Source organism: Bubalus kerabau, chromosome 19, assembly GCF_029407905.1.
Source record: "Bubalus kerabau isolate K-KA32 ecotype Philippines breed swamp buffalo chromosome 19, PCC_UOA_SB_1v2, whole genome shotgun sequence".
NCBI lineage: Eukaryota > Metazoa > Chordata > Mammalia > Artiodactyla > Bovidae > Bubalus > Bubalus kerabau.
Window position 1 is genome coordinate 44,852,826 of NC_073642.1, and position 901,960 is coordinate 45,754,785.

At 40.9% G+C, this 901,960-nt stretch overlaps 9 protein-coding genes, 3 long non-coding RNA genes, 9 other non-coding genes and 3 pseudogenes across 42 annotated transcripts; 11 read left to right on the forward strand and 13 right to left on the reverse strand.

Annotated features, from left to right (window-relative positions):
* Positions 1–17,286: 17,286 nt before the first annotated feature.
* Positions 17,287–33,254, reverse strand: LOC129633663 (uncharacterized). Of its 3 annotated transcripts, none has more exons than XR_008705204.1 (4): positions 32,531–33,254; positions 31,069–31,340; positions 30,762–30,938; positions 17,287–17,449 (listed from the first exon to the last, which is right to left on the reverse strand). It is a non-coding gene; the product is annotated as an uncharacterized LOC129633663 (long non-coding RNA). The 3 variants fall into 3 exon arrangements; XR_008705203.1 differs by lacking the exon at positions 32,531–33,254 and adding an exon at positions 31,785–31,799; XR_008705202.1 differs by lacking the exon at positions 32,531–33,254 and having other exon boundaries at positions 31,069–31,397.
* A 5,866-nt stretch (positions 33,255–39,120) lies between these two features.
* Positions 39,121–68,697, reverse strand: EGLN3 (egl-9 family hypoxia inducible factor 3). Its single transcript, XM_055555728.1, has 5 exons — positions 68,009–68,697; positions 45,978–46,097; positions 43,974–44,110; positions 41,729–41,802; positions 39,121–40,794 (listed from the first exon to the last, which is right to left on the reverse strand). Exons 1-5 carry the CDS (start codon positions 68,363–68,365, stop codon positions 40,763–40,765), a joined length of 720 nt encoding a protein of 239 aa, XP_055411703.1. The 5' UTR covers positions 68,366–68,697; the 3' UTR covers positions 39,121–40,762.
* A 14,272-nt stretch (positions 68,698–82,969) lies between these two features.
* Positions 82,970–542,026, reverse strand: SPTSSA (serine palmitoyltransferase small subunit A). 15 transcript variants are annotated; one of them, XR_008705303.1, is made up of 3 exons: positions 234,166–234,188; positions 227,901–227,999; positions 82,970–83,793 (listed from the first exon to the last, which is right to left on the reverse strand). XR_008705303.1 is itself a non-coding variant. In XM_055555730.1 (3 exons), exons 1-3 carry the CDS (start codon positions 475,563–475,565, stop codon positions 436,025–436,027), a joined length of 360 nt encoding a protein of 119 aa, XP_055411705.1. In that variant the 5' UTR covers positions 475,566–475,774; the 3' UTR covers positions 435,862–436,024. The 15 variants fall into 15 exon arrangements, 2 of the variants coding, with proteins under 2 accessions (XP_055411705.1, XP_055411706.1); XR_008705304.1 differs by lacking the exon at positions 234,166–234,188 and adding an exon at positions 240,375–240,385 and having other exon boundaries at positions 82,971–83,793; XR_008705305.1 differs by lacking the exon at positions 82,970–83,793 and adding an exon at positions 169,856–172,745 and having other exon boundaries at positions 234,166–234,204.
* LOC129633801 (acidic leucine-rich nuclear phosphoprotein 32 family member B-like) lies at positions 355,780–357,034 on the forward strand. Its single transcript, XM_055555726.1, has one exon. It carries the CDS (start codon positions 355,834–355,836, stop codon positions 356,614–356,616), a length of 783 nt encoding a protein of 260 aa, XP_055411701.1. The 5' UTR covers positions 355,780–355,833; the 3' UTR covers positions 356,617–357,034.
* Positions 454,468–455,235, forward strand: LOC129633802 (60S ribosomal protein L7a-like). The gene has a single exon (XM_055555727.1). It carries the CDS (start codon positions 454,468–454,470, stop codon positions 455,233–455,235), a length of 768 nt encoding a protein of 255 aa, XP_055411702.1.
* A 25,565-nt stretch (positions 542,027–567,591) lies between the features above and the next one.
* LOC129633634 (40S ribosomal protein S25-like) lies at positions 567,592–573,269 on the reverse strand (annotated as a pseudogene).
* Positions 573,270–573,404: 135 nt separating this feature from the next.
* On the reverse strand, positions 573,405–591,485 carry EAPP (E2F associated phosphoprotein). Of its 3 annotated transcripts, none has more exons than XM_055555459.1 (6): positions 591,284–591,485; positions 585,807–585,988; positions 584,619–584,711; positions 583,205–583,322; positions 579,609–579,722; positions 573,405–573,986 (listed from the first exon to the last, which is right to left on the reverse strand). In XM_055555459.1, exons 1-6 carry the CDS (start codon positions 591,376–591,378, stop codon positions 573,710–573,712), a joined length of 879 nt encoding a protein of 292 aa, XP_055411434.1. In that variant the 5' UTR covers positions 591,379–591,485; the 3' UTR covers positions 573,405–573,709. The 3 variants fall into 3 exon arrangements, with proteins under 3 accessions (XP_055411434.1, XP_055411433.1, XP_055411435.1); XM_055555458.1 differs by lacking the exon at positions 591,284–591,485 and adding an exon at positions 589,022–589,218; XM_055555460.1 differs by lacking the exons at positions 573,405–573,986; positions 583,205–583,322; positions 591,284–591,485 and adding an exon at positions 589,022–589,207 and having other exon boundaries at positions 579,652–579,722.
* Positions 579,927–580,292, forward strand: LOC129633635 (60S ribosomal protein L39). The gene has a single exon (XM_055555461.1). The coding sequence runs from the start codon at positions 579,960–579,962 to the stop codon at positions 580,113–580,115; it is 156 nt and encodes a 51-aa protein (XP_055411436.1). The 5' UTR covers positions 579,927–579,959; the 3' UTR covers positions 580,116–580,292.
* A 3,002-nt stretch (positions 591,486–594,487) lies between the features above and the next one.
* On the reverse strand, positions 594,488–594,651 carry LOC129634604 (U1 spliceosomal RNA). Its single transcript, XR_008705784.1, has one exon. It is a non-coding gene; the product is annotated as a U1 spliceosomal RNA (small nuclear RNA).
* A 3,295-nt stretch (positions 594,652–597,946) lies between these two features.
* LOC129634615 (U1 spliceosomal RNA) lies at positions 597,947–598,110 on the forward strand. Its single transcript, XR_008705795.1, has one exon. It is a non-coding gene; the product is annotated as a U1 spliceosomal RNA (small nuclear RNA).
* A 5,830-nt stretch (positions 598,111–603,940) lies between these two features.
* Positions 603,941–604,030, reverse strand: TRNAY-GUA (transfer RNA tyrosine (anticodon GUA)). The gene is given in 2 exon segments: positions 603,941–603,976; positions 603,994–604,030. It is a non-coding gene; the product is annotated as a tRNA-Tyr (tRNA).
* Positions 604,031–606,611: 2,581 nt separating this feature from the next.
* Positions 606,612–606,777, forward strand: LOC129634646 (U1 spliceosomal RNA). The gene has a single exon (XR_008705823.1). It is a non-coding gene; the product is annotated as a U1 spliceosomal RNA (small nuclear RNA).
* Positions 606,778–619,680: 12,903 nt separating this feature from the next.
* Positions 619,681–619,847, reverse strand: LOC129634645 (U1 spliceosomal RNA). The gene has a single exon (XR_008705822.1). It is a non-coding gene; the product is annotated as a U1 spliceosomal RNA (small nuclear RNA).
* A 2,879-nt stretch (positions 619,848–622,726) lies between these two features.
* On the forward strand, positions 622,727–622,816 carry TRNAY-GUA (transfer RNA tyrosine (anticodon GUA)). Its single transcript is given in 2 exon segments — positions 622,727–622,763; positions 622,781–622,816. It is a non-coding gene; the product is annotated as a tRNA-Tyr (tRNA).
* Positions 622,817–626,134: 3,318 nt separating this feature from the next.
* Positions 626,135–626,300, reverse strand: LOC129634637 (U1 spliceosomal RNA). Its single transcript, XR_008705815.1, has one exon. It is a non-coding gene; the product is annotated as a U1 spliceosomal RNA (small nuclear RNA).
* A 2,784-nt stretch (positions 626,301–629,084) lies between these two features.
* Positions 629,085–629,174, forward strand: TRNAY-GUA (transfer RNA tyrosine (anticodon GUA)). The gene is given in 2 exon segments: positions 629,085–629,121; positions 629,139–629,174. It is a non-coding gene; the product is annotated as a tRNA-Tyr (tRNA).
* Positions 629,175–634,477: 5,303 nt separating this feature from the next.
* On the forward strand, positions 634,478–634,629 carry LOC129634644 (uncharacterized; annotated as a pseudogene).
* A 2,616-nt stretch (positions 634,630–637,245) lies between these two features.
* Positions 637,246–685,294, reverse strand: SNX6 (sorting nexin 6). Of its 2 annotated transcripts, XM_055555418.1 has the most exons (14): positions 685,047–685,294; positions 684,845–684,892; positions 673,697–673,801; positions 673,351–673,461; positions 670,461–670,582; positions 668,413–668,536; positions 661,282–661,377; positions 658,980–659,085; positions 654,035–654,110; positions 652,141–652,180; positions 646,243–646,329; positions 642,382–642,541; positions 642,214–642,299; positions 637,246–637,938 (listed from the first exon to the last, which is right to left on the reverse strand). In XM_055555418.1, exons 1-14 carry the CDS (start codon positions 685,050–685,052, stop codon positions 637,885–637,887), a joined length of 1,221 nt encoding a protein of 406 aa, XP_055411393.1. In that variant the 5' UTR covers positions 685,053–685,294; the 3' UTR covers positions 637,246–637,884. The 2 variants fall into 2 exon arrangements, with proteins under 2 accessions (XP_055411393.1, XP_055411392.1); XM_055555417.1 differs by lacking the exons at positions 642,214–642,299; positions 642,382–642,541 and having other exon boundaries at positions 685,047–685,181.
* On the reverse strand, positions 654,572–654,793 carry LOC129634650 (small nucleolar RNA U3). The gene has a single exon (XR_008705824.1). It is a non-coding gene; the product is annotated as a small nucleolar RNA U3 (small nucleolar RNA).
* A 19,475-nt stretch (positions 685,295–704,769) lies between the features above and the next one.
* Positions 704,770–705,550, forward strand: LOC129634177 (cleavage and polyadenylation specificity factor subunit 5-like; annotated as a pseudogene).
* A 32,206-nt stretch (positions 705,551–737,756) lies between these two features.
* Positions 737,757–740,859, reverse strand: CFL2 (cofilin 2). Its single transcript, XM_055556878.1, has 4 exons — positions 740,582–740,859; positions 739,204–739,511; positions 739,010–739,086; positions 737,757–738,924 (listed from the first exon to the last, which is right to left on the reverse strand). Exons 1-4 carry the CDS (start codon positions 740,582–740,584, stop codon positions 738,812–738,814), a joined length of 501 nt encoding a protein of 166 aa, XP_055412853.1. The 5' UTR covers positions 740,585–740,859; the 3' UTR covers positions 737,757–738,811.
* A 5,636-nt stretch (positions 740,860–746,495) lies between these two features.
* On the forward strand, positions 746,496–747,319 carry LOC129634557 (uncharacterized). Its single transcript, XR_008705745.1, has 2 exons — positions 746,496–746,713; positions 746,964–747,319. It is a non-coding gene; the product is annotated as an uncharacterized LOC129634557 (long non-coding RNA).
* A 7,347-nt stretch (positions 747,320–754,666) lies between these two features.
* BAZ1A (bromodomain adjacent to zinc finger domain 1A) lies at positions 754,667–841,143 on the reverse strand. 2 transcript variants are annotated; one of them, XM_055556648.1, is made up of 26 exons: positions 841,011–841,143; positions 829,884–830,162; positions 803,768–803,911; positions 801,355–801,456; positions 795,952–796,039; positions 792,755–792,889; positions 792,001–792,100; positions 791,080–791,246; positions 788,909–789,004; positions 788,072–788,210; positions 786,638–786,784; positions 782,441–782,536; positions 782,097–782,321; positions 780,785–780,950; positions 780,309–780,422; positions 777,311–777,435; positions 773,926–774,522; positions 771,092–771,255; positions 770,273–770,427; positions 769,003–769,151; positions 762,218–762,465; positions 761,904–762,130; positions 759,536–760,005; positions 757,428–757,570; positions 756,038–756,125; positions 754,667–755,662 (listed from the first exon to the last, which is right to left on the reverse strand). In XM_055556648.1, the coding sequence occupies exons 1-26, from the start codon at positions 841,121–841,123 to the stop codon at positions 755,466–755,468; spliced, it is 4,674 nt and encodes a 1,557-aa protein (XP_055412623.1). In that variant the 5' UTR covers positions 841,124–841,143; the 3' UTR covers positions 754,667–755,465. The 2 variants fall into 2 exon arrangements, with proteins under 2 accessions (XP_055412623.1, XP_055412624.1); XM_055556649.1 differs by lacking the exon at positions 841,011–841,143 and adding an exon at positions 832,133–832,155.
* A 7,738-nt stretch (positions 841,144–848,881) lies between these two features.
* Positions 848,882–882,664, forward strand: LOC129634278 (uncharacterized). 2 transcript variants are annotated; one of them, XR_008705508.1, is made up of 4 exons: positions 848,882–849,100; positions 850,935–851,062; positions 853,359–853,440; positions 882,456–882,664. It is a non-coding gene; the product is annotated as an uncharacterized LOC129634278 (long non-coding RNA). The 2 variants fall into 2 exon arrangements; XR_008705509.1 differs by lacking the exon at positions 882,456–882,664 and adding an exon at positions 879,995–880,094.
* The last annotated feature ends 19,296 nt before the right edge of the window (positions 882,665–901,960 follow it).

Sequence of the window (901,960 nt, forward strand, 5' to 3'; positions counted from 1 at the left end):
TCTAATTCAAAAAGATACATGTACCCCTATAATTCATAAGAGCACTATTTATAATAGCCAAGACATGGAACCAACCTAAATGCCCACCAACAAATGAATAGACAAAATGATGTGGTACATATCCACAGTGGAATACTACTCAGCCCCCCCCCCGCCACCCTCCCCCCCACCCCGCCCAAAAAGAATGAAATAATGTCACATGCAGCAGCATGGATACACGTAGAGATGATCATATTAAGTGAAATAAGTCAGAAAGACAAATACCATATGATATCACTTATATGTGAAATCTAACATATGACACAAATGAACCTATCTATGAAACAGAAACAGACAAAGACACAGAGAACAGACTTGTGTTGCTAAAGGTGGGTGGAGGGAGAAGGTGAACTGGGAGTCTGGGGTTGGTAGATGCAAACTATTACATTTAGAATGGATAAACAACAAGGTCCTACTGTATAGCACAAAGAACTATACCCAGTTTCCTGGGATAAAGGATAATGGAAAAGGACATTTTTTTTTTTAAAGAATGTATATATGTGTATAACTGAGTCATTCTGCTGTACAACAGAAATTAGCACAATATTATAAATCACTATACTTCAATTTTAAAAAGTTAAGTCTCTATTCCAGAAGTAACTACAAGTTCCTCACTTATCCCTTTATCATCAATATTAGACATTTTGCTAACATAATGGATGTCCTAATTGAGTTTTCATTAGTGAAGGTAATAGTATCCAATATATGTGCAGTAGCTAAACTATTTTAGAGACACTCTGAACCCTAAAATGAGTAGAGTTTAAAAATCGGAAATTGTGCTAATATGGTAGCCACAAGCCATATGGACATCAGGTGACACAGGTAATTCTTGTTATATAGAGTTGCATATATCTGATAACTAACAACGTTCGGCATTTTTTCATGTGCCTGCTGGCCATCTGGCTTCTTCTTTGGGAAAACTGTCTATTCCAGTCTTCTGCCCATTTTCTAATTGGGTTTTTTTCATGTTGAGTTGTTTGAGCTGTTTATGTATGTTGGATGTTAACCACTTGTCATATCATTTGCAAATATTTTCTACCATTCAGTAGGTTGTCTTTTTGTCAATGGTTTCCTTTGCTGTGCAAAAGCTTTTAAGTTGAATTAGGTCTCATTTGTTTATTTGAGAGTCCCTTAAGGAGATCCAGGAGAAGGCAATGGCACCCCACTCCAGTACTCTTGCCTGGAAAATCCCATGGACAGAGGAGCCTGGTGGGCTGCAGTCCATGGGGTCGCTAAGAGTCGGACACGACTGAGCGACTTCACTTTCACTCTTCACTTTCATGCATTGGAGAAGGAAATGGCAACCCACTCCAGACTTAGCAGTAGCAGTAAGGAGATCCAACCAGTCCATCCTAAAGGAGATCAGTCCTGAGTGTTCATTGGAAGGACTGATGTTGAATCTGAAACTCCAATACTTTGGCCACCTGATGCGAAGAGCTGACTCATTTGAAAAGACCCTGGTGCTGGGAAAGATTGAAGGTGGGAGGAAAAGGGGGCGACAAAGGATGAGATGGTTGGATGGCATCACCAACTCAATGTACATGAGTTTGGGTAAACTCCGGGAGTTGGTGATGGACAGGGAGGCCTGGCGTGCTGCGGTTCATGGGGTCGCAAAGAGTCAGACACGATTGAGCAACTGAACTGTTTATTTTTCTTTTGTTTCCTTCACCTTAGGAGACAGTTCCAAAAATAAATTCTTTTTGTCAAAGTGTTCTGCCTATATTTACTTCTAGGAATTTAATGGTTTTCAGTCCTACATTTAAGTCCTTAATCCATTTTGAGAATACTGTTGTATATAGTATTAGAAAATATTCTAATTTCATTCTTTTCCAGTTTTCCCAGCACCAGTTTTTGAAAAGACTGTCTTTTCTGCATTTGTGTTACATATTCTTGCCTCCCTTGTCATGTATTAATTGACCGTAAGTTCATGGGTTTATTTCTGGGCACTGTATTCTGGTCCATTGATCTGTGTGTCTGTTTTTTATGCCAGTTTTATATTGTTTTGATTACAACAGCTTTGTACCATAGTCTGAAGTCAGGAAGCATGATACCTTCCGCTCTGTTTTTCATTCTCAAGATTGTTGAGACTGGCTATTCAGAGTATTTTATGCTTCCATACAAAGTTTAAAATTTTTTCTATTTCTGAGGAACTAGATCCTAAAACCAGAACACACCCTTTAGATCAGAGGCTCTGGCCCTGGACCTGGTGCTTTAAAGGGCCCTTGTCCAAATTCTCCCGTACAATCCCTCTCCTAAGGCAGCTCTCTGTGCCAGAGGCCTGCAGTTGGTGGGGCACAAGAGAATGTTGCTGCAAGCTGATGAAAGTAGTGATATAATGCGGGGGCCAGAGAATGTATGTCAATGACCAGATCATCAGATGCCCCAGGCTGGATTACAGCCTGGTGCAGATCACTGCCCTGGTGACTGATAGCCCATTTACAATTCTGCAGCCACGTCTATATCTTTTTGCACTGAGTCCAACTCTTGTCAGTAGGTTGGGACTTGAAGGCTATATATCCTTCATCTCCATCATACTGAAATACATTTGCCTGGGACAGCTGCACCCTTACATTACATATGTAAGCCAGGAGATTTACAGTGACAGAAAAATTAGCAAATGTGATGATGCAAGCAGGGGCTAGATAGATGTTTACACACTGCATCTTGCTCTTGCAAACCCAAGGCTGCCATGCTGTGAAGAAGCCCGGGTTTTTGACAGAAAGGCCTAGATTGTCTTAAATGCCTCCAGCACCTACCTCCCAGCCAACTGCTGCAACTGTGTGAGTGAGCCAAGGTAGGAGTTAACGAATAGACCTGCTCAGAATTGTGGAAAATCACAAATGTTGTAGTATAAATGTTTAAACATTTATGACACTTCTTAATGTTTTTGTTTAAATGTTTAAAGCCACTAGGTTTGGGGTGATTTGTTATGCTGCAATAGAAATCTGATACAACCCCACAATTAGGTAAAGACATGCTTCCTACCCTCATAGACTCCTGTGTCCCACCAGCACTGGCAGAACACGGTGTATGTTTTGTTAAGCATTTATTAATAGATCAACAAAGATGTATATGAAAATCTGGGTTTTGTTATAAAATGAAGTTGATAATTGGCTTTCCATATTTTTGTCTGTTAATACTGGGAATATGAGGACTTCCTCATAAATGGAACAGAGGTGGTACAATGGATAAGAATCCTGCCAATGCAGGGCACATGGGTTCAGAGCAACTAAGCTCATGTGCCACAGCTTATGTGCCATGAGCCTGTGTTCTAAAGTCCTTGCTGCTGCCGCTGCTAAGTCGCTTCAGTCGTGTCTGACTCTGTGCGACCCCATAGACGGCAGCCCACCAGGCTCCCCTGTCCCTGGGATTCTCCAGGCAAGAACACTGGAGTGGGGTGCCATTGCCTTCTCTGTCTAAAGTCCTTAAGCCACAACTATTGAAGCCCGCAAGCCCCATCTACTGAAGCCCATGAGCCTAGAGCCTGTGCTCTGCAACAAGAGAAGCCACCACCATGAGGAGTAGCCCCTGCTTGCCACAACTAGAGAAAAGCCCAAATGCAGCAACAAAGATCCAGTGCAACCAAAAATAAATTAATAAAAATATTGAAAATATGATTCTAAGTATAAAGCATTTGATTTATAGTTTTCATAACTATTGAATGAGGCAGCCATGAGCTCAGTCTATAGCCTGTATGAACAGCTACACTGGCTTATAAAGATTGTCAAATCCTAATCTCAAATTTTTTTAAAATGTGGTTACCTGTAAGAGACAAAAAGACTTACTTTCTGAAAAATCTAAAAATCATTCAACTTAATATTTTGTCATAAAAGAGATCTGATACAAGGCCTCCATGCATAACACTGTTAGAAAACTCTAAGAGTATATGAATAAGTGCAAAATTAATAATCACAGACCATAAGTGACCTGAGAGCTTAGAAAATGGAGAGATTAATCCATGCTGGAATGTCTAAGAAAAGTCAGTATATCATTTTTTTAGGTTGTGGCATGTGAACTCTTAGTTGCAGTATGTGGGAATTAGTTCCTTGACCATGGATTGAACCTAGGCTCCCTGCATTAGGAGCACAGAGTCTTAGCTACTGGACTACCAGGGAAGTATATATTGTAAAGGCAAGAGATTAATGGGGGGAAATGACCATTCAATATAAGAGATCTAAGAATATTCACAGTCAAAGAGTACAGCCTACAAATAGGCCTCTGGTCAGACCTAATAGGCTCTACTCTTACATAGGAAGGAATAGCCCAAGAATTACCAGATATTTCAGGGCAGCTTCTAAAGTGAAAGAAAGATAATGAATCAGGCCAAGAGATTCTGAAGAATAAGAAACAGTACATGGAGTTAGGGGGGAAAAAATGACCAAAATAGTACAGTTAATGTTTTAACACATATAACTTAGAAAATACTTCACATTCATTATGCTATGAAGAAGATGCTATAAAAAATTCAGAGAAAAAGAAGGGAAATTAAGTGACAGGAGAAATTTTATAAATTCAAACACAAAGTTTGGAAGACTAAGTAGAAACAATGTCCCAGAAAACAGAACAATATTAAATGAGATGGTGAGAAAAATAAAACTAAAATGGGTATCAGAAGCTAATCATCAAAATAAAAGGAGTTAGAGAAAAGGGGGAGGAAGTGATAAAAGGAATAAGAAAATGTTCAATAAATAAAGGCATTTCCAGACTGTAAGTACACAAGTTGCAACAGAATGAATGGGAAAAGACACAATGTGAAAACTTAGAAAAATGTTGGACAGAAAGCTCCAGCTTAGAATTCTATACCCAGACCAATGATCAAGTCTGAGGGCAGAATGAAAGTTTCTTCAGATAAGTGAGGTCTCAAAAAGTTGACCTCCCTTGTAATATTCCTCCTGAAGCTACTAGAGTCTGTGCTCCAGCAAAATGAAGGAACAAACCAAAAAGAGGAAGATGTAGCCCAGGAATCAAGGAATGCAGCTCAGGGGAGAAGTGCTGGGAATGGCCAGATTAGTGGTGAAAGGAGATTCATCCATCCAAGGATGACCACTGTGCTGCTGCCCTGTCCAGATGGGAGCCCAAGGACAGTGACTTCCAGGAGGTCTGTCTCCAAGGAAAAAGTGATTATTTAAATATCTTCAGACACATCGAGAGGAGATTCTTTAGAGACTCATAGAAAATTAAAATAATTATTCACTCAAGGGAAAACAAACTTATACAAGCATGAAAATGCAATCAGAGAATACAGCATGGCTTGGCTTGATTAACATTTCCATAGGCTTAATAATAATTGATCCTTGGGCTAAACAAAAGGCACAATATAAATTTCTTGACAGGATGTTTAAGGGTAAGTATGGGGTATAATGGCTACAACCAGGAAAGTGGGGATGTGATATAAAATCATTTATAAAGTGTGAAACCAAAAATATTCCAAACTTAAATCAGATAGGAAATAGCGGTATAAATATGCCATGTAGAAATATGGGAGTAAACATGCAAAGAAATAGCTTTAAAGTAAAAAAATAATTACCTTTTGTAAGTATAAATGTAAGTTTATAGACTATCTGACTAAAACTATATTCATAGAATGGATTAAATATAGTTCTATTTAAAAAAAAACTTTAAAGAGAAACTGAGCAAGCTAGTATCTAGCTAGGAGAAAGGAAGACAGTTCTGTCCAATCCTGTTATAAATCAAATGCTTGCCCACAGAGCTCATCATTCAGTGGGAGAGATGTAGCCCAGCTTTGAATGGTGCCTGTGAAAAAGCAAAGAGGTCCATTTTTTTTCAGCTGTAAACAAGAATTTGAATTTTTAGAGTGCTGGCAGTGGAGAAAAAGAAAGAAGCAAGCAAGCAAGCAAGAAACTCTGGAGAGAAAGAAGAGCATGAAAGAAGGAATGGCTTGGCAATGAGCATGGCTTGTGGCCAGACCCTAAGGACTTCAGCCTTACTGGAAGAATGCTAAGCTGTGGAGTAACATTAGAAAGTAGGGGTGGGAGAGGGGAGCCAGATTCCAGTCTGAGGAGCTTGCCAATCCTGGGTCTGTCAGCCAATATCTCATCTGGGGCTCCTGGATCCTGGTATCTCAGAGCCATGCACTGACCAGAAACCTAATCATTAAGCCACTGAAATTAGACCTTTGTGATACCCGACCAGCTTCTATCACCCTTACATTTTTCATCATCTCCTTACCCCCACAATGAGGAATTAATTATAAGACTATCAAAATTCCAACAGGATGAATTATCAGCCCTCAAAAGTCTTCTGTACCCAAGTCAGAGCCCCAGTAGGAAAGGCATAGACTTGGAATAGGGCTATCGGGGTAGACAGGCTTGACAACCTTGAACTCCCAAATTTCCCAGAATCCTTTGGCCCGTGAAAGTAGCTCATTTCCTCTATTAGAGAATAACAATTACCCTTTGTTTGCAGACAATGCAGAATCTTCAGAGGAAGCAAAAACCTTATAGGACAATGCTTGCCCTGCTCAGGATCTGCCCCCACGTTCCATCTTGGACCCAGAACTAGGGTCAAATGAGAGCACGACCCAACTGGAGAAGTCCAGGCCTGCTAAAGGAGGAGGAGGATTATATACTGAAGGAGCTTCAGGAGCTAACAAAGCCATACCAACTGGAAGGGGTAGGATTTGTCTGGACACAGATCTTGACAATATTGAAAATAAAGAAGAGAAAATAAAGCTAGATAAGGGACTTCATCAGTATGGGGGGACTTGCCCATGACACAAGACTTAACATTCTGATAAGGCCTGGGGCTTTCCCTAGTTTCCTGTTGGACAGTTCTCAGAAGCCTGGGCCACGTAAATGAAGAAGAGATACAAGAATTACTGTGGCAGGGTGTGAAGGGAGGAATGAAAGACTCAGAGGAATGCACATGCTGGAATGGATTTATTAAAATCCATATTCTAGAAAACACACAGCTATATTCCTTGGGAGAGCCCAGAGGTCATGCTGGTTATCACAACCATATGAAATGTGCTAAGGAGAGAATGTCACTGGCATCATTAAGAAACTTCATAATTGCTGTCCTCTGTAAACTGTCCTCTATAGGTAGAGGGTGCTATGTCAATACTGGGCTCCTTACTAGCTATGGGTATCATAGAACCCCCAAAGAGCAGAGGCCTGGTAGCAGTACTTAACTGCCAGAAACTAGGTGGTCATGGTTATCCTCATGGGCAACAAAGTCAGAATGGTATCCAGTGGTGACTGACCCTCAGGGCTCTATAGGATACAGTGTCCACAGAGGCAAGATGTATAGCAAAAGGATTATTGCTTAATAACAAGCAATATTCAAAAATACCAAGAACATGTGAGCAGAAGGTTGAGATCAGCTGTCCCTAGAAGGTCATGATCGTTTGCCCAATTTCCAAACTCAAGTCAGGTCCTCAATCCAGAATCCAATGATTGCAAGAGAAGAGACAGACAAATTGAGGACGATTTGAGCATGAAAATAATGATAATAAGGGATTATAACACTAAATAAAATGGACTGAAAGTGAAGTCGCTCTGTTGTGTCTGACTCTTTGCGACCCCATGGACTGTAGCCCACCAGGCTCCTCCATCCATGGGATTCTCCAGGCAAGAACACTGGAGTGGTTTGCCATTTCCTTCTCCAGGGGATCTTCCCAACCCAAGGACTGAACCCAGGTCTCCCACATTGCAGGCAGATGCTTTAACTATATATAGAGAAAAGGATGCTTCAATACCACAAGTACATATAGCAGTGATTCCCAGAGTCCTCCCTGCTTATGATCATTTACTCAAATAACCATATATTGGGAGGAAATAGAGGACACAGAGGCAGCTATGCAGAGGGTCCAAGGTCCACTGCTAACCAGAAAACCAAAGCACCCTCTGAGCTCCTGTTAGAAGAGAGGGTTTTGGGACTAGGTAAAAAGTGGATTTCTGAAACAATCCTACTCATCTCTTTGTGGGTATAATGGGTCCATGGAGCTGGTTAGTGGCCATTTCCCCAGTTCTTGAATGTATAAATGGAATGGACATACTTATTTATCAAACTCTCATATCAGACATTGGTTCCTTAAAACAGCAGAGTAAAAAGATTGTAGTAGGAAAGGTCAAATGAGAGTCCATGAAACTACCCCTAACTTTAGATAATAAAAACCAACATTGCCTCCCAAGGGAATGACAGAAATTAGGGTTACTCTTGGACTTAAATAATGCAGTAGTGATAGGCTGTCTCCCCATTTGTGTTCTCGTTTAACGTACCTTGATGGCCCTTACAAAAACCCGATGAATCACGGTGGACAGCAATGAACTAGCAAAAATGTAATCAAGTAGAAGCCTATTGTACTTACGGTGCCAAATGTGGTTATCTTTACCAGAGGAAGTTAAATACAGGCTCTACAATACAATGTGGTCTGCAGCTCTTGATCTGGCTAAGGCATTCTCTCCCATGCCCATCAGGAGGGAAGGTCAGAAGCAAGTTGCATTGCCACATGACAGACAACAAAGTACATTCATGATTGTGTCCCAGATTCTTGCTTCTCTGTCACATCACAGTCCCCAAAGCAACCAACAACATCCAGACATTCTTCAGACTACCACTTTGACCTACTGTACTGATGATACTATGTTTTCCGGTATTTGTGATGTCTTTGTAAGATATGCGGGTTCCATGGAGTGGGAAATAAATCCTACAAAGATCCAGAGTCCTCCTAGCAGTTTTTGGGTCCAATTCTCTGGAGCCTCCCAGGATATTTGCTCCAAAGTAAAGGGCAACTTGTACCTCCTACTACTGAAAGGGAGAAACACAATGTGTGATGGGCCCCTTTGAACTTTGTGGGGAGCATTGTTCATTCTTGGGAATACTGCTGACTGATTTGTCAAATGATTTTGAAGGCTTTCATTTCTGATTTGTGCCTAGAGTAAGGAAGGGATCGGTAGCAGGTATAAACCATAAGTAACCTGACATTTGGACCACACCATAAAGCCAGATTCAGAGGTCCTAGAGGAAGGAAGAGGTGTCTTGTGAAATTCCAGGCAAGCTCTGAGAGTCACAGCACAGCTCATTAGGGTTCTGTATGTATAGGGCATACAAGGGTTTACACATCCTTTGAGAAAGAACTCCTGGCATGCTGGACATGGAGCATCTTATCTTGGGGTAGCAAGTGGCCATGTACCATAAATGCCCTCATAAATGTGATCACATTTACCATAAATGTGAGCCACACAAGCTCATCAGCAATCCACCGTATGAATAAAGCAGCACATCTGGGATCAAGCTCAAGCAGGTACAGAGGTCACCAGTAAGCTGCAAGAATGGGTAGCCCCTGTTCCCAGCACATCCATCCTTATTGCACTGATGCCCTTCCCTTGGTTCCCACTTGTGACCTTATGGGGGTGTTCCCTGTGAATGAGCTGACAAACAAAACAGAAGGAAAACGAGAGCTTGATTTTTGGACTCAGATCCCTCAGGGATGAGAGTTTGGGTCATCTCATCAAATAACCCCCCACCCATCCCCGTCCAGTCAAGCAGAAATGCTAGTTGAGGGCAAGAAGAATCTAGGTTGAATGGGAAAAGTTGGAGATGAATATTAGTTGTGTCTTCAGGACCTGCTGCCCGCTAACTCACCTCTTGTATGTTTTCTGTGATCAACCAGAATTCAGGGAAATCTGTGCTTCAGTTAAATGAGCTTAGTGTGAAAAGCAAAGAATCTGAATAAGGTAGATTGTAGTTCATGCTGTTGGTGTCCCACTCAAATCTTCCCCCCACCCTGGATTGTAATAACATCTTACAGGAAAACCCAAAAGAACTTTGTGGTCAACACAACACATATTCTCCCAGCTGCTATGAGTGTTGGCTAATGAAGCTCACAGGCATCCTGCTATGAAAACTTGCCCTCAGCCAAGGGAATCTATCTTGCCCAGAAGGCTACAAACCCCACCTTCATACCCATCAACATTGCCAAAGAATAAGAGGGTACAGGATACAAAACACAGCATGATTTACTCTCTAGGCCATCCCTCTTAACATCCCCAGAGGTGGGCTACTCTTTAGCAGAAACTACATGCCTTACTTTGCCTCTTTCCCTATCTTATCCCATACTCCCCTGCTCTTCTACAGATTTTTCTCCCCAAAAAATCACTCTTTAAATAAGATGCATGCACCCGAATTCTTACCTCAGGATCTGCTTCTAGGGTAGCCAACCTAAGATATCTATGCCACTGATATGACTCAAATTTGAGCATCTATAGACAGAGGGAATTTTTGCTACCAATTTTTCCTAAGGTTTTACCTTAGTTAAGAAGTTAGTTGTTAAACAGCATTAGCTCATAGTTTCTCCCAGGGCTATTGAATATTTTTAATGAGCTTAAGAACAAAAGACACCAAAGATGAGGTTGAATTCAACATGCCAGGATTGTCATCAAAGTCACATTCTCTTGTATATATCTGTGAGGTGATGCTGAGGAAGGGACTGGAGAGGAGGGTGGGAGAGATAGCATGCCCCCTCCATCCCCATGCATCTGCATCACCCTCCACACTTCTATCCTGAAGCTCCAGTGAGTGTGTCCCTCTCCTTATATTCAATAGCCTCTCATAATATAACAAAGACAGAATTTTAGATCAATTTGGCAATGGACCAAAATGGATTGGGGCTGAACAAGATGAGGAAAAGACCTGTAGAGAGCCCATTACAGAGATAACGAGTTAGATATGAGATGGTGAGCACCTACATTTTTATGGTGTCAACATGAATGAAAATGAATAGAAATGAGATTTCACTTTGAAAGTTCTCAGGCTCCAACCATCCTGTGGACTCAGTTAACACTGAAGCAACATTAATACCTCAAGTTCCCTGGATTATTACTGTCATCTGCTGGTGTAAATCTCATCTCCCCCATTCATTTCTACACCACCCAAAGGGACCTCTTGGGTGCTCCCATCCTCTGCTTCAGCCTGGATGTTGGCTTCCTACATACGACAGGAGTATCATGCCTCAACACCATTGACCTGAGGCTCCCTGAGTGCTGACTGCTGTTCCTGAGGTTTCAGAACTCTTGACGTGGCTGAGTGCTCTTTGATTTCCAGCTGAAATCATACCTGAGCCACCCAGTGCTTGAGCAGCACTGAGGAGACAAACGCTCTCCCCACCCGTCTGTTTGTTCTTCATGAAGACTGATATCACAGAGAGTACTGACGAAGAGTTTCTTCAGAGTAGCTGATAATGTTGATTAGATGCCATCGTCTCATTCACTGTTTCACATGGGAATATGCTGACTGGTCAACTAGATTAGACAGCCCTCCAGGGAACCTACTTCTTCTGTGTATTCAGTAGTGTCTAGAATGATACAATGCATATCGGTCATGCTCAAAAACTTCTGGTTGAATGATTAACCGCTAAGGATGTGGCAAGAGTCCCAAGTCATTGCTTCAAGACAGGAAACTCTTTCATTCTATATGTGATAGGAGTGACTGTAAGTGAAAGTGAAATCTATAAATGTGATTATATAATCATCTGTTATTATTGGGGGCGATAGCATGCTAGCACCCAAGACCTTTGACAGAGTTAAACTAGAAATAAAAACTGAGACAGACGGTCTTGGCAACAGAGTGACACTTGGACCTGCAAGATTATACACTGTGGTCAGATATTTATAACCTAACATGAAGATGAAACCAGGTCCCCCTAAAATTGAGTTCCTCTGCTGAGTTTATAACTAAACTTTTTATCCAAAATGTTATCCCTCAAAATGTTATTCCCCTTCTTGTCTAACAGCTCTTAAGATTGAGACATATTGAAGAAAACAGGGAATTGTAACTAAGGGAGACCTTGTGAGGTCTTCCCAAGACAGACCTCCTCTCCCATATCCTCTGCTTTAGCTCCTCTCTGGAGCACCTGAATAACAATATTTGATGCACATTTCTTGAGTTGCTTTACAGGTGATGAAACATCCCTAAAAGGGAAACTATTTGATGGCCCTGAGCACTATAGCCCCCAGACCTTCTAGAGCCTAAGGATTGATGTCAACCCCTATGACCCTGCCCTGTTACCTCATCATCAACCAATCAGAGAAGTATGCATGAGCTGATCACACACCCTTTGATCCTCCTTCCTCACCTGGCCTTCAAAAAGCTTCCCTTAAAAAAAAAAAAAGCTTTTCTGAAACCCACTGGGGAGTTCAGGGTTTTTGAACACTAGCTACCGCAGACCACTTGTGTGGTGCCTTACAGTAAATGCTGTGCTTTCCTCACTGCAATTCCATGTCAGTGGGTTGGCTTTACCGTGTGCTAGAGCAGAGCCAAGTCTGGTTCAGAAACAAAAATAATCCATCAAAAAAGAGTAGGTCGTGGGAAATGGAAAAGGGAAAGTTGCAGAGAAGAATGTTGGCAGCATATACTCCCAGCCCTCAGATACCAGGGAAAGGTACTCCAAATCACATTTTAAAACAAAAGAAAATTGCTATGTGACACACAAACACACACAGGCCATAAGAGGGAAGTTAATGGAAATATGCTATTTTTTCCAGTGGCTGGTCCAGTAGTTCTGATGGTGATAGCACATTGCTAAACAGTAACAACACTTCAGATTTCATCACTGGGATACTGTGATTTATAACAGGAAATTTCTATTTTGTTTTCCTCCTGTTCCTGGCACAGAGCTCCTAAAACTGTTGGAATTTCCAGTGAGGAGAGCAATAAAGGCTGCTGTTGTTATGAGAGGGAGGTAGGTGACTCTCAGAAAGCACCTAAGGATGAGGGCTGGTGGCCAGGAGAACCAACCATGTGATTAGAGGGTTAAACTTTCAGTCCCACTATTTTCCCCTGCCCCTAATTTCCTGGGAGGAGAGGGGTTAGAGGATGAGTTCAGTCATCAATAGCCAGTGATTTACTCAATGGTGCCTAAGCAATGAGGGCTCCATAAAAACCCAAAGGGGGTTCAAAGAGCTTCTTGGGTGGGTGCACCCATGGAGGGCTGGGAAACTCAGAGCCCCTTTCCTCTCACCTCATCCTACGCATCTCTTTCATCTGACTCTTTCTGAGTTATATCTGTTTATAATAAACCAATAATCCAGTAAGTAAACTGTTTCTCTTCCATCAACTGCTGCTGCTGCTGCTAAGTCGCTTGAGTTGTGTCCGACCCTGTGCGACCCCATGGACTGTAGCCCGCCAGGCATCTCTGTCCATGGGATTCTCCAGGCAAGAACCCTGGAGTGGGTTGCCATTTCCTTCTCCAACTATTCAAGCCTATTAATCAAATCCAAGGAGACTGCTGTTGCAACTTTCCACCTATAGCTGGTGGGTCAGAAGCCCAAATGAAGACCCAGAGTAATGACTGGTGACTGACTTGGGGGATGAGGGGAGAGAGACATATAAGACTGAGCCCTTGACCTGCGGAATTTGACACTACCCTCAAGCAGAGTGTCAGCATTAAGTTGTAACACATCCAGCTAGTATCCGAGAATTGCTTGGTGATATGTTTAAAGAATACACACACATTGGGAAATTGTTGTCATAACTGATATGACAGAATCATCGTTGATGATGAAACCAAGCAGGATTCTCTGGGGATCCTGGGTCCAAAACCTTTCTGTGTCCCCTGTTTCTTGTTTGTAGGAAATAGGCTTCATCCAGCCTCCCTGACCTTTCTTGAGTTCCAAAGGCCAGGTTCAAAAAGTTGCTAATCAGGGAAGGGAGAGGATGCAGAGACAAGGGAGGAACAGTTGAGAAACCATAATGCACCCTGGGGCAGGATCCCAGTTTCAGTTCAGTCGCTAAGTAATGTCCAACTCTTTGCAACCCCATGGACTGCAACATGTCAGGCCTCCCTGTCCATCACCAACTCCCGGAGTTTACTCAAATTCATGTCTATTGAGTCAGTGATGCCATCCAAACATCTCAACCTCTGTCACCCCCTTCTCCTCCTGGAATATACATAACAATATTGGTTTCTCCTCAAGAAATATACATAGCAATATCTTTGAATTTTTCTGAAGAACTAAGGCCCTCACCCAGGTGGTGGATGGCAACTTCCAGTTGAGCCCAAGATTCCTTGGGCTCAAGGACAACCAACTGACCAATCAGAAGAAAGCCACACAACCTGCAGCCCTCACCCCAAATTTTTCCTATAAAACACATGTATACCTGTGGCAAATTCATTTTGATATTTGGCAAAACTAATACAATTATGTAAAGTTTAAAAATAAAATAAAATTTAAAAAAATAAAATAAAAAAAATGCAATCAAAAAAAAAATAAAATAAAAAAATAAAAGAATGGCATAGCCATGTGTGTGCATGCTAAGTTGATTCAGTTGCATCTAACTCTTTGTGACCCCATGGACTGTAGCCTGCCAGATTCCTCTGTCCATGGGATTCTCCATGCAAGAATACTGGAATGGGTTGTTATGCCCTCCTCCAGGGGATCTTCCCAACCCAGGGATCAAACCCTTGTCTCCTACAGCTCTTGCATTGTAGGCAAATTCTTTTTGGCTGAGACACCAGGGAAGCCCGCCATAGATATCTGTTCAGTTCAGTTACTCAGTTGTGTCCAACTCTTTGCAATCCCATGGACTGCAGCACACCAGGCTTTCTTGTCCATCACCAACACCCAGAGCTTACTCAAACTCATGTCCATCAAGTCAGTGATGCCATCCAACCATCTCATCCTCTGTCATCCCCTTCTCCTCCTGCGCTCAATCTTTCCCAACATCAGGGTCTTTTCAAATGAGTCAGCTCTTTGCATCAAGTGGCCAAAGAATTAGAGTTTCAGTTTCAACATCAGTCCTTCCAATGAACACTCAGGACTGGTTTCCTTTAGGATGGACTTGTTGGATCTCCTTGCAGCCCAAGGGACTCTCAAGAGTCTTCTCCAATACCACAGTTCAAAAGCATAAATTCTTCAGTGCTCAGCTTTCTTTATAGTCCAATTCTCCCATCCATATGTGACTACTGGAAAACCATAGCCTTGACTAGATGGACCTTTGTTGGCAAAGTGATGTGTCTGCTTTTTAATATGCTGTCTAGGTTGGTCATAGCATTTCTTCCAAGGAGTAAGCGTCTTTTAATTTCATGGCTGCAGTCACCATCTGCAGTGATTTTGGAGCCCCCCAAAATAAGGTCTGTCACTGTTTCCATTGTTTCCCCATCTATTTGCCATGAAGTGATGGGACCAGATGCCATGATCTTCGTTTTCTGAATGTTGAGTTTTAAGCCAGCTTTTTCACTCTCTTCTTTCACTTTCATCAAGAGGCTCTTTAGTTCTTCTTCACTTTCTGCCATAAGGGTGGTGTCATCTGCATATCTGAGGTTATTGATATTTCTCCCGGCAATCTTGATTCCAGCTTGGGCTTCATCCAGTCCAACATTTCTCATGATGTACTCTGCATATAAGTTAAATAAGGAGGGTGACAATATACAGCCCTGACATACTCCTTTCCCTATTTGGAACCAGTCTGCTGTTCCATGTCCAGTTCCATGTTGCTTCTTGACCTGCATACAGATTTCTCAGGAGGCAGGTGAGGTGGTCGGTATTCAGATCTCTTGAAGAATTTTCCACAGTTTGTTGTGATCTACACAGTCAAAGGCTTTGACATAATCAATAAAGCAGAAGTAGATGTTTTTCTGGTACTCTCTTGCTTTTTCAATGATCCAACAGATGTTGGCAATTTGATCTCTGGTTTCTTTGCCTTTTCTAAATCCATGCCTATAGCTACAGCACATAGCAAAAAAACTGATCAGAGTCAAATAACTCCAAGATGAATGAGTCAACTTCCACTAGACCTTGAGCCTCAGTATACATTCATTGTAACACATCAGCAAGCTAAATGATACACCCACAGGCACCATGACAGTTCCAAAGTTGACCATAAAGGTAAAAAAGTGGGCAGTGGCCCAATTCCTGTAAATCGCCTCCCCTTCCCCAAAATAGTTGGAATAATCCTCCCAACTCAGTATTCTATAAAATTACCCATCCCTATAAAAAATGACAGGGGCTTCCCTGGTGGCTCAGTGGTGAAGAACCCACCTGCCAATGCAGGATACATGAGTTCAATCCTTGGATTGGGTAAATCCACTGGAGAAGGAAATGGCAACCTTACTCCAGTATTCTTGCATGGAGAATTCCATGGACAGAGGAGTCTGGTGGGTTACAGTCCATGGGGTCGTAAAAGAGTCAGACATGCCTTAGCACCAAACAACAACATTTAAAAACTGACAACCCCGTACCCTGGGGCCTCTCTTGCCTTCTGAGACAGCCCATACTCTGTCTATGGAGTGTGTTTCTCTCTAAATAAATCCACACACTTTGACTCTCACTGAATTCTTTCTGCAATAAGACATTAAGAACATCAGCTTCATTAAGTCCTGAGACTAGGTGTGTAATCTAGATGATGAGTTCATGTCTCAGTCTGGACTACACAGTTTCACAACTGCTATTGAGTGAGTACTTTATAAAATGTATTCAGCCATGTTCTTTGTTTCCCCAAAGAAATATACAAAACCAAGAACAAAACATGCTCATTAATTGCTATCAAGGCAGTTTGTGATGAATTCCTTGAAATTCATGGAATATAACAAGAAATTAAGACAAAGGATAAAATTGACATTACACTTCATTTTGTCTTGAACAGGTAAGATTTTGGTATCATAAAGGACAGGAGAGACAAAGCTTTTCCCCCTAAGCCAGTTATTTCTGTTTTTCTGATATACTGTAGTTGCTAGATCAAGAGTATATAAAAGTGAATCCATCATCACTATGGGACTGATCATTCAAAAAAATAAAATTCAGCTGACGGTATACCAAGAATACCATTGTGATACAAAAAAAGTTATACAAAAGAAAGTTTAAAAAAAAAGTGAGAATAAAAGTTTAGAGCTACACGAGACAAAATCTGGTAGCAAATCAACTCTTTCCACTGCAGTAACACCAAACCCTGCCCTAAGCCACCTTGGAAGTCCTTCAATTAAAGGGGAAGGCATTCAAGGCAGGAGGTTCACACAGGCAGTTAAATGAAGAGGTTGTGCTCTCCTGATTTTGCAGCCTTAGAAAACTGGGCCATCCCATCACTACTAACAATGTAGGCAGAGCAGCAAAGACAAGAACACTTTGCTTTTGAAGATAAATCCCCACAGGAAAGCTGCTTTGCTCTGTGTGGGTAGAAACAGGGAAGAAAATGGCCACATCCTCTAGCACTTTTATCTCCTTGCTGCCTAGCAACTCTCATAGGCAGAGTGCGGAGAGGGAAAATTCTATGGAAGCCCAAGAGTAAGCAGACACCGTGTCTTATGAGCTTTAATAACACTATCTCTGTGAGGTTTAGTAACATGACCTCTGAAGAGCTGCCCCCAACTGAGAAGGTCTGGAAAGTATTCTTACTTCTTCGTGTCTCTTCATGTCGAATCGTATTTCTGGTTGGTTCTTGGGGCTTTCTCCTCAGGCTGCCAGGGGGAAGAGGAAAGTTGTTGTATTATTTGAAGCCAAAGGAATATTGTGGTTTAAAAGTAAGCAAGCGTAAGCTTAATAGCACCAGTTTCCACCACCTTCTCACTCCAGCATCTCGACCGGACAATTGAGCAGCAGGTGTTTCTGCTGGTGCCAATCTAGGGCCAAGGAGTACAGCTGACTCCCTCCATCACAGAACTAAAGCCCCCAAGGACACGAGTGAGCATTCTTCATTCCAGAGCAGATCATCTGAGGCCAGATTAAACCAGAGAAGCTCAGCCAGAGACTGCTAAGTCGCTTCAGTCGTAGCCGACTCTGTGTGACCCCATAGACAGCAGCCCACCAGGCTCCTCCATCCCTGGGGTTCTCCAGGCAAGAATACTGGAGTGGGTTGCCATTTCCTTCTCCAATGCATGAAAGTGAAAAGTCAAAGTGAAGTCGCTCAGTCGTGTCCAACTCTTAGCTACCTCGTGGACTGCAGCCTACCAGGCTCCTCCGTCCACGGGATTTTCCAGGCAAGAGTACTGGAGTGGGGTGCTGAGCCCTAATCTTATCAGTAACCCCACCCTTGAGCCATTGCCATAAAAACTCTTCACCAAATCCTCCCAGGATATGGTTTAATAGACAAAACTAACAAGACATCTATAGGAACACAAAAACTCTGTATTCTTTAGAAAAACAGAATTTCTCAAACAACTCTAGGTTGAAATTTGTCTAGGTATTAGATTACTGAAATACTTTTAAGATTTACAATATGCAATAAAACTGAAAATAAGTAAAAACAAAAACAGTACATGCACACACAGTAACAACTTGAAATTTTTAACAAATCTTCAAAAAAAAATCTAAAGTTAGGTTATTCAGAAGTATTGAAAAAAATTACTAAGCAAAACTGTTTAATTGTAACTTGTACATCAAACACTAACTGCTTTACACTTAAACCTCTCAACAACACTTAGAGGTAGATGCCTTGATCTCCATTTTCCAGGTGAGAAAACAGAGGCACACAGAAGTCGAAAAGCTTGCCTAAGATTATACAGATAGTAAGCTGCAGAAATCAAAAGACGCTTACTCCTTAGAAGGAAAGTTACGTCCAACCTAGATAGCATATTCAAAAGCAAAGACATTACTTTGCCAACAAAGGTCCGGCTAGTCAAGGCTATGGTTTTTCCTGTGGTCATGTATGGATGTGAGAGTTGGACTGTGAAGAAGGCTGAGCGCAAAAGAATTGATGCTTTTGAACTGTGGCGTTGGAGAAGACTCTTGAGAGTCCCTTGGACTGCAAGGAGATCCAACCAGTCCATTCTAAAGGAGATCAGTCCTGGGATTTCTTTGGAAGGAATGATGCTAAAGCTGAAACTCCAGGACTTTGGCCACCTCACGCGAAGAGTTGACTCATTGGAAAAGACTCTGATGCTGGGAGGGATTGGGGGCAGGAGGAGAAGTGCACGACAGAGGATGAGATGGCTGGATGGCATCACTGACTCGATGGACGTGAGTCTGAGTGAACTCCGGGAGTTGGTGATGGACAGGGAGGCCTGGAGTGCTGCAATTCATGTGGTCGCAAAGAGTCAGACATGACTGAGCGACTGAACTGAACTGAACTGAAGCTGCAGAAGCAGAATTTGATCCCAGGCAGCCTGGGTCTTCCTGGTTCACCAGGGCTTCCCAGGTGGCGCTAGTGGCAGAGAACCCACCTGCCAATGCAGGAGACATAAGAGACATGGGTTCAATCCCTGAGTTGGGAAGATCCCCTGGAGAAGGACATGGCAACCCACTCCAATATTCTTCCCTGGAGAATCCCATGGACAGAGGAGCCTGGCGGGCTACAGTCCATAGGGTTGCAAAAAGTCAGACACGATTGAAACGACTTAGCACAGAGCCTGGTTCTAAGGCATACATCCTTAACCACTACACTATGTAATTTCATATAAAAACCCATAAGAATGGCCAAAACCATAAACAGGAAAATTCATAGCCTTAATATCTTTTTATATTAAAACAAAATAGGCTAGTTAACACAGGACGGCAACATGGCAGCAAACTTCAGTTAATGAGCCTGTTCCCTCCTTCCGCACTAAAAACGGGCAGGGAGTGGGGAGAAGGTAAAAAACAAAAGAAATGGTATTACCTTGGCCAAGGATTACCAGGGTCTATGTGGATGATACTAGGTAAGACAAGTAGACTCATGTATATATTTTTTAATATATTTATTTTATTGATTAATGTGGCTGCACTGGGTCTAATTGTGACATAGGATCTTTAGCTGTGGCACGTGGGATCTAGTTCCCTAATCAGGGATTGGGTCCAGGCCCCCTGCATCGGGAGCGTGGAATCTTAGGCACTACACCCCCTGGGAAATCCCCCTTGTATATACATCAACACAAGCTAAGGATTGGTGTGAATCATGGATCTGACTAGCAATGCCGCAAATATTAGAGCATCTGTGCATATTGAGTTAAAATTAGGTTTGTGCATATAGAGTCAAAATTTCGTTCTAAGTGATTACGTCTCTAATGACTTTGATTACAGTAGCTTGCTAAATTGCTATAAATGGGGGCCTCTAGGAAAAAGTGTTTAAGAGTCCACACTGTGGTGTCAGATCTCAACTTGAGGCTACAGCTTGGCCACTAGATAGTTTTATGATCTTGATGTAGTTATTTAACCTCATTTTCCTCTTATATAAAGTGGGAAAACCATAGCCACCACAGATTCTACCATTACAGAATAGCTTTGTTCTTTCATTTTATATGTTTTATGCACACAGCACAGGAAAATAAGAAGATGTTTATTTGCAGACCAAAAACTGACACTCAGCTCTCAAAAGTTAAAGTAGGCAGAAGTACCTTATCAGAAGAAATTGTAAGACTTCACGTTCTTTGTAATAATGGGTTTGGATATTAGGACAAGCCCTCTTGAAAACAAAACACACACAATAACACTATAAAGGAATTCCCATGGCACCCCACTCCAGTACTCTTGCCTGGAAAATCCCATGGACGGAGGGGCCTGGTGGGCTGCAGTCCGTGGGGTCGCTAGGAGTCAGATACAACTGAGCGACTTCACTTTCACTTTTCACTTTCATGCATTGGAGAAGGAAATGGCAACCCACTCCAGTGTTCTTTCCTGGAGAATCCCAGGGACGGGGGAGCCTGGCGTCTATGGGGTCGCACAGAGTTGGACACGACTGAAGTGACTTAGCAGCAGCAGCAGCAGAGGGCCCTAGAATTCCCTAGAGGACTTGGCACTTTTACTGATGGATTTCCATCCCTTGGCTGAGGGACTAGGATCCCATCAGTCGCACAGCAGAGCCAAACACACACACAAACCCAAAACACTAAAATTTCTGGGTAAGTGTTAAAAAACAAACGAAAAGCAGATATCTTTCTTAAAAGTCAGAGGAGCTAACACCATAGTTAGAAATAACCAGGACCAAAGGAACTCCAGAGATAAATAAGCAGAGAAGCCACTTTTGTCCTGAGGGCTCTGTTGCTCCCACTAGACTTGAACTTGCATGTGAATGACTTTTGGCTGCAAATGGGACACAAGTCAAAGCTCAGACTCACACCAGATGGATGTCTAGAGGGAGATTCTCCCCTCAACGAGCCTGAGGCCCAAAGGTGAGGGTGAACTAAAGGAATCCAGGTCTTCTATAAGATCTTGCATTCTAAATGGACCCAGACCTCAAGCCTTGAACTAAGAGTGTTGCCAAGTGTCCAAGCTCACTCTTCTCGCTGTACGACAGGCCAATGAATCCAAGAGACAAGGTGTTGTTGAGGCAAGGAAAATTACTTTATTCTGAAAGCAGCTGACCAAGAAGATGGCAGGCTAGTGCCTCAAAATAACCATCTTATCATGGTCTGGATGCCAGGTTCTTTTATAGATCAGAGATGGTGGGGAGGTGAGGAGGCAAAGTGAAAAAGCCATTAATCTTGCAAACGTCTACCAGAATGGCAAGCGTCAGACAGGGGCTGTGTTAATTTCTTCCTTCCTGCCATCTATAGGTGGACAGGGTTCTGGAAAAGAGCACTTTAACAGTTAGGGGGAGGGGCAGGATTCTCTGAGGCAAGCCATTCTGTATGATTATAATAACAAAAGCAATGAAAAGCAAGTCAAAGAAACAGTTCCAACATGGAGTCGGAATTGGCTTCTCCTCTGCAACAAGAGTAGGGTAGTCCTGGATTAGAACTGCCCACCTGTGCCATGCAGAAGCAAACTCAAATGCTTCCTGCACGAGTTGTATTCTAGTTCTCCACTTTTTTCTAGAGATAGCTCCAAGTACAGTAGTCCAGAATTAATGATGAAGATGGACACCAAAGTTGTTACCATGACGAAGAAAAGCAGAATCAAACATGTGTGCTCATGTGCACACTGACACACACAGATCCACAAGGGATAAAAAGCATGTCGTTTATTATGTTTAGTGAAATGCAAGATATGCTCCATCTACAGGGAATAGGAGACTTTTACCAAATGAGAAAGAGAACCAAACAGAACTTCTAGAATTTAAAAAATATGACAACCAAAGTTATGAACTCCATGGATAAGTTAATAGCAGATCGGGGACATTCATGAATAGGGATAAAAACCAAAAGAAGTTATCCAGAATGTAGCCTGAAGAGACAAACAGCAAATGCAAAAGAACTGGTAAGAAATAGGAGGTACAGAAGTGAGGTCAAGGGCATTCAGTTGGGATCCCCAAAGAAGAGAGTGGGAAAGAGAATACATTTGAAGAGATAACGGCTGAGGATTTTTCAAATGAATTCTGATTCAAGTTCAGTTCACTTCAGTTGCTCAGTCATGTCTGACTCTTTGCGACCCCATGGACTGTAGCACACCAGGCTTCCCCGTCCATCACCAATTCTTGGAGCTTACTCAAACTCAATTCCATTGAGTCAGTGATGCCATCTAACCATCTCATCCTCTGTCGTTCCCTTCTCCTCCTTTCTTCAATCTTTCCCAGTATCAGGGTCTTTTCAAAAGTGTCAGTTCTTCGCATCAGGTGGCCAAAGTATTGGAGTTTCAGCTTCAGCATCAGTCCTTCCAATGAATGTTCAGGGTTGATTTACTTTAGAATGGACTGGTTGGATCTTCTTGCAGTCCAAGGGACTCTCAAGAGTCTTCTCTAACACCAGAGTTCAAAAGCATCAATTCTTCAGCACTCAGCTTTCCTTATAGTCCAACTCTCACATCCATACAGGACTACTGGAAAAAACATAGCTTTGACTAGATGGACCTTTGTTGGCAAAGTCATGTCTCTGCTTTTTAAAATGCTGTCTAGGTTGGTCATAGCTTTTCTTCCAAGGAGTAAGCATCTTTTAATTTCATGACTGCAGCCACCACCTGCAGTGATTTTGGAGCCCAAGAAAATAAAGTCTCTCACTGTTTCCATTGTTTCCCCATCTATTTGCCATGAAGTGATGGGACCAGATGCCATGATCTTCGTTTTTTGAAAGTTGAGTTTATGCCAGCTTTTCACTCTTCTCTTTCACTTTTATCAAGAAGCTCTTTAGTTTTTCTTCGCTTTCTGCCATAAGGGTGGTGTCATCTGCATATCTGAGGTTATTGATATTTCTCCTGGCAATCTTGATTCCAGCTTGTGTTTCAACCAGCCTGGCATTTCACATGATGTACTCTGCATGTAAGTTAAATAAACAGGGTGATAATATACATCCTTGACGTATTCCTTTTCCTGTTTGGAACCAGTCTATTGTTCCATGTCCAGTTCTAACTGTTGCTTCTTGACCTGCATACAGATTTCTCAGGAAGCAGGTGAGGTGTCTGGTATTCCCATCTCTTGAAGAATTTTCCACAGTTTGTTGTGATTCACACAGTCAAAGGCTTTCACGTAGTCAATAAAGCAAACATAGATGCTTCAAGAAGTTCTATGAATTCCAGTCAGAATGAATAAAAATACGTCCACATTTAGACACATCATTGTAAAACTGCTGCTAATCAAAGACAAAGGAGCTACTCATCGAAGAAGTTTAAGAAAAACCAGATTTTTTTTCTTTTCTGTTTTTAATTAAATAATTTTAAATCACAGTCATTCTAGTAGATGTGAAATGGTGTCTCATTGTGGTTTTGATTTGCATTTCCTTAATGAAGTAACCCAACCCCTTGGAAAGTCAGGATTACCATTTACAAAATGGGTGGAGTGCTTATTTTACAGGTATTCTGTGTAGAATAAATAAGACAGAATCGGACACGACTGAAGTGACTTAGCAGCAGCAGGATTATCTGAAGCACAGAAAAATCCAACAGAGAGCAGATGATGGCACTGATGCTCCAAAAGACTTTCCTAAAAGGAGCGTCGAATTAACAGTAGCAAGACTGAAAGCATTAGAAATTATTTTTTCTTTTCGTGTGTTGAAGATTGGTATTAACCTAGAATTCCATTTCCAGTGAAAATATTTCTAGAATGAAGGTGAAATAAAGGTAATTTTAGAAAACAAAAACAGAATTTATCATCCAAATAAAAGAAAATCTAACCTACTGTTTAGGTAGCAAATATGACCAAACTAAAGATCAGAGATGTGAGAAGGATTTATGAATTCATCTAAATAAACACTGAAAGCATAAACTAGATCTTGCAGGTTTTAAATATAGAAAGGTCATCGCATTTTCCAGAAGGAGGGTAGTTACCAATTAACATGTTGCGATTTTTAGGATAACATCTAAAAGGAATAGAAAAAGAATGTATAATGTCTAAGCTAGTAGAGGAAAAATGGAATTCTAAAAAATTTAAGATATACATAAAGGAAAAGGGTGCAACAAAACAGGGTAAGTACAAGCACAAAATAAGATGTCAGAGTTAAGCCCAAATAAAACAATTAAATTCATATTTAACTGAATGGAAACATGTATAAAAGAATAAAGAAATCCCCTGTGAGCTGATATAGGGTGATTTTCAGGATATAATTCTTAAATGAAAAAGCAAGATGCAAAAATTATATGTCACTTTTAGTGTGACAAGGAAAAAAGGAATATACATACTTATTTTTGCAAAATTAATCAAAAAGAACTGAAATCAATGGCCTATAGGGGTGGCGAGGCTGGTATCCCCAGGATGGAAGGGATAGAGAAGGGAATGAGACTTAAGCAGACTTTTAAGAGAATTTTGCCTTGAACCATGTCTATTTTTTATACATTCAAAAAATAGATTGAAACAAGAATGGGAAAACTTTAACACTGAATTCAGACACAAACAAAACCATATATCACATTAATATATAATTACCCAGAAGAAGAAAAAAAAAATTCTGAACGCAGTACACTAACAGTACGCCTTCAAAGGAAGAGTTCAGTCTTAGGACAAAAACAAATCTTAAACTAGCCAAAGTAAGTTTTCTGTTGATGAAGTAATTATGAAATATTTTTAGTTTCCTGCAGGACTGAACAAACATACTGTTGGAAACCCAAGTTCTCACTGAGGAAGCAAAGAGGTACAAATAGCCAATGTAGGCAGAACAGAAAAACACCCCCATGGAGTTAGGATGAAGTTGGAGGCACTGTCAGCAGAAACTTGAGATTTCTTAGCTCTTTCCCCAGGAAGGGCCTGGAAGCAATCACATCTCTGCACCAAGGAGCACACCTAGCTGTCGGATCTTAGTTTTGAATACTATTCCCCACTACAAAGGAACAGCAGGCTGGCTCAGAGAAATGCCTGCTTTCAGGAAAGTGAAAAGGAAGCCCGGAAAATTTTCTGGTACCAAAGAACTTAAAAGTGCTCAAAACTGATGGAATCCAGGGTCTTAAAGGTCACTATGATCAAATCTGGGGGAATCTCAACTTCAAAACCATTAGTGACAGGACTAGATTATACCTCTGAATAAACAAAATAATTCATAAATCCACTGATTCTAAAATTGCCTTTAAAATTTTAGATGGGGCAAAGAGGAGTGAAAGGGACGTTTTTCATAGAGTAGGTGCCAACTAACAGGTGTAGGAAGAATGAGAGAAATAGAAAAATCATTATTTTACATAAGTAGAATCACCAATGAATGATAAAATATGGGGTAAGAGATAGTTGGGGGGCAGAATGTGGAGAAATTGACAGACATCCACCTTAACCTACTTAGCATCAGTAATAACGGGACGAACTGCACTGTGCACCCCTCCCACATCACACTGAGGGGAATACCGCAGGGAACACCTCTGACAAAAATGTTTACCTGGCCCTGATCATGAACATCGAATCAGACAGATGCAAATATACAGAGGGATGTCCTGCAAAATACATGAGGTAGACCCTTTAAAAAGGAGAAAAGAGAGAAGAAAAGGGAAAAGGAAAAAAAGAGAGAGGGAAAAGAAAAAAGAAAAACAACAACCACAAAAGGCTGGGGAACTGCTCTACCTATAGAGGAAACTAAACGTGGTTCTTAACCCTTAATTCGGTCCTGGATGGGAGAAAAACATTTGAAGACTTTATTGGGACAACTGGGCGTATCTGAATGCTGCTGCTGCTAAGTCGCTTCAGTTGTGTCCGACTCTGTGCGACCCATAGACGGCAGCCCCCCAGGCTTCCCGTCCCTGGGATTCTCTCTCCAGGCAAGAACACTGGAGTGGGTTGCCATTTCCTTCTCCAGGGGATCTTCCCAAACCAGGACTGTATATTAAATGATAATATTGTATAAATGTTAAAGTTTTAGAGGATAATTATCTTATGGTAGGACAATGTCCATATTCTTAAGAGATAAAGGCTCAGTTCTCATCCACTTCAAAGAAGCACATATGTGTCTGTATAAGAATATGGACATTGTCCTACCATAAGATAATTATCCTCTAAAACTTTAACATTTATACTCTTGATGAAAGTGAAAGAGGAGAGTGAAAAAGTTGGCTTAAAGCTCAACATTCAGAAAACTAAGATCATGGCATCTGGTCCCATCACTTCATGGGAAATAGATAGGGAAACAGTGGAAACAGTGTCAGACTTTATTTTGGGGGGCTCCAAAGTCACTGCAGATGGTGATTGCAGCCATGAAATTAAAAGACACTTACTCCTTGGAAGGAAAGTTATGACCAACCTAGATAGCATATTCAAAAGCAGAGACATGACTTTGCCAACAAAGGTCCATCTAGTCAAGGCCATGGTTTTTCCAGTGGTCATGTATGGATACGAGAGTTGGACTGTGAAGAAAGCTGAGCCCCAAAGAATTGGTGCTTTTGAACTGTGGTGTTGGAGAAGGCTCTTGAGAGTTCCTTGGACTGCAAGGAGATCCAACCAGTCCATCCCGAAGGAGAGCAGTCCTGGGTGTTCTTTGGAAAGACTGATGCTAAAGGTGCTTTGGCCACCTCATGCGAAGAGTTGACTCATTGGAAAAGACTCTGATGCTGGGAGGGATTGGGGGCAGGAGGAGAAGGGGATGACAGGATGAGATGGTTGGATGGCATTACCGACTTGATGGACGCAAGTCTGAGTGAACTCCAGGAGTTGGTGATAGACAGGGAGGCCTGGTGTGCTGCAGTTCATTGGGCCGCAAAGAGTCAGACACGACTTGGCAACTGAACTGAACATATATAAATAAATACACATAAAAATGATATACATATTCATTTGTATATACACATATTCACAGAGTGCAGCAAAGTGTTAATAACTGGTGAATCAAATTGATGTTTATTACTCTTGTGAATGTTCTGCAGACTTAAAGTTTTGAAAAATAAAAGACTGGGGAAATTTTAAGTAAGGTTTATTCATTGAAAAGACAAATATTGGTATACTAGGTAAAGGGAGAAAATCCAGATAGATATGCAGTGCATAAAAGCTACATTTAAACCTAAGGATATTAAAAGATTGAAAATAAAGAAGATTAAAAAAAGAAAGCTCAGATGGCTCCATCAGACAAGACCAATTTTAAACATGAAGCATTAGCAGAAAGAAGGGTTATCTCAATAATTTTTCAAAAAGTTCAATTTACAAGGACGAGATTAAAAAATACTCAAAATGTTTATGTGAAATAAGAGGGCTTCAATATATAAACCAAAACTGATACAACTACAAGAAGAAATAGAAAAATCTACATTCATAGTAAAAGATTTTAACCTATATCTCTGTTATTGATAGACCAAGCAGCCAAAATAGCATTCAAATGAGAGGAGGAAGAAATTGAGACATTCAAGGACCCAAAGTTTAGCAGCCACAAACATCTCCTAAAATACTAAAGGATAACTCTTACTAAAGAAAAAAAAAAGAATCCAAAAGAGAGACAGAGTACAAAAAAACAATGGCAATCAAGAAAGCAATTAAAAAACAAAAAAGAAAAAAATCTCTAAAAGCTCTTTATTACAGGGAAAAATAATAATCCTAGAAATAATACCTGAGATTAGGAAGGAGGGGGTGAAAGCATGCAAACATTATTTTGTATAAGAGGAAGTGACAGATTCTGGCTAGAGCATAGAATATTTAGATACACATCAAAAATTTAAGGTTATCTAGTAGAAAAACAGTTTGTTTCTGAACCACTAGAGTAAAAAACAAGAACAAAAGCAAACACACAGGAAATTGATCAAAAACAGGAAAGGAACAAACAAGAAAACAAGAAGCATGGTAAAACATAACATGTCAATCCAACACGTGACAGTAACAGATGGCTTGTGTGAGGGGAAGCAAAGCTACAAGCTATTTACAAGAGACACTCCTAGAACAACAGCAAAAAAAAAAAAAAAAAATTGGACATAAAAGGATGGAAAAAACATCAGAAAATGCTAACAATGAGGGATGTTCTTATTTTTTAAAAAATTACAATCCACAGAAATCCCAAGAGTCACAGTTGTCCATTATCCCCAGAATTTCAAAGTACATAAAGCAAAAAATCCTTGTAAAATATTAGAGGAAAATCCATAACCACATTACGTTTAACACCCTTAAAATCCACTCCTAGATATTCTGCAGGTTTCTCCTGATAGATTAGCAAAGTCTTACAGTCTTTTTAGTGTGTAAGTTGGGTCTTCCCAGATGTTAGTATATCCTGTCCCTGGAACGAGCAGAGAATTGACCCTAGTTACAGGCTAATAGTGGGCTTCCCAGGAGGTGTTAGTGGTCAAGAATCTGCCTGCCAATGCAGGAGATGCAGGTTCAATCCCTGAGTTGGGAAGATCTCCTGGAGGAGAGCATGGCAATCCTCTCCAATATTCTTGCCTGGAGAATCTCATGGACAGAGGAGCCTGGCAGGCCGCAGTCCATAGGTTCGCAAAAAGTCAGACACGACTGAAGCAACTTGGCAGGCACACACAGGCTAATAGTAACAAGGGCTGGTTGTGGTGGGTCTTGAGAAGGAGCATCCTCTTTCAAGACATCTGCCCCAGATGAGGTGAGCATGGAGTTTTCCAGCAAAGGAAAGCTCGTTTCTTCAGATATCAGAGGGCAAGATACTTCTACTGGCAAAGGAATCGGAGTGACTTGCAGTTTCAAGAGTGTTAGTTTTACCAGAATATAACCAGCTGTTCCTATTCCAAGTTCCAGAATCCCATTCTTTCCCAGTCAATGCCCTAATCTGTAACATAAGATACTTGGCATCACTGTGAGTTTAGCAATCATAATTCAACCACCCACACAATTAAATTTTGTATAATCTTTCAGTGATATCAGCCCTCTGGCAACAAGAAATAATTCTTGTAAGGGCTTAATAGAAGCTCTTGACATTCTGTAGTCAGGCCGTGACTTAAGAGTTGAAGGAGCTGAGCCTGTCATTTTCTCTCTGTAAACACTCTAGTACCCTCAGCACAATCCACCCCAAGTCACAATCCTCATCGTCATCATGACCGCCATTAACAGTCCAGCAGTTGTTTGAGATTCCAAGGCATTTGCTTCCATTGACATTGCATCACAGTTAACCACCGGTGAGAGCTTAATTAACTGCGATGCCACTAAATTACCAGCATCCCATTTCCCATGGGCAAGGAGCTGAGCACTGCACTCAAGCCCAGACAAATCCCCAAATACCATTTGTGTGTATGGCTGGAGAGGCGAGTGAAAGCGAGTGAAGTCACTCAGTCGTGTCTGACTCTTTGTGACCCCATGGACGGCAGCCTACCAGGCTCTGCGATCCATGGGATTTTCCAGGCAAGAATACTGGAGTGGGCTGCCATTTCCTTCTCCAGGGGATCTTCCCAACCCAGGGATCGAACCCGTGTCTCCTGCATTGCAGACAGACGCTTTACCGTCTGAACTACTAGGGAAACCCCTAGTGAAGAGAGGATGGGGACATCTATCTACTGGGACCGCTCCCGGTATCAATTCTATCATAGTCAGACTCCAGGCAGAGACAGAAACTACATGGGAATTTGAACATTTGAAACCATATATAGATGCTTAACACGAAGAACTATTTTCAGGGAGTACACACTAAAAAAGAAAGAATACCCTAGGGCTGAGGAAGAATAGCCAAGCAAAGAACAAACTTTCCCAGGCTGAGATTCAGATCTCCTTCCAGAGGACAAGACTGCAGCCCACTGGGTGGCAGAGAAGCTCGAGATGGCCGGGGGCAGAGCTGGTCCACCGTGGGTGAGCTGAGGCTGGTGGTCAGGTATCGCAGGCAGAGCACACAGGCCAGGGGCCGGTGATGCAACTGGCTGAGTGTCCTCCACTTAACGCTGGCCACCATGGGGCACCCTGCAAACTGGCAGGCAACCCTTTCCTCCAGCACCTCTACTGACAAATTTAGCATTGTTCCAGACGGCAAGGAGTCTGGCTCCATCATCAAGGCAATGAAGGGCAGGATGGAACACAGCAGTTAATAAGTCACTGTCTAACTTACTCGCTGTCCACCGCACCCCCTTTCCCTTCAGCCAATGCCACAGCCGCAGGGGCCCTTTACCTGGCCCTGAACCCTCATTCTCAATGGGGCTGAGTCCCGGTCGTGCTGCCTGAGATCTGCTGCAGGAGTTGTCTGTCCATCTTCATTATGGGCACAGGAAACCAAGGACAGAGCCCGGGGAAGGCCCAGACATCTGCCATGCACCTGCCTCTGAAACTTCCTCCGGCGGCGTGGACCCTAACCCTCCCTTGAGAGTGTGTCAACCACTCGAGTCCACTCTGGGTTGTGCTGTGGTTCGTTTTTGTGGCCCATTTCCCTGGTAGTTACTCCTGAAGGAGTGCCTCCGGGTGGCTCTCTCAACATCCAAATTCAACAGAAATTTCCCTGTGCCTCCTGAAGGAAGCATTTGTCCTCTGGGCACAGAAACCTCTCTGACAGGAAGAGCCCAGCTCCACGGGGACATGAAGCACTGTGGAAGTAAGTTAGAAGGAGTGGAGGTGGGGGTACAGAGGAGGAAACTGAGGCACAGGGAGAGTGGATAACTTACTGAGGTTGTACAGGTATAAACAGCCGAGCTGGGATTCCAAACCAGGCCTGACTCCCAAGTCCATGCTGTTTTCACCACACCATATTGCTCCCGGCTGTCTGCCAGGCCGCGGGGAAATACTGGGGATGAATACACGAGCAGACCCCAATCCACCGGTGCTCTCGGCTCCTGAGTCACCTTCAACTCACAGACACACAAGGCCCACGGTTAAGCTGGGCTACTTACAGTACTCGCTGCCCATTTGTGCTGTTTTGTCACCCAAAAAGCAGCCCCATTTCCCCAAGAATGTCAAAACCATGAGGCTCACCTTAGGAGCTAGACTCTCCTCTGATCTCAGAGCAGTGTGTTTCCGAGAATGGAAACACTACAGCAAGGACCAGAAATGGGTCCTGACCTTGGGCAGTTAGACGACCACACTTCCTATCCTGTGGGTAGCAGACACTACTGTGTCTGGCTCAATTGTGGTGACGATGGTTTTGCAGGAGGGAAAAAGGCAGAACTGGTGACGAGTGGGGAGAAATCTGAGCTTCTCAGAGAGGATCCACGGACCTTTCAGGACGCCTCCAAGCCCGAGTTCATCTGTTTGTTCAGAAAAGGAGCAACAGCTGTGAAGGACTCAGGGCTTACAGGTGGTTAGGGGTTATTAACGCCACTCCTTCTAGAGATGGTGGGCGTGGCTAACACAGCCTCCGAAGACCTATTGATGATGCCCTCCAGGCAGTGCAAGCTAATGGGAGCAGGAGAAACACGTGGCTGGGACCCACGGTAAAGGCAAAGTGGTTTGTTTGTTTAAGAAGCAGAATCTAATAGGAAAAGAAATGGTCGTGCTGTGGCTCTTCTCCTTGAGGATGAAATTTCATAATATGACTTTCCTTTGTCTAGGTCACCTCCAAGACCAGGCTCCTTTGTGAGTTTAGAGACATGATCTGATTGTCCAGCTCTATGTGCTAGGACAGGGTCAGCCCTTACTCATCCCTGTTTCCCTCTTACTGATGAGTCAAGTGAGCTGGGAACTTGGCTCACCTCTGGGAACGTGGTAAAATGAGAAGTACCTTCAGCTGCCCATGCTGCTTCTACACGCCTCCTCCAAGCTCCTGGAGCCTGGCCTCACCTCCTCCTGTGGTTTCCCCCAACTGATCTTAGTTCTTCCAGCCCCTGCTTTCAGAGCCTGATTAATCTGATTCACAAGTCGGGGCACATGGAAGAGACCAGTCAACAGCCTACCACAATTTTGGTATATTTTTTAAAGAACAGAGCTTTCACCTTTTAGTGTCAATTGGAATTACTTCACTTGTCTTTCACAGAACCCGAAAGGGCCCATATGACTGCTATGTGATCTGGAGGGGCATGCCCTGTCCACATGCCCTTCTGAGAAGAACAGCTGGAAGCAGCCTGTAGGAACAGAAGGATTCCACCCTGGCTCCCCCAACCATCAACAATGCTAGTGAACGCCTGCCCCCAGAGCAATCAATCCAGATTGCTGGTCTGGCCCCACAAGATGAGCTTTGCAAATCATATTCCCTCCTTGGGAACCGGAAAACTGAAAGCAGCTGGAAGGTTCCATAGGTGGGAAGTCATATAGCAGGAAAGCTGTATAGCTAGGGCATCAAGGAGCTCTTTAGCTGAGAGAAAGAGCAGGAGAGAGAGTTTCCTCACTCCTGGCTGCTCTCAAGGCTTCTATGCTAGTCCAGTGAGCCTGCACCGTTCGTGGCCTGCTCTTGGACACCCATGACATTTCCTCTGGAACTCAGACCCCACCAGAGCGCTACCTGGAGGATGAGCATGTGGGCCCTCAATCAGCAGCAGACCTTGGAACAAAATCCCAGCCTCCAGACCAAAACTGACAGATCTATCCTCAAAAGCACGGGTGGTCCTGAAAATTCTTGACAGTTATGTGGCTGAGGCCCCACACGTCAAAAGGGAGGTCTGCCCCATCAGACACCAGCAGGCGTGGGCTGGTTACCAGCTTAAGTCAGTGCAGTTGTGGCAGTTGGAGGAAGGCCATGGAGAATGGCTTCACACCCTTCCCTAAATGAAATGATGCCTTAAAAGCTCACTATAAATTATCAGGCTGGCATAGTTTTAAAATTGCTCCCATCCAGACTTGGCTCTGCAAGCCTCACTCCCTGCTCAATGGGGCCCGAGAAAAGTCGGGTGTGGCCCTTCAGAAAGACAAGGGAATCGCTCCTGGTCTGGCACGCAAACCAGGTCCGTAGGTGGAGCTAAAGTAGTCTCTTCAAATTTGGGTTGCTCTGCATCAACTTGAGTTAGCATGAGTCAGGATGTAGCCAGCAGAGAAGGAAGAAAATCTCTCTCTAAAGCTCTTGGGGGAGATTCTGTAGGTCCCTGTAAATAAAGAAATACGGTGCTGGTGTCTACCTCGTGACTTGGGTTAACTCATGTTCTCTCCATGGTGGTTCAGAAGGTAGAGTCTGCTTGAAATGCAGGAGACTGGAATTCAAGCCCTGGGTCAGGAAGATTCCCCTGGAGAAGGGAATGGCAACCCACTCCAGTATTCTTGGCTGGAGAATTCCATGGACAGAGGAGCCTGGCAAGCTACAGTCCATGGGGTCTCAAAGAGTAGGATTCAACTTAGCAACTCACACATACAGTGTGGTAGCTGTGGTAAAAGCACAGGCACACAGCCTCCAGAAGAGGAAGAGAACCGCTCCCTCCTTCAGCATTCAGGCTCTCTCAGTGACATCCAAACATTTTTCCACACCTTCAGGCAACTTTTGTAAAAATAAGTACCCCCTACATATTTGAAAGTTGATATCTGGTTTTCATCTTAAGCTTAAATCATTGCAAAGAGTAAAACTTCCAGTAAATATTGACATTTTAAGTTAAAACTGTTCCATGACTCTCTTCAATGTAACAATAAAACTAGACTATGAAATAGCATGACTGGAAGGTGAGGTGGGGGAACACTAGGAGTGGGGATCCTCTTTAGGGAGCCAGGATCTGAATGACCCATCATTATCCAGGCAGATCGGTAGGAGCAGACCACTCTAGGCAGAAGGAACAAGTGCAAAGGCCCTGCGGCAGAGGCAGACTTGACTTGTTTGACAAACAGAAAAGTCCTGGTGTAGTGAGAGATAGGCTACGAGGGGAGATGGGGCTGGACCGTGGAGAACTCTGGATGCTGTCGTGTTGATCTCTTTGTTTTACCCCTCCACACTCTCTAGGTTATGCCCCTCTTTTGAGCCACAGAAGCCTGACCAGACCTGTGGCCTTCTATCAGTGGGCGGTTGACTGGTGACTTATAGATGTGCGTAGCCCAGGGTGCATTTCAGCAACTCTGATGAGGGAAAAGCCAGAGGTGGGGTGATAACTACCCAGCTCCCTTCTTGCAAGGTTCCATGGGCTGGCTGGGTTCCTTCAGTGAAGGTCCTAGCTCCTGTCAGGAAGCCACTCTATTCCTCCCCTTTCCCGCCTACAAGTCTTGGAGTCTGGAGTGGTACCACCTGCTTTGGAAGGTTGGGTACTGGACTCTCTCTTATGGTTTCCTTACTTGCTCCCCACCTTGGTGAAAAGTCTTTTTATTTAACTCTCCTACAATTACCCTAATTTGTAAGTGTCATCCATTTCCTCCTGGGACCCTGGTTGGTACTCCATGATTAAGTGGTAGCATTTTATTCGTTGTTTCTTAAATCCTCTGATAACAGTCTTCTACCCTGTGAAGCTACATCACAGACCTTTTTTTTTTTTTTTAAGATTTGTTTCTAAGCACCTATTACAGGGTTATAAGAAAGGCATAGGGACTGTATACGCAATGCGCAGCAGAGCCAAGAGATGCTTGAGAGACAACCAGTCCATGGAGAACAAATTGCAGTTGGAGGCCATGAAGTTCAAGTCTGGGACAGCATTCCCATGCACAACCCTCTCTGGGGAACACAAACTCCATCGCCCTCCCCAGGTTCAAAACTTCCACTTCCCCCTAGTGTTAGTTGGAAAACTTTTAGCCATAACCATATTTAGTCATATCTGGGGAGGGGTCGGGTCAAAAGTCAAAAAGAAGAAAAAGAATGTATATATGCTTACGTAGCTAAGGTCACAGTTACTGCTAACATACTTCTCTGGGAAAGCCTGGGCCAGAGGGCTCAGGACAGAAAAACAAACCAAGCCAAATAAAACCTTTCCCTTCGGTTGGGTGGATCCTGGCTGCTTTCATTCATCTCAATCCAAGAATCATCCTGTCAAGTCATGACTTTGTCACACTGTGGGAGCCTTAAGTGGCTGCAAGGTCACTGCTGATTGGCGACTCAGTCCATGTTAATCGCTGCAAGTCACGGCTGTCTAGTTTTCTAAAACGTGTTTCCTTCCTCAAGATCACATTAATTTACTGACAGAAGGAAATCTACAGACAGCCCAGAAGGAGTAAGAGTGAGAACAGGACCTGGTACAGAGGGAAGCCTCCCTGCTATTAGAAAATAAGCCAGGTGCCCAGCCCCAAGTGGCAGCTCCAGGATGGGATGGGAGAAACCCTGGTGCCTTACATGGTACCCCAATGTTCTGCTGTCCCCTTCTGAGAAAGCCAGAAAAGGCTGAGAAGTGCAGGGGGCCCATGAAAATAATAGTAAGAAAGGATGTAGAAGTTGGTTAAAAATAAAACTTATCAGATGAGAATTAGGTCCTGAGAATGTTATCTCTTCCCCCAGGAGGATGGAGAAAAAAACTGCATGTTAAGGAGAACACAGGCCACAGGATGAATAAGCATAAAAATATGAGGAAATGAGCCAGCAAACGTGCCAGTCCTGCGGGAGGGCTTTCCAGGAGGTGCTGACCTTCCAGGAGAGGCAGTCACCCTCCAGGGATACAGAAGAAACTGGCCAAGGGGCTGATTCTGGTGGCAAGAGACATTTTTTCCCTCTGTACTTTTTAAAAACTGATTGCTTCCTTTCCCCATCCATGCCCCCGCCCCATATGCATTCGTTACCTTTTCAGAAAAATATCGGTGTTTGGAAAACACTCTAGGGCAATTTCTACTTCTCAGCATTTTTATGGCTGGTAACCCTGTCCTCAGTGAATTTTTCAAAATCTAGGTAGTAAATGCTTAAACTGGGTGAGGATGAAGGAAGCTGGCAGCAAGCAGCCAGGCCTTGGCTGCTAGGAACCCACCCCCCCATGCCACCCCCAACCCTTCACCCCCTACCCCACCCCCCATCTTCAACAGCTTTTCTGAGATTTGCCATGAAATTGGGCTGCTCCACAGCTCTTTTCAAAACCGGCCTACCACACACCCACTGAAGTCCCATTACAAATAATACATGAAGTCCCGAATCTTCTACCTCTACGTCCGCCAGGCATTCATCATAAGGGATGTGCCGTTTTCGCTCAAGAAATAGGCACAAAACAAAGACTACCTGTGAAATTAATTTTTAATAACCTAGTGCAAATAATGAATTTCGTTCCGCAGCTGCTCTTAAAATCTCTATGCAAAACTGCGACAATAAAGCACAACAGCCATTCCCTATCTGAGATGTTCCTCTAACTTCAAAAAAAGAATCACAAAATGGTCTTTATAAAATTTCTGAAAAATCTCAGCACTCAGGAGCACAAGCAGCAACCTACTTCAAAGAAAGCTTTTCTAAGTACAATACTAAGTTTACCAAAGGTCAAACAAACAGGATTCAAACAGAAATCTGGTGCTTTTTCCAACACTGATAGTCTTTCAGGGTATTTAAATAGGCAAAAGAGCTGTGTTTTAAAGAAATGAAAATGACATCCTTCTACAAGCACCTCAAAAAGATTAGCTAAGAGACTATCCAAGAGCTTCGGAGAATTACAAATGTTTCTGAATTTCCACTCAATGTCACTGAGAGGGGATGTTGAGAATTGCCTACAACGACAGAGCCTAGCCTAGCTTCCTCTCTTGATTTCCAGGTATCACATAGAGAATAGCCAGTAACAGAACCATGCTGACATCTCAGTCTTAAGCCTAAACTGGAAAGTTAGGGTGTATTTAAAAAAAAAAAGGTTTCCTTTCCTCCCCTCAGAGGGCATCAACCTAGGGACATGAGGAGAGCAGCCTGGACATTGTCCAAATGTCCCCATGCCCCGCATGCCCTGTGGCCTGCTGGGAGGCTTCCAAATTGTACCCGGGAAGTATCAGTCTGTTTTCTCTTCCAGAGGGTCCACACTGCTTAACTCTGCTCTGTGGGGGATGGTATGCCCCACACAGCTCATACCCAGGGTTAGCCTGAGAGACCAATGTTGCCCATATTCCCAACTTCCTTCATGATCCTGGGAGCCGTGCAGCGAAGATCCCATTGCAAAGACAAGGGAGACTTCATCTATGCCATTGATGTTTTCTGCTCATGTGGTTTCTTCTGAATAACTGACATTCATTTAGGATGCTGGGCATGAGAACCTTGTTGATAACCTGAGCCTCATGTGAAGCTAGCAAGCAGCAAACATTTAAAGCTTCCTCTCTCCCGACTCCACTCATTCCTGCTCTTTTGTCTGGCATCTCCTCTGCAAGAAGGAGACACCCAAGACAGCAGATCCTGAGGAGCTGGAAGCTTTGGATGCAGTACTCCTTCACCCCATGTCATGTCATATCATGTGTTAGTCGCTCAGTTGTGTCCTACTTTTTGCAACCCCTGGACTGCAGCCCCTGACAAACCACCCAACTGCTCTGAGACCGTTTCCTCATCTGAAAAGAGGAAGAGTTGACAGAGGCTGCAGAGAATAAACGTGCGAGAGCACGGAGCACAGGCCTGGAACAGAGCTACTGGCATATGTAGAGACATCTTACCAGCTGCACTTCATCGTGACTTGGACCTCTTTGACACTGGCCTTGCAAATGTAAGAAAGATAAGCCATAGTAGGTCCAGGATCTCAAAGGACCTAACCTATCAACACAGAGATAGCAATACATTAAAAATCACTTTTGGACAGGAATAGACTGATCTGAAAGCAGATTGGGTCTTAAATATACACTAGCATATATCATTCAAGAGTTCAACTATAACCAGCTTCATCATGAAAAGAGCTATTTCTGTTTTGACAATAGTTTCCAACCACCTCACTGCTAATGCTGCTGCTGCTGCTAAGTCGCTTCAGTCGTGTCTGACTCTGTGTGACCCCATAGACAGCAGCCCACCAGGCTCCCCCGTCCCTGGGATTTTCCAGGCAAGAACACTGGAGTGGGTTGCCATTTCCTTTTCCACCTCACTAACCAGTACTCTTTTCATGCCTTTCAAAAGATTCAAGACTGAAGCTAAGTCAATTTTGTATTATTTTTATTTAAAATAACTTTACCAAGAGCATTCTTTGGACTTGTCCTCACAGTTGATCAAATGTAAAAGTACCTGTCGTGTCCCAACCCCTATTTTATACAAACTGCTGGCTCAGCATGGCACTTCCCATCACTGCTTCCTAAACCACAGGAAATTTCAAGACCGAGGGACCGAAAGAAATTAGGATGACCCAGCCTCTAAAAATCCTGAGTTATGTAAAGAAGAAAAACAAAATCATATCTGAGTAGATAATTCCTGATTCAGACAGCCCAGCAGCTAATTGGTATTAACTACTCTACTGAAGATCTATTTAATGCACTTAGGTAAGACTTTTTATTTCCATGAAATTGGATCTTTGGTCCAAAATTTAATCTCCTGCCAAGGACGCTGTACTATGTAGGTGACGTAACATGTCATTGCCAGGAATATAAAGAAATTGATCCGATTATTTGCTAAATAATGTTTCTTCATCAGAGCTAAGTCTTCCTCTAAGTGGGCTGTCAAAGAGAGGAGCAAAAAGCAGTCACTATTAGTTGGATCTTCCAGGACTCCAATTCAGCCACGAAAAAAATCAGTGCACTAAAACCTGATTTAATATAGATTATTAGGTTATAGGACCTTTGTCTGGAAGGAATAAGCAAGGCCTACGAGGTCTGATCATTTTGCAAGTAAAAATATTAACTAAAATGAAAGCTATAAGACATAGTATTGGAATGATAGGATATTCCTTCAGAATATCATCATTATCATTCTCATGACATTAATAATCATGGAAGAAAACTTACCTACCACTATAGGGAACATAAAATTCCTAATAAACAACTTTGTTTCTTTCTGTCTTGCTGAAGGTTTTCAAAACTGCTCTGAAGGAGGAATGTAGTCTGGCCTGTCTAAAGCTATTCTTACATTACTCCCATGGTCCCTGGACACAGAAGGGCAGAATCCTCCTCAGTCTTCAGATTCACTTTCACAGATAAGAAAGGACACTATGACCAAAGCTTTCTATAACCTTTAGCCTAAATTCACACGTCAACAAGAGAAAGGTATGTGTGCACAACAATGCTAGAGAGCCCTTCCTGCCCAAGATGGAGGAAATGAATCAAACATTAAAACGCTAAGGCAGGAGAGTGAGTTTATTCAACAAGTATTTACCGAGCCCTTACTATATGCCAAGCACTATTTTATGTGCTAGGAATACATTCCATTGATTAAAAAATACAAAATCCCTGTCTTCATTGTGCTTACACTCTAGAGGAAGGATACCAAACAATGAACATAATAAATAATTTACATAGTAAGTTAGAAGGTAATGAGTACTACAGGGAAAAAAAAAAAAAATAGAGCAATTGTGAGAATGAAGACAAATCTTATTTGGAACATTTCCCAAACCGGACACACACAAAAATATGCTTCTTTCTTGGAAAGTCTATGTGCCTGTCAGTGAAAAAAGAAAATATTTCTGGCCCCTTAATGTTCATGGGATTTTCAAGCAAGAAATTACAGGGGTTTTAAAAATATGAAAGTGGAATTGAAAACTAAGCAGAGTAACTTTCATAAAAGAGGAGCTCCATACAGAATTTGTGAGGCATTGGAATCTGTGTTTACTGCTGGAGAAGTTCCCACAATTCTAGCAAATTCCATGATTCTGGTCACACTGCCAACCACAGTAGATCTGGAGACTCAAGTGTCGAAGAGGCTACCAGGGTCAGAAAATGTGGAAGAACTCAAGTAGCTTTCCAGGATTTTTTGTTTTATTTTCCATTACCTTTTTTAGAATACAGCCTAGTTTTTGTGATTTTCTTGTTTCGTTAGAGTGAGCTCACTAAAAAGGAAAAGTGAAAAACAGGAATGCCTACATTTCCAACTCCATTTCCAATCTCAAATTGTTTAAAATGCACACGTTTATTGTATATCAGCAGACCCAGGTTTTTTGACACTGTTATCAGAGGTTGTTGGCTCTGAACTACCAGGAAGATTTTTTTTCCCCTTTAAATTCAAATTTCATTTCAACAAAGCAACCAAAATAATTAATGAATTAGGTTCTCTATGTACGAAGTGAAAATAGACAATAAATGGTGTCATCTTTGATCAGAAAGTTGTATTTCAGCAAGATGGGGCAGAGGCAGCAAGTCCAGGTTACAGGACCAGGAAAAGGGAGTGTCCACCCACAGGATACTTAGACATTGATTACTATAACAGCAGCCTGTTCTAGAGGTAATAATGTCATTGGGTTGTGATAATTCTCCAGAAACCGCAATAGCCCAGGATTAGGAACATCTGGGAATTGTTCAGATGACACACATTTGTTTCCTGTGTTAAGGCTTCAGTGATGCCTGTCCATGGCACCTGTCACCGTTTTCTTTCTTTGCAAACCTCCTCCTTTCAAATTAGAAAGTGTACATAAAGTGCAGGTAAGATTCAGTCCCTCGCCCGTGCTTTCAGATTCTTGCTTTGATAGCCAGGATTACCAAATCTAGCAATTAAACCGCTGGCCAACTAGGTTGTCTGCAGGTATTTCTGGAGTTAGCAAATGAGTTCATCTGGCAAAAAGAGTGTCTGAAGGTAGGTGCAGTCTTGGCAGGAAAACACAAAGTACCATACACGAGACAGGGATCTGAGTGATGCAAGCAGGGGGCGGGGGGGTGGGGGGTCCTTGTCACCGAGTCACTGAAGAAAAGGCCTTCTTTGGATCTCAACTCTTAAAGCAAATTCAGAAACTGTTACTAAAAGTGAATGAGGCCAGCGGATTTCAGAGCAGGGTCAGTCCTCAGTAAGGGCAGGTTCAGTCTTCCCTGGGTTGGGAACAGAAAAGAAAACAAAGAGGTTAAGGAGCCAGATCGGATGAACTTCATGTCACAAACATCACCCCTAAAACCTCCAGCAAATGCTTCCCATCTCATAGAACAAAGCTGAACAAAGCACCTCCTGATGGGACTTAGAACAATGTATTTTCTTTGGTATTTGCTAGGGAGACTGTTCAAATAGGTCATAATGTTACATGACCTATTACATGATGTTACATGCAATAGGTCGTGTAACATTACATGATACATACATGTTACACACATGTTTACTGTAGGATTTCTTAGGTTAATTTTTTTTGATTAATATGCCCATAAACACAGTGACTCTTCAAGAAAGAGATACTGTATGTAACAATTCCCACATTTGGGGACCAGCAATTTACCTTCTCACAAACTATTCATAACATGTCTTTCAATATAATGTATTTTGGGAAAATATGCCTTGTAATGCTGGTTGGAGGGGACAGGAAAGACATTAAGTCATATTCAGTTTATATTACATGAGCCTGGTTTTTATACTGAGAGTCACATTCCCATACCAATATAATAATGAACCATGGTAGTTGGGTTCCATTGCATTTCCTTTGTAATGTGCCAAAACCATGGGCAAAATTTCATGTTATATTTGATGGGTGAATATTAATGATCAAAAGTTAACCATATCCCATCTATTACAAACTGTCCCACAGTCAATTGGCATTCACAAGGGACGTTCTTTGCATTTTTTTCCTGTTTTTTTCAGCAGAGCTAAGGCCAGGGTTTCAGAACTAAGTCCGTCATGATGTCAATATGTGTGTGTATGTGTGTATAGATAGATAGATAGCTGAGACTGAACAGAGTACATTAGCATATACATTAAAAACTTAAATAAAAATCATGGATTGACTTGAGCAAAAGTCACAGAAAATTATCAAACACATACTAGTTAAATTCCTGAATTTCTTTTTGGCTTCTGCCCTTTCTTCAGCATCAAAGTACCAAACAGTCATGGCGTATCTGTGAAAGATAAGCAGATATTAGAAAAGAGGTTTAAATATATGACCAAAAAATAAAAATACTATAAATTTCACATAACAGACATTTGTAAAGCCAACATTTAAAAATTTTCCTATTATCAAAAGTCCATCCCAATTTTAATTTAAAATAAACGTCTCTGGTTTCAAGTCTATTTAAATGTAATAAAACATGTAAGGAATTCCAAGTATGCACCACCCATTATCCTGGGCGGTGGGAATTCAAACTGTCCTGTGAATACAGCAGCCTCTTTCTCAAGGAGCTCAGGCTCTAGCAGGGAGGGGAAAGGCAATTGAACAAATAATGTAACAGGTCCAGATGAACTACACAAGAAAGGGCTAGAAGCGAATCATTCAGCGAGTCATTCAGCTAAAGCCTGAGGGACCTAAGCTGGTGGGGAGAACACAGAGATAAGGAGTGAAGCTTTGAAGAATAACTTATCGAACAACAAGACGTTAAAATTCTTGACTTTTGTCTTTAGTTTTGGACATTGAGGCAAAGAAGCAATGGGATATTGGTACCGTCAAGTTTTCTACTATGTCCCATTTATGGGCTAGACTATACAGGAATAATTTTATGCATGAGTTTCCAAAAAGTTTTGTTTCATTATTAGTAGTAGTTACTGGAATTTCTATAGGACTTGAATTTTTCCAAAGGCTTTCCGTCAACATGTGGTGTTAAGGTTTCCCCTGTGACCCTAGTCATAGAGGAACTGGGGAAGAGCGAGGAAATTCTGCACAAATGACCAGGACCGATTACTGTACCCCATTAATAAGCCACAAACAGGCTTTGGTGGGAGAAGTAGTTATCTGCTCACCTAGGGCACACCCAATTTGACATTTCATAGGCAACTCTGTGTGGGGCCCAGATCTGTCACTTCTGGAGGGGGCACATAAACCTTAAGCACTTAACACCTGTGATTTTAATTTAATTAGTCTTGTTAAGGTTTACTCATTATCTTTTCTACCCAACCTCTCTCCTCCCTGCCCCAACTGTTATTCCCAATTCAAGCTGCACCCCACAGCGCTCCAATACCACAAGGTTTACAGCTTTGGCCATAAAACAGGTGCATATGAGATAGAATCTGAAATTAAGATTATATCAAGAGTTTCTGGGCATCCTGGGTGGCATAGCAGTAAAGAATCCACCTGCCAGTGCAGGAGATGTAAGAGATGCAGGTTCAATCCCTGGGTCGGGAGGATCTCCTGGAGGAGGAAATGGCAACCTACTCCAGTACTCTTGCCTGGAAAATTCCATGGACAGAGGATCCTGGAGGGCTACAGTCCATGAGGTGGCATAGTTGGACATAAATGAGTTGGACATAGTTGGACATAAATGACTAAGCACACACACACAAGAATTTCTATATTAATAGTAAACAATACTAAATTGTTCCATTACTCTGAAAAATCTTCCCATGCATGATCTAAAGAAAGGAATCTGAAAAATCCAATTGTTGGGACATGTTGGGTACAGCAAACCCAATCCAATTTTAAGCTAAGAAAAGGGGGAAAAGGAAAAGAAGTCAGAACAAATTCCTCTTTCTTTTTTTAAAAATTAATTTATTTTTTAATTGAAGGATAACTGCTTTACAGAATTCTGTTGTTTTCTATCAAACTTCAACATGAATCAGCCATAGGGATAAATACATCCCCTCCCTTTTGAACCTCCTTTTAAATTTTATTAGAGTATAGCTGATTTACAATGTTGTATTACAAATTCCTCTTTCGATTCTCAAGGTTTTTTCTCTGCTTGCAACTGGCAGCTTGTAAACTCATCCAGAGTTAACCAGATAGGATTTCTGACATGTGGCAGCCAATATTCTCCAGGCATAGTTCAACTTTAGGCTTTTTTTTAAAGGGAGGGTGGTGAGTAAGAAAGGAGAGAAGAGAAAGAAGCGCTCTGGGAAATTTGGAATCTGAGACTCTCACTTAATGGAAAATGACTTGTTAATAGTTGAAACTAACACTAGACTTTATACGTTAAAGAAGCCACAGTTTCTCCTTTAATTTTTATCAACTTCAAACAGGTTTGCTCTCTGCTTAGGGGAATGGTTGGTCCCTTGTCCATAAACAACACACATTTGAGAATTCTCTAGGAACTGGGGTTTGTCCAAGAAGCTTCTCAAGAGTAGTCGTGGCCCTGGCTGTTACCTGGTCGCATAGGAGGGCTGGACTTCATGTGGGTTCCTGCGGTCCGACCAGAAGAACAACAGTCTGTCAAAAATGGGCTCCACGTCCGCTATGAATGATTTCCCTTCTGGAAATATCCGCAGGACCCCACCATGTCGCTGAGGGCCACAAAGAAGGTAGATTACTTCCTAGCCTCACACACAGTTCATTAACAATGATACTTCAGTCTCATCTAGAAACAAGGCTATCTTCCAACTGCCACCGCAAGCATATATTATTCCCAAATTTTAACTCCAGTGCCATCCTTTATATTAAATGTTATCTTAAACTTGACTAGACATACCGAAGTCATACTGAACGAAGTCTTCTCACCCCCACAATCTCAAACCCCATGGATACAAAGTGGCGTTCTACTACGTCAGTTATACAGACTTGCCAATATCTGACTGTTTGACCCATAACCTCCTCCCCACCCCAGCCATTTCATGTAATTCAGTCTAATATTAACAGCTCCAGAGGGCAGTGACCACATATAACCTCCCCTTCAATTAGAATTTACAGTTTTCTTTTGAGTTCCCCTATCTCCTATCTGATTTCATCAGTTGGAAGTTACATGCTTTTTTTCTGAATGCTCAGACCACCTTATCTGTATCTCTCATGACATATACCACTCACTCTCCCCCTACATTTTTTTACATGTACATCCAATCTGTCCTACTAGAATGATCTTGTCAAGGTAGAATTCTGGTCTTATATGTTGATGGTTCCCCACAGCATGATGCCTGGCACTAGCAAGCACTCAAAAATTTTTTGAATGATTTCAAACTTTGTGATTTATCATCACTGATTGACAACTTGACTCTCTTGCCTGTAACACTACCTTTCAAGATTTTAAAGGATAACTAAGGAATATATTTCAGTCATGTTATCAAATAGGGAACTGACACAAACCTTGTCACTAATTCACTGGTTTCCCAGGTTTACTTTTTCTGACCCCAGATAAAATATCCTTGCTTTATGACAGCTAGTGTTTGGCCTAATGAATAGGAAATGGAGATGCAGAAGGTTCAAAAGCCAGATAAGCTTGAAAAGTTCTCCAACTTCTCAGACTCCTAAATCATCCTTAACTTTTAAAAAACATACAAATTCCAGACAAATGTCTGTGAGCATGGCACCAGACTTCATATCTCTATCTATATATATGTTCAAAAATACGAAAATAAGCTACAAAACCTTTGGCATTCACAATCATAGTAAACCATGGCAAGAAGCCACCAAGGAGACATTTCACCCAGAGAGAAGACTGTGTGGGAAACGTCACTTGGGGATGTTTTAACATCCTACGGTTCTATTTTTGTGAAATTCTCTCAGTGTTGCTCCTGGCAGGGAAAAGTATATATCTTATTCCACAATGAGAATTAAGAATCCTATCGGCTCTGCATTAGACTAAAAACACTGATCCCCATTTTTAAAATAATAAAGTACCTTCTCCTCATCAATCATACAACCTAATAATGGCCCTACTCACCCACCTCCATCAAATTAACTTTGCATCTATTATTTTCATCTCATCAACTTTAGTACTAAAACCATAGCAGGAAAAAAGGATAAAACGAAATAGAAAAGATTCATCAGTGGGAATTATGAACTCCAAACTCTCCTCTGCTGCTGCTGCTGCTGCTGCTACTAAGTCGCTTCAGTTGTGTCCGACTCTGTGTGACCTCATAGACAGTAGCCCACCAGGCTCCCCCATCCCTGGGATTCTCCAGGCAAGAACACTGGAGTGGGTTGCCATTTCCTTCTCCAATGCATGAAAGTGAAAAGTGAAAGTGAAGTCACTCAGTCGTGTCCGACTCTTAGCAACCCCATGGACTGCAGCCCACCAGGCTCCTCTGTCCATGGGATTTTCCAGGCAAGAGTACTGGAGTGGGTTGCCATTGCCTTCTCCGAAACTCTCCTCTAAGTCATCTGAACTCTTTTCCTATGGTTTCTAACCCCTCCCTCTACTCTCATTTTTCCAAGTACCTTGGCATCCCAGTTCTTGTTCAGATAGTAGATGCAGGTGATGCAGCGGCCGTCACCGTTGGGGTTGTCCACATGTCGAACATAACCTGTTCCATTTCCTGGGTAGCAAGCCACCATCGCCTATAGAGAAAGCCAAAGGAAGCTGGTTAACAAAGCTGAGCCAAGCATCTCCCGCCAGTAAACAGCTGAATAACATAGTCTCCTCAGCCACTATGGGACACAGGTATCTGCTGGCCTCTTTGGTTTATGTACAGTGCATAAATTTGGACTCTTCAGCATATAACATTAACAACCAAGTTATATCTTACAGCTCTGCCCAGTGGAAAGCAGTTCAACAATAATCACATAATTCTAGAACATTTTAGATAGCATCTATGTTGTCATTAGAATGTCCCACCCCTCTTAAATCTTTCTTTTTGAAAAGGTAGGTTCTGGGTTCCACCGTAGACATACAAGATCAGAATCACTAGGTTTAGAGATTATGCCTTACTAGCCAATGCCCCAGAATCACCGAATCAACCACTATCTTAGATCAATGGCTAAAATACTTGCATTTACAAAGACACGGGAACCAATCGCGAAGGAGTTAAAGGTTAGGCTTGCTCAATAAAATGCTTAGGACAAGAAAAAAGAGGGAAGGGTCAATGGAAACTGTGGCCCAACTTGCCAGCATGTGAAGTGAAGTTGCTCAGTCGTGTCCGACTCTGTGACCACATGGACTGTAGCCTACCAGGCTCCTCAGTCCATGGAATTTTTCAGCCAAGAGTACTGGAGTGGGTTGCCATTTCCTTCTCCAGGGGATCTTCCCGAACCAGGGATCGAACCCAGGTCTCTCGCATTGCAGGCAGACGCTTTACCATCTGAGCCATCAGGGAAGCATAAATGACAGTCAAATCCAGTTCAGAGAAAAAAACCCACAGACATCTTAATGTATTTTTCAAAGCCTGTCTTTTTCCTATTGACAATTATCAAATTAAATGATTCTCTTCCTTTTGTCAAAACACTACCTGTATCATTCAAGTGGAGAAATAGAGAAAGAAGCCAAACTAAAAATCCTACTAAAAATTAGTATTAGGGAATTACTACAAAGAAAGTAACAAACCTTTAAATGTTCCCTGGAAGATTTATAGGAAGGGATAGGAAAAAATAGATGAAGTGTAAAAAGCCAGTTATTTTCACATGACATAGCCTTGTTTTTAAAATATCTTTATAGGGATGAGATACTTGCAGGGAAGATATTGGTAACACAAGATGAGAAAAGGGATATTTTTCCTTTTTGTTTGCTGATGTATTCTTAAGTGCCTAGAACAGTTCCTAAAACATGGAACGTATCTGTTTAAACTTTACTTTGGAGGGCAGGACGCACACCACAGTGCTTATAGGGTCTTAGTTCCCTGACCAGGAGTTAAACCTGTACCCCCGGCAGTGACAGCTCAGAATCCTAACCACTGGACCATCAGAGAATTCCCTTTTTCTGTTTTGCTTTTGTTTTAAAATTTGATAAGTAAATGAATGATTAGCAGGCAGGTCTTTCCGCTAAGGAGTAAGTTTATTTTCTACCTAGATGAGTAGGGATTTTGTCATTTTAAAAGCACATCTTCAAACATACATGTAGCAATTCGGTTCACAATTCCCTTCACAAATGGAAAGACTGTTTCTTTGGTGAAATAACCAGTCAAGTAGAGCCCACACTAATGCAACTAGTGGCTCAAGAATTAGCTTCAGTGCCGTGAGTGCCAAGTCACTCCCAGTGGTAACATGAAGACATGAACTAGGCCTCATACGTACTGCACACTAGACAAAAGTAAGGCTGAAGAGTAACTCAGTTTTACAATGATCTTAAGGCTTACATTACCATATCTCTCAAACTCTATATCCCCATGCAGCTAGCAATCCCCATATCCTGTCTTTGAATGGCAGTGCAATGCCATCTTAAAGCTAAAGTTAAGCTGTTAGCTTGAACATCTTTCAGAGATGGAATTCTGAGGTTACCGCAATTGAGATTTAACAAATGATACCACCAAGCAAAGGATGGCTTGGGGAAAGGTGATTGGTAGCAGATAGAAATGATGGGCCTAGCTAGGGAAGAAGAGATGAATGAAGTTGACTATAATGACTAGGGAATTACCCATCCCTGGAAGCAGCTATTAGGATTATAAGAGCCACCACTGAGCCAATAATGAACGTCACTTAAGCCACAAATAATTAGAGGCTGGATTCCCTACCAACTCAGCCTCTCCCCACTGTGAAGCTCTGAAAAGAAGAAAAAGTACTCCATCAATGCTACATAATCTTATGTTCTTAAACAGCTCTACTCTAAGGAAAATGTCAGTGGTCTGGATGCCTGCCATCTAATTCACCCTGCAACTAATTATGTGATTCCAGGCTTGGTGTCTTTCCTTTAAAGGGCTTAGGTTACCTGGCCTCTATGGTCCAAGAAGGTCTAGCACTCTATCTAGGCATCACCCCTACAAGCAGCAACAGAGTTTTTTGGGACGTTAGGAAGTGCTTATCTGCCTCAGGACTCAGCTTAAAAACTGGGGGGAAAAAAAAAAGATACAAACCCACAAAAGTACCTCCTTTATGAATTGCTGCATCTATAAAACACACCCAGAGTGAAGGAGCTGGCACATTTCTGGGGATTTATTTTTAGAACAAAACTCCTAATGTCAGCAAAGTATCTGATCGATTAAGGAAGAGAAACAGAATTTTTCTGACCAGAGTGAATCTTCACCTTCTCTTTTGGTTCCTGAAACCATAGCATCAACTTCAAAACAATAGAAGGAAATTATTGTGAGCCTCAGTGGCCCTGTTGAAACTACACAAGCCAGTTTTATCAGTGTTTTCTGGACAAGAGCCACACGAGATGGGTCTTGGCTTGGGCACATTCCCAGTATTTGTTGGGTTTTGACACAGTCCAAAACCACGGAGGCTAAGGATGCATTGAGAAGCAAGGCTCACTTCAATAACAAGTCATACGTTTCTGTGCCAAATCGTGCACGGGGCAGAAACAAACCCCGGAAACTGATCAGGTCAACGGAGTTGCTATCCAAACCTCATCAAGCAGGGAAGGGCTTTAGACTGTACAAAGGAGAACGCTCCAGAACAATAAGAACATCACCAGAGTATTTCAGGATCAAGTAACAATGTGCTGTGCAGTTAACACTGAAACCCATCAGCAGGAAGTCTCACTTATCACTTACTTTTTACTCATCGAAACTTCTGGACTAGATTAATACTTGAAATTTATAAAAGTTTAATAAGGTGTTAGTGTGACCAGCACTACACATACAATGTAGTCCTATAGTTCTAGCCTTGGATGTGCCAATAAATCCACATGTCTCCTTATGCATTCACCATCCCTTCCTCTGGCCCCATTGTGGACTCCTCCACCTGGTCCTTATCCCCATTCCATCCCCAGAAGCCTCTCTATAACTTTCAACAGAAGAAAATGAGTGGAGAGGGGTGAACCCCTCCCAGGCTTCCAGACTGGCTCCAGACCAGAGATAGGTGCTCTGGATACCTAGGCGGCCACATTCTGGCAGGAAATGTGTAAGGATGCTTTGAAAATGTACACAGACATAGAACTTTAACAGCCAAACCCAAGTAACAAAATATGCTCCCCAAATGCTGCAGATGGAAAAGAAAACAGGGTTTCTGTTAAGAGTTCTTACTAAGTCGGCTTTGTGAAAAGCCATATCTCATCCATCCCAAAGGTAAAGTTGAAAAAGGAAAGCGCAGGATTTCCATCCCAGCGCCTAAACAGAATGCTCTTAATTGAAACCAACCACAGCTCAATCACATGTATACACCACTTCAAAAAACTGGTGTTGGCAACCTCCACTGTCCATTCAGCAATGAGGATCATTTTAGATCCACAGGTGGGAAAAGGATACGTCTGTCCCATCCCCTCCTCCACTCAGACTCACCACTTCATTAAAAACAGTCAGCAACATAGATTTTCCACAGAAATGTACTGTTCATCATGACTTCAGCATCAGTCACTAGTATGACTTGATCTTAAGGTAGAGAGTGGTGTTTCATAGAAATTTTAACTTAGCACATTAAAACAGTAATCATCTCATTTTATTTTTCAAATTTATAATAAATATAAATTTGCTAAAAAGAGCATAACTTTGAAGCTGCTAGTTTGAGTAACTTTAAACTGGTATTTTGGTCCACTGCCCAATACTAAGCCCCTCCAACTGTGAAACAGAAATACCAGCCAATCTTGGAAAAGATTTGTTTTGAATAATGGAAGGTCCCTAAGCAGAACATACCTTTAATAAAATGAAACCTAAATACAGAATAACCTGTATTTAACCTGTTCACATCTCAGTTTTCTCATCTATAAAATGGGCTTATGAGGATTGAAGGTGACAGTCCAGGTAAAGCACTCAGTGTAAGGCCTGGCACATACCAAACACTGCTTTGTTGCTGTTGTGTCCAACTCTTTGTGATCCCATGGACTGCAGCATGCCAGGCTTCCCTGTCCTTCACCATTTCCCAGAGTTTGCTCATACTCATGTCCATTGAGTCGGTGATACCATCCAACCATCTCATCCCCTGTCATCGCCTTATCCTTCTGCCTTCAGTCTTTTCCAACATCAGGGTCTTTTCCAATGAGTCATATCAGGTGGCCAAAGTAATGGAGCTTCAGCTTCAGCATCAGTCCTTCCAACGAATATTCAGGGTTGATTTCCTTTAGGATTGACTGGCTTGATCTCCTTATTGTCCAAGGGACTCTCAAGAGTCTTCTTCAGCACCACAGTTTAAAAGCATCAATTCTTTGGCACTCAGCCTTTTTTTTTTTTTTTTTTTTTTTTTACTGTCCAGCTCTCACATCCATATGTGACTACTGGAAAAACCATAGCTTTGACTATATGGACCTTTGTAGGCAAAGAAATGTCTCTGTTTTTTTTAATACTCTGTCTAGGTTTGTCATTGCTTTTCTTCCAAGGAGCAAGCATCTTTTAATTTCATGGCTGCAGTCACCATCCACGTAATTTTGAAGACCAAGAAAATAAAGTCTGTCACTGCTTAATGTCAGCTATTTTTAAAATAGGCACTGATGATGTGCATGTTTGTGTTCCCCTCAACTAGGGCTTCAGAATGTCTCCGCTTAGGGGATCTGATCCTACCTAAGTGTTTTGCAGCTTCAAAAGCAGGGCTGAGAAACTCACATAGCCTGTGGCATTTGCAAGTAACTAAATATTGAGGGGTTCCCTGGTAGCTCAGCTGGTAAAGAGTTTGACTGCAATGCAGGAGACCCCAGTTCGACTCCTGAGTCAGGAAGATACCCTGGAAAAGGGATAGGCTACCCACTCCAGTATTCTTGGCCTTCCCTGGTGGCTTAGATGGTAAAGAATCTGCCTGCAATGCAAGAGACCTGGGTTTGATCCCTGGGATGGGAAGATCCTCTGGAAGAGGGCATGGCGACCCACTCTAGTGTTCTTGCCTGGAGAATCCTATGGACAGAGGAGCCTGGCAGGCTATATTCATGGGGTCACAAAGAGTCAAGACACAACTGAGCGACTTTCACTTAGTTAAGATATTGAAGCCGATCAGGTATATATGTGTCAGAACTCTGGAATGTGAGCTATGCTACCTACAACTAGGAAATTTTCTATCCTTGGCAATGAGGGGCAGACATTAAAAATCTTCAGGTTTTAGGACGGTAGCAGGTAACTGAACCAGATTTGTATATAAACTCTCCTGAATATTTTTAACCCTAATTGTTAAATCAGAGCCACAAAAAACAAAACAAAACAAAACATCAGGCTGGATTTTGAGCTCACTGTCTATAGCCCAGGAACTGTCTGTGACACTTCCTGAGCTACACAGGGGTCCTTTCCCTGTCTCTCTTTACCAGGCTCAGCTATATCCTTCACTGCCATCCACACTGCATAGGCCTTCACCCAACCTCTCTCCCCTCAAGTCCTTCCCCCCACATCTGCTCCAGACACAGCAAAGGGGGCCCAGGATCCTTCCTCACTATACCATAAAGACACCAACCACACAGGATGTTAGAAGAGTAAAGACTTGAGAAAACATACACAAGACCATGCGCCTTGTTTAGCTTGGAAAAACAGCCAAGCAATCAGAGTGGAGAATGTAATAGATGAAGTTTACTGGCCAGAAATGGGTCCATTGTATATTACCTAAATCAGAAAAATATCATATCACTTATACATGGAATCTTAAAAATAAATGATACAAATGAATTTATTTACTAGACAGAACTCACAGACCCAGAAAACAAACTTATCATTACCAAAAGGGAAGGGAGGGGGATAAATTAGCAGTTTGGGATTAAAATATACACAGTACTACATATAAAATAGATAACCAACAAGGACCTACTTCATAGCACAGGAAACTCTACTCAATATCTTGTAAGAAACTCTAATGGAAAAGAATCTTAAAACGAATATATGTGTGTGTGTAGACATGCATGTATAACTGAATCATGCTGCTGCACACCCAAAATTCACACGATATTGTAAATTAACCATATTTAAAGAACATTAAAATACATATATTACCTAAATCACTTAAAATTTATACAATATTCAAAAGGCATGTTTACAAAATAATTGCAACTACACAAAGTCTTCTCCAAGAGTTTCAAGAAAATGTCACTAAACAGTTCACATTGCTGCCAGTTTTAGAAAAAAGTCAGCTCCCAATGTGTTGCTGAACAGCTCAGAAGCAGAAAAAGTGCTTTAGAGTCTTTATATTCATTCTAACTTCAGAAAAAAGTATACAAACTGTCACTAGTTATCTTGGCATCTTGCTCTTTACGTATCTGGTTAGTTAAGAGCAAGTCTAGCTATTTCCTTCCTCCTACTGCTCAAGTTAAAGACTGATGTAAGGGAATGAAGAAGAAATGGGGAATATGCTCTTGGTGGGCAACAACAAGAGCTGGATCCAGCTACCACGTTCCCCTTCCCAGAGTTTCAGCATCTGACCATACAGTTCAGAAGATTCAGAACATCAGGCAGTCAATATCCAAGAGGCAAGTAATCCTTCTAACAAGCCCCAAGTTATTCACGCAAATATCTTCTGCTAATCCTATTTCTACGCTGAGAACTTCTGCCTTCCTCACATGCCTAAATCCGCACTAAAAAATTTTCTCCCTGAACCCACATACGCAGAACTCTGCTACATATAACCTTACCTCCAATTTAGAACAATAATTGTTATGCCCCATACTAAATTTTGTTGAAATGCAGGAGCTTCAGTAATTCTGAAAATGAAAAATCAGAAGTTATAAGCCACTCTCAGTGGCTCTGGTGAAGTGGGCCTGCTGGTTCCTTCCTATCAGGCAAGAGCAGTCTGCCTAGAAAGGCAGGGAATTTACCATATTCACTTGAAAACCTGTTCTCAGGTAGACCTTTTTCATTAGCATCCCTCTTTATTACAAACTTGGTCCTAACTTTGGGATCATTCAACAAATCATCAGCAACTATCAAGACTCTGAAACCTTCTACTCAGTTCTCTTAGCTCAGTGATAATAGCTCCTTCAGATTCTTACATTCAAGAGCTGGCTCCCACCCCACCCTCAGAAATATGCATATATATACACACACACAGAAGCATGCCTAAGATTACAGAGGAGTCACAGGCCTGTAAGGTCTGACTGAACTAGATCAAAATTCTCTTGAGGGGATCCTGCACTTCGTGCATGAACCTGAGTGAATCACCCTGAACTTGAGGTAATCACCCTTCCCCCAGAAGCCACTGAAACTCTCAGAGGCCAGGAATTTAAGAGACTATTGTCACTCCGTTTTGAATTGTGCTTAATTCCTCTCCTTGGAGGGGATTCAAGCAGAGTCCTGCAATTAAGCACAGTAAACAGGCCCGGGAACATCGGCACAGCAATACAGGCTGTTTGGGTTTGGGAAGGCAGCCCTTCCCGCGGAGGCCTGGCTCCGGGCCAGCAGGGTGACGGCTGAGTGACAGGGCTACGTGCGCTGCGTGAGGGTGGCAGCCAGCCCACACCCGAGCACATAACCGGCACGGGAGCACCCTCCCCCATCCCCACCCGAGTCACCAGAGAAATGTTCTCAGTAAGGGCTTCCTTGCAATTATGAAATCCCCGAAAGTCAGCCAGGCCCTTGGTTAAGGCCATTTAACCCCCTCCATTCTGAGACCTTTACCCAAAATCTTAACAACTGTTATTTCCTGAAGACCCATGTAGCCAAGGAGCGCTTGAGGGTGGCAATTTACATACATTCTCTCATTTAATCTCCAGGTTAAGGGGAAGGTGAACTAGTGGCCATCTGTCCTGAGTCACCCTGCCCACAAGTTTTCAGTAGAAGTTGTTAACCCTGGAAGCTATCATAGCAATCTAGAAGTTATCCCAGTCCTACAGAAAAACAAATTCATGAGTAATCCTTAAGGCAGTATGGGTGTAGGAACTCCCCCATTTAATTTCCTTTGATGTGAGAAACAGACTTATCAGTAAATAAAACTTTACGTGTGGCTTTCTAAAGACTTTGAGCTGAAGAGGAAAAAAAAAAAAAATGTTTATGACCACAGGATTGTCAGAGAATTAAGCATGGTTGGCTTTAAATTTTCATCTGGAATGAATCCTAAAACACTTGAGGGAATCCATGATAACTTAAATACAGTTGGTAAGACAAGATTTTATTGAGTAATATACAAAAATATATAGTTACCAATCAAAACATGTCAAGAAAAATGCCTTGAAGCAATGTTCTTAAGAGAAACAGGAAACACTTTATTTGCAATTCCCAGTGAATTTGAAGAGACTTGGGACAGTGTAACTATGTTGGAAAAAGTAAAGTTAAAGAACTTTCTAGGAAACCAGATCTTATATTCACATTTGAATTTCAGCACTTGGAAATAGATCTGCTGAATGAAAGGAATGGCACTCAGCAAGTCAGAACCAGAATTCATGTAACTCAGGAGGCACATTTATTTACTGAACAAACATTTGTACGTGCCTGACACTGTTCTATGTGCTTCACAAATACTACCTCATTCGCTATTCATAATAACTCCATAATGTGGGGACCATTATCACCTCCGTTTTACAGATCAGGAACTGAGGCACAAGGAGTTTAAGTAACCGGCTTTTCAGAACCCAGTTAGAGAATGACGTCATGCTTTACCAGTGCAGCTTATCTAATGTCTGATATTAACCAATTCACCTCCTTTTTGAGAGAACTAAGATCTTCAGTTCTTCTTGAGGTGTCTACTTACTCTCACCCTTGTCTGTCACCCTTTGCTTAATGACAGAAAATCATAAAATGCAAAAGAAAGAAAAATGAGTATGCTCAGTGTTGAGTCTGTGAACTAAAAGCTCCAGAGCAGAGGTGGGAAAGCCAGGGCTGGGGATTTGCAGGGTGGGGGGGCTGTATTTCAACAAAAGTGAAGAGCAAAGGAAACACTCAATCCTGCAGCAAAACAGTAGTGGTCTTTGATGGGTTATTCACACTGCAGAGCTCAATCCCGCTCTAAACTGTGGCCCCATATCTGCTTGGGATGCAGGTGGTCAACCATCAGTCTCATCCCCAGGTCCCACCCCAAGGTCTGCGGGAGGAAGTCATTCTCTCCAGGATCTTGCTTTTTAGCTCAGGTCAACACCAGCTAAGGTCTTCAGACTATTTCAAAGTCAGAAGGTAAATGACCAATCAAGAAAAACTTTAAAGGAAATACAAAGTGTATTTCCCTTGGGAAGACAAAGGGCAACACTTAGTAAACTCCCAGGAATCCAAGGGATGAGACAAAATTTCCTTCCTGGGGTGTAAAGCTTATTCAGGAGAGGCTTGACTACCACTACACAATTAATTAGAATTCACCAAGTACAGAACTTTCTAATATCATATTAATTAGAACACACTGGATATAGACCCACTGTGGCTTTCAACAGGGGTGAGATCCAGAGGACCACTCAGATGGAAAATAAAAGACTCTTCTGAAAGAAATGTATAAAGTACTCTGGTGAGCAGCAAGGGGGCTAGTAATAAAGGAGTACCTGACTCTGAGTCTAGGGGGCAGTGATGGTTAATTTAATTGTCCCCAAGTCCCTTCACATGCTGTAGTCTATGGGGTCGCAAAGAGTCAGACACGACTTAGCAACTGGACAACAACAGCAAAGTCCCTTCAAGATGGGGCTCCAAAAAAAAGCTCCATCTTACAAATGTGGAAACTGAGAGAGGCAAAAAGTAACTTGCGGGACACTATAGAACCAAACATGGTCTTTCCACCACTAAACCGTGCTTCACAAATATCAGGAAAAGGCTGATCACTGAAAACATGTGCAATTATTTCCAGAGTGACCATGAGTGAAATTGTCTTCCTTCAATTCCAAGATAACACAACAAAGGATTCTCAGAGGATACTCGTGACTTACCAAATATGGCCTCACACTGCATTACTGAGAACTCAAAGTCCTGCATGCAGAAAAGGCAAGTGCCAGCTACTCTCAGATTTCTAATGAGTCAGACCTTTGATTCCGATCAAGTTGGATCCCTTTCCAGGTTTCCCCTCCCTTAGAATCCCACACCTCAGCCATCTTACCCCAGAGGGTCAGATGGTCAGACCTTAGGCTTCTGTGTGGTGTTCAGTTTGCGCATAATAGATGCTCCATACAGAGAGAATCATCTGCGCTTCTCCAGTTTCTTCCCAAACTATTACGGTTCTTTCTTGTTCTCCTTCATGCCTTCAGCTCGCACTCCTTGCTGGGCTGCAGGATACAGATAGGGGAGCAGTACTGTGCACATACTGATATTAACGAAGACTGCTCCCCTTCATTCAACATAACAGGAGAGACTCAGCTCCAAATTCCACTCCAATCCTGGTTTTGAAAACTTAACTTTATTGGAACAAATAACAGATAAATCATGGGTGTGGGTGTGTGTGTACTTAACATGTTAAACTGCTCTTCTCAAAAATTTCCCAAATGAACCAAAAACACTTGTACTTTTTAGTTTTCACTGTGAATAAGTTCAGATTGAATCAACTGATGGAACTGATTTTCTCACCGTTGGAGAAACTACAGAAAAATAGAATAACATCCCCATTTAGCCTCCTCATATTTATTTCACTCAGTGGTTCTCCAGCTTCAGCCTGTAAGAGAAATGCCTGGAGGATTTTGAGTTTCTGGATCACTAGGTTTGGGGAGAAGCTCAAGACTATGCATTTCCAATAGGTTTCTGGGAAACTGCTGCTGCTGCTGCTGCTGCTCCAACAACCACACTTTGAGAAATCATGGCTATTTTGTGACAAACCAAAAGTTTCTGTGCAATGCCTCAGCCTAAATGATAAAAAGTCAAGGGAAATTAGAATTAGTCATCTGCACTAGTTAACTCACAAGCTGGAATCAAGATTGTTGGGAGAAATATGAACAACCTCAGATAAGCTGATGATACCACTCTAAGGGCAGAAAGTGAAGAGGAACTAAAGAGGCTCTTGATGAAGGTAAAAGAGGAGAGTGGAAAAGCTGGCTTAAAACTTAACATTCAAAAAACTAAGATTATGGTATCCAGTCCCATCACTTCACAGCAAATAGATGGGGGAAAAGTAGAAATAGTGTCAGATTTCATTTTCTTGGGCTCCAAAATCACCGTGGACAGTGATTAAAAAATGCCTGCTCCTTGGAAGAAAAGCTATGCCAAATCTAGACACTGTATTTAAAAAGCAGAGACATCACTTTGCCAAGAAAGGTCTATATAGTCAAAGCTATGGTTTTTCCAGTAGTCATGTATGGATGTGAGAGTTGGACCATAAAGAAGACTGAGCACCGAAGAATTGATGCTTTTGAACTGTGGTGTTGGAGAAGACTCTTGAGAGTCCCTTGGACTGCAAGGAGATCAAACCAGTCAATCCTAAACGACATCAGCCCTGAATATTCATTGGAAGGACTGATGCTGAAGCTGAAGATCCATTACTTTGGCCACCTGATGTGAAGAGCTGACTCATTGGGAAAGACCCTGATGCTGGGAGAGGAGAAGGGAGTGACAGAGAAAGAGATGGTCGGATGGCTTCATTGACTCAGTGGACATGAGTGTGAGCAAACTCGGGGAGATAGTAAAGGACAGGGAAGCCAGGCGTGCTGCAGTTCATGGGGTCACAAAGAGTGGGACACGACTTAGCTGAACAACAAACAACAACTAGTTAACTCAGAACACAGGAGGTGATGGGTAGAGCAGGAAGTCAGAGCAATTCCTACAGGGCATCTTCTGGCACAGGCTTTGCAGCATGATTCTTGAAATTAGCAGGAAACATTCCAACTGCAACTCTGTAGCATTGCTGAGGATTACTGTCACATCAGCATTGAGGTGTGACTGCTGATAGAGTCAGATCTCTTTTCCAGAAACGTAATCAGAGGCACTGAAAATACTTATCTGCTCTCTCAAATGAAATCTTAATCTCAGTTTTCATTTAATTCCTTATCATCTGGATGTAGATATTTATTATTGTACCCGTGTTATAGATGAGAAAGTGAGGCTCAGAGAACTGAACACAGTGAGACAAGATAAAATATAAAATGTCCATCCCAGTGCTTAGTAAGTTGCTGACTAAAGTTCAAATATAAAAATAAAAATTGACTTCCTTTCTAGAGAAGTGGAAATTGAGGTCCTGAGATGCTACTTGTAAGGGACCGAGTGAGGACCAGAAACTGGGGTCCTAGTCTCGTGGTCCCAGGCTTCTCTGAGTCTGACCACTAAGTACGAGCTGCCAGAATCTGAGTGCGACTTGGTACTTTCTAGGGCAAAGCATAGACATAGAACTGAGAAAAAAACTTACACAGCCAAAGTCTCTCCTATCAGCTGGTCCCTCACAGCCTGTTAATGTAATAAAATAGTTAAACCCTTTAGTATCAAATTAGGGGCCAAGTTGAAAATCTTTGCTTTTGGCCTAACAAAATATTTATAACTTTTCTTTTTGATACTCTGACATCCTTAAAATCGAAGTTCCTTTTAAAGATGAAATTAAGTCAACAGTAAAGGACTGTGGGGAGGCACTAAAAGCATATATCAAGCTTAAAAGTCTCTGCTGTCAAAGAATTTATAAGTAAATGAGGGGCAGGGTAAGCAGCCAAAGAAATAAGCCTACTGGGGCGGCCCAGGTTGAGCCACCCACAGAGTTCTAGGGAGCAGGAGGGAACTTTGTGGAAAGGCACTAAGATGGATTTTGAGGACAAGACAATGGGGACGCCTGGTTTGCCTGGCAAATCAGATTTTAGCACTTCAGGGATCCGGAGGGAAGGAAGGCTGTCAGTGGGAGATTAAATGTAGAAAGGTCAGATGGGGTCAGAAGCGGAGAAACTTAAATAGCACGCTAAGTTCACAGCATAAAGGGTAGACAATGGGGAGAAAGCACTCTTGGGTTTTTTGATTTTTTTTTGTTGAGCATGGAGACTGCATGATTAGTGTTCGGTCGTACATTACTTAACACTCTAGCAAAACACTTTAAAATGGATCACAAGGAGGACAAGAACCAAAGGCAGGTGATTTCTGGTTAAAGCAGGTATCTTTAAAAGACTTCCCTCCTCAAGGATTTCTACAATACTACGAAAGACAAAATTTAGGTTTTTTTTTTTAAGACAAAACTTAAGTATCCACCGTGAGCCTTCAAAAGCTAAAACAGCACAAAATAGCCAGATTTTAACCAAAACTACTACATGTTCCTTACTGAACCTTCAATGTTTAAAACAGTTTTATCTACTCCAAAACAATCAAATTAACCAGCAAAACAATATCAATAGGAAAGTCATCCAAAAAAAAAAAGAAAGAAAGACTGCCAACTTTGTGTTGGGTATTGAGATTTCTGAGTAATAGTCCCTCAGGTTTGACTAGACAGATGAGTAGAACTGGGAGGGGACATGGAGGGAACGTGGAGGGAGGGGCAAGGTAAGAATGTTCTCTGTGTCTTGAGAACACAAGCAAGCTCCCCGCAAATGTCCAGACTGTTTCAAACAGTACAGTGTATCTTTACTATTTCCAAGCAATGCTCAAAAAGAAGAGTATTATCTTGAATACGTCAAAACAATTTCAATTTTCCCTAAAAAAAAACAAAAATAGATGTCACTGACACCTGGAATCAAATTTTTCAATTTGTCTTCTTCCCATTGGCAAATAATCAAGACTGCTCTCATATTCCTTGAATCTTTGTATTTGGGGATTATTTCTATATGGTAATAGCATTTGAGTTTCATTTTGGAAACAAAAATAAGAGTTGAAATGAGATAGGTACATTTACTCCAGAATTTGAGAAACTGTGATCATTGCATCCTCTAAAGAATGAAAAATTGATTTGACTAAAAATAAAACTACTGTATGAGTCCCTTGGACTGCAAGGAGATCCAACCAGTCCATTCTAAAGGAGATCAGTCCTTTGGCCACCTCATTTGACTCATTGGAAAAGACCCTGATGCTGCGAGGGATTGGGGGCAGGAGGAGAAGGGGACGACTGAGGATGAGATGGCTGGATGGCATCACCGACTCGATGGACATGAGTTTGGGTGAAATCCGGGAGTTGGTGATGGACAGGGAGGCCTGGTGTGCTGCAGTTCATGGGGTCGCAAAGAGTTGGACACAACTGAGTGACTGAACTGAACTGAACTGATGACCCAGCAATTCCCATCCTGGGTATATGTCCAAAGAAAATGAAAACACTAATTTAAAAAGATACATTAACCTCAATGTGTATAGCAGCATTATTTACAACAGCCAAAATATGGAAGCAACCCAAGTGTCTATCGACAAATGGATAAAGAAGATGTGGTACATATATACAATGGAATACCACTCAGCAATAAAAAAGAATGAAATTCTGCCACTTGCAGCAACATGGATGGACTTGGAGGGCATTGTGCTAAGTGAGATAAATCAGATGGGAAAAGACAAATACTGTATGATACCACTTGTATGTGAGATCTGAAAAGTACAATAAATGAAGAAATATAACAAAAAAGAAGTAGATTTACAAGCCCAAACTGCTCGTGAGACCAAAACTCACTAGTGGTCACTAGTGAGGAGGAGGAGGAGACAACATCCAGGTGAGAGAGTGGGAGGCACAAGCTACTGGTTGTAAGACAGGCTCAAGGATGTACTGTACAACAAAGGGAATGTAGCCAATATTTTGTAGTAACTGTAAATGGAAAGTAACCTTTAAAAATCTTATCAAGATAAAAAGTTAAAATTAAATTGGTTTGACTTAAGGAGGTATTAACATTGTACTGAACCTGGAGGACACTCAGTAAGTAAGAACAAAATGAATCCAGAACAAGATCTGAAAGCTTGCAATCAACAACTGCAAACTCATGTATCTGTAAGGCTGGAGTTGGGTGGGGCAGGGGGTAAAAAATATGACACTCCATCACTACCAGTTCACCAAAAACAAGAATAGGAACTTGCTCACAAATCAGTATCAAAAGATGATACAAATTGAGGTAAGAGCCACATTGGTTTAAGATCAAAATAATCAAAGGAAAGAAGGTACAAATTCTATGTATAATGAACCAAGCTAACTAATCTTGCTTGGCAAACAGACACATAGCTCTGAATCTGAGCCAAAATAACGGCTCCTGGCAATCTACCAAAGTCGAATTCATTAGTCTGGCATCATAAAATGATTTGTCTGTCGAATTTACGATTCTAGTGTCTCTGGATTCAGCTACCCACTGGGCACCCCCGGCAGTTGTCCAGCAGAATACATCTGAACTATCATTACTGTCAGAACATGCACATTTGACAAACACTAGAGAAAAATGACACTCGTTTCTTAGAGCAATATTAGTTAACAGCCACAAAGTACAATGGCACCCCACTCCAGTACTCCTGCCTGGAAAATCCCATGGACGGAGGAGCCTGGTAGGCTGCAGTCCACGTGGTCGCTAAGAGTCGGACACGACTGAGCGACTTCACTTTCACTTTTCCCTTTCATTCATTGGAGAAGGAAATGGCAATCCATTCCAATGTTCTTGCCTGGAGAATCCCAGGGACGGGGGAGCCTGGTGGGCTGCCGTCTATGGGGTCACACAGAGTCGGACACAACTGAAGTGACTTAGCAGTAGCAGCACAACATACTGCTATAAAGGAATTATCAAGTCTAGACCTTGTGCTAACCTGCAAGCTGCTCCTTGGTGTTCAATAGACACAGGTCAAACTGTCATTTAATTTATTGGAGGCCACAAAGGTGAGTCAAAAGCAGAGGTCTTGCCAAACTGAGCAAACATGAGCCACAGGTGAGGTGTTCTCTGCCCTTTAACCTCCAGTGCCAGGATGCTGGGGTGCTTGGAGATGCTTCTCCAATGTGCTCTGCTCCTTATGGGTTAAACTCCATCCCCAATTTTAAGCTCATCAGAGAAGTCTCCCAGACATGGAGCATTTTCAGGATAGAGTTGTAATAATATGCATCTGAATAATATCTGAAATTCTTCTAGCCAGAGTCTAGAATCAGTAAGGAAGTTAAGTCGCTCAGTCGTGTCCGACTCTTTGTGACCCCAAGGACTCTAGTCTGTCAGCTTTCTCTGTCCATGGGATTTTGCAGGCAAGAATCCTGGAGTGGGTTGCCATTTCCTTCACCAGGGGATGTTCCCGACCTAAGGATTGAACCTGGGTCTCCCGCACTGCAGGCAGATTCTTTACCGTCTGAGCTACCAGGGAAGCCCAGAATCAGGAAAGAATTTACAAATTTTGCTTGAGCTGAGGAAGGTCAGAAAGGGAAATAGTTCATGACATCCAAAAGTTGAATGCACAGACAGGCTACGTAATTCCCACCTAACTGTTATTCGCTCAGCCATGTCCAACTCTTTGCAACCCCATGGACTGTAGCCTGCCAGGCTCCTCTGTGCATGAAATTTCCCAGGCAAGAATACTGGAGTGGATTGCCATTTCCTCCTCCAGGGGATCTTCCCAGATCAGGAATAAAATCCGTATCTTCTGCATTGGCAGGTCGGTTCTTTACCACTGAGCCAGCTGGGCTCCTTCTGATACCTCCCTAGGTGCAAAAAACTTTATTATTAAAATCCTAATAGTTTTGGTCACTTCACGTTTAGTAAATAGAGAAACTGGAGAAAGGTCAAAGAAGAGAAACAAAAATGACCCATCAGTGTAAAAGTGGCCTGTTAAACCAGATAAAGAGACAGCAAAGTTGGTAACAACTATTTTATGCCACTCAACTTTCAGCTTACTTCTTTAGGTGCTTTTATCATCCCTTTCCATCTCCTTTCTCCCATCCACATACAGATGGACTGCAGTGTAAGACATTTAATGATTTGTGAATGAATAAATTAAATTGATACCTCCTGATTTCCCGCTTCACTGCAAGCAGACAAGGCTGCAGTGGCCAGTGGCCCAAAATTGAACAATAGAAATGATAAAGGAAACATACACACACACCTTTTCTGTGTTCCCAAGTATCATTCAACGAAATACACAAAGAACTCTATGAAAACTCACCCTGTGGAGAAACTTGCTTCACTAAGGTTGTATTCTGTAAATTATTTTCTTCCTCCAAGAGCTAAGTGACTTTCAAATAGAAAACCTTTTATAAGAATCCTCACATCCTTATAGAAAGATGTTCCCATGCTTTAAAATTTACTGCCTCCTTCCCCTGAAATACCTCACTGACAGATAAATTTTTAAGATTTTAGTTGCAGAGACACCAAGTATGATGTCTAGGCCCCAAACCCTGTACTCTAAGAACTGCACCCCTTACAGGCCCTGGTAACCTGTAGTTGTTATGTATGATTCCACATGCCCCCCTCAACCATCCCCACCCAAGACTGATGGATCCTTTGAGCCACAGTGAGCCCATAATACTTTCTCTCAAGAAATGAAAAAGGGTTCCTAGAATGTTAGTCAGGTCTCTGTTGAAATCAAACTGAGGCTGAAATGAGCATTCTAAGGCAGCCATCTTGAGCCAACTGCATAGGAAATCAGAGATGGCAAGAAATAGCGTGCAAGCAGAGAAGCAAATACGAAGGCCATAGAGTGCCAGAAACAAGAACTAATACACCTGCTTTCCGGTACATTAAGGACTTTCCGGTTCTCAGTTCATGGCTCCGGGCTTCTGTGAACCCCAGCCGCATTTCCTGCACTTGGGTCCTGAGAGAGTTTCTATTCTTTGAAATTCATTATCCCAGGTTTGCTTAAGGCAGTTTGCAACCAAGATGAGCTCCAACAAGTCATGAATATTCCTGACATCACAGAAGGAAGGGCCAAAACTGTCACTGCTCTAGCAGCGAAGGAACAAACCCACCATTTGTGATATATTTTTTGTTATCCACAACTTATGGTTGTTTCATCATTTCTCTGTATAGTTTCCAGGGGAGGACCGACCTGTTGATTCACAATACAAATCCCAAAACCCATCATCCAGAGCTACTCCAGTCGGGGACCCTAACAACCAACTTTGTTAATAAACGCGTTTCCTGCAAATAACAGTAGGAAAACATTAGCACAGCATTCCATTCTCTTCTTCAAATGTACTTAACAGACCCACTTCAATATTTGGGGTTTTTTTCTTTTTTAAACTGGAGAATTGATCAAGTGTAAGCCAGAGGGTCCTACAACTCAAAAGTACAAGTGAATGTAAGCTCTTTGTCTCCCTACCCCAGCAAAATTCCCCATGCTGAGGGAATGAAAGGAGGGAATGTAGACTCTTAGGAGCCTAAGAGTCAAAAGCAAACTCTAGGCTCAAACAGAACCGGGTCAGAATCCCAAATCTCCTCTTTTAACATTTATGAAGGCTCAGAATTCTGCTAAGAATTTTATGTTCATTATCTTATTTCATGCTTCTTCACCAATCCCCCCACTCTTCAAGCTGTAAGGTAGTATCTTTCACTTTGCACTTGGTGAAAACTGAAACTTACCTACGGCTACAAGGTTAGTCAAGGTTAAGTCCAAATCCCTAACCCCTGTGACGAACTGCATTCACTGCTGACTTCATCACCTTGGGCAGATGATTTAATCACTCAGTTTGCCAAAGATTATGGTTCTGAAGACTAAGTCAGACAGATAGTGTCTGAAGAGTGCTTAGCACAGTGCCAGATGGAACCAACTGCTCATTAAAAGGTAGTTATTATTATTAGAGTTATTAACTAGTGAGTCTACAGTGAGATACTTCAAACAGAAGGACTCTGGGTTCTATAAACTACAGGTCCTCTGGAAAACAGCCACTTCCAACATCTAGGCAGCTAAAGCAAGAGAAGCAAAGTAGAACCAATATTTATCTTGGATATGGTCAAAATTATCCAAAAGGGAGTAACAGATAAGAAATCTTTTCATGGCCTGAGAGCAATGATAGTACTTGAAGTTAGGGGGCACCATACTGCTGTGTATCATGGAATCGTCTTCCCTGGAGAGTCTTCAGCACCCCTGGATTTTTTTCTAACAAATCGGAGGTAGATAAATTTTGATCAGTAACAACTTTTGTGGCAGGGAGGGGAAGGAACCCTTTAATATTTCTTTCCATACGCTTCTACAATTTCAATTTTAGTACTAGTATATATTCCTATTCTATTCCCAATGCCTCTAGTAATTCTTTCATCGAGATAAAAAGCATTATTACACTGTTCAATGACCTTTAAAAGTTCAGGGGAAAAAGTGCTTAATCAGGATTGATTAAGCCTAACACAAATAAATTTCAAGTACCTAAAAAACAACCGGTCTAAAATACATAAATGAATCTATTGGCAATTGTTGAAAATGGATGATGGGAGCTCATTACACTAGCCTCTCTACACATATATGTCTGAAAATTTCTGTAATAAAAAGTTACAAATAAATGCTTAAAATAAATGTACAAATTCTTCCTTTTAAAAACTTAGTTTTTACTGAAAACCTGCTTTGAGGATGGAGCAGAAACTGGGTCTGTATCACTCCCTGGGAAGCAGTAGAGTAAGGCATTCGGTTGAGGGAAGAGAAGTAAATAAGGTTAAATTAAGGTAGAACTATTATAAATCATGTAAAAATGAAATGTGTTTCTATAATGCTTCAATGATGAACTTCAAGTAAGAGACTGAGGGGCCACAAGACATTACTAAGGAGACTTCTTTATACAAACAAACCAAACTTTTTTTTTTTAATATAATAATGGTTTGCTCAAGCTTGGTCTACATTTGGTTCTACCTGGCCAGGGAATATCCCAGTTTACAGGTGATTATCTAAAGAGCAGAAATAAAGAGCTTTGTGCCAAACAGCTAAAGGAAAGCTGAAAATCAAAGTATGGATAGAGGTCTCTTCATTGGCCAAAAGATGAATTTTCTCTTTACAATTCAGTCACCTTCTGAAAGGGTTAACTGAAGTTTTGTTATACCCAGATGATAATCCATAATTGAAGAATCATATCTAGAGATCTTTTTTTTTTTTTTCCCTTTACTCAGAGGTACACAATGCTTTTCATTCAATTTGTGGAGTTAAATTCTAGCTTAAAACCCTACAACTGTCTGTTAAGTCAAATCTACAATAAAAACAAAAACAAAAAAATTAACTTTTAAATATGTTAGTGACCTCTTTCTATCAATTAATTCTGATCTCTTGCTGAGCAAATTCCACTTCTATAATGCTGGGAGTGAATTTCATAACAACATTTGAAAGAAACTTTGAAAAACTGAAGAGAAGCCATCTGCTGTTTCAGGTTGAAGCCACAAGCACCTCTACAGCCCTGAGGCTAGCCAGACCCCTCCCCCATCCGAAAGGCCCAGTCATTTACAAAACAAGTGCAGAAACAAAACTAATCAAGACAAACGGTTCTCTAGCCCATCACCAAAATGATGGGACAGGGGTAAAGAGACACTTTACCATAAATATTCTGCCGAGACCAGCTAACAGAGCTTTCCCTCAATCAAAGGTTAGGAAGCAGCATTTCCTTCTAAGATTTACTTTATTTGCATTCTATTAAAAATAGTGTTTTCAGATAGTCTAACCATGTCCTCCTGGCTGGAAAGGTAACTGTAATCTCTCCCCTGTTGTACTTGATCAATCCAACCCCTTCCTTTCTATGCACTTCCAGTCTCCACCATTTGTCCTTTATCAAAATTGTTCCTTTCAGTTTATGGGACAAATGAGACAACAATGGTGTGTTTTATTAATATCGCAGGAGCAATCTTAAATTGAAGAATACTACACGCAGTGTCACAGAGTGGTACATAGGTGAATGCTCACCTTCCTTCTCACACTAGTATTTTTGCCTCACTGTGTTAAAGTAAAACTTCTCTACAGCTCTAAGTGTCCCTTGACGGGGTCTACAATAAAAGGAGTATAAATCACTCAGAACTGCCCTGGAAAACTGGCTGGATTATCATTTGTAGAGAACACTTGAGTAGCTGGACTATCCCAGCATAATGTACATGCACCAACATTATGGTACTGCACGTTCCCATAGTTCTGCCAATCTACCTGTAAACGTTTCCAAGAAAAATTACCACCTAAGGAGTGACTGCTGGGATGTGAACAAAAACATGGGTTCTTTCCAGAAGTACTTGACTACCCTCTCCTGATCACTCAACTGGTTGTTCTGAGTGGATTTCCCCAGTAATTGACAGGAAAGGTAAGTGGTGGCTGGGGCTCAAAACCAGGAGAGAATTTTCACATCAATTGGATGATCAAACAATGTCCTGGATGCAACAAGCCAAGGGCAGCACTCAAAAGTGAGGATGAGCCTTACTCTTTTACAGATCAAATTCTCCTCACACCTGCCAGACTCCACAAACCAAATGCCACACTGTGAAATCACACCGTCTCTAGAATTCTCTAAAAGCGCTTTTGTTGTAATCCCCTCTGAACACAATGAAGGTCTGAAGGGCACTATTAAGTGACTTGAAAGCAGACATTTAAGATCATGAGTTCCAGTGTGTCTCAAATCATACATAACGTTTCTAATAACCTATGGAAACGTGAGGGGCGGGGGTAGGGGGCAGGCGGACTTCTTGCTTCTTGTTTAAAAACTAAAGTTCGATTGCAGCCCTGCCAAGGCTACACACAACGGACTCCGAACGTCCCCCGTCTCCGCGGGCTGCAACAGCGGCTGGGCACCCGCGCGCGTCCTACCTTGGACCTTTCCTTGACGTAGTATTTGCCCAGCCGGCTCCCGCAGTACAAGACCAGCCTATCGATGAGGGACAGGAGGTAATTGATGGCCTCACAGCCTTCCTCGTTGCCCCCGATCCACGTGATCTGATCACCCCGCAGGTGCCGCTTGGAGACGCCGGCGCGGGGCCCGGCCAGCTGGCCGTCCCGCAGGGCCCCGTTGCAGTGCAGCTGCTTCACGCGCTCCAGGACGCAGTCGCCCACCACCTCGCCCAGGAAGTTATCCAGGTAGCAGAAGCCGACCTCGTGCAGACAGGGCACGATGTACTCCAGGGCGATTTTCTCTAGATCCAGCCTCATGATATGTCCTAGGGGCATCCCGCCCGCAAAGCCGAGCTTGGGGACCCCCAGCGTGCAGAGAGCGACCTGCGTGTGCGCTCAGCCGAGACGCGGGGAGCGTGGCCCGGAGTTCAGCTACCTGCGGCGGCCACGGTCCCCAAGCCACCGCGGCGCCAGGGAGAGGGGAAAGTTGCCCGCAACTCTGGGGAGGAGGGATCCCGTTTAGAGACCAGCGGAAGTTGTGCGGCGCTCCGCGACTCAGCGCCAGACTGGCCCAGTGAAGAGTCGGAGGGCCCCTTCTGGAAATGTGGAGCCACCACTGGGGCGGCGGCGGCGGCCCCAGGCGGGGAGAAGCTGAGGTCCAGCCCCTGAGCCGGCCGACTCCACGCGTCACGGGCCCCGCCCAGGCTCCGCCCCGGGACCGCCCCCGGGACAGCCCTTCTCCCCAGTCCCTCACCCGGCCGGGTTTACCCCTCGCTCTAGGAGCCGGGCGAGCCCAGCGCCAGCCTCGCTTGTTTGTGACCAGGAGGGGAGCTGGAGAACAGACGGCATTTTTAGAATGCTATCGATTTGCCCAGTTTTGCATAAAATCCCATAACAAACTTGAAAACCTGGATCCCAACTCTGAAAATGTAAATGGGATTAACAGCAGTTTCCTGCCACATTCTAGACCGGTCACTTCCTAGACTTTTGAATAAAATAATAAACCCAGAAATAAATATTTTAGCAATGATCTCGTTCTAGCTTTTCTTGGTACTTTATTCTCCTTTCCTCAGCTGTTTGACCCAGGCGGGGAGGTTCAAGACTTTAAGAGACTGGGAGGAATCCAATTTTAATTAAAATTAACAAGCATCTCCCAGACTGCTACTATGTTCAAGGCCCAGGCGCTCAATGAAGGGAGGGTGTGAACAATGAAGAAATACTGGGTCATATTTTATACCAAAAATAATGTATTTTGCTTTGCTGAATGTTTTGATCAATGTATCTTTCAAGCTTCTTACTAAAATATGACGTTCTGAAAGTCTGACTTCAAAATTCACCACATGCTCATTCATGTAACAGCCAACATAGGTATGTCCTTTAAGACTTTTTAGTTATCCAAAGGTAAGCTGATTACTTCGGAGAAGGCAATCACACCCCACTCCAGTACTCTTGCCTGGAAAATCCCATGGACAGAGGAGCCTGGTAGGCTGCAGTCCATGAGGTCGCTAAGAGTCAGACATAACTGAGAGACTTCACTTTCACTTTTCACTTTCATGCATTGGAGAAGGAAATGGCAACCCACTCCAGTGTTCTTGCCTGGAGAATCCCAGGGATGGGAGAGCCCGGTAGGAGGCCGTCTATGGGGCCGCACAGAGTCGGACATGACTGAAGCGACTTAGCAGCAGCAGCAGCAGCAGCAGCAAGCTAATTACTTAATAGAAAATTCTCTTTCCTACTGAACATCAGAGAACAGACTCAAGATAAGATTCATAAATTGCATGCAAAGCCATTTCTATATTTTAAACTTTACATCAGTTTGCACTTGGGTTCGTCATTTAAATTGAACAAAAGAACGTACAGTTCTCACATTAAGTTGCAAGTTACAATAAATTTGTTGTTGTTTAGTCACTAAGTCACATCCGACTCTGCAACCCCATGGACTGTAGCCCACCAGGCTCCTCTGTCCATGGGATTTCCCAGGCAAGAACACTGGAGTGGATTGCCATTTCCTTCTCCAGGGCATCTTCCCAATCTAGGAATCGAGCACCACCCCACCCTCCCTTACCACAGAGCCACCAGGGAAGTCCTACAATATCTGTAAAACCTGTACATTGTTCTCTCTCTCTCTTTTTTCTTTCCACAAATGTTAACTGCATTTTTATCTTTTATTCAGTTTATTTAAACTGAAAAAGAAAAAAACAGTTCACTTATAAAAATAAAGTACAATTAACATTTGTGAAAAGAAAAAAAGAGTATACAGGTTTTACAGGTATTGTTTATTTTGTATACAATCTCATATAGATTTTACACTTTTATTCTCTTGCCCACAGCCCTCTCTTTTCTTCATCTGAGAGGAGAAATGGAGCGAAGTCTGGGCCAGGAATAAAGAGCAGAATAGGAAAGGGATGCTGCTGCTACTGATGGAAAGCGACAGACAGAAAAACGTGGTCAAGTAAGAATTGAAGAATGTTCAAGAGGAGTGGTCAGTGAGAACCCCAGTGAAACTCCTACTTATACAGGGAGGAGGATCTCTGCCAGGGCAGCACTAAGTTGGCACTGTTGGTATGACCTGCCAGCAGGAGGTGCACCAACTAAGGTAATGGCTTGATTGGCCAGCCTCAAGGAGCTGCTGTCTAAATTCCCACAGCAGCTCCTGGATAACGAGCCCATCCTGAATGATGAGCCCATCATTCTTGGACCTCCAGCACCTAGCACATAGTAGGGGCCTAACGAGTAGGTATTGGGAAACTGGTGTTTCACCGAGCCATGGCAACCTCCACATGGGCTTTGGGCAAGTCTGGGCTGGTTGGAAACTGGCCCTATTTGCATGAAGAACAGAGATGCCTCCCCAGAGAGAAATCACTAGGAGAGTATCAGGCAGAGCAGCCTGGCCCAGAGCAAAACCCCAGGGGCCAGTGAAGGGCAGTTAGGCATTCTGCAGGATACTTGTCTCCTGGCTTCGCCTCTCTATCCAGCCATGGAGGACGTTCAGTTCTGGGAGCAGGAGACCTAAAGAGAAACCTGGGGCTACTCATTTGCAGCAGTGACTAACATGAAGATGCAATACCAAAAGAGAGGAAGGCCCTTTACTCCAGTGTGCTTAAACCCTGCCTAACCAGGATACCTGGGGCCCCCAGTGAGCTCCTTCAGGGGCATTATGGATAACAAGTGATCGAGAGAAGAGTGGTCTGAGGCTGCCTGATCATGGGCCCTGGTAAGCACTGGCTGGAGGTTTTTTGCAGCTTTGGGGATTGTTGTAGCCTCAGAAGTAGGTATATCTGAATTTGAAGCATGGGGGTGGGGGGGAGGGGAGGGGAATGACAGATTTGGTAGCTGGCTGAAAATTTGCTACCTGAAATTTCTTTGAAGATATACCTGACACTTCTAGGAATAATTAGGGAATTTACAGAGGACCAGAAATCCACAGTAGAAGGTAGAGGACATGGTGGTCAGTAAAATACAGAAAAATACATCCGTACCTCCTAGAATCAACTTGTTGACCCGGGGCTTTAAATCCTGGCACTGGTTAAGTTCAGCTCGCTATTCAAACCAAATTCAAAGTTAGAATAAATTTGTAACTAGTCCAGCTGTAACCAAAACAGCCCATGAGCAAGTTCTAGTGACTAAAATCTTTAAGTTGTTCTAGATCACTTTGGTTGCAAAGCATAGGCAGTTTAGAAAGGTATTCAATCCCTTGCCCCCATTCCTACTTGGCAAGGGCACCTATCAATCAATCAAAGGCCTCCTAATCAACTTGGGGCTGCCGGTACTGCATTTGGCAGAGGAGCCTGAGATACTGTGACTGGCAAAAAGCACAGTGTGTGATTACAGCGAGGGGTGCAGACAGGCTGGAGCCGTGCGCGGGCTCAGAGGAGTCTGAACATCAGAGTGGCAAACACCAAGATAATAGCTAAAGTGCATTTGTTTTACTTATTTGCCCATTAATTTGTGTCATTATCATCATAAATATTAAAATACTTTTCCTACTAATAACTAAAACAAATTAATCTCCCTGTAATTTAATTTCAATAACGTGGTCTTCCAGTATATATCTGCAGTAAAGAGGCAGGTATATTTCAAGCATGTAGATGAGAGAGGGTAAAAGAAGGAAGTTGAATTTCTTGGCTTTGGAATTTGAACTTCCGAGTGGTCCAACTTCATTTTCCAATCAAAGTAGAAACCAGGGTCCAGAGGGCCTGGACATTAAGGGACTCTCCTAAGGAAGGAATCTCTGGTCAGTGGAAGAGGAAACCTGGAATGTTTCTGTGTTCTCAACTACAAGAGAGCACTCTCTCTTTTTCTATTTATGTATGTATGTGGGATTTGTTTTTTTGCAGAGGAGAGGGGATTAGGTAAAATTCACCAAAAATAGTGTTCAATTCATTGGCATTTAGTATATTCACAATATTATGCAATCACCACCTCTCTAATTCCAAAACTTTCAGCACTGCAAAAGAAAACCTTGTATCCATTAAGCAATTACTCCCTGATTTCCTAGTGCCTGACAACCACCAATCTGCTTTTAGAATTTCTATAAATTCACCTTTTCTGGGTATTCCCTACAAGTGGAATCACAAGATATGTGGCCTTGTATGTCTGGCTGCTTTCACTTAATATGTTTTCCAAATCCGTCTATGTTGTACCATGGATCATTCCATTTTATGAATATATAATAGTTATCTATCATAAACTGATGGGCATTGGGATTGTTTTCACCTTTTGGTTATTGTGAGCAATGCTGTTATAAACATGTGTGTGTAAGTATCTGAGTACTTGCTTTCAATTTTTGGGGGCATACACCTAGGAGTGGAATTGCTGGGTCATATGGGGCTTTCCTGGACAGTAAAGAATCTGCCTGCAATGCAGAAGACCTGGGTTCCATCCCTGAGTCGGGAAGATTTACTGGAGAAGGGAATGGTTACCCATTCTAGTATTCTTGCCAGGAGAATCCCATGGACAGAGGAGTCTGGCAGGCTACAGTCGAAGGGGTGGCAAAGAATTGGATATGACTGAGCGACTAATACTTTTTTCCCCCCAATTTCATGATAATTCTACATTTAACTGTTTTGTGGAACTGCCATACTGTTTTTCACAGCAGCTGTGCCATTTTACATTTCTGCTGATAATTTGGGAGGGTTCCATCACACCCTTTTTTATTTCTGATGAAAACCATCTACGTTTCTTTCACTCCTTCAACGTCTTACTGTGTCAGTGTTTCCCTCCCTCCAAGATGGTATCTGAATATTCCTTTCCGTGTTTTGCCATGCCATATCATCAAGAGGTTTATCTTGATTAAACTGAATGGATTTAATGTGGGCAAGGATGATTTTATTTATTGATTTATCAAACAAACACTTTTTTTACACCATACTCCAGGCACTGTACTAAAAGTGTTACAAATATTATTTCTATCAATTCTTCTAACACTGCCAAGGAATTATTATTTTTGCCACTGTGAAGATGACAAAAATGAGGCATAGAGAGGCTAAGGAGGTTGTCCAAGACCACACAATGAGATATATAACAATGCCAGACAAAACCTAAGTGATTCCAAATGTGATAAGATCAGGGGTGCGGTGGGGGGTGGTTATTTTGAGCCACTTGCTTGACATAGCAATGCTTTTGTGCTTTGTTGTTCAGTTGCTAGGTCATGTCCAACTCTTTCATGACCCCTTGGACTGTAGCATGCCAGACTCCTCTATAAGTACTTTTTTGTTGTAAGTCTTAATTATAGCATTTTCACCTGCAATGACAATTTTAACTCTTGGTTTCCTTACTGATACTTGGTGTAGAGGAAGATAAGCAAAAATCTTACCATGAATTATTTAGCCGACTACATTGAGAGGAATCTTCCAAGCTACAAATTAGGATTTGCTCCTTGCATGAGTGCTAAGTCACTTTAGTCGTGTCCAACTCTGTGCAACCCTATGGACTGCAGCCTGCCAGACTCCTCTGTCCATGGGATTCTCCAGATAAGAATGCTGGAGTCGGTTGCCTTGCCCTCCTCCAGGGGATCTTCCTGACCCAGGGATCGAACCTATGTCTCTTACATCTAACCTGCATTGGCAGATGGATTCTTTCCAACTAGCACCACCTGGGAAACCCTTGTTCCATTCCAAGAATCCCATACAAATTCAGTGATGTACAGTCTGCTGAGAGTAGTCGTGGGAAATAAGCCACACCTCAGTCCACTGGGTTGTGTGACTCGCCCCTCAGGACACAGGATGTACATTTCATTTAAATAGAGCTGGTGAAATAAGAAGAGAGCGCTTGAAGGGAACATGTGCTTGAACTCACTGCTATGAATTGGGTTGAGAAAGAGATGCATCTGATTATGTCCCATTCCCTGTGGAGTCCAGCCATCCTACTCCTTTCCAGGTCTAAGGGGATGGCAAAGAAAGCAACTTTCTATATTGCTTCTTAATAATTTTTAAGCATATGGACAAGTTTAAGCCTCTCTCATTTGCTTTTTGATAATTCTGCTGTGTGCAGATTCTGGGAAGTACAATGTATTTGGAATATTCATTAGTATTTTCCAATTCAACTCTTGTTTAAGTTAAAAATGTCTAAAAAGCATTTGCTCTGGCTAAAAACATGGCATCAATACAGCAGTGTGAAATTTATATTAGCATGGAATATTTTAAAGAATTTAACTTTACTTAATTTTATAAAGCTTTTCCAAAGGTTCTTCCATTCATTAGAATTTCACATCTTAATATGTTGTATTTAAAATAAACTTATTTTAGAATGGGCTTCCCTGGTGGCCCAGAGGTAAAGATCTGCCTACCAAAAGACATGTGTTCGATCCCTCTGTCAGGAAGATCCTTGGAGAAGGGAAGGGCAACCCACTCCAGTATTCTTGCCTGAAGGATTTCACGGACAGAGGAGCCTGGCGGGCCACATAGAGAATAGTTTTAGATCCACAGGCAAGTTGTGAAGATTTACACAGTTCCCATAGGCTCACACCCAGTTTCCCCACTGACATCAGATAGTAATATGGCACATTTGTCACAATTTATGAATCTATATTGAGACATTGTTATTAACCAAAATACTTATCATGTTCAGATTTCTTCTGTTTTTACCACATGGCCTTTTTCTTTTCCAGGATGCTGCTGAAATTATACAGTAGTTGAAACTAGTTCAGAGTGATTTCAGGAAAGTATATATGCCAGATTTGTCTTCCCAGTTCTTTAGCACCTGCAGAAACTTCCAGTTTCCCCAGGGTAGGAAGGAATGGGCACCTACAGAAGATGCCTTCCTCCCATCTTGGGTTGGCCCACTGTAGAGCCCGTTGCAGTGGCTGAGGTTTGGTGGCACAATCCGGAGACCTCCCTGTACAGAGGGAGTTCAGGGGGCTAATCCCTGAACTGGGGGTTCAGCAGGCTAATCCCCTGCCCTGTTCTGACCTGGCAGTGGGAGGAGGGACCATTAAAAGGCTCAGTGTCCTGGGGTTCACTGGTAAAACATGTTTACCCTCCCCAGCTTCAGAGGTGAGCCTGATTGATCTAAGGCAGGTCTCAGACATAAGTAATCCACCAGAACCAGCGACAAACTTGTTGAAACACAAACTTTTGGCCCTCTAGAGTTTCAAATACAGTGAGGCCCAAGAATCTGTGTCTCTGACAGGTCCCAGGAGCTGTTTCTGCCAGTCGGTCAGGGTGAGGGTATGTGTCACACTTTGAGGCCCTTTCCTAAGCCATGGCATTCCTAAGCTCATGGCATTACCCTGGTGACTGCTAGTCCAGGGCTGGGCAGGTGACCTAACCCAGTGGTTCTCTGCTCTGGCTGTCCATTAGAATCAGCTGGGAGCTTCCAAAAATGACCTCCAGCTGGGCCCCACGCCCAACTAATAAACATTTCTAGTGAAAAGGCCTAGGTATTGCAGTTTCAACGATAAAATAGCAAATAAATAATATATCATCAATTAATAAGTAAGTGACATAGCACTCTTGGTGATTTTAACTTGCAAAAGTACTGAGAACCACTGATCTGCTTGAAAGCAATTCATATTCCTTTCAGAGAATATGACGGGAGGGATCTCATTTTCTTGCTGAACATGGGAAAGGAAACAGGCTCCGTGGCCTCTGACAGCCGTCTCATCACCATGAAGGGAGCCAGGCTCAGGAGGAAGCCAACACAGAGGAAGGCAGAATACAGTGTGGAAAGAACTTGGGACCTTGGTGACATCCCAGAGCAGTTTATCTTACTATTCCGGGAGTCTGTCCTACCTCTGGACTTCCAGTTATTTGAGATAATGCATTTCCGCATTTCTAAAGCCAACTTAAATTCATGGTTTTCAGCTACTCACTGTCAAAAAGATACCACCAGAGAAATGGTCACCTTGTAGCCATAATAAATAGTGCACACTTTTTTTTTTTACTTACTTTAGGTGCTAGGTCTTCACTGTTGGATGGGCTTTTCTCTAGTGGCGCTGAGCAGGGGCTACTCTCTAGCTGCAGTGTACGGGCTTCTCATTGCAGAGCACGGGCTCTACGGCACTCCGGCTTCAGCAGTTGCAGCTCCTGGGCTGTAGAGCACAGACTCAGCCGTTGCGGCACACAGCTTAGTTGTTCTGTGGCATGTAGGATCTTCCCAGAGCTGGGATCGAATGTACTAGTCCCCTGACCAGGGATTGAACCTGGGCCCCCTGTGTTGGGAGTGTTGGGAGCGCTGAGTCTTAGCCACTGGGCCACCAGGGAAGTCCTAAAATATATATATTTTTTAAAAATATAGATTGTTTTTCCTACTTAAAACAAATTTTTAGTTCTTCCATGTGCTGGTCATTGGCTTGTTGGTGTTAAGTACAGTCCCTGCCATCCTATGTGCTGGTCAGTTGGAGGTGGCTGGGATCCTGTGAATTGCATCTCCCACACTCCCTCGCCAGCTGGCCCAGTTAAATGCTGCCAGTGGGAAACACTGGTGGGAAACCAGATGAAATGAGGGAAGGAGAGACCCTCCATTTTTAAAAAAAGCTTCTGACAGTGGCTGGCAGTGGCCTTCAGCAGTTCCAGCAATAGCATCCCTGGCTGGGACAGTGGCCAGTGCCAACAGCATCAGCAGCTTTCTGCAGTGTTAGATGCCAGATACTCCTGGGCTCTGAAAACACTGCCGTCTCTCTGTTTCATCTTCAGCCTTTGGAGTGGTCCAAGACTTCTCTCAGATGCTTATCTCTAGGTTATCACATCTTCCCCTTTTGGTTGCTCCAACCTTTCCACACTTTTGTAACTCATTCCTTAGGTTAAATTCCCTCCACATGAAATACCTAGAATGGTTTCTGTTTTCCCAGCTGGACACTGACTGATATGTGTAATCTCAGTTCCCACACTGGATTCACAACCACGCCTCTTAATTTGACTGCCAAGTTGTAACTCCAAAAAAAACCCCGCCACAACTGGTCCAGACTGCCATCATTTCCCAACTGGGTTACTGCAACAGCCTTCTCTTGGGGTTTCCACTTGCCACTTGTCCCACATCAATCCATCCTCGACACAGAAGCTGGAGCAATTTTCCTTCCAAGGTGGCATCACTCTGCTTTGTAAAATCTCTGCACTTAAAATCCAAACTCATTAACGTGGCCCAGGAACCAGTTCATTGTTCCTCATCTTCTTCACCCACCGTGATCCAGTCACACAACTTTTTTTGCTGTTCTTGAAACAAGCCAAGCTCTCTTTTCTACCTTAGTAATGCTGCATATACAGTATCTTCACCTTGGAATACACTTTTCTCTGCCCTCCAGAAAGGAAGCTTCTCATCACTTCCTCCATGTTATTTCTTCCAAAAGGCCTTCTTTATCACCCAAACAAGAGGAGGCCTCGCCCATCTCAGCTTCCTGTTTATTTCCTTTTTGGTGCCTATCAAAACTAGACTTTTTTTGGTTTGAATCTGTTTCACTCTATTCCTCCCAGGAGTCTGAGGGCAGGAATGGATTCACCACAGCACCCCTAAGTGCCCAAAACAATGCCTGACACAAGTCAGATGTTCACCATACCCTGAATGAATGCACTGCACACTTAACTGTTTCTATGTTCATGCACAGAACTCAAGGAAATCTGATTTTCTCAATATATGTATATACATATATAGCCACATATATTTAAACCTAACTTCATTGCTTGATTTATGTGATTGGAATCTTTCCTGTCAGGCTGGTTTACTCCCCACCTTCCTCAAACTTTCTCCAAACTCCCCCAGCAGCAGCAGGTGTTTGACATCTGGCAAAAAAGAGACAAACTGAAAGTGAATACGCAGGCAATTTATAGAGGATAAGAACTGTTCAGAGGCTTCTTGCCTCTAGAACACTGATAGGCTTCGAGAATGATCCAGGAATTCCCAGTGGCATATTGCCATCTTCCCATTAAACATAAGGTGAATAGTAGCTGTGTGGCATGTCGCATCAGAGGCCAGAAGAGCCAGGGAGAGGAAACAACTCTGGAGTTAGGATGGCTGGTCCCAGCATCTGAGGGGTGCCTCAAGGGCCGAGGTAACTAGACTGACAAGGACAGAGAGATGGACGAGATGGATGGAGGCACCTGGACATTAGCTGCAGGGATCAGCCTTCAACTGATGGCTCGAGTGGTTCTTAAGTCATAAGGAGTTCAGGCATATGTGGCAAGAGTTGTACAGCACTGGGGACTTGCAGGTGAACCCAGAGTAGTAGTGAGTCTCAAAGGAGTGAACATATCAGAATTCGCTGGGGAACTTTTTTTCATTGAAATATACTTGATTTACAATGCTGCTTTAGTTGTTGGTGTACAGCAAAGTGATTCAGACATATATCTATATCTATTCTTTTACAGATTCTTTGCATTATACATTATTACAAAATATTGAAGATATTTCCCCTGTGCTATACAGTAGATCCTTGTTGTTTATTTATTTTTTATATAGTAGACACCTGTGGAACTTTTCCACACTCTCAACCTTGATCCATGCCCATATTATTGAAACATATTAATGTTGGTTGCTCAGTCATGTCTGACTCTGTGCAACCCCCATGGACTGTACCCCGTCAGGCTCCTCTGTCCATGGAATTCTCCAGGCAAGAATACTGGAGTGGGTAGCCATTCCCTTCTCCAGGGGATCTTCCTGACCCAGGGATCAAACTTGGGTCTCCTGCAATGCAGACAGATTCCCCAGTCAGTCAGTCAGTCAGTTCAGTCACTCAGTCGTGTCCGACTCTTTGCAACCCCATGAATTGCAGCACACCAGGCCTCCCTGTCCATCCCAACCCTATATCCCTCCATATCCCTCTCCCGCTCGCATCACCGTGGAGCAAACCTCTGTCACTGCAGGAGTGTGTCTTGTCTCCTCAGTGAGTTTTAGGGGGAATACCCTGGTTTTGTTAGGCCTGAAGCTGATACAATTTTAGGGGCCCTCTTTAAGAACAAATAAATTAAAAGTATCTGCAAGCCAATACAAAATACACTCAACGCACCCCAGTGCCACAGATCTGCCTCTTTCTTGTTAATAACCACGTATTATTTCACTGTATGAATGCACTGTAATTGATTTATCCGTTTCCCAACTGACTGAGCCACAGGTATGTCCAGCCTCTTGCTATTACGTGCAGCACTGTCATGAGTACCTTTGTACCCAAATCTATTCCCACACTCGGGAGCATATCTGTGGAGCAAATTACTAGGAGTAAAAATCACTGGGTGAAAGGTTTGCACATGTGTAATTTTTATAAATACTATCAAGTTACCCTCTATAAAAATTGTTCCAGTTTGCACTCTTACCAGCAGGATATGAGGGTTACTGTTTGCATAATTGCAAATATTATTTTTGTTTAATCTGATAGATACAAAAGTATCTCTTTCACTCTTCTTTTTTTTTTAACCAAAGGTGAGTTTGAGTACTTTTTTACATGTTTGAGCAACATATGTGGGTGGCTTGCTTGGTGAACTGTTCATATCTTTTGCCCATTTTTTTTTTTTTTCACATTAGACCGATAGTCCCGTTGATTTTTTTAGGAAAAGCCTTTATATTTTCAGGAAATCAGTCATGTCATAGCTAATATGCAAATACTTTCCCAGGTTTTTTCTACTTTTGACTTGGCTTATGGGTGCTTTGTCATCAGAGGTGTTTTTTCTTTTTTTTCAGTGTCATCAAATTTAACCTCCCAAGAGGGAGCTATTTTAGCTATTCTGGTAGGGAAGGCTACTCTAGCAAGGTGGCACTTGAGCTGAAACCTAAATTTCATGCAGAGAGCAGGAGACAGAGCCCTGGTTAGAAGGCTCTCAGGCAGGAACGTGCTTGGTGTATTGGCAATGAAAGGAGTCCCAGCAAACTGAGCTGAAGGAGGAAATAGCACACAGTGAAGTTCAAGAACAAGACAGGCCCAGACAGTGATGGTTGTGAAGGCCAGGGAAGGAAGTGTGGCTCAGCTTTAGGGCCCAGAAGGGAAAACCAACAGGAAAAATGATAGGAAGGCAATTTTAAATTCTACATTATTAGATGAGCATTCTAATAATTATCACTGTCCACCGTGGAATTGGCTCCAGGAATATTTATGGGTGAGTTTCCTGTCCCTGGAATTTTTCAGGCATAAGTGTAACACACCTAGATGCAAACACTGTAGAGCAAATTTAAGTATTAGATGGGAGTTTGACTAGGTGACATTCATCGTATAGACCCTTGCTTTGTTTTTTTTAATTATTTATTTTAATTGGAGGCTAATCTCTTTACAATATTGTGGTGGCTTTTGTCATACATTGACATGAATCAGCCTGGGTATATGTGGTCCCCCATCCCAAACCCCCCTCCCACCTCCCTCCCCATCCCATCCCTCTGGGTTGTCCCAGTGCACGGGCTTTGAGTGGCCTGTTTCACACATCGAACCTGGACTGGTGATCTGTTTCACATATGGTAATATACATGTTTCAGTGCTATTCTCTCAAATCATCCCACCCTCGCCTTCTCCCACGGAGTCCCAAAGTCTGTTCTTTATATCTGTGTCTCTTTTGCTGTCTCGCATATAGGGTCATCATTACCATCTTTCCAAACTCCATATATATGCCTTAATATACTGTATTGGTGTTTTTCTTTCTGCCTTCTTTTGACTTTTCTCATGGCTTCTCTCTCTTCCTGTTTTCTTAAATCCTCCTTCCTTCCTTCTTTCCTCCCTTTTTCTTTCTTCCTTCCTTTCTCTTTCTCCTTTTCTTCTTTCTTTCCTTTCTCTTCTACTTCCTTTCCTTCTCCCTTCTTTCTTTCCATTATCTTCTCCCAGGTGAAGTGCTGCCAATGGTTTATTCTTGGCCCCACTGGCAGCATTAACGGCCACACTGACAAACCACTTTCTATTTCCAGGGACACCTGTTTACAGTTATGCCTCATGTGCACCTACTGGAACTCTCTTTGACCCAGGAGCCCCTGAGGACAAGAAACACATCTTTTCCCTCCTGTGCAGAGACATGGACCTGCTCAGTGCTCAGTAAACAGGGGATATTACTATGCCTTCATAGGCTATGTCTGCAAAATGACTAAGTGCAGATTGTATACTTTCCTCCTGACGGTTGAGATCTGCGAACAAGGAGGACAAAGATAGGCTTGAGAAGTTAAGGCATGAAACAGATCTGAGAGCCTTCCCTATAAACGAGGTAAAGCCACAATTATGGATGGGATCGCTAAGTCCGAATGCCAGAAGGTGTGGAAGGGTAAGAAAAGAGAGAAGACACCCCTGAGATTTCTAGCCTAGGAACACCTTCAAAGTTTTAGGCAGACGATGTCACATAACACCAGATTTGGAGAGAGGCCAGGATAGGAGGTAACACTGGGATGAGAAGGAATAAAGGTAAAAGAGGGCGGAGAAGACTGCTCTCAGAAGCTGGCACCAGAACTGAGGCAACCTCTTGGCGGCCGTAGAGGAAGAGGGCTCAGAGGCGTTTACACTAGGCCAGTGCCTCCACTCAGAAGACCAGAAACCACTAAGGCCTTTACATATTTCGCTTAGTTTAATTTCACAGCAGCTCTGCAAATTAAAAATTATTATTCCTGTTTTATAGTTGTGGAAACTGAGGTTCAGAAAAGTGACTTCCCCAAAGTCACACAGTTGGTGAGTGATGGAGCTGGGATTTATGCCCAGTTTGATTACCAGGCCTCACTCCTTCCAAACCAACCAAATACAAGTGAGTTTCCTCTACTACTGCAAGCCATTGTCTAGACAGCCCACGAAGAGTCCAGGAGGTCTCCAAGTGAGGGTAGGAGGTGCCCTCCACCAGGGGAAGCTGGGCTGGCAGATGTGCTCTGCTCTCGGCAAAAAGAAAAGAAGAATGCAGTTTCCACCATGTTCTCAGCTTCTCTCTACAACCAGGTCAACAATATGTTCATTCTAGAGCCGTGTTTAATCCAAATAAAGCTTAGTGTTTCCTCAAAGGAAGACAGAAACATGCTTCGTTTAGAGTCACTGCTTTCTTTCCAATTTCTTATTCCCCTGGCGTCACATTTTCACGAAACATCTCTCATCCATACACAGCAACCAATGCAAATTTGGAATTGGGATCCTACACAGAGGGAGAACACCCACTAGGAAAATAACCCCCCAAATCCTTTTTTATTACATGGATTTAGTTGGAGATGGGAGTGGTCCTGCTTCCAAGACCCTGCAGTACAATTAGGCACACTGGCATAAAGCATCCTAAATTACATGATTTACTAGTAATTTACTTTATAAAATCTAGTTTAGCCTGGTCATAAGACAATTGCCTCATGTATAAAATTACCTAGAATCTAGTACATTTTTTGAGTTGCTCCAATTTTTTTAGCTCACAATTATTATTATCTGTCCTTTGACACTGATTTTAATAATAGACAGTTCACTGAACCCAGAGGTTTGGAACTTTGGTGGCAAAGGTCCTTTCAATGAGCCTTGATACTTGGTTAAGGAATGTGTGATATCTCATGCAAGCAGGTTTCCTTAAGACAAACCACTCTTGAAAACAAGTTAGAAGTTTTTGTCTTTAATTTCTGTTTTAGACATGTTATAAACATGCAAATTTATTTCCCAGTTGATTCAATCTGCCATCTCTAAATCTTTAGGGAGAATTACAGAAATGGAGATAAAGTCTTGGTAATTTATTCAATTTTATCACTTCTACTGATCCCATAAAAAGACTCCATCTGTCAAATTATACTTTAAAAAAACACACACACACAAAAATCCTTTTATAATTTTCTTTATATGGGTATGTTGAAAACGAGTAGTTTAAGTATCTGTGTCATGAAAACTATTGACGTTCCAATAAAATCTGTTCTTTCTAAATTATCTGTTCTTTAGCCTGTTTTGAGAGGAAACTTCAGCTTCTATCATTTGTTTATAATTTGCTTGTGCAGCTTTGGATTTATTGCTTCGGGTGAATATATTATGGCATGTTTGGGAAGCATAGAATAAAATATTCTTATGTTAACACATTCTGTGATTTGGATACCAATCTATAATCAGTACATCTTTCTTTTTAAAATTTCTGCTGCCTAGGTTTTATTGAAAGCACAAATAGTGAGCATTAAAAAAGAGAGAGAGAAACCTAGCTGAATCCCATCTTTTACCATATATTTTAAACCTTGTTTCTGTAATCACAGGCTGTGTGCATACCAATGTACCTGAACATCTGAGCCCCATTAGAGAAACACCCCAACACCACTGGCAGGAATTTTCTGATTTCTAATCTCAATTGGACCTTCCTTGTATTAATCTTTGGTCAGCTTTCTCATCTTCTCAATGACTGTTCCAGAACTTCACTTTCCTCTTAAGGCCCCACCTAGGACTGTAAGACAAAATACAGAATACCCAATTAAAATGGAATTCCAAATTCTCTTCCTCCTCCTCGTAGCCAACTCTGTCTCATGGTAAATCTGAAGTCATTAGCAGGAACTCCCTCAACTTCCTGTCATCTCCTCTTTGGACTTACCTACTTTAAGACACACCTTCACCTCTCTCTCCCCCACCCCAGTGAATTGCTATTCAAGATCACCCTCCTGGGAATTCCCTGGTGGTCCAGTGGTTTAGGACTCAGTGCATCTATTTCTGGGGGTCCAGGTTCGATCCCTGCTTGTGGAACTCAGACCTTGCAAGCTGCACAACACAAACAACAACAACAACAAAAATGACCACTCTTCTTCCCCAGCCATCTCCCATCTCCCCATCTCCAATGTGAGGGGTTCTGACCCTAAAGAGCTGAGCCAGCAGCTGTCCTACAGGACGAAGGCATCTTACCGAGCCCAGCACCGGATGCCTGTGTTTAAAGGAGAAGCAGGTTTGAAACTCTGAGGGCCAGAAGCTAGTCTGGCTGAACTGTATATATAGCTCATATAGAAAAGAAATCTGACGGTTTCTCTAGGTTCAACATCAACCTTAAACACTTACATGGCATTATCAATAATGTTTGTGATGCTGGAAAAAAACTTTCTGAACTATCAATTTTTGAAAGTTTAAACTGTACTAGTAGAGAAGGCAATGGCACCCCACTCCAGTACTCTTGCCTGGAAAATCCCATGAGTGGAGGAGCCTGGTGGGCTGCAGTCCATGGGGTCGTGAAGAGTCGGACACGACTGAGCGACTTGACTTTCACTTTTCACTTTCATGCATTGGAGAAGGAAATGGCAACCCACTCCAGTGTTCTTGCCTGGAGAATCCCAGGGACGGGGGAGCCTGGTGGGCTGCCGTCTATGGGGTCGCACAGAGTCGGACATGACTGAAGCGACTTAGCAGCAGCAGCAGAGGAAAAGAGTGAATTACCTTTCTATTTATTCTATGGAAAATGATTATCACAAAAACATTGTCACATTCAGTTCAGTTCAGTCAGTCAGTCATGTCCGACTCTTTGTGACCCCACAGACTGCAGCACGCCAGGCCTCCCCGTCCATCACCAACTCCCGGAGTGTACTCAAAGTCATGTCCATTGAGTCGGTGATGCCATCCAACCTTCTCATCCTCTGTTGTCCCCTTTTCCTCCTGCCTTCAATCTTTTCCAGCATCAGGATCTTTTCCAGTGAGTTAGTTCTTTGCATCAGGTGGCCGAAGTACTGGAGTTTCAACTTCAGCATCAATCCTCTTCCAATGAATATTCAGGAGTGATTAAAATCTATCATATCAAAAATTTAGAGGAAACGTATTCTAGAGGCATTTAAAAGAATTAATTTTTTAAATTATATGACCTTCTAGATTTTGTGATATCTGTGGTAGTTAACCTAAAAATATTGTAATTGTCAATTCTTTTCTCATTCTAAATAAATATTTGTTCTTGTAACTTATTTTGTATTTATAACTTCATACTTCCTACAAAATTTATGGTTTTGTAAAGATGGTCCCCACTATTCTGTGGACTTCAAGGTTCCATCTAAACCTGGATCCATCCCTGTGTGGAGGAGCCCCAGATGAGGAAGTGTAACTGAGTCATCATCAATCAAGGTGAAAAATTCACAGAGCCCACAGGTGGGAAGGGGTACAGACAAAAGAGCTAGAAAATCCCTTGAGAGAAACAAGCAGCAAACCTGATAAATTCCAAAAAGGAAAGGCAGCCAGAAACTGCCTTTGCCAGTTCTTGACACATTCCTGGAGTTCTCCCTGACATGTCAGGGTCAGTTTGAGAGAAATGGCTCCTCTTCCTTGACTCAGCCTTCAAGTGACATTCTTCAGAATTCCTTCCCTCCTTGCCTGGTCTCATCTATTCCCACATGTCTAATCAACATCTAGAATCTAATGGCTGTCAACTTTCTCTCTCTCAGTCTCGCCTCTCTCAAGCTTCATTCTCTCAAGGAACTCTTCTGAGCATGTTCCCAGCTCACAGAGGCCCCTTGAGCTCCCATTTTGAGCAGTGTGTTCCTGATTTCTGGCCATAGTCAGTTGGGTCATGACAGTCATCTGACCCAGGCTGGGCCAGTCAGAATCTCCTTTTCTAACAATTGGGAGAAAGACAGCAAAAGAGTCATTGACTTTTCTTCTCCAGAGAGCTGGTGAAAAGGGTAGGGGCGAGCCTCTCCCATAGCAGAGGACCAGGAGACCAGCACGCAGGGAAAGAAAGAGCTGATGCTCAAGAAGAAGCAGAGAGCATCCCTAGTGACAGCGGTTGCCCAGCTTTCTAGGTCTTTGTGTCAAGAACCCCAGGACGCCATTGACAAGACACCTCCATATTTCCATAACACATTTCCCATTTTAGCTTCAGAGTGTGAACTGATTTCTGATACTTTAACAAGAAAGCTATTTATAACTAGCTGTTACGTTAGACCTGTTACAGCCTCTAGGTCATCCCACAAACTCAGATTAATCAACTCAAATGCATTAACAAAGAGAATTCTCCTTTCCGAACAGAGGAAATCTTGTAGGACTCATTTCAGGACACTTGCAAATTTTTTTTCTAGGTAGAATTTTTGAAGATCAATATGATTTGAGAAAACTTTATTGTTAAATATCATATCAGCTTTACTACAGTCATTTGGATCACAGGCCAGCTGTTTCCTTGTAGACATGTAACTTCATGTAAATTGGATTTCCCTATAGGAGAGGAAGTTTATTCCAAATTCTCTAGAGTGGTAGAATGAGCTTCAAATTAGTAAAAAAAAAAAATTATCCTTGTGAGTTTTACCAATAATAATCATAGGGAATATTTTTAACAGGATATAATATATGGAATATATGCAAAAAAGCCTTTATTTGAATTTTTAAAGAACTGCCATAACCACACAATGCGATAACATGGTATTGTTTTGATCACCATCATTTTCTAAAACGAGAGCACTGCTGCTGCTGCTAAGTCGCTTCAGTCGTGTCCGACTCTGTGCGACCCACAGACGGCAGCCCACCAGGCTCCCCCGTCCCTGGGATTCTCCAGGCAAGAACACTGGAGTGGGTTGCCATTTCCTTCTCCAATGCATGAAAGTGGAAAGTGAAAGTGAAGTCGCTCAGTCGCGACCCCATGGACTGCAGCCCACCAGGCTCCTCCATTCATGGGATTTTCCAGGCAAGAGTACTGGAGTGGGGTGCCATTGCCTTCTCCCAAAACACAGTACGTCTTAAAAAACTTAAGAATGTGCAGGAAAACAGACTTCCATAAGTGTAAAATGTGTAGTAAAATTGTTACTCTCAAAAATTTTCAGGGATGAGAAACATTTAAAATATTTGTTACAAGATGTCTATGCTAGAATAGTTAATTGCAACATTGTCTACAAACTGGAAACAATCTCAATGTCCCAAAACAGGATGTTGGTTAAGTTATAGGATTCTATGTAGCTATTAAAAATGATGATGCAGGTTTATAATTGTAACAGAAGGGACAAGTGCCAGTTAGATGCAACCACATCTCTGGTGTAAATGTGTCAGCCAGGAGGTACCACTGCACCAAGTTCATAAATTGGCTGAAGAGTCTTTCAGATGTTCCTGACTTTCCAAGCCCTTTGGTTCTCAGGCATCTGCCCCAATTATTGTTTGAGTCAGTTTTCTGTTTACATAGGCACGTTCTGAAGTTTAAATGCATTTTTTTTACTCTTGGCCAAAAATTGAGAAGATACCATGAACTCATTTTAAACTTGTATAAATATATGAAAGAGGAAAAAAAGGAAGATTTTTTTCTAATCTCACTTTTTAAAAAATTGAAGTATAGTTGATTTACAATATTGTGTTAGTTTCTGGCACAAAGTGTCAATCCCATGTTTGTAACATAAGTATGAAAATAAATAAATTCTGTGTGAATCTGAAAATTCAAATGATGATTGTCAAAATATAAATGGCAATGCTTTTCTTTGGGTGATGGGTGAATTATTTGAATTTCTATACTTTTGTATTATCTCACTTCGTCTTGTTTTTCACAATGCGTACATGCTATCTTCATATTTACAACCAATAGTAGTAGTGTTCATTTTGAAAAATCTCTCTACATCTGAATGGTAGAATCAAAGAAGTTTGATGTAGAAGGGACAGTAGAGGCTTCCCTAGTCTAACTCGCACTGGTACCCACTCCTACCACCAGTGCCGGGATCTTTTCTGGAGGTTTCTAACAGCCAATGATCCATTTCCTCTGTTTAGAAAGGGAATAGAATTTAGAGAAAGATGGACCCCTTTGGGGCACTAGGGTACGGTGAGATTCAAAGAACATGGCTGTATCCTCATGCTCTATGTGAGGCACGGAGAATACCACGTGTTCTCCCTAAAAGGAGTAGGAAGAAGTTTACAGAGAAAGGTGAGGAGAGAGGGCACTTGCAAAGATGGAGAGAGGTTGGGGCCACCACCCCCACCTTGAGAGGGGCTGACTGGAGGTCCTTCCACCTAGTACACCATGGGACCCTTTATTGGGTCATTTTCCTGTGATGTCAACAGCTTGTCTCTTGTGTTTTGCCTTCTCTCACTTTAATTTGTTTGTGAAAATCAAAGAGTGAGTTATGCATCTGAATTCACATGCTGCAAAACAGACAGCAGAACTGAAAGCAGGCACAGTGAGTCAGCAATAACCATGAGAAAGGAACTCAGTGAACTCTTGGGCACACCTTGGGACATGAACCTGGTGGGAATGGAGAGACGAGGACAAGTCAACCTCACTCCACAGGCAGAGCCTCTGAGACATCTGGGTCACATGAGGCATGATTTCTCAGCTCTCTTTTTGCCTCCTAGAAACTCAAAATCTGCTCCTGTATGTCACATTCCTTTGATCCTACTCTGTACCAAGGCAGAGTCAGTTTGATCTGTGTTCCAAATGAAAAATAAAGGAAAGATAATACCCTTGAAATATCAAACCAAAGTAATTTTCATTTCTCATAAGTAATGTTGTCCTATGACCCCTCACTCATTGAAATCAATAGGCTTGAGTACTTCTGGGAAAGGCTGAATATTCAACTAGAACAAAGTCATTACTCAGCTTAGACAGTCAAACCAAACTTAAGTGCACAGCAAGATAATTCCAGGTTTTATTAAGAGGAAAAATGATCTTACCTAAATTCTAAAACTTTCCTTTTTCAACACCCATGTAAGAGCAAAGCTGGGGGTCTGAGCACAGAGCTTTACTGGTAAGCTGTGGTCTTTACACTGGCCTGTGTGCACCCCTGGAGTGGGGGGCCATGGAGACTAAGGGAAGAATTTTAAGGGAACAGTTTTGGAAACTGTCAACTTCCAAGTGATTTCTTTCCTAAAATGAACCTGCCTTTAGAATTGGCAGATTAACCTGCCTTTTCAAATTGTTCTCCTCCTTTACAAAAGAAAATCATACCTTTCACCATCTAGAATCCTAAAATAGTTTATTGCCTCAGGATGAAAAACTCTCTAGGTCACCAAATGACTGGACAGTTGGAGAATGCATGCCCCAAAGGAGAGTTCTTTGAGAGTAGGGTCAGGTGAATTCACAGTAAAATCCTGAGGGTCACTGAGTCTTATTTCATCCAGACTGTAGAGTCACAGACAGCTCACTGCCTCATCTATTTGCATCTATGTATTAGAATTCAGAAGTGATATGGTTGCCATGAGGATGTATACTGAAACACTGACTTAAATTGAGAAATAAAATCAAGACTTGTTCTGACAGAAGTATGGATGATCTGGCTTATTGGCTAAACAACAAAAACTGATTTTGCCAGTTAGGTTCTGCATGAATGTCTTCCAGATAGTAAATGAGCAAAATCTAATGTTCTAAGGTTTTGACATAAAAGTACATTTTAGAGTATGTAAGTAAAATACACCAGAGATTACATCTTTTGCTATTATCAAACTTATAATAAAAGAAATTTAGATATAAAGCTAAAAATGTTCAAGTTTCTCAGAACTCTTTTGAAAGTATTAGAGGAAAAAGTTTGCTAAAAGCCAGTGTAGAGAGGCAGGATAGGATGGACAGGCACTTTGGGTTAGACAAAAAGGTAAAGGAAGGAAAGAAGTGGTGAAGTCAGGAGGTCAGATGTTAAAGTGATGTAAAGGGTAAGAGGTCAGCTGTGAATGTGGGAGGTCCCCTCCACCCCTACCCTGGGGCAGACATACAGATCCAAGAGCCAATGGGTATAGGAAGAACTAGGAGTGAGCAGATAAATTTGGGAGAATCCAGTGTTCTCCAGAAAATAGTAGGTCAGGAAGTTATCAAGCATCTTAGCCCCACAATAACATGAAATAACCACAGGGTTGTAAAAATGGTGGCAAAATACTGTTAGGTTGAGATTCTCTGAAAGACCACCAAACTGGACTCCCGGCAGTGGCTGTGTGGTGTGGAAGAAACTCCCACACAACCCGTAACGGATGTACAAGGACTGTGTGTGCTTAGTCACTCCGTCGTGTCTGACTCTTCAACTCCATGAACTGTATGTAGCCTGTCAGGCTCCTCTGTCCATGGGGATTCTCCAAGCAAGAATATTGGAGTGGGTTGCCATGTCCTCCACCAGGGGATCTTCCCAACCCGGGGATCTAATTCAGGTCTCCTGCATTGTAGGCAGATTCTTTATCAGCTGAGCTACCGGGGAACTGGAGGTCAGGAATGGCCTGGTCTTCAGGGGAAGATGGCAGAAGTCCCCAGGTACAGTCCCACTTCTCTTCCTCTAGCCCCTTCCTGTGTCCTGATGTCATCTAGGGAGAAGGAAGGAGACCCATACTGAAAGAAACCCTGTGGGGGGTGGTTTTAAACCAGTCACAGGACATGCATGCTGCATTTATGAGTCAATAATTCAGGCAAGCAATAGTTTTTTCATCAGAGTAATACACAGAGTCATTGAGTCTAGAGCCTGACGGAGCTTAAAAAGATTGCTTGGCCCTCTGCTCTCATTTGATAGTAGGGAAGCTGCAGCCCAGGGTGATGAAGGGAGCTATGTCTGGGAGTCCACATCAGAAGTGGTGGTTCTCATGGTTCACCTTAAGACAGGGTCTTTGTAGTTGATTTTTTGGTACTAGCCTTCTAACACTTTTTGGAACATGGATTCTCCCTGTTGGGTTTTGGTCCTCTGCAATGTGTCCAGAAGACCTTTAGGTTGACCCCTTGGGGATATCCAGGAGCACTTGACATTTTATACTAGTTAACCACACATGAAGAGAACAACAGTGAAACAAACTTCAGAAGGATTGGTGTCAGGACTTATGAAAACACTTTACAACAGCCCAATGGAAGCTTTGGCAACATTGGAAATGTTCTTACCAGCACCACCCAGTACTGTGCACTGGCTCTGAGGCTACTGAATGCCAGAAATGTGGCTGGGGAGGGTGGGGAACTATATTTTAAATTGTATGTAATCTTAATTACTCTTAATTTATATTTAAGTAATCACAAGTGGCTAGTGGATACAGTACTAGACACCACAGCTCTCTAACACTCATAAAAATAAGGTGCCTTTTCTTTTTCATCACAATTATTAGGAAATTGGTTGAAACTAGTCATTTCTGGTCTGTATAACAATGTTTTCTTCAGATCTATTATCCCCAATTCATGAAAACATAGTCCTACACATTATGCCAAAACAGTAGTCATTCTCTGGAAGACCAAGCACAGTCCTCTGAATGCTTCAGGGTAAGAATTAATCTAAGTCTCTGGACCAACACTTACTGGTATTTTTATTTCTTTAGTTTTTCTTTACTTGGTGCATCTGTGAGTAAATGAATAATTTCAAACTTTCAAAGTTACAGTTTCATAGTCACATTGTCAACTTTACTAGCTTTAAATTCTCAGTAATTTGCCCCTAATTTCCCTTCCTTTTCAAATGACACCAGGTCTTTGACAGTGTTAGTCGCTCAGTCATGTCCGATCCTTTGTGACCCTGTGGACTCTAGCCTGCCTCTGTCCATGGGATTCTCCAGGCAAGAATATTGGAATGGGTTGCCATCGCCTTCTCCAGACGATCTTCCCGACCCAGGGATCAAACCTGGGTCTCCTGCATTGCAGGCAGATTCTTTTACCTTTTGAGCCACCAGCTATATTATCTATCTCTGGATAACAAATTATTCTAGCACTTAGCAGCCTTAAACATCAATGCTTTCATTACTACACAGTTTCTAGAGGTTGAGAACCAGGACACAGCTTAGTGGTGTCCCCTGGCTCAGAGTGTCTCATGAAGATGCAATCGAGGTGTGAACTGGGACTCTAGACACCTCAAGGCTCAAATGGGAGAGGATCTGCTTCCAGGCTCTCTCCTATGGAGCCCAACAGGCCTCAGATCCCACTGATGGTTGACTAGAGGTATCAGTTCTTTGTCATGTAGGCCTTTTTATGGAGCTACTCAGAAGCTGGCATCTGCCTGGTGGCTGCCCTTGGTTCCTTACCACATGGGGCCGCTTCACAGAGCCTCTCCCAACATGACACCTTGCTTCATCAGAGAGAAAGCAAGGAAAGCCAGAGAGAGAATATGAGCAAGCAATCAGTCTTCAGTAATCTAATCTAAGAAATGACATCCCTTCACTGCTGCTGTATTTTTTTTTTTCTTTTTTGTTAGAAGCAAGTCCTTAGGTGCAGGGGAGTGGATTAGACAAGGGGTATATACCAGAAGGTAGAAATTATTGAGAATCATTTGAGAAGCTGCTCTCCACAACTGCTTTAAAGAGAGCTCTTTTCCTAGCTAGTCTAATCTATCTTGTATCTTAGCCTCAAAGTCAGCTCTACCCAGAGTAAGAATGTGGGTGAGTCCAATGTCACCCAACTAGAAAGCAGAAGAACTAGAATCCACGTCTCCTAAGTTTCTGATTCATCTTCTGTTTTCCTTTGTAGATAATACTTAGTTAGGGCTCCAGCAAACACACATAGATGCCAAGCAAAATCATTTTGACTTTAAAAAACAGGTAATAGCAAGAGAGTGCTATGACAGAGGTGATTTTAAAGAAAGATTAGTGAGAAGAGCCAAAAGAATCTTGAAAAGGAAGAATAAAGCTGGAGGGCTCACGTTGCCTGATTTCAAGTTATATTTTTAATACAAAGTTGTAGTAAGCAAAACACAACAGACACAAAGATACTAGTTAATAGCACAATAGGTACTAGCCTAATAACAGACACATAGATCAGTGGAGGTGGCTCAGACAGTAAAGAATCTGCCTGCAAAGCAGGAGAATCAGGTCAATGGAACAAATTTGGGAGCCCAGATATTAACCCCCCCACATATGGACAATTAATCTATGACAAAGGAGTAAAGGATATACAGTGGAGAAAGGACAATTTCTTCAACAAACGGTGTTGGGAAAACTGGACAGCTACATGTAAAAGAACAAACATTTAACTCGTAATGGATTAAAGATTTGAATGTAGGACCTGAAGACATAAAATTCCTAGAAGAAAACATGGGCAATAAGAAAATGTCAGCCTTAGTGATGTTTCTGTGGATCTGATTCCCAAGGCAAGGGAAACAAAAGCAAAAATAAACAGATTAAATTACATCAAACTAAAAAGCCTCTGCACAGTGAAAACCATCACCAAAAGGAAAAGATAACCTACTGAATGGAAGAAGATATTTACAAATCATGTATTCATCGAGGGGTTAATATCCAATATATATAAAGAGCTCATAGAACTCAATAACAAAAACCATACAGCTCAATTAAAAAACAAGCAGAGACTCTGAATAGACATTTTTCCAAAGAAGACATACAGATGCCCAACAGACACATGGAAAGAGCCTCGATATCATTGGTCAACAGGAAAATGATCATTGCCCTTGGTTATTTGCATCAAACCACAATGAGATACCACTTCACACCTGTCAGAATGGCTATTATAAAAAAGACAGCAAATAACAAGTGTTGGCATGGATGTGAACTGTTGGTGGGAAGGTGAACTGGTATAGCCACCATGGAAAACTGTACGGATGTTCCTCAAAAAATTAAAAATAGAACTACCATATGATCCAGCAGCTTTCCTCCTGTGTATTTATTTGAAGAAAAGGAAAACACTAATTTGAAAAGACATGCACACCCTGATGTTCACGGCCACATTATTTACAATAGCCAAGATATTAAAACAACCTAAATACCCACTGATAGATGAGTGGATAAAGAAGATAAATAGAAAAGAAAAGAATATTACTCAGTCATAAAAAAAAGGGACATCTTGCCATTTGTGACAATATAGATGGATTTTGATGGTATTATGGTAAGTGAAATAAGTCAAACAGGGAAAGACAAATACTGTATGAGTTCACTTATATGGGAATGTAAAAAAATAAAGTAAATGAACAAACATAACTAAACAGATACAGAGTCATAGATATAGAGAACAAACAGGTGGTTGCCCTAGGGCAGGGAGAGGAGAAAAACAGGTGGGGAGATTAAGAGACAAATTTTCAGTTATAAGTCACAGGGATATATTATATAGCTTAAGGGATATGGCCATTAATGCCATAATAATTTTTTATGAGGACAGATGGTTACCAGACAATGTGGTGATCATTTCACAGTGTATTTAAATGTGGAATCACTATGTTGTACACCTGAAACTAATATAATAACATACATAAGGTATTTTTCAATAAAAAAGGATAGATTAGCATGATGAGTGTAAAATAGATTGCAGAAGGAAAGACTGTAAATTACAATAAATTACTATTTATTTACAATTAGTGATGTTAATGGTCTACAGTTTTATACTTTGTTATTGTGAAAACACTCCATGTGTTTTCATAAGTACTAATAAGATAGTCTTTGAAAGAATTATTTAGGCCAAAAATATATCAAGTAAAATACTACATTAGAAGGTCTATCATCAAATTTTATAACAAATGTTTTCACATGTGTACATTGTTATTTCCAGTGAATTTTCTGAGAGAATATTTTCTAAGAGAGGAAACTCCTGGGAAAGTCAGGACTTGAAAACTGAGAAGAAATTGTAGTCAATAAAAAGCATTGCTCTGTTAAGCCTCCACCTACAGCCATGACAACATACACATCTGCATTTAAATGAGAAGTATGGGGTGGCAAAGTACATCAATATCCATTAATACTCCCTCTTGCCGCCTTCTTTCAGTAGTCAATTTTGTGCTGGGCACACAGCCTAGTGAGGACTAATTTCAGCCTCTGGAACAGTTAGATGCACCATTAAGACTAAGTTCGGCTCAATGGGATATGAGTGGTAATGACGTAAGTCATTCCTACTTGTGTCCTTAAAGGGAAAGGTATGTGCTCCCCTCCCTCCACTGTATTCCTCCCCTTCCGAGTATTTGGTATGCAGATGTGATGACAGGAGCTGGGAGTAGTCAGAGATGAACGCTCCCATAACAGCCTTGGATCATCTACCTTCGGAAATTTCCATGATCAAGTTCTTTCTTGCGTAAGCCACTAAGCTTTGAAGTCCCTGTATTAGAACAGTTTATACTATAACTCAGCCACTGCAAGAACATTCTCATCTTTCCTTTAATTTGGTTCTCTACCCAAAGAAATAACAGACAGGTGCCTAGGCAATAGTGATAAGGAAAAGGGATGTTATCAGTCCATATTAAATTCTTTTCATCATCTCCTATTACCTGTGAAGCTGCCAGAATCCAAATGACAGCAAACCCTGAATTTTTATGTGACTTAATTCGCCTTCCTTATTTGCCAGGAGTTAGACAAACAATAGTATATAAGCTCAGCTTTGCTAATGAACCAAGGGTGATTTTAAGTTTCCCTCTTTCAAGTTTGACCAGGTTCAGGGACTAAAGACCCATTCAGCTTTGTGCTGATAAATTTAACCACAAACTCTGTAGGGGATAACAAGCCATGATTAATAAGGTTTAGCGATTTCCATGGTATAAATACTCCCACCATGGCCAACTTCAAGCTAGCAACACGATGTCACTAAATGTAAAGACCAGAGGAAAAGTTGACACATTGCACAGTTGAACCTTGCAAGCTAATACTTGCCAGTTTCAAAACTTTGGGATCTATCCATCTATGACTCCAGCCTGAGACTGCTTCTGATTTCCTTTCCTGGTTACACTCTGAAGAAGGATGCTACATTTCCAGTGATGTGCGGCGGAAACAGTAAAACAATGCCGGGGTGGCTCTGAGGATCTCTGAACTGCAGCTGGGGCTTCTCCTTCATCGGATCTATGATGCCCCTGCAGTAACACTTCATCCTTTTGGTTCAAGGCAGTGGTTGGCAAACATGAGTTCACACTGGAAACACGGGGGAGTTCTAGAAACTAGAAATGCCTGGCTTCCAGCCTCAGAGATTCTGATTCAACTGATCTGTATTGGGAACATTAAAAGCAGATGATTTTAACCAGCGGCCACAGTTGAGAACCACTGGTTTAAAGTAACTGACCTCTTATGTACGTGACAAAGGGTTAGTATTATTTTTACTTTTCACATAAAGAGGAAAAGTCAACTTACATGACTCACAAAAAGGGAAGAAGTCAAAGGTGAGGCCAGGGCCATGTCCTTAGTGAAGGGAAGGCTGAGAAGAGGTCTGTGTTCTGCCTCCTAGTAAGTCCTGGAAAGAACCTTAAATACTACTTTTCTGAACCCTTAAAAAAATACTAGTGAGCCTTCCTTTTTAGTTAGGAATTTAAGTAAGCACAGGAAATGCTGAAATTCTAGGAAATTGTCATAAATCATTTAATCAACTCTTCTGTGTTTTGAATCTATACAAACTGGTATTAGTTGTGAAATCTCATTCAATTTCTTTCCATCTGTTTTAGATTTGCATTTATTCTTAGAAGCATATGAGACATTTTTCAAAAATCAGCAATTAGGTCATGTATGTTCTGACCATTAACATCTGAAGTTGTGATTAGAGTTTTACAGATTGATAAAATAGCTAGTTTAGTAGTGAGTCCTTTTCACACAGTACTATTTTAGTTAATAATCCATTTAAGTCTGTATATAAACACATAGATGATACAACTGAGACAATGAAGATGTGCTGAGTCCAGCATGTCACTGGAGGGGCAGCACGAGATGGAGAATGACAGAGGAAGGAAGCTTGAGCACTAAGCTTGATGTGGCTCAAGCCTGATGCAATTTCCTAATCCATCAACATGAAGACAGGGTGAATTTAGCTCTCCACCTTTAATATTTTGATAAGGCATCCTGAGACTGAAACTGAGACTGAAATGGTGTCAGTGAACCAAATAGGTTTGAAGAACCAAGAGGGTTTTTTCCCCCCAAGTTTCACAGACATTGACAAACTCTGAGAATGAAATGTATATTTCTGGATTCTTTTTTTTTCTGAGTTTATTTTCCTTTTAAATCATATGTTGCAAATATATTTTATCTCGAGATCCAGTCCCACTTGACCAATAGTGGCCACCCGACACACCAAGATGAGGTTTCTGAAGCCAGGTCCAAGGCTGGTGGAGTTAAGAGTGCCATGACTGATAAGTGGTGATTGCCTTGGGGCTGAAAAGGGTGAAATGGCAATAGCTGTGCCCATGTCCCATCCCTGTTCCTGGTCTTTTCATTAACACCAGCGTGTCCTTCATCTCCCATTAGGTACTTCTGAAGTGAAATGAATGCTGGGATTCTATATTTCCCCACTTTTCACCAAGAAAATTTAGTTCATTGTTAAAGTGGCAATATTCATCCAAAATATTTAGCTTTTGAGTCTTTGATAAGCAGCTTCAATTTCAGTTATATCTTTTTTTTTTTAATTGAACTGCAGTTGATTTACAATGTCTCAGGTATATGCAAAGTAATTCACCATTACAGATATATATTCTTTTCAGATTCTTTTCCATTATAGGTTATTACGAGATATTCAATACAGTTGCCTGTGCTATACAGTAGGTCCTTGTTGTTTACCTATTTTACATATAATAGTGTATATCTGTTAATTCCAAATCTTTATAATGACCTAACAATCATCAGTTGACTCACTTAAACAACTAATCTATTTAAAGGGGAAAATTTTTTGTGTTCAACACTGTTTTGGCAAAACAAAAAATGCTTTTTGATTCTTTGACTTTTAAGCCAGTTCCATTAGACACAATCTAAAAGATACGAGAAATCGTGACTTTCCTGCTATTCCACCTCCTTAGGTTTGGATGGCTGTGCTTTTCTCTTCAGGTCATGTGACACCACAGCATGATCTGACAAGTAATTAACTACTTTAGAAGTTACTCCAGAAGTTACTCCACTTTGGAGCAGAAGCAATTCTATCCCTAATAGTTGCCTGGCAGGTTGATTCTTCCTTCTGGCTCTTAAAACTCTATGTAGTAATTGCCCCAGAATTTAAAAATTATCTGGGGAATTCCTTGTTTCACATTTAGGGTACAAATAGCTAGTGACATTCTGTAACGTGTTTGTGAAGGGATGGAGAATCACTGTATGGATAAGAAAGCTGTCTCTTTTTACTACAAAGACCTGGAAAACCCTTATTTGACCAGACTGCAGAACTGAGTTTCAAAATTAGTAAACTGATAATGTGTTGGAATATGTGTTTGTCAAGAGCTGTCTCTACAGGACACATCTCAGAGTGAATGCTCTCACACTCAGGCACTCTGGGTATGGATTTGCCTCCTTTAATGTTGGTTTTGATGGTGCTGTTAACTGTTTGCAAAACAGTGTCATGACAACTCTCTTCAGAGTTAACAATTTGGCCTATAAATTATCCACTTATTTTCTTGATCAAAAGATTGTCCTTTGACACTGCTCTCCTACCCCTCCCTTTTATGCTTGTCTTCATTTGATCATTAGACCATGTTCTACACACTAAACTGCTAAATTCCCTGAGATTGAAGCGGGGGGCAGGTTCCAGGTCCTCTTTCAATTTCTTCTATCTTCTCTAACTTTATATAGTCTCATGCTACACTTGACATACAAAGAAACCCTCACTGAATAGTCCATGAAAGATCATGATAGCTGTGTGTAGTTTACACTGGTTATTTACACTCTGTCCCTTTTAAGAAACTGGGGGTGGTTCAGTTGGGATTTTCCACTATTATCATTTTCCCATCAATGAATATAAACCCCTGAATTCTCAAGGCAGGTTCAGTATCTTAATGGCTTGAAATAACTGAAAGTCACTGAACTAAGTTATTCTCAGACCAGAGATATATCTCCAGTTTGGGGGTAATTAAAGGAATCAGTTTGAAAATAACGTATTATTAACTTATAGCAAAGATAAAATAGGAAACTTAGACCTTGCTCTCAGGTTGGTTGCAGTTTGTTTGGAGGAGATGAGAGGAATGTGAGAGAGAACATATGCACATGAGGCTTTTGGTTGCTCAGTCCTCAGAGACTATATAAGTTAGAGGAGAATGATTCCTGAGGATTGGTTATGGGTGAACGCATTAGGTGTGAAGCGAATTAAGTCAGGTGTTAAGGAGAACAAGTTTTGGAAAGGCAGGAGGGAGAAGGCAGGCTTTTCCAGTGAGTTGTCAACAGGGACACACACACTAAAAGAATAACCAGTGTGGTCCACGAAGCGGACAACCATAGGAATTACACAAACTCAACAGGGAGGGGTCCGGTGATAGTGACCTTTAAAGCTACATTGAGAGGCTTGTGGTTAATGTGATAGGAAATAAGGAGCTACTGAAGAATTTTGACGTGAGGAGTGACATTACAGGTGCTTCCCTGGTGGCTCAGTGGTAAAGAATCCACCTGCCAATGCAGGAGATGCGAGTTCAACCCCTGGGTTGGGAAGATCCCTTGGAGAAGGGAAATGGCACCCCACTCCAGTAGTCTTGCCTGGGAAATCCCATGGACAGAGGAGCCTGGTGGGCTACAGTCCATGGGGTTGCAAAAGAGTCAGAAATGACTTAGCAACTAAACAACAACAACAAAAAGTGACATTACAAAATGATGTTTTCAGACTCGATTTCTGCAGAGATACACAGGATGAAGACTAGCAACAGGGCAGCTGAAATGGCTTAGCAGGAAGGTAAAACAGGACATTCTGGCTACGGTGGGGGCTGTGGGAACAGAGGCCAGATATATTTTGAAAGAAAATACAACCTATCTTGGTGTCTGGCTAGATGGAGGATGGAGGAAGTCAAAGGTAAATTTGCAGGTGGGTAGATGAGAAGGGAGGGGGCTCCATGACAGAACCAGGGGAGTCAGAGGAGGAACTGTCTTTTAACAATTTGAAATGACGGTGAGCAGGGTAAGGAGGTAACACTGCAGGAGGCAACAGAAGGAGGAGACTTGTTTCAAAACCTGAGTCTAAGTCATTTAACTTCACTAACAAGGAGAACAGTCCCTGACTCACATGGCTGTGAAGCTGATTAGCCATGGTAAGACTGTGGAAGTGTTCTGTGAAGCACTCTCCAATGTATCCAATGTATGCCTTTGGCATTTTATTCTCTGTGAGTCTCCTTCCCCGCTGCATGTGATACTAAAGAGGATGTAAAACTTCTGCTCATGAATTTCACTCCAGTATGTTTTTATATCACTTCTGGTGGAAGGGAGATTGGTTGGGAGGCCTGAGCAGTGAAATGGGTAAGAAACTGTAATGAGGATCTTAGTCCAGGGTACTTGATGGCATAAGATGAACTAAGCAGACTTAGACACTTTTTAGGGGGAAGAGATGACAGAACTTACTGACTGGATGTGGGAAATGAGTAAGAGGGGGTATTATAGGATGATGTCTAGGCTTTCAGTAGAGGCACTAGTATAGACTAAGGTTCAGATCATTGAGATGGAAAAGATCGGAGAAGGAAAGAGGTAACCAGGGAGGAATATCACAAATTTGGTTTTGGACATTGTAGTAGGCAAAATAATAGCCCCCAAAGATGTCCACACCCTAATGCCTTGTGAATATGTTACCTTCCATGCAAAAGGGACTTTGCAAATGTGATTTTGGTTTCTGAGATGAAATTATCCTGGACTGTCTGGGTGGGTCCAAGGTAATCACAGATCTCCTTTTAAGTGAAAGACAGAGGCAGGAAAGGTAAGCGTTGCAGTAATGTGATGTTAGAAAGATGGGAGCTCACTTTTAAGATGGAATAGGCTATAAGCCAAGGGATGCAGTTAGCCTCCACAAACTGGAAAAGGCAAGAAATGGATTCTCCCCTAGAGCTCCCAGAGTGAATGCAGTCCTGCTGAAACACTGATTTTAGCCCAGTGAAACCAGTGTTGGACTCCAGACCTCCAGAACTGTAAAATAATACATTTCTGTTGTTTGAAGCCACTAAGTTTGCAAAAGTCTTTTTACAGCAGCAATGGGAAACCAATACAGACACATTTGAAACTGAGATACATAAGAATCATCCAAGCAGAGATCTGAGACAGTTTTATAGAGGGATCTGGGATGGAATTATATACTAATGACAGAAGCACGCTGGCTACGACCAACCGCGCAGAAGCGCGCCCTAGAGGAACTACCCACGCCCGAGGTCAGGGGCGGCAACCGAGAGCGCAAGCCTGCAACAGCCCAGGAGTGGTCGAGAGGAGCTACCCCACACCCGAGGTCAGGGGCGGTGGCCGCAAGGAGCTACCCCACACACGAGGTCAAGGGTGGCAGCCAAGAGGAGCAACCTCATGTCCAAGGAGCAGCGGCTGCGCTTTGCTGGAGCAGCCATGAAGAGATACCCAACATCCAAGTAAGACGGTAGGTGTTGCGAGAGGGCATCAGAGGGCAGACACACTGAAACCATAATCACAGAAAACTAGCCAATCTGATCACACAGACCACAGCCTGTCTAACTCAATGAAACTAAGCCATGCCCTGTGGGGCCACCCAAGATGGATGGGTTGGTGGAGAGGTCTGACAGAATGTGGTCCACTGGAGAAGGGAATGGCAAACCACTTCAGTATTCTTGCCTTGAGAACACCATGAACAGTATGAAAAGGCAAAATGATAGGATACTGAAAGAGGAACTCCCCAGGTCAGTAGGTGCCCAATATGCTACAGGAGATTGGTGGAGAAATAACTTCAGAAAGAATGAAGAGATGGAGCCAAAGCAAAAACAATACCCAGTTGTGGGTGTGACTGGTGATAGAAGCAAGGTCCAGTGCTGTAGAGCAATACTGCATAGGAACCTGGAATGTTAGGTCCATGAATCAAGGCAAATTGGAAGTGGTCAGACAGCCAAGAGAGTGAATGTCAACATTCCAGGAATCAGCAAACTAAAATGGACTGGAATGGGTGAATTTAACTCAGGTGACCATTGTATCTAATACTGTGGGCAGGAATCCCTCAGAAGAAATGGAGTAGCCATCATGGTCAACAAGAGAGTCCGAAATGCAGTACTTGGATGCTATCTCAAAAATGATAGAATGATCTCTGTTCATTTCCAAGGCAAACCATTCAATATCACAGTAATCCAAGCCTATGCCCCAACCAGTAATGCTGAAGAAGTTGAATAATTCTATGAAGACCTACAAGGCCTTTTACAACTAACACCCAAAAAAGATGTCCTTTTCATTATAGGGGACTGGAATGCAAAAGTAGGAAGTCAAGAAACACCTGGAGTAACAGGCAAATTTGGCCTTGGAGTACGGAATGCAGCAGGGCAAAGGCTAATAGAGTTTTGCCAAGAGAACGCACTGGTCATAGCAAACACCCTCTTCCAGCAACAAGAGAGAAAACTCTACACATGGACATCACCAGATGGTCAACACTGAAATCAGATTGATTACGTTCTTTGCAGCCAAAGATGGAGAAGCTCTATACAGTCAGCAAAAACAAGACCGGGAGCTGACTGTGGCTGAGATCATGAACTCCTTATTGCAAAATTCAGACTTAAATTGAAGAAAGTAGGGAAAACCACTAGACCATTCAGGTATGACCTAAATCATATCCCTTATGATTATACAGTGGAAGTGACAAATAGATTTAAGGGATTAGATCTGGAGATGTGGATGGAGGTTCATGACATTGTACAGGAGACAGGGATCAAGACCATCCCCATGGAAAAGAAATGCAAAAAAAGCAAAATGGCTGCCCGAGGAGGCCTTACAAATAGCTGTGAAAAGAAGAGAAGAGGAAAGCAAAGGAGAAAAGGAAAGATATAAGTATTTGAATGTAGAGTTCCAAAGAATAGCAAGGAGAGATAAGAAAGCCTTCCTCAGCAATCAATGCAAAGAAATAGAGGAAAACAACAGAATGGGAAAGACTAGAGATCTCTTCAAGAAAATTAGAGATACCAAGGGAACATTTCATGAAAAGATGAGCTCGATAAAGGACAGAAATGGTATGGACCTCACAGAAGCAGAAGATATTAAGAAGAGGTGGCAAGAATACACAGAAGAACTGTACAAGAAAGATCTTCATGACCCAGAAAATCACGATGGTGTGATCACTCACTCACCTAGAGCCAGACATCCTGGAATGTGAAGTCAAGTGGGCCTTAGAAAGCATCACTATGAACAAAGCTAGTGGAGGTGATGGAATTCCAGTTGAGCTGTTTCAAATCCTGAAAGATGATGCTGTGAAAGTGCTGCACTCAATATGCCAGCAAATGTGGAAAACTCAGCAGTGGCCACAGGACTGGAAAGGTCAGTTTTCATTCCAATCCCAAAGAAAGGCAATGCCAAAGAATGCTCAAACTACCACACAATTGCACTCATCTCACACACTAGGAAAGTAATGCTCAAAATTATCCAAGCCAGGCTTCAGCAATACACAAATCGTGAGCTTCCAGATGTTCAAGCTGGTTTTAGAAAAGGCAGAGGAACCAGAGATCAAATTGCCAACATCTGCTGGATCATCGAAAAAGCAGGAGAGTTCCAGAAAAACATCTATTTCTGCTTTATTGACTATGCCAAAGCCTTTGAGTGTGTGGATCACAATAAACTGTGGAATATTCTGAAAGAGATGGGAATACCAGACCACCTGACCTGCCTCTTGAGAAACTTATATGCAGGTCAGGAAGCAACAGTTAGAACTGGACATGGAACAACAGACTGGTTCCAAAGAGGAATAGGAGTACGTCAAGGCTGTATATTGTCACCCTGCTTATTTAACTTATATGCAGAGTACATCATGAGAAACGCTGGGCTGGAGGAAGCACAAGCTGGAATCAAGATTGCCGGGAGAAATATCAATAACCTCAGATATGCAGATGACACCACTCTTATGGCAGAAAGTGAAGAGGAACTAAAAAGCTCTTGATGAAAGTGAAAGTGGAGAGTGAAAAAGTTGGCTTAAAGCTCAACATTCAGAAAACGAAGATCATGGCATCTGGTCCCATCACCTCATAGGAAATAGATGGGGAAACAGTAGAAACAGTGTCAGACTTTATTTTGGGGGGCTCCAAAATCACTGCAGATGGTGACTGCAGCCATGAAATTAAAAGACTCTTTACTCCTTAGAAGGAAAGTTATGACCAACCTAGATAGCATATTCAAAAGCAGAGACATTACTTTGCCAACAAAGCTCCATCTAGTCAAGGCTATGGTTTTTCCTGTGGTCATGTATGGATGTGAGAGTTGGACTGTGAAGAAGGCTGAGCGCTGAAGAATTGATGCTTTTGAACTGTGGTGCTGGAGAAGACTCCTGAGAGTCCCTTGGACTGCACAGAGATCCAACCAGTTCATCCTAAAGGAGACCAGTCCTGGGTGTTCATTGGAAGGACTGATGCTGAGGCTGAAACTCCAATACTTTGGCCACCTCATGCGAAGAGTTGACCTATTTGAAAAGACCCTGATACTGGGAGGAAATGGAGGCAGGAGGAGAAGGGGACGACAGAGGATGAGATGGCTGGATGGCATCACCAACTCGATGCACATGAGTTTGAGTGAACTCCAGGAGTTGGTGATGGACAGGGAGGCCTGGCGTGCTGCAATTCATTGGGTGGCAAAGAGTCGGACACAACTGAGCGACTGAACTGAACTGAGCATATATATATATACATATATATATATATGCATGGCATATATACTATATATATAATATTTTAACATCTCTGAAATCAGGGTATGTCTTATAACTGATCATATAATTGTTATTGACAGGCAACATGCCTATGCATGTGCAGGCAGCCAGACTGGACAAATGTGACCCCTGAATATTTCAGTCAACAAAACACAAGAACTATTTGAGAAAGGTCTGAAACCTAGTTGTTGTCTGGATGCTTTCTGTTAACACATTTTGATAAGATCAAGAAAGGGCCAACGTCAAAACTTTCAGAATCTTACACTAGAATCTTTCTCCTATATTAGTAGAGAATTCTCTTTAGTAATGCTGATTCTCTTAAGTAATACTTTTGATGGATAGTAAACAAAGATAAACATGAATCTGAGTCAAAAAGTAGCTCCGAAGAATTGGTCTCTGAAAAATCTCAAATATTTAATACATTAAGCAATACATAGGCTTCTAATATTTCCTTTTAATACATGCACAAAGGTCTAGGAGATATTTTTCAGAAGTTATGAAATAAAAATTTTAAGTGGTAAGAAAGTTTCATGTCATTGTAATTAACATGTTTTACTTCCACCACTCATAAAATAACAGTGAATCTTACAATTGAGTGGTGCCTTAAACTTGACAATCTTCATTACCATGGAGATGAGTGTGATGATAGAAGATTCAAAGAGAGAATATAGAACAAGAAAAGAAGATCCAGGGAAAATCTCTCAGAAATATTAGTGCTGAGTAATGTGACATTATATAGAGTCATAAAAATATTTATATTCCTGGGCTTCCCTTGTAGCTCAGTTGGTAAAGAATCTGCCTATAATGCAGGAGACCCAAGTTCGATTCCTGGGTCAGGAAGATCCCCTGGAGAAGGAAATGGCAACCCACTCCAGTATTCTTGCCTGGAGAATCCCATGGACTGTAGGCTGCCAGGCTCCTCTGTCCATGGGGTTGCAAGAGTTGGTCACAACTTAGTGACTAAACCACCACCACCACCACCACCACCCCCCAATCACACTTGGGGTAATTCCTCCCAAGAAAGTCATCCAAAAGAAGAAAAAGAGAATTACACTGGGTAGTGGGAGTTTACTTCCATGAGGAAGTGAGGTGGGCCCGAATGACAGTCTCAGAAGCCGGACTCTGACCCTCAGTCCCAGCCCTCTGACACTGGCAAGCTCTCCATGCCTCATGCCAAATGAGATAAAGTCCATCATTATTCAGATCATAATAGGCTTGATGAACCAATGACCTTTGTGTCCTGGAACTCTCTTTTCCCTCTCCAAATAGGTATAGAGGCCATCCTGACTTCTCTGTGTAATCTCACATTTAGACTTACCAAAAGAGAGGAGACAATTAGATCAGTTTGATCTTTTCTAATATGGTGCTCAGATATTAGGCAGAGTCTCTTGTGGAGCTACTGTGGGCCTTTCTGACATGAGATGCCTACCTTCTGGCCCAGGTACAGATCCCTGGCCCATTAGTATCTATAGGGATGGCAAAGTCACCCGGCTTAGAGTGTGACAACTTAGGAGGACAGATTTGTCTGCAGTTACTTTCCTCTTAGGCAGGCTTATGGCCATAACAGGCACTTAGCATTTCATGGACTATCCAGAACTACACAAATTGGAAAGGAAGGAATAGGTGTGCTTTTTATTACAGAAAAGAGAGAGGGATAGCAATCGAAATGTCTGAAAGTAATGAAATGATTATTCAATTACTTTAGTACATTCACTCAACAGAGTTTTTTTCATATTTAGAAATATCAATTATGAATAACAAGAATAACAAGTAACAATATGGAAAAGGAAAAATACAACATTGAACAAAACTATCAGTGAAACTCCATAAAAACATATATTTATATGGAAAATTATCCTAGTTGTTTAGGGAGTGGGATTGTAAGTGACCATTTTCTCTGTAATTTGATTTGTGAGGCATTATTATTTTATAACCAGAAGTAGAAAACATTATTTGAACAGTTATAGTTTATGAAATAAAGCCATAAATCCAGCATCATAAAAGATACACAATCTAGAGTTGCAAACTACTAAAAAATGAAAGAAACTATATGACAAGTGACCAATAAAAGTCTGATCTAAATAAATGATGCTTTAAAATGAACTCATAAAGACCCAAAGCAGAATGATCTATTTCCCTTAATATTTATTTCATCAGAAATAAATTTATTATCAATACAATAGTTCTTGCAAAAAGCAGAATAGATTTTTATGTAACTTCTACTTAATAATATTTTGACTTCTTCAAAGATCTCAAAGGGTTTTCACATATAATAAGATTTCCTACACTGACAATTGAATAGTACACATATCAATCCCATTTTTACAGAGGAGGAATTGGTAAAGACATGTTCAAGATTATCCACTGCTCAAATATTCAAGTGAAAAAGTTGCTAATTTTTGTCTTACTTAATTGATGATATCAAATACCCAGCATTCTGTACTCAACTGGCATCACTGAATAATAATTTTCTAGCTAACTGAAGCCCACGTCTTTAGATATCAAGGACCCCCACTGCCACATTCAGGATTATTCCCTCTCATCAATGCATTACAATTTTCCCTGCCTCCTTAAACAGGATACATTGAACATAATTTAGCCTTTTAAAATCAAAGATTCTACTTATTAAAATGAATATCAAGACTTATATACTAATTGTTTTTGCAATGGCTTTTGGGGTTTTTTAAATGTATAACAATTTTTATGGAAAAATGGCCCCAGATATAATTTTATCCTTTGAATTACTGAATCATTATTCCTGAATATTTTTATGTGTACACACACACACACACACACACACACACACACATTCATATTCCATCCTGGTGAACCTGCCTATTTTCTTACTGCCCCTTTTTTTCTATTTGAAATATATATTTTTTATTGAAGTATAATTGACTTACAATGTTTCAGGTGCACAGCAAGGTGATTCAGTTATACAAATACACATATAATAACTGTATTTGAAATTATTTTCCATCCTAGGTTATTCTAAGATATTGACTATAGTTCCCTATGTTACACAGTAAAACTTGTTGATTATTGCATATCTATTTTTTAACTAGAAATCTAGCATTCTATTCATACTAAGTCAAATAAGTAGAATCAAAATGTCATAAATTTTTTAGTTAGGCAAAAATTCATAACTTTTCTAAAATATATATATTATACATATTTATAAATACGTATATAAAATCTTTTGTACTATACTTGATAAAGGCTTGAGAAAGAATATCAAAAAAAAGAGAAGAGATGGAGAAATTGGAGAACATATACTAAATGAAATGGGAGCACTGAATATGAAATAGAAAAAGTAAAACAAACTAGCTAAAGGTAAAAAGGTCATCATATAGTCCAGTTGTTTTTAAACATGACTGCTCATTAGAAACCTATCTGGAGCTCTGGAGAAAAAAAGCAATTCCTGAACATTTGCATTTTTCAAAAATTTCAAGATAATTCTGATATGCCTCAGATTTTTAAAAGTGATTACAGGTTTTTCTATTAGATCCTAGTTTGGGTGATATCCTGGTGGCTCAGACCATAAAGAATCAGCCTGCAATGCAGGAGACCTGGTTTCGATCCCTGGGTCAGGAAGATCCACTGGAGAAGGGAATGAAACCCACTGCAATATTCTTGCCTGGAGAATTCCATGGACAGAGGATCCCGGTGGCTACAGTTCATGGGTTGCAAAGAGTTGGACATGACTGAGCAACTCATACTGGATACTTTGGTGATATAGAGTTCTATTATTCTTCTGTTGACCAATCATGATACAACAGTATTAAGAGTTACAAAATCTTTTTTTTTTTTTTCTTTTTTTTTTCTTTTTTTATGGCTTTTACATTTTTTTTTCTTTTTTTTTTTTCTTTTTTTTATTTTTTTTTTAAATTTTATTTTATTTTTAAACTTAACATAACTGTATTAGATTTGCCAAATATCAAAATGAATCCGCCACAGGTATACATGTGTTAAAATCACAAGAGTAAAAGATATTTATAAGAGTTCACAATCAATAGCCAAACAAAAAATAAAAGATAATAACAATTATAAGCCATAATGGCAATATGATTAACTTAACAATATAAAATAATTACATACAATTTGGAGAGGTGTCAAGCAGAGTTGTGGTAAGTAGAATTGCATACATGCACATGTTTTCATCCACCCAGCCAGTCTATGTCTTTTGGTTGGTGCATTTAATCCATTTACATTTAAGGTAATTATCAGTAATGTATGATCGCCATTTTCTTAATTTATTGTTTATTCAGGTTTATTTTCTGTAGGTCTTTTCCTTCTCTTGTATTTCCTATCTAGAGAAGTTCCTTTAGCATTTGTTGTAAAGCTGGTTTCGTGGTACTGAATTCCCTTAACTTTAGCTTATCTGGAAAGCTTTTGATTTCTCCATCAAATCTGAAGGAGAGTCTTGCTGGGTATTCTTGGTTGTAGCTTCTTCCCTTTCATCACTTGAAATATATCATGCCATTCCCTTCTGGCTTGTGGAGTTTCTGTTGAGAAATCAACTGATAGCCTGATGCAAATTCCCTTGTATGTTACTTGTCATTTTTCCCTTGTTGCTTTTAATATTTTACCTCTGTCTTTAATTTTTGTCCTTTTGATTACTATGTGTCTCAATAGGTTCCTTCTTGGATTTATCCTTCCTGGAACTCTGTGCTTTCTGGACTTGGTTGACTATTTCTTTTCCCATGCTCAAAAGTTTTCAGCTATTATCTCTTCAAATATTTTCTCAGGTCCTTTCTCCTTCTCTTCTCCTTCTGGGACCCCTATAAGGTGAATGTTGGTGCATTTAATGTTGTCCCAGAGGTCTTGTAGGCTGTCTTCATTTCTTTTTTTTTTTTTAATTTTATTTTATTTTTAAACTTTACAATATTGTATTGGTTTTGCCAAATATTGAAATGAATCCGCCACAGGTATACATGTGTTCCCCATCCTGAACCCTCCTCCCTCCTCCCTCCCCATACCATCCCTCTGGGTCGTCCCAGTGCACCAGCCCCAAGCATCCAGTATCATGCATCGAACCTGGACTGGCGACTCGTTTCATACATGATATTATACATGTTTCAATGTCATTCTCCCAAATCTTCCCACCCTCTCCCTCTCCCACAGAGTCCATAAGACTGTTCTATACATCAGTGTCTCTTTTGTCTTCATTTCTTTTGTTTCTTCTATATTCTGTTCTGTGGCAGTGATTTCCACCATTCTGTCTTGCAGGTCATTTATCTGCTCTTCTGCCTCAGTTATTCTGCTATTTATTCCTTCTAGTGTATTATCCATCTCTGTTTATCCTTTAATTCTTTTAGGTCTTTGGTAAGCATTTCTAGCATCTTCTCAATCTTTGCCTCCATTCTTTTCCAGAGATCCTAAATCATCTTCACTATCATTATTCTACTTTTTCTGGAAGGTTGCTCATCTTCACGTCATTTAGTTGTTTATCTGGGGTTTTATCTTGTCCTTTCATCTGGAATATAACTTTCTGCTTTTTTATCATGATTAACTTTCTGAATAGGGTTTTTGTTTTAGCTGCTGTGAGACTCTGCTTCTTCTTGCTTCTTGTCTGCCCTCTGATGGAGGAGGCTAAGAGGCCCATGTAAGCCTCTTGATGGGAGGGACTGGTGACTGGAAAAACTGGGTTTTGCTCTGGTGTGCAGGGCCTTTGCATTATTGCTGAGGAAGGCTTTCTTATCTCTCCTTGCTATTCTTTGGAACTCTGCATTCAGATGCTTATGTATTTCCTTTTCTCCTTTGCTTTTCACTTCTTTTCACAGCTATTTGTAAGGCCTCCTCGGACAGCCATTTTGCATTTTTGCATTTCTTTTCCATGGGGATGGTCTTGATCCCTGTCTCCTGTACAATGTCACGAACATCTGTCCATAGTTCATCAGGTACTCTATCAGATCTAGTCCCTTAAATCTATTTCTCACTTCCACTGTATAATCATAAGGGATATGATTTAGGTCATACCTGAATGGTCTAGTGGTTTTCCCTACTTTCTTCAATTTAAGTCTGAATTTGGCAATAAGGAGTTCATGGTCTGAGCCACAGTCAGTTCCCGGTCTTGTTTTTGCTGACTGTATAGAGCTTCTCCATCTTTGGCTGCAAAGATTATAATCAATCTGATTTCAGTGTTGACCATCTGCTGTTGTCCATATGTAGACTCTTCTCTTGTGTTGTTGGAAGAGGGTGTTTGCTATGACCAGTGCATTCTCTTAGCAAAACTCTATTAGCCTTTGCCCTGCTTCATTCTGTACTCCAGGGCCAAATTTGCCTGTTACTCCAGGTGTTTCTTGACTTCCTACTTTTGCATTCCATCAATGCAAAGAAATAGAGGAAAACAACAGAATTGGAAAGACTAGAGATCTCTTCAAGAAAATTAGAGATACCAAGGGAACATTTCATGCAAAGATGGGCTCAATAAAGGACAGAAATGGTATGGACCTAACAGAAGCAGAAGATATTAAGAAGAGGTGGCAAGAATACACAGAAGAACTGTACAAGAAAGATCTTCATGACCCAGATAATCACAATGGTGTGATCACTCCCTCACCTAGAGCCAGACATCCTGGAATGTGAAGTCAAGTGGGCCTTAGAAAGCATCACTATGAACAAAGCTAGTGGAGGTGATGGCATTCCAGTTGAGCTATTTCAAATCCTGAAAGATGAGGCTGTGAAAGTGCTGCACTCAATATGCCAGCAAATGTGGAAAACTCAGCAGTGGCCACAGGACTGGAAAAGGTCAGTTTTCATTCCAATCCCAAAGAAAGGCAATGCCAAAGAATGCTCAAACTACTGCACAATTGCACTCATCTCACATGCTAGGAAAGTAATGCTCAAAATTCTCCAAGCCAGGCTTTAACAATACATGAACCATGAACTTCCAGATGTTCAAGCTGGTTTTAGAAAAGGCAGAGGAACCAGAGATCAAATTGCCAACATCCGCTGGAGCATCAAAAGAGCAAGAGAGTTCCAGAAAAACATCTATTTCTGCTTTATTGACTATGCCAAAGCCTTTGACTGTGTAGATCACAATAAACTGTGGAAAATTCTTCAAGAGATGGGAATACCAGACCACCTGACCTGCCTCTTGAGAAATCTGTATGCAGGTCAGGGAGCAACAGTTAGAACTGGACATGGAACAACAGACTGGTTCCAAAGAGGAATAGGAGTACGTAAAGGCTGTATATTGTCACCCTGCTTATTTAACTTATATGCAGAGTACATCATGAGAAACGCTGGGCTGGAAGAAGCACAAGCTGGAATCAAGATTGCCGGGAGAAACATCAATAACCTCAGATATGCAGATGACACCACCCTTATGGCAGAAAGTGACGAGGAACTAAAAAGCCTCTTGATGAAAGTGAAAGTGGAGAGTGAAAAAGTTGGCTTAAAGCTCAACATTCAGAAAACGAAGATCATGGCATCTGGTCCCATGAGTTCATGGGAAATAGATGGGGAAACAGTGGAAACAGTGTCAGACTTTATTTTTCTGGGTTCCAAAATCACTGCAGATGGTGACTGCAGCCATGAAATTAAAAGACGCTTACTCCTTGGAAGGAAAGTTACGACCAACCTAGATAGCATATTCAAAAGCAGAGACATTCCTTTGCCAACAAAGGTCCGTCTAGTCAAGGCTATGGTTTTTCCTGTGGTCATGTATGGATGTGAGAGTTGGACTGTGAAGAAAGCTGAGCGCCGAAGAATTGATGGTTTTGAACTGTGGTGTTGGAGAAGACTCCTGAGAGTCCCTTGGACTGCAAGGAGATCCAACCAGTCCATTCTAAAGGAGATCAGTCCTGGGTGTTCATTGGAAGGACTGATGCTGAAGCTGAAACTCCAATACTTTGGCCACCTCATACGAAGAATTGACTCATTGGAAAAGACCCTGATGCTGGGAGGGATTGGGGGCAGGAGGAGAAGGGGATGACAGAGGGTGAGATGGCTGGATGGCATCACCGACTCGACTGACATGAGTTTGGGTAAACTCCGGGAGGTGGTGATGGACAGGGAGGCCTGGCGTGCTGCAATTCATGGGGTCGCAAAGAGTGGGACAGGACTGAGCGGCTGAACTGAACTGCAGGGCCTTGCTCAGAAAAGCTTTAATCCAATTATCTGCTAATGGGTGGGGTTGTATTCCCTCCCTGGTAGTTGTTTGGCCTCAGGTGACCAGCCCTGGGTCTATGGCAGGGCTAATGAGGAACTCCCTCTATGGTAAAGGTAATAGCGAACTCCAAGAGGGTTCACGCCAAAGGGGACCTTCCAGTGCCCCCATCCCTGAGGTTAGCCCCTGCCACGCCATGCCTCCACAGAAGGGCCTCCAACACTAGCAGATAGTTTTGGTCAGTCTCTTGGGAGTCACTGCTCCTCTCCTCTGGGTCTTGGTGCATGCAAAATTTTGTTTGTGCCCTCAAAGACCAGCATCTCTGTTTTCTCCCAGTTCTCTGGAAGACCTGTAATCAAATCCTGCTGGCCCTCAAGGCCAAATTCCCTGGAGATTCCCAGTCCCTTTGTCAGATCCCCAGGCTGGGAAGCCTAATGTGGGGCTCAGAACCTTCACAACATTGCAAGAACTTCTTTGGTATTATTGTTTTCCAGTCTGTGGGTCATCTACCTGGTGGGTATGGGATTTGATTTTACTGTGATTGCGCCCCTCCTACTGTGTTGCTGGGGCTTCTTCTTTGTCTTTGATGTGGGATATTTGGGGGGTTCCAGCATCCTTCTATCAGTGGTCCTCCTGGTTCAATAGCTAGTTGCAATTTCGGTACTCTTACAGGAGGAGATAAGCACACAACCCTTTACTCTGCCATCTCGAAGCCCCTCCAGGTGATTTTAATGGGAAAAGCTGTGGTTTGTCATTCTCATTCTCTCCCTACCTAGGGCTGTAAATGTTTGGCACAGGGGTGGGCACATGACTAGAGTCTAGTCATTCAGTTCCTTCCTTGGACATTTAAAATTGAAAGAAAAGGAGGGAGGGTGGGAGAAAGATCAGTCTCTTATCAAGTGACCAGACCCATCAAATGAAAATTCTGAGATCTGTTAAAGGTGATATATCTGACACAAGAACCTAAAGGCTGAGAAAGTATAAGAAAGAATGTGGAGAGGCACAGATGGAACGTGGAGAGACCTGACAGCTTCCAAGAGCCTGGGTCTAGTGCCTTCCTGAGGTCCAGCTAAATCTCTGTCTCTGGGTTCTGTGAGGCACCCACGTATTCTAGGGTGACCTTCAGAATATTTAACAATGGCACAGGAAAACAAAAATCAGGACAAGGCCAGAGGCCAGTACACAATCCTGGAATTCAGCTGTCATTCCAGGCATTACCCCTTTTGTTACAGAGCATAAAGTCCTGAGATAATTCCCAGGTGTCTGAGGCTGGGCAGAGACACGTGAGGGTCTCAAGGCATTTGACAATATTACTGGTGTCTCCATGCCAGTGCAACCAGCTGACTATCAACTCTGTCTGTATCCTTATAAGAAATGCTGCTCTTCCACTATAGTGGTTTGTGTCACTCACAACTTTAACTCTGAAAACCTATGATTTGTGCTGTGTCATGATTTGTCATCTATTTTGCTGACATAATTTGATGGTAACTTCAGAAAGTCTTAGGGCTTGAACAAACTTTGAAGTCATTTTGTCCAATTTCCCACCTAATGGGAAAATTCACTTTTCATCTAAATAATTTAGTACGTGGTAGAAAAAACTTATGCCTTTCAACTGAATAAAAGCATAAGAAATATAACCCACAAATTAAATTTTTATATTGTACGGTAATAGCTGTTTACTGTAGAAAATTTTTTAAAAATCTAGATGAAAAAAGCATAAGATGGAACCCATCCAATCATTAATTTTTTAAAAATCCCTGTTTATACTTTTGTTTGTATATATCCCGATTTTATGCATTTATAGAATTTCTAATTTTTGCAAGACAAGTTTTACCTGGAAATCATCTTTTAGTTAACACAGTATGCTCCTTCTTTCCATAAAACCCAGATTTTTAGTCTCTCATCTTGTGTTTCATTCCTTGGGTGTGTGGGCACTGGGGGAAGGGAGGAGGGCAGAGTTTCAGAGTTCTTTGAGGTACGATGTTTACGTAGCTCTTTGCTCCCAGGGCAGCTCTCAGGAGAACAAGGTTGACCTTCTTTCCAGGCAGAATTATTCATGTCACCACTTTTACTTTGGAAGCTGTTTAGCAAGTCATGTCTGACTGTATGAGAAAGGATGAATTTACACGTTCAGCAGCAGGTGCACCAAAGTCAACAAAGTCCATTATTTAATCCCCAATATTAGCTCCCAAGTTGAAAAATGGGAGGAAGACAAATGAGTTCTAGAACCTCATATATCATTGAGCTTCCTTTCTTCCAGTGGGAAGTAAAGTCTTTCCAAGTAAGAAAAGCTGTTTGCATTTAATCACTTAGAGTTATATCCTGAGTATTTTTAAGGTGATGCAAATTGTTGGTGTAAAAGAGGACCTGCCAGACCAAGGGAAGAGGCTGGCCTTTTTTCTTTACCTTCTTCCATGGTAAAGAATCCACCTGGCAGTGCAGAAGATGTTGATTTGATCCCGAGTCAGGAAGATCCCCTGGAGAAGGGAATGCCAACCCACTCCAGTATCCTTCCCTGGAGAAGCCCATGGACAGAGGAGCCTGGCAAGAAACAGTCCAGCCATAGGGTCACAAAGAGTCAGATACGACCGAGCGACTACATACACACACACTACTACACACAATTTTTCTTCTAAGTTATGAATTTTTTACAATAAACATATCACTTCTGCAGTCATATTAAAACCAATAAATATATAGAAAGAGGAAGAAGAAACAAAAGTCCAGATGATGGGAGTAGAGTGTGTGTGTGTATTTGTATACAGAAAGAATAGTTTTCCTTCACTCTTCGTTTTTATCTTAAATTACAAAAGCAATACATGAATACATAACAAATAATTCAGATATAATTTCAATCATTCAACAGATAGCCACTGAATACCTATTATGCACTTTTATTCTTCATGGTTCTGGAGGACAGAACAAGTAGTAGTAGGCAGAAGAGACATGGAGGTAGAAGATGGCTCAGAATAAAAAAGAAGAGATATGTGTATATGTATAACTTATTCATGTTTCTGCACAGCAGAAACACAACATTGTGAAATGACTGTATGCAAATAAAAATTTTTTTTAAATATATTATCAGAACTGCCAACAGAATGGGTGGTTTTATACAAGCAAGAACTTCCATGTCATTGTAAGTATTCAATCATGTATGTTACTGTGGAAATTCTTATACTGAAAGATAGATAATACATACATGACTTCTAAGATCCTTTCTGAGAATATATTATTTTCTAAATTAACATTAAGGATCAGGAGATAAGTCCTCACCAGGCATCAGCCATACAATATTGGGAAACTCAATTCCCTCCTGATAGTCCTTTCTAAAATAAAATTCCCTCCTGATAGTCCTTTCTAAAATAAAAGAAATAGCACTGACTTAAACCAATGTAAACTTGACAGGTGATATTTAGAGAACGTTTCAGAATGTTTCATGTTTAGTAGATAAATGTAGTCATTTGTGGTAAATTATCTAATGTAATTATCAGGGCTATATCATCAACTATAATATTAAAATCCTTAATGAATTTCTGAAACTCAAACCAGACTTGCAAGTACTACTTTAAAAAAAACCTCTGGTTCTACACACACTGCTCATCTATTATTTCCACACTTTCACAATATAGTTATGTCACAATATGACCTTCTATATACTGGCACTATTCATACCACAATGATTCAGAAATAATTTTAGAGATTTAGGACGGAGGATCCTGGTAGGCTACAGTCCATGGGGTCGCTAAGAGTCAGACACAACTGAGTGACTTCACTTTCACTTTTCACTTTCATGCATTGGAGAAGGAAATGGCAACCCACTCCAGTGTTCTTGCCTGGAGGATCCCAGGGACGGGGGAGCCTGTTGGGCTGCCGTCTATGGGGTCGCACAGAGTCAGACACGATTGAAGTGACGCAGCAGCAGCAGCAGCAGCAGGCATTTTTTTAAAGTAAAAGAGAATTATAAAAGCCAAAATAAGATATCACTTTATATCCCCTAAGATGACTATAATCAAAAAGACACAATAAGAAATATTGGTGAGGATATGGAGAAACTCGAACCCTCATGCACTGCTTGTGGGAATATAAAAAAATACAACCATTCTGAAAAAGTTTGGCAGCCCATCAAATGCTAAACATGGAGAGTTATCACATAACACAGCAACTCCACTTGCAGGTACACACCCAAGAGAAATGAAAACTCATATTCACGGAAAAACTTGTCCATGAAAAAAAAAAAAAAAAACACTTGTCCATAAACATTCATAGCAGCATTATTCATATAGCCAAGAAGTAGAAATAAATCAGATACCCATCAACAAATAAACAAAAATGTAGCATTCATACAGTAGAATATAGTTCAGCAACAAAAAGGAATGAAGTATTGACGTGTGCTACAATGTAGACGAACTTCAAAAACATAACACTAAGTGGAGGAAGTCAACCACAAGAAAGTACTTATTGCACGATTCCATTTATGTGGCATGTTCAAAATAGGTAAATTCATAGAAACAGAAAATAGATGAATGGTTGCCTAGGGCTGGGAGTCTGTGGGAGGGGACATAAGAGGGATTGCTAGTGGGAAAAGGGTCTCTTTGGGGGATTGTGAAATGTTCTAAAATTAATTTTGGTGATGATTACACAACTCTGAACATACTAAAATCCACTGCACTGTGTACTTTAAATGGGTGAATTTTATGTTATGTAAATTACATTTCAATAATCCTATTTTTAAAAAAAGAAATAAAGTTAAACTTTCACAACTCCATTTCAGCTTCCCAAATGTCTCTGGCTGATATCTAGCCTACTGTAATATTTCCTATATATAGCTTCATAACTAAGACACCACTACAGAAATAGGATGTGGTCTTCCGGTACAATGTTCAGCTATGTGTCAGAGGTTTAAAACAAAGGCCAGAGGGTAGAACAACCTAGAAAACCAAATTTAGATCTTGTGAAAAAATATTGCATAAGTGAAATATTAGCTTCAGGGCCTCATGAGCTGATGGGACCCAGTTAAAATTACTGGACATCAGAGCTCTGTGACACAGATCAAAAACTAACTAGAAAATAAAGCAGATGTTTCAGTGTTTCAAGGTGTGCATAGATGAAAAGCCTCTCAGATTGGAGTCAGTCTTAGAAAGATCAGAAGACAATACAAGAGTAAATAAGTCACCAAATAACAAAAAGAGAAACAAGACCACAAATTAAGACGTTCACCAAAGAAAAAGGTGTAGTGAATTAAAAACAATTTTTCCTTTTTTTCCTGTGCTTGCCTTGTCTTCTCAACAGGAATGAAAAATCCAAAGGGCAAGGTCCTTTTGAGTCCCTCCATGGCACTTTACACAGAATTCCTTCTGCCAGAGGGAATTCTAGTGACCGAAGGACCTGTTACCCACCTTGTGGGCACTCTCACAGCATCTCATCCCATAGCCCCTGTGTTCATCTGCTTCTGACACCTGGCTCCTCCATCTGTCAGATCTTCCAGGCTCTCTCCCAGCTTATGGTCCCCCACCATGCTGGTCCTTTTGCCTGAACACTCTGCCATGTTCTTTTCATAACCTTTTTTCATCCTTCAGGTCTCAGCTAAAATGTTATCTCCTCCAGGAGGCTCTCACCACCCCATATTAATTAAGTGGGTTCCCATGAGAGTCTGTCATCTCATCCAAGTTGACCTCATAGTAAACAACACTTCACAAATATTTATTCCATTCCTAGTTTTATACAAAGGTACTGTTTGAGGTGCTGAAGATATAGAATGTACTAAACAAACAGCCACTCAGTCATGTCCTACTCTTTGTGACCCTATGGACTGTAGCCCACCAGGATCCTTGGTCCATGGATTTTCCAGGCAAGAATACTGGAGAGGGTAGCCACTCCCTTCTCCAGGGGCTCTTCCTCACCCAGGAATCAAACTTGGGTCTCCTGCATTGCAGGCAGATTTTTTACTGTCTGAGCTACCAGGGAAGCCCCCAAACAAATAGTAATTCAGTTCATATTTGTTGTTTCTTACACATTCTTTGTAAGCAAACTATAACCTCCTTGTAAGCAGGGACTGGCTAAAATGACAGCATGATGTAGTGATCAAGTGCCTGAGAATTACAAGAGAATCCTGGCTCTCCTGCTTAACCAAATTATTTAACTTCTCTGAGCCTCAGTTTCCTCATCTGTAAAGAAGGCATAATAATAGTTGTTACAAGAACTAAATACATAGTAGAATTTAGTTACTTTGATAACTATTGGAAAAATACTTGACCGTACTATGCTCCAAAACATGTTTATCAAAGAAAAGTTTTTTGATTATTGGGCCAATACTGTACATGACAAACCAGTGGCTGTAGTTAAATGAATTAAACTATTTTGTCTGTGGTTAAAATTATTTTTGTAACTGGGCTAATACATAATGAGAGAGTAGATCAGCAACAATAAAATGCCCCCTTTCATGCTTGAACACTTTGTTAAAAGAAATTCTTTGGTCTTAGATCCAATGTGACATTCTTGGTCAATTCCAAGCCAGTGGAAGAATTCTCTTTTGAATTTGCTAGAAATATTGTGGTTGTTTTCTACCAGAGAGGAGGTTCTGGGACTTTCCAGGAAGAAAGAACTATCAACTTCCGGCTTTGTCTACAATCTGACTTCCAATGTCACCTGAAAGAAACCACGTGTCTCTAGGAGCTGTTGGAAGGGTCGCAGAGATACCTCTGTATTTGTCATCTGCTTCTCCTATCCTCTTATCATAGCCACAATTTTTATTAATAATTTGAAGTTTCCATCCATATAAAACCAAAATAGAGTTATGAAGAGGCTAACTACTAACCATTCTGGATGGCAATAACTTCTTCCTGTAAACATCAGCCAAACAAAAGTAAAAATGCAGTGCATCAGCCCCTGTATTCTATATGTACATACTTCTAGGACAGACATAATAAAATGGAAGGAGGTGGACTAAAGTAATCCAAGCAATTGGGCGCTGCCGGCTTGTATTTACAATGATCTCGCTAAGTTCTGGCACTATTGAAGGTTAGAGAAAAGCAAAGTATTTTGTCACAGATTTGCCTTCAAGAAGTCTATAGTCTCTTTAGACTATAATCTCCATACGTGAAAACAGGAAAGACTTTATAAAGGAGTACAGTATATGGCAGGCAGAATAATTAGCACCACCCCCAAAGATGTCCACATCCTAATTTCAGGATCTGTGAATATATTAGGTTATGTAGCAAAAGGGAATTTAAAGTTGCAAACATAATTAAAATTGCTAATCCTCTGACCTTAAAATAGGGAGATTATTCTAGACTGTCCAATGTAATCACAAGGGCACTTTAAAGTGGAAGGAGGAGGCAGAAGAGTGTTAGAGAAAGATACATGATGATGAAAGTAGGGTCAGAGAGAAGCTGTTTTGCTTCTGGATTTGAAAATGAAGGGAAGGGAACATGAGTCAAGGAATGCAGGCAGCCTCTAGCTGTGAAAAGTACAGAAACAGATTCTCCTTGATAGAAGAAAATTTCACATATTAAGATGTGGGGAAGTCATTCTGGCTTATACATAATTTGACTTGAACTTTGTGCTAACTAGAACAACTTGTCTTATGGCCTGTCAAACATGCATTGTACATCTGTTTCAACCATTAAAGAAAAGAATGCATTTAAAAATCAAACTAAAGTAAGTGTGATTCAGGCTTCAAAATGGGAGGTGGGTGGCCACTGTGGATGTGGCTTCAGACATGTTGTTCCTGCATCATTGAGAATTTGACATTTCTGAACTGTATCAGCCTCGAGGACAGACTCAAAACAACATCTGCTAGTAGCATCCAGCCACAACCTTATGGTCTCAAGGTCATCCCTCGTAACTATGCAACCATTCTGGACACCAACAAGTCTTGCTTAACAAGCCCTCTTACTTCTTGCCAGCTTCAACTCTTAATTCTTGACAAACAGCTTATGCAACTTTGTGGGTTTTGCCTAAATTAGCCTTCACCACTTTGGAGTCCAGCAGAACACAATTCAAGTGTGTTTGAATCTGTGTCTCCTAGCTATAGTCCTCAGTTTGACTCAAATAAACTTTCTTTTCTATTCCTATTAATAGATTGTTTATTGATTATTTCCATCTACATCCTCCAGAGCTTTCAGGAGGAATGAAGCCCTGCCAACATCGCAGTTTTAGCCCAATAAGATCTTGTTGGACTTCTAACCTACAGAACTGCCAGATAATAAATGTGTGTTGTTTTAAGTCACTAAGTTGTTTAAGCAACTGATTTGTTACAGCAGCAATCAGAAACTAGTACAACACATAATAATACTCTAAACTACTATTATTAGAAAATAATTTAGAAAGTGGAGAGACAGAAATGCTGATTAAAGTTATTAGGAAAAATGACTTTGAGAATACTCTTTTCAGAATTTATAGGATGAAATGTAAAAGACAAAATCTGAGAAGGGATCTATGTTAGATCTATAAAATCAAAACAGGAGCATTGGTTTGTATACTAAATCCCAGATTACCAGAACCAGAAAGTAATTCCTTGAAACTTGAAAGAAGTAGCTTTAAGATGGATGGACAGATAGATATATGGATGAATGGAGACAGAGATAAAGGAAGAGAAAAAAGCAGAAAGATAAAGGGGAACTGCTGCTTTATGCAATATGAGACTTTCATCTTTAGAGGAAGCAGGGGCTGAAAGTATAAAAAGCTTTAAAACTTTCAGATAAATTCAGGGATACCAGATCCAAAATGAGGTCAGGGAAACCAAGATGTTGGGGTGAAAGTCAAGCCTTTGTCATGTAGATAACTTGCTTCCCCCCCTCCCCCACCACCTCAGTTACCAAATCCTGTCAGAGATAGTTCCAGCTTCCAGCAGCTTAGAACTCACACATATGGCAATTTCTGTTCTTATCTCAGGTTTGAAGATTCCTTGGAAAATAACAAAGTTGGCTTAAGTGTTCCTCTCCCTCCCCACTATCATGTGTCTGTTTTTCTGGTCTAAAAACAGCAAACAAGAAAGGGCCTCCTGTGCTCTTTCAGAGACATACTTGAAAGCTTAGGTCTTGAGCAGCTGGAAGCATCCTTCCTAACTATGGGGGCGTACACAGTTGTCCTGCTTCACAGACACACAATTACTCTCCTCCTACAGAAATTCTTCTCCCCTTTTCAGATTCTATTCCCTATTTCCTACTAGAGGGCCTTTCTCTGAGCTATTGAGTAACATTCAACTCCCTCGGAGATACCAGACAATGAGGTGTGAGGGGACACCTAAGAAATATGCCAGGTCTAGCTGCTCTTGCCTCCTCCAGAACTACAGTCCACATTTGCATGGATAGAGTACATGGGATCAGTGGGGACCCAGTGCAGCAGGAAACTGACCCTACCAGTCATGAGGCCTGACAGTGGGGCTTGGTGAGGTCATCACTGCATCTGCTCTTACACTTAAGGGATGAGACTCAGAGACCAGATGCTGAGCATTCCTCACCCGTTAGGACTCCTGGGGGAATATGGGATCATCTACTAAAAGCCTGCAAGTTCACTTAGGTCTTTAGACCAGTAAGGTTTGGGAACTGCGTACAGTGGATGCCTTCCAATCTGGAGTCCGTCAAGACTCAAAGAAAAAGAGAGCTTAAGCTACCAACCTCATCTATTTGCCTTCTTGTAAAATTGTCAGAGTGAGTCCAAAACAGTTGTAACTCATTTCAAACCCAGGTGTGTACATATCATGCTTCCTTTCAATGAATGACAAACTTCGAAATATTTTAGGTTCCCAGCAGTTGTTCAAAACCGATAAGGAATACAACCAACACACACAGCACTGAAATAAAACAATTTGATCATTACATGACTGTCTTATAAGGCAAATGTGCCTTTTTTCTCCCTTAAAGATATCCCTGGAGGTTTACAAAATTGGGGAGTGGAGGGCTTCTCTGTCCAACACAATGGGCTGTCACTTTCAGGAGGTAAACCTTATCAGCAGCAGAGGAAAATGTTGGAGCCAATTCAGGAGACATTTTAAGTAGACTATTTTACCAACTGAAGGCCAAAAGGGAAATAGGAAACAAATAATCATAAAATGAACTTTCTGCTGCTGGAATATAAGAGCTCAGTGGAAATTAACATCTCTGCTCTGCTATTCCACTGGTAGGGATTTCCAGTGCTATTCAAAGAACTTTGCTCTTTCATCCCTGTCACACTTCTTGTTCTTTCCAATGTTTACCTCTATTATCACCCACCAATATATGAGGCAATTTTGCGCATAAGACCTTTCCTAAAGCTTGGCTCAGTTCTATTAACCTTTATGTGTAATTTATAGTTAAGGTCTAAATGGCACCGGTCCATGTAAATAGTGTCTTGTGGGCTCTGCCATCATGAGGAAAGTACTGTGCTTAAGTGGCTCCAACACATTTGCTCAGAACATTATGAAAGGAACTGCTGAGATCTCTGCAGGACATTATTTAGTGAAATTCTACAGAAGATTAACATTGCTTTGTAACAGACTTTTCTCTGTGTTAAGCCTAGAAGCATTCAAGGAAATCTGTGGAATCCAAGGCTTTGTCTTTCTTTCACATCAGTTTCTGAGCTGCTCATCTAAAAAGAAAAAAAGTCTGGAAGCCAGAAACCTCAGAGACTTTCTAATTTCCTTGGGATCTCTCATCAAAGATGAGTAGATTTGAGAAGTCTCTCTACGTCTCAGGAGTGAGCACAAAGAAAGGAAAGCACCCTTGGCCAAGGTGGTGCCATGGAACAAATTTCTCACATTCTTCTTCAACCTTCCTTTCACTTTCTCTCATCCAAAAGCAGTCTGTATATCTCTAACCATTCCCAGATACCCATCCAGACTCACAGGAGGCCCTAGAGTGTCCAACTGGCCCAACCAATCTGCTGCTAAAGACCCCAGAAACTCGAGCAATTTCCTATCTGCTTCCTTCCTTTCATCCATCCATCCAGACTCATTTATATCCTATTGATTGCCTATATTTGTGAGGTCCTCCTAGATTCTGGGCAAGATGAATACAGCTCTTTTTCTCATGAAGTTTTATATCCAGGCTGGAAAGAGACACATTCAAAAGGTAATTTCACAAATAACTGATTGTAATTGGATAAGGACTTTAGAAGAAAAGTATGGTGCAATGAGAGAATATAACAGAGGTTTCTGGCCTAGTCTGGATGTGGAGGTGAGAGAGGCCAAGAAGAGTTTCTCTGAGGCAGTAACATTTGTGCAGATTTTTAAAGGATGAGCAGGAATTCATCAGGCAGATGGTGAGGGATGGAGCGTTGGCAGGAGGGCTGGGTGGGTGGGTGGGGTTAGAATCTAGGCAGCCAGATAAACATTTAGGAGCACCCTGATGTATGAATGACTGCAGAGGGCAGGAAGTATATTTGGAGCATGGCCAGCAGGGAAAGCAGAGCAGATCAGGCCAGATTTACCCTTGGAAGGGCTTAGGAAGACACAGTTGTCAGCTTAGCTTGTCCTCGAGCAGTCAAAATTCTGAACTCATACCTTCTTGGGGTTCTCAAGCTGGGTGAGCCCTAAACTCATCAGACCAGTATCTCTGAGGCCAGACACTAGGCCAAAGCCACAAGTGATAAGCAGCCGACCAAGGGTATAAACCAAATGCAATGTGTTGACCTGGTTTGAATTCTTATTCAACTGAGTCACCTGCAAATAGACATCTGGGGACATTGAGGAAATAGACAGCTGACCCTTGAATAACACAGCCTTGAACTGTACCAGTCTGGTTATATGCAGATTTTTTTTCAATAAACATACCAAAAAAAAAAAAGTTTGAAACATGTCTTTTGTAGTGAGGTAGTTAGCCTAGTCTTACCTAAGCATACGGTGAGTGATATTTAACACAATTAATAACGTGGGTTTTTTTCTTTTGCTGTTTCATAACGTTGCTTCCAAAGAACTGCATCACCGAACAGTGTGCCTCCCACTCTCTCTTTCCCTCTCTCTCTCTTTGGTTATTAAGGAAATTTGGTATCAGCCTATCATTATAGGTATGTATTTTGTTTTTGTTTTTTTAAGTTTGTGATACTGTATTATGCCTATGACTGTAATACTGTATGTCATAAAAATTTTTTTAACAATTCATTCTTAGTTTATAGGCTAGGCTACAGTGAAACAATCATAGGTAGTTTGCCATAAAGCTATCATACTGCTGCATCTTCATAATCAATGTATGTGAATAAATATGAATTTCTTGTTCACATTATCTTTTTACTTTTAATATTAGTGTTAGTAATACATATAACACCCACAGTGTTTTGTATCATAGAAGACATTGCTGATGTACATACTTATAGATGATTCATTTTGTAAACAGACAATATAAATTTAGGGTATCAATAGATTCAGTACCTTACTATAAGTGTATTTCCTATTCTTTTCCTTAATGACATTTTCTTTTCTCTAGCTTACTATATTGTATACAGTATATAATACCTATAACATGAAAAAATGTGTTAATTGTTTCCTGGTAAGGCTTCCAGTTAATAGTGGGTTACTAGAAGTTAAGCTTAGGAGGAGTTAAAACTTACACTTGAATTTTCCACTGCATAAGGGGGAGGGCAGTGACCCTAACCCCTGCATTATTCAAGGGTCAATTTGAATATTAGATGATATAAAGAAATTACTGTTAATTTGAAGATACAAAAATGGTATTATAGTTGAGTAAGAAAATGTCCCCTTTTTCCTAGTATATTAAGAGTAAATATCATGATGCTTATGATTTAAATTAATTTAGCAAAATTTTCAGTATATATGGAAAAATATTAGTAGTTATTCTGCTAGGTGATGTGTATATGGGAGCTGATACTATTCTTTTGTTTGAAAATGTTCATCATAAGTTAAAAATATGAAAAAGAAAAAAATACCATTAGTCATCAAGCTGGCTCAGTAGTACTATCCTGGGGAAAAGTCAGCTTCAAACTAACCATCTTACCAAAGGCAAAGGGCATGAATAAAGAATAAGCATTTTCCTTTTAAATTTATTTTTTATGTTTGTTTATCAGTCTGTGAAAATTCAGTTCATACTAATAAAGCTCTTGAAAGTGAGAATAAGTACATATTTATTCAACCACAAAATTGATCACCTAATTGTAACTGTGATGAGCCCCCTTCCTTGTACAACCTGCCCGTGCCGGGTAAAGGGTTCATTACCTAGAGTCTCTATCCAGCACAAAGCAGTCAAAAGGTGATTTGCACTAATTGCTATATTAGAGAAATGCAAATCAAAACTAGAATGAGATATCATCTCACACCAGTCAGAACGACTATCATTAAAAGCCTACAAGTAACAAATGCTAGAGGGTGTGGAGAAAAGGGAACCTCCCTACACTGTTGGTGGGAATATAAATTGGTGCAGCCATCATGGAAAACATTACGGAGGTTCCTCAGAAAACGATTTGCGATATGATCCAGAAATCCTACTCCTGGATATACCCAGACAAAACAATAATTCAAAAAGATACATGGACCCTTATATTCATGGCAGCACTATTCACAATAGCCAAGACATGGAAGCAACCTAAATGTCCATCGACAGATGAATGGATAAAGAAGACATGGTATAATATACATAGGAGTATTATTCAGTAATTAAAAAGAATGAAATAATGCCATTTGCAGCAACATGGATGGATCTAGAGATTATTATACTAAGCAAAGTAAGTCAGAGAAAGACAAATACCATATGATATCACTTACATGTGGAAGCTAAAATATGACACAAATGAACCCATCTATGAATCACAAACAGACTCACAGACATAGAGAACAGACTTACGGTTGCCAAGGGGGAGTAGGGGTGGAGCCGGGATGGACTGGAAGTTTGGGGTTAGCAGATGCAAACTATTATATGCAGAATGCATAAACAAATAAGGTCCTACTAAACAACACAGGGAACTATATTCAATATTTTGTGATAAACCATAAATGGAAAAGAATATGAAAAAGAGTGTGTGTGTGTGTGTGTGTGTGTGTATCTGAATCACTTTGCTGTACAGCAGAAATTAATACAACACTGCAAATCAACTATACATGGAGAAACAGTTGATTGGTTTCAACTCTTGAAACCTAGTATTTATTCTCCATAATTAGTAGTTGCATCAATTTTACTGGGACATTCCCATGCCTTAGAGAACTAAAGCTAGGGGAGAGGATATTTGATTTGTACTCTTTTGTGATCTTGATGTCAAATGATTCTTTATTCCAGACTGGCAAACAATTCGCTCACAGTGGAAAAGGCTTGGATGGGGCAGAACAATAACGAAGCATGAAGTGCCCACAGACTCTAAAGATGAGGTCACCAACCTGCAAACGCAGACAGGGGAGCCTTAGAGCCCCAGGACCTTCAGGCCACAGGAACAGGGCTGCCAGATAAAATACCATCCAAATAAATAACATTTTTTTTTAGTTGAAGCTCCAATACTTTGGCCACCTGATGTGAAGAGCCGACTCATTGGAAAAGACTGATACTGGGAAAAGTGAAAGTTAGTCGTACAGTTATGTCCAACTCTTTGCAATGGAACTCCCTGGGCAAGAGTACGGGAGTGGGTTGCCATTTCTTTCTCCAGGGGATATTCCCGACCCGGGGATTGAACCTGTGTCTCCTGCATTGCAGGCAAATTCTTTACCAACTGAGCTGCTAGGGAAGATGCTGGGAAAGAATGAGGACAAAAGGAGAAGGAGGCAGAGAGGACAAGATGGTTAGATAGAATCACTGACTCAACGGACATAAGTTTGAGCAAACTCCTGGAGATAGCAAAGGGCACAGAAACCTGGCATGCTGCTAGTCATGGGGTCACAAAAAGTCCCACCCGACTTAGCCAGCCACTGAACAATAACAATGTCCTCATTATTGCATGGGGCATACTTATACTAAAAAATTATTATTGATCTGATATTCAAATTTACTAGGCATCCAAATTTTTTTTCTTTTCTTCCTTCCTTTTTTTTTCTTATTTTTTCTTTCCTTCCTCTCTCCTCCCTTTCCCTCCCCACCCGCTACCCCCTACTCCCATTTTCAAAATCTAAAAACCCTACAGAGGAATGGATGAAGGACAAATAAATGTACAGATGGGAAAAGCCAGATTGTAGGAATGGAGAGAACAGTGCACCCAAATTATTCATTTCCCAAATGTTTCTGATCCATGAGGCAGGACACTGGGTTAAGGAATTCAGATGCAAGCCTTTGGGCCAGGGAGGAATGACTGAGGAATTGTGAGCAAAGAAGTGAGAACATGAGATTGTTATCTGTGGATAGTTCTCAAAGGAGACACTTTCCCTTATCACTTTCTGCCTGAACCTCTGGCTCTGTTCATTAATATTTTAAGCATTAGTCAGAACCCACTGCATACCAGGCCCTATGGGAGATACAAAGATAAATAAGACACCTCAGCTGCCCTCAAAGAGTAACACTCGAGTAGCAGAAAGTACCGGAGAAGGCAATGGCATCCCACTCCAGTACTCTTGCCTGGAAAATCCCATGGATGGAGGAGCGTGGTAGGCTGCAGTCCATGGGCTCGCTAAGAGTCAGACATGACTGAGCGACTTCACTTTCACTTTTCACTTTCATGCATTGGAGAAGGAAATGGCAATCCACTCCAGTGTTCTTGCCTGGAGAATCCCAGGGGGAGCCTGGTGGGCTGCCGTCTATGGGGTTGCACAGAGTCGGACACAACTGAAGCGACTTAGCAGCAGCAGCAGAAAGTACTAAGGCTCTGGAATTGCCTTCTGGAAACAGATAACTGGGTTCAAACTCCAGCTTTGACAGGTACTAGGTATTTCTTTGCACCAATTACTTGAGCTTTCCCCTATCTGGGAATGGTAAGTGGATAAGACTTGTCATTTCATAATCATGAAATGAATTTAAAAGTTCTTAGACTAGTGTTTAGCACCTACAAAGTATATGTAAGTATTTGGTTTTAAAAACAAGCAACCCACAAGATACCAACTAAAAGGTTTTCTAAGACTGTGATGCAATTGCAGGAAAGAGAATACACACCAGTATATAGGGAACAATAGGAGCAAAGATGCAGAGAATAAAGCATAAAGTGAATTTTCAGAATAGCAAGTAATTCTTAGTAAACGCTTAGAACTTTGGAGTCTGTTAAAAGGAGTCCTGAGAAACAAAACAGAAAGGAGAGATGGGTCTCCATTACAAAGGGCCTTGAATGACAGCCTAAAGAGTAGTGACTGTCCCACAGGCACCTGAAGACCACTGAAAGTGAGCAAGGGAGAAGCATGATATTGGGAAAGGATTGTGCCACTGTGTATACTACAGAGGAGCCTGAAGGCTGGGGACTTGATAAAATAAAGAATGCCTGTTTTCAAAGCAAGTATCAGACAGTGTGAGCAAAATGGTCCCTGCGCTCATGGAGGCTACAGCCCAGCAGAGGACCAAGATGTTACACAGATAGCCATACAAATAAGAGTTAAAAAGGAAAAGTACAGGGTTTTCAGCTCATAAGGATCTAAGGTAGGTGGAGGGGCAAGAACACTGTCCTGAAGCAGGAACATCCAGCCAAGATGTAAAGATGCACAGGAGGCAGCCAATTGGGAGTGCTGGAGAGAAGAGCTTGCCAGGCAGAGGAGCGGGACAAGCACAGGCTGTGAGGAGGGGGACAGGCCCTTCAGACATTCTGAAAAAGGCCAACGGAGGCAGAGCATCGAAGAGCAGGGAGAATGGGGCTTGAGATATGGGAGCATTAGGCAGGGTTAAGTCACTTTCCACCTTGGCTACAATTGGTTGAGTTAGAAACCAACACTTGATCAAAAGAAAGCCTCCACTAGGCTCTCTGGGCCCCTGTGAGGTTGGCCTAGAGTGAGGCCAGACATCAAGTGCCTGAGTCAATCAGAGGTCCTCTCTGGCAGAGTTTGAACTTGGGACAGAGAATGAGAAAAAGACTCAGAAAGAGAGAAACGGTAAATGACAGATAAATACAATGCAGTTAAGTGGCAGTACAGAAATGAAGACATGGGCCAGGTAGACTTATTAAGGATCTTGGTCTTCCTCTCAAGAATAAACACTGGTGAGAAGTGATGGAAACCTGACCTAGGACCACGGAAGAAGAAATGAATTGGGGGGGTGGGAGGTGGGGGCGGTGGGTTTAGAAATACAGCCACAAATCCTTTGGCATTTTTCTCTCAATTCACTTCCTGTTGAGTGTGGGTTGTACTTAGCAGTTTGCTTCTATTAATAACATATAGAATAGGGCAAAACTAATACTGTATGACTTAACCAGATTGGGTTATAGAGAAACTTCGGCTTCTGAGTCTCTCTTCTCCCCCACCGCTACCATCACCCTTCCCCATCCCTCTCCCTGCCTGTGGGGAGAAGCAAGTTGTTGTTTTAAGCACACCTATGGAAAGACCTAGGACTCACTGGTGGCTCAGATGGTAAAGCATCTGTCTACAATCTGGGAGACCTGGGTTCGATCTCTGGGTCGGGAAGATTCCCTGGAGAGGGAAATGGCAACCCACTCCAGTACTCTTGCCTAGAAAATCCCATGGACAGAGGAGCCTGGTGCAGGCTACTGCCCATGGGGTTGCAAAGAGTCGGACACAACTGAGTGACTTCACTTTACTTCACTTTATCTTTATGGAAAGACCTACACAGTGAGGAACAGAAGCCTTCAGTCAACAGCCAGCAAGGAATGGAGACCTGCTGACCACCACATGAGTGCCCTTGGACATGGACTCAATAAACCTCATTAAGCTTTGCAGTGATGGTAGCCCTGGCCAACAGCTGCCAAAACCTCAGGAGAGACCTGTTTAGCTAAGCCACCTAACTCTCAGAAACTCTGCAAAATAATAAATGTGCTGTTTTAAGCTAAACTTTGGCATAACTCGCTCAGTGGCATTAGATAATAAACATAGAAAGCAATGGATGAGATTGTGTCACATGGGCAGAACTGCTAAGACTTTGCAAGGATAGCTGTTAGGCACCAGAGAAAAGAAATAAAAGGGATTCTGAGCTCTGGGCCTGGCTCACTGAGGTTCCGCTTTAGACAAGGGGAAGAACCATGGAAAGAAAAACTCTGAAGGAGAAAGAAAACAATTTCCATTTTGAACTCAGTGACTCCAGATGCTGGTGAGCTTTTCAGATGCTGCAGAGATGTGGAAATATGGGCAGGTGGTAGAGTGGTGAGGGCTTCATTGACGGGTGTCACCTGGGCAGAGGAGAGCTCGGTGGTGGAATGCATTTCCATGCAGGGTGAGGAGAGAAGATGAAAAGAGATGAAAGGCAAACCACCAGAGGCACACACATTTATGGACCCAAAAGAGGAAAAAGAGATATAATGCTCAAAAAAAAAAAAAAAAAAAAAGGTGAAGACCCTAAAGAGAGATTTGGTGAGAAGATATTTAATAGTGTCAAAAAAAAAAAAAGAAAAAGAAAACGCAATCTCTGGAAGTTCTACCTCTGTTTTTGGTTAATGTTTTTGGTAATGTACCTCTGTTTTTGGTTAATATAAACCTGCTCAGTCCTTGTTGGTGCAAGTCAACACTGGCTGCACAGATGATATCAAATGTCTACAGCTACAGTATGGAAAACAAGATCTTGTGGTGACCTAGCAAAGCATTTTCCACCATGTAAAGAAGAGGTGGCAAGAATACACAGAAGAGCCACTCAAAAAAGGTCTTAATGACCCAGATAACTATGATGGTGTGGTCACTCACCTGGAGCTAGACATCCTGGAGTGTGAAGTCAAGCAGCACTTAGGAAGCATTACTACAAACAAAGATAGTGGAGATGATGCAATTCCAGTTGAGCTATTTCAAACCCTAAAAGAAGATGCCATTAAAGTGCTGCACTCAATATGTCAGCAAATTTGGAAAACACAGCAGTTACCACACGATTAGAAAAGGCAAGTTTTCACTCCAGTCCCCAAAAGAGCAATGCCAAAGAACATTCAAACTACTGTACAATTGTACTCATTTCACATGTTAACAAGGTTATGCTCAAAATCTTTCAAACTAGTAAACGTTTCAGCAGTCTGTGAACTGAAAAATTCCAGATGTACAAGTTTGGTTTAGAAAGGGCAGAGGAATTAGAGATCAAATTTCCAACATTCATTGGATCACAGAGGAAGCAAGAGAGTTCCAGAAAAACATCTACTTCCGCTTCAGTGACTACCCTAAAGCCTTTGACTGTGTGAATCACAACAAACTGTGGAAAATTCTTAAGGAGATGGGAGTACCAGACCACCTTACCTGTCTCCTGATAAGTCTGTATATGGGTCAAGAAGTAACAATCAGAGCTGGACATGGAAGAACTGACTGGTTCAAAACTGGAAAGGAGTATGTCAAGGCTGTATATTGTCACCTTGCTTATTTAACTTCTATGCAGAGTATATCATGTGAAATGCCACGCTGGATGGATCACAGGCTGGAATCAAAATTTCCGGGAGAAATATCAACAACCTCAGATATGCAGACGATACCACTCTAATGGCAGGAAGTGAAGAGGAACTAAAGAGCCTCTTGATGAGAGTGAAAGACAAGAGTGAAAAAGTTGGCTTAAAACTCAACATTCAAAAAACTATGATCATGGCATCCAGCCCCATGACTACGAGGCAAATAGAAGGGCAAAGAGTGGACTTTATGAAGTGGACTTTATGACAGACATTATTTCTTGGGCTCCAAAATCACTGCAGACAGTGACTGCAGCCATGAAATTAAAAGATGCTTGCTCCTTGGAAGGAAAGCCATGACAAACCTAGACAGCATTTTAAAAAGCAGAGACATCACTTTGCCGACAAAGCTATGGTTATTCCAGTAGTCATGTATGGTCAAAGCTATGGTTTTTCCAGTAGTCATGTATGGATGTGAGAGTTGGACCATATGGAAGACTGAGTGCCAAAATATTGATGCTTTCAAAATGTGGTGCTGGAGAAGTCTCTTGAAAGTCTCTTGGACAACAAGGACATCAAACCTGTCAATCCTAAAGGAAATCAACCCTGAATATTCATTGGAAGGACTGACACTGAAGCTGAAGCTCCAATACTTTGACTACCTGATGCAAAGAGCCAACTCATTGGAAAAGACCCTGATGGTGGGAAAGATTGAGGGCAGGAGGAGAAGGAGGCGACCAAGGATGAGATGGCATCCTTGGATGGCATCACTGACTTAATGGACATGAGTCTGAGCAAACTTCAGGTGATACTGGAGGACAGAGGAGCCTGGAGTGCTGCAATCCATAGGTTGCAAAGAGTAGGACACAACTTAGCAACTGAACAACAACAGCAAAAGTTTTCCCCAGGGCACTTATATATCTGTCTCAAACTGCAGCAGAAGAATGTTCATAATTATCTGTAAACAATCTGCTCTTTTCACAAGTGGGAATTTTTCAAGTTGCACAACACAGAGCCCTTCTCATTTACCTCAGGGTTTCCACTGCAGGGATACTTGGGAGGGTTGAAGAAGCAAAGGAAATGGTTTCCAGAACACACGCCAGGCCTCCTGGAGAGAACTATTGGGTTGGCAAAAAAGTTCATTCTGGTTTTTCTATAACATCTTAGGGAAAAAACCAAATGAACCTTTTGGCCAACCCAATGAACATCTCTCACAACAAAACAGCGGTTTCTCCAGCAGCCTTTTATTTCTGAAGCATCTCCTGCATGCTCTGCCTTTCTCTACATGCTGCTTCTTGTTAATCCACTAACTAATGACTTCTCCACCTTCTTTTATAGCTTCGATTTACTAAAATGATCTATTGCCTCATAGTTTCTGCTTATTGCCTTCTTTCCACATCTCTGGCTTTCTTTCTGACAATGGGCTACCTTGTTTGCTGGTTAGTCTCTCTTCTCTCTTTTCTTTCTGGGTCTTTCTCTCCCCCTATCTCAAGTTCAAACTTCCCAAGAGAGAGGCTTTGATTGGTTCAGACAGTCACAATCTGGTGCCACTTCAGGCCACCTCACAGGGGCTGTCTTTGGATCAGGTGTTGGTTCCTGGCTCAACCAGTTGTGGCCAAGGTTGTAGGGGAGATGGACATGAGCATGGAGAATTCCCCATCGTCTCTTTCCAAAAAGAGGCAGTGGACCCAGAAGCTTCTTTGAGTCTTAATGACCTCTGGCATACAAATCCCTGAAAGAGTTAATGATAAAAATGGTTTGGTAAATGCATTACTATTTAGAGAAGAGTTTTGCACAGTGTAACTTCTCCCATGATTGATATTGTGTTAAATATTTGAACTTTATTCAGATTTTATAAGGAATTTCTCAGGCAATCAGAACTTTACTTTTGAACAGTTGTTCTATTAATAAATCTTGGATTTTTAAAAAGCACGTTTAAATAAAATCTTTATAGTTAGAGTTTTTAAAAAATGGTTCAAAAACTTCCTCTTCTGTGTATAGATTTGTTCTATATGGGTTTTTCCCTTTACTATTAGCAGCAACTACCTGTAGTACTAAACCTCAAAGTAGCACACGCTGGCAGCTTACAGATGAAAAACCCAAGGTAGTGATGTAAAATTCGAGCAAGAAAGCCTTCGATAAACTGAAAAGACCTAAGTTACTTCAGCAGACTCTGCTTAACCTTAGCCAGTTAGTTCCTGCTCCTTGTGCTTTTCATTCGTTGAGCACCACTACCTGCTAGGCATTTTCCTAGTTTGATAAGTTAATAAAGATGGTCAAGACAGAAACGCTGCCCTCAGGGGGCTGACTCCCAAGAGAGGAGGAAGGGGCTGCCTCTTCCTTCTCATCTCTCTTTGGTCTAGTTCATGCTCTCTTTCCTCCCTTTCCCTTTACTTTGTGCATCTTTGGGAAACAAGTTTGTTGCTATTCAGTTTCTTCTTTCTCTGTGTTTCTTTACTGCCCTTGTCAAGGGTTCACAGACACCCTGACTCTGGCTCCATGAACAGGTACAAACTGAATGCGACTGGAAGAAACGGGACTGGGGAGGGAGCATGTGTTTTCATTTATGTGCCTTAACATTGTTCAAATTATTCTAAACTTTTATTATAAACTGCTCTGTATAATAGAAAAACAAAGAAGTTCGAAAGGAAGTTTTTATCTATAAAGAAGGAAAAGAAATGAGAAGGGATGGGCAACTGTGAACAAATGGAGTGGGTAAAATTTTCCATGACTCTACTGGCAAGATTATTTTGTTTTCATTGTTTTAAAAAAGCCATCTCAAAGGAAGTATTGTGGAGTGAAGGAGGACCATACTATAATCTGCAAATGACTGGGAAAAAAATCTCTTTTGTCCTTTAGATTTGGTTGATTTCTGTAGATTGCTTTCTTATTCTTGAAATTCAGGAGACCTATTCCTCCTTCACTATAGAAAAGTAATTGACGTGATAAAATAAGCAAGCATTTGGGAAGCTGAGATTTTAGAGGCAGGGAATGGAAAATTTGGTGGTGAGGGGCCAACAGGGCATGGTCTCTTAGATGTGTGAGCTTCCTGTAATGCGGAATGCGTACGTGTAAAATCACCAGTCACTACATTTGCAATAACTTAATAACATGACCGTTCCTCCACCCTATCCTCCTTCCCCACACCAAGTTCTAGTTTCACTCTGGGCTACTTACTGTAAACCTTCACAAAGAAAGAAGGAAGTAAACCTACGAAGGAGGCAGCAACGTGTTCCTCAAACCACATTCTTAACCTGATGAAAGCTTCTTTTATCATCTTTATTAGTAGTGCTACATGGTTCAGAGTGGATGGTCCAGATCTTACATTTAATCATCTCTTTGTGCCCTGGATCTTCCAAAGTTATTCATAATTATTCAGAATCTCACTGGGGTAGAGTTAGCAGGCAAAAACAACCCTAACCAGGGTCAGCTTCATTCTGCCCCAAGACTGTATCTGGTCCCTCACCTGAACTAAAAAAGAAGTAAAATATGTGATATTTCAGTCACCAGGTCCTTTCCAATGTCAGGGAAGCAATGAGAGCGCCTGTTTATGCCATTCCTGCTAAAAGGTCTCCGTGTGTGTAACGCCCAGTGGAATCAGTTCCCAGCTCCCTAAAATCAACTACAGCTGCAGGGGAGAGGCAGCAGCTGGCGGGGGTAGGGGTGGGGGATTGGGGGGGTGGAGGGGGTGGAGGGGCGGCGGAGAGACACCCGCAATCCCCGGCAGAGCACCAGGGGCAACAGGGGAGATAACTGTGTTTGAGGAAACTGATAGGATCTGGAGAAAAACCAAAGCTTAATACCTTGTCTGTCATTCCTCTGAAAAATTAGGAAATAGCAGAAGTAAGCAAATTGCTGTTTGAGTAGTGACTAAGGGAAGAAGGAAACTCGGGGCCTATAGCATTGTTCTAAGGCAGCCCTTGGATCCCAAACTGGGCTTGGAACCAAGCCAGTTAAAGGCAGATAGGTCTGTGCCAATGGTTAAGTTAGTAATAATTCAGAATAATGTTACACCCTTAGACAGATTCAAAGTGGCATTTTAAACTCTATTCAGTTAGCTGAGCCTGCCGGCTGACAAATGTAACCTTAAGAGAAGGCAAACCATGAGCATGTAAATATTTTAATTAAAGCTGAATAATATCACTGTGCTTAATATTGAATCTGAGACTATTATCACCCACTGCTTATGTTCTGACAATGGTAAACATGAGTAGCTAGTAAGAATGTGATGGTCTGCTTAACCAAAAAAAAAAGCATTTTTGAAATCACCTGAGGCTAAGATTATTAACAATTCAAAGAGCAATAACAAAAGTTATGAATCTTGGTTTACAAATTCTAGAAAAATATTGTTTGTCTGTCCTTTGATTTTATGAGGCAATTCTGAAAAACATCAATCAAAGACCTGCACGGAATTGCCAGGTGTGAAGACAGGGTATGATGGGAAATCCAGATGGTCAAACCATCAGCAGAGTTTTTATATTTGTGATTGGTAGAGAGGAGGAGGCCTATGTTTGAAGTACAACAGATGGGAAATGCCAACTTCATCACTTAAAGTATTATCCTCGCTCCCTCCCCACAATCTGGAAACGAATGATGATGTTGCTCTGTTTAAAGACAGCAGTCCTTTTCTGCATGAGGGGTGACTTAACGGGCCCCTTTAAGTACCCTTACACACCTCTTCGGGTTAAGATGTCACCATCACGATCTCCATTAGTTAATAATAAGAGGAGTGACTGCCAGTCATTAAAAAATAACAATCTTAGTAGAAATTTGAAAATTATGAACACATTTTACAATTTGGAAAGGCAAAAATGAAAAAATATTTTTAATGATGAACGATCAGGTGACAAAATGTGTAAACTAACACACACACATGTGTGAGTACAGCCATACTCGAGCAATATTTACATTTTTAAGTAGCAGGGGAAAAAATGATACTTTGAAATGATCAGGCATCTTAATTTTGGAAAATACTACAAGCTTAAAGAGATCTAATTGGTGTCTCAACCAGCTCCCCCAACCCTCTTGCCTTAGGCAGGTAGCAGCAAAGAGAGTTATTTAAGGTCATGTAACCAATAATGATCATAGCAAACACCCTCTTCTGACAACACAGGAAAAGACTCTACACATGGACACGACCAGATGGTCAACACCGAAATCAGATTGATTATATTCTTTGCAGCCAAAGATGGAGAAACTCTATATAGTCAGCAAAAACAAGACCAGGACCTGACTGTGGCTCAGATCATGAACTCCTGATTGCCAAATTCAGACTTTAAAGAAAGTAGAGAAAACCACTAGACCATTCATGTATGACCTAAATCAATTCCCTTACAATCATACAGTGAAAGTGACAGATTCAAGGGATTAGATCTGATAGACAGAGTGCCTGAAGAACTATAGACAGAGATTTGTGACATCGTACAGGAGGCAGTGATCAAGACCATCCCCAAGAAAAAGAAATGCAAAAAGGCAAAATGGTTGTCTGAGGAGGCCTTACAAACAGCTGAGAAAATAAGAGAAGAAAAAGGCAAAGGAGAAAAGGAAAGATACACCCATTTGAATGCAGAGTTCCAAAGAATAGCAAGGAGAGACAAGAAAGCCTTCCTCAGTGATCAATGCAAAGAAATAGAGGAAAACAATAGAAAGGGAAAGACTAGAGATCTCTTCAAGAAAATTAGAGATACCAAGGGAATATTTCATGCAAAGATGGGCACAATAAAGGTCAGAAATGATGTGGACCTAACAGAAGCAGAAGATATTAAGAAGAGGGGGCAAGAATACACAGAAGAACTATCCAAAAAAGATCTTCATAACCCAGATAACCACAGTGGTGTGATCACTCACCTAGAGCCAGACATCCTGGAAGGGAAGTCAAGTGAGCCTTAGGAAGCATCACTATGAACAAAGCTAGTGGAGGTGATAGAATTTCAGTTGAGCTATTTCAAATCCTAAAAGATGATGCTGTGAAAGTGTTGCACTCAACATGCCAGCAAATTTGGAAAACTCAGCAGTGGCCACAGGACTGGAAAAGGTCAGTCTTCATTCCAAACCCAAAGAAAGGCAATGCCAAAGAATGCTCAAACTACCGCACAATTGCACTCATCACAGCTAGCAAAGTAATGCTCAAAATTCTCCAAGCCAGGCTTCAACAGTACATGAACTGTGAAATTCCAGATGTTCAAGCTGGATTTAGAAAAGGCAGAGGAATCAGAGATCAAATCACCAACATCTGTTGGATCATCAAGAAAGCAAGAGAGTTAGAGAAAAACATCTGCTTCATTGACTACACCAAAGCCTTTGACTGTGGAATACAACAAACTGTGGAAAATTCTTCAAGGAATGGGAATACCAAACCACCTTACTGGTGAGAAATCTGTATGCTTCCTGAGAAATCTGTATGCAGGTCAGGAAGCAACAGTTAGAACTGGACATAGAACAACAGACTGGTTCCAAATAGGGAAAAGAGTATGCCAAGGCTGTATATTTTCACCCTGCTTGTTTAACTTATATGCAGAGTACATCATGAGAAACGCTGGGCTGGATGGAGCACAAGCTGGAATCAAGATTGCCGGAGAAATATCAATAACCTCAGACATGCAGATGACACCACCCTTATGGCAGAAAGTGAAGAAGAACTAAAGCGCCTCTTGATGAAAGTGAAAGAGGAGAGTGAAAAGGCTGGCTTAAAGCTCAACATTCAGAAAACTAAGATCATGGCATCCGGTCTGATCACTTCATGGCTAATAGATGGGGAAACAATGGAAAAAGTGACATACGTTATTTTTTTAGTCTCCAAAATCACTGCAGATGGTCATGAAATTAAGAGACACTTGCTCCTTGGAAGAAAAGTTATGACCAACCGAGACAGCATACTAAAAAGCAGAGACGTTACCTTGCCAACAAAGGTCCGTCTAGTCAAGGCTATGGTTTTTCCAGTGGTCATGTATGGATGTGAGAATTGGACTATAAAGAAAGCTGAGTGCCGAAGAATTGATGTTTTTGAACTGTGGTGTTGGAGAAGACTCTTCAGAGTCCCCTGGACTACAAGGAGATCAAACCAGTCAATCCTGAAGGAAATCAGTCCTGAATATTCATTGGAAGGACTGATGCTGAAGCTGAAGCTCCAATACTTTGGCCACCTGATGTGAAGAACTGACTCATTGGAAAAGACCCTGAGGCTGGGAAAGATTGAAGGCAGGAGGAGAAGGGGATGACAGAGAATGAGATGGTTGGATGGCATCACCGATGCAATGGACATGAGTTTGAGTAAGCTCCAAAAGTTGGTGATGGACAGGAAAGCCTGGCATGCTGCAGTCTGTGGGGTTACAAAGAGCCAGACACTACTGAGCAACTGAATGGAACTGAACCAATAATGGAGAAAGAGAAAGGAACCCAGTATCATCAAACATCAAATTCTTAGGAGTTCCTTTTCTCTGTCTTTAAGTTTTGACTCCACTTAGATTATTCCTAAAATAGAGGAACAGTGTGTCCATGCAGTCCGGGGTACAAAGAGTCAGACACGACTGAGCAACTGAACTGAACTTTTGAGGAAAATAGAGGGAAAAACTACCCCACCCATGAAGCAGCTGAATTAAAAGAAAATATAAATTGACCTTTAAAAATATTTTGAATTAAAGTTCTTTGGAAATGGGTGATATAAATATAAGATTGGCTAATGTTCAAAACTGTTTATAATTTTTATTTATTTTGCTTCAAGTAATTATTTATCTCAAAATGAAACCACAGTTATTTGTAAAGATGATGCTTTCTGGCTCTCAACTTGGGAATATTTGCCAGAAAACAACTGAGGTATACACTCAGTCAACAAATACATCCACACACTGGGGGAAAGCAGCCGGGAGCAGGCTTTGTCTCTGTAACCAACCTCAGCTACACTGCTCTTCCTCTAAGGAAAAATCTGCCTCACTTTCATTTCAGTAGAGTCTTATCAAATTGTTCGAAATATCTTACAAATTAACCAAAAGATAAACAACATATAACATAAATGATCAAAAAAATTATAAGTAATTTTTAAATGGACAATGATTATTTGCAAGAATGTTTAACTTCATTAAGAAGTTAACGCAAAGGAGTTAAAATAATAAGAAATATGAGATACTATTTTTCACTTGTCAAATTGGCAAAAATCTTTAAATAATATCTAATGGTGGGAAATTATATAAAAATATATACAACGGTGTATATACACTGCTAGAATAAATTGAGCCAACCTTTCTGAAGGAATATATGTATATGTATAGGTTTTAAAGCCTTTAAAAGAGTACATATTCTTAGAGCAACTAGATATCTAGAAATTAATCTAAGGAATCATCATAGATGTTAATATAGTTTCAAGTATGGTCATTACAGAGCTACATACATTGTCCAGATCTTGGAGGCAACCTAGATGTCCAACAATAAAGAATTTTTTTCAATTTTTATAAAACAATCATATGACAGAACATTATGTAGAGGAAGAAGGATACGTAATGTTCACAATGCATGAAAAGATTTCAACACTACTTATTACGCTATTTCAGTTTTGTATTCATGTACCCAAGATAATAGAAAACAAATCAGGCTGCTGCTGCTGCTGCTGCTAAGTCGCTTCAGTCGTGTCTGACTGTGCGACCCCATAGACAGCAGCCCACCAGACTCCCCCGTCCCTGGGATTCTCCAGGCAAGAACAATGGAGTGGGTTGCCATTTCCTTCTCCGGATTATCTCTGGAAACTGGAATTATTGTTGGTTTTTATTTGTTTCTGATTGTTTACCTGTCTCTTCTATAATCCTCTTGCTACTGCTACTGCTACTGCTAAGTCACTTCAGCCGTGTCCGACTCCATGCGACCCCATAGACAGCCTCCTACCAGGCTCCTCCATCCCTGGGATTCTCCAGGCAAGAACACTGGAGTGGGTTGCCATTTCCTTCTTCAATGTGTGAAGGTGAAAAGTGAAAGTGAAGTCGCTCAGTTGTGTACGACTCTTAGCGACCTCATGGACTGCAGCCTACCAGGCTCCTCCATCCATGGGATTTTCCAGGCAAGAGTACTGGAGTGGGGTGCCATTACTATTCTCTAAAAACAATTGTTTGAGATATAATTCATATATCATACAGTTATGATTTACTTCTACAATCAAGAAAAAAACATAAAATTATTCTTACCAATTGAGTTAAAGCTTTGAGAGGTAAACATTTCATTAATATTTCATTTCCCACTTTGTACAACATGTTGCATCTCAGAGCACCTTTACCTTACACAGGGTCTTCTAGCCAAGTGGACCTCACTAAGATGGACAACTAATGATGTGTTTCTGCCACAGTGCAAGTAATTAAATCTTGTTGGTGTCTTTGCTCCCTCTTACTAGAAATTACACTATGAATAAGACAGCAGAATAGCCTTATTTTAAAGTCCTAAATATACATCACATCCCTCTTTCTGACACACGGTGGGTCTTCGTAGAATGGCTTATACCCAGCATGACTCATACCAAGAGAGATGGTGTCCATTACATCAAGGATTTACAACCACAAAGAGGTGCAAAACTTGGGCAGCTATGTACACAACTGAATAATGCAATTTCTAATGTTTATTTCCTCTTCCATTAACACCAAAAAAAACCTACCTCCTTAAATGTGAATAAAATTTGCATTCAGAGACATCTAAAATACTGGCCAGTTCCTCACTGAAAAGACCATAGTGATGCTGGGAACGCTGAAGAGGGGAGTTGGGGGCAGTTTGCAAGCTTTTGGTTGCCAGGGGACACTTACCATCTGTGGGTCGAAGAAACTGAATGCTCTCAAACGGATGGCGGAAAGAGCCAAAGCGCTGAAAAACAAGGGTCAGTACAAGGGTTAAGTGAAAGTGAAATTACGCTGACCCAGAAATGCAAATCAGTGTGCCTTAGCTCTCTGGAGAACTCAAGGTGCCCAAACACTCCATTGTTTCTTCGGATTACCTAGTGTCCCAAGAGAGGCTTCAGTGATTCAGAGAAAAGAAATGAAATGCAGAGGGAAACAGCAGGCAGTGGCAGAATCCAGTTTTATCTGAGAAGCATCTCCACAGTTTATAGTGGCCTTCTTATAGGGACGAAAAATGCAGTTTTGAAGTTCTGTTCCCTTTCTTTGTACTGCTTTTACTACCTTTAGTAGGCCAAATTCAAAGCTCAAAATCAGAGGTGATTTTAAAACTGAAAGCCAACCAATCATAAGAGTAAGAGGACACAAGCTTAGACATTTATAATTCTCATCTCCATTTTGTTCTACCAAGTTGCCTAGTGTGCAGGACTTCTGGCTGCTGATAGCTTCCTGAAGTATAAATTTCAGGTAAGTAACATCATGGTTCTCATCTCTAACAGAATTAGGATGGAGGAGGGGAAGGGAAGATGGAGGAATGGAGAAAAGGAGTCAGGGAAGGGAAGAGAGACAGGTGATAAGTTAAAGAAGAAATGAGTACAAATTTACAAGAAAAGGAACAGAACTGAAGGTCAGATAGGGACTCACAGTGAGGGGGTAAAACAAGGAACAAGGTAAAGACAGTTAGCGAACATGGGTGGAGGGAGAAAGGGCCTAGGCTTGAATCTAGGCTTCCAGCTTGACTTCTGGGTGACTTGGCAAGTTACTTAACCTCCTGAGGGACTGTTAAGAGGGATTAAATTTGAGAATGAACAAAGTGCCTGGGATGGGGCGGGAGCCCAGTGAATCTTCAGTGACCACAAGCTCAACTGTCAGCCCCTTCCTGTCCCAGAGGGAAGAGTGAGCCAGACTCCCAATCTCAACCCTCCTCTGTCCCCACACCTGACCATTTAGAGTTCTAGTCACACACTAAAGACAGGAGACACTGAGCTTTTGAGTTGAAATCTCGGTTCTGTCACTTGCTGGCTGTTAGTGCATTAATTCATGCAACAAATACTCATCAACTGTTTGCTGTCTTCAGGTTCTGAACTAAGATTTGGTGAATGCAAACAGACATGGCCCCTGCCCTCATGCACCTTACAGACTTGTGAGACAACCAGATATTAATCCAATAATAAAGCAAATAAATATAAGATGAACACTATGGAGGAGAAGCACATAATGCCAAAAAAGTACACACAAGTCCCTTGAAGAAGACACTACTGAGCTGAGCTTTGTCAGCTGAGTGGGTATCAACCTAGGCTCTGAAAGGGATGGTAAGAACATTCCAGGCTGAGGGAACAGTTGGCTGGCTCAAGGCCCAGAAAATGAGGAGACTGGGTTGCCACATGGGGCCAGGCCAGGAGGGCATGGTGAGCCTGGTTAAGGACCCTGGTCTCTAACAGTGAACAGAAGTAGCATTGGAGGATTTTTAATCCAAAAAATCACATGATAATATATGACTTTTGAGAAGACCACTTAAGCTTAGTATTGGGACTAGATTTGAGGAGGTATACTTTAGACCACTGGGGAGGCTCCTTAGCTGTCCACAGAGGGCAGACGGTGGCTGGGCTGGAATGGAAGTCAACAGGGAGTCTACGGGTGGACACTATCTCCACAAGACTTGGAAGCTGGGTATCAGGAGAGGATTTCTCACTGGAGGAACTGGATGCTAAAATTTTCACTCACCAAGACAGGGAGTGCTGGGAGAATGCCAAGCTGGGGCAGGCTTGCTCATGGGTTTGGTTTTTGACATGTTTATCTAGGGGTCCATGGGGAAGCCATTTAACCCCTCTAAGCCTTGGAATCCTTGTGAGGATTAAATGAGATCATATGCTTGAATGTTTGGCACAGGGCAGATGCCAAGGAAATGGTAGCTAGTGTGTTACTAGGACCTCAGACAGGAAATATGAAGCAGGTTTGCCTTGGCCCTTCCACAGAGGGAAGCCTTCCACTTCACAGCTCACATGGCATCTTTCTTGATACGATATATGATCCACACATACATGATCCTAAAGCAGAAAGTCCCATTTGAGCACAAAGTAAATCAGGATCCTTGGATCACGCTAGGGAGATACTCACATTTATTTATCAGGAGATTCCTTTATCTGCCTCCTTTCAGTTATTAAGAAAAGTGAAGTTCTGAGACTTGTATACACAGTACTTTCTTTTTCACCTCTTCCCTACATGCTGCTGCTGCTGCTAAGTCGCTTCAGTCATGTCCGACTCTGTGCAACCCCATAGACGGCAGCCCACCAGGCTCCCCCGTCCCTGGGATTCTCCAGGCAAGAACACTGGAGTGGGTTGCCATTTCCTTCTCCAATTCATTTAAGTGAAAAGTGAAAGTGAAGTCGCTCAGTCATGTCCAACTCTTAGCTGCCCCATGGACTGCAGCCTATCAGGCTCCTCCATCCATGGGATTTTCCAGGCAAGAGTACTGGAGTGGGGTGCCATTGCCTTCTCTGTCTTGCCTAATCTGTTTGACAAATACTTCTTAAGCACCACCTTTATGTATGAACTATAGAATATAAAGATAAATGAAATCCATTCTTGTTCTTAACTCATTGGAAAAAAACTCTGATGCTTGGAAAGACTGAGGGCAGAGGAGAATGAGGCAACAGAGGATGAGATGGTTGATTGGCATCACTGACTCAATGGACATGTTGTTGTTTAGTCGCTCAGTCATGTCCAACTCTCTGTGATCCCATGGACTGCAACACGCCAGGCTTCCCTGTCCTTCACCATCTCCTGGAGCTTGCTCAAACTCATGTCCACTGAATCAGTGATACCATCCAACCATCTCATCCTCTGTCATCCCCTTCTCCTCCTGACCTCAATCTTTCCCAGCATCAGGGTCTTTTCCAATGAGTCAACTCTTCACATCAGGTGGCCAAAGTATTGGAGCTTCCACATCAGTCCTTCCAATGAATATTCAGGATTGATTTCCTTTAGGATTGACTGGTTTGATCTCCTTGCAATCCTAGGGACTCTCAAGAGTTTTCTCCAACGGACATGAGCTTGAGCAAACTCTGGGAGATAGTGAAGGACAGGGAAGCCTGCTGTGCTGCAAACTTTTTGCATGGGATTGCAAAAGTCAGACACAACTGAGTGACTGAACAACAACAAAGTCCTTGTTCTTAAGGAACTTGAGGTCCGGGAGGAGTCACAGGTACCCGCTGAAATGCCAAGAGGAAGTGTATGATAACAAATAGTGGGAAGCAAGACTCTCAAGTCTAGAAATAGCACACCTTCAGTTTCAAATTAAAACCTGAAACATAAGTGCTGCTTTCAAATGCTAAGCCAGTCCCACGTGGTGAAGGATACCATTTAAGTCTGGAGTCTGGAAAGCCAGCTGGATGAATATTGTCTCAACCCATGGCAGAAGAGAAGACAAAGATACTGTCTGGTATAAATATAATAAACACAGACACCCAAAATTCACAGTTAGAATGAATTTTGGGAAGAGGGGGTTGGGGGACATCTTAAGTGCTAAATCTAAAGAAAAGGAGTATTTTTACAGTGAAAGATTTTCTACAACATCAGATTAGAAAACTATTTGTACAGCCAGGGAAGTGATGGATATTATGGCACATGGTGGACACCCATGGTTTTTCCTCATAAAGGTAACTTGAAAAAGATCCACAAAATTCTGCCCAGCGCTGGATCTGCTACCCACCTTCCAGGGTCAGTTGTCTACAGAAGAGGAAACTCAAGGAGCCAGCTTATCTGTTAGGTTCATGTACTTTGTAAAATGTCCTCTGAAATTTAAATTAAAACCCATTCTTCAGTAGTGGTCTTTCTTTTCACCTACATAGCAATTTAAATATGCCATTTATTTTCTGTCTGCCATGAGACTGGGAAATTAGGTATTATTAAACATAAAGCAAAGTTAATTCCAGGAGTTCCACAAATCAAAACTATCCCTCCAACATTTTTACAACAGGAAACTTGAGAGTGAGTTCCAGAGAATCCGCTTTCCAGATGGTCTCTTCCTCCAATAACTTAAATACTTAAAGCCTGAATATTCACTGAATTGCTTGAAGCCAGAGTCTAGACTTTGCCTAATAGGTTCAGTCAGCTAGTTTACTGACTGAATCCAAAACAAGTTCTCAGTTTACACTTCCCCCTTTAGCAGGCTGGTTGCCATTACTCAGAAAAAGTAATCCCATTAGTGGCTAAATCAGTTCCAACACATTTTCTAAGACCTGACTCACACGTCACCTCCATCACTTCCTCATTGGTCTTTATACACAACTCATTTGGAGTCTCTGTCACATCGGACGAAAATTTTTTCCTGGTGCCATCTGCTCTTCAACACTATGAGTTCCTCAAGGGAAAGGACAAGGGGATATGTGTTATTGTGACGTAATACGTGACACACAGTAGGCATAGACAAACAGGAGAAAAACTCAGAAATATATTCAGAGGGACACGTGGTCCAGAGAAATAATGAAATCGCCCCCTTCCATAGGCATACACAGAGAGGAGGACAATGAAAGCCACTGGGGTTACGGTGCCACATCCAGGACCACGCTGCTCGAGAAAGCTGGATGCCAAGCTAAGACCCAGGCTTGAGGACCTGTCCTTGCTGCCTGCAGTCCATCTCTTTGAGGGTGGTTTTGCCTTGCTATTTCCCCTTGGGTCTGGCTCAGTGGTCAAGGGGATGGAACAATTCCAGAAGCTAGGTGTCTTGTCTAAGGCAAGTCTAGGCTCCCACCCAACTAATACAAACATGGCAGGGGCTTGAGGACCTTGCTGTTGGCTTCTGTTTGTTGAGTTTTAATGGGGAGTGCGGAGGGTCTTAATGCCAAAAGTGCCTCATAAACTAACAAGAAGTCTCTGAATGGGCTACGTGCTTCAGGAGTAAACCTAGTTGCACAACCCCCTGGAGATACACCATGAAGCTGCATCAACCCCATTGGGAAAAAGCCTTTATCAAAGCAGGAAGCAGGGTATAAATTCTATACCCAAACAGGAGTTCAAATGAAAATCCTACATCTTTTGCCTCAGAGGCTTTTCAAAGGAAATGTGTATCTTTGTAAACTCTCCTGGAAGCTGTTTTTATAAACATGATTTTTAAAGCAATCTTTTAGATTAGACATGAATAAACAGCACCAGAAATGTTACATACACTATTTTGATTACTAATTTTAGTCTTCACGTTCATAAAGTTAAATTCTTAATTCTATGCGCAGATACACTTAAGACACTTTTTTTCATTTTTAAAATCAAGAATCAACAAACCTTAGAGCTCAAAGGGACCTCATCAGTCATGTGGTCCAATATACACAACTGGACTTTGCTTTGCAGAAGTAGAAAGAATCATGTTTTGCCCTGTCAAGAGACAACTTGTGTACCGACATGAATCCAATAAATAGGCTTTGATTACAGATTACTGAAGACAGTATTCCCCCAAAAGTGTTTCCTATAAAATTAGAGACTTCTGAGGTAATTTTTTTTTAAAGATTCTGTGATCAAATAAGTTTTATAACTATAGGACTAAACAAAGCTTTAAAAAGCTCTTCTTGTTTTGATTCTAAATTGTCAGACTTATAAGATTTGTCAGACTTATCAGAACTTATCAGATACCAATATATACATCATGAATATCCAAGAAGGAGATAAAGTATGTGACATGAAGGACCCCAAAACTCCTCCTCCCTCCAGGAAATATCCATAGTGTCAGAGAATGTCAGTGAGCAGTGGAACACTGCTTAGAAAAGCTGCCTACAAAGTTTTCAGCTATAATAAACATCTGTAATTTGTAGTAGCTACTGGTTCTATTCACAGAGATAGAATGTAAATTTGTTCCTGAGCGTTCCTGCTGCTGCTGCTGCTAAGTAGCTTCAGTCGTGTCCGACTCTGCGTGACCGCATAGTCGGTAGTCCACCAGGCTCCCCCGTCCCTGAGAGTCTCCAGGCAAGAACACTGGAGTGGGTTGCCATTTCCTTCTCCAATGCATGAAAGTGAAAAGTGAAAGTGAAGTCACTCAGTCGTGTCTGACTCAGCGACCCCATGGACTGCAGCCTACCAGGCTTCTCTGTCCATGGGATTTTCCAGGCAAAAGTACTGGCGTGAGTTGCCATTGCCTTCTCCCTGAGCATTCCTAGTCAATGCAAAAAGCACTGATCACAAGATAACAATCACATAAAAAGTTCTGGGCATTCATCAGATGAAAACAGTTGTCCCAGGAGCACCAGCTATTTCTGGTACTTGAAAGATATGGCCCCTCGGGTGTCTTCATAAACAGGATCAGGATGATGTCCTCAACGACACCCGCTTCAGTGCATAGAGCTTATAGGCAATCTGATAAGACCCTTTTCTGGACACAGATGGCATGCTGCCACAGCGCAGTTCAGTAGAAGCAGCTTTGTAAGAAGTCACACCATGTTTCACATGTTCATAGTATTCAACTGACTAACTTGACCTGAGACTCGAGCCACGCTCTGCCAATAACCAACCATGCCTGTCTCCAAGGGTAAATCATTTGCCTACTCAGGTCTTGAACTTGATGGCCCCTGCAGTCTAGCTTTAAAGTTGTAGAAGTCTATAGGGTTTATTACTTCATCTTTCAGAAAAGTGTCAAGTTTCCAGTCTTCTTCTGAAAGCATGAATTCATCCTGGCAGGTATGTGTACCTTAAGTTGCTTACACTCATGAAAGAAAGGAAGTGAAAGTGAAGTCGCTCAGTCGTGTCGGACTCTTTGCTACCCCATGGACTGTAGCCTGCCAGGCTCCTCCATCCATGGGATTTTCCAGGCAAGAATAGTGGAGTGGGCTGCCATTTCCTTCTCCAGGGATTTTCCCAACTCAGGGATCAAACCCAGGTCTCCCACATTGCAGGCAGACTCTTTACCATGTGAGCCACCTGGGAAGCCCAGCTTACACTCATAGGGGATATATTTAACACACCACTAAAACCTTAAGCCATGATAATGATCAGACACATGGCAATGTATCAGAAATCTGGAAGAGCCAGAAGAAAAGAAAAGAAGAGGGAGAATACCAAAAATAATTTAATCTACCTGAGCATTTTGCTTTAAATCCTTAGTTTCTTTCGAAGACTGTAATAATGATGGAAATAATACTCTCAATAATTTTCTCTAAACCAGTCTATACTTTCTCAGGAAATAATAATATAGTAGTAGCAGTAGAAGCAGCAGCAGCAAACACTTATTTGGTGCTTCCTATCTACTAGGCCTATTATGGGCCACACATAACTATTCTTTAAATGCTCGCAATAACCCCAAAAGGTAGATCTTTCTTATTCTATTTCACAAATGAGGAAATTGTGACTCCGAGGAGTTGGATAACTTGCCTAAAATCCTGTGAATAGGGGCAGCAGATCCAGAACTGGAGCCCCTTCTGGAGCTGAGTTGTGACCAGCCCATACAGCTGCCTCTGGCACCTGTGGTCAGAAATGGCCCCTGTCTGCCAGGAGGCCTCACTCTAGCTAGATCCTGGATGGTAGACAGAGCACCTTCCTCTTAAGTCTTTGCTGAAGAAAAGATGTTCTAAGAAAAGGAGATTTGTAAATGTAGAGAATAATAAAGGTTTTAATGACAGCTGACTGTCACCAAAATATTAATGCAACAGAAAACAATGCTGTAGCTCTCTTGAAAAGCAAAAGGTGGTTTTCACTGTGACAAGACAGCAGATATTACATCATTTGGGAAAACTTGACCAAACAGACCACCCTAAAAGGCAACAGAGTTCAGACTGCAAGAAGGCAAACTGCCCTAGGGAATGAAGGCAGGCCCTGGTCCCTCCCGGGTCCCCAGGCTGTCTTCCTCTTGGTTAACATAAAATACTGCGGGTTTTGCCCAACGTCCCCTCTTCCTTCCAGCCCAGCTCCCTCCTCTCCCAATATCCATTTTCTTGTTTGTTGGAGAGGCAGGAGAGGAACCTACTCTGGAATATGTGGTCTAGCGCCACTCCAACATGGAATCACATGCTGTCATCACACTCCAAGACTGATATCCCTGACTTCTCATTACCTTTCATCAGAGGATCTCAAATCACTTTTCAAACAGTTATGAATTTCTTATGTACTTTCCTAAGAGCTGAAAGTAGAAACACAACGATTCTGTCTTATTCCCTAAACTACCACGTCTCTTGAAATTCTCAATCTAAACACATACACACATATGCATGTGCAGAAAGAGACTTTTTCTAAATGGTGACAAAGCTATGGAATTATTCACATCCTGTCTTCTGCTCACAATAGGGTGGGCCCCTGTCATCTGTATACTCTAAGCGTTAATAATGACGTCAAGTATTCTGCACATCATTAATCAAGGGAGAATTCATTTCCTTTTGTGAAGTTCCCTGTCTCCTTTTATTAATATGTCTCCTGACTCATCCCATATCCTGACTTCACAAAATCCTGACTTCACTTCATCCTTTTCTCATCTCCCAGCTGTGTGGTCCTGAAGTGTGGTGCTGCCTCCATAAAGAAAACTGTGCATTTCAGAACTGGGTGAATTGGTTCTTCAAAGCTGGCTACTCTCAAAGTGAATGCAACTTGCTTGGCTCTTGAGAATGAATTACAAACTCATCACGGTCATTGTCCTAATGGATATGGACAACCAAGAGGTGGAGTTTTAGCCTAACTTGCTTAGCTCCTGCTACTTCTCTGGTTTCTCCCCTACCTGATGTGTTAAGTGAAGGCCTGGGAGTAACCTGAGACGGCTGCTGTCTCAATATTCACTGTGGCTTCCTTCTAGAGCCCCACTCCCAAATCCAACATCCAGCCCCTGAGGTTCCACCTGGCCTAAGGGGCAGCTCCAGGCCATTTCAAGGTGGTCCCTGAAAGATGGAGCTGAGCTGCTTGTGCGGCAGACCACAGGGCCAGGAAAGCGCCTTCAGGCCCCCAACTTCACATCACCTTTCTTAAGAAGCCATTATATAACTTATTGTTCTCTACCGTGAGCAGAATAATCTGGAAAGCAGATTTTTATTTCTTCAGCTGTGATCAATAAGATTTAAGGTTTCATCACCTTATTTTCCTAGTTCTCTTTCTAGGAAAGTCATGATTTAAAGTTATTCCCTCCCTGCTTTAGGCAACATATTAGAATCCCTGCCCTCTGACTTTCCTGGTGGTGCAGTGGGTAAGAAGAATCTGTCTGCCAATGCAGGGGACATGGGTTCGATCCCTGGTCTGGGAAGATTCCACATCCTGTGAGCAGCTAAGCCCATGTACCACAGCTGCTAAGCTTGTGCTCTAGAGCCCGGGAGCCACAGCCACTGAAGGCCCCGCACCCTAGAGCCACACACTGCAACTCCTGAGGCTAAGTACTAAGTACTAAATACTGCAACTATTGAAGCTCGAGTGCCTAGAGCCTATACTCTGCAACAAGAGAAGCCATGAGAAGTCAGCACACCGCAACGAAGAGTAGCTCCACTCGCCACAACTAGAGAAAACCCTTCCAGTCATAAAGACCCAGTGCAACCAAAAATAAAAATAATAAATAAACTTAAAAAAAAGAATCCCTGCCCTTGACTTTTCAAGGAAGGGGAGTGGGACTCTGATGAGACCTTGCCAGGCCTGACTCGAGTTCTTCTGGATGTCCCTCCACCCATCTGGATACGCATTATGTCTCATTGTTTTTCTTCCATTCATTCAACCTACTAACACACTACTAACCTAATGTGTTCCAGGCTTCACGCTGGAGACAAAGTAATGAACAAAGTAAACAAGGGCCCCTGCTGTCTTGAAGCTACAGTCTGGAGGGCAAATGGCAAACAATCAGGCAAAGAGCTGCATTATTGCAGAGCTGTGATTTCTAGAAAAGTATAGGAAGTCACAAAGGAGCATAACAGGCAGATCTAGTGGAGAATATCATGCAAGAGCATTTGTCAGCCCACCTGTCATGAACAATAGCCCCCATAGGTGTGGGCCACAGTCAGGGTGTGCTTCTCCTTGCCTTCCCAGTCTGGTGAGGATTCCCTAAAAGAAAAGCAACATCATTCAGGGTTTGCATCAGAGAGAAATCTAACTCAGCATCCTCGTTTGTTTTGAGACCCAAAGGGCTTCAGGAGACTGCAAGAAGCAGGATCACCTGTCACACAACTCCAGGGCTGTCCATGCAGCTACTTAATGACAGGTCTCACATCTTCTAAGTAAGATCTTTAATTCAGTGGAAGAATATTTGAGCAACTGTGGATCTTCCAGAGCTTCTATCACCACTTCTCTCCCATTTCTGCAATATAGAGCTGGGGAAGCAGGAGGTGCAGACTACTGGGTATAAGACATGTTCATGGATGAATTATACAACATAGGCAATGTAGCCAATATTTTGTAATAACTGTAAATGGAGTATAACCTTTAACAACTATACAAAAATAGAATTTTTAAAAAGAAAAAAAAGACATCAGCAAACAGATTTCATCTCTCCTCAACAACTCTCCTCAGGAACCATAAATTCCCCTAATTAACCCCAGATTTTCTAGCTTGGCTTTGTGATAGTGGGCGCCAGCCTGGATCAGAACCCCAGGCCTGGGTGTGATGCCTGGGTGTGGCTCACAGAAGTTCACTAGAGGTTCCTTGAGACCTTCACAGGGACAGGGGCCCTAAAGCAGAACAGTCACACTGTCCATGAGAAAGCTGTGCATGGACTTGACTCCCCCAAATGTGTACAGTGTGAGGCATAAGAGGCAGGATCTAGAGTCAGACAAGCTTGAGTATGTATTCCAGCCCTACTATTGGTTAGCTACAGGACTTAGAGCATGTCATTTAACCTCTCTGGGCCTCAGTTTCCTCATTCAAAAACCTCATGTTCTCTGTGTGCACGCATGTGTATAGGTTAAATTAGATAATGTATACAAAATGATTAGCAAACTAAAATCCTCAAATATATATGAATGCAGGTCAAAATCCAACAGTTAGAACTGGCCATGGAACAACAAACTGGTTCCAAATTGGGTAAGGAGGACGTCAAAGCTGTATCTTGCCTCCCTGCTAGTTCAATTTATATGTGGAGTACATCATGGAAAATGCCAGGCTGGATGACTCACAAGCTGGAATCAAGATTGTCAGGAGAAATATCAACAACCTCAGATATGCAGATGATACCACTCCAATGGCAGAAACTGAAGAGGAACTAAAAAGCCTCTTGATCAGAGTGAAAGAGGAGAGTGAAAAATTTGGCTTAAAACTCAACATTCAGAAAACTAAGATCATGGTATCCAGTCCCATCACTTCGTGGCAAATGAGGGGTGGAAATGGAAACGGTGACAGATTTTATTTTGGTGGGCTCCAAAATCACTGCAGATGGTAACTGCAGCCATGAAATTAGAAGACGCTTGCTCCTTGGAAGGAAAGCCATGACAAACCTAGACAGCGTATTAAAAATCAGAGACATCACTTTGACAAAAAAGGACCAGTAGTCATGTATGGATGTGAGAGCTAGACCATAGTGAAGACTGAGCACCTAAGAATTGATGCTTTTGCATTGTGGTGCTAGAGAAGACTCCTGAGAGTCCCTTGTACAGTAAGAAGATCAAATCAGTTCATCCTAAAGGAAATCAACCCTGAGTGTTCAATGGAAGGACTTATGCTGAAGCTGAAACTCCAATACTTTGGCCACCTGATGTGAAGAGCCAACTCACTGGAAAAGACCCTGATGCTGGGAAAGATTGAGGACAAGAGGAGAAGGAAGTGGCAGAGGATGAGATGGTTGGATGGCATTATTGACTCAATAGACATGAGTTTGAGAAAACTCTGGGAGATGCTGAAGGACAGGGAAGCCTAGTATGCTGCAGTCCATGGGATCACAAAGAGTTGGCCACAACTTAGTGAATGAACAGCAACAAATGTATGTATATATGCATGTGGGTGTATACATATATATTATATATACATGTATATTCTATATTATTGGAGTAGGAAATGCTAACCCACTCCAGTATTCTTACCTGAAGAATCCCATGGACAGAGGAGCCTGCTGGGCTACAGTCCATGGGGTTGCAAAGAGTTGGACACAACTGAAGCAGCTTAGCATAGCATTCTATATTATATGCATGTATATTCTATATTATCTAAAAAAGTATACATATATAAAATAGCAAGTACTTACATGTCAGGTACTTGCTCAGAATCACACGGCTATTAAGTGACACAGCAGTTTGCTACTTTGAACCTATATGATGTGACTCTGGCAGCTTAACCATTCTGCTATGAAAGTGAAAAGTGAAAGTGAAGTTGCTCAGTCATGTCCAACTCTTTGCAACCTCCTGGGCTGTAGCCTACCAGACTCCTCTGTCCATCAGATTCTCCAGGCAAGAATCCTGGAGTGGGTTGTCATTTCCTTCTCTAATAAATAGCAAAAAAAGAAAAGAAAAAAGTGGGGGGAGGGGCGGGGAGCAGAGGAAGAACAAAAATAAGAAGGAAGAGGGGCAATAAAGATAAAATAAAATCTAATGCAGTATTTTAAAAGTCAAAATGAATGAAAAAAATCCACAATGAACAAAACTTCAAAATGTTAAATGAAGACATGATTCTCCAAAATCACTTTAGTGGTATCCGACTCCTTGCAACCCTATGACTGTAGCCCATCAGTCTCCTCTGTCCATGGGATTTTCCAGGCAAGAATACTGGAGTGGATTGCCATTTTCTTCTACAAGGGAGAAGACATGATTGGTAAAAGTGATTTTTTCTTTTTGGTCTTCTCTGGTGGCTCAGAAAAGGACATCTTTTTGGGGTGTTAGTTCTAAAAGGTCTTGTAGGTCTTCATAGAAACAGTGGAAGTGAGAAATAGATTTAAAGGAGTGGATCTGATAGAGTGCCTGATGAACTATGGACAAAGGTTCGTGACATTGTAGGGGAATCGGGGATCAAGACCATCCCCAAGAAAATGAAATGCAAAAAAGCAAAATGGCGGTCTGAGGAGGCCTTACAAATAGCTGTGAAAAGAAGAGAAGCAAAAAGCAAAGGAGAAGAGGAAAGATAAACTCATTTGAATGCAGAGTTCCAAAGAATAGCAAGGAGAGACAAGAAAGCCTTCCTCAGTGATCAGTGCAAAGAAATAGAGGAAAACAATAGAAAGGGAAAGACTAAAGATCTCTTCAAGAAAATTAGAGATACCAAGGGAATATTTCATGCAAAGATGGGCTCGATAAAGGACAGAAATGGTATGGACCTAACAGAAGCGGAAGATATTAAGAAGAGGTGGCAAGAATACACAGAAGAACTATATAAAAAAAGACCTTCACCACCCAGATAATCATGATGGTGTGATCACTCACCTAGAGCCAGACATCCTGGAATGTGAAGTCAAGTGGGCCTTAGAAAGCATCACTACAAACAAAGCTAGTGGAGGTGATGGAATTCCAGTTGAGCTATTTCAAATCCTGAAAGATGATGCTGTGAAAGTGCTGCACTCAATATGCCAGCAAATTTGGAAAACTCAGCAGTGGCCACAGGACTGGAAAAGGTCAGTTTTCATTCCAATCCCAAAGAAAGGCAATGCCAAAGAATGCTCAAACTACCACATAATTGCACTCATCTCACACGCTAGTTAAAGTAATGCTCAAAATTCTCCAAGCCAGGCTTCAGCAATACGTGAACCGTGAACTTCCAGATGTTCAAGCTGGATTTAGAAAAGGCAGAGGAACCAGAGATCAAACTGCCAACATCCACTGGATCATGGAAAAAGCAAGAGAGTTTCAGAAAAACATCTATTTCTGCTTTATTGACTATGCCAAAGTCTTTGACTGTGTGGATCACAGTAAACTATGGAAAATTCTGGAAGAGATGGGAATACCAGACCACCTGACCTGCCTCTTAAGAAACCTATATGCAGGTCAGGGAGCAACAGTTAGAACTGGACATGGAACAACAGACTGGTTCCAAATAGGAAAAGCAGTACGTCAAGGCTGTATAATGTCACCCTGTTTATTTAACTTATATGCAGAGTACATCATGAGAAATGCTGGGCTGGATGAAGCACAAGCTGAAATCAAGATTGCTAGGAGAAATATCAGTAACCTCAGATATGCAGATGACACCACCCCTGGCAGAAAGTAAATAACTACAGAGCCACTTGATGAAAGTGAAAGAGGAGAGTGAAAAAGTTGGCTTAAAGTTCAACATTCAGAAAACTAAAATCATAGTATCCGGTCCCATCACTTTAAGTAGATTGGGAAACAGTGGCAAACTTTATTTTTTAGGGCTCCAAAATCACTGCAGATGGTGACTGCAGCCATGAAATTAAAAGACGCTTACTCCTTGGAAGGAAAGTTATGACCAACCTAGATAGCATATTCAAAAGCAGAGACATTACTTTGCCAACAAAGCTCCATCTAGTCAAGACTATGGTTTTTCCATTAGTCATGTATGGATGTGAGAGTTGGACTATAAAGAAAGCTGAGTACCGAAGAATTGATGCTTTTGAACTGTGGTGTGAGAGAAGACTCTTGAGAGTCCCTTGGACTGCAAGAAAATCCAACTGGTCCATCCTAAAGGAGATCAGTCCTGGGTGTTCATTGGAAGGACTGACGTTGAAGCTAAAACTCCAATACGTTGGCCACCTGATGCAAAGAGTTGACTCATTTGAAAAGACTCTAATTCTGGGAAAAATTGAAGGCATGAGGAGAAGGGGATGACAGAGAATGAGATGGTTGGATGGCATCAGCGACTCAACAGACATGAGTTTGGGTAAACTCCAGGAGTTGGTGATGGACAAGGAGGCCTGCTGTGCTGCAGTAATGGGGTTGCAAAGAGTCAGACATAACTGAGCGACTGAACTGAACTGAACTGGTGGCTCAGATGGTAAGGAGTCTGCCTGCAATGTGGGAGACCATGCTTGATTCCAGGGTCAGGATGATCCCCTGGAGAAGAAACTGGCAACCCACTCCAGTATTCTTGTTGGCACAATCCCATGGAAAGAGGAGCCTGGTGGACCATGGGGTCACAAAGAGCCGGACATGACTGAGCAACTAGATGATGATGAAGGCTCCAATATGGTTCAGCATAACTCTGAAAGCAACACTCTCAGGAAAGAGTACTGCTTTGCTTGTTCTTCCTGAGGTTTGAGAATAAATGGACCTTAGTGAGTGAATGGAGCTGGCTTGCGGTGGCTGGTGAGAGCCAGTTCTCTGTACCTCTTCCCAACTCCACGTTAAGGACATCACCACGGTAGCTTGATATCAAATATGGTGAGAATATTTATAGCAGGGAAATTGGCAAAGGAGATATTGGTTTACCATCATCTACCTACTAGAAGGCTTGTTAAGTCTGTTTGGAAACAAACATCACTGGGGAGGGCAGGGTTTTAAAGCTGGCTATCCTGCAGGGCACAACTGAGACTTGGGGCCAGATGACCATTAGCTGTCACATGCATTGCAGGATGTTGAGCACCATCTCTCGGGTGGGGACAACCCAAAGTGACCAAACATTGTCCAGTGTCCTGGGGGTGGGGAGGAGTTGTTTTTTAGAGAACCAACAGTGACCAAAGGAGACAGCAGCAGGCTGAAGAAGCCCAGATACTAGAAAGAGTTCCTTCTAGCCCTTTCCCAGCAGGGAGAGGCAGCAGTCAGAAAGAGTCTACTTAGCCAGGGGTTTCCTAACTCTTGGGTAGAGATTTGTCATGCTCTCTGGGGCCTGAGGATTGGTCTCCTCAGACAAACATTTGGTTAGTATGAGGGGTAATCCAAATTATGATTAGAAACAGATATCCAGCTCAAGACTTTGGTTTGGCCCAGAACAAAACCACACACCGAAATCCCTAATCACTTTCCAGGAAAAGGCCTCTCTTCCACTGGGATTGGGGACATCAGCCTCCTCTTGAACTTTTAATCCATTCACGTATTTCTAGATTCCTGTGCTTCTCCCTGAGGCAGCAGCCTGGAGGCAGTTTCCAGCAGACCCTGCTGCTGCTAAGTCACTTCAGTCGTGTCTGACTGTGTGACCCCATAGACGGCAGCCCATCAGGCTCCCCCGTCCCTGGGATTCTCCAGGCAAGAATACTGGAGTGGGTTACCACTTCCTTCTCCAATGCATGAAAGTGAAAAGTGAAAGTGAAGTCGCTCAGTCATGTCTGACTCTTAGCGACCTCATGGACTGCAGCCTACTAGGCTCCTGCATCCATGGGATTTTCCAGGCAAGAGTACTGGAGTGGGGTGCCATTGCCTTCTCCGCCAGCAGACCCTAGACTCCCAATACCCTCCACTGCCACTGTGGCCACGGTGTCCCAGCAACTGGGTCACCTGCAAGTTGGGGACCCTGAAAGTTCTAGTCACCAGGATTTGGAATAAAATAGGAAGTGAAGTCATCTTTGATACAGCATTAAAACTTTTAAAAGAATATTTAATACTTAATTTACTTTAAAAAGTTGGCCAGCGCTTCTTCTAGAAAACATCAAATGATGGATGATGCTGTGGGAGGGCCTGGAGGTCCTGGAGAAGCCCATGGCCCTTGAAAGTGGGGCTGGGGCAGCTGCCAGCTCCAAGACCCACATCTGTCCCACCGTTGACCTCTGGAAAGAGATGGCGTTCGCCAAGTTTCCCCGTCTGGAATTCACTGACCATCTTGTAAAGACTCACACTGGCGCTTCTGTGCAGACTCCACAGTAACACAAGAAAACTAAAGTGAATTAAGTCTGTTTAAAAAAGAGAGACAGCCAGCAATTTTGACCCACACCCTGCTATGAGTTTCTCTCTCTCTCTCACACACACACACACACACACACACACGTGCACGCTCATCTCCGCAGCAGCTGTGGCCCGACAGTGTCTTCATCCTGGACGCCTGCTTGGTTTCCAGCACACAGCTGTTGAATTGACCCTCATTCACCCTCTCCAGCTGTTGTTTGCAGATTGAGAAGCTAGACAACTGAGGGAGAAGAGGCAAAACTATGCTAAGCAGAGGAGGACAAGATTAGCCTACTCCTTTCTTGGAATCTCAGGGATCCAAGGACTGTGTTGTGCGAATCAGGAACAGCCATTCAGGCCCCAGAAAATACCCGTCCACCTGTCTTCACTCACACAGCCAGAAACCCAAGCCCTTGTTTAGGTAGCTGAGGAAGCTAAACAATGTGCCATTTGAACTATGACCACTGTGAGGACAACTCCCAAATCTTCCTCTTGGGCCCTGACTAGTCTTGAGCTCCAGACCTGCCTTTCCAGTGTCAGGTCCCAAGGAACATCCTGCCAGACCCTCAAATGCAGTGTGAGCTCGAGAAGATCCCTATTCCCAGCCTAGCAGACCCTCCTCCTGGGTTCTTCCTCTCAGCAGCATCCTTCCCCCAGCCCCCTGCCTGCAGTATGCACAGGCTGGAAACCTCAGGTCACTTTCAAAGCCCTCTTCTCCTCCACTCCACACCCCTTCCATCTCATAGATCTGCTCCTTACATTCATTTCTACAGAAACGATTCTCTCTCACCTAAATCACTACACGACTCTGGCAACTGCTCACCCTGTCTCATTTCTGTCCTTCCTTAGACACTGTTTCCTAACCAGCTCAAATTCTGTCCCCTGCTTATAAAACAAGAATGGCTCTTCTTGACCTATGACGCTCCTGAACAAGGTTTTCAAGGACCACCATGGTTACCTACCACTCCACTTTTCTCATCTGTCCTTATGTAATAGGCAATAACCTTTGTACTCAATTCAGTATTACAAGTTAATCACTAAAGGGATTTTGCCTATAAGCTTAAATGATACATAATGGGGGGCTTCCCTGGTGGCTCAGTGGTAAGGAATCTGCCTGCCAATGCAGGAGACACAAGAGACACATGTTTGACTCATGGGTCGGGTCACACCAATCCTCTGGAGAAGGAAATGACAACCCATGCCAGTATTCTTGCCTGGACAATCCCACAGATAGAGAAACCTGGTGGGCTACAGTCCCTTGGGGTCCCTAAAGAGTCAGACACAACTTAGTGACTAAACAATAGTACATAATGGCTCATCTCTGGGAACCCTGCTTCCCAGGTAATAAGCATTAAACTAAAATACCTTTGTTTAGCTTAGAGGAAACATCCTGACCAGGCCCACCTCTGAATGACTGCAGGGAGGAAGAAATTAACACATCCCTTCCAGAGGCTGACCGGAACCAGGAAGTATTTTAATTTACTCCCTCTTCCCACCCTTTTTTTTGTCCTTTTTTGTCTGGATTCTTTCACTCAACCTAATTATTCAAAAGAATTCAAAAGTTCAAAAGTTGAATGAACTTCAAAAGTTCATTCATCTTGTTGCATGGTATCAATAGTACATAAACAGTATTCCATTGTTTATCCAGTCACCTGTTGATAGACATACAGGTTGTTTCCAGTTTTTCTTGCTTGTTCAAACTTTTAATTTTTAAAAAAAAATTTTTTAATTGGAGGATAATTGCTTTACAATATTCAAATTCTAACTCAGGCAAGATAGTTCTTTGGGGCACAAGCCCACTATCTCCTTGCTTTGCTGGCCTTCCAAATAAAGTCATTATTCCTTGCCCCCAAAACTGGTCTCTCAATTACTGGCCTGTTGTGTGGTGAAATGTATGAGCTTAGACTCAGTAATGCTTGGATCCCTCCTAATCTTCCAGCCATTACAAACTCCTTGTCTCCCTAAAACATGGCAAACATGCCCCACTGTTGCTCATACTACTTCCTCAATATGGAATCTCTTTCATCCCTTTCTTTGATTAACCTTGAGTCTTGGATCAAAGGCTGCCTCCTCACCTCCTCCTTGGAAAATCTGTTTCTTCTTCATTCCCATGATTCTTTGAGATACAGATTATTTTTTGAGTGTAGTTTATGTTTCATGTCATCTTATGCCTTAGCCAGTTCACCCCTTTCATTCTATACATTAAAATATTGAGGCACAATATCCACATTTACTAGTAAATTACTTAGCAAATAGTGGTTGAATTAAAACCAATTCCTAGAAAGAACAGGCCAACACACCAGATAAAACTAGGTTAAGATTAGTTTCACAAGGCAGCATGGGGTTGAGGGGATATTCAAAGAGTAATACCAGAGAAAAGAGTTGAGGGTGGAAGGCAAAGACAGATCACCGCCTTACTTTGGCAGTGAGCAAAAGGGAAGAGGCCCACCCCATTCCAAATCCCCAGTTCTCTCAGGGATTGACAATCTTTATCTACAGAAATAAAAAACCCTGACCAGGGTCCCAATACCTGTGCTGTAACACAGAACAAGCCGAAAGTGGCCTTGGGGTTAATAGTTAAGAAACTGACCCCAGCAGTGAGCTCACTGGGCCAAGCACACATCACTGAGCCTTTCCCCTGGGATTTCTTTAAATGTGGTAACTGGATAGTAAATCTTCCCTTGGTGCTGATCGTATATTTAAACTGTGGTTCTTTTTACTTGAAATATTTTTAAAGAACGAGCCTCAGGGGACTGTTGATGAGAGTAATTACAAGCGAAGCACACATCCTCAGCCAAAAGTTTCTTCGAAAACTTAAACATCAGCTCAACTTAAGTGACTAGGAAAGCTGAAAACGTGGGGAAGACACAAACTGTTACTTCTTAAACTCATACTCAGATCTTACCGTTGAGCACCCTGTTCACAGAAGCCACTGAGTCTAACTGTTACATGTCACACAGATAGGAGGAGTTATTTTCATTTTAGAAATGATGGCACTGAGGTTCAAAAGAATGCATGTGAGTTTACCTATTTCTCAGAGAGCTGATAAGCATCTAGTGAAAGTCACTCAGTCGTGTCCGACTCTTTGCAACCCAGTCCTGTACAGTCTATGGGATTCTCCAGGCTAGAATACTGGAGTGGGTAGCCTTTCCCTTCTCCAGGGGATCTTCTCAACCCAGGGATCGAACCCAAGTCTCTCATTGCAGGAGGATTCTTTACCAGCTGAGCCACAAGCATCTAGAGGAGAAGTCATGTACAGTTAACTCTACAGTATCTTCCATGGCATCAAAGAATAGTATGAGTTGAAAAAATACTTGCTTAGCCTCAAAATTAAGATTTCCCACCCTTCTGAGGAAGTCCTACCTTTGGTAATTATACGCTACCAACTACACGCCGGGAGCTGCTCGGCCACGCCTCCATTGCTAGGCCACACCTCCCATGGTGTTCCCGGCCAACAAGTCAGTGCACTGTCCTGAGAGATGGAGCATTCCTCTGACCATTGATTCCCTCCATGGCCTCGCTGAACTTCCCCTGCACTGGAACATACAGTATGGCCCTCCCCATCCTCTTTACATCCCTTCTGTCTAGGATCAGACTTGCATCCCAGTCTGATGAGGTTCCAGACTCCCTCCCATTTTTTTTTTTTTTTTCCATATTCCTTCCCCCAGTAAAATCCTGGCACATTTAATCCAGTCTTGATGTCTGCTTCTGACAGGACTGGAGACTGCTGCTGCTACTGCTGCTAAGTCGCTTCAGTCGTGTCCAACTCTGTGAGACCCCATAGATGGCAGCCCACCAGGCTCCCCCGTCCCTGGGATTCTCCAGGCAAGAACACTGGAGTGGGTTGCCATTTCCTCCTCCAATGCATGAAAGTGAAGTCGTTCAGTCGTGTCCGACTCTTAGCGACCCCATGGACTGCAGCCTACCAGTCTCCTCTGTCCATGGGATTTTCCAGGCAAGAGACTAACATGCCCCAATTTTTGCTTTAATAAATAATTGATAACCTTCATTCATTTCTGAATATTTGTGTGCTCAGTGGCTAAGTCGTGTTCAGCTCTTTGCGAGCCCATGGACTATAGTCCGCCCAGGCTCCTCTATCCATGGGATTTCCAAGGCAAGAAAACTGGAGTGGGTTGCCATTTCCTTTTCCAGGGGATCTTCCCGACTGAGAGACCAAACCTGCGACTTCTGCATCCCCTGCATTAGCAGGCGGATTCTTTACCACTGAGCCACTAGTGAGCACTTATTATATGTATGCCACGAATACAGTGGTGAGCAAGAACAGCATTATTGATGCCCTTAAGAAACTGGTGTGAATCAAATAATTACAAAAATTAAAAGCACAGGGAGCCATGATGAGATGTAACAGGAAGAACCTGACCTAATCTATGGGCTTGAGATCTGTGCTGTGTTTATTTGCTCAGTTGTGTCCAACTCTTTGCAACCCCATGGACTGTAGTCCACCCAGGCTCCTCTGTCCATGGGGATTCTTCAGGAAAGAATACTGGAATGGGTAGCCATGCCCTTGGAATCTTCCCATCCCAAGGATCAAACCCAGTTCTCCTGCATTGCAGGTGGATTCTTTACTGTCTGAACCACCAGGGAAGCCCAGGCTTGAAAGAGAATCCCCTAAAGACGAATAATGTAAGATGAGACATGATGGATAAGGAAGAGTTAATCAGGCAAAGGTGCAGAGCATTTCAGGCTGATGGAATAGAAGGAGCAAAAGCCCTGAGGTGGCAGGAAGCTCAATAAACCAAAGGCCACAGCGGCAGGGAATGGAGAACAATGAGACTGAAGAGGAAGGCAGCGCCCATCTCAGAAGGCCTTGTGGGATATCTGGGAAGATTATTTATCTTTCTAAAGTGAAAATTCTTTAAAAGCAAGTAGCCCATACAGGCCCTCTTTGCCAGATCTAGTATAACACCTGGCACAAAGTAAATTTCACTAAATGTTTATTGAATCAAAGTAGTAGAAATCAGTGAAGAAATATACTATTTGCATTATTATCCTTAACATCAAGGATGCAGCAAATTAGACAAAAGCATCAACCAGGAGAAGTTTCTGTGCCCCATGAGCTGGTAAGACTGATGATAACAATGAGGATGATCCTTCTCAGGCATTGGTCTCATCACTGTTGAGGCGGAAGCAGAGAGACACCAAAGCAGCAGCCACCAGAGTAGGTAGAAGATCAGGCTGCTTAATTTAAATACTGACATTACCACCTCCTCCCTGGGTGACCTTGAGCAACTTACCTAATGTCAATGCATCTCAGGGGCTGTTGCTGCTGCTGCTGCTGCTGCTGCGGCTAAGTCGCTTCAGTCGTGTCCGACTCTGTGCGACCCCATAGACGGCAGCCCACCAAGCTCCCCCATCCCTGGGATTCTCCAGGCAAGGATACTGGAGTGGTTTGCCATTTCCTTCTCCAATGCATGAAAGCGAAAAGTCAAAGTGAAGTCGCTCAGTCATCTCCAACTCTTAGCGACCTCATGGACTGCAGCCTACCAGGCTCCTCCGTCCATGGGATTTTCCAGGCAAGAGTACTGGAGTGGGGTGCCATTGCCTTCTCCTCTCAGGGACTAGGCAAAGCTGATTATACTACTCCATTGGAGTGCTGGTGGGGGGACTGAGAGAAATCACTATGTAAAGCCCATAGAAGGCTACATGGGGCATAGCATATGTTCAATTAATGATACCAATTGTTAAAAATCAAACGTGTTTCTCTCTGCTGAGATAAGAAAACATTAGCAGGGAGACTTCCCAAATGGGGGTGAGTTGTCATAAATCATCAGTCATCAGAACTGCGTGGGATCACTTATGACTCAAGAGGCCAGCTTTGAGGACCAACTGGGTGGGCTGAAGACCCTGGGGCCTGGCCAAGAAACAGGCCCAGACATGTATTTTACTCAAACTCTGAATCCCACACTGATATCTGAATCAAGATCTGAACATCAGACCAGACAGTTTGTCACTAATGTGGAGGTATATGCCATACACTCACAGGGCAGGCAGCGCTGGAGAAAGGACACACTGCTTTCAGCAGCTTCCTGTTCTGGAGGGCAGAGGCTGTGCCTTTTGGCTTCATTTCAGAAGAGCAAAAGGCAGCACCAGAGCAGATGCAGCTCAGTTCCTGACTTTCGGGTTTGTTTTCCCATGTTGGACACTGCAGTTAGAGCCCAAGCTTAGAAGAAAATACTGATGGAATCATCAGATGAATGGAGGAAAAATACCTGGCTCCTACCCCAAGTTCGGTGTCCCAGCTGGCTCTGGTTGCCTTGGAATGAGGCAGGGTGTTTGGGATGTAATTGCCTGGGCAGAGATATGAGGTATGCGGGCCTACGTGCTCTGTAGCACACACCACCAGGCCGGGAGTGACTCTATTTAGTGAGTGTCCATCTGATAACAGCCTGGATCCTTAAGATGCCAGCTGCCTGCCAAGCTGGACATGTCCAAACAGTGGCACCCAGAGGTCCAGGAGACAGAACAAAGGACCTGTTATTGGCTAGACCTGTGTTGGCATGTTATCTCCACCAAAACAAGTCTTGAGCCAGGCTGGCAGAGAGGCTGTACCCAGGCATCCCAGAGTCCAGAAGGGAGACTATCAAATTCTATAAGGGCTCTCTGATGGCCGTTTCAATGTCAATGGTTGAACCTGGGCTGTCTCCTTGGGATTTAGCACTTGGGCTTATATCTTCCTAAGAGTATTCTTTTCTATGCTGCCCATTGTCACCAACCCCCTAGAGTGCTGGCTCTCTTGGTACCCTCTTCTTTAGAGCACAGCATCCCTCAAGGTCTGAAACCTGCCCTCTCCCCACTTCACTAGGACATAATATTAATTATGACCAACATATATTTACTGCTTACACCTGCCACTTACTGCTTTACATACATTTTTAATTCATTTATTCATGGCAGCAACCCTATGTGTACAGCTGTTTCTCCATTTAACTTTCAAGAAAACTAAGGCAGAGTGGTGAAATAATTTACCCAAAGTCACATAACTAGTAAAGCAGCAGAGCAGGAAAGCAAGTTCAGGTTGTTTGGATACAGAGTCCCTGCTCCTATCCATTAGGCTGTATTTCCTCTCTCTCCATAATTGATTTCTTACTGATACAAAAAATTTTAAAGGCCTCCCATTTCTAAGCCTGTTTTTCCAGAATGAACTGCAGCCCAGTGCAGAGCTAGGATTTTATAACTTCCTATTTTATGTATGGGCTTCTCTTGTGGCTCAGCTGGAAAAGAATCCACCTGCACTATGGGAGACCTGGGTTCGATACTGGGTTGGGAAGATCCCCCGGAGAAGGGAAAGGCTATCCACTCCAGTATTCTGGCCTGGAGAATTCCATGGACTATATAGTCCATGGGGTGGCAAAGAGTTGGACACAACTGAGCGACTTTCACTTTCACTATTTTGTGTATAGGAAAATTGGGAAAAGCTGACAAATTAGGAGAGACTAGGAAGGAAAGCGGAGAAGGCAATGGCACCCCACTCCAGTACTCTTGCCTGGAAAATCCCATGGACGGAGGAGCCTGGTGGGCTGCAGTCCATGGGGTCGCTAAGAGTCGGGCACGACTGAGCGACTTCACTTTCACTTTTCACTTTCATGCATTGGAGAAGGAAATGGCAACCCACTCCAGTGTTCTTGCCTGGAGAATCCCAGGGACGGGGGAGCCTGGTGGGCTGCCGTCTATGGGGTCGCACAGAGTCGGACACGACTGAAGCGACTTAGCAGCAGCAGGAAGGAAAGATGAATGGCTCAAGAACTTGACAGCAGCACTAATACTGAGAACTCTGGTGTTTTAGCTAAGTGAGTACTTGGGCAAAGTATCTTTCTGGGTAGAAGCTATGTCTTGGAGCATCTGGTTTAAGAGAGACATAACTTAGCCCAGTCGAGGAAACTGGGTGCATAGTTAGGAAAAGCAGCTACTGACTCATGGTTTATTTATAGCACTGTCTCCCCACAGAGAGAAACAGCAGCCTTGCACAACTAAGCTCTTCATTCATATTGGTGAGCCATTCCCAGGAATTCACCCCAGAAGGAACTCCTTGCAGTCATGGAAATGCCGGAAAGGAACAAACACCTCTGAGCACTTACTCAGAGCTCCCAGAAAGCTTAGACGTGGTTGTTCCTTTCTCCACCTTATAGATGAGGATTCCGGGGCCCAGAGACCTTACATACATGTCCATCACAAGTCCTAGGAAATCCATGGACTCAAACTACATCTGATTCCAAAGGAGGGAAGGACTCAGCACCAGTGCCAGCCCAGCTTTCCCAGGAATCTTCCCTGATTCCTCACATCAGTCCCCCTTCCTGGAATACCTGTACTACTTGTGATCTTTGCCATCATCTAGTGCTAACCCTGTTTCATACCGGGCTAATTTTGCTAGCCAACCAGGCTATAAATTTGTTGGAGTTGTTGGGGGTGGGTACAATAACTGGGGGTTCAAGTTTATTTCAAGCTATGTCTGGGTATTTCAGGGCAGGAAAATTAGGAAAGGTAAAGATCTAGACCCACAGCCTGGTGTCCCGGGTAAAAAGAGTCAGTCACTTCATCCCCAGAAGGTGCACTTTATGAACAGTGTTAGTCGCTCAGTCATGTCTGACTCTTTGTAACTGCAGGCTCCTCTGTGATTTCCCAGGCGAGAGCACTGGAGTAGGTAACCATTCCCTTCCCTGGGGATCTTCCCAACTCAGGGATTGAACCTGGGTCTCCCACATTGCAAGATTCTTTACTGTCTGAGCCACCAGGGCACGGCTTTACGAGTCCCTAAAACATAAGCTAGGAATGACATTCATGGTACTCTTGCCCTCCTTTGTCAGTCTCTCTAAAACTCCTAGAAGTTGAGTCCAAACTTTGCCAAGCATCCCCCAAAGCAGGCGACTGACTGCACTGTCACTAACTCGGGTTTGGTCCAAGGGGAAAGGAAGCTGCACTTTTGTTAATAACCCTGCTTCTGCTTTACTCTAGCCCACCCTGCTGCAGGCCCACCTCCTGATGTGGTGCCCACCAACAGAAGACCCAAGGTCTAACTGCAACCCCTCCTGAACCCCCAGCACATCAGACGAGAAATAATGCCACACGGCAGGCACACTTAGACATGCACGCGTCATTACCAGTCAAAGCCAAGATGTATTTCAGGAGAATTTATAAGGCAAAAAGCACCCTCTAATTTAACAAAAAAAAAAAAGCATGAGGGCTGGGTGTTCCTTTCTTTTCCAAAGCCAAGACACAAAAGCTCTTCTCATATGAAAGAGCCTGAACCCACCCAACCTGATTCTCTCCTCTCATTCAACAAGACTTCAGTGTCAACGACGGTAACCACGGCATACTGAGTCACATCAGAAAGAGGCCACAAGAGGAAGGTGTCATCTTGTCCTGCAATAAGAAAATGATGTCTTCCTGTCCTGCCACCTATCCAGAATATGGGACAGCGAGGGAGCTGACTGCTCCAAACGCAAGCAGGGCAGAAGGCTCTTCCATGTGCTGTGGGAACCACAAGATCACCTCATATCATGATTTATGACAAAAACAGAGCTGGGACGGCAGAGCTGGGTCTGAAATAGGGTGAAGTGAAGTGAAGTGAAGACCTCATTACAGATCCTCCCTGATGCCTCTCAGCTATTTGATCGCCCTGTTTTAAGACAAATAATGAGGTTGTCTTATGTTCAGCCCTTTTCTCCCTGCTTTCTAAAGGGACAATTCCTCCAGTCAGTGGTTTCATAGAGATACGTAGTGTATTCTCACATATTACAGGGCAATGACTGCCGGCCTCTCCCCTCCTGCTCCTAGGTTAGATGAACATCTTGTATATAGGTGACTCTCTTCACCTTGAGCTGTGGCTCCCCTCAAAGCCTTATTTGTCACCTACTTCCGCCACCTGCTCCTGGGGTCCACTGTGAAGAACGTCTGCAAGAGTCAGGAGTTCTGTGTCATAACCCAGGTCTCTCCTGCCACTCCTGCCCTTCTCAGCCTCTTTTCTTCTCTAACTGCATTCCCCTCCGATTTTGTCTCGACTGGTTACTCTTGGTGTTTGCTTCCCCAGGGATGTGTGTGTTCCTGGGTCAAAAAGTGAAAAGAACTACAGGCAAAGGGGAAGCCCCTTGTCCTCCCCCTCCCTGGCTCTGTCCCCATCTCCCTACAGGTCACCTGCCATCTCTGTGGGAAGGAACACGACCCTTCAGAACTGCCCTTCAGAGGTCATGGAAAGAGCTCAGTGCTTCTCAAATCATCTGAGATGAAAAACTACTTTATTTATTTATTTTTTAACAATTTTCAATCCATTATGAATCAAATCACTTGTAAAATAAAAATAAATTACTAAAAAAGAATTTTAAGTGAAAAGAATATAAAATACAAGCCTAACTTTTCTTGTTATTAGATTCAACAGTTCTAACATGAGTCTAGCATTTTGTTATCAAAGTTTCTAAACGCTTGCTCTCAAATTCTTACTTGGTTTCCAGGCCAGCACAGGTTGGAGAAGCCCTGCTCTAACTTAGCTATTTACTTAATCACTTAGAGCCTGGATCTCTTATAAGATGGGAGACCTCTAGGTAGGTCAACCTCTAGGTAGGTCCACATCTGCACATTCCAGCAACTCATTTCTGATGCTTCCTTAGGTTTTACAAATATTTCTGACATTAGAATAATGCTGACTTCCTGAGCAGGGGATTAGTCTGCACTTTGTACTGCTGATTGAGAGCTACCCAAGTCTAAAGCTCCTTGGAGAACAATGAAAGAAATGTCTGAGAGAGGACCAGGCAAACACTGGCAGCTCACTGTCTCGGCCTTTCCTGTGTGGAACCAATGGGTGTTTTGAAAAGCATCCTGAAAACATGTCAAAGGTCTAAGAACTGTTATCACTGGAGCTGGTGAGTCATGGCCCAGGCTGGCAGTAATGCAAATGCCAGCGACACAATGGGTGGCTGTCTATTCAAAAACCTTCCCCTGGAACCATGAGGGGGCATCCCATAAATGACTACAGACAGGAAAAGAGGGTGAGCTTGTCAATTAACTGAGAGGGAATGGTGGCCCAGTTAAAATAATTTCTCTGCTTCTAGAAGAAGCAAAGAATTCTCAGGATCTACCCTAACAAAGGACAGATTGCACTGCAGGAACAAGATTGGGGGCAATCGTCCTTTACTATGAGAAGCTGGTAAGGGAGGTAGGACCCAGAGCAGGGGCAGATAGGGCATCATTTCCTAGAGACAATTGCAAAAACACCTTTATTGGCATCTAATCACTTCACCATACACTTCAAATATTTACAGTGTACAATTCGACAAGCTCCGACACACATAAACCTGTGAAACCACCACCAAATTCACAATAAGTAGCGTACCCATCACGGCCCAAAGTTTCTTAATGCCCCTTTTTAATCCCTGCCTCTCACTTCTTCCCACCCCACCGACCAGGTGACACTTTCTGTCACTAAAGACTAGTTTCCATTTTTCTAGAATTTTATATAAATGAGAGCCTACAGGATATGCTCACGTTTGATCTGACTTCATTCATGTAGCAAAATTATCTTGAAAAACAAGTCCAAGATTCATTCATGTTTTTCTATCATTGTTCATTATGTTTACAGCTAAGTAGTCTTCTAGTTAGAAGTGCTCTTACATCTCAGACAACGTTGTCTTGGGACTAAGATTCTGAGGTGTTAAGGAAAGTTTATGACGATTTAGACCTTTCTTAGAGTGGAAGCGTGCAGCTCCTATCTTAGGAGATAAACTGTTTTTATCTTACGAGGTAAACTGCTTTTGCTTCAAAGTTAAGGAGAGAACAAAGAAACATCAGCTGATAAAGATTCTTAAATGACAAAAAGGACTGTGCATTATCCAAGGTGTGGGGGCTGTGAGGAATAAGGAGAAAGAGACCCAAAAGACCCAAAGACATTGTTCTTACTCAAGATAATACACAGACTACTCTCACTCTCAATTTTCTATTTGGTGTGTTTCTTGTCTTGTGGTAGTAAATGCTCTGAATGGAATGTTCCCACCACAGTTAGGATTTTGTGTTTGGAACTGCTATAAAGGAAGACTACTCTGCAACCACAATTAGAGTTATTGGTTTATTTGTCCATTCACTCACTGGATTACATGTGTGAGGTGTCATCTGTAGGCTGGGCATCATGATGGGGGTATAGAGACACACCAAAGATGTGGAGAAAGACTTGGTTCCTGCTTTCACAGAGTTATAGGGTGTGCAGGCTTCATGGCTGGTTAGTTTTACAATGAACTCCTTCTCAATAAATGAGTATCAGAGAGGGCCAGGCTGACACCATCATGGAGACTAGAAGCCAGGACTGAAGGTAGATATGATGGCAGAAGCAGAGCTCTGGTTCCCAGACTATCATCAGAAAGCACGGCGGCCCACTGACAATGACAGCGAATGCAACCCCGACTCCCCAGCACGGGGCAGGGGGTGAGACCTGGCACGTCTGTCTCTAAAAATCAGCTCTGGAGGTGTACGTTGTTGTTTGCACCAAAAAGCAGAGAAACCTATTTTTCTAACTAGATGACAGTGTTCTAACAGATTTCTGTAAAAAGCAGACCAGTACTTACTCGTAATCCTTCTGTAATAAAGTTACACTGTAAGAGCACAGGTGGAAAATGGCAGGATACAAAACAGAATGAGTTGGATGATGATTATAATAAATCAAACAAGCAACCAAGTCCTTGGAAAGGAAGCACAGTAGAGAAATGTCCAAACAAAATGCCAAAAAATGTGAAAAAAAAAAGTAAAAAAGCACTTGTTTGTGTCTTCATCAAATTTCCTAAGTGAGTATTTTGCTATTCAGGTTTTAAAGAATTACTCTGAAACACATTCTTCATGAAAAGTCATAGATTCTCAGCCAAAGGAAACCAAAGTCAACCATCTGAGTTTGCCTGCAGTCTAGAGAGGAACCTGCAACCATGGAGGGACTTTGGGGAAACCAGTGACACAAGAAGGGTGAAACCTTGCAAAGGGGCTTTGCCAACTTGATGAGTTCACCTGAGGTACAGACAGTGACAGAGAGATGCGGATGGAAGTGGGAACTGGAGTCCAGCTGAAGAGCAGCAGTGCAGACCCAGGCCTACACAGCCTTCAAAGGGCTAGGGCCTGGCTGAGGGACCACAAGAAACTCATTTTCTCTGGGCCTCTAGAATCCTTGTCTGTAAATGGAAAAACAAGACTGGATGAGCTTTACGGTCCCCTATAACTCTAAATGTGTAGGAATCTGAATTGTCTGATTCATTTCAATGTCTACCACTGAAGACCTTCTGTGTGTGAAGAACATCTCTTCAATTTAACTCACATCAATGCTCACATCAGTCAAAAACAAGTTTTTTTGATTGCACATTGATTGGACACCTATTAATAAATGTATACTGTTGCATATTTTCTAGAAAAAGAGTTTTGCAAAGCAGTCTCTGATTAGAGCAAAGGCTAAGAGAGCAAACCTACCTCTTATATAATGTGATAATTCATTCTGATTAGAGACATGGGAAAAAGGATTTTGCAGAAGTCATGGAATAGAAATTGACACATATCTCAGTGGGAAGATGCCAAGGTATTGAGCAAAGGCCTGCTGCCCTCATGGGCATTGCTGTGGGAAGAGGTATCCCATTCTCTCTCCCAGAACCATCTCTACTCCCAGCTGTCGACTGAAGTCAGAAGTAAGCTGCTGTCTGTTGATGAGGAATGTGAGAACAAATGCACAGATGGGTGGAGCAGGAAGCTTGAGGGAAGGTCAGAGAGAAAACAAACGGGGTTTCCTGTGATGAGTCACGGCCTTCGGAGAAATAATTTCAGAGGGCACCACAAAGTCCCCAGCACCTGTCTGTCCAAGGCTTGCACTTTGTACAGAGGAAAATGTAGCAAATGAAGTACCAAGCCACATCTGACAGCCCACAAGCCATGCGCAGGGCAGAGGCCTGAGAAGGAGTCAGGCTGAGCCAGGGACACTTTGCACATTTGACAATTTGCACATTGTCTCCCGGTGTCTCCAGGGCACACTTATGGGTGGGCTGAAGATTCTGGGTTCAAGTTCTCCTTTTCTTTTGGCTGTTGTTTTCTTCAATAGTCACAGCTTGAATTTTCAGATAAAGAGTTTTCTTCTTTTTTTTTTCTATTGTTCTGTGATGAAGATCAATGTAAATCAGATAAAGTTTTTAAGTGTAAAAAACCTACTGAATCTAGAAAGAAAACAAATTTGACCATCCCTGGTTCCTCTGTTGGTTTCTAGAGTTGCCTCTTACTCTGTTCTTATATTTTGCTTCCTCCACCATCTTTGTAGCTCTCAGTTTTATACCCAGTCTCCTGGGCACAGTATCAACATGCCCTTGAGCAAAAAGAAAGTCCAGCTGTCTCTGTCTCCTTAGCTCCCAGACACCAAGGCTCTCCTTTTCCCTCACAAGGGCCTCCAGGAGCTGTCCTCCAAGAGGACAAGATCCTCCAAACTACCTGGAGGTGGGAGTCACTGAACACCCAGAGGGACAAGAAGCCCAGGAGGCACCACAGGGCCCTTGATAAAGTAATGGGATTTTGGTCATCTTAAGGACCTACTCTTTGCACAAAAATGATTATATGAAAGTTTTGAGTTTTAAAACTCAGTCCTCAATCAGTCAAAGTTACAAACTTAAAAATCTAGGTCTTCCTTAAACTTTTAAGTTCAATGTAGAGAGATTATTTCTCTTTCTCAATATAGCAAATTTTAATCACATTTAAGGGAGCTTTTAATCAATGCTTGACTCCAGTCACAAATTTAGTTCATGAAACTCAAACATTTTAAACCATATTTATATAGTTAGCATTTTTAATCTCTCTTACATCAAATGACTAAAAATAACCTATTATAGATGCATTAAATTTAGTTTTAATGTATAAAAAATCTTTGATTCTCTCAAATATCCCAACATTGATTGATTGGAATTTTAGAATATCTTTTAATTTAAAATCACAAACCTAAATCAATTTCTTGATTGCATATTTCAAATTGGTATCAAATGGGTGATCATTACTCTAATAGGCCAATTTCTTGTAACTATTGCAAATGTGTACAAATTAACAAAAATATTATGAGTCTGGTATTTCTCTTAAACATTTCAACATATATTTACAAATCCTCACAGGATTAAAAATGCGTACCCAATTCCAGACTTTACATTACAACTCACTCTTGGTGGTGTACATTCCATGGGTTTGGATAAACGGATGGTGACACTGTTACGTAAACTATGAACTTTGGGTGATTGTGACGTGTCAATGCAGGTTCATCGATTGTAACAAAAGAATTGATGCTTTTGAACTGTGGTGTTGGAGAAGACTCCTGAGAGTCCCTTGGACTGCAAGGAGATCCAACCAGTCCATTCTGAAGGAGATCAGCCCTGGGATTTCTTTGGAAGGACTGACGCTAAAGCTGAAACTCCAGTACTTTGGCCACCTCATGCGAAGAGTTGACTCATTGGAAAAGACTCTGATGCTGGGAGGGATTGGGGGCAGGAGGAGAAGGGGACGACAGAGGATGAGATGGCTGGATGGCATCACTGACTCGATGGACGTGAGTCTGAGTGAACTCCGGGAGTTGGTGATGGACAGGGAGGCCTGGCGTGCTGCGATTCATGGGGTTGCAAAGAGTCGGACACGACTGAGCGACTGAACTAAACTGAACTGTACCCCTGTAATGGGGGATGTTGATAATGGGAGGCTATGAGGCTATGGGGACAGGGGGTAGATGGGAAATCTCCCTCTTTGGTTTTGTTGTTTAAAATTAAACCTAACACTGCTCTAAAAATATAAAGCCATAATTTTAAAAAATGTTTACTCTCCATGGAGATGACACCATCTTAAATAGTCTTGCATTCCCCTCCCAGGCCATTTCAAGGTACCATCTCAGCTGGGTTAGGTTTGTTAACAACCCCTGGGCCTGGTAGCGACACCACAGACCCCTGCATCCATCCCACTTGTCATGTTGAGGTGTGGTCCTGAGTTGCCTTGTCTCACAGTTTGCCTCCCAAAGATTCTAGACAGTCCTAACTTGAGACTTTTCTTTCCCAGTTCACCACTTGGTTAGTTTCAACCAATCTATCTGCTGCTCTATTCCAGTCTTAATTTTTTCTTTGTCATCCTTTGAGCACCACAGCTCTGACAGACATTTGGTTCTACACCATGGACTCCCTGACAGCCTTGTCCAACTCTGGTTCACAGTTCCAAGTTCATGACATTGATAAGTAGAAGATGGTAGGCAGAAAAGATGGAGAAGGTAAAGCATATTTAGATTTTTAGTTGACTTCCTGCAGGGCACCCTCTTCTCTACGAGGACCAGGGAACAAGCAGGGGATATATCATTAAGGCTGCATTCTTTCTCCCTAGTGGGGTCATCTCAGTCACTGCTCACTTGCCTGACCTCAGGATCCTCCTTGAGGAGTCCAAAAGGTCTACCAGGGTCCAGACATCTCAGGTCAGTGCACAGAGCCAAAGGGCTAATCAGATCGACAAGTGACTTTGCTCATCTCTCTGTCTCTATTTCTCTTTCTCTTCTCTCTCTCACACACACACCTCTCTATGCAAGTGATCCTCTGCTGCTTGGATCTCAGACTCAAAAGCATTCTCTATTTAAATATCATGAGGTCAGATACTTCCAAACTGAAAGCTCTAAGCAGGGATTACACTTATTCTATATCTCCTTCAACTATTGACCATGGAGCTACCTAACTTATTTCCTTTTTTGTCTTCTTTACAGCACTCTCACCTAAATATCAAATAGGTTTTTGTACTGAGGCAGACAAGTTGAACGACTAGTTGAAAACAGATCATTTTGGGGAGAGGGGAACAACTGAACAAAATACACATGGCAGATCTCCCTTTTTACCCAGGCAGTGATAGAGTGCTGGGCACAGCATTGGAGAGCTTGGTCTCCATGCCAATTTCTCCTACAAACTGCATCTTGGACCCAATCTCTGTGAGCTTTAATGAAGGTGATAAGGGTGTTTCCAAGATTAAATGTAAAAGCATGGGAAACACTGTAAGTCTTTTCTTTAGTTGGGTACCAGGATCTGACATGTTCCTTGATCTCCTCCTGCTTCATTGACAGGCCTTAGTATCTTTACTGGTTCCTCTTCATCTCCCAACCTCTATTGATTGGGTTCAATATTTGGACTTCTGCTTTCTATATCTTCTTACTTACTTGGTGATATTATCCAGTCTCATGGCCTTTAATATCATCCATTGGCTGATGATTTCGACACTCTGCTCTGCAGCCCAGAACTCTCCCCTGACATCCAGACTCGTATTTCCACCTGCCTACCCATCATCTCACTTGGGTGACAAATAGGCATCTCAAACGATCCGTTCCAAGCCTACTCTCCTGCTGTCTTTCCTTGTTCAGTAGATGGCAATTTCCATCCTTCTAGTTGATTGGATCCCAAATCGTGCATTCATCCATGACTCATCTCTTTCATGCTTCCTGTCTATTCCATCAGCAAATCCTTTGAGTCCTATCCAAAAGCTATCCTGAATCTGATGGTTTTTTACCACCTCCACTGCCACCACAATGCGATTGAACATTATATCCCACCTGGATTCTTGCTCTAGTTTCCTAAGTGGTCTTCCTAATTCTGTCCTTGCTCCCTTCCACCCTCCTTGGTCTGTTTTCAACATGGCTGATATCTTGATCTTGTTAAAATATAAGTTAGATCATGTCATTCCTCTCCAAGAAACCTTCCAGTTTCTCCCTCATCACATTCAGAGAAATTATCATTATATATTACTTACCATAAAATAGGGGTCATAACAGTATCTACTTCAGAGGGTTGTTGTGGGGATTAAAAGAGTCAATATAGGATCTTCCCTAGTTACCCAGTGGTTAAGAATCTGCCTTCCAATGCAGAGGACTCAAGTTCAATCCCTGGTTGGGAAACTAAGATCCCACATCCCGCAGGGCAACTAAGCCTATGTGCTACAACTAGAGAAGCCCCAAAGCACCTCAACAAAGACCCAGCACAGCCAAAATAAAAAAAGAGTCAATATATATATACAACACTTAAACTAATATTCACTTAGTGTTTCCTGTGTATCAAGCACTGTCCTACTTATATATATTTCCTCATTATGCATTAACTCATTAATTCTCATAAGTATTCCAAGATATGTACTGTTATTATGCCCATTTTACAGTTGAGAAAGCTGCACTACAGAAAGGTTCAATAACTCCTCCAAGGACACAGCTAATGAGTGGCATCTGGCCTCCACAGCCTGTGCTTTCACTACCCTGCCTAGTCAGTAAGGCTGCTTCTGTGACATACTCTGTAGATGCTGAATAACAGCCCATAGAATGATCAGCCATCTGATCATTCCAGAGGTTCTCACTTAAGCCACAAAGTCCATTTATTCAATAAATATCATTGAGTGACAATATCCTAGGCACTGGGGACATGGCAGTGAACAATCAAAAAATGGACACAAAACTCTGTCTTCACAGAGCTTACATTCTTTTAGAAGTATCACTAGAGGCTTGATTTGTATGTTGCCTAATGGTTCTTCTCTCAGACGATCAGGTCAGCTTCATTCGGCACGTCTCTCGGGCAAGGCACCTGGCTAACCTCTATGGGAGGAACATGAATGATTCAGATGTGAACCTTGCTCTCAGGGAAGTTGTACGTTAACATGGGCCTGGGTATCTCTAGGAAGCAGTTCTTGTTTAACTTGTTTCTGGGTCGGTCCCATGCTTTTTCATTTGCATACTTCTCATCAAACATCAAAGGTGCCTACGGGGGAAGAACATTCGTGTGGTTTCCTATTTTTCTTCCCACAGAGCCTAGAAGAGTGCTTTGAATACAGTGGCTTCTCACTTTTATGTTCTCTATGAAGGATCAGTTCTAGGAGTCCTCAAAATACTATTTAGCCACAAATTTTACTCCCCGTATTTCTGCCCTTATGAAGGCCACAGGAATTTAGTTCATCTGCAGATAGGAAGAGGAAAGAACTAAGGCTATGAGCTAATTTTATAATTATAAATATTTTAATAGTCCACTCCCTGACTATTTTTAACCATTTGACCACCAGGATTGAGGAACCCTGATAATCTAACAAATCTGCACTTAAAAATACATAAGACTAATTGTCTCCACAGGTATACATGTGTTCCCCATCCTGAACCCTCCTCCCTCCTCCCTCCCCGTACCATCCCTCTGGGTAGTCCCAGTGCACCAGCCCCAAGCATCCAGTATCATGCATCAAACCTGGACTGGCAACTCGTTTCATATATGATATTATACATGTTTCAATGCCTGTGGCGGATTCATTTTGATATATGGCAAAACCAATATGATATTGTAAAGTTAAAAAATTAAATTAAATTAAAAAAAAAAGACTAATTGTCACACACACACACACACACACACACACACATACATACATACATACATACACATCCTTCCTAAAGTCCCTCAATGATTTCCCATTTTAGGGGGAAAAAATGGCCAAGTCCTCAGCCATGTATCCAACTGCCAAAGGCCATGAGTGTCCCAGCTGCTCCTGCCTCTCCAGTCTGGCCTCACCGAGTACCATGAGTCCCCTTGCTTTCTGCACTCCAATCATAGGGTTTGTTCTCCAAACAAACCCACTCCATTCTGCCACATGGCTTTTGGATGTGGAGTTCCCTCTTCCTAGACTGCATTTCTTTTCTCCAACCTTCAGATTCAACTCAGTCATCACTTCTTTGAGCCAGTCTTCACTGGCCCTGGGCCCCAGACTCTTCCACCCAATGCTGCACCTTCCTAAAACATCAGTACCTCTCCTTTAGGCTCCTAGTCATCTGTGCACTCAAACCAGTTGCAATTTTACTTGTTTAAGTGAAAATATGTCATTAATATCTCTCTTTTCCACTAAATATGCATCATGAGTCCAAGGGCCATTTCTCATTTTACTCACCGTTGTATATCCAGAGCTGAGCACAGCACTGGAAACAAATAAAAAGTGCTTATTCATCCAGTGAATGTTTAATGAGTCCCTTCTTGTGCCCAGTCTTGTTCTATGTGCTAGGAATACAACAGTAGACAGGCCAAAGTCCCTGTCTTCCTGGAGGTTACATTCTAGTTTTGGAGAAGAGTTAATAAACAAATAAGCAAGATGATTTCAAGGAATGAGTCTTCTCAGGGTAATGGGGTAGGATGTGACCACTGGGGACAGGATGGGATGCTACTTTAGAAAATAGTCAGGGAAGGCCTCTCTCAGGAGGTGGCATGGGAGCAGTGTCTACAGCCTTCTGAAAGACAGACTGAATTTTCAGTGCAGAAATTGGGACAGTCTCAGGCAAGCCAGAACAGTTGATCACCCAGCACCAAATGCTGCTGGGAGCCTGGCAGCCTGCCTTCAGCCACTTACCCAGGAAAATGCTGCTCCTATACCTTCTAAATCTCTTTTCCAGAAATACTTACTTTGGGAGAAATTAATACAACTTAGGACTTAATAAATGCTTTGTAATGATGAGGAAGCTTCCTAGGCAACCACACCCACTCAGCTCCGGAACGAGGCTGGCTTGGGGATTCCCACTCACACCAGGCCCCCTCTGTGACCCTCAGGCTCTTAGAGGTCCATATTTGGGTTTCCATTTGGGTGGAATCCACCCACCAGGAAAAGCTCATTTCCTCCCCTTCTCTGGCTCACACTCCCAGCCTGGAAGCTTCCCCCATATTACTCCTTGGCAAACTCCCTCTGTGCTCCCTCCTGGCTGGTTATGTTCCCAGCAAGTTCCACCCAACAATAAGCTGTCTGTAATCAACTACAGAGTGGTGGATCCCTGGCCCATGGTATTCCCACTCTTTGGGGAACACGTTCAAGCAGACCCTGCCTGAACAAATGGGTGGAGGCCCCTTGGCACAAGTGCTCATTCTTCCCACTCTAATTGCTCTAAATTCCCTCTTTAATAAATTTCAAAACAGTTCAGTTCGAGGGCTAAATTTACTTTCTGTTTCATCTTCAGTCAAATTCCTAAGCCACTGTCAAATCTTCCTTTCAAATAGATGTGTGTGTGTGTGTGTGTGTGTGTGTGTATAAATCACTTTGTTGTACACCTGAAACTAACACAACATTATAAATCAACTATACTTCAACGAAAAAAATAGTGCAAGACAACCTCCAGACTGGGAGAAAACACTCGTAAATGATGAGAACAAGAAGGGCCTAATTTCCAAAATATACAAACAGCTCATACAACTCAACAACAACAACAAAAAACCCCAATTAAAAAATGGGAAGAAGACCTAAACAGACATTTCTCCAAAGAAGACATACAGATGACCAATAGGCAAATGAAAAGATGCTCAACACCACTAATTATTAGAGAAATGCAGATCAAAAAAACAATGAGATACCACCTCACACCACTCAGAACAGCCATCATTAACAATAACAAATGCTGGAAACGGGGAACCCTCTTACACTGTTGGTGGGAATGTAAATTGGGACAGCCACTATGAAGAACACAATGGAGGTTCCTCAGAAAACTAAGGAACTAGAGTTGCCACATGCTCCATCAATTCCATTCTCGGGCATATATAAGGACAAAATTATAATTCAAAAAGATACATGCACCCCTATGTTCATAGCAGAACTATTCAAAATAGCCAAGACACAGAAACAACCTAAATATCCATCAAAAGATGAATGGATAAGAATGTGATACATATATACAATGGAATACTACTCAGCTGTGAAAAAGAATGAAATAATGCCACTGGCAGCAATATGGATGCACCTGGAGATCATCATTCTAAGTGAATAAGGCAGATGGATAAAGATAAATATATGATTTCACATATACAAATGAACTTATTTATAAAACAGAAACAGACTCACAGATTTAGAGAATGAACTTGTAATTAACAGGGGGAAATGGTGGGAGGGGAAGGATAAATTGGGGGTCTGAGATTGACCTATACGCTCTGCTATATTTAAAATAGAAACCAACAAGGACTGACTGTATAGCAAAGGGAAACCTGCTCAATATTCTGCAATAACCTAAATCAGAAAAGAATTTGAAGAATAGATACATGTATAACTGAATCACTTTGCTGTACACATGAAGCTAACACAACACTGTTAATCAACTGTACTCCAATATGAATTTTTTAGAAAGGGAGACAAGTATAAGTACATAAAAATAAAATAAAATCTGACACAACCTATCTATGAAACAGAAACAAACTCAGACACAGAGAAGAGACTTGTGTTTGCCAAGAGGTAGGAGGAGGAGGAGAGGAATGGATTGAAATCGGAGGATTAGCAGACGAAAACGATTATATATGGGATGGGTAAATAACAAGGTCCTACTGTATAGCACAGAGAATTATAGTCAATATGCTGTGATAAGCCATCATGGTAAAGAATCTAAAAAAAGAATGTGTTTGTATGTGTTTGTGTGTGTGTGTGTGTATAACTGATCACTTTGCCATACAGCAGAAATTAATACAATATTATAGATCAACTGTACTTCACTTTGAAAAGCCTGGCCCACAATGCAGAAATTAATTAAGGAAAAGCATATTAAATAGAAACAATATATGCTCTCTTTAAAAAAAAAAAAAAAAGCTTCTCTTTCTCTCTTACTCTGTCTCCCATCTTCCCCTCTCCCTTGCCTTCTCCCCCTTCCTCCCTACCTGTTCCTACTGCTCTGAGTGTCCTGGCACACCACAGTCAAACATGCAGAGTTCCACTCCCAACTCTCCTCTCACCATCTCTGTGGGCAATACTAGCACTTACCTCATTGAGATGTTAGGAGGATGAAGAGAGCTAATACATGTTAAGCACCAAGAACAATAGTACACATAGGCCTTCACATGGATTTACCAAACAAATGTTAGTTCTTATTGTCTCTGAGATCTGAGCGCCCTTCGTGCCCTGCTCAGAGAGTAAGTGACTGCCACCCATGGTTTTACTTGAAGGGACAAAATATCCTTGTGTCCATATGCCTTCCTGCCAACTTTAATATCCCCACAACTAGCATCTGTATGTAACAGAGCACATGAGGAGGAAGAGAAATCATGTAACAACTCGTCCCCATCCTTTTTCCAGAGGCATTTATCTCATTAAATGGATGGGAAATACTAGAGCTGGATGGGGAGGAAAGAAGATGTGGCTTATTTGCAAGAGATCAGAAGCTGGGGGTAGGCATCATGAAGGCACTGGGCTCTTGAGCAAGTGAGAGCTGGAGCAAAAGGCATGGAGAAATAGAAAGAAAGTGTGTGGAGAGGAGAGACTCAAAGAAAAAAATTCATCTAGGATTCTGGAACCAAGTCCTTTCAAAATCAGCACACCTTCCCCCACCATGTCCCCACTCTACCCAGATCCAGCTAGGCTGCTTACTGCAGTCAGCCTGGTCAAGAGAAAAGAACCTGGATTTTCAAGCCAGCATGAACTCGGAGCAAATTCCAGTTCTGCCATTTACTCATTGACAAAGTAAACCAACCTCTCTAAACCATAGGATCCTCCTTTGTAAAAATAAAAATCAAGACATTCTAGAAGAGTAGTTGTGAGGATTAAATAAGATAACACGTGCGACAGGCCAGCTTAGAGCCCACTAACTCGTAGGTGCACAAATCACTCCACTTCTTCCTAATCATGACCCCGTGTACGCCCAGAGGTTACCCAGCCAGCTTTTTCAACGCACACCAAATGCATAACCTCTTGCACATGTTCACATCTAGTTTTTACATGTAATTTATTACATGTAATGCAATTCAACAAATACACCATTTGTAGATTTCATAGACTATAAACCAAGTATTAGGGATACAACAGGATCAAGTCCTACTTGCTCCTTTCCCCCTTCCCAAAATTTATAATCTATAAGGAAGATTGGCAACACTAATATGCAGTTACAATGGTAATGAGCATTCCTGTAAGGGAAATATAAGTGCTGTCAGAACACACAGCTTTCACATAATAAATACATTAATGAGACCTATGTCATTCATGCTGTGTCAAGATTCAGCAATCAAGTACAACCACAATAGAAACCCACACAGACATCACAGTGAAGCTGATTTTTATGTTCAAGAAGTTCCAAAGTAGGCACATAACTGAAGACTACATAAGCAATCACCTTAAAAAAAAAAATTCCCTAAATTACCTATCAAATACAGTATACATGGTTTTTATGCAAAATCATGCATGGCTATGTGTATGTAAACATGCAATAGTATATAATACAGAAAATTTATTGAAGAATAAATATGTAAAATATAAGTTTATAGATTTTTTTATTACATAGAAGAGAACAAAAGCTGAATTAGAAAAAGTTTGCAAAATCAATCTTCTTCATGTAAAAACTTTCTGTAGAAATGCATGTTTATTTCTGATAAAGTCCTGAAAGGCCCAGGAAACAGCAGCAATGCAAAGCACATTCACATTCATTTATCACTCTGACTTTTTCTCAAAAAATGGTAATAAACTCAGGAAATCATCCTTTGGTTCTTACAGGATCTAGTTAATCTAACAGAGTAATAGAAAACTGGCCCCCAAAACCATGCTAGCCTTGTATCCTTGAAGAAATCTCAAGGTTTTAAGAAAACTTAAAGGTCATTAGTCCAACCTCTCATTCAATGTTTCAGTCCCTCCCAAGGGACCAAACAGCCTTTACTTAGATCACCCCAGTGGTTGGAAGCCATCCACTCCACCTAAGAACACCTCCAGCAATGAACAATCAGTTACTTCAAAAACTTAATACATCAAAATCATGTGTTATGCATAAAAAAGAGTGAAATGATGCTATTTGCAACAACATGGATGGACCTAGAGATTATCATAATAAGTGAAGTAAATCAGACAGAGAAAGACAAGTCCTATGCCCATATAAGGTACATGTCTAAGTATAAAATCCATATTATATGTGGAATCTTACAAAATGATACAAATGAACTTATTTTCAAAACAGAAATATACCGACAGACATAGAAAACAAACTTATGGTTACCAAGGAAGATAGCAAGGGGCAGGGAGTAGGGAGAAAAACCAGGAGTTGGGGATTAACATATATATGTGCTCAGTCATGTCCATGGACTGTAGCCCGCAAGGATCCTCTGTCCATGGAATTTTCCAGGCAAGAATACTAGAGTGGATTGCTATTTCCTACTCCAGGGAATCTTCCTGACTTAGGGATCAAACCCACATCTCCTACGTCAGCAGGTAGATTCTTTACCACTGAGCCACCTGGGAAGCCCTCAACATACACACACTGCTATATACAAACAACAAGGACCTATACGGCACAGGGAACTATATGCAATATCTTGTATAACCTATAATGGAAAAACTCTGGAAAACAATATATGTATATGTATAACTGAATCACTTTGCTGTACAACTGAAACTAACACAACATTGTAAATTAACTACACTTCAATTTAAAAAAAATAAAGGGAGAAAAATAATGTGTTGCATCAGGATCCTCCTGGCATTGCTTCACTTTAAAAATATTATGAAGAATTTACCCTGTAATATCCTTAGGTGTATAAAAAATTCACAAAAATTGAGTTTTTCAACCACTAAGCTCTCAAATGATAAATAACAATGCAGATAATCACAACATCTGTATTAAAAAGTTCAGTCTAGCTCATTTAATAGGCAAAACAGATCTCACATTGCACTTCATTAAATAACAAAGGTTATGAAAATGATAATATGTAACATTAGCAAAGGAGCAATGAAGCATGCTTAGGAACTGGTGGTAGAATGTAGATTGCTAAACACTTTATGTATTTCAGTTTGGCAGTACTCATCTGTCAAAGAATAAAGACTAAGATCACCAGCGGTTCATCTGTCTGTCTGCTTGCTTTCAATCACAGTTGAGTCAAGCAAACACATACCAGTGTTGATGTTAGCAGAGTACTTGGTTCCCTGAGGAGGAAAAAGCTGAGAAGGGGGAGTATAGGGAGGAGGTTTTTTTCTCTTTGTTTTTGAAGTGCTAGGGAGGAATGCCTGGTGGTTATTTTAACTAAGCACTGAAAACTAGTGTTCTGGGTAGGCACTTGGTTTTAACAAGTCCCATTATTCACCAGTGAGAAAAGCCTTTCGTCAACTCTGGGGGTTGGGGGTAGGGAGAGTCCCTTAAAGTTCACAGTCCTTTATTAGTCTGAGCACGTTAGAACCAGTTGGGATGAAACACAATCTTTAGCTTTGATATTTCCTAGGCAAGTTCTGCTGCAAGTGACAATTTTTCATTCACTGATTTGACAATGAGTATTAAGAACCAATTCCATGCTGGATGCTGACAATACAGTAGTAAGGAAGACAGATAAAGTCCCTACACTCATGGAAACTGCTACTTAGTAATGTGATCTTGTCAAGAAAATGTTTATGTTACTTGATCTAAAAATTCCACCTCAGGAAGCCCATGCTAAGGAGATAATAAATAAAGTGGTCAAATATTTATACACAAAGATATTCACTGAAGTATTGCTCAACAAAAAAAAAAAAAAGAAAGAAAGAAAAAATGGAAACAACCTAAACTTCCAACAATAGGGAAACTGTTGAAAAAAAAAATTCATAAAATCATAAAATTGACTACAATAGGCTTAATAACATGGGAAAACATGCTACAACTTTAAACAAGGCAAACAATATAACATAGACTGTGGTCTCAATTATATTAAATGAATTTTTAAATACCTAGACAAAAATATACCTGAAATGCTAACATTATTGGTATATGAATGGTAGATTATAAAAAGATTTTTCTGTTTATATTTTCCTTTGCTTTTATGAAAGCATGTGTTAATTTTATAATATAGAGTTTGGCAAGCCCCCTGCCCCTTTCAAAAAAAAAAAAAAGACGAAAAGAAATCATAACAACCCCCCCCCCCCGAAAAAATAGGCAAAACTGGAAAGTTCTCCACAAATGGCTTAGCTGTGTGTTTGCAGTGTAACCTAGGACTCTGTATCTAAAGGCAGAATTTCCATGAGAATGAATCTCAATTTTGCTCCTACTGACTCTATAGAAACTATGCTCTCCATGGTTTACCCCAAGAGGAGCAAACAAGAACGATACACACTTTGGGAGGTAGACAGTGTCTCTCATTCTCCATCTCTGGTATTGTACGACCAAGGAAAAAAACCCATGTCTTATTTCTGTGGACCATGTAGTTAAGGAGACCCCCTCCATATACATTCTCATCTAGAGCCTCACAGCAACTCAAGACGTGAAAATAAACTCAGAGATGTCAGCGGCCCTGTGCCGAGTCTCTCAATGGTGTAACCAGGGCGTCACGACCCAGATGCAGGCCTAGGGGGTCCAGACCCTGCCACGTCCGTGGCAGACATCCAAGGACTCACTTGGTGGAGTTGAGAACTGGCCAGTTACTCCGCAAACACTGGTTTTACTGTAAGCTCAGCTGTTTCTACTTAAATCTACCAAAAGACACCAGAGCTGTAGATACTGAGATTTCACACCTACTAATACAAACTCTCCATCCTCCTCCACCCCTCCTTTTCCTACTTTCATTCGTCTTTCCATTGAACACAGGAGAATAGGAGATGTCGCAAAAACAGGCTACGCCAACACACTTATTATCCAAGAGCTAAGTACTTCTATATAAAAGTTATAGTAAATCGTTCTCCTATCACCAGATAAAATACCTAAACACAAGTTCTGATTTCCTCATCTGTCAACAGGATTGACATGCGTTTGCCCTTCCTATCATTTCCATGTCACAGGGTTGTTTAGGGATCAACTGAGATGAAAACGTGCAAGAGAGCACGTGGACTAGGAGATGGCTCTTTCCTTAAGTAAAATGCAAACCCAGAGGCCTGGGCCCCGTGGAGTCCCCCAGGAGCAAGGAACGGCTAGCCCAAAGAGCCCCTGCGCCAGGGCAAACTAACGTGACCCTAGTTGTCCCTTCCTAACAGAAATCCCCGGGTGCTATCGCCGGGGATCAAAGATCACAGCCCCGGGGTAGCCATCAAGTCATAAAGATGCTCAAACTCCGCAGCAAGCGGGCCAGCGGGGGATGAAGTCCTCCGCAGGCAGGCGGCGGCCGGGACTGTCAAGGCGCACGGCGCCTGCGCGCGCAGCTGCCCCCGAATAAATAAATAACAGCGCGGGCGGGCGGCGGCCCCGGCTTGGCGCCCTGCCGGGCCCCGGCCGGCTCGCAGCTCACGTAGCGAGAGCGTGAGTCAGCGCGTTCGACCGCAGCCCAAACCCGGGTGGGTGCCCTCGACAGCGCCGGCCGCCTGCACGTACCGCCGGCTCTGTGCGCCCGGCGCTCCTGGCTGAGGGCACCCCTTGTGGCCCGGCGGGAGGGGCGCCTGGGCTTGAAAGCCACGTGGGGCGAGCTCGCCTTTCTCTACCGGATCCTCCGCGGGAACTCGACCTTGCCCTCGTCCCTGTGTGCCTTCCCACTTGGAGCCGCAGTTTGGCCCGACCTGGTGACTCCCCCTTCCCACCCTCTCCGAGAGGTCGGGAGGTAGATGGAGAAGGGGGCTCTGGGCTCCAGCTGCAGGGGTCGAGTCCAGGGCAGACTGGGGAGGCTGAAGCCAATAAATTAAGGGAGGAAAGTCCCTTATCAATTTAATCTCACACGCAGCCGGGACTTCACTCGAGTTGGCCTGCATTTCCTCAGATCTGCACCTGTTTAGTTGCTACAACCGACTTTATAAGAGGAAGTTGCCTACGTGCCTGCCGGCTGAAGGACGGAATTAGAAGTACTGTCCCCTGAACGTATGAGCAGAGCAGAGCCTCCTGTTCCGCTGTGGATCTACAGAGTTGCAGGACTGGGTCTCCTGAGGCCCGGCAAAAATTCCAAGTCCTCCTTTGCCCTTTGATACAACAGCCTTTCCCGCAAGTTAAAAAGCTTTCCTCTTAGTGCATCTGAGATGTGTCAATTTTCAAAGCCTGTGTGAGGGGGTAGGCTTGTTATGGGGAAGGAGACAGGAGAAGGATGCTTGTGAAGGGAAGGAGAGAGATGAGGAAAGGAAGAGGAAAAGTTAATTAGGAAAGGAGCGCTGAACAATGAGTAAAGTGATTCACGGAACATTACTGTGCCCCTAATGAAGGTCCGCTCAAAATCCCATGGACGGAGGAGCCTGGAAGGCTGCAGTCCATGGGGTCGCTGAGGGTTGGACACGGCTGAGCGACTTCACTTTCACTTTTCACTTTCATGCATTGGAGAAGGAAATGGCAACCCACTCCAGTGTTCTTGCCTGGAGAATCCCAGGGACGGAGGAGCCTGGTAGGCTGCCGTCTATGGGATCGCACAGAGTCGGACACGACTGAAGTGACTTAGCAGCAGCAGCAATGAAGGTCCGCATATCTGGGCACTGGAGATACAAAATAAGTAGCTCTCATGGTCCCTGCGGTCAAGGGTTCACAGTTGAGAGGGGGACACCTACCAAGTAGAGAGTTAAACATAAGGGGGACTTTAATGCAATGTTCAGCACCGAGGCTCAGGATTCAAGCTGTTCAAGTCACCATGCCAGTTTTGCAGCTTACAGCTTACATGTGACCTTAGCTAACCCACTGACTGTCCCCAACTCCCCTCACTTTCCTCGTTTGAAAAATAAGAATGGTAAAAACACTACATTTTAGGACTTTTCAGAGAAATAAATACATTAATACAAGCAAAGTCCTTGAACAATGCCCTATATTCACTTGGCACTCAATAAATACTGTCAACAGAATGAATAAAGGAGACCCTGGCACAGCCAAGTTCAGCAAGACAGGCTGTGTTCTGCACAGCTCTGGGAAGTCACATACACAGAGATGTAGATGGAACTTTCCAGAGCTGTGCAGCGTGGTATTCCTGAGGACAAGTATGTCTATTTTAAACTCATTCATAATAAAAATTGAAAATTCAAGTGCATTTATTCATAAATAAAATGTGGCCTATTCATAAAATAGAGTACTATTAAAGCCATGAAAAGGAATAAATTACATCTATGTGTATCAAAATGAATGTATCCAAAATATATTGAATGAAGAACAGTAAGTTGCAAAATGATACAGACTATGCCATTTATATAGAGAAAACATGCATGCAAAAAATTCTTTATATTTTATATATGTGTGTTTTTTTAATGCAGTGAGAATACACACAAACTTAAAAGTATCTCTAGATGGAGGAAGAGGAATTAGGATTTGAAATAATGGTCATTAGGAATTTAGCTTATTCCAGATTCTAATTGTTTCAAAGAACAATGCAGTTACCTACCCTGTAGTTTTGTATATTTTTAAGGTATGGATATGTAAAATAAAACCAGAAGCAACTATGTCAACACTGGCTAATTTGGGGTTGCAGAAATGTGAGTGATTATTGGTTTTTCATTTGTACTTTTCTGTATATTCAAATTAAAAATAATTGTAACCTTGTAGTGGAAATGTTATGTAAGGGGTGGGCCTGAAAGCTAGGCTAGCTTACCCGGAACCTTTGGTAACAACAGAGGACAGAGCTGGCTTCCCCAGCCCCCTCTGTTCTAACTGTGCCCCATGGTGGAAGTGGGTGCCTCTGGCAAACCAGGGCTGCCAGCAGTCTGGGCCAGGACTTCCCTGAGTATGGTGATGCTGGGGCCTACGCTTGGCAAATTCCTCTTTCAATCTTTAGCATCCCTAAAATATGGCATGCTGGTGCCTGCTGGGGAAACACCATAAGACTGTAGAATCCTGGAGAGAGGGTACCATGCTCCACAGGCATGTCATCGATGATACTGAACATTTCAGTAAGCTGTTGAATGTCACACAACAAGTGAATAGTACAGGTGGCCATGGAAAGCATATCCAGCTCCCATCACTGAGGTCCTGCTCTCCCCAGCCTCTGCTGAGATCCCTTTTATGAATGTTGCCCTCTTTGGTAGCAGCTCCATGCAGCGGTGAAGATTCCAGGCTTTGCAATCACTCAGAGCTAGGCTCAAGTTGCCAAGGACTATGATTTGGGACAAGTTACTCAACTTCCCTGAGCCTCTGTTTCCCCTTTTATCAAGTGGGGATAACTGCCTGCTGGGAAGACAGGACAGGAGCCCTGGGTCAAGGTGGCTAAGTGTGTAGCATCAGGAAGAAAAGTCTTTTGATAACTGAGCCTGTTTGAAAGAGGAGATTAGTTCTTATCCTGTGGCTCTCCTTTACCCTAATAAAGGGTTAAATAGCTGTGTAGAAAGGATGAAAGCCCTTGCCTTCATCATGGGACACTGAACTTGATATTGACATTCTGAGAGAGTTTTAGGGCTAGGAACGGTTGTTTAAAGAATGCCATCCCTCCACCCCTTAAAGAAGCAATTGTGTTTTTGTTTCTTAATAGCCAGAATGAGCCACTGAATGCCCTCATCGCCAAACAGGATGTTCTCACATTAAAAAAAAAAAAAAAAAAGTCACTGGGACACCAGTGACTTCTGAAGGAAGGAGATGGAACTTCTGATTTAAGTGAAACACACTAACACACTTTTTCCTCCTTTCATTGCTTGTTCTCCCTGGCACCCATAAACAAAAGTGTCTAAGGCATTTTTAACTTAGTCGTGCTGAAAATCCACAATTTAAACCCGATTCCCAGCTGTTCCTTTAGAACGAGTTGCGCGAGATGTTGTTCAGTCCAACCAGCCCTGGGGAGGGTAAACACTTACAGCTGGATGGTGGGACGTGCAGAACATCAGGGGAACATAACCAAGCAGAGGGAAGCATGTGCTGTGACTAATAAAGAACAACCTGGGGTGTGGCTGTCATGAGAGAAATCACCTCCCCACAGGCCCTGGCACCTAAGAAAGCTGGGGAAAACAATGTCTGACTCCCAGGCAGTGTTTACCCAGCCAAGGTGAACAGGGCTTCAGTCATCACATTTGTGCTTTTCCAAGCTGCCCTCCTGTGTTTGTTAGGAAAGGGGATGCTGCTGCAGGGAGTGTAAACGATCGCCTTGGATAAGCCCCATGTCTATGAACACAGCAGCTCAGCCCACAGCAAAACAGAAAAGCCCCCACCCTTGACCCAGCCTGAACAGAGATGCCCAAACATTTTCCCTGAGCCTCCCTGGCCCAACACTCCACCCTATTCTCTCACCAGGGTTTGGCTAGGTATACAGGGAGGCTCCTGGCACAGGGCACCACCATCAGCTCCTCCCTCTCCTTTTCCTTCTACTCCAACCGTCCTCCCAAAATCTACATAAATGTCAAGTTCTGAAAACCCTTCCTGTGAAACATTCATAAATCCATCCTCCTTCTCCAGCTACCCTAGCTGAGGCTCCAGATCGAGGTCAACATCAGCAGTGATAAATCATGTTGATACTATCTGCCCTTGATCTGATGTGATGAAAATGACAGTTAACTTCTGTGATCTTCTTCCTCAAAACCATAACCCCAGTCTACTTGTGAGGAAAACATCAGACAGATCCAAGTTGAGAGACATTCTACAAAATACCCAACCAGCACTCCTGGAAACTGTCAAGGTCATCAAAACCAAGAGAAGTCTGAGAAACTGTCACAGAAAGGGAGCCTAAGGAGATGTGATGAGTAATTGTAATGTGGTATCCTGGATAGGATTCTGGAACTGGAGAAAGGACATTATATAAACGCTAATGAAATCTAAATAACTATGGTCTTTAGCTAATAACAGTGTATAAATATTGGCTTATTAATTTTGACAAATGTGCCATACAAATATAAGATGTTAATAATAGGGGAAACTGGGTGTGGTTGTATACATGCAAAATCTCTGTACTTTCTTTGCAGTCTTTCTGAAACTTCTGAAACTACGCTGTCAATGATAAAATCAAATAATAAATTTAAAAATATCTTGAGGCAAATGACAATGAAAAATACAACCACACAAAATCTATGGGATGCAGCGAAAGCAGTTCTTACAGAGAAGTTTATACCAATATGGGCCTTCTTTAAGAAACAAACAAACAATCTCAAATAAACAACCTAACCCACCACCTAAAAGAATTAGAAAAAGAGCAAACAAAACCTCAAGTCATTAGAAGGAAGGAGATAATAAATATCAGAGAGGAAATAAATAGTAATCAAAAACAATAGAAAAAAATAATCAATAAAACCAAGATCTGGTTCTTTGAAAGGGTAAACAAAATTGACAAACCTCTGGCCAGGCTCACCAAGAAGAAAAGAAAAAAGACCCAAATAAACAATATAAGAAATGTAAGAGGAAAAATCACAACTGATACTGGAGAAATTAAAAAAAAAATAAGAGAATATTATGAACAATTACATGCCAACAAATTTCACAACCTAGCCTAGAAGAAACAGACAACTTTCTAGAAACATACAACCCACCAAAATTGAATCAAGAAGGAATAGGTAACTTGAACAGACCAATCACTAGAAGTGAAATAGATTCTATAATAGTAATTTTTAAAAACTCCCTACAAACAAAAATCCAGAGCCAGGTGGTTTCACAGGTGAATTCTACCAACCATACAAAGAAAAACTTATATCAATCCTTCTCAAACTCTTCCAGAAGGTCAAAGAAGAAAGAATACTCCCAAAGACACTCTGTGAAGCTTCCATCATCCTAATACCAAAACCAAAGTCACTACCAAGAAAGAAAATTACAGGCCAATATCCTTGATCAATATAGATGCAAAAATTCTCAACAAAATATTAGCAAACCAAATTCAACAACACATAAAAAATAATTATATACCACGACCAAGACGGATTCATCCCAGGGTCATAAGGATGGTTAAATAAACACAAATTAATGTAACGTACCACATCAACAAAAGAAAAGGCAAAAACCACATGATCACCTCAGTAGATGCAGAAAAAGCATTTGATAAAGGTCAACATCCATTCATAATAACTTTTATCAAAGTGGGTGTGTAAAAGTGGTTCAGTCGTGTCCAACTCTTTGCGATTCCATGGACTATACCATCCATGGAATTCTCTAGGCCAGAATACTGGAGTAGGTAGCCTTTGCCTTCTCCAGAGGATCTTCCCAACCCAGGAATCAAATCCAAGTTTCCCTCATTGCAGGCGGATTCTTTACTAGCTGAGCCACAAGAGAAGCCCCAAAGTGGGTATAGAGAGAACATATCTCAACATAATAAAAGCTATTTATGACAAACTCACAGCCAATATAATACTCAATAGTGAAAAACTAAAAGCCTTCCTGCTAAAATCTGAAACAAGACAAGGATGTCCACTCTCACTACTTCTCTTTAACATAGCACTGGAAGTCCTAGCCACAGAAATTAGACAAAAAAGAAAAGAAAAAATGCATTCAAATTGGTAAAAGGTATTCAAAGAGGTAAAATTTTCATTATATGCAGATGACATGATACTATAAACAGAAAACTCCAAAGACTTCCCACAAAAACTACTAGAACTGATAAATGAATTTAGCAAGGTAGCAGGAAACAAGATTAACATAAAATTGTTTGCATTTTTATACTAACAATTAAATATCAGGAAGGGAATGTAAATAAACAATCCCTTTATTGCAGCAAAAACAAAATAAAATATTTAGGAATAAACCTCACCAAGGTGAAAGACTTACATGTTGAGAATTATAAAACATTAATAAAGGAAACTGAAGATGATTCAGTGAAATGGAAAGATATCCCATGCTCTTGTACTGGAAGAATTAACATTGTTAAAATGGTCATACTAACTAGAACTCTCTTATACTACTGGTGGGAAATACACACACACACACACATACACACACACACTGGAATGTTACTCAGCCATGAAAAAGAATGAAATAGTGCCGTTTGCAGCCATGTGGCTGAACCTAGAGATTACTATACGAAGTAAAGTAAGTCAAAAAGAAAAAGACAAATACCATATGATACCATTTATATGTGGAATCTAAAATATGACACAAATGAACCTATCTGCAGAACAGAATCAGACCCACAGACAAAGAGAACAGGCTTCTGGTTGCTATGGAGGAGAGCGGGCTGGGGAGGAAAGTGCTGGAAATTTGGAATTAGCAGATGTAAACTAGTATATATATAGGATGGATAAACAACAAGATCCTACTGTTTAGTACAGGGAACTAGATTCAATATCCATATCCCATTATGGAAAAGAATATGACAAAGAAAATATATATACATACACACACACATGTAACTGAATCACTTTGCTGTACAGCAGAAATTAACACAACCCTATAAATCAACTATATTCAGTAAGATGTTTAAAAATTAAAAATTAAAACATGCCAAAAAACAAGATTATTAAAAATAATAATGGGAATTTCCTGGCAGTCCTATGGTTAGAACTTGGAGCTTTCACTGCCATGACCTGGGTTTAATACCTGGTTGGGGAACTAAGATCCTGTAAGCCATGAGGCACAGTCAAAATGAAAAATAAAAAAATAAATAACTCTGCATGTATAGGGCATGGAGCTGGTTGTAGATGAGGGGAAGGATGTGAATAATCAGGAGTGTCCTTAGGGTAGCACATCCCCTCTTGGCCTGAAAAATCCTAATACCATTAGCTCATCCACTCCTACCTCCCAACCACCAACAAAGGTGTCTCTTCAAATGTTTCTTAAAATAAGAGATGAAGACATTTTCTTTCTTTTCTTGATTACATTTCAGAGAAGTAAAAAGAAACTAATCGCATACAGGTTACTCACTATGTTAAAATTTAGTATATTACCCTAGCATGGTAATGTAGTCCTAAATTATTGTACATCCCATGTTTTAGGTCAAGGTGTTCTAGAGCAGTGGTTCTCAAGCTTTGTTGTACTTCAAAATCACCTAGCAGGTTTGGTAAACAGATTTCTGAGTTATTCCCTCATTAGGTCTGGAGCGGGGCCTGAGTATTTGCATTTCTAACTAGTTCCCAGATGATGTTCATGCTTCTGGCCGGCGGGACTATAATTTGAGAGCGGCAGGTCTAGGACTTTCTTCCTTACCTACTCACTTTTTTGCCTTCCTATCCCTGTGCCTTTGCACATTCAGAGTTTCATCTGGAACGTAGTCAACATATTTCATACCAAACATGCCAACACATTTTCAGGTTACAACAGTGAACAAAAGAAATAAGGTTCCCATCCTCGTGGAACTTACATTCCAGTAGTTAGACAATAAGTAAATAAATATACAAGAGAATTACAGATGATGGAAAGTGCTCTGAAGGAAATAAACAGGAGGATATAACAATAACTAAGAGTAGGACATTTGAATGTCTTCCCATTTATTTGTGCCTGCTTCAATTTCTTTCATCAACATTTTATAGTTTTCAATGTGCAGATCTTTCTCCTTGTTGGCTACACTTATTCCTAAGTATTTTTTTTTATACTATTATAAATAGGACTGCTTTCTTAATTCTTTTTTGGATAGCACATTGTTAGTGTATAAAAATGAAACTGATTTTTGTATGTTGATTTTGTACCCTGAAACTTTACTGAATTTTTTTATTATTTTATTAGTCTTTAGAGTTTACTATATACAAGATTATGTCATCTGCAAAGAGATAATTTTACTTTTTCCTATCTGATTTGGATGCCTTTTACTTCTTTTTCTTGTCTAACTGCTCTGACCAGGACTTCCAGTACCATGTTAAATAGAAGGGATGAAAATGAGCATCCTTCTCTTCCTAATTTTAGAGGAAAAGCTTTCAGCATTTCACTGCTAAGTATGATGTTAGCTGTTGCCTTGTATATATGACAAGTCTGTATGGCCTTTATTTTGTTCAGGTACACTCCTTTATACCTAATTTATTGAGATTTTTATCATGAAAAGATGTTGAATTTTGTCAAATGCTTTGCCTGGCTCTATTGAGATGATTATATGATTTTTATCCTTCATTCTGTTAATGTGGTGCATCACCATTTATTGATTTGCATATGTTGAATCACCCTTGCATCTCAGGGATAAATCCCACTTGATCATGGTGTCAAGGAAAGCGAAACTGAAAGTGAGGTTGCTCAGTCATGTCTGACTCTTTGTGACCCCATGGACTGTAGCCTACCAGGCTCCTCTGTCCATGGGATTTTCCAGGCAATAGTACTGGAGTGGATTGCCATTTCCTTCTCCAGGGGATCTTCCCGACCCAGGGATCGAAGCTGGGTCTCCCGCATTGTAGACAGACGCTTAACCATCTGAGCCACCAGGGAAGTTGATCATGGTGTATGACCCCTTTAATGTGCTACTGATTAGGTTTGCTAGTATTTTGTTAAGGATTTTTACATCTATGATCATCAGGGATAGTTGCCTGTAGTTTTCTTCTCTTGTAGCATCATTGTTTGGCTTTGATACCAGGGTAACACTGTCCTTGTAAAATATCTGGGAATACTCGCTACTGTTGCTGTTTAGTCACTCAGTTTTGTCTGACTCTTTTGCGACCTCAGGGACTGTAGCCTGCCAGGCTCCTCTGCCCATGGGATTTTCCAGGCAAGAATACTGGAGTGGGTTGCCATTTCCTTCTCCAGGGGATCTTCCTGACCCAGGGATCAAACCTGTGTCTCCTGCCTGGCAGGTGAATTCTTTATCACTGAGCCACTCTGGAAGTAGAAAAATTCCATTATTTCCTCTTGGAAATGTTCCCTCCTCCTCTTCTCTTTTGGAAGAGTATAAGAAGGAGTGATATTAATTCCTCTTTAAATGTTTCACAGAATTCATGAGTAAAGCCATGTGATTTACAGTTTTTCTTTGTTGGGGAATTTTTGATTACTGATTCAATCTCTTTCATGTTATTGGTCTGTTCGGATTTTCTGTTTCTTCATGAGTCAGTCTTGGTAGGTTGTATGGTTTTAGGAATGTATCCATCTTTCTAAGTTGTCCAATTTTTTTGGTATATAATTGTCCATTGCCAACAAAGATCCATCTAGTCAAAGCTATGATTTTTCTAGTACTCACGTATGGATGTTAGAGTTGGACCATAAAGAAAGCTGAGTGCTGAAAAATTGATGCTTTTGAACTGTGGTGTTGGAGAAAACTCTTCAGAGTCCCTTGGACTGCAAGGAAATCCAACCAGTCAATCCTAAAGGAAATCAGTCCTGAATATTCATTGGAAGGACTGATGCTGAAGCTCCAATACTTTGGTCACCTGATGTGAAGAACTGGCTCATTGGAAAAGACCCTGATGCTGGGAAAGATTGAAGGCAGGAGGAGAAGGGGATGACAGAGGATGAGATGGTTGGATGGCATCACCAACTCGACGGACATGAGTTTGAGCAAGCTCTGGGAGTTGGTGATGGACAGGGAAGCCTGGCATGCTGCAGTCCATGGGATCTCAAAGAGTCAGGCATGACTGAGCTACTGAACTGAACTGAATTGTTCATAGTAGTCTCTAATGATCCTTTGTGTTTCTGTGGCATCAGTTGTAATAATTTTGAGTCTTTTCTGATTTTGAGTCTTTTTTTTTTTCTTTTTTAGTCTACCTAAAGGTTTGCCAATTTATTTTTTGAGAAAAACAGCTCTAGTTTTGCCCATTTTTCTAGTCACTATTTCATTTATTTCTAGTCTGATCTTCATTATTTCTTAGCTTCTGTTAACTTTGGGCTTAGTTTGTTCTTCTTCTCCCAGTTTCTTGAGGTATAAAGTTAGATTTTTCACTTAAGATCTTTCTTTTTTCTTAATGTAAGTGTTTATCACTATAAACTCACATCTTAGAATTTTGCTGTATCCCATAAGTTGTGCTATACTGTGTTTCCAATTTCCTTTGGTTCAAGATAGTTTAAAATTTTTTTCCTGTTGATTTCTCCTTTGACTCATCGGTTGTTTAATTTCCACACATTTTCCAGTGTTTCCCCTGTTACTGATTTCTAGTTTTATACTACTGTAGTTAGAAAGGTACTTGATATCTCACAGGTATTTCTCAAAGAGCTCTTACCACCTGAATCACTAACTTGGATTCTGCTTCTGCAAAATGACCTAAGATAAATAAGCACAAGACCCATATCAGGATTATTAGGCCAATGTGTATTTTTGATTCAATTTCCAGACTCTGGATGAGTTGTTGACAGGCTCTGGGAAGAAGAGAAGAACCATGCTGACTTTAAGGAAATAGAGTAAAAAATGGAAAACAGACCTTCATCATTTTGCTTGAATTGTGGCCGGATCTATGACACATCGTTTAGTTATATGAGACAATAAACCTTTTTATAAGTCATTTCAAACTAAAATCTCTGTTACTCGCAAGGAAAATTGTCCTAACTGCAATACAGGAGGGTCATCAGAGAAGCTGACCTTGAAGTAACATTTATTTATTTTTAATTTAAATTTATTTATTTTAATTAGAGGCTAATTACTTTACAATATTGTATTGGTTTTGCCATACATCAACTTGACGTGACATTTAGATTGAAAATATGAAGAAGAGCCATCCATTATATATCTGGGGAAAAAAACAAAAACACTAAAGTGAAAAGATAAATGTACTTCATTCATAGCAGCATTTGATAGTAGCCTTATTTACAATCACCAAGATATGGAAGCAAAGTAAGTGTCCATCAACAGATGAATGGATAAAAAAGATGTGGTACATAATGTACAATGGAATACTACCCAGTCATAAAAAAGGATGGAATTTTGCCATGTGCAACAACATGGATGGACTTGGAGGGTTTTAAGTAAAGTGCTATAAGTCAGACAGAGAAAGACAAATACAGTATGATATCACTTATATGTGGAATCCAAAAAAATACAGCAAACTAGTGGATATAACAAAAAAGAAATAGGCTCACAGATATAGAGAACAAACTAGTAGTTAGCAGTGGGGAGAGGGCAGTGGGGGAAGCAAAATATAGGGTAGGGAATTAAGAGGTACAAATCATTATGTATAAAATAAACTGTAAGGATATATTGTACAACAAAATATATATTTTATAACATACGATATATTAAAATAATATATCGTATATTATAAAATGTAATCAATACTTTATAATAACTGTTTAAGAAGTTTAATCTTTAAAAATTCTGAATTACTCTATTGTACACCTATAACATATAATATTAGGCATCAACTCTACTTTAATAAAAAACAAATTACTTAACTAATTTTTAGAAAAGAAAAACAGCCACTGATGCAAAGAGGCAGGAAAAGGAAAAGAGAGAGTAACTAGTACAGAGGCCATGCAATGGGAAAAAGTTTACCACGTGGAGTGATAGAAAAGAGGCCAGTTTAAGTGAGGTGGAAGGAGACAAAGTTGGGCCAGTGAACAGAGCAAATCTTACTGGACATTTTACCAATTAAAAAATACATTTTTTCAACCACATAGGCAAAAACAAAGTTTTAGTTCGTATTTCTTTTACTACTGAACTATATTTTTTATTTGCCTATTGGCCACTTATAATTCTATTTTGAATTCCTAATAGGTGTAACTTATCCAAGCAAGGTGAACAGAACTCTACTCAGCAAAAACCCTTATTCAAAGAAACCTTGTCTTAGCAAAGGATTAATGAACAATTCAAATTTAGATAGTTTCAGTGAAAATTTTGCTTAAGGTATGTATCTATCGGTTTTTATGATTTTACCATTGAAAAAATTCAGTTAAGCAAATACCCATCACAGTTCACATCAGATCAGAGGATCCTATCATATGAATATACTATAATCTATTTAACCTTATTGACTTTTGCCAGCATTTCATATAGTAATTAATAGTTTTGCAGTGAATGGCCTTGTACACCTTTTCACAGTTATTTAAGTAAAACCTGTAATTTTATAAACATAGACTTTCTGAATCACAGAAAATCCACATTTCCATTTTAAATGGATGTCACCAAGCTATTCCTGAAAGTATGTACCAATTTATACTCCATTTAGAGCAAATCTTACTGGGCATTTTACCAATGAAAAAATACATTTTTCAACCACATAAGCAAAAAGAAAGCTTTAGTTCACATTTCTTTTATTATTGAACTATATTTTTTATTTGCCTATTGGCCACTTATAATTCTATTATGAATTCCTAATTAATGTCTTTTTTTAATTTGATGTAAGGAGGTAAGGATTCAGCTGAATTTATTTTCCAGAAGTCTTGACTGGTGTCCCACTATAATTTATTGATTAATCAATATTTTCCTCTCACCAATTTGAAATGAGATTATTATCAAATATTAACTATTTTTATATGCTTGGGACTATTTCTACACCCCCTATTCAAGTTCATTAATATATTTATTCCTACATCAGTACCAAACTGTTAATTTCTGCAACAAAAATGCTTGCTTTATACCTGCCTTTTCTTGGCTATTCACATTGCCAAGTTTTAAGGGTTATTTATTTGTCTTATCCCCCTAGTGAACTTAAGTTCCTTTAGAGCAGGAACTGTTGCTTAAGCATTTTTATAGCCTCGACAACTTGGCTGAGTAAGTATTTATTTTTCTTAGTAGATTTCCATCCTGCTCCACCACCCCACAGAGCTTGCTCAGAGTAATCATTCACTTTAATAATCACGTTCATTAAGTTTTAAGTGTTAAAGAAGGAAAGGCAAGATGTTCCAAGATAAGAGATGGAAATCAAAAGAGTAAATTCATGAGAGGCTGAAGCAGACAGCCCTCAAGGTAAGAATGGAAGGCAAACAGGATGATAAGCAGTCCCAACAGGGATGACAGTCTGTTCAGAGCAACACCGAACTACTGGTGTCATTGAATCAGCCTTGGTGTTTGATTAAGTGCTCTGGTCAACAGATCTTGACGACCAAAGGACTGACTGCCTTTGTCATCCAATTCTGGAATGGCAGCATGGAGAACTGACCACCCATTTCCTCCTGCACTTCGTGAAGAATGACTGTCACTATAAAGTACTGAGACTTGGCATACACATACCTAATCTTCTTGAGGAGCCCTCTCCCTTTCAGAGTAGACACCCGCATGTTGATCAATTGCCTGTGTTAGGAAGCTGTATATTTATTCCAATGATTTGGCTGTAGACCAAAAAGTTGTGTTGGCATTGCTCTCAGAGCCTAGGGATAATCCACGTGTAAGAGGATTTGGGATGAAGACGCCAGCAGAGAGTTAAACTCCCAAAACTAACACAGAATCATCATTTTCCAAAATTTGCATCCATGTTAAATTGTTAAAATTTTGGCTTTTCAGTCATGTGGAGAGTCTGGTTTTCGAGGCCAGGGTGTGTTTGAATATGTATAACAAGTGCCCTTGGTGATTATTTATCAGTTTGGGAAACACTAGCATAATAGATTGGATTAATCTGGGTAGAAATGGGTGCTCTAGGAGGCTTACAAAACAGGGGAGTCCAATTAAGTTAATTAGGGTGCATCCTTCAAACGAAAATGTAGCCAAAGAAAACCCAGCCTAATTATTTACACAGAAATCCATTTTTTTTTTTTTTAAAGGCAACCTGTGCTGATAAAAGAGCATGTGTAGGACTCAAGTCTAAAAAAAATCAGAAAACATGTATTATTAAAATGAAAGAATGAATGACTACACAAACTAGCAAAAGCAAATTTTCAGCTCCCCTTTGATAAGAGAATTTCAGAAAAGCTCTAGCCATGGCACTTGCTAAAATTAGGTATACAGCTGGCCAGGATGACACCCACCCACCTGAATGCAGGAGTTTCAATATGGATTACTTCTGAACAGTTTTTTACTTATAAGTCACATTATATAGAACTGATGGACACAAAGTTTGTGACCTTGGGCAAGCTACTTAACTCTGTGGGCCAATTTCCCACCTATAAAATGAAGTTACACTCTTTCTTAGTCCAGGTAATCTGTAAGCCCTCCCACAGGCCTTCAAGTCTTTGGTTGGTTCCAGGACGTAACCATCTCTCCTGTGATGCACACACAGAGGTCCCTGATGCGGACACTGGCCTGGAATCTCATGGCCTCACTTTCTCCAGTCCTTCCCTAAGACAAGACCTGTGACTCAACCTTAGGATGTAGACAGAGAAGGCAAACCACTCAGAGAACATAGCCTCCTCTAACCATTATTTCCTGCTCTCTGAAGGGGGTCCTGAAAGTCTATAGATTCAGATCAGATCAGATCAGAACAGTTGCTCAGTTGTGTCTGACTCTTTGCGACCCCATGAATCGTAGCACGCCAGGCCTCCCTCTTCATCACCAACTCCCGGAGTTCACTGAGACTCACGTCCATCGAGTCAGTGATGCCATCCAGCCATCTCATCCTCTGTCATCCCCTTCTCCTCCTGTCCCCAATCTCTCCCAGCATCAGAGTCTTTTCCAATGAGTCTATAGATTAGATAAGAGCATTATGTCAGTTTCAAATTTTTCTGCTTTGATAATCAAACCATGGTAGAATGAAAAGAAAGAAAGAGGGAAGAGGGAGGGAGGGAGAATGGAAAGGAGGAAGGAAGAAATCACCTGGGCATCCCCGAAGCCAAATCAAAACTATCAGGTATTGTTCTTGGCTTTTGTGTAGAGATTGAGAATTACCAGCTGGGTAACAGGAAAGCCCTGAGACTTCAAGACACCCTCAGACAAGAACTTGTCCTAAAGTTTTCTAGTCTCCTACCCTGAAGCCCTCGGGCCTCTGTCTATGAGGTCACTAGCTGGCCCACTAACATATGATCCTTACAGAAGGGAAGAGCAAGTCTCAAATGCCCAACTCATAGCCACAACCCCAAACTGTTCATGACTGCTTTGTTACAAAAAGTAGGGAAAATACCTTTTTAAAAAGACAATGCCAAATTAAAAAAAAAAAAAAACACCTAATCCAAAAAGATACATGCACCTTAAGGTTTATAGCAGCATTATTTACAATTGCCTAGACATGGAAACAAGCTAAGTGTCCATCAAAAGATGAATGGATAAAGAAGATGTGGTATTTATGTGCAATGGATTACTACTCAGCTATAAAAAAGAACAAAATGTTGCCATTTGCAGTAATATGGATGGACTTGGAAGGCATTATGCTAAGTGAAGTAAGTCAGACAAAGAAAAAAAAAATATTGTATGATATCACTTATATGTGGAATCTAAAAAATAAAACAAAATAGTGAAATAACAGGAAAAGAAATAGACTCACAGATGTAGAGAACAAACCAGTGGTTATCAGTGGGGAAAGAGAGGAGGGAAGAAAATCAATATGGGGATAGGAGAGTGGAAGGTACAAACAATTGGGTATAAAATAGACTTGAGGATATACTGTACAACACAGAGAATATTTTGTAATAACCATAAATGAAAAGTAAACTTTAAAATTGTATAAAAATTTAGACACACATATATACTGACGTGTATAGCACACAAATTATGCTCAGTAATTTTTTTTCATCTTTCCCACAAATGATAAGAACGTGCCTGATAGTATGAATATCTTTAAGATTGTGGCCAATATTCAAACATGAGAGTAAGTGGGAAAAAAAATTCAAATTAACCAGTGGTAAACAGATTAATTAATTCCAATCAGGAGGTAAACTAGCCAGAGCTGCAGGTTTAAATCAGAAGAAAGAATTCATTAAGGGTCTAATTTGAAACCAGAAGCTTAGCTGTGAAAATAGCCCTATTTGTAGAACATATATAAGGAGTCACTTGTTATCTCTGTGACTATTAAAAGGTGTTCAGCATCTCTTTCAGGCAATGGCACCCCACTCCAGTGCTCTTGCCTGGAAAATCCCATGGATGGAGGAGCCTGGTGGGCTGCAGTCCATGGAGTCACTAAAAGTCGGACACGACTGAGCAACTTCCCTTTCACTTTTCACTTTCATGCATTGGAGAAGGAAATGGCAACCCACTCCAGTGTTCTTACCTGGAGGATCCCAGGGACGGGGGAGCCTGGTGGGCTGCCGTCTATGGGGTCGCACAGAGTCGGACACAACTGAGGCGACTTAGCAGCAGCAGCATCTCTTTTGGTGCATAGGCAGGGCATCCTGGCATTCAGAACTTCCAACTGTTTCCCAGCCAAAACTCTCAGTCAAAAGCAACCCCACCTTGCTTGAAACAGTAAAAACTGTCAACTCTGGAACGTTTAAAATTATAGAGAAGATGAAATAAACCAAACCATGCCATTAATGGTTTTTTCAGACAGTTAGGAATGATCTCTGTATATTTTATATTTTAAGTATCTGGCACTTTTAAGAAATTTTAGGAAATTTGATAGATTTGGACTTTCATTCTAACTTAAAATGTATTTATTTTTCAGTGCTCAGTCATGTCCAACTCTTTGCAATCCCATGGACTTAAAACATATAACTGAGTTAATTTTAGACTTAGATCTTCATTTGAAAGATAAAGAGTATTATGCAGTTTGTAAACAAAATTGGAGTGTATATGATTAACTTGAGAGCACCACATTCATTAATTTAATTAGATTTATTAGAATGGGAAGGTTTAGATAGGTAGGCTAGTCAGTCAAAGTGCTTTAAAAAAATGAGATTTAGTCAATTATAAATGCAGCCTAAAATGTTCAAGGGAATTTCATAAATTAAGATGTAAACAAGACAAACAGTTTAAGGCAATTCAGCCTGTTCAGCTACTCAATCAGATAATCAAATAACCCCCCTGGATTTATTATGTTTATTAATAAAATAAGAATTATAATTTGAACTTGAATGTTTCAGGAAAAGTAGATTTATTTTTATTTTTTAACTTTTCTAAATTGAAGAATAATAATTTTTAAATCTCAAGGTTTAAGTTCTATTTAGTATCCACAAAAATAGATTGCACAAATACTAAATAACTCCTTCAACAGTACCAGTTTTTAGGTTGATGACCACTTAAGATTTCTATTGTATTTGGAGAAACAAAATTGATACAGAAAATGGAATTTATTCAATTTTGAATGAAATATTTTTAAACTATTTTAACCCTCAGAAGAAAGGGGAAAGGAAATAGAAAAAAATTCAAGAGCTGATAATAATGAGGATGATATGAAAGCTGAAACTTATTTTGTGCTTAATATATTCCTTCAGTTCAGTTCAGTCGCTCAGTCGTGTCCAACTCTTTTCGACCCCTTGAATTGAAGCACACCAGGCCTCCCTGTCCATCACCAACTCCCAGAGCTCACTCAAACTCATGTCCATCGAGTTGGTGATGCCATCCAGCCATCTCATCCTCTGTTGTCCCCTTCTCCTCCTGCCCCCAATCCCTCCCAGCATCAGTCTTTTCCAATGAGTCAACTCTTTGCATGAGGTGGCCAAAGTGCTGGAGTTTCAGCTTTAGCATCATTCCTTCCAAAGAACACCCAGGACTGATCTCCTTCAGAATGGACTGGTTGGATCTCCTTGCAGTCCAAGGGACTCTCAAGAGTCTTCTCCAACACCACACAGCACAGCTCAAAGATCTTCACACATAGTTCCTAAGAACCATGAAATCGTGGAAGAATAGCTTAGAAGAAGAAAGGAAGTGTGTGGGCTATCACAAGCTAGGAAAAACTCTTCTTAATATACATCAATGTTTTCTTTTCTAAGACAGCCCAGTTACAATACGCAGCACCCTGTGATACACCTGTTCACTTATTCCTTCACTCTTACAACCAACATTTATTAAGTTCTTACTATGTGTCAGGCTACTGAGCAGTGCATAGCGTATAGGAAAGCATGCCTAGAGAACAATTAGGAGGCTGATGTCATGATCCAGGTGGACTTCACAGTACCTGATTTAGGGCAGTGGCAGTGGAGGTGTTGAAGAAAGGACAGACTGAAGAGTTACTTAGAAGTTAGAATTGATTTAACCACTGGAAATAGGACATTAGGGGAAAGGTGGTATCTTTTCGCAGCTCCTCAAAATGCAAGGCCTGAGACCAGAGTTAAGGTCACAGCAACTGATTTGCTAGATGCAAGCCCAAAGAATTGAAGATGAGGAAAAAGGGAAGCGAACCAGGACAGCTATGCAATGACAGCGTGCTGCATGGGCCACCCTGGATCCTGGTTCACGACAGAACATAGAAAGAGAGACAATGGGTCACTCAGTAGTACATTTTTTTTTTTTTTTTTTTAGCACACAAGACTCCTTACAAGAGCTACAAAAAACAAACATTACCTGAAGCAATCCACAGAAAGAAAAAGAGGGACTTTATCTCACAAGTTATCTCCTGTGTTCTGTTTACCAAAACAAACAAACCCTAAGGAAGGAATGTGTGCCGAGATAGGAGGTGAGAATTCCATTTTGAAGAGTTTCACTGGCTCTTAAGAGATGTCCATATGGAAATCTCCAACAGGCAGTTGAACGTTGACCGAGTCTGGAGCTCAAGAGAGAGAAAGCCAGGTTAGAGAAAACCGGGTAGTGAGCACATGGTGTATTTTAGGCTGTGCCCCACTGAAGCCCTCTCTGGGAACGAAGCACTGACTCCCCCAGCCATCAGAATTGCTGCCTGCTGGTGGCCATGGCCAAATCCCTCTCCAAGAATGATCCTCTATCAAAGGAAACTAACTTACCCAAGTCTATGCACCTATCATGTGCATGCAGTGACAGACTGATGTGGGATTGCAAAGGCCTGTCCTCTTTGCCTCAGTACAGGTCATTTCTGCAAGATCATCCCAGCTTGAGTTCCCTAGAACTGGATGATGTCAGTATGAAACCACACTGCCGGTCCTGTCTCCTTCATCCCACTTCTAGGGTGGTTTCTAAGAGCAGCCACCTGCATGCAAATCTGTGTGTCAAAGTCTCCTAGAGAACACTACGCAACACAGAGTAGAAGCTTGTCTGTGACAAGAAAGGAAGATACCTAAAGAAGGGTACTGTCAAAGGAGGGTCTTTTGAAGTATAGTTGATTTACAATATTGTGTTAGTTTCAGGTGTACAGCAAAGTAATCAGTTGTTGTTGATCAGTTGCTAAGTCATGTCTGACTCTTTGGGACCCCATGGACTGCAGCATGCCAAGCTTCCCTGTCCTTCACTATCTCCCGGAGTTTGCCCAGATTATACATATTCATATTTTAAAGATCATTTTCCATTATAGGTTATTACAAGATATTGAATATAGTCCCCTGTGCCTCCAGCAAATCCTTGTTGTTTTTTTAGTCTATTTTATGTATGGTAGTTTGTATCTGTTAATCCCATATTCCTAATGTATCCTTTCACCCCTCCTTGCCCCTTTGGTAACTGTAAGTTTGTTTTCTATGAGTCTGTTGCTGTTTTGCATATAGATTCATTTGCACTATTTTTTATATTTCACATATAAGTGATATTTTATAATATTTGTCTTTCTCTGTGACTTACTTCACTAAGAATAATATTCCCTAAGTTTATCCATGATGCTACAAATGACATTTCACTCTTCTTTCTGATATATATTTTATTTCATACCACATCTTCTTAAACCAATTGTCTAATGATGGGCACTTGGGTTGTTTCCATATCTTGGCTATTGTAAAATAGTGTGGCTATGAACATTAGAGTGCATGTCTCCTTTCAAATTAGAGTTTTTGTCTTTTCTGGATATATAACCAGGAGTGGGATTGCTGGATAATAAGGTAGCTCTATTTTTAGCTTTTTAAGAAAATTCTATACTGCTTCACATAATGGCTGCACCAATTTACACTCCCACCACAGTGGAGGAGGGTTTCCTTTTCTCCACACCCTCTCTAGAATTTATTATTTGTAGACTTTTGACAATAACTATTCTGACTAGTGTGAGGTGATACCTCATTGTGGGTTTTCAGTTGCATTTCTCTAATAAGTAGTGATGTTGAGCATCTTTTCATATTACTGTTGGCCATCTGTATATCTTCTTTGGAAATATATCTTTTCAGACCTTCTGTCCATTTATTGATTGGGTTGTCTATTTTTTCAACATTGAGTTGTATGAGCTGTTTGTATAATTGTGGTATTAACCCCTTACTGGCCACACTGCTTGCAGATATTTTCTCTTACTCCATACCTTGTCTTTTCCTTTTGCTAATGGCTTCCTTTGCTGTGAAAAACCATTTACGTCCCATTTGTTTATTTTTGCTTTTATTTCTATTGCCTTAGGAGATGTATCTAAGAAAATATTGCTATAATTAATGTCTAAGAATGTTTTGATTATCATGTCTTTTTGGTGTCATGCCTCATTTTTGTTATTTTATTAAAGTATAATTGATTTACAATGTTGTATTGGTATGTCTTATATTTAGGCCTTTAAACCATTTTGAATTTATTTTTGCATATGCTGTGAGGGAGTGTTCTATTTGATTTACATGTAGTTGTTTAGCTTTCCCAGCACTTGTTGAAAAGACTCTTTTCTCCATTGTATATTCTTACCTCCTTTGGTGGCTCAGATGATAAAGCATCTGTCTATAATGCGGGAGACCTGGGTTCAGTCCCTGGGTTGGGAAGATCCCCTGGAGAAGGAAATGGCAATCCACTCCAGTACTATTGCCTGGAAAATCCCATGGACAGAGGAGCCTGGTAGGCTACAGTCCACGGGGTCACAAAGAGTCGGACATGACTTGAGCGACTTCACTTTCACTTTTGTTAGAGATTAATTGACCATAATAAGTGTGGGTTTATTTCTGGGATCTCGATCCTGTTTCCTTGATCTATATGTCTCTTTTTGTGTCACTAGCACACTGTTTTGATTCCTGTAGCTTTGTAATATAACCTGAAGTCTGAGAGGGTTATGCCTCTGGTTTTGTTCTTTTAACTTGGGACTACCTTGGCAATTCTAGGTCTTTTGTTGTTCCAATCTTAGACTGCTTTGAGTAATATAACCATTTTAACAACATGAATTCTTCCTATCGAAGAATATGGCATTATCTTTCCATTTCTTTGAATCATCTTCAATCTCTTTTATCAGTGTTTTACAGTTTTCAGTGTATAGATCTTTAACCTTCTTGGATAAGTTTATTCCTAGATATTTTCTTTTTTTGATGTGATTTTAAATCGGGCTGTTTTACTTTCTGATATTACATCATTAGTGTAAAGAAATGCAACAGCTCTCTGTATATTAATCTTGTATCTTGCTACCTTGCTGAATTCATTAGTTCAAATAGTTTTAGGGTAGAAACGTTAAGGTTTTTTATAGAGAGTATCATGTTACCTTCAAAAAGTGATAGTTTTACCTCTTCTCTTCCACTTTGTATACTTTTCTTTCTCTTATCTGATTGCTGTGACTAGGACTTCCATTACTATGTTGAATGGAAGTGGCGGGTATCCTTGTTTTGTTCCCAAATACAGCAGGAAGGCTTTCAGTTTTTCACCACTGAGTATTAAGTTGGCGACGGGGATGTCATAAATGGCTTTTATTATGTTGAGCTATTTTCTCGCTATACCCATTTTGGTGAGTTTTTATAAAGAATGGATGTTGAATTTTGTCAGATACTTTTTCTGCATCTATTGAGATGATCCTGTGTTTTTTGTCTTTCCTTTTGTTCATGTGGTGTATCACATGATTGATTTGCATATGTTGAACTATCCTTGTGACCCTAGGTGAAAACAACTTTATCATGGTGTATGATCCTTTTTATGTGCTGTTGGACTTGGTTTCTGAATATTTTTTTGATGATTTTTGCATCTGTACTCATGAAAGATATTGTCCTATAATTTTTTTTCTCTTAATTTTGTAATGTGTTTGGTTTTAGTATCAGGGTGGGTGATGGTGCCTTCACAGTATAAATTTGGGAGTGTTCCCTCTTTTTTTGTTTGGAAGAATTTCAGTTCACTGGTAGAATTCCCCAGTGAACCTATTCAGTTGGTCTGGGATGCTTGTCTGCAAGGAGTGTCTATTTCAATTATTCAGTTCAGTCGCTCAGTCCTGTCCGACTCTTTGTGACACCATGAATCACAGCATGCCAGGCCTCCCTGTCCATCACCAACTCCCACAGTTTACCCAAACTCATGTCCATCAAGTCAGCGATGCCATCCAGCCATCTCATCCTCTGTCGTCCTCTTCTCCTCCTGCCCCCAATCCCTCCCAGCATCAGGGTCTTTTCCAATGAGTCAACTCTTCGCATGAGGTGGCCAAAGTATTGGAGTTTCAGCCTCAGCATCAGTCCTTCCAATGAACACCCAGGACTGGTCTCCTTTAGGATGGACTGGTTGGATCTCCTTGCAGTCTAAGGGACTCTCAAGAATCTTCTCCAACACCACAGTTCAAAAGCATCAATTCTTTGGTGCTCAGCTTTCTCCACAGTCCAACTCTCACATCTATACATGACCATTGGAAAAACCATAGCCTTGAATAGATGGACCTTTGTTGGCAAAATAATGTCTCTGCTTTTTAATATGCTACGTAGGTTGGTCATAACTTTCCTCCCAAGGAGTAAGCATGTTTTAATTTCATGGCTGCAGTCACCATCTGCAGTGATTTTGGAGCCCAGAAAAATAAAGTTTGACACTGTTTCCACTGTTTCTCCATCTATTTCCCATGAAGTGATGGGACCAGATGCCATGATCTTCGTTTTCTGAATGTTGAGCTTTAAGCCAGCTTTTTCACTCTCCTCTTTCACTTTCATCAAGAGGCTTTTTAGTTCCTCTTCACTTTCTGCCATAAGGGTGGTGTCATCTGCATATCTGAGGTTATTGATATTTCTCCCGGCAATCTTGATTCCAGCTTGTACTTCTTCCAGCCCAGCATTTCTCATGATGTACTCTGCATAGAAGTTAAATAAGCAGGGTGACAGTATACAGCCTTGACATACTCCTTTTCCTATTTGGAACCAGTCTGTTGTTCCATGTCCAGTTCTAACTGTTGCTTCCTTACCTGCATACAGATTTCTCAAGAGGCAGGTCAGGTGGTCTGCTATTCCCATCTCTTTCAGAATTTTCCACAGTTTATTGTGATCCACACAGTCAAAGGCTTTGGCATAGTCAATAAAGCAGAAATAGATGTTTTTCTGGAACTCTCTTGCTCTTTCGATGATCCAGAGGATGTTGGCAATTTGATCTCTGGCTTCTCTGCCTTTTCTAAAACCAGCTTGAACATCTGGAAGTTCACAGCTCACGTATTGCTGAAGCCTGGCTTGGAGAATTTTGAGTATTACTTTCCTAGCGTGTGAGATGAGTGCAATTGTGCGGTAGTTTGAGCATTCTTTGGCATTGCCTTTGGGATTGGAATGAAAACTGACCTTTTCCAGTCCTGTGGCCACTGCTGAGTTAAAATTAAATAATTTTAATTATTACTATAGTTAAACTTCTAGTAGTTGATCTATTCAAAGTGATTCATTTCTTGTTATCTCAGTTTTGGCAGGCTGTATGTTTCCAGAAACTTGTCTGTTTCTTCTAGGTTGTCCAATTGGTTAGCATACAACTGTTCAGAGTATTCTCTTCTGAATTTTTGTAATTCTGCAGTGTCAGTTGTTATTTCTTCTCTTTCATTTTTTATTTTATGTATGTCCTCTCTCTTTTCTTCTTGGTGAGCCTGACTAGAGGTTTGTCAAATTGTTTAACTTTTTAAAACATCCGTTCTTGGTTTTATTGATCTTTTTAATTATTTTTTTCTGGTCTCTATATAATTATTTTCCTCTCTTATCTTTTATTATTTTTTCCTTCTGCTTAATTTGGGTTTTATTTGTTCTATTTTGAATTCTTTTTGGTGGTAAATGAGGTGGCTTACTTGAGGTTTTTCTTGTTTCTTGAGGAAGGCCTGTATCACTATGAACTTCCCTCTTAGATCTGCTTTTGCTACATTCTGCAGATTTTGTAAGGCTGTATTTTCACTGTCATTTGTCTTGAGGTATTCTCTGATTTCTTTTATTGTTGACCCACTGGTTTTTAAGTAGCATGTGACTTAGCCTCCATGTGTGTGTTCTCTGTTTTCTTTCTGTGGTTGACTTCTAATTTCATACTGTTGTGGTCAGAAAAGATGCTTGAAATAATTTCTATCCTCTTAAATTTATTGAGACTTGTTTTTGTAACCTAGTATGTGGGTCTTTCCTAGAGAACATTCCAACCAAACTTGAAAAGAATGTGTATTCTGGGGTTTTTTTGTATGTAGTATCTTATAGACATCAATTAAGTTTGTAGTTTCTTGTTTTTTAATCCCATCTGCCACTCCATGGGGCTTCCCAGGTGGCCTAGTGGTGAAGAACCTGCTTGCCCATTGCAGGAGACCCAGGGGACGCAAGTTCAATCCCTGGGTTGGGAAGATCCCCTGGAGGAGGGCATGGCAACTCACTCCAATATTCTTTAGAGAATCCTATAGACAGAGGAGCTTGAGGGGGCTACAGTTCATAGGGTCACAAAGAGTCAGACACAATTGAAGCAACTTAGCACTCACACACACCATTCTATGGCTTTTGATCATGAAATTTAGTCTATTGACATTTAAAGTAATTATTGATATATATGTACTTATTGCCATTTTAAACCTTGTTTTCTAGTTGGTTCTGTAATTCTTCAAAGGAGGATTTTCTAAATTTAGAAAGACTAAGCATTTTTATCTGCTGATGAGAAAGAGCTAGTTGAGAGGAAAGAATGGAAGATTCTGGATGAAGAAAAGACTGAAAAGAAATGGCATCCAAATCACAGATACAACAACTGTCTAAGAGGAAAGACATTCCCTGTGATAAGAATAAGGGAGAAGGAGACTATAAGTGTGAATGTAGGTAAAATGTATTTTCACTGTAGGGAAGGTTAGATCATCTACTGAGAGTAAGAGGAACTGGAAGCTGGAAGTCAGAAGCTTGATGAGAGTGGGGAATGTTAGAAATGGGTAGTGGGGACAGTGGCTGGGAGAACCACCCAGTAGAAGGCTATCGAACTGCTGAGCAGTGATGAAGTCCAGGTTGAGAATGAGGTCACCAGGAATTTATGGTGGCAGTCATCATAGTACTAAACATGGAATGTTATAATTACTCACAGGCCTCTCTCAGCACATGTCCCTGACAAGCTGGTGTATCCACTCAATGCTGGACAAATGGATGGACCCAGTTTGAGTGAGCCCTCTAGTTGAAGGACCACATCTCCTCCACCAACAGAGTTTAATCAACTAAAACCATATGAAAGCTATCTTGAGTCAATCTCTTGCTGATATTTTTAGTCTAAAGACATGTTAAATCTAAAGACATATATATGTTATATGTGTCTGTGTCTGTATATATATATGCTAAGTTGCTTCAGTCATGTCTGACTCTTTGCAATCCCACGGACAGTAGCCCACCAGACTCCTCTGTCCAAGGGATTCTCCAGGCAAGAATACTAGACTGGGTTGCCATGCCCTCCTGCAGGGGATCTTTTCAACCCAGGGATTGAACCCACATCTCTCTATGTCTCCTGCACTGGCAAGTGGGTTGTGTATAGATACAAATATATATGTATATGTATTACATTATGTATGGATGCTTTTTAATTCATGTATGCTATGCAATATGTGTATGCATTAAGTAGTTTTCCAAAGATCACTGGGCAGGGCAGAGCTCAGATCAACTTGGGTCATCTGACTTGCGTTCCATATACTGGGATATATGATATGCTATGTGAAACTGCCGAGGAGTTCAGGATGATTTACTACGCTTCCAGTGTTTCCTTCCTTCCTTCCTCCCTCCCTCCGTCTTTTGTCTCTGAGCATGGTACACCTCTTGGAATCCTTTCTGATCTCCCTACCAAGCTGTCCCCCGGCTTCATTATGTTCAGCCCTCATTTGCACATGCTCTTGACACCTGGTGTTTGGTGGCAGAAATGGCTGATAAAATTCCACACTGATTAATTTCATGTTTAATCTAACTGATACTTCTGTAGCCTTTGCAAATAACCTTTTTGAACAAAAACTGCAACAGCTCATTCCAAACCCGATCAAAGAGGTATGCATGACTCACAGCCACTAAATAAACATTGATGCCTGATGGCAGTAATATGGCTATTTATATTCAGAGCCTGCTTTAACCAGTGGCATTCCTGTAATAAGATAATAAGCATGAGCTGTTTACTAGAAAAAAAGGAGAGACTGTGGTGCTGGTATTCAATAAAATCTCTTAACAGGCAAATGAGTCTCTGAAATTGGTTGGCAAATACATCCAGAATGAGATGTGCTAATTAGTTGCTGTTACTGATTTTCTAAAATAAAGAGTTTAGACTTAAATTAGCCCTGAAATTTAGTACAATAAAAATATTGGATATATGATATCATGTTGAGAGTCTTATAGATTATATCTAATATATGTCCAGCGATACAATTAAGAAAAAAGAACTCTGCATATAAATCACGGGATTTTAAACAGAAACTGTCTAAGAAGAGGTTTTAAATGTAAGGAATTAGATATTTGTATCTCAGGTTCAAGTTTTTTTTTTCTATACAGAAAGCATTTGTAGGTGAACCTCTTGGCTATGCAAGCAAAGATGTCTATTACTATAAGCACTTTAATGTTTAAATAGGAAGAGCGAAAGAATATAAGAATTATCTTGATCACTTCTGGATATCCTTTAAAATAGATTAAGCCATTCAAAACCAAGATTGCAGACGTTCTAGGTGAACATATAAGAGATAATAGTCTGGATTCAGAAATACATGATGAAAGTGTCAAGCTTATGAAGCCTCTCCCAGCACCATCCAGTGCTGGTTTTCCTCCGTTGCAGTAAGAGCAGCAGGCATGCTGCGTTTGCTCCCTTTCTCCTTCTGCCATCACTCCAGGCAGCACCTTCCAGCTGCTAAAGATGCATGTTCAAGCTTCCATTTTTCACTGCTTCTTTCACCAACCCAGAAGGAGCTGCCTCTAATAGGACTTGCAATTTCAAATAGTGAGATGATCTCAGAAGATATCCAAATACTATTTTTTAATCAAATATTGTATCTAAAAAGATATGGCCAAGTCATAACAGGATTCAGCTTGTATATCCATCATATATTTTCCCCAAACCAACTGAATTCAAGAACTTGTTTGAACTTAGCTGTGAGATGATGCTTGTTTTCCCAGAACAAATAGTCATTCTTCTTTTAAAGCAGCTAGATGGCTGATGTCAATGCTATAGCCCCGAAGTAGTAATGTTTCTAATGTTAGCAATGAGTCAGTTCATTCATTTAGGTTCTATTTATCTATAGCTAAACTAACAAAGGTTGATTATTTATTTACTTTAATTTAGATGTTCAGTCTGTATCAGAGTCTTTAGTTACCAAGGGTAATTGATGATGTACATTTTTGTTTCCATGTCACAGCCGTGCCCCAGATCAGGTAGCAACATTTTCAGCTAACACTGAAATCTAGAATTGTTAGGGACACTCTCATATAGTCTAGCAAATAACTGAAATTACAAACAGAATCCTAAGTCATGAACATGCGGTCTTCCCTATATTTTTCAACAATATAACTTAAGGTTCTTTTGAAACTAATTCTAGCTAGCTTAAGACGAAAGGTAATTTACTTGAAAGGATATTAGCAATCTTATAAAAGGTAAGGAAAACTTGACAAGTTGCATTTCAGAAGTGCAAGAACCACAGCCAGAAACATGAAAACACAAATTTCTAGGCTTATTCTCCTGTTTTTGGTAGCTCAAAGACTTAACATCTCTTGGTTCCTTTCTTTTTTAAGATTCCATACTCTTAGACAAAAAAAAATCCAGTTGGTCTAACTGGGCTCCAACAAATGACCTGAGCAAATCAGTTATGACTAACAAAGAGAGGGTCAGTATCACATGGCATAGACATGGCTTCTGTGCAAGTCCCAAGAGACTGGAGGATGGTCCTCTACACCAGTGCTCCTCCAAGTGCTGGTCCCCAAAACAGTTTGAGGCCAAGCCATGAGGGTACTGTTTAAGGAGCAGGCACCAGAATCCAAATCAACACACTGATTACTTCACTGAGAAAATCTCGCTATTAAAACTGGTCAGCTGAACTAGAGAGAGTGCTAGTGACACAGTGGGCCGCCTCCTGGGCGGCGCGTCCTACCTCCTCGAGGACCAGTAGGTGCAGTCTGCAGACCACCCTCGAGTAGCAGTCTCTTCTCTTCAGCCCTTGTCTGACGTTATGGGACTCATACCAGGGCAACCGAGAACACAGACTTTGAAGCCACCTGGGATTCAGTTCTCACTCTGTTGAGTTGCTGAATGACTCTGAGCCTCAATTTCCTCATCTAAGCTGGAAGTAATGATACTACCATATGTGTCAGGATTTCTTCAATTGCAGGCAGCAGAAAATCAAGTCATTAAGGTAAATCAGATGAAATTGTTGATATCCAATCTGCAAAAATGGCAATTTTATGTGGTTCAAGCTAATAACTTAAGCTAAAAACAATTTTATTTGCTTCTGAAACTGGCAAGTATAACAGTGGTTCAAATGAATAAAGAGAACTAAGGCTCCAGTCTGAATCTAAGGCTCGAATGAATAAAGAGAAGCTCTCTCTTTTCCAGCAACCAGAGTTGGATCATGTGGCACAGTATGAGGCTAACCAGCCCTACTTGGGTCATGCTCCCAGTCCCTGGCCCAATCACTGTTTAAAAAAAAAAAAAAAAAAAAAAAATATATATATATATATATATATATATATATATATATATATATATAATGCTTCTTGATGGGCCAGACTCGGGTCATGAACTTGGGAGACGATCAGGCAGGTCTGTCAGATAAATCCTTTCTGTTTTGTTCCGTCATATCCCTAGTGCCTAGCACATAATAGATGTTCTCAAAATTAGGTAAATAAATGATTGAGGAGTGGGTATTGTGCAGCCTCTCCAGCCAAAAGGAGGCAGACAAAAGCAACAGAATCCCATGATAAATGCCAACATCATATGGTTGTTGTGAAGACCAAATGAGAATGTGATGCACATGGGACAGAGACAGGCACACAAGAGCACTTTTATCAGCCACATGATCAGGTCAGAGTGGAAGCCCCTCTCTTCCATGCAGTGATTTGCACATAGCAGGCACCCAGGTTTTTTAATTGACTGGATGAGCTGATAAGTGAACTCATGGACAGACAATGAGCAATCTGGATCCCATATCTTCCTTTGGAAAATGTTCTCTATCCTATGGCAATTCTGATTTTGTCTGAGGTTTTCCTATAAACGATAGACATGAATCACATGATCAAATAAAAGCAAGAGCAAACAGGTGATAAATTACAGCTGGAGGCATTTTAGGTGAAGACCTACATTAGGACAACTTTCTAGGGTCTAGAAGACAAATCTTCAGTGGCACTTAAAACAGGCTGGTTTTTATTGTGATTCTTTCTGATAGAAGAAAAGGGACAGATGACTTCTATGAGTTCTTGCCCAGCAACTGGCAGCACTGGTTGGTCACATTCCAATCCAAGTGAGGACAGAGGAAAGGGGACAGGAGCAGCAGACACAGTATCATAGCAGGATACTTGACTTGGAAGTGTTCACAGTGCTTGTCAGTCTAATTTCCTCTTTTTATCATAGGGGAAACTGAGCCTGGACAATGAAGGGGCCTGTCTAAGGGGTGGAGCTGAATCCAGCTCTTCTTAGTCCATGTCGAGTATCTGTCCCACGTCACATCACAGGCAGTGATGGCTTCCCATCAAATTAGGTTATTTTATTTATTAGGTTATTTCATTTTCTAAATTAAAAATGTGAACTTAACAAAGGATAGTTGAGCCTTTTCTGAACAGGAAAAACATACATTAGATGCTAAAATATTAACTCTGTCAGCAGACTGTCTGCAATCAGGATGAACCAAGATATGTGCTCACTTACAGGGTTTGAGCGTCATATTTGTGGCAGACTATTAGTTCCCCACCCAGTATAGACTCTCCCCTTCATCACTGGCAGAGCCCCTTCATTGCTGGTAATGACAGGATTCCCAGCCTAAAACTGTTTATGACTTGCTTGAAATGAAGTAACAGTGACAGAGGCTTTCCAGAAAGCCCCCATTACAGGAACTGTCTTTCCTCTTTCTACATCTTCCAGATGCTAATCAGATGGCTGGAGGTCCGGAAGCCATACTATAAACATGAGATGAGGGTCTATCCTAGGGACTGCGGATGGCGAGCTGCCAGGAGTTTGGGTCCCCCTAAACCTCATGGCACCACCGCATCAGCCCTACACTGACTACTTCTTGTTAGATGAGAAGAAAAGAAAGCCTGTCTTATTTAGACCAATCTTCAGATCAGCTGAGTACAGTTTCTGACTGATTCAAGCTTATAGCGTGGTCTTGGCAAAGTTCTTTAGTCCCTTCGTGCCTTAGTTTCTTTCCCCTTAAAACTGAGTAAGAGTAATAAGCAGCTTTAAAAACACATAACACAGTGTTTTAAAATTCTAGAAAAATTTTGGATGTAATTCAACGGAGTGAGGGGGTGAATATATAAGTATCTGAACTTGACCACTTAGTCAATTCGAACAGTTCCTGTTCTATTTAATTTTTACATGGAATTTCCAAGTAAGATTTCATTTGGAGGAAAGAAAAAAAAGAATGTAAAGGCTAAAATAATTTGAAAATCACTGGCGTAGAAAAATGTTTAATTCTTCACGTGTGAAAAGGACAGATGCGGCACACTGCTGGTCCTGAGATGACAGTTTTCTAGCACTGCCAATGGACCTGCTGATGCTCTTTGGGTCCTTCTTGGAAACAACAGCCCACACTTATAGACACTCACCTACCTATCAAGCAGTGAAAGTGCCCTGACCCCTGCAGGAACAAAACCAGCCACCCAGCTGGTTTAACCCCCTGGAAAATAACTAATGAAGACTTTCCTAGTGGCTCAGTGGTTAAGAATCTGCCTGCCAATGCAGGGGACACAGGTTCCATCTCTGCTCCAGGGAGGTTGCACATGCTGCAGGGCAACTAAGCTTTTCTACCACAACTACTGAGACCACAGACCACAACTGCTGAGACGGAGTTTGAGAGCCCACGCTTTACAATAAGAGAAGCCACCACAATGAGAAGCTTGCACAACACAAATGGAGAGGAGCCTCCACATTCCACAACTAGAGAAACCCTGCGCATAGCATCGAAGACCCAGCACAGCCAAAAAAATTTTTAATTATAAAAAACTTGAAAAGAATAACTAATGAGCCTGAGAGCCCTGTGGCGGCTGCTCTCTGGGGTGAAATAGAGACCACAGGAAGCTGAGGAGCTGTGTCCATTAAGAAGTGTCTTGTCACTCAGTGGCTCCTCCCAAAGCCCTGACCTCTCTGACCCGTCTGGCTCCATGCACCACTGTACCCAAGGATTCAATAGCCTTCCACGTGGGAAAGAGAGCCCTTCCAAAGGGAGGAAGGAAGGAAGAAATGGAGACGGAGGGAGGGAGGGCAGGAGACAATGGAGGCAGAGAGGAAGGCTGGAGGGGAGAGAGAATGAGAGGAAGGGAGAGAAAGGGAAAAAAACTCCTGAGCTGTTCCCACACTTGGATTCCTAATCAAGCTGTCTCTCAGCAGAACATCTCACCTGAGCCCTGGCGAAAGAGCTAAACCACAAGGTACTTGAGACCTTGGAAATCAGCCTTTGTCCGACAAAATCCCACACCCATCCATAGAAGTAGCTTCAAAACCCCAGAAAATGATCCAAGCAGGGCCCTCTGATTATAGAAGGCTCCCCTGTACACTGCTGTTGCGCTGTTGCTAAGTCACTTCAGTTGTGTCCAACTCTGGGCAACCCCATAGATGGCAGCCCACCAGGCTCCTCCATCCACGGGATTCTCCAGGCAAGAATACTGGAGTGGGTTGCCATTTCCTTCTCCTCTACGCTAAGCCACCTCAAATCAGCACAGCTGAGGCTTACATGGTCAGAGTCCCTGGAGCAATCTCAGACGCTGACTCCAAGTTCTCTTTTCCAACAGACTTGATATTAACTTTGACTTGACAATCGAGTTGCAGCTTGTTCTGCTCAAATTCTCCAGCTGTTTCTCTGAGTGTGATCACTGCCTGTCTTCCTCTCACTCTGTAGGGTCATGTCCCATCCCTGAGCCGCAGATCCCATGTGAGCCCTTGTCTTTAACTCTTGCTCACTCTGTACCCAGTCTCCAATCCACAGGTGCCAATCCAACCACTCCCAGCTGCCAAAATTCAGACTCTTCTGGAGACAGTCAGGCTCTGTCTGCCTTCCTTTCTCACATTCTCAAATATCTCTACATGAACACAGCTCACTCAAATACATCACTGAAACAGAATATATTTGATTTGCATTGCATCTTGTCTCTTTCTTTTTCCACTCTACTTTCCCACCCCAATTAGACTGCAAATACTTCCCTCTGAATGGGTTTTTGAATGGTGATATGAGAAATAAAACAAAAAAGATGGCATTAAAAATTAAGAGACTTAAGGGAGAGTAATTGTGAAAAGACAATGGAAGGTCCCTGGTTTCTGTAAGATTCATCGAGGTAGAAAAGAGTGCTAGATACTACCCCTTGGTCCTCAGCTTCTATTTCCACCCTTTTCTATGCTCCCCTCTGGATCACAGGGGCTGGGAAGGCATAAAACCATATTTTCCCAACTTCCTTTCTGCTAGGGATCTAGATGAGATTTAGCTTCTGGTAATAAGATACACACATATGCTATCTGGAATGCAGAAGAGAAGTGGAGTGATTCTCTCTGAGAAGTGGTGACTGGTGAGTGTGCTCCCATAAACACAAGTTTCGCAGTGGCCACACTCCATGGTATACTGTCTGATGACCAGTCTCATGGGGATTAGGCAGTTGTCAAGCTAGCAGCATTTTCCCGACCTCTGGATGATAGTAGAGAGTAGGTGGAAAGGAGAAAAAAGGAACTGCATTCAGTGAGGTGGACTGAGTTGCATGCTCTTTGCTAGAAGAACTCTAGCTTCTGATCCCCACATTGTCTCCCCATAAAATAGGGTCACATGATTAAGATACTACTCCTTATAAATGAACTTTAAAATGAGATAGTATCAGAATGCCTGCTGTTCACAAATCAACCAATGTAACCCATCACACTAATAAATTCAAGAGGAAAAGTCACAAGTGTGTATCAACTGATACAAAAAAAGCATTTGACCAAAATTCAACACCCATTGATGATAAAAACTCAGAAAAGTAGGATAGCAGGAAATTTTCTAAATTTGATAAAAAATATTTATGAAAAAACTAACATTATATTTAACTCTAGAGGACTGAAAGCTTCCCCCCTAAGATCAGGTCCAAGGTAAGGATGCCTACGAGGATGTCTGCTACCACCACTATTATTCAGCCATGATCTAGCCAGCTCGATATGGCAAGAAAATGAAATAAAAGGCATACAGATACAAAATGAAGAACTAAAACTGCCCCTATTTGCAGATGCCATTATGGTCTACATAGAAATCCCAAGGAATCTCAAAAAAAGAAAAAAAATCCTTTGAACTAATAAGTGCATTCAGCAAGTTCACTGATAACAAGATCAACATACAAAAATCAATTGCAACAATGGAAAAAAATTAATTGTATCTCTATATCCTAACAGTGAATACTTGGGAACAAATTAAAAATACAAAACCATTTATTATCAGTCAAAACATACAGCAACAGAGTGACTGCTGTTCACAGGTCTCTCAGCTACTAGCGAGCCCCGTTCTGAGAGAAGACACCTCTCCATCCTGACTCTAGTAAAGAGGTCAGGAAACCTTGAGTAAGGTTGGAGGTATTAATTTCGGGCAGTTAATTACATTCTTTCAGCATCCATCTCCCTGAAGTTTTCACTGGGCAAATCCTTCAGGAGGACATTCGCATTAGCTATTCATTTCCTTCCGCACTGACTAGAGAATGAAGTGACTATTGGCTATGTCACACAACTCGTCGAAATTCACCCCTGGGTGAAGTGATCCTCAAATAATTACCAAATGTAGGTAACTGAATTAGTGAATTACCTTGGCTCCTTTGAGATGAAAGACTCTTTAGGAATGTGAAGTACTTTGGCTCTTTGTTATTAATAACCTGAACAATGAAAGAACCCAAAGTAGTATTCGATATGCTCCAAGAATAGAATGACTAAAATTAAAGAATGCAATTGGTTTTCATTTTCCATACTTTTCATTTTCTATCCTTTTCATTTCAATAGTCAGGACTGAATATGACAAGTCATCAAATCTCCTCTGATGTTAATAAGGCATCAACTAAGGAGCTCTGGGAAGAGAAAAATTCAGCTGAAGTGTGACAAGTACGTGGTTCTCCTTCCTTCTGTGACATATTATTATACCACTTCTTCTCATCCACCCTATTAGACTACTCTACAGGTGAAAACCTCCTACGTTGCTTTGTTTTCTTCTGTCCTAGTCTAATTTTCCAAAATTAAGAGTCTCAACTACTCTTTCACTCTCCAAACAATTGCTCCTATCAGCGATACCCACCAGAGAAATACAGGATGCCCTCGGCTTACTGCTCTCCCCTGGGTGTGAAGAATACAGAAGCCCAGAGGAGAATCTCAGGCAGACAGCTTGGCTTGGGGCTGGAGGAGTACAAAGTGGTGGGGAGGGAGTTGAGGGCAGGCAAATCAAGGCCCAGTCTCCCTGAGTTGGGGGGCAGAGGGCTGAAAATGGTGCAAGAGATGCCACGCCCCACTTATGCTGGATATGGGTGGGCTGCATTTACTGAATCCAATTTATAGTCAAACATTTTTAGTTTTCACTTTTTGAAGCACTGAGGGTTTTCTACTTCTCTCCCTTTCTAAATATCTTTTTAAGTGTCATTTATTTATTTTGGAATTGGAATGGGTAATACCTTCAGATAGTTCACAATTCAAAAAGCATTCAGCGATATACAGTGAAGACTCCCTCCCAACTACATGCTCCAGAAACCCAGTTCTCCCTCCAGAGGCATAAGCATCATCACCTTCCTACTTTTTCTTGCAGAAATATATAAGCGAATTTGTATAAGGCATACATTCACCATCTTTTATTTACACAAATGATAACTCACTATTCTGTTCTATACCTGCCATTTCTCACCTAATATATCTTACAAATTATTCCACACCAATACACAAAGACCACCTCAATCTTTTCTTGATGATGAACAGTAATCCATTATATTAACATTTCTTCATTTGTCTACCCACTCTCCCATTGACATTATATTATATTTGGACATTAATGGACATTTCCATTATATTCAATTTTTGACACTACCAATGGTGCTGCAATGATTACCCTGTCAATAAGAGATCTCTGGCGAGCAGCCAGGAGGAGATATCCCATGTCCAACGTAAGGAGCGGCAGCTGCACTTTGCTGGAGCAACCATGAAGAGATACCCTACGTACAAGGTAAGAGAAACACCAGAAAGACACTAGGTGCTGAGAGAGGGCATCAGAGGGCAGACACACTGAAACCACTATCACAGAAAACTAACCAATCTAATCACACGGACCACAACCTTGTCTAAGAAGCCAAGCCATGTCGTACAGGGCCACCCAAGATGGACGGGGCTTGGTGGAGAGTTCTGACAAAATGTGGTCCACTGGAGAAGGGAATGGCAAACCACTTCAGTATTCTTGCCTTGAGAACCCCATGAACAGTATACAAAGGCAAAAAGATAGGACACTGAAAGATGAACTCCCCAGGTCAGTAGGTGCCCAATATGCTACTGGAGATCAGTGGAGAAAGAACTCCAGAAAGAATGAAGAGACAGAGACAAAGCAAAAACAACATCCAGTTGTGGATGCGACTGGTGATAGAAGCAAGGTCCGATGCTGTAAAGAGCAATATTGCATAGGAACCTGGAATGTTAGGTCCATGAATCAAGGCAAATTGGAAGGGGCCAAACCGGAGATGGCAAGAGTGAACGTCAACATTTTAGGAATCAGCAAACTAAAATGGACTGGAATGGGTGAATTTAACTCAGATGACCATTATATCTACTGCTGCGGGCAAGAATCCCCTAGAAGAAATGGAGTGGCCATCATAGTCAACAAAAGAGTCCAAAATGCAGTACTTGGATGCAATCTCAAAAACGACAGCATGATCTCTGTTCATTTCCAAGGCAAACCATTCAAAATCATGGTAAACCAAGTCTATGCCCCAACCAGTAATGCTCAAGAAGCTGAAGTTGAACGGTCCTATGAAGACCTACAAGAACTTCTAGAACTAACACCCAAAAAAGATGTCCTTTTCATTATAGAGGACTGGAATGTAAAAGTAGGAAGTCAAGAAACATCTGGAGTAACAGGCAAATTTGGCCTTTGAGTACAGAATGAAGCAGGGCAAAGGCTAATAGAGTTTTGCCAAGAGAACACACTGGTCATAGCAAACACCCTCTTCAAGCAACACAAGAGAAGACTCTACACATGGATATCTCCAGATGGCCAACACTGATCTGTAATCAGATTGATTGTATTCTTTGCAGCCAAAGATGGAGAAGCTCTATACAATCAGCAAAAACAAGACCAGAAGCTGACTGTGGCTCAGATCATGAACTCCTTATTGCAAAATTCAGACTTAAACTGAAGAAAGTGGGGAAAACCACTAAACCATTCAGGTATGACCTATATTAAATCCCTTACGATTATACAGTGGAAGTGAGAAACAGATTTAAGGGACTAGATCTGATAGACAGGGTGCCTGATGAACTATGGATGGAGGTTCGTGACATTGTACAGAGACAGGGATCAAAACCATCCCCATGGAAAGAAATGCAAAAAAGCAAAATGGCTGTCTGAGGCGGCCTTAAAAATAGCTGTGAAAAGAAAAGAAGTGAAAAGCAAAGGAGAAAAGGAAAGATATAAGCATCTGAATGCAGAATTGCAAAGAATGCTGCTGCTGCTGCTAAGTCGCTTCAGTCATGTCCAACTCTGTGTGACCCCATAGACGGCAGCCCACCAGGCTCCCCTGTCCCTGGGATTCTCAAGGCAAGAACACTGGAGTGGGTTGCCATTTCCTTCTCTAATGCGTGAAAGTGAAGTTACTCAGTTGTGTCCAACTCCTAGAGATCCCATGGACTGCAGCCTACCAGGCTCCTCTGTCCATGGAATTTTCCAGGCAAGAGTACTGGAGTGGGATGCCATTGCCTTCTCCATCCAAAGAATAGCAAGGAGAGATAACAAAGCCTTCCTCAGTGATCAATGCAAAGAAATAGAGGGAAACAACAGAATGGGAAAGACTAGAGATCTCTTCAAGAAAATTAGAGATACCAAGGGAATATTTCATGCAAAGATGGGCTCAATAAAGGACAGAAATGGTATGGACCTAACAGAAGCAGAATATATTAAGAAGAGGTGGCAAGAATATACAGAATTGTACAGAAAGATCTTCATGACCCAGATAATCACGATAGTGTGATCACTCACCTAGAGCCAGACATCTTGGAATGTGAAGTCAAGTGGGCCTTAGAAAGCACCACTACAAACAAAGCTAGTGGAGGTGATGGAATTCCAGTTGAGCTATTTCAACTCCTAAAAGATGATGCTGTGAAAGTGCTGCACTCAATATGACAGCAAATTTGGAAAACTCAGCAGTGGCCACAGGACTGGAAAAGGTCAGTTTTCATCCCAATCCCAAAGAAGGGCAATGCCAAAGAATGCTCAAACTACTGCACAATTGCACTCATCTCACATGCTAGGAAAGTAATGCTCAAATTCTCCAAGCCAGGCTTCAGCAATTCATGAACCGTGAACTTCCAGATGTTCAAGCTGGATTTAGAAAAGGCAAAGGAACCAGAAATCAAATTGCCAACATCTGATGGATCATCAAAAAGCAAGAGAGTTTCACAAAAACATTTATTTCTGCTTTATTGATTATGCCATAGCCTTTGACTGTGTGGATCACAGTAAATGGTGGAAAATTCTGTAAGAGATGGGAATACCAGGCCACCTGACCTGCCTCTTGAGAAATCTGTATGCAGGTCAGGAAACAACAGTTAGAACTGGACATGGAGCAACAGACTGGTTCCAATAGGAAAAGGAGTACATCAAGGCTGTATATTGTCACCCTGCTTATTTAACTTATATGCAGACTATATCATGAGAAATGCTGGGCTGGAGGAAGCACAGGCTGGAATCAAGACTGCCGGGAGAAATATCAATAACCTCAGATATGCAGATAACACCACCCTTATGGCAGAAAATGAAGGAGAACTAAAGAGCCTCTTGATGAAAGTGAAAGAGAAGAGTGGAAAAGTTGGCTTACAGCTCAACATTCAGAAAACTAAGATCATGGCATCCATCCCACCACTTCATGGCAAATAGATAGGGAAACAGTGGAAATACTGGCAGACTTTATTTTTGGGGGCTCCAAAATCACTGCAGATGGTGACTGCAGCCATGAAATTAAAAGACACTTGCTTCTTGGAAGGAAAGTTATGACCAACCTAGACAGCATATTAAAAAGCAGAGACATTACTTTGCCAACAAAGGTCCATCTAGTCGAAGCTATGGTTTTTCCAGTAGTCATGTATGGATGTGAGAGTTGGACTATAAAGAAAGCTGAGTGCCGAAGAATTGATGCTTTTGAACTGTGAGAGTCCCTTGGACTGCAAGGAGATCCAACCATCCATCCCAAAGGAAATCAGTCCTGAGTGTTCATTGGAAGGACTGATGTTGAAGCTGAAACTCCAATACTTTGGCTACCTGATGTGAAGAACTGACTCATTTGAAAAGACCCTGATGCTGGGAAAGACTGATGTGGGAGGAGAAGGGGACAACAGAGGTGAGATGGTTGGATGGCATCACCGATTCAATGGAGATGAGTTTGGGTAGACTCCAGGAGTTGGTGATGGACAGGGAGGCCTGGCGTGCTGTGGTCAATGGGGTCGTGAAGAGTTGGACACAACTGAGGGACTGAACTGAACTACTGAAGTGATCTCTACATATAGGAGTATGTCTGTAATTTAATAGAATTAGGGCTTCCCTTGTGGCTCAGCTGTTAAATAATTCACCTACAATGCAGGAGACCTGGGTTCAATCCCGGGGTTGGGAAGATCCCCTAGAGAAGGGACAGGCTACCCACTCCAGTATTCTGGCCTGGAGAATTCCATGGACTGTATAGTCCATGGGGTCACAAAGAGTCAGACAAGACTGAGCAACTTTCACTGATAGAATTATTATAAATAATTCCTGTAACTAGAATTCCTGAATCAAATATTTAGCATTTGTCATTTTGATATTGCCAAATTGCAAATTCATGTTATCTGACACAGCATCCTTTGCCATCTTTCTACTGCATTTATTTTTTTCTTACCTATTGTGTAGTGATGACATAAAAATATTCCCTGATTTGTCCATTGACTTTTGACCCAGCTATGATTGTTTTTGCATGGATATATTTTTTAAAACCTGGTTAATATTTTCAATCTTTTATTTTATGACTGCTATAACTTGTCATATATTTAAAGGTTCTCTTCAGTCATAAATTATAAGAAAATTGTTTATTTTTTTTTTCCTATTTTGTGGCTTCATATTTTTCTATTTAAAAATCTGTAACCCATTTGGAATTTATTTGGTAACATTTGAGGTATGGCTCCAATTTTAATTATGTACTTATTATTATAGCTAACTACCCTGTTGTCCAAATATCATTGATAAAAACCCAGTGGTTCCAATGATTTGAAATGGGACCTTTTGTTTTGTGTGTTGTGTAGTTGCTAAGTCACATCCAATTCTCTGTTACCCCATGGACTGCAGCCTGCCAGGCTCCTCTATCCATGGAATCTCCCAGCAAGAATATTAGAGTAGATTGTCATTTCCTTCTCCCAGGGTTTTTCTCAACAGGGATCAAACCCTCATCTCCTGCATTGGCAGATGGATTTTTTACCATTGAGCCACCAAAGGAGCAAAATGGGACCTTTAGCATGTGCTAAATCCCTATATATATTTGGATCTACTTCTTAATTTTCTATTCTCTCTCTTCATTTATGTACCAGTGGCACCCTGGTTTGATTTTTTTTTAATGTAACTAAAAGTAGTTGTATCTTCAATTTTTAAAAATGTATTTATGTATCTCCTTAAGTAACTCTTTCCTTGGGTTAGTGATCCATGAAAACAAGGTTTCCTGTCTGTGTCTTACAACTTTGTTTACTTTCCCTCAGATAGCTCAGGACTAGATTTTTCTTAGTCTTCCAGGAAAAGAAATTTAGCCCCTACAACCTAAGTGCCATAGTCAAATGAATGGCATAACCTTGGGCTTATGAGATGACCATAGGAATATCATATTTTACTTTTCCAAATCCTGGTGCACAACACAGTCACAAGGAACAGGCTCTTTGATTTCTATGCTAATACTAAGTCACTTCAGTCGTGTCCGACTCTGTGCGACCCCATAGACGGCAGCCCACCAGGCTCTGCCTTCCCTGGGATTCTCTAGGCAAGAACACTGGAGTGGGTTGCCATTTCCTTCTCCAATGCATGAAAGTGAAAAGTGAAAGTGAAGTCGTTCAGTCGTGTCCGACTCTTCACGACCCCATGGACTGCAGCCCACCAGGCTCCTCCATCCATGGGATTTTCCAGGCAAGAGTACTGGAGTGGGGTGCCATTGTAGCCACTTTAAAATAAAAGTTGTATAATTAATGAATATTTACTATATAGCACGTTGTTTCAGTTGGAATGCCTTTGGTTTCAAGTCATAGCAACAGATTCAAACCGCCTTCCAGAATAAGGAAATGCATGAACTGTGATAACTAGTTCTCAAAGAGCAGGGAGATGGATAGGCAGTGTCAGTACCCTGGCTGTGTCATTATAAATCCAGGCTCTTACCATTTTATGTTCCTCCATCCTCAGTCATTGGCTCCATTCTCAGGCTGATGGAAAAACATCTTCAGCGTTTCCAAGTATCCTCTCCAGACATGACAACACCTTGAGAAAGAAGAGATAGCATCTCTTTTTGTTCTTTTAGACAAGGAAACATTTCCCAGAAGTCTCCCATGTATGACTGATCAGAATTTGGTGACTTTCCCATTTCCAAATCAATTACTGACAATAGGAATGTGATCACCTTAAGGTCAAGCAGACCCATCCCTAGGGTGGGTGAAGGTGAATTCCCACCAAGGCACATGGCTGCTTGCAAGAAGGTGAACATCTGCACAAAACCTGGATTCTGGTAGTGACAGGAGTGGGCAATGGAAGCTGATAATGAGTCTGCCCTATGCCCCTCTCTTTTTCTCTCTCCTGCCTGGTTCCCTTGGCAAGACATCCAACAACGTCCCCCTTCACGTATACTTAGTGTTTAGTCACGTATTAACTGCAAACTTCAAAATTCAGTCAACACTCATGGAACTCATACTACATGCCCAATACTATGTGAGGAGCTGAGGACTAGAAGAAGGAAAGACAGGGATCCCAATCTCAATGATTTAATGGGAGAGGCAGAAAATTAATGAATTTCATAGTACAGTGATAAGTGCTCTATGTACATAATCTAAGGGTGCTACGGGAGTTCTAAAGAACGAATAACTTCATAAGGAACTTCACAGTAAAACAAACGGAATATTCCAGCTGAGCTTTGAAAGATAAGTAGGTAATCAAGGAAGAAGGATATTCAGGCAGGGAAATTAGCTAGTACCAAGGGCCAAGAGGGCACTGGGCTGGCATGCTCAGGTCACCACAAGTGTAAGATGGCAGTGAGGTGCTGCTTTAAACAAAGAATCAAGGCATCTGGGGGAAGTTTTGGGTCCTGATTACCAACTTGTTTTATGCTGTTTAAGAGACATCATCAGTGGATATCATCCCTAAGAAGCTCTGAGAGAGGTTAAAGCTAATCATAGCATTCAAACACAAACAGCATATTATGAATCAACTATAGAGTGGCGCTAGTGGTAAAGAACCCATCTGCCAATGCAGGAGACATAAGAGATGTAGGTTCGATCCCTGGGTGGGGAAGATCCCCTGGAGGAGGGCATGGCTACCCACTCCAGTATTCTTGCTTGGAGAATCCCCATGGACAGAGGAGCCTGGTGGGCTACAGTCCATGGGGTCTCAAAGAGTCTCACACAACTGAGGCGACTTAGCACACAGCACATTAGAGACGACAGACCACCTCTCAGAGACCCCCAAATCTTCCTCTCAGTTCACAATCAGACTTCTTGCAAGTGATATCCACACTAACAATCTTCTTACTTCCATTCAATCCTTAATCCCAACCCTCTGAGGTTAGCGATATGGTGGTTATTCCTGCAAAAGTCACCAGTGGCCTCAATAACTATAAAAATATAATAAAACCAACAACAACAAAATAACTCCTCTTACATCCCACCTTCCAATCACATGAACTATTTATAATTCACAGATTACATTGATTAATACATTTAGAGACCATAGGCACTGAAAGTATGAATTCTTTCTCCCTTCAATATAAAATTAAAAGCATTCCTAAATCATAATCTTTTCCATAGGGACTTCTTTTTTTATCATATTCCATCCAAAAAAATTCCCTTTCTCTGTACCTCTGCTTTATTGCTTAAACACATGCCCACCAATTGAGTAATCCAGCAATAAACATACACATACCTTGTTTGTAGTAGGTAAATGGTGTCCCCGCCAAAAGATATATTCACCCAGAACCTCAGAATACAATCCTATTTGGAAGAAGAGGCTTTGTAGATGTAATGATTCTTAGAGATGAAAATACCAGACCACCTTACCTGTATCCTGAGAAACCTGTACTCAGGACAAGAAGCAACAGTTAGAATAGGATGTGGAACAATGGACTGATTCAAAATTGGGAAAAGAGTACATCAAGGCTGTATACTGTCACCCTGCTTATTTAACTTATTTGCAGGGTACATCATGCAAAATCCTGAGCTGGATGAAGCACTAGCTGGAATCAAGATTGCCTGGAGAAATATCAATAACCTCAGATACATAAATGATACCATCCTAGTAGCAGAAAGCAAAGAGGAACTAAAGAGCCTCTTGATGAAGGTGAAAGAGGAGAATGGAAAAACCTGGCTTAACATTCAACATTCAAAAAACTAAGATCATAGCAACCAGTCCCATCACTTCAGAATAGAATACAATATAGAAGGGGCAAAAGTGGAAACAGTGACAGATTTTCTTTTCTTGGGCTCTAAATTCACTGTGGCCGGTAACAGCAGCCACAAAATTAAAAGACACTTGCTCCTTGGAAGAAAAGTTATGACAAACCTAGACAGCTTATTAAAAAGCAGAGACATCACTTTTCCAACAAAGGTCCATATAGTTAAAACTATGGATTTTCCAGTAGTCATATATAGATGTGAGAGTTGGACCATCAAAGGCTGAGCACTGAAGAACCGATCCTTTGAACTATGGTGCTGGAGAAGACTCTCGAGAGTCCCTTGGACAGCAAGGAGATCAAGCCAGTCAATCCTAAAGGAAATCAACCCTGAATATTCATTGGAAGGACTGATGCTGAAGCTCCAATATTTTGGCCGCATGATGTGAAGAGCCAACTCATTGGAAAAGACCCTGATGCTGGGAAAAATTGAGGACAGGAGGAGAAGGGGTGACAGAGGATAAGATGGTTGGATGGCATCACCGACTCAGTGGACATGAGTTTGAGCAAACTCTGGGAGATAGTGAAGGACAGGGAAGCCTGGTGTGATGCAGTTCATGGGGTCTAAAAGAGTCAGACACGACTCAGCTACTGAACAACAACAAGATGTAATGAAGGTAAAGATCTCTAGACGAGATGATTTTTGATTAGGGTAGGCCCTAAATCAAATTGATGAGCTTCCTTGTAAGAGATAAAAACAGAGAATCACAGAGACATGTGGGGAGAACACCACATGAAGATTAAGACAGAGATTGGAGCAATGCTTCTACAAGTCAAGGAATACCAAGAATTATTGAAACCCCCAAAGCTAGGGGAGAACATGGAAACAGATTCTTCCTCAGAGCCTCCAGAAGGAACCAACCCTGCCTGATGGGGACTTCTGGCCTCCAGAACTGTGAGTGAACACATTTCTGTTGCTTTAAGTCATGCAGTTACAATAATTTGCTACGGCAGTCCTAGGCAACCAATACATTACTGTGTAACGTTTTGAATTAAAATCAGGGAATTTTTTATTATAAGAAAACGAAACTCACTCCAGTTAGCTCAGGAAGAGGGGAATTTATTTTTAAGAACTGCAATCTCACAGGACACAAAGTCTTTTGGCCGTGCTATGATCCTTCTTAACAGAGAGCTCAGGCAAAGAGGGTGTTTGAGTTATTCTTTGCCTCTCTTTCCTTTTCTTTTCTTCCCTTTTAAAAAATGGATTTTCCCCTCCAGAGAAGATCTCTTTCCAACTTTTTAAGTATAGTTGATTTACAATGTTGAATTCTTTTGCGTACAGCAAAGTGATTCAGTTCTACGTATATACAGATATGTATAGAGACACAGAGAGAGAGATCTTATTTTAACAAAACAATCTGATGGAACATTCTTTCAGGAGCCTGTTTAGCTTTCTAGAAATTTTTCCTTTGCTTTGGCTACCACTAGTTTGTTGAGCGGAGAAGGCAATGGCACCCCACTCCAGTACTCTTGCCTGGAAAATCCCATGGATGGAGGAGCCTAGAAGGCTGCAGTCCATGGGGTCGCTGAGGGTCGGACACGGCTGAGCGACTTCACTTTCACTTTTCACTTGCATACATTGGAGAAGGAAATGGCAACCCACTCCAGTATTCTTGCCTGGAGAATCCCAGGGATGGGGAAGCCTGGTGGGCTGCCATCTATGGGGTCACACAGAGTCGGACACGACTGAAGTGATTTAGCATAGCATAGCATAGCATAGTTTGTTGAGACCCTTTCCTAATAGCCTCTCCCTTGGGTCTAAACTTCTCTAAGTATATAGTGCTGTGCCAGGGCCTGGTGAAGATAAGAAATAACAAAAGATCCAGAAGACACAAGCTCAGTTACTGCAGAGTTCATGCAGTATGGAGCACCCAGCTAGGCCAACACTGGGAGGGCCCAGGAATCTTCAGAGCCTCATCTGCATGAGATTTGCAAATTAAAAGGATCCTGGTCAGGAACCCATTCTTCTCAGGCTGGTGGGGAAAATCTGATCATTGTTGTGCTAATCAGGTGGACAGACTCAGCCTAGGCAGGGGAGGAGGGAGAAAGGTTAATTCCCAAAACCAAACCCTTTCTCCAAGCCCTGCAGCCAGCAGCCCTCCTGGCTCATCTGAAGGCCCCCCAAATTGTCATTAAAGCTACCCTAAAGGAGAAATATTGGAAAGGGAACATATGTAGGAATCTTTTAAAACCCTGCAAGACCTTCACACCATGATTCCTTCTGTGATGAATTACAAGTACCGAAACCTAAATAAAATAACTTGTTCCTAAATTTCTAACTTTAAATATCAATACATCTCATCAATACATATCATCTCTTCTATGTACCAGCAAGGGGTAGCCATAGGTGGTGTCAAAAAGCTGTGTAGATGGCAGACCCCACACACAAGGCATTATGGCAACACACACACACACACCACACACAAGGCATTATGGCAACACACACACACCACACACAAGGCATTATGGCAACACACACACACCACACACAAGGCATTATGGCAACACACACACACACACCACACACAAGGCATTATGGCAACACACACACACCACACACAAGGCATTATGGCAACACACACACACCACACACAAGGCATTATGGCAACACACACACACACACCACACACAAGGCATTATGGCAACACATACACACATCCCACACACAGGGCATATTATGACAACACACACACACGCCCCTTGTCCAGAGAGATAAATGGCCCAATTGTCCAGCAACCAAAACCCAGTTCCCAGCTGGCCAGATTTCCAGAGAGCTAAAGCTGAGGGAGGCTGGTGTCCCCGGCATGGGGATAACTGCCAGGGTCCCCCATCAGGTAACCAGTAACTGTGAATGAGTGTTTCTTATGAATGAATGGGACCACTGGGCAGTTTGACCAACATTAAAACAAAGCATCGCATCTGGAGTCTTGAACATCCACAGAAAGGGCCTGAACCAGAGGAAGCTAACGTGGAACACGGGACCTCTCCTCCCTGGAAAACTACCCTTCCACCCCAGCCATCCGTTTCCCAATTCTCCCCTCACCCTGCTGAGAGCTCCCAGGCGGTGTCCTACCCACCCAGCTCACTTCCTGTTCATTCATTCACTCATTCAACAAACATTAACAGGCACCTACTGTGTGTCAGCCAGTGTGCCAGGCCCTGGAAAGACAGGGAGACCAGACCCAGCCTGCTTGCCAGCCCTGCTGGGGACAGGGAGGCAGCCATTCCCCTGCTCCTCTCATCCCAGGCAGGCACCATGCCAGGCCAGCTCTTCAGAGAACTACGGCTTCTCCATTTCTTTTTCCTGACGCTCACCTCGTGCAGGAGCAGTGGCTCAGAAAATCTTTCTTTTCACTTGCATTATAGGATTTTTTTTTAAAGCAGCAGCAGCTTTACCTTCCAAGAAGCCTGTGGCTTAGCCTAATATTTACATGTATTTGCATTTCCTTTGTACACATGGATGGGGAAAGAAAGGGTGGGGAAGGGAATTTGGCTGCGAATGAAAATTCGCTCTTAGCCAATCCTCAAAGTGCTATTGCAATTGCCAATTTAAAATCAAGATGCAACTTGTTTAGCTAAAATTCAGATAATTTCCATCACTCCCACCCTGACTCTTCATCCCCTGCAAACTTGCAGCTCCTTAGCTGGCCTGTGCATCACTCCCAGTCATATATGAGGGAGCTATATTTGGTGTTATTCTTAGACACACTGGAAATTTTCTAATTCTGCAGGTTTGGGTCATTTTCAGAGAGCTCTGTGGGCACCCTCTGGTGGCTGACTGAAAATTTTACCTGCAAAAATTGCAGTGGAACTGAGATGGCTTTATTTGGCAGTCGGGCTTTGCAGTTGGACGGTAAACATTGTAAGTTTATTTGCTGTACTTTGTACCACCTCTTTCGTCACATGATGCATGGCTGGAACCATAGCTCTGTGGCCTGTCAAAAGGATTGGCACCTTATAGAAAGGGCAGAGCTAAGGCATGGGGCCTACCTGTGGGGCAGTTTTTTCAAGACAGCCCGAGTGAGGAGGGTGAGGGTAGCCCTTCCGTGGGCTCTCAGAGGAGCCCAGGAGGAGAAGCCGCTGCAGGCCAGGCTTGAAGGGCTTTCTTCCCAGACTTCCTGTTTCTCTGCTGCTCCTAGGAGCAGCCATTCCTTAGAATCATCCTGATCTGCGGGAAAGAGCACCGATGGAAGAGCGGAGGAGGCAGGAAGAAAAACTCTCTCCACCTGAGGATGCCGCCCCAAGCCCTACAATCAGAGAATCTGAAGCGCATGGCTGCTCTGTCAGCACAGTAAATACCCACACCTGATTTTCCTTGGCTCTTTCTCCAGGGATTTTATTCGTCTCGGGATACCCCCTCAAAGTCCGCTCAGGTGGCCTTTATTCTGCAAAGAGTGAAGAACTAATGTGATGTCACCCAACCTGCTGGGGGCGGGGGAGATTCAAGACTGGAGTTTTCTCACCTGCCCATTGATGCTGGGGAATACTTACCTGCAGCCCCTGTGGTCACCCCTACCCTGCACTCTATCAGAGCAAACTACTCTTGACCAGCAAATCATGATGAGACGTCTAAAGGGCAAGGTCTTAAGGAAGGGTATACTTGAGGGTCAGGAGAGTAGCCATGTCACAAGTGGGTTCCAGAAGCTGGCAAGAGAACCCAGTACTCAGATTCCAGGTTCCCTCCATAGGCTTCATTTGGCCCAAACACTAACGTTTACCTGGAATCAAAGAGGCGCTGTCTACTGGGAGCAGCCTTCTTTATTGCTACCATTTTTCATTTGCTTTTGTTCACAACCAGGCCCCAGGGCAGAAGGGAAGGCTGGTGAGCCATCAGTCACCCCACACTCACGGGGGCAGCCCCATTCTGCCCCGCTGGGTCTGAGAGCACCACTGAAGCAGACAGTATTTTTGGTGTGCAGCCCAGAAGCTAAGATGTAACTGGAGCAGAGCGAGAAAAAAAACTTTAAAAACCAGTGTGACCACACCTGTGGGAATAGACAGATCAACTACGTTCAGAGCCATTAGCCTGGAGGCAGGGCAGTCTGGGAGCTCCTGTTGAATGTGAGCTGAGCTCATGGGTTTCTCTCTCTAGCCTGTGCTTCCAGCAGAATGCAAAGACTATGGCAAGGTTGCTATGTGTCAAGCCCGCGGAATGGAGTGGACAGCGTGCTCACTGCAGCCAAAGACGCGGTGCAGCCGCCACCTACCCCAAACCCTTCATGCATCAGCCCTGGTGACAATCAAATGAAGGAGGTGCTGCTGCTGCTGCTAAGTCGCTTCAGTCGTGTCCGACTCTGTGCGACCCCATAGACAGCAGCCCACCAGGCTCCCCCGTCCCTGGGATTCTCCAGGCAAGAACACTGGAGTGGGTTGCCATTTCCTTCCCCAATGCATGAAAGTGAAAAGTGGAAGTGAAAGTGAAGTCGTGTCCAACTCTTAGCGACACCATGGACTGCAGCCTACCAGGCTCCTCCATCCATGGGATTTTCCAGGCAAGAGTACTGGAGTGGGCTGCCATTGCCTTCTCCATAGTATATGATAGCAGTCCCATTTTACTGTTGAGGAAACAGAGTCATAAGTAAGTAAAGTGTTAGTCGCTCAGTCGTGCCCGACTCTTTGCAACCCCATGGACTGTAGCCCACCAGGCTCCTCTGTCCATGAGATTTTCCAGGCAAGGATACTGGAGTGGGTTGCCATTTCCTTCTCCAGAGGATCTTTCCAACCCAGGGATCGAACCCGGGTGTCCTGCACTGCTACCAACTGATCTACAGGGAAGCCCTTGTAGAGTCATAGAGGAGTTAAATAAGGTTACACAGCTAGCAAGAGGCAGAACCTGAATTCGAATCCAGGCAACTAGACTCCCGAATCCCAGCTCTAATTGTCACACTCTACCACCTGTCTCCCAGGGCAGTGTTGCGAACCTCCCACTCGTTAGGTGTTGCAAAATTTCTGCTAGACGTTGGTGAGCAACCCTCTGGCTTTGTGGCCCGCCGCAGAGCCCAGGGAGTGGCCCTCCTGTCCCCTAGAGCTGATGTGGAGAGGGCCCTGGCTCTGGGCACTGCTCCAGGGATCTCTTCCAGGAGCTTGGGGTTCACTGCCACTTCTGACTAGAAGAGTAACATGAGTCTTGACTCTGCCCAGGTAGCCTGGGTCTGTCTATCTAGGGCTTCAGACCTAGGCTGGTGTCCCTCTCTCCCTTGGCCAGATTATTCCGATTACCCTGGAAGCACGGATGTTTAGTTTATGGGACATAAAGACAGAGCCAGTTCCTTCACTGAGCATCAGGCTCCCCAGGGCTCTGCTTAGACAGCCACTCAGGAAATTGGGGAGGGGGGCTCAATCCCAGAGCTGCTCTGAGGAGGCAACATCCATAGGGTGTTACTGTACTTTCCATTTGCATTAACACTGATTAAATCAAACACTTAGCTATTTGATTAAGAAATGTCTCAGACAGATTTTCCTCCTTCCTCACTTACTGATCACATACCTGGCCACCTTCCAAAACAGATCTGGTCTTTGTCTTTTAAGATTTGTATTCTGGCAGGTTGAGTTGTATCGAATGGGATCAACACCATGACACCAACGTTAAATTGCCTGGTGCCTGTGCTGGCTGTTTCCCATCTGTCCCTCCAGATCTCACTTCACACTTCTCCAACTGCTCTGTGTGCCCCAGGGAACTGACCTGCAGGGGGCCGTCAACGGGTTCCTGTTCTTCTGGCTTTTGTTGAGTCCACCCAGTGGTCACTGGCAGTAAATAAGTAGGCAGGAGATGAGAGAAGTCAGCGGGGTTCTCCCCCTGGCTCCCTTCCTGCCAGGCTACCGTGGATTATCTGTGTCCCTCTACTGAGGCCACAACTCATATAGCCCAGTAACCACTGATAGTTATAACTACCCCCCGACACTTAATAGCTTAGCTCTGTGGGCAACTCATCTCTGTCCCACATGGCATAAGCCAGAGCAGCATGCCTAGGGTTGGAGAATCCACTTCCAAGATGGCTAACAAGTCAGTGCTGATTATGGTTTGGGTGAGCTTAGTCAGGGCTGTTAGCAGAGGTAACAGTTTCCCAGGTGGGCCTCCACTTGGGGTTGTTAAACTTGCTCCCAGCAAGTGTCTGTGTTCCAAGAGCAAGTGTCCAAGGGAAAGGAAATGGAAGCTTCTAGTCTTTAAGACCTGGGCCTGGAAACAGCTATACAAACTTCTGCCAGGTTCTATTGGTCAAAGCAGTTGCAGAGGTCCCTCTGATTCAAGGTGAAAGACCACAGACCCCCACTCTTGATGAAAGGAGTATCAGAGAATTCCATCTGTCTTTAACCCACCACATTTTGTAAGTGCCCCTCCTATGGCTACCCACTCCAAGATCTGCAGCAGCCTCCCTTTCTCCATGAGGGTGTGGAGCAGCTAGCTCCCCATTAGTGTTCATCCCAGGGTTCTACAGTTTCCCTGGTTTGATTTCCCTAAACTCTGATCACACATTTCTAACAGTCTCTTTATTAAACTCCTCCTCAAAACATCCAGTTGCAGTGTACCCAGGTATTTGATGGGATCCTGGCAACATTCCTCTGCAAAGTTCCTACTTGCCCCCCACAGGAATATCCCCTGAAACCACCTCCTTAAGACCTTTCCTGCAAACTCCCACTAGCCCCCAAACTCCCCACACTCCGTTCGCTTCCTGCTTTACCCAATGTTTTCCTTCTGGCCCTGGGAGAACTCTGCTCAGTCATTAACTGCACAGACTTATCAAAATAATTACTGCCTTCCTGCTTCCAGGGTGCTCCTGGCTTCCTATCCACCTCACCCAGAAAAATGTTAGCACTTTTATAGAACTCTATAGTCAAATCTGAACCCAAAGAGAAATAACTAAAGACAGATATTTGTGACCCTCCAGTTAAGCCAATAAAGGACTCCTTCTGGTCAAGCTAGGCTTTCAGATCCCCTTAGATCACACTGGCAACCTCCAAACCTTCCTGCTTTCAGCCTCCCCTAGACGTTTACCTTGACCTAGGGTCTCCATGCAGAGCTTGAAGATCTATTTTCCTTTCTTTGACTTTTTCATGAGGACTCTCATGCTTTCAATGTGGGAACTATAACTGATAAATTCAGAGCCAGGGCAAAAGGGCATATTTATTGCTCCAATGCCTCGTTTCATTCAAAGACAAGTATATTTCCAGCAATTGAGAAGGAACAAAGGTTCTATTTCTATGACACTGTAAAAGATAGCATTTTCTGGATTCTTATCTGGAACTCTGATAGTTACGGTATCTGTCATGTACTTAATCAGCAGAGCCGAGAAAGGCAGCACTAAACTATTCCTAAAGCACTTTCTCATCTTCTATTACTTCTAGAATGTCTTTTCAATAATTAATTCATTGACGAAATATTTTTTGAACACTTGCTATATGTGGCAGTACTGGGAACAATGATGAACAAAAACAGATGGACGAGAAGACACATGACTCAAAGAATTCCACAAATAAATCTAAGATAACACATTGCAATACCAGTTTCCTTGTAATATGAGGGTGTAGACAAGGGAGATAGTGATAATCAGTGAGGTCAGAGATAGGTATCTGTCAGCCTTAAGTTCCACCGATGCTCTTGCCCTCTACCAAACTCAGCACTGCCCAGGGGATAAGGTGAAACAGCTAAAACAAAAGTGCTAGCCCTGCTGCTTGTAGCCCTGAGCTGCTAAGTGCTTAAGACCTCCACCTACAGCAGCCCTGTCAGGTCCCTAGTCCAACACACCCACCCTTTGAGATACCAGGAACCCTGGGCACCACTCCCGTCAGTGGCAGGCATATGGAGTCGGTCTTGGTAAGAGGCTTCTTTTGAAGCACAGTGAAGTTGCACCTTGTCAAGGTCTTCTTCATGATGTCTACCTGTTGCCATGTTAAGCTGCCCAAGGTCTCTCATCCAAGCAGCCTCTACCCTGTTAACCGAGATGCCTCAGAGGAATGCTGCCAGAGATGCCAGTGGCATATTGCCCAGGTCTTTTTTAAATTTTTTTTTAAATTGAAGTATAACTGACTTATAATGTTATGTTAGTTTCAGGTATATAGCAAAGAGATTCAGTTATATATACATATATGTTCTTTTTCAGATTCTTTTCCCATATTGCTGTTGCTGTTTAGTCACTAAGTCATATCCAACTCTTTGTGACCCATAGACTGTAGCCTGCCAGGCTCCTCTGTCATGGAATGTCCCAGGAAAGAATACTGGAGTCTTTTCCCATATAGGTTATCATAAAATATTGAATCGAATTTTTGATGCTATACAGTAGATCCTTATCTATCTTATATATAGTAATATGTATATGTCACTCCCAATCTCTCAGCTTATCCCCCCCTCCCTCTTTCCCCCCAGGTAATCATAAGTTTGTTGCCTACACCTATGACTCTATTTCTGTTTTGTAAGTAAGTCCATTTGTATCAAATTTTAGATTATATAAATGTGATATCATATGATATTTACCTCACTTAATAATATGACAATGTCTAGGTTCATCTATGTTGCTATAAATGGCATTATTTCATTCTTTTCCATGGCTGAGCAATATTCCATTGTGTGTGTGTGTGTGTGTGTGTATACACACACACACACATATACACCACATCTACATCCATTTGTCTGTCAATGGACATTTAGGGTATTTCTAAGTCTTGGCTATTGTTAATAATGCTGCCATGAACATTGGGGTGAATGTGTCTTCGAATCAGAGTTTTCTCTGGATATATGCACAAGTCCAAGTCTTTAAAGAACTGGGCTTTAACCTTCCCTTAGTTCATGCGCAAATGGAAGTCTTTCTACCACGAGTCTGGGCATTACTACCCTGATATTTAGTTTTAGTTGCTCCTCTCCTTATAGCTAATTATGGGTAAAAGTATACATTTAGGCAGTACCCAAGGTTCTCTGGGCCCATGTTCATCCTGTCTTCTAAGGAGAGCCAGCTGCAGTGGGCAGCCCGCTGGGATTCTGTGTTCCCCAGATACTGCCCGTGTAACTACAGCAGATACTCCACCAAATCCTGCCCTTCCCTGCTCCTCCCTGCTGGTGTGTGCAGAATGTGTGTGTGCCTCACAGCTGAGGCCTACGTGCTAGGATGAACGTTCCCATCTGAGGATGCTAGTCTGGTGAGGCAACAAACAATCACTGAGAGAAACATGAGTCAAAGTTGGATTTAAATGCTGGTGCTGCCACTTACCAGGTATGTGCTTGTGGGCACCATCCTGAAACAGCCTTGGTTTCTTCATCAACCAAAAAAAAAATGAGATAATCATTTCCACCTTCTAAGAATAAATAAAATAACAACCACCCTAGGACACTGCTGGGAACCCAGAAGGTATTTGACAAATATCACTTCCGCTTCTGTTCTGACACATCTGCTACAGCCAAAGACCCTCCAGCTAAGGCAATACTGAGCCATCTGCCTCAAGACTAAAGCAAAGGTGCCGATTATGAAAAACACACTCCATTTGCTGAAATAAAACACACTTCCCCAGAGTGAAGGACGGCATCCTGAACACTTTGGAAGCAGAGAAGTCAGATCCCACAAAGAACACCAGGGTGTGAGCTGAGTTAGGATCTCAGGTGCAGCTGGATGCTGGAGTGGGAGGCCTGCCAGATCTAAGTTGTTTTTGTTGTTCAGCCGCTAAGCCGTCTGACTCTTTGTAACCCCGTGGACTGCAGCATGCCAGGTTTCCCTGTCCTTCACCATCTCCCGGAGCTTGTTCAAACTCAAGTCCATTAAGTCAGTGATGCCATCCAACCATCTTGTCCTCTGCCACCCCCTTCTCCTTCTGCCCTCAATCTTTCCCAGCAACAGGATCTTTTCCAATGCCAGATCTGAGAGATTCTGTTAATCCTGAGGGAGCAAGTGTGGATATGGGAAACGTTTTGGATAGAGTGGGCCCACCGCCCTAAAATGCTGCAGTGACCTTGACTCAAGCCAGCCAGCCCATGCCCGCCCCCATCCTGTGAGGAAAATGATGGAGCGGCACAGACAAGGACCTGACACTCCTAAATGGGTGAGCTAGTGCCACGCCACTTCTGGGACCAGAACAGGATCTGTGAAAGCGTCTGACGTCACTAACAACACTGACAAGTGGGCCTTGATGACTCTCCAAGCTGAGTCCAGAGGGAAAGAGCCTCCCTCTGCCTGGCTTGGAAACAGGCAGCAAGAGGCAGCATCCTCAAGGGCTCAGCACAGTGGGCTGGCCTCTGGAGCATCTGAATAAATGTGTGTTGTTCTGTGCGCCCAGACTGCCTTTCGTTGGGTGACCTTGCTGCCAGCAGCGTCTTTGTTAGCGCGTGGACTTTCATCATATTCAAAAGAGTCTACATTTGAAAGAAGTTAAGCTGAAGGAAGCTGCGAAAAAAGGATTCAGAGAAGGCCTGCTGGGATAGCACAAACCTTCAGCCAAGGGCCTGAGTGGAGAGTACGCAGAGGAGGCTTTTTCTCTCACACACACTTTTCCAAAAGCAAGGCTCACCCAAATCACCATGATCATCGTCACCATTATTGAAAGTTGACCATGTGCCCAGAACTCTCCAGAGCATATCACATCTCTCATGGAATTTGACTCTCACAACCACTCTGTGAGGTAAGTGTATCTCTATTATCACCAGCCCCAGGTCATTCTTGTTATTAACTGATAAAGCTGCAATTCTCAATTTATGAAGAGTAATGAAGAAAAGGGCTTCCCTGGTGGCTCAGTGATAAAGAATCCACCTACCAATGCAGGAGATGCTGGTATGATCCCTAGATAAGGAAGATCTCCTGGAGAAGGAAACAGCAACCCACTCCAGTATTCCTGCCTGAGAAATTCCATGGACAGAGCCTAGCAGGTTATAGTCCATGCAGTTGCAAAGAGTGGGACACAACTTAGCGACTAAACCAACCAACCAACAACGAAGAAAAGTATAGCATCTTCAAATTAGAGTCCCCTCAGGATAAGGACTTCAAAGTTATAGACTCTAAAGGGGTCTTCAAGCCACCCAAGTCACTCCCTCCAGCTTCCTCTGTTTCCAAGGGCAGGAAGGATGGGTCCCTAGGCCCTCAGTGAAACACCACCTCTTTACCGTGCTCTTCCCTGTTGGCACACACTGTAAATTATATTCGGGAGGTTTTCAGTACTGCCTTCTTATCCTATCTTCTTTTATATATATATAATTTAATTATTTACTTATTTTTGGTTGCACTAAGTCTTTGCTGCTGCATGTGGACTTTTTCTAGCGAGTGGCAGCTACTCTTTTTTGAGGTACATAAATTTCTCACTGTGGTGCCTTCTCTTGCTGCACAGTATGGGCTCTAGTCCCACAGTCTTCAATAGTTGTGGCATGCGGGCTTCGTTGCTCTGTGGCATGTGGAATCTTCCCGGACCAGGGACGAAACCTATATCCACTTCAGTGGCAGCCTAGACTCTTATCCACTGTACCACCAGGGAAGTTCCTTAATCTCATCTTCTTATTTAGGAAGATCAGAGCAAGATCCAGCCCCTTGTATGACCTGTGATTCACATGTGCCCCTTGCTCAGAAGAAAACCACGCTGGATTTTCTGCTTTGCTGTCACTGCCTTGAAATTCTTAATAAAATTTTTAACAAGGGATCCTGTATTTTCATTTTGCAATGAGCCCCACAAATGTCATAGCTGACCCTGGACAGAGCTTTAGAATTAGGGCAGGGAGAGGCAGCCATTCAAACCACAGTGAGTGTCTTGCCTGCACCCTCTTCTCATAAGTGGGCTTCCTGGTTAGAATACTGCATGTGATAAAGCGCACTGATGTGCCCCCCTTCCAACAAATGCAGATGAAATAGTTACTTGAAATGTGTCACTATGACAGAAGTTCACTAGTAAATGTGTTTTTTCAAAAATTTAACTGTATGGTACCTGGTTTCAATTGCTAAAGACAGCCACCATCTCTCCCAGGTTTTACTTGATTTCATAAAAACCACAAAGAGCTCGCCACCTTTTCCTCATCACTGCTGAGTTCAGAAATTTCAAGTGTACAATCATAGCAATTATCACAATTTTGCAGATTTCCACAACAAGACAGAGGGTCATAAGGAAGAAAAGGAACATTGTTTGCTGTCCAATTATGACTAGCATGTATGAACAGGATTAGAAGCCCTGATGTCAAAAACTCTTGTGTTGATCCTACCCTAGGCTTCTGGACATGCTTTAACAGATAAAGAGACAATAAGCCTTAATCGTTTTCCTAGGGCTGTGATCCGGAGAAGGCAATGGCACCCCACTCCAGTATTCTTGCCTGGAAAACCCCATGGACGGAGGAGCCTGGTAGGCTGCAGTCCATGGGGTCGCGAAGAGTCGGACACGACTGAGCGACTTCACTTTCACTTTTCACTTTCATGCATTGGAGAAGGAAATGGCAACCCACTCCACTGTTCTTGCCTGGAGAATCCCAGGGATGGGGGAGCCTGGTGGGCTGCCGTCTATGGGGTTGCACAGAGTTGGACACGACTGAAGTGACTTAGCAGCAGCAGCAGCAGCAGGGCTGTGATCCCCTAAGATAGCACTTGTTTTTACCCAAAAACAAAAAGGAAAATATGAATAGGGAACCTGTGTTTGTGGAGACTTAGGGTCGGGCATGACTGAGCGACTTCACTTTCACTTTTCACTTTCATGCATTGGAGAAGGAAATGGCAACCCACTCCAGTATTCTTGCCTGGAGAACCCCAGGGAAGGGGGAGCCTGGTGGGCTGCCGTCTGTGGGGTCACACAGAGTCAGACATGACTGAAGTGACTTAGCAGCAGCAGCAGGTTCCTCCAAATCTTAATTTCATGGCACTTAAAAATATGTCAGCAATATGAACCCAGGTAGATGTAAAATATTAAGTAAAAAAATAAGCAGAGTTTCCAAGATTTTTAAAATGAGGAACCACAGGACTTCTCTGGTGGTCCAGTGGTTAAGAATTCATCTTCCAATGCAGGGGCCGTGGGTTTGATCCCTGATTGGGGAACTAAGATCCCACATGCTGCGGAACAACTAAGCCTGCGTGCCGCAACTACTGAGCCCCTGCATCCAACTAGAGAGAAGCCCACACGCTGTACCAAAAGATCCTGCATGCTGCAACTAAAACCAACACAGCCAATAAATAAATACTTTCAAAATAATTAAAAAAAGAAGCCACTATTTTGACAGGTCTATTAACCCCTCCCCGCCACACATACAATTTTAACTCGTTAATTCAAAGCCCAGAGATTTTTCTTCTCTAGGTTTGGTGCTAGAATAGCTGACACTTAGTGATATTTATTCCAAGGCACTATTCATTCATTCATTCCTTCATTTACTTACAAGGTCAAGTCAAAACATGTGGTCTCCTGAATAGGCTAATAGTTTAGCATCCCTTCCACCAATGTGCTTTTTACTGTTTGTTCAGTGTCTGCTTAGTGGAGGTGGGGAAAGCTGACTTTACATTAATAAAAAATGAAAATATCTTTGTTTATAACCCACATGTCAGCTATTCTCTCATCCTCTGAGTATTTTCAAAGCAAAACTCCACTTGCAGAAGAGCATTAGTAAGCGATGTAATTTACCGACACATTTGAAATGGTGACATAGAAAGGCATTTACATTGTACAGGAGACAAAACAAAAATCCCAATACCACATGTGCAGGATGATATATGTTCCAGGTAGACAAAAGAAAAATGTATTTAAAATAAACCTGCTCCTTTTGTCCTTCAACTTTTTATTCTAATTCTTGCCCTCACTCACCTTCCTGTCTTCAAAGAATCTTTGATATGTCGATAGAATTAGTGGATCCTTGGTTAATCCAGCCAGTATGACCAGGGAGCCGAACAAAAGCAGGAAAGTCTTTCAGCTCTAGTGAGCGAAGACCAGCATCTCAAAGTGGCTACTGAGTCTGTATTCTCCTCCCCTCTCCCAAACATCTCTACTCCCGTGACCAGCTACACCTACTCTCACATCTGCCTTCAAGAAAACTTACCTCCCCAGTGGCCCGCATACCCCAGAAAAGCCAGACACTGGCACACTCTCTTAGTTTAACTCTAAAGGGATGCTACCCATCTCATACTTGCCTGGATTTCCTCCATCAGGGTCCAAGGGCCCAGGGCCCACTCTGAAATTGCTTCTGTAAACTAGATGGATGATCCTGTCTGATGGGTCACCCTTACCTGGGATCTCTTCAGTAGAAGGCCTCCTGGAAAAAGAGACCGTAAGTTCTGGAAACAGAAGATAGGGAGTTAGAAGCCCTTAGGACTCTGGGTACCAGGGAGAAAAGGTCCCTGATGTGGCCTGCAGAGAGGGGAGGGGCATTTAGAAGCCAAGGGGAAAGCTTCCCGCTAATAGAGCCGCAGCACGAGCTGTTCGAATTTCTACTCCTCCCTCTTCCTTTGTGTTCCAGAGCTCTTTTGAAGGCCCTCCTGGCATGTGCAGAAGTGCCTAGTGACAGCTTCTTGCTCCCCTTTACTTCTTGCACAGTCTTCTCTCCTATCCATAGAGAAGGCTACTCCTTGAGCAGTTTTGATAGAAAACCAACAGTGATGACTTAAAAACAAAAATCATTAACTGAGCCTCAGAATGATGGAACATCTCCAGAACGAGACACACAAAATCCTCCCCTCAGGTCATGTATATTGAATGGGTGTTACTTCCAGGCTTTAAATTATTTTAATATGCCTTTCAGGTCACTTTCCTCTCTGCATAAGCACCGTACTGAACCATTCCTTTCTGTCATTGTTACTACCATTGCTGGTGCCCCTGCACAGCACTTAGAGCTGCCCTCTCTGCCCAATCTCACATTCTGGGTGGAGAAACAGGGAATACAGTAAAACAGCAACAACAAACCCAAATAGGATAAAGGGTGCAAGTGTCCAGAGAGTGTTGCAGAAAGAAAGTAATAGAGAAATCAAGAGGAGAGAGCGCTTTAACCAGAGGCCCACAGAACAGGAGAAGCATTAGAAGCAGAGGTTAGTGGTGCTAATTGTAGACAAAAGGCAGTTCTACTCAGGCTAAAGAGAATTCCTCAGTCCCCATTAGTCCATTCATTCCAAGTGAAAGGGCTCAAGACAGGGGTGCTCCTAGACACGTTGGGCAACTGGCTCTGATTCGTAGACTTTGCCAATTTCCATGGTGCCAATACTCCTTCTGTGGCCTGTTTCATGCTACCAACTTATGACTTAACACAGAGTTGTAAAGACACACACAAAGTTGACTGTGGCCAAGCATGTGTAAGTTGGTTCAATCACACCATTGGGGCAAGACCTCTGATACCTACTGCTGAAATTTAATCAAGTTCCACCAGCCCCCAAACAGCACTTGTCAAGATGGAGATGTACTTACACAAAGCACCAAGCAGCTACATCAAAACCTGATGTGCTGCCTTCATACATAGAATAGAGAACATGACCTATCTGTAGCTCTGCAATTCCCTGAATATTGTTTGTAGTTCTCTGGTCCACCTCTAGTCTTAGTAAGTATTCCCTTCTGTAAAGGACAGGACATATTATCAGCCTCTGCTCAACCTTTTGGGCTAGAGAGAATGCGTACCAGCCCAATCTATACTGTTACCACCATTGCCGTGCCCCCTGAGAGCACCTCCCTAACTTCTGTCTGGATGTGCCTAACAGCAAGGTGGTCACATACTAACTATATCCATTCACAGTGCTAAAATGGTGACTTTGAGCCTCCAGTCTGGTAACCTATACTAATGTAACTCCTAGAAGTAAATATACTTCAAGACCCTCTGAACTCAAAGCTGCTTTTTTGCTGCAAAGAGAAACTGGAAACATCAGAAAGCAAGAGTGAGGGCTCTTCACAGACCTCTAATAGGAATCTCAGCTTTCCCTGGGGCCCTTCCAGCATTACCCCTCTACCCTTTTACAGCCACTCAACAAACTCTACTATGGGGCTCAGGCCACAGCAATGCTTTAGGACCCACTACCAGAGCAAGTGCAGTAGGGCGGTGGGAGGCAACTGGCTGAGGGTAAGAGGGAGCCTGTGAGAGACAGGTGAGGCGGTGTCTAGTCTGAGTCTATACAAAGGACTTTTCTTCCATCCTATAAGTGTGTCAAAGGCAGAGCAGTTTCAAATGTAAGGATAAAAAAAAAAAAAATCTCCCAAGCTCTCCCTTATCCTCTCTTCCAGTTGGAGATAAATGCAGCCTTTCTCAGAGAACAAGACAGAAATAAGAGACAAAAAAGATGTCCTGAAAAATAAATGTAAATATATATGTGAGAGGCTTTTTTTTTTACATCCAAATACTCCTGCCAATTATTTTTGAAGAACTTGGTTATGGTTCATTTGGAAAGAACTGTTCTGGGTAGCTATTCTGAAAAGTAGTCAATAAGTCCATTTATCACTTCTTGGAGCCATCTGAGCTTTACAACCATCCTCTCTTTCTCTTGGCCTCTACCCTTTTGCTTTCCAGGTGAACTGCGCTAAATTCATTATGAGAGATTTTATTGTCTCATATTCCCCCTTGCTCAATACCTGACTGATTTCATTGTTTTCATGAACCTAAAAACCTAATTGACAGAGGGATGTGTGTTCCCTTCAAATTGCGCATTCACGCACTGGCGGGGGGTCTGAGTGTATACGAGCATTCCAGAGTCCCTGGATATTGATCCTGATATTGCACAATTTTCCAATAAAGATCTGAATCACACAGACATAAGTTAGCAGAAGTATTGAAAATCTTGGGCTTTCCAGGTGGCTCAGTGATTTAAAAAATTGCCTGCCAATGCAGGAGATGCAGGAGACATGGATTCAATCCCTGGGTCAGGAAGATCCCTTGGAGGAGGAAATGGCAACCCAATCCAGTATTCTTGCCTGGGAAATCCCGTGGACAGAGGAGCCTGGCAGGCTGCATTCCATGGGGTCACAAAGAGTCAGACACGACTGAACACACACGCGCACATGCACTGAAAATCGTAAAGATGCATTGGATAAGAGATGCAGGTGGCTTCTTTGACTTAAAAAGCCTGCAGGCAATTGTGTGCCATGTTGAGAAGGGGAAGAGAACGCCACTGGGAGAGTTTATCATTCCTTAAATGTTTACGTTTGTTTTCTCAGTTATAAAATTACCACATCCCTTTCAAGAACTCCACCATATATGTCTATTGTCTGAAGAAACTGATTTTTTTCTTTTACTACAGGCTTCAAGATAGTCCAGGCTTCCCTTGTGTATCAGGTGGTAAAGAATCCACCTGCAATGCGGGAGATCTGGGTTCAATCCCTGGGTTGGGAAGATCCCCTAGAGAAGGGAAAGGTTCGATTCCTGGGCCCAGAAGTTCCACTGGAGAAGGGATAAGCTACCCACTCCAGTATTGTTTGGCTTCCCTTGTGGCTCAGCTGGTAAAGAATCCGTGTAATGTGAGAGACCTGGGTTCGATCCCTGGGTTTGGAAGATTCCCTGAAGAAGGGAAAGGCTACCCACTCCAATATTCAGGCATAGAAAATTCCATGGATGTCCATGGGGTTGCAGAGTTGGACACAACTGAGTGACTTTGACGTTCAAGATAGTCCATGCACGACTTTTTAAAACACAGTTCAATAAGTCTGGGAGCTCTCTTTTGTCACAGGAGAGATGTGTGGGCTCACCAATTTCTTTAACATTTCTCTTCCCTAACTGCAGTGAAACACCATTCAGAACATTTGCAACACTCTCTCAGGAAGCATTGTTCATGACAGGAGAGAACCTAATACGGAACACACCTTGCACCTGACATTTTATAAACCTTTTCCTTCCTGCAGCAAAATCTTAAAATTTCAGAGTCAGATGAATTTATCTGCAGTGACCTTTACATTTTAATTAACTTCACTTTTGCTATCAGCAAAATGGGGAGAAACATATCTGCTGCTACCCTACAATGAAAAAAGAATGGATAGCTCGACTTCCTGGGGTAAAAGGCATTCCAAAGAGCACAGGGTAAGTGCTGGTGGATATAGAAGAAAAGCTTCCCAAGTAACTTACAATCCAAGAGACTAAGATGGGCCAAAGTCTACAACACAAGCCCAGAGACAACTCTATTCATTTATATTCCAGGACAAGACCTCCATCTTCCTTTCCTAATTTCCCAAGGTGCTTAGCACATTTTTATGTCCAATAAATGTGACTATGTAACTAAATGAAAGATGAATAGTCAACTGAATTAGTGTCTTATCTTTGGTTAACAGGTATACAATATTTATTCTTTCAAAATTGGAAATGGACAGATTAATAACTCTTGCTTTGAACTATAAAAGGTCCAAATATCCAAATGAAAAATGTCTTTTTGTTATCATTAGTGTAATTTTGCTATCATATCTTAATTTTATCCCATTTATCAACTTTCTAAGATACAAAGTAAAATGATAGAGTCTTATAGACATCTCCTGAAAAACCCAAGAGATGATCTCATCCCATATTTTACTTCTCAAATTCCTTTGGCATTCTTCTGTTTAACACCAGTCAAAACATCATCAATATGTTTTCATGTGACTTGCTAATTTGCAGAGAGGACGGTATGAATTTTAGTCTGAATTCAATGGTCAGAGAATGTCTTAGCTGGATAAAGAGGAATTGGAGTGGTTTTAATGTGTGGTAAAGCTTATCTCTACTTGATTTCTCTGAAATATTATACCTGGGAAGTTAACTGTTGAGAGTGAGCTTCAGTGTAAATTATACTGTTATTCTTGACATTTTTATTTTTACCCACTAAATGGGCTACCATATTTAGAGGAAAGCCATCAGAGCTGATTAGCTTATTTTACAAGTGGGTCCTTAATAAGTATCTCTTGGTGATAACCAAGACAATGGTGGCAAAGATAAGCTTTGGGGAAGGGAGATGGGAGGGAGGTTCGAGAGGGAGGGGAAATATGTACACCTATGGCTGCTTCATGTTGATGTTTGACAGAAAACAACAAAATTCTGTAAAGCAATTATCCTTCAATTAAAAAATAAATATTTTTTTAAAAAGATAAGCTTTTAATGGATGCAGAAAACCTTTAAGCATCATGGTGTCAGATTTCTTATACTGCCATTTTCCAGAAAATTACTCTCTGATAATGCTTAAAGTATAAAATGTTCCCAATTCTTGAATGTCTATCATCAAAAAGAACACAAATAAGAAGAGCTGGCAAAGACAGAAAAAAGGTAACCCTCATGCACTGTTACTGGGAATGTAAATTGGTGCAACTACTGTGGAAAATAGCATGGAGGCAACTCAAAAAACTAAAGAAGGAACTACAGTATGACCCCACAATTCCACTCCTGGGTGTATGTTAAACACACACACACCACAAACCGCAAAAAACACTAATTTGAAAAGATACACGCACCCCAATGTTCAGAGCAGCAATATATACAGTCACCAAGATTTGGAAGCAACCTAAGTGTCCATCGACAGATGAAAGGATAAAGAAGAAGTGACATAGATAGATAGATACACACACACACACACACACACACACACACACACACACGGTGGAATACTACTCAGCCAGAAAAAAGCATGAAATTTTATCATTTACGGGAACATTAGTAGACTTGGAGTGCATTATTTTAAGTGAAATAAATCAGAGAAAGACAAATACTGCATAATATCACTTATATGTGGAATCTAAAAAATACAAAAATTAGTGAATATAACAAAAAGAAGCAGATTCACAGCGAGAACAAAGTGGTGGTTACATTAGGGAGACAGAAGAGGGGAGGGGCCGTATAGGATACAGGAGATAGCTAACGGAAAACATGACAAGCTAGCGCATGGTGCCACTGCAAATCCATCAATAGTTGGTTTACTTTTAGCACCATTACCTACTTTGTTTATACAACATTAATTTGAATAGTTTATTACATTATAATCTTAAATTTTTTTAAGAAGAAAACTAAAGTACAGATGCCAGTGATGTAATGAACAGATTTTACAAACTTACTTGAGTTCAGCAAAGAAATCATTAGTAGTGCCAAGAAACTCATTTAACATTAACCTAAAAGAGACTCCTGAGCACTTGAGACAACCTTGTTTCTAATTCCCAGCATTCTAGACAGAAGCCATAGCCAGCCAAGTTCGGGTCAATCAAGTTCATCTCAGCAACATTCGCAGCCTTTCTGAGGAAGGGTCCTAACTCCAGAAATTGGACGGGCGGCAAAGGGACCCTGAGGCATCTGTGTGAACAGCCAAACAACTCCAGTGTTTTCTTTGAGCCAACATTTTCTGGATTGTCCTCCTTCAAAACCCAAATTAACTGCAGGAATTGCCATACCTTCCCTCTGCAGACATAGGCTTTTTGAATTCTTTGGAGGCAGAGCATCTGATAAATAAACCACTGCACAATAAATTAAATGTGTATCACTGCATCTCTCTCCTAGTAGGAAAGAAGCTCTTGGTCTTATTCTTTCAAGGTTTATATTTCAAGGCAAAACTTCAGCATAATTTAGAAAGTTTCCTTTTCTATTGAGTCAATTTACTGTTTTTGAAATATTGCACAAATAACTCACATACACTGCGTTAGATGGGTGAATCATCTATCTTTTGATGAAAAGCATAAGTTCTCTTTAGAAGGAATCATTTATTTCTTAACATCCCCAAGGCAAAAACCTCCCAAGATAAAGCTAGGACTCTTACCCTCTCTGGCTTGACAACATATTTATAAAATAAATTCTCTAAATCAAATGATCTTCAACATATGACTTTGAAAGAAAAAGGCTATTCAGAAATGTTCATTTATTCATTCAATCCTTCATTCTCTAGACATTCATTGAGTGCATAGGGTTTGCAGGGCACTGAACTAGGTATTAACACTAAGGATGGGGGTGGATAAAAAGACTAAGAAGGAATCCCTGTGCATTGGGAGCTCAAAACTTTACAATGAATGAGCCAGGCACTAAATACAAGGAGAAATTAGGAGAAACCAGTATACTTCCTAAATCTGGTTGCAGGCCAAGACCACTTGAAAAATTAAAATTAAATTAAAAATAAAGATTCTTGGGCCCTAACTACTGGGCCCAGATCTACTGAAATCAGAGGGGCCTGGAAGAACCTGACAATTAGTATTTTTATAAATAGCCCAAGCAATTCCAAGATTTCGGCCAGATACTGAGAATCACTAAAACTTAGAAAACATTCTAGTGGCTAGAAAATCCCACCCAGCCCCTACTACAGCCATTGAAAGTGTTTTGCTTTATGCCATGATCAAGATCAGGGTCATCAACATCCTCACTAACAAAGCCAGGAAGCTAGACTACGAAGAAATGGCCTGACTTGCTCAAAGAGAATTTTCAGGAAGAGATGCATTTTTGACTAGGAAGTCAAAGCTTTCTGAATGCCATGACATTATTAGGAATTTGAATACCCATTTCAGCAGTAGGCACAATGATTCACACAGAATCACAGCTCAGCAGAGCTGGGCAGAACCTCAGAGATCGGGGTTCACAAACTCAAATGATGACAGAGCTCTGGCAGTGACATATGACAGAAGCAGGCAGGGGGTGCACAGAGTTTAAAGGGGCCTCTGCTACTCTGTTCCAGCTGAAACTTGCCGTGAAGAGTGTGGGCCCAATGTGCCAGGTCCTCCAAATTTTCAAGAAAAGCCAGAAATCTGGATTTGAAAAACTAGCCATACAAATAAAAGACTTCTCAATCAGATTTGACATGTGGGCCACCAGATATATGAGAAAATAGCCTTGTCCCATTCCTTGTGTCTTTTCATTTGGCCTACCACAGTGAGGAGAGAGAGCTGTTGTTGAATTAAGTCTTGCTTTTTTTCCCTGGGTTTGAATTTTTCAATTTTCTCTATTGGTCCAGATGTTCAAAGGCAAGTGTGCCAAAAATACAGCATCCACTGTGCTGCTCCACCCAGATCCCTACTAACCCAGGTGGCCGGCCTCAGCTCCAAGCCCTCTCTTGCAGTTGCCTTCAGCTGCCTCACTCAAGTGTGAGTTTCCTCCCTGGGCATCCGGCCTCCAGTGACAGGAGGATGCTCACGTATGAAGCCCCAGCCCCCAGCACCAACTCAGCACAGCTCTGCAGGGCCATCCCAGTTTCAGAGCTCCCATGGAGTCGGCTCAAGCTTTGCTGCAGCTGCATCTCAGCTCGGCTTCTCCCTCTGCTCAGCCCTGCCTCCCCTACAGGTGCGGATTCCAGAGCGGTCCCCTGTCCACTGCCTGCACTGTATCTCTGCCTTTGAGCCTTCTTCTCAAGAATCTGGACTGCAATACCAAGCACATCAGGATCTCGGTGAAAGTAATCTCACCTAATGAAGTCCAAATTCACAAAGTCAAATCAGAGAACAATTTTTTGCTTCGTGAAAATGTCTTGTTTTTTTCTTGTGGTTTTATTAGTGTTGGAAAACCCGTACCATAGTAGAGGTCTCCTGTTTCATGTCCCCACCTCTGATCTGAACTCAGATTTGGTAGGCAGTCTAGAAGCTCAGACTTACCTGGTCCTCACAGAGCCCACCTCAAGTGTGGGCCACGCTTCTTTCAGCCTTCAAACGCAGGGCCTTTTCTGATGTTGCAGAGGTTCACAGGGCCCTCGAAAGCAGAGTTTGTAAAGGAGGAGAACTTCTTGACAATAAGGACTAAGAGACTACTGCTCCTGTTACCTGGCCTTCAAGCAAGTCTCCATGGCAAGGCGCTCCCACTGCTCACCTTCACAGCCCTGAGACACCTGGCATGAGTTCCCCTCGCCCACTCCATCTCCTTGCTCCCTCATCCCTCATTTGGGGACCATGTCCCAGATCAACACACCAAGTGCTTTCCATGAGGATCTGCTTCAAGTGGGACCCAGACTAAGACCAATGAAGGCTCAATTTCTAAAATCTTAACAATAAAGAAAAGTACAAGAAGAAAATGAAAGTTAATTTTTTGAAACATCCCTCCAGTCTTATTTCTGTGCATTAACAGGCTTTGGGCTTCTCTGGTGTCTCAGTGGTAAAGAATCCATCTACCAGTGCAGGAAACATGAGTTCAATCCCTGGGTCAGGAAGATACCCAGGAGAAGGAAAGGACAACCCACTCCAGTATTCTTGCCTGGAGAATCCCATGGACAGAGGAGCCATGGACAGGGCTATCCCACGGACAGGGCTACAGTCCATGGAGTTCCAAAAGAGTCAGGCACAACTTAGCAACTAAACAGCAACGACATAGTGGGCTTTGGAAACTTTAATACACCTGATCAATCTATTCTGTTCTGTAACCTTGCAGTTCCCTTCAAACTGGTCTTACTGAGTACACTTTGTGCTTCATGCTCATTTAGTCCTGTGTTACCCCCATGGACTGTAGCCCGCCAGGCATCTCTGTCCATGGGATTCTCCAGGCAAGAATACTGGAGTGGGTTGACGTGCCCTTCTCCAGGGGATCTTCCCCACCCAGGGATCAAACCTGTGGCATCTCCTGAGTCTTCTGCGTCGCAGATAGATTCTTTACTACTGAGCCACCCAAGAAGCCCCACTAAGTAAACTTACTTCAGTAAATTAAATTCTACAATTGTTTCATTCATTCTCCTATTCATTTAACAAATGATCATTTTAGGTCTTATCTATGCAAGGCATAGAGCTAAATATTGTAGATGTTATAAAGACATGTCCCATGCCCTTAGGATGTTTTAATACTCTTCTATTTAATTTTTTAGGGGCATGTTGATTGAACAAATTAAGGCACATTTGTTTTCAAAAACCACATTAGAATTCCTTGAAATCTAATGCATAAACTTTAATTAAATAGAGTTTTCACCCAGATGGTATATACAAGATGAATGGATTCGTGGGTTCAAATCTTGGCTCTGATACCAAGCAGAAGTGTGACTTGAGCCTCATTTTTCTTATTTGTAAAATGGGGGATAAAAAAAAAATAACTACTGTAAGCAGTTGTGGAAAAAAAAGAGAATCAATATAAAGAACTTGGCATGGTACCTGACACAGTGAAAAAGTTGGCTTACATTTTCTCTGTAATAATTATTATTTTCATCTAACCTCAGGCCCATTACGTGTATAGCATAGATCCAGTCACCATGGGAATTGAGCAGAACAGACTGAACCTGAAAATACTGACACTGTCCAACACTGTTCCACCTGTCCAAGTTTCACCAGTTTGGGAACCTAAGCACCAGGAAAGTATTATGCTCATCTGGTCAGTCCCTGGAACCTCGGAGGGCTTGGACTCACCTGTCGAGGTGATGCCAGGGCACAGGTGCAGGTAGGGATTTGGCCACAGCTGAGTTTACCTCAACCCCTCAGAGTCTTGTACATTGTGTTTACCAGTCCTACAGGGTAAATACAAACCAAACGAATGCAAAGGGGATGTAAATACCAGATTTGCTCAGCTGTCTAGGCAAATATCTTTCTGGCTGGAGATTCACATCATGTCTCAACTCCCCAAGAAGTATTAGATCAGGCAGTCACTGCCTAGGACACGCTGTCCCCACAGCAGGAGGGGCGTGTTCTCAAGGAGCTACTGTCTTCCATCACGTGCAGTCTTCCTACTACCCCGCGTAGCCTCTTTCTTCAAGATGCTCGGTAAATATTTGTCAACCAGTAGATCAAGTGCTTAGAGAGTTCCTTGAATATTGTCTTGGTATAGAAAATATGTATGAAGTGTGGGCAATGTCATAGGCAGTGCATCATTTTTAAAAATCTGACTTTCCAAAGACTTCCAGCTTATGCTTTGTAAAGTGCTTTTTAAAAGAGAGAGAGCAGTTGAAATTTCATCCTCCTCCTCATGCTGTCGTGAGTGTCGGGTGGAAGTAGAACACAGGTGGACGTAAGTACAGAACATCTGCCCCTCTGTGCCCAGAAGACTGCAAAACCAGAGGAAAGAAAAAGATGGATTGGGAAAAAATGTCTAAGATAGTGACAAGAACAGGTGAGAAATGAGATTGTTAAGGACAACAAGCCACTGCCTGAAGAAGAGTTTGTCTAAATCATTCGTTTGTTAAGACAACCCCAAAAATTGTATCCAAGTTAAATCAGAAATGCTAGAAACATCAGATCCAAATTCTACAAGGTAACAATTGTCTTCAGTAGACTCACATTCAGGAGCTCGTTCACTGTCTAATTACCCACCCATCTCCACCGCCCTTCCCTGTCCACCTGCTGTAAAGTTATGTTTGAACTGCCATTTATCATCATGCTTCTGCTCCTGTTTTTCTTACAGATAAAATTAATAGTAAAATTATATATTTGTGCACTCTTGTCTCTATCAAAACTGGAAAAAATGAAAGATCGGGCTGAAAGAACCCCATATTTCATTTAAAAGTTTTTACATTTTTATACATAGCCCACTTTATTCATTTGTAGTACATTATGGACCTTATGGGCATTGTAATCTGTACCCTGTATTAAGTTTTTACTGTTATGAAAACAAATTACTATAAATTTAATGGCTTAAAAACAACACAAATTTATTATCTTGTAGTTCTGTAGGTGAGAAGTCCAAATGGATTTTGCTGGGTGAAACACAAGGGGTCAGCAAGGCTTGCATTGCTTTTGGGGGGAAGAGCATGTTTCCTGGTCTTTCCAGCTCTTGAGGCTGTCCACATCCCTTGGCTCATGGCTGCCACCCAGCAACAGCAACACTCCAAGCTCTACCTCCATCATCACATGGTCATCACATCACATCTCACATCACATCTCTGATTCCCACTTACCTGCCCCCTCCTTCCCTTCTAAGAACCCTTGTGATACATCAGGCCCATCTGGATAATCCCGGACACTCTCCTCTCTCAAGACACTTAATTTAATCACACCTACCAAATCCCTTTGGCCATGTAAAGTAATTCTCTGATTCCAAAAATTAGGATGTGGACATCTTTGAGAAGCCATTATTCTATCTACCACAATCCTGTTGTAAGAGGCCAGGTATTACTATGCCACTGCTTTGAACAGGAACTTCTAAAGAGAAAAAAAGGACCGAATGCTTCAAAACTTTGGGAAATAATCCAATTAAAATTCAACTTACTCAAAAATAAAATTTAAATAAATAAATTAACTTGCTCAATAAGGAAATAGAATAGTGAAGTGTTGTGTCAACACTGAAATCTCTTTCCACGTCTGGAGAATTCCCACCTCATGAGTTTTGGGTGAGTATGAGGACGGCTTCCCATCACAGGGTACAGATATGCTGGATACTGGCTTCTACATCACCTTTTGCAGCTGGAGCTCAGGCCTGGGAACTGGCTGCACAATCAGACAGAGCCTCATGGGCTTGGAATAGAGAATTGGTGGCATAGAAAGTAAAGGTTAAACTCATGAAGGTTCAATGTAATAGCAAGAGCACTGACCCTAGCTCCTCAGCTTGTGGGCATTGTTAAAGGATAATACACAGCAAGGCCTTAGCCCAGTGTTCAGTAATGGTAATAACTCAGTCAATAGCAGCTATTACTAATTTTTAAAACTTTGAATTAAGAATCAGCAGGGAATGCTATTGTCCTCCAATATTCATTCTCCTCTTTTTCTTTAGTAATAGAATTCCCAGTTTTCAGCCAGGGACAGCCCACGGGGTATAAAGCCTATTATTTTAGGCTCCCCAAAGCTCAGTGTTCCTGTGTGACCATGTTCTGGCCAATGGTGTATAAACAGAACAAAAAACCTCTAGGAAGTATCCTTAAAGGGAACAGGCATGCTCTAATTTGTCTGTCCCTACTAACTGGAATACAAATGTGATGGCCCTGGTGGCTCAGATGGTCAAGAGTCTCTCTGCAATGCAGAAGACCTGGGTTCAATCCCTGAGTTGGGAAGATCCCCTGGAGAAGGAAATGGCAACCCACCCCAGTATTCTTGCCTGGAAAATGCCAAGGATGGAGGAGCCCGGCAGGCTACAGTCCAAACTGGACATGACTGAGCAACTAACACTGGACACTGGACTGCACTGAAAGCTGGGGCAGCTTTATTAGACCATGAGGTGGAGGCCAAGCGCTAAGTAAAGTGTAGGAACAAGACTGAAAAAAATCTCTGCGTATCATGACACATGCTCACACCCTGTACTGCTTACTTTTACTTCAGAGAGAAATAAACTTCCATGATGTCTCAAGTCTGTGTTTTTGGGGGGTTGCCATGATTCACAGCTGAATCTAATCCTAACTGATCCAGAAAGCAAGCTTCTAGTTTACCATTCAATATAAGAATCCCTTACAGTATCCCCAATGTCAAATCACTCAACTCTGGTTCAAACACTTCCAGTTATGAAAGCTTCACTACCTAACAGGGAGCCCATTTCTAATTTTTAAAGGCCTTTTTTTTTTTCTTTGGTATTATGTAGCTAATACATGAAACCATTGTTATAGAAAACACATTAAAAGTAAATAATAAAACATTTTAAAGTATGAAACCCCCATGATTCACCCTCCCTGCCATGAATTTCCTTCCCAGAACTGACCATGGTCAACAGTCCACTGTCTGTCTTTCTAGCCCCCAACTCAAGGCAATTACATACACACCAGTAGTGTGAGAGTAGTGTAGTGGGAATAAAGGGGGGATCAGCACCCAACAGTTGATTCCATAAGGGAATGGTGGAAAAGAGAAGAGACAAGGGTCAAAAGCAAAGTCCAGGGGTCAAGCATGGGTGAAATTGGGCAGAAAGTGGTGGCACAGAAGGAAGAGGAGTAAGGTTGATAATAAGTCCAGTTCTGGACAGTTTCATCTGCTAAAGTTAGCTGAAGCCCCAGGCAGGCGTCAAGAGAAGCTGGAAACATTGGCCTGGAGCTGACGTTGAGGAATGCAGTCTCACACAAATAGCTAGAGTGCGTATGAGAATATCAAGGGCATAAGGGAGATGTCGGGGTGGGAGAGGGTAGGAGGGGTAAGGCAAAGAGAAGTGGGCCAGAGGCAGATTCAGGAGGAGCGGGGAGCATTTGCCTTTAGAAGAATAAGAGACAAAGCAACCAAAATAGAAAATAGGAAACTGGAAGGTAAGGGGAGATTTCCCAAAATAAGAATGTGTTACTTTTTTCATTTAAAATAATGACTCAAAATGGACTTCCTGGTAGTCCAGTGGTTGAAAGTCTGCCTGTCAATGCAGAAGACACAAGTTCAATCCCTCGTCCAGGAAGATCCCACAAGTCACAGAGCAACTAAGCCCCTGTACCACAACTACTCACGTCCATGCACCCTAGAGCCCGTGCTCCACAACAAGAGAAGCCACCACAATGAGAAGCCCGTGCACGGCAGCTAGACAGCATCCCCCGCTCACTGCAGCTAGAGAAAGCCCAAGCACAGGGAAGACACAGCACAGCCAAAAATAAACAGATAAAAATAAAATAATAATGCAAAGGTTTAAGTGAGAAAGAACAGTTCCAAGCACATGAGGCAACCCAGCAGTATGTAGGTGATTAGTAATTATGGATGAGGTCATTGGTAAATCTTGAGAATTGTGTTCCCCTGAGCAGTGAGTGGACACAGGATTACACAGAATCGAGGGGCAGGTAAATGGTGAAGGAGCAAAGCAGCGAGCACATCCACTGTGCTGATGAGGATAGGCTGCCATCCATGCAGCCATCCAGACTAAACACCCACATCCCAGTGGTCAATAGAATAAAGGTGTGATTTCTTAGTTACATGAAGCCCAATGAAGGTCAAACCCCCATCTTGAAGCTGTAGTTGTGCCTTCCTTGACACAGAGCAGATGAGGGGAGGAATGGAAGTAAAATACTAGCTCTTTTTTCCCCTCCAGTTTTTTTTGAGTTAAAATTGACATATCGAATTCTATTTATTTAAAGTGTATGATGTGATCATTTTTAATATGTATATGTATGTATGTATGTGTGTGTATATATATATACCTTGTGAAATGATTGCCACAATCGGGTTAATTAATACACCTATCACTTCACACAATTAGCTTTTGTGTAATTATAGATATAGACAAAAACAGTGTCTTTATCTATTCATCTATTGACAAACACTTGGGTTATTTCCATGTCTTGAGTGTTATGAGTAATGCTGCAATGAATAAGGGAGGGCAGATATCTCTTTGAGATACTGATTTGTTTCCTTCAGCTACATACCCAGAAGTAGGATTTCTGGATCACATGGGAGTTCTATTTTTCATTTTTTGAAGAATTTCCAAACTGTTTTCCTGAGTAGGTACACCAATTTACATTCCTTCCATCAGACACTGGCTCTTTATTACCTCAATTTGGAAGCCACCTGTGGCAGTTCCCAGGTGGCTCAGACAGTAAAGAATATGCCTGCAGTGCAGAAGTCCTGGGTTCAATCCCTAGGTCGGGAAGATCCCCTGGAGAAGGCAATGGCAACCCACTCCAGTGTTCTTGCCTGTAAAGTCCCATAGACAGAGGAGCCTGGCGGGCTACAGTCCATGGGCTCACAAAGAGTCGGACACAACTGAGCATCTTCACCTGCTGCTGCTGTGTCACTTCTGCTCAGACTGCCTTGGCCTCAACCCAACAAGACAACACGTAGGACATACAGTGAGCATGAACTGTCTGCCACGGCACCTCGTTCGGGAGAAAAAGAAGGGCTGGAAAGGTAGCAAAAAGGAAGAGAGCCTGTGCTCACATGGGATTCAGAGGGAGAAGAGGACAAAGTTTCAGGGAAAAGAGGACAAAAGTGGGAAGGATTTCAGTTCTCAAGGCCCAAAGGAAACCTGAGCCCATCCCTGATGTAGCAGCTGGTCCTCACAGCCTTTCATCTTCTGCCCCTTGAAAAACCTCAGTCCTGTGCCCACCTCCAAGCCTTGGATTTATGATTTGATTCATGTGCTGTACAAATCAACACCAGGAACCTGCTAATCCAACAAAGGCTATTAGAATAGATAAGACCTTCCTGCAAAGTGAGACGACCATGCCTCACACTTGCACTTTGCAGAAGGCCTTAAATTGCACAATTTCAGTTGATTTTTATTATAATATTGTGAGAGCGATGTGACCTGCAGAACTAGCATTCTCATCAGTATCCTTACTGATCAGAGGAGGGAACTAAAGTGCAGAGAATGAAAAAGGCCTACCCCAGGTCACCTGCTAGGGCTTAAGTCTGGGTCTCCAGGCTCCTGGTCAGTCTCTCTTTTCCATGAGATGCCATCTGCTTCTTTCTGTACCTTTGGGGGAAGATGTAAAATGGCTGATCCTCCCTGCAAAGAGAGTGAACCATTACCTTGTCAGGTATTTGCAATAGTTTGTTAAGTTTATTTTATTTATAATACTTGGCATAAACACAGAAATTGTTTCAGCAACTTCCACTCCAACCTTGGACTCTACCAATCCCAGTTCTGTCTGGGAGCAGATTTCAACTGGCCTAAGAAACAAATGTCACCACATCCCAGCTCCCTCCTCCGTGTACCTTGCTGCAAAGACACTTTGCTAGTGATCCAAGGTCAAATTGGTGGGGCACCATGTGCTGCAAGTGTGTGCTGTGCTTGGGTGAGTCCTTCCCTGCACCTCCACAGCGTCTGCTTTTTGTCAGGAGTCTCAAAAACGCTGCATGATCACTCAGTGAATGCGATCACCATTCACTGGGTACTAACAGCTTCCTGGGGCTTCGAATAGACTGTTCTACTGAATGCTCACAGAAGCCCTACAAAGTATTAATAGGTATTATTCTCAGTTTGTAGAGACCAGAGAATTATCCAAGGAACATTATCCAAGACTCTACAACTGCAAATAGTAGGACTGGGATTCAAAGCTAAGACCATCTCTCTAAGGCCTGAGCACCTTCTACTGGTTCACTAAGCCTCCTGGCTGAGAGACATGATAGGAACAAAGGAAAATAGATCAACAACAATCTAAGAGCATTGCACAGTGACCTTTCTGCTAAGTCACTTCAGTCATTTCCGACTCTGTGTGACCCCATAGATGGCAGCCCACCAGGCTCCCCTGTCCCTGGGATTCTCCAGGCAAGAACACTGGAGTGGGCTGCCATTTCCTTCTCCAATGCATGAAAGGGAAAAGTGAAAATGAAGTCGCTCAGTCGTGTCCGAACTCTTAGCGACCCCATGGATTGCAGCCTAACAGGCTCCTCCGTCCATGGGATTTTCCAAGCAAGAGGTACTGGAGTGGGGTGCCATTGCCTTCTCCAGTGACCTTTCTAGTAGAGTATATTTTCTCAAGGAAAGAAAATAAGAAGGAAGGAAGAGAAAGGAGAGACTATAGATGCTGTCTAGAACACTCTATACATAGCTTGGGTATCTGAAGATATGTTGTCCTTGGTTTTAAGAGCTACTGGTGAGTACCCAGGCTGAGCAGAGGACAGGGCCCTGGGAAACAGCAGCTGAAAATGAGAGGAAAACTAGAAGCAAGGGTTCAGGGGCACCATGGGCAGAGAGAAGACCCCATACCTTTCTATGACAACATAACCAGTCCAGTTAAGAGATTGCTTTCAGCTTTTTCTTTTCCCATAATGTCAAGTGAGGCTTCAACAGTACATGAACCGAGAACTTCCAGATGTTCAAGCTGGACTTAGAAAAGGCAGAGGAACCAGAGATCAAATTGCCAACATTTGTTGGGTCATAGAGAAAGCAAGAGAGTTCCAGAAAAGCATCTACTTCTGGGGAAACAATGAAAACAGTGAGAGACTTTATTTTCTTGGGCTCCAAAATCACTGCAGATAGTGACTGCAGAAATTAAAAGATACTTGCTCCTTGGAAGAAAAACTATGACCAAACTAGACAGCATATTAAAAGACAGAGACATTACTTTGCCAACAAAGGTCCATCTAGTCAAAGCTATGGTTTTTCCAGTAGTCAGGTATGGATGTGAGAGTTGGACCATAAATAAAGCTGAATACCAAAGAATTGATGCTCTTGAACCATGATGTTGGAGGAGACTCTTAAGAGTCTCTGGGACTGCAAGGAGATCAAACCAGTCAATCCTAAAGGAAATCAGTCCTGAATATTCATTGGAAGGACTGATGCTGAAGCTGAAGCTCCAATACTTTGGCCACCGGATATGAAGAACTGGCTCATCGGAAAAGACCCTGATGCTGGGAAAGCTTGAAGGCAGGAGGAGAAGGGGATGACAGAGGATAAGATGGTTGGATGGCATCACTGACTTGAGGAACATGAGTTTAAGCAAGCTCCAGGAGCTGGTGATGGACAGGGAGGCCTGGCATGCTGCAGTCCATGGGGTGGCAAAGAGTCAGACCAGCGACTGAACTGAACTGAATTGATATTTAAACACTTTCAAGATCAGCATATGAAGTTAAACGGAGAACACTAAATGTTGTGCTGAAAACAAAAAACAATACACGCTTTTTCCTCTTCCTCCTAAAGTTGCTCCCAGGCTGCAAGTGCAGAGATGCTTGATCACTGAGACTCAGGCAGCTCCTTTCACCCACCACTTGCAGGAAGGAAGTGTCAGCCCCACATCAGAGTTCCATCTGATGTGTTCCACCTCACAGTCACTTGCAAATTCAGCCCTGATTCCCGGAACTGCCTCTGAGCCCACATTTGCACATCACGGTGTGTGTACGTGAGTCCCTTCTCGTGCTGCAATTAAAACCTGAAGCAACTACTATTTTCAGCCCAAGCATCTGCCCCGTCTTCATAGCCAGGTTGGGGGAAACAGCTCTTCACGCCTAAGCTGCCCAGTTGTGCAACATGAAGAAAGCATCTGAGGAGGTCAAAACCCTCAAGCTTTCTGGAAATGTGCATTTCAGACACTCATTTCAGCAATACCCCTATATAAACAGACACTTTTCCTCATTGCCAAAGCCCACTAGAAGGGGCCACAAGGGCAGGTGGTATCTTGATTGGGTTTTCTGAAGTACCAGTGCGATGGAGGGGCGGGGGTTTGGGTGTCCCCGTCCCAGGACCCCAAAGTATACAGGATGCTAAGGATTCTAAGATTTCAGCATGCAGAACAGGGTGGGCAGGAGCCCAGAGCCCCAGTCTAGACAACAACTGTGGCTTCCAGAGCAGGACTTAAGAGAGAGGAGAGCGCTGATTTTTAAGATACACCTCAAATATTGAAGGACCAGGCCTTATTTTTCCCTTTGCCCTAAAATAACCACAAAGTAAAGGGTGAAGGTCATCAAGTTCAAAGAGATTCCTCAGAAACAAATATGGGCTCAACTATAAGGCACAGGCCAATGGGTTCCCAACTGACCCTATGCATACGGTCAACTGCCTCAAATGCTTCTTCTCCTGGGCCAGGCTGATCCAGTCCACACTTAGAGTAGATGGACCATTGCGTGTGTCCCATCAAAGGGCATGAAGTACAGCACTTCAGGGAGAGGATGGCCTAAGCCAAGCCATAATGTACCCCCAGAAGCCACTCAAGTTCCACCCAAAAATCAAAGATGAATTTATGATACTCCCAGGGGTGTTCCTGGTGGCTCAGATGGTAAAGCATCTGCCTGCAATGCAGGAGACCCCAGGTCGATCCCTGGGTCAGGAAGATCCTCTGGAGAAGGAAATGCCAACCCACTCCAGTATTCTTTCCTGAAAAATTCCATGAACAGAGAAGCCTGGTAGGCTACAGTCCATGGGGTCGCAAACAGTCAGACACGACGGAGTGACTTCACTTCAGTCAGGGGTGTTCTCCTCCCAGCAGACAGCTGAAGTTATTCTGACAAAACAGAAACCCAATCTGGACCAAGGCCAAGCTGGTCCAGGAAGGCAAGCCATGGGTGTGGAGAGGCAGGAGAGGGGAAGGAGGGTTTATTTGGGGCTCCCACAGAAGAGAAAGCTGTCTCCTGTGTCTTGGTCATGCTCTCCATGCTGCCCCCAGTACATACATTCTGTTACCCCAGCCTGGCCCCTGTGGTTGCCCAGTGTCCTTTCTTAGGCTACAGGCCTTAGTCTTGCTCAACTGAGGGGAATCATGAGAGGTTCAGAAACAAAAGCAACCTGCCAGCTCTGGCTCAGAGCCCAGTTGCCTGACTTCTAGTTCAGTGGCCATTCCCACCAGAACAGGGATGACGCACCCTGTCTCTTCAGCCACAAATAGCAATCTTCACTAAACTATCCCCAAGGCCTCTGCAGTTACATTCAGTCACATGGTCATTCTTTGAGTAGCTTGGGATCCAACTCCCAGGACACTTGGTGAGGGATAGCCATCTGACTCCTTTCCTTTTCTGAAGTGAAATCCAGGGGAAAGAGCACTTTCCCACTCTGGCAAAGAAGGCTAGAACTAGAGGTCTGAAGTGACAGGGCCAAAGGTCACACAGGGAGTCGGTGCTGAGGTGAAAGCAGACAGACAACAACTGCACCACCCAGATCACAACAAGGCTCCCCTCTTATCCAGCCTCTGCCCACAGTGGACCCATATCTGCAGCCCCTCTTCCCTGATGCTCTGAGTCCCCAGCCAAATAGTCTTTCCTCCCACGCACCCAGTATACAAAAATACCATCCCACCAGCACAAGGGGACTAGATGGCCAATGTGTTAAGCGGATTCTAAGGGGGGGAGCCAGATTTTTATCTTCTTGTCTCGGGTAACATTGCCAACTTCAGTGCCACTGTGCTCAGTTGTGTCTGATTCTTTGCAACCCTGGGGACGATAGTCCACCAGGCTCCTCTGTCCATGGAATTTTCCAGGCAAGAATACTAGAGTGGGTTGCCATTTCCTTTTCCAGGGGATTTTCCCAACCCAGGGATCGAACCCACATCTCCTGTGTCTCCTGCATTGCAGGCGAATTCTTGATCCACTGAACTACTGGGGATTATGTAACCTCAAAGTTTTAACCCAAATAAATGTCTCCAGGGCTGAGGAATTTCAGGGTAGGTAGGATATTCGGATAGGAGGGTTTAGCCCCAGGGACTCACAGCTGCCCAGGGGACTCTGTCCACAGCCCACGTCTCCCCTGGGAGCTTCTGAGCAACAGTGAGCACCTCCGAGCCTAACTGTGGGAGGTCACTGGAAGCCTCTTGAAATGCAGAGTGAAATCTGCCGCCTGACACGTTCACCCTAGCTGTTTGGCTGCTTTGCATGCCTATGGGGCAAGCAGACTATTTTGAGCAGATTTCATAACCCTCTTTGTAGCTGCTGATTGCACATGTGTTTCCAGCTCCGTTCTTGTGGCGAGAATGTTTACAGAGACGGTGCATTGTCAGAGAATGAAGAGAAAGCAAGATTGGGAGATTAGGAGGACAATTTCCATGTCTAGACAGAGTTCGCACAGCCGGCGTCTGCGCCAATCAGGGTCCCTGGAATTCGGCACCCTGTGCAGAACACCCTCTGAACCCTTTGTCCTACCCGGAGAACTCTACTCTGAAATCTCCCAGGTGGTGGCAAGGGGAGAAGAGAGCTCTAGGGCATCCTTTCTGAGACTAATCCAGAGTGGATTTCTGAGTGTTGTCATAGGAAATCAAAATATTGGAAAAATCTGTGAAAGCCTGCATACAATTTTGTTAAAAATCTCAAATCTCAAGCCTGATTCTAGCGCTGGTGCACTCTGCCTTTCAATGTCTTGGCCAGCAGGACTGTCTTCATCATTGTGTTGCTTGCTTATTTATTTATCCCAGTCTGTTTACCTCCTGTCAGCCTGATGGTGCACCTGCTTACCTGTCTTGTTTTTAATTTATCCCTTTGCTTCTGTTTGCCACCTTGGCCCACTGCGTTCACGCTGTCCAAAAGCACTGCTACTGAGTTGCATTCAGCTTTCATTTTTGAGCCCCACCATGTGTGAACAACTGGCTCCATCGATCCCCTCCTTGAACCTTTGATTCCATTTGTTATGTGTCCCTTTGGCCCTATTCTTTCCTTCTGACTCCTGTCACATCCTGTGTCATGACTGCCCATCATAAGCTACCTCAGGGCAGGATCTGTGCCGATTTACTCTTATTACCACCATCATAGCCGTCTGAGATGGTATTTACAAGAAAAGAATACCAGCCCACATTGACACCACGAAACAGGCACTGCAATGGTGCTTCACATGCATTCTTTCATTTTCACTTAAACCTCATAACAATCTTCCAAAGAGGTTGCTGTTATTTTCTCAACTTTACACATTAAAGAATCTGGGGCTTTGAGAGGTAAAGCCATTTGCCCAAGCACATGAAGTTAACTAGTGGCAGAAACAAGCTTCAAATGTACATATGCTGAACTCTGGAGCCAGAATGCTTAAGATTCTTGAAGAATTTAGGGATGAACAAATGCATACTCAAGATGTAAAACTTTCTGGTCATCTTGCTTCTCATATTTGCTTCTGACTCCTTTCTGACTCCAAAGACACTATAACAGTCTGCAGAGAGTTCTATGACTGACACCCAGAAAGTAACCCCCATTCTCCTAACAGCTGCTAGGAACTATGCACCTTTGCTTACGCAGCCTGGCAGAGAGAGGACAGTGGCCTCGCCCTTCATGTGGCCCCGGATCCACACTGCCGCCCTCTGCATGGATCTCCTGGCCCAGCGAGTGCCCAGGGTGGGCCAGCCTCCGCTTCAGAGAACATGCAAGTCAGGCCACAGCTGACTGGATAAACCGTGGCAAGACCATGATTTCCCCCCAAAATCAGAATTGAGAACAAGGAAACCACCAAAGCAAGAAATTATAAACAAAGTCCTAACAGAGCCAAAATAAGCCAATTTTCTGGCAAAGTGACAGCAGAAATCTAAGTTTCTCTGAAACTCTTTCATACATCTGACTTCCTGAGGTAAAAGAGCCAAAGGAAAGCAGCTTCTTAAGGTAAAGGTACTAGCCTGAGAGGACAAGAGCTTAGGTCCTAACCTTACCCCAAGGTCTCCTGCGGATCCATATTCCTGGAACAGGTTACCCAAGATGGCAGAGTTTTCATGTTTGACAGGAAAATGTCATGTTACACCTTCTTTGGAGGCCACCATTGGAGAGAGGTTAGTTTGAAAAGGCATCAACAACAACTCAGGGTGCGTCACTACCATATCCTTCTGCCCCTCCTGCTGGCTAGAGCCAGAGCCTGTGTGTGAAACATGCCTTGCTGGCCCTGACTCTGCTTGGTGCCTGGTTCCTCAGCGTCAACTCCACTCAGCAAGAGTTACACCAGCTTCTCCCAGGTACTGGTACCAGTCACTATAGTGGACTGAGAGGTAGGACACTGGAAGGGCTCAAAAGATCAAGCAGCCAGTGCTCCCCTGCTATTTAAAGAGAATCCTGAAGTCCTATGGGTTTCCCTCCCTTCCTCCTCTTAAAGAGGAAGGAGTCTTACTTTTCAGAAAAGAGGTTACTGCTACTGCTAAGTCACTTCAGTCGTGTCCGACTCTGTGCAACCCCATAGACGGAAGCCCACCAGGCTCCCCCGTCCCTGGGATTCTCCAGGCAAGAACACTGGAGTGGGTTGCCATTTCCTTCTCCAATGCCTGAAAGTGAAAAGCGAAAGGGAAGTCGCTCAGTCGTGTCCGACTCTTAGTGACCCCATGGACTGCAGCCTACCAGGCTCCTCCGTTCATGGGATTTTCCAGGCAAGAGTACTGGAGTGGGGTGCCATTCCCTTCTCAGAAAAGAGGTTAAGTTATCAACAAAAGGAAGGAGAGACAGGGAAGGAAGACAAAGAAGACAAGTATGGGGTTGATGCATGAGGTGGTCCAGAGCGCCCTCTAGAGGCTGGAGGACTGGAACAAGGCAACGATTAAGTTAGATCCATGGTTTATGATCCATGGTTTGGAGAAGGAAATGGCAACCCATTCCAGTGTTCTTGCCTGGAGAATCCCAGGGACGGGGGAGCCTGGTGGGCTTCCGTCTATGGGGTCGCCCAGAGTCGGACACGACTGAAGCGACTTAGCAGCAGCATGGTTTATGAACTGGATCTTGTTTAGACTCTTAGAGTTGTTATTCTTGTGCAATCCCTAAATCATGTCTGGTTCTGTGACCCCACTGACTGCTGCATGCCAGGCTTCCCTGTCCTTCACTATCTCCCAGAGTTCGCTTAAATTCATGTCCGTTGAGTCACTAATGCTATCTAACCATCTCATACTCTGCTGCCCCCTTCTCCTTTGGCCTTCAATCTTTCCCAGCATCCAGTTCTTTCCTAATACCTCAGTTCTTCCCATCAGGTGGCCAAAGTGTTGATGCTTCAGCTTCAGCATCAGTCCTTCCAATAAATATTCAGGGTTGATGTCCTTTAGGATTGACTGGTTTGATCTCCTTGCAGTCCAAGGAACTCTCAAGAGTCTTCTCCAGCACCACAATTTTAAAGCATCAACTCTTCAGCGCTCAGCCTTCTTTTTGGTCCAACTCTAACATCCATACCTGACTACTGGAAAAGTCATAGCTTTGACTGTATGGACCTTTGCTGGCAAAGTGATATCTCTGCTTTTTAATATGCTGTCTAGTTCTGTCATAGACTCTTAGAGAGACCCTGTAAAATAATGAATTCTTTTAAATATATATATTTTTTTTCAGTGGCATTTCTGCAGAACTGTGTTTCTTTAGATGTGATTTCATGTAAAAACTAAGCGATATGCCTCTACTTTTAAAAACTGTGAAAGGAAGCATTTTGAATTCCTTAATATCTTTAATATAGAAAGATGATATTAGTTTTAAGTCTTTGTGCCCAGGGTTGCTCTCTTGATTCTTTGACTCCTGGTTTCTTCCATTTCCTCCCTGCTAAATAGATGAAAAGTGGAGGAGGAGATGGCTCCTTGAGGAGAGAGGGAAGTTTTCTAATCCACAAAAGAAAGCCCAAAATGGGTGCACAAATGCTTATTAAATGCTTATTAAATTAAGAATTCAAATGCCAACAATTTCATGTCATGAAAAGATATCCATATTATATCATGTGATCAAATAATTTATATCATATAATCTCAATTTATAGCTCATATCATGGAAGTGAAAGTCACTCAGTAGTGTCTGACTCTTTACAACCTCATGGACTATACAGTCCATGGAATTCTCTAGGCCAGAATACTGGAGTGGGTAGCCTTTCCCCCTTCTCCAGCAGATCTTCCCAACCCAGGGATTGAACCCAGGTCTCCCACATTACAGGCAGATTCTTTACCAGCTGAGCCACAAGGGAAGCCCAAGAACACTGGAGTGGGTAGCCTATCCCTTTTTCAGTGGATCTTCCCGACCCAGGAATCAAACCGGGGTCTCCTGCGTTGCAGGTGGATTCTTTATCAGCTGAGCTATCAGGGAAGCCCAGGAAGCTCATATCATATTTATATCATATAATTTCAATTTTCAAACAAATGTATATACCTATACATACATATAAAAAATAAAATTACCAAAATATTAACAGTAGAGCTCTGAGTGGGGTTTTTTGGTTGTGTGTTGGGGGAGGGGTCTGTATATTATCCAAATTTTCTGTAATAAACATGCAGTTCTCCCCATCTCCAAAATATATACTTTTTTAAAAGGCAAGAAAATTAAGATTGATGCATTTGGCTGGTGGGATAAGTCTTTTGAGCAGAGGGAAATAGTCCAAACAGACATGAGATTCCTAGAAGGTCTCAGCCAGGAAGAAAATGAAGAAACCATTCTCCAGTTTACCATGGCAACCTTCCTGGCAACAGTTCTGTGCTCATGGGTTGGCTTACAAGTTGAACTTTCAAAAGAGAAGAGATGCAATTGTCCTTCAGTTAGGAAAATGTATTTGTTGTCAATCCCATGGACCTATAAACTTCTGGAAACAGGGAGAAATATTTCCTTTCAGAGCAACCATACCATTTTTATTTACCTTTCTTGATATTTATCACTCTCCACTTTGTTGTTGTTTAGTCACTAAGTCATGCCCGAGTTTTTGCAAACCCATGGACTATAGTCCACCAGTCTCCTCTTTCCAAGGGATTTCCCAGACAAGAATACTGGAGTGGGTTGCCATTTCCTTCTCCAGGGCTTCTTCCCGACCCAGGGATAGAACTCAGGTCTCCTGCATTGGCAGGCGGATTTTTTTTATCACTGAGCCACAAGGGAAGCCCCTACTCTCCACTTTGCATTGCATCAATTTATGGGAAAGACAAGAGGGTAGAAACTTAAATCAAAAGTTACAAATTCAGGACCTGACTGTATCACTTACTAGCTCAGGGACATCGAGCAAGTCATTTATCCTTTTCAAATCTCACTTCGCTTGACATTCAAGGAATGTTGTACCATAAGAATAATAAAAGGGAAAAGAAGGACACAAAAGTCAGAACCAAGAAAAGACGGAATACAAGTAAGCTCCCTATGAGGGTTGATAGTGCTTCTGTTTGGTCTGTTTTTCCTGACATCCGTTTTTGTGGCTATCCAGCAGGCACCATCCTTTCCATCAGTCTGCTAACCTTCCCTTTGGAGACTACATCATTAATCTTTTTTAAAAATTGAAGTATAGTTGATTCACAATATCGTGTTAGTTTTAAGTGTACAGCATGATTCAATTATATAGAGAGATAATTTTATATATACACATATATTCTTTTGTCAGATTCTTTTCCCTTATAGGTTATTACAAAATATTGAATATAGTTCCGTGTGCTATACAGTAGGTTCTTGCTGGTCATCTATTCTATATATGGTAGTGTGTATATGTTAATCCCAACCTCCTAATTTATCCCTCCCCCGCTTTACTCTTTGATAGCTAGAAGTTTGTTTTCTATGACTGTGCTTCTCTGTTTTGTAATAAGTTCATTTGTACCATTTTTTTAGATTAAACATGTAAGTGATATCATATGATATTTGTCTTTGTCTGGCTTACTTCATTTAATATGATAATCGCTTGGTCTATCCAAATGGCATTATTTCGTTCTTTTTAATGGCTGAGTAATATTCTGTGTGTTCTTTATCCATTCATCTGTTAATGGACATTGAGGTTGCTTCCATGTCTTGGTTACTGTGAATAGCCTCCTATGAACATTGGGGTGTATGTGTCTTTTCAAATTAGAGATTTCTCCAGATATATGCCCAGGGATGGAAATGCTGGATCATATGGCAACTTTATTTTTAGTTTTTTAAGGAACTATATTCTCCATAGTGACTACCAATTTACATTCCTATCAACATATAGGAGCATTCCTTTTCTCCACACCCTCTCCAGTGTTTAATATTTGTAGACTTCCTAATGATGACAATTCTGACTAGATGAAGTGATACCTCATTGTTGTTTTGATTTGCATTTCTCTAATAATTAGCAATGCTGGGCATCTTTTCATGTGCCTTTTGGCCAACTATATGCCTTCTTTGGAGACTGCTTCATTAATCATGAGAGTGGGTGTCCCTCCCACTGTTGACATCAAAGGAACTAGCTCCCAAACTGAAGTTGAGCCAGTCAGAAGGTTCTCTCAGGACTTGATCTTGAGTGAGTGACCCAATCGCGAAGAGAGTTGAGTGTCTTCCTCACTTTGACCCAGCAGCATGATAATCAGCTTCTGTGGCCTCACTTTCCATAACTCCTTTGGTTCATATCTGTTTTCCAAACTTGGTCTTGGAATATCCCATCTATTTTGGGAGTTCCACTCTGATCGTACAACATTCTTTCAATGGCAAGTAAGTGAAATCTGTAAAGGATAAACGATTTGCCTGGTACCCCTGAGTGAATCAATGGGATAGCCAGGTCCTGAATGTATATGTTTTGATTTAAATATCCTTTCAACAAATTCCTCTTTTTTGCCTAAGTTAGTTGGAAATAATTTTTGTGGTTTGCAACTTAGAATCCTAGCTTATTCACAGAAGAGAAATAGAAACATATTAAGTTACAAAATTCTACTATCTAAAAAGAAGATGTAGACCATTTCCTCATTTAGTTCCAGAGACTACATTCAAATAGTAATTTCCCAAGGGCCAATAACTGGAGAGGGTGACGTCATTAAATAACATAAAAAAAAATTATGTCCCTATGAGACTAGATACTCTGTGAGAGCCAAGAACTCTGTGTTTTATATCTTGTTCACCTACGTGCACCCACAGCATTAGCTGGTCCTACGTGATTGCCTATAGGATGGGTATTTTCCATATCACCTGACTCTTCACTCTCCCTCTTTACCAGCAAGAATACAACCTGTCAAAATTTATTCTTTGTGCTTCTGTCCTCTCTATCTAATCCAAAGCCACAGGTGGAAGGCAACCTGGGATAGCAGAAGATCATGGACCTCACCCCTGAAGACTGCACAGACTGCTTGTCAGAGACATGGAGCAAAAGAGACAGGGGCCAGGCCCTCTGTTCCCGCAAGCCCAGAGCCCTTCCCCTACATCTCTGGCTGGCTTAATAACATGATAAAACAGGATTTTAAATGCCACTCATACAACCTCACATGGTTAGAACAACAAGCCAGATCTCAGGTACAGAAACTACTACTCAGTGGGACCTGCTGGCTCCATCTGCAGGAGGCACACACCCAGGGTACCATTCTGCTAAGAACTTGCCTTTTCCAACCCCATTGTTTAAGGACAGTTTCTGCTTCTGTATCAAGTCATGTTGATAATAAGATACTCATTTTCTTGAACTTCTCACTTAAACTATAGACATGTGAATATTAAAAAGTGGACCAAGAATCCAGTAATATTTTCCATAAGAGTATTTTCCTCTGGAGGGTTGGGAAGGTCCATGAATAGTAGCTTCCATTCACCCTAGAGAAGCCTTTGCCTGGAGTCCCCCTGACATAAGTTGTGTTTCCTCAGATACCAGGAAACATCAGAGTGTGGCTAGAAGACACACTTTTCCACCATCTCCCCCTTGCTCTCAGTTTCCTGGGTAAGATGTGTGCAAGCCAGGAGAATAACTTCCTCCAATACAGAACCAGAGTAAGGAAGATGGTATCTTAAGAGGGCTGCAACTTGCAATGCCACAGTGCCTGTTTTAGTTGAAAATGGGCAAAGCAGCAACTCCTACCTTGTCCTGAAGTCAGTCCTCATAATACAGTCAAACTGTTTCCATCATCTTGATGAAAAACATTGTTTAATTCCTGCAGAGTGCCTAGAGAAGCAGTGGAAGCTATTCAGCTTGGTGGGATCCGCTTTGCACTGTCTCTCTAGTATGGAGTCATGTAAAATTATGTTCCAGCAGCATCAGGAAAGCAAAGTATTACAGATCTGAATTAAAAAGCCCAGGGCCACCTCAACTCATTAGCATTTCCATGGATGGCTGGGCAGCTTCATTCCCGGCTCCCACTGCAAAGAGACTCCTTGCCAGTGCTTGAGCCTTGTTCACCAAGTCAAGGCAATTCTCCAGGAAAACAGGTCAGCTGATGCAAAAAGGGAGGCAGCAAACGAAGAGCTGAGGCCACCAGTGGCCTTTAGCAGAGCCTCAAGGGTTACCCCCTTTGCTTTTCCTATTAAGCACTTATTTAAACTGAAATTTACATGTTTGACTGCAGTCCAAGGATTAGTATTTTCAGCCCATCCTATTTTAAGCATATCGTAATGAAAATCAGACCTGGTTTTTGTCTAGCATCTCTCGATTTCCCAAGAAGAGAGAAAACATATTCAACCTATTTGGGATCTGTAGCCTGAGGATGCAAACTTATCTGCTTGCCCCCCTAAATTATTACTTTCACGGATTTCCAGGCATCCCTCTCAGTAACATTTTTCAGAAAGCAAAGCTTTGAACAAGTAAGGGGAAAAAAACTTGTCTGAACACGTGGCAATTTTATAAATGTGGAGTTCTGTTAAGCTCTCAGGTATCTGGGAAGTTGTGTAAACATGGACCGATGCTTGACAATCTTGTAGCTGTGGTTTTCTGTTTGAGCCAGAAGATGACAGATGTCTCTGGGCAGCATTTATGTGGTCACTCCGATTGCTTCTCACAAAGCAATCAATGAAGTGGCAAAATGGCATTTTAAGTGCAGTGTTGGGCAGGGTTGGGGGAGATGGAGTGGGAGTAGGAGGGTGGGGAAGAGGAAGAAAGAGAATTGTACACCTGAACACAAAGTCAGCAAGCACTTGTCACTGAGGCCACACTTTCACATGCCCACATGTGTCGCTATAATAACCACTCAGTGAGTCAGGACTAAAGATAAACAAGAAAGTGGTGTCCAAAGGAAATTTTGGTCTGAAATACTTCACATACAAATCTACTTTTTTAAAAGCTTTATCAGGTTGTTGCCATCTTCAAAGAACATCAGTATTATTGTCACAATCCTAAAATCAATTCACAACAAGCACTTGAAGCTTTCCCAGGGATAAGACATGCATGGTTTGCTTGTCCATTTCTATTAACCAGGTCTTGACTTTCTAAAATACCCTCCTACCTTTAAGGTAGATTTCAAAAAGTGCTCACCTACAATTCTTTTCAATTCTCATCCTCTCCCAGATATATAAATGAATATACAGCATCCTGTTCAAATGGAAAAATGGTGGGGGGTGCGGTGACTGGGATGGCCAACAGGATTATGGCCTGGAAATTATGGGCAGGGAGGGGGAGTCTCTCTTTGGGGACCTCTTTGCGATCCCCTAACCTGTGTCCATGACATCCTCAAAGTCACATCAGATTCACTGCTGCTTTTCCCCAAAACTGACACTTTTAATACAAAGATTTCAAATCATTTTGAGGAATATCCTGTAGAACTAATGCTCTGTACATTTATATCTCAGATTGAGTACATACTTTCAAAATTAAACATTAATAATACAGGTGGTAAACATCTACTGGCAAATGAATGGATTAAGAAGATGTGCATATATACAATGGAATACTACTCAGCCATAAAAAAAGAATGAAATAAGGCCATTTGCAGCAACTAGATGGACCCACAGATTACCATACTACGTGAATTAAGTCAGATAGAGAAAGATAAATATCATATGATATCACTTATATGTGGAATCTTTAAAAAAATGATACAGTGGCAGAACCAATACAATATTGTAAAGTAATTAGCCTCCAATTAAAATAAATAAATTTAAATAAATAAGTAATAACATTTAAAAATGATACAAATGAACTTATTTACAAAACAGACACAGACTCATAGACATAGAAAGCAAACTTATGGTTACCAAAGAAGAAAGGCAGGGGAAGGAATAAATTAGGAGTTTGAGATTAACATCTACACACTACTACATGTGAAATGGATAACCAGCAAGGACCTACTATACAGCACAGGGAACTCTATATTCTCTAACAACTTAAATGGGATAAGAGTTTGAAAAAGAAAAGGTATATGTATGTTTGAATGACTTTGCTGTACACCTAAAACTAACACAACATTGTAAATCAACTATACTCTAATATAAAGTAAGAATTTAAAAAGAATACAGTTGGCCCTTGCCCTTTTATTAACTCACAGAATTCTCACACCCACACTGCAAGTGGGTATCATCATACTCAATCAAAAGATCACGAAACTAAAGCTGAGAGAGATCAACTGTCTTAAGTGAGAATCTAGGCCTTCTGCCCTTTCCTACTGCATCATAATTGTCTCTCCAATTAGTAATAGAACATGCAAATCTTAAAACTGGTGAAATGCAAGTCCTCAAAAACAGAGATTATTCGCAACATTTCCCAGTGTCGACATTAGCTCTTGCCCAGTGTGATCCTCACCAAGAACATGCTGACTAAATTAAGACAATTTGCAGATTCTTAGACGGTCTGCATTCACATTTTGCCCCTTTCCAGTTCCAGAGGGGTAATTAGGTTTGTTAAGAGTAGAATGGGGGTTGGGGTTGACTTACAGGGAAACTGAGGCAAGTGTGATGCCAAGAAAACCACGAAAGAAAAGAAATTCTCTGGGAAGTGACCTCAAGAGACTAGTAAAAGGTGATGGAGACATAGAGATAAATAGGGAATTCTGGATCCAAATAAGCACAGGAAGGAATGAATGGCTTGTGTTTCTCCCCAGTCCTGCCCTCCCCTCCCACCATTTCCTTTCATAAAGCAAGAGAACAAAAACAAACCCACACTAAACCCAACCCAAAAACACAAACAAGAAGATTAAACAGGGAATTCTAGCCAGAAGCAAACTCAGGATAAAGGGAGGATCTTACCTTCCTAGGTATCTGGGTGGCTGGCAATCCTTTTACTGTCATTTTCAAAACCTGGGTTTTTCTAGTGTACAGATGAGACCACCCTGGTATGTTAATATGATACCCAGAATGACATGGTAAAGAGAACATGAGCAACACACACACCCATGGTAACCATGACAGCCTTGGATCAGCATCAGTTCGAAGCATCTTCACACAAGTACAGTGACTACAGCTTTAGATTACATGTCAGATAGGATTGGTACTGCTTTCCTGTTCTAACTTTATGATCTGGATAATTACCAGAGCTCATTAAGTTCTTCCTTGTTGGCTGGAATCTAGGGCTTTCACAACTGAATCTTAGTTTTACTGACAGTATTTAAAAAAAAAAAAAAAAAACAACCCTAATGAAGCTAAGAGTTTCAGGAGCTCAATCATTCTTTCCCAACCACAGGTTTGAAACCTGTTGAGTCTAACACTGCACCATGTACACCTCTTCCCCATCATCCTCTTAGGCAGCAGCTTGGTTCCCTGTACACTTTAACTTTCATGCTTATCTCTCTTCCCATGTCTAACACAGGAGATGTTGATCTGGGAATCTACAGTAGAAAATGTGATATTTCGCTTGTCTGTGGCATAACATGGATAGGAAAACATTATTGTAAGGCTCCCCTTTTACAGCTTAAATAAATAAAATACAAGGTCCAGGGAGAGTAATGGTTTCTTCAGGTTACATTAGCTTGAATCCTGGGATTAAACTCATGTCTTCCAAATTCCAAGCCACTGAGCTTTCCCCGACTCCACACTGGACTCCTATAAAGTACCATCCAGTTCCAGTTCCAGTTCCAGTTCAGTCTCTCAGTCGTGTCTGACTCTTTGTGACCCCATGAACCGCAGGACACCAGGCCTCCCTGTCCATCACCAACTCCCAGAGTTTACCAAAACTCATGTCCATTGAGTCGGTGATGCCAACTAACCATCTCAGCCTTTGTTGTCCCCTTCTCCTCCTGCCTTCAATCTTTCCCAACAACAGGGTCTTTTCAAATGAGTCAGCTCTTCCCATCAGGTGGCCAAAATACTGGAGTTTCAGCTTTAGCATCAGTCCTTCCAATGAACACTCAGGACTGATTTCCTTTAAGATGGACTGGTTGGATCTCCTTGCAGTCCAAAGGACTCTCAAGAGTCTTCTTCCACACCACAGTTCAAAAGCATCAATTCTTCTGCCCTCAACTTTCTTTATAGTCCAATTCTCACATCCATACATGACCACTGGAAAAACCATAGCCTTGACTAAATGGACCTTTGTTGGCAAAGTAATGTCTCTGCTTTTTAATATGCTGTCTAGGTTGGTCATAACTTTCCTTCCAAGGAGTAAGCATCTTTTAATTTCATGGCTGCAGTCACCATCTGCAGTGATTTTGGAGCTCCCCAAAATAGTCAGCCACTGTTTCCCCATCTATTTCCCATGAAGTGGTGGGACTGGATGCCATGATCTTAGTTTTCTGAATGTTGAGCTTTAAACCAACTTTTCACTCTCCTCTTTCACTTTCATCAAGAGGCTCTTGAGTTCTTCTTCACTTTCAGATTTTTGTTTTGATTTTAAATATATTCTCTCTATTTTTACTTGTTATTGTTTTCATATTTTAAATGTTTACCCTTTTATTTCATATTTTCTATATTTAATCTTTAATCTCGTTCAATATTTTGCCTTTCTAGTTCATGGAATATTTGTATTTTCTCTTAGATCTTATCTTCTTCATTTTTTATGTTTTTTTCTTTTACCTCACTGGTTTATAACCTGTCTTCTATTTTAAATCTCATCCACTTTATCTTGTTATGTTAAAAACCTTAACTGTTTCCCTTTATTGCACTTGTGAGCTTATTTTTACCCTGTACTCTTTTTTTCTCTTACCTTATACTCTTTTTTATCTTAATGGCTTCCTAAGTTTCTACTCTACCTTCATTTAAAGGTTTTCATTGATTTTTTACTTATTTATTTAAAGCTTTGAAGCAAGTCAAATTAAGTTATCATGAAAAAATAAGAATAGTTGTTGCCACTGATGAGTGAGGGGTAAGGATATATCAGAGAGTATAATGGTTGTTTTCAGGGTAATGGCCATGTTCTGTAGCCTGATGGTCATGTTCTGTATCCTGATAAGGATTTGGATTATATGGGAGAACTGCACTTATTACAACTAATCAATGGTACACTTAGTATTTATGTATTTCATTATACACTTTATGTCAAAAGAAAAAGAAATGCAGACATGCAACAAAAAGAAAAAAATATCCAGGAATAAACTTACCTAAGGAAACAAAAGAACTGTACACAAAAAATTATAAGACAGTAATGAAACAAATCAAGGATGACATAAACAGATAGAGAGATATTCCATGTTCTTGGATAGGAAGAATCAATATTGTGAAAATGACTATACTACCAAATACTATCTACATATTCAATGCAATCCCTGTCAAATTACCAATGGCATTTTTCACAGAACTAGAACATAAAATTTCACAATTCATATGGAAACACAAAAGGCCCCAAATAGCCAGAGCAGTCTTGAGAAAGAAGAATGGAGCTGGAGGAATCAACCTTCCTGACTTCAGATTATACTACAAAGATACAGTCATCAAGATAGTATGGTACTGGCACAAAAACAGAAACATAGACCAATGGAACAAGATAAAAAGCCAAGAAATAAACCCATGCACCTTTGGGTACCTTATTTTTTGACAAAAGAGGCAAGAATATACAATGGGACAAAGACAACCTCTCCAATAAATGGTGCTGGGAAAACTGGACATGTAAAAGAATGAAATTAGAACACTTCCTAACACCATACACAAAGATAAACTCAAAATGGATTAAAGACCTAAATGTAAGACCAGAAACCATAAAACTCTTAGAAGAAAACATAGGTAAAACACTGGATGACATAAAGCAAGATCCTCTATGACCCACCTCCTACAGTAATGGAAATAAAACAAAAGTAAACAAGGGGGACCTGATTAAACTTAAAAGTTTTCCACAGCAAAGGAAACTATAAGCAAGGTGAAAAGACAACCCTAAGAATGGGAGAAAATAATAGTAAATGAAACAACTGACAAAGGATTAATTTCCAAAATATACAAGCAGCTCATGCAACTCAAAACCAGAAAAACAAACAACCCAATCAAAAAGTGGGAAAAAGGCCTAAACAGACATTTCTCCAAAGAGGACATACAGATGCCTAACAAACACATGAAAAGATGCTCAACATTGCTCATTACTAGAGAAATGCAAGTCAAAATTACAATGAGATATCACCTCACACCAGTAAGAATGGCCATCATCAAAAAGTCTTCAAACAATAAATGCTGGAGAGGATGTGAAGAAAAGGGAACACTCTTGCACTGTTGGTGGGAATGTAAATTGATACAGCCACTATGTAAGATAGTATGATGCTGCTGCTGCTAAGGCACTTCAGTCGTGTCTGACTCTGTGCGACCCCATAGACGGCAGCCCACCAGGCTTCCCCGTCCCTGGGATTCTCCAGGCAAGAACACTGGGGTGGGTTGCCATTTTCTTCTCCAATGCATGAAAGTGAAAAGTGAAAGTGAAGTCGCTCAGTCGTGTCCGACTCTAGCGACCCCATGGACTACAGCCTACCAGGCTCCTCCATCCATGGGATTTTCTAGGCAAAAGTACTGGAGTGGGGTGCCATTGCCTTCTCCAGGAAGATAGTACAGATTCCTTTAAAATTAGGAATAAAACCACCATATGACCCAGCAATCCCACTCCTAGGCATATACCTTGAGGAAACCAAAACTGAAAAAGACACATGTATCCCATTGTTCATTGCAGCACTATTTTCAATAGCTAGAACATGGAAGCAACCTAGATGTCCATCAATAGATGAATAGATAAAGAAATTGTAGTACATATACACAATGGAGTATTACTCACCCATAAAAAGGAACACATTTGAGTCAGTTCTGATGAGGATGAACCTAGAACCTATTATACAGAGTGAAATGAGTCAAAAAGAGAAAGATAAATATAGTTTTCTAATGCATATATATGGACTCTAGAAAAATGGTACTGAAGAATTTATTCACAGGGCAACAATGGAGAAACAGACATAGAGAATCGACTTATGGACATGGGGAGGGTGGAGGAGAGGGTGAGATGTATGGAAAGAGTAACATGGAAACTTACAATACCATATAGAAAATAGATAGCCAACAGGAATTTGCTGTATGGCTCAGGAAACTCAAACAGTGGCTCTGTATCAACCTAGAGGGGTGAGATGGGAAGGGAGATGGGGGGCAGGTTCAAAAGGGAGGCGAATATATGTATACCTGTGGCTGATTCATATTGAGGTTTGACATAAAACAACAAAATTTGGTAAAGCAATTATGCTTCAATTAAAAAGTAAATTAATTTTTTTTTAAAAGAAATGCAAACAACCTGAGTTTTCATTGATTTTAATATTAGCAAGAAATGTGATAGGGAGAGCTCACACAATAAATACATTTTGAAGGTCCACCTTTTCCTTTGGCTTCCTACCACCACCCCTGATTTTCCCTTAAAATTATCCTAATTTTAGGAATGGCTTTTAAAACACAGCTCACAGAAAGAAACCCTCCTACATTGCTGGTGGAGATATAAGTTGGCACAGTCACTATGGCAAACAGTATAGAGGTTCCTTTCAGTTCAGTTCAGTTCAGTCGCTCAGTCGTGTCCGACTTTTTGCAGTCCAGCATTTCTCATGATGTACTCTGCATATAAGCTAAATAAGCAGGGTTACAGTATACAGCCTTGATGTACTCCTTTTCCTATTTGGAACCAGTCTGTTGTTCCATGTCCAGTTCTAACTGTTGCTTCCTGACCTGCATACAGATTTCTCAAGAGGCAGGTCAGGTGGTCTGGTATTCCCATCTCTTTCAGAATTTTCCACAGTTTATTATGATCCACACAGTCAAAGGCTTTGGCATAATCAATAAAGCAGAAATAGATGTTTTTCTGGAACTCTCTTGCTTTTTCCATGATCCAGCAGATGTTGGCAATTTAATCTCTGGTTCCTCTGCCTTTTCTAAAACCAGCTTAAACAACTGGAAGTTCACAGTTCACGTATTGCTGAAGCCTGGCTTGGAGAATTTTGAGCATTACTTTCCTAGTGTGTGAGATGAGTGCAATTGTGCGGTAGTTTGAGCATTCTTTGGCATTGCCTTTCTTTGGGATTGGAATGAAAACTGACCTTTTCCAGTCCTGTGGCCACTGCTGAGTTTTCCACATTTGCTGGCATATTGAGTGCAGCACTTTCACAGCATCATCTTTCAGGATTTGAAAGAGCTCAACTGGAATTCCATCACCACCACTAGCTTTGTTCATAGTGATGCTTTCTAAGGCCCACTTGACTTCATATTCCAGGATGTCTGGCTCTAGGTGAGTGATCACACCATCATGATTATCTGGGTTGTGAAGATCTTTTTTGTACAGTTCTTCTGTGTATTCTTGCCACCTCTCCTTAATATCTTCTGCTTCTGTTAGGTACATACCATTTCTGTCCTTTATCAAGCCCATCTTTGCATGAAATGTTCCCTTGGTATCTCTAGTTTTCTTGAAGAGATCTCTAGTCTTTCCCATTCTGTTGTTTTCCTCTATTTCTTTGCATTGATTGCTGAGGAAGGCTTTCTTATCTCTTCTTGCTATTCTTTGGAACTGTGCATTCAGATGCTTCTATCTTTCCTTTTCTCCTTTGCTTTTCGCTTCTCTTCTTTTCACAGCTATTTGTAAGGCCTCCCCAGACAGCCATTTTGCTTTTTTGCATTTCTTTTCCATGGGGATGGTCTTGATCCCTAAAAATAGAGTTACTATATGATCCTGCAATCCCACTCCTGAGTATATATCCAGAGAAAATTATAATTTGAAAAATACATGCATCCCAATGTTCATTGAAGCACTATTTACAATAGCCAAGACATGGAGGCAACATAAATGCCCATCAACAGATGACTGGATAAAGATGGAATGGGGGAGAAGAGGGGCGGTAAAGGAGCTATACATAACACTATTAGGAAAATATACACATTTTAACATAGGCTGTGAATTAGATAATAATAATAATGTATGAACATTAAACATTCTGATTTTGATTACTATGCTGAGATTATAGGGCTTCCCAGGTGATTCAGTGGTAAAGAATTTGCCTACCAATGCAGGAGACTCACGTTCCATCCCTGGGTCAGGAAGAGGAAATGGCAATCCACTCCAGTATTCATGCCGGGATAATCCCATGTACAGAGGGGCCTGGTGGGCTACAGGGGGTCAGAAAAAGTCAATACAACTTAGTGGCTGAGCACACATGCATGGTGAGATTATGTAAAGGAATAACTTTGTTCCTAGGAAATCACACTAAAGTATTTGGGGATAAAAGTCTATGATGTCTCACTAGCCAAATCTGGGTCATTTGGGGCATCAAAATAGATAATGATGGTAATGAATTATAACCCAAGGGAACAGAAAGAGGAACTTATGAATCCATATAGATATAAATACATATATGAAATGAAATGAAAAGCTCTTTCTTACAGAATTATTCCCAAATTAAGAAAGAGAGTATGTGTGAGAGAAAGCATATAAAACAAGAAGGGAAAATTATAACTGGTGCAACTCAGTCAGGAAGAGTTTGAATGCCGTATGCTACAGCAGGTGCTCAGATGGAAAGGAAGGTAGACGGATTGTGGAAGGTGCTGGATGAATTAGGTCTCCACTTCACTTAACTCTTGTGGGAGAGAGACAGTGGAGGATTCTTTTTTGGGCTCCACACTCCAGCCACCCTCTAATATATTTCTTTCCAGACTGTTTTACGTCCCTCCTCAGTAAGGTCAAAGGGGCAAAAGTCAAACTCTTGGAGAGTTCACTGCCTTCTTCATGACAGTTATGCTGGCCAGACTGCAGACTATTTCAACTGCTTGAAAAGACATCAACACATATGGACAATTAATCTTCGTCAAAGGAGGCAAGAATATACAGTTGAGGAAAGACAGTCTCTCTAACAAGTAGTATTGGGAAATTTAGACAATCACATGTAAATCAGTGAAGTTAGAACACACCCTCACATCATGCACACAAAAAAATTCAAAATGGCTTAAAGGCTTAAATATAAAACAAGATATCATAAACACCTAAAAGAGAACACAGGCACAACATTCTCTGATGTAAATCATGTAAATGTTTTCTTAGGTTTTCTATTCCCAAAGCAATAGAAACAAAAGCAAAAATAAACAAATGGGACCTAATCAAGCTTGTAAGATTTTGTACAGCAAAGGAAACCATAAACAAAATGAAAAGACAACCTATGAATGGGGAGAAAATATTTAAGTCATGCAATCAATAGGGTTTAATTTCCAAACTATATGAATAATTCATGCAATTCAATAACAAAAAAAAAAAATCAGCAACCCAATCGAAAAATGGGCAGAAGATCTAAATAGACATTTCTCCAAAGAAGACACATAGATGGCCAACAGGCACATGAAAAGATACTCATCATCACTAATTACTAGAGAAATGCAAATTAAAACTATAACGAGGTACCACCTCACAATGGTTAGAATGGCCGACCTTAAAAAGTCTACAAATAATGAACGCTGGAGAGTGTATGGGGAAAAGGAACCCTCTTACACTGTGGGGGAATGTAAGGTGGTGCAGCCACTATGGAAAACAGTAAACTAAAAGTAGAGTTGCCATATGATCCAGCAATTCCACTCCTGGGCATATACCCAGGCAAAACTATAGATATATGCACCTCTGTGTTCAGAGTAGCATTATTTATATTAGCCAAGGCATGGAAACAACCTAAATATCCATCAACAGATGAATGGATAAAGGAGATGTGAGATATATATATATATAACTGAATATTACTCAGTCATTAAAAAGAATGAAATAATACTATTTGCAGCAACATGGATAGACCTAGAGATTACCATACAAAGCAAAATAAGTCAGACGAGGACAAATACCATGATATCACTTATATATGAAATCTAAAATATGATACAAATGAAACAGAAACAGACTCACAGGAATAGAGACGTAGTGTTGCCAAGGAAATGGCAACCCACTCCAGTACCCTTGCCTGGAAAATCCCATGGACGGAGGAGTTGCAAAGTCCGTGGGGTCGCAAAGAGTCGGACACGACTGAGTGACTTCACTTTCACTTTTTTAAAGGGGAAGGGGCTGGGGGAGAAGTTTTAAGAGTTTGGGATTAGCATATGCAAATGACTATATACAGAATAAATAAATTAAGTCCTACTGTATAGCACAGGAAGCTATATTCAATATTCTGTGATAAACCATAATGGAAAAGAATATATATATATATATGTATGTATAACTTACTTTGCTGTACAGTAGAAATTAACACAACATTGTAAATCAACTATATTTCAATAAATTTTTTTTTTAATTACCAATCCTGCCTTTTCTAGTCAGTTGTATTAGGCAACACAGGTCTACACAGGAAATCAGGAAAGCCTGTTTTAATCCAGGTCACAGGCCAATGTAATCCCTTGGAATATGTCTCAGTGTGTAAGACAGTGGCTGACATAGGCTCTCAGATCCACTATCTGGCTTCTTCAAGGAGAAGATGCTATGGAGTGAATGGTCCTGAAGGACAAGTCAAAGCTGAGAATCTTGGTTTTAGTGACAGTGTACCTTTCTGCCCCACATCTCTTGTTAGATCCTCTTGTAGAATTCCAATGAGGGTCTTTGTACCTGTTTCAGGAAGTAATTTTCCCTGTAGAATGAAAAATGGAATCCTCAGGCCACTCAAGCCCACTGCTGTCAGACATCACCCACACTCTCTGGGGAAATTCTTGACTCCTTGCATAAATGAACCCACACTGAGCCCCACCCTAGTATCAGTGCCCTGACCCAGAAAATTCCAAGTGTTCCCTAATTCTAGGAATTGGTTTATGTTCCACCTTGGACTGGAAAAACTTGAATTGCCAGATGTGGGAAAAATCAGGTTACCTGAGAAAAGAGTTTAACTGGGTGATAGGCCTTAAGTCTTAAGTTGCTTCCCTTTGGGCTTGGTAAGTTTTTGCCCCTTAATGAATAAGTTATACTAGTGTGGCAAAAATTTTAATTGAGTGTGTGGGTTTTTTAAATGGGTTCTAATATCTGCTTATAAGAAATCTCAATTTTGAGATATTAATCTCTCCAAATTAGTAATGAAAAGTTGAATAGCTGTGAGAGGAGAAAAGAGGAACAAGATATATGTAGCCTCAAAATATTGCTCCACACATAATGCTCATTGATTACAAAGGGGAAATAGTAAATTTACAATAAGACATCTGAATAACACGAACTCAAACCAAGTGCCTCCAGACATGATACACTAAGAATACAATAACAATTATTGAGAATGACTGAGAGACTCCTTCCTCTTACCTCTGGACTGCTCCTAAGCTCCATCACTCATACGGCTGGAACCTCTTCTACCCAGCTCCCATTAATGCCCTTGGAAGCCGGATATGATTTGTTTTAGCACCTTTCCTACACTCACCCTACCAACCTCCAAAGTTCACATTGTTTGCTCTCCATATGGTCTTTTTATGATGCTGTTTAAATCTCACGTTACTCAGTGTCTTCCATGGCAGAGTAGCTCATCTCTAAGACTCTGAACACCAGACCTTACAACCAATGAGACTTCCAAGAATCATTTAGGAAAGGATGGGTTAATTTCCTATGTGGTGAGAGTATTCCTTTAGAGACTCACCAAAATTCATTATGAATAGAATCTAATAGTACTAAAAGGTAGCTCATGGGAAAAATTAAAGACAAATTTTATTATCTGTCTGCCCCCAAAGTTACTATATTAGGGCTAGGTCTTGTCTCATTACTATCCTTGGAGTTAATATTTAGGACCAAGTAGAAAGAGACAGCTTTCCCTAAGTTTTAAGTCTATGTATTTCCAACAGTTAGAACTGGACATGGAACAACAGACTGGTTCCAAATAGGAAAAGGAGTACATCAAGGCTGTATATTGTCACCCTGTTTATTTAACTTATATGCAGAGTACATCATGAGAAATGCTGGACTGGAAGAAACACAAGCTGGAATCAAGATTGCCGGGAGAAATATCAATAACCTCAGATATGCAGACGACACCACACTTATGGCAGAAAGTGAAGAGGAACTAAAAAGCCTCTTGATCAAAGTGAAAGTGGAGAATGAAAAAGTTGGCTTAAAGCTCAACATTCAGAAAACAAAGATCATGGCATCCGGTCCCATCACTTCATGGGAAATCGATGGGGCAACAGTGGAAACAGTGTCAGACTTTATTTTTCTGGGCTTCAAAATCACTCCAGATGGTGACCGCAGCCATGAAATTAAAAGACGCTTACTCCTTGGAAGGAAAGTTATGACCAACCTAGATAGCATATTCAAAAGCAGAGACATTCCTTTGCCAACAAAGGTTCGTCTAGTCAAGGCTATGGTCTTTCCAGTAGTCATGTATGGATGTGAGAGTTGGACTGTGAAGAAGACTGAGCACCAAAGAATTGATGCTTTTGAACTGTGGTGTTGGAGAAGACTCTTGAGAGTCCCTTGGACTGCAAGGAGATCCAACCAGTCCATTCTGAAGGAGATCAGCCCTGGGATTTCTTTGGAAGGAATGATGCTAAAGCTGAAACTCCAGTACTTTGGCCACCTCATACGAAGAGTTGACTCATTGGAAAAGACTCTGATGCTGGGAGGGATTGGGGGCAAGAGGAGAAGGGGATGACAGAGGATGAGATGGCTGGATGGCATCACTGACTCGATGGATGTGAGTCTCAGTGAACTCTGGGAGTTGGTGATGGACAGGAAGGCCTGGTGTGCTGCGATTCATGGGGTCGCAAAAAGTCGGACACGACTGAGCAACTGATCTGATCTGATCTGATCTCCAACGAGGCAAAGTGGTTGTCTGAGGAGGCCTTACACATAGCTGAGAAAAGAAGAGAAGCAAAAGGCAAAGTGGAAGGGGAAAGATACACCCAACTGAATGCAGAGTTCCAGAGAATAGTCAAGGAGAGATAAGAAAGCCTTCTTAGGTGAACAATGCAAAGAAATAGAGGAAAACAACAGGACATGAAAGACTAGAGATCACTTCAAGAAAATTGGAGATACCAAGGGAACATTTCAGGTAACAATGGGCACAATAAAGGACAGAAATGGCAATGACCTAACAGAAGCAGAAGAGATTAAAAAGAGGTGGCAATAAAACACAGAAGAACTATACAAGAAAGGACTTAATGACCTGGATAACCATGACACTGTGGTTGCTCATGTAGAGCCAGACGTCCTGGAGTATGAAGTCAAGTGGGCCTTATGAAGCATTACTATAAGCAAAGCTAGTGGAGATGATAGAATTCCAACTGAGCTATTTAAAATGCTCAAAGATGATGCTGCAAAAGTGCTGCACTGAATATGTGAAATTTGAAAAACTCAGAGTGGCCATAGGACTGGAAAAGATCAGTTTTCATTTCAATTCCTAAGAAAGGCAATGTCAAAGACTGTTCAGACTAGCATACGATCGCACTCATTTCACATGCTAGCAAGGTAATGCTCAAAATCCTTCCAACTAGGCCTCAGCAGTATGTGATCCAAAAACTTCCAGATGTTCAAGCTGGATTTGGAAAAGGCAAAGGAACCAGAGATCAAATTGCCAACATTCGTTGGATCATGGAAAAAGGAAGAGAGTTTCAGAAAAACATCTATTTCTGCTTTATTGACTATGCCAAAGCCTTTGACTGTGTGGATCACAATAAACTGTGGAAAATTCTGAAAGAGATGGGAATACCAGACCACCTGACCTGCCTCTTGAGAAACCTATATGCAGGTCAGGAAGCAACAGTTAGAACTGGACATAGAACAACAGACTGGTTCCAAATAGGAAAAGGCAAGGCTGTATATTGTCACCCTGCTTATTTAACTTATATGCAGAGTACATCATGCAAAATGCCAGGCTGGATAAAGCAAAAGCCAGAATCAAGATTTCCAGGAGAAATATCATTAACCTCAGATATGCAGATAACACTATCCTTATGGCAGAAAGTGAAGAACTAAAGAGCCTCTTGATGAGGGTGAAAGAGGAGTGAAAAAGCTGGTTTAAAACTCAACGTTCAAAAACTAAGATCATGGCATCTGGTCCCATCATTTCATGATAAATAGATGGGAAAAAAGTGGAAACAGTACCAGACTTTCTTTTCTTGGGCTTCAAAATCACTGTGGATGGTGACTGTAGCCACAAAATTAAAAGATGCTTGCTTCTTGGAAGAAAAGCTATGACCAACCTAGACAGCATTTTAAAAAGCAGAGATATCACTTTGCCAACAAAGGTCCACATAATCAATACTATGGTTTTTCCAGTATTCATGTATGAATGTGAAAGTTGGACCATAAAGAAGGCTGAGCACTAAAGAATTGACGCCTTTGAACTGTGGTGCTGGAGAAGATTCTTGAGAGTCTCTTGGAGAGCAAAGAGATCAAACCAGTCAATCCTAAAGGAAATCAACCCTGAATATTCATTGGAAGGACTGATGCTGAAGCTAAATCTCCAATACTTTGGCCACCTGATGCAAAGAACTGACTCATTGGAAAAGACCCTGATGCTGGGGAAGATTGAGGGCAGGAGAAGGGGAAAACAGAGAATGAGATCATTGGATGGCATCACCAACTCAATGGATACGAGTTTGAGAAAATTCTGAGAGATAGTGAAGGACAAGGAAGCCTGGTGTACTGCAGTCCATGGGGTCCCACAGAGTCGGACACAACTTAGTGACTGAACAACAACATGTCCATTCTGGAGTCAGACTACACTCATATTTTTCTGGGCTGGCTAGGAAATCTGGGGATGAAGAATAAGTTGATGGACTTTCAATTTCTATTGGTGGAGTGTTAACATCTTATGACCTTTCAGAATTTTACCTCTAAGCCTGAAGGAAGACATTTCTTTATTCCCCTCATTCCAGTTAGTTGCTAATCACTTGAAACCTGCTTCACCCACACTGAGGCTTAGCTGCATAGGACTTTCCCTCCAAGTGCCTATTAAACTAAAGAGAATTAGGGATTGCAAGACAGGAAAACCAAAACAAGAGGAAACAAACAAAACTGTAAAACTTAAATCATGATAATCAGAAGAACTTTCTGGGAGTTTACAAAACCTAAATATTACCATAAACTTCTTATCACATTAAAAAATACTTTATTATCAGTCTATATTGTAAGATCTGTTTGACCATTAGATATGGAAATGGGGACAGATTCTGAGACATTGTTATCAGAGCTATGAATTAGATGAATGAGGTTGTAGAAGTCCAGGTCTTGGTTAACTGCTGAGAAGCTTGTTTTCCCAGCTCTATGAACCCAAGTATCTTTATGTACAGGCTGCTTCCTTGCTGAGTCTAAGTAGTGCTCCTTTGTATTGAACAACTGATTTGTGAAAATAAATATAACCAAATAAATTACCGGGGGAGACTTCCCAACACCAGAACCATTAATGAATTGTTTGGAAGTGTGTCCATCAGGTCCCTATTTGTATATATTTTTATTATTTCTACTACTATACTACCAGATAAAACCATTTTGAACTCCATCACAGTTTTTAAAGGGTAACTTCACTGTTCCCAAATTACAGAATCAGAGTGTTAGCAAAGTTAGTCCCCAAGAGCAGTCACCCAAAGGTGGTGGTATCATCTAGGTCCACATGTCCCAGGACCAACCATTTCTTGAGCATCATTGCTGAGACTCTGGAAAGCTTTATGGGCAATTACCACAGAAGGGTGCCACTTCGCAGCAAGTCTACCCCAACCCCGACAGACAAGAAACTGAAGAAAGTCTTCTTCCCACCCAAGCAAACTCTGTCAGCTTCCTATTAGATAGTTGCAGCTAAATGTTATGCTTCTGCAGTATCAAAAACTAATGTCACAGGGAACTTGCATGCTGAAAGAACCCAGCTAAAGAGAGCTGCAGCTTGTGATCACAGAAAAGGATGCTACTGATAGCAGTATGCTTATTTCCTTCCTGGTAAATTCCCAGCAAGCCAATACCTTATGCAGAAGGAGGTGATCTTTGGACGTAGCTAATCCACTACTGATCACTGACAAACTCTGTGTTAACGTGTATGGAAATGTCTTCAGAGTTACACAGGATTACATATGTTCCTTTTAGATTTTTTCTTAATATTTCAGTGGCTAGGAATTGATTATAGATGGAGATCACAAAATAGATACACTATGGACCCTTGTTTTTGATGCTTCATGAGAACCTGATCCTTAACCCACTGTCAGAGTTATGATCTATAACTGATCAGGCGGAAATTGCACCAAGGGTGCCACCACTATTTTTATCTTGTATATTCATACCACTCTCCACGGGGCTAGATCTGTACCTTGCCATGGATAGAGAAGAAAAAACACTCTCACATACAGACCCTATTCTTTCATCATTTGTAATATAGTGGCCTGCTATAGAATTCCTGCCACAGAGAAGGGCTACATATAGGTCAACAATTCAGAAGTAAACTCATTGTTTTGGGTAGGCATCTCCATAACATTTGGACTTGCTGCTGCTACTGCTGCTAAGTCGCTTCAGTCATGTCCAACTCTGTGCGACCCCACAGACGGCAGCCCACCAGGCTCCCCCATCCCTGGGATTCTCCAGGCAAGAACAGTGGAGTGGGTTGCCATTGCCTTCTCCAATGCATGAAAGTGAAAAGTGAAAGTGAAGTCGCTCAGTCGTGTCCGACTCTTCACGACCCCATGGACTGCAGCCCACCAGGCTCCTCCGTCCATGGGAGTTTCCAGGCAAGAGTACTGGAGTGGGGTGCCATCGCCTTCTCTGAACATTTGGACTTAGGAGCCAGTTTATCTGGGTTTGAATCTCAGCTCTGCCACCAGTTGCAGTACCAGTTGCATGACTCATCTGTAACATGGCAGTAATAGCATCTGCCTCATGTGATTGTTCTGAAGGTTAAATAAATTCACTTATGTGAAGTGCTTATGTAAGGTACATACAGCATATAGTAAACTCTATGTAAGCATTAGTTGTGAATGTTGTTACTTGACTGGAATACAGTACACTCATTTATTCAGTACAGTAAGTTAACTAATTTAGGTAAATATACATAGACATCTTTTAATAACCAATTTCTGGACAAGGTGATAATTTACAACATCCGATTTAATTTTTCCTGAACTAAAATTCATGCAGCCATTGGGACTTCATCACTCTTTTGATTAGGCACTGATACACACCTAAGACTACTGAAGGAGAGATACTTAGCCATGCCCTCTCAAGTACTTCTTGGCCCATGTGGAGGCAAAGTGCTCTTCTATTTATGCTTTAGTTTTAAAAATACTTAACTATGAGGCTGTATTCCAGTTACTGCTCATTGAGCATCATTTCATAGTCACTGCTCTCAAAACTTATCAAAAACTCAACTGTAAAAGTATTACTTATAAAAGTTTGCCTGAGAGACTTTCCTGGTGGTCCAGTAGTTAAGAATCCACCTTGCAATGCAGGGGACATGGGTTCGAGCCCTGGCTGGGGAACTAAGATCCTACATGGCATGAAGCAACTAAGCCTGAGAGCCATACTGCTGAATCCAGGCACCACAACTAGAGAGTCTGTGTACACAAAAGATCTCTCATGATGCAGTGAAGATCCTGTGTGCCACAAGTAAGACCTGATGCAGCCAAATAAATAAATAAATAAATTTTTAAAAGTTTTCCTGAAAGATACACATTCCTCAAAACAATTAAATCATCATCATCCTAAAAGAATTTTATTAGGGTTATTGTTCTTTTCATTAGAGTATCCTCTCAAGAGGCATTCAAGGAGAAATTTCTTTCTGGTCTCACTATCAGAAATTATAAGAGAAGTCAATGTTTATTGAGCATTACCAAGAACCTATTACTTGTCAAAGCACTTTGTCTGTATTAACTTGTTTAATCTGTGAAACATTTCTGTGAGTAGATACATAATAATCTTTGTTTTACAGGTGAGAACACTGAAAAACAGAGGTTAAGTAACTCACCCATATTTACATAGCTAGTAAATTGTGGAAATTAGAACTCAAGTAGTCTATCTCCAAGGAATAGTTTCCAAACCACTGTCCTATACTGACTTTTGGAAAATATATACTGACTCCTGAACAGCTTTTTGATCTTGTCTCATTGACTTTTATGAATCAAAAACTGATCTGAATTCATTACTAGGAAGTTCAGAGCCAGTTCCTAACCACATAAGAGATCTTATGGCATAAATTTTATATCACAATCTAAATCCTAATTTTCATCTTGTCTTATTTACATTTTTCCCTTGTCCCATCATCCTTATTCACTTACAAAAATTATGTGTGCCTGATATCAAAACCTGTCCAGAACAGTAAAGAAAGAAACATTATAAGCCAGTCTTACTCATGAACATAGATGCAAAAATATTAAAAAACATTAGCAAGCTGATTTAAGCAATATACTTAAGAAAAAAAAATATCATAACCAGATTAGATTTATCTAAGGAATGCAAGAGTAATTTATCATTAAAAAACATGTGAATAATAAAATTCATCATACCAACAAATTAATGAGAAAAATCACATGATTACCTGAATCTATGCAGGGAAAAACATATAATAAAATACAATATCCACTCATAATTTTCCAAAAATCTTAACAAGCTTGGATTAGAAGGGACCTTCTTTCCCTTCTATTAATAAAGGAATTTTAAAGATAAACCTATAGTACACAACACATTAATGCTGAAATACTGAAAATATTTCCTTTAAGATGAGGAACAAGACAAGGGCTCCCATTATCTTACTATTCAACACTGCACTGTACCTAGTCAACAGAGAAATGCAGGATAGAGAAGAAGCAAAACAATTATTATCTGGTGATGATATGACTGTGTATATAGAAAATAAAACTCTATGGGTAAATCACTAGAATTAATAAGAATCAATATACAAATGTCAATTGCATTATACATACAACAAAAAATAAATAAGGATCAAAGTTTTTAATAGTTACCATTCTCAATAGCATTTTTAAAAAATTTATGGAGAAAAATTATAATCTACACTTAAACTCATTTTTAAAAGCCTAAATAAGGTCTTCCCTGGTGGTCTAATTGTTAAGAATCTGCCTGCCAATGAAGGGGACACAGGTTCAATCCATAATCCAGGAAGATTCCACATGCTGAGGAACAGCTGAGCCCGGCTTTCATATCTACTGAAGCCCATGCACTTAGAGTCCGTGCTCTGCAACAAGAGAAGCCACTGCAGTGAGAAGCTCACTTATCGCAACTAGAGAGTAGGCCCTGCTCACCACAACTAGAGAGCACACGCACAGCAACAAAGATCCAGTGCGGCCAAAAATAAACCAATGAATATTTTTAAAAACCTAAATAAAAGTAGAGATATACCATGTTCATGGGTTGAAAAACTCAATAATTTAAAGATGTCAATTTTTCCCAAATTGAGGTCATCGCAATCAAAATCCCAGCATTCTGTGTATTTTTTTGTGAAACTTTACAGGACGATTCTAAAATTTGTATGGAAAAACAAAAGGCCTAGAAGAGATAAACTCCTACCAACAAAAGACATAGTAGGATAACCTGTTCTACCAGATACTAAGATGTTTTACAAACTATAGACATGAGACAGTACAGTATTTGTGCAGAAACAGACAGATTGATCCAATTAAGTAATGATTCCAAAAGCAGTCCAATACACATATGGATGCTTGATGTCTGACAGAGGTGGTTCTGTAAACCAAATAAGAAAAAAGACTTTCTAGTAATGGTGCTGAGACAATTATCCACATGGAAAAATGTAAAACTGGACTCTTACTATACACAAATATGAACTGCAGAATTAAAGCCCCAAAAGGAAATGGTAAAATAGAAAACTTTTAGATGAAAATATAGAATATTTTAATTACCCATGGATAGAAAAAACATTTGCAAATAAGGACAAACACATAAACCATAAAGTTAAAGCTCAATAAATTTGATGGAATTAACATTAAGAACTTCTATTTATAAAAAATCCTGTAATAAAGGAGAAAATATGTCATAAAATTGAAGAAAATATGAGCAATTCATACAAGCCACAAAGGAATCATAACCAGAACATATAAATAACTCATATGAATCCATTTTTTAAAGGCAAAGACTCAGAAAAGAATTTGAATAGGTTCTTTCACAAAAGAGGAACTCTGAATGACCCACAAACATATGAAAGAATATTCAATTTCATTAGCAATCAAGAAAACACAAACTAAAATACAATGAATTATAATTTTATACCTATAAGACTGACAAAAATGTAAAAGTCTTTCAATTTAAATTTTCAAATAGCATGCATTGATGAGGACATGGAGCCAAAGGACTCATCACCCACTTTAGGTGAGAGGGAAACTGGAGAAGTCACCTCAGTAAATGGTTTAACATAATCTAGTATGGAAAGATGATGAAGTCGTACCACAAGGTTATATATAGGCACGGAACTGGCTTTGTTAAGCAGACAATCAGCAAAGCATGGATGGTTCATTGCTGGCTCAGTCTCCCACAAAGAAGTATGAAGGGCCAGGGTACCACTAGATGTACCCGGGAGCTCTGCTCCAGAGGCAAGACCCCATGAGAATGGCCTTGCTAATGTGTGGAACAAGGGGTGGGCATGGGGTTTGGTCAGTGTCAAGCAAAATATAAATTATTTTATATTTTTCTTTAAATTTTTATATAATTTTTAAAGGTTACTTTCCATTTACAGTTACTACAAAATATTGGCTGTATTTCCTGTGTTGTGGAATGCATCCCTGAACTTGTCTTACACCTGATAATTTGTATCTCCCACTCCTCTACCCCCAGAAAACAACAAAATTCTGTAAAGCAATTATCCTTCAATGAAAAAATAAATTAAAAAAAAAAAGAAATCAACAACAGAATTCAAAAAAGGCAAAACAAAAGTATATATTTTTTGCATGTGTGCTCAGTCATTTCTGACTCTTTATAACCCCATGAACTGTAGCCCTCCAGGCTCCTCTGTCCATGGAATTATTCAGGCAAGAATACCAGAGTGGATAGCCATTCCTTTCTCCAGGGGATCTTCCCAATCCAGGGACTAAAGGTGAGTCTGCTACATTGCAGACAGATTCTTTACAACTGAGTCACCTGGGAAGTCCATATATTTTTTAGGGATATACTTATAAATGGTAAAACTATAGAGAGGAGCAATGGAATAATCATCACAAAATGATAATTTTATTATTATTGCAAATGTATAAAAGATTTGGTAGTGGGAGGGGGGGGTGCAGTCCTTCCCTGGTGGTCCAATGGCTAAGACTCCAAACTCCCAATGCAGGAGGCCCAGGTTTGATCCCTGGTCAGGGAACTAGATCCCACATACTACAACTAAAACCCAACATGGCTCAGTTAATTAATTTTAAAAGCAATTTAGTTAGGAAACAGGGGTAGGGATGTAGCTGCAGAAGGACCCAAAGGGTGCTTCTAAAGCACTGTCAGTGCTCTTTATCTTAACCTGAGTGGTCGATGCCCAAGTGTTTGCTTTATTATTATTCTTTTAACAGTACATATACATGCTTATCGGAGAGGGCACTGGCGCCCCACTCCAGTACTCTTGTCTGGAAACTCCCATGGACAGAGGAGCCTGGTAGGCAGCAGTCCTTGGGGTCGCTAAGAGTCTGACACGACTGAACGACTTCCCTTTCACTTTCCACTTTCATGCATTGGAGAAGGAAATGGCAACCCACCCCAGTGTTCTTGCCTGGAGAATGGGGGAGCCTGGTGGGCTGCCGTCTATGGGGTCTCACAGAGTCGGACATGACTGACGTGACTTTGCAGCAGCAGCAGCATATATGTTTATACTCTTAAGATAGTTCAACTTAAAAACCAAAGTTACAAGTATATGAAAAACAAAGATAAACCTTTGAGCAGATTTTAAGTATTATCCTTGGGATAAATTTCTCAGGACATTATTGCTAAATCAAAAGGCATGAACACTTTGGAAGGGTCGGCATGTATACACACTTCAGTGGTACCCCTTATTTTAAGCTTTGTTTTATTATATATGCATATATGTAAATTGCCTTCACTCTTTTGGATCAAGATGAAGCCTAAATAAACCAACAATAAGATGAGGATGTGGGAGTATATGAAGGGAACAGAGTCCTGTTGCCTGTGTGGCAATTTTCCCCATTGGAAACATTAATAGATTAGATTTCTGAGAAGGAGACAAGCAAACACGATGGTGGTGTTATCCCAGGATCACAGATCTGGAACCTTCCTCACGACCCAATGTAAGGGACCAGAAACTCTTCTCACCTTCAGCCTATGAATACGCTTCTGGGCTTTTCTACCTGTCCGTAGCTGGAGGCCATCTCAGACCATCTAATATCAGCTTTCCTATCCACCTGGAACTCATTGCAGCCTTTTCCTATTTGTGCATGAGATTCTTTTTCAGCTCATCTTGATAAAAGTGACCAGCGACTTCAAACCCAACAGTAGCTCTTAGCAAAAAGCATAATGTAAACATCCTAAGAAATACTTCCTTTCTTCTGAGGCTTTGTAGGTTGTGAAAATAAATACTGTTGACTGGTCCTGGAGAGAAATAAATCTCCCCCTGCTACAAAGACTGCAGGAAAAGTAGAAGCCTCTGCAGCTCCCATGTCCTTGGCCTAGCATTGTCCCAGGGACCACCCTGCTGATGCCCCATTGCCCTCTCCCTGCGTCGCCAACAGAGCCCTTCCCAGGCAGACGGAAATACTTGTCTCAATGCCTGTCTCCCTCTTTCCCCATCTGGCTCTACCTCATGCACCTTTTATCCTCCACACCAGCATGGTGCTGATACCTATAACGACTCTACTCCTGAAAGAAATCACCCTCAAAGACCAGTAACACTGCCATCTTTTTACCCAAGGGAAAATGTGGGTACAGACTGGCAAAGAAGCATGCTACAGCTACAGAGAGGGTGGTAAGAGGCAGAATTGTTAGTCTTCTGAATCCTATTCCCATTTACTGCCAGGGTATGAAGTTTTCAGTAACAACTGTATTGAATACAGTTCTTGCACTCCTCAAGTCTGTATCTCTGCCCTGGCAGAAACAAAATGAGCTAATTAAATGCTTGCCACTGGCTTATTTTGGAAACTTTATGGAGTGTGTGAAAGCCTGAATGAATTTCAGGCCACTATTGATTACTTCAAATGCAGAGGAAATCATCCAAGCATGGGAAGAAGGTGAGGAAGCTAAACCCGTGGCCGAGGGTTATTAATATTGTAATGCTTTTGCTTATTGGCGCAGAAAAGCAACTCTTGGTATATAAGGGACTAAAGCTTTAAGGCTATCGTGGAGGAGAGTAAATAGAATCCTTCAAGGTTGAAGAAGAGTCCAACCAAATACTCTATCTAATTGCTTTGGAATAACCAAAATCACCCTGCTTACTGTGGGGGAAAGAAAATCAATGGATTGTATTTAGAGGAAACTAACGGCACAATTGGGTCATTCTCTGTGGGGCTAGTAGTGAGTGTTACCTTGGCACAGACCCCCAGACGGGCAGCAATTAAGTGAAAAGTAGTTCATGCTGCTTAAAATGATCTAACAACTTTTAAATATAAAATAGGCCATTGCAAAATGTAAAGGCTTCCAGTGGATCTGCACAACTCCCTATGATTAAGAGCTTTCAGGAGGTGTATGAATCTTCCCCAACCCCTCCCTCCAGCATGTACACCAGGAAGGTGTGACTGAACCAGTGGTAACAATGATAAGGTTTTGGGATCACAGCATCAGTCTCCATCACAAAGATTTTTGGGAACCAAATTAAATCTCTCCTATTTCTCATGAAGAAGGTTTTCTTATAGGCTTTCGCTCCAGTTTGGCATGTCCAACTTTTGAACTTTCCTATCCAAAATAACCTGACATGGTAATTTCCATCACATGGTGAAATCACTTCAGAGAACAAAGCATGCTTTGAAGAAATACGCACCATCCTTCAAGAGTTGGCACAGGACTGACCCAGACCAAACAGCCTTGGAAACACCTGGCCCTGAGCTCTGGCTCTTCCAACTCATCATCTCTCTGTATGCACCTTTTAGTGGTACTATTTAGGAAGCCACTAATATATGTGAGAGCCTTAAGTTGGAATTTGGATGGATTTTTAAGCAAGGAAGATTATTTGTTTCAAAAATAAATTATGGATCAAGTGATTTCCAATACAGTGTCAAACTAAATGATTCTAAAAACACTTTAAAAATTAAGAAGAGCTTTTTTCAATGTAGATTTTCAGGAGGTAGTATTAATTTATTCTCTGTTAGCAAAAAAAAGGGGGGGGAAGTATAATTCATTCTCTGCTAGCCAAAGAAAGTGTAACTTAATTTACAGATTATTCTACAAGTCTGCCAGAATATGGCTCATGTGTCCCCTGGAATTTTTCATTCAGTCCATTGGCCATCAGACCCAGAAACCCCTGCTCTATAATCTGTTGGATCTTCTCCCTCCTCATGTTCCTCCAGCTGCTGGCACAGCCTCTGTCTGAAGCCTTTGCTCCACCTCAGGCCTCCTCACATCTCCTGCCTTTTACATCTTCTCAAGCTCTCCATTGCCTAGAGACAAAGTTCAGACTCTTCAGCAGCACCATGACCACTCACGAGACCCTTAGTCTACACTCCAGCCTCACCTTTGTCTGCCTTCCAGCACCCTATGCTCCAGCAGAGCTAGAGTCCCCCACCTCCGCCACCACCCCAACTGGTCTGGCAATTCATGTCTCTGTCTTTTAATACAGTACTCTGCCTAAAATAACTTATCCTTGCTCCCTTATCAGAAAAAATTCTACTAATTCGATACCCAGCTCCTCACAACTTCTTGATATTTCCCCCTCTCCCCTCTCTTCTGCACTTCCACTTCTTTCTGGAACTGTATCAGTTACGCATTTATCATCCCAGGTACAGGACCTTGCGGGCAGGGTCCTTGCTGGCCTTACTTGTGTATCTCTGCTGCTCTCAGTGTCCAGCACACCGAAGCCACAGTACATCTTCGCTGAAAGACTATATTCTATTGCATTTCCAGAGAAATGATATTGTTCCCAAGAGTCGAAACTGGAGAGATATCATACACTTACAAGGAGCAACCACTCAGTGACGTAACAGCCACACCTACTGAGTTCACAAAAGCACTTATTATATCACCAGGTTTCGATACATAGTGCTGATACTGCTGTGTTGACAACATTGCCTCTCTCCATAGTCACATATTTTCCCAGGAAGATGCTCCTTTTTTAATCTCTATCCAAGAAAGGCATTCTTAATAATGTTCTCTCTAAACTTAAAGATTGGAGCTGCTTCCGTCTCAGGAACCAAAACGTTGCCTGTTTATCTCCTTTGGTTTTAACTTTGTCATAAAAAGTAGCACTCACCATGTGGATTCATCTATTCAGTAGAGCTCTGGGACATAGGGACAATACAGGCACATCAGTTCACCCACTGACTGGCACAAACCATGCACCCAGGAAGTGATCACTGAATTATAATTGTTGGCCTGATTTTTAAAATATATATTTAAAGGATGCTTCTCCTCAGTCTTAAAAATGTCCCTCTCCACTCTTGGGTCTCCACTTTCAACTCCAAAACAGAACATATTCACCTTTACGGACATGACTTTTAATATGGTTCTGGTTTGTTTCAAATGGTGTTATCTTTTTTTTATTTCTGTATTATTAACTTACATATAATTGCATGGCACAAAATTTGAAAGGAATTATATGTATATTAAATATAACAGATCACGTGGTACAAAATTCTAAAGGAAACAAGATTGAAAGGAAAATTTCTTCCCCCTCCCCTTGTCTCCTGCTACCCTTCTTTGAAGGTAATCAATGTTGCCGTTTTCCATCCTTCCAGGGACAGTCTATTCATATACAAGCAATCCATATTTTTTTTCCTTTTATCACGATTGCCAATGTTTCATATACAGTGTTCCACACTTGCTCTTTTCACATAACATACCTTGAAAGTTGTTTTGTATCTGTTCATAAAAGCATTCTCACTTTTTTTTTACAGAGGCTGGTCTTCCACTGTGGCTATAAATTACTCCTCAAAGTATGGCAGGTGGAGTGCCCTGTCCCTAAGACATTCAGGCCACCACTCAGTGGCTACTTAGGGCAAATGCCACGGATCAACCACCATGCAGCATAGATCTCTTGAAAATGGATATTGGCTTATATGTATCTGGCACTTATATGGACTGATGCCATACTCTGGCCTCTGTTGTACCATATCTAGCAAAGCCAACTGTCAAAAAAAATGAAGAAAATAGAAAAATACCCTTGTGACCTCCAGTGCATCCACAGGGCTATAAACTCTGAACACAGTCTTTGGTTGATGACTCACGATGAACATATGGTTCCCTTAAAAATTACTCAGCAAGTTTCTTTGGAACTTGTAGTAAATCCAATGAAACTAGTATTGGTGAGATATACTTGTTCAGCTTTATCATCTGTGTACCACTTACACTTTATTTATATTACATAGAATCAGTATAGCTACAAGTTCATCTCCATCATCATCATTATATGACTGGAATAAGAATCAACACAACTTTGGAAGATACATTTAAGGCACTTTATCTCTTCCTTCTTCTTCACCTTCTTTCTTCCCTTCTCCTCCTCCTTCTCTCTCTCTCTTTCTCTGCATTGTATAATACATGAGTCATCAGGCACACGTGACTTGAGTTCTTAAAATGTGACTAGTGCTATAAGCACAAATTATAATCAGATTTTGAAGATTTAATATGAGTAGATATATGTACTATCTCGGTAATAATTTTATATTGGTCATATATTGAAATGATATTTAAATGTGCTGTGCGTGCTCTGTCACTAAGTCATATCTTTTGTGACCTTATGGACTGCAGCCCACCAGGCTCCTTTGTCCATGGCATTCTCCAGGCAAGAATACTGGAGTGTGTTGCCATTTCCTCCTCCAGGGGATCTTCCTAACTCAGGAATAGAACCCACGTTGCTTGTGCCTCCTGCCTTGCAGGCGATTCTTTACCGCTGAGCCACTGGAGAAGTCTAGTATTTTGAGTATATTGGATTAAATAAAATACATCATTAAAATTAATTTCACCTGTTACTTTTTCATGTGTCTTCCAGAAGATTTTAAATTGCAAATGTAGCTCACATTTATATTGGACAGTCTTGGTCTATGGCATACATTTATTTCCTACTTTATATGAAGGCAGACTAGTGGGGTAAAAGTATATTCTGTTTTAGCTCTTAGAATCCAGGTTTTGCCTTTCCTCTTGTTTAATACATGTAGAGAATTTAAAATTCTGAACCTAAAACATGGTTTATCAGAAGGTAACAAAGAGAATAACCAAAAATTGAGTTATTGAAAGTACAATTGGTACTGAGGGTTAGGAATTTCAGAAGCATCAAGGAAGATGTCATTTTCACCAGCAGGTAACATTTGGAAAGGCTTGGAGAGACTCCTAATTCACTGGGAACAGGTGAATGGAGCATGGCTAGAAGGAACAGCAACTGAAAAGTCAATTCTGGCTTAACCAAGTCTAAACTCCTCTCCAAACATCCTCTGATGCTCTCTTCATCCAGTTTCTTTTTTCCTCTAGCTATTTACACTTGAAAACTCAAAAGCAGAGTGTTGATCAGACTCAGCTTAAAAAAAAATCCAGGATCTCATACTGCCAATATAAAAATATCACAATTTCAGGATGTCTTTTATAAAGAACATGAATGATCAGACCTGAATTTTCATTATCAAATCTTTTCCAAGTTTTAATCATAAGAAGAACATTTTGCCAGGCACCAAGAATGCAAAGTTGTTCAATCATTCAGTCATGTCCAACTCTTTGTGACCCCATGAACTGCAGCACACCAGGCTTACCTGTCCTTCACCGTCTCCTGGGGCTTGCTCAAACTCATGTCCATTGTGTCAGTGATGCCATCCAACCATATCACCCTCTGTCGTTTCCTTCTCCTTCTGCCTTCAATCTTTCCTGGCATCAGGGTCTTTTCCAATTAGTTGGCTCTTTGCATTAGGTGGCCAAAGTATTGGAGCTTCAGCATCAGTCCTTCCAATGAATATTCAGGACTGATTTCCTTTAGGATTGACTGGTTTGATCTCCTTGTATTTTGCCAGGCACCAGGAATGCAAAGTACACAGTCACTGTTCTTAGGAGGCATAGAGTCTACTGAGGACAGCAATCTGTCCATCCACAGTAAGCAAAGCTCTCTCCATTCTCTTTCCTCAATGTCTCCTTCTCCCTTTGCTCTTTTCATCCTCATTCCTTCCCCATCAGGAAAGATATATTTTTGTGTTTAGCCTCCTTGGAGTGATTTGGAGGAACTCATTTGCCACCATTAAGTAGCTAGGGTTTCCCTAGTAGCTCAGCTGGTAAAGAATCTACCTGCAGTGAAAGAGACCCTGGTTCAATTGCTGGGTTGCAAAGATCCCCTGGAGAAGGGATGAGCTACCCACTCCAGTATTCTTGCCTGGAGAATTCCCATGGACAGAGGAGTGTCAGGCGTGACTGAGCTTCTAAGCACACAAGCACAAGTAGCTAATCTCCTGTGGTGCTGATACAGAACATACTGTGTAGTTGTCCATCGGAGACACAGCTCAGTCCCAAACTGCCTGCAGTCCCGAGCATGGGCCCTTGTCACACTAGATTTGTGGCTCACATGTGAATCACCCAGGGTGTCTTCTGTCCTCAGCCTCTGTAATATGGCCAGCGACTCCTAAACAGAAGGGACACAGGCCTGGCAACTTCCCTCTGCTGAAGTGTATCTTATTCACACAATATGGCCTATATTTTGAATCAGAACATTCCACCTACAGCCTCCAAATCTCAGGAAAACCCAGCTAGCCAGTGCCGATGGTGTAGAAACAGTAGAGAAAAACTTCATGACATTTGTATAGACTGTTGAAAGTTTTTTTTTTTTTTTGCTCCAACACAGATGGACAGTCAAGGGGAGGAAGACTGTTGGATGACATCTGTGCCCTTTTGAAGTCATATGCCAGCATTTGGCATTTTATTCTATTTCTTCTTGGCTAGATCCAGCCTGTTCATTCCTTGGCTTCCACCCCTCCTTGACTTCCATTTACTCCACGTTCTTTTCTCCGTGTTAATGGGTAACAGAGCATGCACTGTAAATTAGCATTTATAAAAATCAATTACTCTGCTTCATAAGACAGAGCAGAAACTCAGATTGTCTTCATCAGATCATTTGTATTTATCTGTTAATTATAAACCCTAATTGTCTCTTTTTATCATATTAATTTGCACAAATTGTACAACTTCAGAGTTAGGCAGTTTTCAAGTCCTTGAAATACAATTATTCTCTCAACATTCTTTTCAGAAACATAGTATTCATTAATGATTAGGTTGGTAAAAATTAGCAGTTCTGATAATTGGCCTTGGCTTCTCCTTGGCTTTTTTTTTTCCTTTCCCCACTAAAATCCTCATTCTTACAATTATGCATGCCTGTTAGCCTCTGACTGTGCCCAGCTCTGATTTAATTGGACTTTGTAGCCCATGAGACTTCACAGGGTTTGGTCTCTTGTCAAAGTAGCATACAGTTCTATGCCAGTGAACTTCTTCCAAGTAGGTCTGACTCCCGCCTCCAGCAGAACCTGGACTTCTGTCCCCAAGGATTAGTCTACGTGCCCATCCCTTGCTATCAAAAGACTTATACAGGAAGGGAGGAAGAAGGCTTTCCAAACTCCAGTCCCAACTGTGAAATCATTGCAGACTCTTACCCTTCGCAAGTTGGCAAGTAAGCAGGAGAAAGAAGGGCCTCTCCAGGCTCTCCCAGCCTCCTCTCTACCATGGCTCTGTTTCCACTCAGCGTGGCAGCCACTTAGGAGGAGTCATATGTCACGGAGCACATATCGAAAGGCCAGAACAAGCTTTCCTCTTTTGAGAAGCTGCACGAATCTGGATTATGTGAAGGAAATGATCCAGACTGAAGGTAAGGTACCCTGACTGCCCTGAAACCAAGTGGCTTCCTGCCTAGGGGACTGCGGGCACATTCCAGAGGCCTTGCATCCAACTCTGATGACACTAGCAGACAAGCTGCAGTGTCCCAAAGAGCAAAGAGGAAGGAGACCCCCTGCTTCTGCTGCTCCCCATAAGGGAGCAAAGATGAGGATTCTGTCCTATCCCATTTGGGAAACCCAGTCACCTTCCCTTGAATAGTGGCTTCACCAAGCATGGGATGGCTGTCTAAGATTATAGAACCTAGCATCTGATACCAGAGAAGGCAATGGCACCCCACTCCAGTACTCTTGCCTGGAAAATCCCATGGATGGAGGAGCCTGGAAGTCTGCAGTCCATGGGATCGCTGAGGGTCAGATACGACTGAGCGTCTTCACTTTCACTTTTCACTTGCATGCATTGGAGAAGGAAATGGCAACCCACTCCAGTGTTCTTGCCTGGAGAATCCCAGGGACAGGGGAGCCTGGTGGGCTGCCGTCAGTGGGGTCACACAGAGTCGGACACGACTGAAGTGACTTAGCAGCAGCAGCAGCAGCATCTGACACAGTTAGAATTCTGTGAATTCTCTTACTGGGGGTCTGTAAACGATTAACTCATGATGATTCTTGCCCCTTCAGAAGCAACAGTTCACAAGTCAGGCCAAATTTCCTCATCTATATGCTCTGAGCTAGGATCCTAGCCAGGTACAAATTTGCAAGTCAATACCTTAAGTCTGTGAGCTGTGGTTCTCCAGGAATTTTGTTCATTTTATTGATTGAGGGGGTGGTTCTGTGGGAAGGCTGGCTGACTGGAAGAGACACACTAGATGGAGTATGGGGTTATTTGCTCCATCAAATAGGAAAGACTTCTCTGTATGTTCCGGAATCAGAAACTCTTTATGATACACTTCAGATCAGGTTACTTTTAAGAAAAGACATGCTCTCCCACATAAAACCACTTACCAGCCAGATCTGTCGACAGTCTCTCTGCAGCCTAATTTCCTCTCACGCTGGCTGGCACCAGCTTGTGTCAAAAAATGTGGTCAGAGTGCCTCTCAACAATCTCTCCCCAGCCCACAGTTTCCACCAAATGGGGCGGTTCATCGTCTTATGCCAGCTCCTTACCTCAAGTACCAAATTCAGTGACTAGGTAGGAAGTTATTCCTGAAAAGGTACAAAAAATTTTTGGCTGAAAATAAGGCACTGACTTAGCCATGTGGGACTAAACTGTCACTTCTGTGAACCAGAAGACAAAACAGCTACCATTCCACCAGCTGAGTTGATAAGCAATGGCCAGAGGGGGAGAATACATCTGCCTGGTTAGCACCATGGGGAAAGGGTGGGAGGGGGAAGTAGGACTTTCCAGACCAAAGAGCCCCTTTATGGCATCTGGGCACTTTTAGTCATCTCACGCTAACTGCAAGTGTCTTTGCCAGTTATTTTCCACCTGAAGGCCTACTGTGAATCAACAACAGTGTGCCAGGCACACAGATCCACCCTTGTCTCTCACACTTCCTCCTTGATAGATATCTCTATACTCCCTTCTGCAGCTCAGACCTTACCCTCCTTAGACCTTGGCACAGCACAGATTCCCAGATGGCTCAGCTAGCAGGTCATCTGACAATCCCAGACTAAGGAGAAGCCATGGGGTTGATGAAACTTTAGCCACTGGTTGTCACTGAGTTCCCATAGGTAAAGAGAAAGGTGATAGCCACTTGTTCCAAGTGTAACCACATAGTCAAGACTATGCTGGGAACCACAATTTCAAACTGAGGCAACAAAGGAAGCCATTTGAACTCCGCCTCAGGCAGGCTGCTGCTAGCATATATCACACCTTTGTGAGAATGAGGAAAAGGTCCTCCTTCCCCAAGATATTTGATTTATTTGCATCTGATCTATTTGCATCTGTCAAAATATCATTATAATAAATACATAAATCTACCCCTTAGATATGGACCCTGGTACAGTGTATAACCTGTGCAATACCTGTAGTATCTCTATCAAAGATGTAAATCAAGTAATGGTAAGAGTAGCTAATGAGCTCTTTGTGTGAGTCAAGACCTGGGCTGAGCGTTCCACATGTATTATTCTCATCTAATTCTCACATCAAACCTAAGTACTACTATTATTCCATTTAGATTTTTAAAATTATGATACTAAAATTTAACCATGTGCCCAGACCAGAAGCTACTAGGTGACAGAGCCAAGATTCGAATGTAGATGGATCTTATTACAGAATCCAAGCTCTTGCCCACTGTGCTCTATGGAAGTGGAAACACAGCAACCTGTGTGACTTTGAATGTCTATTGAAATAAATGGCACTATCTCAGAAAAGATTTCCTTAAATTAGAGCCTTGAGGAAGGAATTTGGGTGCCTGTGATCTGTTGAGGGCAATCTCTTCAAGAGAACTCCATATGCTAACAAGGTAATCAGGGTAGGGAAAGAGAAAATGCTGAGCAGGACATGGACTCAGCTAACATGTAGCCTGGCCTGATCCACGAGGCTCTGGAGCATAAATCATACAGCAAAACTGCCCCAGCTTGAGACACAAGGGCCAACCTGTTGTATATCCATATATCATCCAGTCATTGGCCATGGGGATCAAGAAGTATAAACTTCCATATATTTCTACATAGTATGTGTAACTATGAGTTACACATACATGCTCAGTTGTGTCCAACTCTTTGCGACTCCTTGAACTGTAGCCCGCCAGGCTCCTCTGTCCCTAGGATTTTCCCGGCAAGAATACTGGAATAGATTGCCATTCCCTTTTCCAGGAGATCTTCTCAACCCAGGAATCAAATCCACATCCCCTGCATTTCTGGCATTGGCAGGTGAAAACTTTACTACTGAGCCACCTGGGAAGCACTATAGTACATACTAAAGGTACCCAGTACATTTTGGCAGAGTCAGCAAATGAGGCCTTGGGATGTTTTTACGGTACAACTTCACTTGAGTTAAAAGTGGAATTTTATTATCATGTAACACTGACGTTATAAGACAACCACCACCAAGCTTATGGCACACACAAGGTGCTTGTCACTGTCTATGAAGACAGCCATGACACACTGGTCAGACTCTACCACTCTGCAATTCAAAAGCCAGCTAGGTGAGATCAGGCACATTCAGGATGGTATGACCATAGACAACTGTTAACAAATATATGTAGAATCTAGAAAAATGGTGTAGATGATCTTATTTGCAAAACAGAGAGACACAGACATAGAGAACAAATATATGGACACAAGGGGAGAAAGGGAGGGGGAGGGATCATGGCATCTGGCCCCATCACTTAATGGGAAATAGATGGGGAAACAGTGGAAACAGTGTCAGACTTTATTTTGAGGGGCTCCAAAATTACTGCAGATGGTGACTGCAGCCATGAAATTAAAAGACGCTTACTCCTTGAAAGGAAAGTTATGACCAACCTAGATAGCATATTTAAAAGCAGAGACATTACTTTGCCAACAAAGGTCCATCTAGTCAAGGCTATGGTTTTTCCAGTGGTCATGTATGGATGTGAGAATTGGACTGTGAAGAAAGCTGAGCACTTAAAAATTGATGCTTTTGAACTGTGGTGTTGGAGAAGACTCTTGAGAGTCCCTTAGACTGCAAGGAGATCCAACCAGTCCATTCTAAAGGAGATCAGTCCTAGGTGTTCATTGGAAGGACTGATGCTAAAATTGAAACTCCAATACTTTGGCCACCTCATTTGAAGAGTTGACTCATTGGAAAAGACTCTGATGTTGGGAGGGATTGGGGGCAGGAGAAAGGGATGATAGAGGATGAGATGGCTGGATGGCATCACCAACTTAATGGACATGAGTTTGAGTAAACTCCAGGAGTTGGTGATGGACAGGGAGGCCTGGCGTGCTGCAATTCATGGGTCTCAGCAGGGTCACAAAGAGTCAGACACGACTGAGCGACTGAACTGAACTGAACTGAGGATGAATTGAGAGATTGAGATTGACATATATATACTATTGATACTATGTATAAATAGATAACTAATGAGAACCTACTGCATAGCTCAGGGAACTCTACTCAATGTTCTGTGGTGACCTAAATGGGAAAGAAATCCAAAAAAAGGGGGGTATATGTATATGTAACTGATTCACCATGCTATACAGTAGAAACTAGAACATTATAAAGCAATTATACGCCAATAAAAATTTTTTTTAAAAATGCAGCCAGACTCCAACTGCCCACTCAAAACTAAAAAGGGAATTTCTAAGGTTAATACCAGCTTCCAGACCATCTTTCCAGCCTCATTTTTCCATGCCATCCCTTCAGATACCCTATGCTGCAATGCGCATTTGTAGAACTCTTCCTAATTAACCCTGAACTCCCTCACTCTCATGCTTTTATTAATGCTGCTGCCTGAACTTAAAGTGCCCGCTTTCATCCCTTCTCTGCCTGTTAAAATCTTAGTTAAGACTCTTCTATTCCAAGAAATAGAATACACTTGAGTTAGCTTAAGCAAAGTGGGATTTATATAAGGAACCCAAATCTCTTAAGAATAATGGAAAGGGCTTCACAAATGAAATGCTAGCAGAGCTGGACAGTCAGCTCTCTCCCTGACCCGTAGTGCTCTTTTTATAGCACAAACCTTTGATGGTAGCTTCTCCGTTAAGGCCGACTGCTTTTTTGCTCTCTCCACCCAGGAGTGGGCCTCCTATAGCCACATCCAGGCCCCATAATCTGCTCCCACTCTGCAGCCACAGGTATTGAACCAGGAAGAGACACTTGGTATTCTCTGGAGCAATTAGAATTTGGAAGTAAGACTAAAAGTTGGAATCGAATTCAGTCTGGCTGGTGTCTTGATCAAGAAAAATGAAATGAAGAAGGTAGGGGATGGCTATCCTGCACCCACAAGATAAACCAATTAGCAGAGAAGGCCAGTTTGCAAACAAGAAAGGACAAAGCCACAATGTGGTGAGAAATGGCCAGGTTTTGACACCTTTTCAGTCTCTGGTTCCCATCTCAGCCCTGCTCATCCTTGTGTGTCTGTTTCAGTCATCTCTTACCCCTTCCCTCCCCTCTCCATCTCTTCTCTTCCCTTTTATTCCTCTTCCTCCTCTTCTCTTTTCTCTCCTCCTCCCTTTCCCCTTGTCCTCTCCCTGCCCCACCACCTTCTTCTCTCCTCCTCCTCTTCTCTCTCTTCCTTCTTCCCTCCATCCTCACTGCCCCCACCCCCTTGCTTTACTGATCTGCTGTTCAAATCCACATGTAGCTGCAGCAGCCTCCTTCATGTCCTCTCAGCAACAAAGCCACCATTCAACTCTTCTCAATTCCAGATTCCCCCCCCAAAATTTATTAACCCAGCCCTTGTGCCATCTCCCCTAAGACTTGGTCTGACCAAGGAAATCCCGAATCCCTTGCAAACACAGGTGCAGAGCCCATAGCCCCTACAGGCAAGCATGGACTGAATCACCCCAAATAACAGTGCGCCTGGAAAGGGCTTCCATGTCCCCCAGTCAAGACTTACTGCTGCTCCCTCTATTTCCCATCATATGGTGCTTGCATCTCTAATGACTACCATTTTCCATTCTATTAAATCTTATTTGTGTATATAACCTGACAGCAAAACCTTCTTGTGTGCATTGTGGGCACATCATAGGCACTAAAAACAGTAACTTTAATCTAATTGGTGTATATCAATAGAGGGAGGTAATACCTGCAGTTTGATGTTTGATGGCTGGTTCAAGAGATGATGTGCATTTAGGAATGGAGAACCCTCCCAAATATGTTTTCTTCTATTTTTCTAATTATTTTGTCTTCTCTGATCCAGAGTACTTTATATGTATTTATTAAACACTCATCACGTTGAGCTGTCCTTATTTATCTAAATATCTAATGTCTCAACTGGACTAGCAGCTCTCTGAGGGCAGGGGTCATATCTTTTTTATCTTTCTATCCCTAACCTAGTACCAGCCTGACACAAAGAAAATGTCTACCAAGACTGTTGGAGTGAACTGAATCCAAATCCACGTGAGATTTGGGCTGAGGACATCTCACCTGCTGGCCCTCAATTACCTGCTTTCCTGAGTGCTCTTTGAGGCCAATTGTGCTAAAACTTTTCTTGGAAACCACAGTTCTGGCAAGACTAGCAACCTTCCTTCTCTGAAAGGGCTTGCTTTGTTTATTACAATAGAAGAGCATGATAAATAATTTTTCCCATAAGAAACATGCTTCCGCATTTTGACAGTTTTGACAGCCTATTGTTTAAGCTTGAAAAAGGAACTCAGAAATAATTTACAGCGGAAACATGGCTCAGGTGTCTTCCCCTGATGCTATTGGTATCTTGAGACTATCCAGAAATGTAATTTATACACACAAATGCATACACAACAGAATTTAAGTGCGCTCTGTGTTCCCACAGGGTGTCCAAATACTAACATTTGCCATCTGGCCTGCTCAGTTGGCTGATTCTGATGTCTTTCCCAAAGCCTGGATGTGCCTTTGTTTACTAGTCAAACATCTATGGAATCTGAGCCCCATGCTAGGCACAAAGGAGGCAAAGATGGAAAGCTGCACCATACAGAGTGAAGTAAGTCAGAAAGAGAAAAACAAATACTGTATATTAACACATATAAATGGAATCTAGAAAAATGGTACAGATGAACATATTTCCAGGGCAGGACTAGAGACACAGGTGTAGAGAATGGACACAGGGGTGGGCAGGGGAAGAATTGGGAGACTGGGATTGACATATATACACTGTGTGTGTGTGTGTGTGTGTGTGTGTGTGTGTGCTTAGTCGCTCAGTTTTGTCCGACTCTTTGCAACCCCACGGACTACAGCCCACCAGGCTCCTCTGTCCATGGGGATTCTCCAGGCAAGAATACTGGAGTGGGTTGCCATGCCCTTCTCCAGGGGATCTTCCCAACCCAGGGATCAAACCCACTTCTCCCACATTGCAGGCAGATTCTTTACTGTCTGAGCCACCAGGGAAGCCCCACATGCATACTACGATGTGTAAAAATAGATAGCTAGTGGGAACCTGTTATAAAGCACAGTGAGCTCAACTCAGTGCTCTGTGATGACTTAGAGGGATGGGGTATGGGGGGTGGTGGAAGGGAGATCCAAGATGGAGGGAATATATGCATATATATTGCTGATTCATTTCATTGTACAGTAGAAATTAATACAACACTGTAAAGCAATTATATTCCAATTTTTTTAAATGTGAGTTTAGACCATGAAAAATCATTGCACAATAATCCCATTAGGAAAAAAAAACTATCATGTGCTAAAGTAAATCTCAAAACCAGATGCTGTGTGTAGGAGAGTGTAGGAGATGGATAAATTAAGCCTGTATTGGCAAGACAAGGAAAGATCACACAGGAGTCAACTCTTGAGAGCATGAGTAGACAGTAAAATTATCAGAAGGCAAAGGATGGAACCTGAGGAGACACCAACATTAAAGGATAAACCAGGACTCTGAGAATTCAGAGACAGTAAATCCATTGAAAGGAAAGGAAAAAGAAAGCATGGATGTTCAACCTAGGATGAGAACACAAAGTGACCTTAGGATTTGGTTTTTTAAAAGTCACACTGAACTTTAAATGCATGGTCTCTGGAGCACCTGCATAGAAACCTGCCAGAAATATGTAAAATCTTCTTTAAAGTTTGGTCAGCAGCATCTATATCACTTGAACACTTGTCAGAAATGCAGAAACCCAGGCCCGCCTAGGAGATTCCTGTGCACATTAAAGTTTGTGAAGCAACCACATCTCTTCCCAGAAAAGGTGCGGTTTGGGAAGGATGATGAGATAGGTGACCTACAAGGAACTGGTTTCACAAGGTTTCAAATTAAAAAATCAACTTGACAGCTCAACATAACAAAAATATATATGAAGTATTCCTTTCCATAACCTTAATTTAAGCATTATGATTCATATAGAAGATATTATTACTCCCATTTACTGACCATAAAACAAGAGGCTGAAGGGGCTAAATGCCTTGTTAATGACCACAGTGGTAATAAGTAACAGAGTCTGCACTTGAACCCAGATCTTCAGATTCACTGGTAGGGGGGGAGAATTCTGTTCACTGAAAAGAAGAGGAAGTTAGAAATGGGTCTGAATAAAATATCATTTATGACAATTCAGTTTTCTTTGCTTTAATGATGGGCTTGTCAAGCAACCTTCTGATGACTGCTCCAACTTCCTTTGAGTTCTAATTCAGAGATTGGGTGTTCTGGAATAAAGAGAAATGACAAGGAAACGGACAAAACTGTATATGAATAAGCTGACATTATTGTTGATCTTTTTTATTTTCTGAGGTGGTTAGAACAGACCAGATTTTCCAAAAACGACTCACCTCAAGTGAACTTAACTGAGTTTATGAATCACCAAAGCTCAGAGTCTGTCATAACCCATGTGGCCTTCACAGTAAGATATGCTGTAGCAAAGGGTCCAGGAGGGAGTACATGGGGAATGAGCAGGGCTGAGAATCCACCAGGCTTGGTGTTGGTTTCCTCAAGAGGATCAACTCTTCAAAACACAGTGTCTAAAGAAGCTGGGTCTGATCTGGGCCAGCAACATTACCCAAGAGGTTTAATCTAGTGGGTGAGGTGTGGTATCAGATGTTTCTGAGTTGATGTAATCATTTTTCTAACTAATTGGTAGACAAATTATGGTTCTGTGGAAGTCAGTCTAGGTTGAAAAACTGTTGACCAATAATGGTATCCTCTCCTTAGGAATGGAGTTGGCAAGAGTTAAGTTGGGCTCTAACCAAATGGTCTTGCTGCTGCTGCTACTGCTGCTAAGTCACTTCAGTCGTGTCCGACTCTGTGCGACCCCATAGTCGGCAGCCCACCAGGCCCTGCAGTCCCTGGGATTCTCCAGGCAAGGACATTGGAGTGAGTTGCCATTTCCTCCTCCAATGCATGAAAGTGAAAAGTGAAAGTGAAGTCGCTCAGTTGTGTCCGACTCTAGCAACCCCATGGACTGCAGCCTACCAGGCTCCTCTGTCCATGGGATTTTCCAGGCAAGAGTACTGGAGTGGGGTGCCATTGCCTTCTCCCATAAATGGTCTTGGGTTTAGGGCAAAGGGCCAGCCTCTAGTGGGAAGTAAAGTTAAGAAAGCAACACCCAACAATATATCATGCTATTTACAAGCATGGATTTGGGGATCAGGTATGTCTGGTTTCAGATCCCAACGCTTCTACTTACGGTATAACCTTGTCACTTAACCTCTCTAAGCCTCATCTCTAAGACTCAATTAATAATAACTGCCTCAGAGAGTTGTTAAAAGGATTAAAGGACAATAAATTATATAACACACTTAACATAATGTTATAACTCAGAGATGACAATTCAAAAACTAGAAGTTATTAACATCATCTTTATCATCTGGTCTGGGCATTCCCAATGGAGCTGAGGGTCAAGGCTTCAGTGGGTAGACCCCTGGGTTGGGTAGGCCCCAAGAACATCAGAAATGAAGTGGAAGACCTCAGCTGTAAGTGGATACGTGGCTTTGGAAATATTACCAGTTCTGGGCTGGGCTGGCTTCATCTCTGGTCTGGGCAGAGCCCCTTGGTGGAAGGATTTAAGTACTGTACCTTGTAGGGCCTAAGGGACTGGACAAAAAATAAACAAGTTTCTGGACAGGAATTTATTCCTGAGGCCTAGCTCTAGCTGCTAGTCAGCTAGCTCTTTTCTCTTTATAACAATGATAAAAGCTTTGATAAATGCCTTATAACTATTGACTATAAAAAATGATCTACATCTTTCCAGTCAGCCTTGTCTTTTTCACTCTTCATCCCACCCTACCTCTCCACCAATCTGAAAAAATACTAAAAAGTGTATTGGAAATGTCCTGCTATTTATTCTATGATGGAATGATTTCCCTGGAATATAAACAAAGGGAAAAGCCTTTAGGTGGCATTCACTCAAGCTGGTAGAAGACAAAAATATTCCCTCTAGCACTTGGGCAAACTGGAGATCACTCCTAGGATTTTTTGATAAGACTAATACCCCAAATTTCCTGGTGAGCTTTCTTATACTTTTGGAGGTGAGAAAAACTGTTTCCAGGGCTCCTAAGAGAGACGCACTATGATCCAGATAGCTAGTTAACATCTGAGGCCAGGTAAATAAAACTTCCATATTACACTATTTCATCGCCACTAATTCAGCAACCAAGGCTGAACTCCCACAGGTCTACTGTCTGTCCACTAGGCCCGGACCTTTCTAAAGACCACAGAACTGCAAGTCATTCTTAGTCAGTAAGGAAATGATGAAGGTTTTTATCTCCTGGTTTTTATCTTCACTCTGTAATGTACAGATGATCCTGCCCCAGCAGAATTAGTCTCCCCTCTCTCTCTTTGTGTTCTGGGGTCATAGTTTGGCCTCAGGCACCAGCTTTCCAGTCCCTTCCATCTTAGCTTAGAGTCTTTTGGGTGAAATGCTAGAACTGAGAGTTCAAAACCATGAACACGGTCAAGGCTACCATTTCCAGCCTGAGAGCTGAGGCCAGAGCTGCTCAAAGGGTTCATCCAAGGCTGGCAAGGGAGTCTGCTGTTACTTTGACCTCTGTTACTCCAGCTCACAACATGAATAGGTTTTATTTAAGCATAAATGATACAAAAATGTTTGCTAAATTTAAGGACAAAATTAACAGACTATGACTGGTAGAGGGGGTAGGTAAACATGCCAACCAGGCAGATCAAAGAAAGTCTTTCAGCTACAACCCTCAGGTGAGATCACGACAACAATCTACCCCATCCCACCCCTCAAAATAGTCACCCTGTCTTTTTCTTAAAGGAATTGCTGGAAATGTGAGCCTATTTTAATTATGCCAACTCAGAATGCTTCTTTTTACTCTTTTCACGTTTGTCATTAGAAAAATAAAAATCTTCCATTTAGGCCATTTCATATAGCTTCCTTCTATAAGTTTTCAGTCTTTTTTGAAGTTAAGCTATGTTTTCCTTTAGGGGGATGTCTTGCTTAAAAAAAAAAAGCAACAGGCTGGTTTGAGGCTTGGAAGCTGCCCAGACCATCAGAAAATCCTGGGGGCCTACATATCAGTCTCTTTGAAATTTGATTTCCCTAAAATAAAAAGAAGGCTGCAAGGAACCTCTCTAAGCCCCAGCCCTCCAGGGCCAGCTCTCTAGGGCCAGTGATTGTAGCCATCAACAGGCCTAAGCCTCTTCCTTATGGAGCCCTTTGTCCTCTAAAATGTCAAATGGTTGTAAGAGCAAGAAACCCCAGATCAACCTCCACTTGGAGCAAGCCTAGGAACTGGGGAACTCTGCTGGGGAGCAGCAAGGAGGTGTATTTTCATTTACATTCGACCTGACCTTCTTCTATTCCCACGGATTTTCCTTATTCTCTTTCCCCTCTACTATCCCAAAGGGAGACTGCTCAAGGTTTCAATAGTCCAGCACCTTAAAAAAAGAAAGAGCAAAATCACATGGCCAGACCCTTGGCATCCCTCCAGTTGCTACAGCTTGAGGTAATCATGGTCAGTATCAGGGCATGACGTTTATTTGCAAAATATCAATCTGTCAACAGGCACAAAATCTTAACTGCCTGTTAAACGGCAAATGGACCCATGCAGAGACTGTGTGAAACAAGTTCCAAGTTCTAACAGCAAAGCCTTACACATGCAAGGTTATGCTTTTTAAAATAAAAATAATAAATAATCTGGCAATGTTTACCACCAACATCTTGAAAACAATGGTACTCTCTAGGTTTCTTGATTTATGTTTCATCCCTCTAATATTTTTAATTGAAGGCCTACTCTGTGCAAAAACTGATGGACAGTGACAGTTCCTCTATCAGCCCTAAAACCTTGGCTGAATGGGTTCAGGGGGTGAATGAGAGCATTTGACCCAATGGAGATGCATGTTCAAGATGACTACTTAGAATGGTAGAATTTCAGAGCTTGTTGGGGACTTCAGAAAAGACCAAAGTCTAGAGAGAGAAGTGACTTATTCAAGATCAGTCACACTACTCCAAAGCCAGGACGAAAGACCAGGTCCCTGAAGGTCCACTCCAGAGTTCCTTGCCTTGTAGTCACCTCTTTAGTTTAGCAGAGGCTCATCAACATGAGCAACAAGGAGAAAGGCAGACCCTTTGGCAGCAGAGTGGGTGGTACAGATAGCATTGGAAAATTCATGTCTGGGGTTCGCTACTAGGGAACGCTACTGTAACTACTGCTCATGTCACAAGAAAAGGTTGGGAAAAAAATCAACATCAAAAGAGTTAGCCTTTTGTCAGGGGCTGCCTGACTCTGAGTCATGGAAGAATGTGAAGAACAGAAGAACTACTCACTCCAGTGGCAGCCAGTCTCCGCAGTGAAGCACAGTTCGCAGTATTTGCTCACTTGTGAAGCCTGCTTACATCAGTCCAGTGCAAGAGAAATCATGCTAACCTTTCATCTTTCATCTTGGAATGCTCGCTCTTAGGATGCACCTTCTCAGAACCTGGCCACCAAGCTTTGAAAAGCCCTAGTTGTCACTAGTAGAGACCAAGTGTAGCTGGAGTTGTTCAATGGGACAACTCCAACTGAGCCTTCAATCAACAACTGCCAACCACACGAGTGAACCTGATGGTTAGCCAGCCCCTTCAGGTCTCCTAAAGGCCATGGCCATACCCAACATCTAACCAGAAGTGCAGGAGAAGGCTCTGGTGAAAACTGTCCAACTATGCCCAGCCAACCCAAAGACCCATTAGAAATAATGACAGTGTTCAAAAGCACTCAGATTTGGGTGGTTAGTTACACAGCAATAGATACTTGGAGATTTTTTTACACAGAAGGACATCCTTAAGATCCCTGAAAACCTATCAATTTTAACTGAGGTCTTCCATGTGATTAAAAAAAATCATACAACCTGAAAGACAGGTATGAATTTTTGTGGAGTGAACTCTGGCAAACTGTGAGGTTTATGTAAGCAAATAACCAAAAGCATCACACATCAAGGACACTGAGGGGAAATAGAAACTGTTCAAACTTAACCTTAATGAATGCCCAAGGACATTCATTATGCACGTCACCCTAGTAATAAATACTCCAGAAGTAAATCAAATGGAGGACAATGCAGAAGAGTGAAGGAACGCAGAGTAATCAAGGGAAGAAGGAGGCATATGCTCTGCATGGTACAAAACCATCTGGAATGCTCCAGAGGAGGGTGAAGCCACGTGGGATGAACAGAATAGCTTGCTTTGGAGACTACAAGAGATCTCCCAAGTCATTCAGGGGAGTAACAAGGAAAGTTAAGAGGGATAATGAGAAATGTTCCAAATGTGCATGGAGAGAAATGTCAGGGCAGGAGACAAGAGGTCTGGGAGTGACAAGGAAGAGCATTTATGAACAGCAGCAGCAACACAAGCTAAAGGAGCGATTATCACACAGTAATCAGGCTTCATTGCTAGATGTTCACAGTCACTGCCCAGGGTGGGCCTTGGAGTAATGCAGCCAGTTGCACAATCTTAGCAGAAACGTCAAAATCTCTCCCTAGGTCCCAAAGTTCACAAAGGTCGCTGTTGGAGTCTTGGTTAAAAAAGAAGCTTCTTATTCCTTCCTTCAATGACCACAAAGATTAAGAGCAAGTGCCTGAGTCAGACTCACTTGTGCCAGGAGGAGACATCTGAGGGAAATCAAGACTGGCTGAGAATGGGGTTCTCATGACCTCTGGGAGCACGGGCCTGATTCAGAGCAGCGACACTGCTTTGGAGACAATTCCAGTTCTAGGTTTCCCATCACTGTCACAGGCAGCCTGGTATTACCTATACATTTACATCTCCTTCAGGGCCTCAAACATAGCAAGGTAAATCAAGCTGAAGTTACTAATCATATTAAAATCAAATATCCTTAAAAGAGCTTCTACTATGTACCGGAAACTGGGCTGGAAATTTTGCATGTTTTCTATGTCCAATGGCCATGTTACTGGCCCTTGCTATAGGCCAATTGTTAGAATTTGGAGTTGCTGTTGGGGTTTTTCCCTACGAAAATCAGGACTGAGAATGGCTCATTGAACTCTGGGTGAAAGAAACAGGGAACAGCTCACTGAGAAAGTCGGTATCCTGATACTATATACACCTTCAAGATCAGAAAGGCAAATGATATTATTTTATTGCAAAATGAGAAAGCACAGAGGAAGGGGAGACAGGACTAAGTGGCAAAAACAGGAAGCAACGATCAGCTACTAAAAGAACAGAGAGACTCAGATCGCAAACAGAAACCCATCTGCTTGATTCTCACACAGAGGAAAAGGCAGGAGAAATGATGACACAGGCACAGTGTGAGATGTGCCTGTCCTGCCCAGGAAGTCTTTCTCCCTTTAACAGTGCATGCTATCTGAAAGCTAGCACCTTCAAATTGTTATTAAAAATTCCTTTTATCTTAAGTTAATCTTCAGGCAATAAGAATCTCACAAATTAGGGTTGCTGCTGAGGTTGTTTTCCAACAACAGAAATGACTTAGCTCCTGAGTTATTGGAAGCAAACACCCTAACACCTAAAGTAAATTTCATGGCCCAGAGAGCCCAGCCACCATAAGTTTTATATAACCGACTTCACCATGGGATCTCTATACCAATAGCCAGGTCCAGAGGAGGCAGGAGAGTTTACAATGAGAATCCTAAGTGAGTGTCATTTAGTTGTTCCCTACGTTTGTTTCTCCACAGGCTTGGAGCCCATTTCCCATTCAGCTCTCGCTTGCTACCCGCCAAGGAATGTGCTTTCAATACACACAGCCCAGAAGGCTCAGCACGAAAACAAACACAATTTCAGAGTTCTCCAAACACTGTTTCAGAGTCAGAACAAGCCTTTGTAGAATATATAAAGACAGGAATATCTCTGAGAAGCAACCAGAAGAAGGCATGAAAAACTGAAGAGGTTTCACAACTAAAGTAGGTTTATAGTCACCCTGGGGGCAGAGGGCACAGCAAAAAAGCCCTTTTGTCCCTCAGGGAGGGCACAAGGGAACAACACTGATTCACATACCTATGTACATACAATTCACATGTGTACACACACACATACACACCGATCTCAAATTGCCCCACCCCTCCCCAACTGTACTGAGGACCTACAAGGTGAAGGCCAATCATACCCTAAGTTGATTAAAGTGAGCATCTGAGCAGGAATCCTATCCTTACCTACAAATGGTCCAGAGTAGCTATCAAGGCCTCTTGTGGTGTGTGGGGTGAGACCCAGGATACATAGGCCTTTGTATCAGTGATTCATGCAACAAGTAATCCCACAATTTAACTGCCAAAAATAAGCATTTATTATTTCCTATCGTTTCTGATCATATATACGGTTACCCTGAAGCAACTGGGTGCTTCTGCCTCAGGGGGTGTCACCAAGGTTGCAGACAAGACGTTGGCAGTCGTCTGAAGGCTTGACTAGGGCTGGGATCTGCTTCCAAGATGACCCACTTAATAGCTGTTGACTGGAGACCTTGGTTCTTTGCCACATGGAGCTCCTCATGGGGCTGCTTGAGTGTACTCACAATATGGCAGCTGGCTTCCCCCAGGTTATATGATCAAAAAAGAGCAAGACAGAAGTCACAATGTCCTTTATGATCTAGCCCCAGATGTCACACATTATTTCCACAGTATCCTATTGGTTTACCAAGTCTGCCCTAGTCATTGCGGGAGGGAAATTCACTAGGATATGAATTCCAGGAGGACTGTGTCACTGGGGGCCTTCATGGACACTGAAGTTCCCACAGCTTTAGAACTGTGCTCTTCCTGGTTCCTCGTGTCTCATCAGTTCTTGCTGGTTCCTTGGCCGGCCTCCTAGTTCTTCTACTTGGTAAACCTCAAACTGCCAACTGAACTGTGATCACTGGTGACTTCAAATACTTGTCTATTGTTTGGAACATTTACAGTAAGAATATGTTTTATAATTTAAAATGTTTTCAAACTAACGTACTGCCAAGTTGATCAAGTTTCCCAAATTTTTATGGTCTTTCCATTGTTTAGCATTACTATGAAATTTAAGGCTATAATTTTCTGGATTTCTTACCAACTAAAAAAAGACTTGTGGTATATATGCAATTATTCAGATGCACTAAATTTCTCCATTGTAATTGAACGTAACTACTTGCTGACCACAATTGTAGTTATGCTCACATGAATATATCTTAAGAACATAGTCACAATTTCTTAGTTGCACCAACCTATCATTATAAAAAGGTCATATTTCATTAAATACTTAAGAGTATTAGTTGGTTACAAGTACTAGAAAATCTAATGAAAAGTGACTTAAACCATAAGATTTTATTCTCTCAGAGCTCATGAAGCTCCCACATCTGTTACACATCTGTGTGAATCACTAGCTCTACAGCGCCACCAACAGCTCATGTGCTTTCCATATTCTGCTTTATCACTCTTAGCATGTGGGTAACACCCTCTCATAGCTGCAAAATGGACTCTGTCAACTCTTTGGTATCACATGCCCTCACAGCCACATCCAAAGCAGGAAAATAACCTCTTTATCTTCTGCTTCTTCCTTTTAAGAACGAAGAAACCTTTCCACACAAGTGATCCAGAAAACTTCCCTTTGTCTCTCATTGGCCAGAATTATATCACATGTCCTTTTTTTAAAAATCAGCAAGAGGGATGGAATTATCATGATGGACTTATTCACCCCTAACCCTGGGGTCTGGGGGTGGGGTAGGTGGGAAACAGCCTCCCCTGAAGATAGTCACTCAATACTTGAACGAATGGTAGTGCTGTTAACAAGGAAAAGGAGTGTTGAGTCAATGGTTTGAGCGTTCATCAACCAGTTGATACTGCCAGACATCAACCTCTTCTTCCTAACCCCCATAGAGACTCAGCTATTTCTGAGAGGTCCCACAGGATGCTATCTTAAGAAAGCCTGGGAAGAAAAAAATGATGACAAAATCATCTCCGCAAAAGAAGTACTCTTGTGCCTTCCAGTTCTCCCCAGAACTCATACCTAACCTCCACAAGGAAGTGAAATTGCAGAAGTTTCCTCTTCTCAATCTAAGGTATGTTTCTTGAGTCTCCTCTTCCTAGCTCAGAGTTGCCTTCTTCCCAGGATGACTGATAGTGAGGAAATATCACTTGCACCCACCCACATGGTATGACATGAAGCCTGATCCTATGGCTCTCATTACAAATACATCAGGAAATGATAAATCAATACTAGTAAAGTCAGGGTTATTCAGCTTGGAAGAACATCAGGTGCAGGACAGCAACAGTACAGCAGGTATGACTTAGGCCAAGACCAAGTTCAGGTCATTTTTGAAGTCTATTCACAAGTATGACGTCAAGTTCAGGGCTGCATATCTTGCCTGTCATTTTGTGATCTCTGGCTCCAAAATGTGTGAGCAACTGTTTAAGAGCACACACTTAAGAATAAGCAATAGTAGAATGCAGAGGGTAGCAAACTTTTTCTAGTGAAGGGCTAGATAGTTAATATTTAGGCTTTGAGAGCCATACACTATCACACTACTTGCTGTTATAGCAGGAAGTCAGCTATAGGCAATATGCAAACAAAAGAGTGTGACTGTGTTCTAATAAAACTTTATTTACAAAACAGGCAGCCGGCCAGATTTGTACTATAGCCCATAGTTTGCCAACTCCTGGTACAAGGCATAGGGGAACTTAAATCCACATAGAGAATAGTTTTACCACAAAGAAATAAAGATGTCTAGAAATCTCTGCTTTGATCAAATATACACATAATTTACATTAATAGTATTTAGATATTTCCTCTCAGAAAAATCTTGAGTTCACAGTTTCCCCCTCCAAACAATGCATAAGTACTTAAGATATTTTTACAAACAAAAGTTCCAAAGCTAAATTTAAGCTTTTATCTCTTAGGAGACAGACACTGCTTTGAGATTTATTTATTTAATTGAAGTGTAGTTGATTTACAATGTTGTGTTACTTACTGCTTTACAGTAAAGTGATCAAGAAGATATAGATATAGATAAAGATATATACGTTCTTTTAATTTTCCTTTCCATTATGGTTTATCACAGGATATTAATACAGTTCCCTGTGCTACCCAGTAGGAACTTGTTGTTTACTGTTTTAAGTGACGGTCTTTCTAGCTTCTGGTAATAAATGAAGTTTAGAAGGTTAGGTTTCAACTTTCAGCCAAGACACCTATTGCACCAATGCAGCTCACTACTGCAAAGAATAAAGTTTACTCCAGAGTCATCAGTAGGTTCAAAGTCTCAGCACCAACCTCCACCACTTAAGGGGATCATGCATGCTGCTGCTGCTAAGTCACTTCAGTCGTGTCCGACTCTGTGCAACCCCACAGATGACAGCCCACCAGGCTCCCCCGTCCCTGGGATTCTCCAGGCAAGAACACTGGAGTGGGTTGCATAGTATGTCGTAAAAGGTAGAAGCTGTGACAATATCCAAAAATGTTACAGGAAGAGATAAAGCTGAATCACTCGCAATCTGTAGATATCTGCTGCCCAGAATCACCTTCTCCTTCTTCATATCCCACAAACACATATTTTATCCGAGAATTGAGTTCCAAACTGAACAGATTTCTTTTTTTTTCAAACTGGATAGATTTCTAAACTGCTTGTTTTACTACATGCTTTTACTCAAAAGGCAGAGATGCTCTTCTGACTACCTCCCTAGAGAAAGCAGTAACTCCTCCTCTGCCACCAATGCCACTCTAGCAGGAGGATTAAGTCTAGGAAATTTTAATCTCCTTTAAAATAATGCCCATTGATTGTACATGGTAAGCACTTACTGTCCTGATCCACTCTTGTGTGTACTTACTGAAATTTATTTACTCTCTCCCATCATCAATCACAGAATCCCTGCTTAGAAAGGCACTGGGGTAGGGTAGGCAAGCTTGTTGCTCCAAAGCTTGGACAAGCCCTGACTTCACACATAGGGCCAGGACATCTGAAGGTGCGTTCTCCTAGGTGGGGAGCAGGTGCCAAACACCCTAAAATGTGTAGAGAAAACACAAACTAGCAAACAATAGGAACGAACTAAGGCTAAATGCTGGGAAGATCAGTGAGTGGGTAGATGGGTATTTATATTTAGATCACTGAACTATGTAAAAGGAAAAAATATTTAATAACTGCTTCTTATTGTTATAAGAATAAGACAAGTCATGGCTTTTAGTTTCAAGCTGCTTCCTTGCATATACCTTCTGAAAAGTGTGATGATTCCCACTATTTTATCATAACGGCATGTCAAGGGGAGATGAGGTAAATTGTAACCAAAAGAGATTTGGAATACTTAAACCAAAATATCAGTGTGCTCACCTCTGTAGTTTTTAAAAACACTGATAACATATTCTTTCCTATCTGCCCCTCACATACGACTCTTGTTTCTTTGGAGCTTTTTTATTACAGCCACCCAAATCAGTTTCCTCACAGCTCCATGGTACACGGTCAGGGGCTGAACTACCTGATTTCTCATGTTTTCCCCTTCCATTTTCTTTTCCCAATGAGATAGCCATGGTGGAGCAACTCACTAGTTGGGTGGCATGGCAACCCATGAAAGAACCACACCTTCCTGTCCTTCTTTTCCTGAACATTTCTAATTTAAGCACATTCAACCATAGCCCAAGCAAAGATTTGAACCTATCAGATGCCCTCTGACCATGACCCTAGGGCAGCGTTCTCAAATTTTAGTGTCATCAAAATCACCTCCAGGGCTTGTTAAAACTCAGATTGCTGAATTCTACTCCCAGGGATTCTAGTCTGAAATTCTGCATTTTTAACCATTTCCCAGGTGATGCTGATATTGCCAGTCCAGGGACTTTACTTTGAGAACCACTGCCCGGGGGCATTAGACCAGGATGTGGACTGATAGAATCACTTGGGTTAATAATAATAAATAATTCTGTGAAGACCACCAGATACCTCAGCCTTCACCTCTCTGGCTACCAGATCCAAGATTTGGAAGCAAAGGCAAGTTCAGTCAGGGAAGGCCAGGCCTGGGAATCCAAGTAGATCCTGAAGCTCAAACACAGACTACAGGAGATGGCGAGCCTTGTAATTAGAGCCCAGGACTGGAACCAGATGACTGGTTTGAATTCCTGCCTGCTCTCATGGGCATCCCTGGTGACTCAGATGGTAAAGAATCCGCCCGCAATGCAAGAGATTTGGGTTTGATCCCTTGGTCAAGGAAGATCCCCTGGAGAAGGGAATGGCAACCCACTCCAATATTCTTGCCTGGAGAATTCTATGGACATGCTCTCCTACTGCAACCATGGACGAGCCCCTTTCTATCATTAAAATAATTTCTTCATCTATAAAATGGTGTTGATAATCATAGCTACAACCACAGGGAGTGGAGGCAATCCATGTAAACCATGCAAAGTACAGTGTTTGGAGAATTCCAAATAAGTTAATTATAAATGCTCAATAAATTCCTAGCATGAGAATAAGGCCAAGTTGGGCCTTATTGGACTAAGAGGACTAACAGACAAAGCCTAGCCTGACGCTGGATGACCAGTCTCCATGGGGACAAGAAAGGTAAGATATAAATAATACATTGGCCAGAGGTGGAAGTAAGGTCTCTAATACACATTTTCTGCCCAGCAAGCCTTTGGATTCAATGTGCCCAGATCACTAGCACTAATATAGCAGATCCCTCTGGAACTGAGCCCTCCCCTGCTTAGATCTGAAGTCTGCTCCTTTGCTAGAATGACAATCTCTTGCCCTGTGACCTGTCCCGTCACCTTGCTACCCACAATGAAAAAACCAAACTATGCTAAAGCTTGTACCCCAAACACCTCGCTGTGAAATCGATTAACTCTACAAGACTTTTTTAAATACGCAATGCTCTAATCATACTCATAAAAATGATTTTCCTACCCTCACAGTTTTCATGTTGCCCAAATAAGCACAACTGTGCTGTTTGCCCATTCCAATTACTTAGCAATGGCTGCCTAGATTCATGCATATTTTAAATTATTAATTAAGTTTCTTTTTATTGTTTTTTTTTAAATTTTTGAATCATATAAGTATGCATGTTTAAAGTTAATAGTCAAATAATTCTACAAGCTTTACTACAAAAATGTGGTAGCTTCTTCTCTCCCGCAGCCCCATTCCCCCCTTTCCTGCAGTCATTACTTTCACATCTTTTCACCAATTAAATGAAATTGGTCTCTGGGTCTTTAAATAACACTTTTGTACTCTGCTACTTGATTTTTTATTTTTAATTCTTATTCTCCCAAGTTTACGCTTTATTTTTTAACCTTCTGCTATAAATTTTAAAGTTTTTATTCTTTTCCTTTTATCCATCCCACTGTACTCAAGTACCTTTCCCATTTTTTCATCTTCCCATAATTAAAAGTCCATGATTTTAGATAGATTGGTATTTGAAATTTATAATATTATCACTATATGAATGCTATTCACAGATGAGTCAGGTAATAATTATAATTACTTTTCTTTTTCTGCACAACTTTTTATTCTCCCTGGAATTAATAATTGTCTTACTGTCTTCATTTACCTAGTTTTCTATGTGAAAGTGAAAATCCCTCATTCATGTCCAACTCTTTGCAACCCCATGGACTGTAGAGTCCATGGAAATCTCCAGGCCAGAATACTGGAGTGGGTAGCCTTTCCCTTCTCCAGGGGATCTTCCCAACCCAGGGATCAAACCCAGGTCTCCCACATTGTGGGAGGATTCTTTACCAGATGAGCCATCAGGGAAGCATTAAAGCCTATCTTTGACAGTTGTCTAACTCTTATCTCAAGACATTCACACATGGGATATTCTGTGAATCACACCTCCTGGATGTGTTCTGGAGATTTCTGATCTGCTCCAATATGTCTGTGCCTGGTACTCTCTCTGTCTTGCTGGTGTCTCCCTTCACTGGCTGATGATTCCTTTTGCTTCCAGTGAAGATGTCTTTATTCCTCCTTTACATTCAACTGATATTTTGAATGGGTATCAAATTCAAGACTGGCAATCATTCCCCTTAGAATCTGAAAGCATATTTTCTATTGTTTACTAGATTCTAATTCTGCTTTTGAGAAGTCTTAAGCCATTCTGATATTGACCCTTTATGTGGTGTACTTTTTCTCCTTCTTAAAAACTTATAGGATCTTCTTTGTCCTCAATATTCTGAAATCTTATGAGGAACTTTGATGTGAGTCTATTTTTATCCATTTTAAGGGGGTATAATGAATGAACCCTTTCAGTCCGGAAATGTATGTCTTTCTCTAGAAAACTGTCTTGAATTGTTTGATTGATGAGTTTCTCTCCCCCTGTTTTTTCTACTTTCTTCTTCAGGAATTTTTGTTATTTAGATGTCTTGAACTGGTCTGTAAAATTTATTAACATCACATCCTTATTTTCTATCTTGTTTTATGTTTGCTTTATTTTAGGGATACTCACTCAACTTTATCCTTAAATTTTCTATTGAGTTTTTCAAATTTGCTATTATATTTTTAAAATCTAAGAATTTATTTTTTAATCCACTTAATGTTCCTTAATATTGCTTTTTAAATATTCATCTCCTGGCTTAGTCTCTGATTCTTCCAAATTGCTTTGTTTCTGTTTGTGCTCCCTCTCTCTTCCCACCACCCTCCTTCCCCTTCTCTGTCCCCATTTTCCCCCTCATTAGACACCTCCTCTGATGTTCTATAATCTTTGGTTATATGCTAATAGTTGAGTGAGGACTGAAAACCTGATTGTAATACAGGCATACCACCAAATATAATTGCATGTTTAACCTAAAGAATGATCAAGGTTGTTTCTATATCTTATTAATTGCTTTTCACCATAGTCACCAAAAAGGATCCTGTGAATGTCACCTTGAAAAGTGGATTGGTTACTAGGAAAGGTAGAAAAGAAGAAATAAATGAGCAACATCCATAGCATGCTATATATAGGAGAAATCATCAGATCTCTCCTCCAAGTTTCTGGAATTACTAAATGTCTTTCCACTGAAATGTTTAAAGAATGAAGCAGACAAACTGGCTTTCCAAATGACTTAAGGACAAGTCCCTCTGACCTAGCATTTGAATCAGATGTTTTTTTCACAAGACTGACTTGCTGTACTGTGTAGAGATGCTAACAACTGCCCCCCAACCACATGCCTTTCTTGGATGATTTGTTCACATCCCTGGGAAGGACATTCTTGTGTTCCCTTCTCCTCCGTCACAACTCAGTGGGCCATTAGTGGGCTTAACTCAAACTAGGCCACTCAGATTTTCTCTGGCAGGGAATTGGAAATAGGACACTGAGAGACACGGTTAAACAGTGGGGATTCCTTGAACTTAGAGTTTAAATAGGGTTGAAGCCAGAGTTTGTGCCATGATCAAACTAAGTCAGAAAATCCATGAGAAAGACAGACAGACAATGCCAATACACAGAGAGCAGCAGAAGAAAGCAGATGTAAAAGAGTGGAGATAAGAGAAGACAGGATGCCACAGCGACTGAAGAAATGGTTTAGTATACTGACTGACTTTCCAGATAACTGGGTGTATATTCCATGCCTGCCCTGTGTCTTTTCAGTAAATTCACTTTGTACTTGAGCTAGTATGTGTGAGCTTCTATTCTTTGTCATCAAATGAGAAAATATTCACCAAGTACAATAGTCAGAATCCAGCAGGAAAAGATGCCATACTTAAACACGGTAACAGAGGAAGGTCTAATAAAAAGAGATTATTTACAAAAAAGGGGCTGAATGTAAGCCCCTGTACAACCTTGGGTGTAGCCAAAGAAAAGTCAAAGAAAAAAGTGTGAAGTGAAAGTGTTAGTTGCTCAGTCGTGTCCGACTCTTTGTGACCCCATGAACTGTAGCCTGCCACGGTCCTCTGTCCTTGGAATTCTCCAGGCAAGAATACTGGAATGGGTACCCATTCCCTTCTCAAGGATATCTTTTCCATCCAGGCATCTAGCCCAGGTCTCCTGCGTTGCAGGTGGATTCTTTACCGTCTGAGCCATCAGGGAAGTCCCAGGTAAACAGTAAATGGTGTCTACTGCTACAGCCTCCCATGTTCTTTTTAAGGCACACAATACATCACAGTTGTCATAAGATCCTCTTAATACATATTTATTTACTACTAAAAATTAAAACAGCATATCAAAAAATGTTTCAAGTTTTTGAAAACCAGAAAATCTACTTAATGCACTTTGCTCTAATTAGGCTTTAGCCAAACCACTAATGTTTTCTTTACCTTTCTTCTCCACAAGTTACTTTGCTTCAAATTCTTGATATTGGGTTTCACCTCACTGACTTCAGGTTTCTAAAAGACACGGGCAATGCTTCTTATTAGTGCTTCTTTTGTTCAAAGACGCTGAAAGGGCAAGAAGAGAGACCATCTATCTTAGCCTCTCATAGAGAGTATGAACTTCCTGGCAAGACTTGTGATCATAGATAGATGGACACAGGCAACTCACAGCAACCTAGCAAGAAGGGATCTGAGAGAATAAATATTCTGACCCTGCTCCCCTCCTGACCTCCAGGATACAGTAGATGTTCCTACTATCAAACCTACCAGGAGACAGAGGGCAGGGAAACCACCGATGCCGTCAACAGGTGAAGAGCTGACAGGGAGGCAAATGGAAAATGTCAAGGGCACAAGGTCACTTTTGTCTACATCTTCAGGAAAAAGCAAGCCTGGATTCCCAGGTGGCTCAGTGGTAAAGAACCTGCCTGCCAATGCAGGAGACATGGGTTTGATCCCTGGGTCAGGAAGATCCCCTGGAGAAGGGAATGGCCACCCACTCAGTATTCTTGCTGGGAAAATCCCATGGACAGAGGAGACTGGCGGGCTACAGTCTGTGAGGTCACAGTGAGTTGGACACAACTGAGCATGCACACACTTCTCCTGATCCCTGGGCAGCCTCTCTTTAGCCCATCTGTTAAACCAGAAGTAGAAGAAGCAAAATCAAAATTCAAACCAGTCCCAAATTCAGCTTCCTCACAGATGAGTACATTTAATTACAAAATAGCACCAACCTTTCATTCACAGGTAAGACATGTTCATCACAGATTTTCTACCAAATTTTTTTTATTTCTTTAATTGGAGTATAATTGCTTTACAGTGTTATGTTAGTTTCTGCTGTACTGCAACACGAATCAGCCATAGGTATACATATATCCTCTCCCTCTTGAGCCTCCCTCCGCTGCACCCCCCATCCCACTCCTCTAGGTCCCTTTCAAATTTAGAAATATGAGTTGTAAGGTGTCCACTTTTGAGTGCAAAAGGAATACAAAAGTATGAAAGCTCGTTTACTTTCTTGCAGAATTTCCAAGGCAGGAGTCTATGCCTTCTCTTTCCCTTCTAGCTCCCCCAGAGCTCCTTATGTAGTCATTCTCAACGTGTGGGGATGAAGCATAAAATAATCAGTGAATGAGAAACCTCACACACGCATGTACACAACATCCTCGGAGAACAGCGGCTACATAAATGAGAGGTTTACCCTCAGAAGAAGAGCTCAGAAAAGTAAAACTCCTACTTAAGAATATTATATTTCCTTTAAATTTGCCAACATTCCTATTAAAAACATATCTGGATAATCTTCAGTTATGACAGAAAACTGGCATGAGAAGGTCAGAATTTCCAGAACCTCCCCTGTGGCTGCATGTCTTCGTCTCCCCAGGAGGGCCCGGCAGAGCCCTCTCAGGGCAGGCCAGTGAGCCTTGATTGCACGTCACCACCACTGTCTGGTTTTTGATAAGCAGATAAAATTGGTGATGGGCCTTTCATCTTCAGATTGTGGTTAAAAGCCCTGCGTCACTGAGTCATAGTTAAAAGCTGCTCCTTCTGGAGATGGTGGGAAATGAGTAGGTGTGCTCAGCCCACCTCTTCCTAGATGAAAGCTGCCTCATGAAACTACCTCAGTACATCTGGCACAAATTAACCAGTGCAGATTCCTGTGGTGAGGGAAGGGGAGACTGAGAAGAAACTCTGAACTCAGACTCTGAGAGTGAGGGGGCCCAATTATGACAAAAGAGAAAACACCCTGGAAAGACTATTATTAAATTACTAGCTCTAATCACAGGATCTCAGAGGATAAGAAAGGTCACCTCTATCTTATGCTGGGGAGCTGGGACCACATAAATAGCATCTTTCCTTCATGAGTGAGAACCTTTCCAAAAGTGTGAAATCCCTACCCAAGGTGATTAAAGTAGAAGCCAAATCTCCCAATCCTCAAAGATTTTCCCTGATCTCTATTTTCTACCAATGGGTACTGACATGAATGGGCAGAGAGCAGTATCAGGTTATAACTCTTGGCAGAATCAGTCTTCATGCCTTTCTAATGCTTGGTGCGAAATCATCACTCAGATCACTACTATTGCAGGCCCAAAGAGACTGGGAATATGGGCTAAGGTGGGAGGCAGGTGAAGGGCAGAGCATGAGTAATGTCAATTTGTCTGTCTGACAAGGGCAAGCCACTGGCCCACCAAGGAGATCAGTCTAAACAAAAACAATGGTTAAAAGGAACAAAATCAGGTCATTTGCAGTAACATGGACGGATATAGAGATTGTCATACAGAGTGAAGTAAGTCAGACAGAAAAATAAATATCATCTATTAATGCATATATGTGGAATCTAGAAGAATGGTATAGATGATCTTATTTGCAAAACAGAAATAGAGACACAAATGTGGAGAACAAATGTATGGACACCAAAGGAAGAAAGGGAGGGGTGGGAAGAATTGGGATATTGGGAATGATATATACACTATTGATACTATGTATAAAATAGATTCCTCCGTCCATGGGATTCTCCAGGCAAGAATACTGGAGTGGGTTGCCATTTCCTTCTCCATGGGATCTTCCCAGCAAACCCAGGTCTCCCACATTGCAGGCAGACGCTTTAACCCCTGAGCCACCAGGGAAGCCCATAAAATAGATAACTAATGAGAACAAACTGGCTCTGAGGCACACTAGATAGCACATTGGACTTCTAGCCAGCCTGGATGTGGTTATTCAAAGGCTATGGGTTCAAGTCCCACCAGAGTCGAATTTTAACAGCTTCTCCTTCACTCCTATTTGGATATTTTTGGACTTCCCTGGTAGCTCAGACAGTAAAGTGTCTGCCTACAATGCAGGAGACCTGGGTTCAATCCCTGGATTGGGAAGTTCCCCTGGAGAAGGAAATGGCAACCCACTCCAGTATTCTTCCCTGAAAATCCCATGGACAGAGGAGCATGGTAGGCTACAGTCCATGGGGTCTCAAAGAGTTGGACATGACTGAGAGACTTCACTTTCTATGTGAAGAACATGCTATGTACATGAGAACTTGCTATGTATCTCAGTGAACTCTACTCATGCTCTGTGGTGATCTAAATGGGAAGGAAATCCAAAAAGAAGGGATATATGTGTATATATGTGTGTGTGTGTGTGTGTATGTGTGTGTATATATATATGTGTGTATATATATATATATATATATATGTGTATATATATATATATATATAGAGAGAGAGAGAGAGAGAGAGAGAGAGGACACTAGCTTTTCTGTGTGTGTGTGTGTGTGTGTGTGTGTGTGCCAATGCAGGAGATGTAAGAGATGCAGTTCGATCCCTGAGTCAGGAAGATCCCCTGGAAGAGGGCATGGCAACCCACTCCAGCATTCTTGCCTGGAGAATCCCATGGACAGAGGAGCCTGGTGGGCTCCAAGTCCATAGGATTGCAAAGAGTTGGACCCGACTGAAGCAATTTAGCACACATAGCTGATTCACTTTGTTGTACAGTAGAAACTAACACAACACTGTAAAGCAACTATACTCCAATAAAAGTTAACTAAAAAGAAAGAACAATGGTTGCCCATGGTTACAGATCAGCAAGACCCAACAGGTTAAAGTACACAGCACTGTGTGCCCTCCTGTGGGTCTCTTCTATGGAAAATGAGAGGAGGGTCAAAAAGAGGGGCTTCAAGGAACGACACAGGTGACAATAGCAGTAGACACACTTATTTACCCTGGCTTTTGTTAGGGTGAATAAAACAGATTGCCCTGTTTGGCAAACCTTTTGCAAACTCCAGAAAGTACATTGTATAGGCTCAGTGATGTACTCTCTCTATTGAGTAGAGGAAAAGGACACGTGGGGGAGAAGAGAGCCAAATAAGTTTCACAAAATTTCAATCGATGAGATAAGACTGTGTCATCCATCGTGTCCTAAATTTGGGACTAAAGATGCTCCCAGACCTGGCACGAAACACCCATTAGCATTTTCTGTGAACTGACCCTTTGTTGAGTAAATTGCAAAAGAGCATTTATATTATGATTTCATTTTACATAAAATCATAAATGCAAACATAGACATATGTCTATATGCACATAGATGCATAGAGAGATGACTGGAAGAATGTTGTAAAAGTATAAAGAATAAAAAAAAGTAGAATAATTATCAGAGAAGGCAATGGCACCCCACTCCAGTACTCTTGCCTCCAAATCCCAGGGATGGAGGAGCCTGGTAGGCTGCAGTCCATGGGGTCACTAAAAGTCAGGCACGACTGTGCGACTTCACTTTCACTTTTCAATTTGATGCATTGGAGAAGGAAATGGCAACCCACTCCAGTGTTCTTGCCTGGAGAATCCCAGGGACGGGGGAGCCTCGTGGGCTGCCGTCTATGGGGTCGCACAGAGTCGGACACGACTGAAGCGACTTAGCAGCAGCAGAAGCAGCAGCAGCAGAATAACTATTCTAAAAAGATGCAGAATAATTATTCCTGGATTGTAGACATTCAGGGAACTTCATAATTTTCAAAACTGCTTGATTTTCTACAACGAAATGTATTATCTTCATAAACAGAAAAAAAATTGAAATCATTTTCCTTAAACTATTCAGAAAACAACATATTCAGAAATTTTATTATAAAAGGCAAGAGAAAGAGCAAACCTTTATTAACTGCTTCCCTTGCATTCAGGACTACATGTGGCATAGACTCTGTGAACTGTCCTTTTTATTCTACACATAAGAGCTGACTTCTCATTAGAAATCATGTAAGTAAGGAGAGTGTTGAAAGAACAAAACCATCAATGTTTAATTCTATATCCATTCAAATTATCCATCAGAAGTGAAGGAGAAACAGCAATTTCACACTCAAGACAAACTTGATAGGATCCATTGCAAGCCATTTTGCTCTACAGGAAAAGTTAAAAAATCTTCAGGCAGAAGGAAAATTTTGTAGGTCAGAAGGTTGGAGACACATAAAGAATCAGAGAAGAAATAAATGAAGATAAAATAAAATATTTTATTTTCTATTTTTTAAAACTGAGAGTGCTTCGTTTGACCAAGACTTCTGTAAGTGTTATCAATCTTTCAGCAAAGCAGAGAATCCCAGGGCTGAATACTTTCCCCTTCAGCTTAGGAGAGAATCCTAGGGAAAGAGCATGTTTCATGTAGAAAACACCAGCCTGGGAACTGGCTCTCAAAGGACCCTCTGAGCCTCCCCCAGCTAATGGCAGAGCTGAGCTCTGAGTCCAAAGAATACTGCCTACCTCGCAGAGATGTGGCCAAAACAAGTGAGAACAAGATGCCTCATGATCTTTGAGTAGCAGATTAACTATGAGGAGGCATGTGCTACCCATGACACATGTTCTGGGGTACATCCACAGTGAAAGCAGCAGACCATTTTCTGAGGCCTGGTTGACCCTGCATTAAAACACAGTGCTAAGCAATCAGGAAACCCAGGTTCTAGCCCCATGATAATCGTTTAAAATAGCCTAGCTTCTCTGAGCCTCCCTTTCCTCACTGTAAGCAAAAGGCTTTACATAGAAAATCTCTAAAGTCCTTTCCAGTTCTAGGAATCTATAATCCACAATCTAATTCCAACCATTGCTTCTGGATTCATTAAACAATTGCCCTAGCACGTTCAACTGGTCTACCAGACATTGCTTCAGGGCCCAGAATTATGTGTACTAATGCAGAGATGTAAAACGTCTTTTGTAATCTGCGTAGGATTTTCTACCTACTTAGCTTTATTTCATAACCCACAATTATCTGAAAAACAGACAAGTCTATTTACTCTCTATTATCTGTATTCCAAATGGGGCCAAACCCTTCCTCCCCCTTCTTTATGGAAAATCCCAAAATCTCAGGTGGGAATCAGGATAACTCAGGAGATTTGTCACTGTGAGCTTGGAATCTTTCCCACTGGGTCTCAAATGCTTTATTTCCTAAGAGCAGCTTTTGTAAGGCAGGCAAAAAAGGCTGAGTTAATAGTTAGAATTTATAAATGGTTTTTGCAAATTAAACAGAATTCTATAACTAAAAGGTAACCAGTAGAGTGGATCTGTTCTTCTATATTATTTCCTCACAAGCAAAAATTCAAAAAGCCAATTAAAGCCCCCAGGAGCAGCAGGTAGACACTTTCTTATCAAAATGGGCCAGAAGAGTGAATCAAACCACCTAGGAAATCATATATCCACCCCTTAATAATATTAACTGGAAAAATCTCAGAAACAATGATACCATGCACAATTCTAAACATGGACTGCAGATGGCTGAATCACAATAGTCAAACTCAATTGCTTTTGGAAAGAATTAGGCCAGAAATGAATTTAAATATGTGGTTCAGAGGTCAATTTCTAATATTTTATCTGGTGCAATCCACATCCTGTTTGCCAGGGTAGTTGGGCAAAGATGTCAAGTCTTTCAGATAGAGGGCCGCCTTCTCTGATTTGGAAATTCTTCATAAACAATATCAAGCCATTATTCATCCGCTCCTCCAAAAGGCTTATTCTTTTGTTCACTGTGGAGACACCATGGGCTAGAGATGCATTAACACCTTCCTCTCTTCACATCCTTTGCAGGACAATGTTGGCCCAGGGGATCCATCAGAAATTCCCCTCTTCATGGTCTCTAAATAGTCATTTGCAGGATTCACTCCTAGAAATCAGTTTTCTGAAGTCTATTTCATAGACTTTAATAGGTTCTCTATTTTAAAAACAACCTTTGAAACTACTCAAATATATTTCATGCATCTCTATTGAGTCATTCATTTGACAAGTCTGTTGTTATCTGTTTACTCTTTAAAATATATTTTAATTGAGCCAAGTATGTGTGTGGAGAGAATTTTTTTTCATTTCTAGAGAAATGTTATATCTAAGGGTACACCTTAATCCAAGTTAGTAAAAGAGTCTATTTACTTTATCTGCCTTGGCATGTTCTACTTTTTAAAGAGGCTAATGAGGTGACTCATATTTTTGGCTGACTTCTTGAACATCAGGTCTTCTCTGAGCAAGTAACTCATCTTTTACATAGATACTGGACATCTGCCCGCCCATCCCAGCTTAAATATTGTTTGTCCTGTTTCCTCTGATAGGAAAAAATATTCAGGCTCTGTCTTCCCACTAAAAGACTGGGGAGGGGATGGTTTGAAAAATTTGAGATTTGCCCTTATTGTCTCTACTTTCAAACATGTCACCACTAGGCACCAGGTGGCCCTAATTCCATTTACAATTTTCTTCTTGCATCCATGGATGCTTTCAAACCTGGTTCTAAATACCAGCATAATGCAAGGTACTGAACATACTCAGTAAATGGGAAGGAAAGTCAGAGATCTGCTTATAGTTTCATATATTTACCATGCACTGTTTCTTCCCTGCCTTTGCCAAAAATGCTCATCTTCCCTCTCACCCAACTCACCCCCCATCCTCACATCCTTAAGGTGTCCTCTGTTCCAGGAAGCTTCCCCTGGCCCCAAAAGTACATATCTTGGTTATCTATCACTCCCCTCTGGCTGCTCACATCTCTACCATTGCATTTAACTTCACTACATTATAATTACCTGTTTATAGGTCTATTTCCCCAATGAAAACAGGAACTAAGTGTTTTTCATTTTTGACTGCCTAAGCTTGATCCAGTCTGGCTTAAAAAGCATCCAGTTGGAGTGAGAATGAGTGGGCATTAATGTTGTTCAACGGTTCTGAGTCATTAAGAAAATAAGTACCTGAGACTCAAAGGCAAAAATATATGCAAATAGTAAAAAAAAAAAAAAACAAAAAAACAAAACCTGAAATTCCCTGTTCTTAAAGTAATACACATGGCTGCTTGTTCCTCCAAACACCAGTACACATACCTCACTCTGCCTGGTATTAAGATCGGATATTTATGTAACCTACCACTCCACCAGCTCTATCATCTTGGCTGCTACCACAGATATCTCCATCAGCACACTACCACCTCCTGCACTACTCTTTCCATCGCTTCCATCACCTCCAATACATGGCACATTTCCACTTCCACCTACACCAGCGTCCTCACCCTAATCTCTACTGCCTCTTCCACTTCCTCGACCACCTCCTTCACCTTCTGGCCACCGTCTCCACTGTCTCCACTGCCTCCAAAACGCCATCACCTTCCCCAACTCTTCCACCACCACTTCCACCTTCACTCCTTTCATTCCCATCTCCATAACTTCCACCAGCTCAATCAAAACCTTCACCACCTCTGTTATAACCACAACCTCCACCATCATCACTTCCACCCCCTCTATCTCCAATTCTAGGTCAATCCTGAATACTCATTGGAAGGACTGATGCTGAAGCAGAAGCTACAATACTTTGGCCATCTGAGGTGAAAAGCTGATTCATTGGAAAAGACCTTGATGCTGGGAAAGATTGAGGGCAAGAGAAGAAGGGGGAGACAGAGGACGAGATGGTTGGATGCATCAGTGACTCAATGGACATAAGTTTGAGCAAACTCCAGGAGACAGCAAAGGGCAGGGGAGCCTGGCATGTGCAGTTTATGGGGTTGCAACAAGTCAGACATGACTTAGCAACTGGACAACAACAAAGTGATTTTACAGAATTAATTCATCAATTCTCAACAACAAACCCAAAGGTATCATCAACTCTACTTTACTGACAGAAAAACTAAGGACCAGAGAGGTTAAGCCCTATACTCAAGACCACACAGTGCAGAAAGTGAAGCTGGTCTTCAAGTCCAGACAGTGTAGCCCCTGAACCTGGGTACTAAGTCCCTCCCCTTGAGGGAGCTGAACTGCCCTGCTGGGTGTGCAGGCTCTAACTGCTGTAGTCTGTGTCCATAGTCCACTACACATCTTAGCTATACATGAGGGGGTAAATAAAAATTTCACCTAGAAAGCAGTCCATCAAGGATCAAGGATGTGGATAATATCTACAATCTACTTGGAAGAATATCATTACTGTCCTGTCCTTCTCCTGCTAACACTAGACTGCTGGTGTTAACTAGTGACCTTCCTCTCCCTTCCTATTTCCTGAGTTCTCTGGGTTTAAGATGGGAAGAGAAAGTAAGGTGCTAAGATAGAGGTACAATCTATCTGTCTCACCTTCAAATCATCCGTTATTAGCCTCGGGTCAAAAACAACTCCAAGAGTATTCACTGGAATGTTTAAATTATTTTCAAAATGAATATATAAGGTATTAAAGAAAAACACAGTACCTAAAACATTTATGAAACATTTTATGTTTTTCAACTCTTACATACGGGAAAAGAATAAAAACTAGGAAGGATACTCCCACTCTGAGTATCATATTCAGGTAAGAGTCCTTGGATAAAATGCAGAAATCCCTGTTCCATAGCTATAACAAACTTAGTTCTTTCAATTCATGGGCTTTTTAAATTTTTATTAAAATACAGTTGATATACAAAATTATATGTTACGGGTATACAATATAGTGATGAACAATTTTTAGAGACTTACTCCATTTATAGTTATCATGAAATATTGGCTATATTCCCCATGTTGTAGAGTATATGCTTGTAGCTTATTTTACACCTAATAGTTTATACCTCTTACTGCCCTTCCCCTGTATTGCCCCTTCTCCTTCCCTCTCTTCACTGGTAACCACTAGCTTGTTCCCTTTATGTGTGAGTCTGCTTCTTTTTTGTTATATGCACTAGTTCATTGTATTTTTTACATTCCACGTATAAATGATATCATATAGTATTTGTCTTTCTCTGCTAATTTATTTCCCTTTTTATAATACCCTCCATATCCATCCATGTTGTTGCAGATGGCAAAATTTCATTCCTTGTTTACAGTTGAGTGGTATTACAAAAATAAACAAATGAGACCTAATTAAACTTAAAAGTTTTCGCATAGAAAATGAAATCATCAAAATCACAAAATGAAAAAACAATTTACTGAATGGGAGAAAACATTTCCAAAGGATATGACCAATAAACAGTTAGCCAGTTCAGTTCAGTCACTCAGTCATGTCCTACTCTTTGTGACCCCATGGACTGTAACACGCCAGGCTTCCCTGTTCATCACCAACTCCCTGAGCTTGCTCAAACTCATGTCCATCGAGTTGGTGATGCCCTTCAACCATCTTATCCTCTGTCATCCCCTTCTCTTCCTGCCTTCAATCTTTACCAGCATCAGGATTTTTCCAAATGAGTCAGTTCTTTGCATCAGGTGGCCGAAGTATTGGAGTTTCAGCTTCAACATCAGTCCTTCCAATGAATATTCAGGACTGATTTCCTTTAGGATTGACTAGTTGGATATCCTTGCAGACCAAGGGACTCTCAAGAGTCTTCTCCAATACCACAGTTCAAAAACATCAATTTTTCAGTGCTCAGCTTTCTTTATAGTCCAACTCTCACATCCAGAGCCAACATATAAACAGCTCATACAACTCCACATCAAAAAGTAGCAATCTGATTTTAAATGGGCAGAAGAACTGAATAGATGCTTTCCTAAAGAAGACATGCACATGGCCGACAGACACATGAAAAGATGCTCAACATCTCTAATCATCAGGGAGATGCAAAGCAAAACCACAAAGAGACAACACCTCACACCTGTCAGAATAGCTATCATCAAAAAAAAGAAAAAACCCACAAATGACAAAGGTTGGCAAGAATGTAAAGAAAAGGAAGCCCTCTACACTGTTGGTGGGAATGTAAATTGGTGTAGCCCCTATGGAAAAACAGTAAGGAGATTCCTCAAAAAACTAAGAACAGAACTGCCTTGTGACCTAGCAATTCCACTCCTGGATATATATCAAAAAAACAAAAATATTAATTCAAAAAGATAGATGCACCCCAATGTTCATAACAACATTATTTACAGTTGCCAAGATATCAAGTGAAAGTGAAGTCGCTCAGTCATGTCCAACTCTTAGCGACTCCATGGACTGTAGCCTACCAGGCTCCTCTGTCCATGGGATTTTCCAGGCAATAGTACTGGAGTGGGGTGCCACTGCCTTCTCCAGGGGATCTTCCCAATCCAGGGATCGAACCCAGGTCTCCCACATTGTAGACAGACGCTTTACCATCTGAGCCACCAGGGAAGTCATATAATATATACTATATATATAATATATATAGTGGAATACTACTCAGCCATAAAAAAGAATGAAATTTTGCCATCTGCAGCAACATGAATGGACTTGGAGGGCATTGTAAAATAAGTAAAATAAGTCAGACAGAGAAAGAGAAATACTGTAATGGTACCAATTCATGTTTATAGAGCCCTAAAGCATGTCCATACTAAGAGCAAGTGTTAGGTTAGAAATGATTTCACCCTCCACAGCAAACGAGACCAGAATTTTCTTCCAACCCTTTGCTTTCTTAAACAAACAAACCAAAAAAAATAGCTTCAAACAAAATTACACCACTATGGTGAAAGATATTGTGACGTGGCATTCATATCCTCCTTCAGAACTGAAGGGTTTATTACTTCTTGCTGTCCCCATCGGAGCTGCCTGACTGAAAATAGCCACCAGGCTGAGGCACTCATTCAGCACAGACTTATTTGATGACTGGTAGTAGTGAGATATAAAGTTTAACTCAACCCAAAAGTGTTATCCCAGCTTCAGAACTTTGCTTTATCGCATCTCCTCTTCTGAGGCTTCATTACCACCCAGCTTCTGCCTCTGCCTGATCTTGCTTCCTTCTCTTCCCTTCTCTAAGCATTATTCCAAGAGCACTCTCTAAGAAACTTCTCACATGTGAATCTCCATCTCAGAGTTGGCTTTCCAAAAAGCCAACCCACTACAACTATTATGCCAACAATTATAATTAGCCCAGATTTCCTAGGTAAAAAAGTTTCAGTTTATAAGTAACACATGTTTACTCTAACAACACAAGCCTAGAGGCAAATACAGATGACATATGGTTCTTTGGGAAGAGCCACATATATCTATGAATTACCATTCCTCTTGATGTCCAATCATCATACCAAAGTTAAAAGAAATCACCTTCAGCTAAGGATATGCCTTATGTTCTCTATTTTCTATTTCCCCAAATTTTTCTATCTAACAATATAAATTGTATCTAAAGAAGAGAGAAGATTTTTTCAATTGCTATAATTTCGTTATAGAGCCTCCCACCACTACATCAGGCAAAAAAAAATCCACCAAATACTGAATGAAAAGATACATAGACACAAGCTTAATATAGAAAGAAATTTTTTTTCTTGAATTTAGTTTTTACACACAAAACTTTTGAGCAAACTTTAAGTTTAATTTTTAATTTCCACCATTCATTTCACCCTTCTCCTCCCGCCTTCAATTTTTCCCAACATCAGCATTTTTCCAATCAGTCAGTTCTTCGCATCAGGTGGACAAAGTACTGGAACTTCAGCTTCAGCATCAGTCCTTCCAGTGAACATTCAGGACTGATTTCCTTTAGGATTGACTGGTTGGATCTCAAGAGTCTTCTCCAACACCACAGTTCAAAAGCATCGATTCTTCAGCACTCAGCTATCTTCATAGTCCAACTCTCACATCCATACATGACCACAGGAAAAAACCATAGCTTCGACTAGACAGATCTTTGCTGGTAAAGTAATGTCTCTCCTTTTTAATATGCTGTCTGGGTTGGTCATAGCTTTTCTTCCAAGGAGGAGGCGTCTTTTAATTTCATGGCTGCAGTCACCATCTGCAGTGATTTTGGAGCCCCCAAAAATAAAGTCTGTCACTGTTTCCATTGCTTCCCCATCTATTTGCCATGAAATGATGGGACCAGATGCCATGATCTTCGTTTTCTGAATGTTGAGTTTTAAGCCAATTTTTCCACTATCCTCTTTCACTTTTCAAGAGGCTCTTTAGTTCTTCGCTTTCTGCCATAAGGGTGGTGTCATCTGCATATCTGAAGTTATTGATATTTCTCCCAGCAATCTTGATTCCAGCTTGTGCTTCATCTAGCCCAGCATTTCTCATGATGTAGTCTGCATATAAGTTAAATAAGCAGGGTGACAATATATAGCCTTGACGTACTCCTTTCTTGATTTGGAACCAGTCTGTTGTTCCATGTCCTGTACTAACTGTTGCTTCTTGATCTACATACAGATTTCTCAGGAGACAGGTCAGGTGCTCTGGTATTCCCATCTCTTGAAGAATTTTCCACAGTTTGTTGTGATCCACACAGTCAAAGGCTTTGGTGTAGTCAATAAAGCAAAATTAGATGTTTTTCTGGAACTCTCTTGTTTTTTTCGATGATCCCATGGATGTTGGCAATTTATATACTGAGATCTTATTGTTAGCATCAAAAACGTTCATGATTTTTATATCATTTTTACATATATACAATGTCCTTTATTTTCACTTATTAAGTTTTTCATTTTAAATTACATTTTCTCTTATATTACAAGTGCTACCTGTAATTTCTTTGCTTCATAAACGCCTGATGTATCTTTTTCTATTCCTTTATTTTCCATTTTCTGTATCATTTTGTACTTGAGACTTAGGTTTTTTTACATATAACACATCTAAATCTTTGGTTTTTTTTAAATCTGACTTTTAATTGGTCACATTAGTATAATGTGCAATTAATTTAATTAAGGCACAATTAATTTGATTGCTCACTTATATATATTGTGGTTGTTTTACACGTTTGTTGTCTTATTTGGTGCTATCAAATGCTTTCTTTTTACTTCTTTTTCTTTTTTCCTTTTTCCTTGGTCTCCTTTAAATAGTTTCCATTTTATACCACTGGTTTAAATGTCATAATCCCATAATTATTGTTGTGGTAATTGCCCTAACTTATTAAGATTCATACTTACATTCAGTTTTCCTAACAGTATCTAATATTTATTTCCTCTCAATGAACCAGAATTTAAGTGCCTTCTCATTTTTTGATCTCTTCCTACACCATTCCACAAATGGCTAATGAGTTTAATGTCCACATGCGACTCATAAAACTTGTCTTCTTATTTAAAAATCACTATTCATACACACTTTGAGTTTTAATTTCCACAAATACAGACTTAAAGGAAATCAGACATATCAAGTCATCTACCTAATCATTTCTCTCCTTCCTGGAAATATGTCTCTGATAAATACGCATTTTAAATCGTCAAATTAAGTTGTGAGTTTCCCTAAATCCTGCTTAATCCCAACCACCTCTCCAGCCCTGAGGTTTCCCAGGGAGATGTATACAGAGGGAAGTAAAGTAATTATTTCTGAACACTGTGTGACTTCTTTTTCACAAGTTCTTCAGACTTACTTAGGAAGTCCCAAAGCAACTTCTTTGCCCTTCTCTGACTATAGCTGACCTAGCCCATGTCCTGAATTTTATTATGGAGGAGAAAGGAAATGGTCAAATAAGCGACACGTGCCAGCTCAAGTCACAGATGTCCGAGAAAGGCAAATGGCAAAGAGTCTGCCTAGTGCTGAGCTGGCAGGGGCTGGGAGACAGCTGCCCTAGGCCCTGAGCCCCAGAATGAAGAGGGTCAGCCCCAAGAAGCTAGAGAAACAGATAAAATGAGGCTAAGGCCACCCCAGTACATTCCAGGCATAAACTCAAAAGCACCCTGAATCTAACTTTGTATCTCAAAGGCTGAAATATTTAAAGGTGCAAAGTTGAGGTTAACTGTGACGCCTGTGGTGTGCAGATCAAACACTGTGTACTGAATACCATCAATGTAAAAACAGGTGAAAAGACACTGCGTCTGTCCCCATAGTGCTCATAGACAATTAGAAAAGGCAAATGTATATAAGACTGTGAGATGTACACCATTATGAAAATTTTTTCGAAACTCAGCAATTCCCAAGAACAGTCACTAGCACTCATCATCCTGGGATACAAGAACAACTGGGGAGCTGAGAGAGAAAAATACTTTTTCTTATGGACCAATCGCCTAGCATACAAATCACTAAAATGGCTTCCCTTCCCCCAAATGGTGTCTTTCACTTATTACTAACACTGAAAATTTCTTTCAGAGACAAAGCCTGTCTTTCTGCAATTAGAGAAAACAGGCTTAAAATAGAAGTGCTGTGGGATGGTAAGCATAAGTAGAAATTAGGTCAAACCCATGTGTGAATGACTAATGTCAGATCATTGCCAGTTTTGCTAGCAGACAGAGGTTAGTACTTCAGAAATGCTGGAACCCTGGAGGGCCCAAGCATCATCCCACTAAAAGAAAACTGGAACATCAAAGAATATGTAGGCATGTGTCAAGATATTGTTCAGAGTTTGTTCTGTTGACTTTTTATGGAAAACCAAATAGAACCCAAACAGATACTGACTCTTATCTCTCTCTCCGTCACCTCCGAAGAGACTGTGTCTTGAAATCCTACTCTCTGTCTTCGTTTCCTGGCATCTGGCCTTCTGAATTCATATTCTGAATCCTACAAATCATGAATACCTCTAACCTAGCTATTTCCAGATCTCTGTCCAGATCCCTCCATCCTCCAGTTCTTTCCTCAGGAGGGTAACTTGATCATGTTTCAGCTGACTCCCAGAATGGCCCTTAAATTTCCTCCAAGGTGTTGCCAGATCCTTTGAGGACAACGATCATCTCTCATGCTTCCCCATGCCCTTGATTATCTGATCATTCGTCCTTCATATTAACGTCATCCACAACGGCTCTTATTGCTCCTTTCAGTTATCCCTCTCTCCAAACAATTAGGTCTCCACATGGGTAGACAGTCAGGACAGAGGGTTTTCTAGAGGGGGAAATGAATCTGATGCGTTTTATGTGCCTGCAGAGCTCCAACTTGGTTTAATAATCCCTGAGCACCACTTAGCGTGCGGCAAGGTATAAATATATGCTAATAGGAGGTCTGGTTCCTTGTCACAACACCTCGCAGGCTGCATTCGTGCAAGATAGAATAAAAAGATTAGATGCAATCTTGAAGTCAATCAGAAAGCAAGAGGAAACCAAAAAAAAAAAAATGGAGCTCAGATTGTCAACAGGAGAGGCAGAAAAATGACTTGAATCGAATTGCAGTTTATCTCGTTAAGCGTTAAAGGAAACCAATTTCTTTCAGAAATTGGAAGGCAATTTAAACATTTCTACAGTTTTACTAAAGTTTGAAATTTTCCAGTGAAAGAATAAGGTTTTCTTTATTTCTGCATATCTGACATTTTCCCTGTACTCTCAGGGACTAGAAAGCCCTAGATAAGAGGACAGTTAAGGAAAAGAGAGCAGTTATCAACAAGGAAGGGAAAGAATCTGTTAAAGAAATACTCATTTGATTTCTCCAGCTCTTTCAGGTTTCATGCCAAAAAAAATCTATGGAAGCTAGAACTACATACAAAAAAGCCAGGCTATAAAATCTGGCCTAGTCCTGAATAAATAACCAGGCTGGATTAATGGACAAATATGGAGGTCATATTCAATTTATGAAGGTCAAATAAAATAGGCCAATCTCAAGACCAAGCTACATTCCACTGAAGTTGATGATATCACAAACCAAAGGTAGTATTCATAATGAACTCAAATCTTCTGGGATAAGCCTCTTTCTCCATTCCCAGAAGCAAGAACATATTGACAGTGGCCTGTTTTGCAAAACATAAATTGTTACTGCTGCCCAGACTGAAATATATAACTCTCTTCATTGTATTGAATAAAAATTGCTATCTAAACCTGCATCTTCAGAGTGAAGGTCAAACCTTCCCCAGCACTGTGGTCCCTCTGAAAGTGGTCTGGTAGCCAATAAAAGCAAACTTTTTTTTTTTTTATCTTATCCTGGACAATGTTATCCTGGCTACATCATCAGGAACACCAGGTTTTAAAGGAGACATCTAGTGTTAATGGCCATTATCTCAGGAAAAGGATCAACCAGAGTGAGGAAAGGGACACTCAAATTTTACTGAATATTGAGTATTGTTTGAATATTTTACAGTGAAAAAAATCAATATTGCTTCTGTAATTTTTTAAAATGCACTTTAAGGTGTTCTGAGATGAATATGCCAAGACTTATTTCAGATCAACACCTCTGAAACACTGCCAGCTCTTGGGTGAGTTAATGTTTGGTTAACAGCTGGACAAAGCTCAAGTGTAACTGCCTGCCATTGTGGCTTTGGTCTTCCTTCCTTTCCTTCCTCACATACTCATTCAGTCTATAAACACTTAACTGAGTGCTTAATACCTCCTGGTCTGAAAAAAAAAAAAATTATGTTAAGCTAAATTTACTCCATTTAAAGAAAAAATAAGAAAAAAAGAAATCAGAAACGGCATGTAGGACAGCCAGTTGTTCTCTATTATGATGAAAAACGAAATCTCAGACAGATTCATCAGGGAGAATATTCAGGAACCAAAAAAAAATGTGCCTTCCCTGGTTTCTCACTCCCACTGACAACTTTTCCCTTTCAATAACTTGTTATGTGCCAGGAGCAAACAATATGAAATCCATTCCTAATGAGCAATAATTATAGCTTTAAGAAGCTGTACAATCAGTGTTCACTGATTTCATTATTAGATAGCACCATAAATTATGCTAATACTGATAACAGTTCTGGATGAGAGAGGTCCAGATCCGGGAGACTGCACTGGAATTATTTACATCCTCTATTTCTGAAACAATAGACCCAGCAATTTGAAAATCAGATGATCCAATTTATTCTGGCAGGACACACATGTAACAAGTTGCATCAACCATAAAATTAAATAGGTTTCTTTTTTTTCTTTTTTTATATTTTAAGTTTTTCTCCTTGTTCTTCTCCTACCTTGCATATTACCAATCTCCTTTGATGAGAGATTTCTAATTATTGTAAATCTTGCTTCTAAAATTGCTCAGTGATGGTGGTTGATGATGTCATATGACTAGGATGGCTTTAGCACACCCATGTCTTCATACAAGCTAAGCCTAAAAATGCAATACCTGAAAAGTCACAACTGCTTACCTGGATGCAGAAAAAAAGTGCAGGGCTTTGGTGAAAGGGAATTATTCTTTCTTTTAATCAAAATTTCAAAATTTTAAGGGCTGACCATGAAAGGACAAACTCCAGATGAATATGGAGAACTGGCCCAGCTCTCCCAACTGCATCTCTCCTGTGTTAAACACTTCCTCTTGGAATTTTCTCACTTCTCTTAATAGCAACACAGGCTATCATTTTTGAGTACTAATTGAAAGCCTAGCCCTTTCCAAAGGGCTTCATGCACACTACTCCATTCATAAAAACCCTAGGCAGTATTTCTATAGTTCCCATTCAGCAGGTGAAGAATAAAAAACTCAGAAGGCAACACACACCTATTGCCTAAGAATACACCGTAAGAATCTCAGAAAAGCCAGGATTCAAACCCAGGGGTATGTGAGATTGTGGCCTTTGACAGTGAATGTGAAGAATCCCACATAAATTGACTCCAAATGTGCGGTCCTTCCTGAAGTTTCAGGAAAGGACAGCAAAGGGGGAAATTTTACCACATGATGCTCAGAAGACTTCCTTAAAGTTCTCATTAAGTGCTGCCAAAGATATGGAGCATCTAGAGCACTTGATACTCTCTCAGGCAATGCCAACCATGTAGTCACTTTGGAGAACTCTGTGGTAATACCAGCTAGAGCTAAACAGTCACATATATCCTGTGATTGAGCAGCTGCATTCCTAGGTATATCCCAACAGAAAATGGCAGGCACAGTAATGGTTAGAGCAGCATTACTCAAACTAGTCCTAAACTGGAAGCAATTCACATGCCCGTCCGACAATAGAATGGGCAAATGAATTGTGATACAGTCATGCAATGGAATACTGCACAAGAATGAAAAAGAATAAATGCCTGATGCATGAAAAAACATGTATAATTATACTCCTACAGACATAATGTTGAGTGGAAGAAGTTAAAAACAAAGAATTCACACTATATGATTTCAAATATTTGAATTTCAAAAACATGATAGAAGGCACAATAATGATTATTCAGGGGCTGCTGCCTGGGAGGGGCTGTGAGGAAGTTCTCTGGAATGGAAATTCCTATATACTGATGCAGGCAGTGGTTACAAAGAATATCCATATGTAAAAATGCATTGACCTATTCATTTAACATTTATGTACTTTATGTAAGTTATATCTCAATTTTTTAATAAATAAACATTCTCACTGGACCTTTCTGTCCCTCCAAAATCCCAGTCATTGTGGTAATTGGTCTCCAACCTTTTCCTCTTACCATCCCTTCAAACTTTACCCCCACCCTTTACTCCTTCCTACTATCTTATAGATTTATTATTTTCTGTCCCACTGTCAGCTTCATGTCTTTTCCTATATGAATCAATTTGGCTCTCTCCAGCACCTACATTTCTCCTCTCCACACATTACCATAATCAACAGATCAAAAATTCCAGCAGTCAAACAGACCAAACAAACAATTCTCTTTAGAAGAACATATGTGTACCTTTACAGACATATCGCAATCATTTGTATTTGTCTCCTTTGAGAGATAGTTAAGCTCTCTGAGGGTAGGAGGTATAAATCCCCAGATACTCAGTAAATGCAGAGTTGTAGTAAGTGAACATTGTTATTCAACACAAGTCAAAAAACCTAGGCCACTCACAAAGTTCTCATCTTCCACTTGAGGGCCAGCAATCGATTAAAGTATAATAACAGAAAAGAACACTTGGAGTTGGGATCATAAAGCTATGTTTCAGAGGCATTTGCCTGAAAATTGTAGGAAACAAGATGGTTGACTTTCATGATCATGTCATTTTTATTACTTTTAGTCTTTTTATCTCTTCCTATCTTACTGCCTTTTACTAAACAAACATAACCAGGCAATTCCATGATCAGGAAGGAACAGAATAACAATAACTCCCTTGGAGTTTTTGGAGGAGAAGACAAAAGACAAGAAATTTAAGCATGTTATTAAATCATCTATCCTCTGAAATGTAAGAAGCAGGTCACGAAATCATGCTGATGTCATTTCTTGATTTTTAGTAATACTGATCCTGGAAGGGTGGCTGTTGTTGTTGATGTTTAGTCACTAAGTTGTCTGACTCTTTTGCTACCCCATCTGACTGTAGCCCACCAGATTCCTCTGTCCATGAAATTCTCCAGGCAAGAATACTGGAGTGGGTTGCCATTTCCTCCTCCAGGGGATCTTCCCAACCCAAAGATTGAACCTGCCTCTCCTGCATTGCAGGTAAATTCTTTACCACTGAGCCACCGGGGAAGTCCAGAAGGGTGATCAGTTTCATTTTATTACAGGGGTGAAAGAGTCATTCATCTACTTGCTTAGGGAGCTACTCAATGGTAGGCATATCATAAGAATAAACTTATCTTTCCAACTAGCTGTACACCAGCTAACAATCACTGACAGAATCTCAAAATTCAAACTCTGGAGTACATGGGAAAAAACAAAGACAAAAGGATGAGTCCAACTTACTAAGGAAGAATAGTTAGCTTTCAAGTCCATTTTGAAAGGCTGTGCCATGCCAGGTTTAGACAAGAGAAAATTCTTTTATTCAAATCCTTCACTCAAATATAATTAAATGGACTAAAATCTGAGTTATGTAAAAGGCCTCAATTGTTAGGCTGTCAAAAGTCTGTTTGAAGTATAAGCCATTTTTCTGAGTATTGATGTATTGCAGGTGTTTATGGAACATTGTATCACACAAAACATTTCCATGTTTAGAAAAAAAATGTGCGATTCCCTCCCAGTCCCCGAGGACACCCACCTTAGTTGGACGATGATTGTATAAATACAGAAGTTAGCTGCTAAGAAATGCACCTTCAATTCTTAGAAAAGTATTCCTATGTTTATCTTCTGGTGGATCTGGGCTTGCTAGACATAAACCATTCTTCACCAGTAACAAGTAGAGGTTTATTTTTGTCATTCATAAAATAAACCAGGGCCCAGCCAAAGGAAACGACTCCTGGAGGCAGCTGCGTTGTAGAAGTGTTGTAGAAGTTACAAATGGCTCTGTGGCCCAGGCCATAAACAGTCTTCAGGAAGGCTGGTGCTGAGCTGTTGATATTAAAAATCACCTCATTAATTATGTTTGTAAACAATGCAGCTGTCTGTGCTTGCACGCCAGCTTCCTTGGCATCATAATATTTGTAACAATAATAACCATCATTTCAAGCCTAGCAATAAATAGTCAATCCAAGAACCTCAAGTGAAATCGCATCTGGGAACTGGCACCTGGTCATTCAAAATACTTCCTCACAAGGTAGGAAGACTAGTTTATTTTCCACTCAGAAGACACTTATCAGCATCAACTACTCCACCAGAATTTTTCCCATCTCAGTTTTGAAAGGAACAGGTGAATGGCTATTGCAAGATGAGAAACAAAACAGAGACACCAAGAGTCAAAAGAAAAGGAAGAGTGGCCCAGAAAAGGACATCACGTGATAGAGCTCTCAGAAGGAGTGATGGGAACCACCTTTCCTCTGGTGAAGGATCAGCGAAATCAGGATTGTATGTCAGAGTACCAGTTAACCAGCCATGCCTCCTCAGCACCCATTCAGTTATAATTTTATTCTACAAAATATTTACTGAATACCTACTGTGTGTCAGGTATGTGCCATGTGCTGGAGAAAATTCACAAGCAGATATCCATTTTAGATGCCTGTTCGTGATACAATTGAAACATACCTAATCAACTCAGTAATTATATAATCCAAGTGGCCTAGTATTTATTTTCTTTAAAGGCAGACTTTTGAAGAACATATTTCTAAAGTTAGCCCAGCAGTTATAACCCCTTAAAACTGACCAAAAAATAAGAGGAAAATACATTTTATATGTCACATAGGTAAGCTGGAATTACTAGACCTCTTTCCACACCAGAGGACAACACCTTCATACCTCATTTATGCCTCCTCCGCATGTAAATTCTGATTCTGAACTTCACCGGAGAGAGATAAATGTGGTATCCAATTCCAAACCATTACCCATTTTCCCTGTCTCTGTCCCTCTCTTTCCCCTCTCTACTCTGTGTATATATTAATTTTATAGATCTTTTTATTGTCTGAACTACACTGGTTGCGTGAGAAGCAGAACAATAGGCCAAGAAGTTCCATTTCACACATGCCATCCTTATAATTCAAATAGGACAATAAAGAGAGAGAGAGAGAGAGAGAGATCTATAAACTGGTGATAAATCAGTGTCCTAAACCAAATTAACCAGCGAAATAGATTATCATAAAAATAACGCCATGAAAAATATTCTTCACCTTCCTGGTTCAGCCATCTGTAATGGAGAGAGGAAGGCATGTGTGTGTCTGTGTGCATGTGTATATGAGACACACACATTTAGAGATGCACGCATAAACCTTACACACACACACACACACACACACTTATGAAGAGATCCAGGGGCCATGCAATTTATATGTGCTGCTAGCCCCTCCAGGAACAGGAGAGATCTAAGAAACTCCACGATTGCTCATTAGTATTTCCCAGTTTCTAAAGCTCAGTTTTTCTTCAACATGGTAAACAAAAATACCACGTGCTAGGTATTCTGCTAGACCTTGAGGAAACAAAATGAGACGCAAGGCTTATCCTCATAAAATATCCAGGCAGGGCAGAATAGGTAGACAGTAATCAAATAAGGTCACACATAATATTTTTAAAACTAAAAATCCTGATATGTGCCATTGAGAAAAGACACAGTTGCACTGAAAGCAGAGACCAGGGGAACCTACCCAAGATAAGGTCAAGAACAACAGATGATCGAGCTGCAGAACCAGTAGGGTCTAGAAAGATATAAATAGTCAACAAGCAAGCAACATCCTACATTAGTAGGAGGTGTGAAACACTCTTTCATAGGAGAAACCTGAGAAGGAAACATGACTGAGGCCTCAGGTAAAGAGAGGATGGGGTTGTTCCCATCAGAGGGAACCACATCTACAAAGACTCCGAGAACAGAGAAGAGACAGCACAACCCAGAACCGGAAGAAGGTCACAAAGGGCAGAGAGCAAGGGCAGAATGATGCCGGCAGAGACACAGAAGGTGGGCAGAAGCCCTTGGAGGGGAGGGGAAGGCGGTAGAAGGTGGTCTTGGGTTTTCTTTTGCAGATGCTAATGTTGTTTCCATGTGGAGAAGAGTTTGACCTGAGAAAAACAAGACACTGGGAAGACAGGTATCAGTCTTCCCAAGGTTCACACGAGTCTAACTGGGAGATTGGATCTGAGTCTCACGCTAATTAGCTGTATGACCTTGGATAATTTGCCTCACCCCTTTAAGCCTCAAATTCCCCACCTGTAAAATGGCAATAATAATGGTTTTAGTGGGGATTAAATGAGATCATGCCTGCAGAGCACCAGACCCACTGTAAGCCTTCAGTAAATGTTAGCGACTGGTGGTGCTGGAGATGGAGAGAAATAGATTAGAGAGATATAAATAGCCCACTAGGCAGTAATCACTCTACCTAACTCATCACTAGGAGGAGTGAGACACATCTTCTTTCCCAGGAGAAAGGTTGGAGAGGGATGAATGAGAGAAAAGTGATTGGTACCACTATGAAAAGTTTCCTAAATTTGAAATAATTTTTGTTTCTTCTGATAGCACTGCCAGTAGGTATCTGAGGCCACTGAGAAAATTAGTTACTAAAAAATGCTCAAATAATATCTTGAACAACCTTTGGGATAACAGCAAGAAAAAGATTACAGGAAGGCAAATAACTTGCCCAGGGTCGTGGGTTGTCATTGGAGTTGAACCTGGGTTGCACTCCAAGTTTATGCGTTTTGCAGGAGGGGGCACAGCCTTCAGAGAAGTCCAAACCCAACCCTCCCCTTCCAGAAGCTTTCAGTCTACTCACAGCAAAAAAAAACAAAACAGCAAGCTTCAAGAAACAAGGTACAAGTGAAAGGGCAACTCTATTGCTTACATTGAAAATTATGAGACAATATGGATTGCTTTGGTGTTTCAGTAAGCAGTGTCAAACTAACAGTGTTATAAAATACTTCTTGCCTTTGGATCTAGTAACATCACTTGGAGGGCTCTATCAAAAAGCAAATAGTTGGGAATTCCCTGGCAGTCCAATGATTGGGACTTGGAACTTCCACTGCTAGGACCCAGGTTCAATCTCTGGTCAAAGAACTAAGATCCCACAAGTCACACAGTGTGGCCAAAAAAAAAAGAATACAGTTAATATTATATATGACAGGACTTCCCTGGTGGGTCAGACGGTAAAGCGTCTGTCTACAATGCAGGAGACCCAGCTTCAATCCCTGGGTTGGGAAGATCCCCAGGAGAAGGAAATAGCAATCCACTCCAGTATGATTGCCTGGAAAATCCCATGGATAGAAGAGCCTGGTAGGCTACAGTCCATGGGGTCACAAAGAGTCAGACACGACTGAACGACTTCACTTCACTAATATTATATATAAAATAGAAAACAATAATAAGGCCCTACTTTATAGCACAGCGAACTATATTTTCAATATTCTGTAACAAGTCATAATGGAAAATAATATGAAAAAGAATATATATACACACATATTTATGCATATATATATGACTGAATCCCTTTGCTGTACACCAATGATAATACAACATTGTAAATCAACTATACCTCAATAATAATAATAAAGAAAGCAGCATTATTTACCAATTGCCAAAGGCAATTGTTATTTACTTTTAAAACAAATTGGTTTGTACTCTATTTACATATCCAAAATTTCTAATTCAGTAAGAAAAAAAGTTATCCTCTATATTAATCACAGACGCGAAGACTTCCTTAATTAAGTCAAACAGAAGCTTTAGGCAGAAGCTTCTTGTGGGAAGCTTATGGTAATTGATCCTGAAATTAAGCACCTGTTCAAAATTCGGACACAGGATTTTTGGTGTACCCCCTGCAAAAATCTCATTCACAAAAAAACCAGAACTGGTTTCCCCAAGCTGATCCTTGAGGCCGTCCCCTTTAAACTTGCCAGCTCTCCCAGGAGAAGGTAAAATCACGCAGGGGTATGGATGAGCTACATGTCATTATAGCAGGCACAGCCGTCTGTTACAGGTAAATTGCTAAGCAATGTAATAACAATGCAGTTTATTTACTGTGCAGGGTGCTTATCTACAGAAATGTTCCCGACAAACAAAGAAAGGCACAGCTAAATGCCTTTTCCTTAGAATTACAGACTGAAGCTATGCCAGCACCCTCGGAGAATAAAAATGCTAAATAATCCCTGTAAAAAAAAAGAGTCCCTAAAAACTGAAAGCCTTACCTAACAGAGGAAGCAGAAAAAGGAAACTGGCAGATGGGATGTCCGCAAGGTCTTTTCCAGGCTCACATTACCATTGACCAAAACATGGCAAGGGGAAGACGAGAGGTGAGAAGGACCCAAAGGCCAGTCAGGCTGAGTCTGGACTCAGAGCAGACATTAAAATACGACAACGATGATAGTGATGATGACAAGGACAGTGAGGCCGACTAGCATCTGTCATGCCTCTCATCTTCCACTGCACTTTTCAACATTATCTTTTAATTATCAAAACAACCCTAGTCCTACCATTACTCCCATTTAACAGTTAAAGAGATTTACAGTAGAGAATGTGTCCACTAAGCTGTCACCTTGAGATTGGAAAACAGGCTGTCTCCCTAAACAGAGCTCTTAATCTTATACTAGACAGTTCTCAAGAATCCGAAGGACTCACCTGAGGTCGGACCTGCCATATAGGATTCCTGCCCTCCCCTGGCATCAGTGCCCACCTTATACACACACCCTTCATCCAATGAAGCCTCCAGTGGCCTCACACTCTGTGCTGCACAATGACGGCCCTACTGCATGAAAGTAATATGAAGGGCACCATTTCACTGAAAACCCCGTAGATATCCTTGAAACACACAGCTTTCCATGAACAGAACAAGCGAACTAATTAATGAAGGAATGAAGAATCCAATTAAAGAGTCTAGGATGAACCTAGAGGACATGACTGGAATGTGATTTCTCTACAAGAAAGCTATAACAATCAATAGTATAAACATATCTGAAGGTAGAATGTATCCACAGAAGGAAGGCCGTTTGCCCTGAGTTCAGAAAAATGGAACATTATTGAATTTGGTAGTGTTTATTCAATTGTGCCACAGGGAGAGAGGGGATGTATCCCTGGTAGTCAATATAGAAAAATGTACCAGGATTGTTTCATTTACTTCAGTAGACTTTGTGTACCTACTATGTGTCATAGTGTGCAACAGGTACTATGGTTTAGTGTGCGCGTGCACTTGCTCTCTCTCTCACACACACACACACACACACACAGTTCCTAATATGGAGGAACCAGAAATAATAACAAAGAGACCAACGTGTAAACATCTCTTGACTGCAAAGCACTACAGTAGTGGTATGTGAATGAAGCACAGAGGAGATACACTTCCTCTGTCTCAGGTCTAGGAAAGCTTCCTGAAATGTCTCTAGAGCTGTGTTGCAGTGAATAAGCAGGCATCATCCAGGGTATAAAAAACACCAAAAAAACTCCAGGCGGAAGAACTAGAAGTTATCTATATCACAGCTGGTTGGGGATAAAAGTATTAGTCTGGAAACTGAGTGTGGTTATATGTTCAGTAACCTGAGATTTATCCCAAGGGAAATAGAAAACTACCAAAGGACCTTAGCTAGAGAGGAACAAGGTCAACTTTCATTTAGAAAGATCATTCTCATAGGAATATAAACAATGGAGGTAAATGAAGAAAAGCCGAGAGCTGCGCTCCAGCCCCCTTTTCCCTCCATGGTTTCTCTCCGCTCCCGCGAGTAACTTGGCTCCGGGGGCTCCGCTCGCCTGCCCGCACGCCGCCCGCCACCCAGGACCGCGCCGACGGCTTCTGCCTGGAGCAAACCCCTTCCAACGGCCCTCGCTGCGCAGACTGGGACGCCTCTCCCCCCTCCGCCCCAGTCGCGGAAAGTTAAGTTTGCAGAGGGGGGAAGGGAGAGAAACATGGACATGAAGAGGAGGATCCACCTGGAGCTGAGGAACCGGACCCCGGCAGCTGTTGGAGAACTTGTCCTGGACAACTGCAAATCAAATGATGGGAAAATTGAGGGCTTAACAGCTGAATTTGTGAACTTAGAGTTCCTCAGTTTAATAAATGTAGGCTTGATTTCAGTTTCAAATCTTCCCAAACTACCAAAATTGAAAAAGCTTGAGCTCAGTGACAATAGAATCTGTGGAGGTCTGGATATGTTAGCAGAAAAACTTCCAAATCTTACACATCTAAACTTAAGTGGAAATAAACTGAAAGATATCCGCACCCTGGAACCTTTGAAAAAGTTGGAATGTCTGAAGAGCCTGGATCTGTTTAACTGTGAGGTTACTAACCTGAATGACTACCGAGAGAGTGTCTTCAAGCTCCTGCCCCAGCTGACCTATCTGGATGGCTATGACCGAGAGGATCGTGAAGCCCCAGATTCAGATGCCGAGGTGGATGGTGTGGATGAAGAAGAGGATGATGAAGAAGGAGAAGATGAGGATAAGGAGGAGGATGAAGATGGTGAGGAAGAAGAGTTTGATGATGAAGAGGATGACGATGAAGATGAAGATGTAGAAGGGGAGGAGGATGAAGATGAAGTCAGTGGGGAAGAAGAAGAATTTGGACATGATGGAGAAGTTGATGAAGATGATGAAGATGAGGATGAAGACAAAGATGAAGATGAAGAAGAGGAAGAAAGCTGGAAAGGTGAAAAGAGGAAGAGAGAAACAGATGATGGAGAAGATGATTAATAAGACCCCGATAACCTGCAAAAAAAAGAACTGTTCAGTATTGGTTGGACTGCTGACATGGATTTGGTAGCTTTTTTTTTTTTTTAAAGGAAAAAAAGAAAAAAGGTAGCTGTGATACAAACCCCAGGACACCCACCCACCCAAACAGCCAAAGAATAGTTCCTGTGACATTCCACCTTCCTCCATTTAGTCCCTCTTGGAAATCCACCACCAAGCTTGGGGACTTCACCCCAACAAAATTGTAAGCGTTTGTTAGGTTTTTGTGTAAGACTTGCTGTAGCGTGGATAGCTGTGATTGGTGAGTCAACTGTCCGTGGCTACCAGTTACACCAAGATTGTAACAGCATTTTTACTTTCTGTACAACAAAGAAGCTTTGTAAATAAAATCTTAACATTTAAAAAAAAAAAATGAAGAAAAGCCAACAAGGCACAGAAACCAGTTAAAAAGACACCATCAAAGTCCCATGTGAGGATACGTCCTGGGTCAATGGTAGCTAGAATGAAGGGGAAAGAGAAAACTGAATATATATAGCAAATGATGTTATCTATTGGATAGTTTGAAAGGATGGAGGAGAGGTAAAAAATCTAGGGTAACTCCAAGTTTCTGGCTTGGATGACCAAATTAATGGTAATATCTTGAACTGAGATAGGAAATACAGAAATACATGAGGGATGGGAAATTTGCATTTGGAAGATGAAGGAAATTAGTTTCACTTTGAATATGTGGAGTCTGCAGTGCCCAGTGGACATCCAAAGGGAACTGTCCAGTGGGCTACTGGACATATAGTTCTGAAAATCAGAAGAGTCAACAGGACTGAAGATAAATATTTGAACATCATAAGCAAACAGGTGATACTTAAAAACTATGAGAGCAAAAAAGGATTAACCAAGAATGGATAGAAAAATGGATGTACAGCTGGATGGAAAAATAAGCAAATTAAAATATTAACTAGCTTTAATTTTAGAAAAATAAAAAGTATTTATAAAGCTTTGAAACTTAGTCTTACTTGAATTTTAGATTTTAAAAAGATTTAAAAGTGAAGAAAATTTTAGATGCTTCTTTGGTATAAATAGTAATGTTTCTTAAAAAGAGCCCACTAGGTTAAGAAAAAAAGATTATAAAAAAGCATAAAATGGCTAAAGTCATTTTGAAAAATCAACTTCCTGCTAAGAAAGACCAAGAAATTAGCACTTTGACACCTCCACTCACATTTCCTGGCAAGGATCACCCTGGTCTTTTACTATGACTACTCCATTCCTGAGTCCTTTCTTTTGATTTACCTTTCACGTGGGTGAATCTTGATTTAGTTTTTTTCCAAGAACTTTTCATGCATTGTATATTTCTTGAGTTTGTTGATGTGTAATGATCTTTACCTGTAGTTTTCTTTCTTTTTTGGCTGCTCTGCGTCTTCATTGCTGCACGAGGGCTTTCTCTAGTTGCCACAAGCAGGGGCTACTCTCCAGTTGCAGTGCGTGGGCTTCTCTTTGCGGTGGCTTCTCTTGTTGCGGAGCACATGGGCTTCAGTGGCCCCAGCTAGTGGGCTCCACAGCACAGGCTCGGTAGTTGTGGCTCATGAGCTTAGTTGCCCTGCAGCACGTGCGATCTTCCCAGATCAGGGATTGAACGTGCATCCCTGGCATTGGCAGGAAGATTTTAACCACTGGACCATCAGGGAAATCCCTACCTATAGTCTTTACATGTAATCAACACCTCGGCTGGATGTAATATTCTTAAGTCACTGCTTTCCCAAAACTAGCCATATTTTTCCTCTTAACAAATGACTTGCAAAACCCATGGTAGGGAAGGGAAGACTTAAAGAGTATCTCTCAACATGGTTGGTTCCTCCATTTTTTAAGGCAGCAATATTAAAGGCAATGTTAAAAGCTACAAGCCCTTTTCTGCCTCACTAAATCTCCTCTTTCAGGACTGTGCTCAAGTGTTGTCCACTGCTCTAAGTATTTCCCCTCTCTCCTTCCTAGGCAGAATTATTAAACTTTTGCAGTTGTTACATTTATAGTTGTATGCCTGCATGTTTTCCCTCTAAACTGTAAACAGCTTGAAAGAAGAAATACAGTATCCTCTTTGTCAACCCAGAATTTATCACACTGCTAAAAGGTGGGGAGAGTGCAAATGATGATTAGACAGTCTATTCTAACTTTTCCCCACACCTAACCAAGGGACTCTTTAGAGCAGTTGTGTTCAAATTTAAGCAGGCACAACAATCACAGAGAAGACTAGTTAAAACACAGGTTACTGGGCCCTTTCCAAGTTTCTGACTCAGGGAGTCTGGGGTGGGGCTCAAGAATTTGCATGTGTAACAAGTTCTCAGATGATACGGGTGCTGTGTTGGTCCAAGAACTACACTTAACACAGATTGAGAGCACCATCAGAAACAGAAATACATTGAGCAAATCCTCACAAACAAGGGATGAAAAAGGTTCAGATGATAAGCTTATGCATACTTCTCAAAGCATCAAACTCTGGTGGGCTAAATTATGCCTTGGGGCTTCCCAGGTGGCAGCCGGTGGTAAAGAATACGCCTGCCAATGCAGGAGATGCAAAAGAGATGTGGGTTTGATCCCTGAGTTGGGAAGATCCCTGGAGAAGGAAATGCCAACCCACTCCAGTATCCTTGCCTGGGAAATCCCATGGACAGAGGAGCCTGGCGGGCTACAGTCCATGGAACCACTGAGAGTCAGACATGACCGAGCAATGAAGCACACCATGGGTAAGGCATAATGTATGCCTTACATCACAGGTATTGGAGCACGTGGTCCATGAAAGCGACAGTCACTCAGTCCTGTCCGATTCTTTGCAACCCCATGGATTATACAGTCCATGGAATTCTCTAGGCCAGAATACTGGAGTGGGTAGCCTTTCCCTTCCCGAGAGGATCTTCCCAACCAAGGGATCAAACCCAGGTCTCCCACATTGCAGGTAGATTCTTTACCAACTGAGCTGTCAGGGAAGCCCATAGCTTGGTCCATTAGAAAACACATTTTATGACGTTTCACTTTATTTTTCTTTCTTGATTCATTTTATCACTCATAAATAAGTACCCTAATCAGTGTTACTTACCAAGACTCTCCAACTATCATGCTATAATTTAAATTACATTAACAATTCAATTCAGTGGTCAGGTAGGAATATAAATCCAGAGGACACAATGTACTTCAGACCAAATTCTCTCTCAGAATAAAACAATGATGATAATTTTAAAATACACTCCACTCTTACCCTGTTTTCTTGGGTTTTTCATTTTTCCCACCTCCATATCTCCCAGGCACACAAGATAGTTGTGATTCATACTTGTGCCAAGACTTTGCAAACCATCACTAGGTACATATTCCTTTCTATATCATCCATGACATGTAGCCAGTTAATCCCTAGAGAAGATGGTCTGTGGTCCCAAGGCTTCTACAGCAAGCTCTAACGGTGATTTCTTTTTTTTAAACTTTTATTGGAGTATAGTAGTTTCACAATGTTGCATTAGTTTCTACTCTACAGCAAAGTGAATCAGACATACATATGCATATATCCACTCTTTTTTTAGATTCCCCTCCCATTGAGGTCACCACAGAGCACCTCTCAGTGGTGATTTCTGTACTCCTTTCCTTACCGTGTTTTACTTTTCTGAACACTAATCTTTCCTGGTTTCATGCTAACCAGCCCGGCACTGCACTAACGTTGCGTTGCAGCGCCACCTAGGGTCTCCTGCCAGTAGAGACCCAGGGCTAACCAGCCCTGGGTACTCACCACCAGCCCACTACAGTAAAGGAATTCTGGATTCAGATGAACCCTGCCTCTACAAGAAATTGTTCAGTATAGAGTCAAGGAGATCTCCCATCCCACAATCGATTGTTAAACCATCATTTGAAATGTTGTCTTCAGCTTAAATGGTCACTTCACATTAGGATTTTAACACTGAAGGTTTGTATATAAAACATCTTGCTGGCAAGAGACGTTCAGTGGTGAGGGTGTGGCAAGGAGAAAGCTGCAGCTCCTGGGTCTTTGGGTTCTCCTTCTCATGGCTGTGGCTGTGGCTGAGCTTCGTTGAACGCTGCAGGATGAAAATCAGCTTGGCCTGGCCGGGGAGCTACATTGAAATGGAGCCACACATTAAGCAAGCAGCAGCCGCATTAGAGGCCGAGGGTCCATTAGCTCTCATTTAATGTTTCTTCTCAAGCAGATAAGTACAGGCATCAAACACCCCAGGCCTTTTATGACACGTAAATCACAGGTCAGTGCCTTCCATGGAGACTCCTGTTTGCTAAGTGAGTAGTTAGACCAGGAGCAAGGAAGCAACGCACTTAGAGACCCAGAGGAATGAGTTGACTACACAGGGCAAGGCCAGGAATTTCTCCCTGCAATTTAATGATTAAAACCTTTCTCCTGCTTGAGAACTGCCACATCATTCAGGACCTCCCAGAAGCAGCAGCTCACACCAAGAGCCTCCCTTGGTGTCTGTTCTACCATTAACTCCAAGAGTTGGTTTCCACAAGCCCTACTGAGTGGAAACCAGGCTATGAGACCCCATCTCTTGACACCCCACTAATTGGATGAAGGTGGACGTTATTCCATACCTAATCCACGGAATCTGTTTTCATAATGTACGCCATGAGGCACACAGAGAAGAGTGAGGGTGAGGGGTCTGTGTTAATGGTGGGCCTCTAAGTGAAGGTCCATGAACTTGGGCTGCTGAGGTCCTTGGACCTGCCCTGACTTCTGCCTTTCCCGGGCCTGCCACTGCAGCTTTTCGGTGGATTCCATGAGTTCTGTACCTGAAACCAACTTGAGTGGATTCAGTTCCTTATTACTAAAACTGCTTCTGAGAAACCCTGAAATTGAGGGAGAACACTGATCGAGCTCAGGCTGGGGCTTCTGCTCCCTCCTCCAGAGCCACACTCAGCCCAGCCATGTGCCTGTCATCCAGGCCCAGGCAGGAGATGGGTACACCTACAGGAGGAGGCAGGGGAAAGGGGGGCTGTGGGGGCCAGAGTGTGGTCTGCAGACTGCTGTCAGCCCTCCTACCTGTTACTGGTCTACAACAAGAAAAGAACAGCAACTGAGAAAAACTGAAGAACTTTTGCAGCAATTTTCCAGAGCAATTTGATGTCTATCGAATCTAATTGGCTTCCTTGGTGGCTCAGAGGTTAAAGCGTCTGCCTGCAATGTGGGAGACCTGGGTTCGAATCCTTGGGTCGGGAAGATTCCTTGGAGAAGGAAATAGCAACCCACTCCAGTATTCTTGCCTAGAGGAGCCTGGTGGACTATAGTCCATGGGGTCCCAAAGAGTTGGACACGACTGAGAGACTTCACTTTCTTTTTAAAATTTAACTGGAGGCTAATTACTTTAAAATATTCTAGTGGTTTTTGCCATACATTGACATGAATCAGCCATAGGTGTACATGTGTCCCCATCCTGAAACCCCCTCCCACCCCTCAGGGTCATCCCAGTGCTCCAGCCCTGAGCACCCTGTCTCATGCATCAAACCTGGACTGGCGATCTATTTCACATATGGTAATATACATGTTTCAATTCTATTCTCTCAAATTATCCCACCCTCGCCTTCTCCCACAGAGTCCAAAAGTCTGTTCTTTACATCTGTGTCTCTTTTGCTGTCTTGCATGTAGGGTCATTGTTACCATCTTTCTAAATTCCATATATATGTGCTAATATACTGTATTGGTGTATTTTTTTCCGACTTACTTTACTCTGTATTATAGGCTCCAGTTTCATCCACCTCATTAGAACTAAATCGAATCTAATTTATAAAAAAAAAAAGCTTGTATTATTATCTTTGCTTTTCCTTTTTACCTAGTATTCTATTTTTATTGTATTTTACCAAAAAACATCAATTCATAAATGATAGGAAATAACAATAAACAATCTTTCACTGCTAAGAGTCTGAAGAGCACTACTTAAAATCCCTTTCCATGCTCTGGTCCAGGCCTCCTGCCCATTCAGCTGGCAGCACCTTGCCTAGAAAAGACAGGCTTACAATTGTGTCTTTCTCCAGGAAAAAGTGGCAACTTGCAGGCAGAGGCAAAGCCCGTTGTTCACATCTGTTCATGAGGAGGGCCCACCCCTGGATCAGCGGGTCAGAGGCAGGGCCCTAAACATGCTAAGCACCTAAGACCCAATGCACTCAGATGGAGTTTAGACAAAGTCTTCCAAGGGGGCCCACACAGCAGGCTGCCCAGCACCTCCTGAGCTCCCAGGGCTCTCACTGCTGTTCCGCAGGCCCCCGGGGGCAGCAGGCAGGGCTGAGGGCTGCAGGCAAGGGGACGACGGCCCCGAGGACTGCTTCTCTGAGCAAAACTCCTCACAGCTCTTCTCCCTTTCTTTTTTCACCTTACAAAAAAATTGTTATGATGCAGGGAAAAGGCATTGATTTCATTTGAAACTTTTCCCAAACAGGATATGGACGCTCAAACAGATCCTCAGCCCTTGGCAACTGTTGTGCGCAGGTGTTTCTTGCAAGTGCCGGGTAGCACGTAGGGCGCTGTGATCCAGGGAGCACAGGGGGGTGGCCCAAGGCCCAAGGGGCTGATGGCATGGAGCCCTGAGCATCCCTGCGTTCCAAGAATTTGACTCCTTCCCACAGGCCTCTCCCTGCCCCCTTGCTCACCTCACTTCCAGCCCTGTCTTTAGTACAATACGAATTGAGTTTTCACTCTTGTTATTTCTGTAATTTATATGATGAAGACAAACCACAGTTCCAAAGAGAGAAGTTTCACATGCAGTGAACAAAATGGAAGCCAGGAAGCACAAGTAGGACTGCTTGATAACAACGGGCAAAAGCAGGATAGACTTTACCTACACAGGCAAAAACGAATACTTGAGCACTGACAGAGTCGAAGGAAAAGTTCATCAATAAAAATCAGTACACACACAGCTTATTTGTTTTATTGAAGTATAGTTTATATGATATAGGATGAGATAGTTGCATTGGGAAAGGAGTATGTCAAGACTGTATATTGTCACCCTGCTTATTTAACTTATATGCAGAGTACATCATGCAAAATGCCAGGCTGGATGAAGCACTAGCTGGAATCAAGATTGCCAGGAGAAATATCAATAACCGCAGAAAGCAAAGAAGAACTAAAGAGCCTTTTGATGAAGGTGCAAGAGGAGAGCAAAAAAGTTGGCTTAAAACTCAACTTTCAAAAAACTAAGATCTTGGCATCCAGTCCCATCACTTCATAGCAAATAAATGGGGATTTATAAATGGGGATTTATAAATCAGTATTCAGGACTGATTTCCTTTAGGATGGACTGGTCGGATCTCCTTGCAGTCTAAGGGACTCTCAAGAGTCTTCTCCAACACCACAGTTCAAAAGCATCAATTCTTCAGTGCTCAGCTTTCTTTATAATTCAACTCTCACATCCATACATGACTACTGGAAAAACCATAGCCTTGACTAGATGGACCTTTGTTGGCAAAATAATGTCTCTGTTTTTTAATATGCTGTCTAGGTTGGTCCACCTAAAGGAGATCAGTCCTGGGTGTTCATTGGAAGGACTGATGTTAAAGCTGAAACTCCAATATTTTGGCCACCTGATGTAAAAAACTGACTCATTTGAAAAGACCCTGATGCTGGGAAAGATTGAGGGCAGGAGGAGAAGGGGACGACAGAGGATATGATGGTTAGATGGCATCACCAACTCAATGGACATGGGTTTGGGTGGACTCCGGGAGTTGGTGATGGACAGGGAGGCCTGACGTGCTGCGGTTCATGGGGTCACAAAGAATCAGACACGACTGAGCAACTGAACTGAACTGAACTAGGTTGGTCATAACTTTCCTTCCAAGGAGTAAGCCTCTTTTAATTTCATGGCTGCAGTCACCATCTGCGGTGACTTTGAAGCCCAAAAAAATAAAGTCTGACACTATTTCCACTGTTTCCCCATCTATTTGCCATGAAGTAGTGGGACCAGATGCCATATTCTTAGTTTCCTGAATGTTGAATTTTAAGCCAACTTTTGCAATCTCTTCTTTCGCTTTCATCAAGAGGCTCTTTAGTTCTTATTTGCTTTCTGCCGTAAGAGTGGTGTCATCTGCATAACTGAGGTTATTGATATTTCTCCCGGCAATCTTGATTCCAGCCTGTGCTTCTTCCAGCCCAGTGTTTCTCATGATGTACTCTGCATATAAGTTAAATAAGCAGGGTGACAATATACAGCCTTGATGTACTCCTTTCTTGATTTGTTGTTCTGATTTGGATTTGGATCTGTTGTTTCATGTCCAGTTCTAACTGTTGCTTCTTGACCTGCATACAGATTTCTCAGGAGGGAGATCAGGTGGTCTGGTATTCCCATCTCTTTCAGAATTTTCCACAGTTTGTTATGATCTACACAGTCAAAGGCTTTGGTGTAATCAATAAAGCAGAAATAGATGTTTTTCTGGAACTCTCTTGCTTTTTCAATGATTCAATGGATGTTGGCAATTTGATCTCTGGTTCCTCTGCCTTTTCTAAAACAGCTTGAACATCTGGAAGTTCATGGTTCATGTATTGCTAAAACCTGGCTTGGAGAATTTTGAGTATTACTTTACTAGAGTGTGAGATGAGTGCAATTGTGCAGTAGTTTGAGCATTCTTTGGCATTGCCTTTCTTTGGGATTGGAATGAAAACTGACCTTTTCTAGTCCATGGCCACTGCTGAGTTTTCCAAATTTGCTGGCATATTGAGTGCAGCACTTTCACAGCATCATCTTTTAGGATTTGAAATAGCTCAACTGGAATTCAATCACCTCCACTAGCTTTGCTCATAATGATGCTTGCTAAGGCCTACTTGACTTCACATTCCAGGATGTGTGGCTCTAGGTGAGTGAACACACCATCGTGATTATCTGGGTCATGAAGATCTTTTTTGTACAGTTCTTCTATGTATTCTTGCCACCTCTTTTTAATATCTTCTGCTTCTGTTATTGGGTTTAGTTCATATCAAAACTAGATGACTACGGGGAGGGACACTTGGTCTGAACTGGAATAGAAGTTGACAACAAGAGCCAAGTGTTGCTTCTTGGTGGGAGAGAGACTTCCTCAAGATCTTGTACTTAATTTTGGACTTTATCCACCATCCTGGATTGCAATGTGAACTAGGGCTTAACTTTTTTGCCCCTTTATGCATGGGTTATGAATTTGTATCTTGTTTCTGTTTCTTATAATTTTTCTGCTATTTTGGAGTGGGAGGAGTGAAAGGAAATCAATTCTAAACTAACCGGGCTCATATAACAAATTTTTAAAGAACAGAAAATTTTATACAATTGTTACTTAACTAACTTATCCATCTTCCTTTTTAAAATTAAAAAAAATTTTTTTAATGTGGACTCTTACTTGAACAACTGCTACTTTGGAAGTTCATGATGTTTATTAAAATTATGTGTTTTACAATAAATGCTGGAGAGGGTGTAGAGAAAAAGGAACCTTCTTACACTGTTGGCGGGAATGCAAACTAGTACAGCCACTATGGAGAACAGTGTGGAGATTCCTTTAAAAACTGGAAATAGAACTGCCTTATGACCCAGCAATCCCACTGCTGGGCATACACACTGAGGAAACCGGAATTGAAAGAAACATATGCATCCCAATGTTCATCGCAGCACTGTTTATAATAGCCAGGACATGGAAGCAACCTAGATGTCCATCAGCAGACGAATGGATAAGAAAGCTATGGTACATAAACACAATGGAATATGACTCCACTATTAAAACGAATGCATTCAAATCGGTTCTAATAAGGTGGATGAAACTGCAGCCTATGACACAGAGCGAAGTAAGTCAGAAAGAAAAATACCAATACAGTATATTAACGCATATATATGGAATTTAGAAAGATGGTTAACAATGATCCTGTATGTGAGACAGCAAAAGAGACACAGATGTAAAGAACAGACTTTTGGACTCTGTGGGAGAAGGCAAGGGTGGGATGATTTGAAAGAATAGCATTGAAACATGTATATTATCATATACCAAAAAGATCACCAGCCCAGGTTCAATGCATGAGACAGGGTGCTCAGGGCCAGTGCACCGGGATGACCCTGAGGGTTGGGACGGGGAGGGAGGTGGGAGGGAGAGTCAGGATGGGGAACACATGTACACCCATGGCTGATTCATGTGAATGTATGGCAAAAACCACCACAATATTTTAAAGTAATTAGCCTCCAATTAAAATAAAATTTTTTTAAAAAAGAATAAATAAATAAAATTTTGTGCTTTAGTATCACTTGTGATTATGCTTTTGTTCCCTCTCATTTTTTTTTTTATGATGTTGGTAAGTTATTTACAATAGTATTTCTCATATTGAGTTTGGTAGCTCTGAGAGATTTCTAGAAATCAGAACAATCAATAATTGTGTGATGCTGGTGACTCCCTCTGAGCTATTTGAATGGGTAAATGGGCACTTCTGCTTCTAAATAAGAAATAGTTACCTAAAGAGCTGCCTTGAGCTTTCCAACTATCAAAATTCTTGTTGTTGTTCAGTCACTCAGTCATGTCCTACTCTTTGCAACCCCATGGACTGCAGCACACCAGGCCTCCCTGTCCTTGACCATCTCCCAGAGCCTACTCAAACTCATGTCCATTGAGTTGGTGATGCCATCCAACTATCTCATTCTCTGTTATCCCCTTCTCCTCCTGTCTTCAATCTTTCCCAGCATCAGGGTCTTTCCAATGATTTGGCTGTTCACATCAGGAGACCAAAATATTGGAGCTTCAGTTTCAGTATCACTCCTTCCAATGAATATTCAGGATTCAAAAGTCTTCTGTCTCACATCAAAAAAAATGTTATGCCTTGAAAAATGAAATCTGATAGAGAGATGTATGCTCAGCCAGAAGCTCTCTTGTTTACTTGTCCAGGCTTTGCATCTGTCCTATAAAACCCAACTGCAAATGACTTAACCAAAAGTCTATTTGGTAGAAAGTAGCTTAGTCAAAAGTACTTTGGCTAAAAGGAAAATTAATCATTGTGAAAGAGTTTAGTTGATATAAAATTTGATTAGAAAATACTGACACCAGTTAGCAATTTTTGATGTATTACTAACTTGGAAGCAACTCTCCATGGATCTCTTTCTTGAGAATTATTGAAGGGGTTTCTTTTACCTTAAAAAAGTTCAAGTTCATTCTTAGTGAAGCATTCCTTCTCTGTTCTGTTTATGACAGTAAAAATTTGAAACAACCCGTCTCTAATGACAAGAGATGAGTCCCACATCTGAGCTGCTACTAAAATCCATGATCTCCATCTTTATCTAACAAACTTTCACCTTTTCTTCAGCCTACTCCAACCCCACCTCCTATACCCTCACTTTCAACAGGTGGCCTTACCTCCTTTTCTACAGAGCAACTAGAAGACACCAAAAGGAATGAAGCCCCACGTTCCTCCTTGACCATCTGAGAACTTGCCTTCATCCTTCTGTTTCAGCAATGGAGGAATCCTGTCTTTATTTGAAGCTAATCCTTCTGTGCTCTGGGACTTACAATCTGTGTTCTTGAGCTCTTCTCTCTCTCTCTCTCTCTCTCTCTCTCCCCCTCTCTCTCCCCTTCTACCCCCATCATTCTATCTCTATCCTATGCCATCAATCTCTTCTTTACTCAGTTCAGCTCGGTCACTCAGTTGCGTCCAACTCTTTGCAACCCCATGGACTGCAGCACACCAGGCTTCCCTGCCCATCACCAACTCCCAGAGCATATGTAAACTCATGTCCATTGCATCGGTGATATCATCCAACCATCTCATCCTCTGTTGTCCCCTTCTCCTCCCACCTTATATCTTTCCCAGCATCAGGGTCTTTTCCAATGAGTCGGTTCTTCACATCAGATGGCCAAAGTATTGGAGTTTCAGCTTCAGCATCAGTCCTTCCAATGAATATTCAGGACTGATCTCCTTTAGGATGGACTAGTTGGATCTCCTTGCAGTCCAAGAACTCTCAAGTGTCTTATCCAACACCACAGTTCAGAAACATCAATTCTTTGGTGCTCAGCTTTCTTTATAGTCCAACTCTCACATCCATACATGACTACTGGAAAAACCATAGCTTTGACTAGACAGACCTTTATTGGCAAAGTAATGTCTCTGCTTTTTAATATGCTGTCTAGGTTGGTCGCAGCTTTTCTTCTAAGGAGCAACTGTCTTTTAATTTCATGGCTGCAGTCACCATCTGCAGTGACTTTGGAGCCCAAGAAAATAAAATTTCTCACTGTTTCCACTGTTTCCTCATCTATTTGCCATGAAGTGATGGGACCAGAGGCCATGATCTTAGTTTTCTGAATGTTGAGCTTTAAGCCAACTTTTTCACTCTCCTCTTTCACTTTCTTCAAGAGGCTCTCTAGTTCTTCGCTTTCTGCCATAAGGGTGGTGTCATCTGCATATCTGAGGTTATTGAGATTTCTCCCAGCAATCTCAATTCCAGCTTGTGCTTCATCTAGCATTTCGCATGATGTACTCTGCATATAAGTTAAATAAGCAGGGTGACAATATTCAGCCTTTCCCGATTTGGATTTACTCAATCAGCCTATAAATAATCAAATCACAAGTCTCTTCATCTTCATTCTAAAAAACAATAAAGACTCTCACTTCACATTTCCCTGTCCTTTCCTTCCTCCACTTCATAGCCAAACTCCACAAGGAATCATCAGCTCTTTCTGGTTCTATCTGCTCTCTTTGCAGTCTCTCCTTACCTGCCCCAACCTGGCTTTGGCTAAGATCAGCACTGCCAATGACCATCAGATTCTCAACTTCAATGGAGACATTTCTGTGTTTGCCTTGCTTGACCTCTCTGCAGTATTGGATACCAACTTTTCCCTCCTTAATAAAAAATCCATTCTTTTGGGTGCCGTGACAATTCTCCTTTCTGACTTTTCTTTTCCTTCTGTGGCCATACCTCAATTTCCTCTGGGGCTCTATTTTTCCCACTCACCTTTTGAAGACCACCATTTCCAAGCCCCTTTGTTCAAACTTCTGCTCTAGTTCCTTCACCTGCTCTCCCTGGGCCACCTCTATCATGAGGACCTCCAGTAGAGCATTGTGGTTAAAGATGTGAACTATGCATTTAAATTCCTAGTTCCATCACTCACTGGTCATTTTCCCTCCTCCAAACTACTCTCTAAGCCTCAGGTTCCTCATTTGTAAAATGGGAGTAACACCACCTTTGCCATAAAGTTATTGTGAGGATCAAAGGTGATAATGCATATAAAACAATTAGCATAGTGCTTGGAAATGCACTAATAAATGACTCTCTTAGTATTATTAGAATTATCTTTCCTTAAGCTCTAAAACATCTGGTTAGATAAAAAGACTAACACAATGCCAGAAATAAGGCCATCTACTAGTTGATCACAGAGTCTAGAAGATAATGCATCTCTTTTCTCTTCAGTTTGCCTTCCAGTTGGTAGGCAAGTCTATCTTGGATGTTTTTCTCTGAACACAGAGGATGTATTTTTTGCCTGATCTCCAGTCCTCTACTCCTCTGTCCTGTCAGGGTCCCAGCTCCACTCTGCTAGCATCACCTCTACATGGCCTGGACTGTTGCTGCCTCTCTCCAAAGTGGGCACCTCCCTACAACCTTTCATAGGAGCAGGATTTTCAGAGCCTTCCATAGGGCTCCCACAAACCTATCTCTAATAATGACCACCTCTCATAGCACAGTTTGATGCTTTGTCATGCTTTAAGATTCTCTCTGCATCTGGGTGAGGATTGGAAGGGATAAAAAGGGTAAAGGGGACAGAGAGGCTTATTCTGTCTCCAAATAATTTTTTCATAATAATAAATTTTATAGTATATGTCCAAAGACTTTTGTTTATTATTTATTTATTTCCTTGCTGCATGTTAGCTACTCCCTAGTTGAGATGCACTGGCTTCTCACTGTGGTGGCTTCCCTAATTATGGAGCACAGACTCCAGGTATGTGGGCTCAGTAGTTGTGGGCAGAGGCTTAGTTGCCCCTTGGCATGTGGGATCTTCCCAGGTCAGGGACTGAACCAGTGTGCATTAAATTGCAAGGCAGATTCTTAACCCCCAGACCACCAGGGAAGCTCCCAGAAACATTATTTAGATCAGACATTCACCTGTACTAGACTGTATTCAAACTACAATATAAAATATTTAATAGGCACTGAAATGTCATTATGTCCTGAACTCAATATCCCTGACACTAAATTAAATATTTTTTCTCTTCAAACTATTTCTCCCATTGTATTCATCTATCCAGAGGAATGGGAACCATCCCAAATTCTTTCTTATCCTTTATCCCCCTTATCCATTTCTAGCCCCTAAATATCACATTACCTATTCTTCATCAGTCCTACAACTACTCATAACCCAGATCCCACCTTGAGTCATGCCTTGCATCATTCATTTCTGAATTAAATGACCCTCCTCTGAGTCACTATAACAAGCTGTGCTTCTCTCTATGCTGATACAATTAATAGCAGGCTGTGGGGGTAATTGTGGGGCCTCAAACACAACCATCTCTATGCTCTCAGTGCCGAGAAGGCCTGACATCCAGTAAATGTGCAATGAATACCTAATGAGAGAAGGGAAAGGGCTTCCCTGGTGGCTCAGGTGGTAGAGAATCTGCCCACAACATTGGAGGACCCAGATTCAATCCCTGGGTCGGGAAGATTCTCTGGAGAAGGGAATGGCCACCTTCTCCAGTATTCTCGCCTGGAGGATTCCATAGACAGAGGAGCCTGACGGACCATGGGTTCACAAAGAGTCAGACACGACTGAACAACTCACACACACACACACACAAAAGAAGGGAAAGATAGAAGGAAGGAAAGGAGGGAGGATAGAAAAGGGAAATCAAAGTCAATTACTAATCTTACAACTTTCTCTTTTGAGCACTGTTTACAAACTTACATTTTGGGTATCAAAGACTCAGATCTATACATACTCTGTCTCTTCTGTCAGGCTCAGCTTGCTCTGCAGATTAGAGCTTCAGAGTAGTGCGAAATCCCATAAATAGTCATTTACAACTTATGGAGAGAAGGTAATAATTGTCTGTTAATGCTTCACCTTTACCCAAAGTATTTCCTACTCTGCTGCTAAGCTGCTAAGTCACTTCAGTCGTGTCCAACTCTGTGCGACCCCATAGACGGCAGCCCACCAGGCTCCCCCGTCCCTGGGATTCTCCAGGCAAGAACACTGGAGTGGGTTGCCATTTCCTTCTCCAATGCATGAAAGTGAAAAGTGAAAGTGAAGTCACTCAGTCATGTCAGACTCTTAGCGACCCCATGGACTGCAGCCTACCAGGCTCCTCCATCCATGGGATTTTCCAGGCAAGAGAACTGAAGTGGGGTGCCATTGCCTTCTCCTTTTCCTACTCTAACATCTGCTTTAAGGCACCATGTTTAATTCTTTGGGGTTTTACTGGCCTTCTCCTAAGCTTCCAGACCTGACCATTTTCTTCCTCTTGATTTCTTATTCCTCCACAGAGAAGAGTCTAAATGAAGGACAGGAGGCATGAAGGGAAGGTAGTGTTTAGAATGATTTCACCTGGAATAGTGGAGAGAACGCCATCATTGGAAAGATGCAAAGAGAGAGCCTCCCTAGACGCCAGGGCAGGCACACAGTATGAGTGCCCCTAGGAATTCTAATTCTCCCTCTGTGTCTCGCTCCTCCTCACCTCCCAGCACATCTCCTTGCCTTTCATATTAAGATGATTTTCCACTGCACTGCTTAAAGTTTCTCCAGTATATATCCAACTGTTTTAAACTATTTATTTAAAGGGCTTTACCACTTTCTTTTGAACACTTGAACAAATCAAAATTTTTCTTTAAAAAAAAAAAGCCTACAGTGTTCATTCAGTGAGGTACATAATACACCAATGACCACTTGTCAGAGATTTGGAAGGTAGATTTAGGTGAAATTTGGTATACATTATGATTTGTTCAGCAGGCAATTTGCACAATGATGATATCCTTATAAAAACTGAAACTTACAATGGTAAAGAGGGGCTTCATCACACATATAGCAATCACCTGCTAAAGAAGAAAACCCCTTTGCTTCCAAACATGCCAGCACAAGTAATATCACCGTTTCAATACACACATTTTTGTACTTCAGACACTCTCTAAATATTTCCTCTGAGACCTCACATATTCCCTTTTGCCCCTGGTGATTACAGAATGGTGCTCTAGTTCGGATCTGTTCCTATTCTTACACAAACACACACATACACAATGCTTTTTGCTAGTGGACATTGAGGGTGTTTTTTTGCTTGTTTGTTTTGTTTTTGGCTACCCCACATGACATGGCTTTCAGGATCTCTGTTCCCTGACCAGGGATCAAACCCACGCCCTTAGCAGTGAAAGCATTGAGTCCTAACCACTGGAATGCCATGGAATTCCTGAGATATTTATTACTAGAGGTTTATCATCAATAGGATCTTGGGCACAGACTGCTTTTCAAAGATTTAGTTTATTCTAACAAGTATGAACTTACCTAAATGTACCTGCTGGATCAGATGTCGAACCCCATCACTCTATAGAAATCCTCAGTCACTGCATGGCTGCCAGTTTTGTGTTGTTTTTTTTTTTTTTAAACTTTACAATATTGTATTGGTTTTGCCAAATATTGAAATGAATCCACCACAGGTATACATGTATTCCCCATCCTGAACCCTCCTCCCTCCTCCCTCCCCATACCATCCCTCTGGGTCGTCCCAGTGCACCAGCCCCAAGCATCCAGTATCGTGCATCAAACCTGGACTGGCGACTCGTTCCATATATGATATTATACGTATTTCAATGCCATTCTCCCAAATCATCCCACCCTCTCCCTCTCCCACAGAGTCCAAAAGACTGTTCTATACATCAGTGTCTCTTTTGCTGTCTTGTATACACGGTTATTGTTACCATCTTTCTAAATTCCATATATATGTGTTAGTATACTGTATTGGTGTTTTTCTTTCTGGCTTACTTCACTCTGTATAATAGGCTCCGGTTTCATCCACCTCATTAGAACTGATGCAAATGTATTTTTTTCAATGGCTGAGTAATACTCCATTGTGTATATGTACCACAGCTTTCTTATCCATTCATCTGTTGACAGACATCTAGGTTGCTTCCATGTCCTGGCTATTATAAACAGTGCTGCGATGAACATTGGGGTACACGTGTCTCTTTCCCTTCTGGTTTCCTCAGTGTGTATGCCCAGCAGTGGGATTGCTGGATCATAAGGCAGTTCTATTTCCAGTTTTTTAAGGAATCTCCACACTGTTCTCCATAGTGGCTGTACTAGTTTGCATTCCCACCAACAGTGTAAGAGGTTTTCCTTTTCTCCACATCCTCTCCAGCATTTATTACTTGTAGACTTTTTGATAGCAGCCATTCTGACTGGCGTGAAATGGTACCTCATAGTGGTTTTGATTTGCATTTCTCTGATAATGAGTGATATTGAGCATCTTTTCATGTGTTTGTTAGCCTTCTGTATGTCTTCTTTGGAGAAATGTCTATTTAGTTCTTTGGCCCATTTTTTGATTGGGTCATTTATTTTTCTGGAATTGAGCTGTAGGGGTTGCTTGTATATTTTTGAGATTAGTTGTTTGTCATTTGCTTCATTTGCTATTATTTTCTCCCATTCTGAAGGCTGTCTTTTCACCTTGCTTATAGTTTCCTTTGATGTGCAGAAGCTTTTAAGTTTAATTAGGTCCCATTTGTTTATTTTTGCTTTTATTTCCAATATTCTAGGAGGTGGGTCATAGAGGATCCTGCTGTGATGTATGTCAGAGAGTGTTTTGCCTATGTTCTCCTCTAGGAGTTTTATTTAGATCTTTAATCCATTTTGAGTTTGTTTTTGTTTTTGTTTTTGTTTTGTTTTTGCCCTTTTTTTTTTTAATTTTATTTTATTTTTTAAACTTTACATAATTGTATTAGTTGAGTTTATTTTTGTGTATGGTGTTAGAAAGTGCTCTAGTTTCATTCTTTTACAAGTGGTTGACCAGTTTTCCCAGCACCACTTGTTAAAGAGATTATCTTTAATCCATTGTATATTCTTGCTTCCTTTGTCAAAGATAAGGTGCCCATATGTGCGTGGATTTATCTCTGGGCTTTCTATTTTGTTCCATTGATCTATATTTCTGTCTTTGTGCCAATACCATACTGTCTTGATGACTGTGGCTTTGTAGTAGAGCCTGAAGTCAGGTAGGTTGATTCCTCCAGTTGGCTGCCAGTTTTAATGGCCTCTTCCCTGTCCTCACCTTCATCAACTCCCACATAGCACTTGAACAGCTGACAATTACCTCTTTTCCTGAAGACCCTTTGATTTTTGTCTTGGGTAACACCACTCAGAGAGTCCTATTCCTACAGAAGCCAAGAGGATATAAATGGTCTGGAGGTTCTTGAACCTAAAATTGCCCAGGTGGGAATAAGAAACACACATATCTTTCTGTCCAGCTTGCATCCTGAGCCTTTGCCAGAAAGCAGGTCATGATGGAGTCCTTCCCCAGAGAAGAGTGACTCAGAAGGAGAGAGAAAGGTTAATACTCTCATTTTTCAGGAATGAAAGCAGAAAGCAGGGACCAAGGGAATTCCAGTTACTATCTCAGCAAGGGAGTCAGGAACACAGATTGGAAATCAAAACCATATGAATTTTTTAAGATTCTCTCAATCTTATGGGTTTGTAAATTGTATTGTTCCTATTATATTAAGCAGTAGTGATTAGGAGTAAAATGTATTTCAAAAATAAATGGACAGGTAACTAAGAGGAGCTATTTGGTTGTCTTCAGGGATCTGAAGAGGAATTAGAAGAAGCTGGGGACATCACCTCCCTCTGGGGACAGAACTTCTGGGGAGTCAGAATTGGCCATGCCAGCACCCAGGAAAGGAAGGAGGTTGCATGTCTAAGACCTATTGCAAGAAACACAGGATAAAATGACAAACCTGTCTGATCTGACAGGAGTATATGGGGCTTCTTTGTCTCCTCTGCAAGTTCCTTTTCCCTTACCTTCCCCTTAAGGTTATTAAATCCATAACCCCAGCCACACCCTCTCTCCTGACTCTGGACCCACATACCATATACCTTGCCACAGCCCCCCACCCAGAGCTCGGCATATGCAAAATGAACCACCACCCCTCCATCCCCAACCCGAACCTATCCCTTCTCCAGGATTCTTGATCTCAGTGGAGGACATTACCAATCTCCAATCACCAAGGCTACCATCTTAAACTGTCCTCCCTTTCTATAAGCCATTGGCCATCAAGTCCTATCAGTTAGATACCACATGCTGCATGCTTTCACTTCTCATCTCACAGTCACTGGTTCTTTCTCAGGTCCTATATCTCTCACAACACTACTCCAATTGCCCCCTAACTGCATCAGTTTTATCTCCAACCTGTGGCACATAAGACTTTTACAGTGAATCCTCACCATTCCTGTGAATTTATTTCCATACTGAATTGTATACAGCTTGTGAGTCTGTATTTTTATTGATGATGAGAAGAGTTGGACTTGTTGATTTAAATTTATGGCATGAATACTCATGCGAAGAGTTGACTCATTGGAAAAGACTCTGATGCTGGGAGGGATTGGGGGCAGGAGGAAAAGGGGACAACAGAGGATGAGATGGCTGGATGGCATCACTGACTCTATGGACATGAGTTTGAGTGAACTCCGGGAGTTGGTGATGGACAGGGAGGCCTGGCGTGCTGCGATTCATGGGGTCGCCAAGAGTCAGACACGACTAAGCAACTGAACTGAACTGAACTGAAATATACTAGCATGTGTAAGATAGATAACTATTGGGAACCTGCAGTATAGCAACAGGGGCTCAGCTCAATGCTCTGGGGTGACTTATAGGGGTGGAAGTCCAAGAGGGAGGGGATGTATGTATACACATAGCTGATTCACTTCATTGTACAGCAGAAACCAACTCAATGTTGTAAAGCAATTATAGGCCCCCCCAAAAAGAATCAAACAATGTTAAGTTCAATGGGAAAAATAAATGTGATGCATTCAAGCAAAAATACGCCTATCCACCCATCGTTTTACCAGCACAAACAGAGGCCTGGGATGACGTTCACCAATGTTAACCCTGGTTATTTTTGGGTGGCCAGTTTGGGAACATGTATTACTTTGCTTAACTATTTTACTTGAAAAATAAATAAATCAGTCAACTTATGTCATCATCTCTGAACTAAATCTCTTCTAAATCCCCCATTTCTATTCCCCATGATCCCTTTCCAAAATAAACTTCCCACATCCAAGGCCTCATCGAGGCCCTGCTTTCTGGGGCAGCACAGGCTATGACACCATCCAGGCCTATGGTCTAAAAAGCCTCAAAGTTAACAACTCCCTCCTGAGCACCTAGCATGTTATGTGTGATCTAGGCTCTCCCAAGCACCCTGTAGACTCTAAGGGCCTAAGGGGGCCATATGGGTGGTGGTGATCCAAGAAGACAGGCCTTGTGTCTGCTGAGGCTCTGTTCTTCTGTGGTGGTTATGGCTGAGGTTCCACTGTCCCCTCCGCACTTCACAGGTGCCAAGCAGTGGACAGGGCCTCCAGCGGGTCTTCACAAGGCCCCTCACCTGCTGTGGCTGGAGCTTCTCCAGACTGCTCCTCCTGGCTGGTTATCTTCCAACCTCAGTTCTCTAGTCTTCCCAGAAACCCCAGAAGCCACTGCTGTGACAAGTTCCTTTCTACTAAAATTCGCCTCTGTGATTCTGCTTTCTGAGACTAGGAATCCAGATCCAAAGCAGTTCTTCAAAGTCTTATTCAATGATATTTGTTTTTGTTCTCATACACAGGAGAAGTCATCCCTTTATACCTAGTGCTGAGCAAAAATATCATATATCTAAAATTTTTCCACTAGGAGGTTTTGTTTGAAGCTCTTATATTTCTCTACCTATGAGAGTTCATTTAGATAGCATGAATCAATGCCTTGCCATTAGTTATAAAAGCAAGAGTTTTACAAGCCTTGTATATGTAAAGTCCTATTAATACTTAATGTATTTTAATAATAATAGTTACATTTTTAGAGCCTATTAAGTATCAGTTACTTATTTATTCTCAGTACATCTGATTAATCCTGACGACCACAGAAACTGAAGCTCAAATCACACAGAGAGTAAATGATAGATTCAGGGTTTTAACTCAAGTCTTTCTGACCCCAAGCCCACGCTCTTTCCTCAGTGCTATGTTCCTCCCTGACCAAGACCTCACTATAATCTGAGCTATACACTTCTGGTCAGACCTCTGGCCTCCAGTTCTCACTACATTATCAGTTGAGCTCCCAGGAAAAGTACTGGGCTTAGGGAACATATGTGCTAAGTCCTCAGAGACAGAGTTGAAGTAAATCAGCAAAATAATCCCCTTAGCTCACAGTTGCTGCATTAGTCAGAATTAGTTTCTTCTATAACAGAATAATCCAAAACAACTATAGCTTAAATTAGTTTCTCTCTCTTTCAAAAGCTATAGAGGTTGGTTAGTCAGGGCTTTTTCACATTCAGAAACCTTCTTCACATTCAGGGTTTCTTCACATTCAGGTTTCTCTTATCTTGCTTTTCCACTGCAGGTGGCTCCCATTCTCAAGGTGACTTCACGGCCCAAAAAGGCTGCCAACAGGAAGATAAGCATGCAGTCCCTTAAACTGTACTCACCACTTCTTCTAACATCCACCAGCCAGAACTCAGCTAATATGAGTTCCATAGCTGTAAGTAAAGCTAAGAGGTATAGTCTTGGGGAGGGGGTGGTGATAGTCCATGTTCCAAGCCAAAAATCTAGATTTCTACTATCGTAGAAAAAGGAGGGGACAGGGATCAAGGCACACCTGCCAACTCTGTAACCAGAGTCTATGATATAAATGATCCATTTTGGTTCCTTAAACAATTTTTGCATTTGTTTTGTGAAGGAAACAAGAAATGCCGGGGTTTTTTTCTGGAAGAAAAGGGAGAAGGAGTCAAGTCTTGGAGGAATAGGGTTAATGAAGACTTGTATTTTAATATTAGATCAGGAGATGGAGATCTAGCAACTTATCCGTCACCAATTCAACTTTCCCAGTTACCTATTCATTACATTTTCAACTTCCCAGGATATCCTCTCTTTAAAAATGACTCCAACCTCTGTGTAGGACTTGCACTGAAGATTTCCACCAAATCTTAGATGCAGCCTTCCTGCTGAGAGCACGGGACAAGCAGGGTGGTTATCTCAGGGACAGACGCGAAGTACAGGACAGATGTAGCAAACATCTCATAGAGTCATAGAACCATCATTTCATCTCCATGAAACCATTTCCCTTGACCTTTCCCTTCCTTGTTCCCCACTCATTATACAACAGAGTCATTCCACTCTTTATGACATAGCTCATTCATTCATTTATCCATTCATTCTTAATAAAAAAGAAACATTTTCTAGGGACTCCCTTAGGGAACTTCACCATCCACCAGATGGGATGAAACCCTGAACAAATCATTGCAATTAAGTGCTATATAGAGGAATTTCTAAAGCTCTGCAGTAACCTAGAGGATATCTAGGAGATGCTATATCTTGTGAGAGGTGGCAATATGAGGTGGTTTTTTATTCATCTCTGTGACTGCAGCCATGAAATTAAAAGATGCTTACTCCTTGGAAGGAAAGTTATGACCAACATAGATAGCACATTCAAAAGCAGAGACATTACTTTGCCAACAAAGGTTCGTCTAGTCAAGGCTATGGTTTTTCCTGTGGTCATGTATGGATGTGAGAGTTGGACTGTGAAGAAGGTTGAGCGCCGAAGAATTGATGCTTTTGAACTGAGGTGTTGGAGAAGACTCTTGAGAGTCCCTTGGACTGCAAGGAGATCCAACCAGTCCATTCTGAAGGAGATTAGCCCCGGGATTTCTTTGGAAGGAATGATGCTAAAGCTGAAACTCCAGTACTTTGGCCACCTCATGCGAAGAGTTGACTCATTGGAAAAGACTCTGATGCTGGGAAGGATTGGGGGCAGGAGGAGAAGGGGATGACAGAGGATGAGATGGCTGGATGGCATCACTGACTTGATGAACATGAGTCTGAGTGAACTCCGATAGATGGTGATGGACAGGGAGGCCTGGCGTGCTGCAATTCATGGGGTCACAAAGAGTCGGACACGACTTAGCGACTGATCTGACCTGATCTGAAGCCCTCCTCACCTCCACTTCCTTAGCAAGGTGCTGGAATTACAATATTTTTTGAATAAAAAAATGTCACTATCCTTGGACATTTGGTTCTCATAATCTTTATGATGAGAATGCAACTGTTCCATTGTTGTACAGGAGTGCTCAGCAAGAAACACTGCAACCCTTTCCACGGATGTTCAGGTAGATAAACAATAAGTTATTACCTCACCCTACCCCCTACATGCTAGTGGTAAAGAACCCACCTGCCAATGCAGGAGACATAAGAGACATGGATTTGATCCCTGGGTCAGGAAGATCCCCTGGAGAAGGAAATGGCAACCCACTCCAGTATTCTTGCCTAGGAAATCCCATGGACAGAGTAGCCTGGCAGGCTACAGTTCATAGAGTCACAAAGACTCAGACATGACTGAAGTGACTGAACATGCATGCATACCCCCTATATACATAAATGTTTCTTTATCTGTGCTATTTAAAGATTCTGTAAAATCATGCACTATTGTGTTTGATCATCCTTACAGTAAATAAGAATATCAGGCTAAAATGAACTGTGTCTCTCCTCCTGTAACTATAATTCATTCCTGATTTTAAAACCTACTAAAATACAAAAACAAAAAGTACAATAAAGACTCCTTTGTGAATGGCTGCAGTACTTGACATAGGTTATTTTCTTCCCATTCCTTTGTTAAGATCATAATCTTGTTAAAAAAAAAAACTGGGTTGGAAATGAATAAAATTTTTCAGAAAAGAATTACTATTTTTTCAACATTGGGGCGGCAGGGGGCAGGATGTTTCTACTTGACTTTAATTCATTTTAGCCAATCGTGTTTGTTCTAGCTTTTCTTATAATAACGATTAGTTGAAAAAGTGGATATCTAACAGAAAGGACTTGATTAAAGAAAGCATAATAATATATATAATATGCATGTATACAAAAGTTACAAATTAAACTGATTATTATAAATTGACTTTTTTAGTATTTAGTAAAATATTTTATTTCATGAAAATAAAACAGGTAGAACATCCTAAAAGTAAACTAGAAATTTTTTTTAAACCCTGGAATCTTTTCTTTTGAATTACTATTTTAGGGATTTTTTTTTTTTAATACAAAACAACACATATGCACTTCTATAATTTACAAGAGCATAAAAAATATAAATATAACCTATAATTATACATATCAGAAATAACCACTACTAACAAATTGGAATATATCATTTTTTCATGTATATATGCAAAAATTAAATGACTTTAAACTTATTGTTTTATAACTCTCTGAAAATTACAGGCTTCCCTGGTGGCTCAATGGTAAAGAATCTGCCTGCTAATGTAGGAGACACAGATTTGATCCCTGGGTGGGGAAGATCCCCTGGAGAAGGAAATGGCAACTCACTCCAGTATTCTTGTCTGGAAAAATGCCATGGACAGAGGAACCTGGCAGGTTATAGTCCATGGGGTCACAAAAGAGTCACACACAACTTAGTGACTGAACAACAAAAATTGCTTTTACCACTTCCCCCTCCAAAAAAGACACTAACACGGTGACATAATTAATGTAATAGCTTATCTTCAGAAAAAGCTTGAAGAAAGCCAGAGGGAGATGTGAACTCCTGGACTCCTCTGACAGGTCAAGGCTTCATCCTGCAATCAGAGTTCTGTATTGTTCTGCATGGAACATGCTAGAAACAAAGGCTCAGTTCTTTTGAGCCTCCACTTCCTTGCCCACAACATGAGGATAATGAGTGTCTCACAAGTACTCTAACAAATGGGGTCAACTTCTAAATGAGCTTTGAGTGTTGGAAAAATATCACAGTATTTTAGTATGGTGTCATCTGCTCATTATTAGTATTATCATTATTCTGTTACCTGGTTTTGAATTTTAAGCTCTCTTTTTTAAAGTATCTCTGTTGATTAACCCTGTGACACTCTAATCACTCCTGGACTCTGCTCTTGTTTGTTTCGAAGTTTATCCATTCTAACATACTTGAATAAACATTCTTAAGGCTTTTCCATGGGTGAATTCTCATGTGGACAGTACAGTACTTGAGGGCAGGGGTTGAGTTTTACACTGTATTGATACTTCTTGCAAAATCTCTCTGCTACCCTGCAAGCCCACATCGCAGTGATATTTGCAGTGTCCAAGTCCGTGGTGGCTTCATAGAGGAATGGGAGGTACAGGCCACTCAGACTCTTGTGGGAAGTTGTCCCAATGGGAATTGCCATTGCCCAATGGGAAATGCTGGGAAGTACATTATGCTGCCAGGAAAGATTGCTAAAGCCAGTAAGCCCCTGCTGAAAGTTGCCTGAGGCCATTTCTTCAGTAACCCCTGTTGTTACACAAGGACTGAGAAAAAGTCAAAAAATTTACACTGCATCACCCTATCCTCGACCTCAGCCTTTATAATGTTGGGTTCTCAGAGCCCACGAACATGGGAACCTTTACTAAAAACATGTCTATGTAATTAAGACTCTTTTTACTCTTTTTTTACTTTACTAAAAACACGGTTATGCCCTTGTGTAATTATGCCTTGTGTAATTGTTAAGTACGGCAAAAACCAACATGACATTGTAAAGCAATTATCCTCCAATTAAAAATAAATTAAGAAAAAAAAAAGCCAGTGAACTATATGCTAAAAAAAAAACTCACTGTCAAAAAAAAAAAAAAGAATCATTGTCTTTACCAAGCACCAAGCCATCTACTCATGGATGTATAGGATAATCTTCTAGAATATAGGCGCTGGTCTCCTAAGAACATAAAAACTAAACAAGATTTTTTTTCTTCCTGCAACTTTGTATATGTTTCTTTTTTCTTCTAATTCTGATTTTCTTCTTCAAAATTTTTCTTTTCTCCTTCTCCATTAATTCCTCTTCAAAATGAACAGAAGTCACCTTTACTAAGAAAAAATTCTATAAACCATGTGTAGCCTCACTTGGGAATTCACAAGCAGGCCCTGAGATGATGAGGATCTTTCACCTACACTTCATGATTTTCTGCTTCACAGGACAGGCAGCCTGACCTTCCGGCCCCCATCACCTCACTCACAACTATTCAGGACCAGCCAGGATCCAAGCTTTGAAAACAACAGGCGAGAAAACAGGTGTCTTCCAGAGAGCCTGGTGCTTCCCAGATGGGAGAAGCGATTAAGGAGAACAGGAAGTGTTCTTTGCAAAGCTGGGGACAGGCTGAGAATTGTGCTGTTCTGCTCAAAGTGCCAAAGTCATTATTAAATGGTTGGAAACTATTGTTCATGAAAGGCACTTGCACAAACGTGAAACTCTCTTAACAGCCCTGTTTAAATTTATCTCAAAACAAAGGGTTGTCAGTGAAGAGTTGGACTGCTTCCCCACCCTGGTTTTAACCACACATAGACACGTCGTAAATCTTCCAGCTCTTATTCTGGGTGCTCCTGAGTGGCAGTGACGTCTCCTCCCTGCCCTGCCCTCAAGTGCGCCCTGAGCCCCCAGAGACCCCACTTCAAAATACACAAAAGCTGCAAAGGATCCCCACCTTGGAAACTAGTCCCTAATTCTCCACTATGGAAATTTAGGAACAATGATAAAAACGAAGTTACTAAATTTATTTCTCTCTGGGGTTCTGTGATGGTCCAACACATTTTATTGTAAACCAGCATTTTCCAGTCACCTTCCTGCTTCGCCTTTTCCAGGGTGGAACCTTCAGCGCACTGACCTCATCACCTCCTGCTGGCAAGAAAGTTCCGGATTCCCTAGGGCATAACAGGGCTCTGTGCAGGAAGCTCACAAGGTGCTCCTGTGCAAAGCCTGGTCTACGTTATTCATATTCCCTCTCGTAAGCTGCATGTTACAGGAACACGGTTCCCGAAACTGGGTCTCCCGGCGACTCCCACCCTCAATACCTGGATCATGTGGAAGGCTCCCAGGGACAGGAAGCAGAGGGAGGTGAGAGTTTGTGCTTTAAAAAGATCAAAGAGACAACAAGGCCCACAAAATGGCAAAGTGTTCTGATGCCAAAATTTACGACTGTATGTGTCATCTGACATTTATAGTCTCCACATACTGGGAGGATTGAAGTGTGCTCTCACTCACAGGCTGGAGAGGAACTGGTTCCAAAGTTCCCCAACCCAGTTGCCCAGTGAAACCCACCAAGGTGCTTGCTTTCTTTAACCATAAACTCTAGGTCCTCAGAATGACTAAGTCAAAATTTCCAGAAGTGGGGCCTAGGAACTGAATTTTTCAGGCCCTAGAGAGAGGGCCTTGTTGCAGAGTCAGGTCTGAGAATGGCCACACAAAACGACCTTCTATGTCCCTTTCCCCAAGCCTGAAGACCTGGGTGAGTTCCTGGGTTTCCTTAGAATGCGTGGACTGCCCACACGCTCCAAGATACACACACTAAAATGCATTTCCTTGGAAAGAAAGAAGAGAAAATGAAAAACAGAAACACAAATTCATTCCTAGCATAAATTAAAAACACTGCAGCCTGGTCCTCCACTTCTGCCCAAAATGACTCCTCCCCAGCTCACAGGACATGACTTTGAAAGAAAGTGAGAGAGAGGGGCAGAAAAGCAGTTAGTTGCAAGGCTGGTACTTGAACCTTGAAGTGAGTTCCATTCTATAGGGCTGTGTCACAGCCATGCACCCACTTTGTGTGAGCTTCTGTCTGCATGGGTATCCCACATAACTCTTGAGCTACTTAACTCTTAACTAAATCCTCAAGAAATAGCACTGCCTTTTCGTCTCCTGCAATGATGGAGAATCTATATGCTCCTCATTTCTCAGGCCCTCCGCCAAAAAGATAATCAAAAAACAAATGCTCTAAACATTAAAAGATTCTAGAAGAGACAGTACAGAACTCCATTTCCCTCTCCTCCAGGAGCCTATCCTGACCCAACACACACACTGTGCTGTGCTCAGTTGTGTCTGACTCTGCGACTATAGCCCACGAGGGAGCCCATGGGATTCTCCAGGCAAGAATCCTGGAGTGGGTTGCCATGCCCTCCTCCAGGGGATCTTCCCAACCCAGGGATCGAACCCAGGTCACCGGCATTGCAGGCAGATTCTTTACCAGCTGAGCTACCAGGGAAGCCCAACACACACACTACTTAAGGTAAATGTACAAAAAACATAAGACCAGAAGTTACCTTCATGCCGCATTCCTTGAAGAAGAAATAGAGACAGTGAAATATTTACATTACCCAATTTGAATAATACAAATGAATGTCCATCTACAAAACTGATTTTAACCAAAAACTGTAATAATAGTCATTCTCTAGCCTCAGATGTTTCTATTGTTTTATTCTGTGATAACCACTTGAAAAACAAGTTATTTTATAGGCACCTGGCTCATTATGTATTACAAATTAAATCTTCATTTATCTATACACTCCAAACAGTACCTATCCATCGTCAACACTTAAAAACCCATTGCCCTTCTTTCTAGCCTTGTTAATTTCCAAATGCTAATTAAATTTAAACTCATAAAAGTATCTGTTTAGCATGCATGACAAGATCATCCCTCAATATCCATTACCCACTGTACATTCCAGCATGTTTACCCGCAGTTTCCTATTTGCTTTGCCATCTATATGCCCCAGTTTCTATAGACAGAATGGAGAAATAACCTGGAATTCAATCACTTTCCCATTTTGATCCTACAAAAGTTGTCCCCTTTGCTTGATGCCTTTGTAAGCAACTTTCTTTCAAATTATTTCTGTGAAGAATGATTTCCTGATAATAGCACTTAAATATGGAACAGGAGGATGATAAAGAAATTATGGAGGAAAGCTATATTTTAGCCCCTTTTCGCCAGGCCATTGCACAAAAAGAGAAGACTTCCAATCTCTGGAGACCCAGAGTCACTTACTTATTGCTCTAAGAAGGCTGACAGACAGTCTAAAAGTCACAGAGATGATAAATGGCGCTGTTCACAACCAGCACCTAACACAAAGCATGCTACCATCCCACAGGGGCCTCCCAAAGGCCTGGAGAGGATTCACAGTACCACCCAACAGAAATGATATTCACATTCTCTTTCCTCACTAACATAAGTCCTCATAGCACGCAAACAGCAGAACAAAGAGAAGAGCTCTGCCTGAAGACAGCTCTGTTCTGCTCAGAGATGTCTCTGCTCTGACCTACTTTTATCAGCTGGAAGGATGTTCTCATGAGGACTTACACTGGGCCTTCAGCTGCATCTGGCCCATGTGAGGATGTCCATGTCTCCATGCTCATGTCAGCAGAGTAAGGGATGTGTTACCACAGGCCCAAACAATCACCCTTTGCATCAGGGTATAACTGAAGGCTCTGCAAAGATAAAGACAGGCTGTGGTACCACCTCACCTTCTTTCAGCCCAAGAAAAGGGAAAATAAAAACTTGGAATCAAGTTTTGAGAGAGGCTTCCTTATCCCCCCCAGCCTTTTACAGAGAGCTTGACAAACTTTTCTATAAAAAGCCAGATAGTAAATATTTTAGATTTAAGAGTCACAGAAAACCTCAGCTACATATTCTTTTTCTTCTTCTTTATACAATATTTAAAAATGTAAAATCCATTCTTAGCTGGTGGTCCATGCAAAAACAAGCCATAGGTCAGATTTAGATCATGATCTATAGTTTGATAACCCCTGTCTTATTATAGAATATAAAGTAAAAAATGTGTAAGTTCTTCAGTTCATGTAAAACACATATTCCTTTTAAAGAAAAAAAGAATCCTTATTGTCCTCTAAGTGTACATCCACAGATCCCTGGGTACCACAAATTTGAAACTGAGGTCTCTCATTCCAGACTGGAAAAAAAAACTTTGAGTTGAATCAAAATAAAGGAGGAAAGTTTGGAAAAGGGGTTAAAGAGGACTAGAAAGTTAGACATAAGCATCAGAGGGGATCAGAGAGTTATGAAATCTAACTTAAATTTTGAAGATCCCAGGAAAGTTTATTTGCGCTTTGATTCCTGTTCAGAATTTTGAAAGGTGGCTGTGTCATAGGTGTGTCCTCACCATGAGTGCATGGGACAGAGGCAATAGAAATAGACCCAGGGATAATACAGATATCAAAAATAGCCAACAAGGACTTTAAAACACCCACTACAAATAAGTTCAAGAATTTAAAGGTTAAAAAAAAAGAATTTAAAGGTAAAGACTGACATGACAAGTGAACTTGTGGATGATTTCAGTAGATAAATAGAAACTATTGGATAAAACAATGTAAAGTCGAGAACTGGAAAATACAGTATTCAAAATGAATAATTCACTGGGTGAATTTTTAGCATAGTGGTCACTACAGAGGGAAAGATTAATGAACTTGAAAATGAGGCAGTTGAAACTACAAATTGAAACACAGAAAAGGAAAGCTGAAAAATATCAATGGAGCCTCAATGACAATAGCAAGTAGTCCAATATACTATTAGAGTCATGAAAAGAGAGGAAAGAAAATGGGGTGGTATAATGAAATATATTTGAGTAACACAATGATATAATATAATGAATATATAATTCTCCAAATTTGATTTTTTAAAAAAACCAACATACCAACCCAGAGATCCAATAAATTCTACAGACTCCAATCAGAATAAAAACAAAATAATACCTATTCATATCACAGAAAACTGTTGAAAAACCAAAGAGAAAAAATATAAGCAGCTAAGAAAAAGAAGATTAATCACAAATAAGAGAAAAACAATAAAGATTACTATGACTTATAATGAAACAATGGAACCTAAAAGATAGTGGAATGACATCTTTAAAGCCTCAAAGAAAAAACTGTGAACCTAGAATTATATATACTGCAAAAACATTTTTCCAAAATGAAGGAAAAAATTCAGTCTGAGAGAATTAGTCTCCAGAAGTTACATGTTGCATTTAGAAATATTAAAATGACATTCTTCAGGATGAAAGGAAACATATCAGATAAAAATTCAGTTCTTTATAAACAAACATAAAGTTCCACAAATTTTTTTTAAAAAAGGGTAAGTATACAAGGAACAAATTTTTCTTGTTTCTTAATTTCCTTAAAAAATAATTAATCCATCAATAGATGGATGGATAAATAAAATGTGTTATATAATGGAATATTATATATATATATATATATATACACACACATACACACACACACACAATGGAGTATTACTTAGCTTTAAAAGGAAATGAAATTCTCATATATACAACAACAAGGATGAATCTTCAAAACATTATGCTACACCAGATAAGCCAGACACAAAAGGACAGATATTGTGTAATTCCTCTTATATAAGATACTTATAATAGGCAAATTCATAGAAACACAAGACTAGAAGTTACCAGGGGCTGTGGGAAGCAGGGTATAGGGAATTACTGCTTAACAGCCACAGAGTTTCTGTTCAGGACAACAAAATAGTTTTGGAAATAGACAGTGGTTGTGTAACATTTTTAAAGTAATTAATGCCACTGAAATGTATATTTAAAAAGTTAAAATGGCAAATTTTGTTATATATGTTTTAACACAATTTTTTTTAAGTAATAATGTAATGCACCAAAAATCAATGAACTCTGTACTTAATATGGGTGAATTTTATAGTATGTGAATTTATATCTCAATAAAGTGGCTTTAAAAAAAAAGACATTTATATAAAATAAAAGTAACAATGTACTGTGATGTTTATAACAGGTATAGAAATAAAAATGTAATACAATAAAAACACAAATGATGGGAGGGAGATAAATGAAAGCTTACAATTCTATGATTCTTACATTTATGTAAAGTAGAATAATATTAATTGAAGGCAGACTGTGACAAGTTAAGGAGGTATATTGTAATCCTTGGTGCAATCATTAACACACATACATACATACATAAGTTATGTTGTTGTTCTGTTGCTAAGTTGTGTCTGACTCTGCAATCCCATGGACTGTAGCACGCCAGGCTTTTTGACCTCCACTATCTCCTAGAGTTTGTTCAAATTCATGTTCATTGAGTCAGTGATGCCATCCAACCATCTCATCCTCTGTCACCCTCTTCTCCTTCTGCCTTCAATCTTTCCCAGCATCAGGGTCTTTTCCAATAAGTCAGCTCTTCGCATCAGATGGCCAAAGTGTTGGAGCTTCAGCATCAGCCCTTCCAATGAATAATCAGGGTTGATTTCCTTTGGGTTGACTGGGTTGGATCTCTTTGCAGTCCAAGGGACTCTCAAGAGTCTTTTCCAGCACCACAATTTAAAGCATCCATTTCTTGGCACTCCACCTTCTTTATGAACCAACTCTTATATCTATACATGTCTACTGGGAAAACCATAGCTTTGAATATATGAACCTTTGTCAGTGAAGTGACATCTCTGCTTTTTAATACACTGTCTTGGTTTGTCACAGATTTCCTTTCAAGGAGTAAATGTCTTTTAATTATGTGACTGAAGTGATTTTGGAGTCCAAGAAAATAAAATCTGTCATGGTTCCACTTTTTCCCCTCTATTTGCCATGAAGTGATGGGACTGGATGCCATGATCTTAGTTTTTTTTTAAGTTGAGTTTTAAGTCAGCTTTTTCACTATCCTCTTTTACCCTCCTCAAGAGGCTCTTTGGTTCCTCTTCACTTTCTGCCATTAGAATTATGTCATCTGCCTATTTGAGGTTATAGATATTTTACCCAGCAATTTTGATTCCAGCTTATGATTCATCCAGCCCAGCATTTTGCATGATGTACTCTGCATTTAAGTTAATAAGCAGGATGACAATATACATCCTTGACGTACTCCCTTACCAATTTTGAATCAGTCAGTTGTTCCATGTAAGGTTCTAACTGTTATGTTTTGACTTGTGTACAGGTTTCTCAGGAGACAAGTAAGGTGGTCTGTTACTCCCATCTCTTTAAGATTTCTCCACAGTTTGTTGTGATCCACATAATCAAAGGCTTTAGCACAGTCAATGAAGCAGAAGTAGATATTTTTCTGGAACTCCCTTGCTTTCACCATGACCCAATGAATGTTGGTAATTTGATCTCTGGCTCCTCTGCCTCTTCAAAACCCAGCTGTACATCTGGAAGTTCTCAGTTCACATACTGCTGAAGCCTAGCTTGAAGGATTTTGAGCATAATCCTGCTAGCATGTGAAATGAGTGCAACTGTATGGTAGTTTGAACATTCTTTGGCATTGGAATGAAAACTGACCTTTTCATTTCATTGGAATGAAAACTTTTATACAAGTCTTTTATTTGACATCTTCCATAATATTTTTTATTTTCTTTTCCATATCATAATTATAAAAATATATAATACATCTTTTCACCAAGCCCTATATAGACCCTCACAAATCCCTCTAGTTTATCTCAATGTGCTATACAAATAACATTTTCTGCTTGCCATGAAGTGACAAAAGTTAGGAACCAGTGTAAAGTGAGACTCTCAATTCTGAAACTACTATAGGCATTCAGTTACCAATAGGAAAAGCTCTGGAAAAGAAATAAAGGATATAAAGCTCACCCACTGGAAGGCAGATCAGGAGATGGAGAGAAGCCTAGATCAATTGAAAATGTTTTGATATTGTTAATACATTTCTAATCCAAAAGAAAGTTTTCAAGTCAACACAAATGCAACATTAGAGCAGCCACACTGCAACTAGCTTCCACACAACCAAAAGGGCACTTTGGGTAGCATATTCTGTCCCTGGCAACCAAAAGTATTCTAAATGATCCATTCCATGTAAGAAGCAGATCTCATAACCTAGGCAGTGGACACACTTGAAAGTTATACTCTCAGGGGCAGCTACTATCAGTAGGAAAAGTTTATTGCTTAAATCAGCGATCAGTAAACTTTATACAAAAAGGCCCTGATCGTGAATATTTTAAGCTTTGTGGGCCATATGGCCTCTGTTGAAATAGTCAGCTCTGCCCTTAGATCATGAAAGTGGCCATAGACAATATATAAAAGAATGAGCAAGGCAGTGTTCCAGTAAAACTATGAATACTGAAATTTGAATTTTGTGTAATTTCCATGTCACTTAGTGTTATTCTTCATTTGGTTATTTTACTCAAGTTGGGCTTCCCAGGTGGCACTAGGGGTAAAGAACGCATCTACAATGCAGGAAACATAATGAAATGCAAGGGCTGGCAAGCCACTCCAGTATTCTTACCTGGAGAATCCCATAGACAGAGGAGACTGGTGGGCCACAGTCAGTAGGGTTGCATAGAGTTGGACACAACTGAAGTGACTTAGCACTCAGGCAAAATGTAAAACACATTCTTAACTCACGAGCTGTAGAAAAACAGCCAGTAAGGAGAATTTGCCCTAAATTTGTAATTTGCCAACCCCTGCTTAGATTCTTATCCATAGATGAGGTGCTAGCCCTCTATCACCCTCCTAGGGCAGAAAAGGTAGCAGGTCTTCCTGGTTCATCTACAAAGAGGGCAAAGCAAGTGGAAGAGAACTCTCTAGATTTCCTCCAAAGCTAACTATGAGTGGATGAGAGAATAACCCAAAAGGAAAAGTAAAGAAATGCTTGCTGATCTTCTGAACTTCAAGTGTGTTTGTGATTGGCTACAAGTAAGGTTACGGTCTTTGCAATGACAGACTCTTCTGGCATGCCCCTCTAGGCGTTATAGTGTTTAGACATAAGATTATAGTTGGTGGTTTAGTCACTAAGTCCTGTCCAACTCTTGCAAACCCATGGACTGCAGCCTGCCAGGCTCCTCTATCCACGGAATTCTCTAGACAAGAATACTGGAGTGGGTTGCCCTTTCCTTCTCCAGGGGATCTTCCTGACCCAGGGACTGAACCTGGGTCTCCTGCATTGCAGGCAGATTCTTTACAGACTTGAGCTATGAGGGTAGTGTTTAGAGATAAGATTATAATTATTTCTTAATCTTGAATATTCTTGCATGATGAGATACATTCTAATCTCTCCACTGTGTGAAGATGTTGAAGGAACGAATTTCTTGGCTGGTAGGCAGTAGTAATTCTCTGAAATGATGGGGTAATCTTCAAGCACAGGGAGAAAAAGTCTCAGGGAAGGTGCAAATGGGAGCTGTACACTCTTTCCCTCCTTAGAATTAGACTATGGGTCCTAAAGAAGGAAAATTATTACCGGACACAGGCCTGTCCGAAACAGTCAGGGGTCTCTGGAGAATGAAGAACTTTGTTGATCAAAATTAGAAAAAGAATCAGGGAAGGAAAAAGGGCAAACATATTTCATGAACATAAAGTTGCCAGATTTAGAAAATAAAAATACATTCAGTTAAATTTGAATTTCAGATAAGCAATAAATCATTTTCCATGTGACTATGTTCCAAATTTTGCATCCTGAATCTATCTGGCAACCCTACAAGCTGCAGTGAGGGAAGGAGTTAAAGGCTCTAGCATTGTCTGCAGAGAGAATTGGGACTTCAGGAAGCAACGGCTTCTCAGGGGCCTCAAATGGCTGTCAGAGGACTTCTGGGGACTCGTTAATCATCCCTTTCTAGTTCTGATCTCTTACACTACCCAGCAATGTTCTAACCTTCACTTGGAATAAGGATCTGCCATTTTGAAAAGGCAGCATGTAAGGCTTTTATGCCATGTAAACAAAAGCTCATGGCCCCCAATACCTTAAAGAGCAAGGAAGACAAGACTGTGACCTTAAACTCCACCTGTCCCCTCCTTCGCTCTTCTCCCGCCCTCCTCTCTCCATCCTTTCACACAAGTGTCTATGGAGGGGTGGAGGGACTCTTTCTTGCTCTCTCTCTGCATTTTGGATACAGTCTTAACCAGTTCTTACTTAAACTGCTTCTCAAATAAAGACTTAAAAACCTCAAAAATGTATGACTTAGATGGGTAAATTCTTTTTAAGTCCCCACTGAGTTCCAAAGAACATGGATTCTTTCATCAACTGAAACAAGACTCTCACTTCTACCAGCTCTGAACTAGCTATTCCCAAACTATAAATGTTCAATTACTTCTCAGACAGCAAATGCACATTTTGCTTCCTTATGCAATATATCTTGTATGGTTTGCATTATCATTTGCTAAATACACTTAGACATTCTATTTACCTCTGGAAACATCTCTCAGAGCTTTGTGTGACTTCTTGCCCTCTAGAAGCAGCCCAAATAAATCACCGAGTAGCCATTTAGCACTCAAAAAGGAAAAGATTCCAATTTTCCAAATAGGGCCATTTGTTTGGCTGCTAGTGAGTTGTGGAAATGGTGCTGATGAAACTATCAAGCCCTTTAGGTTTTGTCTCTGATGGGAGAATCCAAAAGTTGTTACCATTTCCATTTTGAAAAATGTATGTCTTCTATTCCTGAACTGAATGTAGCTTAATGAGTCTCTCTACTTAACATATGGGCTTTCCAGGTAGCTCAGTGGTAAAGAATCTGCCTACAAAAGAGAAGACATGAGTTTGATCCCTGGGTTGGGAAGATCCCCTGGAGAAGGAAATATCAACCTACTCCAGTACTCTGGCCTGGGAAATCCCATGGACAGAGGAGCCTATAGTCCATGAGGTCACAAAGAGTCAGACATGACTTAGCGATGAAACAACAACAATACCTAACATATAAATTATAAATATTCTAGACATCTATTCAAATTTTTAAAATTCCTTTAAATGAAAAATCTAGGACTTTCCTGGTGGTCTAGTGGTTAAGATTCTATGCTTCCAATGCAGGAGGCACAGGTTCAGTCCCTAGTCAGGGAACTAAGATCCCACATGTCATGTGGCTCAGACAAAAAAAAAAAGTAAAGAAAAATCTATTCCCTACAAAGATAGAAATAAAGTGCCTTAACTTTCATGCCAACTGGAAAAGATCTCACTTTGCAGAGAGCAAGTCAAATTAAATGTATCATACATCCAAGAGACAAATCACTGCACTAGAAAATTAGAGACCTGGGTTCTAATCCCAGCTTTGTCCATAGTCAAAGACAAGAATTGCTTTCTTTACATTGTTTCTCTTTAGTTAATTGTTAGAAATAAATTATAATTTTATATGATATATCTGCCTAAAATATATAATATTACAAATATAAATGAAGTCCCCTAGATTTCTTCAATCCTTTCCCCCAAACCCAAGAGATAACCAAAACCCAAGAGATAACCTCTACTATACTTTGCCAACAAAGGTTCGTCTAGTCAAGGCTATGGTTTTTCCTGTGGTCATGTATGGATGTGAGAGTTGGACTGTGAAGAAGGCTGAGCGCCGAAGAATTGATGCTTTTGAACTGTGGTGTTGGAGAAGACTCTTGCAAGTCCCTTGGACTGCAAGGAGATCCAACCAGTCCATTCTGAAGGAGATCAGCCCTGGGATTTCTTTGGAAGGAATGATGCTAAAGCTGAAACTCCAGTACTTTGGCCACCTCATGCGAAGAGTTGACTCATTGGAAAAGACTCTGATGCTGGGAGGGATTGGGGGCAGGAGGAGAAGGGTTCGACAGAGGATGAGATGGCTGGATGGCATCACTGACTCAGTGGACGTGAGTATGAGTGAACTCTGTGAGTTGGTGATGGACAGGGAGGCCTGGCGTGCTGCGATTCATGGTGTCGCAAAGAGTCGGACATGACTGAGCAACTGATCTGATCTGATCTGATAATCTAATATGTGTCTTTACCAGGCTGTTTAGCTACGCCATTGAAAATAGATAGTATTAATTTTTGTGGGTCTTTTCATATAAATGTTCATAAAATACATACAACTTTATAGCTCGCTCTTTTCACTCTATGATACATTTTTGAGATCAATCCATGTTGATGTGGATAGCTCTAACTTTTTTCTCTGAGTAATATTTCACCATCTAATAGACCATGTCCTATCTATCCACTCTAGGGACAGTTAGGTTGTTTCCAATTGTTCTTGATAGAAACAATTTTAATAGATACTAAACTGGCCTCCAAAGCCAGGGATCATTTACCATTCCCACCAGAAGCATAGGAAGCAGCTCCTTTCCCACAACTCAACAACACTGAATATTAATAAACTTCATTTTTGTCATACTAGTAGGTAAAAATAAAATAGTATCTTGTGCTGATTTTAATTTGCTTTTCCTCCCTAGCTTAATGAAGGTGAACATCTTTTCAAATGTTCTTTAGCCTTTTATATTTTTCTCTTCTGTGAATCCCATGTTTATATCACTTACTCATTTTTTCTCGGCTTATTTGTCCTTACTGATTTGCAGAGTTCTTAATAAATTCAAATTATTAATTCATTGTTATACATGCTGCTTTTTGTAACTTCAAAACATAGCAGAGTATCTGACTGTTATTAAGAGGTAATAACTATCTGTTGGTTACATGAATAAATGAATGTTGCATAAAAACCACGCATTGGGCAATCACTCTGTAGCTTACAACAGAGCTATGGCACTTTAACTATTTAGCTGGGAAGAACAGGCAAGTGGGCACATTAAGTATGAACCATTAAATGGAGTGCCCTATCGTTTCTGAATCCCCAGTACTTAGGACAAGGCCTTCTACAAAATAGCAGCTCAGTAAATGTTGAATGAATTAAAGATCAAAATTGAAGAAACCAAAAGAAACTCCTCCTTGACCAGGGTAGGGGATTAAGAAGTACAAACTACTCTGTACAAAATAAGCTACAAGGATATATCATGCAACACAAGGAACATAGCCAATATTTTATAATAATATAAATGGAATACAACCTTTAAAAATTCTGAATTACTATGTTGTACACCTGTAACATAATATTGTACATCAACTATACCTCAATAAAAAAAAAAAGAGCCTCCTTCCTCTCACATGCCTGAGAGATCAAATTTTCCAGCCCATAATAAGCTAACAAAAAATTATAATAAAATATGGCATGCAGCCAGTAAAGAAAAATGTATTCCATATCTGCTCTGTTCCAAATCTCTTGATCTCTACAGCAAAAATGGGAAATTAGAGCCAAGCAGACATCTCACAAGAAAAGCAAATAAAGACAAAATGAATGCTTCAAGTCACTAGACTCAACTTAGGGAATTCATGGTAAAATCTGACTGCTTCATCCACTGCTTCTTTCCCCTGGGGACAGGGAAAGGACTGAGGGGCCAGGACTGAGCCTCCGCCTTGCCTATCTCTTCCTCTTCCGTCCTCCCTCCTCCCCATCTCTCCATTTCAAAATGCTTCCTTCTTTCTCTTTCTAGATTGTTGTTCTTTTCTACAGAGTGTTGATCCCTGGATTTTCCTGGATTGTCATGATTTCTGTTGAAAGACTCTCACAGCAGAAGCAACACCCACATATATATATGTTGCTTTTCTTCTGCTTTCTTGCTCCATCAGAGCTCTGTGGAGTTATTCGGTTTAATTACTTCTGGCATTTTGCCCATCAAAATGTGCAATTCTTCAAAGGGATGGAAATGACAGTGAATCTGCCTCCTCCCGAGCAATTGAGGTTTTCCTTTGAATCCTGTTGTCTTGGAAACAAGTGAGTTTCATTGAACATACACCTACCATAATGGTTAAAACATCAGCTAGAGGCATCACTCCCCCACAATCCATTCTCTGTTTTGCCCAACTCAGAGGATGATTGGCTGCTAGACTAGAAACAGGCTGTGAGTGAAGACATCTGGATTCTAGCCTTACCTCTGAAACTATTCACATGGCTATAGGCAAGTCAAAAAACCTTTTTGAGCCTCTATTCCCTTATTTAAAAAGTGAAAAAAATAGAACCTCTTCTATCTATCTCAAATTCAATGGGAAGATTGAAAGTGGAAATAGACATGAAAAAGCACTTTGGAAACTGCAAAAGGATAGGCAAATATAATCACATACTTGAATTATTTTCCTCTTGCTCAAAATGAATCATGAAATTTTAGCTCAGATATGTATAAGTTCTGTTTATTATCTTGTCCTAATGGTAAAACAGACCACCTTTAAAGACCTAAGCACCTGAGAGCTGAAAATGGTCATCAGTGACCAGTAGTTACTCCCTTTGTGGTCCATTCTGCTAAATGAAAAGTAACCCCATGCAGACAGGAAAGTTGCGCCCACTACTGTTGACTTCCCTGGTGGCTCAGACAGTAAAGTGTCTGCCTACAATGCGAGACACCCGGGTTTGATCCCTGGGTCGGGAAGATCCCCTGGAGAAGGAAATGGCAACCCACTCCAGTTTTCTTGCCTGGAAAATCCCATGGACGGAGGAGCCTGGTAGGCTACAGTCCATGGCGTCGCAAAGAGTCGGACACGACTGAGCAACTTCACTTCACTTCTTCACTGTTGACTACTCAGGGTATAGTACCAGGAACAGCCTAAAGTTACTTCTGTTTTAGTCATCCCTGGCTGCATAACAAGCCACTCAAATACACAGTGGCTTCAAGCAATCCTTTTCTTTTGCTCATAGTTTTATGGATCAGAAATTCAAGAAGGTCTTGCCTGGGGCAGTTCATCTCTGCCATATCCAGGCAGTTGGGGCTGGAGGACCCACTTCCAAGGTGGCATCTTCTCTACATGTGTGAAACCTCAGTGCTCCTTGGCAACTCTCTCTCCACACCACAGGTGTTGGTGTCTCAACCTCCAACACCTCTTCACATGTTGAGGGCTCTCACATCACTGTGGTCTCAAGGTAGGTCCTTTTATTACAGGCTGTTTGACTTCCAAGAGACAGGAAGCAGAAGCTGCTGCGTTGGTTAACAGCTATACCTAGAAATGGCACAGCATCACTTCTGCCATGCTCTACTTGTCAAAGAAGAAACAGGACCTGTCCACATCCAACGGAATGGAGAAACAGATTGCATCTCCTGATGGAAGAATGGCAAGTTAACCTTGCAGAAGAGTGTACAGAGTGGGAAATAATGTTACAGCCATCTCTAGGAGACTCTGACATCTCCTTTGGCATTTGTCATCCCTAGCAAGGTATCTCCTAGTTCTGCCACACCAGGATTAATAAAGATCAATAGGTAGAGAACAAGATGGCAGAGGAGTAGGTGGACGTGGGGTACATCTCTCTCCACAGACACATCAGGAATACACCTTCAGACCCAGAAGTGCATGCAGAATACCAGCTGAGAGCAGCCAGGAGGACCTGACCAGTGGAAAAGAATATATAGACCCATGCAAAACTCAGTAGGATGAAGGAACTAGGAGGAAAAACAGGAGTGTTAGTAGGACGGGACCTTCCCTCGACAGGTGGGAGAACTGAAGCAGGGGTCTGATCCCCACATCGGAGCAACTGTCTGAGTCAGAGGAGAAACATTTAAGCCTGAGAGTGAAACAGGTGATCTGTGGCAGCCTAACTGGAATGAGAATCAGACAGTCCTTGTCACAGCCATACATACCCTGGACAGGGATGCAGATCTCCTGGAAGGCGCAGTGGCTGCAAGCTGGAGTTTAGATATTGTGGAGCAATCCCAGTGTGAGGGTTGCTGTTGACTGCAGAGAGATGGATCCAGGGGATGTGAGGGAGGAGATTGTGGTGGAAATGCCTGTGGAGGGAAGCTGGGCGGCCATGGAATCAAGGTGATACTGCTGAGTCGGTGGAGCCATCACCATAGCCTCTCTCCCCCCACACACCAGCATTGGCAGCTGAACAATAGAGAGGCTGGCCCATCAAATGCGCAGCACTGAACTACAGAGTAGGACCCCACCCAGGGTGCCCCTTTAAGTGCCTGATGCGCCGAGCAACAGAGAAGGACCCCAGGCAAGGAAGCCTCTAAGTGCCTGAACGGACAGAGCTATGGAGAAAGACTGGCCAAAGAGGCCTTCTGATCACCAGCTACAAGAGGCTTGAAAAAAGACTCTGATAGGGCCATAACTCCTGCAGCAGAGGCAGTCCTGTCCCTGCACAATTGGCGCTGCTGGGGTCCCCACAAGCCAAGCAGCTGCACCACCTTCACGCTCAACTCTCACTGAGGTAGAGCTACCACAGGCAAAAAATTTCTTGTACCTATGCATGCAGGGTCACTTTGATCGTGTCCAACTCTTTGTGATCCTGTAGACTGTGGCCTGCCAGGCTCCTCTGTCAGGAAGGGAGGTTCTCCAGGCAAGAATACTGGAGTGCATTGACCAATACTGGTTGCCATACCCTTATAGAGCACTATTTCCTGCTGCCCTAGACGCCAACTCCCCTGAGTATCTGGTGCTGCAAGAACCCCTGTGACCCAAGCACCTGCACCACCTCCACATGTGGCCTTCACAGGGGCAAACCCAAGTCCTCCAGGGCAGCCTCAGGAACAAACCCCAGGGAACAATCCACATGCAGAGGCAGGAATAAAACCACAATTGAAACCCAGGGGCAGTGTGACTAAGGAAGAAGACCCAAAACCTTCCCACCAGCTGTACAAGCTGCAGATTAAATCCACACGATCAACTAGGCAGACTCTGTGTCTATGGAATACATAGAAGGTCATTGAGAGCTCCCAAAAAAGAAAACACACTAGTTGTGATAGCTGTAGATATTGGGGGCAAGAACACAGAGGAGTACAACCAGATTAGAATCTGAGCTGCCCCACAGCAAGTCCAGAGATCAGCACAGTGTTGGAGGGCATCCTAGGGAGGTGAGGTGGACTGTGACTCCCAGGAAGGGAAAAGACTCACCCTGCAGCAGTGACTCAAGAAAAACATTTATTATTCTTATGTTTTGACTAGTTCTGTAGATTCTTTGGAATTTTTTCCCTTCCCGCCCCCCCTTTTTCCCCCTCTGTTGTAGTTGCTGATTTTATTGGCACTAAGATATCCAATTAGGCTTTTGAACTTTTTTTTTCTCAGTCACATTTTTTTATCATTGTCATAAACCTTTGCCTCTATGTTGGGCTTTTGCAGTTCTGTGCAATTTCCCTTTTTTTTTTTTTTTTTTCCTCTTTTTTAATTTTAATTGTTAAAACCTATTAACATTTTTTCTACATTTATTCTTTTGTTTGCTTTTCCTACTGTTCTTTTCCCCTTGCAGTTAACCTTTAATGTATATAAATTTTCTTCGTCTACCTCTATTTAACTTTGCATATCTATTCTTTCTTTTTTTTCTTTCTTTCCTTTCCTCTCAACATTTTGTTAGTTTTATTTTCATTGCTTTATTCCCCAATTGGCACCTTGCTTTTGTTTTCCAGTTTCTGATTTTAGTTAGTTTTGTTTTGGTAGATATAATTTTTGGTTTCCTTTGTTTGCTGGGTCAATCTATTGTACTTTATTTTTGTTGGCCTGTTTTGATTTTGCTTATGGGTGTCTATGTATATATTCAGTCACACTTTTTATTGTTGTTAAACCTCTGCCTCTATGTTGGGCTTTTGCAGTTCTTGGAGTTTTCCTTTTTCTTCCTTGTTTCTTTCTTCTTCCATTTTGTTTTTCTTTTCTCTTACTTATAATTTTAATTTTTTAAACCTATTATATTTTTTCTACATTTATTCCTTTGTTTGCCTTTCCTACTGTTCTTTTCCCCTTGCAGTTAATCTTTAATGTATATAAATCTTCTTCACCTACCTCTATTTAACTTTGCATATCTATTCTTTCTTTCTTTCCTTTCCTCTCAACGTATTTGTTAGTTTTGTTTTCATTGCTTTATTCCCTGCTTGGCACCTTGCTCTAGTTTTGTTTTCCAGTCTGTGCTTTAGTTTCTTAACTGGTAAATGTAATTTTTTATTTCCTTTTTTCGCTGGGTCAATCTACTGTATTTGTGTTGGACTCTTCTGACTTTGCTCATGCATATATATGTATATGTGTATATTCCATTATTTTAATTATCATTTGCCTGATTTTGTAACTTCCATTTGTCTGGGGGTCATCTTTGGCTTCTCATTTTTGGATATTTGCTTAATCTCACTTAATGCCATAACAAACCACTTGTGGAATCTTCGTTCCTGACCAGAGATCAAGCCCTTAGCCTTTGGAGTGGGAACACTGACTCCAAGACCCTAGACTACCAGAGAACTAACCAGAGAACTTATTTGATAGGGAGTATCAAATAGTGAGAACTCACACAAAGGAAACCACTTGAATACAAGCCCTGGCTTCACCCAATCACCAGTAGCACCCTGTGCAGGAGCCTCATCTAAACAACAAACAAAACAAAAATACAAACCCAATAACCAGCAGACAGGATTACCACCTCACTCAGCCTTGCCCATCAGAGGAAAAACAAACAAACAAATAAAAACTCAGCACAAATCTCACCACAAACCACTGGACCAACCTTAGGAGGGCAGAAACCAAAAGCAAGAAAGAACTCAACCTTGAAGCCTGGGAAAAGAAGACCTCAAACACAAAGAGTCCCATACAGGATAAACCCAGTTCAGTTCAGTTCAGTCACTCAGTCGAGTCCGACTCTTTGCAACCCCATGAATCACAGCACGCCAGGCCTCCCTGTCCATCACCAACTCCCAGAGCCTACTCAAACTCATGTCCATTGAGTCAGTGATGCCATCCAGCCATCTCATCCTCTGTCTTCCCCTTCTCTTCCTACCCCCAATCCCTCTCAGCATCAGAGTCTTTTCCAATGAGTCAACTCTTCACATAAGGTAGCCAAAGTATTGGAGTTTCAGCTTCAGCTTCAGTCCTTCCAATGGATATTCAGGACTGATTTCCTTTAGGATAGACTGGTTTGATCTCCTGGTAGTCCAAGGGACTCTCAAGAGTCTTCTCCAACACCACAGTTCAAAAGCATCCATTCTTCAGTGCTCAGCTTTCTTCACAGTCCAACTCTCACATCCATACATGACTACTGGAAAACCATAGCCTTGACTAGACGGACCTTTGTTGGCAAAATAATGTCTCTGTTTTTGAATATACTATCTAGGTTGGTCATAACTTTCCTTCCAAGGAGTAAGTGTCTTTTAATTTCATGGCTGCAATCACCATCTGCAGTGATTTTGGAGCCAAAAAAATAAAGTCTGACACTGTTTCCACTGTTTCCCCCTCTATTTCCCATGAAGTGATGGGACCAGATGCCATGATCTTAGTTTTCTGAATGAAACTAACAAACACTAAACACAAAGAATATTAAAAGCAGCAAGGGAGAAGAAACAAGTAACATACAAGGGAAACCCTGTACACTAAACAGCTAATCTTTCAACTGAAACTCTACAGGCCAGAAGGGAATGTCAGGATATATTTAAAGTACTGAAAGGGAAAAATCTACAATCAAGAATATTGTACCCAGCAAGGATCTCATTCAAAATTGTTAGATAAATAAAAAGCTTTTCAGACAAGCAAAAGTTAAGAAAATTCAGTACCACCAAACCAGCTTTACAACAAACGTTAAACAGACATATAGTCGAGAAATACAAGAGAAGAAAAAAGATCTACAAAATCAACCCCAAACAATTAAGAAAACGGCAACAGGAATGTATATATCAATAATTGCTTTAAATGTAAATGGATTAAATGCTCCAACCAAAAGATACAGACTGGCTGAATGAATACAAAAACAAGACCCATTTTTATGCTGTCTATAAGAAATCCACTTCAGACCTAAAAACACATATAAACTGAAAGTGAGAGGATGGAAAAAAATATATTCCATGCAAATGGGAAGCAAAAGAAAGCTGGAGGAGCAATCCTCATATCAGAGAAAAGAGACCTTAAAATAAAGAAGATTACAAGAGATAAGGAAGGACACTACATAATCAAGGGATCAATCCAAGAGGAAGATTTAACAACTGTAAATATCTATGCACCCAATATAGGAGCACCTCAATACATAAGACAAACACTAACAGACATATAAGGAGAAATTGACACTAACACAATAATAGTAGGAGATTTGAACACCCCACTCACACCAATGGACAAATCATCAAAACAGAAAATTAATAAGGAAATACAAGTCTTAAATGATACATTAGATGAGATGGATCTCATTGATATCTTCAGGACATTCCATCCAAAGGCAGAATACACCTCCTTCTCAAGTGCACATGGGACATTCTCCAGGATAGACTACATCATGGGTCACAAATCAAACCTCAGTAAATTTAAGAAAATTGAAATTGTATCAACCATCTTCTCTGACCACAACACTATAAGACTAGATATCAATTACAAGGGAAAAAGTGTAAAAAACACAAACTGCTAAGTCATTTCAGTTGTGTCCGACTCTGTGCGACCCCATAGACGGCAGCCCACGAGGCTCCCCCGTCCCTGGGGTTCTCCAGGCAAGAACACTGGAGTGGGTTGTCATTTCCTTCTCCAATGCAGGAAAGTGAAAAGTGAAAGGGAAGTCGCTCAGTCGTGTCTGACCCTCAGCGACCCCATGGACTGCAGCCTTCCAGGCTCCTCCATCCATGGGATTTTCCAGGCAAGAGTACTGGAGTGGGGTGCCATTGCCTTCTCCGAGAAACACAAACACATAGAGATTAAACAACATGTTTCTAAATAACCAGCAGGTTACTGAAGAAATCAAAAGGGAAATTAAAAAAAATTTCTAGAAACAAATGACAATGAAAATGTGATAACTCAAAACCTATGGGATGCAGCAAAAGCAGTTCTAAGAGGGAAGTTTATAGCAATACAATCCTTCCTCAAGAAACAAGAAAAACATCTAATAGACAACCTAACTTTACACCTAAAACAACTGGAAAAAGAAGAACAAATAAAAAAAATTGGTAGAAGGAAAGAAATCACAAAGATCTGAGCAGGAATGAACGAAAAAGAGGTGAAAAACAATAATAAAGATGAATAAAACTAAAAGCTGGTTCTTTGAGAAGATAAAGTTGACAAATCTTTTCCAGTCTCATCAAGAAAAAAGAGAGAAGAATCAAATCAACAAAGTTAGAAATGAAACAGGAGTGGTTACAACAGACAAGGCAGAAATACAAAGGATTATAAGAGACTACTATGAACAACTATATGGCAATAAAATGGATAACTTAGAAGAAATGGACGGATTCTTAGAAACATTCAATCTTCCAAGAATGAACCAGAAAGAAATAGAAATTATGAACAACCCAATTACAAGTACTGAAATTGAAGCTGTGATCAAAATTTGCCCAAAAACAAAAGCCCAGGACCAGATGGCTTCACAGAATTCTGTCAAACATTTAGAAAAGAGCTAACGTCTATCCTTCTAAAACTCTTTCAAAAAATTGCAGAGGAAGGAACACTTCCAAACTCATTCTACGAGGCCACCATCACCCTGATACCAAAACCAGACAAAGAAAACACAAAAAAAGAAAACTACAGGCCAATATCACTGAATATCATAGATGCAAAACTCCTCAACAAAATTTTAGCAAACAGAATTCAGCAACATAAAGCTTATACATCATGATCAAGTTGAGTTTATTCCAGGGATGCAAGGATTCTTCAACATACACAAATCAATCAATGTGGTATACCATATCAACAAATTGAAAGATAAAAACCATATAATCACCTCAATAGATGCAGAAAAAGCCTTTGACAAAATTCAGCACCCATTTATGATTAAAACTCTTCAAAAAATAGGCATAGAAGGAACCTGCCTCAACATAATAAAGGCCATATATGATAAGCCTACAGAAAACATTATTCTCAATGGTGAAAAACTGAAAGCATTCCCCCTAAGATCAGGAACAAGATAAGGACGTCCACTTTCACCACTATTATTCAACATAGTTCTGGAAGTCCTAGCTACAGCAATCAGAGAAGAATAAGAAATAAAAGGAATCCGGATCACAAAAGAAGAAGTTAAACTCTCAATCTTTGCAGATGACATAATACTGTACATAGAAAACCCTAAAGATAGTATCAGAAAATTACTAGAGCTAATCATGAGAAACGCTGGGTTAGAAGAAGCACAAGCTGGAAGCAAGATTGCCGGGAGAAATATCAATAACCTCAGATATGCAGATAACACCACCCTTATGGCAGAAAGTGAAGAGGAACTAAAAAGCCTCTTGATGAAAGTTAAAGAGGAGAGTCAAAAAGTTGGCTTAAGCCTCAACATTCAGAAAACTAAAATCATGGCATCCGGTCCCATCACTTCATGGGAAATAGATGGGGAAACAATGGAAAGTGTCAGACTTTATTTTTGGGGGCTCCAAAATCACTGCAGATGGTGACTGCAGCCATGAAATTAAAAGAACTTACTCCTTGGAAGGAAAGTTATGACCAACCTAGATAGCATATTCAAAAGCAGAGACATTCCTTTGCCAACAAAGGTCCGTCTAGTCAAGGCTATGGTTTTTCCTTTGGTCATGTATGGATGTGAGAGTTGGACTGTGAAGAAAGCTGAGCGCCGAAGAATCGATGCTTTTGAACTGTGGTGTTGGAGAAGACTCCTGAGAGTCCCTTGGACTGCAAGGAGATCCAACCTGTCCATTCTGAAGGAGATCAGCCCTGGGATTTCTTTGGAAGGAATGATGCTAAAGCTGAAACTCCAGTACTTTGGCCACCTCATGCAAAGAGTTGACTCATTGGAAAAGACTCTGATGCTGGGAGGGATTGGGGGCAGGAGGAGAAGGGTTCGACAGAGGATGAGATGGCTGGATGGCATCACTGACTTGATGGACGTGAGTTTGAGTGAACTCCCGGAGATGGTGATAGACAGGGAGGCCTGGCGTGCTGCGATTCATGGGGTCGCAAAGAGTCGGACATGACTGAGCGACTGAACTAAGATGAAAGTAATGATATTATCTACCTCATAGGGTTGTTGTAAAGATTAAATGACTCAATGCTCTGAAAACAGTGTGTAAAAACATAATAAGAATTAGTAAATTATAGCTATGACTCTTCATCTGAGTCATTTTATGTCTGCTGTATACAAGCTCAACTCCAGTGTCCCGACCATGACAGCACATCTCAAGAGGGCATGGACATATATATTACTCACAGAATTGAGATTTATTCAGGCACATGGCAGGACTCTCAAGCAGGCGCAAAATTGCCCAAGAGAACAAGGAAAGGAAAACAGACTTGATTTTTACTGAGTTTCACTGTGTTTGGGCAGGGGAAGGGTAGCTTAGGATGTGTGTTCCCATATGAGAAAAGAGACCATCTGCCACCCATGCCAAAGGAGGCTGCACTTTCTTATCAACTTTCCCAGATGTCTGGCACAAAGCGAGGAGGGACAGGTAAGGCTTACAAACTGTCAGAAGTTAAATAGTATCAAAAAATGGTTAGGCTCCTCATTTCAATGTCATAAAGATCCTTTACATTTCTTGTTAGCATACAACTAAGCACATGGAAAAGATTTTGTGAGTGGTCACCTTTGTAAACTCTATTACTAGTTTTAATAGTTTTTTAGCTAATTCTTATGGGTTTTTTAGAATAGACAATTACTCTAACTGTAAATAATAAGAATTTTCCATTTCTAAAAAATTAATTCAGTAAAATTCAAGTTACAAAGTTAATATACAGAAGTTTCTTGCATGTCTATACACTAATAAGTACTGAACTCAATATGTCAGGAAATTTGGATAACTCAGCAGTGGCCACAGACTGGAAAAGGTACGTTTTCACTGCAATCCCAAAGAAGGTCAATGCCAAAGAATGTTTAAACTACAGTGAGTACAACTGAGTTCATTTCACATGCAAGCAAGGTTATGCTCAAAATCCTTCAAGTTAGGCTCCAGCAGTACATAACCGAGAACTTCCAGATGTACAAGCTGGGTTTAGAAAAGCAGAGGAACCAGAAATCAATTGCCAACATTTGTTGGATCATGGAAAAAGCAAGGGAATTCCAGAAAAATATCTACTTGATTGACTACACTAAAACCTTTGACTGTGTGGATCACAACAAATGAAGCAACTGACAAACAACTAATCTCGAGAATATACAAGCAACTCCTACAGCTCAACTCCAGAAAAATAAATGACCCAATCAAAAAATGGGCCAAAGAACTAAATAGACATTTCTCCAAAGAAGACATACAGATGGCTAACAAACACATGAAAAGATGCTCAACATCACTCATTATCAGAGAAATGCAAATCAAAACCACTATGAGGTACCATTTCACACCAGTCAGAATGGCTGCGATCCAAAAGTCTACAAGTAATAAATGCTGGAGAGGGTGTGGAGAAAAGGGAACCCTCTTCCACTGTTGGTGGGAATGCAAACTAGTACAGCCACTATGGAGAACAGTGTGGAGATTCCTTAAAAAACTGGAAATAGAACTGCCTTATGATCCAGCAATCCCACTGCTGGGCATACACACTGAGGAAACCAGAAGGGAAAGAGACACGAGTACCCCAGTGTTCATCGCAGCACTGTTTATAATAGCCAGGACATGGAAGCAACCTAGATGTCCATCAGCAGATGAATGGATAAGAAAGCTGTGGTACATATACACAATGGAGTATTACTCAGCCATTAAAAAGAATACATTTGAATCAGTTCTAATGAGGTGGATGAAACTGGAGCCTATTATACAGAGTGAAGTAAGCCAGAAAGAAAAATACCAATACAGTATACTAACGCATATATATGGAATTTAGAAAGATGGTAACAATAACCCTGTGTACGAGACAGCAAAAGAGACACTGATGTATAGAACAGTCTTATGGACTCTGTGGGAGAGGGAGAGGGTGGGAAGATTTGGGAGAATGGCATTGAAACATGTAAAATATCATGTATGAAATGAGTTGCCAGTCCAGGTTCGATGCACGATACTGGATGCTTGGGGCTGGTGCACTGGGACGACCCAGAGGGAGGGAATGGGGAGGGAGGAGGGAGGAGGGTTCAGGATGGGGAACACGTGTATACCTGTGGTGGATTCATTTTGATATTTGGCAAAACTAATACAGTTATGTAAAGTCTAAAAATAAAATAAAATTTAAAAAAAAAAAAAAAAACAAACTATGGAAAATTCTAAAGAGATAAGAATACCAGGCTACCTTACCTGTCTCCTGAGAAACCTGTATACAGGTCAAGAAGCAACAGTTAGAACCTTACATGGAACAACCAACTGGTTCAAAAATTGGGAAAGGAAAACATCAAAGCTGTATATTGTCATCCTGCTTACTTAACTTACATGCAGATATATCATGCAAAATGCTGGGCTGGATGAATCACAAGCTGGAATCAAGATTGTTGGAAGAAATATCAATAATCTCAGATAGGCAGATGACATCATTTTAATGGCAGAAAAAGAGGAACCAAAAAGCCACTTGATAAGGATGAAAGAGGAGAGTGAAAAGCTGGCTTGAAACTTAAATATTCAAGAAACTAAGATCATGGCATCTAGTCCCATTACTTCATTGCAAATAGAAGTGGGAAAAGTGGAAGCAGTGACAGATTTTCTTTTCTTGGGCTCCAAAATTACTGAGGATGGTAACTGCATCCATGAAATTTAAAAAGGCTTGCTTCTTTGAAAGAAAGCTATGACAAACCTAGACAGTATATTAAAAAGCAGAGACATCACTTTGCTGACAAAGCTTTGACATACAGTCAAAGCTATGGTTTTCTCAGTAGTCTTCTACAGATGGGAGAGTTGGACCATGGAGAAAGCTGAGCACCAAAGAATTGATGCTTTCAAATTGTGGTGCTGGAAAAGACTCTTGAGAGTCCCCTGGACTACAAAATCAAACTAGTCAATCCTAATGGAAATCAACCCTGAATATTCATTGGAAGGTCTGATGCTGAAGCTGAAGCTCCAACATTTTGGCCACCTGATTCAAAGAGCCGACTCATTGGAAAAGACACTGATGCTGGGAAACATTGAAGCAAAAGGAAAAGAGGGCAGCAGAGGGTGAGATGGTTAGATAGCATCACCAACTCAATGGACATAAATTTGAGTGAACTCCGGGAGATAGTGGAGGACAGAGGAGTCTGGCGTGCTGTAGTCCATGGGACAGCAAAGAGTCAGACACAACTTAACAACTGAACAATAATAATAACAAACTATCAGAAAGAGAAATTAAGAAAACATCCCATTTATAATTGCATCAAAAATAATAAAATACCTAGAAATCAATATAATCAAAGAAGTAGAAGGGTTGTATTCTGAAAACCATAAGACATTGATGAAAGAAACTGAGGATTGACAATTAAAAAAATATACCATGCTCATGGATTGAAATAATTAAAATTACTAAAATGACCATACCACTCAAGGCAATCTACAGATTCAATGAAATCCTTTTCAAAATATGAAAGCCATTTCTCACAAAACTAGGACAAATAATTCTAAAATTTGCATGAAAACACAAAAGACCCTGAATAGCCAAAGCAATCTGGGAAAAGAACAAAGCTGGAGTTATCACAATCCTTGATTTCAAACTATGCTATAAAATTGCAGTAATCAAAACAATATGACACTGGCACAAAGCCAGACATAAATCAATAAAACAGAATAGCAAGTCCAGAAATAAGCCTAAGTTTACATGGTCAATACTCTACTACAAAGGAGGCGGGAATATACAACGGGGAAAAGACAGCCTCTTAATCAACAGTATTGGGAAAGCTGGGTAGCTGCATGCAAAAGAAGCAAACTGGGCTAGTTTCTTACACACAAAAATAAACTCAAAATGATTTACAGCCTTAAATGTAAAACCTGACCATAAAACATCTAGAAGAAAACAGGAAATACATTCTTAGACACTGGTCATGGCAATATTCTGGGGGGATCTGTCTCCTCAGACAACTGAAACAAAAGCAAACATAAACAAATGGGACTACGGAAAACTGAAAAACTTTGCACACTGAAGCAAACTGTCAACACTACAAAAAGACAACCTACCAAATGGGAGAAAATATTTGAAACGGTGTGACCAATAAGGGGTTAATATCTAAAATATATAAACAGCTCAAACAACTCAATATCAAAAAGCAAACAACACAATTTAAAAATGGGCAGAAGATGTGAATAGATATTTTCCCAAAGAAGACATAAAGATGACCAACAGGCACACGAAAAGATGCTCGATATTGCTAGTCTGCAGAGAAATGCAAATCAAATCCACAATGAGATAACACCACACACCTGTCAGAATGGTTATCATCAAAAAGACCACAAATAACAAATGTTGACAAGGATGTGGAGAATAGGGAACGCTCATGCACACTTGGTGGGTAAAATGGTGCAGTCACTGTGGTAAACAGCATAGAAGCTCCTCAAAAAATTAAAATATAACTTCCATATGATCCAGCAGTTCCCTTTCTGCATGTTTAATCCAAAGATAAAAAAGACACACACACCCCAATGTTCATAGCAGCATTACTCACATTACCCAAGACATGGAAACAACCCAAGTGTCCATCAACAAATGAATGGACAGAGTGTACACACACACACACACACTCACTCACATATCACAATGGAATACTACTCAGCCAGAAAAAAGAACAAAATTTTGACATTTGCAACAACATGAATAGACCTAGAGGATATTATGCTAAGTGAAATAGGTCAGACAGAGAAAGACAAATAATGTATATTATCACATATTTAGAATCTAAAAAGTAAAACAAACTAGTGAATATAACAGAAAAGCAACAGATTCACAGATACAGGAAACAAACTAGTGGTTACCAGTGGGAGAGAGAAGGAGAGGGAACAGGATAAGGGTAGAGGATTAAGAAGTAGAGACTACCATGTATAAAATAAATAAGCTACAAGGATATATTATACAGCACAGGGAATATAACCAATATTTTATAATAACTCTAATAGAATATAATCTGTAAAAATTTTGAAACACTATGTTGTACACCTGAAAACTAATATTGTAAATGAACAATACTTCAATTTTTTTTAAAAAAATGGCAAAGGTATTCATATAAAACTAAAATTTTATGATAATAAAACAGATGTTAGAGACATCTGACAATTCTTAGGAGTGAAATGGCTAAAAAGAAGTTCAGAAGCCAAGCTCAGATTATGATATATCCATGCATTCATGTGCAGAGTAGCGTATAAACCCGAACTTTTAACAAAAATTTCCAAAGGTCATTCTGTGGATATCAGCACACTTAATGGAATGGCAAGCACTATTATGCCAAGGAAAGTCCATGCCTTGTCCACAGAAAATGGCAAATGGATGGAAGATAATGACACTAACCAAGAAATAATTCATCTGTATGGAAATACACAAAATTGACAGAGGAAAGTGATTTAAAAAAAAAAATTCCAGGGTGAAGATGAATTAGAGGGACATAGATACAATATTTTGATGGAGAATTTGGAATACTGCAAAATTCTTAAAAGAAATAAACTAAGAGAGATCTAATAGAGTAAGTTAATTTAATAATAACTTTGAAATAATAACTTCAAAATAAACTAAAATTTGTATATATTAATTAATAAGCAAGCCATGAAGATTTACAGCATAAGGAATATGGCCAATAATATTATAATAACTTTGTACAAGAACAGGGGGTTACTAGACTTATTGTGGTGATCGTTTCATAATGTACACAAATGTCAAATCACTATGTAGGAGACTTTCCTGGTGGTCCAGTGGTTAAGAATCAGCCTTCCAATGTAAAGGATGTGGGTTCTATCCCTGGCAGGGGAACTAAGATCCCACATGCCACAGGGCAATTAAGCCTGCATATCACAACAAAGATCCTACATGCCTCAAGCAAGACCCGATGCAGCCAAATAAATAAATATCTAAATATATATATAAATAAATATTTTTTAAAAATCATTATGTAGTACACCTGAAGCTAACATATATTGTACTTTATTTTTTATATTTATATTTAAATTATATCTCAATTTTTAAATTATTTATTTATAAATAAATGAGGGAAAAAAGAATGATCTTAGTTTGAGATTGACTTTTTTTTTTTAAACTTTACATAATTGTATTAGTTTTGCCAAATATCAAAATGAATCCGCCACAGGTATACATGTGTTCCCCATCCTGAACCCTCCTCCCTCCTCCCTCCCCATTCCATCCCTCTGGGTCGTCCCAGTGCACCAGCCCCAAGCATCCAGTATCGTGCATCGACTTTTTATACCATATTACAATGCATAAAGTAAATAAATAAGTCCAATAATATACACTTGAACAAGAAATATTCTACTTATTTATGGAAAATTTCCATCTATTCTTTTAGTTTATTAATGGATATTACCAGAAACAAATACTAATTTGTATTCTCTTTGTGAAGTATATCATGATAGACTTACATTTTAACAATTTGTTATGATCTTGTATAGAATTTTCCGTAAATGAATAGAATGCTTCTTTGTTCAAGTGAATATTATCAAACATAGAATATGGGAAACTTGGACTTAAATCTTAGCTCATTTTATACACTAGATCCAAAATTTTAAGACCCTAGCATATTATTCTGGAGAAGGCAATGACACCCCACTCCAGTACTCTTGCCTGGAAAATCCCATGGGTGAAGGAGCCTGGTGGGCTGCAGTCCATGGGGTTGCTAAGAGTCAGGCACGACTGAGCGACTTCACTTTCACTTTTCACTTTCATGCATTGGAGAAGGAAATGACAACCCACTCCAGTGTTCTTGCCTGGAGAATCCCAGGGACGGGGGAGCCTGGTGGGCTGCCGTCTATGGGGTCGCACAGAGTCGGACACGACTGAAGCAACTTAGCAGCAGCAGCAGCAGCATATTATTCACTAGGACCAAAATTGAAGAGAATTTTCTTCTTTGTACCATATTTCAGGTGAGGGGAGAGCTAAAGGAGCTATTTATTTTAGATCTTTGTATAAGCTATTGTAGGATCCAAGTGAAAGTTGCTAATTTTTCATTTCTAACTGTTCTAGGACTCACTTGAAAAATGTTCATTCATATTCTTACAACCTGCATAAAAGTCTTCGAAAAATTTTACTCCTTCTCAGTCCACAGTATTTTAAAAGCTACCAGCAATTTGTCTTTTTTGTTTAACATTAAAGAGGCCACTTCAGTCAACATAAATGTCATGAAAGTGAACTGAGGATAGATACCATTTCCTGAAGGCCAGTTGAAGTCCATAGTATATGGCAGATTTTTAATCAGAAAGGTTGCTTAAAAGTGTCCTTTCTAAAATAATGGAGGCAATTCTCCAAAAGCCCCTCCATATTCAGTCAGCCCCTTCCCCTTCCTCCTCCCCATGGTCTTTAATCCTCTATAGAGTTCCCTCAACTTCTCTGAAATATGAAGAGGCTGGGAAGGTTTATTCCTCTGCCTAGGAATAAATGTTCTGGACAAATGTGGTTACATGCAAATGCTTATAACACCTTCAGTGGTTTTGTGATGGTTAATTTCATGTGTCACCTTGACTGGGCTAAGCCTTAGGGGGATCCCAGGGGTCCCCAAACTCCAGGATCTAATGCCTGATGATCTGAGGTGGAGCTGATGCAATCATAACAGATTAAGTGCATATAAATATAATGCAGTTGAATCATCCCCAAACCATCGCCCCCTCCAACTCCTGGTCTGTGGAAAAACTGTCTTCCATAAAACCAGTCCTTGGTGCCAAAAAAACTGGGGTCCACTGGACTAAGGAATGTCCAGATAGCTGATAAAACATTATTTCTGGGTGTGTCTGTAGGGCTGTTTTCAGAAGATATTAGCATTTGATTTGGTAGACTAAGAAGTCCAGTCCACTATTTAAATCCCAATTGAGTGTTTAAATAGAACAAAAAGGCAGAAGAAGGGTGAATTTGCTCTTTTTGTTACAGCAGGGGCGTCCATCTTCTCCTGACCTCAGACACTTGCTTCCCAGGTTCTCAGTCCCTAGGGTTTGGACTAGAACTATACTAGTTTCCTTGGGCCTCCAGGTTATAGAAGGCAGATCATGGGATCTCTCAGCCTCCATGATCATGTAAGTCAACACTTCATAATAAATCTCTTTATATATATATATAGCCTAATGGTGGAGAAGGCAGTGGCAGCCCACTCCAGTGCTCTTGCCTGGAAAATCCCATGGATGGAGGAGCCTGGTAGGCTGCAGTCCATGGGGTCGCTAAGAGTCTAACACAACTGAATGACTTCACTTTCACTTTTCACTTTCATGCATTGGAGAAGGAAATGGAAACCCACTCCAGTATCCTTGCCTGGAGAATCCCAGGGATGGGGGAGCCTGGTGAGCTGCCGTCTGTGAGGTCACACAGAGTCTGACACAACCGAAGCGACTTAGCAGCAGCCTAATGGTTCTGTTTCTCTGGAGAACCCTGACTAAATAGAGTTCTCGAGCAAAAAATATCTGGCCACCTAAACTGAAGAATAAACATAAATAGGGGCCAATCAAGGCAATCAAATTCAGTTTCTTACTTCACGGTTATCTTGGCGAGGAGGTTTAGAATAATCTTGCTCTCTGCCTACACAGCTTCTTTTTCTCCACATTAAAAATATGGGTAAATCTTAAACTCTTTTGTAAAGACATTCTTAATTATAATAAGATAAAATAAAGTGTGTATAACTTTATACACTGAAACTTCTGATGCTCAGAAGTAGGGAAAACAGCATCAATAAGGGGTGGTTTTGGTGCAGAGAATCTGACTCTCATTTTTTAACACACATGGAAAGAACAGGGGCAAAATCTCAAAACCTGAGACTCACTGAAAGCCTGCATCACATAGGACCCTAAGCGAAGGCTACAGAGCAAATACCAGGATACAAATCCCAGCTCCACCACTTTCTAGCTATGGGCCCTTGGGAAAGTTACTGAACATGACAGCATTGCACTGTTCATCAAAATCAAGTTATACTGATTATTCATTAGATTGACATTATTCATCATTTGCCCCTCCAAACTTGTTCTCCACCCTTCACACCCTAATCTGTGCCTGAGGAGGCTGACTGGTATAGCTTACATCAGTGGGCACCCTTGCCTTCTGGCTTCTAGTTGGCTCCATCAATAAGAGACACTGGAGCAAACTAGAGCATGGGAAAACATAAAACACGTGAATTTATTCTCCCTGAGGCGTCAATAGTTGCACTCCTCTACTTAAGGCAGTAGACCCTGTTGGGTAGCCCTCCTTGGCAGCCATGGTTGGCAGAGAGTTCACTCTGATAGATGTGGGTCTCAAGAGTTTCTGGTAGCCATTTCCAGCTCAAGCACAGGAGTAGCAACTGATTCCTAAACCTACCCACACCTTTTTTAATCATCTAGTTATCAATCTTCCCTTAACTTCCCCATCTGTGCCATCTGACTCTGACAGATACACTGACTTTTCTCTACTTCCTGTTATGTGGGAGGATTGCAGTCAAGGTTCTCCTGCCTTCCTTAGATCAATTCCAAGCTCACAGCAACAGAGAGCAGCATCTACATTATACCTGTCTTCACTCTCCCTTCAACGTTCCCTTTGCCCTGAGCACCAGTGGCTGATTCTCCAGACTCAGCCCAGCAACTGATTCAAATAAACCCCAGAAGCCAGGATGATGGGAAAACAACATTTGAAGTAAAATTCTCCAAAATCTTCAGCTTGGGTGTCATGAGGGTCAGGGATGGAGTGAGGGCTAGTAAGAGTCTCAAACTTCCAGCAATGTGTACACAGAATGAATATGAGGCTCAGGGAAGTTCAATAACTTGCTCAGAATCACATGTCTAGTAAAGGATGGCACACCAGAGTTGGATCACAGAACTGGCTGACTCTAAAGCCACATAGGCCTCATGGTGGGCTGGGATTAAAGGACTCAGAAGACATCTACCAAATATTCATTTCAGAAAGTGAAGTCCCTCAGTCGTTTCTGACTCTTTGAGACCCCGTGGACTATAGCCTACCAGGCTCCTCCATCCATGGGATTCTCCAGGTAAGAATACTGGAGTGGGTTGCCATTTCCTTCTCCAGGAGATCTTCCCAACACAGGGATCGAATCCGGGTCTCCCGCATTTATTTCAGGGGACTCAACTATTTTGTAAACCATGACAACACTTTTTTAGTTAGGATGTTTTCAGCAGAAAACCCAGGTAAAGTCTGAGGTGAGGCAGCTGCAGCATGGGGGCACTTGTGGCTTAATGTCAGGGTCTGTCTGGGTTCTACCTTTGGGTGCTTCTTCCGGCTTCCTTCCTTGTGGTCAGAAGAAATAGTCACCAAGGACCAAATCCTCACAGAGCCACATTCAGAGCAGAAAAGAAACTTTGCAGTTGTGACCCTTCTTAGGAGGGAGAAAATCTTCTGAAGTTTTGCAAGAGGCGTCCTCTTATATCTCACTGGCCAGTGTTGGACTTGATGCCCACTCCTGAGCCACTCACTGGCACACTAGGATTGGCTTGGATTCATTCATTCTCTCCCTGGAGCTAGAAAGGGCCCCACTATCTCTGGGGCATATGGCCACCCAATACCTTAGAAAACTGGGGGTCTTTGGCAGGGGAGGGATGGAGTGCTGTTGATGGGCATACAACACTGTTACTACATCACTACCTTCTTTCAAAGAGGTCCCAGTTACTTGCCTTAATTTCCCTGGACTTTGTGTACTGTTGATATCTGAGATGTGAGTTCTCAGAGAGAACAGAAAAAGCCGTCCAATGCATTTCTCATAACTAACAGTGATGAGTCAACTATGTAATGAAGCAACAATGAAACTAAATGAAAGGGACAAGAAAAAAATTATAATCAAACATGAATTTTTTTAAGAAGCTATAGTAAAGCAGGCAGAACACAAGCTACTGGAAGGGCTGCTGCTGCTGCTAAGTCGTTTCAGTCGTGTCCGACTCTGGGCAACCCCATAGACGGCAGCCCACCAGGCTCCCCCATCCCTGGGATTCTCCAGGCAAGAACACTGGAGTGGGTTGCCATTTCCTTCTCCAATGCATGAAAGTGAAAAGTGAAAATGAAGTCGCTCAGTCATGTCCAACTCTTAGCGACCCCATGGACTGCAGCCCACCAGGCTCCTCCATCCATGGGATTTTCCAGGCAAGAGTACTGGAGTGGGGTGCCACTGCCTTCTCCGACTGGAAGGGCCAAGAGGCGCTAAACCCAATAAACAGCTGAAATTCCCACATAAATCTATGCAGACTCTATGCCTACAGGACAGGCATGGGAGAAAAACACTTCTCAGGATCTATATAGTCTGTCCAGTTGTGGTCTGCTCATTATAAGCCAGATATAAAATGTGAACATATAGAAAGCAAGAAAAACATGAAGCTATTTTATATTACAGTTATATTCAATTAAATTCAATAAGCGCTAAGCATCTACTAAGCCCTTCAATATTTCAAGTAATACGCAGGAGCACCAAGTATGAATCAGTAAGGTTTCTGCCTTCAAGGAGCTTATGATGAATAAATCACAGACTTACAGATAAAATTCACTTTAAGCAAATTGGTTTCCTCAATTGACTTGCGGTGAATTTAATATGGCTAAATGACTTTGGGGAATTGATCTTCAACAAATTGATCTGCTGCCCATGTGAGCAACTAACTTGGGAATGTCATAAGTGGTATGAAAAGAATACAAATTAGCTGCTTTGGGAGCTGAACGGTGGGAGCAAAGAATTTCTAAAGGGACAGTTGAGTGGATCTTGAGGCATGAGTAGGAGTTTAACAGATCTAGAAGGGACAGAAATTGTGTGACACGGAGTGTACTGCCAGGCTTGTTTCCTAATATCAAATTCCAAGGTTCAAGCAGACACTCTCCCCATGCTCCCTCACATTCACAAAACAAGTATTCTAGTTCCTACTGAATTTTCAGAAATGACTGTTGTAGTTGGCCAAAAACAAGGCCTGCCAAACTAACCCAGCCATCTTCTTTTCAATGCTTCCATGAGGCCCACTGTTTGCTGCCCTGTTTGCCAACCTAGACCTGGCCTATCTGCTCCCACCCCCAACGAAGTCAAGAGAACACTGCTGGCAATCACAAACACTTGAGAATGTTCTTCAGACTATCAACCCCTGCCCAGGCCAATCAAAGGCCATAAAATTGTAAAATCGAATTATTCCCTCACTTCTCCAGTTTGAGGAAAACCCTTCTTGAGCCACATCTGGGATTCCTCTTCCCAGTTGTTCTGGTCATAAAACAATTATCTCTTAAAGGGAACAGGTCCTTTAAAGAGAAACAGTCCACTCTTAAAGTTATTCAAATAAAGTTTGCTCTCTGTGGCCTTTTATCAGAGAAGGTACACAGCAACCAAATTTGCTAGCCAGATTTCTGAATATCTGACAGTCCATCATGTCACTCAAGTGCATCATTTATTTCCTAAATGCTTTTTTTTTCTCTTTCTGTTTCTCTCTGCATTGGAGCCTCCACCCATGAAATTGAAAGATTTCTAGTAGAAATTCCTTTGTTGCATCAGCTTTGGAAATATGGATTATAGTATTCTGTGAAAAACATTTATTACCCTGAACTGTGACTCAGACATTGTTGCATTTCTGGGGTTATAGATTTTCCTTCAGCTAAACCAAGGCTCTAAGTCACAGAGACAGTTGTAATGTGTGTAATACCACAGTACCAGATTCTATTACACACATATTTTTGCTAGAGGTTTACGATGTTAAAAATATTTCTTCTTTTTTCCAATACCTTTCTGTACCTGTTGTGTAAATATATTAGAACCTATAACACCAAAGTCAATTTCCAGATGAAATGTGCACAACAACAGCAGTTTGTCCTTTAAAGAAAAAAAAAGAGTGAGGGGAATGCTGCATACAAGCTAATGATATTCAAGTACAATATTGAATTGTAATAAAAGATGAATGAGAAAAAGTGTGTGTCATTGTGAGGGATGGAGAAGGTTACAGAAAGCTGAGGCCATGAAAGGATTTATCATGGATGTTGCTGCAGGCATTGTGTTGAAAAATCTGCAGACCTATTTGCAAGTGTATTTTATGGGAAAATAGAGCAGTCTACTGAGGGAAGAATTTCTAAAGATTATCTTTTATACAAGATTAAGATAAAACTTAAGAAATATGTGAGAGAAATCTCAACCAGTTCTCGAGGGAGTGGGAACTTCAAATTCATCAGTAGGTCCTAACAATTGCATAAATGCAGGAAGAGGTCTTGTTGAACTGCCATTGGTACTGTAATTTTTCAAGGTAAGTGAAAACAGGCACATGTGGAGAAATGAAGTGGACTTAATTACACACCCACTTGCAAAGCTGTAATCCTTTAGAGAGTCATGCCAACAAATCCTTCCACTTTGCTTTAGAATCCAAATTTTATTTAACATACACAACAGTTCTCCTGGGTATTTAACCATATTTCTCTTTCTCCTAGAAGAATCCATTGTGACTAATTCTTTTATGGGAGGAAAAGTCTGATGGCAGTTGACTTAAATCATCTAAGGCAGAGAGTAAAAATATAGCAAAACCAGAGATATTTTAAATGCCTTCTTTTGACTAAGTTTTAACTTCTTACACTTTTCTATCTTCTGTTTAATAACACAATACAAAATTAACTGAGTTTCACTTGATCTTCTATATTTATGTAGAAGTGGTGAAAGATAAGATGCTGTAAAGGAGACAGAATGAGAACCAGAAGACAGATCAGCCCAGTTAGCTCCATACCGCTCCATGAGTGATGACGTCCACCTCAGAATTTGCTCTCCTCGGTGGCAGAAACAGCAATTATGATGTTGTCCAATTTCAGTTCACTCAGTGATTACTGAAAGAAAATTTTGAGAATGTACCATTGGTACATTAGTTTTGGGGTTTTGGCAGGGAAGGGTGGAGGACGTTGGAATCTAGTATCTCACTATCTTGTTTCAAATTTAAGTCTAGAATTTAGTAAAAAGAAAAATATTTAAATTTCTGTAATAACAATCTAGTGTCATAAAAATATTTGTACCCTTTGATCTAGTCATTCTACTTCTGTGAATCTCTTCACAGAAAATGAACCAACATGCAAAGACTCAAGCTCATATATTTATTAAGATATGCAAGGCTATTTCCAATACAAAAGGAGGAAATAACTCTTTTAGTTACCAACTCAATAGCCAAATTCACCTTCTTAGCTCCTTAGTAGTTTGCTTAGGTGGCAGTGGCCGAATGCCAGAGGGAAATCATAATTAGTCCAAGAACCGGCATGAGACCCAGTTCTGAAGAAGCAGATGTAACAGAAAGTATCCTTAGAGGGATTTCCAAAATCGAATTACTAAATCAAAGGCATAAATATTGTTAAAGCTCTTAAAACTTGGCAAAGTTTTCCTCTTCTCCCCCCCTTCCCCACCCCAAAAAGGCACATATTTTTAAAAATCCCTTTTCTATTTGCCCCCTTTTTTCTGGCATTGGTTTCAAGTATGTAGGGACATTAACCTACTGTGGTTTGGAACCATGGCAGCCATCCTGAAACTTTTATAGAAAATCCTGATGAACCATGGAGATACCAATTTAGCACCCGGATTAACCCTGCTGCTGCTGAGTCACTTCAGTTGTGTCCGACTCTGTGCGACCCCATAGATGGCAGCCCACCCGGATGCCCCGTCCCTGGGATTCTCCAGGCAAGAACACTGGAGTGGGTTGCCATTTCTTTCTCCAATGCATGAAAGTGAAAAGTGAAAGTGAAGTCGCTCAGTCATGTCCGACCCTCAGCGACCCCATGGACTGCAGCCTTCCAGGCTCCTCCATCCATGGGACTTTCCTAGGATCACCTATGGTCAGACTGCATTTCAAATCACTCTAAATGAAATACATCTGTGTAAGAAGATATAACAGCTTTTCAAAATGATGCTTATGAAGCTTTTCTACAAGATGGGAAAGTTGATGATATAACACTAAGTTAATGAATAGTAGGTTACAAATCTGAATGCCTAACACACTATCAGCCAAATATATACAGAAGAAACTGGAAATAAACAACACAAAATGTTAAGAATATTAGTCTCTGAATGATGGCATCATAAGCCATTTACCTCTCTGCTTCTTTGTGTTTTTCTATATTTTCCAAATTTTATACAATCAGTATACAGTCATCACTTGGTACCCTCAGTCCTAGTCTTGGTTCCAGGACCGTGGTGGAAACCAGCATCTGCAGATGCTCAAGTTCCTTATATAAAATGATTTAGTACTTACATTGCATCTACTATCAGAAGACAGAAAATCAAACAGAAAAGATTCCTGTGAGTTGAGAGAATTAAATTGACAAATTATATACAAACTCAAAAATAATATCCAGGGTAAATATGGCCAAGTATCATTTTCTAGCCTAAGGGCATACATTCTGAACATGTTCAAAGCCCTCATTTACTTTGTAAAAGAGAAGGAGGAAAAATTTTTTAATTAAGTACAATCCCTGATAATCAAATTATCTAATATCAGCAGTAATAGAACTATCACAAATTTTTATTTTAGAAAAATAAAACAGATTTTATTAATTTTACAAAGGTAACTCTTATTCTTTGTAAAACATAACAAAGCAAGAACCTCAAGCAAAACAGAATATATTGTAGAAGTGAAAGCTTCCCACCACACCTGTCTTTGAATGTAATCACTGAAATTAAAAGATACTTGCTCCTTGGAAGAAAAGCTACAACAGACAAATCTAGACAGCATGCTGAAAAGCAGAGATATCATTTAGCCAACAAAGGTCCATATAGTCAAAACTATAGTTTTTCCAGTAGTCGTGTATGGATGTGAGAGTTGGACCATAAAGAAGGATGAGCACCGAAGAACTGATGCTTTCAAACTGCGGTGCTGGAGAACACTCTTGAGAGTCCCTTGGATAGCAAGGAAATCAAACCAGTCAGTTCTAAAGGAAATCAACCATGAATATTCACTGGAAGGACTGATGCTAAAGCTGAAGCTCCCATACTTTGGCCACCTGATGCAAACAGCCAACTCATTGGAAAAGACCCTGATGCTGGGAAAGATTGAGGGCAGGAAGAGAAAGTGATGACAGAGGATGAGATGGTTGGATGGCATCATCAACTCAATGAACATGAGTTTGAGCAAACTCTGGGAGACAGTGAAGGACAGGAAGCCTGGTGTGCTACAGTCCATGGCGTTGCAAACAGTCGGACACGGCTTAGCCACTAAACAACTGCCACTGTTAACAGATCAGTGTGCATTTTCCCAAACATTCTGCTAGGGCATATGCAAACTTTTTTAAACAAACATGAGCTGTTACTATGTAAGCTTTTACAAAAGTTGCCCTTTTTTCTCCTTGGCATTATGTTATGGACATTTTTCTCTGTCTGTATATAAAATGACCTCATTCTTTGTAATGGCAGCATGGTGTTCTATTGAGTGGGAGTACCGCAATTTATTTAATGGACATTATGATTGTTTAGAATTTTTTTCTGCTACTGAGGTTTGAAGGAGTCTATCAATAATACTCTGCTCTCCATTTACCTATTGTATTTCAGAATAACTGAAAGATAAAGACACAGGTTTCAGATACAGAAATATCATTTTCATTACTGAGTAAGCAAATTCTAAAGAACGTGGCTTAGCTGTGAGAATCTAATGCATTTACTAATAAGATACCCACAGCCACCATAATCTAACTTAAACCCAAAACTGCCAGTTGCCCCACAAATCAAAAGGAGATGAGAGCTCATGCAGCTCAATTCCAGAAAAATAAATGACCCGATCCAAAAATGGGCCAAAGAACTAAACAGACATTTCTCCAAAGAAGACATACAGATGGCCAACAAACACATGAAAAGATGCTCAACATCACTCATTATCAGGGAAATGCAAATTAAAACCACAATGAGGTACCATCTCACGCCGGTCAGAATGGCTGCTATCAAAAAGTCTATAAGCGATAAATGCTGGAGAGGGTGCAGAGAAAAGGGAACCCTCTTACACTGTTGGTGGGAATGCAAACTAGTACAGCCACTATGGAGAACAGTGTGGAGATTCCTTAGAAAACTGGAAATAGAACTGCCATATGACCCAGCAATCCCACTGCTGGACATACACACTGAGGAAACCAGAAGGGAAAGAGACACGTGTACCCCAATGTTCATTGCAGCACTGTTTACAATAGCCAGGACATGGAAGCCACCAAGATGTCCATTGGCAGACAAATGGATAAGAAAGCTGTGGTGCATATATACAATGGAATATTACTCAGCTATTAAAATGAATGCATTTGAATCAGTTCTAATGAGGTGGATGAAACTGGAGCCTATTATACAGAGTGAAGTAAGTCAGAAAGAAAAACACCAATACAGTATTTTAACACATATATATGGAATTTAGAAAGATAGTAACGGTGACCCTACATGCAAGACAGCAAGAGACACAGATGTAAAGAACAGACTTTTGGACTCTGTGGGAGAAGGCGAGGGTGGGATGATTTGAGAGAATAGCATTGAAACATGTATATTATCATATGTGAAATAGATCGCCAGTCCATGTTTGATGCATGAGACACGGTGCTCAGGGCCGGAGTACTGGGATGACCCTGAGGGATGGGATGGGGAGGGAGATGGGAGGGGGGTTCAGGATGGGGAACACATGTACACCCATGGCTGATTCATGTCAATATATGGCAAAAAAAAAAAAAAAAAAAAACACTGCAATATTATAAAGTAATTAGCCTCCAATTAAAATAAATTAATTAATTTTTTTTTAAAAGAGATGAGACTACAACCTCGCTGAAGGTGGCTGGATTCAAGCAAGGGGAGAGGGAGGAAGGGGACAAACAGAAATGCTCAGCATTTTGTACCAAACACACAAATAAAAACCTTCACTCCTTCCCAGGGTTGACATAAGTGAGGACATGGGGCAAAAGGCCAGGAATACTAGGCTGGGAAAGTTCCCTCTACATGTAAACATGAAGCCAGGTGACAGGTTGCCTCTGCTCTCACTGTCCCAAGCTATTAAAATGAAAGTGACTATCTTTTTACATATAAATTTGTGCTATTATTTGAGTTTTGACGTAGGATAAATTCCTAGATTTCTAGATTAAAAGTGGGTCTATTCCCAATCAAAAAATGGGCCAAAGAACTAAATAGACATTTCTCCACAGAAGACACACAGATGGCTAACAAACACATGAAAAGATGCTCAACATCACTCATTATCAGAGAAATGCAAATCAAAACCACAATGAGGTACCATTTCACACCAGTCAGAATGGCTGTGATCCAAAAGTCTACAAGCAATAAATGCTGGAGAGGGTGTGGAGAAAAGGGAACCCTCTTACACTGTTGGTGGGAATGCGAACTAGTACAGCCACTATGGAAAAAAGTGTGGAGATTCCTTAAAAAACTGGAAATAGAACTGCCATATGACCCAGCCATCCCACTGCTAGGCATACACACCGAGGAAACCAGAATTGAAAGAGACAAGTGTACCCCAATGTTCATCGCAGCACTGTTTATAATAGCCAGGACATGGAAGCAACCTAGATGTCCATCAGCAGATGAATGGATAAGAAAGCTATGGTACATATACACAATGGAGTATTACTCAGCCATTAAAAAGAATACATTTGAATCAGTTCTAATGAGGTGGATGAAACTGGAGCCTATTATGCAGACTGAAGTAAGCCAGAAAGAAAAACACCAATACAGTAAACTAACACATATATATGGACTTTAGAAAGATGGTAAAGACAACCCTGTATGCGAGACAGCAAAAGAGACACAGATGTATAGAACAGTCTTTTGGACTCTGGGTGGGGGGATGATTTGGGAGAATGGCATTGAAACATGTGTAATATCATACAAGAAATGAATCGCCAATCCAGGTTCGATGCAGGATACAGGATGCTTGGGGCTGGTGCACTGGGATGACCCAGAGGGATGGTACGGGGAGGGAGGGGGGTTCCGGATTGGGAACACATGTACACCCGCGGCAGATTCATGTTGATGTATGGCAAAACCAATACAATATTGTAAAGTAATTAGCCTCTAATTAAAATAAATAAATCTAAATTTAAAAAAAAAGTGGGTCTATTTAAAATCTAGAAAAGTATTCCAAAATCCTCTCCAAAAAGGGGGAATCAATTCACACTCCCACCAACAAAGTATGAGTGTTTATTTTGCCCCTCCTAGCCAACTACCCTCAATATTTTTAAATTTATTGATGTATTCTACAACAGATTGTTGTCATTTTCATGCCTTTGGCTACAATGAAGTTGAACACTTTTTCATAAAATTTACTGGGCACTCATGTTTATTCTTCCGTGGCTGCCTACTCAGGAATGTGCACTTGTTTTTCCAGCACTGATATTCTCTTGGATTGCACTTTTCACCCTCTCTTGTCCAGTCTTCTTGCAAACAACTGTACAGATTTATGAAATGTCCAGATGGCATTATAGGTAGTACCTCCATGAATGAATTTAGGTTTTCCTGGAAATATAAGCCAAGCAATATTCTTTGGCTTTGATAAAACTACATTCTAGTGAAGTTACTTGAATGATATGGACAGGAATCTAATATTAAATGCCAAAGTATTACTGGGAATTAAGAGGTCACATTTGAGGTATAGCTCTGTCATTTAATAATCTGGGTTACCTAGGGTAATCCAGTAAATCTGTCTAAATTCTAGAGGCTTCTTCTATCAGATAGCAGTAGAATGAAAATAACTAGGTCTTTTTTTAGCAGCAGAACCCTGTGTACAAAAATGTACAAAGGCAAAAGTCAGAATGGCTCTGTGCAAAGCCAAAATGGGAGACCCCTAAACCCTAACTACATGGCCTCCAGCCTGTCCCCTGTGGTAGCCCCTGATATATTCCCCATGGAATTCGTACAACCCCAGCAGGCCCAGCTCAAAATATCCCTAGGACAGGCTTCATAATCTGTGGGGCTCACATCAAATGAAAATGTAGCCTGGAGGTCCAGTGGTTAAGACTCTGAACTCCCAATGCAGGGGCCACGAGTTTGATCCCTGGTCAGGAAACTAAGATTCCACATGCACACAGTATGGCCAGAAAGAAAGAAAGAAATGTGAGGCCCTTTGTTTAACAATTATTAAGAATTTCAATGCCCACACAGGTCCATCTAATCAAAGCTATAGTGTTTCCAGTAGTCATGTATGGAGGTGAGAGTTTGACCATAAAGAAGGCTGAGCACCAAAGAATTGATACTTTTGAACTGTGGTGTTAGAGAAGACTCTTGAGAGTCCCTTGGACAGCAAGGAGATCAAACCAATCAATCTTAAAGGAAATCAATCCTGAATATTCATTGGAAGGACTGATGTGGAAGCTCCAATACTTTGGCCACCTGATGCAAAGGAATGACTCATTGGAAAAGACCCTGATGGCTGGGAAAGATTGAAGGCAGGAGAAGAAGGGGACAACAGAGAATGAGATGGTTGGATGGCATCACTGACTCAGTGGACATGAGTTTGAGCAAGCTCCAGAAGATGGTGAAGGACAGGAAAGCCTGGCATGCTGCAATCTATGGGGTCGCAAAGAGGTGGACATGACTGAACAACAAAGAATTTCAATATGCTTACAGCAGAGCATTAAACTAAGTGCATCGTGCAACCTAGTACTACTACATGGGAAGCTGGGCTAAGTATCACCACTGCTGGGTCTAAAGGTGCATTGGGCCCAGACTCTGTGGAGCAGCAATGCCCAAGGCATGTCAGGTATGGGCACGAATGAGGGGAAGTTAAGTGGACCCCAGCATCAGAAGGGACTGAACTGTAGGAAACCTGGGTCCTGGCTTGTTAGGGAGTTAAGTAAACTACCCTGTCCAAGTCACACTGTTGTTTCATCATCCAGGAGCCTTCAGTCAATCTCCTTAAAACGGACTCCAGTTATGCTTTGTACTTTTTTTTCTAATAATTATTTATTTACTTAATTTTTGGCTGTGCTGTCTTTGTTGCTATGTGGGCTTCACTCTAGTTGCTAAGAGCAGGGGCTACGCTTTAGTTGCAGTGCGTGGACTTCTCATGGCAGTGGCCTCTATTGTTGCAGAGCACAGGCTCTAGGTGAATTAATGGAACAGTGTTTTTTAGAATTATATTTGTGAATATACCTTTCAGAATTTATGTTAGGTAATCACTAGGCCCAAAGAATGATCCACACAGGCTATTATAGCAAATGATTTCACTGTTGGTGAACAAAGATGTAACTGGCATTATTGTGGATAAACTTTTGCTTATATTTTAGATTAGTTCTTTAGAACAGATCCGCAGAAGTAAGAATACTGGGTCAAAGGTTTTTTGGGTTTTTTTTAATGTAAGGCTTTTAACATTGGGTTGGCCAAGACGTTTGTTCAGGGTTTTCCATATGATGTTATATGAAACCCTGAAGGAAATCTTTGACCAATTCAATATACACTTTCTATCTGCTTTCCAAAAAGGTTTTTATCACTTAGCACTTCACCAATATATGAAGAAACTGCTTCATCTGTACCACAGCAGTATAGGATATCCTCATTCCATCATCATTCCAGTTTGATATGTGAAATGGTGTTACGTGTATTAAATTTGGTTGCTTTTAAGTTATCAGCAAAGTTGAACATTTTAAAAGGCTTATTTGCCATTTGTAGATCTTTGATCAATTGTCTTTGTCCTTGAATGTGTTCTTAATTTTTCATTACTGACTTCTAAGAGCTTTGTATGCATTCAAGATAATAAGCCTTTGTCACTCTATTTATTGCAAATGTTTTCTCCAGAAAATATTATTTTATATATCTCCAAATTTTAATTAAACACCAACTATCCATTCCATTGGTCCTTTCCTTTGTGATCAAGAAATTATATCCAGTTCCTATATTCACTATATAATGCTATACCCATCACAAAGTTATAGGACAGATTTTTTCAACTGTATTTAATTTTATTAATTTCAATAACAGTCATTTGTCAAATATTATCTATATTTAACTTAATTTTTACATCTCCAGATGTCTTTTTGAAGTAAATTAGCAAATTATAACAAAATTTTTCTATGCTATTTTGCATCTCAGTTGTACTTTTTAAATGGAATTTGCTTTAGAAGAATGAAAAGATGGGGTTTCCCTGGTGGCTCAGTGATAAAGAATTCTCCTGCCAATGCAGGAGACACGGGTTCAGTCCCTGAAGTAGGATCCCACATGCCACAGAGCAGCTAAGCCCGTGTACCACAATTACTGAGCTTGCACTCCGGAGCCACAAACGTGCCGTAACTACTGAAGCCTTGTTGTAGAGCCCCTGCTCTACAAGAGAAGCTACTGCAATGAGAAGCCCCTGTACCACAACTAGAGAAAAGTCCATGCAGCAATGAAGACCCAGCACAGCCAAAAATTAAATAATTTTTTTAAAAAAAGAGATGTCACAGACTGGGAGAAATATTTGCAAGATAAACTGATGAAGGACTTATATTCAAAATATATGAAGAACACTTAAAACTGAGCAATAAGAAAACAAACAACCCAATTTAAACATGAGTGAAAGATGTGAGCAGACACCACACCAAAGATATACAAATGGCAAATAAACATATGAAAAATGCTTAACATTATATTTTTTGGGGGAATTGCAAATTAAAACAAAATACCACAACATGCCTATTCAGTTCAGTTCAGTCACTCAGTTGTGTCCAACTCTGTGACCCCATGGATTGCAACACACCAGGCTTCCCTGTCCATCACCAATTTCCAGAGCTTGCTCAAATTCATGTCCATTGAGTTGGTGATGCCATCCAACCATCTCATCCTCTGTCGTCCCCTTCTCCACCTGCCTTCAATCTTTTCCAGCATCAGGGTCTTTTCTAGTGAGTCAGTTTTTCGTATCAGGTGGCCAAAGTATTGGAGTTTCAGCTTCAGCATCAGTCCTTCCAATGAATATTCAGGACTGATTTTCTTTAGGATTGCCTGGTTGGATCCCCTTGCAGTCCAAGGGACTCTCAAGAGTCTTCTCCAGCACCACAGTTCAAAAGCATTAATTCATCGGCGCTCAGTTTTCTTTATAATTCAACTCTCACATTCATACATGACTACTGGAAAAACCATAGCTTTGACTAGACGGACCTCTGTGAGCAAAGTAATGTCTCTGCTTTTTAATATGCTGTCTAGGTTGGTCACAGCTTTTCTTCCAAAGAGCAAGCATCTTTTAATTTCATGGCTGCAGTCACCATCTGCAGTGATTTTGGAGCCCAAGAAAAGAAAGTCTGTCACTGTTTCCATTGTTTCCCCATCTATTTCCCATGAAGTGATGCGACCAGAGGCCATTATCTTTGTTTTTTGAATATTGAGTTTTAAGCCAGCTTTTTCGACTCTCCTCTTTCACTTTCATCAAGAGGCTCTTTAGTTTCTCCTTGCTTTCTGCCATAACAGTGGTGTCATCTGCATGACTGAAGTTATCGATATTTCTCCCTCCAAACTTGATTCCAGCTTGTGCATCATCCAGCCTGGCATTTCGCATGATGTACTCTACATATAAGTTAAATAGGCAGGGTGACAATATACAGCCTTGATGTACTCCTTTCTCAATTTGGACCAGTCTCTTGTTCCATGTCCAGTTCTAACTGTTGCTTCTTGATCTGCATACGGATTTCTCAGGAGGCAGGTCAGGTGGTCTGGTATTCCCATCTCTTCAAGAATTTTCCACAGCTTGTTGTGATCCACACAGTCAAAGGCTTTGGCATAGTCAATAAAGTCGATGTTTTTCTGGAATTTTCTTGCTTTTTCTATGATCCAATGGACATTGGCAATTTGATCTCTGGTTCCTCTGCCTTTTCTAAATCTAGCTTGAACATTTGGAAGTTCTTGGTTCACGTACTATTGAAGCCTGGCTTGGAGAATTTTGAGCATTACTCTGCTAGTGTGTGAGACGAGTGCTATGGTGCAGTAGTTTGAACATTCTTTGGCATTGCTTTTCTTTGGGATTGGAATGAAAGCTGACCTTTTCCAGTCCTGTGGCCACTGCTGAGCCACAGGGTCAGGAAAATCCCCTGGAGGAGGAAATGGCAACCCACTCCAGTACTCTTGCCTGGGAAATCCCATGGACAGAGAAACCTGGAGGGCTATAGTCCAGGGGGTTGCAAAAGAGTTGGAACCTGGAGGACTATAGTCCAAATTTTCCAAATTTGCTGGCAATTGAGTGCAGCACTTTCACAGCATCATCTTTTAGGATTTGAAACAGCTCAGCTGTAATTCCACCACCTCCACTAGTTTCTTCCCTAGTGATGCTTTCTAATGCCCACTTGACTTCACATTCCAGGATGTCTGGCTCTAGGTGAGTTATCACACTATTGTAATATAGCATATTATATTATGTAATATATACTATATAACATGTTATACCTATATACATTTTATAGTATAACATATATATAACATATAACATATTATATTATGTAATAAATTACACAATATAACCATAATAACAGACCCATTAGAATGGCAAAAATCCGAAATACTGACAACACCAAATGCTAACAGGCATGTGGAGCAACAAGAACTCTCATTCACTGCTCATGGGAATATAAAATGGAATAGCTATTTGGAAGACATCTTGGCAGTTTCTTACAAAGTAAACATAGTCTTACTGTATGATCCATCAATCATGCTCCTAGGTATTTTCCCAAATGAATTGAAAACTTACATTTACAGGAAACTACACAAAAATGCTGCATTAGATTTATTGATAATTACCCCAAAATTGGGAGTAAATAAGATGTCTTTCAATAGGTGATGTCTGGGGAAAGAGTATACTGAACAGATAAACAAGGGCAAAGACCTAAGGTGGGAATAGCATGCTTTGTCAAAGGACCAGAGGCTAAAGTGGTGGGAAAAGGTAAGTTAAAGGAAGTGAGATCAGAGAGACAGCTAGGACCGAGCCACTTAGGCCTGGGTAGGAACTTTGGACTCTTAAGAGTGATGGATGGGCGGCCATTGGAGGGTTGAGCAGTATTGTGTTATGACTGATTTACATTTTAACTGGATCACTTGGGTAGCTATGTCACAAATAATGTACAATTCCTGCCTCCTCCTGTGAATGCTTGTGATGTTGTGATTTACAATAAAAAATGTTCATTTAATCTCTGTCCAACTCCTGGCACAGGAATTTCCAAGGTTTTTGTGAGAAGAAAGATAACAGTATCTTTTTTTTTTTTTTAACAACAAGGTCCTTTCAACAATATATCAGTTTATGTTAACAACAGGAATTTGGGGAAACCCCTAAGTAACCTAAGGATGGAAACTAGTTGCCAAGGGAACCAACCTTAATTAGAGGGTTGGAACTTTCAGGCCTCCCCTCCCCCACCACACCCCAACCTCCAGGAAGAGGCTAGAGATTGAACTCCAACACCAACAATCAATGACTTAATCAATCATTGTTCCCAAAGGTACAGGGTTCAGCAAACTTCTGGGTAGACACATGGTGATGCAAGGAGAGGGCTCACTAAGAGACAGCATGGAAACTCTGCACCCATTCCCCACACCTTACCCTGTGTTTTCCTTCCATCTGGCTGTTCCTGAGTTACGTTGTTGTTTAGTCACCAAGTTGTATTCAACTCTTTTTCGACCCCCCTGGTCTATAGCCCTCCAGGTTCCTCTGTCCATGGGATTTCCCAGGCAAGAATACTGGAATGGGTTGCCATTTCCTCCTCCAGGGGATTTTCCTGACCCAGGGATCGAACCCACGTCTCCTGCATTGGCAGGCGGATTCTTTACCACTGAGCCACCAGAGAAACCTCCCCTGAGTTATACTCTGTTATAATCAACCAGTAATCTAGTAAATAAATATTTCCCTGAGTTCTGTGAACCTCTCTAGCAAATTAATTGAAATAGGGTGGTGGGAACCTTCAATTTATGGCCAGTCAGGCAGAAGCACAGGTGATAACCTGGATTTGGGGTTGGCATTGGGCAGGGGAGTGGGGGTGTCCTGTGGAACTGAACTCTTAACCTGTGGCATCTAATTCTAGCTCCAGGTAGATAGCATCAAAATTGAGTTAAATTGTAGGACAACCAGGTAGTCTCACAAAATTGCTTGATATATGGAAAGTCCGCCCATCTGGTGTCAGACAGGCTGTGGGTGTGGTAGTGTTGTAGGAGTAAAGGAGAAACACTCAAGGGGAAGTTTTTAGCTTTTCCTCACAAGGCCCTAGGATAATTCTCTCCTCTCGAGTGTGGCCTGGATCTAATGACTTGCTTCTGACTTGATTCTTGCACCATATTGCAAAAATCATGTCATTTCCAAGATTAGGTTACAAAAGACTGTGCATTTCTTCTTACTCTCTCTCACTTGCTCTCCCCTTCAGAGCCCTCACTGAGGCAAAGTGTGCTGCCAGGTTGGGATTAGCCCTATAGGGGCCCGTGTGACAAGGACTGACATTTCTAGCAAATAGCCAGTGAGGACATGAGTCCTTCTAACAGCCATGTGAGTGAACTTGGCCGTGGATCTTCCCCCAGTGCAGTCTTGGGTTTTTCTGTTTGTTTTGCGGTGTGGGGCGGCAGGGGGTGGTTTATTTGTTTTTTTGGCTGCACCTGGGCTTCCCTCATAGCTCAGTCAGTAAATCATCTGCCTGCAGTGCAGGAGACCCAGGTTCGATTCCTGGGTCAGGAAGATCATCTACAGAAGGAAATGGCAACCCACTCCAGTATTCTTGCCTGGAGAATCCCATGGACAGAGGAGCCTGGCGGGTTACAGTCCTAGGGTCACAAGAGTCAGACACGACTGAGCGACTAAACCACCACCACCAGGTCTTAGCTGCAGCTCCCAGGATCTTGTAGTGGTGGCGTGTGGGATCTAGTTCCCTGACCAGAGGTTGAACGTGGGCCCTCTACACTGGGAGCAAGAGTTCTAGCCTCTGGACCACCAGGGAAGTCTCCCCACCATGCAGTTTTTAAATGACTGCAGCTCCTTCGGTGCCTTGATCACAGCCTTAAGAGAGACTTTTAGTCAGAGGACATAGCTAAACCGTGCCTGGATTCCTGACCTCAGAAACAGTGAGATACTACTTGTCATATTAAGCCTCTAGATTTGGGGTAACTTGTCATGCAGCAATAGACAACCAATATAGAGGGCAAGTTTGAGACCCAGAAGAGCAGATTTGCAGGACATAGAAATGGTCCATCCATCCTAGTAATAATGGTGGTTTGGACTAGCACATAGCAGTGGCCGTGGTGAGAAGCCGTTGAACGGAAGATAATTTCTGTAAAGTGCCTGGCACTTAGCAGACACTGAACAACTGTTCATACCATTTATATTCCTTGGTAAGAATTACTCTAAGCAAGACTAGAATTTCTGGAGGAGACTAAATTGATTGATCATGTTTGGGAGATGCCATGATATGCTAATAGATAGAATGGCAGAGTCTTAAAAAATATCTATATACTTGTTACAGGTTCAACTGTGTCCCTCCATAAAAGGTAGACACAATTCAATCCCAAATATCTCATAATGAGTCCTTATTTGGAAATAGGGTCCTTGCAGATGTAATTAGTCATTACAGGGGTCATATGTGGGCCCCTAATCTACTTTATCTGGTATCCTTATAAGATGACAGTCATGTAAAGACAGACAGAGCAAAAAAGCCATGAGAAGATGGAGACAGAGACTGGAGCTATACTGCCACAAGCCAAGGAACACCAAGGTTCAACAGTCACCCCCAGAAGCTAGGAAGAGGCAAGGAAGTATTCTCCCCAAAAAAACTGTAGATGGAACATGACACAGCCAACATTTTGATTCTGGACATCTAGCCTTCTGGACGGAGAGAATAAATTTCCATTGTTTGAAGCCACTTGCTTTGCTACTTTGTTATAGAGGCGCTATGAACTGATATAATATCTATAAATGAATGGTCTTCCTTATTCACCACCACTTCACTAGGTAGGAAAATGCTGGAGTCAACCATTAAATGTCATTCTTTAGCACCAACACAGCCCCATATTCATAAAAATGGTTAGGAAACACTTGGTACTTGGTGGCAATGATGATGGTGATTTACTCTCTTTTGTTGTTTCTAATACACATTCCGTGCTGAATACACCAGAAATCCTTCCAATTAATGCTAATGGGTGACCAGCCTCTGGTTCCCTCCATGGGAAATGAGGCCACTAAGAGGAAGTTATCAGTAAGGGATTTATGTTTTAGTAGCATGTTTAATTATGATACAACCACGACTGTCTCTTGCACAGGAATTTAGCATTCAAGATTTACAGCTCATAGCACAATTTTTGCCTTTGTTGTCTCAAAGAGCCATGCCACTGTTTTACTGGACTAGCAACCTTTTTTCTATTGTGTCAGGCTGCCCCCTACTGTTTTGGTCTAATAATCTCATCCTGGCTGATACAGTTTTGAGTTGGTTTTCAAAACGTGTATTTTCTACCAAGGTCTGTAAACCTGCCCACTCTCATGCCCCAAAACACACAGAACATTGGACTGGTGGGCGTGTGGGAAGGGGGTTTATTTTTCTTTTAATAAAACCACTGAAGAACCACACACACACACAAATATATATATATATAAGATATATATATGTTTGTTTCAAAACACTTCGTCTGACCAGCTTAAGCTTGCAAGGGAAATTAAGTTTCCAAAATCACAGCAGATCAGATTCTTTTCTTTCTTATTTCTTGAGGGCGGCAAACATCTTCAAGAGATATCCTTTCTTTTCATGATACGACAGCAGGGAAATTTTTTTTGAGAGAGAGAAGCTGATGAAACTTTAACTAATCCAACCAGCCAGAGGAAAGCAATATTACAAAAGGGGCCTCAAAGGAAAGGTGGGATTTCTTTTCCGCTTCAAAGGCGATGATGTGCAATGCTGTGAGAAGGCAGCCTGCTTGTGGGGGGCGCTCAGAGTGCCGCAGACACTCAAGCCCATCCTCTTTTCTGTGGGCCTCCCCAGCCAGCCCGCTGCTCAGCATATGGACAGGGCCAACCCTTAGCCAGGAAGAAAAGTGACAGACTCATATGTATCCCATGGGATATATCCATAAGGAAATAAAGAGGGAACCCGAAATCAGTGTTTGGGCTTTAAAACACAGATCTATTCTCAAGGTATTGGAGGTGGATGTTGAGGGAGAGGGGAGGATCCAAAAGCAAAGGATAATAGCTGAGAACAAACCCTGTGCTGATGGTTTTAAAATAAATAAAAGGTATTGCAAAGCAGCTTCCCTGATTCCTGATCTTTTTCCTTTCTCTTCCTTAACCCGCTTTAGTGGTACCCAGCCCTCTCTCGAGGGCTTTCCACGGATGACTGGCTAACATGATCCTCAGAGCTGTGCTTCTGTGAGACCACAGGCAGCCGCCTTCTACAGATTGGTGGCATTTGGGCCTCCACAGTAATCCTATAACTGGCTCTCAGCCGTCTGGTTTCCTGTGATCCTGGTCACTACTGAGGCTTTGTTCAGTTCCCCCAGCCGCCTGCACACACCTTCACTCTCTCTGCAGCTGTCTTGTACCCTCCCCTGTCTGGACTGGAAGCCTCTGGCAGGGTTGGGGAAGGGGCATCCTTTTGCTCTGCTGGCACCAAGAGGCACTGCTGGCCAGGCCTGGGACAGTGCTATCTCCCAGGGCTTGCAAAGGACAGGAAGGGCTGGTGGGTGAGGTAGGGCTGAGGGCAGGGGCGGCTGTCACTGGACAGCATTTATTATTGCAGTGTGCCAGCTAAACCCATAACCTATTCCATAAAAGTTGGTTGTTTTTTTTTTTATCTCGCATGATCTGAGAGAATAGCCCATCTGCTATCTTTGGCTTGCCTCCATTTCTTACTCCCATTCATAAAATCTTTAAAGAAGGCCATGTGCTGCTTCCTCACAGAGCGGATCAAGTTGTGCTCCCTTCTGGAATGAACTAAATGTCTACACAGGTGGCTAGAGAGGCCATGCACAGTCTGGCTGTCCTAACTCTCCCTACCTAGCCATCCTCCACTGTCAACCAATAAATCATATGCTCAGCCTCTCTGGAGACCCAGCCATGGCAGGAGCTGGGGGATCACAAATGCTCACTAAGTTTCTGACACTTGTGGGATGAGCATTCACAGCAGTCTAGGAGACTCATGGCTGATAGCAATTTATGTTTTGCCGAGGCGCAAATTCAAACGTTAAATCCCATGACACTAGTATTTGGGAGCTAGTCACTAATAAGAGAGCCTAGCTAGCTTTGTCAGTAACCTTAAAAACATTATCATGCTTTTCTTAATTTTCCAGGAACTGTACAAATTGCTTGCTATACATCATTTCATTGAACCATGATTATCCCCATTTTATAGATGAGAAAACTAAGATTCCCAGAAGTTAAGAAATTTTCTCCAGCTTGTAGTCAGTGAGATTGAGTAAGACCATAGAGCTAGTACATGTGACTGAGTAGATCACATAGCTCAGTAGTGTGATGTGAGTTAGTTCATGTGACTGAGATCCAAGAGTAAGGGTGAGTCGGAAAGATCACAGGCTAGCTGGTGAAGAGTTGGACTCCAGATCTGTCTTACTCTGAAACTCAAGTAGTTACCCATCTGAGTTCTGCCTCCTCTACCATTCTCTCCTGACTTTGGGCATGTGCCAATGAAAAAGACTTCACAGAATTTTGTTACCATGTGGAAAATGGCCCTAGGTACTGGAAACAAACACCTTTAGTGAGCACTGAAAAGATTATGTGATTGCGGTTTAAGAATACACAAGGATTACACTTGGCTCTGAATAGAAATACAAATCTGGAAAAGGCCAGGAGTCTGGTTTAAAACAACTCTACTTTCATGAATTTGAGAATTTTTAAAGATGAGGGTGCCAAGGGTTTTTATATACACAGAGAGAGAGACAGAGGTCAAAATATTATATACATATTAGTATCTGTATATATGGATATCAGTATACAGATAAGACATATTTCTGGCTCTCAAAAATATAATAGCATCAGCATAGCATGAGAAAGAAAAGTGGAAGCTCCATTATGCAGTGACGACTGTGCACTAAAGGCATCCGGGACTGGAAGTGCATTGAAGCCTTCGGAGCACGTGCCTGAAAAAGAAAATGTGGGTGAAGCCTTCAAATATGAACACAGTTTAGGTGGCTGGAAGGGAAAGGAACAGCTTTCAGGTGGATGCAACAAACTAAAACAAAACTAAGAGGAAAAAATGAGCATCACACACATGGGAAATTTTAATCAAGATTGTAAGCTCCCTGGGGGCAGGAAGGTGTCTTAGCTTTTTCACAGTTCTAGCTCCAGAGACTAGCACATGATGGACACTCAGAAATTATTAGTTGATGAAAGAAGAGCGGAAAGAAAACAAAGAGAGGAGCAAGAGAGAGAACTCAAAGGAAAAAGGACAGAGAGGCAGAGTAGAAACGTCTGACCACAAAAGAAGGTGTGTGTTGGAAGTAGAGAGGAACAAGGTTGGTACGGTTGGGTGGAACAGAGAGGGAAACGGCCTTGACCAAAGTCAGGACAAAGAGTCTGATTTAAAGTAATGGGCAACAGACCTAGAAAGCAAATGTATGGCTGTCAAAAGGGAAAGGGAGTGGAGGGAGGGATAAATTAGGAGTTTGAGATTAGCACATACACGCATATGTATAAAATAAAAACAAGGACCTACTAAATGGCACAGGGAATTCTACTTGATATTTTGTAATAACCTATAAAGGAAAAGAATCTGAAAAAGAATAGATAGGTAGATAGATATGCAAAAGAAGATTAAGCTGCTTGACTTCTCTGAAGGCTCAGTTTCTTCCTCTGTAAAATTTAGCCCACTTCATAGGGTTGCAAAAGAAATTAGATGAGATAATGTATGTACATACACTCAGCACAATGAGAACTCAATGAATTGTAGTTTGTTATTATTGTTACTACTACCATTTACCATTTATTAATATGAAAATTAGCTAACTCAAAAATAAGTCCAACTACAATTCGTTCGGAGTGGTAAAAAAAAAATTACCACACTTTAATACAGTAGTTGAACATTTGTTTATTATTCTGAACAACAGAACATGTATCTTCTTTTCATAGTTGAGAGGCCCAGAAAGGTGTAAAAACTAGAAACTCAGAGCAAAAAGTAAATGGAAAACTTGAGTTAATTTCATATTCTTCAATCCCTTGGGAGAAGGCAATGGCAACCCACTCCAGTGTTCTTGCCTTGAGAATCCCAGGGACAGGGGAGCCTGGTGGGCTGCCGTCTGTGGGGTCGCACAGAGTCGGACATGACTGAAGTGACTTAGCAGCAACAGCAGCAATACCTGGAGGTTCAGTCATTTGAGGAGCAAGCATAGGACAGAAGTGTGTGTGTGTGTGTGTGTGTGTGTGTGTGTGTGTCCAACAATCTCCCTATCCTTTCAACGTCAAACAGCCTATGGAAGCACCCAGAGGCCAGCACCCTGGGAAGGGCTGGCACCTTTCTTTATGAAAAGGTCCTTCTCCATTTGTTTTAGGAGAATTAGTAGGGAGGAGGTTGTTTTTCTATTTTGTATGTGTGGTAAAATGTCTTTTCTGTTATGAAATAATGGTAATCATAAATTGTAGATTTTAAGTGGTGTTACACGGCAACCCTAAAAAAAGAAAAAGAAAAGGCCATTCCACTGTTTCCCCTCCAGATATCCTTCTGGCACTTTACACATCTCTCAATAATTGAGGAGACACATGTGGTTTTCTTCTACAAAAGGGAATATCTAGGCATGCAGAACCTAGGCCACCCCGCATCGCTGTCCTAATATCCTTTGCAAAATTCCTCCTTCTTCTCAAAGTTTCACCTTTTTCCTGTCTTCCCACAGCTCAAGTCATATCAGAGACAAATCCTAGAGAGCCACACTGAGAATGCAGGTCTGTTTCAAAGAGTTACTTGACTTAGGCTGTAAAAAGCAGTCAGAGACATTGAATGCTAAATATGTGAGGATGGATGAATGGTTAGAGGAATAGAAGGAGGGGAGAAAGCGCCTTAAAATCAACCACATCATCTGACAGAATCAAGAAAATTCTCTGTTATGGGGAAAGAGGCATGAAAAAGAACAGTTGAATTGTTAAAAGCTAAATCTGGATTTCAAAGAGAAATTTTTTTTTATAAAACTAAGGCAATTTCCTTGCAAAACAGACTCTATTTTCCAAAAAGAATAAGAAATAAAATCTCCCAACCTTTTGAATCCCCAGTCTGACTCCCTAGAAGTAACCATGCTTTATATTAATATCTTCTAATATATCCTCCTAAGAATTGTCCTGCATTTAAAAGAATATAGGTGTGAATATATGTGTATGTGTGTGTGTAAATCTTCTTGAATTATTTCTAAACCTATTACTGAAAAAAGTTTTTTTCAATTCGGATTTTTTTTAAAAAAGCTTTTTTTAAAAAAACTGAAGCATAGTTTATTTATATTGTTGTGTCAATCTCTGCTCTACAGCAAAGTGACTCTGATACATATAGACATTCTTTTTAAAGTCCTGATTCTAAAAGCAAAACTTTCTACTAACAAGTAGTAAAGGCCTTACACAGAACAATCTCAGACCTTCACAAGAGTCAGCAAAAGTCCAGGTAGTCTGTGAAACAGAAATAATCAAATGCTTCAAAATATTTAATTTCCTATTCCAGGAATGTGAAACAGGTGTAATTAAAATAACACTATTTTAATTAAGTGACCTCTCTTGACCAACCATCTGTGAATAATTCAGATTTCCTCCTTATTATTACTGTAAAATTAAAACGAGGTCATATAAACAAGAAGATCCTCTTTAACTATCTTTAAGCACCAGCAATATATATTTTCCACCAGTTAAAATCCTTAATGATACAAAAAATCTGTCAAGCATAACTCCCCCAATTCATTTGCCTGAAACCATCAATATTTTATCATGCACTTGCAGTTGGCTTTAATTTAACAGTCCAGGTTACTAATCAAACAAAACACCCAAGTCATTAAAAGTTAGCGTGCCATTTAGAAAGTGCATTTCACGTTTATTAAAATATCTTTCATGCAGCCATTAGAAACCTAAAGTTTTAATTACAATCAGATATTTAGTTCTACTCCCGTTATGCATTTGGCACTCTCTTGCAACTGCCCTGATTAATCTTCCAGACCCAAGTTCATCCATTACCTCCTGAAATTATTTTCTTCTCAACTTCAGAATTCATCTTTCTAGTCCACCCCCTGCAAAGAAGCAAAATGCATTTTAAAGGTGTGTAAAATAACTACCCAAAAGATGACTCATTTAAAAGATTTCATTTCAAATGTAATTTATCCTTCATAAAAGACCAAAGAGGTATCATTCAGAAAGACAAATTGAAATTAAAAATTAGCTCTTCATGTCTTTATTGTCAGTTTTCATTATTTATTTTTCTTTCTAAAGATCAGAAAAGCTCAACAAGCATTTTCCTACAATTTTCTAACTGTGTGATTCAATTAACTCTTATTTTTCTTCAAGCTTTTCAGTCTTCCCTACTCTTATTCCTGCCCTGACTTGCTCTAAAGTTCCATGAAAGAGGAATCAATATTTTTAAATGATACAAATGAACTTATTTATACAACAGAAACAGACTTATAGACTTTAAAAACAAACTTGTGGTTACCAAAGGGGAAACATAGCGGGGGAGGGATAAATCAGGAGTTTGGAATTAACATACACACACGACTATATATAAGATAAAGAACCAACAAGGACCTACTGTATAGCACAGGGAACTCTACTCAATATTCTGTGATAACCTGTACGAGAAAAGAATCTCAGAAAGAATTAATATATGTGTATGTATAACTGAATCAATGTACTGTACACTTGAAACTAACACAACATTGTAAATCACCCATACTCCAATAAATTAAAAAAAAATTTTTTTAATAAAGTTTGATGAAAGATTACTGACATATAAAACATCAGATTCCATACGTAATCTAGATCTTGAGAATTACAGCATTTAGATTCTCCATCAGTCATATTTGCTGCACACTAAAAAGACATTTTAGATGAGATTTCAAGCCAACAGCAAGTACACTCACTTCTAAGGGTCACACCAATGCAAATTGTGGGACCTGCAATTGAGATGAAGGCCCCCAGTTACACAGGTATGAATGGAATTGAGAGTCTATTCAAAAAACAATCACTCAGTCATGCCTGACTCTTTGCAACACTTTGGACTGTAGCCCATCAGGCTCCTCTGTCCATGGGATTTTTCAGGCAAGAATACTGGAGTGGGTTGCCATTTCTTTCTCTTAAGGGATCTTCCTGACCCAGGGATCGAACCCATGTCTCCTGTGTCTCCAGCATTGCAAGCAGATTCCTTATCCACTGAACCACCAGGGAAGCCTTTAGGATATGCTTTAAAGACTAAAAGCATCTTGCATCTATCAAGCTATCGCAAACATAAATCTGTAAAAGCCATGTGCATGTCTGACTTTAGTCATGTCTGACTCTTTGCAACCCCATGGACTGTAGCCCACCAGGTTCCTCTGTCCATGGGATTCTCCAGGCAAAAATACTGGAATGAGTTACCAGAGAATCTTCCTGACCCAGGGATCAAACTCACATCTCCAATGTTGCCTGCATTGGCAGATGGGTTCTTTACCACTGGTGCCACCTGGGAAGCCCAATAAAGGCCATAATTCTAAATAATATACGATTATGTTAAACATGGACTTTCCAGTGTCACTAATAGTAAAGAATCCACCTGCCAACACAGGGGAGATAAGAGACACAGGTTCTATCCCTGGGCTGGGAAGATCCCCTGGAGGAGAACATAGCAACCCACTCCAGTATTCTGTCTTGGAGAATCCCATGGACAGAGGAGTCTGGCAGGCTATGCTCCATAGGGTCGCAAAGAGTCAGACACAACTGAAGCAACTTAGCGTGCAAACATCATCAGTGCCCAGGTTAGGGTCCAGTCATGTTCCCTAGGACTTGTGTTCCACATTGCTTGATTCCATGCTCTGAACCAAGTTGCCTTTTTCATAAGAACTAGCCTGTGGTTGTAGTACAGTAGCCTTTTTAATAGCTTCTTGCCCACTGAAATTTAAGAGCTCTTTTTATTTTGAATTATCTTTGTTCCTTTCAGTCAAAGTTGATGGAGTGTCCATCAATTCAATTCTCTTAAAAACTTTGTGGGATTTCTATGAATTTCACTGGAATGTACTTCATTAAATAAAAGCCACATCAACAAATCTCTTTAATATCTTTAAATATATTTAATCTCTTTAATTCTCTGCCTTGGGCTGAATCAGAGTGATTCATAATTATTCTGCCTTGGGCTGAATAATTAGAAGCCTTTTTTCTAGTTCTAGACATATTTTTAAATCTTTCTAGAAGATTAACAAAGGGTCTTACAGCCATATTATTTATATGATCTTACTTCAAAGGTCTTTGCCAATGGAGAGGAAGGAAATGAGAAAGTTTTATTTTCAAACCCATTAAATCCCAAGTCCTTATAGTTCCTTTAAAAATTGTTTGAATACCACAAAAGTTCTTTTTTTTTTTTCACACTTAAGTCTCTCCATCCAAAACTTTGGTGGCTCAGTCAGTAAAGAATCCACCTGAAATGCGCGAGACCTGGGTTTGATCCCTGGGTTGGGAAGATCCCCTGGAGGAGGGCATGGCAACTCACTTCAGTATTCTTGCCTGGAGAATCCCCATGGACAGAGGAGCCTGGCAGGCTACAGTCCATGGGGTTGCAGAGAGCCAAACATGACTGAGCGATGAAGCACAGCACATCCATACCTTATTATCAGTGGCCCAAAGAAACCAACTGGCCCCTTCAGTATGCTGCCAGTAAATCTCAGCCAAACCACCAGTTGGTCAGGTTGTTCTATTTTCCCACATTACTGCAGACAACAATATTGTCTAACTTTCCTCCATTATACAAGGATCACATTTTTTCCAACCTCCAAAACCAAATTTCTCCCTCCTTCTAGGATTCACCAGCTTTTATCTTCAATGGTCTTCCAGATTTTATCAATAGGCTCCTCAAGGCCTTCTAGCTTCTGCTTACTGCCTAGTCCCAAAGCCATACATTTTATGGTTTTAGTAGAGAAGCACCCCACTTCCAGGTACCAAATTCCAATTTTCTATCACACCATACACTGAATAACTTAAGACAATAAGTTATTGTCTTAAGTTAACGATGTATATATTCATCATTATATTTCATGAATCTGTGAGTCAAGAATTCAATCAAGACTCAGTTGGACAATTCCTTTGTTCCACATGAAATCAACTGCCATCAATGAGTCACTGGGTGGTATTCAGCTGATGGGCTGGTTGGAAGGTCCTTGATGGCTTCATTTGCATGTTTATAGCCTTGGTGGAGATGGCTAGAAGGTTGAGTTCAGCTAGGACTGTCTTACACTGAGGCCCCAGCATGCTGGTCTCAGGGTATATGGACTTCTTTTTTTTTTTTTTTTTTTTTTTTCCACTTTTTTTTTTTTTATTTTATTTTCTTTTTAAACTTTACAAAATTGTATTAGTTTTGCCAAATATCAAAATGAATCCGCCACAGGTATACATGTGTTCCCCATCCTGAACCCTCCTCCCTCCTCCCTCCCCATACCATCCCTCTGGGTCGTCCCAGTGCACCAGCCCCAAGCATCCAGTATCATGCATCGAACCTGGACTGGCAACTCATTTCATACATGATATTACACATGTTTCAATGCCATTGGTAGCTCAGGACACTTAGAGAAATTTTTCCTATAAAGGGGAAGTAGAAGTTGCCAGTCTCTTATACTAGAAACTGGCACATTGTCACTTCTGCTATATCCTATTGGTCAAGCAACCATAGAGCCCAGATTTAAGGAGCAGAGACATAGATTTTACCTCTCAGTGGGAGGAGTGTTCAAAAATATTGCAGACATCTTTAATCTATGACAAATACTATGAGCTAGGCATTCTTATTCTCATTCTACAAAGAAAACTAAACTTAGAAAGGATAGGTAATTTTCCCAAAGTCATACAGTTACAGTAACGCTAGAATTCCAACCTAATCATCTATCTGTGTGGAAAAGTAAATAAATTACCTAACAACTCCCAAAAAGTAGTGATTAAAATAGCATCATCTTCTGGAGAAACAAAGTATATGTCTATGTGGCCCTGCTGTCCATCAGCTCAGGATACAAGCTTCCTCCCTTCCTTTCATCCCTGCTCTCAAGTCGATTTACAGAAGTTACACTTACTGAATGTTCATAAAAGAACAAATGATCACATACTACAAATGTCTTAGAAAGGTAATGTCCAAGTCCATTTATGAAGGTACATCTGACAAATCCAACCTGACAGTATGATCTCTCAGAGGTGGAGGATATAATGAGACTACTACTACTCTTCTGGACCAACATGGAGAATTTTGCTGAGGATGAAGTAACAGGAACCTTGGGGAGCAAGGGATTTTGTCATCCTGGAGTGATGACCATTATGGAAAGGAGAGCTGATAGAGTCAGAGACAAGCCCTCTTGCCCTATGGCAGGAAGAAAACATAGCTGTGGGTCCACAGTCTGTGGTCCTCCAAGGGGAGATTTTGCAGGAAGGATGGGACTTTCAACAATAAAAATCAGACCTAACTTCCAGAAATTATTCCTGGAAAGAAAAAAAGAGAGCAAGGATCAATGTGCCCACATATATAATGTCCTAGAAAGTTCAGGTTTAGAATATACATACCACAGATGGGGTCAAGGGACCCATGGTCAAAATTACATGCAAAATTTGGCACAGATCAAATGGGAATTGTGTCAGGAAGGCTGAAGCCCAGCATGCATAGAAAGTGAAAGTCAAAGTCACTCAGTCGTGTCTGATTCTTTGTGACCCCAAGGACTATACAGTCCATGGAATTCTCCAGGCCAGAATACTGGAGTGGGTTCCCTTCCCTTAGTTCCCTTCTCCAGGGGATCTTCCCAACCCAGGGATCGAACCCAGGTCTCCCACATCGCAGGTGGATTATTTACAAGCTGAGCCACTAGAGAAACCCCCAGAATGCACAAATGATGCAAAAGACAGTAAAGAAAAGTAAGATTTTTGTATGATTTTGTTTGGGGCAGGAACATGGAAGATGTAAATCTGTCAAATAGAGATTATGGTGTGATGTTAGCAGATCATAGAGAAAGTAGAACTGCTCAACTTCTATTTTGATTCTTTTCTTTAAAGAGAATGGGCATCTGGCTGTAAAGAGAAGCATAAATATTGAAAAAGCTGAAGCCCAGGTGGAAGAGATGATGTTGAACAAAATTCTCATTTTCTGTCAAAAACGAGTTCCTCTCTTCCTAAGAATCCAGTATAGTTGAATAGACGAAGAGTTGGGACACTGTAAATGCAAGATTCTCCTCTGCACAATTTAGGCTGCCAATGAAAACCTGTGCCAGTCAGCTCTCAGAGTGCCAGGCTCACAGGTGTGTCCCAGGGATCTATAGATAATACAGGAAGTCAGAATCCAGTGGGGCTGGGGACAAAGAGGCTTATATAGTGATTATTAACTGGTACAAAATTTCTTTGGAGGTAATGGAAATGTTCTGGAATTAGTGGCGACAGTTTTCACAACCTTGTGAATATATTAGGTTGGCCAAAAAGTTTGTTTGGGTTTTCCCCCAAACAAACTTTTTGGCCAACCCTATACTAAAAAACCCCTGAATTATATACTTTGAAGGATGACTTTTATGGTATATGCATTATATCTTAATTTCTTTTGAAGAATACATTATCACATTTTTACCAACCTCAGTTCCAAGTTTCTTTTCTGTGTCTACCTATCCAAAATTTTAAAAAGCTAATGACCAGGACACATTCCTGTCAGCTAAAGAACAAAGCCAAATTCCATTTTTAAAGTTCTTATTCTTTGTGACTGATGACAAAACAAACAAAACAGTTTGCTTTTTACTTTTATGGGGGGAAGTATAGGAATATAACCAAATCTAGCGTGTTTTTTAAGAAAGCATTTTGTGCTCATTTTTTTAAGCAAAAAAAATGAGAGCAAAAGATGGAATCACAACTGTGGCAATATTACACTAAATTGCCCATCACCAAAAAACTAGATGGGATAATAATTGGCTAAAGTAGTGAGCCCAGTTCCCTAGTAACTCTTTAGGAACCAACTGCACATACAATTGTTGAAAGAGAGATAAGAAAGAGCTAGAATGGGAAAGTCTTAGTGACTTTAGCAGCGATGGCTTTAAAAGAAGCAGCAGAATGATGGAGCTGCTGTGCTACGAATGCATCTGAGTTGTGAAACCTAGAGTCCAGTTTAGTCTGGGGGAGGAAGGATAATGGTCCTACTCTAGTCTGTGTGGATCAGAATATCTGGAGCAGAAGCCTGGAAGGGAAGAGAGCTTGGGAGAGAAGGGATACATGTATATGTGTGCCTGAGTCCCCTTTGCTGCTCACCTGAAACTACCACAATATTGTTGATTGGTTATACCCCATTACAAAATAAAAAGTTTTAAAATTTTTTTTTAATTTCTAAAAAAGAATATCTAAAGCACTATAAGCCATTCTGAGCGCCACCATCCCAGAGGATCACATGCAAACTAGAACTTGATGGAATACTAAAGGTCTGACACCATGACGTAAGTTAAACCATTAAAAGGACAGATACTATTTAGCTTAGGAAAGAAAAGGAAAAAGAGAAACCTAAAAGTTCTCTTTTTAAAAAATTATCAGAAAGACTCAGTTTTTTTAATCTTTATGACTTTATTAGCAACATCGCAGAAAAAGAAAAAAGCTAAGGTTGCCAAACATTTGAGGCCTGAGTTGAATAACCTCAGACAAACTAGGTACATTACCAGAAGTCACAGTTAACTGATATCACAAATAAATGTGAAGGGGCAAGAAAAATTGGGACCTTCAGTTAAAAGTGGAAGCAGAACCTGGCCACAGGGAGAAGGGAAAAGACAGTTAATGGAGACATTATGCTTGGTCATTCCTCAGGCATGTCCCAGAGGTCTGTATTATTTAAATGTCTCCAAATGGTTAGCAGACATTTTGTTCAATCCAAAAAGCCCAATGAGATATTTGGCTCATAAGACAAGTTGTCTGTGCCAGAAGAACCTTGAAGCTTCAGTTCAGTTCAGTTGCTCAGTCGTGTCCGACTCTTTGGGACCCCACGGACTGCAGCACACCAGGCGGCCCTGCCCATCACTAACTCCCAGAGTTTACTCAAACTCAAGTCCGTTGAGTCAGTGATGCCATTCAACCATCTCATCCTCTGTCTTCCCCTTCTCCTCCTGCCTTCAATCTTTCCCAGCCATCAGGGTCTTTTCAAATGAGTCAGTTTTTCACATCAGATGGCCAAAGTATTGGAGTTTCAACTTTAGCATCAGTCCTTCCAATCAATATTCAGGACTGATTTCCTTTAGGATGAACTGGTTGGATCTCCTTGCAGTCTAAGGGACTCTCTCAAGAGCCTTCTCCAATACCACAATTCAAAAGCATCAATTCTTTGGCACTCAGCTTTCTTTATAGTCCAACTCTCATATCAATACATGACTACTAGAAAAACCATAGACTTGACTAGACAGACCTTTGTTGGCAAAGTGATGTCTCTGTTTTTTAATATGCTGTCTAGGTTGGTCATAACTTTTCTTCCAAGGAGTAAGCGTCTTTTAATTTCGTGGCTGCAGTCACCATCTGCAGTGATTTTGGAGCCCAAAAAATAAAGTCTGACACTGTTTCCCCATCTATTTCCCATGATGTGATGGGACCAGATGCCATGATCTTCGTTTTCTGAATGTTGAGCCTTAAGCCAACTTTTTCACTCTCCTTTTTCACTTTCATCAAGAGGCTCTTTAGTTCTTTGCTTTCTACCATAAGGGTGGTATCATCTGCATATCTGAGGTTATTGATCTTTCTCCCAGAAATCTTGATACCAGCTTGCACTTCATCCAGCCCAGCGTTTCTCATGATGTACTCTGCATATAAGTTAAATAAGCAGGGTGACAATATACAGCCTTGACATACTCCTTTTCCTATTTGGAACCAGTCTGTTGTTCCATGTCCAGTTCTAACTGTTGCTTCCTGACCTGCATATAGATTTCTCAAGAGGCAGGTCAGGTGGTCTGGTATTCCTATCTCTTTAAGAACTTTCCACAGTTTGTTGTGATCCACACAGAGGCTTGGTCTATCCAAAGCATCCATGAATATAGTTGGTCCATTACAGTTTGGACAGGACCAAATATCAAGGGCCTTTGGCATAGACCAAATATCTTATAAATGTTTTGGACAGAACCAAATGGTCTTGCAAATATCAAAGACATTCGGGGGTAAATCAACATCTTACGAATGTTTTTAACAAGAGCAAATGTCCCTCAGGAACCAAATAATTCTTAGGCAGCCAGAACATGATTAGTTTTACCACCTGATATTTGGAAACCACCCTTCTAGAGAGCACTATGATCATGTCACATATGTCCTTAAAAATCCTGTCATTCCCTGTAATTGCCAAAAATAAAATTCAAAAAATTTAACTTGACTTCAGAACTCTACTCAGGATGACCCAGTTCTACTTTTAAAATTTTATCTCCCTTTCCTTCCCATCACCAGTCTTGCTCTCTAACCAAACTCCTGTATATATTACTCAGCCAGAATACATCTCTATTTGCTCCCTCTGCACATCTGTTTATTCCATTCCCTCTACCTGGAACACTTGTTCTCTTTGCATCCACCCACCCATCACCAAATCTGCTATTCATACAATCCACCTTGAAGCAAAGGATCAAAAGTATATTATGAGTTCTTTTTGGATTATTCCATGCTAAAAGTATTCTATCATCCACATCCCTCTCAATTCGCAATCATTAAGTTACAACTTAGGTCTCAGTTTGTTTATCTGTAAAACTATAACTACCAACTTCATAGACTTTTTTGAAGATTGACTTTATAAATGTGAAGCACCTAGAATAGTGTAAGAATATATGAGCTCTATAATTTATCATTATTCTTATTAGTTGTATGATTCTTTTTACAGAAGGAAGTTAGTATGACAAATCATAGTCTCTACCGCTACAGTTGGTCCTGAAGCTATAACTGATACCATCCATTTATGATTCTCTATCGTTAATTCTAGATCCCTCTCCCTTTGGCTAGCTACTGCTGGTTTAGGTTTCTTGCCTGCTGGGTAACATAGCCAGTATAGGTATTCCGGCAGTTGCCATTAGTGTATATTTCAATATTACATTCAGGAGATGGGAAAACAACCACAGGAAAGGTCCATGAATCAACAGGAGCCATTGTGAGTTAGCTTCCATTTGTCATCTGACCACCATAAGCCCCCACTTTTGACTACCAGACCTTGCTAGCATTTTCAGAGATCAGATCAGATCAGTTGCTCAGTCGTGTCTGACTCTTTGCGACCCCATGAATCTCAGCACGCCAGGCCTCCCTGTCCATCACCAACTCCCGGAGTTCACTGAGACTCACGTCCATCGAGTCAGTGATGCCATCCAGCCATCTCATCCTCTGTCGTCCCCTTCTCCTCCTGCCCCCAAACCCTCCCAGCATCAGAGGCTTTTCCAATGAGTCAACTCTTCGCATGAGGTGGCCAAAGTACTGGAGTTTCAGCTTTAGCATCATTCCTTCCAAAGAAATCCCAGGGCTGATCTCCTTCAGAATGGACTGGTTGGATCTCCTTGCAGGCCAAGGGACTCTCAAGAGTCCTCTCCAACACCACTTTTTCTCAAAAGCATCAATTCTTCGGCGCTCAGCCTTCTTCACAGTCCAACTCTCACATCCATACATGACCACAGGAAAAACCATAGCCTTGACTAGACGAACCTTTGTTGGCAAAGGAATGTCTCTGCTTTTGAATATGCTATCTAGGTTAGTCATAACTTTGCTTCCAAGGAGTAAGCGTCTTTTAATTTCATGGCTACAGTCACCATCTCTAGCATTTTACTTCCCAGGAAATTAGGATTAGTACAGAGCCAGTATCTAGTAAAACCCAGAGGTCTTTTACTCCATGCACATTTATTCTGGCAGATAGGCACCAGTCCCATTAGGACTGGTGAGAAGCCTTGAGAGAAGATTTACAGAATATACTTGTGGCAACAATACAAAGTCCTTCCCACGGTGACCCAGCTGCCCTTCAATCAAGGAACTCTGAGTCTGTGAACTGGCTCAGTCTGGAAAATGGATGAATGGCCATGACTCTCCATTGTGGCAACTCAAATCAGGTTGCTGACCAGCAGCTGTGGAGTTTGTATTGTTGTGGCTTTCTGCTATATGAATGTAGCAATATTCTAGAAGAATGCCCATCCCTTTCTTTCATGATTACACCATGATCACTTGGCTTCTGTGGGAGAGAACCCTGTGGACCAAAACATTCTGATTACCAGTCACCCTCCTATCCTTACCTGTAAAGTTTACTGAGTGACCTGGAGCTAGTTCACAGCAAACAGCCTGCTGGATTCCTGCAGCAACTTGTAGGGGAGTGAGTACCAACGGGCCTCTGCCCACTGTTAAGTAGCCACACCAGCAGGGAAAAAAGAAAAAGAAAAAAAGCATGCCGAAACCAGAAAGAGAAGCTCCTTCCTCACCTATGCTGTGCAGTATCCCTCCAGCACCCTCCATTGTGAAAGCCTAATATTGTACCAGATGACAAATAAAAAATGATTACCTGGTCCAGCTCCAAAATCACAAGGTAAAAAAAAAAAAAAAAAGTGGATTTGGAGCTAAGAGATAATAAGCTGATAACTGGCACATATGCTCACTGCTCTGAGACTTTGATCCCTTGCTTGATACTATGCCGAGGTAGTTCTGGCCTTTCTATCTCCTGCAATGTGGTGGTCATCACTCTTTCCAAGCTTCCAGGGGCCATCCAGCACTGTACAGAGAGTGGCTTCAAGAGTCCTTGCCAGAACATTAAATCCTGAACCACAGGCAAGTATATTCATTGTAGCAAACTCTTGCCTTATCTAACTCTATAATCTATAGGCTCCCAGGCCATCACTCTCAAAACCCAATCCCAGGTTAATATACCAGTATTAGCATTATTATATGCTCAGCCTCTGGTCAGGGAACAAAGATTCCATAAGCCACATAGCATGGTCAAAAAAATTTTAATTAAATAAAATTTAAAAGAAAGATGTGGAACACACACATAAATACATATACAAGGAGTATTATTCAGGCATGAAAAAGACTGAACCAATGCCATTTGCAGCAACATAAATGGACCTAGAGATTATCAAGCTAAAGAAAGGCAAGTATCATATGCTATCACCCACATGTGGAATCCAATTTTAAAAAATAATACAAATGAGCTTATTCATAAAACAGAGGTACTTACAGATATTGAAAACAAACTTATGGTTACCAAAGGAGAAACCGTGGGGGAGGCATAAATCAGGAGCTTGGATTAATATACACACACTACTATATATAAGATAGATAACTAACAAGGACTGTATAGCACAGGGAACTCTATCAATATTCTGTGATAACCTATATGAGAAAAGAACCTAAAAAAGAATGAATATATGTATATGCATAAAAAAAATCACTTTGCTGTACACCTAAAACTTACACAACATTATAAATCAACTATACTCCTATAAACTTTTTTTAAAAAATTCACCTTTCAACCCTTCAGTGATCTTCTACACCAGCTTTCTACAAATAGTTGGCTCAGTTTTTCCAAATTCCTGTAGTTACATGGAAGGAAATATTTCAAAATACTAATTTTTGTCATCTATAAGTAGTAGAAAAGAATAGAATGATTTTGCTTTCTTTTTTACATTAGTCTGTGTTTTTTCCAAAGTTTCTACAATGAACATATATTACATCTATAATCAGCAAGGGAAAAAACTGCTGGACTGGATTTTTTTTTTTTTCCACCTCATCCCAATCTTCCATCACTAACACCTTCTCTATATCTCCACCTCAGCCCTTCCTGCTAAATAATCTTTGAAAAGATAAAGTATTGCTAGCATAATATAGCTAAGCTAAGCAATGAGGGCCAGTCACTATCAGCAATGGAGAGTTTTATTATCTTATATTTTATTTGCCCTAAGAAATCGGAAGGACCTGAAAAGTCAAGTGCTATTTCTCCAGGGTGAAACTGGAACCCTGGAGGGAAGACTACCAATTTTGTGGGGCAAGAGAGGAGAAAAGGAGATCACCCAGGGTGACTCTCTAGATGGACTGTTGGACAAATCTCTGCAGAAAGTTAATAAAATAAAAATTGGTGCCCTCATGTGGACTTGGTGTGCAATCATGAATATGTACTCATATTGATCAATCAGCTATTACAAGTGTAAATAAGGACTAACCAACAAACAAAAAACCCACAGTCTGAACAATCATAGGATAAGTAACAAATGAGAGTTTCAAAAAAATGTCAATACTGTATAGCACAAGGAACTCTGCTCAGTGTTACATGGCAACCAGGATGGGAGGGGAATTTGTGGGGAGAATGGATACATGTATATGTATGGCTGAGTCCCTTTGCTGTCCATCTGAAACTATCACAACATTGTTAATCGGCTATACCCCAATATAAGATTAAAAGTTTTTAAAAATTAAAAAATAATTTTTAAAATGAGTGTCAAGGAAGACATCTGATACTTTTTTCCTATGATCATTGCCTTCCCTCTCATCCAGCTCTGAGGTATTTTAGAAACCAAGAAAAAAATGTAGCATGTGTGTGTGTGTGTGTGTAACATACATATAAAAATGGGACACTTTTGAAATCACTGCTCTCCTGTTAAGTCATATCCAGTCCTAGCCTGTGCCAATAGACTGCAATGAGCATCACCCTAGGCTACACATGTCAGGTTTCAAATAATCACCACAATAAAGGATAAAACATTCCTCTATCTTCTAGCAGGACTGCAAGTAATCCTCAAAATAATCATGTTGAGACCATGACTAATTTATTTTTCACATTAATAAAGAAAGCTTTGACAATTTTCTCCATTCTGATGAGACATATTCTTGGTTCCAAAAATCCTTTCTTGTGATTAACTTCTCTCTCTCCTGTGGTCATGAAGCCCATTTCTCCTTGTTCTATTCTTGGAGGGTAACAGTTGCTTAGCCTTTTCCCCAGAAGCACTTCATTGTTAGAGTCTACCATGAGATTACTTATCCATTCTTTAAACAAAGTAATCCATGTTTATGTGACCCCTCCTCAAACATTTCATTTTCCCATTCCAATCAAATTTATCGTTTCCCTTTTAATCTACTCCAAATTTTCTCTGTCCCCTAAACCAAATCAAATATGTGAACTTCTGGGTGATTTCTAAGCATCACACATTCCCTATTATAAATGAAGGAAATACAGAATTGTAAAGGGATTCCTTTGATGTCCTGGAATATGTGGCTATGCTGAAGCAGACTGTAAAAACTGTCCTTTTTTTTTTTTAGCCTTGGACAAGTGGAAGAACAAGTTATGCCATGCGTGAAAGCCATTAATACTTGGTAAAATGGCGCCATCTAGTGCCTACATCTGCAAGAGAAGGGTAGGAAGAAAACTGTAAATCAATTACAGTGCAAAATGACAACTCCAGAAACTGACAGGGCCAAGGCAATTTAATAACAATAGGTCGATTGACTCCGGGGACCATAATTCTTAGTCTATCGACTGGGTCACTGGAGCAGCTTAACAACTAATATAGCCTTTTTCCAGAGAGAAACACACTGTTCTGAGTGTGCTAGAGAGGTTTACAAAGAGGAGCAAGAGACAAACTCCAACTACTTCATGCCTGGCTCTGCTGTAAGTGTTTGCACCCTTCCTTTTTTTTTTTTTTTTTTCCCATATAATCATGACATCATCTTATAAGGCAAGTATTATCATCCCCATTTTACAGATGAAAAACTGAGGCCAAGAGAGGCCAAAATCTTACCTTAGGTTTCAAACCCACTTTCTCTCTTTTGCACTACCCCAGAGAGAACGTATAGGAAAACACCTCAGCTCCCTTTCCTATCCATCATTCTCCACGTGGAAGACCAGGGAGACACTGCTGGTCCAGTACTACCACCAGGGAGTCCACACTGTGATGTACAACTCTGCTGAAAGACGCCAAAGGGGCAACCTGAAGACATGGAGTGAAGAGGACAAACACTGGACTAGCATAAAAGCATTTCCTGTAGCCCAGTTTGAACATCACTTTTTTGTTGCCATTGTTTTTGTCTGCCTTTAAATCAGTAGCTCCTAGATGCCAGGGGCTATACTCTTGATACGTCATGCTAAGTTGCTTCAGTCATGTCCGACTCTGCAACCCCATGGACTGTAGCCCACCAGGCTCCTCTGTCCATGGGATTTTTCCAGGCAAAAATACTGGAATGGGTTGCTATTCCCTTCTCCAAGGGATCTTCCGAACCCAAGGATAGAACCTGGATCTCTCACATTGCAGGCAGATTCTTTACCATCTGAACCACCAGGGAAGCCCAGAGTATTTTAAGATATTACATTTTCATTCATGTATGATATTACATTTTTAATTCAACCAGTAGATCTACTTGGTAAATGAATCAATGAGGCCATTGGGAAAAAGTATATAAAACATTAAGTATATCATCATTAAAAAATAAAGAACAATGATGAGCTCCTGATATAACAAGGATAAAATACATAAAAATAGAAATAAGAGACTTCCCTGGCAATCCAGTGGTTAGGACTCTGTGCTTCCACTGCAGGGGGCACAGGTTCTATCCTGGTGAGGGAACTAAGACCCCACATACTTCAACTAGCAACTAAAGCTCCCACAGGCTGCAACCAAGACCCAGTACAGCCAAATAAAAATATTTTCAATGCAGTGAGTTCTTTAAATTTTATGGGAAGTTTTTGTTGATTTGTTGTTTCCCTCAAAGAAATATCATGAAGTATAGTTGCATCTAGGAAAATTTTCTTGAGAATTCTATTCTAACTAGAAATATAAACAAAAAAAAAAAAACTAAAGGAATTTTATATCTCTTCTAGAATATATGCACACACTCAATTTTGATGACCAGTAGGCAACTGTAAAATATTCTCAAATGAAAGAAAATCTTAGCCTGATACATATTCCAGCCTAAGTTTTAAAAAAAATAGCATTCTGTAAGGGAGTTAATTACATTGAGTATCTGAAGGCTTCCCAATGAGTCAATAACATCTTCCAATAGAATCCAAGCCATTTCACTCCTAGGTTTGTCATAGAATCTCTATATAGCAAAAACACACTTTAACTCTGTGGGCCTTCCCCTCATGTTGCAGGGGGGTTGGAGGATAGACAGGGTCTACAACCTGGAGCTGTGCCTTTCAAGTGTGAAGGTGAGCTCATAGCTCTCATCAGTAGAACAGAAGGTTTGAGAGGTTTCAAACAAATAATCATCTCTGCTTATCTATCCATTCTCTCTTGAAGGGGGTGTCTCTGTTTAAAAAAAAAAAAAAAAATTCTCTGTCTCTCTGCCAGCCCTTCAAGATGCTGAAGGGAAAGAAGGCCAAGGGGAAGAAGGTGGCCCTGGCTTCCACTGTGGTGAAGAAGCAGGAGGCCAAGAAAGTGGTCAACCCCCTTTTCGAGAAAAGGCCCAAGAATTTTGGCATTGGACAGGTTATCCAACTCAAAAGGGTCCTCACCTGCTTCGTCAAATGGCCCCGCTACATCCAGCTGCAGCATCAAAGGGCTATTCTCTATAAGCGGCTGAAAGTGCCTCCTGCAATTAACCAACTCACCCAGGCCTTGGACCGACAAACAGCTACTCAACTACTTAAGCTGACCCACAAGTACAGTCCAGAGACGAAGCAAGAGACAAAGCAGAGGTTGCTGGCCCAAGAGGAGAAGAAAACTGCCAGCAAACTGCCCACCAAGAGGCCACCTGTCCTTCGCGCAGGGGTCAACACTGTCACCACCTTGGTGGAGAACAAGAATGCTCAGCTGGTGGTAACTGCGCATGACATGGTCCTCCTGTGCTCAAAGATGGGGGTTCCCTACTGCATCATCAAGGGGAAGGCCCGGCTGGGGCGCCTGATCCACAGGAAGACCTGCACCACTGTGGCCTTCACACAAGTCAACTCGGAGGACAAGAGTGCCCTGGCTAAGCTGGTGGAAGCCATCAGGACCAATTACAACGACAGATATGATGAGATCCACCGTCAGTGGGGAGGCAATGTCTTGGAGCCAAAGTCAGTGGCTCTCATCACCAAGCTGGAAGAGGCAAAGGCCAAAGAGCTGGCCACCAAACTGGGCTGAGTATGCACCATTGAGCTTTCTGTACATAAAAGTAACAAAAAATTCTTTAAAAAAAAAATTCTCAAAACCCCTGCCTAAGCTTCTCTTGTTCAGCAATACAGCTTTGCCAACGAGCTTAAATTAGGATACAGATGGATGATGTGGAAGGACAAAGGAAATACCATGTGCAAAGACATAGGGGTGTAAGAATGTGTTTCTTCAGGCAAAAGCAAATCATTCAAAAGAACTGGCACAAAGGGTACGATCACTGAAAAGGTAGACAAGGGGCAGATTATGAAAAATTCTTGCATGAGTGCTAAAGGAAGTATATACTTTAGATTATACTTCAGACTAGTATTTCTCACATATAAGTAGCATAAAAGGAGAAATATTTTCACAGATCCTGTCTTGACTTAAATTCTCTTTAAATATCATGGCATACACTGTTTATAATTCCCTAATATTTGTTCTCACCATCTTGCTCTTAGTTAATAGAATTCTTCAAATTTTACCTCAAGCCTACATTCCCCAGCCTCCCTTGCAACTGAGGGATCAAATGACCACATTCTGGCCAGTGAGAAGTACCTGGAAAGAACGTCTACATCTTCTGGGTCATGTTCTCATAAGGAAGCTACTTGCCCCTTTTCTTCCTCTCTACTCCTTCCCACAGGCTGGAAATTCAGAGAAATGGTGACAAACCAGCTTCAGCCATGTGAATGAAGGCAATACTCCTGGACCTAACTGCTCACATGTGCTCTGTGTGACCAGCAACGTCAGCATCACCTGGGAGTTTGTGGAAGTGCAGAATCAGCCCGAACCAGACCTACTGAGGTTGATTCTATAGTTAAATAAGATCTCCAGGGAATTCCCTGGTGGTTCAATGTGCTCTGTGCTCTGACTGCCAAGGGCCCACGTTCAATCTCTGGTTAGGGAACTAAGAAACTTCAAGCCAAGCAGTGCAGTGAGAAAAAAAAAAAAAAATATATATATATATATATATATCCCCAAGTGATTCATATTTACATTAAATTTTGAGAAGCACCAATCTAGGAGAAGGCAAGGGGAGCAAACTAGTAGGAAAATGGGTCTCCAGATGACGATGCTACAGTACTGGACAACTGACGAGCTCAGATGTTTATGAGAGAGTAGACTTTCTACATTTGCTTAAGCCACCTTTTTTTCTTAATCTCTAATCCTATATACAAACTATATTAATATATACAAATGTAAAACATGGCATAAATACCCATCCATATTTTTTTAATACCGATGTCTTTATGTATTCCTTTTAAAACCACACACCTTGGATGAAACTTGAAACTACACTCTTCCAACAGAAACCACACAACTTGCCTCCAAACATATTGAAGCTCAGGTTCTTTATGCCTCAGCACAGAAGGAATTCAGCAAGAGGCAAAGTGATAGGTAAGAAGTATATTTATCAATATCCTTTGTAAAGAGGTTGCAGGAAAATGGGAGAGGTCACTCATCCAGGTCTTGGATGAGTTCCTAGGACAGGCCAAAGAATGAGGGTCCCTGGCTTCAGGCAAGAAAGGATTCAAGAGCAAGCTGTATGTTCCACAGGCAGAATGTGGCCCATCTCAGAAGGTGAGAGCTGCCTGGAAATATGGGACAGTTAGATTTTCTGGGCTGGGTAACTTCATAAGCTAATGACTGAGAGGGCTTCCCTGGTGGCTCAGTGTTAAGAATCCACCTGCCAATGCAGTTGTTGTTGTTCATTCGCTAAGTCATGTCTGATTCTTTGTGACCCCATGGACGGTAGCATGCCAGGCTCCCCTATCCTTCACTATCTTCCAGAGTTTGCTCAAATTCAGTGATGTTATCTAACGATCTCATCCTCTGCCCCCTTCTCCTTTTGCCTTTCCCAGCATCAGGATCTTTACCAATGAGTCTTTCCAGGGTCTTTACCAGGGTCTTTCCCAGCATCAGGGGCTTTTCAAATGAGTTAGTTCTTCTCATCAGATGGCCAAAGTGTTGGAACTTCAGCTTCAGCATCAATCCCTCCAATGAATATTCAGGGTTGATTTCCCTTAGGGTTGACTGGTTTGATCTCTTTGCAGTCCAAGATATTCTCAAGAGTCTTCTCTAGCACCACAATTCAAAAGCATCAATTCTTCAGCACTGCCTTCTTTATGGTCTAACTCTCACAACCATACAAATTGTCAATGCATGGGGAGGGAGGTGTGAGGAGGGTTCAGGATAGGGAACACATGTATACCTGTGGCAGATTCATTTTGATATATTGCAAAACCAATACAATATTGTAAAATTAAAAAATTAAATTAAATTAAAGAAAAAAAAATTGTCAATGCAGGAGACGGGGTTCAATCCCTGGGTTGGGAAGATCCCCCAAAGAAGGAAATGGCAACCCACTCCAGTTGTCTTGCCTGGGAAATCCCATGGAGAGGGGAGCCTGGCAAGCTACAGTCCATGGGGTCACAAGGAGTCAGATACAAACTTAGTGACTAAACAACAAATGAGTAGAAGGATTACTTCAACTGCTTGGGGAAAGGTGTGGGGATTTCTAGGAACTGGGACATCACCCACATTTTGGACTTTTACAGTCTGCCCCAGAACTTCCAGGTACCTGTGGGTTTGTATTTAGTATATGCTTTTGTATTACAAAGCTATGGTTTTCCAGTAGTCATGTATGGATGTGAGAGTTGGACTATAAAGAAAGCTGAGCGCTGAAGAATTGATGCTTTTGAACTGTGGTGTTGGAGAAGACTCTTGAGAGTCCCTTGGACTGCAAGGAGATCCAACTAGTCAGTCCATCCTAAAGGAAATCAGTCCTGAATATTCATTGGAAGGACTGATGCTGACGCTCCAATACTTTGGCCACCTGATGCAAAGAACTGACTCACTAAAAAAGACCCTGATGCTGGGAAAAATTGAAGGCAGGAGAAGGGGATGACAGAGGCAGAGATGGTTGGATGGCATCACTGACTCAATGGACATGAGTTTGAGTAAGCTCCGGGAGTTGGTGATGGACAGGGAAGCCTGGCGTGCTGCAGTCCATGGGGTCGCAAAGAGTCAGACATGACTAAGCAACTGAACTGAACTTGTATTACAATGAGTGTATAACGAGGCTCACGGTGTACAGGAAGTCAAATCATCCACTACCTTGGACTTAATTCTTCTAAACAGTTTTTGTCATATCCTCAATGGCTACATCATTCTTTTAAAGGTTGTGCCCTGTCCCCTTCCCTCCTCACTTTGACTTTATTCAGTACCAACACCACTACTAAATTGTATATGCTATACTGGTTTTAGCTGAGCTGATTATATGCTGGTCCAGAGCCATAAAAATGTTTTTTAATTATAAATGAAATAAAAACAAACTATGAAACCAATAAAAATCCAAATGAACAACTGTTTTAATATAATGAAATGGATGACGTTTTTCTGCTGGAACAAAGTCACTCTTCACAACATAGCAATGTACTGAGGCTTTCAGACAAATGCTCTTGAGTTTGGCAGGTTTGTCTACATGTGTTTTGTGAGAACTCAGTTCTCTTAGAACTTGACTCTGTTTGAAATACTGTCAACAATTAATAGCACCAAATGCCACGTCATTTGACTTTGCTTGGCTTAAGTGTATCACTTAATATATTAAGTTACCTCTTTTCACATTCACCCAGGACAATTCAAGAAGCACTACTTAACATCAGTAATTTTATACAATTTATAAATTTTTACAATTTATACAATTGCAAATACAGTTTATAAGACTCTCACCCAAACCAAGAGAAATAAAACTTATTTTTATACACAAAAAAACTACACAAATGTCCATAGCAGCTCTATGTAATAGCCAAAAACTGGAAACAACCCGAATATGTTTCAACAGGCAAATGGATAAATAAGCTGCAGTACAGTATATAACACAATGAAATACCTTTCAGTAAGAAAATGACATATTGATATGTATAACAACTTGAGGATCATAAATGCATTATTCTAAGTGAAAAAAAACTCAAAAGCTTATATGGGACTTCCCTGGTGGTACAGTGGATAGTAACCTACCAGCCAATGCAAGGGACACAGGTTCAATCTCTGGCCTGGGAAGACTCCACATGCTGCAGAGTAAGCCTATGTGGCACAGCCACTGTGCCCGTGTGCCCTAGAGCCCATAAGCTGCAACTACAAAGCCCGAGTGATGCAGCTACTGAAGCCCGTACATCTAGAGTCTGTGCTCCACAGCAAGAGAAGCCACCGCGATGAGGAGCCCATGCACGAAAAGGAAGAGTAGCCCCCATCTGTCGCAACTAGAGAAAGCCTGTGAGCAGCAATGAAGACCCAGTGCGATCAAAAATAAATTTTAAAAAGAAAAAAAATCTTATTAAAAAAGTTTATATGTATGATTCCATACATATAAAATGTATGTCTCGAAATGACAAAGTTATAAAGAACAAATCATTATTTGTCAAGCGTTAAGTTTTAAGGAGAGTATGACTAATTATAAACGGGTGAAGTCACAGAATTTCTTTTATGGCAATGAAATAATTTTGTCTCCTAAATATGTCAGTGTTTACACAAATCTACACATGTGATAATATTTTGTAGAATTATATACCTGAAAAAAAAAGAGTGCATATAAAAACTGGTAAAATCTAAATAAAGTCTGTAATTGAGTTAATACCAATATCAGTTTCCTGGTTTGATAATGAATTGTAGTTTATGTAAAATGTTATCATTAGGGGAAGCTGAATATAGAATATATGGGAACTCATCATACTATTTTTGCCACCTCTCCTAAGTCTAAAAGTACTTCAAAATCAATATTTTTTATTGTAACCTAATAACAAATCAATACTGAACATCTTTGAGCTTTTGCATTTTAGCTGATCCAGACATGACAGATGTCAAAGGAATACCCAGAGAAAGAAGAATTTAGAAAAGGAAAGAAAAATGCACCTTCAAAGATAGCAAGGGAATCAGACTTTAGAAGGACTGGTTCATCAAATAAAAAACATAAGAAGGACTTAAAGCAAAAAATTCACAGTATTACCATGGTTACGAAGTTTACATTATCCCTTTAAGATAAGAAAGCAACAACTTGTTCATAAGACAGCTATATTCACAATGCTCCTGACAATCTCCAGCCAACAACACAGAAAAAATTGGAGATAAAACTATTTTGGGAGGAGTCTAGGATTGTTGAAAATATTCAACATTTTATTAGTTGGGAAATCAGACCAGTCAGGGTGACTCTGATTTATCTCAGGGTGCAAAGTTTGTTGTTCATATTTTTGTTTTTACTGTGGTAGGTGAAAAGTATAGACACACTGGAAGCAGAGCAGGTTTTGCTTTTGTGCAGACACCTGTGATTTGCCAAAAGTAGCTGCACTTTAACTCCTGGCATCTCAGTGACCAGGACAGACTATTTTCCTCCACCACCTTCTGTGACCCCGCTGGGCCTGAGACTGTGTCTACTGTTTCCCATAGAACATCTGCACTTGACAGATGTGGTATACAATGAAATATTACTGAGCCTTAAAAATAAATGAAAATTTCACATTTGACTAACATAAAAACTACCATGTTATAAAGCCATGTATCTCTAATGGCTTGATTATCATTATCTGAATGAAAATCAGTCAGTTTGGTTGCTCAGTCATGTCCAATTCTTTGCAATCCCGTGGACTGCAGCACGCCAGGCTTCCCTGTCCATCACCTACTCCCAGAGCTTACTCAAACTCATGTCCATCAAGTCAGTGATGCCACCCAACCATCTCATCCTCTGTCATCCCCTTCTCCTCCTGCCTTCAATCTTTCCCAGCATCAGGGTCTTTTCTGGTGAGTCAGTTTTTCGTATCAGGTGGCCAAAGTGTTAGGGGAAGCACACGGATTGAAACCGCCCACCCTGGGCAGGCACCATAGTAACCATTTGCATGAGTTGTTTTATGACAAGAGATCCTGATAAGGAATATGGAACTAATAAGCCACCACCAACCGGAACAGTTCGGGAAAGGTGGAAAGGAGACACCACGTGTCTGTCCACTTCCCAGAATCCCTCTCGCTAGCATCCATCTTGGCTGAGCGATGCATGCGCCACCAGGAAAGACTCTGAATTAGAATGATTGGCCAAAGACCACCCAGAAACTAATCCCATCACAATAAAACCCAAGACTGCAAGCCATGCACAGAGCAGTTCTCCTGGGTTCCCTTACCCTACTGCTCTCCCCGCGCGTGACCTTTCCCAACAAAATCTCTTTCATTGTCAGCACATGTGTCTCCTCGGACAGTTCATTTCCGAGTGTTAGACAAGAGCCCAGTTTCGGGCCCTGGAAGGGGTCCACCTTCCTGCAACAAAAGTATTGGAGTTTCAGCTTCAGCATCAGTCCTTCCAATGAATATTCAGGACTGATTTCCTTTAGGATGGACTAGTTGGATCTTCTTTAAGTCCAAGGGACTCTCAAGAGTCTTCTCCAACACCACAGTTCAAAAGTATCAATTCATGGCTTCACTTTGCCATGAAGGGATGGGACCAGATGCCATGATCTTCATTTTTTGAATGTTGGATTTTAAGCCAGCCTTTTCACTCTCCTCTTTCACTTTCATCAAGAGGCTCTTTAGTTCCTCTTCACTTTCTGCCATAAGGGTGGTGTCGTCTGCTTATTTCTCCCTACAATCTTGATTCCAGCTTGTGTTTCATCCAGTCTGGCATTGCATGATGTACTCTGCATGTAAGTTATATAAGCAGGGTGACAATATACACCCTTGATGTACTCCTTTCCCATTTTGGAACCAGTCCCTTGTTCCATGTCTGGTTCTAACTGTTAATTCTTGACCTGCATACAGGCTTCTCAGGAGGCAGGTAAGGTATTCTGGTATTCCCATCTCTTGAAGAATTTTCCACTGTTGTGATCCACACAGTCAAAGGCTTTAGCATAGTCAATGAAGCAGATGTTTTTCTGGAATTATCTTGCTTGTTGTATGATCCAACTGATGTTGGCAATTTGATCTCTGGTTCCTCTGCCTTTTCTAAATCCAGCTTGAACATCTGGAAGTTCTAGGTTCACATACTGTTGAAGCCTGGCTTGGAGAATTCTGAGAATTACTTTGCTAACGTGTGCTGCTGCTGCTAAGTCACTTCAGTCATGTCCGACTGTGTGCAACCCTATAGAGGGCAGCCCACCAGGCTCCCCTGTCCCTGGGATTCTCCAGGCAAGAACACTGGAGTGGGTTGCCATTTCCTTCTCCAATGCATGAAAGTCAAGTCACTCAGTCGTGTCCGACTCTTCATGACCCCATGGACTGCAGCCTACCAGGCTCCTCCATCCATGGGATTTTCCAGGCAAGAGTACTGGAGTGGGTTGCCATTGCCTTCTCCTGCTAACGTGTGAAATGAGTGCAATTGGGGTGTAACAAACTACCACACAACTCATCCTGTCCTCAAACAGATGGCCTGGAGAGACTTGTGAGAATATTCCACCAAGGGGGCAGCAGAGAGCAGCAGGTGGCTCCACACAGTTTGTCCCCCAGGGCCAACTCGGTCCTCAGCCAAAGGCACCCAAAATCTCAGAGTGTGCAAACACAGAGCTTCAGAACCTGCCCCTTCTTAGTCTCACTTGACCCAACTGCACCACCACAACAAATGATACTGCCAAGCCAAATGGCTGGAAACGGGAGGTGGCAGGAAAAAGAAACTGAGTACTCACAGATTGAGGGTCAAGTTAGGGAGAGGGCAGGGCTTCACTCGCTTTAACACAACTTGTTTTTCAGGTTCTGAAAAGCTTCACCCTTTCCAGCTTTGCTTCACATCCATGACTAAAGGGGTTTTAAATGGAGATTTCACACAGATAAAAGTATCATAAGAGATTTGCTTCAAAAGGCTCCTCTTGTCTATGAGGCTATGGAGCCTGAAAGTGGGGTTTTCTTCCTGTCCACTCAAACTCTTACTTTAAAGGCTACTGAAAGACTTGCTTTAAGTTACAGATTCCTGGACCCCAACCACTCCTCAGAGCATCCCAACTTTGAGAATCCTGAAATTTAATAACTGTTGACACCTGAGCAGTGGACGATGGTGTGTGAGTTGAAGGACCCAAGAATTCTAGGTCATTGTGTGGACTTAAAAAATATTCACAACCTGAAAACTGTGAGTTATATTTTATTCGGTAGGACTTTTTTAGGACTTCATGCCCAGGAGATAGCATCTCAAGTAACCCTGAGAGAACTGCTCCAAGGAGGTGAGGAGAGGAGCCAGGTTACATAGAAGTTTTGCAACAGAGGACAGGTAGTCTGAACCTCAAACAATTATTAATTAAAGAAAACCCAGGAATCCCAAGTTAAGGAATTTACTGCTTTTCTATGAATGGGAAGAGGCAAGAATCTGGGCTTACTGAAATCACTCCTTTGATATGCACCTCAGCTATCTGGGCCCAATATCCTGTATTTTCACACCCTGAGCTTCCTCAGGGCTTTCCCTGATAGCTCAGTTGGTAAAGAATCCACCTACAATGCAGGAGACCTGGGTTCCATCCCTGGGTTGGGAAGATCCCCTGGAGAAGAGAAAGGTTACCCACTCCAGGATTCTGGCCTGGAGAATTCCATGGACTGTATAGTCCATGGGACCGCAAAGAGTCACACACTACCGAACCACTTTGATTTCACATCCTGACCTTCCTCAGGGCTCACCTCAGGGAGTGGCTGGAGTCTGATGGCTGCTAGATAGCAGGTATTCTTTCCTTCCTGAGTTCCCTCAGGGCTCGCCAGCTCACCATCTGTGGTGGCTGTAATCACTAAGACTGTAACATCCTTTGTTTACTGATGTAGCAATAAGTATTCCATTTCTCAATTGTTACATTGGCCAACAATATTAGACCCAGAATGAGGGCTCTGACCTGCTAGGAGCCCAGATTTGAATTCAGTGGATGATCCCACTTGTACAAGAAAACTTCCTATCACCACAGAACAAGGTCTCCCTTCAAATTCTACCATATGGGAACAGGCTTCAGTCTGCCAGGACCACAGTTTGTCCTTATAATAGATGCCTGGAAAACTTTACTTATATTGGGGTTTTAAAATGGCTGGGGAGTGACCTGCATATAACCTAGATAACTGCAGTTTTCCTCTTTTTTGTAGATCAACCTCACACAAATCTCATGTGGGAACTAGCAAACCCAACTCCAGAGGCTCTCCCAGTGAAAAGGTACTAACCACCCCCTCACATTTCTCTTTCCCTCCCCCGTCAACCAAAATTCCCTTAGTCTAGCCCAAAAAAAGTCACCTTCAACTAAAAGGCAGTTCTCTAAGGAAAGCTGATGACCCCCACATTTAAAACTACTGCCTCTAGCAATTCAAAGGCTCTAGAAGTTAAAATTAACCCCACAAGCAATTAACCCAGTTCAGGTGACCTCCGGGAATTTGGCTTTTTTTTTTTTTTTTTTTAATCTGAGGTAATTCAGTCCCAGTATAGGGGGAAAAAATCTTTGAACTAAAATCCATAATCTCCAATATTCCTAATTTTTTATATTAATCAAGACTCTATTAATCCATATCTCGACCAGAAAGTAAGAAGGCCAAACTAAAGAAGTCTTGCCACCTTAATCTTTCCACTGATTTAATTTTAGATGATTCCCAGAAGTTCTTGGATCTGTCTATTCAATTTCTTAGAGTGAATGGACTCCTAAGAAGCCCTCCTGTGTCAATCTGACCAATAGTCCAGAAAGATTCTTCTGGCAGTTTTTCTCAACAACCTTCTCTCATTATAGACACCAAGGGGAAGCTGTACATTATTCAAATCTAGTCTTCAAAACAAAGGTAGCTGTACTCTACTGGGGGCTCCCAACAAGAGACACAGCCCAAAGTAGACCCAATGCTAAAAGTGTGAGGGCCTCCAGGGCCATCCCATGTGAGAACTCACGATTCCTCCCAGTTCAAAGCTCCATAGAGTTTCTGAAGCACAGTAAGCATTGGCAGTGGGGGTGGGGGAGCCTCTAATGCCCTTTGTGGCCTTCAGGCATGTAAGAGCTGTGGGGGAGGGGGGTTGAGACTCTTAATAACAAATGATTTAAGACCCTTAATGTTCTCTCACTAAGAATAAGAACCTTCTACCAACTAAACTTCCCACTCATCCTGTCAATTAGTTTCCAAATGAATCATTTATAACAGCCCATCTGGGAAGCATGTCCTGATGACACTCTCATTGAAAGGCCCCTGGGTCCCCTCAAATATTTTCTTGGCTATTGTTCCAATCCGGCCTGCTGAGCCTTGGCTGTACAGTCTTCTGGTAACAGGAGCCAAGACATCCTCACCATGCAGCTGGTTCCTGGATGAACATTCCCTTCCCTTCCTCAGATGCGCTAGAATAAGAAGCCCATAAATCTTCCCATTAAGGATCAGCCTGCTACACCTTATCTCAGCTCAGATTAATTAGATCTAATTGATGGTATTAATAAATCAAGATGTGTAGAATCACAAAACCTTTAAACCCAAAAGGAATTGGTTGCATTGTTTTTCCTAACCCTCAGAGTATTTTGGAATCTGCTCTTCAATGCTTTAGAAATCCTGAAATGTGGCAGAATGAGGACAACAATGCAAGTGTCTTGGACTTCCCTGGTGGAGCAGTGGATAAGAATCTGCCTGCCAATTCTTATCCCCATATCCAGGGCACACGGGTTTGATCCCTGGTCTGGGAAGAATCCACATCCCACAGAGCAACTAAGCCCATGTGCCAGAGCTACTGAGCCTGCCTGCTGCAACTACTAAAGACTACATGTCTGGAGCCTGTGCTCTGCAACAAGAGAAGCCATCTCCGCAAGAAGCCCTCACACCACAATAAAGAATAGTCCCTGCTAGAGAAAGCCTGCACAAAGCAACGGAGACCCAACACAGCCAAAAAATAAAATTATTTTTTTAAAAGAAATGCAAGTGTCCTGATCACCAACCCAGGCTCCCATATCATCCATAAGTTACTGCAGATCTAGTTGGCCCAAGATTTCTGGCCTTTTCCTTATCCTGCTTTCTGATACATAATTGTGATAAAGAAAACATAATTTATCATGTTATATCCAGTTAACAAAAGTGAAACCACTGTTAAGCTATTTGTGGGTATTTCTTTCATTCATTCATTCAGTGGTTCAACAAATATATATGCCAGGCTCTAAAGAGACATCAGAGAGTGGACAGACCTCTGCCCCCAACTTCACATCTAGTGGAGGAATCTGGACAAATAAATTGGCAATTATAATATAGCAAGATAACCTGGTGATAAAGGAAGTTCAAAAGGGGCACAGTATGTTCTTATTCAAGCCAGTGGGTCATGGGAGAAGAGGAATCAACTGGGGAAAGAAATATTCTGGATATGAGGAAGGATCTGTAAAAGAGAACCAGGGGAAAGGACACAGATCAATGGCAATGGAAATGTAGTTCCAAGGGGCTGGAACAAGCACTAGATGAGAGATTAGAGAAACAGAATTCAGATATGCTGCGTGAGGAGGAGACAGGATTTAATACTAAAGGCAACTGAAACTATCAAAGGGCTTTAAACACATGCTCATTCATTCTAAGGGACTTCCCTATAGCTCAGATGGTAAAGAATTTGCCTGCAACGCAGAAGACCAGGGTTTGATCCCTGGGTTGGGAAGACCCTCTGGAGAAGGAAATGGCTACCCACTCCAGTATTCTTGCCTGGAGAATTCCATGGACAGGGGAGCCTGGCAGGTTACAGTCCATAGGGTCACAAAGAGTTGGACACGACTGAGAGACTGGCACTGGCATTCATTCTAGGGGCCTGACAGACAAACAAAATTCAGAGTGTGATGAGCACTATCAAGAAAGCAATACAAAAAAAGAAAGCAATACAGAGAACCAAGAAATGGGTGCTTGGGGAAAACAGCTGCTTCAGGCTGAAGCAGTCCATGGTACCGCCACCTGAGAAATCCAGCTGCTTCAGAAAACCTACTGGAGGGAAACCAACCAGGACTCTACTGGTTAATTCAGAGAGAAAAATCTATATTGAAAAAGATCAGTTTCCAAAGCCCCATTCTCTAGGCATAAGCTGCATGAACAAAAGTAGGAAAATCATGGGACCTCCCTGGTGGTCCAGCGGTTAACACTCTGTGCTTCCAGTGCAGGGGGCATGGGTTTGACCTCTATTCGGTCTGGAACTAAGATCCTACTTGCTGCAACTAAGACCTGGCACAACCAAATAAATATTTTTTAGGAAAAAAGTAGGGAAATCATGATACCAACTCATTTTTCAACAAAATCTAATTATCTTAAAAAATAGAAATTGTGGAGTGAATTTTGTGTATAACTTTAATAAGAGGGTTGGTATTTTTTATTATTTAAAAATCAATTTTCCTTTCCTTATCCACATCATTGAAGGGCTTTTTTTTTGGCAGGGGTTGGTGGGGGCGGGGGGAGGCCATGGGGGTGTTTGCTTGTTTCTTTTTGGATTTTTTTGACCAGGTCATGGGGCTTGTGGAATCTTAGTTGATACTTTAGACTGAGTTGACAATGATTCTTTATCCTCTAAACTTCCTTCTAAAGGCAGACTAAGATTAGAGTTAAACAAAGGTCTTGTTATTCCTACAAGCAACTTTTTGAGAGTTAAAACAATGTAAACTTCTTTTCTGGAGCATTTCCCCTCCTATCAGCAGATAATAATATTCCACTGAAAACCAGCACTGACTGTTCTCGAGGGCAGCCTCCCATCGAGGCCCATCTCACCTCCTGCTTTAATAACTGCTTCCAAGAAAAAGAAAATCCTGTCAATGTAGCGGGATCACAGACACAAGGAAAGCAACATTAACCACTTTATTGATTTCTGAGATTTGAAGGCTATTAAATTTTTTCTCTGTTGACAGCTTAGGAAGACCCAAAATAGCAAAAAATCCTTTCATCTGACATGCCAACTGGGATTGCTGCATGCAGCTACCTGAAGCATTCTCCTGGGAAGGCTGAGGATTTGGTGAGGTAATTCAGGTGCTCTGGTAATGACCACTGTGATCGGGGAAGCTACCTCTGGCACAGAAGATACGAATTTGCCCTCCAGGAGGTAAGTCCTATCACAACCTGCCCTGAGGCAAGTACATCCAGCAGAATTATTTTGAATCATTTGGCAAGGATGGATGACCAACAGTCAGGGCAGAATAGGAATAATTCTGGTGGCAAGGAATCTGTTCCTGAAGCTCTTTGCTAAGTCTGGATAGCTGATTTTATGTTTTCAAGTAGATGGGGTTACTGAATCCCAGCTGGGGAGAATCTTATCCTGCTGTTTTATAGCTAAAACATGGAAAACCATCACAGAAGTTGTGATTCAATGGATTGGAGCTGTATACTTAAGGCTTGTGTACTTTATTACATATATAACTCACTTTTTAAAACTTAATTAAAAATAATCCCATCAGAGGGGAGGAGCCAAGATGGCGGAGGAGTAGGACTTGGGGCTGGTGCACTGGGACGACCCAGAGGGATGGAATGGGGAGGGAGGAGGGAGGAGGGTTCAGGATGGGGAACACATGTATACCTGTGGCGGATTCATTTTGATATTTGGCAAAACTAATACAGTTATATAAAGTTTAAAAATAAAATAAAATTTTAAAAAATAATAATAATAATAATCCCATCAGCTTCTGATGATCAGCCTATGTTGAAGTTAACACTATGTTGGGTCTCGTGGTGGTACAGTTCACCCCTCTGTCTCCACTATCCCGTCCAATGCCTGGTACTAGCGAGCAATCAATACATCAGTTCAGGTCAGTTCAGTTCAGTCGCTCAGTCATGTCCGACTCTGCAACTCCATAAATCACAGCACACCAGGCCTCCCTGTCCATCACCAACTCCCAGAGTTCACTCAAACTCATGTCCATTGAGTCGGTGATGCCATCCAGCCATCTCATCCTCTGTCGTCCCCTTCTCCTCCTGCCCCCAATCCCTCACAGCATCAGGGTCTTTTCCAATGAGTCAAATGAGGTGGCCAAAGTATTGGAGTTTCAGCTTCAGCATCAGTCCTTCCAATGAACACCCAGGACTGATCTCCTTTAGGATGGACTGATTGGATCTCGTTGCAGTCCAAGGGACTCTCAAGAGTCTTCTCCAACACCACAGTTCAAAAGCATCAATTCGGCACTCAGCTTTCTTCACAGTCCAACTCTCACATCCATACATGACCACTGGAAAAACCATAGCCTTGACTAGATGAACCTTTGTTGGCAAAGGAATGTCTCTGCTTTTTAATATGCTGTCTAGGTTGGTCATAACTTTCCTTCCAACGAGTAAGCATCTTTTAATTTCATGGCTGCAGTCACCATCTGCAGTGATTTTGGAGCCCAAAAAAATAAAGTCCGACAGTGTTTCCACTGTTTCCCCATCTATTTCCCATGAAGTGATGGGACCAGATGCCATGATCTTAGTTTTCTGAATGTTGAACTTTAAGCCAACCTTTTCACTCTCCTCTTTCACTTTCATCAAGAAGCTCTTTAGTTCCTCTTCACTTTCTACCTTAAGGGTGGTGTCATCTGCACATCTGAGGTTATTGATATTTCTCCTGGCAATCTTGATTCCAGCTTGTGCTTCCTCCAGCCCAGCGTTTCTCATGATGTACTCTGCATAGAAGTTAAATAAGCAGGGTGACAATATACAGCCTTGACATACTCCTTTTCCTATTTGGAACCAGTCTGTTGTTCCAAGTCCAGTTCTAACTGTTGCTTCCTGACCTGCATATAGGTTTCTCAAGAGGCAGATCAGGTGGTCTGGTATTCCCATCTCTCTCAGAATTTTCCACAGTTTATTGTGATCCACACAGTCAAAGGCTTTGGAATAGTCAATAAAGCAGAAGTAGATGTTTTTCTGGAACTCTCTTCCTTGTTCCATGATCCAGCAGATGTTGGCAATCTGATCTCTGGTTCCTCTGCCTTTTCTAAAACCAGCTTGAACACCTCGAAGTTCACGGTTCACGTATTGCTGAAGCCTGGCTTGGAGAATTTTGAGCATTAATTTTTAGTATGTGAGATGAGTGCAATTGTGCAGTAGTTTGAGCATTCATAGGAGTTGAATAAACAAACAGATGCTCCACAAGAGAAATTCTTTTTATGGTTAAAGTAACCAATAACACCTGCTTTTGCATTTTTTCAGGTCCAAATTCTCTCTCCTGGACAACAAGGTACAGAGTCTTAGGATCTCGCCCTTGAGCATGTTCAATGTTTTATTTCTGAGAAAAAACTTACCTTCCCCATAGCCATCTAAGTCAGTCAGTGCACACGTTTGCTGGTTTGTCTGTTTGGTCCTCCCAGCGTGCATTTCCTCAGCTTTGGTCTCAATTCCCAGTTTTCCCCCAGAGAGCCCACGCACTCTGGGTCCCCAGCTGCCCAGAAGTCCACTCCACTGCCCAGCCCTACAGTGCGTGTGTGTCCCACTTCAAGGCAATTAGCCTGGCACATTCTCCAGGCCACAGTAATTTCCTCAGTAGAGGAAATTATTTGCTAGGCTCATGGGAAAGAGAAGCTTTCCCTTATCCTCCCCAAGATTGAGTCAGAAAGATGGGAAGTTGAAGATTCCAGGGACAGTTACACAGAGACTTAGGAGGGGCCAGCACAGAGCAGAACCAGAGCGGCACCCTGCAAGCATCACCTGAGTCCTGACTCAGGTCTCACCTGAAGCAGCTTTACCTGTGGCCTTCTCAGTGACAAAAGCCAATGATTCTTTTGCTTTGTTTATTTTAAGCTAGTTTGTTTGGTACCTGCGGTCATTCACAGTAAGAAGATTCCCAACTGGTGTGTCTTCCACCAAGCAAATATGAGTGAGGACATTGGTCTGACTTCTCCACCTTCATTAAAATATTGATAGGTGCATCTAAGGCACACAGAGATGCTTTACTCCAGAGACTGAATGATCAGCATCCTGACACTCCTGGGAGAGTTCAATTGTGATATTATCTAGAGGTCCCCTTAGTTATCTGATTGGTGAAAAGCAACCATCCTCAGGAGGTCTGAAATGAACTACATCAAAAGTGTCACAAATGTAGAGTAAAATGCTTGAAAACCGTGATCTAAAAGGACATATCCCGTTATCCTGGGGTCTCCTCCCTCTCCACCTCTCTTCTCTTCCTCCTCTAGACCCTTGGTCTTCTCCTACTTGTCTGTCCCATTCTCCTGGGGGGAGAGTATGGTGGGATCTTACTAGGCTTCACTGGAGTAGCCCTTTCCCCTCAGAATAGAGCGACCTTGGAAAATCAGCTCTTCTGTTGTTTACACGGACTGTCTCATGGCATAACTTCAACGCGTTATTATGTTCCTGAATATTCTGTGGTTTCCTCTATTTCACCGAAAGTCTCCTCCTCCTGGGGAGGGATAAGCTAAAAGAGGAAATCCTGCAGTGCCTCTTAACAACAAGCAGCTGGGCCTTTTCCCGCTGAGGAGAAGCCCTGCTCAAAGCCTGCTGTGCACACAGCCCGACTTACCCGAGAGCCACTGACAAGAACCCTACCTAGGTCAATTGACCCCAGAGGCACTCGAGGGTCATGGAGGGCCTCTTCCTCTCTCACCGAAACAGAGTGTTAGGGTGCTCCTGGACCAGGAGGAGGCTCTGGCTCCAAGTCAAACAAAGGTCACTTCTTCCAGGTGCAGGCAGCCACAGTAGTCAAGTTCTAAGTGGGAGAGGAGGGAGGTTCTTACCTATTTCCTGCACCCACTCCCTCCGCAGGGCCCCTTATCAACCTACTACACACCTCTTCTGCCTGGATGATAACAATCTGCTTTTCACCCTGCTCCGCTATTCCTGGGCCACACAGCAGAGACTCTGGACCATTTCGTCTGAGGCTTGAGATAACCAGCATTCTATAAGTGTTCTCCATAGAAACAAAATCCATAGCGTGGGTGGGTGGGTGGGTGAGGGTGTGTCTGTCTCTGTGTGTGTAGAGGATGGGGGTAGGGAAGAAAAGACAGGATGGCTCCGGGCAGGGGTGGGGAGGGCATTTTAGAAATTAGTTCACATGATTATGTGGTTGTTTTTCTTTAGTCACTAAATCATAGTCAACTCTTCGCAACCACAGGGAATGTAGCCTTCCAGGCTCCTCTGTCCATGAGATTTCCCAGGCAAGAATACCAAAGTGGGTTGCCATTTCCTTCTCCGAGGAATCATCCCGACCCAGGCATCGAACCCTCATCTCCTGAATTGACAGGCAGATTCTTTACCACTGAGCCACCAGAGAAGTCCTCACATGATTATAGGGACTGGCAAATTCAAATAGGGGACAAGCTGGCAATTCCAGCAAGAAGTTGATGGAATTGTAAGTAAGATGGAAGTCCTCTTCAAGGGACCTGAGTCTTTTCTCTTAAGGCTTTCAGTTAATCAGATGACACCCACCACATGATGAAGAGTCATCTACTTTACTCAAAATCTGCCAATTTAAATATTAATCAGAGCTTTCAAAAATGCCTTCATAGGGACTTTCCTAATGGTCCAGTGGCTAAGACTCCATGCTTCCAATGCACAGAGCCCAGGTTTGATCCCTGGTTAGCGAACTAGATCCCACATGCTGCAACTAAGACTTCTCATGCTGCAAATAAAAGATTCCACGTGGCAGAACAAAGACCCACCTGGCACAGCCAAATAAATATGTTTTAAATGCCTTCATAGCAGCATCTAGACTGGTACATGACCAAACAACTGAGCACCAGAGCACAGCCCAGCTGACACAAAATGAACCATCACAACCTGGGTGGGGGAGGCTGGTGGCCACAGAACCTCTAAGTGAGAGAAAGGAGTGCATCCCCACAGGTGCACCCCTCCCCAGTGGAAACCCTGAAATCCTTCAAAACGCAATTTAGAAAAAGGAGGGGGAGGGGCAAAGAGTGGGAGCTCCACAGCAGTAATTGTCTAGAAGGGCCAAGCCCCACATTCAATATTATTCTCAGCCCAACACGCATCTTCTTAAGCCACTGGGTAAATTCTCCATCCTCTTTGCTACTGCTGCTGCTAAGTCGCTTCAGTCGTGTCCGACTCTGTGCGACCCCATAGACGGCAGCCCACCAGGCTCCCCCATCCCCGGGATTCTCCAGGCAAGAACACTGGAGTGGGTTGCCATTTCCTTCTCCAATGCATGCAAGTAAAAAGTGAAAGTGAAGTCGCTCAGTCGTGTCTGATTCTTAGCGACCCCATGGACTGCAGCCTACCAGGCTCCTCTGTCCATGGGATTTTCCAGGCAAGAGTACTGGAGTGGGGTGCCATTGCCTTCTCCTTCATCCTCTTTAGGTTTAGGCAATTCAATTTAGTATCATATAAATTGCTCAAGAGACAAAAAAATTACTTCAAAGAAATCTAAAGCTTCACACATACATCACTTCAATTCATAATATTATTGTCAGTTATACTGACAATATAGTAATGTTAGTATTGCAGTTTTGCAACTGTTTTAAGTGTAGAGCAAAGCAAATAAACAAAACTTATTGATGTTATTAGAAACCAAGATTTTTAGCATAAAAGAGACGCACATATAAAATACAAACAGAGTTAACGGGAAAAAAAATCCTGCAATGTTGAATTGGCATTGTCAATTCAAACGCATGATTATTTTCTTTAGTGAATTTTCTACCTTTGCCCACTAAAGGGAACTAAGAGCAATGACTTCCTGGTATCAGTGAGCACCACTAGCATGCAGACCTTGGTTTTTAAATACTATTCCTTATTCAAAAGCATGAGGGCTCCTCAGAGAGATGGCCGATTCCAGGGCTTGGTCAGAAAACATACAAAATGAGCCCAGGACATCTTCTGCCAGAAAGTAAAAGTATACCAAGACCAATGGGGTTATAACCAAAGAAAACACTGTCCGGCAGTATTGAATCAAGTTGAGCATACTCTATGAACAAGCAATTCCACTGTTAGGTATATGTTCCCCGCCTCCAAAAACAAAAAAAAAGCAAACAAAACTCAACAATATGTTCACCCAAAGACAAGTATCAGAATGTCAATAGCAGTCCTGTTTTAACAGAACCCGGAATCAGCCTAAATGCCCACCAACATTAGAATGGATAAATAAATTGCAAGAAGGATGAAAAAGAACTAAACACATCACAGATGAATCTCATAAACATGATGATGAACAAAGAATCCAGACACATAAAAACACGACATGTTCTATGATCCTATTTATACAAAGTGCCCAAACAGGCAAACTGATCAACAAGTTTAAAAGTAAGACTCTTAGTGGTTACTCTTGTGGGGAAAGATAGGAAGAGGGTGTGATGGAGGCTCCTGAGGTAATTTCATTGTTCTGTTACTTGATCTGGGAACTGGTTACACAGGTGTTTGCTCTGGGAAATTTTTGAACTGTCGACTCAATCTTTTGTAGATTTCTCTATGTAATTGAATTAAAATTTTTTTACTTTTAAAAAAAGCCAGCTTGAAGGGGCTCCCACAGGCCAAATTTAGTATAATTTGAATTTTAAAAAGGATAATGATTGTAGCTGGTTAGTAAATAAAAATACATGTGTCCAGGGGGTGGTGAGAGATAAAGAGGACAGATCTTCTTTACAAAAGAAAGTCAAATAAATGTGGACGTGATACCAAAACTCAAGTCCCTGTGTTCGTCACACAGTGAGGCCAAACATACCAAAACTTCAGAGTTTGGAACAGAGAAAGGTATATTGTAGGGCCCTGCAAGGAGCTGGGTGGTGGCCCAAAATTTTTCAGCAAAGCTCTTTTCTAGGAAAGGTGACAGAGGGGTGTGGTTAGCTGTTGCAAACTTCTTGGTATCAGAGCCTTTGTTCTGGAGGTCAGGTCAGGGTCAGGGAATGATGTTCCTGTAAATCTCTACCAAACAAACGTTATTGCCTGTCTGACAAGAAGGCCAAGGTCCCCAAGCACAGCTTTGTCCTTTTGAGGTCTGGGTCCTGGCTGAGGAGGTAGATCTCAGTTGGCAGCTCCTTCAGGGCCAGGTCCCCAGACCCTGTACAACGTCATCACTGAGGGAGCAAAGCGCCCAGGACACAACCAACCCTCAGGTTCCTCAGGCTCCCCAAATGGTGGGAGCCAGGGCCCATAGACTAAGGTTCACCACCGCCTCAAGGCCTGGGCCAAGGCCAGTGGGTGGCCCTAGCAAGGGCTCTGGAGCCCTGCAGGACACAGCCCCCAGCCTATTCCCTGTGGCCCACACAGCACACCTGCCAGGTAAGCTGGAGAGACGGACCCACCTCTTACCTCATTCTCTGCCTGACGACCACCACTCCACTGCCTGATTCGGTTGGCTGAATCCTCTCAACTAACAGTCCCTCCTTGACAGCTGGTTGCTTGTGGGCGGGGCTCACTGCTGTGCTGACCAATGACTGAGCAGGACCACTAAAAGGTCTCTCTTTGACAGTTGGTTGCTTGTGGGTGGGGCCCATTGCAGCGTCGACCAATCACTGAGCAGGGCCCCCACAGGTCCAAGGGTAACCAGAGTTGGATGCGGCATAGTGGCACTGCAGCAAGGGCTGCAGGCTTAGGGCTGCACTCAGCCATACTCTGTTACAGAAGGAAAGACAAGATTAGATCACCATTTATACTCACCCTCCACATAATATTTGATAGAGGTAACAATCACCAGTGGAAGCTAAAACCATTGGATTAAAACTTGTTAGCAGCACCAAGGTATCATCTCAGAGACCACTTACCTCTGGGAACAGGAGCACTAGTACATTTGCGATGAAGAGGTGATGCAGAGGTCTGGTGTGACCACCTTAATCCAGTGATTGAAACTGGCATCACAAATAATGGAATAGTGTGACATTGTGTGCCTCCTCATAGGATGCAAATTGAACAAGAAAATAATCTAAAGCAGTGGGTCTTCCTGGCTGCATTAAAATCATCCGAGCAGATTTCAAAACTCCCAAAGCCTAGGCCATGCCGCCAGACCAACTATATCAGAATCTCTGGGGTGGACCCCCATGTATCAGTACTTTTTAAAGCTTCCAAGGTGATTGCAATGTGCAAAGTATTCCAGACAAAAAATGTATAGCCTGAGTCTAACTTCAATATATAGGATCCACAGGATAGAGCAGCGGTTCTTAGTGCTGATAACTTACCAGAATCACCTAGAGAATTTTGAAACCAGGATCACCTGAGCTTAAACTCCAGCGATTCCAATTTAATTGGTTTAGAGTGGAACACAGACATCGGTATTCTCTTTTCTAGGCTTTAAATTTGATTTAAATAGTTCCAATGAGAACAGAGTGGCCAATTAATCCCCCTTCCTTGTACTGCCAATTAATCAAGACAGGTGGTTCCAATGTGCAGCCAGGGCAGAGGATTACCAGGACAGAGGAAAAACTGAACATCATGAGGAAACAGAAATAGAATGTGGGACATTCATACAATCACTAGCCTAAGTTCTTCAGAAGGTCAATGTCATGGGAGAAAAAAAAAAGGGAGAGGAACTATTCTAAGTTAAGATAAGTAACAACCATTAAAAAGAAGTAATTGATTTTTTTTTAAAAAAGCTGTAGATGGGGAGGGATTTAAACATTAAGTTGATTTTATTTTTTCTTCTTCATTAAGTTGATTTTAGATGGCTTTCTTAATAGGTATAACGACATTGTGAGTCTGAAAACAAATATCTGTATTCTTAAGTGATGTATGTTAAATATTGAGAAGTGATGTGTCATAATGTATATGCATGTATGCATGCTCAGTCGCTTCAGCCCTGTCCAAATTTTTGTGACACCATGGACTGTAGCCCACCAAGCGCCTCTGTCCATGGAATTTCCCAGGCAAGAAAACTGGGGTGGGTTGCCATTTCCTTCTCCAGGGGATCCTCCCAACTCAGGGATCAAACCCAGGTCTCTTACATAGCCTGCATTGCATGTGGATTCTTTATCCACTGAGCCACCTGAGAAGTCCATCATAATGTGTATATAACTTTAGACTTCATTGTACTAACGTTGGGCTGCACCCGGCAGGCCTGTAAGCCTTGTAACTATCCAGCCGGGAGACCAAAGAAAATGCCTAGAGACAGTGACAGAGACACCAGTGACTTGTTGGATAGCTTAATCTTGCAAATTGGAAGCAAAAAATCCTGGAGAAACACTCTACCATGGGCAGAAGGCAGGACACAGCAGAAATCTCCTCTACTCGAGTAATAAGAAGGCTACCATTTACAGGGGGAACTGACATAACTAACATCAGGTTAGCTCATCAGTCACCAGGGAAACCAGCGGCTGGGGCAGGGGGCAATCACATAGGTAGTTACTCAATAAGCCCTAAGATCAAGAGGATTGGGAAGGAACCCGCCCGCCAATGCAGAAGACATAAGAGACAGGGAGGGTTTGATCCCTGGGTCAGGAAGATTCCCTGGAGGAGGAAATGGCAACCCACTCCAGTATTCTTGCCTGGAGAATCCCATGGACGGAGGAGCCTGGCAGGCTACAGTCCATAGGGTCACAAAGAGTCAGACACAACTGAAATGACTTATCACACACACACTTGAGTAGGGTGTAGATGAAGCAGGGACTGGTCGAACAGGGGATGAACAGAGAGCAAGAGAACAGCCATCTTGAGTGGCCTGATCATATAACTAATCTCTCAGTTTTCCTGAATGTTTGAAATAGTTGATATAAGAAAATGTTGAGGAAATGGGAAATTTGTTACTGTTGCCCACACTGTGGTGTGCAGCATCTCAATTCCCCTACCAGAGATAGAACCTATACCCCCTGCAGGGGAAGCATGAGTCTTACCACTCAACTGCCAGGGAAGTCCCAATTTTTTTAAATAGAGGTTAAAAAAAAAAAAAAAAACACCGACTCAGCAGTCCTTGCAACTTCCATCTGTATTAGTTCTCTCTTGAGAATTCTCCAGTAAAATCCACTCACAACTCAACCTTACACAACCAACCTCACACCCCACCCAACAATCAAAGCTGTATTTCTCAACCTTTGCCCACTCCATTTCTCCTATTCAGTAGAAGTTATCTGGGAAAGATCTCTTACTCAAATGAGCTTGAAAAATGCTGGGTTATACCAGGTTTCCTTGCTACCCGATGTCTCATAAATCTTAATAGATTAACCTGCATTGGTCATTGGGGTCAGGGAAGAACTCTTGCATGGTAAAACATCAATTCTTAACCCTATTGTGTTTCCAGCCCTTTATGGACAATAGACACCTTTTGTTCCAAAAGATCTTGTAGATGAAATGTCCTGCAAGCATTTAGGGAAACACTAGCATGAGACAACTTCTTCCTTGTTTTACAACTCCTCTATCTTTGATTAACCAAAGAGCCCCTGGACTTCCAAATGGATCCTAATGGCACACTGGCAAACAGATGAAGATTTATCTCCCAACAACTGCAATTTCCTATTCACCTAAATACTAATTTTTTTTCAGGAACCTATTTTCTCAAATATTTATGACTGTTTTATGTGATTTCTATGCAAGCTTTGCTTCAAATGCACTCAAGATGTCTGTTTTAAAGTATGAGTTCCTCTCTCTCCTACACTGCTGGTGGGAATTTAAGCTTGCACGGCCACTATAGAAAACAGTATGGAGGTTCCTCAGAAAGCTGAAGGTAGAATTACCATATGACCCAGCAGTCCCACTTCTGGGCATACACTTGGACAAAATTACAATTCAAAATGATACATGCAGGAATTCCCTGATGGTCCAGTGGTTAGGACTATGTGCACTCACTGCCAAAGGCCTGGGTTTAATCCATGTCAGGGAACTAAGATCCCACAAGCTGTGTGGCATGGCCAAAACAAATACACATGCACCCCTATGTTCATAACAGCACTATTCACAATAGTCAAGGCATGAAAGCAACCTAAATGTCCATCAACAGATGAACGGATTAAGAAGATGTGGCACATGGGACTTCCCTGGTGGTCCAGTGACTGAGACTCCAAGCTCCCAAGGCAGGGTTTTGTCCAGGTTTTGCCCAGGTTTTGTCCGTGGTCAAGGAACTAGATCCCACATGCTGCAACAAAGAGTTCTCATGCCGCTAAAGATGCCATGTACTATGAAAAACAAAGACCCCATGTGCCACAACTAAGACCCATGATGCTGCTGCTGCTGCTAAGTCTCTTCAGTCGTGTCCAACTCTGGGCGACCCCATAGATGGCAGCCCACCAGGCTCCCCCATCCCTGGGATTCTCCAGGCAAGAACACTGGAGTGGGTTGCCATTTTCTTCTCCAATGCATGAAAGTGAAAAGTGAAAGTGAAGTCGCTCAGTCGTGTCTGACTCCTAGCGACCCCATGGATTGCAGCCTAGCAGGCTCCTCCATCCATGGGATTTTCCAGGCAAGAGTACTGGAGTGGGTTGCCATTGCCTTCTCCGACTAAGACCCATACAACCTAATAAATAAATAAACATTTTAAAAAGAAGATGTGGTACATATATACAATGGAATACTACTCAGCCATTAAAAAGAACAAAATAATGCGTTTGCAGCAACATGGATACAACTAAATAATATCATACCAAGTGAAGTAAGTCAGAAAGATAGACAAATACCATATGGCATCACTTATAAGTGGAACCTAAAATGTGGCACAAATGAACCTCTCTACAAAACAGAAACAGACTCCCAGATATAGAGAACAGATTTGTGGTTGCCAAGGGGGAAAGGGGCGGAGGACGGATGGACTGGGAGTCTGGGGTTAGCAGATGCAAACTATTACATTTAGAATGGGTTAAAAACAAGGTCCTAACTGTGCAACAAAGGAGACTATATCCATCTCCTTGTACAGACCATAATGGAAAAGAATATTTAAAAAAGAATGTATATATGTGTATAACTGAGTCACTTTGCTATACAGCAAAAAATCAGTACATTATAAATCAACTATACTTTAATAAAAAAAATGTAATATGTAAATAAATTATGAGTTCCTTAAAGTCCACCCCATGTGTCTTCTTCCATTCTGCATCCAGGATGTCACCAACCACCACAAACATATCTGTTGATACCCAAAGAGCAAGAAAGAAACGGATAAGGACTCTTGTCCAGGGCGCCCCTACCATCCCAGTCTCCATGGCATGGTGGTACCCCAGTATTCCCCCCATTACCCTCTCAAGGTGTGTGTTATGATCACAGTTGAGGTTTCTAAGAGTTAGAGAGCCTACAAGGCTTGTGTGTGTGAGTGCACTCAGTCATGTCCAACTCTTTGTGGCCCCATGGACTGTAGCCCATGCGTGTGTGTGTGTGTGCGCGCGCACATTCAAGAGTTGTGTACAGCTCTTTGTGACCCCATGAACTGTAGCCCGCCAGGCTCCTCTGTTCATGGGCTTCTCCAGGCAAGAGTACTGGAGTGGGTTTCCATGCCCTCCTCCAGGGTCTTCCCAACCCAGGGCCTGAACCTGCATCTCTTGCATTAACCACTACAGCACCTGGGAAGTCCCTGCCCATAGCCAAATAGTGGAGAAGCAGCTTGGCTGAGATCTGAGCCTCAGAGCTGTTCTCACAACAGTCACCACTGTGCTTCCTGCAACTTCAGCTTTAATCCTCTTCTCCAGCTCCTGCTTTGTCACACACAGTGTCAGGAATTTCAGTTCTTCCAGGAGAAGCAGACTCAAGTGGCAACCTGTGCCTTTACGTGGCCCAGGGAAGCTGGCAAGTGGCAAGTGCAGATTCATCAGGGGAGTAATGCTTTGACTAAGCCAAGTTGGTCAGCCCTGTGGTGCATCCAACCTTAAAAATTAGCCTTAAGCTAATAAAGGGCTAATGACAAGTGTGAAGACAAAGGAGCTTATGGAGCCACCACCCAGAACTACAAAAAACTGCCTGGCAAGGGCTCAACCTGAAGTCTTTCAAATCTTGAGGGTACCTGAAAGCCCTCCTTGAACTCAGAAGAACAGCCTGGCAATTCCCTATTCACTCCCCTCCCTGCAAAACACAGAAGCGCTTTCAAGAAAGGCACATGGACTCCATTCTACAATAGCCAAATTAAGACTAAAAACTGGCCTTAGATTAGAGATGAGAACTCACTCTCAGTAGATTTCAGACTGGTATGGACTTTTCCATGGTCAAGGGTAGGAACAGCTCATAATATTTCCCCACTTGTTCAGGGGAAAGGGAGACCTCATACCACTCTGCAACTCCAGAGCCTGCACCAGAGCCCCAGGCTCTTGGGCTGAAGTCAAAGGCCAGTTAATTACTGGAGGCCCACATCTGCCACCTGCCCAGAGTTCACAGTCAGTCCAGAATTTAAATTCCTACCCAAGATCTGAATCAGCCTGTGAGTCAGATACATAAAGTCATGGAATGATGAAACAGTGAAATCTGAAGTTCAACTCCAGGCCATGCAAAACTAGTTCCTCAGCTTACATCATTGCTTTGCTCATGTCCTATCAAGATGATGGACATTGGCATCTGTTTTAAGAAATACTTATAAGCAATGTAAATTCCTGCTGTTCAGAAAGCATTTCCCAACCACCTACTCTGTATCTGCTCTGTGCTGTGTGACATCCACTATCCCAGTGCTTTAGAGAAAGTTGTGTCCAAATATCATGGCAGTCTTCCCTCCCCCAGAAGCCCTCCCAAATGATAGGCAGATTCTTATTATAAATTAAGTTGAAAGACATTCTGAACCCTGAGACATCAAATGGAAGGACTTTACAGCAAAGTCTCAGAATATAAAACTAATCTCAATCACATCCTGTCTAGTCTTTCATGGGATGGAAATGCCTAACATGTTGGTTGGGCTCTCCTGGTAACTATTTATCAAAGGAAAGAAAATTCTGGAACATGACAAATGGCCAAAGGCTCTCTCAGCCTGTTCTCCTAGACTCTTCAGGGGCTCTGCCCACCTGCTGAGAACACAAAAGCACATAAGATAATACCAGTCTGCAAAGAACTCATAATCTACAGATGAGTGACACCCTGCTTTTAATTAAACAGACCATGATCATGGCCACAACAGGGACGCTCCACAGTGGTGTGGGTCTGCACAAAGGGTACCATACACTCTATCTCTATGGTGGGCAAAGTTACTCAAAGCAGTTCCTGGGCTTTTTACCACTGGAAATGTTGGGGAAGTGAAGGGAAGTGTGTACTGGGCAGAGAAAATCATGTCATCATATGTGCCAGCAGGTAAAAGTGACCAGTGTGTGTAGGTGGGGGTAGATGAGTACCAGCTGCTTGATAAGGAAATTATGTAGGAGATTCCAAGTCACCACAGCTCCTGGACTGAGAGGAGCACTCCTGGAAACTAGGTCACTGAGTCCTAAAAGTAGCACAATGCAGTTGCTATATCCTAACAGCAGATGAGTTTATTCAGTGTTTTAAATTAAACTAACTTTACCAACATTGTTCATAAAATAAAAAGGGCTGAAATCATTTATGCCCAACACTGTTGGACACCATCTCTTGAAAAACTCCCAAGAACTCCATAAAAGAAGTACCACAGTTATACCAATTTTACAGATCAGAAAACTGAAGCTCAGAGAGTTCAGTAACTTACTCAAAATCACACAACTAGGAAGTGGAGGAGCTGGGATGCAAATTTCTTTAGTCCACCTCCAATGTCTATGTCAAATATCATTTATTTGATATATATATATATATAACATATATCATATATATATGACATATATATATGACATGTAATATATAACATAATCATTTATGTTAAATACCGTAAGATACAGCAAATAACAGTTCTGTTGTGTTCTGATCACTAGGAACAAAAAAAGGCTTTTATTTGGGTTTCAGAGCTACCACATTCTCACCAATCTTTTATATTCCCCACAGCACACAACATGTTACTGGACACCACTGCTTATCATTCATCTTGATTTGTAAGAAACAAGTAAGGTAACATTATACTGAAGTCCCGCTAATAAAAGAAAAATGAGAGAGAGAGAGAGAAGGCAAGAGATTTGATCAATGGCTTGGTATGTCTGTCAGTCTGTACATCTGCGTCTCTTTCTTTCTTCTTCTCTTCTCTCTCTCCCTCTCTCATTCTTTGTGTATCTTAATATGTCTCTCTTTCTACCTAGCTCCTCTTTCCACCTTTCAGTCTATCACTATCTTTGTCTCTCTGTCTGTGTGTGCATGTGTTACTCTCTCTCCCCCTCACTCCTTCTCCTCTCCCCCAGCCCCTTCCAGAGTGGCACAACACTTCCTAGATCTCGAACAGACCAGTAACCTGGAATTGATTCAATATCATAAAACAGTCCCACGAGAAGCCTGGAGTCCCCAGGAACTCAAGTTAACCACCAAAGGGCCAGTGAGAGTAGCAGTAAATAATGAGAACTCATGAGGCAGACAGACTTAAACCCCTACAAGCGAAACAACCTCGGGCAAGTTACAAACCTACTTGAACCTCAGATTCCTTACCTGTGAAATGGGTAATGTTGTAACCATCACATACTGCTATTGTGAGGATTAAATGCAATAATGGATATAAAGTTCTTAATACAGAGTCTGATCCATGTTAAGTAACAAAAATGCCAGTTGCTACTGTTACTATTATTCTTCACAGGGTCTTATTTGCCTTTAGACTGTCAGAATCTAGCATACCACTTGGCACACAAATGGAGTTCAACATCTGCTCAGAGAAACAAGATAGAGATAAGCACACTGAGACATACACAGAAAAGCACAGGACAGAGAGTTACAGCCAGGTAAAGAACTGGAAAGAAAGATGGAGAGACAAAGACAGAGACACAAGAGAGGAAGGAAGAAAGAGGTGGACAGATGTACAGTCTGACATGCCAATCAACCCCTGACCAAGTCTCTTTCTTTCAGTTCAAATTTCCCTTTAGCAGTATGGATCTAACTTAATGTTTCCTTACTAGTTTCTCATAATTCAACATAGACAAACAAGGAAGTCACATTCTCCATCCCACAACCAGGCTTCCCATGACACAGAAGGGGAGCTGAGCAATAGGGGGACTTGGTACACATATCTATCATGACGCCACAGAAGCAGTGAGTGACTGGCTGTTCACTGGAACAGAAGCAGGCTGTCCTGGCCCTCTCTGAGGCATTGCTTAAGGAGATTAGTCCAGGCGGTATTGAATCCACGACCTTGAACTCACTTGCCTGGACCTTTTAACTCAATGAGAAGGACATCCATTTCCCTCCCTGGCAGAGCTGCTAGGCAACGCCACAGGAACTTTTCTCCACAAATACAAAGAGCAAACTTTTATCCTCACATCAAAAGGAAAAACAAAACTTCCACGGTGGTGCCACAGATAAAAATCTGCCTGCCAATGAAGGGACATGGGTTCGATCCCTTCGAATCTTCGAATCTCAGATTTCACATGCCTCGAAGCAACTAAGCCCCTGCGCCAGAAGTCCTGAGTCGGTGATCTAGAGCCAGCAGGCTGCAACTACGGAAGCGTGCACACCTTAGAGCCTGTGCTCCACAACAAGAGAAACCACAGCAATGAGAAGCCTGTACCCCGCAACAAAGAGCGGCGCCTGCTCGCCACAACTAGAGAAAGCCCAAATACGCCAAAGAAGACCCAATGCAACAAAAAAAAATTTTTTTTTAAAGGGCGAAACAACCCAGTCCTCCGGAGATATTTAACTCAGTTAGGAGGACACCAGCGTCCTCTCTTCGTTGTGTTGACCTTCAGTTCCAGCTGTAAATTGTGAGCTTTATAACACATCATAGCACACTTCGATAAAACAAAGATGAGTACGAATGAGATCGCTTTTGGAACAAGGCCATCTTTAGGGAACGAATATTGAGCAAACCATTGTGGAGATGGTATTTTCCATTCATGTGATCCCAGAAGAAGACTGAATCATCAGGAAAGAGCTGAAGCCCATCGGAGTTCTATGCTTGAAATTTCTAAACTACTCTCCACCCTGCTCTCCTGTCCTGCTGAGGACATCTCAGCTTGCACGGGAACAAAGGGGAAGTTTACAACTGAATATGAAGCTGACTTCAACTGTCTGGATGTGCTCTCTTGCCTCCAGTCAGCATGCCGGGTCAGTGCCCCTCTCACTCCCTGTGGACAGGTCCTGTGCCACCCTGTCCCCTCCCAGCCCCCTCCCTACTCCCTCTTACCACTTCTGAGCGGCATCACGCAGGCAGCTGCAGCAGCCGACTCGGGCCATCAACACGGCTGCCACCATGTCACTCAGCACCAAACATCCCCCAGCTCTGCAGTTTCAATTGTTACAGAAATCTGGGAACTCTCCTCTGCCCTCCAAATAAAACCCACTTTGTCTGTAAGCCAAACCACACCTGTAAGGATCTGGAGGCTGGGCTGTAATGCACTACTGTGGACCCTGATAAGGTTTGTCTCCAATGGTGGGGGTGGGGGGGGTGGGGGGGCTCTTCTAGGACCTTCTCATTTCATTTCAGAATCATTCCTTGGGGGGGGTGGGGGGGGAAGAGTCTTCCTAGGAGCAAGGAGTCACTCAGTCTGCCTCCTGACTACAGATCCCTGGCAGAAGGAATTACCAAAGCCAGTAAACTGATAGTTTAGAAGTACAGCTAATTTTAGAGATGGAGGGTGCTGATGGTTGCACAAGAATGCGAATGTACTAAACGCCACTGGCCTGTACACTTAAAAAGGGCTACGATGATTATATATATTTTACCACAATTTTTTTTTTTTTGTTCCAAGGTTTGTTTTTGTTTTTTGGATTTGTTGTTTTGCTATTATTAGGTCCTCACTCATGATCCATCTTAAACATAGCAGTGCGTGCAGGTCAGTCCCAAACTCCCAGATTCTCCCTCCCCACCCCCCACCCCAGCCACCATTTTTCAAAGTGAAAAAAATTTAAAAATAAATTGAATGCAACACTTTTTTTTTTTTTTAAAGGAAATACACCTAAGTCCCAGGTAGTCTAATGATCACTGATTTAGTATTATTCAATTTTCAACTGAAATATAGTTGCTATACCATATCATAAAAGTTACAGGTATACAATAACGATTCACAGTTTTTAAAGGTTATAGCTATAAAATATTGGCTATATTCCCCATGTTGTACAATATATCCTTATGACTTGTTTTATACATTATAGTTTGTATTTCTGAATCCCCATCCCTATATTGTCCCTCCCTCCTTCCCTCTCCCCACTGGTATCCACTAGATCGTTCCCTATATCTGGGAGTCTGTTTCTTTTTTGTTATTTTCTCTAGTTTCTGTTTCTTTTTTGCTATATTCACTGCTGCTGCTGCTGCTAAGTCGCTTCAGTTGTGTCCGGGCTCTGTGCGACCCCATAGACGGCAGCCCACCAGGCTCCCCCCGTCCCTGGGATTCTCCAGGCAAGAACACTGGAGTGGGTTGCCATTTCCTTCTCCAATGCATGAAAGTGAAAAGTGAAAGTGAAGCCAGCTGCTCAGTCGTGTCCGACTCTTAGCGACCCCATGGACTGGAGCCTACCAGGCTCCTCTATCCATGGGATTTGCCGGGCAAGAGTACTGGAGTGGGTGCCATTGCCTTCCCCGCTATATTCACTAGTTTGTGAAATTGTTTAGACCCATATATAAGTGACACCACACAGTATTGGGGGCTTCCCAGGTGGCGCAGTGGTAAAGGATCCGTCTGTCGATGCAAGAGATGCAAGAGACTGGCGTTTGGTCCCTGGGTCAGAAAGATCCCCTGGGGGAGGAAATGGCAACCCACTCCAGTATTCTTGCCTAGAAAATTCCATGAACAGAGGAGCCTAGTGGGCTACAGTCCATGGGGTTGCAAAAAGTTGGACACGATTAAGCACACACACACATACATACATATAGTATTTGTCTTTCTCTGTCTGACTCAAAGTATTATTATTTTTAAAGAGAATCTCAGTAGCACAGAAAGCTAACCAGTAGTGAGGGTTTGTGAAAATCAAAAGTAGGAAAATACACGCTCCTATAATCAGAAATGCCCTTAAATTAAAAATAACACACTCTGTCTGGTGTATAAGTATTTTCCATGAGTACGATTTTCCAAAGAATGTCACAAAGCTTTTCTTTCAGAAACCGGTTCTTCCACAATTGCAACTTGAAGAACATTCAGACCACAGGAGTGGCCTATAAGGGTTTCCAGTTCTAACAGTAACATGTTCAACAGGCTACTACCTCTCTGAAAACGAAGACACAGTCCCCCATTATATAAGTGGAAAATATTATTTACATTGGCAGATGGTAAAGTTAAGGCTTGGAAAATCTAAAAGACTGAACTGAAATCATCCCATGAGAAGAGAACTTCAGATTCTAGATCCTGAACTCCAGGCTCAGAGGCCATGCTTTTCCTGCCTTCTGGCTTGAGCTCATTTAAGAAACAGAGGTCGCTCATTGTAAATTATTATAATAAACTTCAATAACTGTTCAGCCACATAAACACCTACTCTCTTGAAGCAGCCTATTAACTCACTCTTTGCCAGGAGACTCCAACACAAGAAGCCCCAAACTGGGGAAAAGCCCTCAATAAGCTTACCTTCAGGAAAGGGAAAAGACATGATTAATTGCTCACACTTGTCAGTTTCACCCACAAAGAGTACTGAGTGACCTGTAGAAGGTCTTAGGGGAAGGGCAGGGGAACAGCTCCAGCACAGGTCAGGTTCTAACATGTCAGGTACAAGCAGCAGAGCACATCGGTCAGGAGCAATCATGGAGGCAGAAAGCCCAACAGCAAGCCCAAGAAAGAGAACAGATTATGACCATCTCTCAAGCACTTATCCATAGAAAGAGTTTTTATCCTGATACCAAACCAAGATGGACCAAGAAAAGAGAGAGAAATGCAATGCACACAGTTCCCTGCCATGCTACCTACAAAGGTGTCTGCATCTGCCCTGGATTTCACAACTTCCCTACAGTCTCTGCAGAAAAAAAAACAAACCTCTTCCCACAAAGGATAATTATTTCCTTTGAGCTCCGGTTTCCACCTTCCCCTCCTCCTCAAAAGCATGCGCCAGTTATTTACCATCTCTATTTCTTTCACCTTTCCCTTTCTATTGCCACATTTGTTTCACCACCACGATTCTAAAGGTTTGTGGCTCAAAAGGCTCTTTCTTTGAGAAGCAGGTAAGTTCTGCATGTCGTTCCTAAGGGGCTGATAGATTCTTAGGCTCACTGAGCCCAGGAAAGAAAGCCCTGCTTTCTGTCTTTCTGAAGAGAGGTAAGTCTCTTCAGTCTCAGACCTTAGCTGAAGAACACCTCTCCTTCCTTTCCAAGCAAGCTTCTAGCATACACACCTCTCAGCTCCCTATCTCCTATTTCCTCCTCTATCCACTGCCCTCACTCCACCAAAACTAATCCTGTAGTGTGTATGCTTAAGCGCTCAGTTGTGTCCGACTCTTTTACTACCCCCAAGGACTGTAGCCAGCCAGGCTCCTCTGTCCATGGGATTTCCCAGACAAGAATACTGGAGTGAGTTGCCATTTCCAACTCCAGGGGATCTTCCTGACCTGGGGATTGAATCCACATCTTCTGTGTCTCCTGCATTGTAGGAGGATTCTTTACTGCTGAGCCATAAGAAAGGCCAATCCTGTTGAAGTTACCAGTGACATTTCAAATGCCAAGTTCAGGGGATGCACTTTTCTCTCTCATTTGACTTCCTGCTGTATCTCACAGTGACCTATCCCCAATAGACTAAAACTTCCTCAAATATCTTGATGTCTCAGCAATAAAGACCTCAGAGAGGCTGATAAACAATTTTTCCTTCCCTAGGAAATGTTCAAACCACTCTCCTGGGACCCAGCTCCCATGTTTTTGTACTTACATGCCTCCACCTCCCCACCTTCCCCACCATGGTCAATCAGCCCAGAGATGGGCCTCACCAAGCAGTACCTATCAGTGATTTCCCCAATAATTTTTCAATAGAGAGGGAAAACAAAAAATGCCTTGGATCTCCCACAATGTTTGGTAACACATTCCAATTACATGCTCATACCTACATGCCTGACTCCCTTATATCTTTAAAATACATTTCCAATTTTCCTCCCACCAGTTTGCACTAGGCTTCTGTCACCTGTCACCCCAAAAGGGTCCTAACCAATCTAAACATTCTCTTATCTCTAATTCACCTCCCCAGTCTCGGGCTGCTCCTTTCAGTCTTCTTAGCAGGCAATTCTCTCTGTGTCCATCCCTCAAATATGGCCTTATCTATCACAATTCTAGGGGACAATGGTTGGTGAGACATAAACATAACTATATCAGTGAACCAGATTGACCCAAGTAAGGCTTTGAGTTTCACTGAACTCTACCAGGCCTCACTCAGAATAAGCTATTTGCAACACAGGTTTCTATGGGAAAATAGAATCAAGAAAAAAAAATTGAAATTAACAGCTGCAAAGTTGATTTAGTAAAGTGTAGGTCATTCAGTAGTGTCCAGCGTTTTGTGACCCCCATGGACTATAGCCTGCCAGGCTCCTCTGTCCATGGAATTCTCCAGGCACAAATACTGGAGTAAGTTGCCATTCTCTTCTCCAGGGGATCTTCCCAACTGAGGAAGTTCTTCAAACCAGGTCAATTCTTCAAACCAGGTTTCCTTCATTGGAGACAGATTTTTTTTTTTTAACCATCTGAGCCACCAGGGAAGCCTGCAAAGTTGACTTAGGCTAGGCTATATTTTAAAGATGAGAGAAGCAGAATATGTATCTCTTTGTAGAAAAGACCAGGATGTGTGTGTGTGTGTGTGTGTGTGTGTGTGTGTGTGTGTGTGTATCAGTTCAGTTGCTCAGTCATGTCCAACTCTTTGCGACCCCATGGACTGCAGCACACTAGGCTTCCCTGTCCATCACCAGCTCCTGGAGCCTACTCAAACTCATCTCCAGTGCAACAGTGATGCCATCCAACCATCTCATTCTCTGTCATACCCTTCTCCTCCCTCCTTCAATCCTTCCCAGCATCAGGGTCTTTTCAAATGAGTCAGTTCTTTGCATCAGGTGCCCAAAGTATTGGAGTTTCAGCTTCAGCATCAGTCCCACCAATGAATATTCAGGACTGATTTCCTTTAGGATGGACTGGTTGGATCTCCTTGCAGTCCAGGGGACTCTCAAGAGTCTTCTCCAACACCACAGTTCAAAAGCATCAATTCTTCAGCACTCAGCTTTCTTTACAGTTCAACTCTCACATTCATACATGATTACTGGAAAAACCATAGCCTTGACTAGATGGACCTTGTTGGCAAAGGAATGTCTCTGCTTTTTAATATGCTGTCTAGGTTGGTCAGAACTTTTCTTCCAAGGAGCAAGCATCTTTTAATTTCATGGCTGCAGTCACCATCTGCAGTGATTTTGGAGCCCAAGAAAACAAAGTCTCTCACTGTTTCCATTGTTTCCCTATCTATTTGCCATGAAGTGATGGGACCAGATTCCATGATCTTAGTTTTCTGAATGTTGAGTCTTGAGCCAACTTTTTCACTCTCCTCTTTCACTTTCATCAAGAGGCTCTTCAGTTCTTCTTCACTTTCTGCCATAAGGGTGGTGTCATCTGCATCACTGAGGTTATTGATATTTCTCCTGGAAATCTTGATTCCAGCTGTGCTTCATCCAGCCTAGTATTTCACAGGATGTACTCTGCATGTAAGTTAAATAAGCAGGGTGACAATATACAGCCTTGATGTACTTCTTTCCCGATTTGGAACCAGTCTGTTTTTCCATGTCCAGTTTTAACTGTTGCTTATTGACCTGCATGCAGATTTCTCAGGAGGCAGATAAGATAGTCTGGTATTCTCATCTTGAAGAATTTTACACAGTTTGTTGTGATCCATACAGTCAAAGGTTTTGGCATAGTCAATAAAACAGAAGTAGATGTTTTTCTGGAATTTTCTCGCTTTTTCAATGATCCAGCGGATGTTGGCAATTTGATCTCTGGTTCCTCTGCCTTTTCTAAATCCTTCTTGAACATCTGGAAGTTCACACTTCACATACTGTTGAAGCTGGCTTGGAGAATTTTGAGCATTACTTTGCTAGCATGTGAATGAGTGCAATTGTGCGGTAGTTTGAATATTCCTTGGCATTGCCTTTCTTTGGGATTAGCATATATATATATATATAGATAGATCCAAATATGCATATTTGTCAGATCCAATAATTTAGGCAGTTTCTGATAAAACGATAGTCAAAAATCTAATCATACAAAGGGCCTGTTCCTGACGTTAGAACCTCTCTGACATGATGCAGTGGGAGGTAAAAACATCACTTACTGATGAGCTAGTGGACATAACTGACCTAAATCTCACCATGGTCCAGAATGTGTAGTGTCCTGTAGAACAACTGGCCTGGACCCTCAAAGCCCTCAATGTCATGGAGATCTGAAGGAGGTGGAGGGAGAAGGGAGACTTTCTAGACTGAGGCAACAGGAAGGTAACGGTCAAGTGCAAAGCATGAAACTTGAGTGCATCCTGGATTTTTAAAAACGTCTTAAAAGAACAGTTTTAGGAACTTGAGTATAGACTAGATTTTGAATGTTATTGAAATAATAAATTTAAGTGTAAAAACAATGTCATGCACATTGCTATTTATAAAATAGATAACTAAGAAGGACCTACTGTATAATATAGGAAGCTCTACTCAATAATCTGTATTTAACTATATGGGGAAAGAATCTAAAAAAAGAGTTGATATATGTATGTATATGTGCTAACTAGCTTCAGTAGTGTTGAATTCTGTGCGACCCCATGGACTGTAGCCTACCAGGTTCCTCTGTCCATGGGGTTCTCCAGGCAAGAATACTGGCGTGGGTTGCCCTCCACCAGGGGATCTTCCCAACTCAGGAATCAAACTCAAGTCTCTTAATCTCTCCTGCATTGGCAGGCAGGTTCTTTACCTCTAGCACCAGCTAAGAAGCCCTGATATATGTGTATGTGTAACTAACTCACTTTGCTGTACACCTGAAACTAACACAACATTGTAAATCAACTTTACTCCAATAAAAATTAAAACAAAACAAAAACTCACAATATCATCATTGTCTACTAAGATCTTCTTGCTCTTGAGAGAAGTTGAAATACTTAGAGTTGAACTCACCTGGTATCTATAGCCTGGAGCTCCTTCCTTATCCCTCTTGTCTTCTGACTCTTCTAACTCAACCCTACTCATACTCATCTGCTCTACTCACATTTATGTACCACACCTATAGACAAGCAGAACTCCCTGATCAGTATCTCCAGCTTGGAACTCTCTTCTTGGCTCCAGAACTGTGCAGCTCCCTTTTTACTCAACATTCACACCTAAATGTTCCAGCAGCTCCTCACACTCACAGTATTCAAAGCCAAACACATCTTTCCCCTTTTCAATGCCTGCCACCCTTCCCCCTCCCCCAAAAAAATCCAGCTGCTTTTTCTATCTTCTTTATCTCAATGTGTCAACTTAGTAATGTCAAGTTGACCAAGCCAGAAACTTCCCTCTTTCTTTCCCTAACACCAAATCCTGTGTACTTCATCAGCTCTCTTCTCCATCTCCTCCCCACTGCACTATTCTTGCTGTCTTTGTCTCCCAAACTAAACATTATTGTCTCCCAAATTAAAGCATCCCCATTGGACTTTCTTGTCTCCAGTCTTGCTGCCATCTATTTTCCGCCCTTCCATCAGAGTAGATTTGTAGATTTTTCTAACATACAGGGAACTATATATTCAATATTTTATAATAACCTATATGGGAAAAGAATCTAAAAAAGAAAAAAATGTGTATGTGTGTGTGTGTGTGTGTATACATATATATAATGAATCACTTTGCTGTACACCTGCAACTAACACAACATTGTAAATCAACTGTACTTCAATTTTTAAAAAATTATCAGTACACTGCTCAAAATTATTCACTGGTTCCTTAGTGCCTCCAAGACAAAATCTAATAAACTTCTTTTGCATGACATTTGAAGTCTTTGACGATCTTTGTTCCCACCTTCCTTCCAAGGCTCATCTCCTTCAGCAGCCCGCCATTGCAATCAGTTCCTCAAATATGCTATGTTCCTGTGGTCACTCTGAGCATCCCTTATCCTCCAGAGCTTCTGGGCATTTACACATGCCATCCTCTGAGCTCGGATGCCACACTCTGCAACCTCTGGACCAATCCCCAGACCAAACCCCCTCCACACTGCCTACAAACAATCCTACTGGAGAAGATAGGCATGTGAGAATGCTGCCCAGGTCAACTTCTGAGCTCCATTTCTCCTGTGGCCCCATTGACATGACACACAACCATTTTAAAGCAGGTTAGCTTACTACATTAGGTTATTTGTTTATGAAATTGGTTTCCCTCAGACAGAAGGTTCTTAATAACATGGAACTTTATTTTTAGTTTGTTTTTTCAAGGAACTAGTCCATTCCTAGAGGTGGCAGACACTCAACAATTATTGATTTTAAAAACTGACAAGGGGTGGGAGGGATGAATTGGTGGAGCCCAGTGAATTTTTAGAGAGGTGAAAGTGCTCTGTATGATACTATACAATGGATATATGCCCTTAGACATGTATCCAAACCCAAACAATGTACAAAACTAAGAGTTAACATAAGGGACAGACTCAGTAATTATGATGTGTCAATGTAGGTTCATCAGTTGTACCAAATGTACCACTCAGCTGGGAGATAATGATAACAGAGTAGGCTGCATGTGTGTAGGAACAGGGGGAATATGAGGAAACTCTATACCTTCCATTCAGTTTTGCTCTGAACCTAAAACTGCTCATAAAAATTCTATTAAAAAATATATAGACAGAGAGAGAAAAAGAGAATCACCTTTGAGGGAGAAAGTACAGAAACAGAAAGAGATGAGAAATCAAATCCCAGATGAGAACATACAAATCCCAGGATGGACCAGTGGTGAGCAGCTATTCAGTGCCGAAATGATAAAAGAAATGGACAGTCTCCGATGACCGCTGAGAAGAATTTGCTTAAAAACTAATTTAGATGAATAACCATGGAAGTAGTACTAACTAACGAGCAGGAAAGTTTTAAGGGGGAAATTAGAAATTCAGCCTCCTGCCTTCAACTGTAAGGGACAAGAAACTAGTCAAGTGGTAGAGATGAGAGATAAGCCAGGAATGAAGTGAACAATTTGAAAGTCCCTTGCACAGACATAGCAGAATAATTACTTAAACTGTGAAGGCAGTATTTTAGGTCTAAAATGTCACCACCATCAAGTCTAAGTTTTACTGTAGTCTGTTAGGGAAGGGTTCTCTGGAGATTATGAAAAACTGCTTCTTGAAATGAAAACTCTGCAAAAACAATTGACATTTCTATAATCCTTAAGGAATAGGACTTAGAGGGAAAATGATTATCCAGGTGGCTCTCTGAACATCAGTGTCTGAATAGCTAATATTCATCCTTGCTTTATGTCAGCCTCATTAATCAGCTCCTATTAAAGATAATGCCATACATGTAATTATATGGCATAGCATTATGCTAAATATTTAAGGCTTTCATATTGCACCATCTCTTAGGTGTGGTGATATATTGCCCCAATTTGAATGTGTCAATTTTTCATAGATTTCATCTATATTCATGGCTCAAGGCCCCTTAGCAAATTAATAACCAAAAGAGAATGAACTCCTCTATTTATAAGTCTATAGTCAGTCGATTGCTTAGCATACTTCTCCACGCGTGCTTTATCTCTCAAAGTCCTATTGGGCTTTCTAAAAACTTTGCCTATCCTATGCTTTCGAATTGCCCTAGTTCCCACATTAGATTTTTTTTCTAAATCTAATCACATGTAATTTCAAAACTGCATCACTCTTGTAAACTGAGTCATCAAAACAGATTATAAAGGAAATGAGCAATACACTGTAAGTCAGATTAAACCAAATCCACGATCTTGCAGTAAAATCTCACTTACCTTCTTATTCTGCATTTTTAACATACAAAAAAACCTCATCTTTATAAAGTTTCCAAGTGCTAACATGGTGTTTGATTCATTACTCCTTAGGAAAAACCTTACAAAAAACAGTCAGCACTGTCCTAATTATATAATCAGGAAAAGAGAGAAGACAAGAAACATTGGCCAAATTTCCATGACAAATAGCTGAATGGGGATTAAAATTCTGTGTTCACAGGCATTTTCTCCTGCATACTTTTTTTGGTGAAAAGTCTTTTGTCAGGTACCTGGCCTCCCCAAGGTTATTACCATCAATCATTAACCACCATTAAATCAATAAAATCCTGCTGCTTCCACCCTAAGGCCAACACACCCTTGGGAGAAGCAGCATTGTCAGAATTCTGTGCCTGACCCCGCTCTAAAAATGGCTGCCTCTCTGCTAAGGGCCTCCTCCTTAGGAATTCCCAAAGTTCATTTCTTTTACCCCATCTTTTAAGTCAGACAAGCCCAAACATGCTCCTCCAATTTGATGAGAATCTATCCAGCTGAATTCATTTGTTGTAATAAAGAAAAGGCAGAAACTTTGTTCTATCCAAGTAGGTAATACTGTCCTGACTCTGGGGCAAACCCTGTGGCTTTCGATAACACATGTCCTAATGCAGTAAACTCTGCCTTGGTATGCCGTATCGATGAAAAGGCTAGATTATTTCTTGATCGGTGGCTTTAGAACAAGGAGCTTGTTAAAATGCAGATTCCTAGGTTCCAAGCTACCAAATCAGACTTTAGGGATGACAATGCATTTAAACCAACAGCACTGCAACTAGAGAAAGCCTGTGTGCAGCAATGAAGACCCAGAGTATCCATAAATAAATAAATAAAAATTAAACCAACAGCACTGTGATTCTTCTGCAATCGCAAGGAGGAAAGCCTTAGGCAGGACTAAGGCTTTTCACACTAGACTGCATGCTTCTGAGAATAGGAAGCCATTTTTATTCATCCTCACAGCCCCAGTATTCAGCTAAGGTGCTTAACAATGTTCAGTGATTGAACACATATGAATTGATTGTGTTAATTGGGTGTGCAATATAAGTGTCCAAAATCTTTTGTTAGAATTGGCTCATGCATTAGTTACTTAGGAAGCAGTGTAAATACTTATAAACCCTTTGTACTGATGTTTAGCTTTGTCCTACTCCTGGTCTACAGAGTGCAGGATTGAATTAGCCAAAGGCATGACCTCTGCAAAGCTCACATGTAGACTTTCTCTGAGAAAGATTGAGGGCAGGAAGAGAAGCGGGTGACAGATGAGATGGTTGGATGGCATCACCGACTCAATGGACATGCGTTTAAACAAACTCCAGGAGATAGAGGACAGGGAAGCCTGGCACGCTGCAGTCCATGGAATCGCAGAGAGTCAGACACAACTGAGTGACTGACCAACAACAGACATTCTCCATGGCAGCCTGAGGCCCAGAGATTCTCCAGTCACTCAGAACATTAAAGTCCTTTGGTCATTTTAGACAAAAATTCTAGTCTGGTCAAAAAGCCAATCTCCAAACTCTTTCAGTTAAATCTTCTCTCTTTCTCCATTGGGACCTAACTTTGCTGGGCAAACTGCTGAGAATGGGGTGCATGGGCCACTCCCTTCAGTGCCTCCTCTGCCATGCCCTCTGCAGCCTCTGGATCCCCTGAGGGCCAAGAGAGCTGGGAGGGGAAAGAGGTGGGGATGGTGAAGTCATCTTCCACTGCTGGACTTATAATCCGAAAGCAGACCTTGGCACAGCAGACACACAATTACCATCACTTCCTCCTCACAGGGGACACTTCCTCCTCACTGAGGACCTGATGTAGTCGCCAGTACAGATGGTACTACTACCCAGTCCAAGCTGGCAAATACTTGCCACAGAACAGAGTTGTTGGGGCAAGAAACAGCCACTTTATTCTGAAAGCCATCAGACCAAGAAGCTGGTAAACTTTTGCCCCCAAAGAACCAGTGTGGCCTTGAGTTAGAATTCAGGCTTCTTTTTTTTTTTTTTTTTTCCAGGCTTCTTTTATACTAAAAGAGCCAGACGTAAAGTCAAGCATTTCCTGTTTCCAATCTATGTTACTTCTTCCTGCCTCCAGCTGTGCACAGGTGGGCCTGATCAGGCCCTCAGGTGAGTTAAACAAAGATATTTTAGCTTAAAGCTCATTGCCTGGGAGGCAGGGTTCCCAGAGATGGGCCATTGTGTATAATTTAATGTGAAAGGTAACACCCCTTTAGTGATTGACTTGTAATAGAATACAAAAGTTCTTCCCTGCCCTTGTGAGAAACAGGTACCAGTCCTTCCAGCTGGAACTCTGAAGGCCGCAAGATTTGGCTTACTACCCAGGGGAGCTCTCTCCCCCATCCCCAAGGAGCACACACTGACAACCCTCTCTCCAGAGGAGTCTCACTGTCCACCCGGATGGCGTTGTCCCTCCTCTTCCCCCTCACCTGGAGCACAGGAGGGCAAATACTGTCCACACCAGATCCACAGTGTCTTAGCATGTCCCACACAGGTGGTCCAACATCTCACAAGGAAGAATTAATAGGAACATTTGTCACCAGTTGTAGTATCTGGGGAGACAGCTAACATCTAGTTACATTAGTCAGCCTCTTGCTGCTGCTGCCGCTAAGTCACTTCAGTCGTATTCAACTCTGTGCGACCCCATGGACTGCAGCCTACCAGGCTCCTCCATCCATGGGATTTTCCAGGCAAGAGTACTGGAGTGGGGTGCCACTGCCTTCTCCAGTCAGCCTCTTCAGTTCAGTTCAGTTCAGTCACTCAGTGGTGTCCGACTCTTTGTAACCCCATAAATCGCAGCACACCAGGCCTCCCTGTCCATCACCATCTCCTGGAGTTCACTCAAACTCATGTCCATTGAGTCGGTGATGCCATCCAGCCATCTCATCCTCTGTCGTCCCCTTTTCCTCCTGCCCCCAATCCCTCCCAGCATCAGAGTCTTTTCCAATGAGTCAACTCTTTGCGTAAGGTGGCCAAAGTACTGGAGTTTCAGCTTTAGCATCATTCCTTCCAAAGAACACTCAGGACTGATCTCCTTTAGAATGGACTGGTTGGATCTCCTTGCAGTCCAAGGGACTCTCAAGAGTCTTCTCCAACACCACAATTCAAAAGCATCAATTCTTTGGTGCTCAGCTTTCTTCACAGTCTCTTAGTTACAAGTAGAAGACTCACTCAATCCATCTTAATTAATGGAGGTTTGAGATAAGAATAGTGGTGGAAATAAGGACCTCTAATAAAGCACGGCAGCCCAAGGGCAGACCTCGGCGCATGGCGACTGGAGTGCAGTTCAGAGTGTGGAACAGGCCTAATGACCAGGAAGTCTGAACTGCCTCTCTGCTCCTGCCGCCATTTCTCCTTTGGCTTCCACCCGCATGCCAGCTCCCCCTCCCAACCTTGTTCCCTGGAACACAGTAAGACGCGAACAGGTGGGGGTTCTGTTGTCAAACACATCTAGGAAACTCTGAGTTTGAAGGAGGAAACAGAACAGGCTCTATCTTGAAAGCAGTACTCCATCTTGGGCCCGACTGTGGACTTTGAGCTATATGCCCAGTATCTATGGAAACGACAAACCAAACAGGCCCCTGGAAGGAAGAGCCCAGGGCTCTCCATCGCCTAAAAGAATACCCTAATTATCTGTGTAACCAAATAGAATCGTACATTCTATTATGCTTATTGGGATATGACCACAAGGCTATTGATAATTGTCCACTGTTAACTACCTAGGCTTAAGGCATATGAATCACGGGTTAACTTTGATTGTATCTCTCTTTTTCCTTTGTTCAGACTAGTTTCAGGGAATTTGGGGAGGTGGGTTTGGGCACCTACGCTTAGGGTATATAAGGTTTTCACAAACCGGGTCGGGGTCCTTGGCTAAGAGGAGATTCTCCCTTGGACCTGCAGGTGTAATAAACTGCACTCCACTATCTGCATTGTCATTCTGAGTGAGTTTGTTTCCCGGAACATGGGGCTACAACAAGTTAAGAGTGTTTAGACAAGTTTATTCCTGTGGAATCTTCAGAATCTTTAAAATGCTAATGCACCCTGTGACTTTCCAAGAGAGGATATGGACGTGATGTTTCCCAAATCCTCTGGCCTGGAAACCTCATTCAAGGAACACCTGTTGCCATGTTCAGGCACTACACGTGCCTTTTCTCTGCCTTCTGACTTTAGCTTACTTATGGCTTTGAGGCCCCATGGCAGACTGCCCTCTCGATGTATTCTCAGCTCCTGCACCCACAACCAACCGACTCTACATCGTGGTCCTTTGTCTTAAAGCCAAAGAAATGGCTTATTGCCGTGTCACTGCCATCAGGCCAGTAAGAGCTGTCTGGGCAGATCCTTGGTATTGAGCCATCTTATTCCACAGAGTCACAAAGAGTCAGACACAACTTAGTGACTGAACAACAACAACAGGCCATTGATTAATCTGCAGCCTGACCCACGTTGGTCTGGGTGCTCACCCTGATGAGGAGGGTGGAACCATATATGACTTCCCACCCTGAGCAGGAGACTGTGAAGGGGTCACCACCAATACTGACCTATAAACACCACAGTCTCGAAGGCCTTTGTGACAGCCAGCCACTGATTGAAGGAGTATAACTGGGAGACTCAAGTCAAATGAATATTTTTCAGGTGCCTTGAGAGTACCTTGGAAGGAAAGTTATGACCAACCTAGATAGTATATTAAAAAGCAGAGACATTACTTTGTCAACCAAGGTCCATCTAGTCAAGGCTGTAGTTTTTCCAGTGGTCATGTATGGATGTGAGATTTGGACTACAAAGAAAGCTGAGCACCGAAGAATTGATGCTTTTGAACTGTGGTGTTGGAGAAGACTCTTGAGAGTCCCTTGGACTGCAAGGAGATCCAACCAGTCCATCCTAAAGGAGATCAGTCCTGGGTGTTCATTGGAAGAACTGATGTTGAAGCCGAAACTCCAATACTATGGGCACCTGATGCGAAGAACTGACTCATTTGAAAAGACCCTGATGCTGAGAAAGATTGAGGGCAGGAGGAGAAGGGGACGACAGAGGATGAGATGGTTGGATGGCATCACTGACTCAATGGACACGGGTTTGGGTGGACTCCGGGAGTTGGTGATGGACAGGGAGGCCTGGCATGCTGTGGTTCATGGGGTCGCAGAGTCAAACATGACTGAGTGACTGAACTGAACTGAGAGTACCACACTCCCCACCCCCAGCCCAGTGAAGTATACTGAGATCAAGATTAAATCAGGCTAGATATATAAAAGAAAAAATGAATGACAAGGTCTTACTGTATAGCACAGGAAACTATATTCAATATACTATGATAAACCATAATGGAAAAGATTATGAAAAAGAATATATAGGTATATTTTTATATGTATAATTGACTTATTTTGCTATACCTCAGAAATTAAAACAACAGTATAAATCAACTATATTTTTTTAAAAGGCAAAGAGAATATACAAGTAGAGAAGCTATGTTTGAGGAGAATTAGGTTCCTCCAAATCTTGATTTCAAAAAATAAAAGAGATGAAACCAAGCTCCATATTAATGCCTCTTAGTTTCCTCACTGAATAGGTAAGCCACATTTTAAGTACAGAGCATTTTAACTGTGTGTCTGTGCATAAATGTGCATACTCTATAAGAGATAGAGGACTTTTTAAATATTGTTTAGTCGCTAAGTTGTATCTGAATCTTTGTGACCCCACGGACTGTAGACCACCCAGCTCCTCTGTTCATGGGATTCTCCAGGCAAGAATACTGAAGTGAAAAAGAAAAAAAAGAATACTGAAGTGGATTGCCATTTCCTTCTCCAGGGTGTCTTCCTGACCCAGAGATAGAACTAGTGTCTCCTGCACTTGTAGGTGGATTTGACCCTTGGTCTGGGAACTAGATCCCACATGCCACAACTAAAAAAGATCCTGCATGTCTCAGCAAAAATCGAAGATCCCGCGTGCTGCAGAACAGTTAAACAATTTTTTTTAATGGGTAAATTGTTTCAATGCTTTTGATTACTGCTTACTCATACACTTAATGTCTTTAATAGCTAGTGGCAAACCCATTGTAAATGTTTTTTTTAACTTTAACAATACAAAGTAAAAGAATGGATGCAAAAATGTTTTGTAGGCTTCTGATTTTACAGATGCTTGGCCACACTGAATTGAAAATGTCTGAAGGTGGATTTTGGTCTCCCTGGCATGAGCTCATGCAGCCCTCTTCCAGTTAAATAAATCGGCCCTCCTCATTTCACCTCAGCAGTCACATTCAGCCCACACGAGGAAAGTACTGGTTCATTAACCTCATTCCACTGACTGGATCATAAAAATGCAACTTCAACATTATAAAAACATTAAGTCGGCCAATGTGACCAAAGGTCAATTTAAAAAGTCATGCACTCTTCCGGTCGCTCCTTCATAGGGCCATCTGTGAGCCTTAATTAACATGCAATGTCAAAAGAGAGGACTCCCCACCCAGGAGGGAGTGAAGTACAAAGTGCATGGGCCTGAACTCAGACAGATTAGCTCCATGACTTTGAGCGAAAGTGTTAAATTTTCGAAGCATCAGCTTCCTTTCGTCCACAAAATGGTGAGTGTCCTGTGTAATGTTCTGAGAGGGGCTAGATACATAAAGGATCTGCTCTGTGTATAGAACACTGTAGCTGTCCAATAAACAGTGACGGTGGCTGTCGTGGAGGTGATCATAGCAGTAGAGATACCTCTTTGGTTGCCTTTTTTTTTTTTTGTCTACCCAATATGACTTTCCACATTTAAATACAGTTTGCAGTTTTTCCAACACGTACAATACTAGCCTCATCCCAGCTCTGTCTCCTTCCTAGTGATCCAGTTACCAAATCCACAGGTTTTTTTCTCTGAGCTCAGAGATGCTAGTCCCAGCAGAGCTGTGCCCCCTCCTCAGAGGTCTGAGCTCCACTCCACAGGTCCCTTCTCCAAGTGTCTATATTTCAGTAATCCCAGTCTTTGCTCCCCAAACCCTGTGAGTGGTCATTGCTTCCTGTAATTGCTATCTCTATGAAGCCTTGGTGTCTTTTCTTGCCTTTTTGATTACTTAATTAACTACATATCTAGTTAATAATCTATATATTAAGTTCTTTGTCTACACAGTTGGTATGGCTTATGACTCGACTGGACAATAATGGTACAAGTTGGGGTTTTTGTTTGTTTTGTTTTTCTTGTTTAATTGTTTTGCCACAGTGCACAGCATGTGGGATCTGAGTTCCCTGACCAAGAATTGAACCCATGCCCTCTGCATTGGAAGCACAGTCTTAACCACTGGACCACCAGGGAAGTCCCAAGGTGTTTTTCATGTAAGTATAGAATTGGCTTGGATCCCTATATCTTATGAGATCAATGAGTCATTTTTGCCTGGGTAGTCCCAGTTTCTGAGCATTTGGCCATTCATGTGATTGTGTAACCCAACCCCCACTTGTCTACCTTGATATAATCAGGCCACCTAGGCTACCTGCACAAATTCTTTCCGGAATCTGAACCCCGCAGCTGGCCCCATTCAGGGAGAGCCCAGAGGAACAGCCCGAGGCAACAGGACATGCACCTGGGTTTTATGTTGCCTCTTGCATTCCTGAACTTAGTGGGGAAGAAAGAGGAGAGTCCCTAGGCCAAAGGGCAAGGGTTTATAGAGTAAGGTTCCATCCATACCAACAGCAGAGGAGGAGGATGGTGACATCCCAGTGGACCACGGATACTAGACAGTTCAGTTCAGTCGCTTAGTCGTGTCCAACTCTTTGCAACCCCATGAATCGCAGCACGCCAGGCCTCCCTGTCCATCACCAACTCCCGGAGTTCACCCAGACTCACATCCATCGAGTCAGTGATGCCATCCAGCCATCTCATCCTCTGTCGTCCCCTTCTCCTCCTGCCCCCAATCCCTCCCAGCATCAGAGTCTTTTCCAATAAGTCAGCTCTTATCCTGGTTATTTCATATCCTGCCTTTCTGCCTAGGGACCCTCCCCTTCCTTTCTTCAGTGAGTCTAGCAAGGCAAGAGGCAACAGAAAAGATTGCTTGTGTTTCACCTGTACCCTATGTACTTCTGTCTTATCAAAAAGGCATTTTCATTTGGAGAAAAAAACTAATCTGTTTCCAGTTCCACCTCCAGAGCCAACCAACTAGCTCTGAACCAGTCAGACACAAATGGTGACTAGAATACAGTGCCCATCCTCAAGGAGCCTCAGTCCACTGGGAAGACAGACCACAGGTTTGTAAAGAGAATACAGGTTCAGATGCACGAAGTGGAGACCCAAAACTGCAGTGAGTTAAATAAGTTTATTTCTCCTCATGCAACAGCCCAGATTTAAGTGGAGGGCTGGCAGAATGGCTTCATTCCATGAGGTTGTCCAGAGATCAAGGCTGTTTCTATCTTGTTGCATCACCATTCTTTGAGGCTTGCCACTGTCCACAAGCTCTAAAATGACCAGGTTCCACTCGGCACAGTAAAAGAAGGGAAAAAGAAAGGCTACGCCCTTCTTTCTGGAAGCCACACACATCACTTTCCCTCACATCCTAACTGACCAAAACAGAATCATAGGGCCACAGCTAGCTGCAAAGGATGCAGGAAAGTACAGCCTTTATTCTCAAGACAACCACACACTCAGCTAAAAATTAGAAATTCTATCTGTACATTAGAAAGAGGAAAAAGGATATTGAGGGGAACTAGCGGTCTGTAAAACAGACAATTATAATAATGTGGAAGATGCGGTGCAGTGAGGAAAAGGCCTGAGAAAGCTTAAAGGAGTCTTCATTTTCCTACACCCAAGAAATGCTTACCATACTTTCATTTAATAAATCTGGATAAACATAAAAATAAAGAGGAGTTCAGATGTAAACTGAACTGAAATCAAGTACCACCAAGCAAAAGCCAGTGGAAAAAATACATAAAATGTTTAATCATGGCAGAGCTGGACATCAAGATATAAGATCTCTTCTTGCCCTGGCTTTCTCATTTTAATAGTAAATCCAGTATTACCCACAATTCAATACTTCGAAGGACATGCCAGTAGGCTTTTACTTCAGACAAGCTAGAGTACAAACAGCTTGACTCTGAGGGTTCCTCAAACTCGTACATGATAACGTTTTTAAATGAGGGATATCCAGATTATCACATCCTCATTTCTGCTAATGATTGAGGTATCCTTCAATCCTGGGACAAACAGAAAAATTAGTATTGGTTTCTCCTAACACAGTTTGCCTAGGATTTTCTTCAAGGATGTTTGAAGGACGATCACTTGAAGTATTCAAGAGGGTCACCAATAACAGATATTTCTTTCTCAAATTCTTTAAAAAGGAAAGGAAATCAAGTGTTTTGGCTAAGGACAGAACTGATCTGCTACTAAATTTATAGAAGAAAACTCCTCTTGGCCAGCTTAAGCTCCTTGAATCAAAAGGGAATTGCAAGGCCACTGTTTTTGTAGATAACAAATTGGTTCAGTTAAGGAAAGACTGTAGATCTGACAAGGAAAAAATGGCATGCTCAAGAGAAGATGAATTTTTACCATATTTCATTAGAGAAAACCACAATGAAAGAAAAATGACTTCATCAGTCCCATTCTAGGAGCCCTGGTGATGCTAAGGATAAAAGAAGGAAGCCTCTGGAACTGGCTTCCTGTCACACAAGTTGCATCCATCAGTTCAGGGCAGCTTCAGAGAGGCACAAGCAATCACTGCTGACAGTGGATATATTACAATTATCAAGACCTTATTAGCTATTGCCCTAGAGTTAAAGAGGGTCATTTGCCTCTATCGGGTAGCAATCGATTGCTTTCTATAGGCTACAACTTATAAGGCCAAGGTCAAGGTATGGTGATGGAAAATTAGGTTAGATATCATAAATCCTCAGGACCAATCCTTTTACCTGAACAAGAGTGCTATAAACTATTAACCCTGAAGACAGGTTTGTGGGAAATATAACAGAATCCAAAATCATAGTGAACTTTCTGATAGATAATACAGTATACCAGAAAAAGCTAGAAAGACGGACCTTCCTTCACTTGATTGGAAGAAAAGAAAATTGAATTCACCCTGCCTTGATGCACATGGTTAATTCTTCAGACCAGCAAGTACTCATCAAAAAGAGGAGGAAGAAGGAAGGTAGACACTTTATAGAAAGAATATCCTCTTATTTCCCCTCTTCTTCCCTTCCTGCTATAATCCAAGAGAACCCATGCTCTAAATGAATGGCTCACAAACAGCAGATACCTTGAGGTTGACACTGACCAAAGTAAGGAGACAATTCTGTTACAAGGTCTTTTTATCTCTATAATTATAGAGATAAAATCACCAAGAGGAAAACTACCAAAAAAATTAACAGAAACAAAATATAATTCTCAACTGCCCAAATAAAAGATGTAGCTTTTTAGAACTGTCAGAAAATAATAACAGTCAATAAACCGAGGTAAAAGGTACATGGTATTACTTCTCCCATTCATCCAATATTTCTGAATGACAAAAAATTCCAACTTAAAAGTTGGGAAAAAATCTTGTCATAGTTGGTACTAAAGTAAAAGTGGCTGTGATTTAATTATTAAAATAATTTTATGTGCTCCTGTATTTCTGTTTTCTTATATTTCTTATAGTTACTTGCCTTTTTACTGGCATAATAAGTGGTTTCCACTTTAATGTATATTGAAGTTGTTATACCTAGAATTGTACCAAATAGAAATATTTATAAATCAGAGTTTTCATACTGATCACAACAAATATTCAATCAGTGAATCTACCTGGGTCCTTTTTGGCAAATTTAAAAAACTTTAAAGACAAAAAGAAAGTGAAGTCGCTCAGTCATGTCCAACTCTTTGTGATCCCATGGACTGTAGCCTACAATGCTCCTCTGTCCATGGGATTTTCCAGGAAAGAGTACTGGAGTGGGTTGCCATATCCTTCTCCAGGGGATCTTCCCAACCCAGGGATTGAACCTGGGTCTCCCGCATTGTAGGCAGACACTTTACCATCTGAACCACCAGGGAAGTCTTAAAGACAATAAGACACAAAGGCAAAAATTATCATCTTCTTTGATGACAGTTTTTAACATGGTTGAATCAAGCAAGGAAAAAAAAATGAATCCATTTTCTAAACTTTTACATAGCTAAAAAAATATAAGGTTTTATTGAATTCATGAGAAATGACAGATATTTTTCAAATGAATCTTGTTTAGAAATGTCAGAAGGTAGAGACTGTTCTTAAAAACAATGGACAATGAGAATGAATCTGATCAATTCTCCAGGCTCAGAAACAGGAAAAAAAAAAATGTATATCCAAAGTTGTCTCTGGATTCTCAGCTAGTTGAACAAACCTTGACACTAAATCAAATTTAACTTAAATTAAAAATGAATTTTTCTATAGATTTATATAGAGGTAAAAGCAGGAAGCTTCAGAAACACATGAGCATGAAAACTTTCAAGGGTTACACATTATTACTTTGCTATTTCCCACTGATTTCTGCCACTATTGTTGGACACTACTATCTCCTAAAATGATCCCCTGGAAATGCTAGATTTATCATCGACTACTATATCTCAGAGCCTCACTAGCCTACACATGGTTCTAATTACTCAGTGACAATTCATGTTTGCTCTAGTAATCTTTTCAGTTTTAAGTATAATTTTTGACAAGAATCTTGTATTTTTAAATACTGGGATCCTCCACTACCATGTTGAATTAAAAATAAAACCCTGGCTGCACTGCTAACTGTAATAAATTTTAGAAGATTTAGGGAAGGTATAAAAGCTTTCTAGATTTACTTACATTCTTACATTAAGCTGAGGATTTAGTGAAAACAGGAAAAGTGTCCTGGAAATGTAGTTTCTTCTGCTTGCTAAAACATAACTGGTAAATAATAATAAAGTGAGCTTTTTCTTTCCAGGCTCCTAATTAAAGGACCTATGTTTCAGGGAAGAGTCTTTTCAAAAAATTAGTATGAGAGATGGCAGGAGTGGAAGGCAAATTCCCAGCAACCCAAAAGGTGGGCAGCTTGTCTGTAAAGCACCAAGAGGTATCTAATAGCTCCACAAGCTGATAGGTAAGCTGTGAAGCCCCAGAAAATCCCTGGAATCTCACCAGGACTCAGATTCATACAGGCCTTGCTAGAGAGAAAGTCCAGATCCCACTCTCCAAGTGTCTGAGGCCAGTGGTGAACTAATCCATTGGTTGCAAAAAAAAGTGCACACCCAGCTCAATGAGAGATCAGATTGACTCACCCACTCTAGTAGCCTGGTATTTACCTTTCTGAAGGTGAATAGTATTTAGTATTTAAAAACTAAAAGATTTAGTTCAATATTTTCTACTATTCTTTCACATTAAACATCCAGAGTGAAATTTAAAAAATCACAAGATATACCGAAAAACAAGAAAATGTGGACCCACTATCATAAAAGAAAATAGTCAGAAAAAGACCCCAGCCTGACCCACATGTTGAAATGATCAAACTAGAATTTTAAAGTGAGCATGGTAAAAATGCTGAAGCACCTGGTAGAAAAGAGGAAAACACGTTTGAAAAGATGATTTCAACAGAAATACAGAAACTTTTTTTTAAGAGTCTAATGGAAATGCTAGAAATGAAAAATATGCTATCTGAAGTAAGTAATTCATTAGGTGGGTGTAACCACATATCAAAGTAGAGGAGAGTATCACAGAGCCAAGTTTAGATCCATATGCATATCCAAACTGAAATGCAGAGGGGGAAAAAGAAAGAGAGGAAAAAACTAAATAACAGAACTGATCTGTGGGGAAATATGAAATGGTCTAACATTAACGCAATCAGAGTCCTAGAACAGAGGAGGGAGAAAGTGAAGTAGAAGAAATATTTGAACATAGGCTGACCAAGAACTTCCCCAAATTGATAAAAGACAACAATCCAAATATTTAAGACTCTCAATGAATTCCAAGCAGAGTAACCACAAAGAACTGATCTAGTCATACCAAAATCAAACTTCCAAAAGTCAAAAATAAAAAGTACATCTTAAAAAGAGCAGCCAGAGGAGCAGAAAAGGGGGAAATATATTATATACAAGCAGGAAAGGATACATATAAAGGCTGATTTCTCCCCAGAAATAATTTGTCAGAAGACAATGGAGAAATTTCTCTAAAGTAATAAAAGAAAAATAAATGTCAACCTAGAACACTGAATTTGGTGAAAATATCTTTCAAAAATGAAGATGAAATAAAGATATTCTTAAAAAGATGAAAGCTTCAAGAGAATACATTTCCACAATCTTTACTTTGAAAAAGGTGTAAGGCTAAAAGGAAATAAAACTGACAGAACTCTAGTACTGCAGGAAAAAATGAGCAAAAGAAAGGATAAATTATCTGAGTAAATGCTTTAAATGTTTTAGTTACTTTATTTTATATATTTTCTTTTCAAATTTCTGTAAAAGGCCATCAATTTTTAAAGCAAAAATTAAGACGTTGAGAAGATTAGCACACATATAGTAGTAAAATATAAGCAATGAGAACAAAAACGGTAGAGGTCAATGGAATTGTGTTGTTGGGATGTCCTTATACTGTTCATGAAACAGTCTGATATTCTTTGAAGGTAGATTATGATAAATAAACATGCATGTAATATTTATCTCTGGACTTCCCTAGTGGTCCAGTAGTTAAGAATCCACCTGCCAACGCAAGGGACATAGGTTTGATCCCTCATCTGAGAAGATTCCACATGCCAAGGGGCAACTAAACCCAAGAGCTGCAGCTGAGCCTATGCGCTGCAACTACTGAAGCCCACGCACCTAGAGACTGCTCTGCAGCAACAGAAGCCATCGTGATGAGAAGGCCAAGAACCATAACTAGAGAGTGGCCCCCGCTCGCCGCAACTAGAGAAAGCTCATGCACGGCAACAAAGACCCAGCATAGCCAAAAATTAACTAATTAAAAAAAAACCTTATACCTACTGCAGGTTATTACATAAAAGTTTTGCCTTAGGTTAAATCTGATCTTCCAATAGAAACAATGGCATTAAAGAGGATAATTTCCTATCTAAGGACTCAAATCCTAAGTGTCTTTCTGCTGCTGCCTGCTGAGTACACTCCCTGCTGAGTAGCAATGCCCCAAATTGGCAATGAATGCACAGCCTGAGAGGAGGTCTTCTCCCAGAGTCCTTCCATCCTCAGTGCTCCTCTCCACTGACCTAACATGGCACCCCATCACCAGGTCAAAGCCTCTGATGACACTCCTCCAACCACGTCTCTTCATCCCTCTTCTCCCACAATCCAAGGCTCTCCCACCTATTGTTTTGCTGCAAAAACTTCTTTTGCACTTCTAGACTTTTGTACTTGTGCCCAGATGGGATGATCCTGTAGATCTATTTTGCAACTTTGTGATATATATATTTTTTAACTTACAATGTATTCTGGACATTTTGCCAAGTCATTTTAGAGAGTTAGCTCATTCTTTTCAATAATTCTGTGACCTTTTGCTGCATAGATGTACTATAATTTATCTATCAATCCCTACTGATGAACATTTCTAATTTTTTAATATTAAAAACAATGCTATAATTCACAAACACTGCTAGTAGGGGTATAAATTAGCCCAGCAGCATGGATAAACAAATTGTAGCATATATTCATAAACTGGAATAATATAGTGAAAATAAATGAATCACAGTTATATGTAGAAGCAGGAATAATTATGCAAACATAAGCAAAAGAAGCAAGATATGAAAGAATGCATAAAGCATTTTCCATTTATATAAATTTCAAAATTAGGCAAAACTGCCAGGAGAAATAACAATAACCTCAGATATGTATATGACACCACCCTTATGGCAGAAAGTGAAGAGGAACTAAAAAGCCTCTTGATGAAAGTGAAAGAGGAGAGTGAAAAAGTTGGCTTAAAGCTCAACATTCAGAAAACTAAGATCATGGCATCTGGTCCCATCACTTCATGGCAAATAGATGGGGAAACAGTGTCAGACTATTTTTGGGGGCTCCAAAATCACTGCAGATGGTGATTGCAGCCATGAAATTAAAAGACGCTTACTCCTTGGAAGGAAAGTTATGACCAACCTAGATAGCATATTCAAAAGCAGAGACATTACTTTGCCAACAAAGGTCCATCTAGTCTAGGCTACGGTTTTTCCTGTGGTCATGTATGGATGTGAGAGTTGGACTGTGAAGAAAGCTGAGCACCGAAGAATTGATGCTTTTGAACTGTGGTGTTGGAGAAGACTCTTGAGAGCCCCTTGGACTGCAAGGAGATCCAACTAGTCCATCCTAAAGGAGTTCAGTTCTGAATATTCATTGGAAGGACTGACGCTGAAGCTGAAACTCCAATACTTTGGCCACCTCATGCGAAGAGTTGACTCATTGGAAAAGACTGCTGCTGGGAGGGATTGGAGGCAGGAGGAGAAGGGGACGACAGAGGATGAGATGGCTGGATGGCATCACTGACTCGATGGACATGAGTTTGAGTAGACTCCGGGAGTTGGTGATGGACAGGGAGGCTTGGTGTGCTGTGATTCATGGGGTCGCAAAGAGTCGGACATGACTCAGCGACTGAACTGAAACTATATAACATTACAGATGCATACACAGGTGGTAAAATTTTCAAGAAAAGGAAAAAAATCATTATCTAAAAGTCAAGATAGTGATTACTTACAGAGCTGTACTGTCCAATGAAAATATAACATGAGCCATGAAAACAAGCCATAAATGCAATGTTAAATTTTCTGGGAGTCACTTTAAACAAAGGGAAAAAAAGAGGTGAAATTAACATATTTTTATTTAACCCAATACATTCAAAATATTGTCATTTCTATATGTAATCAATATTAAAAATTACTAATGAAGTACTTTACACTTTTTTATACTAAATCTTCATAATCCAGTGTGAATTTTATACTTACAGCACATCTGAATTCCACCTACGTTTCAAGTGCTTATCAGCCATGTGTGGCTGGTGGCTACCATATTAGACAAATCAGTTCTAACAGATATGAGTCAGCAAAGAAGCTATCTCTATAGGAAAGAAGTAGGATTGTAATTGGGCAAGACACCTGGGCTTCTGGGGAACTGTCATTATTATCTTTTTTGACATGAGTATGGGTTATATAAGTGTTTGCTTCATAAGTATTCATTAAACCATACACGGGGTTCGGGGTGGTCTAACTTCCCCCACCAGGGATCAGACCCATGCCTCCTGCAGTGGAAACATGAAACCTTAACTATTGGACCACCAGGCAAGTCCCCCCCTTTTTTTAACGAGCTTTCTTTTAACATATTGTTTCATTAAAAAAAAAAAGTTTTAAAAATACTGAATGTATATTCTTATAATTCATTGTTATAAACATGAGCAAGTCTTTCTGAAGGATAAATTTATAGACATATAACTACCAGATCAAATGCTGCTGCTGCTAAATTACCTTCCAAATGCTTGTATGAATTCTCACTCCAATAACAAGGAGTGAAAACTCCCATTTCTCCACATACTTAATAACACTGGGTTTTATCAATTTTAGGACATTTTGACAAGTATGTGTAAGAAGATATTTGAAGAGTTAGGGTCACTCAATGACTACTTCGGAGAAGGCAATGGCACCCCATTCCAGTACTCTTGCTTGGAAAATCCCATGGACAGAGGACCCTAGTAGGCTGCAGTCCATGGGGTCACTAAGAGCCAGACATGACTGAGTGACTTCACTTTCACCTTTCACTTTCATGCATTGGAGAAGGAAATGGCAACCCACTCCGGTGTTCTTGCCTGGAGAATCCCAGGGATGGGGGAGCCTGGTGGGCTGCCGTCTATGGGGTCACACAGAGTCAGACACGACTGAAGCAACTTAGCAGTAGCAGCAGCAATGACTACTTCAAGAACTTACCAAGTATTCCATTCAGTACAAGTTCTCCTTTTACACGTGTAGGCACTAATCATCAGCTTGTTGGTCTTTCTAGTGCCTCTGAAAAAGATGGGACACTTGTGTTCTTGGGTTACCATTGCCTTGCGCCAGCAATTTTACCCTGCAGCTAGATAATATTTGAATGGCCTTTCCTTGGAAGTACATACACCAACCTTCACTCTGACTGAACATTAGCATTTGATAGTTCGCCTCAGGGCTGTTCATTCTGTCAAGCTTTGACTTGAGTGGTGGCCAAAAGCAAAGGCCTCAAAGCCAAAGATGACCTTGATTCCACAGAATGAAAAAAAAAAAAAAAAAACCTTCCACCTTGACACAATTCCAAACTTTCTCCTCTAATGGCATTATAGTCCTGTTTCATTTTATATGACATTTTTAAATGTTTAGAATATATGTTTGGGACTCCTGTAATAAAATTGTCTTCAGAGATAAATTATCAGCCACATAAGAAAAATGAGTCCTATTATTCTATAATCACAAAATACTAAAATATTCCTTTATTTGTTAATTTCTTCTCTCTCTTTCTCCCCTTCTCTTTCCTCCTTCCCTTTCCTCTTCCTTCTCTCTCCCAGAATTGCTTGGCTTAGTTCTGATCTCTCTTTCCTTGCTCTTCAAAGCCTGAGAATGCCAGAAGCAAGATGCCCCAGGACCAAAAAGTGGGCTGGAGACCAACTCAGATGTTAACCATAGAAAGACATACCCAGAGCATTAGCAAGTAAATCTATACAAGAGGGCGCCTATGTTTACTGCTTATTTGCTGGCAGGAGTCAATAAATGGGCACAAATAACTTGGCACCCACGTGAATGAATCAGCAATTAATTCAGACCTGCTTGTACTTGTCTCTAAATTAAGAAAAGGAGACTGTCTGGTATTGTAGAACTACAATTACAGAACAGCATATCGGACTAGCAGGGATTTCCAGGCTCTACTGCAGATCTCCTGAATTAGATATACCATGGATGACCCTCCTGGTTAAGAATCACTTAAGAGACAGAGGCACACAGAGGTTCTGCCTAGTAGCCCAAGGCATAAATCTACAGACACACACACACATAGAGGCCCATCACTTTTGATTCGCATCTGACTTTGCAAGTCATTATGAATCTTGCTTTCCTTATCTGTAAGCAGAGATGATGCCTACCACACATGGCTGATTTAAGGATTCTATGTGTAAAGCACTTTGTACATATCAGATTCTCAACAATAAATTCTTATGATAGTAATAAAGATGACTTTAACAAGATGATGAGTGGCATCCAATTTTTTTTTTAATTTTTTACAATAAGCTCATATTTGTTATACTTAGGGGAAAAAATAAAGCTACTTCCATTTTTAATGGGTCTTGCTTTTTCAAGAGCATAGGCTTTAAGTATCCATTATAGAATCTGCTATTAAAATTTTAAAGAGGAGGGGAAGTGTGGGTCAATTTCATGGAAGAGGAACTAGGGGAAAAAATTTCCATCTCTTCACAACATAACTTTTTTTCATCCCAGGTGTATTTACAGATATTGAAATAGAAATGAACAAGACAGATGCAAGATCTACACTCCAAGTCTTCATAGAGTAGTAGGAAAGCAAAAACTCATAACAGAAATCAATGGAACTGTGCTAAGTGACACGTGTCACAAGGCCCCTCACCAGGTCTAGAGGGTCAAAGAGGTTTCCTTGAAAGAGATGCCTGAGCTGCTGGGTAGAAAAGACAAAATCTAGAAGAAGGGTAGGGAAGCCCTCACCAGGCAGATGAAAAAGTCTGGGTAAACACCCTGTGGGGGAAAGAAGCGCAGAAGAGGGAGGGGTAGTTGGTTGGGAACAATAAGAAGCTTGTGAAGCACAGAGAGGGTATCATCCAGGCCTTGTAGAAATGTTAAGGATTTGGGACTTGAACCCAAATGCATTAGAAAGCCATGAGTGGGGGAATTTGCTAGTGGTAGAGTGGCTGGGACTCTGCACTCCCAATGCAGGGGCCCAGGTTCAATCCCTGGTCAGGGAACTAAATCGCACATGGCACAACTAAAGATCCCACAGGCCACAACAAAGACCTGATGCTCAAATACATAAGTAAAAATAAATATTTTTTTAAAAAATAGTGGGTTAATGGTGAAATCAAAAAGCAAACTCTAAGAATGAAAACTAGCTCTTTTTAAAAAAAGAAAACAAAGCCATGGATGGGTTTTAGGAGGAAGTGATATCACATGATCTGTTCCTTCATAGGTCAGTCTGGGTGCTACCATTTGGTAGCGTAATCTGGCCTGAACTCATTTGTCAGCAAAACCTTCTCTGGACTGATTGAAAGGCATTTATAGTTTTATTGACCTCGTTTACTGTGAATATTCATATAATTCAATGCAGAGCTAAAAATATATTTGATAAACTACATATTGCCCTGGGTCTGACCAGGAATATTAAATGATATATACCATTTACCTTTCTAAAACCCCCCAAAAATTAGAATTTTGAAAGATAGTCCCAAGTGTCTTTGATAAGGGATTATGGAACTCCTTATTGATTTCTAAACTGTTTTTGTAGATTAGGAAAGTTAACATATTTTCATGGCTATTGCCAGTTTTTCCCCATTTTGCAATGGTCCAATCTATCTTATACTATCATAGGGTTTTTAAATTACTAATTCATGTTTAATGAAAAAAAAAAAAAAAAACACTTCACATATAGATTTTAATGGTGGTTCTTAACTCTCTCAAGCAAATGATGACTTTGAAAATCTGATTAAAGTCATGTGAGAGCTCCCCCAGAAAATGTACAGATAATTTTGCATATAATTTCAGGAGCTTTAGAAGCTCACACACCAGATTAACAACTTCTGCCTTCTATGCTCTTCCTAGGAACTTTCATCCTTTCCTTCAACTTCAATCTTCAGCCCATATCCATTTCCTGATTATATCTCCATATTCATCAGACTACTAAACATCTCCACTCAAATATTTCACTAACATCAAACTCAACACATCAAAAACTGAAATCATTTTCTCTTATGCTAAATCCATTTATCTCTATGTATTAACTTTTAATGAATCAAAATTCATTAAAAATTCACTAACCACTCAACTGAGTCAGCCAAAAATCTGGTCAGCAGCCATGACTTCTAAATCTCCTCTAACCTTGACATCTCTCAATTTTATCGGCTTCTCATGTCCATCGCAACAAACTTAGTTTGGCCATCATGCATTGCCTGTATTCTAACAGACACCTAAAATAGTTTTTCTACCAGAGTTTTTATATCCTCTGTGGAGAGAGAGCAAATTAGCCAAGATGGCATGTTCAGGCTGTCTCACCCCGTTTTGTAAGTAACGACTATGTAGCTGCTGAGATCATTTATAGTACTGCACATGTGCATCATGAGATACTTGCTTAGTCATGGGTTGTGTGTGGTATGCCTGAATGAGCTTCACCCTGAAAGCCCTGGCTGCTGCTGCTGCATTTGGGCTAGACTGGCGCAACATCATGATTATGCTATATGAGGTTATGTTATGGTTCTGTTATGGCTATACTATGGTTATGTTGTGGCTGCTGCTCCAGCTGCTGCATCAGCCAGGAGAAAGGCTGTGTTATGGCTGCCGTGCCAGCCAGGAGAGAATAAACATGTCTGCAGTTCCTACGGCTCTTTGAGTCTTCTTCCAGCCTCTTAGCTCGCACCTTGCCTACCCTGGGTTCAGCGAATAGGGCAGACAATGTGAACAGCGAGACAACTGGCGCTATAAGCAGGATCAGCAATACACCCTCCAATCCATGTTTAATGTTGTAACCAGAATGACCTTTCTAAAATGCAAATCCGGGGCTGGTGCACTGGGATGACCCAGAGGGATGGTATGGGGAGGGAGGTGGGAGGGGAGTTCAGGATTGGGAACACGTGTACACCCGTGGTGGATTCATGTTGATGTATGGCAAAACCAATACAATATTGTAAACTGAAAAAAAAAAAATCAAATTAAAAAAATAATAATAATAAAAAAATAAAATGCAAATCTGGAGAATTTCCTGATGGTCCAGTGGTTTGACTCTACACTTTCATTGGGGAGGTTCCAGGTTCAATCCCTGGTTAGGGAACCAAGATCCCACAAGCCATGCTGCATGGCCCAAAAAAAAAAAGCAAATCTGATATCTCCTTCATTTAAAACTCTCCAATGACTCTCACTGCTCTAGGGATTAAGTCCATACTCCTGAAAATGGTTTGCAAAGTCCTTTATCATCTACAACCCACTAACTCCTGCATGATCACCCTTATATCTGATCATTTCCCCCAAATGTTAGTGAATGTTACCACTTACTAAGTTATTCAAGACAGAAACCTGGACTCTCTCCTCCCCTCACCCTCTGTACCTAATTAGTCACCATATCCTGTTTCTACCTCAGTGCCACCACCTTGGTCCAAGTTACCCTCTTTTTCTCACCTAGACTATTAAACTAGCCTTCTTTCATTGAGGAGGGTGTGAAGCAGACAATTCTCATCAATAGCTTAACCAACCAGGCTTAGTAAAGAGTTCAACTTTGCACTGTAAAAATGTTTGTATAAGTACTTTTGACATATGCTTTTAAAAAACCTTGGCAAATGAATAGTTGAGAATCACAGAAACTAGAGTTTCCATGTAACAACAAAATAAAAGTAAAATAAAATAAAATAAAAACAAGATTGAGACTCTGTATATATTCCAAAGACTGAAAGCTGACAAATCAAGAAAGCAAATACCAAGAAAAAATACTATGCTTTAATTAAACCGTGGCACTATTTTATCACTCAAGGTCAACGCAGTTAAGAAGTTTAAAGAAACTGAGATTTCATTCTGCTTGGTCTTTATTGCCCTTAGCAATAGCAGTAACTGAAGGATAGCATTTTTTTACTGAAAGAAAACAAGCTCTAATTCTAAGAGAGACACAAAGAGAGCCTAGGTGACATCATATATACATCATGTATACAGACAACAGGTTTCATTATCGACAAGAACCCCCGAGCTTCGAGAATCCATATCTTTTTATACTGGACAGCAAGCATGTCTCCACTCTCTGCTCCAGTGGTAAACACTGTTACCATCCAAGGCTCCAAGCAAGCCTACCATTTACCCTAAAAGGAGACACTAGGTCTTGCAAGGCCTTGTCTTTAACAAATACCCTTGAAAAGATGGTCTAGAACAAAACCAGTCAGAACTACTGTTCTCAAGACGTGCAGAAATGTGAGAGGCCCACAGAGGACTATATCCCAACAATATCCATTCCACACATACATTAGTTTCTATACATAATTATGCTGCTCCAATAGTCACTCTAATCTAATCAGCAGAGGTGAGAACCAAATCAACTTCTCTAGCACAGCATTTAATTTCTACTTCTGCTTTATTGACTATGCCAAAGCCTTTGACTGTATGGATCACAACAAACTATGGAAAATTCTTAAAGAGATGGGAAATACCAGACCACCTGACCTGCCTCCTGAGAAATACGTATGCAGATCAAGAAGCAACAGTTTGAACCAGACATGGAACAACAGACTGGTTCCAAATTGGGAAAGGAGTACATCAAGGCTGTATACTGTCACCCTGCTTATTTAACTTATATGTAGAGTACATCATGCGAAATTCTGGGCTGGATGAAGCACAAGCTGGAATCAAGATTGCCGGGGGAAATATCAATAACCTCAGACATGCAGATGACACCACCCTTATGGCAGAAAACAAAGAAGAACCAAAGAGCTACTTGATGAAAGTGAAAGAGGAGAGTGAAAAAGTTGGCTTAAAACTCAATATTTAGAAAACTAAGATCATAGCATCCAGTCCCATCACTTCATGGGAAATAGATGGGGAAACAATGGAAACAGAGACTGTTTTCTTGGGCTCCAAAATCACTGCAGATGGTGACTGCAGCCATGAAATTAAAAGACACTTGCTCCTTGGAAGAAAAGCTATGACCAACCTAGAGAGCATATTAAAAAGCAGAGACATTACTTTGCCAACAAAGGTCCGTCTAGTCAAAGATATGGTTTTTCCAGTAGTCATGTATGGATGTGAGAGTTGGACTATAAAGAAAGCTGAGCACCAAAGAATTGATGTTTTTGAACTGTGGTGCTGGAGAAGACTCCTGAGAGTCACTTGGACTGTAAGGAGATCCAACCAGTCTATCCTAAAGGAAATCAGTCCTGGGTGTTCATTGGAAGGACTGATGCTGAAGCTGAAACTCCAATACTGTGGGCACCTGATGCAAAGAACTGACTCATTTGAAAAGACCCTGATGCTGGGAAAGATTGAAGGTGGGAGAGAAGGGGATGACAGAGGATGAGATGGCTGGATGGCATCACCAACTCGATGGACATGAGTTTGAGTAAGCTCTGGGAGTTGGTGATGGACAGGGAGGCCTGGCGTGCTGCAGTCCATGGGGCCTCAAAGAGTTGGACATGACTGAGTGACTAAACTGAACTGAACTGAACTGTTAAATAGGATTCTGACAGGAAGCAGCCATCCTATATCAATCTCAACCATGGCCCCCAGGGTCTGAGAACCTACCAGCTTAACAAATCCCCAAAACTATCAAGGTCTAATTTAGAAAGCCATGTTTCTATAAAGACTTTTCCACTCGGCCCAAGGCATTATTAATCCAGGCATAGCCAAATGTACTTAAGATCATACAAAATCCACCTTGGCCTTTAAGAAGGAAGTCTAGGGCAATTCTCTCATCCATAACAACCTTGCTTAATGAGCTGAGACCAGCCTGAAATCCCTCCAGAGCCAAGGCACTGTCATGGATCGCTTCAACTAAAATCATGAAATTTTGTACCACCTTTTCTAATCAGATGACTCCTGGTACAGAGATCACTGCCCATAACATATGCATGAATAAAAATCAGTTACCTTTCTGGAGAACCCTGTTAGAAAGATCTCTGCAGTCATCTGAGGGTCACATGATCTGTTAGTGTTTCTAAACACTTGCAGGCAGGTGTCTTATGATTGCCCTGAAGGGTGTTTTTCAGGACACAAGTTAACTTCTTGCTTCCAGAAAAGAAATAAAGTCCAGAAATCATGTAAGGTATCCCTGGAAAGAAAATGTTGTTACAACTGTTGGCCTCGAGTGAGACCTCCATCATTCAAAGGGCATAGGTTGACAGTTCCTCCAATGGGGCCTTCTGGCAAGCTAGTATACCTCAGCTAGGGCTCACCATTCAGTTTAAATAACTGAATCTAGGATTGCCTGCGGGCCAACAGTCCAAACTGCCTTGTCAGTCCATGCCACCAGGAAGGTGGCATTTGTTCAGCCCCTAGAGACTGCGAATGGCAATGGGAATGAATGAAATCCAGAGGTGCTGACCAATGTTTTGCATGGAAGATGCAGGAGCAGGGGCTACCCTGTGCTTTACTTGTGAGTCAGTTCTGAGAACAGTAAGTTCCTGGCTGTTTTTCAAACAGTTCCTGGCTGTTTTTCAAACAGACAGCCATTATCAGGGGGCAAGAGGACCCAGGAGTCCAAATATGGAAGGAGCACCTTAGATGGAAGATGTCTCTTTATGCCAGATTCTAAATGGCTAAATCATACATAGAGACCTGTAGCTCAAAGGGGTCATCAGAGTTGTGGAAATCCAAAGGTACTAGTATTTCTCTACATACCTCTCTTGCCAAATATGGGTATCATCTCTGGCACTTACAAGCATTCATAGCACAGACATCGACATCAATTGCATACTCACCATAGGAAGCCACAAGAGTATACTGAATCGGGCCTAATAAGGTCACAGAGATTTTCCTTCTGCATTACAAAAAATGTCCAAACTCCACTAGTTAAATACTGGTGCCCCTTCTCCCACAGGAATGGGTAGGATGACTTGGGTAAGTATATCCTACAGAGCCATCAAGTTTGACTCTCTCCTCTCTGTGAAACTCCCCAGCATACTCAGGCAGGGTACACTGGGTCTCACCTTTAATGAACCTGAAGCCAGGATCGGGGAGAAGGGGCACAGAGGGAGAGAGCAGCTCTGAGCCTATAAGCAAGGCTTTGCATTCAGTTCACCTGAATAAACATGGAATGTTCCAGACCACCCAAATGTGAATATGCCCTCATGTTATTCAACAATTCAACAATGTTGTCACCATTGATTTCCATTTGGAGGTTCTTTGACTTAGCATGTCTTAGACACAATGTCTTTAGAGCTGTCCCTTTATCACAAGATTCCTTCTTCCAACTCACCAGAGGAACATGACCAACCACCAAGGCACCAGGTAAGCAGATTGGCACAATCATGTCTCTCACTTCTCAGCTTCAAAGGATTAGTTAACAAGTAGGATAGCTGGGGACCCTGGTTCCCCTAACTCCCCCAACACTTGAGCAAGAGCATTTACTACTGGATACCAGGGTGTGTCTCATCTCTGAATCTGGCCTGTGGGGCCATGGTCTTTCCTCTTCTAGCAGACACCACATCTCTTCTTCATCGCATTCTCACCACCAAAACAGTGTCAAGAACTGTGAAGGGTCTGCAAGCTAACAAGTTAGTTTGGCATAGCTTTGTGGATACTGGCAGAAGGCTGAGGTCCAGGGTCAGACACAAAAGACTTAGTTTTACACATAGAAATAGCCCAAGTATCACTTTCTTGTTTGGTTCCCAAGCTCCAGTCCCCAAAGGACAAAGCAAAGAGGACCAGGTGACACGTGTACATGCAGAGGGTCACATTAGAGGAGAGCAATCCTGAGCACAGGGAACTCAGATCGTTTATGATGTCCATTGCTTCATAAGGAGACAGTCTTTACCTTCCCCTTCCAAAGCTCTAAGCACACCTGCCCTTTGTTCTAGATGGAGGTATTATCTCTTCTTTATCTTCTCTATCATACAAACATCCTTGAAAAATATTCCAGAAAAAAAGACAGTCAGTATCTCTGTTCAGAAGACACAAAAACATAAGCAACCTATATAGAATTATCTAATAAATACCTTCTGCAAACAGATAAAGTGAAATGATCTCCCCATTTATTATTTACTAACAAATGGACCAGACCCTTGCATCAGTGGGTGAGAATATGCTTCCCTGATCACCTCTCTGTGGACCTGCTTCTATTTCTCTTTCTGACTCTTCTCAAAATTCTCTGTAAGGTTAAAAAAAAAAAATTCTTTTTTAATTATCTGTAAGGCTAAACTTATCTTCCATCTATCTATCTCTCAGGTCAGTGTTTCATAACAACCATTGGCTATACAACAGCAATTTAATGGATTTCAGCAGAGTGAGGATGAATTAAAGATTTCTGAATAGAGGGTGAAGACAGATTATCTGGATATCCCTTGTCAACTAATGACTTGTCTTGTCTTCAACTCAGCAGAGATCCCGATATTAGAAGCTATTTGTCAATGAGTAAGAGGGGAGAGAGGAGGTCAATGGGGAAAGCCAAATTTGAGCACTTATTGAATAAATTCAGACTTACAGCCTCATATTCATTATTTCACTTTAGATAATCTACTTTTAACCACTTCAAAATCAAATTATACATTACCCTCACTCTCCCTATCTAATGGAGATGATACCAATTGATTCTTTAAAAATACCAGGCTTTCAAATATTACTTAGTACCTCTGGGCTAGAAAACACTTCAAAAGTCTACTCTGTACAATCTGATGCCAAAAATATTTAAATTCTAAAAAAAAAAAAAAATAGCAAAACATTCTGGGAGGCATGCTTTAAAAAAATGTCTAATTTTTTAAATTAGCAATACTTTTATGTTGAGAGACATGTTAAAATATACTTACTGCTTATTGGCCCACAGTAATCAATTCAGAAATATAAATATTAGATCAATATTTAACCATCAAGGGAAAAAAAAATACTGCTACATCAGCTGATTTTTCTCTCTTCGAATTTAATGAGTTTACATCAAAAAATTAGGTAGTCATTTTACATTTACGGAATAAAAATCTTTTTTTAAAAAAAAAACAATACAAAGAGTGAGCGGATTTTAACCAAGTGTACATTTCTTTTTGTTATAGATTTTAACAATTCATCTCATCATATTGCAATGTGCAAATGCATTTGCAGCACCCATTACAATCATGAATCTAAATTTAAGGAAGTCCAGTGCTACTAACGGCCCTCAGAAGAAGCTCATTACCTTCTGTTAGAAACGCTATGGCACATAAGCCGTACACAATAGTGCTACTAAACCACCATTTGTCACAAGAACCATCATCAAAGCTTTCTGGAAATGAGTTCACACATGAATTAAATACTTAAAAGGTGAAAGTTTCCTTATTTTAACTTTAGCGAGATCTTCCTTTTTCATTAAGAAACTTTATAGTTTTAAAGCAAAAGCTGATTAAGAGTCCAGATAACTAAAACTGTACTCCTGAGTTCAAACTTACAGATAAGTCTTTTGTAAATAGTTCTCAATAAAATATCCTCCCTCCCCAGCCCCCTTGCCCCAAATCTTGAATTTTTTTCTTACAAAACTTTGGTCAAGAGTATAAATATTTCCAGGCAGATATGTATGCCAAACGATAGCAAGAACAGTAAAGCCCAACTAATGACTTTAGGTTTTAGAAATAGAAGGCAATTAAAATGTACTCAAAGTTACATTAAGAAAAGCTTTCACTGGGTAATATTGAAACAGTCACAAAGGTTAAGAAAATACTGATATCAAAGTACAAATGACTACAATGTTAAAATAGACAAAAACTACTATACAAGAGCCTCTTTTAAAATTAACAATAAAGAACACAACACATGAGTCAGGATCGTTTTCCTGTTCTACCCATGAATTTTAGTCTTTATATTCATAGGGTTGGTTATGTTGACATCTAGGAGAGTTTCTTATGACATCTGATGAAGTCTCTTTCCAAATTCAGGCGATGGGTCTTCCCTAAGGAGCTTCTTGACTTGGCCACATGTTGGTCACTGTACAATTTCGAAGTAGTGCAGTATCGCCATGATGTGCTGAGGCATGAAGACATATCCCGTGTACAGTGCCATCCCCACGATGGAAACCAGCATGGAATCTGAGTCACAGTTAAGGAAACTTCATTTGATTTTTCTCAGTTTATCTAAAACTAAATTCCCCAATTTTTGCAGCACTGTTTTGTGTGGAAGTATCCATTCACTTAATTCTTTCTCATCCCTATCAAGTATTTATAGAGAACGAATAACTATAATTATAGCTGCTCACCTGAACTATGCCTGACACCATTCTAAAATTGTTTTTAACAATTTTACTTATTTATTTGGCTGCCTCAGGTTTTAGCTGCAGAATGTGCGATGTGTTTGTGACACGTAAACTCAGTTGCAGCATGAGAAGTCTTAGTGGCAGCATGTGGAATCTAGTTTCCTGACCAGGGATAGAACCTGGGGCCCCTGCATTGGGAGTGATGAGTCTTAGCCAGTGGACCACCAGAGAAGTCTCCATTCTAAATTTTTTAAGCTCATTTTATCTTCACTATCACCTTGCATGGGGTATACTATTATTCTCCCTGTTTTATTTCAAAACATCAGGCTGCTTAAAATGAAGCAGAGAAAGTGACTGTTAACCTAAGAAACAGAAATGTATAGGAATAAAATTGCACAGTATGTAATGACTGCAAAAGGTCTTCCGACGTGAATAATCAGACTGTCTGATCCAAAAATTTTAGAATTATTTAGACTAGGATGTGGTAAGATATTGACTTTAGAGCCAAAGATAAGATCAATCATATACTAGTGACATAAACTGATAACACCTGCTATATTAAACACATATTATTCTCACTAAATTTGCAATGTCAAACAAAAGTCATCTTGATAACCTAAACCACAAACATTCTGCACTGTGGTCCTTTCTCTGCATTCCAAAAGGAATTTAAACTGTATAGACACAAATCAACAGAGAGTCCTCCCGTTGGGCCACATGAAACACTGTTAACAAAAATTATGTAAAACCTAAGGATTTCTAAGGGGAGTTACTGCTTCTGAACTAGGACTGTGTTTCAGTCACTCCTTCATTCATATCAACCTCCCCTCCCCCTACCTCGTCTTCCATACATTCAGCTCTACAAACTGGTAGTTCTAGCACACCTTACATTCCTCTATGAGAAGATAGGGCTTAAATAAACAATGTGCTTACTACCAACCAATATTTGTATAACAGTTTAGTTGACAAATCTTTTATGTATTATCTCACTTGACCTTTACAGCTTTCAGCTTTCCTGTGAAATGTTTATTGACTACCACTCTTCAGAGAATGAGAAAACACTGAGGGGACTTGTCCAAGGCCACACAAGAAGCTATCTTTAGAATCCGAGCTCAAACCTGACTCAAACCCTAAGTTCATTCAGCAAACATGGGTGAAAAGTCTCCCACAGTGATTGCTTTTTGAAATGCAACTAAAATCACAATGATTTAGGGACTTTCCTTGACGGTTCAGTGGTTAAGACTCCACGCTCCCAATGCAGGGGGCAAAGGTTCGATCCCTGGTTGGGAAACTAAGATCCCACATGCCACACAGCGCAGCCTGGGAAAAAAAAAAAAAAACAACAAACAAACACATAATTTTATAGTGGGATCTCACAGTCTTCATGGGAGGGGTCAGCCTACATTCAGTCTTAGCTTTTAAGTGAAGGTTGGTCAAACTGTGGGTCCTGGGATGGGGAAAGCAAGTTCTTGATGATTAACAACCATTATTTGGGGATTTACATTTTTCTGGTGGGGTGGGAGGAGCAGTGTGGTGATAGAGTTAGGAGGAAGACAAAGAGAGGGCCACAGTGGACATTCTTAGTCCTTCAGTGTCCCTCACCGTACCCAGAATGGTTGACCCAGACAACCTGGACACAGGAATATCCTAAAGCGGGATTCATGAAGAAAATGGACAGGCCTTTGGAAACGAGTCACTAAAGATGGCGGTGGAGGCCAGTGTCACATCTGGAATGACACCAGTGACCCCGCTGGGGGTGCCTGGGTTAGTGCTGCTGTCCCTGTGAAGAACTTCACAAGAGGAAGGGTGTTGGCAGGAAGGAAGTTGCCCTGGGGGAGGTGGAACTGGCCACTTTGGTGGAGATGCAGATGTCAGGTGTAGGTAATGTCCACCCATGACAATTTTTTTAACTTACTTTTTAGCACCCCCTTAATTCAGTTCTTTCTTAAACAACCAGCCTGTATTTACCACGTAATTTCTTTTTTTAAAAAAGTGTATGTACATGCTGTTTCCACATTACTGTTTATCATCCACACAACCATATGCCTTCTATCCCTCCAGGCTATAGACACTCTCAGGTCACTGATGACCCCCTACCAAACCCAATGGCTATTTGAATTGACGCCATTTTCGTCTTTCCTCTTCAAAACTCCTTCTACTCTGGGTTGAGGTACTTCTCTGGGGGTTCTCCTTCCTTCTCTCACATCATTTTCCTATTTCACTGGTTCTTTCCCCCTGTCTGCCACTGATATGTAAGATGGTTAATGTGCTTTTCTCCCAAATATCCACTCACTCCTCCTGCTAGTACAGCTGCCATGTTCCTTGAGTTCCTTATGCTATCCCATCTCCAGGGATAAGCCCTGACTGATCTGAACCAATTAAGATCTTCTCTTTGTAACAATGCCCACCCCCAAATCTGATCAACCAGTTCACAGTTTAAGACCTCACCAATCCTAAAAGAAATCAATCCTGAATATTCATTGGAAAGGCTCTTGCTGAAGCTCCAATACTTTGACCACATGATACAAAGAGCTGACTCACTGGAAAAGACCTTGATGCTAGGAAAGACTGAGGGCAGGAAGAGAAGGGGGTAACAGAGGATGAGATGGCTGGATGGCATCATCAACTCAATGGATACAAATCTGAGTAAACTCCAGGACACAGTGAAGGACAGGGAAGTCTGGCATGCTGCAATCCGTGGGGATCGCAAAGAGTTGTACACGACTTAACAACTGAACAACAAAGATAATAGCAGTAGCAGCTTTCATTCTGTGAATATCTAGTGTGCACCTGGAACTGTGTTAAGCCCTTCAGTGAGTTTAAGTAACATCCCCAAATCAGACTAAGCAATGGAGCCAATTCCAAACCAAATCACTCAAACCTCCAAAATGTGTTCTTCACCATTACCATAATACCTTCCTATGAACGAGAAGTCCTATTCCTCCAAATAAAACCTAATCATTCTCTCAGCGACTCATCTCTTCTTAGATGAGGCTTTCCCTAGCACTCACTTTTTCCATTCTTACCCCAATGTCCTAACAGAGGTAATTACTCCCTGACGTTTGTCAAACTCTTTATTAAATGTCACAGTGCTTATATCTGTAGATTTATTTATCTCATCCAGATTATCAACTCCTTGAACACAGGAACAATATCTAATCATTTTTGTATCTCCAATATCTAACATAACACATGCTTAATAAATGTGTGATGAATAAAGGAATTGCTCAAGAAACATTATTTGACCCTGGATTCACTGTAGTGCTTTCTACATATTCCACATATGTACTGTGACTGACAAACTCTACAGTGACTACAGCGAAGAAACACAAAATCTTTTTCTAATCTATATTTTCAAAATGTTTTTTGGTTTTTTTATAGCTTTTATGTAAGATTTATGAGTGTCTACACCAAACAAATGAAATGACATAGTAATAAAATTCAGGTCATTGGCTCAAATTCAAGTAAGAAGTAATTACTAAAAATAGCCATCTGAATGATTATATTACCTACTCTTTATGGCACTGTAATCCTTCAATTCATCATGGAGAATGTATCAGTTATGGAACATGCATAAATTTAGCTTAACAGAGACTGTTCCACATAAGATAGGAATCTGAGACTTAAGGTCAATTTTGTGAACACTAAATTCTCAAATCTTTAAAATTTTCTTTGCATAAATGAAACAAGAACTTATTGAAACTTGAAAAGATTTTTTTTTTGGCCTGGTTAAGATATTAGAGACTAGAGTTCATGACATTCTATAGCATTCTGTTGTGACGAATACATATGGAATAAGAGGACATATCTATACCTATGGCTGATTCATGCTGATGTTTGGCAGAAAACAACAAAATTCTGTAAAGCAATTATCCTTCAATTAAAAAACAAATTAAAAAAAAAGAATAAATGGCAATTATATAAGCAAAATTCAGCTATTGGATACTTAATGGGGTGAAATGGGAAGAGGAAGAAGAGAGACCCGCAAGAAGGGGCGTAAAGGGGCTTCAAATGTATTAGTAATGTTTTCCTTCAACTAGTTGGTAGTATGGGCACACTTTCATTATATTATCCTTTACGGGGTTTTTTGCATGGTGGAATAGTCAATAACTTTTTTTAATAAGTAAAAATTGCAAAGGAAAATGTAACTGTATATCATACTAGACTAAAAGCTATTTTATTTGAAGGATCTTCTTCCTTGACAAAGTTTGGGTTAGGCATCATTGATCTAATTTGTTCTTAGGAAATAAATAGAAAGTCTTAGCTCTTAGAATAAATAACTCTCAATTCTGACCAAAATAAACAAAATTACCAAAAGTCACTTGAACCAAGATGCAAATGCCAATTTATTAGCTGCTCGAAATAATAATAATAACCTTAAATTTTTACCCAGAGCCACTTATTAAACTTTTATTCTATTTCCCTCAAAAGTTTCTATATTCTGACCCCAGTTCTCCTAAGTATCTTCAGAATCATAATAATAACTAACTCTCTAAAAGTAAGTTTGCTATACAATTAAATTTCAAAATTATTTCCAAAAATTATCCTAAAGCTCAACCGGAAGAGAATATTTTTCTAATTGAAGTACAGTTGATTTACAACATTCCAGGTATACAGCTAAGTGATTCAGATATACAGATAGATTCTTTTGTAGATTCTTTTCCATTATAGGTTATTACAAGGTACTGAATATAGCTCCCTGTGCTATACAGTAGATCTCTGCTTAACTAGTTTATATATAATAGTATCTATTAAACCTAAATTCCTAATTTGAACGTTAAGTCGCTCAGTCGTGTCCGACTCTCTGTGACCCCATAGACTATAGCCTACCAGGCTCCTCTGTCCATGGGATTTTCCAGGCAATAGTACTGGAGTGGATTGCCATTTCCTTCTCCAAGGGATCTTCCCAACCCAGGGATCGAACCCAGGTCTCCTACATCGTAGACAGACGCTTTACTGTCTGAGCCACCAGGGAAGTCCACACTCCACTAAATAAGAGACTATTTAAAACTCACAACTGACTTAACTATACAATGAAACTCATAATAAGTGAACAAATAAAACAATGGGACCATGAGGAATTTCTACTGGCCTTAATAATCACCTTGCAAAACATGCAAAAAAAGAAGAAATGCCTTTTATAATAGCTTTCTACAAATGCAATTTAAGCAATTTCAGCCATGTAGTTGAAATAGCTCTAAAATACTGAGTTGAATATTCCCTGAGATTATGCTTGGCACCATTTATAATGGCAGTCTATTGACACTCTTAGGTCTTGGTTTTATTGCGACATTTGCAAGGTTGGAGAACGTGTGACCTTCATCTCCTTAGAAATGTTCTCCCAAACAAAGCTAAAAGTATACTATCTAGAATACAACAGCTATTATTTGTTATCTGAGTCCTTGAGTGGATTTCTCAATCCACTGCATTCTTTTAACACACCTCTCAAATTTTAAAGTGTCCTTGATACACTGTGAAGTTCAAGAAATGGATACTGGGGTCACCACAGCACTAGAGGAGACCTAGGTCTGAGCTGAAAGTTTGTCAATCCCTGATTGTGCCAGAAATTATCTGATTACTAGTCTCTTTATCTATAGTATGAGGATATATATAACTTGCCTTTCAGGGTTGATAAAAATCTATTCTTCAACAAAAGGTAACATAATCTTTATTGAAATTACTGTTTTAAGGCTTGGGCATTTAACACTATGACTCAGACCTCTGTTTGGAAATTGCCCAAGGTCACTCTGCTATTAACTTGTTGTTAATTTATAGTATGGACTTCCCTGGTGGCTCAGATGGTAAGAGCGTCTGCTACAATGCAGGAGACCCAGGTTCGATACCTGGGTTGGGAAGATCCCCTGGAGAAGGAAATGGCAACCCACTCCAGTACTCTTGCCTTGAAAATCCCATGGATGGAGGAGCCATGGACAGATGCTACAGTCCATGGGGTCGCAAAGAGTCGGACACGACTAGGGCATCACAACTCTCTGAACCTGTTTCTTCTCCATAAAATGAAATCCTTTCCTGCATCAACATGTTCAGATTCCACTTGCTTAGAGAAGGCATTTAGGCACCATTTCTCAATCACCTAAGGTAATCCTCTGTTTGAGATGCTGACACACACACACACACAGATACACACACAGAAAATGTAAATAATCAGTGCTACATAATACACTTATATTAGAAGGTGACATAATCTATATATAATGGTACATAATATACAAAGGTGATAGAGTAATCTTTCCATTTGGGCTTCCCAGGTGGCTCAGTGGCAAAGAATCTGCCTTCCAATGCAGGAGACCTGGGTTCAATTCCTGGGTTGGGAAGATTCCCTGGAGGAGGAAATGGCAACCCATTCCAGTAACCTTGCCTGGAAAATCCTATGGACAGAGAGAGAAGCCTGGTGGGCCGCAGTCCAAGGGGTCGAAAGAGACTTGGACAGGACTGAGCGACTAGACCACAACCAACTCTCCATTTACCAAGCCCTTACTGCTGTTCCCACAAGCATCAGCTGTACAAGACTAACCAGGTTCATGCTTTAAAGCAGGCTCCATGATTCAAGCAATACAGAACTAAGCTAGTGAAATCTAGACTAACAAACCAAAAATCTCAAGAACTAAAAAAAGTCTTTTCTGTTTTGTGTGTATGTAACTGCCTCTACCACTGATTTTTGAGTGCTTAAGAGGGAGTGCCTCGGCCGCTCTTTGCTTCTAGCTGTAGTGCATTGTTAGACAACGCCGGGACTTCGTCAATCATCAAGAACTGAGCAGATGATGTATAAAATAGGTAACTAATGAGAACCTATAGTAGAGCCAAGAGGAACTCTACTCAATGCTCTGCAGTGACCTAAATGGAAAGGAAATCAAGAAAAGAGAGGATATAAGTAAGCATATAGCTGATTCACTCTGCTGCACAGCAGAGATACAACAAAAGTCACCGTACTCCAATAAAAATAAAAAACAAAACAAAAAAAGAACTGAGCATATAATGTGCCAAGATTGTGCGGGAACTGCCAATAAATGTTTGTTCAAGGGCTGAGTGAAAAATTAGAGGTTATTTATAAACCTGGACATAACTTAAATATTTTATGGGTTCAATGGATTAAACAGCAAATGGATGTGAAGCCATATATCTGTGTATTGTTTTCTGTTTTCTTTAACAGGAATCTTCAATTAATCACGAGCTGGTAAGTTCCCAGCTAGATAGGAAAAATAAATAAAGACGTTTTGCTCATACAAGGAATTGGCCACCCTAGGCCTTTTCCCAGCAACCTAAAAACAAAACAAAACAGGAAATGCTTTAAAATACAGTACATCGTAAGCTTGCAGAAACTAACATTCCTGCCCTAACCAGTAACCTCACACTATCACCACCTACCTTAGCAACCTGTTCACAAGACTCTGGAGAAACCAAAATTAGTTCCTCATTGGGAAAAGAGTAGAGGTTTTTGTTCGAGTGGGTATGATTTATTCCTCTTCACTGAATAGTTTCAATGTTTTCAGTCTCTGATGGCCCTGGTCACATCAAAAAACAGAGCTAAAATGTCATTTTTCAATCTTCTACTAGTCAACCCAATCTTCTATTACTCAAATTCCTTTTGTAAAATGAACTCTTTGAATGCTACTTTTATCCTTGCTGCTGCTGCTAAGTCGCTTCAGTTGTGTCCGACTCTGTGCAACCCCATAGACGGCAGCCCACCAGGCTCCCCCGTCCCTGGGATTCTCCAGGCAAGAACACTGGAGTGGGTTGCCATTTCCTTCTCCAATGCATGAAAGTGACAAGTGAAAGTGAAGTCGTGTCCGACCCTCAGTGACCCCATGGACTGCAGCCTTCCAGGCTGCTCCGTCCATGGGATTTTCCAGGCAAGAGTACTGGAGTCAGGTGCCATTGCAGTGGAAAAGTGCCATTCTCCAACTTTTATCCTTAGATATATTCAAAAGTTTTGATAAATCTAATTTATTTTAAGGAACCATCTGAAAGAAAACAAAGCATCTGATAAAGTATAACCACAGGCTGTTTGGTGAAAAGCAATCAAAGTTCTAAGGGAAAGCAGGTGTCTGCTGTTAAACAATGCTATGGAAAGGAATCTCCCTTATTACTGCAGGTTTTGTCCCTTGACCGTGAAAAATGTGCTCAGTCTTTTCCGACTCTCTGCAATCCCATGGACTGTAGCCCAGCAGGCTCCTCTGTCCACAGGATTTTCCAGACAAGAATACTGGAGTGGGTTGCCATTTTCTTACTGCAGTTTTTGTTCCCTGACCTTGAAAAGAAATGCTAAGAAAGCTTATTTTGGGAATTCCCTGGCAGCCCAGTGGTTAGGACTCCATGCTTTCACTGCTGAGGGCAGGTTTTCACTTCCTGGTCAGGGAACTAAAATCCTGCAGCCTCAGAACACCACCAAATGTTTTAAAAAAAAAAAAAAAGTTTTTTTTCCCCAAATATGTTACTTTTGATACTCTGGTTGTCATACATGAAAGCAAGTAGAAGATACAGTCCAGTATATGTCAGCCAATTTGATATTCTTGGGCCATAGTAAAGGATGTCATGGGCTTCCCTGGTAGCTCACTGGTAAAGAATCCGCCTGCCGATGCAGGAGACGTGGGTTCAAACCATTGATTGGGAAGATCCCCTGGAGAAGGAAATGGCAACCCACCCCAGTCCAGTATCCTTGCCTGGAAAAATCCATGGACAGAGGAGCCAAGCGGCTACAGTCCATGGAATTGCAGCAGAGTCAGACACAACTTAGCGACTAAACAACAACGAAGAACATGACATCAGCATCAGAGGTTAACGTTAGCAGGCAAAACCCATCCTCTGAGCTTTCTGTAGTGTTCGTCATACCTAAGTATGGAAACTGATTTTAGAACAACTCGATGATGAACTCTTTAAAAACTAAACAAGCAAAAAAGTCTGCTGCTAAAACCAGCAACGACACTGTTCAACTCTGAACTGAAATCCTAGAAATGGTTTGCAGATCTGAGCCCAGAGACACTGACGCTACGTATGGCTATATCCCTTTTTAATTAGAGCTTCTGTTAATCTAATGAAGATCTGAAGTCCTGGAGTCAAGGGGTGGAGGGGTGAATTACCTGTTTGCTCTAAAATATAATCTGCTATAACACATTTCTGAAACGTCAATCAGCTCATACATAACTAGGATTTGTTTCATATGGGATTTTTTCATAAATTAGGGGAGCCAGATTAGTGAGAAAAGAATACTAATCTTCAGCAAGAAACATCCCTCAGCTCAGTGGCTGCAAGTCCTTATAGCTCTATTTTAAGAAAATTAAAAATTAGCGTCTGCACCGGTTCTCCCTTTCCAAAAAGGCACACCTCCCAGCTGGAAAAACTCTCCGCTAATGACAGGCCTGCACCGCCTCCTCCAAGGCAGCCCACACCATCTCTGTCACACCCCAGCATTTCTAGTCAACTCTGTCCATCAATTTTTAATGTCCCCTGGGGCAGCCTCCAGCCTGCTTGCCCTGGCTATCCAAGTTATCCCCCCAAATGCTAACCATTGTTCTCATTAGAAGTTACATCAGTTTTGAGGAGTCTGCGCCAGTGGTATTTTCCCATAAACTATCTTATTTGAGAATTTTTTCAGGAACACATACAACACGTAATGGGGTTCACCGGTGGCTCAGCAGTAAAGTATCCGTCTGCCAATGCAGGAGATACGGATTAGGTCCCTGGGTCGGGAAGATCCCCTGGAGGAGGGCATGGCAACCTACTCTAGTATTCTTCCCTGGGCAATCCCATAGACAGAGGAGCCTGGTGGACTACAGTCCACAGGGTTGAAAAGAGTCAGATACAACTTTGCAAGTAAACAACATCATGTGATGCCAAAATTCCTGTATTAGTAATAGTTCTTTTCATAACTTTTGATCATAAATACTCCTTCTATTCCATAACTGCTATTTTTTTAAGCACTGCAATTCATGAAAAGTATACATCCTCCATTAAGTAGATCTTCTGGAACATGTAGCTTTAATCATTAAATTTAAGCATTGGGCTTTTTTTTTTTTTAATCTAAAGAATTTATCTTATCCTTACCCCTAAGCATCACAAACGTTAATACTCCAACTCTGAGCTGGGGTTGGGGGATGAGGTCACAAGGTCCTTAAGAATATGAAGCAGTAGAGAGAGGATCCACATTCACCTCTACTGAAAAATCACTTGTATCACACACTGAAACACTGTAGATTACATGTGCTTTGTCCCCTCAACCATCAACTTCCCATGACTTTCCCTGACATCCTAGTATAGGAGACTTACTTTTTGTGTAGCACAGTTCTGGTCTTTTGTTTTTGTCTTTTTGTTGTTGTTGTTTTGCTTTTATATTCCACCTTTCTCAAAAGAAGAGGTTTTTTTTTTTCTTTCCCCCACTAAGGGAAAATACTATCCTAAGGAGTACAGATAAGGGATAGTCTAACATTCTCATATAGCCAGCCAAATATCCAGGCAGTATGAAACAGGCGAGAGCAGTGATTTTCAAACTAAAGCACTGGAGACCTGGAGCAACTTTTCAAAGGGTTTGGATCAGTTAGGGGAATCAGTTTATAAATCTTCAGCTTCCACTGTTTTCTCTCCTCCAGCTGATCTGAGAACTGTGATCTGCTAGTTCTCCTTCTCATCACTCCCTCCCCACTTACAATTTCACTTCTCCCACTTTACTTCCAGAATCTTACAATCACGCATTTCCCCAGGCTATAAAATAACGTCTGGGACAGCAAGCAAAGGAATGGTAACTAACTTACTCTGTACTTTATTTCATTCAAGTTACAAATTTCTGGCACAGCTCCAAGCCTCATCCATCTGTGTAATAACATGAATTTGGAAATGAGACATCTTTCCAATCTGGACCCCACAAAATGCCTCCAGCAAACAGGATACAGAGAAGGGCCATTCTGCCATCACTGAGGCAGTGGCCAGAGAATCCACTGCCAACATTCACAAGTGCACCCATGGAGTCGGCTTCAAGAAGCATGACCCTCAGGCATGAAAGAGATCCAGAAATCTGACATGAAGGAAATAGGAAGTCCAGATGTGAGCAGTGACACTGGTTTTAATAAAGCTTGGCCAAAGGGATAAGGAATGTCCATACTGTGTTCACGTGTGGTGGTGTGGCTCTCCAGAAAACATAATGAAGCTAAAAATTCACCAAATAAGCTCTATATATCAGTTACCTATGTACCTGTCACCACTTGCACAAACCTAGAGTTAGTGTAGATGAGAACAAACCACTAGTTATCAGATAAATTAAAAAGCAACAACAAAAATTTTTAAATATAAAACAAATAAAACAGCAACAATAACAAGGTGAGACAGGAGTAAAGGTGTTTACATAAAAATCATTTGGACAAGAAAATGACACTGAGTTTTGTTTTTTGTTTTTTTGCTGCACCATAGGGCATGCAGGATCTTAGTTCCCAGACTAGGGACTGAACCCATGCCCCTGTATGGGGAGTGTGGAGTCTTAACCACTGGACCACCAGGGAAGTCAGATGTTGAGGCTTTTCTGACAGAAATTTAAGACTGAGTTCACCTACCTGGCTTCAGAGTGAGGACCAGCTTTGCTAAATCAGATCATGTGATGAACATTTTCTACGAATTGTATATGGAAAAAAAATCATAGTTTTAAGCTTTTAGCAAAAATACACAGTATTTTTTTAATAGCAAAAAAACCCCTCCTGTTATTGTCTAAATTTACTATGAAAGATTTCCAATGTCAACTTAAATGAGTGAGAGGATACGTAGTATGTGCTTTGTGTTCTTTTAGGGGATACACAAACAAAAGGTCTGGATACCACTGGGCTGGAGAACTGGAAGTATTCATTTATCAGTTACAGTTTTCCTACCTCTGCTTTCCTCATTGAGTCCCCTCCCTGACAATGGAAAACTGCCTTCATTCCTACAAAAGGAAGGCAAAAAGGAAAGGGCATAAAATACAAGAGAAAGACTGAAGATTGTTGGGAAGAAATTCTTTCCCTACCTAAGTTGGAAGGTAGTACAGAATGTTATTTCGAGGAGGTTATTTGGAAATCATATTTGACTTGAAAGTACCTTGATAAAATCTTTCTAAAAGGCATTAAGCTTATTTACTAATAATTTTTTTCTAAAAGTAACTTTCTGATATTAAGAATTTTGCCTCATCACATGCTGATTTTTACTGGAGACCTATTTAAATTGTCAGATGGTTCTATATTTACAAACATTGTCTTCAAAAAAGGAGCTCATTAAGAAAAAACAAGTTCTAGTAGAAGACACTTGGTGAATTAGGGTTTTAATAATTTACTGACCAGCTCAGAGAAAGCTCTCCCAAAGAGACAGACAATGGTACCCACTGGCCTATATATAGGGGTTCTCGTTGTCAATTTTGTTTTGTGTGCTGTGTTTATTTACAAAATATACTTTATATAGAAAATATACAAAAAACAGAGACACTTAATTGTAGGGAACCATATCAATCATTATTAGTACCTCCAAAAGGGCAGAGCAAAATATATTCCTCAAACAATTCTCTATTGGCTTATAAAAGCTTTGATTTCACCAAACTACACACACCAAAACAAGACCTATTGCTTTCCAGGTGCTCACAGAGTGAAGATGCACAGGCAGCTGATGACAACGGTCGTCTCAAGGCGGCTGGGGCAGGGGTGGAAGGAAGACCTTCACCATCTACATCTTTTCACCTTTTGAGTTTTGACCCATGAGGATGTATAAACTATTTTTCATTTATAATTCAAGAAGGTGTATTTTCTAAACTCTCAAACACACTAATTATTCAAGTATATTCAGATGTAGGGATTCCCTGGTAGCTCAGTGGTTAAAGCGTTTGCCAGCAATGCAGGAGACCCGCGTTTGATCCCTGGGTTGGGAAGATCCCCTGGAGAAGGAAATGGCAACCCGCTCCAGTACTATTGCCTGGAGAATCCCATGGACGGAGGAGCCTGGTGGGCTACAGTCCACGGGGTCGCAAAGAGTCGGACACAACTGAGCAACTTCACTTTCACTTACTTTCTTATTCAGATGTAAAGAAAAATCTTTCTCAGTTCCAGCTTTAGACACTTGAGGATACAGCAAAAATCTAAGAAAATACTCTAGTCACTACTGAAAAGAGCATGTGAAAGTGAAAGTGTGAGTAGTTCAGTCGTATCTGACTCTTTGCAACCCCATGGTTCCTGCCAGGCTCCTCTGTCCATGGAAATCTCCAGAGAAGAATACTGAAGTTAGTAGCCATTCCCTTCACCAAGGGATCTTTCCAACCCAGGGATCGAACCTAGGTTGCCTGCATTACAGGCAGATTCTTCACCATCTGAGCCACCACTGAAAAGAACATACAGCTTAGAAAATGTAATGCTGGGGCTTCCCTGGTGGTCCAGTGGCTAAAACTCGATGCTTCCAGAGGGTCCAGGCTAGCTCCCTGGTCAGGAAACTAGATTCCACATGCTACAATTAAACAAAGATTCCACATGCTACAACTAAGACGCAGTGCAATCAAATCAATAAATAAATAACAAAATGCTGGGGAGGGAGGAGGGGAAACGGTGGGGGAGTAAGAGGTACAGACTATTGGGTGTAAAACAAGCTCAAGGCTGTACTGTACCATGTGGGGAACATAGACAATATATTGTAATAACTGTCAATGGAAAGCAACCTTTAAAGTTCTATAAAAAAAATTTTTACAACTTTTAAATTAATTTTTTAATTTGAAAAAAAATTTTAAGTAATGCTTTTTTTCATGATCATTCAAAGCCTATCTCAATCCAAAACATCTACCTTTGCTTCCACCCTTCCTTCCTCTACTGCTACTACTGCTAAGTCACTTCAGTCGTGTCCGACTCTGTGCGACCCCATGGACTGCTGACTCTGGCAGCCCACCAGGCTCCTCCGTCCCTGGGATTCTCCAGGCAAGAACACTGGAGCAGGCTGCCATTTCCTTCTCCAATGCATGAAAGTGAAAACTGAAAGTGAAGTCGTTCAGTCGTGTCCGACTCTTAGTGACCCCATAGATGGCAGCCCACCAGGCTCCCCCGTCCCTGGGATTCTCCAGGCAAGTACACTGGAGCAGGTTGCCATTTCCTTCTCCAATGCATGAAAGTGAAAACTGAAAGTGAAGTCACTCAGTTGTGTCCGACCCTCAGTGACCCCATGGACTGCAGCCTTCCAGGCTCCTCCTTCCATGGGATTTTCCAGGCAAGAGTACTGGAGTGGGGTGCCATTGCCTTCTCCATTCCTTCCTCTGCTGCTGCTACTGATGCTAAGTCACTTCAGTCATGTCCGACTCTGTGCGACCCCATAGACGGCAGCCCACCAGGCCCTGCCGTCCCTGGGATTCTCCAGGCAAGAACACTGGAGTAGGTTGCCATTTCCTCCTCCAATGCATGAAAGTGAAAAAGTGAAAGTGAAGTCGCTCAGTCGTGTCCGACCCTCAGTGACCCCATGGACTGCAACCTACCAGGCTCCTCCATCCATGGGATTTTCCAGGAAAGAGCACTGGAGTGGGTTGCTATTGCCTTCTCCAATTCCTTCCTCTAGCCACTCTTAATTTGTTCTAAATCCTGCAACCAAAGTAAACCTTCTCAACTTATAAAGTCAGATTGGAGACTTCCCTGGGGGTACAGTGGCTAAGATTCTGTGCTCCCAATGCAGGGGGCCTGGATTTGAGCCCTGGTTGGGGAACAAGATCCTACATGCCCCAAATAAGAGTTCATAGGCTGCAGCGAAGATCAAAGATTGAAGATCCTGCATGCTGCAACTAAGACCTGGATCAGCCAAATAAATAATTTTTCTTAAAGTCAGATTGGATCACTCTTCTATCAGATCTCCCAAAAGCACCCCTTTTTACCAAAATTAAAAACAACTGTCCTTCAAAGACCTCCAGGACTTCCAATGAGTCTAATCTCACCAACTTCTATTCTCCCCAACACTCACTCTGCTCCAGCCATACCTGCCTCAGTGAAGGCCTTCATCCACACCAGGCAGCTATGGACTCAGAGACTTTGCAACTGCTATTCCTTCTGCCAGCTACTCTCTTCTGTCAGATGTCTACCCTGCTAACTCCCTCAACTCCTTCATGTTTTCACTCTCAAGTATGCTTTCACAATGAAGCCTCTCCTGATACCTTGTTTAAAAATAGTAACTCCATCCTATCCACACATTTCTTATCCCCTTTACCTACTTTTGTTTTCCATATGCTTACCACCTAACACACTATATATTTCACAAGTGCAGAGTCCTAACCACTGGATCACCACAGAATTCCCACATAGTTCACTTATTATAAAAGTTCCCAAAGACAAGGATCTCTGTCTTGTTTGCTCACTGACACATCAGAAAAGGCACCTAGAGCCAGCATCTGGCACAAAGTATACACACAAAAGTGTCCAATTAATAAACAGGCTCAACCTGCTTTTTCAATTGTACTTCCCACCTATTCTGCCTTAAAGAATCTGTGTTCCAGCCAGTCAGCCTGGCATACTCACTCACCATCCTAACACATCTCTGCACCCCAGTCCACACCTTCTTCCCATGTGGGGAAAATGCAGCCAAACCCTCAGATACCTCCCTCTGCAATTTCTCTGATCGCTCTTCCTGCCCTGGGTCCCAAAGCACTCACTGCCCAGCTCTTTCAGCTGAATGGGGTGAGGGGGCAGGGGGAATCTGAGAATATGTGTAAATTCTAATTTTTCCTGAACTTGGATTTAATTTCCCCGAAGGAAAAACTGAAGTTCATATTCTTGGACACTCAGAAGAACTCAGTACATTGAAAAAAAAATTAATTAAAATAAGTTTCAAAAATGCCATTCCTAGGGTGTGTGTATGTGTGCGCACGGTTTCCACTCAGAATGAAAAGAGCTTTAAGTCTCAAGAAGAAAGGAAAAAATGTATATTCCTGTTTTCTTTTCCTACTTTATCCAATATTTAAATGTCAGGGAGAAAAAATGGCAGTGAGAAAACTGTTACTGGATCTGAGTGACTCTACTCAAAAGGTATGAGCACCTCCCTTCACCTCCAGAACTCGCACTCCATGCCTAGGAGGCCCTACCAGATTGGATCCGACCTCTCCTGCCACTCACCCCACTTTCGCCACCCCAATCGCACAGCTATCCTTGAAACATGCCAGACATGCTGGTGCTTCAGGGCATGGTTACCATTCCTGCTACCTGGAATGCTCAATCCCCTGGGATTTTCTCCCTGCTTAAAGCTTTCTAAATGTCTCCTTCCTGACCACTCTAGCTAAAATCAAAGAACAAGACCTCTTCCTTAGTTCCTATCCTCATCTCTGCTGTTTTTTTACCTCCATAACATCTCTAAGAACCTAATAATCTATATTTTTATTTATTTATCTAGTGGCATTAGAATACTTTTATATTTTATTTGTAGGTAAATCTCTACTCTTTAGAATGGGCTTCCCAGGTGACACATAGTATCCGCCATTAGAAAGTATATAATACTTGTGGAACAAAGAATTTAACAAATGTACATATTTTACAAATGAGGGGACAACAATGCAAATTTTGTAAACATCTCCAAAATAAGAGAAATTCTTTCAACTGATAGCTTTTTCTACTTCTTTATGTTTGAATATAACTGAATGTTGTTCATTAGAAACAATCCAATTCCAAAGCTACTCTAAAAGTGGCTTAAAATCAGCACTTCTGCAACATATAAGCAAATATTTGTCAAGCATTATTTGTGTGCAGTAACATGTTCCTGAACAACAACAAAAAGAACTCTTTCTTTGAAGAAATCATGGTCTGGGGAGGGGAATCTAATTTCAAACATACACCAAAAAACTGCCCACATTTTGCTTAAAATAAACTAAAGTATAAAATGCCATGGAAACATAAGAAGCCATAGAAAGGTGGCAAAAATAAGTGATAACAAAATACAAGTTTATTTAGTTTTTTTTTAATTAAAAAGCAAGGCTAAAATAAATTTTATGTATGCTTCTAAATTATGTTAACAAAGTAGCTGTTAATTTTCCATCTCCCCTCAACAGCATGGTTAAAATGTTACTGGGTGAGCCACACTACAGGGAGTGTCTCACTGGTTACAAAACCTGTCTTGGTTACAAAACCTGGTCTTTTCCTTTCCCACTGATGACTTCCAGGAAGGAAAGGGGATTTCTGAAACATGTTAAAGCTTCCCCTCAAGAGGTGGAAATAAAAAGTTCCCAGCAGATCTCCTTCTGGTTTTTGCAGATCTCATTATTTTTTGTTTTTTAGTTGAAATCATGTGGTTACATAAACCAATGAGAAGTCAAATGCTTCAAAGGCAAAAATCCACAGAGGTACGACAGACAATTTCATAATTTATTTCTCCACATCAGGCCCCCAAAGCCATCATGGAGCTATTTACAGGACATTGTTACTATTGCAACATAGTACAAAAAAGCCTTAACACCACTGACACTAGCATTTATCTATAGGCCAAAAAAGCCTTCAAGAGCAAAATCAAGAGTGTAGACTCTGATAGTGGGGCATTACATTCAACTTCTGATTTCTTAAAGAATTTAAATTTACCACAACACTGTTTAAACTCACTTTTTAGTCATTTTAACTAAGTCAAGAGATGGTCTCTATTTTACTATACACTTTGCAAGGATGACCTCATGCACTCCAACCTACAGAACTTAGAGTGAAATTAAACTGCAAAAAAAAAAAAAAAATCCTAACTAAACTACAGCTACAAGTAAATGGTTCAGGAAACTAGAGCATGCTTTACATTCAGATTTTACATCCAAAATATGCATTCTGGTTCTTAAATTCCAGGTTTGAAAAGAAATGCCAACAGTAATAAAACTAAATGTCCTTATAGAGCAGCTAAGATGCCTCAAAAGTGCTGAAACAGAAGACAGCTTTGAGTACAATCTTATGCTAGTTCAATACAAATAAACACTTTTAAGGCTTGGAATGAAATTATCTCACTCTACCACAATGCAACAATGTACTGGCTAAGTTGTTCTGAAGCTAGTTCAACTAAAGCTCATCGAAGAGGAGCGGCCCTCCATGAGGCATGCATGCTTTGTAAAGTATTTGTCTCATATTGGTCCTCAAGTTCTTTTTTAAAAAGTCTATCATTATTAATATTTATTCTGCAAGAATTATATCAAGGAACGTCAACATAGATTCAGGAACCCTTTCTTCACAGCCATGAGTTATTCATTGTGGTTATTAAAGTTAAGATGAGTTAAGATACAGGAAAAGTGCTTAGCCCAGTTGTTTGCCTGGTAGTAAACGCCCAGTAGTCATTAACAAGTAGTTATTAGCTATCTACGAAAACACAGTTTCAAACACTATCTGCAAAAAACCATAAATTCCTTTTCGGGCTCTACTGTTCCGGACTGTGCAAACAGAAAATTAATGAGTAAAACTAACCATCTTGAAGATCAAAAAAGGTACAATTAACAGAGCTGCTTTCAAAAACTGAATTGGGATGCCATAACACAAATTCACAATCTCACTTGAAGGCTGATAAACTAGTTAGCATTCTCATTAGGATCGAAGCCAGCTAAATCAGGGACAGTTAAAGGTCAAAAGCGCCCAAGCCGGGAGCGGTCTGCTCCACTACCCGGTCTCCGCCTCCCACAGGAATAGGAGACCGAACCGACGGCTGGCGCGACCGAAGAGCAGGCGAGGGCACACCCGGTAGACGTCTCCCTAGGGGATCTCCTCCAGTAATAAAGACGCCTCTATCTCGGGTCTGGAGACTCACCCGCGACCGCTGATCTCAAGAGTTCTCCCCCCCCCACCCTGGCCCGCTCCCAACCGCAGGAACGCCACCCGCGCGGCCCCCACACCTCGGCCCACGTGTCCGTCGCGCAGAGGCTAGTCGGCGCGCAGCTCCCGCGGGGCCGGCCCTCCGCCCTTCCGCCTGCCAGGCCCGGAGCCCGAAAGGCTGCCGCCCCGGCCCTCCGCGCCCCCCACCGGCACCGCGGCCCGGGCAGGATACTGAACACAGTCCGCTCCCAGGGCTCCAGCATGTAGAGCGCCGTGACCAGCAGGTACTGGTAGTAGAACCAGGACATCTGCTTCCAGGCCCGCGCCAGCGCCATCCCCGCCGCGCGCCTCCCGCGTTGCAGCCAAACGTCAGTCTGTCCGGCCGGCCTCCCGCTAGCGTCCTAGAGCCCCCCGGCCGTCAGGCCCGCCCGCCCGCCACCCCGCGCCCATTGGCCGGCCAGGCCTGGAGCGTCACCCGTGGGCACGCCCAGCCCCGCGCGCTCCCGGGCCGCCGCCAGCGAGCCCCGCCCGGCCGTGCTCATTGGCCAGGCCCAACCTCGCGCGGCTCCCGGCCCTCCGCGCTTCCCACTCCCGGCGCCGCGCCCACGCGAGCCCGGGAACTGTCCCCGCGAGAGCGCCCAGCCCGGCCTCGCCCTGAGGCCGTTGGTGGGCGGGACCGTACTGCCCGCCGGCTTGAGCGCGGGGGCGGGCGCCCGTACTAGGGCCCAGAAACGCCGGTCGCAGAAATATCTGTGGCATAGCAGTGACTCCTTAGGCGTCCTAATGGGCTCGGGCATTACAAGTTGAATAGGAACTTATTAGGGTGCTTAACTCGTGCAGTTTACGATCTAGAGAGGGAGACAGGCATTCATCACACCAATGCAATTAAAGCTGTGATCGGTGCTGCTGCTGCTACTGCTAAGTCGCTTCAGTCGTGTCCGACTCTGTGCGACCCCATAGATGGCAGCCCACCAGGCTCCCCCGTCCCTGGGATTCTCCAGGCAAGAACACTGGAGTGGGTTGCCATTTCCTTCTCCAATGCATGAAAGTGAAAAGTGAAAGTGAAGTCGCTCAGTCGTGTCCGACTCTTAGCGACCCCATGGACTGCAACCTACTAGGCTCCTCCATCCATGCGATTTTCCAGGCAAGAGTACTGGAGTGGGGTGTCATGATCGGTGCAGAGGGAGAAAATAAGATGCTCCGAGAGAGTGTGGAGGCGAACATCCCCCACTCAAGGAGGTCATGAAAGGCATCTGTGAAGAAGTGTCTGCCCACCTCTCTTAGTAGCTGTAGGTGCCCTGTAGGTCAAGGCCGGGAGAAGGACGGTGATCTGGTTGGTTCTGCAGATGACAGATTGCTTGAGATCCGTAGGTGGGGCAGATATTTCCTGGAGATGCGCTCTTAAATGTTCAGATTTTCCCACTAACAAATGGGCCCCGACGTCACACACACCTTCAGGAATGAAGATGCACGATTAACATGTGACGTGATACTATTAAATGGCCTGCTATTTAAATGTTAAAAGGTTTATATTAATAGGTTAAGTAGCTTTCTGCTACACTTTAAAGCTTTGATGGTTGACAACTATTTATTTAGAAATATCAAGTACTGTTCAAGAGCTAAATAGTGGGTATAGAAAGCCAGATAGACTGAGATCTGCCTTCATAAAGTACCCAGTAACTACCAGGGAAGAGAAGCAGGTTAATTGATTACAGTGAGATGTAGTAAAGGGTATTTTTATGTTTTGTGTAGGATGCTATGATAGCCCAGGAAAAATCACATTGGGATTGTAAAAGCCTTTGGGGAAATGGTGCTTGAGCTGATTATTAAAGGACAAGTAGAAATGGGAGGATGAATGGGGTGGAGTGGATATTACAAACACTGGACTATGGATCCCCTATATGAATGCCTGGTGCTTTTAAAGAGCTGGAAGAACTTCCCTGAAAAGAGAAAAAAGAAAGGCTGAAAAGAAAAGGAAAATAGTGTAGATAGCAGCAAGAGGTAGATAGTAACCAGGGACTATAACCTAAAAGACCTTGTTTGAGGAGCTAAAGAATTTTTAACTTACTGTCCAAAAGTTAAAAGAACCAGTAGCTTAGTAAGATTTGCTTTTGGGATAAGACATGAGTATTAGCAGTAGACTGGAGGAAAAGAAGATCCAGTTGGAGACCGTAAGAGGTAGAAACTATAAAAGTATACTATAAACCACACTCACTTGGGGCCTCCTTATCCTTGAGAGATCTGAGTACTCTTGTCTCTCCCACTTCTGAATCTTCCTGTGTTGGGCTTCTCTCTCTCTCTCATCCTGAGCTATCTCTTCAGATCTGTTTGGGCAGGCAAACTCTGTTCCTTTCTCTTTAAGAACCCCAAGTATCTCAGCCCTTGGTGATGCTTGGTTAAGTTTACACAAAGTTGGAAGCATCATCACTCATAGCTACCCTTCCCAATGCCAGGTCTCTAAGTGCCATTCCTACCATGTGGTCCTCCCTACTGTATGTAGCTCCCCAGTCCACTGCATCTCTTCAGGAGAGCAGCCCCAGCAAGTCAGTTTCCATCCCTCAGCTTCCCCAGGATTCCAGTGAACATAACCCCCACCTCCACCCCATCTCTGTACAGTTGATGACTGACTAGAAGTGGTGAAAAGAGGCTGGGATCCTGGATAATGACAATATTCACAAAGAGTCCAAGAGGAAAAGTCTGGCTGAAAAGACATGAATGCTGTTAGGAAGAGGCTGAATCTGAGGTACCTGAGAGACACTTAAATGGAGGTATACAGGGGGCAGTTAGGCACATGGGTCTGGAACTCAGTAGAGAAGCCTGAACAGAAGCTAGAGGCATGTGGATTTTCAGTACGTGCTGGTAATTGAAGCCATGACTGCAGACGGGGCAGCCAGGGAAAGCAATCAGAGTGGGAAGAGCAGACTGAAGCAACTCTGCATTTAGGAGATGAAAGTCCAAAGGGACCCAATAAAGGGAACTCAGAAGGAGCTAACAGATTTGACAGCAAAGAGGACTAGCCAAATAGGCAAAGCCAAAGGAGGAAGGGACAACCAGCAGGGAGGACAAGAAAAAGAGGAAGGGACTTACCAATTTGTTTTGCCCACATGGGGCTCAACTGATGACTCATTGATTGTGGAGTGATAAGGGCAGAAACCAGATTAGAGAGGGAATGAGAGGTAACAAAAGAAGAGATGGATCAGACTTATCTTTGCAGGAAGGAGAGAGAGGATGATGAGGGTTTTTTGTTTAGTTTGATTTTCAGATGGGAAAGTGTGAGCAAGTTTATGAGCTTAGAGTAAAGATACAAGTGAAAATGGTGGAATGGCGGGGGCAGGGAGGGGGGCACAAATCTACAGCCTTAATAAACAGGAATTGGTAGCTCTTTTCCTAAGAGAGGAAAAAGGGAGCCAGATGGACATGAACATGGAAGAGTAAGTTAAGGAACTCCCTACTTGACAGCCTCAGTCTCAATCAGGCAGAAAGGACTTCTTAAAGGACTTCTTAGAGCCTTAAAGTAAGGCTTCTGTAAAGAGTGAGCAAGACGTTGAGGTAAACAGTTGGAAAAGGAAAAGGGGGAATGGGAGAAATTTCCTAAACCTGCGGAGGGATCATCGGACAGAAAAAGCACATCAGTTTCACCATCAAGCCACAGGACCCATGGATGGAACCAGAGAGGATGAATTAGGAGTCTTGCTCCAGGGTGGAGTCTGTCTGACAGAGTACAAGCGAAAGACAAGGAAGCAAGAAGTTTGGTGGGAAGAGAATCATTGGTGTAAGGGCTGTGAGAATTGGATCAGAGATGGGAGTAAATGCAGAATAGTAAAAATGCGATTGTCAAGAGCTGTGCAAGGTTGGGAACTGTAGGAGTACACGGTGGGAGAGCTTCTGTCCTGGAGGAGACATCCTGCCGAATATCCTGCCAAAGCTTGAGATCATAGAGATGAGCCAGACAAGGCAAGGAGAGGCACGAGCTATAACCGTGGGACAGGCAGCCAGAGTAGGGCGGAGGGGAAGGAAGGGACTGTCATCGCCAATGGTGTTGGCAGGACTGGGCACACGAAAGTTGAAGTGGACACATGAAATCCAGGACGGTGGCAGGACTAAGGACAGAGAGGAAAAAACTGGAGACCAAACATCAAAGACTTCAGGGAGTGCAGAGAAAGCTCAGAGAGAAGTGGAATGGAGGGGGCAAAGCCCAGTGGCATGTGGTCTCTCTTAGGAAGCAGTAAGAAGGCCAAGAAGGCCAACCCGCTCTGCCTCCAGTAGAGGGGAGATGGGCTTGTCCACAGAGGGCAGAAGAGAGGTGGAATGCTCACGACGAGGTCAACAGTAGACTTTGTTTATATGGGAAAGGAGAACCTGGCCCAAGAGAGGGTTGGCAAGGAGGGCTCAGTGCAAGAATGTGTCTGGAAGAAAGAAATGTCAGAGCAGAATGGGAAGGTGGGAACTGGTACCCTAGGGAGGTAGTGCTGACAGCAACATGGGCCAGGCTAACCTCCAGATCTGGCTTCCAGAAACATCAGTGTGGACACAGCAGGACTGAAGTGGTGTTGAGGTACTTTGATCTCCAGGCCAGAAACTATGTACCAGTTTTAATACCCTTGTCTTCTCCCCTCCCCAAACCCCCAACTTCTCTCCCTAAGAGTAATATGGAATCATTCTACCAAGCATCATTTTTTTTTTTTTTCTTGGAGGGGTGGGGGGTGGTGGGAGGTGGAGCTGCACAGCATGCGGGATCTTAATACCCCGATCAAGGAGTGATTTCCTGCCCTCTGCAGTGGAAGCTTGGAGGACTCACCCCTGAACCACCAGCAAAGTCCCTGTTTCAGTTCCAAGTATTAGATTTGCCTCCTTTGGTAGGATCTGCACACAGTCTCACTCTTACGATGATGAGCTGGTCATTGTCATCCAAACTTTCCTTATCAACTACCATTGCCTACTTCGGCTTGAAAACTTTTCATTCTGAAAATACTTGCAGCCTATGAGAAGAGAATGGCAAGAGAAGAGAATTATCAAGAACTTGTTTGCATCCTGAAAGTTTTCACTTAAACCATCTTTTCAGTTAAAATGACTCAGTAGTTCACCAATCCATTCACTGACCGTCCATCATACGGCAGCTGTGCCAATGCTGGGTTGCAGAAAGACCAATGCAATGTGACCTCCGCCCTCCAAGTTTATCATCTGGTGAGAAACATGTCCCTGTGCCCCATGGAAAGAATGTTACAATTTTGTTTAAAACTGCAGTGGGTGCTTTCTTCCCCAGGGGCTGTAGAGAGTGGCAGGGCAGGTCACCAAGAGCCACACGTGGCAAGGAAATGTGGGATTCATCCTGCTTGCTAGGTTTTCACAATACTTCTGGACCAGTAGCCACAGTAACCTCCATGTTCTGGACCCAAGCCCCTCCTCAGGGGCTGAGCAGAGCCTCTGGTGGCTGAGCTGTGCCAGGAGCAATGAGGTTATCATCTGTGCGTGAAAGAGAAAGAAAATGAGAGGATGAGAAGCAGAGGCTCTGGGGTCAGCAAAGGTGAGAGCTGGTTCTGAGGGTAGAGAAAATGCTGGTCTGGTGGCTTGGTGCGGAGAGGAAAGGGGTCGAGCAAGGCTAGTCAATGAGTATAAACTAAGGAAAACCCTCCAAACATGTTGCACAATGTCTCAAAATACAGCAAGGGCTTGATACAATTCTTGTGCGTTTTCACTACAGCAGATACAGAGCAGCACAAAACAGAAAGTTCACATTCATAATAGAATGACTATCAACACTTGCTCCATACACAATTTGTTCAAATGGATTGTTTTTATGGAATAAGAACTGAGTTCAGCAAATTCATTTGCTTCCAAATGGGGTAGAATCCACTTTGGGGTTTCCCTCAGGTCCTGGTGGCTCAGTGGTAAAGAATCTGCCTGTAATGCAGCAGACCTGGGTTCAATCCTTGCATTGGAAAGATCCCCTGGAGAAGGGAATGGCTACCCACTCCAGTAGTCTGGGCAGGGAGAATTCCATGGACTGTACAGTCCATGGGGTTGCAAAGAGTCAGACACAACTGAGCAACTTTCACTTTCAGCAATGTTATATGTAAAGGCAAATACGCCTTACCAATTAGTTTAAATATGGCAAGTAATTTGATTCAACAGAAAGAAGCTACAAGAAAGCTGATTTAACCATGACATTTTTTCATTCATGCATACATTTAGCAAATCCTTATGGAATTCTTACTATGCACTAGGTATCAAAGACTGATTTCGAATACTCCCATCTTTTTTGGCACTAGTAACGCCAAGGAGAGGATGCAGTGGCCCTAGTAGATCAGGAACCCTGGCATCAGCCAACAGGAAGTCCAGAGCCAGCGCTCTCTGTGGTTTCCTAGGAAATGAGCAGCAGGAAGCGAGGGGCTTATTCCACAAACACAAAGGCTGCACCGTCAGCTCCATCCATCCCCACTATGACCTCAAGTCCTCAAGGAAACGAAAACCTGCTCTCTTTCAAAAGGCACACCTCTTGGTGCTGTTGCAGGAAAATGGGGTGCAAGAGGATGTTGGATGAGTCCTGGGATGGGCCATCAGGTGAGGGTCCTTGGCTTGTCACAGGAAAGAATTTAAAAGGGAGCCAATGTAAAGAGATAGCAAGTTAATCTGTTAGACAGAAATACACTCCATAGGCAGAGTCTGGACAGTCTGAGAATGCCGAAGGTGTGGAGATGGTTAGTTTTTACGGGCTGGTTAATTTCATACTCTAATGAGTGGGAAGATTACTCCAACATTTTGGGGAAAGAGTAGGATTTCCAGGATTTGGGCCACTGTGCACTTTTTGGTCTTTTGTGGCTGGCCTAGGAACCGTCTTGGCACCTGTGTGTATGTATTTAGCTTATGCTAATATATTACAATGAGTGTATAATGAAGCTCAAGGTTTACTGGAAGTTGAATCTTCCACCATCTCGGTCTTAACCAGTTCTAACCAGTTTGTGTTGTATTCTGTTCTTAATGGTTGTGTCATTCTTTTAATGGTTGTGTCCTGTTCCCTTCCTTCCTGTCCCAATGCTGTCCACAGGTTTGTGGGACTAGAAGGATGATACAATCATACCTTCCTCCACCCAGAGGTCAAAGAGTTCATCCAAATACCCCTATCAACCAACCAATTGTGTGTCAGAGCAGGTAGAAGGGGCCTGAGGGAAAGAGACCCAGATGGTGGAAGGAAATGACCTCAAAGGAGACTGCACCTTGAGAAGTTTGAGGCTGAGGAAGCAAGGAGACTGGGGAGGTGGAGAAACCTGAGGAGATGGAGGTACATAGGTTGCTGGGACACGAGAAAGGCAGGGAGCAGTGTCGAGCTGGAAGGGAGGGGTCCTGAAGGTAGATCCAAAAACAAGAGCCAAAAGTACTCTTTCGGCTGCCCACTGTTGCAAACCTGCAAGTCTCTTGAGCAAATGAACGTAAACCAGAGGCCCTACTTAAGTCTCACATTAACAGTTCCTCAGTTCAGTTCAGTTGCTTAGTTGTGTCCCATTCTTTGCAAACCCATGGACTGCAGCACGCCAGGCTTCCCTGTCCATCAACAACCCCAGAACTTGCTCAAACTCATGTCCATCAAGTCGGTGATACCATCAAACCATCTCATTCTCTGTCTTCCCCTTCTCCTCCTGCCTTCAATCTTCCCCAGCATCAGGATCTTTTCCAATGAGTCAGTTCTTCGTATCAGGTGGCCAAAGTATTGGAGGTTCAGCTTTGGCATCGGCCCTTCCAATGAATATTCAGGACTGATTTCCTTTAGGATTGACTGGCTTGATCATATTGCAGTCCAAGGGATTCTCAAGAGTCTTCTTCAACACCACATTTCAAAAGCATCAATTCAGCACTAGACTTTCTTTATGGTCCAACTCTCACATCTATACATGACTACTGGAAAAACCATAGCTTTGACTAGATGGACCTTTGCTGGCAAAGTAATGTCTCTGCTTTTTAATATGCTGTCTAGGTTGGTCATAGCTTTTCTTCCAAGGAGCAAGTGTCTTTTAATTTCATGGCTGCAGTCACCATCTGAAGTGATTTTGAGCCCAAGAAAATAGAGTTTCTCACTGTTTCCACTGTTTCCCCATCTATTTGCCATGAAGTGATAGGACCAGATGCCATGATCTTCGTTTTCTGAATGTTGAGTTTTAAGCCAGCTTTTTTGCTCTCCTCTTTCACTTTCATCAAGAGGCTCTTTAGTTCTTCTTCACTTTCTGGTATCATCTGCATATCTGAGGTTATTGATATTTCTCCTGGCAGTCTTGATTCCAGTTTGTGCTTCATCCAGCCCAGCATTTTGCGTGATGTACTCTGCATATAAAGTAAATAAGTAGGGTGACAATATACAGCCTTGATGTACTCCTCTCCCAATTTACAACCAGTCCATGTTTCCATGTCCGGTTCTAACTGTTGCTTCTTGACCTGCATACAGATTTCTCAGGAGGCAGGTCAGGTGGTCTAGTATTCCCATCTCTTTAAGAATTTTCCACAGTTTGTGTGATCTACACAGTCAAAGGCTTTGGCATAATCAATAAGCAGAAGTAGATGTTTTTCTGGAATTTTCTTGCTTTTTCAATGATCCAGCGGATGTTGGCAATCTGATCTCTGGTTCCTCTGCCTTTTCTAAACCCAGCTTGGATATCTGAAAGTTCACAGTTCACATACTATTGAAGCCTGGCTTGGAGAATTTTGAGCATTACTTTGCTAGCGTGTGAGATGAGTGCAATTGTGTGGTAGTTTGAACATTCTTTGGCATTGCCCTTCTTTGGGATTGGGATGAAAACTGCCCTTTTCCAGTCCTGTGGCCACTGCTGAGTTTTCCAAATTTGCTGGCATATTGAGTGCAGCACTTTCACAGCATCATCTTTTAGGATTTTAAATAACTCAACTGGAATTCCATCACCTCCACTAGCTTTGTTCGTAGTGATGCTTTCTAAGCTCCTACTTTCTCTAATCCAATCTACTTTCCAAGTACAAATAGAATAATGATTTCCCACTTAGTTTCCTTATATTGCAAATAAATATCCATCCTTGTCAGTGGTGTCATTCTATGTAGTCTTTATAATAACTCCCTATATAAATATAGAAATACAGTTTTAAAACCCTGCTGTATATATATGCATGCATGCTAAGTTGCTTCAGTTGTGTCTGACTCTTTGTGACCTTATGGACTGTAGCCCACCAGGTTCCTCTGTCTATGGGATTCTCCAGGCAAGAATATTGGAGTGGGTTGCCATGTCATGCTCCAGGGGATCTTCCTGATCCAGGGATCAAACCCTTGTCTCTTACATCTCCTGCATTGGCAGGCGGATTCTTTACCACCTGGGAAGCCCAAGTGTGTGTGTGTGTGTGTGTGTGTGTGTGTGTGTGTGTGTATACACACATATGTAAACAAAAATAATTTTATATCTTTCAAACTCCAATCCAGGGGGATCTGTCAAATCTCTTCATGCTAGATGTGAGGTCACTTAATGATATCTTGGCCACATTCCAAGGTTTTCTTGTCATTTTTGTCTGTAGAAGAGTCTAAAAGTGAATTATTTTGACAGGTGATCATCAATTTTAGGGCCTGAAATTTTCAAGTCTAAAATTCACAGGCAGAGACTTCCCTGGTGGTCCAGTGGTTAAGACTGCATGCTTCCAATGCAGGAGGTGCAGGTTTGATGCCTGATCAGAAAACTAAGAGCCCATATGCCACATGGCATGGCCAGAAAATAAAACTTTAAAAAATTAATATTCACAGGCAAGATATTTGGCTACTTAGGGAGATATTTAAACTGACCAGCAGTTCACCTGTGAGGCAGAATTCTACAAAATAATCATTTTGTAAATCCCCCTTATATAACTCTGAAAAATGTCAAATAAGTTTTGAACTGTGCTGTTTATTCCAGACATAAATAAATCAACTTAAGGTCCTGGAAAAACTTGTCCAAAGCTTAAGGTGGATGAGGTTTCCAACTCTTTGCTTAAATTGCACATCTGCTCATTAAAACTAATTAGCATTTTCTATCATTAATGCTAGAACACCAAGCTTCCTACTGATGAATTTCAATCACATCTGGAACATATATCACACAGGCCAGGGATTCAGAAGCAGTTGCCCTGTATCATTATGTCACATTACATGTTATCTCATTACAATTTTATAAATTATATGTATAATAAAAGCTGGATTGATAATCTGACATTGCCCTAACAAGTTCTAGGAATCGGCATCTCTGGTATTCTCCTAAAATAAATCTGCTAGCCAACTACTAATACTGAAATTCAACCAATGTCAATACACTCTGAAGACCTGTCAGAGTTCTCTCAGAGTCTTCAGATAAGCAGAGTAAGACAAGAAAAAAAAAATCTTTCTCCCAGTATTCAAAAATAAGAAAGGCTTCAGAGATTCATAAGAAATTTATTTTAAAAAATAATAAAATTTAGGACACTGATTTAGGGCTGTTGTATTTTTATGCAAGGGATGTGTTCCTAAAGATTTTATATAATTTAAAACATTAATTTAAGACAGAGCCTGACCAAGTGTAGCCTTTATTTTTGCTTATATGATAAAGAAGAAATGCCATGTAGCAATGCTTAAATTAAGTTTACAATTTACTAACTCCACTGAAACAGGGGGGAAGGGGACAGGGCACAACACTTAAAGAATGACATAGCTCTTGATGATACAGCATATACTGGTTAGAAACCACTAAGCCCAGGGTGGTGGAAGATTCAGCTTCCAGTAGGTCTTGAGCCTCATTATATGTTCATTGTAAACATTAGCATATGCTAAATACACACCTACAGGTACCATGACAGTTCTGAGGCCAACTATAAAAGGCCAAAAAGTGGGCAGTTGCCCAAATCCTGCAGATCCAGCCTGTTCCCCAAAATAGTTGGAATAATCCTCCTACTTGTTAGCCTATGAAATTACCCAGCCCATAAAACTAAGCACTCCGTATTTTGGGGCCGCTCTTGCCTTTTGAGCGGGACAGCATTCTGTCCTTCTCAAATTTGATGATTCCCTGTTCTTTTAAAATGTAGTAACAGCTGCAGTGTGTGCCAGCCACAGGACTCTTCACTTGATTTTTTTCTCACATTTTGGGTAACATCTTCACTCTGATCACTAAGCGTCCTCCCTAGCCCCTTTCCTTTCCCCACCATCCCAGCCTAATTCCCAGTCTTGCTTCCTGTCTACCTTGCCCCTCCAATAATCCTGGCCCTGAACACCACCCTCACCTGGCTTTCATTTCACTTCTCACTGGTGCCCACCTGCTGCTACTGCCAGGTGCCAAGAGGCTCAGTCCCCTGGCTGGGCCCCCTCACACAGCCTCCTCCTCGTGGGCTCTGGCTTCCAGCCTTCCCAGGCAGATGTAATATTCATGACAACATTTCTGAATCCTCTATAATTCAACCAAATGGATTAAACTTCTGCTAAATCCAGGTGTGTGAATGATGGTGACTCGAAGGTGGGCAGGTGGGGCCTCCATTAAAAGAGTGCATGGTCTACTGGGGAAAACAGTGTGTAAGAGGCTGTGACTCTCCTGCGTGGGGTGTGAGGGTGTCAGGAAGGCAGAAGAGGTGACATTCCACCTTGGCCTCGAAGGGTGTGTCTGACTCCCCAGTTAGAAATGGGGAGAAGGGTGACAATGTGGAGACATTCCAGGCAGAACACTGCCTGGGTCGGAGGCACGGAGGACATAAAAGGCTTTGGTTTCTTCAGAATACCAAGCACACCAGTGCTGTTAGAGACTGAGTTCTCACTAAATGTTTCCAATTATGAAATGTTTTCCCCATTCTAGCTAAGGGAAGAAAAGATTTTATAGGACAGAACTTGAGTGTGTGCTCATGCAGATCCTTACCAAGGGTAAACCTTATCCTTGAAAGTATTGAACAGATCCTTTTTGTAAATATCTCAAAGTCAATTTCAATCAGAGGACAATCCAGTCACTCATGTGGGTTATCAAACTGGTTCATGCTCTAGGGAAAAAGTAAAAATAGATGACCCAGTGAGTCTCTTTCATGCTGTATGGAGTAAAAAAGTAATGAAACTGATCTTCTTGGCCTCATAAAGAGACCCAGAAGGCAATTTTAAAAGCTAGTGACCAAACTGGAAATATAGCAATTATCCTAGACCACTCCTTCAGCCTCTACCTTCACTGGAAATTACTAACCAAGATCTGTAATCATTTGCCTAACCACTGAATGACTCCATTGTCCTGGCCACCTTCCTCCTTTCCTTCTCAGCCCCTACCTCAGGTTAATTCTCACCTGATGGACCAAAGGTGCACCATGACTAACAGGTTATTTGATTGGGCAGTGATGGCGAAACCAGGTTGCCATTTTCTATCTTGATGAGAAATGTTCAATTGTCATGTTCCTGTAGAACATGCGGAACTGTGGGCTACATTTCAACATGCACACATACAGTTCATGTACTGGACAGTTATCACACTGCTGAGAGTTGTAAGTGTGTACAGGACACACACTACTATATATAAAATAGATTGATAACGAGGTCCTACTCTATAGTACAGGGAACTATATCAATACCTTGTAATAACTTATAATGGGAAAGAATCACATATATATATAATTACGTATATATATTTATGAACTGAATTACTATATTGTACACCTGAAACTAACACAACATTGCAAATCAAGTACACTTCAATTTAAAAAAGAAAACAGTGCCTCTAGTACCTCTAGGAATTCAGGGAGGAGGGTGCATATTCCCTTGAACACCTCCCACCTCACTGTCCAGTTTGTGCAGAGAAGTACATTAGCCTCACACCTCATCTTCCTATTTTGTCCCAGAAGCCAGTCCTTCCTCACTACTGCCAGAATCGACTTTCCAAGAACCTTTCCACAACTTTCTTCACCTGAGCATGGTAGGCAAGGCTCCTCCCCACCCCCAGCCCACTGAGCCATCCCTGCTCTCTGTGGCACTCTCTTCTCACTCCCTCCCTACATGAAAGCATTTTTATCAGCTCTGCCAGGAGGCATCTGAGCGCTCACTCCTGCCCCGCTGGCAAACTCCAGCTCACCATTCAGCGAGCAGCTCCACAGCTCCCTCCGCAGGCGCCCTCGCCTCTCCTTCAGACCCCCAGCAGCCCTCCCGCCCCACAGGGAACCAGCACTGTACTGCCCACCAGAGCACCTGCTACCTGGGTGTCACTGTCCACCAATCAGTGAGCTCCTGGAGGACGGCCCTAGGTGTCTTCATCTTTAGGTGCCCAGCAGTGTTTGGGACAAAACAGATTCTCAACAAATGTTTGAGAAGGAATAAACAGAAGAATGAAGAGCTCTGAAAATATTTTAGCAACAACAGCATCAGAAAAACACACACACACGCACGCACAAACACAAAAAGACAGAGAGAGAAATAAGCACACAATTTCCCAAACTCAGTGCTATTAAGAATAAAATTATTTTAAAAGATAATGGCATGGCATACTTATATTGGATATTGCAGGCAGAAAGTCATGCTTTGACTTTTTTTTAATATAAAAGTTTCAGTGATATCTCCTGATTTTAAAGATATTTAAAGTGTGTTATACTTAAATAAGGGCTTCCCTGGTGGCTCAGAGGTTAAAGCGTCTGCCCCCAATGCGGGAGACCTGGGTTTGATCCCTGGGTCGGGAAGATCCCCTGGAGAAGGAAATGGTAACCCACCCCAGTATTCTTGCCTGGAGAATCCCATGGATGGAGAATCCTGGTAGGCTACAGTCCATGGGGTCACAAAGAGTTGGACACGACTGAGTGACTTCACTCACTCACTCATACTTAAATACGTAATGTGCTCAGTTGTGCATGCTCAGTAGCTCAGTCGTGTCCGACACTTTGCAACCCCATGGACTGTAGCCCACAAGGTTCCTCTGTCCATAGGATTTCCCAGCAAGAACACTGGAGTGGGTTGCCATTTCTTTCCCAGGGGATCTTCCCAACCCAGGGATCGAACCTGCGTCTCTTGCATCTCCTGCATTGACAGGTAGATTTGTTACCTGGGAAGCCCCTAAATATCTAATAGTCATGACTAATTAAGCCAGAAATGGTCACTTTCTTCTCCTTGTTCCAGCTTGAAGTAAAGATATAAATCAGAAGATACAAAAATTTGGTGACTAGCAAATGCAAAAATCTGATGTACAGGTATCATTCTAAGTACTTAAAATATACATCAAATCAACCAACTACAAGGCATTTTTTGCCTTCTCTGCCAGCTTTTTCGCCTCCTTCTCAGGTCAGCCCAGCTAACAGCTCATGCAGTGAACTTCATCAATGTGTCGTGCGGGCACTGAGCTCGATGATCCCTACACCCACCCCTCCCCAAGTCTGAGGAACACTAGGTCTGGTCTGAAGACTTCCCTGGATGTAACTGCCCAGATGAAGGGCTCTTCCCATTCCAACCAAGAGCATCTTGCCATTTTCCTGGGCATGATTTGCTCATCCCCAACTTAGAGCCTCCATAAATGCTGTCCTCTGGAAAGCTTCTCTCCCAAGAAAGCCAATGTATCTTCCTCCTGTCAGTCGGTGGCTCCCATTCAGGGGTGATTTTGCCCTCCAGGGAATATTTGGCAATATCTGGAGACATTTTTGGTTGTTAAAAGCTTTGCTCCTGGTATCTAGTGGGTAGAGGCCAGAGATGCTGCAAAATATCCTACAATGCACAGGACACCCACATATACAGACAAAGAATTATCTGGCCCCAAAATGTCTATAGTACTCAGACTAAGAATCTCTGCTCTAAGTTGAGCTTTAAATTCATCCGTTTGAATTAGGAAATATTCCCAAATTAACCACACCCAACTCTGACCATGCGCTTGTTTTGCATAACCACAGAATGTACAGAGTGATCTACAGTAACTTGGATGTGAGGTTGAGAATCATAGAGTCTCTGGATAGAATAGGACTTCAAAAGTCATACAGTCTAACCACTTCCTTGTCAACACTGCTTTGTAAACTCCGTTTCAATTGCTGCCTTTCTTCAAAAAATTATAAGCAACTGCATTAAAAACTCCATGTCCATTCACTCTGCACGTCTTAAGCATCTGCTATGAAACAAACACTATTCTAGGCACTGAGGACACAGTGATAATTAGACATTATCTATGCTCTTGTGGATATTAACTTTAGCAGGATAGATATTTTTTTAATTATATAACTTCCATAGTGGTAAGTGCTCCAGTAGGAAGAACATGGTTTACCTGATAACGGGAGCTCTTTAAACTAATCTGTGACACCCGACAAGGCTTCCCTGAGGATGGCACATTTAAGCACCTGGTAGGCATTCAGTCAGTATTTGCTGAAAAAATAGAGGTGAAGCATGAAAGATGAATAGAAGTTATCCAGATAAAATGTGCAGAGTTGGGAGGAAAGAGAAGGGGAGCTGAGTAGCCACAATGGGTTTAAGATGCCAGTGAAACATCAAGATAGAGAAACCAGAGCCCAGATGGGAGGGGAGTTTGGGGGGAAATGGATAAATGTATATGGATGGCTGAGTCCCTTTGCTGTTCACCTGAAACTATCACAACCTTGTTAGTCAGCTAAACCTCAATACAAAATAAAAAGTTTAAAAAGGAGAGAGAGAGAAACTGCTTGGTCTGTTGAACATAATTGTCTGGAGCCCAGAAAAAAAGGCTGGGATCACAGCCAGGGGACCTCCAATCCAACATGTAGGTCAGGAAGAGGAGGAAAAATCAATGAAAGACTAGTAATGAGAGGCTAGAGACACAGGCAGAAAACCAGGAAAGGCTGTGTCATAGAAGGAAACTTTTCAAGAAACCAGTCAGCTTCCAAGATGGACCAGGAGGCCCACCCACATCTCTTGCCACCCACATCTTCTCAACGCTGGGTATTGAGCAGTCTGTCCTGACTATAACAAGCATCCTATAGGATGAACTAACCACTGGTTTTTATTTTGAATTAGCATAAAATCTTTCTTCCTGATGAATTTTCTACTTCAAGTTTAACCATGTTGATCTGAGTAGCAATCAGAGTTCAATTTTGTGGGTGTTTTCATTTATGACACTCAAATTATACCTTTTAGACCTTAGGGTTACAATGCTCTCCCAGCTAGAGTATCAAAGGGAAATAGTTTGGAGCCAGGATTTCAGTGGCTTAATAAACAAAAGATGTATCTAGCAACACACAATTAGATCTTGATTATCTGCACCAGTGAGAGGTAGGAATATATGAATAAAATTAATGGAATCTAAAATCCCAAGTTCAACCTTTTTTGCAATTAAATACTTATTCTTTAAATTACTAAACAGCAGACAAGTTTAGAGTAATTTCACTGTCAGTTTCCTTTTACCCTGATCTGGAAGAGATGAAACCACTGAAAAGCCATCTAGATGAGGGTAAATTAATAACATGCCAGATAACCTAGAAATTGAAGAATCAACTCCTCAATAATGTTACCTTTTATTATTTCAGGTTGGATCTCCAAAGAGTGCTTCTGTTTCTAACTTTTTAATAAGCTTTCATTGAATATTTACCTAAATCAGTACACATGCTAGAATTATGAAATAAAAAAGATATTGTCTTGCCCTGAGGGGTCTTAGATTCCACCAGTGAGACAACAGCTGCAAGGCTGAACGTACTAAGTCTAACAGAATCACTGACAAAATGGCAGAGCGCAGGGGGAGGGAATGACTTATGTTCCAACGTGAGTAGTGCCTGGGGAAGGAAGTGGATCAGGGAGGCATTCGTGGGACATGATGAGAAGTAAGGGTAGAACATTCAGCGTGAAAGAAGAGCAGGAACTGGACTTTCCAGTTACTCTGTAGGCCTGAGGTAAAACTCATGATCAAGTTGGCTGAAATGTGCAGGAGCATGAGGAAATGGTGGAACAGTGGGTAGGAAGATCTGTTATGGCCAAAACATGGAGGATCTTGAGGATGGACTGTATTTTTTCATGAAAATAGGAAAGCTTTCTGAGAACTGAAATGCCAAGATGGGCTTTGTGAGTTAGAAAGAAAAGTGTGGCAACAATATAAATCACAGCTTTAGGATAAAAGGGACTGGGGACAGGGAAAACCCCTTAGGCGGTTATTGAATGACCCAGTTCAGGGTTGCTCAATATGCTCCAAGGAACACTGGTATTCTAAAAAGAAAGGTGGGGGAGGACAGTCTTCTTGGGGAGTTATAATGCATCGTAGCTGTTCTTAGAAGTCCTGCAGTAAAAATCTAACTTTGCATAACCCAATGTATCCCAAACTCATTTGACCAAAGCATCTCTGTTGTGATAGATGTGTTGGTGGCTATAGAACATTTATTAATACTCAGCAAGATGCTAGGATTAAATAGGATATAATTGTGAAATGCAGTTCAGGTAGTAGATGACATTCTGAACTAGGATATAGCAGTATAAGATATAGCAATCACTCCTATATTCCCAGGAAGCTCAGTGGCAAAGAATCCGCCTAACAATGCAGGAGACACAGCTTGATCCTTGGGTCAGGAAGATTCCCCCAGGGGGGAATGGCAACCCACTCCAGTATTCTTGCCTGGAAAATCCATGGACAGAGGAGCTTGGTGGATTACAATGCACGGGGTCACAAAGTCAGACACGGCTGAGTGACTAAGAATGCACCTATGTTCTCTGTTTAAAACCTTGCAGTAGTTTCAATATGATGATATATGCTATATATAAAAATGAAAGAAAGTGTAAGAAAGTGTTAGTTGCTCAGTCGTGTCCGACTCTTTGTGACCCCATGGATTACAGCTCACCAGGCTCCTCTGTCCATGGAATTTTCCAGGCAGGAATACTAGAATGGGTAACCGTACCCTTCTCCAGGGGATCTTCCCAGTCCAGGGATCAAACCCAGGTCTCTCACATTGCAGCCAGATTCCTTACTGTTTAGCCACCAGGGAAGTCCCATATCCTGTACATAGGAAAAGCCAAAGTTGAGAATTTGGGGTGGAGGGCAGAGGGAGTGAGATGAGAGGCTGGGGACGAGAGAAATGGTTAAAAGGCTGCTTAAGAAGCTGTTTGGCACCAGGTCTCATCACCACCCTGAAAAGCCAAGTGACTTTCCCTTTCTCCCAACCCTGCAGGAAAGAGGAAGTAAAGGCAAAATATAACTTCAGGAAAAATACAATGTAGAAGAACTATAACCGTCTTACACTGCTTACTTCAGCCATACTGATGTAATCATTTAATACTGACATTAAAAAGAAAGCCTGCACCACGTTCATACTGAGAGGTAGCAGGGTATGAGAGTTCTAGGTCCTTGCTGGCCAGAGAGAAAGTAAACAACATGATCTAAGGTTGATTAGTCAAGAATCCATGGTATAAGCATATTATGTAGATAGAAGTGAATAGCAGAAAAAAAAACAGTTACATTAGAAAGAGATGTCTTTGGGTAGTAGCAGCATGGCTGGAGGCAGGGAACATGGTTTTTGTTGCATTTGAACACTATTTTATTCTTAAAATCAAAAAATTCTACCATTTGCTGTGATAAAGAGCAAAAGCTTTATGCATTACCTAAAGATTAAGTTCATTCTTTTATTTAAGGCACATTGGCAAAAGGCACTTCTATACTAGGCTGGACCATCTGTGAAGAGCTCTCTTGAGATCCCCAGATAAAAGTTACTGAAGGCACAAGCTTTATTTTGTCAGTGATTCTCCCTATGAATTATTTATCATGTATTTACACAGTGGAAAACTACCTTGGCAACTGGTGTATCATGATTACATTGTGGATACAGACAGTTAATAAGCAGGGACAGCTGTATTTGATTCAACAAAATAATCCTCAACCAGAAGCAGAAGTTACTTTAGAAAGCAGCTTACCACAATAAAAAGAGAAAGGAAATCACTGTGGCCCGGGTACCTAGACCTTGTAAAAGCTGTCATTTCCATGTGTGCACAGGAATCCCAGATCTAGAACCAGGCAATTGAAAACCCAAGAGAAAGTGATTTAACTTGAAAGCCTTTAAGGAGACTCATATTAGCTACTCCTATGACAACACGGATGGATTACATACCAATGAAGTTAGTTTAGGAAGCTAAGAGTTCATTTTAATATGAGACTGCTCCCTTTAAACTCCGTGAGTTGAAGAATCCATGACTGTTGCATACCTGTTGGCATTTTTTTTATATATAAGGATCTTCCAGAAAAGCATCAACTCAACAGCCTGTGCCTGGAGGGAACTTTGGTACCACACCTAAAGAAGGTGTTTTTTACATGCCTTGTTTGTAAAGGTGGGGCCAGAGATTCTGCATGAGGCTCAGAACAAGACTTGTGGCTCTGTGGAAGTCAGCTGATTTTTACATATATGTAAATGACTTCCCTGCCATTCTTCACTAATCAACCACACCAAGAGCCAAGAGCACTTTTCCAGCCCTAGGAATTCTAGGGACACACTGCTCAGGTGACAGGTAGTGCTTGCTACCTCCACCTTGGATGTGGCAGAGAGGCAGAGCAGTAAAAACTTAGGGGTGAGCAACCCTGATGACTCATGTGTGAATTCACTCAGCATTGTGGGCCAGACCTGGGAAGACAAAGGGAATCTTTGAAACGCCTGACACTCAACATGCTCACAGCCCAGATTCATAATGATTATATACCATTCTATTATAGAGGTACGCAGCTGATGCCAGGAGCAAGGAGGCCCACCAACCACCGGCTTCACAGAGGAGCGCCCTTCTTAATCAGACCCCTTTCTGCCTTTTGTCTACAGATCCTGCTTTATTATAATATGAGGACTGAAAAAGTCAAAATTTGGTAGGACTGAGAACATTTGAAACCTGTCTTGCCATTACCCAGGCTAGGCTAACAGACACAGTAAAAGGCAGCTGCAGAGTAACAAAAGCATCTCTCCCCATGATACATTACAGTTGTAGAGCATCAAATAACCCCCATCTTTGTATGACTCCTGCTTTCTTACTCACTGAAAGCTTCTGTTCTCTAAAATTATTAATCAGCAGAAACTTTCCTACTTGAAATTAAATCCATAAAAATGAAACATTCCATTACTGACTGAACATCCAAGTCACTCTGACACAGAGAAGCAGCCTTTATTTACAACCCTGGTGTAAAGCGTCAGGAAAAGAGTTGTGGATGTAGTATTCTACACATAAACTTTTAGTTTCCAAGGAAACATCACTCCTGAGCTCACTCTAACAGTTTAAACCTGACACTGACCATGGGAGCCCTATTTTGCTATCAGCCTGCCAAAATACTGTTTCATTCACATTTATCTCCATGCTTCCCTCAAATCCTGTATTAACTCTATACTTTATCTGGTCCTCTAGTGTATAGCCTCCCTTATTGTAAGGGTTAATAAACCTGTTTGTCAGATTACTGGTCTGTGGATGGGCTAAGAGGGCATCATAACCTATCAGAAACTTGTTGATTTCCAGAGTCCGATCATAACAATCTAGATAGTATTGGGGATATGACTATACAACTGTGGTAAGGGGTTGTTCAGTCACTAAGTCGTGCCCAACTCTTTGCGACTCCATGGACTGCAGCACACCAGGCTTCCTTGTCCTTCACCAACTCCCGGAGTTTGCTTAAACTCATGGCCATTGAGTCAGTGATGTTATCTAAGCATCTCATCTTCTGGGGGAAAGATTAACAGATTTATACTTGAAGTTTGGGCTTTCCAGGTGACTCAGTGAGTAAAGAAACTGCCTGCAATGCCGGAGATGCAGGTTTGAACCCTGGGTCAGGAAGATCTCCTGGAGGAGGGCATGGCAACCCACTTCAGTGTTCCTGCCTGGAGAATCCCATGGACAGAGGAGCCTGGCAGGGTACAGTCCATGGTGTCACAAAGAATCAGATATGACTGAAGATGAGCACACATGCACAAACCTGGAGTTTAGTTTCTTAGTAAATCTAGCCATTTGTTAGCTTGAAATTTGATTCCATGCTGAATTAAAATGACTGAAGTGTGAAAATAGCCCTTACAGAACCTTAAAGTCTCATACCAAAAAAATAGGATATATGGCAAGCATTTAGAGAAAAAAACTTTCCCAAGTAAGTGTTTGATCTAACAGAGTTAGCAACCCCAGAGGGCTAAATTCCTGGCCAATTCATACCAATTCTGTGAGACCCAGCTCAAGCCTTACCTCCTCTCCAGAGCTGTCCCAAGTCCTTCCTTTCCCATACTCTGGTGGCACCTGGTGTTACATCTGTGCCATGGCACACACCACACAATACTGTGATTGCTTGGTTACCTGTTTTCCCTGTTCATCTCAACTCGTTGAGAGCAGGTCCTTGTTCGTAAATTCCTAGCACCTGACACAATCCCAGGCAGAGAGGAGCTCAGTTAATGTTGATGAACCAACAAACGAAGAGAAGACTGGGAACAAGAAAACCGGTTGGCAAGTGGTAGTAATGGTTCAAAAGGGACAGAAATGACCTGGACTCAGCGTGACTAGAAGGAAATGACAGATAAATGTGGGACATTTGAAAGGAAGATTAAAAAAAAAAAAAGATTTGTTAACTAAGTGGAAGTGGAAAACAAAGAAAAATTTTAAATCTTAAAACTACACAGGTTCAGGATGGGGAACACATGTATACCTGTGGCGGATTCATTTTGATATTTGGCAAAACTAATACAATTATGTAAAGTTTAAAAATAAAATAAAATTAAAAAAAAAAAACTACACAGGAAGTGGATATCACAACCGGAATAAAGGAATCCTAGACTATTTTGCTGAGCTTTTTTTTTTTTCTTCTTTTTTTGTCCTGTGCAGTATGTGGGATCTTAGTCTCCTGCCTAAGGATGGAACCTTGTGCCCCCTTCAGTGGAAGCTCAGAGCCTTAACCATTGGACCTCCAGGGAAGTCCCTATTCAGCTTTAGAAAAGCACATTTCTCAAGGTCCTAGGACAGTCCAGGGTATTTCCAGACATTTAGAATTAGAGTCAAGGCTCAGAATACACTGGGAACCATTAACATTGAGGCAAACTTTAAAAAGTGGATGAATTCTCCTCCGAGGAAGAGACTATGCACTGAATGGTTGAAGGACTGAAACTTGGAGAATGAAGAGTTCTAAAGGAAAATAAGCAAAAAAGACAACAGAAAGAACACATTCACAGTATCCTGGACACCAGTGGAGAAGGGCTGCCTGCAGGTAACAGGAGGACAACCCAAGAAAGTCACCTGAAAAACCGTGACAACTTGAGGTTCATCATGGTAGCAAGTTATAAAATACAACAGTTGCTTACGTCAGTGGCTTTCCTCCAGCTGTTACCTGTGAGAATATATAATGGACAAAAGGTCCAATTTCAATGGCAAAAAACATACAAAAATACCTGGTAGTAAACTTTTTTACTAATTTACAAAGACCAAGAGATTTTAATAACAAAGAGATGCAGTAGATGGGAAACATGATAAAATGAAATGTTCGTGTCCTCCAAATGGACACATTAAATAACAATTTAAAGCCAGAATAAATTGCAAGTGGACCAATGAGGTATTTGAAAAACAAAGAAAAACAGATAAAAGTAGCATAAATGGGGAGAAAAGGAGAATATTTTCTAGACATAATCCCAAAAAGCAGGACTTAAAAAAAGATTGACAGATAAGACTGTGAACAAACCTGATCCTAGAGTCCAAGCCACATAGCTCAGGCCTTTAAAATGTCCTTTTCAGTCCTTGGATCTGTGATCATCACAATCCCCCGACCCCCACCCACCACAAACACACACTGCACCATCCCCACCACCAACCCTGGCCTGAGCAGATGAATCATCTGTAAGGACTCACCAAGGATCTTCACAGTCCCATTCTAGCTAGATCAACACTGCAGATTTTCAAACTTTCAAAACCACTCTCAAAGCCTGTGATACAGCTAGCTCTCAGCTCTATCTGAGAAATAGGATCAAGAGGAAAAAACAACCAGGCCATGGCTGCTGCTGCTAAGTCAAAAGCCAAGATTTGACAGCACGAGTGTTTGGGCTGAGGTTATTTTGGCCCTAGAAGTAACAGCGACACACCCCACCTGACCAAAAGTAGAGACCAAAAGCAGAAGAAAAACAGTAGCAAGTATAAAACCTAATAGGGTATATGTTCAAATGTTCTCTGGCTTGTTTTTTCCTTGACTTAAAAAAAAAAAAAAAAAGTCTATCATAGTGGTTCTCAAACTTCAGAGTACATCAGAATCACCTGGAAGGCTTTTGTAAAAAGATGGTTGGGTACCACCCGCCCCCTCCAAGTCTCTGACTTAGTTGGGCTGGAGTGGGACCAGGTTTGTATGTCTACAGATGAATTAAATAAAATTCTAAAACAAGTCAACACAGTGACTTCCCTAATGGTCTAGTGGCTAAGACTCCATGCTCTCATTGGAGGGGGCCAGGGTTCAATCCCTGGTCAGGGAACTAGATCCCACATGCCACAACTGAAAAAGATCCAGAATGCTACAACTAAGAGCTGGCACAGCTAAATAGATAAATATTAAAAAAAAAAAAAGACATGGAGGAAAGCTATGTGCGCATGTGTCTGTTTAAATAATCACTTTATATTAAATCAATGATACTGGAAGTGCTTTTCAGGTACTTAGCCCTATGGTAGGTAATATCTTTTTCAGGTAGATCTAAATTTATTATGACTAAATAGAGGAATTCCTTGTGGCCCAGTGGCTAGGACTCTGCTCTAACTGCTGAGGGCCTGGGTTCTATCCGTGGTTGGGAAACTAAGATCACAAAAGCCCCACAGGGTGGTCAAAATAAAGAAATAGAGTTACAAATATTTCATATAAATGTGTGAATTTTAATTGTCTAGTTATAACTATAATGTATATCATAGATATCATTTATATATGTCTCAAATCTTATTAACCAAAAAAAATTAATAATACTGAGACTTCCCTGGCTGTCCAGTGGTTAAGACTCCACATTTCCACCACAGGGGGCAAGTTCGATCCCTGGTCAGAGAACATGGCCACATGCCATGTGCCATGGCCAAAATGAAAAATAGTAATACCTAGCTTAGTTTACTATGCTTTATAAAACCATAGATATTAACACCAAAAAAGCAATTCAGAATTATGATTAAAGTGGGCATTTGCTTTTATATTAAAAAAGCAATTGCTCCTTCAATAGCTGAATGACTAAACAAACTGTAATACATCCAGAAAATGAAATAAAAAAGGAATGACCTATTGACACATGCAATGATTCAGATGTATCTCAGGGCATTTATATTGAGTGAAAAAAAAATTCTCAAAGACTATGTATTGTATGAGTCCATTTAGATAAATTCCTCAAAATGATAAAATTACAGATAAGGAGAATAGATTATTAACTACCAGGGTCTAAAAATAATACTCGAATGCCAGGTAGATAGATCCATAAATGGGCAGCATGAGGGAGAGCTTTGTGGTAATGGAACAGATGTTTTTTGATAGCGTTGATGGTTACAGGAATCCATACACTTGATAAAATGACACAGAACTATACATATATGTTGCACTAATGTCCATTTCTTGGCTTTGATACTGTACTATATCCATATAAGATAGAACCATTGGGAAACTGGGTAAAGAGTACATGGAACTCTCTGTACTATTTTTACAACTTCCTATGAATCTACAATTGTACAAAAATTAAAGTTAAGAAAAAAAAAGAAGTCGGGAATTCCCTGGCAGTCTCATGGTTTGGACTTGGCGCTTTAACTGCCATGGCCCAAGGTTCAATCCTTGGTAGGGAATGAGGATCCTGCAAGCCACATGGTATGTCAAAAAAACAAAAAAGAGAGAGAAAAAAAAGTTAAAAAGCAGTCGCATATCTATATAACAAAGTTAGAAAGCAATTTTTTTAAAGAGACAATCTAGGGGCTTCCCTGGTGGCTCAGTGGTGAAGAATCACCTGCCAATGTAGGAGACATGGGTTTGATCCCTGGTCCAGAAGAATCCCACACGCCTTGGAGCAACTAAGCCTGTGCGCCACAACTATTGAGCCTGTGCTCTAGAGCCCAGAAATTGCAACTACTGAACCCATGTATCCCAGAGCCCAGGCCCCACAAGAGAAGCCACTACAGTGAGAAGCCCCCACACTGCAACAGAGCAGCCCCTGCTCGCCACACGTAGAGAAAAGCCAGCACAACGCAGACCCAGCACCGCCAAAAATAGACCATTTAAATAAATAATAAAAATCATTAGTTATCTAGGAATTATTCAGTCACTAAACAGTGTCCGACTCTTTGCTTCCCCACCAACTGCAGCACATCAGACTCCCCCGTCCTCCCAGAGTTTGGTCAGATTCATGTCTATTGAGTCAGTGATGCTATCTGACCATCTCATCCTCTGCTGCCTGCTTCTCCTTTTACCTTCAATCTTTACCAGCATCAGGGTCTTTTCCAAGAATACCTGGAACTGACTGTGGCTCAGATCAAGAGCTCCTTATAACCTACAAAATAAATCTTTTTAAAAGGTATTCAAGAGTGGCATGTAAAAAATTATAAAACTTCATTGAAACGTAAGTAGAGCAATATCATGTTCATTGATAGCAAGATTCAATATTGTAAAGATGTCAATTTCTTTAAAAATGACCTAGATTAAATTAATTTCCAATTAAGATCTCAAATAGGTTTACAGAACTTTTACTGGTTGCTTCTAAAATGTAATAGCATGACTTACCATAAAGCCACAGAAATGAACGTGGTACACTGCGCTGGTACAAAACAAACAACCAATAAAACAGAATGGAAAGCCCAGAAGTAGATCCATGCACACTTGGAAATTTGATAAGACAGAGATGCCATTTAGGTCACTGGAGAAAGAATGGACTTTTCAATAAAGAGTGCTAAGTATCCACAAGGAAAAAAGGAATCAGTGATAGATAAAATAATTAGATATGAGTACATATTTTAGAAACATTTCAAAGAAAATAGAGAATTATCTGTGGCCTCAGGGTTAGGAGAGAGCTATTAAACAAGACACAAAAAGTGTTAACCATAAAATGACAAATTCGATATTTGCAATATATCACTCACAAAAGTCTGCTACCCACAATGTATTTTTAAATTTATTTTAAAAAGTAAAATTAAAAAAACAGATAATAATCAGGAAAATACAATTAAAATTGCAATGAAAAATTGGTAAAAATACATATTTAGATTGGTAAAAATTAAATTTGTGAAGTACTGACAAGAATGAAGATTCTTATGGGAAGTTTGGGAGATTCTCAAATAGAATTTCTCTGTTTTGTTTTTTTTTAACGAACCCTGGCTCTGAGTCTTTTTTTTTTTTTCCTTTGGTTGTGTTGTGTCTTCATTGCTGCACAGGCTTTTCTTTCATTTTGGTGAGCAGTGGGGCTACTCTTTAGTTGCAGGCTTCTCATTGCAGTGGCTTCTCTTGTTTTTGTTTTTTTATTTAATAAAGTTTTATTTTTCAAAATCTACAGTTGGTGGGACCTGTTCATGCATCTTCACCAGCAGCTGGGACATTTCCACCCTTGGTGTGTCTGATGTAAATCACTTGAGCTCTGTTTTGAAACCAGTTTAATAAGTCCTTTACTAAGGATTTCCTGAAGGGCTGCCCTGGCCAGGGAACCACGAATCTTCAGACTCTCAGAGACAACAGCTGGAGTTATAAATTATTAGAGTTGGGAACTTCTTTACAGGGTCTGTCATGTTGCTTTGTCAAACAAGACTAGTATTGAGCTTGTCCCGAACTTTGCCTTTGGACCACTTCTTTTTGGCCCCAGATTTGTTCACTGGATCTTTGTCTTTCTTGGTCCACTTTCTGGCATCTTTCTTCTTGTTGTCATCCTTGGGCGGCATAGCGAAGCCTGGAGAGCAGCTGCAACAACTGCCGCCTCACTACGATGTCGGACAAAAAGGCTGCAGCGGCTTCTCTCATTGCAGAGCACAGGCTCTGGGCACACGGGCTCAGTAGTTGATGCTCCCAGGCTCCAGAGCACAGACAGGCCCAACTGTGGCACATGGGCTTAGCTGCTCCTCGCCATGTGGGATCTTTCCAGATCAGGGATTGAACCCATGTCTCCTGCACTGGCAGGCGGATTCACCACTGAGCCACCAGGGGAGCCTATTAAATGGAATTTCTTTTGTTTCCCTCGTGGATGTAAATTGGTATAATTATTGTGGAAAATGGTTTGGCACCATCCTGAAAGCTAAACATTCACATACAGAATAACATACAATTAACACTCCTAAATTTAACCTTAAAATTCTTGGAAATACCCATCAAGAAATGTGTATAAGAATGTTCAAAGCATCAATGTTTTTAACAGCAAAATAAATAAATAGGAAGAAAAACAACCCAAATATCCATCTGCAGGAAAGTAACTCTTCTTCTCAATGGGGAGGTTTCACCTCAAATACCACTTCATTAGGCCTTCTCCAAGCTCTATTTAAATTTAAAACACATACTCTCTTATAATAGCTACCCCCTTGCTTTCACATCAAATCACAACTCTCAGTTACCATCTAAAGTCAGTGCATTTTTTTTAAAGGTCGTCTTCTCACGTTGGACAGTAAACTTCATGAAAAGAACATGTATCTCGTCTTACTCTGTATGTCTAGGCCTTTGCACACAGTAACACCGAAAATAAAAAGGAAGGTGAAAGAGAAATCAAAAAAAGAGGGGGATAAGTGAGGTGGTAGAAGAGTTCATTGAAAACTTACCTACCAAAACAGAAACAGACTCACAGACATAGAGAACTGACTTGTGGTTGTTATGGAGAGGGGGAAGGGGGAAGGATGGGTTGGGAGGCTGGGGTTAGCAAATGCAACTATTGTATATAGAATAAACAAGGTCCTACTGTACAACACAGGGAACTATATCCAATATTCTATAATAAACCATATGGATAAGAATACGTATCTATATATCTGAATCACACTGCTATAGAGCACAGTATTGTAAATCAACTCTACTTCCATAAAATTAGGTGTTGTTTTTTTTTAAACAGTTCATTGAGATCTCAGACAAAAGGGGAAAGGGAAGCCAAGTTACAGAATCTTCCACATGAAATGGAGCAACTCTGTATCTGGAAGGTATGCTCATCATTTGAAGAAGGAACTGAAGAAAGACAATATAAAGAAAAGACTTGGTAAAACAGGAAGAAAAAAATCAAAATTGCGGGGGGAGGATCTGGAGGGTACAGAGTAATTCAAAATTGTTTCTGCTTTTGAGCTTAAGGTCTTACTCTTGCTATTGCTATGTTTCACTGAGGGGTGGGAGGGCAGTATATTCCCACTGGAAGACAGTAGGAAAACAGATTTACCTTAATTGAAGTGTGCTTTATCATCAAGTTTGCTATTGCATAAAATAAAAGATGACAATTGTTATGGGCTTAATTGTATCTTCTCAAAATGCATATGTTGAAATCCGAACCCCTGGTGCATCATAACATGACTGTGCTTGGAGACAGGATCTGTAGTGAGGTAATTACAATAAAGTGAGGTCACATAGGTAGGCCCTAATCCATTGTAACTGCTTTCCTTATTAAGAAGAGATGAGGACAGACCTGCATACACACAGAGAAAAGTCATGTGAAAACACAGCAAGGTGGCCTTCTGCTAGTCAGGGAAAGAAGACTCAAGACAAAAATAAAAAACCAAACCTGCTGACCTTGATCTTGGGCTTTCCACCTCCTGAGATGTCAGAAAATACATTTGTTGTTTAAGCCACCTAGTTTGTGGTATTTTGTTGTGGCAGCCCTGGCAGTATATCACTCTAAACAAATACTACTCTGCCTAGAATTGCTTTAATGCAAAAGAAATTTTCCTGTGTTTCCCTAGGTCCCATTAGCCAATACCTATTCAAATAATTAAATCTGTCATGCTATTAAGAATTACTGAAATTGCTTAATTACCTGAAATTAAAAGATGCTTACTCCTTGTAAGGAAAGTTATGACCAACCTAGATAGCATATTCACAAGCAGAGATATTACTTTGCCAACAAAGGTCCGTCTAGTCAAGGCTATGGTTTTTCCTGTGGTCATGTATGGATGTGAGAGTTGGACTGTGAAGAAAGCGGAGCGCCGAAGAATTGATGCTTTTGAACTGTGGTGTTGGAGAAGACTCTTGAGAGTCCCTTGGACTGCGAGGAGATCCAATCAGTCCATTCTGAAGGAGATCAGTCCTGGGTGTTCATTGGAAGGACTGATGCTAAAGCTGAAACTCCAATACTTTGGCCACCTCATGCGAAGAGTTGACTCATTGGAAAAGACTTTGGGGGGGATTGGGGGCAGGAGGAGAAGGGGACCACAGAGGATGAGATGGCTGGATGGCATCACCAACTCGATGGACGTGAGTTTGAGTGAACTCCGGGAATTGGTGATGGACAGGGAGGCCTGGTGTGCTGTGATTCATGGAGTTGCAAAGAGTAGGACACGACTGATTGACTGAATTGAACTGAACTGAACTGATGGGATGTTGATAAACTACTGCCAACTTTTTGTTCCCTTACTGATCTCTTCCTATAGGAAGACTTGATCAAATCCAATTTGTCCATTTCACACTGCAGGTAGGAAGCCCAGGGCCTGCAAGCTTTTCCAGAAACAAATGCCTGAGATCTAGGCATGAAAAGGGCAGACACCAATTTAAGAAAATTAAACTACAAAATTTTTAAATGTTCCATTAAATTCATATATAAACAATTTTTCATTTTAAAACATATGAATTTCCTTACATTTAAAAATAATTAGCACATTAGAGTTTTACATTTCTCAAAAATTCTGACATATCCATGACTGCTTAAAATGCGTATCAAATCATTAATGAGTCAACACAGTCAATTAATTTCCAAAACAAGGATAATCCATTCAGAAAGTTTTCTGAGAAAAGATATTCAATATTGGATATGCGTGCATCTTAATATTTGATGACATGGGGTAGGGTCTCCCTTTTCTCCCTCCATTCCCTAACTGCCTGCCTCCTTCATTTCCAAATTACATAACAGTTCAGAAGTGGGCGGCAGTGACTCCTGCAAGGGAGGGCTAGGGAATTGTGAGGACGAAACATCTAGGGGTAAGGAGGATAAGGGGCTTAGAAAAGAAGAAATCACAGGAACTTCCTTAGTGATCCAGCGGTTAAGAAACTGCAACGCTTCCAATGCAGGGGACAAAAGGTTCATGAATGATATACATGAAAACACAAAACAGAAGCATAGATACATCCTGGCAGGAGTCTTCTAGAGAGCAGCACCTGGCTTACATCCAGCAAGAAAACAGCAACCTCAGTCCCACAACCTCACAATTTGCAGTAGCTTCGAAGTGCAGCAGTTAGTGAAATCTTCCCTGGGCAAGTCTTCACATGAGAATACAACCTGGCCAACAACTGGATTACAACCTTCTTGAACCCTCAGTAGAAGATACTGCTAAGTCATGCCCAGACTCCTGACACAATGATAGTAAGACAGAAAAAGATCTTATAAAGCTACAGTAAGACAAAGATAAGGTTAAAATAAGTAGACTAGTAGTATTATTTTGTAATGTATTATCTGGCAATATGTTGAAACATTTAAAAGTATATACACTGAAACATTTAAAAGTATACATATTTCTTTCAACTGGATTTTTGTTGCTCAGTCCTGTCCAACTCCTGGCAACCTCACAGACTGCAATATGCCAGGCTTCCCTATCCTTCACTATCTCCCGGAGTTTGCTCAAACTCATGTCCACTGAGTCAATGATGCCATCCAACCATTTCATCCTCTGTCACCCCTTCTTCTCCTGCCCTCAATCTTTCCCAGCATGAGGGTCTTTTCAAATGAGTCAGCTCTTTGCATCAGGTGGCCAAAGTATTGGAGTTTCAGCTTCAACATCAGTCCTTCCAATGAATATTCAGGGTTGATGTACTTTAGGGTTGACTGCTTTGATCTCCGTGCAATCCAAGGGACTCTCAAGAGTCTTCTCCAGCACAATTCAACTGGATAGATATCAGCATATCACAAAAATGATCAACTATGATATTAAGACACTGGAAATTTCCTAGAAGCAAATTCTTTATCATTCTTCTGCCTCCATCCAATTCCTACAAATACCACACTATCACTGGTTCCAGTTCACCTTATGTGTAGCCTTTTAGAAAGTGCAAAAGGCAGGGAGGTAGAAAGGATATGTTTTCCCTCCTGGAGGTATATCTGAGGAAGAAAGCAGAAGTCCCGCTCAAGCTCTGTTGAGCCCTGACCTCTGTGGAAAATCACTGCTCTTTTCTAATCTTTTCATTTTATAGATGAGAAAACTGGAGCTCACAGGAACAGACTTGCCAAAGATTAGCATGGTAGAGCCTGAATTAAAACCTATTTCCTGATTTTTTTCCACTCTATCACATCTCTATTAAAATAACAAGAGGACCCTGAGCTTCCTAATGTTGTTTTTGGAAAGAGTCCAGTCATATTTTTTTTAAAAAGCTAAAATGTACAGATGCCTACACTGCAATTTCCTCCAAGCTGCCACTAATGATTTTTCTATTATTATGAGCAAAAACACACATACCTTGGTTGCTTACAACAGCAATTCTGAAATAAATGGTAGCACAAGAGACAGCAACAGAATTTTTAAGTCTAAAGCTAGAGGGTTAGTTTGCTCTTCCTTACCACAAATTTCTATTTTACTATGTTAATTCATTAAGTTTAGAATACTTGTAACTACCATCCTTCTAAGGAAAGACCTATGTTACTTACCCAAGGCACCCCCATACTAACTCTACCTAATTTTAACAGTTACTAAATACTGTTCACTCTATCCTATGTGGGAGAAGAGAAATAAACATACTTCTAAGCAGAAACAATATAGTTTAAGTACACCAAGGGTATATCCAAAATAGAAAATAAAAGTAATACTCTGAAACAAAAGTTACCTGTAACTCTAGAACATTTTAATTCTAGAGAGCTTTAATAAATAAAAGGCCCCAGCTTCCAAATACCTATCCAAAAAAGGAATGAATAATGAATCCCATCAGAACTGGGGAAATTTTCTTTTTCTTTAAAGGAAGTGGGGGAATGAGAGCAGATAACCATTTTCTTTCAAAAAGATAAAGATAAAACACTGCTTCCTCAAATAACCACTCAGAATGTCACTTGAGATGAGGAGGCAGGAAGAATATAACTGCGTATTTGCCTTGTATACAGTATTGGGCAATTAAATGCCAGCATGGCTATTTAGGAATGGCTTGCTAAAACATTGAAAAAATGAAAGACTTCATCCTTGTCATAGACTGCCACTTCAGTGGAACATTCGGTGCACATGACTGGGTGATAGATTTCTTCCACATCTGTCTCTGCCTCCTCCGCAGCACCTTCTTGGTTAGACCTCATCTTCTTATGGCCTCGCCTTTTCTTCCTGTTCTCTGGGGGTTTGTATCTCAGAATCTCTTCCTTGTTGACAGAACAATTCATTACAAACATTGCTCTGTATTGAGTTTTATATGATTCATGCCTAAGAGGAAAATGAAACAGAGAATTTGGATTTACGTTCTATTTTAATAGTTACACATTTAGATAAAAATTTAAGACTATCAAAAACTTATTGAAATACCAAAGTTAAAACATGAGAACAAAACAAGAAATTCAAAAACTTTTAAGAATTATTTTAAGAACAGGAAGGGACCCGTTACAAAAATAGATAATAAAGAATGAATATATTCTACTGCTCTAAAGCTAATTTTTACCTGAGTAAAAAAATTTTTTGATTTGCTCTTCCAACAAAGAAAGACAAGAAAAGTTGTTGGAAACTTGAGAGGTAATGTTTAAAAAATCTTGGACTGCATCTTTTCCTGATGTGGCCTGAGACTCTGCCCTCCTTTCATTACAGGTGGTGCCATTCTGGTCACTATTTTAGTAAAAGCTACAGTTTTAAATGCTTAAAGAGCATCTGACTTTATAATGTCCATTCTTGGCTTCACTCCAATAGTCTAAAGAATAAATAATGCTTTCTTTGTTCTCCTCAAATAACTTAATGATTTTTTCCTACTTTTCTTGACTTAGTAAGTTACTTTCCTTTTCTCCGCCTTAAACCTCACACAACAGAAATGTCTACTTGGCTAAAAACAGTGAAGTCAAGTTATGCCTCCATTGGTTCTCAACGCTCATCTTTTCCTCTTCCACCAACCACCAGGCTGGTGCTTCTCTAGGTGAGACCATAAAAATTACATTTATACTCCACCGTACTGGAATCCTGTATTCATATGGAACACAATTTTTACCAAGACCAATTTCTACTGTTAGATCTTGAAGCAACTTCTTTTGGGTATAGGAATCCTGTAACATAGCAGCATGGTTTAATTTAAAAGAGAAGCAACTTAAGTACAAAGGTACTTTACTTTTTCTTTATTTCCCACTCTAGGTGTCAATTTATATACAAAAAACTTAAGAGTTCAAATGGAGAGTACAAAAATTCATTGTTGCAAATGATCAGAAACATCAAGTTAGCTAGTAAAACTACATCTGGCTACTCAGTGACTAGAACAAATCTACCACCTGCATCATCATTTAGTTTCAGTTAACCTGATTTAGAACACGGACTAAGCCAAATAGACATTTCTGTTGTATGAGGTTTAAGGCGGAGAAAAGGAAAGTAACTTACTAAGTCAAGAAAAGTAGGAACAAATCATTAGACATTTATACGGCTACTGGGAAAAAAAGGAGAGGAAAAAGGCAAGAGTATATATGAATTAATAGAATGACAGGGATTAAAAAAAATACATGATCTTCTCAATTGATGCATAAAAAGCATTTGAAAAATTCAACACTCTTTCATAATAAAAAACACCCAAAAACTAATACAAGGAACTCCTCAATATAATAAAGGCCATATATGAAAAAATCATAGCTAACATCATACTCAATGATGAAAGACAAAACTTTTCCTCTAAGACAAGGGAACAAAACAAAAAATACCTGATTTCACCACTTCTAACCAACTTGAAAGTTATAATAAGTGCAATTAGGTAAGGAAAAGAAATAAAAGGCATCCAAACTGGAAAGGAAGAAGTAAAATCTTTTCTGTTCACAGATGACATGATATTATATGTTTAAAGCTCTATAAAGATTACACAAAAAACTATCAGAGCTAATAAATTAATGCAGCAAAGTTGCAGAGTGCAAAATGAAGACATAAAAATCTGCTGTTTCTAGACACTAGCAAAGAACAATCCAAAAGGAAAGTAGAATAGAGATTACCAGAGGCTGGGATAGGTACAGATGGAGAATGGTGACTTACTGTCTAATGGGGAAACAGTTCCTAAATGGAGTGATGAACAAGTTCTGGAAATGGAGAGTCATGATGGCTGTACAATTGTACTGTAGTTCGTGTCACTGAAATGTACACTGGAAGGTCAGGTGCACACTGCTATATTTAACATGGATAACCAACAAGGACCTATTGTATATAGCACAGGAAACTCTGCTCAACATTATGTGCAAGCCTGGATGGGAAGGGGTTTGGGGGAGAATGGATAAATATATATATATATATATATATATGGCTGAGTCCCTTCGCTATTCATCTGAAACTACCACAACATCGTCAATCGGCTATACCCCAAAACAAAATTAAAAGTTTAAAGTTTAAAAAAAAAAAAAAAAAAAGGTTAAAACAGGCAACAAGATAAGAGTGTCCATTCTCACCACTCCTATTCAATATATTTCTAGAAATCTTAGTCAAAGCAATCAGGTTAAAAAAAAGAAAAGGTAACCAAACAGAAAAGAAAGAAGTAAAATTATCCCTGTTTTCAGATGACATGATCTTATGTATACAAAACTCTAAAGATTCCAAAAAGAAAATGTTAGAACTAATGAATTCAGTAAAGACTCAGGATACACAAGCAATCAACAAAAATCTATTGCATTTTCACTAACAACAAACTGAGAAATTAAGAAAACAATCTCATTCACAATAACATAAAAATAATGAAATACTTAGGAATAAATTTAACCAAGGAGGTGAAGGATCTATACACTGAAGACTATGACAGTGATGAAAGAAATTGAAGAAAACACAAATAAATGTAAAGATATCCCAAGCTCAGAGACTGCTACAATGTCCATGCTACCCAAAGCCATTTTATAGAATCAATGCAACCCTTATCAAAATTCCAGTGGCATTTTTCATAGAAACATAAAAAATTCTAAAGTTTGTATGGAACCATAAAAGACCTCAAATAGTCAAAACAATCTTGAGAAAGAAGAACAAAGCTAGAGGCATCACACTTCCTGATTTCTAACTATGCTGCAAAGCTACAGTAATCAAAACAGTATGGGACTGGCATAAAAAAACAGACTCGTTGATCAACAGAACAGAACCAAGAGCCCAGAAATAAACCCATGCATGTACCATAAACTAATATTTGGGAAGGAGTCAAGAATATTCAATGGGGAAAAGACAATCTCTTCAATAAATGGTATTAGGAAAACTAAATATTCATAGGCAAAAAAATGAAATTGGACCCTTAACTTACACCACTCACAAAAATTAATTTGAAATAAAGACTACAACTTAAAATTTGAAATCATAAAACTCCTAAAAGAAAACCTAAAAAAAAAGCTCCTTAACACTGGTCTTGGCAATGTTTTGGAGCTGACACCTAAGGCACAAGCAACAAAAGCAAAAATAAACAAATGGAACTCCATTAAACTAAAAAGCTTCTGTGCAGCAAAGAAACAATCAACAAAATAAAAAGGCAACCTATGGAATGGGAAAAAATATTTGCAAATCATATAGCTCATACAGGGTTAATCTCCAAAATATATAAGGAACTCAATATAAAAAAAATCCAATTAATAAGTGAGCAAAGAAGTTGAATAGACATTTTTCCAAAAAAGACATACAAATGGCTAACGGGTATACAAAAAGGTACTCAATATTATCAGGGAACTACATATCAAAACTACTGTAAGATCATCACCTCAAAACTACAGTAAGATATCACCTCATAGAATAGATATGATCAAAAAGTCAAAAGATAACAAAAGTGAACCCTTGGGTACTACTGGTAGGAATGTAAATTGATACAGCCACCATGGAAAACAATACAGAGGAACCTCAAAAAGTCAAAAAGAGAACCGTCATATGATCTAGCAATTCCACTGTTGGGAATGTATACAAAGGAATAAAAATACTCTCTCAAAGAGACATCTGAGCCCTCACCTCAGCCAGGCGATCAAGGTCAACATTAATAGCCATAAATCATGTTGACAGCTTGTTGCCTATGACATAATGTGATGAAAATGGCACTTTACTTCAGTGGTCTTCCTCCCAAAAACCCATTATATGTCCATCGACTGATGAATAAATAAAGAAAATATGGTATATACACACAATAGAATATTATTCAGCCATTAAAAAGAAAAAAGAAAAAAATCCTGCCATTTGTAACAACATGGATGGAGCTTGAAGGAATTATGCTAAGTGAAATAAGTCAGAAAGAGAAAGACAAATAGTGTATGATCTCACTTACATGTGAAATCTGAAGAAAAAAAAAAACAACCCAACAACTGAACTCATAAAGTTGGTGAGGGAGACAATGTTCAACGCAACACTGTTTATAATAGCCAGGGCATGGAAGCAACCTAGATGTCCATCAGCAGACGAATTAATAAGAAAGCTGTGGTACATATGCACAATGGAGTATTACTCAGCCATTAAAACCAATACATTTGAATCAGTTCTAATGAGGTGGATGAAACTGGAGCCTATTATACAGAGTGAAGTAAGCCAGAAAGAAAAACACCAATACAGTATACTAACGCATATATATGGAATTTAGAAAGATGGTAACGATAACCCTGTATTGCGAGACAGCAAAAGAGACACGGGTATATATAGAACAGTCTTTTGGACTCTGTGGAAGAGGGCGAGGGTGGGATGATTTGGGAGAATGGCATTGAAACATGTATAATATCATATGTGAAATGGATCGCCAGTCCAGGTTTGATGCATGATACAGGATGCTCGGGGCTGGTGCACTGGGATGACCCAGAGGGATGGTATGGGGAGGGAGGTGGGAAGGGGTTCAGGATGGGGAACACGTGTACACCTGTGGCAGATTCATGTTGATGTATGGCAAAACCAATACAATATTGTAAAGTAATTAGCCTCCAATTAAAATAAATAAATTTATATTAAAAAAAAAAGTTTGTGGGGGAGGGTAGGTGGCTGAAGGTGGTCAAAAGATACAAACTTCCAGTTATAATGATTAAGCTCTGGAGATGCATGTATAGCATGATGACTATAGTTAACAATGTGCTGTGCTTAGTTGTGTGTGTGTGTGTGTGTGTGTGCGCGCGTGCGTGCGTGCTTAGTTGCTCAGTCGTGTCCAACTCTGCAATTGCATGGACTGTAACCCACCAGGCTCCTCTGTCCATAGGGATTCTCCAGGTAAGAACACTGAGTGGGTTGCCATGACCTCCTCCTGGGGATCTTCACAACCCAGGGATCAAACCCAAGCCTCCCGCTGTATTACATACTTGAAAAATGCTGAGAGTGGATCTTAAAAGTTTTCACCACACAAAAAAAGGAACTATGTAAGGTGATGGCTATGTTAACTAACCTTATTGTGGTAATCATCCTGCAATATATTTGAATATCTAATCATTACACTGTATACTGTATACCTAAAGCTTATACAATGGTATATGTCAATTACATCTCAATAAAGCTGGGAAAAGATTTAATTCTTAAATGGTCTAGCTAACAATAAATGGAATATTCAAATGAAATACTCTTACAGCAACATTTTTAAATGCTTAAAATAGTAAATTTTATGTTATCACAATAGAAAAAAAGAATGAGTGTATTTGAGAGATTTCATCATCTTAAAATATATATGCAGTTTTACTGAATCCTTATCAGCACTGGCAAGTACTTATTAGAAAACCTAGTTAGACTACATATAATCAAAATTATTTCTATAAAGATTAGTCATGCAGCACAAGGGATATATGAGGACAGAACTTTATCAGAATTCCTAAGTACCTCAAAAGTCTATTTAAACAAGGACCACCAAGGGGTTTTATTTTCATGCGTGTGTGTATGTGTGTGTTGTTACCCTTTATCAGTTACCTTTGGCAATCAAGACATAGTGTAGTCATGCAGGCAGGGCAATTCAAGACAGCATCGCTATTCGGAACAGGCTGCTGTTGTTGACGTGGTCGCTGTATTCCAAAACCATGGTAGCTAGAACAGAAAGAGGAAGGGTGAAGCACATTAAAGCCAGATCTTCCTTTCTAAGGCCACTTTCCAATAAAAGAAATCAGTACCCTTTAGAAAAATGGTTAATTCTAGGAATGGGGCACATAAGGTAGACCTGGAACATCCTGTAGTGCCAGAAAGTAAGGCGGTGCTCAATAAGAAAAAACAAAACCGTTCTTCTCTTCTCCACCATCCTATGTGCGGTTGAGTTCTCTCCTCACCATGTCTTCTCACAAGACTTTCAGGATCAAGCGATTCCTGGCCAAGAAACAAAAGCAGAATCGTCCCATTCCTCAATGGATTCGAATGAAAACTGGCAATAAAATCAGGTACAACTCCAAGAGAAGACATTGGAGAAGAACCAAGCTGGGTCTATAAGAAGCAAGCTGGGTCTATAAGAAGCGGTCTTAACATGTGTGGCACACATGTTAAGACCACTTTTTTACGCAGCCAAATCACAATGAGAACATCACTACTGTAATGCTTGGCTCCTGATGTTATTTCCTCACTATCAGTCTGAGACCCAGTAATAAATATGAAACATTGGAATTGTTATTGTATTATATGGTTTGTGATGATGTACTGAATAAATACTGTCAGTTAGGACATGGGCCTGTCCAATGATAGAAATGTTCTCTAGCTACCAAGTACTTAGAAGTACAGCTAGTAAAATAGGAACTGGCTTTTAAAAGTTTTGTTGTCTTATTGTTCCCTATAACTAGCAGCTCTTACACCTACTGTTATAGGAAGTACACGTATGTGTCATCCTTGTACCTGAAGGCAGCACCTTTTTAAAATAAACCATGGGGGGAGGGGTGCTTGCCACAAGACATGCAGGATCTTAGTTCCCCAACCAGGGATTGAACCCACTTGGCTGCCAGGAAAGTCCCATAAAAAAGCATGTTTATATGCTATTCTATGATGTGAACCAGGGTTTGGCAAACTGATGATCTGCCTGTTTTTGTATGGTCTGTGAACTAAAGTTATGCATTTTTAAATGGTTGAAAAAATCAAAAAAAAAAAGAAAAAACAAAACCAAAAATCCATGAGACAGTATGTTAAAGGGGCACAGGAGTCAACTCAGAGCCCCTGATGACTGAAATCAAAACAATTAGAGCATCGAAATAAAACAGTGTTAAATTATAAGCAAAGTATAAATAAATACCCATGACTCCATGCTGATATAAATGACTTAATATGTAAATAAATGGGGAGAACGGACACATCTCCCATATGTAAGAACTACAAATAATTTATGAAGATACTCTCCCCTAAAGGAAATGGAACATGACTCCTTAAGTCTAGGCTAAATATAATAACATCCTTCCAAATAGAAAGGTGTGGAAAGAATAACTTTACAGCTGAGAAACTAAATCATGCTTGATAGTATGTGCCCTTGATACCAAGCGATGAAAACAGCACTTTACCTCTATGGTCTTTCTCCCCAAAACCTCTAATTCCAGTCTGATCATGAGAAAAGCATTAGATAAATTCCAATAGAGGACCCTCCCACAATATTCCTGACCCATGCTCCTCAAAACTGTTAAAGTCATCAAAACCAAGGAAAGTCTGAGAAACTCATATCCAAGAAAAGCCTCAGTAGACATGACAACTAAATGTAACATGGTATCCCAGATGGGCTCTTGGAAGAGAATATGGGTATTAGGATAAAAACTAAGGAAATCTGGGGGGATTCCCTGGCAGTCCAGTGGTCAGGTCGTCTCGCTGTTGGTTGGGGGGAGTAATAAGGAAATTCTCTGTATTATCAGCTAATTCTTCTGTACATCTAAAATTATTCTAAAAGTGTCTACTAATTAAACACACACACATCAATAAAGCTACTTTTAAAAAGCAAGCATTGTAAGCTCTAAGTGCCTAAGAATCTTAGTCTGTTTTGTTCCCTTTTGTATTTCTAGAGTCTGGAACAGTGTTTTGCATATAGTAAGTACTCAACAAATATGTGCTGATTGAAAAAATAAAGTATGAATTTACTTACAAAGACACTAAAGTATAAAAGGATATACTCTTAAAAGGGGCTTATAGATGTTACTTCTCAAGATTATATAACAATGAAAATACATTCCATCTTAAGTCACTGACAACTTGTTACCAGAATCTGGAGCTAATCATAAGCTCCTTAATTATTTCAACAGCGCTCATAGCACTTAAAATGTTCATCTCACACTGTAGGTGTGAAAACTACTCATCACTTAAATGCAAGAGACAGCTGTAAGTGGTGCATGGGTGAAACTGGGAGAGGGAAAAAGGACAAAGTGGGAGAGTGGAAGCTAAAAGGTGGTACACAAAGACCCACACAGCATCACATTCCCTCTGGACTGGACAACTATAGATTCCTGGGCCCCACCCTCGATGAATCAAAACTTCCTGGAGTAGGACTCAAGGGTTTGCATTTCACTCTCACCAGGTGATTCTGAAGCTCAGGCAGGCTAGGGTAACATTAGGTAACAGTGATAAGCTTTCAGCTTTCATTTTTATGATAAATTGATCTTTATCAAATCAAATTTGAAACAGAGTATGGAGCTTCCTCTTGGAATGATGGAAATGATTTGAAATAACATAGGAAGTGGTTGCACACCCATGTGAACACACTAAATGCCACTGAACTGCTAACTTCAAAATGGTCAACATTACGTCATGTGAATTTTACCTCAACTTTAAAAAGTTAAATTTGTAAACACGATTCAAGTATTCAAATAGAAAACATAACATCCACTCTTAATCCACATAAACTCTTTTACTTTCGGCCATGCTGAGGCACGCAGGATTTTAGTTCCCCAACCAGGCATCGAACCTGAGCACCTTGCAGTGGAAACGTGGAGTCCTAACCACTGGACCCCCAGGGAATTTCCCATATAAACTTTTAATCTCTAAGTAATTTTATACTGCTTATTTGAAAAAAGTCAGCTTTGTTTCTTGAAGGGAGAGACTTAACTACAGCAGTTTGAATTCAACAACAGTTTTTAAAAAACAAATGGTCTAAAGAATGTATGTATGTATATAACTGAGTCACTTTGCTGTACAGCAGACATTGGCACGACACTGTAACTCAACTATGTTGTTGCTGTTCAGTTGCTGAGTCGTGTCCAACTCTTTGTGACCCCATGGACTCCAGCACACCAGGCTTCCCTGTCTTTCACTATTGCCCAGAGTTTGCTCAGATTCATGTCCATTGAGTCCATGATGCTATATTTCAAATAAAAATAAATAAATAACCAATGGCCTGACTGACATTTGCTTTTCATTTTCAAAATATTCAGTAGTTTTTTTTCTCAAACTTTCCTTATGCATGACCCGGGTCTCCTGCATTACAGGCAGATCCTTCACCATCTTAGCCACCAGCAAAGTCCCTATAAACATACACACATACACCCAAAACATGAGTACAGTGAAAATCATCTTTTAATCATTTTCCCTAAAGATTTGAAATATTAAATTTAAGTTCTTACCCTCTTCTCTGTGCGTCAACCCAGGCCTGATCTCTGTTATCTTTTTCAGGATCATATAGTAATTCATCATTTGTTGGAATTCTGTGTTGTTTCTTCTTTTTTTTCTTGGTCACTTGTGCTAATTTTGAAAATGTTAAGAATATGGCTAAGTAGCATGTCTAAAATTCACACCTTCTTTTACACAAAATGAAGAATCCTATTTCCTAAGGTATACATTTTTTCTATTTTCCTAAAAAAAATTTTTTTAACTATTCCTCCAAATAAAGTTCAGAACCGAGTTCAAATAATGAGAAGTCAGAGTCTCAAAAAAGCCACCCAAATCAAGTCAAGAATAGACACTAATTTTTTTTTTTTTTGGATGCACTGCTCGGCTTGCAGAATCTTAGCTCCCAGACCAGGGATCAAACCCAGACTTCCAGAAGTGGAACCATGGAGTCTCAACCACTGGACCACCAGGGAATTCCTTAGAAACTATTTTTGATGTCTTAAATTTTCCATAAGTTCTCATACATAAAATGCTACTGATTTCAGAACAAAAATGAGTGGAACAGTATGATCATATACATATACTGGACCAACTTGAACAAGTCAATATTTATGCAACCATATATAAAAATATAAAATCATTTCTTTACCTTATAAATATGTTATGTATGTATTCCATCATAACTACTGATATAATTAAGTTAGTTTTAGCTCTTGTCATTATGCTCAACTTTGCTCAAAATTTATACAAAATCAGGGGCTTCCCTGGTGGTCCAGTGGTTAAGAATCTGCCTTGCAATGCAAGAGACACCACTTCCATCCCTCGTCTGGGAAGATCCCACATGCCGCAGAGCAACTAAAGCCTCAGCCCGGTGCCTAGAGCCTATGCTCCACAACGAGAGAAGCCACTGCAAGAAGAAGCCCACTACCACAACCAAGAGCAGCCCCTGCTCGCCGCAACTAGAGGAAGCCTGCACGCAGCAATGAAGACTCACTACAGCCAAAAAAAATTTTAATTTATACAAAATCAATTTCAAAGAACAGAGAGGTTGATTTTTTTAAAAAAGCAACAACTTAGGGAAAATTCTACAAGAGAATAAAACCTAGAAACTATCTGCAGTCGTGAAAGCAAATGCTGCTGTGCTAAAGAACGCTGAAGGAAAAGGAGGCCGAGAGCCTTGAGCAGAGAGCTACCGAGTCAGGACTCGCCTCCTCTCCCCAGATGTGCCTCTGCACGCTGCCCTAGTCCCAGGCCCTCAGGTGTGTGTGCTTCCATCTGTTCTACGCACAATCCTGCTTTTGTTTTCACATCAACTGCCTGCAATTTCTTAAAAGATAAAACTCAAAGGGAAAAAACCTAATATCAAATTGCTAGGTAAAACTTCTTTCATAAAATATAACTGCTAAACCTGGTAAACATGTTCCTTACCTGCTTTGTCTTCATCTTCAGAATCAGAATCAAAATATATATTGTCATAGTACTTTGTCGGAGCTGTTCCAACTATCCCATCTCCTGAAGACCCTAGTCAAACCATAAAGGAAGTTTAAAGACTAAAAAATACAGAAATGACAAGATAAAAAACTCCATACATTCTTCCATCACTTTAAAAAACTGCTATTGGCTCATTCCCAATTCCACTTCAGTGGAAAAATACTTTCACATCAATGACTTACTGGAGTCAATGACTTACTGTATTTCTGTGCCCTATGCAATTACAGAGAACTTCTCATCCTCGAATATGTGTTCCAAATCATGAGAAAATTATTCTTCCTCTCTTGCCAGAAAGAGACTGAAAGCACATATGATAATGATAAAAGCACATCTGATTAAACAAAATAGCCATATTTTCAAGTTACCAGCATATATATCTCTACCTTTCAGCCATGCAGTATACTGCAGAGAACAGGAAATAAACATCTTGTTTTAAGGGACTTTAGAAAAAAGAGGATAAGAGCTCTATAAAGAGTCAAGAGGAATGAGTCAAGGACATGTTCTTCCTCTCCTCAGTAGTGCCTAGAGCCGTAACATTACCTATACTTCTGTCATCATATGCGTACATCCCTAATTCTTCCTCTTAATTAATATCTGCCTTTGCTTTTATCATTATCATATATTCTTTCAATTCTTAATAGTTAATATACAGCATAACAATATGGAAACCAATGCTGAGGAGTCCTACTTTCACAAAACAGTTTTCAAGGCAGGTACATTTTACATAATAGACCACGCACCAAAATTAAGTATATTTCATTACTTACTAAAATAAGACAGGAATTTGTGGTGACACATTGCTCAATCTGCTCTATCAGTGTTATAGAAACTAAAAAGTACTTCTATAAGCTAATGTGTCTTTCTTTCTTTATCCTAGGGTAAAAAGTACAAAAGGAAATCATATAAGTAAACAACGCTTAACAGTCTCCAGCACCACAGGAAAAGTCTGCACTAGCAATGAAAGAAAAGTACGCTCAGGTTGCCAAGTACATTTATTTATTCACTCAAGACGTGTTCACTGGGCACGGACTTTAAGTGCTGGGGACACAACAGAACGCAAATAAGGGTCTCTGCCGTTATGGAGCTTAGAAAAATATCTATGTGAAAATCGAACTAAAAGTTTACCTGTTTCTAGAGAAGATAACTTGTCCTCCATTGTTTTTATGGTAGAATTTAATTCAGCTTCCATTTCTTTTTCAAATTCATCTTCACTAGAGGATTCACTTTCCCCAGTAAGGCATTCTCTGATAAGTTTTCGTTTTTGGTCAGGAGTTCCATGTAAAAGCACATCCACCTCATCTTCAGAACTGGAACACATTTAAATCACAAAGAACATGAATATTAAAGTATTAAAATAACTTAAACACCTATCATCCCATTGCCCAACAATTTTAAGTTTCATAAGGTTGCACTGGATTCAGCTATCATTACATACAGCTCTTCTGACTTCAACCATTTCTGCATATTTCCAAACATATTTTTTAATGTCTGCATACCATTTCCTCTTGCAGATGCTGTATAGTTATTTGTCCTTGCTATTAAACACATACAATGAATAGCTCTGGATATATAATTTCATTTCTGTTGATTTCCTTAGGTTAAATGTCTAAAATTGGACACAAACATCTTTCTGACTTCTGGAATTATCACACTACTTTTCAAGTGTATTGCACCAATTCGTAATTCCATCAGCAATGAAAATTTTACTGGGCGTTTGTTTCAAAGTCTGGACACTTAAATAAAACTTAATATATGTAACAGACAGCTAATATATCCACACAAAATGTTAACAGACAGTAAATAAATATCACAGTTTAAAAGGCACAGTGCTACAGGGAACTATAAAAAGAGAGAGAGAGACCTAAAATATATTCCAAATTCTCCCGAGCAATTTATGCCAATTTGCCCTTCTGTGCCTAGGTTTCCCCATCAATAGCAGTATGGAATTAAACCAGGTATCAGAAGAAATGAAATGTTATCAAGATGAAATGCCTAAGACATTTCTAATACAGTCAATAGTACATATATAATGTTCAATTATTCATGGTCTGATGAACAGTTACAGACTATTCATGGGTTTTGCTTCACTATTTTTCTCTTCTATTAATACACCAGAAGAAGGTAAATAAGAATAATACAACTCATGCCAATCAATTTTGCTAATGACAGAGGCCTTATCCAGATTTTACTCCCAAGAAAATTCCCCATCCTGATCAGCATGCTCCCTTTCTCCATCACCTCTATATTCACTCAGGTTCTCTTATCTCTGCCTGTACCATCAAGGCCTAAGGATCTCCAGGTCTCAAAACCCTTCTGCTTCCTTCCACCCTGAACCCTGATGCCAGCATATTATTCCTAAAGAACTGTTATCACATCACTACCCAAATCCAAAAGAAAATCATCCATGACCAAAACTCCGAGTACAGCATTCAAAAGGATCTTCCACAATCTGGTTTCAACTTATCTTTTCAGGCTTATCTTTCACTATTACCCTTGAACTATCACAGTACTCTTCAACTGGGGGCAATTTTGCCTCCTAGGGAACAGATGGCACAGCTAGAGATATTTTTGATTGTCACAACTGGGATGTGGGAGGAGGGGTTACTGGCATCTAGTGGCATATATACTGCCTGCTGTAAAAGGTGCATTCTCCAAGCACAAGTGGTCCTCAGCTATGATACCAACCCACTGAATATGCAGCAGCCATGTGGGCCTCTCCAGGTAACTCCTATAGATGGGAGCTGGAAGCAAGAGCAACCAACACAAACAGGATGCTCAGACTGCTTGCTCTACTGTGAGGTGTCTCTTACTCGGGAGACTCATGTGTTCTGCCAGCTTCCATGAGACAGTAACAGGTGATAAAAGAGTCACTACTAGATAGAGGAAAATCAAATCCTGACAGACACCTCTTAAACACCACTCTAACACAATTTCCCTTTCCAAAACAAGCACTGGATTCAGCAGGCAATACCGCCTAATAACACTGTTTTGTTTTCAAAGTATTTACAGTTACCTTACCAGTGGCAACCATCACAGGAATATAAAGTCTTCTTACAAATATTTAACTACATGGGAATTCCCTGGTGATCCAGTGGTTAGGACTCTGTGCTTCCACTGCTGGCGGCCCAGGTTCAATCCCTGGTTCAATCCCAGGGAACTAAGATCCCACAAACTGTGAGCCAAAAAAAAAAAGGCATTTAACTACAAAAATGTAAATTGACTTAAAGAAAAATATTAAATGAATAATAACAAGGGTGAATATGGGGATGATAATAGAAGAATAACTCAAGTTCAGGAAACACTGAAACCAATCAAACTGAATTACTAACTGAGACCTACTTTCACCGACTGGGCCCCTAAGTGAAACTCTTCATAAGGGAATCCTGGAATCCATCCTCACTTCCCACAACAGAAATCCTCACAGCAGTCTGATCTCCCATCCTATAAACCTTCCCCAGGATAGTATGAGGAAGCACTGTGATTAAGAGAAAAACGGTTTCACAGAAAACTAGTCGGACAGAATGTTTTAAAGTTTATGAACAGGATCTGCTGACAGCTTTAAAAATGGCTAAACTTACCTGGAAATCTCTAGTCAACATAATTGCAAGTTTCCCCCAGGTAGGATTAATCCCTCCCTTCTGGAAATTCCCGTGGAACTTCATCTGTAACTATCCCAGGTCATCTTTTTTTACAGCGCTCTTCTGCAATACACGTTTATTTCCAAGACATGTATCTCGCAAGATACTTATCTATCTTATGTCCCCTACTTTACCGTTAAACCTGTCGAAGACAAAAAATCTTATGTCTGATCTCTGTAGCCCACAGCAAGCATACAATAGATGCTCACAAAAAAAAAAATTAAAAAAAAAAAAAGTTAATTATCCCCTAATTTCTGTTTATGGCAGTTTAATCTTCATGATGTTCAATTCACAGTTAAGTCCCAAGTGGCTCACAACAAACTCGAGATATGCTTATTATACTTCCTTTTTACAAACGAGAAACCGACGATAAGGGACTGGCCCTCAGTCACAGTGCTGGTAAGCTGCAGAAGCAGGATTCGACCTCACGGCTTTTGAATCTTACGCTTAATTCCAGAATATGGACTACGGCCCTTCCCTGCGCCAATTTCGATCCTGCCTCCCCCGTGAGTGCAAGACCTCACCAGAACCCCCGGCGGAGTCCCACAGACGACAGCGGGGTGCGACAGGGTCCCGAACCGCTGGTCGGAGTATCCGCAAGGGCCCAGAAAGCACAGCGAGTCGGGAGGCTGAGGTCCGACCTTGGTCCGAAGCCTCGGGGCCCGGGGAGAGGCAGAGGGACGGGGCGGGGCAGGGGCCCACCTGCTCAAAGCCGGCTCCTCGTCGCTAGGCTCCTCAACTGCGTACGGGTCATAGTCGTCTTGGAGGCGGTTCATAGTGACCAGCCCCTCCGATACCATCCACAGGCGTCTGCCGAATGACTGTTTACTCCGCAGGTCCCTTCCCTAAAGTGCTCCGACACAACTTCCGCCCGCACTTCCGAGTCCTTAATGCGCGCCTGCGCGGATATTCCCAGCGAAGGGCTGGTACGGCAGGCGGGTCCCGAAGACCTGCTGCAACCCTTCGCAACAGGAATATGTTCCTATTTGGAACATAGGAAGCCGCTACCTTATTACTGGAAGTTGCAGTCAGCACCCTCATAAGTGGCAGTATGTGAGATAAACACTCCACGTGCCGTGTTTCACGTTGTGACGTGAAAAATCAGAAATCTATATTCCGAGGGACTTGTAGCCTTAGATCAGGGCCAGTAGGTCTCCAGACACTAGCATTCGACGTCCCTCCGGCCTCGTCGCCTGAAACCCTTCTGCCTTTTTTTCTCGCGCTACTGCCTTGCTTTCACAGTTCTCCCTTCTGTCTGACTTCCGCCCTCTTCTGTCTTCCAAAAAGTTGCTAAGCTGTCATTCAATTCAGTTCAGTCGCTCAGTCGTGTCCGACTCTTTGAGACCCCATGAACCGCAGCACGCCAGGCCTCCCTGTCCTTCACCAACTCCCGGAGTTTACCCAAACCCATGTCCATCGAGTCGGTGATGCCATCCAGCCATCTCATCCTCTGTCATCCCCTTCTCCTCCTGCCCCCAATCCCTCCCAGCATCAGGGTCTTTTCCAATGAGTCAACTCTTCACATGAGGTGGCCAAAGTATTGGAGTTTCAGCTTCAGCATCAGTCCTTCCAATGAACACCCAGGACTGATCTCCTTTAGTATGGACTGGTTGGACCTCCTTGCAGTCCAAGGGACTTTCAAGAGTCTTCTCCAACACCACAGTTCAAAAGCACCAACCTGTCATTACTTACTTCCTAATTTGCCTTTCTTGACCTCTTCTTGCTGCTAACTCACTTCAGTCGTGACCGACTCTGCGCGACCCCAGAGACGGCAGCCCACCAGGCTCCCCCGTCCCTGGGATTCACCAGGCAAGAACACTGGAGTGGGTTGCCATTTCCTTCTCCAATGCATGAAAGTGAAAAGTGAAAGTGAAGTCGCTCAGTCGTGTCTGACTCTAGCGACCCCATGGACTGCAGCCCACCAGGCTCCTTGGGATTTTCCAGGCAAGAGTACTGGAGTGGGGTGCCATTGCCTTCTCCATGACCTCTTCTTAGTCCCAATCTTTTCTCAGCCCTTACCTTACACATCCGCTGGATATGTCAGATGAGACAGATGACAGCGTCTTGACTGTAAGATCGTTGCTTCTGCTTCTCTACCAGCCTATATTCAAGTGTCTGCCCCCTTAGGGAACAAGTGATCCCTCTTAATGATCCAATTCAGATGACTACTCTGTCTTATTTAATCCTTGCCCTTTCCTCTGATACTTTGTCGGATTTCCTCTTGCTTGGCTAGATACCTCTGCCTGTTGCAGTTCAATCAATGTAGCCCCAAACCGGCACAGCATCTTTCACCCCATTCCTATGCCTCAGCCAATAGCTACTTTTGACTAAATTTCTGTTCTTACCACTTCCTGACATCCTTAGAGTTGCCATAGACTGAAAGTCTTGGAATCGATTGGACTCCTTTGTCCCTTCTTTGCCAACAAAGCTGTGGTTTTTCCAGTAGTCATGTATGGATGTGAGAGCTGAACCCTAAAGAAAGCTCAGCGCCGAAGAATTGATGCTTTTGAACTGTGGTGTTGGAGAAGACTCTTGAGAGCCCCTTGGACTGCAAGGAGGTCCAGCCAGTCCATCCTAAAGGAAATCAATCCTGGGTGTTCATTGGAAGGACTGATGCTGAAGCTGAAACTCCAGTACTTTGGCCACCTGATGCGAAGAGCTGACTCACTGGAAAAGACCCTGATGCTGGGAAAGATTGAAGGCAGGAGGAAAAGCAGTGACAGAGGATGATGCGATAGTTGGATGGTGCCGGGGTCCAGCCCCGGCTGATCCAGGGTATTCGAAGGAGAGACGGTGTAGGCGAGGGTCAGGAAACAACTGCTTAATTAAACGTTAATTAAGGATACAAAGAGTAATAGAATAAGGATAGCTCAGTGAGGAAATTCAGTGGAGAAAAGAGGCTGAGTAGCTTGGTTTACGCGGGAGACCAATAAAACTTCAAGACAAGAAGTTTGCACCACTTACGTAGGCCGCAGGCGTCCTTCCGTTCTCCCGAAGGAGAGGAGACACTGAGGCCTCCCCGGTCGGATCTTAGAAGCCCAGGCATAATTAGCAAGCATGGCGGGTTCCGCGCTCCAGATGGAGACTCAGCCAGAATTTGAAAGAGAGAGCGACATGGGGAGACCAAGTTTCGATGAACAAGGCCCGCACTTTATTTTCCAAAGTAGTTTTTATACCTTAAGTTATGCATATAGGATAATGGGGGAAGGGGTGGAGTCATGCAAGGACAGCAGTTCCTGGTTCTAATCGAAGCCAGGCTTTCAAACTTATCATATGCAAAAGTTCAGGTGATTGACATCATCTTCTGGCTAGGAGGCCTGTTAACATTTTAAGAAACTTATTTTTCTCTAAAGGTGATTATTCCGAAGTCAGGCACCAGCCTCCAAAAAAGCATTGGACAAAGCTGCATTTTACATTTCTATACACCCATTATATCAATCAATACACTGCCAAGGACACAGTAGGTAAGGAGTATGGAGACTTAGCAGCAAACATTGGCCCAACAAGTGAAAAACCCTTCACCAATACAATTTCTAATCAATCTTTTAACTACTCAAAGGAATCTGTTTAGACAGTTTAGAACATCTCCTGCCTCTCACAGTTGGGAGGCTCTGAACAATCACATGTGGCCGGAAAAACCTATTCAGGCAGGCTAGAGGATTTCCAAAGGAGTTTGTAGGTTAAACACTGTCACACCCAGGAATTATTAACTGGAGCTGTAAGCTAATTCTTTTTTCAGAGAGAGGTAGTGGGGGACAGCCCCCTGTTAAGTCAGAGGTGTAGGTGAAAGCACAAAGCAGAAAGTAGGCAGACTCTGGTTTTGGGGGTAGATGCTCGAGATTTCCAGGGGGACTCCTGAGGCTCGATCCCGCCTTTGCGTATGCCGAGCCTCCTTCCTCATGACCTTTGTCATGGGCGGAGTTCCTCACGCTGGCTCCCGGCAGTGATAGAATTCCAGTTGAGCTATTCCAGATCCTGAAAGATGATGCTGTGGAAAGTGCTGCACTCAATATGCAATATGCACCCAATATGCAATATGCCGGCTCCCGGCAGGATGGCATCACCGACTCAAAGCACATGAGTTTGAGCAACCCTGGGAGACTGTGAAGGACAGGTTAAGCCTGGCATGCTGCAGTCCATGTGGTCGCAGAGTCAGGCACGACTGAAACAGTAAGTGATTTTATAGATATTATATTTGTCTTCGTCTGATCTGCTTAGTATAACCTCTAATACCTATTCAGTTCAGTTCGGTTCAGTCGCTCAGTCGTGTCTGACTCTTTGGGACCCCATGGACTGCAGCACGCCAGATCTCCCTGTCCAACTCCCGGAGTTTACTCAAAGTCCATGTCCATTGAGTCGGTGGTGCCATCCAACCATCTCATCCTCTGTCGTCCCCTTCTCCTCCCGCCTCAGTCTTTCCCAGCATCTGGGTCTTTTCCAAAGAGTCAGTTGTTCACATCAGGTGGCCAAAATATTGCAGTTTCAGCTTCAGCATCAGTCCTTCCAATGAATATTCAGGACTGATCTTCTTTAGGATGGACTGGTTGGATCTCCTTGCAGTCCAAGGGACTCTCAAGAGTCTCCCCCTACACCACAGTTCAATTCTTCAGTGCTCAGCTTTCTTATAATTATATAATTAGTCCAACTCTCACAACCATACATGACTATTGGAAAAACCATGGCTTTGACTAGAGGGACCTTTGTTGGCAAAGTAATGTCTCTGCTTTTTAATATGCTGTCTGGTTGGTCATAACTTTTCTTCCAAGGAGCAAGCGTCTTTCAGTTTCATCGCTGCAGTCACCATCTGCAGTGATTTTGGAGCCCCCCCAAATAGCGCCTGTCACTGTTTCCATTGTTTCCCCATCTATTTGCCATGAAGTGATGGAACCAGATGCCACGATCTTAGTTTTCTGAATGTTGAGTTTTTTTGTTTGTTTTTGTTTTTTGCAAGTTGCTTTATTTACAACGCCAACTTTAAAATGAATGTTTAGTTTTAAGCGAACTTTTTCTCTCCTCTTTCACTTTCATCAAGAGGCTCTTTAGTTGTTCTTCGCTTTCTGCCACAAGGGTGGTGTCATCTGCATATCTGAGGTTATTGATCTCTCTCTCTTCCTTTCCCGATTTGGAACCAGTCTGTTGTTCCATGTCCAGGTCTAACTGTTGCTTCCTGACCTGCGTATGGATTTCTCAAGAGGCAGGCCAGGTGGTCTGATATTCCCATCTCTAAGAATTTTCCAGAGTTCGTTGTGACCCACACAGTCAAAGGCTTTTTGGCAGAGTCAATGAAGCAGAAGTTTTTCCTGGAACTCCTGCTTTTTCCGATGATCCAACGGATGTCGGCAATCTGATCTCTGGTTCCTCTGCCTTTTCTAAACCCACCTGGAAGAGCTGGAAGTTCAGGGTTCACGTACTGCTGAAGCCTAGTTTGGAGAATTTTGAGCATTATTTTACTAGCGTGTGAGACGAGTGCACTTGGGCGGTAGTGGGAGCATTCTTGGACATTGCCTTCTCTTTGGGATTGGAATGCAGACTGACCTCCTGCAGTCCTGTGGCCACTGCTGAGTTTTCCACATTCAGCACGTTCACAGCATCTTTCAGGATTATGAAATAGCTCACCTGGAATTCCATCAACTCCACTAGTGAAGGTTCTCAGGCCCACCCACTTGACTTAGCATTCCCGGCTCTCCGGCGGCGGCGGCGGCGGCGGCGGCGGCGGCGGCGGCGGCTCAGTCGTGCCCGACGGCGCGCGGCCCCACTAGACGGCAGCCGACTGGGCTCCCTCCTTCCCTGGGATTCTCCAGGCAAGAACACTGGAGCAGGTTGCTATTGCTTTCTCGGAGGTAAGTGGCCATACCACCTTCACTCTTTTCAGTCCATACCTATTTTAAGTGCTGTAAACCTTTCCCCACATCTGGAAAACCACAGGCGGGTCGTAAGAAAAGTTACGATTATGAAATACCAGTGGGAAAACGCCGCAATTTAGGAGCTAAGCAACGCCACACGTCAGCAAAACGGCAAGCGGCGATTTTCTGCGTATCATCACTACGGTAAATAACGAAACGCTGTCTACTAACGAAGTGAAAGAAACCTCACTAACCCAGCAACCAGGAGAAGCGGCAGCCTACATAGCCACCTAGCTTGGTCTGCTCTATGATAAACCACGTTCATCAGGGGAAAGCGCGAACGCAGTCCCCCACTACCACAAATTATGCAGTCGAGTTTCCCACATTTGGGGAAATCGCAGGGGTCAGCACATCCGGAGTGCAATGGATAAGCCTCGCCCTGGGAAAACCACCTTCGTGATCATGGTATCTCCCCTGCCAGGTAAGTATGAGTTGCTGCTCACCCACCGCCCAGCACCCTCGAGCTCGCCCCACTCTGCACGCACGGTCACTTCCCTCGCACCACCTCCGCACACTCAGCACCTGCTCGTCCCTCGGCCCGGCCTCGCCCACCCGGGGAACAACCTCAGGAACCTCCGCGTGTGCACACGCAGGACACCGAGGCCCGGGAGGAGCGGGACCAGCAGCCTCCGCGCGCCGCTCATCTACATACGCCACGCCCCCATACCGGTTGTGTGACCAACCAATCCCCAACCTAGACAAGTTGCCTTGAGGTTTCTGGGCCCCAGGGTCTGGGTGCGCAGCGAGAAGACGCGACCTGGAGGGGAAGCCCGGGAAAACAGGAGTTCTGGGCGGCCGGAACCCCGCATTTGAGAGTGAGGGTGTGAGTCGCGGCTCCGTTCTAGTCTCACCTTCCGATTTTGTTTTCACAGCCAGACCGAACTCATCCCCACTGGGCATGGTTATTATGAGGACCTTTCCCTCCCCCGACCCCCGTTAAATATTTAAGTAATAAGATTTCCGCAGTCAATTTAAAAGCGATCGCTTTATTCGTAGTGTCTTCCTGAGTTAGCATCTCCATCAACTACTTCAACACATATCTGCTTCAAGATACACACTAAACCAAGTGAAAGTTAGAGGGAAAAAAAGTCAAGATTCTAACCTTGAAGAAAGTAAACCAGGGCAAGGTACAAACTTCTTCCACTTTGCAAAGAATACAGTGCTTGAGTCAAGTATATAGTACTGCTGCTGCTGCTGCTAAGTCGCTTCAGTCGTGTCCGACTCTGTGCGACCCCAGAGACGGCAGCCCACGAGGCCCCCACCCCCCGTCCCTGGGATTCTCCAGGCAAGAACGCTGGAGTGGGTTGGCATTTCCTTCTCCAGTGCTTGAAAGTGAAAAGTGAAAGTGAACTCGCTAAGTCGTGTCTGACTCTTAGCAACCCATGGACTGCAGCCTACCAGGCTCCTCCATCCATGGGATTTTCCAGGCAAAAGTACTGGAGTGGGGTGCCATTGCTTTCTCTAAGATAGAGGTAGGCCACCCTAAATTGGTAGATGGCAGGTCCAAGAAGCACAGGAACTTACTAAGATTGTCTTGGGTGGCTAAAAAGGCCTTAAGTGGGTTGTCAGGTATACTGTTCAGATGATCTCAACAACGCCGTACTTCCTCAAGGTTTTTTCCTTGGGATAGCTCCCACTGTGGAAGTAGTAGGCAGAGGGTACATTCCAAGGACAGGGGAATGGTTGCCTGAGTCTAGCTCAAAGACCAGTGGTCACAGTCTACCGATCATCTCCTTCAACAGAAGACCAAAGTTTTGTCTCCAATCTGTTCTTGGTTGGAGAAGTAAGATCCCACAAGCCAAGAGCCATACATGGAAAAGGGACACACTCAGGTTTCAGTCCCAAACTGTGACCCCAGACATTGGGGAAGAGAGAAATCCCTTCCCAAACTGCAGATTTGGATGAAAATAGATGAGTGTTTTTGTTTCAAAGCTCTTAACTTTGGGGGTGTTTTTTTTTGGGTGGGGAGGTGATATTTTTGTGCAACAATAGAGAAATGGAAGAGGGATACAGAAGTAAGCAAACAAGTAACATGAAGTAGAAGGGGGAAAAGTGGATTAAGGGATAGAGAAGACACGACGGAGAGCAGGGGTTGGGGTGAGGGCTTACAGTGTTTGACAAGGGGGTCAGGGAAAGCCTCTCTGTTTCAGTTTGCTACATACTCCTGCTTCCCTTTGCTTGCTTGTCAATTAGTGCATGTAACCACCAAAAATTGACAGGCTCAGCCCCTGAGTTTACTTGTTCTGTCCTGGAATCAAAGTCCTAGTCCTAGAATCAAAACCAACTCCTTAGCATTTCCAATTCTTAGTTTTAAATTTATGGGAGTAAATAAGTAATGACTTAACTTTGTGGATCAGAATGAATATGGATGTAATTGTGGCCCTGACGAGGGCCACAATTCTCAAAAAAGAAAAATGGGTTTCCTAACAGGTGTCTCTTTCATGTCATTGTGACTCATGGGAGAGTATTGTACCTCCCAAGAAAGTTGGGTGGACCAATAGTTGAAAACCAGGGAAGGGAGTTCCCTGGCAGTCCAGTAGGACTCCTCCCTTTCAGGGCAGTGGGTCTGGGTTCAGTCCCTGGTTGGAAAACTAAGATCCCACAAGCCAAGAGGCACAGCCTAGAAACAAACAAACAAAACCAGAGAAATATATAGCATATGAGTGGTACATTATCCTACAAGATTTCAAAGCATAGAGCACAAGCAGAGGGAGAATCTGAAAAGGTATCACAGCAATCGTACAGTTGGAGTAACCATAGGTGCAGCATCTCATGGCTGAAAGGAATCCTAAAGGATCTTTCTATCTAGTTACTGAGCCACCCATTGCTTGCAGATGGATTTTGAAAGACAGGTAGGGTTTGGATGGTGCTTGCGCTGCAGGGAGGAGAGGCTCAGTCGCTAGTGGGGAAACAGATCCTGCAAATCGCAGGGCAACGGCCAAAATAAAATTTAAAACTTTGTATTTGCCAGTACTATATACTTGACTCAAGCACTGTATTCTTTGCAAAGTGGAAGAAGTTTGTACCTTGCCCTGGTTTACTTTCTTCAAGGTTAGAATCTTGACTTTTTTTCCCTCTAACTTTCACTTGGTTTAGTGTGTATCTTGAAGCAGATATGTGTTGAAGTAGTTGATGGAGATGCTAACTCAGGAAGACACTACGAATAAAGCGATCGCTTTTAAATTGACTGCGGAAATCTTATTACTTAAATATTTAACGGGGGTCGGGGGAGGGAAAGGTCCTCATAATAACCATGCCCAGTGGGGATGAGTTCGGTCTGGCTGTGAAAACAAAATCGGAAGGTGAGACTAGAACGGAGCCGCGACTCACACCCTCACTCTCAAATGCGGGGTTCCGGCCGCCCAGAACTCCTGTTTTCCCGGGCTTCCCCTCCAGGTCGCGTCTTCTCGCTGCGCACCCAGACCCTGGGGCCCAGAAACCTCAAGGCAACTTGTCTAGGTTGGGGATTGGTTGGTCACACAACCGGTATGGGGGCGTGGCGTATGTAGATGAGCGGCGCGCGGAGGCTGCTGGTCCCGCTCCTCCCGGGCCTCGGTGTCCTGCGTGTGCACACGCGGAGGTTCCTGAGGTTGTTCCCCGGGTGGGCGAGGCCGGGCCGAGGGACGAGCAGGTGCTGAGTGTGCGGAGGTGGTGCGAGGGAAGTGACCGTGCGTGCAGAGTGGGGCGAGCTCGAGGGTGCTGGGCGGTGGGTGAGCAGCAACTCATACTTACCTGGCAGGGGAGATACCATGATCACGAAGGTGGTTTTCCCAGGGCGAGGCTTATCCATTGCACTCCGGATGTGCTGACCCCTGCGATTTCCCCAAATGTGGGAAACTCGACTGCATAATTTGTGGTAGTGGGGGACTGCGTTCGCGCTTTCCCCTGATGAACGTGGTTTATCATAGAGCAGACCAAGCTAGGTGGCTATGTAGGCTGCCGCTTCTCCTGGTTGCTGGGTTAGTGAGGTTTCTTTCACTTCGTTAGTAGACAGCGTTTCGTTATTTACCGTAGTGATGATACGCAGAAAATCGCCGCTTGCCGTTTTGCTGACGTGTGGCGTTGCTTAGCTCCTAAATTGCGGCGTTTTCCCACTGGTATTTCATAATCGTAACTTTTCTTACGACCCGCCTGTGGTTTTCCAGATGTGGGGAAAGGTTTACAGCACTTAAAATAGGTATGGACTGAAAAGAGTGAAGGTGGTATGGCCACTTACCTCCGAGAAAGCAATAGCAACCTGCTCCAGTGTTCTTGCCTGGAGAATCCCAGGGAAGGAGGGAGCCCAGTCGGCTGCCGTCTAGTGGGGCCGCGCGCCGTCGGGCACGACTGAGCCGCCGCCGCCGCCGCCGCCGCCGCCGCCGCCGCCGGAGAGCCGGGAATGCTAAGTCAAGTGGGTGGGCCTGAGAACCTTCACTAGTGGAGTTGATGGAATTCCAGGTGAGCTATTTCATAATCCTGAAAGATGCTGTGAACGTGCTGAATGTGGAAAACTCAGCAGTGGCCACAGGACTGCAGGAGGTCAGTCTGCATTCCAATCCCAAAGAGAAGGCAATGTCCAAGAATGCTCCCACTACCGCCCAAGTGCACTCGTCTCACACGCTAGTAAAATAATGCTCAAAATTCTCCAAACTAGGCTTCAGCAGTACGTGAACCCTGAACTTCCAGCTCTTCCAGGTGGGTTTAGAAAAGGCAGAGGAACCAGAGATCAGATTGCCGACATCCGTTGGATCATCGGAAAAAGCAGGAGTTCCAGGAAAAACTTCTGCTTCATTGACTCTGCCAAAAAGCCTTTGACTGTGTGGGTCACAACGAACTCTGGAAAATTCTTAGAGATGGGAATATCAGACCACCTGGCCTGCCTCTTGAGAAATCCATACGCAGGTCAGGAAGCAACAGTTAGACCTGGACATGGAACAACAGACTGGTTCCAAATCGGGAAAGGAAGAGAGAGAGATCAATAACCTCAGATATGCAGATGACACCACCCTTGTGGCAGAAAGCGAAGAACAACTAAAGAGCCTCTTGATGAAAGTGAAAGAGGAGAGAAAAAGTTCGCTTAAAACTAAACATTCATTTTAAAGTTGGCGTTGTAAATAAAGCAACTTGCAAAAAACAAAAACAAACAAAAAAACTCAACATTCAGAAAACTAAGATCGTGGCATCTGGTTCCATCACTTCATGGCAAATAGATGGGGAAACAATGGAAACAGTGACAGGCGCTATTTGGGGGGGCTCCAAAATCACTGCAGATGGTGACTGCAGCGATGAAACTGAAAGACGCTTGCTCCTTGGAAGAAAAGTTATGACCAACCAGACAGCATATTAAAAAGCAGAGACATTACTTTGCCAACAAAGGTCCCTCTAGTCAAAGCCATGGTTTTTCCAATAGTCATGTATGGTTGTGAGAGTTGGACTAATTATATAATTATAAGAAAGCTGAGCACTGAAGAATTGAACTGTGGTGTAGGGGGAGACTCTTGAGAGTCCCTTGGACTGCAAGGAGATCCAACCAGTCCATCCTAAAGAAGATCAGTCCTGAATATTCATTGGAAGGACTGATGCTGAAGCTGAAACTGCAATATTTTGGCCACCTGATGTGAACAACTGACTCTTTGGAAAAGACCCAGATGCTGGGAAAGACTGAGGCGGGAGGAGAAGGGGACGACAGAGGATGAGATGGTTGGATGGCACCACCGACTCAATGGACATGGACTTTGAGTAAACTCCGGGAGTTGGACAGGGAGATCTGGCGTGCTGCAGTCCATGGGGTCCCAAAGAGTCAGACACGACTGAGCGACTGAACCGAACTGAACTGAATAGGTATTAGAGGTTATACTAAGCAGATCAGACGAAGACAAATATAATATCTATAAAATCACTTACTGTTTCAGTCGTGCCTGACTCTGCGACCACATGGACTGCAGCATGCCAGGCTTAACCTGTCCTTCACAGTCTCCCAGGGTTGCTCAAACTCATGTGCTTTGAGTCGGTGATGCCATCCAACTATCTCATCATCCTCTGTCACTGCTTTTCCTCCTGCCTTCAATCTTTCCCAGCATCAGGGTCTTTTCCAGTGAGTCAGCTCTTCGCATCAGGTGGCCAAAGTACTGGAGTTTCAGCTTCAGCATCAGTCCTTCCAATGAACACCCAGGATTGATTTCATTTAGGATTGATTCGTTTGATCTCCTCACAGTCTAAGGGACTCTCTCAAGAGTTTTTTTATATCACTTATATGTGGAATCTAAAAAAAAGGAAGTCAAGTTATTTATAAAATAGAAACAATCACAAACAGAAAACAATGCTAGGCATCAAGGGGGAGTAGGGATATGAGAGGGAGGCAAAATACAGGGATAAACTAGTAGTATGGGATTAATAGTTATAGAACACTATAAAAATAAATAAGATTTTACTACATGGCACATTGAACTATATTCAATATTCTATAATAACTTATAATGGCAAAGAATCTCAACTGTATACCTGAAAGTAACACAAGATTGTAAATCAACTAGTTTAATATATAAAAAAATGTAAAAAAGAATGTGGAGGGAATTTCCTGGCAGTGCAGTGTTTAGGACTCCAGGATTTCACTGATGGGGCAAGACATCAATCCCTGGTCAAAGAACTAAGATCTTGAAAGCTGTGCAGCCCGAAAACAAAAACAGCAGATTTTTTTTACATGTACAAGAGAACCCCCAAAGCAAGATAAATACCCCCAAAAGTGGCTAAGTGCTTCCTTTTATTGGCCCTGGTTCCTTTTGCTGGAGAATGATATTTAGAGACTAAAATCTGGTTCCTTTTGTTAATGAATACTGGTGTGTCACTGGTATTAAGTCCTGTACCTATTTTACTCAATGGATTATGTTCCATTATTATCATTACCTTGATTTGGCAGTGGGACTCCTTTCAAACTGGCTCCTGTGTGCTTGATATGCCCCCAAATCAGTCACTGTACATTTCTTCACTTTTCCAGGTTTGCATATTCCGCTACTAAGAGCCTCACCTTCCGTGGAAGCTGATGTACCCCTTCGCCCTCCTGCCCACCATGACTTCCGGTCGCAGCGAGGCTTCCTGTGGAGTGATGCAGAAGGCTATCAAGAGCAATCAGCACACCCAGGCTTAACCAGGCCTGTAGATATCCAGCCTTGGCTGCTCTCCTTCGCCCACCTACCCCAATCCCTGGGCATAAGGGGCTGCTTCCTGGAAGAAGTCAAGGTTCTGTGGACTTCCAGGAGAGGGGGCTGGAGTCCAGAGGGAGGGGCAGAGGGCACGGGTGTCCAGGTTGGACTCTACAAACATTTCAGGTCCCACTGGTGTGTGCCCACCACCCAAGATCGCTAGCCCACCCAGCAAAAGTCCTCCAGAGGCACAGCAAGCCACAGTGAAGTGGCCTTCCCTCAGCCCGGTGTGTTGCCACTCCCTGACCAGGCAGCGGGCACCTCTGCCCCTTTGAGGTTGGGGGACAGTGCCTCAGAGCGCCCCTGCCAGTATCTGTGACACCCGGACCAGAATAGTTGGCCATGCTGGTAACCAAAACCCACACCCCTTCCCACTTCCCCAAACCCAAGTCCCCAAGGATTCTACACCTCCACATCCCTTCAAGAATAGATCCAACAAAGGCCTAAGGTTCTTTATTTCCATCTGCTGGTCTTTACAGATGGTATCATTCGAGGCTGGGGTCTCTGCATTCGCAGAGCAACGGACCCTTCTGGAAGGGTACTGGTCAGACTGCAGTGGTACAGCCCTCTAGGCCCAGGGAGACTCCAAAGACTCCAGGTCGGAGCATGTTAGTTAGCAGTGGGACAAGGAGAAGGGCTGAGATGAGAAGTGCTGGGTGACCATAGGAGTTTGCCAGGAGAGGAAGACAAAGCAGAAACACAGTTTCCAGTTAGAGAGGCAGTTCAGTTCAGTTCAGGCACTCAGTAGTGACAGACTCTTTGAGACCCCATGGACTGCAGCACGCCAGGCTTCCCTTGTCTATCACCAACTCCCGCAGACTATTCAAACTCATGTCCATTGAGCCGGTGATGCCATCCAACCATCTCATCCTCTGTTTTCCCCTTCTCCTCGCACCTTCAATCAGAACCAGAACCAAAAAATGGCTTGTGGCCTCAGGGGTCAGGGACAGCAGCCCCGGGCCCCTGAGGTTTCAAGAGCCACGCTGCCATTGGTGTTCTGCTGAGAGTCCTCTGAGATGGGCTCCAACTCTAAGCAGAGTCTCAAGTTTCCCTCCCATAGGAAGGGATAAAGTACCACTCCCTGCTGTTCTCTGTACCCACACCCAAACCAGTCTGTCCCTAAAATAAAGCTGCTCCTTCTTGTAACAGTCCAGCCCAGTTCCTTCTGGGTGCTCTCTCCACTTCATCCTCTTCTTTCTCCCAATTTAGCCTTAAGGACCCAGCACTAAAGTTAGCCACCTGGTCAGAACCCACAGGCTAGTGGTCTGTGCAACTAGGTGAATTTATGTGCCCCTCATGCTAACATCTCCCCACATGCCCCCCATCCCAACCTCCACCCTTCTCCCTGCCATCAGCCCCCGTTGCTCCCGACTCAGGGCTCTCTGAGCTCTTGTCTGTACTTTTGCTGTCATCTCTACTTTGGCCACCTGATGCGAAGAGCTGACTCATTGGAAAAGACCCTGATGCTGGGAAAGACTGAGGGCAGGAGGAGAAGGGGGCGACAGAGATGAGATGGTTGGATGGCATCATCGACTTGATGGACATGAGTTTGGGTGGACTCCGGGGAGTTGGTGATGGACACGGAGGCCTGGCGTGCTGCGGTTCATGGGGTCGCAAAGAGTCGGACACGACTGAGCGACTGAACTGAACTGAACTCTCTCCTCCATCAGATGTAGCAGAATGGTGGGGGGCGCTTTTCCCACCCTTCTACAGAGTGTGAGCAATCCTTGTTCTTTCCACAGGAACTTGAACCTTCCAGCGGCTACAGGGATAGGTGCAACGGCCTATGAAAGCTGAGGCTTCCCCGGGGGCCACTTCCGGTCCTCAGACGGACAGGACACCTGAATCAGCCGCGGAATTTCTCATCAGCACTGTCAGGCCCACTGAGAGCCCTGCTGACTTGCTCCTGCGGGTGTCTACTTCTACGTAGGACCAGGGTATGCAGTGGTTCGGAAGATCTTGGGGTGGCAGCTCTGCCCCGAGAGATGGCTGGGAAAGTTTTCTGTCTCCCCAAGTCCGCACCTGCAGAGACTATATGAAAGGAACAGAGAGGGGGGGGTGGGGGGTTGGGAGGTTGAAAGACTGTGATGGGGAGAAACAGAGACTGTGACCTTCCTTTGAGGGGAAGAGCTGGGGGCTGAGCCGGCATTGAGGGGGTTTCAGAAAGGGTGCCCTGCTGTCCGACTCTGTGATGGCTTGGGTGCTTGTTGGCCTCGCTCCAGGGCTTTTGGAGCGCAGCTGCTGTTTGGTGGGCCTGGGCGCATTGAGCGGGGACGGGGGCGGGAGTGGGAAAGCAAATAAAAGCGGAGAGGGTGCGGCCCGCGGCGGACCGCGCTGTGGGCCTGTGTGCGGCCTACGGGCAGGAGACAGCGCAGGCGAGTCCCCAAGCCACGGCCAACGCGGGGCTGTGCGGGTGTCCTCGAAAGGCTTTCCCGCCTCTGGCCAAGAAGGAAGGACGCTGAGCTGCCGCAGGGTGTCGGGCGGGGCAGAGGCGCCGGGGGCGGGGTGCCTTTCACTGGGGAGCAAAAGCTAACAGCACCTCCTTCGAGCCGGAATCGAACCAGCGACCTAAGGATGACCACACGAATTGGATCTACAGTCCTCCGCTCTACCAGCTGAGCTATCGAAGGGTGCGCGCCACCAAGTGGCCGGGGACCTTACTTTTTCCGGAAACGGCGCAACACCACACTGGGACGCTAGTCGGAAGCCCTTTTGAAGAAAGCGGTGCGCGCGCTGCCAGAGTCCGGGTGCGGGTGAGAGGACCGGACAGTCCTGTGGGGTGGCTGCGGCCCGGCCTTTGTGTCGGCCGGCATCGGGGCAGCGAGTTTCAAGATGCCTCGTTTTCTCTCCGCCGTCCCTCTTTCTACAAGTGGGGACCGCGGCCTGAAAGTGAGGAAGAGGGCTAGGGGAGAGGCGTTGGGAAATGGATGCGCGCGTGGGGTGCGGGAGGCCGGGCCGAGGAGAGGGCACCGCGGAGCCGGCTGCCGACCGCCTAGCCAGCCACCTGGTGCTCTTTAAGTGCCGTCAGTTCAAACTACTCTTTTGGTCAAAATGGTATTATTTGCTGTGGCACGTTGTGCCGCCCTTCAAAGCCAGTATCATCTTGCCTGCATTCTGCAGGTCTCCTATGGATCTCCCCGCTTTCGCCCTCCCACCTTTACAGCCAGAGTGATTTTCTCTCCTTTGCTAGGGGAGTGTGGAAAGGGGGTGGGGGGTGGGATGTGGAGGGTTTAGATGAAGCTGCTTCTCTTCTGGAAACTTCTGGTTCACTCAGACTTGAACCCTTACACAGGTCTACACGACCCTCAGTTCTTGTCTCCACGCAGTCACCTCTCTCAGTTTCGGTACCATTCATAAATTTTGTTCTGTATTCAGGACCTTCATGCTATTCTCCACACACTGCTCTAGCTGTCCTTTTGCTAGGGATGCTCTTCCCAGAAGCCCTATGCCCAGCCCCCTCCTCCCTCCAGTCCGCTCACATTGTCACCTTCTCCAGGGAGCATCCCCTGACTACCGAAATCAACACAGCAACCTGCATCCTTATAGCAGTTCCCCATCTCCTTTCCTTCCTCGATTTTTTTTATTTACTTTTTTCGTAGCTCTTAACAACTAAGGTACTAATTAATTTGCCTACGGTGTCTATTGTCAGTTTTCTCCACCTCCACACCCCTTTCTCTAACTAAAATACGATATATAAAACATTTTGCCTTACATCTGAAACTAACACAACGTTGTAAACAGCTATATTTCAATTTAAAAAGTTATGGGGAAAAAAATTCCTCTCTGAGAAAGTCTTACACCTTACACAGGCCCCTGTCATCCCTTTTTCTTTCTTTCTCTTTTGTCCGCGCTATGCTGCATTTTAGTTCCCTGGTCAGGGTAACCCGTGCCCCCCCGCATTGGGCGCTCAGAGTCTTAACCACTGAAGCGCCAGGAAGGTCGCTTGACTGCCCTTTGTTAGAGCATTCATTTAAAAGGGCTTGCAATTGTAAAGATGGTTCTTAGAGCCCAGAGCGTCTGTCAAAGACTGGGAGCCATTCCTTTGAAGTGTAAGCAAGAAGGATAGGGCTTCTGTCTCCCACTTTGTGTGCGAGGACCCATCCTAACTTCAGTAACTGCCCTCTGACAAAGACGGCTGGCCTGCCTCTCTACTGACCAGCTCTGTGGTTTTTCACTGCTGCCTCTTCTGAGCCCCCTCCCCCTCATCCTCCCTTTAAAACGCTCCGATCCCCTCGCCCATTTCGGAATGGAGCTCGATCAGCTCTTTCCCCTGCTGTCAGTATTCACTGACTGAATCAAGTCTGCTTTCAGCACTTTCTCTACGGTCTGCTGTGTTCCTCTTTGACCGAGTCAGATCGGAAAGGACTAAAGGACACCTGGGGGGCCGCTCAGTGTCTGCCCGTTGGGGCAGCAGGCGGGGGTGGTGGGGGGTGGGATGCGGGGGCGAGGCCCAAGGGCAAGGGCTCCTGACCCCGAGCACCGCGCTCCGGGAGCCCCCGCCTGGTGCGGTGGAGGCGACCGCTCGCGCTCTCACCTGGTTTTCTCTCTGCAATAGGACCCCAGGCTTTCCTTCCAGCATCACTAGGATAGGTTATATATCCCGAAGCACTTTCGTCACTTTTACTTAAAAAAACACCGTGAAGAAACATTACCACGCTTTCCTATTAAGGCGGCTTTAGGGCTTAACGTCAACCGGCAAATAGGTCTTTTCTGAACTTTCCATGACTAAAAGATGAGTTCAGAGAGGGGAAGGCAAAAATGGGCTGACATTTTGCTGAAAGGAAGGTGAGACCAGACCCGAGCCCCAACCCACCCCCTCAACTGCGGGGCACCGTGAGCTGACGTCTTCCCAGGTCCCGCCCCCGCCTGGTCGCCACTCGCCCACGCGCTCCTCTCACGAGACACCGGCGAGTCTCGGGTGGGTTAGTAGGTCCCGCGCCCCAGCCTGGAAGACCATCACATCCGGGCATCCCGGCAGGGGGCGTGGCGTATGTAGATGAGCGGCGCGCGGAGGCTGCTGGTCCCGCTCCTCCCGGGCCTCGGTGTCCTGCGTGTGCACACGCGGAGGTTCCTGAGGTTGTTCCCCGGGTGAGCGAGGCCGGGCCGAGGGACGAGCAGGAGCTGAGTGTGCGGAGGTGGTGCGAGGGAAGTGACCGTGCGTGCAGAGTGGGGCGAGCTCGAGGGTGCTGGGCGGTGGCTGGGCAACAACTCATACTTATTTGGCAGAAAAAATACGATGATCATGAAGGTGGTTTTTCTAGAATGAGGCTTGTTTATTGTAGTCTGGATGTGCTGAGTCCTGCTATTTCCCCAAATATGAAGGGTTCGACTGCACAATTTGTAGGAGGGGGGGGGCTTGCATTCGCGCTTTCTCCTGATGTACGGTACTGCGAATAACAGGTTTAGATTTTTTTTTTTTTACTGTTTGAGATATAATCGCTGGTGTTTTTTGAATACTTACGCTAGTGAATATAAAACTGATCATTATCAATTCTTACTTTTAGATGTTTGTTTTTTAAAAGAAAAAAGATGAGCTGTCTGGGTAGTATAGTCATAAGAAAAAAACATTACTGTGCTGATAAAGGCCTGCATAGTTAAGGTTATGGGTTTTCCTAGTAGTTACATCACGGATGTGGGAATTGGACTGTGAAAAAAACGGAGCGAAGGAGAATTGACACAGTTTGAACTGTAGTGTGGGAGAACTCTTGAGAGCCCCTTACACTGCTAGGAGATCAGTCTTCGATCTTCTTGGAAGAAATGATGCTAAAGTTGAAATTCTAGTTTTTTGACTATCTCATGGGGAAAAGTGACTCTTTGGAAAACATCGTGTTGCTGAGACACATTGGGGGCAGGAAGGGGCGGGATGCCGGGCGGGATGCCGGGCGGGATGCCGGGTGGGATGCGGGGAAGAAGGAGAAGGGGACTACAGAGGATGGAATGGCTGGATGGCATCACCGACGCGATGGACGGGGCTTTCAGTGAACTCCGGGAGTTGGTGATGGACAGGGAGGCCTGGCGTGCTGCGATTCATGGGGTCGCAAAGAGTAGGACACGACTGAGCAACTGAACTAAACTGTTCTCAGGATTGTGATAAACATAAAATTAATACTTGTTAACTATTTTTTCTTTAATTTTTGTTAAGAAACAGATTTTAAGGCAGTGAGAGATTTTTGCGAAGTAAAAAGTTTTACTTGTTCACTTGAGCAAGTGACAGAGCATATCTGAGTTTTTGACTATTTCAGATGTTCTTTTAAGTCTGCAGTGTTTGAGCTATTTGAGACTTGGGGTGTTGTGTCTATTTTTAAGGTACTATGAACATGTCAGCTGTTTTGTCCCTTAACACATTGAGCAGTTTGAGCAAACTCGTTTTTGTTCATTGAATCAATAATGCTATGTAACTATCTCATTCTTCAGTTGCCTCCTCCTCTTGCTCTCAATCTTTCCCGGCATCAGGTTCTTTCCCAATGCATCAGGTTTTTTGCATCAGGTGGACCAAGTTGAAGCTTCAACTTCAGCATCAGTCTTTCCAGTGAGTATTCTGAATTAGCTTTCTTTTTTTCGGGTTGACTAGTTTGATCTCCTTGTAGTCCAAGGGACTCTCAAGAGTTTTCTCTATCACCACAGTTTGAAAGCATCAGTTCTTTGGTGCTTGATATTTCTTATCGTTCAGTTCCCACATCAATAAATGACTAGTGGGAAAAAAAAACATAGCTTTGACTATACAGACCTTTGTCAACAAAGTGATGTCTCTGCTTCTTAATATGCTGTCTAGGTTTGTTATAGTTTTCCTTCCAAGGAGCAAATGTTTTAATTTTGTGGCTTCAGACACCCCTCCAGCGACTTGGGAGCCCAAGAAAATAAAATCTGTCACTGTTTCCACTTTTCCCCCATCTATTTGCTGAAGTGATGGGACTGGATGCCATGTGATCTTAGTTTTTTTGAATGTTGGGTTTTATTTAAGTCAGCTTTTAGAGTTAACCTCATATTTAAGTCAAGTACTTACATTGACCGGAGCAAATATATATTTTAAAATGTATATATAACAGTCATTTTGCTGTACAGTAGACTAACACAACATTGTACTCAATTAAAATTGTTTTTGTGTCAAATTTAGCACTTGACATGGATTCAAGTTAGATTTATTTTGATATTATAAAAAGTGCTCTGCCAATAATCACCAATGACAGCTGTTCAACTTCAATACAAACCATTTCTGAGAGTGCAAAGTGGCATTGACTGGAAACATGTATCTGTAGGAAAGAATCATTACCTTTTCAGTACAGCTCAGTTCCAATGTCAATTATTCCAGAAAATTTAAGTGTCAAGTTCTTGTGTAAATCACCCTTTGGTTTTCCTAAGGTACTTACTGGCTTCACATGAGAAATATGAATCCAACTGATTTTCTCTTTCACTTTGATAGCAAATAAGCAACCCAAGGTCAGGGTTTGAGCCTTCAAAAAGTGTGGCAGCTGCTGCTGCAGCTGAAAAGCACACAAGTAGGCACTTCCAGGACACTGAAATCAAGAACTGAGAACCATCCTATTAGGTTTATAGCCTAATCCTAACTTTTGACTTAAAATTCCATTAACACTTTGTTTTCATAACAAAATAAGTGAAAAGTTTTTTTTCTAAAAATTGGAATACCCAAATTGGGGGGAAAATAGCTGATTTTTTTTTCAAAATCTTTTTTCTAGGGACCAAACCAGTAGATCACTGACTCAATGGACGTGAGTCTGGGTGAACTCCAGGAGTTGGTGATAGACAGGGAGGCCTGGCGTGCTGCGATTCATGGGGTCGCAAAGACTGAGCAACTGAACTGAACCAGTAGATCTGGGGAATTCCCACACAGTGCTTTGTCAGAAGTTTTGCCTCTGGAAAAGCTGAAACCTACCATCTAAGTACCTGACTAGTGCTGGTGGTGGTTTAGTTGCTCAGTTGTTTCCAACCCTTTGTGATTCTATGGACTGTAGCCCGCCAGGCTCCTCTGTCCATGGGATTTCCCAGGCAAGAATACTGGAGTGGGTTGCCATTTCCTTCTCCAGGGGATCTACCTGACCGAGGGATTGACCCAGGTCTCCTGCATAGCACGCGGATTCTTTACCGCTAAGCCACCAGGGAAGTCCCTACCTAACTAGTACTTGTACCTGACCCCAAACTGTCTTTTCTTTTTTGTACTAGATGCTTCACTGAAAAATTAGGTGACTCTTAGCTTGTAACACTTTGCAGCCTTCGATTGACAACATACCCTAAATATTTTACTTTTTTTTTTTTTTGCCATTTTATTTTATTTTTTAACTTTACAATATTGTATTGGTTTTTGCCATATATCAAAATGAATCTGCAATATTTTACTTCTGTTTCACAATCCTACAATTTGTCTTGTGAGGCCTTGTTTCTCTGTGAAGCAAGGAGCTGGAACAAAGCTGAGGTGTTGGTTTTCCAGTGTCCTTTAGGAGACTGTTAGAAAATCATCTAAAATTACAGACCCTTCTGCTGGGACATAGTTCTGTAAGTTTTCCCATAAATTTCTGTTTTTTTTTTCCTACAGAAAATAGAAGAGTCCTGAAACCCTTGAGGAATCCTTTGCCATCAATATAGGACTCTGTGTTTGAAAACAAAGACTCTGCCATTAGGGGGACAGAAAAATAACCAGAACTCAGATCAACTACACAGATAAACCTCGCAGACGATGGTACTGAAGTCAGGATAACTGCAGGGTTAAAATTGCCTGGAAAATCCCATGGACGGAGGAGCCTGGTAGGCTGCAGCCCATGGGGTCGTGAAGAGTTGGACACAACTGAGCGACTTCACTTTCACGTTTCACTTTCATGCATTGGAGAAGGAAATGGCAACCCACTCCAGTGTTCTTGCCTGGAGAATCCCAGGGACGGCAGAGCCTCGTGGGCTGCCGTCTATGGGGTCGCGCAGAGTTGGACACGACTGAAGCGACTTAGCAGCAGCAGCAGAAGCTTACAGGCCTTAATATTAATGGAATAATAAATTAATTTTTCTGAGATCTTGTATAAATCTACATATTAGTCAATTATTTATCAAATTTGTTACTTCTTTACAAGGTGAGCGCTGTTTTAAAATTCTCATTTTTCTAATTTTTTAAAAACTGGTTTATTCCTTCTAATTGAATTCTTTTTTAAAACTTAGTTATTTTTGGCTGTGTTGGGTCTGAGGTGCTGTGTGGGTTTCTCATTGTGGTGGCGTCTCTCGTTTTGGAGCACAGGCTCTCGCACACGGGCTTCAGTAGTTGCAGCTCATGGACTCAGTAGTTGTGGCTCATGGGCTCTAGAGCACAGGCTCAGTAGTGGTGCATGGGTTTAGTTGCTCCACAGCATGTAGTTTCTTCCCTGACCAGGGATGGAACCTGTGTCTCCTGCACTGGCAGGCAGATCCTCTACCACTGAGCCACCAGGGAAGCCCCCTTTTAATTGAATTCTTGACAAATGATATTGTTTTATACCTGACCATAGCTTATCCTTTTGGTAAATTATTGATTCTGATGGAACTGAATGTATAAACAGGACAAGAAAATTTAAGCATAACATAGTCCCTGCCCATACTGGGCCCTCCCTAGTGTGTGATGTGTATTATACATTAACCAGATCTCCTTAGAGGTAGAAATGCCTGCTGGGCCATAAAGATCATTTTTTTTCTCCCTTTCTTCTGACAACAGCGATGTAACTTCTCAGAAGATTGGCATTCTTTCCCAGCTGTGTCAAAGGGTATGGTGGCTTGCTGCCTGATTTGTACATGCTTACCTGAACTATGCATCTTTGGTGAACTTTATGTAAAATGTCAGTATGTTATTTTGATGTATGATTCTTTATTCTGAAAAATATATGTGACTGTGCCTTGGATTTCTTTCTCAAAGCTTATCCTGGGTTATAATCCTCAGGTTGACTAAAATAAAATTCTCTTTTTTCTCCTTAATTTGATTGTTAAGTTTTGTTAATTTTTCTCTATCTCAAACTAAAAAAGTGTCATTATTTGCTAAGGCCCAGCTCCATACATGGATTTGTCTCTGTTTGGAGGGCTTTTCCAGTGAAGTGTGAGATAGTCACTCTTGGCCATCCATCTCTTCTTTCAGGAGGTACATAGTTACCAAATTAGGGGTCTTTTTCTCGAAGGAGCTCCACTAACATGGCATCTATAGCACAGGACATGATAGCTTTTAATATGCACAGCAGGTCTCCCCGGTACTTTAAAAGGAGAAAAAAATAATACATGTTTCTCAAGTCAGAGAACTTGTTCTGTATGAGAACCATGGAGGAAAAGGAACAAGTAGAAAGGTGGCCCAAAAAAACAAGTTTCTACTACGCTATCACCAGATGGAAAGTAAAACACTTCCAAGAAATTGAAGAGTAGTTCAGTTCAGTTCAGTCGCTCAGTTGTGTCCAACTCTTTGTGACCCCATGAATTGCAGCATGCCAGGCCTCCCTGTCCATCACCAACTCTCACAGTTCACTCAAACTCACATCCATCGAGTCAGTGATGCCATCCGGCCATCTCATCTTCTGTCGTCCCCTTCTCCTCCTGCCCCCAATCCCTCCCAGCATCAGGGTCTTTTCAAATGAGTCAACTCTTCGCATGAGGTGGCCAAAGTACTGGAGTTTCAGCTTTAGCATCATTCCTTCCAAAGAAATCCCAGGGCTGATCTCCTTCAGAATGGACTGGTTGGATCTCCTTGCAGTCCAAGGGACTCTCAAGAGTCTTCTCCAACACCACAGTTCAAAAGCATCCATTCTTTGGCGCTCAGCTTTCTTCACAGTCCAACTCTCACATCCATACATGACCACTGGAAAAACCATAGCCTTGACTAGATGGACCTTTGTTGGCAAAGGAATGTCTCTGCTTTTGAATATGCTATCTAGGTTGGTCATAACTTTCCTTCCAAGGAGTAAGCGTCTTTTAATTTCATGGCTGCAATCACCATCTGCAGTGATTTTGGAGCCAAAAAAAATAAAGTCTGTTTCCACTATTTCCCCATCTATTTCTCATGAAGTGATGGGACCAGGTGCCATGATCTTCGGAGAAGGCAATGGCACCCCAATCCAGTACTCTTGCCTGGAAAAATCCCATGGACGGAGGAGCCTGGTAGGCTGCAGTCCATGGGGTCCCTAAGAGTCGGACATGACTGAGCAACTTCGCTTTCACTTTTCACTTTCCTGCAGAAGGAAATGGCAACCCACTCCAGTGTTCTTGCCTGGAGAATCCCAGGAAAGGGGGAGCCTGGTGGGAGGCTGCCTATGGGGTCGCACAGAGTCGGACACGACTGAAGGGACTTAGCAGCAGTAGCAGCCATTATCTTCATTTTCTGAATGTTGAGCTTTAAGCCAACTTTTTCACTCTCCTCTTTCACTTTCATCAAGAGGCTTTTTAGTTCCTCTTCACTTTCTGCCATAAGGGTGGTGTCATCTGCATATCTGCTGCTACTGCTAAGTCACTTCAGTCGTGTCCGACTCTGTGTGACCCCATAGACGGCAGCCCACCAGGCTTCCCCGTCCCTGGGATTCTCCAGGCAAGAACACTGGAGTGGGTTGCCATTTCCTTCTCCAATGCATGAAAGTGAAAAGTGAAAGTGAAGTCGCTCAGTCGTGTCCGACTCTGGCGACCCCATGGACTGCAGCCTACCAGGCTCCTCCATCCATGGGATTTTCCAGGCAAGAGTACTGGAGTGGGGTGCCATTGCCTTCTCCTCTGCATATCTGAGGTTATTGATATTTCTCCCAGAAATCTTGATTCCAACTTGTGCTTCTTCCAGCCCAGGATTTCTCATGATGTACTCTGCATAGAAGTTAAATAAGCAGGGTGACAATATGCAGCCTTGACGTACTCCTTTTCCTATTTGGAACCAGTCTTTGTTCCATGTCCAGGTCTAACTGTTGCTTCCTGACCTGCACACAGGTTTCTCAAGAGGCAGGTCAGGTGGTCTGGTATTCCCATCTCTTTCAGAATTTTCCAGTTTATTGTGATCCACACAGTCAAAGGCTTTCAACGTAGTCAATAAAGCAGAAGTAGATGTTTTTCTGGAACTCTCTTCCTTGTTCCATGATCCAGCAGATGTTGGCAATCTGATCTCTGGTTCCTCTGCCTTTTCTAAAACCAGCTTGAACATCTGGAAGTTCACGGTTCACATATTGCTGAAGCCTGGCTTGGAGAATTTTGAGCATTACTTTACTAGTGTGTGAAATGAGTGCAATTGTGTGGTAGTTTGAGCATTCTTTGGCATTGCCTTTCTTTGGGATTGGAATGAAAACTGACCTTTTCCAGTCCTGTGGCCACTGCTGAGTTTTCCAAATTTGCTGGCATGGCTGAGTGCAGCACTTTCACAGCATCATCTTTCAGGATTTGAAATAGCTCAACTGGAATTCCATCACTTCCACTAGCTTTGTTCGTAGTGATGCTTCCTAAGGCCCACTGGACTTCACATTCCAGGATGTCTGGCTCTAGGTCAGTGATCACACCATCGTGATTATCTGGGTCGTGAAGATCTTTTTTTTACAGTTCTTCTGTGTATTCTTGCCACCTCTTCTTAATATCTTCTGCTTCTGTTAGGTCCGTACCATTTCTGTCCTTTATCGAGCCCATCTTTGCAGGAAATGTTCCCTTGGTATCTCTAATGTTCTTGAAGAGATCTCTAGTGTTTCCCATTCTGTTGTTTTCCTCTATTTCTTTGCATTGATCGCTGAGGAAGGCTTTCTTATCTCTCCTTGCTATTCTTTGGAACTCTGCATTCAGATGCTTATATCTTTCCTTTTCTCCTTTGCTTTTCACTTCTTTTTTTCACAGCTATTTGTAAGGCCACCCCAGACAGCCATTTTGCTTTTTTGCATTTCTTTTTCTTGGGGATGGTCTTGATCCCTGTCTCCTGTACAATGTCATGAACCTCCATCCATAGTTCATCAGGCACTCTATCAGATCTAGTCCCTTAAATCTATTTCTCACTTCCACTGTATAATCATAACGGATTTGATTTAGACCTGAATGGTCTAGTGGTTTTCCCTACTTTCTTCAATTTAAGTCTGAATTTGGCAATAAGGAGTTCATGATCTGAGCCACAGACTGAGTGACTATAGATATATAGATATATAGATATGCATGAGGTCGCTCAGTCATTTCCGACTCTTTGTGACCCCATGGACTGTAGCCCTCCAGGCTCCTCCGTCCATGGGATTTTCCAGGCAAGAGAACTGGAGTGGGTTGCCATTTCCTTCTCCAGGGGATCTTCCCGACCCAGGGATCAAACGCAGGTCTCTCTCATTACAGGCAGACGCTTTACCATCTGAGCCACCAGGGAAGCCCTGATGATGAAAGGTTGTTGTTGAATCATGCGAATACACCGGGATTCTTGGCCCCCGGAGGAGAAGAATTCAATCCGGGGCCAGAGATGAGGCTTGATCGCTCAGAGCTTTTGTGTAATAAAGTTTTATTAAAGTATAAAGGAGACAGAGAAAGCTTCTGACATAGGCATCAGAAGGGGGCAGAAAGAGTACCCGCTTGCTAGTGTTAACAATGAAGTTATATAATCCAAAGAATATCTTGAAGTTGTAAAGACCTCATTAGACCTACTCCCATAATTTACATTTTAAGATAATACTGTCCTCAGGCAAAATACATCCTTGTAAAGACCAGGTCTACTCCCATAATTAACATTTTAAGATAACAGAAGGTTGAATCCAAAGACTGTCCTTAGGCAGGATACATTATTGTTATATAATCCTAAGGAATGTGGAGAAAGAAAAAAAGTTTGTCCTTTCTTCCTCCTTGAGAATTCCAGACCCCTCTCTCCTTGGGGACCCCTAGACTCCTTATCAACCTGCCTAGGAAATGACTCTGTCAATGACAGCAATGAAAAGTGAAAGTGAAGTCACTCAGTCATGTCCGACTCTTTGCAACCCCATGGACTGTAGCCTACCAGGCTCCTCGGTCCATGGGATTTTCCAAGCATGAATACTGGAGTGGGTTGCTATTTCCTTCTCCAGCGGATCTTTCCGACGTAGGGATCGAACCCAGGTCTCCCGCATTGTAAGCAGACGCTTTACTATCTGAGCTACCAGGGAAGCTGGCACATATATATATATACACACACACACACACACACACACACACACACACACACACACATATATATATACACATACACACACACACATAGACATATTTCTTTTACCTTCAATGCTAATAGTGATCCCGAGAATTTTAGAACCTATGTTACCCATGCTTACTTAATATGTTGATATTGAAGCCGGTGGTTCCTCCAGCTAGAATTTGAAAAGAGCAGAGGGCTGAAAAAGGGCGCTTTTTTTTTGCCACACCACATGGCATGCAGAAGTTTCCCTAACAGGGATCAAACCCATGCCCCCTGCGCTGGAAGCATGGAGTCTTAACCACTGGACCACCAGGGAAGTCCTAAAAGGGAGACTTTTAAAAATAACTCAGGGTCTTTTCTTACCTGACTGTTATGAGACCACAAGACGTTTACCCGATTCAGTCAAGTCAAGAACCACCAAACCAACACTTGTCCTCAATGCCAGACCATTGAGAATACCATCTCCTGTCAAACCAGGGAATCCTCTCCATAAAGGTAGAAAGAAAGAAAATATTTTTACTGAAAAACTACTAAACCACATTGTAATGTACATCACAAGAAATGCACCAAATAGACTGCAAAGACAGGATATCATTCAGTTTGGGCTGCCGTAATAAAACATCATGGACTGCCAGGGAGGTTTGAATAATAGGAACATTTCCCAGTTTGAGGAGCTGTAAATCCAAGACCAAGATATTAGCAGCTTTGCTTTCTCATGAGGCCTCTCCTTGGCTTGCAGCTGTCCCTCACATCTCCAATTAAGGACATCAGTCATATTGAATTAAGAGATCCACCTTTATGACCTCATTTTAATCTTAATTTACCTCCTTAAAGGCCCTGTCTCCAAATACAGTCACGTGAGGGCCAGGGCCTCAACACATGAATCTTGGGGCAGGGGGAATGACACAATTCACCCCATAACAATAAGAATGTTGCCTGTTATATAGGCAGGCAGATACAATTCATTACATATACGTCTTCAAGAACTTGTCCTCAATAGGAGGACTTGACAGCACCATTTGCTACACAGTTCATTCTAAATTCAACTGGTAATTGGAGTGGCCATCCGTGTGCCTTTATCCAAAAGGAAATAAAACTCGTATCTCCATGGCAAGCAGGTCATTACAACATGGAGCCAGCCACTTTAGCTAAACTCCCTGAGGTAGAGGGAGATGGAGCATTTCCTTAATGTTCACACTTCAAAAAGATGGCTTCAAAGGCCCAAAACAAACATTCTTAGGTTGCAACATTGACAAAAGATTTGTTTAGCTGTTAAAAACACTATGTATTTATATATCTCAAAAGGACAGAACAGGTATTTGCAAATTTTTTAAGAAACGGGGAGGACTTCCCTATTGGTCCAGGGGCTAAGATTCCACACTCCCAATTCAGGGGTCTGGGTTCCATCCTACTCAGGGAACTAGATCCCACACACTGCAACAAGGATCCTGCAAGCTAAAACTAAGTCTGGCACACACCAAAACAAAAACAAAAGAATAAACAGTTTGAGAAAGAGGAGTAAATATCTTTCCCTTTTTTGCACAGGGGAATTTTTTTTTCTGATTTGGTATTCATCTTCCATTACACGTTACGTGTCCCAGTGCCTATGGGGCCGGAGAGCCTGGGCCAGAACTGACTTGGATGATGGAGTGAGTGAAAGTCTCTCAGTTGTGTCTGACTCTTTGCAACCCCGTGGACTATGCAGTCCATGGAAGTCTCCAGGCCAGAATACTGGAGTGGATAGCCTTTCCCTTCTCCAGGGGATCTTCCCAAGCCAAGGATCAAACCCAGGTCTCCCACATTGCGGGCAGATTCTTTATCAACTGAGCTATCAGGGAAGCCTGCCTGATAGCTTTATCTTTATCCATTGAGCTATCAGGATGGGGAAGGGCAACATTATCACTAGAGGAAAGGTCCACATCAGGATTGTGATTCCAAGTCTTACAATGGCAGTCTCCTTTTTTTTCCTGGGCAGTCAGGAGACTCTATACAGCATTTATGAAAAACCTTAGCAAATGGCCAGGGTTTTGCCTGGTCTTCCGAGTCCATTAGAAGCACAAGCCCCTTGTTTTGGAAGGGCTTCATAAACAGGCCTTCGCTGTCATCACATGCCTACATCTTGAGAGTGGGGATAATGCTGTCCTAGCCCCTTCTGAAAGCCTAGAATTTGTCCACGGCTGTGTATTATATACTCTCTACGCGCCAACCCTCCAGGACGAGCAAATGACTGGCAACTTACAGAACCCGGTCCCATCCAACGAGTCCTTCCAAACCTCACAACCAAGTTATTAATACCTGCAGCACCAGATTAGAACCTGTTCACGATCTGCTCCTGTCCAGAGAAGCCAACCCCACTGCTATATAGAAGCTCATCACCTTCACTCACTGCTAAGCCTTCTTTGCACAGACACAGAACTTGCCTTTTTCGCCTCAAAAATCTCAAAAGTACAAGTCAGCTTTTTGCTCCGAGGTTTTCTCCTGCTGCCGAATACACAACTGCTATTTACTGGGCTGAGGGGCGGGGGGAAGTATCAGGCAATAGAAAACAACTCGATGGCAGGCAAATTAGAAAGCTTAAAAGAAAAACCTTCAGTTCAGTCGCTCAGTCGTGTCCGACTCTTTGAGACCCCATGAACCGCAGCACGCCAGGCCTCCCTGTCCATCACCAACTCCCGGAGTCTACTCAAATTCACGTCCATCGAGTCGGTGATGCCATCCAGCCATCTCATCCTCTGTCATCCCCCTTCTTCTCCTGCCCCCAATCCCTCCCAGCATCAGGGTCTTTTCCAATGAGTCAACTCTGCATGAGGTGGCCAAAGTATTGGAGTTTCAGCTTTAGCACCAGTCCTTCCAATGAACACCCAGGACTGATCTCCTTTAGGATGCACTGGCTGGACCTCCTTGCAGTCCAAGGGGCTCTCAAGAGTTCGCCAACACCACAGTTCAAAAGCATCAATTCTTCGGCACTCAGCCTTCTTCACAGTCCAACTCTCACATCCATACATGACCACTGGAAAAACCATAGCTTTGACCAGACGGACCTTTGTTGGCAAAGTAATGTCTCTGCTTTTTAACACGCTGTCTTAGGTTGGTCATAACTTTCCTTCCAAGGAGTAAGCGTCTTTTAATTTCATGGCTGCAATCACCATCTGCTGTGATTTTGGAGCCCTCCAAAATAAAGTCTGACACTGTTTCCACTGTTTAACCATCTTGCGGCCGAGAGGAGCTACCCCACTTCCGAGGTCAGGGGTGGGGGCGGAGAGGAGCTACCCCACACCTGAGGTCACGGGCGGTGGCCGACAGGAGCAACCCCACGTCCAAGGAGCAGCAGCTGCGCGGGCGCAGGAGGGTTGAAAGGAGATACTCCACGTTCAAGGTCAGGAGGGGCTACCCTGAGGAGATACCCCTCATCCAAAGTAAGGAGCAGCGGCTGCACTTTGCTGGAGCAGCCGTGAAGAGATACCGCACGTCCAAGGTAAGAGAAAGCCAAGTAAGACAAGTGTTGCGAGAAGGTATCAGACTGCAAACACACTGAATGAAACCTTAATCACAGAAAACCAGCCAATCTGATCACACGGACCACAGCCTAACTCAATGAAACTAAGCAATGCCGCCACCCCAAACAAACTGGTCATGCTGGAGAGGTCTGATAGAATATGTTCTACTGGAAAAGGGAATGGCAAACAACTTCAGTATTCTTGCCTTGAAAACCCCTGAAAAACATTTGCGGCTGCTGCTAAGTCGCTTCAGTCGTGTCTAACTCCGTGCGACCCCATAAACGGCAGCCCACCAGGCTTCCCTAGGCAAGAACACTGGAGTGGGGTGCCATTGCCTCTACAAAATAACAAATTAACAAGGTTAAAAAACAAAGGATCACAACCTAGCAAAGCATGTGACAAAAATCTCAGAATACGTATACTTTAGTTCAATTGCTCAATCGTATTCCACAAACTCGTAGATTTCAAACAAACGCAGACGCAGTCAGTCAGTGATGCTATTCAACAAAAGAGCGTATGCTTTTATCTCCTATAACTACTTTACATTTTTTCTAGGAGCACAATTTCTTGCCTATGTGTACATTTTATAAAATTAGTAGCTTATTAAACGGAGTAAAGTCCCACTCAAAATACAAACACGCGAAACCCGTTGTACCAGCTGCTTTTAAGACCAAAAAAGACTCAGGAAAAAGCGCGAACGCAGTCCCCCACTACCACAAATAAAATAGTCGAATTTCACCACTTCTGGAAAAATAGCAAAAGTCAACACAACAGGAGCGCAATAAATAAGACCTCAGTCTGAAAAAACCACCTTCATGATCATAGTATACTTTTCTGCCAGGTAAATATAAGTGGCCGCCCACTCACCGCCCAGCACCCTCGAGCTCGCCCCACTCTGCACGCACGGTCACTTCCCTCGCACCACCTCCGCCCCCTACGCCCCTGCGCGTCCCCCGGCCCGGCCTCGCCCACCCGGGGAACAACCTCAGGAACCTCCGCGTGTGCACACGCAGGACACCGAGGCCCGGGAGGAGCGGGACCAGCAGCCTCCGCGCGCCGCTCATCTACATACGCCACGCCCCCTGCCGGGATGCCCCGGATGTCATGTTCTTTCGCGCGGGGGCGCGGGACCTACTAACCCACCCGAGACTCGCCAGTGTCTCGTGAGGGGAGCGCGTGGGCGACTGGCGACCAGTCAGGGGGGACCTGGGAAGACGCGAGCTCGCGCTGCGCCGCAGTTGAGGGGGTGGGTCGGGGCTCGGGTCTGGTCTCACCTTCCTTTCGGCAAAAAATGTTAGCCCATTTTTGCCCTCCCCTTTCTGAACTCATCTTCTAGTCATGGAAAGTTCAGGAAAGAGCTATTTGCCGGTTGACGTTAAGCGCTGCTGCTGCTGCTGCTAAGTCGCTTCAGTCGTATCCGACTCTGTGCGACCCCATAGACGGCAGCCCACCAGGCTCCCCTGTCCCGGGATTCTCCAGGCAAGAACACTGGAGTGGGTTGCCATTTCCTTCTCCAATGCATGGAAGTGAAAAATGAAAGTGAAGTCGCTCAGTTGTGTTCGACTCTTCACGACCCTATGGACTGCAGCCTACCAGCTCCTCCGTCCATGGGATTTTCCAGGCAAGAGTACTGGAGTGGGTTGCCATTGCCTTCGACGTTAAGCCCCTAAAGCCGCCTTAATAGGAAAGCGTGGTAACGTTTCTTCACGGTGTCTTTTTAAGTAAAAGTGACGAAAGTCCTTCGGGATATGTAGTCTATCCTAGTGATGCTGGAAGGAAAGCCCGGTGTCCTATTGCAGAGAGAAAACCAGGTGAGAGCGCGAGCTGTCGCCTTCTCCGCATCAGGCGGGGCATCCCGGAGCGCGGTGTTCTGGGTCAGGAAACCTTTCCCTTGGGCCTCGCCCCCGCATCCCACCCCCGCCTCCTGCTCCAACGGGCAGACACTGAGCGGCCCCCTAGGTGTCCTTTGGTCCTTTCCGATCTGACTCGGTCAAAGAGGAACACAGCAGACCGTGGAGAAAGTGCTGAAAGCAGACTTGATTCAGTCAGTGAATACTGACAGCAGGGGAAAGAGCTGATCGAGCTCCATTCCGAAATGGGCGAGGGGATCGGAGCGTTTTAAAGGGAGGATGAGGGGGAGGGGGCTCAGAAGAGGCAGCAGTGAAAAACCACAGAGCTGGTCAGTAGAGAGGCAGGCCAGCCGTGTTTGTCAGCGGGCAGTTACTGAAGTTAGGATGGGTCCTCGCACAGAAAGTGGGAAACAGAGGCCCTATCCTTGCTTACATTTCAAAGGAATGGCTCCCAGTCTTTGAGAGAGACCCTTTGGACTAAGACAGAACCATCTTCACAATTGCAAGCCCTTTTAAATGAATGCTCTAACAAAGGACAGTCAAGCGACCTTCCTGGTGCTTCAGTGGTTAAGACTCTGAGCGCCCAATGCAGGGTTACGGGTTACCCTGACCAGGGAACTAAAATGCAGCATAGCGGGGACAAAAGAGAAAGAAAAAGGATGACAGGGGCCTGTGTCAGGTGTCGAACTTTCTCAGAGAGGAATTTTTAAAATTATTTTTAATTGAAATATAGTTGCTTACAACGTTGTGTTAGTTTCAGGTGTAAGGCAAAATGTTTTAGACCAACTAAAATGTCATATTTTAGTTAGAGAAAGGGGTGTGGAGGTGGGAGAAAATTGACAATAGACACCGTAGGCAAATTAATTAGTATGTTAGATGTTAACAGCTATGAAAAAAGAAAAAAAAATCGAGGAAGGAAAGGAGATGGGGAACTGCTATAAGGATGCAGGTTGCTGTGTTGATTTCGGTAGTCAGGGGAGGCTCCCAGGAGAAGGTGACAATGTAAGCAGACTGGGGGGTGGAGGGAGGGGGCTAGGCATAGGGCTGTTTGGGAAGAGCATCCCTAGCAAAAGGACAGCTAGAGCAGTGTGTGGAGAATAGCATGAAGGTCCTGAATACAGAACAAAATTTATGAATGGTACCGAAACTGAGAGAGGTGACTGCGTGGAGACAAGAACTGAGGGTCGTGTAGACCTGTGTAAGGGTTCAAGTCTGAGTGAACCAGAAGTTTCCAGAAGAGAAGCAGCTTCATCTAAACCCTCCACATCCCACCCCCCACCCCCTTTCCACACTCCCCTAGCAAAGGAGAGAAAATCACTCTGGCTGTAAAGGTGGGAGGGCGAAAGCGGGGAGATCCATAGGAGACCTGCAGAATGCAGGCAAGATGATACTGGCTTTGAAGGGCGGCACAACGTGCCACAGCAAATAATACCATTTTGACCAAAAGAGTAGTTTGAACTGACGGCACTTAAAGAGCACCAGGTGGCTGGCTAGGCGGTCGGCAGCCGGCTCCGCGGTGCCCTCTCCTCGGCCCGGCCTCCCGCACCCCACGCGCGCATCCATTTCCCAACGCCTCTCCCCTAGCCCTCTTCCTCACTTTCAGGCCGCGGTCCCCACTTGTAGAAAGAGGGACGGCGGAGAGAAAACGAGGCATCTTGAAACTCGCTGCCCCGATGCCGGCCGACACAAAGGCCGGGCCGCAGCCACCCCGCAGGATTGCCGGGTCCTCGCACCGGCACTTGGCGCCCTGGCGGCGAGCACACCGGTCTCTTCAAAGGGGCTTCCGACCAGTTCGGACGGTCTCACCTCGGGCGTCTCAGTGTGGTGTTGCGGCATTTCCAGAAAAAGTAAGGTCCCCGGTCGCTTGGTGGCGCGCACCCTTCGATAGCTCAGCTGGTAGAGCGGAGGACTGTAGATCCGACACGTGTGGTCATCCTTAGGTCGCTGGTTCGACTCCGGCTCGAAGGAGGTGCTGGTTGCTTTTGCTCCCCAGTGAAAAGCAGGGGAGGTTCTCACCAGGTGGCTAACTTTAGTGCTGGGTCCTTAAGGCTAAATTGGGAGAAAGAGATTGAAGTGGAGAGAGCACCCAGAAGGAAATGGGCTGGAATGTCATCAAGAAGGAGCAGCTTCACTGTGGGGACAGACTGGTTTGGGTGTGGGTACAGAGAACAGCAGGGAGTGGTACTTTCTCCCTCCCTTCCTGTGGGAGGGAAACTCCAGAGACTGCTTACAGTTGGGAGTCCATCTCAGAGGACTCTACACTTGAGCCTCCGCAGTACGTTACCCCAGTTAGAGCACACAGTGTGTTTTTCTGCCTCCCCCCACCCCCGGCTGGGACTAGCCTTGACTGCAGGCCCCTGACTCCTCCGTATCCCCGCCTCGCGCCCCAGGTCCCCCGATCTGAAGCCTCCACCTTCAGTGCCTCCCACCACGTGGCCTACTTCGAAGCTTCTGCCAAACTGCGCCTCAACGTGGATGAGGCCTTCGAGCAGCTGGTGCGGGCCGTCCGGTGAGCTGAGCCCCCTTTCCGTGATCCTCCTCGTCCCCTAAGCCCCTGCTCCACCCAAACTCACCAGCCGATGGCAGTGTGGCTCTCCGAAACCTCAGGGGCCCGGGGCTGCCGTCCCCGACCCCTGAGGCCTTTTTTGGTTCTAGTTCTGATTGAAGGCAGGAGGAGAAGGGGAAGGCAGAGGATGAGATGGTTGGATGGCATCACCGGCTCAATGGACATGAGTTTGAGTAGACTCCAGGAATTAGTGATAGACAGGGAAGCCTGGCGTGCTGCAGTCCATGGGGTCTCAAAGAGTCTGTTACTACTGAGCGCCTGAACTGAACTGAACTGCCTCTCTAACTGGAGACTGTGTTTCTGCTTTGTCTTCCTCTCCTGGCGAGCTCCTGTGGTCACCCCCCCGCCCCCCCCACCCTGTTGATCTCAGCCCTTCTAATCGTCCCACTGCTAATATGCGCCGACCTGGAGTCTGTGGAGTCTGCCAGGGCCTAGAGGGCTGTGCCGCTGCAATCTGACCGGTGCCCTTCCAGAAAGGTCCGTTGCTCTAAGGATGCAGAGACCCCAGCCTCGAATGATACCATCTGTAAAGACCAGCAGATGGGGCCAAAAAAAAGAACCTTAGGCCTTTGTTGGATCTATTCCCGAAGGGATGTGGAGGTGTAGAATCCTTGGGGACTTGGGTTTGGGGAAGTGGGAAGGAGTGTGGGTTTTGGTTACCAGCATGGCCAACTATTCTGGTCTGGGTGTCACAGATACTGGCAGGGGTGCTCTGAGGTACTGTCCCCCAACCTCAAAGGGGCAGAGGTGCCCGCTGCCTGGTCAGGGAGTGGCAACACACCGGGCTGAGGGAAGGCCACTTCACTGTGGCTTGCTGTGCCTCTGGAGGACTTTTGCTGGGTGGGCTAGCGATCTTGGGTGGTGGGCACACACCAGTGGGATCTGAAATGTTTGTAGAGTCCAACCTGGACACCCATGCCCTCTGCCCCTCCCTCTGGATTCCAGCCCCCTCTCCAGGAAGTCCACAGAACCTTGACCTCTTCCAGGAAGCAGCCCCTTATGCCCAGGAATTGGGGTAGGTGGGCGAAGGAGGGCAGCCAAGGCTGGATACCTACAGGCCTGGTTAAGCCTGGATGCTCTGAGCCTGATAGCCTTCTCCATCACTTCACAGGAAGCCTCGCTGCGACCGGAAGTCATGGTGGGCAGGAGGGCGAAGGGGCATATCAGCTTCCACGGGAAGTGAGGCTCTTAGTTTCGGAACATGCAAACCTGGAAAAGTGCCGATGTGCCGAAAAGTGAAGAAATGTACGGTGACTGATTTGGGGGCATATCAAGCTCACAGGAGCCAGTTTCAAAGGAGTCCCACTGCCAAATCAGGGTAATAATGATAATGGAATATAATCCATTGAGGAAAATAGGTACAGGACTTAATACTGATGACACACCAGTATTCATCAACAAGAGGACTCAGATTTTAGTTTCTAAGTATCATTCTCCAGCAAAAGGAGCCAGGGCCAATAAACGGAAGCACTTAGCCACTTTTGGGGGTATTTATCTTCCTTTAGGGCTTCCCTCATAGCTCAGTTGGTAAATCATCTGCGTGCAATGTCGGAGACGTGGGTTCGATCCCTGGGTCGGGAAGATCCTCTGGAGCAGGAAATGGCAACCCACTCCAGTATTCTTGCCGGAAGAATCTCATGGCAGGCTACAGTCCATCTTCCTTTGGGGGTTCTCTTGTACATGTAAAAAATCTGCCTTTTGGGGGGGGCCTGCACAACTTTGGGGATCTTAGTTCTTTTATCAGGGACTGATGTCCTACCTACCCCATCAGTGAAAGCCTGGAGTCTAAACATGGATCTCCAGGGCATTCCCTCCGGGTTCTTAAAAAAAAATTTTTTTAATGTATTAAACTAGTTGATTTACAATCTTGTGTTAATTTCAGGTGTACAGTTGAGATTATTTTCCATTATAAGGTATTGAATATAGTTCAATTGCTATGTAGTATATTATTTTTTATACAGTGTTCTACCTATTAATCCCATACTCCTAGTTTATCCCTGCCCCCCAGATTTGTGATTGTTTTCGTTTTATACTTTTTTTTTTTCAGATTCCACATGTAAGTGATGAAAGACTCGTGAGAGTCCGTTAGACTGCGAGATCAAACGAATCAATCCTAAATGAAATCAGCCCTTAACATTCATTGGAACTGATGCTGAAGCTTCAATACTTTGGCCACCTGATGCGAAAAGCTGATTCATTTGAAAAGAACCTGAAGCTGAGAAAAATTGAAAGCAGGAGAAAAACAGGTGACATACAGGACGATGACGAGTTGTTTGGATTGCACCACGACTCGATGAGCAGAAATAGTGAAGAACAGGTAAGCCTGGCTTGTTGTCATCCAAGTGCTCGCACCGTCAGGCATGACTGAAACAATAAATGACATACATACTGGGGGTCTTTCTCTGACCTTTAATACTACAAATGGCAAATGGCAAAGCTTGTTCGGGAAAGTCTTCTTTGAAACAGAAACCCCTTTTCCCACCTGACCAGATAACGCTGAAAAAAAAAACAATAGTCGCTGGGAAAATAATAAACGCTTGCAAAAACATCTCTGAAAAAAAAAACGAAACAAATACAAAAATACAAGTCAAAACAATTTATTATCTTGTTAAACAATCACAAAGCTGTACCTTAAACTAAATACATGAAAAAAAAAACCTAGTAAACACAAACATAAATACGTTGTTACCTATGTTCTTTTATTAATAAGCCAGATTAATCAGGAAAAAGCGCAAACGCAATCCCCTTCTACCGCAAATCATGCAGCCGAGTATTCCCATATCTGGGGAAATCGCAGGAGTCAGCACATCCAGAGTACAATGGATAAACCTCGACCTAGAAAAACCACTCTTCGAGATCATGGTATTTTTCCTGCCACATAAGTATTAGTTACGGCTCCCCCACCGCCCAGCACCCTCGAGCTCGCCCCACTCTGCACGCACGGTCACTTCCCTCGCACCACCTCCGCACACTCAGCACCTGTTTGTCCCCCGGCCCGGCTCGTCCACCCGGGGAACAACCTCAGGAACCTCCGCGTGTGCACACGCAGGACACCGAGGCCCGGGAGGAGCGGGACCAGCAGCCTCCGCGCGCCGCTCATCTACATACGCCACGCCCCCTGCCGGGATGCCCCGGATGTCATGTTCTTCCACGCGGGGGCGCGGGACCTACTAACCCCACCCGAGACTCGCCGGTGTCTCGTGAGGGGAACGCGTGGGCGAGCGGCGATCCGTCTGGACCTGGAGTGGGAACCTAGGAAGACACGAGACCGCAGTGCCCCTCAGTTGAGGGGTGGGTCTGGACTCGGGTCTGGTCTCACCTTCCTTTCAACAAGAAGAAAATATCAGCCCTTTTTTGCAGTCGCCTGTCTGAACTCATTTTCTAGTCATGGAAAGCTCAGAAAAGACCTATTTACCGGTTGACATTAAGCGCTAATGCCGCCTTAATAGGAAAGCGTGGTTATGTTTATTCACGGTGTCTCTCTAAATAAAAGTGACGAAAGTGCTTCGGATATGTAGCCTATCCTAGTGATGCTGGAAGGAAAACTCGGGATTCTGTTGCAGAGAGAAAACCAGGTGAGAGCGCGAGCGGTCGCCTCCACCGCACCAGGCGGGGGCTCCCGGAGCGCGGTGCTCGGGGTCAGGAGCCCTTGCCCTTGGGCCTCGCCCCCGCATCCCACCCCAACCCCCACCCCCGCCTGCTGCCCCAACGGGCAGACACTGAGCGGCCCCCCAGGTGTCCTTTGGTCCTTTCCGATCTGACTCGGTCAAAGAGAAACACAGCAGACCGTAGAGAAAGTGCTGAAAGCAGACTTTATTCAGTCAGTGAATACTGACAGCAGGGGAAAGAGCTGATCGAGCTCCATTCCGAAATGGGCGAGGGGATCGGAGCGTTTTAAAGGGAGGATGAGGGGGAGGGGGCTCAGAAGAGGCAGCAGTGAAAAACCACAGAGCTGGTCAGTAGAGAGGCAGGCCAGCCGTGTTTGTCAGCGGGCAGTTACTGAAGTTAGGATGGGTCCTCGCACACAAAGTGGGAGACAGATGCCCTATCCTTCTTGCTTACATTTCAAAGGAATGGCTCCCAGTCTTTGAGAGAGACCCTTTGGGCTGTAAGAGAACCATCTTTACAATTGCAAACCCTGTTAAATGCTCTAACAAAGGGCAGTTAGGCTACCTTCCTGGCGCTTCAGTGGTTAAGATTCTGAGCTCTGCATGGGGGCGGGGGTTACCCTGGCCAGGGAACTAAAATGCAGCATACAGAAGCCAAAGGAAAGAAAGAAAGAAAAAACGGAGATCAGGGGCCTGTGTCAGGTGTTAGATTTTTTGAGACAGGATTATATATATTATATATACTGTAGACTCTATTCGCATGTTATTACAGAATATTGAGTATAGTCCTGTGTGCTATACAGTAGGTGCTCTTTGTTTATCTGTTTTATATATAGTAGTGTGGATATGTTAATTCCCAATTCTGTCTTCTCCCCACCTTTCCCCTTTAGTAACCATAAGTTTGTTTTCTATGTCTGGGATCAGACAGACATTTAAATGGGGGTGGAGGTCAAGGCAGGGACAGGACCTTATGCTGCTGAAAGCCAGGCTTGAGTCTGGTCAAGTCTCTTAGTGCAGAAAATGGTTTGGAGGGGTTGCTACCTTGCTCTATTTTGTGACCAAAGAAGATAATTCTGCACATCCCCCTGGGCAAACCCTGGCTCCTGGCCCCTTCTTTTATATCCTGATCTTCCCTTTGACAGTACTGGGCACTTTTCCACTCAACAACTATGTATTGAATACCCCATGCCAGACACTGTTCAGGAATTTGGCAACAAAAAGGCCTCTTGATACTCATATTTTACTTAGAGAAAGGGGTGTGGGGTGGGAGAAAATTGACGAGACACAGTAGGTAAATTAATTAGTATGTTGCTGCTGCTGCTGCTAAGTCACTTCAGCCGTGTCCGACTCTGTGCGACCAGAGCTATGAAAAAAGAAAAGAAAAAAGACAAAAAACCAAGGAGGAAAAGGGGATGGGAGTTGCTGCAAGGAGGCAGGTTGCTGTGTTGATTTCGGTGGTCAGGGAAGGCTCCCTGGCGAAGGTGACAACGTGAGCAGACTGGAGGCTAGTCATGGGGCTGTCTGAGAAGAGAATCCCTAGCAAAAGGTCAGTTAGACCAGTGGGTCTGGAGAATAACAAGGAGGTCCTGAATACAGAACAAAATTTAAGAGTGGTACCGAAACTGAGAGAGGTGACTGTGTGGAGACAGGAACTGAGGGTCGTGTAGACCATTGTAAGGGTTCAAGTCTGAGTGAACCAGAAGTTTCCAGAAGAGAAGCGGCTTCATCTAAACCCTCTTGCCCACGCTCCTAGAAAAGGAGAGAAAATCACTCTGGCTGTAAAGGTGGCAGAGCGAAAGCAGGGAGATCCATAGGCGATCCGCGGAGTGCAGGCAAGATGATACTGGCTTTGAAGGGCGGCACAACTGCCACAGCAAATGATACCATTTTATTCAAAGGAGTATTTTGAACTAACGACACTTGAAGAGCACTTAAGGGGCACTTAAACGCTCTCTTCAAAGGGGTTTCCGACCAGCCCTGACGGTCTCACCTCGGGCGTCCCAGTGTGGTGTTGCGCCGTTTCCGGAAAAAGTAAGGTCCCCGGCCACTTCGTGGCGCGCACCCTTCGATAGCTCAGCTGGTAGAGCGGAGGACTGTAGATCCGACACGTGTGGTCATCCTTAGGTCGCTGGTTCGATTCCGGCTCGAAGGAGGTGCTGGTTGCTTTTGCTCCCCAGTGAAAGGCACCCCGCCCCCGGCGCCTCTGCCCCGCCCGACACCCTGCGGCAGCGCAGCGTCCTTCCTTCTTGGCCAGAGGCGGGAAAGCCTTTCGGGGACACCCGCACAGCCCCGCGTTGGCCGTGGCCTGGGAACTCGCCTGCGCCGTCTCCTGCCCGTAGGCCGCACACAGGCCCACAGCGCGGTGGCCTCCGCCGCGGGCTTTTATTCGCTTTCCCACCCCCCACTCCCGCCCAGGCCCACCAAACAGCAGCTGCGCTCCAAAAGCCCTGGAGCGAGGCCAACAAGCACCCAAGCCATCACAGAGTCGGACAGCAGGGCACCCTTTCTGAAACCCCCTCAATGCCGGCTCAGGCCCCAGCTCTGCCCCCTAAAGGAAGGTCACAGTCTCTGTTTCTCCCAGTCACAATGCTTCAACCTCCCAACCTCTGTCTCTCCGTCCCTGTCTTTCATATGGTCTCTGCAGGTGCAGACTCGGGGAGACAGAAAACCTTCCCAACCATCTTAATCTATTTGTGGAGCAGAGCTACCACCCGGAGATCTTCGGAACCACTGTTAATGGAACAGTAAATGCGATGGAAACAGAAGATTGAAAAGTAGTTGCTCATCAGGACTTGCCCTTATTTGCTGTCCTGAGACCACCATGAGAAGACTGACTTAGCCTATTGGAGGATGAAATATGGGAGTGAAGATGAAATATGTCTGCTGAGGCCCTTAGACTAACCTGCCCCAAATGTCCGACAAGCTGACTGCAGCTGTATAAGTGAGCCTACGTCAATGCCACAGAACTGCCCAGCTGAGCCCAACTGCAATTGATAACCCAAAGGATGGTGGGCAAATAACATGGTTGCTATTTTTTAAATTAATTAATCACTTTATTTATTTGCCTGAGTCAGGTCTTAGTCACCATTGCCTAGGCTTAGTTTCTTTGCAATTTTTAACCAGGGGACCAAGGAAGTCACCCACATGGTTACTATTTTAAATTGCTAAGTTTTAGAGTAATTTGTTACACAGCAGTAGATGACTGATACACCACCCTAAGCAAATAATGAATGTTAACACCATCAAGAACTGAACAAACTGGCTTCACATGCTTCCAATGTGATGCCCACAGGAGGACACTGGATTAACTTGATAGGGCTATCATAATAAAGTACTACAATCTGGGTGGTTTGAAACAACATAAATTTATTTTTTCACAGTTACGAAAGTTAGAAATCCAAACTCAAGGTGTCAGCAGGACCATGCTCCCTCTGAGATTCTGGGTAGACTCTGTCCTTGCTTCTTCCTAGCTTCTAGAGGTGACAGTCAATCCGTGACTTGCAGCTACAAGTCACTGCAAGACCACTACAAGACCACTGCAATCTGTCCTTTGTCATTACATGGCATTATATATCTCTGTCCTTACACAGCATTTTCCTCTTATAAGGGCAATATTCTTACTGGATTAGGGCCCACCTTACTGAACTTTTACTGAAAGAAAGCTGAGGGCCGAAGAATTGATGCTTTTGAACTGTGGTGTTGGAGAAGACTCTTGAGAGTCCCTTGGACTGCAAGGAGATCAAACCAGTCAATCCTAAAGGAAATCAGTCCTGAATATTCATTGGAAGGACTGATGCTGAAGCTGAAACTCCAATACTTCGGCCACCTGATTTGAAGAACTGACTCATTAGAAAAGACCTTGATGCTGGGCAAGATTGAAGGCAGGAGGAGAAGGGAACGACAGAGGCTGAGATGGTTGGATGGCATCACCAATTCAATGGACATGAGTTTGAACAAGCTCTGGGAGTTGGTGGTGGACAAGGAAGCCTGGCCTGCTGCAGTTCATGGGGTCACAACTGAGTGACTGGACTGACTTAATTATATGTACAAAGATTCTATTTCCAAATAAGGTCATGTTCATAGGCACCAGGGATTAGTATATTGAGGTGTTTTGTTTTTTTTTTCCTGGGAGAGGGGTGGCAGGACACAGACATAATTCAACCTGTAAACGGATACAGTATCATTTATGTTGTCTACCTGTCAAAAAATACATACTTGAATGTAATTATGAGGACATATAGGACAATTTAAAAATCAAAGGCTATTCTACACAATAATAACTGGCCTGTAATTTTAAAAAATGCCTGCATAATGAAATAAAAAAGACAGGGCTGGGAGTTATATCAGATTAAAATATGTTAAAAAATCAGGATACATAATGTAACACGTGATTCTGAATTTCCCTTTGCTATAAAGGATTACTGTTCATACTGTTCATGGGGTTCTCAAGGCAAGAATACTGAAGTGGTTTGCCATTCCCTTCTCCAGTGGACCACATTCTGTCAGATCTCTCCACCATGACCCGCCCATCTTGGGTTGCCCCACAGGCATGGCTTAGTTTCATTGAGTTAGACAAGGCTGTGGTCCTAGTGTGATTAAATTGACTAGTTTTCTGTGAGTATGGTTTCAGTGTGTTTGCCCTCTGATGCCCTCTTGCAGCACCTACCGTCTTATTTGGGTTTCTCTTACCTTGGGCGTGGGGTATCTCTTCACGGCTGCTCCAGATGTTACTATGTGTTATCCAGACAAGAAAGTACAGGTAGAAGCCTGAGGAGCTTGGAACAGGTGGAACCAGGGCTTGGAATACAGCCAAGTTGCTTGCCCCACTTGGTAGCTGTTTCTTTCTCAAATGGGCATTATTTTTAAGCAGATAGGGTGTTGGGGGGGGGTCCCATACTCGAGAGGAACTGGTTCTCTCTCTTCCCAAGAGGTCTCAGGAGACAACTCCTTGTAAAGAGACTTCTGTCATTTTAGAACATCACTTGGCGTGGACCTCGATCACCCGCTTAAAAACATCCCACCAGCAGCGCAAGCAGCGGGGACAGCGCAGCGGGCGGAAGAGACCTTTGCAGGAAGCCTGCTCTGGGCCAAGGCGGCTGCGTGAGGCCGAAACCCAGGCGAGATGGGAATACCAGACCACCTGATCTGCCTCTTGAGAAATTTGTATGCAGGTCAGGAAGCAATAGTTAGAACTGGACATGGAACAACAGACTGGTTCCAAATAGGAAAAGGAGTTCATCAAGGCTGTATATTGTCACCCTGTTTATTTAACTTATATGCAGAGTACATCATGAGAAACGCTGGACTGGAAGAAACACAAGCTGGAATCAAGATTGCCGGGAGAAATATCAATAACCTCAGATATGCAGATGACACCACCCTTATGGCAGAAAGTGAAGAGGAACTCAAAAGCCTCTTGATGAAAGTGAAAGTGGAGAGTGAACAAGTTGGCTTAAAGCTCAACATTCAGAAAACTAAGATCATGGCATCCGGTCCCACCACTTCATGGGAAATAGATGGGGAAATAGTGGAAACAGTGTCAGACTATTTTTCTGGGCTCCAAAATCACTACAGATGGTGACTGCAGCCATGAAATTAAAAGACGCTTACTCCTTGGAAGGAAAGTTATGACCAACCTAGATAGCATATTCAAAAGCAGAGACATTCCTTTGCCAACAAAGGTTTGTCTAGTCAAGGCTATGGTTTATCCTGTGGTCATGTATGGATGTGAGAGTTGGCCTCTGAAGAAGGCTGAGCGCCGAAGAATTGATGCTTTTGAACTGTGGTGTTGGATAAGACTCTTCAGAGTTCCTTGGACTGCAAGGAGATCCAACCAGTCCATTCTGAAGGAGATCAGCCCTGGGATTTCTTTGGAAGGAATGATGCTTAAGCTGAAACTGCAGTACTTTGGCCACCTCATGCGAAGAGTTGACTCATTGGAAAAGACTGATGCTGGGAGGGATTGGGGGCAGGAGGAGAAGGGGACGACAGAGGATGAGATGGCTGGATGGCATCACTGACTCGATGGACGTGAGTCTGAGTGAACTCCGGGAGTTGGGGATGGACAGGGAGGCCTGGCGTGCTGCGATTCATGGGGTCACAAAGAGTCAGACACGACTGAGCGACTGAACTGAACTGATCTGATAAAGGATTACTGGAGAATTGAGCAAATGGAATGTCTATAGAATAAAGAAGGTATCAGTGTTAATTTCTTGACTTTTATCAAGAAACACTGGGGTTAGATAAGAAAATCCTCTATTTTTAGGAAATATTCACTAAGAAAGAAAACTTCCTGAGACAACCAATAATCAAAAAGGGTGCTTGGGACTTCCCGGGTTGTCCAGTGGTTAAAACTCCTTACTTCCACTGCAGGGCGGTGCCGGCGTGCGATTCCATCCCTGTCGCGGGAACTAGCATTGCCCCCACCAGACATCTCGACAAAAAAAAGAAAAAGAAAAAAAAGGGTGCTATAACACGTGTTCTAGGATCTTTGAGCAGTCAGGACCTCAGGAAGCCTTCCCTAATCTTAAAATCTCCAGTCATGCCTCTCGCCTCCCTTTGCTCCCTAGCACGGACCACCCATGATCGCGCAACAGTTCGTTCAGTCGTTTTGCTCACGTTTGGGGAAGAGCCACTTGATTCCGAGAAATAATCTTCATGTACGAAAGAGGAAAAGACAAATCTGGCGGTTGAAAGGGCAGCCTAGTCCTTCAGGACGAAAACGTGATATTTGCGTGTATTTGATTTTCAGGGACCATCCAACACCTCACCCAGCCCATACACATCTACCCCTTACAGGGACGCTTTGCCCTGATAGTCTGATTTTCTTTCGCTGTTGCAAGATTAGATTACTACATAATCTGAGAGAAAGATCATGGACGAGGACTAAATTTCATGCTAAATTTATGACGAAACTCTGCTCTTACTATTTAACGTCCGATTGACATTCTGTTGCGTGTCAGTTTCAGTAAAAGAAAAGTGAAACCAGACCCAAGCCGGGACCCACCCAGGTCCCCCCTCAACTGCGGGGCGCCGAACGCCGCGAGCTCGTCTTCCCTGGTCCCCTCTGCAGGTCCCGACTTGTCGCCACGCGCCACGCCGCCACCCCCCCACCCCCCCACCCCCGCCATCGGAGATATCGGCGCGTCTCGGGTGGGGTCAGTGGGCTCCGCGGTCCCCAAGGCGAAGCAAAGGACGCCGGAGACACCCACGCAGGGGCGTGGCGTATGTAGATGAGCAGGCGTGCAGAGGTTGCTGGTCCCGCTTCACCTGGGTCTGCGCGTCCTGCGTGTGGACACGCGGAGGCTCCTGGGGTTGGTCTACGGCTGAGCGAGGCCACGGCGACAGGCGTGCAGGGGCAGAGGGCCCGGAGTGTGCAGAGTCGGCTGAGGAAGTGACCGTGCCTGGAGAATGGAGCGAGCTAGAGTGTGCTGGGCGGTGCGTGGGCGGAAACTCATACTTACCTGGCAGGGGAGATACCATAATCACGAAGGTGGTTTTCCCAGAGCGAGGCTTATTCATTGTACTCTGGGTGTGCTGACCCCAAATGTGGGAAGCTCGACTGCATAACTTGGGGTAGTGGGGGACTGTGCTCGCCCTTTCCTCTGGTAATTGTGAATACAGATAAAAAGGTACTTGCTTGGTGTCTGGGTATGTGTGTTTCAATGTTTTATACCCAAAGGGATTTGTAGCAGTGCTCTTTGTTTTTGTTTTCTGCTGTAAACTTGATTTGCTGTTAGCTATTGTTGTTGTTCAGTGCCTCAGTCCTGCTGATTCTTTGCCACCCCATGAACTGCACCATGTCACCTATAGAAGTTTGCTCAAACTCATGTCCATTGAGTCAGTGATGCCATCCAACCGTCTCATCTTCTGTTGCCCCCTTCTTTTCTTGCTCTCAGTCTTTCCCAGCATCAGGGTCTTTTCCACTGGTAGCCAAAGTATTGGAGCTTCAACTTTCCAATGAACATTCAGTCTTTCCAATGAACATTCAGGGTTGATTTCGTTGCTGTCCAAAGGACTCTCAAGTCTTCTCCAGCACCAATTGATGCTTCTTCCAAAGCATCAATTCTTTGGCTCTCAGCCTTCTTTATGGCCCACTTCTCACATCTCACTGGAAAAACCATAGCTTTTTATGTGGACATTTGTAAGCAAAGTGATGTCTCTGCTTTTTTAATATGCTGTCTAGATTTGTCATAGCTTTTCAAGGAGCAAGCATCTTTTAATTTCATGGCTGCAGTCACCAACCACAGAATTTTGGAGTCCAAGAAAATAGTCTGTCACTGTTTTCATTCTCCTCCCCCATCTATTTGCCATGAAGGGATGGGACCAGATGTCATGATCTTGTTTTTTGAATATTGAGTTTTAAGCCAGTGTTTTCACTCTTTCCATCAAGAGGCTCTAAGTTCTTCACTTTCTGCCATAAGGGTGGTGTCATCTGCATACCTGAGGTTATTGATATTTCTCCTCTACCCATAAACAGTGAAAAATCAATTCCTTTTACACTATGTGCCCACTGGAAAAAACTCATCCAGTTGGAGCTTCACTGGCCTCAGGCAGGCTTGCCTCACCTTTTTCACTGATTTCCTCCGGTCACTGTCCTTGCTCACCACATAAACTCCTAATCGTTCACATCCTTGATTCCCACTGCAACCAACAATGACTCCCCAAGCCATTTCCACAGACCAGGTTGCTCCTCTTCCTCTCAAAGCATAAAGCATCTCCTGAGGGAAACCATTTTTTTCCATTGCTGTCCTGTCTCTGCCACTAGGTGTCTTCCTCTTGCACCTCTGCCACGCTAAAGCTTTATGAATGCCACAACTCAATCGACAGCAGTGAATCCAGGGTGGGCTATTTTTAACAGGGACTAGCAGTGAGCTATGGAATGTTTCAACTGTTCTGGAGGTACAAAGTAAATTTTTGCCCTAAGACTTGAAAGAAGTAACACACATTCTTTCCCAAGACCCTTGGATAGTAATAACTCATTTATACATGTATTTATTAAGCATACCTCACCTCCCCACACCCATAATCATCACCTCCAGTTTACCCCATTCCATCAAGCATTTGAAAATGTAAACCAAAAGGTCAGGAGATGTACTTTCCACTGTACTTCCTTCCTAGAAAAAGGCCACCTTGGTAGAAACAGATTAGTTGATGGCTGTGTAGCAAATTGTGAACTTGCTATTTTTTAGCATTGACACAGCATCTTCACATTTCCAAAGCACTGTACCAACATTTATTAATCCTCACAACACCCCTGTGAGGTAGGTCAGTATATCCTTCATGGTGGAGAAACAGGCAAAGAGCTCAAGTGAACCCTGTGGTCTGAGGCCACAAGGGCAGCTGGTGAAGGGACTGCCCCTGAATCCAAAGGCTGGGGGCCCTCCACCCCACGTTCACCCACTGGTGGGCATCACAGGGGCATATTCTCACCAGTGAAGGGCACATGGAGGACAAAACACAATCTCTCAGCCAACACAAACATGGACAATTCAAACGCAGAGGAACAACAGTAACAGAGAGAAACATTGAGCAGCACACCAGCGAGGCAAGAGACAAGCAGCAGAGGAAGTCTGGAACCGTAGTAACTAGCCCTGAGACCCAGGCAGGCGGTCTTCAGAATGGTTTGCAAAAACAATTAGGAACACACTGGAGGGGTGACCAACCCAAATGCCTGTGGTTTCTACATGGGAGACAACTTAGAGTGGAAAAATCCAACCACTCAAGCTAATTTTAAACTAGGAATAACATAATGGTCATTCACATTAGAAAGGTCAATAATATTTGTAAAGTAGCTACTGACATTACCTTAACTTTGTACCCTAACTTTTATTCCAAATATTCCAACTTTTCCCCACTGACAAGTGCTACTCCCTATAGCAGGCCTCTTTCTCTCTACATACCAATCTCTACTCTGGCATATGTCTCATGGTTAATTGGCTGAGCTAGAGGTGGAATCCTGGAAATTATAACAGACCAGTCTCTGTTCCAGTTTTACAAACAGCGGTCTCTAACCTGTCTCTGTCCAATTCCATCTTACACGAAGTGCTCAAAGCACCCAGAGAAGCAGTTCATTCTTTTGTAAAGCGGTGAACTTGGTTCCATATGCCATTTTAAAAGAAATAAAGAAAAGCTAAGACCTGCACTGTAAAAGCATAGTATAGGAGTAGATTATAGCTACTCCAAATTTTAGAGTGATACAATGACCACAGAGTTAAAAACTATCACTGTTATCACTGTTTATTTGACAATAGTTGGTTTAGTCTACAAGTTTAAGGCAAACATACTAATGCATTTGCTTTTCTTCAGAAATCATACTTATAAAGAGTACATAAAGCCTGTCCCAACACTTCTAAGAAACGTTCATTAATTAAAATAAGTCTGATTAAGATGCTTTACCAGGATACAAGAGTGAACTATGGTGGTGTATAATGTTTTTTTTAAACAAAATTAAAAAAAAAAAAAAGGTAATGGCAATCCTTATCTTTGTTTAAACCATGTATTTTTGAAAGGGTTAAACTTCAGAAATTATTTAAAGGTAAATAAGATTGGCAGCCAAAAGGAATACTATTCATAAAATAAACAGTTATAGAGGCTACTTAAAAAAGACGGAACTTTGGACTTCTGAAGAGGAGGGGGGCACGATGATGGGCAACTGTCCAGGGCGCAGGGCGCAGGGGCCACCACGCAGCCCGCAGACCCGTGGGTGGCACTGAGCCATTATTTTTCAGAAAAAGGGAGAGGAGATGCACTCTGTCAGCTGTTTCTTTCGTTTCCAGTGAGCAGTAAATGCCTAACATCATTAAGAAAAAATAAAATCTGAAGGAAGGCAGCCCTTTTTAACTGGAAGGCAAGAGTGTGGCTTATGTGTCTCCATTGAGCACTGCCAGGCAATTCTGCAGCAACTGTAGATTACCCTGCAAAGGAAGGGAACAGCACCAGTGAGCTTCAAATAGTGTGAAAGAGTCTTACTGAAAACACATGGCATTAGAAATCACATTAAAATACCAGAACTGTGAAAACAGTCATTATGTAGAAATAAAGGTTTAAAGACATAAAATTACAGAATCTGTTCCATGCACAATAATATTTTCCACATACTAGATGCTTCAGCAACTTTCTATCTAGACGAATATATTAATATTTGGCAGGCACTAGTGAGGGTTATAAAATATGCCCTTTGTGTACAGATTAAACTACTGGGCATGTTCTGATGGTAGCTTAGACTTATAGCAGTTTTATAAAAATAGTAAGATCACACAGAAGTATTCTACAAAAGTCATACCTAAATGCCCATTTATAAAACATGTGAACTGGCATCCAAATTTAGGAACATACAAAAGTAAATTTAAGTATATTTACGTTACAGTAATATATTAACAGGAGTGAAGGAAATCCTTCTCCTTAGCAAGTCAACTAAAATGTATAAAGATGGAATTAGAAAATGACCATTTGGCAACCATCACAAATTAACTGACTGAGGCAAAAAACATGAATGGATGCTATTATGAGACTTAAAATGCCAATACTGTAGCCATTAGCTATGTATAATTAAATGCATAAAAATATGCATTTTTTAAATGCACATTTTTAAAAAAAAAATAAATGCAAAAAAATATGCATAATTAAAATTTCTGTTAATTAAAATTAAATGAAAACTCAGTCCCTCAGGTGCATTATCCACATTTCAAGGGGTCAACAGCCACACGTGACTAACGCCAACCACACGGGCAGTGCTAATGAGAGTACTTCCACCACGGCACGAAGTTCTACTGGTCAGTGCTGGTTGAGTGATGAGGTATTTAACAGTCTCAAGTACCTCCCCACAGTATACCTCTTAATTCCAAAGTATAAAACAGCAACTCAGCCACTGTGAAGCCTGCAGACATCACTTTAAGCAAATGATCAATGTTGTACATTGCCAGTAAGGCAGCTAATCAACAGCATGTATCTCCTCACATGAGATGCAATGAGACCATCTGAACATCACTTCTGTGTGGGACACCTTCCCAGAGTGCAGAACCCAAACCCAGGAATCAGACAAACCCAAACTGAGGAGCATTCTACGGGCCTGTATCCAATGCTGCTGCTGCTAAGTCACTTCAGTCGTGTCCAACTCTGTGCGACCCCATAGACGGCAGCCCACCACCAGGCTCCGCCGTCCCTGGGATTCTCCAGTCAAGAACACTGGAGTGGGTTGTATCCAATGCTACAAAACACAAAGACTCAGCAACTTCCCCAGACACCAGAAGTCTAAGACGACAGGTGCACTGAATGCACACGATCTCTTCACTCCTACTGGCACAACTAGGGAAATGTGAATACAGGTCTCTGGGTTAGATAACAGAATTATGTCGATATTAATTTCCTCACCTTTATAACTGACTATTTTAAGAGAATTACTTGGTTTTAGGAAATTCACACGGAAACGTGTAAAAGGAAGAAGCATAGTATCTGCAACTTATTCATACGGTTTACGACAAAAATAGGTATGTACAGGGATGTGTGTGTAAAGAGAAACAGGGAAGAAGGGAGAGAAAAAGACAAAATAGATGTGATAACATGCACATTTGGGGAATCTGGGTGAAGAGTATTCAGGAATTCTTTGTACTTTCCTTGCAACATTTCTGAAAGTCTAAAATTAAGTGAAAATAAACAATTTTAGATGTTTAAGTTACTGTCAATTTTTGGCCGGTATAAGAACAGAACTGTGACAAATGACTCTAAGCCTGCCTATCGTCATGAAATTACCTTCTTACAGCTGCACCCCCCCAACGGGAACCGCCGAGTCACGAGATGTATGTGCTGCAGGCTGACACCTGCCGGATGCCCCGCAAAAGGTGTACCTTGCTCTGCACCTGCAGTAGGGTACGTGGGGACTCACGTCACACCCCCACAGCTGGCTCATCACTTTCTTTTGTTACTGCCCCATCATACATTTTTATTTCCTTAATAAAGAATCTGAGCCTATTTTCAAGGAAACAAAAGTGACCTAACTATCGAGTTTTCTGTTATAACTAGACTTCAATTATGTGGTAGAGTCATATATGTCAGTTATAATAAATAAAATCCAAAGTAGTTTCAAACATCTTGCTGTAAATTTAACCATTATCTACTCTTTCTGGAATGGTTTACTTGGATCCTGGGACCAAAATGAGATTTTGTTCAGACTTACAAAATCAGTAAGAAATCTGAGACAACAGAGTTCTCCAAGCTTGGCACTCCTGACACTGGGGCTGTGATCCCCTCTTGTGGGGGTTCTCTGTGCATGGGAGGATGTTGAGTAGCAACCCTGGCCTCTGGCCTCTCCATAACCTACCCATCCCGATTGGTGACAACCATAAATGTCTCCAGAAATTACTGAATGTCTTCTGGGGGGCAAAATCACTACTAGTTTAGAACAACTGGACTAGAACAGCTGTGAGAAACTGGCACCCAAAGAACATACCTCAGAAAGAATTTGAAAAAGTACAAAATCTGGAAACCAGAAGCTAACATCAATCTATAGCATGGGTCAGCAAACTCTTTTTGTGAAGTGCTAAACAGTAAACATTGTAGACTTTCAGAGACGTTTGGTCTCCGTTGCAACTACTCAGCATTGCTGCAGTAGTATGAAAGCAATCACAGACAAAGCCTAAGTGAGTAAGCTTGGCTGTATTTCAATAAAACTTTATAGGTTAAAATTGACTTTCATGTAATTAGCATGTCAAGAAGTATTATTCTTTTGATCTTTTTATAATCATTTAAAGACATGAATGCTATTTCTGACTCACAGGCTGTACAAAAACAGGTTATAGTTTGTCAACTCACCCTTAATCTATAACAAAATCCGTGACAGTTTATAACGTCTTTAAAAAGAACATAAGCAGTGAACATCAGAAAACCAACACAGGCTCGATCCTAATGTCCTTCACAGATAAAATGGAGAAATAATGGTGGATAATAGTATAAGTGAACTCATAACTATTCAAATAAATATAACCAAATAATATTAATAAGTTAGTATCAATTAGTATAGAAAGAAGGGAACTAAAAGTTTTTGGGTGCCACTTTTATAAATTAGATTAACAAACACTGATTCCTTTAATCCTGATCAACCTTTTAAATCAAAACTTAGATGAAGACATAAAAGATAGTTCATACAAACTGCAAATATCAAACAACTGACAGGAAAACCTAGTGTAATAGTCAAATACCACATGATCAAACCCAAGTTTCCAAAAGATCTCAATGAGCTGGGCTAAGACTAGCAAGCTAAAATTTAACAGACACACATGTGGCCTGCAATTACATTTTTAAAATAAATGCTCAATAAATGAAAAAGTTCTAGAGATCCGGTGTACAACAATGTGAATATACTTAACACTACTCAAACTTCACATTTAAAAATGGTTAAGATGGTAAATTTTATGTTTTTTAACCACAAAAAATATGAATTTGAGAGTAACATATACACACTTTTTTTTTTTTGAAAGCCGCTCAGTTGTGTCCAACTCTTTGCAACCCCATGGACTATACAGTCCACAGAATTCTCCAGGCCAGAATACTGGAGTGGGTAGCCCTTCCCTTTTCCAGGGGATCTTCCCAATCCAGGGATCAAACCCAGGTCTCTCGCATTGCGGGCGGATTCTTTACCAGCTGAGCCACAAGGGAACATATACATGCTGCTATATATAAAATAAACAACAAGGACCCACTGTATAGCACAGGGAACTATACTCAATATTCTATAATAACCTATAATGGAAAAGAATCTGAAAAAGAATATATACATATATGTATATAACTGAATAACTTTTCTGTACACCTGAAATCAACGTAACATTCTAAATCAACTATATACTTCAATTAAAAAAACATGCTGCAACAAGAAATGTGTACAATAATCATTTCACACATGCAAAAGTGTTTCCATTTTCGGGTATAGTATTTTAAATGAGCAATGACAGTAAAGAAAATTTATTTTTTTAACTAGTCAAAAAATGACACTGTTTCTCCATATTAGGTACTGGAGTCTTGCAGAGCTAACCATTAGAGACACTGCAGATACTATTCTTGCTGAAATTAGATAATCTTTAAAATCCCTCTCAAGTCTAAGATTTCCTATTTTTAAAATTAGTATAAAGTATCATTACAGACTCATTCCTAAATTTTAAGTCACTTAAATTGTTATATCTTTAATATGACACTACCTTTGCATGCTTCAGTTCTAACTCTGCCAGTTCCACTAAATTTTTTCTGAATGCAGCAACTCTTCTTGTCTTAAAATCTATAAGTTCTGTGAACAAAACAAATTAGGATTAACTGCTTGTGTAACAGTGTAAAACACACCTGATTACTAAAGGTTAATGTAAGAGTACCTTGTTTTGCAGATTCAGATATTTTTTCAAATTTCTGACAACATAACTGTTGGGATGTTTCAGCCTGCAGAACATCTTTATTTTTCGCTCTTGCTTTATCCAGTGCTTTATTGGCATTTTCGTAATCCACTAATGACCTAGATCTTCGATAGAGGAGATCCTATAAAACAGAATGCTGCATGATAACACATGCTGCTCGTGTCTAGTAGCTGCTGCCAACCTCCCCCCCGCCCACCCCTAACAACCATCATCGGAGTTAACACTTACACACTGAATGCCACAGGTCAGTTACTCTTCTACATTTTTTGGGTAACAGCTTTATTGAGGTATAACTCATATCACCATATAATTCACCCATTTAAAGAGCACAATTCAATGGTTAATATGCACACAGAGTTGTGTACCCATCACTACACTCAATCTTAGAACATCTCTGTCACCCAAAAGGAAATCTCATATCCATGGCAATCACTCTCCATTTCCTCCTACAGCCCCCACCTCCAGTCATTCATCTGCTGTCTCTACAGATTTGCCTATTTTGGACATTTCATTAAAAAAGGAATCCTGGGCTTCCCTGGTGGCTCAAGGGTAAAAAAACGTGCCTGCCAATGCAAGAGATACGGCTTCCCTCCCTGATCCGCGAAGACCCCGCCTGTCTAAGACAAGCAACCCCATGTGCCGCAACCATTGAGTCTGCTCTGGAGCCCGGGAGCCACAACTACTGAAGCACGTGCGCTGCAGAGCCCGTGCCCTGCAATGAGAGAGGCCGCCAAATGAAGTCCGTGCACCACGAGCAGAGAGGAACCCCAACTCGCCAAACTAGGGAAAAGCCCACATAGCAACAAAGACCCAGCACAGCCAAATAAACAGATTTCTTAAAGGAATCATTTCATATGCAGCCTTTTGTGCCTGGCTTTTATTTATTTTTTTCCTTTTTTGGCTGCTTGCCTTGTGGGATCTTAGTTTTCTGACCAGGGACTGAATGAACCTGGGCCCTCAGCAGTGAAAGAGTAGAGTCCTAACCACTGGACTGCCAGCCAACTCCCCTGTCTGGCTTTTTCACTTAGCATAAAATTTCAAGTTCATCTATTTGTAGCATGAATCAGTACTTCATGCCTTTGATTGCTAAATATTTCACTGTATGGATATGAAAGTGAAAGTGAAGTTGCTCAGTCGTGTCCGACTCTTTGCGACCCCATGGACTGTAGCCTATCAGGCTTCTCTGTCCATGGGATTCTCCAGGCAAGAGTACTGGAGTGGGTTACCATTTCCTTCTCCAGGGGATCTTCCCAACCCAGAGATCGAACCCAGGTCTCCTGCGTTGGAGGCGGACGCTTTTAACCTCTGAGCCACCAGGGAAGCTCTATATTTCACTGTATAGATATACCACACTGATTGATCCATTCATCAGCTGAAAGATTTGGTTTGTTTCAACTTTTTGGCTATTTCAGAAAAATGCTGTTATGAACATGTGTGTTTAAGCTTTTCTGTGGATATGTTTTCATGTTTCACTTCTCTTTTATAGCTCATTATTTAGAAGTAGAATTGCAGGGTCACCTTGTAACTCTATGTTGAACCTCTTGAGAAAATGCCAGAGTACCTTCAAAGTGACCGCACCATTTACATTTTTCCACCAGAACTATGAGCGGTCTCATTTCTCCACATTCCTGTCAACACTGTTGTCTTTTTGATTAGAGCTATGTAGTGGGTGTGAAGTGATATAACTCCATGGTTTTGATGTGTATTTGGTGGCTCAGGAGCTCCCCTGATGGCTCAAACGATAAAGAATCTGCCTGGCATACAGGCAACCCGGGTTCAATCCCTGGACTGGGAAGATCCCCTGAAGAAGGAAATAGCTACTCCCTCCAGTATTCTTGCCTGGAGAATCCTTATGGACAGAGGAGCCTGACAGGCTACAGTCCATGGGGTCGCAAAGAGTCAGACACAACTGAGCGACTAACACTTTCCTTTCCCTGACAGTTAAAAATGTTGATAAAAGGACTGCTATCCAAAATACACAAATAACTCTTTTTTTAGAACAGGTAGCTCATCAAAGACACAGAGATGGCAAATAAGCTTGTGAAAAGATGCTTCACATCACATGTTATCAGGGAAATGCAGATTAGAACAAGGTATCACTACACACCTTGTCAGAATGGCCAATATCTACAATACTGATAATACCGATTGCTGGTGAGGATGTTATGCAACAGGAATTCTCCTTCATTATGGTGGGAATGCAATGATATAGCCACTTTGGAAGACAGTTTGACAGAACTACTCTTATCATATGGTCTAGCAATTACCTTTCTTGCTGTTAATTACTCAAAGGAGTTGAAAACTTATGTTCACACAAAAACCTGCACACGGATGTTTATAGCAGCTGTACTCATAACTGCCAAAACTTAGAAGCAACCGTTCAATAAGGTCAGTGGATAAACAAATTTGATGGATAGAGGCTATTAACTGCTGAAGAGATAAGAGCTATCAAGTCCTGAAAAGCACAGAGGCAACTTAAATGCACATTACCAAGTGAAGAAACCAGTATGAAAAGACTCAACAATATGTCATTTTGGAAAAGGGAAAACTACGGAGGCAATTAAAGTATCAAAAAGTGTTAGGAGGAAGGCGAATGAACAGATGGAACAGGGGATTTCTGGCAGGAAAACTATTCTGTATGATACTTATGTCACTACACACTTGTCCAAATCCACAGAATGTATACCACCAAGAGTGAACGCTAATGTAAACTGCAGTCTTTACTGCTGGCCTTCTTTCACTCAGCAAAATTATTTTCAGAGTGACCCATCTTGTTGTATATATGCATAGCTTATTCCTTTTTACTTGTTGAGCAGCCTTCCCTTTTACGAATATATTACAAACCATTACATATTATAATAATAAGTCTTCAAAAGTGAACAATTTATTTTAACCCTGCCCAACCAATGTTAAGCAGTTCATAATACACAATCTGATTTAAAACAAATTCGATATGGACAGTATATCTGCAAGTACTTAAGTCCTCAAAGTTAAAAGGGTTATTTATAATTTGATGAGAAATAAAAGAAGGGTATTCAAAGCAACAGGGACCAGATGGGAATTTTCGGTATATCTCAATTCATAAATTAACACTGAATTGGAGTATCTGAGTCACTAAGATTTCAGTGCTTTAAGAAGTTTTTGTTAAACATTTTTTTGATTAGTAAAGAGTTTTAGTTTTACACATGGACAGATTTCCAAAAGGAAATTTGAGATGCCTTAAAATAAAACATATCCTTGTTTTATGACTTGCTCACCCTCAACAGAGGGCTTCCCTGGTGATTCAGTGGTAAAGAATCTGCCCGTGATGCAGGAGACACAGGAGACGTGGGTTCAATCCCTGGGTCGGGAAGGTCCCCTGGAGGAGGACATGGCAACCCACTCCAGTATTCTTGTTTGGGAAAATCCCATGGACAGAGGAGCCTGGCAGGCTACAGTCCATGCAGTCATAAAGAGCTGCACACAAGTGAGCAGACACCCCCAACAGAGGACTTAGATAGGCCAAATTAGGAATCCTCTAACTGTACAACTGTCATTTGGGCATTTTCCTTTTGTCTTTGCAGGTATTTCACCTGGCTAAATATATCAAATTCAGAAAAAAGATAAGTTCCAGACAAACTGTATCAGAAGTTAATAGAGGAGACTTTAATGTGGGGTTCTGTGACCTACAATCTATAAAAAGAGAAAAAAAAAATCACACTTTAAAATATGATTTAAAATCAAGAGATAAGTCATCTTAAACCATTTTAAGTCCAACAACTTCTAAAGAGATGATGGGTTTCTGTCAAGCAGTCCATTTTAAAAAACAATGAATAAAATTACCTTAGCAGCTTGGGATTCTCTTAAGTAATATTTCAAAAGGTCAGAAAGTTTGAGGTCCTCATCAGCTGACACTCGTGCTTCTATTTTCTAAAATAGGAAAAAAAAATTAAGTATTTAGTCAGTATTTACATTCTACACTCAGTACTTTTTTCTTATTGTAAAAAAATTAAAGTTATAGCATACACAAAAATAAATTCAAAATGGATTAAAGATCTAAATATAAGACCAGAAACTATAAAACTCTTAGAGGAAAACATAGGCAGAACACTCTGACATAAATCACAGCAAGATCCTCTATGACCTACCTCCCAGAGTAATGAAATTAAAAACAAAAACAAACAAATGGGGCCTAATTAAATTTAAAAGCTTTTGCACAACAAAGAAAACTATAAGCAAGGTGAAAAGGCAGCCTTCAAAATGGGAGAAAATAATAGCAAACGAAACAACTGACAAGGAATTAATCTCCAAAATATACAAGCTCATGCAGATAAACATCAGAAAAATAAATGACCCAATCAAAAAATGAGCCAATAGAACTAAACAGACATTTCTTCAAAGAAGACATATAGATGGCTGACAAACACATGAAAAGATGCTCAACATCACTCATTATCAGAGAAATGAAATCACAACCACAATGAAGTACCATTTCATGCCAGTCAGAAAGGCTGCCATCAAAAAGTCTACGAACAATAAATGCTGGAGAGGGTGTGAAGAAAAGGGAACCCTCTTACACTGTTGGTAGGAATGCAAACTAGTACAGCCACTATGGAGAACAGTGTGGAGATTCCTTAAAAAACTGGAAACAGAACTGCCTTATGATCCAGCAATCCCACTGCTGGGCATACATACTGAGGAAACCAGAATTGAAAGAGACACGTGTACCCCAGTGTTCACTGCAGCACTGTTTACAATAGCCAGGACATGGAAGCCATCTAGATGGCCATCGGCAGACGAATGGGAAAGGAAGTTGCGGTACATATACACAATGGATTACTCAGCTACAAAAAAGAATGCATTTGAGTCAGTTCTAATGAGGTGGATGAAACTGGAGCCTATTATACTGAGTGAAGTAAGTCAGAAAGAGAAACACCAATACAGTATATTAACGCATATATATGGATTTAGGAAGATGGTTAACAATGACCCTATATGCAAGACAGCAAAAGAGACAGATGTAAAAAACAGACTTTTGGACTATGTGGGAGAAGGTGAGGGTGGGCCGACTTGAGTTATTCGCATTGAAACATATATATATTACCATATGTAAAATAGATGACCAGTGCAAGTTCAAAGCAAGAAGCACGGCACTCAAAGCTGGTGTTCTGGGACAACCAAGGGATGGGGTGGGAAGGGAGGTCGGAGGGGGGGTTCAGGATGCGGGGACATGTGTACACCCATGGCTGATTCATGTTGATGTATGGCAAAAACCACCACAATATTGTATAGTAATTAGCCTCCAATTAAAATAAATAAAAAAATGAAAATAAAAAAATTAAAGTTATAAGTAACTACAGTATCAGTTCCTAGTTAAGCTAAGTTTCCTTCCATTCTTTCTATGAGCCTGTTATTTTGTCTTTGTATGTAACTGACAAAAAAAAATTAACAGAAAAATGATGAGATCAAATGAGATTAGTGAATTTATGGAAGGACTCTATATTTGACTCAAGTTCTTGGCTGTAACTAGTTTCAATATCATCTTTTAGGTTCACCTGTATTTTTCTATTCATTTTAATAGCAACTGATATGTACACATGACTATAAAGTAATAGAGGCTGGCAGTAGTAATGGACTAGGTAATTCAAACCAATCCCCCTGCTGCAGACAACTACAAAACAACATTAAAATATTAACAAAATGTGCCTGAAAATACCAAAGAGTAAAAGTTAAAAAAAAAAAAACAAACAAACATAAAACTAAAGTGGTGTGGTGAGTCTGAGGTGAGGTGAACTGGGAAGCAGCCATGTCAGACTAAAAAGATGAGAACTCTTCATTCACTGTGGAGAGACAGAGGATAAAGAAGAATGCACTATGTCAACCAAATCTAAGGGAATCTGTATGCAGGACAAGAAGCAACAATTAGAACTGGACATGGAACAATGGATAGGTTCAAATTGGAAAAGGAGTATGTCAAGGCTGTATCCTGTCACTCTGCTTATTTAACTTATATACACAGTACATCATGCAAAATGCTGGGCTAGATGAATCACAAGCTGAAATCAAGACTGCTGGGAGAAATATCAACAACCTCAGATATGCAGATGATACCACTTTAATGGCAGAAAGTGAAGAGGAACTAAAGAACCTCTTGATGAAGGTGAAAGAAGAGAATGAAAAAACTGGCTTAAAACTCAACATTCAAAAAACAAAGATCATGGCATCTGACCCCACCACTTCATGGCAAACAGATGTGGAAAAAGTTGAAACAGTGTCATATTTAGTTTTCTTGGGCTCCAAAATCACTGCAGACAATGAATGTAGCCACAAAATTAAAAGACTCTTGCTCCTTAGAAGAATAGCTATGACAAACCAAAACAGTGTATTAAAAAGCAGAGGCATTGCTTTGCCAACAAAGGTCCGTTTAGTCAAAGCTATGATTGTTCCAGTAGTCACATATGGATGTGAGAGTTGGACTATAAAGAAGGCTGAGCACCAAAGAATTGATGCTTTGGAACTATGGTGCTGGAGAAGACTCTTGTGAGTCCCCTGAAGTGCAAGGAGATCCAACCAGTCAATCCTAAAGGAAATCAACCCTGAATATTTATTGGAAGGACTGGTGCTGAAGCTGAAGCTCCAATACTTTGGCCACCTGATGCAAAGAGCTGACTCACTGGAAAAGACCCTGATGTTGGGAAAGACTGATGGCAAGAGAAGAGGGCGACAGAGGATGAGATGGTTGGATGGCATCACTGACTCAATGGACATGAGTTTGAGCAAACTCTGGGAAATGGTGATGGACAGGGAAGCCTGGCTTGCTGCAGGTTCATGGGGTTGCAGAGTTGGACAAGATTTAGTGACTGAACAACAACAAAAGGAAAGGAAATCTGGGTGACATGTGTACAGGAATTCTTTGTACTATTCTTGCAATCTAAGCCAGAAATTGTTGTCAAAATAAAAAATTAAAAAAAAAAAATCCTATACATCCACCAAAACAGCTAAAGTAAAAAAAGATACCAAATATTACAACCCTGTGCAGCAGCCCAATGCTCACATTCATTCTGGTGGGAATGCGAGCTGGCACAATCACTAAGGGAAAAAAAAACTTTTCACATGGGTATCCTATGAACCATCACGTCTCCAAGTTACATACACCCCACAGAAATGTGTACTTATGTTCAGCTGAAGATAAATAAAAAATGGTCTTAACAGTACTCTGTGTAAAGTACCTCAAACTGGCAACTATCTAAATGCCCACCAGTAGAACAAATAATAAAGTTAGGTCTATTCTTGAAATGGAAAACAATACAGCAGTAAGAATGTAGAAACTATACTTACATGCAACACCACCAATGAATCTCATGTATATAACAATTAAAAGAAACCAGACAAAGAACAATATATACTGCATATGTATTTATATAAGATATGAAAATAAAACCAATTTTTGCTGTTAGAAGCTAGGACAGTGGTTAGTCTTGCAGGAGGTGGTGACTCAGAAGGCAGCTGAAAGGGGAGTCGGGCACCTGAATTGCTGTAATGCTCCATTTCTTCATCCAGGTATTCATTACATGGGTGTGTGAAATAACATTTCACTGAGCTGTACGTTTCTGTTATGTGCTTTTTTCTACACGTATAGTATACTTTAATAAAAAGTTAGAAAAAACTTTAAGTTTCTTTGTGGAGAAACAAACTTAACTCCCTGACATGCTAGTTAATGTTCGGTGCTTTTAAATGGGGCTCCTCTCCTGCCATTAATAAGTAGGGTGTGTGTCCCCTCTCTTTGAATCTGGGCTCTAAGACTGCTTGGCCAATACAGGAATGATGCCACGCCAGTTTCCAGGCCCCAGCTTCCTCTTCCCATCATTTGGGATGCTCACTTTTGGAACCTCTTTACCAAGCTGTGAAGAAGCCTAAGCAGCTCAAAGCCACATGTAGGTGTTACAGCCAACAGCCCTAGCAGAAGTTCCAGCTGCTAGCCAGTATCAACCCTCGGACACAGGAATGATCGAGCCTTCAGATAGTTCCAGGCTCTGGCCTTCACAGCCTTCCTGTGGAGGCACACCATGGGGCAGAGACAATCATCTCTGCTGTGCCCTTTCTGAGTTCCTGAACCAGAGTTCACTGGCTTAATCAAATGGTTGCTGTTTAAAGCTACTGATTTTAGGATGATTTGTAACACAGCCATAGTAACCAGAACACCATGCACATGCTAAAGGAAATAAGAATTTGGGGGTTATCGAAATGTGCCACTCGGACCTCGGTCAAGAGAAATGCTTGCTGAAAGGATTATAGCTGGCTGGCTGATAGCCCCAACTACTGTATCTCTGGATCTGGACTCATGTTCATACCAAAGTTATGTTCTATGCTCCCCACCCAGCCCATTTTTGCCTGACGCAGAACTCTCTAACAGGCGGCTCTGGCTTAGGGACTCCCCTGTGACCTGGATGAAGCTTTCTCAGAACTATGCTATAGTCTGAAACCCTGCCTAGCCAGTCCTCTTTCCTCTTCCTCTCCTTCCATAGGTGCAGACTGGCACTGTCATCTGAAGGCTCCTCCTGTCTATTACTGTTCCTTCCTTTTTGCTTTTCACAATAAACCTCTGTGCATCTAATCCCATCTTTACATCTACTTTTGAAGAACTGGCACATAAGGCTATTTTGTGATAGATCCCTATCCTTTTGATGTAAATAGACTCAAGAAAACAACTATATCTTTCCAGAAAATGCTCACTGGTACAAACATCAAAGGCAGAATAATGGGCTATATCGACCCCAGTATAACATTTACGTATTTAAGAACTTGTTCCTTTGACAGAGAATATTATCTTTTTCTACTTGTCTTCACTATAAATAGCTCAATTGACAAGATCATGATGAAACCAGACTTCTACAATGGACTAGCCACCACCAATCTTAATTAGCTAAGTACCATTAAACATTTAGTAAACATTTTCACTATTCTATCAATTTATAAAAATGTTAAATATTATTTACCTATCATAATGATTATAAATAAATACGACCCCTGAAAACCAAGACTGTATCAGTATTAAATTACTAAAATGAATGAAAATTTCATGCAGTTATATATTTGCTTTACATTGATACAACTCACTTTTAACTCAGTATTTCATGGGGGATCAAAAACAATAATCTTGGTAAAGTTATAGTGAATCCAAGATTTTCTTCTAGCTTACAAAATCCCCAAGAAAAAATGATTTTTTTCATAAAAATGAACAGTTTCCTACTGAACACATTTTCTGATCAAGAATTTGAACTTAGGGTGGGATGATTTGGGAGAATGGCATTGAAACATGTATAATATCATATATGAAACGAATCGCCTGTCCAGATTTGATGCATGATACAGGATGCTTGGGGCTGGTGCAGTGGGATGACCCAGAGGGATGGTACAGGGAGGGAGGTGGGAGGGGGGTTCCGGATGGGGAACACATGTACACCCGTGGCGGATTCATGTTGATGTATGGCAAAACCAATACAATATTCTAATGTAATTAGCCTCCAATTAAAATAAATAAATTTATAAAAAAAAGAATTTGAACTTTTATACCGTAACAAAAAGTGAATTTCCTGAAAAACTCATTATTTTCAAATCTAAATCTGCCTCTTCATGATTCTAAAGTATAACTCATCTTTTTCATAAAGTTAAACACAGCCCAACAAATTAAACATTGTTTGCAGAGACTTATACTCCCGAAGGTTAATTATTAGTACTTACTCTCGTCTTATCGAACAGTTCTGAAACTTTAAGAAAAAACCTGGAAGGGAAAAATATTTCATCATAAGCTATCTTTGAAATAATTTTCTATTGCAAATGTTCAGAGAACACACCGCAAACCATATTAATAATAAACATTCTTATCTCATTACAATAATAATGATTTTTTTCACTGCAGATTTCATCTAGTTCGACAAAAATCTTTCTTTGTATAAGCACCGATATAACAGATTCCCCGTGATGTACTGTTATAGAAAATCCTCCCATTTCAAGGTAACAGTCTAAGCCATACATTAAAAACTTTGTCTTGGGAATTCCCTGGTAGTCCAGTGGTTAAGACTTCATGCTTCCAATGCAAGGGCCTAGGTTCAGTCCCTGGTCAGGGAACTAGATCCCACACAGCATAACTAAGACCCAGTGCGGCCAAATAAATATATTAAATAAATATTTTTTAAAACAACCATCTTTGTCTTGATATCCTTTAGTAATATGCTGCATAATATTAAATAAAGTCTATACCTTTAAATACTACAGAAGTACAGAACAATCACATCCAAAGAACTACATTTTAAATATTTTCAAATGGAGCTGTTTTGTTTTGGAAAACAAGAGAAAGGAACAGCCAATTTCTATTTCAGGATTCACTTTCACTTTTTGGGGGTGGGTAGGGGAGCTGCACTTGCAGCTTGCAGGATGTTCCTGACCAGGAACTGAACTGGGGCCACCTCAGTGAAAGCCCGGACCCTAACCGCCAGGCCACCAAGAAGTCCCCACTGTCGCTTTTAACTATAAAGTCCATCTTTCAAATGCTGATGCCAACTAAAAAATATCCCAATGCCAAACTACTAAAGGGTATTCTGAAAAATAGACAGACAACATTATATTTGGATTAGGGTATATACTATTGAAAGCTGAATTTTATGAACTTCACTTCACTCTTTGACAAGTTTATGTAAGGTAACACATGGCAAGGTTGCCTTTTTTTCCTTATCAAAGACTTAAGAACTAACTCTTTGGGAAGGTAGCATGTTAATTACTAGGCTATGGTATCCTGTTTTGCTGAAAAATTTGATCTGACATGTCTACTGAGACAGGATATACTAGAGAAAAGTTCAAGGATGTGGTTTAGAGAAAGGCATGGACTATGAAAACAGTTTTTCTTCTTAAAATTTTAAAAGTATGTTTGAGCTATTTTCAAAGGAGAGTTAAGTTTAAACAACATTACACGAGCAACTAAGATTTATGGCTAGATTAAAACTTCAGTTCAGTTCAGTTCAGTTGCTTAGTCGTGTCTGACTCTTTGCGACCTCATGGACTGCAGCACACCAGGCTTCCCTGTCCACAACCAACTCCTGGAGCTTGCTCAAACTCATGTCCATTGAGTCGATGATGCCATCCAACCATCTCATCCTCTGTCATCTCCTCTTCCTGCCTTCAATCTTTCCCAGCATCAGGGTCTTTTCCAGTGAGTCAGTTCTTTGCATCAGGTGGCCAAAGAGTAAAACTTGGCCTCCAACAAAACATATATTAATATATATATACTCTAATTCTAAAACAGCATTTATTTAAAATAAACTTTATTAAAATCTAAGAACATTTTAATATAAATTGTTTCTCTTTCACACACACAAATTGGCAAATTTTCATCAACTAAAACACTGTAAATGTTAAAAATTATATATACTAAGGTTGACTTTTATTTCTCGGATTTAAAAAAGTGAGAGAGAAAAGGAAGAGAAAAATAACACCAACCTAAGTTTATAAAGAAGCTCTATACTGTCAATGTATTTTGACAAAAATATTCCAAAACGCCTGCTGGGTCAGCAGTAGTGTGTGTGCCCAAGCTGCCAACAAAAATTTTGTTTTATTTAATGTTTTAAATCAGAATCCTTACTTGCATATATCTGTAGAATCCTGAGTTCCTAAAGCATATAATGAAGAACCAATTCTATTGTAATCATCTGCAGCACCTATGGAAAAAGTTTTAAGGATTTAATATATTTATTCATGGATTAAAAAAGTTACTGAATACGCACCTGCCAAAAAATGTGTATGTAATATGAGATACTGAAGTCTAGAGAAAGAAACGACACAAACTATAATACACTATGATGAACATGGAACTGGAAGTAGATATAAACTACTTTAAGGAGCAGGAGAAACAGATATTCCACCTGAGGATGTCAGGGAAGGGTTTACAGACACTACAGCAGGCATTGGAGCTTGCAGGGTGAGGAAATCTTTACTAGGCAAAGTGGAGGAAAGAATTCTAGATAAAGAGAAGGGCATGGAAAAGAACCAGGGAGACATACAAGAGCAAAGAATATTCAGAGAGACTTCGGGGTCCGTAGCACTGTACAGAGTGTTGTTGTTTTTTTTTTAAGTAAAACAAAAAATTTTTTAAGTATTTACTTTTTTTTTTCTTAAGGAAACCACCCAGACAGCATTCTCTCCCTCTTACTCTCCCAAAGGAGGAAGAGAACAATCATCAACAGCAAATAGCAACTGCAGAAGCAACACCACGAGCCAGCTTCACGCTGAGGAGAGACTGCTGTGTGAAGTATGTCTCCTCCTCGTGGTTTCAGGTGCTCTACATGTTCAGAGAAACTTCTAGAGTAACAAACAACAGAACGATCCTCGAAAGTACAGTCTTAATATTTACTATTTTAAAATAACAGTATTCAAACCATTATATGTTAACATAATATTTAAATGAAAAATATTTAAAATCAGTGTCCATGGTGACACTTAGATTTTGCAAATCTCCTTTTTGTGTCTGGATTAACAGTCAATAGCTCCATTCTCTTATCTGCTTCTGCATTCACTGTGCTGTGACACAATATTTTTGCTCAAGTATGTGGGGGAAAAAAAATCTAGCTTCAAACAGGTATGTCATTGGAAAAGCAGGAGGTACTTTACTAATATTTTCAGATAACTGTGGATACTCTACTCAACAAGCAGTCGTTTCTTTAAGGGTTAGTCACACTGGGGAACCTAAAGTTCTATCAGTGAAGTCTGTGTACTCTATCACATTAAACTCCAATGATATGTAATATTTATCCCAAGAATATAAGATTGGTTTAGTATCTGAAAATCAATCAACATGATTAACCATATTAACAGACTAAAAAAATTAAAACCATATGGTTATCTTAATTGTTGCAAAAAGAGCATCTGACAAAATCCAACATTCATTCCTGACTTAAACCTGCTAAAAGGCATCTAGGAAAAACCTATACCTAACATCACAATTAAGATGGATGCTTTCCCACAAGATAAGGAACAAGGTCAAACCGCTTGCCCTCACCACTTTTACCAACATGGTAAAACAACTAAAGGGTACAGCTATAGTATAATGGGCAAGGAAAAGAAATAAACATCATTCCAACTGGAATGGAAGAAGTGTTAACTGTTTTTATTCACAGATGACCCTTTATGTAGAAAATGCTAAGGAATCTACAAAATAGTTAATAAACTAATAAGTGAGTTGATTTAGAAAGGCTGCAAGATATAAGCTCAATGCTGAAAATACAATGTATTTCTATATACTGGCAAAAAAACTAGAAACGCAAATGTAAAAAACACATCATTTAGAATTGCATCAAAAAACAGAGATCTAACTAAAGATATATAAGAGCTTTACAAAGGAAGCTACAAAAAATTGCTGAGAGAAGACCGAAGTAAATAGACATATACCCTATTCATGTATTAGAAGAACCAATACTTTTGAGATCTTAATCCTCCCCAAACTGATCTATATTTTACACAATTCCAATCAAAAAATCACAGCAGGCATTTTTGTAGAAAGTGATGAGCTGATTTTAAAATCCATCCAAAAAAATAAAGAACCTAGAGGGCCCAAAACAACTGTGATAAAGAAGAATAAAGTTGAAAGACTTATACAAGAAAAGAAGTTCAATATCATCAATCACTGAAATTAAAGCCATATTGGCCTAGCAGAATGGATAAAATTTAAGACTGACTTTGTTGGTAAGGATATGAAGCAGCTGGAATCCTCGTGCACAGCTGGTAGGAATGCAGAATGATACAATCATTTTGGAAAAATGTTTGGCAATTTTTAAAAAAAAGTTAATTATACACTTACATTTGACCCAGTCATTCTACTTCTAGGTACTACCCAAGAGAAATGAAAGCCTATGTTCATACAAAGACTTACATATGTCAGCTTTATTTTGAATGGGTGAAAGCTAGCAACAATCCAATTGTCCAGCAACAGCTGAATAGACAACTGTGGTATATCTATACAATGGAATACCACTCAGCAATAAAACAGAATGAACTACTGAAGCATACAACAACATGGATGAAACTCAAAATAATTTTGTTGAATTTCAAAGCCAGACCATAGAAAGTACATACTGTACGATTCCATTTATTTACAACTCTAGAAAATGCAAATTAATCTACAGAGACAGAAAGCATTATCAGCAGTGGCCTGGGGACAGGGACAGGGACAGAATGGAGGGATTATGAAGAGGTTATGAAGGAGGATTACAAGAGGACTGTGTGTGGTGATGGACATGTTCATTATACTGTCTCTAGTAATGATGTCATACATGTGTCAAAACTTATCCAATTGTATAGAGGAGAACATAGGCAAAACACTCTCTGACATACATCACAGCAGGATCCTCTATGACCCACCTCCCAGAATATTGGAAATAAAAGCAAAAATAAACAAATGGGACCTAATTAACCTTAAAAGCTTCTGCACATCAAAGGAAACTATTAGCAAGGTGAAAAGACAGCCTTCAGAATGGGAGAAGATAATAGCAAATGAAGCAACTGACAAACAACTAATCTCGAGAATATACAAGCAACTCCTACAGCTCAACTCCAGAAAAATAAATGACCCAATCAAAAAATGGGCCAAAGAACTAAATAGACATTTCTCCAAAGAAGACATACAGATGGCTAACAAACACATGAAAAGATGCTCAACATCACTCATTATCAGAGAAACGCAAATCAAAACCACTATGAGGTACCATTTCACACCAGTCAGAATGGCTGCAATCCAAAAGTCTACAAGTAATAAATGCTGGAGAGGGTGTGGAGAAAAGGGAACCCTCTTACACTGTTGGTGGGAATGCAAACTAGTACAGCCACTATGGAGAACAGTGTGGAGATTCCTTAAAAAACTGGAAATAGACATGCCTTATGATCCAGCAATCCCACTGCTGGGCATACACACTGAGAAAACCAGAAGGGAAAGAGACACGAGTACCCCAATGTTCATCGCAGCACTGTTTATAATAGCCAGGACATGGAAGCAACCTAGATGTCCATCAGCAGATGAATGGATAAGAAAGCGGTGGTACATATACACAATGGAGTATTACTCAGCCATTAAAAAGAATACATTTGAATCAGTTCTAATGAGGTGGATGAAACTGGAGCCTATTATACAGAGTGAAGTAAGCCAGAAAGAAAAACACCAATACAGTATATTAACGCATATATATGGAATTTAGAAAGATGGTAACAATAACCCTGTGTACGAGACAGCAAAAGAGACACTGATGTATAGAACAGTCTTATGGACTCTGTGGGAGAGGGAGAGGGTGGGAAGATTTGGGAGAATGGCATTGAAACATGTAAAATATCATGTATGAAATGAGATGCCAGTCCAGGTTCGATGCACGATACTGGATGCTTGGGGCTGGTGCACTGGGACGACCCAGAGGGATGGAATGGGGAGGGAGGAGGGAGGAGGGTTCAGGATGGGGAACACATGTATACCTGTGGCGGATTCATTTTGATATTTGGCAAATCTAATACAGTTATGTAAAGTTTAAAAATAAAATAAAATTAAAAAAAAAAAACAAAAAAAACTTATCCAATTGTAAACTTTGAACATTGCAGCTTATTGATATCAATTACACTTCAATACAGCTGTTAAAAAAAACCATTAGTCTATCGTGTACTTAACATGATTTTGATTATTTAGAAAATACTGGTTCAATGAATCACACACATCTTCCAAATGCAGATGCACTTCAGTATATAAAAAGTATCACACTCAGTAATATCACCATCAATCTCCTCAGACAAGTCTTTAATTACTGAAAAGCAAACTCATGGTGACTGATACAAGTTTTCCAAGATTCTAATAATTGCTGGAAACCTTGATTTTTATCATTGTCAACAAATACTGCCAGTAGTTTTCCATGAAGTGTAAGGCTCATTTAATTAATTTTTGATAAAATGTCTACCAAGACACAAGTTTGCATAATAGCAGCTTGTCTGTCAGTTGTTCTTTCAAGTAAAAATTGTATTGAAAAAAAGCAGCCAGTTCAGTTGCAACTCAGTTGCTTTTCTAGAAAGAACCATCATACATCCATATGCGAAGTGCTTTATGCATACCTCCCGATCCATCATTCAGCATATTAAAAAAGTATACTCAAGGGAGGAGACTTTCAATAAGTAATAAGTTTCATTGCTTCCTCAAGGACATTCTTAATTGAATTTTTAAAATTCTGAATGCACTGTGGGAAAGAATACAAAGATTATTAGTACAGTTTGGTGCCACTGCTTTGATTTGTCCTAAGACACCAGCCATTTATCCATCACGGCTTTTGCATCATTGGTGTAAATGTCAACATGGTGAAAAGGACAAAAAAATCATCCTAGTATTATTATGAAATTAGTTTTGTTCTCACAGACTTGCTAAAAAGGGCCTTGAGATCAAAGCTTCATAGACCATAGTTTGAAAATCACTGCCCTATATCAAGACTTTTACAAACTGTAAATAACATAGTAACTTGATAATTATTCCATTAAACAATGTAAACTTGAGCCACAGAGAAAAACCTTACTTTTGTGGGATCTTGTCATCCTATCAGATTTAGCAGATGCATCCTTAACTCGGTTATGATATTCTAAAAGGAATGTTCGTTCATGCTCAAAGAAATCATCTACATCCTATGGGATCAAAAGAAAATATGAGCTTTTTTCACTTATTTGCTGTAATCTAACATATAACACTTTGCTTCCCTTATAATCATAAAAGATCATCATTAAACAGCATAGCTATCCTCTAATAATCAGACATTATATTGATTTCACCAACAAGTTCAAACTTCAAAAACAAGTTCAAACCTCAAAAACATCTCTCTATCAAGTAAGAGGTCTTCCACAGTTCTACAGCAGAAGGCTTATGGTCCCATATGGTCCAAGCTTCCATGCTGTACCTGAACCTATTCCAGCTTGTATTCTTCCACTACAATCCTGCTTCTCCAACACATTTATTTCCTCCAGCAGGAGCAATCAATTGCTTTTGAGGGAAAAAAAGGGAAAAAAGCCCAGCAGACAAGTAGAAATCTGCTTCTCTTGGTCTGTTATGCATTTTATGAACCATTCCTGAATGCTGCCAAGCCTTAGTCATTGGCCCTCTCTGACTGCTTTGGGGAACCTGGCCAAATTAGCTATCTGGGAGCAATGTTCGTATTAAACACTGTTTTCAATCTTTTTTGGAACAAAGCTAGAAATCCATTAAAACTAAAAACAATGAACTCCCTTCTAAAATAGCAACTGTTTACTGAAAAAGCACCAGCTGAAATGATGTAACTTGAGACCCGTATTAACAGAACATAGTAGCAAAAGTTAGTGTGACAAAATGTGACTTAAAATCTGTTAATGCATGTGTACTAGTTTTCTTAACTAGTACAGGTGAGGTCTATTGGAAAAATAGAGATAAAACTAACTTGCAGAGTTGTAGTGAAGATTAATGAAATGTGCGCTACCAAACATCACTGCAAATGTTCAAAAAAATGTTAGCTATTACTTTAATAAAATTATCAATTATACTTAATGTTAATCAAAAAGTTCAACATAAGTAGCATCAAAATGGAAATAATCTGAAGAAGAAGAAAAAAAAAAAAACAGCCTGAATCTTTTTTTGGTCTCACTGCATGGTTTGTAGGATCTTAGTTTCCTAACCAGGGATTGAACCCAGGCCCTCGGCAGTGAAAGCGCTGAGTCCTAACCACTAGACTGCCAGGGAATTCCCATGTCAACTCTTTATTAAAAGTAGCCAAAGGAGATGCACTGTCAACATATCAACTGACCTGTCTCTACAAAATCAAATATAAATCAAATAGTACTTTACACCAAAGTTTTAGTGTAGATATATTTATAAAAACAGGCAATGATGATAAAGCATTATTTATTGCTTTATTATTTGCTTAATAATATTATTATTGGAGTACAATATACCATCATATGATTCTATATAAACTTTGAAAATACATTCTGCAATAAACATTTTTCTCAATATTTTGATGGTAAGAGTTTTCAAAAAAATCAATTCTTGTACCATTTTCAGACCATCATTAAGAAAAATCTAGGTGTTATCTAGGTAATTATAAGTATATGCATACCTAGCATCTCATTCTTTCTAAATCTAACTCAGTGTTTCTAACAATCCTATAGCTAGGTAACATTACTAACCATGTTTTCAAAATGGGAAACCTGAGATTTAGAGAAAGAAAAGTGACTTTTCTCAAGGTCATGTAGCTACTATGAGACAAAACCAAAACTTCAACTGAGCTCTTCTAACTTCAAATCTAAACCCAAGTTGGCCCCTAACATTTGTAAAGCCAAGGCTAAGTGTACAAACCGAGGCAGCCCCTCTGTAAGGCAGAGTCACAGGGTAAGGCCGGACAGTCATTCCATCCTGCACACTGCTCTTCTTCCCTGTGCTGGCCCTCTACTCCTTGACTACCTGTGGAGGACAGACCACCAGAGGCACGGTCTACTCACCAGCAGATGAATTCTAGGAGGAAGTCCAAGCAGGACTTGAAGGCAGGCTTGGAATTTGGGCAAGAAAATGTGGGGTTCTAGATAAGGAGAATGTTCTGGTTTGGAGGACAGGGGTGTGGGCTCTGGGTTGGCAAATCCCCTTGGAGTTGCAGACCTATCACCCCTTAGAGAAAGGAGCTCTCTGAAGAGGGGAACTCAGGGCAAGGGGCCCAGTTTCCCAGCCCTAAGAAGTCTACTATCCAAACTTCTCTTCCATTCCAATATAACGGCCTACACATCGGAAAATCTCAAAGTATCTCCCTCGTAAAAGAAGTAAATTCTCAAAGCAGTACCTCTGTTAACCAAATAGTGTCTTACCTTTACTCCAGAAACAATTACTCCATCTGCTGATTTAACCATGTTTTTAAAGAAATCTTCCAGTTTCTCTTTTTTATTTTTTCCTCGCACACTCAACTGAAAGAAAGGTAAATTTAAGTTAGTATTTCTTTTAAGATTACAAATGAGAAGTTAATACCTCCTTTATTCTCTGTCATCAAAACAGCAATCTCAAAAGGACTCCAGTTTTTAAACTTAATAAAGTGGCAATTTCATTATGTATGATCAGTGATTTTCAAATTCTGGGAACTTAAAGGAGTCTGGCCTCACCCCCAAAGATTCAGGTTCAGCTGATCTACAGTATGGCTCAAAAGTGAAAGTGTTAGCCGCTCAGTCGTGTCTGACACTTTATAACCTCATGGACTGTAGCCTGCTAGGCTCCTCTGTCCATGGAATTTTCCAGGCAAGGATACTGGACTGGATTGCTGTTCCCTTCTCCAGGGGATCTTCCCAATCCAGGGATCAAACCCGAGTCTCCTACATTGCAGGCAGTCTTTACTGCTGAGCCACCAGGGAAGCCCCTCCAAATTGTGTAAGTGTAGTTGATAATTCTGCTCTAAGGAGCTCTTTCATCATACTTTGTCAAACACTACTATATCATATAAAGTCAACTAAAAATTCACTCAGGAGCTTCTCTGAACATGTAAACTTTACTGGAGTACAATATACCATCATATGATTCTATAGAAACTCTGAAAATATATTTTGCAAATTTTTCACTCTGAACTCCTCCAAATTTCATCTCCCGACCTATTTTGGGGTCAGCAACTCATGAGACAAAGGACACAAACGATGACTCTGAATGGCATGAATAGTATATATCTAAAGGCAAAACTGAGAAGCAGTCAACTCTGACTTTACCACTTATTGCATCAGTGCCCCATGAAGGAACATCTCATCTAACTTCCTTATCTGCTGCCATGGCTTCAATACTCACCATTAAGCAAGTGACTAGCACATCTCAATCACTACGCCTAGGCTCTTTCCTGAATCGTAGATTCTATTTCGAATTGCCTACATCGTATTCTTTACATGTATATTCTGCTAACCACACACTGAATATTTTTAAAAATATTTATTATAATCTGATCTCCAAGTTTTCCCTCTTCTTGGTTCCCTATTCATGGTTTTCCCATCTATACAGTCTCTCAGCTTCTCATCTGTTCCCTAAAACCCCATCAGTTCAGTCAGTTCAGTAGCTCAGTCATGTACAAATCTTTTCGACTCCATGGACTGCAGCACGCTAAGCTTCCCTGTCCCTCACCAACTCCCAGAGCTTGTTCAAATTCACATCCAATGAGTCAGTGATGCCATCCAACCATCTCATCCTCTGTCGTTCCCTTCTCCTCCTGCCTTCGATCTTTCCCAGCATCAGGGTCTTTCCAAATGAGTCAGTTCTTCGCATCAGGTGGCCAAAGTATTGGAGTTTCAGCTTCAGCATCAGTCGTTCCAATGAATATTCAGCACTGATTTACTTCAGGATGGACTGGTTGGATCTCCCTGCAGTCCAAGGGACTCTCAAGAGTCTTCTCCGACACCACAGTTCAAAAGCATCAATTCTTTAGTGCTTAGCTTTCTTTATAGTCCAACTCTCATATCCATACATGACTACTGGAAAAAAGATAGCTTTGACTAGACAGACCTTTGTTGGCAAAGTAATGTCTCTGCTTTTTAATGTGCTGTCTAGGTTTATCATAGCTTTTCTTCCAAGGAGTAAGCGTCTTTTAATTTCATGGCTGCAGTCATCAACTGCAGTGATTTTGGAGCCCAAGAAAATAGTCTCTCACTGTTTCCATTGTTTCCCCATCTATATGCCATGAAGTGATGGGACTGGATGCCATGATCTTCGTTTTTTGAATGTTGAGTTTTAAGCCAGCTTTTTCACTTTCCTCTTTCACTTTCATCACAAGGCTCGTTAGTTCTTTGCTTTCTGCATTATTAGTTAAATAAACAAGGTGACAATATACAGCCTTGACGTACTCCTTTCCCATGTTGAAACGAGTACATTGTTCCATGTTCGATTTTAACTGTTGCTTCTTGACCTACATACAGATTTCTCAGGAGGCAGGTCAGGTGGTCTGATATTCCCATCTCTTTCAGAATTTTCCAGTTTGTTGTGATCCATACAGTCAAAGGCTTTGGCATAGTCAATAAAGCAGAAGCAGATACTTTTCTGGAACTCTCTTGCTTTTTGATAATCCAACAGATGTTGGCAATTTGATTTCTGGTTCCTCTGCCTTTTCTAAATCCAGCTTGAACATCTGGAAGTTCACGGCTCATGTACTGTTGAAGCCTGGCTTGGAGGATTTTGAGCATTACTTTGCTAGTGTGTTAGATGAGTGCGGTTGTGCGGTAGTCTGAACATTCTCTGGCATTGCCTTTCTTTGGGATTGGACTGAGAACTGACCTTTTCTAGTCCTGTGGCCACTGCTGAGTTTTCCAAATTTGCTGGCATATTGAGTACAGCACTTTCACAGTATCATCTTTTAGGATCTGAAACAGCTTAACTGGAATTCCATCACCTCCACTAGCTTTGTTCATAGTGATGCTTCTTAAGGCCCACTTGACTTTGGACTCCAGGATGTCTGGCTCTAGGTGAGTGATCATACCATTGTGGTTATCTGGGTCATGAACATCTTTTTTGTATAGTTCTTCTCTTTATTCTTGCCACCTCTTCTTAATATCTTCTGCTTCTGTTCAGTCCACAGCATTTCTGTCCTTTATTGTACCCATCCTTGCATGAAATGTTCCCTTGGTATCTCTAATTTTCTTGAAGAGATATCTAGTCTGTCCCATTCTATTGTTTTCCTCTATTTCCTTGCACTGATCACTGAGGAAGGCTTTCTCATCTCTCCTTGCTATTCTTTGGAACTCTGCATTCAAATGGGTACATCTTTCCTTTTCTCCTTTGCCTTTAGCATCTCTTCTTTTCTCAGCTATTTGTAAGGCCTCCTCAGACAACCATTTTGCCTTTTTGCATTTCTTTTTCTTGGGGATGGTCTTGATCATTGCCTCCTGTGCAACATTCCACTGTATAATTGTTAAGGGATTTGATTTAGGTCATACCTGAATGGTCTAGTGGTATTCCCTACTTTCTTCAGTTTACGTCTGAATTTGGCAATAAAGAGTTCATGATCTGAGCCACAGTCAGCTCCTGGTCTCATTTTTGTGGACTGTATAGGGCTTCTCCATCTTCAGCTGCAAAGAATATTATCAATCTGATTTCAGTATTGACCATCTGGTGATGTCCATGTGTAGAGTTATCTCTAGTGTTGTTTGGAAGAGGGTGCTTGCTATGACCAGTGTGTTCTCTTGGCAAAATTCTGTTAGCCTTTGCCTTGCTTCATTTTGTACCCCAAAGCCAAACTTGCCTCTTACTCCAGGTATCTCTTGACTTCCTACTTTTGCATTCCAGTCCCCTATGATGAAAAGGACACGTTGGGTGTTAGTTCTAGAAGATCTTGTAGGTCTTCATAGAACTGTTTAACTTCAGCTTTTTCAGCATTAGTGATTGGGGCATAGACTTGGGATTACTGTGATGTTCAATGGTTTGCCTTGGAAATGAACAGAGATCTGAATTAAATGAAGTCATCTGAATTAAATTCGCCCATTCCAGTCCATTTTAGTTCCCTGATTCCTAAAATGTCAATGTTCACTCTTGCCACCTCTTGTTTCACCACTTCCAATTGATTCACGGATCTAACATTCCGGGTTCCTATGCCATATTGTTCTTTTATTGTTCTTTACAGCATTGGACTTTAGTTCCATCACCAGTCACATCCACAACTGGGCACTGTTTTCACTTTGGCTCTGTCTCTTCATTCTTTCTGGTTATTTCTCCACTCTTCTCCAGTAGCATATTGGGCATGTACCAAGCTGGGGAGTTCATCTTTCAATGTCAAATCTTTTTGCCTTATCATACTGTTCATCGCATTCTCAAGGCAAGAATACTGAAGTTGTTTGCCATTCCCTTCTCCAGTGGATCACATTTTGTCAGAACTCTCCACTATGACCCGTCCATCTTGGGTGGCCCTACACAGCATGCCTCATAGTTTCATTGAGTTAGACAAGGCTGTGGTCCATGTGATCAGTTTGATTAGTTTGATTATGGTTTTCATTCTGTCTTCCCTCTGATGGATAAAGATAGGAGATTTATGGAAGCTTCCTGATGGGAGAGACTGACTGTAAAGGTATGCAACTGTGAAAACTCCATACCTTTCAATAAAAATCTTGACACAATCTACAGCTTCTTTTTCCTTCCAAAATCACACTTTGAGCATCTCTTCTATACTTAAATAAGTTCATAGAGTTTCATAATGTTCAGAGACTGAACGCCAACCCCCTTAGCAAGATACTCAACACTTTGAAAAAATCTGGTTCAGGTTACCTTTCCAACGCCACCCCTACCCCTAAAGAGCCTTATGCTCCACACTGTTCTCGAAAGAGGCTCTAAACTCTTAGGTTCCTCTGTATCTGAAATGGTATCTCCTCTCCCACCAAAAACTCTGTCAGACTTTAATATTCAAAATAAAAGGCATCTCTTCATGAAACCCTTTCAAATTCCCAGTTAGAATTCACTGCTCTTAGGCCCCTCAAAGTACTCCAGCTTTTTTTTAACCTTATTTTTTATATTAATTATTTCACTGCTGCTGCTGCTAAGTCACTTCAGTCGTGTCCGACTCTGTGCGACCCCACAGACGGCAGCCCACCAGGCTTCCCTGTCTCTGGGATTCTCCAGGCAAGATCACTGGAGTGGGTTGCCATTTCTTTCTCTAATTCACTCATTTAACAAACCATAATGAATGTATATTATAACCACACACTGTGCTGGGTGTTACAAATATTAAGATGATTAAGAGGTGGCCCCTACTCCTAAAGTAGCTAATGGTACAGAGGAGGACAGAGAGAAGCAAACATAATTACACACAGTATGAGAAGTATAGTGTTAAAGCTATTCATGTGGCATCAGCAAAGCACCCAAAGAACTCAATACGACTGAGGGGTTGAGAAAGGTTAAGACTGGAGGTTGACTGACCAGTCAGGGTGTGCTTCAATAACCCAGGCAAAGTCTGGACTAGTCTTCAGGTCTAGTGATGGAACCAAGTATGCACAGTAAAAAGACAGAGAGAATCTGGTGACTCCTGACAGGAACAGACAGTAGGAGTCCTCAGTAATTTTCATGGTGGAAGGGAATGGGAGTTAGTGATGCCTTCTTTGAGATAAGACAAAGAGTACAAAAGGAGGCATGGATTTAAAAAAGAAGGGTACAGCTGAGGGTAAAAGGCCAAGGGGACATCTAAATGGAGGTTTTTCAGGAGGCTATTTAATGAATAGTGCTGGGCCTCAGGAGTGATACAGTTGGGGCAGGGGGAGCCGCCAGGCGGGGCTGTCCCATGTGGCTTGTGGGATCTTAGTTCCGTGACCAGGGATCAAACCCATGCTCCCAGCGGTAGAAGCACAGAGTCCTAACCACTGGACCGCCAAGGAATTCCCATAGATTTCTAAGTTAATAACATATTAGAATCGCTGGAGCCACAGAAGCAGGTATTAGACAGAATTTACAGAATTAGAAATCTTATAGACTCTTAGAGAACTCAATGAGGAACCTTGGAAGAATCAGATTTAAATGAATGGATATATGGCGGGAAAAGCCCATGAAGCAGACTGGGAAGCAGCCATCGAGTTAAGAGGTGAACACATCAAGATGGATTCCCATAGATCCACAAGAACATGGGAGTCAGCATAGCTAGAAAGGTATCTCAGTCAAAATGGAAAAGCATGATGTATTTCACCTCATTAATAGAATAAAAAACATGAATCATCTCAACAGATGTACTTTTTCATGATAAAAACACTCAACAAACTAGGAATAGAACTTCTCTAAGCTGGCAAAGGGTGTCTATGTAAAAACCCACATTTAACATCACACTTGATAGTGAAGGAGTGCGTGCTTTTCCCCTAAGATCAGGGACAGAACACAGATGTCTGCTCTTATTTAACACTGTACTGGAGGTTCCAGCCAGGGCAGTCAGGCAAGCAAAATTTTAAAAAGGCATCCAGATTGGAAAGGAGGAAGTAAAAAAGAAAAAAGAAAAGAAAACTATTAAATGAGTGTGGCTGCCAAAGTGGTTGAAGACTATGGGGGGATACAGGAGGTTTGGGTGTTTGCTTTCTGATTGGTGTCCACTTCCAGTGAACAAGGTCATTATTTGATCTAGAAGAATTATTGAAATTAGCTTTAATGGAAAATGAGAGATCTGTCTAAAGTCATAACACTGCTGTAAGTGACAGAGCAGGCACGCTAGGCAAGATAAGAAAGAAAGAAAAGAGCTACTGACAGGGTCTAAGTGCAGGAGAAGTCAAGGGTCTAGATGCAGCAGTGAATCAAAGAACAACTGCAGTGGGAACAGGGGAAAAGGGAGTTGTGAGGACAGAGGGCTATGCTTGGAGTCCATAATGTCAGGGTTTAAGAACTCAGGGGTGAGATGAGGTCCTGGGTGTGGTCTTCCCATAGGAAGAAATGAACAAAGGTTAGGAAATAGATATCTCTCTTCTGCTAAAATCATGAGTTAATCTTGTCGTCCAAATAGAGACTCCAAGATCTGTATCACCCATCCACTAAAAAGATTTTTTCCAGGACCACGAATGAAGAAATCTCTTGAGGCTGGGAGGGAGGAAAATTAGCAGCAACCAGCACTGAAGGAGGCAGGTTAAACACATTAAGAGTCAATGATCAACCCAAAAGTAACTGGGAATTCTTTAGCTCAAGAACTTCTCTGAATTCTCCGTAAGGCTTCAGAAGCCTCCAAACTCAAATTTAAGAAACACTAACCAATTTAATAACCCTATTTCTTAAGAAGTTCACATTTCAGGATCAAAATCAATATCTCATGTAGTAACATAGTTTAGCATCATTTAAAAAATTAATCTACTTAAGTTCTACTGAAATACTGTATCATCATTAAAAATGTCATATTAAACTGCCTTGAAAAATCAGAACATTTTATAAAATGTATTTATAAGGCCTTAAGCCTTTTCTAACAACTCCCTTCTCCTTCCAATGACTCTTTAAAAATAAACCTTGATCACTGCTTTGATCAATTCAATACTCACATCTTGATTATATTCCAGGAAGACATGGAAATTTAAATCTTTCCTCAAAATGGGATGTGCAGCCACACGACACAGAAACACTTCATGCATTGCAACCGTCTTCTTGAATATTGCCAAATACTCACTAGAAACAATACACAAAATTAAAGGTAAAAACACTGCAGAAAAACACCCGCAACAGTTTTTTAACCAAATACTAGGAATTATTCTAAATGCAAAACTAGAGGCATGAAGATATAATCCATGTAAACAAAGGTTTTAGTTGAACTGTTAACAAAATATATAAAACCCAGCTCTGAAAAGACTTCATGCTAGTTAATAGTATTTATTATATATAAATGCTAATATTTTTAAGTTTTATGAACCTTTCTTCCTATGCAAGTTGATGTTAAAGGTAACTATAGGGCTTTTTGTTTTTAGCTTCAGAGAAAGTATATTACAAATTATAGCATACAATTTTAATGATTCAATTTCTAGATAATTACTGCTTTTATACACCTTCATACAAATAAATAAAACAAACCTCAGTAAACATATTTTCAACTTTAATAATTATTTTCATCTAAAGACCCAAACACACAAGAAAGAAACACACCATGGAGAGACTAGTGTTTTCCATTACATTGAAGAACTGTGTTTAAAACATTTTAATATCATCAGTGAATCACAGTGATCTTATAGTAATACATGTCAGTTTGGGGGGAAAAAAAAAAAACACTCAAGGAAAAGGCCCAATATTCTTGCTTCAACTACGTGCAAGGAGGTTAAGTTTTACATACCAGCAAACCAGCAGGACCAATGTTGGGAGAAGTTTGATCTCTGTGAGGGTAGTCATTCAGTGAAGACAAAAAAGAAGGATGCAGAGGATGGAGGTAGCAGTAGAATAAACCCAAGGTTCTCTGTTATCCAACCCCTAACCAGACCACAAAAGAATCATGATCAGGGCCACTGGAAAACCACAGATTCTCTCAATATTAATGTGCGCTGCTCATTTCCAGCTGTCAGGCTTATCAACTATAGAAGTCGTACCTGTCCACTATCAGGCTACTGCTTGCACTCAGTAGTGACAGAATTCTTAAAATATCTGTCACCTTACACTTTAACAAAGAAGACCTACTTTGTTAATTTCTCTTGTCAAGAGTTTAGCATTCTGAAGAAGAGTCTAGTAGCAGCATGAATATATGCTTAAAAACTGAAATTCAGTGGAAGAGAAGAAAAGGAAATGCACAAACAGGAGAAATGACCAGAAAAAGTGATGGAGGTGATGGTAATGCAAGGAAAGCTATTTCCTTGTTTAACTCTCAAAATACAGAAAAACAATATGCAGCAATCCAAAATTATTTCAAATGTTCAAGAGAAGGGGAAAAACTGTATTTTCAGCAAATATGCTAAAAATGAAATAGAATATTTTCAAGAATTTAATATATGTCTAGTATATACGAAACTAATCATCATTTAATAAAAAACACTAAAAAACTATTCTCTCATTGCTTTGCTCCTATTCTTTTCCCTTCAGGCATAAGCCACAGGCAGACAAAAGAGTGGGAAAATTATATACACACGCACACACACACACAGTTTTTGAAAAAGAAAGAAGAAAATATCCAGAGTTGCTAAGTGCACACTTACATGAGAAACAGAAATCTTGGTAGTATGCACTTGTCCAAACAAGAGAACCAGGTGGGTAATGACTAAGGCCTTGTAAATAAAAATAAAATGATCTACATGTGTGTTTTAAAAAGTCATTATTTCCCTTTCTACTATCATTTATGAACTTGTGGATCTTTTGTTTTCAATCTTCAGAGTTTATTTAAAACAGTAATTTAAAGAATTTTACAATGCAGACAATTATTCTATAATTTTCCTGTAGGCTCTGATCATGATAGTTAACACTGGTTGTATGGCTTAAACCTGCATCTTCCAGAAAGGGTCACTGTGGTGAAATGATTGAAAGGATGGGATATCAGAGAGCAGAGAAACAAAGACAAAAGCCAACCAAACAAAAAAAGGCATAAAAACAAGCACAAATAACAACAAAAGTCACATACGCTTCCAATTCCTGTTTCATCTTCGTGAATTCCTCCTTTGTCATAGACCCTTCTCCTTCTCCAAGTTTCTGTAGTTTCTCCCTTGAGGCATCAAAATCAGGTCTTGGTGGTGCTGGAGGGATCTGTCACAGAGTAAAATCACTAGTTTTGTTTTGACTGTGCCATGCAGCAGGAGGATCTTAGTTCCCGAAAAGGGATAGATCCCACGCCTCCTGCAGTGAAAGCATAGAGTCTTAACCACTGGACCACCAGGGAAGTCCCCTATACCACTAGTTTTTAAAGATTTTTATTTCTTTAAGTAGTTGCACTATTGCCACTATAAAAGACTGTTGTCTCATCGGTTCTCCCTTGAGCTGGCCCGCTGTTCTAATAGCATCTCCCACTCAAACAAACTTAATTTCCCTCTCAAAAAAAAAAAAAAAAAAAAAAGACTGCTGTCTGAGAGAGCTAACAACATGCTGAATGAATGAGGAATATCCTAATTAAGGTTAGAGAAGTTGATTAAGTCTAGAAATTAAGTTTCTTGAGGTCCTGAACACCAAGGAAGAAACAGAGCGCAGCACTATATTCTGGTATTAGATCACAGGACCCAAACTTTAGGAAAAGGAGTACGTCAAGGCTGTATATTGTCACCCTACTTATTTAACTTCTATGCAGAGTACATCATGAGAAACGCTGAGCTGGAGGAAGCACAAGCTGGAATCAAGATTGCCAGGAGAAATATCAATAACCTCAGATATGCAGATGATACCACCCTTAAGGCAGAAAGTGAAGAAGAACTAAAGAGCCTCTTGATGAAAGTGAAAGAGGAGAGTGATAAACTTGGCTTAAAGCTCAATTCAGAAAACTAAGATCATGGCATCCAGTCCCATCACTTCATGGCAAATAGATGGGGAAACAGTGGAAACAGCGGCTGACTTGATTTTTGTGGGCTCCAAAATCACTGTAGATGGTGATTGCAGCCATGAAATTAAAAGACGCTTACTCCTTGGAAGGAAAGTTATGACCAACCTAGACAGCATATTAAGAAGCAGAGACATTACTTTGTCAACAAAGGTCCATCTAGTCAAGGCTATGGTTTTCCTAGGAGTCATGTATGGATGTGAGAGTTGGACTATAATGAAAGCTGAGCGCTGAAGAATTGATGCTTTTGAACTGTGGTGCTGGAGAAGACTCGAGAGTCCCTTGGACTGCAAGGAGATCCAACCAGTCCATCCTAAAGGAGATCAGTCCTGAATATTCACTGGAAGGACTGATGTTGAAGCTGAAACTCCAATACTTTGGCCACCTGATGCGAAGGGCTGACTCATTTGAAAAGACCCTGATGCTGGGAAAGATTGAAGACGGGAGGAGAAGGGAATGACAGAGGATGAAATGGTTGGATGGCACCACTGACTCAATGGACATGAGTTTGGGTAAACTCTGGGAGCTGGTGATGGACAGGGAGGCCTGGCGTGCTACGGTTCATGGGGTCGCAAAGAGTCGGACATGACTGAGCGACTGAACTGAACTGAACCCAAACTTTAGTCTGTAGACTCCTACGTGACAACCTAGAGCTCTCAAATGTATATGCACATTAAGCTCTAAGTACACACTAATTAAATGTGTTGCAAATATGCATGCTATTTTTTCCAAAGTATGTAAATGGTATGACTGGAGTGTACCAGAGGCAAAAAGCACTGACTTAACTACAAGAGAATAAGGCACAGACTAATGACTAACCTCCCCCTATTCTCTCACAGTGAGGGGGAAAGTAAGCACTTACTTTAAATAAAAACACAAGGTCTAAAAGAGACGTATCACTCAAGGGAATGACATAAGAAAAAAATCTATCTTAGAGGAAGAGCCTGCAAGTAAGAACTGTGAAGGGGAAATGATGGAGAGCAAAGACAGCAAATAAACAGAAAGAAAGGTAGGTAGGGGGAAGTTAAAACAGCAATGACCAGAAGAAAAGGATTATACCAAGGAAAGCAACAGGGAAGGAAGCACCAAGTGCAGACTGGCACACATTCATTGCTGCCCACGCACGACATCTACTATGTGCCAGGCGTGATGCTGAACGACCAGCAGATAAAGATAAATAAGACATGGTCTTGATCTTTGAGGAGTGTTTAGTCTACGAGAGAAAAAAGTAGTACGAAAATAACACCATACAAGAAGATGAGGGGGAAAAGGGTGGAAACAGGAGAGCTTCCAGGCTGGTAAACACACTGACATGCTGGTGGTACAACCTGAAAAGGGCATGAGAGTTCTGCGCCAATCCCTCACCCCAATATCTCATCCTATGCATCTTTTCTACTGGGCTGTTCCTCAGTTGTATTCTTTATAAAAACTGGCAATTAACAACAACAAAAGCACTGCCACTTGTGCACCAAACTGGAGTTGTAGAAACAAAAAAAAAAAGCAAATGACTGAGAGTAAGGGCCACAAGGATAAAGATGGAATCAGGTCAGGACAATTTCAAGGAAATCAAATGAAACAGTTCCAGAAATCTGAGTGTGGTCCACAGCTGAGCCACAACACCGGGTGCATATTCACATTAGACAGCCTCTCAGGAGCCCTCCAACTCTAAACATCTGTCTACCTAAGGGTTTAAGACCAATACGGTCTGTAACACCTCCTTAGTTATTACCCCCCAGGACAAGCCCATTTCAATCCTAACAAACAGTAAAAATTTAAGTTTAAATGAGGGAGCATTACATATCGATATTGCCACTCTCCCAAACAAGACAACCTGGGATAAAAGGTGGCAGTCAGTTATGTTTTATAGCTGCCAATTTTTTAAAAAATTACATCAGTTCACTAGAAGTGTTGAATAAAATTTCCACACATAATGAAGTATCCAAAAAGTTCCTAGAAAATAGGATTAAAATGGAACCTCAATACTTACAATGTAACCTGCATAGTCTTCATTTTCAATGAAGGAATCATGAAGCCAGATAAATTCCTCATGTTGTCGAACAACAGAAAACTCATTCTGTTTAAAATTTGGCAATGAACTCTGCAAAGACAGAGATTTTCTCAAATAAAAATTAAGATTAGACTATAAAAGTTTCTATGAACATTTATACCTTATTTTCTAAACTTAGTCTTTAATGAAAGATAATAAGCAGCAGTGAATTATAAACTAAAATACAATTTCTAATTATGTTGAAAACCAAAATTCTAGTCAGTGTACTATTACATATATAACAGCACAATAATTAAAATAACACAAGTAAAAAAATCCCATTTACCTTTGTGTGAACAGTGAATTTTACTTTGTCTCTCTCACTCAGAGCATCAGAAATGTCCACCTGCAGAGCAGCATCACTCTGAAGATCTACATTTATTGCTTTAAGCTAGAAAAAAATAATACCTCAGTGAAAATTCTATAGGTTTTTATGCAAATTCATTCTTCTCCTAGACAATAAGACAGTGCAAAAATAAAACTAAAATAGCGAATCGTAGATCTAACAAGTACACAAGTTCATTTAATCTATCTTCTGGGGGAGGTGCTTTGGGTATGTTATCTTAATCAATTTTCCTTCTACACCATTCAACTATCCTTTGTATGAGTCAATGTGCTAACTATGATTTACTATAGTTTCACCCAAAAAGTAAACTACTAAACTATTTCCCAAAAAGATGCTCCTTTACAAGTTCAAATGTCCTAAAATTAAGAAATGTATCTACCTTTAAGAATAAGAAAAATAATAAAAAGAATAATGGCCAATCATTTAAATTTTATTGCTTATTTTAATTTAGGAATATATAATAACAGTTCAATGTACTACATATGCAAAGTGCTAAGAAAAATGCTAACAAATAATAATTAACTCCCGTGATATGTATTAAATTTTACTCTATAGCTTTAGTACATTATAAGAATTGGGTATATTCCCTATTTAGTGCTTCTATTTACTCATCTACGAGAAGACGTCACTTATAATTCTAATCACAATTTTACTCCTTCTTAAATATCACTCATTTTTCTTCCCTTTTAAACAGATTAACATTCTAACATCTTAAGGTAATTTGGAGATTTACAAAAGCAAATACGCTAAAAGATAAAATCAAGTCTAAGCCAGATGCAAAGATACAAAATATTAAAAATCTAACTAGCCTGCTTCAAATACTCTAGCTGCAAAAGCAGGATTGCCTTTGGAAACTTACCTAATCGTTAGTGTTTCAAATTTCAATTACGGTGCAAATGGAAAAAATGCTAGAAGCAAAACTGTTCACTCTATGATCTCAATTATATTTTTTAAAAATGCACACATAAAATTATTATGTATAGGAAATTGCAGTGATTTTCCTCTATGTTCTTTTATTCTCCCAACTTTCCACAATATGCATGAATTTTATAAAATTGGAAAAAAGCCTTTAAGAAATCTTGTGACTTATTCAAAGATGAATTTTGTGAAGTTTCTCATTAAATAGAGTTGTTTATTAGTAATGAAAGTAAAATACTATTTCACTTTAGCACTACTGGTCCTATATTGAAGAGGCATATTTTTAAAAAATAAATACCATTACCATCTAACAACAGTCACAGAAGAAATGAATCATTATTTAAAATGCATGATACTATCTATGATGGTCTTTAACAAAAACTTTATTGGTAACTTTAATAAGTTTACACTGAATTAAATTTCAATCAGCAATCATACTTTTAAGTTAACACTATAAACTTACATAAAAATGTTTTAAAAAATCACTATTGTACTCTGCTACATGTAGCCACTGTCTGATAAAAGAAATTTAAAGGCTGTCCTGAATTACACAGAAGTTTTCTTTTTCATTTTCCAATAACTTCATTGCTTCTGCAATATTGGAAACATTAGAGAGTACGTTGTTCTTTGGTTTTCTTGCCTTTATTTAGTCTTATCAGGTCTTCAAACTGTTTCCTACCTCTTCTCTAACCCCTTACCTTAATTCTAATTTAAGAAATCTGTTTCCTTATTTCTTTTTACTCATATTGAGGCCACTCTTAAGATGTTTATTGTGGTTGGCTGAATTACAGCTCCCCCAAAGACATCCAGGTCCAAATCCCTGTGGATGTCACCTTATATGGTTAAAAAAAAAAAATGATGGAGGAGTTTATCCTGGATTATCCAGGAGAGCCCTAAATACAATTACATGTATCTTTATAAGAGGGAGATTTGACACAGACAAAAGAAGAGAAAGCAACTTAACTAAGGAGGCAGAGATTAGAGTGGTAAAGCCACAAGCCAAGGAGTGCAGGCAGTTACGAGAAAGCTGGAAAGACAAGTAACTAATTCTTCGCTAGAGCGTCAGGGAGTATGGCCCTGCCAACACCTTGATTTCAGCTCAGTGATACTGATTTCAGACTTCTGGCCTGCAGAATCATGAGAGAATAAAATTCTGTTGTATTAACCCATTAAGTTTGTGGTAACTTGTTACAGCAGCCCCAGGAAACTAATAGATTTATCTTATGGATTTTGGAATAACAATCTTGGCAGTTCTTCATTTATGTTTTCACTGCCTGGTCTAGCATTTCTCAGACACTACTGGTAAGATTCAACTTGGATGCTTATTAAAAAACACAGAATTCCATGTCCTACCACAGACATATCAAAACAATTTTCAGAATAAGCCTTAAAAACCATATGAGGGAACACTAGATTCTTCTGGACTGTCTTTACATTCTGTCAAAACTTTATCTCAGTTGCTAATATTTCCTTTTTAATGATGATATAAAACATTTTGCCAGACTGCATGTCTCTAAGTACATTTTAACTTTCAAGTTTATTTTTTTAACCATTTCATTATTAATCTGGAAATACACCATTCAGGAGTTCTACATATGAACAGCTGTTATTTATTCTTCCAATTAAAGATTATTTCAAATTATTAACATATTTCTCTGTCTTCCATTTCAGTATCCTTTTATACCACATCCACATCCACTATTTCCCTTTTTTTTGCTTTGTTTAGTCTGACAGTAAAACACTTGGTTTTTTAAAATTGCAACTAATCAATAAAAGTATTCCTATATACAAAAAGTATAGCTATATTATACATTCCTATACTCCTATATCTCACTTTTGGTCTTGTACTCTATATTTTTTTAGGCACAGTTTACATATAATGAAATGCAGATTTTAAGGATATAATTTGAAAAGTTTTAACAAATACATAGATTATACCCTTGTAATCATCACCATAATCAAGATATGGAACATTCCCATTAGTCCCAGAAGTTTCCTCCTTTGCTTTTATTCCTCTACTTCTTTCTAACCTTTCTATAAATTCTCTTCTTGTATGCTTTACTAAAGCATCCCACATAATAGCCTTAATAGCTATTAATTCAACCTGCCATTTGCTTCTTTCATTCTTAGTTCTAGAACTGATCTTAGGAAAATGTACATGAATTACAAATGTGGTCACAGCAAAACGCTGATGGTAAGATTCTGATTCTTCCTCTTTATATCTCATAGGAAGTTTAGCTACATATCAGCAGAAGCATTCATTTTGATAGTGTATGTTCCTATGGTCAGTTCCCATATACACTTCAGACTTCAATTTTTTTCCATTTCCTGGGCCTATGGAGAAGGATTATTTTGTCTGACCACAAGATTTGTTTCACACACATAAGGGTTTGCCAGCCAATAAAATGATCTCCCACATCAAAACAAAACTTTTGCTGAAAGATAATCTGGATGGATAAACAACAAGGTCCCACTGTATAGCACAGGGAACTGTATTCAATATCCTAGGTTAAGCCACAATGGAAAAGAATTAAAAAAAAAAAAAGAAGAAGAAGAATGTCTGTATGTGTATGGGCTTCCCTGATAGCTCAGTTAGTAAAGAATCCACCTGCAATGCAAGAGACCCCAGTTCAATTCCTGGGTCGGGAAGATCCGCTGGAGAAGGGATAGCTACCCACTCCAGTATTCTTGTGCTTCCCTTGTGGCTCAGCTGGTAAAGAATCCACCTGCAATGCAGGAAACCTGGGTTTGACCCCTGGATTGGGAAGATTCCCTGGAGAAGGGGAAAGGCTACCTACTCCAGTATTCTGGTCTGGAGAATTCCATGGACTGTACAGCCCATGGGGTCCCCAAGAGTGGGACACACTGAGCTATTTTGACCACTATCTATGTATAACTGAGTCAGCTTGCTGTGTTGCAGGGGTTGACACAACACTGTAAACCAACTACACTTCAATTTAAAAAATTAAGTCAAAAAAGAAAGATAATCTGATATCCTATTTCATCAATTCCAGATGCACATTTTCCACATTTTAATGCATCTGAAATAAGGATGCCCTGTAATTGATGACAAATTAATAGTTTAGTTGGCTGTATTTTTTCCTTAGTGGTACATGTAAGAAAATATATCTTCCAATCAACTGCACCTTAGATTTAATAAAATATCGTATTGTAAATTTAGTGGGGGTTTTTTTTTCTCTTTCTTTTCTTGGCCCTGTTGTGTGGTTTGCAGGATCTTAGTTCCTCAACCAGGGATGGAACCCCGCCCCCTGCAGTGGAATCACAGAGTCCTAACCCTGGAACTTCTGTAAACTTAGTGCTAATTAGATACAATGTGCACTGATTTTCCTGGAGAAGGAAATGGCAACCCACTCCAATATCCTTGCCTGGAAAATCCCATGGACGGAGGAGCCTGGCAGACTATATTCCATGGGGTCACAAAGAGCCGGACACAACTGAGTGACCACACACACACACACACACACACACACACACAGATTTTGCAAGCAGAGTACCTTCTTGGTTTAGAGAAAAATAAGTAATTTTAGGTAGCTTTTATTAAGGGGAGGAGTGAAGCAAACAACTGTGATTTATTAACATTTAATTAACTTTGTGCAACCAGTCAGGTCAGTTTGAGGATATTCTAATTAGACTACATTCATCAGTTTAATACTTATCTGGGTCAATAAACTTTGTACTTTCTTTTGTCAAAGACTTACTAGGTTAAACATTTGTGTCATGGTCAAGAGAAAGCCCGGGCAGAGGAAATGGATTAAGCAACATAAATACACTATCCTTAGAAATATAAAGACACTGCCCTACTGCTGATTAATTCATGTATAATTAGTAAGGATGACATTCACTACTAGTTTAGTACACTGATGTGTTCACACATTAAAGTACCTACTTTATGACATTCCTAAAAAACTGTTTATCTTTTGTCAGAAAAGTAAATACATGTACAGAGATAGACTGATGGAAGGAGGAGGAAGAAGGAAGCAAAGTAATTGATTATTGCCACAGCTTCCCAACCAGTCTCTTGTTTCTGTCCTCTTGCCTCTTCAATCTATATTCCATATAGGGCCACTGGAACGATATCACTAAACTAGAACGCATTCCTCTGCTCAAAACCTAAGGGGTTCTCGCTTGGAGAAAAGCCTAGTCCTTACAGTGAGCCCCCAGGCCCTATTCTTCTGGCTCAATGCAGCCCTGAAAGAAAGGCGCAAACTGTAATCGTGCTAAGAAACTATCTCTAGGAAATTATAGTACAATCAGTGAAAAACCCCATGAGACAGACAGAAACTCTGTTAAGTTCACTAGTTCTGGCCAAGTTTTAAATCTATTTTACTCCTAGTTCAGTTAGGATTTTAAAAAAGAAAAAAAAAATTTTTTTTAATTGAAGTACAGTTGATTTACAACCAGTTATAATTTTGGAGATGGTGAGGGACAAGGAGGCCTGATGTGCTTCAGTCCATGGGGTTACAAAGAGTTGGACACAATTTAGCAACTGAACCACAACAAATAATTTTGGAAGTCCTGTAATGAATTATTTCCATTATTATACCCAGTATACTCAGCAGTCAAATCAATGGTTGATTATACATACATATACTTTCTGGAAACTAGATTTCATCTACCATATCAAAAATAAGTCACTTGATGTCACTCCAATGCCTTTCTCACGGGTCTCGTCAACTCTCACTGCTCTTTGCCATACCTGACTTGCAAATTCCCACCTGGACGATCAATTCAAGCGACATTTTTTGCTTTCTGAGCTGAATGTGGCTAGAGGAAAATCACAACTGTTTGTTGCACTTGTCCACTACAAAGTACTGGTCTCCAAACTGCGTAAGATCCTTAAAATCATTCAACAGTCCTAGGCCGATCTGCTCAGCTCCCCTTCTGACTCCCTGAGCAACTACTCCAAACTTTTCCTGTCTCAAGCCTCAATCACATTTCCACGCCTATGCTCAATAAGTGACACTGCCTCCCACATCTCCAAGAAATAAACACTAGCAGCTGTTACCCCTTCAGACCCATCAATAAACCTTTCTACAAATAGATTTGGATGGACTCAGTGCCTCTGCTTTCTCAGAAGACATGGTGTCCTACAGAGAGCTGAGCTTTCTGGCCACCTGAGCATGTAACCTTCCTGTCTGCTCTAGCACTGCTTTTCTAGTCAAATTAGCCCTGGTCTCACAAAACCTCCACACGGTGAGGACCTTATTTCCAAATCCAATACTCTGCAGTCTTTTTGACCTCTCTTCAGTATTTGCCTTAATGATCATTCTGATCCTTTCCATTCAAACTCTCAGCTTCTGGGAACACTTCTCATTTTCTTCCCGACCATCTCAGCCCCATCAATTAGTCCATTTTCTCCCCTTGGCATGTGAATCTTATTTCCTATGGGTACCCAGCCTTTGTAATTTCAGCCATTCTTGACTAATAACTCTTGAATTTATACCTTCAACTCACATCTCTTGTTCTAAGTTCCCAATCATAATTTCAACTTACCAACTAGATATATCCACCTGGATATATTTGTTGTTTAGTGTTTACATATTTATTTCTTAATACTTATTAAACAACCGAGTGCCTTCAGTGTGCCAACTACTGTCAAAGGTGCTAGGATGAAAAGACACAATCTTGGTCCTTTCAGATCTTAGTTTGTAGTTTTGGCGGAAAGGGATTAGGCACTTCAAATCCAGCATATGTGAAAACCATACCTATTATCTACCGTCTAACTCTACTCTTCTCTCCTATATTCATCTCCTTCTCCTCTGCCCAGCCCATGTATTTCTTAAGCCACTATGCCCTGTCCATTCTATCTCCTAGACATCTCTGCTATGTCCTCTCCTTCATCCCTTCTCCCACTGCACGGCCTTAGTTCTACCTTTAACATTTCTCATCTGGACTGCCACAAGGGCCTGCTAACTGCTTTCTCTGCTTTCTGCAAGAAGGCAGCAATCCATCTTCCACACTGTAGTCATCTACAATGCTATTTTCATCTGGGTATATGTCCTTCCCAGCTAAGAACCCTCTGAACTTCCCACTGGCTGGATTCTTTATCATTATGCACTTTATCTGTACTACTGGTATTTACTCCTGCTTCCAATGTGACAGACCTGGGTTCGATCCCTGGGTTGGGAAGATTCCCTGGAGAGGAAATGGCAACCCACTCCAGTACTCTTGCCTTGAAAATCCCATGGATGGTGGAGCTTGGTGCAGGCTACTATCCATGGGGTCACAAAGAGTTGGGCACGACTGAGCGACTTCACTTCGCTTCTCTCCAATAAGAACAAGTGCTGCAGGTGGAACCAAATGGCTTATCTACACATGTTATCTTCTCTGCTGACAAGCCCTCCCCTTCCCTGACAGCCTACACAATTTCTGATCAACATTTAAGGTTTAGCTCCTTTAGGAGACAGCACCACGGTAAGAGACAGCTCAGCAGTAAAGAATCCACCTGCAATGCAAGAGATGCAGGTTTGATCCCTGGGTCAGAAAGATCCCCTGGAGAAGGAACTGGCAAACCACACCAGTATTCCTGCCTGGAGAAACCCATGCACAGAGGAGTCTGGTGGGCTACAGTCCATGGGGTCACAAAACAGTTGGACATGACAGCCCAGGACCCATAGCTAGATTTCCTCTGAGTTTGAATCTATTTCATACTGGCTGTGGGAATCTGGGCAAGTTACTTACTCTTTCTAAACCTCACTTTTCCTTTCCAAGTAGGAATAACAGAAGCAGTTACTTCACAGGGATTTGAGAAGTGAGTTAATATATGGAAAGTCCCTGGCATGCAGCAAATGCTTCAGCAGTGTGTAGCAATCGTTACGTTTTCACCCTCCTTGGTACTCCCTCAGCACTTCACCATAAGTCTCATGCTACACTGCCATGGTCCCAGGGCAGGAGCTTTCTCTTCTTCCTCTGCCAACATTCATCTTATCCTTTGCTAACAAAATCTATGAGACATTTTTATCTGAAATAACTACCAATAAATGTGGAATGTATTCAAGCTAAATGCTGAGGAGGTACAAAAGAAAATGTAGACATCTGGGCCAAGTCTTAAAAGATAAGCCAAATTTCATGTGGAAAAAAAGAGGTAAAGGGAAAAAACCACTCCACAACATTGACAAGCATGCATAAAATAGACATTAGAGAGGGCAGAGATGCTTGAGCAATGACAAATAGACTAGAATATGCCTACACGTGTGTGTTGGGGAGAGGATGTCTGCTGGGGCATCTTGAGAAGGAAGTCGGCCAGAAAGAATGATGAACGGTATTCAATGCTAGAATAAGGAATTTAGACCTTACTGCAAAAAGAACTGGGTCCAAGTAAGTCCTTGTGACTACTGGTGCCATATGATTCAATCATTTCAGTTAGGTAAACTAGCAGTCATGTGAAGTCTGGACTGGAAAACACAAAGACCAGAGATAGAGACCAATAACAGATACTGCTATAAGCCCTGCAAGAGATGGCAGGGACCTTAACTGGGGTCATGTAAACAAAAGATGGGCTAAACAATATTTCTGAGGTGAAATTATCTGGCCTTGATGATTGTTCTGGTATGGGGATGAAGGATATGATTCAGAGGCTTCTTGCCTGCAGGAATGGAAATGACATTAACGAAGATAAGAAATGCAGAGGGAGGAGCAAGGCAAGAAGTCCAGGAGAGGTGCAGTTCCTCCACCTGAAGTAATTCTGAAAACAATAAACATATTATTTAGAGTTCAAATCAAATGCTAACAGAACTATGCCATCATGCTGGCACCTACCGCTCTATTTAACAAGGACATCAGAGCAAAATGCGTCCAGTTCAAAGGGCTCATTTGTTTACTAAATAATATGTTACTGTCCTGCCTTTGGGAAAGAAAAAAATACCCTATTATGTAGAGGTGTAACCGAAGAGATTAAACGTGACCAATATTTTCAATATTGTGTACTCTTAAAGTCTGCTTTTTATGTTTTCTCCCGAAACAGTATTTTCTTAAAGCTTTAAGATTCTCTTCTGTTCCAAATATGATGAAAATTCAAGGCTGCTTATAAACGTATTTAAAAATACTGTCTTTAATTTTGCTTACTTGCTGCTTTGAATGAAGTGCTTACACTATTATTTTTGAATCTGTGATGTTCCCCTCTGTAATTTGTATCAAATAGGTATTTCACGCTTTCTCTTTATCAAGACTTTCTTAAAAGGCTGAACAAGACAATCTGAACTAAAAGTGCAACGCCTAAAAGTTCTACTAATCTATTTCTATGCAGACAAACACAAGATAAGGAAATTAACAGGCCTGCAATTTCTGTTCCTGAAATGAGGAAACAGCAGGATAACTTTGTGCAGCCATAATCAAACTTCATGTGCAGTGGAATCTTCTTGCTTGTTAACAAAGTAGTTTTCTTCCCTCCCCATCTCAAGAGACTGATTTACTAGACAGTGGGCCCAGAACCTTTTGACTTTAGCTCTTCAAAAACCCCAGGTGATTCTGATGCAAGTGTTTCAAGGAGACTTTGAGAAATATGTGCACTGGCTTTGATGTCAGCTACATGGTTTAAAGTCCACCTCTCCCACTCACTGACTATATGACTTCAGACTATTACTTAGTTTCCCTGAGGTTCAGATTTCTCATCTGTAAAGGGGGGATACTAAAAGCTTCACAAGAATGATGAGAAGATAGAAGGAAACAGTGCTTATACAGTGCTAACACACTGTCCGGCTGTGGCTATTATTATGATTCATCTCGTCTCACAGGACAAAAATAAGGAAGAACTGGACATGTAGACATGTTCATCATGACCTTCTAAATGCTTTCAAATTCCTGGTAATTTTTTTTTTTCCATTTTCATATTAAAATTTTCATCTGCAAGTTTCTGTAAGAACGTCCTGGTCACCCATGCCTTTCATCTCACCCTGCCTTTAATCTGTAATACATGAAAAGTTTCTGGACACATTACTTAAGGGGTTCCAGTTTGATAAGCAAATCTCATCAAAGGCATAAGGCTTGGAACACAAATATTCACCAGAAAATACTCTATTTTTCACATCAACATAAATACTCAAAAAATTAATACTTTTACTGAACATTAGGTTTTACAAGACAGCAAATCCTGTTTGCTTTTCCTGTTTTGTGTAAACAGAGAAATGTATTAACTCCTCATCTATAAAAGTATACTGCACCCTTTGCATCTTTCTTACTATGTTAAAGCTTTATAAAGGTCATCAGTTAATACCACCTTATCTTTACTTAAAAAAAAAAAAACAGGAATAAAATCTTATAAAATACTTTATCATCTGCCAAAAACCGACTAACAAATGTGTCTCTCACATTATCAAAGATAAATAAGTAAAAGCAAAACAGAAAAGTAAAGCTCACGCTGTTAAATGTGAAGGAACCACGGAACGCTGCTGAGTTGCAATCATCATGCATCAGTATCTTTCAAGTGCTCACTTGTACAAGGCACTATAGAGATTACCACCCTTCAGCCAAGGTAAATGGGGCAGAGTGGAAGGGAGGAATCACAGCTCTGAAGGCCCTTTCTGAAGGGAACTGCAGTTTGCCTCAAATCACCACCAAGGGATCTCCACAAAAGATGTGTCTTTTGGACATTAGGAAAAGTAAAGGTACAGTGGGCTACCAGCACTTTGCAAAATCTCGTAGGATACTGGAGAAGAGATAAGATCCGGCGACTGTAAAATCCCTTGCAAAAGGATAATTTATAACAAGCCAGTACTACAATGTTTTAGAGAGAGAGAAGGGTAGGCGGAGACGGGTTCGAGAGGTCCCCAAGGGGAAATTCAGGGTGCGGGCAGGAAGGTCTGACAATGGGTTTCATAGCCCCCAACGTGGGGCGGGGGGCGGGGACTGTCTAGCTCCGACTTCCCCCTCCACTTCCCCACCTGCACCCGGAGCGGGCGGGGAAGGAGGTCCACCGGAGGGTCGGAGCCGGGGCGGGGGACCGAGAGCGGCCGCGGGTCCCCGGGAAATCAGAACCGCACGGCCCCAAGGGAGGAAGGGCTGCAGGAGGGCGGGGCGCGGTGCGGCGAGGAAACCGAAAGGAGGCCGGCGGGAAGCGGGTGCCGCGCGGCCGGGGACCCCCCTCCGGTAACCCACCCCAAGGCCAAGGCGAGGAAGGGGGGGTCCTGCGAGCCAGAAGGAGGCAGAACTTACTCCGCGGTCCTCCTCCGAGAGGAAGTCGGGGCCGTCGTCCAGGCCTTCCTGCAGGGTCGGAAGGGCCCAGCGCGCCGGGGGAGAGGATGGAGTGGGGGAGACACAAAGGGAGACGTTAGTGCCCGGCCGGCGCGGCCCCCGCGCCCGCCCCGCGCCCGCCGCCCCCACCGCGCGCCCTGGGCTCGGCGCCGCGAACACCCACCATCATGGCTGCTCCGAGGCGAGGGCCAGCGCAGGCGCGCACCGCACCGCGGGCCGGAGGGAGCCGGCGGCGGCGGCGGCGGCGACGGCTGCAGGCGGGCGGGGCCTCGGAGCAGCTCCGCTCCGCCCCGCCCCGACGCTGGGGGCCAGGGTCTGAGAGCGCGGAAGGACTCAGAGCCCTCCGCCCAAGGTCGTCGCATCCTAGGTCGAGAGCGCCCAGGCCCAGGTGCAAGTGTTTGGAGACAGCTCGCGGCTGGCCGGTTCAGACCCGGGAAGGGCCGAAGGCCACCCGGGGAGCTGTCCAGTTCTCTTTACTTGAGGGCTGTAGCGAAAACCAAGCAAGTGCCCTCCGGGAGCCACAAGAAACCTTCTAGTCTTTGTATGGTGCCACACGATAATTAATCACAATTAATATTTTGCCCGTAGATGTTGTGGGAACCAAGGCCCTTTACACAGTCATCGGTCAGGGGCTGTAATAAAGCTTTACTGCTGGCAAGGTAATTACCTCAGGGTGTGGTGCGCTAATAGTTGAGCACTATATAAATGAGCTGTACACATTACTAGAGTATTCCTTTTCTTTATACCAAGAATTGTCCCCAGGCCCACTCTACCTGTCCAGTTCTATAGCACCACACAGGTGTCCACAGGCACTTGAAAAAGACAAAACGATTCCTTAGCCCCTGCCCCACTTCTGTTACACAGAAGTGCACACACATGTACAAACAAAAAAGCAATCCTACGTTTCCATTCAGTTTATGGCATCAGCATGTTCAAATGTTCAGGCCAGAAACCTCAAAAGTCCCATTCAAGTCCTTGCTTCCTCTCCCTCAGTCCTCACATCATTTAGTAACCAAATCCCATTACATGTATAGTTGATTATCTGCCATTACCTCTTAAATTGGTCTCATTCCTCCTTCCAACCCCCTTCCACAACAATTACCCTCAGCATCTGTCTGGCCTCTTTTTAAAAACCATTTTTAAACATTGAAGTAGAGCCCCTAGTGTATAGCACGGGCTTTCCTGGTAGCTCAGCTGGTAAAGAATCTGCCTGCCAATGCAGGAGACATGGGTTCATTCCCTGGGTTGGGAAGATCCCCTGGAGGAGGAAATGGCAACCTACTCCAGTATTCTTGCCTGGGAAATCCCATAGACAGAGGAACCTGGCGGGCTACAGTTCAGTTCGGTTGCTCAGTTGTGTCCGACTCTTTGCAACCTCAGGGACTGCAGCACGCCAGGCCTCCCTGTCCATCACCAACTCCCAGAGTTCACTCAAACTCACGTCCATAGAGTCGGTGATGCCATCCAATCATCTCATCCTCTGTTGCCCCCTTCTCCTCCTGCCTTCAGTCTTTCCTAGCATCAGGGTCTTTTCAAATGAGTTAGCTCTTCGCATCAGGTGGCCAAAGGACTGGGGCTTCAGCTTCAGCATCAGTCCTTCCAATGAATATTCAGGACTGATTTCCTTTAGGATGGACTGGTTGGATCTCCTTGCAGTCCAAGGGACTCTCAAGAGTCTTCTCCAACACCACAGCTCAAAAGCATCAATTTTTGGCCCTCAGCTTTCTTTATAGTCCAACTCTCACATCCATACATGACTACTGGCTAGAGTTCATGGGGTCACAAAGAGTAGCACACAACTGAGCGACTGAGCATGAGTGCACAATAGGTCCTTGCTGCACAATAGGTCCTTGTTGTTTATCTATTTTATATAGATAACAGTGTGTATATAGCAGTGTGTATATGTTAATACACGTACACACACATATATATAGCAGTGTGTATATGTTAATCCCAAACTCCATATTTATCTCTCCCCACCCTTGTCCGGCCCTTTGCCAAAACTTCTCTTGCCATTCTATATATTTCTCATAACTTCTATATATTCTATATATAAAATATTCTATATATTTCTCATAACTTCTTTGCCATTCTATATATACTGCTGCCAGTTTTCCTCCTAAGACACAGATATTGGTGATTATGTTACTACCCTGTTCAGTAATCTTCCCAAGCCTCCATTATGTGAAAGTCCAGCTCTTCAGCCTGTGAGTCCCTATTTTGCCAGGCCCTCCCATCCTATCTTATTAAATTTAAGCTCTCAAAACAGTATTGGGTTTTATTTTGCTTCAGTTTTTTTTTTGTTTGTTTTTTTTTTTTGGTCAGGTTCCACGGCTTGCAGGATCTTAGTTACCCAACCAGGGATTGAACCTGTACCTTCTCCAGTGAAAGCACATAGTCCTAACCACTGGACTGCCAGGGAATTTCTACAAAACAGTAATGTTAAACTTCCAGACATTTTCATGAGAAATTGTAGGTTTCATTTTATATGTAAGAATTGAGGCATAGAAAGATTTATGTTATTGCCCCAACAAGGGTTATTCTCCAACACGGGGGCGGAGGGTGACTTTACTTTTTGTTTGTTTCTTGCTTCCAGTGCAATGTAATAACTACTAGGGTGATGTTTTTCACTGGGAGTCATGAGGCATCATGTGGTGTCAGTGTAGTGTGATGAAATGTCAGGAGGGATGTCCCAGGAACTTGTTGCTGGTAAAATGTGTCAATATTTCCCAATAATTTGTTTTTGGTTTTAAGATAATGCCTATAAGGTTACATTTCCTAGGTGGAGACAGAAGCAAGGAGCTACAATTAATGAGCTGAGGATTTGTACACAACTGGTAGGAGGGTCAGGTGTGTCCTTGTGGACAAAGATCAAGAAGTGCCACATAAGATGATTTCAAATGCTTCTGCATCAACCAAGGGTTTTAAATTTCAATATTTAAGCCAAGTCCAGCAACACTATAGAGAAACACTGAAATTCTCAAATGCCAAAACTTTAAGATCACTAGTTCTGAAAAAAAAAAAATAGGCAGGATTTAAGTTATGAGTAACTGGGACTTTCCTTGTGGTCCAGTGGCTAGGAATCTGAGCTCCCAGTGCAGGGGGCCTGTGTTTGATTCCTGGTCAAGGAACTAGATCCCGTATGCAGCAACTAAGAGTTCACCTACCACAACTAGGATTTGGTGCAGCCAAATAAAAATAAAATTTTAAAACAAGATATAAGTAACCAACTAAAATGATCAACAAAGACATATAGTACTTACTGTAGCTAAAATCAATAGCTGAAAACTCACATGAATAGAGAACCCAATCTTGAAATAATAAAGTTGTTCATTATCATCTGAGCCTTCCTTTCTGAGCAAAGGTCTCAAGATATATTTTCTAAATGATAAAAAAAAGGAGTTATAAGTAACTGATACTAATAACTATCAAGAAGACAGTTATAGAAGTTCAGGAATATGAAAAGAAATTAAGGTAGAAGTTTACATAACAGGTTTTTCAACTACTTGTAAAATAAATCAAGAAGATATTAAAGCTAACCCCTTTCCTAATACTTTAAACCAAGTAATCAATCTTCATCTTGTTTTGATAGATTTCTATGAAATTACCTACTTTATATAAATTTCATGAGCAAATTATGTTGAATCACAATTTGATTACTTCACAGATTCAACAGGAAAGTAAAATGTTATAATTATGAATAGTTTCCCAGTGGTGTGCTTCAAAAGGCATGCATTGGGGGACTTCCCTGGTGGTATAGTGGCTAAGACTCAATGCAGGGGGTGCAGGCTGGATTCCTGGTCAGGAAACTAAGATCAAACATGCATGATGCAGCCAAAAAAAAAAAAAAAAAGACATGCACTGGAAGATTTTAAAGAACAGTAAGATTTCAGAGAATAATGAGTGAGTTACTTTAAAATTCTGGAAATAGACTATTGGGGTTGAACATATTTTGTCAAACAAAAGTCAAGTTTTTTTTTTCTAGAAGAAAAATTTTAAACATATGAAATAGTAATTGTTTAAGTTAGATGAAGAAGGGGCTTCCCAGGTGGCTCAGTCACAAAGAATCTGCCTGCCAATGCAGGGGACCTGGGTTCAATCCCACATGCTACAACTAAGACCCAGCACAGCCAAAAAATAAGCAAATAAAAGAATAAATTTAAGAAGTTTACTATCTGTTTTCTTCTAGGAGTTTTACGGTCTCAGGTCTTACATTTAAGTGTTTAATCCATTTTGAGTTAATCTTTTATATAGTGTAAAAAATTTCATTCTTTTGCATGTGGCTATTTGGTTTTCCCAATACCATTTATTGAAGTTCAGTTCAGTTCAATTCAGTCGCTCAGTCGTGTCCGACTCTTTTCGACCCCATGAATCGCAGCACGCCAGGCCTCCCTGTCCATCCCCAACTCCCGGAGTTCACTCAGACTTGAGTCAGTGATGCCATCCAACCATCTCATCCTCTGTCGTCCCCTTCTCCTCCTGCCCCCAACCCCTCCCAGCATCAGAGTCTTTTCCAATGAGTCAACTCTTCGCATGAGGTGGCCAAAGTACTGGAGTTTCAGCTTTAGCATCATTCCTTCCAAAGAACACCCAGGACTGATCTCCTTTAAAATGGACTGTAGAAGTACCAGATATTAATTGATGTGTTTTTTAAGGAGAAAGTTTAGAAAATAAATTGAAGATCGTCTCTTCACACACATATATCTCAAAAAGTAGATTGTGATTGCCAAGGGCTGCTGCTGCTAAGTTGCTTCAGTCGTGTCCGACTCTGTGCGACCCCATAGATGGCCTCCCACCAGGCTCCCCTGTCCCTGGGATTCTCCAGGCAAGAACACTGGAGTGGGTTGCCATTTCCTTCTCCAATGTATGAAAGTGAAAAGTGAAAGTGAAGTCACTCAGTCGTGTCCGACTCTTAGCGACCCCATGGGGTGTAGCCTATCAGGCTCCTCTGTCCATGGGATTTGCCAGGCAAGAGTATTGGAGTGGGTTGCCATTGCCTTCTCTGGCCAACGGCTGAGGGATGGGGAAATAGGGAATGATTGCTAAAGGGTATGTGGGTTACATTTTTAGGGCGATGACAATGTTCTAAAATTAGTGGTTTTGGTTACACAAGGTAAATATACTAAAAACCATGCAATCATATACTTTAAAAGGGTGAATTTTATGGTATGTGAATTATCTCTCAATTTAAAGAAGAAAGAAAGAAGTGATTTGGGGAATTTCTTTTTTAGGATCCTACACATGGTCTTTTTTTTTTTTTAAGAATTACATTCCAAAAGGTCACAGAATTGTTTGTGAAAAGATAGCTGCATCTTTGCATAAAGGGAAGATGAGTAATGTTTACAAATCCCAGGCCTTGCTTGGAAAACCTGCTGCTTCCCTACCGCTTTCATCTTTTGTTGTTGTTTTTTAGTCACTAAGTCATGTCTGACTCTTTGCATTCATCTTTTTAGGAGTAGCTTATCCCATTGCTTAAGATCTAAGAGTACCTGGGCAAAAACCATTTTTCCAGCAAAGAATAACAGGCTTAAACCCCAGGAATCCTGTGAATTGGCCTCAGCCTATGGCTATGTCATGGGAGTCTCAAGAAAGAAAACTTTCAGGATTTAGAAAACTCTCCAAGTTTCCCAAGCAAAAGGCCTAGAAATCCATCCAAAAGGCTGAGCCCAAGGCCCTGCTCCTCCTTCTGTCTGTCTCTTCAGAAGTGTTGCTCAGCTCCAGCTGGCACAAGAGAATCCAGATACATGAAGTTCTCCACTTTAGGAGTCAGTTTAAACACTGCACTCAGTAGGAAAAAAATGACAGGTCCAGGAACCCTTCACTTAGTGGTGCTGAACTTTCCCTCTCATTGTAGGAAATAGAATCAGACTGTGTCTGGCCCAGAAAGGGGAGCTGCCCAGATTTTAGTCTGTGCAGGTAATGCAAGACCTTCCCTGTTCTCACAGCCTGAACTCACTTCCCTCCTCATCTGTGCCTCCCCAATCTTGCCATCCTTCAAGATGCACCCAGAAGTTGCCTCCACCACCACCCCTACTTTACCTGGAATAGTTAGGAAAGAACATGGGCTTTGGGGACAGTCTCCTGTCCAAATCTTGGCCCTGTATCCTATAACTGTGGGTGAAGAAAGTTGTCTTTCTGAGCCTGTTTCCTTGCTTTGTATATATGACAATAATCATGTAGATTCTGGAGTTAGATGGGCTGAGTGTAATCTCGCCTTTGCCATTTGATTATCATGGAGCCTCAAACACTTTTATATACTTTTTTGGTTCTTTGGTTTCTTCATTAAAATGGAAATAATAGCACATACCTATCTCAAAGTGGTTGAAGAGGTTTAAAATAATCCTTATGAAGCACACAGAAGAGTACCTGGCTTACAGAAAAAGCTCAGATATTTGTTTTAATGCCATTGTTATCATTTGCTTAGAACTATCTGTCCACTCAAGAGATAGTGGGCCTCCAAAACCATGTTTCAGTCATGGACAGTAACTCCCTGGTCACAGATGACTTGGCCAGAGAAGGATATCTGACCGAAGCTGGCTGGGCCAATCAGATTCTTCTGGGTAAGGGTCTTCGAGACATGCGGCAACAGAGTTGGAAGCCCAGTCATATTAATGGCAGGGCCTGTCAAAAGAGGCAGGCACCCCAGAATACTGCTGAGGTTCCTAGAGCTTCTCTGACTCCAGTCCATTAAGACACCTGATGGTTTACCTTACCTTTGTATGCAGTGAGATATTCCAGCTCTCTTCCAGTAACATCTCCTTCTTTGGTTAAGCTTTTGGTTACTTGTAAGGAAAAGAAGTCTCAATGAATACAAATATATGTACTTTTGTATTGTTAGTTAATACAAGTGTACATATAAATAAAATTTAATGTTTAAGAGCCATATTATTTGAGATTATGCCAACTGCTTTAATAGATAAACCTAAAACTTCAATGGTGTAACCCTGTATGATTTACTGCTAACTTAGGCAAAATGTATTTGGCAGTGGTGGGGGTGTCGGAGGGCTATTTTGAGAGTCTCAGCTACATGAAGATTGATATTCAGGAACTCAGGCTTCCAATCCTGGGGTTCTGCATCCCTTTTAAGACAGTCATGGTGGCCACAGAATTCAGAGAATCTGTAAACTTGGATGGGAAAAAATTTACATCTCTATTTTCTCTAGCCTTTACTGTAGGCAAAAAATCTCAGTACCCATGACTGCCATGAAGACAACTCACAGATATTTTCATGTTATACTACAGTTGTTACAGAATCTCAAAATAATGTTTATGTTCACTGCTATTTCAAAATCAAGGTAGCTACTAGATCTAGTTATGTAATGTGTTAAAAAAAGAGAAAGCACATAAATTATTGTATCACAGTTTTAAAAAACTCCAATACCTATATTTCAATGTGGTTTGTTTTCTTTATAATCCTGTTTTATGCGTATAAAACATTATTCTGGAATTCCACAAAATTCCTGACCAGTTCTCCTCAAAAGTACCTGTCAAAGTCATGAAAACCAGGGAAGACCAAGACATTGTTACAGACTGAAGGAAGCTGAGGAGACATAACCACTAGAGAGACAATGTGGTATCCTGAATTAGATCCCAGAACAAAAAAGGGATATTAATGGAAAAACTGGTAAAATCGGAATAAATTCTGGAGTTTACTTAATAATACTGTACCAATGCTGGTTTTGGCAAATGTACTGCAATAACGTAAAATGATGACGTCAGAGGAAACTAGAGCTGAGTGGACAGCATGTGGGAATCCTACTATTACAATGGCCTGAATGTTCATATCCCCCAGATCCATATCCTGAGCCCCACGGTGACGGTATTAGGAGGTGGGTTCTTTGGGAGGTGATTAGTGTCCCCATGAATGGGATTCAGTTCAGTTCAGTTCAGTCACTCAGTCGTGTCTTACTCGTTGCGACCCCACAAATCGTAGCACGCCAGGCCTCCCTGTCCATCACCAACTCCCGGAGTTCACCCAGACTCATGTCCATCGAGTCAGTGATGCCATCCAGCCATCTCATCCTCTGTCGTCCCCTTCTCCTCCTGCTCCCAATCCTTCCCAGCATCAGAGTCTTTTCCAATTAGTCAACTCTTTGCATGAGGTGGCCAAAGTACTGGAGTTTCAGCTTTAGCATCATTCCTTCCAAAGAAATCCCAGGGCTGATCTCCTTCAGAATGGACTGGTTGGATCTCCTTGCAGTCCAAGGGACTCTCAAGAGTCTTCTCCAACACCACAGTTCAAAAGCATCATTTCTTCGGCACTCAGCCTTCTTCACAGTCCAACTCTCACATCCATACATGACCACAGGAAAAACCATAGCCTTGACTAGACGGACCTTTGTTGGCAAAGTAATGTCTCTGCTTTTGAATATGCTATCTAGGTTGGTCATAACTTTCCTTCCAAGGAGTAAGCGTCTTTTAATTTCATGGCTGCGGTCACCACCTGCAGTGATTTTGAAGCCCAAAAAAATAAAGTCTGACACTGTTTCCACTGTTTCTCCATCTATTTCCCATGAAGTGATGGGACCGGATGCCATGATCTTTGTTTTCTGAATGTTGAGCTTTAAGCCAACTTTTTCACTTTCCACTTTCACTTTCATCAAGAGGCTTTTTAGTTCCTCTTCACTTTCTGCCATAAGGGTGGTGTCATCTGCATATAGCACCCTCATAAACAAGGCCCTAGAGAGACCCCACACCCCGTCTCCCATGTAAGGTTACATTAGGTAGATGACTATCTTCCTATAGTAGGAAGTGGGCCCTCACCAGACACCAAATCTGCTGGTGCCTTGATCTGGGACTTCCCAGCCTCCAAAACTGTGATAAATAAATTTCTGTTGTTTATAAGCCACTGGATCTATCTTTTGTAATAGCCCAAATGGACTAAGATACTATCTTGGCCACTTCTCTGTAAATCTAAAATTATTCTAAAGTCTAAAGTTTATGAAAAAAGAAAAAGGTTCTGAGAAGGAATGCAGGCATTGATGGTACAAAATAAATAGGAACGCCTGCCCAGGAGGCTCAGATGTTATTAAACAAGGGCAGAGAAAGCACCAGGACAAATAGGAAGCTTTGGTGGCCCAGGCCTGGTAACAGGAACATCTCCTCTGCCCACATTCAGTCACGAGGCCCCTCCTGAGGCACAGGGTCTGGGAAATGATAGTAACCTCTGGGCTAAGCGTCAACAACTTCGTGCCTTGGAAGGGCGTGTGACTCAGCTAGCCATCTGCCACTGGAGTGGAGTCACAGACTTCCTGTCTACCAGTCAAGATTCTAACAGGAAACAGATGTCACACTCCTTAAGAGATTCAAAAAGGGTTCATTTACAAAGTGAAAAAGTTCAAGGTTGAGGGTGGGGATAAGGCAGGACTAGGGCCAGCAGAACCCAAGCCAGCAGAAGTCCCCAAAGGACTTAAATCTTGAGGACAGGAATAAGTCCACCATAGCAATAGCACAGTAGGAGTCCTTAATGGATCCTCACAAATAGTATTAACTAAATTGCAATAAACTGGAATTTAAAAGCTGGGAAATATATATGGAATGGTCTCCAAGATATATTATGGGAATTTTTAACTGATAGCTGCATATGATATGAAATTAAAAGATGAAAAAGTAAGAAAAAAAAGCTGGGAAATACATTATAGAGTAAGGCTGATGATGAGCAAAAAAGAAAAGGTTAAAGAATGACTCCTTCCAAGACCTGAGTCAGAACTGTACTTGAGTACTTACTCTGTCATTTCTTGGTGAAATAGGACTTGTTTTTATAAATATTAAAACACTGAATATAAATACATCCCTAAATTGTGTTCCCTAGCTTTCCACCTCTGACTTGAGTCTAGAGGGTGACTGCCCCGGGGCAAGAAAGCGTTGTCCCTTGCTCTCGTTTGCAGGAGGAAGTAGTTATACCATAGAGCGCCCACAACAGCCGAAGCAAGATATATATATATATATATTTTTTTTTTTTTTTTAATGGCTGCACAGCAGGTGGGATCTTAGTTCCATGACCAGAGACCTGCTCCCTGCAGTGGAAACTCAGAGTCTTAACCACTGGACCACCAGGGAATTCACTGACGATATGCTTGCCTGTTCCTAAGACTTTGCCATGGGGCTGGAGTGGAGAGGGAGAGAGTATCACCAGTTCCTTTTAGCCTTGATGGAGAGAAAGGGAATTGAGAAGAGAAGAGGGCATGGACAGTCACAGGGGTCTTGATTTCCTCTCTGCCGACTTTAGGTCTGGAAAGCATGGGGCATCAGATGCATGGGGCATATGCTAACGTAGGGAGATTCTTGCTCAGTTTTAGGGCTGAGAGGGCTGCCCTCTTGTTAATCTAGCAGTTCAGCCCCACCAGGCAGAGAGAAGTCGTGAGTTTTTTTCTCTTGGGATATGATTAAGGCCCAGAGTTTCCCCACCCCTCAGCCCTTCCTCAAAGTCAGAAGACAGCTGAGTTGGGTGCCGGCAAGTCTTCCATGGGCAAGGCACCTAGCAGATATTGGCATTGCGTATGTCAGCTATGAGGACTCAGACAATACCTTGAAAGTTCTATACAATCTTCTCCATGCTTAAAGATCCGGGAGCAGGACACAGGATACCTTTGTGTCTCCACCCACAATCTCATACCTTCTGGCATGACTTCTATCTGGGCCTCCTCAGAAGCAGAGAGTTGGCCAAACGACCTCTTGAGTTTTCTTTCTGCTCACTGACTCAGAAAATGTACTGAATTATTTACTCTTTTATGTTCTACAACCACATTTTTAGCCACTTCTCTGACCTTGCTATTTACATAATTTCCTTTGCTTTGCTTGCAATTTCTAAAAAGGAAAGTCAGAACATGTTTATCATCATTTTAAAGGCATCTTGGAAACATACACTAATTTCTGAATCATTAAAGGTATTTCTTTTGCCCTCTTGTATTTAACTGAACAGAGATGTATAAACTTGGTATGGGAGGCTCCCAGAAATTCAGGTGAAAACCACCATGGCCCCTGATAGGATTCACTGCGAGACTGAGGCTGCAGTCACTATAATGGTCTGATGTGAGGCAGGAATGTGGTGCTCTTTAGGCACTAAGAGATACTCAGTTTGACTGGCCGGCTCCATGGTTTGGAAGCTTTCATGAAAGGCTGTGGAAGAGACTGGCCAGATATTCACCAAACCCTCTTTTTTTCCCCAGCCATTGGAGGAGATTACATTCCGGGGACCCCATCAACATGGGAGTGACTGTCTGACTAAGGTGAATGAGCTGTGAGTGAAAATGGTGTGCACATGTCTGCCCCGAAAAACCTCTTATGCAATTATATCATTTTTCTATTACTTCTGCAACAAATTACCACAAACTTAGTCACTTAACACAACACAAATTTATTCTCATTTCTAGAGGCCATTCCTCCCAAATCAGTTTTACTAGCTAAAGTCAGGGTGTTAGCAGGACTCATTTATTCTGGAGGCTCTAATAGGGAATCCATTTCTGCCTTTTTTAGCTCCTGGAGGCCACCCACTGTATTCTTGATCCCTTTCTTATATCTCTTTGAAATCCCTGATCTTTACATCTACTTACTTCTTTCTCCTTTGACCTTCTTGCCTCCCTCTAAAATGAGGACCCTGCTGCTGTTGCTGCTGCTGCTGAGTGGTTACATTTAGGGCACACCCAGATAATCCAGTGGGAGAAGAAAATGGCAATCCACTCCAGTGTTCTTGCCTAGAGAATCCCGTGGACAGAGGAGCCTGGCGGGCTGCTGTCCATAGGGTCGCACAGAGCCGGACACGACAGAAGCAACTTAGCATACATTGGAGAAGGAAATGGCAACCCACTCCAGTGTTTTTGCCTGGAGAATCCCAGGGACAGAGGAGCCTGGTGGGCTACCGTCTATGGGGTCGCACAGAGTCGGACACGACTGAAGTGACTTAGCTGCAGCAGCAGCAGATAATCCAGGATAATTTCCCCAATTTGAAAGCCTTACTGTATCTGTAAAGTCCCTTTTGCAGTGTAAGATAACATTCGTAGATACTAGAGATGAGAATGTGGACATTCTTGGGGGCCATTACTCAGCCTACCACAGGGATCCTACACACTTTGTCTCTCTTTCCATATCCTTGAGCTGAAAGGAGAGAATGATAAAGCCCAAAGAGATGAACGAACCACACAACACAAGGAGGCTGGGTTGCTGGATGACTGGGTAAGCAGAGTTTCCCTGCCTACCACACAAAATAGACTGTGAAATAAGGGAGAAAACTCTCAGTTCAGTTCAGTCGCTCAGTTGTGTCCGACTCTTTGCAACCCCATGGACTGCAGCACACTAGGCCTCCCTGTCCATCACCAACTCCAAGAGTTTACTCAAACTCGTGTCCATCGAGTCGGTGGTACCATCCAACCATCTCATCCTCTGTTGTCTCCTTCTCCTCCTACCTTCAATCTTTCCCAGCATCAGGGTCTTTCACAATGAGTCAGTTCTTTGCATCAGGTGGCCAAAGTATTGGAGTTTCAGCTTCAGCATCAGTCCTTCCAATGAATATTCAGCACTGATTTCCTTTAGGATTGACTGGTTTGATCTTGCAGTCCGAGGGACTTTCAAGAGTCTTCTCCAACACCACAGTTGAAAAGCATCAATTTTTCAGCACTCAGCTTTCTTTATAGTCCAACTCTCACATTCATACATAACTACGGGAAAAACCATAGCTTTGATTAGACAGGCTTTTGTCGCAATGTAATATCTCTGCTTTTTAATATGCTGTCCTCCCATGGGTCCACACTCTTACTGTGGTTCCTTGAACTTCCTGGCCCCTTGACTTTCAGTATGACCATGGGACTTGGTTTGGTCCATAACGTGTGAGTGGGAGTGACAGACTGTGTGCCTAGGCTTTACTAAGACATTGCTTGTGCTTCCACCTGCACTCATATGTCTCTGCCACTCTCATGAGCTTGCACTGCCCTGAGCTTGTCCAGATCAGCCAAACCCCAGCTGACCCATAAATCTGTGTATATAATAAGTAATTGTCATTTTAAGGCAAAAGATTTTGGAGTGGTTTACTAGATAACAATGACTAACTAATGTATGTTTTCCTCTAGGAGTTTTATGGTTTTGCATTTTAAATTATGATCCATTTTGAGGGGTTTTTTATGTTTGAAGGATATAAGGTCTGTGTCTAATTTTTTTTGCATGTGGATGTCTAGTTGTTCCAGCACCATTTGTTGAAAACTCAAATGCTTTTAAATGATATTTACATCTGTATAATATAACTGTCAGATCATGGATGTTCCCGAGCCCTTTGGAATTCAAATGAGGTTTGGTTCAAACACCCATCCCCCATGTCTCTGAGGATACTCTGGGGCTTAGTCTTCTCTCTGTGTCCTCTGATTGAGTCTTCCTTCCAGCAACATTACAGCCCTTCTACTCAGTGTTTCTTCTCCTTTTCCCCAACTTTGTCCCCCAATTTCTTCACCCTGAAACATCCTTCATCCATGCTATATGTAAGCAGATATTGTCAAAGGAAGAGAACCATGGAGGAGATGATGTTCCAGGGCAGAATGACCTAAAGAGGATTTTAATATTGCTGAACTTAAAAATCCCTGGTCCATTTTTTCTTATGGGGAATTCACCCTATACCTGTTCCATCCAAGTTGTGCTGGGTCCCTCTTGGGGTCACTGTTGACCCATACGACACTTTAGCAAACATTTTTTTTTTAAAGGTAGCCCTTCTTCAGCAGCATTTGCAATATCCAGCACAACAACAGAAAGTGGGCCAGATTTGAGCATTGGTTTCCCCTCATCTTGTTTTAGTCCCCATCCTTCCCTTCCTTACTGGTCCTCAATCCCTCAAATTCTCATTCATTTCTTACAGAACAGGTTAGCTCTTTCTTTACAGGCTCCAGGCCATCCAAGTTATTCCCAAAGGTTTCATCTTCATAATTAATTTTAAAATGTGCTCAATTTTAACAATTAGAACTCCGAAAGGAACCCTGGGGTGTTGACTTTTTTCTGTCACTACGTGTACATCATGATGACGGTGATAACGACAATAGCCCTTAAGTAAATACAAGTTATCACACGAGGAGAAAAATGGTCTTTTCCAGAAAAATCAATAGTCCTTTCTTTGACATGTAAGAGGGTGTATATTATACCCCTGTATACCACAGAATAGAAACCAGAGTCTCTAAAGTGCTTTAAGCTCTCAAAATTAAAAATGCTGATCTCTGCAGATGCATTCTGTAAATGTATAAGTCTGGCAGAAAGCCAGCAAGTTCCTGGAAGACAAAAGGATGTCAGCCCAGCTTTATGAAGCATATGTATTGTCATCACATTCTTTAACAGACCAAGAGGAAGCAGAGGCATGGGCCATGTCTTTGACAGAAAGTATTTCTGCAATTTTAAGGTGTACCAAGAGCATTTGGGAGAAAGAAAAAAGGCAGTGCATTAGATGTTCACACCAGCATTAGGTTACATCCATCCTGTTTTCGGAACTTTAAAATGAGAACAATAAAACTGTATCTTAGAAGTAAGGAGTACTGTCCTCTCTGTTTAGGTCTTCTATAGCACATTCCTCTATATCCTGAAGAAAAAGTTATTTCAATAATAGTATTGCTAAATACATGCAAAATAAGCTTTCAAATAGAAATGATAGAATCAGTATATTCAAAACTAGGCATAATGTTAATCAAATAGTCTTTTTCTTGACTCAAACTACAGAATATAAAGAATTTGGTGAGGCTATGAATAGCAGAGAACAGCTTCTCTAAATCTAGTTTTCTTATCTACAAAATAGGTAAAATAAAGTACCACCATCCTGATAGGTGTGAAGACTGAATGAAATAACACATGTAAAGTGCTCAGCATAGTGTCTGGAACACAATACTGTCTCCTGCTCCGCAGAAATTCAGAAGGAACTGCAAAGAGAAGGCTGGGGTGTTACTTATTCCTGGTACTATTCAACCCAATCCAACAAATACTTCATGACCATCCACTTTATGCTAAGAATTGGGCTGGGAGGTGCTATGCTGCTGCTGCTGCTGCTGCTGCTAAGTCGCTTCAGTCGTGTCCGACTCTGTGCGACCCCATAGACAGCAGCCCACCAGGCTCCCCCGTCCCTGGGATCCTCCAGGCAAGAACACTGGAGTGGGTTGCCATTTCCTTCTCCGATGCATGAAAGTGAAAAGTGAAAGTGAAGTCACTCGGTCGTGTCCAACTCTTAGCAACCCCATGGACCGCAGCCCATCAGGCTCCTCGGTCCATGGCATTTTCCAGGCAAGAGTACTGGAGTGTGGTGCCATTGCCTTCTCCAGGGAGGTGCTATAGGAGAAAATAAAGAAGAGTTCTGTGCCTATCTCATCAAGAATACACAGAAGAACTGTACAAAAAAGATCTTCACGACCCAGATAATCATGATGGTGTGATCACTGACCTAGAGCCAGACATCCTGGAATGTGAAGTCAAATGGGCCTTAGAAAGCATCACTACGAACAAAGCTAGTGGAGGTGATGGAATTCCAGTTGAGCTATTTCAAATCCTGAAAGATGATGCTGTGATAGTGCTGCACTCAATTTGCCAGCAAATTTGGAAAACTCAGCAGTGGCCACAGGACTGGAAAAGGGCAGTTTTCATTCCAATCCCAAAGAAAGGCAATGCCAAAGAATGCTCAAACTACCACACAATAGCTCTCATCTCACATGCTAGAAAAGTAATGCTCAAAATTCTCCAAGCCAGGCTTCAGCAATATGTGAACCGTGAACTTCCTGATGTTCAAGCTGGGTTTAGAAAAGGCAGAGGAACCAGAGACCAAATTACCAACATCCGCTGGATCATGGAAAAAGCAAGAGAGTTCCAGAAAAGCATCTAATTCTGCTTTATTGACTATGCCAAAGCCTTTGACTGTGTGGATCACAAGAAACTGTGGGAAATTCTTCAAGAGATGGGAACACCAGACCACCTGATCTGCCTCTTGAGAAATCTGTATGCAGGTCAGGAAGCAACAGTTAGAACTGGACATGGAACAACAGACTGGTTCCAAATAGGAAAAGGAGTACGTCAAGGCTGTATATTGTCATCCTGCTTATTTAACTTATATGCAGAGTACATCATGAGAAATGCTGGACTGGAAGAAACACAAGCTGGAATCAAGATTGCTGGGAGAAATATCAATAACCTCAGATATGCAGATGACACCACCCTTATGGCACAAAGTGAAGAGGAACTAAAAAGCCTCTTGATGAAAGTGAAAGAGGAGAGTGAAAAAGTTGGCTTAAAGCTCAACATTCAGAAAACGAAGATCATGGCATCCGGTCCCATCACTTCATGGAAAATAGATAGGGAAACAGTGGAAACAGTGTCAGACTTTATTTTTGGGGGCTTCAAAATCACTGCAGATGGTGACTGAAGCCATGAAATTAAAAGACGCTTACTCCTTGGAAGGAAAGTTATAACCAACCTGCTGCTGCTGCTGCGTCACTTCAGTCGTGTCCGACTCTGTGCGACCCCAGAGACGGCAGCCAACCAGGCTTCCCGTCCCTGGGATTCTCCAGGCAAGAACACTGGAGTGCGTTGCCATTTCCTTCTCCAATGCATGAAAGTGAAAAGTGAAAGTGAAGTCGCTCAGTCGTGTCTGACTCTAGCCACCCCATGAACTGCAGCCTACCAGGCTCCTCCGTCCATGGGATTTTCTAGGCAAAAGTACTGGAGTGGGGTGTCATTGCCTTCTCCGATGACCAACCTAGATAGCATCAAAAGCAGAGACATTACTTTGCCAACAAAGGTCCATCTAGTCAAGGCTATGGTTTTTCCTGTGGTCATGTATGGATGTGAGAGTTGTACTGTGAAGAAGGCTGAGTGCCGAAGAATTGATGCTTTTGAACTGTGGTGTTGGAGAAGACTCTTGAGAGTCTTCTCAAGACTCAGCCTTCTCAAGTCAGCCCTGGGATTTCTTTGGAAGGAATGATGCTAAAGCTGAAACTCCAGTACTTTGTCCACCTCATGCGAAGAGTTGACTCATTGGAAAAGACTCTGATGCTGGGAGGGATTGGGGGCAGGAGGAGAAAGGGACGACAGAGGATGAGATGGCTGGATGGCATCACTGACTCGATGGACTGAGTCTGAGTGAACTCTGGGAGTTGGTGATGGACAGGGAGGCCTGGCGTTATGCGATCATGGGGTCACAAAGAGTCGGACACGACTGAGCGACTGAACTGAGCTGATACTTAAGTTATCAAATATATTAAACTTTAGGTATTAAGTAGGTTAGGGGCTTCCCTCTTGGCTTAGATGGTAAAGAATCTGTCTGCAATGCAGAAGACCTGGGTTTGATCCCTGGCCCTAGAGAAGGGAATGGCAACTCACTCCAGTATTCTTGTCTAGAGAATTAATTCCATGGCTAGAGGAGCCTGGTGGACTACAGTCCATCGGGTCATAAAGAGTCAGACATCACTGAATGACTAACAACACATTAAGTATGTTATGTTGCTTTAAATATACATACTTAATATATACTGTTTTATATACATGATTCTGAGATAATTCTATATTGGTTAGCACATAAATAAATAACAAAAGAATCTTGCTCTTTAGAAGAAAACCAGTCAATCCTAAAGGAAATCAACCCTGAATATTCACTGGAAGGACTGATGCTGAAGCTCCAATACCCTGGCCACCTGACGCAAAAAGCTGACTCAGTCAACTTTAAAGACCCTGATGCTGGGAAAGGTGGAAGAGAAGGGGGTGACAGAGGATGAGATGGCTGGATGGCAGTACTGACTCAATGGACATGAATTTGAGCAAACCCCAGGAGACAGTGAAGGACAGGGAAGCCTGGTGTGCCACAGTCCATGGGGTCACAAAGAGTTGGACATGACAGCAATTGAACAACAAGAAGGAGTAAAGGAATGAAAAACTACCCCTTATCTCTTTCCCCCCCCATTTTTAAAGTCTTTATTGAATTTGTTACATTACTGTTTCTGCTTTATGTTTTGGCTTTTTTGGCGGCAAGGCCGGTAGGATCTTAGCCCCCTGACTAGGGATTGAACCTGCACCCTCTGCACTGCAGGGCAGTCGTAACCACTGGAGCGCCAGGGAAGTCCCTACCCACTACTTCTGAAATAGCAAACCTGAAAATGTACTAGGACATGAAAGTGAAAGTGTTAGTCGCTCAGTTGTGTCCAACTCTTTGGGACCATATGGACTATAGCCTGCCAGGCTCCTCTGTCCATGGAATTCTCCAGGCAAGAATACTGGAATGGGTAACCATTCTCTCCTCTAGCTGTCCTGACCCAGGGATCGAACCCAGGTCTCCTACACTGCAGGCAGATTCATTACTGTCTGAACTGCATGGCAGGTCCTTGTTCCTGATGATAAAGAATGAATGGCCTTGAAGGACATGTTAAGATTAGAGGTTATCCTAGGTACATGTACTAGCCAGTTTTCAAGAGGGCTCCTAGAGATCCTTGCCGCTGATAACAGCAGCCTCCGGCAAAATCTGATTGTATCCTCATGAAAGATTCCAAGCAAGAATTTCCTAACCAAGCCCTTTCCAAATTCCTGACCATATGTGATCACTATTGTTTGAAGCCACTACATTTTAGGATAACTCATTACAGATACAGAATGTATTGGGGTGAGGTTAAGTCATTGAAGGTTACTAAGTGGAGCAGTAAATGGTCAGACATGCATCTAGAAATAATTCTGCCTTCGAGGCAGAAGTTGGATGAAGTGGGTGGACACTGAGAAACTAAAGGTCAGACACGACTGAGGAAGGGATCATACCATCCACGAGTGAGGAAGTAGGGACTGAGACCATGTGGCGATCAAGCTGGAGGTTAGAGAAAACTTCAGAAGCAGAGACGTGATTGAAATAAAAAGTGCTTATATGGGGTTTGTTAGCACTGCTGCTGGGGAGACACAAGTTCTAGGAGAACTTGAATTGTGTTCCACCATACTACAAAATGGGGGAGGCTTATAAAGGCAAAAACTGTAAGGTTAGAGTCAGTTAAATGAGCCCTTTATCAAGAATTGTAATTGGAACTGCCAAGAAGTCAGGGTGCTTATTAAGTAAGGATTGGTTGGGGTCTGAAATGGTCACACAGTTGCAAAGGGAGACCCTGAGACCATAACGTTCCAGCTGGCAGATGGTGTCCTCGAGTCTGGTATAGTTCAGTAAAATTCAGGTTCTCACTGATGGAGAGACTGCTAGAGACCAGATCCTAAATGGCTCCCTGACTCCATTTTTGTATGCCTGAACTGTGATGACGCCATTATAATTTCTCTTTGTCATCAGGATCAAGAAGTGTTTATAAAAGAGACAGGAAAGATAGAGACTAAAATGATTTCTGTGTTGTTTTTTTCCTTCTAGAATCTTGCCAAATGTATAGATTCCCCAACTTTGGCTATTTGCTGAAGAAAGAGTCAGTCCCATGCTATTTCTCCATCTCAGCTCAGAAATCTGCTTTTGAAGGTCTCACTCTTATCTAAGATAAATGTATTTACCTAGTTGCACTTTGTGGATTTATAGTAAGTACTACATAGAAATATCTTCCCATAGCTTGGGTGGGGAGGGTGGAGTATGTGAGTATTTTCCTTAAACTAAGTGTTCTTTAAAATATTTTGTTCTTCAAGGTTTTTCTTACATCAGCATTTCTCTATTTAAGAAACACTAAAAATGTAGTTTTCATTTCAAATGTTCTTTTAAGTTACTTAATATTTTTAAGACATCAATGATGTAATCAAGTTTTAATAGTAAATTGACTTACTTTAAATTCAAACTTACCCATATGCCCATTAAGAAATTAGCCAAGGCCTCCCTCGGCATTCTCTTGTTAATGGTGGGCTGCGGCTGCTACTTGGGACGCAGGTAACCGCGGCCCACACAGGCAGCCTCCTTGCCTCCTGCTTTCCTAGTGCCAAAGCTCGTCACCATGGCCATGGTGCCGCCCAATCGCTCGCAGAACGGCTGGCCCTGGAAGTCACCCAGTTCGGCAACAAGTACATCCAGCAGACCAAGCCCCTCACCCTAGAGCGCACCATCTACCTGTACCCTCTTACCAATTCCCTTTTTGGTACAAAAGAGCCCCTCTGTGAGAAGGACAGCTCTGTTGCAGCCAGATTTCAGCGCATGAGGAAGGAATTTGATAAAATTGGCGTGAGGAGGGCTGTAGAAATGGTTTTGATTGTCCATGAGCACGGGCTACCCCATGTGTTACTACTACAGCTGGGAACAACTTCTTCAAATTACCCGGTGGTGAGCTTATTAACCCAGGAGAAGATGAAGTTGAAGGACTAAAATGCTTAATGACAGAGATATCGGGTGGTCAAGATGCAGTCCTGCAAGACTGAGTCTTTGATGACTGCATTGGCAACTGATGGAGACCAAATTTTGAACCTCCTCAGTATCCATATATTCCTGCACATATTACCAAACCTAAGGAACATAAGAAATTGTTTTTGGTTCAGCTTCAAGAGAAAGCCTTGTTTGCAGTCCCTAAAAATTACAAGCTGGTAGCTGCACCACTGTTTGAACTGTGTAACAATGCCCCTGTATATGGACCCATCATTTCTAGTCTCCCCCAGCTTTTGAGCAGGGTCAATTTTATATACGACTGAATTGCTGCACAGCAGAGAAGGCAGTGGCACCCCACTCCAGTACTCTTGTCTGGCAAATCCCATGGATGGAGGAGCCTGATAGGCTGCAGTCCATGGGGTTGGTAAGAGTCGGACACGACTGAGCAACTTCACTTTCACTTTTCACTTTCATGCATTGAAGAAGGAAATGGCAACCTACTCCAGTGTTCTTGCCTGGAGAATCCCAGGGACGGGAAGCCTGGTTGGCTGCCGTCTATGGGGTCGCACAGAGTCGGACACGACTGAAGCGACTTAGCAGCAGCAGCAGCAACAGAGAAGTAAGAGAAGCCATCTCTGTGAGCACAGCTATACACAGCATAGAATAAACGTCCAGGAAGAGCTTTTTTGGTATTATCTCTTTCCCAGTCCTGAAATTACCACCTACTTTCTGTGGTCTGAATAGTAAAGTTAATATGAAAAGCTAGATTGTGCTGTTAAAAGAAAAGAAAAGAAATTAGCCAAGAAAAAACAGGGACATTAATCTCCTAAAGTTTTTTTTTTTTTAAGGCTTTCCTTTTAACTTTGGAGAAATCTTTTGGGAATAACTAGTTTTTACTTTGAACAAACATTTATCTGTAGTTCAGTAATTTTTTCCATTTACCTCAGACTCCCTTCTTGACCTGTTGTGGCTTTGACCCTAAACAAGACTCTCTTTCTTTGCTCAAGTGGTACTGTTAGGGATTTCCCAGCTACCTATGTGAACCTAAGAAACATAACACTTCTGCTTAAAAACCATGTTTGAGCTCATGAAAAGAAAAGTGAAAGTGTCAGTCGCTCAGTTGTGTCTGACTTTTTGTGACCCCATGGACTGCAGCCTGCCAAACTCCTCTGTCCATAGAGTTCTCCATGCAAGAATACTGGAGTGGGTTGCCATTCCCTTCTCCAGGGGATCTTTGCGGCTCAGGGATTGAACCTGTGTCTCCTGCATTGCAGGCGGATTCTTTACTATCTGAACCACTAGGGAAGCCCCCATTTGAGCTCATGTAAATCAATTAACAAACAAACAAACACAAAGCAACCTAGTTGAAAAATGGTCAGATCTAAAAAGACATTTCTCCAAAGAAGACATACAGATGGCCAACAAATACATGAAAAGATGCTCAACATCGCTAATCATTAGAGAAATGCAAATTCAAAACTCCAATGAGATACCACCTCACACTGGTCAGAATAGCCATCATTAAAAAGTCTACAAATAACAAAGGCTGGAGAGGGTGTGAAGAAAAGGGACCCTTTCTACACTGTTGGGAGAAATGTAAGTTGGTGCTGTCACCATGGAAAATAGTATGGAGGTTCTTCAAAAAGCTAAAAACAGAATTGTCATATGATCCAGCAATCCTACTCCTGGGCATATAATTTAAAAAGATACACGGACCTTTATGTTCATAGCAGCGCTAGTCACAATAACCAAGACATGGAAACACTTAAATGTTCACTGACAGAATGAATGCAAAAGAACCTGTAGTATATATATATATATATATATATATACACACACACAATGGAATACTACTCAGCCATAAAAAGAATGAAATAATGCCATTTGCAGCAACATGGATGGACCTAGAGACTATCATACTAAGTGAAGTAAGTCAGAAAGAAATACCATATGATATCACTTATATGTGGAATCTAAAATATGACACAAATGAATTTATCTATCAAACAGAAACAGACTCACAGACATAGAGAACAGATCTGTAGTTGCTAAGGGGGAGGTGGGGCAGGAGAGGGATGGGTTGGGAGTTTGGGATTAGCAGATGCAAACTATTATATGCAGAATGGATAAACAAGTCCTACTATCTAGCACAGGCAACTATATTCAGTATCTTGTTATGAACCATAATGGAAAATAATATGAAAAAGAATATATATATAAATGTGTGTGTATATATACTCCAGTACTCTTGTCTGGAAAATCCCATGGAGGGAGGAGCCTGGTAGGCTGCAGTCCATGAGGTCGCTAAGAGTCGGACACAACTGAGAGACTTCACTTTCACTTTTCACTTTCATGCATTGGAGAAGGAAATGGCAACCCACTCCAGTGGGTTGGAGAATTCCAGGGACGGGGGAGTCTGGTGGGCTGCCGTCTATGGGGTCGCAGAGTCAGACATGACTGAAGCGACTTAGCATATATATATATAAGTCCCTTTGCCATATAGCAGAAATTAACACAACATTGTAAATTAACTATAGTTGAATAAAAATTAAAAAAATCTTTTAAAATCCCTATGGGGAATTCCCCGGCGGTCCAGTGGTTAAGACTTGGCGCTTTCATTGCCGTGGCCCTGGGTTCAATCTCTGGTCAGAGAACTAAGTTCCTGCAAGCTGCGGGTACGGCCAAAAAAAAAAAAAAAAAATCCCTGTGTTTGAATCATTTCAAAGAAATATAGAGCACAGATCACAGTAAGGTTCATTCCAGGTTGTGTAGTAAGAGTTCAGAGCACTTGGAAAGCTCCATTCCAGTGACTGCTTTTCCTTTGTTTTTCCATATTCTGGGATCCCATTATTAGATAAGCATGATTCTAGCACTAACTCTGATGGGTAGGTTTTTTCCCCACACTAAGCAAATCTCTGACACCAGCTGAGTGTCCTAAAATTCAACTCAATTCTGACACCATCTAACCAAACATCATCAGATCCCACGGATTGAGGGCTCAGTCCTGCAAGACTGCCCCTACTTCAGATGCCAATCACAAGTCCAGATAGTTACCTGTGCTTCTGACCCAACAGCAAGAAATTAGAGGTTTCCATGACTCCCTCTTGGGGTACGATTAATTTTCTAGAGTGACTCGGGGAACTCAAACCAGTTTACTCACTGGATTACTGGTTTATTACAAAGGATATTAAAGGATTGGAATCAACAGCCAGATAATAGAGATATATAGGGGGAGGTCCTAAACAAAGGAGCGTCTCTGTCCCCATGGAGTTTGGGGCCCAGCACAGTGGTATGTGAAAACATTATGGTTCACCAATGTAAAGCTCTCCAAATCCCATCCTTTTGGGTTTTTACGGAAGCTTCATTACATAGGCATGAATGATTAAATCATTGGCCACTGGTGACTGATCAACCTCTAGCTCTCCTCTCCTCCCTGGAAATGGAGCATGGGACCGAAAGTTCCAATCCTCTTATTACTTGGTTGGTTCTCTTGGCCTACTGCCTTCAATCTGAGGTGCAGCCCGAAAGTCACCACTCCATCACAAAAGACACCTCGGTCATTCTCTTCACTTGGGAAATTCCAAGGGTTTTAGGAGCTCTGTGCTAGAAACAAGGATAAGACCAAATATATATTTCTGAGTATGAATGACAACATCACAGTGAATCATCATTAGATGATGCCAAGAGTCCCTTACTAAATTGTATGTGACCTTTGTCACGTATGTCAACAAGAAAGGTCACATACAATTTAGTAATTAATCAATGGTAGATCTAAGAAAGAAATGGAAAATTGTATTGCTGCCAACCTGAGGATTATAACCTGGGAAACAATCTTTCAGAAAGTTCCGAGGACTATTTTCTTCTTTAGAGGTCAAAGTACAGTGATATAAGTCTTTAAGGCAAAGGGCTATAATCAATTGACAGTTTGCACAATCCAGATTTACATGTGGCTCTTGGCCCTTTACAAGGTTAAGAAGGAAGGTTATCTCCTAAGGAGCTGTGAGCCTTTATGACTTTAAGAAGGAATTTTATCTCCTAAAGAGAACTGGTTAAAGCAGATGTACAACATGCACTGAAGGAGAAGCCCGCGGCCCAAACAGGCAAAGAAGAATTTTATTTAAAAATTTAAATTTAAAAATTAAAATTTTTCTTGTCTTGCCATAAAATGTGAATTTTATTTCAGTACCTTGTAGTAAAAGATTTTCCACTGCCCCTAGGTTCACTCTCCACCCACCTTCAGCCTGCTCTATAATAGGGTGGCTGACCCCTACAGACCGGTTCAGCACCTTTGACTTCTGTTGCTGCTGCTGCTGCTGCTGCTGCTAAGTTGCTTCAGTCGTGTCCGACTCTGGGCGACCCCATAGACAGCAGCCCACCAGGCTCCCCCATCCCTGGGATTCTCCAGGCAAGAACACTGGAGTGGGTTGCCGTTTCCTTCTCCAATGCATGGAAGTGAAAAGTGAAAGTGAAGCCGCTCAGTCGTGTCCGACTCTTAGCGACCCCATGGACTTCAGCCTACCAGGCTCCTCCATCCATGGGCTTTTCCAGGCAAGAGTAGTGGAGTGGGGTGCCATTGCCTTCTCCGGCCTTTGACTTCTAGTTGGGTTTAACCAACAACGATCCCTGGGAGAGATCAGAGGAAGAGAGGAAAGTGAAGCTGTTTGGGGAACCACTGACTGAACCCACCTGCCCTGGCCAGGCTCCACAGGAACCAGACACTCACATGAGTTATCTTACAGCAGGAGATCTTGGTAAGGAATGTGGAACTAACAAGCTACCACCAACTGGAAGAATTCTGGAAAGGTCAAAAGGAGAGAGGAGACTCCAGCCCACATGTCCTACCAATCTCCCAGAATCCTTCTCCTGGAATCCATCTTAGTTGAGCAATCCATGTGCCACCAGGAAGGACTCTGAGTCAGAATGATTGGCCAGAGACAACTGGAAACTAACCAAATTACCATTAAATCTGAGACTTAGAGCCACGTGGCAGAGCAGTTCTCCTGGGTTCCCTTACTTACTATTCTCCACCTGGGCACCTCTTCTCAAAAGTCTCTTGCTTCGTTAGCACTTATGTCTCCTCTGACAATTCATTTCCAAGTGGAAGGTAAGAGCCCACTCTTAGGCCCAGGAGGTGCTGTTATAACTGCCCAACTTTAAGCCTGAAAGGTCACCTTGGGCAGCTTGGGTCCCATGACCAAAGGTCACAGCTCCTCTTCTGGCAAGCTCCATGCGTCTCTAGAGATTCTGCTCACTCGCTGCATCCTTCTGGGAGTAGGGGTGGGAATACCCTTGGGACTGCTGTCCCTTGTGGTCTCTCCTTACACACTACATATACTTGTGTAAATAGTACCTTTATTAAACCCACCTTGAATTATCCTAATTTGAGTGTGCCATCTGTTTTCTCCTGGGACTTTGACAGATACTCCTTGATAGAAGCAATTTACTGAGCTATTACTGGCCATAAACATCCAATTATAAATTATGAGATTGCTTTTCAATATATAACTACCTAAGGCTGAGCTCAGAAGGAATGGGACCTACAACAAATAAAGCTTCATAGAGATAAAAGAGAAACAACACAAAGCAACAGGAAGAGCAAGAGGTTTGAAATGAGATCTCAGTTTGAGTTCTAGATCAGCAGTTTACAACACTTTGGGGCCTCATTTTTCAATAAAGTAAGAGTTTTTAAATAGATCGGCAGTTTTCAATTTGCATTTCACAAAACCCCACAGCTTCACAGAGGTACCTCAATGTCCACTAGCTTGGGAGGGGAGAGATGCAAAGAAAAAAAATAGGTAGATGGAGACAGAACCCCACCCCTGCTCCAACCAGGGCAGCTGTGCTGTAGGCTTTACATGGAATGAGATAACCAAGGATGTGACTGAGGAGTCCAGATCAAGGACAGGCTACTTTGCTCTGGAGATTTCTCAGGTCATGGATGCAAAACTGGGTATTCCTGCTGCCAGTCCTCTAGGGAAAAGTGGGCTTTGATGTGTGTGTGTGTTTAAAGAACAGTTTGGGATTTCTGCCCTCTGTGTACAGTAACAGACTTCCCTAGTGGTTTAGTGGTAAAGAAACTGCCTGCCAATGCAGGCGACCCAGGTTCGATCCCTGGGTCAGGAAGATCTCCTAGAAAAGGAAATGGCAACCCACTCCAGTATTCTTGCCTGGGAAATTTCAGGGACAGAGGAGCCTGGAAGGCTACAGTCCATGGGGTCACAAAGAGTCGGACACAACTGAGGGATGAACACACAAAGAGTGCGGCACCCTTTCTGTCACAAAGCGTGGAAGTCTTATCTGTGTGCGGTAACACTGGGTGGGAACCAACATCCCCCGTCACTTTTCTAGGAGCCATTGCAGGGATCTGTGGTGCAGGACAATCGGGCAATGTTTCCAGGGTGGTGGAAGCTGTCCAAATCTGATTTCCCACAACCACACTCCCAGTAGAGACCAGTAGGCAAGTTAAATGCAGGACTGGGTCCCAGCATGAGTTTTAGCCCTCTGGTGTTCATGGATTTGTAACACAGAGGAATTTTGCAGAGGGAAGGAAAAAAGGATTTTCCTGAGACTAGTGTGTGCATGTGTTTGTGTGTTGTTTTGATGTTAAAAGGAATGTGATTAAATTTTAGACCCCTATTTGGTAGAAGCAACATGTATTCATGACATATAGATAGTGTGCAGTACATAATAGGTGCTCAATAGCTGTGGAATAAGTTAATGCATGGGTGAAAAGTGGATGAATTCCAGGTCACACTGCATTAGAAGCTAAGAATTCTGCTTTTAAATACATGAATGAAAAGCAGTAAGCTAGTTCACATCGGCAATATGTTTGCTCTGCCTGACGAGCATGCACATACTTATTCTGGCTAGATTCCTCTTGCAGGTTCCTCAGGGACTATCAGCTAAGGCTTCTGGCCACCCTTCCTGGCCAGTAGCCAGGAAGAGTAGGGCAAGAAAAGGAGAGTAGGGCAAGAAAAAGAACAGAAAAGTCAAAATTTCAACTGATGTACATTTTAAATCTTCGTCTTTGTTATTTTCTTTCCATTACAGTTCAACAAGCTCAAAAAAGACAAATAATTTAAAGCTGCATAGTAAACTCATTAGATTTTTTCCCCCGACTTTTCATTTTGAAATAATCATAGATTTACCCGGAAATTGAAAAGTTAGTACAGAGAGACTAGTGTATACTAGAAACTGTATACCCAGCAACAAAATATATTTTTTTAATGTAAAATCTAGTTTTAAATATTTGGGGGCCACTTTACTCCATTTAATCTTTCTTCTGAAATGCTGATTACTTTAAAATTTAGGACCCAACAGACAAAATTTATATTCTTGCCTGCAGAATCTCATGGACAGAGGAGCCTGGAAAGCTACAGTCCATGGGGTCGCAAAGAGTCAGACATGACTGAGCGACTGACACTAACTTACTTAATATGGTATTTCTGATTAAGAAATCAAGTTGGAACAAAAAAATGCACTTCTTTCTCTTTTTCAGATGATAAGCCTTTAGAAAAAAGGATCACTCAATAGGAAATATACAGAGATTAAGTATTGTATTTACATGTTTCCAAAAATTTTGAGTCCTCTGTGGACTGTTAGCTGCCTGCCTTTCTAGAAAGTAACCGGTAGAGGGCACTCTAACCTTCAAAGACTGCAGAAAAAGCCCCAGAATTGCCAAAAGCCTTATCTTCTACCTTCTGCAAGTTACTTTTCACCTTATTATGAGCTTGCCTGTTGGATGACTGCTGAGTTTTGCGTGTGTGTGTGTGTGTGTGTGTGTGTGTGAAGAAAATAAAAAATTATGAACTCCCAAATAGCCGTCTTCAGTTCAGTTCAGTTCAGTCGCTCAGTCGTGTCCGACTCTTTGCGACCCCATGAATTGCAGCAGGCCAGGCCTCCCTGTCCATCACCAACTCCCGGAGTTCACTCAAACTCACGTCCATCGAGTCGGTGATAACCGTCTTAATATTACACAAATAATTTTTTTTATTAAATCCCATGTTCTTGCATCAGTGTTCCCCAGTTACTCAAATTTGTCTTTGAATTATTTTTATGATACAGGATTCCCAGAGATAACTTACACATGATTATCAGGATGTCATAATCCTGAACACTCTTGCCTGAATCCACATCCATTGCCTGAACCTAAGTCCAATGCAGATGTATTTCTGTGCCAGCCTTTAATTAACCTGTAAAAACACTGATGCACTCCAAGCAGTTTGGCAGGGCAACAAAGCATGCTCTTTTTTCACCTTTTATAAACAGTGCACAAATAGGATTATAACTTCCCCACGAACATGCAGATGAAACTAGAATTTCACCAGAAATCAACATGTGCTTTAGACGCACCAAAGGTCCTCTGGAATTGGGAGGAAAATTATTTTTGCCAAAGATCTAGCATAGGTCAGGCACTTGCTAGGTGTCTCCTGGCCACAAGCTTCATTTCGGACTCCTATTGTCAAGCCTACCTTACAGCTGGGGAAACAAAGATGATCAAAGACATCCAGCTAGCTAATGGCGGGGGGAGAAGCAAACCCAGATGCTTCTGGCCCCGGGAGCCTTTTCACTTGGGGACTCTGGTCTGTGTTCAGCCACTCTGCCACAAATTTCCCTGGCACTTTCTGGGACTATATTTCACAGGGAGGTTCACTTTCAGTGATTCCTGGTTGTTTGTATTTTGGAATTTGCCTGTTGACTGAATATACCGCCTGTTGTTATGAAACTGCCCCAAATCAGGGTAATAAGGTTTAAAAAAAAGAAACAAAGAACTTTTTTTTGTAGGGGCTGACTGTTGGGAGAGGGGGGTTGGGCAAGGGCAGTGAAGAGAAACGTTTGTTTTTCACTCTGTTATTTCTGTAATGTTTGAATATTTTATGATTTGAACATATTTATGCATTGTTTTTTGCAGTATTTTTAATAGAGAAGGGAAAAAAAAGAACCTTTCCAGGAAAATATGAAAAAACAATGTAGAAGGGGCCACAATGCAGTATATGTTCCCTTTTTATGATATATTTATAGTAATTTGAAGATAAAGACCTCTTTTGAGAGAGGGAGAAAAAGGACCAAAGTTTCATTATATGGCTATTCTCTTCTCTTCATCCCTCACACCCTACACTCAGAAACACAAACAAAAGCCTCTTATTGTTTCCCCTGACGGAACAACGATGACTAAGTGAATAAATCATCCAGTCACCAAAACTTCATTCCCAGTCATTTGACACCATTTAGGGAATACTATGTTGGAAATGTGCAGCTGTTCGAATCCCCATCAGCACCACCCCTTCAGATGAGCAGATCCGAGGAATAGGAAAGAAGTAGTCAATACAACAGTTTCTAAATGAACGGTGGATGTTCCATGTCAACAATCACGCTCTTAATTTGAAGGTGAAACGGCTGAAAACATGTTTCTTTCTCCCTTTCTTCCCAACTGCAGCACAGATTATTTTCACACTAAATTGGAGGAAATAAGGTTACATATTTTTAGGGTTAAATTTACAGTCTGTTAAATTCATTCACGGTCTACAAACAACTTTACAGTAAGGTTTGTGCCAGGAAACTGAAGTACAATGGGGTTAAATTTTAGACGCGGAGAGGGTTGAATAACCTCTCCCTGGTGATTCAGTATCTGCAGAGTTTACAGCAGAGAAACTCGACAACAGGAACAGAGTCAGGACACTTCCCTCTCCTCTATTACTCATACTGCTTTGCAACCTTATCAAAGCTGGTGCATTGTGGAAGCTCTATTTATTCTAGTTATTCTGGCACAAATTTCCTTGTTAGGTAGCAAGAGCACCTCAAACCTCTTTTCAACATTTAGTAGTCAGTATCCTACTTTCTCTTGTTCTCCCCTACTTGAATAACCTGGAATGCTCCTGTATTCAGCAGTGCCTTCTGTGTGGGGCACATTTTGTACATATATATTATTATATACACTCATGTGTGTGTATATATATATGCATCGCACATACACATATATACTTGTGTATATGTTATATGTCTTAAGAAACTGCCTATAGAGCAGACTTTCCCTTCACCTGCCTTTACTGGTTTTCTCTCTAATCCTTTTAAAATCACTGAGTTGATAGGTTTGTTCTTCACAATTTTTCCAGGTAATCATATGCATAAGATCTAGCCAACAAGCTGAATGGATTTGCTGTAGTCACTGCGACTATGTTCACCTATTTGATATCTTTATTCTTTTGCTTCTCAAGACTTTTTGGCAAATATCCTTTTCAGATAACTTCTTAATTCATTAATTTAAGGTGGCCTCTTATTTTTAATAGTACGAAAATTTATTGTTTCACGTGGCAAGAAGTCCAGAGGTGGGGCCGCTTAGGAGTTGGTTAGCTCAGTGGATCAATGTTGTCAGGGACACAGATTCTTTCCACTGTTCCCTGGCCATCCCAACTGAATTGGCCTTCGTCCTCCCACTTGTCCCTTCACGGTCTCATCGGCAACTTCTCTTCCTGATGATTATTCTGGGTTCTTTCTCCCGTTTTCCTTACCTGAAGGAGTTCTGCCTCAGGAGATCTGAAGATCTGGGATTTTGCACCTCTAGCCTGCCCTCTACCTTCCCTCTCCAGAAGGTTACCTGATCTGACTCCAGCTGGCATAGGTCTGGGTCCCAAGGCCCCTCTTCTAGATAACTAATTTGAATTTAAAACCATGTGCAGCTCAGGTGTGGGATTCACTGTTTCTTCCTTATTACCTGGGCACTCCCCACTCTCCCCACCCCCGGTGGGTCTCCAGTGTGCTTTGCTGCTCCTCTGGCCTGGAAGTCTTCCAGGGTTCAGAATGATCTGTCCCCTAGGAAAGTCACCATCCTGTGGCTCCCCCTCACTCCTCTGTGACTCTCTTCACCTTCCCTGGGAGCGAGTCAGGTTCCTAACTCACTCATGGCCTGCTGGTCTTGTCACCTTCCTGTTCTGTCAGTTCTTTGACTTGAACAGGCTGCATGCCCCCATTCCTTTTCCACCCAGACTTGTCATCATATAGCTGCTGTTAACATGTATCATTCTATTTCAATATGGTTTAAAGCTAAGATCTGAAAAATAGTGGGATTATATTCAGTACAAGTCACTTTTTCAAGAAGTACATAGAAGATGACAAATTTCTGCATTTAGTCACGAGGCCCACTGCTGTAAATAAAAATTAAGAGGAAAACAATAGTTCTAGCTCCAAAGGGGAAAGGTTTTTGGATTTCAGAGTGAATGGATGACAATTAAATGCAATGTGTGGTCTTTTTTCCTTTTTATTCTTTTTGATATCTAGATTCAAAGAAAAAAAAACCTACAAAGGATATTGTTGGGACAAATGAAAATATTTTAATATAGACTGTATATCAGATTCTACTAGTGCATTACCATTAAATTTCCTGAGTGAGAGTCTTATTCCATGTAGAAGGAATGTCCTTGTTCTTAGGAAATACATGCTAACGTATTTTGGGATGAAGTGTCAGTGTCTATAATTAACTCTAAATGGTTCAGCCAGAAATAAAAAATTAAAAAGAGAGAAAGCAAATGGGGAAATTCAGTTGATGAATCTAAATGAACAGTATATGGTGTTCATTGTACTATTTGTAATTTTTCTGTTTGTAATTTGTTTGAAATTTTCAAAATAAAAAGATGAGGAAAAGCTGTGACTGGTGGAGAAAACCATCCTTCTGATTCAAGGACTCCGTGTGTCTATGTGTGTGTGTGTATGTGTGTAGGGTGCATCAAGGTTTAAGTTTAGATTTAGAAAAGTTGGAGGTATAATCACTCAAGAAACAGATGTGATCTTGTCTACTTAAAACCAATAAAGTTTGAACTATTTTAATGGTCGAAGGGCTGCTTAGCAATGCTGCTTCCCGAAGGCAGGGGTTGCGTCAGTTTGCTCTCTGAAGGCCTCTACCACCTGGCAGACAGCTCTGTTAGCTGGATGTGAGCCCTATGAAGGAACTGGGCTGCATATCTCACTGCAGTAGCCGTGCTCAGATACAGGCCTGGCTGCCTGGTTCTGTCCCACGGACTGGGTCCCCATGGGAGGTGGGAAGTAATACACTGATCCTGTCAGTTGTCAGGCTCTGTTCCAGGCTCTCATGGACACCATTTCTTTTTATCTGCACAGCTTCCCAGGAGGGTAGGAATCATCATTCCCAGCTACAAATGAGAAAATGAAGCTCATGCATGATTAAGTTTTAGCGTAAAGCTATAAAATTGGGTAAGTGGAAGGGCTGAGATTCCAATCGAGTCTTTCCACTAGAGATAAACCTAATAGTTTCTACTAAAGTTGGTCTCCCTGACTACACGCTATTCCAATTAGAACAAGATGCATGAATTTTGGATAGCTTACAAATTATCAGCTTGGTTGTGGAGCCAATTTGTCAACTTACCAGGGAGAAACTGAGGTCGTGTAAGTTTGCCTATCAAGTAGGGCTGTCCACTATATTGATGACACAGCTGAGTCCAACAGTTTGGCTAAATCATCACCTGCTTGTGAATAGCTCTGAGGGACCCTGCTGCAGCAGCTGCACTTAGCATAGGAATTCATTCACCTCTCTCTAGGTCGGCAACGTTAAGAGTTTTGTTTTTTACTTTTTAGAAAGTGACCCAGGAATTAACTCCTGAATTTTAATGGTCTTTCTTCCTACAGCTGATTCTCCAGGGCCAGTAATCCTTCACTGTTTCAATGTTCCGAGTATGACTTTAAACTTTTTTTTCGTTTTGAAAATACTATTGAAAGTAGAGATGGGTATTATTTTCATTTTTTTCTTTCTAGAAGAAAGGTTTTTTAAATTTTAAAAGTGATATTTTTATCAGATCCAAATCTATAACAAGAGCTGCTAGTTATTAATATGACATAAAGAGGTCTAAGAGGTTTATGTGTTTTAGGTATTCCTCTGAGGGGAGAATGTTGTCCAGGTCACTCAGCTACTAGGTGGCAGAGACGGAGCTGGAACTGGAACTCAGCTCAGGCTAACACTAATGTCCATGTTCTTAATTACAGTGGCTCCTAATTATAAAAACATATGTGCTTATTATCAACACATTTGAAAAATACAGGAAGTCTAAGGAAGAAATAAATCCTCCTGAAATTGTCCACTAAAATAAATCACCAGTAACATTGTCTTCAACTTATTTCTCTGCTTATATCTTATGCATACATGATATATTGATATATTGGCTTAAGTATTAAGTGAAAAGCATGACAAAAAACTACACTTAATAATTCTACTTTTCAAAAATATGTGGAAAAGGTAAATAAGTAGGACTCTTATGCCACATTAATTTTTTTTTTGCCACATTAATTTTTAAATCTAATATTATATAATGAATGCTTCCCAGTATCATTAAATATTACTCAGAAACATGATTTTTTGAGAAACATGATTTTTTTAAAGGCTACACATATTTTATTGTGTAAATTTTCTGTATTTTAGCCTTTATATTGATCTTATCATAAAATTGTGAGAAATATCTACATAAAATTTTTTCTGTTCTTATGAATGATCAAATATATACTGAGCTCCTACTGTGTGCCAGCTACTGTGCTCAACACAAGAGACAAAGGTGAACAAAAGAAGCGCGGTTCCATTCTTTGGGGAGTTAGCAACCTGGCAGGGGAGATTTAATAAACATTAAACCACTGATCACATACAGACTGTAAATATATTCGTGATAAAAAGGAAAGGCATATGTTACTGGATGGCACACACCACCAGCAAGACCTGCCCTAGCGTGTGGGGGATCATGGAAGTTCTCGCCATAGAAGTAACATTGGGCTTGAGATCTGAGTGAAAGGTAGGCACTATTTGAGCAAGGAAGCTGGACAAGAGCATTCTAGGCAGTGGGAACAGTGGATACAAAGTCTCTGTGACAGGAAGCAGCACAGGGCATTGGAGGAACAGTGGAGGAGGGGCTAAAATCATGATGCTAGGTTAGGAAATCTCTTTCCTTTCATCAAGAACCAATTTTTCCACTCTTGGTTTAATTTAAAATTTAGGAGCTCATTTCCACATATCTGTGAATTTCCTAAATTTCTTTCCATTACTAATTTCTAATTCTACTCCATTGTGATCAGAGAATATACTTTGTTTAAATCCTCTGATTCAAACTAGGAAAGTGAAGATAATTTTTTGTTTTGTTTCTGTTTAATCTTTCAGGACTTGGATGGCACATGGTGGCAGTGAATAGAAGGACCAAAGTATCACCCCACGCTGGTTAAAGGGGAAAACACAGCTCTGCAATGAGAAGGATCAGGCTGTGATCCATTGTATGATTGCACTGATCAATCTTGGTCTCAGTATTGGTGGGGCAACCAGATATTGTGTGGACCTGACATGATGTAGCACAAAGGACATAGTCTCACCCATGAAGTATTCTTACCCAAAATGTTTAACCTGAATCTAACCAACCTTTTATATCCAACTACCAGCTTACAAGGAATAGAGGAACAAGGGAAATGACATCCCAAGGAAATCATCAGAGTGAAAAGGTAGGAATATTCTTCAAGACATACAGAGATTCTTCAACAAATCAATGGCACTAAAAAAAAAGTGTTGGAGACTATTCTAGATTATAAGAGACTTATGAAGAATAAAACCAAATACAACATGTGGATTTTGTTGGATTGTGGTTTGAACACACCAGTTGTAAATGACATTTTGGGGGAAATTGGGGAAATTTTAATGTAGATCAGGTATTAGATTATATTAAGAAACTGCTAATTTTGTTAGGTGTGATAAAGGTCTCTGGTGTACAGCCAGGGCTCAGAATCTCAGGTTTGGGCTCAGTGAGACTCGGGCCCCAGACCTAGGTGTTCACAAGATCAAGAGTAATAATAAGTCGCATGGATTTTTGGGAAGCATGTGAATTTCACTGGACTGAAAACTGTTCTGAAGTCCCCAAGGAGCCAATATTATGATCAATTCTTCAGAATAAGTCAATAATGAGTAGAGTCATGTGTTATCCAATTTTCACCTGATATATGTCATTGTCCAGGAAGAAAGTAACCCTTCCTGTTGGTATCTTTGGTAAAACTTCAGTTTTGGTCAGTTCTGTCTCACAACTCCTTTCTCATGTCCATGCATGAAATGTGGGGATGTGAAAAAACTGGCATTAGTAAATGGGATTTCTTAATTTGCTTTTGATAGGCTTGTTTGTACATCACATGAGCTGAAGTTCATGCTACCTTAAAAAAAGTTGTGATGGTTTGAGTTGTCTGCTTTGTTTCTGTTAATTTAACTATTCATAGGATCCATCACCCTAATAAAGGTAACCACAAATTAATTACCATGGCTTGGATGGCCACTCACCTAATTCCACTGACTTTGGTCCAGAAATACTATAGAAAGTAAGGTTCTTGAATCTCTATTTAAATCTCACTTCTCGTACACCCGTGGTGGATGCATGTTGATGTATGGCAAAACCAATACAATACTGTAAAGTAAAAAATAATGATAATAATTAAAAAAAAAAAAACTCACTTCTTTTATCTTGATGTAGAGCTTGCAGCCCCAGATTCTACACAGTGTTTCTAAGTACTGGGAAAAAGAAGAAATTCACATTTATTGAGAAGCCATTATTGGCCAGGCATTATAATAACTACTTAATCTATTTTCACTCATTTAAGTTCAAATTAATATAGAGTAGTAGTTAAGAAGACTGAATCTAGAAAAATGAAATCTGAGCGAGAAAAAGAGGGAGGAAGAGAAGAAGCAGGGATGTAAAATCAGTAAAATATTAACAATTACTGAATCTAAATGGAGGGTGTATAGGTACTCTGTACTATATTCTTTCAACTTTTGAAATTTTTCACAATAAAAAAGAATGTCCTTAAATAGATAAACATAGTCATCATGTGACCTAGCATATGACTGCTAGATACATAACCAAGAAAAATGAAAGCCTAAATTTGCACATAAGAACACTTGTACACAAATGCTCACAGCCCCATTACTCCTGATAGGCAAAAAGTGAAAATAACCCAAAATTTGATTGTATGGATAGATATCCATACAATGGCATATTATTTGGCAATAAAGAGGAATGAGGTTCTGATATATGCAACAGCATGGATACATTTTGAAAGCATTATGTTAAGTAAAAGAAGCCAATTATAAAGAAAAACACATATTTTACTATTGTATTTACATAAAATGTTTAGAAAACGCAAAACTATAGAAATATGAAATAGATTAGTAGCTGCCAAGAGCTGGAAGCAGGGGATTAGGGTTGAAGTGATTGTTAATAGATATGAGATTTCTTTGTGGAATTTACTCAGTGTTTAAATGTTCTTTTGATGAATTTGTTGGGGAGAAAGTGGTCTCCCCGTCCTATTCCTCCACCATCTTAGGACCGCCTCCTGAGATTTCTTTTAGGGGGGAGAAAAACATTTTTTAAATTTATTTCAGCTGTACTGGGTCTTAGTTGGAGCACACAAACTCGCAGCTGTGGCACAAGGGATCTGCTTCCTGACTAGGGATTGAACCCAGGCCATCTGCACCGGGAATGCAGTCTTAGCCACTGGGCTACCAGGGAGGTCCCTAGAGCGGATGAAAGTGTTTTAAAATTAGATTTTAGTGATGACTGCATAGCTATGAATGTACTAAAAACCACTGAATTTTACACTTTCAGTGGGTGAATTGTATGACATGTGGATTATATCTCGATAAAACTGTTTAAAAAAAAAAGAATGAAGTCTGGAGTCAAGACTGCCTGAATTTGCAGAGAAATGTTAATACGTCTCACTATGATTATATGTTTTTTTCTTTCCCTTATATTTCTGATTTTTGCTTTATGTATCTTTGTTTCTTTGTTGTTAGGTGTCTAATGGTTTATGATGTCTACCTTCTTTGTGAACTAAACCTTTTATCACTAAAAATACTCATCTTCGTTTCAAAGATAAACTCAAAATGGATTAAAGATCTAAATACAAGACCAGAAACTATAAAGCTCTTAGAGAAAAACATTGACAGAACACTCAATGACATAAATCAAAGCAAGATCCCCTTTGACCCACCTCCTAAAGTAATGGAAATAAAAACAAAAATAAACAAGTGGGACCTAATTAAACTTGAAAGCTTTTGCACAGCAAAGGAAACTGTAAGCAAGGTGAAAAGACAAACCTCAGAATGGGAGAAAATAATAGCAAATGAAACAACTGACAAAGAATTAATCTCCAAAATATACAAGCAGCTCATACAACTAGGCAAGCAAAAATAAACAATCAAAAAGCGGGAAAAAGACCTAAACAGATTATTTCCTCAAAGAAGACATACAAATGGCTAACAAACACATGAAAAGATGCTCAACACTGTTCATTATTAGAGAAATGCAAATCAAAACTACAATGAGATAATCACCTCACACCAGTCAGAATGGCCATCATAAAAAAAGTCTACCAACAATAAATGTTGAAGAGGGTGTGGAGAAAAGGGAACCCTCTTGCCCTGCTGGTGGGAATGTAAATTGATACAGCTACTATGGAAGACAGTATGGAGATTACTTAAAAAACTAGGAATAAAACCACCATATGACCCAGCAACCCACTACAAGGCATATGCCCAGAGGAAACCAAAATTGAAAAAGACCACATGTACCCCAGTGTTCACTGCAGCACTATTCACAATAGCTAGAACATGGAAGCAACTTAGCTGTCCATTGACAGATGGATGGATGAGGAAGCTGTAGTATATGTATACAATGGAATATTACTCAGCCATAAAAAGGAACATATGTGAGTCAGTTCTAATGAGGTGGATGAACCTACAGCCTATTATACAGAGTGAAGTAAGTCAGAAAGAGAAAAGTCTTGTATATTAATGCATATATATGGAATCGAGAAAGATGGTACTGATGAAATTATTTGCAGGGCAGCAATGGAGACATGGACTATAAATAATAGACTTGTGGACCCAATGTGGTGGGGGTGGGGGGGAAGAGGTGGGGAGGGGTGGAGGGAGAGGGTGGAATGTATGGCGAGAATAACAGGGAAATTTTGCTGTATGACTCAGGGAGCTCAAACAGGGACTTTGACAACCTAGAGAGGTGGAATGGGGAGGGAGATGGGAGGGAAGTTCAGGAGGGAAGGGACATGTGTGTGCCTGTGACTCATTCATGTTGATATTAGGCAGAAAACAATAAAATTCTGTAAGGCAATTATCCTTCAGTTAAAAAAAAATTTAATAAAAAAAATTCATCTTTGTTTCATTTAAACAATAAATTAAAAAAAAAAAAAAGACTGCCTGAGTTTGGATCCTGTTTCTGCTTTCTTTGTTATGCAACCTCGGGCAAGTTATTTAACCTCTAAGCAACTGTGTCTGGAGAGAAGCAGCAGCACCACCACTAGCCTTGTTTGAGGGGATGATCTATGAGAAAATCTATGTGAAGTGCCCAAAGTAAATGGTCAATATTAGCTATTATTAATATTCCTAATAATCCAACAACCCTAGAAGTTGGCACTAATCCCATTTTTCACATCGGAGCTCTGAGGCCCAAAAAGGTTAATAGTTTGCCTATGGTCATGAATCTAATAGAAAGTAAGAGTGGGCATTTTGATGACACATGACTGCAAAAGCCAGGCTTTTCCATCATGTGATTGTGCCTGCCAGAGTGGAGATATCTTTAGTGGTATAATATACATTTAAAGAAAGTGCTTCAAGAATCATGTAACTCATATGAGAAATCAATATGCTGAAAGAAACCCACATAATTTTGACATAATTTTTATGCCAAAGTGGTATTATTTAATATTTCCCAAACTTCTCTACTCCTGCTTCATTGACTATACAAAAATCTTTGACTGTGTGGATCACAACAAACTGTGGGAAATTCTTGAGAGATGGGAATACCAGACCACCCTACCTGTCTCCTGAGAAACCTGTACGTGGGTCAAGAAGCAACAGTAAGAACCTTACATGGAACAACTGATTGGTTCAAAATTGCGAAAGGAGTACACAAGGCTGTATATTGTCACACTGCTTATTTAACTTAATAGGTGGCTCCTTGGCTCAGACAGTAAAGCATCTGCTTGAAATGCGGGAGACCCAGGTTTGATCCCTGGGTCAGGAGATCCCTTGGAGAAGGCAATGGCAACCCACTCCAGTACTCCTGCCTGGAAAATTCCATGGACTGAGGAGCCTGGTAGGCTACAGTCCATGGGGTCGCAAAGAGCCGGACACAACTGAGAGACTTTCACTTTTTAATTTAACTTATATACAGAGTACATCATGTGAAATGCTGGGCTGAATGACTCAGAAGTTGGAATCAAGACTGCTGGAAGAAATATCAACCACCTCAGATATGCAGATGATACCACTCTAATGATAGAAAGTGAAGAGGAACTAAAGAGCCTCTTGATGAAGGTGAAAGAGGAGAGTGGAAAAGCTGGCTTAAAATTCAACATTCAAAAAACTAAGATCATGGCATCTGGTCCCACTACTTCATGGCAAATAGAAGGGAAAGTAGCAGAAGCAGTGACAGATTTTATTTTCTTGGGCTCCAAAATCACTGCAGATGATAACTGCAGCCATGAAATTAAAACATGCTTGCTCCTTGGAAAGCTATGACAAACCTAGACAGCATGTTAAAAAGCAGACATTACTTTGCTGACAAAGATCCATTATAATCAAAGTTATGGTTTTTTCAGTAGTCATCTATGGATGTGGGAGTTGGACCATAAAGAAGACTGAGCATCAAAGAATTGATGCTTTCGAACTGTGGTGATGGAGAAGACTCTTGAGTCTCTTGGACTGCAAGGAGATCAAACCAGTCAATCCTAAAGGAAATCAACCCTGAATATTCATTGCAAGGAGAGATGTTGAAGCCCCAATACTTCAGCCACCTGATGCAAAGAACTGACTCACTAGAAAAGACCCTGATGCTGGGAAAGACTGAAGGCAAAACAAGAAGAGGGTGGCAGAGAATGAGGTGGTTTGATAGTATCACTGACTCAATGGACATGAATTGAGCAAACTCCAGGAGATGAGTGAAGGACACAGAAGCTTGCTGTACTGCAGTTCATGGGGTTGCAAAGAGTTGGACATGACTTGGTGACTAAACACATAAAACTTCTCTAGCTTGATCTGATATAAAGAGGTGCAATAAGATCATAATTTGTCTTTGTGAGAAATAAGCAGACTTTCCTTCTATTCATGGGGTGTTTCTGAATGGTACTGGGCTATTTTTATGGCCAGGTTAATGGAATTAATAACATATTATCTAAGCACAGCACTGAACACTTCCCACCTGTTATGGCTATTGACATATTTCTTCTCTTCCTTTCTCAGCCAAGCTCTTTTAGAGATGTTAAGGATTGTAAATGTAGAATATACTCACTAAATTGTTTTTGAATTAATAAATGAATGAACAAATACATACAAGCCACACCCTTTGGCAGTCATTGGCTCTAATGTGGCAATAGATTTTCCTAGAGATTGAGAACTTCATACTAAGGACCAAATGGAGAACAAGATTTACAGCTAAAGAGTCAAGGTCCTCTTCATCCCAGAAATGGATAAAAAGTCATAATAGTCCTTTTTAAGTTGTAAATTCAACTACCACTTATTTCCAAAAATTACTAAAAGTTCTCATTTAATCACTTCCCCCTTTACTCCACTCACAAAACCAAACACACATACACAGCTAGGATCCTTAAATCTGTTAAATAATGCCTGATTAAGGTTAACAATCTAGTAAAGGATGAATCTGAGTGGCATAAGTGACTCATACTATGGAAAGACTTCCAGCTCTCATAGGAAACAAGTTTGGGTGAGCACTTAAATACACAAGTCTAGTCTACTACACCAATTAGACCCAAGTTTTACACTTCCCCAGAGAGACATTGGCACCCCACTCCAGTACTCTTGCCTGGAAAATCTCATGGACAGAGGAGCCTAGTAGGCTGCAGTCCATGGGGTCACTAAGAGTCGGATACAACTGAGCGACTTCACTTTCACTTTTCTCTTTTCATGCACTGGAGAAGGAAATGGCAACCCACTCCAGTATTCTTGCCTGGAGAATCCCAGGGACGACACAGCCTGGTGGGCTGCCGTCTATGGGGTCGCACAGAGTCGGGCACGACTGAAGCGACTTAGCATAGCATAGCATAGAGAGACATTATATACCTGGCACGTGGGCCTGGCACATATGATACATTCAGCAGTAAAAGTCTGCTGGCCAAAGGACAGAAATTGTCCCTTTTTCTTTGGTTCCTGTTCATATTGCCCATATTTTAGATTAGAATTCTCATTTTTTTCAGGTACAAATTTGAGTTCTGTGTTGGCCATAGGCACTGCTGTAGATGAGAAAACAAGAGGTTTGAAAATCATTCCTATCAGAGAAAGAGGAAAGTGAAGAGATTTATGGAAAACCAGAGTCCTTCATACTAAATGATACTCTTAGGTTTTAACTCGCTGCTCAGTTCAGTTCTCCTTATTCTGTGGTCATGATATGGCCCCAAACGTGTCTAGTTTTTTATTAATGTATGTCCATGAAGAGGAAAGAAGAGGCAAATCAAGAGGAAAACCCAATTCCAATTTTAAAAACAAGAAACAAAACTCCTCAAAGAACAAGTCAGTGATGTCATCTTTGAAAAGAGAGGGCAATGATTTAATGCACTTAAAGACTGTGAAGACTATGGGTCTCCCTGGTAATTCCCTGACAAAATAAATATCCAGAGATTAAAGGGGCAGGATATTCTACTGTAAAACCTGGAAAACACACGACCACTAAGATCCTCCACTGTTCATATGAAATTTATTTTTTTCAACATCCTTTTATTTTGTTTTGGTCACATCATGTGGCTTGTGGGATTTTAGTTCCCTGACCAGGGATCGAACCCTGGTCCTCAGCTGTGAAAGTGCAGAGTCGCAACCATTGGACTGCCAGGGTATTCCCAATAACCTTTCAATATAAATGCTTTCTATGTACCAGGGAACTATTTTCGGTGTTGGAGATGCAAATTAGGGACTGAAAAGAATGTGAAGCATGAAGAACCTGAGTAAAGAGTTGTAAGAAATAATATTGGTAGAGACCTTCTTTCAACCCTTTAAAGGCCCCACAGAGCACTGGCTATTCTCCTTCTTCCTTCACAAACTTCTTGAAAGAATAATCTGTACGTATACTATGCTTTCCAGGTGGTTCAGTGGTAAAGAATTTGCCTGCCAAGCAGGAGACACAAGAGACATGGGTTCGACCCAGGGTCGAGAAGATTCCCTGAGGAAATGGCAACCCACTCCAGTAATCTTACCTGGACAATCCCATGGACAGTGGAGCCTGGCGGGCTACTGTCCAAGGGGGTTGCAAGAGTCGGACATGACTGAGCATGCATGGGAGAGATACTACTGTACAGAATTAATAAGCATTTAGAAGCTTGTACAGCAATGTGACACGGACATGCCACCCAAGCCTGTCATCAGTGGACCTGTCTTGTTTAAAAGCCTGGACCACTTTGGTTGCCATCCAACCCTTAGGGTAGCTTACATCTGGTACAACCGGCATGCTAGCTGTGTGTGGCAGGACTGCTGTAAGTCCACAACAGTTTAGAAATGAGGCACTGTGCTTCACTACAGACCTTTGAAAATCACAGGTATATATGACACTGTCTCCACATTATTTCTCGTTGAGTCTTCAAGCCCTTTCAATATGGCATCTGCCCTCTTCACTCTGCTGAAAATGATGTAGGAAAGGTTACTCACCTCCTTAATAGCCAGGTTCAGTGAATTCTCTCGTCATCATCTATGACATCTCTGCAGCACTTGATACCCTTTGCTTCTTTAACATAGCAGAAATCATGTTCTCTTCTTATCCCTCTGACAACTCCTTCTCTGTCTTCTTTCCAGGCAACTCTTCTTCTGCCTATTGTTCCTCATCTTAGGCTACGCTCACACATACTACTGCTGGGCAACCTGACTGATGTCTCATACCTTCTAACCATATACTGTTGACTTCTAAATCTTTATCAACTTGATCATATACTAACATACTGAGAATGTTTACAAAAGAAGTTTTAAGCTAAAAAAAAACCAAGATAAAGAATCAAGTTTTTTGTTTATAATTGTCTTCAAAATTATGTATTTAGTTCCAGAAACCATTTTTATTTCAAATGAAATTGTATATGAAATTCTAACATATAAAGCAAAATAAAAGCAGTTTCCTTGAAATGAAGGTGACCCCTATTCATTCAGTCTTTTACTTCCTGGGGCTTCTCAGTAATCACTAAAGTGCAGGATTTCTTAACTAGGGATCTTTGGACCCTGAAGGGATCCATGGAAAGAATTCAGAGGACCCTTAAGACTTCATTTTTATTTATTTATTTATTTTTAAGACTTCATTTTTAACTAACCATTATTTGAAATCTACCAGTTCCTTCCATTTTAAACTTAGGCCACACCATAATAGGATAAACATTCATTACCAATAGAAATCACAGACTCATACAAGTCATATCATGTGGTTGTAGATACCTCAAAGTATCATTTACCTTCATCAGGACATATTATGGTAGCTATTACTGACAGAGATATTGTTGTACAATGCATTAAGCAAAAGCATACACGTGAAGGTATCACTTTTGATTGACACAAAAAAGTATACTATTAGGGAGTTCCCTGCTCTGTGACAACCTAGACAGGCTGGATGGTGGGGGGTGGGGGTAGGGGAACTAGGGGGTGGAGGGGTGGGGAGACAGGAGGGAGGAACAAGAGGGAGGGGATATATGTATACTTATAGTTGATTCATGCTGTTGTACGGCAGAAACTAACACAACATTGTAAAGCAATTATACTCCAATTAAAAAATAAATTAGAAGAGCTTCATTGGCTTTACCAGACTGCCAAAGGGATGAATGGCACATGAAAACGTTAAGAACCCCCGTGGAAACTCAGGGCTCCATGACAATTTACCCACATTGAACACAGAACTCCCCGAGTAAGGTCTCTATTTTGGCTCCACTACTCCAAAATGATCTAATTAAAGTGGTGATAAAAATGCCCTTTCTGTTCATGATGTTATGGAGACATTCTCAGTGAAGAAAGAGCCTCTTGGAACCTCAATTTAAGTAGTAATTGTATATTTGAAGTGAAAATACCTTAATTTTTAAAAAAACATTTCCTCCAAGTACCGTTTAAAACCCCTCTCTAGGAAATCATTTTTTGACCCTTCTTTTCCCCTGCATTTCCTCAATGGTTATTCAATTGTTTATCACTGAATACTTTTTTTTTTTAATTTGAACAAATTTCTTTTTTTTTAATTTAATTTTATTTTTAAACTTTACAAAATTGTATTAGTTTTGCCAAATATCAAAATGAATCCGCCACAGGTATACATGTGCTCCCCATCCTGAACCCTCCTCCCTCCTCCCTCCCCATTCCATCCCTCTGGGTCGTCCCAGTGCACCAGCCCCAAGCATCCAGTATCGTGCATCGAACCTGGACTGGCAACTCGTTTCAGACATGATATTTTATATGTTTCAATGCCATTCTCCCAAATCTTCCCACCCTCTCCCTCTCTCACAGAGTCCGTGAATACTTTTTAGTTCACAGGTCTATTTTGTCTCTCCAGCTGGAGTATAAAAGTGCCCTTGAGAAGTTTATTTCTCAGGAGGGCCAGAACAGTGTTCTACAAATAGACACTCAATAAATGCTTCCTGATGAGTATAAGGCTTTTCAGAAACGTGAGTTTATTTACCATAAAAGCATATTAAAAGCCAGTATGGTTGAGAAATTTTATTACAAAGCAGTGAAAAAAGAGGAGTCTCAGATTCTGGACAGTACTTGTGAAAAGAATTAAGACACCATGTTTATAAATAACTTTTATTTACTAGTAAGGATTAAAAGTCTTCTTTAATAGAAAGTGATCCCTCAGATGACCTGAAAATTCCATATTCTAACACCAGCAGAGCGGGCCAAGCTTTCTCTAATGAGCAGATTATGTGATGAAGAACATTGCTAAATTCTTTCTAAAATCTTTGATCCAGGAATTTAGCCACAGTTTATATGTGGACAGACATGAGTTTTACAATGAAAACTCAAACACAGAATAATAAAAAAACAACTATAATTTTTTAAAACTATAGGATATTTCATTTCAAAGATGCTATTGTTATGGTAGTTTAAAATTTTCTTTTATCTACTGAAACCGCTGTTATACAAAAATTACTACAAATAAGCCTTGTAAATCTAAATTCAAACAGCACACCTATGACATTTTAGTCAGGGATTTATTTCATGCTTTCAAAATGTTACCTTCATTAAAAATGTGTTTAATATTTTTTCTTCCCACATTTCCAAATTTCCTGTTAAGTTTTCCCTAAGACAATCTGATGATTAAATTATCTTAAATGTTAACAATATTAAAAATATAGCTAACATTTTTCAAGATGATTAAAGCTTTTGTACCCTCTCATTTAATTATGAAATTAATCAAGTCCTGTCAATTCTCCTATATACCTCCCAAACACAGCCACTCCGAGTGCACTTGCCACTGCCTCAATTCAGGCCTCCTAACGGTTTCCAATTTCTCTCCTCTTCCATAGGTTCTCAACATGCTCACAAAGTGATCAGATGTGTGCTTCAGAAGGATCAGCCCATCCTTCTGCTCAAAATCCTGCAGTGGCTCCTCACCATGCACAGGTCTGTTTGTGAGCAGGGTACCCACGGCCCTCGGTGATCTGGCTCATACCCACCTTTCCTGTACTTCTCCCGCCCCAGTGCTTCATGCTAGACTAATCTGCTAGAAGGGCTCTGCACAGCTCTCCTTTCTCCAGGACCATCCTTTCACACTGACTTCTGGTGAACTCCATCATCCTTCACAACCCAGCTCAAAGTGACTTCTGTAAGGCCTTCTTGAAGTCCATCCAACTCCAAAATTAATCACTCCCTCTTCTAAATCCAACATTATCTTTCAGTTACCATGTTGTATTATAATTACTTGATTATATGCTTGCCTTTTCTTTATCAATGTAAACCTTTTGAGATCATGAAAGGTGTTTCATGTTTGTTGAACTGAACTGAATTTGATCTAACGATCTGAGTAATTGGGAAACAGAGGTGGAATGTTTCCAGAGTGATTCATAGTGGCCAAGATGATCATGCTTTCCCACAGCAAACATAGATCATACATTTCTTTAATCAGAGAGATTACCAGACCCTCTTGGAACAGCATACAAAACACAAACTCTTAAATATAAGTTGAGTATTTCTGGCTTAGTGCAAAATATATACATTATGTTTTACCTTAAATCTTTTGGCAGGGTTGTTGTTTAGTTGCTAAAAGAGTCTGACTCTTTTGCGACCCATAGATTGTCACCCGCTAGGCTCTTCTGTCCATGGGATTTTTCAGGCAAGAATACTGGAGTAGGTTGCCATGTTCTCCTCCAGGTGATCTTCCAAACCCAGGGATTGAACCAGTGTCTCCTGCATTTGCAGGCAGGTTCTTTACCACTAGCGCCATCTGGAAAGCCCAAAATAATTCCTCTGGAGAAAAATAAAAATTATTCAAGGGATGCCTATTATCAAATCCCAATGGAAAAAAAGTAGGTGGCATGAGAAATACAGGGACATTTTGTGGCTTCAAATATTTACAGTGGATGGCCCCAAGTCATACAGCAAGCATTCAAGTAGGGACAATGCATAATTTTCAAGATTTAAATCTGCTCCTCTGTCTAGAGCCATAACAAAATTCTTTGTAGGGTGAAAAATACTAATGAATGTGCACAAATAATATTTAAGGATAAAACCTTGCCTTTGATAAGCATATATTAATAGTTTTAACTTAAAACTAGTTTTAACTACAGGAATCTTCCAATTAGTCATAATAATTTAACGTAAGAAAATAACTCATGATTTCACTTTCTTATTTGTTCCTTTCTGTATTTTACAGAGGTTCCACACTGAACATATTATTTTTCAAATAAAAACACAATTATTTTAAAGAGTTACCCAGCACAAATAAAAAAATATTAGCCTGCCCCAATTTTTAGGGTTTTCCTATAAGAATACCATTAGACCTTCTCTGTTTAACCTAAGGCTCAGTTTCAAAAATTCTATTATTTTACATATTGCAAACAGAAAAACTGAGTGAAATAAAATATCTAGCTCAGAGAAGGAAATTTTTTTGTTACAGTAGCAGTGACACTTCAACTAGTCCCCAAACCTTTTTTTCTAAACCAGGGCATAAGATACCTAATTCAGTCACCTGCTATTTCTTAAGAACCGGCACACTATGATAACCATAATGCATTTTTCTTTATCAGGTAGATAAAAACAAAACTAAAATAAAGAGGCAAGTGTATATATATACATATATATATTTTTTTTTTTACAGAATTTTCAAGTGCTTTAAATATACTGCACTAAACAGACAAAAAAATATACTTCATATAGCTCCTTCCCATACAGATTTTTATAGCACCTGATGAAATCTTTATCTTTCGCTTCCCTTTATTTCTTCTCTTTCCTCTCTCAGGAGGGAAGCACTGTTAAATTAACTGCATATAATTCTAATGCAGTAATTATTCAAAGTGTACATATTACTCAATATGTGAAAATGGTAAATCAACAATTCTATTTTTTACTTTTAAAACTTAGTTAAACCTTAGAAAAAAACCCAGATACATTCTAAAGCCTAAATATACTTCAAAATAGGAAAATGATTAACACCAGATTTGCTAGCTCATCCCCCTTTTCTCATGTAAAAGACTTTTTGAAATGAAAACTGTATTTCTATGCATTCCTTCATAACACAGTTATCAACAAGCAGCAATGAGTTAAGGAACCTACTTGAACCATAGCTATTTTATACACAAAAGGCTTAATTTAATCTTCACATACAATTATTTTCTACTTATTTCATAAAGTATACATCTCCTTCGTATCTTATTTCTTATGTGGTACAGCAGAATTTTATGATTTCTAGAACAAATACTCTGCTATAACTTTTACATTTTATAAAACTGTCAAATTATGCCAATTTGGGAACTGTCTTACTTTTTAGCTGGTGATTTAGTTTACAGCTAATTAAAAAAGGGCCCCATCAGCTCACAGGAACACATAAAAGGTTTTGGGCCACATGCCCAGGAATTCTGTGATTCACTCAGTAACTATCATCTTCCCAAAGGAAATATTTGAAATTCCACTATTAGGAATACATAAAACAAGAAAAAAAGTGCTACTACAAAACATAATTAATAAAGATGCTTTTTCATTTCTGTGAGAAAATTACACATTTGAAAAAATCTGTTCCAAATTTTTGTTATGCCAAATAAAGTACCAAAATGTTATATATGCATAATCAAATTAGTTGACAGAAAAGAGTAAATGAGAAGTATCTACATGTCTAGATGAAGAGTAATCAAAGCTACCTGCAAGTGAACATGTCTAGGGTACATGTAAGAAAAGTCTAAAAAAAATCAATTGGCATTTTATATTTTTAAAGATTTATCAAATGTTTGTTCTCAGATCCTGTTATTGTTTCAATAATCCAGAAAAGCTGGATCAAGAATAAACCTTCTCTCTCTTAATAATGGGAACAAATTCTTTTTGTATGCCTTTAATGACAAAAGTACAATCAAAAGCAAATATAACTTCTCTAATTAATGGTATTTTAGACACCTCATTGGAATACAGTAATGTTTCCTTTACCAACAGCTCAGATCTCATACAAACCTTACTGATAAAAAAATAAAATAAAACCAAAACCCAGACAACTTTCTCTAACAGTCAAAAGGAATGTTAGAAGGCTCCTGTGCTCCATCAGGCATTCTGCTCTCAAGCCCTCACTCTGAGTCTACTGGGTTCCTTCCTCACAAGTCTAACAAACTCAGCTTTCCACGTCCACATGAGATGAAAAGCAACAGTAAGAGAAGCTACTATTGGCAAAGCATACTGAAAAGAACAAAATGCAGTATCTGAGAGTCTAAAAGTATGAAAATCAAAAGAAAAAAAAAGGTCTAAAAAGCCAGAATCAACCCTTTTGAGGTTAATTACTTAACAGAAATCATATTCTTCAGGAGACTCCCAAGTTAGTATGCTAGTACATGTAACTGAAATGATGATGACCTTGCGTCATCAATAGTTCTTCTATTTAACTATCATGTTGCTATTAGCCTACTTTTCGATGGAGGAACACATCTGATTTGCTTTGGACTGTACCAGTTTAAGGCTGTTGTCTAGGCATAATTATTTTTAGCTCTCCCTTTCAGTCTCAAGAAGAATGGTTTGAACTAAATTTTAGGATCATCCTACTGAATGCTTATTACATGCAGGAACTATTCCAATGGCTTTCATTTATCCTCACAGTACTATGAGATGAGGTATAATCATTATCCCCTTTTTCAGATGAACTAAAGGCTCTGAGAGGTTAAGTGATTTTCCTAAGATCATTCAATTAGAAAGTATTAAAGGTCTATGTGTGAAGAACCCAGACAGTCTGATACCAAAGTCCTAGTATTTAACTATCATAGTATTTAACTATCATAATGTACTGTACTATTTCTTAGAAAGGTGAGTAGAGGAACAGAGGGAGGAAAATATCCAACATTTTGGATATGGATTGAGAGGTATCAGCTTTCTAGAAAATGTGTCTATACAATCCTTATGGTTTTCAAAAAACTTATGATACTGAAACATCTAAGAAAATATTTGAAGTGTAAAAATATTTTTAGATCTTTATGAGTATGGGCTTTCTTAGAAAACAAATAGTCCAAGAATGTTTTTCAAATATTCTCTGAGATGCTTTAAAAACATACTAAATAATTAGTTATGTTCTGCTCAAAAAGTCAGATTATTCCATCTTTTAAAAAAGAAAATTAGTAACTCACTGTATGTTACAATATGAACGCAGACTGAAATGTGTACTGGACTGGAATCCATTTTGCTACTCAACAGCTTGGATGTCCCTTAACCTCTCCAAACGTCAGTCTCTTCATGTGCAGCAGAGAAATACGGTTTAGCTTGTTAAGAGGACCTAAGGAGATCAAACGGATTTCAAGTGCCTTGAGAACTATGAAGCACTACCTAAACTTCTAGTATTAATAAACTGTCATAGATTTTCAACAACCTGGATCATACATTTATGCCAAGTATTCCAAAACAAGAATATCTCTTTATTTACTCTTTACTTCAAAGTCTGGGGAAAAGAAGCTAGTCTCTCACGGATCACATGTGAAAAAGAAAATTACACTAAAAACATTAAGAGCAGTCATGAACTCGGGGGCCACATACTTCATTCTGTGAAACAGTTGTAATTTATCAGCTAATCAGTCCTTAAAGAATTTGTAGATTAAATAGTTACAATAAAGAGGTTCAAAGGCTTACAATAAATCTTATTTTTAACATGGTTCTTAACTATATATATTTAAGAGTGAAGCTTAAATAATTATATTTACATAGTATTTTCCTGTCTTCCAAAAAGTATTTCCATATTTGATCCTCAGCAACCAGGTATGGTAGACAGATATCATCATTCTTATGAAGAAACTGAGGCTCAGAGAAATTAATTTGCACAACTGCTTTTTGACAGGAAATTGAAGTGGAAGGATGACTCCTGATCTACATGGAAAGAAAGCAATTATTTGGATGTTCTAGAGAAAAGTAAAAACCTCAAACTTCCTTATTGGCTGAGATGAGACACAGAACATTTGTCAATTCATGCTGTTTCAAAAGCAATATTCATTGGAGCCTGTCTGCACATCTCTAGTAGCTTTACTGGTCATAGAAAAATGAATATTCATGATTGTTTGGATCTCAAACTATTATTAAAGAACTAAAGTAGATTATTTTTCTGTGGCAAACCTAAGGAAAAGTGTTTCAATGATTACCAACGATTACCATAGTGTTTCTATGATTACCATTGCTAAGATTATTCTTTTTTTTTTTTTTGAGATTATTCTTTAACAAGGAAAAATAATTTTCTCCTAGAGCTCATTTGCTGGATTCCATAAATTAGCTGTTACAAAGAATCCATATCAGAGAAATTCAAACCCAGTAAGAGGCTTTTCTTACACTATCAGAAAGGCACATTAAATATACAACGTTGGCCACATTATTTTTGATAATGATGGAAAACAACAGCTGATAGCCAGTTTGGGACAAATGCCAACTGTTCTCATTTGTCTGAAAGATGTCAAAATTAAGTGCAACAATACTTTGTTTTGAAAGAGTATTGTTATCTATCGAGAAAGTATATCAACTAAAATCCTAAAAAACAGACTAAAGATAATGGTGCCTCTCTGATTTGAAATATTAGTTTAAAAAAATTTTAGTGTCCCAAAGTATAAGTAAACACATCTCCACAGTTTTACATAGTTTCATATATTTTATTTTTTAAACACTTATAATTTTGCAAGCTAGCAGTAAAATATTGTCCTTGATATTTTACTAATTAGCACCGTATACCTTTTAAAGCTAACTGGAACATTGTTTCAAATGTAAATGATTGTAAAGTAGAATGATCATTTCAAATGCCGAATTAGTCTCAAGTAACATAAGAACCATTAATTATCATTATTTTTGGCTTTATGCACAAAGATGTATTTCAAAGATGAACTTAATTATTAGTATCAGTTCTGTCAATCTAACAAATCAAAGTACCACAGTTTAAAGCAATATTTAACCTCTGAAATTATTATATAATTAAAGAGCTATGTAAGAAAAGTTGAGAAATCAGCTATAAAAACACAAGAGACTGCACAACTTTAGAGTCCCTTATTTTTTAGAATGAGGAAAATAATGAAAAATTTCATGGTACAAGTATCAGTTACACATATGGTTTAGTATATGTCAGTATTCTCATGCTTTACTTATATGAGTTTGGCCTTACCAAAAAGCCATCAAAACGTCCAGAATAATTCACAGGGACAGCTGGAAGCCTGAAATAAAACTGCTCAGTGCAAAAGATCCCAAGCCATTCATATAATTTTAAATGGAAACCTAGACATTTACCTCCTATTTTTGTTTTCATCTGAAAAACCTTTTGAAAACATGGGGAAAAAAAACTAATTAAACTCAAAATTACTTCCAGACATTAGAAAAAGAAGGGATTTTTCAGTCCCTGTTTTCTAATAAGAGCGTTCTTCAGAGCTATGGGGTTAAATTCTAAGCTACAATCCACTGCTTACTAGCATGCCTGTTTTGCATACCAGTAGAATCAAGTCCAGTTTTGCCATTTGTGGGTAACTATGACAAGATACAAAAGCATGTGTTTGCCATAAATAGCTCTGGCTAACAGCAAACTGCTCACACTGAACAGATCAAATTCTCTATAAGGAGAGCCGCCTGGACCACAGCCAAATTCCACTACTAATCTTTAAGACTGCTATATAAACATTTTCTTTTTGAATTTGTGAAATATATTAAGAAACAGTAGCTGAAATTACAGTTCCTAAACAGGAGAAGTACTATTAAACTTCTGAATGACAACATTTTATAAATTATTTTCATTATGACCAAATAGGCAATAAGAGCTTCCTGTTTCTTCTACTGGTCAACTACTTAGAAATGTAAACATGAATTAAAAAAATAACTATGCTAATTTATCCAGAGAACTAATCAGAAACTGAAGAGTATTTATGTCAAAGTGCAAAAAATAATTCCTGATCACCATATTAATATATAAGGAAATAAATAAAACTTATAAAAGTATACCTTTGTAATATTTTATATTAGCTTTAGGACAGAATATTTTTTAAACCAAATAAAATCAACAAACTGGAGAATATCATGCAAGAATGTTGTACAAAAAAAATTCTTAAATGACCAGTGCAGAGATTAATAATAGCTGTTTAGCCTAGGAGTTGCTTCACATGGTATTTTGCAAAATGTCCAAGGAAAACAAGGCAACCGTTCTGTAATATGCCACAATTTTTATTGCAACGTGGCCATTTTTGTGAGGGTGGGGAGTTTGATCTCAAAAACAATGTTCCATTTAAGGCTCTTTTATACAGAAATTGCCATCATGACTGATACTCAAAATATCTTTAGTGTTGCAAGACTTACATGGTAAACATAAAACTCCTACGTGTATTCAGTAGTGTACACTCAATGGGGGAAAAAAGGCATTAATAATAGCTATTTCTTTTAAGAAGATATGCAGGTAAAAGGAATGAACACTGAGGTACTAGGATAAGCTGATGACACAGTTAACACAACTTAATTGGCATTCCTTTTCTGGTGGGGGATTAAATTTATTACAAAAAAAGTGCTTTATGCATAGTGTTATATCCGTGCTGCCATGTCACAAAAAAATAGGCTTGCCAAGGCAGGTGAGGTGTATGAATGCTCAAGCCTCACAGAGCTGCAGTCAAGTGCAACTATCAGTAATACTGAATAGAGTTTACCATCTCACCAGTGGATAATACTTTGAAGGCATTCAATTAGCTTAACCCTTTGTAGTGTTCTAAGCTATTCACACTGACAATCACAATTCACTGTAGTGTTTGCTGCAAAGGAGGCATATACCCAGTTGTTTTGGCTAAAATATGATGGGAAGGCATTCCTTGGGTTCTACATAAAAGTTAACAGTATTAAACAGTCTAATGGCAATCACTGATAGGCTGCTTACATGAATGGTATTTCCTTCATTCACTGTGTTGGAAGGACCCAGTGGGAAAAGAAAAAAAAAAAAAAACCCTAATACTATTCCAATTGACTGAGCTGGAGAAATGGAAGCTCCTTAAGATCCAGATGGCACTTGACTGATTTATAAGGGTTTTCCTTCAAGTGAAACTACTACATTGCCTCCCAATTTCTCTCCAAGTGTGGAACGGTCCTTTATATCATCCAAGCCATTTACTTGCCACTCATGTTTTATACCTAAAAAGAAAAAAAATATTATCCAATTACTTTATTACAATTAAGAAGGAGCAATTCTTCTGCACAAAATAGTCAATGCCTGTACCTGTAAATTTCTTTTTAATGGCATCTTTAGAGCTAGCATATATCATCTTGCTTTTTAAAGGTGCACTTTCAGGAGCCCTACAGGGGAAAAAAAAATGGTTGAATCCTATTTAAAAGAAAAACAAAGGCAAAACTGACTATGTTAATAATAATCCTTGCATTTTAAAAGTACTTTTTTCTTTTGTTTTTACACACCAGAATATAAATACTAGGTCTTCTTTCTTAGACTCTTTTGTTTCGTATGTGGCATCGTACAAAGCATATCGGCAATCATTCAGAGGTAGCAACTTCACAAAAGATGTGTAGGGGTCCTCTACAGTATCACCAATGTCACCCACCAAGATCTGCTTTGCTTCCTCAACAATTATTTGTCTTTTGTCATCGCTTAAACAGAAGAGAACTGCTTTCTTTCTTTTTTTGATCTCCTCTTGTGTAGAAGATTTCCTTACTTTCATATCATTAAAAACTTTGATGACTTCATCATTCACTGTAACTCCAGAAGCCTGAAAGTAAAGAAAGGACAGAAATTCAGAACAAGTAATTCGGTTTTAACCAAAATTACTGTTTGCGCGAGAGGATTCACTTTAGTCTGGACATCAAAAGTTGCATCATACCCTGCAAGCCGTCTAATCAGATTTGCCACATTTTAAGTATCAGGATACGATGCACCTAAGGGTTCTAACTCATCCTGCTCCATTCATCCTTTTTAAAAAAGGTGTGTGGAGGATGAAGCAAGTGTAAGGTAGACGGAAAGGGACAAATACAGGCTGTCCCATCCCTGAAATGTTTCCTATTTCACTGGGTGATGTCAGAGCTTCAGGAGCAGCAGCAAAAATACCTTCTGTATTGTGTCAACCCGGCAGGCCTTAAAAAAACACTTTTGGATTTCAGTTAATGCTTCTACTATTTTTTTCTTTAAAGTCATCCTAGCCAGTGCCGTTTCCTCATAAGGAAAGAGAATCAAGTGTGAACTCCAAACCGCCCACGGCTACAACATAATTGACTCACAGCTCAAATGCAGGCACTTCAAAACTAACGGATCGCGTGTAAAAAGCTTTTTACGGCGAGAAAGCATTTTCAAGAGTTTTCCCACCTCCTTTATCTCCCACTAAGGGTTTTATGACAGGCCCTCAAGACCCTCAGCAAGGGGTTTTTACCGCACATACCGAATTGAGAGCGCGCGTGGGAAAAAAATAAGGAAGCGAGGGGCAAAGGCGGCGAGCTGGGTGGGGTGGCCGGGGAACAACTCGGCGGACCCTCCCGCGCCCCCGGCCTTCGCCCGCCCGGCTCAGGCCTCGAACCCCCGCGTGTCGCCCCCTGTCCGGGCCCTCCCCGCCCCCAGGAATCCGAAGAGCGGCCTCGCCGGGCCTGACGGCGAGAGGGCAGGCCCGCCGGGTGGAGAGAGAGCAGCGGGGCCGCAGCGCAGGAATGCCCACCTTGGAGGCCGAAATCAGGTTAAAATGGCGGCCTCAGGTCCAGGGCCCCGCGGAGCCGCGCGGGAGGCAGCATTCGACACGCCCCGGCCCCCCGGGCCCCCCGACCCCGCGACCCCCGGCCGGCGCGCCCGCCTTACCATAGTGCCCGCGGCTGAGGCTGCGGCGGCGGCTCGGGCTCCGGCGGTGTGGCGCTGCGAGGAGAAGGAGGGGCAGGCGGGCGGCGGCGAGTGCGGGGCACGCCGGGAGTGCGGCCCGAGAGGCGGCGGCGGCTCGGGGGGCTGCGGCGCGGGCGGGGCGGTCACGTGGGCACGCCCCGGGCCGGCCCTCCCGCCGGCTGGCCCTCCTCACCCTCCGCGCGTCCTCGGCCTGACCCCGCGCGCGCTCGGCAGGCCCCCGAGGGCTGTGCACCGGCGGTGGGAGCCGCGGGCCTTGGCGGGGAGGTTTCCAACCCCGGAGCACCAGCTGTCCGGTCCAGCCGGCTCTCGGGAGGGCGTTTCCACCCTGCCTCCCGAGGGCCAGGCCGCTACTCCCCGGCTTGGGCGCGTGTGAGGCGAACGGCGCACCGGGTGTCTTTTATTCGTTTGTGGTTTCCATTGGATGCCTACGTTGTGGGTCTTTTTGGAAAACCCCCATCAGAAATGGCGAAAATTATTTAGATCTCCATCAATTCAGTGAGAATAAACACTGTGGGGCGGAGGATAAACCTAGCGATTGAATTACTCAGCAAAAAGAAAATGATAAACAGAGGTGGGAAATCACTTTCTAAAAGTCTATGGTTGAAATAATAATGGGGAGTTTGGGGTAGTATTAATAACATCCTTTAGTAATATTCTTTTATATATTATTAGGTTTAGTAGGATTGTACTCTCTGCTAATAGTCTTTTCCTCATGAGGCCCCTACCTTTGACAGCTGGCATCAAATAAGTGGACCCAAGAATAGAGATTCCTCCCTCTTTTTGGCGATCACAACCTTTTCTAGCAGAACCCATATGACTGAGCCAAGGCTCTTCTCTGACTAAACCTTTTTGATACTTACTACAAGTATCCATTGCATTTATCATAGAAAAAATTGTCACCGTATACTTTGAGGAAATTTTACATTAAGATTCAATGCTTTATGAGTTTATAATGAAAGTGTTTAAATGAAACACTTTATGTGGTTATGTTTAATACAAGGAAAAATTAATAAAGTTTCATTCATGAGTTTGGGGGCTAATTTATATCACCTTTTCTCCTGAACATTTATCATTTCCACCTTACTTTCTTCATTTGTAAAATTGGCAAAATGAATTTAAAACTGATTAATAATTGAACTTATTTTCAAGTGAAAAAGACTTGTTCTAAAAAATTAGAATTGTTAGTGACTAAAACTGTTGGAAACAAAATAGTCCAGATAAACTTCAAGGTGCGCTAAGCCAGAAGTGCAGGGTAAGAACTAGGAGTTGAGAAACTAGTATGAATCTTGGCACTGCCCCATCTCTATAAATTGGAAAAACTTTCAACCGCTGCAGACCTTCTTCATCTGTATTATAAGCTGTGTTTGTTGTTTAGTCACTGTCTGACTCTTTTGTGACCCTATGGGCTGTAGCCTGCCAGGCTCCTCTGTCCATGGGATTTCCCAAGCAAGAATACTGGAGTGGATTCCCGTTTCTTTCAGGGGATCTTCCCGACCCAGGGATTAAACCCAGGTCTTCTGCATTGCAGGCTGATTCTTTACCACTGAGCCATCTGGAAAGCCATTGTGGTTATCTTTGAAGTCCTTTCGAGCTTTAAAACTCAGTTTCCTAGCGTGCCAGTGTTTCTCAGGAAATAGTGTGTGTGTTCCTAGGATTAAGTAAATTTAGGGATGGAAAATCATAATGAGGAGGGTTATTCCCTAGAGTCTGCCTGTAATGCCGGAGACCTAAGTTCGATCCCTGGGTGGGGAAGATCCCCTGGAGAAGAAAATGGCAACCCACTCCAGTATTCTTGCCCAGAGAATTCTATGGACGGAGGAACCCGGCAGGCTACAGTCCATGGGATTGCAAAGAGTGGGACACAACTTTAGCGACTTAACGCGCACATATAGGCACTCAATAGGTGATAAAATAACAACTTTAAGATGCTTTAGTGCTAGAAAGAGAACAAAAAGGAAGCACCTCAAGACTGTGAGACCTTTCTACATGCCTTTGTGAGGCCAGCTCTTAGGATGTAGAAACTAGTAACAACTCTTCACACCTGTAATTTATAACCAGAATTTACCGCTGCTTGTTAGAGAGACAGCATTACCAAGCATTGCCTTTTGGCCCCTATGGGGTGGAGGGATCTGAGTGTCAGACATCATGTGTGTCAGTTTCCTGTGGCTGCTTAACAAGCTACCACATTTTAGTGGCTTAAAATGACACAAATTTATTCTTACAGTTCTGGGGGGCAGAAGTGAGAAATGACTCATGGGACTAAAAGCAGCACTTCATTGCTTTTGAGGCTGTAGGAGGAAAATCTGTGTCCTTGCCTTTTCTAGTTTCTAGAGGCTGCCCACATTCCTTGGTTTGTGGCCCCCAGAAAGCAGTACCATCACTCGCACCTCTGCTTCTGTCATCACATCCCTGATTCACTCTCTCCTGCTTCCTCTTACACCACTAAGAACCATTGTGATTACTTTGGATAATTTAGGATACTCTCTTATCTCAAAATCATTTACTGAATCACATCCACAAAGCCCTTTTGGCTATGTAGGGTAACATATTCACAGGACAGGGACATCTTTGGGAGGCCGTTATTCTGCCTACCATGCCACATCTGTTCTCTTTAGCCATCTCAAGCCCAAAGAAAAGATTAACAGGTGGGACAGAAGGACCCTAAACGATATTGTGTACACTCAGGCTAAGTTGTCTCGGTGGTGTCCAGCTCTTTGCGACCCCCTGGCTCTTCTGTTGCTGGGATTCCCCAGGCAAGAATACTGGAATGGGTTGCCATGCCCTTCTCCAGGGGATCTTCCCGACCCAGGGATTGAACCCACATCTCTTATGTCTCTGTATTGGCAGGCGGGTTCTTTACCACTAGTGCTACCAAAACTCTAATTTTCCATTTGCGGGGTCACACATGGGTGACAGCTGCAGAAAATCATAGGAACTACGTGAGGGTAACCTCAAAGAGGATGGATCTGAAAGGAATCTCGGCTCTGACACAGCAGTGGTGTAACTCTGGCCCATTTACTTAACTGCTCCACAGCTGTTTCCTCACGTGTGAAATGGGGATTATGTTACAACCTCCCTCTCAGGGTTGTGGTGAGGATCAAGTGAAATAGTGTATGTAAAGCTCCTTCCAGCACAGAAAAAGGAACCCTGGGGCTATTACCCCCAGTACAGAGTGAAGGGGAGAGCATAACTTTACCAACACACAGGCAGCAGTCATGAAGCAATCCCAAACCTCACTGTTATTGATTTGTAAGGCTCAGCTAAAGTTTGTTTGTTGAAGATTTCTTAGAAGATTGGAAAAGTGAACACCCCTTAATGCATATTCTCCCACGAAGCAGATAATATGGTTCCTGTGGCATGTAAAAGCTCAGAATCGTTTTTCAAGTCTTTTTTTTTTAATTTATTTATTTTAACTGGAGGCTAATTACTTTACAGTATTGCAGTGGTTTTTGCCATACGTTGACATGAATCAGCCATGGGTGTACATGTGTTCCCCATCCTAAACCCTCCTCCCACCTCCCTCCCCATCCCATCAAGTCTTAACTGAAGTGATGCATCCAGCAGATTATGTAGATACATTCTGTTCGAGCCCCACTCCCTGTCAAGACACATCATATTCAGCTCCCACAGCCACTTCCTGACAAAGACAAATGTAAACGTAAAGATGCTCATCACTTCCAAATGTACCTTTCCACCCACATGCCTGCTTCATCTGACATCTTCATAACCCACGCCTGAGCTAAAAGACCGGTCAGGAGGCAAGTCATGCATTTTTCTATATCCAAATTTGAACTTAGAACTAGAAAATAAACATAGTGGGAAATGTGTGTTGGAGTCTGATCTCTGTGACTCACTCCCTCATCCACAAAATTCATTTTGGGTCTTCCATGTCTCATCTTCAGTTCTTTCTAATTTGGGAAAATGCCCTCACACTAAAAGAACTTAGCGTCTGTCCAGGAAAGAGATGATGAGGTACAGGGTAGCAGGAGTGAAATGCACTAAGTAGTGAAATGTAGTTCAAAATGGTCTCAGACTCTAAATTTATAAATGCTAGTTTCCATTTATTTACTCACAAGCACATTTATCAGATCCACCTATCAGTTATTTCTAATATTGATTGAATTCATGATAATAAGTAGCAACTGGTTATCTAAATTATACAAACCATACAAAAACAGCATCTGAGAAAAGAAACTGGCTTGTAATTTATTTAAGGTGCAGAGCCTTTTTTAGATGACTTTATTACAAAAGTTGTGGATTTTTATATTCTAGAGAATCATACAGAAATGTAATACAGAAAAAATGTAATATACCTACACTGTATGTTAACAGATATGAATAAGAGTAGGCAAGAGATCAAAAACCAAATTAAGAATGAGAAGAGTCTGTTCATTTCATTTATTCATTCATTCCTCTCCATCATTTACTGAGAATTTCTGCCAGGGTAAGAATACAAAGGTAAGAATAACAAAATTCTTGCTTTGAAGAAAATAAGTTCTTCAAGGAAGCCAGTATATGGAACAATCCAATGCATGCTCCAATGGGGTACATACAAGATGCTTTGGAAACACCAAAGAGGACTATCAGCTCAGTTTGGAGCAAGCTGGGTCTGAAGGGACAAGTGGAAGTTGACTAGGCAGACAGAGACAGGACTTTCAAAGCAGAGGGAACCAAATGTAGAAAGCCTCAGTAGCACCAATATAAAGCACAAGAAACCCCAAGTTGTTAGCTACAGCTGGAGCCTGTGCCCTTGGTAGAGAATGAAGATAGAATGGTAGGAAATACTAGCTCTTGTGAACCTTGTATACAAGTCCACAGTCAGAATTGTATTCTGCAGATCAGGGAGGTAATAAAGACTTTTCAGCAGTGTTTTGTGTTTTAAATAACAGCTATGTTGACATGTTATTCAGATACCATAAAATTCACCCCTTTAAAGTACACTGACATTCAGTGTTTATTAGTGTATTCACAGTTGTGCAACCATCACAATCTAATTTTAGAACATTTTAATTATCCCCCAAAAGAAAAACGCCATCTACATTGGGTGTTATAAGAAACCTAATCTAGGTTTGTAGACTTCTATTTTTTTTTTTTTTTTAAGAGTTTCATAGTTCCAGCTTTAGGAGTAGGTCTTTGGTCCATTTTGAGATTTCTTTTTTACTATGTGGAAGTAGGGGGTCCAACTTCATTCTTTTGCATGTGGATATACAGTTGTCTCAGAACCATTTATTGAAAGATTATTCTTGTCCTCAAATTTGCCTTTTAAATGCTGTTACAGGTATGCTGGCAATCACATTGTAAAATGCTGTCAATTTTTAGATTTCTAATGGCTTGCTGATGAATTTGACTATAAGAGAGGAATTTCCCTTGTATTTCACAACTAGTTACTTGTGTGTCTGAAAATCGATTCCTTAATAAGCACGTCAGTAGGAATGTAGTTTGTTTTCTTTTGTTTTTTTAAGTATTGAGTCTCTACTATGTGCCAGGAAATGTGCTAGGCGCTGAGTATAAGATGACCAAAATAGACACAGCCCCTTGCCTTCATGGATCTTGTAGTCAAGTGAGAAAGTAACCAGGGGCCCTGATATATTAACAGATTAGAGAAACTGAGGAAGGTTTCTCTGGTTGAAGAGTCCCGCAAACAAAACCACAGCATGAAAAAAAGACCGAGCAAGGAAGGAGACTGACTTTTGCGTGCTCAGTCGCTCAGTCATGTCCTCCTCTTTGCCACCCCACGGGCAGTAGCCCGCCAGGCTACCCTTTTCTTTCCACGGGTTTCCCCAGGCAAGAATACTGGAGTGGGTTGCCATTTCCTTCTCCAGAGCTTAACCTTTGGCAGGGGCGGGGGTGGGGGGTGGGGGAACGCCAGGGGTACTAAAGTGTTCCGGACAAGAAGAGAAGTACAGGATGAAGCTGAAGAAGTGGTCAGGGCCAGTGAATGGACCTATAAACCGTGTGCCAAACTCTCAGGGGCGCCACTGCTGCTGCTGCTGCTGCTAAGTCGCTTCAGTCGTGTCCGACTCTGTGCGACCCCATAGACGGCAGCCCACCAGGCTTCCCCGTCCCTGGGATTCTCCAGGCAAGAACACTGGAGTGGGTTGCCATTTCCTTCTCCAATGCATGAAAGTGAAAAGTGAAAGTGAAGTCGCTCAGTCGTGTCCGACTCTAGCGATCCCATGGACTGCAGCCTACCAGGCTTCTCCGTCCATGGGATTTTCCAGGCAAAAGTACTGGAGTGGGGTGCCATGCGCCACAGATGCTTTAAATTTTATGGGAAACATAGCGCCATCTGTCGGACACAAAGGGAACTACTAAATCATTCGGTTTTACACTTTAATTTCAGATGCCTCTACAGTTCCAACCGAGAGGTTCTCCGCAGTTGGTGTGATTAAGAGCAAGTCCGTTGAGAAAATCAGTGTGGAGCCGGAAATGAGGGTGATTGTGTCCAACATGATTCCAAGATTTGAGAACTTATGCAGTGTCCAGCATGTGCAAAGCTGCTAAGACATAAATATTGTTTGGATGTAACTACTTAATAAACAGAACTGTTAAGTATTTCTTCTGGCGCACGAGTGCTGTGAAGAAATTTTTACTATACCAAGGGCACTGTAAACGGAGAAGATTTGGGAGCCTCTACTGTTAAGGATTTTGAAGTTTTATTCTAAATGTCACAGGCAATTATTAAAAGGTTTGAAATGGGGAGAGTGAGCTGGAGGCTTTGATGTTTTCTACTGAAGTGATATTTTTAAAATTTAGACATTTTATCTAAGTGATTTTGCTTTCAATTACTTGTTTAATTACAAAAATGTCTTTAGATTTAGCTCTAATTAAGAACGTCAGTGTTTTCCTCCCTAAGAGAAAGGTTTGCCCCAAGGTTAGAGACCAATCAAGAACCCAAGCAGAAGTGAGCTGCTTTTATTGACTTAAAATTGTTTCTCCTTCCACAGACTGTCAACAGAAAGGTGGAGAGGGGTAGGACCCAGCATTCTTGGTTCACTTGAAGTTGTAAAGAATGGAATAGAAATCTAACATAGCTCATGCCAGGAAATCTGCCTCCTTTATAAGTGCTTGAAATTTGTATCCTTTCAAATGGGTTCGACGATTGTAATAGAGATTACTGGTGCTCCAGTGTCCACTGGCTCCCTTCTACTTTAGTAAACAAAAGAGCATCAGTCTCCATTTTATTTGGAGTTAGGTCCCCCAGCTAACAGACTGAATTTTGAGATGTGGCCATGTGATCAATTCAACTAATGTTATGTGGCCTTCCCTGAAGGCTGCTTCAAAGGAGCTGAGTCACCTGGAAGGTGTATTCTCTCTGCCCTTGCTTCTTTTGGCTTGTGGCACGGATTTCATAGAAGACTACCAGCTCTCCTGGACCGTGAGATGACCTTGAGAATGAAAGCCAGATGCTAGGATGATGGGGCAGAAAGATGGGGGAGCCGGCGTCTCTGATGACCGTGGAGCCGCCACGGTAGTCCTGGACAGTCTTCCTTGGAACTCATATATGTTGGCCTAAAACAAATTGATATTTCTCCAGCAAAGAGAGGTTTACTCAGGATCAGCAAAGAATAGCAATTCAGGATCTGCTACTGTGGGGCTGCCCTGTGTGTGCTAAGTCGCTTCACTTGTGTCTGACTCTTTGTGACTCCATGGACTGTAGCCTGCCAGGATCCTCTGTCCATAGGATTCTCTAGGCAAGACTACTGGAGTGGGCTGCCATGCCCTCCTCCAGGGGATCTTCCTGACCCAGGGATCAAACTTGTGTCTCTTATGTCTCCTGCATTGGCAGGCAGGTTCTTTTCCACTAGCGCCACCTGGGAAGCCCAACCATGGCGCTAGCCACATGCAGTTCCTCTCAGGGCAAGGGAAGGAGAGTGCTTTTTATTTATTTATTTATTTTGGCTGTGTTAAGCAGCTTGTGGGGTCTGAGTTCCCTAGCTAAGGGATTGAACTTGGGCCACAACAGTGAAAGCACCGTGCACAGTGCCCTAACCTCCGGACCACCAGTGAACTCCAACCTCCCACCGCATCCCCCCTCACCCCTGCCCCGTCCCCTACACCCCATGCTTTTTATATGGAGGGAAGTAGGCAGGCTATATTAAACAAAGGATCTATGGCTTTTCATTGGCTGAATCTTTGCCACAAAAGAAGTCTTTCTTCCTCTGGGCCTCTGCTATCCTCACAGGGCATGAGAGCTTCCCCTTCTGGTCTTCCAACTTTATTTAACTGTAGTTTTTGTTGATTCATTTTGATAGAGAAATTTGTCTTATTCAAGCTGCTGTTACTTGGCCTGGACTGTTTTTTGTTTTATGGAACCAAATCTATCCTAATAGTCCTCATGTATGATTACTCGAACTAAGTTTCCAGTCTTTGAACGCTTTCCCCAAGGTGGGGATCACCACTTTCACAGATGGGTTTTATTCAGTATCAAAGGATTTGTTTTTAATTGGGAACTATTTCAGCCCAAATTAATCTCAATGATTTTAGCCAGTTCCTTCTTTTGTTATTATTTAGGCAAGAGAGAGAGAGAAGAGAGAGAGAGAAAGTCCTTTCTAATCTTGATATAAAAATATTTTCCTAAAATTCTTCAAATAATGTTAAAGTTTGTTTTTCCATTTAGGCCTTTAATCCCAGATAACTCTGAAGGAGCATCATAGAAAAATGGGAAAAGCATCAGAGAATGGGCTCTTATTGGGCTCCCCACACGTGCTCACGAGGAGTGCTTGTGTGGCTGGCTGGGTCCTATGACATTTCTCTGTCTTTGGAAAGCCCTTTCCAAATTATTGGGACAACTTGCCTTGGCTATGTAGAAACATGCTTTTGGACACAAATTCGAGAAATCTCTATGAAATAGGAATAACCAAAGGAAACATTTGAAATTATTAAAAGATTTTTAAATCCTTAGTTTCTTTTTGACCATTTATGCGTTTTCAGTGATGTCAGAATATTTTTTAAAATGTAATGAATGCCTATTGATCTGTATAAGATAATTTTGCTGAAGCCTTCATCTCAAAAGTTCACTCTTCAAGATTTTGCCCCCAAATTCCTACCTTCAAAGTAACACATATACTGAGAGAGAGGAAGAGTTCCTGTTACATTTGGGGTGGGGTGAGTGGCAGATGTTTTTGAATCTACTAGCAAAGAGTTCAAGCTCAGAGTCACTGATCTGCTCGGATTTCTAACCCATGTGAACCCTCAACACACTTTCTCTAATTCTACCAGATGTAGCCAAGCTGTTCAGACAGAGTTCATCAACTCCTAAGCTGCTTTAGTTACAGACTGCTTGCTTTATATTACATGGGATGGATTTCCAGAAGTTCTTTTGATTTGTAGTTTGCTTATTTACTCCAAGAAATTATCAAGAAATAGTCTGGACTGGTGGGCCCTTTATCTTTGTTTGCCCTAAGAGATGTTTAAAGTATTAAAACATTTGGTAAATTAAATACAATATAGTGTAGATTCTGACATTGTTAGTTTAGACATTAGAGAGAAAAAGCTCTGAGTTGAAATGGAGGAAGAGTAGTAAGGAAGAAGCATATGGCTTGAAAACAATTTTTTTCTTCCTCTGAAATAAAATGTGATTGCCCAGCCTTACTGAGATCCAGGAGATCTCAGAATAAAGTTAAATATGCTCTTGTAATACAACCCAGCACAAAGGAAACCTGGCTTCCTTTCCTGCAGATTTAGAGGCCATGCTATTTTATTGAGTATCCCCTATGTGATTGGTACTTTATTGGCCCAACTCTTTGTGCAAAAAGTCTTAATCAACCCATTACCAATTCTAATGGCAAAGCAGAGAACTCAGTGATAGTCCTTGCAGCAGATACAAGTGTTCAAAGAAGTACATTGGTTGTATCTGCTTCTCTATCCTTTCAAGTAAGAATAGATACTTGAGACTTAGGAGACATTCTCATTTCTACCAATTCTTAACTTTCAACGACCAAAAATAAGCACCATTATAAAATGAGATAGAAAACATCAAAAACTCATCTATCTCTGAAGCTTCCATTTTGCCCAGAGAGAGACAGAAGTACTTCATTGATGAGCTTATGTCATTGGAATAGTTCTCATCATCTGATCCTGTAGCCTAGATCAGCATCTGAGAATTTGGAAAGTTAGTCTTCTGCTACCGCATGTTGCATAAGACTGAATCACTCCATCATATTGCTTCTTTTAACCCTTCAAATGGAAACTTGCAGGCTTGGGATGAATATAGAAGAATAAGAGATGGAATATTGAATAAAGTTCAGGAGTAGGGTAGAATTTGAAACGATGAGAAAGTGATCCATTTATTTTTATTTATTTATTTATTTGGCTGTGCTGGGTCTTGGTTGCCTCACGCAGGATCTTTAGTTGTGGCATGTGGGATCTAGTTCCCCGACCAGGGATTGAACCCAGGCTCCCTGCATTGGGAGCATGGAGTCTTAACTACTGGACCACCGGGAAACTCCCATTTATTAATTTACACTGAAAATTCTTCAAAAAAAAAAAGAGCTTAAACTTGCTTAAAAGACATAGGGTTGCGACTTCTCTGATGGTGCAGTGGCTAAGACTCAGTGCTCTCAACATAGGGGGGCCTTGGTTTGATCCCTGGTAAGGAAGCTAGACCCCACATGCTGCAACCAAGAGTTAAGAGTTCAAATGCCATAGATTCCACATACTGCTACGAAGATCCCATATGCCCTAGCTAAGACCCAGTGCAGCCAAATAAATAAGTAAATATTTTTTAAAAATAGCCACTCCTGGTTTTCTTTTGTCAATGTTTGCATGCTCTGTCTTTCCCATCCTTTTAACTTCTAAGCTATCTATATAGTTAAATTTGAAGTGATTTCTTATAGAAATCAGCATATTGTTATATCATATTTTTAAATCCATTTTACCACTCTCTTTTTTAAATTAATAGACTACTTATTTGAGCACTTGGAGGTTTATAGAAAAATAGAGCAGGAAGTACAGCATTCTCATATAGCTCCTAATCCTGGTTACCCCTATTAGTCTCTTCCATTTAGTGTGGTACATTTGTTACAATTGATGTCACTATTGATACACTATTATTAACTAAAGCCCATGGTTTATATTAGGATTCACTTTTTGTGTTGTATGTTGTATGGGTTTTAACAAATCTATAAGGACATGTAGCCATCATTATAGTATCATACAGATTAGTTTCCTGTCCTAAAAATTGTCCCATTCATAGCAAAATTGAGTGGAAGATTCAGATTCCCAATATACCCCTATCCTCACACATACATAGTCTCCCAAATTATCAACATACCCCATCAGAGTTGTGTATTTGTTACAATTGATGAACCTACAATGACATGTTATTATCACGCAAAGTCCATGGTTTATATTAGGGTTCACTCTTGGTGTACATTCTATGGATTTGGACAAATAGTAATATAAAGATACGTTGTTGCTGTTTAGTCACTAGGTCATGTCCGCTATTTTTGCAATTCCATGGACTGTGGCCGGTCAGGCTTCTCTGTCCATGGGATTTCTCAGGCAAGATTACTGGAGTAGCATGCCATTTCCTTCTCCAGGGGATCTTCCTGGACCAGGGGTTGAACTTGTATATCCTGCATTGGATGATGGATTCTTTATCTTTGAGCCACCAGGGAAGCCCATGTGCACTATTATAGTATCATATGGAGTAGCTTCCCTGCCTCCTAAACCTCCTGAGTTCCATCCCAATCTCCTCCCTAATCTCTGGTGACCATTGATCCTTTTACTAGCTCAATAGGTTTGGCTTTCCCAGAATGTCATATAGTTGGAATCATATAGCATGGAGCCTTATCAGATTGGCTTTTTTTACTTCATGATATGTATTTAAGGTTCTTCCATGTCTTTTGATGGTTTGATAGCTCATTTCTTTTTAGTGTTGAATATTTCATTGTCTATTTGTACCACAGTTTATTCATTCACCTACTGAAGGATATCTTGATTGCATCCAGGTTTTGTAATTATGAACAAAACTGCTTATAAACATTAGTATATAGATCTTCATGTGGATATAAGTCTTAAGTTTTCAACTTTTGTGTAAATAACAAGGAGTGTAGTTGTTACATTGATACATTTTCTAAGAAACTGCCAAACTTTCTTCCAAAGCGGCTGAACCATTTTGCATTCCCACCAGCAAAGAACAAGAGTTCTTGTTATTCTATATCCTCAGCAGCATTTGGTGTTGTCAGTGGTCTGGATTTTGGCCATTCTAATAGGTCTGTAGGTGTCTCATTGTTGTTCAGTTTGCATGGCTTTGATATATGATGTGTGGCATCTCTTTATATGCTCATTTACCATCTATGTGTCTTCTTTGATAAAATGTCTCAAGGTCTTTGGCCCATCTTTAAATTGGGTTGTTCATTTTCTTATTGTTTCATTTTAAAGAGTTTTTGTAAATTTTGGATAAGTCCTCCAAAAATGTCCATGTCCAAATTCTGGAATCCCTATGAATATGTTCCCTTACATGGCAAAAGAGACTTTAAAAATGTGAAAATTTTAAGGACCTTGAATGGGGGGATTATCCTGAATTGTCTGAGTGAGTGTAATCTAATCACATGGGTCCTTAAAATGGGAGAACGTTTCCTGGCAGTGGTCAAGGAAGATGTGACTACTGAAGAAAGCACAGAAACCACTGAGAAACTAAGAAGACATGTAACGTTGCAGCTTTGAAGATGGAGGAAGGGGATCATGAGCCAAGGAATGTGCTGCTGCTGCTAAGTCGCTTCAGTCGTGTCCGACTCTGTGTGACCCCATAGACGGCAGCCCACCAGGCTCCCCATCCCTGGGATTCTCCAAGCAAGAACAGTGGAGTGGGTTGCCATTTCCTTCTCCAATGCATGAAAGTGAAAAATGAAAGTGAAGTCGCTCAGTCGTGTCTGACCCTCAGCGACCCCATGGACTGCAGTCTTCCAGGCTCCTCCATCCATGGGATTCTCCAGGCAAGAGTACTGGAGTGGGGTGCCATTGCCTTCTCCGAGGAATGTGGGTAACCTCTAAAATCTAGAACAATCATGGAAATGGAGCCTCCAAAAAGGAAAGCAGCCCTTTGGAAACTATTTTAGCTCAGTGAGACTCCTGTCAGACTTCTAGAACTAACTTTGGATTGTCTAAGCTGCTAAATTGGTGGTAATTTGTTACATTATCAATAGAAATCTAGTGCACTAAAACTTGTATTTTTCATGTTTCAAGTGTGTTTAAAATTGCTCATGAAGCATTTTTATCCTGGCTTAAAATCTGTCAATTCTAACATGTTATCTTGGTGTTGGCGTCTTTTTTTCTCCCTTCAATTTGAGCTCTTTCTGGCTCTTGGTATAATTTTGATGGAATCATGGACATTTTTTGCATTATGAGACTCCAGATGCTATTTAAACCGTCTGTCAGTAGCTGGCTTTCCCTGACCCCACTGACAGGAGAAGCTGGGGCTGAACCTTTTGACTGCCAGATGTAAGCGTTAAGTCAAGGTTATCCACTCAGCCTGTGTTGCCACCAGAAACTGGGTGCTTCTCGTTATTGTTGGGTGAGTCCTGGCCCCGCACCTGGTCTCCACTGATGCTGCGCAGGGATAGAGGGACCCGTCATTCCTGGCTGATGGGGATGAAAGTCCAGGATCTCTACTTGGTCATCTGGGGCCGTACACCAGTGAGGGTGTTGGCACTTCATTTTATCCTTATGAAGGTGAGGTCTAGGCTCCCTATTTTGTCTTTGCTGGTGTGGGTGTGAATAAGGCCAGTTTTTTTCTATGGCTGGAACAGACTGGTTATTGTCTGAATAGGAAATAGCATTTATTTAAAAAAAATTTTTCAGAGTTGTGTTTCTTAACACAGGTGGGTATATTCCAAACTTTCTTTTTTCTTTTTAATAAGAATCCCTGGGATAGAATGTTACTGTTCTGACAGGAGGTATCTTATTCCTAAAGGCTTTGGGCAGAAAAGATTCAACTCACAGCTTGAGACTCAGGTACAATAAAACATTGGTTCCTGTGGTCTGTATTTATCACATGTAGAAGACCAATTCTGATTTGTAAAAAATTCCAGAAACTCAGAATTCTTGGAAAAAAAAAAAGCATCATTTTATTTGCACGCTTAAAAAGTTGTACATAGAAACTTATAATACAGTTGTGTAAAACTGAAAGGACTGTCAAGGAAAAGGGAGGGTGTTACCTTTATTGACTGATCATTAAGGAAGTTAGAGAAATAAAACAAAAACACAATAAAATGTTTAAAAAATTAAAGAACATTTTCCAGGTACAAATTTTATAAATACAAAACAAATTCACAAAATTACTTTGAATGCTAAATAAATATCTAGTTAATAAACTCAGACTCAATACCTCCAGCCAGCACTGGTACAGCACTTCAAGGATATAAAATTGGATTCATTCATGTGTAGTGTTGAAAGAATGTGCTCATTAAACAATTCTTAGATGTATATACTTTTTCCTAAACTGTGCTATAATGGAAGATTCTTCTGTGTAGATAAATCTCCCTTAATACCACACTTCTAAAAAAAGGTCAATGACAAAATAAATCATAGGTGGAAAAATATTTTCTGAGATATTGGGACACATGAATGATCTCAAAATGTACAAAAACCTCTGTAAATCAGTACTGTATCCAATACATATATCAAACTTATTAGATACTGAACAAAACTGTAGCAAAGGAAATCTTTCCTACATTCTCCTGAGTGCTTAATATTAAAGTTGAGAATATAGTGCAGGCCACACTTCAATGTGGTCGATCAGTTGTTATTGCTTTATACATATATGTCTGCTTTAGAGCATGATTTAATGTTCCATTTTCATGAACAATTTGATTTCTTCACATCCTTTAGAAGGACAAAATTAGATTCGTGACTTTTTTGCAGCCGGTGGTGTGCTAACTTGATCCACATTCCCAGATGTGACATGGAGTCCAAGTTTTTGAGCCTGAATATGAAAAAATGCTTGAAGCCTAGTTCCAGCTTTTGCTTCACTTGTGTTACGAGGGTTGTACTCAAAGCAGTTCGAAAACATTAATTCAATATCATCGATAAACTCAGCTAGAATGGAAAAAAAACAAATGAGATTAGATGAAAGTCAATTATAAATATAATCTTTGTTGGTATCATATCTGGAAATCTCATTAAGAAAATGTAAGTCCACTTTTTTTTTTAGAAGGTGGCAAAACTGAAGCTTAATATTTAAATAGATGTATTTTATATAACTGTACAGAACGTCTATTAAGATCAGAGTCTATAAAATATCTTTAACTCATCTAATCCCCAACCATCTTTCATTTCCATATATGCATGTATATGCATTTTAGGGATTTCTTGGGGTGCCATATACACAATTACATTAATATGCATTATTGAAAGAAAAACAGCCTCTACTTCCTTAAAAATAATTATCAGAGAAAAACATAAATTACTCACATGCTAATTTATATTCACACTTGTTCACTTTTTCACGAATTATATTTAAGGCAATGGGCTTTTTGATGATGTCATAATAGTCTGGGACCTGTAAAATAATTCAAATATATCTCTCCTATAGGCAATTTATTGAAGATAAGTAGTCAAATATATGCAAGTTTTGCACTTGAAAGCAACTGAATATTAGCCTCTGAATACTATTATTCCATTAAAATTACATAATACATTTTAGTCATTATAATGTTGTAAAAGATTATTTGATACTGTAAAAGTCTCTCTCTGTATATATGTATCTATAAAAAAATTCTTTAATGAGCACGACTACATTTGTAATGAAGAATAAAATATGTATAACAAAATTTGGCACAAAAAACTACTCAGGAAAAACAAGTTACAGTCCAACTGAGAACTAATTTTTATAAGATGCTATTTCAATTAACCCTTCACATTTTTGGCTCTATAAGTCTCAAAACAGAAATCTGATGATGTCACTTTTTCATTCAGAAACCTTCACCTGATACTGACAGGTGAGGCCTTTACAATCCAGTTGTGTCTGAGCCCCTCTAATACACCCTCTGCTCCATTCAAACTATATCCCTCATTCCCATATTCTCATTTCTAGGTCTTTAACTTGCCCTCTCTCCCTAAAATGTCCTTATTCCATTTCTCACTGTTGAAATTCCATTTTTCTTCCATAAAAAAACTTTCTAATTCCTGCTATTTCCTCCCTCTGAAATGCTCAAATCTATCCTCTCTTTTCTACTTCTGCAAGACCAGTATAACTTCCAGTACAGTACTCGAACACCGTCCTGTCTCTGCTACGGCACATCATATTCTGCCATACATATATAAATAACCACAGCACCATCTCAAACCCCTTAGTTAGGTTATGCCATCTCTGTTAAGAGTACCTTTTACGTCAATGTTTCTCAAAATGTGGTCCCTGGACCAGCACTAACAGCATCGTTTGGGCATCATCCCAGACCTAGGGACTCAAGGACCCTGGGGTGGGGCCCAGTCAGCCGTGTTTTTACAAGCCCTCTGTTGATTCTGGTGTATGCTAACATTTAAGAAACACTGTTTTACATAAGGGAAGTACCAAAAATGGTACTTAGTTGAATCAACTCCATTCATATTCATTACACAGAATAAAAACAGTGAGGTTACTGCAACACACTGTCATCGTTTATAAGAATCAGTCACAGGACTAGAAGGGGCTGAGGAGACCATGCTAACTTCATTTTCTTCAATATAGGAACCAACTGTCCAAGTTTTGCCTTGTTTTCTAAGTAGACAGTGACTAAATAAGCATTTTGACCACCTCAAGTTGCCACGCAGACTAAATCAGATAATATACACAAATACATTTTATACAGTCCAGTATTATTACCTGAATTTTAGAAACGAGTTTCAAAAAAGGCCAGCTGTCATCATGCCGTACCAATTCCACAACAAGTTGTTCAAAAGCAGACAGTTCATGAACTCCTCCCTGTCGACCTGAACTCCTTCGATTAAGTGTCATAGGGGATGATTCTGAACAAATAATTATATTAACTTTAGGTGATGATAAAATGAAGTATTTGGAAAATACAAACAATTATCAGAATAAAAAAGATAGCTGGTAATCACTCCCTAACAATATTCAACAATATTTAACTTATAAATAAGGCATATAAATAGAAACTGTACTCAAACAGAAAATCAACACTCTACACACTGAGATGTTAAACTAACATATATTCTGAGAGACAAGTAAATCTGGACCAAGTGTTCATTATTTCCTTTTGATCTTAAAAATTTCAAATTGAAATAAACACTCATTGGGAACAGATTGGTGTATAAAGAGTGTAATACAAAAGGTAATTCTAGAACACAAAGTTTTTGGGTTGTTCTAAAAATATGTTTTCAACTACAGTAAGATGAAAGCAAGCAATCGTCTGGTATTTCCTGAAATACATCCTTAAGAAAATAACCTCTTCAGATCTAGAAACCTGGCCTCTTTATAAATTACCTTGCATAATAGAAAATATTTCTCAATGATGAAATAAAAGATTGTTCTTATAAATCTAACTTCATATGGAGAATTTTCTTAAAGCAAAATGCTTTTTCATAAAATGTAAGGTACATAATGAGATCTAAGGTGTATAAATTAGTAGAAAAAGGTAGTATAGTCCATAGATGAATCTAGGTGTTTAAATTCCCTGCTTAAATGTAAGGCCACACATTTCCCTGTTTATTTGTCCTTAGAACCACATTACAAATCGGTTAAAAACATTTTTTTCCAGCAGGTTTTTTTTTTTTTTAAATAAAAATGCTTAGGTGTATTATTTTCCAAACAGCTTGGGGTTCAGGACTGTGGAAGAGCAAAGCACATAAGAGGATAGGAAAAGCTCAATTAGATCTTGGTACAAAGTTACCTCATATCCACAACCCACCAAGCCTGACAACAATGACTGCATCCTGTTACATTCTTTCCCCAGTGAATTAATCCTGTCATGTGTTTATGCATACAAGCTACCTGAAATTGTTCAAAGAACAGTAACTAGAATTAAATTTTTTTTAATTGGAGGATAACTGCTTTACAATGCTGTGTTGGTTTCTGCTGTACAACAATGTGTATCAGCTATAACTACACACATATCCCTTCCCTCTTGAGCCTTCCTCACACCTGCCCTGCCTCCCCCATCCCACCCCTTTAGGTTGAGAGCACTGAGCTGAGCTCCTTGTGCTATGCAGTTGCTTCCCATTAGCTATCTATTTTACAAATAGCAGTGTATTTATGTCAATGACTAGTAGCATTTTTTATGTGTAACTTCTTTTTGAAATACCAAGGTTTTATTACCACTGATAAAGAAAAAAGAGGATAGCATTAAAGAGATTAATGGGTAAACAGATTATTACATAGATAAATATGACAAATAATTTACCATATAATAAATATGATAAAACAACATAACCCTATATAGTATGTAAACAATTTATATATTATATATAAATATTAAATTATCAGAATAAAAACAATAGCTGGTAATTAACAATAACAATAACAAATAACAATGTTAATGTTCCCAACTCTCCCTTGCCCCCAAATTCAGTATATCAGGTGGGAACCTTACCAAATTACCAACTGTAGCTAGTCTAGGTGATGTCAAGTATGTGCATTTTGAAGGAAGCAAAGGTGGATGAGAATGAAATGTGTTCTAATGTGATATACTGAGGTTGCTCAAGTTTTGGCCAAATTTCTCCATTAAACACAAATGCTGTTAGCAAATTTCTTTCAAGTACTCTGCTACACTACTACAAACACTAGCAGTGTAGTTTACCTTTATTCCCCAAAGAGCTGCCCCTTCCTTGAACATTATGCTTCAGGTCAGCTTGCTCCCTAAAAGCTCCGTATAGTGGACAGCCTTTCAAAAATGATACAAACTATCTCAACATTCAATCGTTCCAGATTACTCAATTTTCTTAGGTGAAAACATTAATTTAGAATCTTCATACCTGCAGATTGTCTTTTCCTGCCTCTTCTCTTGGATTCACTATCTTGGAGGGAAAGTTTTGAAGCAACATTTAGAGGACTTGACTGCTCTCTTGACTTTGTGGCAATCACCCTGAAGTTAGGGAAGTTGGGACTATTTTCCGGTGTATTATTAGCACTCTTCCTGCCTCTGCGCTTTCTACAAGGACTCAGTAGTTCCACGAATACATCTGCTTGCAGTGCGCCATGACTCTGGCGAGTAGAACGACTGGCAATTCTTAAAGATTTAGTTTCCGTAGGAGGAGCAGATTTTATCTTTCTTAGGCTTCTACCAGTAATTTTAGAAGAAGCAGTTGTTTTCGGTGTACTCTGCTGACTCCGTGAAGTGTATCTTCCAGGGTCTTGTCGTTGGCCACGACTTGAGAAAGAAGAGCTAAGTCTCCCTCTTGTTTTAATTGGTAATCTAACTTGTGGTCTTCCTCGTTTTGGTGGGCTATAAACAGTGTTAGAAAACAGTTACTGTACAGAGCAATGATGCACATATGATACTTCTATCCCCCTTGTTCTACTACTCAGCCAATGAGTTTAATACACATAACTTATGTGTTACTGAGACTTATCCTCAGTAACATGTGGATAAGTAACATCTTTATTACTCAGTTTTTTCCCCTGGTAGTTCAAATGGTAGAGAATGTGCTTGCAATGCAGGAGACCTGGGTTTGATCCCTGGGTCAGAAAGATTCCCTGGAGAAGGAAATGGCAACCCACTCCAGTATTCTTTCTTGGAGAACTCCATGGACAGAGGAGCCTGGAGAGCTATAGTCCACGGGATTGCAAAGAGGTGGACATGACTGAGTGACCAACTTTCACTTTTCTTTTTAACTTAGAACTGACGAAATCTAAAATGTGCTTTCATTTATTTCTTTGTAATGCAAGGAGAACATGTAATAATTTCTCAGTATAACTCCAGGACATCATCGTGAAAATCAAATCCTAAGTCATGAATAAATTGCAATCAGACCCTCAGAAAAACTGAATAAAATGGACTTGATCATGTTGAAAACTTAAAATACAAATCTTTAGTTTCCTTATGCTTCAGGAGACTGTCACTCTTCCTTATTACTGATACTGAGGTAACCTACAGTTTTGGCCAATGGGTCCCACAAAAGTAGGCCTTAAACCTACTATTCCTCAACACCAGGCCAAGAATCTCTTTGCTATATTTGATGTTTACTGTAAGATACAAAACTATATTCAACCTTTTATTTGCCTTTATGTTGTAGACAAAGATGATACAATCCCATTAAGCCTCCTCTATCCATCTCCCCACATACCTGAACCTGTGGTTTGCCTAAAATATTTCCGAGAATTTTCCAAGTTCTTTATTGTCTTTATGCTTACTATAATACTGTTGAGTTGGAGCTACTAAACAACTTGCTTGAAATAGAGGGGCTGGCTCTCTCTCATCTCCCTCAGGCGGTGACCTTTTTGGACTGTGTCAGTCCCAGTTGCCCTTGCTGCACACTGACTTTCTTGATTCCACGTGTGTTATGTGTGCATGCTCAGTTGCTCAGCCCTGTCCAACTCTTTGCAACCCCATGGACTACAGCCCTTGAGGCTCCTCTCTCGTGGAATTTACCAGGCAACAATACTGGAATCAGTAGCCATCTCCTACTACAGGGGATCCTCCCAACTCAGAGATTGAACCTGCATCTCCTGTGTGGGCAGGTGGATTCTTTACCACTGAACCATCTGGGAAGCGATTCCACATGAATGGAGTTCAAATGTTGAAAAGGGATGGAGAGTCTTAGAGACAAACATGAGACTGCCCAGCAGGAATAACCAAATCCATGCATTAGGCCCAGTGACACAGCTTGCACTAAGTTGTCAAATACTTGGCTATGCAGTAGTATAGTATAGTAGCGTAGTAGGTGCTGACATGGCAGGAGTATAAAAATACAACGTGCTTCCTGGCATTTCTCTCTGTGGACTACCAAGATCACCAATATTTGGGTATAACTTCTTGAGAAAGCAAAACATGCATCCAGAGCTGTGTTCATCTGTATCTCTAGCTGTCCTCTGGACTGCTTATTTGCTAAAGTTAAAAATTAAGTAATGTCAACCTTAATGAGGCTCTGACTTGACATCCTATCCAAACTTAAACTCATACTTGACTTTGTTATCTGGCTAAGTTCACACAAGGACTATACTCCTTTGGGAATAATTTCATATGTTTATAATACATAAAAAACAAGGGGAACTTTACAACACTATACTGCACACTTGTTTTTTAAAAATTAGAGGCCCAACCATTCCATTTGTATTTGAAAAGTCAAGAGATTGCCTAGTCATGACTCACGAACTCTCATTTTATTGCATGTTAGGATTTACCTGACTTCTTCTTCTTCTTGAGAATCATCTTCATCTTGTTCTACCTCATACTCTTCCTCTTCACTTTGACCCTCTTCTTCATCATCATCAACTTCATCATCCTCATCTTCCATCCTACCTTCCATCTCATCATCACTTTCCAAGGATGGTCTCTGTCTAGAGGAGAGTCTTCTAGAACGCTGCTTTGGCCGACACTCTGGACAAAACCAGTCTCCTTCAGGCACAGTCTGATAAATCACATAAATGATCAGTAATCATCTCTCACTCAAAATCTCAATTCTAATCTGAGAAGCAGAAGAAGAAAATAAAAATACCTTGAGCTTTGGTCGAACACAGTAGGTGTGGTGACCCCGGTCACAGCCATCACAAAGTACCATGTTCTCAGCATCACCCTTCTTTCGGCAGATCTTGCAACGGGCATTCAGAATAGATTTAGACCATATCACACTACGATCCAGGGTGGACAGATGAAGAAAGACTTGGGATAGACTAGCAGAAGAAAGGAGAGACTCTCTCCAACGGTCCAGGACTGTTTTATAAGAACGCCCACTGTCACTGGCATCTTAAATGAAAGGGAAAGTAATTAAAACTTCCTAGGCAAACCCTAGACATCTCCTAGAACTATTTTTCTTGGTATTTTTAAATAGGTAAGAATTTAGAGTTCTTCTCTCCTAATACTTCACAAAAATACAATATTGAGATTAAAAATAAACAATTCATGATAAAGAAAATTTGCTGAGCCACACCTTGCTTATGACATGAAGAATTACTTAAATCTGTAAAACAAATGCTTGGGGATTTCAACAGTTAAAAGAGAAAAATAACTTATGACAGTGTGTTCTCAATCTAGCAATCTAGTTCTTTGTATCAAATCTTGATCTTATTTAGAAAGTTGGCTAAATACAATAACAAATCAGCTACTATTCATATGAATCAAGAATGTCACTGCCTCATTTGCAGATAAAAGATAAAGATGGATTGCTCTTTAAGTCTCAATTATATTTGAGGTTTCTTTTGGGGCTAATGAGAATGCTCTAAAGTTAGATAGTGGTGGATCTATTGTGAATATATTAAAAACCACTGAACTGAACAATTTTAAAAGGGTGAATTTTATATATGTGAAATATGGTTCAATAAAACTGTTACTAAAAATATCAATTATGGATAAATGCCAACTACATTGCCTTCTATATCTAAGAAAATATTATTTTTAAAATAAGGTAAAAAAATAAATAAATAAAATAAGGTAGATCTTTTATACAGAAACATTTCAATCTATTAAGAATCATTTGACTGGATGCTATTAATCTAGCTAGTCTATCATTTTACATTGGCATGTGATATTGACCTCAAATTGATCTTCACTACTGCAACTACCTTAGTTTTCCTAAGACATTATACTTAAATATAAAGTGCCTACCACATCACATCAAAATTCTACAAGATATATCCTCAAATGGAATCTCATGGATAGCAGCATGACAGTTAAGAAAACATAGGCTATGGAGTCACTCTGCCTTGAGGTGAGCACTAGCTCCCCTATATAGCTTGGGCAAGTTACTTAAGGTGCCTCAGCAGCAGTATGTGGCCAGCTTATACCTCTGAGTGCTATTGGGAAGATTAAATGAGATAATACACATAAGACATGTAAACTCTGTCACAGTGTAAATGCTACTGTTGTTATTATTCCTGCATTGTATTTTCCCTCCAATATGCAGCATTTTAGAAGATATGAAACAAGTCTACTCTATGGCCCCTGCTCTTAAGAAAATTTTAATACAGCTGGGAGGATGAAGATGTACACAGTGAGGGGAAGTCATAAAGCAAGAGACCTGTCAAACACTAGTAGATCTTGAACTTTTGTTTTGATTGTTAGGCAGGAGAGAGACAGGACATGAAACCTAGGGCCCACTCAATGTGGTGAATCTTCCCTTAAAAGTTAGGGCCCCAAAAGGCTGCACCTCTAAGTGTCAGGGTAGAAACAAGTACCACAAAGAAGGAAGCAGGCAAGGAAATCTGCTCATCTGGACCATGATATTGGGTGGAAAGGGGAAATAAATCTATTTTATGTAACTACAAGCAAAACCTTGAACAGGTTTAAAACCTAAAAAAACACAAGCTAAGATTTTACAGTGGTCCAGGTGACCAGAGTTCCAGAAAAACATCCATTTCTGCTTTCAAGATTGCTGGGAGAAATATCAATAACCTCAGATATGCAGATGATACCACCCTTATGGCAAAAAGTGAAGAAGAACTAAAGAGCCTCTTGATGAAAGTGAAAGAGGAGAGTGAAAAAGTTGGCTTAAAGCTCAACATTCAGAAAAATAAGATCATGGCATCTGGTCCCATCACTTCATGGCAAATAGATGGAGAAACAGTGGCTGACTTTATTTTGGGGGGCCCCAAAATCACTGCAGATGGTGACTGCAGCCATGAAATTAAAAGACGCTTACTCCTTGGAAGGAAAGTTATGACCAACCTAGATAGCATATAGCAGAGACACTCCTTTGCCAACAAAGGTCCGTCTAGTCAAGGCTATGGTTTTTCCAGTGGTCATGTATGGATGTGAGAATTGGACTATAAAGAAAGCTGAGCGCTGAAGAATTGATGCTTTCAAACTGTGGTGTTGGAGAAGACTCTTGAGAGTCCCTTGGACTGCAACGATCCAACCAGTCTATCCTAAAGGTAATCAGTCCTGAATATTCATCGGAAGGACTGATGATGAAGCTGAAACTCCAATACTTTGGCCACTTGATGTGAAGAGCTGACTGTTGAAAAGACCCTGATGCTGGGAAAGATTGAAGGTGGGAGGAGAAGGGGACGACAGAGGATAAGATGGTTGGATGGCATCACCGACTCAATGGACATGAGTTGAGTGGACTCCGGGAATTAGTGATGGACAGGGAGGCCCGGAGTGCTGCAGTCCATGGGGTTGCAAAGAGTCGGACACAACTGAGCAACTGAACTGAACTGGTGACCTCAGGTATGGCAGAAACAAGGGCAAATCTCTGCAATGAAGAAACTTCTGCAGATTAAGTTCTACGGAGTAAGAGTTAATAGTCAACACCCACGAGGCACATGTGGAAACAAAACACTATAATCAAGAGCCTGCAAAATCTGATCCATAAAGAGGCATGAGACACAGAATTAGACACTATATAAAATAACTGTGTTTAACATGTCTTAAGAAATAAACATTTGAAAATATCCATAAATGACCAAGCCATTTGAAAAAGCATCTAGATCTCTAAAAATAATTGAGATTTATAACTCAATGAGAGAAGGAGAAAAATGGATGGGTCAAATGACTCTTTAGACAAAGCTAAAGAGAAATATTAGCAAAGAGGGACATAAATGCAATAATATAGTTCATGTGATTTACTTCCATCCTCTCATTTTGTGCTTCTATTTATCCTAATTTTCTAATGTAAGTCTTCATGGAACGTTCTGGCCTAAGTGGGACTCTCCAAGGAAGAAGGCAACAAGAGTTGCTAGTTCAAAGATCTTAAAGAAATATTTCTGGGTAAATCAAACGGTATTCTTATTGGTAATGGCAAGAAATAAGATTGCAGAGACCAATGTGGAAGAATGGAAGAAAAATTACGACAAACTGGAACATTAAAAGTCAGTTTGACTGGTTCTTGACTCAACGGCTGGTGAAACTATGGGTTTTGATCAAAGATGTGCTTTAAGAAAATTAACCCAGTGGTAGCTCCATTTTTATTCTACCTACTCCAATCCATTTAAAATATTCTAAATATGAAATATAAATGGATGTCCATATTTTTCTATTTTCATATAACTACTTAAAAAAGGATAAAAAATAGTATATAAAATTGATACCATTTTTTCTGTTAATTGTTTTCTCATTTTAAACTTTGCTTCTCCAGATTATACAATTCTCAAGGGCAGAAATGTCTTTCATTTTCCATTAAGCGAGCACAGATAAATTCCTCAAGATATTGCTAATTAAATGCACTTTACTAATATAAAATATTGGTAGATTCATATGATCAAATATCACACCAGGAGATTTTATGCTGTTAACTGCCACTATACAGTAATTCATGTCACCATGCCATGCCGGCTTCCCTAGGAAATAAAACAATAACATCTCCTACTCCAGAATTCTCCCTGTGCTCATAAAGGAAAAAACAATGTGAATAAACACTATATGTAAAACAACACGTAAATTCCATAGATGCTCAATCTTTAACAATAACTAAGTATACTAAGGTTTAACAATGTCAGTTTTTTGTATAACAGAGTAAAAGAGTTTGATTAGCTGAGGTATGAAATGCATCAAGAGAAAGAAAAATTTTAGGAAGATATTGTTTTATAAGCTTGCCCTCAACCCTATTCTCTCCAAAAACCAAATTTAAGGTTTTTCCTTCAAAAGCTAAAAATGTAAATCAATATTCAGCAGTAAAATAAAATCATAATTCCTTAAAAATACAAAATTCTTTAAAAAGTTAAGTATTTACCATCTCTCACACTAGATTGATCTTCCTTTTTTTCTTGTCCCTTTTTTTTTCTATCTCCCTTTTTGATGTTTATTAATTTCTGTGCTGCCGCTGCTAAGTCACTTCAGCCATGTCCGACTCTGTGCGACCCCGTAGACGGCAAGCCCACCAGGCTCCCCAACCCCTGGGATTCTCCAGGCAAGAACACTGGAGTGGGTTGCCATTTCCTTCTTCAATGCATGAAAGTGAAAAGTGAAAGTGAAGTCGCTCAGTCGTGTCTGACTCTTACCAACCCCATGGACTGCAGCCTTCCAGGCTCCTCCGTCCAATGGAATTTTCCAGGCAAGAGTACTGGAGTGGGGTGCCATTGCCTTCTCTGAATTTCTGTGCTACCAAGTTTCAAATTGATCAAGTTAGTTTGACAATTTCCCCCCCACAACTTAAGGGCTTAACCTTAAGCATGACTTAATAAATTATTAAATTATCAACCTAAAACAATTATCACATCTTACCTAAAATTACGTGAAATACGATTATGTTCCCCAAGTTAAAAAAGCCAAGTTTTATCAATGTGATTGATCACTAGAATAAGAGGGACATCTAGAGAAGGTGGAACATAAGTAGAAATTTTATTTCTTGATTCTTCAAGAAACTGAAATAATTTCTGAAGCTAAACTGGGAAAATTCCTACTCTAGTTAATTTGCTATGTTGAAAAATTATCAAAAATAGAGAATTTTAATGTTTTCTATCTCAAGCATTTATAAAGTGGAACACCCTTTTCTCTCCTGGATTAAGTATATATTCTTGATTACTGTTCTCCGAATATTTAGACTACCTTAAAACCCTAGAGGTACTTCCATTTCCTGCTGTCTCATTCAAAATAGATCATTCAAAGCCTTAAAGAATTACAGACACCAGTTCTATTAACTTTGAGGCAGCAATGGTAGATAGTAACATCCATTATTACAAATGATCAACATCTGACTCTGACCAACATTTACAAAGTAAGGTAAGCTGAACACTTACAAAATAAGTAAGGTATGTTGAACTTGTCTTATTTCATTTATTTTTTCTTTTATATGTCTCAGGACGAAATGAATGTCTAAACACTGCTGTATACAAACAAGCATAGGGAACACTATAGTTCTCTGCTCTTGTATAATCTATTATGTGTAAACTGCAATATCTCTCAGTGTCAACTTTTTCCCTTTGTCTAAATAGTTAATAAAAGGTACTGATGAAAATTCAAACATTAAATAATAAATTTGATCCCCCCTCACCAAACCTATAAATAGCTTTAATTGATGGCAATTTCAGAAGTGGAAAAATCAGCAGAATTACATTTTATTCCCATACCCCTTTTGGAATCACAGAATCAATAGAATTAATAGTAGTAATAATATTTTACATTTATAAGAGTCCTATGACTTACAAATAACTTTTAATTGAAATAACTATAAATTCACATGTGTTTGTAAGAAACAATACAAAGATCCCTTATATACATAATTTGATTTTGACACAAAGTATTAGGAAATACTGAAGACAAAATAACAGTGATACAACAAACACAAATTTGAATCTTTGTGCTTATATGTATTTTATTTCTTACAAATGTTACTTTCAATGTGAAAAGTGAGTTATTAAGCTCATGTTGGAATTATCAATTTATAAGAAAATTAAAATATGGACAGGCTTATTAGAACAATGAGATACTAACTACAAGTTCTTCATTTTAAAAATAGATAATTTACAAATATACTGATGTTTCAAGCACCATATATTTATGAAAACTTTGTTCTTACTACTCAAAACATTAACATTCAAATCATTTTTAAAGGATTTTAGTCTACTCAAGACTCTCTCTCAAAATGAGATCAAAAAGATATAGTTTAAAACAACTATTTCTTCTAGTACCTGACTATTGAGATATAAACTATCTCAATATAATAAATTATAAATTAATTCAGTTTTTCAGAAAGACCACAGCGAACTAGAGGCAGTTATGATATGAAAATTGATTTGGAACTTGACACATATTTTCCTAAAAACATAAGGATTATGTTTCCTAGATTAGTCCTAAAAAGCACATTAATTTCATAACTACTGAAACACACTCATGATAGAATTATTTCTGTCATCCTAACCATAGATTGTAGAGCACTTCCTCATCTATGTACCCTGAAACACTTGGTATTTCTGATTTAGCACTTTGTACACATGCTCAGGTGAGTGACCCACATTATTAAACCATACCCTTAATGGGGGGCATTTAAGTAGTTTCTTTGAGGTTCTGTTTTAAATGACAATACATTTATGTATAGTGTTTGATTATTCAGGGTCTGGCGAGTCATAGAATTGGTAATCTCTTTGGAAGAAACATTCATAAAAGAGACCAACAGAAATAGTTAAACAGACATTCACTGAAATGAATGAATACCTAGAATAAAATTTTAAAGTATTATTAAATAAATCTCACCTGAAATAACTTATATTTTAAAATGAAAATGTAATCTCAAAATTTTCAAATTAGTTGATCAATTTTATTCTGTCAGCCAGTAAAGTTCTATTAATTAAGGGGTAATTGAAAAGCATTTAAAATATAACATATTTTGAATTAAAAACAGATACTTACCAAGTGGAGCTTTTAGAAAACGCCTCTCAATACCCTGTTCTATTTGGAAAAGTGCCATTGCAAGATGATGAACCACGTTGCTCACTGACTGTGGTGTACTTGCATTGGTTGAGACAGTACTTGGAGATTCTGTTTTTATGCCCAAAAGTCTACAATTAAAACATTGAAGAGTTTATAGTACCTAAAACCACTATTAGATGAAACTTGAGTCCATTGACTTACCCAAATCCTTACTTATACCTCTGTAAGAAATGGTTTCCTCAAACTCTAGGAGTTCTCATAAGCCACCAGGAAAGGGAGAGAAAAACATGAATCAAGAGCTAAACTATCATGTCATTTAGGCACATCACAAGGGCAAATACAGAGAGGAGGGAAGGTGGATGAGAGAAGGCTTAGAAGGCTTTAGGAAAGAAGCCTTAGACGGCTCTAAGGAAAGAAACCTTTCCTTAGAGAGGTGGTATCAGATGGGCCTTAAGGGAGGAGTAGCTCAGGCAGCTCATCTCTATTTCTCGTGCTTCAACTTTTACTTATAGCTGCCTCCTAACTAACTAGTTCCTTGGCCTCCAATCTTACTCCCTTTGCAATAAATCTCCATGCTGCACTTAAAACGATCATTTAAAAATGTAGGCTCATTTACTCAAAACCTGTATAATGTCTTCCCTCCCAGTTTCATATCCTTTCCACCTTTAGGTCTCAGTTTCAGTCACTTCCTCTAGCATTTCCTTTGCTGTCTTCTATATTCTCCTATGTATCAATATTATATTTCCACTGGGTATTTACTTCTACCAGAACTCTGACACTGCTGTATAATTGCTAGCTTAAGGTCCCTCCACCATTTCCTTCTAGATAATAAATTTATTCTAAGGGCAGATGCTATCTGAAAAAGTAAAAGTATTTGTCTATAGAGAAATCAGTTCTGATTAAGAGCTCAAATAATATTTTAGTCTATTACAGTTTACCAAGTTTTCTTACAGAAAAGAAAAATGATAATGTAAAGCTACTTTCTGAAATTAATACAACTTTAAGTTCAAAGTCTTTAAAAACTTGAATAACTATCATCATCTTAACAAGTTGTCTTTCGGCTGCTTTAGTATTAAGAAAGGTAACAGAGAACTTGCGGTTTAGCAAAATCATCATTTCAGTGGTTATAAATATTAATGTCCTCACAATAAGATCTTCAGACCATTTTTGGAAGAAAAAGAAACAGTTTCTTAAAAACATAAAATGGCAAGAAAAAGTGATGGTTACTTTAGAAAAATCCTTTTCCTACCTGTCTTTTACTATGACCTTTGCTTGCTCATCAATTTCCATCTCCTCTGCATCTTCATTCACAGTTTTAATTATCCCGTTTTCCTTGTTTTCCTCATTTAACAGCTCATACTGTCCATTTTCTAATGCTGACCTCCAGAGGTGTCGGTCTGTAACCTGTAACAAAACTCAAATTTACTAACTCTGAAAAATGGCATGTACTGTTCCTAAGAAGTATGAAGTTCAATGTACATATGAAAAATTCATGAATATTCTAGAACAGATTGTGAATCAAAAAGAGATCTAAAAATAAGGTTACTAAGTGGCCAAAATGGAGTTCATATCATTCATAGATGGAAGCTTTAATACCTTACTCTCTACATAGTGAAATTATAAATGACTCTAAGGTTGGTCACCTGACAGTAGCAAAAAAGTGACAAATGAATGAACAGAACACACAGATCAAGCATGAATTACTTACAGATTTTAAAAAGGTAACAAAGAAACCAATAAACAAACCAGACTCAGCAGAGCAGGCAGGAGCTAGTCAAGGAAGAAGAAAATATCCTTATACATTTCAACATCTTGGATGAAAATACCGTAAAACAGATATTTTTTAAATACCAAAAGTTAATGTTAAAAAAGGTTTTAAGAAAGATCTACATATATATATAATTTGATACAGGGAAATAAAATCAATTATAAAAAATGCATCACTCCTGCTATTTATTCAGAACATACATGCCTTGACTATATCAAATAAGTTAACAAACATAAAATATCAAATAAGTTACCAAAATTCTGGTAACTAGGCAAGTTAAAAATGGGAACAGGTACAAACCTTGATTGCGCCTAATGTTCCTTGGTAGATTCTGTCTTCAATATCCAAAAGAAAATCTCTCAGCCTCAACTCAAGCTGTCTTTCTGCAGACATCTGGGATGGATCATACACACTGGAAGATCTTCCCCGACTATATGTAGGTTTGCTATCAGTTTGAGGTTTGTCTGAAATAGTTAGCAAACATCTTTATTATGATTTTCTCATTAAAAAATATAATTACCCATATGATTGTATGATTGTGAGACAGTGGATATAAAAACAGTAAGTCCTCAAGTATGGGGAAAAAAGGAAGCAAATGTTTGCACATCATTTATCTCATAAGGGACTTGTATCTATCCAACAGAATATATGAAGAACTCTTACAGCTCAATAAAAAGACAAATAATACAATTAAAAAATGAGCAAAGGATCCAAACACCCTTTTCTTCCTTTCTCTCTCTTTTTTTCCTGCTGTGCCATGAAGCTTGCAGGATCTTAGTTTGATGACCAGGGACTGAACGCAGGCCCATGGCAGTGAAAGTGCTGAGTCCTAACCACTGGACCACCAGGGAATTTCCCTGAACACATTTTTCTTTGGCCAATAAAACCATGAAAAGATGCTCAACATCATTAGTCATTTGGGAAATGCACACCAAAACCACAATGAGATACTTCACACCTCTACAATGGCTAGAATAAAAAAGTCTGATAACAAGCACTGAGAGGGATGTGGAGAAATTTAACCTTCTACATAAAATAGTGAGCCACTTCAGGAAACAGTCTGATGACAGTTCCTCAAATGATTAAACAGAATTACCAGAGTGCGTAGTGATGATGTGTGCATGCCAAGTCCGCAGCAGTTGTATCCAGCTCTTTGCAACCCCATGGACTGTAGCCCACCAGGCTCCTCATGGGATTTTCCAGGCAAGAATACTGGAGGGGGTTGCCATGCCCTCCTCCAGGGGATCTTCCCGACCCAGGGATCAAATCTGAGTCTCCTGAGTCTCCTGCATTGCAGGCAGATTCTTTACAACTTGAGCCATTGAGGAAGCCATATGACCCAGTAATTTCACTCTTAGGTATATACCCAAGAGAAATGAAAACATATGTCAGCAAAAATTTATACACAAATGTTCAAAGCAGCATAACAGCCAAAAGGCAGAAACAATAGAAATGTCCATCAACTAACATATGGATAAGTAAAATGTACTAAAATGTAGTATACAATGAACATAAAGAGAATGAAGTACTGACATATGGTACAACTTGAATGAACCTTGAAAACATTATGCAAAGTAAAAGAAGCCTGTCTCGAAAGACCATATATTATACAATACCAGTTCTGGGGATACTGAAAATGTTCTAAAATTGACTGTGTAAGATATCTAAGAATATATAAAAAAACTACTGAATTGTACACTTCAGGGTGAACTGTATGATAAATGAATTAAATCTCAACAAAGCTGTTAAAGAATTGTGATCAACAATCAAGATTGCTGGGAGAAATATCAATAACCTCAGATATGCAGATGACACCACCCATATAGCAGAAAGCGAAGAGGAACTAAAAAGCCTCTTGATGAAGGTGAAAGAGGAGAGTGAAAAAGTTGGCTTAAAACTCAACATTCAGAAAATGAAGATCATGGCATCTGGTCCCATCACTTCTGGGAAACAGACAGGGAAACAGTGGAAATAGTGTCAGACTTTATTTTTGGGGGCTCCAAAATCACTGCAGATGGTGACTGCAGCCATGAAATTAAAAGATGCTTACTCCTTGGAAGAAAAGTTATGACCAACCTAGATAGCATATTGAAAAGCAGAGACATTACTTTGCCAACAAAGGTCCATCTAGTCAAGGCTATGGTTTTTCCAGTGGTCATGTATGGATGTGAGAGCTGGACTGTGAAGAAAGCTGAGCACTGAAGAATTGATGCTTTTGAATTGTGGTGTTGGAGAAGACTCTTGAGAGTCCCTTGGACTGCAAGGAGATCCAACCAGTCCATTCTGAAGGAGATCAGCCCTGGGATTTCTTTGGAAGGAATGATGCTAAAGCTGAAACTCCAGTACTTTGGCCACCTCATGCGAAGAGTTGACTCATTGGAAAAGACTCGGATGCTGGGAGGGATTGGGGGCAGGAGGAGAAAGGGACGACAGAGGATGAGATGGCTGGATGGCATCACTGACTCGATGGACGTGAGTCTGAGTGAACTCCGGGAGTTGGTGATGGACAGGGAGGCCTGGCGTGCTGCGATTCATGGGGTCGCCAAGAGTCGGACACGTCTGAGCGACTAAACTGAACTGAAATGAACTGAAAGTAGTCATGGTAATAATAAAACCCTAAATTTAAGATCACTCTACCTAGAAAACCCCATTTACACCTAAAAATGCCTTACTTCTTTATTTGTCATCAACAGACCAGCCATCAAATAGGAAATACTGCTACCTGAACTGTCCTTGCTGCCCATCTCCTAAGGTGTGATTACTAATAGAACCTGTCCCTGGACCCTCAGCTAATACCCTCAGTGACGTCACTCACTATTAGATCTCAAAACTTGATGGTAACCCTAGTGCCGCAAGTATTCAATCTACTGATCAAACAATGAGCTCAGAAAGAGTATGTAACTTCTCATATTGTTAAGATGTGCTTCTCATAATCCAAGTGGAACCCAGGAGAATCTAGAAAACCTTATTTCTCTAACCGGCAAATTTCTCTAACTCAAGAACTGAGAGCATTGTCCAGATGAAAGAGAAGGTGTTTTAAATACAGCTCTTGATAAGTTTGAAAAATGTTTACTCCTGAGCCAGAGATTACAGGAAAAGAAAAATAAAGGAAATAGGTTTCATTGAAAATTTACCTGAAAAATGAAATTTCTCTTCAGAAAATCGGGCTAGCTGTGCACATATTCTGCTTTTCTCTTGCAACAAAGTTTCTTTTAAGGCACTTTCTCTATGTCCTCTAGAGTTAAGGGCTTCAATCAGCTGATCCAGCTGTTCACAGGAACTGTAAAAGCACCACCGATTTGGCTTATGCACCGGTTTTGGCAGCTGCACAGTATCATCACACGGACCGTGGTCAATGCTGGAGGTAGATTCAGACATCAACGAATCTCCAGTTTTAGTGGATACCTGAGGCGCTCGAGACTGTACATTATCCTGAAATGATGAAGGTCTAGGCAACAGCATGTCTTCAGTGAGACCAGAATAATCCTCTTCAATAAACAATCCAGGAATAGAAGGGAAAATCCAATACCGTCTGTACATGCGGTCACGGCCCAAGGGAAAGATATTGGTACATGCTATGGCACTTTGGATTTTTTCTAAGAGCTCTTTCTCTTTTCGTTGGTGTTCCTGTTTTAAAGCTTCTTCCTCCTCAGCAGTAAGAGGCTCTCTTGTTACGCAGCTGACCTCTTCTTGCCTTGTAAATTCTTTAAATCCATTTTGTCCCCTTTTTCCTGTAATTGAAACCACTATCATATTTTAGTTTTTCACTAGAAAAACATGACAAGCTACCCCAAGTTACTATACATTATGGAGTAAACTATGTGCCACTCCCACATACCCCCAATTTGTAGGTTGAAGTCCTAAACCCCAAGGTGACTGAATTTGGAGACAGGGCCTTTAAGGAGGTAATTAAGGTCAGACTGGTGTCTTTAAGTAAGAGGAAGGGAGACCAGGGCACGCACTCTTTCCACTTGTGGGTGAGGAAAGGTCATATGAGGACGCAGTGAGAAGGTGCTATTACCAGCTGAGAAAGGCCTCACCAGAAATTAACCCTGCTGGCACCCTGATCTTGTACCTCCAGTCTCCAGAACTGTGATAAAAATTTTTGTTGTTTAAGCCACAGTCTGTAACATTTTGTTATGGCAACATGAATAGCCTAATATACTATGTTAATAAGAAATTGGCACACTTATACATAAAGAGATACACAAAAACCTTCTATCTCCATACTGGAGAGTGTGCCAGAGTCTGTTAGTTATTCTGCAAGATACATTCAGTCCTTCTTCTAAGGCAGAAGTTAGCAAACCACTTCTATGAAGGGCTAGCTAGTCAATATTTTAGGCTGTGTGGGTCATACGGTTTCCATCCCAGCTACCCAACTCTGCCACTGTAGCATGAAAACAGTCACAGACAATATGCAAATGAACGAGCGTGGCTATACGCAACAAAATCTTACTTAAGGTCAGTGAGTCTGAATTTCATGTGATTTTCACATGTCACAAAGTATCACTCTTTTTAATTTTTTTCCCAACTATTTAAAAATGTAAAAACCCTTTCAGGCTCATGGGTGATATTAAAACAGGGGGCAGGGCGGATTTGGCCAATGGGCTGTACTTTAACAACCACTGCTTTAAGGTAACAGAAGCCTTAATTATTGGCAGGCACCTAGCAATCCAATTGGAGAAGGCAATGGTACCCCTCTCTAGCACTCTTGCCTGGAAAATCCCATGGACGGAGGAGCCTGGTGGGCCGCAGTCCATGGGGTCGCTAAGAGTTGGACACGACTGAGCGACTTCACTTTCACTTTTCCCTTTCCTGCATTGGAGAAGGAAATGGCAACCCACTCCAGTGTTCTTGCCTGGAGAATCCCAGGGATGGGGAAGCCTGGCAGCAGCAGCAATCCAAGAGAAGGACATTTCCCAGACCCTCTTTCCCCAGTAAATATGGCTATATTAGAAACTACTGGTCAAAGAGATGGAAGCAGAAGCACTGTCTGTAACCTCTGGGTTATGCCTCTTTTTCCCCTTTCCCTAGACAGAATGGAGACAGGGTGATAAATCATTTTGGAACATGAGGATGGCAGCAAATGCTCAAGGATGACAGTACCAACAAGACAGAAGGAGCCTAGACTCCTCCTGGCTGGCCTTGTATGCTGTGTTGAAGCATTAGACTTCTCTCCTGTTTCATTCATTGCCAAATTGTTTAAATGGTTGGGGGGTGTTTCTTCTCTTTCTTTTGCCTGAAAGGGTTTGTGTAAGATTGGAATTATCTGCTTCTTTGAAATTTGGCAGAATTCACCATAAAGTCGCCTAGGAGTGATGTTTTCTTTATAGGAAGGTTTTTAATACTAATTCAAGATCTTTAACAGTTTAGGACCATTCACATTTTTAATCTTTGTATTAATTAATTTCTATAATTTGCATTTTTTCTAGGATTTAGCTTTTTGCCCTGCATTTTCAAATTTACTGCTATTAAATTGTTATATTATCCCCTTATCTTTAAATTTCTACTCTATCTCTAGTTATACTGCTTCAATTTTTAGTCCTAATTTTGTTTATTGTGACCCCTCACCCTCCCCTGAAAGTCAATTCAACAAAGGTTTGTCTAGTTTGTGTCTTTTTCAAATAACCAGCTTTTGGCTTTGTTGTTTTTCTCTATTACAGTTTTATTTTCTATTAATTTCTACTCAAGTTTATTGTCTCCTTATATTTCGGGAGATTATTCTAGTTTTTACCTCTAACTTCTTAAATGAATGCCTAGTATAATTTGCCTTTCTACTTTCCTAATATGTATTAAAGCTATAAATTTTCCTTTAAGTAGAGGGAACTGTATCCAACAAGTATGGACTTGTATGGATTATATCCATCAATATGCAGTATTAATTAGTTTTAAATATTTTAAAATTTCTATTAGGGCTTCTCCTTTGAAACTCTAATTACTTAGAAATATGTTCTAAATTCTAATGGCATAAGGTATTTTTTGGATTTCCAAATCAATTGCATTGCGGTCAGAGAATACAGCTCCATGATACTGTATAAGAGATTTTTCTGTCTACTTACAATATCCACTTTAAAAATAATGTAAAAAAAGAGATACTGTCCAAATTAGAGGCACAGAATAAACTTAAGTATCTCCTTTAATAGTTATCAAATGAAAATGGTTAGAGATCCTCAGAAGTAACTTGTATCACAAGCTTCAAAAAATGCATTTCCTTTGATCCAGCAACTTATGAGATTACTTTAAGGCAGCATAGATTTCCATTCTCAGTAATATGACACCAGTTACAAGCATTACTGATCTTTGCATCTCTAGCATCTACGAGGCATTCAATGTTGAATTGGTACATTACAGAATAAAAATTTCTACTTGGTCAACATAAAGTAGCAAATACAAAAAATCAACAACACACCTTGGAATCACAAATGGAAGTAACCTAATATATATTTCAGAATAGATAATTAATAAAATGCCTTATCAATTAAAAACAAGCAAGCATGCCCTTAAGAAATTCTGTATTACCCCTTCTGCCTCTTTTATGTGGTCCCGGGTCATCTTCATCTTCAGTAACTGTATCTTGATCTTGTTCCTTTTGCTCTATTTCTTTGCTCTCAGTGCTAGTATCAAAATCTTCCCTTTCTTCCTCCCTTAAGAAGAAAAAAATATTTATAATTCCATTCATGAAATATTTATTGCCTGCCTATGAAGTGCCAGGGTTTATCCTTCGAGAAGTAGTGAACAAGATAATACAGAGTTTATAGTCTTGCAGATAATTATATAAATCATTGTAAAATTAAAATATGTAATAAATACTAAAAAAGAAGGAGTTCAAAATGCTATGAAAGCATTTTGAGGAGAACTTGATCCCTAATCTCAGGGATCAAGTAACGCTCGCTTAAAGAAGTGACGTTTAAACTGCAAGACTAAGGAGGCTGGGAGGGGTGAGGTGGCAGGTAAGAAGAAATCTTTGTTTCTACAAGAAGGAATAACCTGCAAATGCATTGAGCTCAAGGGAAAAGGAAGGAGCTTGTAATTTTGACAAGAATGTAAACAAAAAAGAAGCAATTTAAGATACGAATGAGAAAAATCAGGGCAAGATCATACTGGGCCTTGTAAGGGCATTATTCAAAGAGCAATGGGGGTGGGTGGGGAGAAGCTACAGGGAAAAAGTGGAAGAGTTTAGAAAAGGGAAATGACATGATTAGAAGGTACTCTTGCTGGTATGTGGAAAATCATCTGAGATAGAAAGCAGTTGAGGGGAGATTAGTCAAGAGGCCACTGTAATTAGTCCAGGTAGCTGGCTGGGAGGTAATGGCGGCTCAGAGTATAAAAGGAGATAAGTAGACAAACAGTAGTGGGGAGAAGTAGACAAATTCAGATACAGTAAGTAGGAACAATATGGATATTTTATCACTGTATTGTCCAAATCAAAACTAAAGTTGCATGGAATTTGAATTTCACCATTTATGTTCTACATTCAAAGAGTTTTGCAAACTTTCAGGAGCTAGAGGGATAACATAAATGAGTGAGGTTAGATGAGTACAAACATATGAAGTGGTGGGATCTATTACAAGCCTAATTTCTTTTTTTAAAAAACTGAAGATATCACAAGGAAAAAGTAATTGCAACTATATGAGGCAATGAATATTAACTAAATTATAGTAATCATTTAACAATATATACATTTATCAAATCATTATTTTATATACCTTAAATGAATACAGTATTTTCTGTATAACTGACATAATTGGAAAAATGTTTATAAGGTGTAAAAAAAAATTTGAGACAGAGTTCACATACCATATAAATCACCATTTTCAAGTGTACAACTCAGTGGTTTTTAGTACTATTAACAAGGCTGTACAATTACTGCCTCAATCTAATTCATCATCTCAGAAGAAAAACTGGATACTATTTTCAATTCCTTTTCCCCACTGCCCCTGGTAACCACTGATTCTACTTTCTGCTCTGGACTTGCCTATTCTGGACTTTTCCTATAAATGGAATAATCACACGGTCTTCTGTGATTAGCTTCTTTCACCTAGCATGTTTCCAAAGTTCACCCATGTTGTAGCATGTATCAGAATTCCATTCCTTCTTATTTCTGAATAACATTCTGCTATAAGGATACACCACAGAAGCAGTATATCGTTTTGTTTATCCATCAACTGATGGGCTGATGAACATTTGGGTTGGACTATTTTTTGGTTACGAAGAATAATGCTGCTATGAACTTCCATGTATACATTTTTGGATGAATGTATGCTCTTAATTTTCTTGGGTACATACCTGGGAGTGGAATTGCTGGCTACATGGTAACACATGGTTTAGACTGTTTGATGAACTGTCAAACTTATCCAAAGCAGCCACACTGTTTTACACATCCCTGTGAGCAATGTATGAGAGTTCTAATTTCTTTATTCTCACCAACATATGTTACCATCCCTCAACTGAAATACCGCCATCTTAGTAAGTGTGAAGTGTATCTCATCGTGGTTTTGATATGCATTTCCCTAATGACTAACGATGCTGAGCATCTTTTTATGCGCTTCATATAGATCTTCTTTGAAGAAATGCCTGCTAAAATCCTTTGCCCATTTTAAAAACTGAGTTGTCTTTTTACTATTGAGTTGTGTGAGTTCTTTATACATTCTGGATGTCAGACCATCATTAGATATATGATTTATAAAATTTTTTTTCTCTTCTCTGGGTTGTTTTTTTTAACTTTCTCAACAGTGTTCTTTGAAGCACAAAAGTTTTCAATTTTGGTGAAGTCTATTTTTTATTTGGTTGCTTGTAGTTTAGGTGTCATATCTATTATTAACTTTCTCAAGGTATCCAAATAAATTCCTTAAAGTATTACTGATGGCCATATAAAATACAACTGTTCCAAGTTTGTGACCTATGAATGTAACAGGTATTTTTATATGTAAGTATAATCAAAAGTCAATATGCTAAATTTGGAATACTGAGGTTTTTAGAATTTCTTTTGCAGATTTTATTTTAGAATGATTATTTCTGCTAATTTTGATATGATTTGCCATCTACAATATAGGGAAAGTTCCCACTTGTCTTCACAGCCAATCTTCATCCCTAATATGTCAATATGTAATAAAATACTTTAGGCAGTCACTGAATTATTTAAGGTGCTGACATCGTCTCCCTCCACCTTAAAAGCTCCAATCTCTTCCTTAAAAAGCTTGAAGGAACTCTGTGAAACACAGAGTACAACTGTGATGATGGTGGTGGAAGGGAGAGATACTATTAGTAATGCTAGAATGAGTAATGCTAGCAGTTTTAGATTCCCTCAAAGTGCTTTTTAAAAAACAAAACAAAACAAAAAAAAAACCAACACATGTATATCTGAGGACTCTCTGTATGTAAATTTCATAGGCTTGCTGACACTATTACAAAACTACAGAAAATTAGTTTTCTAAAAATTTGGAAAGCATTTTAGAGTTTAAGGTGCTGATTTTTATTCTTTATGTCATCCAGATAAGCAGTGTAATTCAAACCATACCCAACAGATATATCTGCAACTGAATTTCTTTGCTCATCTTCCTTTAGTTTTTCTTGTTTCTCCTTCATTTTTTGTTCTTGCTCCTTAAGTTTTTCTTCTTTCCTTTTACGAATCCTGAAAGTTAAAATAAAATATTATAGTCTATATGATACTTTTAACTTTTTATCTTTAACCACCCAATTACAGAAAATGCTCCAAATGTTATCACAAAACTACAAAGTAATCTATTAATAACAGCCCAACATGGTTTTATTTTTTTCATAAATTTTATTTTATTATTCTATATATATATTTTTTTGCTGTGCTGTACAGCATGTATGGGATTTTAGTTCCCTGACCAGGGATTGAACCCATGTCCCCTGCATTGGGAGTGTAGAGTCTTAACCACTGGACTGCCAAGAAAGTCCCCAACATGTTTTTAGAGGCAAAGAAATAAACAGCTTTCATTAGCACAACGGACTATAATTATCTCTCACCTAGCAGCTGCTTCTTCCCTCTCTTTTCGATGTTGTTCTGCTTTTAACTCCCGGAACTCCTGTTTTGCTTGTCTTAATATGTCAACATAATCTTCAATGAAATCCCTAGTAGAAACTAGGGTCAGTAGTTTCCCACAGAGAGCATGAAGTATCTTCATCTTTTCTCCTGCCAAAAATTGGTAAATAACTCCTGGATTATCAATGACAAGAAAAAATTTAATTTGTGGCTCAATGTGAAAATATTTAATAAAGACTAGGGAAGAGTCTCTTAAGATCAACTAAGCTAGTGGCATTTATGGAAAAAAGCAACTTTGAATCCAATTAACAGTTATGTGATATACAACACATTTCAAATACTAATAACTACTAGTTAAACAGACATGAAAAACTTTCTAATTGCAAAGAATTAATTTTTAAGTTTTAATTTTAGGCTTATGTAGCTTATATATGAAGTTCAAATCAAAACTAAGTTATAACCACATGAGACCAAGATGTGGGTTTGATCCTTGGTACGGGATGATCCCTGTAAGAAATGGCAACCCACTCTAGTATTCTTGACTGGAGAATCCCTTGGACAGAGGGAGCTTGGCAGGCTACAGTCTACAGGGTTGCAAAGAGACATGACTAAGTGATTGAGCACGCATACATGCACACACACACACACACACACACACAAATGGCAATAGGCAAATTGCTACTCAGAAAAGACTGCACAAAAACACTACCATAAATTTTAAAAATTATATGAATGTTAGCTCAACTATACCACAATAAAAATTTTTTAAACTACATGACTCTTAGGAATTAGGTTTTCTTATTATATGTTTCCTTAAATAAGCATAATAAATTCAATACAATTGAATATAATTTTTACTTTTATCTATAAAAGGAAGTAAAAAAAACTCTTAATTTTACATATTGTGCCTCACTGCTGAAACATTTACTCAACTGAATGTTAGCTATCTGCAGCTACAGCTTATATTTCTGATATATTAATAAATAAAAATTAAAGCTAGCTAATTCCCACTTATCTTTCTAGACTTGCTAGATGTAGTAAACTAACCACACATTTTTAAAGTAATAGAAAATCCAAGAGAAAAAAGACAAGAAAATCATAAATAATTAAAAGTTAATATGAATAACAACTGTAGTTAATTTAGGTCACTATTTGTATTCTGACAATTTTTTTTAAAAAGACTGCTTTCTTCCTTTCTCTTTTAAAACTAAATGTCATCTAAAATTTTCTCATCAGCTACCGAGTATTCTGGGCATAAGTAGGAAGGTTATACAAATTCTAACTTGCAAAGTTTACCTGGTGTCAAATCATACACTGAAGTGCTTGACAGTTTCTTCACCAGGCTGGGGTTGCTCAAACGAAGCTCCATGCAGGCATCATCTGTAGCATCAAACCCTCCTCGTTTCTGATACCTGTACTTCGCATTTGCTGATGTTACATCAGCACCCGAAGCTAAGATGTGTAGTCTGAGGATTTCAGAAAGAGTGCAGCTATCGAGATCCAAGCTTTTCAAACTGCAGCCTATAGTCGTTAAAAACGAAACAGTCATTTAGAATGTAAACAATAACTCCTCAGTAATGTAAAATATACCTTTATAAAAATAAAAAGGCAATAAAAAAAAAAAAAAAACCCACACATACCCTGATGCAACTGCGGCCATGCAGCTGCCAAAGATGCAACTGCAGACAGTGCAGATTTTGTGGGGTCTGTATCTTCATCCAAAGCCTCTGTTAGATCTTTAAGGAAATAAATACTTTATTCTAGTGCAAATCAAAGCTTGAATATTTGGGAATAATGCCCTTTTTAAAATGATGAAAGAAACAGCAAACAGCTTAACATTCAGGAACCTCAAAACTGACACTAGGTACCACAAGCATCACATCATTCACATTCTGCCTAGGCTCCAACTAAAACTATTAAATCCTAAGATATGTACTACACACTAATTTTCCCCTTACTTAACATAGAGAAGACAATTTCCAAGTTACCAACAAGATACACATACACATTCCAAAAATATGGTAAAATACACTTTAAAATGAAAGACAAATTTCCTTGCTCAATATAACTTTAAAAAAACTCTACTTTGAAAATCAGAATCTATTTGAAGATATCCAAATCTTTAATAAATATTCAATTACAAATACTGAATCATAACAAAGTATAAGTTGTAATTAATCATCAAAAACCAACACAGGAAAAGAGCTAAAAGAACTTAAAGACAATACTACTGTCACTTAACCACAGGTTTATCTCTTCATTTAAATTGCCTGTTTTTATTTTGCAAACTCTCTGATCCATGAAACAATAGGAAGATATCCCTGTATTTTCTAAGTAAATTGCTTCAGTTTTGAAAACAGTGCTTAAGCTACAAATAGGACCAAAGAGCAAGTCTACTGACACAAATATATTTAAACCATTAGGATATACAATTATTCCTTACATAGATAATAAAATGTCACCAATGAAAAAACTTTTAAGCTGATAAAAAGCCCTTCTGCTCTACCACAGTAGACACAGCTTCAGACTAAGTCTCAGATAATGTAAATTCTACTCTTAGCTCTGTCCATCCCTAGTTCCTACTTAGGTAGCCTCTAGATCAGGCACTTAATTGGCTTCATTCTTTTTATAGCGCTAAGTCAAGATCAGCAGTTTTCAAATTCCTCAAGTATTTCTTGGAAGCACCATATAATGTGAATGGAGATGATAATCCTGCCCATTCATCTTTTCAACTCTCCTACACTAGCAGGGAGGAATCCCTGTACAATTTGTAGGCCTCCATGGATTAGAGCTGGGAAATCACTGAGCTAACCTGGTTCTGAGGTTCCTTCACTTTCTCCTTTCCCTCCTCAAAGTTCACAAGCTGAAAAAATGAACCTTAGAGAAAAGAACTGCTGTCCTTTACTAAAGGAAAAAGGCCCTTTGGGATTATGTCTGATTACAGTTACTGACAATTCCACGGCATTTGAAGCATAAACAGTACCACACAGGAGAAGTTACCTAACTAAATGTTACATATATACATAAGTTATTCCTACAAGGCCATGAATTTAGTCGAAATGACAGACATTATAATGTTCCTCACCAGGGAAATACTAGATGTAAAACTTTTTTCAATTTTCATTTTACATACAAAGCCAAACAAACTTAAAATTAATATAGGCACTCTAAAATTAACAAGTCCTAGTTAAAAAGCTGTATAAGTGTACTGGCTCTCTTCCTTTGCAGCAATTCAACTTATTTTATCTATAGTAAGCTGTAATTTCCTGGGACAAAGGCTGTAAAGGCCTCAGGAAATGGACAACCAACAAAATGACGATTTACTTTTAGTTGTGTTTAGCATGCTAAAATACATACTCTTCAACTCAACTATCTGCCAAACTGCTCTTTCAAGAAACTGTAAATATCATTCTAGGATTTATTTGCTGAGACAGTCACTTGGATACATCATACCAAGAGAATACAGCTAAACTGTGTGGGGGATGACCACCTGAAACAGATACATTTATCATCATCGTAATCTAGAATCAGGTACACATAATTTCAACACTAAACAATAACATCTCAGCAATACACATAACTATTATATATCAGGAGAATGCTTTTGTATCTATACTTGTGAAAGGCATTTAAGTTCATGATGTAAGACTAAAGAGAGGAACTGATATTTATAATGTAAGTTAAAAAATTGCTGGTCAAAATTTCCAAGATTCAATATAAAAATAAGAAGGCCAAAAAATTACATGTTCTTGACAGATAATTACTTCTTTGCCATATTATAAGGTAATAAAATGTAATCATTACGAGGCTCCAGTCCAGAGTGCCTGAGTTTGTATCCATCACTTCTTATTAGCCACGTGTCTTTAGGCAAGTTAATTAAACTCAAGACTAAGCTTCTTTTACATATAAAGGCAAAAATAATTACACCTTCCTTATAATGGTGGTGTGAGGATAAAACAACATATATATGGTGTCTTTCTAGTTACGCGATCACTTACTCTCTATGTGATCTTCAGTAAATGACCTCACTGAACCTCATGTTTTATCACTGAGGTAAATACATGCTTTTATTGTCTGCCCAATAACACCTTACGTAAGGCCAGCTATGAAGAAGTAAATAATATTCAATCCCATGTGATTATTCAGGTGCTTTCAGGAAGACTACGGAAAACCCTTTTTGTTACTGAGATGGGAGAATACATGAAAAATACCTGGGGGAACAGTCTGGGGCCCTTAATGAAACTGAAGTCACCATTTAAAATGTGGTAATAGGCAAATGAGAGAAGGGTGAAATTTTTGAAGTAATTTTTTCTCCCTCCATAACATTTAAATAGTTTCAAACAAAGCATTATTAATGGTCAATACTTATTCCGAGGTAGACTTTATAGACAGTTGGTATAGAAGTAGAGCTATAAAAATTACAGGAACGACAAATCATGAATAGAAAATAAAATGGCAATACAAACATCAACAGTTTTTCCCTTACATTAGCTGCTTTTCCAATATAATTTCCTTTTGACCCCACTTTTTGTCATTAAGGCTTCCAAAACTACAAAATTCACCTAATTCAAATCCTGAATTAAAGAAAGCTTTATGTCTTGTATTAAGGTCAGAATTTGGTCAATAACCTTGTGATGTTATCAGTCATTAAGATAACCTAAAGCCTGAAAGAATGAATATATTTTACACAGTCTATCTTAGATCATCCATCTTTAGTTGTGGTACTTGTCATTAGAAAATCTTTGGATGTTTTATAAATGGATATACCCCTCTCCCTTCGCTTTTATGAAACTGACTAAATCATCTAAGATGACAATGAAGACCACATTGCTAAAATGGCCTTGATAAGGGAGCTAGAGTGATTAGCACTCAAGCAAGAGAATATATTTTGCTTGAACTTTGACTGCAAAATCAAAAGACAACTGAACTGACTACATCCTCATGACTCTCCTATTGCTCCATCGACCAGGCATAAAGGAAATTAGCTCAAATTATCTAAGGCCAACCACGCTACCTGAATGGAGGAACGTCCCATTTTTTTTCCTACTAAGATTATGCTATCAAGATGGCTCCAAACTATTTCTTATCGTGTATTTCTACATAATACACTAAAGTTTATTTAATGGTCCGATCTCATAAGTGGCAAAATTCACAGAGAATATTATTCAGGAAGTCAAATCAACCTGTTAATATAAATGCTTAACAATTCCTCGGATTGAGGTAAATCCTAAATAAAACAGTGAACACTCTACTGTGTATTAAAAATAAAAAAGATTTCCCCAAGAATTATTCCTACATTAATATGTACCATACAGACTCTAGATACTTAACTGTACAGAAATTAAAGAGCAAAATTTCTAGTTCAAACTAGCAAAATTTAAAAATTAAATGTTCCTTAACTCTGATCTAAAAATTATCAGATATGAAATGAAATCAGTAATAATACTTTTAACCTAAAGTTTTAATAACAACAATTGAAGTATTTTCTTGGATGGGGACAAAAACTCAGTGCTATTCAGTAAATTTCTTGGAATTACAGATACTGGTCAATGAAATTTGTAAGGTTCCTAAATCACAGGAGAAATCTAGAGGAATAAAAAACAAGATAGGTTGGCAGGGTGGGGGCTGCAGCATTTTTAAGGTCATCAGAAACAGGATATATTAAAACAAAGCTTCTGTAAAACAACTGATAATATGTTGCTAGTATATGACTCAAAAATCAAGTAACTTGAACAACCATGTTTTATAACTGTAAAAGCCAAGTTAATTTAAAATTTAATCACAAGTTTATTTCACTACAAAGCTACTATCAGCCAGCAATAATATTGAATTCTGACCTTTGGTGTCAGCATCAGTTATTTGCTCTTTGGCTACTTCCTCTTCTTCTTCAGCTATCGCCTGGAAGATGGCAGTCAGGAAGAAAAAAAGCAATTCACATAGTGGGCCTTCACTGTCATTTCCTACAAGAGCTTCCTCTAACACTTCTGTGAATAAAATGTTTAAAATGAATTTAAAGTTCTGGTCACATACTGGAAAAACAACTCCATTGGAACAATAAACATTTTAATCAACAATAGCCTGTGTAACTATTTTCTTAAGTGCCCATCAGGTAAAGCCAAGTATAATTATTTAAGGCAAAATCACAAAGTAATTTTTAGTAATTACAACAAAATCATAAGCCAAAAATCACTGCATTCAAAGAAAGCCAAATTAGCCTCAGTTCAGACAATATTTCACCTAAATTTAAGCCTGAGATGCAAATTAGTCATATATTAAAAATTATAATCTTACTCTAATTTGAGTAATGACACCAAAGATGTTATTGTTGTCCCAGTGTTCTCAAGAGCTATGTGGGACATGACTGTTTACCAAATAGTACACATAAGAGGCAATCATCAGCATTAGCTGTAATCCTAATATTGAGTTCAGGTCATAAATGTTTCTCATCTAATTCACCTACCCTAAACGTCTTACCTCAACCAGCGCTGTTTAGACCTTCTTGATCTGTAAGGCACAGCGAGTCATGCCTCACCTAGCTCATCAAGAAAAACTAAGGGACTGTGAAAGCCCTCCTGAAGAATACAGTCGGTAAAATAAGAGTGGCATTAAAATTCTTTTAGAATTTTTATTTGGATCTAAAGAAGATTATTTTCTATTGGTTAGCTAAAAATCTAAAATGGGATCTAAAGCCCTTCTCATACTAATTTAGTTCTTATGAATGATGTACATACAAAGTAACAGTATGTAAGTGCAGAGGAGAAGCAATTGCAAGTTAAAGTTAGGCAGTAACTTGTCTTCAAATATGGCTGTCAATCCCTCCCTTCCCTGCACTTACATACCATGCCACCCTCAAGAAATGAGGTCTATTCCTTCACCCCCTTGAATCCCAGCAGGCCTAACTAATGGAATACAGCAGAAGCAAGGTTTGGCAGTTCTAGGCCTGGCCTTTAAGAAAAGTGATAGCTTCTGTTTCCAGCCCCTTGGAACACTCGCTGCCACATAGGAAGTGCAGGCTACTCTGACGAAGCAGGACACCATGTGGAGGAACACCGAGGTACCAGGCATGTGTGTGAAGAAGCCACCTTGAACACTGAGCCAGGTGAGCCTTCAGGTGACTCCAGTCCCAGCCACTGTGACTGTAATCACATGAAGGACCCCAAGAGAGGACTGGATAGCTGGGTCCAGTGACTCCACAGAACTTTGAGAGAGAATAACTTGTTCTTTTAAACCACTAATTTTAGGGTGAACTATCACATAGCAATAGCACTTGCCTAGGGTCACTCCCTCAGGAAACTCATCTTGAAGATCAAAAAGCTCCCCAAATGCATTAAGGAACTCCAAAACCATCAGAGCATCACCAAAGATTTCAGGAGGTAGTCTAGTTTTCACTGGAGTTGGTTCTGGAAGTTCCTGCAAGATTAAACAATTTATATAACTATTTGAACCAAGTACAGGAAATTGTACAAAGACAGATATGATATATTCTTTACCTAAGAACTATTTCACATTTCTCAACCCTGGATATTCATTATAATCACTTTTAGAACTTTAAAAATTAGAGATGCTGTGGCTTTAATTCAACCTTATACCTTACACTAAATCACAGTCTCTAGATCACTTACTAAATCATTTTTTCTTTCATTCAACTAACAGCATAATTTAGGTTGAGCTGTACTTCTGACTACATTTCCTAGTTACGAGCGACTCCTAACCTAGATTCTGAGGCCAAGGCATTAGCCATATCAGTATGATCTCTAATGTGGTATTTTCCTTAGGATATGGAACAAAATTAATCTACCATCTATTGTCTTAGAAATGGTTCCATATAAAATGAGATGAATGAGTTTGGTATAGATACTTTGGTTATTTCTTCAGACAGGCAGAATCTTTGTCTAGTAACCACATTAAATGTTTGCCTGGCTCCAGTGGTTACTGGACTACCAAGGATAGCACAGATGACCAACTATTTCCACAGGATAAGAATCATTATCAAAGCTTGTTATAAAATACTAACAATGCTATCCTGGAACTCTAAATATACATATTTGCCTAATTGGCTATCTCCTCTGTCACACAGGTGTGTGAAACATCACATAACGTGCTTATACCTTAAGGTCATCACATTCCATATCTTCTCTGGGTTTACTCCACTGTTTTAAGTATTCCATATACTTTTTCTTTTCTTCACGCAACTTCTCTCTTTCCTAAAATGAAAGGTCAATAAAAATTCTTATAAGATATTTATAAGGCAGCATTGGCATCACCTCGGAACTAGCAGGAAACAAATACTTGCGCCCTACCTAGATCTCTTGAACTAGGAACTCTAGGGTTGGGACCCAGCAACTGATGTTTTAATAAGCTCTTTTGGGGATTCTGCTGTACATAAAAGGGTTAAAACCACTGATCAAAACAATGCCTGTCTGATAGAACTGCTACAAAGATGAAATATGTTTGACACATAGCAACTCCTGGATAAATATTAATTCAATCTGACCTTGTCTATAGCAGTGCTTTCTCCACTTTAAATCAATTAGATCTCAAGTAAAGAGATAAGAAATTATTAGAGTACCTAACATAACTACCCCCCCCTTATATTTGTAATACATTAGTTTTCAAGATTCATTTAAACCTAATTAACTGCCTAGAGACACACACAGGGGACGGTAAGTAAAAGCAATATTAGAGTACAACTGGTGAACTTTTTGCTCAGTTGGTCTTTTGACAACTTTTCTTCTTGGTTCTGGTATTTGAAACTGCAGGATAAATACTGACGCTAAAAAGTCTCTGATAAAGCAGAATGTAAACAAAGTATTTTGTTATAATTATTTCCAATAAATATGTTAACTATGTAATAATATATATGTTTAATGCATGTTAATATTCTTTCTTTGAAATTTATTAACACTGAAAGTAAACAGATGTACATTTCTCAAGTTTAACAGAAAACACCTAGATAGTTACAGAACTTAACTGTGCTTTGAGTGGCCTGCTGAAATAAGCCCTCCCTCCACCCAAATAATTCTTGTAGGGTGTAATAAGATGGGTATTTTCATTCACTATTGCTAAGAGTATACATAAGTACAACACATTTGACAAACAAATACCTATGTTCACCAGGTACAGAAAGTTTTTAACATGTTCTTACCCATTAACCTAGTATTTCACTTCTACAAATTAATCCAGAGACACAATCCAAAAACAGGAAAGACTTTTGTTCATAAATCTGAACAAAGTATCCTTGTTCATGAGCAAAAATTTATAAAGTGCTTACCTGTATCTATTTGATTAAATGCTACATGCAGTCACTAAAAATTTCACATTACTTAGTTTATTTAGTAGCAGGACAGAATGTTTATAATAATGTTAAAATATATATATACAAAATTATAAATGCTGGATCTTATTCTTTAAGCGCCACAATAAAGTTAGAAATAAATTAATCAAAGCAATAATGCTATCTCTAAATATTACCATTTAGATTACGAGTGGTTTTTTTTTTTTTTTCCCTTGTATTCTACACTTTCTGGAGTAAACACATATCAGACACTCCCTACTTCCATGCAAGGGCCTATCTGAAATAATTCAAGAAACACATGCAATTTAAATGAACATAATATATAACATGATCACCTAGGGTACTTGTGGTGGTTTAGTCACTAAGTCGTGTCCCACTCTTGCAACCTATGGGGTGTAGACCACTAGGCTCCTCTGTCCATGGGATTCTCCAGGTAAGAATACTGGAGTGGGTTGCCATGTCCTTCTCCAAGGGTACTTGTGAATATCCAGAAAACCAATGACAATGATGGACTTCAGAAGAAACCAGCTATAGAATTCTCTAAGAAATATCTACCACTGAAGATGATAATAAAAGATTTGCTGAAACAAAGATACTTTATTCTTCAAGGAAAATAAGAACACTACACTAATTCTTATTGCTCATACATTTTTTTGTATTTTTCTAACAATGTAGTTTACTTCTGAAAGTTTTATTTCCCTAAATATGGAAGTCTAAACAATGAAGAAAAGCAACGTTAGAATTGTACTTCGGAAGAGGCTCTGAGGTGTAAAGTCACTCATATATATTGAACCTTAAATCATTCATTAAATTTGCCAAGGAAAATGGAGATATCCCAATACCATTTATCAGTGCTCTACGCACAACTATAAATGTAAATGAAAGTGATAAAAGTATTTTTAAATTAACCATGAACTTAAATATATAAAGTGTTGAATACTATTTACTATTTGTGGAGAGTATAACTAATATACTTGGATATACCTTTTCTCTTTCTATTTTAAGCCTCTCTTTTTCTTCTTTCTTCTTCAGTCTCTCTTTTTCAACAATTTTCTTCAATTCTTCCTTCTTTTTTTCTTTATCCTCCTTTTCTTTTTTCTTTGCCTCTAGGGCATCTGCTTTTTCTCTTTTTAATTTAGCCTTTTCAAAAGCTGTGGAGAAGATCAGACTTAGAATTGTACACAGACAGAAAATAACACACTTTTTAAATGTAACAAAAGAACCTCAGAAATATTTTAAGGTTTAAATGAGATCAAGAGACACTCACAGAGGGAGTCAGCTGGTGATTAAAATGGGAAGAGCAAGTCCTCTCTGTTGAAGACAAACTACTGCCATAGGACAAACACAAACCTGCCTTTGAAAGCCTTGCTACTCAAAGTGTGTCCCTAAGACCAGCAGCAAGGTACCACCTTGTTGGAAATGCAGAATCTTTTCTCCCACCCAGGCCTACTAATTTAGAATCTTCATTTTAGTAAGATTCCCAAGTGATTCATGTATATAGTCACATTTGGGAAACAATGTTTTATAAGGCTGTAGGAATCAAACAAAAATGGCTAGAACTGCCAACTTGTGCTTAATCTAGCATTAGGTCAGTTTAACAGAGGATATGTTATACCTTGAAATGTTGTTTTAAGAGATAAACAGAGGTCTCATTTATCAAAGAAATTAATAGTTATCTGAGGGAAAAAACTAATCTTAAGAAAGACAAAACCAGAAATAAGCCATTTTAGAAACATCCCCTACCTAGGCACAGAGAAATACACTTTCCTGTAACTAAACAGTTTTTGGAGACAAAAAAAGGTATTAAGAGGGCTGACAACAAATGAAGGTGAAGGAACTGGAGACATTTATTAAGCCTCTTCTGTTTGCCAAAATCTTTGGTATATTCTTTACGTTAAAACTCACCCAGTGATTTCATTTCTTCTTGTTTTAAAAGTTTGTCTCTTTCTTTAGTAGTTTTGTTCCTATAGCTTGCAATAGTCTGTTTACTGGCAATGCTGTCCTCCTAAAAAAAATAAAAACAAAACACACACGTAAAAACCAAGAAAGTAAAGTTGTAACCACAACTTTTACAAACTGGTCTACTTTTTCCTTACACTTAAAAAACAAAAAAATGTAAAGCCCTCATCAATTATACTTTCTTTATACTAAGGTTTTATTCTAAAATATAATTGAAATTTTAATAACTCTAATCATAGTAACATAAAGAATATAAGTTAATTCTGTAGTTCTACAAATTAGTACAAAAACCTCCCAGAAAAAACAACCGGTAATACATAAGGGGAGCCTTAAAAATATGCATTAGAAAAACAAACAAAAATATTCCAGGGTACTTAAACTAGCTGGTGTAGACATCAAGTAAGAAAGAGGCAGAGTAAACACACGTCAGAGACATTTTTGTAGTCCATCCTGCTTTACATTTTAGTAACTGCTTACATTTCAGTACGAAACCCCTGTGGCATGAGACTCATGTCTAACTCACACCTGAAACTTCTACAAGCCTCACTGCTAAGCAGTTGTCAAAATACAGTACACCCTGTTCTTGTGTAGGAGTGTTCCTTCCTACAGGGTCTAGGGGTGAAGTGAGCCAAACCCTACTCTTAATTTTGGTTAGTTTTATTAAGAACTACTGTGTACTTTTTATCTATTCTCTATTTACCTGACTAACAGATATTCGTTTGGGAGGTCTCCCTCTTCTTCTGTTAGCTGGACTGAAGATAAATGTGGGTGGATCATCAGGGAAGAAGTAAGAAAAATCTTGTTCTGCTATTTTATATGTTGAAAGAGATGATGCCTTCATTAAAAAAAAAAAAAAGACAACAACACAGGGTACAATAATAACACATTAGTAAATTATATATAGATAAGCTTTAACATGTCATATGATTACTGTTAAAAACCAGGTCAAAAGCATTAGAATTTTATGTGTATTGTGTAGTAACATACATTTTATTTCTTGATGCTTTTAAAAATTACATAATTAATCAGCTTTACTAGGAAGAAATCCACAATTCAAAGGATTCCTTCACCATAAAATATTCAAGAATGCTTCAACAGTTTCCTGAATTCTAAAACTATCTCAAAATTTCACTTATACAATAATCTTTTTTGTTTGCTTTTGACTAATTTTGTATGAGGCTTTCTAGTAAATAAATAATCCATATATTAAATATTAAAAAATCCACTATATTAAATCAATAAATTTTTCTTAGCCTAACTGCTGAACATTTAGACATCCCCCTCCAGTTTGAAATGATAACTTAAATACTTTATGTATCAAATTTTAAAGCTGGTCTGGATAAAAGCGGAAATATTGATAAATTTCTATAAAGTTTCAACTCAAAATTTAAGTTCATAGAAGTCAACCTCATTTTTACTGTAAGTTGTGTGGTTCCTGGATATCTGCTAAAATCAAGAGTTTCTTTCCTTCTACTTTCATCCATGTCCAACTCTAAACTTCTTATTTTCGATTAGCAATTCTGAAGATAAGTTTTGGTCTAACAGCAAAGATTATCTTCTTTCTTCCTCTCCAAAAAAAATGCTACTTACAGAAATACAGAAAATGTGATGATATAAAATTTTAAGTTATTAATAAAATAGGATTGCTTCTACTGGGAATTCAATTTACTGTAATAATATTTTTACTTTTGGTAGAACATAGCTTTTAATACCTAACACAGTAAATGAATAATTCATTAAGATTTCACATTAAATTCCATTAAGATGGCTGTCTACTGTCTCACTTAAATAACCTGTGATATTCCACATGCAGTGTGGGAGACTGGGTTCCATCCCTAGGTTGGGAAGATCCCCCGGAGAAGGGAATGGCTACCCACTCCAATATTCTGGCCTGGAGAATTCCATGGACTGTATAGTCCATGTGGTTGCAAAGAGTCAGATATGACTCAGCAACTTTCACTTCATAGAGAACAGTACTTTAAGTATGAGTGGATGGCTTCTTCTGAAACACATACCCAAAAAGGATCAAATAGGCTTTAATATATTAACTGCCAAGGTATCCTTATTCACACACACAATACATACAATAAAAAAAAAATCCCACATCTTTGTGTTCTTGCAGGTATTCCTAACAACAGTCTACATTCACCATACTGGGTATCAAACTTGGTTGTTTTAAGGGGGGGGGTGTGTGTGTGTACAAGTATACTAGAATAGCCACTAACCATCTTTCATTATACTCATATGAGAAAAATATTCACTATAACCATAATTTTTATTTATTTATTAAAGTTGAACTTTTCAAACTTATTGACTTTATTTTCCTGGGTGAAAACTTATGTCTGTCACCATTTTTTCCTTATTTGGGCTATTTTTGTTCACTGATGTGGAAGAAATCTTATAAAATTAGGTGAACTGGCCAATTGGCTATTTATGATACACATAAGCAGCTTTATTCATTGACTGTCTATCAAATGTCAGGTACTGTTCTAGCCATTTATCACAAGTGTCTAAATCATCAACTTTTTTAAGCATCATTTTACATGACTACCTGTTCAATACTATAGACGGAAGAATGCTTAAATCATGTTCTCTTATCAAGACAAATACTTTAAAAATTCTTTCAGATGATTTTACCTTACATGTTTTCAAGTTTTATACTTCATCCACTGTAAATTTTGATCATGTCTATTTTTCTAATGGAGTGCTCATATTTTATAATTGATTTGAGCTCCTCAATGTATTCACTGGAAGTATCTTTCCTCTAGCACTTGCCCTTCAAATCTGTTTATGACATTTTTAATCCTACATAAGTTCATATTGTCAAATCAATCTCATCTTTGGTATTTCTTTTATATTGCTCCACCTAAGTACTTTAGCATAAATAACATTAAGATTTATTTTATGTCCTTTTTATTTTTTGAGTTAGACCCAACATTTTTCCAAATAGAGCCAACTATTTTCCAAGTAGACCCAACTATTTTCCAAGTAGACCCAACTATTTTCCAAGTAGTTAACCAAGTGTCCCAGTTCTATTTATCTTTGTCTCTAGAGATGTGAAATACTACTCTTCACATAAACCAAATACCCTTTTCCTTCATATCTTTTCTTTTGATGTAATATATACATATGATGAAATACACAAATCTTAGGCATACAGTAGCTGACTTTTGATACACGCATACAATTCTCTAATCCATCCTATTGTTTTACTTAATGTCTCTCTCCCAATATAAGTATTTCTCATTTTAAAAAATTAGTTTTAGTTTTATCATTTAACTTTTTACTGGAGTGTACAATATGAGGTTCCTAAACTTGATTTTTTTCCCTCTAAATAGTTATTAATGAAATATAATCTATCTGCTTAGTATTGGTCTCTGAGATTCTTTTTATTATATGTATTATCTTCTTACCTAGTAGGATCTATTTTAGCATTGTTCTTTGAATCTGTTTTTCTGAGCCAGCATTACACTATTAGAAAACTCTAGTTGCCCTATCCATTCACCTTTTTTTTTTGGCCGTGTAGCTTGTGGGATCTTAGTTCCCTGACCAGGGATCGAACCTGAGCTCCCTGTAGTGGAAATGCAGAGTTCTAACCACTGTACTGCCAGGGAGTTTCCCCCATAGTCTTCCATTTACTCTCATCTATCGTGGTTGACCTTTTTATATAAAGAGAACGGTAGAAGTAACTGAGGCCTCTAGCATTTCTAGCAATTGCATAAAAACAGTATTTAATCCAAAGAATACAAAGAAAATTACTAAAAACTGGCTCCAGGTAAAGAGAACTATTTTCAAGCAACTTGGGAGTAACATTTCTGCAATGTTACAACCTTATAACACTACTCGTTTTTATCTTTCTTCCTTCTTTTCAACAAATAATATCACCGTTCTAACTACCTTAATTTTAATGACTCCATCTTGTGGTTCACAGTGTTGCTTCAGAAAAAGCTTTAGTTTATCACGAGAAAATAGGTGTTTTCTCCGGCTATAAGAAAAAGGAGGAGAAAAAAGAAAGTGTTAATATCCAAGAATTCAATCTGAGCTCCATAATCTCTTTAGATCCATAATTCAGTTTCAAACCTAGGAAAAGAACATTTCATTTTCCAATAGTATTTATAAGTTACAAGAAACTTATTCACAAGTATTTACGTTACTACTTCATTAAACAAAAAAGATGGAGAGAATATATATATATTTATATGTAAAGAAGTATTTATGTAGAATGTTATAAGATCTACTTGAATGGATCTACCATAAAAGTCTATTACAAAAACAGTATATGCATTTGTTGCTTAGGAACCACTTAGAAATCAAATAAACCTCAAAGAAAATATACTACACAGAGTAAACCAAATTTTAACAAATTAGATGATCATCCCTATAAGTATTACCATTAAAATTCTTAACATAATCAAAATTCACAGACTACCATGTATCACATAGTGCTACATAAATCAACATTCAAATGGATATTGTGAACAGACGTGAACATGGGTTTTATCAAATTGTAAAATATTTTGTATTTAAACTTCATATGGCAGCCAGCAAATTCATGAGATTAAAATTAAAGAGTTAGAATGATTAAAGCTTTAAAAATACACTATTTTTCATTTTCCTTAGGCCCCAATTAAAAAACAGCAACCACAATAGTACCATCACCACAAACAGGAGACAAAAAAATAAACATACAAGTATTTCTAGAAAGGTTCTGGAAGGAAAGCAAATATTTCAATTGAATTTAACATATTCCTTTTAAGAAAAAGCTAAGTTAAGTTTCTATGAGTAAACAAACAATATAGGAGTTCTTAAGTAGTGGCCCTCCCCAAAATATGTATTTTTTCCTAAACTATAGGAAGGACTACATGAAAAAAAAGGTCTGAAAAAGGAGCCCAGCACCATACACTAGCTGAGAGTAATTTTCTTTTGACTGTTAACTAAATATACTAGTCCTCAAGAAATGTATTGTTCTACATGGCACCTATTAGCCGTATGTTTTTTTAAATAAATAAAATAAAAAGAAAAGCTTCAGTTCTGCACTATTACTAGCCACACTTCCACCATACTAGATAGTACACATATAACCTTTCTATTACTGAAGGAAGTCCTCCTTGTCAGAGCTACTCTATCATAGTAAGGCTACCTTAGAGGAGTATTACTATCTCTTTTATTATAGGAATAGTATTATCATTTGATGCTAACAAAGAGCTGCAAGTCAATTACATCTTCTATTATCAAGCATAACTTTCCCATCTTATAATCTCTGGTTTGCCAATTAAGAAGAAAATGAGTTAATAAGACTGTAACCAAGATCTAGCAGAATTATATTGAAAGTATAAGTCAAAAATTAAATAGAAAAGTGAAAAATATTAAATAGGGGGTTATGTTATATAAAAAACATATTTTGACCTAATTTTTAAGATTTCTTTCCTTCTACTAACCCTGGTGTTCTTCATTTCTTCCTTTTCTAGTTGCTTTAGGTGTGGAGTTAGATTATTTATTTGACTTTTTTCTTGTTTCTTGAGGTATGCCTGTATTGCTATGAACTTTCCCCTTAGGATTGCTTTTACAGTGTCCCACAGGTTTTGGGTTGTTGTGTTTTCATTTTCATTCGTTTCTACGCAAATTTTGATTTCTTTTTTGATTTCTTCTGTGATTTGTTGGTTATTTAGCAGCGTGTTGTTCAGCCTCCATATGTTGGAATTTTTAATAGCTTTTCTCCTGTAATTGAGATCTAATCTTACTGCATTGTGGTCAGAAAAGATGCTTGGAATGATTTCAATTTTTTTGAATTTACCAAGGCTAGATTTATGGCCCAGGATGTGATCTATCCTGGAGAAGGTTCCGTGTACGCTTGAGAAAAAGCTGAAATTCATTGTTTTGGGATGAAATGTCCTATAGATATCAATTAGGTCTAACTGGTCTATTGTATCGTTTAAAGTTTGTGTTTCCTTGTTAATTTTCTGTTTAGTTGATCTATCCATAGGTGTGAGTGGGGTATTAAAGTCTCCCACTACTATTGTGTTATTGTTAATTTCTCCTTTCATACTTGTTAGCATTTGTCTTACATATTGCGGTGCTCCTATGTTGGGTGCATATATATTTATAATTATTATATCTTCTTCTTGGATTGATCCTTTGATCATTATGTAGTGACTGTCTTTGTCTCTTTCACAGCCTTTGTTTTAAAGTCTATTTTATCTGATATGAGTATTACTACTCCTGCTTTCTTTTGGTCCCTATTTGCATGGAAAATCTTTTTCCAGCCCTTCACTTTCAGTCTATATGTGTCCCCTGTTTTGAGGTGGGTCTCTTGTAGACAACATATGTAGGGGTCTTGTTTTTGTATCCATTCAGCCAGTCTTTGTCTTTTGGTTGGGGCATTCAGCCTATTTACGTTTAAGGTAATTATTTATAAGTATGATCCCGTTGCCATTAAGCTAACACCTATCCTACTCAAACTGTTCCAGAAAATTGCAGAGGAAGGTAAACTTCCAAACTCATTCTATGAGGCCACCATCACCCTAATACCAAAACCTGACAAAGATGCCACAAAAAAAGAAAACTACAGGCCAATATCACTGATGAACATAGATGCAAAAATCCTTAACAAAATTCTAGCAATCAGAATCCAACAACACATTAAAAAGATCATACACCATGACCAAGTGGGCTTTATCCCAGGGACGCGAGGATTCTTCAATATCTGCAAATCAATCAATGTAATACACCACATTAACAAATTGAACAATAAAAGCCATGTGATTATCTCAATAGATGCAGAGAAAGCCTTTGACAAAATTCAACATCCATTTATGATAAAAACTCTCCAGAAAGCAGGAATAGAAGGAACATACCTCAACATAATACAAGCTATATATGACAAACCCACAGCAAACATTATCCTCAATGGTGAAAAATTGAAAGCATTTCCTCTAAAGTCAGGAACAAGACAAGGGTGCCCACTTTCACCATTACTATTCAATATAGTTTTGGAAGTTTTGGCCACAGCAATCAGAGCAGAAAAAGAAATAAAAGGAATCCAAATTGGAAAAGAAGAAGTAAAACTCTCACTGTTCGCATATGACATGATCCTCTACATAGAAAACCCTAAAGACTCCACCAGAAAATTACTAGAACTAATCAATGACTATAGTAAAGTTGCAGGATATAAAATCCACACACAGAAATCCCTTGCATTCCTATACACTAATAATGAGAAAACAGAAAGAGAAATTAAGGAAACAATTCCATTCACCATTGCAACGGAAAGAATAAAATACTTAGGAATATATCTACCTAAAGAAACTAAAGACCTATATATAGAAAACTATAAAACACTGGTGAAAGAAATCAAAGAGGACACTAATAGATGGAGAAATATACCATGTTCATGGATTGGAAGAATCAATATAGTGAAAATGAGTATACTACCCAAAGCAATTTATAGATTCAATGCAATCCCTATCGAGCTACCAACGGTATTCTTCACAGAGCTGGAACAAATAATTCCACAATTTGTATGGAAATACAAAAAACCTCTAATAGCCAAAGCTATCTTGAGAAGGAAGAATGGAACTGGAGGAATCAACCTGCCTGACTTCAGGCTCTACTACAAAGCCACAGTCATCCAGACAGTATGGTACTGGCACAAAGACAGAAATATAGATCAATGGAACAAAATAGAAAGCCCAGAGATAAATCCACGCACATATGGACCCCTTATCTTTGACAAAGGAGGCAAGAATATACAATGGACAATCTCTTTAACAAGTGGTGTTGGGAAAACTGGTCAACCACTTGTAAAAGAATGAAAGTAGAGCACTTTCTAACACCATACACAAAAATAAACTCAAAATGGATTAAAGATCTAAATGTAAGACCAGAAACTATAAAACTCCTAGAGGAAAACATAGGCAAAACACTCTCTGACATACATCACAGCAGGATCCTCTATGACCCACCTCCCAGAATATTGGAAATAAAAGCAAAAATAAACAAATGGGACCTAATTAAACTTAAAAGCTTCTGCACATCAAAGGAAACTATAAGCAAGGTGAAAAGACAGCCTTCAGAATGGGAGAAAATAATAGCAAATGAAGCAACTGATAAACAACTAATCTCAAAAATATACAAGCAACTCCTGCAGCTCAACTCCAGAAAAATAAATGACCCAATCAAAAAATGGGCCAAAGAACTAAATAGACATTTCTCCAAAAAAGACATACAGATGGCTAACAAACACATGAAAAGATGCTCAACATCACTCATTATCAGAGAAATGCAAATCAAAACCACTATGAGGTACCATTTCACGCCAGTCAGAATGGCTGTGATCCAAAAGTCTACAAGCAATAAATGCTGGAGAGGGTGTGGAGAAAAGGGAACCCTCTTACACTGTTGGTGGGAATGCAAACTAGTACAGCCACTATGGAGAACAGTGTGGAGATTCCTTAAAAAACTGGAAATAGAACTGCCTTATGACCCAGCAATCCCACTGCTGGGCATACACACTAAGGAAACCAGAAGGGAAAGAGACACATGTACCCCAATATTCATCGCAGCACTGTTTATAATAGCCAGGACATGGAAGCAACCTAGATGTCCATCAGCAGATGAATGGATAAGAAAGCTGTGGTACATATACACAATGGAATATTACTCAGCCATTAAAAAGAATACATTTGAGTCAGTTCTAATGAGGTGGATGAAACTGGAGCCTATTATACAGAGTGAAGTAAGCCAGAAAGAAAAACACCAATACAGTATACTAACGCATATATATGGAATTTAAAAAGATGGTAACAATAACCCTGTATACGAGATAGCAAAACAGACACTGATGTATAGAACAGTCTTTTGGACTCTGTGGGAGAAGGAGAGGGTGGGATGATTTGGGAGAATGGCATTGAAATATGTATAATATCATACATGAAACGAGTCGCCAGTCCAGGTTCAATGCACGATACTGGATGCTTGGGGCTGGTGCACTGGGATGACCCAGAGAGATGGTATGGGGAGGGAGGAGGGTTCAGGATGGGGAACACATGTATACCTGTGGCAGATTCATTTTGATATATGGCAAAACCAATACAATATTGTAAAGTTAAATAAAATAAAAAAAAAGAAAACATGAGAAAATTAAAAAAAAAACATATTTTGAGCTAAAAGCAAAAAAAGGAAAAAACTCAGTAATGAATTAGGAAAACACTGGTCATCTCAACTATACTATTCATTAGCCCATAAACTGAACAATATAATTATTCTACTTTAAACCAGCATAGAGAAGATACAGAATTTTACCTGATTTGTGTTGCCTTAACAATAGCACACTCATACAATTCTTTTTTAGTGGGTTGCACCTTGTACTTGAATAATAAGGGATCGATTGCATCTTTTTTCTTTCTAAAAAAAGCAAAGATATGAATAAGTTAATAATTTGTTTGGAAACAAGATATTTTAAATGAAGTCTAGTTTTGAAAAACATACTATAACAGAATTTAATGCATTTAACTTTTCATTATGATTTTATGTTACTGATATGCCTCACTATTTTATTAGCCAAAATAGTACAAAGCGCTATTTTGTTAGATAGGTACCTTAATTGCTCATTCAATAAGTTTTCCTGAGTGAAGATATTAACTACAGATAAATAAGCAGAATACCCAGTTTAGGTTAGATAAATTTATAAACAGACAAATAGCTCTCGATTTACTTCTTCTTGGATTTACTTTCTTCTTCATAGCTATGTAATCCAAGAGCAAAAGTGGGGATAATATAGTTTACCTTGTTTCAAGAACTAGCAAAAAGCCTACACATTTAATTCCCACCCCCACCAATTTCTCATTTTTCCTGCCCTTTGAGGGTACATTCATTCATTCATCCATCCATCTATCCATTCACTAAATAGTTAAGAGCCTACCATGTGCCATATACTAATAAAGATTAAGGATTCAGTGGTGAGCAAAATAGAAATACAGTAAGGAGACAAAATACACAACAGGGTAGGTGGTTAACTGCTATGAAGGGAATAGAGTACATAGAGTGAAAGGTTCCTATTTCATATAGAGTGATGGTCCCCAATAAATTGACCAGGTAGGCCTTCCAAAAAGTTGACATGTAAGCAGAGATCTGAAAAAAATGAGTGAGCAACTCATGAGAAAAACCTTGGGGATATGAGTTTTTAAAGTAAGAGAGAAAGAGTGTGTAAAGGTCCTGACAGAGAAGCATGCATGGCTTGCACAAGAAGCAGAATAAATAGGGAGAAAAAAAAGAAGGTCCAGTCAGAGAGGTAAAAGCAGGGACAGATGATGGGGTCACCATGAAGGGCTTTAATTTTACTCTGAATAAAGACACCAGAGGATTCTGAATACTGGAGTGATGATGATTTAACTTAATACTTCTGAAGGATCATCTTGGCTGTGAACACACAGATAGAGTGAAAACAGGGATATCAGTTAGAAAACTGCAATGCAATAGACTAAGTGGGAAAAATGTTGGCAGGACAGAATAAGACGGTAGTAGAGAGAAATGGGGTTGCTTTCACTTTTCACTTTCCTGCATTGGAGGAGGAAATGGCAACCCACTTCAGTGTTCTTGCCTGGAGAATCCCAGGGACGGGGGAGCCTGGTGGGCTGCCGTCTATGGGGTTGCACAGAGTTGGACAAGACTGAAGCAACTTAGCAGAAGCAGCAGCAGCAGAGAGAAATGGTTAGATTCTAGAAAAGCTGCCTCTAGAATGCCAGTGTAAATGTAAAGGGGATATAAGTGGAGGTTATAGAGAAAAAAATGATATGAAAGGACGATAAAGAGAAGCACTGGGCAAAGAAAGTAAGATACAAAGTGATACAAATACAGTACACACACTGCAGAGTCAATCTATCTGGATTTATATAACTTTCTCTGAGAACACTCAGCTGACCAAAACTGTCAACTGACTGAATTTCAGAGTTAGTTTCTTTACTACCTGCACTATAAAGTGAAACATAAAGCTCAGAAAGTTACAGTTTCTTTACTGCTGCTGCTGCTGCTAAGTTGCTTAAGTTATGTCGGACTCTGCGCGACCCCATAGACGGCAGCCCACCAGGCTTCCCCGTCCCTGGGATTCTCCAGGCAAGAACACTGGAGTGGGTTGCCATTTCCTTCTCCAATGCATGAAAGTGAAAAATGAAAGGGAAGTCGCTCAGTCGTGTCTGACCCTCAGCGACTCCATGGATTCCAGCCTTCCCGGCTCCTCCATCCATGGGATTTTCCAGGCAAGAGTGCTGGAGCAGGGTGCCATTGCCTTCTCCGAGTTTCTTTACTATATACACCATAAAGTGAAAAATAAAGTACAGAATGAATTTTTCCAAGTAAACAAAAGTGGAATGTATAAGTGTTAAGTAAATGAAGTGAGCTTCACTTGCTCTTCAATAGCTGACTAGAATTAACTAGGTAAATTTCAATTTTGCAAACTCTAACATGTGTTGTTGAACCACATGGTCTAGATGCACAGTATATACGTGTATGGCTAGAAAGAAGAAAAAGTTACTTCACTGAGTTATCAGTACCCAATCTGACATACATACATACATAACATATATTTTTGTTTATTTATTTAAGTTGTGTGTGGCTTGTGGGAACTTAGTTCCCCAACCAGGGACTGAACCTGGGCCCCTGGCAGTATGTGGACAGCCAAAGAATTCGTACATTTTAAAAGTTGATAAAAATCGCTTACCCATTTTGAAAAGAACTGTTTTGTGTTTCTGAATCATCACTATCACTAATGACAATAGTTTCTCCATCTACACTGCTGACATGTCCATTAGCAAAACCATTCTGGTGTGACGGAGGAAGGACTTCCAAAATCCTACACTGTAATCTGAAAGAAAACGGGACATTTAAAAATATAAGTCATTTGATATTTTATAATCAAACATTTCAGAGCAATCTATTTTGAACAAGTAAAAAGCAATTTTGCAGAAACTATGGCTGATTAATATAACCAATTTAGTACAAAAGAAAACCGTCAATTTAAGAAACAGCCAATTTAAGTAAAGGTTAGCTATAATTAAAACAATACACACTTATTTTAAAAGTCAGTTTATCAAGATTCCTAGCAATTTATCACTAAAGTTTAGAAAATTAATTATTGCATAATATCTCATTATACAGATTGGTATTATGAGAGTTTTTTTTTTTAAGCATTCAATATTTTAAATTCTGAAATTCTCCTGCTCATAACCTTTCTCATAGTAACATTTTGGCTTCCCTTACCTCTGCCTGCTGTATCTGGATTTTATGGGCTGCAATTTCAGACTCACTCACCACAACTGAGATATTCCTCAATCTCATTTTTACCAATTTTCAATTGATAAGTAATTTAAACTTGGTAAGCCCTACAATTGAACATTATTCAGCAAAAAATAGGAATGAAATACTGATGCGTGCTATAGTATGGATGAACCCTTAAAACATTACGGTAAATTAAGGAAACAAGACTGAAAAGGTCATATAATATATGATCCCATTTATATGAAACATTCAGAACAGGGAAAGTAGATGAGTGGTTGCAAGGAACCTGAAGGTAAAGGGGAATAAGGGAGAAGGTGAAAGAGCAGCGTAATCGGCAGTGACTGCTAATGAGTATGGGCTTCTTTTGCGAAGAGTTTAAAATGTTCTAAAATTAGTTTGTAGTGATGGTTGTACAATTCTATGAATATACTAAAAGCCACTGAACTATATACTTTAAATGGGTGACTTTTATGGTATGTGAAATATATCTTAAGTTGCTAAAAAACAAAAGTCACAAGTAATAGCAAGGTATAGGTGGTACAGAGAGTCAAGAATCTGCCTACAGTGCAGGAGACCTGGGTTTGATTCTTGGGTTGGGAAGATCTCCTGGAGAAGGAAATGGCAATCCACTCCAGTATTCTTGTCTGGAAAATCCCATGGACAGAGGAGCCTGGCGGGCTACAGTCCATGGGGTCGCAGAGTCGAACATGACTGAGTGACTAACACACACTAACTAAAAAAAAGAGAGGGCATTTCTGGAATTTTATCTATGGCACCTCTACAAGTCTCAGGCAATCCAAGGTATTAACTAACTAAGAATCTATAAGGCATATATACACCTAAAAATGGGATAAACCCCTAGTCTCTGAGAAACAGCGGCTCAAAATTAGACAATCTACTCACTGTATCATTCATTTGGTTATCCCATACCATAAACAAGTTTTGATACATTATGGGCATTCTTAAAGCTGCCTGCCCACTCAGCCCTCCTCTTCCAGGAACTTCATTCCCTCCATACTTCACCTCTATTAATAGTAGAGCTGACATGCTTCCACAAGACCCTGGCCAGAGTCAGTTGCTACCCCGTGGGTACCTTTTTGCTGAGTCAATATATCTTTTACAAGATTTAAACATTTGCAATCAAGAAAGTAAAAATCAGCTCCTCTCCCATCATGGAATCTGTACAATGTAAAATTCCAGGGCTGCCAGCAGCCATGTTTCCTGCCATGTGCAACAGGTCATTGTGCAGTGAGAGAAGAGAGGAGAGACAGCAAGGGTTCTAGAGGCAATTCGTTCTCTTATTCCTGCTGCACCTAGCCCAATCTCAGGTTTACTTGTTTATAATCTTTCCTTTTTCCTATAAACTGATAATTTGGCATTTTGCCTACATTTTCAAAATAAAATGTTGTATTTATAGTCAAAACAGAAGCACACAATTCCAGAAAGACAAACAGTATATTTAGAGCTGATTCATTTTGGGAAGCTGATTGATTTTTACAAGATAACTGAACTTATTTTCATTAGTGTACATTTTAGCATATGCTTGCTTATATTCTCCTTTAGGAGAACATTAAGTATCCCAACAAAATCTAATATTGCTATTTGTTGTTGTTTCATCACTAAATCGTGTCCAACTCTTTTGCAACCCCATAGATTATACCCTACCAGGCTCTTCTGTCCATGAGATTTCCCAGGGAAGGATACTGGAGTGGGTTGGCAAAGGAAATCAAGACCATGGATTCTCTGCTAGGAATTTTGCTCTGTACACAAATAGAAAAAAACAACTGGTTTCACAGAACCCTGAGGTTTAAGAATCAATAAAATATAGACTATGTGGGTGAATACAAAATCCTTAAGCATTTCATCTCCCTCCCTCAATTCATTTCAAGCATCATATATGACTCCTTACTAATCTACTTCTAAAAAAGAACTGAGGAAAGACTCAAATTATTAAAACCAGAAGTAAAAGTTGGAAGAGATTATAAGAGAATACCATGCACTAACTATATGCTAACAAACTGGATAACCTAGATGAAATGGATAAGTTCTTAGAAACACACAAATTGACTTAAGAAGAAACAGAAAATCTAAATGGATCTATAACTATTACGAGGGCTGAATCAGTAATCAAAAGCGTCCCAACAAAGAAATGTACAGGACCAGATGGTTTCACTGGTAGGTTCTACCAAACTTTTAAAGAATTAATACCAATTCTTCTCAAAATCTTCCAAAAGACTGAAAAGGAGAGAACAGTTCTTAATTCGTTTCCTAAGGCCAGCATTACCCTCATGCACAAACCAGACAAAAGAACAAAAGAAACCTTAAAACTAAAAACAAAACGAAAACCAAACTAATTAAAAAATGGGCCAAGGATCTAAACAGACATTTCTCCAAAAAGGATACAAATAGTCAATAAGCGCATGAAAAAATGCTCAGAATCATTAGTCATAAAGGAAATGAAAAATCAAAACTGCAATGAGATACCATTTCATACTCATTAAGATGGCTATTATTAAAAAAAGAAAGTACTGAGAAGGATAGAGAAACTGGAACCCTTGTACACTACTGGTAGGAATGTAAACTGATGCAGCTGCTATGGAAAACAATATGAAAGTTCCTAAAAAAATTAGTGAATTATCCTTTGACCCAGAGATTCCCCTTCTATGTGTATGTATATATACACATATATATACATCTATGTGTATGTATATGTATACATATATATATATATATATACATACACACACCCCAAAGAACTGAAAATAGGAACTCAACAGATACTTGTACACCAATGTTCATAATGACATTATTCACAATAGCCAAAAGGTAGAAACAACTCAAGTATCTATCAACAAATGAATAGATTAAAAAATGCAGTATATACACATACAATGGAATAGTATTCAGCCATAAAAAGGGATAAACTTCTGATACATATTATAACACAGATGAACCTTGAAAACGTTATGCTCAGTGAAATAAGCCAAACACAAAAAACCAAATATTGTATGACTTCACTTATTTAAGTATCCAGGCAAATTTGCAGAGACTTAAAGTAGAATAAAGGTTACCAGGGGCAGAAAGGAGGGAGAAATGGGGAGTTATTGCTTAATGGGTACCGAGTTTCTGTTTGGGATGATGAAAAAGTTCTTGCAATAGTAGTGATGCTTACACAACACTGTGAATGTACTTAATGCCACTAAGCTATACACTTAGAAATTGTTACAACGGTGAAGTTTATGTTTATTTACCACAACTGAGAAAAAAAACTTTTTTTCTGTCCCAACAGTAAAGCTGAAGAAGGCCCAAAAACCAAGCCTACCAAGCAAATGGAAATGGTGTCAAAAGAACTGCAGGTCAACTTTCACCACTGGCTGATAGAAACAAAACAGTGTTTCTAAAGAGGAACGTCTACAGGAAATTATGTAGTCTGATGGTTAAAAGGTTCTGTAATTTAGTGACATGAACTGCACAAAAATAAGCAATAATCAAATGGAACCAACTCTGAAGGGCCTAGGTACGACATTCCAGGATTATACGGCTCAGAGTTACAGGAGGTGATAAAGGAGGCTTTTCATGAACCTGCAGCAAGCTTCTTCAGATTAGAAAAAGGGGTGGTTTTCATTTGGCAGAGTCCAGGTGCATGCCCCTAAGTGGCCGGAGTGGTGGCCACCAGAGAAGAAACAAATGCATCTATGCTGGGCACAGGGACATCGGTGTGGTGCCTAAATGGTCTGACAGCCCACTGAAGGGAACAGTCTGATTCCTGTAGGGCCCACAGAGCTACAATAATTTAAGAACTAAGTCATTTAAAACTGACAGAAAATTAACAGACAGAAATACAATTCCCTGGCAGAGAAATAAGGGAGAAGGAAATCAGCACAGCTTTATAGAGACATTGCTTCAGTTCAGTTCAGTTCAGTCGCTCAGTTGTGTCTGACTCTGCGACCCCATGAACTGCAGCAGGCCAGGCCTCCCTGTCCATCATCAACTCCTGGAGTTTACCCAAACTCATGTCCATTGAGTTGATGATGCCATCCAACCATCTCATCCTGTCATCCCCTTCTCCTCCTGCCCCCAATCCCTCCCAGCATCAGGGCCTTTTCAAATGAGTCTGCTCTTTGCATGAGGGAGCCAAAGTATTGGAGTTTCAGCTTCAACATCAGTCCTTCCAATGAACACCCAGGACTGATCTCTTTTAGGATGGACTGGTTAGATCTCCTTGCAGTCCAAGGGACTCTCAAGAGTCTTCTCCAATGACTCCTGGAGAAACCATAGCCTTGACTAGATGGATCTTTGTTGACAAAGTAATGTCTCTGCTTTTGAATATGCTATCTAGGTTGGTGGTAACTTTCCTTCCAAGGAGTAAGCGTCTTTTAATTTCATGGCTGCAGTCACCATCTGCAGTGATTTTGGAGCCTAAAAAAATAAAGTCTGACACTGTTCCCACCATTTCCCCATCTATTTGCCAAGACGTGATGTGACTGGATGCCATGATCTTAGTTTTCTGAATGTTGAGCTTTAAGCCAACTTTTTCCACTCTCCTCTTTCACTTTCATCAAGAGGCTCTTTAGTTCTTCTTTGCTTTCTGCCATAAGGGTGGTGTCATCTGCATATCTGAGCTTATTGATATTTCTCCTGGCAATCTTGATTCCAGCTTGTGCTTCTTCCAGCCCAGCATTTCTCATGATGTACTCTGCATACAAGTTAAATAAGCAGGGTGACAATATACAGCCTTGACGTACTCCTTTTCCTATTTGGAACCAGTCTGTTGTTCCATGTCTAGGTCTCACTTTTGCTTCCTAACCTGCATACAGGTTTCTCAAGAGGCAGGTGGGGTGGTCTGTATTCCCATCTCATTCAGAATTTTCCAGTTTACTGTGATCCACACAAGTCGAAGGCTTTGGCATAGTCAATAAAGCAGAAATAGATGTTTTTCTGGAACTCTCTTGCTTTTTGATGATCCAGCAGATGTTGGCAATTTGATCTCTGGTTCCTTTGCCTTTTCTAAAACCAGCTTGAACATCTAGAAGTTCACAGTTCATGTATAGCTGAAGCCTGGCTTGGAGAACCTTGAGCATTACTTTACTAGTATGTGAGATGAGTGCAATTGCGTGGTAGTTTGAGCATTCTTTGGCATTGCCTTTCTTTGGGAATGGGATGAAAACTGACCCTTTCCAGTCCTGTGGCCACTGCTGTGTTTTCCAACAGACATTGCTTATAATGTAGTAAATGTTTTATATATAAATTATACTAGTTACTATCAGTGCTACTATAACTTCGCACCACACCCAAACCATAGGTCAAGTTTTGCTAATCTAATCAAGGTTGGGCCTCTCATTGGTGCCTGTCTAAACTTCAGTTAACTGCAAGATGTCAAGTCAACATGTTCTAATAGATTTCCAAAGAGACTCTCTTTCAAATCCACTTGCTGTAATTTCTTAGTTCTAGGGAGTTCAAAAAAGATTGGGGTTTAAAAAAAGGTTAAAGGATCATGAATTAAGACCAAGCTAGTGGGTCTTGGCGAGTATGGCAACTCTAAAATTATGCTCCATTATTTGAGGACAGAGTAGAGAATGACAATCAAGAGACGGTCCTCATTATTACTAGAGCTCCTGTGTGCCAGATAAGTACCTAACTGACACAAAGTGCTCTCCTTGTATCAGCTCCTCACGGGACAGGTTTTTCAGAAGATGAAATTCAGAGTCAGAGAAGTTAAATCATTTGCTTATAGTCACACAACCAATAATGGTATATATGTGAAGCCCATATATTTTCTAATCTTCCATTCTATTACTGGAGGTAAGGGGAACACAACACTATACTGACACAAGAGTAGTTCAGAGCTTTAAGCCCAGGTAGTCAAGAGGCACTTTTGGAGCCTCTCCAAAACACATTTCAAACTTAAAACATGGTTCAGAATGAAAGCAAGTCTGTGGAACAGCAGCAAGCACAGGATGAGGATATAGCAGAAGTTAGTTATAAATTTCTAATAGTGACCACCTAAAATGCAAACAGTCTTCTATGAGAATATTCTGGAATGGTATATGTCTTTCCCCAAAAAAGTTGTTTTTGTTTTAATAGTCATTTAATAATAGTTATAGTTCAATTTGGGGCTTCCTATGTGGTACTAGTGGTAAAGAACATGTCTGCCAATGCAGGAGACGTAAGAAATGTGGATTCGAACCCTGGGTTGGGAAGATCCCCTGAAGGAGGGCATGGCAACCCACTCCAGTATTGTTGCCTGGAAAATCCCAAGGACAGAGGAACCTGGTGGGCCACAGAGTCGGACATGACGGAAGCAACTCTGCACACATGCATGCACATAGTTCAATTTATATCCCAAAATACAAATTAATTAATATAAAAGTAAATTCTAGAAGAAACATACATTTACAAGGCATTTGGGTAGAAGATAAATAATTAACAGCAAAAGAAAAGAAGACTAGAAACCTAGGGAGACCTGCTTGACATAAAAGATTGTCCTTCTCTGTTTGGGTCTCTAAAAACGGAAAATGCTGAACTGATGGCGTGCTTCACACCTGCTTACCTGTGCTACCTTTTATTTCCTCGAAATCCAGGTGCCAAGAACATTTATTTTAAAAATGTTATGCTTGAATAATTACTTCAAGTTTATAGGTAGAAACAGAGTAAAACCTGCTTAATTTGAAGTTTAGAGTTTAAAAAAACTAAAGGTTAAGTGATACCTCATTTTAAGTGGAGGAAACTAGACCACTCAACAAGTTTGCTACTTCAAACAAAAAGACTGTGAATTATGTTGATTACTTGTCAGTGGGGAAGAAGAGGTCAGGAAAGGTTGCTTTGTAATCTCTCACTTTTTAGACAAATTGATCAGAGTAGCTCAAAGAATGTTTCATCCTGAACTGCTCTGAGGCTCTTTGTGGACCTGACAACCACATCTTATTATTTCTCCAATTGGCATCTGACTTATTATAAGCCTAAATATCCTAAGACAACTAGAATCATTAGATTCTTACTAAAGACTAAATCTTTTATTAAAGGATACATATAGCGAATAAAAATCTCTAGAAAGAAGAATTCTAGATTTAAGATATGGGCTATATATCCTACATATCTCCAAAGTTTCAAACACTTGGATAGTATCAATATACTGTTTAAACTCTTTAGTATTCAAAATTATCATGTTAAAGCCACATGATTAAGTTTGGTTAATTTCAATTAAATTAATGAAAGTCTCACCAAAATACTTTATATAAAATTCCAACTAGTGTATTCAAGTTAATAGGTATTCAAGGTGTTTGTGGGCTCAGCTTTATGTTGACACCAAAAGAAACGATAACCTTGTGAGGAGGAAAGACCAACATATGCAGATCAGAAAAAACAAAACATCAAACATAATGAAAAGCCATGACAGACTCAGCAGCAAGTGACTTCTGTTTCAAAATGCTAGTAGTACTTTAGAGCACTTAACTTGGCCTCAGTGTGAAGGATGGCTAGGCAAGGAAGAGAAGCAGGCCTTCTTGCCTTTCCTCTATCTTACTGCCGTCCTGAGCAAAAGAACAATGCCACAACCGTGGGGTGAAAGAGCAGAACACGGGAAAAAGCCTGGGCTCCTGACAGCTTTGTGGATCTGCCCTTACACTACAACTTCTGCACTTGGTTCTGTGTGAGACAGAAATTCCTATTTTGTTAATAACACCAATATTTGTCCTATTATAGGCACATGAGTCAAATACCAGCTGATAAAGAAAAGTGATATGAGCGATCCATCAGGTATTCTATTTATTAAACAGTAATCAGTTTATAACTTGACATATGTTAAGTTTATTTTGAGTCAGAGTACTGTATTCTTCAATTCAGCCAAAAAAGCTGAGTTAAGATTTTCAAACTTGAAAGTTACCTTGTCATGGGCAATACAGATTTTTCAAGTCAGATTTGTTCCAGAAAACAAAGTCTGAAGTAGGAAAGTAAGTTTAACAACCTCTGATTTGTGGGTGTGGCATAAAAGAGCAATATGAGGGATCCTTATAGAGACAGAAATATTCTGTACCGTGACTGTAGTAATGTCAATATCCTGGTTGTGATACTGCACCAGTGGGGGAAATTGTGTATTATTCTGTATTATTTTACAACATCATGTGATTCGACAGTTATCTCAAAATAGAAAGTTCAGTTTAAAAATGCTAATGATAAACATTAGGAAAATATTAAAAGCATTCATTTCACATCATGGGGGAAAAATCAGTAAAAGATGGAAGTAATATATATGTATCACTAAAAAGCTACAATAAAGAATGACGCTGTCGTTTTGGCAGGACGGCCATACAGTTCAATAGAAGGGAGTTCAGAGATAGACCCAAAGTTCTATTTACATTCATATTCTGAAGGGGCAAAATTATGAGGACAGAAAACAGATCGCTGGCTGCCTGAGTCTAGAAGATGGAGGTAAAGGGTGACTACACAGAGGCACAAATGCCACTGCAGGGGGCAGGGGTTCGATCCATGGCCTGGGGAACTAAGATCGTGCCGTCAGTAACAAGAGGCACAAAGAAATACTATAAATGTTTTATACACAACTATGCATCAAAAGTCAGAACTATACACTAAAACGGAGAAGGCAATGGCACCCCACTCCAGTACTCTTGCCTGGAAAATCCATGGACGGAGGAGCCTGGTAGGCTGCAGTCCATGGGGTCGCTAAGAGCTGGACACGACCGAGCGACTTCACTTTCACTTTTCACTTTCATGCATTGGAGAAGGAAATGGCAACCCACTCCAGTGTTCTTGCCTGGAGAATCCCAGGGACAGAGGAGCCTAATGGGCTGCTGTCTATGGGGTCGCACAGAGTCGGACACGATTGAAGCGACTTAGCATCAGCATACGCTAAAAAGGATAAATTTTATCAGAAGAAAGTAATGTACCTTGAAAGTGAAAGTCTCTCAGACCTGTCTGACTCTTTGCGACCCCGTGGACTATACAGTTCATGGAATTCTCCAGGCCTAAATACTGGAGTGGGTGGCCTTTTCCTTCTCCAAGGGATCTTCCCAAGCCAGGGATCGAACCCAGGTCTCCCGCACAGCAGGTGGATTCTTTACCAGCTGAGCCACAAGGGAAGCCCAATGTACCTTAATCAAAATTAATTAGTTTACTACTTAGGATAAAGCCCTATCTGAATGTAACTTATTCATTTTATTCTTTAACATAAAAGAAAAATATTTATTGCTTTTCTTAAAACAATATATATGAAAATGGGTAATTGAAGTAGGTCTATTTGTTAGATCTCACGGAAGTATATAGATGGGTCCTACTAAGAAGATAGCCAGAGAGTCCTTTGTAATGCAAAAAGGGAGTAACAAATCCTTTTCTAGAATTTGTTTCCATTTCAACATCACAAAAATTCATCTTAAAATCCCTATTTTTCATAGAAAGAAGTTCAAGATAGCCAAATCAAACAAAATCAGATGACTTCTATACATATAAAATACAGGGCATAAAAAACTATAAGAATTTGCAAAGAGATTTTTATATAACAAATTAAGATGACAAATTATACTTTTACTCCCTGCATTCTGAGATTCTTTGAGCTAGAAGCTCAAACAAAATAATCTGAATATTTTTTGTTATCCTTATGGTCAATAAGCATATTTAATATGATAACAATGAAATCAACATGCTGAATCACTTGCTAAGAAGAAAAATACAAATACATCTTTATAAAGATAAAAGGTAAACATCAGCCCATCTAGTGTTAATCACAGGAAATTATTAATGAAGCACTAAATTAATTTGGCATTACAGTACCTTTTATTTGGAATGCAAAGTCAAGCGGGCCTTAGGAAGGAAGCGTCACTACCAACAAAGCTAGTGCAGGTGACGGAATTCCAGTTGAGCTATTTCAAGTCCTAAAAGATGATGCTGTGAAAGTGGTGCGCTCAATATGCCAGAAAATTTGGAAAACTCAGCATTGGCCATAGGACTGGAAAAGGTCAGTTTTCATTCCAATCCCAAAGAAAGGCTTTGCAGAGTACATCAAGGCTTTGTTTGGCAGAGTACATCTGAGAAACGCTGGGCTGGATGAAGGACAAGCTGGAATCAGGACTGCCGGGAGAAATATCAATAACTTCACATATGCAGATGACACCAACCTTATGGCAGAAAGTGAAGAACTAAGGAGACTCTTGATGAAAACAAAAAGCCCAGATGTACTCTGCATATAAGTTAAATAAGCAGGGTGACAATATGCAGCCTTGACGTACTCCTTTCCTGATTTGGAACCAGTCTGTTGTTCCATGTCCAGTTCTAACTGTTGCTTCCTGACCTGCATACAGATTTCTTAAGAGGCAAGTCAGGTGGTCTGGTATTCCCATCTCTTGAAGAATTTTCCACAGTTTGTTGTGGTCCACACGGTCAAAGGCTTTGGCATAGTCAATAAAGCAGAAGTAGATGTTTTTCTGGAACTCTCTTGCTTTTTCAATGATCCAACGGATGTTGGCAATTTGATCTCTGGTTCCTCTGGCTTGTCTAAATCCAGCTTGAACATCTGGAAGTTCACGGTTCACATACTGTTGAAGCCTGGCTTGGAGAATTTTGAGCATTACTTTACTAGTGTGTGAGGTGAGTGCAATTGTGCGGTAGTTTGAGCATTCTTTGGCTTTGCCTTTCTTTGGGATTGGAATGAAAACTGACCTTTTCCAGTCCTGTGGCCACTGCTGAGTTTTCCAAATTTGCTGGCATATTGAGTGCACCAGTTTCACAGCATCATCTTTTAGGATTTGAAATAGCTCAACTGGAATTTCATCACCTCCACTAGCTTTGTTCCATTATTTCTCGATAAAACTGGAAAAAAGGGGCACAAGAAGTCTTATTTGGCTAGTGAATATATCACTAACATTCAAATAGAATGAATAAAACGTACTGTAATGCCAGTCAGTATGCAGGTTAGGAAGCAACAGTGAGAATTGGACATGGAACAACAGACTGGTTTCAAATAGGAAAAGGAGTACGTCAGGGCTATATATTGTCACCCTGCTTATTTAAATGATATGCAGAGTACATCATGAGAAATGCTGGGCTTTAAGATGCACAAGCTGGAATCAAGACTGCCAGGAGAAATATGAATAACCTCAGATATGCAGATCACACCACCCTTATGACAGAAAGTGAAGAGGAACTCAAAAGCTTCTTGATGAAAGTTAAAGTGGAGAGTGAAAAAGTTGGCTTAAAGCTCAATATTCAGAAAACTAAGATCATGGTATCTGGTCCCATCACATCATGGCAAATAGATGGGAAAACAATGGAAACAGTGACAGTCCTTATTTTTTTGGGCTCCAAAATCACTGCAGATGGTGATTGCAGCCATTAAACTAAAAGACATTTGCTCCTTGGAAGAAAAGTTGTAACCAACCTAGATAGCATATTCAAAAGCAGAGACATGACTTTGTCAACAAAGTTCTGTCTAGTCAAAGCTATGGTTTTTCAGGTAGTCGTGTATGAATGTGAGAGTTGGAGTATAAAGAAAGCTGAGTGCCAAAGAATTGATGTTTTTGAACTACGGTGTTGGAGAAGACTGTTGAGAGTCCCTTGGACTGCAAGGAGATCAAACCAGTCATTCCTAAAGGAAATCAGTCCTAAACATTAATTGGAAGGACTGATGTTGAAGCTGAAACTCCAAAACTTTGGCCACCTGATGTGAAGAACTGACTCATCTGAAAAGACCTTGATGCTGCGAAAGATTGATGGCAAGAGGAGAAGGGGACGACAGAGGATGAGATGGTTGGATGGCATCACTGACTCAATGGACATGAGTTTGAGTGAACTCCAGGAGTTGGCGATGGACAGGAAGGCCTGGCGTGCTGCAATCCATGGGGTCACAAAGACTTGGACACAACTGAGCGACTGAACTGAACTGGATTGACCTGTATCACCATATAAGCTTAAATCATACAACATGCTGGTTTGATTTACATATATAGTGAAAATCATTACCACAATAGGTTTAGCTAACATTCAGCATCTCATATAACACCCAGCGTTTCCTAAGTAAAAAAAAAAGAAAATTCGTCTTGTGATGAGAATTCTTGGATTTACTTTTAACAACTTTCCTGTATATCATAGAGCAGTGTTAACTATAGTCATCATGTTGTACATTGCATTCTTAGTACTTATTTATCTTATAACTGGAAGTGTGTACCTTCTGAGTGTTGTTGTTTAGTTGCTAAGTCCTGTCTGATTCTTTGTGACGCCATGGACTGTAGTCCCCCAGGTTCATCTGTCCATGGGATTTCCCAGGCAAGAATACTGGAGAGAGTTACCAGTTCCTTCTTCAGGGGATCTTCCTGAGCCAGGGGCCAAGCCCACGTCTCCTGCATCTCCTGCATTGGCAGGCGGATTCTTTACCACTGAGCTACCAGGGAAGCCCACCTTATGACTACCCTTCCTTCATTCTCCTTCCCTCTATGTCCTCGTAATGCATTTATCTTATCCAGTCTTTCATTAGTCACGCATATGTATTTTGCTTATCTTTGCCCTAAAAATTCTACTCCTACTACCAACAGGCTATATAATGCTAAGAGGACAATAAGTACTATGCTTTTCTGACACTTGATTAACACTTGCATCTAGCACAGTGATTTTCAGAGAATTGAATTTAAGTGACTAAAACAAAAAATGACTCAAAATTATTCCATCAAGTTTTGCTTTCTTTACAGCACTCATCAGTATCTGAAATTATCCTGATTTGTGTTTCTCTCTCTTGCACTTGAATGTAAGTCCCTAGTCCTTGTCTTATTCACTACCCTCTTCCCAATACCTACAACAAAACTGAGCATGCAATGTTCAATGAATGAATTTCAAAAAATCTGGCTTTGTATAATACTAAACTAGAATATTCCCTACCACCTCTAAGAAAAAGTCATACACTGTTGTATTTTTCATCCCCTGAAACTGTGCCAAAAGACAGAAAAACAATACATAAATAAAAATTCTATTTTCCCCCATGTTTGCAGTCATTTTCATCTTTTGTTGCCACTCAAAAGCATTCTTTCATCTGCAAGCAAAATATTTGAAGAGAAGAAAGCTTATATAGCCCAGAATGCAGAAGTAAAATTATTAAGGCACCTTGATAAGTACAATGGTTAAAAATACAAACAGAAGAACCTGTTTAAATGCGGGAGCTTTTTTCGTTTTGAATCAACAATCATAAGACAGTGTTAATTTTCAGACATTCAACAATATGGGTCAGTCTTAAGAGTAAATGATCAAAAGCTTAATCTAACCACATCATATACAATCCTATGTTGCTTCACACTTTGACAGAATTATAAAATGCTTAAGTAAAGTGAAAAGTAAACAGTAATCAATAAGCACATTCAATTTATAATCTTTCAACCCTGCTTCAGGGCTCTCTTTTAGTAATTTTTCACATTCATTCCTCCTACAGAGGAGAACTGCCTGAGCTTGATAACATCATTGCTTGTGACCGTAGGCAAGCTTCAGTTAGTTAACCTCTGTGCATGAACTCCTCAACTGTAAAATGAGCAAATAGGCACCTATCACATGTGGCTGCTGTGGGAATTAAATAAGATAGTCTAAGTTAAAAGTTTAGAACACTGCCTGGCATATAATAAGTTCTCAAAAGCTTAGTGGTATTGCCATCATCTGCCTAAAATGTCATATAGTGAACTCGGAAGAACAGCAACTATGATGTAAGAAAATGAGTGACTGGCTACAAGAAAAGATGAGTCATCACAGCTGGCAGTACTTGTCTCTGACAAGTACAGGAAGGACCTAGCATCCACGGAGTGCTTTATGTGCCAGGCACTATGCTGGGCGCCAAAAAATATTAACCACTGTGACAGACTACTGCAGTTATGGCCCCCGCCTCCTTGATCCCCTCACACGTTAACTAGATTTGCTCATGTGACTTGCGTTGGTCTATGACACCAGCAAACATGGAGCAAGCTAGGCTCGATATGTGCTTGCACACTGCGGCTTTGCCTTCTCTTGCTGCGGGGAACTCTATTCCTACCCTGGGAACAAGTTTGGATTAGCCTCTTGATAAGAGGCCACAAGAAAATACCCACCCCGGGCTGCGGCCCCAGACATGTAAGGCCAGAGTAAGCAATTTAGACAATCTAGCTCCAGATAATAAGAACATTCCAGTCAACTAGGAAACATGAGAATGTTTTTGATTTATGCCACCAAGTTTTGGGGATGGTTTGTTATGCAGCAAAAGCTAACCAAATACAACCTCTATACGAATGGAGACACTGTTTTACAGATGAGCAAAGATTCCCAACACTAGTAACTCAGGTTGGTTCCAAAAGCTTTTTATACCACACAAAGCCACCTCTTTATGCTATACTCTGAGGTTCCAGATTAAAAGGGGATCTCTGGAAACTTTTTTCTAGAACCCTTTTTAAAGCAGTAAGTAATCTTTCCTCTCTACCAGGAATCAGCACACTATGGTCAAAGGGCTAGATTCAACTCACTGACTGTTTTGTGTGCTTTATGAGCCAAGAATGGTTTTTACATTTTAAAATGGCTTAAAATAAAAATAAGAATACTTTGTGACACATGAAAATAATATGAAATTCAAATTTCAGTGTCCATAAATAATTACTAGAATAGAGCCAAGCTCACGTATATATTATGTATGGTTGCTTTTGCACTATTACAGCAGGGTTGGCTGGCTGTGCTGGAGACCATATGGACATCGAAGTCTATCTATTTCCTATCTGGCTCTTTATTTTTAAAAAGGTATGCCAATATCTGCTCAGAATTACTCTCTTGGCATATGTTTTTAAGTTAAACAAAGGACCTTGCCTGGCCTTTAGTGATGAGTAGACTTTTTTTGTACTTTTATCGCCCCTTTTCCGTTCACTGGAAATTATTTTAGCTTATGTCATTTCTCTAGGTTCTCTTTAACTTTTATTTTTGGATAGTCTCTGAATTGGTCTAAGAAAGACAGATAACTTCATTTTCAAAACAGTTATTTGGAACCATTGTGATCTTATATTGGCCAAATGGAACAGACCAGACAGGAAGTAGAAGATGATGTAGGAGAGAGATTTTATTCAGAAGGCCTCTAATTTCCCAGACCTGAGCCTGTGTAACAACCACATAGAAATGGACTTCCCTTTTATTCCTAACAGATTTCAGGGCAGAAGTAGCTATAGTCTCCTCTCTTTTGTGAGATTTGTCTCTAATATTCTCTGGCCACAGTGAACTAAGAAGTTGAGGACTACTACCATTCTACTGACATCCTGCTGCTAATCAGTTAAAGACATGAACTGAAGTAAACACTGATTTTATGTAAGAAAAGAGGTGACCTCAATTTACTTGCCATCCCCCATTTTTATCACTTGTCTTACTACAAGTAAGACTCCCTTGATAGAGATCATAAGTCGTGGTAGAGACTCAGCTGACTCTTGGACTTCGCATTAGCACAAGGGATTAATAAAGAAACTGCCACAGATACCAACCACCCTTGGAGAAGGGCATGGCAGCCCATTCAGTATTTTTACTTGGAGAATTCCATGGACAGAGGAGCCTGGCAGGCTGCAGTCCATAGGGTCATAAAGAGTTGGACACAATTGAAGAGACTTCAGCACGCACACACACACCTATTTATCAAAGACTTTCGAGAGGCATTAGACAGATGCTCCTAATGGCCAATGCAAATGTGAAGGTCCTTAGAACACTGAAGAAGATGAATACGTTTATATGATCAGTCCAAACTTAACTGAACTATTTTGTTAAGCATCAGGCAGTTGAGTCCATACAGAAAATTTACAACAGAAGTTTTATATGTTATTTGAATTAAACATGTTTAGAAAGACAAATTCATTTATCTTTGTGACTACTTAATAGGGATTTTTAAGGTATAAAAAGTGTTTCCCAGGATGGCCTCTCAATTTACATTATTATACAAGTAAATAAGAATTCTAAATTTTAACTGTTAAGCTTGCAACAATATGGTAGTCAGGTTGTAAGTCTGGGTCTCTGGTATATACAATAATATACATCTAAAGAATATGGTTCCATTCTAACTTAGAATTTCAAAGAAATAACAGCTGTCCCAAATAGCCTTTTTTCCCCTATTAATAATTATATCATCAACATACTAGAGTCATCAGCAATTAAAGACTGAAACATCAATTTGGGGATGTTCCTTAGGATTCTCCTTGCCTAAGAACCAGGAACTTTGACCTTAAAAGGGCAGCAGAGTAAGCTGACCAATAGAAAGCCTTTATCTGAAAGAACTATAATAAACTTAACTAATATATGTTGTTAACATTTATATACTATGGACTTCCGTGGTGGTCCAGTGGTTAAGACTCTGCACTTCCACTGCAGGGGGTATGGGTTCTCTCCCTGGTCAGGGCAGTTTCATATGCTGCATGGTGTGCCCAATAAAAGTTATACACTCTATCTTAGCACCTAAATAAGCCTTCCTCCCTTAATCCTTTCTGCTAATTTTAATTTTTCTCTGTCTTCAAATTTCTAGTCAAAAAACCCTTTTCCGAAAACTTCTCCTTGGATTAATCTCATCTGGATCCAGTCACTGATATCCAAGCACATATTGTTTAAATCAAAATAACTGTATTGTTCCTTACTTACACCTTTTATGTTCCTCTTATCTCCTCAATATATTTAGTATTTCCCTTTGTCCTAATATTAATGCATTTTAATTAATGCATTATGATTCACTAATATCATTTAGGTTAGCACAAAAAAGAGCGCAAAGATAAAAAGTTCATTTTCTCATTTCCAATTCTAATATATAACAAGTACTACTCTCTATATTTTAGGTTTATGTGCTAATCTTCTCTTACTTCATTAGACTAAAGTGCTTGAAGCAACGCACCAATGCAACATAGAAAGCCACAGGGAATGTACCTTGATAGTTGAATAGATAAGAGTTCTAGGAACTAGGTGGTTGGTCCCTATTTCATGACAAAATTGATATCAGTTTGTAAGATTAAAAGGAATTTCACAATCTGTATTTTACAAAGCAGTTCTAAAAACAATAATGAACTATAGTCTCTCACGCTTAATTAGAGAACATTTCGAAATGTTAAATCTAGTATGGGGATAGTATTTGGAAAATTTAGCTACAGGGGAAACTCTTTGGTGCAAATCCAATTCTGCTTTTGTACTGATTTAACCTACACTGGAGAAAAGGTCTGTCATTAAGTCACAGATTATGTGAAAGAAAATGTAGGTCATTGTTTTCAAAGAGCAAATTCACACAAAGTTTAACAAACGAAATAACTTTCTCCACCCTCAGAAAAAGCAATATTCCAATTAAGCTTTTTAAACAGTTTAGCTAGTTTATGCAAAAATCAGTTAGAAACGGTGTGCATGGTTTTCTAATATAAGAAGCTATCCAAACCATTACTAACCGAAAAAGTTACTTTAAAAGAAAAAAATTTAGTGTTATATACAACCCCCCCCCCCCAAAAACTGTGCACTATTTTTTTTGACCATGGTTATCTCTGAGAGGAGCATTTGGGAAATGTATTCCAGGCCTTCACCTTTTACTTTTCTCTGCTACATGTGAGTTTTTATAGGGGAAAAAAGCAGATTTTTAAAAAATGAGAAAGTTCAGTCTTAATAAGCAGAGTATATAACTTTTTAAAATATAAAGACCATGTTTTTTTTAGAGCAGTTTTAGATTCACAGCAAAACTGACAGGAAGACACAAAAATCTCCATACACTCCCTGCCCCAACACATGAATAACCTCCTCCTCTTTCAGCACCCTACACCAGAGAAGTAACACTTGCTATAATCAATGCACATACACTGACCATCATTATCACCTGAAGTTCACAGTTACTAAGTTTCACTCTTGGTGGTGTACAGTCTATGGGTTTGGACAAATATGCCCATTATTATAGCACCACTGAGTATTTTCACTGCCTCAAACATCCAAGTTCAACCTATTCATCTCCCTTTCACCGTTCTCAACCCCTGGCAACCACTGATCTTTTTCACATTTTACCTTTTCTAGAAAGTCATATTGTTGGAATCCTACCATATGTATCCTTTTCAGATTGGCTTCACTTAGTAATATGCATTTAAGGTTCATTCATGTCTTTTCATGCTTGAAGGCTCATTTCTTTCTAGCACTGAAGTAATATTCCATTGTCTGGATGTGCTGCCATTTATTTACCAATTCACTGACTAAAGGATATTTTGGTGCTTCCAACTTTTGGCAATTATTAATAAAGCTGCTAGAAACAATTATGTGCAGGTTCTATGTAGACATAAGTTTTCAACTCCTGTAGGTAAATACCAACATTTACAGAAGTTCTGAGTCACCCATCAATATCATGAGAATTAAAATGAAGGCATCCAGCGCACTGCCATTCTGCAATGTCTTCAAACTTTATCAAAATATATACTGAGCCAGGCCAGTATATTTTGGAGTTAATGTTTAGTCCATCTCCTCCTTTAAGGCGCCATTTCTTGCTGCTGTCAGTATATCTACTTTTAGAAGTACCTTCTCACACCTGTTGCTTCACATTTCCTATGAATCTTTCAGCTCCAGAACATCTTGACTGTGCTTGCAAAATGCCTGAAAACAAGCTGCCCAAAGCCTACTTTAACTAAAAAAAAAAATTACCAAATATAAAATTATAATTCTGACTCATTTTTTAAAATTCTTTCAAACTCTATAGTTGTTTTTTTTACACTGAATGATGACTCAACAGTCCAAAATGTTTATTTGTTGTGTGATTTCTACCTCCTTTTTCCTAATTTAATTCTCTAGTTCTAGGATTAGGGACAAAAGATGAGTTTATAATCCAAGAATTTGAGCTCTAGCTCATCATCCTCCTAACCTTTCATTAAACAATGGTTATCAAGGTGGTTAAAAAAAAAGATGGTAAAGTTAGTTCAAACTTGGATGTCTTGAAATCTGCTTGTATAGCATTTTAAATCTGCTTGTGTAGCATTTTTAGAAGATAACATAAAAATGTGGGATGACTGTCTTCAAAAACAAACAACTATGTCTTTTTAAGAAATTCTTAACTGTGGGGTTTCCCATCAGAGTTGTCACAGAAATTTGATTCCAAGTTACAGTGTCCCAGGCGCCTACTGTTTAGCCTCACATTACTACTAGCATGTACCAACAAACAAAAATAAAACAATAAAACTACATGGCTCTCTATAACCTAAAGGGGTGGGCTGGTGTGGGAGGTGGGAGGGAGGTTCAAGAGGGAGGGGACATATGTATACTTATGGCTGATTCATGTTGAGGTATGGCAGAAGCCAACACAATACTGTAAAGAAATTATCCTTCAATTAAAAATAAATAAAAAAACACAACTGCATGGCCACCAATAAACACATTCAAATGCTAACAAGACAATTACAGCAAAGACAGTATTATATTAATATAGCTTTTAAAAGTTCACATTCATTATGCCATTTTATCCCATGAGGCCACCCTGTAAGTCAGGGGTCCATTTAACACATGAAAAAAAGACCGAAACTTAAAGTTTAAATCACTTGCACAGAACCATACAGCTAATCACAAATGGCAGAATCCAAAACCAAGGACACAGTGATACAGAGAAAGAAATAATTTTGTAAGTCAGGCCTATCTGAATTTAAATCCTACCATTTATGACTTGTAAGATTGGAATGGACAGTCCATGACTCCACTCTGTACACTGCTTAATCTCCAGTGTCTGGAACCAGTGTAAGTAAATAGCAGGTATCAGTAAATATATGTTAAAAAAAATTACCCCCCCAAAAATCACAACTTCTTTGGATCTGTTTCCTCATCTGTAAATGGAAAACATAAGTCCCTGCTTCATATCTGCTGATGTAATGTATATACAAACATCTGGTAGTTATTTAAGAATTCACAGACCTGACTGTTTGGTGGTTTTTTCACAAGACCACTCATCCCTTTACTTCTCCCATAGGCTCCAAGGAAGTAGCAGAAAACATATTTCAGCATGACTGGCAGGCAAGCTGGTGGTAATGCAGATGGGCATATAAAGAACTAAACTGGTGTGGTTCAGTAAGGTAGCCTGCTGTTCTCTTTATCTAACACAGAAATGACAAAGGATCTTCTAGAAGAATCTGTCAGCTTGCTTGCTAATTTCAAAACAGAAAGTTCTGGTGAGGAGGGAAGCACCTAATCTCTAAGACACAAAAAAGAAAGGAGGGAGGGATATCTAAAGATAAATAACACAATAAAAATACTGAAGTGAGGAGATCCAGAGTACCCATACTGAAATAATTCAGCCTAAGAAGGGGCCCATCCACTTCTCTGTAATGTAGCATGTTCTTTCCAGTAAATCTAATTCTAATGGATGAAGAGGTCTTTAGGACCACTGCTAAATTCTGCCAACAGAGATAGAAACAAAAGGTAGGTACTTTTGATACAAAAGCTTAAAAGCAAAGGGAAATGGTGCTGCAAATGCTACCATCGAGAATATGAAAAGACAACTCACAGAAAGGGAGCAAATATTTGCAAATCACGTATCTGCTAAGGGACTTGTACCCAAAATCACAAAGATCTCTAGGAACTCGGTAATAAAGATAAATAACCCAATATTAAAATGGGCAAAGGACCAGAGTAGACATTTCTCCAAAGAAAATACACAAATGATCAATAAGCACATAAAATGATGCTCAACATTATCAGCCACTGCTGCTGCTGCTGCTAAGTCGCTTCAGTCGTGTCCGACTCTGTGCGGCCCCATAGATGGCGGCCCACCAGGCTCCCCCGTCCCTGGGATACTCCAGGCAAGAACACTGGAGTGGGTTGCCATTTCCTTCTCCAATGCATGAAAGGGAAAAGTGACAGTGAAGTTGCTCAGTCGTGTCCAACTCTTCACGACCCCATGGTCTGCAGCCTACCAGGCTCCTCCGTCCATGGGATTTTCCAGGCAAGAGTACTGGAGTGGGGTGCCATTGCCTTCTCCTATCAGCTACTAGGGAAATGCAAATCAAAACTACAAAGAGAAACCACTTCACACCCACTAGGATGATAAAACAAAACAGATGGACAACGTCCATCTGCAAACAAATGCATAAACAAGTTGTTACATATACACAATGGAATATTACTCAGCTATGAAAAACAACACATTTGAGTCAGTTCTAATGAGGTGGATTAAACTGTAGCCTATTACACAGAATGAAGTCAGAAAAAGAAACACCAATACAGTATATTAATGTACGTATATGGAATTTAGAGAGACGGTAACAACAACCCTATATGCAAGACAGCAAAAGAGACACAGACTTTTGGACTCTGTGGGAGAAGGTAAGGGTGGGATGATTTGAGAGAATAGAACTGAAACATGTACCTTACCATAAGTAAAACAGATGACCAGTGCAAGTTCAAAGCATGAAACAGGGCACTCAAAGCCAGGGCTCTAGAACAACCCAGAGGGATAGGGTGGGGAGGGAAGTGGAAGGGGTGTTCTGGATGCGGAGGACACATGTGTACCTGTGGCTGATTCATGTCGATGTATGGCAAAAACCACCACAATATTGTAAAGTAATTAGCCTCCAATTTAAATAAACTAATTTTTTAAAAACAGATTTACAATAATAAATAAATATGTATGGCTTGGTGAGGACATGGACAAACTGGAACTCTCATACATTGCTAGCAGGAATGTAAAATGATGAAGCTGCTTAGAAAAGTTGGAAGATGCCTTAAATGCTAAGTTACCATGTGACTGAACAATTCTACTTCTATGTATATACCCAAGAAAACTGTAAACATATGTCCACACAAAAACTTGTACAGGAATGCTTGTAACAACATTATTTATAATTGTCCAAAAGTGGAAATGACTCAAATTTATCTATCCATTGATGAATGGATAAACAAAATGTGATAGATCCATACAGCAGAATTTATTAATAAAGAGAAATAAAATACTGATACATACTACAACTCAGATGAACCTGAAAAATATTGTACTAAGTGAAAGAAACCAAACACAGAAAAGAAAGGTACATACTTTATGATTTCATATATATGAAACATCCTGAATAGACAAATCCATAGGGACGGAAAATAGATTAGTGGTTGCCAGGGGCTGAGGGAAAATGCAGTTGGGAGGGCCTGTTCATTGGTACAGGATTTACTGGGGTGATGAAAATATGCTGGAATTAGATAGCGGAAATAGTTACATAACTAAAACCCATTGGGTTGTACACTGGGCGAATTTTAGTGTGTGAATGTTATATCTCAATAAACTTTAAAAGCAAAGGTGGATAAAAATATATGCACTGTGGAAGAAAATTCTCCTAACTTCACACTCTAACTTTCAGAGAGTGGCAAGTGGAAGTAGGAACACAGATATCTCATACTGTGCATCCTATGGATCCTCATGAAGATAGTGCCTGCTATTTCTCAGGCACTGCGAGAAATCCATTGAATTCTCCAAATAAGTCCCCTAAGGATAAGCCTCAAGACACAATTAGGTACAAAGGTCACAGGAGCCTGCAGTTAAAGTCAACAGAGATACTGAGGAAACTCAATGTGACGCTTCTCTCATCACGGAAGCTAGGTTTGCCCTAGCCCACCCAGAGGACACCAGAACCTTACCACTAGCATCATCACCTCAAAACTGAATTCAAAGGCTTTCTTGGTGGCTCACTGGTGAAGAATCCTCCTGCCAATGCAGGAGACATGGGCACAAGTAACAGATACATGTTGTTGTTGTTCAGGCACTAAGTCATGTCCAACTCTTTGCGACCCAATGGACTGCAGCACACCAGGCTTCTCCCTTAAATTTCATGGAGTTTGTCCAAGTTCATGCCCATAATAAATAGATGGGGGTGGTACAATTCCAACCAAAGGAAATTTAGTCAAGTTTAATATATATTAAAGTTATTTAAACTGAAATTTAAGTGAAAAAGGTGAAAAGATAAGGGTATATGCAGAAAATAGTACCTAAAGTTGCAGAAATCTCAAGTCAGGCTTGAAGCTTAATTATAATATAAAGTAATAGAAAAACTAGCCAATAATAGAAGAAAAATACTAACTTCCATATAAGACTTGTGGGCCAAAAGCAGCATTATTTCCCCAGTAAAATGCCACTATATTCTATTTATACAGCAATTCAAACCCCCCGCCCTCGCTCCAGCCACGCTCTCATTTTAGTCTCACAAAAACCTGAAAAGATGTCATTGTCAGCAAGGTCAGTCTGACTTCAAAGCCTAAACCTTCAGTATCACACAATTCTGCTTCCTATAAAACTAAAAATTTATACTTTTTCTCAAACTATAAACAAACATCAAAGACAAAGATATTTTATTAAAACCAAGTGGTGAATATGTATTTATTGAATTTTTATTCATTATTCCTTAATTCTACTAGTATTCCTTATACATATTTTTTAAGTCTTTTTAACTTTACATTTACTGAACATTTTAAAAAAAGCAAAAAAATGAAACAAAAATATTTGCAACAAAGTGACAAAGAGTTTAATATGCCTCATATTTAACAGCCCTCTCCCAAATCTACTAATCACAGACAAACCAAAAGAAAAATGAGCAAAGGATCTGAAAAGCATATTAAACACTGAAATATCATCAAATCTGGCAAAGAAGAAAAGACCAAAATAATCAATGTTAACGTGAAGAAACCCAGGCCTAGCCTCTATGGGCACTCTGGACCTGGTTGCCCCTGAATCACCTCATTCACGTTTTTTTTAATATCCCACAAGTTGGCATGTTTGTCTCTCCTTTAACTGAACTCTTAAAGGACATCTTAATCCTTTTCACATCCCCAATAACTGGCGTCTACCCTCTAAGTGACACTCATGAATCACCTAAGCAGTATGTGGATGAAAGACAAAATCATAGCAATCAGAAATATCTGGGCCTGAGATGACAGTGAAGAAGGCTAGACTCTGACAGTATTACTTCCTGAGGCCTCTGCATCTTATCATCCACCCAGCTGCTAAAAGCAAAAAATAAAGATTGAGTCATCAATGATTTCTCCTTTCACACGCAGATTAAGAACAGCCAATATGTATTATGAAAATAAAGCCTTAAATTACTCAGAAAAATATCAATTTCTTATACTTTACCATTTAAAAGCTTCATAAGGCAGAAGAGTGTTTCTAATGAATAGTCAACAAAATTGTGACTCTCAGATTTCCCATTTCTACAATGTATCCTAGTTTACTACTGTGATTAAAGCAATAATTATCTGAAGCCAAAGATAGTTGGTACAACTTAAAAAAGCTATGCAAAAAACACTAAACAACTATATTCCTAGATGTAAGCCATATTTAACCTAGTGTTAAAGGTTAATGTATAGCAATGATTTGTGAGTTAAAAAACACTATTGGCATAAGTCAAATAAAATAATGACTATAAGGAGAAAAAAATTGCCCTCATCCTCAAATAGGCCCTTTTCGTAATACAGATTGGTATGTTCTTGGTGGGGTTACTGGTGACATACCAATCTTTCCTCTTGAAAATAAAGATATGTCTTTTACTAAATGTCAGGAGACAAATGAAAAATGCTTCAATTTTTACCATTTTTTACTTCTACAGTTAAAAAAAGAACTTGTTCAGTAATTCACCAAAATCAAATTCAAACATAAATATCTTTTGGCTTTTTAACATTCATATAGAGTAGCATTTAATAAGTGAAATGGATTATATTAAAGACATTATTCTGAAATTACACATAAATTCATGATGATTCTCCAAAATAAAATAATAAAGAACATAATTATTGACATATAATTAAGAACATATATAATAAGTTTTGGCTGCTGAAGTTTAAAATTCAAAAAGAAATAAATTTGCATTCAGGTTAACAAAGAAGGGGAAAAAAGGCATCCCAAAAGAGTCACTGCCTCAGAAGAGGGTATAAAAAGTTTTAATGCAAATAAAGATTACTATAATAAGTATTAGTGACTAGCCAATCATAAATTCTTAACATTTCAGAAAAGCAGATAATTTTTAACTTAGTGCCACAGACAAACTCATTTTAAATTTCATATATGAAAAATCCACTTTTTTCTGGGTAAAGGAGAAGAGAACTTAGCAAAAATTCTCTTAATCTTATCAAAAATGTAGTCCTCATCTTATCAAGAACTACTAAAACCCAGCAAGAAATACAGGCATATTTAATAGATAACCTAATGACAACACAGTAGATACATTTATCTAAGATCTTTTTACTGGTAAAAAAGAGAGATGAAACTGTGATATAATAGAACACACAGTAAATGAAAAGGAGAAGGAAAATGGTTTATAAAGCAATAGACCAATCTTCAAGATATTTTGAGTGAATAAAGGTATAAAATACAGTATGTTACCTTTCGCATTGAAAGGGGCAGGAGACTGTGTGTGTGTATGCGTGTGTGTACACGCTTTTGGTGGTCTATACCAAAATCAGCTTTGGAAAAATACATATGAAACTGTTAACACAAGGGTTATTTGGGGGGAGGATAAAATGGTAGCTGGAAAGTAGTAAAAGGTAAGCTTTCCCTCATTTCATCTGCTTGTGTATTTTGAATCTGAGCAATGTGAATGTATGTATATCAAAAGAAAAAATTAAAAGTACTTTACCTTGCACCATTGTTCCTAATGACTTCCACAGTTTCTTCAACAAAATATCGATCCTTGATGTACGCAAAAATATCATCACAAATTTCATGTAAGCGTGAACGATGGGTGAGGTTGGTCAAGTATAAAACTGGAACAATTAGTGGTTCTGGAAAGCTCTGAAGATTCTGTCTCGCTTTTCTTTCTGACTCAAGTGCTTCCTGATAGGTGAGTCCAGGTCTGCCCGTCACAGCACAGCTCCACACAAGACTGTTGCACAGAATGGTTCGCTCAAAAAAGTCACTGATTCAAAAACAAAAACAAAAATGCATTACCTGTCATTCACAAGTTTTATATTAAAAGCTGACAAAGGATTGAGCCTTTATTGCAAAATTTTATACAGAATCATATAACTCATACAAAAATTTAGGGACTGGTCAATCTATACATTAATACAAACATAAGAAAAAGTATATTTAAACTAGACATTTATAGTTTTCAATTTAAAGGTACATTCGGCCAAAATTGGACTGTGATTTCTATCAGTTTTGAAACTGCGTGAAACAAAATAACTCAGCCTTTCTTTTTCCTTCTAATTTTTAAGCTTTCTATTCCAAAGCAGTCAAAACACTGAATTCAAGCACTTGACTATGAATTTTGAAAGGGTTTAACATAATAGTGAAAAACTGGGAAATCTAAGCATCTAACAATAAGAGAAAAATTAAATAAATTATAGTACTTCATACAATGAAAACTCACAGTCATGAAACAGTAAGAGAGTTCTTAAATAATGTAAACAGGAAAGACAACTTTCCAGTTTGCTTCCATCCTATATTTTTTTCAAAGTAAAAGCTTACCAAGACAACTAATGGTTCCCAAGGGAAAAAGTGGGTGGGACAAATTGGGAGATTGGGATGGACATATATACACTACTATATATAAAACAGATAACTAACAAGGGTCTACTGAATAGCATGGGAATTCTACTCAATACTCTGTAACAACCTATTATAGGAAAAGAATCTAAAGTAGATACACATACATGTATAACTGAGTCACTTTGCTGCACACTTGAAACTAATACAACACTGTAAATCAACTATACTCCAAAAAAAATGTAATAAGTAAATATATTAAAAAAGCTTATCAAAACAATATATAGAATATGGTCCACTTGTGTTAAAATAAAAGAAAGAAAAAAAAGAAAGATGGAAGGAAAGTAGAGAAATGACTTAAGGAAGCATAAAATATTTCTGGAATTGTAATACAAAATATATTATATGTTATATTAATACAAAAATCAAGGTAACAGCTACAGAATGGGGATGGGATTAAGGGACCATTCTACTCAGTGTTTTTCTACACTGTTGGGATTTCTTACTACAGCACTGATTTCTCTTCAAAACTTTAATTTGGTCATTTTTAAAATGCAAGAGATCTAGTATAGAGATAGACTTCTAAGGTATATTAAGTAGAAAAAACTCAATCACTGAATGATATAATTCCACATGCATTAATATAGTAATAGCAAAAATGTGCAAAGGTTTGCATTTATACAAATACCATAAACAGATGTTCCCTATGGAGAAAGGGAGGAACTGGGAAGGAAGAAAAGAAAATTTGTCATTCTAAATATTTCCATATTGTTTGAATTTGTAAAAGTATTTAGTTGATTGCTGGAGGTCTTAGTTGCAACACACGGGATCTTTGATTCTTGTTGAGGCATGCAGGATCTTTACTTGTGGCATGTGGGATCTAGTTCCCTGACTAGGAACTGAACCCACTCCCCTTGCATGGAGAGTGTGGAGTCTCAGCCATTCAACCACCAGCAAAGTCTCTATTTGAATTTTTATGATGAGTATTCATGTTTTTGTAACAAAAATATTTTTAAATGGAAAAGGGTTAGAAATATGCAAAAAGATTAACAATAGTTGCCTCTAAGTGGCAAGATTTGGGTAAATATTTTGCCCTCTTCTATATTTTGGTCTCCTTTTCAACAATTATGTGTAACCAACATAACTCACAATTCTCTAACTTTTCCTCCTTCCTGAGATCCACCTTCCCTTCTTACCGTCATTCTAAAATTTGTTAAAAACTATTACATGAGTATTTCCTCATTAGGATATCTGTCCAGGTTACCCTTACAGTAGGGTCTGATTTTCAAAGAAGATTTGGAGTAATTCCATTAAGATAGTTTCATTTGTATATTTGTCTGTAGTCTACAAGAACAACAAAAAATAAAACCTATGGAAGTAAAGAGAAACTAATCATACCTTAACATAAATGAGATCTAAAGCGATAACACACAAGCCACATTCCACGACTGTGCCTGCATGCTGGGCTGTTTCAGTCGTGTCTGACTCTTTGAGACCCTGTGGGCTGTAGCCTGCCAGGCTCCTCTGTCCGTGGGATTCTCCAAGCGAGAATATTGAAGTGGTTTGCCATGCCCTCCCTCCAGGGGATCGTCCTGATCCAGGGATTGAAGCAGCGTTTCCTGTGTCTCCTGCATTAGCAGGTGAGTTCTTTACCACTAGCGCCATCTGGAAAGCTCAGACTAATTGAGTACAAAGGAAAATCCTTTTGAAGTATGTACCTTTTAGTAATGGAGATAATGGGTGCACATCATTAAAATACAAAGTAAAAAGTGATTATCTTTACTAGACAGAGGCAGATATCCTTTGGGAATTCAGAGGAAGGGAACAAGGAGAGACAGGCACAAACAAGAAATGCTAGGAAACATCTTTGGGGGGGAAGTGGCATTAAAAGTTAGGATGAAATGGAAAAGTAGAGTTGAAGAAAAAACATGTCAGAGAGAAAAAACAATGAATATAATCTGATTTTTATAATAAAATCTATGTCAGATAAATAATTTATTAGCTAAGTGAGAGGCAAGAGACTTACCCAATCAAGGGTTATCAATAGTGCAGAATAAAATGAACGAACAGATAGATCTTGGAAGAGGTCTTATTCAATTTTTACTGCCTAAAACTGCAGTTCACTTAGAAAGCTTCATAAAAAGTCTTAAACTTTTTCCTTTAGAAACAAACATAGGTTCCCAAGCCACATATTTAATGTGCATGAGATATTCTAATAATTTAAGCTGTATCTAGTGGCTCAGAGGTTAAAGCATCTGCCGCAATGCGGGAGACCTGGGTTCAATCCCTGGGTCAGGAAGATTCCCTGGAGAAGGAAATGGCAACCCACTCCAGTACTCTTGCCTGGAGAATCCCATGGACGGAGGAGCCAGGTGGGCTACAGTCCACAGGGTCTGAGACACGTGGACTGTAGCGACTCACTCAGACACGACTGAGGACTTCACTTTCACAGGTGACCGCTGCACTATGAGGAGAGGAAGAAGGGGTGCTAATCTCCACACAGTCAAAAATCTGCGTGTGACCTTACAATCAGCTCTCCTTACTCATAGTCAGCTGTAAGGAAGTGAGGTGAAACGAAAGTCGCTCAGTTGTGTCAGTCTCTTTGTAACCCCATGGACTATACAGTCCATGGAATTCTCCATGCCAGAATACTGGGTAGCGTATCCCTTCTCTAGTGGATCTTCCCGACCCAGGAATAGAACCAGGGTCTCCTGCATTGTAGGCAGATTCTTTACCAACTGAGCTACCAGGTAAGCCCCAACTCTAAGGAAAAATACACTTCAAATCTAGCTATTTTACACATTAACTAGTCTCTGGTTGTGCTCAGTCACGTCCAGCTCTTTGTGACCCCATGGGCTGTAGTCTGCCAAGCTCCTCTGTCCACGTGCAGTTTTCCAGGCAAGAATACTGGAGTGGGTTGCCATTTCCTACTCCAGGGGCTCTTCCCAACCCAGGGGCAGGTGGATTCTTTACCACTGAGCCACCTGGGAAGCCCAACTAGTTTAAGACACTGCTATCAAAAACAAAATGGTAGCTACACATACAATTTAAAATTTTCTTGTGGCCACATTTAAAAACTTTTAAAGAAATACTAATGAAATCAATACATTTTATTTAACTCAATATATTCCAAAATATTGCAATATGTAATCAATAATGAGATATTTTACTTTTTTTTTTTGGTACTAAGTCTTCAAAATCCAGTAAATATTTTACATTTATTGTGCATCTTAATTCTGACAGGTGACATTTCAAGTTCTTAATAACCAATGGCTCCTGCATTAAACAACACAGCTCTAGCCATTGTAGGTCGTTATTTAACAGGCTGGGGTATTTGCAGCCATGGCAGGGGGAAGACTTTAGATTGAGCTGCAAAAAACACTACTTATATATTTTGATTAATTTTTTATTTTTGGAGTATAATTGCTTTATAATGTTGTGTTAGTTTCTGCTGTACAAAAATGTGAATCAGCTTATGTATACATATATTTCCCCCTCATCCGTGAGCCTCCCTCCCACCCTATCCCTCATTCCACCCCTCCAGGTCATCAAAAAGCAGGGAGCTAAGCTCCCTGAATAAACGTTATTTAGATTTGTTATCACTGTTCAAAGTACCAAGGAGAGGAATGGTGTAAGTACCACAAACCTCCACTAAACATGTAAATAGACAACAACCAGTGATGTAGAGCTACCTTACTTCACCAGGTTTCCACAGCCTCTTGTAAAGGGTTTCTACTGTTTCCTTTGTGCTTATCTATTCTACAAAGCTGCTGTTACATTATAGTCCTGCTATGTACAAAATCCACCATTAGGAGGAGGGAGGCAGGACACACTACCATAGTGGTGTGGGAAGCAAGGGGAAATAAAGCCCAAAGCTCTCTCTCCCTATTCAACACCCCTGCCAACATGGCACCATCTCTAACATTATACACCTTCACTTCTTCCACATCTGCAATTCTGCTCTTCACCCATTCATCATACTCATTCAAATGTGTGGGGGTTTGTTAATAATACTGAACTCTAGGGGATAGGTTACAGTGCCTCTTCAATTTCAATATTAGAAGGCTATAAATAATGAAAAATTTCCAAGAAGCACATTTTATTATTGTGAGGAAAAATTTATAAAATACAAAGTACTATTTTATATCAGTTTAGACTAATATAGATTATTATGTCTCCAACTGATTGCTATAATACATTCCTTCAACAATCCTCTTTACTAGAAATGGGCATAGTACTAGCCCAGAGGTCAAATCCAGACTTCCACCTGTTTCTCTATTTTTATGGGAACACAATATATTTAGGTATTGCCTATGACTGCTTTCTCACTACAACCACAGAGTTGGGTAGGTGCAACAGACACCTAACAGCCTGGAAAGCCTACAATATTGACTATCTGGCCCTTTAAGAAATTGTTTGATGACCCCTGCCCTTTACTATTATTTCATAAGGAAAAACTGCTTCGGAGTTACCAGGTCAAGTACTGGTAAGAACACACTTCTAAGGGCAACATTTCTGTTAACTTGCTGAGTATCTGGAAAACTAAAAACCTAGTAGAATAAGGTTAAGAATGAAGTGACATAAAAAATAGAAACCAAATACAATTAAGAAAAGATAAATGCAAAGCATACTTTATTTACTTAATGGCCCAAACTATTAACTAGACATACAAGAAAGATTCAGCACAAAACTGCAGAAAAAATCTAAGGGACATAAGCAAACTCCTCCATCTGCAAAATAATTAGTAACTGAGAAACCGATCCATAGGTTAAAAACTAACATAACTCGACTAAAACAGCATATGGCATGCAATGGATGGAAAGTATGGTTTATGAACTTAAAAAAGACATCATGGGTTGATCTAACAATTGCTTTCACTGAAGGGGTTACAAGAGCAGATTACGTGCTAACTATGGCCATTGTAGACTAAACATGTCTTATAGACAGAAAAAGCTGCAAGAGGAAAATTACGTTTGTTTTGCTGAGGGGGAGTTCAATTAATTAAAAATATAAAGTTTAAAGACACTTTAACAAGATATTACTTTGCAATTGGTGCTGCCTCAGTCAGACTTAAGATAGTGACATACAAGGTAAGCTCCTAAAATCTTCAGATGACACTAAGGTGAGGAATGGGTTTCCCACGTGGCGCTAGCAGTAAAAAACCTGCCTGCCAATGCAGGAGATACAAGAGACCAGGGTTCAATCCTGGGGTTGGGAAGATCCCCTGAAGGAGGGCATGGTAATCCATTCCAGTATACTAGCCTCGAGAATCCCGTGGACAGAGAAGCCTGGTGGGCTACAGTCCATAGAGTTGCAAAGAGTCAGACACGACTGAAGCGACTTTGCATGAGTGCAAGGTGAGGAACAGTAATACAGATTTTTAAAATCTGGACAAAGCCTAAAGCACCAATCAACAAAGGTGAAACATATGGCTCCATCTTTCAGGACCCAACTTAGATGTTATCTCCCATTTGAGGGCTTCCTCATCTCCCCAGCAGTTTCCAGCTCCATTGTCTATGTTTCCATTACACTGGCTCCACAGCATATGTGAATTATATCACTGTGTTATAGACACACATTCACTCCTCACTAGTGAGCATTAGTGAAGTCGCTTAGTCTTGTCTGACTCTTTGCGACCCCGTGGACTGTAGCCTATCAGGCTCTTCCATTCATGGGATTTTCTAGGCAAGAATACTGGAGTGGGTTGCCATTTCCTTCTTCGGGAGATCTTCTCCACCCAGGGATTGAACCCGGATCTCCTGCATTGCAGACAGCCACTTTACCATCTGAGCCACCAGGGAACATATAATAAGCATTATGTGTTGGTAAATAAGAACACAAGCTCTAGAGTCTTAGGTGTGTGAGTGAGAACTCTAGTGTCACCAAATTGCTATATAGGTAGTTTTGGACACTAATCTTGGACTTATTTCTTCTTACCCCAATCCCAGCTTTCTCATCTGCAAAAAGAGTACAGAAAGGACTGAATCAACAAGGGAAGAGCTGATGAACAATGAAAACAGGATGTTTTATAAACCAGTCACACTCTTCATTGCAGTCAGGTTGAAACATAAAGCTGGTTTGTCAGTGATGTTGTGGAAGAGATTCCTGCATTGTATATGAAAAATATGACTCACATAAAGATGGGAAATACATTCCAAGAGTATAAATGCCTAAAAAAAGAAGTCACTTTATTAAGGAGATTTAAGTCACTAGGTAATACAAATCATTTTCCTATCCTACAAAACTAGGATTTCTGGGATTCAGACCTAACTGTTCCATTTCCACAAACCAAAAAAAAAATTTTAATGAAATTGTTGTCAGCTAACTAAATTACAGAATAAATGTTTATTTAAGAGAGTAAATTATGTACTTTATTTGGCTTGCTTTATCTATGAGCTTCATTTTTCTTATATTGTTTCCCTTAGGTTTCATATATAAGTGAGATTATATAGTATTTGCTTTTCTCTGTCAGACATTTCACTTAGCATAATGCCCTCAAGGTTCATAGACATTGTTGCAAATGAAAGATTTTGTTCTTTTTAAAGATTGAATAATATTCTATTGTGTATTCTTTACCCATCTATCCATCAGTGGACACTTAGTTTGTTTCTTTATCTTGCAACGAACACTGGGGCAGCATATATCTTTTAAAAAAGAATTAGTGTTTTCATTTTCTTTGGATAAATACCCAGAAGTGGATCATATGGTAGTTCTATTTGTAATTTTTTGAGGAACCCCTATATTATTTTCTATAATGGCTGTACCAATTTATATTCCTACCAATAGTGCATGAGACTTCGTTTTTCTTTACATCCTCCCCAACACTTATTACTTCGTCTTTTTGATATTATAATAATAGCCATTCTAACATGTGTGAGGTGATAACTCATTATGGTTTTCATTTGTCTGTCCTGTATGATTAATGATGTAAAGCACCTGTTGGCTCTTGAATATCTTCTTTGGAAAACTATTCAGATCTGTCCATTTTAAAATCTAATTGTTTTGTTATTTTTTTGCTGTTGAATTGTATGAGCTCTTTATAGATTTAGAATATTAGCCCCTTGTCAGATATAAGATTTACAAATATTTTCTTCCATTTAGTAGGCTGCCTTTTCATTTTGTTAATACTTCTTGCTGTGCAGAAGCTTTTCAGTTTGATGTAGTCCCACTATTTTTGCTTTTACTTGTGGTATTGGGTTAAAAAATCATTGCCAAGACCTATGTCAAGGAGCTTACCACCTATGTTTTCTTCTAGGAGTTTTATGGTTTCAGGTCTTATGTTCAAGTCTTTCATCCATTTGGAGTTAATTTTTGTTTATGGCATAAGACAGTGGCTCAGTTTCATTCTTTTGCACTCTAGCTTATGCATTTGCCTACACTTAATGTGCTATTTTTTAGGTCTTCTTTACTTGTGGAAAGCAGGTCAAACAAGAGTTAGCAATTAATTAGAGTACATAGTTCAAAAATAAATAAAGGAGTTTGAACTGTATAAGTGGTTACACTTAGGATAAGAATACATCCTTGTCATAGTCCCTGTCTCAAAGAATTTGGAGTCTAGAAAAAGAGAAAATGTGATGCAACAAAGACATTACATTACAGAGCAATAACTGCCGATAAAAATTACACTAGATAAAATGGAGGTGGTGACCACTGCTGCTGGAAGGACAAAGGAGGAAGTGTTAGGCTATAATATCAAGTAAGACAGACAAAACATTACTTAGCAATTAAAAGGTCACTGGCAACCTCTATTAACCAGAGTTAGAGGCAGTTACTTTGCCTTGTGCTAGGAAGTGAATGAGGTGGGGAGCTGTTGTAAAAATCTTTAAGACTGATTAAAGCTATATTCAAGAAATCAAAAACCTGAGCAAATAGGTAAGCATAGTGATCTTCAGACAAATACAAAAGAATATTCAAATTTATGCACTTAAAGGATAATCTTCAAACAAATTCACATAAATCAACATGTAATTTAATGAATTAGTGAAAACAGAAGCTTCCATCACAGTTTCTCCAGACTTGTGGCAAGGGTCACATTACCATAATCTGCAGACAACCATATACCATTCATCATGAATGCATTTTTAGAAAAATCTTTTGTAGTCATATAAGAGAAAGTAATTCAAATAAATTTTAACACAAATGGCAATCTTCTTCCAATTTTGCAATTCAAAGTCATAAACATTAATAACCAAGAACATCTCTAGTTCTGCTTTGCTCAGGATATATGATTAAGTATTTTTGCTCCCAAACCAATCCTATCCCCTAAACTGCTCGTAATTTCCAAAAATCCAAACACTTCAGCACAGAGAAAACAGAAAACAAACAAACCAAAAAAAACTAGTTTTTTTTTTCTGTTCAAATTTTAATGTCATAAGACAATAAAGGAAGCAGTTCCTTAACATTAATGGAAGGTAGGTTTGGAATACCAAAAGTCTCTTCCTTTATTTGGCATTTCGGATTTCTCCATGATTATATTAACAATAAATTATCAAGAACCTAAGTATTTGAAAAGTGTTTAATTCAAAGAGGATAATGGTCATATTTACACACCCTTCTAAGAAGAGTGTCTCAAAAATTATGACTGCTTACATGAAAGAAGAAAAATTTGAAATTTAACCCCATTTTCTATCTTGTTGGCACTTTTAAATACAACTGTGTGAAAAAATTCAGAATTACCAAGGATTTTAACTTAAATCTTCCTTAAAAATAAGACAACATCCTTGTCAAGTTACTTAATCCAAATTCACTTAAGTAGTTACAAGAGTGAACTCTATTTGAGTAACAAAACAAGTCCGTACAGGAGTAGAGTAAGATGTGCACTCTTATTTATTTAAAAGTATTGTGTGCTGAAAAACTTGTTTAGATGTAACACGTTTACGTGTAACTCCTGTGGAGCTGGAGAAAAAGACTTGCTTAAAAATAAAAGCTTAAAGGAAACGTCTTTCCTAACGTTACTGCTCATTCCTTAGACAGGTGCAGATGCCTAAAGCCCTCCTTCCATCAAGCCCCTACTCAGAAAAGGTGCCTCCTACACACAATTTATTTGGTTGCTATAACACTCGGTTTCTAAGCCACAAAAGGATTCCTTCTGAGGGGAGAGGATAAAGCATAAGAAAAAGGGAGGGTCCGGCTGTTTCAGCGATTGATCAATTCAGGTTCTCACTTGGAGATCCTGCTTAAACACAGAGATCTGAAACACCCCGTTGTTAGGTGTCACAGGACAAGGCGATCTCTTGGGATACACCAGGCAAGGGACTAAAATTTTAGGGGTTGCAACTACACACGCAGCAGCTCCGGATTCTTATCAAAACAATAGCGAGTGGCACATGTCAGGCGGCCCACATGCTCAAGGGGATAAAGAGGCTGGTTAGGGTTGGAGTTGAACTTGTCTTAACCCCCTCCCCCAACTCCCACCGCCGCGCTCCGGGCTACGGGAAAGTGAAAACGAGGGGGCGCCCAGGGCCCGGCTCTCTCCCCCTCCTTTTCCCCCGCCCGGCCCCGACTTCTTCCTCACCCGGTCTCCCGGGGGCGGAGACGCCAAGTTCCCCGGGGCCGGGAGTTAGTCACCAAGAAGAGGCGGTGACAGAGCGCACGGCTCGCTTCGCACACTACAAGGCCTAGCCGCACGGGACCGGAGGCGGCCGGCCGAGGCTCTGGTGTCCCGCGCTCCACGGCCCCCGGCCCGTCGGGGACCCCCCCTCCCTTCCCCGAGTCTAAACTCCGCTCCCACTCCACCCCCGCCCCTACCCGGGGCAGCTCCAACGTCAGGCTCCAGTCCAGACTGGGCAAAACGACTCCCAGCCCCGGCCGTTTCCTGCCCCCGGGGGCGGGGATTCCCTCCCCGGGCCGGGGGACGGCAACTCCGTGCCGCTGACCCGAAAGGGGATCCCCTCGGCCGCCGGGCGGGGATCCCGGAACTGGCCCCGGAGCGCGCGTGTGGCCGCGGCGGGGAGGGGCGAGGCGGGGAGTTTCCGCCGCTCGGCGGCCGGGTGGCAGCCGCGACTAGAAGCGGTCCCCGCAGCCGGCGGGGACCAAAGGCTCCTCCGCCCCGACCGGCTGTCCCTCACGCGCGCCGCGGCCGCTCGGGCCGCCGGGGGCCCCCGCGCAGTCACCGGGTCGGGCTCTGGGGGCCAGAGAAACACGGGCCCGCAGCCACCCGTCACTTTCGAGTCGCCCCGCCAGAAGCCCGGGGCGAGGAAAAGGAGAGAGACAAAAGGACGCTGGGGAGGGAGTCCCCACACTCCCTCGCACCCCCCGCGCCCGGCCCGGCCCTTACTCATAGTGGCGGAAGATCTCGTTGGTGACTTTACAGTAGAAAACTTCCTCGTCGGGCCGCAGGTCCGCGGGCGGCTTCTGTCTCACAAACGGCTTTCGGTGTAGCAGCGGCATCTCGCGTCCGCCCGCGGGCTCACCCGGACCCTCGGCCGCCCGCGCCGGCCCCGCTTCCCTATCAAAATTGGAGGGAAAGGAAAGCCGGTAAGGTAGGGTGCGCTTGGCGGCGGCGGCGTGGGCCGGTCCGCGCGCCGGGGGAAGCTCGGCTGCCTTTTGTGTGATTGACCGACCGCGGCTGCCACCCGAGCCGAGGTGGCTGCTGTCGCGACCAGGGTAGTGAACCGGCGGAGCCGCCCCACCTCCGCACGCCCGGCTGCCGGCTCACAATGGGGCCGGACGCCCCGCCGCGGGCGGTGCGGGAGCGGCGGCCCCCTCCCCCAGCGCCCGCTCCCTGCCTGCTGCCGCTGCCGCCGCCGCCGGGCTCACAACGTGCTCGGCGCGCAGCCGGCCGGCCCGACGCCGCGAGGGAGTTCGCTGCGGGCGGACCCCGGCGCCGCTCCGCTTTGTTCCCCCGCTCGCCTACACTTCCCTGCCGGCGCTGGCCGGCTACCGAGCGACCACACCGAGCCCCTCACCTGCGAGCACGCCGGCTGCCACTTCTCCACCTTCTCAACTACAAAGGCGGCGAGGGGAGGCTCTGTCCCCCCGGGGGGTCGCTTCTCGCCGCCCCGCCGCACCGCCGGGCGCCGCTTCTCCCGCTGCCACGGCCTGGCTCCGCGCGGGGGATCGCGTCCCACCGCCACTTCCCCGCCTCTCGGAGCTCCTGGGAAGTTTCTGATCTACTTTCGGCTCTGAAGGAGGAAGAGCTGTTGGGAGGAGCTTTTCACTTCTCGCTTCTACCTTTTTATTGGCTACTCGATGACTTTTACAGCCTGTCACTGATACAGGAAGAGACGGCGGAGAGCCTGGGAGAGCTACATTATTAATTAATGGAGCAAACCCTAGTGAAGAATCAGAAGCATCCTCCATGTTTGCGATTATCAGCCCAAAGATCTGGGGAGAGCGCTGGGGTTTCATAAACACATGGCTAACAAAGTAAAAGCCTTCCTCTTCAAGTCTGGCAGCAGCGCTTGGTTCCACGATGGGAAAAGGATTCCGATTAAGATTTAACTTGTATTTTAAGGATGGGACGAGAGATAAGGAATAAGAAATGAATAACCTTTTGAAATTTTCTTCTTCAGAATTAGAATTCTCATGTCTAAAATAAAATACTTTGCTAGTGTAAACATTCATCTCGAAAAGAAGATACTTTTCTTGACAGCCGTGCTCTTTAATACTTAGGATAATTCAAAGATTTAGCAGAAGAAAAGACCAAAAGGAAAAGTATACGTCAGAAAATGTCATGCCTGTAGAACGACCCCCACATATTTAAAAATCACACCTTTAAAAAGTAATGTTTAGAATACGCCGCTGAAAATATATGCAAGGGATCAATATTTAGTTCAATCACCCAGAATTTCAAAGATTATGAATTTACTAGTGAAATTTCCCCTAAAACAACTTTCCCATATCTATGATTTCCATTTGTGAAGCTAATTTTAATGCATATAGTACATGTGACTCATGAATTAAAAAGAATTGTCAAAATATGTTTGCCATCTTTGTATTAAATGGTCATTTTTGCTGCTGCCCTTGACATTTGCTTATTTGCAGATTAACATGTAAGAATGGGTCTAAAAGTAAGTCTGAAGAAGTCATTCAAAAAAGGATGCAGTAATACTATGAAATGATCTCAGTTATAGAAACAATGTGGGATCATCTCTGTATTTTCAAATTAAGTACATATATACGTTGGAGCAGAAAATGTTAGAATTCTATCCAAATCTCGAGTTATTTTTAAACTTCTTTTAAGATACTTCTATGGTGGCTAGCAAAATAAAACTTCGTGATTCAAAAATCACTAATCAAATTAATGCACCTAGTGTACAGTCGAAGAAGCTTGGAAGTGCTCTCAGTAGTAAGTATATTCTTTAGCCTGGATAAAGTCTTCAAAAAATTATAAATGCAAAGATTTGGTGTTTTAAACTGGTCTCCAATTAGTACACTGAGTGATAATATAGATTTCCCTACCTATAAAGTAATTTCCCAGATAAAAATGTTAGAACCCACAAAGATAAACTCAAAATGAGGACAAGGAGAATGGATAATTTTCAACCAATATTGAACCATCACTCTCACAACTCAAAATCCCACCTTAACTGTTAAGCTAAAATTAGATGAAATTATGTCTGATTATATAGTCTTTATATTTCTTAGATCTATTTGCTAAGCTAAAATAATCCTGTTAAAATCATGATCAAAAATAGTAATGTTGACTTTACTTTTATTAAATATAAATTTTTAAACAACTGGATTCTTTATACTAACCTAAAATTAAAATTTTACTTTACTTCAAACTACTACCATCTAATTTTCTCAATTACCATACCCAAATTTCAGTACCATCATAACTCAGTTCTCTGAGTTACATACATAGGATTTACTTTAATTTCTGATATTTAATCATTGTTATACATAGTTATTATTTTAGAACATGTTTAATAAATTATAATGAACATATTGAAAGTATATTTTTATATGCTTATATTTGATCAAATCAATAGCATGGCTAAGGTACCTCAAAATAACACTTCTCCTAAAATTATCCTACATGTTTACTACTGAAAACTTACCTAATGTATTATTAATTTCATATATTGGTATCATGATCACCTTCTTGCTTCTTTACTACTTCTAGACTTGAGAGTGAAAAGCTGATTGCTGTATTCAGAAAGTAGTTAAAAGATACTGTCATGAAATAGGACTTTGTGCTTTTAAAAAATTAAAAACATTGTAAAGGAAACTATGAAAGAGTATCACAAAGAAAAAAGAGAAAACAAATTAATTTAAAATTTTATCAATTTAATTCTGTTAAACATTTGTCCTCCATTTATGGGCCAAGACACTGTACTAGTTTATGTAAGGGATACAATATAAGTGTATCCTGACCTCAAAAAATGTATAATCTTGTAGGAAAGAGATGCTGCTGCTGCTGCTAAGTTGCTTCAGTCGTGTCTGACTCTGTGCGACCCCATAGACGGCAGCCCACCAGGCTCTGCCGTCTCTGGGATTCTCCAGGCAAGAACACTGGAGTGGGTTGCCATTTCCTTCTCCAATAGGAAAGAGATGATGTAAGGGCAAATAACTAATACAAGAATTGTGTGAGTCCTAATGACCATGAGTAATACAATGCAAAAGGAGATGTAGAAAAGATTAAAAGAAAATATAGAAGGGGGACCCAGGGTGGGTCCTAAATGAAGTCATTCACAGGGCATGATTTGGATGGCAATAGAAAGCTCATGTTCCAGCATATCCTTCTCTCAAGTCTCAAGATGCAACCCTCCACTCCGTTACCCCTCTGGATGAAGCAACCAGTGGCCCCCACTTAAATGTAAAGTGTAAATATACTAGTAAGGCAAGACATACACCAATCTAATACCATCCAGACTAGTTTAATATTTGAGAAGGTATACTGCCTTGGATAGGTGAAGACAAGACTATGAAATATGTATTTTTTAGAAAGCTTGAGCTAGAATACTTTGCCTGTCTTCTACTGACTGATTAAGAAAGGCTTTACTTAGGTGATTTGGTGAGACAGCAATTATCTGGAACTGAAAGAAAGCTTTGGGAACTTTTTTTTTTTAACACATTTTTTTAAAATTATTTTTATTAAGCTTTGGGAACTCAATTCTCTCATTTTGCAGCTGAAGAAACAGAAGTTCAGGAACTGAAATCTAGGCCTCCTGACTCCTTGTCTAGTCTCTTTAGACGTGGATTTGATAATATTTAATTTTCTTGTATACCTTACTTGCACTGTATCTATAAATGAGCTAAAATACTATTACAAATCCTTCCTAAACTCCTAAAATGTGTAAGGGGATAAGATATACTACTCATGATCAGAAACAGTAGTTTTTGAGAATTATCCAGAAAAGCAATCGGGGTAATACAAATCCTAAATTTGTCCAATTGAAGAGCTGATAAGACTTATCTCCATGCTTCAGTAAACACATCTAACAAATATAAACACTTAATGTCCCTTGCCTCTAAGTAGCAGTTATACAGGTATTCAGAGGATAGCTGAGAAAGGTGTCTTATAAATATATTCAAGGAATATCTTCAACTTCATAACTCCTTTCCTTAGTATCTCTGACACCTGTCTCAAGTCTGTGATCTCTTTTTACATGCGTGCATGCTTGCTAAGTTGCTTCAGTCATGCCTGACTCTGTGCGACCCTATTGACTGTATTCCTCCAGGCTCCTCTGTCCATGGGATTCTCCAGGCAAGAATATTGGAGTGAACTGCCATGCACTCCTCTAGGGGATCTTGATCTCTTTTTAATGTCTTTATAATTCACGGCAATTTTGCCTATAAAAGATTTTTATATATTGTTCTTTAGAAGCAATGAGTACCCAAAACCATTGGCCTTGTATTAGGATAGAGGTGTTAGACCTCAGCTGCCCATTGAAGTTACCAGAGGGGTTTTTGAAAGATACTGATGCTTGGGTCATATCCTAGACTAATTAATATGATCTCTGGGGTAGGGACCCTAGTTTGGGGGGTTTAAAAATCAACTCAAATAAAAAATCAACTCATGATTCTAATGTACTGCCAACTTGAGAACTACTGAGAAGAGATTGGATGGTTAATGCTGAAGTAGGAATGTTGGCAATTTTTGAATTCATTTTTTATTCAACCCCTTAAAGATATGAATTATGGGATGGTAAGTAGGAGTTGACAGAATGTCTGTGGCCATCATCATCATCACAGAAATAGTTTACATTTAATGAATGCTTCCAGCTTGTCAAGCATTGTGCTAAGGGCTTTAAATGAATCATCTCATGCAGTTCTCTCAACCAAGTACTATTTATCACTTCCATTTTACAGATGAAGCCACTGAGGCTCAGAGAGGATAATTAAGTAGCTTGCTCAAGGTCAGATAGCCCAGGAGCAGAAAAAATGAAATTATCAACTCTATGGAGTCCAAACTCCTTACTACTACTCTATATTTCCAAGGGACTGATTTGCTAATCTAGCTCAGATATAAATTGAAGCAGGGAAATTGAGCCAATGCACTAAACAATGCATTTAGAACTTGTAATGATCAAGAATGTTTGTTAGAGGAAACCATGGAGAATTTTTAAAATTATCTCAGAGCAGTGAAAGCCTAAGTATTATAACTCACAGTCCCAAATCCATAAAGATAATTCTATAAAATAAAAATTAAAAGTCTCTGCATGACAAAGGCTACCACAAAGTTGGAAGACAAATAGCAAACGGGGAAAAGAATTATTTACAACTCACTGACAAAGGGATGATTTCCCTAATGTATAACTTCCTGTTTTCCTGTCATAATAATAAATCACAATAAGCCAAGATACACAGAAAAAAGAACATAAATGGCTTTTAAAACATATAGAAAGATTCTCAACCTCACCCAGAATAAGAGAAATGCAAATTAAAACTACACAGAGATGACATTTTTCATCCTTCAGATTTGCAAAGATCATCATCATATGTTGGTAAGTCTGGGGAAACAGGTACAACCTCTGTAAAGGGCAAATTGGTGATACTTATCCAAAATTACAAATGTACATAAAATCTCCATCTCTAGGAAAATATCCCATATTTGAATATTAGACTCTATTTTGGCTTTGTTAGAAATAGCATAATCTTAATGGAAATGTCCATAATTAAAGTATGATGTGTTCATACAATGGAATGGTATGCAGACATAAGAAAGAATAACAAAGTAAAAAAAAAAGTTCATTAAAATATGCATTTAGTGTATATTAAATACAGACTTAATGTGTATACATATTTGCTTGATACATAAAATGCATCTGGAAAGACACTGTAAAATAACACACTGGTTGCCTCTGGGAAAAGAGTTGCTGGGGACAGGGATCAAAGGAAGATTTTTTTCACTTGTAGAAAGTTGAATAAACATTTTTAAGATACAGAGATTAGATGGTAAGCTGGCAGATAAGATAGCTAATATAATAAAGTCTTCAACACAACAATTGGAAATAAGTTTAGAATTGCAAATACAAAGTAAAAAATGTCTGTTAAATATTTCACAGGGCCTAGCACAGTGCTTTTTCCATGACAGGAGTTCAATACACATTTGTTGGATGGATGAGAAGTTAAATGGATATATAAAATACAAACTTAATTTGATTACAGTGAAAGAAACAGAGTCGGATAGGTGGCTGCTTTCATCTTATCCTAGAAATAGAATTTAGATTACATACAACCGAGAAACTCTCTCTAGACTACGTTAATTATTATCTCTATATCAATTTACAGAAAAAGTTATACTATATTCAGCCAAATAGATTATTGTTTTTAAAAATAAGACATATAAGGAACAAGTAGAAAGTTTTAAAATTTGAATTACAGGGTTCTTAGTTTTATCAATTGCAAAACTAATTTTTAAGTTTTAGTTTATCTGTAGTAAATAGCTACCAGATAAAAGTTGCATTAATATTTGCCATCTCATTTACTAATTTCTGTTAATACTGAATATAAAATACTGGAATATACTACTTTTTCCTCCTTCTCTTTAGTGTTCAGGCTACAACCTATTATCATCAGATACAATTTTAAATATTGCTATGTATTTAAAAAAATCTTTTAAAAAAATTTACTACCATGCCTGGAACACTGTAGGCACTCAAACCTATTATGTGCTAAATTCTTTCAATTTTTCCTTAAAATATTTAAATGATTATTATTTATAATATTTGTAATTAGGACCACCATCTTTTTTACTATGCTATGCTATGCTAAGTCACTTCAGTCGTGTCCGACTCTGTGCGACCCCATAGATGGCAGCCACCAGGCTCCCCCGTCCCTGGGATTCTCCAGGCAAGAACACTGGAGTGGGTTGCCATTTCCTTCTCCAATGCATGAAAGTGAAAAGTGAAAGCGAAGTCCCTCAGTCGTGTCCGACTCTTAGCGACCCCATGGACTGCAGCCTACCAGGCTCCTCCATCCATGGGATTTTCCAGGCAAGAGTACTGGAGTGGGGTGCCATTGCCTTCTCCGTCTTTTTTACTAGTTAGCTCAAGTGGTTGAAGCATGGTATTCATGGCATACTGTAAGTTTGACACCAATAACTAGCCCCATATTGCAATGTATTCATGGACTGCCTGGCAATTATGGATGAAGAGATAGAATTAAGACAGTTAAAATTCAGAAATCAGTTCTGAACATTTAATTCTAATCTAAGAGTTCCTGATGAAACATGCTAATGTTACTCTAAGACATTTAGGATTTTCTCCCTCTTACCTCCGTAGCCATCATCAGACCTAGAACCCAGCAGTCATGCTGCTATCCTATTTTCTCTAGTCTAAATGTTTAGGTCAAAACACACATCTTTTATTGTCTTAGCACAAGTGAAATTTATCTTTTTCAGCTGAAAAAGCTTTTTCAACTACCAGTAAGATGTTTCTTAATGACTTCCTAGCATCTAGACCCCACATTCCTGGCATCTAGAAACTAGTTTACCTACCAGAATAAACATCTTGCCTATTTTAGGAACAAAAACAAAATTCCCCAATACTAAATACCTCTCTTTTTTTCCAATAGCCCCCAAACATGTCCACAGCCTATTTCCCAGAGTCTGAATGCTGTTATACATGGCAGAAGAAACTTACGGGTATGATTAAGGTTAAGGGCCTAGAAATGCAGCAAGCTGCCTGGATTATCCAGGTTGGCCCAATCTAATCATGTGACTGCTCACATGTAGAGAACCTTTTCTGGGTGTGGTCAGATAGAAGGGAGGACTAAATAAAGGTCAGAGGGATATGATGTTGCTGGTGTGGAATGGAGAAAGGGAGCCATAAACCAGAGAATGCAGTGATCTCTAGAAGCTAGAAGAGGCATGGGAATGGATTCTCCCCTGAAAGCCTCCAGAAAGGGACATAAACCTGCCTACACTTTTATTTTGCCCAGTGAGACCCGTGTTGTGGACCTATCACTAAGTTTCTGGTAAGTTTTTAGAAAAGCAATAGAAAAATAATATATCCAGTGATGAAAATATTCTTAATTTTCAGCTGATTTTCACAGCAATAATGAATGATACCTTTGATCTTTAATGAATAAAGATTTAGCTCTTTCAAGCTGAGGTTATTAGCAATTCCTACTTCTAGAGTTTTCTGTCATGATTCATCCAACTGCTACCTCTCCAAGTTGCAAAAATTCATCTAGTTATTTCATAATGCATTTTTACCTTAACCATATACAACCATAATATATATACAGTTAGAATAAGCTGTATATAGTTGGAGAAGGAAATGGCAACCCACTCCAGTATTCTTGCCTGGAGAATCCCAGGGACAGAGGAGCCTGGTGGGCTGCTGTCTATGGGGTCACACAGAGTTGGACATGACTGAAGCGACTTAGCAGCAGCAGCAGAATATAGTAAGAGGATTATCAGTGAACAAAGACTTTTCCCCCTCATTAATTTCTATCTCCTCAGACCTCATTAGGGTCTTGCTCCATCAATCTTCCCTCTATCCAATATTAGCCTTTCCTTCACTACTGAGATCTCTGCCCTTCGGCTGTAATCTAGCTGCAAGTTTCTTTCCTGAGGGTGGGGGTGGGGAGGAGATTAAGTACATCTTTCTTGATCTTCAGCACTATTTCTCTTTCTCAACCAACATTTAAAAAAGGAAACCTATGCTCCTTGTTTCTACTTCTTTATTTCTCAACCTTCTGTAGCTTCCCCATACTCCTCCCTGAAACTGCTTTTGATTCTAAACCCCTAACTGCCAAATCCAATAGACTCTAACCAAGGAGGAGTCCACCTTATTCATTCTATTCCTTGGCATCCTCTCCTACATTTGGCTTTGTGACACACTCTACTCTGGCTTTCCTTCTATCTCTCTGAACTGTCCTGAGTGTCTCTGCCATCACCTCTTCCTCTTCAGCCTATTCCCTAAACCCTGGTGCTTCCCAGCTTTCTTCCATCCATTCTCTTCACCTGTCACTCTTCAGGGAAGACTTCTCTAAACCAACATCTCCTCCTGACGACATCAACTGCCCCTATTCTCACTGAAACATGAGCTTTTCTTAGGGTCTTCCTGTTCCCTTGGGGACTCCACCACAGCTTCTTGAAGATTTTTTGAGATGAGGAGTGAGTCAACAAACTGAACTTTTATGAAGATTAATCTAGGTGTGGTAGGTAAGACTGACTGTTTTGAGTGGAGCCTGGAGGCAGGGAAACCAGTTGAGAAGACACTGGAGAAGGACGAGTAGGAAATGACAACAGCCTGAATATTGCCTTGGCAATGGAAAGGAAGAAAAGCCAGGAGAAATATTTCAGTGGATGTATTTAGTGACAACTTGATTACACATCAAGGGAGAGAGAAGAAAAGTCAGAGATGAGTCAGAAATTTCAGACATGGGAGACTAGAAAGGTCATAATTAACAAAGTTGGGGCAATCAGGTATAGAAATAGGTTTGGGAAGAAGATGAAGCACTGGATTTTAGACATGGAATATCAAAGCAGTGATGCCCTCCAGGTATTGGGAAGACTGGGCTCAGTGGGAAATAACCCACCTGCATTGCAGGAAATGCAAGAGATCCAGGTTTGATTCCTAGGTCGAGAAGATCCCCTGGAGTAGGAAATGGCAATCCACTCCAGTATTCTTGCCTGGAGAATTCCATGGACAGAGGGGCCTGGCGGGCTACAGTCCATGGGGTCACAAAGTGTTGGACACGACTGAACACACACATACATACACGCAAAGTTGATTGGTATACAAAAGTAAATAATACTTACTAAATAAATAAAACTCTTGATACTCTTTCTGCTCTTCAGGTGCTTGACCCAAGTATCAGGATGCTCTAGAGCCTCACCGGCACTCCAGAATTCCTCACTGGTATTCGCACCGTGAATCAGCCCCAGCATTTGCTTTCTGCTGCCTCTTCCTGATCTATCGTTGGAAGGTATTATGAAACACATGCCCTCTAATCGTAGGGCCTCATAGACATGCTAATGTCTTTTAAAGCCATCTCTACTGACCACGCTACAACAGTTTTTCCAAACCTCTTGATTTTTCTCAAGACTCCAACCTCATCTTCCTTTCTTAGCTGCATCTTGCCTCCTCATTTATTTACAAAATCTGGGCCACTCAGTATGACTTCTGTTCTCAACCCAAATTTTCTTTTCACCTCACCCTCTTTTCCTCCTCTGTTGTCTTCTTTCCAAGGCTACAGCTGTGCTTTTGACCATATTTTTTTCAACCTCTAAGATCTTATCCCATGCTTGTTTCTTTAGTATCTCCCCTCAGTTGCTCCTTTTTTGACCTGCTAACAAATTCAAGCCCATGTTATCCTTTAAAAAACCTTTTTTCCTTGACTTTGATTCCCTCAGAACTATCAACTTATTACTCTTTTTTGGTGTTACTAAGTAATATAAACTTTACCACGTCATCTTGATAGTGGCTTGATTCTCACTAGAGCAGTTTTATTTATGTATATCCTGTATGTTTGTCTCGCAGACTCCAAAATTAAAGTTTCAGTAGGGCAGAAATCATATGGTAAATTAATCATAAAATGTTTTCAGCTATGATTAATCAAGAAACAATTGTGAGATTTGGGAGGCTGACTTCTAAGAAACAATAAATAATATTGTACTCCTTTGCCTTTATCTGTTTCCAAGGAGTTAAAATTGTAAATGCACTTAGAGTTGTCATGTGATGGTTATCTCTTGGTCATAAGTCAGAATTTTTCTGATGTCTGTAACAATAGCAATTATACTCATTTAAGAACATAAGCACGAGTCTTGGGCGATCCCTATAGCAACAAATGTAGATGCTAGCACGAGAAGTGGGCATTCCAGTTTTAAACTTAGAAGGCATCATGAGAATACTAATTTTTTCCATTATTAATTTAGATACAATTAATCTTACTTCATAAAAGTTATTTACATTTTAGAACTTTCTATCAGGAAAGTTGACAGTGCTTCCCCCTCTCTGCTCTACACATACACCTTATTCTCCTTCTAGCATAAAAAGCTACCTTTCTTCAGTTAAAAAACAAATAAATTAAAAAAAATAGATACCTTTCACCCTTGTCCACTATACTGCCTTTCTAATTGTTGATGAAGTTAGAAAAAATGCCGGAATGTATTGCTAAGTATTTGGATTTAAGAGCTAAAGAATGAGCTATGTAAAAGCTAACTGTATAACCAACTTTTAGAAAAAGTTATTTTTGTAATTTCACAAAAATAAAATGTGTATTTAATGTTAAGGCTGCAGTCCATGGGGTCACTGAGGGTCAGACACGACTGAGCGACTTCACTTTCACTTTTCACTTTCACGCATTGGAGAAGGAAATGGCAACCCACTCCAGTGTTCTTGCCTGGAGAATCCCAGGGATGGGGAGCCTGGTGGGCTGCCGTCTATGGGGTCGCACAGAGTCGGACATGACTGAAGTGACTTAGCAGCAACAAAATTAAGACCCCACAGCTAGAAAACTCCTGAAAAAATATCTAAAGATATTATGATCTATAATACATCAAGTTTATTCCTCTTAATTAAGTATAAAAATTAAATTTAAATCATTTAGAGAGCAACTTTTAGGTGTAAAGGTCTTTGCCAAGCACTGAGCTTAATATTTAAATATAAGAAAGTCATAATGGCTCAGATTAAAGGTTTATGTCACAAACGTGTATAGGAGAACTACATTCCATTTTATTATTCTTGTCTTAGAGATAATAAAGCTGAGGTATAGCAGGGTAAAGAAATCACCCAAGATCCCTCTTCTGTGTAGGTAGAAGAGCTGGGATTAGAATTCAGATCGATTAGATATCAAAGTCCATTTATTCAATAAATATTTCTTTGTGCCTTTTATATGTTAGATACAGTTCTAGAGACTTGGGCTTCATCAGAGAAGAAAACAAGATCCCTGCATTCTTGGCATTAATATTTGTTAGCTGACAACACCTCTGTCTTCTCGCCTGCCACCTATCTACACATGTAAAGATGAATTTATTTTCCCAAGATTAACCCTTCTACTGAGGCTGTTGATTTTATCACCTTTATCACAAGTCTCCTTTGAAACCCAGCTTCATTATTGCCTCTTTCACTGGATCCATCCAACCACATTAAATATACATGTCATGTCTCATCTTGAAAGATGACTCTATGTCCCTATTTTCATTTCTTTTTCTCATTCCACACCATACCCCATATTCCACAGCACTCTTCTAACCCTCTGCTACCTCTTTTTCCTTCCAAAGGTTGTTTGCAGTCCTCATGCCTCTCAATTTGTCTACAACATTTAAGCATTCTGACCACTCCTGAAAACTCCTTCCTTGACTGGTAAGAAGTCAGTTTATCCTAGCTTTAAAAGAACTGTATTTCTACATCCATAAGAGTATCTTTAAGACAGAAATAGGACCATCTCCTGTCATCACAGTAAGATGTTGAATAAGACAGAAAGTTAGCTAAATTTTTCTTGAAATCATCTAGAGGAATTTTTCCTTTTACATCTTAAGAGCTTTCTAATACAAACAAGAAAATACATATTCATATTTATTGTATCATACATTTTCCTGAAAAGTAGAGATAACTACAAGCTAGTATAAAAATCACATATCATTTCTACCACTCAGAAGGAGACTCAGACTGCTTCTGACTCAATACACTCAGAACCAGATACAAGAATTTAAAAAGCATGGATTTGGAGTCATTTAGTGGTAGGACAAAAAGTTCCATATAAATCAAGTTTATTTCAGCCCAGTACCACAAGAACTTAGTGCCTCTAAATCATTAAGAAAAGACAAAATGATATTCAACATACTGTTCAAGAGTCTCAGTGTGTATATACTACATATACTACATATATATACTGTATATACATGCACTTTTAAAAAATCCTTTCCATTGTGAATTACATGGAACAGTGCACAAAATAAACATACAGCTCAATGAATTATCACATACATATACACACAGACAAACACACAGAAAGAAAGAAAGAAAAAACCACTACCCAGGTAAAGAAAGAGAAGGTAGCCTGTACTCCATTGTTTATGAGATTCATCTATGTTTTCACACATGGCTGTAGATTATTCATTTTCATCACTATATGGCATTCACCATAATTTATCCATTCTTCTGTTGATGAATATTGGTTGTTTGCAGTTTTTACCTACGAATATTCTTATGCATGTTTCTTGGACATGTGAGTGTGTAGATAAGAGTGAAATAGGACATATATATCTTTAGCTTTATTAGATAGTCAAACTCTCTCAAAGTAGTCATACAAATTGGCATTCTCATCAGAAGCATTATATAAGTTCTAGTAACTGCGTACCTTCATTCATATTTGGTATTGTCTCTTTTTTAGCCATACTGGTGAGTATGTGGTAATACCTCACTGTAGCTTAAATTTACACTTTCCTGATTGCTAATGAAGTTAATTATCTTTTTATATGTTTATTGGCCATTTAGATTTTTCTTTGATGATATTTCTTCACATTTTAAAAGATTTTGATAGTAAGTGGTTGAAATAAACAGAATAATTTTTGTTAGGTGGAAGGGGGCAAAAGAACCGCTATTAAAAGTGCTTTAATTTTGCTTCTGGGCTCTCTGAGCAAGGCAAGAAAAGACCCAAAGTTTCTCTGTACAGCAAAGGAGAGTCATTGTTTCTACTGACTCAGCTTAAGGCCAGCAAATACAGAGAAAATGTTATTTTGTTAATAGGCGTTAGAGAAATTTGTCTATGAAATTTGTCTATGTTTCAAAGCTTACTAGGTGAATTTTGTGGAGTCTAAAAGAACAAGGAGGCTAGAGCCAGAGGTATACTGTTGAGAGAGAAGGCATTAGCTTAAAGAATGGACTTCAGTCAGTTTCTAGTGGTTTTCGGTAGCAGCAGAGAGTCTCAAAGCCAGAAAGAGTATTTTCAATAGAGAGTAAAAGTCTGACTGGTTCTCCCCCATAGGCTAAAAGTGAAGCTGCAAGTGGGGGCTGGGATGGGAGGGACAGCTAACCACTGGGTGATCATATATGGGAAATTTACAAATACAGAAGTTTCATTTCCCCTCCACGTCAGATTATTGAAGCTTTTGGTAAAGTCTGTCCTATCAGATGAAAAGAATCCCATATTTGCCAGATATCCTTGTAATAGTTCAGGATAATTCATCATGCTGGAGAAACAACAGGCTGTTGCAGATAGCAAATGCCTTGGTAAGATGGGAGTTTTAATTTTCCATTTGGTACACAAAGCCTTGGGAAATGAAGTTTCCTTATCTATAAAGAGTGGAAGTAGATTCCAGGCTCATAAATATTTCCACACAAATTCAACCAAAACTTTAAGGTATACGTAGATTACAATCAATAATACCTAATCTAGAAAACAGAATGCTATGGAAAGCTTTATTGTTATTCATTTTATAAAGTTAGAATAATATGAGAACAAAATCTGAGGCACACAGCATACACACACACAAAAGAAAGCCATAGTATGACTCAGGGAACTCAAACAGGGGCTCTGTGACCATCTAGAAGGGTGGGATGGGGAGGGAAATGGGAGGGAGACTCAGGAGGGAGGGGACATGGGTGTACCTATGGCTGATTCTTACTGGTATATGACAGAAAACCACAAAATTCTGTAAAGCAATAATCCTTCAATTAAAAAAAATAAAGTGACAAAAAAGAGAAAACAGCAGATTAACACTATTTATGAAAACCGATGCCAAAATTCCCAAATAAAATACTAGCAACCAAATTCAGTGGTAAAGTATCAGAATAACACACCCTAACCAAGTGAGGCTTATTTCAAGAATGAACAGATGGTTCAACATTAGGATATCAATAAATTAATTTCACCACATTAATGGATCAAAAGAGTACAAATCCAAGAGTGCTTTGAGACAGAACGAAAGAGGACTTGATCAGATTCAGTGTCTGTTCCTGGTTTGTAAACAAACAAAAGGGTAAATGAAGACACAATAAAGCTTATGTTTTATAAAGCAAAACTCATCTTTTTTTTTCAAAATTCAAACTTAACATTAAAATTTTGGTTACATTTCCACCAAAATAGAAAACAAAAAAATCCCCATAATTGTTGCTATTCCTCATATTTGTTCAGGAAGCTAGTTAATAAATGAGATAAGAAAAGTAAATAAGAGGTATAGTCTCAAAAAAAAAAAAAGAGAAATTATGACTGTGTGTAGATGATGTAAAACCAGAAAACCAAGAGTCAACTAAGAAAGTATTACTACTAATAAGAGAGTTTCAGAAAAATGTTTGGTTACAAGAGAACTTTCCCATAAAGTAGCAGTAACCATTTGGAAAATATAAGGGAAGAAAGATCCCACTCAAAAAGTGCCCAGACTGAGAGTGAAGGGTACATAGGATCTCTCTGTACATTTTAAAAACAACTTCCCGTGACTCTACGATAATTTCAAAATAAAAAGTTTAAGATGTTACACAGCCCACCAGTGGAAGCTAAGAAAAAGAACTTCTAGAATCTGTGGTGTGCCAGACCCTTACCAGATGCACCTAGAATGCTCTTTCCAATGAAAAATGGGACTTAACAAAAAACACAGAGATAGATGGGTTCACTGCCCTCTCTGGAATGCAAGTTTTCTATTCTAAATCAAATTATCATACCATCCTGTGTGTGCTAAGTCATTTCAGTCATGTCTGACTCTTTGTGACCCTATGAACTGTAGCCCGCCAGGCTCCTCTGTCCAAGGGATTCTCCAGGCAAGAATACTGGAGTGAGTTGCCATGTCCTCCTCCAGGGGATCTTCTCTACCCAGGGATCAAACCCAGGTCTCCTGCAGCTCCTGCACTGCAGGCAGATTCTTTACTCCTGAACCACCATGGAAGCCCATACCATCATGAGCTCTCTACTTTTCTGCTATAGACACGCTGCCCTGTCTATTATACGTAGGCGCAAAATCAGTGGTCAATGCTTTTAGTCACCCTCCCACCAAGAGTGGGACTAATCATGCCTTATCTGTGCAACCTGAGAGATCTCTTTTCTACTTTTAGGCTTTCATGTTCATTTTAACTGGATTTTACCTTTAAAAAAATGCTGGGCCAAAAAAGGCTGTGCAGGCACCCATTATAACACAATCTGGGCCCAACCTTGTCTATACGTTGTTCTAGTGTTTTCCCCTCAAAGTTACACCCCGACTCACACATTTCAGCTCTATGCCTGTGCTGGTTCTGTTCTTCCTCAGAGTTCCTGTAAGCCCCCGATCTAACCCACTAAAAACACCACTCTGATGCTTCTATGCTATAGCAATAGCAACACTTCACTTTCTAGGAAGGTCATTGAGTCTTGGGCTTCCCTGGTGGCTCAGTGGTAAAGAACCTGCCTGCCAATGAAGTAGATGTGGGCTCAATCTCTACGTTGGGAAGATCCCCTGGAGTAGGAAATGGCAACCCACTCCAGTATTCTCCTCTGGGAAATCCCATGGACAGAGGAGATTTGAGGGCTACAGTCCATGGGGTCACAGAAGGGTCGGACATGACTGAGCGACTAAACAACTGCCACCTTGGTTCATATGGTAGCTCAGTGCCACTAAGTATAAAAGTAAGATTCCTTGGGACTTGATATCTATATTTATTTAGTCTCTGACTCCCCTAGGACTTAGCTTCACAACAAAAAGCATATTCTCTCTATTCTAACAAAGTAGCAGGTTTTGTTTTAGCCTGAATATTGCTTGAATCTTTTGAAGGCTTCAGGCTTACAAATCATCTATTAGTAACATAGCTTTCTATGCATGTCCTCAAGGACAGCCTAAAATTTCATTTGGCTGTGACTCTGTTCTGCATAATAATGGGTTTCACAACTAGGTAGGCGCCTGTATCTTCCAGAGTCCACTCCTACTGTATGTTCAGACCTTGGGAAGTATATTCAAATGTTGATTCCCAAGAGGCAATCAGCACAGAAGGTTCTCAGCAACTTGCATTTATCTGTTTTTTGCATTATCTGTGCACAGTTTAAAGTCTGAAGCAAAGTAGCAGGTCTAAGAGAAAGCTAAATTTGAACTGTAGTGTTTCTGTTTGTCTTTTAACTTAACAAACACATTCCAAAGCTGTTGCAACCAGTCTGTTCAAGAACAAAAGCTCATTAGTGTGTGTCAACAGTCAGAGAAAACATAAATGCAATAACTTAGGGCTAAAATTTCCAAAATAAGCAGGACCTAGGAAAGTTCTTACATAACTTTAATTGGCCCGAAAAAAAGCAACTATTGCCTCCAAATTTTGTACAAGTCAGATATAATTGCATAGACCAAGCCCTTGTTTTGCAAGTACAGATTAAGAATACATATTAGACTAAGCACTATCTTCTCAAGGAAGCACTTCCTGTACTCCCGCCCCCAAACACCCATAATGCTGAAAGTCTCTTTCTTTTTGTCCTTACTCCCTTACAGAGCTCCTGTAATGCATTGTATCCACTTGTTTGTACATCAGTATTCCTGGGATGGGAGTCGGCCTTCCTCCCCTAAAATAAGACCTGACCCTATTTAATATATCCTGAGTAAAGGAATATGAACGAATGAACACTAGAAATAATCTGGACTGTATTTTCTGCATCTCTATTGTATGAATTTACAGAGATTTGAAGTACTTTTTCATTTTTTTAATCAAGAACAAGGTTGAAGTAAGTACATGTTTTAAACAGTGGACTTCCCTGGTGGCTCAGATGATAAAGAATCTGCCTGCAAAGCAGAAGACTCACAATGCAGAAGACCCGGGTTTGATCCTTGGGCTGGGAAGAATCCTTAGAGAAGGTATTGGCTACCCACTCCAAAGAGATTTAGTCTCTGCTCTTAACTCTATTCACTAAACTTCTGGTAGTGGTAGACACTCAGTTTTCTCAGTGGCGGGTTAATGAATCTATAAAATCAGAGGTTTAAATTAGATGCTTGACACAGAACCAGCTTATTCATAGATTTCGTGAGGCCCCTCACATTATTTCATAGTACGAAAACAGCTTCATGCTTTAGAAAAATTAGTGTCATGAACAGAGTCTCTGAAGTGATTGTTACTACTTTTAGGAAGGTATTTTTTGTTTTCACGTGACAATATCCTTATGCATCAGTAGGATAGCACTTTTGTAAACACCCCTGTTATAGCACTTGTCGCTTTGTAGTATAATTATTTGCTTACTTGATGGCTTCCCTCATAGCCCCTCAAGGACAGGGGCCATGCTGCTGTATTTATGCATCTTTGTATTACCCGCTCCAGCACATGTCTGATGCACTATAGACATCTATAAATACTTCTTGAAGAATGCATTAATTTTCAGTGTCTTAGGTCCACCGTAAACTAGTATAAGCTTAAGATTTCACATATTTCTAAAGGAACTCTGTTGTTGAATAGAGTTTTCCTAGTTATTTTAAACTCCTTTGTATTTCTCTGTGACTTGTGTCATTATTGTTATTTAAATTTTAATATTTCACTCTAAATAGGTAAGAGAGCATATGAACCAGGAACTGATTAATATATTGGGGCTTCCTGGATGGCTCAGTGGTAAAGAATCTGCTTGCCAGTGCAGAAGACAGAGGAGACTCAGGTTCAATTCCTGGGTTGGGAAGATCCCCTGGAGTAGGAAATGGCAACCTAAATCCAATGTACTGAGGAGCCCAGCGGGCTACAATCCATAGGGTTGCAAAGAGTCAGATGCAACTGAACACACACACACACACACACACACGATTCATATATCAAGTGGGTAGATCACAGCATTTAATTACCTATGAACTGTTTGTCAGAGGGGTTGTGAATTTTAATATCTGCAAAGGTTTTTACCATGCTGGGATGAAAGATGATCAAGATTAATGCATCATTAAGAAGAGTACAATCACAATTTGCATGTGGAAATCTGAAAGTACACCTAACATACCATTTCAAATTTTATAAGAAGACATGTAAATGTTCCACATCACGGCTACCACCAAAAAACAGAAATAATTTAGATTTTTACTAATGCTTTTTATAGTCAATAATGTGTAGATAAAATATTTTATCTGTTAATAGCACTTAGTCTTCATACATTCTAGGAACGTTTTTGTTTTGATTTATTGCTGTGGTGGTTGTGAATACAATTAGCTCCCAAATTACTTTATCTCTAAAGCATGCCTATATTTCATGGTAAAACCACTTACTTCATTGTCCTTTAATTCTTATGATCCATTCCATAAAAAACTTTTTGTTTCTTTTGCTGCTACTGCTAAGTCGCTTCAGTCGTGTCTGACTTTATGCGACCCCAGAGACGACAGCCCACCAGGCTCCCCCGTCCCTGGGATTCTCCAGGCAAGAACACTGGAGTGGGCTGCCATTTCCTTCTCCATTTGTTTCTTTTAAATATCACTCAAATCAAATTTAATTTTCCTACCACCACCATGGAGAGCATCCAAATGCAAACCAATCATGCCTGGCTTCAAATAGTTCCATGCCCTCTTGCTCCACCTGTAGTTATTCTTCCTTCTTTCTTAGCAGCTCTCCATGCTATAGATTTTCTTTTTTTTTTTTTAGTAAGATCTAAAGCAGAGTTCCAAAGTATAGCAAGGAGAGATAAGAAGCTTTCCTCAGCAATCAGTGCAAAGAAATAGAGGAAAACCAACAGACTGGGAAAGACTAGAGATCTCTTCAAGAAAATGAGAGATACCAAGGGAACATTTCATGCAAAGATGGGCTCGATAAAGGACAGAAATGGTATGGACCTAACAGAAGCAGAAGATATTAAGAAGAGGTGGCAAGAATACACAGAAGAACTGTACAAAAAAGATCTTCACAACCAAGATAATCACAATGGTGTGATCACTGCCCTAGAGCCAGACATCCTGGAATGTGAAGTCAAGTGGGCCTTAGAACGCATCAGTACGAACAAAGCCAGTGGAGGTGATGGAATTCCGGTTGAGCTATTTCAAATCCTGAAAGATGATGCTGTGAAAGTGTTGCACTCAGCCATGCCAGCAAATTTGGAAAACTCAGCAGTGGCCACAGGACTGGAAAAGGTCAGTTTTCATTCCAATCCCAAAGAAAGGCAATGCCAAAGAATGCTCAAACTACAGCACAATTGCACTCATCTCACACACTAGCAAAGTAATGCTCAAAATTCTCCAAGCCAGGCCTCAGCAATACATGAACCATGAACTTCAAGATGTTCAAGCTGGTTTTAGAAAAGGCAGAGGAACCAGAGATCAAACTGCCAACATCTGCTGGATCATGGAAAAAGCAAGAGAGTTCCAGAAAAACATCTATTTCTGCTTTATTGACTGCTTTTTGACTGCCAAAACCTTTGACTGTGTGGATCACAATAAACTGTGGAAAATTCTGAAAGAGATGGGAATACCAGACCACCTGACCTGCCTCTTGAGAAACCTATATGTAGGTCAGGAAGCAACAGTAAGAACTGGACATGGAACAACAGACTGGTTCCAAATAGGAAAATGAGTACGTCAAGGCTGCATATTGTCACCCTGCTTATTTAACTTATATGCAGAGTACATCAAGAGAAATGCTGGACTGGAAGAAGCACAAGCTGGAATCAAGATTGCCGGGAGAAATATCAATAACCTCAGATATGCACATGACACCACCCTTATGGCAGAAAGTGAAGAGGAACTAAAAAGCCTCTTGATGAAATTGAAAGTGGAGAATGAGAAAGTTGGCTTAAAGCTCAACATTCAGAAAACGAAGATCATGGCATCTGGTCCCATCACATCATGGGAAATAGATAGGGAAACAGTGGAAACAGTGTCAGACTTTATTTTTGGGGGGCTCCAAAATCATTGCAGATGGTGATTGCAGCCATGAAATTAAAAGACGCTTACTCCTTGGAAGGAAAGTTATGACCAACCTAGATAGCATATTCAAAAGCAGAGACATTACTTTGCTAACAAAGGTCCGTCTAGTCAAGGCTATGGTTTTTCCAGTGGTCATGTATGGATGTGAGAGTTAGACTGTGAAGAAGGCTGAGCGCCGAAGAATTGATGCTTTTGAACTGTGGTGTTAGAGAAGACTCTTGCGAGTCCCATAGACTGCAAGGAGATCCAACAAGTCCATCCTAAAGGAGATCAGTCCTGGGTGTTCATTGGAAGGACTGATGCTAAAGCTGAGACTCCAATACTTTGGTCACCTCATGCGAAAAGTTGACTCATTGGAAAAGACTCTGATGCTGGGAGGGATTGTGGACAGGAGGAGAAGGGGATGACAGAGGACGAGATGGCTGGATGGCATCACCGACTCGATGCACATGAGTCTGAGTGAACTCCGGGAGTTGGTGATGGACAGGGAGGCCTGGCGTGCTGCGGTTCATGGGGTCACAAAGAGTTGGACACGACTGAGTGACTGAACTGAAAACTGAATGTCACTTTCAACTCTTCAACCTTCATTGTCTTTCCATTGTCCCTAAAGCCCACACTCCTTAGCACAGCCTCCGAAATCCTGGTCATTCTATACCTTCACCTACTCCAGTTCCTATTCCAATCACTGCTTGGGCATCCTTCTTATCCAGACTCTCTTTCAGTCCCTGGTGCTCCTGACTTTCCTGATGCTGCTTTCTCTGCTGGGAATATTCTTCCCAGGGTTTTCTGCTAGTTACTTGTACCCATCCTTCACAGCTTATCTGTCTCTTCCTCATGGAAGCCTAGCATAACTTCCTTAGCTAAATTAAATATGTTTTCTACAGTCTCTCATAGCACCATCTACATCTTCCTGTAGCCCTTACTACAAGGACCACTTTACATTTATTTGTGTGATTATTTGATTCTTCTGCTTCTCCCACTAGACTGTATACTCCATGAGGGCACCATTTGCTCAGCCTTAGAGCCCCAACTCCTAAACAGTGCCTGGCACATAGTTGCTCAATAAATATTTGTTAATTCTATTCTATTACTGCTTCATTTAGATTTACTATATGCACAAAAGTAATAAACTTCTTAAAAAGCAGAATCCTAAAAAATGAAATTATCTTTCAGAAATAATTTTATTAGTAATTATTAAATCTGATAAAAGAGAATTACATGAGATCAGAAGATCTATGTTATAAAAATTTTCACCAGAAATAACATTTTTACTAGCATATATCAATGTCACTCTTTGAATTGTTACTACGAAATAATAATAAAAATAACAACAACAACAACAAATAACAGATGACATTTATTGAATGCTCCTATCTGTATATTGTCACCCTGCTTATTTAACTCATATGCAGAGTACATCATGAGAAACGCTGGACTGGAAGAAACACAAACTGGAATCAAGATTGCCGGGAGAAATATCAATAACCTCAGGTACGCGGATGACACCACCCTTATGGCAGAAAGTGAAGAGGAACTAAAAAGCCTCTTGAAAGTGAAAGAGGAGAGTGAAAAAGTTGGCTTAAAGCTCAACATTCAGAAAACGAAGATCATGGCGTCTGGTGCCATCACTTCATGGGAAATAGATGGGGAAACAATGGAAACAGTGTCAGACTTTATTTTTTGGGCTCCAAAATCACTGCAGATTGTGATTGCAGCCATGAAATCAAAAGACACTTACTCCTTGGAAGAAAAGTTATGACCAACCTAGATAGCATATTCAAAAGCAGAGACATTCCTTTGCCAACAAAGGTCCATCTAGTCAAGGCTATGGTTTTTCCAGTGGTCATGTATGGATGTGAGAGTTGGACTGTGAAGAAGGCTGAGCACCAAAGAATTGATGCTTTTGAACTGTGGTGTTAGAGAAGACTCTTGAGAGTCCCTTGGACTGCAAGGAGATCCAACCAGTCCATCCTAAAGGAGATCAGTCCTGGGTGTGCATTGGAAGGAATGATGCTAAAATGGAAACTCCAGTACTTTGGCCACCTGATGTGAAGAGCTGACTCATTGGAAAAGACTCTGATGCTGGGAGGGATTGGGGGCAGGAGGGAAAGGGGACGACAGAGGATGAGATGGCTGGATGGCATCACCAACTCGATGGACATGAGTTAGAGTGAATTCCAGGAGTTGGTGATTGACAGGGAGGCCTGGTGTGCTGCAATTTATGGTGTTGCAAAGAGTCGGACACGACTGAGCGACTGAACTGAACTGAACTGAACTGATGTGTAGGCATTGTGTTAAGTGCTATATATGTATTATCTCAATTCAATCCTCATAATCCCTCAATATAGGTATTATTAAACCCATTTTACTCATGAGAAAATTAAGGCTCAGAGGAGTTAAGTCTACTTGCTCAGTCAGACAGCTACTTAGTAGTGGAGGCCATATACCCAATAGTCAGCCCAGATTTGTCTGACTCCTGATTCCCTTCCCCATCCTTTCCTTTCCTTTCCTTCTTCTTTTTTTTTTTTTTTTTGTACAAATTCTACAAGGTTTACTCTAGAAAAGAAGGTTCAACAATAGAATCTCATAAATAAGCCTTCTTATTGAGTAAAAGTATTTTGGCCACCTCATGTGAAGAGTTGACTCATTGGAAAAGACTCTGATGCTGGAAGGGATTGGGGGCAAGAGGAGAAGGGGATGACAGAGGATGAGATGGATGGATGGCATCACTGACTCGATGAACATGAGTCTGAGTGAACTCCGGGAGTTGGTGATGGACAGGGAGGCCTGGCGTGCTGCGATTCATGGGGTCGCAAAGAGTCGGACACGACTGAGCGACTGATCTGATCTGATCTGATTGAGTAAAAGAAAAATGTGAATATTACTAGTGCATTTCAGAGTTTCAAAATTGTTTAGTAACATAATTTAATTTAGTTGCTTCATTTATCAAACATTTTACCCACACCTAGTATCATATTTGAGTTCCTCATTCTTTTCTAACCACGAGTATCAGTACACTGAGATACTGGGACACCATAGGCCACGTTAGATCAGCTCTGACTTTGAGACTCAGCTCTGGCACTGACCAGCCATTTGATATCAGGCAAATTACATAACCATCTCACTCCCACTTCCAAACATCAGCTTCTACAAGTATAAAATGTAAATAATTGCAGCTATCTTGCTGGGTTGCTGTAAAAATTAGGTACACTACACTGTATACAAAGTGCTTAACATATAGTTGATATTCAATAAGTCACTTGATTATTACCTTATAGATGTCTTTATTTTTTTTTCAAGTAGTGTGTATTTGGCAGCATTGTGCTTGAGATTGTCCTAGATGGTTTTCATTTCTATGATACAGAAGCACAGTCACCAGAGATATTTGTCTGAGCATGAGTCCTATTTGTTTTGGTTTAGAAAATAAGATCATTATACTCAAATATCCTTTAGCCAAGTGCTATGCCTATAAAGGATACCTAATAAATCCATGCTAAATAACTGAGTGATCATTGTACAGCAAATGTTTAGAGAATTCACAGGTAAACAGAAAAATCTACTTAAAATGGGTCAGAAAGAATAAGCAGAATTCACAAATTACCTCTGAGTTTTATCTCTGATTTATTAAGCTCTGAAAATATAGATCCAGTTTAATTTTTACAATTTGATGCAACAATGAAAAAGCAACCCCATTGTCTGCACATTTCAGTCTATATTACCGATTAGTCAAAAAGTTATGATTCATCATTCACATAAGCAAATAAATGAGCAAATATAATGTTTGCTAAAATGATGCACAATGTTTAATCATGCTCATGTGATAGTCCAAACATTTTTTTATTTAACTGAAAGAAGTACATATGGTTCAAATTGTCCACAAAGTATTGAAAGTTAATTAAAGTATCTGGATGATAGTAAAAATATACAAGAATCTTTCAACATATTCTGAAAACAATTCTGCTTTCAGAGCAATGCAAAAATTTCCCCCAATTTCTCCCTCAAGGAGAAATCCAAATTAGGTACTACAGTTTAAAACCAGATTAATTTGTCATATATAGCTTTTATTATGTTGAGGTATGTTCCTTCTATTCCTGCTTTCTGGAGAGTTTTTGTCATAAATGGATGCTGAATTTTGTCAAAGGCTTTCTCTGCATCTTCAGAATGGGAGAAAATAATAGCAAATGAAGCAACTGACAAACAACTAATCTCAAAAATATACAAGCAACTCCTACAGCTCAATTCCAGAAAAATAAATGACCCAATCAAAAAATGGGCCAAAGAACTAAATAGACATTTCTCCACAGAAGACATACAGATGGCTAACAAACACATCAAAAGATGCTCAACATCACTCATTACAGAGAAATGCAAATCAAAACCACTATGAGGTACCATTTCACGCCAGTCAGAATGGCTGTGATCCAAAAGTCTACAAGTAATAAATGCTGGAGAGGATGTGGAGAAAAGGGAACCCTCTTACACTGTTGGTGGGAATGCAAACTAGTACAGCCACTATGGAGAACAGTGTGGAGATTCCTTAAAAAACTGGAAATAGAACTGCCTTATGATCCAGCAATCCCACTGCTGGGCATACACACTGAGGAAACCAGAAGGGAAAGAGACACGTGTACCCCAATATTCATCGCAGCACGGTTTATAATAGCCAGGACATGGAAGCAACCTAGATGTCCATCAGCAGATGAATGGATAAGAAAGCTGTGGTACATATACACAATGGAGTATTACTCAGCCATTAAAAAGAATACATTTGAATCAGTTCTAATGAGGTGGATGAAACTGGAGCCTATTATACAGAGTGAAGTAAGCCAGAAAGAAAAACACCAATACAGTATACTAACACATATATATGGAATTTAGAAAGATGGTAACGATAACCCTGTATATGAGACAGCAAAAGAGACACTGATGTATAGAACAGTCTTTTGGACTCTGTGGGAGAGGGAGAGGGTGGGATGATTTGGGAGAATAGCATTGAAATATGTATAATATCATATATGAAACGAGTCGCCAGTCAAGGTTCGATGCACTATACTGGATGCTTGGGGCTGGTGCACTGGGATGACCCAGAGGGATGGTATGGGGAGGGAGGAGGGAGGAGAGTTTAGGATGGGGAACACATGTATGCCTGTGGCGGATTCATTTCGATATATGGCAGAACCAATACAATATTGTAAAGTTAAAAAATAAAATAAAATTAAAAAAAATAAAAATAAAACCAGATTCATGAGGTCTGCAACTGAAATATATACTGAAAAAATATATATATACTGAAATATATATATATGAAACAAAATTATAGCTCAGTTTGTATCAATCAGCAGTATTGATTTAGAACCAATAATTAGTGCTAAAGTTCCAATCATTTTCTTATTTTATTGACTTGCTAAGTAGGGAATAAGTTCACATACACAAAAGTTAAATTCTACAGCAAATTCATTTTGAGTGTCTAACATTTCCAAAGTTTTATCCATCCTGATTTAATATTGATATGAATTAACATTATACACATTTTAAAGGATAAATTTATAATGCTATATTTAAACCTGTGTACTTTTATAAATGGTAATATTGTAGAAACCACAAGATTATGATTTTAATTATAATTATTATTTATTTTATATTTATAACGAATAATCATTAATTTCCATGACATTTCTATGGATATGACCACATTTTATTCCTGTTTTATGAAAGATTAATATAAGACTGCATATAGGGATATATATAATAGTAACAAAGCCAGAAAAAAGATGAGTGTCTGCTATGTGATTTTGGGATCAGTTTCCTAATTCTCACTTCAAATCCAGATGTTCAAAAAAAAAAAATTCCCACATGGAAGACACAATCAAATCTAAGCAAATAACCTACCTCATAATAAAGAAATATTTTATATTTAAACAATACAGTCTTTCCAAACATACAGTACTTGCCAATTAATTTGGTTAGGAACAAGACCCCTCTTAGAGATAAGCTAATTAATATGTTTCCCAGGGGGGATCTGAAAGCCATAGGGAGACACCTTCCCCAAACTGCTGCCCCAGATTCCCAAGGCAGCTGTCAGCCATTAACATGTTAGTTTTGAATTAGTTTATCAGTTACCAACCTGAGGAAGACTTGCAGGAAACAGGAGCTCAGTGCCGAAAGGGAAGGAAGGGACAGCTGCCAAGCTAATGAGTCTGCAATGGGGACAGTAGGCAGTCTGGAGAGCAGTGGCGGAACACAAGTCCCTGGAAGAGTGGAGAATGCAGAAAGATGCCACAGAAAAGGAGATAAAGGATTCATGAGAAAAAATTCACCTCGTTCCCAGTTTTTCAAACAAGCTGGAGTATTAGACAGTTGCTTCCAAACAGTATTCAAAATAGTCAAATCATAAATACTAAATGCAGTTACAGATAACAAAAGTTCTAAACAGCCAAGAAATAATTAATTACCTTTTTTTTTTTTTTTTTGGTGTTGGAAAGTTACAGGCTGAATTTCATATTGGTGTGAATGTATTCTATTTATTCTACTGGTTTTTTTCTCCCAGCAGTTAAAAACCAGTAACCTACCGGAAAGCAGTAGTATAATCTCAACATTCTATTAAAGTTGCCCATAATCAGCAACTGAGCCAATACTGAAGTGGGAAAGGTGCCTTACTGACAATTACAGTAAAGTAAAGATATACTTGTGTTTTCAATCTCTTTTATTGGGAAAGCTGAGATTACTCAACATTTAAGTTATTAGAGAAAAACATTCTTACTCTCCTTTCTCAGTTATTCTTTGTACACAGTTTTGATTATATGCCTATAATCAGGTGTGGTGTTCAAAATATAAAGATACAGATAATATAGGGCTTCTCTGGTGGCTTGGTGGTAAAGAATCCGCCTGCCAGTTCAGGAGACATGGGTTTGATCCCTGATCTAGGAGGATCCCACATGCTGTAGAGCAACTAAGTCCAGGAGCCCTAACTGCTGAGCCCATGTGCTGCAACTGCTGAAGCCCAGGTGCCCTAGAGCCTGTACTTCACAACAGGAGGGCCCGCTGCCGAGGGATGTCCGTCCACCACAGTTAGAGAGTGACCCCTGCTCTCTGCATATTCTTACTCTCTTTTCTCAGTTATTCTTTGTACTTAATTTTGATATATGGCTATAATCAGGTGTTGTGCTCAAAATATAAAGATACAGATAATATAGGGCTTCCCTGGTAGCTCAGCTAGTAAAGAATCCACCTGCAATGCTGGAGACCCTGGTTTGAATCCTGGGTCAGAAAATTCCCCTGGAGAAGGGATAGACTACCCACTTCAGTATTCTTGGGCTTCCCAGGTGGCTCAGAAAATAAAGAATTTGCCTGCAATGCGGGAGACCTAGGTTCAGTCCCTGGGTTGAGAAGATCCCCTGGAGGAGGGCATGGCAACCCATTCCAGTATTCTTGCCTAGAGAATCTGCATGGACAGAGGAGCCTGTCATGCTATACAGTTCATGGGGTCGCAAAGAGTCGGACACGACTGTGACTAAGCATCTGCTCTCTGCAACTACAGCAAAGCCTGTGCAGCAATGAAGACACAGCGCAGCCAGAAATTTAAAAAATAAACAATTTTTTAAAAAAAGATATAGTTAATATAGATAAAATATTTGAGGGAGGGTATATATCCATATTTTCATCTGTTTCAGATATCTGCAGGGATGCCAAAGACAGAAAAGAAAGCATGCATTTAAATAGGCCCTCTAGGCACTGTTGAGCCCATAAGTGAAAGTGAAGTTGCTCAGTCATGTCCAACTCTTTGCAACCCCATGGACTGTAGCCTACCAGGCTCCTCCATCCATGGAATTTTCCAGGCAAGAGTACTGGAGTGGGTTGCCCATACTCCATGGTTTATGGTTGAGCCGATAAGATCAGATCAGATCAGTCCCTCAGTCGTGTCCGACTCTTTGCGACCCCATGAATCGCAGCACGCCAGGCCTCCCTGGCCATCACCAACTCCCGGAGTTCACTCAGACTCACGTCCATCGAGTCAGTGATGCCATCCAGCCATCTCATCCTCTGTCGTCCCCTTCTCCTCCTGCCCCCAATCCCTCCCAGCATCAGAGTCTTTTCCAATGAGTCAACTCTTCACATGAGGTGGCCAAAGTACTGGAGTTTCAGCTTTAGCATCATTCCTTCCAAAGAAATCCCAGGGCTGATCTCCTTCAGAATGGACTGGTTGGATCTCCTTGCAGTCCAAGGGACTCTCAAGAGTCTTCTCCAACGCCACAGTTCAAAAGCATCAACTCTTCGGTGCTCAGCCTTCTTCACAGTCCAACTCTCACATCCATACATGACCACAGGAAAAACCATAGCCTTGACTAGACGGACCTTTGTTGGCAAAGGAATGTCTCTGCTTTTTAATATGCTGTCTAGGTTGGTCATAACTTTCCTTCCAAGGAGTAAGCGTCTTAATTTCATGGCTGCAGTCACCATCTGCAGTGATTTTGGAGCCCAAAAAAAATAAAGTCTGACACTGTTTCCCCATCTATTTCCCATGAAGAGATGGGACCAGATGCCATGATCTTCGTTTTCTGAATGTTGAGCTTTAAGCCAACTTTTTCACTCTCCTCTTTCACTTTCATCAAGAGGCTTTTTAGTTCCTCTACACTTTCTGCCATAAGGGTGGTGTCATCTGCATATCTGAGGTTATTGATATTTCTCCCGGCAATCTTGATTCCAGCCTGTGCTTCTTCCAGTCCAGCGTTTCTCATGATGTACTCTGCATATAAGTTAAATAAGCAAGGTGACAATATACAGCCTTGACGTACTCCTTTTCCTATTTGGAACCAGTCTGTTGTTCCATGTCCAGTTCTAACTGTTGCTTTCTGACCTGCATATAAATTTCTCAAAAGGCAGATCAGGTGGTCTGGTATTCCCACCTGTCAGAATTTTCCACAGTTTATTGTGATCCACACAGTCAAAGGCTTTGGCATAGTCAATAAAGCAGAAATAGATGTTTTTCTGGAACTCTCTTGCTTTTTCGATGATCCAGCGGATGTTGGCAATTTGATCTCTGGTTCCTCCAAAAATAGAGCAGAGGCCCTAGAAAAGGACCATTCTCCCACTCCTTTTTTTCACATGTTCCTGGAGGAAAGCAGAGTGTTTTATAAAAACAAAACAAAATAAAAAACCAAAACAATGACCACAGACAAACAATGCTGCTACTGCTTAGTCACTTCAATCATGTCAGATTCTGTGCAAGCCTATGGACTGCAGCCTACCAGGCTCTTCTGTACATGGGATTCTCCAGACAAGAGTACTAGAGCGAGTTGCCATGCCCTCCTCCAGGGGATCTTCCCAATCCAGGGATCAAACCTGGGTCTCCTGCATTGCAGGCAGATTCTTTACCACAGAGCTACCAGAGAAGCCCCAGACCCACAATAGGGATGGAATTAACAAGAGATGAAATTGCTTAGTCAGCAGCTTCCAAGCACCACTTCAAATCTGAGTCTTCACTATCCCCCTGACAACACGAAGGCAGGCAGGAAGGTGCCTTTCCTTTCTAGTGTAGCAAAGAACAGCAGCATATAAGACAGCAGTTTGTGTGATGGTTTCTCACTTATACCCTGAAGTCAGGCAGGCTTGGGTTTGAATTCTAACTCTGGCATTTTAATAGCTGCAACTAAACAATGTGTGTCTGTGTTTATTTCCTGATTCTGTGCCTACTTCCTGATCGGTAATGGGAGTTAGTGCCTTCCTCAGAGGGTTGTTCTAAGGATCAAATAAAATGGGCTCCAGCATGGAGTAAATATTAGCCTTTCAGTCATCATAATTAACTCTCTCCCCTTCTACTATTCTGAAGTTGGGAAAGACAGATTTTTGAGACAGATGACAAAATATGTCACAAGTGACTTGTTGATAAACATTTGTTGAGCCAAGTCTGCCTTTAGCACTCTAACTGTAAGCCAAAAATAACGAGGAGTTAAATTTCTGTCTGATAATAAAATTCTCTGTATTTTTCACCTGCAGATTCTCTTCAGAAGGTTGTGGAAAGAAATATTTCAAACAGAAATAGGCCTACAGTTTGAGGGAATTTTATGACTTTTAGTTGAAAAAAAGAGACTTGAGCTCAGTTCAGTTCAGTCGCTCAATCGTGTCCGACTCTTTGCGACCCCATGGACTGCAGCACACCAGACCTCCTTGTCCATCACCAATTCTCAGAGTTTGCTCAAACTCATGTCCATCGAATTGGTGATTCCAGCCAACCATCTCAGCTTCTGTCATCCCATTCTCCTCCTGCCTTCAATCTTGCCCAGCATAAATTTTCTAATGAGTCAGTTCTTCTCATCAGGTGGCCTAATACTGGAGCTTCAGATTCAGCATCAGTCCTTCCAATGAATATTCAGGACTGATTTCCTTTAGGATGGACTGGTTTGATCTCTTTATTGTCCAAGGGACTATCAACAGTCTTCTCCAACATCACAGTTCAAAAGCATCAATTCCTCTGTGCTCAGCTTTCTTTATAGTCCAACTCTCACATCCATACATGACTACTGGAAAAACCATAGCTTTGACTAGACGAACCTTTGTTGGCAAAAAAAAAGTCTCTGCTTTTTAATATATTGTCTAGGGTGGTCATAGCTTTTCTTCCAAGGAGTTAATTTCACGGTTGCAGTCACCATCTGCAGTGAATTGGAGCGCCCCAAAATAAAGTCTGTCACTGTTTCCATTGTTTCCCCATCTATTTGCCATGAAGTGATGTTAGAACTGGACATGGAACAACAGACTGGTTCCAAATAGGAAAAGGAGTACGTCAAGGCTGTATATTGTCACCTTGCTTATTTAACTTATATGCAGAGTACATCATGAGAAATGCTGGACTGGAAGAAGCACAAGCTGGAATCAAGATTGCCGGGAGAAATATCAATAACCTCAGATATGCAGATGACACCACGCTTACGGCAGAAAGTGAAGAGGAACTAAAAAGCCCCTTGATGAAAGTGAAAGAGGAGAGTGAAAAAGTTGGCTTAAAGCTCAGCATTCAGAAAACGAAGATCATGGCATCTGGTCCCATCACTTCATGGGAAATAGATGGGGAAACAGTGGAAACAGTGTCAGACTTTATTTTTTTGGGCTCCAAAATCAGTGCAGATGGTGACTGCAGCCATGAAATTAAAAGACGCTTACTCCTTGGAAGGAAAGTTATGACCAACCTAGATAGCATATTCAAAAGCAGAGACATTATTTTGCCAACAAAGGTCTGTCTAGTCAAGGCTATGGTTTTTCCTGTGGTCATGTATGGATGTGAGAGTTGGACTGTGAAGAAGGCTGAGTGCCGAAGAGTTGATGCTTTTGAACTGTGGTGTTGGAGAAGACTCTTGAGAGTCCCTTGGACTGCAAGGAGATCCAACCAGTCCATTCTGGAGATCAGCCCTGTGATTTCTTTGGAGGGAATGATGCTGAAGCTGAAACTCCAGTACTTTGGCTACCTCATATGGAGAGTGACTCATTGGAAAAGACTCTGATGCTGGGAGGGATTGGGGGCAGGAGGAGAAGGGGATGACAGAGGATGAGATGGCTGGATGGCATCACTGACTCAATGGACGTGAGTCTGAGTGATCTCTGGGAGTTGGTGATGGACAGGGAGGCCTGGCGTGCTGTGGTTCATGGGGTCGCAAAGAGTCGGACACAACTGAGTGACTGAACTGAACTGAACTGAACTGAATGGTCTAGTGGTTTTCCCTACTTTCTTCAATTTAAGTCTGAATTTTGCAATAAGGAGTTCATGATCTGAGCCACAGTCAGCTGCCAGTCTTGTTTTTGCTGACTGTATAGAGCTTCTCCATCTTTGGCTGCAAAGAATGTAATTAATCTGATTTCAGTATTGAAAGCTGAGTGTCGAAGAATTGATGCTTCTTTGAACTGTGGTGTTGGAGAAGACTCTTGAGAGTCCCTTGGACTGCAAGGAGATCCAACCAGTCCATCCTATAGGAAATCAGTCTTGAATATTCATCAGAAGGACTGATGTTGCAGCTGAAACTCCAGTACTTTGGCCATCTTATTCAAAGAGCTGACTCATTTGTAAAGACCCTGATGCTGGGAAAGACTGAAGGTGGGAGGAGAAGGGGGCGACAGAGGATGAGATGGTTGGATGGCATCACTGACTCAATGGGGATGAGTGTGAGTAAACTCTGGGCGTTGGTGATGGACAGGGGTGCCTGGTGTGCTGCAATCCATGGGGTCACAAAGAGTCAGACACGACTGAGCGATTGAACTGAACTGAATGACACCACATCAGATAATAAAGGCATCCTTCTTGCTTTAAAGTAACTGGGACCCTGACAATGGCAAGCTGTAATCTAGAGCACTGTTTCTAAACTCTGGCTGCAGTTGGGGTTTAAAAAAAATACCAGTGCTAAGGGTCCCGACCCTAGATCAATTAAATCAATTTCTAGGGGTGCAGTCTATCAGTATTTTTTTAAAGCTCCCCCAGGTGAATTTAATGTTCAGTGAAGGTTGTGAATTTCTATCCTACAGGGAAATCTCTATTGCACACTGCTCTCAAACTTTTATGTGCATACAAATCACTTGGGGAATCTTGTTAAAATGCAGATTTTGAATTAGTAATTCTGTGTTAGGGCCTGAGACTCAGAATTTATAACAAGTTCCCAAACAACGTTAGTGGGGTTGGTCCCTAGACCATCCTGAGAGTAATAAATAAAGCTCTAGGACAGTGCTATAGGACTCTATCTAGCTGAAAATTTTATATTGAATTAAGATCTATAGGCATGGTTATAAAATATGGTCATACAAAAAGAGGTAGCAAACAGTATCTCAGAATTAAGATTAAAAAACATTTTCATAAGCTGAAGTAAATAAGAGGAAATTAATTATTTAACAGAGACCGTCTCAAGTCTATCTTATAAGCTAATACAACTGAAATAAGATATTAAACAGTACTGTAAAGCAGTAATAATTTCACATTGTGGTAATGGATTATGAATAGGCAAATTAGCTAAATTGAATAGTAAGCAGAGAAATACAATTTAAAACAAAAGAATTTGGAATATAAAAGTGGCTACTTAATATGGGACTGCTAAGCTGCTAAGTCACTTCAGTCGTGTCCGACTCTGTGCGACCCCATAGACGGCAGCCCACTAGGCTCCCCCGTCCCTGGGATTCTCCAGGCAAGAACAATGGAGTGGGTTGCAATTTCCTTCTCCAGTGCATGAAAGTGAAAAATGAAAGTGAAGTCGCTCAGTCGTGTCTGACTCTTAGCGACCCCATGACTAAAGCCTACCAGGCTCCTCCATCTGTGGGATTTTCCAGGCAAGAGTACTGGAGTGGGCTGCCATTTATTCAATTAATCAAATAGAAACAAAATAAAAACATGTTATTTCACTTAGCACAATGTTTTCAAGGTTCATGCATGTTGTACTATGTATCAGAATTTCATTTCTTTTGAAGGCTGAATAATGTTCCATTCTATGTATATATGACATTTGTTTATTCATCTGTTGATTTGGATTGTTTCTACCATTTGGCTGTTGTGAATAATACCGTTATTAATACTGAAGTACAAGTATCTGAGTTCCTGTTTTCAATTCTTTTAGGTATATACCCAGAATTGGAATTGCTGGATCTTATGACAATTCTGTTTAATTTTTTGAGGAACTGCCATATTGTTTCCTAGTATGTACCATTTTACAACCCCCAGCCATGCATGAGAATTCCAATTTCTCCACATCTTTACCAGCATTTATTTATTTTTTTTAAATAATAGACATCCCAGTGAGTGTTAAGTAGTATAAGGAGTATCATTGTAATTTTGGTTTGTGCTGCCCTAATGACTGAGGCTTCCCAGGTGATTCAGTGATAATGACTGCCTGCCAATGCAAGAGATGTAAGAGATGTGGGTTTGATCCCTGGGTTGGGAAGATCCCCTGGAGGAGGAAATGGCAACCCACTCCAATATTCTCACCTGGAAAATCTCATGGACAGAGGAGCCTGGCAGGCTACAGTCCATTGGGCTGCAAAGAGTCGAACACGACTGAAACGACTGAGCATGCACAAAATAGCTACATCTTATATTATCTTTTAAACCTAATGGCAGGCTGATGACTCATAGCTGGAATCCAGATTGCCAGAAGAAATATCAACCACCTCAGATATGCAGATGATACCATTCTAATGGCAGAAAGCGACGAGGAACTAAAGAGCCTCTTGATGAGGGTGAAAGTGAAGAGTGAAAAAGCTGGCTTAAAACTCAACATTTAAAAAACTAAGATCATAGCATCCAGTCCCATCATTTCATGGCAAATAGATGGGGAAACAACATATTTTCTTTTCTTGGGCTCCGAAATCACTGTGGACAGTGACTGCAGCCATGAAATTAAAAGATTTTTGCTCCTTGAAAGAGAAGCTATGACAAACCTAGACAGTGTATTAAAAAACAGAGACAGCACTTTGCTGACAAAGGTCCATACAGTCAAAGTTATGGTTTTTCCAGTGAGTGAAGGGAAGTCGCTCAGTCGTGTCCGACTCTTAGCGACCCCATGGTCTGCAGCCTACTAGTCTCCTCCGTCCATGAGATTTTCCAGGCAAGAGTACTGGAGTGGGGTGCCATTTCCAGTAGTCATGTACAAATGTGACAGTTCAACCATAAAGAAGACTGAGCGCCAAAGCACGGATGCCTTTGAAATGTGGTGCTGGAGAAGACTCTTGAGAGTCCCTTGGACAGCAAGGAGATCAAACCATCCAATCCTAAAGGAAATCAACCCTGAACATTCATTGGAAGGATTGGTGCTGAAGCTGAAACTCCAATAGTTTACCTATCTGATGTGAAGAGCCAACTTACTGAAAAACACCCTGATACTGGGAAAGATTGAGGGCAAGAGGAGAAGGGGGAGACAGAGGATGAGATGGTTAGATGGCATCACCGACTCAATGCACATGAGTTTGAGTAAACTCTGGGAGATGGTGAAGGAAAAGGAAGTGTAGCCTACTACAGTTCATGGAGCTGCCAAAAGTTGGACACAACTTAGCGACTGAACAACAGCAAATATTTAACATGATATTGTTAATAAGATGACTACACTGTGGGCAATTTAAAAAGTAAGTTTTAATTTAATAAGACATTTTTTGTTGATTGTATATCATAGGCTGACTACACTCTCCACCACAGCATCAAAGGGGCCTATAAAACAAGACAAAGTGTGAGGGGAAAAAACGAACTGGACCACGGGCTGAATTTAAACAAACAAACCAAAACAGAGGTTGTTAAGAAGAGGAGTTAACTCGAGAGATGAGCACTGTGCTTCAGCAAGAGGTTTGGGAACAAGTGATGTTAAGACCCCAGCCGGGCCTATACCATTAAGGATTTTTATAATTAGAAAGTGAGTCTAGAGAGGAGTCTTCTGATGCTCTTGTGGAATAAAGGCATTCCTTGGGTGTTCGCAGCAAATCAGTTTTGCTTTCTGCCCTGCGTTAACCCAAGAACTTGGCTACTCACCCCGGGTGGGAGGCGCGGCTGCGCTCCCCGCGGGCCCGGCGCTCACCTCTCGCGTCCGGGTCGCCCTAAACGTGGTCCTCGCATCCTGCCCCGCGGCCGCCACTGCTCCGCGGGCCTTGCCATCCTCTCTGCCTTCCGCAGAGCCCCCCGCTCCTCTTGAGTCGCGGACTCGCGCATCTTGCGGCTCCTGGCAGCCGCCGCCGGCGACAGGGGCCAGCGCTCCGTGCCACCAAGCCGGGCGGCCTGCGGGGATGCATAGCTCCAGCTCCCGCAGGGCCAGGCCTCCGGCGTGGGCCCCGACCCTGGAGGGTGACTGTGAGCCCCAAGAGACCTGCAGATCTCTTCAGGTCACCGTTCTTCTTTCAGGACAGGATTTCTGCGGACAACATGTGGAGTGGCTCTCGCCAAAGACTGCAGAAGCTTAACTCTGCCTTTTCCCCCAGCAGAGCTTCAGAAGTCGGGGCAGCAGGCTGGGTCGCTGGGTCGCTGGGGGCGGGGGTGGGGTTAAGGCAGGTAGGGGAGCTGAAAGGCCCTGAACACGTTGACAACCCAGCCTCTTGTGAGGTTATGAATTATGGCCTGGTCAGACGGTTATGACCTAGTAAGACAATTACCTACCTGGTCACCTACACAGGCCTGCCTTTGATTGAATGATATCTTTTCAGAGCAGATGCTCTGGCCGCCTCTGTTAATATATACGTGTGGGGTGGATATCATAAGTCGCAAACTTTTGTGAGAAGTAGGTTGATAGTCATCAAAAATTGAAAAGAACCTCAAGATGATTATGCCTAAAGAGTCTGCTTACCCACTGGATAAAATCATGTAAAACGTATTCTCTTCTTGAAGATTCGTAAGAATGAAGATTTTAAAAGATTATTTAGATAGTTTTTCAACACATTTGTAAATGTAGTCCATGTGCTAGGAAAGCAGCATGATATAATGGGGAAAGTCCAGAACTTGGAATCAGAGCAAATGTAATTAAGTACCAGTTCTGCCTCTTTCTAAATTGTCCACTTGAACAAATCACCTAACCTCCCCCTCCCTTAATTTAGTCTATTAAATTATTGTCTTTCCAAAAATTCTTTAAAATAAGAACAATGTTCTTATTGTACAATGAAAGTGTACAATGTATAACCAGCATCAATGTTATAATACTGTTCCAATAAATGAGATAGAGTATATAAAAAAGTATATTGTAAAGTGATATATAAATATTAATTTTTCAACAAATTTGTGTTTTGTTCACAACTTATACTGTGACCATTTATTCCCATAACCACTTATTTCTATTTCTTTACCTTTACAGTTAATATTGACACTTGTCCTTTTCTCCACATTATTGCATTGATTACTGGACACCACTTTAAAATGACTTTTTGTGGTCATGTTATAGGTTTAATTTTGGTATGGCCAACCTTATGAAAATGTATTATTTTCTGTGAGCCACGACATTTACAGTTCAGGTGCCACCAAGTGGATAGTGGTGCCTGTTTTATGGTCATATGGACTTACTCTCTAGCATATTCTCTGATTTGGATAAGAGAATATAATTAGTCTATAAGCTAACCAATTTTTTCTATTGTATCTATTTTTTAAAAAAAATAATAGTCCTAAAAGCATGACCAATTTAATAATTAATGGCACATATTGGACATCTTAGTCAATAAGATATAGAGACACACAAGCACTTATATTCAAAGCCTCTCCCTCAATTTCAACTCTTTTTTCCTAACAACTCTCCAAAACCATCAAAGAGTCCTTTGGAGCTGAGGTCAGAGCTGGAATGTTGCACTATTAAAATGGATGAAAGGTGAAGGCAGTAGAGGGCTACTGGAGTGATACATTCCTGAAAGCCCTGAAGAACAGGTGGGTCAGGTCGCCAAAGTAAAGCAGGTAAGGTAAGAACCAGAAGGGAGTTGTGGTATGCTCAGCATTAGTCACTGGGATGTCAGGGAGAATGTTGACATCAAGTCAAGCACCAAAATGAGCCAGGAAATTAGGACACCAAAAATGATGCCCTACCACAGCAGTAATTAGGGACCAAGATGAGTCAGGCTGCCAAGGGAAAATGCCAATGTATCCTTGTATTAAATCTTGTATGCAAACAAATGCCACTTGGAAACTAGAATCTCCCTTTGAGTTGATGTCAAAAGCTTTCCATTTTAAGTCTTCCTTTAAAAAAAAAATCTAATATTTATTGGACACTTGATACGTGCCATAAGTGTTCTGAGCACTTTATTTGTGTTATCTCCCATAATTTTTATAACAACCCTATGAAGTAGACAGTCTGTTTCTCTGCATTTTATAGAAGAAACTGAGGCAAAGGAGGTTAACCAGCTTGTCTAAGGTTACTCACCCAGTAAACATTACCCACCCAGTAAATGTGACTCTATTTCAGGCAGACCTCAGAGCCTTCACTCTATACCACTGTAGGACATGGCTTCCTGCAGTTTTAACTCATGCTTATTATCTATCATTTCGCTGGACTCAGCCCTGAGAGAGATGGCTGAAGACATGCATATCAGGTCCAGATAGTATTTAGTCTATTTTTTCTTGTGAAGAATATATTAAAAAAATTTTTAAGAAGTATAACTTAAGGGAAAACATTTTATTTTCTTTGCAGTTTAAAAGCTTCTACGTAGTTTGCTGCACCAAAGCACTTAAAACTTTTTCATCAGAATTCTTCATGGCAGATTTTGCTCAGTTTTGTTCATTTATGGAAGGCAAGTTGGCTTTATTGTTCCTCTTTCATGGAAAGACCACATTTATCTGTCTGTGTTCTAAACTCTCAATCTCCTCATTTTTCTTTCTGGAGGCCTTATTGGTTTTAAAGGGATTTCAGGATGTCCAAATGAAAATGTCAGCAAATAAGATATGTAGAGCTAGAAACTGAGAGAAATTAGAGCTAGAGATAAGAATTTGGGGGTTATGATCAAGAGGTTATTGTTTAAGTTGTGGGAAAATATTCCAAAAATGAAAAAAGATAGCTCAGTTCAGGTGGAAAAAGACTTTATAGATAATTCTAGTCCAGTCCTTTCGATAATTCTCAACGCCCAAGAACAAAAATGTTCAGCTCTACTGCTGTACCTGTGTTGATGAAAGCTCATTATCTCCTGCATCAGTTTCCTTTTGTCACTGTGACAAATTACCATGAATTTAGTGGCTTAAACAACACAAAAATACAATCCTACAATTCGGGTGGTCAGAAGTCCAAAATGAGTTTCATGGGGCCAAAATCAAGGTGCTGGTCGGGCTGAGTTCCCCCCACAGGCTCTGGTGTAGAACTTGCTTCCTTGCCTTTTCCACATGTGGAGACTGCCTGCATTCTTCGGCTTATGGCCCCTTCCTCCATTTTCAAATCCATTGACGTAGCATCTTCACACTTTCCTTTGTCTTTGACCCTCTGCTTCTGTCGTCATATTTTCTTCAATTTTTCTGCTTCTTTCATCTTTTAAAGACCATTGTGATTACAGTGGACTCATCTGGGTAATCCAGAATAATTTCCTTAACTTGATTGCATCTACAAAGTCTCTTCTGCTTTTTATGGCAATACATGAAGAGCCTCCAGGGATTAACATCTTTGGGGGCCATTAGACTACCACAGCCCCAAAGTAGCCCACATCCTAATGGCTAGAAAGTTTGAGCTAAACTTTGCCTACATTTGGTTTTTGTGCATTGGCCTGGCTTTGTCCTTTAAAGTCACAAATATTAAGTTTAACATCTGCCATATAACTCTCCTTCAGATACTTGAAGATATATTGACCCCACTCTCTCCCAAAAAAACCCGTTTCTTCACCAGCTTGATAGGATAGTTCCAAATGCTATTATCTTGGTTGGCCTCCTATGGAAAACTTTGGTTTATCAATGTTAATTTGAAAATGTTGTGTGAGTTGATCAAGCAAGAGTAGGTAGAGCCAATATTCCTCTGATTCTAAGCACTGGATTTTTTTTTTTTTGGAGGATAATTGCTTTATGATGTTGTGTTAATGTGTACTGTACAACAATGTGAATCAGCTGTAAGTATACAGATATCCTCTCCCTTTCGAGACTCCCTTCCTCCCACCCACCCTCATCCTACCCCTATAGATCATCACAGAGCACCCAGCTGAGTTCCCTGTAAGCACTGAATTTTAATTAACATGATGGTAGTCTATTAAATTTTTGTTTTTCCAAATATGACTGAAGGACATGTTTACCTGAAGTACAATTATAAAGTTGATTTTTAATTGAAATACTGGCTTTTACAACTAGCTTTATTAAATGACTCTTTAATGTCAATGAGCACGTTAATATTCTTAACTACATGTGATCTACACACTTAATTACATATAAGTTTCTATCTAAATCATTAATAAAAATGTTAAGTGTGATGCAGTCTGTGACAGAGCCCAGCAGCATAACTGAAGGACTTGTCCAAGAGAACATTTATCTGCTTTCTTAGGTCTAAGTCCTTCAAACAAAATCTGTGTTATAATCTAATCCACAGTTTTTCATCTTGTCCAAAAGGAGCTCAATGTTTTATGCTCTTTGTATTGCATTCTCCTTGACTACCAATCTACCAATACCCTCTGAGAAAGAAATAGTGTAGTGTAACTTTTTTGGGTAAACTCAGGCTGGCTATTGGAGAAGGCAATGGCACCCCACTCCAGTACTCTTGCCTGGAAAATCCCATGGATGGAGGAGCCTAGTAGGCTGCAGTCCATGGGGTCGCTAAGAGTCAGACACGACTGAGCGACTTTACTTTCACTTTTCACTTTCATGCATTGGAGAAGGAAATGGCAACCCACTCCAGTGTTCTTGCCTGGAGAATCCCAGGGACGGGGAGCCTGGTGGGCTGCCGTCTATGGGGTCGCACAGAGTCGGACACGACTGAAGTGACTTAGCACTTAGCAGGCTGGCTATAAATGATCATCGTCTCCTCCTTAAGAGCTCTCAAATCACCAGTGAAAATCCAGTCTAGACATTTTCCTGATACTAATATTAAGTTTGCCAGAATATAGTTGCCAACTATAATTTCCTTCTTTTGTTAAAAATTGCCTTGTTCTGACTTTACAGTCTTTTGATCCTTCTTTTCTTCGTTACAGATCCTCAACTATGAGTCACTGTGATGATGTACAGCAGGAATGGCCTCACGTGGAAACCTTTTTGGTCCAGGCTAGGTTGTGAGGCAGGTTCAACTCTTCAGAGACTGATAGGAAAACAAAGAGCAGTTTCTTTATGTGAGAGGAATGGGGTAGATGGTATATGTGGAGGCTGTATCAATGGTAAAGTACAAAATAAATTCCATTGTTAAAAAAATCCCATTGATTTCAATTTAATTGCTTACTTGCTTAAGAGCTTCCTGACCAGTCTACAAAGAAGTTGGAAGGTGACTAGAAGAGAAATAGGAAACTTTTTGTTTTAAAACGTAGAGATCTTTGATCAAGTACATATTGGCAATAGACACACAATATATAACCAACACAATCAATGGTGAATAGGTCTTTAATCACAATTATCACGTTTCAGGTTAAAAATCCTTATTTTTACATATGAATAGTTTATACTCCTACCATTAATTTAAAAGATATGACAACAGAAGTGTAATCTACAGTTCTGATGATTTTTAATAAATAATTTGGTGAAAGACTTATAGTGTGATAAGCACAATTAGGGACATGCCTGGTTTGGGTACTGGTGCTCTTAAACTTTTGTGGAGATTATAAATTTAGTCTGCTTCCACAATATAAGAATATATAGATATTGGACACAGATTAATTTAATTTAAAAAAACTGACTTTTAAATGTAAAATGAGATTTTTGGAAAAGGTTATTCTCCTCTTAGGAAGACTTGCTCATGGTAGACTTCCAATTGGTATTTGTTAAGTGATTAAGAGACACTTAACTGTGATGAGATGCCATAGACATTTCTAAATATTATACTTTTATGAAAAAATACATAAAATATTTTATGAAAAATACATAAAAGAGAAAATTCATTCTTTAGATAGAAAGATGTCTTTGCACTTTTTTAGATTTTTTCAACTTGTTTTTCTTAGTTTTTATGATACATTTCAGTAAGGAAAAACTTTAAAAACCTAATGCATGGATAGCACTATGCTTTTAATTAAAATGCAAAGACTATTTTCTTATAATTCTAGGTAGATATGTTCATTAGAGCATAAACTCTCTGAGCATAGAACCTTGTACTATTTGTCTTTATATCCCCAGTACCTGGGGCAGGAGGAACTCAGTAAATCTTTGTATAAATGAGAACGTTACCTTTCAGATCATTTATATGAAGAGAACAGAACAAAAGAGGGTGTATAAAGATTTTCACTCACTTCATCTAGTACATCTTCTTCACAGATGTTTGTGTTTATTACTTCTGGAGAGCAAATGTGGTCTGAAGATGAAGAGGCGGTTCTTCATGGCCTAAGTAATGAAATGAAGAACTAAATTTCATGTTTACTCGTTTGACTTGCTCTTTAACTTTAGTCTAAGTTCTTTATATCCTCTCTACAAAATGCGCCAAGGTAGTTAAGTAAGGTTACCAAGAAAGTTTTGAGGATAGGTGAATAAATGTGAAAAACCATTCATTATAACAACTGCATAGACATTGTACACATTTAAAAAAAGAATGCTGCTGCTGCTAAGTTGCTTCAGTCGTGTCCGACTCTGTGTGACCCCATAGACAGCAGCTCACCAGGCTCCCCCGTCCCTGGGATTCTCCAAGCAAGGACACTGGAGTGGGTTGCCATTGCCTTCTCCAATGCATGAAAGTGAAAAGTGAACTTGCTCAGTCGCTCAGTCGTGTGGGACTCTTAGCGACCCCATGGACCGCAGCCTACCAGGCTCCTCCATCCATGGGATTTCCAGGCAAGAATAGTGCTGTGTAAATTTTATGTGTATACAAAATAGACAAATCCTCTTTAGTCTTTGTCATTCTAAGCAGCATTTTTATACCTACAATTTGGGATTTTGACCTTCTGGTTAATCCAGAAATTTGGTCTAGATAGCTCTTTCTCACATGTGCGCATGGGTGTGTGCATGTTGTATGTAAATTTTGTTTTTCTCTCATGTCGGGATTTCTCATTTGTTTCTGGCAGTCACAGATAACAGTACTTCACAGAGCCACTTCAGGAGGTGGTTTATAATAATTATTTAAATTTATGGTCTTGTGAAGCTAGATTTGTTTTTTGATAGAATGTATGTCATATAAATCTTTCTCATTAAAGTCTGCCTAACAATAGAGAAAAGTAAATATTACCTATTCCAACTTTCCACAAAGGATCTGGAAGCCAACATAGTCTTAAGATGTCTTTCAAGACCTATTTTTAGCTTTGAAAATTTATAGAATATTTTTCCAGAACAGAGATGCTCAGTATCTTGATGGTGGTATTGCCACAAGAATGTACATATGTCAAAACTTATCAAATTATACACTTAAAATGTATGGTGTATGGTGGTTTAGTCGCTAAGTTGTGACTCTATGGACTGTAGCCTACCAGGCTCCTCTGTCCATGGAATTCTCCAGGCAAGAATTACTGGAGGGGGTTGCCATTTCCTTCTCCAGGGGATCTTCCTGACCCAGGAATGGAACCCGGTCTCCTGCTTTGCAGGCAGATTCTTTACCGACTGAGCAATGAGGAAAGCCCCTTACATATCCTAATAAAGTTATTAAAAAACATAAGTTTGTGGAAGAATGAGTGAACTATAATTACAGAAAACAACATAAATGAATGCCACAAACCTAATGTTCAGCAAAAAAGGCCAGATACTGAAGAGTACATGATGTGTGATTCATTCTTAAGGGACAGCAGTAACTCAGAGGCGTATAAAAAGGTCTTCTGAGGTGACAGTGGTTTTGTGTTTTGAATTGGATCACGAGTCCATTTACGTCATGAAAATTCATTTAGCTGTGTTTTTATGCACAGGATCTTTGTGGTGGGGGAATAGTTCTGTATCTTGATTTTGACGGTAGTTATACAAATCTACAAAGATGTGATGAAATCGTGTAGATTTTTCATATACACATACAAATGCATGGTGACGTCTGAGTCTGAGTGGTGAAGTCTGTGGATTGCAATGTCAATTTCCTGGTTTTGATATTATACTATAGTTATGTAAGATGCTACCATTGGGGGAAACTGGGTGGAAACTCCTGTACTGATTTTTCAATTTCCTGTGAATTTATAATTATTTCAAAATAAAGTTTCAATAGTGTAAAGTGGTATTTTAGTATGTGAGCATCTTTTGAATATTCTACTTATATCCCCTTTCTAGAAATTTCCCTACTCCCCCAGCTCAGGATTGTGGTGGTAACTATTACGTTCAGTCCAAGCAATCCCAAACCTGGATGGCGGTTGATTAGCCCAGGGGTGGGCATCTATCCTGATGAGGGGATTAGCGCCTTCTGGGAAAAAAAAAATGGCATTTGCACTGAGAGCTGTCTCTCTTCATGTGCCTATACCTTGTGAATTCAAGAACTTTCCAGGGTGTCGTTTTCCATCATGTAATCAGGCGTAGCAGAAAGAACCTGGTCTACAGAGAAAAGGTAAGGTGAAGCAGGTGTACAAAAAGTGGGAGACACAGGACTGTGGACATTCCTGGCTTCTTATGTGCAGCCAAATTCCTGTCCTTTGGTTTGGGAGATCCTTCTATGCCTTTATAGTAAATTCATCTGCCTACCTTAACAAGATTCATTTGGATTTCGATTACTTGCAACCATAACGAATCCTCATCAGTACATCTAGGAAGATCAAATCATATTTATCCTTTATTCTTTTTTAAAAACTTTTAAAAATTGAAGTATAGTTGATTTACAATGTTTTGTTAATTACATCCATATAGCAAAGTGATTCATTATATATATATATGTATATTGGTTTTTTAAAATATTTTTTCCATTATGGTTTATCAACTTTTTTAACTTAAGAAGTATGACTTTACAGTATCTGAGATAAAGATTTCCACTTCCCCACAGTACAGTTACACAGGATGTACTAAAGACTTAACCCATCCCTCACATTTTGAGGTGAGAAAACTGAAGCCAGAAAGGTTAAGGAACTTAGCCAAAGCCATACAGCCAGTTTCTAGAAGATCCAGAACTACTGTCCTGTCACTTCCCTTACTTCAATATCACATTGTATGTCCTGGAGGGAAGCCCCAGGATGTGCCATTGAAAGGTTTTATTTGCTTGTTTTTAGTGTAGAAGCTGTATACCTAATGACTCAGAACGTGGTTAATAAGGACCTACTTGAGAGATCAAATGAATAAGGGGTAGGGAATAGGGCAATAAATAGAGTTATAATTATAGGCACTTAATACTAAGAAAAACTTCAACAGTTATCAATAATAGTCATAGAGATATTCCATTTGTCATTAGAAACAGATATATGGAGTCTTTTGAAAGTCAAAGGAAACACAACTTCAGGACAGATTACTCAAACATCTTAATCCAAATACTGAGCATCTAGAATTGAGGACAAAAATTTAAGACTCTATTAAACAGGATGTCAATACCCAGTTTGACGTACATTTCCTGAGAGGTGGAGGTTTGCTCTGAAACTTCCTGCTTGGTCATAAAGGGGAACAAGGCAACTGGAAAACGTTGGTCGTTCTCTCTCAATCTGTTCCAATGTGACTGATGAAAAATGCTGATTTGGGATTGTTCTTAAAAAATAAAAGTACCTGGAGCACAGCTTTGAGTGGACTAAATTTCAGGAGGCACCTGTAAGGTGAGAAAGAAGTATTTACCCAGTTCTAAATAAAGAGAAGTCTAGTAAACACGTGACTTGCTGGAAATCAAAGCACTGAATAGAAAAAGTATAAGCTGCAGCTTTCAGTTCTATGTTCCCTCAATGGAAGGAGCTGCTCTTGTCACTGCCAGCACATTGCCCGCCCCTCCAGAGTTGTAGCTGTCTGCTTTTTGATGAAAGTTGTCTGTGAATTGTGCCCCAACTCTGTCTCCGGGGGCTATGAACCATCACATAGCCTCTGTTGTGCATATCTGTAACTCTCACTATTCCTGTTCTCTCCTAAGCCACAGGTCTTCTTATCGTTTTAGTAATTCCACTTGTAGAGGGCTTCTACTGTTTCCCAAGAGTAGAGAACCCAGTTCCATTACTATCTCCGGTGCACATACATTGCCCTTGGTCTTGAGTGTTTGACAGAGCACAAACACTCATTCACTTCTTCACATGCTTGAGACCTTAAAACCTGTGAGCTGGGATGGGGTAGCGGTGAGAAAAAACCTTTCTTACTATACAGTTGCCAAAAAAAAAGTAAATAACTTTAAAAAGCTAAGAAAGGAAGGAAGGAAGGGGGAGGGAGGAGGAAGATTGGAAGGGAGGAAGGAAGGGGCGAAAAAGAAATAATTAAAGGCATCCCAGTTTCTTAAGGTGTCTTCTAGGGGGAGGGCTGTAACCAGAGCAGGAAAGGCTGCTTTGGTCTCCTGTCAAGCACATTTCTCCTAGAGTTCATCCCCAATATTTCCATATTCAATTGGCTGAATATGGAACACTGAAATGTGGAACACTCCTTTTGGGAACATTTTCTATCTCTTCCTGGCCTGAAGTATTGCATCCTCATAATATTGTTTTGCAAACAAATGTATCATGACTGTGGCTTTGCTGTTAGTATTTGGCATAATATTGATCGATAGCCCCCACAAGTTCCCATTAGGCAGAGTTCCACCTTGCAGCTCTGTCTCAGAATTATCCTTATAAATGTATTCATTTTAATTTAGTAAACACTTGTTAAACAGAGATACAGTGAGATAAATTGGAAGCTCATAATCCTCTATAACTTTGAAACCATGATAAATATCAGACATCGATAGATAATATTAAAAAGGTACAGACTATAAACAGACACTCAGAAAGTAACATCAGGAGAGAACAAGTCGAAATAAGAATGATGGAATTTTAGCAAAGTAGAACTCCATTTGAAAAAAATTACAATTCTTTTCTTTGATGATAAAAGGAATACCAGTTTTTCATTTTTAAAAGTTTGAAAAACACAGAAAAGCAGAAAAAAAAAAAGATACCCACTTTAAGAAAATCACTATTAACATTTTGGAATACACATTTTGACATTTCATTTACATACTCATACTGAACAACAACCAATACACACACATACAACTGGGATCTTATCTCTGTAACACACTCTTTTTTTTTGGCCCTGCCACACAGGTTACAGAATCTTAGCTTCTTGACCAGGGATCAAACCCCTGCCCCCTGCAATAGAAGCATGGGGTCTTAACCACTGGACTGCCAGGGAAGTCCTTGTAACATCATTTTTTAATCTAATAATATATTGTGAATATTTACTCACACCTTAAATATTCTTGTATATCTGATTATCAGTTCCAGAATATGGATGGTCTGTACTTAATCTCTGCTATTAGTCATTTAGTTTGTTTCCGATTTACAAATATTATAAACAACACTGTTGTTAACTACCATACGTAAATCATTTTGTAAATATCAAGTTATTTTCTTAAGTTCCTAAAAGTTGAACCACTTATTTATGTGTTTAAGCATTTTAGGGCTTTTATGACACTCCTACCAACAACATGTGAGGATTTCTTATTCTGATGGGTATACTTTTCTAGGGGTGACAGTATCTCTTCTTTGAAAACTTGATTTGTTTTGTAGATGCAGAAATTGTGTAGCAGAGATTTTCTTTCTTGGCATGTCATGCCAGGAAAGAAACACAATGTTCTGTCCATTCTACCCTGCCAACTTGGTGTTTGGGTTGGGAAGGGTCCGTTTAAGGTGGCATCACACCTTTGTCATGTGAGCCACAATACATAGATCAAAGAGGAGAAAAGTTTGGGGCAATTCTTTTCATCTCCAGTTTGCTTTTGCTTAATGCCTTCAGCACAATACAAAGCAGTCTACTATAAGTGGATAGTATGGGTTTTTCTTAACTGAATCTTCTCCCCTTGAAAGATAACAAATATCATAATTTTCATTAAATATTCATGAGTGAAAGATCAGATCAATGCAAAGTTAGTTTTTTTTAATTTAATTGTAAACTATGTAACTTTTATTAAAAAAAAGAAAAAGAAAACCAAATGGCATTAGCTTGATTTGAGAATATGATGAGGGTTAATCCCTTCCTGTTTCAAAGAGTATGGCATTAAGTGTATAAATGTATCTCAATTTTTAGTGCAGTGCAACCTGTCTTTGAGAAATTTCTAAACTATTATTTAAGATGCTAATTATAAGACATATATATAAGTGTCACATGTGAGTGGTTTAAACTGACACTCTTACAAAAGGGAACAAAGTATATTGCAACTTTATTACAAACCTGTATTAAGAGATGCATAGTAATATATAGATGTATATAGAGTAATCCTTAAATAACAAAATATTATAATATATTAATAATATATATAACAATAATTACATCATTAACAATTAATATATAATAATATATTATATATAACAATATATTATTTAATAATGAAAAATACTATGTCAAGCAAAATTTCAACCTGGTGATTTATTTTGCATGTCTAGTACTTGCCCCTCCCATTCCTCACCCAAGTAGAATATACACTTCATAAAGACTATAATCTTGTCTGTCTTCTTTACTGCTGCATTCCTATCCTGAACAGTTCCAGATATGTAGTAAAAGGCCTGTAAATACTTGCCGAATGAATGAAAAATAGAGACTTAATTTTAAAAGAATGAAAAATGGCATTAATTTATAAAAGTGCTATAAACAAAAGTTGGAAAAGCATCCAATTATAAAACAAACCAGACTTCTCAACAGAGTTGAATGTTTAATTCCAAACCTTAAAGTGGTAGCACACATTACTGGTTCTCAGTGAATGATTTAAATGGATATTAGTTCTAATAGTGAAAATGCAGATGACTAGAAAAGGCATAGAGGGGTTCATAATACGTGTCAAAGGTGGCCTTTGGGGTTCTGACCGAACATTTGAGAAACAGTAAAGCAAGGCGATGGCACCCCACTCCAGTACTCTTGCCTGGAAAATCCCATGGACAGAGGAGCCTGGTAGGCTGCAGTCCATGGGGTCGCTAAGAGTCGGACACGACTGAGCGACTTCACTTTCACTTTTCACTTTCATGCATTGGAGAAGGAAAGGGCAACCCACTCCAGTGTTCTTGCCTGGAGAATCCCAGGGACTGCGGGGCCTGGTGGGCTGCCATCTATGGGGTCGCACAGGGTTGGACACGACTGAAGCGACTTAGCAGCAGCAGCAAAGCATCAGTCTGTATGGGAAGGTGTTTAAGTCTGTAGAAGATGAAAAAGGTAGTAACTGTAGGAGTAATTTCTCTTTTTCTGATTTTGTGGGCTTCTATTTAACTTTTGTTTTTCACCCTTATCACCCCAAACCTAGAGGATTAACTCTGGAGGATCTGAGTAACTGATTTTTATAAATTGATAACTTACATAATTTTAGGAGAATTAATTAAAATATGTTAAACATAACAGAAGCTTGAAAAGCCCTATCATTTTTTCAGATGATTATTACCATGTTCACCTTTTCAAACTTGAACTTTCAGGCAGTTTTTAATATCAGAAAAAGGTAGGTTTTAAACCATATTTTTATTATGAAATATCATAGACACCAAATGGTGTATAAAAATAAGTATTTAAAAATAATAACTAATAAAACATCTATGTACCCACCAGTTTGAGAATAATTTCTCAAATTAACTATTTATGGAATCTGCCAATTGAATTGTCTGTTCTCATGTTCAGCTTTCTCAAAATGGTTTAATTAAATAACATATATTTATTAAAATCCTCAGCTCTTATAATTTCTACTACAGGGTACTTATTTCCAGTGTTGAAGGTAGTTGTACAGAGTTTGTTGTTGTTTAGTTACTAAGTTGTGTCTGACTCTTTTCAACCCCATGGACTGTAGCCTACCAGGCTCCTCTGTCCATGGGATTTCCCAAGCAAGAATACTGGAGTGGGTTGTCATTTCCTTCTCCAGGGATTTCCCCAACCCAGGGATCAAGCCTGCGACTCTTGCTTCTCCTGCATTGGCAGGCAGATTCTTTACCACTGAGCCCACTACAGAGTTAAGAGTATACTACTTTTCTGATTAGCAGAGAGCTAATAAGATAGCTACGCCTTGTTTGTTTTTTAATGGAAAAGTGTGACTGGAAACTACAATTCTTTAAGATTAATTCCTAAACTCAAAAGTAAGGTCATGACACAATCAATAGGCAAGTTTCTAAAATTTTTCTGGGTAATAACTATCTTAACTGAATAAAGAATAAATCACAGATAAATATTAATTTCTTCTTTGAGAGATTTGAGCTAAGGGTAAGTTAATATTTTTTCAAATGGAATCTGTATTACAGGTTCAATAATAAATAATAATAAACAAACAATAATAAGCAAAAAATAAACAATAATAAACAAAAAATTGCTGCATAACAAATCACCACTTAGGGGTTTGAAACAATGAACAGTGGTTTGAAAATTTATGATCTTATAGATTAATTTCATTTTTAATAATTTAAATTGCTATATCTTCAAGTTTACTAATTTTTTTTTCAGCAGTGTCCAGTCTGTTGTTAATTACATCCAGAGTGTTGTTCTTTTTAGATGATATTGTTATTGTTTATCTCTAGAGGTTTGATTTGGGTGTTTTTTTACATTTTAAGTCCATCTTCTTACCACGCTTGTACTTCCCTCTACCTTTGTGAAGGTACAGAGTATATTTATAATAGCTGTTTTAAGTATACCTCACAGAGTCTCTGAGGGCTTCCCAGGTGGCTCAGTGGTAAAGAATCTATCTGCCAATGCAGCAGACACGTCCTTCAATCCCTGGGTCGGGAAGATCCCTTGGAGAAGGAAATGGCAACCCACTCCAGTATTTTTGCCTGGGAAATCCCATGAACAAAGAAGCCTGGCAGGCTACAGTCCATGGGGTTGCAGAAGAGTCAGACACAGTTTAGTGACTAAAACAACACCACCGAGTCTGTGGGTTAGGAGCTGGGTATGGCTTAGTTGGTCTTCTGACTCTGGGGCTCTTGCAAGTGTGCAGTCAAGTGTTGGTTGCTGTTATAGTCTTCTTAATGCTTGACTAGACCTGGATCCACTTCCATCGCACACAGGAGGATGTTGGGGGGCATTTAGTTCCTCTCAGAGCATGGCGCTAATGGCCTCAGTTCCTCACTGGCTGTAGACTGGAGGCTGCCCTCTCTTCTTTGTCACCTAGACCTATCCATTGGGCAGTTTACAGCATAGCAGTCTCTCTCATCAGAATGAGTAAGTAATATAAGAGATCAAGAGAGAGATGAAGATGGACTTCATAGTATATTGTAACTATCTAATCTCAGATAGGACATCACTTTTGCCATATTCTATTCATTGGAAACAAGATACTAGGTCCACTCCACTCACAATGGGAGGGAATTGTAACAAGGAGGTGAAATCTATGGGATCATTAGGAGCCTCAAGAAGGAGCAGAGCTAGCTATTTTATTCTTGGGCAATTGGTGGAGGATAATAACCACATTTTCCGGCCACTAAAGCCCTTGTATAGTAACATTTCTACTTTTATCAGTAGCCTTGTGGGCTCATTCCATTCATTTAACAGGAATGCTGACCGTATAGCTTTTAGGTGATTACTCTCCAGGAATGCCCTACTGGAGAGGTCGCTGTATTACAGTTCCTTACTGGCTACACCATCCTATATAAAAACTGTTTCAAACTTTTTGTCATGCCTTTTTTTTTTTTTGGTCAAACTATTTTTTAGGCCTTTTACCAACCTAGAGATGATTATTTTTCTGTTTGGAAAATGTGAGATAACTCATCTGAGGTGATTTTTTTAAAGTACAGGGAAAAATGTATTTTTTCACTTTGAAAATTTTCTTTCAAAATAATTTCTTCTGAGTTGCCATCTCTGCTTTGTCATTCGTAACTTGTGCTGGAAAATGATCCTACTTGTTTTGGGCTTCATTAAAGTAAAAACTGACTACTTGGAAATTTAGTTTTATGCCTAACGCCTTCCATAATTTTAAGCAAATTTGTCAAATTTTACTTAAGAGCAAAATTGCAATTGAAGGTTAGGTTTTTAAAAAGCTGCTAGATCTACAATGTGCTTAATACTTGAAGCTGTAAAATCAAGATATGATGACTTAAAAGAATTTTTGATGTGTTTTTTAAAAGCCTTTGAGGTGTTACGTAAGTAGCTTAATGATTAGCTGGTACTATATTTTGGCAAAAAATCATAATTGCTTTTTTCACTTCTCAATTGTCGGTTTTAGGCTTTTTTTTTTCCTTTCCCACATTTTTTCTAACATTTAAAATAATTCACTTTTTTTAATTTTATGTATAAAATATATATATAGTTAAAATACAATAAAATGTTACATTTTGCCCAAATCATTACCAACAATTCAAAGATATAATATCCATGTGATGTCTTCTTTTTTTTATTTTCCCCACTTTTTTAACTTCATCTATCTTGTGAAATGATTCAAGAAATTTTAATGTGGATGGTTTAGTTAATTAAGAAAATACTAGGGGGCTTCCCTGGTGGCTCAGTGGTAAAGAATCCTCCTGCCAACGTAGGAGACATAGGTTTGATCCCTGATCCGGGAAGGTCCCATATGCCGTGGAGCCACTAAGCCCATGCACTACAGCCTATGCTCCAGAGTCTGGGAACTGCAACTGCTAAGCTCATTTGCTGCGACTACTGAACCCGCAAGCCTTAGAGCCCGTGCTTAACAACAAGAGAAGCCACCGCAATGAATCGCCCAAGCAGCACAACTAGAGAAAAGCCCAGGCAGCAAAGAAGATCCCCCAGCACAACCAAAAATAAATAAATAAATTTTTTTAAAAAGAAAATATTAGGAAATAAAAAATTTATGGTATGACTTCTGTTATCAGCAAAGATGGCATAACAGGGACCAGAACTAGTCTCCCACCTAAAATAATTTAAAAACTGAACAAACTGTGTGATGTAATAGTTTGTAGACCACAGGTCGTGCAGGACAGCAGTTTCTCAGAAAGAAAATAAACAGCCTGAGTCCTGTGATTGTCCCTGGCTGTTGGAGATTTTGCAGCCTAAAAGCATGAGGAGAAGGAACACAAACTGAAATCAGCTACCTCTTTGAGCTGAGGAAACAGAAAATGAAAATTGGGGAGGTGAAGGCACCAGCATTTTGATGGTGAAAACCAGAGGAAAGAGCTTTAGAGAAAAACTTGGATCTTTAGCTGAGTACTGATCAGTACTCAGTAGGTGAGAAAACTACCAAGGTTGGGGAATCACTGGAAAATAATAAATAGGATACAACTTGGAGTCATACAGGCCAGGAATCATTTGTGTTTCAATCAGGTAGAATGAAAAGACCTCCCAACACATAGAGCCTTGAATAGTCTTCAGAAGGTTCTTACTTCGGTAGTAGGGCCAAATAAGCCCTATATTAAAGGCTGTTCTGCACCTGTCCAACAAAGCTTAAAAGTAAGTTTTGAAAGGATCAAACCATTCTCAAATAATATAGCTGCATCCCAGGACAAAACCCCCAAATATGTAAAGGAATACAAAACCTCCAGCACAATGGCATCCAGTCAAAAATTGGGAGGTATTCCACAGACAGAGGAATGGATAAAGATGTGGTATATAAATATAACGAAATATTACTCAGTCATTAAAAAGAATGAAATAATGCCATTTGAGATATTAAAAAAGCAGGAAAATACAATCTTTAGTGAGGAAAGATTAATCAATAAAAACATCCCAGAAAAGATACAGATGATGTATTTAGCTAGAGATATTCAACTAGGCAGTACAAGCATGATAAGAAGAAGGATGTAAAATATATAAAAGATGCAAATCAAACTTCTAGAATCCACAACAACAACAACAACAACAACAATGTCTAAAATGAATAACACTTTGGATGGGACTAACAGCAGACTGCTGCTGCTGCTGCTAAGTCACTTCAGTCATGTCCGACTCTGTGCGACCCCATAGACGGCAGCCCACCAGGCTCCCCCATCCCTGGGATTCTCCAGGCAAGAACACTGGAGTGGGTTGCCATTTCCTTCTCCAATGCAGGAAAGTGAAAAGTGAAAGTGAAGTTGCTCAGTCGTGTCCGACTCTTAGTGACCCCATGGACTGCAGCCCACCAGGCTCCTCAGTCCATGGGATTTTCCAGCAGACTGGACAATGCTACAGAAAAGATTAGTAAACTATTGCTATGAAAACATAGCAAGAGAAATTATTGAAAATCAAGCACAGGAAGATAAAAGACTGGGGGAAAAGAAGAGTAAAGCACCTTTGGACTGAGGAATGTTATCCAGCACAACATATATGTAGTTAGTCTCAAAAGGGGAGGAGAAAGATGGAGAGATGAATAAATATTTGACAAAATAATGACCAAAATTTTCCAAATTTGATGAAAAGTATAAAGTCACAGATCCAAGAAGCTCAGTAAATCCTAAGTCAAAGAAACAAAATAAGAAGCACCAATGCACATCAAAATGAGGTTGTTGAGGACCAGTAAAACAAAGAGAAATCTAAAAAGCAGCCTGAGGACTTCCCTGGTCCAGGAAGATTCCACATCCCACACAGCAACTAAACCTGGGCACCGCAACTGCAGAGCTCACACCCTAGAGCCCACAAGCCACAACTACTGAGTCTATGTGCTGCAACTACTGAAGCCCACATGCCTAAAGTCTGCGCTGTAGAACGAGAGAAGCCACAGCAATAAGCCCCAGGATTTGTCATGATATTACATAAGTTATCAAATAATGCAGTTCATAATTTTTACGAACTGAAAAAGAAAAATCATGTAATTATTTCAATAAATGAAGAAAAATAATTTGGCAAAATTCGATACTCACACATGCTAAAACTCTCAGCAAACTAGGAATGGAAGGAACTTTATTTAACTAATCAAGGACATGCACAGAAAACCTATAGCTAATATACTTAAAGGTGAAAGGCTAAATGCTTTTCCCTCAAGACTGGAAACAAGACAAGGTTTGTTTGTACCACTTAGATTCAGAGTTTAACAGGAAATCATAGCTAATGCAATAAGGCAAATAAAAGAAATAAATGTATATAGATTGGGAGAGAAGAAATAAAATTGCTTTTCTAAAGAAATCAACAAGAACCTACTAGAAGTAATAAGTGAATTTAGCAAGGTTGCAGAATATAGGTCAATATACAAAAATCAACTATATTTCCACATGCTAGCAACAAACAATCAGAAATTGAAAAAGTTTTAAATACTGTTCATAGAAAACACTAGAAACACAAAATACCCAGGAATAAATTTAACAAAAGAAGTACAAAATTTGTATACTGAAAACTATAAAACATTGCTGAGAGAAATTAAAGAAGACCTAAGTAAATGGAAAGATATACCTTCTTCATGGGTCAGAAGATTCAGTATTATTGAGATGTAGATCCTTTCCAAATTGATCTACAGATTTAATGCAATGCCAATGAAAATCTCAGCATGCTTTTCCGTGGAAATTTACAAGTGGATTCTGAAATTTGTATGGAAATGTAGAGGACCTAAAATAGCCAAAACAGTTTTGAAAGAAAAACAAAGTTGCAGATTTTACATTGCCTTATATCAAGACATAATAAAGCTATAGTAATCAAGATAGTGTGGCACTGGCAAAAAAAAGTAGGGGAATAGGCAAGTAGAACAAAATAGAGTCCAGGAACAAGCATACATTATATGGCTAAATGACCATATAGCAAGTCACTGGAAGAAGAAATAGTCTCAAAAATGGTGTTAAATAGTTAATATCCATATGCAGGGGAAAATATCTAGTTCTTTACCTTATGCCACATACATATGTATGAGCTAAAAGTGTAAAACTCCTACCAAAAAATAGGAGAAAATCTTAGTCATTTTGGGTTAGACAAAGATTTCTCATATAAGAAGGACCATAAAAGACACAAAATATAAAGAAAAAAATTGATATAGTAGACTTTATTAAAAACTTTTGCTCTTTAAAAGACACTAATGAGAAAATGAAAAGTCAAGCCATGGACCAGGAGAATTATTTACTAAACTTATCTGATAAAGAATTTGTATTCAGAATATATTTAAAAAAAAAAAAAAAAACTCCTAGAACTCAATATTAAGACAACCAACTTTTAAAAGGGGCAAAAAATTTTTTGAGATATTTCCATATAACCATTGGAATGGTTAAAATGAAGATTGACTATACTAAGTATTGGCAGAAGAACTGTAACTTTTATACAGTGTTGTTTGCAATACAAAATGTTGTATCTATTTCAGAAAGTGGTTTGTCAGTAACTTAAAATTTTTAATTTATATCTTTTTTAAAATTTTATGTATTTTTTATGAAAGGATAATTACTTTATAGAATTTTGTTGTTTTCTGTCAAACCTCAACATGAATCAGTCATAGGTATACATACGGTGGTGGTTTAGTTGCTAAGTCGTGTCCGACTCTTGTGATCCCATGGACTGTAGCCTGCCAGGCTCCTTTGTCCATGGGATTCTCCAGGCAAGAATAATGGAGTGGGCTGTCATTTCCTTCTCCAGGGGATCTTCCTGACCCAGGAATTGAAGCTGGGTTTCCTGCATTGCAGGCAGATGATTTACCAACTGAGCTATGAGGGAAGCTCTAGGTATACATATATCCCCTCCCTTTTGAACCTCCCTCCCATCTCCCTCCCCATCCCACTCCCTCCCCATCCCACTCCCTCTAGGTTGATACAGAGCTCATATTTGAGTTTCCTGAGCCATACAGCAAATTCCTATTGGCTATTTTACATATGGATAAACTTATATCTCGTATATAACCCAGACATTCCAACATAGGATTTTACCTGAGAAATGAAAGCATATAATCACACAAAAACTTATACACAAATGCTTATAGCAGCTTTCTTTGTAATTGCCCACACTGGAACCCAAAGTCTGTCACTTGGTGAATGGATAGAAAATGGTAGTATTAATATATCCATATGGTGGTTCAAACAGTAAAGAGTCTGCCTGCAATGTGAGAGACGCGGGTTCAATCCCTGGGTCAGGAAGATTCCCTGGAGAAGGAAATGGCAATCCACTCCAGTATTCTTGCCTGGAAAAATCCCCAGAGGACCCTGGAAGGTTACAGACCATGGGGTTGCAAAGAGTCGGACACAGCTGAGCAACCAACACATCACACACCATGGAACACTACTCAACCATAAAAAGGAAAAAAATATTGATATACTCAACAACATGGATGGATATTAAAATCTTTTGCTGAATGAGAAAAGTTGGACAAAGAAAGTGCATGCAGTATGATTTCATTGATATAAAGCAAACTGATCTATTATGACAGAAATCAGATCAGTGTTTGTCCAAGGCAGGGGTCAGGAGGGGGATAGATGACAAAGAGAAAACTCTAGAGGGGATGGAAGTGTCTATCATCTGGATTGTGGTAATGGTTTCAAAGATGGAGGCTTATGTCATGATGCAGTTACTATACTTACTGTACTTTATTGTATGTTGATTATACTTCAATAAAACTGTATGGCTTAATACCAATATTAAAATTAGTTGTAGTACATAGAAGAACTAGTTAGAATTCTAAATGTGTTTCTTAATTGAGCCCTACTAATTGGTTTCTGCAAATTGCTTTACCTGCAAACAACACTGTAGTCCTTTTGTAGTAATCAAAGACATATTTTGTCAGTGCCACTTCTTTCTCATATGAGTCACTCTGACCCTTCAGTTTTGAGTATAAATGCATCAGTTCCAGTACTGATGATCAGTTTCCCAGCAAACTGTCACTAAATAGAGAGAAAAGGACAGAATACTCCACTGCTTTTAAGCCTGCTGCCTCTTTGGTTTTGGGGAAATTTGCTCTTTTAGAAATTTGTCAGCCAGACATATTCAAAATCTTGTTTCATGTCTACAGTCATAAATGTAAGAGCTATCTTTAGTGCTAAAAAACGTATGAAGGCTCTGAAAATTCTAGCTATCCATCCAATGGCCTCAGTGGACATATATGAAATGAGGAATAGAAGACCACTGGTTCACAGTGTTTACAGAGTTGTAACTTTATGTCCACATACATGTAAAATAGTGGGCTTTGCAGGTAGTAAAGGATCTGCCTGCCAATGCAGGAGACACGGGTTTGATCCCTGGTCCTGGAAGATCCCCTGCAGCAGGAAATGGCAACTCACTCCAGTATTCTTGGCTGGGAAATCCCATGGACAGAGAAGCCTCTGTGTATGTTAGTCGCTCAGTTGTGTCCGATTCTTTGTGACCCCCATGGACTGTAGCTCACCAGGCTCCCCTAGGGAGGCAATCCATGGGGTTTCAAAAAGAGCTGGACACAACTTAGTGACTAAAAAACAACAACATGTAAAATAGTAGTGATCTTACTAAAATTACCTCATTTCTCCTAATGAGTCTACTGAGATTAGCATCATTTTAAATACAATTATTTGCTTTCTGAAAATCAAGCATGTACTTGTTAAACTTAAATATAGATAGTTCTCTCACTTCATGATTTAATCATATAAACACTGTTGTGCTTAATAATTACCCAACTGTTACAGGATAAAGCCACAGATATTGCTTATAATCTAGGGTACTTTTTTTTTTCGACTTCATTTCCTTGTTTAAAAAAGAAACTAGTTTTATTGAGATGTAATTCATACACCATACAACATATTGTTTTAACCATTTAACGTGTACAGCAACAGTTCTCAGTACAATCACAGAGTCGCACAACCGTCCCTGGGATCTAATTCTAGACTATTTTTATCCTCAAAAGAAACCTATCTGTTGGTAGTCACTTCCCATCCTCCCCCTGCCCCACTCCCAGCCCTAAACAACAACGCATGTACTTTCTGTCCCTATAGATTTGCTTGTTCTGGACACTCATATAAATAGAATCATACCTCAATCTTTTGTGACTGGCTTCTTTCCCTGGAGAAGGAAATGGCAACCCACTCCAGTACTCTTGCCTAGAAAATCCCATGGACAGGAGCCTACACCAGGCTGTCCATGGGGTCCCAAAGAGTTGGACACAACTGAGCAATTTCACTTCTTTCACTTAGCATAATGTTTTGAAGATTCATCCATGTTGTAGCATGTATGAATATTTCATTTCTTTTTATTCTGAATAAATCAGCTCCATTAATCAGTTGATGGATATTTGTTGCCCCTACCCTACTTTTTGGGCTTCCTTGGTAGTTCAGTTATAAAGAATCTGCCTGCCAAGGCAGGAGACGTGGGTTTGATCCCTGGGTTGCGAAGATCCTCTGGAGAAGGAAATAGCAACCCACTCGAGTATTCTTGCCTGGGAAATCACAAGGACATGTCACAGGCTAACAACAACCCTACTTTTTGGATGTCATAAATAATTTTCTGTGAATATTTGTTCATAGTACAAGTTTTGTGTTGGATGTATATTTCCCTTTCTCTGGAGTATATATCTAGGAGTGGAATTATGGTTCATACGGTAACATTTTGAGGAAATACCAAAACTTTTACAAAGCATCTATACCATTTTATATTCCTACCAGCAATACAGAAAGCTTCCAATATCTTAACAATAACCTAAAGTACTTTTCAAGTTTCATTTTATGCTATAAATTGTGGGTCTTGTGTTGCCAGAATACAGATATATTTTAAGGAAGTTCCTTTTCCCCACTTTGCAAAGAAGCTCCAGATATGATTTTTCTTTCTCTAAGAAAATGGAGTTAGCCTAGTTTATCTTAGGGTGACCTCTAACTCTAAAAGTCTATGCTTCTCTGAACCCTTAATCTTCCATCAGAAAGAATGGCTCATGTTATTTACACCTTACAGTTTGACCTAAATAATGATGTCTGCTTGGCAAGGAAAAAAAAACAAAACTGAAGTCCAAAAACTGAGTCATTGTTTTAAGTAAATCTCTCTCTGCTAGTTGCCCTCTTTGCTTATAAGCCAAAATCATGGCATATTTTCCATGTTTTCAGTTGCTTTTGAAAAGTTCAGGTATTATTTTATAATGTATATACAATTTAGTAAATGGAGGGGAAAAGGAAGAAACTGAATCTACTTTCTACTGAAGTAACTTTCCATGTGAAAATAGAATCACATTAAAAATTACCATCTAGGATGTTATATTCATAGTATCAAGCAATACCACCAAAAATATTAAAGCCATACTAAAGCTCTTCTTTTATTCAAAAGCCACAAAATTCGAACTATGACCTAGTTGTCATTTTTCCTCTTGGATTAAACACCCAACAGATCTACACATTACAGCTATAGCTCATACATTTGACAATTACTCAAGCAACTCTCACATTCATGAGGAATCCAAAGGCAAAAACGAAGAGGCTTCTCTCCACTAGAATATGTTGATTTTGCCATTAATATTAGACTATGAAATGTAAAATATAGAGGCAGCATAGCAAAAGAGCATAGGTTTTGGAGTTGGTAGAAAACGGTTGAATCTTGCCCTTGCGATTTACTAGTTGAACGACTTTGGGAAAGTTTCTTACCTTCACTAAAACTGTTTACTCATCTGCTGTTTGTTTAGTTGCTCAGTCATGTCTACCACTTTTACGACCATGCGGACAGTAGCCCACCAGGCTCCTCTGTCCATGGGATTCTCCAGGCAAGA

Coding starts and splice junctions, on each gene's coding strand:
- EGLN3 (XM_055555728.1), bottom strand. CDS start 68,365: ATGCCCCTAGGACATATCATGAGGCTGGATCTAGAGAAAATCGCCCTG. Junction 44,111..45,977: donor ACAAGAACTGGGATGCCAAG/GTACTTGGAAAA, acceptor TGTGGCCCTCAG/CGACATGGTGGGGTCCTGCG. Junction 40,795..41,728: donor GAAATTCAGGAATTTAACTA/GTATGTGTTTGA, acceptor TTCCCAACCCAG/GGAAGACTGAACCTGCCCTT.
- LOC129633801 (XM_055555726.1), top strand. CDS start 355,834: ATGGACATGAAGAGGAGGATCCACCTGGAGCTGAGGAACCGGACCCCG.
- LOC129633802 (XM_055555727.1), top strand. CDS start 454,468: ATGCTGAAGGGAAAGAAGGCCAAGGGGAAGAAGGTGGCCCTGGCTTCC.
- SPTSSA (XM_055555730.1), bottom strand. CDS start 475,565: ATGGGCCCCACCCACAAGCAACCAACTGTCAAAGAGAGACCTTTTAGT. Junction 439,258..475,380: donor GTCGTCAGGCAGAGAATGAG/GTAAGAGGTGGG, acceptor GCTTCTTTGCAG/GGGGTGGACTAGAAAGATGA. Junction 436,147..439,204: donor GAAGAAAATAATTTCAGGAG/GTAATGGATGAA, acceptor TTTCTTTTTCAG/GCACGTGCTCCGAAGGCTTC.
- LOC129633635 (XM_055555461.1), top strand. CDS start 579,960: ATGTCTTCTCACAAGACTTTCAGGATCAAGCGATTCCTGGCCAAGAAA.
- EAPP (XM_055555458.1), bottom strand. CDS start 589,119: ATGGTATCGGAGGGGCTGGTCACTATGAACCGCCTCCAAGACGACTAT. Junction 585,989..589,021: donor GAGGAGCCGGCTTTGAGCAG/GTGGGCCCCTGC, acceptor AATGTGTTCCAG/TTCTGAAGATGAGGTGGATG. Junction 573,987..579,608: donor CTATGTCTTGATTGCCAAAG/GTAACTGATAAA, acceptor TTTTCCTCTTAG/GCATGAATCATATAAAACTC.
- SNX6 (XM_055555418.1), bottom strand. Junction 670,583..673,350: donor AAGACTATGCAGGTTACATT/GTAAGTATTGAG, acceptor ACTCTGTGACAG/ATCCCTCCAGCACCACCAAG. Junction 642,542..646,242: donor GAGAATCCCAAGCTGCTAAG/GTAATTTTATTC, acceptor TCTGTTTTATAG/GATCTCCTCTATCGAAGATC.
- CFL2 (XM_055556878.1), bottom strand. Junction 739,087..739,203: donor GACCTAGTATTTATATTCTG/GTGTGTAAAAAC, acceptor TTTCCCCTGTAG/GGCTCCTGAAAGTGCACCTT. Junction 738,925..739,009: donor CATTAAAAAGAAATTTACAG/GTACAGGCATTG, acceptor TTTTCTTTTTAG/GTATAAAACATGAGTGGCAA.
- BAZ1A (XM_055556648.1), bottom strand. CDS start 841,123: ATGCCGCTGCTACACCGAAAGCCGTTTGTGAGACAGAAGCCGCCCGCG. Junction 792,101..792,754: donor AACGAATATCTGTTAGTCAG/GTAAATAGAGAA, acceptor TATTTTTTTTAG/GAGGACAGCATTGCCAGTAA. Junction 780,951..782,096: donor AGTGTATGATTTGACACCAG/GTAAACTTTGCA, acceptor AATTTTTGGCAG/GAGAAAAGATGAAGATACTT.